The following is a 1,079,424-nucleotide window of genomic DNA, read 5'->3' as shown; positions in this document are numbered from 1 at the left end:
GCTGAGATCTCTGTGTACACAGAAGGGATGGCTACGTTCCCACTCCTTATTGCGAAGTCATAAATAAATTAGTTCAATATGCCGGACATACGGGTAGATGGTTATATGCTGGCAATCCTATTAGCGTCTGATGAAATCAGAGTAAACGCACAACAAACGCTTCACTGGTTCCGTGTCCACAGAGAATTAATGGAACCCTGATGAGAAGGAGCGACAGATGACTGTTGTTCATCGTCGGAAGGGGTGGAGTAGATGTGCGACCTCTCGAGATAAGGTCACAAGTGGCCTGTGCGATATGTTAATCTCTGTGACGTTGAAAGCCAGCTATGGTATATGCCATGTAGAAAACAATAAAGAGAGATGGCAAGGTGAGTCTAGAAGATGGAAAACAAGAATGAAAGACAGAGATAATAGAATTAGAGAAAGACGGTGCTGAGAAATACAGGAAGAGAATTGAAATAAGAATGAGAGAACAAGAAAATTGTTAAGAAAGAGAATAAATACAAAGAAATGAAGGGAGAAAGAAAGAAAAATACTAACAAAAGAAATAAAGAGAAGACTGTTTTATCTCACCCCCTCTCCCGACAACCCTATGGGATTCGAACCTATGACTTTTCCACAGTGTGGAAGAGAGCAACTGAAGTTTTGTGGCGAAACAGTAGCATTGAAAATTGTGCGCCTGGAATGAAAGCAATCTTAACCACGATGCTAGCAGGTAGGATAGAGGAGAATGTAAATACTAGTGACAGTATACTGGAGCCCTTAAAATGTTATTAAAATTTGTGTTTTTGTAGCATATCAACTGTCACTTTGAAATTGAAAGAGTTGCGATCACAGAAAATTATTAATTCGTTAAGTACGTATATTCTGTAGATTTATTTGCTGAAGTGCAGTTTACGATTTTTCACATTAGAAATGCTTATATAAATATTTAACTAGCAAAATTGCCAGAGAACACATGCAAATTGCCAGCAATATCCTCTAATATACCATTATTTGAATTTAAGAAATGGAAACGTTCATATTGCTTTTTCATCTCGTTGCAGAACCATCGTAGAAGCTTGAAATATTTCAAAAAGATTTTTATCTTTCATTGATTTTTATTTTAAAAACAAGTAAGAAAGGTAGTTCTTAGGTTAGAATTCAAATTAAATTTCATAAATCAAGTATCAGCAATGAGAGAAAACGTCCTCACTGCTTGTTAGTTTTCCATGTGAAAATAATTCATTTCAATTAAATTAGAACTATACGTTAGAAATTAATTGAAAATCAAGGTACGTTTTGCAATATTTGTAGCTCGATTTAGTTACAAGAATCGAACATTTTCCAGAAAAAGTTTTTTTTTTTTTTTTTTGTCGCTCTTCCGAATTACATAAAAAATACGAACATCTTCACAAGCAAATGACACTTATTCCAAACGGCTAATGAGAAGCTCACACAGGCAGAAAAGAAAATAGCAAAGGCACCTTGGATAAATTATTAAAGAGACAAAGCGTCACATTAAGCCTATTGCATCTGTTAGCGACATACGAATCGCAAGGCGCGAGGATTTCCATGCTCTGTCGGCGGTATGTAATTTAGACCGATTTCAGCACCAGGATCAGTCATTTGAGAGAGAGAGAGAGAGAGAGAGAGAGAGAGAGAGAGAGTGAGAGAGAGAGAGAGAGAGAGAGAGAGAGAGAAATTTGTTGTTTTGTCCCTAATGAGCGACTTCCCTGCAACATTACCCCGTAGTAGAAAGCCAGTAAGTACCTGGCCATTAGCAAGAGGAGAGAACGACCCACCTTATGTGTCTCTTGGTATGAGTTCAGCAGATTTTACTGGGGTGCTACGGATTCTCACATATTGTAGCCAGGCTTCTAATTATAGACCTCAAGAAGATAGCTCTATTTCATGCAGGTAAGCATCAAGGTAAACAATGACTCGAATCTGTAGATACTGCTAACGGAATGATGGCAGATTTATCCTCGTGACAGATGATAGCGAGTGAAAGTCTGCTTATTGTAACTCCCAAAGAGTTGCTAGCGAAGAACTGGAAATAATGGTTTCGCATTAACTTTTGAAACAAATAACATCTCTCCAGAGATGTGTAATTTCGCCTCATTATTTCACCTATCAGGCTTTTCCATGTATGTAGTTGAATGCCCTATTTATTAAGATATTCCTGGATGTAATCGTTTTTATAAGTGAGAGTAATAACAAGACGCAGAAATTGATGTGTCGATTTTTGAAATGATTCTTGGCTGATTTTTATTTCTTTTAATAAGTGATTCACTGAACCGGATTATTCAAGCAGTGTAAATAAGCGATTTTAACAAAATATTAAAAACACTTATGTTTTCTTATTGTGCGTTGCGGCCCAGACAAAACTATGGCAACTCCGCCATCTGGGCTAAGTGGCCAGTCACACAACATAACCCAACACTACACTACGATACATTAACACCATTTCATTGATTGGTCTTTCATTGATCAGTACGGTATCATCACATATTACACAGCAGAGTTGCCATAGTTTGGTCGGGCCGCAACACACAATAAATAAAAAAAAAAAAAAAAAAAAATACCGTCGTAGATAGCGCAGTGATTATAATCATCTTTCTCCCGCACCGGTGGAAAAAAACCTGGGTTCAAATCTCTTCATTACACGAGGAATTTTAATGGACTTCTTTCACACTGTGGCCTAGTTAGTCGGTTTGGAGGGAGGACAGCACATTTATTTTCTCCCAAAAACTTGAATTTTTCGACTATCAAACAGAAAAAACACACGCTATTCATAGGCACATTATATCATCTGTGTGAAAGATTCGACTAGGGAAATCCCTGTAAACGAATTAAAAAAAAAGTACTATAGACTATTCTTCGTGATGGATAATGTGCGAAGGTATACGGCTACTTACTATTATATTTGTATCACATTTACGAGGATAATAAAGCTGTTATAATTTTTGCTTGTATTCCTCAGTAGGTTTGCTGTTATCTGGGTTAAAAAAAAACAGACAACAGCAAACCGAGTTTCGGGTAGGAAAAACCGTACAACTTTCACCTGCGACCGACTAACTCAGCTACGTTGTGAAAAGGTCCATAAAAATTCCTCGCGTCATTGACAGGATTCTAACTCAGGCTTTTTCAACCTGGTGTGAGAGGCGACAATTATAACCACTGCGATACCTGCTAGGGCGCTTTATGGAAATAAGCAAGACAGAGAGAGAAAGTAATAAAATTGATGCGAAAAAAAAAAGCCAAGACAAAGGGGAGGTAATAAAAGGGAGAGTTAGAGAGAGAGAGAGAGAGAGAGAGAGAGAGAGAGAGAGAGAGAGAGAGAGAGAGAGAGAGAGAGAGAGAGAGAGAGAGCGCTAGTGAAAAATGGCAAGATTTCAAATCGTTTATTCTTCTCATTTGCCCTTCTGGCTTCGTGTGCCTCAAGTTACAACAGTTTCTTCTAGTCGAACGACATGCGCCACGTCCCTGGTATATTTTATATCAGTTATCACCGCAGATAATCGCTCTTTATGCGAAATCAGCTCTTCCGCTCTGTAACAGTTGATTGCCCTGCTTAGAGCGCTTTTTTTCTGTTCGAGGTACTTTATGGACTACTGACGGTATCTTCCACCGTATCTTTCCATAATAATAGCACTGTTTGACTTCTCTACTGATCACCTTCATGGTAATAACTGGAAAAAATTTCTATCATGTGATGAAATGCTATAGAATGCCTGAGGCGTTAAAAGTGGAAACTTCGAGTTGCAGTCGAAAAGTTTTTCTTACGATGCTGAACTGAGTTTTGTGGTGATGCTGCTCAACCTTTGATATTTTACCTTAATCAGTTAATATCCTTGTATAAATTCAAATATCCTTCTGTAAGTTTCTCTTTATCTTAAGCTTCTGTTGAAATTACCATATGGTTTTACTAACAACATGAAAATATCTAAATCCTCCAGTTGTCCTCGAAACGAATGTGACCATTCTCTTAAGGGTCTAAGCAACTACCGAACTGCCAACACATTCAACCAGTGTTTCAACAACAAGGTGAGATACCAGGGTTTCTAGGAATAATTCCACAGCAATGACCTGAAAAGTACCACTGGCACTTTTGGTCTGTCACACATGGTATCTTTCGAAGAAGGAAACATAGGAATTAACCACGATAATGCAATTACTGTATCGTTTGATTCGGATGACAAACCCGAACCAGGGAGGTTGAGAGCATTAGGGGATCATAACCGACCGACCACTTCTTGCTAGCAATAAATCCGGAATAAAAAAAATATATATATTAAAAATAGGAACATAAAAATGAGAGCTGGAACATCATGCCACTTGCCTTAGTGAGATAAACCATTTAAAAAAAAGGCTAAGGAAAAGTTGAATACAAAGTCTCCAAAAATATAAGGATATGATATTGTCATATTAGGGCCAGCCAAAGCCGAATTTATAAGAATAGTTGGTATAATCACCGTCCTCTGACCTAGGTTCAAATCCCGTCAATGACGCGAGGAATTTTTATAGGTCTTGTTCACAACGTGGCTGAGTTAGTCGGTCTCAAGTGAGGGTAGGTAGCATGTTTTTCTCATCGACCACAAAACACACATAAATACCTCACAGTGCAGCAGAGCAGCACAGTTAAAGAATAGGATGTCATACATAAAAGCGGAATAGCCAGCCAAAAATCAGCTCCCAGGTCGTTCGTGCTTTAGAGTGATGACACAGTTTTTCGCATCAACCTATGGTACTGAATTAAAAGCACAAACCTACTCGAGTTTGAGTTCAGCCCACTAGAACAAATGCTTAAAAATTGTGACTACTTGGAATTTATCAAAAAATTTTTGTAAAGTAAAATTTCAGCTTTCAACCCAGGTGATGAGAGTGTGGCCATACTCTGGCAGCTAAATCACCCTAACCGGACAACACCACAGTTTCCACCTCTCCAGGTAGAAATAATGCATCAGGATTTTAGAAGACCATCTAAAGCGGCTGTGAGCTAAACTGTCAAAAATCTATACAATTTAACTCAAACTTACTGATATACCCATAGAAACCTAAACTACAGTGAACGCAGAACAGCATTACGCTCAACCAATAAAGAACAGTAATGCAAACAATAGATCTGGAACTACAATCTGACGGTGTTGGCGAGATTCTTAGCATGACATCGTTTCAGGAAGAATAAGGAAAGATTATCTCAACAGATATCCCCCAGAAGCTGGCTGTCAGCAACTTTTCATTGGTCTGTGGTCCAAAAACAGTGGGCCTTACACCAAGTTAGATGGCGTCTGCCATTAGTCGGGGTGATTAGTGGCTTGTAGACGGCTGCACGATCGTGGTAACTGGTATCATGCGGTGCACTGTACTGGTGCTGATGTGTCCCAATCGTCTCACTGATTGTCTGCTGCGACAAAGTCGACCTGTGTTCCGAGTGGACGATTCATTTAAGGGCTATCTTGTCACGTTAAATCAGCTTCGGAGTTTTTCAGGTTATTTCGTGGTGATTCCAGCACTAGTCCGCTTCCATTTGCAAATGACATCACCTTATGGATCTTCAGTTCCGTTGAAAAGTCACGTACGCATCAATTGCATATATGGCACCCTGTTATCATTCCACGTCCGAAGTCTGTTAACACGATCGATCGCAGCTTCGTGCATTCACAATCGCACGTTTTCTTTTCGAAGACCTACGAGCATGTTTATAGTTATCTCACGCGTGGTGCTTGGGTAGGACTTGATTAACTATCAGCGCAAGGGTGTCCGGATATTAAGTGTAGTTATCCCGATAAAACAATTGTTATGATGAGGAGTTCGAAAAGGCCATCAGGACCGCTTTCCTTTTGTTGACCCTTCCATATATAGTCCTGCGCCAAGAAACATATCAATTCCCTCAACCAATGTGTGCCTTGTATGATTACCAGGCAATCTCAGCTGTTGAGACAACAGTTTTTTTTATGAAAATCCCAAACACGAAAGGTATCAAAACCTGTAGTACTTAGTACCGTGCATGGGTTGAAGGAGAAGTATGGGGGATGCCGGAAACTTTGCTCTAGAGACTAAACATGGGTTTCACTACTTCAAGCCTCCAATAAGAAAAGTGGTGGTATTTCACCGGTTGATGAAAGTCATCTACCACCTATTTTGTCTCAGCCTATTGTTTTTTTCCCTTGATGTGCTACTTAAGACATTTGGAAGACCTCCACAATCTCGGTATATTTTAAAGTTAAATAATGAGATTTATTTTCGCTAATTATATGAAAATTTACTATTATGTGGTTGGTTATTTTTATGCAAATATAAGAAATGTGATAGATTCCAGAGTAGATTTATTCAATTTAGCCCATAATTTATTCATTTTAAGTAAATTTAAGACAAAAGCCCGATACTACGAGAGCTGAAGAACATTACTGTACAGGTAGAGCATAACTTATTTTTTACGTAGCGATAATCACACCAGATTTGTTACTTAATGCATCGATTTCATATTATGGCCGCACATCTCCACGAGTTGCCCCGGTATTAACCGCTCTAAACAAATGTCAGCTCCAAGTGACGAGTATATTTGTGTTTAAAATGTATGCCATTACCCATACAGCAGTTTTGGTCTTTTTTTTGGGAGATCTCATCAGTAGGTAAGTAGGCACGGCGAAGACCTCAACCTAGTGATGAGATATAGCTACAATACATATATGATATGTAAGATGGTAACATGTTTGAGGTTATTAGGATTTAATGTTTTAGTTGTTACTTTTTGTTGGTATTTGGCAGCAGCTGTGGCAGAATTACTGCAACTTATCACGAGCCTGCAACTAACTTGATTCAAAACTTTCCTCCTCCTTCTTCCCACACCTGTTTTTTATGAGTATTTCTGGAGGGAAGTCATTTTTAAGATATAAACCTTAAAAATAAATCTTGGTATAGAGGAAGCATCTTGTTTTCCTTCTGTAACTGTTCCTCTACGTTTATTCCATGAATAATAAACCATTTTTACTGTGCTAGTTGTGGTAACATTGGTTGTAGTCTCTTCAATAGATTAAGCTTCTAGAGTTCTACATTGTTGTCCAGTTGTATTGAATAGCGTGCCATTGTCTTAACTATACGTGGAATAACCAGTGTAATGCTTTGTCTGTTTTCAATGATATCCATCAATGACAGTTTCATTTCGCGAAGTCTTCCCGGTCTTCGTCAAATGCACTATTTCTACCAAATTATAAAACTTCTTTTTAGAAACTTCTTTCACAGTTACGCAAAGCGATTAAAGTTTTATCATCTCTGAATCAACAATTCTCGCTTGAGCCGTCTACTTTCCGTTTAGTCCCCCCCTCTCTGGCTACTACCCGCTTCGTGTTGTCGGGTAACGACATCACCTGTAGATTTCCTGCAGAATGACGGCGAATGATTAAAATTTAACAGCTAATAAAAGAAAAACTTGTAGTGACAATGGGCTATCAGAGTGAGGAAGAGACGTTACCATAGGAACAGACGTGTTTCTCCTTCTCTATTATTGACAGCTGAATAGATGCCTCAAAGCATCTATCGCACAGCTGGTGGCTGGGAAATGTGACCCACTTCCCTACAACATAACAAGATCTGAGAACATTAAAGGACCGTAATTGGAATAGCTCTCTTTCCAACACACACACACACACACACAAGGTAAATGGTAATTGCATCTACATCTGCTGACATCTGGTGAGCAATCTTTACATGCGGATTAAAGGGTTTCCGTAATGGAAGGCTATTCCAGATGTTACCATTAAAATCACGTCTAGATAAAAGAGTTACTTAGCGCAACAAGACACTATGGGGCGAAATTAGAAAACTTTAACTGCTTTACACTAGTCGTGGAAATTTTACTAATTATTCCTGCAAACTTTGTTGCTACAACACACACAGAGTACACTTTCTTATATCCACCGACACCGAAAATGGTAAAATAAACCTTAAGTTGGTCATATTGTTAAGCCACCCAGGAACTTTAATGAATTAATCCGAAGAAAGATGCATTTGCTTATGTAGTGAAAGTTTGCTGACTGGATTAAACCACGTTAAATACCATTGCCAAATAAAATTTTCGGTAATTATAGTTGAGTGGTTTCATTATAAGTTGTTTAAATTTTCTAATACCGAACTCACATAAAATGGATCCTTCTTAGATCTTTATAAATAATTTTGGTTTTCGTTTTACTCTAATGTTTTTTCTGGTTTTAAACAGGCTTCACAACGCTGCCCTCGTGGGTAGCACAGTTTGTAGAATCACCATCCTCCCCACATCGGGTGGAAAAGACCTGAGTTTGAGTCTCGTCGATGACGTGAGGAATTTGGGTGGGCCCTTTTCACAACGTGGCCGAGTTAGTCGGTCTCAGGCGAGTGTAGCATTAGCATCTATTTGTTAGATGTTTGCCAATTTTTGGCTTCGATTTTTAGTAGCGTAGTTGGCATAATCACTGCCATCCCCACTGCAGGTGAATCCTGAGTTCGAATCCTGCCAACGTGAAGAATTTTTTTTTTTTTTTTAAACTCATCTTTCACGACATGGCTGAGTTAATCGGTCTCAGACGCGGGTAGCATGATTTTCCATCCCAGAAAATCGGGTTTTTTATCCAGCAAACAGCAAATCGATCGCAGAACACGCAATTTATAGAGATATTATACACGACACAATATGGTCTAAGTCACTGATGCACCTAAAAACACTACAACAACACGTTACGCTATATTTATTATGTCCGTACAAGCGTGTGTTCGTGTGCCCATTTGCATGTTGTGCTGGCTGGGAAACCAACGGAATAATTCATAGGGATAACCCTACTCTCTCCTGAGATGGACTAACTACAGCACCGAATGGAGAGGTCTAGGTTCGAGTCCTGTCGACGACTGGAGGAATTTCTAAAGTCCTCTTCAATCGAGGCTGTAGTTACACGATCTCAGGCGGAGCGGAGAGAGTAAGGCTTTTTCGGGTGAGTTATTTGGGGGTTTGTCAGCCTGCGCCACATGCAGATCGGCCCGCGAACACACTTTTGTTGACACGGTGCACACATACGAATTTGGGTAAGGCCCGGGGACCGATAAAATAATAATTATTAATTATACTGCATTTATTTAAGAGACAATTAAGAATTCCTCCGGTGTCCGACCGGTTTCAAATTTAGACTTCCAAATGAGTGACTAGTAAGTAGAGAAACGACTTTTTTGTCACTGATGACAAAGTGAAAGGAGCAGAGCGAGTTTTTGAGAGAGGAATCACTAATTAACCTGATTGCTCTTTTAGGTCGTGTTTGAGGATTTTGGAGAGACTGTGATAAAACTTTTTAACGGGTGGGATGGGCACACCGAAAGGACAGAATTCATGGGATACCTGGTTTCTGGGCAACGCAGCGCTGTCATCCCTCTCGCTAGTGGACAAATCCACCGCTTGGCAGGTCTATAGGTTCATTGCATTCACGTAGACGGTAATTCTATGTCAGTATGGATAAACGTCGTGAGTTAACCGACTTCTAAAGAGGGATGATAGTGGGTGCCCGACGCATGGGTCACTATCGGGGAGGTGGCACAGGAATTGCACTATCCCCGTTCGACAGTATCAAGAGTGTATCGGGAATACGCTATTTCCGGAATAACATCTCATCTTCGACAGCGCTGTGGGCGGAGGAAGGTGGTGGTAAGTGTAAAGTGTATTCGTGTCAAACGGCACCAGGGGTTTCCCCCCATCTCCGCGTAGTATACGTTGTCATGTGAAACAGAACACTGTTGAGGCCAGAGATTTAAAAGTGTATGGATATTGTACATGTGTACTGTCGTTTACCGTTGTTCATCTGGTCATTTAGCCGCTGGACCCCTACTAAGGCCCAACGTTGCCCACACTTGGCCCCGTGGAGGTACACCAGTATTACAATTATTTACTCTGGCAGACCCTGCCACCTAATTTCCTGAGATTTCAGTGGCTAGGGCCTATGTAAAAAAAAAAAAAAAAATGGGGTAGACGCTAGAGGTTTAGGTAAGGCCGAGATAGGTTTTAAATGAAGGTTAGGTTAATTTTTCACATTGAAGTTTAGCAGCTTGCAGTTGGGACATTCACGGTCGGTTGGTAAAGGTAGAGTGGGGGAAGACTGAAGATTGGGGGGAACAGGTAGAAGTATGGGAACGAAAGAGAAAGCGATCCCAGGAGTGCCAGTGGAGCAAGCCCCACCAGGGAAAAAAGGGGGAGGCAGGGGAGGGTATGAGACAGAGGCCCATCTCTTCCCCTTCCCTGCCTAGGGATGGGGTTTTAAAACTGAACTGGGCAAAGGTGCCCAGTTCAGAACGCCAGGCGGCGTGCTGCAGCAGAGCTGCTGTGGTCATGTCCAGTCGTTGCGTCGCACATGGGAGAAAGAGTCCCGTCCAGAGAGAGATCATTGTCTAGTAGGAGTCCGCATAGATGGTGACGGATCGTCCATCCTTTGCGATGGATGTTCAATCCTGGGAGAGAGAGTGAGGTCCCACCATAACGGCCATAGTCTGGTTTAGTTTGGATGCTCATGCGCAGGGAGCCCTGGGCTAACGGCGTGCATTATTGATTGCAATTTGTGTTCTCGTGACCGTCTATCTCCCATTGCTAACACTACGACACAGGACTCTACGCCTCAGCTGGGCGAAAGAACATCGGCACTGGACCTTGGATTATTGGAGACGTGTCTCCTGGTCCAACGAATCCCGTTTCCAGTTATTTAGAGCGGACTGGAGGGTGCGTATCTGGCAGAAACCGCACGAAGCTATGCACCCGTCATGTCAAGGAACTGTTCAGGTAGGTGTACGGTCCGTAATGGTCTGGGGCGTGTTCATCTGGCTCATGTTGGGACCTCTGGTACGTCTAGACGCATCTCTGGGGGTCCAGATTACGTGTCTATCTTTGCAGATTATCTACATCCCTTCAATGTCATCGTGCACCCAGCAGGACAGTGCGCCTCCTTACAGAGCCGTGGTGACTAGAACATAGTTCGGAGAGCATTCCGCAAATTTTACCACTATGGAATGTCCTCTCCGTTTACTGGGCAAGAACCCTGTGGAGCTTCTTTGGGATGCTGTGGAAAGGTCCGTTCAAGCTTTGGATCCTCCACTCAGGAATGCTACGAAATTATGGACAGCGGTGCAGCAAGTATAGATGGAAATACCTGTGAACGCTTTCGTGAACTGGTGGACTCAATACCTCGCCGTGTGACTGCCCTTATCCGGGCGAAAGGTGGGCCTAACCGTTACTAGGTAGGTATTCCATCAATTGGAACACATGTTTATACGAACTTTTAGATTGTTTTCAGGTGCTGAGTCGATCCTGAAAATGTGACCCTTGTTATGGAACACCCTGTATATACAAAGTGGCCACTTTATTAGATACACCCATTCCTTTCAATGAAATGAAGTGCTTCTTGAGCATAACGTACAGTATAACGTGTTTGTAGCATGTGATATAATGCAGGCGGACAGGTATCTACAGATGCTGTATGTATGAAATTTATTGAAAATAAGTAAGGAGGAAATTTTTCACGTGACATGGTATCTGCAATAGACATGCCGGTATGAGTATCTTGAAAACTGTAACCCTGCTGTGTTTTCACGTACGAATATGACTCAGATGGTTATGGATTGGTCCAGTAACTAAATAATATCCGGCTAAAGGCGATCCAGAAAGGCAAAGTGAGTAGTATCGGAGGACGGCATGAATCGAATGTCAGTATGGTAGGTTCGCCACTTGGAAAAATGGATATCAGATGTTCAGAATGCAGAACAGAATAATTATGGCATTTGGAGTGTTTTAGTAGTCGCATTGCTCTCCCCTCCCCTTGATACCAGTGGAGCAATATTTGGATGCCATAGGTTATCTGAAAATTTTACCCAACCAGGCGCATCCCTTCGTGGAACCTATTCGTATATAGCTACCTATTCGTGTATATGTATCCGTATATATTTGGCCAATCTTGTTCAAAGAACAAGATTGGTCAAAATTGTGCAGAATTGGTTCTAGGAACATGAGTGAATTCAGCCTACTGCAGTGGCTTCCTCACTCACCAGATCTCATCTCAGTTGAACACCTGTGCGATGAGGTGGAGTGAACTCTTTGGGGTAAATATTCACGACCATACAATTTGCAAGAACTGTAAGAAGCAGTTGAATTATTATGGACCAGCATCTCTATAGGATACTTCGTTGAGTCCATGCCACGACGAATCCGGGCTGTTCTTGAAAGTAAAAGGGGAACTACTCGATATTATATGAGTCTACTTAATAAGGTTGCTATAGATTTTCCTGGAATTTTTAATTATATCAATAATATTTGTGTAGTCAACAATTTATTACTAAATTATAACATTTACAAATAAACAGCCATGAAATTTAATTATGTATGTGTTTATGATCTTTGCCCATCTGGTAGCAGAATTGGCCACTGCCACTCGGAACTCACTCAAGTTTCGACGATGAAACTAATAACTAGAACTCGATAAATATGGTTGGCATACCGATTAAGAAATCCAACGGCTGTGGGATTGAACTGCCATTTCTTTATTTTATGAAAAAAAATTCCCGTGGTGTATTTATAATAAAAAAAAAAATAAAATAAAAATTTTGGAAAAAAGAAAAAAAATATATGAAGAGAAAAAAAAGATGAAAAGAAAAAAAAGATGAAGATAAAAAAAAACAAAGGGAAGAGGAAGAAGGGAAAAAAGGGAAGAAATAATAAAATAAAATAAAGAAGAAGAGGAAAGAAAAGATGAAGATGGGGAAAAAATTTATCTATATAATAATAGATAAATAAAAGAACGAAGAAAGAGAGGAAAAGGTTCTCTTAGTGCATTTATATATATAAAAAAGAAACAAACAAAGAGAGGTTTAGTTGGAGTTAGTTTTTGATGGTTTGCAATCAGTGACTTCCGCCGGGCAAAGACGTTTGCGGCGAAGGCTTGTAAGGCAGCGAGATTAGTTGAGGTGCTGATAAGTTGATGGACCTGGTCTGGGGAGAAATCAGGGTTCTTGCTCTTGAGGTGGTCTTTGTATTCTTGATACTGGACACATTCAAATATTAAGTGGTGCCAATTTTCGCTCTATCCACAGTAGCATAAGTTAGTATTTATAAGCCCAAATTGATGAAGTTTTTTATTCACTGATCCATGCCCAGTTATAAGGAATGAAGATTCAAGACCGAGGAAGAACCAGATCCCATTCTTTTTGGGCATCACAAAGGTCACATCTGGTAGAAAATTTCAGGTCACCACCCAACAGCTGAGGTATCCCGTCTGGTCTGCCAACGTTAATAAGCTCATTCAAGCATCGAGCTTTCTCTCTTTTAACATCTGTATTTAAGGAGAGTTCTATGTCAAGGATAAAGGCAGGAATGCCTTCCCGAGTCTGTAGCAAAGACCTCTATAGGTTATGTATAAATCTAATGGAAGGGTGCCTGCTATTACTTGAATTGCAGCTGTGGAGACTGTACGGCAGACCCGATGGGTTGCTAAAAGCATTCCTCTCTGAAATGAATTGAGTTTCTCTCTCATTTTGACGATAGGAATCCGATGAAACCAAGCCCCGGCTGGGAAGGAGACAACTGAGCGAAAAACGGCCTTGTAGTAGAGCAGCAGGGTACGCCTTGATAATCCTCTCTCTCTCTCTCTCTCTCTCTCTCTCTCTCTCTCTCTCTCTCTCTCTCTCTCTCTCTCTCTATCCTGGATATTCTTACAATGGAGGCTGTGAACTTGCTTGGTCTTTGTACTGAGATGCTGGAGATACGGGAGGAATGATAGATAGTATGATAGAGTCTTAGTACTGTCGCTAAACTGTTCGGTAACACTATTTTACTGAACTAATCGTACTGGTTGAAGAAACAAGGCCAATTATATCCTCCTTTCTTTAGATTACTACGAAATGAGTTACGTGGATCCCACTTTTTTAATTAGTCTCTTAGTTAACATCAATATCTCAAACTTTACCCCTTTTTAATTAATCAGAAAAAAAAATTCGAAAATTGTTCGTTAGTAAAAACATTACACTGTTTATCTTATGGAGCTGTGCCCGCATGAACGGTGTTCATAAATTGGAGAGAGACCCAGTAATTTATCATCTTTTGTCCTTTTTTCGTTTGTATTTCTTCGGTACGCTATTAATAGTTAAATATATCATTTATAATTAATTTAAAATATAGATAGATATGGTTGTAGTGTGTTTACTGTGACAACTAAGGCTGCGAGGTATCACTATATTGCGTCTTCAGTAGCGCGTATTCTGTTAGTTTGCTGGACAAGAATTCTGAATTTCCTGGAGATAAAACCATACTTGTTTGGCTTCCTCACGTGAAGCCACCTAACTCAGCCATGGTGCCCAAAAAAACAATAAAAATTCTTCCCTTCAAGATGATATTCGAACTAGTCTTTTTCATATAGTTTGAAGGGAGAGTGATAGTAACCTTTGTGTTAACCACGAAGGCACATAGATGAAGGTTAACCACATAAATAAATATGGGTATCTTTCATTGGTAATAAAACCTTTTTGTAACTTAGATATTTTATAATATGTATCAGTACAGGGTTAACAGTTAGTGCTGTGGTTAGCAGAATTATTTTATGATTAGTATAATTTTATACGATATACACTGAGTGATCACTGAATTATGACCACCTACCTAATACTTCGTAGGTCCTCCTTTTGCCCTCAGTACAGCAGCTATCCGACGTGGCATTGATTCAACGAGATGTCGGAAGCGTTCAGGAGGTATGGCCAACCAAGCAGTGTGTAATGCGGCCAGCAATGCAGGTATAAAGGTGATTGGTGTATCCAGACACCTGATTACCTTTCCATAGTGTCCCATAAGTGCTCTATGGGATTGATATCGGAGGCCAATCGATATGCTTCAAGTCAGAATTGTATTCCTCAAACCATTCCTGCACAAGTGCCCGATGGCTCTGCTCATTGTCATCTTGGGAGACACCATCGTCATTCTGGAAAAAGAGTAACATAGCGGGGTGTACACAGTCAGCAAGAAGTTGACGATAGCGGAGACCAGTGATATATTGTTCCACCTGCACCAGGGGTCAAAGTTCCTGCCAGTGAAACATGCCCCACTCCATACAACCGCCTCCGCTGTCCTGCACTTTTGATACCATGCATGATGGATGAAGAACCTCATGTTGTTGACGCCAAATCCGTACACGACCATCCACGGTGTGGAGTAAATGACGTGACTCATCCGACCAGCACACTTTCTTCTAGTCTTCTAACGTCCAACTTGCATGCTCTTTGCACCAGGCTAGTCTTTTACGCCGATGAACCTTGGTTAGGAGAGGATGCTGTACGGATCGTGTGCTGGTATAGCCCATCACGCTCGGAATTTTACTACCTACTGAACCTAGGCGCCTCCGTAGCCAGGTGGGAAGGAGCAGCAGTGCGTAGCACACGCTTCTTGATTAGACTGGGGTTCGAGCCTGTCACCACCAAATACGGAGGATGTGGAAAGGTCAGGGAATGATCACCGCATATCCCGGAGCAATATGGCCTTAGTTGCTAATGCTCCAAAAAAAAAAAAAAAAACCTACTGAACCACTGACACCTTATCTATGCTATGTAGGTCGACCAACTGCGCACTCTCGTACCTCACGTGGTCAACGGGTCGCATTCACTTTTCATAAGGGTGATCATAATTCAGTGTATATGCAAAGCAGAAATTTTATCCTTAGCCGATGTTACTCAGAGCTCCGTCGGGTAAGACTAATTCAGAATTCAAAATAGGTATATTTGTTATTTTTATTATTTTTAAATTTATTATTATTTTTATTATATTTTTTTCGGTTTCAGCGGTTCGTTACTATCAGGATAATGTACTTTTAATTATGAATTAATTAGTATCAATTGTTAACCTAATTACTTTCTGGGAAGTCATTCACAGTATATTCCGTTCCCGAGTGCTGCTGCTGACAGTTGATGTGTTGGACGGTATTTAGATGTGTGGGGACAACATACAAGAATGTTTACTCTTTCACTGAGTACAAGCTACAGTAAACAGACTTTATGAAGCGTTTTACCTGTTTTGCCACGGGATTACAGTAAATGTCTTCAAGTGAAGTAACAATATGTTCCACTGTGTGCGCCTGCTTTCCGATGGCGAGAAAGTACGAGGGGTGGGGTAAACAGGGTGGATGAAGTCTGTCTCTAAGCGCCACGATTTCTGCTAATGGTCAGTTGATGATTGTAGAAGCTTGAAGAATGTCGGGGATTTCCTAACGTCTCCATGGCAACTCCCTCCTCGGAGGTTACAACAGAGGGCACGCTTGCAACGTGATCGTAAGAGGTCGTATTTGTTTGGATTTTTGTGCCCTTGGCTTGTAATTGGTCCTTAGCTCTGGCGACGGCTGGATTTACGGCTCTCGTCAGCGTTTCCGATGCTGGGATTCATCATTTTTCAGAGAAGACAGGTGGAAGTTTTTAAGTTTTCTTTAAAGCTTCGAAAAAAAATTATAAAGGTTAAAAAATGCTAAGAAAGTTGGAGTTTAATTGGAATTAGATCTCTAAGGAGATTTAAGGGATCAGACCGAGGCACAGATTGAGACTTTGCAGACGTAAACACTTCGTAAGAACCAAGAAGAAAATTAGAAGGAATTATTGTTTCTGCGCCATTCCAGATCTCCACCGAGATAAGCTTTGTCTTTTTGTTTACCTGATTTAACGATTGAGAATGGGCAATTTATTAAACTCACTCGAAGTTTCTCTGCTTTTATCTTTCAAACCCATATATATATTTTGAATATCTTTCATTTATCAAATATATTTTATCATCTTTCTATCTTATTTATAGTTTAATTCTGCTTCTCCTTTTTGTTCTATTCTTTCAACATCTGCTTTCTGTTTTGACTTTTTTCTCTTTTATTTCCTTTATATTTTCACCCTTTCCGCCTTTCGCTTCCCCCCCCCCCACATGTACATTGTATTTACATTATAAATCAACAGGAATTACCTTTATTTTAGATATAGGAAGCTTCTAGGACTAGGAGAGTTGGAAAAGAAGCTTCCTATATATAAAATAAAGGTAATCCCTGTTGATTTATAATATAATAGAATATAGGAATTATCGAGCACTTAATAGCTCTCAATTATCAAATTGTATTTACAGTAGACCCTCATAAATCCAGCATTCTCGGGACCCGGCACGTTGCCGGATTTTGAAGATGATGCATATATCTTAAGAATTCAGGGTAATTAGTTATTTTATTAGATAATGCAATAGCTGTGATCCCTGTAATTTCCACACAACGATAATTTCCATCATTAAGCCAAAATATAACCTGTACTGCCGGATTAGTCCTGCGGGTAACGTACTTGCATAAGAAATAGAGGTCGTGGATTCGAATGCTACCTCCGGTATGGGCGTTGCCATTGTACAATATATATATATTTTTTTAATATGAGGTATAAATGGTGTGGATTGATTTCAAAAATCGAATCACCTTAAAAAATGAATACATGCTTTGCTATTAAAAATACCACAGGCAGTGGAAGAAATACGGCACTTCATCAGCACACATAAAATATAAAAAGAGCAGAGCTTTGTTTCAACTCAAAAAAATTCAGTCATACAAAAATTATGTTATGTCCACGCTAAAGCACAATAAAAGAGCACTTTCTACAAAAACAACAGCTACCTTACAGCATGATCTAGTTGTTGAATGGATAAGATGCAATATGAAAACAAGCAGATCTGACATTTTCACTGAAGGTATACAAAACAGATTTATAGCATTTAATTCCTATGAACAAGCAGACAAAGTGCAACATGTGTCTCCGGATCAAGCCCTGCTAGTTAGCCAACTTGTGAACAAAAATACAGTTCAGCATGCAGTTAACCAAATACGCCCTGATAGTAGTGAAGGCCCTGACGGCATCCCTGGTTTTATTATTAGATTGTCCAGCGTATACATCATTGATTCGTTAGTGCATATCATTTCCAGGTGCATCTGCCAGCCATTCCTTCCAAGACAGTGGAAAACTTTCAGGATTACGCTGATTCCTAAAAAAGCTTGCAGAAATAACCATTCCGGCCATCGACCAATTGCTGTTTCGTCAATAATCACTAAAATTATTGAAAAAATCATGCTCCCATATCTTCAACATGCAATCTTCGCCAAAGCACCTGTCAATATGCATTTTGGTCCCAGAGGGCGCTCCACAACAACAAGCCTAGCTGACACCATTGTACGCATCCAAACTGCATTTCAAGACAAGGCACAATGCGACGTATTTTATTTTGACATCAAAGGTGCTTTCGACAACATAGATCTCGAAAAAGCTTTTCAAATACTAAAAAAGCACTTTCTCGTTGACGCAATGATTATTTCCTATCTTCAATACAGCCTAAATCGCAGACTTCTCCTCTTCCCCACTAATACTGACGATATTCTCGTCACAACCTCAACAGGCATTCCCCAAGGAGCCGTTCTCTCCAGTACAATATTTTCAGCATCTCTTCAACCACTTCTACAAGAAAATCCAAATCTACTGGCATATGCCGATGATTTAAAATTATTTATAACCTCCAAAGCCAGTGATGATATTCGCAAAGTTATCAATGATGCGAACTCACAGATTTGTGAAATCATCAAGTACCTGAAAGATCTCAATCTGAATATAAATGCAAGCAAATCTGCTCAAATTACTTATTCCCTTCAGAAACAACCCAACCACATAGAAATAAAAATTGCAGATGTCCCAATCCCAAATGTTTACGCTCACAAAGACCTTGGAGTTGTTTTTGATAAAAATCTCTCCTTTAATGCCCACTATTTATATGTTGCTCAAAAAATTCAAAAAGCAAAATGGTTAATCAAACAAGAAACAGCAGCGATTCAAGACAGAAAAACAGTCATTAAGCATGTTCAAAGATGCATCTTTCCCATTCTGTCCTATGCTTCCGAAATCTGGTCTGGTGCTCCCCAAGTAACCGTCAAGAAATTCCTTGCCCTGGAATATTGGGTTCTTAGATGGCTCAATAGGAAGCTTCGCTTTCCCCATACAATATCGAGGCAACAGCTTTATAAAAACCTAAAAACAAAGCCTCTGCAACAGATGATCAACGAGTCTGGAGTCATGCTTCTTGCAAAGATAATCACCTCTGCATGCGATTCACCAAATTTAGGCAATATAATAGCTGCCCCCAACAGGGAAAATACAAGAAACCAGCGATTCAAATCCAGCCTCTCCAGGCTCAAACAAATGGACAGAATGTTCCCCAATGCATTTCTTCACCTCATAAATCATCACAACATTGATTGCAACAGGTTAATCAACTCTGCAGCCTACAGGAGTCAGATCTCCGATGAAATGAAGAAAAATAACCCAACCAGTAATGGCAGCTGAAAGCTAAATGCCCTGTTCTGCAATTTTTAAATTCATAACTAAAATTTCTAACCATTGTTAATATCTATATAAAACTTGCTATGTACATATACTTTATATCATTCCTTTGTATTCTTATCTGCCCCTAGCCATGTGCTGTAATGGGCTTGCTGTATTTGCAATAAATGAATATTTATTTATTTATTTATTTAAGTCCCATATTTGGAACTACTATTGAATTTCTCACAAAATAAATGATGTTATACTTGCAAAAACATGGTAACGATGGCATAGTCTAGCAAATATGCACAAAAAAAAAAAAAATTGGTGTTGAGAAATTATTAATGGAGTACACTGCATAAATTTGGCTACTGTGGTGCTTGATTTAAAGTCCGGCTAGCCTATTTTCTCCCACTGCCCTTCTACAGTCGACTATACTGAAATAAATATTCAAGAAGTGCCGAATTTTTGAAGTTATACTGTATTTCTTTCTGCTCGTTTTTCATTCTCTATTTTATTTGTTCATATTTCCGCAGTTGTGCATATTTCCGCACTACATTAAGACGAATTTGAGTATAACATCTATAACTTTTTAAAAGCACTTGTGTAAAGAAGTATAACTTCTATTCCACAAGTGCTTTTGATTCTGTAGATAGGATTTCTCTGATAAAAGGCTTTTTGATTCTATCAAAGAAAAAAGCGTGCTTGTTTTAAAGTCCGGCTAGCCTGTTTTGTACGGTCGACCACACTCGAAGAAGAGGCAGTCATGCATCGAAGTTTGAATTTACATCTCCCAAGTACATGTTTAGGTAGCTCAAACATGAAAATTATAAAGCGTATGATGAGAACTGTATTGCGGATATAGAAAGTCTCATTTCAACTCTGAAATTCATTGCTCTGTTTGTCTGACAGCATGTAGGTGGCCACTGTCTCTTGTTAGATTACTCTTTATTTCCGAATTCTGGCCAATTCAATTTATTTAAAAAAGTTTCATCTGAAATGGTGCATCTTTCCTTTTGAACAAGTTAATAAGTACATTAAAGTATATCAGTGTTGCTGCTCTGTCCGATTAGACTGACTTGTACTTGAGTAACTGTTTCTAAACAGTTAAAGCTACTTGGACACGTTTTCCGATAATAAACAACTATCACCATATAGTACATGCATTCTACGATGAATTTCACTTCGTTTTACTTCTTCGAATAATAAAAATCCAATAACACACTTCCGAGTTTCAATATGGAATAGCGGCGGCCATTTCTACAAGTCTGCTGTTGCCAATATTGCGAGTTTATATCAGAAAAACAAGTACCGTACATGTTAAGACATGCAGTTTTAGGGAATATAGTAATAAATACACAATGGTTACTTATGCTATTGAGAAAATATTCTTTCTTTACTGCTGCTTTTTTGCATCGGTTAGGTTTCTTCATATTTCTTTTTGGGTAACAGAGGCCTTTGTCACATCTGCTCTGTGTAGTGTCTTTCTTCTCTTATAATGCATATATTCTTCCTTTCAGTTTCCTTCACTGTTGACACACTGTCCCTTTTCTCGGACCTCATACATTTTTTTTCTTCAACTTTTCGGTTTTTCCTATTGTATGTTACTATGTATTCTGTGGACTTCTAGGACAGTTAAGACAAAGCAAAGTTCCCATTGGCAACTGTCAGTTAAGAAAATATTGAAAAAAAGAATAAATCCATTCAAGCTATGAAACTGAGGCCTTTATAGGAGTTCACAGAAAAGTTTTATCGCGATGGAGGGGAGGACACGTTGACTGCTATCTGATAGCTAGCAAGGAGTTTTAATATTTTACTCTGACAGAAAGCGATGGCTGAGATGTGACGTATGGAGATAAAGTCTAAGTGACTCCACACCTTCCGTGTAAGAAAAATCCCTTCCAGCTTACAGTTGCGGCATAACCCCGTCGGCCTTGTGTTTTATGAACACACAGCCAAGAATTGGCGTTCTCTCCCTGCCACGAGAATCTCCTGAGAGACATCATTCGGAGGGCATTTGGGATGGGAGAGTATATCTCTACACTTCATTGGCTTTGAAAAAAAAAAAAAAAAACAAAGGAAGAAAGCCAAGACAACGAGATCTTCAATTCTCGCCTCTTCTTTTATCTTTGCTTGCTCTCCGAAAGGTAATCGAACCGTCACTTTTTCGTGGCAAAAACTCAACACTCGATGCCAATATCAGGATTCTTTCTTCGCACGGACACCTACAGAACCTCCACACATAGAAGTTTATTGAATAAATCGACTGTCACAAGAAATAATTAACTCCTCCTTTTCTTCTTTTAGCCACATTCTTCCCTCTATCTCTCACTGCTTCTGTCTTCCCATTTTCACTTTCTTTCTCCCTCCCCTCTCTTTCAGTTTTTATCTTTTCATTGTATTGTTTTCTTAATAATTTTTCACCATTTTCATTCTACAGAAATCCACCGGAATTTCAGTATTAAAATGGAAAGATCAACAAAAAAAAAATGTTTTCGCATGCTGAGTGTGTAGTTTTTTTTTTTTTTTTTGATTAATTGAAACTTTCCATTAAATTAATACATTCAATTTGGCGACATGTAATGTTCTTTTATATAAACAGAACGATTAATTTCAAAGGCCAACTATCTCTCTTTCCGGATAATACCGACATGTTAATTCTCGATTATAATATACATTTCTTGTTAGCTGAGTAAATTGAATTTCTTTATTTCAAATTTTTGGAAATGTTAACCAAAGATAGTTAATTTAGCTAAATGAAAATTTAAAACAAATGTTATCTTTTATTCTAATGAATGAAACTGCGATCCAGTCCTTGATTGACTTTCTTACCTCATTTAGGTTATACTACAATCCTTTTCGGGGTTACCATCGTGTGTAGCACAGTCGATAGGATAGCCGTCCTCCCCGCATCCGGTCGAAAAGACCTGAGTTCGAATCCCATTGATGACGGGAAGAAATTTTATGGGCCTTTTTTCACCTCGTGGCTGAGTTAGTCGGTCGCAAGCGAGGATAGCAAGGTTTTTTTCTCCCCGAAACGCGGGGTTTTAGTCCAGCAAACAGAAAATCGACCCCAGAACACACGTAATTTACAGAAAATATACATGGAGCAATATGGCCTTAGTTGTTGATGCTCCTAAAACCCTACTACTACAATATCACCTTTCCGTGGTGTTGTAATTATCGTAACTTGCTCCTGTTGCCATACTGGAGTCATTTATTTCCGTAGATCACGGCAGGAACTTCTGAAAGGTTTTAAAGAGATGGCCAGTAGATCGTAGGCGGAAGTGTAGGTTTTTCTATGATGAACTCAATTTTTTTGACCCACAAACAAGCAAATAGACCATCCATAGAATATACATAATTTTAAGATATAATATACAGCCTCCTCATGGCCTTCGTTATCGCAGTGTTTATTCAGAATAACCCTTGACTAAACCTGTACAAATATTCCTGGAGTTTCATTATGAAAGTGGACCGTTTAATTTCAAAATAGAGAAGTTCTTGCTTTTTTTTTTTTTCCATAAAAATGAAATCACCTTTTTAGGCGTTTAGCCAGCCATATCCTGCTTTCGGAGAACAAATAAGTTTCGCCAGTAAATTCAAACCAAAGTGGCTCAGCAGGCGAAGCGAGCAGCAGAGACCTGAGCGACGCTAACAGTTGAAGACGTATTGAGATATTCAATCAGCAACCAAAAATACGCCTCAAGCTAAGCGGTAAGGTTATTGAAAGTTCTTCTCTGGACAAGTGGTCGATGCGGTTTAGCTTAGTGAGGGAAAATCAACTAAAAATTGGACACTTTTTTAGTACAAACATTTCATTTCATGAAACACACACAGCAGTTCTCCCGATAATAGTGTATGGTTAACAATTTATATAACTTAAGGATAGTTAGTGATAAATCATAAATCGAATGTATTTGGTAAGGGAGGATAGGATGATATTGACACTGCTTGATGAAATTCAAAATAAGCAAAGTAATCAATGTTATGACTATTAATAAAGCTGCTGCAAACTTGCCTAGGTTATCAATGGTTTTATAGGAAACGATTTTTGATGTGGAGTGGGTTTAAAACTTGGATGAACAACAACAAAAGAAGATTTGAATTGCCGTAGCTCACAGTAATGAATTCGGATAAGAGCCTAACGTATTGAGGGATTTCTTACAGTGATGTATTCATAAACTCCATAATGCTCTTTTGAACAGATTTCAATTGGTTGGTTTGTCGGAAATAGTACAAAGGAATGTACTCCGGTCAAAGTATCATTAGTTTTCAAACCTCTAGGCATACTTTTATTATTTTTGTCTACTGTTCGTTTGTATTCTCATTGGTGGTGATAAAGCGAATCCTAGTGTTTAATTTTTCTCATGCATATTCTTGGTAAGATTTTAATCTTTCAGCCGCTTACCATAGTAATAAGAAGAACTGATCTAGCTCGCCGTTGTTTGGATTATAAAGAACAGGTTATTTGATAGGTGGCAGAGATGTGACCTTTCGAAGTCTGAATTAACCATTTAGTTCTTTGAAAAGCATAAAATTCTGTTAAGGTATAGCTAAGCAGTCAGTCGTCATCCTTAACGTATTGGTGAGCCTGACCAAAATGCTCGTGCTCAGTTGTTATTGTTTTGTACTGATTACCCAAAAATGAAACTGCATTTATCGAAATCGTCTAATGTAATATAGTTGTCGCCAATTATTCGAATGTCTATTATCCATTTATTGATTTCCTCTGTTTCTATTTATTAAAGAAAAAAAGAAAAAAAGTGTACCTGTACGCACGAAAGATGTTTTATTTTATGTGAAAACATCCTCAGGAAACGTATACTTGATTGTATTTTCAACAATTTTCGCAATTGAAATAGTAGACGACGAAAGAAAATCAGAATCGTTTAAATTTTTAAAATCACACAGCCAGAACCGAAGTTATGAACGATGTAACGTTTTATGCTCACGCCCGCTACTTACCCTACCCAATCAACGTTAGTGACTGAGTTAGCGTCAACTAAAAAAAACAACTTATTTTTAGGCCACTTGAATAATGAAATTCATCTGCCGTGCTGTGTATCTTATATCTGTTAATTGCGTGTGTTCTATGGTCGATTTGTCTGTTTTGCTGGACGAAAAACCCCAGTTTCTGGAGGAAAAACCTTGCTATCTACGCCTGAGACCGACTAACTCAGCCACGGAGTGAAAAAAGCCCATTAAAGTTCCTAGCGTCATCGACGGGATTCGAACCCGGGCCTTTTCCACCCGGTGTGGGGAGGGCAGTGACGATACCACTGTGCTACCGCGCCACCTAGGAAGTGGCGTAATTTACGCCATTTCCGTATCGCATTTTCGTTACCAATCGGTTTTACTTCAGTCCGAAAAATTTAGTAGGTGCCGCCAAAGATGTTTTAACATCAAAAAAATCCAACTTTCTGCTTAGCATTCCAAAAATTCTTTGCGGTAAAACCGTCAGCTCCTATTGAACTAGCACAGTGATTACAATCACTCTCCTTCGATATCTTGATAAAAGGCTTGAGTTAGAGTTTCGTCTAGAGGAGAGGAACTTGTGTGGCCTTTTTCGCACAGGATCTGAATTATTCGATCTATTCTGTTTTCTCTCAGAAAATCAGGTCATCGAGAAAACAGGTAAATCGATCGCAAAATACACACAATTTACAGAAATACAGTAACGGCTCAGGGTCTCGATTGCCTGCCTTGGCACAAAATCGAAACAACGAACAGCAACAACGCTGCAATCAAAGACACTAATAGCACTCTTCTGACTCAACTTATCACACAATCAGTGCAGCATATATCAACCCTTACATCACAAGACTCCTCCAGAGGGACACATTTTCCCAACGATGCATTAAAACTGATAAATAAATTAAAAATCCACTATTTGTACGTTTCCATCAAAGTATATCGAGACGAAGTACGCATCAAGATACAAAATAACACAGCCAACTGAGAATTACTCTCAACAACAGGAACTGATGGGCAGTCAATATCAAGAAAAGCAGCTTAAATCGTAGAGATCACTAAACAAACAAATATTTTAAAACATACTTTATTTTACTACCCCATATAACGGTGACAGACCGATCTGTAACTTCTGGAAGGTTTCATTTATTAATTTATCCGATATATACGAGTATTCATTCATGTTTTTTTTAAGGCAATCCGGACTTCTCAAATGGTAGTTTGGTAAAATTGGCAAAACTTGGCAAACATTCATTTTTAACTATTTAGTTAATAGTAGTAAATTACCAATGGTCTTATAGTCTTTATATTCCATTTCTTTTCTGTAATCCTTCGATCTCTTTTCAATAGTATTCTTTGTTAATTAGTCCACACTATTTTCCAGGTTCCGTGAAAAATTATCATCTTTTCGTTTTCCTAACATCTTGCTACTAATAGCTGAGATGTCATTGGAGAGTTCTGTAAAAGCTGTTAATATAATTTCCTGCATCCATTACGCAAGTCTTTACAGCTCTCTTAGCGCTTAATTTCCGTTTTAATTCTGTACAGTTGCCGATGTTCTCGAATGTAATTCTTTAGTGGTCACTACAGCCGTTTGTCCTCATTTGGAACTTTGCAAAGCTGACCATCCACCCAAGTATAATCTGTTGCTGGTCAACGCAATTAATCGCGCCCAGTAAGCAGGCTGTCAGCTTACAGTTCCACTCCGTCTGTTGATAAAGTGAGAAGTCTTCCAGCATCCTAAGGTCCCAGTGAGTCTGGGTCGTTTGAACGCAAGTAGATGGTGATAAATTCAAGGCTCGTCTGTCGCTGCTGTGTAACAAATTGAAATTTCTCCGTCTGCGAGCAAGCTTAGTCGTCAGCGAACGCTACCGGAAGTGCCAAATAAGCACTCGAAGAGAATATCTAATTTATCCCCCCTCCGTATTTCTGTTTGTCCCCTCCCCAACACGGTCTCTATTTCGAATGGCAAATAGGACTCAGAAAACTTGGAAGAGAATTACTAATAGTGATTTTTACTGGACTAGAAAATGGAGTAGAAGGGGGAGAGGAGGAAAAGAGGAGGTGCGTGCGCTCGTGCAAAAGAAGGTATTGATTAGTCGTTTTGATTAAGCTGCTATATATCTAAGAATGGAGGTTAATTGAACTGCAGTCTTTTGGCGCTGTCACTGATTAAAACAATTCGCCCGAAAATTAGCCATTCTTTGATCGAAGAACGGACTGTCTGCTGCGTGTTTGCTGAGGGAAAACAAAAGAGAAAGAAATGAAAAACGGAATGAGAAAGACCTGTAATTCTTGTAGTACAAACTAATTTTCTGCTCCTTCCATAAACGAATTTATAACAGACTGAAGTAGGAATGGATAATTTGCCTCTTTGATTATAACATTTCTTTTAAATTTTCTCTCATTTTCCATCGATGAACAACATCCCTTTGATTGGATGTAATACTCTTTTAAAATAATCTAACCAGGTGGAAAATCATGGTAACACGCCATCCAATTTTTGAATACCAAGACATGCTTTCTGGTTTAAAATTGGTTATTATTGTAATTTTTTCTACTGCATTCAAGAAAAGCCATCATGAGAGAGAGGGAGATATTAATTAATAACGAATTTGGTGTATTTTAGTATTTTTACATGAAATGTTCATATCAGGAATGTACAGATACCTTATCTCTTGGTGGTATGGATAGTAAGGGCCAATACTTCTAAACCGCTTTTAAAAGGATGGTACCCAAAAATTGCAGAGAGAAACCTGATTTCAATACTGTCGCTGAATAAATTGATAAAATCATTGGTCGGAACGTTACATAACCATGAATTGATTTCTAATAGAACAGCTGTTGTTAGTATCTTTGAATTCGGATGATCAGAGGGAGGTGTAACTACCGGGAAGCGATTGCTGCTGAGCCCACTTGAAGCTCAAGTGTGGCGTCCAGCAATGTAATCATGATATCATAATTATGTTACTTTACGATTCACCTTAAAATGATTCATCGTTCCGTATTCCATTCGGTTCCACTCGTATTCTGGTGATGCAACTGGCGAATACATCAGTTTACCTGACAACTGCAATTGCGTTTTAGCTTGAATGCCCGTGATATATGAAAGTAGTGGCCTCAACTTGCACTATGATCTTTAAGCCTTTAGGTTTCAAAAAATATTACCAATAATAAGAATAAGGGTGATCACCCAGATGGAGTACACTCGTAGACAGGACCAGGTAGCCAGGATAATACATCAGAAGCTAGCGAGGAAATACCAGTTGTCCAAAGAAAGTGTACCATATTACAAGTATGAACTTCAGGCCGTACTAAAGATCCCAACTCACAAGTTGGACTGAGAATGCGCCATAAAAACGGACAAGACAATCACGCACAACACGCCGGACATAACCCTTGTCCAGAAGGAAAAGGGTTACGTCCTGCGTGCTGTGCGTGATTGTCTTGTCTTCGCATAGTGCCTTCGCATGAATGAGATGTCTAACAAAGCATTTACTGAGATATTTAGTTGCAAATTTTCTACAATCCCAGTCTAGTTCCATCGCTATGATGATGGATATGCTTAGCATCTTGCACAACGTATAGGAATACCATTGAACTTAGGTCTCCACAGACGCATTGCTAGCTGACTGCAAATCTTGAACCTCGTTATTCGCTACCACTTGCTTGAGTGTATAATGATTGCACATTTCTAATGTTCCCTAAAAGTGCGATTTGGTAGTCTTAGTTGGGTTTAGAGAGATAAAGCTGCGTCCTTTGGTAAATTTCTTTTTCAGCAAAGAAAGGGGCATCGATTGATATTATTCTTTGGTATAAGGATCGGCCAAAAATGTAATGCCCTTCATTTTTTTTTTTCATTCGTAATTTATTGAAAACTTTTACAACAATTAATTGGTAGATTTATTTAAATAGATGCGCATTGGTTTTTAGCAGAGTCCTTCTTTTACCTCCTCAGTCACTTGGCGCTATCGGAAACTGAGTATGTTTCCCTGCCAGTAAAATCCTCTCCCATCTTTCGAAGGCACTTTTTCACCTTAACATCATTCCTAAATATTTGCTTGTGAATAGTATCTTTCAGGGTTCCGAAAAGTTCGGTTGAGGAGAAAGATTTAGGCTGTATGACAGATGAGACAAGACTAATCCACTGCAGTTTTCTGATTGCTTTTCTGGTCTTCAGACTTGCATGAGGAAGTGCTGTCATTTTGAAGAGGACCTGTCTGTCATGTCTCTCTGTGGTTGAACTTGCTTTAAGATTCTCCTTAGTTTCTGTAAGATAGAAATGTAAGCCTCTGATTTTTATTATTTGTCCTTTTGGCTTGATGTTCACTAAAATGATTCCTTCATTGTTCTTAAAGAAATTGATGACTAATTGCAATTGTGATGCTTTAGGGATATTTTAAAATTTAGTGACTATAAAAAGAAAAGTTACAGATTACAGAACCTAAATCTTTTTCTTTGTTCTGTGGGAATTTAATAGTTTTTTCTTTATATTAAAATTTGTTTTAAGTTATTTATTAAATAACGACCCTCGTTTGTTTATTATTGTTTACTAGTAAATGAAAGCAGTTCTGTTTATTCTCTTAATCTGTAGATATGTCACCTGTATTATTTGTATCCAGCTTACGCTTCCTTCTAACGATAGGGTGACTCCTCTCTCTGGAAAAAAATAAAATTCAGATTAATATTCAGTGATAGAAAAAATCTATGGTTATTATCCAAGTAATAAATTACTATCCTCTCATATTGTTCTGCAATGAAAAGATCACCTACTATGGTTATTGTGCAGTCGATTATTATTCAGTGAGCTGCAATATTTATCCAGTACATATCTTTGGACATTGGATTTCTTAAGAGAAATACACGAAAGAGTATATTTTGCGCACATAGTAGTGAGATTAATGTGCTATCTGGAGAGTCCTCAAGGGATCGGCTGTCCTGTCTCCTCACGTTATACATCAGGGACTGGCAGAACTAAAAACCAAACAGAAAGATCATTATGTATGCTGACCACACATATTACTGCGTTATAAATCAGATAATAAGGCACGCTACCAGACGACATGCATTTTCTCACGGAAACTGTTGGAAAGTGCCTCTCTGGACAAATGATATCTAAATGTTAAAATACGTAATGCATATTTCCTCACACACTTCACATTGTTCGATAGAAAACTGATTAACAGAAAATAAATAAAGATTTAAGATTTTGAACATATTTCTGTTGGAACGATGCTTAGTTTAAATAAATGCACATTACTCAACAAGAAAACATGCAGTCGTGAGAAACTGATGGGAACAATAGACAGAAGTTTTTCCAAATGTGTTTAGCTCAAAGCACAGCTTCATCAAAAGATGATTGCGATTGACCTGTGAACAAAAGTACCAAAATAAAAGCTACAGCTAATGCATTACACCATTTTCTAAAATGGTTTATCAATGGAATTTCCTCCCTCTTTAACAGGAAACAAGTACTGTATAAATCAGTGATTTTATGCCTTCCAAAATAGAAGTGGTTCGACAAGCGCTGGCTTTCGATAAACCAAGGGGATGTTGAAGAGTCAGAAGTCCACACAAGGCTCTGAGGATGACCACTGAGTTACTATTTACTGAAACCGCCATCGGCGAGTTCCAGTGATAAATTCTTCTGGATGCATTTATACTACAATTTTCAATTTCAGAACAGAAACCAGCATGTACCCGACTCCTCCTCGAAAGGTAGTGTTGTTACGTTGTTGCATCGTGTAAAATGTTCCATTGCAAGAATATAGTGGACATTTGAACATACTGGAAATATTGTCTGATACAAGCAGTGGTAAAAAAAAAATAGGTCGATCATTAGTCACCACAAATATACTAAATCTGAACAAGCACAACATGTTATGTGATGCCGCACTATCCACCCTCCGATGTATCCGTATGCACTTTTATCTGTTATAAATTTATGTTTTTGTATTTGTTGTAACTTTATGATTTTGTATCTTCACCAGTGACTGTTTAAGGCCGTATATTGTATCTGGCTCTGTATACAATGTATTTGTCTGTATTTTATATTTTATCTCTGTATGTAATTCATGTCCTCCAGCTGCATAGCTGTAAAGGGACATTTCTTCGGAAATAAATTGATATTAATAATAATAATAATGTCTCAACGATGGATCAGACGGGAAGGATCCCGAAATGGCCAGCTCTAGTGATCGTTTTTAAATAAATAAATTTTCTCTTTATAATCCGGGATGGCTACATAGGTTCGTGGTTTACACGAACCACGCTCAACCTCCCGTTGACCTACACTCGTTTACGGTCAGTACTGTTCGTGAGCTCAATTATGTCAGCACAGTAGGATTTGTTTTTATTGATGACACGAGAGAAAGATTTTAATTGTAGATCATGTTGTAATGGCCGTTCCGGTGTCCTGTTGCGATTCAGTCTTCTTAAGTTATGATCCTACTGTAGTGACAAATTTCGTGGTTTTCTGATGTATTTTCTATCGGCTTTTTTTTTTCTTTTTTTTTTCTTTTTTTAGAAACGGAAAAGATGGTTTTTAATCCAGGGACGGTTGGGGAAGCGGGCAACAGCACAGGAGAATGAATTGTTCTGTTTAAAAATAACGTAGAAGAAGAACATGCAAAAACATTTCTGGAATAATCTCGAGTAATTACTCCTTATAAAAAGTTTTTTTTTCCTTCCCATGTAAGATACTGTAATATACGTGTAGCTTCTCTCAGTAATTTATGATTTCTGATATGTGCACTGCAGAAAATTGTTCATACCTAAAAATTAAAACTTTGGAACTCCGCATCAAGGAAGGTAATATCGCTCTTCTTGATAAAGTAATCTCTGAAACAAATGAGTCTCCCTAATCAAGTCATCACTTCTGCAACCACAAGGAACAATGGAAGATACACCCCCACTTTACAGAACCCGCCTCACTAGCCTGCAGCAAATGAATAGACTATTCCCAATTCAACCCTACACCTAATTAATCTCCTCAAAGTGTGCTGCTAGTAATATACCACTAGCAAGGCATGCAGGAAAGAAGTTATCAGTAAGCTGCAAAAAATTGAAACTAACCACTAAAATTAAAAGACTATGCCAGATGCGAGAATTTGATTGCAATCCTTCATCAGTCAAGATCAGTTAAGCGAATCAACTAAATGTGCTGAACGAGTTTCACAATTCTATCTTAATCTTATATAATTGTATCTCAAGAATGCTGAAAGTTTGTAACTAGCCTCATAGTTGTGATGAGTTGGGATGTAAATTAATGTTAATAATTTATTTTTTATGCATGTCGAAAACTAAACTATTTACAGATAGTGCTTTTGACATTTTTAGAATCGGAAAAGGCTGGTTTTTAATTCGCAACAAATGCTGATGCAGCCTTCACGTTTTGGTGGACGACATTATAGGAAAAACTGCAGATCCAAGCCCCTTGAGGGGGAGGAGGTTAACAGCACAAGAAAATCTTCCTTCTAAAAAAAAACGCAAAGCACATTTTTGCAATCTCAGGGGATAATTACTCTCAATATGTTCCCTTGATTAGTAAATAATTAAATTTATAAATTCTCTGGAGCTTCTATTTTATACCAAAGTCGCTTTTCCATTTTTGCAGTGATGTAGATTGAACAGTGAAATTGAAAGAATTGTGTACAGATGAGAATTATAAATAACATTAAACTAAAAGCATTCCCTTTTCTAAAAAGTGTACACCTATATTGGTTCATCAGAAAGAAATTAACAACTTAAATAATTTTATAGTGGGAGGAAACTAAGATTTTATGATCATATGTAATAATGGGGCCATGGACAGTATCTCACAAATAGTCTTTGAGGTCTTGCGGAGATGTTACTTTGATTGACAGAGACCATTACATTTCAGCAATCTCTCTCTCTTAGCAAAGGTAGACCTTTATGTATAACCATTAATGCACTTCTACAAATTCATTAATGCATTCCTACAAATCCAGATAGAATATTCTCTTTACATTATATGAGATAATGCAAACAGTAATAATGTGTTTGTATTTTTAATTTCAGATTTAACTTAACTCTACTTTTGACAATGCGAGCGAATATATACACCTTTTATTGATAATAAATCCAAAAAGTTATATCCGCTTTTGTATTTTTACGTGTAATGTTGGTCGCTTAACATATATGCAGAAGAATCACAACCGCACATCTGTAAAATAGTCCCAAACATCATGTGCAGGGTAACTCAAAAAGGAGTAAAGAGTTTTTGAAACAATCGAAGATGGATAAAGAATCTCTGAAACTTTTTTATGGATTTTTTAGGCCCGTGATAATGAGTGCCACGAGCCACAGCTGATTCAGATTCGAGAGTGCATTTCTTCCAAGACCTTGCCAATTTGTCTGTAGCAATTGATGAGAGACGACTTCAGACTTAACACTAACTGTTAGGTCCGGAGATCTGAGGGTGGGGGGGATGGAGTCAGGAACACAACATATCTTTTTTTGGTTCCTCGTTCCATCCATTGCCAAAGTAGTGTGTTATTGAAATAGTCGCGCACGTTCGCACGAAACTGAAGAGATGCACGGCTTTCCTGGAAGACGAAATCATTGGAATCATCATGAGGTTTAAGCATAAGCCAGTTATTCGGCATGCTCAGTGTTCCTTTTGAACGTCTTTTCCATTAAAAAAAAAAGTCATAAAAAAACTTTTAATGAGAAAAGTTTATTTTTGGAGTCCTGTACATACCCGTTGCTTGGTGAGGATTTCGAGTATCCCACGCCTAGATGTTGTAGTTGTTGATTTTCCCGTTGAGGTGGAAAGTGGTTTTGTGAACGCGTTCTGCTGCCACGTTAGTCTCTTTTATTTTCTGTTGGAATTCACAGAAAACTAGTATCGCATGTGTTTGTCGCTCGATTTTAAAGTTTGTCGCAATTTCAACTTATAAGTTTTCGAAAGTAAACGCTTCCGGAAAATATGCAGACTGTTGCTTGAAGCATATTCAACTCACGGCTGTATCTCTAAGTGGACTTTTGCGAGTTTCGTTGAAAAGACTTTTCTTGCACGTTCCACTCTTTCATTAGTGGTGCTGCCTACCGGAACTCTTCCTCTTGGAGATGCATCCTTTGCTTTCAAACTGCTTATACCAGTTATAAATTGACTTACTTTGTGATGGGCCCTTTTTGCAGCCAGCACCAAAATTACGATGTAGACTAGTTGCAGACTGCATTTATCTTGAAAAAAAAACTGGATGACACGAAGTGCTTTTTCCAATGGATAAATCATTTTAACAACATGTTTCTCCTGGCGACATGAAGAAATTACATTTTTGTCGGGAAGTTAAAAATTTTCAGAGTTTATCTATCAAATGACACTTGATAGTTGGAGAATATCTTTATTCTCTGACTAAGGCTCAGGTTCATATTGTCTTACTGTGCTTAAATGCAGCATAGGATAACCTTGATATTGCAGCACTCGTGAAATTTTAAGCATTATTTTAAGTTTTGAAGGTAACCTGCTCCAAATACTAAAAGCTATGCTGCACAACAGAGAGTTAAGTATTTAACATCAAAATTATCAGGTTCACTTCATTATCCTGAGTGAGATGCCACAAGGAATGGTGATTTCTCCACTATTTTTCTCAGTTGCCTTGAATCTCTTTTTTGATACAACAAAAGAATTTTATAACGCATGCTGATAACATCAAATTGATTATAATCTCTGACGATCATGAACTTCCTCACAAAATTAATTCACTTGCCAATGAAAAAATCCAATAAACATAAACATAACTGAAAGCAATAGGACTAAGAATAAATCCCACCAAGATGGCACAAATGACAGTAATAAACAGGAAAAATTAAAAATTATATAGAAATTCGTATTAATGGGGAGAAAGTTAAAAAAAGTAAGCACACATGCACATATCTGGAATTTACATGGGATAAAGGCCTTACACATTTCAACTCTGCCTTTCCGATCGCTTTCGCAAAATGACGACAAAAATCTACAGAGCTGATAGGCATTAGATATTCTAAATTGGTAACCCACTGCATCCAGATGTATACAGTCCATTGACTTTCTCGCTTCTATAATCTGGTCTGTTGCTCCTGACACCTAACATATCTCGGGCTAGAGTATTGGATACTTCGTTGGCTCAAGAGGGATGGCATGTTTGCCACTCACAAATTCAAAGGCAGTTATGCGCACCAACTTAGGACCGCCCCATGCGGATCATGCATGGTCCGAATGAGGAAAGCCACTACTCAGCAAAACTGAACAGATTTGATAGCCTAAAAAGATATTTTCCAACTAACCCACTGAGTATCTAAACCAACTCAGAATATATCCTGATATGCTGTGTTGATAAAAAAAAAAAAAAAAAAATGAAATGACTAAACTTCATATAACTTACACACTGGTCCAACTGTGGAGTGTCAGCGCCAACCAGAAAGACTGATTAGTAGAATAAAAAGTGACGAGGTGACCAGCGGGGAACATCACGATACAAAGGAATCACTGAATTAGTCTACTAGTACTTAAGTCCTCGTGGGTAGCACAGTTGGTATAATCACCGTACTCCCCACACCAGGTGGTAAAGACCTAAGTTCCAATTTACAGACAGTATACACGGAGCAATATAGCCTTAGTTGTTGATGCTCCTAAAACTCCACTACAACTACAACAACCTGAGTTCGAATCCTGTCAATGACGCGAGGAATTTTTATGCGTATTTTTCACAGCGTTGCTGAGTTAGTCGGTCTCAAGCCAGGGTAGCATAGTTTCTTCTCCTGGAAACTCAGGTTTTCAGTCCAGCAAACAGCAAATCGACCACAGAACATACGCAATTTGCAAACATATATATATATATATATATATATATATATATGATGTTATATGGTCTGAGTTGCTAATGCGCCTTAAACCGTACTAAAACCACCAACTAGTATGTAAAGGGATCAATTACACCGACAGACTCTGCTTTTAAAGAATTTTTAATGTGATATCAATAATTGTTAGTAAAAAATGTTATTGTAGAACCCTAATATACTCGACAACTTTTTATATAATTATGTGTATGAATATAATTCTGTAAATATTTCTTTATAACTGTATACAACGCACGATTGTAAAATTACGGTTTGTAACCCGCATTCCACTAGTCCAATAACTTTGCTTAAAATAAACTGAAATTAATAATAATAAAACTCTCGTTTTGGCTGTGTGAATGAAAATTAAAAGCAGAACTTTTTTGCTCAACCTTTACATCATTAATAATAAAATTTATTGTTACAAAATTGACAACAGTAACTCTTTCCAAGAGTATTCCTGCTTTCTTTTTTTATTCTTCATTCAACTCCAACGTCCCTTTCTAAGTTATTCCAACGAATAGGAGAAACATTTTTATTACTGAAGAATGCGCGTCATTTTTTCTCATATTATTTTACAGCTGTGTTAGTAAATCTTTTCAAACCAGAAATAGCTTTTTTTGCTTTTGTTATATTATTTCACATTCGGCGGCTTTACTAATGTCTTACCGTCTTTGGAAATGCGATGATGAATTCTCTTTTAATTGTCGTCTTGGCATAACCATGCGGTCTGTTTCTTCTTTAAAAGCCTTTTTTATTTAGTACTATTTCTTCTATTTTTTTTAACAGGATATCATTTGTTTGTTTTAAACAAAGCAACACGCTAGCGTGATAAAGTAATACTTAACCAATTGAAATTTAGCATTTCAAACAAGACTTTTTTAGCACGATAAAATAATTGATGAAATATGAAGCTAAAACAATTCACGACAAAATATTTTAAAACTTTATATTTAACAATGACCAGCCGAGTGCTAGAATGTGCACAAATTCGAAATAGCTTGACAGTTCCCTGTGGAAGAGAGAAGTACAATAATTACTTAATACAAAATCCAATTTCTTTGTCCTTTCAAAATTAATTGTAAAAAGTTTGTTGTTATTGTGTTAATTTTTTTTTTCTGTTTCCTACCAAGTATTACTGAACGAGATAATTGCTAGAGAGAATCTTGAGTGAAGAAAAACTTTTTTTACCGTATTATTTCTTATATTTCATTAAAATTCCACTTTATAATTCATTCCGTCGATAACGTATTCTATTACATCTTGTTAGGAAGCGCGTTTATAACTTAATATCCCCAACAGGCCGTCTCTGACGAGAGAAATTGGATATATTAATATGATATCTTGCAATTTCATTATTTTTTTTTACCAAATGGGATTGCAATTCATTAAGTTTTCTTCTCATTTAAGAGAGGCAAAAAACTGAAGTAATGTAGGCGTTTACGACCCTTCGACTGGAGCGCTCTCTTGTGGCCGATAATATTAACGACATTAATAATATGGTTCTCCCGATGCTGTTTACTCTTTTATTTCAAAGCCTCCATTATCAAGGTACGTTATTCTGAATATGAGTAGATATGAGCCTCAAGAATATTTTGACATTCTTGCATTAGTTTGAAAAGTTAAGAAAACTTTAGGTTAGAATGAGCAAATTAATTTCATAGGCAACTACTGATTATGGAAACCAGTACTGTGTAATCAAGAGGCTATTATTCTTTGAAAGGGGTCTTCATTTGGAAATCCGTCACGTCAAATCGACGTTACTCTTTCTCTGGTGTCAGTTTAATCCTTAAGATGCTCTAGTTTTCCTTAAATTGCAGTGTTATTCTTTGTTTATCGCTTGAAGTCTTTTCTTTTAATTCTTTCAGTATACTCAAAGTGTCTTCGAGTAAATATAAGTTTACAGATGAAATTTCTGAGCGGATATTTCGAGCAGCATTTGTAGAAATTTGATAATAATACGATGGGAAGGTGTTACATCAGAAAATTGGCAAAATAACTAATGACAATTTCTTGTTGTTATAATGAACAAAATATTGAAAAATCTGCACTGCTCCAAATAACTAGCTGGGAGATATTGATTGCAGGAGATATATAGTCTTGTCATTTCCTGTATTTGCGTGCAAATCTTTGTAGCAATGAATGATATGCACGTGGAAAATCTGCATGACAGTATACAGAGTTGAATGTCACCCTGTGGAAGAAATAATTTCACATAATTTCTCAGTATAAGATATACTTATGATATTCAGGTGGTTAAGTGTGTGTTTTAAGTGACAAAGTAACCAGGGCAATGAGGCGTCGGTTTATTGTGTCCGTAAATTACGTGTATTCTATGGTCGATTTACAACCATATTCTATAGTCGATTTTTTTTTATGTAAACCCCAGACACGAGAGGTACCGTGCTTGGGTTGGAGGTTGAGAAGACGAAAGAAGAAATTTTTTGACATTGGACTTGAACTTCTGTTGACTGTAATTTTCAGGAAATACGTATGAAGAAAGGTTGTTCCAGAAAACGGCAGTTGAACGAATAAACGAGGAAGATGAAAAGTTGGTTCTGTGAGTTTGAAGTTGAACAGTAAATGGATGTTGGCTGGTGGTCGCACGTGTTCGAACTGATTTGAAAGACAGAGCGGGAATTATAGAAGCCAATTCAGAAGAACATTGCCCATGGAAGTATCTGTAGAAGAGGCATACAGCAGAAACAGTACGTCTATGAGACAGCGAGTGGAGAGACTCTGTTATAGAGATGAATCATTAATTAACCTAACTGCCCTCTTCTGAATGGAATCAAGAAGCCTGAGAGAGGTTTTGGGGGCACCACCCCAGATGTGGGAACAATATTCCATGGCAGGGCGGATTTGCAATTTATACAGAGTGAGCAGCTGTTTAGAAGAAAAGTAACGCCGAGAGCGAAAGAGAAAACCAAGTGTTTTAGATGCAGAGGAAGCAATATTTGTAATGTGCTTGTGCCAAGAGAGATTAGAAGTCAGGGTAATCCCCAAAAGAGATATATCATTTTGCCTAGAAATCGGAGTGTCACTAAAGATAAGCTTAGGAGCAGAAGAATCCTTTTTGCAAGATACAAGACAAGACTGAGTTTTAGAATTAGAAGGGTTGAAATCAACTAAGTTGTCTTTGCCTCACTGGAGAATTACCTGAAGATTGGCATTTAAGGAATTGGTAGCAGATTCTCGAGAAGTTGAAGCTGATTGACAGGGCAAGGTTTTTCAAAATGGAAAGTAGGATGCAATGTGCTATCATCGGCAAAACTATGGAAAGGATTTCCAGTCAATGGAAGAAGGTCATTAATATACAAGAGGAAAAGAGTGGGAAAGAACTGAACCTTGGGGGACATCGGCATTAGTGGAGAAGTTAGACAGAGAGCCATCTACCATCACCCTCAGTGAGCGATCAGAGAGAAAACTGGATAACCAATTACTAAAAACAGTTTGCAAACCATAAGATGGAAGCTTGTTTAGAAGACCTTTATGCCAAACACGATCCAAAGCCTTTGAGATGTCAAGAGCAACTACTTATGTTTCACCGAACCTTTCCATTGAATTAGTCCATAAATGGGTAACATAAGCCAGAATATCACCAGTGGATCGACACTGACGGAATCCATACTGGCGATCGTTGATCAGACGGAAGGTTTATAGGTAGTTTAAGAGTTGGCGGTTAATTGATTTCTCCATTACTTTAGAAAGAGTAGAAGTAATTGCAATAGGACGATAATTGGATGGGAGGGATTTGTCACCCTTTTTAGGAACTGGCTGGATATGAGCAAATTTCCAAGCAGAAGGAAAAACACCTTTGGAATAAGAAAGTGAAAAAGGGCGGCAAAGAATAGGAGTAAGTTCAGGAGCACAGGTTTGGAGAACAAGTGGAGAAATACCATCGGGATCTGGAGCTTTTTTAGTATTAAGATTCGTCAAAATTCTTCTAACATCCTTTTGACGGAAGACCACAGGAGGCATTGAATGGCGCATGGTGGGAGGTGTTTTACTAAGATCATTAATACATGAGTTGGAAGAAAAATGGGATGCTAGCAGGTCAGCTTTATCCTTGGCTGAAGTGACTACAGAACCATCTGGTTTGGACAGAGGTGGGAGCAGAGATGGGCAAAAGTTGCGGTCAATAGCTTTGGCAAGAGACCAGAATACTCGGCTACCATTAAGGGCAAGAAGCAAGTTTTCTACTCTTAGCCTGTTCAAACTCTAGTTTGGACTGATTAATAACTGCTTTACAATTGTTGCGAACTGTGGTGTAGGCAGAAAATGAAACTGAAGAATTAGAAACAAGCCAATTACGATATGCAACATTCTTCTCTTGAACAGCCTTAGCACATTTATTGGAAAACCAAGGTTTAGATAATGGACGAGATTTTAAGGTTGAGTGTGGGATAAAAGATTCCATTCCTGCAAGAATAATTTCACTGAGACGATCTGAGCAAACGTTGACATCAGAAGTTTTGAAACAGTAATCCGACCAAGGAAAAGAAGGAAAGAAATCTCGCAGGTCATCCCATTTTGAATTCTTGTAATGCCAAACAACACGAGATTGGGAATAGCCATGAGATAAAGGCTTCATTGGAGAAGAGATAATCACCAAGTTGTGATCTGAAGTGCCTAAAGGACCTCTCACTTCCACCGTGTACTTAGAAGGGTTGTTTGTGAGAAAAAGATCAAGCGTGTTGGCTGTATGATTAGGATTGTCTGGTATTCTTGTAGGTAAATGAACAATCTGTGCAAGGTCATTAGTAATTGCAAAAGCCTCAGCATCTCGACCAGCTGGGTCGGTGTGACTAGAAAACTGAAGCTAGCTGGAGTTGTGAACATGAAAATCACCAAGGAAAATTACCTCACTGTTAGGAAAGTTGGACTGGAGAAAGTCAAGTTGCAAAGACAGGAAGTCGAAGAGCTTCAAGTGATTAGTGGAGTTGGGAGAACGGTAGAGACAACAGATGAATTTGACATAATGAGGTAGAGAGATTTTAAGCCAGAGAAGATCAAAGAGAGGAGATTCAAAATTGGCAAGGCTCTGACAGGGAATATCAGAACGGACATATGCACAAGTACCACCTTTGAGGCGAAAGGAATCATACAGCGAATAATTTGGGCATCTGAGATGAGCAGTAGTTGAATCAACCGATAACGGAGATTCTGTCAGAAAAAGTACATGGGGTTTGGCAGACTGCAAGTGGAAATGGACATCGTTGAGATTAGAATTGAGACCACGTATATTTGTGAATGAATTAGGAAGTGCTTGGGATGTTTAGATCTTTTCGCAGATAAGCTTGCTCTATTAGTTTGACAATTCATAGTGTATTCAATAGTAAGAAAAAGTGGGTGGGACATGCTGTATGAAGTAATGAAATTTTTGGGTATGGCGTACACACGGTAAGAATGTACCCAGATCCTTGACATAACGTGGCCTCGACAATGCTCCCCGCATACACACTACTCGGACTCCCTCCAGTCACTATCTGGCAGAGTAGATGTAGCAAGATTATACATTAGCTGATCCGGAAGCCTCCTAGAGAGTTACCAATAGGTTCGGTCCGGTGTACTAACTAGCGGCCGACCTGCGAACACCGTTTTCGAGCTGTACCCTCGAAATGTAAGGAATATTGGATCTCGCCACGATGTTCATCATAATCTCAAAAGTCATCACTCATACTGCATGATGGAAGAGATTGGGAAGGGTTGACCGGAACTTAGCTCTAGAGACTAAACATGGGTTCCCCCACTTCAAGCCTCCAATAAGCAAAGTGGTGGTATTGCACCGGTTGATGAGAGTCATCTACCACCTAGTATTGCCTGGTAACATAGAGGGGCGGCATTCTTCCATGTGGTGTGGGCGCCACACCTCGAACCCTGCTTACGTTGGTTCACACCTGGGTGGTCACCCACCATGTACTTGTGCATGGAGGTTATACCCAGGATTACTAACAGTCCCACCATCGTGAAGGTGCAAGCAGAGGATTTGGCTGTCACAGCCCGTTCGGACTTCGCCGAAATTGGGTCCACTTGACTTGAGTGTCACCCGAATATCAGTTTCATCAGCGTTTTAGACTCCCAGGTAGCAAATACGGCTTGTCTGGCATATATGAGGGAATGTCTGTGACAACCTCAAGGACCAAATTACACATAATATAATCACGATATACATATAACCCCTGGCATTGCTGCTGTGAAGGGTATATTGTATATATTACTTTTGTATACAATAAAGATTATATATATGCCACTTTTAACGAATCAAATGGAAAATAATCACTTTTTATAAGTTTAGTATGACGGATGCCTTCCGTATGATGTACTGGAATGTTGTAGCTTGCAGATCGGTGGTCGAGAACGGTTGGATATGGCATAAGCATTTCAAAATATCATCAGTAAATTTTGTATTGATTCCAAGAGACCTGCACAGTACAAAGATAACATGGTCAACTTTTTCTGCATTTGAAATCGATTTTGTTTAAATTCTCGTCAGAATCGATGCCGACTACTACTCAATCGCAAAATAAGTTCCGTGCAGCCACAGAAAAGAATATAAACTTAGATTTTCTTCAAAAGGGCTCAATGCACCCGATGGTTAGAATAACTTTGGGATCTACATGGAATTATAGTAAGCAATGCAGCCAAGTTCTCTTTACGGACGAGTCCGGAATCAACTTTCAACCTGATTCTCAAGGATCCTTTGTCTGATGTGATGGAGAACATTAACAGACATTCCCTTGTAATAACGGTTAGAATCGACTGATAGTCTGGGCAAAACATCAGTGTTAGCAGTCATATATACACTACGTTACCAGGGACGGAAGAAATTACTAAGAGGTCAGATTTTTCATAAAGAGATAAGATCATGGAAACAATTGTTTTCCGTACTCCAGCAACTGAAGAAAGATTTGTTTTCATGGATGGTAATTCCCTACCTCTAAGCACACGGCTATATGAATAGGTTAGCTAGCTTACTAGATTGGCATCTTCCTGCTGATAATGTTAACGCACTAAAGCATGCACCGGATAGATGCATAGCCCCTCGATAAGCATCCCCTATAACACTCTCAAGCTGTCCTCGATGTAGCCTTCGCAGGAAACACAGTGGAATATAATCACTGGCATTTTATGGGCTTTTTCACAACGTGGCTGAGTTGTTCGGTCTCAGGTAGTGGTCGCATGGGTTTATCTCCCGTGAGCTAGGGTTTGTTTTTCGTCCAGCAAACACGAAAATCGATCATAAAATACACGAAATTTATAGACAAACCGGTGCCTCATAGCCTTAGTTACTTTGCCATTTAACCACATAAAAAAACCATAAGGAGCCGCCTTCGTGAGTTGTCATTAATGGCTCAGCTAGCTTGTCGGAATAACAAAATAGTTGTAATCGCTAACCTTTCACACTGTGTAAACGGCCTGGGTTCGAGTCTCATTTTTTACCGGAGGAATTTTATGGACTTTTTTTTTTAAAACCGTGTCCGAGATTTTCATATATCAAACCAAGTATACTGACCCTCATAGCCTTAGTTGCTTTCGCACATAAAGCGAACAATAACATGACATAATTTTGCCTTTTAATTTTATTTTTTTTATTAATGTCCTTTGTTTGTTCTTAACTTGGCTCTTTGCTTCCATTGTGAAGATCGTGATCAGACTTAAGACCTTAATTGTTTTAAGTAATGGACATTAATAGCTTTTTTTACCCTTTGTATTTTCTCTGACTAGCCTATAAGTTTTATTTTATCCCTTTCTTAGAATGTGTTTGACAATTCTGTTCACCTGCTCTTTCTGTTTCCTTAAAATACCAAAGAACATAACAAACACAGGTAATATGAACTAAATTCCAGGTTCTGAGTATATTCCTTCATTATTTATCTAGCGTTGACCACATTTTTTAAATCTTTACGCTATGCAGACTGAAATGGCCATTTTTTTACCTTTTTTTGCAACTTCTTCCCACGAGCAAAATAGCTGGTCAAATAACTCGGTTAATCTACGGGCTCTCTAAAAGTGTAAGTACAGCTTCTTTAATTACATGTGATGTAATTACGTCTTACCCTTTCGCAATCTCTCCGAGTTGTTTATGTAGCCCATGAAAAAGCAATATAGGGGGAGGTCCTAATGGCAGCCAGCTGCGGATCTGTGTCTAATGCACTAAAATTGCTTCTCTAACACCTCAAGGAATATGGAAATAAACTTGGTACGTTACCGCTAAAGTGTATTTTCAGACTAACGATAAACTTAATAGGTACAAAAAAAAGAACAAAAAACAAACTTAGTTTTGAACCAAGAGAAAACAATTTAAAGATTCTCTAAATTCTTCGGCACATAGTTTCTTGATTAATATCTAAGGAAATGATAAGAAATACACACTAGCGAAACTTGACGACTGCTGAGGCTTTCATGAAAATTCATAAGTAGAACCGAACGTCTGAAATTGTTCCAACAATCCCTCTCCACCCCCTTCCTTTCAGAATCATTTCCCATGCATCCGCCCTCCCTTCAAGTGTTGTGATTTACATCCAGATCCCAAATTATCTGAATTTCTCCATTTACGGTACAAATTTAGAATACTTTTATAGGCGGCAGATCGTAGGAGCCCATTAAAACGACACTTTTATGATGTCGTTAATGTAAATTATTGGAAGTATAAGAATTTCTAAGTAAATTTCGGGTTTTAAGCTAGTAAAATACCAGTGATTAAGAGCGCTTAATTGCTACCAAACTTAAAACTTTGGCGACCGGCAACTTCCAGTGTCTACTAACCAACACCTATTAAAGAGCCTAACGTCAAGAATTAAATGCATATTGCTGTGGATAGGATGGCAGATTAAACCTTGAAATGTATCATCCCATGCTAACATCTTGCTAGCGAACGTCGGAGATTCCATTGTGTGTCAGTATGGAAAATATCAAATACCGCAAGCACAGCGAGGCAAATTTATGCTGGTCGATGGGCAATAAGAATTTCTAGCCCCTGAGAAGAGTTTAAATTTTACTCGGAGCTATTCTTATGCTTCTATTGATTATATAACTTATTTACATACACTACCTGGTCATATTATTTTCTTACCGCCCAAGTTATGATTAGAGCTGCGAAGAATGTTGTGCGATGATTGTTATTATTAACCAGATAAGCACACTGTTTGTATAAGTTTTTTTTCTTGATATAAAATTATTGGTTACGACTCTTTAATACCTGTCAAACTGATGGAAGGGAATTTTGGTAATGAACAAAATAAAACTGATGCATTGGTTGGTAGTGTATTAAACCCAGTAAATGCACACAATTCCGTTGGATACATAAATTTGCTCAGTTTAATGTCTCAGGATGCTCTTCCTTCTTTAAAATGGAAGTACCTAATTTTCAACAGATTTATTGAAATTAAATTTCAATTTGTAGAGAATAATAAAGGATTGTATAACTATTTAGTATGAAAATTCGAAATATACGCAAATATTTCACCGTGAAAGGTCAGAGGTTAAAATTTCATCAGGAGTGGTCACAGTGGTTCATGTGCGTATTTATACTATGCTCTCCAATAAACTCTGCTGCTTAGTTGCTATGGTTACTCCAGTTTAGCAGTGGTAGTGTTCTGTCAGTTAACTACGGGGATAAAGTTCCTGAAATAAATCCAAGTGAAACAAGAGTTGGTGGAAAAGAGAGAAGACAAGACAACTGAGTTAGGCACAGGGAGTTTCTAAACAATCCTCAGTCCATGCAATTAAAGACACTGGTTTGAGATTAAGTTCTTACGCGTTAATTTACTTTCATTTACCGAGAGTCAACGGGCTTTTAACAACGAGGAATATTTTAGAGAGAGAAAATATTGTCAACAAGATAAGGAGAGAGAGAGAAGACTGCAGCGAGATGAGTTAAATGATACCTCCCATTGTTTCCGACGTCTGGGCAAGTTCCATTGTGAATCTTTAAACATAAGTCTCTTTGTAAAGAGTGGGTGCGCTGATAAGGCCATTATAACTGTTCTTTTGTATGACGTCTACTTGTGTGTTTGTGTATGTACACACTTGGCTATGCAACGCGTGCCTGGAGAAGATAAGGCTGCTTGTGTTCCTTAGTTTTCCTTTGCTATTATGTATACCTTTCACGTACCTGTGTGATCTGTTTAGAATTGCACCTAAAGCCTCCTACTTCAACCTCTACACACTCTCTTTCTCACTCTCAGAGATCAGAGTCTTTTCCAAACACACGTACGCCCAGTCATCCTTACCTCGATTTTTACTCCACACGATCAACACCCGCAAAGGGATTAATTCCAGTATATTCTAAATTGCAATTTTCATATTTAAAGTATGAGAACAGCCTTTTAAATAATTCACAGTACCATTTAGAACAGTGAATAGCACATTGAATAAAATTAAAATGTTTTAAAATACTATATGAAATTGATTCTACACTGCTATACCAAAATATTAGAGAGTGGTATTAATGCGACTCAGTCTTCCTTTAGCGGCGATGATAAGCAATATTCCTACAAGACATGCATAGTTATGCTCTTTGTTTCCCATATTCACTTGCAGCCCTTTTCGCTATTTACTGCGTCTTTTCCAATAATGCCACTGGTTCACCCTTGGACTCAAACGTGGAGATCAAGGAAAGTAGCACAGATGTCCTGAATGTCTCTAAAACCATTTCTGCAAATCTTGTCCTGTGTGAAGTAGTATTGTTGTATTAGAGCTCTTTCCAGTTCTGGCTGGGAAAAAATATGGTTCACAATGTGAGAAATGTAGAAAGAATCTGATTAGTATGGACATCTTCCGTGAAGCTTTCAAAAATGTATGTGATTTTATATAATATTTCTTTTTAGATTTTTGCTTACATTATAAGAGAGAAGACATTCAATCCCCAGTCTTACAGCACCTACAACTTCGCTCTCGCTTTTGAAGTGTTATTGGAGATATCAAGGCCATGCAGCTCTCCCCGTGTAGGTAACCTGATATTCATGAATCACTAAGTGGCGGATTATTTCATTTAGATTGGACAAGAAGCGCGCGCTTGCATTACGGTCCATTGTTTAATATTTTAAGCAGGGTAATTTAAAGCTGAACATCTTCATTTGCCGTTGTTTCAAATATTCCATACATTCAGTGTATTCCTGTATAACTGAAATACTTTGAGAAAGGAATTTATAGGTGGTGTATCCATTGTAGCACATAGTGGATAATATCGCTGGTCCTCTCATCGTGTGGAAAGGACCTTGGTTTGATTCTTATCGCTGGACGAAGTCGAGATATACTTCCCGTTGGGATGGGAAGAACCTTTAGGAGCCTATTTCAATCTTTGGCTGAGTTAAGTTGGTGTTGGGCCAGCATTGCTCAACCAAAATTCGGAATATAAAAATAAGTTACAGACATGATACACGGACTCTTAGGTTAGCGGCGGTCTCCAAACGATGATTCCACATAAGGTAGATCAATATTATGAGGATAGAATGTTTAAAATGCTGCCTTCATAATACTGATCAGTCCTTAAGTTTTATTTTGCTGGCCCTTTTAACAAAAAATGTTTGGAGACCGCCACTATAGAGAACTGAGCTGGCGCCTCCGTAGCCAGGTGGGCAGGAGCAGCAATGCGTAGCACACGCTTCTTGATTAGACCGGGGTTCGAGCCCGTGCCCACCAAATACGGAGGATGCGGAAAGGTCAGGGAATGACCACCGCATATCCCAGGAGCAATATGGCCTTAGTTGCTAATGCTCCTAAAAACCAAATAACAAACAAACAGAACTAAGCTCATAGATGTTGAAGTATGAGAAATTGTGCTGTTAATAATATAATCTTATTATGCAACGACCTATTTTTGTTCGTTGAATAAATAGGAAACTACTTTTTAACAATGTAAAAAGTTTCATAATAATTTACTGGTAATTTCAGATTACTGGTAATTTCAGATGGTCTTCTTCTTGTCTTCTCTCTTCCAGAAACCTAATTTGATAGATTTCAGTGGGAGAGTACTATCGGAATTTTCACTCCCCCTTCCGTTTACATGTGCCAAATGACTTATAGATGATGTGTCGCCTTCTCCTACCGCACTGTTGCTCTGCCGCCAAGGCGTCCAATGAATAGAAGGGTGGAAGCTGAGTTTATTACTGACAGTCAACTGCATCAAGAAGAATGGAGATTCCCTTACAGTTCCTTGTCATTTAGAAGCTTCTAACAACGCCGTTGTCCTGGGTTAGGGGACTCCTTGTAATTTCATACACCTCTGGGAACATCCCAAGGAAATATTTCTACTTTAGGTTTCATTATAGTTGAAAAGAAACTTTCTTCCCCCCCGCTCAAGCAACAATGTAGAGAGGAATAAGTTAGAGTAGATATCTTAACAGACACCTATCATTTTCTTTAAGGATGCCCACTGGCCGCGCTTATTCCGCCAAAAATGGGATGTATGGTCCATTTTATAGGGACTCTTGCTTCGCTTATAATGGAAGAACGTGACGGCAAAAGGTTTTTCGCATGACGCAAGTGCGACATTCTCCAGGTTATAGACGTCGCTTTATAACGCACAGGGACGGATGCACCACATAACTTACGGGGATATGAAGGTCGCACGTGATTTTTATGTTCTCATATTTTTTAGCCTTCGTCTTTCATGAGCATCGCTATTCGAGAAGGATTGCAAACTGTTATCATCATTTGTAGTGGGGTGACATTTAACACTCGAATCTGTCTGGAGAGGCAAGGCTTAGCCGACTTTTTTTTCCGCCTTTTATATTATATATTTTTTAAAACTCTCCCTTCTCTTTAAAGACTTTTTCTTTTTCTCGCTTTACATTAGCGGATAGGTTGTCACGTTAAAGTAATAACTTGCGTTCCTTCACGTTATCGAAAAGATTAATGATCACTTTCTCTGAATGAGAAAAGTACAATACCTTTTACGTGATCTGAAGTCAGGCAACTATTTTTGTTCATTATAGCATCGTATCTGGCAGAGTATTGTCAACTGGGGCTGCTAAACAATGCCGGAACGAGGAAAAATTCTTATTTCTGTATAATGTCGAAAATTATAATCGATTTAAAATTTTCTTGAGAGAGCAATTTTTTTTTCCTTTCTGTACAATTAATTTTTTTTTTTTTTGCGTCTCTGAAACGGATTTCCATATATATTTTTCATTCTGAGATGCATTTGTCTTGTTTAGTTGTAATCCCAGTAATTTTTATGTATAATAGCCAATACTTTTCTAGCAATGGAAAGAATATTGAGTGTAACATAATTCATTGATGTGCACGTAGACTAAAATGGAATCACCGGACTTTAACCCTCGTGGGTAGAATTGCCGTCCTCCCCACACCGTGGGGAAAATACCTGAGTTCAATTACCGTCGAAGACGTGAGGAATTTTTATGAGCCTTTTCCACAACGTGGCTGAGTTAGTCGGTATCAGGCGAGAGTATTGTGGTTTATTCCTTCCGGAAACTTGGGTTTTTCGTCCAGAAAACAGAAAATAGACCATAGAACACAAGCAATTTAGAGACAGTATATACGGAGCAATATGGCTTTAGTTGTCGATGCTCCTAAAACCATATTACAACAACAACGGACTTATACACATGCCCACGAGAAATGAGCATTTCTTTCATCAAAGGTGTCCATTTATATACACTTTCACGAATATTTGATCAGAAAACTATATTTTATACATTTTACAATTAAGAAAACTATATTTTTAGAATTACATTTAATTGGGCTGGACCTACAGTTAAATAGCATCCCAGATTTTATTGTAATGATTGTTTCGGATTTTTTAAACGTCAAACCATTAAAATATCTACGAAATGCAGGTTGCTTGAACTATTTTTTTGTTCGAAACGAAGAGTGATTTTCATTTCCTTACTGCACATTTCAAGACAGCGATACCCGATGTTTTACTGGCACGCAAAGCATTCATTTAGAACCTCGTTTGGGAGCATTTTAAAATTGTACAGAGATGATTCCGAGAGGCAGTATTAAAATCCAAGAGAGTAATGACTTGGATGGAAAGAAGGAAAAGAGTTTGAAAAATGAATTCGAAAACTATCATTAAATGAGATGGTTGCTGGCAAATGAAAGTATGATTTTAGTAAAAATCCCTGAAAATAACTACGCTTTCTCCCCAGTGGTATACGTATTTTTGGACATCAAGCAATAACCATAACAGGTAAAAATATCTCTCTGTAATAATTTATTACAACTTTGTAAGCCGGCATCTTGAAGTTTTTACCATGCCGCTCATAAAGGGTACTTAGGGAAGCAGTCTTTAGCTCGGCAATGACTCACGATCTAGATGAAATGTTTTTAGAATCGTGATATTTTTATATGAAACTTTGCCACATTTAAAGTATCAAGAGTGCTTTAAAAGTTGTCCTTCAGGCTGAAGTAAAATTAATCATTAGTGTATTTTAGTACTGAGCTAGCTTGTGTATTGGTACTGAGCTAGCTTGTGAACATATACCCATATTTCTAGTTGAATTGGGGGACATGAAACTTTGGAAATTAAACGTTCGAAATTTATGCTATTTTCTTCCGTGTAAGATGGATTGGTAGTCAACACAAAAATGAATTTTTATAATAGCATAAATAATTCGTGGTGGTACTATAGTATGTTGCTGAAACCCATATTACAGTACTTTAGTACCTTGGATGGATAGTTTGGGAAGACATGAGAAACTTGTCATCACTGGATTTAAAATTCTGTAGACTAATTTTCAGTACTTCTGAGAATGGTTGTTCCAAAGAATGGAAATAAAGGAAACGAAAGAAGAGTCTACTCAGGTGAGATTTTTTTTATAAATATAACAGCTATGATTATTGGTGTTGAAACACGATTGCGTACTGGTTGGTGCTACACAAGTTCTTACTGGTTTAGAAAAAAGTATCATAGTTAAGATGCCCATGAAAATATCTGTAGGTAGGCACATTAGAAACGAAACTTCTATATGATAAATGGAATGCATTTGTGAAAGCAGGATCATTAAACTTTATTGCCTTTTTAAACTAGAAAACATCTAAGTAAGAACAATATAGACCACTACTGAAATAAGCGTTTGGAATGATGAGACGAAATAGGACTAATTTTGAAGTGCTAGTTTTAAGAATGCAAAAATTCTCAAGACAAAAAGTCGTGTAGGTATTAAAGTTATTCAAAATTGTCTTCATTACTTTTTGAAGAAAACAGAACGATGTACCAAATAAAGGAATGCAAAAAAAAAAAAAACCAAAAAAAAAAAAAAAAAACCAGGACAATGCTAGTAAGTCAATCTTATCTTCGAAGAACGTTGGAAGTTGCAAGAGAACCATCAGCAAAAAAGATGGAATTAAGAAGTGACAGGAGTTGTCACCTATAGCTGGAAAACGAGAATAAGAAATAAAAAGTTTCATTCTTATCTGAATAATTTTCGATGATGTGATTAGAGCAAGTGTGGAATAAGCCATTTAAAACAGCTATTCAGTCAAAAACCACAAAAACCAAAATTCTCATTCCATTTATACGTCACTGCTGTGATGCCACGTTGAGAATCTATTGTTGTGGTGGAGTGATTAATATGAGAGAATGATTTCTACGATTATTTCACCGATACAAGATTTTATTTGCTATTGATTATTGTTCGAATTGTACATTATTGATTAATCCATCAAAATGTTCCCGTGGCTTGTGTGGTGTTTAGTTGTCCTCACCTCCAGGACTATTCTTCATCTTGAAAGGTGATTGTCAATTCAGTTCCAGTTTGCCGTTCCCAATCTTATGAAATTGTTAGGATTATTTTTAAAAGGAGATCACTTACATAGCAAGAAGGTTAAAACGATGCTATTTAAGATTTTGTACGATCCGCAAGAAAGTGGATCTGTTATTGTTGTAGGATCAGAAAATTGTTATGAAGTTTTTTTATTATTATTCTTATTTTTTTATGTTTATCTTCCGTCCGTTTCCACAAACGGATTCCACAAATCAAGATGAGGTTGCGGAACCTCATCTTGATTTGGAAGTCTCCGTAATATGGCTGCCCATATTACGAGATATCACAACTCTAGAATACATTTCGAATAAACCGCACTTCTGAATTAGAAAGCATAGTGCTGTTTATTCAAAATGCTGTACCGCCACAAAGACAATCATTTAAACGCTATTCGTGTCTTGCTCAGTGGGTTCGGAAGGCAGCCATCAGCGCAGACCTGATACTTAAGTGATGATAAAAATCCTGATATGAAAGAAGTCCATTCAAATGTCGGATTAAAATAATTAAGGAAATATGAAGTTAATTTGAACAGTATTGAAGTACTGAAGAATTACGAGGGGATTAATGGATATTAATATAAAAATATATGAATATATATTAAAAATATTCTGCAACCGGTAAAAATTTTATTAATTTTCTGATGACCTTACAGTATGTAAGAATTTTCTGACGATATTTATTCGATATTTCACTAAATTATCATGCATGATCTTTCTTAAACTTTGCTATTTGCATTGTACGGTTATGCATTGCTTAGAAAGACGTTTTCGAATTTAGTTTATAAATGATTGAAGAGGAAAATATTTGGAAATATTGAACGTAGGTAGGACCAATAATATAACCGCTCGATCTCGTCAATCTGACGAATAACCGGATATAAAAAAGTTGAGCAATATTTTTATTGACCAGTTTCCCGTTAAATAACCCTATCATAAAACAGCGTATATTTCAGTAGTGAAATTTTTTTTTTTCAGTTTTCGACAAGTGCAGAGAGAATAAAACATTGCAGCATTCCCTCCATACGAAAACCAATAATTTATCTTAGCAAAAAGAAAGTCAAATTATTCCTTTCATTCGATAAAATTCTGTAAAGAATTCTTGTTTCCCGCAACTCTGCTATCCTTCATACAGATGGCCCTATCAGGGGTTATATCAAATCTCTGAGTGTCTAGGGCCGTTGCTTACCAGATACGGTCATTCCAGTCTCCGGAGTACCGCTTTTTACGTTTATGGCAAAACAGTGTCCATGAAAAATGAGCGGCATGCAGACGCGAGACAGACGCGTGCTATGAAGATGAGAAAGTGCCGTTGTATCATCGTTCAGGGGGATGGGCGAGTGCAGGGAGAATCGCTTACACCTGCCTGCGGAAGCTGGATATAAAGATATTTATAGGCAGGTCTAGTGTCCGTCACACATATCGGAACGCGTGTTTGTTGTTGGAAAGGAGTATGGAGAGCGTTGTACGGATGCTGACGTAAATTTACATGCCTTTCACACGGAAACTACTAAAGTACTTTCGGGAGAGCCCCCCCCCCCCCTCAGGATGAAGAGAGAGCTATTGCAAGTTACCTAGGCGTATTTATGATTTCCAGGATCCAAACAAGATGCGGCCATCGGCGACACGTTATACAGTTTCATTATTTTGGCGTATATTTAGTGGATGTAGTTTCTTATCACGTCTTCCGCCTACGGAATTTCCATATCACTGGCTTCCGTATGGTCATCCATAAACATGGTACTTTGACACGGGATTAGACTCCGTGCTTGCGAAGAGAGAGAGCTGTACTGTTTGAAATCCACTGATAAAGCACGATTCCGATCTTGGCTGGTGAAAATTGACAATTTACTCTCTGCTTCGAAATCGTGCTTTATCGGATGTCGGCAGGCTTCAGCTGCATCTCTGTCTATTCTGTCCGTCTCTGCTAGCTAGTTTTAGTGCGCTGTATTTATCATCCCCTTAATGTTACGATAGTTCCAGTCAAAGTTTAAATTTGTCGTAGTAAGTGTCCATCTTGAAAGAAGATGGACACTTACTAGGTTTTGGACAGTTACCACTTTTGTGAAAATGTGCTGATATTGCATACATTTTTTTAGTGATAAGAAACTACATACACTGATAAGACGTGATAAGAATCTTGTTTATCCTGGAAGTCATAACTACTCCTAGGTAACTTGCAATAGCTCTCTTCATCTAGAGGACCTTCTCCCGAATGTATTTTAGTAGCTTCCGTGTGTAAGGCATGTAATGCTGCATTACATTATTCTGATTATTGGGATATTTACTGAAATTTTTCGCTATAGTAAGTTCTTTTCGTACATTTTACACCTTTTTTAATAATCAAAATTATATCACTGGACCTAAAGGTTTATAATTGGAGCTTGCATCGTATAATCGATTTTTCTTGTTATCTACCTCTAACTTAAGCTTCATCTGAGGTTGCCACTTCGATTACGTTGTTTTATTCAGCATACTGATACAATGTACACAATAAAATATCCCTTATTTCTGAAATGCCGAGAGTAGCAGAACGAAGTTTCTATTAGGGTTCTTATTTAATATTCTTATTTATTAATATTTTAATTTTTCGTATCTTGAATAATGTGAAACGCATAAAGAAATTATTCCCTTCCATGGCATGGATACTTTCTTACGGTTGAATAACAGATCACAAACGGTGTTTATAATTTACAAGTAGTGTATTACTAATTTCTTAATCTATACAACATAAAAATATACCGAATATCAAATAGAAAATGTGACATTCGACTATAGTTAACAAGTGGTTCACTTAATATTTAAAAGCACACAGTTGGAGAAGTCAGACATGGTCTAAATAGATATGTAATTAGTGAAAACGTACTATTGACTGGATGACACATTTTAAAACTAATCACGTCATTCCATGGTATTCTACACTAGCCTCCAGTTAATGGCCTAAAAATAACCTACTCTGCACATATGGGAGGAATGTGTCCGTTTTGCATAGCAACTGTTAATCGAAGGAGCGCTAGAGAGGCGTTCGCCTTTTCCGTACTGAACTAATTACTGACTAATGTACACCTGACTTGTTAGAGATCCGGCAAATGATTCAACGGCAGAGAATATTTAGAATTTCTCGTTCAGAATAGAAAATGATTAGCGTTAAAATATGTAATGGTATAATTAACAAAGAGTTTAGAGGAAATTCATCCGAAATCTCAAATTAAGCTGAATAATTTGCAATCGAGTGCATTGCTGTAAGGGAAATATCAGAAAATTCACGATATATACGTCATGTGCTATATACTCTACCTCACAAAAGTAACTGGGAAGTATTTTAAATTAATACAGTAACGTTACCAATATTTTTCCAAAAAAAAAAAAAACTATTTTTTTTTGGAAGAAAATGGATTATATGAGTACACAGAGGAATAGGCCTGATATTAGGAAACAAAGTTGTAAATAACTCATTGGGAGAAGATAGTTTACTTTGTAGTTTCAAAAACTATAGAACGATATGCCTCGTGGACGAGGCATGTCGTTCACTCATGATCTCATAATAAATGCAATAGATTATTTCTTGTGCGCAAACTACGCAATGTTATTTTAATAAGGGGCATTACATTCGCTTTTCTAGTGCATTAATAAGATAAATAGAAATACAATGCTTAAGCAGTCAGTTTATTTATTCTCTGTTGGAGTGAAGTAGATACCTTATCCTGCTGTTAATTGGGCAAACTTCTAAAGTTCATTTCCTTTCCTGTGACGAGAACTTTGGACTAAAAGAATTATCAGATGGAGATATAGATTTTTTTCAGCCGAAAACTTTAATTAAAAATACAAGCAAACCGGCTTGAAATACGCACAGTTTACAGATATGGTGCACTGTAGCCTAAATTTACTTGTGCTCATCTAAAACCAACCCCTTCCCCATTTCTTTATTCAAAAGTAATTGGATTTTTTTGTTGTTTTTGTGCTGATATTTGTTTAGTAATAGACTTATCTGTTGAAATTAATTTAATGTTTTATTTATCTTTATTTTGCATTGTATTATAAAGTTTCTTTGTTTTGGGATGAACTGATGGATTTCGTCGTGGGAGCCTCGAACGTATGATAATATTTCGGTGCCAATACACTCACCGTGCTATCAAAAGTGTTTGGGTTGCAACAAAAGCGTTCCAAATGATTCCTTCTTTTTGCTTGTTGTGCTAAACTGAAGGGAGAAAAACGGAAAAGCTGTAAAAAAAAATCCACTATTTTCTATTGCTTCAAGAACCGTTGCAAAGGGCATTGAAGCAAATTGAGTGGAAATATTTCTATCAAAGTTTTAAAGTTTTCTGCGAAGCTCTCTATTTACGTTTTTCTTTCTCCACTGCCCCTAAAGTTTATTTTTCCAGAATTTGAGAAGAAAATGATACCCTTAGTTTGGGGCAATGATATTCTATTTATCGATTTCTTTTTAAGTTGAAAGTTTTATTTTCAGCATGCTTGATTATATACGAGGATTTAGTTTTATGCGTCCAGAATTTTTTTTTGTAATTTATTGCTGCTCTAATAAGTACTGCTATTTACGATTTCACACTTCTCATGCAATCTATCCCTTCTCGCTCATCAGTACGATTAGGTAATAATAAATTTTGTAGTCCAGCTTTTGTAAATTAAAGAATTGTTAATTAAACCCTAGTAAGGGTCAGTTCATCCATATAGAGAATAGGTCTTCGTAGGACAGAAGTGTGGCATTGATTCATTCCGTAAATCGTACTTTTAGTAAATTATTAATAAGTTATATTTATAATTAATTTTAATGACAATTTTCTGATCTTTTCTAAGTTATATGCGTTAAGCTGTCTATAAAAGTAGCGATATTGAAGGTAACAAGTAAAAGAGAGAAAAAAAAAATATATTTTTGAACATATATTATTTTATTAATTTGTTACAATTTCACCTGGAATGCCTCTACTTTGGTGTTAGTTTCGAAAAATATTTTCCATCCTTCCACATTCCGTTTTAAAATAATGACGCACCTAAATCAATAAGAGATTTTTTTTACTGTACTTTACAACCGCCATCTTTGAAGAAAATGGCGCTGAAGAAATCTGTTAGTGTATTACAATTAATAAACCATTTACATTTCATTATTCATAATTAATAATTCAGTACATATTTATAAAACTCGTCCTATAAAAAACTCCAGCGATACCTCTGATTAGTACAAGAGAAGAAGATTAGAATTGTATATACATGCGAACAAACACAATGAAGATTTTTCAGAATGTAAGTATTATGCAGACAGAAAAGTTAAATAGGCATAATATAAATGCGGAGTGTAGCAGATTCTAAACAAGAAGGTATATGCAGTGAGCTGGTTCCACACGAGAAACAACTTTGTTCGTGATGTACTAGTTTACAGCGTTGGCTTATTAATACAGTTGGTGGAGTTTTCATGATGAAACTTTAGTCAGGCAGGGTGGCTACCTATCAGGCACGCATGGGAGATGCATGCGTAGTGGTGACAGCAGAAATGATTACAGTGGATGTACACTCTTTGAAATTAGTGGTGTAAGTCTCACACTTTGTGCATTTAGCGCGAGAACAGTAACAAACTGGGGATTAAGTTGGACAACAAATGAAGCATTTGTACGGAAGTAAACGGACAACGTGAGAGAGAACCAAACGTTAAGCAGTAAAGGAAAACTTTAAAATTATCTCATTCAGAAAAGGTTAAATGTATACGAGAATGTATTTTTTTATTCGCGAACTCATCCTACAATGCTTTGGTATTGCATGAAACCATAATAGTAAAGAAATATGTAAATATACTTTGAAAGAATGAATAGATGTTCCAGAATCCATCGTCTGTTGATTAGCAAGATCACAAAGTCATTTATGGGTGTTGGATGATTCTCTGAAATGAATACGTCCCCCATTTAGTTTTGGTGTTCCTTTTGCTTTCCTAATAACTTAATTTGTTCGAAGCAGTCTGGCATTCTTCCAGTATTTTTTCCTGTTTTCTATGTTGTCCAAGTGAACATCGTAATCTACGATGTTGATTTATTTGATACTTGGTACTTCAAGTTTCATGACGACGTTGTAAACATCAAAAGAGAATGAATACTATTAAGCGTTTGTAGCTCGCAACAAACGGACTGTATGGCAATTACTCGCTGTTTCATTGAGAAAGATCTTATATGAGTCCTCTTTCTAAGATGAGGTCTGCTCTAGTGTATAATTTTTGCATTTAGAATGTCAGGTTACTTAGAAAAAGTATTATTTTATTTGTTACGGTTGGTAGAGAATACATCGATGTCAATAGGCGAACTAATGTTGCATATGGTGCCATCTGTCGGAGGACTGCGCGTATTTCTCATGAGCAATAGAAGGTCCATAAAAAAGCACATTTATTTTGAAGTCCAGTTCCACCCCTCGACTTCTCCCAAATACTTTGTAGACATAATGTAAAGCTACATGTTTTCTTCCTTTTATTGACAACAGTTTTCCAAAAAGCAATAGCTTTTGTCCAGAAGACATAGTTACTGCCTCCAGAATGTTTAAATATCGTTATCTGACGACGCTTCCAGGTTTATTCTAAAATCGACTTTATAACAAAGTTGTCTTTACACTGTTTTGTTGCGCGACATTTTTATTCAGTTTATAGAGCCAGACTTCCATATATGGGCGCATTCAGTCGATGCTAGAATATTGGCACGGTTTTATGGAGTTCATTGCGGTATCAGCACTCTATTGTGGATTACTATGTTTCTTCGGCGACTTTAATCTTCCTTTACCCGCGAGCGTTGTTTGTGTAAGCTGCAAGCAAATACAGCCTTGCTAGGTTTCTTCCCCCTTTCATCCTCGCGACTGAATGTAACTAGGATAGCAATAAACCCACACAGATGACCACTGTATGGAGTTCCGTCATTTCTGGTAAGAGGGAGAGATCCCATTGAAACAACCCATTTGCGGGAAGGAGATAATATAATCTGAAATGGAGACGTCGACAATGCGCGAAGCTAAAACAACAACGAAAACAGGAAACACAAACTTGCTCTATTGGATAGAATAGTTTATTTACAGCTACATAAGTAAGCTTTTTGCAAGCATATCAATATAATAACATTCCTGCCAATTGTTCCACTTTTATTGGAGCAGTGAGATTACGAAAGTTGTTGCTCCTAGTTTTCAATAAGATACGCTTTCATATCATCAGTTGCCGCAAGTGCGAATTCTTTATTAAGTTTTTGCGCATATATATATATATATATATATATATATATATGAGTAGCAAATCCAGTTTCATGGATAATACCAGATAATAATGAGTCAAAATTTAAAAAGAAGACATTAAGCTGAAATTAAGGAAATGGAAGGTAAAGAAAGAATCCATTTTTATATGGATCATTTGAAGCAATTATGGGTGACAACGATGAAACTGGCTGTGATACAGTTGAATCCAGCCAGCTTGCCTCATTTAAACATTTTAAAAGAATGCTGTCAAAGAGTACAATTCTTTGAGCAGAAATGAGACGATCGTATAACCTTTAAGGAAGGTCAAAGCTGTAATAGCAATCTCTGCGAATCCATGAAAAAGAATTGCAGTGTTCTTCTCTAATACGAAACAGCTGTGCTTTCATGTAAACTTAGATGTTAAAGTTTTATCTTTGTGAACTTTTTTTTCTTGCATATCATTGAGCGTCATCTTAAAACTATTTTATTCATTTGAATTTATTCAGAGTAAGAGGTATTTAACGCTATGAGTTATAAGCACAGAGACGATAGGAATCGTGCCGTTTTGAAATATGGAATATTTTATAACGTTGAAGCTGAAAGATTTTGCTCTAATTTCAAACCAAAGATGCGAAAAATACCAATAATAGTCAATAAAGAAGGTTGGGTTAGAAGAATAAGGGTCTAAAGAAAATTATGAATAATTCATATTTTTAAAAGTGACATACTTACTTCACTTTTTTCATGGTGGTCTTCTAGTGCTTTTAAAAGCGAGATTTTTAAAAGTTCCAAACAACTTTTAAAAACCTTGAGTAACTAGAAATATCTAGAGGATAAAAAAATTGTAAAACCCAGAGAGAGAGAGAGAGAGAGAGAGAGAGAGAGAGAGAGAGAGAGAGAGAGAGAGAGAGAGAGAGAGAGAGAGAGAGAGAGAGAGAGAGAGAATTAAGCTATAAAAAGAAATATTCTTTATAAAATTCTCACATTAAAATATGCTAACAGTAATTAATATTTTTATAAACTTAGTTTTCTCTCAATTTCTTTTACGGAGTTTATTGAATTCCTGCAACTCTCATAAGGTGTTACAATTTCATATGTCCAGACGATGGATTTTGACAACCAAAATATTGTTATTTATTTGTTTTACAGCTTTTTTATTCTTTTTAAATTCTTCTCTGGGATTCGGAAAGGCTGTGATAGAGGGGAGGTTAGCGGTTGTCATGGAGGCGCCTGAGATTTCTGATACAACATATTGATCCCATGTGGTTCTGAAAGTTTCCGTGAAAATTTAATTTGCCGTCCGGATTTTTGACTGTACGTGGCCTTTGCACATGCCCGTTTTTTATGTGGCGTAACTCCATGAGCTTCCTAGTGTCGGACGCCAAAATTTTATTTCTTCCTAAGTGTTATGATTTTGTCAGATTAATTGAATTTAATATTTATGTTCGCGATGCCGCATCCGTGACAAGGGATGCAGAGATAACTCTTTTGTCATCCTTTACTCCATCTGAATATATTACCGAAGTTTTTTTTCCATGTCATTAAGCAAGACAGTAACTGCTACTCTTTTTATATTCTTTTTCTTGGTGAGTCCCCCTTACCGAAGTGATCCGACTCTTCTGATAATAATCTTGAATAGACTGCTTCTATTATATCGCTTTACTGGCTCCCATATTTTAGGGATTCCTAAGTATGTGAAATAAAATGAAGTGATCACTTCTCTAGGTGGAGTTCCTGTACTGGTTTGTATTTTTCGTCAGTTTTATTTCGAAGGCGATTTGCATTGTGGACTAATTTGTTTCTAAACCACTTGAAATAAATACTCTAGTAGATAATTTCCCAAAGAAGAGTGTAAGAGCTAGCATTATTAGAGATATGACTCTAGCTGCCATGTCAAAAATTTTTCACAGTTGTTTTCAACTCAGAATTATTTGTTCTGAATCTGTTGAGTTCCTTTTTTGTTTCCATCACAAACAAAAAAGCTTTCAATTCATTCATTTTTCAGTACCCCAATATTTTGTTTATTACAAAATACAGATAAATCACTCCAACTTAGGTATCCGCAAATAATTCAAATTATAAGTAGGCACAGAGTAGCAAGATCAGAAAGAAAAAGTAAAAAAAAAAAATCGTCGAAATAAAATACATGAATGTTATACAACTGTAATTTACGTTTATTAGTAGTATATTAAATTTTATTTCATAAACTAAAGTGGCCTAAAGTGCAAATGTTGACAACTATATATGTCGTCGACAATTTTTAAGAGACGTGCGAGGACTCGTCCATAGAGACCAGTATACCAATTAAAAATTGTTGACGTTAAGCGCAAAGCAACTAAGGCTGTGAGGCGTCGGTATATTTTGCCTGTCACTGCTTGTATTTTTTTGATCGGCTTGCCTGTTTGCTGCTAGAAAAAAACCGAGTTTCTGGGTTATAAACCATGCAACCCTCGCACGAGACTGAATGACTCGGTCACAGTGTAATGATCGTCGACGGAGACTGTTGTGGTGTCAAGAGCATACTGGTTGGATACTGGAAAATAGAAACGAGGGTGCTGATCAGATGCGTCCAAATACCTGATGCAACACGCCGACGGGCACCTTTGCGTGTGGCACAAGCAACACGAATCCGTGGATCCATCGTGTATGGTGCCCATTATCCAGACAGGTAGCAGTGTTTGCTTAATATTGGGCATGATTTTCTGCCAACTAGGGCCCCCTGATACCTATGAAGCAACGTTTCAATGATGAGGTCTACCGGCAGCTCTTAGGAGACCATGTACACCCTGGCATGTTGCATTTTTTCCGGACAGAAACAAGAACTTCCAAGATGATAATGTGCCGTGTCATCGGGCGTGCACTGTGTACGAGATTCGAGGAACACACTGTAATAAATAAATAAATTTTCTGTTTATACTCCGGGACGACCAAACCGTCAGAGGAGTTCACAAGATAGATAGAATACAAGAAACAGCACCGTATTCAGTAGTCACGGGCTTGAACCCCGGTCACTCAAGGCACGTGTACTTATGCACCCGCGCGCCTGATCACTAGGCTACGGCGGCCTCTAGATATCACCCATCTTTGATTGGCCTCCAAATTCGCCTGCCCGAAATCCAATTGATGTTTTGTGGGATTTGTCGGATTCGCATTCCAAAACACTCTGTTGGATGGTTTGGAACAGGAAGTGAGGCGTATGGATACGCAACCATTATATATTCCGGCGCTGTGGAAATTCTTGCAGTCGGCATGGCTGCAGATCCCTAGGGACGACTTAAGACATCCTAGTGGAATCAATGCATGTGCGAACGGTGGCCCAGCACGGTATTAGGTAGGTGGTAATAATTCACTGGTAACTGTGTGTAGATCAATACATTGCACCCTACTAAAAGTATTTAAGAACGATATTTTGCCCACCTTAGTCAATCTGTTTCCCTCAAAAGGCACTGCCTACTACCATACCGTACTCCATGGGCGATCAAATATAACCTTATGCTTTTTCTTATTCAAAAAATCAAATATAGTGTATAGCCAAACTGGACATCTCCTTTTTAGATATTAAAGTTTCTTTTTATAGCCCTCATGGATAGCACAGCTTGTATAATCACTGGCCTCTCCACATTTGGTAAAAGACCCGAATTCAAATCCGCCGACCGAGCTAGCCGGATGGGTAAAGTGCCTGCCTTGCAACCCAAAGGTCGTGGGTTCGAATCCCGCCTCGGGCTTGGATCAGAGTGGAAAATGTAAAAACTTTGGGAGGTGCAATATGGCTACAGAAGCCGATGCGCCAACAACTAACAAAAAAAAAAAAAAAAAAAAAAAAATTCAAATCCCGTCAATAACGCGAAGAATTTTTATATACCTTTTTCACAACTTAGCTGAGTTAGTCGGTCTCAAGCGATGGTAGCTTGGTTTTTCGCCTAGCAAGCAGCAAATCGACGGCAGAGCACAAGCAATTTACAGACATAATGCATGCGGCACAATGTGGTCTAAGTCGCTGATGTGCCTAAAACGCTACAAGTTTTTTCCCTGCACTATCATGGATAAGATCTTTTAATTTCAGATGAGCTGCTTCACCAATTAAAAGTACAGCTTCTAAACAGGAAACAAATAATAAAGCATAGTAACCTACAATCTCAGCTTACTATCTGAGAGGTGTCCAATAAGGAGGCGTGTCATCTTTTTTTTTTTTTTTTTTTTTTTTGTAGCGGCGATATTGGAGCTATTCCTTTCGGTATCGCAAAAATTCCTAATTTATGCTGATGACAAAGTTCTTTGTTTACTAAAATGAATCTTCCCTCCTTTCTCTGAAGATTCAGAAAGCTGCCATATAAATTACTCAATTAAAATTGCTTTAAGAGCATAGGCGTATAGATTAATTCCTAGAAATCATCTCAGTTAACGTTTACTAACAAGAGAATAAAGAATAAAGTCGAACTACGGATGGGAGATTCTAAAGTTAATACCGTCCCTCATCATTTTCGCTTTGAACTCAGTTGGTACGTCTTGTCTTCATCTACCGGTTTAAAAACACTAAAACAAAACGTATGCAGCTATGTGGTCTATAGCAAGAACAGACATGGATACACTTTTTCTAGGCTCGTAGTGCCATATATCTACAGGTGCCTTATAGTAATTGCACTCTGTGCCTCGCATGTCTGATCTTCTGCCGCTTAACATATAAAAAACTTTCTTCGTTGAAATGGATGAACAGAAACACAGGAATACCATTCACTATTTCCAGGATTGGCCTCCATACGATTCTCCGTACCATTCCACTGAAATACTAAATTCTCATCAAGATTCTATATACACTCTCTAAGCTGATCAAAATAATTAACTTGCCTGATATATTCCAGATAATTGCTTGATCGGGATATTTCTTTTCTCCAAAAGGGTAAGAAATAATGCAAATTAACTACTTCCATTAAGATACAAACTGTATAATCTGTTATGTCTAATACCCTCTCTATGGATTCGATCCTGAGGAACTTTGCTCAGAAAAAGCATACTGGAAGCAAACTCTGGCTGAAATGTACGCACTCGTTGAAATCTAGAACTGACGATTTCTCTCTGGGTACTGCTACCTGTAATTAATGCCTACTCAAATAATAGACTCATTCGCTTGATTTCAACTGTTATATGATTAATGAGATTAACGCAAGTGTAGTTATATTGTACGCTTTGTAACAAACCATTCAAGAGTTGTGTACATTTTTATATTATTTTATGAAATTTAATAACTTCCTAATTAATTTTTCTGTTTAATAAACACCATCTATCCATTTGGATGTTTAGAAATGAGACTATTATTGATTATATGAATAAATTAATATCAGGCGGATGGAGTTAACCCCCCGAGTTATTTCGGGTTTTTCAGCCCGCACAACGTGAAAATCGACCCGTCAACACAATACTACAGATAACATCCACGCACATAAGGATATCAAGCTCAGATGCCATGAAATAATATTTTCTATTTTTTATTTATTTTTTGTTCTTAAGAAACAAATATAATAGAAGTTACAATTAATTCTCTGAGTAGAGAGATGCCTTTATTTGCAGGAACCGCTTTAACAACGTACGCCGACAGATGAAATTGCCTTCAACTCTATATGAACTTATTATTTAGTGCAGGCTGACAATTTTGTCAGCGTTCACCTTAAACAATCGTGAAAAGATTCAGCTACTCGTCGCTTTGAGATGCCATAACTGGAAGAGAATATGTTCTGATTTCAAGTTGACTCCACGGAATTGACGTGCAACCCGAAAACGCTACTCGTGTGTGTGGTATTGTTGCATCCAAATTTTATCCTATGTGGAGCTAATTAAATTAGATGAGGAGAGAATTAATGGCTGTTGGTTATGTTCGCTGTGTGTTGTTTATGCCCATGCATTCTATAGAAATAATAGGATGTAAAGCAGTAAAAAAGCCAGCGGTCTTTTAAATAAGCTGGAGAAGATACGCTGTCATTCGCTCCTGTGTAGAAGCTAAAGAGTGTCATTTCACTAATAAATGTGCAGAAAGAATCGGTCGACATTACTGCTGTTTCAATCTGAGCAACTGCAATCACAGATATTACTAAGAATAAATAAAATTATCAGCCACCTTATTGGTTCTCAGTTTATAGACGTGATGTAGAAAATTTGAAAGGATATAACAAAAAAAAAAACCACCAAGCTTATGATTCTTTTATAAATGACTTGACCTCGAAGTTCGCAAGTGAATTGTTTTGACCATCTATCTCTGAAAATCATTTTGGAAACTGCTATAGATGGATCCTTTCTAGCACGTCTTTTCACCACGCTCCGTTACAACAATTACGCATCTGTTTAAGACAGATGAGGTTGTCTGCAAGAAAAATTTCTCCTGGAAAGGGCCTTCATTATGTGAACTCCCATCCCCTCCATTCTTTCTAACGTGGAATGCTGGCTTTGAAGGAGAAATAATGACATATTCCTTGGACCAAATTTTCCACCTGTAAAGACATCGCGAATAGCCACCTTCTAATTTCCTTAATCAACGCTATTGTTGGGAAGAAACTTCCGCTTGAGAAAGTTTTTTTTTTTTTTTTTTTTTTTTTTCTTCCCCTTATCCTCTTTCACTTGCTTTTCACTTTCAGGTGTTGAAGCACGAAGAGAGAAATCAAGACACAAAGGACCAAATATTCCACCTATTTAAGGTACTCAGCAAATGTTGTTGCACACACGAAAATCAAACAAAAGATTCACTTTAGATTCTTGGAATTGGAGTCTTTTTTTTTTTTTTTTTTTTTTTTGTTACAGTACGGGGCCCCTACTTACCTTCACACTCTGGCAAGGTGCCAGTTTGGAAATGTGCCAAAACGCGTAGTGTTAGCCATGCGGAGATTGACCTTTAGCCTTGAATAGGATGAGGGAAGGAAACGTGTTTTTACTGCTTATAAAGGAATATATTTCTTATCGTAGCCGCTTGACGAGAGATTTGTGACGTGATGTGTTTGTTCCGAAGTTCCCAATGACTGATGGAAACCCAAAATTGAGTATAACACTTACTGAACTTGTACTATATTGGATTTGGGTGTCCTGTCTCCAAGTTGTTATACTGTGAAGAGCGAAAGAAAATATCTCTGCCTGCGATGTTTCTTTTCCACTAATACCAACTATACATCATGCTGGTGTCATAGACAAACGGGCGAGATCCTCTAGTAAGCATAAAGATTTGTCGTAAAAAATAATGAATCATTCCTCTAAAATTGTATTCCGAACGCACAAGGTAATAAAGTTGTCTGAGCACTACCGTGATTTTAGACCTCTTGGTTATTTGGCTTTTTTTTCTTTGGGGGATAAATTTTGTTTTATAAGCTTATTTGATCCCTCTTGTCCCTCCATGTAGCGGTATGATGTAAAAGTCTTTCCCTTTAACTGAATGCTCTGTATGATATCCAGAAAACCACATTATTTATACGAGTACATTACGATTGAAGGCCAACTAATTACGTTAGAATTAAGGCTACAAATTAAAATCAAAACAGCGTGATTAATCTGAGATAATTTTAATAAATTGTTAATCATTCTTTTTTTTAACACAATTCTATGAAATAGATATTAACTAAATGTAATATTAATTCGGTTTATACTAAACGGAAGTTTAAACAGAGAAAAGCAGAAAAACTATGTTAAACATGAACTAATAGTACCCAAAACTTTTCATGATATTTTTGGTGAAAAATATTTAACTGCGTTTTGTGGAAGCTTAAAGTTCTTTATTTTCATTTATTCAATATTAGTAGATAATCGAAATATCTATTATCTTTCATAATTAATATATTACGATACATATTATTATTAGTAGTAGTAGTGGAAAATGATGCAAGAAAAAAAGAAAAAAAAAAGACACCTACACACACTTCCTGTTTAACCTGTCCATCCCTTCTAACAGTTTGTCTAGTTATCTTAATTTATTCAAACTACCACCTGTACAACACCAGATAGGAGTTTGTTCCAACAATGAATCTCCATCTGATTGAAGAAAAAATTACACACATTCATCCTACACTCCCTCCTCAATTTGATTTTATGCCCTCTCATGTGTGTAGTCTGAGTTAGAGGTAGGATTCCATCAGCACTGAGATTGTTCAATTCATTCAAGGCATTAAACACCTCCCTAGTTTCTAGACGCTGCAATATGCAAAACTGAAGCCTTTCCTGGTAAGTGCACCTTTTTTTTTTTCTCTCCTCACTACTCTTGTTGTTCCTTTCTGCACCCGTTCCGAAAGATCCACGTCCCTCCAAAATGATGGCTACTGGATATGTATGCAGTAGAAATGGCCTAACCGCTGCCGTATGTAATTGAATCTGGATTTGGTGATTTTACTCAATGTTACCTTCCGATATTTGCTCACAATGCAGGCTGACCAGACATCTGAGGTCCCGACTTGATCTTCTCGTTGCTGGTTTTGTACTGATAAAAACTAAGTATTAGTTAACTGATTAAAAACCTTAGACATTGAATTTCATGGGTAAACTCGACTACTGTCCGTAATGATGCTCCAAGAGCACTGGTACCTCTCGTGAGGTAGCTAAAGTCGCCTGTCTTTTCCATCATACACGAATGACTTCACCGATACACTAAAGTTCCTTTTAGAGTTCCAGCATTTGAGCAGATGCCTCTACTACTGCACTTTTGTGCTTCACTATTCATCAACATTGTGCTAAATAAACTTTCTGCTTATACTCCAGGACGGCCACATCGGATAGGAGTTGAACTAATAAATTACCAGAACATCACCATATTTAGCAGTCATGTGGATAAGAATCATGATCAGCTCACTCCATGTACTACGGTAACGTAGCGTTTGACTGTAACTAGGAAACTAATATTATTTACGCTTTCTAAAATTTTTAGTCAGATGTTAATCGTTAGAATAAAAATTATTTTATCTGTTTGAGTTTCACGATTAATTAAAAGGAATGCCCTCTTAGGGCAGAAAAGGGAAAAAAGAGTGAGGTTGTATCAACTTCAGCTATTCATGAGAAAGCGTAAAAACAATAGAGAACTTGGAATTTGAGTAATTTCTTCTCTAGTGTATTTTTCCATCAGCGCGAGGTAAAGAAAAGAAGACGGTGAGACAGAAAAATCAGATATCTTTGGAAGAGTTTTAATGTCATTTGAAGAGAGCACAAAAATAAGAACGGAACAAGCTAATGACCATATCAGTAGACACCTGCTTTAACACATGGAGTATTTTGGGAAAGTTGAATGACATTTTTCCTAGTGGTAAAATAATAGTCTGCTACCACTCACCCGGCTGACCCTGGAATGCCTTTTTTATTTGATTTATTACTTTTAACAAATCAAGGTAAACAGCGAGAGAAAATTGTGGCATTACGTTTGCGACAAGTCATAATATTTATTTGTGTGGTAATAGATAGATGTATTGAGTGAGCTTCAGCTGATTTTTTTTCTTTTTTTTTTTTTAAATGGAAGTAATATTATGTGAAGTGGGTCGTTTTTATATTTAAAAATATACTAATAGTCAAAAGAAAAACGTTTTTTCCTTCACTGTGTGTTCCCCATCACTGTTATATTTTTAATAATCAGCATAATCCTTCCGTATCAAACGTTATTAAGGCAGATGATAATTTATCTGCATCTATCTCTGTCATCAGCAGTTCTAAGACCATCAGAAACATCTTTGCATGTTTCTTCCTTCCCTTCTTTTACATTTTTGGCCTCTTCCTTATGTATATTCTTCCTTCCTCTGTAAATACCGAACCGAAGGAATAAAAGAAGGAAACTTATTCGAGACGGAAGGAAATGTCAGCCATCCTTTCTTGCCTTTGTTACAAGGTTCTAATATAATTCGAGGCCGCAACTAGGGATCAGAATAGGGTAAGGAATATGGATTAGAGGCTGTTTTGCTGCTTTCATTAAAGAAATGCTAATGTCACTGTGAGAAATGCTGGCTGTCTAAAAGACGAGAATGTATCACTTTATGCAAATCCGATTCTCTTATTCCAGAGCCATTAAGAATTCTGCAGTAAGAACGGAGAAGAGAATATATATTCCTCTTTCTATTCAGGTTACAGGTTAAGATGAGTAATATAAAAAAAGCAGCAAATGCTTTGACTGAGAAAGCTGCCTTTGGAAATTCATTATGTCGAAAGGGTTTTTTCTCCGTTATAAAAGGCCTTGTGCTGATAGTTTTATAGTTCTATTTATCAAACACCATTCGCAAACATTACATAGAAGATTGGGGTTACCTAAAACAGCCTTTAATAATCATAATAAAAAAAAAACATATTGGATGCTTTCTTACGAAGGACGATGCATAATTTAAACCTTGTCATTAAGTCTGTGCCACTACCATAAACAACCAAAAGCTGAAGGAACTAAGCAGGAACAAAGCTTTATGAACATGCATTTTTTCTTTCTTATTAAAATTTAATTACATTAATGAAAGGAGATATTTAAACTAAATAATGTATGGATTGTTTCCTGGCCTGGTTGCAGATGGAATAATGAAGAAACAATTGATAAGTAATTCCAGTAATATTCATTTATAATCCTGTGGAAAACTTTGCGCTAACAAACAAATTTTTAAAAAATAAAGTAATCCAATTGAGCTTTACACAATATGTGCGCCGGAAGGAGCTGCCCAAGTAGGGGATAAAGGGGGCTACAGCTCGCCTGTAACCAAAATAATGTGGATATTTTTACTGCTACGTGATGATTAAGACTTAGTGATTTCCCGGAACACCGTTTTAGTTCCTTTTAAAATTTCCTGGGACTTCGCTGTGTACCGAAGCAGTAAAATGCTGATATAGTTATGGGATGAGGTGCGAATATCCATGTTGCGTGCCCTTTCTTCTTTTACAGATTTACAAGGAACATTTATATGGTATTTGACTATCTATGATGAAAGTTTAGCTTCTTATGCATTTGCAACGTTCTTTTTCTGGATGTTGAAACGTCTGTTTCTTGCGATTACTTACAAGAATCCAGGGAAAGCAGATGTAATGATTTTTTTTAAATAAACAAGTATAGTTATCTATTAGTAAACATTTATACATAACGGACTACGCTGCAATGGTAAATAATCTGTTATTGCTATTTATCAGTGGTAATCGAACGACAATTTAATTCTTCTACCAGCATAAAACTAATGACCAATATCAGCAATTGATTGTACGTGTATGTATTTGACACTGCGCCCATTGCCTTACTTTTGCGATCAACTGTTGAGTGATTGCGTAGCAAAGACATTGTGTAACTGCAGTAGAAATTGCGATCATTTTGATAAATATTTTGAATCACTGAACTAAGTGCATTATAAAGCCAACCACGAGAGAGAAATACTATCAAAATTTGCCCTCTCTTGAAGCTGTATTAACGGTTTCGTTTTTTATTCTGAATTATAATATCCGACGTGTAGATAGACCTCCGAGTTTACAACTCCCGAACAAGACACAGTGCTTGTTATCACCACCAAAGCGAGTGCGACGTCTGTGCACGTCTAAATTACAGGTATTTGACGATACATTCACTACCTCTTTCGGTTCCCAGTAGTAATCTGGGCAGTAATCATCTGCCAAATATAGAGACTGCATTCCTGTTCTGCGCCATCGTTACCTGCACGTAGGGGGAGTATATAGGGGGTTGACATATGACTTTACGGTATCCGACAAAAGTTTAATCTGCGAGAGGCAGAACATGGAGGAAACATCCATCTCATCACGGTCTTCCAGCATCTTCAGCTTCTTGGAATTCCATTTCCACTCCACGCGATTTCTTTTGGTGTAATATGTAGCTAGGGATGCAGAAAATGTTATTTAGTAACAGCTATTTCCATGGTTAGAAAGATGTTTCTCCTATCGAAATGTATGCTACTTGATGCAAAACGGGTTCCCATGACAACAAATCTGAGCGTTTGCATCGACGACGCTGCTTTTAATCTAAAGGCACGGCAAAGCCCCCCGAATGACAAAGATGAGAGACTCTTATCACTCACTACACTCAAGTAATTGGAATAGGCAAAGCCTTTCTTCAGAAGTTACAAAGCAGAATTCTTTCCCAGTGCGTCCTTAAAATTTAAGAGAAGAAATGAAAGAAAGGTTTAGAGTCGGAGTTGGATATTTCCGCACTGCTTACGTCTGCATACAATTCAGATATTCCACCACCGATATGATCAGATTTAAAATATTCTCCTGGAGATTTTTTTTAAAGAGGCTCTTTTAAGTCCAGATGAATGCCAATTCCGGGAAATGTCTAGAAACTCGGCTCATGTGACGTCAATGATTTCTAAGATTAAAATTTTTTTGCTTTACTTTTAATTTTCTCCTCTAACCTACTACATATAAGATGGTGATGCCTGTAATATGGAATTCGTCTGTGACCTGATTGAAACGCCAAAGAATAGCATCATAATAATTTCTAGAGTTCCATAAATTTTAGACATAAATTCGGTTTTTTTTTCCAAATAATGTTATGTTTCTTGAGGAACAAGTATGAGTTTTTGTTTCCAGCAGAATAATTTATTTTGAAAATATTACATTTCATTGTATTAATTTCAAACTTTTCGGAATCTACTTTATCTTCATCAGGTGTTCGAAGTACACTACTTAAATTTTCAGAAAAGAAAATGAAGAAATGTTCCGCTGGTTACTTTCATTAGTGTATTTGAAATACAGTTTGTATTAATTCAAGCAGGGAATTCTTCAATAATTATTGTACTTTTCTTTGATTATAACTCATTTTCTTACATTTTCTCCATAAAATTTTATTTCGCCCCTTTATTTTAAATATTTTATTTCACCTACTAACGTGATGAATTTCAATTACGAGAAGTGTAACTAAACTCATTAAGTTCTAATTAGATAGTTCATAATTACCGATAAACTCCTATTAGAGATTGTAAATAAGGACCAGAAAAGCACATGTATATCCGAAGGTCAAGGGAGTCTGTAGTTATGCTCTGCACTCACTCAATTCAATTGAAATCTCGATAACAAAACAAAAAAGAACTTATTTTACTTAAAAATAAAGAAAATGAGTTTGCTGTAGGGGATTTTTAGTTCCAATTAAGATTTGCATAATTTTATTACCAAATACGCATGCTGAATAAAGCCTCCTTTTTAAGCACTTCCAAATCGTGCAGAGAAATATAACAGCAGCACTATTTTAAATTAGCTCCTTTGCGATTCCAAAAGCTTTGTGATATTTTTATTTTATCGTCGACTACACTGGGCATATTATAAAAGGAAACATCAAGTGCAGTGTGCTGTTATTAAATAAAAAGTTTGATCTCTTTTTTTTGAAAAAAAAATTATATTGTTTAATTGGGATGTACTTCATGCTGTCAATAATTCACATATTGTAGAAAATATAAAAACGTGCAATTTTCTTTCTCACAGAGTTATATTAAGTGCAGAACTTTCTTGTAAGATAAAAACAGTGGAAAATTATCATTAACGTGTAATTATTTCCAAGTAAATAAGTACTCTTGCTGCATCGTGGATCAAAAACATAATAAAATGGTGCCTGGGGTAGAGCTTTGTATTCTTCCCTACTATTAAAGCTACAGAAAATTAATGGTATCTCGTCTTAAATATAATTTTTGTAAGAAATGCTGTAATCTTTATAGGAAGGGTGCTGCTGTTTTGTCGTAAACATATAATAAACTGTAAGCGGAAGGTTTGGAAATCTTCTAGTCGACGCTTAATCAAACCCTTACGTATTATCCTCGAAAGCTTAAACCAACTCCATTTTCATGCATGTCTTTAATATCTTTATAACTTACAAACTTTAGTTTACGCCATGGGTAATGAAACTTTCTTGAGTATTTAATATGTATTCACGTATTAATCAAATAAAATCCAATTAGAATGAAGGAAATTTACCTTTGAACACGCATTATGATTTATTAACTTTGCTGGGTATGTTGAACTGCATAGGTCTTCATTGCAGTACTGGTTTTTATCAGTCTAGCAACCAAATAGCAGAAATAATTTATCGTGGCTGATATTGTTCGCTGTAATATCTTTGGTTCGTGCGAATGATTAAAGTGTTTTCGTGATTCTAAGAAATATTATGCTCGAATATTTGTTGCCGCAATTTTAGAACTTACACTACAGTACCAAGAGTTATGAAACAAAATAATCAGGATGGTGCTAATATACTATAATCGTGTCATGATGAATCCGATACATCCTTAGAATATTAAATTAACACGAGCGAATTATTTCCTAATAATTTGGGCATGTATTTTGTGGCAGAGCAGTTTGCACTCATGGTGGATAGGAGGAAGGGAATATGTAAATATAAAAATCATCTATCGAAAGATGGAGTGTGAGGGAAGAAAATTAGAACAAAACACAGTGACGCGTTGAAGCTCACTTATACTGGAGCATCCATATAAAACGGACGCCTACTCAGTACGAACATATACACAGAACAGGAAGCATAGGTAGGTTATATATACAGTATGTACTCCGTATATGAAAATCTGATTGATATGGTTATTATCCTGCTTACCTTCACTGTTCGTGATCATGAACAAGAGGTCATGTAGGAAGCCGCTTTTAACATGGTCAGAATTAGAGACAGATTGTTGGAGCTTGGCATGTCAAATGGATGTGTGCATAATATCATTACACAGTATCGCGAGCACAATATTGCTGCTGTCAGTCATCTACTAGAGCATCCATCTAGTAGAAATGGAGAACAGGAGCAACAGACAGCTGCCCATGCTCTTCATAACGTTGTCTTTCAGTAGCATATAGCTAGGACAATTTTCCGAGTCCGGCAATAGTATTCACCATGAGTGATTCATTATCTCCTGTGGTGTTCTTAAACGAATCTTATTTCCATCAATTCGCTTGCAGCAGACACTTATCAGTAAGTAATCTCCCGATTTACGAACTTTCGTTCTAACCAATTTCGGAATAAAAGCTTACCAACAGCCGAATCGCCCTTTATATCTTTGAATAACATAAAACTTTACTAAATTTTGTTTTTATTCTGCCTCACATATTGTATGATATAATTAAAATAACTGTCAAAATGATTAGTTTTAATAAATAAGTTAAATGAAGTAAAGAACAGTATATGCATTAAAGTAACATTACATTAGCAGCACAATACATACTTTTATTGTACACAGAAAAAAATGCACCAAGTACCCACACTATTAACAGCGCCAGGAGATAAATATCATATACATAGTAGAAAATAGCTCTCAATTTCCGAACTTTGCAGTTACTTAAATACTTTTAATGTGGTTAATGCAAACAAGATCTCTTCCACTGTTTCAACGGAGGGGGGGGTTCTATTAGTATACTGATGATGAACTCTAGTTTCTTTATTAGCAGTCCTCCATGGCTAGTTTAGAATTCTAAATTAAATCCAAATGCAATACTCTAAAATGTATTATTATGCCATTCTTATCTCGACAGTGAAAACATTTCCAAAATATTCTTGAACAGTGGATTAGTTTGTAGATGATGCATTCAGGCTATCATTTAGATTGTTAACCCCTGGCCTCCTTCTGACCGCGAAGGGCTTGTACAAAAAAGAAAAAAAAAAGAAAGAAAAAAAGGATCATTCATTACCTGTAAAATGTGTGACGTGTCTGTAATTAGGGAAACGATTACCCAGCTATGAACCAACGTACGCAGGGATCAAGGTGTGGTGTCCACATCACGTAGACGAATGCCGCCCCTCTGCGTTACCAGGCAATACTTGATAGTAGATGTATACTGATTCACATCAACTGGTGCACAATCGTCACTTTGCTTACTGGAGGCTCGAAGTTGAAAAATCCATGAGTAGTATCTAGAGAAAATCTCCAGCAATCTGCGTCTCTTTCATCATGCAGTATGATTGACGTCTTTTGAGGTTATGGTGGGCATCATGACAAGATCCAATTTTCCTTACATTTAGAAAGTGCAGATGGTGCTCTAAAACTGGTGTTCGCAGGTCGGCCCTAGATAAACCACAAGACCGAACCTATTGGTAACTTTCTGGGAGTCATCTGGATCAGCTAGTGTATAATCTCACTGCCACTCAAAAACTCAAAATATTATATTAGGGCCGCCCATTATTTCTAATATATACCCATATATGTATTTTGTCTGTAAATTGCGTGTGTTCTCTGGTCGATTTGCCTGTCAAGGTACTGGGTTTCTTCTTGCTGTGTGTCCGCCATATCCAAAATTTTCATTACTTCAAAAAAAAAATGTCCCCACCTTTTCTTTGCTATTGAATACATTTTGAATAGTCAAACAAATAGAGAAAACTTATCTAGGAAAAGATCTAAACTTCGCAAATACTTGCTCATTCATTTTACAGTTCAAATCTCAATTATGTCCATTTCCACTTATAATCTACCAATGCATGTGGCATTTTTGTGCAGAATCCTTATTATCGATTGTCCAAATTATTCACTATACGATTCTTTTCTCTTCAAAAGTGGTAACTGTGCATATATTCGCTCTGATATTCCATGTCAGAGACTTAGTAATTTGGAATATCCTCTTTTCGATCTTCTCAGGCTTAAAAGATTTCTCACTTGTTCTGTAAAATTAATATGTTGCCTGTATTGACCTTGCAATTCCACTAATCATTTGGAACTCCCTGAATTACTTTCTTTGAAACTTGACCTTCTTCAATCCAACTTTCCTGACAGTGAGGTAATTTTCCTTGGCTCTTTAATGTTCACAACTCCATCTGGCTTCCGTGTTCTTGTCATACGAACAAAGCTGGTCGAGATGCTGACGTTTTTGCAATTACTAATGACATTGAAAAGATTGTTTATTTATCTACCAGAATAAAAGATTGAAAACTACTCACCCAACACTCTTGATCTTTTTATCACGAACAACCTTCAAAGTACACCGTCGAGGTGAGTGTCCCCTAGGCACCTCAGATCACAACTTGGTGGTAGGCTCTTCTCCAATGGAGCCTTTCTCAAAATTTTTTAATTCTTGATGAAATCAAGAATGAAAAAAATTTCATCTGCGAGATTTCTGTTCTTATTTTTATTGATTGGATTACTGTTTTAAATCTTGTGATGTCATTGTTTACTCAGATCATGTCGGTGAAATCCTTTATTCCACACTCCACCTTAAAATCCCATCCTTTATCTAATATAAACCTTGATTTTCCAATAAATACTCAATACTGGGTATCGCAGTTGGCTCGCAACAAAATCTCCAGGTTCATTTTCTGCCTGCATTAAAGCTCTCAACAGCTGTAAAGCGGTGATTAATCAATCCATACTGGATTTTGAACAGAATAAGGGTAGAAAACTTCTTTCTTGTCCAGTAATGGACTATTCTAGTCCCTTGCTAAAGCTATTGGCCACAACCTTTGCCCATCTGTACCCCTTCCTCTGTTAAAACCTGATAGTTGTATAGGTATTTACATCTCAGCTAAAGATAAGCAGATTTACTGGCATTCTGCTTTTCTTCTAATTCTTGTATTGGCGATCTTGGTACCACCTTCAACCATTCCCAGTCCGATCACTGTCTTCTGTGCTCTTCCGTGAAAAGGATGTCAGAAGAATTATAAACAACCTCGATGCCAGGAAAGCTCCAAGACGTAATGGTATTTCTCCACTTGTTCTCAAAACATGTGCTCTTGAGCTCGCTCCTATTCTGTTTCACCTTTTTTACACTTTTAATATTCCCCTGGTGTTGTTCCCTTGTAATTTTTCTCATATCCAGCCATTTCCTATAAAGGGTGTCAAATCCCTCCCATCCAATTATCGTCCCTTCTCCTTCCAAAATAATGGAGACATCCGTTAACCAATAACTCCTAGACTATCTCAAAACTTCCATCTGATCAATGATTGCCGACATTGATTACGGCAGGTTGATCTACTGGCGATAATTTGGTTTTTTTTACCGATCTATGGGCAAATTCAGTGAAATTTTGTTGAAACTCAAGAAGTTGTTCTTGACGTTTCTAAGACTTGATCTTGTTTGGCATAAAGGTCTTGTAAAGAAGATTCCATCTTATGGATTCTCGATGTCTTTTGCAATTGGGTATTCAATTTTCTCTCAGATCGCTCGGTGTGGGTGATCGCAGATTGCTATCTGTCTTCTAACTACTTCATTAATGCTGGTGTTCCCTAACGTTCAGTTTTTTCTTCCACTCCTTTCTTCTTGCATATTATTAACCTTCTTCCATTGACTGAAGATCTTATCCAAAGTTTTGCTAATGAGAGCATATTTCATATTCCCAACCAATTCCTTAAATGCTGATCTCCATGTAATTTTCCAGTAGGAAAAAGGTAACTAGTTAATTTCAGTCCTTCTAAAACTCAGTCCTGCCTTATATCTCGTAAAAAAGGAGTCTTCTGCTCCTATACTTATCTTCGATGACACACTCAGATTTCTTCTTCACAACTTCTTCACAAATATTGCTTCGTCTGTATCTAAAAAACTGTTTTTCTCTCTCTCGGCGTTTTTTCTAAACACCTCACTCTGGTCCAAATCTCAAATCCGCCCTACCATCGAATATTGTTCCCACATCTGGAATAGTACCCCTAAACCTCTCTCAGGCTTCTAGATTCCATTCAGTAGAGGGCAGTCAGATTAAATAATGACTCATCTCTAATAAAGTCTCTCCATTCTGTCTCATAGATGTTCTGTTTCTTTTGCATGTCGTTTCAATAGATATACTGTTCTTGTGAATTTAGTTCTGAATTCCCCACCCCCTCGCTTCCAAACTATTCCGAACACGTGCCGCAACGAGTCAGCATCCATTTACTGTCTAACTTCAAACTGATAACACCAACTTTTCTTCTTCCTGATTTATCCCTTCAATTTCCCCCTTCTCGAACAACCTTCCTTCTCATATATTTCCTGAAAATTACATTCAGTAAAAATTGAAGTGCGTCAACAAGTATCTTCTTTTGTCTTCCCAACCTTCAACCCACGCACGGTACTAAGTAATATAGATTCTAATACTTTGCGTGTTTGGAGTTTTCATAAAAAAACTTACATGTGTTCCATAGTTGTTCTCTTGCTTATCTGTGGGATGAAAAAGCCGAGTTTACGGGAACAAAAACACATATACCTCTAACCAAGACGGGCGTATTTTTATCCATTCCGATAACGGACGGAGAAAAGTGCTTGACTCTTTTCTAAATGGTTGATGTATCAACTATATGCTACAGAGATGAAACAATATGTAGCAGATCATATATGGAACAATGTAATTCCAGTAGCTGATATGTTTGTATAAAAAGGTGTTATTAATGGGCTCTAGAGCTAATTGGAGATCAACAAAAATTATATATTTTCACTTAGGAAAGCTTCCTGAATGATTATTTTATCAAATCATTTTATCATGAATTTGATAGTACTCTCTCTACAGTGCATGTAAGTGTCGTGCTTCTGCACCAGGTGGAAAAGGCCGGGGTTCGAATCCTGTCAAGTTATGCGAGGAATTATTACGAGTTGTTTTTCACAAGGTGGATGAATCAGCCAATCTCAGGCGAGGAGTGCATAGTATTTCCCCCAGAAACTCGAGTTTTTCGTCCAGCAAACAGGAAAATCGGTGCGCCTCCGTAGCCAGGTGGGCAGGAGCAGCAGTGCTCTAATAAGAAGCACACGCTTCTTAATTAGACCGGTGTTCGAGCCCGTGACCACCAAATACGGAGGATGCGGAAAGGTCAGGGAATGACCACCGCATGTCCCCGGAGCAATATGGCCTTAATTGCTAATGCTCCTAAAAACCAAATAACAACTACAACAACAGGAAAATCGGCCAATAGAACGCACGCAATTTACAGACTTAACATATACGGAATATGTTCTAAGTCGCTGATGTGTCTAAAACTCTGACAACGACAGCCCTCTCTAAGCCAATAAAACCAGAGATATTAAAATGGTACTCGAATAGTCTTGAATCCCTGCATTTTTGTTGTACACGCTCCATTTTGTAGACAAAGAATATGACCACTGCAATACGGAACGTGCTGTTGATAACCAAAATCTTTTCCAGTTATAATAGATGGTTGCAAGCAGTCTTTTTCATCAGATATGCAGTTTTCTTGGTGTTTATCGAGTTTACTAAACTCTTAATATAATTTAACAAAAGCTGCATTATGGAAGATTTCAACACTTACTCTGATAAATAGTACCTGTGACCTCACCAACAAGTTTTTTTTTATTTAGGTGACAATCAAGATAGCTGACAGCGTCATCCGTCCAGGAACAGCCAACTGGCTCTCCATTACGATATTCTATAGACAAGTTGTGAAGGTGAGCTAGAAACCTTCCGGCGTGTACGGTTTTTCTGCTCCATTAGCTCGCGCAACGAGAACACCTTCTCGTTAGAGTCGGAGAGAAATTAATCATCTTTGTCAGAGCTTCGAGGCCGAGTTGCCCAGTTCAGAAGGCTTTTTGGTTAATTATCGAAGTACTTGATTTCCCATGATGCTCTTCGACTTCTTGTAACTGGGGGAGAGTCATTCTGTCATCGTTATATGCAGCAATAGGCATTTTTATCTTTTGTTTCTATCACGAGGGAGGTCTCGAGAGCATCATAGTGACAATGAAGTGTTTTTTACTACATGTAGGAGGAGTTTTCATTGGTTTATGAAGTACTTGTTGGCCCCTTAAAATGATCTCCTGGACAGAATGTGGAAAAATAGAGGTGATGTTCGGCTTACTGTCAAAAGAGTATTAATTTAGTGCATTAATACGCAAACATTTATACTAAAACAAATCTCCGTTTCATGAATTAAATATCAGTAGTTATGGTAACTGGAAGCTATTTAGAGAACGTCAGCAAAACTTGAGCAGGTAATCAGATCTTCAGTTTTGTTTCTATCAAAGTTGGATCCGGAAAGTTGACAAAAATACAGTGTTATATACTATGTTGGGCTTGCCTTTTGGTAGAAAATAGGTTGTCGTCTTTTGTTTAATTTCTACTTCAGGGATTCAATAAACCCTTTAAAATTGCCTAAATAATGTGGAGTCAAGTGTTTCATTTTAAAAATTTTTGAGTACCCATCCAATGTGATGCCTTTCCTACAGTATATTGCGTTTTTTTATGAATATTCTGCATTAGATGTTTAAAATGAATTATTAAATACGTAATAAATTGTATTGTGCTAGAGGCAAAATGATATGCTTAATGCGATATAGTTGCACTTTGTGGAGACCACGTAGAGGCCAGTTTCTCCCTGTGCTTTTTATAATCAATAAAAGGACTAGCTTTAATTATATCAACAGTTTCATGCTCTTCTCTCAGGTAGTGCAGTAGACAACATCGGCGTCGTTCACACTGTATGGAAAAGGCCTAAAGTCGATTTACCCCGTTGGTTGAAGTCAAGAAATATTCCCCTTTGGAACATTGTTGTTGTAGTAGGGTTTTAGGAGCATCGGCGACTTAGGCCACGTTCTCCGTATATACTGTCTGTAAATTGCATTTGTTCTGTGGTCGGATTCCTGGACGAAAAGCCCTAGTTTCCGGGGGGGGGGGGGACCATGCTACCCTCGCCTGAAACCGACTGACAGCCACGTTGTGAAAAAGGCGCATAAAAATTCCTCACATCATTGACGGGACTCGAACTCGGGTCTTTTCTACCTGGTGTGGGGAGGACGGCGATTCTACCAACTATGCTACCCAAGGTACGTTGGAACGGGAGGAACTTTTATGTTTTATTTTATACCTTGGCCGAGTTGTTCGATCTCAGGAAAAGGAAGAAAATAACTACAGCTATACTGGGAACAAACGCAACCCGAGTTTAGAGAGAATGTGGCATAGCATCTCTGTCTGAAGACAGACTGCCATATTCATTTTTGCTTTGACTTGATAACAGAATCCGAAAGTGGATTCAGAAATGTCTGTAAATAAGTAATTAGTTTAGTATATTGAATGTTCTGGGTGTAAGGTTTCTTGTTTAAATTATAGAATGAAATTGTACTTGTTAATTCCCACGTCATTCCTTTCACTCAAAATTGGTTTCGTACCGATTTCAGATATAATTTCGGCATTAATTTTTATCAACAGTTAACTGATGTATTGGATTAAAATACATTTAACAGTTGTTTTATTCATATACTAGTAGTACAGTGCTTATAATCGCTGTCTTTTCACGCTGGGTGGAAAAGGCCTGAGTTCGAATCCAATCGATAACGTGAGGAAATTTATTGGAATTTTTTCACAACGTGGTTGAGTTAATGCTCTCAAGCGAGGGTTATATGTCCCCCCCCCGATAACTCATTTTTTTTTGTCCAGAAAACAGATGAATCGGTCACAGAACAGATGCACTTTCCAGACATAATATATACGGAGCAATATATGAAAGTCGTTGATGCGCGTAAAACCCTACAAATAATTAATTATAGTCACTGTGCGGCGAGAATTGTAACTTTTATTGCAATCAGTGAATAGTTACATGGATGCCTGATGCAATACCTATAACAGCGACAATGCTAGAGGCTATACCTTTACCTCACACTATACCTTTCACATTGCTTTCGCATTCTGAAAGGTATAGCGTGAAAAGTTAACTTAATATGAAAAGCCTGCATACTTTTCAGATTAGGTATAGTTCTCCTGAAAGCTTCTTACTTGTTGTTATTTTATTTTATCCTATTTTTTGTAAAAGGCTCAGCCACATCCAAGCATTTATATTGTTATGAATCTCAATAAAATAAGACCTTGTTTTTTACAGAATTTCCATCTAGCCTGTTCAAGTTTTGTAATTTTTTTTAGTATTTGAACATAGAATCTTGTTTCATAGATGCCTAATATCTGGCGCAGTTGGACTTTTACTAATTAATTGTTAATTCCTGATCAATTAGGGCTGTTTCAAGAATCACCTCACGGAGGTGTTCAGACTTACAGAATTTCTTTGTTACTTAGATCAGTAGAATCACGATTTGGTAAAAATCCTCTGCCCTCGTTTAATAGTGTTATAAAGGTCGGGCTATCTGTTTTATTGAATAAAACAGGAATTCTCGGCAAAATATCTACTAACTGAGCACGGAGTGAAAATGGCAGAAAACCAAATCTGTCCGATCTAATCTCAGTATGGACTTTGAGAGGGCCATGGAAATAGGGAGAATTATTGATATCAAACTATTCTTGACTCTTTTGAATAATATGCCACGGGATACCATTATCGTTTAACAAATAAAAGTAGTTAACATTTTTGCGGAATTGTCCCTTGTACTTTGATTGATGAGATCAGTAACTTGTTTTGTGTGGTCTCTAGCCTTCTTGATGAATGCCAGGGAATTTCTATGTCAAGTAAACATCTAAAGGTGGCATTTAACTGGGAACCACTGACCTCAATGAAGGAAGCAATCCAATAGCACTCTTCGTATGTTAACCGAATTATCCTATAGGCTACTAATTTTGTGATATAGTGCCAATTCAAATCAGCAATAATCCGAATATTATCACACGACGCCACTCCCACAAAACATATTTATATCATCTCTTGTTGATCAATAGTTTCATTGATGTACGAGTATTTAATCGAGGAAAATCTTGTTAGTAACTATTGAATGGTAACTGTTTTATCTGCTTTTAAAATGAATCGGAAATATTATATGAGCAACTCAAAGCGTTCCATTGCTGTCATCTTTGGTGATCTTTCACTTTTATCTGTAAGTGTACATACCGTGACTTGAAACTGAATAACGTAAGAAACTATGTAAGAGCATTACAATCTCGTTGAAATCTTAAATTGTATGGTTACTTGGGCTGAAACGTTATCTTCAGAAACTTCTGCAATCGATATATACGTTTCGTTGTCAAGTTACAAACTTTTAACTACTTTAAATATTTAAGATGTATCAAGGATGGCTTCGCTATAAAGATACTTCGAAATGTGTATTATTCAAGATATTTTTTTGCTGTCTTCTGTTTCGATAACCACCTTCAAATAACGAACTCAGACATACCTAAAGATATTTTCTCCACATGATCACTCCGTTTGGATAAAAGCCATATATTTACCTGTACCTTATATAGAGTGTAACCTCCTTACGTTTTGGTCACCAAGGAGTGGTTGGAAAAGCTCTCTGACGTCTACGTTCATCTATTGGATATTTCCTATTTTAAAAGAACACTTTTATCCTAAACTCTTGTCTAGGCCATCTACATAGAGAAGAATAAAAGGGGTCACCTTCAACTTCCCCCCCTTTTCATCGCCCCTGGGAAGTTGAACTGCGCGAGACATCAGTACAGCGAGCGCAGAAATGATGCAGGTTCAAACGTTTCGTATCCCGTATTTTATTGTATTTTCCTTTCTTCCATGCCGCTTGAGAATATCGAGTAAGCTTGCTATTTGAGATAATAAATAATACATAATGCATTACCTTGGAACGCCGAGGGAGTTATTTTCAGAGGCACCGCAGGGATACACTTTCTACTCTGATCGAATACTTCCTACGAACTTTAAAAGCATCCCATCATTCCACCATGGAAACTTTCCGTGCCAAAGCCTGTTGTCTCTCGTTAACGACGTGGACAGAACACAACAAGGAAAAAGAGGGGGGAAAAGATGAGAGGGGGATTTTCTGCCACGTGATTAACTTGCAAATTCCAATTTAGGAGGCGCGCTTGCATCCATACTTTTCTATTCTTTTCGATACATGTATGTTTCTCCGTAGCACATTGCTTCGATTCATTTCTCGTGTTTTGGCATGAGCAGATGTTTTCCGATAAGCTGTATAAACAAATAGCTGTTCTTGATATTTATCTGCTTTTCGTCTTGTTAGTTTTAATTGAAATGCCAAGTGGAGACTAGGATTTGCGAAGAAAAATAGATTAATTTTCTGATTAATGTTAAGAAATGCAAAAAATATTGACCTCTTTAGTACGTTTGCATATTTCTGTGTAAGACTGAATAAATGGCGGTGGTGCCTGTGGTGTTTAGAGTTACTTGAATACCTGTTTATAATATGAATTCACGCAAAATGCATATTACAACTAAACATTTTGTTCGATAACAATCGACGTCTTTTGCAGTGTATGACAACAATCGTATAACAATGGAATCTGTAATTAATACATGACAACTTCAATGTGGATTCTCATTGTTACGCGCACTTATTCGCGCAAATTTTCAGTTTCGTTTAAAGTAGTTTAAATATCGGCTGAATTTTATTGGAATATTTAGGCGCGAATATTTAAGCATGTTTTCAAGTAAGTAATCTTTTTGAGAACTGTAATTATAAAAAAAATAAACAATACTCTATTGCTTTATGTAAGTTAGCAAGGAGCTAATCAAATAGTTTACTGAATTTGAGGAACTAATTAACTCTGTTTCTGGCACAATTCAAATACTTGTATAGGTAATGCAAATATATAAAAGACAGAGAGAACATTGTAAAAAAGACTCCTCTCTGTTCGAGTGCAATTTAATTCTCTCCTTTTGTCTTAGATGAGATCAGGTATTGAAAATTTTCCGTATAAAACTTATTCTTCCAGACCACTTAATTCAGTCTCACACAGAAATTCTTAGGGCATTTCTTACCTCCGACCACAGATGTCGCTTTTCTATTTCCAACCATGTCTACTTTACATAAGCTACTTAACAGTAGATAAGGTAGAAGGAATTAGCATCAAAATTAAATTACGCGGATTAATTAGATTCTATTAGTGCCTAGAAAGATAAATAGGTGAGATTCTTTCCGCGGACTCCATCTAATGCATGTGATATGTTTCCTCTAGTTCTAATGAATCTAATGAACTTTCTACCGTCTAGTATTTTTATTATGCAAATACTTAAGTCATCAGGCGAATCCAATTTCTGCTCTTTGATGCAGTTTTATGTTACGAACAATTCTTACGGCAGTAGGAAGGTATGTATATTAATAACAAAATTATTAGCAGTTTCTAGCATAATTCATCTTTTGAAAGTTATATACAATAAATTTTTGTAAATTGTATACAATACATGGATCCAAAAAACTGGGCTTTTCTTTCTATTCGCTAGAATTTACCTCGGTAATCGCTAATGTTCTGTATTTATATTTGATTATGCTGGTTATCTGCCAAATACTGTTGGAGATATTTAAACTGTTGAAGAACTGATTTGTTTTTAAATGACATTACAGTCGTTTCAGAATTTAATATGAAAATAATTTTAATATTAAATTGATGCATTAACGATATTGTTTTTATGAAAGTTTTGAAATATATGCAATATAATTTTCTATTTATTTTCAGGTAAGTAAAGACTCATTTGTGTTGGTGAGAGCAAAGAAAGAATAATATATTTGCTGGTGAAGTAATTAACGAAAGAAACAGATAAGGATTTTAAACTATAGCATGATATTTTTGATTGATTAATTAACCGATTGTAATTTTAAAGTATTTCTATGCTTTCTGAAATGTTTCACTTTGTGAAGAAATATTTAAAAGTATATAGTCTTTTGCGATTTTAAAAACTGCCTCTGTTTTCTAGAATGCCTTTTTTGTAGTGTAACCTCCAATGACCTTTTAAATACGCGTTCTATTTATTCCCATGTCTTTATCCGCCCATCTGTTATTAATTCAACCCTACAAGCACTGAACAAATGCACTTGGCTGATCAATATCGATTCGCTATTTGATCGATTCTTAGAACGAGCGACTGTTTGACATTTGGGCTTAATAATAGTCACATCATTACTCAGAAGACACACAATCCATGCACTTTACTACCAAAGTCCACTTCTTAATAACGGACAGTAAAACAAAGGAATATTCTGCCTACCTTCCCCCCTTCCATCCACTCCTCCGTCTCCCTTAACTCTAAGCCAAATCACCTTTCGCTTTGTCTGGGTTGATTAATTCGTTGGGTTTACGCTATTACGGTCATGAAAAGGGACTCCTACTCTCTCCATTATCAGCATCGTGCAGTCGGACCATATCATCAGGTTCAGGACACACAAGCCTCTCCGAATCATGGCCTGGTCTCTGGAGAGATGCTGTTCTCAACCATGCTATGAAGATTAAGGCTTAAACTCTTGTGTGACGTGCAACGACGAAGACTCTCCACCCCCGCCCTTCTCCCCTTTTGTTCAGAATTTAATTAGTGGCCTTGTGCTAATCTCGGACATGAATTCCTTGACATTACATCTAAGTCACGCAGACACCTACGAGAAACAAACATTGCGAGACGAAATGTATATTTTTGGAACGAAAGTGAATGTTTTTAATGCGAATTATACCGTCAAAATTTGTGCTGCTGCTTTATTTTTATTTAAAAGAAAGCGGGGCACCAGGATGCATCCTTTCATTGTTTTATGCTACATTAATAAACTTCTAGTAGCAACAACAGCTAATCCGATTTTTAAAGCAGATTGTAATTTCATTTTCATTAAGGTAGGAGTTTTTCGTTCTAATACACAGATGTACAAAAAAGTCTCTATTACCTCTCTTAAATTATTAATTAAATTGTTTAATTAATAACGCAAAGAAAAGAAGTCTTCTGGTAGCATGCAAAAGTTTAAAGTCTCATTTATAATTTATTTTTCACCTTTTTTTTTTAAAGATTTCCGAGTAAATAATTTAAACGAGTCGAAAACAGAACTCCCTGTATCAAAATTACATATTCAACACCTATAAAGGTACTGAAGATAAAATAAAAGAAAAACATTTTTCGTAATCTAGAATGACCGGACACTCCTGGAGTCGAGGGTATCATTTTTTTAAACGTAATAATTTTAGAGTCCATAACGCAAGCACTTCCTTTGTGGATATTAATGAACTCTTACGTAATGTTCATTTATGAAAGACGCGCGCCAGCCCTAATAAAATGCACATGTTCCACTTCTTACACACTAACGACTGTAGGCTGTCACTTTTTTTCGTTCGTAATTAAGATTGAGTGTCTCTCTCTTCCGTGAAGAACACGCTGCGAAGGAGGACTGAATAAGAGCGCGAAAACATGCCATCCCCTTTCCCCCCCATCAAAGATAATATTGATGTGATCGATAACGGACGATCGTTTGCACACATTTGGTTCGTATATGATCATAAGAGTGGTTCGAAAAGTAGGTGAAAGTGTATTGGCAAACAGTTCTTTGCGCTAATTACAATCAGTTAAAAATAGCAATTTTATAATGTTATTTTAATGAGGTCAAGCTTTACCTTCTTTCTCCATATAGGTAATGTTAAGTCACTGTATAAGAAGTGAGAACGTGAGTTGTTTTGATTATTACATAAAATAAGTTTATATTTGTAAAAGGTAAGTGGCGTTTATATTTCAGCATAGCACCTAATGTCGTTTTGCAAGACCGTGGTATGATTTGAATATCGCTTTAACTTGAATGTGTCTTTTCTAAATGTCGGTTTATCTGTTTTAGGTGAAAACTTCTGTAGCTTAACAGATAGTATGAGTACTGAAGATCTGGGAAATATACAGTACGTGTAGAAAAGTTTAGTAGGAGTAAAAATTGTGTAAAAATGTAAAGCTTATGTTCTTTGTGGCAATATAGTATTTTTGCCACTTGTTACTCTTGTGAAAAGCACCGAGTTAAAATTTCTGCAAAGAGCAGGACACTTTTATTAGGTCTTTTCACTTGGGACTGCAAGTTACCTAAATCGGGTGGAGGTATATAGCTTTCTCTGTGTTGCTACTCTTCCATGTAAAACGTACAAAATTCTTACAGACATATTCTGACAGACATCAAACACACTAACCATTGCGGGAGTGCTATAATTGCAGTTGCCGGATGGCATATACAGGGGTTTAAAATTGCACGGAAATATAGAAGCATATTCTACAGGTGAAAATAAGAAAACAGTTCCTCTAAACAATGTCTCTAAAGCCTTTATTTTCGAGATATTAAACATTTATCTGTCCATATGCCTATCGCTCTTCTTAAGAACGCTGTCCCAAGAACAGCACACCGCGGTGTGCTTTTCTTGGTACAGCGATAGGCCTTTATCTATTTTAAAATGTTTATAAATCTTTTATTTTTCTACTGACGTAAAGTTTTTTTTTTTTTTTGCTTTATTAATAAAAATCGCTCACAGTAGTTCAATTCATGCTGCTCCTGCCAATTTAATTAAACTGTAATTGATAGTGTATTTAATAATATTTTACAGCACTCAAATGTTTTCGTGGAGTGCTGGAATTTCAACACGCGTTTTCAATCTAATTGCTATATTGATATCTCTGCTTGAACAGTAATGCTGTTAGAAATAGTAGTTGTTCCATCTTACAGTTTTAGAATTAGTATTTGAATGGCTAAATTTTGCAAAGAAACGAATTTTTTATTCACCTCTCAAAAAAAAGAAAGAATCCATAATTTCTTGGCGCCGAAAAACTATCCGTCTCCACCACCTTGACTAGCGATTTATTCCAATGATGTAGATCGAAGGTAAACGTCATAGGATCCACCCTTCTGTTTACTCCCAAAGATTTTATATTTGTGCCCCCACCCTAGTCCTTGGGTCTCCTAAAAGTGAGAATATATCTCCCTTCAGGGGCTTACACTCCTCACTTGAAGTCCCCCGCCCTAAGATATCTACTTACCAAGCGTTTAAGTTCGCACCTTCTAAGCCGTTCTTTATACGGACATTGATTAGCGCTCCAATCTGATCGCACCTTCTTCGAACTCTCTCTCTATAGAAGCTGTATGTCTTTTTTTTAAGTGTGGTCTCCAGACCATAATTCTAAATGAAATCTAACCCTCGTCTTATATAAAGGGATAATGACTTCCTTCTGCCTACTTTCAAAGGTTTTTTAAATCGTATCCAGGACACAATATGCTTTCCTAGCCGCCTCTTTATGTCTCATAATAAATTTCATATCTGAGTGCATCATAATCCTCAAGTTATTTTCGACCTCAACGGCTCTAACTCCTATTCTCCTAACTTTATAAATAACTACTTTTAACTGCGTTAGATCTTATCCCAGTCATTTCGAAGTCCCTGGCCTGGTCTTCGTCATTAACCACCCTTCCAACCTTCAAGGCGCCTTCGTAGCCAGGTGGGCAGGAGCAGCAGTGCGTAGCACACGCTTCTTGATTAGACCGGGGTTCGAGCCCGTGACCACCAAATACGGAGGATGCGGGAAGGTCAGGGAATGACCACCGCGCATATCCCCGGAGCAATATGGCCTTAGTTGCTAATGCTCCTAAAAACCAAATAACAAACAAACCAACCTTAAAATCATAAAACTTTTAACATCATTCTAATCATCAGGGAATATTAGAAACAAAAGGAATCCCAGAACTGATTCCTGAAGGACTCCATTTGCTAGCTACACTGGCTCAACCTGTAGGAGTGTCCGTTTGTGACCACCCTTTGTCTCTTCTCCCTTACCAGATTCCTAATGCAACGAAGGTTCTAACCAGTAATGCCTGTTGCTCCTGTTTTTACAATAGCCTTTCATGCGAATCGTATCAAAAGCGTTATTGAAGCCTATTTCTTACGTCCAATTGTTTATGCCTTCATCATAATAATTAATTGCATTTGCCAGGCAAGGCTTTCTATCACTAACCTGTCCTGTGATTTATTAAGGATGCCATTACTATCGACATGGTCCCGCATTGTATCCTTTACACAGAAGCCATGACGTTATCCACGTTGAAGTCAGCAGAACACAGATTCATTGGTCTTCATTGCCTGTCATCCCCTTCGCCTATCCTAGTTTTGGAAGACATTATTCCACTCTAAATAAAATCGTCTAGGAATTTGACCAATATTCCATTAGCATTCCGATAAGCTGATGCAAGCATTTTGTTTTCAGTATAACAGGAGTATACCATGCAACCCTGGAACCTTACTTAGCTTTAATAACTTTTCTAATAAATTCTTATCTGAATTTGTTATATCTTCTAATTTGCAAATGGGCCATTGCAGTTCATCCACGTTTTATGATTTTGTACGATAAAATTTTTCCTTTTCCTACTCTCAAATTAGGAAATCGCTTGAGGTTAAGTCAGGGTTGCGGGAGAACCACTCATTCTGGGTAAATGTTGGTGCCGCAACACTGACAAAATTAGGTGTCCCGTTCTACACAGAGTGAAGAGATTCGTTGCAGTCCGAAAGAGAGGCAACAAATCATAACTCTGTATTTTAACTTTTCAAAGTATCTTTCAGAATTCATCGCACCTCGAAAGATGAAAAGTCCAATAACATTTGTGGATGTAACAATACACTAAACTATCACTTTGCACGACCCTGAGTCTTTTCCACACATACGTCTAGATTTTCTTTTGCCCAGTAATGACAGTTATGCTTACTGACAAGAACACTAATGTGAAAAATAGCCATATCACTTCACATAATGTTCTCCAACGACTGTGATCACGCTTTATACAAATCACAAAGAAAGTTATAAATTTCATCTTTGTGTCACAGTCTCCTTAAAACAATTGTTATGAGATTTCCATGGTTTGAAAGACAATTGTTATGTTTCGTACAGACAATCAATGCAGAAACCTATAACAACAATATTATAAAAATTGTAAATAATTCATACAATTATAGTTTTTTTTTTAATTGTAAGGAGAATGAATATGAAGGCAGAAAGGATAATATATCGGAATAAGCTGTAACTCTGCACAACACAGACAACTGGCATGAAACATTAAAATGCACGGAATTAAAAAGGCCAGACATACTCTGAGTATGTCTGGCCTTCTTAAGTGCTGGGAAGACCCTCATACTGCTTGAGTAATATTCCTGAGCAGAACTTTAGAGCACACATTAGATACTACTAAAAGAAGAGTTGGTATTTGGAGAAACATCAGAAGAAGAGAGATAGATTCGTGGTATTGTTGAATCAAATTCTATTTTATTAACAAAGAATTCTTGGATAAAATTTAGAAGTGTAAAACTGAATGTGAACAATATTTTGAGCTGGTACGAGAAAAAGGGAATACAGATGCCATTTTCACTTATGGGAAGATGGATGCGAGGAAATTACCCAGTAGTCCTTCGTAAACCATTAAGCGTGTGATGGGTACATAAAGATGTCGTTATTGCGAAAGGAGCGAAGGTAAATCTGTGAATGAAAGTACAAAAATATGCCTCTTTAATAAGAACCAACTTTAAGAGTTCTTCAATATCCCTGTTGTTTTACACTAAAGATCAGTACTAGCGCATTTTTATTCATTATAATAATCGATGCACTCAGTAAAGGAATAGAAAAAAGAGAAATACATGAGAATGCACTGCTTTCAGATTATTTCGTGATTAAGCGGAAACAATAGAAGATATACAAAAGAAATTTGAGGAATGGCAGAGAATATTAGAATAGGAAATAAAAAAAAATCTTGGAAAAGGACACTGTATTAATGTAAATGGAAGAAGAGACTGATTGATTTTGAATAATATAATGGGTGGAAAGAAAGGCTCATACGGTTCCAATAATGCTGCGAGAATATTAGAAAGAGTGTTGATGGGAAGCTGAACGTCACTAGAATTATAGTGACGGTTGAAACTTTTGCAATAAGGTGCCGGCAAAATAGCATTAAAAAGTACAAAATGATCAGATTTATAATATTAGTGGATAGAATAGGTATATAAGGAGAAGGGAAGAGAGGAACCATTAGGAAAAATATAAATGACGATGATGCAGATGGAATATAAAAACGAAACGTTGATGTGAAGTACTCGGAATCGAAGGAACTTTTTTTTTTTTAGAAACAAAACTATTTTAAAGTAGGCAGGGACTGTACAAGCGACGATGGTAAATAATTTGGACAGATATTTAAGACACTGGGAGAAAAGTGTCCATATTATTTACCACTATCCCTTGTACAAACCATTTTAAGATAGGCAGAGACTTACACAGTCCCTGCCTATCTTAAAATGGTTTGTTTCTAAAAGTCTAGATTCGAGTTCCATTAAGGACACTGAACTTATGGAGGTTTTTTTTTAAGTAGGGCTTAGTCTATTTGAGGAAAAGCGAGGGTTTCCTCATCTGTTTTTTTTTTTTTTTTTGTAAATTGAAAGACGGGTAGATAAACAAGAAATAATGTACAGACACCATATCGATATCGCTTGAAGATTTTTATATATTGCAGCATTTGGTTTTTATTCAAACCTAATACTGACTGTTTCGTAAAGAACGTAAGTATATTTTCCCGTCGCAATTATCATAACTGCGTTGAGTGTGGTCACTGGACTCTACTACATCATATATAAAACACGTCTGTCTGCCCAATCGTATCACAATTTGAAATTTCCGTGTCACTACCACATGCTTTTCACATGCCCTTGCTGTGAATACTCCGCAACACGTACACAAGTGCTCGGACACCAGGTAACATAAAGAAAAAAATATATTTGATTTCCAATTTCTGCCACAGTCGGGGTTTTCTTTTACGGTTTTCATGCACCTGAGCGACAAACAAATGCTGACATCCAAATGGCAGGCCAGTTGCCGGTGACAGCCTCCGCCATCTTATGGAGGAGCTGATGTCACCAGAAAGGCATTTTCCCGTTCAGATGACGATGGTGAATAGAAGTGGTCCACCCAACATCCTTGCCACGTCAACGTTCGACTGACAAGGAATATTTTTCCATTTCCTGCCTCTCCCAGTCACTTTGACTGGGAGATGCTATTTCTATCTGAAGTAAGATGCGTGGGATTCGGACGAGAGAGAAAATAGTAATAAAAGTCACGAAAGAATTTTATTCTTATAGAAAATACTTTCCTGAAGTTAAAATATGTTGCAACTCAAGTTAAAGAAACAATCTCAAACTTTCTGTAAAGTCGCTGTCCTGATTGTGCGACGCAAAAAGGAAGGAAAAATAAGAGAAAACACTGTTGTTTATTTCAAGAAACACCGAAGGCATTTTCGGTTCTACTAATTCCAGTTTTGAATTGATAAATTGCAAATTACTCTGGACTAGAGAAGGGGAACACGGATACTGAAAAATAAAACGAACGAAAGAGAATTAACAAAGAGATAATGATATGCGAGTGAGTCAATAAATAAAGTGATTTTTCCTTTTTTACAGACATGGAATGTGTACTGATCATATACCTTAATTACTCACATCCTAGCATATAGTTCGTATGAAGTTGACGTCATTACCGCAAACCGTCGCCATAATATCTATTTTTTAAATGATTGCTTTCGGATTGCGTTGCTGGCGAACAGCGAAGTATCGTTCGATATTTTACAATTTGCAGGATTTAAATGATATAAAATTGAACAGAGAATGTGTGCACTGTATGGTGACAGTTGTTTATCGGCAAAAAAAAATTATCATTATCAAAAAAGTAAAAACGAGGCTTTGATAAATCGGCACAGAGATCTTAATTTTTTTGCGAGGTCAAAAGGAGTTTTGGAGATGCTGATATAAATTTTAATGTTGATATAAAAATAAAATTAATTTTAAAAGTACATGTAACTTGTTGACAAGAAGTTGATCTCTTTACAAGTTTTATCCTGTAACGTATTCATGCTTATACAATTTGTAATGGAATAAGTTTGTATTGTATTATTATTATTAGTTGCTTTAAATGTTGGAAGTTATTCTTACCTGTGATTGCTATATAATCAGATATTTCTTTAATTTTTTAACTGCGGTCGTTTATCTATAGACATCGACTAAGAGTAAACAGATGTTTATTCGTCATAGTAAACTAATTAGCGAATTTCCTACACAAAAGCTTAATGTGATCCTCTTACCCCACCCATTCTTGCCCTGTTAATTTCAGTTCTGTTATAAAATATCGTACGCCAACGAATAAGAATAACCCTTTTCTGCGCTGCTCCATGAAAACATTCCTGTAATAGTCTTTTAAACAGGATAGCGTGACACCTTGTCTTTAATGTGTATCACAAAGAAAGTGCATAAAAACAATCTATTACATTGTGGGATGTAACGTCTAAAGTTTCATTGGAAAATGCCCCAAGCGATCTCCAGAAAAATCTAGTGACAAAGCATGATTTATGACAAGAAAAATGAATCTTGGATCTTCCGCTGAGCCCAAACCTTACAGACGAGTTGATAGAAGAATGTAAAATAAGACTGTCACCATCGTCGAAGTATTTGTAATATACACATAGATGTGGGGAAGTCTACATGGTTTTGACTTCGACTTAAGAGATCGGGTGCTAAATTATAATCTATTGTTTCATGATGGATGGATTTCATAATTCTTTGGCAGTCTAACAATTCCTTTTCGGCATTGAAGACACTCAAAGTTATGAAATATTCCGCAACGATCTGCTCGTGTAAAAGAAACAGGAAATGGTGATAGTTTGTAATAATAACCCTTCATACATAGTCGATTTTTCATATTTTATCTTGCTGTGTTTTTTTTAGGAAGCATCCGCATTGACAGAGAAATGGTTAAGTCTTTAACTTGCGAATTAATGCTTTGTATTATGTAGAGAAATCTCTCTCTCTTCCTTGGCCAGAAGAGAACAGACTGCATAATGGAATTTGCCATCCGTGTTATACAACGACGGGCATAAGATTTCGAAAGAACGCATCTAGATTCGTTGAATCTATCTGTTATTCCGCTTGATTGGTTGTTTAAATTCAATGTCTTATTTTTTACTTTCTGTATTCTTTTATTTTTGTCTTTTTTTATTTATACGTTATATAATTTCCTTATTTTAATGGTTTTCTTCCCTGTTTTTGTCTTTGTTTATCTTCTATTCTGTTCTTTTAATTTTTCTTCCGATTTTTTACCTCGTATTTCTTTCTCTGTGTACATTTTTTATTTTATGTTTTCTGTTTGCTTGTCTCTATAGAAAATTTGTTTTTCATTTTTCTTTATATCTATATAATATAATATAATGTAATTTGTTTTGTTCATCCTCAGTTTTTTTTACCCATTAATTTCCCTTTCTCCCTCTCTTTCTTTTCCCGCTTTCCTCCATATTTATCGGTAACTCTTCTTTTATTCCCTCTACCAACGGCTATTGATAACTAGTGGATATTAGCACTTTTGACATATGACAAGGATTTGAAATGGCTGAATTAAGGTTTCCTATGCGCCTTTTATGAAACTGCTCTGTGTACACGTATTCAAAGTGCCATCGCGAAAACATTGTTGCACCCATAATTCACCAACTTCCATTCGCAATGCGGCCCTTATTTCTAGAATATGCGTGCCACTATTAACACCCTTAATGCTGTGAAAGACTAACTGTCAACCTGCAAAGAGAGCAAAAAGTTAGCCATTACGTGTTTCACACGAGTTGCCTCATTTCTCAGGGTTCGCTTGCAGCGAAAGGCATTGTTGTCAACGTCACATATATCCTGGCTGCCGACAAGTATTTGCCTTGGTAATGACCCCACATACATTTTACCATTAAGGACCATTAGGGGAAGAGTACGTGATAGTACTTTGGATCTCACTCTTGTCGCTACCTCCTGAATATACTACTTTTATGGGGTGGAGCTTTCTTTGATTCTGTTCCAATATTAGAAGTGTTGAGAATTCTAATTAATGTCTTTAGTGTAATGTATGTGTTTGCTATGGGGTTGTGATTTTGAGGAGAATAAAAAAAGTAATGTGAAACTCCTTATAGACCTAATAGGAAAACTGGCGGAAGCTAAAGAACAGAAAATCTGTGTTCGGGAGCGCGCATACTTCCGGAATGCGCGCTTCCGAATACAGATACATGATGATTAGTGAATATGTATAGATTTCCTATCGGTTTAGGTGGGGAGTAACTAAATGACGACTCTGTATCAAGTAAATACTGTTCTATTGTCATTTACGTAGTAGTTCGTACTGCAGTAGCCTTTTTTTACATAATACTGCTTTTGGAATGTTTTATTTTCATTTGCTAATATTCAACAATTAGTGTTTGCCTGATAGTTTTTACAATTCCTTGAAAAATAACATATAAAATCATCGATTTTTTGTTGTCCCAAAAAAAAAGAAAACAAAAAAATAACCACCATAGGAATAGAGTCTCAGCTCACGGGATGAGATCCTACTTTACTATCTTATTTCAGCATGTACTAAAATGTTATTACAGTCCCATATAGAATCTTACTGTGCTTTGGGCTATGTTAAAAACGCTTTTAGCTATGAAACTGGTTTTTTTGTGATTTGTAATATTTGATATATGCTTATAAAATTGCATCAATTAACTATTGTGTACATGTAACTAATTTAGCAATTTCGTCTAGGCAATTAATATATAAGAACATAACTGTTACTTTCCACTTTCAAAATAAAAGAACAATAAATAATTCTAAATTAAATATTATATTTTCAGTTTTAACGAATTCAGTAGGAGTCAATTTTGACACAAAATAAGCATGGTATGTTAGAACCTTGTTAAATATTAACATATCATTACAAATTTGTTGACTTCCTTTAAGCATCTCTAATTAAAATGCTCTTTTTCGCATGCAAACTGGATGATGGAATATATAAATGCTTCAAAAATATAAATATTTATATATAGACTGTGCTAAAGGGAATTTAAACTTATATCGGTTATTTGAAGCTTTAAAATGAAATTACACAATTCATAAGAACGAATCGTTAGAACCCTGTAAAATTTGTTTAATATATTTACAAAGCTTGTTAATCCCAACTATCATTTTTCAGATTTATGCATCATATACGATGCACTTTTTAGCTCATTAAAAATAAAAATTCCATACTCCTTTGCCAAGATTCATTCGATTAATGCAATAACTTTGAATTATATTTCTACATTTGCATATTACTAAATTAGCTGAATTAAAGAATGTTCGCTTAAACTGAACGATTTTAATAATTTTGCATGATGCGAACGTAACTGTTACAACACACATTACGGAATGCTGTGGCAATTATATGGCAGAGATTTACCTTAAATTTTTAGGACAGAGAAAAATTGTGCATCTTCCGAATAGTCTACAACAAAATAAATACTTCTGGTGAAATAAAATGTTTGGCTTTGTCACCAAACACAACTGCAACTGCCTTAATACAGCCCACGGATGTATAATACCGAATTATTTAGCAAAATATTTCTAATAAAATGTTCCCAAAAGTGACATCTTATTTATTTACAGACAGAGAAACCTTTTATTCTTCCAAATACAGTACGTTGTTCTCATATACTGAGATATAATTTTAAAAATACTTTTCCCCTCGTAATTCTAAAAATAAATAATGCATAAATTGCTCCTCGGACGTTATCGCCTTGACAAATAACGATTTATATTGATTTTAATATGAGGTATCACTGTGATTTTGATATGTTGTTAACTTAGATTCGTCAGTACCTTGCTAAAGAACAATAACATACACGCTTTTGTTTATGCATATTAACATATGAGTTTTGCCATTAATATTTTAAAATTAAAAAAACCGCGTACCCTGTATGCACGAAAGATGTTTTATTTCATGTGAAAATATCTTTGACGGAAATCAGAACCGTTTAAAATTTTAAAATCGAACCGCTAGAACCAAATTTATGAACGATGTAACGTTTTATGATCACGTCCGCTACTTACTCAACCGAATCAACATTAGTGACTGAGTTAGCGTCATTTATTATTATTATTTTTTATTTATTGTACTAGGCGGCGCGAGTCAGCTTTCCTGGCATCCTCACCACTAATCACAATGCTATACAGATAATTACAGACTTACAGCACTAATTCCCGCTCCATTACAAGATATTGAAGTTCTGCGCTTCATGTACCCGCACTATTATAAGACATCGAAGCGCTGCAGTTCATATAAAATGAATTTGGAGTCCCCGCCACAAAACGTAACATACAATTTCAATGCAATGTCCAGTCTGATTTAAAAAAAAAAAAAAAAAAAAAAAGTCATTTTAATAAATGAAATATAACCCTGGAAAGCTGAATTCCACACCGTGGAAGTATTCTTCAAAGTAAATTGCAATCAGACCATGGAAGTATTCTCATCAGTAAATTATAGTCTGAAGGTGAACACAGATCTGTTGCAAGTGCGTCATCTTCATAAGTGAAGTCACTTCCGTCTCGCATTTTCGTCACCAAACGGTTTTACTTCAGTCCAAAAAATTTAGTAGGTGCCGCCAAAGATGTTTTCACATTAAAAAAAAAAAAAACATAAAAATTTATCAAAATTTTTGTTATCATAATAGTTATATTATTTCACATTTATTTGTATTTTTTGCAGTATAGTATATAGTAGAAAACTGCTATATATATATATATATATATAGTATAAAACTGCATATCGGATAGCAGAAAATTGTTAATGTTAATTATATGTAGAAACCGATATAAAAGTATTTACTTTCAAATGTACATGCGAAGAAAGACTCTTGCACAATAATAAAAAAAAAACTAAGGTTTAATTTATAAGCTATAATTAAGTTATGGCTGTAAATATACTATTTACGATCTCAAATTACTTTATATTAGGCTTCGTCATCTGAGAAAATCTTTAATTTTGTATATCTTGCATTGCATTGATTGTTCGCATTGTATTCACGTTAAATGCCATTAGTAACTTTGCAAGCGCATACGTTACCTTATAAATTTCATGAAACTAAATGCGAGGTACTTTAATTAATGTCTGTCTACTTTGTGGTTTTAATTGGTAAATACTTCTAAATTATAATATATTCATCTGAGAAACTTGACCATCTCAGAGCACCTGTAAAGGTTGCTCTCCCTCACAACAGCAAATTCATGCAGGAAACACATTAACCGAACACAACATTAATATAACATTAATTAGCTTTATAGCTAGATCCTAGGGGTTATAGCTGGCACGCTTTAGAGCAATTTACGGAAACAAACATAGTGGTAGATCTAATAATAAATTCAACGCTGATAGTAGCACGCATGGTGATAACGCAGAGGTTTGTAAGGACTGTACGTAGCACATTCAAATATACGAAGCTACGTCCATCAGTATAGTGCCCGAGCTGATCTCCTGTGACACGGAAAAGTGATAAGTCCTCGATATGACATCCTCATGGACATTAGTGTGCGTAATTCAATTCCGTCCAGTGATGGTACCGCTGATTGCATCTAGCGGGAGGAGGCCTCACTTGCACGTGCAAGAGCCATAAGCAGGGAGCGATTGACACATGCAAATGAGTTCAGAAAGCCGTCGAAGCATGAAATTTATTTTTGGCAGTCTTACGTCGGTCGATAGTGTTAGAGTCGGCAGACGTTACCAGGGGGCTGAGACGGAGAGAAAGAGTCTAACTACGCCACAGTTGTAGAACAGTACGCTGTTATACTTTCAGATTTCTTCACGGCTCCTTCCGATGGGACCATTTTTGGTATATATTAGAGGAAGAAGAGGCTAATTTTTCTAAATTCAGCTGCATTACAGAAAACATGAAAGTTTAATATCCGCAATGAAATCTTCAATGATACGGTGCTTTAGATAGAATGGGCTCCAATTACCAGAGTCAACACTAGTGCCGAATATGCAAGGGAAATCGTAACGATAGCAGTTGAGTTAGAGGTGGACAGGTAGCATAAAACTGTGCAACGAATTTGAAATGTGGGCAGATCAGAGACAAAAAGATAAAATAAAGGGACGTTTACGATTGTGTTACGATGGAACAGATGGTCTGAAGCAGTAAAAGGAATTTGTAATGTGACAGATCGAAAACGAGGAATTTGGTTTTATTTTAAGGTTGAAGTATCATAACTTCTACGAAGGCTACTTTTCTAGATCGTCGGAATGTGTTTACGTAACGTTAATAAACGGATGGTGCAACTTTTTTGGTTTGACAGTATTGAACGACTTGAAACATAGTGAAATGAAGAGAAGTTAGAAGTTCTGATCGAAGATATCGGAAAAAAATCAGTTCTTTGAAGAAATGTGATTTCTTTTTCGAGATCCTACTTTTAGGCATTTTGTTATGAGGAAGCTTAACTACAGTCATGTGGTGGAGACAGTTGGAGCATTTCCACATCGATGAACCCAGTTTCCGTGCATTGCCTTTATTGTTAAAACTCCCAGTTTTGTGGACTCAGACTTTTTATTACTAAAAGTTTAATACACGATAAATGTGAAATGTATAGAAATACATTTTGATATTATATCTCGGTCTCACACGAAACTACTAAATTAGACTACAAATTCGTCTACCGCAGGAAATAAGTAATTTTTTTTTATGGGTATCAAAACATATAGTACTTAGTACCGTGCATGGGTTGAAGGAGAAGTATGGGGGGAGGGGGATGCCGGAAACTTTAATCTAGAGACTAAACATGGGTTTCACCACTTCAAGCCTCCAATAAGCAAAGTGGTGGTATTTCACCGGTTGAGGAAAGTCATCTACCACACGATCCAATTGGATGAACAATACCGAAAAGGCAACTATCCTTTCATTTGGACGGTGTCAGGGCTTAAATATTTATGTTGGTTATTTCCGTTTACGTTATTTTTTTTTTGAGTTTCTTGAATTAATTTAATAAATAGTAAATTATAAACTACATTTGCGTGCTTGATATATACGCTGGTTTAATATTTTGCTGATATATATAACTTATCCGTCTTTGAGGATATTTCTTTGTGCTGTATTCTTCTACTTCTCGACCGCCTTTAGTTGGGCTGAGTGCCTTTGAACATGTCTCTTCCAGTGCTCTCTGCCGTCCACCTGGAGAAATGTGTCTTTGAAGGCGATGAAGGGTCTGTTTTCTTTATAAGTTTTTTTTGGTCCTTTTCTTCCTATCTTCCTTCTATTTTCTCTCTGCCAGGAGCAGGTTTGTTGTTTTATTAACCAAAACTTTTTTGGTGTACTTTTGAAGTTTATTGTTTCGGTGTTGGAGAGGGAGTGGTGCTAACTACATGCCGCTATTATTCATCATTACCTTAAATGTTATCTTAATATGATACCCCTTAACTGATCTCAAGGTAGTCTAAAATTCTGATTTCTGTAACCTCCTCAGGATGCTTCTATTCCATTATAATCCTTGTATTCAGTAGCACATTGATATGCGCGTTAGCATATATGCGGTGGTCGTTTTCAGTGCCCATTGTCTTCAGCCTGTCTGTTCGTATGTCTCAATATAACTCGATTCCTAGTGGATGGATTTTAATAAAATTTTATATTTGGCTATTTTAGAAAGATATATCGAGTAATCCCAAATTTCGTTAAAATCAGATCAATAGAAATCCGGTAATTATTGTTTTTTGTTCGTCCGTCCACATGTAATAATTCGACTCCCACTGGATAGATCATGAAATTTATATTTAGGTCTTTTAGAAGGATGCGCGCAGCCATCTTAAATTTCATTAACATTGGACCAATAGAGAATAGAAATCCGGCACTTATTATTATTTTTATATACATATCACAAGCCATCCATATACTGTATATTATAGATGAAGCACAGGATATTATGTTTCTTGCCGTGCAGTGATTGAAGGAATGTATAACATATGTGCAGAAAGGAAATGCTCTCCGTTCGCTCATAAAAGTCAAAATAGCTTTTTGATATAAATCATGAATTATTATTCTTTTTTAGCTGCGTATATTAGCTAATTTGTTGCATTATTTCTTTAATTCTTTGCTATTTTAGACTCGTGCTTTTAAAGCAGCTCTTTTTGTGCAATAACTATATTCCCTTCCTGATTGTAGTCCTCCTAGGCATATATTGTACTGCTGAACATATATTATTATGATTTTGGCGCCGTCTTTGAACAGCCAAGTATTAAGTATTATTTCTGATTGCGTGGATATTTAATAACCCAGTTGGTAACTTTGTTTCCCTTTAGTTCTACTAATCCCTGTAATAAGTGGATTATAAATTTACATAGTTTAAGAAAGCACCTTTGGAATTGGAAAAAAAAGTGAGAATTGAGAGTTGCAATGATAAAAGAGAATTATTGCATTCGATCATAGAATAAGTTCAATAATGTAATCATAGAGATTGGGGTGGGATAGCGTTAAGTAATGGCTGCTTTCTTAACAGCAACTCACGGGAGAGTTATGGATGTCTTGGAAAGGCACGGGGCACGTTTATGAGCGCAAGATGAAGCCAGTATCCTTGAATCCTCTCTGCTTTTAGTTGTTTCAAAAATATTTAATTTATTTACTTAATTCAGTTTAATTATATAACTGACCCCTATATACAGCCACGCTGGCTAGGATGGTGATGACTGTATGTTATTTACAATTTATCTTACAGCAGGTTGCTAATATTAGCACACAATTTCAAATAGGTACCACTTACAGTAATTATTACTAAAGATAACCCATTTAACATCCTGGGCTGCTTATATTGAAAAACACTAGTTGATTAATTTTTATAACATCGCTATTTTAATACAGTTTAATTGTTAGTTAATTTCTATTTCCAATGTTATGCAGTTCTGAATAGGCGTTTACCGCTTTCAGGGAAGTTTGTACATTTATGGAGGTTCTCTCAACTGCAAAACTTCTAAGATAAGGATTAGTGGAGGTATAAAATTCGATCTTCTTTTAAGTTTCTCGTATCATATGAGGCGTGAAATTTAGTTACACTATGTCCTTGTATTCTAGCTACTAACTCATCTGATATAGTCTACAAATTTTTATATATATTTTTTATGCATTGTCGCATAAGAAATAAGATAAGACACTTTATTTAAATATGGTTTCTTATTTAAATAAAGTATCACTATTTTGTTTGGATTTTCTTAATTAAAATTATATGAAACACTGAAGATTTTAAAAATAGCACTTATTAGACTTAATCCTATAACCCCATAACTTAAAATAAGGTGCGCCTGAAATTCTTAGCTGGGTGCAGAGTGATTTTAAATTAATCGTATTGTTTTCTTCTTCTGATGAACAAAGTTTTGTTTAGAAACAGAAATTAACACTTGAACTATATTTAGCAGCTTTGGAAAAAATTATGCCACTTCATGTTCAATGTGTCCTCCACTTTTATCAGTAATGTATCACAGTTGGAGTGTGAAGTTGCGAAATACATGCTCTAACGTTTCCTCCAAAACAAACAAAAAAAATCATATTCAATCGCTGTCATGTTCTTGCTGTGCAGCAATGGTTCGTGGAGTCTTCTGAAACTTCCTGTCTTTGAAATAACCCCAGTGATAAAAATCACATGGGAATTTAAATCAGACAATAATTGAAGCCGTGCCACTCCTTTGTCATACACCTCAGAATAGCGGTAAGAAACCACCCTGTTGTCAACTTTCATCCAGGAATTCGAGGACAATTCCTGCAGTATGGGGCGTTGCACAATCCTGTTGAAACCAGTTGTCATTCATGGAAACGTCACAGCTAAAAACAGGCATAAATTTGTCGCTAATGACACACAGAGGTAGATGTCAGTTGTGATGTTTCCATGGACAAACACTAGCCTAAAATGCTAAATGCAGAGAGTGCGCACCATGCAGTAACTCTTTGCGCAAGTGACATATTGTCAACAATCAAGTATATACATTTTGTGTATACATTTGATTCTTCAGAACCAAAAAATTTTGTTTATTGACATATGCATTTAATGACAGTGTGTGCTTCTTTTAGTATAAATCCAACGCTTAGAACCACCTTTTCTTCTAATCAGAAAGATAGAATTCATTCTTTTTAAATTTTTCGACACTAAAAACTTTAGAATGGAAATTTTACCACAATCTTAATACCGTTATTTCAAGGTGACAGGAATAAAGCAGGCGATCCGAAAAGACTACATTATACAGTATTTTATAATAGTAACTCCTAAACTTAGTTTCGAATGGTCACACTGGATCGCAAAAGTCCAAGGTTATCTTTTGATCTGAAGCGTAAAGAAAAAGATAGCGAATTGATCTCTTGGAGGAACTTTCTAAGTCAGGAGGGCTTTTAAAAGTAGAGCTCTGAAGCTGGAAGCAACAATGAAGAATATGCCAGGAGGGACAAAATCCTTCTTAGAATGAAAAGGTTTGTTTGAGAGAATGAAGAATTTACCGTGGAGTGATCTGAAATCGATCTACGGTAGAGTATTGTTTTCTCGCTTCCATTCCCCCAATGAACGATTTACAGTAAGCCATAATGTGAAACGTACATCTAGGGAAATGCATTTTTACTGCGGATAGAATGAGGTGATGCTTTTTTGGTCGGTTGTACACCAGCAACGTTAAACGCTTAGTTGGATTATTGATTAAGTTTAGCATTATTTTATTTTTACTATATCTAGCGCCCTCCTTTTAGAGCACCTTCTCCACTGGTTTCATAAAAATCAGTGATGTTTATATGACAATTCTGCGCTCATCTGTTCGTATATGTTTGAAACAAATGTTTACCCAATAATTCAAGAAATACAGCAAGGACATAAATGAAGAATTAAAATATGTAAAATTATAACATGTAAAGTTCGGTTGGTATACGAGGGGGTATAATAAAGTTCATACCCTGACCTAGTTAAAACATCAGTAGGAATATGTCGCTTTTAATATAAGTTGTCTACATATTCAATAACTAACATGTGAAATTTCAGCTTCTCGTAGGTGATCGAACACCAGAGGTGGAGCCCGGAATCTGAGGAAGGACGCTATGGTTGATAAAGTGGAGTATCGAGCAGTGATCAAGTTCCTGCATTTGATGGGCAAGAAAGCTCAGGAAATTGACGAAGAAATGAAAGCTGTGTATGGGCAGAATTGTTCATCCTGTGACACTGTAAAAAAAGTGGAAACGGGAGTTCCAGTGCGGTCGTACTAGTGTCTTTGACGAGGCAAGAGAAGGAAAGCCACCAACGTCCACAGATAGTGAGACGGTTGCAAAGGTTGAGCAGCTGGTGCTGAGTGACAGACTTGTGACAATTAATTTAATCGCGAATACAGTGGGAATTAGTTATGGGTCTGCTCACAGCATTTTACATTACCATTTGCAAATGTCTAATGTCTCCGCACGATAGGTTCCAAGATTGCTTACGCCTATGCAGAAGCAATGTCGAATGCAATGTTCTCGCCAACTGTTGGATTTGTGCTACTTCAGCACACACCCTGTTCTCCTGACCTAGCGCCGCCGTCAGACTTCTTTCGAGAAATGAAGAAACCATTGCGTGAATCCCCGCTTTGATTTGTCCCAGGAAGTCATCAATGAAGTTGAATCCTGGTTTCAGCAAAAGTGCGGACTTCTATGATCAAGGCATTAAACAACTGATCCATAGATGGGAGAAATGTGTTACTATACGTGGAGAGTACATAGAAAAGGATTAAAGATCCTGTGAAGTTTCACCTTTCTAGGGCTATTATTTCTAGGTAAGGGTACGAAATTTTTTATACCCCTAGTTTATATACACTATCTGAACAATTTATTATGAGCCCTTTCTCGAAATGCAACGACCGGTCTGCTAACAAGCAATTAGATCGCTGTGGCCCTGTGGTCAAACGTGAGGATATAGCAATACACTCGTTTAAGTTGACCACGGTTCTCGCCAGCGTGACTGAAAAATGTAGAGATGTTCTTGTATTCTGTCTATTTTTCAACTCATCTCTGCAAAAGGACTACAGTGATAACAGTAACTGAAACACATTGTAGATACAAAATAGAGACAAAAATCACTTCCACGCTTTTATAACGTATAAATATTAGTAATTCAGAAAATCAATCGTTGAAACTAACACACAGAAAAAGCCTCGGCTATTACCAACTCAAACACAGTAAACGTCTGCCGAACTGTGAACGGAAACGTGCCTCTGGAAGAAACTGTGGATACAGCCGTAGCCGAGTAGTCAACCGAGGATACTTAAATACACGTGCTTGAGTGACCATGGTTCAAGCCCGCGTGACTACTAAATATGGCGATTGATTTGTTTGCATTCTCTGGGTCTTGTGAACTGCTCTGACCTTATTCGGTCATCCCGGAGTATAAACAGAAAATTCATTTACCGGTATTTACTGAAAGTCGAGGATAGACGTATGTAGACTCGAACTTCTATGAAGAGGCTGCACTTTTAACTGCTAGTGGAAATTACTTCAGTAAAGGTTCAGGTGCACCAATATAAACAAGAACCATATGCAGAAATTTAAATATTTGCAGTTAGGTTTTGGGAAATCGGGCATAAATTCGAAAGCCTGTCATGTGGAATACTTTATACAGGTTTGGGAACCTCATTTAGGAGGGACATAGATCCGCTGGGAAGGGTGCTGGGTAAGAGAAACAAGATTAGTTTGGGCACAAAAGGATTTTCTTAGCAAGAGAGATGGGTTCTGTAAATTGCATTGTCTGGAAACTGTCTGATGACCTAATTGAAGTGTGTAAGGCTTCAAAGGGTTAAGCAAACTAAATGAAAATGGCATCTTTAGTCTTTCTCAGATGAAACACACAAGGGAGCATAAATTTAAATTGGAAGACAATGGTTGCAAAATAGATGCGTGAAAATTCGCATTCAGCAAAGAATAATCAATTTCTGTATTAAACCTCCACGTACTGTTGTTGAGGTGAATAGTAAAAATCAATTTAAGGAAGGTGTAGACAAATTGGAAGGAATTTTTCGAAAAGAATGGGGAAATTTTTTTTTTGCTAGTGCTGTGTAAGATTTGCTTCCTTGCATTCTTGTTGCCAGTCTAATGTTAATAATACTACTACTGCCATTGAACAGAACAGAGCAGAGTAATTCAAGTGGCACAAGGCGCGCTGAAACTGGAATTGAACAACTGTAAATTTGCAGCGTAATCCGATGAATACCGTTCCATGCTGTCCACCACAAGTAGTCGATGTAGAGTTGAGGCGCAGTGTTGATAATATGGGGAAAATTTTCATGATGTGGAATGCGTTGTCTAATGCCTCTGCACGGATGCATTACTTCACGTCTCTACTTGAGAATCTTGCCAAAACCAGGTGTTCCGCTAATTCATTACTTATTTGTGAAAAATTGTTTTGCTGTATGAAAATGTCAACTTTCATTTTTTTGGAATCGTGTTGAATAGGTCTGAGGAACAAGAACCAAACAAATTTCCGTCATCTTCCCTGGTTTCCTCAGTTCCTGGATCTCAGTTCTGTTAAATCTTTTGGATATTTCGAAACGTATAATTCCAGCACACTTCACTCTTACCCTCATCATTTCCCGAAATTGAAGCCATCTTAGCAGAGTGGACCAAACTAGATCTGGATATATTTCGAAAGAATAGTAATGACATACACATTCCACTGTCTGTTTTGGCTGCTCATAAGCTCGGTGTTCCATGAACTGCTTTCAGCTGCAGATAGCACAGTGGCTGGGACACAGTGACTGTTCTTTCATACGTAGTAGAAAAAGGTTTGGATTAGTAACTTGTTTTTATTTGTGTATTTTTCCCACCGTGGCTTAGGTAATCGGTTTCGGATGGTGTTGATTTTGGAATTTCTGACGCATTGGCTAACTAATTTAATCACTGTGCGCTAGTTCATACGGCATTGTTTTTTGCAGTTTATCGGATATTTTTTCCTGTATAATTGTGAACCTACATATTGATGTTCATTATATCCGAACTGATTACAGATACAGCTGCTGGCTCCTCAATTGATACTACTTTTCAAAGTTACTCACCTGGAAATGATTTGGGGGAAGGGGAAAATAGTCCTCAAATTATTTCATATAAAATACACATTTTTTTGGAATACTTTAACTAAAAATTTAAATTTCTTGAAATATGCTTTGGCGATATCGCCAAAGGAGGCGTATTTAACAAAAATAACTTGACTCCAAATATCAATTAAAAGACAAACTCTAATGTGCACCTATTTAGTGCACGGACGAAGCTTTTTCTAGTCATGTAGTAATGCATAATAGCGATCTGTAACTACATTGTAAGACACGTGTTCTTCATGTCCCCCACATGCAGTGCGTGTGGTCAGTGATCACATTAGCATTGGAAATGGAATGTTATGCATTTCAGAAGTTGTATTCCATAGGAATGTATACGAATTTCTTTTTATATACCAGTTTTGTTTCTTTCTTTAGCTTTTGCGTCTAGTTTTACATCTCTCTCTCTCACTCGCTCGCAGGGAGGAACATACACGATGCACGCACATAATTTTTTGGTTGTATATTCTCTCTATCGTGTACACAAAGCATGTTCGAAAACTTGTGTGGTCTGCTGTTCAGTTTTGATAAAATTAAATCGCATGTGGGCGCAAAGCATAAGTTAATAACCTCCTTACTCAAATAAGATATACTGATTACATCTTCGATCAGTAATCGTAGTTATTTTAGCTCTATTCCAATTCATACACATAGACCGTATTTCTATTGGATACAAAGTTTACTACTTTGCACCTCTGTAAAGTAATGCAGGCTGTGGAAAGCATTAGATAGCAACAAGTCCTAATTTGTAGCTTCCATCAGAAACACAAAGATAAATGTTTAAAAAAATTTCCGCTGTGAGTACCGTTTGTGTTTCCTATTAGAAAAGTCAGTTCTGAAAGGCCTACAATGTTATTACTTACTGCAGCGACATCTGTTACCTGTTGTGAAATTAAAATACAAATGTATCAAATAGTCGTTTTTCGTTTCCACATAAGTTGCATATACATATATTATTTTGCAATGTTTAAAATATATTTAATCGTTCCTCCTGTGCGATCCCCTCTCTTCACTTCTCCTCCCCTTTTTCTCGACTGTCGTATCACCAATCGAACTCCTAACTGTCTAAGACAGTCAATGGTGAGCGTGCGTCTTGCCTGTACTGTCGGTTTCCTTCGCCCACAGGCAGGCCGCTGACGTGTGACGCTGGCGACGTCCCTATGAAGCAGACGCTTGAACTCGTGCCGGGAAAGTAGACTTGGAAACCCTTGTGTGGCATTTCGTCCCCTCTTGTTTTACTGTAGAACGTGAAAGTGTGTGTGTGCGTGTGTCAAAAATTACGTATAGCAGGAATACAGTAGTGTTGAATATAGACAGAAAGGTAAGTAACTTCCTAACTCCTCCTACTCTTTATGTTTTAGCTAGTCTTGCTCGTCGCTTGCGCTTCGGTCGGCCTAGAAAACCTACACGTCAGCGCGTAGCTAGGGTTCGCGTGATTCGGTTTCCTCCAACATGTTGACACCTGCTGCTATAACTACCACCTGTATTAGGTGGTTAGCATGTCTTTCCTCCCTACCTCAGGTACGTTTTATTTAATATTCATTACGAATTGGTTTAATTGAAAACAAGACTTCTCTGGCTTCACATCGAATTGTTTTGATTTTGTCCATGCGCAATTGTATTTAGACATATATTGATGGTTACGTGGGCGGCATTCGTTTGCGTGGGATAAGCCATCTACCCTTGCGGTCTTCGATATTTTCTTGGTTATCGCAAAGTTGAAACTTAGCCTGGAAAAGATTTATAATCGATGTCGATGGAGTTGGTTGTATTTAATAGCCAGCAAAAGCAGTAGAGAGCATTTCAGACAGTGTTGATGTTTTTCGTTATACGGTGAAATAAGGTGTGCGATAAGCAAATGTCATCTTTCATTTTATTACCTGAAGGTGTCTTTCACAAATTGCCCTTAATCTAATGGTTTTATCCTTCCGATGAAGAAAATGATTTACGATATTCTTTTCTACAGTTATAAAGCAAAAAGAAATAACATTTAATCGAATATTTTAAGATATACACATGCAGATATTAATAACTGTTTGGCGAAATATATACATTAAATTGGTGCAAGCTTTTTAATATTAACAGGTGTTATTAGGAATTGTACATGTTTCTTACAAGTTATCATTGAAGTTCCGTTCCTTTGAGAATCTGTCCCACTTTCGGTTAAGTATGATCCGGTACGTAACGTCTATATTCAAGGATGCGAAGTTGAGGTCTCTTACTTCTCATTATTGTAAGGATGAGTCATTTTTCATTCCCTTCTCCTAATGTTGCCTAAGGGGGATGTTAGGATCGTCCTGATTAAAATGGGACACTTCAAAGTTTTAATTACTAGCTTGTCAATCAACCGTTCTGATGAAACCACGCACGTTGGTTGAAGAGTGCATCTTCTTATTCCCTCATTACCTTATGAAGCTAATAATGGGTCATTATTATCACGGGGTTTGAAGCTCGCTAGAGAATTCAATCGCTCTTGTTCAACCCACAAGCGTACACATCGCCCGAAACTAGACTAATAACCACACTTGGATGATAATGGCACTTCTTTCTTTCTCAGGAAAACTTCGGATGGTTAAAATTTTCAGAATGTGTTTTTTTATAGTTAAATGGAAAGAATTTGCACTTTTCGCTTAACTCACTTAGAGTACGACTTCAGTTTCAGTTTTAGTATTGCCTAGTATGTGGACACGACGATTTTAAATTCTTTTTGATACACGGCACGTATATGAAAGTGAACCAGGATGGCATTCGACTTTGTAATACTGTACTACATATGCGCCACACGTCGAAGCAACCTTTACAGGGGAACATTAAAAGATGACCAACTTAGGTTCTGCGCTAATGTAATAACGAGTGTCTCGTATTTCATATGAATATATAATTTTTATGCAAATTATGGTTAGCGACTACCAAAATTGTCTTACAATTTCGCTGGGGCACTGAGGATAAACGTAAGAAATATAGTTATAGTTGCTGTTTGTATATTCGCGATCAATATTTGATTAAAATATTGTCAATTCCCATTCATCATTCTTATCTCCTCTGTTTACTTATTCTTTTTATTTCTTAAATTCTCTATAGATTTATCAAATAAAAATGCTGCTCATCCCAAGTCCAAAAAGTTATTTGCATATCAAAGATGAATAAGAATTCTTTTGAGAGAGAGAGAGAGAGACTAATGAATGCATGCAGTAAAATAAATACTTCCGTTTCTTAGAAATACAAACAATGCGATTTAATGAACCGCAGAAAAACTATCAACTTGAAAGGAATCAGATTGTTTCTGTAAGGAATATTAAGGGAGAAATCGAAGAGGAAGTTTTTTTAAAACTTCGGTTAAGTTTTGTTTTTACCAATTAAAGTTTTTCATACATCCATGAATTTGTTCTCATAATTTACTACACTGCAAACGAAAAAATGAAATTGGCAATTACCTTCAACCGATACAAGTGTCTTAAGAGCACTGCTCCCTACAGAACAAGCAGGATGCTGCTTGATGTTAGGAATGAAGGCGTGAAATGTGGCTGGATTGTTCAATTAGTGACGCAAACTTAGTCAAATATTTATTCATTGCGCGCTTCTTTCGTTTTGAACTCTGTGTAGGTGGCATCAGTTCTGCCAGAACAGAAATTTTTTTTCATAAAGTTATTAGTTATCCTTGCTGAGATTTAATAATTTCTATTAAGCTTTGACCAAAACCTCCTGAATTTATGAAATGGTGCGAATAAATGATTCATCTTGCATGACGTGACTTGTGATCAGATTGTTTTGATTCCAAATTTCGAGTGATAATAAACACGGTATCATATTTCGAAACCATATTTGTTCTTAGAACAAGGCGCCAAGTAAGTAAACAACTGTGGTAAAAACAATGTACAACAGAAAACGTGCCCGCAGCCAAGCGCATTTCGCTGAATTCCTTGATTGAAAGTTTTTTTTATTACTTGTAGACGTGCGAAGAGTGTTTTTGGATACCTTGGCTTCCTTGTAGTAGACAAAAATTGGAAAACTGTTGAAGGGATCTCCAATAAGTAATAGGCATTGACATATGTAGGAGCGAACCTAGGATTATAACTTAACGGTAACTTATTAATGTCGTTAATTTGTGCATTAAAGTTATCTATAGGTCGTATTTAAAACAGAACTCTCCTCTGCGTTTAATGATTTTAATAGTAAACGCGCCCTCTGTGCACGCACATCGGAACCATGGCGTTTATCCGCTGACTAGACATTATTTCATGTCGTTATTAAAGTCAAATGACGAACAGAAGAGCTATCTTAAGTTTTAAATTTATCGCCAGCGTTGTTTTAATGAACGGATGTAGCCAAAAAAAGAAGAAAATTATCTATAGAAATAATTCAAGCACATAGATGAACATTACGCATATTTTTCCATCTGCTCACACAATTTATGAGGCCCAGTAGAGACCATGTTAGTGGTTCTAATATCGGTGGAGACGGGAATTATTTTCTTTACAACGTAATGTTTGAGAGATAGGAAGATAAGGGCTATAAATTATAATTTTTATGTTGAATATAGATCGCTAAGCACGTTTTTAAGCTTCAAGAAGACAAAGACGAGAAAAGCTTGATATATAACTATTGCAACGAAAGCAAACGCGCATATTAGCATCATAAATATCATTTTTCTTACCTCATTCTGTTGGTAAGAGCTAAACACCTCGTTCATGTAAACACAATGTTACTTAGATATGCCATAAACTAAAAAATAAAAGCTTGCGTTACATTCCCTGTGAGAAATACATTACACAGTAGACCAATGCATAAGAAAGGCCACAATTAGATTTGCGGAGAAAGGGAAAAAAATGAAAAAATTTATTCTCCTCATCAAGGAGATAGAGAAGCAAAGACGTGCCATTTTTCATAGGGAAATTTCATCAAAGCCTTTCTCGCGCTGCGCAATTAGTGATACAAGTTTTCCAGTGCGCGCGCTAAGACTGTACATTAAATCTCCACCTGCATGTGATAATTTATTATTGTTGAAGAGAAGCAAAATTGTGTGAAGAACAATTTTGTTTCTTGAGCTGCTTTTAGAAAAACTCTAGCGCAACAGGGTTTTAAGACAACCTAGTTAGAGTGGTGAATAGATGTTGGTATAATGAAAACGCACACAAAGAAAGCGAGTATAAAGGGGAACGATAAAGATGTACTACTTATTTGTATATGACACTATTATTATACAAAACTTGCGACTCTGACAATCGGAACTTTCGTATTACGAATCTAATTATCATTGTCCTGGGAATACACTTGTGTCAGCAATTACTCACCACATTAAAAGCATACAGAACATTGAGCCGTAACAACGAGACCAATGGTAAGCTATGGTTGTATTTCACCACGTGAGAAGATGAACTGTTGTTGGCATAATTTTATGTACGAATTTTATCTACAACAGCTCGCATTAAATATACATCAATGTATTAGACCCATCAGTTTTGCAGTTATCCAAGGTTATGAGGATTACTCGCATGTAATTCCATGCTGTCTTGCCTGTTGAAACCATTTGAATTCGATTTCTTCATCATTCAGTAAAAGTTCTTGACACCACACCATCTTTCTTAGTATATAATGAATGCTGGGCATCAAACAGTTAAAATAATATTATATTAACTTTATTTAATGCAGTAAATACTATCGTCAGGACTCAGATCTGCTCTGGTGTTGTTTCCTATCACAGTAGACTGATCTTTGACTGGCTTTTGCACAAACCAAATGCTCAGCGTCTCCTGTCCCAGAATGTTGATCTCTCTCTCTCTCTCTCTCTCTCTCTCTCTCTCTCTCTCTCTCTCTCTCTCTCTCTCTCTCTCTCTCCCTACCCACCCGTTTGTCAACGACATCTCTTTCAGGCATAGGGTTCTAGAGCATCTTTCCCACAACTATAAACGACCTGATAGTTGTGATACGAATGCTGCTGTTGACCGATTCCTCTTTTCATTTTGATTAATTCGGAATCCCCATTCCTGCTCTCACATAAATCATTGTGAGTGGTTAATGTTTGGACTAAACATACGAGGGGGTATCAAAAAGTTCGTACTCTTACCTAGAAATAATAGCCCTAGAAAGATGAAACTTCACAGGAACTTTAATCCTTTTCTATGTAATCTCCATGTATTGTAACACATTTCTCACATCTATGGATCAGTTATTTAATGCCTTGATTATAGAAGTCCGCACTTTTTGCCTGAAACCACCATTCCACTTCATTGATGACTTCCAGTGACCATTCAAAGCGGCGTCTACGCAATGGTTTCTTCATTTCTCGAAACAATAAGTCTGACGGTGCTAGGTCAGGAGAATAGGGTGGGAGCTGCAGTAGTTCGAAGCCGCACTAGGCAACAAAGTTGATGGTGGTGGCAACGGCCGTGTGAGCCGGTGCATTGTCTGACAGAAGACGGACACCTTTCGTTAACATTCCACGCCTTTTCACATTCAGAGCATCGCGTAACTTTTCAAAATATTTCTGTAGTATTCTCCGGTAAGTGTGGAACCACGAGGTAGGTTATCTGTCAGGATAGCCCCTTTTCTGTCCCAAAACACGGACAACATCACATTCTTCGCAGATGGAGTGGTCTTTGCCTTTTTATGAGGTGGGGAGGAGGTGTGCTTCCACTGTTTTGATATGTCTATAGTCTTCGGATTATACTGGTACACTCAAATACGTCATTTGTCACCAACTGATCAAAAAAGTTCCCAACAGCCGCATTACACAAATCCAACAGTTAGCGAGAACATTGCATTCGACATTGCTTCTGCAAAGGCATCAGAAATCTTGGAACCCATCGTGCGGAGACCTTAGACATCTTCAGATGGTCATGTAAAATGCTGTCGACAGACCCATAACTAATTCCCAGTGCATCGCAATTAAATTAATTGTCACAAGTCTGTTACTCAGCACCAGCTGCTCAACCTTTGCAACCGTCTCACTGTCTGTGGACGTTGATGGCCTTTCTTCTCTTGGCTCGTCAAAGACACTTGTACGACCGCACGGGAATTGCCGTTTCCACTTTTTTACAGTGTCATAAGATTGTCAATTCCGTTAATTTCTTCGGCAATTTGCTGAGCTTACTTGCCCTGCAAATGCAGGAACTTGATCACTGCTCGATACTCCATTTTGTCAACCATAGCGTCCTCTGGTGTACGATCACCTACGGGAATGAAATTTCACATGTTAACTATTGAATATGTAGACAACTTATATTAAACACGGCATCTTCCTACTGATGTTTTATCTAAGTCAGGTTACGAACTTTTTGATACCCCCTCGTACAATGTATTGTTACAAAACATATCTAGCGTTAAAGTTAAAATACATTTTTTTTCTAATTCTCCTTTAACATTCCACTCGTATTGGGTGGAAAAAGCCTGAGTTCGCATCTCGTCAGCGACTCAAGGAATTTTTATGGGCTTTTATTGACTACGTGGCTGAGTTAATCGGTCTCAATATAGGGTTGCATGATTTTTTTTTTTTTTATCCCGGAAACGTGGCTTTTGGGTCTTGCGAATAATACCGAATAATACACGCAAATTTTATACACTTACACACAATATCCCGTCGCCTCATAGCCTTGGATGCTTGGGAGCTTAACGCATATCTAACTTAACCTTTAATGTAAATTCTTGTTAAGGCTGTGCAGTTTCAATACAATTACCCAATTTGCACGATCCCAGAATTTCCTTGCGGACTGCTGCTGAAAAGATCCTCTAAGAAACTGTAAACTCCTGGCCATTACTGGTCGTTTAAGTTTTGTGCAGCTTCTAAAATAAAAAAAATATATATATATTATCATTATTACTATTATTAAAGATCACTGAGGATAGTCATGAAATTGGTTGTCATCTAAGCAGAAATATTCTGGTAGCTCTCATTTGCTCCGCTTAACTCGTTTGCCATTATCTGGTATTAAATGTTCCGTATCATTCATTGTAGTCCTAGTACGGACACTGTTCCAGTGATTCAAAGACAATAGACTATCCTATTTCGTACTATCCTCTATTCAGCTCAAATATTTCTGCCTAATTCCTCCTTGAACATCTCCCAAACTGCCAACCTGGTCTTGTTTACTTTCACAGTCTTCAAATAGAAGCTAGTGTCTCAAGCACGCAGCAACAAATTACAGTGATTTTATTCTAATTATAAAATATGGTCCGATTTATTGATACGAGAATCTTTAAATACGTGAAGCATCATTAAAAGACATAATATTCAAAATCATTACATTTGACAGCCAATCCAAGAGCCTTCATCATTTCGATGTTGAGATGCAGATGACCATTCGAAAATTCTTCTGTTCATATCCAACAATTCTACAGTATTTGTTGGCTTGTCTATTCAAGTGGAAACGAATTCCATTGAATAAATTATAGTATTTTGGTTGTGTTCAGAGAAAAGTTTTCTCTACTGGTTTCACAGTAGCGAAAACTGTTTCCGTTCCCATGACCTATGCCCTTGTGACTTACAAATGGTTATCTCTTTGTCTTCTTTAGGAGTCAAACTCCTACTAAAGTAGGAGTCAATATAATAACTAAGATCATTTATTAACGAGATGCTCTCGCGGTAGCACAGTTGTATAATCGACGACATTCCCACATCCGGTTGAAAAAAAAATTAGGTCAAATCTCATCGATGACCTGAGGGATTTTTATGGGCTTTTTCGCAAGGTGGCTGAGTTAGTCGGTCTCAATTTTTTCGTCCAGCAAACAGACAAAATGATAAAATCGACTACAGACATCATATATACGGCTCAATATGGTCTAAGTTGCCGATGCACTAAAAACTCTTCTGCAATAACAATATTTCGCCGTATATAATATTTCTATAAATTCGGGTGTGTTCTGTGGTCGATTTGATGGGCGAAAAATCCGAGTTTCCGGAAGAAAAAACCACGCTACTCTGGACTGAGACCGACTAACTCAGTCACGTCGTGATTGGCGCATAATGGCCTTTAATTGCCGTTGCCCCGTAAAACGTTTAATAAGAACAACAACCACGTTGTGAAAAAGACCCATAAAAATTCCTCCGTCATTGATGGGATTCGAACTTACGTCTTTTCCACCCGGTGTGGGGAAGGACGATATTTATTATTATTTTTTTAAATGCAGTGTTTCTCTTGATCTGATCTTAATTTTTGATAACATGTTAAATTGCTCATTAAATATTTCGGATAGACCAAAATAAAAAATTTCATTAAAATCCATCCCTAAGTGGGAGTCTAGTTGTTACGGACGAACGGATGGACAGAGACAATGAAGACGCCTTGACACATAAGCGAACGCTCGTAAAAAAAGGAGTAGCACAACGAGGGCACTGTACAGTTCAGTACAGGAGTTAGAAAGAATTGCAATTCAATGGCTCAATATAGCTAAGACCAATAGCGACCGAGTAATTGTAAAAAGGCCGAGTGCCCTTTACATTTACCACGAAAATCCATAATATATTCATGGTAGCACTTGTCAGTCGACCAGAGGTCAATTTATTCGCATTTCAAGTCGATTTCAGACTTGAAATGTATCGAGTATTGCATTTATTAAATGTTTATTTAAGGTGTGAGGTCTATATAGACTGGATACGATGAAGGTTAGATGACGATGTGAGCGGGCGTAGTTCAGAAAAGGTGACGAAAGGCTCTTGTTTTCGTCATATTCTCTTTGTGGTCGATTAGTGTATATTGAATGTTGTTTCGGAGCATTCTTGGAAATGTTTTAGGGTTGGCGCAGCCACTCGTTCGTCCTCTATAGGTGCTGCTGCTGCGTATCCAAAGTCTTTATGAGTTTGAAACTTGTCATAGACAATCTAACACTGTCTACGGCATTTTCAAGATTGTGCAAGTTCCTCTTAAAGCTGATACTCTTCTGCTAGCAACCTTCTCGTCGACTTTTATGCCGTTTTTGTGCTTCAGTATTTATTAATGTAATTGTTTCCGGTATCCTGATTGGGGATTGGTGATAATTTTTTTTCTTCGTACACTAGTCTGATGAAGGTACAATTAGTGCAGCTCACATGTGGTTATGGAGAGGTGCTGGTGCGATCCTTAATCCCTTTTCACATCAACTTCGGTGATGCATCTGCAGAACCCAGAACGTTCTACATACACATCACTGGTATTGCTCTCTCCTTGCCTGGATATATAACCCTGTAATAAGATTTGACATTTCTATATTTTTGGAGTGGAAGAAACTGCAGAATTGACTTCCGCAAGTTCATTTGCAGTAAAAGCTTAGGTCAAGTCTATTAAAGTTTATCGCATAAGCACTTGATAATCAATATATACCGAAGTACTTTTATTTCCACTTTTTTAAAAATCCACCTAAAGAGTAGAGTTTTAGCTTCTCATTTCAGCCCCTTTAATTTGTAAAAATGCTTATGTGGCCGCTGTTTGTACTACTTTTTGAAGTACTGTACTTGTAAAATAACAGGCATGGTGTAATGTTTCTTTATTATCATAATTTGCATTTAACCATTGTGTGAATGCTGCGAAAATCTAAACGGCTTTGGTAAACATTAACAAGTTAGATAATGTCCGCGGCGAGTGCGTTACATTTCAAGCGCGCTTGATTTTTATTTCTTAAATTAACTGCATTTTTTCTTTTTCTCTGATTAATAGAAGTTCAAAGTAAATAACTAATTATCTAATTTCCAATTAATTACTAATGAATTAAATAATAATACACAAAAACAGTTCTTTTCGCATCACTGCGCATATCTCACAACATAACATTCACTAAACGTTTTTTAATACTTCTTAATTGCTCCTTGATTTTTCATGAAAATTTAAATGCAACACATATTTCACGGATTTCATGTGTTTGAATAAAACAATAAATAGCAAAATAAATAAATAAATAGCGAGTTAACATGTATTGCACTACCTCGAATAAGTAACGCTTCACTAATAGAGAAGACTATTGTTTATTCTCAGGAGGCACAACCACCTAGACGGCACCGTTTCAAGGCTTGTTGGCCTATCGTCGGTGGGTGGGTATGTACTCCGGTGTTGCAATCATGCCAACCCAGTTGTGAAGTGATTCCACAATATGAGAGATGCCAAAAGGTGTCTGGGTAGTGGTGTCAACTGAGAATAAGTAACAATAGTCTTCTCTATTGGAGAACGTTATTTATTCGAAGTAGTGCAATACATGATAACTCGTTGTTGAAGGTAATCACAATATGAGGTACAATTAAATCGATGCCTTTACACTACGAATGTAGTTTAGTTTTATTAGATAACTATGGTGTGTTTACACCGATATTTTATAGTTAATTCACGCTCATATCCTACTGTGCTTTGTGCATTTATATATTTTTTTAAAAGACCAAAATATAAAATTTGGCGAAAATCCGTCCACTGTGAGTCGATGGATTCAGTGAACTTCCTAGCGGAAAGGATCAAAAAGAAAAGGGATGTTAGTATTTTTGTTTTTTTTATCACGTCAATTTCGATTGTCGTTCAAGCCTGTGATCTGCTAAATACGGTGCTATTTCTTGTATTCTCTCTCTCTCTCTCTCTCTCTCTCTCTCTTGGGAACTCCTCTGACCACGTGGTCGTCTCAGAGTTAAAACAGAAAATTTATTTATATCAGAAGCCAAACTGTGACTAAATGGTCACTTTTGGCTGCTTCGTTGCCTGAGAGAAATGATCAAGGATACACTGCATCTGATGAGAAATATTAAGGGAGAAATGATGTCAGTTCTGTGCGTCATTAAATCTGAACACCATTAGAGCATTCATTTTACTTAGCAGATATCGCACCACACGATGTTTTTATATTTTCAATAATATGGACACTATTTTGAAACTGTTTATACTCGCGTTAACTTATTTTCAAAAAAATATCATTCGAGGTTTTTGGAATGATCGTGCACTTAAGCAGCAGTTTCAGTATAAGCTCTAAACTGCTGTAAGGGCAGAACTTGGTTAGTTTCGGCGGTATTTGATTATACGTTGTGAAGGATTTTTCTCAATAAATTGACTTTCGTGTGCTGTATCTGAAAACCATGAATAGGGATTTTATTTCCTTACCATTGAAAATCCTCCAATATTTTAAGCTAGAAAATATTGATTTACCGAAATGCATTTAGGTAACTTCTCTCTTTAATCTTAGAAGCCAGGGCTATCCAGATCAATCATTAAAATTGTGCTTCTACTTAAGCAAATCCCCGCCTCCTAGAAGTCTCTACATCAATAATCATTATAAACTGCTCTAATTCTATTATATACAGACAAGTCATAGTCGTTGGCTACACCAGGGCTGGTTTCAATAAAAGAATGATCATATTCAAGATTAATGAACCTCGTTAGCATATTGATTTTGTTAAAAGCGGACACAAGTCAATCGAACACATTTATAATACCCAATATATTGACCAGAAAACGCGTTTATTTCCGAAGTAATTCTATTAACTATTGACATTAGTTTCAAGTCACCCTGTTAAATTTAAGCATCCAATTTTGAACAGTGAGATGTCAAAAATAAGAAATTTCACATCACTGGGAATGATAAAATGATGAGGTATTCCGGAAACTTGAGGCGGAAAAAAGTTTCCTTATTAATCGACGCTTAATATGAAAAATAAATATTTCAGTGCTACGGCAAACAAATACTGGAAAGAAAAGAGATTGTGACTGGATTTTTTGTTGCGGGCCATAATTTTTCTGAATCTGTTCATTATGTGGTACAATATTGTGAACATACAAAGTTATTATTGGAGCTCATTTTGAGGATGCAGAGCTTTTTTTACTTTGCCAATGTTTTCAAGATTTGAGGGGATGCATATGCGGTATGGTGACCAATAAACTAATGAAGTGATTTTGACGCATAAATTATTATATTATTGCAATATCCATTTAAGACTGATATTCTAGTGCTATTCATATTACCGGCTGGTCGGTAACCAGCCCATGCGTGCATGATCACTTCATGTTTCTTGCATTCCCGGGAAGCTATAGATTTGCAGTGGTGTCCCATTGTCTGCCATGGCTGTTTTCAGGATGAAAACAGGAGGAGGAGGAGAGATGAAACCGGTGGCCAATGCTTGTTAACTCATACCGAAAGATCACAAATAAAATCACTTTGCTGTTTTGGTCGGTTCAGAAGATCTATAGCCTATTTTAATTTTTTTACACTAAAGTTGTTTTCAACTGGTCTCAGGCGTTGGGGGAGTTTTCTCCAGTTTTTTTTCTTTTTTCACAATTTTAATCATTTTAACATGCAAACTAAGCCTTTCAACTTTCAATTCCCACTCATCTGGACAGAAGGGTCAATTAAAAATGATTGTCGTAGTAGGCTGACCCATATGTAGATGGGGCCACATGCAGTTAAGCGAGCTGTATAGTCCGCTACAAACTGTCTTACTGTGAGCCGTAAGAGACGATGCGTGGAATACAAGTCCACTTTGCTGGGGAATTAAATGTTGTCCAGACTAGAATAAAAAAACAAAGAGAAAGCAATAATGAGTGTTATCCTCAATTGTTTTTATTTAAAGTTTGGTTTTTGTGATAGTTTGGGCTAATGTAATTAATTAAAATTTAAAGCTGTATGTTCGCTCGCTAATATAGTGAAAATACTGTATATAATAAAATATACATCTTGATATATTTGAGTTCTCAGAATTCAAGTTATGTCAGCGAAACTTTCCACTAAATTTTAATATACAGGGTGTTTCAGTTAAACGTTTCAGAACTTCTAAGAGGGGTAGGGTACATCCTGACAACTCGAAATCATATAGCAATGTGGGGTCGGAAATGCTTTCCTGAAGCGGTGTTGTACACAGAAGCACCATAAAAAAAAAGAGACCGTAAGTGAGAAATCGTTTTAATAATACATGAAAAGAAGCAAAAGGTACATGGATTAAAGTAAGTGTTCGAAGTTTCTTCCACGGGCTACAATGCACGCCTCACATTTCCGACGCATGGACATCCGAACATTCTGGAATACTCCAGGCGAATTTCGAATTTCTTCGGCAGCTACTGCGATTCTTGCAACCAGCTCCTCAGCATTGTCAACAGGGGTGTCATAAACTAGCGATTTCATATGACCCCAGAAATAAAAATCAAGACATGATAGGTCGGGTGACCGAGCAGGCCAACGCACGGGACCACCACGTCCGATCCACTGTTGACCAAATGTGACATCCAGGTAGTTACGAACATCTCCGCTATAATGGGCAGGGGCTCCATCGTGTTGGAACCACATTGTCTGTTGCGTCGATGCAGAAATCTGTTCATCTCTCAAAAGTTGTGGCAATACTTGCTGCAGAAAGATCAAGTAGATAGGTCCAGTTAGACGACACGGTAACAGGTAAGGTCCGATGAGGTGATCTCCCATAATACCGGCCCATACATTGACCGAAAATCGAATCTGTGCTACACGACGTCGCACGACGACTTCTGTGTACAATACCGCTTCAGGAAAGCATTTCCGACCCCACATTGCTATATGATTTCGAGTTGTCAGGATGTACCCTGTCCCTCTTAGAAGTTCTGAAACGTTTAACTGAAACACCCTGTATTTCGAGTTGGTTGATTCCGTCTCTTTGGACTCGCTCTTGTAAAAACGATTGACATATATTGGATTACTTTTATCTGGTTTAATAAAGTTATCCTTGGCAGAGGTACTTATAATTATGAATGAAGAAGGCAAATACTATTAAAATTCGAAAATCTGTTTCCTCCTCAGAGGCAAAAATTTAGCTTATTTGTCAAACAAAAAAGTATATTTAATAAGTTGAGTTGTCAGAAATACGGTAAACTCCAGATATGGGTTGCGCAATCCCCCTCTTCCGAGCTAGACTCATCCAGTAGTACTAAATATAAACAGTGCTAAACATCCCCATGTAATTATTGAGATTTTATCAAGTACATTATTATTATTACTATTGGTCGAGGAATTCTAACAATCCTACAAATGTTCAAGATCGCAGCTTTCTGGAGTTCCATGTAAGTTTTCTCTCGGAGGCCTGTTGCTGCTAGGTTCTTACGTTCTCTTTGGCACCATGCCGGTGGTTGACACTGTGATTAGGACGGTCATTACTTGTTCCATATACCACATTTCTTTAACTTCCTGTCATAGGTCTTGTGTACTTCCTGATCTTTTTTTTTTTCGTAGGTTTTCTGGAAGTTTCCAGTGTTGGGCACTGCTCTGTCGATCAGGTAGGTAGCCATTTTCTTTTTGACAATGAGGGTTATGTCTGATCTGTTGTACGGGATCGTATTGTCTGTTATTATGGCGCGGTCCTGGTTTAGTTTGTGAGTACGGATCTCTAGTATTTCCTGTAGTTCGTACTTGTAATGCGGTACACATTTTGATCAATTGCTATTTTTGCGCTAGCTTCTGATATATTCTGATTCTAGCGACCAATCATATGATAATAATAATAATTATTATTATTATTATTGATTAGGAATTAAATGTTGCATTGCATTCTATGCCATTCTATTATACGTATCATTACACCAGACAACAAACTTTTAATTTTTTCCTCTCGAAATATTTAAGTATTAGTATTAGCAATGGCCACATAGTGCAAGGAAGCCTATGGCTTATGCTGCACCAGCCAAAAAAATAATAAATAATAATAATAAAAAAATAAATAAATAACAATAATAAAAAAAATAAATAAAGTAAAATAATAATAAGAAAAAAAATTTAAATAATAATAAGAAGGAAAAAAATTAATTAATAAATAAGAGAAAAGGAAATGGACAACCTAAGCGTTTCTCTCCTCCCGTAGGTGAGGAGGGAAACGATGACCTTTGAATTTCCCCAATTATCCAGATGACCTTTGAATTTCCCCAAACTGTCAGCCTCTACTACCCATGAAGGTAACTTATTCCAGTAATTTATAACTCGCTGGCTAAAACAAAACTTCCTGCAATCCAGTCTAAACATCTCCCCCCGTAATTTGAAATTATGGCCCTAGTTCTAGAATCGTTTATAACCGCGAAAAGTTCTTTCTCCCTCATTTTGCTTATGCCTCTCAGAGCCTTAAACACTTCAATCAAGTCTCCTCTAAGGTGCCTAGATTCCAAGCTCTGCAACCCACATATTCCAAGTCTTTCCTCATATGGACGCCCTTTTGCCGATCTCACCAGGCGAGTAACCCGTCTCTGGACCTTTTTAAGAAGAACAGTCTTTTTTTAGGTGCGGTCTCCATGCATGAACTCAGTATTCCAAGTGTGGTCTAACAGTAGCCTTATATAATGGGATTATGACGTCCTTAGCTCCTACTAGCGATTGTTCGATAAATCATCGATATGACACCATGGTCGTCCTATCAATGATATATACGCATTCAAGGCTTCTGTGATTAATGTTTTAAAGGTATACCACAGTTCAATTGTATTCGCTCTCTGTGAGATATCTACCCAGTTAACAGAGGTCATGTAAAACCTTAAGCAGTAATTTCCTTTCCTGAAGTTAGAACACATTCCTTTGCCTTTAACTACTGCTACCTCTCTCTTCATCGTCCACCGTAGAACTCCATGATAAATTCCTGCTACTGGTTCCTATACTGTCAGTCCAATTATGTCATCTGGTTCATGGATGATGATGAGGTCAAAAGTATTGTTTTTCCTAGTACTTTCCCTGACATGCTGATATATAATAGCAATCATCTAGTTGATTTAAAAATGTTGTCCCCCATGTGGAGTTTCCCTCCCATTTGCTCCAATCAATTAGAGACAAATTAAAATCGCCCATAAGCAGACATTCACGCTTACTTGCCCATTCCATTTGCATGTAGAGCATCATAATATTCACAATTACCTGGCCTGTAGATTACTCCCACTCTCATTATATCTTTGCTTCCAACTATCTCACAACATACAGATTCTATAATAGCATGCTGAATTCGGGAAGGCTTTCGTCGAGGTCAGGCTGCTTTTGATAAGAAGCATGACCCCACCACCCCTTCTATCTTCCCTGTTCTTCCTAAATGCATTATACACACCGTACTGAAACTCGTCATCCCCTATCTCCGGGTGGCACCACGTTTCCGTAAGCCCTATTATGTCAGCGTTACTTGTTATAACGAGCAGTTCTAATTCACTCATCTTATTGACGACACTTCTGACATTACTGTACAAACAATTAAGACTTAGTGTTTTTGTGTAGTTAACTACCCTGACACACCCCTTAAAGTTATTTAAGCTCTCTTCCTTGGTATTAGCTGCCTGCTCAATTGAAACGTTTCTGTCTTCAGAACATCTTGCTAATACGTTCTGTTATGTTAACAAACAAGAACTCTTGAGGTATGTGCAAGCGTTAATTTGACCGATATTATCAGATAAACGCGTATCTATATTACCCTTGCCTCCCCCACCCCAAACTAGCAGTTCCTTTAATGTATCCTCAATAATACATGCTGGCAAAAACTCTTGCGCCGCTTTTGTTTAAATGTATCCCGTCTCTACAAAACAGATTCCTTCTACCTACAAGTCCGGGCCAAGCTGATAGGAAACCTCCCCCCCCCCCCCCCAAAGCCTTCAATATAATCCCTCCTATCATGCCTGGACAGAATTGCAGACACATAGACATTGTGACATAACTCGCGGCATTTCTTCAGCACGGTCCTATATTTGTCTAGCAAATCGTCAGATCGTGTATGCTTAATATCATTAGTCCCCACATGAATAATAATATTCTCTTTACCCCCTTAAAATATGACAATCTGTTGGTGACATCATTAATAGTTGCTCCTGGCAGACATACCCTGGTTCTAGTCCACCTATCCTTATTACAAAAAATATTTCCCGTTTCTTTGACAATGGAGTCCCCTAATAAAAATAAGTCATTTCGAACCAGAGTGGTTTGCACCTTGTTATTCTGTTCTGGGGTCCGAATCGGGAGTGCATCACTTGGTATGTTGCTAGAGTCCCTGACGAGTTCCCAGTTACATTATTCTCGAAGGCAAGCACCCGTTTTTTCAGTGACTCAAATTGTTCTAGCAATGCACCAAATTGTAACTTTAGTTCGGTGTACTCCTTACAACTGTGACAAAGAAAAGAATCTCCAAATGAGCTAGGATTATCTACTAGGTCAACCTTGGAATGCATGCCACAGGTTCTGCAAGGAATAAAATCATGACTCACCCGGGAATCGCCATCGGCTATTTCCGTAAGAGTCATTGTACCCTCTGACGAAGTGTTCAAGGCGGATCATGTAATAACCCATTATAACATTTACTAATTATTAATAAAACAAACTTTCAAATAATTATATTTATAATATTAAAAAATCAAACTATTACAGGAAAAAAAACTTATGAAAATAAACTTTACAGTATACTAAATAACATCTGAAATCCTGCTCTACTTCTGTAATTCTGCTGTAATCCCCTCTTATCTATACTTCTGAGAATGCCAACATAATTTTACTGTTGGCATTCTCGCCGCGAATGCCAACAGTAGAATTATGGTTCATCTCGTTGATTCTTATTGAAAATTTTAATGAATTTTTAACAAATATTACAATAGACGGCTTAAAATATTGTCAGTTAAATATTGTTGTTTGTTTTTTACTTTTGTAATGGTCAGGAGCTAATGTGATCAATGCTCAGCAATTGGCTGCCAGTGATACTGGGCTACCACCTTCCTTGACAACCTTTCTCCTTGATAGCAATGTCTTGATGAAAACGTTCACCGTGTTCATCACTAAAATGTCAAAGGTTATTTGGGAAAAAGTCTAAATGGGAATGGAGGAAGTGTATTTTTAGAGACATACTGCAACCGTGATATTGTAGTCTTTTAAAAAATTCTCAATCAAGATTTTATACTTGTCTGCTTTGTTGTTGCTCAAAAGTGTCTTTCAAACTTTATTGGAAACCTTCAGGAAAGATTTTCGAGAGTGTTAAATCTTTTGGAATTTCCAGTTCCAAAGAATTTAGTGACCTTTAAAAATGTTCATCTTTCAGTAACTCTCTGGTCTACGCACCGACAAGTACAACTTCTGTGAGTTTGACTTCACTAATGCATGAAAACTTTAGTTTTTAATAATGAAGGCCACATCCATTCCATGTTCATAGTTTTTACAAAATTCTTCATTAGACTTAACTTGATGTGAAGCGGTGGTAAAATATGTTTGTTCGATCAACTAGATGACGTTTTTCTTTCTAAGTACAAGATTCATGAGAGGGCGCCAAATCTTAATTTCGTAATGAATCGTTTTGGCTCGACTGTGCCATTAGCATAAAAAAAGCAACAATATTTCGAATGGATAGATTGTAGACTTGTGAGTAAAAGGATCCCGACAACTATTAAATCACTGCAGCTGTGCCACTTGTATTTATCGTTCTATACTTTTTTAAAGAGACATTACATATCATCATAGGATTCTTTCATGTTGACCGTATATCACCGAGTGTTTTAGATGGATGTACTGTTCCATTGTGGAGTTGTACAGCTTTTAGACTTATTTCGAAGTCAATGAAACGCCCTCTATGCTTCTAGTTTACGTTCTTTTCCAAGGGCATTAAATAGTAGAATATATTCGTCTGTTCTTTTCCAAGATCGTTAAGCAGTGTAATTATTACAATGAATAGATTCCACTCGATTTTACAATTATTGCATTGTAATTTTTTTATTCAGTATTTTTGTACCCCTATTTTTCCGGGAAGAGTGAAAATGTATTGTCGGAAAAAATCGCGTACCTAAAATAAAGGTGAACTGCAGCCATTATCAATCCACTTCAGGATGGAAGTCTCCTCAATGATTCATGTTAAGGAAAGAAATGGACCATAATCTGCCACGCTGGTCCAGTGTTGGTTGGCAGATCGATCGTATTTAGTAGTCGGGGGCTTGAGCCCCCGTCTGCTCAAAGAGCGCTGTGCTACCGCATTCCCGCTCCTGACCACTCCGCTACCGAAAGTATGGTAACTATAACTTGTTCTTAAGGAGCATTGATCTCTTCTTGACAACTTTTATTATATACTGTTGTTTGGAAATAATTGTATTGTATTATTATTATTATGAAAAAGGTCTTCACTCTGCTACAGCTCTATGGTTTGCATCAAAATTATTACATTTATAAATAGTTTGATTTATTAACCAGCAGATTTTTAAACAGGGGTTATTCCCTTGCCACAATAAACCGAATTAAGGTACAAGCTAGGGATTGGATACGAAACACTACATCAACCAACAATCGTAATATTAAAATATACTTTATTTCTGTCCCATATGTTGAACAGTGTCACAAGCAGCTTAGCAGATTCTATAAAGATACCGAATTTAAAATTGTGGCCAGGCCAATACGAAAACTACACACTATACTGAAAAATCACTGAGTCCTTTCCTCGTTCGCAACACAGATCTGGTATAAAACATTTCTTGCAGTGATTGCAACTCGTCGTACCCAGGTTCTACGCATTTTCCTCTGAATTTTCGTGTTAATCAACATGCGGCCTCAGTTCATGCTTCTCGTTCAGCAGCGTCAGAGTTAGTCTTTCATGCAATTAACGAAAAACATACTTTTTTATTTAACGAGGCCAAAATACTTAGTGTCCAACGTAATTATACCAGGCTATTAATTACAGAAACTATTGAAATTAAATTACATGAGAATTCTGTTAATGTTCGCCGGCCATTTCTAATCTCCGATTCGTGGGCTTTTACGCGCCTGCGCGAAGACAAATAATCCCTATATAAGTTTCACGCTGCTGTTGTTGTTATTTGGTTTTTAGGAGCATTAGCAACTAAGGCCATATTGCTCCGGGATATGCGGTGGTCATTCCCTGACCTTTCCGCATCCTCCGTATTTGGTGGTGACGGGCTCGAACACCGGTCTAATCAAGAAGCGTGTGCTACGCACTGCTGGCCCTTCCCACCTGGCTACGGAGGCGCCAAGTTTCATGCTCACCCCTATTCGGTAATTTTCGTTCCTGTGATATCACGGCATACGGTCGAAAAGCGTTGCCAGCTTCAGGAAGGAAAATCGTTTCGGAATTTTCTCGTTAAATTTCTTTTAATTAATTAATTTAATTTTTAATTGTGTTCAATTGAGTTTTAATTATTTTTAATTGTGTTCAATTGAGTTTTAATTATTTTTAATTGTGTTCAATTGATTTTTAATTATGTTTTACTGTAATGTAAGATTTTCGATTTTTTTTCGTTTTAATTGCTGGAGAGTATCATACGGAAGTGTTCTACGTATCACATTGAGGAAAACTTCTTATTATTTTATAAATAGTCTACAGAAAGACAAATTTGTCTTTTTTTTTATAAAAGATTATATTGCTAATAATCTTAGTTTGTAATTTCATTGAATGTTAATTGCTTCATTATTGTAGTTTTGTTATCCATTTATTTGGATAACCGTAGTAAGATAAAAAAAAATTCTTTAATATGTATGTTTGAATTCCTCTGTATTGCTGTATCTGCTCTACTGTAACTAATTGTTATCAAGTATGTAATTTGTCTGCAATAGTTTTCAGTTCTCGGATCTGCCTCTGTATACTGAAGTAGTTTATTTGCATTAAAACTGATACTTGATGTTTATTGGGTTTAAAGAAGGGAGAATTTTATAAGCTGTTTAAGAATTTAACAAAATATTCATATTGATCAAGTTGTTTCACAGAACTGAAACACTAAAAATAGCTATGCAAATTAAGAAATAATGCTCAAAGGGGAAATTTGCTTGAAGCGAACATGCTGCTGGACATATCTACATATAATCGATCAGAGGAATGTGATGTATTTCGGCAAACTGCAAAACAGGTTAATTATGCTAATGTGTATAATTAACACGATGGTAATGCTTCTTCTTATTGAGAAATAATTATGTAGGGGCACAATGTACAAATCTTTGCTCCAGCATAAAAAAAAAATTACTTATTTCCGTTAAAAACTTATAATTTTTAATAAGAAGATGGGAACTTGTAAAACAGTCACGTGAATTTATCCGTGTGGTATCCAAATATATGAGTATTTACGTGTCACCACAGTACAGAAAAGTTAAATTAATTGGGTTTGTTCAATTGCTAATATTTATGCTAGATTTACGAGTACCGTAGCGTTTTTATTTCAAGCTGGAAGACAGCTTCGGAGGATTCAGCCCTCGCGGGTAGTACAGTGGTTATAATCACCATCTCCCACACCATGTGTAAAAGGCCCGAGGTCGAATACCGTTAATAAAGCGGAATTTTTATTAGATTTTCACAATGTGGCTGAGTTTTTTTTTTTTTTTTAGTTTTCAGAAATTGGGGCTTTCATCTTTCAAAATATATAAACAGACCATAACATATGTAACTTTCAGAAATATCTGTACTAACGTCCCGTGGTCATAATTAACGCAGAGGTAGTGAACTGCCTTCTCCCCTAATTCAGAATATTCCAATAAATCATACGGTCATCCCTAACGCACATGAATGCCATTCGTTAAAAAGCACAAGAAAAATTTCCATTCAGATTTCCTTCTGCTCTCCTGGTGAAAAAATATTTTCGTTAACGGCTTCCAAGCTTATGCGTATAACTGGGATGTGTATTTTGTCTGTAGAACCATGTGTTTGTGGATAGATTCGCATGTTGTGGGCTGAAAACCGTACTCTCTCCGCCTGTAGTTAGCCGATCTCAGAGGCTAATAAAACTTTAAAATTCATCCAGTTATCGACGGGAATTCGAAGAGAGACCTCTCCAAACGAGTGACAGTCTGTGATGTATCGTACTGGCTAAGCTGCCACTGTAAATTAGGCTCCTGATAAAGCGAAACGAAGACAGCCAGGTGCATTTCTCGTGGATTCTGTATTATTCCTGCAGTGCTCCTTCACTTTTTCAGAGCCCAAAGGTATGAAAGCCGTAGGGAATTGTCGAAGGATCCAATTATAAGTGGCATACTCCAGCAGTTCCTATCGCATTCAATGTAAGCTATTCTTGATCGGGTTAACTGCATGTGTAGGAGTTTGCTAATGAAATAGGATAATTGCTCCCACTAGTTTGTTCTCAACAGTTGGGGTTGTGGTCTTTCTTCATTTTTGCTCGACAGTCATTGATGGGAATCTTAGAAGCTCTTGGTAACTGAAGAAGAGAGCATGCTCATTGTTTGGCCAATAGTGAAATTCGATTGCTATAATTTATAACTTCCTACAAAGTAATATGATTGATCCTCGCCCATTGTTAAATACGTCACGAGATTAATTGACACCGCTGTTTACTATTTTAATGGATAGAGGGCGTTGGAAACTATTCTCTAAATAAATAAAATACGGTTTTATGGCTGGTATACCTAACGTTCTGGTTACAAACTAGCTGATTCAAATATCTCATACTGGCAACTTGTGTTAGTGTCTATGCTTCACAGTTAAATTATTCGTGCAATACCACATGACAATATACGTTCTTTTTCTTGGATATATTCTTAAGGGAGGCGGCAAATGAGTGCATTGAACCATTGAGGCTAATTATGAGAGCATCACTGGACTCGGGAGTGATTCTTGGATTGGAAAAGTGCCAATGTATCTCCAATACATAAGGGCGGTTCTAAGAGTGAAGTGAGAAATTACCGGCCCGTTAGTCTAACTTCAGTAGTAGGGAAAATAGATACGCGTTTATCTGATAGTATTGGCCAAATTAACTCTTCACATACCTCAACAGTATTTGTTTGTTACCGCAACGGAACATAGTAGCAAAATGTTCTGAGGGCAAAAAGCGTTTCAAATGAGCAGGTAGCAAATGCCAGGTAAGCGAGCTTAAATAACTTCAAGGGGTGTGTCAGGGTAGTTAACTATACAAGAACATTAAGTCTTATTTGTTTATACAGTAATGTCAGAAGTGTCGTCAATAAAATGAGTGAATGAGAACTGCTGATTAGGACAAGTAACACTGACATAATAGGGCTTACAGATATGTGGTGCCACCCGGAGATAAGGAATGATGAGTCTCAGTACGGTATGTATAATGTATTTAGGAAGGACAGGGAAGATAGAAGTGGCGGTAGGGTCATGCTTCTTATCAAAAATAGCCTGAGCGCGAAGAAAACTTTCCCAAATTCAGACGTTTCGCATGCTAGTATGGAATTTGTATGGAGTGAGATAGTTGGAAGCAAAGATATAATGAGAGTGGGAGTAATCTACAGGCCAGGTGATTGTGAAGATTATGATAACAGCCTCTACGTGAAAATAGAATGGACAAATAAGCGTGAATGTCGTATTATGGGTGATTTCAATTTGCCTCTAATTGATTGGAGCAAATGGGAAGGAAACTCCACATGGGGGATAAACTTTTTAAATCAACTAGATGATTGTTATTTGTATCAATACGTCAGGGAAAGTACTAGGGAAAAGAATACTCTAAACCTCATCATCACCCATGAACCAGATGACATAATAGGGCTGACAGTACAGTAACCAGTAGTAGGAAGTGATCACGGAGTTCTACGGTGGACAATGAAGAGAGAGGTAACAGTAGTTAAAGGCTAAGGAATGGTTTATAATTTCAGGAAAGGAAATTGCGATGCTTTAAGGTGCTACATGGCCTCTATTAACTGGGTAGATATCTCACAGAGCGAATACAATTGAATTATGGTATACCTTTAAAACATTAATCACAGAACCCTTGAATGCTTATATACCATTAAAAATACATACTCCATGAGGAGGATTCTATGTTGGATCAATAATGAAGTTGCCCAATTACTTGAGCAGAAAAAGACAGCATGAAAAAGTTACAGAGCAATAAAAAGTACTGAAGCCTATAACAGCTACAAATTGATCTGTAACAATGCCACTGAAAAGGTTAGGCTGGCAAAGGCAGAGAGAGAGGGGATAAGCAATTCTTCACGTATATAAATGCAAAGCAGAGAAGGACAATCCAGATCGGACCCTTATGTAATGGACGTGAGATCAGCTGAAGTTGCAGATGAACTCAACAGTTACTTTGCATCGATATTTACAGAGGAAAACCCTTCACGTAAATGAGAAATTCTGGGAGTGAAACTGAAGAAATGTAATTAATGATGTTGAAATTTCACACGTTTATTTAATGAAAAAACTTACAAGCCCACAGGCCAATAAGACTCCTGGAGTTGATGGCATTTACCCTATAATATTAAAGGAAGCGGCAAGTGAATGCATTGAACCATTGAGGCTAATTGCGCGAGCATCACTGTACTCGGGAGTGATTCCGTTGGATTGGAAAAGTGCCAATGTATCTCCAATACATAAGGGCGGTTCTAAGAGTGAAGTGAGAAATTACCGGCTGGTTAGTCTAACTTCTGTAGTAGGGAAAATCATGGAGACTATGATCAAGCGTGGAATTCAGGATCATTTAGATAGAAATTGAATTCTGAATGATACTCAGCATGGTTTTGTAAAGGAAATATGTTTAACTAATCTGGTTAGCTATTTTGACAGGGTCACTCAAGAGCTGGACTTTGGAAATAATTTCGACGTTATTTATTTGGATTTCAGCGAAGCATTTGACTCAGTCCCACATGAGCGGTTACTTTATAAGCTGGAACAGGTTGGAATAACAGGGAAAATACTTAGATGGATAGCAAGGCAGAGCGTTGTGATAAACGTTCATTCCTCAGATTGGGTTGATGTAAGAAGTGGAGTTCCCTAAGGATCAGTATTAGGACCATTGTTGCTTTTGATTTTCATAAATGGCATCGATGAAGGGATAGAGGGCGTGATGTCAAATTTTTAGATGATGCAAAGATTGGTAGAGTAGTTAATGATTGCCGCCAAGCAGAGCTTCTTCAGACCGACCTAGATAGACTTCAGAGATGGTCAGAAAAATGGCAGCTATGCTTTAATCCAGCAAAATATAAGCTATTGAACCTAGGGAACAGTAACCCCAAAATAACTTATACACTTGGCGGAGTTGAACTAAAGCCGGTAGTGGAGGAAAGGGACTTGGGTATTACGATACGGTCAGATATGAAGTTCTCCGAGCATTGCAGACTGGTTACAAAGAGGACCCATGGTGTCCTATCGATGATTTATCGAACAATCGCTAGTTGAGACCTACCTTTATGCAGATGATCTTTCCATCTTCTGCCATTCCCAAAACATGAGGTCTATTGAACGGCAGCTCCAGATATCACTTAATAAAATACAACAGTGGGCCAGCCTCAATGGCTATCGACTCTCGCAGCAGAAAACAGTTGCCATCCATTTTTGTAGACAGCGCAAACTTCATCCGGATCCTGAACTTCAAATTTATAATATCTCCATCCCGGTCACTAATAGCATCAGATTTCTAGGACTAACACTTGATAATAAGGTAAATTTTATAGACCACATAAAAAATGTACGTACTTCCTGTCTAAAAAAGTTAAATATACTCAGAGCTTTATCCTCCCAAACATGAGGCGCAGATCGTACATCTCTGCTTCGGCTATATCGGGCATTAATCAGATCCCGTCTTGATTATGGAGCTCCCATCTATGATTCAGCCAGACTGAGTGCATTGCGCTGGCTTGATCCAATTCAACACAGTGCCTTGAGACTTTCACTCGGTGCTTTCAGAACATCACCAGCACATAGTCTCTACATTGATGCCCATGAACCCCCACTAAATTTACGTAGGAAAACACTGTTATTAAACTATGCTGTCAAGATACAAAGCTGTGCCATGCATTCGACTCAGTCATACCTGTTCAATCCACCATTAGAAAACCTTTTCTGAAATAAACCAAGCATAGCAAAGCCAGCTGGTCTTCGCCTTCTTGAACTGATGCAAATTTGGAATGTTTCCATCCTTTCCGTACAACAGGTAACAACTTGTACTCAACCACCATGGGTTCCACCTCCTATACCGACCTGTGACACTTACCTCTCTCAATGGGGAAAGAACACTTTACAAACATCAAATATCAAACAACTTCACAAGCTCATACTCAAAGATATCTTGACTTTTTTCCAATTTATACAGACGGCTCTAAATCTAATTCAAACGTTGGAGCAGCTGCAGTGTTTCCAAATACAGTTATTTCAGCATCCTTGCCATCTGAATTCAGTATCTTCTCAGCTGAATTATATGCTATCAAACTAGCTTTACAGAATCTCTCTTCTGACTGTGCTTTAAAATATGTTATTTACACTGATTCCCTCAGCTCAATCTTGGCTTTATGTAACTCCTTAAATAAAGTACACCCTGTTCTAGACTAAATAAAAAGCATATTACTAAAAATTGAAGGACGCCATCAACTGGTCACCTTCTGCTGGATTCCAGCTCATTCTGGCATTTTGGGCAATGAACTGGCTGATAAAACTGCAAAAAATCCAACTAGCTTCGACTTAACTGATATCCCTGTTCCGCCATCAGACTATGCATTAACCATTCAGGCTGCATGCCTGTCAAAATGGACAGCAATATGGCACTCTCAAATTAATAATAAACTATTTCAATTTAAACATGATCCAAAAATTTGGCGCTCCAGTGTCCGCACATCAAGACGAGAAGAGGTAGTCCTTTCAAGGGTAAGAATAGGACATACTTACCTGACCCACCTTTATTTACTCACAGGGAATGACCCGCCACAGTGTCCACTTTGTAATATAAATCTGAGTATTAAACACATTCTCATTGACTGCCCTTACTATGAACAAGACAGAACTTCAACCCTGCTATCACTGGTTAATTTTCGTAGACCAATAACTTTAGAGAATGTCATTGGAGATGACGCAGATATTTCAGAATTTTTCAACTTCTTAAAGCAAACTGGACTTTTTAATCAATTCTGAATTTATGAAACTTTTTCATTTCTTTTTATTATAAATGAATAGGCGCATTATAGCCAAAGTAGCTTATGCGCCATCAAACCTCCATATCAACAACAACAACAATCGCTAGTAGAGATAAGGACGTCATAATCCCATTATATAAGGCTATTGTTAGACCACGCTTGGAATACTGAGTTCAAGTATGGATACCACACTTAAAGAAAGACTATTCTTCTTAAAAAGGTCCAGAGACGGGTTACTCGCCTGGTGAGATCGGCATAAGGGCGTCCATATGAGGAAAGACTTGGAATATGTGGATTGCAGAGCTTGGAAACTAGGCACTTAGAGGAGACTTGATTGAGGTGTTTAAGGTTCTGAGAGGCATAAGCAAAATGAATGAGGACGAAATTTTCATGGTTATAAATGATTCTAGAACTAGGGGCAATAATTTCATGTTACGGGGGGATTTGTTTAGACTGGATTGCAGGAAGTTTTATTTGAGCCAGCGAGTTATAAATTACTGGAATAAGTTACCTATATGGGCGGTAGAGGCTGACAGTTTGGGGAAATTCAAAATTCAGCTGGATAATTACCTAAGGAAGGAGGGAAATGCATAGGTTGTCTATTTCTCTTATTAATTTTTATCAATATGATTTTTTAATTTTCTTCTTATTATTAATTTTTTTATCCTTTTTATTTTATTTTATGTATTTTTTATTTATTTTTATTTATTTATTATTATTTTTTTGGCTGGTGCAGCATAAGCCATAGGCTTCTTGCACCATGTGGCCATTACTAATACTAATATGTACATTCCTGAATAGTTTTATCGTTAACTTAGAGGAAAGTCACGGCCAGATATTTAAAATTTCCATTTTAGCTTAACGGAGTCTGTCTATCTGTCTTTCAGGATGCATGTAGATGTTTTATCTGAATTTATTTCGACGAAATTTTATTTTGGAAGTTTTAATAAAATACATTGATTAGTTTCAGTTTTTTTCCACTTAATTATTTGGATTACCACTTTTGAAATGCATAATTTTGATATTCATTTTCTCATTACTATTGCGAATAAAGTTTTATTTTCTTTTACGCCTGTGCCTTCTCATTATATATCGCAAGAAATACTTCCATTGCGAGCAGTGAAAAATTTCTTCCTTCTGTGTTTATTTAAATTATCGAATCATGGCACTTCAAAATTCCTAAGAAATGCATGGAAGAGAATGCTTAATGCTTGAATAGCTTCTCCCTGAATAATGGAATTTTATGAAATTTTCACTCTCTATCAATTTAGCTTGAAGATCTAACTTCCTTCTCTTAACCCTTCCCCAATAAAACTTTTTAAAACTTCCCCGAGGGAATTCATAAGTTGTCCGTTGAGGAAACAGATTGAAGTGACGGAGTGAAATTTATTCGACATCCCAAAGGAACATGGCAAAGCTTCCTGCACAATTAACAAACGCTCTCCAAGAAGCAATAAACGTTATTGAGGAAGCTGAAAATCTCCCAAGAGAAAGTGCAAAGCATGTACCCCAAAATCTGAAAGGGCTTAGTAAGAAAAAAAAATCATCGCTTTCTCTATCATGATCGGGACGATAAATCGTAAATTCGGATTGAAGAAAGCTTTCTTTGCAATTATGCTTAAACCCTTAAATCTTTCTCCACTGTAATTCCGTTTGATGTTCCAGACAATAAACAAATAGCGGAAGAATGGAAATACGATCTTAACATCCCCACTACAAAGGAATCTTTTAATGAAAAGTTTTATTAGCGTAACTTTTGCTTTCTATATCGGTCTGTCTTATTGATCTCTTGTGGGGATAAAACATAGTCTCTTCTTCCCCCAAGTTACTATACAACCTATGAATTCTGTAATGGCTCTGCAATTACGATATTGCATATTCCCAAGATTAAAATCTTCTGAACGATTCCGAGCTTTAATCAAATGTAGTTTCCTGTACTAGTTAAGTCTGGAGAATTTTAATACGCACTATAACAGTTTCTTGTATTCTTGCTGATGGAGCTGATATCCGGGTTTCACTTGCGAGCCAAGTGCGTTGAATTTCGACAAAGTCGGTTGTCGTTGTGTGACAACCAAATCATCAGCTTGTACCTCCACGCTAGTGAGGCCCTAAGCACACTGTCTAAAAATAATATTCCTGTTATGCTGAATAAATCTACCTGGACGTGAACCGACAAAGCATTAGTCGAGGTGAGGTGTCTGTACCGTGCAGAGCAATTGACATCCCTCTCTGACATCAATCCCCTGTGCAGTACTGGGTAGTAGATGACTCTTTATCATCCGATTTAATACCACCACAGTGCTTAATGGTCGCTTGACGTGGCGGAAACGATATCTGGTCTCCAGAGGACCGCTCGGGTGCCACAGTAATTATAATCATCGTCCTCCCCACGTGTAAGGAAAAGGCCCGGGTTCGAATCCTGTCAATGACGCGAGGAACTTTTTTCACTCCGTGGCTGAATTAGTCGGTCTCAGTCGTAGATAGTAGGGTTCCCCCCCCCCCTCTAGAAACTCGGATTTTTCTTCCAGAAAACAGGAAAATCGACCACAGAACACAACGACGCAATTTGTGGACATAATACTCATGGGCATATAAGTTTAGTTCTTGGATGGCTCTAATATGTCAGTTTTTATTTGTTCGCCAGAGAAAAATTGTATCTCCTCATCGCTTCTGTCATGCAGCATGAGTCTTTTGAGTTTATGATGGTCTCATGGCGAGATCCTGTATTATATAGATTTCGAAGATACAGTTTTAAAACGATTTTTGCAGGCTGGCCGCTAGATCCACCGGAACGAACCTGTTGGCAATGCTGTAGAAGACATCCAGATAGGTTAGTGCATAATCTAGCAATCCCCACTCTGTTATGACTTGGGGGAAGAAGTAGAGAGCGTGTGGAGGGCATTTACAATTCCATGTTACGAAGGTTGATATATCTTGCTGTATGTACGCCATATATTAAATTTTCATCGATTAAATCACGTTTCTCCCCCCTCCCCAAGTTTTACCTCAACTACGTTAATGCATGGTGAATAGTCAAGCTAATGGAACGAAGTTGTCTGCGAAAAGAGCTGAACTTCTTAAATTTTCCATAATCTTCAAAATCAAAATTTACGAAGTCTAAGAATTAATATCAGAAATATTCATTGATTCAGTTCTAATGTCAATGAGGTCCATTTTTGTCTATAGTCTACCAAAATACCAATTTTTAATTTGGAGTCCTTTTTTATCTCCTTTGGCTTAAAATGACCCCACTCCATACTCTAAAATATTTTCCCTCTGTTGTTCTCCCATCTTTAGAAATCACTCTGAATATTTTAACATTCAGAGTGATTACATTAATATTATGTAATGTAATCACGTCGGGTTTTCCCTACCACTGACGTTCTGTAAAGTTTTATATTTAAGTCCATGTTACTTGATGCCTACACAAATCACAGTGCCGAAAATCTACATAATAGAGTCAAAAAAGTTTCCAAAATTTTGATATAGCAGCTGAAGGATGCAGTGTCTGTGTATCTATGCATCATGTATTCAGTGATTAGTTCAGACATGCGCGCTCAGTCAGTTTGCAGAGGGTAAATAAACATGTGTGCCCTCTCTCTCCGTTGAAACGGAGAGGGCAAACATATCGTAAAATTACCCCTGTAGGAGGTATGATTTTACTATATACTTATTTACTTGTTTTGGAAGTTTAATGGTGACCTCACAACTCATACCCCAGTTGCGATCCACTTTTTCGTTTGAACATCAGTTTATACAGTGCTGTCCGAGATATTTGTGTCTATTTTTAACTTTTTATATTTTTATTCTTTTTTTTTTTACAACGGGATGCTTGGAGGTTAGGTCCCGCTCGAAATTAATATACATGTACATAAAATGGTAAATACTTAAGAAGTCAGGTGTTGGTTTAAGTTGCGAAGCAGTTTAACTATTTCACTACACCCCTTCTAATATGTGAATCTTTTCTTTACTGTACATGATCGTATCGTAACTTAACGATCTTTTCAGAGTCACTCTAGTTATAAAGTGGCTATAACTTGAACGAAAAAAGAAAAATCAAATCACAAATGGCTTCAAAAGCAATTTTTTTTGCTTTCAGTATAAAATATCGTTGTGATACCTGTTAGATGTTCAATTAAAATATAAACTGAAACTTACTTTACATTTCCACCACAAAATTTCGGAATATCCCCAAGGATGTAGGAATTTTATAATTCGAAATTAAACCAAAACGGATTTATTTTCTCAGTTTAAGGAAATCATTCGAGAACTGATAAAAATAAAATTGCCTTTACTATCTGAGATTCGATCGCGATAACAAATACTTAATTTTCTCCAACTTCTGAAGAGAATCCTCTTCCCTTCGTATCTCTAAAGTATTTCCAAAGGAATATCGCGTGTGCGTTGCGGAAAAAAAACGGCTTTCATCATAGCTCCGTACCCTAGAGGTACTTAGTGTGGGTCCATCAGTTGTGCTTTATACCAAGAGGAATTTAACCTGAGCTCGAAAGATGTGGATTGGAAGTTTGATTTACTTTGCTGACTGTAATCTTCGACGAAAATCGTTTAGATACAAAAGAAGTAGAAAAAAAGTAGGTCGTGATGTACTTTGAGATTTTCCTTGGAGGCAGCAATATTTTCTTTACGAAGAATATAGAGAAAAACGTATAATATTGGATAATGTTAATTCCTGGGGCAGGCAGTACACTGGTAGGATTCGGTGTTTGCTTTCTGGCTCTTTTTATTTTCTCTCTGTCTAGTGGCTTTATTTCTTTCTTCTTATCGCTACAACAAACTCCGATATTGAATTAAAAGAATAACAGAGCGCCACATGGCGGTCACCGATTGAAGGGACCAATTTTTAAAGCGTTTCTTACAGTGATGTGAAATAAAAATCGCCATCTAGCGGTTGTTTCAGAACCTTTTTCCATCACATTTTTTTTTTTTTTTGAAATACGACATACATGCACCCAATACTTATTGTAAAATGCTTAAAACTTAGTGAAAACCATTAAGCGAGCAGCATCTTTCTGTTCATAAGGTACGTGGCTTTCAGGAATGAAGTGGGCACCTCACAACATGTATTTTCTTAACGTAATCAAGGAATTTCGAAGTTGTTCTTTTAAGACATGAAAGAAGAAAGGATCTGCTCTCCGAAATGCAGTAATAACTGTTCTGGTATGGAAATGGCGAGCTCAGTTTAGTCCAATAGCACCGAAAGGTCTAACGAAAGGAAACATAAATGAAATTACTTGGGAAGCGGAAAAGTTTAATTATTTTATCAGGGTTTTGTATAAGGTTTATTCATGGTGTAAAGATGAAGTTTGGAAGACAGAAAAAAATAACCTGAAATAGGAAAATAACTAAAGGAAAAGTGTATAAAGAAATAACACGATATTTACATTGTATAATATAAGAAGCTTTTGTCATTTTTCAGTTTTTTTTTCATCCGACACACCAACAAGATACAGTATCTGAAAGGCCAATAAAAATATAGAAATTTTATAGATACATTGCTTACCACTATAAATATGCTCGTAGCAATGAATAAAGATATTTTTTAAACATCATTGGTTTGTAATTCATAATGAAGTGATTGCGTGTATCATTACGGAAGATAAATTTGATATTTCTTTTTAACGCAATAATTCCTAATTAAGTACACACAGTCATAACCAAATCATTAATCACTTTTGATATAAAATAAGCACAAGTCGGAAAAACCATGTTGAAAGTTGTTCCACAAAACAGAAGTAGGAGGAATAAATGAAGTTGGAGATGAGCCGTGAATGAGTGGCAGCTGGTTGATATACAGGTCCGGATTAATTTGAAAGACGGCAATATAAATACAGATGGAAATTCAGAAGAAAAAGTGTACTATGAAAATAACCATAGGAAAAGGCAGACTACAGAAACAGAGGGCGCCTCCGCAGTCAGGTGAGCAGGAGCAGCAGCGCGTAACACACGCTTCTTGATTAGACCGGAGTTCGAGCCGGTGACCACCAAATGCGGAAAGGTCAGGGAATGACCACCGCATATCCTCGTAGCAATATGGCCTTAGTTGCTAATGCTCCTAAAAACCAAATAACAAACAAATAACAACAGAAACAGAACAGAAATGCTACTACACATAATAAATTAAAAATTATATAACAGGAAATGAAGCGAGTTAGAGAGCAATCATTGACAAACCCGACTGTTCTCTTCTGAAATAAGTCGAGAAACTTAAAAAAGGTTAAAGGTACACGCCATAGATGTAAAAACAGTGCTCCATGGTACAGCGAACTTAAAATTTCGTCAGTAAACTTATTTAACAGATTAAAACAGTTAATCCTTTTGGATGCAAAGAAAAGATTTACAATATATTCACTTTCCAAGCTAGGGCAAGAAATGCGTTCTTGGCTTGGTTTGTCTTGTCTTGTAATTCTGAGTTTTGGTTACAGTTTATTTTGCTAAGTTCTCCGCTCCCTGTTGAACAGTGACCTACAAAAATCAGCATTGATTGAACTTCGCGTTGATACTATTTTTGGACAAAATATGGCAACATAGCTGTTACAAAAATATATGCGGGATGTTTTTGCACCATCAGCGCTTTAATCGTATTTCTGAGTGCAAATGCTTCTACAGGAACAAGTGGTACTTTGGCATTCCCTAGTTCTTGTCTGATTTTTTTTTTATTTTTACTCTTTTTGAACAAGGAAAACTTGAGTGGGATTCATTGGCCTGCTTTCAGTTCTAGTCCGTAAGATTCGAGTCCAGGTTTCTTGTACGATTTTAAGTTTAATAAAAATTTCATAACCATAGAGGCATCGCCCTAAAGTACCTGCAGCACAAACTCGCACCTTTGTCCAGCGAAACAACATTCCCATTTACGTACACTTATGAATTAAGTGCACATTATATGTTACTTTTGAACTGTCCTGTCTCCTTTAGATATCCTGTGCCACGTGATTCCTGCTCATGTAAATGCACGTGGCAGGGTTGCCATTGCCTTGCGACAACCATCGTTTGTGCAGAGAAAGGTTTATTAAACTGGGAAGTGGAACGCAACATGCTGTTAAGGGTAAACATAATGCCAAACATAAGAACTTTTAGAAAGAGTTTGAAGGACAACCAGATTGGTAAGGGGTGCTAATCAATGTCATATGAAGAATGGCTTAAAAGGTAAGGACTGCAAAGATTGGCAACTAGACATCTTAGGAGGACCTGATAGAGGTATATAAGGCCCGACAGGATATCAGTAGAATGAATGAGAGCGGTATACTTTCACTGGGAAAAGAAGGAAGGGGACGCAAATACAAAATTTTTTGAGAGTAACAGAAGGCTAATACCTCATGAATTTTGTTGTCTGGCAGCGTATTATAGATCATAGAATGAATTCTCTGATACAGCGGTCGAGGAGGGTTCAAACTGGAATCCGATAGCCACTTTTTCGCGACGGGAAAGGTATGATTGATAGATTTTTCTCTTTTTTGGCCAGATGCAGAAAAAGTCCGCTTCCTTGCATCACTTAGCCATTATAATGTTAATACCCTGAAGGCTCCACAGTTTGTTCTGAGGATTTTAAATGGCTGATATTTGGGGATCTGGCTCTCCAAATATCAGCCAGTCAGGTCATCGGGGATGATGAAAGAAATTGAAGGAGCGTCTATTTTTGGTTGGTCGGTTTTGATGATAGACAACATTATTATGAAAGCATCCAATACATCTCTTATGAGATTGCGAAACCGATGCGTAATGTATAGCCGGTGTTAATGCGCTTGGCCATGTACCGTACAAGGGTATCCTGATCTAAGATTAGGATACAATTAATTAATTAATTAATTTCGTGCTTTATATAGATATATTTTTAAGTAATTCATAAATGTTTAAATAAATCAGATTTGAAAATTTTCGTTTTGTTTGAAAATAAATTTCAAAACTTATGATAAATTAAGGTATCCATTTGGTTAGGTCTCAATTACAACTTTTTTTTAATTAACTGATCTTCCAATAGTTATCAAACTGCGTGTTATTCCATGCACTTGAACTGAAAAGTAAAGTTTTTAAAATGTGCCCTGTCTGTGTACAGTCAGCATTTTTCCTCTCGATTTAATTTTTACAAATTTTGGCCAATAGATGGCGCGGTTTTGTTATTCGCTTACAAACATTTTTATGTTTCAATTATAATATATTTCAATGTACATTTTTATACTTCATCGTTTTAATATATATTTTTTTCGCCTTTTATAAGTGGGAAGTTTTTATGTTTAATTTGGTTCAATGTGTTTGAAAATTCATCTTCCATTGCAATCTGGTTAAACTTATTTTTTTAAAGAAATGATGCGGTAGTTTTTTTTTTCCCTTTCCTTATGTTCCATCTTGTCAACGATCAAGCATTCAGCCATTGTTCAGGCTCTTTCTATCTGACTTTCTAGCTTCATTTCATTCGTCTCATTTTCTTTTTAACTCTATCCTGTTGCGTTGGTCGTAAAGACGCTTTTGGTAATTACGGCAGCGCCGTGGAAAGGAGACAATTATCTTAAAAGCAAAATAAAGATCGTCAGCAGCAGAAGAAATGAAAAAGAGGAAGGAGATTGTTCTCCGCAAGGCTTACGGCCGTTACAAAATAGCACTCGGGCTTGCGATTGTCATTTAACTCACTGCTATGTGTCAGCGTCTGTCAGGTCACCTCCGTCCGGCTGCCTACTCCAGGTCATTTGGTGTCACTTTCGTGTCGCAGGCACGCAAGGAGCTGTGGATTAACAACATTCATCATCCACCTCACTTACAAAACTAGTCCGGAATGGAAAAAAAGCTACCTTGGATCACTTCACATCACTCGACATGGAAGGGTGGCTAAAGATAATGAACAGGCAGTAGTGGCTGCACGCGTTGCACTTGCTTGTTTGTCACAAGGCTGGTGACGGCATTAAACCCAGGAAAAATTGAATCAGAGAAAAAAATTACTTTCGGGGAGTATAGTATCGTCATCAACTTGCTACTCACTCGTTTTGCCGTTTCTCCAGGTGTTACTTCGATGTCGTTATTTGTAGCCCTGATCGCAAAGAAAACCCGTGGGATTATGATAGATCACACGAGGTATCCTCTGACTTTCCCATCTGTACCTTCGTCCCTGATGTCGTTAGCATATTAGAGGAAACGGATCCCTCTCAGGGGTTTTTTCGTCTTCAGCTAGCGTTTTCATGACTGGCAGTGCATTATAGAGAGAGAGAGAGAGAGAGAGAGAGAGAGAGAGAGAGAGAGAGAGAGAGAGAGAGAGAGAGAGAGAGAGAGAAGCGGGGTAGAATTGATTAAGGAAAGAGGAAGAGAAAAGATAAAAGAAGCGAAAAAATGAAGAGGATTACGAGGTTGATAAAAAGATAGTGTATATGTGTGTGAGAGAGAGAGAGAGAGAGAGAGAGAGAGAGAGAGAGAGAGAGAGAGAGAGAGAGAGAGAGAGAGAGAGAGAGAGAGAAGAAAATCAGATACTCGTAAACGAAAAGAAAAAGCGACTGGAGAAAGAAGGGAAAATGGTTTAGAATGGAAAACAAAAGAGATGGAATGATACAGGAGCTGGAATGATACAGGAGCTGGAGAAAATGAAGAAAATAACATTGATATAAAGATGGAGAGAGAGACGGAAAGAAGATGAGAAGAAAAAAAGATATAGAAATGAAATAAAAGGAACACGAAAAGGATAAACAGACTGATAGAAAGATAGAATAGCAAGGGCAACAGAGTGAAAGAGGTAGAACAGAAGAAAATGAGAAATAGGGACAGCGAGGAGAAAGATATAGACCGAAAGCAGGAAGGTAGCCATAAAGACAGAGAACGAGAGAATGGCACAATCTCTGTGCTGAGGTAATTGTAAACGTGGTTTGCTCAGTGCGCAGGAAAAGCAATCATTTTGCACTTGTGCCGTCCACAGAGGCACATTTATCAGTTGTCCTCTCGTCTCTTTCTCCGTTCCTCTTCTGTTTCGTTCTTTCTTGAAACTTTGAGAAACTTCTGGCGAGCGAGATAGAATGGAACTATTAAGGGAGAGCGCGTTTAATTCTCTTCCGAAATGCCATTTCTCTTACTGGCGGCCCACCTTTCGAGGATTCAGGCAACGAGTGGGGAAAGCTGGGCGGCAATCCTTAGTGGCAATTCGCAAAGGCAATAACATGGGAAGTCACTTAAGGCCACAATCCTACTCCTTCATCCGCGGATGTCAGTAGCTGCCTTACGACAAGGGGAAGGAATGAAAGAAGGGGACAGAGATATAATTCGTGTATCTTCGCTACGGAATAACAGAGCTCACTTTCCCGTGGCACCTGTATTTATTTTAGCAGACGTCTACAACACAAAATGATGAAAACCCATTTGTTTTACAACCGGAAGAATTTATTCCTGTTTTGTTTTTCGGAAAGCATCGCGCTCACTGCCCATATTTACTTGGTTCTAATAACGAGCCCGATACTGAAGTCTGACGAGTAGAAGGGTGCAGTCTGTTGAGGGAACAAACTATCACCCTCTTCTAACAACTATTAATTCTCAGAAACGCAGGGACTCATTACCTTCGATTCACAAACTTGGGCTGGAAGTAGAATGATTTGTTCTCGATTTTCTGTCTAGTGTGCCCAACTCTTCCTATTTTTGAATTTGGATATGTTTATTTTTCAGAAAATAGTCTTATTTCATTATAATAAACTAAAAATTCCTTAGCTTTTCGTATTGATACTAAAAGTATCAGTATGAAAAAATATATCGTATGACTATGATTTTAATATATAAGATGGTGCTATCTGACATCTATAATTGTTGATTCACTGTTTATTGTAATGAAGATGCGTAAATAAATTTCTTTGTAAAAGATACAAATGTTGGTGAAGATAAAATCGACGTAAGAAAAGCCTTAACAGGAGAAAAACTTCTGTTACTTATACTGGCAATTCGTTTAATAGTCTCCATTTCCTGGCAGCAAAAGAAGGCAATCAGTGGAGGCAAGTACCTTAGTGGCTATTGGAAACCACAATAATGCCATTATCTTCCTGCTTTCGCGAAGAAACACACGAGGAAACAACTGCATAACATGCCGTAGTTTAACCTCGACCCGGTAACAGATGAATGTATCCCAAATTGCTGGGATCTTTATAGATGAAAAAAAGAAGCATAATTTCATTTAGTTTTTCGACGACTGTTTGTATACTTTTGTTCTCAAAAAGGACACTAAGTGCTCTTATGTTTTTTGTCCTGATCTATTTTTATAACGACCTCTCTTCCCACTGCTGTACTCATGTATGCTAAGTGGTTATACACATGTAACACGTATCGCGTATTAATCCATCTTGGATACCAATGTTACGCTGCTGGACCTTTTGTTTTTAATCTGAAAGTCTTCCGTTTTCTGCAAAGCCATTAGAAAAACTGTCATTTGATTTGGTTGATAACACAAGTCTTAATGTTCTTAAACTTTATTCCTCATGTTTTTAAATTCAATCAATAATAATTATTTCGAATATAGAGTGAACATGTTACCCCATACATAATAGTACTACAAAGAGCAAACGAATTTTTGGAATTAGCTGAAATAATAAAATAAAAAGTAATATTCTTACTATTCCAATTCCCACAATATAAGAATCCAGTTCCGCTTTGAACTTAACTGGACTTACTGGCTTCGTTACATTGGGAGGCAATTTATTCCAGTATTTTACAACTCGCTGCAAATAGGCAAATTTCATGAGATACAGCCTTCTGTTATTCCTTATATTTCATGTGTATGTGCAACGTGTATCTTGGCTCAACTACAAGAAAGAACAGCCCATCCTCATTCAATTTTCTCAACCCCTTCAATACTTTATACACCAACCTCGTGGGTTATGCGCAATTTACGGACAGTACACATGGAGCAATATGGTCTTAGTTGCTAATGCTCCTAAAACCCCACTGCAACAACAACTTTATGCACCTCAATCAGATCTCCCTTTGCGTGTCTAGTTGTCAAATCTTGCAGACCCATCTCTTTAGCTGTTCTTCATATTGCACATCGATTTGGACTCATCGCTATCTGGTTACCCTTCTTTAAATCCTCTCCGGAAGTTCACTTTGATGTGCGATCTCCAGACCTGAATACAATGTTCCAAATGAGGTCTAATCATCGTCTTATATAGAGAAATAACGAAGTTCTCTCTTTCCCTCCCTCCCTCACTAGCAAGGGTCGTATAAATCATAGAAAGGATACATCTGCTTCCTAGCTGTCTATATTTAAATTCTGTTAGTAATAATTCATATTTCATAATATATATAGAATGAGCATGTTAACCAGGAATTAATGGTTATAATAGTCTTTTCAGTACAATGCAGCGGTAATATTAAAATTCATTTCGATTTAAACGAATTTAAAATATGTCTACTTTGTACTGAAAATTAAAAAAAACGAAAGAATATAGAATATTCTTTCGTTTTATCGAGGAATTTTAGATCCCATATATTTAGACGTATTTAGATCCGTTGCATTCCCCCAAGTGCTCACATCTGGTGAGTATGGGCTTGGCACACCCAGGGTCCTGAGTGTAAATGTAAATTGCATTTATTCAATGGTCGTTTTACCTATTTTTATAGATTAAAAAACTTAATATTTGGAAGGGAAGGCCCATGCACTTCTCTCACGAATTTTGGGCGAGGAGTGCATGGGCCTTCCAAAATGCTCTTGCGTAGCACAATTGGCATAATTGGATACAAGATGTAATCAAGAGGTTTAAGGAATCTATCAATAGTAATCGGATTGTCACTAACAATGAACATCTAAAGGAAATCAGTATTAGCAGAGATAACTTAAAAAGTGCAATCAACAGCCTCCCAAATAAAGCAACAATTGGGTCAGATAATTTCCCACTATTTATGATCAAAATCGGTAGCTGTTACATCATCGATGTACTACTACACATATTCCAGAGAATTTTGATGGAGGAGAACTTTCCGAAGCTGTGGAAAAGCTATTTTGTAAAACCTATCCCCAAAATAAAAAAGCCAAAATCTGTAAAAGACTTCAGACCAATCGCTGTCGGATGCTCTTTGCAAAAAATCTTTGAAAAAACAATCCTGCACACCATTATCGAGCATTGCTTTATGCACAGGCCAGAATACCTGCACTCAGTACTTCCACAGAGATCAACCATCACCAACCTCATGGGGACACTGCTAAGGATCCAGCAAGCAGCAATTGGATATAGTCTTTTTAGATGTGGCAGCCGCGTATGATAACATATGCATCCCAGCTCTCATAGTCATTCTGCTGGACTACTTTCTCATTACAGGAAATGCCCTCCATTTATTAAAGAGCACTCTTCGGGCGCAGACAAATTACGGTGACAAACGAAAACATGTGCGCAACGTATGAGGCTGATAAAGGTGTCCCGTAAGGCGGAGTCTTGTCTGCTACAATTTTTGCCATAGCCCTCGAACCCTTCTTAGCCCAGAACAAGCAGCACTTCATCACATACGCCGATGATATAAAATTTTTTATTGGCTCAGAAGATCAGAAATCAGCTGACTACCACAACCAAGTGGCTAATACTAAAATAAAAGAACTTCAAGAGTATCTAGATTGTATCGGACTGCAGTTGAATGAAAAAAAGACGGCAAAAATGACTTTCACAAATAAAATAAAGCCAAAGAAAATGGAAATATTTGTGAACGGCATCCTCGTCCAAAAGGTGCAGTCACACGTTGATCTTGGACTCAAGTGGGACAAAGGCCTGACCTTCCGCCCGCACTTCGCATTCATCCGTAACAAAACATACGCGGCGCTTTGGGCAACCAGGCAGGAGCTCACCGGTATTAGAGACCCCGGTCTGATGAAGCAATACATCAACAGATGTGTTACTCCTATTCCCCTATACGCGGTACAAATCTGGTCTTCAGCTCCCGAAAGCAGTATCAAAGCCTTTCTAGGACTCGAATACTGGCTTTTGAGATGGCTGAACAGAATTTCAGCTAAGCCTTTTACCATCTTAAGAGCCATACTATACTCCAATTTAGAGGTCACACCCTGGAGACAAATAATCACGTTAAGAAACATAATGACCTTCGCTCAGCTTTTAACGGGACGACTGGATGCACCGAAAGCCTGAGAGTGGATAATAATACCCGGCGAAAAATCAAGACGAGTTGCAGAGAAGGAACCGCAACTCAAAGCGGCATTTACTCAGTTGGAAGATTCTTTCCAGCAAACACCATCCAGCTATTCAACAACCTTAATATCAATCCTGAAAAGCTCTGCAATTGCAAATCCTACAGAAAGGAAGTTCTCAGAAACTCTTACTTGCAAATACAGATGTAAGGATACAGTTTCAGCACCTTGTTCGGCCAGGCACGAGCCGCTGGGCTTTAGGAAACTCGACCTCATCAAGAAATAGGTGTCAGGATTGTTCTAACCACCCCACCCAACTGTAATCCCCACAGAAGAAGACGACTGCTGGAAAACTGAACTTTCAAATTTTTATTTTACTGTATCGCGGTCATTCCTGTTGTCATGTTGTTTCATACGCTGTTCGGCTGTAACTATTACTTATGTTTATGTAAATATGGTGAAACTCCCACTTGTGTGTGTTTAAGCTGAAGGTATGCTTCAATTGTCACGGTATTATGTTCTTACCAGTTTACAGTAGTTAAGTAGTAAAAGCCTTTGCGAGTAATTAATAACTCAAATATTTTATATTCCAGATAAAATGTACTTATAAATCAGATATCATGTATTTCATGTATTTTATAATTGTATTACATTTTGTAACATAGTTGTATATGTATGACCACCCCCCTAGCCAGTGGCTGTAACCGGGTGTTCTCCTAAGAGAAAAAACCGGTTGGAAAAGACCTGATTTCATACCCCGTTAGTGACGCAAAGAATTTTTATGGGTCTTTTTTACAAGGCTGCTGAATTAGTCGGTCTCAGACGAGGGTAGCATGGTTTATATGCAGACATTATATATATATATATATATATATATAGTGCAATATGGCCTAAGTTGTTGATGCACCTAAAACCCTACAACAACCAATCAATCGCCAGCATAACTTGGCCAGGGCGTAAAAAATCCCATAAAAGCCCACAACTCCTCCTCCTCTGGTCGGAATTCTAACGCAAACCTTTTCCACACATTGTAGACGAACAGTGATCATAACCGCTGTGTGCTATCCACGAGAGTCATCGTACATACCTGATATTGCATTTTATTCTTTTTCATAGCATCGCAAAACACAAAGTAAATTGTACATAATATGAAGAATATTAAAACATTAAATTAGTTCTGGAGGTTGTTAAAAAGATATTACGGTCAGAAACCATCGCATTTGGCAGTAAATGTAATGATTATTAACTCAAAAAAAAAAAAAGTATTTTGTTTCAGCCAGCCCCTCCTCTTTATTAGCTGAATTAGCTCAATTTCCGTAATTCATAGTAAGCAAAAATGGAATGTATATTTACATTTTTATGGTTACCTGTTGTATTTCATTACCCGCACAAAATCTGAATATCTGGTAACATAAATATTTAATTAAATCAGAATTGTGGAAGCCTTCCAAATTTCTTCACTTAGCGATTGCGTGAGAAAACATGATGAGCTTACTTCTTGGCCACATTTTGATCTAAATGAACTTTGTGCAACAAACAAAGCCCAAAGACAATCGTGGGCGGCTTATGCAACGATTTATTCACAGGTGGGATACTAAATAAATAAACATGCGTTGATCAGCAGGTGGGAAGAGATAAAGGACAGCGATCACTTAATTATGTGGTACACACAGACACTGCCCATAACTCAAGGACCCACCCTACAGAGGATAAACTTAGCGGTAATTGTGTACAAACAATGGGAAGCGAAGAGTAAATAAAATATTAATGATTACGAGTAATTTTGAAGACATAAGAGTAGCAAATAACTTTGTGTTGGAGGAAATTGTTAATTGTATATTCCTTATTAAAATGAATTAAAACTGGGTTAAAATATTTTCCGTTCATTGCCTACCGTGATAGATCTCTAAAGGAAGAAAGCCTTTCCTGTACTGATTTTAACGTTTCATTTCCTCCTTAATTCCTCGGATTCAGAAGCTGCACCAACATTCAACATATGCACGTTGTATAAATGAATAATGATACAGCGAGCAGGTAATCTAGTTATAATTTCTGACTTATATGTCAAATTCTTTTAAAAATGAAAATAAGACTTCGTTACCTAAGCAGGCGGTTTTTTACCTATCTATGAGCATCTGGAGTTCAAACTCATACAAATTTACGAAAATCGGTTTTAATAGGAAATGTATTTTTTATTTATATATTTTACATATTCTAATTTCTTCCGTACATTCACTCTTTACTTCGTTGTATTAAACTCGCATTATCTTACATTCATACATATTAAACGGGATTCTTCTTAACAAGCCACTACGACAAATTTTTCTAAGGATGGCTTTTTGGCGTTTCTTTTAAATTGTACCCGATGTAAGATTCGTTAAAATATAGCTCCCAGGTATTGTTACGCAGATCGTGTCTCAACTAGCATGCATTTATGTCAGTCTTCACGTTTCTAACAAAGTGTTAGCTATACACATTTTAATACGCTAGTGCCTGTAGCCATGCCGAATTCATTAATATCGACATTTCTATTGATCATTTGTGTTTTATAAATAAAAAGACTTCTATCCTAAGTAGTAATTCTTTCTGAGATCACATATTGTTTCTCTTTTTGCTTTTTTGTCAGTTCTAAGAAATGCATGAAAATAGGTTAATATCAGACACCTTTTTATTTTTCAAAAGAGAGAGAGAGAGATTAACTTGAGAAACTGTAAGAAACTCGTTATCTTTTTCTTTCGACTGGGGATCTACTAACAGCTGTAAAATAACTGAAACTTAAGTAGGGTGAAATAAGAAATGGGAGAATTTATCGTATCTAAAAGGAAACTAACAACTCTTTTAAAGTAGAATCTGTAGAGGTTGACAAAAATAGAACGCCAAAATTACAAAAATATCTTTGCGATATCAGAGAAGGGAACATAAAGATAAGCAGAACATAAAGATAAGACTGTTGCGAATTGTTTGGACGAGACAAATTCTTTGAGAGAAAAATAGAAAAGGTGCGCAGAATAGGATGAAAAGAAGAGTAGTAGTATAGAATGAAAGACTAAGTAAAGAAATGGATAACACGAAGAAAGAGAGAGGGAGAGAAAGCACAAGGTGGAGTGTATATATACACGTTGTTTAAAATTAAAGTGCCTTACTTTGACCACCTGTAGAGGTACACCATGAATCACCCAGACATGAAATGTAGAACAGACAGTGTCTAGACTATACGGAAACGAAAGGCACAAAAAGTTCCAAAAACTGAGACTAGGATGTGTTTGATGCTGCATACCGCTGACAGACGGCACAATTTGTTTGATAAAGTTACAGTACAGTGTGAGGACGCTACAAGTTGGGAAGATAATTTCTCGACGTTGCAAATTTGCTGGAAGCGCAGTACAGCACGGTCAAATGCTATCTGAACTATCAAGGGGGATGTTGGTAACAAGCCGTATGCTTCTCTTCAGGACAACCAGACACTAAACGTTGCCTTCATGTCTATAACTAGAAGTCACAAGAATTTTTTAAAAATTCTATGACCGAGTAACTTGTCAGTTGTACAGTAGTTGTCATCGAAAATACTGCTATCTTTATCCAGTAGGGATCCGCATTCCTATGTCACAAAAACGGGAATTGATGAGATCATCTTAAAATTGTGTGCTGTTTTACCAGCTGAGCAATGTGAGGTGGGGGGGGGGCTATCTTGCATAAAACAGTTATATCCAAACATCCTTACCTCGAAGGGCAGAAATCATACAGTGTCGAAGATCACAGTAAGGTTTAGCCGTAACGGTACACGTTTCGGACCCACATTTACGAAACCCTTCAAAAAGAATGGTCTAATTATGAATTTTGCTAACACATGGAGGCTATGTTCTTCCGTACCCAGACAGTTACGGATATTTACACCGTTGCTTAGCCTGAAATGCGCCTCACCGGTCCATAGGATGCTCGAGGTTACATGTCATCCACCTCCATCGTACTTAGAAACCGTATAATAAAGTCGGTGAGCTGTTGAGCATCAAATGAAGGGAACTCGTGCAACACATGAATCTTATAAGAAAACCATTGCAGGAGATATCGAAGCATTTTGTAAACTGTTCCCCATGGATTATTCATTTGCAGCAACACCTCTCTGTCACTATTGGACGAGTGTGGATTAGAGATTTTGTTAATAAGAGCTATTGCAATTGGGCTTGGCCTCTGGCAGAAGCTATAGAGGAAACATGTTTTTTTAGAATTTCCTCATTTTGCACATTCTACTTTGGGAAAATGAGTCTTCTTCGTCAATTTTTTATGGTGGTACTCCCTAAGCGCAGTGAAGAATAGTTGGTTTGGTGAAAGGGTCTTAACCAACAAAGCACAATCTCATTTTCACTATATTGTTAACTCCTGCTTGCTGCTGTGGTCGTATCATCACATCTCAGACGTATAAGTCACAAGGTCATATCATGAGATTTTCTTTGTATGCTGATGCAGCACTAAGCATACTCTAGTGGTAGGTAATAACGTTAAAACATGCTATAATCTGCAGCACACACGACTCTTCACTGAAAGAAAAATACTCCGGTGCAAGGGATCACAATATGATCGCTAATTGCACAGATCTCTCTCTCTCTCACAGTCGTGTAATAACGAAGACAGGCGAGACATTTGAAGTGTTACAATTATTCCCGGTCACATCTACTCGTATAACCAAATTTTCCCCGAAAAGCGTGATTGAAATAGACCCGAACTATGTTACAAAGCGGCTTCATGTGTACATAATAATCTTCATCTTTATGAATTCTTTATTATCAGAATCGTGCCCTCCTGGGTAGCACAGTTGTTATTTTTACCGACCTCTTCACACCCGGTGGGAAATACCTGAGTTCGAATCCCGTTATTGATGCAAGGAATTTTTCTCGGTTATTTTCACAATATGGTTGAGTTATTCGGTTTCTGGCGAGGTTAGCATGGTTTTTTCTCCCAGAAACCCAGTAAGAACACAATATATATATATATATATATATATATATATATATATATATATATAGTGTTCTTACTGCAGACTATAAAAATCATATTTGGTAAAGTTTATCGTATTAGGTACCTGTCAGTTGTGCAACGTTAATGCTATTGCAGATAGGACAATTAGGCATTATACGTGCATGAAATTATATTAGTCAATTTTATTTAATGGTATCTATCTGTAGGGAATTAGGTGTATGAAAATAACAATAAAAATGATAATAAACAATGAAAATTGTAAATAACATTCTCTCACTTCGTCATCGGTCTGCTACTTCTTCGGGGGCTTTGAGCAGAACGATAGCCTGACTAAAAGAATGTCTCATACTGTATGAGAAGCCCCGAAGAAGTAGCAAACCGATGACCAAGTGAGAGAATGTTATTTACAATTTTCATTGTTTATTATAATTTTTTATTGTTATTTTCATTGTTCATCATCATTTTTATTTTCATTAATATAATAATAGTAGTAGTGGCATGTGATATAAGAAAGCAAGTGTAAGCTTATGCAGCATCAGCCAAAAAAAAAAAAAAAAAAAAAAAATCACACCATTCCCTCCAAATGCCTGTCCAGTTCCTCCTTAAATTTATTTAACCTATCACCTTCCACAACGACAGATGGAAGTTTGTTCCAGCAATTAACCACCCGCTGGCTAAAGGAAAATTTCCGCACATCTGTTCTACATCTGTCTTTTCTTAATTTGAATTTATGCCATCTTAGGTTCGTAATCTGAACAAGTGTAAGGATCCCATCAGAAGGGCGCCTCCGTAGCCAGATGGGAAGGAGCAGCAGTGCGTATCACATGCTTCTTGATTAGACCCGGGGTCGAGCCTGTAACCACCAAATACGGAAGATGCGGAAAGGTCAGGGAATGGCCACCGCATATCCCGGAGCAATATGGCCTTAGTTGCTAATGCTCCTAAAAACCAAAACAACAAATTCCATCAGAATTCAGCGTGCTCAACGCATTCAAGGCCTTATACACCTCAATCATATCACCGCGCAGGTTCCTAGTCTCCAGCCATTGAAATTTGCAGAACCCTCTCTCTCTCTCTTGGTAAGAGGATCCCTTCATTCCCCTCAACAATCTTGTTGCCCTTCTCTGTACACGCTCAAGCAAATCTAAATCCTTCCTAAAATGAAGCCTCCAGACCTGTACACAGTACTCAAGGCCATTGCCTTATACAGAGGGACAATCACCATCACCTTTTCCATGCTAGCAAAATTCCTATATATCATTGATAAAACCCCATGACCTGCCCTGGCAGCCTGTCTGCATTGTTCAGAAAACTTCATATCTGACTGCACAATTACTCCCAGGTCTTTTTCATTTTCTACCACCTTAAGTGTAGTACCACACAGTTGGCACGTTTCTCTGGGGTTACTTCTACCCATATGCAGTACTTTGCATTTGTCAAGGTTAAACTTCAGTTGCCACTTCTTAGCCCATCTGCCCAAATTTTTTAGATCCTGTTGCAGTAGCACACTGCTATTACTGTCATTAACAACCCTGCCAACCTATGTATCATCTGCAAACTTCGACACTAAGCCTGATATACCTTCATCAATATCATTGATAAATATACAAAACAACAGTGGACCCAACACCGAACCCTGTGGGACTCCACTAATAACATTAGTCTACGAACAGCAGCACCCATTGATTACCATCTTCTGTCTTCTCCCACTCAACCATCCTTTTATCCATTGTAGCAACTTGTCCTTAATACCATTCTGCTCCAATTTGTACAATAGTCTTCCATGCGCAACAGTGTCAAAAGCTTCCCTGAAATCCAAATATATGATATCAAAATTATTTTTTGCATCCAGTTTCTTTGTAACCACATCATAATTGTATTGTGTTGTGTCCTCGCCTTTTTCCCATTATTATGTGGGGTCAGCGTTTTTATTGTTTTGGTATGCAATTTTTACGGCCGGATGCCCTTCCTGACGCCAACCCTCACCCTTTATCCGGGCTGGGAATATGCGGTGGTCATTCCCTGACCTGCCGCATCCTCGGTATTTGGAGGGTACGGGCTCGAACCCCGATCTAATCAAGAAGCGTGTGCTATGCACTACTGCTCCTGCCCACCTGGCTACGGAGGCGCCTGTAACCACATCATAATATCCTATCAAATTCGTCAGACAAGACTTTCCCTTAACAAACCCATGCTGTGTCTGAATTATTGCTGCAGTCTTGTCTAGATGATCCTGCAATGCATCTTTAACCATTGACTCCATTATTTTACCCGGAACAGAAGTTAAACTAACCGGTCTGTAATTACTCATGTCACCCTTCGATCCCCCCCCCCCTTTGTGAATTGGGGATACATTTGCACATCTCCAGTCCGTGGGGACTTCCCCTGAGTCCAAGGATGCTCTCATAATTATGGCTAAGGGTTTGCTTAGTTGCTTTGCCGCCTCCTTTAATATAAGTGGATAGATCCCATCCACCCCAAATGCCTTTCTTATGTTTAACTTCAACAATTTCTCATCCACTTTGCTCTCAGTTATTACAAAATCATTAAGCACCCTGCTGCAATTTGATAACCTTCTGCCATTTTCAAACCTTAACTCCTCATGTGTGAATGTAGATGCAAAATACTCATTCAGTTTGTTTGTTATCTGAGCAGGATCATCAACAGTCGAACCATCGATATCAAGTGGACCAATCAGATTCATCTCCTTTCTTTTTAGAGTTTATATAAGTAAAGAAACCCTTGCTGTTTTTCTTAGCATCCTTTGCCAAAGATTTCTCGTAATCTGCCTTCGCCTGCCTAACCTCCTTTGTGAACTGATTACAGACTAGCTTATATCTGCCATAGGCTTCTGAGTCGCTTGATAATTTATATGCATCCCATGCATTTTTCTTCTCTGTCACGAGTCTCATTAGTTCATTTGATAACCATTTAGGCCTAAACCTTGAACAATATTTTTTAATAGGTATGAAACTTTTAGTAGCTTCCACGATTAATTCCTTGAATTAATCGTGAATTAATCATCCAATAAATCCACAAAAGTCTTACTAGTGTCTGAGTGACCAATCCACAAGTTCCAGTCAATATGTGGGAAGTTAAAATCCCCCATTATAAGACATTCTGATTTACTAGCCCACTCTATTTCTCTGTACAATTGTTCATTATGCTCATTCGAGTCATTAGGCCTATAACACATTCGTACTCTTATTTTTGCTTTCGCATTGGCTTATGTCACACCAAACTGACTCAACAGTGCACTGTTCATCTATATCAACTGGATGCACTTCTTTTGATTTTTTAAATATAGGCCCTTTAAATAATTTTATATAGGCCTTCCAGGCTAAAGCTAGTTTACTTTTACTAACTTGTTAGTTTGGTCCTTATACACTTAATTCCCTATAGATAAGATACCATTAAATACCATTAGGTAAAATTCTCGAATTGGAAAGGCAGGGAAAGGGTTCCAGATCAGATGAATGCATCAGATTATTGATTTAAATATTTCATCATTACAACAGTGTGTAAGATAAGACTGATAATAGCATAGCATAATAAAAGCATTCAAAGTTAGCCTTTAGGCTAATAAAGATATAAGATAAGAGATTAGCGTAGGGATTTAGTATTCAGAACAAAAGTATCCCCTCTGAGTCATGAGACCAAAAGAACTGATAAACGCTAAGACTCTTAGCCTGAGCTGGTTTAATGCATTATATCCTATAAATAAACGAATAATTAATAGTAAAATTAAAATGAAGCAAATTCCTGATGATAGGTTACATTGAATGGTAGGTTGACGAGGGCTAGACCATTCACTACATCCAGTCAATAATTATCATGGCTATCTGTTTCTGTTTTCGGCGCCTCCGTAGCCAGGTGGGCAGGAGCACACGCTTCTTGATTAGACCGGGGTTCGAGCCCGTCACCACCAAATACGGAGGATGCGGAAAGGTCAGGAAATGACCACCGCATATCTCGGAGCAATATGGCCTTAGTTGCTAATGCTTCTAAAAACCAAATAACAAATAACAACAATAACTGTTTCTGTTTGTTATTTGCTAGTTTAGCTAGGTCCAAATGATCAAAAATTATATTAAATTTATATTTAATTTAGCAGAAAACTAATTAAAATTTAGCAAGCTAGCCTTGGCAGAATAAAAATCTGTTACAGTGCATTAGAAGAAATTGATGGTTACGAGTTTCTTATTTTATATTTGGCGTTCAATAAAACATTTGCTATAGAGCTATTGAAAACAGTCGAAGTACTCCTTTCTATATACATATAGCATTCGTAATTGCAATCGTTGATGTATTCAAACCTCTTCACTGCTGACACATTTCAAATGAATCAATTGCTTTACTTATATTTCACTTGTAAAAATATATTATGATTACTGACCCCCGAACCGCCTGATAATGATATTTTTGAATATTTATTTTCCAGTTGAAATGGAAATTAGCGACAACCAGTATCTGCAGAAAAACTGCCCAAAACAATAGTAATAAAACTAGCACATGCGAATGAATGAATGAATTAAATATTTATTATACAAAGGGTACTAGGAAAGTTTTGCAATACAGCTTTGTTTATTTAATTTTTTCAAAGTAATTTCCTCTACATTCAATACACGTCTCCATCCTCCGAAACCAATCTTTAAACCAGTTCTGCCAAGTTTCACCAGGGAGTAAAGCACACTCGTTGTCCCAAGCCCGTAGAAGGTTCTCATCACTGGAAAACCGCCTCCCTTTTAGCTTCATTTTCACATGCGGGAACAGTGCAAAGTCGCAGGGAGCAAGGTCTGGCCTGTAGGGAGGGTGCTCGAGAAGTTTCAGTCCTGTCGTGGTCAAATATTCGGTGCAGGCTTTGGCGCGGTGAGCTGGAGCATTTTCGTGATGGAGGTACCAGGTGTCCATTCTTGACTTTGGCCGCAGGTTCTTCATAGATCCAATGACTTTAGGCAGGCATTGTTCAGTATACCACTTAGCTGTGACTGTCTTCTGCGTGTCCAAAACGACACGTTCCACAATTCCACTCGATTTGAAAAATACAGCTATCATTTTCTTCTTTACAGATCGGGATTTTCTGACAATTACGGGTGTGTCGTCATCATCAAAGACCCAAACTTTGTTTTGAGCCTTGGTCGGCAGATCGTAATAGTACAGCCAAGTCTCGTCACCTGTCACGATGTTGTTCACATACCGAGATTGTCCCTTATCAAACTTTTTTAACATCTCCCGGCACCAAGTCACACGTCGTGTCATCTGCTCTTCAGTCAGTTGATGCGGCACCCAGAGAGAACAAAGTTTCTTCACGTGCAAATGATCTTGCAGAATCGAACGAATTGCTGGTGCATTTAGGCCCAAAGTATCCTCTATCTGTTGGTAGGTCACTCGCCTGTTTTCGTCAAGCATTTTCCTCACAGCAGTAACGTTTTCCTCCGTAACTGACGTTCGTGGCCTTCCCAGCCTCTCAGAATCCTCCAGAGTGAAATTTCCCCTTTGGAATTCTCTATACCACCTGAATATCGTTGTACGATGTGGACAATCATCATCTAGTGCAAGAGTCATTTCTTCTAAGCACTGGTCTATGGTTAAACCACGCACGAAATTATACCGCAAAACTGTCCTTATCTCATTTCGTGACCACGATGCCATCGCAAGCACTTTACACTCTCACTACTAATGAATAACTGAGCCCATCGACTTGGCGCGGCGGCTACTATGCACGTATGAACATGTCTCAACATGCAGCAACAAGCAGCTTCCTGTGATTCATTGTTGCGTCATATTGCAAGACTTTCCTAGTACCCTTTGTACATACAAAATAAATTAAAAGTTAATTGAAGAGGAAAATATGACATAATGCACGCTGAAATAAATGGATGTAAATATTAACAGAAATAATTACATTTAAAATAAATAAATTTAAAGCGTGGCTTATATATAGAATAAACAAAATAAGATAACTCTATATTACAAAATTTCTATATTACTAAGTTAGTAAAACTCCAATATATAATTTGAACAAAATAACAAGCAAAAGTTAAAGCAGAGTGCTTGACTGAAGATGTACTGATGAGATTTAGAGTAATGGCGATTCCAGCAGCATATGATTTTATGTGTAGTGGATGGAGGATAAATAGGAACGTACTCATTTATGAAACATAAAACTAACTAGGTGATGGTCTTATGCTCTGATCGCTGCGTTTATCTTTTTCTTGCAATGCATCAAGATTGTTCAATAAAGTAAGTTGCGGTGAACTGGTCGTTTATAATACACCTATTCCTGCCGATTTTGTTCCTTGTTCTTGCTGCTGACTGTCATCTAACTCTTATTCATCCTTATGAACTCATCTCCCGTCTCTATCTAATCTACAAGGTTTTGTCGAGCCTTGTCCGAAACAATTTCCATTTGTGCCCCCATACACGCTACGCTATTCGGGAGTTGACGAGGCATCGTTATGTGCTGCAGTAACAAATCTGTCTCTATTGTCGCCTTAAGAACGCTTACCTATTGACCATGTCACGGACTACCCTCGCGTGCGAGGATTAACGCCATGGACGCAGAGAATGATACAGTAGGAAACTAATTTTGGCTTTGGCGAGATGAAAATCAGATTTAGGACATGGTTGCTGGGAATTATTTTTCTCCTTCTGGGCTCGCGACAAAAAGTGGCAAATACTGGTCGCTCAAGCGATCATTAGCCCATCTGCAGAGGGGTGGAGTGAGCCGTGATAGCGGAACCTGATTTAATTACAGGCGTGAGAGTACTGCTGGCTTCGCATTTAGTCTCAGATGGCTAGTTTATCTGGCGTCCGTGCACTACTCTGTTAGACATGGTATGTCTAAAAGAGAGAACTCTGCTTTCTCTGGCCTATATCGGCCCACACCGATGACGTCATCAGGGTGGCATCAGCAAGTTTCATAGTTCACTAAGATACTTTTATTGTCATATTTTAGCGATATGCGTTAGAAAGTATCAATGAAGGAACATTGTATATAAATACTCTTCATGAGCGACTGCTACCTCGCATAACCTATTGTCAATGCAGGAAAGAGACCTTTACGTGAGCAAGTAATATATTGGTGTAATCTTTCGTTTCAGCATGACTATTACGCCATCGCTTATTTTTAGTTTTGCGTGATTGCGACAGCTTCCATGCACTGATAGTAATGCAGAAAGCTTTGATATCTGATTCCGGAAATTTATCTTCGAGCGCGAAGCCGGCACCACCAGTGCTATCCTCATTTTTCAGATATAACTCATTTAAGGAATAATTAACAAGAAAAATGTCCTGAGTCAACTTATGATTCATTTTTGATGTCTCTTCTTCATCTTTGTCACTAATTACTTTTGTACACTCCTTCGATAACTTTGAATAAAAATTTCCCTTATTATCGGTAACTTTATAACTTTGGCAAAATTAATTCCAGCCCTACCGACTTGGTGTTTATAAATCCATAACAAGACTCTTTCCATTTGCTCGCCCGAAAATAATTGACTTGAGTGAGTTAACAGATGTGGAGCGAACATCATCAAATAAACTCCCAGGTAAAACTCCATTCTCCATCCATACCACCTGCCTCTTCCACCCTCTTTTAAGACAATAAGATTACCTCGGCTTCCTTGGAGAAATAAAGGCTTCCGATAAATTATCAGGACGCCGTCTTTCTCAGAGTAAAACCTGACTCGTTAATTACAAATGCAGAGTAATTATCTTTGTCGGGGACATAGATCCAAGGGACACAGAGAATGGGAGAAAAGGAGGGACAGAAAGTTAATCCTTGCCTGGTTGAAACATCTCAATATTACGCATGAATGGGTCGAATGAAGCTAATTTATCCTCCTTCCACCATCTTAAAGGCCTCTTTTATTGTTACTGAGTTCTCTGTAAAAGTTATTCTGAGCTTCAGCACGTCTTGATTATGCTCTGACAATGGTCATCAAACCGGAAAAGTGCATGTGCGCTCTTTCTACGGATCCGATTGTTTCGTCAATCGTGCCGACTTATTAAAATAAAGAAAATGAAACATAACTTGGATCTTGCACACACATGAAATTAAACTGAAATTAAAAATATTGCCAGTAGTCGCCTGAATATAATGGTAAAATCCACCTAAGCTAAATTCATATAGCTTAAGCGGATAATAATTGGGCTTTATCATTGGAGAAATCTATACGATTATGGAGAAAAGTTACGAATCTCGAACGCATTTCAGAAACCTTTGTGCAGAAGGATATATGAAAGTGGCATCGAATGGCATAGTCCATAGTAAAATGCACTGTCCAAAAAAGAAAACAAACTCGTTATGATAGGATTATATATTTGCGATTGAATTGTTCAAAAGGTACTTGCAGTAGGTTGATCAGGGAACGCAAATACGTTGAAGTAACTTCAACAATTGTACCGTACAAAGGGATTTACATCTATATTTAAAGTATGTAACAGTAACAGAGGTACATGAGTGGTTCGTAATTTGAAACGTAAATTCTTATGAATCCAGAGGGGCTAGTTGCTAGAGGAAAACAGTATTCGGGAAGGATTTCGTTCCATTCAAGTGGTGTACAGTGAACTAAAGTATTGATTCATTAAACGAAAAACGGTCTCTCTCTCTCTCCCCCCCCGTCTGCTTTTGAAAGAAATGAATAGATATGTATTTGGTTTCCTCCAGATTGGCTTATTATGCTGTATTATAACCATCTTAGCGTCCAGTCCCTTAATTTGGAGCATAAAAACAATATTTTCTCTTTCATCCAGTTTTAATGTTGGGTATAATAAGAAAAGGTTGCCTTCATACTTAAGGGACCTTTGCTGGTTTTAGCGACATGAATACAGAATAAATCCTTTCTTCAAGTGCTGAGGAAAGAAGATGACGAACTTATAAGTTTTACTTTCTGAAACTATTGTGTGTGTTTTAAATAATCTTTTTTCGTTCTCCATTACTGTCTGTCTCTGTCTAGTACAGAAGTAATATCCAATTATTATTGATATCGAATGGTTTTACTAAATTGTTTTAACATTATATCCACCACACACATTTTACTAATTAATTATTGGTTAATTTTTACTTATTTGTTATTAATGTTAAAGAGAAACCGTCATATTAAAATTTAGAATAAATAATATTGATGCCTACAACCAGATGAGTTATTACTCCACCCGAATACCAACATTTTTTGCATAATTTTTGTAAAAATCCTCTCTCTAATAAATGATTTTCATTTTCTCCCAGATGAAGTGTTATAATGAGTAATTTGTTATATTTCCCCCCTTTATATTCTGTAAAGTATGAAAACGTTTTCCTAGATTAGAATCATATGCATTTAAAGGCATCCTAAAAGTAAATCAGAAGAAAATATCTTTAGAAAAACTGACAGAACTTAACAACATTGATCGTATAGTTTTTCCAGGAAAGAGGTTGTAAATGAAGAATGATGGTTAATTTAGCACATAACGAATGAAGTAATGTGATGCGAAAGCGTTAATCACCGTACTCTGATCACTTTCCTGAGAGCACTGGCATAAATCCTCCGGGATGCTGTGTCAGAGTTAGATCCTCTGCCCCCAGAGATACGAGGAGTGAAGAGGGAATTGAAGGTAGAAAGGACTTAGGTTGCTTTTATCTCTAACATTAGGATACCACAGTAGCCTTCAGACCAGGACGTAGCTCCTAGAACTTAAAGGATAAAGGACGTAAAGGATATCAACTTTAATCTTAACAAAATACGGTACGATTGTGAAAATTGGTTTTCACCATATATTGCAATGTTATTCTGTAATATTTCATTATAAAGTGTAGAAAAATCGAGCAAATGTCAATATTGAACATGTATAAACGAAAAGGTATTTCAACGAATTGAAAGAAAAGGAAATGAATTCATGATGAACATTACTGACAATTGTAAATGATCTCTAATATTACAATTTCCGGCAAAAAGCAAAGCGGAATTGCACCATGCATATATTTTTTCTGTCGACCTGTATTACAGCGTCACTCATAATTTTAATCGTTGATGAGCCCTTCCCATGTTATAATTATTGATATGCATGCACGAAACTTATTAGTTTTTTCTGTTTGAAATATGGCCACCTTTCAGAGTGATGGAGAATTAACCGTTTTAGAATAAAAGAGGAGCTGAATATTGAAAATAATTTCGGAATTGTATATTTTGATTTTAGCAAAGCATTTGAATCAGTCCCTCATGAGAGAGTGGTTACTACTATAAAATCTGGAACATGTTGCATTACCTGCAAGATTCTAAGATGGATCGTACGCTGGTTGCAGAACAGAAATCGTCAAAATGTGACTCCTTCCGAATATCGTAAAGTTCTGATCCATATTCTGCTGGACCATGTGATATATGGAGGAAGGGTCAATCACGTTTCTTTTTTGCAGCGTGCCTACGTAGACACCATTACTGGTGTCTTATTTAATGCATTACACCATTAATGTAGTATTCTTAATAAGTGTGCTTCATTTTAATAAACTGGGACAGTGGTATGTCTATAAAAAGAAATTTTAATTTCCCAGCACAAATAACGAAGTTAATCAATAGAAGTAAGCAAACAAGAAGTAAATCAATAGAAGTAAGCAAACAAGAAGTAAATCGTACAACGTAAGCTAATAGCAACGAGTGCGTGTGATTCAGGCAGTGCAGAGTGGTGGTGGCCATAGTTTCACGGTCGCAGAATGTTTTATTGATATTCTTTGAGTCCTGTAAAACATTGGGACAATGCCACAAAACTGAGTTTTTCAATCTTTTCATATCCACGTACCCCTAACTTCTGAAATTTTTAATGAATACAAGGTTGATAGATATTAATTTTTTTCTAAACAGGTATTTAAGTACTCCATTTTTTCTTTTTCTTATCCCAGGGGTACATGTTCCTCCAGCTTTGAAACACTAATGTTAAGTGCTTCAAAAAGTGCAGCTGTCAGACGCTGCGCACTGTCTGTAGATTGTTGGGAGTCATCTCCTCTAGTCAAGGCCTCCTGTTGACCAATGAACTAAGTCACCGTTCGAAAAGCGTACAGGTAAATTTCAAGAGGATCCACTGCTCTCTCCCTCTTGAGCAGTTAACTCCGCATCTCAACAACAGCGAACATATGGAGAATGAGATAGAATGCTCTATAAATTTGCATTACATCCGCCACCTGCTACTATGGAGCAGTTGTGGGAATCCTGCAAATAGTATGGCTGGCCATATCTTCGGATACATTCCATAATATCATAACATCAAGTCAAATGAACTATTAACCTCTGGCATAGTGCCGTGAAGGGTATTGTATGGTCGTGGTACCTGCGTGTACCGGTGAACTGTACAATAAAGATCTTATTTATTGAGACACGTGGCAGAGAAGAAAAGTGCATGGAATGCATATAAATTATCAGGTGATAAGAAGCCTATGGTAGATATAAATTAGTCAGTAATCAAGTCACAAAGGAGGTTAGGCTAGCTAAGACAGATTATGAGCAGTGTCTGGCAAAGAATGCAAAGAAAAAAACAGACTTTTATGCTTATATTAACAGTAGAAGGAAGGGGTTGAATCACATTGGACCACTTTATATCTATGGGTTAACTGTTGATGACCCTGCTCAGGTTGCGAACAAATTGAATAGGTATTTTGCATCTACATTATACATGAGGAATTCTTTAGGGAACGGGATGCCAGAAGTTTATCAAACTCTAACGAGGAGCTATGTGACTGTGAAACTGAAAAGAAAGTGGAGGAGATATTGCTGAGGATTTCTTTAAAAAAGGCACCTGGGAGGATGGAATATATCTAATTATATTAAGAGAGGCAACAAAGGAAGTAAGCAAATCCTTAGCCATAATTATGACAGAATCCTTGGATTCAGGGGAGGTCGCTATGGACTGGAGATGTGCAAATGCATCCCCAGTTCATTAAGGGAGATCAAAAGGCGACATGAGTAATTACAGACACGCTAGCTTAATGTCGCTTCCAGGGAAAATAATGGAATCACTGGTTAATGGTTAATGAAGTATTGCAGGACCTTTTGAATAGGCATGCAATTATACTACAATCACAGCATGGATTTGTAAAAGGGTGGTCTTGTCCAACCAATCTGATAGGTTAATATGATGCAGTGACCAAGGAACTGGATGTAAAAAAATAAGTTTGACATCATATACTTGGATTTCAGGAAGCCTTTTGATACTGTCACACAAAGACTGTTGTACAAACTGTAACAATGTGGCAGTAAGGGTAAGTTACTGCTATAGAGAAAAAGGTTGGTTAAAATAGAAGAAGACAGAGAGTGGTTATCAACGGGCACTGCTCTTCTTGGACTAATGTTATTAGTGGGTCCATTGTTGGGTTCAATATTTATCGATGATATTGATGAAGGTATATCAGGCTTAATGTCGAAGTTTTCAGATGATACCAAGGTTGGCAGGGCGGTTAAGGACAGCCATCAGGGTGAGCTACTGCAACAAGATCTAAGAAAATTGGGTCGATGGGCTGAGAAATGGCAGATGAAGTTTAACATTGACAAATGCAAGGTACTGCACATGGGTAACAGTAACCCCAAAGTAGCTTATTAACTGTGTGGCACTACATTCAGGGGTGACAAAACCCCATGAGCTTCCAGGACAGCTCATGGAGTTTTGTCAGTGATATTCAGAAACTTTACTTAGCAGGGATAAGAAGGTGATTATCCCTTTGTATAAGGCGATGGTTAGGCCGCATCTTGAGTACGGTATATAGGTCTGGAGGCCTCACTTTAGGAATGATGTAGATCTGCTGGAATCCGCGATGCTCAACATATTATTAGGCGGACGTAAATATTTTAATGTCTGTCGGGTGGATATATGGCTGATTTGTCAGAAAATATTTGAAATACTGCTGTTATTCCTTGCAGTACTCCTAACAGAAACACTTATTATTTACATTATCAAAGGACAATAAATTTCACCTATCACTTCAATAAATCAGCGAAGTTATTTCTCTCTCTCTCCACACACACACACTGCGCACCTGGAAGATTTTCTTTAAAGAACTTTAATAAAAATGCATTTTCATAAGTTTACCTAATTAATTTAATGTTATTAATTTTCGAATCTCAATTTTCATTGTTTATGAAATTACCAATTAAAATTTAAGTCTTGAACAGCACATAGCACAACTAAAGAAAATATCCTTTTATCATTTTTTGTTCACAAGTGACTACCATTATCGCGTTGGTGCATGTTTAGTAAAAAGTTCATAAATTATTACTCATAGCATTTCTTTTAAGAGCATATGAATTTTTATTTGCCAACTACTAGTAGAGTATCGCTCATATATTTTTAATCGTCCCTATGTAGCAAAGCCCCTTAGGTTTTCCTGGCAAATAAACATCCATTATGTTACGGAAATATATATTTGACATACAAGTATAATGGAATTTGTAAGTATAATAAATGAGTGATTTTAATGGCTTTTCTGAACTGAGTACTGTACTCGGCAAAAGACTGAGGTCTACAACTAATGTCCTCATACATGATTAATTAGCAAATTTGTGTAACAATAGTTTTCTAGAAGAAACCTTTGGGCATATAAAATTTAGTTAGTGTTGATATTAAGAAGTCAAAAGAAAACCCAGATTACATGGCTCGTGTAATGCAGTTATATGAATGGCATAGCACTGCTGTTTAAACATTAATCAAGTTTTTGTACACCTGTGTTGTAAACTTGCAGTGATATATATATGATTTATGCAGTTACACAAATATTAATACAGTGGATACTCTGACCGTGTGGTCATCCTGGAGTATAAACAGAAAATTTATTTATTTAATTATTTCGGGTGGTTTGGAAATAAATTTTTCCAAATAATCGAAACCTAGAATGTTGTACAGTACTCCATATGTTAAAAAAATTAATAGTAATAGTAATCGTGGCGTGTGAAAAAAAAAAAACTCACACAATCATTCCCCCCCCCCCCCTAAATGTTTGTCCAGTTCCTCCTTAAATTTATTTAACCTATCAACTTCCATAACGACAAAGGGAAGTTTGTTCCAGCAATTAACCACCCGCTGGCTAAAGGCAAATTTCCGCACATCTATTCTACAGCTCTCTTTCCTCAATTTGAATTTATGCCCCCTTAGGTTCGTAATATGAAGAAGTGGAAGAATCCCATCAGAATTCAGCGTGCTCAACCCATTGAAGGTCTTATACACCTCAATCAGATCACCTCGTAGGTGCCTAGTCTCCAGCCGCTGCAATTTGCAGAACTTAAGCCTCTCTTCCGTAAGAGGATCCCTTCATTTCCCTCACCAATCTTGTTGCCCTTCTCTGTATACGCTTAAGCAAATCTACATCCTTCCTAAAATGAGGCCTCCAGACCTGTACGCAGTACTCAAGACGTGGCCTGACCATTGCCTTATACAGAGGGACAATCACCTCCTTTTCCCTGCTAGCAAAATTCCTGTATATCATTGACAAAACCCCATTACCTGCTCTTGCAGCCTGTCTGCATTGTTCAGAAAACTTCATATCTGACTACACAATTACTTCCAGGTCTTTTTAAACAAATGCAAAGTAGTATTTTTAATCAAATGCAAAGTACTGCATGTGGGTAGAAGTAACCCCTCTGGGGTTACTTCTGTATATGGGTAAAACATTACTTCTGTATATGGGTAGTTACTTCTATGCATATGCAGAAGTAACTACCCATATACAGAAGTAATGTACTGCATAGGGGTAGAGGCGCCTCCGTAGCCAGGTGGGAAGGAGCAGCAGTGCGTAGCACACGCTTCTTGATTAGACCGGGGTTCGAGCCCGTCACCACCAAATACGGAGGATGCGGAAAGGTCAGGGAATGACCACCGCATATCCCGGAGCAATATGGCCTTAGTTGCCAATGCTCCTAAAATCCAAATAATAAACGAACAAGCATAGGGGTAGAAGTAAACCCGTTAGGATTACTTCTACCCCCAGTACTTTCCATTTGTCAATGTTAAACTTCAGTTGCCACTTCTCAGCCGATCTTCTCAAAATTTCTAGATCCTGTTGCAGTAGCACATTGTGCTATTACTGTCATTAACAACCCTGCCAACCTTTGTATCATCTGCAAACTTCGACACTAAGCCTGATATACATTCATCAATATCATTGATAAACATACAAAACAACAGTGGACCCAACACCGAAACCTGTGGGACTCCACTGATAATATTAGTCCACGAAGAGCAGCGCCCATTGATTACCACCCTCTGTCTTCTCCCACTCAACAAACTTTTATCCATTGTAGCAACTTACCCTTAATATCATTCTGCTCCAATTTGTACAGCAGTCTTGCATGCGCAACAGTGTCAAAAGCTTTTCTGAAATCCAAGTATATGATATCAAAATTATTTTTTGCATCCAGTTCCTTTGTAACCACATCATAATATCCAATCAAAGTTGTCAGAAAAGACTTTCCCTTAACAAACCTATGATGTGTCTGAATTACTGCTGCAGCTTTGTCTAGATGATTCTGCAATGCATCTTTAACCAGTGACTCCATTATTTTACCCAGAACAAAAGTTAAACTAACTGCTCTGTAATTACTCGTGTCACTCTTCGATCCCCATTTGTGAATCGGGGATACATTTGCACATCTGCAGTCAGTGGGGACCTCCCCTAAGTTCAAGGATGCTCTCATATTATGGCTAAGGGTTGCTTAGCCATAATTAGATTTGCCGTCTCCTTTAATATAACTGGATAGATCCCATCCACTCCAGGTGCCTTTCTTCCGTTAATTAATTGCGTTAGCCATTGCGTTACTCGTTTTTAGTTTCAGGTAGTATAGTATACTTTTATAGCGTACAGTATAATACACATTTTTTAGTTTCAGACAGTATAAAATACTTTTATAGTGCACAGTATAGTACACCTTTATAGTTTTAAATTTATTTCCATACATATTCATATTTATAAAAAGTATACTATACTATACTATCTGAAACAAAAAAGTGCACAAACAGAACATACTATACTGTACAGGATAAAAGTATAATACTCTATGTATTATCGGAAACGCTGGCTGATGCAATTAATTTATCTTTACTTTTTTAACGTATGGAGTACAGGTATCACAAACATCGTACTCGCTCATCTAGCACGTTTATTGAACTTAAGTTTTTGTTCAATAGAAAGAGCAAACCCTTTCTGCTTTAACAGTGAAACAACCCGTTTTCATATTTATTGATGAGCCAATAGCGGGTAGTGACCACATTATCATAAAATAGGTAGTGTCAAAAATAGATTTCTGTAGTCAAATAAAAACAGCAAGGCTTCAATTTAAAGAGAGAATATTATAGTGAACTGAGGTATTTCTTGGGCTCTTTCAACTGGAGAGAATTATTCGCTGTTTGATACGAGTCCATTATGGGAAGTATTCAAGGGATTTATCATGGAAGCTACAAATGCATTTGTTCCAGCGGAGAATTTCTACAAAATGAAAGACTACGAAGTGCACAAAGAGAGGTCAAGGGGTTTAATTGAATAAAGAAAGAAAGAGCATAAGAGTAGTTGCAGACTATTACATTTATATGAATATTATAAGCGTTTATGTAACAAAAATCACTGATGGGGTAAGACAGGCAATAGCTGAATATGAGAAATCACTAGCAAGGAGACCTAAAATGAATGGGACAAAGAGTTCTTTTCCTGTGTACAAAAAAAAAAAAAAAAAAAAAAAAGAGCAAATCAGAAGCACGGGAGATCAGTGACAAGGAGTTAAGCTGATAAAAGTTAAGTAACATATCCATATCGGAGAAGAGTCTTTTGGAAAGACTACTGAAGCTGAGCAAAAGTAAGTCTCCATGAGTGGGCGGTACATATTTTTTATAATAAAATGACTATTTGAATGCATAATCCAATTGGGGAAATTAATAAAATAATTATTAGACTATGGGACAATCTCCCTGGATTGGAAAAGCGTTACCGTCTCCCCAATCCATAAAGGAGTTGCGAAAGACGTGATGGACAACTTGTTGGCCAACGAGTTTGACCGCACCAGTGGTAAAGATTATGGAATCTCTGGTTAAGGATACACTACATGATCCTTCGTTGAATGATCTAAAAGATAGGAGGCTGGCTAAAAGAGGAAACAGAGAGTAGACTTAAATACTTAAATCATCTTTCCTTAGGAATGATAAGCGTGTCAAGTGGAGATCCTGAGGGATCAGTATTGTGGCTACTTCTTTTTTATTTCCTTAATGACATTGCTTAATGAATTTACTGATGACTTTTAAGTAGGCACATGGGTAATAATGGTTTCATGCTTCTAAATGTGATGTTTTGCACTTAGTGAACAGGAATTATTTATAAACCAGGGAAGTAGAGTGAAACGTGGTTCAAAACGAATATGACTTAAAGGTTATGATTCGGACAGATTATGAAAATTTCCACAGATTGTTAACCAGTGGCTAGGAAGGCACATATGTCCTGCCTATGGAAAAAAAAAGAACCTTTGCAACTAAGAAGAGGAATATCATTGTCTTTTTATATAAGACGATGTTGAAACTGCATTTAAAATGTTGTTCAGGTCTGGAGGCCGAACGTGAAGAAAAACATAGCTTCTACAAAGGGGTTCAAAGGGAAACCGGATTGGCAAGGAGTGCTAATCGATGTCCATATCAAGGACATCGATTGGTAGGAGAAATAATAACTATTTGGTACTAATATAAAATTTTGGGAAATAACAGAATGCCGGATCTCATGAAGTTTACTTTCTGCAGTGCGGTGTAGATCACTAGAATGAATCGCCTGCCACCGTGATCAAGGCGGATTTTGATAAATTCCAAAGCAGAATTGAGTCACCAAAGGGTGGAGGGGAGAGGTTCTGCTATAAAAAGTTATCTTTACTACAATAGATAATAAGTAAATAAAGTAGATAATTTTACTCTACATATATTACTGTTTACTGCAGTAAAGACACTGAGAAAAGTGAGAGAGAGAGAGAGAGAGAGAGAGAGAGATTAAACTTATATTAAGCATAAATTTTAAACTATGTATAAATATAGTGCAAATGCATCAGAAATACATAGCTATATCTGAATAGATCAGAATATTGGTAAAACGGCATCGTTTTAAGTTATATCTCATATTGTGAATACCTTCACAACGAGTTGCCATGATATTGCACTACTTCGAATAAGTAACGCTTCACCTAAGGAGAAGACTAATGTTACTTATTCTCAGATGGATACCACCACCCAGACGGCACCGTTTCAGAGCTATTTGGCCCTTCTTCGGTGGGTGGGTAGGTACCCGAGTGATGCAACGATGGCAAAACAGTTATGAAGTATAACTCCACAATATGAGAGATGCCTGATGGTGTATCATGTATTTAGACTCAAGCATTTAGGGCATAGGCCTCAAGCTATGAAGGAGTCTAGACTATGTATAAATATAGTGCAAATGCATCAGAAATACATAGCTATATCTGAATAGATCAGAATATTGGTAAAACGGCATCGTTTTAAGTTATATCTCATATTGTGAATACCTTCACAACGAGTTGCCATGATATTGCACTACTTCGAATAAGTAACGCTTCACCTAAGGAGAAGACTAATGTTACTTATTTATACATAGTATAAATAAGTAACATTAGTTACTTATTTATACTATACTTACTATATTTATACATAGTCTAGACTCCTTCATAGCTTGAGGCCTATGCCCTAAATGCTTGAGTCTAAATACATGATACACCATCAGGCATCTCTCATATTGTGGAGTTATACTTCATAACTGTTTTGCCATCGTTGCATCACTCGGGTACCTACCCACCCACCGAAGAAGGGCCAAATAGCTCTGAAACGGTGCCGTCTGGGTGGTGGTATCCATCTGAGAATAAGTAACATTAGTCTTCTCCTTAGGTGAAGCGTTACTTATTCGAAGTAGTGCAATATCATGGCAACTCGTTGTGAAGGTATTCACAATATGAGATATAACTTAAAACGATGCCGTTTTACCAATATTCTGATCTATTCAGATATAGCTATGTATTTCTGATGCATTTGCACTATATTTATACATAGTCTAGACTCCTTCATAGCTTGAGGCCTATGCCCTAAATGCTTGAGCATAAATTTTAATTATTATAAAATATTAGTTTAACATTGGCATATTAACATAGCATAATTATAAAAATTGCCCTTTAATGTGAATTTATTCAAGATGCACAATTTGAAATTGTGCATTGAAACAGTAAGTATGGCCTGTCCATCGTATCATATTCAATGAATCTGAGCAGCATAGATATCCATACCAAAAAGTTTTAAAATCAAAGTAGTTACAGAAGGACATAGATAAGAATTTCAGCATCTAGATTTCGAACCTAAATTTTTAAAACGAAGTGTTTAATTATATTGTCCTGTATAGTAGTTAGGTTTCAATTTGCTTATTTCCCTTGGACTGTGAATTACATTGTCGATTAATAGCCTCAGCCATTAATATTTTATTTTGTCTTCGAGTTGGCAGGAGCGCCGTCCCCCCCACACCGGGTGGAAAACACCTGAGTTCGAATCCCGTCGATGACAGGAGGAATTTTTATGGTTTTTTTTTTTTTTTTTTCACAATGTCGCTCAGTTAGTCGGTCTCAGGCGAGGGTAGCATGGTTTTTTTCTCCCGAAAACTCGGGTTCTCGTCCAGAAAACAGAAAATCGATCTCAGAACACATGCAATTTACAGAAAATATACCAGAACAACATGGCCTTAATCGCCAATGCTCCTAAAAACCCAGTAATAACAACAACATATATAGATGATCGTGCCATTTAAGTTTTATTTTTTTAAATACGTATACCTGAATTGGATTTTTGTTGCTTTGGCAAACTATTAAACATTGTATTATTTTAAATTATTATATTAAACTATTATATATTAAATGCAAATGATTAAACATTATTAATAAGATAAAATTAGGTTCCTGTGAGGCGATATTATACTGTCTGTAAATTGTGTGTATTCGGTCGTCGATTGCTTGTTTGCTGGACGAAAAGCCCCAGTTTCCTGGAGAAAACTACTATCCTCGCCAGAGACCCACTAACTCAGCTACATTGTGAAAAAGCCCATAAAATATCTCGCGTTATTGACTGAATTCGAACCTGGGCATTTACTACATGCGTGGGAAGAACAGTCATTATAGCCACTGTGTTACCCACGAGGGTTGTTTTCGTGAATTTATAATATGTAGCTCCACTGAAGCTTAATATATATATTCTAGCTATATGGATCTTAGATATTTGTTTTGAGCGGTCTTTATGATGTTACCTGTAATAATAATGATATAGAATAAATCAAAAGTAAGCCTAGTTTATTTCATAGTGACAGAGTGCTAATATGGCCTGTCTCGAGAAGCAAAAATAAATATGGAATGTCGTGCATTTCTCAAAAAAAAAAAAAAAAAAGAAAATAAAAAAGAAATATATATATATTTTGGAAACATCCTGTTGGAAGATTTTATATAACCGTTGTGAACACTAAGCATCTGGAGAGCTGTGGGGTGTAAAATGCAATCATGTGCATGCAATGATGGGAAAATTTACAATGTACATTGAATTATTGCACCGAATCCTATCCGTCGCTTGTGAAAATGCTTCCGCTCTTCAAATCTAATTTATCTCCAGGGGCGACGGCATAGTTCAGTTGTCTGGCCGTAATATTTCTCTACCGTACTGTCTGTTCTATTTGTGCTATGTGATTTCGTTGATAGATTGGATATATAAAAAGTTGCGAATGTCATTTGGGTACTGGTGCATCTGTTTATTGATACGAATTGTGTATTAAGGAAAGTAGCATTTGTCTACGACCGAATGCTCTTACACAAAGGACGTAAAAATCCACTAATTCGAATTTCCTGGTCCTTGGAACGAAGTGATTGAAAATTTCTTTCGAAATCTTAATAGCATTTTACAAAACGATGTGATCTGGTAAATGCTTTGTCCAAATAAATCTTGTAGCATTTTACGTATGCATTAAAATGAACCATACCGGTTAAAATTGGAGAATTTAACACAAAATTACTTTTACAATAATATGGTAACTGGAAACATTATTTAAAAATAATTGTCTGCATTAGGTGGGAATTTATTATTCCTGAAAATTTAAAGTTTCTGCATTTATGGACAAATAAATCAATATAAATCAAGCATTTCAACTGTGATGATGTTTGTGTAATGTCTGAATTATCCAATAATGATTAAAAATATACTCTTGTGGTAATATCTTAATTCCAATAGTTTGTGTCTTAGTACATGAACAGTTTGCTTTGCCATTAATATTTTAATCTATTAATATTTACATGTTTATGAATACATAAATATGTAAATATTTATGCCTGACTGAAATGAATTTGTTAGTTTTAGGATATGGTCTTTATTGTCTATCATATTTGCACAAATGTGTTGTTGCTCGTGCGCCTGTCACCTTGCGCCAGTTGAAAAGCCTCGCGAGGGTAAGTCCTACTCGATCCACCTGAGATCGGCTAACTACAGCTTCGATTAAAAAGGTACTTAATAATTCATCCGGTCTTCGACGAGATATGAACCCATACCTCTACCAACAAGTGATAAATCCACTGTACTGTTACTGAGGGCACAAATGAAGTAAAACTACATTTATTGGAGATAGCGCAGTTTGATTGATTGCCAATAATGGTTTCCGATTGTGTTACTGTAGGTATTATGATAAAACAACTGGCAGTGCAAAGAAGAAATTGTGGTTTTTCTAGCATAATTTGATCACAGACACTTTCAAAATCGATATGTGTATCTCCAGGATCTATAGATTACCAATGCATTGTGGGATGCAGAGATTACGCATCTATTTCTGCATTGATATTTAATGTGGAAAGAAACAGAAAGAGGTAGAGTAATGGGACAAAATGGATATATCTACATCGCTTTGTGCAGAGAATTCGGTATGTTTAAGGAAACTGGTTTCTGAGTGAGGGAGAGCGAGCGAAAATATTATTTTAAGGCGTAAGCAGACACCCTTAAACTATTCATACTTAAAAAAGAAATGAAAACTGCATATTCCACATCCCTCCATTTCAGTTTGCATGCACTTTACTTTCCTAAACTTTAGAAGACATCTGGGTAACTGTACACCTTCTTTTTGTAAGTCTCTGTGAATAACTTAACGAGTTTCCAAAGTAACTTGATGCTTTCTCTTATAAAGGCATTGAAAGAAAAATATCTCCTGACGTATTCAGTCATCCTACCCAAATTACCATGAAAAAAAAAAAACCATGCCATTAAAGTCATTAGTTTTTTGCGCATCCTAAGACAAATGCTGTGGCTCGTATGACCGCTTTGAATTGTTAAAATGAGAAAACAAAACGTGTAACTTATTAATCATACTTTCATTTATTTGCAGCAAATATACTGGAAAACAAGGCGCAATGTGATGTGGTTTCCATTGGAGATTAGAAAACTTGGAATGTATTAATCACTAAAAGATAAGGATTTTTATTACACCAGGAAAGAACTAAGCATGCCCTTCTTCTGTTTGCTTCATCTTACTATTGATTACGTGGCTTATTCTGTTGGTCGCAATCTTATTTGCATACTTTTTATTGGTATAAATTTCAGTCATCTGCAGAATATTAACTAAGGGCGCTGCAATAGTTCAAATGATTTCTAAACTTGATACACAATATAGTATTAGTGTTGGAAAAATAATGCAGGGGAATAAGTTTATACAGCAGCAGAAAAAAAATAATAACCATAACCTGTATTTGTCCATCCCTTCTAATAATTTAAAATATTGTTTTCCAGAATATTATTTTAAGCAAATAATATTTGGAGATGCCACAATGTGAGACTACTTGTCGTGCTTACGTTTGGGAAGTTGAATGCAGCGCCTAGAGCCCTCACGCCTATGCTCTTATGTTAAAATTATTTTCTATATACTATGGAAAATAAGTGAAAACGGATCAAACATAATAACACGAACAAACAAAATTGGACATCACAGACCCACATTGCCGCTTGTGTACACTGCAAAAAGAACTCCGTGTCTACCTGTATCATAACCACCAAATCTTCCTCCTCTTTATGTCACTGTTTTTAATTCATCCCATCCTAGGATGTAAGTTATTCTGGAGTTGTTACTTCTCAAATAAGGTTGTTATCATGGGTAGTGCAGTGATTATAATCGCTGTCTTCCCCTCCCCTCACCGTGTGGGAAAAGGTCTGGGTTTGAATTCTGTCAATGACACGAGCACCTTTTGAGGTTCTTCACAAAACTTTTGAGTTAGTCGATCTCAAGCAAGCGTTGCATGTTTTTTCTCATAAACTCAGGTTTTTTGCTCAGCAAACAGAAAAAAAACCAACCAAAGAATACACTCAATTACAGACACATACTGACCTTGAGGCCTCAGTTGCTTGCTACTTAACAGACAACTGTGTTAAGAAAACAATACATACGAGTATTTAGCAGTCACATCTGAGAAAATTTGCTCAAAGTATCAATTTTCTTTTCAAAAGAGATGAACAGAAGGCCCGCTCGAGCCTTCATTATGCTTACTAGTTTTACTTCTAGCTGCAGCCACATAATATTTTAATGTTTATAGTCAATGTTTATAGTCAATGTTAAAGAGATATAAGAGATAAATAATAATAACTAGGGGGCTTTGCTCGCCAACTCACGCGCACGTTTTTCGACGTAAAATGTAGAAGTACGACTGAGTAAGTCAAATCTTTCTACGTAAAATACACGCCTGTCGAAATGCACTGATCGGTATCTAATCAGGAAATGACCTATGTAATTATTTACCTGTGCATTTGTAGTGACATAATTTCCCTGCCCACTTGTACCACGTAACCATATCCCTCTTCTCCCATTGGCTATCCATCCCCACCAGGCGGCATTCTTAAGGTCGAATAAATATCACTATGTAATTTACCTGTATTTACATAGATCACTTAGGAAAAGGCCTTTTTCCATAATGCATGAGGATTATTGTTGCATCAGAAACAGCAGGACTGAAATATTTACAAAATACTAAACTATTTAACTTTATGGAGACAGTTGTCTTGCAATGCGACGAACGCTGACATGTGTCACACGTACGCGCTCTACATTGTCAACAACAGGAAGTGTCTAATTCTGCACAGTAACCCATTTGTGTGTCCTTCCATTTAACGTTCACCAACCTCGTGCACGTGCTTCACTGTCTGACGTATGACCACGCACATCATTTGATGTTTCATTGTAACGTTTTTGTATATTAATGTCAGCTAATGAAGGGACCCGTCATCCCGATATAGCAGAGGTATGATTGTAAATAGTTTAGTATTTTGTAAATATTTGTATAGTTTTGTTATTATTTTTATAATAATAACATTGTACTGTGGATGTGTATTTTTGTAATGGGCGGCACCTGGAACGTCAGTTCATCTCCGCCTCGTATCTCTGTGAAGAAGAGTACTACTGTAGAAGGGCCAGAAATGGGTAATGTATGTTTGGTAATTATGTGTTTTTTTTTTTTTTTTGTTTGTTGTTGGCGCATCGGCTTCTGTGGCCATAATGCACCTTCCAAGGTTTTTGCACTACTCTGATCCAAGCATTAGCTGACCCGCACATCCCTATAAGCTTTTCATAACGTTTCTTGCGTTTCAGTGGGCCATATTATGTAAAACAATGGTATTGATTCGTCCTTCCATTCTTTGGTTTCTGACCGTGACTTTAGACACGATGCATAAAATATGTCCTTACAAAAGAGGAACTTGAGGCCAACTATTTTTGGTCTACGGGACTGCGAAGGGCACACTTCCATGATTCTCTAGCACCCTCTCCTGGAGTGATATTCGCTATATATTTTTTTGTTTTATTTTAATTCAGTCTCTTTACTTTTATGCCGCACTGTGTTATTAATCATCTTCTTCGTACAAGAACTACGATGCCGATGCGCCATTAACATCTAAACATCCATCCATCCTTGTTGGTCCAAGGACAAGAAATAACGTGAAACTGCTCCCATCACTTCTATTTTTTCATTAAACCGAATGCGTCACTAAAAGAAAAGATAATTTGTTTTAAATTTCGGCGCTTCCAAGTGTATTATGTCATTATGAAGTAAGAAACGCTTCGTTTGACGGATCAAGCTAAATTGTAATTGCGCTTTTAATTTGTTTTCTTAATGAGAAATTTTTGTATGCATTAGTATTAATATTAAATTTTTTTTTCGGTCTGTGTGGAGTGATTTTTTGTTAATATAGGTCACAAGGCATCGCGCAGGCAACCCAATATTGTATTATATGACACCCTTTTTCTGCAGAGGTTGGGGGGATTGAGGGAGAAAGATTATAACAGCAACAGAAGAAAGTTTTTCATTTTGTATTTGTCAATCATCAAACATCACAATATGCATCATGAAAAATCAAGACTACTCTATATTTGATTAGGAATAACGCCTTAGAGGTTATTTGTAGTATTTCAATTCCAGCTTTGCACATAATTTTATTTTATTTCAATTTCCAACCTTCAAAAATCAAAGTATTTTTCTTTCTCCTACGAGTTTTCTACTTTGGAATAATTTAAATTTAATATATTACTGGGTTTTTTTGTTTACGATTAATCGGCGAGGCAAATGAGACCATGAGGCATAATTTGATTATGCAACTCTCGCTTGAGACGGACTAACACGGTCACGGTGTGGCAAAAAAAAAAGTACACAATCATAATTTCCTCATCACACGTGGTTCGAACTCGAGACTTCTCTGTACCGAGAGCGCCATGGAAATTACGGGTTACATAAACTGATTAGTTCATTAACCGTAATATAAATCTGATATTGTGATCTTCTTCAGAGATTAGCAATGTAGAAAAGATTACGGCATTATAGTGCCTTATTCCATGGAATTAATAAATAAAGTCAATTTTATTGTCATCAAACCACTCGTGGGACGTATTACGTTTCGAAATGTTTTGCTTTCAAGCACGTCTTCGGAATTGTTTCTTCGTAGAAACAAGAAAATCTACTTTGCTACTAAAACTCCTTCTTCCAATTGTGGATTCCATCAAAGCCCTAATAGCAGACGGATGAAAAATTCTAAGGGGGAGGTTGAAGCTAAAGAAATGTAAAGTAATAAGCGGGAGCGATGGATTCCACGGAGAAAAATCTCGCAACCTACTTGAAATGACACGTTAATGTTACATCTGTTACATGAAAATAAAAAAAATAAAAATCTTCAATTTTGTTTGCGTTCCTGAGTTGCCGGTTTTAAAACTTCAGCAGTTAGGATGCAATACTGCAGGAAACGAAGTTGGTCTGCAAAAAAAAAAAATCTAAATTTCTTGGTAGGCTTGTGTAAGTATTTCACCACCATTAATACAAGCCAGTGTTATTTTCAATATGAATCAAGGCCTGTAGAAAAGAAAACATTGTCGTATTTCATTTTTTCTTTTTTAGACTCTTAAGGAAAATAAGTAATAACACTCAGGCAGCTGCGTTGAACGACTAAAATTCTAGCTACTTATACGAGAATTGCCTATTCTCAAGGCGAAGCTCTTTTCATCCATGCCAGTACATTTAGAAACGCTACGACAGGAAACATTTCACATCATCAGTTAGTCCGAATGAGAAGGCGTGGAGTTTATGGTTTCATTTTCATCCCTCTCTCTCTTTCTGCACTTTTTTACAACTGCAGAACTTTCAAATTGAACGTTTTCGTATACCAAATAAACCCCTGCCATATTTTAATTTTTATTATTTTTCTTCCGACTGCTAACACTTAAAAGTCTACACTTTATTAGTTTGAAAGGCTTTGGTATTTGCTCGGCAAATCTCTTTGAGACACGCGGACAATTTATCAACTCGGAAGTTTATTACTTTAAATTAAAATGGGGTTCCCTTAGATAGGGTTAGTCCTGAACTGCACTACGTATATTTTTTCCCTAGAACTTTGTTCCGTTCAGCGAAGTTATTACATCAATTAGGGAATTACAAATACACACATAAATTTTGCGAATAATTTAAGGGACAATTAATTCTTTCCCATTCATGGATAAGAAAATATAAGACTGCATTGGGATTAGCAGCTGGGAGTTAGTTTCCGAATTCAATCTGGATTTATTGTAACAGTTTCTTCCACAACGTAATGAGGGCATCAAAGGTTAAACGATAAGTCCATGTCTTAATATGCCTCCAGTTAGCCATAAGTTTGGAGCAAAATATTTTTTTAGAACTCTCTGCTATGGAAATTTTCAGATGTTATTTAATATTTTCGTTTGATTGCATTCAACTATTCTCCTCCTAACAATTACAATTAAATGCACCTCTAAGTTCGTCAATAAAAATGTGTTTCACATAAACATCTTTTATTTCCCCAATCCGAAAATTTCATCATCAACGAATTATGCTGATCTTATTACCTCAATTCGAACACAACATATCCTTTCTGAGGTTTTATTGTTCCAAGGGTTTCGTATCATCTGTATTGATCGCAATGATCTTATACATTTTGACACTTTTTTGTTTTAGACCTTTTGTATTTAATAAAAATAAAAGACCGTTCTTCTTAGCTAGCTACAAATCTTTGTCATAACTGTAATTAAATATCACTGCTTATGACTGAAATTATTCTCGTCAGCAGAATGGCAATGAAAAAAAGTCGAATTTGCTGCAGCACTGTAACATGTAGTCCATTACAGAAAATTCTTTTAGAGTTCTATCTACTTAAAATATCATGGCAAAAACTAGTCCTGATGGAGAATTTCCTTTTTTTTTGACGATAAAATATTTAACGACAGTTAATCTATTTAAAGAGCCATGAAATGCTTTTTATGAAGTCTCCTGAAACGTAAGAAGATGCTCTCTAATCCAGGCAAGCTTTGAAGGATCAGATAAATAGCCCACTTGAGTTATTTCTGTTTTACCCTCTATGTCCAATAAGTCTTGAGCAATCGATAAGGACATTATCTGTAGATACAGCTTCTTCAAGCAATGCGTATGAATAAAATAAACAAAAAAACACGATTTTTTCTTGTCCTGGCTTATCGCTGTTTTTCATCACTTAGTTATCCTAACAAGTATCTGACAGAACATTAACGATCTTCCTTCATTAGATATGCTCAGGCAAGTAAATACTTCACGTACTATTGGTTAGTTGTACAACTTATTAACGGTTGTATCTCGAGTTTCGCAATTCACTTGATTAAGTTCTACTTCGTATTTATATTCAGCTTAATGCTGGAGGAAAGATTTCATCAAAAAAATAAAACCTTTTGCAAAATGTAGCAAAGAATTTTTAATTGAATATGTTTTATTTAATGTCCTTTTTAATTTATATATGCTTTATAGCTCTTTGTTTTACTCGTTAATTTTTTTTTTCTTCACAGAATTTCAAACTCCTTTTCTTTTTTTCACACACGCACATACACTCAGTGATCACTGAATTATGACTACCCCATTCGTGGGATGGTCATAATTCACGATTCGTACTCCGGGGTATGTTTTTATGGCAAGAAATAGGACCTCTAGTGCATATGGACCAACATTTCACTGATGAGGTATAGTGTGTTCGTGTCTAACGGCACCAGGGGTTCCCCCCCCATCTCCGCGTTGCTTTCATTGTAGGTGTAAGAGTTCACTGTAAAGGCCAGAGATTTAAAAGTGTATGGATTTTGTAAGTGTAGTGTTGTGTATCGTTGTTCTTCTGGCCATTTAGCCGCTAGACCCCCTGCTGGTGCCCAACGTTGTCCACACTATGCCTCGTGGAGGCTGACCAGGTACCCAGTAATTTTAAAATTTCACTCTGACAGGTCCTGCCACCTAATTTCCTGAGATTTCAGTGGCTAGGACCTTAAAAAATGAAATAAAATAAAAATTTAAAAAAATAATAAAATAAAAAAATAATAATAAAAATAAATAAAATAATAAAAAAAAAATGGGTGCAAAAAATACTGGAAAAGTAAGGCCGAAAGAGTTTTATATTAATGCGGTTTAATTTTGACATTGTGTAGGGTATACGCTGACAGTTTAGGCAGAGTGGGGAGGGGAGACTGAAGACTGGGGGGAAAAGACAGAAGTATGGGAACAATAGAGAAGGCGCCCCAAAAAAGTCAGTGGGGCAGGCCCAGGGCCACCAGGAGAAGAATGGGGTGGCAGGAGAGGGGAGGAGACAGAAACCCGTATCCTCTCCTCCGGCCTAGGGAAGGGGATTTATAGGGAACTAGGTTAGGCACCTAGTTCGAATCGCCAAATGGCACTTGATGGGGTTTGAGTGTGTCAGTTTTCTTATCTTCTGCTGTGCGTTAATGGAACTTCTCTCTCCGTCAAGGCTCCAGTCAGTGATTCAAAGCTGCGTCGTGAGTTGTGGATGGTACTGTACAGTTTTCAAATTTGTGTCCGTGGAAGCGCCCTACGTCGGGTGAACAATTCTTGAGCAAAGTGCGTGAAGGCAATGTAGTCTTTGGCGTTATCAAGGACTTGCTGTTTCCTGTCTTTTGGAAGATAATGGATTTTGGTGAAGAGAGAACATCTTAAGCCCTCATAGAGCTCACAGTCATACATTAAGTGGCCTCGGCTTTCCGAGGAACCACAGTGGCATAGGGGGGGTCATCAATAATGCCTAGTGCTTTTAATTTCGTTTTGATGGGCCCATGGCCAGTTAAGAAGAACGTGGCATGGAAGCCGGGGGAGAACCATTTCGGCATTTCCGGATAAACCCTAGTAGTATTGGGAATGAACTTTCTCGTAATCTCTCCTTTAGAGGAGTCGGTCCACCTGGATTGCCAGGTTTGTTGATGAGGCCTACCGGCAACTCTTAGGAAACTGTGTACCCCGCCATGTTGCATTTTTTCCAGGACAGAAAAAGGATCTTACAAGACGACAACGCGCCGTGTTATCAGGCCCGCTCTGTGTACCAGTGGTTTAAGGAATACAGTGAAGATATCATCGATCTTGATTGGCCTCCAAATTCGCCTTGCTTCAGTCTAACTGAACACCTGTGCGATGTTTTGGAACGGGAAGTGATGCGTATGGACACGCAGCTGTCATCTATTCCGAACGCTCTTTGGAGATCTGTAGAACGCTCTTTGGAGTCTGAAGACCATGCTGAAGATCTACAGACGTCTTCAGATATCTAGTGGAATCAATGCCTAGGCGAACAGTGGCCCAATATGTTATTTGGTAGGTGGTCATAATTCAGTGATCACTGAGTGTTTACGGACTGTTCTTCGTTAGACATTTTTAATATTTGAATTTTGGTGGGGTATCAGTGATCGTGCGCATCCATTTTTTTTTTTTTTTTTTTTTTTTTCATTTTTCAACGTAATCCTCCCTCCCATCAAAAAAAAAACCCTAAAATATTAAATGGTTCAGCGGCGCTTCAAAGATTCGAAAAAAAAAAAAAATCAAATAAGGTCCCACAATCAAATTATTCATATGCAGACAGCTAGAAAGTTTATCCCCTCACGCTTTCCGTGGTTTTGGTAACAAATTGAAGTAACTTAACCATATCTTAAGAAGAGGGTGGATGTTTAATTAGTTCAAATCATTGAAATTAAGAAGCACAACATATTTCTGGATGGGTTGGCGTGATATCCTGGGGTAAGAACATTCACGCTTTTTTCCCTTGATAGGCTGACACTGTTTTCTAATTTAGCATGTGCAAACAACTATTGCTCATGCTTGTGGCCATAGCCTTTCTCTTGAGGAAATCAAGAATGCAATTTCTTCAGCAACTTAGGAAATGACTACCATGATGAACCCACTTTTCATTTATGGTCAGTCCTGTCTATATTATTGATCATTGCAATCGAATAACTCCATTGTCTGTATTTTGTTATCCTCACACTGTTGCACAGTTATATGCTGAGTGACCACTTTATTAGGTACATCTATGTAATAGCGAGTAAGACCGCTTTCCCCTTTAGCTCTAAAAAAGCAGGTTTCGTCATTATGTGGACACAGCCAGATGTCGAAAGATTGGCAAAGGGATGCTGTTCCATTTTGACTTAATGGCTTCCCACAGTTATTGCAAATTGGATGGTTGCAGTTTTCTACTCCAAAGATTGTTCCATCTTACCCTACAGGTGCTCAGTTGCATTGAAAAGAGACTAGGGGAGGACACCGCAGTAGGCTGAATTCACTCTATTCCTGGAGCCAGTTCTGTACAATTCTGGCCTTGTGACATGACACATTTTCTTCCTGAAAAGATCCATTTGAAGATAGTTTCATTGCAGCCATGAAGGAGTACGCCTCGTTGGAAACAATCTGGCATCCAAATGTTGCTCTAGCGGTATCAAAGGACCTAATATGCACCACGAAAATACTCGCCATCGGTAACTTGCATTTTTAATAACACATGGTAGGATGGATCCATTGACTCACGCTGTTTTCGTCGTATTATGGTCCTCCTATCAGTGTGAAACGGCAAGAACCGGAATTCATACATAAACCATTATGAAACCAGTCATGTGAGTACTGTAGATTTGTGTGCGCGATTGTGTTCTCGATTGACCACTTAGCAGCAAGAAAGCAGTGGACATCAGGTGGCTTGTTTTCTGGCCCCCCGTTCCTGACAAGAGGAGGCGGGCCTCTACTATCACATTGTCATGAATGAATAAATCCCACACCATTTAAATATGCCGTACCATTGGAAGCCCAAACCAGTGGCACCAACTAATCCCACTTCTAGGTTTTTGACCAAATCCGATACACCGAGGTACAGTCGTACGTGAAAACCCCGAGATAGTCACATTGGCAGCACTGGCGCCGACTACCATGCCCTTTTGAAACACTTAAATCTGTCATATTACGCAGAATTAAGTGACTGAGATTTTTCTCACTACAGTGCACGCATATGGTATTCCTGAGTACGTGTCCACCTGCTTTATATGGCATGGTACTAACGCTCGTGCCGTTACTGAAAGAGCACTTCTTTAAATGAAAAGGGAAGGTGTATCTAATACAGTGGCCATTCAGTGTATAAAAGAATGAAAAAATTAAGAAAATCATTAAAGTCGGTGCATAGTCCTAAAATGATTACCTAATGATATAATATAATTATTCACATATCATTTTCGTAATCTGTAGTGTTCTGAGTTAGTCAGTATGGGAAAAGGTTATATGGTTTCCTGTCCTAAAATCTTTGCTTTTGGGAGAGGAAACTATAGTTGTGTCAGGGCATATTCTAACAATCCATCAACGTAGTTGGTGAAAGAAGAACGTCTCAACCGACCCTCGCCTATTGATTCCTTCTTTTTCTCCGCATTCATCTTTTACTTTTCTGCTTCTCTTTCCCTTGCTTCATAATTCGTTTTCCTTTCTTTCGCTTTGTAGTTATTTAAAATATTTCTCTTCTTCATCACTATATAGAGAACCCTTTCTGTGCCTTTCTTTTTTGCTCTCACTTGTTTCTGTGATTTATTTCTTGTATGTGTTTATCGCAAGAAGCAACGAAGACTTATAATTAAGTGAACACAATATTTACAATTTTGCTAATTCATTTAGTTTGCCATCATCTAAAAGTTAGCGTAGCTGAATTACTATAGCAGAAGTTGGAAACCAGATTATTCCGTGTGATTTATAGCCCCGCGAGTGACTCCAAGATAGGACACAAGACTTGCTCACAATGACAGCTTGTTTGTCTTGTGTTGTCGATCTTGTTAGCTTGATTACAAACTAGTAAGAAGTTGGAATTTATCACATGTACATATGAACATTGGCGTCAGGTATTAATCACGAACAGGCTAGCGATGTAGACAAATTACCATTGTTAAAGGTCCTCGGGTAACGCACGCGCACTTTCAGAGTCAATCATTAGGAAATGAATTTGTCACAAATGTTGCATCATGTTTGTTGACACTTGTAACTTATCACAGACTTTGTTCTCAAGAAAGGAGAAGAGGAGAGAGCAGATTTCGATTTCCTTGATGAACGTTGTAGGCCGTCTTCCCGCAACTCTCATCTTTCGATTAAGTTAGTTGAATTTTGGTTTATCGCGCTATTGCGCACTAGCGCCACCATACCATCATTCCAGAATAATTACTGTGAAATATTAAAATCTTTTTATTGGTGAGAATTACATTTTTTTTTTTTTTTTTTCCACACAGTTGAAAAATTCTAGTGAACACTCAACATTATTTAAGAAAGGGCTTCGCAAAAAATGCGAAATATATATTTAATGAGATTTTTATCAGTGAAAGCTATATCTATCTAATTACAAGAATATTTTTGTTTTTTACTTGAAGAGTGAATATCCACAGTATTCTCGTGTCTTCAGAACACCCTATAGTAAGAAGCCAACAGGTATTACATTTGTTACAGCTGAAAGGAAAGAGAAATGGCCATATTTCAGACGTATTCTTTGGCTATTAAGCCGAATAATGCAATGAAGCGAAGTTTTCTGCATCAGCCAAAAAGAAATAAATAAAATAATAATGAAAATTCAAATAAATCAGAATATGTGTACTATTTCCAAATACATTCCAAGAAAAATTAAATAATTCCCAAGAAAAAGAACATCCAGAACTATACTGTTTTGTATGGTTTTTTTCCTCGGGAATTTTTTTTATATCTGTTGGTGACACTAAAATGTGCCAGGTTTCTTTCGGAATCGATTGCACACATTGACCTATATGCGGTGACCACTGTTCATTCACTTTGAGCCGTACAACAAACTGCAGTGTACGGCCAAGCAAGCAATTACCATCCTGAAGGATCTCGATAGTTTGGAGATACTATATGGAAAGAGCTTCTTCAGTATTATATAAAGTGTCTTTCATACCATTGGTGGACGCACGTCCCGATGGCGAGATATTGCCCACATTGCTTTTAACATGGGGAAAGGAGTGCTTTCCTTTAATCCATTTCACAGTAAATTTTAACAGCTGACTTTACAGACGTATAATCTGCGTAGGTATCACAGTGGTATCGTCACCATACTCTTCCCACTGGGTAGAAAAGGCCCGGGTTCGAATCTCGTCAATGACGCGAGGAACTTTTATGGGATTTTCTCAGTCGTGGTTGAGTTAGTCGGTCTCAGGCGCAGACAACAAGTTCAACACTCCCCCCCCAGGAAACTCCTGCTTTCGTCCAACAAACAGGCAAATAGAACACTCGCAATTTACAGACACAAGACACACGGCACTGTAGATGAATTAATATTCGGGTGGCCTAATATGACAATTTATTCATTTGTTAATAGACATATAGGGTTTCCATGCGCGTAGCCTATGATAGGCATATCCAGTTGCTTCGTATTTCGTTATCAAATAATGAGAAGCACCAATTTAAAAGTGGTCCTCATCAGAGGCATCAAATTTCTATGTATGCATACGTGAATTTGATTAGATCTGGGTTCAGACTATAATATTACATGTAATAATATATCATTTTGTATTTTTGCCATTATCAATATGATTTTTGATTTTATTTAATTCCTGTTTATTTTGTCACGGAACCAGGTAATAATGTAACCAATTTTATTACCAGAAAAATGATTTACCCCGGAGATCTGTATGGCAATTTCAAAACTGTTCATACTAATTTTCATCTGTGAAGCTACTTATTGTAGAAATCTGTAGTTAAAAACTTTGAAAGAAAAGTATGATAATCTTATAATTTTCTCTCTCAGGGTAACTTAGAATTTTTTTTGGCTGGTGCAGCATAAGCCTCAGTCTTCCTTGTACCATATGGATGATGATGATAATAATAATAATCTGAACTATTGAAAATATACCACAGATGAAACTGTTTAAATATAGGAGACCGAGAATTAGCTACCACATCTATTAACATTTCCTATAAAATACATCAGTCTCATATTATGGAACCCCTGTTTGTTTTTGTGCCAAAGAAACTAATACCAGCAGGCATCAGTGTATTGGTGTCTGTAAATTGAGTGCATCGTTTAGTCAGTTTGCTCGTTTTACTGGTGAAAAAGCTGAGCTTCCGTGTAGTATACAATACACCCCTGGCCCGAGACCGACTAATTTGACCACAGTGCGAAAAATGGCTGTACTGCCCTCGAGTTGTTATGAAGCCTATTACTACGAAGTTTCTCATCTTATACTACGTATAAACATCTGCAAACAAACATAAAATACTATTTGATATAGTAGGATTTAAGTCTGTTTTCATAGCGCAGGCGACAGAAAAAAAAAAAAAAAAAAACCCGGACGGAAACTTTAATAAAAGGCATTGATCTCACAAATTGTAAGGCTACTACCACGTGTTATCTAATGTCGAACAACTAATAAGCAAAATATTTCTATAAATAGAGAAATATGATGTTCTTTATTAATAGTAATGGGGTAGCATCTCAACATTTTGGTAAGCTATTGGCACCTCGTCAGTACAGCATGTAGTAACCCGCTGATGGTTTAATTCACGAGGTTGAGAGATGTCAGTTGGTGTGAAATCTTCGCGGAATTACGAATGAAGAGTAAAGAAAATGTGCAGCTGAATACTGGAAGTTATTTGTTTATACCAAGAAATGATTGAGGCATTCCAAATAGCAAAGTATGAAAGGTGAAGGGACAGTCTGTGCATATAATTTGCACATGTAAAGAATTATTAAGCTACAGAAGAAAAAGAACAGCCAGAATATTAGAACCTTGAGGTATTCCAGTATAATAAGTGAGAAATTTGAGGGGAAAAAAGCTATCTATCACAGCAGGAAGTGATCAGTCAGAGAACAAATTGTCCGCCCAATTACGAGGAAAAAGAAGCCTTCATACGATGGAAGATTATTTGAAAAGCCTTTACCTAAATCCAGTTAAATGGTTTTGAGATTTTATGAGCGACCATTTGAGTTTCTCTCAGCTTGTATATGGCATTTGTTCATAGCTGAGTAACGCAAACAAAATTCCTTGTGGAATTACAGTGACGGAATTAATAGTGCCGCTCCTTAATTAGGTGGAACGCATCAAGGTATTAAAAATGTTCGCTGTTAGGGATTTCTCGAACGCTGTGGAAAGCGGTGATCTAGGAGTTATAGGACGATGCCTGGACTGCAAAGATTTGCCTCTAGTTTTAGAATAAGACTGTATGGGTGAGTTTTCTTGCAACATGAAAAAAATACTAGGAAAAATTGGAAAACAGCATCACACGGGGGGGATTAACTAGGGGAGAACAAGTTTTAAGATCGAACAGAGCAATACCGGAAGGGCCGAAGATTTCTTAATACTGAAATTTTTTTAAAGGTTCTTGTGGTATAATTTTCTGTAGCCGATTCTGCGGCTACAGCGATAAGAATACTGTGCTATATCAAGAAGAGGAGAAAATAAAAGGCAATGGTCAGCTCAAAGTCAGTCACCAGACCTACCCACTCCATACTTACAAATGGAATGTAGGGAGCTGGTTTAGTGGCTTTGATGCCTATTGTTTTTCCCCTTACTAGAGTCTAATGTGGCATGTTTATAACCCCCGGTTGAACTTGAAGCAACAAAAGGATGGACTAGCCAGAACCCTCATCGCGCATGGGTTTGTTCGATAGTTTAATTTTAAGGGGTGTAAGCAATGGCAATAAAGTTCATTCATTTACTCAAATTGGGGTGAAGTTGTACTCCCCCAAATCGAGTAAATAAGTAAATGAACTTTTATTGCTTACACCTCTTAAACTGTTGGCCGAATCCATGTGGGATTTAGATTCTAGCTAGGCCATCCTGTTTGCTGAACTATAGCTTAGACAAATAGAAGTGGTAGTAGGGTTTTAGGAGCAGCAGCGACTAAGGCCATATTGCTCCGTGTATATTGTCTGTAAATTGCATGTGTTCTGTGGTCGATTTTCTGTTTGCTGGACGAAAAACCGAGTTTCCGGGAGAAAAAAAAACACGCCATCTTCGCCTGAGACCGACGAACTCAGCCACCTTGTGAAAAAGGCCCATAAAAATTCTTCTCGTCATCGACGGGATTCGAACTTAGGTCTTTTCCCCCCCGGTGTGGGGAGGATGGCGATTCTACCAACTGTGCTACCCACGAGGACCACAACTGGAAGCGTGTAAGGATTAAATAATATGCAATTCGAACGTCTAATCTAAATTTTAAACTGCAAATAAATTTTATTATAGCAACAAATTCTTGTGCATTGGATTATTAAATTTTTCGGTGGCAACACGGTTATTGTTATTATATTAATTATATTGTTATATATAATGTTATTGCCACATTATTATAGATTTTTGTCTTTTATATACTTTCTTTTGGTGTGTATATAATGCGCCGATGTGCAAGTCTTCGAAATCCGCTGTTGTTGGTTTAGGGATTTATTAGGCGCATCGGAAACTATGGCCATATTGCACCACCGAAGTCCGCGCTGTGTGCATTATATTTTCACTCATATAAAGATTTGAATAATTTCATCATCTATTATCAGTTTCAATTATCCATTACTTTATCCTCAGCAATTCTAATTATCGTATTAATTACACAGTTAAATAGTTCATAAATTATATTTGGATCCATAAACGATATATCGGTAAATTTCGTGCATCGGTTTAAAGTAAACATGCTCCTCAAGTTTCAATAAACAGAGTTTAAACTTTTAAACAAGTTCGCCCTTACGTTCAATTGCTCATTAATTTCGGGCTGCTATTTACCCATCGTATTTCAGGTTTTCTTCAGGTCGTGAATTTTAATTTGCACGACTTGCTTCGCTTGGCAATATCAACTACTGACTTCACCACCCACTTTTCGCGGAGTTAAATACACACACACACGCGATTAGTTGCAAAAATAAAATAATCTCATTTGAATATTGCTTGCGTGTACATATTGGCAGCCACAGCTTGTAGTAATTTGCTTCAACGTGATGTCTCGTTAAAACGCATAAACACGCGAGCTGGCAACAAAGTGACTTTGGTAAACAATGGAGCTGGCCAGTTCCATCTAGGAAAAGGATCTTCGTGCGAGGGTATGCAATTATAAATTACTGCAAATTGAGGTTCATTTCTAATCTGGTTAATTTGCCACTCAAATTGGTTTAGAATGCTAAGGAAATGCCACAGAACTTTCCAGAAACATCAATTAAATTCAACATTGCTTTAGAGATATGATTTAAAAGGGCAAATGTATCATAAATATCTAGGCACACGTAATAAAAATGATTAATACAAGCTAGCATAATTATCCATCGTTAGATGATCGTGGAATTAATGGCAGCAAGCGAGGATTAATGTCAAGGAACAGGTTTCTCATCAGAAAGTGTACAGGTCAGCCTTGCTCTGCTGTTGCATAAAAGCATCTCTAGTCCACTGATATCTAAAGCATTTCGCAAGGGACTAATAATGGACAATTCATCGAGAAAAGTTAACATGGGGTGTAGCTGTGAAGAAAAATTTAATCCTTGAATTTATTCATTGTACAGAATTCATTGTTGGAGAACTTCGATAGCATAATTTCTGTGAAATAGAAAGAAACGGTCTTCCTGAGCAATCTGTTTATTATTGCAAACAGATTTTTCAGATATCTAAAAATAAACTTAGAAATAAATATTCTTATTATTATTATGTAAAAGTAAAGTTAGGGCACTGGAAACCCGCGTAAGTAGGACAGTTGGTGGAATTGCCGTTCTCCCCATACCGGGTGGAAAAGACCCGAGTTCGAGTCTCGTTGATGACGTGAGGAATTTTTACGGGAATTTTTCACAACATGACTGAGTTAGTCGGTCTCAGGCGACGGTAGCATGTTTTTTTTTTCTTTTTTTTATGAATATCCCAAGCACGAGAGGTATTAGAACTTATGTTACTTAGTATCATACGTGGGTTGAATATTGAGAAGGTTAAAAAAGATACTTGATGACATTAGACTTAAACTTCTGTAAATTGTAATTTTCAGGAAATACGTATGAAAGGAGGTTGTTCCAGAAAACGGAGAAGTTGAATGAACAGATGAGGAAGAAGAAAAGTTGGTTCTGTTAATTTGAAGATGGACAGTAAAAGGATGTTGACTGGTTGCAGCACGTGTTCGGACTGCTTTGGAAGAGAGAGCGGGAGTTATAGACGCCAATTTAGAAAAACAGCACTCATGGAAGTATCTGTAGTAAAGGCATATAGCAGAAACAGAACGCATATGAGGCAGAGAGTGGAGAGAATCTGTTAGAGATGAGTCATTAATTAACTTTACTGCAACTTAACCTCTTCTGAATGGAATCTAGAAGCCTGAGAGAGGTTTTGGGGGCGCCGCCCAAAATGTGGGAATAATATTTCATGGTAGGGTGGGTTTGCAATTTGTACAGAGAGAACAGCTGTTTGGAAGAAAAGTAACGCCGAGAGCGAAAGAGAAAATCCAGTTTTTTTAAATGCAGAAGAAGCAATATTTGTAATGTGCTTATGCCAAGAGAGATTAGAAGTCAGAGTAATCCCCAATAGAGATATGATATTTCTAGGCAATATCATAGGAGCAGAAGAATTCTTTTAGCGAGATATAAGACAGGACCGAGTTTTAGAAGGATTGAAATCAACTAAGTTATCTTTGCCCCACTGGAGAATTCCTGGAGATCAGCATTTTTTTGGTAGTGGATATTCGAGAAGTTGAAGCTGTTTGTGCAGGGCAAGGTTTCTGAATCTGGAAGGTGGAATGCAATGTATTATCATCAGCAAAAAGATGGATAAGATTTTCTGTCAATAGAAGGTCATTAATATAAAAGAGGAAAATAGTGGGAAAAAGAACTGAACCTTGGGAAACACTAACGCTAGTGGAAAAGTTAGAAAACAGAGAGCCATCTACTATCATCGTTTGCCATCTAAAAAGTTGGCAAACGATAAGATGCACGCTTATTTAGAAGACCTTTATGCCAAACTCGATCAAAAGCGTTCGAAGTGTCAAGAGCAACTACTTGTGTTTCACCAAACCTTTCCATTGAATTAGTCCATAAATGGGTAACATAAGCCATAACGTCACCGGAGGATCGACGCTGACGGAATCCATACTGGCGATCGTTGATCAGATGGAAGGTATCTAGATAATTTAAGAGTTTAGAATTACTTTAGAAAGAGTATAAATAAGTTCAATGGGGCAATAATTGGTTTGGAGGGATTTGTCACCTTTTTTTTAGGAACTGGCTGGATATGAGAAATTTCCAAGCAGAAGAGAAAATACATTTGGAATAAGAAAGTAAAAAGAGGCGACACAGGACAGGAGTATGTTCAGTAGGACATGTTTTAAGAACAAGTGGAGAAATACTATCAGTACCTGAAGCGTTCTTTGCATCAGGATTCGTCAAAATCCTTCTAATATCCTCTTGACAGTTGGTTCTGTTAGTTTGAAGATGGACAGTAAAAGGATGTTGACTGGTTGCAGCACGTGTTCGGACTGCTTTGGAAGAGAGAGCGAGAATTATAGACGCCAATTTAGAAGAAGCACAGGAGGCATTGAATGTAGTGTACTGGGAATGGTGGGACGTGGTTTATCGAGATCATCAATACACGAATTGGAAAAACAATAGGATGATAGCAAGTCAGCTTTATCTTTGGCCAAAGTGGCAATAGGACCATCTGGTTTTGGCAGAGGTGGGAGCAGAGATGGGCAAAAGTTGGGACCAATAGCAAGAGATCAGAATGTTCGACTACCATTGAACAAAAAGCAAGTTTTTATATACTCTTAGCCTGTTCGAAATATAGTTTGGACTAACAAATAATTAGGCGTAACAAATAATTAGTCGTATAACCAGTAAAATAAAATAACTTATCCTCATAGTTTGGACTGATAAATAACTGCTTTACAATTGTTGCGAGCTTTGATGTAAGCAGAAAATGAACCTGGAGATTTGAATACAAGCCAATTATGATATGCAACATTCTTCTCTTGAACAGCCTTAGTATATTTAGTGGAACTCTACCAAGTTTTAAGGTAGAGTTTGGAATAAAGAACAATTTCAATTACGCGATATGATCAAACGTTGTCATTAGAAGATTTGAAACAGTAATCCGACCAAGGAAAAATCTCGCAGATCGTGCCATTTTCGCATTCTTGTATTGCCAAACAACACGAGGTTGAGAATGGCCACAAGCGAAAGGCTCCATTGGAGAAGAGACCACCATCATCAAATTGTGATCTGAGGTGGCTAGAGAGCCACTCATTTCGACTGTGTACTTAGAGTGGTTCTTTGTGAGAAAAAGACCAAGTGTGTTGGCTGCGTGGTTAGGGTATTTTGGTAGGTAAATGAATAATCTGTGCAAGTCATTGGTAATTACAAATGCTTTAACATCTCGACCAGCTGGGTCCATGTAACTAGCAAATGGAAGCCAGCTGGAGTTGTGAACATTAAAATCACTAAGGAAGATTACCTCACTGTTAGGAAAGTCGGACTGGAGAAAGTCAAGTTTCAAAGAGGTGAAGTGTGAAAGAGTTCCTGATTAGTGGAGCTGGGAAACGATAGAGGCAACAGATGAATTTGGCAGAATGTGGTAGAGAGATATTTAGCCAGAGAAGATCGAAAAGAGGAGATTTTAAATTACTAAATCTCTGACAGAGAATATCAGAACGGACATATGCACAAGTACCACCTTTGAAACGAAAGAGAATCATACAGCGAATAATTCGGACAACTGAAATGAGCAGTGGTTGAATCAACGGCGATAATTGGGATTCTTTCAGAAAAAGTTCATGGGGTTTGGTAGACTAAGTGGGATGCTGGCACCCACTAGTCTTGCACTTCACTAGTGGGTGCGGGAGTTAGGTACATATCGTACCGTCTGTGATAGCAGACTCAGGCCTGGCTTTTCGTGCCAGGGCGGGCACCGGGTGATATTTGCCCAATTGTGGCTATCACCTGGTGGCTGAGTGGCCTGTCAACTATAACACTTACATTAACAGGCCACCATATTTAGATGAATATTATGCCTACAATTATATTGGTGGAGATGGATGTAGATCCGGGTGCCACCCTGTGACAGGAAACGTACATCATACATAGACTGTGAATGGAAATAGACATCACTGAGATTTTCTCCTGAAGCTTGGGTTTTTCGTGCAGGAAACGGAAAATCGACCACAGAACACATGCAATTTATAGACAGTTACACGGAGCAATATAGCCTGAGTTGCTGATGCTCCTAAAACTTTACAACGACAAGAAGTCACTGGGACATAGTGACGTAACTACCTCGGTATGATGATTTTAATTAACAGTAAAGCAAATTTAACTCACAGCTAATGAGGAGGCATGTCTTGTTTTAATTTATCATTACACAATTTGATCATCAAATAGTAAAACCCAAATACTGCATGACACATTTTTGTTTATTGCATGACTGCTCCTGCTATTACGAAGAAACTGTAAGCAAAGCAATTTCGTGTGCCCGCGCCCATTATAAGATTCATATCGTAGACAGTTAAAGGGTGCCAAGATTTTCCTCATCATTGGCCTACCGAGCGTGTCAGATAAAAATAGGGGTACCATCTGAACCTCCAGCGAGAGTACTTGAAAGCCCTTCAGGCCCTGAATAAGCTCCTATATTCTACACAACTGGTAAATGCAGTAAAAAACAGTATAACAATTTGATGGGTTTTTTTTTTCGAGTTTAATGGACAATCGGCTTTAGCGGGCAGGTCTCACCCCCATACGAGTAATCCTTTAATCGAGCTTTTACTGTAGTTCATTTTACACTTCAACCTAATCTTTAAGGCGCGCAGACAACAATCTTGGAAATAAAGCTTCCATTGTTTTTCTTAAGAATTTTTAGTTGCTGTGTCCATTAAAAACGTCAAATTTTAAAACCAGTTGCATTCAGTGCACTAAAATACACGGTTCACTTAGATTAAAAAACTAATAATAACTCAGACAACGAAGTTAAATTTTTTCGAATTATTTACACCCAAAAATGCAATGTTTATTTATTTTGCACACCTGTCTAATCTTTAAACATGTGGAGAAATGATAACTAAATTTAATAATTCTTTTAATGTATTAAACAAACATTTAAAACCTTAAGTTCAATAATTAAAAGTATATAATTTTCACTAAAATCCCAGAAATTCACGTGGGACAGTGATCGCCCAGTCAGAGTTCTCCTATGACGGGTGGTGATTAGGCACAGGTCAATTTAAGCACGATGCCTGTAATATATACGCAGTCCTAATCAAAAGGGAATGTCCTGATTACGATCTATGAATAAATAAAATTTACGAATGAATAGCGGAAAAATTTATTAAAATATAATAGCTAAAAAATCGAGTTCACAAAGACTCATAAATAAATTACTTGATTAAAAGAATCTCTCATAATTTAGAATAACTAACTAAGTAAAAATTAAAAACAGAATACTAAAAATAGAACAAAAATATTAAAATTGTAAGTTAAACTTTGCTGTATAAAGACTCAAAATAATTATTTTTCAGCACAATAAATATTCGGCATATTATATAGATTTGCCGCTTATATTATTCTTTTTACTTCATTATATTTTGCATTGTTTGTTCTTCTCTTTTATCTTAAATAAATAATGGTCACATATGCACTTACTTGAAAATGAAACCCAAAAGAGAATGATGACGTACTCTCTAGTCCATTGATCACTTCCCTTTGTGTAGAAAGAGGAAGGCATCATACGCTTTCCTGATGACCAACAAACTATTGAAAGCGTTTGCACAGCTTATTATAATTTTTGTTTCAGAAATGAATAAGATATTGGAAGAAAATACATTTTTGCTGCTCCATTTGAGTCTGGAATGGAGTATTTTCGCGACCTTCAGCAGCTAGATATCATCTAGACACCAAAGCGATACTTGTACAAGTTTTGCGCTCATACACCTCCAAAAGTATTAATAACATATAGGTTCACCCTCGGCCACAGTGACAACACCGTTAGAACAGTTTCAACCAATTCTTTGAATTTGTTTGTAAAACTTCGACCAAGAATTCATCTCAATACTTTCTTCAGTATAGTTGCATTCACCTGTAGAAGAGAGGCATAACGGCTGCACCCTGATCTGGTGTTCCAGTTCATCCAAGTTTTAACGCTGCTCACTATAAATATTAGACAGAGCCTGAAATAGATAGATGGAGCATTATAGTGCTGGAAAATGAAGGGCCCATTTCCACAGAAGTGTCAGGTTTATAAAATGACAGTGCACGACTCGATATTAAATGTTTTTTGACATTACCAACCAGTCTGAATCTGAACCACGAGAAGCGCCGTTCGAGTCCCGTCAGTGGCTGGTGGAATTTCTAATGTTATCGTTAATCAGAGCTTTTAGTTGATCTATAATGCATGCCACTATTACAATTATTGTATTACAATGTATTATTTGTATTATTTCCCTCCTGGAAGAATTTCTAATGGCATCTTTAATCGGGCTGTAGTTAGCTGACTCACACGGAGGGAATATGCCTCCCCCGAGTTATTCCTGGTTTTTCAGCCTGCACAACGTGCAAACCGTGTGAGAAACACAGTTCTACAGACAAATGACAGAACGGTGCGGTGTGGTCTGAGTTGTTGATACACATAAAAACCACCACCAACAACAACACTCTTTGTATTTCAGTGGGCGATTGAAAGCCATTTCATTTGAAGAAAAGCCAGCATTCTGAAAACACATTCGTATCATACGAATGCGGGTGCCATGATGAAGTAAAGTGCCCACGTACTGCTTTCATTTTTCTGTGAACAACGCTATATCAAAGCAACTACGAGATGGAACACGTGTAGTACATATCTGTTTTCCATAATGCCTTCAGCCAGCTTGGAAATAATTTTATTTGTTGCTATGTTCTATAAAATGGATATAATCCTTATTTTAAAAATTTCTGCTTTCAGCACTCTGTTAGTATTTCTACATAGAAGCATTTCTTTTAAGGAATTCTGGTACGATTTAACAGAGGAAATGGTCCCTTACATAGCATACTGGTTGCACCACAAAAACGTCACGTTAACGATAAGCGATAATTGCGAGAACGGTACAGAGGCTTTACAATATTTGATTACGAAGAAAGATGTACAGTACTTCTATAATGCTCATAATTGTCGGATTTCTACTAACCATCCATGTGCGTGTCGTAATAGCAAAATGATGAAACTGGCGGTTTTTCTGTCTTTATTCTACGTGTTATCTTGCCCCCCCCCTTCCTTCTAGACACGTGACATCACTACTACTTATCACATTACTGCCGCCTAGTATCCGCTACATCCAGCCTCCTAGGACAATAACTGTCAAGCTTCGCGCATCACTGAAACAACATCACCCCACTCTATCTTCCTGCCGCACTCGGTGTCATCGGTTTTTGATGGCTTCCAACAAAACGAAATGTCATTTTCAACTTAACGTTAATTCCTTGCCACTCCCTTCAACCCCGGAAAACTGATGGGTGTGACAAAATCAACGACCTTTTCTTATTTTACAGCATTATCTCAGGTGTTGTATTTCCAAATATTACAGTGTAAAATTTCTTTCATTTTTTTAAGGTTAGATTACTTTCGGCTCGTCGGCTTGTCTCAGTCAGAATTCATTTCTGACAATGGTTTACGTGATGTCTGTAAACAATGATGAGTATTCACATTACTGGTGAACTGAAACAGAGAGCATATATTTTTAATATGGTAAATTACAAATATTTATCCTTTAAGCGGATAGATGAGAGGAGAAAGTATATATATATATATATAGAGAGAGAGAGAGAGAGATCTTGTATCTCCTAAAGTACTTGTTGGAAAGTACTTTAAGAGAACTCAACGAATTTTTACAAAGGGCCTCATGCGACAAGAGCTAAAAACACATCCCAATGTGAGGTTGATGTTTTTTTTAGTAGAAAACTTAATTTGCTCAATGCTACTTGCAAACTGAGGCTATGCCCTACCTATACAGTCGCTTTTGTTTAAAAAGTTGAAATTTTGGAACATTTCTATATTAGGTATTCATTCGAGATATCCAAGGTTAAATTAATGCCACAGGTTGACCTTTATCTCTGTAAATGGTACGGATAGTGCGCGTGCTGCTGCTGCTCTTCAACTAGGGGTGTCTATATCCAAGCTGCGGAAAACTTTCTAAACAATTGGCATATTTCCGTATATGATTTCTGAAGTTTATGCCCTTCGAACAAATGACTAGAACTTTGACCTTGCGCTACAATTTTTTAAGCTAGAAGATGGTGAGGAATGGTACAATAATATCCCATGGACAGGTGAAGCATACTTATTCTATAGTTATGTCAACAGGCGAGATTGTGCATCTAGTCAGAATGAATTCCACTCATCTCATCAAACTCTTTTTTCATGGTCTGGCACTTTGTTCATTTTTTTCATGACACCTTGACATGAGTACATTACTCATTTCATTCTTGATTCTTCCTCTTTTAAGGAAGTAATGGCGCAAGGACCACCATGACAGTTCGGTGCCAGAGGTTGTCTTCTACCCAAGTTATACCTACTCTGCAAGACCTACAGGCAATGGGAAAGGTTATCTTCATGCAAGATGGTGCTCTATAGCACATTTGTAATTTGGAAAACATGAGCGATTCTGGTTATTGGAATACATAAAGTCGAGATTTTATATCGGGATCTTAATAACAATACTAGACCAGAACTAGGACTAGTATGCAATTAAAGTGGTAACTATAATATTACTCCACAGCTCAGTAGTGACGTCGATCGTTATTTCTTGCTATTGGTTTAAAAATGATTGCTGAAGTTCACGTTCTTTTGATTGCCTGACGAAACCGAGTGCACAGAAATATAGTAGTACATGCCGCGTATAAACTTACCATAGTTCAAATCCACGTGACAGAAAAATACAGTTAATTATGATGTTCTTGCCAGAATGACCAGCTGTAAACGTCTGTGTTGTTGTTACCGGTGTATAAACAGAACATCAACCTGTTGCTTTACAGTTGTCAGGGAAACTGTATGCTTGTTTCCTCCTCTTGTACAACAGTAAAGAATATTTATTTGTTTATTGAACAAGCAACATCAAGCGAATTGCTTTCATCAGCTGTTTCACCGATGATCAGCCGTATACAATATGTTATAGTGTGGTGGTCATACGTCAATGATATGATGGGGTAAGATGTTAGTGGTGGTCATACAAAGGAATTGCGTAAAGTTTGTAGCGGTAATGAAGTTGTTTGGCACTCATTTTGTTATTTTATGTCTTGTTCTTTGTGCTAAAAATAGTCAGTCATTTGTTAGCACAGGCTCTAACTGTTTAGCTATGGGAATCTAGCGTAGGCCTGATATATATCAATATTACAAAACTGAAATTCTTTCCGACAAGTATTTTCAGAAATATGCGGCCTCAAAATCTAAAATTAATTTTATAATAATCCGTTATCCCAAATACACTCAGCGTGAGAAAAATTGCTCTACCCAAAAAAAGTCATTTAATGGAACAGTGAAAAGTTTTGAGTCAGTGCGGCGTCGTAATGATATGTTCTTGTTTGCTGTTGTAGGATTTTAGGTGCATCAGCGGCATAGACAATATTGCGTCTTATGTACACTATATTGTTTAAATGTTCTTGTGTTCTGTGGTCGATTTGCCTGTTTACTGGACGCAGGACCCAAGTTTCCGGGAGAAAATAATTATAGTCCCTTGCCTGAGACCGATTAACTGTGCCACGTTGTGAAAGAAGTCCGTAAAAGCTCCTCGCACCAATGATGGAATTCGAACCTGGGTTTTTTCCACTCGGTGTGTGTAGGTGATTACATGCACTCTGCAGCTCGCGAGGGCTGATGATGTGCAGTTGTTCAAACAAGCTAAAATTAACGAAGATAAAAAAAAAAGTCATTTGAGTGGTCAGTGTGATTTATGGTATTTTTATATCCTTGCAAAAGAAGAAGAAACAATATTAAGGAGTCAGTTTATCAGAAAATATTTTAAGATGCCAAGTCCAGTTCAGATGTACGAGCGGGGTATACCTAATTAGATGAGTTAGAAAGATCGCATAGTTGAGCTCCGTGAGATTGGATGGTCCACTCGGGAAATTACTGTTCATGTTGGGAGAGATCCTAGCAGAAATGGTCGCTGTTGGCCACTAGTGGACAGCAGAACACATACATCCAGCTGTCGTCAAGCAAATATCAGAGGCGGATAATTAGTTGGGAGACTGCAGTTGACAGATTTGACTCTCGAAGAAGGATTGCAGATAAAGTTAATACATCTTTAAGACATAACGTATCAGAAAGCACTATTCGTATTTGATTGAAGAGGAGGACTCCATTTACGGTGTGTATTGCTTTGACCCTTTTCTCCCACCTATCTCATCGTGTACAGTGACACAACGACTCGGTGATAGAATCAGATTAAATGAATAATGGGGATGAATTTTATTAGTGATTAGCCAAGATTCTGTTTCGGTAGCGATGGCAGGACGAATCGTGTTCGTCTTAGTGAATGTAGTAACAGTAATAGTATTCTCCGTATAGTGCAAAGAAGCCACAGGCTTTTGCTGCACTGCTAAAAAAAAAAAAAACCTGTTCTCGTTTGATTTAAACAAAAACACAAATCTAACATAGGAAACATAATATGGGATGCTGTTTGTTATATAAAATCCATTCACTACTGGATTTTACTCAAAGTAATTTCTCAAGTCGAATTTACGTCGAAACTACTTGGACCTGTGCTTTAGCCATTTCTCCAAAAGTTTCAGCTCTTTATTCCAAAAGGACAGTGTTCAGTCGCTTACTACTAATGTTGTTAGACAGCTTCTGTCCGCTATCAGCATGCTTCGCTGGTGTGCTGTTTTGTCTCATATTGAGTATGCGTTTGAGATGACGGGACAGAAACTTTAGAGTCATGCCTCAACAAACCACCCCAAACTACTGATATTAAAGAAACAATTGTATTGCTGCGAGATAGGTTTGTACTTATGTTTATGTATGCTGATTTAGGTATTAATTAAAGATATTTTTCCTGTTGTTTCTATAATTTCTTGCCCTTACCTTTATCTATCTGAACACGAAAGCTTAGACAAATCAATTAGAATATATTCTAAATGCTACCCTGTATTTACTTGATTGGACAGTATGAAAACTAACAAAAGACATTCCTGATAGCAGTGTGTCTGAAACGCTTATTGTAAGTGATATAAGTTTGACGAGATAAACGCTCACTGACCATAAGAGACAAAACGTGCAGGATAATTAATTGATTAAGAAGACATAGCCATCACAAGAAACGACGTCATATAAAAATGGATTATTACGCCGATGGTAGCCTAAGTCATGGCGCAAGTTTCGAAGTCCCTGAATGAGATGTATAGTAGTGTATGTCATTTGAGGACGTAATATGTTATTCAATTAAATAATTTTAAGTTATGTAATTGAATAATCGCTTTCGCCCCAAGTTTCGCAGATCTCAATACGGATAATAATAATAAATAAATAAATTTTCTGTTTATACTCCGGGACGACCAAACGGTCAGAGGAGTTCACAAGATAGACAGAATACAAGAAACAGCACCGTATTCAGTAGTCACGGGCTTGAACCCCGGTCACTCAAGGCACGTGTACTTATGCACCCGCGCGCCTGACCACTAGGCTACGGCGGCCTCTGATATAATAAGCAATTTAGCAAAGAGCAGGATAGAGTGGAGTGGTGAGTAAATGAGTTTCGTATTTCGCTATCGTTTCTAGATGAAGTGATCAAATCGAACTGTAAAGTTTTAATGTTTTTTTTCAGCTATTTTTCAATTATTTTTATAAAAAATTACATCAAATGAAGCGATATGATGCTTAAATGAGACACGTTATCATCCAGAATGTACAATAAGAAAAAAAAAAGTCTTCATCAAGAATAGAATTAAATAAATTAAACACTGAATGGTGATGAGTGTTGCTTTGTAGTTTGATAACCAACACTCTCAGCAGAATGTTAAAATTCTGCGATCTGCTTGCTCCCGTATATCTTTTCATATCTAAAAAGTGGTCGGCTTTTAAGGTACATCTGTTATAAAACATGAATATTCAGAAATAGTATCGTGTTCTGTATCACAATATGTATGCAATGGAAAGCGGTGTGTGTACCTTATGTAAAAACCAACAGTAGACTACAGTAAGTATGTAGCTTTGGTTTCAAAAACAAATAAGCGAAATAATAGACTTTACTGTTACTTCAGGATGCATTACTGACATAATGATACCAATCTGAAGATATGGTGGAAGTTCAGCTGCATCTCAAAGTTTCATCGTGCCTTTTCATTAATTGCCGGGAAGTAATATCTACAGGCGAAGGGAAAAAGAACAGTTTTTATATTTTGTGCATTATATAGTACTTCCATATGCTTTCTCGTGATGAAAAATACGCTTCTTTTATTTGGCAGTGTGCAAAGAGGTCTACGATTTCACCTAAGATTACTTTCCCCAGCCACTCGCAGTCTGTTTTCTCCGATCATTCTTATAGAAGGACATGTTTTCCATTTAAAACGTGGCTCATTTTTCATTTCGGTCGAAACTCCCTGAATAACAGTTGGCAGCCACACTAAGTAAACAGAGCCTGAAAGATCTGCCACTAGCCCAAGACAACGACACGCTGAGAAATCAAAATAATGGAGCAAAAGAAGGAGGGGAGACAGCAGCTCTTTCACCCGACCTCCGTTGGGTTCTGCTGTTGTCCGGAGTCATGCGTGATGCATACGCTGTCACTAGGGCTGTCAGAAACGCGTAGCAGACAATTTGGAGTTGGAAATTCTTGTCATCTCCACCCACCCTTAAATCCCCCTTTTAGACTACAGCAAGATGTCAGGTTTTCTTATCCAGTCGCTTCTTATACAAACATCCCTCCTCTATTGTTTGTAGTTCGTCTTTTTTTTGCTTTTAGAAATAACGCAATTCGTTACTCGGAAAATCTGCGAATCGCTCTGAGCTGCGTTGGAGAATTGTTTAATATGAGAGAGAGAGAGAGAGAGAGAGAGAGAGAGAGAGAGAGAGAGAGAGAGAGAGAGAGAGAGAGAGATCAAAATGAGCAAAGTGAAAAGGTACATAGACATTGCTAAACTAACTTTATGCTAAAACCAAAAATCAGAAAAGGATAATAAAGATACTCGTACCGATCGAAATTCTAATGAATTGTAAGCGTAATTCCGTGATTAAATTATTATTAAAATTTAGAGCAATTAAAACTGTTTGCATAAAACTTTTTATTTATTATTATATAAGAAAATTATTTATTCCGATATCTGATATGTGTATTTTGTAATTCGTCTCTGTAATGAATATGCAAGCATTCAGATGAAGCGCTCGCTTTCGCTAGCCATTTAGTAAACGTATTTAAAAAAACTTGCATTCAGTTAAGGATACTTAACTAGGAATGTCATTTCCTTTTAAAGTTTCTATCATCCGAAATTCGTCCTCTGTTTTTTATTTTAGAACTACATTTATTGCATTAAATATAGCTCTAAATACCTTTCTTAACATCACTTAAATTAAGAGAATTAGAGATATTCCTGTATAGTTTAAGCTGACTGAAGAAGAGTATAGTTTTCTTTCCAGATTGGATAAATCAGAATTACATGTTATTCCGGTTTGAAATTCGTAACGGCAGATTTAACGACACAGGTGTCTGCGCATGAGTACGATAAATAATTCAATTAGTGGCACTGAAATTAGTAATTTTGTTAACACTTGAAGCCTTACACGACGCGAGCATAAACTCGGATATTTTTCATTTACCACTCAAGTTTTTTTTTCACTTAATTAAGGAAACCGTCGAACTAAGCTACCACCATAAAAACATACGTCTATATACATCACAAGGCTCTATTACCTACAGCATCCTATTTTCACATAACCTTTATCTGTTCTTGTCAGAGCTTAAAATGTAGACGTTTTTACCCTCGACATCGTCCTTGTAGAGGGGGGATTACGAACTGCATACTCCTCTTCAGTTATATCCGCACGAGCTCCCTATCTCATTCTTCTAATAGTGAGACTCACCTCGCCAGTCTTTCCGCTTGCTTAACCCTTTTAATTCAGTGAGTGATCGTGGAGAAAATGAGATCCTGGAGGACCCTGTCTAAAATGTTGTTACGGGGAAAGGTTTTTCGACGAAAACTAGTTGTCACCCGTAAGGCGTCTGGGTAGGAGAGTATGGATTTCAAAATGATCGATGGTACCGGATGTTCTTCGGCCTCGTGCACGGTGCTTTCTTTGTGTTCGTAAAATGTCAAATTAGATTTTAGGGCTACGCATTTCGGATCACATATTTCATCTTGATCATTGCTGAGAAGTTGAGGGAGGGGTATAGAAAAGCAGATTTTTTTGGTAGGTACGAGCACTTTGGCGTCTGAGGATTGTTCATGATAGGGGAATAAAAAGGATACCGATTCTGAGTTCCCCGGTTCTTTTAGTCAAATGAAAATAAATATATCCACTTCTCTCGTGGGATCTTCATCAGTAATGCTGTTAGAAAGACAATAACGTACGAACAGAAAAGAGATTAATGTCTTCACAGCAGTCGTTTTCCTCTATTTGGCGAGTTTTTATTGAATATATATTTCTCTTTTTCGATCTTTGTACTAGTATCTGTTGAAATAAGACTAGCGAATAACTTGCACAAAGATACAAAACTTAACGACAAGAAATGTGGTCGTCTAGCCACTTTTACGATGTATCGATTTGTGAGTTAAAGATACTGTAGAAGAATAGAAAAGATATCGAAGAAGACATTTTGGACCAGGGTGTTGAAAAAAAAAAAAAACAAACTGTGACCTTGGAAAGGAATCACATTAGTGGATAGTAGAAAGAAGAAATCTAAAGGTGACAGAAATAGAATTTATTTCACTTTTCCTTCGTTTAATAAGCGCATTGTGATATTCGAATAGTAATTACTTCTTATGGATATCTTAAAAATATTTTGAACAATATAATCTGTGTCGTTGAGGGTTATCACTGCAAAGATTTTTTTCTGTATTGAGATTGCAGCAGATTAAAACAAATAGATGATAGAATTTTCTATTCATTGATATATGAATACGCCTTCTTGTCTCTTGATTTTTATGGACACAAGAAACAGTCTTTTTAATATTAAATTTTATCAACTGTCAGATATACTGTCTTATGTTAGTCTTTCATGGTATCAGGTTTCAACGCACACAATTTCTTTGCCGTTTTAAAATATAAGAAATTTCTTGAATGTTCACACTTGGTTATACATATACCTGTACACGGTCTGTAAAGTTCGTTTTTAATAAAAACTTTTGATTTGTGAATTGTCTGTAAAAAGAATTGGATTCTTTAAATGATTTGTGATTGATGTAATGTTTCGTAAGTTTAAGTTACTGAATGCAAATAGCGCTTTAATTAACGACACTGTTAGCTGTTGTTATTGGGTTTTAGGAGCATTAGCGACAAAGGCCATATTGCTCCGTATATATACTGTTTGTAAATTGCGTGTGTTCTCTGATCAATTTTCTGTTTTTTGGCCGAAAAACTCGAGTTTCTGGGAGAAAAAAAAAAAAACTATGCTACCCTCGCCTGAGACCGAATAACTCAGCCAACGTTGTGATAAAGGCCCATTAAAATTCCTCTCGTTATCGACGGGACGCCAACCCCGGTCTTTTCCATCCGGTGTTGGGAGGACGGCGATTCAACCAGCTGTGCTACCCACGAGGGCACACTGTCAGCTAAATAACAGGCACATGTAATGTTAAATAGATATTTGAAGGTTAGAAAATAATACTACTTTAAATACAACGCTAAAATACCTTGATATGAACAGCGACCACTTTTCTCATAAAAGATATTTTTAAAATAAATTTAAAACCTTGTAACAGTTTTCATTCAAAATTTTTTAATATTACTTGTTCAAAATGAGTTTGAAGTGAGAAGTAAAAACGTTAGTAGTTGTTGATTCTAACGAAGGTTTAATCGTAATACAACAGTACCTTACAGGGAGCAATACTGAATTATCAATGTTCTATTTTTTTTCCCATTTAATTTATGTAGTTTCATTTCTAAGGGAAACGGTAAATGGGAGTGGTAAACGATTCAGGGCTGCGGAACATCTATTCATGGATTCGAATGCTAATAAAAATGCTGACGCAAACCCACGGTCATGTTTTAATATTAAGAACAATAGAAACACTTCAAACGGTGCTCGAAATACTTAAAACGTTTGAAAGACCAGCTAGGTAGACGATAAATAAAAATATGCTAAATTTAGTTGTTTTCCTGCATTTAAAAATCTCGAAAGAAACAGTGGCTGTTCGCAGACAAATGGAGGTTCCAAGCTATTCTACCTTGACTGAAGTTATAAGCAAACCACATTTGAAAATAAAATAAAATAAAAAAAGAAAGAAAAATCCCTCAGAAATCAGAATTGTTAAAATAATGCCCTTCCACAAAGGAATTTTGCAACACCAGACGGGCAGAAAGATATCCTAAAACTGGTTACGCATTATTAAATCAGCCACAAGACTGACGCTGTAGCACTTGCCAACATAGTGTTGCATCTTGTACGCATGTGCAGTTATCTAAGAGAAAACTCGTTTCCCCGTATGAAATGCGCATTCCATGGTAATAGCCATATGCTCTGCTTAAAGGAGGTTATTTTGGTTGTCTCTTTGCATCCGGAATGAGCAAATGGAAGCAACAGAAAAAAAATCTTGAAACAAAGAGAAAACACGTAGAGTTTCATCTCATTCTTCCTCTCACTCTCTCTTTTTATTTCCTCCTCCTGAGCTCCTAACCGTGGTTATTTGCATTGCTTATTACTACGCTGTATGCCGAGAAGTAACACACACACTATTTCTAATCCACAGATAAAAAAAAATTTTCGTCTTCTTTTTGATTTATTACACATTCGCGTTAACATTAGCTGCTCGTGACGGTTACTGTATCGTTATCATACATTTTCCACTTTATCCTAATATCCTTTAATTTCCACACCGTTCTCAAAACTTATGCACTTACTATATTCTAGGATTTGCGATTATGGTTAATACCTCTGAGTTTTACTTTCATTTCTAAATGAGAAAAATCTTCATTAAGCCGAAATATATTTTTATGGTACGTAATTCTACCTTAGGCATATGTGTTTTGCTCATAAACGTATAAAATAAATACCCATTTTAATAAATAACATCTCTAGTTTATACAAAAAATTAGTAATCGAGTCTTTATCGCTCGGAGATGGTTGTGGGATTACTATCCAGCAAACTTTGGATTTTCATACCCCAAAACAAACAAAATGGCATTTAGAATGCAAAAATGAATCCACAGTAGATACAACGCGATTCCTAGGGTTAGTGGCATAGTGTTTTCTGGAAGGCCACCGGTGGTTTCCCACTAAGCAAACCCTTAGCCATAATTATGAGAGCATCCTTGGACTCAGGGGAGGTTCCCACGGACTGGAGATGTGCAAATGTGTCCCCAATTCACAAAGGTGGATCGAAGGGTGACACGAGTAATTACAGACCAGTTAGTTTAACTTCTGTTCCGGGTAAAATAATGGAGTCGCTGGTTAAAGATGCATTGCAGGATCATCTAGACAAGACTGCAGCAATAATTCAAACACAGCATGGGTTTGTTAAGGGAAAGTCTTGTCTGACAAATTTGATTGGTTATTATGATGTGGTCACAAAGGAACTGGATGCAAAAAATAATTTTGATATCATATACTTGGATTTCAGGAAAGCTTTTGACACTGTTGCGCATGGAAGACTACTGTACAAATTGGAGCAGAATGGTATTAAGGGTAAGTTGCTACAATGGATAAAAGGATGGTTAAGTGGGAGAAGACAGAGGGTGGTAATCAATGGGTGCTGCTCTTCTTGGACTAATGTTATTAGTGGAGTCCCACAGGGTTCGGTGTTGGGTCCACTGTTGTTTTGTGTATTTATCAATGATATTGATGAAGGTATATCAGGCTTAATGTCGAAGTTTGCAGATGACACAAAGGTTGGCAGGGTTGTTAATGACAGTAATGGCAGTGTGCTACTGCAACAGGATCTAGATAATTTGGGCAGATGGGCTAAGAAGTGGCAACTGAAGTTCAACCTTGACAAATGCAAATTACTGCATATGGGTAGAAGTAACCCCAGAGAAACGTACCAACTGTGTGGTACTACACTTAAGGTGGTAGAAAATGAAAAAGACCTGGGAGTAATTGTGCAGTCAGATATGAAGTTTTCTGAGCAGTGCAGACAGGCTGCTAGGGCTGGTCATGGGGTTTTGTCAATGATATATAGGAATTTTGCTAGCAGGGAAAAGGAGGTGATTGTCCCTCTGTATAAGGCAATGGTCAGGCCACGCCTTGAGTATTGCGTACAGGTCTGGAGGCCTCATTTTTAGGAAGGATGTAGATTTGCTTGAGCGTGTACAGAGAAGAGCAACACGATTGGTGAGGGGAATGAAGGGATTCTCTTACCAAGAGAGGCTTAAGTTCTGCAAATTGCAGTGGCTGGAGACTAGGCACCTGCGCGGTGATCTGATTGAGGTCTATAAGGCCTTGAATGGGTTGAGCACGCTGAATTCTGATGGGATCCTTCCACTTGTTCAGATTACCAACCTACGGGGACATAAGTTCAAATTAAGAAAGGACAGATGTAGAATAGATGTGCAGAAATTTGCCTTTAGCCAGCGGGTGGTTAATTGCTGGAACAAACTTCCATCTGTCGTTGTGGAAGTTGATAGGTTAAATAAATTTAAGGAGGAACTGGACAGGCATTTGGAGGGAATGGTGTGATTTTTTTTTTTTTTTGGCTGATGCTGCATAAGCTCCTACATTTGCTTTCTTGCATCATGTGCCACTACTACTACATCTCCGCACGATTCCTGGTGTAAGTTATTCTGCACTATTTTAAAAACCGCGCTGTGAATATACCTTGTAAACTCTCCCTTAGGTCTCTAGATAAACGTCTGACTGCGCCAGCCAAGCTACCGCACAAACATTTACAAAATATGCAAAATATATTTTGTTTATCTTTCACATAGTTTTCACAGCTTCGCTCATTCTTTGGTTGGTATCCAGGATTAAAAATTTTACAGCGTGAGTCACATGTTTATGTCACTTGTAGTGAAAGAATTGAATGAAGAAAAGCTCTTGACAAGAAGGAAAAAACCGATATACAAATGGCAGAATAAAATTTATCTTCGTTTAAATTTTGTATGATAACCAATATGTTTGGGACCTTTAATCAACTGACTCGAGAGCCAATTGACAGAATTAGAACAATATACAAACACAACAATTAATAAAATGGATTAACATGGCCGTGCAGCTGCTCCTAAGCCACAGCTGTCTTTCAGCAGTGCACATCACGCTTATTCTGGTGCAAAGAAACAATGAGTGTTATGGCGGTGGAAGAACGTGATGAATCACGATACACAGTCCAGATGGACGCATCGAGATGTCCTGTATGCTGAAAAGAACCGTTTCACTGAAGATTATATTGCATCAAAAATGAAGCTGGTGATGCTACTATTGTGGAATGGTCGTGGTTCACTGAACAGCTTCGAAGAAACAATAAATGCAGTAGTCTATTCCATATTTGTATCAGTATGATATCTCTCGATGTATTCACAAAGCAAGATCAATAGACCTGTGATTTGAAGTGAATAATGCTATAAAAGTGTCATTTCAAACCCAGAACGCAGATCTGAATCTAATCGACGAAATCCAGAAGTTTTGGAAACTTGAGAGAGGCACAAGAAACAGGGAATTTAGCAACTTTATTGGAGTGGAACATGAATACGAGCTTCAGAAGCCAAAAACTTGTACCCACCCCTAAGAGAGTTAGTGATATCTTTAAAGCCTGTGGAGGTCATCTATATTATTATTCTCTTTTCTAACCAGACGTTTTTTATGTGGTCCCAATATATGTTGTACGACAGTGAAAGTGCGCTTGGGGCAAAGTGCCATAGAAGTACGTCACATGTTCCAATTCACAAGAACTTTCTCGAGATGAGCCGTGATAGCTTAAACACTCGCTCATCCATTTAGTACAATGTATAAAATAGAGAAGCAATTTTCTATTTGAGACGAGGCAGCTAATGTATCTGTATATTGTATCCGTAAACTATTCATTCTTGACTATTTCTGTACAAAAAACACGAGTTTACGGCAACAAGACCATGCATTCTTCGCCCAATACCGACTAAGTCAGTCAGTCACGATAGGAAAAATCCCTATAAAAATTTCTCTCATCTACAGGAAATGTGGCAGAGGCCTTTCCTACATAGTGTAAAATGACAGAAATCGTAAGCACTGTGCTACGGCGACGTCAGTCTTCAGTGACGATTAATGGTCAGTGGCTAACAGCAGGATATATTACTCACGACTTGTGGTCCTACATATAGAGATTGTAGACATTATGATTATTAAGACGCTATTCGCAACCCGGACTGTCAAAGGAAGTATCCAAATAGATGTCATCACTTGCCGTTTGGAAAAATTTATTTGACATTCCGTTAATGACTGGAACAATTTCGTCCTGTAACTTTTCGTCTTATGTTCGGTTTTGACACAGGTTTGGGGTTTTTTTTTAGCAGCATTAGCAACTAAGGCCATATTGCTCCGGGAATATATGGTGGTCATTCCCTGACCTTTCTGCATCCTCCGTATTTGGTGGTGACGGGCTCGAACCACCGTCTAATCAAGAAGCGTGTGCTACGCACTGTTGCTCCTTCCCACCTGGCTGCGGAGGCGCCAAGATGAAAGATGGATTACTTGTTTCGCCGAGAAACTCTTATTTTCACACACGCAATCCATAAATAATTATATACGAGACGTTTATTGTTTTAAATAAATTTGTCAATCAGCCAAACTAAGCTATTGTCAAGTTCTGCCTACAGTTATACTGAATAAATGTAGTGCTCACTTTATTAGGTACACTACAAAGCCGCGTGCAAATATTTAATAGGTCGTGGCATGTGACTGGACTGCACAGTATTCCAAAACAAAAGGAGCTTCTCCTGCAGTCTTAAACACCGTGGTAAAATGAAAGGATCTCAAGAATGCTTGGAGATGCAGCCATTATTTCAGTAACAGCCAAAATGTTTGGGAATGTGCAAGGAATATCGTGAGAAGAGTATAGAAAGAATGGCAGACAAGTCAATAAACAATGCCAGTTCAAAACAGTGACCGGAAACCAGGACGTGGATATTAGGGGACTATAAAATGGTCTGGTGGTCCGATGAATTATATTTCCAACTGTATTATATTGATAACAGGATTAGTGTATAATGAAACCATGAAAACACCATACATGAGTATTGCTCATGTATTGCATTGAACCAGATTGCTTAGAGAAATGTGATATTTTGGTATGTTTTTCTAGGAGTCGTTGGTCCCTGAATTCCTGTGGACCAATACCCGAACGTTAGAGTGAGTACTTCTCATCATGTTGGCTGATTACTTCTCACATACGAATAATAATTACTTCCAAGCAACTGGATAAAGAACCAGCTGGAAACTGTCGTGAACTTACAGTAATTTACATGAATTTACAGTACATGGGCCAATATACAACTATAACGTTGTCGGAAGTAAATGTAGTCCACGTTAAGATGAAGAATCGCTGCTCTGTTGCAAACAGTATCGGGGGCTTTACATATATGAGGAAGGCGTACCTAATAAAGTGGAAATAAGTATAACATGTATGCGTAATTTTTTATGTATATCCTTATTAGATACTAATTCTCATATATTACTGTGCGGACATGAATTTTCATATTTTGCAGTAGTACTATATTTACGGCTGTAAGTACATAATAATTAATTGACGAAATTACTATTATAAAAAGTCGAAAAATAATAAAGCAAATTGATTATTTTTTCTGTTCTCCAAATAAATACGTCCGCTTCTTCCTAAACTATACGGACCAAATGATAGTTGCAGTTCTACTGAAATCCCCAGTGACCATTCTAACTTTGTCTAAACAGACTCATTGATGGGTGAACTGGTGTGTTTTATAGCTAATCAAGAAGACCCAGGGAAGACAGAAGTACTTTATTGATCACTAGAATGATTAAATGCAACATAATCAAGCAGCCTGCCGGTTCCTTACGAAATCATTACTTAATGATGCAGCAAACGTCACCCGGTGCACAACCACTTCATTGATTAAAGTATCCTCTACCATACAAAGAGGAAAACCTTCAAAAGTAATGAGAATTAACGGCCCTCTGCCTAATTAGTTAAATAACGAACAAGACACGCGATGAGGGCTGAAGGGGCTATTTTTAACCATCCAATCAATGAAGATCTCTTAGTAAAGAACAGATGACGGAAAACTAGGGAGGGGGGTAAAAGGAATCGGGCTCCAATGACCATTTACCTGTCATTCCAATGACGCCAGGTGAGTTCCAGTGCGGCGACCTAGATTTCTAGTGATCAACGCCTATACACGTCACTGGCCTACGATCGCCAGAGATGTGATCAACCATTCTTCGATCATCTCGTGGATGAAAGCAGGAACAATAATGTGCAAATTACAAAAAATCTCCATATAGATTATTTAAATGAGTAAATTGAGGACCATCTTCTTCTTCCATGTTTATTTGAAGTCTTTAAATATACAGTACTGATTTATTTCATACCCGAAGAGATTACTTACGTACATCACATATGTGCAATACTGAGAAGAACCTTCCACAGGGGCACGGCATTGTTTTTACTCAGCATTTGTATTAATACTTGTCTACTTTTCTTCTATTTCTTTTAAAGAAAAGAACTTCAAATCGAAAAGAAGTACATTTAAAACATTTATTCCTTGTCGTATAACACCAATTTCGATATTTAATTTTTGTTATTCTTGCAATAAAAATTATCAAACCTTTTTGCTTTTTCTTTACAGGGTGAGCAAAAAGTCAGAGTATACTTTTATTTAAAGTTCTCTGGAAAAGAATATAAACATTGTATAGATATAGTCTTTTAAATAGCCCACTGAAATTAAATCTGTGACCTGGCAGGCCACTCAATAGAGCAACGATACCCGATCCATTTATTTGGGAATTTTCTAATTTTGACGGAGTAATGTGCGAGAGCACCATCCTAAATCTTATAAAAATGAAAAATAACTGTCTCAAGTAACACTTCTGTTAAAAATAATGTACATCACCAGTCTCCTCGGAGAAAATTCCAACCTCAACAACACCTGGAGAGTTATATCATTTTCAGTTTGAATATTAGGGTTCCTGGTGACCCATTAAACACAATTTTCTGAATTAATATGTCAAATGACCTTAAGCTGCCTCATCACACCACAAAATTGTATTGGGTAAATGTTCATTATTTTCGAACATCTAGAAAAAAAACTTTTTGGCAAATTCAAGTCTCTTCTGCCTTGATCATCCTTATTATCCTTTTTTTTTTTAATTCTTCTTGATAGAAGTTTTGGGCGGGATTTAAATCCAGAGCTTTCTTAACATGCCAAGCATTATCTTCTGTTTTTGCTGAACGTGGTGGACTTCCGCTTCTTGGGAGATTGGCAACACTTTCTTCTCCGCAGAATGCTTAGCTATTTCTTTTGGGTGATCGTAACAATTCAGTGTTTGAAAAAAAGTTCTACTACCACAAATTTTATCTTGGTTTGTTATTTTAGCCACGATGCAAATAAAAAATTTACTTCTTCCTTCAATAAACACAAATATTAGCTTTCTAAATAGTATTTTACAGGAGTTTTTAATTTAACCTGACTTTTTGGCTTGCTCAGTAATAAGAAAACTAAGTGTTGAAATATTTCTTAGAAAATACTACCATATTCCTACCTCTGTTCATCTCAAAATTCCTTGATCTCTTTAGAGGAGATAGACTTCTATTTATTTAAATGTAAGCAATTTTTGTTCATCTGTTTTTACTACGTGTTCCTCGCCCTGCTTGTATAGCAAATAATAAGACATGGCAGATCAATTCAAAGAAATCAGCCCTAGCCAATAATTCAATTAATTTTAGTACTTCAGGGCGAGATCGAGCAATTCGTCCCGGATGTTCATTCTAATTTCTGCTGAACGGGAAAGGCCTAGAATAATTATTTTTGTCTGTTGGGGGGAAAAGGCAAGCAGTGATTCTTGAAGTCATACAGTGATGTTACCAGCGGCGAATGCAGCTCATTTCTAAACATCCCTCGGATCTATCACTTTGACGTATTGCACATCAGAATAAAGAAAGAAGGGGAGGGGGAAAAGAGAATTGCTTTAGTATCCAAGAGGAAGAGACAGCTGTGCAATAAATTGCTGCAAAGTTGGGTAGTATCGACGAGAAGAAAGAATATTTGTTCGAAAGTAAACGATGTTTTCACTAAAGGAAGTTTAGATTGATTTCTAAATAAGAGGCGGTTACCTCAACATAAGTCGTTGATAGGATGAAGATTTTGTTTTCTTTGTAATTGTATATGTTGACAAGTATTGATTACTTTCTAAGTGTTTTCATGTCACTGATACGTATATCAGTAGAAAAGACAAACAATTAAGTTAATTTGATTTCAATTTATATATGAATTTGACTACTCCCCCCATCCCCCCAAAATAATTGTTCAGGCCGACAGTGAACCTTTGAAAATCCAAGTTTGAAATGCAAACCACGAAGAAAATATAAACAGTATTTTCTATAATATTCCGTCTGATTAAATTCAAGTTTTAACTTGAATATTTTTATCTTCCGAACAGTGAGTTTACTTTATATTTGTAAACTAAATCCTTTCTGAATTTAAAAAGTAATCAGATTATAAATATTATCCTGATTCGTGCGGTTGTGATTTTTTTTGCGAATATAACTTCCAATAAATACAGTCTCCCCAAATCCTGCAAATTATCGAGTTCGTGCTTCAGAACCACCTCCTCTGTCCAGAAGATAAGCATGTGAATGATTGGGAGGACGGTCAAATTTCAGCATTCGAAAGAGCTCCTTCGTCAAAAGATCATATGATCGATTTTCGTGCGCTGTGTGATGTCTTCTCCCTCAACACATATCTCGTACCGCAGGGTTGAGAAGTTTTGGGTTGCGTAAGTTATAACAGATCTGGGCAGCCGAACGAATGATAGTTCATTGGGAGGGGATGAATAGGCCGCCACATAACGTAATATTATCGTAGAAAAATTCTTTTTTGTTGTTTTAAATTAATTTAATCAGTTTTAGTTATAATTTTTCGTGTGAAAGTATAACTGCGAGTTTAGCAAGGCTAACCTTTCTATATGTTTTCGTATCTTTCATAATGCAATGGATGAACAAATGGAGATAATTTTAAAACTAATTGAACATGGCTGTTTTGACTATCTTAACAGTTTGAATATAAAATACTGAAACTTATTAAAGTTATTTCGATATAATTACTATAGAATAAAGCGAGTGGCCATGCTGTCAGATTCCTCTTGGCATCTGCTTTGGATAGGGCCTATTTTTTGATAAGAAATAGTTGTAGAAAATTTAAAACTGTATTGGATAAGCCTATAAAAATCAGTGTTTGTCTATTAAGAATGACATTGCGAGCCTGATTAACCCTCAGAAGATTTAAAGTCGTATAACTTGATAGATAGAAATAAAAAAATATATATTTTATGAAGCTGATAAAGATTAAGACTTGACTGATTCTCTACTTAGGAAATTCAACAGTTATTAAGATGGTCTTTATATACTTGAACTTAAGTAAACTTCAAAAAATCCTTTCTTTTATCTGATGTCTATATTCATTTGTTCCCTCTTTAAGGTTCAATAATTATTAAACCTTTGCTTATTAAATACATGCCAAGAAAATCTTTTAATTTTTGCAGAAGGAAAAGAAAACTGTAATAATTTAGATATTTAAAAGTCAGCTTATTAAAGCCACAAAACAGTTTGAATAGCTGGTTTAATATTTTTTAATGTTTTTCCATCTTCATCCACACTAGTTTGTTTGATTTTAACTTTGGCATCTTACCTTTGATTAGTTTCTTGGTGTTCTGCCAACTCATTATTTTTTACCTGTCTCCTCTTTTTCAATCTTCTGTTTATTTATCTCCTTTCAACTAATTCTTAATTTTTCTTCTCCCAGACTTTCAGTACTATGTTGGGTCATTTTTGCCCCCTCTTTCAACTATTTACACAGCCCACGCAAGTGCGGGTAAAAATATTGATCCTTCAAGTCCCTTGCCAATTACTGTGAGGCCTTTAATTTAAAATACTTTAAGGATGGTAATAATGCCTGGAACCTCTAATTGGTTTGCACTTCGGCACCAGCATTAATGGATAAAAACGTGTGTTGGAAGAATTGCTTCCAGCACACCCATTGTTGCCTGGAACACAGGGTACGCCTTCCAACTAGGGAGTCTTCGGAAATGCTCCGTGTATATGGCACCTGCTAGAGGCAGGATTGGAAGGAGAATTGTTTCTCAAGTAATGAGAAGGAAAAATCGAATAAACTTCAACCCCTACTATCACATCCATTAGATGAAGGAAAATACTACAGAGTGAGAGTTGTTTTCTTCAGGGACACCGTTTCTTTTGTGTGTATCGGAGACTTAACAATACAACTAATGTCTTTTCAGAGGTACGAAAACATTATTTATATTTGCAGACAATTAGGGTAAGTTCGTTGCTGAACACATCGAAGGCAATCTACTGTTGCCATTTAAAAAAGTAATTTCCGGATGGTGCTAAATATATTTAATTTGAACGGCGAAATACAAGCGTGGAAGTCCGTTTTCAGTTATGATGGAAGGGATGCCTAGCTTAACCTGTAGGTCCAGTCCGCGTTAACTTGTTCGGGATGTAGTAAATTATAATTGCACTAAACCTAGAATTTCAAAATCACATATTTCGATTTTCTGAGCGTAGGATAGATGTTAAAGTATAGTGGAAGCGACGTTAACTGCTACTTAGATGTTTTGAAAGGAAAGGGAAGGTTCCGTTCAAATTGCTCGCCAGGATTAATTGTTAAAATTTCATTCAGAGAGCAAGGGTACGGAAATAAAAGCAATAGTTGAACTTGAGGAAGAAACACTAGTAACATATATCAAACAAATAACTTTGCAGTAAAATTGCCTTGAATAATAAAAATGCAACTACTTTTACAGAAATCTACCTTCACCCACGGAATCAATGGTTCTTTCTTTCTCTCTAATATATTCCTTTCTAATGACTAAGAAAAGTATAGACAATTGTTCTAACTGTTTAATGCAGTGTTCTTTCTTTAAAGTATATGCAACATCTGTTTTATCGTATCTGTACTTCTACAACGGTAAAAAAGAACAAAACAAAAAAAAACTTAATTTAATCAATGACCCAGGCGAAGTAATCCGAGTACACAATAAGATAAAAAAAGAGAACGCAGGAAGTGAAATCACAGTGTACGAGTCTTCTCTCAACTCAATAACCCACTATTTTCTAGCTCTCCTGAGAAATCACTGCAGACCCACAAAACAGATCCCGATAGAAAGCAACAGAAGGATTCTTTACTTTAACCACGGTTCAAATCGAAATCAAAATACGGAGCGAACGAAACACGGAGCTAGAGTTTTAATTTCCGGGTTGAATAATTCCAAAGATAAAATTTGAGTGTGTACAGGTTGAATGAACAAGACTTAAATTAATAATATCAAGAAATCTTTCTGAATTTAATAACCTGTCTATCCTTTGCATATATATATTTCATTAAATATCAAGATTTAATTAACTATAAGATAGCTTGCCATGCTACGTAGAAATGCGTATATCTAAAGAACAACAAAACAGGTAGCTACATAAATTTTATTAAAAGAAGTTAAACGAAATTAATACTTTTTGTGACGTAAGTTTTAAGATGTTTATTGAAGTGGCTACGTTTCAAGGTTCCGCCAAACCCTGTCTTCAGGTCTCTCACTGGGGAGGAGATATAGAACGATTTCAAAATATAAGAAGAATTACAAAAAAAATATAGTAATTTGAGGATCATATGCTCTGAGAACATGCATGAAATGCATGTTCTCAGAGCATATGAGCATGCATTTCAGAGCATGTTCTCAGCAAATTTAAAGCACCGTGAAAGTAATGCTAGTTAACAGCTCCTTCTAAAGAATAACTGAATAATATTTAGTTTTAATAGATTCTTTAGTTCAGTTTAGCTTTTTTAATGTTACTACATAAAATGTAGACGCTCTGAGCATTGCTGTAATTTTTTTAAACTGATTTTGTCTTCTTCTGTACCCAACCAGAAGCCTGAAGATAAGATTCAGCATAACCTTGAAATTTACCCAACGGTATAGATCGATGTAATGACACTTCAAGCATCATAAAACTTATTCACATGGTGTAACAGTGTATTTATTTCATTTAACTTCTTATAATGACTAACCACGTATTGCCCCCATTTCAGACAATTCTATTAAAATTTTGTCTATAAAATATTTGTTGAGCATAAGCTTTGAAAAACCTTCATTGTCTCGGGTAAAGCCGTTGAAAATTATTCTTGTGACAACAAAGATTAGTTTTTCTCGTGAAGAATGATTTTAATACAGGAATAAAAAAGAAAGCGAAAATCTCAGGCCAGAAATAATATGCCGTTATGGAAGTCCCCTAGGATGGTACATGATTATAAAGAAAGATACCATCGCCCTAAACTCCATGTCCGCTCAATTATTTGCTAAATGAAAGAGCTCTCAGACACTTTCTTTACTTGGTTGATGATATCGTGCGTTGCTCAGTAACGAGGGAAGAATTAAGTGAAGATTGGGATCCTTTACCTTGAAGGTGTAGTTGCTTGGGTAACAATACCGTAGGTCTTGTAACAATGGGGAAGGAAGTAGGGGACTGAAGAAATCCGTGGTTCTAGCTCAAGGCCTTATTTTATACGATATTGATTGTGCATTATTAAACGGCACTAATGCAAGGCTCTTCAGCTCTGGAATTTCAGGTTCTATGTAGAGGTGTAAATGGTACCTGGAAAATGCTAGCGCCTCGTCCATCGTGCGCTTGTGTGTGTGCGTGTGTCTATTACTAGGCGATAATGCCTCAAGCATCTCTTGGAACATTGGAGCTGAAGGTACTCGTTATTGCCAAGTTCCCCAGAGAAAATTGATGCTTTCATTAAAGACATCTCTGTAAAATAGAAATGAACTACTCGCTATATAGGTGATGTATGCACCTTTATTAAGCAAAATAATAATTATTTTCTTGTTCTGTAGTGATGTGCATAACGGAATCCTTTAATCGACGATTGTTATTAATTGCATAGAAAATGTACTGTGCACTCTTTGAGATGGCCACTGGGAATACGTCATTCACCATTAACAAAAAAGTTGCCTTTGTTTTTTTTTTGTTATTGTAATTAGACAGGACGCTAATTAGTTTTTGAACTTATCGCATTTTAAAAATGTTCTTAAGCGGAGAAAGTTCGTACCTTGATGCGTTTTTGCACCATTAATTTGTTAAACGTTTTTTCACCAGAATAAACGCTTGTGAGTAGAATTCATGTATGCAGTACAATATCCACTCAACCTGTAGGCTTAGACGGTGGCTGATAGAGTAAACAGTTCGTTACCTGGTACCTTGCCAAAACTTGGTTAAGCAAAGGCGAAATCGTTTTTCTTTGATATTTTTTTCCTCCTCACAACAGAACGAAGGAATTATTTCCTTTAACTGGAATCTTCTTCTTGGAGTCAAATGCATTACACTACGCTGCCTAAAATATAGGACAATTAATTTTTACGAGGCTTGGAAGCCATTTTACTGGAAAAATTACAACAAATAGATGATGCATTATAGGACTATGACATACAATTAGCCTTTGATAAGTGAAATGATGTGGGACATAATCAAAACAAAAATGGATCTGAAAGATAATTTTACACTCTTTAAAATCAAAGTTAACCTTTAATAATAAAATAACTTTTCATTGGGGTACACTGCGGTTGTATAGAAACAAATACTGTTATATATTCTCAATAGGGGAGAATCTTGATGTCGGTAACATTACATACATTTTGTCATTTTTTATTACATTTATAGCAATCCGATCAAGAGCAAAAAACTTCAGAAGTATGCTCAATAACAGACGATCCTGATTGTTAATGTTTCCCCTCCATCCAAAAAATATTATCGGGGTGGGGGAAGAGATTTTATCAAAAGAACATGTGATTCAAGTAGAGATCACGGTGAATATTCGACAAATATAATCAGATACTAGTGTTACAAATTGCGTTATAATATTAAATTCTTTGCAGACTGATGCAAATGTCATGGATCTTTACACTTTACATTATGGAAGAACTATCGGGCTTATTGAGTAAATTATTTATTAGTAAATCTGACACGGCTGAAGAACATGCAGTAGACACGTCCCCAACTTTGGAAGCGTGTTCTGCTGCGTGTAAATGGTGGGCAACTTTTCATCTGTATGCTGCGTAGAACACTCTCCCAAAGTTGGGAGCGTGTTCTACTGAGTATAGATATTGAAAAAGGTGATGTGGACATAGCTCTGGAAACACTTCTCTTCTGAGTTATAGTCCGTATGTGCCCTTTCACAGAGTGAAGCTAACGACGCTTGTAAGTTAGTTTTATTAAAGTAACTAATACATACTATAAGTGACCGATTAGAACTTCGAACTTCCCTTTGTGTCGACATCAGTACAAGCGTTGTAAATAGCCTCCTTGAGCAGCACGTCCCAGTGTTTTGTAACAATATCCACTCAACCTGAAGGCTGTAGATTGTTGAACCCCCCTTCGAAAATTCATAGAATATTTCTCATTGCTTGACTACCATCTACAATCCATTCTTGGAGAACTTGTGTATTATGAACTGGAGTGGTGAAAACTTTTAGAAGAAATAGAAAAAAAGATTTAAATAGGGAGAGAGCGTGTAGGTAATGCAGTTTGTCTATCTCTACAAACTCAATGAAAAGTCTAGACACTTTGTATCAAAAAATTCTCGAGCACTGAGAATAAAATGTGATAGAGTTTCATCGTGCAAGAACCACATTTAACAGTGTTTCCAATAGAGCTTCCTTCGGTAATGCAGGTAATCCCTCTTCCAAAATATGTCTGTAGTTTTGGTCGTTGAGCGTAGATGTCAGAATAAATGGACCAGTGATAACAGCCCAAATGTTCCAATGAAACCGCTCCTGATGATAAAATGAAGATTTTTCCGTGTCCATTGATGATGTCGTAAAAATTCATAAACACTTAATACTGCTTCTACATTCTCGTGCTAGTTCTGGGTTCCTCCTTGATGTGTGTCCTCCTCTACCTGTTTCTCTAAAGCCGTACTTCCCCAATCAGGAGAACAGGAATTAAAAATACACGTAATATAACTGGTTTAGATTGCTGTTATGGTGATCTTAGTCCCTCATTGACCTGAAGAAAAGTTCCACCCGAAACGTAACTTTAAAGTTTTATCAGTTAAAGGCACTGAATAGAAGACTGTGTACATTGAAAATATAATTTAGTAAATAGAAGTTAATTTTCAGCACATGGAATAAGTGTTCCCTCATATTGAAAACCTGCAAAAAATAATCAAATTTCGAAAGATTAGAGGGGATTTCATTTGAGCTTTATCAAAATGCATACGTATAAACGTTACTATAGGAATCTAACATAGCCTACACATGAAAGGATACATGTATTCCACTGTATTATTGTGTCTCACATAATTTTTTTATGATTTTGTGCCACTGTTTTTACAGATGTCAAAAAATTTCTTTTAATTCGATATCATACACGTGTATGTGCAATTTTTTTCTTTTGCGGGGTGGTATAGTGTATAAACGGTTATTTACTTATCAATGGTTAGCATTTAACATGACTAATCATGTATATTGTTGATATTTATCTAGCCTAGAGCATGTAATTGTACTTAATTTTATACCTTTTTTTTCATTCTTTCTAAACTATACCTCTTCAATATGCGTTAAGCGACATGGCACTTTTGCGGGATGAAAAGCTGCGTTTCCGAGCGTAAAATCATGAAATACTCGCTCAAGGCCAACTAACATTTCCATGGTGTGAAAAAAAAAAAAGTCCATAAAAATTCCTTCCATCTAGACAAGATTCAAACTCGAGACTTTTCCGCGCGGTGAGGAATAATTACAATCGTAACCACTGTGCTAACAACGCTTTACCTCTTATTGTATGTCCACTGTCTAATCGTGGATCTTTATTAGGAGTCAGAATAGTCATCAGTGAATAGTAATCAATAGTTCAGCACGAGAGAAAGATAAGCTTTAACACATCTAGCAACTAATAATTTGAGAACTTGGCAAGTTTTGCTTATTGCAAAGCTCTGCTATTCCCAAGATATTGTAATCTTCATGTAAATATGTATTATTATAATGCATATTCCTAACTGAATTCATCATGCTGTACCTCTGTTAATACACATCACAGGAAAATTTTATTCTTCCAGAATTAGTTGAAATACTGCATTAAACATTAATCGAAGAGTTCTAAGAGATGCATAAGTTAGCAAGACGGAGTGTGAACCCAATCTTTAATTTTAAATGCTGCTCCTAATAGGCACCCGGATGTTATCTCTTTACTGAGGGGAAGAGAGAGAGATCGTTGAGAAACAGTAAGACAGAGTTAGAACATAATGGATATCATTAATGGAAATGCAGCGAGGACAAACATCACATCCTGCAAGGCGATTCCTAAGGGACTCCCATTAATGCATGTGACGAGGCCCTGTTGCTTAGTAGGGAAAATTAATATTTGAGTCTATTGGTACGTTAGTTGAGAATAAACTTATTCAGTTTGTACTAAGGTCAAGGATAAGATAAATGAATTACATTTGGTTGGAAATGTACCAGCAGTCTGTACTGGCAAAATGAGTTAGGTAAGATGGGGTCGTTAAAAGCTACGATCTTTATACAAACAGTTAAAGAGTTTAAACAAATTCCGATAAACGAACATGGTTAAGTTCCGAACTTGAATCTTGGTAAAGCTTGAGTGTTAAAGTAGTTTAATTTTTATTACTTTGGCCTCCGGTAGTACTGAATGCTGCTAACTTTTTCTCTAGAGTGTACACATACTGTAGGGGTCGAAATGTAAAATTTTACGAAGCGGAACGCTCTTTAATAAAATATCTTATTTTTAGTAATCCAGTAAGCAAATGACATTACTGATACGACTGTTATTTAAATGTCGTAGTTATCTTTAAATGTTCCCTTTGTGGTACCAAAATTTTCATCTTTCATTTCTTTGTAATTTACTTCGATTTCGATGACATAATTTCACAAAGATTAACGAAAACAATTTTTAAACATTTCACATATTTTTGTTATTGGCAGACCTCAAGGATTCACAATCTTTCAGGTAGAAAAAATAAAATGATAAAAACCATCGCGCTCGTACCACAAGCAATAACTAATATTGCGCCACCACCTTGGTAAACATACATACATGCTAACAACGCATTGTGTGGTTACATTTTTCACCAAGTTTGCATAAATGTTTTTGTCAGTTGGCGAATGCTTTCTATTCAGCAGAGGAAAGCCTACGACAGAAGAAGAATTAAACGTTTTTCGTTGTGGCAAAAGAAAACTTTGGACCATTTGTACTTTTCAGATTTCCGTAGAAAACCTTTGCACTCACACGGGAAAGGAGAGGAAAAAATTTCATTTTTGCCTCGTGGCCTCTGGCGTTGGAAAACTGTCAAAGAACAGCACTTGTCAGCCCTGGTTTGTAATACAAGGTGACAATCAAGAGCGTTGCTGAAAACGGAAGGACAGCAGTTATCAAAAGTGAAACTTGTCCACTCCACTGCAGAGGTCAGTAGTGCCTTTAAGAGAAGCAGGCGTTTGGGTAGAGATCGGAGAGGGGGAGGGGTTGGAAAGGCGGTAGGGAAGAAGCAAGAAGTGAATGTACGAAGTGCGAAATTGTTTACAGAATAGAGTTTTCGTCCAACGTTTTGGGGAAGTTGGGAGAATGCAAGCATTTTATACGACATTGCCAATAACATGTTCGTCCAGTGGACGCCCGTTCAACGGCGCGGCATTCGGTGTAAGTGAGGAAGACACGTGACTAGATTGTGCATCAGGAAGTAGCACGCTGACTGACGCCTTTTATTAATTCTTCTGGTACCGTGATGGATTTTGTGCCTATCTAATTTATTCAATTTGATAAATTTTTACCTTCACCGGTTGTTTGAAGTGTTACTAGAACTGTTATTTTGCGTTAAGATGCAGGCACAGTTAAATAGATGAAATGGTCATTTCCAGCGCACTCGTATCTATGTTATTCTGTTAATGTGCGTTTTTCTAAAAATAGTACTCATTATGTTCAATTATCAATCATTGATATGTTGTTGAAGCCGCATATAAAAGTTTCGCCTTAAGAAGCGGAGATTGCAGTGAACCCTTAGTCCTCTGAAATCCCATTTTGTCTTCCGTAGAGGTATAGTGGCTTCGTTAGTCGTTCCCAGCTTCTGAAACATGTAGACTTTCAGTTCCACTCACAGATCAAGAGGATTTCCCCCCTCTCGGGAATGTAGTTATCCGATCTCAGGAGTAGGTGTTAGATTCTTTATCCGAAAACGGGGGTTTGGCATGTATGGAGTTACATGCAGACGGCCTAGAGTACATGTAATTTATAGACATATACTGATATAGATTTCCTCCGCGTTTACTTTAAAACAGTCCAACCCAACATCATCCTGTTTACCATTCAAAATCAGTTTTGTTTTGATTCTTATTAGAACACAATTACTTATAGCTTTTCCAATTCTGGGAAAGGAGCTATGATACTTCGATGTCAACCAGGAGAAAAACGAATATAATATAGGGATGTGTATATAGCGTTAAAGACCTCAAAGAAATGGATCTTCATGAGACCCATTGTATGCGAACCTCCAAAAATTGTGCCATTATGAGATGGGGGAAAATTATCAGTGATCAGTAATACAATGTACAGTAAGGTCTATTTTCGAAGTTTGAGTCATAATAAATAAAAAAATATATATTTTTTATTTATTTTGCTGATATTTAGATCCATAAGCATTCAGTTAATTCAGGAAAACCTTCAGTTTATTCTTTAAAATATATTAAATTTTCGCCGGATTTTATTTTCGTTGGCCAACCGCCGCGTTCTATAATTTAAATTAACAGCTGGTCTTAGCGCTGTGTTTTCAAAACCAAGGAAAACTACAAGGCTACTCGTTAACAATTGCTGGTAAATCTTGAAAATAGGACAGAAATCTCGTTCTTCAGTGCGTACCTGTTTTTTTTTTTTTTTTTTTTCGTTCGCTTTCCTTTATTCACAGCTTCGCTGCGTCATCAGACGCAGAGGTACTGTCATTACGAACTGTACGGAAACGGGATACCAGAGGAAGTTGAGAGGGGGGATAGAAGCAGACCTAGGGAGAAAGAACTCTAAAACCTTTGTATCAAGGGTCACGTATTTTCTGGATGATCACTTCCAGCTCCTGGTGGGAGAAGAGGGAAAATAACCATTGCGGCACGCGCTAAATTTATGTGCCCGACAACGACAGAAGTATATGGCTGGAAACAATGTAAATTGTCAGCGCATAGCGGCAAGATAATGGAGAGTTTTAATACATCACCGCAAACTTTGGTCGGTTGCGTGGTAGAACATGTACATTGTAACCATCCAGAAAAAGAAAGAGAAAAACATTTGTTTTTGTGAGGTCTGGAAGACGGTTAGAATAGCAGAGGCGTTGGATTAAAATGTCTGGGGAGCCGTCAAAAAACCCTAAAGGTCGTTTGGAGAGCGGAATGTTATAGATGAATTAAGGGAGGGTGGGTGAAAATAAATGTGTCCAGGCAATCTTTAGATGTCGGGAAAGTGCAGCCGCTGGTTGTTCGTTGATCTAAACGACCTACTTATATCTAAAGTTTGGGTGCATTCAGTGCTATTAAAAACACAAAAAGCAAAAAAGTAGAAATCTTTATTGAGCGTGCGATACTTGTGACTAGCTGTTGACTTGCTGTTATAATGTGCGATAAGCAAGTACGCTATTTTTTTAAAAACAAATCTTAATTGTACTTGTTTGCTTATATTGTACCCTCACAAATAAAATGACAGAAAGTCAAAAATTGTAGGTTTTAAGTTATTAGTATGATAATAATGCTAAAGGGATGTACTTTCATTAGAAAAAGGGATGAGATAAGTAGTGTTAGAAATTTTTGAAATATCCGGACCGCGAGTATCGTTTTTTTTTTTTTTTTTTTTTTCCACCTCTAAGCTGAAAAACTGTCATATTTGGGCTACCGAGAACGAGCTCATCTGCTCATCTCCAAAAATTACGTGTATTCTCTGGCCGATGGCCTGTTTTGCTGGACGAAAATCTCAAGTTCCGGGAGGGGAAAAGCTTGCTGTCTGCGCCTGAGTTGCATGTTTTTTTGAGGTCGATTTTCTGTCTGTTGGATGAAAAACCCGACTTGCTGGGAGAAAAAAAAAAACCATGCTACCCTCGTCTGAGACCGACTAACTCAGCCACGTTGAGTTAGTCGGTCTCAGTTACTTAGTTGAAAAAAGGCCCATAAAAATTCCTCCCGTCATCGACGGGAGTCGAACTCAGGTCTTTTCTACGAGTGGAGAGGACGGGGATCCTATCAACTGCTACCCACGAGGGCGAGAGGCAGAGCTACCCAGGTAACTGAACTATGGAGTGAAGAAAAAAGTCCATGAAAGTTCCTCGCATCATTGATGGGATGCGAACCCGGGTGTTTCTCCACTCGATGTGGAAAGGGTGGTGGTTATAACCACTGTGTTATCCGTGCGGACTTGAAAATGGAGAAGACAAATAAGAAAAATAGGCATAATATTTATAAAGTTTCTTATAAACTTAATATTGTGAAGTTCACTTCATCATCATCATCTTCCTCACTGTTCCAACCAAGATTGGGTTAGGTTAGTCAAAGCCTTCCATCTTTTATTGTCTACTCAGATCTTACTTTCCATCGTCCTCTCCCACTCAATTCCCTTTGTTTTCACATCTCTAATCTGGTCTCTCCATCTCTTCCTGGGTCTTCCTCTCGGTTTCTTCTTGTCCATTTTCTTCATCTCAAACATTCTTCTTGATAATCTGTCTCTTCATATGTCCGAACCATCGCAAACGTGATGTAATCATCTTCTCCCTGAGACTGTCTATTCCTAAATTCATTCTTATGTCAATATTTAATTTTTTTTCTCTTCTAGTTTTAGCTAGCATAGTCCTTAGCACCTTCATTTCCATTGCTTGGATTCTACTAGAATTCTTTTTATTCATCCTCCACGTCTCCGCAGCATAGGTGAAGTTCACTTAATAATAGATATTGCTGCAGTTAAAGTGTTTAGACAGTCTAAGTCAATCCAGAATTACAATTATGTTTAGTTTAGTTTTAATAAATCAGGGCTGAATTTTACATTTTACACAATTTTTTTTGTATTTTGATTTTCTTTTCATATGTACATTTGCATTGAACAATACATGCAGTAACCACACTAAAATTATGTATATTAACCATATATTTTTAATTAAAGGTCATGCACAAAATTAAGGTGACAATTTACATTCTGTTACCAAAAAAGCAGCGAAGAAGTCGTTGACATCAGGACCAGATTAACGATCAACGAATAAAATATGAAACCTTTTGAAGTCTCAGAAATGGAGATTTCTTCGATCTCAGTGTGATCGCTACAGCGGTGCTGCTCCAAATTTTTATCAACAAATACAAAATGGGAGACATTTAAATATAAGAATAGGGAAAAACGATCCGCTTAGATTGTACAAAACCAGGTTGTTCTTGAAAGAGGGTTTGCAAACAGCAAAACAGACAAATGATAAAAAAAAATAATTACCATAAAACTGCTTATATTGAACGCTTCCCGAATCCTTCCAGAAACCGGATCTTTTAATCGTAGTAAAGTAAAATCACATTCCAGAATTCTGCTCCGACTTTTCCACTTCAATTAGTACTTTGTAAATTTTATCTTGATTATTATTTTATTTTATTTTTGTTTCATATTCGTAATTATGAGAATAAATTTACTATATTTCATACTTCGCATTTTTTTTTACATTTTTGCATTTATAATAAAAAGTATTTTCATAATTTACTTGACGTTCTATCTTTTTTAATGTTATGGTATATCAAAACTTAAAATTTTATATATTTTCAATATTAAATTATTCTAAAGTGACACAAGTCGAAAAATAGGGGTAAAAATATAACCCCGAAGGGGTGTTACGTTACTGATGAATAAATAATATCGTTTTTATCTTCACTTTGCATCAAATAGCGAATCATGAAATCAATTTACATCCCGAACTTTGAAATCAATTTACATCCCGAACTTGGTGGTAGATATAAATTCAAATTTTTAAAACACGCTTTCCGAAAAATGTGTTTTTGACTTAGGTGACTTTTCTCTGGGGGGGATGCAGATTTTTTCTCGACTGTTTGAATTCTTGTAGGCATAGTATCAACTGATATTAACTGTAGGCATAACTTCAACCGACAGCGATGAACTCCTCCAGTCATGTCTTTATTCCTCCTTACCTGGCTCAATAAAAATAACTTGTTTCTAAACCCATTAAAATGTAAATTATGTCGCTTTTGCTCGAATGAGGTGGTGCAGTTAGACCCTCCATATTTTCTGATTATTATATTGGAAACTCTCTAATTGCAAGTACTGGTATATTCATGTTGATCATGTAATATCCCAGACTTTCAAACTTCTTGGATTAATATCCTCGATTTTCAAGAGTGATAAAGTTATAATTCATTTCTACAAGCAGCTTATAAACTTCCCATTTTTGATTACTTTGATATTATTTGGTCCCCACAACAGGAATATCTTTCTCACACACAGATTTGAGAGAATTCAAATTAAATTCTTATACTTTTGAAATCGCCTTGCATTTTACCATCGAAACTATGGAGCTCTTTGATGGTCGCTTCAAAATAGTTCCTCTTCACCCCAGACGACAACTCTATAGGTCCCTTTTTTTTCTGCCGACCGGGCTAGCCGAGTGGGTAAAGTACTGCCCGGCAACCCAAAGGTCGCCGGTTCGATTCTCGCCTCGGGCTTGGATCAAAGTACTGCAAAAACCTTGGGAGGTGCAATATGGCCACAGAAGCCGATGCGCCAACAACTACCAAATCAAAAAAATCAAACCCTTTTTTTCTAAATTTCATAAACTCTGTTATCGATTCTCCACCTCTTCTTGAACAAATACCTTTCAGTATATATACCCTCCTTGAATTCCCGTTATAAAACTAATTTCTCACTGCCTGTCCCTCGTACTCAGCACTTATTTGAAAGTCCTCTGTTCCGTTTCTTTCGGGTATTGAATACTCACAATATTGATTTTACACTTAACCCGTCTGTGTATAAAAAATTGCTCTTTACTCTGTTTTGGTAATCCAAATTTTGTATATATTTTAATACTAGTGAATGCTTTGTATGGATTCTCTGTAATTCTCAGCGTTCTCACCATTATCTAGAGTTGTTATAGGGTTGGGCGCCTCCGTAGCCAGGTGGGAAGGAGCAGCAGTGCATAGCACACGCTTCTTGATTAGACCGGGGTTCGAGCCCGTCACCACCAAATACGGAGGATGCGGAAAGGTCAGGGAATGACCACCGCATATCCCAGAGCAATATGGCCTTAGTTGCTAATGCTCCTAAAAACCAAATAACAAACAAACAACAAAACGTTATAGGGTTTTAGGAGCATCAGCTACTAAGGCGCTGATTATTGCTCTGTGTATATTGTCTGTAAATTACGTGGGTTCTGATGTTGATTTTCTGTTTGCTGGGCAAAAAAAAACCGAGTTTTCGGGAGAAAGAACCATGCTACCCTCACCTGTGACGAAGTAACCCAGTCACGTTGTGAAAAAGACCCATAAAAATTTCTCCAATCATCGACAGGAGTCGAACTCAGGTCTTTTCCACCTGGTGTGGGGAGGACGCTGTGCTACACACGAGGGCCATTATCTAGGGTATGCATGCCCTGTGGGTGATAAAGTTCTTTTTTAGTAACAGATATTACTTCATTTAAGTTAATTGTGAATAACGATTATGTTTATTTTATTTTTATTAGTTAATAAATGCAGATTTTATTCAGAAATTTTTTTTTCAAAGATGATATTTATAATGTAATATGGTAGCCGTTTGAAAATTATAATCCGATAACTGGTCCATTCATTAAATTAAACCTCTCGACATGAGCGCAAAAAAAAAAAAAAAAAAAAAAAATATGAAATGAAATAAGTAAGGGGCCTTCGAACATTAATTTGTTTAATAAAAATAGTTTTAAATTAAAAAACTCGGGCACAAAATGTTATTTCTTTTACTACTTTAATCACGAGAATTCTCTTCCCCCTCTTTTATTCATTTCGCTCTAAATTTGCATATTTTATCTTACATTAAAATCCGCTTCTAAAGAAGGCTTGAAAAACAGACGAATTCGTGGGCGTGATACTTATTATCCAGATATGTACGCGATTCGTAATTGCCATCTTTATTTCTAACACTTACGGTATTTCTGTTTGAGTGGCGCACTTTGTTAATCAAAACACAGTTTGCGTGTAACATTTCGTGTACTTCTTTCTAATCGTCGCTTCTGTTTATTTTCTGTTATCAAATTCTGCACGCTTCCTGTTTTCTCTTGGTCATGCCGTGTTTATTATTGTTTAATTACATTCGCTCATGTGAGAATGAGTGCAATGTCAAATGTCATTTCACGCATTGCTCGGGCGAGGCGGCAGGTGCTAGTGAAGGCGTGCGGTTAGCGTTCTTTGCTTCTTTTAGCAGCTGTACCCGTTTCTTTCTTTTCCGCACACGATGTTAATTTTACCTTGCAAATCTAACCATAACTTTATTAAATTGTGTTTGCTTATCACCCATAAAACATAATTTTTTTTTCTTGCTAAAAGGGGAAATAATTAATAAAATATCTGTAATTTATTCATGCGTCATGTCAGTTTTTAATTTTATTCTTTTTGATACTTTGCAAATGACTTGTCATAAGAGAAGAGTGTGATTATTCGCAGAATACGCGAATATTCATTCCCCTTCCTCTTCCCCCTCTCCCTAGTCAGATTCTTATCGCTGTTTAAGACAGGACATATTCGTGCGAAGTATTTTTGAGCAAAGAAAAATATTTAAAAAGTTTGAGTGAAAGTTTATTATATGTTCGTCTTCGCCACGTAATTTTTTTTTAGAAAAACAAAGTTATACCTTAATGTTTAAACAACTTTAAGAGGTGTTGATTTTATAATAATTATTAAACAAAGACTATTATGCTCTCTTCTTTTTTTTAATGAAAATCCCAAGCACGAACGGTATTAGAACCTATAGTACTTAGTACCGTGCATGAGTTGAAGGGTGAAAAAATGAAAGAAGATATTTGTTGACATTAAACTTCAATTTCTGTAGATTGTAATTTTCAGAAAATACGCATGAAGGGAGGTTGTTCCAGAAAACAGCAGTTGAAGTTCTGTGAGTTGGACAGTAAAAAGGATATTGTCTGGTTGCGGCACGTGTTCGGACTGCTTTGGAAGAGAGAGCAGTAATTACAGAAGCCAATTCAGAAAAATAGTACCCATGAAAGTATCTATAGAAAAGGCATGCAGCATAAATAGAACGTCTATGAGACAGTGAGTGGAGAGACTGTTAGAGATGAGTCATTAATTAACCTAATTGTCCTATACTGAATGGAATCTAGAAGCCTGAGAAAGGTTTTTGGGAGGGGGCACCGTCCCAGATTTAAGAAAATTATTCAATGGTGGGGCGGATTTGCGATATTCTTGGCTCCACTGCGATAAATTTTTTCATTGGCTGACACAGAATTTTATTGGAGAAGATAATTTGTGTTAAAAATGCAGAAAGGATTTTCCACACTTATGGGGATCACTTATTTTTCTTATCCTATCTCCCCCCCATCCTCGCGGTAGTACCGTGGGGTAATCACCGCCTTCCCGACACCGGGTGGAAAAGGCTCGGGTTTTAATCCAGTCAACGACGCAAAGAACTTTTAAGGACATTTTTCAGTTCGTGGCTGAGTTAGTTGGTCTCATGCATGGATATCAAGGTTTGGAACCTAGGGTTTTTTGTCCTAAACAGCCACTTCGACCAAGATAACACACGCAATTTATAGACGTATTACACATGATCAGATTAGTTATTTCTTGGACGGTCCTAATATGACATTTTACTCTGATAGCCCTCCAAAATTTCGTTATATATTTGTATTTAATAAAACCTTAAGTCAAATATAGTTCTATTTCCGACAGTTGGTAAATAATAGGATAAATTTGATAATAATTTAGTTCATAATTTTTCATCTGTGTATAATATTAAGTGTTCATATAAAAATCACTGTTAGGCAAGAATAATTCCGAGATTACTGATGAAAGATTCAAGACATTGATGAAATTTATATTATTAAAATATATTATATTATTTAGCAATGGAAATGGGATGGCTCCGACTGACAAAGTTTTAATAAATGCAATTTTTTTCAAATTAGATATGGAATGACTAAAGCCCTTTAATTCCTTTTTGCTTTTCGTTTACACGTTTTTTAAGAATATGCAGAAATATCAGTGAAGAATACAGCATACCACTCCTATCCATTATACTCAAGTGGCACAATAATTTTGTTTTGATGGTGTACTATTCCATTCTAATGGAAATATAATGATAATGTGTTTGCCATTATAACAATTCACCATGGAATTCATTGATTTTTGCAGATCACTTGCATATTACTTTTGCCCCTAACTCTGTACCCTCTGTAAACATCGTACCTGATACGTATATTTCATCTTCTGTGAAATTAGAAAGAAAAACTCATTTCAAAGCTGGAATCTTGGAGGGGGGGGATGGTTTTTAAAAAAAGATGACATCGCATTTATCTCTGTCACGGTGACTTTTGACTCTGCATTGGGCCCCATTATTTTTCATTCTATACTGATTACTGTACCCATTTCCTCTTGTCTCTCCACCGTTCAAATGGAGACTTATTACTTTTTGATTGGACCTGTACCAAATAATTCAAGTCATTATTGTTAGGAAGAAAGGCCGAAACGACACACAAAAAAAGAAAAAGCTGCTGAGTGCTTTTGCCGCAATCAGTAGGGTTCTAAGGGGGTATTAACAATTCTTTTTTCTTTGCTAGTCGATCGAGTAGAACGCTGATATTTTTCTTGTTGTCCGCGCCTTCTTTCACGTTCGTTAGTCGCCACCAAAGTCTCATTGTCCACTTGTGTTGCGACGTATTGGGTGTATTAATCAGTCTAACGGAGATATCACCTAGATATTGTGTTACAAATCAATCGCTGTAACATGTCCTTCTGAAGTTGGCTTCGTATGAAGCTATAAAAATGAGCTACTGTACTATGTCGGTACGTAGAGAAAGTAATAACCATCTCTTCTCTAAAGGGACCGCTCTTTTCTTGTTTTAATGGTGTCCCTTGTATTCGAGCCATACAAGACGTACTGGCCTGGTGTCGATTACTGCATATTAAATCTCCTTGGTCTGATGGTAAGCTTTAGGTATTAAAATTTAATTGGAGATATATTAAATTACGACTGTTAACGTGCAGATAATTTGGCGGTCAATAAAAATCAGATTTTCTCCTGTAAAGACAGTTTTCCCGGACGAGTGATTTATATTCCGACTGAACATAAATCATTCATGCGAGGAGGTGATTTTATTGCTCTCTACCCCTCCCCCCCTTCAGACATACAGACCCAGATGTGTGTATATGAGAACTGTGTAGTAGTAGTGCGCAATGTACTCAGATAAGAGGGAAACTATTTCTTTTATAGCAACTGAATCCGTAATGAAACAGTTACGATATTCGAATCTGGCATGTTTATCCTAGCAGAAAATGGTGGAGATCAAGGAAATGCGTCTGGTAAACCCTGCTGGCTAGATCTCTCACACTAGCGACACACTGCTCTTTGCTTTAAAAATAAAGATCAACTTAAGCAGCTGATTTTGTGTAGCGGCAACATCGACATGGCAGCCAGTTGTTTGCAGTTTGAACATCATTTCCATCCATCAGCCTTCTTTGAAACGGAAAGATGTTCTTTGCTCTTGAAATTAAATCTTCTCTGTTTAAGTTGTTTTTCTTGTCATTTAAATTAAGGCGTCAGGTCCTTTTCTATGCGATTTTGTTTGCCAGTGATTTGGTAGCATTTGCACCCTTTTAATTTTATGATATTCCATTAATCTTTCTTCTGAATTTCAGTGCCTTTAACCTACACTGAAATGTTTTTTTTTTTTTTCACCACTTGCAAGTTGAACCTCTCTCTCCTTCCTTCCCCATATTAGTTACTGAAAATACTTTTCTTACATTCATCGCAAAAGATACTGCATGAATCTATATGAACAGATATTTCATTCATTTATTCATCGATAAAATACATATAATTTACATATAATTGGGCAGGTATATCTTCTATTCTGCTTATGTTTGGATGGTAGTGTGCTGTTTATTTCCTGTAAGGTCTTCCGCAAATTTTCTAAATATAGCTATCAGTAAGTTAAATTAGTATTTAATAATGTATATTCCTATAGAATCAATCAAATATGTTCAATTATAATATTGCACTCTTGCCTTGTAAATAGCGAAAATAACATTAAAATGCCTTTGAAACTATAAACAGCAGCATAACATTTAAAAACTTTTTTACAAGCGAAAATATTTTAGAAACGGCCAAAGAGTTTTAAATGATGCATAGATGACTATCCTCAACAAAATACTGCGGTGGGCGTGAATTTTTACCAGAGCATCAAAGAGAAATCAACTCTACTATTCACAGTGCGATTCAAAAACCAGAGCATGCTATCCTGTGAGAATCTGATAAACGGGTCTTCTGTGTGTGAGTGCTCCAGTACACAGTACTGTTTTTCTTTCAGAAATTTTGTGTATTGTGTCTGTAAACTACGTTTATTCTACGATTGGTTTGCCTGATAGTTGGATCAAAAACCGTATAACCCTCACCAGCGTTTTAGTTGTAAAATTAGCAGACAGTATACTCTATATACATATATATAACCATAGAAATAAATTAGAATAAGAATAAAAATAAAATAATGCCAGCAGTATGGCAAGACAAGAGCGAAAAGAGTCGAAATTAAACCTAAATTAAATCAAACCAAGCAGGGAGGGAAGAGAGGGGTAACAAGAGTAAAAATATTGCAGCAGAAACTCTCTAAAATAATTTAGAAAATCTAAATGTACGAATAGAGATGTAAACAGAGATGTAAACCACTACAATAAAACAAAAGAAAAATAAACCAAAAATAGACTGACCATTACGCCCCATCTCGACAGAGGACCACAAGGCCAATAGTGGTCAGGGAATCGCTGCATTTCGAACGCTAGACAGATCGCCGCAAAGGAGAATCAATCGATTGAAAGATCAGGACCACTGCTGTTCAATTCCCCTGCATTGGCGGTTCGATCTGGGGATCGGGTGGCGGACTGATCTTTTGATCGATTCTCCTTTGCGGCGATTTGTCTAGCGTTCGAAATGCAGCGATTCCCTGACCATTATTGGCCTTGTGGTCCTCTGTCGAGATGGGGCGTAATGGTCAGTCTATTTTTGGTTTATTTTTGTTTTGTTTTATTGTAGTGGTTTACACCTCTGTTGGTGATATTTCACATAAATTTGGACCTGGTGCCCGTCAGAGGGGGCACCGTTAAATTTCTATTTAATTGGCTTTTAAAATTTAATGAATTATTATTCGTACATTTAGATTTTCTAAATTATTTTAGAGAGTTTCTGCTGCAATATTTTTACTCTTGTTACCCCTCTCTTCCCTCCCTGCTTGGTTTGATTTAATTTAGGTTTAATTTCGACCCTTTTCCCTCTTGTCTTGCCATACTGCTGGCATTATTTTATTTTTATTCTTATTCTAATTTATTTGTATGGTTATATTTCAAGCATCATGTAGAGGAATATGCTTTTTGCTGCCTCTGATGTATGCTGTACCCCTTTTTATTTTTATTATGAAATATTCCGTTTCCAACTATTTTAAAAATTTACTTACTTATATATACGACATATATATATTAAAAATAATAAAACATATTTTAATAATATTTGTTTTTTCAAGTCTTTCAAAAACCAGAAGGTATACGCTATTCATCTAAAAAAATCTAGAGGGTATACGGCGTACCCGCATATACCCTCCACTACAGCCTTGTCGCTCACCCTAGACCGCTTAAACCAGTTACGACATGAAAAATGGCCATAAAAATTTCTCTTATTCGATGGATTTGAATCCAGACATTTTGTGTGCAATGCGTCAAGGCAGCAGTCGTAACCACTGTAGCTATAGTGGCATAGTGTTTTGTGGAAGGCGCCACCGGTGGTTTCCCACATCTGCGCCATGGTACTTTGTGAAGAATTTACAGAATCTCTGTAAAAGCCAGAAAAAGTGTGGTGTCTGGTTTGTGACAGAGTTGTGCTGTGTTCTGTTGTTCTGTCTCTGGCTGCTTAGCCGCAAGGCCCCTAAGGGAACCCCACGTTGCCCGCCACCACCACTGGGAGGTGAGCCAGGCTGCCCATTATACTCTGGCTGGCCTCCGCCAGGGTTGCCTGAGCTTCCTGACGGAGCCTAAAAAATAAAAAAAAAAATAATAAAAAATAAAAAAATAAAAAAAATAAAAAAAAAATAAATAAATAAAATAAAAATAAAATAAAATAAATAAAAATAAAAAGTAATATAAATAAATAAATAAAAATAAATAAAAATAATAATAAAATAAAAAAATTTAAAAAAATAAATAAAAAATAAATTAATTAAAAAATTAAGTAAAATAAAGTAACAGATTAAAAAAAAAAAAAAAAAAAAGGGAAGAGAGAGAGAGGAGCATAGAAAAAGAGAGGATTTGAGGGAGAATGAATTTGGGTGGGTTGACAGGGGAGAATAAATCCACCCTAATTTAGGCGAAGTATAGGAAAGAGTGTGGGTTTAAAAGTCACAGGGGACAGGTGCCCCTGTGTAATTGTCAATGGCATAGTGCCTGTAGATCCCGCACTGAGGTCAGTGCCAGCAATCCCGCACCTAGATCGGTGCCAGCAGTATATCCTACCCATTTCGGGTTTGCGATGACTTTTAAATCCCGCACTCCGAGGAGTGCCAGCATCCCGCACCTTGGATGGTGCCTGCAGTGGATCCTACCCTATTAGGGTTTGCATAATTATGTCTGCGTTTTTCCGGGGGAATGGAGAGTTATCCCACGCCGGTCCGGTTTAGTTGTTGGGCTCTGAGTTCTGCAATCTTAGCTCGCCTAAGTGCAAATGTTTCTTGTGCGTAGGTGGTTAATGCCTTATAGGTATCTTCCTCGAGTAGCAGAGTGAATTCTTGATTGCGAGGGTTTCTCTGTATTGTGGTGAGGAATTTAAGCCTAATGTTGTTGTAGCTGGGGCACTCATACATGAGGTGCCCCCAGGACTCCTCTTCGCCGCAGTGGCAACGTGGGTCATTCTCGATTCCCATGGCGGTCAGTTTTTGTTGGAAGGATCCATGGCCGGTGATGATAAAGGTCACATGGAGGCCAGGCGAAAACCAGGGTGGAGGTTCTGGGTGAGTTGAACTTATGGATGGAAGGAATCGTTTTGTGATGGCCCCTTTTGTTGTAGTGTCCCAGTCATGTTGCCATATCTCTTGTAGATGTTTGGTTATCCGTTGTCTTTCCTGCCTGGTGCCGTTTGTGGTGTCAAGTTGAAAATTTAGCAGTTGGGTTGGAACTCCCTTCCTTAAGTGATAAAAAAGCCCTCTTTTAACCACTTCTAAGTATTAGCTATAGCAGGAAGAACAGCAGGAAGCTTAAAGTAATTACTAGGCATATTCTTACATAGTATTAATATGGTGCAAGAAGTAAAGTGAGCCGCCTGTTACTTTTCTCCTTACACTAGCCTTAAGGACCTCTTCGTAGTGGTTTAATGGCTGTGTCACTTGTTTGGTAAGGTCTAGATTCGATCCTTATGGCAACCGAAGGTTTTTATTCCGTTGGCGATAGCTTTAAATAATACCCAGGTTAAACCGTCTGAAGCTAGATATATACTTATTTTTTCATCCAACTAAAAATGCGAGACAATAGTACAGTGCACGCATTACAGACATGATATACTAATATTTAATGATCTTGATTACCTTTTTCCTTTCTTTTTTATCAACTCAACTTAAATCAAATTTATCACCCAGCACGTTTTATTTATTTCCTAAAATAAAACATGATGAAGTTTCATTATTGAAGACACGGGATTTCAAGAAAATCATCAAATAAATGTGACAAGATTAAAAACCATAATAAAATGAGTTTATTAATTGTTTTTAAAGTTCCAAACATATACCATCAGAAGAAATTTATATAAGCCGACCGGGCTAGCCGGGTGGGTAAAGTGCCTGCCTGGCAACCCAAAGGTCGCGGGTTCGATTCCCGCCTCGGGCTTGGATCAAAGTACTGCAAAAAATTTGGGAGGTGCATTATGGCCACAGAAGCCTATGCGCCAACAACTACCAAAAAAAAAAAGAAAAAAAAAAGAAGTTTATTATTTATGGAATTGTCAGTTTAATGAAGGTTGTCTTATAATAGCCGAACATGAAATGCAATCCACAGTCCATGCCTCTCCTTAATGTAATCTTTTCACTATATCTAATGCTGTATATAATCTGTATTCAGAATTTTTAAGGCTACCCTCCTCTTTGAAGTCTTTGTATAATTAGTTTTTTTCTTCTGAAACTAGTAAAACATTTGCTAATGCGACTTATTGTTAAATCTCATTTGCATTATCGAAAGCAATGCAAAATACACAAATTATAAGTGCATTTCTCTCTGTCTATTTACCAGACAGAGCCACAGATGATAACTATTATAAGAGCTGTTATCTGATATCGGAAGTAAGATCACCGGAAGAGATATATACAGGAAGTAGAGAGAAATCTGAAACTTTTTTTTTTTATGTTGATCTCTTAAAAGAAGAAAAAGAGACGGGAAGTTATTAAAGACAAAAATAAGACCCAAAACTTGGAATTCATAATCACATTATTCATTCGCGAAGATGGTTCTAAAGTGGATGCATTACTTGAGAGACGCATTTGAATACAATAAGTCCCCTGCATCATTATTAGGCTCCCTCTCCTGTTCAGGAAGAGTGCCAGCGGTGTTCGTTCTTGAAGTAGTAATTAATGGTGGAACGCATTGAAGCGTTCGATTGTTGTAAAGAAAGTGTCCTTGACACCACTCTGACAGCTTGTGCAATCAAATTTCCAACCGTCCATTGAGTGGGGTTAAGGTAAAAAAAAAAAAAAAAAAAGAGGAAAATCTGTAGAAATAAAGATGAACTTAGTTCTGAGTAGTGATGTCTATAGGCTTTCATGACGTGAAAGCCTTGGGTGAGAAAATTGAATTCCACAGTTTTTTGAGAAAAAAAAGTGTTCAATTATCTTCCTCTCACGACTTTTAAAAATGAAATTCGATGCAAGCGTAATGGAGAAAGATAAAATTTTGCGATAGGGAGGGAGAGGGAAGGAGCTGCTGGATTGGATTGGGTTCCATTGCATTATAAATAGATGCGTTTTATCGATATAAATGAAATATAGACACTTCCGATGTCAGAGCTGAAGTGAGATAGTTTTAATGTGTCTCGTGTATTAGAAATACACGGCCCTGAAATATATAAATAATCACTACAGTACATCGTCTTTCTAATTATTCAAATATTAGATCTAACTCAGTTTTATCTAGTTTTAACACAGCTGAAATCCGTTATAACACACTGCTCGATGCACCTACTACATGAAATATATTTCTTGCTAGAAATAAAGTTCTGTTTACCGTGGAAATATTTATAAAAAATATTCATTTTACATAAATATTTAGAAATTTAGAAATTTAACTGTTTGTTAGCAACATTGTATAATCTCTAACGTTGAAGAGCCTGTATCTGATGAGTCCAGTTCGCCTTCTTTGCTTCTAATTCCTCCTCTAACTAGATCACAGTGCTAATATGAAGAGCGTCCAAATTGGCTGTAATAAATCTTAGGAGCTTTATGTTATTTTGCTCCTCAACAATTATTTCCCAAGGTTTCCAATCAAAATTAGTACAGAAGATCGCCCTCAAGGCTGTTAGTGGTTCCCAATAATCCTGTTAAACCATTTCAAGTAGCCTGTATTTCAAATTTAGATTCTTAAGGATATTTCACAGGGGCAGACCATCAGTGCGTTTATACATCTCCAAATATCCTTTTAACAACTTTACATCCCTAAATACAGTTAGTCTTAGCTTTAAAATATAGACCACTGCTAACATTCTCCTTCTTGAAAGTGCGAAATTTAGAGAAGTTCAGATATACATACCATATAATTCCTAGTTCTTTGCGAACCTTAAACTTTTTGATAACTAAGCCGTTTGGAACATATCAAGTTGATGCTTCCGTTTTTTAGGCACATTAGTATGTGTAAATCGGATATTGTCTGTCCGCATGTAATAACTCCGCTCCTAGTGGACGGATTTTTATAAAAATTTTGTATTGGGCTCTTTTAGAAAGATTTGTCAACTCATCCCAAATTTCATTGAAACTAGACTAAGAAATCAGGCAGTTATTTTTTTATTTGTCCGTCTGCATGTAATAATTCGACTCCTAGTGGAAGGATTTTCATAGTATTTTATATTTGGCTCTTTAGAAAACTTTTACGAGCCATTCCAAATTTCATAAAAATCTGACCTGCAGAAATTCAACTCTCTGTCAGTGGATTTTCAAAAATATAAACAAAAAGTTTATATTTTTGCTCTCTCAGAAAGATTTATCGTGTCTTCATTTCACACAAATTTTATTAAAACACATCCATCCGGCAATTGTTATTGTAGCTGAAGTACTGAATATTATGTTTGTTTCCGTGCACTGATTGGAGGAATAGATGGGTAATATAGAAGCTTTGCATAGACGAAATGCCGTTGGCTCGCGCATAAAAGTCATTGCTTTTTGATTGTTTTATTTTTTCATATATATCATATATTATTACTAACGCGCCTGAAATGTAACGCACTGCGTACATTAACTAACTTGTTTTTATTAGAAATAATTAACTGTGCTCTCTTGCTAGCATTAAAAACTAGCCTGATAGGGAATATGACGTTAACTGGCTCACCTGATCGCTAATCCAAGTTGGAGCGCCTCCTTTGGATTGCTGGCGTGGACATACATCTGCATAGAAGATAATATTCCTACGTCCTGCTAAGGAGTCCAGCTGTCGCGAAAAATGGTGCACAAAGGATCCCACTTTGTGAAATCTACTGTAATATCCGAAGAACCCCTTGACAATTCTACCAGTTATCAACTCCTGCTAAATGGATAATATATTTCCAGAAATTTTGCTTCCAGCTTCAAATCACCATCTCCGAGAGGCATTTCCGCAGTACCTCTGCGAAAAATGATTAAGAGTATCTTAAGCATATCTTATGTCTAAGAAAATGTTCTTGTCCTTATTAAGGACTGTTTGTATCCTCGCAAGAGCGTCTAGAAAGTCTGTGACTGTAGACCTTTGAAATGCAGGTATTCCGGTCGGTGGCAAAAACATCGCTCGGTAATGTGCTTCAGTAATTTATTTTTTCCAAAAATTATTGTCAGACGGCATACAATGGAGTGGGCCTGGTTGTTCTAAGATGTCTGGTTTTTTTTTTTTTTTTTTTTTGAATGGCTTTGAATAGCAGAGTTTACAAGCAGAAGGGACTGCAGCTGTGAGAAGAATTCGATTAAATAGTTGAAGAAGAGAATCTGTGATGTTAAGGGCTAGCTAATTTTATCATAAATGTCAAGGACTCGTTTGGACAAGTTTCGTATTTTATTGGAAATTTGTTGACGACTGTTGCGAAATATTTTCATAGCATTTGTATAAGGTGAAGTATAAAGGTCTGTGCAAGTGCTCCATTTTTTTGTCAAAGGTGTTTGCAGCCTATTCAGAGAAGCAATCTTTATTCATCTATTCCGTGCTAGTTGATTTAGGATGAATTCGTTTTGCTTTTGCTAATTTCTGGCGTGAAAACTACTAGTGGGCTAGTTTGTGATGAAGAAATCCGCTCTTTCTTATAGGATTTCTATTTGGCTGTAAATTCTGCCCTCGTCTGGCTTGTGAACCAAGGTTTAGACCATTTGCTAATCCTAATTTTTTTAGCTGCTCCCTCCATGTCAGTGCACTTAAACTTTTCAGCGAAGGACTCTATTGTGCAAGAGGATTTGAACCTAGCCAAAGTATTCCGGTCCAGAGATCTTAACGTTCAAGTGTTCTAAGAGGTTTGAAGAAGCAGAGGGAGGACACTATATTAGATTTTACTACATTTATTTATTTATTTTTTGATTTAGTGGGGATACTGGATCTTATTAAACTTCTGTCCCAGATTTAAATGATTTTGTAATAACTGAGCGCAAATTGGAGGAGAAATTGTTGAAGTTAAACATAAGAACAGCACCTCGGGTAGGTGGGATTTATCCAGTTATATTAAAGGAGGTGGCAAAGTAAGTAAGCAAACACTTAGCCATAATTATGAGAGCATCCTTGGACTAAGGGGACGTCTCCACGGACTGTACATGTGCAAATATGTCTCCAATTCACAAGGGGGGGGGGTCAAAGGGCGACACGAGTAATTACAGACCAGTTAGTGTGACCTCTGTTCCAGGGAAAATAAAGGAGTCACTGGTTAAAGAAGCATTACAGGATCATCTAGACAAGATGGCAGTAATAATTCAGACACAGCATGGGTTTGTTAAGGGGACGTCTTGTCTGACCAATTTGAATGGATACTATGACATGGTCACAAAGGAAAAGGATGCAAAAAATAATTTTGATACCATATACTTGGAATTCAGGAACGCTTTTGATACTGTTGCACATGGAAGACTATTGTACAAATTGGAGCAGTATGGCATTAAGGGCGATTTGCTACATTGGATAAAAGAATGCCGACCGGGCTAGCCGAGTGGGTAAAGTACCTGCCTGGCCACCCAAAGGTCGCGGGTTCGATTCTCGCCTCGGGCTTGGATCAAAGTACTGCAAAAACCTTGGGAGGTGCAATATGGCCACAGAAGCCGATGCGCCAACAACTACCAAATAAAAAAAAAAAAAAAAAAAGATAAAAGGATGGTTTGAGTGGAAGAAGACAGAGTGGTAATCAATGGACGTTGCTCTTCGTGCACTGATGTTATTAGTGGTGTCCCCCAGGATTCGGTGTTGAGCCCATTGTTTTATATATTTATCAATGATATTGATGAAGGTATATAAAGATTAATGTCAAAGTTTGCAGATGGTACAAAGGTTTGGAGGATTGTTAATGACAGCATGGTGCTGCAACAGGATCTGGAAAAGTTGGGCAGATGGGCTGAGAAGTGGCAAATGAAGTTTAACATTGACAAATGCAAAGTACTGCGTATGGGTAGCAGTAACCCCAGAGAAATGTACCAACTGGGTGGTGTTACACTCTGGGTAGTGGAGAATGAAAGACACATGGGGGTAATTGTGCAGTCAGATATGAAGTTTTTTGAGTAGTGCTGCCAGAGTAGGCCATAGGGTCTTATCAATGATATAGAAGAATTTTTCGAGGTGATTATCTCTTTGTATAAGGCAATGGTCAGGCTATATCTCTTTAGGTGATTATCTCTTTGTATAAGGCAATGGTCAGGCTATATCTCTTTAGGTGATTATCTCTTTGTATAAGGCAATGGTCAGGCTATACCTTGAGGACTGCGTGCAGGTCTGGAAGCCTCATTTTAGGAAGGATGTAGAGTTGCTAGAACAAGTACAGAGAAGAGCTACAAGACTGGTGAGGGGAACAAAGGGGTGCTCTTACGAAGAAAGGCTTAAGTTCTGCAAATTGCAGCGTCTGGAGACTAGGCACCTGTGAGGCGATCTGATTGAGGTGTATAAGGCTTTGAATGGATTGAGCAGGCGCAATTCTGATGGGATTGTTCCTCTTGCTCAAATTACAAACCTGAGGGGGCATAAACTGAAATTGAGGAAAGACTTGTCGAATAGATATGCGGAAAATTTCCTTTAGCCAGCGGATAGTTGATTGCTGGAACAAACTTCCATCTATCAAACACTTGGAACAAATGGATGGGTGAAATGGAAAGGGTTTTTTGCTGATGCTGTATAAGCTTGCTTTCTTGCATCATATGCCTCTACTAATGCTAATTTCAATTCAAATGAGGTGATTTTCAGAGCTGAAAATCATCCCATAAACCTACAAAAGCTTTGGAGGTAGATGGCATTACATATATTAATTCTAAGGTCTAATCTCTGGTGTCCTCTTCTTTTGTGGTATTTACAGAGGGATTAAACAAAGGATTGCAAATAGCATCCGTCTCTCCCGTAATCTCGTCACATTCTGTGGGAGGGTCATGTTCAAATCCTTTAAAACTATTATAGGTAAAGAGTAGTGCAAGTTCAAGGCCAGCCACGTGGTGAACCTGCATTATTCTTACTTTTATTTGTGTGTCCAAATTAAACTGAGAAAACTTCGCTACTAGAACTAGCAAATAAATATTCAACCTGCAAAAAACACAGATAGCAATCTTAGAGTCGAAGACTGTAAATGTAACAATATATAAGGGAATGAACAGGTTTTTAGTAGACCGTGTCGTAGCTGTTAAAGTGGTTGGAAGAATTAAATGTAGGAATCTGAAATCAAGCATACAGAGTGATTGCACCTTCACATTAAAAAAGGCTAACACAGATACAGTGAAAAACACAATACTTTTTTTTTTTTTTTTTTAACTAGTCAAGTTAAACATGTGATTCGGCACCCAGCGGTATTATGTTTTCTGCCATACCACACAATTTTAACGTCCACTGAACTTTGTAAACAGTCTCGCCTCATTCTTTCCTTCATATTATCAAGTTGTTGGTATTAGTGTAGCAAACACTTCATTTCTGCTACAGCTCCTAATAATAAATTACAGAGTGGTTAGATAGACAAATGAGTTGACTAAGGAATAGGTCCCTTTATGCGCTATTCAGCAATCAGGCGAGTGTGTGTGTTAAACACCCAAGCAACGAAGCGTCAGTATATTTGTGTCTATAAGTTGTATGTATTCTATGGTAGATTTGCTTGTTTGCTGGACGAAAAACCTGAGTTTTCGGGAGTAAAATACCATGCAATCCTCGCTTGATACCGACTCACCCTGCCACTTTCTGAAAAACAGTCCACAAAAAAATTCCACTTCCCATTGACAGGATTCGAACTCTAGCCTTTTCTACCTGGTGTTGCGAAGATAGTGATTATATTCACTATGCTACTGCGAGAATTAGCAAGCAGGTACTTATTGAGGACTATAATATCATTGTAAATATGTGGCGGCACATGATCATGCTGAAAGAAAAGTATCTGGTTTTTCCTCTAGCAGCTAGGGCATCAGCCACAAACCTAGCATATTGCAGTATATGATACCGTTGATTAACGTTTCGGCAGAAAAGAATGAGCCATACATTTTCTCGGCAGTAACAGCCAGAAACACATTTAACTTTGACGTGTTTGACGTGGGATAGGGATTTTTATTTTCTTATGTAGAATATTATACCAATTAACCTTTCATTGAAGAAGAAATGTTGCTTCATCACTGAAGCAAATTTTTGACAGGTAGGTGTCATCAACAAGCAAGTTCATTATCTAACAGAAAACTTCATGACTTTTCTCTTTGTCGTTCCCTATTATGTGTTGTGACACTTGCATTTTGTAATTGTGAAAGGCAAGAATTTCTCTCAAAACTTTCCGCACTGTTGGCTGAAGAAAATTAAGTTCCCCAGGTATGTAGGCGTGGAATTTCTTGGACTACGAAGAAAGAAATTTCGAATATGCTAACACACTGGTAGCAGGCCATCCGTTCTCTTTTTTTTTTTTTTTTTTTTTTTGTCTTTTCAGATACATCCGGTGTCAGTAAATTTTCAATATCGCTTTCGAATGGAGTGCTAACTTAACGGATCATACTTCTTATGAAATTCTCATTGAACGGTAAATCATTGATTGATTTTTTTTTTTTATGTGATGTGATACGGGAGTATGAAAAACGCTTTCTTGGGCAGAGATGCAATTTTAAAGGCCAGATAATCAAAACCTCACGCGAAAGAAAGCAGTAATTGTCAACATCTAGAACAAAACTGTCTTGAGTTCTTTGGCGCTTTCGAAATGCATAAAGCACCTATTGTCTTCATCATATCCATTCGTCAGCCCGCCCATAGGGTAACAACAGGAATTCCAGTGGCAGACTCTCTGAATCTTTTAGAAAAATTTCTGAGCCACCTCAAAACTCGTTAAAACACGAACGAACCATGGAAAGTCGGATTTCTCTTTTCTTCACCGTACTGTTATCAAGTTGTGTAAAGTGTGTTTAGGGTATAACGGCACCAGGGGTTTCTCCCATATCCGTGTAGTATGCATTGTCGTGTGTTACAGTACGCGGTAAAGGCTAGAGATTTAAGTGTATGAATATTGGAAAATGTAGTGTCAGTACCGTTGTTCTTCCGACATTTCAGCCGTTGAGCCCCTAATGGGATCCACCGTTGCCCACACTAAGCCCCGTGGAGGCAAGTCAGGTACACCAGTATTTTTGTATAGTATTATACCACCTAGTTTCCTGAGATTTCAGTGGCTAGGACATAAAAAAAAATTGAGGAGGGTCTTAGAAATTGGGTCAAGCCAAAAGAGTTTTAAGTTATACAGTGTAAATTTAAGAATTTTGAGTATAGGGTTAGGATAATATTGACATGAGTTGAAAGCTAGACGGGGAAAGGAGACTGAAGGCTGGGGGGGTGAGACACAGAAGTATGGGGTCGATAGAGCAGAAGACCACAAAATCAGTGAGGGAGGTTCATGCCCTACCAGGCGAAGAACGGGAGTGGCAGGGTGGAGGAGGTGGCGGACCGTCTCCCCTCCTGCCAAGGGGTGGAGGTTAAAAGTGGGTAGGGCTAAAGTGCCCTGCTCAGATGGCCCATATGGCGTCCGGCAGCAAGCTAAAATTTTCCAAGTTCCAGTGCCGAGTCCTTCATGGGATAAATCCCGTCCGAGGTTTCCTGTGTCCATGTTGTTGGTTTCATGGTCTTTTACTGAAGTGAGTGGCCCCCAGTTTCGTACTTTGACCGTCATTGTAGGGATGTGACTACCAGATCTGTGAATTTCTTGCAGTCGTCTATTATCGGACTTGATGTATGGCAATCAGTGTCTTCCTTCTCGTGAAAAGGTCCTGAGCAAACTTGGAAAGTGCTCTGTATTCCTCCTCTCTATCCAGGAGGTTCATGTTCTAATCCTTTGGGGAGATATTTGATTGTTGTTCATAGTGTGCACGCTTCAAATAAGTTTCGAAAGCACTGATATACAATTTAATTCCACTTTTACTACTAGAAATTATGACTCTGGTTTTCGCGTAATGATTCCTTATTTATATGCTCATATTGGGGAGGGGTACTAGTGAGTTTCTCACAACATCGATTCTATGAGGACGAACATTTATTCTTTAACCTATATGGAATTTACTTTATAAATATAAAATTGTTTTAATTTTTCTTTTATCACAAGTTCTTAGCATAAAATTACTTTGCGTAGTTTACAAAAATAATTTGATGGCGCCATGCGTAGATCATTGTTTGTGGTGGGGGGGGGGTGGTTTTGATAGATTCTGTAGGTGGAGTGCGACGCATTTTCAACACAATATGTTGCACATTGCAGGAAAAGGTTGGCCACTGATCTAAACCAAGATTGGCATGCCAATCCTTTCTGAGAGAAAAAATAGGAAGTGTTATTTGCTGTATTTTAACTTTTAATTCAAACAAATATCGAACTGATTTGTAGTAAATCGCAAAGGCTTTTCAGGGTGCCCCACATCACAGTTAAACTATGCTATTTCTGACAGGGAAAGCAAAATTGTAGGGCATTGTTTCAAACACAGAATTAGATCCTAATAGTGGTCAGCAACCTTTTCTGAGAGGAGATGTATGTTTTTACAAAATGTGACCAGTCAGTTTATACAAATTGTATTTGCTAATTGCATATCACTTTTATTTTTAGAAACATAAACCTCTCATAAAATATAAAAATAAGGCTCATTTTGTAGTGGACTGAGGCTATTTTGTAGCGGACTGAGTTTGATAGATTCGATTCATTTGATTGATATTCCGTGGTTTTAAGTCGAATACATGATTTTTTATTGCCTAGTCCGTGATAGATTGAATATAATTTCATTTACGCAAATAGTTTTTTTTTGTGAAACATTTTCTATCATTAAAAGAATTGCACATCTGCATGTATGCAATTAATATTTATGAATGCCCGTGTGAATATTGCCAAGCGTATTAATTTGGAATTTAGATACACGTGTGTTAGGTCATAATGTAGTTATCCATGGGGCACCTTCCTTAATCTTGTTATTCTTGAGAGATGAGCCAGCGCATGCTATTAATCGTGAAAGAACCATGATGCTTTGTTCTACAACAGTGTTTCTATCTATTAGTTTAGATACCACCCACCCAGAGTTGTTGATATTAATAAAGCATTCTAATAAGCGAAAGTAAACAACAGTATCGCAGTTAACCCTAACCATGTCTGCGTACGTTAGTGAACTTCTAGAAAACCAACACAGGTGCAGTAAAAAAGGAATAAAAAAGCGCCCTATTTGAAAAGCAATTTATTTATTTTTTGTAACCATCCTGCTGTTTTTGGACGAAACTGCTGGCAATATTTATTAAAACGGCTCCGGGAAGCAAGGAAATGGGGAAAAGAAGGGTAAAAAAGAATGAGCCCGGTCTTCCCTGAGCCATAAAGAGCAACGTAAGGTGGAGAAGATATTAATGAAATAGGGAATTAATTTAGCTTGGCTTCGTGGTCATTGACTCACTAAATTTCTCTTTAAATGTCCCTCTTTTCTATGCCTTGTTTGCTAGTTTTTATATCCTTTTTAGTAGACACTCTTTGATAACGCAAAACCGACTGCGAACTTTCCCTTATAATACGTCACTGTTCTCAAGAACAGCAGCGGTGACGGGTGGGCTCTAAGATGAAGGGGATAAAAAACCTTGAGTCATTAGAGCCGTGAAGAGTAAGAGAAGAGATAAAAAAACAAATGAGTTTTTGAGAGGAGTCGTTGAAAATCATTTGCATCGTAAATGAATGATAGATGAACGGCAGTTCGTGGGAGAGTAGCAGGGAGGGGAGGGGAGGGCTAAGGAGACCGGAATGGGGGGGGGGAACTTTAGCTGGAGGGAAATACTGACAAAAAACGGTTAGTGATGTTTGCACTTGTTAGCCTTCTAATGCTGAGGCATAAGGTAATGAATGCTGTGGCTGAACCTGCAAATCAGATGATAAATTGAGTTGTCTCCTGGAGGAGTTGGTGTCAGCTACCTCCTCCAGTAACGCCCTACAGGGGTAACAAGCTTCGATGGACTTAAAGTGGGCGTCTGACGTCATAAAACTCTGTTTTAATAGAGAAAGTTTTTAAAAGAGAAAATGAGATGCTGAATACACCAAGATTAAGATGATGGCTGTCTTAGACAATCCCGTCAAGTGGTTTTTTACATCTTTATTGCGACAGATATGCCTAAAAATGATGTGAATAAGTCTGCGATATCTTTAAAATAAATAAAGGATAATCAGTGTACTCCTCTGTTTCTGTTATCATTTTGAGAGTGCAACATGCCAGTATTAAACTGCCACTTGTTATCTCTGTACCTTTTCGTTTCGATTAATTTTCAAACGTATGTGCAGAGTGGCTTGTTTCAGTCTGTGCAACATGCTTTGTCTGCGACTGCAACAAAATCTCGGTAATCCGATATTGGAGATATTGTAATAATTTATTTTTTTGACAAAATTAGCAGCATTTCCATCTGCCTGCGAGGATAGGCCTGGCTTAGCCGAGTGGTCAGGAGCGTGACTGCGTACGCGCTTTTTGAGTGGACCGGGGTTCAAGCTCGTGACTGCTAAATACAATTGACAATTTGTATTCATGATTTATTGTGAACTCCACTGACCTGGTTGATCGTGCCGGAGTATAAACAAGAACATATTTTTATTTCATTATGTTTTATCTTAAATAATTCGAAATCAGGATACTTTAAGTTATTATTACTCCACCAAGAGTTAATTTTTCACAGTATTCAGTCCATTTGGTAGATGAAATACTTATACTTTTTTTCTGCCCCTTTTTCAATCCTATGTAAATCATGTATAGGTTTGACACATCCTGAGAGGTGTCCCCAATTATGGAGGCGTGTGGGCTGTGTAATGAAAAGTGATCTCTCATTTCTTTGCAGTAAACTAGAATAGGAGATCGAATATATTCTGGTACGAACAGGGGAAAAAAATATATATATATATAAAAAAAGGGGTCACGGAACGATATCAGTTACGTCTCTTACCATTATTAGTATACTCGAATCCTTACACCTTACTGGCAGAAAATACATTTTACTCAGAATAATAGCTATTGCCCCTTAGCATTAGATAGTGAACTATAATACCTGAATTAAACTAGTCTATATGCCGTACATATACATTTTTGTCTGTTAAATAGATCTAAAGTTGCTCGAATTTCTATAAACTCAGCACCCAATAAATACACATAATAAATTATTGTGTATTTATATTAGCTGGCTAAAATCGTAGAAATATCTATCCAAGTGTAAATCGCGTCATCTTAATCAAAACACAAGCTGCTGTACTCGTAAAGTAATGTTATGTTCCTTCTCATCATATCTGGTCAGAATTGCAGAGACAAGAAAATTTTCTCACTTCTCGCGACCTTTTTTCAGCATGATCTTATATTATTTGACTAAGTCATCATTTAGTTTATGTTTTAAGTCTTTAGTGCCCATGTAGATCACCGTACACCCATTACTATATTCAAAAATGATAGTCAATTTTCTGTTCTGTTTTATCCGTCTTTATTATAGAATAAAGACAAGTGGAGAAAAACCAGATATACTTCGTATCCTGCCGAATCATGCTGAGGAAAGTACAGGTGTGCAAAGATCACCGACAGTGAAATGTTAATTACCGGCAATACCACAGCATTTTAGAACTTGTGCATCCCAAAATGTGAGATTTTGGGATGTACAAGTACGTCTCCGTCCAACAGAACAACTTTCCATTTACATAGGCTTATGAAACTGCTGTTGCTGAAGTACAACTCCTGTCTTGGTCTGCGTGCGCAGAGATGCACAGGCTATGTGATTTCTGCTCACCAGCGCGTATACGCCACAGTGTTGCCACTACTTTTGGAACAACCCTCGTAATTTCTGTAATTTCTTTTGTAGCTACTTTAGCGTATCTCATCTCTACAAAAAAGTTAACGTTCATATATATGTAATAAGCGAAGAATATTTATTTGTTATAATTTAATATTCAAAATAAATCAGTATTGTTGGTCATTAACTAATTAAATAAGTCACTATTATTGATCATTATCTCATTAAATAAATCATCATTACTGATAGTGTATGTGTGCATTTCATAGTTTTATGGAATGGGCTTAAAGTGGCAATTGGTTCAAACAGAATTTTTCATGAAACAACTAACTTTTACAATATTATTTAAATTACAACTACAGAGATGAAATGTGAATGTAGTGGTCACAGAAAAAAAATACTTTAGAAGATTTTATTTACTGGAGAAGTTTTCATGGGATCTGATTTAATCATCATAATAAGCAACATAGTGATAAAAACATGAAGGCATGTCCGAAATACACCGCCTAAATAAATCATGGCAGATATAAGTGTATTCACAATCTACAAATGTTTTATCGTATTTGGAACCACAAAAAATAACATACCCGTAAACCAAGACAAATAATTTATTTAACTTGTAGAACACATTCGCAAACAGATCTGTGTTAATTGCTAAACGAAGATCACTTTTTATTAAACAGTCTGAACTAGTCGCACCATTCTAGTGCAACTCGTATATGTTTTAAGTAATTTAGAATATTTAGTTCCGTTTTAACATTCCTAACGACGAATATCAATCATATTTGAGAGAGTTAGAGAAGGAAATGATAGAACTGGAGCGGCGGACCTGAGAGAGAGGAAGGAAAGAAATAGAATTGTCATATGAACAAAAAAAGCAATATGTAGAAAGAAAGGAGAAACGAGAAGAAAAAAATAGACAATGTGAAAGGAGAGAAAAACTAGTTTGATAAAGAAAGTTAAGCAACAGAGCGAGAACACGAGATAAAGAGAGTTAACTTGTAGAAAGAAAGAAATGACAGAGAGAATAGAAACGCATGCATAGAATACAGAAAGATGAGGAGGAAGTGAAAGAAAGATGATGGCAGGCCCAAAAAATATGCAGACAGAAGAGATGCCATGCAGAAGAGTGTAAATGATGCGTGCATGCGCGTGTTGCTAACAGATAGGAGTGTTCGAAGAATGCCACCAAGCTCAATATTAACCACAAATCTCCTGTAAATATTGATAGCTACAGCCGTTTATTAAATTCTGAAGAGTTAGCGAAAACTTGACCCCTATAAGTGTCTAACGTACCGCACGTTCTTGACGGCGAGAACGCTTCTCATTGAGCGATTTCAGGTGAACAGTAGGCTAGGCAGCAGAAATGTGAACCGCCATATCCATCAATCACAGGACCTATGAGAGTATTAAACGTATGTTGTCGCGAACCGAAAACTTGAACCCTGTCGATAGGCTCTAACAACTGGAGGAGTCACACGGCCCCTGTCAACTCGGCTTCACTGCAGAACATCAATTCAGAAACTTTGACACTAAATTACTCCTGTGCCGCGTGAAGCGTTGAATCTAATCAGAGCACTAGCTCTTACAGAGGCACGTATCATTACTGTTTTATGCGCCGAGTTTAGGCTTTATGACCAAAGTTGGGGGTAGTTTATTGCACGTGCACTATCCATAGGTGGACTGTGGCAAAGTTGTAAGTCAGCCATTTACACCTGTAAGTGTTCTTTCAATTTAATTTAAATAAGCCTGAAATGGTCTGTACGAAGTTCCAGATACAAAGCGGTCTTGGAAAGGATGGGTAAAATTTGTGTAGCGTTTCCATCTCCTAATGCAGCTATTTAACAACCGTAGTAATAGAGGAATCTGATTCATTTGTTGAATCCTGTTCATATCCCCTTCTTTGTTCATGGACATGTATGTATTCTGTCTGTACTAGCTGCTAATAGTACATATAAAACGTTATCCTGTTTATGTAGAAAATAGGCATTTTCTTTTTTTTTATTTCATTCCTTCTACATCTTTTAATATTTATAATTTCACTCATATACGTCTGTGTTTGTATGAATATCTCTCTTTATGCATATGCCATACTAGTACAGAATATATCTAGTCTCTCTCTCTCTCTCTTTCGCTCTGAGTTTTCTTTCTATCTGATTTCTCAGACTGCGTGCTTACTCATGTCACATATGTTAAACAAGTGCTGCATATGTTTTACTTATCACAACGAACTTCTAAATTAAAATCGGTGCTGGTGTGGGAAAGCTGAGACAGTAATGGCACATCATTATCGAGCAGGTAGTAATATTCTCATTAGGTAATTCCTAACTGGAAATCATAAGCCAGTCAAGAGCTTTTCGGGAACTATGTTTGTGTCGGCAAACCTCTAACAGATGTGGAGGACTAACACGAGATTACTTACACGAAAATCGATACGTCACATAAAGGCATAGGAAACCACCCATGCACCTTTATGCTTAATGCCGTTGTGCAGCATGCATTTGAAGCTGCCGAGACGAAAGAGGAGGGGGAGGGGAGTAAGGAAACGAAGGGAAAAGCGGTAGCAGAAGGAATGGAACAGAAAGAAAACCGAACGCTTCTATGTACACAGAAGTTTGTTAAATAGCAAACTGGGACCGAACGCCAGAAGGTATTTTTGTAATTGATGAACGCCAAGTGCATCCACTAGACTAACCTAGAAAACTTTATTAATTTGAAACTAAAAGCTGGCTAGCTAATTACTTACTACCTTTCTATGGATTACATAAAACATCGGTACTCATTTTCTTTGTCTAAGAAGATAAGTAGGCATGTTCGTAATAAAATGTATTTGTAATTTCAGAGATGAAGTCAGGTTTGATAGATAATGATGGTTATTGGCATGCAACAATAACATTAAGACTTAATGGAGGCATATATTAGCTTGAAGCCAAACTGATTAATAGAGTTAAGTTTCTATAAACTTCCCTTTTCGAGAACATTTCGCGATTCGTATATTAGCTTAAAGCCTAACTGATTAAAACAGCCGAATCCGTCTAAAATTGCTCTTTCAGAACTTCCGGCAAATTCTTCTAGATCAATATTTTATCTACCAGCAGTGCTAAAATAAAAATATTTAGAGCTAATTGTACGCGTCTATTTTTGAATAAAAGGTTTATCTGAACCGCTGTTATTCAAAGATTTGGGATTTCACCCAAAGAGAATCTCGAGGAGGTGGTGGTAAACATGGCTATCTATATAAACTGCTCTGTAGGTTATTGGACCCTTGCTGGCATTACTTTCGTATTTTAGGAGGGGAAGGGAAGAATTTCAAAGTAGTTTTTGATACATCAAATGAATCTGAACTTTTTTTTTTCCTTTTCCATAATCTTCGTCTCTTCGTTTGAATAATCTCGCTTTTGAAAACTTTTCTTCTATCTATAATGTAGGCAGAAGCGGGGATTAGATAAGGTGCTTCACCTGTCGAACGCTACTGGTATTACAGTCTGCGAGAAGACGACAGCGAACATTTTGTAACATCTCACATCCCCCGATTTTATATAAAGAGGTAGCAGGGGTGCAATTTTCCACTCCAGAGGATTGCTGAAGAACAGTATTCTGATACGCATTGTTGGGACTGGTTGTATGGGTAATAACGCAATTTGGTTCCACTCGGAGAGAGAGAGAGAGAGAGAGAGAGAGAGAGAGAGAGAGAGAGATTAAAGCACGAAAATAAAGCTCTTGCATATCTAGAAAAATGTCTTTAGGAAAAGGCTTTCTTTGTTGTAAGGGGCATATGCTTGACAATTTTTAAAATTCCATTAATTTCTTTCTTTTTTATCCTCTCTATATGAATTTATGCCGTTGTGTGTCTCTATTGCCATCTATTTGGCATTCCTTGAAATATATTCCGCAAACGCATTAGCATCCCAATTTTCAATAGAATGGAAATATATTTTCTTCAAGAAAACAAAAAAAGAGAATGTTCCTGTACTGTTGGTTGCTGTAAAATATTTAACAGAACTTAATTCCATTCTTGTCGTTCTTGCCATCATATTCTGATTCATTCTACTTTCAGGTAGAAATTAGCAGTTTGATTTCTATTAGGTGGTATTCGTAAATATTTAATATAGCAATGCGATTTTTGTAGTCCATTTTCTCTTGCTTTTTAGCACTCTCTAATTGAAAGTATTGAATCGTGTCATCCTTAGAGGATGTCGATGGTCTGATCGGAATAACTACTGAAACAAAGGTCTCTTACAAAAGGAATGATAAATTATATTGTAATCATCGTGAAGTATCGTAATATTATACGATAAGAAACGTGTATATAAATAAATAAATAAATTATAATGTTATTGAAATACGGCCAAAGATTATTTTGTAGAGATTTTAAATAGAAGAGACAAACGATAAGCAGTTCTCGTTATATTTTTCTTCGTGAGTTATTTCGGGTTTTTCGGCCCAGTCATGCAAATCGATCGTGAACACATGCAATATAGAGGCATAATACATGATAAAATATGTGAGCCGCGCGCTATGACCAAAGTAGTTGCCAAATAAAATCCCTAATATCAGAATGAACTAAGGAATATCATTACTACTCTGTAAACCTACTCTTGTAATTAACGCATACCATCATTTCGTTTTTTCCCTCTCCATCAACGAAGATCTTTAATGGTGTCATTTTCAGGAATATCATTATTCTCATTACGTTTTCTAACCTTCCAGTGTCTTTATTTCTTGGATCACTTTTAAAGCAGTCATCGACCATTCACTTATAGCCTTTACCTAACTTTTATCCCCGAACTGTCATACTTACTATTTACTTTCGTATTTATCAAATGTATTTTTATTTCTCCATTGATAGCAAATGAATAGGCGCTCATTTTCTATCAGTGGGATGTGCTAATGCATTTCTATTCTCCGAACTCTTGCTGTGTACTTCAAATGGACTTCCGGAATAACTCGACGAATTTTTTCGCCATCTTTTGCTAATTACGCACAAAAACGAGCAGAAATTACAGAGTTGTGCGGGTTGTGCTAGGCATAATTAAAACATAGCGATCCTTTCTTGAGAAAAGTGAAAGGGAACGGCCTTATTACCCAACTTGTCGGCTGAGTTCAAAATTAAAATTAACGGAAAAAGTTCCAGACATGTCATGTGAGGTTATAAACAACACCAAAGGACCAGTGACTGCGTCTTCATTAGAAGGGTTCTTTATTTTATTTTATTTTTTTCCCTTTCTTCTTTCTTCTTCTTCCGGAAAGTAAGAAAGATGCAGGGAGAGCGTAGAAAGCACTAATTAGGGCTCGTTTAATTACTTTCTTCCAGACGTGGAGTGTGTAAAAGAGAACTCCGGTTCTCTTCTAAGGTGACTGTCGAGTCAAGCCAAAGGAGCACACCCGCGTCATTTTCATAAAGGTTCATGCGACACGGGAAATGTGATGGCTCGACGTGACTGTAACAGGATTTACTTGCAACCTTTTATTATTTTGGACAAGTGTCTCTAGAGCAACGCGCATAATTTCGAGGATTATATATATATATATATATATATATATCACTTTGTGAAAAATACACCGATGTCTAAAAGTTGAGTTAGAGAAATTTTAAATGTAATTACTCAAAATTTTCCATGGAATCTGACGTCCTGATGTAATTTAATAACACCATTTTTAGCCCTGCAATACGGAATTAAGGCGGGCTATAAAATTGTGCGCTACAACAGTGACACTCATTTCAGGTATACTCTTTCTTTATAAGAAAGGTAAATGTTTGGAAGATTCGGAATAGTGGGTGACTGTTGGCAGGCTAAAGTCTGAAGTTGAAGTGACCAGAGCCTTAAGAGTTGAAGTGACGCCGTAGTTTGATAACCTTCATGCTGATCTCTCTCTCTCTCTCTCTCTGTTTCCTCACAAAAACGACAGTTTAAAGTGAATCTATACGAAGAAGGCTTCAAAAAATGGAACGCTCTGGAAGAATGGTCATGGGTTTTTATCTCCTTCATCCTCTCCTACAGGATGAATTATCTGACATGATTGAACAAGAACAACAAGACAAGGGTGTTTTTTTTTCGGATGAGTTGAGATTCATTAACGTTGAGAATGTATTTTAGACATGTATAGTATCTGTATCTTATACATGGCCGCTCCAGAACTTTAGTTCAAATCCGCCTTGGTACACTGTGATGATACAGAACTCTGAGAAAGTCCAGAAAGGTGTGTAGTGCTGTGTTTTGTTCAGTGAAATTGTCGATGTTGTTGTGCTCAGTGTCCGTCTACACAGCGGGGAGATGGGCCACAACTAAGTATGTACCGCAACCCACCTTAACAGTCTCGTCAACTATGCTCGTCCTGAAATGGACAATATCCCGCACCAACTGGAGGAAGTGCAATACCAGTGGTTGCCAGCCATCCTGTAGTTAAGACAGCCCACGTCCAAACTACCAGCAGAAAAAAAATAATAAATGGAAATAAAATAATAACAAACAAAGATAATTAAATAATAAAAATAAGATAAAGAAAGAAGGGAGGAAAGAAAAGGAAGGATGGAAAAATTAGATGTTATAAAATACAAAAGCCATACGACTCGCAGGCGCAACTAAGCAACGCTAACCAAACCAATACAGTACAATAAACAAAAGGTCATTAAGGTTAACTCAGTCTAGTAGGAATTACAGTCATTAGGTTTACACAAGTTATATATGGAGAGGCTTTTGGTTTTTATCCCCTTCATCCCCTCCTACAGGATGAATTATCTCACATGATTGAATAAGACCAACAGGGCAAATGTTTTTTCCGGATGAGTTAAGATTCAGTAACGTTAAGAATGTATATTAGACATATAGTATCTTATGCACGGCCACTCCAGAACTTTAGTTCAAATCCGCCTTGATACACTGTGATGAACACTCTGTATTCAACATCAGACGTAGCCATCATCATGAACACCGTATCGATTCCTCACATCCATCTTTAGAGGCTTTGTTGCTCAAAGGTATAAAGATAAAGTTGCATCTCCCCCCCATGTCTTTTTTTTCCCTATTTTATTCTATAGTTTTTATCAGTGAAAAGAATTATTACTTTGGAAAACACTAATTTATGTTTTTAGTCATGGCTCACTTCGTAATGAGCAGTTTTTTTTTTTTTTGTGTCTGCACATGCACTAACATTACCAGAATTAATATTGTTTTCATGTCACCTCCTAAATAATTCGCTATGGGAATAGCGAATATGGAAGTATTCATATAACAAATAAAGAATATGTGAATGACTGCGAATTGATTTTAAAATGTACAGAGACGGCTTCCAGCACATCACGAACGAATGGACCAGACTTTGGGATAATACGTTGAGCTCAGAGGAGCATGCTTTGAACATGATCAAAAAAACTCACATCGAATAAGTAATTTTATAAAAATCGTTCCTAGTGTTTATTGGGTAACTCTTATTTATTTTATTATTTTTGGTCTTTCTATTTTCAAGTACTACCTCTCCCCCCTCTCTCTCTAGTAACCTTATACTTTGTATGCCAGTTACGTGTTATGATAGAGACAGTGCGTGCCTATCAAGCCATTGGCGAATGATTTGTTATGCTTAAACATGAAGCTTTCAGCAGACATTTTCCTGTTTAGGAATTGTAATTAATTCTAAAAATTACAAAATCCTTCTGCACACACATTAACAACCCTGACTCATTGATTAATCTGCATGTGTAAAATAGACATCGCAGTAAGTAAATATTTAGTTATCCTGCCTTCCTTCCTTCCTTGCCCCAACCTCATTCTGATTTTAATTACCATTTAATTAACCAGACAATATTTTTACATATTTTTCTTCTTTTCTAAAAGAATGGATCTTAAAAACATCACTGCAGGAAAAGGGCTGTAGTTTTCTTCACTGATGCGTGCTTCTAAAAATTGCCCTCTATTCGTTTTAACTCTCCCACGTGCCATGTAATAGCATCGAATGAATGCCTCAGCACGTTTCAGAGCGAGTGCAGAGCCAAGCCGTGTAATTTTGTTTGTTTTAAAAACTTCGAAAGCAACGCGTGGCTGTGGCGCATTTTCTCATATTTATGCTGATTGTTTTCGGTGAGGATGTGGAAGTTCATGTGATCGACATCGTTCAATTTTCCGCAAGAGAAGAGTGCACGTAATGATTAAAGGTTGTACATTATTCCATTTAAGTGTGTTTTTATCAAATAATTCATAAAATTATACTTCTCTCACCTGCAAAATTTCATTGGTGTTTTTGGATGTCTTATAGGAATTAGTTGCTAAAAGAAAACGAAAAATATTAGCAAACTTTTAATAGTCCTTTAGATATATTTACTAGCGTCAAATTATTGTGTTTTATATCTGTGGTTTCTCTCTCTTTTTATTTTGCGTTACCAAAAATTAGATTTGTTTTTATAAAAAAAAAATAATAATAAATACACACTCCAAGTAGCCGATATCATAAATATTTTTAATATCTCATTATGGAAATAGGCATGGGAACGTCCATTTGTGCATTTGTTTTCCTGCAACGATAAACCGTAAACAAATTTACATCGCCCGAAATATTTCTTTTGAAGAAAAAACCAATTTACTTCGTCTACTAAAATAAAGGCGACATATTAATTAATGTTCACCAAACCAGAGCAATCGTTTATTCTTTTCTGAGCTACATTCATAAAGTATGCACTAAACTGTAGGAAATAAATTTCTTCCAAGCGAACTCTGGCAGTATGCCAGAATTGCAACCCTCACTCGTGAGCGTGTCTCTAGTGCAATTGTTGCATGTTTTTATGTGCGCTACCTATCTGAAGAACAATTGTTGAATGCGCGCGTGTGCGCGTTCATGTTACCAGGATACAATTGTTGAATGCGCGCGTATGCGCGTTCATGTTAGCAGGATACGATTGTTGAACAATTGTTGAATGCAACGCGTGTGCGCATTCATGTTACTACCATACAATTGTTGCGTGTATTGTTGGTTTTCTGCGAATTTTTCGAATTGGGAATTTCATTTTTAATAGCATTATCGCATATTATACCTTAAAAATTAAGTTTCCTTTATGATACTAACTTTCTAGAAGCAAAAAAAAAAAATAAATAAATAAAAAAAATAAAAGTAAGACTTATTTAGGATAATTCATACGCCATTTTAATTTCATCATTTATATTTATGACGAGGGTTAAAAAGACGTGTTGCGGCAATAAACAGATGCCATACATCTTCACTGATTACACTTACTTCGAACTGATTTTAAGTGTTTTCTTCTCTGGGCTTTTTTAAGTTTCCTGAGCTTCGTGTGTGCAGGAAGCCTCGAAAAGTAGTGATCAGTACACATGAGTTGCTCTTTACTAATACGTTTCAAAGTTTCTGTGCTCGTGGCTCATCACGTAATGAGTCAATTAAAATGAAGCCTACCATTTCCCCCACTTCTAACCTTCCTTGCTCCTGGCCAAAGCATCCGTAACAACCCAGTGAAGTGGTAAATTGCGGAAGTCTTTTCTATGCTCAGCTGTTAAAGATGATGGGGGAAAGAGTGAAAGTAAAAAGTTGTCATACGTTTCTCTCAGATCCAGGTTTTCTACCTACTTCTAGATACTGCTTGACAACGTGCAAATTAAGGTTCCTTTTTAGTTCAGCATCTTGCTACCGGAACGTAGAGAGAGAGAGCCTTTCAATTCTTTGGCGTTTTTTAAATGTCCTTTTCCTTTTTTGAAACTTGTAACTAATTGACATTTTATCCAGGGAACTCGCTTTTAGTACGTTTCTTGCTTAAGTTTAATAGTGAAAAACTCAAAGTGCCTTGTGATACAATTTAATTACAAATTTTAACTTAAATCTTCCACTGCAATACCGATCAATAATTCTCCATTTATGCATTACAAGTAATTCGTGTATCTCAGCCATTCCATCTATGAAATGGATTATTAACAATACGATAATAAATCTTGACACGTTGCCAATTTTTACATACATTACGTGCATAAGGAGCTGAGCCAGTGAGAAAAATTTTTCTTAGTTTTGAAGCAACAGTTACGCTGAGCACAAACTGAACTCGAATGATTTTTATGGTTAATAGCAGACATGTCTGGAGCATGCTCCTCGCAGGAAAGGGTGGGTCTCTGGCTGGGTCTGTCTGACAGTCCTAACTCGCCGATTAAACCTTTTGAGTCTAAAAACTGAGATATAAATACATTTATTACAAATGGTCAAATTTTCTGGAATTTATTTTTCATTTACACTTTTAAAATGATCCTGTGCCAAGTCACAGACCACCTCAATAAGGGAATAACACCAGATCATCTCAACAACAACGAAGTAATACTAGACACTATCTACACAGCTATTTACTGTGCCGTTGTAGCAGCCACTAGAATTAACGGGAGGGAAACCAGAGACCAACATAACACAAAAAGCGAATACACCAGCCTGGGAAAGAAGGCTACAGCAGAAGAGATGAATGAAGATAGGCCAATGGAGTAACGGAAGTAAGAAGCTGATCAGAAAAGTGAAGCCCATCCTGAAGAAAGACACCCACAGCAAACATGAAACCTATAATCAGAAGATCGAAGAATATCTTGACACCCTCAAGCAGAAACTCCTGGCACTCAACAAGAGACTTTGCCGTTACACGGAGAGTGCCCAGAGGAAAACAAGAAAACAGGACATTTGATGGAAACCATAGAGCCTTCTACAGGAAACTCGGACAAGAATAGAAGGAAGGTAACGGAGCCCTCAACCATAAGGTACCTGAGGAGTTCTAGGTAAATCTGTGGAGCAGTGAAGTTAGTCATAACGACCTGCGCCCTAGTATAATATCTAGAAAGGAAGTAAACTAAGAACGTAAGAGATGACATAATGAGTAGTTTGGAAATTAAATAAATAAATCGTTATAATGGCACTTTTCCATTACAATCTGTGAGTAGAGGTCTATTGTACAGATTGAGACTCGTACTTGTAATACGGTAAAATTTCATTGATCATGTGGTATTTTTGCGCTAGCTTCCGTTGTCTTATCCTGGCCATCTGGTCGTGTCTGTGAATGTACTCCGTCTGGGTGATCATACTACATCCTGCGGTAATGTGCTGGATTGTTTGAGCCAGGTGGCATCGTCGACATGTGTCATATATCACTCCGGGGTATAATAATCATAAAATTCTTTATTCATAGAAATGTAGGACACGATTCCCGCTACAGGCAACCAGAGGAATCTCACAATTAACTGGACACATTACATTCAATACATAAAAAACTACGAGGGTACACATAAAATACATAGTGCTGATAGATTATACACATCTTATATTGCATTATATAGATTTTATAGTTATTATATACAAGCTGCAACACATTGAGACAGTCTGGAAACTTTCACTGGGAGTTATTCCGCTGACACTTGCAGGAATGCTGACTGCACTTGACTATAGATTTGCGCTTTTCTTCTCTGTAGGCAGAATCTCTGGACCACCCATCCAAATCAATGTTTGTGGAGTTCAGCGCGCCGATGATGCTGTTCGGAAAGTGCCGCTTAAAGGTCGAGAGCTTCTGCAGATTAGAACAAAGCACTGGACGGTTTCTGAGGGGTCTACCAGGGATTTTCCAGCCTACGATTTCCCAGATATTAACGAAGTCGAGAGCAGCGGAGCACAAATTAAGCACCATTGTAAGCTTCCTCGCATATGCCAGTTGCTGGTCTGGAGTGTATCTCAGATTTATGTAGAGCTGTGATTTTGATGTTGTAAATGGTAGGTGAGCCCAATTGTTGGCCCACTTTAGAATCCAGAATTCCAGATCCCTGAGCGTCTTCAGACTGGACATAGGAGCAGCCGAACAAACTTTAATATCATAACTGATGATAGAACTAAAATAGTAGCGGAGAAATTTTATGACTGTTTCTCTGTTGTGCTCTCTACAGAGATCAAGTTTCATACCCCAGAAAGTCCGTAATGCACTTGAACGCAGTTGCTGGATTTGTTCCTTACACGTTAGGTTTTCGTCCATTACCACTCCTAAGAATTTTCCGGAATGAGTGGTGACAAGAACATGCCCCGCAATGGAGATCTGCTAGATTGAGGTCTGCTTGTGCGCTAGGTGAGAAGATGATATATTTGGATTTTTCAGCGTTTATTTTAAGCCCAAAATAGGTAGCGTATTCACAGAAAGAGGACAGATATTTGTTCAGGATGATAGACTTCGATAATTCCTCTGCCTGGTCTGGTGAGGTAAGTGTGTGTTGTTGTCGTACGGCAACAGGGATTTCCCCCATCTCCGCGTTGCTTTCATTGCGGTGAACTTGTTCACTGGCAAATGCCAGAGATTTAAAAGTGTGTGGGAATTGTTCATGTGTAGTGTTCTGTACCGTTGTTCATCTGGTCATTTAGCCGTTGGACCACTATTGAGGCCCAATGTTGTCTCACTTACGCCCCGTGGAGGCAGACCAGGAACCCAGTAGCTGTAGATTCACTCTGGTAGGTCCTGCCGCTTAATTTTCTGGGATTTTGGCGGCTAGGACCTAAAAAAAAAAAATATATATATATATATATAAAATAAAATAAAAAATAAAATAAAGAAAAAAAAATCTGCGCTATCGCAGGGGTAATATCGCTTTGGTTTGCTAGGCCGACTTTTGGGCGTAAGGTAATTTTATCATGTTAAGGTTTTGATGTTTATGGCTTTTGCTATGATGAAGGTAGAGGGGGGAGGAGACCGAAGGTGGAGGGAAAGACAGAAATATAGGGCCAATAGAGTAGATAGTCCCAGTTTTCAGTGGGGCATTCCCATGCCCCACCAGAGTATAAATTTGGCGGTGGAGGAGAGGGAACATAAAACGTTCTCCCCCAAGGAAGTGGGAATAATAGGTGAAGAGGGCTAGGGTGCCTTCTTCAGATTGCCATCAGCCGGTTTGCAGCTGTGCTGCGTTTAGTCTGTTCTCTACTCTCTGTGCTGCGTTCTGTTCTGTTCTGTTCTGTTTTGTCACACATGGGGCGAGCCCCGTCCTTGCTTTTCTTTTCCGTGTGATCAGCACTCTTCTTGTCCAAGTACTGGTCCCCCTGGGGGTTTCAGTTTTCTGTCATATTTGGCGGCGATTTTTGTCAATCTCTATGTACATTGCTGTAGATAGCTATTAATGTTTTTCTCCTGGTGAATAGGTCTTGCGCATACTGGGAGAGCGCCCTATATTCATCCTCAGTGTCCAGGAAGTGGTGCTCTAATCCTTTTGGGAAGTATCTCAATCTTGTTATTAGTAGCCCTCTGAGGTCTTCATAGTGTTGACTATGTGGCTCCAGCTATCGCTCTTCCCACATATGCAGTTATTATTATTATCATTATCATCTTATAGTCGGGGTCCTCAACGAATCCGAAGCCAAACAACTTGTCCCTGTAGGGTCCGTGTCCGGTTAATAGTGTTGTCATGTGGTACCCTGGGAAGTACCAGGCCGGCTGCTTTGGGTATATTTTCCGGAGGTCTGGTAGAAATCGTTTTATTACTTCGCCTTTTGTAGTCTCTGTCCACCTTCTCTGCAAAAGGTCTAGGAGGTGGGTCTGTAGCCTAATTTTTTCGTTTTTTAGGTCGCCCGCCGGGTCAGTCGTGTATCCTTGGTGGCTAGCGGCCACTCCCCATGGCCAGAAAAAATAGTAACCCCGCCCGAACAGCTTCCTGGTCCAGAGGGAGCGCTCAAGCAAGTACCTGCAATGCTGGGGTACTTACCGTGCTGCAAGCGCACGTTGTCGATAGCAGTATGGTCCTTTGGGTCATTTCTAGTGTTCTTTTGTTGACTACCAGTGTCGTTTTTGGATACCACACCGCTTCTGCGTAGGTGATTGATGGAAGGAAGGTTGTTTTATAGTAAAGCATCAGTGTTTTTTTTCTTGAGTCCCCAATCTTTCCTTGTGATTCTGGTTACCAGTCCGGAGTATTCTCTGATTTTTATTTTTATGTATTTCAGATGCGGCTGGAACGTTAGATTTTTATCTAGGATAACGCCCAGATACTTCAGTTGGCTCACAAATTTGATGGTTACATTGTTGATTTTAATTTGCGGGGGTCGTCGTAGTTGTAGAGTCCCCTTTAGGAGGATCGACGAGGTCTTCTCTGACGATATTTTCAGCTGGTTCTTTGATGCCCATTGCTACAGCCGCTGCAGTGCCTGATTTGCAAGCGTCTCCAATTGGGCCCTGGAGTCCGCTTCTACCATAAATGTCAAGTCGTTCGCGAACGCGTGCGCTCCCACAGAACCCAGATCCGTCGTCAGGTGAGGTATAGGCAGGTATAGGTATGTTAAGGGTCTGACGGCTCCGGGGATTTCTCCCATCTCCGCGTATGTTCTGTGAATCGAGTGACAGTACCCTGTCTATGCCAAAGGTTTAAAAATAATGTATGGGTCATGTGGTATGTAGTTTGTTGTGCCAATTGTTCATCCGCGCTGTTGGCCAGTGGAACCCGGCATTACCATACCTAGCGACGGGGACGCCGGCCGGGTGTACCAAGAGATTAATTACACTCTGGCAGGTCCTGCCACTTACTTTCCTTGGATTTCGGTGACTAGGACCTAAAATAAAGGTTGAGCTATCTCTATTGATTTAAGTAAAATTGCATTTAGAAAGCTCTGCGTGGGGTTTTACGCTGAAAGAACTATTTCTAGAGAGCCTGAACGGTCGGGCAAAATTTGATGTGATTTAAATTTGGACATGGGGCAGTCGCTGTACAAGAGAAAGTGATGGGAGGGAGGGGATGAAGAGGGGTCGGATACGAAGGTGACCCCCCATTTTCAGTGGGGCATGCCCATGCCCCACGACAGTGAAAATATGGGGAGGAGAGGAGCAAATACCCCTCCCTCCTCCCCGAAAAAAAAAAAAAAAAAAAAAAAAATGCACAAGGGAGTGCAGTTTTGGGTTGCCAGTAGGCCATCCAAATCATCCTAAAGTCTTGTCTTTCAATGGTATGGTGAGTGTGTTTTTTTTTTTTTTTTTTTACTTGTTTGACTGTATTCTTTCTCGTCGGGTTGCCTTTGGTATATTTCTATCATTGTTTTCCTTCTAGAAAATAGATCCTGGGCATATTGACTGAGTGCCTTGTAGTCCTCTTGAGTGTCTAACAGTCTGGGTTCTTGGTTGTCTGGGATATATTGGATTGCCGTTATTAGGCGTAGTCGTAGGTCGTCATACAAATCGCACTCAAACATTGTCTCCAGAACTCCGGGTTGCCACAGGGACAGTCCGCGTTATTTATGATGCCAAGTTGGTGAAGTTTAGCTTTAAACGGGCCGTGTCTTGTAAGGAGGAAGGTGGTATTTCGACCAGGGTGAAACCACGCTGGCGCCTTAGGATACAGCTTGGTGACAGTGGGGAGGAATCTTCTGGTCACTGCACCTTTTTCTGTGTTGCTCCATCTCCTCTGCCAAATCTCGACGAGGTGGTCGGTGATTCTTCTCTTCTCATAGTTGCGGTCATTAGTGATGTCAGTGGTGAGGTCATACATTGTAGCCGATGTGTTTCTGGTAAGATGGTAGAGCAGACCACAGTGGGTAGCTTTGAGATCCAGGGGCAGAACTCCTACCAGGACTTGGAGGGCAGCCGTGCTAGTCGTTCTAGTTGCTCTCGACATGGTAAGGAGGATGGTCCTCTGAATGGTTTCGACGATCCGTTTATTCACTTCTAGTCCCGCCCTCGCGTACCAGACAGGGGAGCCATATGTGATGGCAGGGATGAAGAGAGCTTTGTAGTACAGAGACAGGGTAGTACGTCCGAGTCCCCAGTCCCTGCGAGTGACTCTAGCGACGAGGGCCGCGTATCTTATCTTTTGTTTAATATATGCAAGGCGTGGCTTGAAATTTAATTTTCTGTCCAGGATTATTCCTAGGTATTTAATCTGTTCGCACAACCTAACTGTTTTGTTCTCAATTTTAATCTCTGGTGGTCTCCTTAAGTCTAGCGTACCTTTTAGTAGCACCGATTTTGTCTTGTCGGGTGCTAGTTTGAGCAAGTGTAGCTTCGTCCAGTATAGCAGCTTTTGCAGGTCATCATTTGCTTGCATTTATAGGGAGGATCTGCTGTCAGCCTCGGATGGTCAAGACGGTCATCTGCATAAGCCTGGGCCTCCACACCACCCAGATCCATAGCGAGGAATTCGTCTAAGACAAAGTTCCACAGGAGCGGCCCCAGGACAGAATCCTGGGGGCAGCCCCTGCGGACTGGGCGACTGAGGCATTTATATGGTATAGGTATATTTGGGTCTAACAGCTCCTGGGATTTCTCCCATCTCCGCATATGTACACTGTATCGGACAAGCGAGGGATTTAAAAGTATATGGGTCATGTGGTATGTAGCATGTTGTGCCCTTGTTCATCCGGCCTGTTAGCCGCCGGGCCCCTAATGGAACTCGACGTTACCATACCTCGCCACGGGGAAGCCGGCCGGGTGTTACCTATATAGTACTCTGGCGAGTCCAGCCACCTACTTTCCAGGGATTTCAGTGGCTAGAACCTTAAAAAAAAAAAAAAATCCTGCTCGCGGTTAGTTATTAGCGTTTGTTAGAATAATTTCGAAACTTACAAGGGGCTATATGCTGAAATAATATTTTCTATATGCCTAAATGGGTCGGGCAGGAAATTTTGATGTAGTTAAATTTGGACGCGTGGGGCTGAAAACGCTGTGAAAGTCAACAGTAAAGGGGGCGTGAAGACTGAAGACTGGAGGGAAGAAAAGGAAGTAAGGGGCCGATAGAGAGGATGGCCCCGCGATTGCAGTGGAGCAGGTCCGTGCTCCACCAGAGGGAAGAGATTTGGGGAAGGGAAGGAGTGGGGGCAAAGCCCCCTCTCCCCACGAGAAGGGAAAGAAAGCACCGTTCAAGAGAGAAAGTGTATGTTGAGTCATATGCCAACCTTGGGTGTCCTTTAGTCCAGGTGCTCAACAAGGCAAGATGGGGTTCTTCTGGTCTTCTGTGGTGTCTTTGAACAAGTTGAGTCAGAGTCTTAGCTGTGTTTCCATTACTCTGGGCCATTGAGGGATGACTGTTGTCTCGTGATTGATATTTTCCTATTGATGGATTTGTGAACTTTTGGGATACCTCCACTCAAAGGGAGGGTATGGTCCGTTGTCTTGTGAACAGATTTTGCGCAAAAAGTGTGAATGCTTTGTAGGTCTCTTCCTCTTGTAGAACGATGTCCTCCTGGTTTCGAAGAAGCGAGTGAATCTTGGTGTATAGTTGACATCTAAGGTCCTCGTATTGGTCACACTCGTAGACCAGGTGCTCCCAGGACTCCTCCTGTCCACAGGAGCACCGCAGAGTAGCTGATATTCCAAAGTCATATAGCCTCTTTCTAAACGAGCCATTTCCGGTCAATAGGTAGGTGGTTTTGAGTCCGGGCGAAAACCAGGCTGTGGAGAGTGTATAAACTTGTCCGACATCCGGTATAAACTTCTTAGTAATGGAGCCTTTGTCAGTGAGGTTCCAGCGATTTCGCCATAGTGATTTCACATGTTGCAAAATCCGTCTCTTCTCCACGGTTTTGGAGTTTGTTGGGTCTGTGGTGAATCCTATATGAGAGACTATTTTTTCTTTGGAATGTTGGTACAGCAACCCCCAGCACGCAATCTCCAAGTCCAGGGGAAGGCATCCCGCCAGGACCTGGAGCGCATGGGTGCTCCCAGTGCAGCAAGGGAGCACCCACGCGCTCATGAGTAATATCGATCGGTGTGTCATCTCCAGTTTTTTCTTGTTGACAGGTGTGCTAGTCTTTGTGTACCAGGCACGAGCTGCATAGGCTAGTGCTGGGATAAAGAATGACTTATAGAGGACGCCAAGGGCCCTCTTGTTCAGGCCCCAGTCTTTCCCAGTGACTCTGGCCAGTAGGCTCGCATATCTTCTTATTTTTGTTCTCAGGTAGCAGAGATGTGGTGTGAAGCTAAGGTTTCTGTCAAGTGTGACTCCTAGGTATTTTATTTCTGTTAGTAACTTTATGGTTTTCCCGTTTATCTTAATCTGTGGTGGCCTTCTAGGGTCAAGGAATCCTTTGAGAAGTATTGAACTTGTTTTATCTGAGGAGATAGTAAGGAGATTTGCACTAGCCCAATTTTGCAAGTTGGTAGTTGCCCGGTTTGCTATGGTCTCCAGTCGTGCCCGGCTGTCAGCCTGCAGCATCAGAACCAGGTCATCAGCATATGCCTGAATTTTAACATTTGGAATATCCAAATTAAGGAACTCGTCTAGGACCAGGTTCCACAAGAGCGGCCCCAGGACAGAACCCTGGGGGCAGCCCCTGTGGACCGGCCTAGAAACAGAGGCGTATGGAGTGGTAACAGTGATTCGCCTGTTTTCAAGATAGGATTTGAGGCATCGATATAAGTCTCCTGTGATATGAGTCTTGCGGAGCCTGGCCAGAACAGCATGCCACCAGAGAGAATCAAAAACTCCTGCGAAGTAAATCGATATTAGGAGGAAGTATTTTGTGTTGCAGTTTTTAGCTGTTTCAATAATATTTTCCCGGGCCTCTACAGCCGAGCGCCCCTTCCTAAAGCCATATTGATTAGGCGACATGAGGTTTGATTCTTGGAAGTGGTTCTCGATTCTTTGGTAGAGAAGGCGCTCGAAGAGCTTGCTGAAGATTGACAGCAAGGCGATTGGCCTATACGACCCTGGCGTTCCTTGTGGTTTCGTCGGGTTTTTTAAAATGAGTTTTATTCATATGGCATTTATATGGTGTGGTAACTTGCACTGCTCTATCAGCCAGGTAATCCTTCATGCAATTATAAAGATTCAATGGAAGGTTGGCAGCTCTGAGTCTCGCCAAGACGCTCGGCCACTAGAGGATGTCGAATGCCCCAGCGAAATCCACTGCGATGACGAGGAAGTATTTCCTTTTACAATGGGTGACTCTAGAGAGGAGGTTCTGTATTGCTTCGATAGTGAATTTGCCAGGAGTAAATCCGTATTGCTTTGTTATGTTAGGATTTACTTCATTATAATGCCTTGTGATTCTAGTATGTAGCAGCCTTTCGAATACTGTATTTTACTGAGGGTTGGTAGCAGGGCTATGGGTCTGTAGGAACTAGGTGGCTTTGTTGGGTTTTTTAGGAGCAGTTTTAAATTTGCCTTTTCTACTGTAGTGGAAATTTACCTGCTTCCAGGCAGCAATTGAATAGTTTTAGCAGTAATTCCGGTATATGTTCCGTTGCTTCTTTTGCCATCTCCGGTTCAATTAGGTCCAGTCCAGGGCATTTCTTATTTTCGAGCGGCTTGCTGCATCCTGAATTTCTTCTAAGGTGAAGGGGGGGTTCTATTTGGTCATTATTATAGCAATTGTTTGCTTGGCAGATAGCCTGCTGCTCATCTGTTAGTGTTGTTGGCAGCTCCTGAAGGATGTTGTCCAGGATGTTCCCAATCGACTCCTCCCAGGTTATGGTTAAATTTCCTTGTGCTGTTTTGGTGGCTGTCACGACTCCCCCCCCCCTGGGGAGGTTGTGAGTGGTAATTTTGTATACCACCCCCCAGGGGTTGCTGTTCCCTGACCTTTGTAGCAACCTCTCCCATGATTCTCTTTTCTTTTTCTTTATCTGTTCAGTATAACAATTTATAGCGATTCTATATTGGTTCCTGAGTTCAGTGACTTCTTGTTGCGGCCAATTCCTCCGTCAAGTGAGGTGTTAGCCGGGCTTGAAGTCCGCATCTGCACTGTCTGTTTTGACGAACCGGGTTACATGATCGCACCATTCGGCCAGGTCTAACGATTCTGCTGACCGGATGTGATTGGCCGACCAGGATCGCTGGCCATACGCTATCCTCTTTGCCATGAACGAGTTGATAGCCTGCTTCTTGGATTTCTGGAAACTTCATCTGACTATTGAATACGCTGAGTATGATCTTTCTGTGGGTAATCTCTTGAATTGGGCATGTAGTCGTTGTTTTTCTTAAAACTGGTGCATAAGGATGCTGGACCACCATGGCTTCGAGTGTGGGCAGATGTTGCATACTGTTGACATGTCCACTCTAGCAATGAAAGACAACCATTTCTGAAGCCAAAACGCAGCTTCCTCTATATCGATTTCACTGAGAGTTTGCCAGAGGTAGAGCCTAAAGAGATCCATTGCTGTTTCAATTTTTAGGTATTTTGGATCATATACAGTCTTCCTGATCTTTTCAATCGGATTAGATTGGTTTGGTTGGTTACAGCATTCTTTCAACAGGATGAGAGAAGCTTCAATTGGCCTGTGGTCGGAGGGAAATGTCGAATTAGAACTGATTACCGCTTCAACACTCCCATGGCTGGAAAACATTCTCTGTAACGTGGCTTCTCCGCAAGAGGGGGGGGGGACACAGATGCAATGGATGTTGAGACTCGACAGATCCGAAATTAACTGATCGAGGAGCTTCGATCCAGCTGGCAGGGGTAGGTTGAAGTCTCCGAGAATTATTACTTTCTGGTTGCACTTGATAGAGGTCAGGAGCCAAGCAGAAAAATTCGTAATGCATTGATCTGCAACGGGTGGGGGTAAGTAAACTGCACATACTAGCAATTGTAGCCCATCGACTAGATAGCAGCCCAGAACAGACTCAAAATTGCTACCAGGGTATGCCCAGGATTTGATCAGAGGGAGCTGTTGCTTTGGCACATTAAGACTTTCTCTCCTTTCCTATCTTTCCTGTTCGCCAGAATAGACTAATAACCGATGTTGGTGGTTAAAGGCGATATGTCCATGCCATCACGAAGCCAGGTTTCAATAAGGATAACAAAGTCGTAATCCGCACTTAGAAGTATGTCAATCAGGGCACTGAGTTTGTTCTTCAGGCTCTTGATGTTCTGCATGAAGTATTTCACCTGTTTATCGGTTGACGGGCTTGATCTAGATTAAGTTTCTAGGGTTCCTTTCCCTGAGGATGGTGGCGGATTGGCGGTCGATTCCTCTTGAGCAGGGTGTGGCACTGGGACTCGCCCTACTAGTACTGTGCACTTGTATCTGGTTATCAGAGTTGAAGAGATGATTGTCTGCGCGGGTAGCACAGTGGTATCGTCACCGTCCTCCCCACACCGGATGGAAAAGGCCTGGGTTCGAATCCCGTCGATGATGCGAGGAACTTTAATGGGCTTTTTTCACTCCGTGGCTGAGTTAGTCGGTCTCAGGCGTAGATAGCAAGGTTTTTCTCCCCAGTAACTGGGGTTTTTTCGTCCAGCAAAACAGGCAAATCGACCATAGAACATACGCAATTTACAGACACAAATACGAGTTAATGTATTTAATTACGTGCAGCCCTAAATTAATAATTTGATTTTTTGACGAGATGATTGCAGGATTTAGTCAGCACGGTGGCTGCTCTCCTTTTATCAGGTTGAAGGGTACAGTCAGTAGTAGTAGTTTATTAATCCATTAGGATTCATTCTCGAATAACAGTAGACTAGGAGGTGTTAAATACAGGATGTCCCAAAATGAATTGCACTTTTATTTTCTTTATAACTCGAAAAAGAGTGATGGGGAAGCGCGCTGCTAGTCCCTACCGTTAAACCAGTTCTCGGAAATTTAGTAGCAATGGATTGCTTCACGGGAATAGAGCACGTGTTTTGTGTACGTATGCTTTACCAAAACAGTAATTCGGTCATTACCATTAGACATAGATTTCGTGATCACTGCAATTTACATGACATTATTAAAAATCCAAGTGTAAATCTGATCAAATCATGGGTGAAGAGATTCGAAGAAACCGGTTCAACAATAAATCAACGACCACCGGGCCGTCCAAGAGTTTCAATACGCTAGAATCCGTGCCAATCAGTTTGGAAGCGTGCTGCAGAATTAAACTTGCCCCGTACATCTGTACACCGAATATTGAAGAAAGATTTGACTCTGCACCCTTACAAAATCCATTTGGTTCAAAATTTAAAAGAGTCTGACTTCATTGCAAGGGTAAATTACGCCAATGAAATGTTCGCAAGATTTACCGAATTTGGCAACAATTCAATATCTCTTCTAGTTTACAAATGAATAAGTTTTGATTTAAATATGACACAAATCTTAGGTTTAGTTCTTGGAGTTCATCCCTGCAAGAATGTTCACAAGGCTTTATTTGGAATGAGATCGACATTACACTATAGCGTTTGTCAATATGGAAACAGTTTTATCTAAGCAAGATCTGCTCATCTATTATTCTTAAAGTTTAGGATTCCATATATCTTGAAGTTTATTTTCAAAGTTACGTTCTTGTAATATTCTATTATAGATTGCCATGTGCTTTGCTTCTTTGTGAAAAAATAATAAACTTGTGTATGTAAGATATTTCTTTAAGATACACAGTTCGTTTTTGAAAAGTAATGGTAATGGCAAACAGTTCTCCAAGCAGAAGAGTAAGCTAAAAGAAACCGCAGTCATATTTAAACGTCAAAGATGCTACTTAAGGCTAAGATGGCATGACGCATTCGATGTGCTGAGTTACAAGAAAAGGGCTGGATGAATGACAGTCTTGTCCTAGATTGAATTGGAACAGTATGGAATAAAATGCCACCGCAACTTGATGCAATTGTCTCTGCTTACTCAGCTAGAATACTGTTCACGATCACCTTCGCCATGACGTCACACTCGTGCCAGCCAGGTTCATGGACAACTTAAAAAGTTTTGTTAGCTGCCCATAGCATAACTGATTGGTTTCAACCAGATGGGCTAAATCTTTATAAATTCAAAGTGTGGAAAATGGAAGCAAAAATCCTGAAAGCTTATAACGTTAAAAAAAGCAATTTGATAATTGCATTCCCAATTATATTACCCCTAATTCTGTTTTTAACAATGCCCCCACTTTCCCCTATCGCCAGTTTTGGTTGATTCCTTGATTGCTCAACCTTGCGTACTGATCATCAATAAGTAAGTTTCTGAAACACTAGAGTGCGCTCGATGGCGTATACTTGTGTGTCTAGAAATACGGGAAGCGCGCTGTACATGTCAAATGAACTTCGAGTATGAATACGAGCGATAACGCAAACAGCGAAACGCTCATAAATGGCGAAATGACCATCAACTAATAAACAGACCTTGTCGATAGTCAAAACATCCATCTATTGGGTTGCTTTATAATTCATGCCATGCCCACGATCGAGAACACTCCTGGTGCGCTTGCTGTTCCACATGTATGATTGTGCCCATACGATCGATTGTCCGATCGGGTTGCGGCTTTGCGCGCGCGAATAAACACTACTCTGAAATGTCGCGTGTTTACGGCACGTGCGGAATACGAGGTGGTTAAACATTGAAGAGAAAGGTATACAGAAGTGAAGAAGGGGAGGGACATGCAGTTGCTTTCCCACATATGATTTCACTGACTTCGTCGATGTTAGCATTTGCAGGGAGATAACTTATAAGTAGGTGGTTTGATGCGATCAGGAATATGAATAGAATGAATCTGTTAGATCATATTAACGGAGCAGAAAGTCATTTCAGTGACTCTCAATTTCACCGAATACACTTTCCTACCAAAATATTAGCTACTACAGTTAATACTAAGTTAGTCCTCCTTTAGTAGCGATGACAGCAGCAGCGGTGTTTAATGTTGAGTGTGCAAAGTATGAACAGATATCCTTCTGTCCTCTTTTATTCTTTGACAGCTGCTGTCGCTTCTCTGATACGAATTTACAAATTATCTCACAGGATCTGGATTGAGGTCAGGTCAAGGGACTTTAGGGAACTAAGAAAGATTCAGAATGCTCTTCAAATCAACGCTACAGAATCAACCCCTTAGTTCCATTGTCATCCATTACTGCCAGAGTCGCAATACTTAGGCACTCTCAAGGGTTGGCAGAGCACTCAAGAATAGAGACTCAGCACTGTCCTATTAAAACACCATCATCACCAGGCGCTGTGCAGAGAACACAATGCGCTCTGCATCTATTGCTGGAAAGGAATGTTGCTGTTTCGCTCAAACATGAGTCTTATAGAGTGCAGTACAGTGTGTGGGTCTACTGCTCCTAAATGATATGATGGTACTCGTTGGTTATGGAACCACTTTTCCAGCATTGAAGGCGTTCGTGATTTTATACATTTTCAAATTTTTTTTTATTAACATTTATACAAACACTTTTCTTATACAATCATCGGGTTCTACAGGGAAACTCCTTCTGATTATAGATCATCTCATACAAATCCATAAATAACAATAAAACACTGACTCTAAAGAAAAACATGTATGCGCGTATACATGTAACTGCTCAGTGTAGCGGCGTCACCTGGAACAGAGCTCAACTCCGCCAGTTATTATCGTATTGTTTACAGAATGCTATAGTTTGGCCAAATGTAAATCACATGTGGTTTGTATGTGCCACCTTAAGGGGGCAGCAGAAAAGCGGTACACCTCAGCACGAGGAGGTGGGCCTGTATTAACTTAATTGACCAGAAAGGGGCAGATCCGGCACCCACCGAAGACAGTTTGATTGTCTTCGGTGGGTGCCGAAGTTCAGTTGGACTTTCTAAGTCCAACTGAACAAGTTTCGATTTGATGGAACCGTGCCCAGTGATGAGAAAAGACGTGTAGATATATGGCGAGAACCAAGGTGAAATTCGCTGATCAGAACCAAACAGTACATTATCGATAAACTTGTATGTGATTCTACCCTTGACTGACGTCGTCTAAGATCTTACCAGATGTTGACAAGCTCCGACCAGATACGTCGTTTTTCCTGCTTTATATCATTTAAAGAGCTTGCAGTAATACCAGCAGATTCCATTGGCGATGCGTGCTTGAGATGACAACAAAACGATCTAAATATAAGATGAAGACCTAATTGTAATGTCCCACCTATTACTTGTAGGGAATTCATAGAAACTGTCCTGCAGACACGTAGAATACAAAGCAGCATTGAGCGTTGAAGAGAGTACAGTTTAAGTCGAAACTTGACAGTTTTAACGCGCTCAATGAACAATTTGAACGTCACCTTTTGAATTTTTGCTTACACCACGAAAAAAAGAAGTCAGCTGGTACAGTGTTGCTGCTGGTTTCTCCAGTCAACAGCCACTGATTATAGATCCTTGACACAGTTTGCGCAAATATATGTCACTTCCGCTGCTTCCCTTAGGGATATTTACACTGCGCAGGCACTGACAATCGTGTCCCTCTGGTAAATTCGCTGATTGCACCTGCTTTTCCGCAGTAAAGCATTAATGATGACGGAAGGTGCTGTGTAGTCCTAATACTTTTCTAGGGCAGTTTGGCTGCTAAATGTTACGTGCACGTGATAAAGAATGTTTCCAACATGGCCGCAGGAATATGAATTGCTATGCATTTGCTGATTCGTTTCCGCTATGTAATTTATTTCCCGCCGACGTAGAGGATTCGCTCTAACGGTGAAAGCTAAAGTCAGAGAGAGAGAGAGAGAGAGAGAGAGAGAGTGAGTCCTTTGTAGCGTCTTGTGGTATTCATTGGTACAGTTTTGATGGACGTTCCATTGTGATTTGTGGTTCATATTAGCCATCCGTAACAGAGAGTAAATCCTTTGTCCTTTTGTACAACCATGACTTGCCAGGTATGGGCGAGCGGTATTGGATTAGTGCGCTATATATAGTGCACCGGGTTCGTCATTTAGTGTGCGGTAGACGAAGGTAACCTCCCAAAGATAAGCCGCTACAGGGACTGTATTGAAGCCATAGCGGTTAAATATTTCCTTTATAAACCCATAATAACTATGTGCTTAGTGCTAACAGATAGACATACATGGCTAGATTAAAGTTATACATTCACAACACTCAGTAATTACATTGGTGCTGAGGAAATCCATTGCCATACCTCTGTAAGGATGATTGATGATGACGTTAATCGATTGCAGGCATCTCTACATTAAGTATTGTATGCCTCCAACCAACCGTACTTGTGTTTAGAGGAACAGCGGGGATCTGGCAAGGAACTAATAACACCATCAGCAAAACTTCATGCCTCTTCCTATTCCTTTGGAATCGAGTAATGGAAGGGAAAAACACCTTGCGAATCAGTCGCACGGCTCGCAGAAACACTGTTGCTGTTCTGATCACGTGATATAGGTAGAATCACTAAGTCATGTCCGATATTCCAATCGAACAAGAAAACTCCAATTTATTCATTTCTGATGGGATGTTTGTGCCCAGATGAAACTTCCTGATTTTTAATCAGAATTATGTGCTACGATATTTATTGAAAATGGATAAAAAAAATATGGATATATCTTACTTTTGGTTGTTTTACAAATGTTTAATGTTTTTAATAAGTCACCGTTTGGCTATAGACAAGCTCATTTCCGTTGCGGATCAAATTCAGTAATCCTCAGTTGCTAGAAACTTTTTCTTATTTTAGTTGTGGGAATATGCATTTGTGCATATTCTGAAATTTTTAAGTAATCTGTATATACCTTATAATTATGTAGTTTATATAAAGTTCCAAGATTTTTTTCCTTTTCTTTTTAAAGAGAGTCTTTTTTTTTTTCCATCTAGGATTTGTACTGCAGATTTCATTGTACTACAGATATTGGACTCCACCCATCACCATACAAACGCACTGAGCTTAATTTTGGCTTCTGAGATTAAAGTCGCATTGAGGCGTTTATAAAATGATTATTTAGTGTTCATCGAACTTTTTAATAGAATTTATGAAATGAACTGTGCGACTTGAACATTTGTACACATAATGCTCATATGATGTATTAGTTTTGTTGCACTCTCGTGTACGTTCCACGCTAATTATCTTATACACTACTGAAACTTTTTAGGTCGTTCAGCGGATGGTTCAAATAGCCTTCAAAGTAAGCCCGGTCCGGTAAATGATTATTTGATGAAGGGCTTCTGTGAACCCAATTCATCGTTGCATAGTACCGTCGCACGCTGAACACATAATGAAATCACCGATCCACGTGTTCTTATGACAGAAAAGAAGCCATCCTTGACTCAAAGCACTCTGTCGTTGATCGAGAAGCCCTAACTGGCATATCGTAAGAAAGCCGAGGATGATATAAATAGATACAGGAGGTCTCTGGTGAGGTGTGAGATAACAGCAGTCTCGAGACTTGTGCCCTCCTTTCACAAGAACGTTAGAGTGACTACAACATCCACTTTGCCAGGACGTGACAAGCAACTCAAAAGAAAGGATGCTTTTTTTTTAACTGAATGATGCATTCTCTGCTCGAGGTTTTTTGCTTGTAAGCTTTGATTATTGGTGCTAGGAAGGGAAAAGTCGATCAAAAGGAGTGAGAGTGAAAAACAAAGATAAAACAGTAAGAAAAGTAAAATGTAGACCTTCATTGGACTAATGGACAGTTAAGGCTATATAATTCCGTTAGTTATTAAGCCAATGAGGCTAAAAAAAAACTTGGAGGCGTTTCATCGTCATTAACATTCCATTCCTCTTTACCAAGACAGATTGGATATTTTATGGAAAATACCGCACTTGAAGTTCGTTTTAGCATACAGTTCAATATAACGACATTCCACAGAGGATTATCACAAGAGCACGTCGAAGAAAATAGACTGGCATCCAGCAGAATGCTTTGAAAAGAACAAAGATCTGTTGGAATTTTAGAACATTAACTGTGATTCGCAACCCGTATATACCGCTCTTTTGCTGTTTAGATTTCGAACCCTTATCTTTTCAACTGACGCCGTTCTTTTAAAACCCAAAATAGTTCAGTTTCGGTATCGTTTTCTTTTTCGTTCTTTTTTTTTTTTTTTTTGACGCCTTCCCTGTAAACATATCCAAATTAATCAATCACCTCCCCCATCTAGTGTTCATAAAGTCTTCGATATTGTCTTTCTCCAGGAATGGCTATTCATCATAGCATTTCGCCGGCACAACGCCCGACTTCGTAATGCTTAAAATGAAGTTCCCGCTTGGGCCTATGAATTATTGTGATGTGGGAACGCATTTTCGCTCGCTCGCGCACTGCTCACGTGTTATTCACGCGGAACTTTCAGAAATCATTACTCTGCATCTTCGTCTTGCCTGCTAATTCCATCCTTCTACGGTGAGGGGTGATTGATGGGAGTTCCCTGTGCCCTTAATGACTTGGAGACACTAGAGAGACCAATTAATGACTGTGTGTCAGATATATCGTGGAAAATAATTGGTGGTCGGTCCTTAAAGACTTTGAATGCCGTGAATTATTCCGACAGAGATGCTTAAGGACAACCATGGTACTGGTTTTTTTTTGTTTTTTTTTTTTCGTGGCCGCCGAGTTTGTTGGTGCTTAAAATTACTTAAACTAACCATTATTTGGGTCTACGCATGGAAAGAACTTTTCAGCCTGTTCGATTCCATGCGACTTCTGTGTAAGGCGGCCCACTGGATTGATTTAGTTAGAATATCCTTACTTGTACTCAATTGAAGCAGTTACCCTCTCACTAAGATGAGGTGTATATATTGTAAGAGTTCACTGTAATGATTTTATTTTGCTAATATATGTTAAATACTGAGATGGTCTTTGTATTCTCCCTATCTTGTAAACCCCTTTGCCCCTGCGTGGCCGTCCTAGAATATAAATAGAAACTTTTTTATTTTAGATTTTAACGGTGTCTACTGTTAGTATAATGATTTTTTTTTTCAAGTTTTGATTTTTGTCAGTAGATTATTATTGTTATGGATTTGTGTAGTGATTTTTATTACAGGAATGAAGGAGAAATTAACAACTGGAGAAGGTATAATTATCATTAAAAGTAGCTGGGAAAGGTACTAACTACAGCTGACACAGGGAAAATTTGGGCGGCTCCATAGCCAGGTTTGGAAGGAGCAGCAGGGCGTAGCGCACGCTTCTTGATTAGACCGGGGTTCGAGCCCGTCACCACCAAATACGGAGGATGAGGAAAGGTCAGGGAATGACCACCGCATATTCCCGGAGAAATATGGCCTTAGTTGTTAATGCTCCTAAAAACCAAATAACTAACTAACTAACTGTGAGGGAATAGTGGTGTGGAGATGGGATAGGTTGTGATTGTGTATATTTTTCATAGTAACCGGTCTCCTAAGATAGTTTGCGCGTAAGGTGGACTTAACGAACTTGGAACGTCAGTGCCAATTTGGAATATCTGTGGATGCAACAGCTATATGAATGTGAGGCAGAATGGAGTAGATGAAAAAAACGTCTCGGGATTCTTCCATCACGCAGAAGAATCTGAAACAATTTTGCATAATGCTTGTCATTTTGGTAAATTGTAGTCTGCTTATGTGCCAGTACAGAGTCCAGCACGCCGCTGGTTTCAGCCTGCATCACCCAATAAATACGTAGGTGATTGGATGGCCTTCTCTGATTATATAAAACCTAGCCGATCACTGACTAATATCACCCGGCCACTTCTGGTCACCCCTTTCGTTCAGCTCTTTGAACAACATAAAGCGCTTTTGGGTGGACATGCCAACAGAACAACTAGCCTCTTCAACAGAGATTGTCCATTGTTTTGCATGAAAAAGTTCCGGTAACGTTGGATATCTCAAAAAATTTACAAGAAAATATAAACACGTTTGAAGCGAAACGGTATTATGAGATTTCTACAATCATGGACATTGTATTTTGAGACAGGTTGAGAAATCTAGTTGTTCACAAAATTACTCTCTCCGTTGACACGAGCAGTGGTGGTCGAGGATGTCGGTATTTTTGGCTGCAGGGGATAAGCGAAATTAAGCTACCTATTCCTAAGCCGGATCAGGATTAGGTTGAATTATGTTGATCCAGCTCCTAGCTATTAATCATTCTCGCACTTTGAAGATAAACGATAACCTAAGTTCTTCAAGCTATATTTGTAAGCAATGAACTGTGACCAATGACTCGAAGACTGTTTGGTAAGAACTATCAGACCTTAAAATTTAAGTGCAGTAGATTCATTTGATTATGGAATGCATTAATCAAGAATAAAAGATATTTTGTAACACCCTGTTTTATTATATTTATCACTTTTTCTAGTGTTCCTTATATTACTTTTTTGGATACCCTTAAATGTATTTATTCGAGAAGCATAATTTCGTTATGAATTAATAAGCAGCGAAGTGGCACTAATTATTATTATTATGTCTTTATTGCTTGAGGTGATTTTAAATAATATTTAACGTGTCTTGTAAGACGTTATGGGGTAAGCCAATTCCCACAATACTTTTTTTACTTTAATAATTTAGAACATTTCTGGAGCCTCTGTTGAATCCTGTCATCAGAACTAACAATGTTGATATCTTCGGCTCACTAGTTTCTCCAATAGTGACTTTATATGGAGCACTGTACTTATTGCTTGTATCGAGTACTTACTATCTATACTGAATGCTACAGTTTGCTGTTTGTTTCACCTATTTTGTAGTAAAGGGTTCCTCGCCTAAATTCTTTGTCTTTTGTTTCCAAATTAATTCCTTTTGAGAATAGAGATCAGTTAATTACAAGATGTTTGATGAAGCAGAAAAAAAGAGTAATATTGTCGAAATGTTATATGGTTACTAACACGTATGATTGTTTTAAATATCTAAACAGGAAGAGTTTTTGTTCATTTATTGCTGTGATCCGAAAGGATCACGTGGTTGTTTACATTGAATATTGATTTAGTGCGTCTGCTTTCATAGAGGTCTGTAGGTTAGGGAATATGATCTCTAAAACTGTAGAAACTAATACATTAAGATTAATATTAATTCAATTTGAGATTTCTAGATGGCAGCACTATGTCCCTATGAGATTTTAGTAACCATCGATTTATTGGTGTGTGTGTGTGTGTGTGTGTGTGTGTGTGTGTGTGTGTGTGTGTGTGTGTGTGTGTGATAACTCTCAGTTAACAGAAGAGCAAAATTCTTTAGTCTGGATTAATTTTTCATAAAATCTTAGAATTCTAACTTCTGGATAAACGGCATGCTGTTAGTGGACATATAATTTCTTAACCATCCTCAACGCAGAATGATGTATTGTGAAGATGATCCCGCTTGTGTGGCATCACTTCACTCTGGCGGATCCTATGTCACTGGTGTTTGAATGCGATTAATTATCCCCATTGGCAAATTAATTACAGCTTCACGAATACCTGGCACAGTGGACTGGCATCGCTGCATGAGCATGCGAATGGATTAAAGACTCCGTATTATAGTGACCTTTGGCTGACTCGCGAAAGGCGTCGCTGCCAGTAATTAAGTCCATTGTAGCTATCACAGTGTCCAATATGCCTATATAGGGCCGAACTGGCTGACATGCTGGCCTCGTCTCTATATACTCATGTGTGTGTATTGCTCGAGCCACGTGCTGTTGACATAACTGACAGGCTCTGTTAAACCTGTTAAGTTTAACCTGTTAGCATGATATTAAAATTCATGTCATGAAATCTGTTCAACCTCTAACTTGTTTCCCCACTTGTTCTTAAAAGAAATCACTTAATATACGGACTTCATAAAGTTATGATTTAATCTTTCTACTTGGAACAAAGACTTTATTTAACTATCTTAATAGAGATACTCGATCTCGCTTTGAGGTAGGGAAAAACACTAACTATCAATGGAACTGTTTTTAGTCTGATATAGATGTCTTTAAAAGAGCTACACATTTTATACCCTGAAAATTTTGTCAAAAATTAATTATAACCCATTTGCAGCTTCTCACTATGATCAGGATTGGCTAGTTCGCAAATCAACAAAATTCTGACAATCGTTGTCTAAAAACAATAAAATAAAAACGCAAGTAAAAATGAACGACTATTAAGGCTTCCTTAACGAAAAGAATTTACCAAGCTTTTGACAGCCGCTTCAAATCCTCCGTGCAGAGGATGAAGGATAAAAATGACATCTTAACTGGTGACTCTCAGGAAGTAGAAGAAGTAAAGGGGAATGCTTACAACATCTGTTCAGTATCCCAGGGCTTACTTCCCAACAAGTAGTGGTCCATAAAGACAGTAACGGAGGAGAAAGAAGACGAAATTCCATTACGTATTGCAAGATGTAGGTCAAATTTTACACTGTGAACTGGTAGAACATCTGGATGAACAAATGTGCTATTAGAAATGATGAAAGCTGCACAAGTTGCGGCCGAAACAATCGAAAAACGATCTAATGGTCCTTCACAAAAGATGTAAACTGTCACGATGAGAGAAAAAAAAGAGAAATGCGGTTCGAAAATAAAGTTCTTTTTACTTATGGAGAAAAATCTTGTGCGATTTCTCAGTACACAAATGACTGCAGTCCTGGTGAGCGTATACGGCTTGTTTGATCACCAGCACGGGAGAAAAATGTGCTCGGAAAATGGCCGTTTGTCTTTAGTGAACTTAAGATTCTTATCATATGGATTCTAGGTGGACATTTTTTTTTAGAATTCAATGTACTTTATCACAAAAGAAAAACGTGAAGAATATAAGTCGAAGGACTAGTTTCAGTACGTTTAAAAATTAAATACAACAGAGATGATAAAATTCATGGCGGTAGTATCTTTTCATTTCGCGTATGTTATTGATAAAAGTGCTCAAAAGAATAATGTAATTTCTCTTTCCCTTCCTAATAAATTTTTCCTTTTCTCTAGTAGTCAGAATATGAAGGTTATTAAGGAAAATATAGGTACAGATTAAGATATTTTATACAAAATTAGTCTTTACAGTATTGATTATCAAACTGATTGCTTCGCTGTACTGATTTGCCACATTTTTATTAGTGTTCCAAAATTTAGAAAAAAAAATTTCCTAGTAAATGAAAAGCAGTGCCTGTCGTCGTGGTCATTAATGATGCTTCATGAAACATATCTGAATTCTTCAAGTTAATGGCGAATAATTCATGTTTACTTTATTAATTTTTAATAGACTTCGAACTAAAATCCGAGCAAATCCTTTTCGTTAGATGTCGTGTAAACAGTAATAAACATATAAACCAATTTATTATTGGGTATGTTGAGGATCTAACGGCTCCTGGGATTTTTCCCATCTCCGCGTACTTTCTCTGTATCGAGTGACAGTGCCCTGTCAATGCCAGAGGTTTGACAGTGTGTGGGTCATGTAGAATGTAGTATGTTGTTCCCATTGTTCATCCGGCCTGTTAGCCGCCGGGCCCCTAGTGGGGCCCGACGTTACCATACCCAGCGACGTGGACGCCGGCCGGGTGTACCAATAAGACTAATTGTACTCTGGCAGGTCCTGCCACTTACTTTTCTGAGATTTCAGTGGCTAGGACCTAAAAAATATTATTCGCCGTTTGCTTAATAATACGATTTGTTTAAACATAGAGTAGGGTTTACGTTGAATGAGTTTCTCTAGAGGTCTAATAGTTCGGGCAGTAATTTTGGTGTATTAGATTTGGACCTTTGGGGTTATACGCTGTATAGAAAAAGTTTCGGGAGGGAAGGCAGTAGACTGGGGGATAGAAGTAGAAGAAAGGGACTGATAGGGAAGGCAGTCCCTCGTTTTTCAGTGGGCATGCCCATGCCGCACCAGAAGGAAAAGTGGGGTGGCAGGAGGGGGAGTAGACAGCGAAAGCGCCGCCCCCTTCCCCTGGGAAAGAGGGAAAAAGCAGACTGGAATAAATGTCCAGCCCCGTTTGTCAGATGGCCTTCCTCGGCTTTCAGGGCAACGGTCCAAGGTTCAGAGGATGTCCGTTCCAGTCCTCGTATTTAGGTAGTCCTTTCAGGGTCACCACACCACCGGAGCACTCAGTGGTGCACGGGGAAAGAGACCGTTTATCGTTTCCATTTAATCATTGCGGTTTTCTCGTTTTGTCTAGTCCAGTTTTCTGGTTGTTGTCTTGTCTGATTTCACCTTGGGAGGGTTGGTGAGAACGTATGCATTTTGTTGCGTTGTTCTGTATCACCATTTTTGTCACTCTGTGTAAGGCGATGAGTGTTTTTCGCCTGGTGAAGAGCTGCTGAGCAAAGTTTGTTAGTGCTCCATATTCTTCATTCGAGTCCAGCAAGTGTGATTCTATATTTTTTGGGAAGTACTTTATTGTAGTCATTAACTTACATCGCAGGTCTTCATAGTTTGGGCAGTTATACATGACGTGTGTCCAACTCTCCACTTCACCACGCACGCATCTTGGGTCTTCTTCCAGTCCCATCTGGGCCAGGTTTTCTTTGAAGGCGCCATGGCCTGTCAGTACATATGATGTGTGAAGTCCTGGTTTGAACCAAGTTGGCATTTGCGGGAATATTTTCCACAGGTCCGGCATGAATTTTTTGGTGATGTAACCTTTGGTGGTTTCAGTCCAACGACGTTGCCAGATCCGTGTGAAGTGGTTCTGAATCCTATTCTTTTCCTCTTTGCATAGTGTGCTGTTGTTAACTGTGCAATCTAGGAAGGTGCAGGGGAGTCCCTTCACTATATGGTATTTGATTCCACTGTTTGCAATTTCCAAGTCTAGAGGTAGGACCCCTGCCTGAACCTGCAGGGCGTTAGTGCTTGTGGTGCTACAGGCTCGCGTGATAGTGAGCAACACAGTTCTTTGGATTGCATCCAGGGTCTTCTGATTTACAACCATTGCTGTTTTGGTGTACCAAGCCGGAGCTGAGTACAAGATGGCTGGGAGGAAGACTGTTTTATAATATAGGTTGAGAGTATGTTTTGATAACCCCCAGTCCCGTCGTGCGATTTTTGCTAGTAGGCCAGGGTATCTTTTTATTTTTGTGCGAATGTAGGATAGGTCATGCTTGAAGGAAAGATTATCAAGAACAACGCCAAGGTATTTCATTTTGTAAGCAAGAGTCTTGGTGTCAATCTTTAATTTGGGGTGGCCTTCGGATGTCAAGTCTGCCCTTGAGTAGAATGAATGTAGTCTTTTACTTTTAAGTCATGAATACTAGCCCATTTTCGAGCTTAGCATGGCCTGGTTTTCTTTTTTGTCAAGCTGGGCCCTGTTATTCGCAGCAACCATCAGGATCAAGTCATCCGCAAAGGCCTGGGAAAGCACGCCCTGCAAGTCAAGGGTGGGGAACTCATCAGGGATAATGTTCCACAAGAGAGGCCCCAGGACAGAACCCTGGGGGCATCCCCTGCGGACCTGTCTGTGAATTTTACCATGTGTTGCAGTAACCTGTTGTCAAGGTATGATTTAATGGTATCAAAGAGGTTCCCAGGCAGCTGAGCCTTACCAGGACGCTCGGCCACCATATGGTGTCAAACGCCCCGGCAAAGTCCACGGAGATCACTAAGAAATATTTTTCTTGGCATGCAGTAGCAGAATTGATGAGATGACGCAGGGCTTCGGTAGTGGACGATCCAGGCTTAAATCCATATTACATTTCGGCGGTCAACTTTGCTGTTTGATAGTGGTAACTTATTCTTGAGTGCAGCAACCTCTTTAAGAGTTTGCTACCAACTGGTAGGAGAGCGATGGGTCTGTAAGAACTTGGTAGTATAGGTGGCTTTGTGGGATTTTTCAATATTAGTTTAACCAGCAACCTTCCAAGAGGTGGGAAAGATACTGGTATTCAAACAACTATTGTATAATTGGAGCAGTAACTGCGGAGTGTATTCTACCACTTTAAATTATTTCTGGCTCCAGGAGATCGGGACCGGGGCAGTTTGTATTTCTAATTTGGGTTGCAGCCAAGTTCAATTCCCCCAGAGTGAAAGGTGGTTCCTGCTGTCCGCTGGAATACGCTTCATTCTCAGCACAGATGGCAATTTGTTCAGGCAGAGTTGGTTTTGCTGGTTCAAGATAGATAGTTTCCAGTATGTTGCTCACCGATTGATGCCAGTTTGTTGTCAGAGTTCCTTGTGGAGTTTATGTTGTGGTAATAACTTCTCCCCTGGGGAGCTTGTTGGTGGTGATTTTATACACCACTCCACAGGGTTCCCTGTTTCCAGTTTCAGTAACAAGATTTTCCCAGGTCTTGCGTTTGCTTTTGACTATTTCGCTAGTATACTTATTTCTCGCCGTTCTCTATATATATTCCTTAATGCCCCCACTTCAGCTGGCGGCAAGTTCGACTCGCTCTCTGGAATGATTTTCTTTTTCTGATGCTGTCTTGTCTAAGGTGTTGGATCTCTTGGGTCCACCATGGGACCAGTCCTGGGGTTCGTTTTCTACTCTGAATGGTCTTTTGGCTTGCATCCGTAATGGCCTTTGTGACGCTTCTTTGAATCTCATTGAGATCTGTCAGGCGTTGAATTTGCTCCATTTGCCTAGCAGCCGCGGGAATAAGGACTTCTTTTAAACATTCCCAGTTCGCCTTTTTAACCGCAAAGCGTGTCTCCATTTGTCTGGGAATTTGGTTGTGCTCCAGGTTTCTTTGTAGGTGATAAGTAATTACTCTGTGGTCGGAGGTCGTCCACGAGTCCTAGACCCACAAGTTTAGGATGTAGCCCACCAGACTTCCAGTGGCTATGGTGACGTCGATAGCCGACTCCCGCAGAGTGTTGCAAAATGTTGACAGTTGGTGCGACCTGTTTATTATGACCAGTTGTGAGGTCGAGATGTATTCTTGCAAGAGTTGGCCGTTTCGGGTTCCGTTCCGGTCTGGGGTCAGGCTGTGCCAGGCCGGGGAGCGACAGTTTACATCAGCTCCAACCAATATTTCTTGACCAGGGTGCAGGTCGAGCATTTTTTTTTCAGATATCTGATGGCAAAGGTGATTTCTTCTCCCGGTCTGCAGTAAAGTGAGACTGCATAAAAGGGGCCCAGTTTATTATTACCAACTTTCAGGTCGATCGTGCATGTGTTCTACATGTAACCTGCATGTTGTAGCCCTCGCGGGTGGCACAGTTGGTAGGATCGCTATCCTCCCCACACTAGGTCGAAAGAGTCCGAGTACCGTCAATGACGGGAGGAATTTTTATAGGGCTTTTTCACAACGTGGCTGAGTTAGCCGGTCTCAGGCGAGGTAGCACGGGTTTTTTCTCCCGGAAGCTCGGGTTTTTCGTCTAGCAAACAGAATATCGATCACAGAACACACGGATCAATATGATTAGTCGCCGATGCTCCTAAAACCCTACTACAATAAATGCATGTATGTATGGGTTCTTGCACTTTCAGTTGTAAACGGTATTCTTCTGGCGCGTAGCCCTCCGTGGGTGGTTTCTCTTACGGATAATAGCAATAATAAGTCGTAAGAGAGTTCCTCGACCGATATTAATAAACAATATTAATAATAGTAGTAACAGGACACAACCAACCGTCCCATGCACTTAGTACCGGTACTACTCACGGGGGTGGAAAAAATCCCATAAAAGAGAAAATCTTTAATAATTATAATTATAAAAGCAGTGCTATAAGGACAGAAAGATATGAAAGGTCTGAATATATAGTCTTCAGTGAAATTAGATGTTCCAAAGCCAAAGGATGGAAGGCTAATAATACTGTACACACATTATGACTAATGACGAAGTCATGTCTGATCCTCAATGGTTTTATTCAAATATATATATAAAAAAAAACAGTTGAAAAATATTTTTACGTATTTTTTTCTTAAGAGATCTATGAAAAGAGATGGTGTTTCAAAATATTACAAAAAGTAAAACAGAGCGAAATAGAGAGAATTTGGAAACGCTAGAGAGGATGAAGACAGAAGAGTGAACTCGAAAGTGGCTAAATTTTCTTAAATATATTCCAGTTAACGTGCCTCTAGTTATCATGAACACGTGTTCGATTTTTTCGTGTATGCTTCTATTAAAATCACAAAAGTATTTTAAAGTTCATTCAGTAATTCTAAGGATCTGTATTAAGTTATTCCTTTCTTTATTATCAATTTTAAACAAATTTTATCAATTTCGAAAAGAAATTAATTGCTTAAATTTCTTTAAAATAAACAGTTAACTTAGCATGGCCCAGGTTTACATCCCACTTTCGTATTGTTTTAAGCCTAACTCATATTATTCTTCACTAGTTAGAGCATAATATCAATCTGCTTACCGAAAAATAATTCTGTTGTAAAAACGCCCCATTTGCCCAAAGAAGGGGTGGTATCTGCCCAAAGAATAAATGATGTGTGTTAATAACACACATCATTTATTCTTTGGGCAGATACCGTCTTACTCTATAAATTGGAACTGCAGATCTGTATTTTCTACAGCTCTGCAGTTCCAATCGACTATAAACGAGATGAATATCTGCCATATAGTGTCTGTTTGCACTCCCACTACTTTAACTCTATTACCTCCAGTCGCAACATTAGAGCCCTTAATCGATGGAAGTGTGGAGATCTCTCCTTCTCTAAATATTCTGTTCGTTCTGCTAATGATCGTTCGTCTAATAATGATATTACTTCGAACGCCAATTCCAAATGAAGTATAATTAGCTACTTAGATGATCTAAAGTTGGTTTTCAACGAACTAAGTTCCTTTAGAGAAAGTTGTTTACGCCACCATTGCTTTTATGATAAACATTTCCGGAACTTGCAAGATTAACTGCCAAAAACTTCATCAGAAATGTTATCTCTATAGCGCAGTAACTATTCGTAATGGAGCCTTAAATGGCAGTGGATATGGCCACTATGAACCGACTAATCTAAAAAAAATAGAAACCCTAATTCATAAACACCGAGCAGACTCCAATCATAGCTCATTGAGTTACTCAGAATTTGTTTCTATTTCTTCCATCGTCGATCGCATGGTGATTATAATCATCGTCGATCCATACCGTGTTGCGGAAGAGGTCTGGATTAGAATCTTATCAATGACGCGAGAATCTTTTATGGGCTTTTACACAACGTTGGCCGAGTTATTCGGTATCGGACAAGCGTATTGTGTTTTTTTTTCCTTCCGGAAAGTGGTTTTTTTTTTGTTGTCCAGAAAACAGATATACCAACCAGAGAACACACAGTTTACAGACATAATATACTAGAGGTATATGAGCTACTTGCCGCGATAGCCCAAAATTAATTTTTTTTAAATTTAAACCACACTTTCAAATCCATAGCCAACATTACTAGAAGACTTGATAAAATCAGCTAACACACCACACCTACCTCATCTGAAACGAATAACGTGTCACTGTTCGCCTTTGGAATCAACAGGAATTCTAGATTTCATGCTGTTCCTTGCCAAGCTCGTTCTTTTGCTCTTCTAATGACCCAGAAGTGCAATGGTGTGCAAAATTTAAGGACCAACACTAAAGGTTACAACCACAGTCTTTAAGGTACTGTTTACTGATGAGAGGAGATTCAATCACAGCAGCGATTCCGGACGTCAGCTAATCTGGCGAGAGGTTGGCACACGGTACCACATCGCAAACATCACTGAAAGGGATCGATATGGCGGTCCAGGTGTTCTCGTCTGGACACCTTGGATGGACGTACACAACTCCAGATACTGGAAGACGGTGCTGTAACCGGTGCACGCTACTTTGTCGAGGTAATCCTTCCACATGTGTGTGTCTGTTCCGAGGTGCCATTGGTCCCGAGTTCGTGTTTGTGGATGATAACGCCACACCCCATCGCACTGCAGCTGTTGATATGCTTTTGGAAAGTGAAGATATTGTTCGTATGGATTGGCCTGCCGGTTTCTTCCAATCTGAATCCCATCGAACACATATGGGACGCTCTGGGGAGATGCCTAGCGGCACGTCCACACCCACCAGAAAATGTTCACCAGCTGAAGATGGCGCTGACAGAGGTATGGACAATGTTACCGCAAGAACTTATCAACAACATGGTTCTAAATATGGACAGGCAGTGCAAAGTCTGCATCGACATTAGGGGTGGCCATATCTCCTACTGAGGACCACCTCTTCCTTTTGTTCCATCTCTGGCAGTGATGTATCATGGCAGCCAGGGCTATGTTGCCATTTTTGAAAAAAGTACCTCTGTACCGTTTTGTTTCCGTTGTTGTAGTAGTGGCATGTGATATTGTGTCGGTGTTGTTTCCTTCATCATTTCTGTGCCTCACGAGGTTCCTTTGGTATGCTTTTCCCATATCCAGGCCACTCCTATGAGAGGCTACAGGTGAAAACCTGACTAGTTCTTAAATTTTGCACACCACAGTGTATTAAAGATTTTCTAAGCACTGAACTCGGTTTTTGTTTGTTCTGTGAGGTAGTTATCCACGGTTATCCTGCCTATGTTTTGCTTCTAATTTTAAGTAATCCCTTAGAACAATCACATATTTTAGATATTGATATTTGGTCTATTGAGCATTGCAGGCACTCGTCAGACCTGCTCATCCCAACGAACAGCTGTGCTCTCATTATTTCTCAAGATTCTCATCCTTATCGTTACTCTTTATGCTAATTGTAGAGATGTTATATAAAGTATCACTGATTTTCGTCTTTTCCTTCTGTAATAATCTTGTACTGTGGTCTTCCTCACGATAACCTAATCCAATATACTCAGTCTGTTTTTCAGATGGAGTATCGATATTGTCTTTATTTCACAACCTTTTGTTGGAGAATCATGCTGGTAAAATATGCCTTCTACTCATTTTTTTTATCGTGCTGTCCCATTCTTTATCAACCCCTCAATAATTAAAAATGGCATAGATTAATCAATTTCATTTAAACGCTCAAAAGCTTCGCCTTTTATTTTACGGCGATTTTAATGACCAAAATTGTTCAGCTAATTCTCTGGTTAAAGAATCTGTACCGTATATCTTCGTAACGCCCCTTAAATATGTATTTATTTTGATTTTATGCATGAGCAAAGTCCCTTCTCAATTTCCAAGGGGGATATCTTCACCGATCTGTTTACTTCCCTGTTGTCATGTATTTATTTATTTCAGTTTAGCATCCTCGTAGTTAGCACAGCGGTTGTGATCGCCGTCCTTCAACGTTGTGTAGAAAAGGCCCATGTTAGAATCCCATTTCGACAGAAGGAATTTTTATCGGCTTTTTTCATAACACCGGCCCGAGTCGATCTCGAATCGAGGGTTTCATTATTTTATCTTCCGGAAATTTGGAGTTTCTGTTCGTTAATCAGCAAACTGGCCGCCAAAGAATGCACACTGTTGCGGTTGCAGAAAATACACTGATGTCTCACACCCTAAATTTCTTTGGTGCTTAACAATACAACCACCACAAGCAACCACCAATTTTCCAACTCCCTCTGAGAGATATTTCTTAAATTAAATCGGTTTCTGACTAGTGTTGACGGGCTTCTCATCTAAAAATTTGAATCGATTGCTCATTACACTAATTATCTGTTTGCTGATATTTTCTTCTGCAATTTGTGTGTTAGTTCCCACTGAATTGTCCAACATTAATCGTCACGGCTTTCTCATTATAAAAGAAGTTGGCGTATCTAATAAGTCACAAATATCTTTACGAAACATTTAAAATTCAAATTCCTTTTCTTAAGGTATCGTATTAATAAAATTACTCAATCACATTATATAATATCTTCTCTCAGTAGAATCTCAACTTACAATTTCAGCTAAAATCCTTTCTGGTGGTATTTCAAATAGTTAACAAGATCTCCCAAAATTTCTACATTAACCAATGAATTGAATACTCTGTCGATTTAATTCAATTCAATGAATTGAAATGAATACTCTATCAACTTTCTTCTTGACTTATCTAATCTGTTGGCTACCCAGTTTTTGAAACTCGCCTTTCAGATGTTCTATCTCTATTTATTAGCGTGAATCAAATATGTTTTGGTAGATTAGTTCATGTCACTGATGAAACACAGTTATTTCTCATTTTATAAAATGTCACTGTGATCTCGTCACTTTCTTTACTCTTTTCTTCAAGAAAAATAATTCTGGCACCAATTCTTACAAACTTCTTCAGTTAATGCCTTCATCGGTCGTTACCTATCTTCAAAGAGACCTGCATAATCCCTATATGTGAAAATAGGGGTGATAAAGTCTGACATTATATATGTATATATAAAACTGTGGTAAACGTTTCCGACTCTACTTGAAAAATATCTTAGTTCCTACCTTCCCCGTTTTATCAATAATTGACAATATGCTTCTTTGACCAGAAAAACCCACTCTTTCAAATCTAGCCCTGCTCTTCAATTTCTTTCGAACTAATTCGGAGAAGGAACTAAAATATATTCTCCGTTCCTCGATACAGAAATATTCAGATATATTTTCTTTCTTTTTAATAACGATATTTGGCTCTTTAAGCTTTCATCTTATCGAACCACGTCCACCGATTCAGAAACCCTCGCGGGTAGCATAGTGAATATAATCACCTTTCTTCCCACACCGGATATAAAAGGACTGAGTTCGAATATCCCGTCTATGACGTAAGGCATTTTTAATATACTTTTTCACAACCTGGCTGAATTAGTCGGTTTCAGGCGAGGATTGCAGGGTTTTTCCCAACAAACAGGCAAATCGACCACAGATTACACAAATTTATACACATAATATACTGACGCCTCATAGCCCTAGTTGCTTTGACGCTTACACACACACACACTGTTTAAGAATCTGTCCATTTTTCTCTGACAGAAAACTCCACCTGTAATATTTTGTTTACAATATTTCTCTTGTTATTAACTATTATTGATTTTCCGTCTCTTAAAAAAAAGTTTCACAATAAACTGCTTAAAATCTCATTACCAAACTTATTTTGCTCTCTCTCCATCGTACTTGCCATTTAACTGCTAGGCCTTTGTTCCTTTTCCTTCGGGTAATAGAACCAAATTGATAATATGCTGCTCCATTTCCTTCAGGTAAATGATAATAAATTTTAATTGATTAGGTAAGGTTCTAGCCATCTACTTATTGGAAAATATAACTGCATGTATATGTCCTTTTTTTTTTTTTGCATTGTCTACCTTGCCCATACCTTTGCAATTAATTTTAGAAATATGAGAGTTCATAGGGTATATTATACATAATGTACGTTCATGAATCGATTTGCATGTTGTGTTGGGGCTGAATAAAAGGAATAACTCACTGTGGATGGGAAGGTGGTAATCTGCTTCTTCGCCTATGGTTGGCAGTCTTGATTGAAGTCTCCTTTAAGGATGAAAGGCTGTATGTTAATAAATAGAAATTAAAACAATTAGGAAAAAAAAAACTGGTGATTTTCAGTGAGAGAAAGAATACCAGAGCAGATTGCAACACAAAAATTAAGAAAGCGAAACTTGGATGGAGAGACTTGGAAAGCGAAACTAGAGGGAGAGTCAAAATAATCGAGAGACAAAAAGAAAGCAATAAATTTTCCAGGAACACATTTTAGATGCTCTGTAGTCCTAAAATTAATACTCACTTTAACATCAGGCCTTTGAATTCCCAAGATTAACATAAAACGCATTTATGGAGAAGAAAGGCAGCTTCAACAAAGCCCCACACAATAAGCCAGGCAAGCATCCCACTTTTTTTCACTAGTGCGTTTATTTGAATAGAAAAGATCTCCCGTTATTTCTCTAGCTGGCTTTACCTGTTGACAAAGTGTTTCAGAATACAATCAGTCACCCTTTTTTTTCACCCTCGAAGACAAGGAAAAACTTATTCTAGAAACGTGAAAAGGGTTATCTTAGCAGAACACAGAGCCTATTTCCTTCTGCGCCAATTAATAAGTTTTCCAAGCCAACCATTAATCTTCTCTCTTTTCCAGCGCAACTCTGCTAAGTTGAAAGGGCAGTATGAGGCTAAAAGTAATTCTTAATTAGTCTTTTGAGGTTTACGAAGAAACGTAACAATACGCAAATGCGCGGTAAGGCAGCTCTTGCCATGTGAAAAAGAGTGATGAAAGATAAAGGCATTAAGCTTTATCTAAGTCAACAGCAGCCAGTAAAAAGTCTCTTCCTTGTAAATTTTGGACTTTTAATTATTTCAAAGTCTTCGTGATTTTCTTAAATGTACGTATTTTTCTTTTCAGGTGTTTAAAATATTTTTTTCTTCTGTGTGTTTACGCAGAAGTGATACAAATTAATAAGTTTGGTACAAGTCATTAATAATGTTTTAGCCTGATAAAATATTATAATTAATCTATAGGAGACTTTGATAATTAATGTATTTTCTTGAACCAATTAAATCAACAAAAAATACGCTATTCGTATGCTAATAACATGCTAATGTGCAAACTATAAGATGAATGAGTGATGACAAAGGTTCCGCTTTTTCATGCAAAATGAGAATTCTGAAATTTTTAAGAAAAAAATAATTACCCTTTCTCTTAAACTTATAATTCTGTACACTTATTCAAAAAATGAGGAAGTCCTTTGTAATTTTAAGTAGATGGAATTTTAATAGTATCAATATGAATATAATAACTATTGTTATTTTCTATTGGTGAAGGCTGTGTTCGCAAATAATATGCCCGTCACTGGTGAGGGTGGGGGCACGTAGTCTCCTAATCGCATTGCTATCAACTAATACGTTCTATGCATAAATAACAATAGAGGTTTTCAAAGCAATGGGAATTACAGCTATAGAAATAAGAAATCTTGAATATTTAGATTAAAAATCTAAGACACGTATTTTTATTATTTAAATATTAATTCAAAAATGAAAAGCCATAAATTACGCAATATAAACTGGAAGGGATCGTTAAAATGTTTTATTAATCATGATTGAGAAGAAACTGGAAAGTGGTCTGGTGATAAAAGAAAAAAAATAGCATAAGAGAAAATAAAACTAAAAGAGACGGAATCAAAAGGTTCAGGTTTCGCTGTCCTTAATTTGGAGCCACTGACCAGAAGGAGGACGGCTAGGTCAGTGACACCCTCCAACTGTCAAATAGGCTACTCTTTGTAGTCCGAATTGCGCGGTTGACGGGCATTTTTATAACTTGCTACCGTCTGAAAATGCCAGTAAAGGAAGCAAAAACATCATATTAATACGAGCGAAAAGGAAATAGAAAATAACGCAGAGAAACTAAAAAATATAAAAGCTTCCAGAAAGTGCAAGCATTCGATAATAAAAAGCTGAACATGTAGCCAAATTAAGTTAAATATGGAAACAGAAAATTAAGTACTCTAGCGTTACTGTAGGCTTTTTGCTGAGGAATGCATATCGCATATACTAATCCTTGAGAGTATCCTAACATACTCATGAATTTGATGAAATACATCTTATTGACTGTATGAAATGCAGAAGGAGCTATAAAAGTGCTAAGGTATTGTCCCAAATAACAATAAAAGCTCGAGAAGGTCGTAGTGGAGTTCATGTGGTGTTTCAAAGATGTTTGATTGTCTGAAGGGATATCGGTTATTTGTCATTGTGTGTCTACTTCAGTCTATTTTAGTCATCGTGGCCACCACAGTGGCTGTGGCCTCTCTCCTTCAGAAACACGTGCTAAATATTCGGCTTTGGTTCACCTTGACACTATAAAACATAAAACCCTCCTCACAACTTCGACTCTAAACAACCCAATCCACCTTCCTTAGCAATCCGTTTGAACAATCCAAAGTCAGCTGCAGAATAAAATAAACCTTGAAAAGATCGGTGAGATTGAAAACATTTATGGAGAGGATGGTTAAGTCATCTCGAGTCGTCTCTTCAAACAGTAGAGAGGATGGGGGATTGCTAATCCATGCAGAAGATAGTTAAGTCATCTTGACAGTCATCTCTTTAAATAGTGCGGCCGCAGGTTCAGGCACCAACAGGCGGGGGCCATAAGTGCGACCATTATCCACATCGAGTTACACCGCCTTGGTTTTCATGATAGAGCTGCAGCGCACAAGCTGATATAGTAACAATGACCGCGAGTGGAATTCATCTTACACTCTAAATTTAACGAGAGTAAAAGATCCCATAGAGCGATGAGTCACGCTAATACTGCATTCACGCCAAATCGAATGTGAATTTTTCAGTGCCCGGAGAAGGCTAGTTATTGGAATATCGTCCCCACAATGAGGAAGCTTACAGTGCGGAGTTGCATGTAGTGAATTTTAGAGCCCTTCATTAGAATGAAACCGTAAACCCACGGAAAGCAGACAACAGTATCCAAGACACTGACGTCGACAAATTCACATCACTGACATCATTACCGCCTGCCGAACCTTCTGACTGTGTTGTTACTAACGAAAACGGAACAGACATTGCTTGTAATGGCTCTAACACAAAAACTAGTATGCCTGAAAGCCCGATGGCCAATACTGACCAAGTAATCACTAACGATTTAATTAGTAGAAGCCTTATAGAAATCATCACTGAACACACGAGAACTATCACAGCCCTACAAACAGATAATGCAAGGATTACGTTAGGTAAGATGGAAAGAATTTTTGAATGCGTCGCTGATCTCTTCACCGAAAACCAGTTTCTGCGGGCTCAAAACTTAGAGATCCTGCAAGAAGTATCTCATCTGAAGAGACAACTTGAAGAACTTAAGAGCATGACTATGAATAGTTTCACTTCGAAGCTAGGCCAAGGTGCAGGATTCCCATTCACCTCTTCTATACCCACCAATGGGAAGACACATAACGAGAATGATGTAACAGCATACAATCAGACTTCCGCACTGAAAAAGAACCCAATGCGGAATCAAAAAGAAACCTATGAGGTATCAACTTATGAAAGTAACGCTGCAAGTGTAGATCCCCTAGCTCTCTTTACAGCAGGCCGAACATGCACACCTCGCCAGCTTGACGCACCGAATCAAATTTTGGATAGATCCATGATTACAAATACCATTCATCCCAATTCTGTTAGTAGACACTGTCAGGAAACTCCTACAGAAACTCACCTTGGCCCCCACTCGTGGGCTGAGGCTGTCGCCGGGCCGTCCCCTCACGTATCCAAAGGAAACACAACGAAGGAAAAGCGCCAAACGGCAAGGATGGTACCTGAGACACGAAGAAACAAGAGATCGAGAAGATCATATATAACTGGGACAGCCCCAACTTCTTGGCTCAAGACTACTGGCAACGTAGCACACGTCGACCAACAACCCACTCGCAAAAGCCTATTCATCTCACGATTGGCTCCACACACAACCTCTGAGCAAGTTAAAAATGGCATAAGTGATCATTTGAATATATCCGTTGATGTATACCAACTACCCACAAAATGGCCTTCTTATTCATCTTTCAGATTAGACTGCAACAGTACCCAATATAAAATCCTGTGTCAGCCATCCACTTGGCCTCAAGGGCTCCTCATCAGGCCCTACTTTCAATCCTCGCCGCCCACCAGACTTCAGAGGCACAGCCAATCAAGCCACGGTCACATTCAGGGTCCAGTCAACCCCACTAGCTGACTCACTACCGAAATCATGAATGGAAGCCAATTCAAAATAATTCCTGTTAGGATATCTGAAAGAAACGCCTTAAAAAAAGAGAGAAAAAGACCGCAGAGGATACTAAGGAATATCCCCAGACATAATAGCATCTCTATATTCTATCAGAATGCCCGTAGCATCCGTAACAAGCTTGAAACTGTAGAAGAGCTTCTACTTTCGCACAAGTTTGATGTGCTCTGCATAACAGAAACCTGGCTTGGCCGAAATGAGGAGCAATTTCCATATGCAGTGTCGGCTGGATATAATGTGATTCTCTGCTCCAGACAGGACAAAAGGGGAGGTGGAGTGGGACTCTTCTACAAAACACCGCACATACTTGTTACTAAGAATTATAATAGTCAGTCCACTAAGTTCGAAGGGCTAATTGTGTCATGCGTATTTAAATCTGCTCGCATTGATTTTGCAGTTATATACACCCCTCCAGGACCCGATGCTGAAACCGTCGACGAGATAACTAATTGGCTCATTCATGGGCTCCATCACTCAGCAAGGCATGTTATCTGTGGAGACTTTAACTTCTCCCCTCAACTTGTTCATCTTCAGTCCAGATTGCTAAATAACCTTCACCCATTAGGAATCCATCTGATTAATAATCTCCCGACCAGAGGTGATCACCATCTTGATCTTGTGCTATCATCAAGCAATTGTGAACTTGATTCTACAACAGAAATAGCTTTTCAATCTGATCACATGCCAATTTTAATTAACTTATATTTTCCGACTCCAAATTACAACGTCTCGACTCGGGTCCACACCAAGATAATAACGAGCCCAAAATTACTCAACATTACTAAATGTTTAGAAGCAGCCACTGCAATTCCTTGGAATGCACTTGAGCAATGTGATAATCAACTTGCCTTAGACCTTTTAACTCGCTGGCTCATCACAATTTCTAATTATGCAGCCTCAAAGAAAATAAGGATCTCTGAACGTACGAGAGGATGGTGGACTCCTGAGCTGAGCAACAGTTTTAAGCTTAAACAGGTACTGTACAAACAGTGGAAAATGACAGGACTAGTTCCAGACCGAATTGCGTACTCCAAAGGACGAGCAAACTTCAACCGCCTCAAGTCTCAAGCCATAAAATATCACATTGAAACCACACTTCATAAGGGCTGTCCACCATACCGACAGAAATACTGTGAACTCCCTCCACAGTTTGATCCCGAAAGGTGGATGGACTTTATTGCACGAGTTCAGCTAAACCAACATGAGCCCAGTGATATTCCCATGTCTGATGATGATATGCCCAGAGACGCACTTGAAACCATTGAATTAACAAGACAAGACCTTTTATCTGCGATTAATAAGTTGCCTGCAACTGGTACAGCGGGAATCGACAAAGTACCACAATTTATCATTAAATGTTTGAGCCCATTTCTAAGTGATCCCCTCCTAATAATTTTCAATAGCATATTAAAAGGAGAATTTTTTCCTCCAATATGGAATTTATATTCTGTTAGGCCACTCCCAAAAGTTTCCCAGCCAACTGAAGCCAGGCACTTTAGACCCATCTCTCGTTCCTCGTGTCTATTGAAATTACTTGAAAAAACAGTACTGAAAACACTTACCACGCACATTCTCCCGCACAGGCCCCAGCAAATTCATTATTCGTTGCAAGACAGATCAACAGTTAGTAACCTGATTATGACTACTAATGCAATCCTTGGATCATTTGAGGAGAAAGAAGAAATGGCAATCACATATCTTGATCTACAAGCTGCGTTCGATAGTGTTCACATCCCAGCCTTGCTCAAACTACTTCGAAATTACTATCACATCACAGGCCCAGTATTGAAGTTTCTGACATCCCTTCTTCAGAATAGAATCATCCAAATGTACATAGGAAAACAAAGGTATACTAGACAAATACAAACAGGCGTTCCACAAGGAGGAGTCCTGTCCGGAATTCTTTTCACTGCTATCATCTACCCACTAATACACAATAGAACAGATATGATATCATATGCAGATGATTTAAAGATCTTCACAAAAATAAAGTTGACCGATGAAGCCAAAAATGCCACAGTAACCATCAACAAGACTTTATCAGAAGTACGGCAGTACCTCACGAATTTTGACCTGCAAGTGAATCCTGAGAAATCTGCCATCATGGTATTCTCTCTTAAACCCATACCAACCATAATTCAGCCTGCGATTGACGGAGTCCCGATCCCCTGCGTTGAAAAGCAAAGAGATCTGGGTGTAATCTTCGACAGAAAATTACGATTCCATCATCATATAGACGAACTCTGTGCTAAATTCAACAAGAAACGGTGGGTTGCCAAGCAGCACTTGCTACACATTGACAACACAAACCTGATAAAAATGTATATCAGGATGATGGTTTTTGGAAGTATACTGTATGGAGTAGAGTTGTGGGGCTCAGCTGCAGACACCACAATTAAACCATTAAAAGCCGCTGAATACTGGCTCCTGAAGTGGGCAACCTGGAAGTGTCATCTCCCACCACAGCAGCGCACAACACCGATGGCCGACGCGCTGAATTTAACCAGGTTTTCAGCATTAATGCACGAGAGAAGACTCATCTTCACCGTAAAAATGATTTCCGGGAGAGTCTCAGCACCCAACGTTTGGGACACCGTGTGCTGGCGGATTCCCCAACCAGGTCTCCGCTCCACTCCCAAGCTTCTTGCTCTTCCTTCGAGACTACATTTGAAAGATCGGTTCCTCCCTTATCAGAAGCTCCACATGGTTCAATCCTTGGATGCTGACTTATTTAAAATCATAGATGATAAAAAGTATAGACGGATCATCCTAGATCTGCACGTGGTCTCCACAACTACCAACTGATCTCAGATCGGTTTGGCGGGGCAAGAGACTCTCAGAAAACTGGACTCGAGGAAAATCTTTTGTTATCACAACTTGTTATTTTTGTATTAGTTTTCCTTTCAAGTCAATGTTATCTGCTATGAGTACTTTTTTTTTTTTTTATTAATTAATCTTTTAATTTTAATTAATATTTTAATTTTTTAATTTTAATTAATTTTTTAAAAATTAATCTTTATAATTCCGGCGAGGTTATCTCTGCCGTTTGTTAACCCCTGGCATGGTGCCGTGAAGGGTATTGTATGGTCGTGGTACCTGCGTGTACCGATGTACTGTACAATAAAGATCTTATTTATACTAACATTTTGATCATTCTTTTATACCTTAATTTTGATAATTCAGTGGAAATGTATCCTGAGAGTTCCAAAATGATAAGGCTATGAACTACAAAGTCAGGGTATTTAATAGCTTGAAAGGAGTGCATAGGATATTATCAGCATAGTAATGTATAAGTGGGCCTTCACATTATTGGAAGATCGAAGATGATACGGCAGCCTTCAAACAGAAATTTCAAACATTGGACAGAAATTTCTCGGTGGACATTCCTTTTATCGAAAATTGCTACTGTTCGAATACATGTGAGAGTACAGTATCTTCAGTGCTCTCCATAAAACGTGAAGAATGGCTTACTTATACCAATAAACTTCCAATGTTTTGTTCATCTATGAACGCTGTTGTATAAAATCAGTTGATTTTTTTCTAGCTGTTGCTATTTGGAAAGCATCCAAAATTCTTGTTCGTTTGTGTTTACGCTTTGAAATAAGAATTAGCTATGGTTATTCAAAATTCCTCTTCTTTAACACTAAGCGATTGTATGTGTATGGCGATGAGCTCTAAATTTGCAGTCCAGCTAGGAACACAAAAGATAATATTCTGTAGCTATTAACATTCGCCCTAAATCTAGAGCACTGCTTTGTTCCTAATTGTATCCTTAATCTCTGAACTAATTTTATGTTGTACTTCTAAGTCGACGTCTTATAACGTTTCCACTCCAACTCACAGGCTTATATGAAGTACCACATCACGATGTAACTCACTTCTTTTATGAACCGTAGAGGCCAGCAATTGATGGTGTGGTCAGTATGTAGTCTGAATTGTTCTTTTGTTGCAGGACTTGCAGTTGCCTGTTCTCCTGTTATATAGAATGTAAAGCTATCAAACATGGAACTGAAGGTTAAGAAATAAAAAAAGAATAGTTGATGAGAAAATAAATCAAACAAATGTATTGATAGTGTATAGTTTGTTGCTGCGAAAAAAGACTTCTCTAGAGTCCATTTATATTGTGAGACAGATACAAGGAGTACCTGGAAAAAAGGCAGTAGATTATGTAATGTCATACCCCGTTAAGTTACTAACAAAGATGGGAAGTAAAGAGAAGACAGTATGATAAAGGCAAGAAGGAACCAGAAAGCCAGAACCGGAGTATTTGGATTTTAGAAATGGGCTGCACGTGGAATCGGCTATGAACTTATTTTTATTGATACACTTAGTAGGGAATTGTATAAATAGCCACAGAAAGCGCATTGTTTGCTGATGACTGTCATTACAAGGAGGCCGTTAATGAATTACGAGATATTTCAGAAGCGATAATGAACTATGGAAAAAATGGAATTATAAAAGTTAATATTGGTAAAACAAGAGTGACTGTGGTGAGTGGCGATAGAGAGTTAATGTAATTATTTTTAAAGGGGTAGAAAAAAGGAGAGGAGAATAGTGTGTATGTTTGGAAAGAATACTACATAGGTAAGATTGACGATGATGTGACAGAGGGGGAGTTGGTTAACTAGACCACATTAAGAGCAATACTAAACTATACCAATTGTGATTGATGGCTGATAAGAATAAAATCCCAAGAGCATGTATGACAGAAGTTGAAACAGTGCAGCACAGTAATCGTTGTGGTTTAATGATAAGTGATACGAATCAAAGGTACGCATAGCTTTGTTTTTTTTTTTTTTTGCTGACGTACAAAATACTGTGGCTCTGACATAAAAGAATAACCTACTGGAACGGAATATTGTCACATTTATTTATAATGGTTTGCCGCAGTCTTGACTGGATATAAATGGAGTGCCTAATCCCTAAAAGAAGCTTAACAACTGTCTTGCTGTGTAGCGATTATTGTCTGATTAACTGACAAACTGAAATTTTATTTCTAGATTCCATTCATTGTATCCATCTTATTTTTCAGCCCAAAAATAAACTAAAACACTCCGGTGAACACCTGAATAGACTTATTTTTGTTGGATCATCGAACTTTCCAGGGATGATACAATCCTTTTAATCATCTCCATCGATTGAAAGCTTGGCCTTTTCCCCTGTATGGCAGATTATATATCATTCCTAACTTGTGATGCTATAAGTAATTAATATTTGTTATTGGATCCCATCAGTCTGACTCTTTTGCAAAGCACATGACATGACGGGTTGATGAGTTTTTTTCACTCGTTGCTCGTGAACGACCTCCGTGTTGGATGTTATTGGTTTGCCGCCTGATTAAATACTCGCCATGACGGAGGTTAACGAGCGATCCTAATGGGCGGAAGAACGCATTGTGAAATATGTGACTCAGTTTGTAATAACTTATCTCTGAAAGCGTTAGTGGGTGCAAAATCCTGTAGTTCGCGTAGGGAAAAGTGCAGCACTACTTCGTTTAGGGGATATATAAATGATGTATCACTAAAATTCTTGAAGGACTGCGCAGTTGGTGCAAAAATGAGCGATTGGGTGTGTCGAAATATTAGAACGCGATGTTTTATCTTAAGATGTTATGAGAGATAACATTCTTTGGATGTTCATGCGGTGATGCTAGATTAAAGTGGATACCACTACTTGATGCGATGCTGCACGCCAGTGTAATCAAACTAGACTAGAACGTTAGAACCTTTTGTTTATATAAAAGCAGCGGATCATTATTATAACTAATATATTGAACAAGAATACAATAACATGATTTAGAGGCAAAAGTATCTGGACATTCTAGGAATTTGCAGTCCATTTGTAGTCCAATAACTACCTGCATGCGCAAGTCGCATTCAGGTAGTTATAGCGTCAGACCATCAAATTTGTACTTAAATCCCAATTAAGATAGGTCTGTACTGTTTTCACAGTACAGTAATTGGAGATTATTGGATGGCTATGGTAATAACTGGTAGGTAGCTCTTTCAGAGATTCTCAACAGGATTCATATCTAGATTTTGAGCTACTATGGTGCTATATTTGGCATACATCATTCTCCATGACATTATATATTTATTTATGGTGCCTTTTCATCCAGTTGATAAAGATTTAGGGTTTAGTTCGTTCCGTCGGAGACTACCAGAACTGTCTGTAAAGGTTCATTTAAGCATTTTAAAAGTATGTTGGCCTAGATTACGTCTAAACAAAATGCATAAATGCTGGCTTAGACATGATGTACCGACCCGATGTTTTTTGTTTTCCAGTGCTTATCTTGCCAACACAATTAAACCTATACACATTCCAAAGTGCATTGTTTTGATAGAAGACTGTCCATTGGCCGACCTTAAAAAAATTCCGGTAGATCTGCAACAGTACACAAGATTTCTGGATCACCTGCACATGCTCGTCGGACTTAAGCATCATAAAAAGGTGTTTGACAATTATGGGGCTGATGAATGTTTTTCAGTTCCTCTTCATCCTAAAGAGGCTCTTTTTGTAGAGCTCATTGCATAGTATGCATAGATGGTTGTAATGTTGCGTTTGTTTGGGAGGCTGTGAAATCTCAATGGACAGAATCATATATAGTGGTTGTTTACAGGTAAAACAGTGGCACATTTGTTCTGATCACAGATATTTTCGTGGCCAGCACGTTGTTTTAATTTTGTTCTATCTGTATCCTTGTATTTCATTATAATTTAAGGGATACATTACTTGTATATCTCAAGTAATATAGATAGCGTGTGCTCACGAGCCGACCTGCATATAGTGCGAGCTGAAAAACACGATTAAGTCATAGAAAAACTGTAAATAACTCACAAAAAATAATAATAAATAAATAAATAACCTAGTCTCTCCGCCAGAGGTCGGATAACTGTAGCTTTGATCGAAGAGGCCTTACAAGAATTTCCTCCAATCTCCGACGGGATTTGAACCCAGTTCTCTTGGGGATAGTTCTTGTAGATTTTCACAATTTTCTTGTGTGACAAAAACACTAACAAAATAACTGCATATACGTATAAACTCGTAAAAAATCTGAGCATCATTATGGTTAGCATCTACGAATGTTTTGATAGGGCAGTGTATTTATACTTGTATATTTTTGTGAACATATACTTCCACAGGAAAATGATTACTTATTGTTAACTGCTTTCACTAATCCTCTGAAGTTCTTTACTGTCGAATGAATTGCGTAGTCAAAATTGAACATGTCGGCCGCTCCACTGTAGGCAATCACGTTACACAAGCTATGAGCTCCCAAGTTTCCGCCAATAAAAAAAAGCTGCACCCACAAGTGAAACAGAGAAATAGAAAGCTACATTTTATTTTAAATCCTTGACCAATTGATTGTTCTCGTCAAGCTGAGCACTGAATGGAAAACCGAAACGAGTGTTCCAAAAAAGATAAACTCGATACGATGCACAGAGGATTAAAGATGAAGAACAGTGAAAGAAGCGCTAAGTGTTGTTCACAGTTGGTGAGTTGTACTTTCCATTGTCCGCAGAAGATTTAAGAGATAAAAACTCTAGAGACTTTCTTTCTGATCTTCGCTGAGATCTTGAAACAATGCTTTTCGTTGTTGGAAAAGATAGTTTCCACTTTTTTTTTTAATATATATTTTTCTATTTGAAACGATCTATAGTTATTAATCAATGGAATATATCTTGAACACATTTTAATATCTTATCTTGAATATTAAAAAGATTAATGATATAAAATATCATTAAAATGTAATTACGTCATTGATGTGTTGATTATTAGGGATTGGGCATCTAAAATTGAGCATAAAATTAAAGAATTCGGGTTATTATTGAAGTAGCCTCTAGATTATCTTTATGGGATTTTATTTTAGATAGCTATGCCATCAGTTTTTTCAATTAATTGACGAATTCAAGTTTATAAAGCATTACTGACACAAAATTCTCTCCGGCAGCTTTTTTAATTTCAAGAATTTAATATCATGAATTTACGGAAAGCGTAGTGAATATTTATAATAATTTATATTTAGTTCTTTTAGAAAGATTTGTCGAGTCATCCTAAATTTTATACAGTATATAGATAGAAGACTTAAAAAGTATATTGAAGAAGAGTAATAAATATTGTACAGTTGATATAATAATTAACCTTCCATAATTTTACCAAACTATATCAACATTTCTTTTTTGTTGATCATAGAAAAATAAGAAAATTAGGTGTTAGAAGGTAACGCCTAACACCAATTCACTTAAATGAAGAAAAAATCGAAGGCGGCTGAAATGTAGCACACGGTAACACCTAACTTGCGTATATTTAAAGAAAGTTATATATCGCTATGAAAACTCCCGATAAGAACGTTGTCTAAATGTAGCAAAGAAATTTATTTTACTCCATTTCATTATAATTACCATACAGAAAACATAAATTAATATAAGTGACGTTATATGTTCATCCTTTCGCGAAGGAAAAAGAACAGTAGTCTAGGTGACAAAAGTTACAAAAGCAAAAACAAGCTTAAACAATGACGTTGCTCTTCGTATATTTGATTTGTACGCGCTGCCTGTTCTTGTTGCACGTCTCGAGATGAAGTTGGCTCTCATTTGTTGTCATGGTAAGAGTAATTAAATTTTACAAACGACAAGACATGTTGAGGTGGTGTTAGGAGGTAAGGGAAAAATGGCAAATGTTGCCCCAGAGGGCGTGCGTGTAACACCACACAAAGTAGCAGACACAAGAGCTCGGTATTCATGCTTGGAAGCCAAAATGAGAAAAGAAAGTGAACACGGTAGTGAAGTTCATTTCAAAAAGGGAAGAATTCTCTCTCTCTTTAACGCATCCCACATAACGAATGAAGTCCAAGAGTCGTAGAACGGGAAATGGTTCTCGGGAGTAAATTTAGGACGGAAAGTGTTTACGGTAATTACCCTGACGATGCCCTTTCCGGCGATGACTGACGGGAAGCTTCGGATAGCCTCGGTGGATGTCGTCAAGCACGAAATCGAATTCAGGAAAGCTGCATTTCCCCCTAGGGGAGTTGGGGGAGGGGCGAAGGGAAGGCGCTGTTGTAGAGAGAAAGTACTAAGCTGATGGAAGGATAAGTATGAAATATAAAGAAAGATCAGTGCTGTTACGGTGATAATGTTCTTCAAAGATCTTAAGATGAGTTTCCTAAATCCATCTCATTTATAATGTTAAAATACGTTAACTGGGGAAATCAAGAGATGGGTACGAGTGATACAGGTCGTTCTCTGTTGCGCTTGGGGACGCAAATAGAACCCTCGATGCTCGAAGGTTGAACGAACCGGAGATAATGTTGTTGCATTGCAAGTAAGAGAACACTTGCATGTTTTATTAAGCTACCGAGAAACTAATACGAGTTGTCGCAAATGTTTTCATTGTTGTCCTGAGGCGCTGCTTTCTGGTGACGCAGTTTGGACCAGGAGGTGTCCCGCATCCCAGCTGTTAATATTCTGAATTATTTATTGGTCGGATTTCCTTCCGGAAATATCTTGTTTATTCAGTCGATTTCTTTCACAACCGTAGTCTCAATAAATAAAAATAAAAAAAAAACTTGGTTTTTTTTTTCATATAGTCAGATTATCCGTACGTCTGTCCATCATATTCATGTGTAAACACCCTTCCGTCCATTTACCCATCTATTTATTCGCCCCTCAAGTTTTTTACTTTCATTTTCACCCATTAATCATTTATTAAAAATATTTTCTGTTCGCTGTGTATCGATTTATCGCTATTTCGTCATATACCTTTATATTTCCTTTATTTAACTGCCATTTTGATTTGTTTATTCTCTGCCTGCTCAACAGTACAGAATAATTTCCTGAACCTTCATTTTCAACCGAATAATTGCTCTTAATGTATCAACCTTAACCCTTTGTACTGATGAGTTACAAAGACCTGTTTCTATTCTCATTTTAACGTACATCAATAACTTAATAACACGACTTGATTGTACATACATTCCAGCCATCACTCATTTTGAAGGTTATCAATAAAATAAATCTGTCTGCTTGTCCTTCGCTTTAACGCAATCAAATCCCATACTTTTCATTCAGTTCTGAGTCGGCGTTTCTCATCATTCAAAACATTCAGAGGTAGATGAGCCCAACTATAATATTTCCCACAAATGTTATCATCTACATGAATGGCTTAACTTGCAATACATACGCATGTTTACTGTCTGTTCGCCCTTCTCTGTTTTAGGTATCCCTACTGAGCACTGTGTGCGTATATATATGATGCCGGATTTGGTTCCGAATAGACGTTATAGTTGTCATTGAGGAGGAACAGAGCGTTTATTAAAATCGCAGCACAGAAACCGGAACACGAGATAGACAACTCCAGTCACGTGATTGGCTGTAATATAGTTTACCAGCTATGCAGAACTGCATAGTTCACGGTAAACTGGAGACGAAGTCGGAATGGTTTTCAGCTATAACTGACACGACAGTTATAGCCGAAAACCATCCCGACTTCGTCTCTGGTTAGAGTCAAAGTACAGAATTAGCGGACTTCAATAAACCATCCATTTTAAAGATAAAAAGATTTTAGAAACGTACTGCATATAAATAATACACTTATATCACGTCATCTACAGGTAAAACTGGAAGCTTTTGTATTATTGGTCCTAGAGAGGCAGTTTAACCATTCTTTGAATAATAACAGAAAAACTAAATACCCGAACGAATGGGTATGAATTAAGTTTGTATTGTGTACAGCATTTAATAACTCACATGCTCATTATGTTTCTTTTTAAACCGTTTGCGAACTGGAATTGCGTTGAAGAATTTTAGTATATTAAGATTGTATTTTTCCTCTATAATGAAAGAAAGAATAAAGACCTGATATCTAAATGATCTCCCGCGTCGTTTTATGAAGTAAATGCAAAAATTAACTGTACTTTTTTATATTTGATGGCTAAGGGGGAAAAAAAGTCCAACAACAAAGTCATCGGAATCAAATTACTTAAAGCAATGGAAGATTACATTTATAACTACCCATGGGCAGGGCTATTAGGTGTGTTTTATAATCAATAGGTCCTAATTTCGTTCTGTAATTACTCCTGAAAAGCCACGTTACATTAAATTTAAATTTAATGTCTGAAGTTGCAATAGTGAGAGGGTTTTTAATGTGTTCTTCAAATGGACAATAGAAATTGAAGTAAGTACCAACTGATGCTAATGGCCCCATAACGTATGGGAGAAGCCATTAGGAGGAAGAACTATAACACTAAACTTCCCTAGACAGATGTTGGTCCTTAATTATGGACATAGCAAATATACCATTTATTAAGTAGGGAGAAAATTTCTAGAATAAATGGCCGATATTTAGTGTCTCTGAGAAATTTATTATTATGACGACTATTATCTAACATCTCCATCACTGATGATGCCCGATCTCTGTAGAGCTACAGGAAGATGGAAGAGAGAAAGAACGAAAGAGCGATCACATGCTGAAATGTAATCTTATGAAAAGAAATCAAACTTTTTTCCTAAATACATGAACTCCCTTAGTGGCAATGATAGTCAAACATTAATGCATAGTCAGGCATTAAGTTTCATTGAAATTGCCTTCATTTTGTGTCATACACCATATTAATTGTAAGTGAGGTAATATGCTTCTTTGTATTCACAGACTGCGACACTCATATTCATCAAGTAGTTTCTGGTTATCGTTCGCGAAATATTTATTTCCTAAGAAAATAAAAATAATAATGTTATAAATATATTTTCTGTTTATGCTTTATACTCCAGAACTGCCTAATAAAGATAGAGGATTTACAAGGGAGAGAGACAAGATTTTAGTAGACATAGACTAAAATCTGTCTACTAAAATAGGACTAGAGCCACGGTAAACTAAAACGCGTGTACAACTGTATCCTCACATTTGACCACTGGGATACAGCAGCCTATTATTATGATTAATATCGGGTATTGGAAACAACTGTACTTACTTGAACACCATAAAGCTTGAAGAATATTCACTCAAGAAGTAAAGAGTGAATATGCAATAATCATTCGTGCATTTCAACTGGCCATGGAGGTGGTCATAGGCACAAACGACAAGACCTGTCTGTCTTCCCAGCGACAGATGAACTAATCAAAATTTGCTTGGAAGTCGGAAAACAAGCGCGGTTTCCTTTTCTATCGGGAAATCAGTTTTTAGTTTCCGGTAAAGGAATAGGATTTTGATAACATATATGTACAAAATTGAAGATTGTTTTTTTTTGCAAGTACATGCCCTTTATTGCAAAGAGAAGTTCTTAACAAATGTTCCAGATTTTTATTCATTTTAGTGTCCTATCTGTCACTCATACACACAACTTTCATTTATCCATTGCATTTTCGCAATAGCTATGTTTATGAGATTTTCGTTGAAAATTTATTTGGTATTAGTTGACCGATGGATGGCGCTGCACGTAAATTTAAAACCAATACTTCTGCTGGGTGTTTTTTTTCTTTAGCACGAATGCATTTTCCCTCATTGAATTTACTTCGCCGGAGTGTAATGCAACCTAATCCACTTAGTTGTTTCTTACCATGCCTTGCATACAGAACTAAGCCTTCCCTCATGGATAGATTGTTTGTTCTTTCTATCGGCTAAAATATAAAAGCGAATGATTGATGATATTTATTCTCCCCTAGCATTAGAGAGAGAGAGAGAGAGAGCGAGAGAGCGCAATACGAGAGAACCGTTTCTTAGACTATTTAATTAATCATATTAAATTACATTTTAATTCGTTAACGGTAAAAAGAATCGCGTGGGAAAAGTTCTCACAACGCCTTGCGTTTATCGATTAATATTCCTGGATTAAGACTGTTGCAAACAACAGGGACACTGGTTGCACTATGCTTTATGTTCCTGTCACAACTGAGTAATGGAAATACTGCAGACATATGGAAAGGTTTAAAATGTTTATAATCTCGTACCCATGCATTACGCGCTTTTGATGCAATCGCTTAATATGATAACAAATGATATGATTGGAAGTAAAAATGATAGCAGAAAAAATACTTTTTTTCCGAAATATATCTCCCATTGTCTTACTTTAAGTGTTATGTAAGTTCCTACTGATTGCAATAGTATATTTTTAATATTGTTCTCTTCAACTTCTTGTTTGAATTAGAAACTAGATCTTTACAAACAACTGACGGAGGCTCAACTGTGAAAATTTTATTTATAATGAAATTTTTATTTCTAAATAATTGCTCTTATACCACCTGGGTTTGTTAAGGTTAGTTTATTTAGCATTAACGACGAAATGTACCATGCAGTTAGGTAACGTTTCGGGAACCATGCCGAAACTCATCATCAGACCATACTTGGCTGTACTAAAGGCAAATTGAAAGAAAAACAAATTAAATGATTAATTAATTTATGCATTGCTAAAAACATATAGTTATCTATAATTTGTAAGTTTTACACAAATAAACATAAAATAAAGTAAATAAGATAGTGGCTTACCTGTTAAAACAATTTATCGCAACTAAACAGTGTAAGCGGGCAGCCAGGAAAGCCCATGGTGTCTTATCGATGATTTATTTAACATTATCTTGTAGAGATAGGGAGGTCATAATCCCATTATATAAAGCAATTGTAAGACCACATTTGGAATATGTGTTCAAGTATGGAGATCTCATCTGAAAAAAGACATTGAGCTTCTTGAAAGAGTCCAAAGACGGGCAACTCGAATGGTTAGATCGGCAGGACAACCGTATGAGGAAAGACTCCGATTATGTGGGCTGTATCTTGGCTACCAGCACTTTAGAATTGACCTGATTGAGGTTTATAAGACTCTGAGAGGGATTAGTAAAATGAATGAAGGTGTAATTCCAGAACCTGGGGTTCATAAATTCAAGTTGAAGGGGTTTTGAGGTTTCGATAAGATTGCAGGAAGTTTTCTTTTAGCCAGAAAGTTGTTTATTGCTGGAACAAGTTGCCCTCGCAGGTAGTTGAGGCTGACAGTTTGAATAAATTCAAAGGTCAACTGGCTAGTCACCTGTGTGATGAGGGAAGCACATCATTTGTATTTTCTTATCTACTTGGTGGTTTTTTTTTCCAGTGCGGCAAAAGCCTGTGGCTTCCTTTCACTATAGACGAATGATACTACTGTTACTATTTGTTTTTCTGACCTTTAGTACACCCAAGTATGGTATGATGATGGGTTCCAGCAAGGTCCCGAAACGTTGCCTAACTGTATGGTACGTTTAGTCAGTAAGGCTAAATATACTAATAACTTTTAAAAAAGCATGTGATATGAGTGGTTATTTAGAGAGAAAATTTTCATGAAAATCACCACGTAATTTTCTAATTACATTGCATTTATAATATTTTGTAACTGCAATTTTCAGTAATTCTTAAATAACGAAACGCTAATTTTGTTAGAAAAGAATAAACTGCAGCACTCGAATTATCTCTCTCTTTCTCTCCTGCTGAGTGCTCTTCGTTATTATTGTAATGAGTAGATGACCTTGGTTAAGGTGGTGTAGTGAAAGTAAAGTAAAACTTATCACAAAGGTTTCGGGTAAATATGTATCGTTTGTAAAAACCGATTAATTCAGCAGACATCCATGATTATCTATTTATCGCGAAACCCATTGGCCAACGATGTGTAAAGAGATAATCATGACAACAGAACACAATGTCATCGGATACAGAGTGGGATATTAGGTGGCAGAAGGCACTTTCGTTGTGCAGCATTTATTAATGCAGCGCGTAACATGGGGATTTTTTCCCTACAAGAATGCTTGTTTATCTAGGAAAATTACCTTGCGTCCAGATAATTTTTGTAATACCAAGAATCATTCAGTAATGAATATTCGATCAATGAGCGCCTCATTCCAGCTATTAATGGACATATGCTTCGTGGAGTTGCATTAAACACAATAGAAAGAGTAAACACATCCAGCATATTTTGTGACCATTTTAATTAAATTCTGCGTTCGGTTTTAACAAATTTTATTGCATTACAGATTTGGTTGCATTTTAATTGGATCATTGCAAACTGGGTTACATTTTAATTGGATAATTTTCTTTTCGGTTACACGTTACTTTGCATATATCCATTTCCCTTAAGTTTTTTAACTTTGAGAAATGCGATTTCTCAAAATATTGTTGCAAGATTGTTACTGAGTCACTAGGGGGGGCTCAATTTATTTAGAATTAGATGTTCCATTTTTCGTGAAAGTGGTTTCATTTCTTTAATCGAACAAGAAACAGACTGACTATTCAAAGTGAAATATGAAATTACCTGTAGCTTCTGAAAATTCATAACAACTTTAATATTTTTGAATTTGATAAAATAACAAAAATAAAAGCTTTATGTGGAGGTAAGAAGGAGAAAATAAAATAAAATAAATATATTGGAAAAACCTTAAAAAATACGTTAAACTTCTTGAAATGTTTGAAAATGTTCCAGGCTGAAAGCGTGATGTCCCTTCAACACCCTGCTGTACTTACGAAATGGACTCGTCAAGAGTCCTTTATTCTGCATACGTGTAGATTTTGGCAGAGATATTGACTGGTATTGATTTTTAGAACGATAAAAATGGGTTGCATGTTTTAAATGTCACACCATTCGTGTTGGTAATCTCCCGACATAAGCTAACTTGAAATTTAATTATATATTAAAAGGGTTACTTAATTACCGATAGTATCTGCGATAATTAAGGATCCGACATTTTCAGACACAGCTCCTGGTTTGATACCGCATTTAATAAACTCGAGGCTGATTTGCAGTATATAACTTAGTACTTGTTCGCTTTTCTAACAATCTGATACAATTAAATATTCAATGGGAAATCACTTACGTTATTCAATTATTCATATTGGGATTGCCTTAAGTTAGTAATTAAGGGATAGTTAGAAGCTTAGATTAAATTCTTGGTAACCAAACAGATTAGCATTCGGCCTCGTTATACTGCCTATGGAATGTTGCTAACTGTATTGTGTATATTCATGAGCGAAGGCGGTTCTGTTGTTTAACACTTCGCTAAATAAATGAACCGAACTGCATCCACATATCACAATTCACCAGCCGTGTTTGAAAATCTGATGGAGTTGACAAAGTTCTCCTGCACTTTACACCACGAGCGAACTTTAGCCGAAGGTTCTGTGTTGAAGGTTTACCTTTTCCCCTTTAACAGTGGCTTTCCTGCATCTCATGTACAGTGATTAGGTGTTCCGGCCAGAATCATTATTCACTTTTATGGCAGTCTCGCCACTTTATTGCCTTCTGATTTTGCCACAATTTGCAATCATCTAGGTAATAACCGCCCTTCCTGTTCTTGGAATATTTTCGCTTCCTTTGCACAGAATAGATGAGATATTTTCGTATAAATCGGGAAATAAAAGTTATAAAATTAATTGAAGAAGCGACTTTGGAGACAACAGACATATCTAAATATTTTTGTTCGTTTGATTATTCTGGATTTCATAAGAAGACTTCAAACAAGCTCGCAGTATTTATTTTCTCTACTGAAGAACATAAAGCAGGTCATAATATAATCGAGACTTCTTATGAAACATTAAAAAAGAAAGCCGCACTGTTTGCTAACGAAAACTTTATCTTGAGATTGAATGCCATAAAACAGAGTTAATAAGAACGCAGTGTATATTTTTGCTTCATCTTCTACATTAATAAGTGTTCCGAGATGAATAAATATTGTTCACATCATATGCTCTTAAAGGAATAGATATTGTTTTGGGAGTATGTTACACTACATAATAATTATGTTTTGTAATATATTTTTACTGAATTTCTGTGTATATTTAACGAATTTTAGTAAACCTCTTTAGTCATTGGAATGATTTCCCTGATTCATTTTATTCTATTCACAATTTCTGATTTATTTGATTTTCAAATAAATCAGACGTTTTGAAAATTCTCTAAATATCCTTGGTCTCGTAAAACACAACAAATGCAGTCAGTATTTAAACATTGTCTAGAATAGTTTACATCACTGATGCTGACTAATAATTCAGCCAGACGCCTTCTGCTCTGTCCCCCACCAAAGCTTGGCCACTTTCATATCCCCCTATTTTCTGCTTCTTCCATCTTTCTGTCTATTTGAGAGCACACAGCTGTACTTATCCAAACATGGACCATCTCACCATGCTATGAACTACAAAACGTCTCTATTTTTAGTAACAAGTGTTTATCTTCTGTGATAACCGAGACTTCAGATATGCGTTCTCAGGCCGCCAAAGGCAAGTCAGCTATTGGGATGGCGACCCTTCATTTTTTTTTCGCATCTCGGAAGAGAGGCTAAGGAGAATACAAGAAAAAAATGGCAATACAAAAAATATTTGTATTGCTATTGTAATTGGTTGGCTAGTTCGACATATATACACCAAGTTTTGGCTTACAGAGAAAGAAGATTTATCACGAAGAAAGTGAAATGAATCATGTAGCGATGAATTTTTCAACAGTCGGCGAATTTAAGAGCGGTTTAACAAATAAAACAGTATTTTACAAATTGCACACACCAAAATCACTCTCATTACTATGGTGGCCAATTAAATACGGTGTGTTTCCAACACTTCCATGCCCCACCGCTAAAAATCGAAACCATTTACTTTTAAATGCTAGCGTTAAGCTAATTAAACTGTCGAATAATCATAACACGCGCAAACACTTCGAACAAACTTTTGAATGATTCATCTTCCTTCAAATTTAAAAGACGCCATGCGCCTCCTCCCGATCTATCATTTTGATAATCCCGCAAGCTTAATAGCGGCAAAAGACATTAGTGCACATTTTTGTATAACCAACTTTAGCGTGAGCATTTACAATGTGAGAAGAATGTCTTGTGTAATTGTAATGGTTTGCAGTGTTCAGCAGATCCGTAGCAGCTATAGAGGACAGATGGCTTTGTGTTATTGAACAAAACTGTGTAGTCGGCAATGTGAACTAAATATGAAATATTTAAAATGCTTACCCAACAAAAATAATGATGCGAGTCATTTAAATTAAGTGACTCGGCCATGCTGATTCAGGAATAATAATCATTTAGAAAGAAGTGAAAATGCATTTCAAATGCCAAGCATCTTGGAATGGTTGAATATTCTTTCTTTTTGCTATTACAAACTCGAGGTGTAAATGAAATTCGCTATTAAGAGAGGGAAAAACTGTTTTCTTGAAATTTCACTTACCGTACGCCATTCTGATTATGTACATTAACCACTTTAGGGATAGTTGTATTATTAAATTTAGGAATGTGAATTGGGGTGCAATTATCTTTAAGTCATAATGGATTCAAATCAGATATCTGCAGATTAGGGATAATTGAACGAGCGAAGCGTAGCTCTTATGCGAACTAATAAATGAATCCTTCGTGACGGCTGCTAGTAGCGATTCTCAGCTGATTTGATTTCAAAATTTTTAGAAATGTTGGTTTTGGGATGAAACTGGTGACATTTAATTTGTTACACACGCCTCAAAGACTGGTTAAAAAGAAGTGAAAACTATCTCCAAGAGAAAATGAATTAGATGAGTAGTTCATCTTGACTTTGTGTATTTTTCAACTACTAATTCACGTCTTCTTAATGAGATATGAGAATCGTTCAAGAAACTTCGTATTTTGATCAGTGGCGGCTCGTGGCCAGGTTGCAGATTTGCGCAATAACTGTTTTTATAATGAAATGAATAAAATTATATTGCTTGGCAACATGCCAAGAGATATCATTTACTCTTGCACACAAGTGCAACAGTTCAAGTGACCAACACATTTTTTTAAAAAAAAAATAGCCTTAAAATAGGTTTTGTCCGCATCGCTATTTCATACATTACAAAGGTATGTTTCTTCAGGAGTATATCATCAAATTTGGCTGGACAGAGAAAATCAGAAAAATTCCATGTCATTTCTCTCCTTTTAGAAAGCCATTTTTCTTCAAAACATCAAAAGCAAGATGATAATTCATTATAAATTCTGTTTGGTAATCTTCAGTGTGGTTCCATGCTAGCAATAATATCTGCTCCATATTTTATCTGATTTTGATGCTAAATTTGATGATATACTCCTGAAGAAACACTCCACCTCCCTTCCTCCCGTAATGTATTAAATGGTAAGGCGGGATAAAAATAGACCATCAGTTGTAATGTGGTCTGTAGCAAATGAACACCCCGATCGGAGAAACCAGAGTCTGAAGACTATTTTTTAAAATGATAGATTTTACGAAAGATTTGGATTCAACAACACATGCTGGTGACTCGAGCTGTTGGAGTAGCTGCCTGCAGGCATCCAGCAACCAAGCTTGGAAACATACACTGGTGTTCAAAAAAAGTTCATCGCCCCTTAAAAATTGTAATTGTCGTCCGAATAATGTAACTATATGGCAATATTTCTTACAGATTGCATCAGATAAGATTGCCCCGACGCATAGGTGATGACGTAATATTGCATCAGCTGTTACTTTCAGCTATATAAGCACTCTGCAAGAGTTGCAGTCATTCCTTGCTTGCGTCAGGATGGCGAGTTACGTGCAGTTGATGCCACGAAGAAAGATTGCTATTGTTGCTTTACGCGAGGAAGGATATTCTTCCCGAGTGTCTTGTAATCAGTAGACAGTGAGTAGATTTATTTCCAAACTCAAGAATTCTGGTTCTGCTGATAGGAAAAAAAGGAACCGGACGCAAACGAGTCTCTACACCAAAACCGCACCGCGTTTTGAAGCGCTTATGCATTAAAAACTGTAAAGTTTCTTCGTCTGAGCTGAAAAGAGAATGGGAAGAACATACAAGAGTGGTAGCAAGTGCAGTAACAGTCAGAAGACGCCTCTTCAAAAATGGACACGTAGCCCGTCGTTCTAAGAAGCCTCTCCTCACACAAAAAAAATGAGAAAGGCCCGATTAATTTGGTGTAAAGAGCATGTCAAATGGACCCCCGAGCAGTGGAAGTCAGTTATTTTCTCGGATGAGAAGAAATTCAACCTGCATGGCTCTGATGGGAGACAAACGGCGATTCGCCGTAGACGTGGTGAAGAATACCATTCAGACTTTATGGTGTCGACAGTGAAATTCCCTACCAGCCAAATGATATGGGAGTGCATTTCGTATCGCGGAGTAGGTCACCTGCAGTTTATAAAAGGTTCCGTAAATGCCAATGGATACCTGGCTATATTGGAACGCAAATTGCTGCCAAGTAACTGCATCTTTCAGGACGACTCTGCTCCTTGCCATCGGGCGAAAAGTGTAAGTAGGCACTTCTGTAGTTACTTTAGCTTCATTTCTGCATTTCAAGTTCGACAGTAATGTGTTTACACTTGTTCAGGAAGCCATAGTTCGTGTTTGGAACCACGAACTATCAGTTGATTATCTTCAGAAATTGATCTTGTCAATGCCTTGACAGTGTGCTGCTCTCATCAGGGATACAGCAGCACACCGTCGAGGCGGTTCAACTAAATATTAGTTTGCACCTGGTGAACTTTTCATTTTGTTTTCCATTTAAAATGATAAACTGAAGAAAATTGAGGGCTTCTGATAACATTTCAGCCATAATTGTCGTGTTTACCAAAAGTGTCGTATAAAGGTTGCAAATGCTCATTTTGGAATATTTTGAGAGCACCTGTCATATATTACTTAGCTTTGCCTTAACTATTAAAAAATATATTTTGTTTATATTTCTATTTGTGATGCTAGTCATTAATGTAACATACCATCGCGAAAAAGGGTTAGAAATGTGAAATTCCTAGGTGATGAACTTTATTTTAACACCAGTGTATGTTTAATGGTATTTCCATGTGTGTGTGTGCAGTAGTTCAAGCATAAGACGTCAGTGGAGCCATACATTTTAGCTAGAATGAAGAATGTTTATAAATCATGTGCTCAGTGAATACTTTATTAGATAGACCCACATTTTATTGTATTTTGCAGAGATAAGCATAATTGTGTAATTATAACATCTTTATGAATATAATTTAGCTCTTTACATTTAAAAACGTTACCATTAAAAGACACGATTTTTGAAACTAGAGTTTCAAAAATCGTTATTCATTGAAAAAATCATTACTTGTATATTTTCTTAGGGAAGATATTTTTGAGAAGAGTTAATTATGTTCTATAGTGGATAAATAAATTTTTATAAATAAAAGTATAAATGTTTAAGACGTATACATTAATAATATATATTTTTTTAATGATGCATAATGATGTATTCGAAATTTATTTCTAATAATGTAAATTGGGCATTGTAGCTTAGAAAGCCTCGCAAAGTAAAATAACGCAGCAGAAGCCAGTATCACATTAGCGAAAGAAATAATACTAAAGGGCTAATACGTTGAAGTGTATTGTCCCTTAAGAAAGATGATTTTCTGAATAGAAAACTTGAAAATCGTATAATTTACGGATTTTAGAAAAATATTATCAAATTTATTGTATCCCATACATTGCAATTTTTAGCTATAACCTATAACGTTATGAACGTAAAAAAAAAATATATATATATTTTATAAAACTTGGGTGGCACGATAAATCTGAGGGGCGTGTTTGATAGCTTGACGTAGTGATTTATGAAGTTCGAAACACTGTAAAACTTCAATTTAAAATTTTTGGTGAGACTAAGACGTAGCCGAATGTTCGTGCGCGAGAGTGCACAGCACATACGTATGAATGGATTGTGATTCAAGTCGGCATAACTGCTAAATATGGTTAATGTATTCATTATCGAAATTATTAATTTCAAACTCCTCTGACCTAATTATTGACTGATGTATAAACAAAAAACTGAATGTGTCTTGTGCTCAGAATTCGATTTATTTGTTGTGAAAATAATTAAATTTTCACCTAAACTGCTAATTAACGTGATTTGTCGTAACCAGTTTCCTTCGATGAGGATAAAAAAATGAAATATTAATTAAATTTAACATTAATTTTATGGATCTTTTTCTTTCTGACCAATAAAAGCATAGGTAAGGTCACAAAATACGTAAAATTGTGGATTCTAAAATCAAAATTTCACTGTGATTCGTAGATCAGAATATATCTGCACATTTTTACACGAAGCATGAGAAAAAAAAATTATGTATTCAATACCTTTCAAGTAAGCCAACGTTTTGAATATTGTTCATAGTAATACTGTTCGTTCTATATATTTATATCTGTGACATTTTGCTGTAACCCGGTTTCTTTCCCCTTTTAATGCTCTCTCCAATGCCAACACACCACTAATAAGTTTATTTGAATGATAAACCCCTCGTCGTATATTAATATCTGAAAGAATATCCTGTTGTGCACCGCACATAAATATTGCCTCCGGCTTACACCTCTAATTAAAAACCTTTATGATATATTGTTAAACTAAATTACTAGCAAACGTTGCATTTTGAAAGAGATGTGGAATAATTTTTTTCCACGCTTACTTAGGGAATTGTAATTTCCCTAATTGCAACAATTAAAAATAATTTCCAATTATGTTCAAACACACCTTCATACTGATATAGAAGCCCAAAGAATAAGCTAATTTAATGCATATGTATTAAGGAAAACCGGAAGGCAAATTATTTAAATTGTTCTTGTTTCGACTAACTTGCATATTTTATAGTCAAGTTTCATTAGGGAGTTTCGTATTTCGCATAAGCAGTAATAATCATAAGTTCAATTGTCATATTGCAGCTAATTAGTTTCGATTGTTATGAATTTCTTTACTCTTTAAGGTTTCCACTGGTACGTTATTCTCAAGTTGTAATCAATTACCTTCCTCCTGGGAAAGTAATTAGATGACTGCATCGAACCAGTCAGATCCCTCTCCATTATTACAGACATTGTGTTATTGTGCAGCTTGTTTCGCTTCAATATGCGTTCTAAATTATATACCATATCTAATACCATACAGAACTGAATATGAGGCGGTTTTATTCCCCTATATCAGTGAAATTTGGTACATTACGAGTCTGAGGAAAGTTCATTAATTTCCTCCTATAATAATACGTAAAACATGTAAATTATCCTTCCTCAGGAAATGATGCTACTAAAGTGGATGTAACGATGCTGAGGTCATATCTTTCTGTCAACAAGCAAACTTGTTTTTAAATGAGGTTTATCTCCTAGACTAATTTATAAAGAACAAAACTTCAATTTTTTGTTACATATCTATGACTTTTTTCACCATTTTGAATAAGTATTCCAGGGGATGACCTTAATATCTTCTGATTGATTTTCAATTAAATCTTTTGCTAGTGTATATAAAAAGGACTGGATATCAGAAATGAACCTCACGTATCTATTAGTGAGGACCTGACGAGAACTTTTTATATACGCAGATTTATCTTAATAAGCCTATAGTATGAGTTATGGGTATTAGGTTGAGATGGTCTAGAGGTTAATCAAATCTCTATTGTCGATAATGGGTGCCATATCTTGAAACTAGCCTCTCAGAGTCCGAAAAATAGACATACGTGGAAACTAATGTACGCTATCTTCCAACATATATTCGGACACCTCACTCCCGGGAAGTAATGTTTAATTTCAGAGGTCATGTGATAGGTAGGTAGGTTGCAGTACCAGTTAAAAGTAGGATATAAAAAGCATGCACACTGAATGGTTAGCACATGGAGCAGACTGAGACCAGAATGGACATAGATATCCTCAAAAGAGAGGTGCGACAGTAGGTGTTTATAGCAGACAAACAGTTGGAAATATCGTACGCCACTGGAAGACGGAAGGTAATGCGACCATTCATCCTAAGACAGGTAAACCATCATTAATTATTCGTAGAGCAAACTGAAAATTGAAATGAATAGTAAAAAAGGAAATCACAAGGTACCCTTTAAATTACCTTGCCCGAAAGAGAGTTTAAGAAATGGGAAAGTGTAAGAACAACAACCAGAAGAATATTTCAACGAGTGTAATTACCATGGTCGGGTAGTTGCTCATAAGCTGAATCTGTCTCCCAGCAAGGCACGTCACCTGGCGCAGAGAACGGAAGCATTAGACATAGCAATGGCAGTATGATGTGAAAGGTGAATTAGAACTGTTTCATCATTCCACACCGAGATGCGTCCACTTTGAACTCTGCAAGCAGTCCAGGCGTCAGGTGGATGCACTTGGATTTGTTGTATTCCCAAGTATCAGTTTCACTTAGATTGTACTGCACCAACAATGAATGAAGATTGGAGTTCGTAGTGTGATGGTATGGGTCTGTTACACACGAAAGTGTTGGACATAGTTCACTGGTTATCATCGATGAAACTATGAATGCAGCTGTCTGCTCTGGAATTCTGAACAATTCTGTTTAACTGCATTATGGCAATTCTTTTGAGAGCAAGCTATTTTCTCCAGCATTAAACGCTCAGTGCCACATTTTACGATCAGTACAACTGTACTTGGTGAGAACAATGTGATGAAACTACCATTCTCAATCCGGAGTCCAGATTAGAGTTGAATCTGACGCTTTCGTGATGTTTTGAACGAACAAGAACAAGCATCCTAGTTTAAGTAGACAACCAGCTATCTTTATGGGAGGAACGGAACAAAATTCCACTGGCCATGTACCAAAAATTTGTAGACAGTCCCTCTTTAAGATTATTGATGTCTTAAAGCCTATCGATATTTGTATATCGATAAATCAGCTGTTCTATATTTAGGCAAAGGCATTCGAGTAAAATCTTATTTGAAGACAAAATGCAACGGTGTTTATTTTACCTACACACATGGTAAAGCTCGGGTATATGTTTTTTATTTTTCACAATACAGTCCACTTCGTCGATCATAAAATGCATTGACTTCACTGTTACTCTCAGCCCCCCACCCCCAATTCCCTTACAAGTTCTTTGTTCGCGAGTTGAAAAATGATCTAAATTCCAGCCCTACACCAAAAAATCTATTTTAAGGATGAAAGTAAACCCCCCTACGTGAAGTGGTATTCTTCCGGAAGAAATAACCAGTCACGGGGGCTTTTTCGGTGGCAAAAAAGTAAGACAATTCCATTTAAGATGTTTATCTTCGATCAATTCTTTTCCGTCTCTCTGCAAAGTGGATTCATTGAAATGTAGGCAGTTTGTGTGTGCTGACATGCTTTTAGCCTTCGAAGAAGAAGAGCAAGAACAGAAGAAAGTAAAAAGACGGAGTACAAGAAAGAGAGAAGGATAGAAATACACTTCGATCTATAAACAATAAAGCCTTGGGCACTCACACTAACTTTGGATCAGTAATGGGTAGTAAAAATCTCTCTCTTGAATCGACCGTATGTTTTAGAACCAATGGCCGTACAATCTAACCCCCAAATACAGACTTTTAAAGCTGTTTTGATTCAATGCATGGATGGAAATACCTGTTGTGAGATTGTTGTTGTCCGTCGTGATGTATAGCATTTTTTAGCAACCTGAAACAATTCTGTAATATATCTGAGCTGTTTTCTCCATGTACTCGCGTATAATGCAGGATCTCACCCCTCCCGTAGTGTTTAAAATTAACGTTACTGTAATCTTTTGTTTTATAGTTAGTTTACGAAGTTCAGGCTCGTATCGAAACGTTCTCTGGGGTTTTGTTGTAATTCAATATATTAAATGTGCATGTCCAAGGTATCTGAAATAACGTGTTCTGGAGTTCACCGGCAAGCTTAACCACTTTTATTTGAGTTTCAATTTCCTCTCACTTGATTTATGTCCGAGAAATGTAATCCTAAATGTGCATGTTATGGTTTTCCTCTGTTAAAAATGCACGTTTTGTGTTTAGATATCCCACAGAAATGTTTCCGCTCCATACCCTATCTCTCTGCTACGTAGATTGAATACTGTGTGAAGAACTTGGATATTACACCCATATTTTTCCTTGCGGCTAATATCTTGCAGTAACTTCGTATAAAAATCCGATCTCGCACTTTTCTGGTTAAGATAATTTTTAGAATTAATGATGATTTCCTGGCACAGCTTGGCGGCCAGGTGACAGTTTTATTAACAAAAGAGGAAAACCATTAGTCAGTGATGTTACATCAGTAATTCTGCGCTTTAATAATGTTTTGTTTAAATTGGTAGTCGAGTGATATGACGTAGGAAGAAGCATCAAAGACTTTATCCCATTTAATTCTTCGTGAGTATTGTCCGATGTCTGAAAACTGAGTAATGGTAAAGACCGGAGGCTCTTCGATTATTTTAAGAAATACTGTAATTTATTGGAAATGCTATGATATAACAGCTCAAAGTCTCCTTTAAAGTTTGAAAATGTGCAAACATGAGACTGTAGCCTTCAATTAAAGTCCTTTGCCATATAGAAATTTTGGATCATAACTCTAGTTCCAAGTTACAAAGTGAATTTAATAACAATACATACACTTATTTTTATGAAAGATAAATTAAAGAAAAGTTCTCTTTGCGTTTAAAAAGAATATCTTTTACAAAGCACTATATATATTTTGTGAGGATATTGCCAACAGTTGCTCCAGTTTGCATAACAAATAAACAGCACTGACGTAGACAAACTATGTTATTTATTTGTAATAAGGGTATTACTTCTCTTTCGATGGTTATGACACCTCATCAGTGGAAGGTCAATATTTCAAAGAGCGTAGCAACTGAAAATCATTTTTTTTAAAATTTAAATCTGGAACGATTACAATCTTTATAAGAATTATCCTTTGTTTTATTCCTATTTTAATTTTAACGGAGGAATGTTAAAATACTTTGGCGCTCTTCTTGAGTGATATTTTGCGTTAGCTGTCGTAGTGAGTCACTATACAGGTATCACTGTTTATACTGATGCATGCACTTCTTTCTTATAATCTAAAACAACCTTATGACACGATGTGTTACGTCAGAGTTTGTACGCTGTGTAGCCGCTTAACAACATCTTTCTGACATTACTTCACGTTGCTAGGCAACTACCTGCGGTCGTCTCAGTCAATCGACGAGCTCAAAGATATTAATATAGCGGTACAGATTCTCCACATAGAAGATTGATTTTTTTCCCTTTAAATTTGAGGCTTAAAAGATAGCAAATTAGAAAGAGCAGTGTTGTTTTTTTATGTCTACGTTTCTTCCTTAAACAACAGTTCAGTTCTGTTGTTATATATTGGATGGCCGAAATTAAAGTATCCATTTAGAACTGCCTGGAGCAGAAGACCGGTAAAGACCTAGTGCACGAGATGCAATCAAATTTAGCAGGTATGTTCTTTGGGGGATGAGGAGGAGAATTACATGAAAAACAGAAATAGTTGCAAAAATAATCTCTAGGTACCAAGAAGTTGGTACCTGGAGATGATTCAGTGTCTACCTCCATTCGTATCAACTTCTTGGTACGAATGGTGGTAGTCACTGAGTGGCCATGGGACATCCTTTGGGAAGATGAGACCCATTTTTTTTAGCCATCTGACTGTTAATTACCGGAATAAGTTTCCTCCTTGGGTAATTGAGGCTGAAACTTGGAGAAATATGTATATATCTAGAGTAGCAAACGCATGTGGCTTCCTTTATAGCTAATACTAATGCTACTTTCACTATTGATCCATTCATTTTTGAAGAAAACCGTCCTGCTGAACCTGTAACGTGTTCAGTTATTGTCCAGCAGTGTCAGTTGTTATTATAGGGTTTTAAGTCCATCAGTAACTTAGGCCATATTATGTCGTATATATCATGTTTGTAAATTTCGTGTGTTCTGTGGTTGATTTTTTGCTTTGCTAGACGAAAAACCCGACCTTACCGGAGGAAAAAACCATGCAACTCTAGTCTGAGACCGATTAACTCAGCTACTAATCGGGCAATAAGTTTGAAGGATGTTTAAAACTCTGAAAATATAAGTAAAGCTAATAATTATTATCTTGGTAAGAAAGTGCTTTTGTTTGAATAATTTGTTTTACTACTAATGTTATAATGCTTTAAGTTTTAAGGCTGAGAAGTAAATTAATGCATTTAAAAGTAAAATAAATACTGTAAAATGAATAAATTACAGAGGTAAACAGGAAATTATCATGAACTGTAAAACATCAGTGACTTCAATGTAAAAGGAATGGGGCTCACATCTGGTGAGTAATGGCTTGGCACACCCAGGGTCCTTAGCTGGATATCATCATTCTTCTCTTTCTTGGTGATTCCCTTCTACTCTCTCTCTCTCTCTCTCTCTCTCGCACACACACACACACACACACACACACACACACACACACACACACACACACACACACACACACACACACACACACACACACACACACACACAGGGTAACTCAGGAATTTTTTTTATTTTTTTTGGCTTGTGCAGCAAAAGCCTCAGGCTTCCTTGCACCATATGGCTAATAATAATAAACACATTATGAGTTTGTCTTTGTAACATGTACTGGTAAACTGGTACTTGTAACATGTAAAAGTAAAAATTGTAAGCATATTAATTTAATAAGATTATTTTAGAGTAGGATAAAATTGTACGAACACGAAATTGCAAGCATTTATGATGCACCACCATCATAGTCTTTATGGCTGTATCGGGGTGATTTTATAATAAACAGATAAAATAATATAAACTAAAAAATTAAAACTGCAAATGAAGAACACGCTGTTGACACCGGTAAGGTGTCAACTGTGCTGTTGGTTTACTGCTTGATATTTTCGTGTAACAGCATTATCGACAAAAAAGTGGAATGACTGTTGTCAAACATTAAAATATATCCCTTCTACACCCTTTGTCCTCATTAAATTTACTTAAGCTTATCTTAAACTGGTTTACTTAGCCAACTGTATTTTCCAGAAACATTCTCTCTCTACAGCACTCATATCTTTAATTCTACTTTCGATATTGTTTCTTCTTTGGACATTGCTTCTCGGTTAATTGTCACATGCCAGATAGGCTTGATGTGTCAATTTATCTGTTAATAAGTTTTATTAGAGTATTCTTTTATTTCTTGTAGGCTGTTTCGAGGGCTTAAAGTTGAAGTTAATGTGCAACATCGATTTGGACCTGGTGTTTGGTTTATGCATTACTTTGTTCAGCCATTTCAGTAGCCAACACTCCCCTGCCAAGATATTCTGAATCTGTTTAGGTGGGCCGATGACCATATAACTGCTTCATACATAGAAACCGGATAAAGACACCTCCATGTATGGAATTATTAAATGGGGTTTCGTCAGACCTGATAGTTGTTGTTTGATGTCCCACCAAGCTTTGTTTAAGTTTCTCCCCAATTCCTCTATATGCTTCTTGAAAGAAATTTTAAAGTCCCAAATAAGGCTTAGCTCCATGGGGTGGTGAATCCTGTTAACAAGCTCTCCACTGATTGTTTGCTTCTTAATTTGTGTAAATGTTTTTAGCGCTGACTTCTGTGTGTTGATTTTTAGATTTAATTCACCTAGGTAGTTCCCCACTCTTTTGAATATTTGGACTGTCTCTTTCAGAAGTGCCATCTGATCTGTACTTTTGTGTGAATATATAAACACTTTGAGGTCTGAAAACTATGCGACAATATTATCATATTCACCTCACAAAGGTTCTAATGGACAGCTCCACAGATCATATAACAGGTTAATGATGTTCTGTTGTTCGCGTAATATTATGCCCCCACCCCTTCAGAATGTACCTGCCAAATTTGGTCGAATTCCTCCATTCCAAAGAATAACTTTAGCCTCTGCGACAGGAATTGTGTAGAGTACAAATATCCAGACTGTAGTGCACAATAACCCGTTTATTCTATTGTGCTGTAGTTCATTAGATAATGTACTCAGCTCTATTATAGAACAGTCTTGTAAATACTTTATTCTTTTGTACAAGAGCCACACAAAGTATTCTGTTCTTTGGAAAATTCAATAAGGTACTCTAATGCGTTTGGTATTGAATGAAGTAAAAAGTGAAAATAGATCTTTAAGTAGTTTTGTGAAAGCAGACAACAGAGGAAAGAAAATAAAATAGAAGCGGGAGAGAGATTGAAAGACAGAACATGTAACGATTGCTAAAATAAGTAACCTCTGATTTTATTTATCTTAATGGTGTTACCGAAAATTTTGAAACGAGAAAATAAGGTATTTAATAGTCATTAATACCGGACTCATAGAAGCAACATTGATCTCAGGAGCCCACGTCATAGATGATCACCTGACAAGCAATGGCGTCGATGCCTTGAGGCTGTGTGCACAGAGGCAGAGTGAAAGAGGGATGTAAAACATATCTTTCTTACGGGTGCTTTTACAACTACTTAAAACAACATCCCTTTTTACGGAGGAGCGAAGCGACTAAATTTGCAATCGATCAAATATTTGCAACCGGAAGGCTTAATGGAAAACTGCTATTAGCTTAAAAGCATCTTATTTAACGCGTTTGTGGATTTGAAAACCGTATTTGTACAACGACTGTACACCGGGCTTTATTGATGGTATCGGAACACTGCGCTCACAGATTATCGACATCTAAAAATACTCCCGACGATTGATTCGCGATATCAGGTCACGTTACGTTGGCACATCAGAGGGAGAGAGACTCGTTTGACATTGCTAGGAGGAAATTTTTCAGATGAAAGATTCAGATAGGTTTGCTAAGAATGTATACAGACTTCAGCGACAGCTATTACCTTTGCTTTGCAAGAGAAAGGCACATGGTCTACTTTATTATTGCATGGGGCAACTTCGTTTTAACGACATGCTATTTAACGTAGACTTAGGAGTGCAGTATGCCAAGCTGTGTGTTTTCTAAAAGTTTATCGCGATTAAAATTAAGTAAATACCGAGTTAAAAAAAAATAAAATAGTTTCGTGCGTTTAATTAGAACAGGCCTAATTTTCATGTAGTTATGTTGCCGAGTCGTGGATAATTGACCCAGCGTTTATTTTTATGTTATTCTATGGTCTCTAAAGAAAGTTTCATTGTCCCTATCTCTGTTTACATTAGATTTTCCCAAGCCCATCTGGTGTTCAACAATAAAACACTCTTCCGAAATGCGAGTTTTTCAAGCTACGGTTTGAGAATGGAGCGATTACAGGGTAACAAATGGTGTTCACGTGCAAGTATTAATGAAACATGTGCGGTGCTTTCTGAAACCTATGAGAGTTAAAAAAAAAGAAATAAAGAAAGAAAGAATGTGGCCTCCTTCAGCGTTTAGTGTGCTCCGGATGATTTAATCACAAGAACACGTTTTGTGATGTGTTGGTGTACTGTTTACATAAATCAGTGCTGTTGGAAAGTACTGTTGGCGTGGGTGGGGGTTATCATCTGTTATCAATCAGTAGTTGGGCCATATTCAGCGGATAAAAATTACTAAATTTCTAATTATTAAAGTTATATATCACTTAATAGACTAAACATAAAACAAATAGTTGTGTAACAATTAAAAAGCTCATACATCAAGTGTTTACTATTAAATCATTTTTAAAATAAATTGCATATCTCTTAAACAAACTTCGTTTTATTTTAACACAATAAATGAACTTCTGATTGGGTTTTTTAATAGGGTTGTTAGTCGCTTTAATATATCTGCGATATCTTCTTTCCCACTAACTACGTGTTTTCTCCAGTAGTGGACTGCCCCTGTAATTGTTTTTCTCCCGTATAAGGTCGACTTATTCTGTATCAGTTTCTTCTTATTATGACCTGTCTAGGCTAAACTACGCACAGTAATGGCATAACATCTTTCCTCTCTTTCCGGTGTAGTGACTATGGGACGTGATGTCAGATAGAATTCACATACTTCTTTCTAGTGACACATGGACGGCGGGTGAGTGAAGCAAAGATATCGCACCACTGAAGATAAAAGCTGCTCTTGTGGGATCTCTTTTAGGGTCTGGTCCTCAGAGGGTTATACAGATGACTGCATCTATTGTTGCCACTACTGACGTGTGACCACACGCCGATAACCGTTATGTCTCAGAAAATGAAGGGTAGTTGTTGGGGGGGATGGAAGTGGGGAGTACTTATCTTCCTGCACAGTGGGTGGGATGCAAGAAAAGGTGGGAAAACAACAAACATCCCGATCCTAAGAGTTGCTTTCACAATTATTTGGGTGCTTGCCTTATCTATGTGGAATCCCGAGACAGCTACGTTGTGAAGGAGGTATGTGACAGGTCGTTTGATTTAGCATTCTGTCCGGATAGTGACATGTTGGGAAGAGACAGCTTTTGGAATAATCACTACGGCATTGCGATAAATTTATCTTGTGGGTTGCAGCTTTCCCCAATTATGCATAAGAGATATTCCGACTGCCATCTCTAAAAATACAGTTCACTGCCTCCAAAGTTGTTTCTGATAAATAAGACATAGTTCAATAAGGAAATATATTTTACCGTATTTTCCTTCATAAAATGTTACTCTGAAACCAAAAGATTGGCTAACCTTGTAAAGAATATTTTCAAACTATTTTTGTATCTTTATCTTCTTACGTATATTTCTTTCTGTTAACTTTTTTTTCTCCTTTCCCCATGGAATTTGTCTTTGTTTTTTTTTTTTTTTTTTGTTTATACATCTGGATCTCGATTATCCTTTAGTGGATTAACTGTGCCTCGATCATGATCATTTCCCATGCTGGTCTCTTTTAGCAATTTTAAACTTAACTTTTTTTTATTCTTTCTATTCGTTCTGTCCACTGTTCGTAGTAATTTTTGTTTCGATACTTTACCTTTCATCGTTTTAGTGTAAGGTTTAACTGTATGACAGAACGTAGAAGAATTGTATTGAAGAGGCAAGAAATATATTATTCCAAATATTAAGCTGAGTTCGACGGAGAAATCAGCCGCAAATGTATTATTATCGAATCTATTCGTGGTAGATTTTTATTTGATAATTATAAATAGTTCGAAAAGGCTATGACTGATGATTAAGCGACAGAAGAGACTAGATATCCATGTCTGTTTTTATGTGTGCTTAATAAATCAGTTTAAAACATAATATCTGTTCTACAACTGAATAAGTCTACAAAAAAAGGAGAAAAAGGAATTTTTAGAAATCTACTACAATACCTTGTGTAACGTATACATATATTTCATATAAAAATCTATTTCTCAATTTTTTAATTTTTTTTTAGTTTTTCTTAAATTTGTATATATATATATGCATTTTATATTCGTGTTTTATCTACAGTGTGCGTCTCGTTACCCTAGATAAGTGAGAGCTCTATCTTTCTTGTTTTTCTATGCTATCTTATATTACAATGCACCTCTTTTCACTCTTTCATTTATATTTTTCTTTTTCTTGTTTACCCGTGCTAATTGCTTAGAGACATCAAACCTCGATTACATTAGAGATTTAATTACATGACATTTATCATCATATAAAATTGTCACAATTGCATAATGCCATCTGAGAATTAGCTCATCTATCCATGTGTAATATGGCTATAAATTACGTGTGTTCTCTGGTCGATTTGCCTGTTTTGCTGGACGAAAAATTCGAGCTTCTGGGGAGTAAAAAAAGCTCATAGCATCATTGGCAGGGATTCGAACCCGGGCCTTTTTGCACCCGGTGTGAGAAGAATAGTAATTATAACCACTGTACTACCGCATGGTTTATACTTTGTGATTAAGAGAACAGAATTTTTCGCTAATTTTTTTTTTTCAGGGTTCTCATTCAAAACATCTTTACTGTTCACGCCAGCCAGTATTATTGAGGAATAAAAGAAGTAGCAAAGGAATTTCTAAGGGCAATAAATGGCTACATTACATTCACACAACCCCTTTTTTAAAAATCTCTTTTTGTAGGTATGCCAAACATTAACGTTTACTTTCATCATGCTGTTTCTTTTGAATGAGGCTAATGTTAAGTAGTGTCGTTTGGATGCCCTGCACGGTTAGATTTTAATATTCAGCGATATAAAACAAGGCCTGCTTGAACTGCTCCTTCTGACCTCAGAGTGACGTAATTGTTATGAAATGAACGTGTCATAACGCTCTGTTCTTTCCTCATGCAGAGTTGAGGGCTTAGCACAGCCAATGTACTAATACATCGGCTATAATGTCCCGACTCTTGTTGCTGCTGGATTTAAAATGGAAGATAATTTAAAGAGACGCAGAAGTACACTCAGAGGAGCTACAAAATGAGTAACTTATGTCACATGATGAATGTGGTGTCGTTTTAGAGAACGTTCTTTGCTTGTGAGCAACTCCAAGGTAATATGTTGAAGAAGTCGCTATTTGTAGCACTCATGCGTGCAAGGACGGAGTGGAATAATTTAGAGGCCTAGGGAAAAAAAATTAAGCGCAGAAGATTCGCGAAGTGCTCTGTCATTAATGGGGAATTTTTTTTTTGTTTCACGTCGATGCTTTAAACGTAGTAGAAATCTGCAGATAGTGAGAAGGCTGTTTGCAATCACATGCACTGTTAGGCGATTAAGCGACACCACCAAAACCCTGTATATAGTTAGAATTTAATTTGAAATTTTTGAGTAGCGGTCTTTACGCGTACATGGCTAGAATATGGCGACACTTTGCTTCTGAATTTAGTTTGAGTTTAACAGAAGTGTAATTTTTATGCTAGGAAAATATTTTTAATCGCTTTGTAAAGTTCATTTTAAATCATTGTTAGGAAGCCATCGCAATCAGTGATGGTTGGAAGTAAAGCGAATAAAATTACTCACCTGGTAGCAGTAATCTCAAGATCCTTGAATTATAGAGCCGTAAAGAGACGTGAGAACGCTCTTCTTTAGCAGCATTTTCATGTGCCTAAAGTGTACAATCATTGTACTTGCGTGGAAAAAATAATAGAAACACTTGCTATGAACGTATCCAGTGGAAACTTTTTTGTTTCTTACAGGTAGGACTCTAAAGGAAATACGAGGTCAAATTGTTGGTGCACGCTTAGCAGGGGCATTGGTTACTAAAACTGTTAACTTGTTGGCGTATCCAGAGTAACTGTATCGCAAGGGATGTCTGCATTCACCAAGTATGGAAAAACAAAATCTGATAGGACGAATTGTGTCAGAAAATCGAAGCTGGCTGAAAGAGATCGCCGGACACTGAAAAGGACTGCAGCCCGAAAACATAAAACTACTGCCTTAAAAAATAACTGCAGAACTTAATGTTGAGTCTCAGCAGTCCAGTTTCTGGCGAAACATTTCGGCGAAAACTTCACAAAGCTGAAATTTATGACACAGCCGCTATTGCCAATCTACTCGGTACTTGATGATAATGTTCGAAATAGGATGCAGTGGTGTAAGGAGCAGAAAAAATGGACACTTGATGATTAGAAACACGTCACATAATCATAAGAATTATCATTCACACTTTTTTTCCAATATCAGGGAGAGTTTACGTTTGGAAACTGCTAAAGGAAGCGCATCAACCTTGACTGTCTTGTGTCAAACGTAAACCATTGAGGAGGAGGGTCGAATGATATGGTGCTCCTGTGTCATATTTGGAAAGGAAAATGAAAAGCAGATTTCCTCCTCCATTACTCAAGGATCTTGAAAAACTCATCCATGACGAATGGTCCAATATTCTGCTTAATAAAGTTCAAGATTTATTTGAATCTATTCCATGTTAGAATACAAGCTGCTTTTTTAAAAACAAAGGGTGGCCCGACACCATACTAGTGCATACCTGTAACTCTTATCACATGTATTTTCATTATTTTTTCACCCCTGCATATTTCTCCCAAAAATGCATGAATTGTGCCTTTGTTGCAATATCTTAACTACTACAGCAGTTCTCTGCCAGAGTTTTTATATTATCAGAGCTGAAAATTAACAGAAATAACTCAGTGAAAAAAAAATCTCCTTTTGCCTGAGATCAGCTAACTACCGACTCGAACCCAGACCTATTCTAACCAGTGACAAATGGAAAAACCATTAACAAAGAGGACCAAGCGTTTAGGGCATAAGCCTCAAGCTATGAAGGAGTCTAGACTATGTATAAATATAGTGCAAATGCATCAGAAATACATAGCTATATCTGAATAAATCAGAATATTGGTAAAACGGCATCGTTTTAAGTTATATCTCATATTGTGAATACCTTCACAACGAGTTGCCATGATATTGCACTACTTCGAATATCTCTCATATGAAAGATCTCTCATATTGTGGAGTTATACTTCATAACTGTTTTGCCATCGTTGCATCACTCGGGTACCTACCCACCCACCGAAGAAGGGCCAAATAGCTCTGAAACGGTGCCGTCTGGGTGGTGGTATCCATCTGAGAATAAGTAACATTAGTCTTCTCCTTAGGTGAAGCGTTACTTATTCGAAGTAGTGCAATATCATGGCAACTCGTTGTGAAGGTATTCACAATATGAGATATAACTTAAAACGATGCCGTTTTACCAATATTCTGATTTATTCAGATATAGCTATGTATTTCTGATGCATTTGCACTATATTTATACAAAGAGGACCATTAAATTAGTATTGTAACTGTTAATATAGATTTTTTGAAATAGTTACTTTAATTGTATATTGTCTAACTGAACTAAAGACTTTTTATTTATTTATATATCAAACATAAATTAAGAATCTGAAGTGTCATTATATATAGTAATTAAAAGATTTTCAAAAATTTAAAAATCGTGTATCATCACCTGTAAGTGATTCAGTCTGAAAAATTCAAACTGCCGTATGTTTTTGGATAAACTGCATCTCTAAAAATAGAGCCGGATCCTTATTACTGTAAGAATGCAACTTTTTATTTAGAAATTACTTTTGCTTCACTGACAGGAAAGTAAGACATTTAAGAGCAAATAAAAGATGGAGATGTTATTTTGATATTCAGTTGTTCCATCTTACATGCAATGTATAGTGAATAATTTTAGAAACTCTTAACTATTCATTGACTATGATTCAGTCAAAGGTCGGATGAGCACTCTCTGGATCTCTTCTATTAAATGCGACACTTCTAAAGAGGCTATCTTAAGAGTCGGATATTGAACAGATCATCGGGTGGCTTCTAAACCTGACAGGAAACGTTCACCGTATTATAAAAGTGAAAAGAGTCCCGTCAAGTGTAGTAAACAGAGGAGCGAAGTGACACCTCTTGTTAGGTGTATTTATATATGAAAAAAAACTCGCTGACAAAAAGCTCTTTCACTTCCGACATTTCACACTCCACTTCCTTCGAGTTAAAGTTCCCGGATGATAGTGTTCATACTTCATCACCTCTTACAGGGAAAGGCTAGGATTCCTTCATTAAAATCCTAGTTACCACGAGCTTTTGCACCCACGGAGATGCATAAAATAACTTTTTCTAAAAGTTTCACTAAGAACCGAGGGTTACTATAAATTGGGGGGAAAGAACAGTTCAAGAGAATTAAACGAACGTCCGCTGGCTGATTTCAAACAATCTTGAGCTTTCAGCATCGGTGCAGGTGTTATAGGAGTTCCTTCTCTGTAAACAAACTTTGGAAAACTGCAAATATCTAGAGAAATTGCTTCGGTTTTTACCGCGGTGGTTGAATGCGATCTAGAACTGATAAAAAGAATTAGGTAGAAGAAAAAGTAATCACTTCTAGAATTTTTGTTGGAATGCTTTTCGCCATTTTATAGTATTTTGGAGTGCATTGCTCTTTGAAGATAGTTTCAAAAATTGGAGTAATGACTTGGGAATTAAAGTATTCAATTTCTGAATAAACATTTTCTCAAACAGCTCTTTCCGGTTTTCGATTGGTATGCAGTTGCATGAAATTCTAGAAGACAGTGAATGAATTAATACGCGTACATTTCTAAAAGTCATATTATATCCTACAGTAAATAAACCTTTCAAGTCATACGTATTCCTGTTGTTTACTGACGATCACAATTATTTGAAGTATGTTTTCTGCCAAAGTTAACGTGCAGTACTGGATATATCCAAGATAAATGGAACGAGATTGGGATTGTTAATGTTTTTCTAGAAGTGGTTACTCTTTCTTATAACTAATAATTTTTATCAGTTGTAGATCACGTTTAACCACTGGATAAAAACCGATTCCACTTTATTTCAAAGGCGAATGTTTATTTGCATGATTTCTCATTTGATGATGATGATGATGGATGAATGCACTGCCATTTAATGTAACTACTATTAAATAAATGAATTACATTAAATAAATAAAAAAAACATTACGTATTTAATATTGTATTTTACTGCACTTAACCAGTTGTGTATGGTAGAAGAGCTTGAAGTTTTGCCGTGCCTCATAAGATAGTAGAAACTCTGGAGCTAATTCAGAGACTGAAAACTCTCGAGTATCCTCGCTGGGAGTTCACACTACACTTTAATGATGTCTGATATGCTCGGCAGGCTGATGAAAGGCGATGTTAAGGAAAATCCTGGCTCCTCCGTACCTTCTACGATGTGAATCTTTTATGGGGCACGGGGGTCTTATGAATTTGGTTTCGCTTACAGTTTTTTCACAAAAGCAGGAACTAGAAACACGACTTCCATGCCGCATTTTAACCAGTTAATTCAATGGTTAAAAGAGAACAAAAATGTATCACATATTTTTAAATGGAGGCTCTAACTTAGCATGATTAAAAGAGAAGTTGCTTCTTTCCATCTTAACAATAAAATGGATACCACAGATCTTAGGGTTACTCTACTTTTATAATTCTCTCCTACAACATAGCAGATACCGTAACTACCTGGGTGTAATACTTGATAGAACTTTGTCTTTTTAAACACACCTTTTGAAGACCGCCTCAAAATTGAAAACCCGAAATAACATCCTCCAGAAACTATCTGGTGCGACATGGGGTTCTAGAGCAACGACCCTTCACTGGCCATCGGATTGCCTCTGTCTGGTTAAATATCCCACATGTTAAAATGATCGATGTAATCGTACAATTGAATAATACCATGCGCTTAATCTCAGGAATAATCAAGTCTATATCTACTCAATGGCTTCCCGTTCTGTCACATTCCTCCACCAAAATTTCATAGATCCAACGCATTGGTTATGGAATGCCATAAGATATCTGAAAACTCGCCACTGCCTATCCACGAAGATATTGCTGGATTTAAGTATTAAATCTGTGGATTTCCTTTACTAGTGCAACAAAATATCTTGCTGACAGTGTGATTATGGTGCTGAAAAACAAATTATCAAACATATTAATCAAGAATACAAACATTACTCAGGGACCTACAGAGGGAGTTCAAGAGATTTCTTTCTACTGACACCACACTTAATTGAATATATTGATAATTTAGACATAAAATTGTGATCCTTTTTACTGACTATGATGTGTTGTATTGTGCTATACGCTAAATAATAATAAATTTGGTTTTCCATCTGATTATCTGATACTGTATTGATAAATGAAAGCAACTAGCCTCATTAATTGTGAGTTAACTTTGCTTTATTATTAATTAAAATGTTTTAACTGATAATAAATACCACAAGTATTTATTATAAGGCAGTTAGGTCGCTAGTTGCCTTCCAGCTAAAAGCCAGATTCAGTAGATGTTATTCTGTTATTTCCAAAGTCCGTTTATAATGTCTGAATTATTTTTTATTATTCAGATTTTTATTTCGGCATCTGAAAGGTGTCTGTATTTTTGGATTACCAAGTAATGCCAACATCATCGCTTCTTGTATAAACAATGTTATTGTCTTTGTATGTGTTTATGTAGCTCTGTCTGCTGCGTTGCTTTTTCGAACAATTTATAGTTTTTATTTTTATGAAGTGAACGAAGAATTATGACTCTTTATCCTGTGAAATATCACAGTTTATATTGTACGTCGTTAGAGCTTGTTCATTCGGCCCCAAAGACTGAGGAGTAAGCAATGGGCAAACATAGATTGATAAGCCATACAGACAAGACATGGGAAACAGAATTGTTCCCATAAATATACATTTATATCATCTTCTTGTTCAAAAAACCGTTAAAATATTACCCCCACCCTCAAACCAAACCCGGTATATTGCTGTCGACAAGGTGATCGACGGCTTCTCTTCACTCCGCCGCTTTCGATGACCTCATAAACTCCATCCAAGGAAAATACAAACAAAACATGTCATCCTGTCATTAATCATAGACCTAAGATGTGTGAAGTCTTTTATTCTTAAGAAAACAAAAAAAAAAGATAAATGTAACAGATGAAAGAGAGAGTGGAGAGGAAGCAAAACACTTCACATCCAACTAATGATAAATAAGCCGACAGGGTTTTTTTTTACCTTCCGTAGCTTTCATTTTAGTCTTAAGCAAACATTAAGAGTAAAGTAGTGCTAGCTGTTGCAGAGAAGGGGTGCAATTGGGAAAGAACGAAAACATTAATCTTGCTGCGCGCACCCTAACACACACATACGAGTTTTAAGTCTTTTACACTCTTTTTGGGTTTTAAATAAATACGGTTTGTTGCTGAAATCTATTATTCTGAAGCACTTCATATTGGTAAACTGCCATGAATCTAAAGAATTAAAAATATTCGAAGTGAGCCTACCAAAATTTGAAAGCTGAATGGCACTGTAGCATCTTTCATTTGCCATTATTCTTTATTATAAGCTGGCCCCATCTGTCGGTCTTCAATAGAACTATTCAGGTGGTGTATATGATTTTTTTTTTTTTTTTACTTACACTTGTTTGTTTGGTGAATAACAAAATATAAGTTTGCGATTGTTTTTATTATCTATCTTCAAAATCATAGATCCTGAAGCTAATATTGGAATATGAATGATCAGAATAGAAAACTGCAAAAATGTTAATACTGTGAATGTTTGGTGCATGGTCTGTTGCTATTGCACCTAATATGAATTCGTATCTGTCCAGTATCAACATTTGAACGACCTTCTCAACGGAGCAAGCTTGTGTATTCCATTAGAGTTATCATGGTTATCACCATCATTATCATAAGTGGTCTGCCAAAGGCAGGTACAAGGCATACATTTAATCCTCCCCATCAGTTCTCCACATGCTCCTATTCTAGCTAATTTTCTTCATCACATATGCACCTCCGTCTCTTATCTGTCATAGTTTTCTTCAAGCTTCCTTTGGGACTCTTATCCTCCGTCTTTGCCTCCAGCACATACCTCATCAACACCTCACCTCCCAACCCTTTTTTAATTCAATTTCTATTCCGCCTTCCAATTATCTCCATCAAATACCTCTCTCCTAAATAGAACAGTCATTAAATATGAAGAGTTAAATATTAAGGATATGATAATGTTGAGGATATGAAATACTCTCATATTTCATATCCTCAACATTATCTTTGCCGCATGGTGGCATAATTTTTTTTCTTCCATTATGTGGTAGTCTTAAAATCTTTGGCAATTCCCGATTCTTGTACAAGCACATTAATATACGTCATTCTAAGTAAATTCAGAGCAAAAGTGTCAGGCATACTATTACTATAAAACATTACTGTATAACGGTGGACAAAAGTCTCAGTTATGTATGTAGCCAAGAACAAACTAAGTTACCGCGAGTTGCCTCCGTATTGCACCTGCACTCAAAAAAAAAAAAAAAAAAAAAAAAAACAGTTCACCCGAAGAAGTATAGTGCGTTTTTTTTTTTTTTTTTTGTAATGCGTGTCATTACTCATATAGCCGTTTTGGTGCTGACTAGCGCATAATTTGTGGATGAGTGGATGCAATTAATGAAGATCTAACTGACAGTTCGGTGAAGAAATATTGTATTTCTACAGTATGAAATATGCTAAGTGGTGTCAGCAGTTTAAAACTCAAGTAAATTTAACGCAAAATAAGTGCCAACCATACGAGTGCTATGGCACGAGTTGTTTGGAGAGCGTGTGTCGCCAAGGTAGGTCTGGCTACAAAGCGTCAGATATATTGTGTCTGCTTTTGGCTATTTTAGTCAGCTTTCGTGTGTGGGTAGTACAGTATAACCACCGTTCTCTCCACATCGGATGGAAAAGACCTGAATTCGAATCCCGTAACTGACGGGAGGAATTTTTATGGGCTCTTTCTCAACGTGGCTGAGTTTGTCAGTCTCACGCAAGGGTTGCATGCTTTTTTCTTCCGGAAACTGTGAATTTTCGACCACAGAACACACGCAGATTACAGACCGTGTATACGACGCAATATGGCTTAAATTGCTGATGCACTTAAAACCCTACAACAACATATTTCGGTTGGTTTTTCGTGTTTGTTGGGTTAAAAATAAATACATTTCCCCAAATCTACTCAGATACTTGGTATACCTCTCGAAAATCCTCTCAGTCCCAGGATGATGGATTTTAAAGAATTTACTGCATATATTATCACTAATATATCTAACCTCTTCCCCACTTCCAGATAGTCACCTATTCAAAACCGCCAAAACTTTATTTTTGCTCTCATTACCTCCCAAAGTGAAATCCATACCGCATTACTTCTAAAATCTCCTTTTTCCTTACATTCTCTCTCTTACATCCCTACAGTATTCGATTTACCCCTCCTCTTTCAAGTTCTCCAACTTTTCTATTCCATGCATTATCCAAACACTCCACCTTATCTCTCTCCTATCCGTATCTCTCTCTTCATAATATCTGTCTAATAACTTCCGTACACCTTCGTGATTTCGCAGATTAAGGACTTGGGAGAGGACTTGGCGCATCTTTATTCTCCTACTGGGCATGACACCCTGGCCTACTGCTAAGCCTCACTGTCAGTTGCTATAATTCACCTAGCGTATACTATACCTAAGGCATACGATAGGGACAAAAGGATTGGGCGATTTCCCATTGACTTCTTTAAATATCCACAACTCAGGTGGAAGATATATCCTGAGAGACAAAGAGAAGCCATAAAAAAAAAGAAGACTGATGAAACACAGTTAGGGGCTCACATCTTGTGGGTTTGGGAAGCCCACAAGATGCGATCTACTGGGAGGATTATGGAGGTTGTCATAGTGTCAAAACGTTATGCCATTTATTTATATTGAAATGCATAGCATAGCAGATGGTACCATTTTCCTTAGAGATTATTGTTCTTTTAAGTTTTTGGCGCATCGAATAATTAGACTGCATTTCACTATTTCCTGTGATATGTGCGATTTTTTCTTATATTATGTCGGCAAAAATTTATTTGCCTTTATGAACCGATGTGCATGTTGCTTGTGCGATGAAAAACCGAAATAACTCACTTAAAAAAATTCTTACTGCATACGCTTGAGATTGTTAGCCCCAATTAAAGAGACTTTTAAAAATACTTGCCATTCCCATTAACCCAATACAATTTGTTACGACTGTTCAAGTTTCATACGTTGTTTTTTATCGTAACCTGTGCATCGATTAAGAGTTGTCAAAATGTTCGGTAAAGCTTAAAAAAGTTAAACGGGAGACTTAAGCTTTTTCTTAAGTCTCCAGTTTAACTTTTCTAAATGTTATGTATCTTTTTTTTTTTTAAATTTCTTTCATGGAGAAATGTGTGGTAGCCAAGGAGATACGAATATCTTCTTAGAAAATTTTGGGAGAAAATTTATCACGAGAGCTATTTTACTTCTTCAGAAAAGAATTACCGTAAGAGCGAGTTTCTTGTACAATTAAAGAAAAACACTATTTTCTGCTGAAAAGTTTCAGCACATCAACAAGAAAGATCTACAAGATGTACGAAGTGGATAAATATGTTCCATTTGCGAAGTATCATGTTGAGCAAGTCACACTTCTGTCCAGTTGTTGCTATTGTTACTGGGTTTTAGGTGCATCAGCGGCTTAGACCGTATTGTCATTGTGTATTTTGTCTGTACAAATATGCGTACATGAGCCAGTTTCCATGTTGTGCGGGCTGAAAAACCTGGAATAATTCATAGAGGAACCCTACTCTCTACGCTTGAGATCGACTAAGTATAGCTTCGATTGAAGAGGACTTTTAGAAATTCCTCCAATTTTTTGATGGGAATCGAACTCAAACTAGCCTAGTGACAAGTGTCGAAACCTTAACGATGACAAATTATGGCAGTCCAAATATGTGCCTCCCAACATTAAGAGACAATGCGATTTTTTTAAAATCTAAATCAAGGCATTTGATAAAACTGTAGGCGTATTTTCCTTTAAATTTTTGTAACCAAAAGAAAGAATAAATTTTCCTATTGATATTTTTAAATTTATTGCATGCGTTCTTTCTGTATTAAGAGTTACGGATATTTCAAAAACTTGTTTTCTATTATGCTTCTGAGAAACAGATGCTGCAATGGCCATGTTTAAAGCATGTTTATTTGCTAGTTTTCTATTAGCGCCATCTATCCTATCGTGCTTGTGTTACAGGTATAGAATTGCTTCTACACTTCAAGAAATCAAGGAATTCTTTCCGATGAATCTACCTTGTTAAAATCATCTTTCCTTTACGCAACAGAATGCTATATAGAACATTATATTCCCATGTTCTTTCTTCTTTTTTTCGCTCTATCGATCGCTTCTTTTCACCTAGCATCAATACACTCTCTTTCTGTGATGCCGGTGATAGTTTTTAAATTAAAAATGCTTCTTCAAATTCTTTCTTTCGCTGTTGCTGCCTCTTTCATCCACTTATTCGAGAGCAGGCGCTGTCTCTAGCGAGCGTCTTTACAATTCCCCATCCTCTTCGTGTTTCCTATTGCAGCTACAACTGGAATTACATAAGGCAAAATGAGACGCTGATGAAATGGAAAAATCCATCTCCCAAAAACTTGTTTCCCTTTATGCAATTTGAGAAGGAAGATTTATCTTTCCTTTCCCAGAACTACGTCGACACGACACTGCTTGCACGTGCTAACGACATGCCAGTGGCGCTTATCTCTTACCGAACGCATAGGGGCCATGCGACCGGCCAAAAAGAAGAAAACAGGGAAGAAAAACAACTATGAAGCGAAGAAGTTTTGATGAAGAATGACCCATAAAAATAAACTCTCTCTTTATATGCGAGGGTGTTGTTTAAAAACACGAAACAGACATGATAACGTTACAATCATTTATCAAGGAGCTGTTACAAGCACTTGGCAGAATGCACACTCTACAGGTGTTTCAAATAAAGGAATTATTGTAAGTTTTATTGTGGACTGTTCTGACTGTTCTTGCAGTTTAACCTTTGAAGAGTCTTTTCTGTTCTATTGCTGGACACTAAAACATGCACAAAGATGTGTAGTCAAAGATTTTGTGCTGAGCCTGAGAGTAAAACGCTATGTTTAAAAGGTTTTCTCCAGAATGATTGATTGATTGGTGGCTCCTTTAATACCTTAAATGTTCTGTTTGTACTCCAACACGACTATTAGTTCAGACGAGCTTGCAACTAATCATTTCGACAATGAGTATAACAGTTGGGAACGCTTGAACCACAGTTCATTCAAACGCATGTGTTACTCTAGAACTTGACTACTCGGCTACGTCCGGGTAAAGTGTTATTTTCATTTTTCTTTATTGATAACGGTTCCTCTAGGTTAAAGTATGCACCGAAATACTTTAACCTTAAACACTTTTATCCAACGTTTTTGTGCCTGCATCCGCTAACTACAGACTTCGAATGCCTTGTAAAGCATCCTAATTGCTGCATACTTAGCCAATTAATCCAGTAAGCTCACTCAGAGAGTAAAGTCCCTTGGGATCGCGGTTGATAATTTGAAGAATCACAAAGTCAAGAGGAACTCCGACTGCAAAAACAAAAGTGTTCAATTACGCCTATCTTGGTCTGCCAGTAAATCAGATGGCTGTTGAATAACAGTGAAAGATTCACTGTTATAATGGTTCCTGCGTCTCTAGAACAACTGTTTGAGCAAAGCAAAAATTCCGAAGTCGTTCTTCAGAATTTTCACTATAGTCGGTGATTCATGAATCGCCGACTATAGTGAAAAATTGAAGTGAACGAGGCATCTCGTGGTTGGCAAAAACTTTTCTTGGGCGAACTCGGACTTCCCTCTGCCATTCTCTATTTTAGGCTGACCGACTTGTATAGAAATGCCACACACCTCACAATCAAAGACCTTAATAATTGCGCAGTGAATCATGAATCTTATCAATAATTTCCATCAAAGATTCAAGTCGAGCAGCTGTGGATACCATACGTGTCGCCTAAAAACTGTAACTGCCTAGTCAGGTACAACCATCAGAGTCTCACCTTTGGTTCAGATACGGTAGCAAGGCCTCTCCCAACAACAGCGACCAACTCGAGCTCACTTGAAAATGGTCGATATTTACATGTAACTGAGATTCCCTGTGATCAGGAAATCAACGTCATTAAAACTTTCAGCCATAACTCTTCTCAACAACACTGTTTGAATCCTGCTTGCATGTGTCGAAGCTCAAATCTAGCACCTATATTGAGCAAATAACCACATCTATTAATGAAGGCCTTAGCTCGCAGTGCTGGTAACTCAACTGCCAGTGAAGTGTGGGTTATGTGTAATTTATAATGGAATGTGATTGCGCTTAGTTCTATACAATCAGCCTGCTTCCCTCTGCGAGGTGATTGAAATCTCGCAGCACGACTTTCTCATCTTCTCATCTAAAGGACTGCTTTCTGCCAGTCGAACTTAAGAAAATTAACAGCAGTTCCACTAGAGGAAATAGCCAATTAGTTGACTTGGACCATGACCTCATGCCGAAATTTGTAATTAAAAATCAGTTACGTCAGCAATTATCATCAGTCCTAAACAAAGAAAAAGTGTTGGAAATGGTAATAACGTATGCGGCTGATTTTGCCGAAACTTTGGTGACCAGGTGTATCAGGCGGGGGGAAAAATATGCTGCCTCGAGGACGGTGCTTGCCATCCATAATTCAAGACATAATGGAATGCAGACATAAATATCTGTAGTGATGTCTGCATAAAATATGGAACAACTCAGAGTCAGTAATTCCTGCTTCGGAGCTCTTTCCAAGTTCAATCACCTAAGTCCAGAGCGATAAACAGATATTTTAACAATATGGTCACCGAAGACAGGGCTCGCTACAAGCATGAATTGCATAATCTCCTACTGCATCTTGACCCAGAAACGTGGCTTGATTTCATCACCAGATTTCCTGTTATTAACATCATTATCATATATGTAGGTTCGATATGAAAGGCTTAAATTTAAATTTCAAGACAGCAGTTTATAGCTCTCGTGGGTAGCACAATTGGTAGGATCACCGGGTGGAAAAGACCGGAATTCGAGTCCTGTCGATGAAATGAGGAATTTTTATGGGCCTTTTTCGCAACGTGGCTGAGTTAGTCGTTTTCAGGCAAGGGTGTAGCATGGTGTTTATTCCCGGAAACTCGGCTTTTTCGTCCATAAAAAATAAAATCAACCTCAGAACACATGTAATTTACAGAGTATACACGGAGCAATATGGTCTTAGCCGCCGATGCTCCTAAAACCCAACAACAACAGCATCTGTATATCATGACCTTAAACGCAATAACCCCCGCTGCCACTGTACAGTAGGTGCAGATCACCTACTATGCATTGACAGCGATTCTCGGTTCATGCTGATGTCTCGGCCCGTAAATTTTATATGAACCGGTTGAGACACTTGAGCCACTCTTTGCAATTTTTAGTGATGTGCTCAAAACCGGACCATGACAATATTTAATTCTTATTAGGATGGGAAAATTTACTTGCAGACAACACATCTCTCTCTCTCTCTGCATTCGAACTCCAGGAAAAGATGAGAATAACTTATCCAGACACTTAAGCAGCGTTCGACGCCGTGAAAGTGCTTGTCTTTTTGATTCTGCGTGGACAGCACCACCATTGGGATGACCATTCTCATCGCTTCTCAGGAAACGTCTTGTAAAGCTTCGAATCAGAGGAGACTCTTTCCTGACAATGATTTTTACAGTAGTACACATCAAGGGATGCACGTTCATGTCAAAAACTGTCCTGACGTTCTTAAAACGTGCAGAACTTTAACGAATTATTTAGTTATGCTGAAAACATTAAGCTGAATACACCAGTCAGCTCTGCTGCAGATCTCAGCAAATTACCCAAGTACATGAAACCTCTGACCTGTAAATACAAGTCAGAGGTTTTGGTATACTAGCCGAAATATTTACATGAAACAGTTTATCCTAGGATCAGAAACGCATCGATCCTGCAATCTTCATCCATACCCACACTGGGTATTTTTTACTCCATTCTCTGCTTCATTCAACACTTCGATAAACTTACAGTGTGGACAACTTCTTTACGATGTATTGCGAGGTAAAGCCTTCAATACATACAGCACAAACATTGGAGTTAAATACATTAGAACGATTTTCACACCCCATCCTTTGCTGTGTACTGCAGAAATTTGAGCGTCCGATGCTTCAACAACAAAAAAGGCTAGTCTTCGTTGCAGAAGTCTCCCTTCTAAGATGGGCAAATTGAATACACAGACACGCACCAACCTCAACAACGAATGACTATACTACTCAATGCCCTCGGCATAGACTCCCCCCTCCTCAACGACTGAAAACCAGTGCCTCATTCGTCATAATCAAACTCGTAGTAGGAATGATATCCGGACCATAATTTTAGGCGAACTGCTGTTGAAGCAGTTCGCCGATAGCCCTAAGGATAGCGCTCTGCTGTACTTTATCTGAACGTGCCTTCATTTATCTGATGGGGTCCTTGTACACCAGATGCTGCCACGTTTCCAAGCTCTGGACGCTGATCTGAATAATCGTTCAACTTAGCGCAGTAGCAGACATCACATTTTAAAAAGGCGGCAGCGCAATAATAAGTCAAGTTCAATGCATTAGTGATGTCCACGTGTTCTACAAACTTAGCTGAACTTCTCAGCTTGCTGTTGCCTGTAGTACGAACTTTAATGTTAATATTGATCACGACCGAAATGAACAAGAAGTTCCCTTTACTTATATTGATTTTCATTAATTGATGGGATTAGTTCGCTGAGAATATTCTGTTTTCTTATACGTGTCTGTCTATTAAATATTTGACATAAATTGCAGTGTATTTATCTGTATGTTTTCATAAACAGTTATGTCCATTTATTATATGTATTATGTTTATTCTCTGCCTATGATGACAGACAAAGCAACTAAATCGTTATTGAATTTACAATGATTTCTGGTGTGTAACTAATATATTCTGCAGACTAAATTATTCATGTGAAGAATGTGTATATATTTTCGTTGAGCAATTCTTATTTACCACTTTCCAAGTTTTATTGTATTTGTCAGCGTTTTCGTGCAATTCGCCTCTCTTTGTCCATTCAATGCGAGAGGGCGCTGGTGTTACTGTTTAAAAAATCAATCAGTACAATAATGAATTTCAGTTGTAATACAAGTTTCCTAATGTTTTGAAGAAATGGTCTGATGGGATAGCAATTGAGATCAACATTTGTATTGCGAATGCGCAGTGAGTACCAAGCACGGTAATAATAGGTTTATTACATCGATAACATTACCTAAAGCGAACTGGTTTTCAATTTTGTGGTGATTACAAGCAATCTAATAGCGGGTTATTTTTATATCGTTTCTCTTCGTATTTTAAGAAATTAAACTGGAAATTTCTTATAAAATCGATATAAGCTAATTTATTTTCGCGAGTGTCGAGATCTATTTGCCTATTCTAAAAGCAATTTATTTTTGTTTACAATGGTCACTTTTCTGCTGAGGGTTTTGATGTTGATAGTTTCTTATATAATATTTCGAAAGATGCGAAAAGCAACCTTGGCAAATTTCCTATTAAGGTCTCAAAAGGTTTTCGATAATAAATTACGTATTGGACAAATAAACATTAGAGGTTCAAAGTACCTCACATCCGACATAGAAGGAGAGGGACAGTCATTTTCTCTTTCCCCTCTTCACATTTCCGTCCGTCTGCCGGCTTTCAAGCGCCCAAATCTATTTAATTATTGCTCGAAGCGTGCTATCTGCAATAATTGTAGCGTTGTTGAGTCGCTGTGCTCATTCGAAACTTGATACTACCAGAGTGTACTCTCTCTCCCTCTCTCTCTGCGAACTCTCAAAGCTATTGGATATTTAACACCAGTCCTATTTATACAGGAGCTAGCGTCTATGTTCCTTTGTCCTCTGCATACTTCATTAATGAAAACTATGATAGCTGCCTTGTCGGTGAATGTTCTCTTTGATTCTACATTGAATAATACCGATGCATCCACACTTTGAATTTCCAATAATTACGTGGAATTTCTTTACTAACATATTCTGTTTTGATATGGACGTATTAAATTGGAAAAATCCTAGGCTAGAATTTAATATACAATTATCTGTTGATTTTTGAAACAAACGAACACATCCGTTTTAAATCCAATTTATTGGCAGCCTTTGATTGATGTAGCCTCCTCGATTAGTGCTAACAAGCCTGTTTAAAGAGCCTTTCTTCTGTTAATTGTCATGAGGTCTAATTATATCCATAAACGCTGCAACTGTCTCCTTATCTGTTTTGTCTGCAACTAATTTTTAAACCATCAATTAATAATAAGGCTAAAGTACAGAGAGGGAAGAAAACCCAAGTAATTCTTGCGATAATAGGCAGTAAAAAGAACCATGTATGAGTTGTTTATGTGAGACCGAAAGATTTGGAGAGATTTGCTTCTGTGAAACCGAAAACATTGGGAAAGATTTTGTCGGAGACAATGCACATGTAACTTTCTAATGCACTATAAATAATTAATCTAACGGGTTCAATTAATAAACAGAAGATGAGAGAGCGAGTGTGTTAGCTTTCACCTTTAACATTTTAAGTTGTTTACCATCTCTGGCTCTCCGCCCTACTCGCCTTCACCTTCGCTAGCCAACAAACGATCCAGTCGTTTAATTATCGAAGGAGTGTTGGGTTACGGAGTACAAACTGTACTTCATCTGGCTTCTCGTGTTCCAACACAATTTAAATTAAAGCCTACTATCTCAATGCAAACAGATTCCAATCTTTAGAAGCAAAATGGGATTTAATAATTTACATCTCAAGCTGGGTGGTTCGTAAAAGTTTTGTTTTTTTAGTTGCGAAAGTATATAGCTCTTCAAAATAGATGAACAAACATCTATAACTTGATTTCTGAAGAGCTAAATGTTCGACTAGTAAAGGCGATTTGAACATGTAAAGGAGTTTTCTGCATGGATTTAAAGCAAATAGTTTGCTTTCAGGTGAAGGAAATTTCTTAGAAAACACTACTTTTTTTTTTATTGGCACCATACCACATGGTGTGCTTATCTCTAGGTGTTGAATAATTCCACTGGCTGCATGCTCTTGAGTTACCATAGCAACTTCTGGGGGTACTCCTATGAACTGGAAGTTAATACAGCTCCTTTAATGGTTTTTTTTTTAAGTAGACGGCAGAAATTTCAATTAAGTTCAAGATGATTATAAAAATTACACAGAGATGTACTGATAAGTTCTTTATAGGAAAAATAGATAAAAAATAATAACCTGATATAGATGGCGTTGGTTATGTTTAGTGTGGGTAGCGTTTTTACATATTGCTTATCTCAAGCGACTATATGCAGTGATCAGTGTTTCATTGCTTTCACCTCCAAATGCCCTCGTGGGTAGCACAGTTGGTACAATCGCTGACCTCCCACATCGAGTGGAAGAGACTCGAGTTCAAATCCCCTATGACGCGCGGAACTTTTATAAGCCGTTTTCACAACGTGGCTGAGTTAGTCGGTGTCAGACGAGGGTAGCATGGTTTTTGACCTCCCAGGAACTCGGATTTTTCGTCCAGCAAACCGAGCCAGAACACAAGCAATTTAAAGATATATTATATATGGGCAACATGGCCTAAGTTGCTGATGCGCCTAAAACCTTACAACTTGTACACGTCCAACTGAATGCACGCTGGTATCCTCCTTTGGTGTAAGATAAAAGTCTTGTGATTTTTCAGGATCAACCTGGAAGTGTTAATTAAACTACATAATTAAAATATTGCTAAAATACAGCGTATTTAATTGTTTTTAATTATTCTGTTCAAAGGATAATCTCTGCTTCTTACATAATCGTACACGTAGTAGATTGATACTGGATGAGCAGATCTAGGATTTGAGAAGGAGAATGCGCGAACGTGCACACACAAGGGATGCAGAATACTGGTGTCCTGTGTATTTGATGTTTTTTTGATTCATCGTTGTAGGCTTTTAAGCATAAAAATTAAATTAACAGTAAATGACCGGTTTATTCTTTTACCTACAATGGCTTTGGTGTGTTGGAATATTACCATATGATTAAAATCACAATCCCACATATTCCTGCATTAAGTTATCTCATGGGCATGAAATAAAACATACAGTAACCTGATTTGTAAAATGACATAAGCAGATGATAGTTGCTTAAAAATAGATTTAAAAAAAATACACAATTGGTATGGTTTTTGGTAGGCAGCAAACAAAAGAAAAAGATCTGCAATAAACAATAGTTTAAAATAAATAAAACAACATATTTACCGTCCTTTGCGTTCAACATTTCCTGCAAGATGAAATTTATTTACAACAATTCCATCTTCCCAGAATGTTTCTTTGCAAAGAAGCTCAATGCTTCGTTCCAGTTAAGTGAGATATCTGTGAATATGAGTACAACAAATCTTACCAGTCTGTCTGCCCCATCGTATTTCTGTAAACTATTCAAAAGTTATCGTCGTTCAGTAGATAAGGTTGTGACAGGAATTACTACTATATTTAACAGTTTTATAATATTTGGCTGAAACAATAGAATATTTGGACTTCAAGGATTCTGTTTGGTTTCAGCCAATAACAAACATTATATGCAACTGAATGTTTCCATGGAACTTTCAGGTCACAGAGGATGGTTTTATGAAAACTAGACTTAAAGCTAAAATTTTTCCCAAACAACATTTTCTATGTCTGAGTCTTCCTCGCAAAATTTTACAGCAAGGAATACTTGATTAGAAAACTAAGTTCTTTTCATGACTTCTATCGGTATGACAAATTTAAGATCGACAGTTGTTTCTCTGGGATTCAGAATTATTGTACCGAACTTTTTTCACTGGTCGCTGTTAATTAATATTAATTAATACTTATAAATTATTAATTTGATATACCCCAATGCCTCTGTATGATTCACCACCTTTGTATAATCCGTTACCTATTTGTTACTGTACGTCTAAATCCAAATAAGGGAGTTAGCCAGCCTGCAGTTATTTACAATAGTAGTTTCCTACAGATATTTGACTAATCGATATGGAACACTTGTGGCGTATTTACTTCCCATGGCCCACCTTCTTGACATCCGTGAGTGATTAAACTGCTACTCACACGAAATATTCTCCCTAATCGATAAGTACTCTCTGCTCCAAATATCTATTCTCAAAGCTGCGATAACCAAGCATCCTTACGACATCATATCCTACAGTGCAGAGCGATTATGCTTAATATCTATGAATAATAAATTAAGAGAAACTAATATCTGAGTAAGGTGTCTGGCCTACAAGGTGTTTTCCCAAAGAACTGGCTGAAGGTTAATAATATTTTCGAATATGTATTTTATTTAAGTTGATATAGCCCATTATGCCAAACTGATGAGCCTTTGGCCTTGGATGAGGGTTCTTTCCGTACTGTACAAATATATTTCAGTTCTGAGCAGCAGAATATGACAGGAAAGTTTTTATGAAAATGTTTGCAAGTATATTAAATATATTAGGGCCACCCAAGAATTATCTCATCTACCTTTTATATATAGTGCCTGTAAATTCTTTGCGTCATTGACAGGATTCTAACCCGGACCTTTTCTAGCCGTGCTGCGGAGTAGGGTGATCATAACCACTGTGCTCCCTGAGAAGAGTACAGGCATCTTCAGAAAATCTAGTACTTATAAAAAAACCTTGTGCAAATATGATAGATTTAAAAATATATCTTATTTGCAATCTTTCCATTACTAAGAGTTGTCGCCGTAATTACTTCATGACGACTCTCATATTTTAGTTTTTGAAATTAAGAACAATTTATAATATCGAGTACGACAAGAGATGCTTCCCAGTTAATCAGGAACAAATATGCGGATTTTCGGCAAGTATTTACAATTTCCTGAAATGAAGTCCTGTGTAGTGACGAAGGTTCTTTTTCCAAAAGAAATTAATGCACTTGCTTGTACTTGTCTAGATTTTTTATATAAGTGATGTGAGCATGAATGCCTGTTTTTGAAGAGCCATGCAGATAAAAAAGGTAGTCATTATTATTATGCTAGTAGCTTGCAGGTAGTATGTAGAAATTAAGATAATAAATTTGCACAAATTATGAAGAAAGGAGAATATGCCTTTAAGAGTTTCTGGCATACTATTGCAGAATCAACTGGTGAGCAATAGTAGATATTGTATAAATCAGTAGGAAACGTTTTAGGCGGGGGATTCATTAAAATAATAAGATTTCCAGGAAATATTTTTATCAGCCTGAGGATCTCAACTATCAAGCAAGTTGTTTCTTAGTTATCATAGAGTCTTTGCATGTGGCACAGTGGATAATCACCATTCATCTAACACCGGGTGAAATACCGGCCTGGTTTCGAATCTTGTCAATGACATGAGGAACTCATATGGGATTTTTTCGCTCCGTGGCCGAGTTATTCGATCTCAGGTGTGGACAGCATGGTTTCTCTCCCATAAGAAATTCAGATTTTCGTCCAGCAAAATACGCAAAAGCCGACTAGGGAATACATGCAGTTTACGTAAATAATATAGAATGATTGAAGAGACAATTCTCGGGTAACTCTAATATGACAGATTTTTTTCACTGATTATTAGAACTGTGTGAGTGATTTACTATTGACCCTCGTTTTAAATTTTTGAAGTTGATTGTTCAGCAAAAAGAAAAAAAGAGGGTAAATACAGTAATTGAAATAAAAAGTTTTGTTACTGACAAAACTAACTTCTTTTAAGTTCTGGTTTGGAATAGAATTTTTTCACGTGGCGGAGCTGATAACTTGGTACAGGAAAGACATTTCAGAAGAATAAAAGCGCAAGATGAGCGACCAAATTCCTCTTCCTTCGGGTCTTCTACAAAGGCTAATAAAGCCATACAGACTAACTGCCAAACAACAGACACAGAACTCAGCTCAGCAAAAAAAAAAAAAAAAAAAAAGCAAAGAACAAACTATAAGTACCACAGTACCACTCTTCTCGTTAATCCATTCAACAGGAGAATAAGTGATGGGAAGAATGTCGTTTTTTTTGTTTTTTTTTTTCATATATAACGGACCAGAAAGATTTAGTAAGATCCTCAAACACAGTAAAGATATTAAGATCGAGCGATATCTTAGTAGAAAGAGCAAATCCCATACTTTCAGAACAACTCCTGAAAGGTACAAGCCCATATTTACAGTGTGAATTCACATTCAGAAGACGAAATTTTTATTGCAAGAATATTGCGATTAGACGAGAAGGAAACGTAGTCTCATAGCCACAAGGAGAATATATCCCGTTTCTGGAGTTAAAAACCATGCTATCTTTGCCTCATTCACAAGTTATTATGTGCAAGATGAAAAAAGAAAATATAAGATATCACTGGAAAACATTGGAGGACATAGATAAACAAGGAAAGGGGAGGCAACAAGAGAGCATCCTGAAAGAACTGAAAGAATGATTCTTAGACAAAATAACATAACTCATTTGAATTTTTGAATAGAAGTTAGTTTTATAAAATCAATAGAATCAGTTGTTGGCGGTGGCCAGAAATGAGTGTACTTCTTTGTTTGTGCAGTATGTTGTTTAGCTGTTTCTGGCCACTATTTTACTGGGAAGTAGCGATCACCAGGAAGGCTGTTTCGCAGTACCCGTTCACGCCATGACGAAACGGACCACCACTATGTACACGTTCAGTCCTTTGTGGATTAAATAGCACTAGTGCAAGTAGTCTACTCCGAGATTACATTCTCCCTAGTGAGTCTGATGAAATTCTATCCCAATTTCCACCTCACTTTGCCCTGGCAGCTAGCACAGTGGATATAATTAGCGTTCTCTCCAAACCGGGTTTAAGTGGCGTGGTTTCGAATCCTGTCAATGATGCGAGGAATTATGGGTTCCCCCGACAACGTTGAGTTAGTCGGTCTCAGCCGAGAGCTGCATGGTTTTATCTCCCTAATAGGTTTTTCTACCAGTAACATACAAATCAACCACAGAATACACGCAATTTACAGCACGATATACTAAAATCTCATAGTTTTAGTTGCTTTGGCTCTTAACACATACACACCTACTCTAGATATCAATAGACGCAGTCAACTTATCAAACGCATGCGGAATCATAACGATCCATCTCTTTGAATACAAGATCAAATACTTATTTTCATTCAGAAATTTAACATATACAATCTTTGATTTATCCATATATACCTGCTCTTTCCAATATTGATTTGGAAAGTAAACGAAAGTCCAACTTATAGGAATTAGTTTTCAGTGATTACTGCTCTACTTAGTGGAAAGCCATGTCCACCCATCAAAATTATCCACTGGAAAATTTAAACAGGCCGACTGGAAAATTTATCAAAATTCAGTATGTTTCGACGTTGACAGTTTGATATGAATCGATAGATGCTGCACTGACACATACACAGTCCCGAAGGTATCCGCTCGTCTTCTACCTTGCTCAAAGCCATGGTGAAATTTTGACTGTAGACTGGAACTCAGGCAGCCAAAAAAGCTAAACATAAAATATGGACCATTTCCGCCGCTGCTCTTTGGAAACTTTATCAGTTTCAAATGGGCGCGTATAAAAGTAAAGGCAACAGAGTCAAAAATCCTCCTTCGTTCGTTTTACTTCAACGATTACCCTATCTGTTATTTCCACAATTATATACAAATAAATAAATCTTTATTGCCAAGTATGTACATACAAACAGAAAAATACCCCTCACGGCCGGAAAGATAGCCAGGGGATTTACATAGTGGAGAAATAACTGGCAAGGAGGAAGCTGACATCAAGATATCCAGTATTCTCCTCGTCAGGTATTAATAGGGTTAGTAAATAGTAAGTTAGTATAGAGTTAGTTGGTTAAGAAATATTTTCTTCAATACATTCTAAACAGCGAATGATGTATTATTTAGCAAGTTACAAGAGATCAATCAGTTAGTTGTTTATAATATGACTAATTTATAGAGCCGGCTTAATTAACGCAAAAGAGCAGGTCTTTGGTCTAAGATTTTAGGATAAAGGTCCTAAAATCTTAGGACCTTTATTCTTAAACTTTCAGCATTTGCCTAGGGAGAATAATAATAATTTATTTATCCCTATTTTATGTTACACTTTTTGGGAGATAACAGAAAAAAGGGAAGGAGAACACATAAGCCAATGGCTTTTTAGGGGGTGTTCCCTTAAAAAATTATGAATATACAAATATAAAATTGAAAAATGTACAGTTCTGAAATTGTATACGTAATGTTCAACAGGAAAGACATAAATAAATTGGAGTTTTTTTATACATTTCTTTACAGAAGACTTCAAAAAGCATCACTACTTATAACATCATTGTGAACATTTTTACAATTAAATGAGGAGAGAAAAGAAAAATGATGAGATACATGCACAGAAATTTACAAACTATTTGCCAACTGCTTCCTTTAACATTTGTACATTATTTCCATGTTGGAGTTTTTAAAATCTTTAAAAGCCATGTGCAACCTGTTTCTGTTGTTGGTTAGGGAAAGACTCGCCCGAAGAGCACAGAGTGGATCCTCCAGGTGAACAGCATTCCACAGATCTGGAGCTGAAATACATTCTATTATCATATTAACAGTGGCAGTCAGTCTTCTCTCAAAGATTGAGTTGTGCAGCCTTGGTATTTGTAGGGATTGCGCCAAGGCTGCTGTAGTGCTGCTGATAAGGAGAACACTGTTTATGAGCTGCCCACCCGAACAGTCAATATTTAGAAGCGTACACTGGTTTCAGAGTTAGTAATAGTAATAGAGGCATGTGATTCAAGAAGGCAAGCGTATGAGCTTATGTAGCATCAGCAAAAAAAAAAAAAAAAAATTCACACAACCATTCTCTAAAAGTTTGTCCAGTTACTCCTTCAATTTATTTAAGCTATCAACTTCCACACCGACAGATGGAAGTTTGTTTCAGCAACTAACCACACACTGGCTAAAGGCAAATTTCCGCACATCTGTTCTGCAACTGTCTTTCCTCAATTTGAATTTATGCCCCCTTAGGTTCGTAATCTGAGAAAGTGGAAGAATCTCATCAGAATTCAGCGTGCTCAACCCATTCAAGGCCTTATACACCTCAATCAGATCACCTCGCAGGTGCCTAGTCTCCAGTCGCTGCAATTTTCAGAACTTAAGCCTCTCTCTTGGTAAGAGGGTCCCTTCATTCCCCTCACCAATCTTGTTGCCCTTCTCTCTACACGCCCAAGCAAATCTACATCCGTTCTAAAATGAGGTCGCTAGACCTGAACACAGTACTCAAGGCGTGGCTGACCATTTCCTTATGCAAAGGGATAATCACCTCCTTTTCCCTGCTATAAAAATTCCTGTATATCATTTACAAAACCCCATGACCTGCTCTTGCAACCTGTCTGCATTGATCGGAAAACTTTATATCGACTGCACAATTACTCTCATGTCTTTTTCATTTTCTCCCACCCTAAGTGTAGTACCACACATTGGTACGTTCCTCTGGGGTTACCTCTACCCATATGCAGTACTTTGCATTTGTCAATGTTAAACGTCAGTTGCCACTTCTCAGCACATCTGCCCAAATTTTCTAGATCTTGTTCACACTGTCATTATTGTCATTAACAACCATACCAACCTTTGTATCATCTGCAAACTTCGACATTAAGCCTGATATACCTTCAGCAATATCATTGATAAATATACAAAACAACAGTGAGCCCAATACCCGAACCCTGGGGGATTCCACTAATAACATTAGTCCACGAAGAGTAGCGTCCATTGATTACCACTCTTTCTTCTCCCACTCAACCAACCTTTTATCCATTGTAGCAACTTACCCTTAATACCATTCTGCTCAAATTTGTACAATAGTCTTCCATGCGCAACAGTGTCAAAAGCTTTCCTGAAATTCAAGTATATGATATCAAAATTAATTTTTGCATCCAGTTCCTTTGTGACCACCACATCATAGTATCCAATCAAATTTGTCAGACAAGACTTACCCTTAACAAACCCATGCTGTCTGAATTATTGCTGCAGTCTTGTCTAGATGATCCTGCAATGCATCTTTAACCTGTGACTATTATTTTACCTGGAACAGAAGTTAAACTAACTGGTGTCACCCTTCGATCCCCCTTTGTGAATTAGGGATACATTTGCACATCTCCAGTCCGTGAGGACGTCCCCTGAGTCCAAGGATGCTCTCATAATTATGGCTTAGGGTTTGCTTAGTTCCTTTGCCGCCTCCTTTAATATAACTGGATAGATACCGTCTACCCCATGTGCCTTTCTTATGTTTAACTTCAACAATTTCTCCTCCAATTTGCTCTCAGTTATTACAAAATCATTCAGCACCGTGTTACAATTTGATAAACTACTGGCAGTTTCCTTCCTTAATAACTCCTCATGTGTGAATATAGAGGCAAAATACTCATTCAGTTTGTTTACTATCTGAGCAGGATCATCAACGGTCGAATCATCGACTGTTGATGATCCTACTTTGCTGGCCCCCAGCCAGCAAAGCAGGAGCAAACCAAACGTGTTTATGTTCAATACAAGACTGCTATGTGGACAACTGTTGCGATATACTTTCTCGTGGTACAAATATGCTAGTCATAGAGGAGATGTTGCTCCGCTTGCCATCTAAGTTTAGCCATTTTCAGGTGAAGAGCATCATGGTGATTATGGAAAGTCAACTTGTGGTCAAAATGACTTCAAGATCATTGTGAGTGGGTACATTAGGGATTTGAGTGGAAATATGTAGCTATGGAATCAGAGATGGTGCTGACTTAAAAGAGTAGGTCATTGGGCTAATTTGGCTGGGTTGCGAGATAGCCCAAATTGGCGTAAATATGCTGCAACATTTAATTTGTTATAGAAACTGGCAGTGATAAGATTTATGTAATCAGTAGAGCTGATATGTGTGATTGACTTGATGTCATCTGCATAGCAAATTATATCTAGTCTCCCATGTACCAGAGGAACAAGCAGAACAGTAAATAATAGGGAATAGGCCTGACAACACACCACCTTGTGAGACACCCGTGCTTACCAGGTGAGCGAAGGCTTGGTTTCATCAGTTTAGGAGCCTCCATTTGCGGAGAGTTGAGAGTTCAAAAATGAGAGCATATTTCCAAAAATGGGAAAATGCCTCTGACATAGTAGGGGGAATACTGATATATCAACGGAGTCGAAAATAGATTTGAGAGGTTGAGGGAGGTGACAGTAATTTCAGCACATCTTGGAATACATTGAGAATTGTAGTCATAATTTTGTATTACGCATATAATTCTTTACAATTTATAAATTTTGGCACGCCGTCAGCTCCGGAGGTAGTAATGGCTTTAATCAGCTGTTGCCTAGAGATTGTATCATCTGCTAGGGAATCAGATGGTGAATGAAAGTCAGTGACGTTGATTCCATGTGTTTTCTGGTTTGAGAACCTCGTAATCAGATCGGGACATTCTGTGAGATTGAAATGAAGGTTTGATGATTTGATTTATTGGAGTACAGCCGTTTTCCTCTTAGAAGAGAGTGTTGAAGGTGATATTTAATTGCACGGGCCTTACTTCTATTGAATTCAACTATGGCTGTAGAATAAGGAATACGATCGTGTATAGCCCGAGTAGTTCGCAATACCTTTTGGAGGTGCTGTTTGTGGTTGAACCAAGTGAGAGTTGTGGTAGCGAGAGAGGGAGTCCACCATGCTTTTGTACTTTTAGAGATTCGCACAGTTTTCGATGCAGGATATATGTAGAAAAAATTCCCAACCTTTACCAGATTATCAACTTAGACAAAACCTTTGCCAATATTTCAGCTTAAACGCCATACAATTTGTTCATTTTTGAAAAATAAAAGTGAAAACACCAACTAAATTTCATTCTCATAAGATTTGAAGCGTAGAAGAAAATTACACATGGCCACCATCTACTAAAACTAACGCTGATGGTGGTCTATCACGTTATGGTATTGACAATTTTTAATGTAGATTTAAGGTAAAACCAATTATTTTACTATACTCGCCTTCAAACCTGTAATGTGGAATAGGGTGTTAGATTAGAAATACGTGTCAGATGTACTACACCGTACTACCAACGGAATAAAAATTGCAATGTACTCATTAAAGGTTAAAACAGTTTATTTAAAAGCGTTGAATTGAATTCGAATCAGCTAAGGAATGTTGTGTACGCATTAACATTGGAAAATGTAACCATATATTTCGGTCTGGTCATCATCTACTAATGTCAGAATTAAGAATTAATGAGGGAAGGAAAACTGGTGAACTCATATCATGGTGGATCACGTACCGGTTAGATATCACGTAATCTCGTGCCCTTGAAGTTTAGCGCAGGAAACTTTATATTATCGAGGTGTACGCACTGGAGATTTCAGTGAGAATTAAGGCTAGTTCACACACGCGACACTGAAGCGAAGAACCAGAAACCCTTTACACCTCTTTAGTTTTATTGGTTTCTAGGGGCAATAAACACTGCCGCATCCGCTTCAGTGCCGCGTGTGTGAACACAGCCACAATAGTCAAAAATTTTTAAATAGATACATTTTAGAGATTCATATATTTTTAGTTTGTTGGCCAAGAAAAATTTTGAAATTAGGTGAATCATTATTTAAGAACATTGGTTTGAGGTGCAATTCTATAGAAAGTTTTATAAAGTCCTATTAATAATATATGTTAAATAAATAATTAAATAAAGTTATTATCGATAGGGTTACAATTGCTTGGTTTAAATTATTCTGTAACCAGAAGTTGAACCCCAAAGTTAACGGTTGGTGATATAAAAAGGTTTTTTTTTTAGGCACGTTGGCATATCTTCACCATGTCCATTCGACCATCCGCATGAAACAACTCAATTCCCTGTGGACGAATTTTCATGAAATTTTATATTTGGTTCATATAGATAGATTTGTCGAGCCTCCCTAAATTTCATTAAAATCGGGCAAATATAAAAAGAGGCTTAAAAAAAAGAGAGTATATGGGAGGAAAGTAATAAATATTTTACAGTTGTAATTAAAATGAACGGTTAAGTTTCGAACGTGAAACTATAGACTTTGATTAAGTATTCTATAAAATAATAACTTAACAATTAATTGATAAGAATATAACTACATTTACTTTTCACTTCAGTTAATCACAGAAAAGAAAGTAAAATTCAATTAATTTTAAGAAAAAAAATAGAATGCGCCTGAAATGTAACTCACTGCCTACCTTACTTAAGTTGTAATAAAAGTATGTCGTTGGATGTTTATATATTACTTGATAAGATAAAGTTTGATCTATATTACATTTTCAGTGTGTTTTGTTGGTCCCTGGTAAGCTTTTAAGAGCAATCATAGCCTCCTCACCCCTGTCACAGAAATCTATTCATATAAATGAAAAGTATATTTCGCGTATTACTCGAGAATGAAAAGTCTGATCGAGGCCAAGTTTTCAACCTACGTTCTTCTGTTGGTCCTTGGGTAAAATTTCAGGTCCAGTTACTATTTCGCAGCCTTCGTTCCCTCATCCTCCTACAAACATCTGCATAAATGAAGATTTATGGATTTATTTGATGAGCCTGTTAACGTGCCAGCATAGTCCCTTTTTTGAGTTAATACACTTTTGAAGGTAAGTTTTCACATTAATCGACAAAAAAAATGCGGATTTCTACCAGATTTTCAACATATATCTGGCCCCTTGGATGGTTCTAAGTTCAATTCCGATTTCATAACATTTCCTCCGTAATTTCTCTGGAACAGGAGCTCCGATCCATTTCAAAATTTCAAAGCTTACTTAGAGTATTTTGTATTTTGGGAATCTTTGTACTAAATTTACATGTCGATGGGTTGACTTATTTTGTTAATGAATTATTACTCTTTGCGAACGCGCTGCGTACATTAACTAACTTGTTTTAAATTTGTATTCGAGATTTGAATAGCAATATAAATATTTGCTATTTGCCTATGTCAGTGGGTTTGCTGAAAATTGTTGGTTTTCAAAGTATTAAGGACCCTAGTGATGGCAATATTGAGAAAATGAATTCTATAATCCTTTCTCATTTTCATAGTATATTTAAGCTTGTGAAGAAAGAGATTACGCTTTATGAATAATATACTGATATCATTAGATGTTCAGAGCGCTCTAAATGGACCCTAGCACACGGGAATGTCGTTCTGCTTCGTGACATCCATTGGTAACGTCATGTATGTACTTAATTATTAAAAATAAGATATTTTATTAACGAGCAACGTTCCGTTTCTTAAAATTTTCCATTTGGACCCATGGGGTTCCAATAATTAATGCAACGTCAACGAACTAATAAATAATTTGATGTTCGAGAACGTAGTTGTCAAAGATGCTCTCCTCAACGTAGATATAACGTAACCAGCAGACTCATGCAAAAACTGAGCCTGTTCAAAATTCTTGTTATATATGGGCAAATAAATTGCTCCACTTGTCGAATTTTTCAAAATTAGAGTTAAGAATACTCAAGATGCTTTCTTGAATATCAAAAATACCGTCCTAAGTTCAACTGACCATCCTTGATTTTTTTTGATTTTAAATTACTGTACACAAATGTGTACATTGAATCCACCTTGAATTTTCGCCGTACAGTACTTTATTAGAACCAAGAAACATACTACTCGAAGGTACCAAACTGAATTCCGTATTATAGCAAACTCTTTTGTTATCCAAAACAACGTTTATGAAGAGACATACCGAGATTGCCTATGGGGATGGAGATTTCAGTCCTCCTCTCTTAGATTTTTACATGGAGGAAAGCATTTCGATGCTTTCTCAAACAACTTATTTATTCAATTCGTTGATGATGCGTTAATTACTAGAAAACCTAATGCCATCAGTATATAATTCAACAGCTTTTAATAATATCGTTCATTACACACTTACTCTATGGAAACAACAACAAAAAAATAATATAATATTCATTTTCCCAATATTGCGATGAGTGGGATCAACAAGTCTTTGAAAACCAAAAATATTTCAGGAAACCCATTCACACCACGAATATCAAGTTCCAAAAATGTTTTAATAACCAAATACTTTCCTATATGCTTCAGGCAGTGACAACTTAAACAAAGAAATCTACCATGTTGAATATACGAGGGGCGTTTGAAAATTTCTTGGCCTGAGTGTGATGGATTTATGTGATGAGCCTATTAACGTGTCAGTATAGTCCCTTTTTTGAGTTAATACACTTCTGCCACCGATGGTGCAATGCATTATTTCCAGCTGCGAAGAAAGTTTTCTCTTGTGCCTCCAAGAATACATCCACTGCAGCAATGACGTCACTATCGGCAGGAAAACGGATGCCAGCCAGGTATTTTTCCAAATTAGAAAATAGGTGAAAGTCAGATGGTGCTAGATCTGGTGCATATGGAGGATGGCCCAAGATTTCAAACCCCACTCATGCAGTGCATCATGGCAATGACTGACTTTTGAGCAGGTGCGCTGCCTGGTGGAACAAGACAACGAACCTTTGCTGAGTTTTCCTCGGCGTTGTCTTTGATGTTTTCAGGCAAACGCCTCACAAGGTCTGCGTATATGACCCTGTGATTGTGGGGCCTTTCTAAGGATAATCTACTAAAACACTCAATGAACATCCCGATAAACCGATGCCATCACCTTGTCAGCAGAGAAGGCCTTCTCTGGAGGAGAAGCGCTGCGTTTCCAGTGTTTAGGCTGCTCCTTTGTCTTTAGCTGAACGTGATGTACCCACGTCTCATCCAAGGTCACAAACCTTGCAAGGAAATTTGCTAGATATCATTGACAACAATGCAAGTGTTCACTTTACTTGAAGGCTCTTGTACCTTTTTGATCTGCTATCAACAACTCTGGTACCCATCGTGCTGACACCTTTTTCATAAGGAAAACCTGTGTTATTATGTGTTACAAAAGTTCAGATGAGGTGCCCAAGATGCTGGCAATGTACTGAACTGTCACTCATCGCCAGATCACACACACTGCCAACAACTTCTGGAGATTGGACGTTGAAGGTCTTCCACAGCGCGGGTCATCTTCCAGGTACTCCCTCCCTCATTTAAATTCTGCTGCCCACTTCTTAACCATGGAATAGGAAGGAGAATACTACTCAAATGTTTTAACCATATCTTCATGAATCGCCTTTTGTGTTAGTCCTTTCTCCCCCCAAATATTTGATGACTGGTCGGTGACTGATTTTGTTCATCACAAAACTGTGTCATTCACGCAACTTTGTTAACTTCGGAACTTATAATTATAATTGTAATTAAGTTCCTTGATTATTATCCACGACGTTATCGAGACTGCATAAAACTTGGTAGGTCACTGTTGAAGTATTATACATTAAGTGTGTAAGGTATAAGGTATATTGATGTCATGCGGCACCAGGGGTTCCCCCATCTCCGCGTTGCTTTCATTGTGGGTGTACCAGTTTGCTGGGAATGCCAGCGGTTTAAAAGTGTTTGGGTATTGTACATGTGTAATGTCGTGTACCGTTGTTCATCTGGTCATTTAGCCGCTGGACCCCTGCTGGAGCCCAACGTTGCTCCACCTTCGCCCCGTGGAGGCAGACCAGGAACCCAGTAGACTTAGTTACTTAAGTACCGAAACTTTTAATACTGTACCACTTCTGTATAATTACTGACACTATTAAAAGTTAAGTTAAATCCATAGCTCCCAAATAAAACAGTAGTTGCAACACAACTTTACTCTTTCATAGCAAGTTGTGAAAGTGTTTTTTCCCAAATGTAAACAGCCCCTAAATGGAAAAATGAAGTGGGCACAAATCAGAGGCGCCTCCGTAGCCAGGTGGGAAGGAGCAGCAGTGCGTAGCACACGCTTCTTGATTAGACCGGGGTTCGAGCCCGTCACCACCAAATACGGAGGATGCGGAAAGGTCAGGGAATGACCACCGCATATCCCGGAGCAATATGTTCTTAGTTGCTAATGCTCCTAAAATAACAAACAAAACAAACCACAAATCAGATAAGGCACAATAATGTAAAATGCCACAACAGACAGTGCATTCATGATTTCATTGACATAATTACAACCGGTGGACCACGTCTAAATCATCACACGACATAACACCGCTGAACTTCGTTTTTGGTGAAAAACAGTTCAGATGAAACCATCCCTTGGTCATACACCACACTTAGGTGGATAAATCTGATACTCTAATCATCACTCCAGCTTCTGCTGTAATGCTGAATGCTTTCGTTTTCTGTACATGGATTGGCGGTGACGTGTATTTCTTGGAGACAGCTTCAACCTATGAGCAACTGCGCGTCCATGGTAACCCATTATATGAAGAGTTTTTCTGATAGTTGTTGGGCCCACACTTATCCTAGTTCTATCAACCATCGTCTGTCTGTCGAGTCTGCTCATTAAGGATACCTCTGCGATTTCTTCTCACTGTCGAGAAAGCTTCTCGACAGTTCAATGAGAGCTGTTAGCAGTAATCTGTCTTACCTTGTCTAGAATGACTGGTCGTATTATCTTCCCTCTTTCATTGGCATACGATGTTTCCTTATGTGGATTTTTGGTGTTCCACTCTTGCTGCTATATGGCGAATGAACATACTTGCTATGTAGCAACGTACTATCACACCTGCGAAAAGGATCCACATAATTCTCTCGTCACATTCTGTTTCATCTACCCGTTATTAAGTGTGCATGCCTTTTAGATATATTCCATATGTTAAAAGTAAAGAATATAGTGTATATTATCGAATGTCAAGAAGGCTGCCAATATAAAGACATTGATAATACATCCGCAAATTACCAACTGAGAGAGAGAGATAGAATGCCACTACCATAGCAAGTCTTTCAATTTCAGAATATTCTAAATGGAATTAACTGTACAATGTTAAAGTCACCTCAGTTTATCCCATATAAATAATGCTCACCACATTTTAAAACTTCCCTTGGCCAATAAACTAGAAATATATAAATTTATAGCCATTAAAACGTTTCAGCTTAATCATTTTCAACCCCGTAATGCTTGCGTTCCCGTTCAAATTTCTAGCGCGTGCTGAGTTGATAACAACCGATATCCTCCACTAAATTCCAAGAACACGAGATTATAGGATGTTCAACTGACACGTGACCCACCACGATATATCAGTTCACCTATTTCTCCTTCGCTATTTCAATTCTAACGTTGGTAGACGATGATCGGAGCGAAAAATCGTAGTAGAGCTCCTAGAGTTTTATACTTTGATTCTGTGTGTGCGCACACGATCCCCTAGATTTTAATTTTATTTCATTCTTTTAAATCACTTTTAAAGTTAAAAGTAAGTTAAAACTGAGGTTTTACCTCAATTTTAAATTAATAATACTAAGAAATACATACATTCATAATACCTGTATAAAATCAGTGGTCCTCTGTTGAGAGTATAGTGGTTTTATTACTTGTCACTTCGTGAGAGGTAATAAAACCACTATACTCTCAACAGAGGACCACTTCGTGACAAGTAATAAAACCACTATACTCTCAAAAGAGGACGAAGTCTGGCTTGGGGACCCGTCTGAGATGGAGGAATTTCTAAAGAGGGGGATGTAGTTCGCCGATCTCAGGCAGTTGAAGTAGAGTTTCCCTCCGTGAGTTATTCCGTGGTTTTCAACCTCACAATATGCAAATCGGTCTGCGAATACACACTTGTACAGGCATAATACACAACGGCGCAATATGGTCTAAGTTGCTGATGAGCTTAAAACTGTGCAACAACGTTCAATAATATAATAAAATCAGAATGCTTGTCTTTTGAAACAGAAGAAAAATTTTATGATATAGCTTGGAAATTTCAAGTCATGTAAGAGTTATTTAAACATGTTTTATGAAGATAGCTTATGATTTTCATAAAAATTTTATATCCAACGGAATTTCAAGTTTGCGTACGATTTCTTCTCTCTCAGACCTTCCAACAAGAGAAAGGGTTCCACGAGGACATGGTTTCAATTTCATTTGAACTTCAAATCAATTCTGTCGCATACCATCTTTCTCTTTAGTAAATAATGCCATTATAGACTAATGGAAAGACATACAGACATAGAAAATGTACTCTATTTCTACACAGAAACCTGCCTGAGTTTACATTTCTGTAAGAGTCAGATCTAGGTTTAATACTTAACGGATAGCCTATTTCGATCAAACTAAGCATCAACTTTTCAGAACTTATACTAGATCAAAAATGGACTCTTATAGGTCACTCTTGACAACTTAGAATAAAGTAAATGAAAAGTATTAATATTTGACGCAGAATCTTTTCTATCACTCGAGGCGTAGATCGATGTGAATGTCATCTTCTGTATTGAACCCCAGCCCGATCTAAACTGGATTACGCTGTCCCAGTTTATGACTCTGCCAGGAAAAGTGCCCTCAGGTGGCTTGATCCATTTAATCACAGTGCTGTCTGTATAGAAATAGGATGATACTATATCTTGATTATATGTAGAAGCTAATGAACCAACTTTTTTCCTCCGAAGATGACAATTAGCTTTGCAGTATGCCTCTCAGTTACAGTTCCTACCCGGCCATCATACGCGAGAACTTGTTTTTAAACCTCAGTGGGAAGATCATCCTTATTTTAGCGGCCAAATAGTAATAAACAATTTGGTATACGAACCAAGGAATCTTTAACCGATGCAAACATGACAGTAAAACAAGTAGAAAATTGGAATTTCTAATCTCCATATTTGCTTTTCTCCCATTTGCTTTTAGAAATGGGAGAAAAGCTGTAGTCGCATCCATGATTTGCCATCCTCGCGCTACCCATCGTACCCACTTTGCAAACTATATACTAGTCTATACTGACGGTTCATAGCCTAAACCATTAGTGTAGGATCTGCGTCTTTGTTTCACGACACCATCCTCCCTTGACTGAGGATTAAAAGAAATGAGGTGGCGGAAGAAACTACAAAGTCAGCCCCATCCTTAAGATAAAAGTATGATTCGAAATAATTGCAATTCCATTTGACAGAGAAAATAGCAACAGAATACAAATAAGTTTTATTTGGTTTTATCAAATAAAACCAAATGAAGCTTTGTGGCACACTAACCTACATGAAAAACGCACAGAAGTCTATTAGCCAAGCTCCGTAGCCACGTCACTCATTCCCTTCTTTTACAATCTGACGTTCTTCTCCCATGCAATGCTTGCGATGTATTTATTACTAACAAACATATTTCAGTAGACTGCCCACATTTTAATACTGAACGCAGAATGTATGTAACGGCTTTTAGAAAATCGAACTAACTCTGTATATTTGGATGACTTTTGACAGACGAAAATATAGTGTCGGATGTTTTTGTTTTTAAATTCAATTAATTTTTATGACTCATTTTAAGTAGTTTTAATAAAATCCATTAACTGAAGAACGCAGCTTTAGTTACTAAAACATCTGTTACTTCCGCGTGCGCGCGCGTGTGTGTGTGTGTGTGTGTGTGTATATATATATACACACACACATACCTGAGGGTAAATCATCCCTCTTTATAGATCACAGATAATTTATCTGCCGATTATAGCATTAAAATCAACTTTGACTTTTCATGATACAATGAGAAAATGGGACATTATTCTCTGATTTCTGTCTTCTGCTATACGATTTTAATGGAGAGTTCAGTCTATCGCATACAATTTTGACTTCTGATCTCTTAATATTAGAAATCTCCTAGAAGGAAGAGGTCTTCCTAATGCAGTGCATGTAGTTGTTGTAATGAACCTAGTGTTATTTAACACGTTGTGGATGAACAGCACCCAAGGTTTTTCCCCGATACCGTGGCCGAATCAGTCTCGGACGAGAGTTTTACGATTTTTCATCCAGGGAACTCCAGTTTTTATGTAGCAAAACAGGTAAACCGACCCTAGATTATACATCCCTAATTTACAGACACAAACGCTGACGCTTGATAACCTTAATTTTTTTGGTGCAAAGCCTAACAAACAGAAACAGTACCAGGCACAATTTGGTCATACCTGTCCTGCTACTACACTCCTCACCAGAAAACTCGATTTCTTAATTTAATGTTATCCCAGTTATTGTAATTTTGTAGAAGCCGCTGGAAACAGCAGTTCTCCTCTGAGGAAGCGATTTAGAATGATTCCCGTTATAAACTTATAGTCAGTTCCGATTGTTAGTTTTTTCTCCTTTTTTGTATATATTTTTTTCATAAGAGAATAAATACTCATTGTCATAATCTTTGCTCATTTGATTAGAGTTGTCACTCATTTCCTGTGTAACATGCCTTTTAAAGAACATTTTAAAATGAGACGATTTTGATTGGATGATTAATTTGATTTTGAAAAAATTAGCGATTGACGCAGCCTATTAAATGACAAATATAGGCAAAAGGTATCTGACGAATTCTTTCTGGAAAGAAGCTGACTCAAACTCAATTTAAGTAAGACAGTTTATTATTTATTAGAGTTAACTGTATTAAAAATAAAGAAAGAGGAAATTAGTATGATGAGTCCTCATACTGCTGTCGTTGTTGTTGGTTTTCAGGTGCAACAGCAACTTAGGCTATATGCGTCATTGTGTATTATGCCTATAAAAGTGCGTGTTCGTGGGCTGAAAAATCCAGAATAACTTACTGCAAAGTGCTATTGGCCGAAAATAGCTGTACTAGGGATCGAGAACAGTTTGGTTGAGAGGGTCTAGCTTAGCTCCTGACTTGCTCGCACCAACTACCGACATACCACCTGGTCTCCAAATCCATGCGCCTAAATGTCATGGGATTCAGTATTGAAGAAGAACAGTGTTCTACTTAACTATTTACTTCTTTTTTTCCCCTCCATATAAGTACAATGCTTATATTACATTAATGACATATGCATCACATGATCCCATTTCAAATATCTTTAGCTATAAGTTCTCTGAACAGCACGTCATTTTCTTCTGTAAATAAGATATAGTATATTCTGTTTCTTTCTCGAAAAGCACATTTTAACAAATAATACATACAATAAATAGCTAAAAAAAGCATATGCCCAAATTTAAGATAATGCAATTTATACATATGAAGTTCATATTTAAATAAGCTTAGCTATGTATTAAAGGAACAAAATCAGACTATAAGTTATCTGCTCGATCACTCTGTTCCAGTAACTATGATCTCATCGCTCTGCTTTAAAACATATTTGGATGCCCAGTTAGCCTGAACATAATTAATTATGAACCGATATTATTATACACAATCGTATAACAAACGAAAGATTAAAAACTATTCATAAGCGCATCTGGTATAAAAATCAGATTATTATAACAGTACATAAGAAATCACCAGTCTTACGCCCTGAAGAGTACAGTATTACCACAAAGCTAGAGTTCTAGCCGTACTTAATACACTAGGCCCAGTAATTTGATATGAGACGTACTATTTGATGCAGTAATCCCAGTCGGGTGGAAGACTCCGAAATGAAAGAACACAGTGTTCAATTAAGGTGTGGGTGAGGAGTTATCGGAAGAAAGGCGAGTTCGATTAGTGGTTGAGGTATCTCCTTCCCCCATTCCACGTTTGTTTCTGTGAAGTCCTTGATATTGAAATTCAATAAATCGCTACTTAAGCTAGAAACTTTGTAGCATCCGGTCGGGATGCATGAGATAAAAATAAACCGTTGTTTGTTTTTTTTATATATATACACAAAAAAATGGGTTTCCACAGGAGCCATTTACGCAGTTAAAAGTTTGCGTGTTAGTTGGAGGCCTGTTTCTTTAGATTCTTACCAAATTGATAGTAGTAAGCATTTACTTTGTATTCAAGGACCCTGATGGAACGCAAAAAAAAAAAAGGTTTGTATTCGTTGGATTTCGACTGCAATATTTTCAAAAGTTCTGTACTCAGCGCATAACTCAGCGAGTCGTGGTCAGTGAAAAGAAAAGATCACGCCACTAGCGCACTCTGTCGGTGTTTGCTTGTCGCCTAGCTACCGTTGTTTTGGCGGATTTTTCGCGTTGAGAACTTTTGGTAATAAGGTAGAGCCATGCTAAGTACAAACTGTGTAGGATGACTTCAAAGTTTGACTTCAACATTTTGTTGCCTATTTGAGGGATTAGCTGGAGAAGGATTACTTTTCTACTGAGTACAGAATAAGCCTAAGTAGAGAAGATAAGATATCTTGCTTTTAATCTCATACGATGTTTGATGTTGCTTGAGTTGCAGCACTTAGTAAAATGTACGGCTCTTTCTCTCTAAAAGGACGTGAAAAAGAAAATAAGCATCTGCCTACACATTTATCCGTTCAGAATATCCCATAATCCTGTTCGGTGACGATGATAAATTGAATTTATTTGAAGCGAAGCCTACTCATTGCTTAGAGTCAAGAGAAAAGCATTTACTACTACTTCTAATATATTCTCTCTCCTTTAGTTTTTCACCCTACCACCCTTTTTCTCATAATTTTTATATGCGGTCTGATGCTTATAATTCTAAATCTAATAAATCTGAACTCATAATTCATACTCTGAATTTTTCAGTTTTCTTTAAATCTTAATTTGATTTCTTCTTGCGATTTTCCTCCTTTGCCATTCCTTCCTCTGCTGGCATTAAATTTTCTCTCCCATTCTTATTTATTTGTTTCACATAGCTTGCTGCATGTATGATCGCGCAACTGGGATCCGACAAAAGCAATTATAAAGCGCATTGTATTATAAAATAATATAAGCAGATCAGCATAAATTTTCTAAATTTAAAAACATATTGCCTTACTATGTACACCGTTCTCGGAGTTAGCATAGTTGATACCATCACCAGGTGGAAGAGCCCGGGTTCGAGTACTGTCAATAATGCGAGGAACTTTTATCACAGAATACAGGCAATTTATGGAAATATTACACATGGCAGATAAATCAGTTCTCGGGTAGCCCTAACGTGGCACTTTTTATCCTTCGAAACTTGTTATAAAAGCCTGGATTAGATCTAGTCTAGACAGAAAGAATTTTTGTTTTTTTTTTTTGTCTTCCCATATCGTGGCCCAGTTAGTCGATCTCGGACTTCGTTGCATATTTTTTTTTTCTAAAAAGACCTAGAAGTTTTAATTTTCCACAGAAAAACGCCATACTTTCTTTGCTTTAGCACAAATATTAATCAACCATGGTGTGTTTTTAAAACATATCGAAATAAAAAAAAATGTAGTTCTCACCCACAGCCCGGTTTTCTTTCCGTATTTTCTTTTCACTTTAGCCTTCTATTCTCTCTCTCTCTCTCTCTATATATATATATATATATTTTTTTTTTTCTTTATCATCCCCTTCTTTCAGTTTTTCTGTTCTTCCTCATTCTGTCTTTCTCCTCTTTCATTTATTCTCATTTGTCTCAACTTACATTTCTAGTTTCCACTTTATGCAATTTCAGTGGATGGACCCTGCACACTTCTCTACCAGAATGAACCGTCAGTAGTGTATAGCGACACGAAGGGGCTTATATTTCTTGCCGTTCACTGGGTTTTGACGGAACAAGTGTGATTTTATTTGGCCACAGAAAAAGCGACTTCCGCCATGGCGAATGTCTGATGTACAGTCCGCATGGCGAAACAAACCTACCAGAAACAGCTGAATAGGCCCACTTTAGCAACGGAGGTAGGGATATTTTTAAGCCTCCATTTGCATTCCGTTCCAGTTACAGCTGAGGCAGCAGTCTGACAAACCCGTGCCATTTTACGTGATGTACGGGAAAATCCGATTCTCTTCCAGACTTTTCCCATTCTTTTCACTCCTTTGGAGCTACATCTTTAGATTGGGAGACTTTTGGTCTTCGCATTTAAAACGGAGAACTGCATTCGTCGATGGTCGTCTCAAAGATAAGTTATGTCGCTAGCGGACTAAAGCGTGTGACACAAGAAGAAATATCTTCCAAGGTTTCCAAAGACAAGAGACAGACTACTTAAATTGCTTCATTTGTCAGACATAGGGAGAAGAGGCAGATAAGCAATGAGACTTCTGCCAATGGGCGACTTATAGCTGATAAGGGATCCAATATCGCTTCCTCATTGTCTTCATCTGTCTATCTCACTTTTCTCATTCTCCTCTTTTGTCTTGTTATTATTCTCTTTCGTCCCTATCCACATTCTTTCCCCCTAATCTTTCTCAATTTCCACTCATTTTTTTAAATCTTCATCTCCTTCTTTTCCCATTTCTTTCATCTTCCTTCATTTTAATCATATGTTCTTTTATTGGAAAGTTTCTTCCCTTCTGTGTATTATTTTTATGCTATCCCATCATGTAAGCTTCTTTCATTTTCTTCAGTCAGTGTCTGTTATTTTGTTTATCGGTTTCTCTACATTTCCCTCGTTATTTTATCATTCTTTTATTTTTCCTTCTAATTTGTGTACATGTGTAGTGTACCTTTCTCGTAATACTGTAAACAGGATCTTTGTATTCGAACTTTCCGCATAATGAAATGAAAGTCAGTTCGTCAACAACCAACAAATAGATGACTCTTCTGCTTCCGAAAATTCATTCAATCTTCTACATCAGTAACTTGCATCTATTGCTGCACAGAACATATTTCTTGAACTTTCATCCGCCGAGTTTTAGATTCTTTAATAAATATAACGATTCTCATCGAGCAGACTAATCAGCCTACACAGGCCTTTCCGTCGATGTAAGTTGGAGATAATGATCAAAGTGAATTTTAGGGTGCGTAACATAAGCTGAGTACATCGGTGCATAACAAATATCAATATTATTTTTTAAGCCATTCATCAAAATAAAAAAAATGCTCGCCTAATAAGCTCTGACTATACTACAGACAACATAATAAACATCGTGTCCTCCTATGAAGAAGTACACAAAAGTGAATCAGTCCACATGCAAATTATGTTAGAAAAAAAACAACTGGATTTGTTTCTATCGATATTTTGCGTTCATAATAGGTCGTGTGGATTGATTATGGATGTGGTCAGAGAGATAAATTGCTCGAAATTCGCCGGCAAAATGGACTTGCGATTGATCATTACGCATTTGATGAGCATAATAATTCTGCAACAAACATTGGCTAGAATACTATCTAGCATTTTATCTGAAACGAGCATTATTAACGCCAATGCTTCTCTCATCATGATACATTTTATTTAAAAAATGACTGCAGTACTTTAGTTCACAGTTGAAAAAGGCAAGAATTTTTATAGCATTAATCACTCATATTGTGTGAGAGCATTTCTAGGAATTATCCTTTATTTGTTTTACCTATAAAGAACACTTCTCAAGGAAACGATATTTATTTTTAATGTGTGCCCCTTCTCTTGTTAGCCGTTTCGGTAGTTAATGATTTATACACCCCTTTTGCTATTTCTTATTCTGTGAGTTAATCGTTGCTGGGCTATCAAGTGCTGTTCCGATAAGATGCCTTGTCTTTCACTGACGAACAACAATAATTACCAAATTGGCCTTGCCAGAGTGGGTTCGCATTACAAATAAATAGCACTGTACAATGCTATGACACCGGCATGTTTCAAAGAATCTTTTAATGATACGATGTTTAACAATTCATTGACTCACCTTTGGCTTTACTGCACGCTGTTTACTCGTCAGTAGACTCCGAACCAGTTTTTGATAACAGGAAGGTGATAATTTGGTCTATTCCTTCTTCAATACAGCGGCCAATTCAGCTATTGTTTGGGGAATTTTGGCCTGGCAAGAAGTTACCTTTTTAGGTCATCCCAATGGTGTTCGATAGGGTTTATGGAGATTCTGGGTAGGCCGATGCACACCCATGTCTTCAAACGAAATCACTAGAGGCTGTGCAATATGACATGGTGTATCATCATGCAGAAACAAAAAATGGTACCCCTATACTGCTGCCCACAGTGTAGGAAGAGAGAAATTTGCCAGCATGTAAACGTACGTCATAGTATTCATTGTTCCAGAAACAACGACCGATGCCTCAAACCTAAATCATGAGAAACAGCACTAGACGGTGACACCAGCTCAATCAAACTTCGCACTTAGGACGACAAACATTTAAAAATAACGTTTTCCGGGAAGCCAACCCAAACAGACACGGAAGAGTTAAATCCGAAAACCCTGTACCGTGATTCATCACTAAATACTGGAGCTTTCTGACGTTCCGGATTCATCACTCCATACTGGAGCTTTCTAACGTTCCGGAGGCAAATTTTGATGGATTGTGCACTATTCAAGTTGATCTCGTGAATTGCATACTGTGACGTTTGGTTTGTGTGCTGTTTCTCTTTCGTAAAATACGGTGCCATGCAGCTCCTTCGGACCGGTTCCTGTGGCCTCTCTAGTGGCCACAACTCTCCTGGCTGTAGTAGCACCAAATCGTTTCTATTTTGTGATTACGTCGACGACTGTTGATCATGGCGTGAACAAATTGCTAATATAGTAGTCTGTTATGACTCCCATTTGCAAGTCGCTAAGCTGAACTCCTCGACCTGTCTACTATATTTCGTTGATCTACTTTTAGCGTGAGCTCAGCTGCTTTTATACCTATTAGTGAAAACGTGGATGGCGGATAAGGTTCATTTATCCCAAATTATAGGGCAGTCTGGAATACCTTTGGTAATATAATGTACTTTTCCTATGAGTAAGTCATAAAAATAGCCTCATACATGGGGCGAGATAGAGAGTCTAATGCTTTGTAAAAGTTTTTCCCTTTCAAACAGAATACAGAAATGTTTGGTTTTCTGTCTTTAAAAAAAAGATTGTTGGTACTGCAGGAACTCATCCAGATCAACATAATTATTTAAAAAAAAAAAGATTTAGCTAATCACCACCTACGGGGTGGAAAAGGCTTAATCTCGAATTCTGTCAATGTCTCGAGGAATTTTTATGGGCGTTTTTTTCACAACGTGGATGAGTTAGGTGGTCTGAGGCGAGGGTCGCTTGGTTTTTCATCCAGCAAACAGAAGATCGATTGAAGAATACACGAAACTACAGACACGATAATATACTGAAGCCTCATAGTATTAATTGCTTTGGCGCTTAATGCACATTCACCCATTCTAAGATGAGTTTGTGGACTACGGTTGAAACTTATTATGCTCTAAATTTTCCAACGTCGGAAACTGTTAGGTTGCACAAATCAGAAATAATTTATTTTTATTTTTTAAATTACTTAATTTATTTATTTATTATTATTTTTTTGTTCATAGACTATAGTACTATTGTTGTGTGGAAGCAGACAAATTCTGCTGGTTAAAACAAATGCATGATGGCGAATTGACTCAGCCCAACGATTATTTAGTCAGCCGAATTTTAAGAAACAGTATTCTTTCCGCACCCGTGTTGTCAATCTTTCGTACATGTGTTTATATATAGATCCTCTCTGCAGGATCGTTATAATAGTGAAACGTGGCGGTGTTTGTTAAAAAGACTGACCAGTTTCGTTTTCAAGTGCTTAGAATGCAACACTGCTATACTGCAGAAAGTCATACTCTCCGTTAAATTGTTTTAATAATAATATAGAATATACAAAGTGAGTCGAAATTATGTATACACTGTACACACTTTGAGAATCCATAATTCATGAATTAGATGACCGATTTGTATGACTTCTTTTTTTTTTTTTTTTTTGGATTGCCTGAAACGCACCGAAATGACAGCGAACACGCAATTAAGTTTTGATGAGAGAAAGACGATTCTTAAATGGTACTGGAAATTTGAAAATGTTGCAGAAGTTCAGCGTGCAGGGGAAAGACAATGTGGAACAAGGGTACCTACTCATCTAACAATAAGGAGTCCACATGCCAAATTTGAGAAACACAAAATAGATTCAATGGCACTTTTGCTATGGAGAGTTATCTTGAAATGGTCAAGGAATATTCAATACCCAATATCAGAAGCATGTTTACAGATACGATGGTGTTTTTCCAACAGGATGGCAAACCTCCACATTTTTATACTAATGTCTATAACTAACTGGACAGGAAATTTCATCAACAATGTTGCGGTTGATCAGTGCTTTTTAATACTCTCCAGACTTTAGGCCATTATATATTTTTTTTTTTTGCATGGGGATACCTGAAAGATAAGGTGTATGCTCAAAAACTAAAAACACTGGAGGATCTGTGGCTAAGGTTCTCAAAAATTGGATCCTCCAATTTTTGAGAACATCGCTAGCTGCATGGGTGGCATTGCTGCATAGTACTGCTGTTGTTTTTACCTCCCAGTCGATTCCTTTCCTTTTTTTAGGCGCGTTAGCATATAAATGCACCTATTGTCTTCACTATGTCCGTTCGCATGTAACAACTGGACCCCCAGCTGAAGTTTTTTCATAAATTTATATGTGGGCCTTTTACAAAGATTTGTTGAGCGATTCTCAACAAACCGGAAATTATTATTTTTTTCCCATCCTTATATAATAACTCGACTCCCATCGGATGGATTTTCGTTTTTATTTTTTGGGTCTTTTAAAAAGATTTGTCGAACCCTTAAAAATTTAATTAAAATTGGACCAATAGAAATCTAATTGTTATTTCTTTGTCCGTCCATCCGCGTGTAATAACTTGACTCCAAGTAGATGGGCTTTCCTGAAATTTAATATTTCATTGGGTTAAAACGATTTGTTGGGCCTTCCCAAATTTCATTCAAACCAGACCAATAGAAATCCGGCAAAGTAGTGCACGCTCTTTGAGTGGATCGCGGTTCAAGCCCGTGACTGCTAAATACCATTAATGATTGTATTCATGATTTATTGTAAATTCCTCTGACTTGGTGGTCGTGCTGGACTATAAACAAGAACATATGCAAATCCTTTAAGTTTAGTGTGATTAATGATATGTAAGTTTACATTTTTTTCCCTTAATAGAAAACGGAAACTTATTCAGACGCCTTTTATGTTTATACACTAATGTTTATTAGTGAATCATAATTAGAGAAATGTAAAATCTATAGATAATGATAGCTAGATATTAAAATAGATTCCTTTCCTCTTTTGTCATAAATTGATGACTTGTTTGTAGAGGTTGATAAAAGCAAGTTGTAGCCTGTTATCATTGCTTTCACCTGCTTAATGCACGCTCTGGGCGTGCTGGCGATCAATTTATTGTTGTCTCTTCCTCTTGGGTAATAGACGTACGAATCACACTCCTCATTAATTTTAATAGCGAATTAAATCGTTTCCAGCTTCATTTGTGTCTTACCGCTTCAACCCAAGTTAATAAATTTAAATCATAGATTGATTGGCATCATACCAAAACTCTTTGGAGAAACTCGTAGGCAAAAAAATTAATTTATCGATATTAATGATTCAAAAAGATAAAAGTGCACCGATTTCCTTTCTTAAGATAATCAATAAATATTGAATTTTTATTTCACTTTAGAGGATAGTAGTATTATTCTTTTTTCTGGAGGTTCTAAATCCTAGAACTTGCTGAATCTTAGTGGAGTGGGTAAACTGGAAAGAACAGAAAAATGTAAAATTTCGATACTAGTGACTTTCTGGAAGTTAAAAAAGATTTTAAAGAAATTGTTGGGGGGGGGGAGAACTTCGGTGAGCAAATCTAATCAATGATGTGTGCTCGTATAGTGCATATTCTAATAGGCCTACAAGAAATATGAAGGAATATGATGCCAGTCCTTGTGATTTTAAAGAATTTTTTGGATGGAGATAGAGAATCCTCCCTCTTAGTTTAGTCAGCACGGTACATCACCGTTTAGTACGCGTTTGGAGATGTCTGCGTTCGATTTTCTCGCCGACTGTAGGAATTTCTGAAGTCTTCTTCAATCGGGGCTGTAATATTCGTTTCCAGAAGGAGGAAGTAGAGTTTCTCTGTGAGTTTAAATCGTCTTTTTCAGTCTGCAAAACCTGCAAATTAACCTGTGAAACACATTTCGTAGACAAAATACGTATATACGGATATGAGCAAGAAAGAGGGAGAGACTACCACAGATCTGGGAAGCTGAGGCCATTTGGTGTTTATACAGAGTTCATTCAGAAAAGGCTATTGCTGAAAACGGAGGAAAAAATCTAGTTTTTTGAAAGCTGAGGAAGTTATAGATGTAGTATGGATGTAGTAAAGTTACTGGTTATTACAGAAGAAATGTCTTCTTGTACGGACATGTGGATATTACTGACTGTACGTATAGGTGAAAAAGTTGTTTTTTTATGAGAAATAAGCCAGCCTGGGTTTGCTAGCATAAAACTTTACTATGTTACCTGTACCCTATTTGATATCCGTATTTAAGAAGCTGGTGGCGGTAATTATAGAAATGTTGGGAAATGCAAACTGTGCAACTCTGCAAATAAAACCTTGAGTTACTTCAGTAGTAGTTACATTATGGCCCACCGCTCCATACACTGAGTAGCTAGAGATGAAATTAACTAGCCATTTGCAGAAAGCAGACCATGAGACGGAAGCTTTCTTAGTGGAACTTTATACAGACTCCACTGAAATGCTTTTTAAATGCCAGGCATGATTATAGATATCCCTGAGCGGCATGGTGCTTAGGTAAACTGTGTGATTTGAAGATAAGAGCAACTCAAACCTAAGTTGGTGTTTATGTTTATTACCGATTTGGAAATATGTATATAATGGAGTCAAACGAGTCAAGTTCTTGGGACCTAAGTGACCTTTTGTTGATGGTAATATTGCAAAGACAGCTGGAAAGTGCTTACTTATTATTATCATTTACTTGTATATTTTAAATTTTATAAGATATTTTTAATTTATTTCTTCGAATTAGATCTGAATTTGATTTACTAAAAATTTTTAGGAATGTAATTCTACTAGATTTTTAAAAATTACACAGTAATAACCCTTAGTTACTGCTTCGCAGTCACTGAAGAAGTGGTAAAATATCACGAAACGTTTGACTCCATTATGTACATATTTCCAAATCGAAAATAAACATAATTAAACCAACGTAAGTTTGGGCGATTCATTATCTTCAAATAACAGGCACGATTACTTGACTTTTTCCAGACTTAGATGTGTGTGCCTAAGCAAAAGCTCCCGTGCAACAGCAGTAACTGATCCATACTTGCAATCATGAACTGGGCCGGAAATTTCAAGATAGAGTAAATATTAACTTCACTCCTAATTGATTTCTTAGTTAATTTTTTTAATGAAAACTCCAAACACGAAAAGTATTAGAACCTATAGTAGACAGTACCGTGTGTGAGTTAAACGTTGAGGAGATGAAAGAAGATACTTGTTGACATTAGATTCGAATTTCTGTAGATTGTAATTCTCAGGAAATACGTGTGAAGGGTGGTTAGTTGAAGAATAATGAGGAAGAAGAAAAATTGGTTCTGTGAGTTTGAAGCTAGACAGTAAAGGGATGTGGAATGGTTTGGAAGAGAGAGGGAGAATTATAGAATCCATTCAGAAGAACTGTGCCCATGGAAGCACCTATAGAAAAGGCAAGAAGCAGAAACTGAACGTCTATGATTTAGCGAGTGGAGAGGCTTTGTAAGAAATGGTTCGGTAATTAACCTAATTGCCCTCTTTCGAATGGAGTCTAGAAACCTCAGAGAGGTTATGGGGCCCCCCGCCTCAGATGTGAGAACAATATTCCATAGTAGTGGGAGTAAATAGTTGAAGAATATTATGCGAGTTTACAATAATCTTGTTTTTAGACTTAGTCGAATGTTGCAGTGGAGTGTTGAATGAGACAAAATGGTCTTATTCAACATTTCACGATGCTCTGAACCAAGGCCATTCAACTGTTGTTCACTAACCGAAACAGATATAGAATTATTTTACAGATTAATAATCATTTTGCTTGTTCATTAGGCTTTTGAACATACAATATGAAGATATCGCTAGGTCATTTGAATGCGAATTTTTAAAAATCGACATTCTCTCATAAAGTAGAAATTTTAATTGTGTCCAACCATTATTGCCAGCTAAGTCTCTGGACACCATAAAGTATCAAGTGCTATTTAAAATTTTAAAGTAAGCGAAACCGTTTACCAAAATGCTAAAACATTTATTTTGTACAACTGATGAAATAAATACGCACCTTCCTTGCCGTTGCTCGCTGTAATAAATTCTCCGGTCTTTATGTTAGTCTTAAATAAAGTGTAAATTATTGCGGTATACCAACTGTAAGCTTACATTTAAAAAAAAAAGTGGTAATTTATAGTGTGGTAAGAGGTTTCGGTCATACGTGTTTTTAACTTGAATATTCAATCATCTTTAAAAGTTCAACGCCAAAGGCTTTCTTCGTGGTCTTTTACACAAGTTTATCCTCACTCTATGAAAGCTGCATGAAATGTTGGATGGCTTGGGATCTACTTTTGGCGCGTGTTCAACGGCCGAAGGGGTAGGGGAGGTTATGAGCGGGTAGGAAATCCATTTTTATCGTAATCAGATAAAACTGAGCGAATAAGTACAGATGCGATCCTCGTTATACTACCTCACTGTACTAACATTGGGCTTTTGTCGAAGTCCCAAGCAATAAATTGTGGATGTGGTAAGGCTCTGCTTTTGACGTAGTCTAACCTTTAAAAAGTACCTCGCTGTATTGCTCCAAGGCTGGTTTTTTATGGTCTGCTAGTGATGTATACCGCAGACAAGACTTGTTTAACATGGTTTAGAGTTGGGAAACAGGGTGATGAGAAGAATAATGCTGGATCATCGCTTTCTTATCGACTAAATCACTGTTCGTTTTTTTTTTTTTTACCTTTTTTTCTGTATATGAAGAATTTTTTTGTTTAAAATCCGAACTTCGTAAAAATACAGTTAAAAGTTATTGCAAGGGTGAGGAGGTTAACTGAATCATTTTTCTGCGAACTCAGCAAATACATTTTCCTTCGTTACAAAGTACACACCTCACTGTTCTTTGCTTCATATTTACTTCCCCCGCCTTATAAATGGGAGTTCCTGGTAGCAATGTATAGGAAGTGCTTGACTGCTGAGTGGACAACTGTTTCAAATCTCAGTCTTCCATTCAGGAGTTCTTTCTCTGCCTCCTCCCCAACGATTTTTTTCTTGTTTCAATTTAACTGTAACTGAGGACTAGAATTACTCGGGATCTGTAACTTTCCTCGGGATAATGTGACATGCTCTAGCCTTTATATGGAGAAACGAATTCAGTTTTATTGACTGTTGTGTACGTGTTAATAATAAGATAATATAATCAAAACTTCTGAATTAGATTTCTTCGCCGACTGCTGGTGGACCTAGCGAAGAAGCTGCACGTTAGGTTGGTTTTTAGCTTGAAATGGGAATTTTTTACCTAAAAATTCCCATTTCTTCCAAGAAGGAACTGCAAGCAAATTGGTGGATATTCTGTTGTCATCCTCTTCTGCAGTTTTTATGCCTTTCACTGTCGAACTGAAGGACAGTTCAGGGCACCGAATGCGTTTATTTAGACATGCCTGTCACTGCTATATTACTCCTATTCTAAGTTCTTATCTCCGACTGCACATTCCTCATCCGATTGTAGCCTTATCCAATAGTGTTGGGGACTAAATTCTTTCCGCATGTCAGGTTCATCATCCTAATCCTCGACGGTAAAGGATCATCAAAGTGAAGGGGCACTAAGTGAGATACTGCTGTTACCATTAATTTGACCTTATCATAGCAACCATCTTCCTTCTTTCGTTATTGATTTCCAGTGAAAACATCTTGCATCCAACCAATAAATAGATCGAGCTTCTGTACAAAATCAAAAGTGCTTCTTACCTTGCGATAGATCGCAGTTAACTGTAAGTGCCTTTGTGCTTTATCCATCCTAGTCTTTGCCAAATATTTACCGGTGTTTGCTTGCTGAAAAGCTATCGGTATAAAACCGATATCCATCTTCTAATTCCTCTTTATTTACTCAGTTTCCGAAGTGGCTCCAAGAGATGCCATTAAATACTAGGATATATTGGTAAGCGAAAGGAAGATCAGCATCAGCTCATATATAAAGAATAAGAGAAAAATCATTATCAGTACGCGTGGCATGTATTGGTTCATTCCATTGATTCTAGCTGAATGATGTCTGAGTACTCCATTGATTTTGTTTGTTGACTTATTAGAAATACTCGCATAATACTTAAATCAGTTTTAAAGCCATTACAGTTAGTATACTTTGTATATTTTAGTCACGAACTACTTTTGTCTCGTGCTCATTCAGTTAATATTATTCGTTCGTTGCCACCACCTGTCAAGTGAAAGCGCCTAACAGTATTGTACACTACATGTTCAAGGAAATCCTTTAAAGGTCGCTTTACAATTTCTTCACGTGCCACGGTTGCTCCAGCAATGCTATATAAGCTAATTTTATTGTACAATACATCCGCCATGTGCCTCTTACTTCATTGTTTGAAACTATGTGATGCTGGTTCATATTGCTGCCACGTCCTTCCACTGTCCATATGACACCAGTATATTGTGTTGTCACGCATCTAGCGTGGCTTGCATCCCTAAGTATTGTTCCAAAAATAAATAAACTGCGCGGTAAAAATATGGTTAAGAACAGACTTAAAATTACAAGTAGAACTTTCCATAAAATAAGCCTTCGATTACGAAGAACGTTTAGTCACCCAAGAACTTCAGTATAATCAATGGAAAATTAAGTTTATTTGGGGCTTCCTCACTACCACTGTCATCACTTGCAGATATTCAAAATTGTTATGATTTATAAACAACCAATAGAATATAATGTCTTCCTCTTCTTTCTCCAAATTTGAATTAGCTAAACTAATCAAATTCTTTGCCTTCTTATCGGCAGATATTCGGTAGAAAGAGTTTCCAAAATTTATTTTTTGTTTTATTTGAGTAACTATCCAAACAAATGTAATTTTATTGTGCAACTATTTCTTTTTCTATTTGAAATTTTGTACTAAAATTGTTTACTATTTAGTACTAAATTTCTAGAACTGGATTTTAGATTAATTTTAGTGGACAATATATACTGCGTGGTCACTTTATTAGCCCTATGAGATATATAACGTTTTGGACCGCTGTTGGTCTGAATCACTTTATTCAAAACGACGTGGCATGAAGGCAGCAGTGTGTTGAAAAGTGACACGAAGAACATTTATGTAACAAATTGTCCTTAATTTCTGGAGTGATGTGTGCGGACTGTGCTAACGAACACGCCTTTCCAGTTCATCTCATAAGATGTTCGAGTACGCAACATTACCGGGCGTAACTGATCTGTAACGATGTTTAGATACGCTCTGGCGTATCTAAACATTATCCAGCCAGTAGGATAAGGGGTATGGCACGTCATTGCACTTCCTCCAGTAGCCTGTATTATCGGTACACAATATGATAGTTCTAATGCCTCATGTACTTTCCTCCATATACGCACCCTTTCGCTGGTGCTGAAAATCGTAAATTGGGATTCATCTAATCACATGACTCCAGTCCTCCTGCGTCCATCCTTGTGTTCCTAGCACAAATGTAGCACACATTTCGGCACGGGAGCCACTAATCACTGGCTTCCGTGGCCTTCTACTTAGCATGGTGTAGATAGTGAAACTTGTGATGTTCCAGTAATAAATAAATAAATAAATTATTTATTTATTAATTTTTTACTCCGGGACGACCTAATTAGGTTACAGCAGTGTTTCTCAACCGTTTTTTAGTTATCACCCCCTAAAGGGCTTTTTTAGACAATTTTTTTTCCCTAATCACCCCATGAAATTTTAAACAAGAAAATTTTGTTCAATAGGATATCTGAGCCAGATGCTTCTAAGCTAAAAGTTCAATGTTTGGTATGATATTAGTAAGTTTAATTCTAATGTCTCCTCTTGAACTTATGTAAATTCTGTTCCTTTCATTTGTTTGCATTCTTCGTTACATTTTAATTCAATGAGTTCTTCTTGAATTTCTTCACTAGCAGACCCGTCATCGCATCCAATTGGATCTAACATCCATGGCTTCACTTCGTTGATTTCAGCTAACTCTTGTATACCATGAAATCGTTTTCAAATGTTTCTAGTATTTCAGTGAAGGCTTTTAATACGCATTTGCAGTCTATCACCATAATTAATTTCCCTTGAATTTGAAGTGATACCTCATTAAGTTTTCAAAAAATTCAAGCCATGTAGTATACGTTGTTTTTGTGTTTGCTGATCTTCTTTGCTAAATCTGTGTCTCCTTTGCTTTCTAAAAACTAATTATCGTATCAAAAAAAGTTTTACAAATCTTGTTAGACAGTTTCCTTTAGAAAGCCATCTGACTTCTGTAAAAGAAGCCTCACACACTGTTCTTCATTATGGACACAAATTTCAGAAAAGGCGATCATATTTGCTATGCGACTTCATTTTATTGATGGTTTTAGTAACTATACTGAGATATTGATAAAGAAGTGGACTAATATTTTTTGCAATCAGATAATTTCGGTGCACAATGCAGTGTATTGCAAGAACTTCGGCACATACTTCCTTTAGGTGGGCTATAAAACCTTTGTCTTCCAACCATGAAGGTAGCACCATCAGTGGCAGAGGATACCAAATTTTCAATTGGCACTTGTTTTTGACCAAACCATGTTTTTACAGCAGCAAAAATGGATGCACCAGTACAGTCAGTTTCTATACATTTTGCAAACAACATCTCTTCTTGCAATTTATAATCATCATCGAAATAACGGCTTGTCATTAGAAGGGCGTTATTATCAGTAACTGTGGATTCATCAATCTGAATAGAAAACTTTCTCGTTTTTAGTTTGTCAGTTAGCTGCTCTTCAATGTTAATTGACATCTCATCGATTTGTCTTCGAATTGAATCGTTGCTCAATGGCAATGCTTTTAAAATATTGGAAGGATTTTGATGCATCACTGTTGAAATTAGTCTCTAATGCAGGTCGTATAACGGTCTCAGCAACTGTATGAGCACTACCAATTTTTGCAATGATTTCTGCAATTTTATAAGACTCAATCATTCCATCGTCATTGGTTTATGTGTTCTTCTTAAATAAGGAAGTAACAATGTTACGTTGCTGAAACTTCTGTTTTAAATTTTTAAAATATTCGATATGTTTACCAACTTTAAAAGGATGTTTCCTTTTTAAGCAAACTTTGATGGTTTCATAGCCTAATTTGAAAAAGAACAAAAGACACTGGACACATGGACTGTCTTGAATCGAATGGGCTTTCAATAAAACCATAAGCTAGATATTCATCCAGATACTGTCGACACTTTTTATTCAGCACTTGACATGATTGATGATGGGTTTAATAACTACAAAGAATTAAATAATAAAATATAACCTATTTCTATTTAACTCTCATAGCCCATGTCACTCACAAAAGCACTGTGGATCAAAAATATGCAACTTCCACAAGGAAACAATAAATCAATACTAATTGTCGCTTAAAAAGTAGAAACAATAGACTGAAACATTTCCTCATCCCATCCATGCCTCATATATTGACTAATGAAACAAAAGTAAATAAATAAACCATGCCTTCCACGCCACCGCCAAGGTCGCAGCTGTCGGAAAGGCGCAAACGCCAAAAAGTACTTAGGAAAAACAAAGGTGGTTGAATTAAATCACGCCCACTACCTTCCTTTTATTAAAATTTCTCACTCACTCCTAATATAATATACCTATATGTTAAAAATCAGTTGTCTCAGAGGGTAAAACACCCGATGAAAGAAATTAAATATTAAGGAATAAGATATCATCGGTTAGGATTGAACTTTGGAGGGCCATAAACCATCGTAATACCCATGATTTTTCGCCCCCCAAACCAATTTTCGCCCCCGTTGACAACCCCTGGGTTAGAGGAGGTCACAAGATAGGCAGAATATAAGAACATCACTGTATTTAGTATTCACGTGGGCTTGAACCACTGTCACTCAAACGCGTGTGCTTCTGTACGCTCACCCTTGACTACTCAGCTACAGTAGCCATTAAATGCAGAGGTTAATTGCTCCATCGTTTGGCGAAGATTACACTTGATAATCCACTGCAGAGTCAAGCAACTTGCCTTATACTTTCGGTCGCAGTTGCGTCTGTTTAAGGATCCTTTACAGTCATTTTTCCATTCGTTAAAACCCAAATAAGGAAAAATGACCCTTTTGAACTTGACAAGTGCAACTGGCCTCTCTGTTGTAGCACTGCTAAACGAGCATATACAATCATACCTCTTCGGAAGTTCGTGAGATCCTGTTTTTTTTTTCAAGATTTCCGATGAACATGCATACTATTTGAGACACCTGTAATTCTGTACCTCGTAATTCTTCGTAATCCTCGTAATTTTGTACATATATGTTGCAGATAGCCTAAATCTCCGTAGTGCTAATAAAGAGGACAGTCTTTGTACAATTTTTTGATGCTTTAACTTTGAACTTAAAATATTATCGCTTTTAGAGTATAATTTGACAAAATGTTCTTCCTCCAGAAATACGCGCATCATAAAACGAGAACCGCTGATCTACAACATTCTTTTAGCATGAATTACAAATTAACCAATAGTGCGCCGTAATGTGGCATTTGGAAGATTATCTGTATAGAGCATCATACTTCATACTGATGAGTTTAGTAGTTCATGTTACGTTAAAAGTGGATAATTCTGGTAATCTGAACTTGCGAGATTACATTCTGCGCTAAGAGCACTCTGCTCAGTTTTGACCTTGCTACGTTTAAGCTGACAGCACTATAACTTCAAGCAGATGTTCCATTAAGTCTGCATTTTTACGTGTTCCTTTCATTACTTCTCAGTAGGAGAATGGAAAGAAATGAAATAATGAAGTACAATGAATGAAATAACTTGAACTGAAAGTAAAAAAATATATTAAAATAATCTCACTTACTTTATATTAATTGTTTTTTATTTTATTTTACTTTTATTTCATTATTTTACTTTTGTCACTCTTGTACTGAGACAGTAATAAAAGACTAATGCATGTGTACCAAATCTGTTCTTTTAATTCCGACTGCAATAACTTTTAAGACGGATATCGAAATTCTGCTATATAGTAGCTTAATTTCTGAATAAAATCGGAAACGTGCCTGCATTTAAATTATAGAATGAACGATACATTAAAAATCTCCGTTTTGTTTGCTTGGATGTCTTGTGTTTAGATACGAGAATCGTTAGTCTTATTTTGAGAAACGAAATTAGTATTAATAGTGGCAAATGATGCAAGAAAGCAAGCTTATATAGCATCAGCCAAAAAAAAAAAAAACATTTCACCTATTCATCCCACCAATATTTTCTCTAGTTCTTCCTTGAATTTATTAAAACTATCCACTTCCAGAACAACGGATGGAAGTCTGTTACAGCAATCTACTTCCCTGGCTGAAGACAAACTTCCGCACATCTACTCTAAAACCATCCTTCCTCAATATGAATTTATGCCCCCCTCATCTGTGTAGCCTGCGCAAGAGGAGGAAGTTTGCTCAAGCCACCATTCAAAGCCTAAAATACTACAACCAGATCAATTCGCAGGTGCCTAGTCTCCAGACGCTGTAATTTGAAGAACTGAAGCCTTTTTTTTGGTAAGAACACCGCTCTGTTCCTTTCACCACTCTAGTTGCCCTCTCTATATCCATTCCACCAACTCTACATCCTTCTTAAAATGAGGCCATACCTGTATGCAGTACTCAAGATGTGGGCTGACCATTACCTTAGACAATGGAATAATCACCACCTTATTCCTGCGTACAAAACCCCATGAACTGTCCTGACAGCCTGTCTGCACTGCTCAGAGAACTTCATATCAGACTGCACGATTACCCCCAGATCCTTTTCATTTTCCACTATCCTGAGCATACTACCGCATAGTTGGTACGTTACTCTGGGATTACTGCAACCCATATGTAGTAACTTGCTTTTGTCAGTGTTAAACTTCAGTTGCAATTTCTCAACCCATCTGCCTAATTTTTATAGCTCGTTGCAGAACTTTATCTTCATTACTGTCGTTAACCACCCTGCCAACCTTTGTATCATCTGTAAAATTAGACATTAAGACTGAAACGAACTTATTCTGCATCTTCCAAGAAAAAAACAAAAGAAAGAAAGCTGTCATATTACTCCCATCGTTAAAAACGATTTATTGAATTTTTCCAATCTCCTCGCCTCGGTCACTCTTGCAGGAAACGTATTCTACAATATGCTACCGAAGGTAAACTTCATAAGGTCTAATTTACTATATTTCCATAAGATTTTATAGTTGTTCTCAATCAAATCCCCATAAAATCTCCAGATATTTCTCTGTTAATGTTCCCTTTATTCTCCAAGATCGCTGAACACCATACTCGCACAATACTCACTGCTTAAGTCCTCTAAGATGCTGTTATCACGTGATCAGTGCGAAATTAAAATGCATAAAATCCATATCTCTAAAAGCATTGTATACATTGAGCTTTACTGCTGTCAGACTGTTCCCTCTGCATATCCAGTTAATTCTGTAACCAATATATCCATCTCTCTGAACTAATGGTAATATAATTGTGTAAATGTATGTACACCCTCCTAACTTGTAGACGTATAGGCTCTTACGTATAGACGTACAACTCAACTCTCTATGAATGCACTTCCATGAAATTTTATATGCGGCTCTTGTGAAGTCATTACAGATTTAATTAAAAATTCAGTAAACTTTAGACAGTTTCGAATTATGTTCAACGAATTTACATTTCTTATTGCATCTATTTACATTTAAAATGCTACATTAAAATAATTAAAGGTAATCAAAATTCGAATTTTATACATAGCTCGAGTGATATTAATGGATCTTCGATGTTACATATGGAACTATTTCTTAACGTATATATTTATAATGCTTATAAATAATAAAATTTAGAGAGTACTATTTCAATAATTCCAACGTCCCTGAAACTATCTACATTATCTAACTCATTTTGGAAAAAAATTCATTTAATAAAAAAACAGCTGTGCATCCACATGGCATGGAGCGAGCCGGGGTTCGAATTCCGTGTGAAGGGTGGAATCTTTATGGAGTTAGTCGTTCTAGGTTGAGTTTATGTGTTGCTCTCTCTGATTTTCATCTTCCAAAACAGGCAAACCGGCTGTAGAATACAAGCAATTTACTGTTAGTATATTGACACTTCATGTCCTTAGTTTACTCAGTGCTTAACCTCAGACAACGGCAACAACTGTATTTGCTAAGAGACAGCTTTGTGTATAGTAAATATACGTGGATGGTTGGAAAATCCTCACAGAATTAGATCTTTCGAAGCTGGCGGAAACTGCCTGTAATAGTTGCAATTAATGTAGTTCAGGCGATTTGTTTAGCAAACATTTTTAAATTAAAAAAAAAAAACTTTTACAAAAAGAGTTTTTATTATCATAGTGGTTATGTTGTTGCTTTTGTTTTCGAAAGATTTTATATTTGCGTATGTACTTGTTTGCTAAGAAATTTTGAAATGCACAAAGCAGAGATAGGGAAACGGTGTTAAATGATATACATTAAATGTACTAAATTTAGCACTGATTTATCTAATAGGAAAGAAGGATAAGCGTGAGATAATTCGAATGCGTATTCAAGGGAGCAAACATTATCTTCGATCACTCGGGAAGGTCTTCTGTCAGATCCCAAAGCTTTCACCCATTTGTTCTCTGCCACTCTAATGGAGCCCATCTAAGCCAACACAATGTATTTCGCTCCCCTCAAGATATGTGATCTTACTTTATTACGGGTGCTTGACAAACTGTCCCTGCTCCGAGTTATGAAATCACTGCTGATAAAAACCTAGCCGCCCATTACAATCCCACACATATGACCTTCAAAGATCACTAACAAAGACTATCGACACAACGTTCTTAATGCATAGGTTTGGTATCCGCTTTCTTTCCCCTTAGCTTTTAAGAGAAAAGCCATCCGAAGCCAGTAGTAGCAAATGGAAAGACATTTTTACAAGAGACTGATGATGCCATTGGAGAAATGAAAAGGGATAAGACCCTCGTGTTTAAAATCTTTTGCTTCTATAACTCCAAAGTAGATTTTTATTAGTTGCTTGCAAGTGACAGGTCCGTCTTCCGCCGATAATTTAATGATGACCATATTACAGCTAAGCCTCGACACTGATTATATTTCCCTTGCTCATCTCTGTCTGCATACGTCAACGAACGGGCTTGAAAATTAATTATTCGAGTGCCTATCAAAGACAACGATGGAAGAGGCAGGAAATTGTAAGTAAGCGAAACGGTCAGTGTGTTTATGACATTAAAAGCTTGTCTTTAAATTTGCATGGTTGATATCGAGCGCTATTCCTCCTCTCCTCTTCTCATTAAACCATTTACCTATCCATGGAAATTCTTGATGCATATTGCTTCCTTCTAATGGTACGCTAAAGGAGATAATATAGAAGAATGACCTTGTTTAATGTTAGACTGACTCTCATGCGTTTAATTTTCTGAAAACTCGACATGTGCTGTTGAAAAATGTGCTTTATGGAAACATATTGTTAATTTAGTTTTAAGTTGACCGAAAATTTGGTATTTATTAGACGCTTGTAACCATTTCTCCATTACTATAACTGGGAATATATAATTATTCAGTTCCCACTTATATTTTATTTCCTTTCTTTGACATGCTCACTTACGCTATCTGAGTTAGACTTTAGACTCTGATAACGATTTTCCTATAACTGTGCTTCAAAATACTCTTAGCATAAATTATTTAGTTAGTGAAAAACTATTTTGGTTTTCTTACATATGTTTCTATATTTAAATTAAAATTTGATGTCGTGAAAGCTGGTTCTTAATCCGTGATTACAAACGTTGCTGAGCTTTATCCACTAAAGAAACTTGAAGTTTTGTGTATTATTTGGATTCAGCATATCTTACTCCAAATTGCACGCATTTATCTTGGAATAAAATAATAGATGATACTGCTCGCTGACTTTCCTGACTAGCACAATGAACGATGGATGTTTTTCTGTACCAAGTACAAAAGGACTACGTTCGAATCCCGATTGAACGTGAGAAACGGTTATGGACTTTTTTCACATCATGACCGAGTTGGGCCGCTTCAGGCCATTGTATGGTTTTTCCCTTCACCAAAAACAAGTAAACCAACCAAAGAATCCACGCAATTTACAGACAAAATACGCTGACGCCTCATGGCCTTAGCTTTGTCGGCGCTTAATTTCAAGCAAACAAACTGCTTGATATATTCATTCTAATTTCCAAAATCTAGGAAACAGAAATATTTCAATTTCACCTGATCACAAATTTATACCACGGTTGGCTGAGGTAGTCCCCGTGATGGGAAGTAGAAAAATATCAAGTGTACGTTTCTGAAGAAATACTTTTTCTGTACCAAAAAGGTTTTTAAAATTAAAGGGTTTTTTTTGTATCATGGAGTTAATATTTACATCATGCATACACACAGTTCTGTCTTCTACTGTTTCGATGATCCTTCACTATTTTGATACACCATTTCTTTGGACAGAGAAGAATTTGTACAAGTAGGGCATATATTGAGCGCGCGAGATTTGGGCAGGCATTAACAAGCAGGTAATTATGTTAGACGAAATGAGATAATGGACAAAACATGTTCTCTCCCTTGTCTTTCTTTCTGCCATTAATCGTTCTCGTAATTGGGATGAATGAGACATGTAATAGTTGTCTAGCCAACTAGGTAGAGACAGATGTTGGATCATGAACGCTAGTGTCCGTTTGTCACGTGATGTTGCTAAGTGACAACATAGTTGTCATCTAATTTGTTCACCTGTCTCGGAATTCACCAATCCGGTAGTTTCATTTTCTGTCTCATTATAGAAACCATAATCTTAATGCATACTAAAACTTGCTTATGAATTGACATTAACTATCCTCAAGTGAAAATAGGCTAATGCCTTCTTTCTTTCTTCTCGGTTGTGTCTAATTAAAGCATTGCGCTTACAGTAGTTAGACCGTATCCAGACTCCAACAAGAGTTTATAAATTAGTGAATATAGCCTATAAGCAGTAAGCTAAGAAAATCTACCTCAGTAGAAACTGAGATGGATTTTCATAAAGACTTATTTCATAGCAGAGATCGAAATCTTGTACTATACTTCCATCATTTTGCGTTAACCTGTTGGCTACTAAACTAACAATTTATGTTTATCTAAGACACTACCTCCATTTATTTTTCAGATAAATATTTAATGAAAATATAATGTTTATATTAAAATATTTATTTTTAATATTAACTAAATATATTAAAAATTAATGGCATTTTTTTAAACTTCAAATCTGTCTCCCTTACATTGATAACTCAGTTGCCAGCGTTGCTAAAGGTCACTGAAAAGCAACTCTGGAAACACTTTTTGGAATATTCATCATGAACTTTGCCACTGTAATCTGATTGATTGGCGCATAGGCATAACAGATTAATGTACGCAGTGCGTTACCTTTCAAGGGAGTTAGCAGATAGTAATAATTCATGATTTATAACAACAAAAAAGAGCAAAAAAAGGAACGACTTTTATGCGCGAACTGAGAATATTTCGTTTCTGCGCGTCTGCCATATTATTTATTCATTCTTCCAATCGACGCATGCCAACAAACATTAATAGACAGTGCTTCTGCTACAATATAGGGTATATGGATAGCCTATGTGATATGTAAAAAAAAATAAATAAAATAAAATAAATAATAACTTTCCGGCTTTCCATCGGTCCGATTTTACTGAAATTTGGAGAAGCGCGACAAATTCCAAAAGTGCGAAATACAAATTTTATTGAAAATCCACCTACCGGACGGACAAAGAATAATAATTTACGAATTCCTTCTGGTTGGTCCCTTTTAATAAAATTTGGAATGGTGCGACACATCTTTCAAAAAGAGCTAAATATAAAATTTTATGAAAATCCATTCACTAAGAGTTGAGTTGGACGAATGGACGGACCTTGTGAAGATAATAGGTGCTTTATGTATATATGCTAAGCGCCTGAAAATAATCTTTCTTTCTCATACGAGCTAAAGAAATAAAAAGTCTTGTGGTGACAGATATGGTGAATACGCAGCATGTTTAAGTACCGATTTGTTTTTCTGCCAGAAATTGTTGAATGGATGGTCCTTATGCGGTAACCCATTATTACAGGAGGAACCACTTTCTGATGTACAGAAGCCATAGCACCGACAACGAATACTCATGTGTAGACATACAAAATTTATTAGGGATAAATATCTTAGATATATATTTTTGTGATCCTTCTGACACTGTATGTATCCGTCCCAAAATATAAACAGAAAAAATATATATATATTTATTTGAAAGGAGAGAGATTATCCTAACTAAGATTATCTCAACGCAGGTTCAACTTTACATCTCCCTTCTTCGATATTGCGTGAACGTCATAAAGCCTCATCGCCTAAGTTTTACACAACTATTTATGAATATCCATCCAAGTTTACTTCAGCTGGAAAACCTTACTTGTTGCTCTTTCATTCTCTTGCATCAACTGGCTGTGAGAAGGCGATGCACAAGCATCACCTTCTCATAGTCAATAGTGATAATCACTAAAAAATAAATGGCTATGTCTATCCCAATTCTTTTCCTAGAGACATCTGCATAGCAGTCGAAAAAAATGAGTCTACTTTGTTCCCAAAATAATAAATACGGATGAAATGCTATCTTTAAAAAATAAGTCTGTTGTATTGTGTTTTTTGATATTCGTATAAAAACTTTCACTTCCCAATTGTAGCGAATAATTCTTTCCTAATAACAATAAATTGAATCCAAGCACTATCAGTGTCTAGTAGAACATTACTCAATAAACTTTTAAACATCAAAGACAAAGAGATAAAAAGATTGTACTAGAAAAGCACTTCTAAAAGGGATAATTTTTAAATTTTAAACTAAAGTTACTTAATACTTCAGTTTTTATTTACAGACATTTACCGGTACCAATGCAAAACAAACTATAACTAAAAAAAACAGTCTAACAAGTTTTTGCATAAAATTTCACTGTGTATAATACACATTTATCTAGATTGCCTGTTTAGCATATTGCAAACCAGTTGCACTTAAATATTCACAAACGTCTATTTTGTCAATTAGCATTTTACACCAGTACATAACGTATTATAGCAGCGTTCTCCATCATCTAATTAACACAAAAGAAACTCTCCATTTCTCTTTCCACAGAAGACATTCAGAGTCAACTCCTGTAAGTTGCAATCTGTAACAAAAATATCGGCTATAACTAAAAGTCGCTGTCTCCAAAGAGTTCATTATTGTCCACCTGATTATAGCTTTAGTCAGTAAATCATGGCTGAAATGATCTTCATCTATTCGCCAGTCCAACAGGCTAACGTCATACTGGCGCCGGGCAACAGGAGAATAAATGGAATTGCCTCTCCTGCTGACCATCTGAGAATCCTAAATATAGACGTCCGACTGTGTACACTTTACAGCCAACAACAAAAAAGAACAAGGAAATAAAATAAATTCGACAAGAAGGCGAACTGCCATTTTAACAAAGGTCGCGGGATGTCTGAATCACTTTGGTTGGGTAGCAACAGGGGCGCCACAGTCACTTTGGAAATCAAAGTGTGCACATAGACGGCGACACGAATCAAAACCTTCGGCATTGTTCGTCCCACCGAGTTCTGCCACACGCGTTTAAGAAGGGGGATGCACAGAGGGGGGTAGACGATTACATGCATGTGCAATGACCTTTAGACGAAGAGAATGGTATCTTAGTCGACGCTGCGTGATTGAATCCCCCCCCCAGTTGTCAAGCAAGTCCCTGTCTCTCAAGGCTTCTCTGGCGGTGGTTTATTGAGGGCCCAGCTGACTCGGGTATCTAGCGAGTGATTTATCACAACCCTGCCTGGAATTCGGCCCTGTCATAACTTCGGCTGCACCGGCGATCAATACCGAAGGCAGGTACTTCAGCGGAACTAAAGTTGGTGGACATCATATCAGTTTCCGCGGCCCTAGCGGAGACTTGTTGGGTTGGCGTCTCTTCCCTTGCCGAAGAATTTCCAATATCTATTCCCCCCCCCCTTCCCTCATGCTGCGTCTATCCGTCACCTTTCTTCTTGCTTCCGCCGGAGGTACAAAAACAAAAAAAAAAAAAAAAAAACTAAAGGGAAACGCCAGCACGCGCGCGGACACACACACGCACACAAGGTTGTGCGCTCTTGTCTGTAAGTGTGGAAGATAAATAAAGAAAAAGTTTTAAATTCCCATTAGTAAGCGGAAAGAAGCTGAAAGTGTCTGTGAAGAGAGGCGACATGAAGTTGGATTCTGAAGTTTTCATCCTTAAGGTTAACGTTAATTCCCCCTCCTCCCCTCTTGTCATTATTTTACCCTTCACGGTCGTTAGGCAGCATGCATTAACTGTTGAATACTTTTGATGTATTTAAAAACGATTCAGTTTTTTTTTGAGGAACTTTAAATATATCCAAACAGGGAAGGTGACCTTCGTCAGAGTTACCGCCCTCGGTAACAGTTCTCAATAGCCTTCGTTCTCCCTTTCTAAAGGGGGGGGGGGAGATCTTTTCTTCAGAAGAATAAAGATTGCTCGCCCAATGATGAACTTAACTTATAGCCTTTTTTTATCAATAACTCTTTCACTGGTGGCGTAAAACGATTGCCATACTGTAAATCATCTTTTCAAAGATAATTTAGCTGAACGTTTCTTCTAGTTGTCGTCAGATACCGAGAATCTGTCTTGTTAAATTCAGTCTGATATTCCGTATTGCAATTTCTATATGCTTTTCTTACAATCGTTGATACTTCTCATCGCTACTGTGGTGTAATCATACTGATCACTATCGATTGGTGCCTCGGGTGAAAACCTAATATCGATCAGTATTCGTTACGGTATCTGTGGAAGCATATTTCTACCGATACAGTCATCGCTTCATAACTGTATAGTTGTCACAGTAACAAGTGAGCGATAACCCACAGTTAATGTATGCTGTGTTGCAATTACAAGAAACTACTGCAATACGACAGTGCACCATATGATTCCTGCAACCTATCATTAGAGCGATAATCGGTTTATCTCTGTGATTTGGATGATTTAGATATTACGTAATTGTGGTCCTCAGGCAGTCTGGCGAAATCATGTACAAAATATTGACAGAATGGTTTTCTATCGAAGTCATGGCAAAAAAATGGGGGGAAGAAACAAAAGAGATTTAAAATTACCACCACATGATCGCAAATCGAAATACACTGTATATCCGTTGGAATGGAAATTTTATGCATTAGAAATACAAAGTTAGAATAGTTCGAAAACTGTGCAAGATTTCTTCGTCATCATATTTAAGAAAATAAGTCTTATGCGTATACGCAATGGAACTTGTCTTTGGCTCATCAAGAGGTTTTTCAAACCTTTGACAAAGTAAGGTTTCATTACTGAATGAGAGAAACAAGGGAATAAAGATCCAAGAAATCAAAAAGTTGCCCTAAATTTTTAATTATTGCATTTAATTTTATTTTTTTATGAAAATTAAAAATGCAGTTTATAACTTGCACAAGGAAGGAACAAGTCAGATGATAAATCACAGCAGGCGTTGAAAGTGTCCACCACCAATATCCACACACATTCGCTCGGTGACACATACTGTCAGAAACACAACATAAAATCTCTAGGAATGACTTTAGTAAGGTTGATAGCGCTTTCTTTAAGCTTCTCAAGTGAATGTGGACTGTTTTCAAAAGCATGCTCCTTGAGATAGCCTTATAGAAAATAATGTGACGAAGTCAGATCAAGAGATTGCGGAAGCCACTAGTCTTTTGAGATAACACGATCTCAACAAACAGGCAATCGCAACCATTACAACGCGGAACATACGACAGGCATATCGCACCTTGCTTGAAGTAATCTTCTTGATACTCTCTCAACAAAACTATCGAAAAAAAAAATGGAAAAATCTGCAAATAACATAACAGATGCTTTTTTGGAGATTTTTCATTCCGAACTTAGCACTTCCATTTATTGGTTTTAAGTGATATAGGGGCGTCTTGTGAAATGAAAGTGGATTCCGCTGCTCTAGATCCTTGATTTTGGCTGAGGTGAAACCAGACTAGAAAAATATGAAATCGTCAACATGACGATTAAATCACTTACATTTATCTGATTCTGTCTACAAGTAGACCGATATGGTTGTGAGTTGATTTTTGCTTCTCTTTGAATCCATACAACAATTTACATTGAAAGGAGAGGCGAAAGTGATTTCTTGTAAATTTATGCTCTCTAAAATCATCTGCAAGGTATTGGTATCTTGCATAAGTCGAGACAGTTCACCTTCCATGAAACAAAATCGTTTCGCAGGTTTCTAAATTCAGTACACGGTGCATTTGCGGTCACATCTCTTGTACTGAATTTATGTGCATAAGAAACAATTGAAAAGTAATTTTCAATGAGAAAACGACAGTGCTGCAAGGCCGTTACTAACTTGAATCACTGTTTGTTGTTTTTTAATATTTAATTAAATTTAAATAATATTTTAATTAAAAAATAAATAAAATAAATCAGTCAAATATATTGCATCATCTTTCACGCAAGTTATACACCAAAGGTATGGAATCATTACTATGTAAGGCCTGTGCGCAAATCGAAGAACCCGAAAGAATCCGAGGCCTTCAGCCAATAGCCATCTCCTGAACCCTCTTTAAGATATTTGAAAAGACAATACAATACAATCCAACTTGTTCAGTACTGCTTCAACCACAGGCCTCCCCACTTGAACATGGTAATTCAGCGAAGATCCATAACCATCAATTTGCTTGGCACCTTACTCGCGAACTCAGCATTCACTCAACAGTAAAGCGCCGCTGGACATCCTCTTATTGGATATAACGACAACCTGTGATATTTTGGAATTACCTACTGTTATTCATATACTCAAAAGATATTTTAACATAGAGGAGGAAAGTAATGGAGCTCATTAAGGCGGTCATTAGGCCTATGCACCGTTTAGTCACCCATAAAAATCATCCGGCATCATATACAATTAATAGAGGGTACCTCAAGGGAGGTGGAGTCCTCTTGTGAACCCTATTTGTATTGGCTTTGGAACCTTTTTTGACCCTATCTCTGGACTTAGGCAGACGATAGTATTTTTCATAACCTCAAAAGATGCTAAGCAGATTCCCTAAGTGCAGGAAAGCCTTCACAAAATACAATTTGCTTCAGAATTACATATCCTCAATTGGACTGAAGCTTAACACAATGAAATATCTTCAACTGATAGTGACAAAAAAAAAGAAAGAAAGAAAACCAACATTGCCATCCGAATAGGCGGCACCATAGTGAGGAAATTTTCTTCCTACACAGACCTTGGTCTTAAGTGTGTCGAAGGCTTAAATTTTGGAAGACACTTTGATTACATAAAAGCCAAGGCGTACGCAGCCATCTGGGCGATTAGGCAACAACTAGTGGGGATAAGGGACGCTTAACTAATGATACAATTCATCCAAAGATGCCTTTTCTGATGCCACTCTGTGCCTCCGTTATCTGGTCCTCAGCTCCACAAGACAGTTCAGCAGATACTGTGGACTACAATATGGATCTTGAGGTGGATAAACCGATTAACTAGGCAACCCTTCACAATCATTAGGCTATTTTCCACTCTAACCTCGGCCTAACCCCGTGGAAAATGCAGATTTCGTCAGCAAATATCCTCCTGCTAACAAAACTCATCACAGGGGTCATAGACGTACCCTCGATTTCAAGTATTAGTAGATGTTCAAGCTTGGTAGGCTGAGAACAATGACACACGAGATTGCCACTGCGACCTACCTTCAACAGTTTAGTTTGTCTCAAATATATGTTCCCACCCAACACACAATTAATCTCTATAAATAATTAATCTCTATAAATCGTTCACAATAGATACCTACAATTTTTGCAAAGAGGACAATTACAGTCAAGACACACTCAACAACACCTATCAGTTTATTAAGATATAGCACAGCAACCATTTCAGATGTTGTACAGGAGCGAAGAAACTGTGATGATCAGTTTATCATAGAAAAGGAGAATCCTCCTGCCAAACTTCCATTTGGCACGCTGCAACATGTTTTGCATCTTCAGAAGAAATGTTTGGTGCTCAAGAGCATATATTTTACTGTCTCTTAGTAAAATTGTATACAATTCCAGCCTGAATTTGTAAATACGCTTATACACTGTAAATAAGTATAGACGATATCCCGGTGATAGTCATAAGTATTGACGTATCTGTAAATACTTATACGTGTTTTCATATTTCACTTTTAACCTTTTATTTGAATATAAAATCATATGATCTTCTATAAAAAAAAATTGAAAAACTACATCAAATTTCCTATGTTAATTGATTTCTTGAATGCATATAAGAATCTCACTGAGATGGGTTCATTTAATTTGCGTCATGGTCTCCTTGCCTTCCATCTGTGTAGGGGCTAAACCTTTCGTTTAAATAAATAAAATTAACAAAAAGTTCTATCTTACGTTTCATATGCAACATGAAACTTTAAGTTTCCTGACTTTTGGAACATCCGCTACATTCCTCTGTGAAATTATAACTCATGAAATCACACATAGCATTAAACTGGACCACGCAAACTGATGATCCAAAAGTATTTCTTGAAAAAGCACACATCCCATCCAAAACTTCCATTCGAGATAAATAATATCCACTTACCAAGATCGCTTTTTTTCGCTAAAAGTTTTACATTAAAAACTTTGGTGTGATTCTTATACAAGGATACGCACTTCAGAGTATTGCCATATGTCATTTCGCAACGCATTCCCTTGCTTCATTTTTCAAGTGGAAGTAGATAGCGTGAGAACAAAATTATTCTCATGTTTCAAAAGACACCGTTTTCCTATATCCGATCGCAGATCGGAAATGAGAATCGAATACCCTATTTCGAAATGTTGTTGCTGGACAACGCATGTAACAAATAAAACGATAAAAAATGTGATCATAAGAAGTGGATGAAACGAGAAATAATGGTGTACAGTAACATTGTGTACCATAGCTGATGAAAGAAAACTGCCACTGTACATCACTCTAAAAATAATAATAAAGCTGCTTATGTCTTATTTGTTTTTAAAAGTGGGATTGTCATTTAGATAAATACTGTAGTTGCTATTATTACTAACAGAATATTGAAATTCTGGTTGGTAATGAATTATTTGCAACATTCTAAGTTACTGTTATTTTGAATCAAAATAGAGCAATTTTTCTATCAGTTTACTTTCCAGTGGTTGCAAGATATATACATACTCATTACTTGCAATTGATTCTTTTGAACATCAGTAGGTTGCACTCAATAGGAACTCCCCCATCGGTTTATTACTGATATCCTAAGCCTAAATTCAGAACCTCGTCCTGTTGGGTTGAGCCGAACCTTAATCGGTGGTCTGTAGAGTGTTACATGGATTTTTTGTTTCCTCAAAACAGGTAAATCAATCACAGAAAATACTCAGTTTACTGACAAGATATATGACACTTCGTGGCCCTTAGATGGAAATTGTAAATACCACCAATCCAACCCGAGCTGAGCTTATCTTGCAAGAAAAGCTCATTGTAGATGATATAGGTGCTGAGTGGAGATTGTCCTTCCAGTTCATACCTTTCTTAACAAACTTGGCCATATGTTTTCTGAGAAACTTTCTTTTTGTAACCGGTTAAAATGCAATAGAAAAAAATGCATATCTCATTTCAAAATTATCAGCACGCGTATCCATTTGTTCTTGTATAGAACTCAACCAAACCCAATTGAAATTTTACATAAAGGTTTCAGTTGGGTTGAGTTCGTTTCTTTGAAATTGGGAGTTGTCTCCGAAGATGAGAAATCGCCCGAATGGGTTCGGCTTATTTAATATTTTGTTATTTAATTATAAACTTTCATCAGCATTTGTCATCGTGATCATGTTATATTACATCTTTACGCGACTGTCAGATGCTGCATTAAAGTAATGCCATCCACCCTGTAAGAAGACTGCTGAAACTGTTGGAGCAGATATAGGGGTGCTATGGATATTGCTTTACAAAGAAATAATATCACATACCTTTAAAGGGGAGTGCTGTTCGTAGCTTTCTCTACCTAAATATTCTGACCCTTTTCTCGAGGCTGTATTCGCTTAAAAAAAAAAAGAGAGAGAGAATTTTCGTTCGATATGGTTAAAGTTCCAGTTCACAACAAATTTTGCAACAGAGAAGGCGTTATATGTAGCAGTCATTCAGGAAAGATGAATATCTTCATCTGACTTGCTGATCACGGAAAATAGCGGATATAAAGTAGGCATACCTTATTCTAGAGTAAAAGGTTTGCTGTCATTGCTATACACTTAAGTAACAACAAAACCATACCGACTTCATTAGGCTGGAGCACCCTTATTAGATCGTTTTCCCCTTATTGGATGATTCAGAGTGAAATTTTCTATCTTCTGTTTTAAATGCAACTGGTATTTATAAATAGCAAGCAGGCAGGCAAACATTGCCCTCTGTACAACTACCGTTCTGCATATGAAACTCTGAGAGAGAAATTCTTCTTTTGACCTTCCTCTTTTCGACCGGAAATGACGAGGTACGGGAAGGATGAGTTTACGACATTCCCGGTCCCAGGTGGTGGCTTTGGAATACAGTTAGAAGGATCACGATTCTAAAGCCGTTCTTCATTTCATATCGTCAAGGCCGTGCGTCACTCCGGATGCAACACCAAAGAAACTAAAAATGAAACGTCTTAAGCCACAGTCTCTCTCTCAAAAATACTAAAAAAAAAAATAAATAAATAAATAACTTTGGTTGCTCTTGGAAATCCAGACTTGTGATTGGTAGATTCAAATCCCCAATTGCTAGGTAACGCATAGAAGGATCTTGACATTTCTACGGAAGAAGACATCTTGTCTTATAAAAGAAGCAACTCTTTTATCGGCGCAAATTTATTTGCTGTTTAAAATATCCTGTCCTCCTGGCCACTCTTTTTTTCCTCTTTCGCTTTGTTCCTTTTCTGAAACTCTCAATTTTCTGCACCTATTTCTTTTGAGCCCAGGCTTTATCCTTCTTCACTTTTCATTTATTTATGCAGAAAAATAAAGGCATTTATCTAACTTACATTAGTGGCGCATACGCAATCGAAAACTTATGTATGAGCAGTAGTTATTGGGAAGAGCCGATTGGAAAAGCAGCGCGGTAACTCTGGCGACGAGGCGTTGGTGTATCATATTTGTAAATTGGGTCTTCTAAGATAAGTAATTTGATTATGTTTGGTTTCTATAAATCCCTCAGATCTCTGCACGGCTGTACAAGAGTAATATGGCTAATCTAATTAGTGCAACGTGCTTTCTTCCACCACTGCTATTTTGAAATAAAAATTGACGAAATTTATAAATAATAAAAAGAAATCTGTGTTCCAATGTTAAGTGCACGGGTGAGCTTGTACCGTTAGGTTAAGGAAATCTATATTTGACATTTTATTTGTTATAAACTCAAAATGCATTTTCCTCTATAAAGCGTCAACGTTTACTTTTTATAAATATTCCCTGTATTTCGTCTTGTAAAACGCTTGTTACAGGTAGAAAAGATATCAAACAATAATTCAAAGTCCATCTAGTTTATTCATTATAATAAGAAGTTCGTGTGTGAAGTCCCCTTATCATATTCAATATGAAATATTTTACATTTTGTCACAGCATTTTAACTTTTTCTTTTCCACAAATGGGTTTTCAGAAAAGTGTTTTGCGATCTGTGAGTGTTTTTCTGCAGAATTCATATTTCCGTCACATCTTGAACTCAAAGGCAGTCCATTGTAGATAGAAGAAATCAATTTCTACAAGCTGTAGCCACCGCAAGAAGTATTGAAAATGCCACAGAAATAAAAGACGCGCCACAAGGTTTGTCATATAAAAGATAATGAAAGTTTTTTTCTTTTTCTATAAGTGACTGGTATCGTTTTCTTCGGTTTGCTCTCCGACGATAATCGACGGCTGTGTGTGGTCTCGCTGGGACAGTTATAGCTTTAGAAGTGTGTGTCGGTAATTAATGATAGGAATTTTCCTTTTAGCGATTTTGTGTGAAATTAATTTTAGAATTCGCCTTTATTTGAGAGAGGAAAGGAAGGGGGGTATTTCAGCTTGTACGTGAAAGAAGTAAAGTCCACAAAGGAACCATCTGGTGGTAAAACGTGCAAAAACATGTATCCCTGTTTGATAATGTTCATACATTCGTGCATGCAAGCAAACTTTCTTCCAAGTATTTTTTCCCCTTCATTTTTAAATTTGGTCTTATATACAGGGCATTAATTAAGATGAACGATAAGACTCTAATTGAATTTTAAGGTTCAATTTAAAAAAAAATTAATGTCTAGAGAATTTCTGTTGATTTTTAATGCACGTTGTGTGGAATATTTATTTAAGCAAATGATGAGTTGGTGCTGATATTGCTAGTGCACCAGATACGAATCTTATAGTTTAAATTCCAGCTGAAATTATTAAGATCTCTCTCTCTCTCTCTAAAAATTATAAAATATATTTCTTCGTAGAGGATTTTCTGTTAGCTTCACATGATGGTACTCTGCTTAAAAAAATACAAACTGTCCTTATACACAGTTAATACAGTAATTCTTAAAATAATTATAGGATAGGCTGAAATCATTCTGACAGCTTTTACTTCATTACCTGCTTTTTTTTAAACTTTCGCTGTTTGTTTCTCAAATAGCAATATGTGACTTAATTCTTAACTGTAATTAGTATTGCATACCTATTTCCACCTACTTGTTTCTACAAGAGACTGCCAGAAAGAGAGGTAGAGAGCGAATTTTAATAATTTAGATGTTATCGAGTTAATATATAATGCATTTTATGACGCAGACACTTTATAATGGAATCTGTTGTATTTCTATCAGTAATGATTCCATATTATTATTAATAAGTTTCCTTGATCTTATTCTTAAATAAACATTTTTCTTGATTAGATTCATCAAATATACATTTTAACTTATAGTGCACCAGTATATCACAAACAACATGTTTATTCTCGTATTGTAAATTTTCACAGATTATTAATAATTCACTGGAAGAAATTTGCAGTTAATCCACACACTTCTGTTCTCTTTTCACTATAGATTCAATTATTGAATCTCTTGGATACAGTTTCTTGTATATTAGAATTCCACGTTTCTTTTAAATCTACCAGAATGGAGTGCATCTCTAAGCACATCATTAGTACACGTCATAAACGTTTAGTTATTCATTATCTTTAAGGCGTTTCTAAGAAACACTAAAATTTTTTTTGTTCATCTAGACTCCGTTTACTACACCTGTGAAGCGAACAAAAAGACAGTTTTGTGCTCATGGTGCCTACGCATTATGCCCATTAAATGTACTTCAACCACCCACCTAAGATGCTGGAGAATTCTTGGCCGTAGTTCATTTAAAAATCGCCATTCTGTTCGTTCAGTGTTTCTTGGTAGGCATATGAAAAGCCTGTTTTACTGTTTCTTCTGCTATCACTAAAACTGAAAAAGACATTTCCCCTAAAAGAAAAAAAAATCCCTCTACTTTAATCCCTAAGATTTTATCTTCCTACCGAATCCTGTTTTGGCTCTTAAAATTCCCAACTGCGCACTTCGCCACTAGTTGCATACGAACACAAAGCTTCCCTCACAGTGCAAAGGATGTTACGGTTTTATTAAGTGCATGTTGCATACAATTTGCAGTAAAGTTTTCATTCTGATGAATTGGAAGCGATTTCCCTCCCTTTCTGGCGCACCAGAGAGCCAACGGATTTCTCCTTTGCAAGAAAGAACGGGCAACGTTTTATGATAGCCCTGAAGGGAAATTGGATATTTGAAGTTCATACATAAAAACTTTTTTAAATTTTTTTTTCGTTCCTTGTTCAGAAACTAATATAATTACGTATGCGATGCCGTAGGAAAAAAAAGTTCTAAATTATATTAATTTACATATTTTCTATCCGCTTTATTTTCTCTTCAAATTCTAGTTTTTAGGATGTGTTTGTGTAATGACAATAAGTGAAACTATATATTATCTTGCATATATACACTACCATATCATTGTAAATCTGATTGATTAAATAGTGTTTAATGAATAACTGTTTGCCATTACCTTTTGATTCAGTTACTCAAGATAATTATAAATAATTGTTTGGTAACATGACGTTACCAAACGTGATGTTGCATGATATTAAATGATGTTAATAATTTGGACATTCGTTATAAGAAAAGTGTTTTAACTAGATAGAAAAATGGTCCGACGAAGCAGCATAAAGGAGAATATGCTTAAACATGGAAAAGTTGTTCCATGGGAAAGAAGTGGAGAAGAGCTTTTCATTTCCCCCAGAACTTCTGTTCAGTTGCTTTGACAGCCTGCGAGGCTGAACCCTAAAAATGTATTTTGTGCCTAAACAGAAATATCATAAATCAGGATGTTGTAGCACTAAACACTTTCCTTCTTTTTAATATATAAAACTACTCAAAATATTATATTTAAAGCTGTCTGATGATGTGAAAAAGGTAAGGAAAAATGTGTACCGTTATTGTTGCGTGAAAAACACAAATACTTGCAGAAAATTGTTTTCAGAATATCGTGCAACCTCTTAAGAAACTTTTTAAGGTTTAAAATTAATTTCAAGGGTTACTTTGTAATATGCACAATATTGCAAGAAAGTGCTATGAAATTATGAGTAAAAGTGAAGCAAATAGAATTAAGCATATAATTTATCAATAATCCAGTGTAGTATCTGCATAGCAAGTATTTCACAAGTACACAATATCTTAAATATAATTCTCAAACGCAGAATAATGTCAAAATTAATATTTTACATTAGAAACCGAATTAAAAAAAAAACGCGCCCGGCATTTGTTTTTGCAAATCAGCCTACTGAAGAAACCATTAGTAACAATGATGGAAAAATTGAAAACTCTTGAGTATCAGTTCTCATCTTGAACAACTGCCCTGTCCCCAACTTCTCTATGCTTACACATATTCTCCCTTTTTCGCTGTTCCATCGGGAATTTTCTGTCTAGTGGAGTAAATACAGCGAAATCGTGCCATAAAAGTGTATATGAATGTTGGAATAGTTGTAGAATTAACAACCAGACCAATTTCTGTAATTGGCTGCCCTCTGCTAATAAATTACTGAATCACAATAGTAGTTGTATCTTCCCCCGGACTAATCATGCCCAATTTTAACTCATGCAGAAAATACAGTATATAATAGATCTGATTTCGAGAGGAAAATATATGTAATCGAAGTCGGAATTCAAATAATAATGACTGATATACGTTTTTGGAACAGCAATTTTAATAATTTCCTTCGTTGCTTTGGAAAAGTAATATAGAAAACATCCTTAGGAAATCAAGTAATTGTTTGCAACTATATCTTCGTGATAGCAAAACTGCTACGATAATAAATTGTAAAATCAAAAGCAGTGTCGGTGTTCTACTGGTGTGGTTGATTATAAGACTATAAACAATATTTCAGACAAAATTGGTTGCATTTTTTCATAAATTCTTTGCATAATTTTTTTGTTAGGAAAAGTTGTATTTCGATGTGCAGTGGTTAATTTATTTAAGAACTTTATTTTTTTTATGATAAACTGTTTTTTATATATCTATGCTTTCTTAGCATCATTTCTTTTTCCAAAAAAAATAAAAAGTGTTCACAACGGGATTTGAACCCATCTATCAATGAACTCATTGATAGATGCTGCTCAAACATTGCATAAAATGTTTCTGAACAAGTTATGGTGTAATTATGACTATTATAATTTATATAGCTAATTAGCATCTAAGGAATATTGCACTGGTGTATTACGTTTGTACAGGTATGTTTATAGCCAATTTGCACGTTGTGCAGGCTGAAAACCCCAGTATAACTCAGATGAAAACCCTATTCCCTCCACTTGAAATCGGCTAACTATATCCCCGAATGAAGAGCCTTTATGAATTCCTCTAGTGTCCGACAGTATTTGAACTCAGACCTCCAACTGAGTGACATTTTCAATCTTAGGGTTACCTAAAATTTTGATTTGTCTTTGTAGATGCAGAATTCGTGGATGACATAGTAATAGTAATGAAAGCATGTGATACAAGGAAGCAAGTGTATGAGTTTCTGTAGCATCAGCCAAAAAAAAAAAAAAAAAATTTCACACATCCATTCTCTCAAAGTTTTTCCAGTTCCTCCATGAATTTATTTAAGCTATCAATTTCCACAACGACAGATGGAAGTTTGTTCCAGAAATTAACCACCCTCTGGCTAAAGGCAAATTTCTGTACATCTATTCTACAACTATCTTTCCTCAATTTGAATTTATGCCCCCCCAGGTTGTAATCTGAGTAAGCGGAAGAATCTTATCAGAATTCAGCGTGCTCAACCCATTCAAGGCCTTATACAACTCAATCAGATCACCTCGCAGGTTATCTGAATGAGTCTCCAGCCGCTGCAATTTGCAGAACTTGAGCTTCTCTTGGTAAGAGGGTCCCTTCATTTCCATCACCAGTCTTGTTGGTGTACACGCTCAAGCAATTCTACATCCTTCCTAAAATGAGGTCTCCAGACCTGAACACAGTACTCAAAGCGTGGCCTGACAATTGCCTTATACAAAGGGATAATCACTTCCTTTTCCCTACTAGCAAAATTCCAGTATATCATTGACAATACCCCATAACCTGATCTAGCTGCCTGTCTGCATTGCTCAAAAAACTTCATATCTGACTGCACAATTACGCCCAGATATTTTTCATTTTCTACCACCCTAAGTGTAGATCACACAGTTGGTACGTTTTTCTGGGGTTATTTCTACCCATATGCAGTACTTTGCATATGTCAATGTTAAACTTCTGTTGCCACTTCTCACCGCATCTGCCCAAAATTTCTAGATCCTGTTGCAGTAGCACACTGCCATTACTGTCATTAACCTTTCCAGCTTTTGCATTATCTGCAAACTTCGACATTAACCCTGATATACCTTCATTAGTATCATTGATAAATATACAAAACAACAGTGGGCTCAATACCCGAACCCTGGGGGATTCCACTAATAACATTAGTCCACGAAGAGCAGCGCGTCCATTGATTGCCATTCTCTGTCTTCTCCCACTCAACCATCCTTTTATCCATTGTAGCAACTTACCCTTAATAATATACTGCTCCAATTTACATCGTACACAATCACAGCACATTCAAAAACGTTTTGATAATGTATAATCCAAATGTATAATTCATATTAATTTTGAGTTTTATTTTATTAAATATTTTAATAAACAAATTCGTAGGTATTAGCACAAATAAAAGTATTTGTGTTAATATACTTTTCCTTTAGCTGTGAAATCTAATTCAATGGGGACTACATTTTCAGACCCTCCACACCTGTTTAACATTACATAACTTTCTTTGGGAAGCATGAACATCACTAAATTACCCCAGTACTTTTGTTTATTAAACATTAAAGATAATACAGTTTTAGGAGTCATAGCGCTCCTCTCCTTTATCAGAATTACTAGGAAGGTGTGTGCATTTAGTGACCACCTACGATGGTCACTGTCTTTTTGTCAATAGCCAAAAAGACAACGCTTTACGACTATCGGCAATACATATCTACAAGGCAATACATATCCAATACATATCTACAAGGCAATACATATCCAATACAACGAAGCTTTTTTTGAAAAAAAAAATAAAATCGTTAATTTATAATTTTATAAAGATTCAAGATAATCTAATTTTAAAAATTAAGAAAGGTTCAGAATTCATGGATTATATATGCGAAGGAGAGAGGAATGTCTCAAAAAACAGTTTTGTTAAATTTCTTTCAATAAAAGTATTTATTCAGGGATGGGCGCCGTAAGTGCAGAAGTGTGAAAGATTTATTGAGAGTCAGCGAAAAACCTTAAGATGATGAAAAATTAGATAATAATTTCATTCTAAGTGTTAATCGTTCTGGAATGTCAGATTGTGCTATGTGTATAAATAGCTTGGCAATCCGTCAATCAATCATTTTTATTTTTATAGGGAAGGCTGAAATCAGTCGACGCGTCTTCATTGCTATACAGAGAGAGAGAGAGAGAGAGAGAGAGAGAGAGAATCAATCATTCAGTTAATCAACCAGCCTTTGTATCCAAGGAATGAGAGAGAGAGAGAGAGAGAGAGAGAGAGAGAGAGAGAGAGAGAGAGAGAGAGAGATCAGTCATCAATCAACTGGTCTTTTTCCTAATAAAACAAAAATCTATCAGACGATCAATCAGCCAGTCGTTCTTCGTATAAACAGAGAATACAGCAATTAATCAACTGCCCCTGTTGGTGATAAAAAATAATCAATTATTAGGACCCTATCTGATAAATATCGAGCAATCATTGTTATAGAACAAACTGTCTTTCGTTACTCCATAATGTGCCTTTCATTCTTGAGCCTTGTTTATTACCCCAAAGCCTATCTCATCAAGATCACTTCTTTTGTCTTGCCGTTTTGATGCAAAAAAAAAAAAAAAAATTTAAGGCGATATTCTTTTGCCTTAGTTAATCATTCAATATGTACTTTATACTTGCAGTGTCTGTAATACACTTTATATATATATATTTCTAATTAGTACCAGGAAGTACACTGTAGGTTCTCTTTCATGTATATACTGCATTATATATCTACGTGGATGGGTAGCAAGGAGCATCCATTAATAAAATGCGTTAGGTTTTAAGAGTGACAAAAAGTAAAAGTATGGTTGTTACACAGGAAAAGCGTTTAATTGCTTTTTTCTCCCCTTTGATGTATCATTATTTCTGTTCCTGCAAAACAGATACGAGATACATCATCAGTAATGTATATCGTATTGTTATGTATTCTAAAGAACGTGTATTTTGCATCAGAGATGTTCCTCACTATTGTGCTCTCTAGTTCGATCGTTCAAGTTTTCAAAATTAGTCAGTAATGAAATTCTTTAGTAATGGTAATAGTACTCGCCATATAGTGCAAGGAAGCCACAGGCTTTTGCTGTACTGGCAAAAAAAAAAAAAAAAAAAAAAAAAAAAAACAAGTAGATAAGAAAACACAAATCACTGCTTTCCTCCTCATACAGGTAAGTATCCAGCTTTGAATTTATTCAAATTGTCGCCCTCAACTACCTACGAGGAAAACTTGTTCCAGCAATCAACGACTTGCTGGCTAAAAGAAAACTTCCCACCATCTAATCTAAACCTCAACCCCTGTAATTTGAATTTATGATCCTTAGTTCTGGGAATTCTTTAGAACAGTGAGAATTCCACCTTCATTCATTTTTACTAATCCCTCTCAGAGCCTTTTAAAGCTCACATCAGGTCACCTTTGAGGTGCCTGGTTGCCAAGATCTGTAGACCACATAATCGGAGTCTTTCTTCATACGGTTGTCTGCCGATGTCCACCATTTGAGTTACCCATCTTGGGCTCTTTTCAAGTCTAGATATATAAGAGAAAGCAGTGAACATTGGGGCTGAAATGGAGAACAATTCAAATATTTCTGAAATCGAAGTAGCATAGCACTGACTATAATTCTGAAGAAATAGATCACCCATCTCAAAGCATATGAATGTGTGGATATAAATCCATAAATAAATGAAGATAATTTCTTCATTATCCAATGAAGAATTGGTGGTATCATTGCAGATACTTAAACTTTGAAGTTACCCGTCCGTAATTCATAATTTCTATTTCATTTCCAATGGTGGACAATAAGCCGTTTTCTTAAAATCCGTTACTCAATATTAAAATGCCATACATAGTTATATAAACATTAAACAGATTGCTTTTTTTCTTTCTTTACTAAGAGTGTGAACTTTTTCCCTGATGTTTCTTTCATTTTTCTCAAGAAATTTCTAACACTTTTCTAGTAATTAGCGTTTATTTAGTGACAGTTTCCATCGATAATCTACGAGATATATTGCACACTTAAAAACCCTTTATCGAAAAAAAAAAAAAAACAGAAACCCATTACATAGTATATAAGCCATTATTAATTAAGGTTCTCACGATGAATAATCTTTCTTGAAACCAGTTTTCTTGTTTGTTTGTGTCTCGCAGTAAATGAATTTTGCAGTCAACTTATAAATCAAACTTAAAAAAAATCAATAATGGAAATGATTACTTATTTTTAGAGTTCTACGGCAAAAATCTTGCGGATGAGTTAAGCAATCGATCAAGTAATTTATTCCGAAAGGGGAGGGGTTAAAAATGAAGAATTTATTACACGTTCTAAATATATTTAACAATGCTGGCCATTTGATGCAACACTAGCCATACTCCTCTCTTGCTCTTTCTTCATCCCAGATTTTTCTATTCAAATACCTCGAAGTCGAAATGACAGATAAGGTATGCAAGTCAATTTCTTACATCGACTGCAACTCGCAAAAGAAAGGATAATGAATTCCGGCTACCAACCTAGGGGACTGGAAATAATGCTCCGAACACGTACCGGAAAAATTCACCAGTCGAAACTTTGAGTCAAAAGTTCAAGAATGCGAACGAAATACGCCTGTAATTAATTGGAGGGAGAGATGGGGGAAGGAGAAAGAGAGAGGGGTGGGGCTAAATTGGGGATAGCGAAAACGGTATTTCGGGAACCATGTCACTATTGAAGATAATGAGGGCATTCCCATCTCTCTCTCTCTCTGCGTGCGCGCATCTGTAAGAGAATGAAGCAAAAACAGAATATTGTAATAGCTACGCAACAATCAATCGCTAGGGGAGGAGGGGAAAGTGAGTTGTTAGCATGGAAGAGAGTCATGCGTAGGCTAGAGTATTTCCTGCGACCCTTGGGACGAAAGGAATTATCCGAACTATATTTGCTCAGAGCTATTTCCTTCTAATTGGTTAAGTGTGTTTTCTATTTCTTCCAGTAAGGCACGCTCTGTACAGAAAATGCAGGCAGTAGCCTGAAATGGATTTTTTTACTGTTTTGAAAGAAGGGATTTTGAAGATTTTTATTAAAATAATTGCAAGAAAGATGAGAGAGAGAGAGATATATTTGAAATAAATTTCAGTGAAAATGTTACGATCCATGGATGTGGTGACTAACTCATAATTTATACTCTGCTTTAACATTTTAGGCTTAATTACATTGGTCATTAAGAAGCTTCGTTTTCATAAACCTGTAGTATTTTAATCAAAATTGTTCTCGACTACTTTACGTTGTAATAATACTAGAATATGAATATTACTCAATATTCCTTGGCGCAACTATATATTTTACCACTAATTTGGCTTGGCTGACCATATATCTTTTCTCTTGGTAATTTATTCTCTTATTAAAATCTCTTTTGATTGTTTAAACACATGCGCGCAGTACAATTCCATACTGGACGAAGCTTGAATTCCCAATAGTTTTTATAAATGTCTCTATTGACGCTGTAGACCTCTCCTAGGAATTTGGGCAATATAAGTCAAAAATTTGGAAAAAATGCCGATGCGTTTCTTGCCAGTCTAAAGGTGGTATCGTGGAAGGCTGTTTTTAAGTTTAATATTTTAGCTTCTTAGCTTTCAGTTTCAAATATTCATGACGTTAGTACTTTAGAGATGGAGGCTGGTATTGTTCAAACCAATTTCATATAGTGGATCGGCGAGACCACACAACATATCGTAACGTACCCCCTTATTATATATCCGTAGTCTTCCGGAAGCCCATCTTTACATGGTGCTCGTACCCAGGAAGGGGGTTCTTGATTTCCACATGTGGCGTTGCATCCGGGAATTGCAGTCCAGGAAACGCGCGCGAGAAGCAGACCCTCCGGATATGATGGTCATTGCATTCACTCTAACCACGATGTAAACACTTCTCCTGAGAACGGCACTATTTATATATCAGCCTGAAATATACGCGCGTGAAATGATCACGAATTTTCCGTAATAGGTTAATTAATTCACTTAAAAACAACGCCACCTAGTGGCCATCACCTGAGTTGTGTAATTAAATATGACCGTTAGGACTTAACAAAAAGCAAACGCTATCGAAGGTAGCGCCATCTGGTGGATGCCATCAGAGGTACTGTATTATAAAGACTGAATTATAAAAGTAAATAGCCTGTAACTAATTCAATGCCATTATCATTCTTTCCTTCTTACTCTTTCTGTTATTTATATTTACTTCTATTCTTTCTCTTTGTTCGTTTACTTCTCGGAACTCCGTTTTCTTAGCGCTCTTTTTTCTTTGTTGCTTCATTTTGTTTCCTTCCTTCTTCGCTCTCTAAAGACCCTTTATTTTATCTTCTTTGTGTCTACGTACATATGGAGATCCTTAAGTACCCATTGAGTTTTAGTGGTGCTACCAATTCTGTGTAGAAGTGGGATTAACACCACTTCCTTTTATTTTAAAAGGCACCTCCCCAAGACAATGGACACTATACGTAACCATTGGACGCAGTAAAACACCTCGGTGCACCGTATACTTGGAATATAGCTTCGAACTCCCTTGACCATTTGAGAGGAGTCGTAATTTTGAAATTAACAGAAGTACTAAAATCACTGTTTCCAAGGTGAATTGCTCCTCCGGGAGGCACTAAGATCCCCGAGAGGAGAAAAGGGAGGAGGAAGAAATATTAGTCCTCTTATCTACTTGAACGATCCGAAGATGAAGTATCAGCTAAAGATTTTCGCTAGCATGAAACCATGAATAAAGTGTTTCTCTTTTTTTTTTAAAGCTGTGTTCATACAAGTGAAAAAACTATTAAAACTACATGTTCGTCTCAAATACAAAGCTGTGCTGCTATTTTCAGTAAAGATTCTTATTAACCTGTACGCAGATTTATAAATAAATATATATATATATATTTAATATAAGGGTGACTACGCTGCTGATGCATAACACTCATTCCTTAACCTTTTCTGACGATTGTGCAAAGGACATGATCTGTATTGTTTCCTATTTCGAGGCCTGTATTAAAATATTTTAATTTGCTAAGATTTTAATGTATTTTTCTCTCTTACACACACAGGTATAATATTGTTTTATTCGCTGCTGATAAACAGTATTTGGAAAACGCAAATCAAATTTTACATTTTTTACTGACCGATTTTTTAATTATATATGTTTATTCAGGCATTTTAGCAACATATTACATCTTTCCTGACTGTAAAGGCTTCATCAGCTTTCTACACCTTTCTTCAAGAACCGAATATACAATTAATTTACGAAATTGATTTATTTCTTAGATATTTGCGACTACTGGAAGCTATGCCATTACTTTGTGTATGCGAGCACGACCATAATCCAACTCGGTCTCTCAATCTTTGTCCAACTCGGTCTCTTAATCTCCATTATTGGAATTGCTTTCTTTTCTCTCCACATACATATCTGCTTTCGTTTACCTTTCTGTTTATTTATATGGCTTCTTTTTATACCGTTTATCTACCTGCTTGCGTACATAGCATGAAAAAATAAATAAATGCAAATTGATATGTGACAAATAAATCGATAGTAGTTCAAGTGTCAATCAGAATTTTTTCATAAACTTTTTATTCACAAGGTATCAACGATACAACGTTGTTACATCGAAATTTCTGTGGTTAATGTATCTGGAGCCTTGCCCACTGATATAAAAATTAAGCCAGACTCAGAGACTCAATTATAAGTAACTTAAATCTTATTTAAATATATAACTGCAGAACGTGACTGGCAAAAATTGCATTAGCAAATTTGCCATACATATTCAATTAAAATATATGGCATTGATTACACTGGAATGGCATAGGAATTATAAAAATTAAAGGATTGAGAAGTAATTTAAATAAATTGTAAAATATATTACTTGTATTATGATAAACAGCTGTTCAGTTCCTGGTTGCAGGCTGAAAACTTTACTAAACTGTCTCTGGTTGGTATATCCCAGAAACTTAAAATTTTAATATCTGTTAAAATCATGAGGATATATTTTAGTTGTTTTTTAAGAAAACCACAAACGCAAAACGTATTAGAACCTACAGTACTTATACCATGGGCAGGTTGAAGGTTGAGAAGATGAAAAAAGATACTTGTTGATATTAGTCTTGTATTTCTGTAGATTGTAATTTTCAGGAAATACGTGTGAGGAGATGTTTTTCCAGAAAACAGCAGTTGAAGGAATAGGCTGAAGAAGAAGAAAAGGTAGTGGTGTAAGTTTGAAGTTGGACAGTAAAAGGATGCTGTCTGGTAGTCAGCATCCTTTTACTGTCCTTTTATTGATATAAAAAATCAACCTGAAGATTTGGTGCAGAAATTTAACCTGGAGATTTGGATGCAACCCAATTGCGATATGTAACATTATTTTTTATTTCCACGTTACGCCTTAAATAAGGTTAAGGTTATAAATAGTTATTTGATAATATTCTTATCGCATAACTATTTTTAAACTCCCCTGACTCTATGTAGTTTTCCGGAGTATAAACCGAAAATTAATTGATTAAATAAATATTTGTAGCTGCCATAACAAATAGGTATAGAGGAGACTTTCTAACATGATTGAGTTGGAATCCTGTAAATGATGCGACGGAATTTTATAGGCTTTTTCGCAACTTGAGTGAATTAGTCGGTCTCAGGTTTTTCTTCCGGAATGTAGGGTTTTTCGTTTTGACAATGGCAAACCGACCCAAGAATACACACACAGTTACTGGCACAGTATACGGACGCCTTATAGTCTTAGTTGCTTTGGGTTAACAGGAGTAGCACTTTAAAATCGGTTTGAAAGAAAAAAATGTAAAGAAGAGATACAATAAAACACATCTTACATGTACCTACTAAATTTCAAATGCCTTTTTCAAACTTGAAGCTTTGTGGCTGTTGATAGAATCAGAATTGCAATGAATTATTTGTCCGAACAAATAAATAATAAGGTGCTAAGTCAGGACCATTAGGAGTGAAGCATTACTTGTTTCAGATCCATCAAGTTTTTCTTGTCACATTGGCTATGTGACGCCTGCCATTGTTTTGGTAGAAACAGACGCCTTTGAACTGTTGACCTCTACCTTTCGACATTATTTCCAGCGTTACCTTATTCATCACTAACTTTAAATAGTAATCTACATTGATAGCCTTTCGCTTCGTAAGAACTCAATGATGATGACATCTTTTGCATTCCAAATTTCACAGACGTTCTCGTCTCCTAGCATGCAACTCTTTTGCGACATTTTCGCCACCGTCATTGACTACTTGCACACTTGTGATTCTGATAACATTCATCGCCATATCGAGCTCTTAAAATCAATAAAATATAGTCCTGCCTAACAAAGCGTTGTGCAACAGGACTCGGTACTTTCCTTTTAGACATGACTGATTAAACTATTTTTCCCGTGACTACTATAGATAAAAGTCCACTCATTATGTTCTTATCGCTATTGATTAAACCACTCTAGCATTTACTAATATTTAAAATTTCCTGCTCATCTATATGCTTAAGTCCACTGATTTCGCTTTTTGATTGATGCTTACATCTCCAAAGCCTCTCTTAATATGCATATCTACATATGCGTATCAAGTAGACTGATAAAGTTATCATCAGTCAAAATGGTGGGCTGAGAGTTTACTGCATACAATCAAGAGACCAGAATCCAAGATGATAAAGGTTAGTGTTACTGAACAACGTGGAATTCAAACGGGGCGATGTGCAGTATGAGTTCGTCTGGTTCGAAATGGTGGACATCAGTTTCTCCAGGAAACTGATGTCCACCATTTTGACTGATGATAAATTTATCAGTCTACTTGATACGCATATGTATATTAAGAGAGAGGCATTTTCTTAGAATCAGCACGCATAATTTAATTTTAGTTTGTTCCGGATTTTAATTCACGAAGATAGTTGAAAAAATGCTTTTACTTTGACCGCTTCACAACAAGTGATGTAGGCGAAGAGTATGAAGCATGCCCCTGGGCATGAACAGCTATATGTTACAATGATTAAATTGGAAAACAAGAGAGGTTGCTCTTTGAAATATTATTGTGGTCTCTAATCAGCGTATCAATATATTTCACATATTTAAAACCGCATTAAAAATTAGTGCCGAAACAGTCAAAAAATTATAAAGCTACCTTATTATCAAAAATCCAAATCCTCATTTCACCAAACTTCTTGAAACGAGATATTTTGCTCTGGAATTACTTATTGTGGAAGCAATATATTTACGAAGACACTTTATAAAGAATAGAATAAAAAAAAGAATAAAAAAGAATGCTCTTTTGCAGTAACAGGTCCTTGTACATTTGGAAATCTCATAAAACTGATTCATATTTTGAAATTGATGCAGCCATTGCTGTCTGCACATTCTTATTGTCTGCCTTATCGAACTTCAGCTATAAAAAGTCGAAAAGTAAATAGGAGTCGCATTCAGGATGTCGTAAAATTGTTTCAATGTTTTTGTGTTTAGTAGACATTCGAGAGAAAAAAAGAGATAAAGGCAGGGATTTTTGTCGAAAGAAGTGCTTTTAGCGAAGCATCTCCCCAACATACATGGGGAAAAGAATCTCTCACTGCGTTGGACTTCTGCCAGAGGAACTCAATACGTATAACAAGTTGGCCAAAAAAATGTGTAGAAGCCAGAGAGCGAGAAGCTGTCAAAATACCACATCTAAATTCACTTCTCTGATTAGGAATTCATTTTTCAGGATGCAGTCACAACATCTCCGGATACAGCAATACGAAGCTAAATGGACAGGATTTAAATTTCATATTTAACAAAAGATTTTTGATCAGTGGCTATGCCGTATGCTGTGTATACAGAGATATAGTGGCTTATGAATTTGAAATTTGTTATTCCGATCTCTATACCGGATAATATTAATGTAGCGGTTCTTTCTTACAGACCTGGAAAGTTATCCCGCTACTCAAAGAGTTCATATTTCTTGTAGGACAGGACACACACACAAAGACTTTCAGTTTCGACATTTTTTCTCTCTATATTTCATTTTTCATACATTTTCTTCCAAAAATATGACAGTGAAGGAACCGACAGCGGGAGTAATCATAATGTCATAAAATTGGCAGCATCCAAGGAAATTTCGGCGATCAAAGGAAAAGGTCAAGGCTTTAATTAGCGGAAGGGGGGCTAGGTGGACGAAGATATTTCCTGAGCTCTATTAAATGGAGTTATTACAATACATTATTTGATATTAATTTATTATGGGAATTGTTTGAGGAATTTTGTGGAAGCCATAAACAAATTCCTTCTGCAAACGACAAGTACCGAAAAAAAAGATGCCAAAATTGATGAACAGACGGCTGAAACACTTAATTGAACAAAAGAAAAAGCACGGCACCGTTATAGGCTATCGCGTGACATTGTTTTACGCGAAACTACAAGCAGATATGTAATAAAACCATTGACGGGGTAAGACTTGCTGAAGTGTGAAGAATCGTTGTTGAACAGAATGCTTAGAACGGGGAAAAGGAGTTCGCTGTTTCCCCTTACAAGATCAAAGTGCTAGTATAATCAACAATCCATCTAAAATGGCAGCCAAATTGAACAAGTGGAACTATCTTTACTGTTGGAACCACATTAGAGCCAAATGGGAAAATCGTAAAGTCGAGTTGATCCGTTGTACAATAAGTGACATAATGATATTCAGAAAAGCGCCTATCTGAAAAGCTACTGAGGTCTCAGAAACAGATGACGTACATCAAATTATACTTTTAAATAAATAAATGCACAAGGCATAATACTTTAAGAGTTTGGTATCTATATAATATCGGTGTTTAGATACACCATAGATAACTCTTAAAAACTACAAAGTAGTTGTTGTAGGCATCATTTGCTTTTTCTCATATTGTGCTCTGCCTTCACAACGAGTTGCCATGATATTGCACTACTTCGAATAAATAACGCTTCACTAATAGAGAAGACTATTGTTATTTATTCTCGGTTGAGTACCACCACCCAGACAGCACTGTTTCACAGCTATTGGCCGATCATCAGTGGGTGGGCAGGTACCCTGGTATTGCAGACATGACGACCCAGTTGTGAAGATAATCACACAATATGAGAGATGCCAAGAGGTGTAGATGTGAATATTTTAAATAAATAAATGCACAAGGCATAATACTTTAAGAGTTTGGTATCTATATACCAAATATCATATATCATGACAACTCGTTGTGAAGGCAGAGCACAATATGAGAAAAAGCAAATGATGCCTACAACAACTACTTTGTAGTTTTTAAGAGTTATCTATGGTGTATCTAAACACCGATATTATATAGATACCAAACTCTTAAAGTATTATGCCTTGTGCATTTATTTATTTAAAATATTCACATCTACACCTCTTGGCATCTCTCATATTGTGTGATTATCTTCACAACTGGGTCGTCATGTCTGCAATACCAGGGTACCTGCCCACCCACTGATGATCGGCCAATAGCCGTGAAACAGTGCTGTCTGGGTGGTGGTACTCAACCGAGAATAAATAACAATAGTCTTCTCTATTAGTGAAGCGTTATTTATTCGAAGTAGTGCAATATCATGGCAACTCGTTGTGAAGGCAGAGCACAATATGAGAAAAAGCAAATGATGCCTACAACAACTACTTTGTAGTTTTTAAGAGTTATCTATGGTGTATCTAAACACCGATATTATATCAAATTATACTGAAAAAAGCGGCAGTTGAGTGCATCCAACCTTTAGTAACTAAATGTTAATGAGGTCATCATTAAATTCAGGGATTATTCCTTTGGATTAGAGAGGTACCAATGTCTCCACAGTCGGTAAGAGAGGAGCCAAAAAAAAAAAAAAAAAAAGTGATGCCCAATTATAGACCAGTGAATGAGTTTGACTTCTGTGAGTGGTAAGTTTATGAAATCTACGGTTAAAGACGCAATACAGGAATATTTCGACAAGAATAGTAACCTAAATGAGTCTCGGCGTGGTTTCCTAAAAGGCGTTACTTATCTGTTAATTACTATGAAGAGGTTCTAAAGCAGCTGGATGCGATAAACCACTCGCCTGAGTTATCGTCAGGCGAGAGTTGCATGTTTTTTCTCCCGGAAACTCGAGTTTCTCGCCCAGAAGATGTGGAAACCGACCACAGAAAACAAGAAATTTACAGATACAGTATACTGTTGCCTCATAACCTTAACTGCTTTGGTTCTTAAAACACAGTGGATTGCAGTAGCCGATGGGACCCTTCAAGGATCAGTACTCTGACCTCTCTTGTGTCTTATCTTCCTAAATGATACTGATGAAGGAAAACAGGGTAAGCTAACAAAATTGTCTGAAAAACTTAAAAGTTGGAGTTCTGATTAATGATCAGAACTTGGCTATGTTACTACAACAGGATTTGGATTGACTACAAATTTGGTATGAAAAATAGCAGCAAGTATAATGATGCCAAATGCAGAGGAAGAACCCAACCTATAAACCCCAAGAGTGGTTTATAGGTTGGGTTCTTCCTGTACCGTATTGTGGTGTTGATACATTGAGCTCACACATGGAAATTGTAGCCAAGTGGACTTGTAAATAATTGCTAAATGATGCTGCACTGCTGTCATATTTACCGTATTGGTTGTTTTACAATACGAAATGAAGGTCAGTTGAAAAATGAGAGAAAGCAACTTTGCCTAAAATCTTTATTTTTGATCTGTGAACTCCATGAACAACTACGCATAAAAATTGGGATCATATTGAGAAATGCCTCCAGTTTAAGAATGAATCAAATTGTTTTTTCCAATTTATTAAATGAACTGTGTGTCACACTGTATTTGTTGTCTTTCAGTAATTTTTATATTTGTTTTTTTTTCCCGCTCTTATTCCAATTTTAGTGAAAACCACAATTCTGTACAAAGGTTTTCTTATTAATAATTAGAACTGGGAATGTACAGTTTTCTTTCCATTATATGCAAATAGATTTAAAAACATGCGATTTAGAGACACGATATACCGATGCCTCATTCTCTTAGGTCCCCTTGCTCTTACTATAATATAATTAGATCTCTCCGGAAAGTCACATTTTTCTTCCAGTAAAACAGATATATCAATCGTACAATATATGCAATTTACATGCACTGTCGCCTCATAGCCTCAGTTGCTTTGTCGCAATAAAAAATAATAATAACACAAATAAGAACCCCTAGATTGAAGGAAATATCTGATTTGGAAAACATCGTTGTGTTTTGTGAAATTTCTTCACAGTAATTAACAAAAAATTCTAGTAGTAATCGAACTTTGAGTGACCTGGATTAAAGCTTGTGATGATCTAAATACGGTGCTGTTTCTTGTATTCTCTCTATCTTGTGAACTCCTCTGACCGTGTCGTCGTTTTGGAGTATGAACAGAATACAGATTGCTGAAGACTAAGTCCTAAGGAACAGTTGCGTTTTAGCGAGATTAAATAACTTTTTCTCAAATATGATACCTAAGGTAAATCACATAAATAATAATGATTTTACTAAAAGTTCACTCTCGTTTAAATGAAACTAATATTACTAATCGTATCAGATTCATTTCCGTAATTTGATCTGGCCGCCATCTAGTATTCATCCGATGAACTAAACCCAGCGTGTCGTACAGTATATTCTCCCATATACATGTATAACTAAAGCTCTGCGGAAACAAGACATCAAGTAGGGTGACAGATGAGACTCCTGCCTCAGGGACAACGGAGGTGGTAGCTGGTCTATATGGGGTTCCGCCTGTCATTTATAAAGTTTGCCTTCCTCTGGATGAAGCTACGCCAAAGAGTGTTTTTACTTAATGGGGTATTTTTAATGCATGAGCCATTTGACAGGGTGTCACCAAAGTTTATTCTGCCTCTCCCGACTTGCCGTTAAAAGTTTGACGGCGAGCGCGTGCACACACACGCGTGCAAAATAAAAAAAAAAAAGTTCGCTCTATTCTGTAGATAGGATATATTAATGGCGCGATATCACCGTGGAGATTGAGGATATATGTTAAAGGCTACCTGACGTTGTTGAGATTAGATCGCCTCGAGCTTTTCCTCATTATATCGGCAATTTTGGAAACTGTAATCATGCGGATGTATTATAAAGAGTAAGTGGTTTCTCATCTTCAGGGCCTTCCACTCTCTCTCTTCAATCTTGCAAGGTAATTAAACTTGATGGGAGTTTCCTAAATTAGAACACCTTAAAATAATTTCAAAGAAAACTCATTCTTCGCTCTTATATGGGATTCGGTGATCAGGCTTTGATTTGATGAAACCTTGTAGTTCGGTACCGTTAATGCATTTCTGGAAGACCAGGGGACTGTATTAGTAATGATCAGCGAATTTTAGTAATGTGGAGTGATCAAGTGTTGTCTCTGTAACTGGTAAATTCACTTTGGTTTCCTATTAAGATCGTGACCTTAAATTGTTTCAGTTTAGTAAAATGTTTTCTATTTAAGGTTTCGCTAATTACATTATTTCATTTTATGAAAGTTTGCATACCTTTATAGAACATGAATATAAAAATTGCCTCGTTTAACTTCTAAGTTTAAGAGAGGAATAAGAAAAAGCCATGAAGTTACAGTAATTTAGTTATCTCCTGCAAAATAAGAACCTGATACTATAGTTTCTTTCATCTATTTGTGACTTTTCAAATAAAAATCAAACAGCTCAGCTTTTATTATCAAGTTGGCGCATGTATACATATATTTTATGGCCACAGGATACTTGTTGAGCTTTCATTAAGTACTTAACCCTGAAACCTATTATTATACTTCTTACTTTTGGTCTCTGTCAGAAAGCTCAGGCGACCCTGACGGAGGCTAGCCAGAGTATGATGTGCAGCCTGGCTCATCTCCCAGTGGTGGTGACCGGCAATGCGGGGTCCTATTAGGAGCCCTGAGGCCAAGGAGCCAGAGACACAACAGCAGAACATAACACTACTCTGACATAAACCAGACATTACATTTTTTCTGGCTTTTACAGAGATTCTGTACTTCTTCACAAAGTACCATGACGTAGATGTGGGAAACCATCGGTGGCGCCTTCCACAAAACACTATGCCACTAAGTACACGCAGTTCACTGACAGAAAATACTTGTGCTGTATTACTTTATACTACACCTACGAAGATTAGTCAAGAGAAACCGTGAATGACTGTTTTTGTTGAAAAGAATTATATATTCTTAGTCATTTTATTTACACTGTTACCATAATAAACTGCTTTTTGTTGGTTCAAAGTTTAAAAGGAAGGCGACATTCGTTTGAGAATTGAGGATCTGATTTGCAAAAATCCTTTTTATTATAGAAATTGATAAACACAACCGTTATTTACGTGTGAAGGCTGTATGCTTTAGACAGCTGGCTGATTTCTTGAAAATATCGTAAATAGCACATTTGCTATTCTTAAAGAGCATTCATCCATGAATCCTTTATCAAAACAATGCCAAACTTAATGTTGCGAAGAGAGTCCCCCAGTTCCTGGATAAGCACGTGTTCCGCACTCGCTGTTTAACCCCCCTGATCTTTCTCTTTGCGACTTATTTTTACTTATAACAACAAAGACGTCAAAACCACTACGCTAATTTTAAAGGACATATCCAAGAATGGTTTGAACACCTCATGGAGTTGACGTTGGAATAAGGGCATTTAATTCAGAGGAAGTTAGGGAGAGACTGGAAAAGTTAAATTTCAAATGGAAACTTCTGTAGCACATTATAATTATCTCGAAAACAGTGTGTATATTGTATTGGCTGATGCATCTATAAGATTTTTAACGTAATTTCAGATAAAACTTCAAAAGATGTAGCATGCTGTTCAACCAGAGAGAGAGAGAGAGAGAGAGAGAGAGAGAGAGAGAGAGAGAGAGAGAGAGAGAGAGAGAGAGAGAGAGAGAGAAGGTTGTTGTTCTGCATTGTCAGAGGATAAATTAGCAACTTTATAAAGTTTCAGATTCGAACAGTTGCTACTCCATGTTAGCAGACTGAAACGCAAATGACGGTCGTTTAGATACAATAAAAATAGAAGAGCCTTGTGGGACTCCGTGTGATATAGTAAAAGAAACTGAAGCTTTGCCTTCAACGAAATCTAATAAATAATTATTATTAAACAGCTGTTCAAGCTATTTTCAAATTCGGAGCAACAAAATCAAATGCATGAAATTTATCGAGGACCAGTGAATCTGTGTACTTTTATCAAGACTGATGTCTATAAAGTACATAAATGCGAGAAAAGTACAGAGTAGATTTTTAGGAAGAAAACTATATTAAAATTGCAGATAAAAGTATGAAGATACTTGAAAATTATCGTTTCAAAAAATCTGTTGACAGTGTTGAATATGGTGATAAAAAGGCAAGTAATGGGATCAGTTACATCCCCGCTTTGTAAATCGGAATAATGTGAGCGTGCTTAAAAGCAGAAAGCTAACAATTGCAATGAAGATAGCAGTTTACTAAAGTGGTTAGAACAGGAACAAAAGAGACTTGATTTCTTATAAAGGGCACAGAAAGAGCAACTGGCTCAGGAGCAAGAGAATCTTTTAGTAACAGTTATTCTTGGCACGATTATTCTGAAACAGTTGGATAATCCTATGAAGAATAAGAAAGTTATACTAGCAAATCCTATGAAGAATAAGAAAGTTATACTAGCAAAAATCTCTATAGTGTATTAATTTTCCCATCTGTTTACTGTATATCTGTTACAGCCAGCCCTCATAGGTGTTACAATTAACTGTACATAGCCCTCGTGGGCAGGACAGTTGGTAGAATTGCCGTCCTCCCCACACCGGGTGGAAAAGACCTCCTGTCGATGACGGGAGGAATTTTTATGGGCCTTTTTCACAGCGTGGGTGAGTTAGTCGGTCTCAGGGGAGGTAGCATGGTTTTTCTTCCGGAAAATTCGGGTTTTTCGTCCAGCAAACAGGAAATTGACCACAGAACACACGCAATTTATAGACAGTATACACAGAGCAATATGGTCCTAGTTTCTGATGCTCCTAAAATCCAACAACAACATGCACGTAGGGTACAATTGTAACAATACGCTTTTGTGACAATAATTGCAAAATACAATTGAAAGATAAACGTTACAATTATTTCAAAGGAATGTTTACAATAAAAAACGACATTTTTTCCTTCTACTAAATATTGTTCTTATTTCATTATAAACAGCTTCATTAAAAAGGAAAACAAGTTGCAACAGACCTCAGCCTCCTCCATACTGAAAAGATCTATAGCGACTCCTTGAATTAGTTACTTTATAAAACTTATTCTCGAGCTTTCCTAAACACCTCTCTTATTATATGCATATACCGATCTATAGGAGAAAAAAAAAGATTTATAATTATTTGCTACTCAAGCCTTGAAATCATAAGAGAACGTTAAGCTTGTCTTATCTCATATTTCTTACTCCTATAGAATTAATGCCACTCAGGGCAGGCTACCCTTTTGACATACAAATTTATTGTCCCCAAAGTGAGCGTTTAACTGAACACTCATCCATCATATCTGTTTCATAATTTTTACCTCAGTTGACTGTGAAAATTATTGTTACCGCAGCAGCTGCAAATTTCATATTTTAATAGCTACACTAGCAACAACAGAAGCAGCTGTTTTCTTAGATTTATTACTTAGGCAAGATTTATGAAAGGCAGTAATTAGAAGCATCATAGCTAGTATTTATTTTGACATCTCTGTATTCTTTTAAAAAAAATAATAAATAAAGAACCAAGGATCACTGTAAGCAGTTACCTAAAATATTAGTGAAATTAGTTTCCCAAAATTAATGTCATAGCTCTCAAGTTAACAGCAAATAAATTCTATGCCACATAATAAGCCGAAAAATGTTTCAATTTCTTTAACAAGCGCCATCTCGCCCGCACTAGCTGTCAGCTTGTATACGTCACGCGATATGATGACGTAACAATGGGGGGTACGAAGCCACCGAAGGCCTGAAGTCAGCTATTACGCTTAGAAGTCTTTTAGCAATTTGTTTTTATTTTTTTAATTTGTAGAGCCGAGAAAGGTAGCGCATACTCAACGTGTTATGTATTACCTGAAGTCACCATGGCAACCATGGGGACTTGCCTACACACTCTAGTTCCGATAGGTGAATTATAGAACAAAATTAACATTTTCCCCCTATTAACTGTGGAAAAATAAACAATATGAAAGGGTTTTTACCATGGTGTAGACTACATTTTAAATTTGAAATGTTTAAATCGATTAAAGTTCTTCGCATACCATGGCACATAAGGTATACCCTACCTCAGAGATGAGTAATGATTTCAAAAATCCGGCTTGTCATTTTTGTTGACCACACTGCTGTAGTGAAAGACGTAAGTGTATGGTGAAGTCAATTATAGGGCAGAAAAACGCGAGAAACAGTACGTCATGAGTTGCATGCGTTTCACTCAGTGCGTGACCTAGAATTGACTAATAATTATGGACAAAAGGATTTGTTAACACGCCCTCCTCTTTCAAGGTTACAGCGTGACTGCAGGTAGTAGGTAGAGAAGATAATGATTACCGTAAGGAGGAGATTTCTCCTGTGTACTCGTAAAGTGGTTTCAGGGATATATTTTGAATTTCCACGCGTTCTATAATGCAGCGATGTAACATCCAGGGTTTGCATGACGTCATCAGAGTTTCAAAGATGGATTTTCGTTCTGTACATGTCCCTTGGCAACCTCGTTTCTTCAAGATACTTTCAATAAAACTGTCAATTTTTTTTGAAGGGCAGAATGGGCACAATAATATTTACGATTTTTTATAATCATTGCTGAAAATGAAGGATTTGAGTACACTAAATCTGTTTTTCCAGAAATGGTATGACTGGCACAACAAAATCTATATAGCGTTTAATTAATTTAATTTTTAATTAAAACAGTTAAATTAATCGGTTTTCATTCCACCATATTTTCAATTCCATAGCTTTTAGGCGTGTTTTCGCAAATGCATAAAGTGCGTATTGTTTTCACTTGGTCTGTCTGCATGTAACAACTCAACCTCCAGCGTAGGGATTTTCATAAAATTTCATAGTTTTGTCTTTTATAAAAATTCGTCGAACTATCCGAAATTTAATTAAAATTGGAACAAATTTTTTTTTCATAGAATTTCAAGTTATATCTATAAATAAATGGAGGTGTATTTCAGATGTCTGGCATTACATATAATGAAAAGTGTGATCGACAAGAGATATTCAGGGTATGTTCTCTTTGTCCCTGGAGAGGTTTCAGAATCACTTCCGATTCGGCAGCATTCAGTTCCTAATATAAATGAAATTATGTTTCGGACACTACTCGAGAAGGGAAAGTTAGATCGATACCAGTTTCACCGTATATTTTGTTCGTCCCTAGGGAAGGTTTGAGGGCCCATTCCGATTCTCTAGCCCCAGTACCTCTCCTTTACCGAAACGTTGTGAAAAATTTGAAATAGTACCTCTGATCCTTTTCAAAGTTTCAAGACCTTTTTAAGAATATTCGTCTAGACATTTGTATCAAATATTCCTTATGTATCTGTCCCTCCCCCCAAGAAAAAAAAAAAAAAAAACCTAGATAAATCTCATGCCATGACTACCCAACATGTAAACATCAAGTGGCAAGGTTTTAATAATCGCTCCTTGAGTATAATATAAAAGATTTTAAGCGTGTTATTTGATAATTATGATATTAATTATTTTTATGTTTTTGTTTCCCTACTTAATAAGTAACGAATTAATATTTGTTTTATCGGTTAATCAAAAGGATACTGCCTGACAAAAAGGTTGAATCAATGGATCTATATTTTTTATAAATTAATACTCATATAATTTAAGCCGGATAAATTTGTGGGTCGGATGAATGGGACAGCATAAGGTAGTCGATTTTGTGATTAAAGTGTATATTTAAAAAGTAATTGCGATTTAATTTAATATTTTCTAAAATAATTCATTTTATTAAATAACTTTATATTTATTATTATAATTTCTCATATGTAATTTTATGAATAATTCCTTGCGTTCTTAAAGGGAGTTTTTTTCCCTTTATGGAGTTCCTCATACCATTGCTGCATATTGATGATTTCAATGCTCGACTAATATTTCCAAATGTGTATTCTCTTCCGGTTAGCGTAGCAACAGAGAGGTATAAAAATATATTTAAATAATTTGTTGCTCATGTAAAAGGTCTGGAGTATATGAAGTTAAAATATGTTTATTCCTCGTGGTTACAATTACCGTTCTTCTCTGGGTGTATGAAAGGTCTAGGTTCGAATCCTGTCTAGAAGGAAAGGATGAATTTTTATGGGGTTTTCACGCGATGAATAAGTTAGTCGGAGGGTTGTGGTGTTTTATCTACTTGAAAATAGGTTTTCATTCAATAAACAGGCAAGCCAACTATAGAATAACCGCAAATACAGACCTTAGCTACCTTGTTGCTTAAAACACAAAACAAGAACTGAAATATATTGTTAGAGAAATTATTCTTAGAGAAAACCTGGAAAACATTTTTCAATAGCAAAAATGTTTTATTTCCTTTTATGTACTTGTATATTTTACATGCCATTCCCACTCATAATTCATATTATTAAAATAATGGGATATATCCCCACCACCACATGCAGCTAATGGGTTTAAAAGTTTTACTTTTGAATGTCCAATTCTTTTTAGGACATTTTACGAAAACAGTACATTGTTTCCATTTCCATATTTTTGTTTGTATAAGCGATTTCAGAAAAACTATATAATGACAGGGATAATTAAGGTACTGTCTTATAATTTGCTACAAGACAAATATTTTCATCCCTAGAGAAAAGAATAGGGAACAGCTGTTGGATTAAAGTGGTTCTATTTAAATTTAATTAAATTAGTTGATATAATGGATGACTAATAATTGGTATAATTAAACTCTGAATAACTGTAAGACAGTAAACATTCTCAGTTTTCAGCAGAAGGGAATTTGAAATTATATTCATTTAGACATCATATATATCTGTACACGCACTAGAGTGATTATTAGTATACTGCAGCAGTATTTGAGAGAGCAACACACTGCATGGGCAGAGGTCAATATTACTTTTTGTTCTGTTGCAAGATATGCAAATAGTTTGTATAAATTTGTACACTGAATAGTAAAGTTGGTACTATGAGTTGATTAGTTGTAATTTTGTGTGCCCAGATATACGGAGGTTCAAAAAAGATTTATATTCACCCAGAAGTAGCTGTGATAGAAAGATGAAATTTCTTTTGTTTGATGCTTTGAAATCGCTCTAGCAATCACACGTATTTTGGTTTCGATCTGACAATTCATTTCTTTTCTTTGCAGCGCTGAATGAAATGAAGTGTCACAATGGATAAAGTGGAATACAAATCAGTGATTCGATTCCTCTTTCTGCAAGAAGAAACACCCAAAACAATCCACGAAGAAATGGTCGTTGTTTATGGAGAAGGCTTCCTAGGTTACAGTGTTGTTGCATATTGGTATAAACAATTTCAAACGTGGAAAACCTCAGTACATGATGAAGAAATCCGAAGACTTACAGCAACTGCTGTAACAGAAGACAATGTTGCAAAAATTGAGGCATTAATCATGGAAGATCGTCGTATTAGCTTCAAAGAACTAGCTGCAGAGCTCCAAACTAGTGTAGGGTATGTGAAGAACATCGTCCATCAACAGTTGCATATGAGTAAAGTGTCTTCATTCTAAGATCTGGTAAGGTAAGGGCACAATGTGCACATGAAAGTTCTCGATGAGAGGACTTCTACAAACTGCCTTGTGTGTATTGAGAGGTGGCAAAAATGGGTCATTTTGTCTGGTGACTATGTTGAAAAAGTGCAATAAATGGTGTTTGTTTCAACGTTCTATCACAACTACTTCTCGGTGAATAAAAATGTTTTTGAAACACTCCCCCCCTCTCGTACATCTCACACTACAGTTTGCGTTCTCTTCGTTAATTAATGTCTTGTCTATTCTAAGGCGCCACATATATAGAATCTTCATAATTGGTTAATTTACCGATCTAATCGATCCGTCACCTTTAAGGCAAATAGTCTAAATTAAAAGACAAAATAAGGAAAGGATAAATTTGCTGGAGAGATCAGATCATATAAGAAAGTATTAAATATGACAAATGTTTATCAACTCTGAGAAACAAATAGTGGATAGTATTTCTGTTTTCATTTATATTAACACATTATAAATGTTTTAAGGAAAATTAAAATAAATCGCACTCATTTTATATAAAATAAAACAAAATTTTCATTACATTTTGCCACATTTAGTTATTTTTTATATTTTTTTTTTCACATTTTTTTTTCATGATGAAAGCATTTAAGAAATGCTTTCATCGTGTTTTTTTCTCTTATCAAGCAATTTCTCCTATTTTCTCTTTTAATGGTTGCTTAAAATTTTTGATTCCCGTCTCTTTTCCTGCATATACATCGCCTTATTTTTGCTTTCAGTTTTTTTTTTCCGTGGTTTATCGATTCGTTTCTAATTTTTCTTTATAAAAAACAAAAGGAAAATTTTGTGTATAATGGGATTACCTTTTTATGGTTACTTATCTGTTAATATCGTATTTTTTGTTTTTCTTTCATCTAAACAAAGTATAAAATAATTACATCACTACTGTATTCTGTGTCTATTTTTAATCATCTCATATTCTGCACATATTTCCACAGATTTAATTATATGAGATCGTCTTCATATCCCCCATACTGATACTGATCCTGATCCTCTCCCTACATATTTCTTCACATATCTTAAATATGCTTTTTAAACAAGTCACAATTAAAAATGGATTCATCTCATATTTATAAACATGTTATAAATACAGAATGATTTTGAATGGTTCAAGAAGATTGTATTTAAATCTTAGATATTGTAGTTATGATATTCATATTCAATTTTCTTAGGAAATGATATTGTAAACTGGTCGCAGTTGGAATTTATTAGTTCTTTCACAAAATCGCTTTTAAGCTTTCTCAAATGCAAAGTTTTAATTTCCTTTTTTTTTTAATTGTCATCCTTTAATTAATATTTTATTTAATCTATTTCTTTTGTATTGTTCATTTAAATATAGGATAAGATACTTATACTGTTACTTTATTTTGTCTCATACTGTTATTCTTACTCTCATGCTTAATTTGTCTCATACTGTTATTCTTACTCTCATGCTTAATTTGTCTCATACTGTTATTCTTACTCTCATGCTTAATTTGTCTCATACTGTTATTCTTACTCTCATGCTTAATTTGTCTCATACTGTTATTCATCTGTAAGCATCTCACGCAGTGAGCTCCACTGATGTAATTATAGTATATCAAAAATACAGCCTGTATAGGCTCTATATAAAATTATTTAATTAAAAATAATTTTACTGAACTAAAGTTCACACTGTGAATGTATAATAACAGCAGTCTGAGTTGAATTTACCTATTATCCAAATGCGTGCATATATGTCAATCAGGAACTAGTTACTTTATACAAAAAGTAGCTGTCTGAGAATGATATTTTATTCTTTCCAAGGCTCATTTATCCTGAACACAGCAGGAAAGGGAAATACTATTTAAGTAGTTGTCACTTAACAGTGTCTTCCCGTTGTCCTACATTCCAAGCATTACTTATGCAATGTGACATATAGCAGACACGTACCAAACCATCATGCATGTATTTGCATACTAAGGAATACTGCACTACCTGCTAGATATACTTTACCGTTTTACAGTAGTGTTATGCAGAGAATGTACATTTACAGGGGTTTATATTGTACAGATTGAGGTTTATGGAATGAATGAAAAGAACTTTAACCTCTCTGGTTTTAGCCGTTCATTTAATCGATCTTTTTATCCCCAAATGATGACCTTCTATTAAAGATATTTTCTCTGTGCTTCTTGATACCCGTTGTTGCCCAGGATAAAAATGTGTTTGGTTATGCCAATTTGTACTTTATGCCAATCTATAATTTATTTATGCTAATAGTCAAAGCGTGCTTCATAGATTTTTGGGAGATTAAAGCGGCACAAACGCTTTATACCAGAGCATTCGTCGTCGCTGGACGTGCTTGAGACAGCTTAGTCTAGTGCTGTTTCAAGGATTCCGTTGCCCGAGCAACGGGAGGCTCACGTGACCAGCACGGACGAAATGCAAGTATCTCTCAGGCATGTGTGTTGTAGTAGGGCATTGTGGATGACAAGCACTGGATTGCGCGTCGTCGCCGCCGCTGCCGCTGCTGTTTCTCCCCGCTCTCTGTAGTCATGGCCACAGCCGACAGCAGCCATGTATAAGCTGAGTGGACTTGGAAGGCTGTTGCCGTTTCTTACATCTTCTCAATTCAAGTCTTTGCCTTCCTCTTACGACAGTTAGCTTACACCAGCTTAGTTCTTCTCGTCCGTATCACTTTACAAAGGCGTTGAGTGCTCTCTTTCTCACACCTACCTTCGAAAATTCGGCGAGAGCCTACGAGCATCTTACGGCAAGCATTTGCCGAGCGTCACACTTGTTGAAAGCTGACGGAGTAGAACAACAGGTACAGGAGTCATACGTAGAGAGGTAAGCCTTTTCTGTATTCTGTTAGGCTGCCATATGTTGTGCTATCCAGTTACAAACAGCAACGCACAAGCTGAATGTGCTTCATCTGTTGAACAGACATGCTGTGCAGTGAACAAAATTCGAGGAGGAGTGAATTACACTCGTGATTTGCTTTGAGAATGATTATTTTATTGATATCATCCGTACGGACCTACTTGATTATTTCGTGTTTCTTAAATTTATCAAGAAAACTGCGGAGTATAAATGGCTTGCATTCGAAGAAAACAAGACCACTTGGATACTGATAGAAAACACTCAAGTGATGAGAATATGATGCATGCTTGGGAGCAGCCACAGCTGTGACGGGCATCGTTGTCGCTGCTAAACCGGATGTTGGGTGTAAGCTCGTGTATTTAAGTATAACGATTATTGGAGAATAGCGTGCACGTTGCATACAGCAACCCGAAATTTGAATCATTCCTATTTGGGTTTAGAGAAGCGTAAAGAGAGAATTCGATCGAGGCTCAAGTTCATTTAAATTATCTTTAGTCGACAGAGATTTCTGTGGTTTAATGAATAAACGGCACATACAGTCTGGCATGATTGTTTTACGTGTCGTTAAATTTATTCGACTGAAGCTAAATAAATATTTAGAAGCATCTAAGCATGCAGTGGAAGTTCTGGGAATATTTTATTTCACTGTTCGTTTGCGTCAAAATAACTTGCTAGACTGTGACCATTAAAGAATTGAATAAATAGTCCTGTAGTTAATATGCTGCTACTGGTTGCCGTTTCAATTAAAATATAGAGTTATCTTAACTGAGAGTTCTAGAAATTCGCAGATTATCTTTGACTAGTGGAACAATTTCTTTGTTTTGGATGATTTCTGTTTTTCTGAAATACAGTGAAATATCCCGTCAAAACAATAAAGCATGGAAATATTAAACTTCTGCACATGCTCCATACAAGTACGCATGCGCACTGACTAGAAGGAGGTTATTGTATGTTTAGTGTACACTTACTTATAAATACTTTTTCGGAATCTAGAAGTGAGTAATAATTTAGTAATCTTAATTTTGATAGCTCAAAATATATCAAAAGTTTTATTTCTCTTTCACCATATTTTGATTGGTTCCATTTGTTCATGTTGGCACCTTAGGTGATTTGCAATTCTATATGATTTATTTTGATTCGTACTAATTGCCCGAAATTTGAATAAATTCATGCGACTCTTGAGATTTATAGATAGGCGATAATTGCTATCTAGTCTTTCTCTCTCAACTTTATTTGAATTTAGTTCACGGTATACTTTATTCATCTTGCTTTCATTATTTACAGCTATGGTTGCTAATTTCTCCCATTTGTCATAAAAATCCTGTATTTTTAATATTTAATCTTTGTGAATGTAATTTCAGTCCACTCTCTTGATTTAGTGTATTTTATTTAATTTTACTAGTTCTCTGAATCATGGATTGCATTTCAAAGTGATTTGAAATATTCATGTCTAAGATGCGCAGATAATAATGCATAAAACATTATAAACGTCACTAGTACAATGCCTGATGCAGTTAACAAATATAAAAGGTTTTAAATAAAAATAGATGATGAATAAATATGAATGGTACTGTCCTCTTCCGTTTCTCATAACATTTCATAATTCAAGGAATAAATTAGAATTTGAATAGTGCTAGAAATACCAGTAGTTTCGGTTTTAAAAAAAAACAACGCAAATATAGCACCTTTTCATTCCTCCATTTTATATATATTCAGACTTTTTAAAAATATTTTCTCCTTTCTCTTTAAGAATATTTTTCACCACTCTGTTTATCAGATATATTAAATAAAAATAATTTCACTATAAAATACGTGACATTATTAGAATAGCATTGTACGGTGATAAAATTAAACCTTCCTTTTACTGTGATGAACAACGGAGTTCATTAAAACCTGTAAAGCATCAATTATAAGATTGGTCACCTACAGTAAGCTATGCATACTTAATATATATCGATTGGAGTGTCTTTCCGTCTTTTATTACATCCCTATCTAAAACTATACAAGATGTTTCAATAGTTACGCTCTCAGAGATTATCTGTAAAGTTGATTCAAGCATATGATTAAACGCATTACTTTTAAATGTCAATTTAATAAATAGCATTTCCTGTTCTTTGAATTTAGTTGAAAAAGTATTCATCCGGCTATATAATTCCGGCTAACTTTCGACAAATCATTAACTCTGGCATTAAATTTGGATTTTAAACTTCGACTATTCAACTTTTATAAATACCGATGTGTAGACAGTTTTTAAAAATGGGATTTTTCATTGTATTTAAGAAGATATGAAATATACCGTGATTCAGAAAGAACTAAAGTTTGAAAAATTATTAAAATTCAAATGACATTTATTATTTTTAAGACATGCACATATGGACGTAGTATCTCCGAAAGTATAGTATGAACTGCAGATCCTCGATATGAGTCCCACAAATCACACACACACAGCAGACATTCCCTTTGATAGTCCATTTCTTCCTAGATCTTTTCCAGTATTTTGGTGATAATTGATGTCGTTGCTTCAGTGATCCTACGTTTCAGTTAAGGAATCTCTGTTGGCAGTGACAGCGCGAACAAACACGGCATCCTTTAAATAGTTCTACATAAAGGAGATCTGGTGGAGGGGAAGGCACGAGAATCACATGCCATCTTTGGTACCTCGTACCATCTATTGCTAAGGCAGTGGTGTCTAACTGAGATACTCTTGCACGTCCACATGAAAGTGAAGAAGTGCACCGCACTTTCATGCAACCTTTGTTTTCAAAAGGGAAAACCACTTATAAATTTACTTTCATTCTGTCGGGTCCTTTTTGTAGCTAGCTATCTATCTATCTCCGATGTTGAGAAAATACTGTAATATGCGTAGTTAAGAGTTTCATGAACATCTTGAAACTACGTCTTTTTTGGATCGCCCTGTATATATTTTAATTTTCCAGTAGAATACTGTATCGTGGTATCATGAATGCTCTTTAAGGACTTTGTCAGCGTCAACAGTTATTTATGGTTACACAGTGATCTTCAGATTTCAGACACTAGTAATAATCCATATTGTATGCTGCCAAAATACTTTTTGTTTGATAACTCTATGTTCTAGTAACAACTTCTACTAGGTCTATGGGGTCAATAAATGTACTTCAAGGTTAATTATTATTTTGAGCAGTTCACCAATATCTCCAAAATCTCTCCTAGCACAAAAAATAACAGTGTCAGCTCAAACCTCTTTCTAAAACGTATCACTCTTGCGTTCTCAAGTTCCTTGAGAAGTGCATTAGATGGAGATCATGATTTGGACTTACGTTAAACATTACATTTTAAATTATCAAAGATATATTTATGCAATTTTACAGAACAATTAAAAAACTAAAACCAATATAAAATTTCACTGTTATATCCCAGTTTCGTTTTATTCAGAAAAAATGTTTTTAGTGAAGATGAAATGTTTGCATTAAATGTTTGAAAAAGTTTTGATTAAAATGTTATTTTTAAATTTTCTTTTATCATGTGTGCCGTTGGAAATTGATGAAAAATAAATAATTCCTATCTGTAGAGTCTGAGAATGTTCCATCACACCGAAGTCTTTTGTTTGTAGTAGCCAGTTCTTTGCGTTTTTCGCTTCCCATTATTTTTCACCCCAATTCCTTGTCTCTATCAAGTTTTTTTTTTAATCCCTGTTTCCTTGTAATCTATGTAAAGTGTCTCACAAGGTGCCGATGCTAAAACTTTCCCATTTAGTTTTTTTTTCTTTCAGAAAAGAGATTGAGGTTTTTTACTGCCTCACGTGTGCCAGTATTTTAATCATATTCCAATATTATTCCATATTTGTTTCAAACATCATTATACTTTATCCTGTTTATTCTTCCGTCCTTATCACTCTAAACATGCTCTACTTTTTTTTTTTACAATCAACTGAGTTCTGCTTTCCCCCCATTTGTATATTCCAATCTCTCATCCATCCTTTCTCCGACTCTTTTTCTTATGCTAATAAATTGGAATAGCTCCTCGATCGTTAGAAATGCCCGTATGTAACCTGACCGCTAGCATCTTCTCTGGTAATGTGCTTAGAATTTATTAAACTTTCTATTGCATCTTTACTGAGAGCTCCTCATCTCTCACCGTGTTCTTTACTTCACCTTTCTTGTTGCTACAAAATAATCATCGTGATAGTTAATTTGGATGGTAAGATGAAAATATATAAACTGTAATATTATTGATTTTCCCCTCTAATTTATATCTTTTTAGAATGATAAATGTCTGGCTATTAAAACACTTTATGATTAATATTACAAGGACATTTTACTAAATGAAAAACAGTTTAATTCCTAATGCTGCCATTCAAAATCCTGATAAGACTATAAAATATAATAGACAGACAGCAATTAAAATTAATTACAAATAACGTGCTGTTAATAAATGAAGTGTCATGAAATGAAGCTGATCTTGAGTATTTTGTTTTATATTTTTAAGAGTTTAAGATTCTTCTCCTCGTTACTGTCAGAGGAGGCTGGAACTTTTGAGATCTCGATATATTTTACAATTCTAAAAATATATATCGAAATCTAGTTCATTACGTTACTGCTTTCGGCATTGAATTTATAATGTAAACGCTACTACTCTCTTAGCATCTTTAGAATGTCTTTCTGCTGCTTAAAATAAATCGCAAAAAAATTAAACTCCTAAATTTTTTTTCAGTTTAGTTTGTAAAAAAAAAAAAAAAAAAAAAAACAATTTTTGTTTTTTCAGCTTTCTAAGTGGTTTAAAAATTCTGGGATAAATCCTGCAATGTTTTGTATTTAAATTAGTGATGTAATTGCGCATTGGTAATGCTTATCGAACTGAGACTACTTATGAATAACTTTCTTGTTTTTATTTATTGCTTCAGAATATCTTCAGGCAGATGGAGCCTAAATATCCTACATAAAATCACGATTTGGAGTCTTAATTTAGGATGATAAAGACCGTTCACATTAATTATTTAAACACCGTGACTTCTAGAAAGTAGAATCACAAGAATTTTCTCTATAAATGGTATAGTAATCGCATCACATTCGGAGTATTAGCTAATATGCTGACGAAATGCTTATTGAATTTTAGAAAAGGGAAGATTGCCTCATAATTAAAGGACAGAATTAGTAACGTTAAATAATAAAACAAAATGAAGTGAAAGGTTAGAACTTTATATTAATATGATAAAAATATCAGGAACCGCAGAAGATACCGGTAAGGTCTGACCTAAACGAAAGTCTGAATATCAGCTTGTCCCGGTGATGTCTGATAAAATCAGTGACGCTAAGTTGAACAGTTAAGGGTATCAGTAGAATATTTCTGACTGTTGAATAAAAATAAGGTAGATTTTCATTTGGATGTGTAGATATTTCTTTAAAGCTGAACTTTTCATCCATTTCGACCTCTAAATTCCAATATCTAAAACGGACATATTGTACGAATTAAATAAAAAATCAATAATAATAAAAAAAACGGGAAATTTGCGGAATCACAGCCTGAAAATACTGAAAATTAAAAGAATAAAATCCTAGAAAGGGCACAGATTACGTCTTAGCATAGGAAACACTCATAAAGCATCACATGCCAGTATCCCTCACTTGATTAATCATTAATCTTCTATAATTACCAGTCAAGTATTTGGTATAACTTCGAAATCATCTGCTACTGATGCATCATATAACAGAAACCAGTGAAGTATAAAAAAGCGGAATAAAATCCAAACAGAGACATCAATAGTCGCTTTGCTGATAGTTTAAACATGAATATATTAGGGATATAAATGTTAAGCCTAATCTTATAAGTAAATTGAAGGAATATTCTTATATTACCTGCGTCTTGTTTTTGATGACCATGGTTTTCGTGTTAAAAAACACGTGTAAAATATCCTGTGTATAAATAGGAAACTGCGGATCTAAAGTTTTATTTGTAGTTTTGCTAATATTTAAAGGTTAGCAGTAGTCTAGACTTCAAGCTGTTAGTTAAGAGCACTTTCAATGTTGATTATTTTTTCTTCCTATACACATTCTGCCGTTTTTCGAAGAGTTAAACTGTTGCTAATTACGTGGTTTGTTTCCATTACTGCAACTTTAGGGGAAGTCCTAGTATATCTCCGCACAAAGGTATGAGAACAACACTTTCCTTGAATGCAGGGAGAGAACTATACTTTCTTTCCGTAGCATTAACCTCAAGAATTGTGTGTTGATGTTCGTCCAACGTAAGGAACAAACGAAGTTTCTTCATTCCATCAGACGAATATATTACATTTCTTTTGTTTTTTAATGAGAGAAGCTTTAAAGCTTAACTGTGAGAATAGAAGCTACTGAAAGAGGAACTGTAAGAAAAGGCAACACTGTTATAATAAGAGATAATAAGCAATACAATAACATGCACAAAGCATCACGCTACTAGGAAAAAATCCTTTGACTATTCTTACTCTCTAAGAGGTTGTTTTGTGAGGCAAAGTAACTAAATTGGCTAATACTACTTGATATGTTGAAGTTACACGCTGCGTGCCGAGGAATTACACAATTCCTCGTATAAAACCACTAAATTGTGCAGCCGTCCAGGTCTCCCTTCTCAAACTTCTCTTTTACCATTTGAAGAACTGTATCTTTTTACTACAATACATATATTTTTTTTAAACCGGAGAAATGTTCACAAGTTTCCAGTTTACAATATTGTCGATAACGATATAATTTTTCATACTATTCTGTTTAATTCTAATTTTAGTGAAAAGATTTAATTCGCTTGATAATCGCTTCTAACGATTCCATTTCGAAAACCGTTGGTATGTTGAAGTTACTCGCTGCGTACCATGTGTAATTCCTATATTAAAAGTAATCCATATTAAATATTCGAAGATGAATTTTTAATTATTAAATATATTGGACCTGGTTATCACCGATCGTTCACAATGAAAGCACAATATCTGCAAACATTTAGTGTTCTGGAATATTAGTTCCTCGTAAGAGAGCTCTCGCGGGTGGTACACTGGATAGTACTGATGTTCTAAATCGGCCACGGTGCATCAAGTTTCTGCTGTGGAAATGCTAACCCCACTTTTCCGTGGGGGTTAAGTGGTTACATCACTTCCCACACGCATATTGAAAGGTTTGAATTTGACTCTGTTGTTAGACCGAAGCAGAATAGTTGCCGTCGAAATAATAGGAAGCGTTAATGAGCAGACCTTAAGTGAAGGCCGGAATTTTCATTCTGGAAACCGGCAAACTGACACGCAGTATCACCTCAGTCGTTTTTGCACCAATAAAATTAAAATCATCATCATCAACACACAGATATGCTAGGCCTGTTTGCAGGTGTGTGGGCAGAAAAACTGGAATAACTCTCAGTAGCAAATCTTACACTTCTTCTTGAGACCGTTTAACTACAGCCTTAAGTTAGAAATCCATTTTTTTTCACTTGAGGCTGAGATTAGAACACAACTACAAACAACAAACTGACGCCTCATGTCTTAGTAGCCTCGATACTTACTTAATACTCTATAAGAAGCGAAAAGAAATCCAAATTCATTCCGACTACATTTGTAAGTCAAGGTTTAAAACGGGCCTATTCTCAACGAGTTTGTGCATCTAATAGTCTTGCAACTTCTAATTGCAAGACTATTAGATGAGTTATTTTTAATATCCGAGCACACGTTTACACTTTATTGCAAGGCTTTCTGTCTTGGCAACTGACGTAATTCAAGGAGAATTGGCAGGCAGGTGATAATCTCATTAGCCACAGGTGGTTTGATTAAAGTTTTTTGTCCTGATTTTTAGCTGAGCTTCGCTCAAAACAAGAAAATAGTACTTACGTCAAGGAAAAATAGCTTTGCAGGAGCTTTCGCCTTCCTATAACTAACCCCTATGATACTTCTCTTCATGAATATTTATTACGTCGTGTAAACTCCTAATACCAGGTAAACATCATAACTACTTCTTGAAATTTCGTTATTCGGCCTCAAAGACGTTTCCAGTGGAAAAGTAGGATAAGCCTATAAAACCTCAACACTACAAAGAATTGTATTTAAATTTCTAAATACAATTAAGGGTAGGAATCAAAGAGCATTAATTAGGTTCGATAATTTGAGCACTCTAATGGATATAGTTTCGCCCAAATGAGAAAAATATTTAGAAGGATTATCAATTTTCCATCAACTGCTAATTATTTATTTTTTCTGCTTTACTTTATCTCTTTTTTTTCGCTTTTCCCATTAGGTCCCGTTTTTGTTTCTTTTTTCATGTATCATACTTTTTCATTATTGTTTTCATAATCCGAGGAGAAAGATGTCTCTAGCTTTACTCAACTTTAAAGACAAAAGTTACTTCTTTTCAGGATCTGGAGGAGGGGGATAGCATAATTCATAGTAAACTATAATATATTGCGAATTCACATGCAAAAAGATCCAGGGTGAAATTTTAAAATGTTATTATTCAACAGTCATAAATACGTCATAATCGTTATTAACATGGTTATAGCACTTTAAAGCATAACTTTAAAGATGAATAGTTAAAATGACATTTCTTCTTCCGAATGAACCATATGATATGCACTGTTAAGTTTATAGAAAGGAACTGCTGATTATGCTTTAATAAAACTTATGAAACTATTTATCTTTATAATACTTGTAGAGAAGCTTTCATCGGAAAGCTTATCTATAAGATGCATGTTTCAACATCTTAGATATTTCTATGATTTGGTCTTGAGGAAAAGTTTGATTTTGTTGTTTCGCATTTTGATTTTTGTGTTTAGATATTATTCAGAAATATGCGCCCATAAAAATAACTGAATGTCGGTCATTTACATCCCCCAACTGGACAGCTTTCACGCTTCGCAGAAATAGATTCAGATAGTAACGCTACTTGGTTATTTACTATAAAATTCTTTCTCCACAGGACGTCATATTTTGGCCTAAAGAATATTTGATATGAGAAAACTTCTCCACTGAAATCCATCTTTAAGCCTAAGCACGCTCCGAAGATATAGCTGACGAATATTTATCCAATATTAAGGCGCAAGCCATGCTTTACACCCCAGCAGACACCTCTTATCTTTCTTCAGCCAATAGAATTCATACCTCGGTCATGCAATATCGAACATTTTGTGGTACCATACTTGCTTACAAAGCGACTTTCTTTTAGTTCTTTTTAGGTCTTGTACTGGCCTTGAGAGTCTGAATAAACGCTCAGAGTGACGTCGAATGTTTTCACTCTATCGTAAGTCACCCATAAGAAAAATAGTTGGAATTCTTCCAAATGCCCTGTCACGTTGAATTTTACATCTTCATTCTGGTAATTTAATTAACAGATTGCTCGCACTGGTTGGATAAAACACGCCATTTATTATTATTGGAGTAATGATCTGGTGAGATGTTAGCAAAGAAAATCTTTTAGTAAGATCTGGTATCTAGGACCAAACGTTTATGTAGGTAGCGGGGTCTGGATGAAGGATATTCGTATATTGAAGAATATGCCCAAAACTAAAAAATATTTGGTAATGAATACAGATACACCTGTTCTTTTAAGATCATGGGGACAGGGAGAAGTCGTTTGTTTTTGAGCTAATGCAACTAAGCTGCGAGGGGTGTATTCTATAATCGGTTTGTCTGTTTTTCTTGGGATGAAAAACCGTGCATCCCTTCCCTGAAACCATCTAATTCATCCGCAGTGACAAAAGCCCATAAAAATCACTACCGCCTACACACGATTTGTATTATTTAATGTAGTAGCCCAATGCAGTGATTATTAAAAAAAAAAGCATGCATTATCCTAATATGCATCGTGGCTATTAAACTCTTGTAGATTAGAATGTATTTCGATTGGTAGCTTAACTGTCGAATATGGTTTCAATTCACAATATCATATTAAATCCAGAAATGGATTTAAGCGGATATTGTGAACTGTGAAATATGTCTAGTATTTTATTGTAATTTTTTGGCGTATTATATACACATAAGTAGAGAAAGTATTATTTCAGTAAATGTTTCAGTAAAATGTCGTTAGCTTCATCATGGCCATTCTTGCATCAAATGAATATCGAGAGATCAGATTCAAAGTGGCCTTCCGAAGGATTTTATTTGGCTAAATGTCAGAGGAAAATGCAAGAATTTATTTCTCAAAAAGTTTGAAACATTCAAAAGTAAAAATAATTCGTAAAATTAAAATTTTTTTCCCTCTACCTTTGAATAGTGGTGCAAATTTGCTGTCAGAAGAATTAGACCGATTTATTAACAAGATATATTCAGTGCCGTTGTGAGCTAAACTAATGAAATATCTTAGCAAGATTGTGTTTCCGACCATCTCTGCTGTTACTGGTTTCAACATGTCATAGCGTTCCACTTAATTTGCCGCCAAAGCAGTACCCGAATGTCGATCAGTTATCAGCTCGTCTGATAGGAAGAAAGGCAACCCAATGCCACCACTACATGGCAGTTCCATTTCATCCCATAAATAGCTCGGGTTGCAGCACAGCATTCAGATTATAGCTGCGTATTTCAAAGCACTGGAGCCATTCATCTAATATGTTTGCATAACCAACGAGTGGCTGGGTAAGACAGAAATAAATCAGTATCCTACGTGTTTTGTTGCCTTGCTGCTTTTATTGTGATCGTTACGTAAAGTTAAAAAAAAATACTGTGAGGGGGAAAATAGGCCACTCTTCAAAATCCTTTTTATCAAAAAATCTAGTGTGAAAGAGGGTAAAAAAACTCGTCGAAGGAGAAACATGTTTGTCAAGTATTCCCTTATGTGCGTCCGCTATGATGAAATTTGGACAGTTCAAAATGACTAACTGTCATACAGTTCAGTGCTTAACAAGTATATGTGGAGAAACCACTTTCTTTTATTTGTATCTATTTAGTGTTATAACTTTGTTTCTCAAAATGAGGTGGAATATTTTTTTTTGTCCAAAAATAAATTAACATAATCATAACACTCGCGAACAAGTATGATAATGACTTTTAAAAAGAGTTAAAACTAAAGATACCTGTGAGAAAGTAAGCCGAAGATTTTGCTGCAAACTTGGAAAAGGGCTAATAATTCCTATCTTACCAAATTATAATTCAAATTATTTAAAAACCGGCATCCCAACGAGTTGTTTGTAATTATTCCGGAAAATGTATATTTTTGCATGTTAATATATTTGGAAATATTCAGTTATTATTGTGTTTTGTTTAAATATTTGCGAAAAGGCAGCTAAGGCCATGAAGGGTTGGTGTGTTGTGTCTGCAATTCCGTGAGGGGGGGGACCTATACCGAAACAGTGACATAAATGACAGGTGAATACGAGTATGCAGCCCCATTAGCATGTGTGTGGAAAGATAAAAACCACAGAAAAATCCAGGGGAATTATATAAAAATGGATAACTATAATCACAAGTGAAAGAGTCCTTATAAAATTCCTCTATCCTACGATAAAATCGAACATATCTTTCCAAATGAGCAAAATCACTATCCCTTAAGGACGGTGTATTCGACTATTGAAGGGGGGGAGCGAATTCCCATTCGAAATTAGATTATTAACCGACCCTTACTTATTGAAACTATAAATCATGCGAACAGTAAGCAGAATTAACATTGATGACTAAAATATAATATAATTATAGTAGAAATTACAGCAAGTTTATTTAAATTATTATTAAATCTAATTATTAACGTTAACATAATTAGAATAGCGATTGCAATAAATCTGAAAGTTCTCAAATATAAAGGCAAATTCTTTTTACCATGTTTGACTTGACATCATGTTTGAATGGATATGGTTGAAATTTCTGATTCGATATTGATTTTTTAATTCTTCCAATATGTTTAGGTTGTTAGTGTATACACTACTACTCCTTTTAAATAACCCGAAAGATATAAATCCGAAGATCATTAATGTTCAATAAAGAATATGTGCTGTGTCTGAGAAAATGAGGTGCTTTCGTTGTAAACAAAAGGTTAGTGACTGAATGCTGATGTATTAACAACAATAACTGTTGGACATCTGGGGATAACCGGTTCTGCTACTGTAGCAGTTAGAATCAAATTCCATCACGCTGCCAATGGTAAATTAGCACTTATATTTCGGACTGCATGAGTTTTTAATCATTTTGTTTAATGACTACGGTCAAAATGTTTACAGGAGTGATAAACGCCCCGAACATCTGGCATTTATGTTAGTGGCACAGCCCTCCGCCATCCTTGAGGTCTGACCCCACACTAATCCTCAAATACAATCGTCTGAAACTTTATAATCGTTTCCTACCTGCCCAACACTCCCTAAAATACAGGCACTGCTGCGTCTTGCAATTAACCTGCAGAAAATGACTACCGATTACAAATACCGTCGCATGCTCCTAGAGTGGATCGCATCTGTTCAACCGGAATAACTCCTTACAAATCTTGTGGCTTAAACTGTGCCAGATTACCAAACATCGACACCAGCCACCAACTTCTCCAATCCCTACTGCGCTTTGTTTTTGAGCGACAACAACAGTTTATCATCTGCGTTTGTTTGATCAGAATCCATGGTTTCATTTTGATTCAACTTCCCTGCCATTGTTTTTAATTCTGCTTGATTTTGGCTACGATGTTCATATTTTTTCCCTCTTTATATTTTTCTATTTATTATATTTTAATTTTTGTGTAACTTATAATTTCCTATGTAACTTTTCTTTTTCCCAATTTTTATTCACATGTATAATTTTCTGCCTTAATGTAAAACTCCTGGTCATTTCCACGATGAGTATTAATGTTCCTCCTAATACTTGTACCGTACTTAGCAGCAATAAAGATTTTAATGAATTAGATTCAGCTTGAATAAATCGACTAAAAATCTTAATGATACCTTCTTGTCATGAGAGTCAATTTAGATATAACTGTTCGAAATTATTTATTTCTTTTTGCTCTTCTAAAGTATTTCAAGATTGCTTTACTAATTTCAAATTTTTAATTACAAGGGATCGGACTTAAATTTCAACAAATATCTTTTCTCTCTCTCCCTCCCTCCCCTCAACCTTCATTACTCGAGGAATAGAGCACCGTTGGTTATAACACTTTTCGTGTTTTGGATCACCAAATAAATACTTGAAAATGCGTACCAATAATTTCACGAAACTAAAATCATAACAATATACTTATTTCAAAATGAGCGCACCAATTATGTAGATGACTGTCACTTATTAACTAAGGTGTTCTTTCGTTCCCATACAACAGTCCTATCCCGTTGTTTATTAGTAATGATGAAATCCCACTAATTCCTTTAGAGATAAGAGTCCCTAGGTTACTGTGAGTGATAGCAAGAAATGCTAAGCATCATTAATCTTCTGTTAATGAAATCGTAAAACAAAAAACGCACGCAGAGTTCGGACTTTTGCAATTATTATCAACGATGTTCTTGGGCGTTTTATATCAGTGGGAGGGAAATGGTAGGATTAAATGGGGGGGAGGGGGTACAACTTGTATTACTACTCGCCAAAATGTAGTAAAGGTCCTTGTAAAGGAGAATATTTTAAAATTAACTCAAATCTTTTGATGACTTTCTTATAATTTTAAACCGCCTGTTTTACACAGAGACAAGACTTTTTTACACTCAGTGTATGCAACTAGTTTAATAAAAATGTGAATTAATAATGAAGGAAGAAATAAATAATCTGCAAGCGCCACGTGCCTGCATTTGTTTAGGAGAAGATAATTTTTCTTAGCGATCTAAGAAACCGATTCTTAATGGAATTATTGAGAGCGAGCAGAGAATGCCTTTAGAGATGTGTACACGCTGTAAATTATGAAGGCCTGAAGATTTTTAAATGTTCTTCAATGTCGCTTAAGCTTGCTTTATGTCATGTGTTGCTTCGCTGCCTTGAGAAAGAGCGTGTTTCTAATTACTTGAGAAAAGACACTAATAAGTCGCGGTCCATTTTCTCCAATTATTTATTCATAACTGTGCAAAATGGACAGAAGAAAGGTTTCTTTCTTTCTTTTGTTCATTATATGAACACACTCATTCTTCTTTTCATAAAGAAATAAGGAAAGATCAACGTATCGGAGTTTGTTTATGCCTCGAATGTAGAGCTTCTAATGATAATTATGCACGTTATTTTCCTAAGTGGAGTTTTATATATTAAGGGCTAAGTGGACCTGAAAGAACAGATAACGCAAAAAACTTTTGCAATGCAGTGGATTCATTAATGTGTGATATTAATAACCAGTTCGTGAAGAGTACTTGAAATTAAAATACTTTAATGTTCAAATGTATTAAGGGTAGGACACCGATGCGACTATACACTACCGTTCATAAAATATCGCTTCTGTTTAGAAGTTCCTGTACAAAATATTTATATATATTTTGTGAGCTAATGCAAATACAAGTATACTCCTCATTATCCTTGGTAGTTGGGAAGTAAATTTTCCCGGATAATCACGAAAACAACGTAAAACTCGTGGATATGACAAAACGTAAATTTATTTTCATAAATGATGTATTCATATTTATAAAAGTATACTCCAGCGTGAGATTTCAGATAAAATTTAATACTTAAATATTACTTATTGAAAACGGGAAACAATGAAGTTCGCTTTTACCTTTGGTTTGCCTTTCTGTGAATGGCACTACCTCCTCGTCGTTCCATATAGTCGAGTAGGGAGTCGTTAAAGGTGACACTTTAACACCTTTTTCATATTTATTGATGATCTCAGGTTTTTGTTCAATAGGGAGAACAAAGTTTTTCGTTTTAACATGATGAATGCACACGGATGTAAATAAAAGAATGTTTTAGAAAAGAAAATTTAACGTACAGTAGTAAAACTATAAGATTCATTTCAGTAGGCAAAAAGCAAAAGTGGGGATGAAGTTACTGTGAAATTTGTGTCTTGTCTACAGGAACTTTACAAAATGTATACATACAATACAACACCTGCAACGGTCTCCACGTATTTTTCTTATCCGACTTAGATGAACTTAGACTTCCAGGGCCCTAGACACTCTGAATAATTGACAGTCTACTGTATTCAGTCTCTCTCGCTGTTATTACTAAAAATGAAGCTTAGAAAGGGGGCTCTTGAAAATGCGTTACGTTTTATTGTTCTTTAGTTTATAGAAGTAGATTATAGTTTATAGAATATGAGTATCATTTATTTTTCAATCCTTTCTGATGAAAGATATATCCTAACTAATTATTAATAAATATATGTAACTTCGTCATCTATTTCCAAATTTGTATCCTAAAGTAAAGCGTTTTTTGGTGTTAAACGCACGATGACAAACTAGCAATTAGATAGAGAGATGTATGAACCAGTGTTAGCTTCTCAATTTTCGAGTGACCTTTGTTTTTGTGAAGAGACTTCCTTCAATCAAGGTGTCATAAAGTATATATAAAAAAAAAACAATTTCTGCAATATAACAAAAAAAGTTACGATAGTGGACAGAAGGTTATGAAACGCGGGCCATCTTACGAGCTATTGACGCAGACAACAGAGTAGTGAGCAAATCATTGACGTCCTCCTCATACCGAACGAACCCAATAACTGGATTTTTCTATAGCTCTCCAGTAGCAATCCGGTGTCATAGGAAGGAAAACACAGTTGAGAACCTCAGATTTCGTCAGCAGTGGGAGTATTACTCTTAACCCCCCCCCTCTTTACCTCCACCCATCTCTTTCCAATGCTTTAGTTTCCCCAGATTTCTCTTGTCTTTCATTTATTGCTTTGTTTTTGGTGTGTTGTAAAGAGACGAAATAAAATCAGCCAGCCAATCCGAACTTTCCCTGTAGGTTAGTATTTGAAGTTTGCAGGCCTTGTTCATCACTGCGAATCATTTCACCATGAACAGGAACGTAGCTCCGCTAACATCTCAGATTCATTCGCCCAGAGAAGCGAAACTCATCCCTGCGACTTCACTTGTATGCGTGTAGTACGTGAGTGCGTACGTCTGTCTCTTTGCTTGCGTGCGTTTGTGTGTGTGTGTGTGTGTGCGCGCGTGCGTGCTCTCGGCATAGAATCTCTAACACGAAGTGGACCCACCAGATGGGGAAAAGATTTAATTACAGTGACGTATATACGGAACGCAGTTGTTTATTATTCGCTGCACATATCCTCGAACTAAGTGTTTTGCGAATTCTGATCCGGGAAATACTGTGATTCGAAAGGTTTTTCAAACAAAGGCGACTAAATTTTTTTTTCAATAATTATTTACTTATACATAAATCATCACCACTAAGTGGAATCTGCAAATTATGAGGGTTGCCAATTATAATGGCACCTTCATTGTGGATCCACATAACTACTAGAATATAATCGAAGTTAATTTCAAAACTATGGCGTATTTCTGTCTTCAGTTTCTATATTGGGGCTACTTTGAAGGTCTAATATGTCTGAAAAGAAGAATGTTCAAAAAATGTATATCTATGCTTCGAAATTAAGAAAATCCATGGCCAAGTCCTACACTTCCACTTCAGACCGACTAACTCGAGCGCGAATTAAAAGCTGGAATTTCTTCTAATACGCAGGGGAATCCAACCCAGACCTTCTCAAACGGGTGATGACTGACTAAGATGCTGTATCACCAGAGCTAACAATAGATCAATCAATGTTTTCTTTTTTATTATCGAAAGGGTTTTTTATGGGGAATTAGGAATTAAGAAAATCCGATTGGTAACGAAAATGCGAGACGGAAATGATGCAAATTACATACTTCCTAAATGACGCTGCCTCAGTCACTAACGTTGATTCGGTAGAGTAAGTAGCTGGTGTGAGCATAAAACGTTACATCGTTCATAACTTCGGTTCTAGCTGTTCGTTAAAACTTTAAATGGTGTTCATTTTCGTCAAAGATCTTTTCACATCAAATAAAACATCTTTCGTGCGTACAGGGTACACTTTTTTGTAGTTGTTGGCGCATCGGCTTCTGTGGCCATAATGCACCACCCAAGGTTTTTGCAGTACTTTGATCCAAGACCGAGGCGGGATTCGAACCCGTGACCTTTGGGTTGCTAGGTAGGCACTTTACCCACCCGGCTAGCCCGGTCGGCGTACAGGGTACAGACGTTTTTTTTTCTGTTTCTTGTCTTCTCATTGATTTAATACAATATATTCATTTTACTTTCTTTAAATGTTTTTTTTTCCTCTTTCCTTACTGTAATTCGACTTTTAATTACGTTCCTGTTTTTCCCAATTTTCTTCCTCATTCCCTTTCTGACGTACTTCATCTGTATTATATTTCATTCTCTTCTTTTTATGTTCGCTTTTTACTTCATGTTCTTCTACGTTAAAAAATATAAGCAATAAATGCAAATATCATACTTTGATTTTCAATCAAATAATGGTTACTACGTACTGAGGCAATAAAATAGAAAGACATTTCTGATGGAGATGGAAGAAATAATAAAATAAAAAAAAGATGCGATGCTCATTTCCATTTTGAATCAAAGACAATTCAGTTTTCGAGTTGCTATCAAGTTAGGGAAGTACATGATTTCTTTGCCGTAAACTAAACCAATATTTCTTACTAACAATTTATTTTCGATTCTATTTTTGCTAATGGCCAAAGGGACGAGACTAAATACAAGTAGGACATGCAACGGCCCGTCTTTCATTAGAGGGAGAGAGCGCTTATGCAGAAGGGAAAGTATCAAGTACCTTTCTATGTGATAACTATGTGATTAGCATCCGTGATGCTGTTTCTGAAATTCTAGTAGATGCATTTCGCACGCACTAGAACTGCCGCTCGCTTTCATCATTATGGCTTTTCCAGTGTTAGGAATAGAGGACCTAACAAAGTTATATCTCAGAAGGATTTTTTCCTAAAATAAATTGGAAAAGTAAATTTGTCTTCAAAGCAAAAAAAATCAAAAGAAATAACGTAAATTTTTTTTTTAGTTTTTAAAGAAATTTTATCTAATGGAATAAGGAGTAGTTCTGATATCCAGCTTGTTTTTGAAGATAATTTCCTTATGAAAATAAAATGTTCTTCCCCACTATATGACAGTTTTCTTGTCAAAACTGTTAAATAGTAGACAGAAATCCGAGAATATATCATCAGTATACACTCCCATATCAAATAATTCAAAATCGGACATAAGGTATTATCGCCTCTTATTTAATGTAATACCATTATTTAGTGAGGAACACACTTATAAATAGAGCCGCATGGCCTCGGTTTGTTGTTGTTACTGTTTTACTATAGGGAAAAACAAGTGATATCAGCCAGTTCTTGAGAGGTATGATTGTCGGTGCTTGTGAAGTGTGAGTGCTTGTGGCGTAAATGCAGAAATCGGCATTACCAAAAGAAAATCTTTGGATCAGAGTCCCTGAGTAAAGTATAGTGTCAGGTGAAAATTTTTGTAAAGTAATATCTTTCTCGACTTCAGATACCACTTAGGTTCGGGGTCCCTCCCACCTAAACTGTAGTGCATTTTGTGTCTCTACTAAGGTGAATAACGGAGGTGTTACATCGATAATCGCAACCTCTTTTAAAGATCTGTAATCTATGCTGGAAAACTGGTAATAACAATCATAAGACAGGCCCGGAAAAAAGTACTTCACGATTAAAGTCGAAGAATTCTATCCCCGTGATGTAATGAAAAATCAAAATGGAACACTACACAAAATCATAAGCACTTCCATTGCTAGACCGTAAGCACTATATCAACCAGCACTGCAGGTCAAAGATTCAGCGCCTTGGGTCTACACATCTGTATTGCAGTTGCTAAGTCTCTCCTCGTGCAGTGGTGTAGTGAAAATGGCGATGGTAATATTTGAAGCAGTGGGGACTGATAATGTGGTCCGGAATCTCGTTGAATACTAGTGCAGGAAGTCCAGGCTTCTGATGGCACTGCCCTTTAGTGAGAATGTTACCGCACTGGTTTTCTTATCATTCTTGAGGGCTCTATCAACTCTCGGATGCACTTAGCATCGTCGTTGCGAATCATGCATTTTGGAAGTTGACCCAGACATTAGTGGATTGTTCTAGAATTCCAACAATAACAGGGTTTAAATCCAGTCGAGGATGATGCACTGGAAAACACCAGTTGTTAACGAGTACAGAAAATTCTTGCAGGGATGGGCTAACTTCGTCAGGTGTCTCCGATGATGATAATCCATTGATTATGCTATATCTGTAGAATTGATGCCAAGGAGACGGATGTGCTCCTATCCGAAGGACAATCAACTCGCTGTTAATATTTTGGTAGGGATGTTTATATTTAAGTATTGTACATCACGCTCAGTATAGGGTTAAATTGTATCATTATACATTCCTTGTTTATATGGTGTAATGATATATTAATTATTACAATGGCTCACCTGTATGTGCATATCCATGTAAAACATCTCAGTTGTAATATTTTTGACAGTGTTTTTTCCTCTTCTATATATATATATATATATCTTTGACAGTGTTTTTTCCTCTTCTATATGGTATCTTTTTAGAACGTAGTATTTAACTGGAAAAAGTACCTAAAAATCTTTATAATGTCACTTAGTGAAGTTTAATTAAACCACTGAAACTAAATTTTTTTCACATTCTCCATCCCTCGCCTTCTCCAAAATACTGTTTTAATTTCCTGTCCAATCTCAGCCAGCAACATTTGTACGCAATCGGTTGCTCTATGTTTTTAAATGTGAATTTGTCTTATTCTTCCTTCGACATAGCCGAGGCTTCAATCGTGCATCGACTGGAGGGCAATTTTCCAGACGCGCGCGAACTAAAACCGTTAAAAAGTTATAGAAAACTTTCCATGTTAATGCCATCAGCCCTTTTCGATAAAAGTTTAAAATATTCAGCGAAAGATTATGAATATTTTAATGTTTTAATTTAGCCGCCGGCTTTTCAATAAAATATTGAAAAGTTTTCTCTGATAATGTTTAGAAGGAGATATATATGCACGAAGAGAAAAGGGATCGTTAGCCATGTGTACATTAGATCTTCAAAGGAACTCATCATTCTTATCGCCATGCGTCAAGTTTCTCCCTTCACAGTTTTAGACTTTCGTTGGAAACACGATGCGCGTTAATTAACAATTAACGTACGTGAGTCTTTTCTCTTCTTATTCCATTAAATTAAGCATCTTTCTCTATTTCTGATTCTACATTCGAAACTTGAGTATACTTTCCATTGCACTGCGCACTTCACTTTACTACCTTTCTTTTTTTTCAATTTCATTTATTTGCATTCTTCCCCATCTCATTTAACCATTTTCCATTATTCTCTCTCTTTCTCTCATTCTTTGCTCCGTTTTCATTCATCCTTTGTTTTCATTCCATTTCATTTTATACCTATATCTTTCGTTTTATTTTTATATTCATCCATCCCTCTCTATCTATCCTATCTCTTCTATATCCATCCATGCATCAACCCACTCATAACACAAAAAGAGAAGCGAAAATATAGGCTTATAAATTTTCTATACAAAACTAAATAAAATCCTAAATCGCTACTTAAACAGTATTAATGCTTTTTTTCCACAAATGTATAAGAATAGTTAATCATTTCTTTCAATAGCGTGAAATCGATTGCAATATTATTATCTTCTTTTTCCTATACTTTTTTACACAATCATTAAGAACTGGCGATGTATAAAAATCAGTTCAAGCAATGGAGCATGGTTGGCGTTATTGATTATAGCGCTGTTATTTCGATAATAAGATCTGGAGAATTTTAAAATCTGATAGAAAACCAACTAATGGTTGTAAAGGTGATATATCTCAGATGTCTGCTGAAAATTATAATCTTGGTAGTGTTAAAAATTGCAGTGCTGTAGAGGTGAATTAAGAAAATATTTCTAATTAAACGTGAAAAATCTCTCTTCAATAATTTGTTCAATGCTAATAAATTCGAAAAATAAGTAATAATAAATAAAAAAATATTAAATTGATGTTAGGTATGTTCACTATTAAGAAATAGTGACGTTAAATTTCCCATAGTACATATACTGAACTTCCTAAAAAACATCAAAGGGATTTCCGTTTGGTATTTGGTTCCTTGACAAATTCGGGACACTTTACTTATACGATGACGTCATTTTCTGAAAGATTATTCTAGAACTGAAAGGGAGGTGTGTGTGTATATATATAGGTCAAGTGATCGCTAGCTGCGTTATCTGTAGGCGCGTATTTTCTTATAGAAAAAGAGCTTTAGAATCTACTAAGGCACCTTGCAAAGATATTCGAGGAGGTATTTTTGGTTATTTCCGGAAATACTGGTATAAGTCCGTGTATATTATTGTTTTTTAAAAGTTAATCTAATCCCATAGTAATTTTCACTATATCCTACTCTGCTTTTCTTTAAAAAAAAAAAAAAAACAAGATCCAACAGATATAGAGCCAGCAATCTCTTAGATGAATACGGACTGATTCTCCATCTTAATTAACTTCCTTTCTATAAGCGTATTTGATTCTTATCCCTTCCAACGAACAGTTATTGTTTAACAGGAAAGCATATGTACTGTATATTCAACTGACTTTTCTTTTAACTGGCACAGATGTCTCTTTTTGTATGCATTAAACAACTAGATTATTCTTCTCTTTTATAGATAAAAACAGAGTCGGTTAATTACTTAAGGTAGCCTTCTGCGTTCTTAAGCTCACACCAATTTCGGAAACAAAATGAAGATGCACACTGCAGTCACCAAAACAATTAACCAGACTTGCAGCATCTAAGAACCTATTTTTTTCTCATTTCTTTGGAGATTTGCATCTCTTGAAAACAGAAGCCCGATTTCATCTTCTTAACATTCTTTCTTTACTTTATTTCTGAATACTAAAGCAAATAGAAATGTAAAAGTTGACTAAACTTTTAGTAAGCAGCATTACCCTGGGATTTTAAGTGCAAATTAAGAAACTGTAATGTAAGCGGGTAATACTAAAACCTTGTCTTCCAACTGCGCAATGTTTTTGCGGAAAAGAACTTGCCCAATCACAAACTCCCATTATAAGCTATTTACTTCGTATAGCCGCATTTCTTTAAAACTGGATTATCATTAAAATTTAGCCTAAGAACTTTTATTGTGGTTAACTGCCTTTGCAGGGTAAAACTGCTCGATTATCTTCACTATACACGAAATAGTAAACCCAATTCATTACCTTGTAAAGCAGAAGCGAATATGGATTGTGGTTAGATACGTTATTTAAAAAAACAAACCCCTATACACCATAAAACAAGCTGATTTAATATATAATATAATACTACGAGGGGGTTTCCCATTGGTCAGAAAAAGACAACGTTGCCCTGCTAGACAATTTCAACATTTCATTGCTTCTATCAGAGATGCAACCCTTTTAGAAGCAATCTGGTTAAAAACTTTTTTCTCCCATTTTCCAGAAGTAACTAATCAGCTACCTGTACTAAAATTCTGTCCAACTTTCACATGTTACTCGACAGGTTTTGACGCACGTGGTAACATCGCACAGTATCCCTTGAGTACAAATCTGTTGCTGTATGAGAAGGCACGCACATCATCATCATCAGGTCAGATGGTAATCGCATGCATCGTACGCTCCTGTGGACTTTGTAACTAATTTGGAAGCCGTTAGCGTGGCTGAAAGAGTGGTGAGCGACAGTGTCTTAGAGGCAGTCCATGGCTGTAAAGTTGTAAATCAGTTCATTTAGCCTTTGTAGGATAGAGGAAGATTGAATGAGATGCCGGCTAATTACTGTTGTCGGGATGGGGCAAGTGGCCAATTATCAGGACCGCTAATGACCCGAAAGAACTCGACTTTTGTGTAGCCTTGGAGACGAATGAGGGAATGAGAGAACAGTTGAAGAGTGGTCGATGAAATTGACTCATCAATTTCAAATTTACCCTCTGGGGTGGTTTCGTGTACCGTATCCATTAAAGTGTCGTTCCAATAATGCAAAAGTCGGATGTAATTTAGATTTCTCCAGAAAAGCGAAACGTCTCCTTCCCCCTCCTCTCCCCCTTAAAAAAAAGATTACTTGCTGAACTTTACATGAACAAACAGAAATTTCTTGTCTTCTGATGTTGGAAATGTTTTTCTATTGTTCGGAATTCACCACCTGCGTAAGCAAAAGATTGATAAAGAACCTGCGTATTATTATTCTGTTTTCTGCCATTTAAAGATTTTTCAAAGGATTCTGAGACAGGCTGGGTTATTTTTATTTGAAAACGACCCTGCTCGTTATATTTGGAATAATAAAATAAACAGAAGATAATTTTAAATTTTTTTTTTGTTTCTTTGGTATAATTTTGACCGGGCAACCCTATCCTTCTTATTCCTATGTTTTACGTTCACTTGTTTAGTCTATTTTCATTACAGAAAGTTCTATTAAATTTTATGTTTAACTTATCTCCTTTTAGCAGCCCTGGTGAGTATCATAGTGGTTATAATATAGCGTACTCCCACACCGAGTGGAAAAAACCCGAGTTCCGTCTCGTTAAGGACCTTAAATTCTTCGTTAAGGAATTTTTGTCGGCTTTTTCACAAGGTAGCTGAGTTAGTCAGTCTCAGGCGAGGATCACTTGGTTTTTCGTCCATCAAACTGACGTTTTAACGTCAGTGATTTATTTTGATTAAAATTTGCGACTGCTTTAATTTTTCTATACGATTATCAGAAAATGTAGTTGAAGGTACATACATTCAGAGCATCATAATGCATCGCCTCTACAAAGATATAAGTAAAAAATAAATACCCTGGAGTTCATCATAAAAAATATAAGTAAAAAATAAATACCCTGGAGTTTATCATAAAAATATAAGTAAAAAATAAATACCCTGGAGTTTATCATAAAAAAAAATTTAAGTCCCACCTTCGTGCTTAAAGCATTTCACTATTTGAGTGATAGATGTGACAGTTAACGAAGATGTAGCTGGATATCGCTATAGCTTAATGTAATTTGATAATTCTGATCTGCAAGGTTAAGAAAAATCTTAAAATGCTATGGAAAGAATTGCGAAATACAAGCTATATCTTTACGTAAGTATAAAGGAAATTTTTAAGGATACCTATTATTAATGGGATTCTTTTCTATCATTACTTTGATAGCTTGATATTCGAGGTATAAATTTTTAACTTAGACTGCTAGAGTTTGTGAGGAAATCGAATCCTGAATTTTAACGAATAGTGTTTTATTTATGGAAAGAGTTGTTCGTAGATATAAGGACTTTAAAACAAGTTGTAAGTACAATAGTGTCTCTTAGTGGTTTAAAAAATCATTGCGAGCGTCATGGGCACTTGAAGGAAAATATAATTGGACATTTGGCCTTCCTTGGATTTGAGATATTATTTTTACATTATTTCATAGATTTTGGTAGGCTGCTGAACAGACAGACAGATCATACAATAGTTGCAGCCCACCACACCAAATATTATAAAACAAAGACTTGCCGATGTCGTTGTTGTAGTAAGTTTTTTTTTTTTGTTTACTGGACGTAAAACCTGAGTTTACCGGAGAAAACCATGCTACCCTGAAACAGATTAACTCAGCCATATATATGCCTCTCCCATGGGCCTTTATCACGTGAAAAAGGCCCATAAAAATTCCTCACGTAATCTATGGGACTCGACTCAAGTCTTTTCCACCCAGTGTGGGGGATAACGGCCAGTTTACCAACTGGACTACCCACGAGGGCAAATCGTTGCCAAAGAATCATCAAAGAACCATTCCCGTAACGTACCTTTCATATTAGGCAATGCATCAATCGCACATTTAGTCCCAATTCACGCCCCTCAAAGTTTAATAAATGTAGTTTAAGAGCCTTGTCAACAAATTCCTGTTTGTGGATCATAGGTTACACAACTCTGGTTTACAGACACACTACTACTCATTGTTTGACTTACCGTTGTGGTGTATATATATGGACATGGTATACCTCTCCCATGCAATCTATAATTCATTTGTGCATATTTATATTTTCTTTTTTCTGGCGATACTTTAAAATTTTATGTTGTTGAATTGTAAAGAGTTTGGTCTAGTTTTGTGACCTTATAGCAACTTTTGATGATGCCACTTTTCATTTCGTCTTACACCTCGGAACGATCGCTGCGCAATTATAATTATTGGTTTGAATTAAAGTTGAACACGTCTTCTGTTAAGTAGTCTTTGTTCTTTTAACTGAGATGCTAATTCTCGTTTACCACCTTACGTTCTACTCCGACCTCTGCTACCTATTTTAACATTTGATGTCTAGAGCTCTAATTTCAAAATTCCTAAAGAATATTAGAAAAATTGTCCTACAACAAAAATTCATTCAAGTAGTCATTGTTGTCATCTGTTGTGTGGAATGCTGTTTACACTAGATGAGTCTGGTAAGAAAAGTGTTATTAACTGGCATCTTCCCAAACAGCGGTTAAGATATCATATATGGAAATAACACCAAAACTATGCCAGCAGTCTAAAGGAATTAGTTAAATGTAACAGGCAAGGAACAACGTTGTATTTCTTTCAAAACAGGTGTTTAAATAATATACGCTTCAATGTGTTATATTTTCTTGTCTTGGGGACACTTTGTTTTCTCTCCATTGATAACGATAATCTTATTCGATAAAAAATGTCACTCGGGAAGGTTTTCCACAGTCTTCTTCTAATACCTTTCACTTTTTTTGCTTTGCAGAAATCTGCGAAAATCTCCAAAACTTTGCGGATTTGCCAAGAAATTTTCATATGCATTAAGTTATTCAGCTGGTCCACTGTTTCCATCAGCACGGATAGATTTAAAAGAAGATTCAAGAATCTGTTCAAGAGCGTCCTTTTAAATGTTTTAAGCTTCTTCTTTAAAGTTGCTGTAATGATATGAGTTGACAAAGTGGCATATAGCACAACGTTTCCGATTGTTTTAATGATTTTAATTTATATTCTGGTGAATTTATTTAGTAGAGTCGGCAGAAATGTATTGATAAATATATTTATCAATAAAATATGTTCCTCAGTTTACTGAAACATTGCTTATTATAATTGACTGTTAAATAGACAGCACTCGTATTTTATCTTAAGATTATGAAGATCTAGGAGTTTCTCTAAATTTGGATTTCCATTTTTCAATTCATATTTTCTTTTCTACCTCTTGTTTCAAACAGCTTGCCAAATAATTTAGGCTTGGTAATAAAGGCTTTCTAATCGGTTGATCGCAACTCTCAGCTATCCTTTAGTCTCTACTCCCACGAATAACCCAATGGCAATATTGAAAGAATTCGGATTAATTTTGTCGGATTCGTATAATTCGGATAGCATATACAAAATTATAAAAACGATTATCCACAACTGACTTTAAAGTTTGGTTTACACTAGACGAATTCTCCACATTACCTTTATTCAAAAGCTGGTCCATAACCAGATTGTGTTTCTTTATATTTTTCTGTCAGAAATATTTTCATAGTTCCTAGAATCAATGCTAGAATTTTGTAACGCTCAGTCTTCTGTTGAATATGTAAAATAAATTGTGTTCTGCAATTTCATAATCTGGTTTCCTTAAATTAATTAGCATTTATAACTTGCATATGCACTGGGAGAGCTCTCTTGATACACGATTGTTAAAACACAATTGAGACTGCTGTAAAGATACACTGGACGAAGGCGACCTTGTCCAAGATCGGCTAATCTAGCCCTTTTGATCATTCCCCACTAAAACTCAACTAGGTTACGTCTCTGGTCCATTCTTCGCGTCGAGGGTTTAATAATGCAAAGCTACCTCAGTATATATATACGTTTTCGTGGTGGCGTATATAAGTCAGTACAATATATCGCTATTTGACACTCGTTTAGAGAGGTCCGAGTTCGATGTATATCGTCGATTGAAGGAATTTTTAAAGTCTGTAATTGCCTAACTATGCCCTCTGCAATCGAGGCTGTAGTCAACTGATCTCTGACTGAGGGAATACAGTTCTCCCCATTAGCTATTCCGAGTTTTTAAGCTCGCATAGCCGAGTGGTCATGAGCGCGAGTGCAGTAGCACACGCTCTTTCAGTGGACCGGAGTTCAAACCCGTGACTGCTAAATACGATTAACATTTGTATTGATTTATTGTAAACTCCACTGACCTGGTGGTTGTGCCGGAATATAAACAAGAACATCGGCGCGTGAACAAACACATACTGAATACGAGTGACAAGCTCTGGTGCCGTTAAAATAATAATTTGATTTTTTTTTGTTAAATCAGTAAATAAATAAATAAATATTATTCCCAAAACGTTCTTTTCCAGCATATAATCCCACTTTCTAGAGACAATTGTACTATCAGAACATGGAGGAGACTGCCAAAGCATCCAAATTCATATCAAGGATGATTTTTCAGATAATACATTTTGTTCAACATTAATTTGATCTTCGTGAACGTTGTCACTTTAACTTATAGACTATAGTCTCATAGACTGTTGGCCTTCATGGTATTTGTGTTCAGTTTTTTTTGTCATGGCACACAATAATTAATCTTTTTGTGTTTCACATACATGGTTGGACTGCTTAAAGTCACAACCACGCAATCTGAAAAAAAAAAAAAGTAATAATACTGTTTGTAACATAGAGAGTAGTTCGCAAGTAGTCGTGATGATGGATAGCAAAACGGTGCCCAAGACTAGTCTATCAGTTAAGAGAGTAATATGACGTTTTTTTTATTACGTTAAAAAGGGACACCTAAATATAAAATGAATAAACAAAAAAATGCAGTAAAAGCTGGCGATGATGAATGTGCGAAGTTATTGATGAAAAGGAAAAACAGGTTTGAGAAGTAGCCGAGGAAAGTATGACATGAAAGAAGATATGTTAAGGAGTTTCCCCTTGAGAATGAAGGAGAAAGCAATATACATACGAAATAATTGATTATAACAAGAATGATGTGTTTAAAGCAGCGCCGGAAGGGATTTTATATAAGAGGAAATTAATGAAGAAGCAACACGATGTTTATTTTCCTTCCTGGTGCTTTATGCTGAGTACTAGCTATGAAGACAGCAACTTTTAAGTAAGCCTTAGTTAAGTGAGCAAAAGGAAACGTTCCACCTGGGAAAGAGATAGAGAGACAGAAAGAAGACATTACTACTCTCCTCGTTGATGGCCTAAAATGATAGTGAGCAGGTTCCGGATGTGCTCGAGCTGTATAGCCCGAGGGAAGTATAAAGGGAACTTCGCGTGTCAAGTGACTAGTCACGTCTGGACATCTTCGACACAATGAACTGCGCTAAGGAATTTCACAGTCTCGAGAGCTTTCTTGGAGCAATAACGACGGAACAAAGACGTTGGGTTATGACCATAACATTTGCTACATTTCCGAAACTTTCGCTGCAGTTTTTTTGGTGTCTTCCCAGCGTCCAGCCACTTTTGTCACTGGCTTTTGTCGTGTTCTAGTTTTGTCTCGATTTTCTAAAGTCGCGTTACACTTGTGTTGTCCATTGTGGGACGTTTGTTAGGGGCTGGTGTCTGTGGTGAGGAGACATTCCGATAAAGGGCCGTTAAAGATAAGTTTTTCCTCTTTCAATGGCACACAAGGGCCTAAACAGAGGCCATGAACTGTTCTAATTCCCTTTCATCCGGACATTTTCTCATTGCTGGACACAGATCGATTCATTCTTCACGTGAAACTGAACAAAATAAAAATCATCCCATAAAAAGGCACTCTTCTTATTCTTTCTCTTTGGACATCGACAAGGGTTGTCAAAACTTTTGTTGGATAGCACCTTCCATGGAGAGATACTGAGTCCCTCTTAATAATATTTAGTTGTCCTATAAGGTGATAGATAAGTGAAAATGAAAGAATCTTATTGTTCTATGGCAGACAGCGTTCTTTTAAATTTCGTTATTGACGTCTATGATATCAATAATAAACTGCACTCCATTATTGTGCACAGTCGGTGGTTTGCATGCATGCTGAGTCGAAGAAATTGAAAGAACTCGTATTCTTCTGTGCGGTGTTCTTTGTTTCAATTGTTATCATCCTGCACACTCGACGCTCTTTCCTATAAACCACTTTCTCTTCGATTATTCTCTTCCTTCTTTCCTCCTTTATCGAATCCCCATATCCTCAGCATTTTCATTCTTCCGTCTAACTTTATCCATCACTCAAAGTATCTGTAGGTTGTTTAGTTCCATAAATCAACCTTTTTTTTTTTTTTTTTTGTTCTCTCTCCCTTTGATATTACATATTTGGCTTTGCTAAACACATTTGCAAAATAGTTTACGTTGTAAATTTTAGATCGCAATCTGCATTGAACTGTGAGTGTTATATAAAAAAAAAAAAATATTGGCAGGATATAATCCTGACCCAAATTCATATATTTAAGAAAATAGCAAGTGACAAAAGTATTAATTACTAAAATTACAAAAAAATTAACAAAATTACTAGAAATAATTTTTAAAATGTAAGTGTAATCATGTGAGTATATATTGTCTACACTCTTCATGTCATAAAGATTCGTAAAAACTGTAATCAACTTCAACTTAGCCTATTTCCACCCAAATATACTAAATTATATTGAGAGAATCAGCAAAATACAGTTTGTTAGAAAAATATTGAGATCGATATTGTCGAATTAAAAATATTTTACTTGAAGGATTGGCGCAGCCTAAAGTTCTTCTGAACATGTCGTTCCTTTAAAACTAACAGAAACATTCAAAATTCTTTCACGGCTCACACAGTGTAATCACCAAATTCTATTTTAAGTTCAGTAGAATGTCACTTACCCGAACTGATTGGAGATTCTCCAGTTACGACAAGAAATTTGTTCGTTAGAACTGACTCATTTAAGCCTACAGAATTTCAAAAGCAGTATCACAATTTTTGAAAACAATAATGAAAGCTTTTTATCCATTTTTTAAGCCGCTAGATTTAAAAAAAAGGATAAAAAGCGGTGATATTGTTTAAATACAGAAATTGGCCTTTTCACTGGTCGTAATATATACAAATTTGCTTTATTTTAAAAATATTTTAACTTTATTGTTAAATTATTTTAATCAACATATGTGTAATATCTCGTGGACAATGCTGTTTTCAAATTTCTTGACTCGTTCTGATAACCGACATTTTGTATTTTCGAAGTTCCAATGTAATTCAGTTGTTTCGCTTGCCAGTTCCCGATTTCCATGGAAAACACGATTCATTCATTGTTCAGAGCACTTTAACATAAGGAAACGAACTTACTATAACTGCTGACAACGAAAGAGAGGAGCAAGGTCATACACCACAAAGAGAGAATTGTCCGTCTATTCAGTTTGTGTAGAGTTTTAGGCGCATCAGCGACTTAGGCCAAATTGTACGTATATTGTCTAAATTGCATGTGTTCTGTGGTCGATTTGCCTGTTTGCTGGACAAAAAAAAACCCCAATTTTCCGGGAGGAAAAACCATGCTACCCTTACCATCTGACCAAATAACTCAACCACATAAAAAAGGTACCATAAAAATTCCTCACCTCATGGACGGGATTTGAACTCAAGTATTTTCCACCCGGTGTAGGGATGGACGGTGATTCTATTGACTTTGCTAACCGCGAGGACTGTAAATTCAGTCCAAATGAATTGAAACGTAAACATTCAGTATGAAATTGGTATATATAAAATAGAAAAGTTACATTCGCATAAGTCGAACCTCTTTCACGTGATATTCGCATTTATTTAGTCACGTTTACAGTAATCATCAATTTAATGGTCTTTAGCTCTATCCTTTTTCCTTGTTACTTTTGCAATTAACTTAAAATCGAATTTAATATTTTAGTAAGTTTAGTTTCCCATTTATACCTAAACCGCTGTACAGTTTTATTTTCTTCTACAGAATATATCTAATCGGCTATAAAACAGACTGAAACGAACACTTGTAAGATGAAAGTGCTGTGCACATAGATTTGTAGATGAGATCTTGGAGGTCTGCCACACCGCGTCCTCTTGTCTCTTATGTTTAGCGCTTACGGCAAAGAGTGCTAGAGATCTTTTCGAACATCGGCGGAAATTGGCCGACCAGTGCCTTCTATTGTTCACGTAGGCGTGCTAGGTCGTGATTTGTTCTGCAAGCTGTTAACCTTCACGACTCTGATTGGTCAGGTGTTTTTTTATAGCTCCTAGACCCTTATGCTGTATTCAGCGGTATAAGATTTCATCTCTATTGCTTTTTCTACTGGTTTAGTGCAAGTGCTTTGGCTTACATAACAAAGCAGTAGAAGAAGCAAGAGATGAAATATGACCATACAAACGCATTGATAATGTTTGCGTGTATTCCTGAAAACTTTAAATTATTCTAGGTTTTAATAAAATCCAGTACGCTGTGGGGTTAGCTAACTGTTCTTAATGATAAAAATGTATGTCATCTGTTGCTTGCATATTTTACTGGACCAAACAATTCGGGAAAATTTTGAAAGTTTTGATGAATGTTCTAAATAAAGAGAATCGATTATTTATGGAGATAAAACCCATTGAGTACAATGAATCGAATATACGTGTGTTAGATACAGTACTGATGTTTTTCTGGAGCACCTTTAGCTACATGTTTAGTCAAGATACTAGCATTAATTTTTATTTTCTTATTCTGTGGATTCCATTAAGATTACACCGAATAAATTGCTTTTGTCATTGTAAAACTGAAGCAGATCATATGATACACTATATTAGGAACAAATATTGATAGAGAAGAAACACCATTCTTTTAATAAGAATTTTACGTTTTTTAAGTGTAGTAACTCAGTAGGCAGTATACTATCTGTTCCAACTGTTCCTGTAAATTATTTAATAACCACTTTCCCTTCTGTTTAGTCGTGGAATTTCTCTCTTCTCTTTGTAATAAACGTGCAGACAGCTAAAATTAGGAAGTGATCTAAAAGAGACATCCCTCCCTCTAGTTGAATGGTTCAACCCTGTCTACGGTATTTTCAGAACGTACTCGTAGATGAAAGGGTTGATTTATGCTCTGTTTTTCCTAACCTCTCTGTATTCCTCATTAATTACTGATACTCTCCTTTAATAGTATTTTTTTATCTGCCTGGATTCTTTAAGTTCCTTTAATCATCGATTTTAAAGCCACCTCATGCTAATATATTTACACAGTATACGTTAAAGAAATGCAAATTTATCCTAAAATCTATAGAGGAAAGAGAACTTGAATTGATTTCTCTCTTTTATATCAAAATTTTATGCCTCTTTACTCTACAATGAATTTACATATTTACTCTGGTCTACCATGTTTTCTATTAATTCTCAAGAAAGCTACATTAAACTAATGCAACCTTAAGAATTAATAGAAAACATTCATAAATGCAAATATAAACAAAATCGGCTGATTTACTCGCCATGTCACTGTAGGTATCCTTAGTTCCAACTGGGCATTGATAGTTAAAAAAATAAAAAAACTTAGTCATATATTTGAGTACATTAGTATAAAAATTTTAAATTTATACTATACACGGGTTAATTCCGTAATTTTAATGTGCAATTTTTCACAGATTGAACAGAATAAGTTTAATTGCTATTTTCATTAAAATCAACAAACATTACAAAAGTGGTAGACAAATCTCTTCTCTTTTATAATTGACATCTGTAGTCGTTATCTACTATAGTCTATTAATAAATGTAAACAATTTGGAGTTGCTCTCGCTACTGGAAATAGTCATCTCATTTGTTGGCATAATCGTCAAGCATGCAGTCACCTTAGCTGAACGAATCAGCGCAGTCACGCACATGGCTTCACCGTTGTCAATGAATGAGGTGCCTATTTTCAGGAGCGAAAGCAACACTCACTTATTTACATATAGAACGAACTAAACTGAAAGACTTCAGATTCTATTTGTTAAAAACTTTGGAAAAATCCATTATCAAAAAGATAATTGATGAATATTTCGATTATCAATATTATAAATACACTGTCGTCTTAGAAGAAATCTATTTCGTCGTAGTTTAATAACAAAAAAAAAAAGAACAAATAACCATGATGCACGAAGATCGTAGTATTAACATTGGATCAAGGGGTCTCATAAGGGAATAAATCTCCGCTACCTCTTTTTTTAATGCCCTTTGCTCCCACTTTGCGTCTCACAATAGCATTCTTACTTACACGTCCTTCATATCAAGCAGTAGCGATACGCTTAAAGTGTCATCCTTAGTTGCGCATCAGGTGTGACCCCCGCCAATTACTTATGCTGAAGTATATTTGATTTTTAGATTAAAAATTCTGATCCTCAAAAAGATACATGAAGAAAATGACCGGCCCTGTCTGAAATTCAAAGAAGTCAAATTGGTGCACATTTATCTGGGGAATGGGTGGTTAAAACTTCTGATTTTTTTAATGTATCCAGAGCAATTGTATCGCAAGTGATGTCTGCATTCACCAAGTATGGAAAAACAAAATTTGATAGAACGAATTGTGGCAGATAATCGAAGCTAACTGAAAGAGACCACCTGACACGTAAAAGGATTGTAACCCGAAAACATAAAACTACCGTCTCAAACTGTAGAACTTAATGTGAGTCTCAGCAATCCCGTTTCTAGCAAAAACAGTTCAGTAAGAACTTAATACAGCTGAAATTTATGGCAGAGCCGCTATTGCTAAACGACTCGTTACTGATATCAAAGCTGGAAAGAGGATGAAATGGTGTAAGAAGCACAAAAACTGGACGCTTTATGATTGGAAACATGTCGTATTTTCAGACGAATCATCATTCACACTTTTTTCAATATTAGGGAAAGTTTACGTTTGGCGAATGCCAAAGGAAGCGCATCATCCTGACTACCTTGTGCAACCGTAAACGATGGAGGAGAGAATCGACATTGGTTTGCGCAGCAGTATCTTGGTATTCTTTAGGTTCTATCATCACCCTAAACGGGTGAATTACTGCCACTGGATTACCTTGATATTCTGAAAGACTAAGTTGATCCCATGGTGCAAACATTGTTTACCAAATGCGAACAATGTTTGCATTGTTCGCATTTGGCAAACAATGCAAATGGACACATACTGGAACATGTGTCCAATTGTTTGCATTGAACAATTCGACACATGTTCCAGTATGTGTCCATTCTTGTCGGACTCTTCTCACGGATTTATCAAGGGTCGTTCCACCTGCACAGATATGATTTCGTTTGTCTCGAATATATCCCAGGCGCTTGACAAAGGAGAACAAGTCGGCTCCATCATCCTTGACTTAAGCAAAGCCTTTGACAAGGTAGTTTATCAGAGACTAATTAATAAACTGGATCATTATGGTCTCAGAGGACAGGCACTAAACTGGATTGCAAACTACTTGCAAGGTTGAGAAATGTCCGTGACATTTAAAGGTAAAATTTCATATCCATTTAAACTTTACATTGGTGTCCCACAGGGTTCATCCTTAGGCCCACTGTTATTTTTTTATCTATATCAACTACCTGCCAAGTACCCTTGGGGACTATCAAATCAAAATTAACATATTTGCAGACGACATAAAAATTAATAAAGCAATTCGCAATACCATGACTGAATCATCCTAAACGATGCTCTTCAACGAGTGGCTGAAAGAGAACAAAATGGTAGTCAATGAAAATAAGTGCGAGCTGATGAGTTTTGCCAATGCACACACAAAAAAAAAAAAAAACTTCATTTTTTTTATTGTATCAACAAGGCGATCAAAAAAATTAGTACAGCCAAAAATTAGGTATCTTTATTAAAGAATCACTTTCCTTTGATGTTCATGTCTCAAATATCCTGAAGGCAGCTAGCAAAAAACTAGGCTTTCTTAAAAGAATTAACCGAGACTTTAATCAATTGGCACTTTTCATCTTTCTCTACAAAATTTATGTTAGGAGAGCCCTAGAATTTGCCTCTCAGGTCTGGTCTCCACATGCAGCTTATCAAAAATTAGAAATTGAAAATATTCATAAAAGAGTAATACGGTACGTTTGTTTTAAAAGTGGCCTTGAATACAATAAGAAATCTTACCAAGAGTAGTGTGTATTCTTTGGACTTGAAACGCTGGAAGAAAGAAGAGATAAAGCCGACTTACTCCGTTTTAATCAGCTGGTAAATGGTACTATAAACTGCCCTCATCTCGTCTCATAAATAAACTTCAACGCACTGACAAGAGCTTTAAGAAACTACCCACTGCTAAAACCATCCCATGCAAGAACTAATTATGAATACTACAACTTCTATAACAGGACTGCAAGATCAATCAACAAGGCAAATCTGGAGATATTCGATACCCCTGGACACTTCAAGAAACAACTGAAACTGCTAACCACATCCGTTACCTGAACCTTAAAATTGACTCATCTTACCAGTTCTAAGACTGATTCTGTAATATGTGTGTGGAGAAATACCAGTGTCAACCGTTCTCCTTCCTGTTCACTTGAATCTCACTGATCCGTCCTCTTTTATTTATTTAGTTTTATTTTTATCTGTATATTTCAATTTCCTGTTCTTTTTATGTACATTTACTTTTCTGTTTACATTGGAAATTTATACTCCAAGCTTCTGCTTTGGAGCTGTACCCTCAGGCATGTTTGATTGCTGTTTTGTAGCTGTTAATAATTATAATAATTTACTCTTGGTTTGAGGAGCATGAAACTGGGGCTAAGAATCTCACATGACCAGCGTAATCATCAGATTTAAATGATGAGCCACAATGGGTATATTTCTAGAGGAGAATGAGAAGCAGATTTCCTCCACCATCATTACTCAAGCTTGAAACGTTACTCCATGAAGAATGGTCAAATATTCCTCTTAAGACAGTTCAAGGTTTACTTAAATCTATTCCATATCGAATACAAGCTGTTCTAAAATCAAAGGGTGGCCCAACACCATTTTAGTGCATACCTGTAATTCTTATCACAGGTGTTTCCATTTTTTTTGCCCACACCCTGTATGTGAACAACTTCGTAAAAAACAGAGTACTGGATTCTCAGGCGAATAAACAAAACGTTTTAGATACGCCATCTCTGATATAAAGAAGAATCCTCTATATGAATGTGGAGTGGATATCTGTAAACTGATAGTCACTATTGCAAATATTCACACTTGACCAAAGTACCAACGTCTAGAGTTAATGCACCAGATATATGAAACAATCTTGCATTCTTAACGTCAGCGATATTTCAGTAGACAAAAGATAGAACCACAACGCTCCAATTCGGCTAACCTGAAAAGAATGTTAATTTTAGTAATGTTAGAATCTATATTTTACAAGCGGCCCAACTACAGTATATTAACAAAACCGACTTAAATTTTCTCACAATCTCCTATTTGTGCCTTTGTTAACTGTCACTTAAAATATGTTTATTAAATGTAAAGGTTTCACTACACTGCAACTTTGTAGCAAACATTTATTTGAAACACTGATTTTTCTTTCATATTCCATTTTTACTTACATAAGCGTGTTAAAAAATCCATATAAGCGACATTATGTTATTTAAGCTCGCCAAGGAGCAAAACTTGTTATGTGCTGCTTGCTAATAATCCAATGACACACGTAAATAAGAGTATTTAAACATTAATCATGCGTTTAAAACAGTTTAATTCTTGATTCCTAACAGCATTAACTTTGAAAGAAATAGTGCATTCTTTCTCTTGACTACTTGAATTCATTTTTGCTGTAAATCTCGGATTGATTTTGTGCAGAGTGGTCTGAATTCAAGTGAACAGTTTGAACTGGCCAGAACTTGTCCACGCGGGCAGCACAGTGGTTATAACTCCACGCCCCTCCCCCCCTCACCGAGTGGAAAAGGCCCAAGTTCGAATCCTGTCAATAACGCGAGGAATTGTTACGGTTTTTTTTTTTTTTTTGTCACTACTTGACTGAGTTGTCGATCTCAGGGCGTGTATAGTAAGGTTTTTATCCAGAAAAACAGGCAAATCGACCAGAGAATACACGCAATTTATGAACATGTTGTGTTGCACATAGGCAGATGAGTTGACTTTAGGGTAGCCCTAATATGAGAGTTTTTTTTTTTTTGAGGGAGGAGGGGAAAGGACTTCTTTTAACATGACAGCACATCCTTTCGAAGCTGGCACCTGAATATGCCTTGTATTGAGAATTAAGATAGTTATATACGACTATAAAGACCAATGCTTTTCTTGAAATATTTTGTTGTTTGGGTTATTATTAATGAGTCGTAATGGATAGCGGCTACTTGCCAATTTTTCCTCTATAAGCTTTAATGTATATACACTGTATATTGCCAAGAGTCTGTTCCATGGTAATTGATCAACTGTAACTCAATTTAAAAAATAGTCTGTGCATTTGGTGTAACCTGTTAAACTTGGATGTACGGAAATTCTTAGTTGATCTTTCCCCGGTGCTGTATTGATGAATTTTTTTGAGATAAAGAGACCCAATTAGTGCTGCAACAAGTTTCATAAAGATTAATAATGCTTTTATCAGGAGATGTGAGAGTTTGATTTTTAGGTTCTCATACATCTGGGTGCTGAAGATTGTAAACAGATATTCAATCCTAACATTGTCAGCTTGACGATCTTCAGTAATTAAGAATTTTTTTTACGTTGCTCAAGACCACATTTCGGTTCCAAATGTAAGGTGGGAAGTGTGTATTTCTGAATATGCTGTTTGATAATTGAGTTTTTCTAGATGGGGAGGAAGTTTTCTACTTCATGACCTATCTAACATTTTGGAAAGATGGCCGACGGATTTTCTGAGAAATAAATAATATGAGTGGATGTTAAAAGGTGAAGTTCTTGTGAAGTATATTGCCAAGATCTTTGTGAGAGTACACTTTTTATATTGAGGTGTTCTGAATGTTTTCAATAATTTGAATAGTGTGCGAGTAATGGTAAGTGATTTAAGCAGATTTGAACTAGACCATTGTTCCAAATTAAGGTCCGCAAGATTAAGTGAATGCGGATAGGTAGTTTGTATGTGTGTTAAGCGCCAAAGCAACTGAGGCTACGGCTACGTGGCGTCAGTATATTTGCCGTGTAAAACATGTATTCTTTGGTTTGCTCATTTTCTGAAAGAAAAACTCGTTTCCGGAAGATGACATGGTATTTTTATGTGGTTTTTACCTTGGTCCACTGGTTGTTATCGAGGAAACTATGAATTCGGTTGTTTATTCTCTGGAGAGGGGCCCATATTTGTATTAGCACGGTTAGTACAATTTAGTAGCCTGAGTAGAATAAAATGATGAGCCTGCCACTTCCAGGAGACAATATCTTGGAATGTTTTGGGATGTTTTGGAAGAAAAGTTGAGAGTAGAGCAAGACGTTCTAGTTCAAGTAGATAACTAGCTGCAGCCTTACGGGGGATGAAAAATTGGACCAAGATTGTAGGCTTACACATGCAAGAAATTATTAAAGCCCATGGATATCTAACATGATATTAAAATTGTCTCTTTTTTAACCAGATATTTTTTGACTTCTTGGCTGAAGACATGTTGGAGGGTAGCGTATATAGATGATCATAAATTAAATGTTGCCCCATGAAGAAATTTGCATACGTCAGTGTTGTTCCTTCAGTGTCATTTTCTTCAAACCACCTCGTAATTTATTTGTTTCTTGTTGAAGCATATTCTTCCTATTATCGGCCATGATACTGAACTTTTGAATGGATCGATTTTATAGTACATTTTTACCATGGCTCTTCGTGGAATTTCTTATATACCAATTTTCATAAATTTGAGCTAAATATCAGTACAGATACATACATCGGATACAGTGAATTCTCTCTTTTTTTTTACATTTTATTGCTTAAGTTATTTTTTTTAATCAAATAGATTCTTATTGACATTTGCTGAAAATTTAACAATAAAGATGAAGGCAGAATATGGAATCCGAGAATGGCATATACAAATGCCATTTATACTATTTATTTATTGGTTTCTGGTTAATTACTTGCATCTGTGTAGAGTAAAAAATTGTCCTGAATTTCTGAAGGAATAACAGATAGTTCTCATTGATCTCTAAATCATATTAAGAAGGCTAGTTGCTCCTTCTAGTAAGAGTGGATACGGCTTTTTCCTGCCTAAAGATTTCCTGGATAGTGCTCTTTCCGTATCTAAATCTAAAGTTATTTCAGTGAGCGTAGGTAAATTTTACGTAGTGAAAATTTAAGAACTTCGGCCTGTGTGGAATAAAATTTGTCTTTAATTTCTAAAGGAGTAAAGATAATTCTTACTATGATTCCTTTATAAATTAAAGATTTCACTCTAATCAGGTTTAAATACTTTAATTTTCGCTTTTCTACATTTTTATTTGGCTGCGTGTCATGCCACTAAAAGAGCAATTTACAAATTCTTTTTAAGTCAGCAAAATTGGATTAAAATGACAGTATTTCATCTTAATTCAATTGCGTGATGTCTTCAACTAAAAGTCCATTAACATCATTTTTTACAGAAATGCAATGTGTTTTCTTATCCTTGATAATAATCTCATTTACTAATATTAAATGGGTGGAAAAAGATAACGAATTGAGTTTAGTGTTGAAGGGTTCTATGGTGCAAAGTTAAGTTTATAAGATTTCATAAAAAAAGGAAGGTGGTGGTATGCATATGTTGAAAGGACAGTTCGTTGCTGCAGAGGCTAATTAATATGATTTTACTGACTTCATTAATAATTTAGGAAACATTGGCGACAGCTTTTCGTTTTTTGAGATACACCGAATGATTGGTCCCCCTTTCCGGGTCACCTTGTGTGAGAACGCTCACACAAGGTTCACTTAGTGCAGTGTTTGCAACATATTCTACTGTCAACCGTATATAATTTTTAAAAAGGTATGATTATGGCTAATATAGATTCTTAGCAGCACCTTTCTGAGTCTTTGCTATTTAAATTTAATGAGATATTAACATTTGGGAAATAAGCAGTGACATTTAGTTACTTATAGAGTACAACGGTTCTTCCAGTTTTGTTCTACCTCCTCGCTTCCGTTATTCTAGTTACAAAAATCGTAAATGAAACACCTGATCAGAAAATTCAATTTAAAAAATACTTTTCTATTTAATGTGTGTCTGTTACAACGCATTCTTTGTTGTTGTTATGGTCATTTTCTGCCCTCCCATGCTTAAGAAACGTGTTGTAGTGCTGCAGTATTAACTGATATAGAATGCCTATTGAATATGAAAATAGCTATTAATTAAAAGAGGTTAGCTACAATATAATTCACTGAAGTTTTTTTTATTGTGTACTACTACATTGGATTGCTTAAATAAGTGCTAATTGAGCTCAAGTGATGTGTCACCATGGTCGTGTGACTTAAATTGTGTGTTTCAAGGCCGGTTTGTCTGTGGGAGGATAAATTCAGTGGAAAAGCCTACATTACCACTGCCACCACCGTGTGAGACCAACCAACGAAGTCCCGCTTGAAAAATCTCTATAAATTAATCTAGCAGATTTTAGAATTCGAGAGCACTGACATTTGAGCGCTTAAACGGGATAGTAAGAATTGGAAACGTTAAACAGCTGCGAACTCTTGTTTCAAACAAAACTATCCTTTTCATTATAGTGAAATGATATTAGAATGATTAAATTTAAAAAAGGTAAAAAAACACAGACCCTCCATATACCTGCAAATTAAACGATTTACTTAATGTTATTCAAAGGTGAAAAAGAGGATTTCCTACACAAAGGCACATTCAACGAACTAAGTAAAACTGAAATTGATGTCAAAGTTTTGTCCGCTGTTGGATTTTATTCTCAAGATAATTTGTCTCATTGTAGACGCGAATGGACTCTTTTGAGACAGATTGTAAATTGAGAAGTGTCTTAGAAGACCCCGGTTGTTTCTACAGTATACTAACTTGACTTTAGAGCGGATCCGAAACTTTAACAACAACTGCAATTTTATTTACTTAAGTGGACTCACTTACAATCATTAGACCATTTCATTTGCAAATATATGTGCAGTCTGTGGTTTTTCCACTTTTAAATTTATTAATTATTGATTTCCACGTAATCCCTTCCACAGAATAAATATAAGAATGGTTCTTACTCCTTACTAATTGGCGAATTTTCAAAGAATTTTAAGTTAAGTTTAAATTTTGCTGTTTATGAACTTGATTTTATTTTTTTGTTAGTTGTTGCCGTATCGGCTTCTGTGGCCATAATGCACCTCCCAACGTTTTTGCATTTACTCTGATCCAAGCCCGAGGCGTGATTCGAACCCGCGACCTTTATGAACTTGATAAGAAAAAGTGGTCAAGTACTGCTGTCTTATATTCTAAATATAATCAACATTTTTGAGGCTCACGAATCATAAAAATTATCTATTATGCCAATACACTAACCCGTAATATGCTTATCGCAGTGGCAAATCACCAATCCCTAAACATCTCTGAATTTCGAACCTGCGCATGCAAATACTGATCAAGGTTTAAGTCGATGTGGACTTGATGTATTTTAGAAAATCCTTTGACAAAGTCCCTCATTTGAATTTAATCGAAAAATGAATTGTTAAAAGATTTTGGGACCGATGAAATCTTCGCTAAATACTTATTTAAGCTCCATACCATGTAGTATATTGATAAATAAAATTCCAAGATAATAACTTGAGGCATGTCGCTAGGATGGCACCAGGGCTTCTATTATTCATATTATATGTAAATAAGATGTAACACAGAAGTTACGTGTAACATTTTTGCGGATATTAAATTTTTCATAGACCTAAAGAAATCAGCCTGACTATACCTTCTTGCAGAATATTACAAAACAGCGTTTCCCAAACTTTTGTCATTTACTTATTCCTAAATGAAATTGGTCTTTTGTGAACTCCCCGTTGTTTATACAGTAGGTACTGTATGCATAATCGTTATTGAAGTATGAAAATAATTTCTTTTATTCTTTTGGGTTTTTTTCTAACAGTTGGTGTCCCCTAAATAATTGCTCAATTTCTTCCACAGTTTGGGAAACGCTACTAGAGATCAATTTAGTGGTTGTGGGCCGTTATCAAATTGTTTAGCTAACTAGGGTGCAGAGTATCAACGATTTAGGAATCCATTTTATATCAATTATATATCCGTTATATCCATCTATAAGGCTGTCCAAGGTAATAATGTTACATATGGCAACAATTGTAAAGAAATTATTAATCGGTCCAAACTAGATTTTGAACAGGTTAAGAGTAGAAAACTTTCTTTTTATCCAAACGGTAGTCGAGCATTGTGGTTTCTTGCCAAAGCTACTGACTGCAACTTTTGCTCATCTCTGCTCCCGCTCAGCCGACCGGCTAGCATCCTACGTTTCTTCTAACTCTTGTATTGATGATATTGTTAAACCACCTCCTCCCATTCAGTGCCTCCTCGTGTTCCTTAAAAAGGATATCAGAAGAATTTTGAACAGTCTTGATGCCAAGAAAGCTCCAGGTCCTGATGGTATTTCTCAACTTGTTCTCAGAGCCTGTGCTCCTGAGCTTCTTCCTGCTTTGTGCCACTTTTTACACTTTTTTTTTATTCAACTGGTATTTTCCTTCTGCTTGGAAATTTCCTCACATCGGGCCAGTTTCTAAAAACAGTGACAAATCCCTCCCATCCAACTTTTTCCGCCAACTCCTAAACTATCTTGAAACCTACCATCTCATCAATGAACGCCATTATGGATTCCGTCAGTGTCGCTCCTCCTGGCGATATACTGGCTTATGTTACCCATCTGTGGGAAATTCAATGGAAAACGTTTTGTGTAATTTAAGCAGTCGCTTGACATTTCAAAGGCTTTTGATTGTACTTGGCATAAAAGACTTCTAAATAAGCCTTTATCTTATGGATCATCAAATGTTTTTTGTAATTGGGTATCCAGTTTTGTTTTCGCTCTGATCGTTCACTGCAGCTGATGGTGCTCTATTTCTGGCCTCTACTAATGCGGATGGTCCCCCGAAGTTGAGTCTTTCTCCCACTCTTTTCCTCTTGTATATTAATGACCTCTTTCCACTGACTGGAAATCCTATCCACAGTTTTGCTGATGATAGCACATTGCATTCCACCTTCCAGTTTGAGAAACGAAAAAAAAAAACAGCTTGGTCTTCTCGAGTATCCACCACCAATTCCTTAAATACTGTTCTACAGGTAATTCTTCAATGGAGCCAAATTAACTTAGTTAATTTCAATCCTTTTAAAACTTGGTTTTGTCATATCTCTCAGAAAGGATTCTACTGATCCTATGCTTATTTTCGATGGCACTCAGATTTCTAAACAATATCACATATTTCTATTAGGGATTACCTTGAATTCTAATCTCTCTTGGCATAAGCACATCATGAATATTATTCTGCTTCTAAAAAACTAGCTTTTCTCTGTTGCTCTCGGCGTTACTTTTCTCCTAAGCAGCTATTTATCTCTGTACAAATCTGAAATCCGCCTTAACGTGGAGTATTATCTCCACATCTGGGGCGGTGCCCCGATAACCTCTCTCTCAGACTTCTAGACTCCATTCAAAAGAGGGCAGTTAGATTAATTAATGACCCATCTCTTACAAAGTCTCTCCGCTCTCTGTCTCATAGATGTTCTGTTTCTACTGCACGCCGTTTTTACAAATATTTCCATGGACACTGTTCTTCTGAAATGGCTTCTATAATTCCCTCTTTCTCTTCCAAGCCATTTCAAAGACGTGCCGCAACCAGTCAACATACTTTTGCTGTCTAACTTCAACTTTTTCTTCTTCCTCATTTATCCCTTCAACTTCTGTTTTCTGGAACAACCTCCTGTCACTCGTATTTTCTGAAAATTGCAATCTAAAAAAATCCAAGTCTAATATCAACAAGTATCTTTTATCACCTTATCAACCTTCCACCCACAGACGATACTAAGTACTATAGGTTTTAATACTTTTGGTGTTTGGGGTTTTCATAAAAAAATATTACCCAATTGAAAAGTATATGCGATTAGCAAAGCTTCTAAATCACTATAATTTATTCGAGGAAATCCAATAAATCTTCCGAATTATGCGACGTGAGAGGATTCGACAAAAGTTTATAACAGCATTTATTTTTTCAGTAATTTAGCTTGCCAAGGTCTAACTGTAATTGCTTGGGTGAGCAGTTTTGGTAATCAAGTTCACTTAAAGATCTGAATATCAGGGGTCATAATTTTTGAATAAATATTTCAAGGTTGCTTAACCACTAACGGTATCTTGGAATTATTACATAAAATCGAATAAACCTTTTCTTGCCTAATCTGGAAACGTTTTAATCTATGAAGATTCATTAATCAAAATAAATTAATAGAACTATTAAGTTCTTTGTGATCTCAAAGGAACGCAAACTCCTGCTCGGATCAAGTATACGGTGTTAATAGTCTGATCTAACTTCTTGGGAAAACAGTCCCAGTCCTTTGGACTGAAAATAAATTATTCAAATTGTAATTCCTTGGGAGAAAGATATTCAACGTTTGACAACAATCACCACGAGGATTTCAAAACGTTGTTAAAATTGGCATAAAAAATGGTTGGGTTATTGGGATTTTTTTTTGTAGTCTGTTGCTTTCATCATTTTGTCCAAAAGTTACGTAGAATGCAATGTGTTAATCCAATACTTAGAATTATTCTGTCCAGCTACCAAACATTAAGGAAAACTGTGAGCTTAAGACAAAACGTATACCTTTTTATCATGCAAGGAGGAATTACTCTAATATAAACATGGTAAAACAAACGGAAGAAAATAAAGCTACTACTACACAAATATATTCAAACCAGCGCTATAGTTAAATTCCATCAAACTTTATGGATTCTCAAAATGAAAAGCAATTGAAAACATTCTTAAAATGCGAAAAACCAGAGGGAAGCAAACATCTCAAGATGAACTCTTTAAAAGAAATTACCGTCAGAAATCGAAAATAGGAATTAATATCTTCAAATATTTAGAGATGTCAGCAAAAAAAGATAAATTCGAAATATAAATTAAAGTTTATGAGAACTGTATTTTGTTTCTTCTAATTAACACCTGATTTTTTGGATTTCCTGGCTTCCAAAAATCGATGATACTTTTATTTCTTTTCGCTAAAACAATCTTCACTTCTATTAGCAACCATTTATTGAAATGACGTCATTCTAATAAGAACACATAATGTGAACTGTTGTACGCCTCTCTTTCGTTCATGCTGCAAATTGTCTTTCGATAGCAAGAAAGTTCTACTGAATTTTTTTCTTTCCATTGCTGTCTGTGTGTGACTGTTGCTCTAATGCGACTTCATTCCGAGTGCTATTCAGAAGCGACTAATTTAATAACGTAATTGCCTTTCCGTGTTCTTCGACTCTGATTTCGACTTGTCTGCCAATTAAGCATTAATGGCACCGAGAAAATTTGCCTATCCGTAATTATGACCCGAATGGGGACATCTGAAGGCGCCACAGGCAGATCACTTTCAGGTAGAGTCTTCTGGGATTCGGCTTATTGGAAAGGTTTTAATAATTCTAAGTTGTACTTCCAGAGTGAAGGAACTTTTGTTGCAGTGGGATAATGCGCTTGTCTGAAGATATGAAAATCTTTCAATTTGTTAATGATTTCTATGGAAATATCTAATGGAAAATCGAATGGTAAAAAATATATTTTTTCCATCGATTTTTTTCGTACTTTTTAAATATAATTCTTATTTATATGATACGGAGAATAATAAAGTGACAGTAAAGTGATTTTGCAACTTTTCCCTCTTGTGGAGAGGTCTGCATTCGAGGCTGTCATACAGTACAGGAGTTTCTAAAGGTCACTTCAGTCGTAGTTGTATTTATTTGATCTCAGGCGGTGGGAGCAGGGATTTCCCATGAGTTATTCGGGGTTCTGAAATCCGCACAACGTACAATTCATTTTTGAACTAACACTCAGTCTACATGTTACACATCGCTTTGGCAGAGTAATTAAATCCCGGTTTCGGTGTTCCATTGAAACTTTTCTGATAGGGAATTACACACCGAGTAACGATAAATAATATAAAGAAGGAACCAGTATAAGTTGTATCATTGTAGTTGCTATTTCTAGGAGGAATTGATTATACATGAGTTGATCTGCATGTTATGTGGACTGTAAAATCCAGAATCACTGATAGGGAAATCGCTGCTTTTTTTTAGATTAGAGTTCCTATCGAAGAGAACTAAACAATTCCTCTGACAGGATTCGAACTGAGACCAATACAATCGCGTGGCAAATGACGAACGTAATCCGTTGATCCCACGGTGGACACACGTGTGTGTGTTGTTGTTATTTGGTTTTTAGGAGCATTAGCAACTAAGACCATATTGCTCTGGGGATATGCGGTGGTCATTCCCTGACCTTTCCGTATTTGGTGGTCATGGGCTCGAACCCCGGTCTAATCAAGAATCGTGTGCTACGCACTGCTGCTCCTGCCCACCTGGCTACGGAGGCGTGTGTGTGAGTGAGAGAAAGAGAGAGAAAATAACATTTTATTCTGATTTACAAGATATAACTAAAAAAGAATTCTTTGGAAGTTGTGTACTGAATTACTAAAGGAATCTTGAATTACAAGGCATCTTTATAAATACTTCTGGGACATATTCTGAACTTTAACATAATAACATCATTAGAAATTCTTCACATCATAATTTCAGCTTGTACGCATACATATTGAAACAGGAGCAGCATGCTTTTAGTTAAATTATACAGTTATGTAGTTATGTATTCCATTATATTTCCAAATTTAGATGACAATAGTCGTTAAGTAAACCACCTATCTCATTCAAACGAATTTCAGCACTAGCTTGCTGCTCTAAATTTCTCTCGAAAATCATTCCACAGTTTGGCTCGCGGTATTTTACATTTATTTTTAAAGTATTTTAACAGGATAAAAGTATTTTTAATATAGTTGTCTAAGTGAATATCTTTTTTTATGAAAACACCAAACACGAGAGGTATTATAACCTACAGTACTTAGTACCGTGCATGGGCTGAAGGTCGAGAAGATGAAAGAAGATACTTGTTAACATTAGACTTGAATTTATCTAGTCTGTAATCTTCAGGAAATATGTATGAAGTAAGATTGTTCCAGAAAACGGAAGTTGAATGAATAAATGAGGAAGAAGAATAGTTGGTTCTGTAAGTTTGAAGTTGGACATTAAAAGGATGTTGACTGGTTTTGGCACGTGTTCGGACTGCTTTGGGAAAGAGAGAGAAGGGAGGGAGGAAATTATAGAAGCCAATTACAGTGCCCATGGAAGTATCTATAGAAAAGGCATGCAGCAGAAACAGGACGTCTGTGACACAGAGTGGAGAGACTCTGTTAGAGATCAGTCATTAATTAGCCCAACTTCTGAGAACAGATTAATCTACAAGCCTGAGAGAGGTTTTGGGGCACCGCCCCAGATGTGGAAACAATATTCCATCATAGAGCGGATTTGCCATTTATACAGATTGAACAGCTGTTTGGAAGAAAAGTAACGCCGAAAGCGAAAGAGAAAACCCAGTTTTTTAGATGCAGAGGAAGCAGTATTTGTAATGTGCTTATGCAAAGAGAGATTAGAAGTCAGGGTAATTCCCAATAGAGATATATGATCTTTCTTAGAAATCAGTGTGTCATTGAAGCTAAGTATAGGAGCAGAGAATTCCTTTTGCGAGACATAAGAAAGGACTGAGTTTTAGAAGAATTGAAATCAACTAAGTTATCTTTACCCCACTAGAGAATTACCAGAAGATCAGCATTTCAGGAAAGGGTTGTAGATATTCGAGAAGTTGAAGCTGTTTGTGCAGGAAAAGGTTTTTCCAACTGGAAGGACAATGTGCTACCATCAGCAAACGGATGGATACGATTTCCGGTCAATGGAAGGTCATTAATATACAAGAGGAAAAGAGTGGTAGAAATAACTGAACCTTAGGGAACACCAGCATTAGCTGAGAAGTTAGAAGACAGAGAGCCACCTACCATCACCTGCAGTGATGGGCAGAGAGAAAACTGGATAGCCAATTACAAAAAAGTTGGCAAGTGATAAGATGGAAGCTTATTTAGAAGACCTTTATGCCAAACACGAGCAAAACTCTTTGAAATGTCGAGCAACTGCTTGAGTTTCATCAAACGTTTCCCTTAAATTTATCCACAGATGAGTAGTATAAGCCAGAATATCACCAGTTGATCGACACTGACGAAATCCATACTGCCGATCATTGATCAGATGGAAGGTTTTTATATGGTTTAAGAGTTGTCGGTTAATTGATTTTTCCATTACTTCAGAAAGAGTAGAAGTAAATGCGATGGGACGATAATTGGAGGAGAGAGATTTATCACCCTTTTTAGGAACTAGCGATATGAGCAAATTTCCAAGCAGAAGGAAAAACATCTTTAACAAAAAGAGAAAAAAGGCGACACAGAACAGGAGTAAGTTCAGGAGGACAGGTTTTGAGAACAAGTGGAGAAATACCATTAGAACCTGGAGCTTTCTTAGCATCGAGATTGTTCAAAACCATTCTGACATCCTTTTGACGGAAGACCACAGGGGGCATTGAATGGAGTGTACAGGGAATTGTAGAAGTGGTTAAGCAAGATCATCAACATACGAATTGAAAGAAAGGTAGGATGCCAGCAGGTCAGCTTTACTTTTGGCTGAAGTGGAAATAGTACCATCTGGTTTTGACAGGGTGGGAATATAGATGGGCAAAAGTTGCGGCCAATAGCTTTGACAAGAGACCAGAATGCTCGAATACCATTTGGATAAGAAGCAAATTTTCTACTTTTAGCCTGTTCAAGATCTTGTTTGGATTGATTAATAACTGCTTTACAATTATTGCGAGCTTTGGTGTAGGCTGAAAATGAATCTGGAAATTTGGATACAAGCCAATTGCGATATGCAACATTCTTGTATTGAACAGCCTTAGAACATTTATTAGAAAACCAAGGTTTAGATAAAGGACGAGATTTTTAAGGTGGAGTGTGGAAGGAGGGTGGAGTGAGGCCTTCATCCCTACAAGAATAATTTCACTGACACGATCCGAATAAACCTTGACATCGGAAGATTTGAAACAGTAATCCGACTAAGGAAAAGAAGAAAAATCTCGGAGATCATCCCATTTTGCATTCTTTTAATGCTGAACAACGCGAACTTGAGAATGGCCACAAGAGAAAGGCTCTATTGGAGAAGAGACCATCACCAAGTTGTGATTTGAGGTGCCTAAAGGACCACTAATCTCGACTGTATACTTAGAAGGGTTGTTTGCGAGAAAAAGAACAAGAGTGAATCTGTGCGAGGTCATTAGTAATTGCAAAAGTCTGAGCATCTCGACCAGCTGGGTCCGTGTAACTAGAAAAATGGAAGCCAGCTGGAGTTGTGAATATTAAAACACCAGGAAAAATTATCTCTGCTAAGAAAGTTGAACTGGAGAAAGTTCGCGGGTTCGAATCCCACCTCGGGCTTGGATCAGAGTAGAAAATACAAAAACCTTGGGAGGTGCAATATGGCCACAGAAGCCGATGCGCCAACAACTAAAAAAAAAAAAAAAAAAAAACAAAACTAGAGAAAGTCAAGTTTTAAAGAGGTGAAGTCAAAGAATTCCAGGTCATTAGTAGAGCTGGGAGAACGATAGAGGCAACGGATGAATTTGAAAGGATGTGGTAGAGAGATTTTAAGCCAGAGGAGATTCCAAATTACTAAGTCTCTGACAAGGAATATCAGAACGGACATATGCACAAGTACCACATTTGAAGCGAAAGGAATCAATCAATAACTGGGATTCTGACAGAAAAAGTACCCCATGTACCCCAAGTTGTCATTGCCCTTCTGGCAGAAGGGCCAGTGACAACTACTTGTACCTTTTCGGTCAGAAAAAGTACAAGTAGTTGTCTAAGTATATATCTTATGGTTAATAATTAATTATGATTAATTAATTAATCTCTTTTTCGGGCGACGTATATAAGGGGGACACAATTTTTGTTTAATTTAAATTAAAAAATAAATAAATTTTAAATTGAAAGGGAGAATAGTTGCAGGATAGATGTGCGAAAATTTGCTTCCAGACAGAGAGTGATTGTTCGAACAAACTTCCATCTGGAGTTAGGGAAGTGGACGTAACAAATTATTAGAAAAGATGGACAAATGATATGGGTAGTTTTTTTTTTTTTTTTTGGATGATGCTATATAAGCTTCCTTGGATTAGTTTTCCAGTACTAATACTAATTGTGAAATTAAGGTGTGGCCATAACCTTATAACTTTTGACACTGAAATAAATAGTCATAAAAACGAAGAACAGTGTAAAATACCTAGACAGTAGAAAGGCTTTTAACTCTGTACCTCTAAAGGTACATAAATTAGAATTAATGGGATTCACGAATCTTACATTCAGCCTGCTTAATGACTTTCTGACAGACAAGAAAAGTATTTTAAAAGTTGGAAGATATCAATCTCATTTATTTACTATAATATAATAAAAAGGGCCGATGATTAGGTTTATTTGGATATTCATATCATTCATAACAGTTTTTTTATGGAATCCATAGAAGAACAATTGCGAATAAAGCTTCTAAAAGAATTATGGCACACTTCTACGACAGTAAATTTTTAATTAAAATTTACGAAATAACTATTATTTTTTCTATTCACGATTATGCTTCGTGGGTTTGGTCCGATTCAACAAATTGTTACATTAAAATGATAGAAAAGAGTTCGAAAACCTTTTATCAGATATATCAGATACTTAGTCTTTAAAGCTGACTATAACTCGAAAAATCTACTCTGAATGGTGCGCCCATTTTACTGATGACACTAGAAGAATGCAAAAATTACTTGAATCTGATCTTATAAATAAATTAATAGTGGATTCAATTGACGTACAAGATCTACTAGGCATTTAATTTTAGGTTAAAGTTTCAAGAATTAATCACTTTTATAATTATCATTTTAATCGAGTAACTGGAAAACACTTAATAACCAGATATTAATTGATACCTTCTTGAAAGACTCAAGCCTTAAGAAAGAAATTAAGAATTCTCTTATAAGATCTTGATTTGTGAAGTATAAATTTTATATGTTACACAATTCTTTATAAAATTATATGCCTCATGTCTTGACTTATACAATCTAGATTTTCGTTTTATTGTTAATACAATAATTGATCCTGATGTTTTTCTACAGTAAATGCAACTTTAAGTGCAATTTTAATGAGATGAGCTTTGCTATTTCATATTAATGTCCTGATGTTTCATAATATTCCTTGTATATTATAGTTTTATTTCATGATATATTATTTTAATATCTACAGTTGCAAGGCATGTTACGTGCTCTTTTTGTAGACAACTTATTTTTACTAAAAAATATTCAAATTTAAATTGTTTTAAATGAAGATTATTTCGGAAGATATCATTTGTACTGATATTTATTGTTTTCAATTGTAATAGCCAACAATCTTTCATGGAGAGAAAACATTATTGCACAGAATGAACTCGATGAGATACGTTGGGATTACTGGAAAGAGTCTAGATTGGACTTCCTTTTGCCCTGCAGGGTAAAAGGAAGATGGTTGTGATTAACAGATATTCTTCAGATTGGAGTAACTTCGGAAGTGGAGTCCCCAAGGATCGGTCTTGGACCACTATTGTTTCTTACTTTCATAAACGGCATCGATGGAAGGCATGATGTCAAAATTTGCAGATGACGTAAAGATTGGGAAAGACGTTAATAATCAGCGCCCTTCAGAATGACTTGAACAGGCTTCAAGAAAGGTCAAAACATGGCAGCTATGTTTGAATGAAGCAGAATGCAAGGACTTATTACTTGGAGAATAGCAACCCAAAAATAACATAGACTTTGTGGGGTTGAATTAAAAACAGCAAAGGAAGAAAAGGATCTGGGAGTTATGATACGAGATATTAAGTTTCTGAGCTTAGTAAACAGGCGACCAGAAAAGCCCATGGTGTGGTATTTTAGAGATAGGGAGATCATAATCCCACTGTATAAGGCAATTGTAAGACTGCTTGTGGAATACGGAGTCCAAGTATGAAGACCTTATCTGAAAAAAAAAGGGGCTTTCTGAAAGGATCTAAAGACGAGCAACTCGCATGGGGAGAGAGATTAGCAAAAATGGGTGACCGTACGAGGAAAGACTCCGATTATGTGGGCCACAGAGCTTGGCAACCGGACAACTTCGAAGAGAACTGGAAACAGGCCTTGAGCTTCAGGTTGCATATCAACCTGAAGCCGAAGGTTAGAAGAGAACTGATTGAGTTTATAATGCTCTGAGAGGGGTTAGTAAAATGAATGAAGGCGGAATTTTCACTGTTATAAAAAATTCCAGAACTAGAACAACCATAAATTCATATTACAAAGAAAGAGGTTTAGACTAGATTGTAGGAAGTTTTCTTTTAGCCAGTGAGTTGTTGACACTGGAACAAGTTGCCTCTGCGAGTAGTTGAGATGGACAGGATGAAAAAGTTCAAAGTCAACTAGATAGTTACCAACGTGAGGAGGGAAACGCACAATTTGTAGTTGCTTAACTTCTTTTTTATTTTTTTCTTTGGCTAGTTTAGTAAAAACCTATGGCTTTCTTGCACTATATGGCTAATACTAACTCTGGGCGATACTAGTACGTTGTTTAATTTCTCCTGTAAGTTAACGTGGAAGCATCTGTGCTCCAGGCACTGAATTCCTTGAGCATGCAAAGGAAACATTTAAAGGAAGGAACCTATATTTTTAAAGTGAGGGTCAGTTCCAGAAAAGTTGGGAAGGGAAAAAGGCATACTCGTTAACTAAACAGCTTTTTAGATAAGTTCAGCAGGAATTATCAGCTAACGTACACACCCGTTCGGTTCGGAACTTGAGGCACCTGATCCAGCTCAGCGATCTTTATTTGTCTAAGCGCAAAGGAGGTCTCCTGCGCGTATCTAGTTAGTGCCTTGTACGTGGTTTCTTCCATAAGCAGCGAGGATTCTTGGTTTCGTGGGATTCTTTGAATTGATGTAAAGAATGTGATCCTTGTTGTAGACGGGGCACTCATACATGAGATACCCCCAGAACTCATCTTCGCCACAGTGGCATCGAGGATCTCCTTAAATCCCCATGGCGTGTCAGTTTTTGGCGAAAGGGACCGTGTCCAGTAATGATGAATGCCACATGCAGCCCAGGCGAGAACCAGGGAGGAGATCTTGGGTGAGTTACACTGATGGTTGGTTGGAATCGCCTTGTGATCTCTCCTTTCGGCATGGTTTCCTATTTCTGTTACCATATCGCTTTTAGGTTGATTTGATTTGATTTGGTAGTTGTTGGCGCATCGGCTTCTGTGGCCATATTGCACCTCCCAAGGTTTTTGCAGTACTTTGATCCAAGCCCAAGGCGAGAATCGAACCCGCGACCTTTGGGTTGCCGGGCAGGTACTTTACCCACTCGGCTAGCCCGGTCGGCCGCTTTTAGGTGTTATGCGATTCGCTTCTTCTCAATTTTGGGGTCAATTACAACGTAAAACTAGAGGTTTAAAATTTTAGTTGGTGTTCCTTTTCTGAGGTGGTAGAGTAGCCCCGTCTGATCACTTCGAGATATAGTGGTTGACATCCTGTTAGCACCTGCAAGGCAGGGGTGCTAACAGTGCGGCACGCCCTCCTAATTGATAGAAGCATGACCCTTTGGATAGTGTCCAGTTCCGAATATTTCTCACTAGCGTTGCTTGTCTGAACCAGATGAAAGCACTATAGCACACATAAACTGCTCTGTAGATTAAGGTCAGGGCCTTGTGTTTTAGACCCCAATCGACTCTGCTCACCCACCTGATCATGGATGCATATCTCTGGATTTTAGTGGGTAGATACTTGAGGTGGTAATGGAACGTTAACTCTGAGTGGATGTAAAGACCCAGGTATTTGACTTCTGTTTGCGGTCAGATAGGGATGAAGTTTCATTTTATTGTGGGTGGCCTTCTAATTTGCAGTCTTCCTTTAAGGGAAATAGATTTCTTTTTATCCCCTGAGGTGAGGTTGTGCAGGGCCGCCCAGTTCTGCAGCCTCTCCAGCGCTCCATTAAATATGGTTTTCAAGGCCGTACGGGTCTCAGCACGCACCAGTAAGACAAGGGGCTCAGCTCTCCCCATACCCAGGAACTCACCCATGACCACGATCAGAGGAACGGGCCGAAAACAGAGCCCTGCGGACTGCCGCGGTAAATGTATCTGGATAGTGTTCGAAATTTATTTGTTACTTACACTTTTCTGTCAGTTAAATATGACTTAAAACTGCAATAAAGGTTGGCAGAGATGTTGGCACTCCGAAGCCTACGGAGAACGCTGGGCCACCACAGGCGATCGAAGGCCCCGGCAAAGTCCACCATTATGGCAAGCGAGTACTTGAAAGCTAAATGACATGCATGAATGATCAGTTTATTGATGGCATCCTATGTGCTGCAGCCTGCTTTGAAACGTAATTGTTTATCGGAGGAGAGTCGGTGCTCTTCGTAGCTGGAGGTTAGACGGAATAAGAGGAGGCGCTCCAAAAGTTTGCCCATCCCAGACAGCAAGGTGATTGGGCAATATGAGGATGGATTCTGTGGCGGCCTGCCCGGGATTTTTAAATTAATCTTAGAGTGGCAGTTTTCCATGAAGTTGGGAATGTATCTGCCGCCAAGCATTTGTTAAGGAGTGTGGTTGGGTAATCCTCAGCAAATTTTTTGAGCACATCCACTTCCAGCAGGTCTGCATCTGGTATCTTTCCTTCTTTCATTTTGTGTAGCGCTAGGTCCATTTATGTATTTCTTTCTTTTGTTTATTTCCTTTGTATATTCATATACTGGAAATATTTGGCTTTGCTGCTTTGTGCGAGTCATTACGCGCCATATATCCCATACTTTATTCCTCTACGATTTTTTATTCATATATTTCCTCTTCACTCCATTTTGAGATACATATATATCTCAGGATTAAGGATATATATTGGTCATGTTCGGATTAAAATTTATTTGAGAAATGCTCAAATATTGTTCAAAGTGTTTTATCCAGGAAGCTTCACTGAGAATATAGAATATTTACTGAGAAAACAGAATCTTTTTGAGTATACATTTGCCTGTAATATTGAATAATTTAAGCTAGTTTGGTAGTTATGAAATATCTTTGCACTTGTGCTTTTTACACGTTAATGGTTCATTCGTAATTAATGTGGAGAAACTTGTTTGCTCTGTCTCTAAGAACTCTTTTCTTCTTAAGCGTCAAGATTTCCTTTTTATAGACAGACATGCACACAGAGAGAGAGAGAGAGAGAGAGAGAGAAAGAAAATGTGCGCGGGTATAGGTGATCTTTACAGAGAAGTATTAACTTGCTTTGCTTTCTATGTAATGAGGTTCAGCTGTGGATACAGTTTTTGTTTCAGTTGTTATGATAAATTGTTGTTGTGTTTTTCTGAATAAATATGGGATATCTACCATCTTTTACCAAGTTAGAAAGGTTTTGCGAAATATATTTAATGGGAATAACTACAAATATTTTTGACAGAGAAAGCTAGAAATAATATTACTGGAATGAATTTAAATATTTTAGAGAAAGTGTTGGTAGTGGCTAGGAATGTTTTAATTTGATTACATAGGTACGATGTTTTAAATAATAATCACTGTTTTTAATTAATAAAATTAAAGAAATATACAGAAATAGTTTGACAGCTGCGTACAATATTTTCTATTTAAATGGCTAAGAAACGTTTTTTTTTTTTTTTTTTTTTTTTTTTAACTAGATAAGCCAAAGAAAACTGGCGAAACTGCTGTTGAGTGACAAGCTGGCAGCCCTCCGCGATAGTATAGTGGTTCCACTTGTTGTTGTAGGGTTTTAAGCGCATCAGCAACTTAGGCCATATTGCGTTGTCACTAGTTTGAAGAGGTCTGGGGACAAATCCCTTCAGCGATAAAGAATGCTTTAAGGCTTCTTCAATCATGCTGTAATTAGTCGATATCAGGTAGAGGGAGCAGGACTTTTCTGGACTCTTCTGCTCGCACAACACGGAAATCGGCCCATGAACACACGCACATTGTACAACTAGATACGGTGTCCAGCATATAATCACTCAAATATGCTTGGGGTGGGGGGAGAGTGGAGATGACAACGGAAGGAAGTAAAATAATTACTTCCCTGCCTAGAACCGCGATTATGCAACAAAATTTCTTCATCACGGGCTGGCCGTGACCTTGTATTCACGTACACGGAGTTATCTTATTAGATCGCACTCCGAACCTGCATATATCGCAAAGACGAGCTCGATATGTTTTTAAAAATTAGTCAGCAGCTATTTAAACTACAAAATGTAACATATTTAACAGACAGTGGGAGCTTATGATTGGCTTTGCCTTTCTAGTCAACACTCCTAAATTAATAAGGCAAAATCTCATCTCTCTGAAAGTTTGACTCGATCGTTCCAGTGCAGGCAAAGAGCTGTGGTTATCAGGATATCCTAATAAGAGGAAAATCGCTTCCGGGGATAATTTGGCATGGACGAGATAGGGTAGAGCTTAAATTTTCCACCAAAATGAGATACGAAGACCCACTTTCTTGGTAATCCAATAGGCAGGTATATTTAATGTCTGCCTGATTGAGCATTATTCGCGTCAACTTTCTTATGGAAAGTTGACACGAAATTTTAATTGCAGTTATTAAACTAGGCAGTATACGTATTGAGTATGCATAGTCTGTGATGAATCGCGTTAGTTATATCATCCCCACCTCTCTTTGCAGTGAATGCTCTCTTACAGCGGGTACGATCTTTAAAACATCTTTAAAAGGCCGCCATCATTCGATTCTTACGTATTAAATCGAAAGTGTTTTTAAGGTGGTGTCCCCGCCCCTTTTATGTGCACGTCCGGTTAGTGACATAATGTGACGTTGTCACCTTGTTAAAGTTCGTGTCACCACCCAACCCCGAGGATATCTACGAGGCTTTGTGTCCTTGCGGATGTGACTGTCATCTGTGTCGTTGTTCCTTTTCTCTATGATAAAGGGCGTTCATTAGTACCGCAGCATGCGGGCGTCTCTCTGCACTACCTATCAAACCATTTGCGCGGCCAATCATCCCGTTGGGGTCTATTGGAAAAGCTCGTGAACGCTCTCGCACACACGCACACACGAACTAGCAATTTAATTTCCGTCTTCTATTGTTTCGTTTCCTCGACGACCCACTCTCTCACTTGGAGGGGGAGTAAGAGGCTCACGAGCTAGGAAGGCCTATTGTTTCCGCCCAATAATGAGTCTGAGTTGGGTTGTAGTTAATACAGTCTCTATAAGCTGACGAACGTTATTCTAAAAGACGATATGAACCGCCTTTGACCCCATGGTTTATGCATGTGGTAAGATGAAAAATAGTGTGGTTTATTAATACATCATAGGTGGCGTACACCTTGGTGATAAATTGTTCCTGACAAAGGGTTGTCAGGTGGTAATCCGAGGGCATCAACGGGCCTGCTAATTATCACCTGCAAAATCAATTTGCCTCCCTAGAAATGTAACGAAGATATCGGTAAAAGCCCTCTGCACCATTAAGAAATCCCTAAGAGATGGAAGGGTGCAGAGAGAGAGAGCGAGAGGCTATTTTTAAGGAATGGATCAAACGAGTATATATCATTAACATCAGTTTAAAGTAATCCATTATAAATACTTTTAAAGAAACGGTTGCCAGTCGGAAGTCTCTTCCGAAAGAAACGGATAATTGAAAATTGTCTGGAACTGTGAATTTTTAAAATGAAAAAAAGGTAGCCAGAGATGGACAAAGAGAAATATAAATGTATAGAATGAAAGGTTGCTGGATAAAGAAAAAAAAAACAGAAAGAAAATAAATGTAGACGACTAGGCAAATAAAGATAGTCTGAAAATATGGATAAAAGGGTGAGATAGCTAGAGAAAGGAGGAGCATGAGAGGGCGAAGACAAAGGGACAGATTTATAAAAATACATAAAAGGATGAATTTTGCATAAAGCATGAGACTACGAGTAAGATTCAGTAGTTAGCGCCAATGCCCCATGTTTTGTTCTTTGTGAACTGCCCAAGTGGTTAAATTGGCATCGTTTTATTGTATATCATATTGTGAATACCTTCACAACGAGTTTCCATGATATTGCACTACCCCGAATAAGAAACATTTCACCAATGGAGAAGACTAATGTTGCCTATTACTGGCGGATACCACCATCCAGATGGCATCGTTTCAAGGCTTGTTGGTCTCTCCTCGATGAACGGGTGGGTACCCTGGTGTTTCAGTCGTGACAATCTAGTTATGAAGTTTAACTCCACAATATGAGAGATGCCTGAAGGTGTGTAATAGTATAAACTAAGGTGATTATTTTGCATAAAGCATAAAACGATGCCAATTTAACTACTTCGGCAGTTCACTATGAACAAAACATGGTGCATTGGCACTAACCCGTTCACTAGTGAATATTACTCGTAGTCTCATGATTTATGCAAAATAATCACCTTAGTTTATACTATTACACACCATCAGGCATCTCTCGTATTGTGGAGTTAAATTTCATAACTGGATTGTCACGATGGTACCACCAGGGTACCTACTTCCCACCGAGGAGAGGCTAACAAGCCTTGAGACGCTGAGTGGTGGTATCCGCCGAGAATAAGCAATATTAGTCTTCTCCATTGGTGAAGCGTTTCCCATTCAAGGTAATGCAATACGTTGTGAAAGGCATCTCGTTGTGAAAGGTATTCACAATATGAGATACAATTTAAACGATGCTAATTTAATTACTTCGGCAGGACACTACCAACAAACTTGGCACTAACCAGTTCACTAATAAAAGGATGCAAAAAAACCCTGCTCACTTGGTATATTAATAAGCCAGTGAATCGGAGTGTGTAGTTTACAGAATCAGAATTCCTAACTTTCACATCCTGTATTGAGAAAAACTTTTGTATAGTTAAAGAATATAAATCAATTTCTGACCATATACTGTATGTAATGCGATGAGACTGTTGCAACCAAATAAAATTTGAAATAATAATTTCTTTTTTTGAGGCATTTATTTTAATAAGTAAAAAAATGAGTAGAGGAGATAGATACATGTAAGAGAAGTTTAACACTGAATATTTGATCTATTTTTTCATAAAGTTAAAAATAAACCCCTAAGACACGCTTTATAATATATGTATATGTTTTCCCTGTGAAGTTCATTTTTTGCCACTATTTGCATTTTTGAAATTTAAACACGCACTATAAAAATGTATTCCAACTGGCACCATTTTATATGAAGCGCGTTCTAACGCTGAATGATATCTGTTGCAAGGATGTTCAAAATTGCCCTATTACCGTAGCTGATGGCGATTTTATTTCCTGCTTTCTGCCACCTTTTAGATATGAAATATTCATACAATTAGTTGTTAATGAAAGTGTCTTCCACTGCGTTTCTGGCTTTGTAAGAGCATATGAAATGTGGGAAGAGATATCAATGGAATTATAGAAGAGTACAGTAATCTCACATCAGCCACCCTCGGTTGGACAGTAGAGGACGCAGTTATTACACACTACAGTATATGGAGAATGCCTTGGTCCGATTCCCGTCTGTTATGAGCTTTAGTCGATCTCTCAAGAAAGTTTTATTTTATTTTATTTTATTTTTTTTTAAATTCTTAATCTTCGGGAGGTAGAAAACGTTCAAGCGACTAGGCCATGACCTCGGTTAACTTTGCGCTTATTACATTCAACAATATCCTCAGGCAGAGATGAAGTGATTCTTGCACTGCTTCTATTGGAAAGAGCAAGGTGCCGGGAGTTCAAGGACTGCTGGGAGTCATGAAACAAGTAAATACATGGGCTTTACTAGAGTAACTTAAGAGCAAGAGTAGGTGCAGTACACCAATGCTAGGAGTATAGTAAATACAGTTGATGAATTTGAAGTGCCGTTCAAGACATCAGATGTGGACATTGTTGAGATACCAGAGACATGTTTTTAATCCTCTACTACTTCTTCTTCCATACCATGTTGCTTTTATAATCGTGCCGGTAATTACCGATTAATAATGCACATATTTGTGTGCAGTGGATAAAAATAATGTACTCCATATCAATCGACTCACTGGTCATTTAATTTTCATTCCTTTCTTTCTGAAATCTGTTACTATGTATTTACGTTTCTCTGTGAGGATATGTAACTGATTTCTCATATAGAAATGATTTCATACCGGTCTTCTGATCCATCATACCAAAAGCGGAAGAATGGAGAAAATATTTTTTTTTCAACGGCTGTAATTGTAAAATATTTTTACAATTAGAACCAATACTCGGGTTTCCTCTTTAAATAGCTTTCATAATTAAGTTTTCCACGTAATTTGATGTATCTTATCCTTGAAGTCAAAGTTCATTGTAACTTCCACAGTCTAGTTTAACATACCATTATAAGTACTGCTATCGATAACTCTATCTTACAACAAATTACACGGGAAGCTAAAATTAACTGAACAGTAAGTGAATATAAACAGAATAAAATTTTTCTTAAACGAAATCCGCCGAAAAGGTGAGCCCTCAGTTTGTGACACTACATCCCTCCAGCTGCCAATCACTTGCAGCTATTTCTTACCGTTTCTCACTCTAATGAGCTAAGTAACGAATGCTTGGGATTCGAAGCAGTTAGCTTTGTTCATTGTAAGAGCCATATAATAGAGTTAGACATTGGTGCGATGCATACTAATATAGTCTTCTACTTGGAGGAAATTTATCGTCATCAACCCGTTGAAGTCACTGTACAACTTTTACATAAACTCTACAGACAATTTGTTTCGTTTTTAAATCCATATTGGGATGGAGAGTGTCCCGATAAATGTTACTAGTTTGACTTCCAATTATCTAAACAATATGTGGGATACAAAATTCAAACTTAGTAAATAATTAGGGTTTATTTTCTGTAAAACACTTATAGGACAATATTATCAATCACGGCAAATTAAACCGAATCTATAGTGATCAGCCTACATGGTTGGAGAGAAAACTAGCATTTCGTTTAGAAATCTGTCTGCCAAATGGAATCTCATATTTGTAGGGTGGATGGATTCACAAGAGTTCCACACGAGAATGAGGCAATTCATACAGCATCTCTGAAATAACAATGAGTCTCCTCTAAAGATTAACATGTCTAGGGTAATAATTTTTAGCTGGTTTTCTAGTTCAGGTGTTGCTAGGTGCCAAGCTGTAGTACTTGAAAACAACCTACCTGTGGGAAGGGGGAACTGAACGCTAATGACTAATTATAAATTTTGGTTTATTCATTAAGGTTTTTCGTTATCTGCCCTCTTCTCTCCCTCATGTTGTATATCTTTCACCCACAATAATTTGTGATACCAACTGCTTACGTAAGCAGTGCATTTCTTAGGCTAACAGTTTGTCGATGAGGAGTGGAATTATAGTGTGAACGACCTTGACCCACCTACGGAAATTCTCTCTACTACAGATACAAACACCATTTGTGTAGTAGTATACACTCAGTGATCACTGAATCGTAACAACCCCCATCCGTAATGGACTATGCCGCATAGTTCGCAGACAGGTGGCGGTGGTTGTTTAATATCAGGCATGTTGTGCAAAGAAAAAAAAGATTTTTATGTTTCTTGTTCTTTTTTGAGGTCTCCAGGGTTTCCCCCGCCCCATACGCCGCTGTATTTTCTGTACTAGGTAAATGCCAAAGCCAGCTGTGTAAGTGTAATGTAGGTTTGCAAGTGTTATGTTTATATGTTTGTTGTGTGCCGGCACCTCCTGGAGACTTCGCAGCCAGGGGGCAGCAGACACTTGGTTGGCTGTCCCCTGCCTCTCAACCTCAGCCACGTGGAGGCGCGTCAGAAACTGAAACTATCCAGGACGGGTCTCGCACCGGACTTTCCAGAAAATTCTAGAGAAGTCCAAAAGAAACATTGAACAGAAGAGGAAATAGTTGAAGAGTGGGGTAAAATGGAGGGGAGAGTAAACAGAAAAGTAGGGGAGGAAAGAAGGAGACATCCCCAAGAAAAGTAGAAGTTACAAGATCAGTGAAGGAAAGTAAAAGCAAAGAAAGTCTAGACAATGGTGTCCGTTAATCCCACCCCCGAAGGGGTCAGCAGAAGATTCCCACCTCAGGCAACCAAGGTTAGCTGGTCTCTAAGAGGGGTGTCGATTTTCCCGATCTGAGCCGAGCATCGGAACCAGCAAAGATCCCAACCCAGCTGGATTGCTGGATAAGCAGGTTGAGAGCAGTTCGTGCAGAGTTCTTTCCTGTGGAGGTAGGGGTCAGCAGTTGACAAGTCCGGGTGATTTGAGGTGGATCAAAATTCCAGTCCAGTGAGCAGTCCGTCCGGATGTCATTATAGGTGGTGAAGTCTCAGGTCAATATCTTTGTGGATCAATGTTTGTAGGGGAGCCTGCCGGTTGGTAAGCACAATTAAGATGGACAACGAAGTTTGTGAGATGTAATCCAGTTCAGGTGGGTCTCTTCGGATAGTGTTTGTCACATCCGTGTGGAGAAGGCAGGTGTATCCTCTGTAACGACAAAGAATATCCAGGAGAATTTATTCAGGTTATGTGGTGTTGTTCAGCATCAGATGACTTCTTCTTTTGAAGACTTTGTTGGCATAGTGTGAGAAAGCATTGTAGCTTTCCATGGAGGCTAACAAAGAGGGTGCTTCCTGAAGTGAATAAACTTCAGTTAGCAACTAAAGTAGTTGCGAAGATCAGCATGGGCATTCTAGTAGTATGTGGGCATTCTAGTAGTATGTGATCTGCTGTTTCCTGGGAACCACATGTGCAATAAGGAGTTTTGAGACAGGTGGAAGCTATGCAGTTTGGCATTCAGGCTACCGTGTCCAGTGAGGATATACGTCGCATATAGTCCTGGGTTGAACCAGGAGAGGAACTATTTATTAAGTTCCCTGACTGAAGGGATGAAGTGGAATGTGGTTCTACCAAGTAGGCTGTTGTTCCAGTTCTGCAAGGCCATATTTGGACAAACTGGGCACGGATCCTCCTCATTTCAGTTGCCGGTGCGACAGTCAGGTCCAAAGAGACACCATTTATTTCTGCTGGATTTCCTATTCTCAGGTGATATTTGAGATATGAATGCATGATCTCTAGGTGGATGGGCAATTTTCCACAAATAGCTTGTAGTGCTGGAGTGGGGACAGTTCTGCATGCTCTGGACACTGTTAGGAGGATTATCATCTGTGCTTGAGTTAGCTTTATCTGGACAGACTTGTTCTCAATTCGGTGTCCCCATGCGCCAGCACCAAAGATCAGAATTGGCAGGAATAGAGATTCGTAGCAGATCCGGAGAGTACAGGGTTTAAGACCCCAGTCCCTTCGCGTGATTCTAGCCATCTTCCCAGTTATATTCTTGAATATTTCTTTGAAGAAGTCACAATGAGGTATGAAAGAGTTCTTGTCATCCAGTACTACTCCTAGGTATTCCTGTCTATTTGATCTGTGCATGTCTGTACTTTACTGTCGGTGGTCGCCTGGTGTTCATTGTACCCTTGATTAGCATTTGTTGGGTCTTAGTGGTGGAGGCTGTTGGTTTGTTTACTTCACACCACTCTGAAAGATCATACAAGATGCTGTTGGAAGCAGTCTAAAGTTAAAATCTGGAGTTTCCATACACTACAATGCCAAGATCACCAGCGTAAACTAGCTTGGCAGTGTTGAGGTGGGTTCTTTTCAGTCATTTAGCAAAAACAGCATTCCAGCACAGAGGCCCTAGGACATAGCCCGGAGGGCATCCTCTGGTAATGAGGCTTCTGTTGTCAAGGGAACTGGACATGAGTAGGTATATGGTTTTGGACACCTCAGCCTCCCTCAACCTCTCCAGGACGCTTTGCCACCAAAAGGTGTTAAAAGGCCCCTTTGAAATCCACAAAGAGGCTGAGGGCATATTTCATATCTGTATTTATTGCAGTAAGGGGAGCATGAATTGCATCCGCCACACAGTGACCCTTTTTGAAGCCAAATTGCTGAGAGTATGACAAATCCTTTGCCTGGTAGCTTGCAGAGAATCTCTGAGCCAATAACTTTTCTGGTATTTTGCCGGGGACAGAGAGCAGGCGATACGACTCTGTTTGATCCTTTGGTTTGTCTTTCTTAAGCAGAATTTTGAGATGAGCACACTTCCAGATAGTGGGGAAGACTCCATCACGCAAGCAAGAGTTGAAAAGGTTTCGCAGTATAGCTGGAGAGAACTATGGGTGAGGTCTACCGGCAACTCTTAGGAGATGATGTGCACCCAGTCATGTTGCATTTTATCCCGAACATAAATGGGATCTTCTAAGACGATAACGCGCTGTGTCATTGGACCTGCACTGTGCACGAATGGTTCCAAAAACTCAGTGAAGACATCAGTTACCTTGATTGGCCTCCAAATTCGCCTGACTTCAATCCATTTGAACATCTGTGGGATGTTTTGGAACGGGAAGTGAAGCGTATGGACACACTACCATCATCTATCTATTTCACACTGTGGAACGCCTTGTAGGGATCTTGGCTGCAGATCCATATGGACATCTTCAGCCATCTAGTGGGGTCAATGCCTAGGCGAATAGCGGCTGTTATCCGTGCGAACGGTGGCCCAACATAGTATTAAGTAGGTGGTCACAATTTAGCAATCACTGAGTTGATGTATTCAATATCAATTCGTATAAATTTGTGTTTTCTCTACTGCTATTATTTATTAATTACTGAAAAAAAACAGTAGAGTACTCATAATACTGTTATTATTTGAACAGTATATGTTAGAAATAACATAATGTGCCAATCTGCGCTTAAAGAATAAAGATGACAAAAGAGTAAAATTTACTCTTCAGCTGTCTTCTTCATATTCCTTTAAGTCTTTTCTTTATAGAAACCAGAGCATTTGTTTGGAGTCTACTTATGACCATTGGATAAACGCTATGATATGCCACGCCGTGGCTGCTAGCATTTATGGATATAAAGCATTTAAAATTGGTCGTAGCGAAGCCAGAAATTAGTTTGTAATTCTTTTGAAAAAAAAAAAAAATTTTTGATTCTAATACTGTTGTTATTGCGTTTGGAAGCGTACTCACACATCGGCAGCTATGACCACAACACGCTGCAACCATCAAACATTACTAATGAAGGAATGTTCGATGTTGAGAAAAGTGGTATTTATTCATTTAGATCTTTAGTAACTTAATTACAAATAGATTCGTCCATAATAAGCAGTAGATTCAAAAAATTCCGAAACTTATGGTTCAGATTTTTTAGGGGCGTCAGAGGCTAAGGCCATATTGCTCCGTGTATACTGTCTGTGAATTGCAAGTGTTCTGTGGTCGATTTTCTCTTTGCTGGACGAAAAACCCGCGTTTCCAGGTGAAAAAACCATGCTACCCTCGCTTGAGATCGACTAGCTCAGCCACGTTGTTAAAAAGACCCATAAAATTTCCTCATGTCATTGAGGCCCCGGGTGCCAAGCGATTGACTGAGCGATTTCTATTTGTGCTTTCACTGCGACTTTTTGATAGGTGAATTCTGCGTTCTCTTTTACGTTCCTCTCTTTGAGAAATCCTTTCATTTAGTAGCTCTTGTATCAAAAGTACTGGTATAGAGCAAGGAAGGAAAGTAACCTTTCTTTATTTTTCATATCTAATAGACTAACTCCTACTAATTTCGCTTGGTCACTCCAGGCACTGCTCCTGCCTCCCCGTGGCGGGGCCGGTAACCTTGGCAGAAAAGCTCATCTGCCAGGGGCTAAAAGGAGCCAAGATGGAACAAAATATGTTTCCTTGTTTAGAACCGACAAGCAGTCGGCTAAACACAGAGCATGAGCATGACTCTTCGCAAGCAAAGAGGTTAAAAACCATTTCCTCTGCGACCGAGTTTCCTGCATTTTTATTAATGCATTCATTATCAGAACAGCCTCTTAGTAAGCTATCCCCCTTTCTTATCCAAAAACACTTGGAAAGTATTGCAGGGTCTCCCAAGATGGTTAAGAGATTGCAATCGGGGGACTTACTAGTAGAAACTGTCAACTGCAGGCATTCTGAAAAACTCCTGAAAGTGACAAACTTCGCAAAAGTTCCAGTAAAGGTAACTGCCCATGCAACCCTAAATACATCTAAGGGTGTTATATCTAGTTGGGACCTTTTGAATGTGACAGAAGAAGAAATTAAAGAGGAGCTAAATGAACAAAATGTAATTGCTGTCAAAAGAATCATGACTAAAAGGGACAATATACTCACACCCACCAGAAGTATCATTCTCACCTTTAACAGTCCAAATCTACCCTCAACAGTAAAAGCAGGATATCTACTCTGTCGCATTCGTCCTTATATTCCTAATCCGCTGAGATGCTACAAATGCCAAAAGTATGGCCATTCTCAGACGGCATGCAGAGGGAACCCAGCTTGTCCCAACTGTGGATCTTCTGATCACAGTCAAAACGAATGTTCGGCAAAAGAAATGACTTGTCCTAATTGCAAGGGTAACCATCCTGCTTACTCTAAAACATGTGAGAAGTGGAAAATGGAGAAAAAAATTGTAAAATATAAAGTCGAAAACAAAGTTACTTATCAGGAAGCAAGAAAATTAATTGCACCCAGTATATCTAACCGTAGCTATGCCAGTATTGCAAAAAAATATCAAACAATAGCCACACAAACTGATGTTACTGTTCCATCCAACATATCAATCTCCGACTGGGCCCGAGCTGTTCTTTCTCAGCAACAGTCCAATATCCAGAAGCACTCAGATCAAGCAAGTAATACGCCTCTTACGATTCCAGCAAAATCTCCTCCTTCGCCAATGATTGCTACCACACCAAATAATCCCAGTTCAACTTCAAAACAGAGTATTCAGGAAACATCACTCGATCAAGAGTACCCCTCTAAACAGGAAGATCCAATTCTTGAAATATTTGCAGAAGAAGAAGAAGAAGATATGGACACAACTCGCCCCACCTTTCCAAAAAGAAATAAACCAAAGCCAGAACGCCACAAGACAGCCACGTCAGGTACAGCTTCTTCTAAACTCAAATAATGCCTTATATTTTACAGTGGAATTGTAGAGGCTTTAGATGCAACATTGATGACATTCAGTACTTAATTAGACGCTACTCTCCAGTGGGTTTCTGTCTGCAGGAAACCTATTTAACTGCTAAAATTTCTGTTTCTATAAATAACTACTCAGTCTACCGAAGAGATCGGAATACATCTGACTCTGCTCGTGGTGGTGTAGCCATTTTGATTAACTCAAAGATCCCTGCTAGTCAAATCATTCTTCAAACCAAAATTGAAGCCGTTGCTGTGCGTCTGATTGCTGAGATTGCATTTACGCTAGTCTCAGTCTATCTCCCACCAAACAATTCCTACTCTTTCAAAGATATTGAAGAACTTTTAGTACAGCTGCCGTCACCAGTGTGCTTGCTAGGGGATTTCAATGGCCACCACCCTTTATGGGGATCCTCTAAATTAGATAGACAGGGCCGACTGATTGAAACTATACTAGATAAACAAAACCTTACCATTCTTAATACTGGTACACACACCCACATACAGTTACCTACTGGACAGACCTCTGCAATTGACCTCTCAATTTGTTCTCCGATACTGTTTCCAGTCATTCAGTGGTCCGCAATGGATGATCCAATGGGAAGTGACCATTTTCCAATTGTCTGTAACCTGCTCAATGCAAAACTACCATTAGACCAACCCTGCAGAAAATGGAAATTTTCTAAAGCCAAATGGGCCAAATTTCAATCAGCAATCATTCTGGACAAAGAAACTATTCAGCTACAACCTATAGATAAAGTAACCGATTATATCACATCCAGTCTTTTAGTTGCAGCAAAATACTCAATTCCATTATCAAACCCCCCAACCCGACGGCACTTCAACTACTGGTGGAACGAAGAGTGCACAAAAGCAAAGAAGGAAAAAAATAAAGCATTCAACTTATTCCGTCGATTTCCGACAACAGCTAATTTAATTAGCTACAAGAAGCTAAGGGCAAAAGCGCGGTTCATTCACAGGCAAGCCAAGAAAGATTCTTGGACTCGGTTTGCATGTACTATCAACAGAAATACCAACTCCAGAATAATATGGAAGAAAATTAGACAGCTTTCTGGGAAGTTTCCAATCATCCCTTCCCCAATTCTTTCATACAATGGACAAGAACTCTCTGGTCCTCTAGAAATAGCGAATGCCTTGGGTAAAACCTTTGCCGAAGTCTCTGCTGTATCAAATTACACTCCGAAATTCCAAAAAATTAAGACCTCCACCGAACAGAGGCCCATTAACTTTAGAACCTCGCTATCACTTCCGTATAATCAGCCCCTTGAATATTGTGAACTTCTACAAGCCATAAAAACAACGAGAAACAGTGCAGCTGGGCCAGATGGCATATATTATGTCATGCTGCAGCATCTCAATGAGCAAAACTTACAAATGCTGCTAGTTTTCTTTAATCGGATCTTCCTGGAAAATACTTATCCAACAGCTTGGCACCATGCTACAGTTTTGCCCTTTTTGAAACCTGGAAAAGATCCTTCCAGTCCTAATAGTTACAGGCCAATCTCTCTGTCAAGTTGCCTTGGTAAAATTCTGGAAAAAATGATCCACAGTCGACTCAGCTGGATCATTGAAACTGAACAACTATTGAGTAATTGTCAACATGGCTTTCGCAAAAATAGGTCCTCTCTAGATCTGATGATCAAGGCCGAATCTGAAATTCGCAATGCCTTTGTGAAAAATGAACACCATGTCATGGTCTCCATTGACATAGAAAAGGCATTCGATACAACCTGGCGGTATGGCATTCTCAGTGACCTACATAATCTTGGTCTACGAGGCAACCTGCCTATATTCATTAGGAACTTTCTCCAGATCCGCTCTTTCCAGGTTCGATACCAAAACTCCCTTTCTTCTACTTTCTCGCAGGAAGAAGGAGTACCACAGGGGTCGGTTTTGAGTGCAACCCTATTTGCCCTTAGAATTGATTCCATTTCCAAAGAACTTCCAAATACTGTAGAAGCCTATCTTTATGCTGACGATCTCTCCATTTCTTGCCACTCTCAGAACATGAGATCTATTGAACGGCAATTGCAAATGTCCCTCAATAAAATTGAAAAATGGGCTGAGTTCAATGGATATCGGCTTTCCCATCAGAAAACAGTTGCTATCCACTTTTGTAACCAACGCAAATTACATTTAGACCCCGAACTCCGGATATCAAATTCCAGCATCCCGATTACCAACAATATTAGATTCTTGGGATTAATATTAGACAGCAAGTTAAATTTCCTTGAGCACATTAAAGTAATACGTACTACCTGTTTGAAAAAGCTGAACATGCTTAGAGCTCTATCTGCCCAGTCTTGGGGAGCAGATCGTACAACTTTGCTGCTCTTATATAGAGCACTGATTAGATCGCGGTTAGATTACGGTGCCCCAGTTTATGATTCTGCTCGAAAGAGTGTATTACGCTGGCTCGATCCTGTACAACACAATGCACTGAGGATTGCTCTTGGTGCTTATAGGACATCACCAACCTATAGTCTATATATTGAAGCCCATGAGCCCCCTCTTTACCTCCGCAGAAAAATGTTACTACTTAAATATGCAGTCAGAATACGAAACTGTTCTTCGCACCCCATCCAACCATATCTCTTTAATCCATCATTTCACAATCTCTATAGAAATAAACCAAATAAAATACGCCCAGCAGGCCTACGGCTCCTTGAAATAGCACAAAATTGGAATGTTCCTCTCCAGAGTAGGCAGCACAGAAAGAATGATTCTTGCCCACCATGGACCCCATTTCCTCAACCAGCCTGTGATAATTATTTTCTCCAATGGGGAAAGAATCGTCTACCAACTCTGAATGTGCAACAACTCCATGCTAGCCATATTCAAAACTGTTTTGACTTCTTACCGATATATACTGATGGTTCCAAATCTCATTCAACTGTTGGAGCAGCAGCAGTGTTTCCCTCTGCTATCATATCAGCCTCTCTTCCACCTGAGTACAGCAGCTTTTCAGCGGAATTATATGCAATTCAATTAGCTCTAGAAAATTTGAGTCTTCACCCATCTGCAAAATATTTAATTTACACCGACTCTCTCAGCTCAATTAGAGCAATGCAGAATTTCTCTTATAAGGATCACCCTATACTAAATCAAATCAAGTATTTACTATTGAAAATTGAAGATCGCCAGCAACGAGTGAACTTCTGCTGGATCCCAGCACATTCAGGCATCAAAGGGAACGAGTTGGCTGATATTTCGGCTAAAAATCCATCAACAGCAGATTTAACCTCTGCCTTTATTCCAGTTTCTGATTATAATATTATAATTAAAACAGCTTTTCATGCACAATGGACAGAGCTATGGCATAAACAAACAAATAACAAACTGTTCCAGATAAAACAGGACCCAAAATTTTGGCACTCATGCATTCAGACAGTTCGGCGAGAAGAAGTGGTACTCGCGCGGATTAGAATAGGTCATACCCATCTAACGCACCTCCATCTACTCACAGGCGATGATCCTCCTCTTTGTTCACAGTGCTCTGAGCATCTAACAGTCAAACATATTTTGATTGACTGTCCACATTTTCAACAACATCGAACTTCAATATTTCAATCTCTGGCTAATTTCCGTGAACGAATAACATTAAATGATATCATTGGTGAAAATGCCAATATTAATGAACTTTTCTGTTATTTAAAACAAATAGGAATGTATAAGCGACTGTGATTAGTTTCTGGAATGAAATGAGATTGAACCGTCTTCACATTAATTATTTATTTTATCTTTTCAACATACCTATGAATAGGCGCAATATAGCCACAGCAGCTTGTGCGCCATTAAACACCCATACCACACACACACACTCATGTCATTGATGGGACTCGAACTCGGGTTTTTTTCCCACCCGGTGTGGGGAGGATGGCGATTCTACTAACTGTGCTACCCACGAGGGCAGAGATTTTTTTTTTTTACTGCACTTCTTCGACGTAGCATCCCTCCCCATCACTTTCCTCTGCTAGAGGAAAAACCATTAGGTATTTCATTAGGCTGCTGTAGCCGAGTGGTCATTCGCGAGGGTGCATAAGAACACGTGCCTTGAGTGACAGGCCCATGTGATTGATAAATACGGTACTGTTTCTTCTATTCTCTCTACCTTGTGAACTCCTCTGACCGTGTGGTCGTCCCGGAGTATAAACAGAAAATTTATTTTTATTATTGGAAACTCCTGCAGACTTCCTTTGGTTTCTCCGTCATGGTAAACACATTCCACTTCCTGTTCAGACTTAAATCGTGTTCTTCAAGAGCTATTTCATTCCATGTAACAGGAAGTAACTTCAAGTACTAGATTTGGCAAGAAGATAACGATACAGTACACATACATCTTTCCTGGCCTACACAAACTGACTGAGCGCGCATGTTCGTAGGCATTTGTATTTGTATATTTGAATTGTTGATTATTTGTATTGTTGCAATCATAGTATTCCACAAATATTTCGTTAACCTCTTCCAAGCCAAGGATGTTTTCACATGAGAAAACATCTTTCGTGCGTACACACGCTTTAATTTTTTTTTATTTTGATATTTATATAGGAATTTCTTCCGAACTGGCATCGTTTATTCCGCCATTTTGTTATACACCAAATAACGCAGGATACATGCCACATTCAGCTAGCGTCATAAATTTACTTACACTTTTTATTATTTCATTTGTTTCGATTCTTTATACCAACCAATTTGTATGTAATGCTTGAGCAGAGTACCATAGGCTTTTGAAGCCTATAGTACTCTAAACCTGAAACAGGTCTGCGTACCACATTTCGGAAATGTGGTCGATCAGTATCACTAGCAGCAAGATGTCAAAATTTAATTTCAGTTAATATTTTTTTACCAATGCTTGGGTTCGAGTTGTTTCTATTGTCCCCACTGCCCTTCACCGCACAGAACCCATTGAAAAGGAGTCGACTCAACACTTCAGACGATGATGATTTATGTTCATTCTGACTCATAAAGGGTTTACCGATCAAATTTCCTTCATAGCTAGTTTAGAGGTGATAATCGCTGTTCTTTCATACTGAATTGAAAAGGACTGGGTTCGAATCGCATTTCAACTGGAGGTACTTAAATAGCGTTTTTAGCTTAGTTGCTTTGGTCAATTCAAAACCAACCAAACTGATCAAATTTGATTATCGCATAACTACTGGACATTACTGTATGTAGTAAAATAAAGCAGTTTCAGAACTTTCCTAAGGAAAATTGTTAAAATATAATATCTTTTATTATATTATCTGGAATTTTTTACATATTTTTAAAGAAATTTGTTGTTTCGATATTTTAGTTAATTTTTATATTGGTAATTAATTATTAATGTGTACGAAATTATTCCAAGAAAATGTAAGAGGATTATGTTCGTTAGATATAACTGCTTTGTGTGAATGAGATAAATGACGAATTATAAAGAAAAACCAAAAAAAAAAAACCGTGTGTATCCCCTGTACCCACGAGAGATATTTTATGTGACAACATCACTGGCTTGGAAGAGGTTAGTGAAATCCATTTGTAGAATAGTATGATTGCAACATTAAAAATATTTGACCACAGGATTCATTTGCATTTACCTTACATTCTATTGTTCGGTGCCGCTATACATGTTTTCACATCAAAAATAAATAATAATAAAAAAAAAGTAAGCGTACGTACCTTAACTATGCGATTAACTGCCCGATTTGTAAAATATGGTCCTGTTTTAAAAAACGTTAGCATATATGCATAATGCGCCTATTGCCTTCACCACGCCTGCCGCCCACTAGCATGTAACAACTCAGGACGGATTTCCATGCAATTTATATTTGTGCCTTTTAGAAATATGAGAATTCCAAATATCATTAAAATCGGACTAATAGAAATGCTAAAATTATTATTTCTTTGTCCGTCCGTCTGCATGTACTAACTGTTGTTGGTGGTGGATTTTAAGGAAAGTTTTTATTCCGCGCTGTAAGAAAGGTTTTGTTTTTTTTTTTTTGGAATATATATCACATGGGCTATCCATATACTGGAAGGCCCCTCCACAGCCAGGTGAGCAGGAGCAGCAGTGCGAAGCCTACGCTTCTTGATTAGACCGGGGTTCGAGCCCGTCACCACCAAATAGGGGATGCGGAAAGGTCAGAGAATGACCACCGCATATTCCTGGAGCAATATGGCCTTAGTTGCTAATGCTCCTAAAAACCAAATAACAACAACAACATATACTGGAGTTGAAGCACTGGATTTTTTTCTGAAACACAGAAATTTTCTCTGTTCGCCCATAAATAGTGCTTTTTGCTGTAACTTGTGAATTATTAACGTTTGAAAACGCGCCCAAAATGAAATATTCTGCGCACATTGGCTACTTTTTTTTTTTTTTAATGAATTTATATTTTGCAGCAGGTGCAAACCCCTCAACAATTGAAACAGCATAATTATTCGCATTTTAATCGATGGATTTTAGCTGCAGCTGAAATCCACTGCCTTAGTGCATGAAATGCATTCTTTTAAGGGGCAGACTGTCCGCAACCCACCTTATGATGGTGGCGCGGCTGCCCCATTAACCCCCTTCCCTCAAGAGTAAAGTCCGCAGCGAAAACGCTGCGAAGTTTACTCTACACGCGTCCCTAGCCCTATCAAATTTTCGTGTACCCCTCGTCGTGAAGGGCGGTTTGTCTGTTGTGAGGGGAAAACCGGAGTAAATACCGGTGAAAAACCCTACGACCACGGTTTGAAACCGCCAAACTCAATGCTGAATGCGCCTGGGAAAATTCCCATAAGGGTAGCAGCTGGAATCGAACGTCGACCAGTTATTCAGCAAGCCGGCAACATTGCCACAAGGCTACCGTGGCCACGTATGTTATCGCTTTAATTTCAGTATTTCACATCACATTTCGTCATACTAGTCGCGTGGCTAAGTGTGACGTCATTGCTAAACTTCCGTTACATTCCATCGTTAAGTACCGCTATAGTTGTTTTCTCATCAAAAAACATGCAGCAAAAATTGAGTCTGTATGATATATGGATTGCAGCTTATTTATGAAAGAAGGATCGTTGATTAACTTGATTGCTTTTCTTTTGACCGCTGATTAGCCCGATTTCTTTTGAACAGCTGCTCTGATTAAAAATAATGTCAGGAAGGAAAGAGAAATGTAGCTTTTTGTTTTTTTGGACACAGAAGCGGTAATTGTACTAGTGCCAAGAAAGGTTAGAGGTTAAGGCTATTCCAAAGTATAAAAATCTGCTCTCAAGATGAAGATAGGTGAAACTAGTTTATTTATATTTGTGATAAAAAACTGGATTAAATTTTAGCAGTATTAAATGAATTACGTTATCCGGCGATTTAACTAGGGATCAATTTAGTTAGATGGCGGTGGATATTCACGTTCAGGCTATTTGTGCAGTACAAGATTCATCAAAGTAGAAAGAAAAATGCGATATTATAATCAGAAAAATCGTGACAGAAATTTGCAATTTATGCGTTGGGTTGGATAGTTTAGAATAAGCGCCGAGGTAATTGAGACTATGAGGCGTCAGTAAATAGAATGAATTCTAGTCGGTTTGCAAGTTTTGCGATGAAAACTCGAGTTTCATGCAACTCTTGGACAAAATCGATTAACCCGGCCGTCGTCCGAAAAAAAGAGCCACGAAAGTATCTCCTGTTTTGACCAGAAGTATTTCTTAACTGCACCCCCGCGCAAAAGAACGAGCTACGTCAGGCCTAAAATAACTTCATTGTCATGGAACACAGTGAGTAACCATAAGAAAAACTTTATGCAATACCAAAATATAATCTATAAGAGCCTGAATGAATTGCATCGGAAAATTTTTACAAGAGAGCGTTAGAGAAAGAAAGAATGAATGAAAGAAAAGTTTCGGAAACCCGGAAGAGATGTCTAATCTTAATTCAATTCAACATGCTTAGAACACTCTCGGAATATGGCATTCCAAGATGCAACCATCTTCTCTCATCCCTTCTCCCCAGCTCCACCTTGAAGTACAACCCTTCCATCTTGTGACCTACACTTTCAAATCTGCGGGAAAAACACCCTCTTATGCAGCACAGATATACATACACAGATGGCTACAAAACTGATTTCAGAATTGGAGCGGCAGCAGTTTCTCCAGTCTGCTTTTTCTCGACAACTTCTAATCAGAATGAGTATTTATACTATCGAACTCCATGTAGTACATGTGTAAATACAGCTCTAATTCTTAACACTTAAGTTTTATAACAGAGATTCTCCCTTATTGTAATGTGTGCTGTACAAGGATTTCTTAGTCCCCCTCTCCCCCACCGGAACACATTCAAAACGCTTGCCAATAGAAACTAAATCATTAGATTCTTGGGCATACGAAGATCAAGGGAAATGAGCAAAAGCTGGTCGTATAATAATGAATACAAATATGATAGGTTTTCAACAGTAAGAGTTTCATACACTGCAGACTCATTATAAAACCAGTTGCAAAGAATAATGGCAACGTCAAACCTTCAACAAGCTACAAGAATTCAAATTAAAGAAGTCCTTCAACCCTTAAAATCAAGTACTGTATTCGGTAAAATAAACACCACAAAGTAATCCATGCCCTATTGCCAATTGGGCACAACTAACCTGCCTCACTCCTATCTACTGAAATCAGAAGATCCACTATAGTGCATAAACTGCCAAGCATTCATTCTCCTTCCAAGCATATATTTCTTGACTGTCCACTTTTACCAAGAGTGTGCTTGAACTTTTCACCTTATTGTATAGATCTCATAACACACTTAACCTAATGTTAGGTGCTGGTGCAATGTAGCTAATATTTTTCTCTTCCTACGATTGATAAACTTCTACAATCAAATATAATATTGAACACACCCAGAAAGAATGCGCAGAGCATTTCTCGATGAGTCATTAAGCAAATACTGCCAAAAATATATCTCATGAATATTTATACCATACGAGTGCCATAATATAACCATAGCAGCTTTTGCGTAAACCTAAAAATAGCATCAACAACAGCCCTTTAAACTATCACCATTAATTCAGAATAGCTTTTACTTAAAGATTATTTTCTCTTTTTTTATTATTATTATTATATTTATCCTTATTCTCACATATGAAATAGCATATTATAGCCTTTAAACATGAGGAATTTGGGGGGGGGGGGTTTCCCCGAGAAGGGATTAATATTTTCAGGTGTTTAGTATCAAGTTACCTGTCTTCCTGAAGACAGGTAACTTGATACTAAACACCTGAAAATATTAACATCTTTGCCCTTAAGTACAACAGAGCACGTACATTGCTTTAATCAACTGATGATCAGGTGTTGGAGTTCAAACTTTTTCTTGAAGTTATCTTGGGTTGCGAGCTTAAATCTAATATATGCTGAAATGAAAATGAGTAAATATATATTCTGCTTGTCATGGTCACCTCCATATCGTAGTGACTTCGCCACCTGTCACTCATTGGGAAAAGTCGACATTCGATGCTCGTCGTAGATCGGAAGAACTTTATATAGGCTTTCTCCTCCCCCACCACAACTTGAGGTTGTAGTTAGCTACTCTTAGAAGTAGCTACAGATCTTCTGTGAATTGTTTCCGTATTTTCTTCCCACCAGCCTAGAATACGCCCGTTTACAATTACGATATATACTTTTATTTTTTGTATTAAATGCCAATGCTTGACTAGCCTTGTGTTTTCTGGTTTCCTTCAAAAGTGGACGAAATAAGATTGTGAACTTCCTTCTCTTTATGATTGCACAACTGTCTCCACAAGAAATATAAACTTTATTAGGAGCATTAAGGAGAACTCGGAAGCGATGTGAAGTTTCGTGGGCTGCTATTCTTTGTTGTTGTTGAGCGCCAGTTTCGTAATTTTCGATTTGTTACTGTATGTGATAATGATCTTACTTTCCTCGTTGCAACTGGGGAGGGTCATTTTTGTATTGGTTCCACGCTATGTTCGAATGTGTAATTTGGTTGCTTAGCAACTACTACGCTCCTGTAGTGGAGCATCCGTACCATTAAACATTTTTTAATGTTTATATCATGTCTTCATCGATTATCTACTGATCGTTATTTTCTTACGGTCCGTGGAATTTTTCTCTCTGTCTTGCAAGCATTAACAGTTTTATTTAATCATTCTTCTACGTGTATATTCACCCGAGTTTCAAACGAATTCCGAGAAATGTTTTTCTTTATCTGTGGTAGTTATTTTTAACTTCCATTACAGGTATTTTAACCATTCCAAATTCAGGTGATTTGCTAAATGAACAGCTTCTTGGTTAAGCGTGGGAAACTTCTTTCCATGAATTACTTAGTTTTCTTAAACCGATCAGTCAACAAAAAGTTGCAAAAAGGCTGCTGCAAGGAAACTGTAAGTGCCCCGAAAATGGGAATGAAATCACTTAAGAATCACTTTGCGATCATATGAATATTTTTCTAATTTATTCATAATGGTCAAAATAATAATCACAAAGATTTTCTTATATATATATGGTATGGACCAAACTCGGGTCCATACTTTATAAACAGATCCAGAATAACTTTCAAAAAGTCAATGAAATGCAATTTATTTGCGATATAGAAGCATCGTATAAAGAACAAAAATCGAATCGCGTTTACAAGCATCATTAAAGAAATAAGATGTCGTTAGAAACTATTCAATATGTGCTTGACCAGCACTGGTTGTCATGTTCTAACCTTCATTCTATACTGTATATTCAGCGAGAGATGGGGGAGGGGGGCTTCTGATTGAGACTGTCATCAGATTCGACTCATTCATGATGAGAAGAAATTATTGGTCTTTTAAGAGAGACCTGATTATGCGGTTTGGTTTAGTCAAAGATGGTGGGTTCTCCCTATTTATTTTCATCATCCAGCAAGCGAACAAATTAGTCTTGGAACACACGCAGTTTATAATATTCACACTGTACTGATACCGCAACTGGGGACCTGAATCGCTTTAAATAACACCAAATCGAACTCATGAATTAATTAAAAACCTATTTAATCATGCAGAGATGTCATGAACTAAAAATGTCATCGTGCCAAGTCCAGTCATTTTGATGGTACAATACAACCATCTGAGAAGACTTGTATGAGTATAGCTGGGATAAGTGGCAGCACTTGGTCTCAGAGATACTTACAGAACTTCGTTCCTGGTCCTTGAGGGTGTGTGCATGGAGGGGGGCTCTTAACGTTAAAAATCGCTCAGCTGAAAAGGATGTCGTCCTTGTCAACAATCGTCAGTAGAGTTTTAAAGTGAAGCACACAAAACTCCTCGTGCCTGCTTCTGACTGTAGATAGTGTCACATCTCTCTTTGTCTCTCTCTTCTACGGAAGCCCCAAATTCTACTGTAGTGTACAAACGCCATTATATCTTGTCCTTATCGATCAGCGAGACTTCACTTTAGCGTGACATTTCCTATCAAGTCCTACATGGGTCTCAAGTACGTTTCCTGACTAAAAAAAAAACACTTCTAGGAAGGGCAGTTGGAAACAACGGACCGAGTTGAGGTGGGGGGGGGATGCTTTCAGCATTTTAAACCTTGGTAAATATTGTAAGTAGGTTAATAGTTAAAGGATACAGAAAACACGCAAATGGACAGATCTGAAAGGAAATGACCACTAATATATAATACACCTTGGCAAAACACAGAAAAAGGTCTTTCCCAAGATTAAATTACTTTAACGGTTACACTGATCAAATAAAGAACACCGCTGCCCTCTTAGTGTCGCTCTTCTTCCTCTCACGCATTAATCTTCGATTGCGTGGTACAACTCAAAATTTCCTCCTTTTATACTTGTGACATTCAAAGTATCTTGATGAGGATCATTTTGAGGACAAATGATCTTGAAAGAACGGGTGAAGCATACGAATTAACCTTTTAAGTTAATTCTGATACTTTAATATTATATTACTTTCATCTTATGTTCACTAAAATATTGTAACTCAATTCTCTTATAACGTAACGGACGATATATTCCTTAAATCTGTGAAGATTGGACCTCGGAAACATTAAATTATAGCAATTTAACGCGAAAAGAATATAAGTTTTCTTAACCACATCTGTTTTGCTTGTATTAACTAACTTATGTAAATAATACACCCTTCCGATGCGTATGGGCTGTGAAAAAGTGGCTATCATTACGTGCAATAGACAGACAAATATTGATTAACCATATAATTCTAATAGGTTAGGTTTTTCAAGGAGACGACACTCATTGTCAACAAGTTCTGGTTTATGGTACAAAATCGAAATACCAAATCTGTGTAAAAACTTCTACACAGAAATGGAAATTGGCTTGGAAAAGTTAGCAAAATCCATTTGTAGAATAGCATGACGTCACAATCATACTGAAAGAAGTATGATTGTAACGTCACAGTCATACTTTCTGCAGGAAGTATGATTGCAACAATACAAATATTTGACCAAAACATTTGCATTTCCGTTACACTTCATTGTTAGGCGCCGTTATTATAGATATTTTCACATCAAAAATAAATAAAGCATATGTACCTTAATAATGCAATTAATTTGTAAAACATGATCCTATTTTTAAGAAGTTTAGCATATATGCATAATGCGCCTGTTGCCTTCACCACGCCTGCCTCTCGCCCGCTAGCATGTAACAACCTGACTCTCAGGACGGATTTTTATTAAATTTATATTTGAACCTTTCAGAAAGATTTGTTGAGCATTCCAAATATCATTAAATTCGGACTAATAAATGCTACAATTTTATTATTTCTTCGTCCGTCCGTCTGCATGTAATAACTCTTCCCAGTGGATGAATTTTAAGTAAATTTTATATTTCGCTCTGTAAGAAAGATTTGTCGACCTTTCCTATGTTTCATTATTTTCTATTTTTTTTTGGAATATACAGTATATCACATACTGTAGCTGAAGCACTGGATATTATGCTTGCTGACATGCGCACAAACGAAATTTTCTGTGTTCAAACAGAAATAGTGCTTTTTGCTGTAAATCATTTAACGTTTGCTAACGCGTCTGAAAGGAAATTCAATGCGCACATTAACTACCTTTTTTTTTTGTAATTAACTTATATTTTGCAGCAAGTGCAAACCCAAGCAATTTATTTTTGCTGAACAGCATAATTATTCGCAATTTAATCGATGGATTTTAGCTGCAGCTGACATCCACTGCATGCAATGAACAGGAGCAGAACATAAGACTACCCGCAATCCACCTTGTGATGGTGGCGCGGCTGCCCACTAACCCCCTTCCCTCAAGAGTAAAGTCCGCAGCGAAAACGCTGCGGAGTTTAGTCTACTAGCGTCCCTAGCCCTATGAAATTTTCGTGTACCTCTTGTCGCGAAGGGCGGTTTGTCTGTTGTGAGGGGAAACCGGAGTCAATCCCGGTGAAAAACCTCACGACCACGGTTTGAGACCGCCAAACTCAATGCTGAATGCCCCTGGGAAAATTCCCAGAAGGGTAGTGCTGGAATCGAACCTCGAACAGCTATTCAGCAAGCCGGCAACGTTGCCACAAGCTACTGTGGTCCCTTATTTCACATCACATTACGTACCAGTCGCGTGGCTAGTGTGACGTCGTTAAGGATTACAGATTATTCTCAGACATTTCGTGGTACTTCCTGTACCACTTCTTCAGTGACTGTAAAAACAGCAAAGTGGCAATTGTGGTAACTTAATTAGGACTATTAGTTCAATTAATAGTTAACCATTAAGCTGAATCCATATTAATTTTAATCTAATAGACAGCGCTGTTATTTATATAACGGAACTGTTCTTTGTATGGTAATAAAAATAAATAATAATAAATTCAAACAAAGCATCGTTTCTTTTAAAAATAAAATAATATTTTATGTTATTGGTGTTCTGAAGCAAAATCACTTCCTATTTATTTTCTCAATAATGTGAAACAATAAGTCTTAAGTGTTTAAAAGCCAATAAAATATTATTTTGTATATAATACAACAAATCAATTCATATTATATAAATAGTATTATAGTCGATTATGCTACTTTACAAGTATGTATAAATGAAATTGGTGAAATACATAAATATGCTCGTATATAAAAGATACCATAAAATTATTATTTTATTTTATATTGCAGTTGGTAAAATGACCTTAATCCGTTTTAAGGCTTAAAATAAAATTTATTAATATATATATAAACAATATACATTAGCACACTCGTATGTTTTAATGTTATATGTAGGATACATTACCTTATCATCAGCCGTTTTCAATCCACTGCAGGATGAAGGCCTCTCCAGCAACTTTCCAGTTTCTTCTGTTTTGTGCAATGGCCATCCATTTACTATTCATAAACTCATGAATTTCATCTGTCCATCTCCGTTGTTGTCTTCCAGATTTTCTTTTAGCTTCTCTTGGGTGCCATTCTGTTATTTCTTAATCCATCTATCATCATGTCTTCGAGCTGTGTCCTGCCCAAGTCCATTTTAGTTTTGATAAGAATGTCCTTTATTTGTGTTTGCTGCCTAATCCACGTATTTCTCTTTTTATCTAACAGTCTGATTCCTAATATAATTCGTTCCATTCTCTGCTGTGTAGTTTTGCATGATAAATCCGAAATGCGCCCTGCAAAATGGCGCCCAGTTCGCTTTAAAGGCTGTATATCCCATAGGTACTGAGCTGTCATTAGTAGATAGACCGATTGATGCTGTTAGTTTGATTTATTGCAGCTCAAATAATTCGGTGTTGAATCAAGTCGCTGGATGTTCTTATATTCCGCATAGTGTAGTAAATTTCTGATTACTGCGCATAATATTTCTGTCTCAATATCGCTAAGTTCTAAGTGGAACTGATAATTTCAGGACCTTAACACTCCATCTCTCAGACGTCATAATCTGCTTATTTCTACTACCGGCTTTACCACACGTTTTACTTTCTGGAAGTTCTCCTTATCGTCTCAGTCCCACGTGAATTTATCGTTCATATTCTCACTAATTACGCCACTTTCTGCTCCTATTTCAAATGGGGAAAGATACTGATGATTAAGAGAACACCTTCTAATTTTAGTACGATTCAGTCGACGATCCTGATAATGGATGACATTTGGAGATTCATTAACGCACGAGTCTTTTTATTTTCGAGTGACTACACCATTCAGCCGTGGGGAATGAATATTAATGTGGCGATGATTTTTTTTCTCCAACTGCTTGGCTTTTGTTTCAACGACGGAAGGTTTTTGGTGGCTCTTCATCCCATTCTTTCTTTTCTCGTGTGATTGTAGTTTGCTTTTCGTGTCTTATTTAGTTTTCCAATTAAAAGTTCTTTATCTTTACTCAACGTTTTTGATTTTTCGCTCCTATTTTCTTTCTATTTGTATTATTCTCAGATTCCCCTCTCACTCTAATTTCTGTCTTTTGCTCTTTCAGTCTGTGTTTATCTTCTCTCCATAACGTTAACTATGACATTTCCTCTCTCTCTCTCTCTCTCTCTCTGATCCCTCCACAACTTTTTTCTGTCTCTTTCCAAGTTATAAGCAATGCGGCTAACCTGAGTTCTTTTTTTTTTCTTGCCACTGTATCCTTATTCTATCTTCATATCATCATTCACAAAGATTTGTAAAGAAACATAAATGTATAAGCTTATTTAGATAATCATTGTTTAAACGTGTTTGCTCTTTTGGTCCACCCTCTATGGCCCATTGTCCGCGGATTATGCTAATGTGCGAACAACTGTCCTTTCATACAGATCGGTGGATTCATTTTAGGAGTTTCTGCATTGCCTTAAATTTTACTACAAAAAGCAAACCATAAATTCATTTTAATAGAGGCGAGCCATCCTTGTTTGAGGATCTTCGCGTGTAGCACAGTAGTTATAATCATCGTCCTCCCCACACCAGGTGGAATAAGGTCCGGATTCGAATTCCGTCGATGACGGGAAGAACTTTTATGGTCCTTTTTCACTCCTTGGCTGAATTCCCCAACCAGAGAGGAATTATATACTTATATATATTGACTACACTTTTCGCATTCAAAGTAGGAATCCCACACACAGTGCACTGCTCCATATCGCGATTGTTATAGAAACGTAGAACCAGAGGTGGTAAACATATGGCCCACAGACCATGTCTGACCGCGTGATGATTCGGCTGGATCAGCGTAAAGTTTACAAAATTCTATAAAGGAATTAGATAAAATTAGGCATATTATAAATTTTCTAATGAATTTATTCTTTTAAATATTTTGCTTAAAAAAATTACTACTGTTATTTCGATTATTAAGTAATAATTAGTGGAGTAATAATTTTCCTAATTGTTTAATTGATTTTCATCAAAATCTCGAATACGTTTTCTAGTCTTTTCGATGTTTATTAATCAGTAGTAGTTTATTAATTTATTCTGACATTTATAAAAGTCCATAATTTTATAATTATTCGTATAATTTGAATTAATAATATTCTGATCAGACAATTGTATCTGCTTGTTCAAGGGCTCAGTACGCTAAAATGTTTATTATATAGATGTATAGTATATAAACTACTGTCAACCTTGAGAACTATTAGAATAGGTCGCGACCCTTCAGAATTGAAGTGCCTGTAGGAGAGTGATAAGGTTCAATGTATAGGCGTCTATTTAAATATTATTAATTATATTCCAGGAATTTGATTTTTTATTTTTCAGATTTTGTTGTCTCGTTTGATTCTAGCTCTTCACTGTGTAATTACGTATATGCCAAGTTTGCGGGGGGGGGATAAATTTGTCAAACAGGGCATTAGTTTATTAGAGCAGTGGATATCAGTCCAGTTCCCCAAACATCATCACAAACATATCAGCGCAGCATTATAGACCCTTCCCTCCTTATCGTTTCACTTGTGGTTTGCACTAACTGAAGTTTTCCAGGCTTTGAGAAGCAGAGTCATGTGAAGTATGCCAGAGTTGGTCGCGGAACGTTCGGTTCTAAACTTTTGCATGTGCGATTCTTGAGGCTGCACAGAAAGGTTTATCGAATGCACTCAGCATTTCGCTAGACGTTCCGGATCGCCCTGTTGGCTTCCCTTTCTCTATGCAACTTCTTGGACTTGTACACTTATCGTAACAATTCTCACAGCACTTAGATCGGTTCAGATTTTGTTTTGCGTTGAGATGTGATCCTCCTAACCGAAGGACTATACAGAAGTAAAAACTGAATAAAAGAAATAGAAGCAGTACATGACGCTTTTCTGCTATACCGTTGCTGTACTGGTTGACTCAGTAAAACTATTTAACGCTTGAGCACATTAAGAAATATGTATTTTTATTTACATGTCTCATTCTCCTGAATAAATACATTAAAAGTAAATTCACAAAAGTTCTCAAACACCTTATACCAAGCATAAAAACTCGGTTACCACACAAAGGATAATTACAATACATTAAATCTAATGTATTCTACAAAATCGGAGATTCTTTACACATATGCGTTATGTAGGAGAGCGCATACGCGAGACATAAAAATTTTATTTATACGCATCTTTCTATTACCGAGTAAAGGAATGTATGTTTGAAAGAAAAATAATGATTTAACTCCACCAGCCACGGAATAGGCTATTCGACTAACCGTCTCGCGATTTATCTTCTGTTATTTCTTGTTTACGTTTATTGGCCATCATGAGACGTATTTTGAATAGAGGATGGACTTCCATTTCGCCACAGTCCGTTAATGTTGATTTATGCGGTAATTACCTTCAGAACTTATCACTTTCAACACTCATTAACCCTACTTTAAACGTATTATGTTTGTATTCTATAGACTATGCCTCATGAAGTCTCCAGCTCACCAGCGTATATGAAGGGTGAAGAAGTGATTCATAGCCCACCCCTCTGTGTCTTGCTGCAGTTAATGATTGACTTCAGAACAGACAGCAACCTCCCTCCAGTGTCCGTTTTATAATGGCTTCTTTGTGTCTGGATGCTATTTGTTCCTAATCATAAAGCTTTGATTATTCGCATAAATCTGTCACTTTCTCACAGTTCTGGGGGTCCATGAGTGATCGAGGGAGGCATTATGGTGCAAGTGAAAGGCTAAATGCGATTTATTTAAGTTTACCGGTCTCCGCAGTTCCATATCGCACTACTTTAAATATGGCTATCTATTTATTTATTATTACAGGTCATTTGAACAATCAATAAACATACAGAAAGATATCTGGGGTAGAGAATAATTTAAATATTTTCTATGGTTGGATTAATTATGAAAATTGTAAAACTTATTCTTCCTTGGTTTGATCACTTAGAAGCAAATGAGGAGGAACCTATTGAATGAAAAGATTCAGAATAAGAAAAGAAGTAAATGAAGGAGAAAACTCATGAACGAAATCAAGCGAGAATGAAAGAATATATAAATTAGATGTGTGTGTGAGAAAGAGAGAGAGAGATTTGCATTAAAAAGATATAAGAAAAATACTAGAAGTAAAGGTGATTATTTACTATTTAAATATGAAACTAAACATAGAAATAAAGAAGACACTTTTTACTTAACTTACATAACTCATCAACTATTATTTCCATTAGAGCACAAGTCCCTATATTTACGGTATCATATGCAAAGATTGAATTCAGTACACGGAAACGTTTAAAATGTTCAAGCAATACTAACTTATTAATAATCAGAATATTCTAATTATTAGTGGGGTCACTTTTAGCAAATTCATCAATATTGGGTAGTTTTATCCACACCTGGCCTTTAGGCCAGAGTTCGATTCCTGTCTGGCATTTGTGCCATGTGCCTCGTTGCGTGGTATACGCCACGAAATATTTGGAAAGGTATAGTTGAAGGCCTTGGGACTATGGCACGGAGTTTTTCATCCCGACTAGGTCTTGTTGCAGTAGTATACCCTAATTCCTGCTATTAATCACCCTGCCAACATTGGTATCTTCAGTAAACTAGGAAATTACACTTGCTATGTGTTAAAAAATGCTGAATGCAATAAAGAGACCGGCACTGAACCTAGAGGAACTCCACTAATAATATTAGTCGAAGAAGAATAACGCCCGTTACTCAACGATCCTTTTATCCACAGCAGTAATCTGCCCCTAATAGACTCCATTTTCTACAGCAATCTTTCATGTGGAACAGCATCAAAAGCTTTAGTGAACTGTAGGTATATAATGTCAAAGTTATTTTTTGCATCCAGATCCTTTGTTACTGTGTCACAATAGCTAATCAGACAAGCTATCCTCATAAGAAATCGGTGCTGTGATTGCTGTATAACTACTCCTGTCAGGATAATTCTGCAGTACTTATTTAAACATTGACTCCATTATTTTCCCTGGAACAGAAGTTAAGCTTACAAGTCTGTGGTTATTCACTTGGTCCTTCCATCCCTCCTTTGTGAATAGTGGAAGTATTTACCTATCTCCAATCTGTCAGAACCTCTCCTAAGTATGGTGGTAGATGACTTTCATCAACCGGTGAAATACCACCACTTTGCTTATTGGAGGCTTGAAGTGGTGAAACCCATGTTTAGTCTCTAGAGCAAAGTTTCCGGCATCCCCCTCCCCCCATACTTCTCCTTCAACCCATGCACGGTACTAAGTACTATAGGTTTTGATACCTTTCGTGTTTGGGGTTTTCATAAAAAAAAAAAAAAAAAAGTCCAAGGATTCTCTCAAAACGATGGCTAAAGGTTTGCTTATTGCTTTTTCTGCTTCATTCGATACAATTTTGTTCAATATAATTGAACAGATTCCGTCAACCCCAGATGCCATATTCACATTTAGCTCCAACAATTTCTCTTCTACTTTCCTCTCGGTTATTGCAAACCATTTAACTCCCAGTTATAACTTGTTATAGTTATGATGTCCCCATCTCTAAAAACGTTTATCGCAAAATATTAATTCAGTTTATCATCAACGGTCTAGTGAGCCAATGTGTTCATTGGTTCAGTTTCGTTCGTTTACCTTCTAGTGTTAACATAAGCAAAGAATTCTTTGGTACTTTTCTTTGCATTTTTAACCAAAGACTTCTCATAAGTTGTCTTAGCTTGCCTAAATCCCTTAGTGGCTTGATTACAGATTAAGTTGTACTTACCGTAGAGCGAGGTCTGTGACTGTAAAATAATCTATCAGGTGATATAAGATGCCTAGTAGCTTCTACGATTTACTTCCCATAAAACTTCACTTGTAGAATTAGCACTTGGTATCATCAGTCGACCCCACATAAAAGAATTAAAAATCTAAGATCATTATAGTCATCTCTTCTTAAACAAAATTCCTTCCCTTTGTCCCTAACAGTAGTTATATCTTGAAGTAAATCCTATATCAAAATACTAGGATCACTGCCATACATACTGTATAGAAAACAGTGAACCAATAAATAAATAAAAAATTCAATTACTGTATTAGTGACCAATCCACAAGTTCCAGTCAATATCTGGAAAGTTAAAATCCCTCATTACAGAACATTTTTATTTACTGGCCCATTCTATTTGCCTGTATTGCTGTTCATTATACTCATCACAGTAACATCGTATATAACATACTACTAATCTCATTTTTGTTTTCCCAGCTTATACCACATCAAATTAACTCGACATAGCACTAGTCACCCACTGCAACCAGTGCACTGTCTTAGATTCTATATGCCTCGTAATCATGAGCATAACATCCCCCTTCCTGCGCTATCTGTTCTTTCTGTACACATTGTATTCATCATATTCAAATTCTGTCCCCTGTGTCTGAGTGGCACCTGTTCCTGATATCCATATAATGGTCGCATTTGAAGACTTGATCAATACTTCAGATTAATGAAATTTATTTCTTGGGCCCCTATGAATGCCTATTTTTGCTCATAGTAACCCTAATAGAGCCCATGAAATTGCTTTCTCATGATGACCACCAGCAAGCCTTATAATCCCCACGCCTTTATTTTAAGGCTGCTGCATTGCTTTCACCTCTACTGCTTGCGGCTGCCATTAAACTATTAGTCTGTTTATCCCTCCAAAATTAGTAGTTTTCCAACCCATTAATACTGTCTCGATGTAATCAGCAATATCTTTGCAAGCCTTCTATTTAAGTGTATCCCATCTCTATAATAACAGCTTTAGAGACTGTTTTTATAATAATCTTAAGAAGCACAGACCATGCTGGTTTTATAGGGATCGTAACAAGGTCTCTGGCAGAGATATACCCTGGTTCTGCTCCACCAATCCTTTTATACAATATGTATGTCAAAGTTCTCATATTCGCCTACCAGAACGCTGAATTTGCACTTATCTCCTCACACTCAAAGGCATTCCCTTTAGATGTAACATGGGCTGGTACAGTCTGTCATATTATGACCATCCAAACTCATATACCATGTGTATTATGTCCATAAATTGTATGTGTTCTCTGGTCGATTTTCCTTTTGCTGGACGAAAAACCCGAGTTTCGGGGGTTGGGGGGGACCTTGTTATCTACTCCTGAGACTGACTAACTCTTTACATCATTGATGGAATTTGAAGCCAGGCCTTTTACACACGGGTGGGAAAGACGGTGATTATAACCACTCTGCTACTCGCACAGATGGATTCACAAACATGCAGCAAGTATTACACATTATGAAACCCTGATTCGTACGAGAACCCCCTTCGGAATTTCTCTCCCGAGCCAAAGTATTCCCACTAATTCTCATTACTTTGCTGATGTATCTGAGGCATGATTTTAGCTTAAATTTAAATTAAAAATACACCAAACTAGGAGATGTGTAATTACATTAACGCTATGCTATTCCCAGTCATGCGACAGAAGTATTTACTACTCTACAAAATTACATTATGTATTATATTATAAGGTCACATTATAGCATGATCTTTGTGTTGTTATAAATTCATAGTTTATAGACGTAATAAAAACGCTTCTGATATTACTTTACTCCTGCAGAATTACATAAGTGAATATGAAAGTGTTTATGTTGTTCTTATATCAATGCAATGACTAAAACGCTTTTAGGGTGAGAAGGACGGTGTCCCCTGTCCCAACGTACAAGTTTGTGTAATAGCACCATGTTAGTACGCAGCAAACTCAAAAATAACAGAAAACAGCATTGTTTTAGGTATATCTCATATTGTGAATATGAAATGTACTTAAAACAATGCGTTTTAGTCTGATTCACTTCATAATCATTGCATCACCAGGGTACCTACCCACCCACCAAAGATAGGCCAAATAGCCTTGAAACGGTGCCGTCTGGCTGGTGGTGGTATCCGCTGAGAATAACAATAGCCTTTTCCATTGTTGAAGCGTTACTTATTTGAGGTAGTGCAATATCATGGCAACCCGTTGTGAAGGTATTCACAATATCAGATACACCTAAAACAATGCCGTTTCAGCCATTTTTGAGTTTGCTGCGTACTAACATGATGCTATTGCACAAACTTGTACCGCATCAATGCAATGAACAATGGCAGTAGAATCCTCTCCTGGTTCGAATTTGGTTTTTGAATAATTTCCAAGACTAAGTAAGAAACAATTTCGAACATGTTAGATAAACGCAAATATACCTGCGCTACTAAATTGAAACAAAAACCAGAAATTTTTAAGCAACAAAAAGTCTACTTAAAAAGTTGGCTCCCACTCAGTAGCTAGCGCATGCGACTGGAATTTAAAAAAAATCTTTCTATTAAAAAAAGCAGTAAATTAAAACAGAATAAAAGCACCCAGATTATAACTTGGTAATATACTGAAATAAATTTGAAAGAGTTAACTAGTTCAAATACACATAACACATAGATTTTCGTATAGTATACTGATTTAGAATGCGAAGCTAAATGGTTGTTACGATAGATTTGACTGAAGTATTCCTGTTTTCATTTGTATGCATGAAATCCAACGCCAAGGTTTAACAATGTTAAAAAAAAGTAGAGTTCAGAACACTAGAATATTTAATAAAGCAGTTTTTAAGCTAGCTATTAAAGTCGGAGAGCAAGTGCGAAACCTTGCTTTCCACCTTTAACATTTGCTCGTGTCTGTATTTTAGCGCTGTAGGCATTAATGCATATTCTACCGTAGCCTTACAAGTGTATGAGTAGCAAGGCACCTTGTTGCACGCCAACAAAAGCTGGGATAATTTAGCTAGCACTGTTGATAGCTGGTGCCACTTGTTGCTTCGTGTTGCTAACATTAGCATGTCTCGTGGACTGGCAGGTGATGAATTGCTAGTTCAAGTGTTGCGAGATTGAGATCTGCTCTCTGTGCAGGATACGGAAGGCTTAGGCGTGAACGTTACGATATGGGCGACTTGGATGTATTACACCAAGTTTTAGTGTAGCTCGAGATGGCTGTAGTTCCCCTATTTGGGTCTGCAGTTTACTACAACGAGAAAATGTCAATTTATCCTAGATGATATTACGACTACGCATGTGTGGAACTAATATAATTTCCATTTATGCACTATCGCAGAAATATATTATCAAAATAACGTTCTACAGTTATTTTAATGACTTAATTATGTGTTAAAACCACTCTTCTTGGAATTAAGATTAGTTATTTAAAAAGTCTCTTGCTTGCTTTGTTACTTTGCATGAATTGATATACTAGCACTGTTTCAGAAAACTCCTAAAATCTGTTTTCGTTTGATTTTTTTCAGATGAACCGTCCAATTCAAGTGAAGCCTGCCGACAGTGAGAATAGAGGAGGTAAGCCGTTCTGTTATTGTGAAAGTGTGTAAGACTTGAAGTATGTATTTTATTTAGTCATTGCCATGCAAGTCAGGTGACGTGTTGCGTGTCACGCAAATGTTAGCTTTTGTTATGTAGATATGCATCAACTTTGTATTATCGTGACAAGTTCAAATACGAAGTCATTTATTTTGAATAATCATTTACGGTGGAAGCTTTAAAGGAAGAAACAGTCAAACTGCCCAAAACTTTAGCCTGTAGTCTTCTACAGACTAAAGTTTTGAGACGTTTACTCTTTCTTTAGGGTTACATCACATTCGATGTAATTCTCTCTCTCGCTGAAAACATGAACTGGTAGCACTAACGAATTTATCTTTTGTGTATTATTTGAGAAAAAGTGGCATGTATTCTGCAACCATTAGACAACAAAAATTGAATAAATTGCCTCGTCCTGCCTTAATAGAACACAAAAGTCCAGGACTATTCTCTGTTTAACACAATATCCCTTTTATATTTCAGCTGTTAATCCAACTGAAATTCTAACTGGATGACCAGGGAAAAGTGTATAAAGCTTTGTATTTGAGGAGCATCCCCTCTTTATTTATTTTTTATTGAGGCTTTATTGGACTTCGCCAAGTACCAAAATCTAAAATTACATTAAAAGGCTAAGACAAACTAACTTTCCTTAAAATTCTATTCTCAGGTCTTCAACTATTCCCTGTAGTAGAACATAAGGACTTGGGCTGTGCCTAAGTATCTATAGCACAGCCTTTTTATCACAAAAGTTGAACCTCTACAATTACAGGCACAGGGAACTTCAAAGGGTTTTCTTCTTTTTTTTTTTTTTACTTTTAATAAATAGGTTGTAACTATACGAGGTACGAATATAAAGTAATTGAGACTAATTTTATAATAAGCATACGAAATTATTTCCTTTGAAGCAGTCTCTTTTGTGAAGATATACACTTTAACTAATGATGCCACCACAGTTGAAAACATTTCTGGACCTCTTTCGTAAGGCTCTTGAAAACACCTTCACTTTCTCCTTAATATCATTAATTCTCGAACTTTTTTCCCTTTCATTGAGATTTTCAACTTAATAAAGAGAACTTAGTCGCAAAGAGTGAAATCACGTAAATAAATCCTACAGAAAGGCGCGTTGTGAGGTGGCTTATTGCTATGGTAAGGTACATATTCAGTTAACTAAAGATCTTTCTTTTTGGCTTTACACAGAATTCCTTTATTTCTAAAATTTTCAAGCATGCCCCATTAACTTCTTGACCGCCAGCAATAAGTTCTGTTGATTTATTTTGAGGCAAACGTGGAATAAACTATTCGAACAGGTTTTCATTCACTTGGAAAGAAAACGATTGCAGGAGGCCAGCTAACTGCAGCCCCAAATGAAAAAAAAGTCTTCTTAGAGAGAAGACCTTGTTTCCTTTTTCAAGCCTTGAACCTCAGGCTATTCCCCAACTCGTGACAAGGCCACTATATACCGTCCATGAAGATAAAAGTATGAGATTTGAATGTTCAGTGTCATCTGTAACAGATGAAACAAATCAATATTTCCTTAATCCTGTATTTAAAACCATATTTAGTTATCCTGTGGTCTGGAAAGTTATACTTTTGAATAAATTGGTTTTTATCTTGGAGTTTTTACCTCGAATAGTAATGCCCTAGCGGATAGCACAGTAAAAATAATCTCCATTCTTCCCCACACCGGGTAAAAAATGGCAGGTTTCGAATCCTGTCAATGGTGCGAGAAATTTTTATGGATGGATGTTTTATTCTCTCGGAAATTGGTTTTTCGTCCAGAATTACAAGCAATTCACCGATACAATATATTTTCGCCTCACAGCCTTAGTTGCTTTGGTGCTTAACCCCTCTAGAATCGCAATAAATCAGCATCATTTTAACTTTTAATCTGACATGCATACTTTGTCGATTTTTGGAAGATTAGGAGTTTACTCACTGAACACTCCGAAGTGGTTGAAGTTCACATTTTTTTTTTTAAATATTGCTCTCTTCTTGAACTTTGTTTCAAATATCAGAATACATTTAAGTTATTTTTCTTTTATTCAGATTTATTCAAAATTCGAAAAAATGTTATCCACGCCCAATAAAGCCATTCTCTTTGCTATGTGGTCAACCTCATATATTACAAAGATATTAACGAAACATACTATTATCATATATAAGCACATTAACAATACATGAATTCTGTTCATCCACAATGTAACTGTTACTATGACTATCCCAGGCCATATTTTATTTTATGCATGGACTGTTCCAAATAATCGATATTTATGCCCTCTTAGCCTGAAAGACCGTTTTCGGAGCGGACAGTACCACTACGATCATTAAACATATTTTTATAATAATAATACATTATTTTCTTTATTTAAATGAAACGTACCAGAAGGATATGATCCAAATGCTGCCTTGCACTGCATCATCTTAGTAATTTCACATTTCTGACATTTATGGTGCAGTGTATTATGATCGGTGGCTCTTTCTTTGCTTAAAATAGCACCAAACAATTTTTTCCATCACTACGCTTAACTATTATAGGAAACGACAAAGAACCGAATGTGCAATACCTAAAGACGAAAAACAGCTAAATAAACATTAATCAAAGACAAACAATGGATGAACAAATAAGACCAAATGCAAAATCGTTAGGAAGAAACTGCTGAGTTTAAAGAAAGAAAAAGCCCACATCAGAGGCTGAAAAATCAAATGAAAACACGGTTGCAAAAATACACAGAGGATGAGTTGAAGAAATCAAACGATGAAAATGCAAAACTTATAGATATCTGAAGGCAGAAGTCAGTTATTGAACTTTTTGTTTGCCCTAAGAAAAATATTGCAGATGGCACGATATCATTATTAATTATTATTGTTATTGGTATACCATTTATAAAATATTTTTTTATTGAACTGGCAAGTGAAATGATTATAAATATAAATCCAAATAGAATGTGAATGAAAACGAAAATATATTTTGAATTATTTCTCGAGCAGACGAAATAAAAAAAAAAAATGAAAGTTTTAATTATATAAAAGGAGAGTGATAGCTGATACCCTAAATATGATGGAGGATACCCTAAATATATCTTCTGGTTTATAGGAGGACTGTAGGCAGACGATCTGTTTGCTACCTCACAAAGTACCACTGATTTGATTGTGCATACCGCTTCATAGTGTTAAACGTGACATGTTTCCATTGTTGTGTATAAAATGTGTTCTTTGCTGACGTCATGAATTCATGCATGCAGTGAGTCCATTGTTGCACGTGATTTGTAACTTTATTATTCTTATACGTGACGTGGTTCCATTGTTTCAGGTGATGTTACTGGATGTTAGATGCTTTATTTGGAGTTCGTGACAGTTTTATATTGTTGTGATCAGGCATTGTATGACGTTGTTCATTGTTGTGTGAAACTGACATGATATGAGTTCAATTGTTACGCATTGCTTCGTGTATTGCATACACTGAGTAGCAATGGATTAGGCTATCCGCGCAATATAGTAATGAGACTAAACTAAATGGAGCCATTGTTCCGTATGAGTTGTTGGATTTTGTGGTTGAGAGAAGCCATAAGAAAGAGCGAAAGTAATTTATGGAGTGGGGAGTAAAGAAAAGAGAAAAAATTCCATAAGAATCCACGAAGTGTGCACTATTTATTTACGCAATTGACTAAGCAATAAGGAAACTCGCGAGGTATTTCAAGGCTTCTCAAAATGAAAAATTAATCTTAATATCATTCTACCATATAAGCTAAAAAAAAAAAAAAAGGCAATCTGTGGCAAAAGTTAGGGGTTAAACAAATATACTGCGTTTATAAATCAACGTAGTCCATTTATCGTGTTCTTTTACATCTGCTAGCTAATGGAAATACGTTCGCTTGGATGCCAACGGCTATGTCAAAAGCTAGAACTGATCCCATTGGCAATGATATTACCAGAGTGGGTGGGTTGTCATGGGAGGGGAAGAAAGAAATATTATTTGCAGGCAGCCGAAGATAAACTCTGACAATATTCTCCCCAACCTAGTGACAGATAAGAGATTGCGTGATGTAGTGGGGAAGAGGGCACAGTAGAAGGCCATCATAAACAGGTAGTCCGACTACCTGTTTGGAGTTCTCCTCTAATATTGACACTTCATAGAATTCTGTTATCGTGTCTGGCTATCATTAATTGTATGGCCTCTAGGGGGAAGGACAAGCATTTTAGCTACGACCCTGGTGACGAGAGTACTTCCACGTTGATGACACGGTCGTAGAAATTTTGGCAGACGTTGAGCGTAGCGTTAGTTGTTTCTTCAATCCTGGAAGCGCAATATTTTACGTCACGTAATTGCGTCTGTGTCGGCGCTAAATTAAGTTTTACTACATGCGGAGACGCCTCGGTAATAGCTACCCCCTATTATGAAATAGAAGGGCTCGGTACTTTGTCCTTATTTATCAGCCTATGGTGTACATTTTCTAGTGAGAGATGGAGGTTCTTTAGTGGTCGTGGTGTTGTCATCATCTGGGAGTTTCTGCAGCTTCTGCTTTGTTAACGGGTGGGGGACGATAAAATAACACAGACCTCAGCTTGACTATCTATTAAGATGCATTTGTAATACGAGGTGAAAACAGTGGTGGCAACATCTAACCGAAAATTTGTATGGAATTACCTTTTTTTTTATTATTTTACACGAAAAGAAAGAAAAAAGCTAGCTGTGCATTATGCACGCGCTGTTTGCTGTTTCTATACGCTTTAGTATTGCATACCCTCGTGCAGTCCTTTGACGACTATCCAGCCGTAGCTAAACGTCACACCTGGGCCGCAACGAAAAGAGGAAATGGCCACTAACCCCTCTCCAGGGAGGACGCTACGGTATTTGCATCTATATTACCACACTCTGGGTAGCGGCAAGCAAGTGTCGGCTGCGGTTGCCTGGACCTTTTCATCATGCAACACGTTCTTCGGCCGAGCAGTGCGTGACTTTAGGCAAGGATGAATGAGTCGTGGGGACTACAGCGGACGAGTTTCGGTGCATTCGTCCGTGGAATAGCTACCGGACAGACTGCTACCTGGTGCTACCTAAAGAGTAGAATCTCCTGCCAAGAGCTGTGACGTATTAATCTGCAGTGATGGGTGGCAAGTGGACCATGAAAGAGACCAGCAAGAAACGCACTACATCACGAAGGATGCTTCTAACGCCATCCTCTGTCAAGGTTCTGGACAGTTTCAAAAGTCTAATGAAGCTTAGTAAGGTTGGGAAAAGAGGGATTGGCGTGATGGAGCGGTAAACAGAAACCTAATTATAAGGTAGATAAAAAAAAAAATTATTAGGTATTGTGTAGGGTGATTAAATTAGGGAGTGATTACCCTCATTGCGCACCAGATGCCGTTGTAGAAGTAACAAACTATGGTGCAGTATTAATGAAGGCTGAATTCCTTTCCTATTTTATTTGCATAGAATAGGAAAAGGATGTTTTCCAATTTACCAATAGTATTATTGGTAAATTCTGCGTGGAACAATCAGTGGTATCATTGATTGTTTCACGCAGAATTTTTCTGCGTGTTTTGTAATAATGTAGCCATCTTCGGAACTACTTTCTTCGATGCCAGTATAACTAACTTAAGAGTTAATTAGGAATACTTAAGTGGGTTAATTAAATTGGCTTCGAATATTTCGAATACGGTGTGCCAGTGTCTATTCTCCATAGAATCAGAGGGTCCTCGAGTATTATATCAGCGTTTATATTTTGTTTAATACTTGCATTAGGTTAGCGTTGTCTTTAAAAAATAACGTATAGAAAGAGTATTGTTTGCAGATTAGAATTTAAGTGTTTAGCATTTTAATAATAGACTCCGGTCCTCACCTTTAGTAATTACGGCCGAACACAAGTAGATAAAAGAACAATAAGGGTTAACTATCTTCTCTGAATGCCTTGTTGTTCGGAACATTCGAATGGCGCAACAGACACTACCTTTAATTATGTTTCACTAAAAACCTAGTCTAATGAAAGTCAGTTAAGGATCACAATAGCCATTTTTATCCTCCAAGGCCCTCTAGGCTCCTTCCCTAGGGAAACCTTCATTGCAATAGCCGTGCCTGCCCTCTTTGCCCTCTTCCATTCGTTTTGGCGAAGTTTTCAGCTGAATAAATCTACTTTTGGTTCATTAGTTAGAGAACCTTTTTTCTGTTGTTGGTTTTCCCTTTCTCCATTGAGTAGATTTTCCGTCTTTCTTTTCTCCTTCCTCCTCTAAGTTTAAATGCAATTTTTCCTCTCGCTGTTTTCTTATTCAGCTTGCTGTATTTCCACCAATATTGCGTTTCTAGAAGAAATAATTTGCGTTTTCTAAATTGAAGTTATTTTTCTCAAGTTATTTTCTCCTGGTGTGGAAAAGAACTCAGGTCTTTTCCACACCAGGTGGAAAAGACCTTAGTTCGAGTCCCATCGATGACGAGAGGAATTTCTATGGGCCTTTTTCACAACGTGGCTGAGTTAATCGGTTTCAGGCTAGGGCAGCGTTTTACGTCCTGGAAATTCTGGTTTTTAATCCAGCAAACGGAAAATTGACCACAGAACACACGCAATTTACAGACAATATACACGAAGCAATATAGCCTTACTTGCTAATACTCCTAAAACCCAATAGTAACAACTTTCACACTGCAATAGAATTAGTTTAAGTTATATCCTTACTTTAAATAGTTGCTAAAAGCAGATTTATTCACAACTTCTAGGTATACCATATTTCGATTCATAGCACGTGAGTAAATGTATTAAATTAAATAATATTAACACATCATCACTTTTCCATTGGTCTAATTTAGAGTACTTTGCTCTTAATCAATCTTTCCAGTATCTCGATTCAACACCTGGCGTGGTATCTTTCTCAGAGACATCAATCGATACTTCTGTCCCCCAGAGATTGTAATCAGCAAATAGAGTGTTATCTTTCTTGTTCTTCGTAATCAATATTTAAGCGTGTAATCCTTATGGATTGTAATAATTATCGAAGGATGTAATCTTAGTCATTTATCTTGGAATTGCTAATCTTATGAAGTTCGGTGCTAATATACGTCGAACACAAACAAGAACCTGTAATAATCAGCGAGTGATGTGATTTTTACGATACCTTTTGTTCACTTGGTTGCATTCCCTGATCTATCGAATTTTCAAGTAACATTTTAATTACCATAGTTTTTCTCACGTAAATGTCATCTATGCTGGAACAATGAAAGTAAATTTTTACGTTTTCATGTTTTTTTCTTTTTTACTACTATCATTCTTTCTTTTTTGATATCTGAAGACCTTTTCCATCCTCTCTATTCTTCATTATCAACATATTTTATCTTTGAACAAGAAACATGATCTCATAACCAGTGACCTATTTCTGGCCATCAAAATCTAATGGTGTTCTCCTATTTCCATTAAATCCTGCGTCTAGTTGGGCTATAAGACGCCCTAATTATGTTGTGATCGATTGCGTTTCGTATTTCATCATTAACGTAAAGCCTTGGTATTAATCGTGCGCTTTATAAGTACACCAGGAACAGGTCGGCAGATAAGATTTTGGTTTCAGAATCTCAAATAAAAAGACACTGTCTCATTAAGCGGGGAAGATATTTATAAACTTAAACGAAATATTTAATAAGTTTTAATCTTGAAATTACAAAGAATATTTAAAAATATCAGAAAAATCACAACATTTTGTTGTGGGAGTGTTGTTTATTAGCAGTGGTCAGAAACCAATTTTCATTTCAAGTCCGTATGTTTCACATGGTTTGAGATCTATGTTCAAGGATATTTTATGATTTTTTTTAATTTAAATATGAATTAAAGCATGGTACCGTGTTTTTCGCAACTCGTGTGGGCTACAATGTGGTACAAGGTACCACAAGTCTATGGTTAGAACATGTTTGCGAAAGTGAACTGGACCAGAGCTGTCTTTCCGCATGGGCCTACCCCGAAGAGTAGGAGTTTTGAGGGGACTAGTTGGCAGAGAAACATGCCATTTCAATGTTCCAAACATCATAATAAGAAATAATGTTTATAAAAAACAAGTGTGCCTGTTCGAACACCTTGGTTTTCCCCTCTGAGATCCCTGAAAGAAATCGTTCAAATCTTTTATGAATACCCTGTGTGTATACGCATAATGTCCGTCATTATTGTAACTATTATTATAAATAATAATAATACTTTATTGGAATTTTTAAAAAAAAATGTCTACACCCTAACACAATAGAAAACTTTCAAACGAAATTAGAAATACTGATTATAAAACAAGACGGGCACTTAAAGGTTCCGAGTGACCAAAAGCCTCTAATGGTATAATGACAGCCCATATCCAAACCATATTCACTGTAGGGGAGATCTAGGTTAACTATAACCTTTTAAATGTCTCTCTTATCTTGACAATAGCGACCAGGAGAAGTCTGGACAGTACGCAGTCACGTTGCGAACTTTGGAATATTTGTCAGTAATGGAGTCCTGCGGACATTTATTACCAGTGCCACACATTTACAGATTTTTATCGTAAGATGAGTGAAAGCTTCGAAAGATTTATAATCATGCTGCTTTTGTTCAAACAAAGAGAGAGATAATGCGCTATCTACAAAAATTATGGAACCCACTGCTTTTTTTGAGGATGGATCTCTATTTGTTTATCTTAAATACATAGAAGGCACTATAAGTTACCTTAAAGTTAATGCACTATTAATATCCAAGTAATTATAATATTATCTTTACGCTAATAGAATAAACTACCATTAGTTCGACAAGAAAAATAAGTTGGTTATTTATGAGAACCTTCTGACATTCGTCGTGTATATGTGTGTGTAGGAAATCCATTTCTAACATACAGGCGTGCACCAATGAATAATTAATATGTTGTAAATATAGACGGCGCTGCCAACTGTTACATTTTTTTTTTCTTTCTTTGAAATAACGAATACGTAGGTTAAGTTCTAAGAAAACAGGCCATGATTTAAATGCAGAATAGAAAATACATTACAGTGGGTATTTAAAAATTAAAACAACTTCATAATTTATACGCGAGAGCATTCCATTGCCTGGATGCAATATCTTTAACAATCAAAACTGCAACTTTCTCCTTCAGTGAAAGAAAAATGGCAGACTTTACTTTCTTCTTTCAATTTACGTTCGGTGAATTATTCATTTACTATGAATGCAAACTGCGCATATATAATGATTAGGTAAGTTATTAACGTACCTGCGTAGATATCTTAATATGTTCATAGTATAGGAAAAAGCAAATCAAACTGGATATTAATATTAAGATGTTAACAGTTGAACAAAATAGTAAAAGGATTGTGAATCGAGACTGAATTTTTATAAATGTATATATGTGTAGGCACGCATGTGATGATCGGATATATCGCTCTGTGGAGAATAAATGTGTAGAAGAAAATATAGTTGAACAAATACGAATGTAATATCAGGATCCTTCCAGTGCTTATGGGAGTGCCAGGGGGTTTTTGTTGTTGTTGCGTGCGTGTGAAGAGTAATAATAAAATGCATCCCATCATTCAGCGTTTACGAACTCAGATACTGGAACCCCATTTTGAATAAATATAAAATCAGAATTATTTAGGAAGGTGTAATAATATACCTGATAGACTATTTTTTAATGAAATTGGATATTAAGGTTTTTTGAATTTGAAAGCCCCAACAGCAAACCCTTAAAGTACGTGCACATAAAAAAATATAATCTCCCTCTCTAACGAATCTTCGACTATCTGGGATGCTATTTTATGGTTCAGTGATTACCTTATAAGCCCGTTTTGCTGTATACTGAAGAAAACGTATCCTAGATCAAATAAAGAAGCGAAATATTAAAATACGATTAGTCACCATGGGAACAGAATTCGGATGGCGAAACTCTCTGTATAAGATGGATAAGTTATAGTAGTACGATATCGATATAGAAAGTAGGGATCCACCCACCAAGAATCAAAATCCAATATTTAACATTCTCTCTCTGCGCATCACAAAGAGAGGTTTTCTTGTAGCCAACTGTGTGTAGCTGCGTGCAACATTAAAAATGATTTCTTTCGTGCGGATCTATTGGTGTTTTTATATGTCTGACATTTGGTTTGCTGTTTCAATCTAGCACTCTTCTACATACTTAAACTTAATGTGTTGCTTTAATTTTCAGTTCAGAATTTGCCATATCTCTTACTTTCGCATTTCCTCCATAACGAGATTCAGAAGAGGTGGCATAATAGTCCCGTCGTCTAGGTTACATATGTGGATGGAGAAGTAAAGCAAAGAACAAATTTCTCTTTGCCAGATGCCTTATCTTTTTCTGGATTTTTCTTAGATGGGTACGAATGTGCGTGCGTATTTCCACGTTCCCCCTTCATCCCAGTTTTACAGGAACCCGAAAGATATATGTAATTAGTTATAAATATTTATTTGATGTATGTTAATGCCAAGTATAATTTCTATATAATTGTCGATGCAACGAAAACTTCTGCCTCATTTCAGGTGCCCTGATATTTCAGAGCGTCTTCACATCCGCGCAGTGTACCGAATAAATAATTCATAGGAAGCTGCAGATTTCTCGCTGATCTTGGCGAAAGACAGACAGGAAAAGTACGACTATTTTCAGCCTTGTCTCATCACTGAGGACGGGCCTTTTACCAAAATACTCCACTCGTTTCTAGCTTTACTCTTCCTTGTAGTCATTAGACAGTAATTTATATATTTTCTTGTGTAATGCATTTCATACGCAAACTCTGCCGTCTGTTCCTCGCTGTCTCTTCCCCCACCAGACTTTTTCTTTGTTTCCGGCTTTTCCATTTTCCAATATATTTCTCATCTCGTCATCATTTTTGTGTATCATGTTTTTCTTCGGTTTATATTCCATTTTTTTTTTATTTTCATTGCTTCCTTTTTCGCACATTTCTTATTTTTTACTAATTTGCTCTCCCCCATCTTTTCTATTTTTAAAGCGCAGGTAAATATGCCTATAACTGTTATCCAGCCTTCGAACCCAAAATTTTAGGCAATCTCTGAAACTTTAATATTAGGAATTCTATTGTAGTTTGTGTTACATATTATTTAATAAAGCGTGTTGCCCAAAACTAGCCGCCATACCACTGAATCATTTAAGTCGGTCTCAATAAAAATATCGTAAAATATTATTTAATGTTTTGAGATTTTTGTTGAATAGTGTTTTTATTAGAAGAGAAACATTTATGAAATGTGGTCAATAAAAAATAAATATGCATTCGTATATGATTTTAATACGAAATATATGTTTTTCAATATGACCAAAAATACCAAAACTGATTTAACACATAAGCTCTGGTTACACTAACAAATTTAAATTATAAATTACAACTTCTAAACCTTCTAACGCTCATATTTTTTGTGTCATTTAAGTTTGCATTCTCTGTATATATGTTCATTATTACTTATTTTAGCACATTTTTTCATAAACAATGCGCATAAATATTTTATTGTGTGAGTTTAGTAAACGACGAACTGACGCATTAGCTTAGTTTGTCTGTCCATTTGCATATAAGTACAGTATACACTTTGTAAAGGTTCCTATATCTCGCACGTTGGTTATGATTGCCATGCTTTCTCACGGCGTGGAAAAGACCCGAGTTTGATATCCATCTGGACTGGAAGGAGTTACCGAGTTAGTCGCCCTGGGGAGATGTTTGGTTTTTAATCCCGCAAAACATGTCACTGAATGCGCACAATTCACAGCCTTAGCTGACTATGCGCTTAAACTAAAAAAATATACATATTGTAGTGCAATTTAAACAAATTTAAAGTAGTATGCGAGTTATACGCCACATAACCCAATCAGGATAAAAAAGAAATCAGTCACTTTCCTTTAACTCACTTTCGCAAGTTATATATTATATTATATTATATTATACTACAATAGCTTCATATTTTACTCGGTAATTTATGAGTAGATCATTATAAGAAGCAATCTGTCGCCGCCTGTGTTTTTTAAAACGCTGGTTCTTTGATTATCTGATTATCGCTTTTTATTCTGATGTTTATTGACTGATATTATGGAAGTAATGTTTGTATTACATTTTTAAATTTCGTGGCTACTTGCGGGTGACTCGCAATTATGCTTTCAGCAAAGAGAAACACCTGCACGCACTGTTTTCACTACTAGTCACCCATTGATAAAATTTGTGACACGGAAATCCCCTTCCTCTGTTTCCTTTCCCCTTGTTTACGTATGTGTGCGACTGACTGTATAAAATTTAATTAACAAGGATTTTGATAGGATGAACGTACCATACAAGAACTCCGCCTACTTAAAGACTCCTACGCATCGAATCACATTTCCCTAATAGTTAAAACTTAATTAGCATCACACATAAAAGATCAGATCACTTCAAATCTTAATGTCCAATTAATTTTTTTTCTCTTTCATGTGCAAATTAAAATTATAACACCTTCTTTTATGAACAACATTTCTGTGAAATTGTTTGTTTCTCTTACTGCAAAGCGTTCATGCAGAGAAGTAGACTTCAAAGGGGTGACAAACGAGAATTTTGATCATCAATGTATGCCACTTTAGTTTCATATTGGTTTTGCACTCTTTCCATTGCCAACCTTTCTCTGTTTCCATGGAAACCAAAACTACAAACTCACCAAATTTTGCTCACAGTCATAAAATCGAGTGTTAAGACTGAAGTGTTACAATTCGAATATGTCGAGGCATTTTATTGGAAACTGATAATGGAAAGAGTAAAACTGCAATTTTCAATGTATCTGAATTTTATAAAGCACACCGAAGAGGCAAGAACTCTAAATGTGATGAAATATTATGGAATTTCTTTGGTTCAAAAGTTTTAAAGCCATTTTAGATTTGTTAGTGAAGAAGTAACGTCTTTAAAAACATCCAGATGCAATTAAGCAGAAGCAAAAGAACTGATATGCAAAAAATAAAAAAAAGAGAGAGAGAGAAACGAGATGTCATCATCAAGAGGAATAAAATTCTTAAACAGTTTTTAATTGAGTTAGAGAACGACAAATCTGGTTACAGTTACAGGAAAACACATACAAACGTCCGTGAAAGTCATCTTTTTAATTAAAAATCCTCCATGAGGAAGTTTTTAAGAAAAGTAATTAAACTATAGAACATATTAAATTCCCATTCTCCTCATCTAACAGCAGTGCAGAGCTAGCAACACCATCTGAGAAACGCGGCTTCCATGTCAATATTAATCACCATGGCTTGCATTATAGGGCAGGAAGCGTTGCTTGTCTCTGAAGAGAGGATTTATCAATGTGAGAAATTTCCCCAGTGGGATCGTTTGACTACGTGACACCATGAAACGAATTTTGTAATTTGGAAAACGCCCGATAGACTAGAAAGAGATTATAATTCTCTGGTGGTGTACAAAACAGGTTATCTTATACGAGATACCATATGAGTTTCCACTAGGTTCAGTAATACAATCCATCGTATGCTACAACGTGGTTTTATGAAATTTGCCTGAGATAAAATTGTATACGAAAATCTTGTTTTATGTTTGCATATCTCAAAGGTGTAGAGAAAATAGCCCACTACATGAAATAGTTGCTTTATCATGACTTAAACGAAAATAGAACTGAAGACAATTTTTTCCATTAACTCGGAGAGAATAGATGTTATAAAAATTCTTCACAGCATAATCCCTCCAGGAAATTAAAATAATGCTTGCCTTATTTCGGACTTCTGTAAGAATGCATATTTTTCTTTTAATTGCGTAAGTTAAGACAGATCTGTTATCAAGGTGATATTTAAAAGATTTCTCCATCTTGTATTTTGTTTCAATTGGTGCTGTGTATCCTGCGTAGGAAGCGCTTCATTATTCCATTTCAGGATGTAAAGAGAAAGAAGGGAAATCAGGAAGCACATCTCGTTAATTATTTTAAAGCAATTTGAAAACGAAATGCAGAACTGTATCTTTTCTTCATTTTTTTCGTCTTTTAAGAAACAACTCTTCCTTCGAATGCTGTTTTAAAGTCAAACTACTTCTCTCGTTCCATTCGGCATCCATCTCCGACATTTTCCACACTTCCTTTAGCATGTCTGAGCATCACTACTCTGTCAACACTGTCCAAAATCTGCCTCCACGCTCTTCTCCTTTGTCCCAACTACCAGGTAAGTCTCCCCAGGGGAAACTTTAAGCGTGACGGGCAATGGAACGCTCTGAAGGAGAACGACGCCTGGCGCTAGCGCGCGCGCGCGCAAGACTCGCAGAAATAAAAGCGACGAGGCTCATCCTTGAGAAACTGTGCTTCCAGGCATCCAACGCTTCGAGAAAGATTTGGCTCCTAATATGAAACGAAGATGCTTCTGTGAACATAATGCACTTCTACAGGGAATTGATATCAGCGAGTGAGGGCACTGACTCTTTTGATGTTGACGTCATCATTCTCCCTGCACGAATCAGCCCTGAGGGTGGATGGGTGGGTGGAAGGGGGAAAAGAAGCAGTGTGGAGAATCCCTTCTAATGGTGGGGGAGAAGAAAATAGAATGGGTGAAGTGTCGCAGGTTGGAAGCATCACGCAAATAGAGATTTTCTGCTAGGCGTTATCTTGTAATGGACCGTGTGTCTGTGTGTGAATATATATTTAGTGTGCTCTTTCTCTCACTTGAAGACTTTGTTGATAGAAAAAAACAGTGCAAATCTGCACTTAAAATTTGCGACTATGAAAATAGAATCCGATAAACCAAATGGCTCCATTTTCATGGAAAACAAGAACTCAAATCCACTGAAAGGAAGTGCAGTATTTCGTTCATGCATTTCTTGGAAGGTTTCGCTCACTGGATAACACTAAGCAGGACAATGTTTTTGCCATCCTTGGAACACATTTAATTCACCAGACATACGCTGTCCCTAAATGAGTTTTAGCAGAACAGAAAAGAGCAAATTGATTTCGCCCAAAAAAGAAACCTTGGTTCACGTTATTGGTGCCTGACATGCATGAGGAGTAATTTTATTTTATTTTTTATACCGATGCATTTTGTTTAGCCTAATACTTGCAGGTGTGGGGAAAGCTTGAGATATTAGTCCAATAAATTTCATCCTAAATTGAGTAGACCACGGAAAAAGTATGTTAGGGAACGATACTTCGTTTACTTGAGTGGAATAGGCTGGAGAGCACTTATCGTTTCGGTGAGAAAGACTTTCTCAATAGGTTTTGTTTAGACATAACTTATATTCTTGTTCATTGCAAATACAGATCAGGAATGTGTTTTGATAATATTTTCAGGATGAGGATATTACCAAGCTCCTGCGGTGGTTCATAAATACTGGTGTACGTATTTTGGGAGACTACTGCAAAAAATTTCCCACAGTTATACCTGCGAGAAATTTTCAAAAGCAGAAGCGATTACATGTTCAGCAACGTTTATTCTTTTTTGGAGTAGTAAACACCGATTTCAACTCGATTATTTCATTATTGACAAATAAAAGAATGTAACGAAACTTCAAAAGAACACTGCACATTAACAGGCAGTGAATACAAGTTTATAATTGATCGAATTATGGTAATTAAGATGGAGCAACAATATTCGTTTATTCGGAAGGAAAAGAAATCTATAGATTTTTTTCTAAGTATTCCACTTGCGAAAATAATGATGGAAATAATAAGCCAATTATGCAAGAATGTTTTACTTCTGAAATAAACTGTCATTGTGGCTGAAGTTGCAGTGTTTGAGGGTCAAACGGTACCGGGGGTTTCTCCCATCACCGCTACTGAAGTTGCACACCATTATGTGGATTAATCGAAATGAAAATATCAGTTTGATTATTACTATAGCAAAAGCACTCAGTAATTACTTCAAATGATATTCGCTAACCTTAGCTGTGATTAGGAGCTCATATGCGCAGTAACACAGTATACGAATGAAATATAAAAACTGTAACGCAGTCATTGCTGTGTTAGAATATGTTGCATGACTTATGCCTGTCAAAAATGCAGATTCTTAACATAGGTAAGCTATGGAAAATAAGGTTACAATTATCTGCAGAATCTAATGAACATTATTCACATCATATTAGTCTCTTGCTAACTGTGTGATATGATTAATATCACATAACGCTAAATAGCAATCTGTCCTTCCAAATGTAGTCCACATTATATAACAGCTTCACCTTATGAAGGCAACGTATTTTCTCCAGCATCATCCTCACATTTGCCCAAGAGATAGAATAGATAATCCAAAATGACTTCAGCTACACGAACAATAGGCAAAAACCAAGAAGACCACAGCCACCAATACGATCTAAGCTGACCAATATAGTGCTCCCAAACTACGTGCTAAATGTGTTTCAGCTCTATTTAAATACACGTAGATCTAGAGAAGCTCTGGGCGACTAAGGCGTTTCAGGTAAAGTGCAAACAAAAATTATAATATGCAGCAATACGTGGAAATATCACCTAGCGAAGAAATTACAGCCTACAGATGCCAAAGTGTAAATCTGTGAATTCCAACACAAGGACTAGCACAAATTCAAAATTAACATTCAGCAAGTGAGTACATTTTGACAAAGCACTAATGTTAGAAATTATAATGGCCTTTAACCTAACCTAACCTAATCAATATACAATCTCATATATTTATAATCTTTAATCATTTTTTAAATATTTTAATCAATTAATAAAATTTCCGATACAAAGTAAAAAGATATCTGCATTTGAATGATTGGAATAATCTTAAGTCGGTAATTGAAATTAGAAAAAAAACGTTAGAAATATAATTAAATACAAGACATATAAATAAAAATACACCGTTTACTTATGGTAAAAAACAGACATGGAGTACGAATAGTTAATAATACACACTTCTATAATGGATATAATATGACACATAATGAAACAGGGTAGAGAGGTAATACCAGAAAACTCAACATTATATGATGGAATCAACGACACCACATAATGACTATATTTTGGAGTAGTAAATTTATCCTCGTATAATTTATCTAATGCACAAATTAATCTTCTTAATAAAGGTCTTAATTACAATCTACCGCCTACACAACTTCCGAGGTAATAAACACTTGTTGAATTCGAGTATGGTTTAGGAAATGCTAAGAATAAAGAAGGATTAATACAACAGATCAATAACGTTATTAATAATTCTAAGGATCCTTATATCCCAAAATTATCAAAAGAAAGTATAGATTAAGAAAAAATGACACGATTGTTATACAGAGAGCAGATAAATGGGACACCGTGGTTGTTTTAAATAAGGAAGATTATATTGATAAATTGAATAATATTATAACTGATAAATCCACCTATCAATTGGTAAATAGAAATATGTTTGATAATATGATAAAACGGAACAATAATATTTTAACTGAATATAGAAAAAAAGATTATATTACAATGGCTACCCTAAATAATTTAAAAGCAAGAACTAACAATGTACCTACTCTGTTTGGACAAATCAAGCTACATAAAACAGGATATCCAATTGGACCCATCGTCTCCTATATAAATTCGGCTTTCGCATCGCTCGCATCTTATTATATGACATCATAAAACCTTTAAGTTTTATATTAGAATTTAGGATAAAAAATTCCGATTCACTTTTTAATAAATTAAAAGAAAAAAGGTTAAATAACGAAGATAAACTGTTCCCTGGATGTAGTCTTATTATATACTAATGTAGATGTAAAATATTCACTTGATACATTGTGGAATTTGATTAATAAATATTCTGAAATGTTGAATAAAACAAGGTTTCCAGTAACTGAATTTTTTCATTTAATTAGATTTCTCATTCAGGCCAATTATATTGATTTTCAATCGAACATTTATAGACAAATATTTGGTCTCCCGATGGGATTTAGCCTGAGTGGCCTGGTGGCTGAAATATATCTTAACAATATTGAGCAATTACATTTAAGTCCGTTCATTCCTAATTTAACATTTTATGGTAGGTACCTAGACGATATCCTTGTTATTTCACATGAAAATATTGTAAATAACCTTATGGATTATTTTAATAATGTACATATAAGACTTAAATTTACTTTAGAGGAAGAAAAAATAAGAGAGAATTCTATAAATTTTCTTAATTTTACGCTAACAAGAGTCAATTATAGCATACATTTTAAAATAATTTTATAATTTTAAAGGAAAATTTTTACATTATTCCAGTTATCACCCTTTTACTTATTAAAGGAGTATTTTCAATCAATTCTATAATACTTATAGATATAGTTCTACGCAAGAATGTCCTAATAATGAACTTGGGGTACTTTTAAAAAGATTTTTGAAGGCCATGTTTAATTAGGACCATACAACAACAAGCGAAACATAAATCAGAATCGATATTAATGAGCAGTAACGCTGCACACAAATACTTTATTAAAGTTCCTTATGTACAACAGTGGTATAAACAGTTTATTAATATTTTTAAAAATACAGAATTTAATATAGTGGCGCAACCTATAAGTAAACTCCACAATGTTTTGAAGATGAAAAAATCCTCAATCTCTAAGGAACGTACCAACATAGTTTATAGCATTGCATGTGGGGAATGTAACTCTTTTTACATTGGTTCTACCCAAAATTACCTTTCAAAGCGAATACAACAGTACCAGGCATCAGTGAGGGCAAAAAGGACAGGTGTTTCTGAACTTTCCTTTCATTCCATCCATGAGAACCATGTTTTTCGTTTTAACGAAGCTAAAGTTATTACTATACAAAATGAATATATAAAACTCTTAATAGCTGAAACACTTGAAATGAAGTTAAATTTTAATTCTATAAATGTATTAACTGGATAAGTTGGGGGTGAGTGTTGGTTGAAGAGCATTTCTATAGTAAGGTATGAGAATTTCTCTTATATTTAACAATAACGTATATTTATAAATATTCACTGATGTGAAAGCGAAATACATAGCTGTTAGTCGAAGCACACAATTGCAACAACTAGACATTAAACTAAGTTTTACTATCTTAATGTGTGTATCATTTTTACGTTCCTGATATGTATCCCACCCTCACGAGATATACAGCTAGTTATATGTAACAAATGAACTTCAAAATCAAAACAAAACAGTTTAATTCTAATGCCTTTTTTATTTCAAAGTCTGTAAAGAGTTTAAAACTATATTATTAAATCAATGAGCATAACAAATTATCTATTTTTATTAAACTTAATAGAATATTATACATTTAAATTCTAAAAACACTTTGAACTTTTACAAACTTTTTCAGAAGAGCGATGGCAAATCTCGATATTTCTTTAATCATTCAAAAGAAGAAAACAAGGTTTCTCCTGATCACTGTGTTTATCACAATCTTCTAACTAATTACATTGAAATGGTTTAATACAGACACATCTGACAACGTACTGCAGCAAATTATGAAAAAAGAAAACGCATTACATGTGCCACTCTGTTTTTTTTATCCTTTAGTAACTGTCACCTCTGTTGCACTGTAGCCGAAGTCATTATAACGAGATCACAAAAGACATTAATAAACATGTCAAATCGATTTTTGTTGTTAATGAATTTTTTGAAACAGTGTTTGTGCTAATTAATTAATTAGCTTATTAATGTGCTAATTAGCATAATTCGATTTATGCCGCTATTCTAACAAGTAGATTAGCTCATCGGTTCCTTGTATTTCGGTGTACATATTGTTAGTCGTTTGAACAGTTTTTGTGCATGCATAAATGTACCACAATGTGTCGTAGAAATAACATTAATTGCTGTCCTCATCATATCTTGTTAAACAACTTAAACTTTTGGATAAATTTTTCGGTCTGTTTAATTTTTAGTGGATGCTGCATTAGTCAACACAGAGGCCTTAAAGAAATTAAAAGAAACGTAAGCAATCACTGTAATGTGACCGGCCAGTATCATTTGACTTGGTAAACATGTTATATTTCTATTATGACCGCGTTTACGAGTTAATCATTATGTTAATTATTAATAGTATTGTTTATCGCAGTCAATCTAAAATGAATGCCTCCTCTTCCCTTTCAACCTCTCCAGTGCCCTTTCCTAGGGGGTTCGCCATATTTCTCACCAAGAGCATTTTTAGCATGAGACATTCCAACTGTCACTGTCTCCATCTGAAGTTAAAATTACTGTTCTCAGGGGCTTTCTTGGACACAAAGAATTCTAGCCCCACCTGTCGCATGTGACAAAGAGGACTGGCTTAAGATGGAAAAGTTTTTATCCTCCAGTTATTTGGGGGTTAGGGAATAACAAATCACTCCATGTGAAACGATTTCACTTCCATTTGTTTTCACTACGAGAGCTGAAAACAGTCACAAACAGATTTTCAAGTCAAATCCTAGACCTTCATTTCACCTGTAACCTTCGTTCGAAATATAATATCTATACCCGCATCATTCATAATGTTAAACACTTAAACATATTGTAGGTTGTTGGCTGTATTGATAATCGATAGCTAAATGAATTAATAGAATATATATTTCTTTTATTTAAGTTCAATATTCCATGTATTACACTGCGTAAAACAGATTACTGCACAAAACAGATGTCAACAGATGATATTAAAAGTTAGTGATGCGATTGATAGACAAGCTTTACAGACATTAACAGAAACATCTTAACCAAAATAATGATTAAACACTGGTAACATTTTTCTGCGATTACCTTGATTACGTCATCGGGTGATAGATTTAATGAGAGTTCGACTTTTGAGAAAGAGTACTTTTAAGTATACTGAGGCTTGGCTTAAAATGTCCATGCAAATTTTAGTGATTTTATTAATAAACAGATCAGTAGTCGGTCTTTAATGAATATAACGAAAAGAAAGTGGATGCGAATTCGATAAAAGGCTACGAGAATATTCAGCAGATGAATAAGATAAGTAGCGCTACCATCCCCAAAATTCTTAAATGGACAGAAAGCCTGCCATGGCATGAAAGTTTAGACGATGCATACGCAGTAGCATGGAGAGCAAGTTCACCAATCCATTTCCCCTCCATCCATCCTTTAAGAGAGACCTGCTACAGGAAGATGCAGCAGGATCAGTGTTTGCGAGAGAATGTAGAGGAGGAGATGCGGGCCCCCCCAAGAGACAGCAGCTGCGGTGGCCTTATCACAACTTGAGCAATTCTGTCTGTGAATGATGGGGTCCCTAGCCACAGAGCAGTGCGCTGTCACGGCTAGGCAGTAAGCATGATGAATTTGGTGGAAGGCATTGATAAGGAGTCGCTCAGCAGTGAGAGAGACGATTTTAAAATAACTGCGCCATGATAAGAGACCCGGCGATAACCCTTAACTGCAGCCTAGGTCGGCTGCCGGCAAACCGATCAAAGGTAACATATTGATGGTCGTCTGCGGCTTATTTGCCACTACCTAAGATGGTAGGTGCGGTCCTTTCTTGTCATGAAAAGCAGGATGGAGGGTCGAAACAGGGGGGGAGGGGAAGAAGAATCGAAACCCTCCGCTTTAGGTTGTCATCCATGCTTCGACCCGCAGCTGAGAAGAGAGTTTATCAGGCAGAAATAACCGCACTCTGTCTACCAAAACTCTCCCTCTCTCTTTCTCTCTGAGAAAGCTACAAAGAATTCTACTACTCTGTAATATTTCGAGGTGGTTAGAGATCAGACAGTGCGAGAAAAAAGACTGCTTGCCGATGTTGTCTCCGAGAACTACCGATTTGGGTTAGGGATCACGGAAAATATAAAAACGATATTTTCGTAGATTTGAAAGAATACTACTTTGGTGAGAAGCAACACAACTGCCTAACCTGAAACTACAACTTTGGTTTTTGAAAGTAACAAATACCAGTTCCATTCATCCACCTTGTGCCTGTTTTTTTTTTTTGCTGTTCTGTGTTTGGACACGCTTAGTATCGATTTTTTTTTTCAGTAGAATAGGAAGTTTATTTGCAAACTCTTCAGTAGAAACATCAGTTTAAAATGCAGGCACAAACAAGTATCAGTGCTGCCATCCAAGATACATGCCATGTTAGTAGTTATTCCATAAAAAATTCATTACTCTCTCCAGTAAACACAAAATGTCGAAAACAATAACTAATTAAATATTAATGGGGATTAAAATGTCGTAGCGATCACATTTCTTTCATTTGCTGTCTGATAATCATAATATGAAAAATATTTTTGCTAAGTTCAATCAAAGCTCAAAAAAATATCAATCACATCGTGTTTTTTTATACAAAAAACTGACTTCAGTGTGTGCTTGGTTCTCTGGTAATATAATCCTGAAATCGAAGTGAATAAATTGCATTTTAGAACGAATGGGTTCCCTATAGTTGTCAACCAAAATTACCTTGTTTCTTACGCTATCGAAATGCGATGAATAACTTTAAAAAGACACAAAAAACCAATAAACAACAGAGCTATTGTGACGTTTATTATTACTTGTTATTATTAGATTTATAGCAGCTGGTTATGCCCATTGCAGAAAACAGTGATTCGCGATATCAAATTAAACTGATATTCTTTCTCTCTGAAATGCACTATCGGAATACAATAAATAACGTTTACGAGTTGTATAACGTAAAATTCAATAAAACCGTTAGATATAGTTTTAACTTTTTTACTGTCTGCAGAACTCCAAAAGCCTTAGGTATCATTCGGAGCAAACAGCCTGCGTCATCTCTTAACAAGCTCCTAGAGACTCATAATAGCGTCATATATCAGTAAACTGATACCTTCTCCGCATTCCTCTCTCTACACGTCCTTCTGTCACCAGCAGTTTTAAAATGTGATGCCGTACACTGGAACAGAATTTATCATAATGTCTCTGTCTCACGCCAGATGGGATACTTGTTACGGATAGAACCCGTCCTCTCTAAACTGGGAAGCAGTGTAGTGATTCCTATATAATACACTTCATGCAGAAATAATATATGACTAGCGACATAAAAAAAAAAAGAGTTCTGTCATTACAGTTTTCTGAATAAGCAGGATTTTTCTATCAAACTAGCATTAGGAACAAAAGTGAAAAATGTCCCTCGTATGTAAAAGATGTAACGTGTTCTTCGCGATATTTCTTTGTTCTAGTGCAAACTAATTGAATTATGTCCCTATCTAGTCTCACCAAGATCTCTTAACGCAAAATTCGCTAAACCTCTTCATTGTAGTAATGCCTCTTACACCGAAAATTGAGTAACATTTGTAAGCTTGCAAACATAAAAGTCAATCTATTAATTAAACCTCTGTGCATAACTCAAATGATATGAATCCAGTTTTTTTTGTTGGTAGTTGTGCGAAGTTATGTGAAGAAGACAAATTTTAAGCTCGAGAGATTAGTTTATGATGTAGTTTCAGGGATTAATGTCCCATGATTAATTAACAAACGCTTTTCTTGATTTATTATATATTAGTCAGTATTTATTATTTATCAGTCAATTGAAAAAGAGACGCACGTAACGAAGATTTAACCATTCATTTCAATTTATTTTATGCGAGAAAATCGAGACAGGATCTCGGAAAACACGTTAAAAATTTTGCAATTAATATATTGCCGAATCTTGTGGATAATTTGATTTTAATAAAATAAAAAAAAAATTAAATAAATTCTATCTGACACGATGCAAAAAAAAAAACAGATTTCATCTTATTCATTATTATTTTGAATTCTCTGGAAAATGTTATATTGAAATCATAAATAAAACGGCCATCTTAACTGAAATGTCCAGATTCATTTTTGTTTATTATAAATTTGCTATTCAATAATCATTATTAATCTTTAACAGTTGGAAAAATGTTATAGTACACATTTTAATAATATAGAACAAAGTTTGCACATTATATTGAGGTTGTTTTTAAATTTTCTTCTATTTTGTAATTTAAAATTTTTTGTCTTGCTTTTATAAACAATCAGAAAAAAGATCAGTTCCTGGCGTATAAAGAGAAAAGAGTTCTTGAGGCCCGCAGTCAAGAGATTTAATTAAAATCTCTTTGTTTTGCAAAAAGCCTTTTAGCCGAGGCTTCAGTCCTCTTGCTCTCATTCAGAGTTTCCATGGAAGTAAATACAGAATGCGACAAAATTGACAGAAGTATATTGTTCTTGTTATAGATTCATTCGTTTTCAGACACTTAATGGTATTTGTTTGCATAATAATTCAAATAACTTGTAGGTTCAATTTTTATTCGTATTCCTTAGGTGAATAGAGGGTTGCTAAAAATTCGCTGACATTGTCTCCTAGGCATTAGACGCTTTCATTCCGAACACTCGCTTTGCTCTTCACATCACTCGACAAAACACCGTTCTTGTTCATGCTAATCTGCCTTCCTCTGTCCTTCCCTTATTTTTTCTCCCTTGAAACAACTTGAACTCCTTCAAAAGACATCTAAATGTTAATAGTCCGTTCTCTTTTTGACTTCATCCTTTTGAAAACACAGCCAGACAACTTCCGTCTTTATTATGTAAATGTTGTACGGACGCATTCTTTCTCTCTTATCTTTTGTACAGCACAACCTTTCTAAACTCACACTATCAGAAAACTGTTAGTATCATCCATTACATCTTACAATTGATTAATCCCTTCTTGGCCTAACTTCCTACTCAGTTCTTTAGAAATCTCTTCCCACATATATGGTTAGCATTTCATTAAGCCTAATTTTTATGTTACTTTTTGAAAACCTGTGATGGTGCGCTTTAGTCGCTAGGGGGGAAGAAACAAAGAATTTATGGTAGGTAGAAAATTTAATAAGCATATTTTAGACTGATAGGAAAGCGATACCTAATAGGATAAAGGATTTTATTTATGTACTGAGTCCTATCAAACGGATTTGAATTTACTAATAAATTTTAACAACGGTCCAAGCTGTCTTTACCAGTTATTGCATAATCGATTAAAGATATATTTAATAGTCCTTTACTTCTGATATTCGTATTTGGGGTTTAGGTCTGATAGTAGCAGCTTGATGTATTCACATTTCGAAATAATCTCTTAATAGTATTTGCTAATGGAGATGTATTTTTCGAGTTAGTCCTGTAAGGTTTTTTTTTTCTCTAAGTCTCATTTATGACCCAGTGTTATCAACTCTTTTTCTTTACAAGCAAACTTAGGCCATATTGCGCCGTATGTATTATGTCTGAAAATTGCATCTGTTCTTGGTGGATTTGCTGTATTATGAACTAAAAACCCGAGTTTCCAGGATAAAAAAAAATTCTATGCGTCTGAGACCGACTAACTCAGCCACGTTGTGAAAAAGGCCTATAAAAATTCCTCGCATCATGTACCGGATTCGAATTCAGAAAACTTAACCAGCTGTGGGGAGGACAGCGATTCTACCAACTGCGTTACTCACGAGGGCCATATCTCCTGAAGCTGTTCTTTTCACCCGATGAAATATGGTATATTAGCGCAGTCTTTTTCATAGTTTTATAATGTATCAGACTGTCTTTCGCAATCTATCATCTTTTGATCTGAACGTATATATCTACCATCTTTAGTTTAATTATATATGAAGTGTAGACTTCGGATGACCAGATTATGGATTTTCCTCCTTTGTTTTTAATAAAGACACGGCTTACAATCCAAAGACAGCCAATTCGTTTCAGGCGTTTTCACAATGACATGACATAGCATATAAGCAAATGAATAAAACTACAGAATAATATTTTAATTTCTAATATACTCAATAAAATTACCTGGGATCCTAAAACATTGAAATATAATGATGTCCAAAACTTTGTTCAGGGGTAGTGTACAGGATTTAAAATTTTAGGACATATATCTGACACATTAAATACGTTGTGTTCTAAGAACCCTTGTGAAATCCAGCCAAAGGTTAGAATATTTAAAGTATAAAAATGGCTCATGTCTCGTTTTCATCGAGAAAACGATGTATTTGTTGACCGTAGTATTAAAGAGGAGGAAATTTGAGGTGGGAGGGAACTTAGAAAAATGCGTTCGAAGCAATAGAAGTATGTCCACAACTGAAAAGCTTTTCGGTTCAGAAGATATTAACGAAAACTATTTTGAATACGATTAGTAATTGGGTTGTAGCTCCAACCTCTAAACCCCCTCCACAAATAAGTTTGATGAGGATAAAATAAAACTCCAGTAAGATGTTTTATATATATATATATATATATATATATATATATATATATATATAGGGGTATATAAATAACACCTTACTGGGTTTATATATATGAGTTTTTTGTTGTTTTTTTTTAATTTGAAATTTTTCAGTTTCGAAACTGAAACGAAAACTTATATAATTAGAACGATCTGAACAAACCTTGTCTTGTCTGCTTTAATGGCGAAGTTTCAACTCCTCACATGGTTTACAAACGGCTTTTAATTATAGATAAAACGGATAAGGTATAAAAAAACTAATTACGGCATTTTGAAGCACAGTGTACAAGCTTTTCCGACAATGCGTAACACTTGCAATTAAGTTAGGTTGTTAAAGGAAAAGTGAAAGGGTAGTAGAAGACTGAAATAACAAGAGCTACATGCAATTGTAAACAATAGGTGGATATGGCAACGCAAATGTTAACCTAGCAGCAATGTGGGACCCTATTATTATAGTGATAACGACCGCAAACTGTTGTCATTTTCCTAGTTTTAAGGAACCACAGTATGAAGTGGAAGGTGATGCAATTACTTTAGTGGGGGAGAATTATATGGAACTCTGGGAAAATTGATACTATCACTTGTGCAGTGTGTTAAAAAAATGGATGTGTGCTGAAGAAGAGATAGCCTCAATTTCCTTAAAAGTTCTTGGGTGTAATTTTTTTCTTCGTAATTTTAAATTGGGTTTACATGCATGATGTCAGTCGATTCTCTGTAATTCTCAACCAAAGAGACGTTTCAACAGAACGAAAAATATTGTGAAGTAGTTTTGGAGCCGACAGGGACTTATCCTTAGACATCCTCTACCCGAGGGAACCACTGTAAAACAGGAAACAGCTACACTAAAATTCTCCTTTCAGCTGTTGAACAAAACGTCCAAACTTGAAAGATGGTGTCATTCTGAACCATGACAATGCATCACCTCACCAAACTCAATGTCTGACAGCTTACCTCATTGATAACCCTATTGAACTATTGCCACAGCCCCTACTACGATTTTTGGTTATTCACGAAAGTGGAGACCCTGCGGGGCAGAAATTTTTGAAATCGTTTATCATTGTGAGTAGCAATTTCTAGTATTCAAAGCATCCTACAACGATAATAGTTCATATGCATGGAAATGGTGGCTACATCTTTAGGAATTGCGTACATAATTCCTAAACACGAATCTTAGAAGTATGCAGAATACATTTAAAATTAATAAAACAATATTTTCTGTATGCGCATCCTATGTTTTATAATTTATTTTCTTTCTTTCTTTTTTTTTTCAAAACTGTTGTTCAGAGGGGTTGAATGTTTGCATTATTCCAACCGAAATATTTTTGGAAGCGGAAGGAAGTCATAGCTCTCTAGGGATAGAGCGAGAAGGAAAGGGAGATTGACAAGCGCCACTAGAAACAGAATATGAAGTTCTCACAGTCACTAGCATGATTTCAGATATTCCCCTTTGCTTTCATAACCCATAATCCATCATCTAGCGGACATTTCCGTTGAAGCAGAAAGGTCCGCATTCTCACGCGTTCCATCTCTGTCGGCACCCATACAAAGGAAGTAGCGAATTGCAGGAATAGAGGTCGCATCAGTTTGCCCACTGAAGATTAACGTGACGTCTTTCTTCGAAAATTTTGACCAATTCTTATAGGATATTATTTTAACACAGTTTACCGCACCAGTATGTGTATTTTTAGTATTACTTAGCAGAAACATTGAAAGGTACAGCAACATATGCTTATAATGTTTCTAACTCAGTAACAGCGAATATTAGGATAGAATTCTTTTTGACAAATTAATTTTTCTAACCTGTACTTATTCCAATAATATATGAAATCTTTTTTAAGAGTAACAGGCCGTAACAGCACCAGACACATACAGTATTGTTTCTAAAGCAATTTTCCAGCCATCTCCTCATATAAACACACATACAAAACTCGATACACTGCATCCCTAAGCAACATCCAAAAGGCAATTTTAAACTTCCTGAGATGCACTATTAAGTAAATATCACTCCAAATTGTTCGCAGTAATGAAGATAAGATGGGGAAGGATCATTATTTATAACCTTAACTAAATAAACAACTCCTCAAGCACGCGGCGATCTTCTTTGAGAAACTGACCCAATCTGCAGCACTTGAGAAGGCCACTACAGGCCTAAACGTGTGACTACAAATCACTCCGGAGCTTGGCTCTGCAGCTAGAGATAAGGCGACTGTAAAGTGCATCAGAACAGATTTTAATGCCCATTTTACACAGGCCTTTATAGCCATTCAGAGCTCTGGGGATAGCATTCGATCATACCGGCTAGGCAGTACACACTAAAAACTAGAGAAACAGACGTTAAGCTGTATTAAGTAGACTACAAGCCCTTCACATCGAGGTAGATCACCAAGACATTCCAGGTTTAGGGAAATAACTGGCACCCTCTTACTTTTATAGGATTCTAGACGACTTTAAAGCCACATTTTTAGGCTGTTAAATGTCTGCTGTCTCACCGTACGAGCGTCGTTCAACGCCAGGTCAAATGAGGGTATCTTCACGACTTCTCATATTTTGAAATTTTTCTTTGGGTGCAGCTAAGAATAAATGATTAATAAAACATTATATCGACATATCACTGGGACTAAGTTTTTAGAGAACTATTAATAAATATAATTTCATTTTTTAAGTATTAACTTTTCGCATTCCCATCGCATAACTATTTTTTATTTATTAACTATTTTTTTCATCGTATTTTTGACAGTGCAATTTTCCTCGCAATATATTTTAGAATATTTATACGCGATCTGTGTCTCAAAGTTTCAGGACTGACTGTATATAAAGAAAAGAAAAATATATATTTACGGACTGTTAGCTTTTATTTCCTTCAAAAAAAAGTTTCTCCCCCACCCTGCATTGATACATCGCTTCCAGCATTGCCAAAAATCATCGAAGCAGCTCTGGAAAACACTTTCTGGAGAATCCTTCCATCAGTTCTGTCACGGCCGCTTAATTGTCCGCATAGCGGTGACCTTTCATTGCTCCTCTGAGTCGTAGGAAGAGAAAAGAGGCTTGCGGTAGATCTTTTTATCTTTTATTTATTTATTAAAAATGTCCCTCATACAGAAAGTAGTATTTTTTTCGAAGGAGGGAGGCAGTCAAATCACTCCGGAGTGTTTTGGTAACCACAAGCCGGTTAGTCTTGACTTCAGTGGTAGGAAAAATCTTACAGGCGGTGATTAAGAATTCAATCCAGGGATATTTAGATAGATATGGCATTCTGAAGGACACACAACATGGCTTTCATGGAAAACCATGCTTAACTAACGTAGTAGGCTATTTTGACAAAGTTACTCATGAGCTGGATTTGGGGGACAATTTCGACATAGTTTATGTGGATTTTAACAAAGGTCCCACGATCCCTCATGAGAGGTTACTGCATAAGCTTGAACAGGTTGGGATTACTGGTAAGATTCCAAGATGGACTGCTGGATAGCGGCAGGGCACAGGGTTGCAATTAATGGATATTCTTCAGATTAGTGTAACGTTAGGAGTGGGGTCCCTCCAGTATCGGTTGTTGAGCCACTGTTGTTTCTCATTTTCATAAATTACATCGACGAATGGATGGAAGGCGTGATCTCAAAATTTGCAGATGACGTAAAAATTGACAGAGTTGCTAATGATCAGTGGCAGCAAAAGCCTGTGGCTTCCTTGCACTATATGGCGAATACTATTGTTATTTAATTTTCAATAAAAAATCAGAAAAATTTCCCTTAGATATACACCAATGTGATCCAGGTCAAGTCGCCTTTCTTCATCACACAAAGTTGAAAACGCTGATCAGGTGCGGTATCGAATTTACTATATATAGTAATCTTTAAATGCTAGTGTGGACAGAGCCCATGGCAGAATATGATATCTTGAACGGTTATTTTTGAATTATTTATGAGTGAATTTTTACTGTAACACTTTTTGGTGAGGAACAAACAAATCCCTCTTTAAACACTACCAGTAGTCAGTCATTGCATCATTCCATCTGTACTAATGTTTTCAGGGAGGCAGTCAAGGTAACAGTGTACAAAATGAAACTCCAAACTCATACTGCAAAACTAGTTAGCAGGATTTTGCAGATTTTGTTCTATTCAGTTACCATGATTAGCCAAAATACTTTTTCTTTCCCTCCATAAAAAAACAACTCGTAGTTTATTTGGTGAAAACATTACTGAAAATAGGAATACTTGTTAATTGGGGTGGTGAGGGGACACAAGTGCCTCATTGATCATATTTTTGCTTCCTAGCGTAAAAAAAGATAAACTGCAGCCATTATCAATCCACTGCAGGATGGAAGCTTCCTCAACAATTCATGTTGAGGGAAATGGACCATAATCTGCCACGCTGGTCCAGTGCGGGTTGGCAAATCGACCGTATTTAGCAGTCAGGGGCTTGAACCCCGGTCTACTCAAAGAGCGTGTGCTACTGCACTCTTGCTCTGACCACTCGGCTACTCGGGCCTCCTAGCGTAGGATTAGTTATTTTTATCCTCTTTATTTGCTTATAATGATCATCATTCCGTCTGTTATCCAACTCACAGAGAAGACAAGTGACCCTTGTGCAACCTGGGTGTTCAAGAAATATGGGCTGCCCATATTTAGGGTATTTCGCTTTGTTCAAAACATTTCAGTTTCATAATTTTCCTTTAATTGCATACAATGGTCAATAACAATATAGGCTAACGCATTCCTATTGTATAGCATAACTGTCTTCGAGCTATTTAAATGAAGAATTTTTACGTTGATGAGTTACATGCAGCATCCAGCCGTTGATAAAACTACGTGCAGCAAGCAGTATGGCACATAAATAAACCTTTTTCATAAAAAGAACGCTCGTAGCTAGCACAGAAATTAAGTTCAAAATCTTTCTGCACGATATGGAAGAGATCTGGGTTCCAATTCCATAGACATAGTGTTTAGTGTAAGGCGCCAACTGTGGTCTCCCACAACTGCACTAATCCCTTAGACATAGTGTTAGGGTCAGGCGCCACCTGTGGTTTCCCACATCTGCGCCATATGTATACTGTGAAGAAATACAGTACTACTGTAGATGCCAGAAGTGTGTTGGATGTGTAGTATTGTGTTTGGTTCTGTTGTGTTTCCTGGCATTTGGCCGCAGGGCCCCTGGTGGAACCCCACATTGTCCACACACACCACTAGGAGGTAGCCAGGCTACCCATAATTCTCTGGCTAGTATCCGTCAGGGTCGCCTCAGCTTCCTGAGCGGAGACCAAGTTTTAAAAAAAATACAAATAATAATAAAATAAATAAATAAATTTTAAAAAATACATAAAAAAACGATTAGATAGTGATGTAGTACAGGGTGTACGGAAGAAGAGGGGGGAATGACAGTAAGAGTAAGGGGATATAGGCGAAGGCATCCCCAACCAATCAATGGACACTCACTCAGTCCATAAGGCGAAGAAAGGGGAAGGAATGGGGTCGAAAGTGACTGTACAAGGGAGCACAGATAGGATCGCCATTTGGCGCCTCTGTCATTGATATCGGGTGGAGTCCAATCCAGGGGTTTAATTCAATCCAATGGTAGCTTTCAAACTCCAATCGTCGGATAGTTGTCCGTTTGATGGTGTGACGGTCAAGTTCATGACTGTCTAGTCTGGATGAAAGTCCACCATGGTCTCAAACCGTCTGTTGTCTTCCTTGGGACCGTTGTGGTGTGCCGGTACAGGAACTGTAGATAAGGATTTCCTTCGGCTGAAGAGCTCTTGTGCGAAACGCGTAAAAGCTGTATATTCCTCCCTACTATTAAGCAGGTGTGTTTCTTGGTCTTTGGGTATGTAGGTCAAGGAAGTTATGAAGGTGCAGCGGAGATCCTCATACAGGGGGCAGTGATACATAAGGTGCGACCAACTCCCAGTCCCACTACAGGTGCAAGTGGGATCATCGATGATTCCCAAGGCCATCAGTTTGCCTTTTAATGATCCATGGCCAGTTAACAGGTATGTAGCATAAAGGCCAGGTGAAAACCAGGGGGAAAGCCTGGGGAATACCCTGTTAATGTAAGGGAAGAACTTTCTAGTGATTTCGCCTTTGTTGGAAGTAGTCCATCTCGCTTGCCACGCCTGCTGCAGATACGTGAGAAGACGCTTCTTTTCTGCTGTTCTGTCGTTTGCAGGGTCTGTTGTGAAGTCGAGGATGGTCTTGGAATTTGCTTTGGAGAGTAGTCCACAGCGGACCACCTCCAGGTCCAGTGACATGGCGCCTGCCAGGATTTGCAGAGCATGTGTACTCACAGTGCAGCAGGCACGGGAGGATTCTTTTTTAATTATTATTATTATCTAGAAAACGGACAAACTGCGAGTATTAATACGAAATAACAGACAATAAACTGACGCCTCATGGCCTCAGTAGAAAAACATGAGCTCTTTTTTTTTTTTTCTGGGCCGGTATCACGCAAATGAAGTACCAGGAGCCAATAGATGCATTTCATTCAACTTGAAGCACAGAATTGTGCACCTCTCTGGTAGATCTAAGGCCCTCACTAGATCACTTAATTCAACTTGCATAAACAGTTTCGGGTTTGATGTACCGTCAGCTTTAGTAGCAGGCTCAAAGCCATACAGGGCACTTGGCATGATACTACCACAGCCAAAATCTGTGCCTACGTCATCAGATTTATGTGGGGGTAGCAGGAATTGGTATGTGTGTATTATGTGAAAGAGGACACATAGCTGACGGTATTTTCAGTACTGTACTGCAAAAATATCCGTCTTGTGTCGGCTCACGTCAAATCATGGGCACAAAAACACGAGATGTTTGGTTCTCGTGGTTTGACGTGAGTGAACACGAGACTGATATTTTGGCGTAACAGGTTGTTTCTCGATTACACTTTGAAGCAAATTTAATATTCACTTGCTTCTCTTCCAATTTGACATAGACCCTCTACCCGTTTCGAAGTAGTCAAAACTTACATGAATGCCGAAAAACGGGTCTAGTTTTCTTCCCAATTAATGAGCTCATTTGAAGTTTACAATTAAAAATTCAGGTTTAATATTATCTCCATCTCCATGATAATCTTCTTAATGGAGATGATAATCTTAATCTCCATTAGATGCATTAAATGCATTGCTGATTTATTATAGCACGTGGATAATATTACTTGGATATATTCCAAACAGTATTTTAAATAGTTCGCAGTTTTCTATGAAACAGATGTGGGATGTAGCCACGACTTTAACCTTTTCAACTTTCTCCTTTTTACAGGTGCTTACTCAGTATATTTTTGTGATCTTTTCTCCAGTCCACATGCTCTACTGTAATAACATTCAAAGATTAGCTTTTCCCTTTCCTTAAAAAACAGAAAAAAACATCCAATCTGATCGAACACAATAAAGGTAAAAATGTGACGCTGACTCAGCTGTTTCCTTCCATTCTTTCTTTTGCTAATGCTGCTGTCTTTGTTTTGCTTTGATGCAAGGATCTAAATGCTGAGGTTTCGTAATTCACTCTTTTCGAATTGCTCCGTTTGTAGGCAAAATATCCCAAATGTGCACTGCAGAAAATCAGTCTTTTCTTCTGAACCAGAAACGAATGGCGTGAAATTTTCTTTCCAATTCTTTCAAAGAGATAAATATAAAATAAAAACTTAAAAAAAATCCCCCTTAATAAAATATTCGCAGAAACTCCCTGATATTCCATTATGGAAATTGCATGCATTTGGAGAGATGATGAGTTAGTTTGTAAAATAAAATTTCAATAACCTTGACAACCATTTATCTGTCTGTCAGAGCACCATTTCGCTCTGTCTTCTTATATACTTCCCTCTGCCCTCCTAAATATAACGTTTATCATATACGTTTGCATTATACTTGACTATCTTTTTTGAGAAAGGGGACCCTTTCTAACCATACACGTATTTCTTTCTTCATTCAATTACTAAGCGCATTAATGATGAGCAGTAATCATTGACTCGCTCGAACTTGGATCTACATCACTTTGGTATTAAAGCATCCTAGTTTTATTTTTTTTCTCACTTTGATTTGATATACACACTAACCTAAAAATATTATTCACAGTCATGGAGTCGAATCCTGCCCATATACATAAAATCGTTCTCTTTCTCATCGACTGCCCCGACTTTCTTTCATTCTAGCATTTTTCAAGTGGTCACTTCAACAGCAAGGTTGGCACTCAGCACACAAAGGCCTAAATAAATAAAAATGTTATTAGATTATGGCACAAAATAGCGGGATATTCATTTTAATATGTCTTAATAATGCACAAAGACAGCACAGATTTCGATCTGAAAATGACAGTTAGGTAAATGAGTTCATCCGTCTCCAAAAATGGTGCGGGAAAATATACTCCAGTAAGAAGTGTGGTCTCGGTGCGTAGCAGTACAGGCTTGACATTGATTGCTCATGCTGAGAAAGAGACTTAATTTAACGCTAAAAAAAAAAAAAGTTCCGTTTATACTTTAGTATGACTACATAGGCAGAGAAGTTTAGTACTAATTATTTTTGACAAGAATACAATCATTAACCATATTTAGTAGCCATGTAAGCTCGAACCAAGATTAACTCAAAAGCGTTTACCACTGCACTCTTGCGCTGACCACTCGGCTACGTCAGGTTTTGTGCTGGAGGTATCAATTTCCCATTGTTGTATAAAGCTGATGCGAGTCCACAGTAAAGGGGACTTGTGATTGGCAACGCTTCCTCACCAGACCATCCAGACATGCTCTATTGAATTGAGGTCTAAAAATTGGCTGACCGTTCTGTACAGGACACAATCTTCCTCTGAAAGTATTCGTTTGCCAGAAGTTTGTGAAGATAAGCATTTTTCAAGCGAGAAAAGAATTGGACCGATGGACCAGTTGTTCCCAAAAAAAAAAAAAAAAAAAAAGAAAAGAAAGCGAACATAAGAACCAAAGATCTCATCTCAGTGAAAGTTCTTAAGGGAAACAGACAGTGGTTCCGGTCCATGCTATTAAACTACCACTTTTAAACGTGTCGTTTTCCGCTGCCTATAGAGATTGGTAACTAGTTATCTTGGAAAGAATATGATTGAGGCCTATAAAGTCTGGGAATTAGGAGACATAAATTCAAATCACGGAGGGGAGAGGCATAGACTGGATTATAAGAAATTTCATTTTAGCCAACAAGTTGTTATTATTAGAGTAAGTTACTTCCGTGGGTAGTTGAGGCTGACAGCTTGGAGAAATTTAAAGGTCAGCTGAATCCGCTTTTACGTGCAGAGTGAAACATGCATGTGTTGTAACTGTCTTTTTTGTTAAAACATGAATATCAATAATGTCATTGTTTTTTGTACGTAAGTATATTAAATAAATAAATAAATTCTTTATTGCTAATAAGTACAGGACATGTACTAGAGACAATAATACTCAACACGGCGACATGGCCAGGAGTTTTACATTACAAATGAAATTAATTGGCAAAAAGGAAAAAATTACCGTTACATGGAAATTATGAGTTACAAACATGTAAATTATAATAATGAAAAATGAGGACTAAACGTCATATGGAGGAAATTATCCCAGTTCCACAGATGGAATTCACTCGAGAAGCATGTGACGGTATTTGTAGTCGGTAGCCAATTTCTGAAGGTCGACTCCAAGACGGAGCAGTGCCTGAATTTTGGGGAGTGCCTGGGCAGGTAGGAACCGACTACACAGTTTCAACCGGTTGTATTTGAGGATTAGTGTGGGCTCTGACCTCAAGGATGGCGTAGGATTGTGCCACTGACAGAAATCCCAGATGTTTGGGGCGTTTATCACTTCTGTGTACATTTTTATTGAAGTCATTAAACGCCTGCTGTCAATTAATCTCGGGAGCCTGGGTACATTTAGCTGCTCAGCCATGTCAGTTGTTCTCAATTGAGGGGGTCGGCGATGCTTATTTGTGGCCCATTTCAGGGTCCAGTATTCACACGAGAACACCGGTTTTTGAAGTGAGGGCGACGCAGATGGCCAAATTTCAGCAGCGTATAAAATAGCCGGATAAACAGTGGCTTGAATATATCTGGTAGTGGTTGCGGCATCGTTGGAATGAAGTAAGTGTTGTTTCGCTCTCCAGCGTAGGGTGTTAAAACGCTTCCGGAGGTATTCTGTGTGAACATTAAATTTCAGCTTCGGATCAAAATAGACACCGAGATCTTTATGGCAGGTAACCACTGGAATTAGAGTACCTAAAACTAAAGGTTGAATTATTGTTGGTTGCTGTTTCAATGAGTAAGTCATTATTGCAGATTTTGACGGGTTAAGGTTTAATCCAAACATCTTCAAGTAAGTTGAAAGAGTGGTCAAGTTCTTTGTGATGGAAGACGTAATTGCCATTGGGTTTGCAGACGGTGGGATTAAGGAAAGAAACTTTATATTGTCGGCATATATTAGAGCATCATCACGAGGACTCATGAAAGGAATCAGAATGGCTGAGAAGAGAAAGCCAGACAGGACACAACCTTGTGGGACTCCTGCATTGATTTTTCTTGTAAAGTGGGTTTTCTTCAAAGTGAGGTGGACACTTCTATTCCTCAATAAGGCGGTGAGGAAAGCTAGTAGGTCTCCATTAATCCTGAAGAAGAATTGCAGGAGTCTGTGAAGGGCTGTGACGTCTAGGCTGTCAAAAGCATCTTCAATATCAGCGTACACTATAGCTAATTCAGATTTAGTTTCGAAGGCTTGAAGAATTGATGTCTGTGCGGCCATGAGGTTTGTTATGGTGGATCTATTTTCGACTGCGAAATGGAACTGTTTCGGCTTCTGTGGCATCAGCTGTTTGTTTAATGCCGGAAGGAGTACCTTTTCTAGAAGTTTGAGGAGGGTGGAAGAAGTTGAGATTGGTCTGAAATCTTTTAGGCTTGTTGGTGCTTTGACCTTAGGTAGTGGCCTCACAGAGTATTCATTCCACTGAGCAGGGAAACTCGTGTGGAAAGAATAGAGTTGTAGATTGAGAGTAATGCATCTAGGATATAGGGGCTAAGGCATTTAATTATGAAATGAGGTATCTTATCACGGCCTGCGGTACTAGATGGACGCAGGGAGTTAATAGCATATATCAGTTTCTGTCTTTTGATGGAAATTATGGAAAGGTCATCAGTAGAAGCAAATTGGGAGTTTTGGAGAGGAATTTCAGCAGAAGCGGAATTGGTTTTGAATCTTGAAATGTAGTCCATCCAGTTATCTAGATCAAGATTTGAATTAATGCGACTGTGTCTTGATGAGTATGGCGCTTTTCCTTTAGACAAGGTAGCATCAGTGTATCTCTTTAATGCTGATGCCTTGAGTCTGTTGAACATAGCTCTTGCTCTGGAGTATAGGATTCGATCTTGGGTTGTGCCAGAGATTTTCCACTGCCTGTGAAGGTGCTGTTTGTTGTGGAAACTGCACGCTAGATCTTTGGTCCACCAAGCTCTAGTTCTTGGAGAAATGTGTACGGTTTTAGCTGACGCATAGAGGGTGACTGTATTTATTGGGTCACATCCATTGGGTCACATCCATCAAGCACGTGCCATGGAATAGACTGCGCTGCCTCGAGGCACTTTTTTGGATCCAGAAAATTCGGAGAGAATATGATTTTATTTTCAACAGTATTATGGCAATTGAAGTTGGGCATAGGCAGAACAAGAAGTAATGCAATTGGGTCGTGATCTGAATTGAAGGACGTTTCTGGTGGAATGTCGACTCTGCAAATTCCAGAACATAGAATCAAGTCAAGGCGATTGGTGCCTCTCGTTGGCTCCTCATTGATAATCGTCAACTTTAATGGAGAGAGATTGTTCATTAGTCGTTGAAAGAGAGGGCTCAGGTGGGGTGGAAGATTAAAATCGCCGCAGAGAATGTGTGTAGCAGAAGGGTGTAACTTACTCATTATCCAGCCGGTAGCATCGTCAACTGTTGCAATATCTGGAGCTGGGGGTATGTAGATTGCCGTTAAATCGATTAAACAGGCATTAAACTTCACAGTCACGAGTATTGCTTCATAAAATAAGGAGTTGCTAGATGTGACGTGCACAAATTTCAGGTTGGAATCTTTGACGAAGATGGCAACACCGCCGCCTCTAGATTGAGATCTTGACGTGAAGAACGATGAAAATCCAGCGGCCGGAGCATAGGCTATTGACTCCTGGTCAGGTTCAAGCCATGTTTCTGATAGACAGTTTACATCCATGCTGTTGGACAACAAGTGTTGTTCGAGGGTTTCAAGCTTATTTCGGAAGCTCCGGACATTTTGGTAGAAAATTCTAAGGGTGAGTTGAAAGGGAATTTTTATAAGTGCTGGTCTATTTCTAGATTGTTTTGAACACCTCAACAGATTAGGCCTTGTGGAATTTATCCTGTTGATTGAAAAGCAGGGTTATGTGGTGTCATATCGGTATGTTTATAAGCAGAAGCTGGGGCAAGAAAGTGATTGGAGCTGGACATGTGGTGCAGTGGTTTTCGACAGTCGAGTTCACAATTTGTTAGTCATGCAGGGGGGAGCTGTGGCATCTTTCGATTTTGCTCATAAGATGAAGTTGAAGTGGATGGTTTTGGGTCTTTCGGTTCATAAAAAGGCCTGATTAAAGTGCCAACTGGCCATACAGATGTGGATGCAACAGATCTGAACGCCCGACTTTCGCAAACTACTCTAAAGCACGAGTAATTTTGCGTTTTCTTGAGTAAATTTGCAGATACTTTGGTATGCAGTTCTTTACTCATTGCAGCCTCAATTTCCTCGGAAGTTGTTAGTGGCCCCAGTCGGGAAATAAAAAGACTTCTGTGCTGGGAGGTGGAAGGCATGCTCATCGATTTCAGAATAGAGGACGTGGAGGTACCATTCGTAATCTGACAATTTTCCTTGATATTGGCAGGGTGGCTCTTAATTTGAAAGGGTGTCCTGGGGAAATGAGGGTTCTGATTAGCTGTTAATTGAGATGAAATAGAACGGGTAGCAGCGATTTATGCCCAAGATTGTTTGTTCATGACAGGTGAGCAATGGCTGCTTTCAGATAGCAGCACAGATGGTAAAACTGAGGTCAATGTTGGAGGTGGGATGCTAATTTGGTGGGGTTTCACTTGTGGATCGCACCTCTGTTCAGCTGCTTGACACGAATTCATGACCGGGACTTCGCTGCTTGCTACATTAGGGAATTGAGGTTCCTCTGAAAGGTGATTGTCTCCCTGAGTATATTACATTTTTGTATCGTTTATTCACTATTTTATTTCCTCTGTATTAAATTATCTGCCCTCAGCCATGTGCTGCGAAGGACTTCTTCGGGTTTCCTGCAGCTTGCAGAAGCTCAGGATTTCTTTGCACGAAAGCCCTAAACTTTTAATGGCTAATACTATTAAAAATGTCAGCGAAATTAATCTTGTTCCTACCAGGTGAAAGTGCGTCAAGAATCCGATTGAATGCTGTATAAATTCACTAGTGAAAAATACCATGGCTCATTTCTCCTGGGTACAGTCAGTGTGCTGTCATCCAATTTAAACCGGTTAAGAGAACACAGACAGCTGGTCGTCTTACATCAAGATCTCTGTCATGAAGCCTTACACATGGTACGCCTGGATACAAGCCCTCCTGTGGATCCAACAAGCATTCTGAAGCAAGTCGCGTACTGTGAAGTCTCTGTGACGCTTTGCAGTTAAGGTTAGATAACGGTCATCTTGCGTGCAGGTGACACGAGGACAGCAGTGAGCAGGTTATTGAGAGGCAGTCTGTTTACATCGCTACGAGTTATAGGCCGCCACCTGACTGCTTCACTTTTCTTTGTCTTACCTTCATTCTCCCTCAAAGAATCATCCGAACAGTAGCTTTGTTCCATTTTTATAATTGATGGCTATAATGTATTCGCGTTTTTGTTTGTTACTTAGCTTTTGAGACCCAGTCCTTTGTGGAATATAGTATACCTATGGTAGTCCACGTAATGACTACTCTCTCATACCGTGTAGGAAGGCTTGGGTTAGATTCTCTTCAAGAGGAAGGAGCATTTATGCTTTTTTCACACAGTGGCCCACTTAGTCGACTTCGAGCGAGGGTCGCATGATTTTATTTTCTTTCCCAGAAATTTGTCCTTCGTGAAAATATAGAGGTTCGTCACTCGTTTGAAAAGTCCTGCGTTCAAGAATTGTAAGATACTGGGGAATTCTTATAAATATAAAAGGAGTAGAGCTCTTCTCCATTGCGTATTTTCCAGCCAGCACAACATACAAATCAGTCCCTGAACATACGCACACACACCGTCTGTCTCTCTAAACACGGATTTATCTTTTAGTTTATCTCAAACTAGACTTTATGTGAAGATTCACATTATAATCACTTCACTTTAATTAAGCTATTTTATTTTACATACATGTCGAAAACATCCATTAATTCTTATTACAATCTTAATTTTCAAAAATGCAGTTCGCAAGAGTTTGCTTCATAAATGCAAAAGCAATGGGTTGTGCCACTCCTCTATATTAACATTTTGCATAATTATAAATATTTGTCCACGAACCGGAATCGATTAACAGTCTTAAATAGGTTAGCAGTGGCAATTTTTGAAAGATGTTTCATCCTGAGAGAGTATATTTTTCTATTTTTTTATTAAATGCGCTGTGTGTTTATGGGTACACATATGTGTCAGCTGGTGGAATGGGGAAGGAGCAATTTATAAACTTTGCATCAGGCCCAAAAAATGTCCAGCTACTTCGCTGATGGCAAATTGATGCAAATGTAACAGTTCACTTGTAACTGTAGAAAATTATACAAGTGAATTGCTACTGCAAAGACATAAGTTATCTAAGGAGCGCGGCTTTTCTAAAAAGTAGTTATTTGCCAATAAAGCGTATAATATTCGTGCGGTAAAAAGTCTTTAATCTTGGGAATACTTCCGACACTATCGTAAAGGTATCGCTGGTGTAAAGTAATAAAAGAACATTGGTTAATGCAGTAAGCGTGTAGTTAGTGTAAGTACTGCTATTTTTTTTTCTACTGACAGAGCGCAAACACTTGTGGCTCTACTAAAAGTTGGACAGATTATTTCTTTTTGTTATGCACTACCGAAACCTCGGAACTAAACAGCGACAACGGAGATCCGCTGACGTTTAAAAAAAGTAATAAAAAAAAAGAAATTTTGGTCGTGAAAACGCGTCGAAAACGTGCTGACGAATCACGACCTACCCTTGCAAAGTAATATCTCAGTTAGGAGTGTCTACAAAGCGTTCCACCACTTCCGTCCTCCGTGTATCACTTTCAACACATTTGTTGCATCTCTCGCCTGCACGTCTCGCCTTCCAGACGCTGCGTTCTTCCCGCTGCGACACGATGCCTTTCTGCTTCATGGAGCCATGTACCAACGAGGGAGATGAATTTTCCCTTGAAATACTCTCCCCGTAATGACCTGCCGGTTGCTCATGACCTCTCGCAAAGGCGATGACTTTTTCTCTCTGTCAAACGTACGCACACACGAACAAGGATTTTTTTTTTTTTTTTTTTGCACCCTCTCTGCCCAGTCCAGAACTTTCAAAAACTACACCATATGTTCAATAAATCACTCGCTGAATAGCCGTACTTACTGCCCCTTCTAACCCCCCTCAAATTCTTCCCCCCTCACCTCCAGCGCCGTCAACAGTCGAAACACCGGGAGAGGTCCATTTGCACGATACATGGCTATCTCCTATCGGTATCGTAAACCGCTAGTCGTAGCGCACAAGTATCCCCCATTCGCTCCCGCCCTCCTGTGATAGATGAAGAAACCCTGGAATTGTCTTGGGCTCTCTAAGTTTCTGGTGACAAAAGGCTGCAGAGAACTCCTTTAATAGAGGGGTATGTCTTTCTGGTTTATTATTGCGCGGTCAGGCCACAAGTTATCGCAGGCAGTTTCTCAAGTTCCCTGGTGTAGATTATTAAAAGTAACAGTTGGAGCGCGCAGAGAAAACTTTTGACTTTAAATTCGTGATAATAATTGTAGATTCCTCTTTTAAGATTGGGATATAATTAGGATGTTGCTCAGACAATGCGGCTACAGCAATAGTGAATGTTATCAAATGCTATTTAAACGGCGAACCAATTCACAATTCATTAATTACTGTGCTTTTATTTTATTACAGAATTTAAAATCATTTAATCTTTTCGTTAATTAATTCTGAATCCTGTTTTAATCTTTAAAATGTTCTTCCAGTTTTATAATTTTCACTTCAATAAAATGATAAGCAAACAAATTAGAAAATATTGAAACTTTAGTAGTGAAAAATATTTTTGAATAAAACAAATAAAAACGCACCATCTTTAAATTCTGTCTGATGAGTTTTAAACCTATTCTTCTTCTTGTAAGTCTACATCAGTTGGTGTGGAGAAATAATTCCAAGAGTTCCATCCATCATGTCTTCAACTTCGTGACTGGTTGTTTTGTTGGGCACAATTTCTCGTTTGCGATAATTAAAATTAATTTTAGTTATTTTCAAATTCGAAAACTAACCAAATTTGTTTTTAAATTAAAATTTTGGTTAGTTTATTCCTTAGTAATAATTTAAATAAGATGTAGGGTTACTAATCTTTAAAAGTCTTAAAATTGTCTGTGGAAAATAATTACAGTAATGCATAAATTTAATTTCCTCAAATAATTAGAACTGCCGTTTTCACGATGTGAACATAACTTGGCACTGACTTCCACCACTCTTCCTGAACAGTTTTCTAATTTCCATTTAGTATGATAACGTTGTGTAGCTTCCCGTGGTCACTCGTGGAATTAATGACTTAATTTGTTCTCAAAATAAAAGAAAGAAAGGTTAAGAAATGTGTGCGTGGGTGTAATTCACTCTTTTAAAAAATTGATGACTTAGGAGAAAACTACTCATTTCTCATCGGCTCATATAGATTAACCATTTTCAAGACGAGATTTTCCCTTACTGAAAAAATATGTACACATATTGGCGTGCCTTATATTATTGTTATACTTTGATTTATGGAAATGGAATCATCCCGCTCTCTGAAGAACTGGTAAAAAATCCCCGAAACAACTGTAAGGAGACTCTTGAATCAAAATAGAAATTTCCATTTCATCAAGTTTGAAGGGTTGGCCTCAATATAAGGCCAACCCGTAATAAAGACATTTATTAATGGTTGGCTTTCATAGTTCAATACCAAGGCAGCTTATGGAAGTGAATTAACCCAAGCAATGCCAGCAAGTCAGTCAAGAACTTAAACTTTCGTTTCAGTAAGTGCCAATTTTATGTTGTCTTTACCAGCAAAACTTATGGAAGCCTGACTATGATGACTTCAAAGCGTGTGAAGTTATTTTTTCTGTTTAGATTTATACAGCGTCTAGGATATGGTAGATGAGATAATTATCTCATTTGCTGTATTAAATGGGATCACAAGCTATTACCAGGCTGGTAATCAACCAATAATTATCTTATCTATGTATATTATCAAATCACCAGTCACCAAACTCAACTAAAAACGTAACCAATCACAGTTTTTGGATGCATTCCAACAGGGTACAAAGCTCCCAATAAAAAGTATACTAAATCGTTACAGGAACTGTCGTAATACTTACATTTCGGATAATTATTTAGAATCGTTAGTAGTAAACAGCAATCCTAAGGAAATAAAAGCATTATCAGTATAAAATTTTCTCTCATAAAATTCGTAATCTAATAGAATTTGAAAATGTATGAACAAATCACTAAAATAATCACAGGATTCTCTTATACACTACGATAGCTGTTTTTTACAAACACGTACGCACGAATTTTAAGTTCAGGCCCAACGGATCTTGATGTGGCTCCATTTGTTTTCTGCTTGCGATGAAGAATAAATACATTTAATTAACGCCGTATAAAAAGGATAACGGTTTCATTTTATGACAAGAATTATTCCCAAAGATTAATCACATCACTAGGTGCGTGTCAAAGATGCTAATGGCATGAAAAAAAAAAAATAATAAAATAAAATAAAAAAAGCTTCAAACTATCCATTCCTAATCAGGTTCATCATTTACATGAAATGTTCGTCATGACCATCATGAGCATGGCGTATAACATTAATTATATCTTGAATTAAAATAGCAAAATATGTAAATTTTAACGCTATATAAAGAAATTATTTTTAAATGCCGAGATGGTATCGTTATGATACCAAATAGACCAGTTGTTGAAGTACAGGATATAACAAGAAAATTAATGATCAGTCGTTTGTGTATATTGAAATCATCAAAAGGAATCTTACATAAATAATTGTATTCTTCATGAAAATAAGAGGCACAAATAACACATGCATCCTTGTAACTATTATGAATATTTAAAGCTTCGGCACTTAAAACGGTGCTCTTCTACTTGATTACAGCATAATTATATTGAAATTATAGTGAATGAATAATAAATTAAGATTTCCTTGCAATGCTTCAAATAAAATTTGTGCATTTTACTTAGCAATATGCTAATTGTCCATAAATATGGATACGTTCCTAGGCTAGCGACGATTCTTCAACTAATAACGATAAAAGATCAAGGACCCTCGAGGACAAGCATAATTGTTACGATCGCTATTCTTCCACACTGTGTGGAAGGAGAGCAAAAATGTTATGCCTTTCCCAGAGCAGGCAGACAGACAAACCAACCATGGAATACATCACATACAGTTTATAGACAAAATGCACTGACATCGCATAGTCTTAGCTGCTTTGTCGTAAAAACAAGAGAGTGAAAAAGAAGATAAATTATAGTAATGGCTGCTTGTTGAGCGGTATGTATTAAGTTTTCCGGGCAATTGCGTGATTTACTGTGTGTGAATTTCTACTGTCATTGTTTCTATTGTCCTACTGTCATAAACTGTATTATTGAAGGATGTGACATCAAGAATGTCAACAGTCATGCTAACCTCTGAGTCATTTTTTACATTAAACTTCAATTCCATCACAAATTGTTTCCTCCAACAAAAACAAAAGAGCAGGCGCAGATGACTCGCCAAGAACCAGATAGCTCTCTCATGTCAACAACTGGAAACTTGTACGAAGCTACATATGCACTAACAGTGTATGAGGCAGAAATATGGGCACCGGCAGTCTCAACTACCCTAACGAGAATCTGCTTTGCGAAATATTGGCTCTTCTTATGGTCAACAGCCAAACTTAAGATACCACCACAGATAGCGACAAACAAACGCCAAGTCAACTGGACTAACTCGACTCTTGAGGCTGACTGAAAAACAATCATTTAGCCTTCACGGAAATATATACTAATAAGAGACATTAATGACCCTTAATATATGCCACCCTATACTTGGCGTATCTCTCCACTGCGCTTATGGGCCTCAATGAAACCTGGTGCTTTCCGACCTATTCCTACCTACGCAATCTGCTGAATTGTAGGGGATACACTCTCTACCAGGACACAGGAGACTAAACGATGCCCTTGTCGTCTCCTGGTGATAATCTCTTATTTCATGGACAAGCACTTATCACATCTAATTTGTTAGCTGTTTTAATCGGTGATCATAGCAATTGCAGCCTTCTGAGGGTTGAAATCGTTCTTTGAGAACCTTCGGCCAATCATATATCGTGATTCTTATCACACAGTAATAGTTTCGATACTCGTACTATTACCACCTAATTAGAACACTGTCAGATACTGTTATGATCCCATTTTCCTGTTACAGTTGTAAGCTGACTTCAGCTCCTCCGAACTATGAAGAATCCACATCAACATCCTAAAAAAAATTCTTCCAGCTGTAGCGATTAAATTCTTTTGTAGATAACGTTCGATTCTTTTACCGCACTATCCGTTCCTGCTTAATTGTTTAAGTGTTTTAGTAAATATGGATCTTATCATGTAAACCTCGTAGTGTCTCGCTGTGAAGAGTTGTATTTATACTTTAGTATAATAAAAATTTATTTAAAAAAAAAAGGCAACCTGCAGCCATTATCAACCCACTGCAGGATGGAAGCCTCCTCAACAATTCATGTTGAGGGAAACGGACCATAATCTGCCACGCTGGTCCAGTGCCGGTTGGCAGATCGACCGTATTTAGCAGTCAAGAGCTTGAACCGCGGTCTACTCAAAGAGCGTGTTCTACTGCACTCCCGCTCCTGACCACTCCGCTACCGAGGCTTATTTATTTATAATTATATGCACGATTTACAAAATACACATCATCAGTGATCTACACTTCAGGAGCTTTTCTTCCACTTTGAACAATAAATCAAATTTGGGGTTTTGTTTGTATAGCCCAGTTTGTTGTGTTATAATCAAGTACGATGGCGACCATGGCAATATACAACAAAACAGTGTCCATATGCTATGGCGCTTGAACAGCAGCGTCAATTAAATAACTCTAGTAGCGTTCCTGACAAACAGAATACAGATTTCGGAGTGTATACCCTCCCGGAATTCAGGCTTGTTATTCTGATCAGCTGAAGATTGTCAAGTGAGCTCGCTGATTTCTGTTAATTAGATTTAATTCAGCGTGTGAAATCCTTTTCTGGGCTCAGCATATAAGCTGAAGAATCTACGGTCACAAATTACTGATGCATAGCTAGAAGTGTCATCGATCCATATTTCTTCAAAGCCTAGTAGCATTTTGTATATTCTACTAAATGCCTGTAAATGCATTCACAGGAGTGTTCACATCTGTGACAGTCACTCTGGAGGACATGGCTTAATCCCCTAATAATGATTAAGTCTAACTTAATCAAAGCATTTCATATGCTGATAAAACTAAGCCGTATTCATAACATACAAACAACTAAGTTACTTTTATAATGCAGTCATTTATTATCTTGTGAGATATTTCTCAGCATCATAATTGAGAACAACTGCTCTGAAGTACTTGTACTTGATTTTATACCAGCAGAACTTTCTTACCATGTTAGCGCAGCCCTCGTCAGTAGTACAGTTGGTACAATCACCGTCCTCCCCATACGGGTGGAAAAGACGAGTTCGAATCCCGTCAATGATACGAGGAATTTTTATGGGCCTTTTTCACAACATGCCTGAGTTAGTCGGTCTCAGGAGAAGAGCGTATAGTTTCTTCCTACTAGAAACTCGGGTTTTTCATCCAAACGTCAAACCGGCCAAAGACCGCGTTAACACTTAACCACACCGTACGGCACGAGATTAAGATGGGTTCTGCCTCTTTTTGTGATAATTTGGGACAGGTACATTCATTCTTATTCCATCTTATTTTTATAACAATGGTTTTTGTGCTTCGATTGTTAATGTATATTTTCCTCCTACCTCTAATCATAATGCATGTTTTGGTTTAATTCACTGGGTTACTTTAAACACTCATTTTAAAGATTCCACTGTCCTCTCCTTCCTAATAACTAGGAATTTCGATCAGATACATTTGACGTTTGCTGAAATTGAATGCTTTCAATCATTGATTTCAAAATTCATGCTTTCCTCCACTGTCAACATAATATTGGACGTTATGAAAAACTTCTAATTTTTTCCTAAATTTCTCAATATTTCTTATGTCCTAGAACGTTATGCTATTTTCCACTCTAACCACACAACTTGCCACTGTTTTTATTTCCTATTTTTTTCCTGGATGATTGTATTTCCTGTAATGATGCCTCCAAAATTCCCAATCGTACGAATCTATGATGGTATTCTCAGCTTGGTAAGGCTTTCGTTTGAAACAATAATAATTTAGAAAAGTAAAATCAACTCTTGAAAAATTTAATAATTAGAAAAAAAAAAGAAAGAAAAAATTTAAAAATAAAACTGGAAAAATTTTCTCTTCCCATTTTTATTCTCTCGTATTCACTCTGGAAAAAAAAATCTGCTTTCCAGTCTCTATATATAGATCCTTCCCAATGACCTTGGTAATTGGTTTGAGTACATCTGCAGGGCGCCTCCGTAGCCAGGTGGGAAAGAGCAGCAGTGCGGAGCACACGCTTCTTGATTAGACCGGGGTTCGAGCCCGTCACCACCAAATACGGAGGATGCGGAAAGGTCAGGGAATGACCACCGCATATCCCGGAGCAATATGGCCTTAGTTGCTAATGCTCCTAAAAAAAAAACCAAATAACATCTGCAGATTCTCCATCCAATTTCAGCTCTCTATGGCCTGGCAAATTATCTAAAGAAACTCCATTCTCAAATTTGACTTTAAAACAGAAAGCTTCAAGTTAGCAGTAAACAAGTCGCCTTCATCACCTGCGGTTGGCCCAGGATTCAAATTTCAGCTTCATATTTCCTGATTAAGTTTGCCAGTGATTACATCTTTAATACATTCACCTGCATTTTCAACAGATGTCTGGTCGAAAGATCTTTATTTATATTTTTTATCGTCTCTATAGAATAAAAAATTAAGAATCCCCAACCCACAAAAAATTTCGGGTCCATCTCAATTTCTTCCTCTCTCCTTAAACGATCCTTCTTTAATCCGTAAATGATCTTTCTTTCACAGCTCATCAACAAGATACTTCCCTTGCCGGTACGTCCATGTTCACTAGGGGAAAAAGAGGATTTACACGCTTTCAAATCCTTTGAAAACCTTGCTTGCAACTGGATACCACTGACTCCTCAGTCCAAACGGACATTGTTTACTTAGACCTTTCAGCAGCAGATTGGTTCAGTGAATGCATCATGATATGTCAATCCTTCTCCTGAACAACTTCTATGCTATAAATGGCGGGTTGCTTCATTTTACATTCACTGGCCAAAAAATTATAAACAATTTTGCAGTTGGCATCAACAGATAATTAAACGTACGGTTTGTAAATGTAAGTTGTCACATTGATATAACAACTTAGTCCATGGGGAAGACAGCTGATCTTGAATAGATAACTGCTTCCCAAAATTCATACTTTTTTTTAAAGATTCCTATCTTCTGGAATTCTCCATAGTGACAACCTATCTGCTATGAAATATTAGTCAGAAAATATACAGGAAGACAAACATAATTCAGAACCCTGGAATGACTCCCAAATTAGATAACACACTGATGCAGCCATGTTACCTTATTATCTAGGCCTCTGAAATGCTATCCAGAATGTTTCGCACTTATCACATTAATTGCCTGTAGTTCCAGGACATAAGCTTCGGAACATGTTTCCCGAACTGAAGACACCCACTCCTGATTTAATTAGGAACTGCGTTGTTTATAAAGTTCAATGCCCAGACTTAGAGATGTGCGACATCGGTGAGGTTAAGAGTTTAGACTGAAAGATCATGCTAAACAAAAGAAAATGATCTCAATTGTAACCTAGTTGTTAAGTATTTTCCCCTCCAAATCAAAATTTTCTAAATTACGATCAGAGTTTACTGTTGGTGCTGCATACCATATATTATAGTAATTTAATCTAGATAATTTTTATTTCTAGTAGGTAGCAAACAACATTGGTTGAGACCAATTTTATAAATTGAAAGCAATAGAGTCGTACAGAGTGTATCTTTACTATAAGTTTTAACGTACAATTACGCTCATTAATAGATATAAGGCACCCGAATTAAGAAAATGAGACAGAAAAGCGAATAGGAATATCGTTCTCATTTTTACTGGAATTCTTCCATTCACTTTCACATTTTGTTGACTTCCTAGTCGAGTTTCATGCTCAGTTTTATTTCTTGAACGTTTTCTCGAATTCAGTGACAAAGTACAGGTATGCTTTATGTAAAAGAAAATCAGAATTTGAATTTCTTTTACAGTATTTGAATTTCTTTGACTGAATATGAAAGTATTTTGGCATACGGTAGGAGAACTGAAGTGAAACAGCCTGATAAAAACAACGCAGTAGTTTCGTTCGTTGGTACAATAGTTTATATTTCGTTAGCAGTTATACTGTAAGGACGGGGAATTTATATCCAACTCTTTAAATGTACACTACAAAGTGCCGTTTTAAATAGCGCCAAAACACTGCATATGGATCATAAAACGTGCTATATATTTATTTCTGTGAATATATACAGTAGCCATTTGCAACACGAGTCATCATAACAAAAATATCGATAAAAGAAAGGGGGGAAAATGGGCCGCGCCTCAGAATTTCATGGTTACGAAATATCGTTGTGTAGGTGTATATAAAATATAAGTGGGTTGGGTTGTTTAGAATTTGCACCGAGGAAACCTAGACCATGAACTGTAAATATGCTCTGTTTCTAAATTGTTTATTCTGTGGTCAGGTGTTCCTGTTTTGTGGGATGAAAAAAACACGAGTCTCTGTAAAGGAGAAAAAATAAAACCATGAAACAGCATTAAGACATATATAAAATAACCCACAGAAGTTCCAGCCGTCCTGATGAGACGTCATTATTCTTCTACACGTATGGAAAAGGCCCAAACTTTTATGAAAGCCGAATTAGTCGGTGTTGCGCGAGAGAGAAAGAGCGAATTAAATGTTTTTTTCCTGGAAATTCGGTTTTATCAAAGTGATGTTAGTGACCATAGCGATCTGTCAATGATTGACTAGTGCACTCAACTGTACATACGTTTCTTGAGGCTAATGAAGTTCGTGAATTCAGAACATAAAGGTTTTCTCTAGGTTGGTTTTTGGATTTTTTAGGCGCATCAGCAACTTTAGGCCATATTGCACCGTACATACTATGCCTGTAAATTGCGTGTTCTCTGATCGATTTCCTGCTTGCTAGGCGAAAAACCCGAGTTTCCGGGAGAAAAAACCGTGCTACTCACCTGAGAGCTACTTTCTCTGCCATGTTGTGAAAAAAAATCCTTAAAAATTCCTCGCGTCATTGACGGGATTCCAATTCGGGTCTTTTCCACCCGGTGTGAGGATTACGGTAGTTATACCAATTGTGCTAACAAGGAGGCAATGTTTCTTATGAAGGAGATAAGTGGCGCCTCCACTTGCTGAACTGGAAACTTGGAAGGAAAACCTTTTTCACCGAGTGATAAAAGAAATAAACATGAAAAACGTATCGCCAAAACCAGGCATGGTCTAAACCATCAAAAAACATGACGTGCACCCTGGAGTTACCTTTTGGAACTTTTCTGTGCCTTTTGTTACAGCATCTTCTATACATAAGCATTCCAAATTTCATTTTGGATGCTTCATGGTTTTCCACCTACAGGAGACCAAAGCGATGCACTTTAATTATAACCATTCTGTGTGCGTAGCTGTGTGTGTGTACAAACAAATACGTGAACTATATGCGCAATCATTTTGATACCATTTATGAGTTTAATGGGCTTGTATAAACTTAATTTTACTGAATCTCCTGTTTTTAATTTTTGCTTTAAAATTAATTTCATCCGTTTGAAAGACAGTTTGAGAGAAGAACGATATGTGATTTTTTAAAAATGTGATAAAATTACTCTCAATTCTTAACCATCGCCATTTTTAGAAACTGGATAAAACCCTTTTATATAAACAATACAGTGCTTTTTTTTTTTTTTGAAAAGGTATACTGAATAAGGGCCCTCGTGGGTGGCACAGTTGGTAGAATCACCATCCTCCCCACACCGGGTGGAAAAGACCTGAGTTCGAGTCCCGTCAATGATGTGAGGAATTTTTGTGGCCTTTTTCACAACATGGCTGAGTTATTCGGTCTCAGGCGAGGGTAGCATGGTTTTTTCTCCCGAAAACTGGGATATGTCGTCCAGCAAACAGAAAATGGACCTCAGAACACATGAAATTTATAGACAATATACGAGAAGCAATATAGCCTTAGTTGCTGATGCTTCTAAAACTGGACTACACACACTTGTACAAACAATTACACCATACGGATATGAGCAACAAGCTCGAATGTCAAAATAATGATAATAAAAAACGAAATTCCTCCTACTTATCCCCCACCCTCCCCTAACGTATTTAGGATGCTTCTAATATTCTCTAGCACTTTTATAGAGAATTTAACATTTAAATTGTCAAATTACTTTATGTATATTCCCTCATCCCTTGTTTTCTAATATCTCCAGTATAGGTTGCTACTGAGCCATTTTGTAGGAAGACTGACATATAATAAAAATAATTCTTAGATAAATTGGGAACATTAAAAACGACTGCTCAAGTATAGCATTCCGTGCCCTATACTTTCAAATAAAAAAATATAGATTAACGTACTTACATAATGTTTAAGAATACACGTGTAATACTTTTCCTCACAACTATAACCAGTAATTCATTCCACCGTTAAAATATTTCCCAAATGTTCGCAAACAAGCCGAACTAATAAACAAACCATTAGTGTACGGTTGTGATAGAAATGCGGGCAAAATGGAATGGCTATGTAAATCCTGAAAATCCACATGCGGTGTTCCTCTGTTGGCACTTTTCACTGATTACAGAACTTTGGTATAGTTTCACTATGAGTGTAGAGCAACAGAAATTAGTTGCACATCTCCACCGTTTCTAGAAGTTATTAAACTTTATCCCCCCCCCCTCTCTCTCTCTCTCTCTCTCTCTCTCTCTCTCTCTCTCTCTGTGTGTAAGAGCGAGAGAGACAGAGGCCTGATGAAACCAGCCATGATGGATATTTCGCCGGAAGCTAAAGTCATCTTTTCCGGAGAGTGCTGCATGCAAACATGTCAATATTACGAGCACCGAGCGACGCATACACCGAATAAATTTTGTCCGCATTTTACAAAACGGGAATTAATGTAACCCACTTTCATCCAGGGATATTTTTATATTTATCCCAACCGCAGATCCATAGTTGTCTTAGAAAAAAGCAGAGGGAAATATCATTATGTAGAAAACATATTGAAATGTCAATGTTCTCCGAACTGTTGTGCCAGAGTATAAATTTTGGTAAAAGAAGCTAGCAATGGTTAATCTCTCTCTCTCTCTCTGTAAATGTATGTGTCTGTGTTTTTAAAAAAATGAAAAATAATAAAAAAATTCTATGAAAAGGTGAAATCCAATCTTTAAGGGGAGGGGAGAGAGTTATTCCAATGTGTTGTGTACGAAAATCTCATGTTTCTAACAATCCCAATCGTTCTTGTGTTATCTGAGCAAGATGCGTTACAGATCATTAACTGCCTGCCTCTTGGGTAAACAATCTCCGATATCCATCCTATCCACACAGAGCCGAGACAGTCTTAACCTTATATTTCTACTAATGGTTAAGCCACTAGCTCAAAAACTTTTCTGCCATTTTCTCTGCAACGATCCCTGGGCGGTAGGGGAGAGGGGGAAAAAAGCGCACTACAGATATCAGTAATGACTCCCAAACTACGTACGAAAACTCGACCACTTAACTGTATCACCTGTACGACCCAGTGACCCGTGTTCAAGAAAGAACAAGGAAAAATATCGACACATAGCTGGATTTTCATTTTCCCACTTTTTTTTTATTTTGAAGTCATCACAAATACTGAACGAACTCAATGAGTTATTTATAGGAAATAGAGTTAAATAATCGTAGACTCCCAGGAAATTGGCAAGTCTTAGGTAGGATATTTTTCAATTGCAGCGTGTCTGCAGATCCTCATCAAAGTCTGTTTAGTTCTGAATAGAACTCATAATGTAATCGAAAATGATCCTAGATTTAAACATTTTATAATGAGAGTTAATGTCCTAATTGTAGAAATGTATTAATAAGAAATACTAAGTATAACTAATGAATCTTATCTCAGTTTTCAAATTGATGGACTGAAATAAATATATCCGTCAGAATTCTCTTCGATCCCTCTCATATACTTTAGCTTTAGAGTAAACTATAAGCACATGAGTTCTAAACGTTTATCATTTGAGTGGCGGCCATCTTGTTTCAGGATGGTAGACCGAAATAGCAACATCTTAGTGGAAGCGATGTTTGTATTTGAATCGAGGATTTTGATCGGACTATATATTATATACAAGTAAGTTATTTGGGGTACTAGTTGGGGAAACAGATATAGTGATTTCGCAAGCCTCCAAATTTTGGAAAGTAGGCTAAAAACAAAGACCGTTATTCGTTGTCTAAATGCAAATAAGCTTTCACTCGAAAATTAATTTATAACATTACATCTAGAAATGTGCGTTGTTGTTCTCTACAGCTTTAGAAAAGTACCCCAAAGATTTGAGCCCATAAATATTTCCCTTTAATTTCCTAAAATTTAAATAGGACTTCATTAATTTTATGATCATATGAAGTTTGGGAGTGATGTTGACTTGGTCTGTGGAGAGAATAATGGCACTCTTTCTCTCCCCTCCTCCCCAACGCAAGTTCACTACTACCCTAAATGCAGAGTTCGTCCTTCCCTTTCTTTCCCGGTTACCTTATTTGCATGACAAAGTAAAACTAATGAGACAACATTAAATTAGATTCCGGTAGTTTTAATTCATTGAAATGCGCGCGCTTCGTATCAGCTCAGTAGATCTGTACGACGCAAGAGATTCTGCTCGTTTCTGCAAAGTCCAGAGACTTTAGAATAAAGTTTATTGAACTCGAAGTAGTTATGTTGAAGTACGATGTCTGTTCTTATTAAAACGTCAGGCCAGGATAGCCAATTATGACAGTCGTCTCTTGAAAGAAAAAAGAAAAAAACATAACATTAAATTGCTTCTTCCTCGCTCTTACACTAAAATTTACTGCAGTGCATGTATTTTTCATTTATGAAGAAGTCATGAAAGTATTTCTAATAAAGAACATCTTCAGTGCTGATATCGTTAGTCAGTCTCTAAGTGAGACTGAAGTTTTCCGATGGGTGCTCTAGTTTTTAACCTTGCAAACAGGCAAACTATCTAAGAAATAGAAAATAGACAAGATAACACTATTCAGGAATATACCTAAATTCCAAGAAGATAGAAACAGTCTTTCTTTTCCCTTCTTATATCTAATAATAAGGTAAAAAAATTAACAGTATAAAAATACAACACTAATTTTGTACACTTAACTAAAATGTTTGCGAGAAAACACGAGTAGAGTTAAGGGGGGAGAAATAGTCTCACTATGTTCCTGTACATGGTTAAACAAATTGAGTGAAGTTACAAGACCGCCCCTGGAATCAAATTCCTAGGGTGATTATGCACTAAAGTAAGTGAGATGAATTTAATGAAATTGCTTCATCGATCGCTGAACAGTCCTAAGTAGTTGCTTCCCTGTGGGCCTTTCAATATTTCATCTCGTACAGCAACCAGTGTAAAAACTAATTTTAGGAAAAGGAAGTCCACCCTGCTTAGCCTACCCAGAATCCGCACCTGAATCCGAGTAAACATCTTTGGGTTCAACTGGGACGCCGGATTAAGGCTTGACTAATACCTTCGTCTTCTTCACTTAAACTGGTGACTGTGCTGAAGGAAGAATGGACATAATTTCCTGCTGCCTAATACAAAGAATTGGCTACAAAATGTTCCACGATGGCTCTGTCATTAGGGTCAAAGATGAGTCTGCACATTATTAATTTTCTCATTAGGACCTTCGCTTGTTTTTCCGAACGAATACTTTTGATAGGGCAGTGTATATCTAGTGTGTGTGTTGTTAATTAGATGATTTTGAGCTGAAAATGTTTTCATGTATCCTATTCTCTAGAGTTAGGGCTATGAGCATTTAAAGTTATACATGCGACTGTTGCTGAATAGTGAGAAAATAAAAAGGAAATCTAGAAATTCATATTGATTCTAGTTCTGCTAAGCAGCTTTCAGTAGGTGGCAATAATGTTTGAACACATGTTGTGTCTTATGTAGGGCATCTCCTAAATGTTACTTCAACTCCGCCGTGATACACTGTACACCGTAGAACTCTGCATAGTGACCAGAGATGAGTGTGGTGCTGTATTTGCAGGGTATATTATTTAGTTGTTTCTGGTCACTTTGCTACTGGCAATCAGCGATCGCCAGGAGGAAGCAGACTACAGCTATATACGTACTGTCTACCAATAAGATAGGACGAAAGAGATCCTGCAGTCATAGGGAAACAAGAGGCTGAATGTAGGAGTGCTAGCAATTCCCGTACCACAGGCGGCCCACGCCAGAGGCTTCAGCACCGAAGAGCTAGCAAAAATAATGTTTCTTACATAGATGATTAACGTAATTTTTAAGTTATTACCATCAAGGTGTCACATTTTAGTTAGACTAGATACTATTCAAAATGGCCGTCACCGTTTTCTATGCCTTGCGCATTTCCAGACAGAATATTGCCTTTCAAATACTTTTGGCATTCTTCCACATGCAAGTTCTTGTAACAGTATAGTAGGTTCGCCACTTGTCACTTGTTTGGACAGGTCTTGGTTCGAATCCCGTCAGAGAGCGGAGAAATTCTTAAAGGCCTCTTCAATCGGGACCGCAGCGGACCGAATTCAGTTGTAGGAATTTTCCTCTTTAGTTATTTCGAGTGTCTATCTGCCCTGAACATACAGACATAATCCAGGATAAAAAGAGGACAGATAATGTCACTAGAAGCAGAGAAACATAATCAGGGTAGTCATTGTTTCCAGAAAGTATTAAAAAAAATCATTAACAGCCACAATCAATCTCATATGTATTAAGGGCATCCATTAGTCGAAACAAAAGTTCTTCCCTGGTATCATCCAATTTTTGCTGAAATTGGATGATATCCTTTTCGTTCGCAGTTTTTTCACACCTGAACCTCTTTTATGTAGTTATGGGCAACTTTCCCACTCCTAGATTCCAGCTGAATACAGACTTCATTCATCTACTGGTGGTTTCATTCCCTGATTACCGATTTAAATTAGTGGCATAGTATTTAGGGTTAGGCGCCACCTGTGGTTTCCCACATCTGCGCCGTATGTACTCTGTGATGGAATGCAGAACTACTGCATAAGCCAGAAAAAAGTATAGTGTCTGGTCTATGCAGTAATGTGTGATGTTCTGTTGTTGTGTCTCTGGCTACTTGGCCGTTCCCGGCCACCACTACTGGGAGGTGAGCCAGGCTGCCCTCATACTCTGGCTGATCTCCGCCAGGGTTGCCTGAGATTTCTTTACGGAGACCAAATAAAAAATGGGGGAAGATAGTACAAGTGGTGGAGTCAAAGTAGGCAAAACAAGGCGGATGAGAGAAGAAGGCATCCTCCAGCGGAAAGAAGAGGTATCCAATTATGTCCTGGTCTTCGGAACCCACCGAAGGCCAGGGAAGGAAAGACAGTTTGCAGAACAAGGGAGGTCTGCAAAGTTGGGTAGGTACAATGGAAAGTGTGTGCGTTGAATTGTTATCAGTTCAGTGCCGTCATTCCAACGAGGATGATGTCCAGTTGGGTGTTCATTTAGTTGTGATAGTGGCCGGTGATGAGGGAAGAGCAGGTACGAGGAGAGATCATAGCGGTTTCAGGAATGGTCTGGATGTTTATGTTGTGGAATCACACGTGGAGAGATGATACCAACGCCTTTTGAAGACTGCCGAGGCATACTTGCTAAAAGCTAAAAACGCTTCTTTTGATTTTAACAGGTTGCTTTCCAGACTAAGTGTGGTTAAATTTAGATCCAGTAACAGTTGATTACTTAGGTCCAGGTAGACGTTACACGAGTGCATTACGTGGTGTCAGTCCTCCAGTTTAAATTATCTAATTATGTCCTGGTCTTGAAGTCTAAGTCAGCTCTCCTGTAATATTATATTCTTAATAGTGACAAGTATTAATTGTTAACCGCCACATATTTTGAGGTGGTTAACAATAGTAATTTAATTATTGACGAATGAAATACCGTGAATACGAGAAAAATATAAAATTTATATTTTATATTTATGCTTCCCCTGAAAAATTAATTTATTAATTAATCAATTTCTTTATTTATTTCATTGTTTAATACACGAATCCCCCCAACCCACCTTAATAAGGGCTAGGAGGTATTCTCTACAGGTGAAAAATTAAAACATATACAGCAGGATCTCACAAAGAATCTAAATTTAAAAAATAATCAAAAAGGAGAGGTAATTTACCAGTCATGCAGCTGTCTAGTTAGAAAGCGGCAGAAGAATTAACTCTTTTAATTCTCTTTTTTAATCAACTTTTAATTCTCTTTTACAGACATAGTATACCGACACCTCATAGTCTGTTCTTTTAGAGCAAAAATAAATAAACAGCAGCATCAGCAACAGTAAAGAAAGTGGAGTTTCAAGTTTCTTTATTTTTTTCTCTTTTCCCCCAAAGGAATGAAATAAAAACGAATGGCAGTAATGCACTCTATGACGTCATATCCGCTGGAAGCGCTCTTTTAGAAGTTTCATCTCTCGACCCAAAAATATTTACCCTTCTTTCACGAGAACATCGAATTCCTTTAGTACAAAAGGGTCGATAAGAATTTAACGGAAGTAATATTATTCCACGTGCTTACAGAGGACCCTGTAATGTGAGGGACGAGCCTAACGACATACACAGTTGGTTGGTAATTTTATCTTAAAGTTCGTGACACATTAAGAAAGCTCTAAAAGTCAGCCTAAATATAACAAACCTCATCCGTTGAATCGACGCACCTCTGACCCTTAGGCTATCTCCATTTGTTCTCATTACATAGCGTAATAGATTACGTGACTTGGGCTGGTCCTTCAGTACTTAACGCTGCGGGAGTGAATCGAAAGTGAAAGCTGAGATCCTCGGTATCGCCAACTAACGGAGCTAAAAATAAACTTACGATGACTGTTTGAAAAAGATTCCTCCCTCCCTCTCCATACAGAACAGAATTAATAATTAAGAAAGTCAGAGGGGACTTAGTTTCTGGGTTATGTCTTAATACTGTTCCGAACCACATCTTGGGGTGATAATTGGGCTGTATCATTGCGAAGACGAACTCATTTCTTCTCTTCACTGTCATGGTTGGTGTTTTATTTCCGTGAGAGCTATATTTGTCCACTATCTTCCAGATTCGAAGGTAAGAAATGTTTGTTTGACAAAAATGGAGTACAGGCGGGACAAATAATTTCACTTTTATTGGTAGTTCTGGGTTTAAGAGACCACCATATCTTATAATCAGAAACTGATATTTGGACTGACATCTTAAACCTTATAAACCATAGAATTCTTCGTTCAATTTTAATCAAACTTTACAAATAGCGATGTCATGGAAATATATTTAAATACTATATCCGTTTAAATACAATTCGTGGTTGGAATTACTTTTTTTGGAGTTCTTTTGGTTGCATGAACCGCATAACCAAGAAAACCTGTAATTATATAACCTTCACGTTTGCATGCACTTTTATCAAATATTTATTCATCTGTGTTTCAACTGTCACTACTCTTAAAATGCTTGGTTCTAACATTTTAACAGAACTAATTATAAACACTGTAGATGAGGAAGTTTTCCACATCATTTATACTTTGTCACCATAGAAACGGAACAATAAAGGATGCAGTAATGTCAGGATTGTAGTTAGCACTGTAGACAAAGAAGTCACGATTTCATTATCCGGTAGCTGTTTGTACACACAATCGTACCTATTGATGGGTGCAGTGGTACGATTTAGAAAATCAGCCTAGGGAATTTATCACTGATAGATGGTAAAGACAATAGCCCTTTATACTATGAACTGATGCTGCGATATTTGACGTCCCTGTTCTCCCTTGAATTATTGTAAACCAGATCGGTGTCTGATAGAATCATATTGAATCTCTTTTGTGAATAGACTGTATATGCATTAAGAAAGAGAGCTGTTCTGTCGAAAATATGCTCGACTTCCCTTTCTCGTTATAAGAGCTTCACTTTCTTACGATTAAATATAAAAAGTTCATTGATAGCCAACCTTTAAGGCAGCTCCATGTGCATCTCTTTCATGGCTTTTAATAGTTTATTATCTTATTGATTCGAGCATGCATTTCTTATGATTCGCTTAATCTTCATTGGTCCTAAACGGAATTAAAGATAATAGTCATTCTCCCTCTCTCATTTAATTCTGTACATTTCCACTCCTAAAGTTTTCATCATAGGCTTATCTAATTCATTCGATCAAAGTTCGTTACCAGCCTTACTGATCGATCCGTCTCCAATGACAAAACGTCCTACCCTATTTACAAGAGGCTAATTTACCTTTGTTATTAGAAGTGGAAACGGTTATTTGTCATGTATAATGACCATACAATGACACAATTAGTCAGATCCAGGAAGAAACGTTTATCATGTAGAATCAATTCCGAATGTTACCTCAAAGAAATGGAGACCTCTTAGACGTTGTGTCATTTATAATGTGTTGGTTGGTGGTGACAGTGTGTGTTCGGTTTCCTGAAGTGCATTTTTATTGTTTTTTTCCCTCTTTCTTAAGATATACAGAGATTTGGGGGAGGGGGGTGGAGAGAGAGAGAGAGAGAGATGAACCGCATAACCAAGCGATAATGGCTGGCTGTATGTCTGTCTGTAGCTATCGAGGATAAAGGGACTGTTACCACTTGTGACTGTAGTGCTTTTCTTTTAATCTCCCATGCTGTGGCTCTGTCTAAGAATGTTTTGGCACTAAATCTCTTGAATAAAAGAACCCTGTGGTGACGGCTACTTTCCAAGTGCTGCGCTCCATTTGGTCGTTATCAATAAACCACGCAATTTTGAAACTGGAAGTATTGTGCGTGAATAAGTTTTAAAGCTGTATAATGATTTAATGTAATAATCGGCAATTTGAGTTACTACCAATAGTAATGACTGCTGTAACACATCTATATCCGACTCTGAGTATAGAGATGACCACTGTAGAACTTTGTTTATGATTTACAAACATATTTTCATAGATTTACATAATATAAAAAGCTATAATGAAGAGAATATTTTGAAGATTTAGAATTTAAAGGACAATGGCCATCTCTTGTACAGTGTGGGGGTTCTTTTTGTTGAGTTTTGACTTCCACCCTCCTGAAGTCATAAGCCCACCCCACAAACGCAAATCTGACTGCAATTCACAGAAAATTCTAGATTCTAGAGTGTGTAAAGCGGGTGTTAGCAGAACATTAAAGACACATTTTTGAATAAAAATTTACAACCTTTAATGAACATTATATACAGCATTTACATAAAAAAACAAATAATTACATACAAGCATACCAATTTCCATATATTTGAACCATACTACAGTACAATACACTATCTCTCTCTCTCATCAACTATTCTAAATTTACAAATTATTAACATCAGTTTGTATCTTACTTAATATGAATCCTCGATGATTACTCAATCATTCCCTTACATTACCAATTTTTATCACTTATATCAGTAAAACTCATTTCAACTCTTATTACTCTTTTTGTTTGTATATTTGTTTGTACATATGAACTTTATTTTGTTTGTACACATGAAATTTATTACAACTGGTATTCTCTTACCTCAGTTATGTTCACTATAAACCTCTCATTCTACCTTAATTACTCTCTAGTTATCATCTTGGTCATCCCCTTTACCACCCTTACGTTATTTCATAATCATTAACATTCATAACAAATTATCTCAACCTTAGTAACTAACTTGCCTAATACAACAGGAATGTTCTTTTTTTAAAAGGACTATCATTCAATTCTTTACAGAGCTAGGTTGTGAGTCCTTGAGTTCAGGATTCGAGAGAAAAAAAAAAAAAAAAAACAGGAACAGACTTACGTTCCGGAATGGCCTCTACTTCCAATTTCCTTGCGTTCAGGCTTCCTTCGTGGCAGGCAGGCTTTCTTCCATTTCTTGGGCACTCCGCTTTCCTTAGTGGCGGACAGGCTTTCTTTCTTTTCTTGGCTCACATATCTGCACAACTGCCATTTCTCAACGAGCCGGACCCTAGACACAAGTGTAGTCTCTTACACGACAAAACTTCGGAGGTACATCTTGCGATTTCGTTGCTAAGGACGCCGATCACCCTATCACTGCCCTCCGATGCCAGACCAGGCTTTCTTTCTCTTCTTGATTCATTATCTGCACAACTTTCAACGTACATGTTTCCCAATGTTCCATACCTCCAAAAAAAAAACATCATCTCTTTCAGTCCTCTACGCTCATTACCCCTTTCTCTCGCCCATTTTTTCTTCTTTTTCTTCTTCATCTTGATACCACGAGATGTGAACTCCAACCACCAAAAAATCTCCTTCCACTTCAACCCCCAAACTCACGACCTTCTCTCCTCAGAGCACAGAGAAATCAGATACAGAGTGGACACTTGCTCAATTACTCCCCCCGGACTTTTCTTTTTCCCTCAAATTTGGAACGTCTCCCCAAAGGACTCGCAACCAATCTCCACATTCTGTTTAATTTTTCATTCCTTCCTATTTGCTAAAACATCTCACCACAGTCGTCACCAAAGTCGTCTCCCTTCTCTAGAAATTTCTTATTTTTTTTTTCATGTTTGCCGGTCACCTCCAAAACACTTAGTTTCGTGTTCACACCTTCTCTGCTAAATATACCGAACTTGGCCAAATATCAGTCACCCTTACGCCGTCTTTTTATGCGAACACTGGACGTCCACTAATTTCCTGTTTACTTCCTAATGGTGGCTTAGATCAAGAGAGACGCTTCGTAATCCAGTTTCACGGTCCTATTGTTCTTGCCCTCAGCAACCCTTTCACGACTGTTCACAAATGGCACCCCTTCCCTACTGCTGACGGCTGTCCCTGTTTGCTCTCTTATATTACTCAAAATTACTTGTTTCCATTTAGCCGCTATTTAACATATACGTCTATAACTTTCCCATCCCCAAATCCAATGTTTCTTCAAACTTTAACCTTATTTACATTAAAACTAAATATCCAATCTAAATACTTACTATCTTTAACTTAATACTCGGGCATTAATGCTATTTCTCACTTTCCATTGCCCTTCCTGGATTTATTCTAGCTAAATAGATATTTATATTATATTTGTATGATCTACATCTTACAACAGCAACAGGCAAAAGTGCAAGAGGTGTTTTAAGTTGACAAAATAATCAACAAAATAAGAAAAGAACACTTTTTCATGGTATATTTTGAATCTCAAATTATAAGACACCAACTTATAAAGCTTCGACAAGCAACTCTTTTTTTTTTTTTTTTTCTCGACTTCTATAATATACACTACTTACTTCATGATCCACCTCTTGGCCGATGAATCGAATGTCCAGAATTTTCTGCTTTCTGAAATAGATAAAATATTATAATGCAATCTAACGCCTAATAATTTCACTAATAGTAGGAACTTGCTCATCTGATTCCCATTAAGGTGTGCGCATTGTGGACTGTGTTGCTGTTGCACAATAAAACTTCCACAGCAACAACATGTAACGTTCTGAGGTAGGGGAAGGAGGTTGGTGACTCGAAATTTGTCTCCCAGAATTCAATATATGCTAGATGAGATTCAGGTCAGAGAGATACTTCATTCGGGAGATAGTATTAGAATGGCTAAATGATGTAAGGCTTTTTCTGTACCTTCAAAAAGAAAAAAAAAATTCCTACTCACTCATACTTTTCCTGCCAAAAAGTGACCATCCAATTCAGTCTTGAACTGTACGAAACTTTTCGCTCAACCCCCTTGGGGGTTAACTTATTCCAGTGATCTACAACACACTACCCGAGGGCAAACTTCATGAGTCCAACTTTCTGTTGCTCTCTAAGATTTTATGTGTATGCCTTCTGGCTCTTGTCTCTCCAACCAGCGAAATTCCACAGCTAAGATGGCAGAAAAGAGCGTCCAGCATTAAAAATAATAGACACTCGAAAATGGAAGCTATTTTGGACTTTAGGAAATCTGAAGATAATATTATATTTAAAATTTTATTCGGTACTTTAAATTGACTTTGGCGGTTCTTTTTTTTCGAATAGTAGTGTATAGGCTTATGTTTCAACATTAAAAATTCAATTGTATCCATCCATACTAATCTCCAAAAGTTAAGTTGCAGATGATAATAGCCTGCGATAGTTTACAAACCAAGTTTTACAAGTTAATGAAATTTGAAATGGAAATACATTACCTTATGACGCAATGTTATCATTTGTGTCAATTTATGAGTAGATATTGCCAGTTCTGAAATATATAGATTAATTCGTGCTTGTCTGATAATGAGCACAAGAGGTTACAGACCATGATACGGAAAATAAATATCCCTGAAATCAAGCGCTACCACTATTTCTCTCTAGAGCATCCGACACTCACTTGGATTCAGATCTGGAGACTTCAGTATCCATTGAATTCTATAAATGCAGTCACTGTTAAGAAATTTCTCTGGGACCCCCCCCCCCTCCCATGAGGAAGAGCATTATCATCCATTAGAAGGAACTGGGAACGTAATAAACCCCTGAAATGGAAAAATTGAATTGAAAATCCTTAAATAGGGATCCAAGGGTTTCGTTCCTGCACTTCACAATAAGAAATCACAGTTTCTGAAATATGTGGACTCTATATATATTATAGATATATTACGTTTTCCCAGACTCTTAAACCTTTTCCCACCGTAGGGTCTCCCCTAGTAGGAGTATGTCGAGAGAGAGAGAAACCCCTTCCCACGCCAAACCAACTCATAAACACATATGTGAAAGGTCACTACAGAGATCGTCTAGTCTGGTCAGGCATAAATACGATTACTGCACACCTCTCCGAGTTTACAGCCTAATATTTAGGTTTTGTTGTTATTTGTCAGGGTTACAGAGTGATAAAGAAAAATAAAATTTCCATTCCATTTGAGGTAATGGTAATATTATAGCATATGCTTTTATATAATATTTGTAATTTACAAAACTATTTAATATTTGTATCATCTACCACAATTTTTTAAACTATGGCGTTGAAATCCTAAACTGGAAATCAGAAATCTATAGAAGTAAATAATTTTCATAAAAAATCGAAGTAATTTTAACCAATAAATAAAATTTAACAAATTAATTTTTTCACTACAAATCAATCTAAAAAAATGTGTACTTTACATGAAAAAAAATCAGGATTACCATCACTACTTCTTCCCTCCTTGCCCCAATATCTCCTGGTGAGAGATTTTGAAGACTTCTCAAGTCTATATACAGCACCTGTACATAGTTGCACGTTTTCCAAACAACTCTAATTTCTTTATAACACTCTGAAAGGGATGAGGAAAATAAAGATTCCTAATGAGTTTTGTAGCATGAAACATGAGCTTATCTACACTCCTATTAGGAAAAAACAACAGCCATTTAAGAACATTCAGGCGCCTCCGTAGCCAGGTGGGAAGGAGCAGCAGTGCCTGGCACACCCTTCTTGATTAGACCGGGGTTCGAGCCCGTCACCACCAAATACGGAAGATGCGGAAAGGTCAGGGAATGACCACCGCATATCCTGGAGCAATATGGCCTTAGTTGCTAATGCTCCTAAAAAAAACCAAATAACAACAATAATAATTAAGAACATTCATTTAACAGGCTGAATAAAATTACAAATATAATACAATCCCCAGTTTTCCGAAGTCGCAAATATCTTCCACCTTGGAATCTTTCTATTCATTATCTTTCTCTTATTTTTATTCTGTTATTTTAAAGCTGGGTATTTTCTGCACTCTCAGTTGTGAACTGCTAGAGTAAGGTTCCCTGTTAATGCACTTTTAATTAAAAACTTTCTGCCAATCTTCATGCATCTTCTCATTTGGGAATACCCTGCCAAATCTTAATGGACTCTGAAACGGATGCAAATAACCTCCTTTTCTCTCATTCATCTGCCTCTCTCAAAGAATTTTAACCTTTACTTGATGCTACTTGCACCATATATTTGGAATGGCGGCAGGTTTAGACCTGTCTGCCGAGGTCGCGGTTAAGGCGTTAATTATATTTACTACATACTGACTGTTTACATTACGACAACACCTAAGTGGGAAGTGCAAGAGGGAGAGACGCCAGAGGATAGCTAAGTTATAGCCGAGCCAGCCAACTTCTATACTGGAGGTTGCACGACGTTTATAGGCTATAAAAGGAAATGGTCTGTCGTTTGTAGCCTTGAGCCATGGCAGAGAGATGAAGCGCTAGGCTCTGTGAACACCAAACGAATGTTCCATGTCAAAGCAATGCAGCACAACCCAGAACCGTGGGCTGTATAGATGTATTGATGTGATAGGAGCACGCTTTGCCCTAACCTTGACGTTGCAAAAACAGAAACTAGCCAAATTCCATTGTACACTGACTCTGTGGAACAAAAACTATCGTGTTCAGAATTGTAAAAGAAATCTTTACATCGTGTCTCAAACACCGAGACATTCATTTTGAAGATACGTGCTTAGTTTTCCCCATCTGCTTTGTTTAAAAATATGCACTGTTAATTAGTTCAATATATGTTTTTTCCCCATATGCTTCTTAATGTAGATACGAAACTAACCTGAGCGCTGTTTTGCTTCAAGCCCTATGAAAGTATTAGCTTACGTTTTAACTTTTCTCACTGTATTTATAGTATGAGCCCTGGTGGGCGGCACAGTTGGTAGAATTGCCGTCCTCCCCACACCAAATGTAAAAGACCTGAGTTCGAGTCCAGTGGATGACGTGAGGAATTTTTACTGGCCTTTTTCGCAACATCATCTCTATTCGCCTACTTCGTGTATAGTATGCTATAAAAGTCATATATTCATGTGTGGCATTCTATATATACCAGTTTGATACAATTTAGTGTATTTATTAGCTATAAATGCAGTAGATCGTGGAAGATGTTTTGGGGAATTTTTGGCGCATAAACTATTCGGTCCTAAGGCACCAGTTCGCAAAAATTAAGTAGAAGAATTTTGAAACTGGCAGGCTTCAAAACATAAGGAAAAATTAAGGTTAAGTTCTTGGCTCTTAAGATAATTTTATACAAATAATATTTTAATATTAATATAATTTATAGATAATGGCTGCCCACTGACTATGACAAATGTACACTTGAGAGAAAATACAGAATCCATCTGATTGTAGAGTTTGTTTGATTAGCTATATGAGATTCTCGTCATTAACGCACATATTTTTATCGATACGATATTGCATTTTACATATACATTACAGAAGTTTCCAAAGTGTGGGGACTCACTTGTTTTTTTTTGGGGGGGGGAGAGGAATACTGTTTTTCTGAAGCACTGTTTTAACGAAATATGTACAAACCACTAATCCAGGTATAAAGAATATTTTATTTCATTATTCGAGATTAAATGTACTGATGTACATAAAGAGTGTGCACACTCATAGCTAAATTTTATATAAAATCTGTTTATTTGCACTTGTTCTGAAAGGGTGGGGGGCGTGAAATTTAGGAAACATGTGAATGAGGGGTGCAAGGTATAAAAGTATGGAAACTCTTATCGGTAGGATAACTTATTTTGCACTTGTATTATTTTATATTGTTTTAAAGTTTCGATCCTATTCAACGTGTGTACCAATTATCAGAAGGAAACTTTTGTTAAATGTGTAATTATGGTGAGTAAGATTAAGAGCATCAGTTTCTTTTGTGATGAGGTTTACTAGTGCATGCTTGATTTTATCCCCTACACTCAGTTTTCACAGATTATTATTTTTTTCCCCCGGTTTGTATATAAAATTGTCCTGGAGGCTGTGTTCGTTGATAACAGTCAACAAGCGAGCTCATTTTATCTTCATAGATATCAGGATTAAACAAAGCAACTTATTTTATTTAACCACCATAACAGCCAGTACTCGACTACCATAATGTTCTTAATCGGGTTTGGAGGTGCTAAGGACCAGACAGTGGAATCATAAATCGCTGTCGGTTACAGATATCTTCTAAAGTACGAAATAATCAACTAATTTTGAAATCCCTACGAATCCTTGCTTGAAAACCAATTAGACTCGATACATATTCTTTTTCGGTTTTAAAATACGAGTTTACTGTCCGATATGAGTCAGAGAGATCATTATGATGTTCGACTCTGTTCGCTGGTTCGCTGCTTATGTTTGTTTTCAGTATTACTAGGATGCTTTCATTTGCGTGAGAACTATTTATTGGAGAAGATTTATGTACATTAATTTTGAGATCTACCTGATGTGGGTTGATTTCTAGGCACAGCTGGTTTAATCTTTAATTTTATCTTACTTTTTATTTTAATGTCAGAAAAAAACCGTTGTGGTCATCTTATGTTGTGTTGTTTCAAATTTATATACACTTGCGTATAAACTTTCAAATTTATATACACTTGCGTACAAAAATTAACAAATCGTGCATTTCCCATTTTTTCAGACATAATGCATATGTAGAACTCGAGAAATACATGCATATGTCGATTTTAACGTACTAAAATGAATAGATTATGGATATACACAAATCACTGTTTGAAAGATTTGAATTTTGAAATGGTTTCGTTTTCCTTTCATAATTCGTTTCTCCAACAGATAAAGGTATCACTGCAATCAAAGAGTACTCATATACTAGTTTTTGATATTTTTTTTTGAAACGTCTAGTTGTGCAGCATGATAACGGAGACACTTCTGGTAAATAAAATTCATCCCCTAAAATTGGAATTTATCCTTGGTTATATATTTTTACTCTTTAGATAAAAGGAGGCGCTTTCCTCGACTCCAAATCTTTACATTTTGCTTTTTTCGGTAAGCCTTGCTGTGCTTTTACTAACATCTCATAACCAGAAGTGGAATTTTAGTATATCAGTTGGGAATGTAGTCGTATAGGAATGAAAGATATACACAAAAATCCCATCGGGGTAGAGTAGCATTGACCACATCAAGAAAATAACCTCTCTTTCTCCCTCCCTCCCTCCCTCCGCTAGCCTTTCTGCTTAACTGTCGTGCAGATAGCGCATAGAGTCGAGTGAAGCAACCCTCCCCAAAGACACTTTTCTTCAGCAGTGCACCTGCGTTTTTGGAAATGGCCGAGAAATTTGATCGGAGGCTTTTTATTCATACAGAATACTTCATCTTCCTCCTCGAAGTCAGTCCGTAGCTCTTCTTCCAAAATGCAGTAAATTTACATATGGTCCGATAATGTCCTCATCAATCTCCCGCCTTGAAGATGCAGCCACTTTTTATAATCTGCTGATTTAGTTATAGGAAAAAATCCTAATATCCATGAAGATAAGATAAGCTCACTTGTTGACTATTATTTAAGTGTATATATGCAGTCTGGTGTCATGTGCTAAGTTAAAACTACATGGCACTTTTCTTACTTTAAAACATCTCGGAAATACTTAGAATTAATGAAATTATATTATCACGAAAAAGACAATGCGCTTCACATATTTTGTTTATATTTTACCACACTTCCAGCCATGATCTTCATACTTAATTAAAAGTAAAATACTGTACTTTATCAGCAAAGCATTATATGAAAAGGATTACTAACCTTCACAAGTTATCTTAAGGAATTAATTGTACATTTGGGAATTAGCATCTCTATCTCTTTAAGTGATGTTTCTTTGAAGGCTTGTTCATTTGTGATCTTGATTTTTATTTATAATTTTTAGTTGCTCTCTCCATTTTACAATTGTTTTTCTAATTTGCTTTGTTAATTTGTATTTATTTTTGTCTTCTTTCTGTGATTATAATACACGCACAAGAAATTGTCTGGAGGAAAAAAATCTAAGTATTAACGAAGCTACATATATTTATTTTCAAGTCAATACCTGTGAAGCACTGTATTTCGTCTTAAGGAGTCACAAAATTTTACTTTAAATTTTAAAAATTAGGAACTGTATATGCAGTAACGTAACTTGGATGGGCCCGGCAGTTTTTCTTTTATTTAATTCCGGGTCTCGCTATTAGTGAACGTGTCCTGGGTTCATAGGGATCAAATTAAAAGTAGGTTACAGAACAGCTAGGATGGGATGCCAATTTATTTAAGAAACATATCAGATATTTAAGTTGACCTATTATTATTAATGTAGATATAAATAACTTTCCATCTGTAAGAGGTATTAGATTCATTCTTCAGTTTTAAAATAAAATAGATATAACATTTGTTGAAAAATGATTTTGAATTAGATGCCTCATCTCTGTACATACAACATTCTGAAGTTGCTACAGCAATTAGAAATAGCATTGGAATGGTTTCTGGGAAACTAGTGGGATATACTTTAAAAAAGTTCTCAATGGCTTTATTATTTATTTTTATTTAATAATAACATACACTAAGTGACTAATTCTTACGTATGTACATAAATGGATTAATAAAATGCATTCTAAATAAAACATCAATAATTGGACTATTATTTATGTATGAAATAAATATACACTTTACTATTAGTATCATCAAATGGGAAAAGCCATATTTTCAATCTTTTTCGCCAGCCCTGAAGTTCGGCTCCACCGGTTTACATAAAAGAAAGCTTTCTTGAAAGAAAGAAATCAAATAAGAAAAAATCTTTATTACAACAGAAAGACAATACACGAGATACACTGCTGCACTTAGCCCTTCACAGCATATATGCTACCGTTAAATAGCCACATAGTGAAGGAAGCCACAGGCTTTTGCTGCACTGGCCGGGAAAAAAAATAAATAAAAAACAAAATAAACACTAGTAGATAAGAAAATACAAATTGCTTCCCTCCTCACTTAAGTAACTACCCCGTTGACCTTTGAATTTATTCAAACTGCCAGCCTCAAAAACCTGCGAGAGCAACTTGTTCCAGCTATCAACGACTCGCCGGCTAAAATAATTTCCTACAATCTAATCTATACTTCAAACTCTGTAATTTGAATTTATGACCCCTAGTTCCGGAATTCTTTATAACAGTGAGAATTCCACCTTCGTTCAATTTACAAATTCCTCTCAGAGCCTTATAAACCTCAATCAGGTCACCTCTGAGGTGCCTGGTTGCCAAGCTCTCTAGCCCACATAAGCAGTATTTCCTCGTGTGGTCGTCCTTTTGCCGACTCACCATGAGAGTTTCCCGTCTTTGACGACTTTAATGAAGCTCAATGTCTTTTTTCAGGTGAGGTCTCCACAATTGAACATAGTATTCCAAATGTGGGACTATAACCTCCCTGTCTGTGGACTTGCCACTAGAACGGCAAACTTTTGTCGTGGAATCACTGCGAAGTGCAGAGCCACTTTGGTCAGTAAATAGAACATTTCGGAATTTTTCTGCAAGATTAAGCGAGTCGTTTCTTCTTTACCCTCTTCTCTTTTTTTGCTTTTTTTATTTAGTGTTCTCAAAGAAGCTGTTTAAAAGTGAAATTTTTTAAGTAACTCTTTTTTAAGTTTAAAATTCCACCTTGAATGTCAGCTGATACTGACCACTCATGTCTTTTGCATATTGGACAGTTCAAATATCCTTAAAATCTTTTGGACATTGATACTTCAGAACGAGTGAGAATCCAAATGGAATCATAAAGCCTTCCTCGATTAAACAACTATGCTTAGGGTGGGCAAATTTCTTCAAAATGAGGATGTTCTTCAAATTGGACTGACCAGCTGGCAAGGCTTCCCTCTCTGCATCCATTATATATCCTAAAACTAGAATATACCAGAAGTATTCACCGCACTCAAGAAGTACGGCGCACTAGTGCAGGGAGTAAAACGCCACTCTTAAAATCATATCATAATTTGAGACGCCTAAGGATACGGTGAACACTTTAGCGGTACACTGGGGAAAAATAAAGAACCGCTGTTCCACGAAGACAAATTGAGTCCGTCAACCTTTTTCTAGATCTCTTCATGCGCTAAAATTTGCACTTGTAGAGTAGTTAGATTTATTACCATGAGAACTTATCAGCCTTGTAAAGGGCTACGAGAAATCGTTGTGAGAATTATTTAGCTGCGGGGGTAATTACATGTCTGAATTATGCACTACTGGACCCTCAGTTTTCGGTAGTTATGATTTCATGATAATGATTCAATGAAATAGAAGCACATTTCTCTCCTTGCTCATATAATTGAGTATAATAATAATAATAATTATTATTATAACCCTGATGGCGCGGGCGGTTTCCACCCCGTGATGGACACTGGTACCAATTGCACGGGTTGGTTAATAATAATTCTTATAAAAGAAGAAAAAATATATATATACGATATATATATATATATATATATATATAATACTCACGGATTTGACAGAATTTCAATCAATTGCATTTTATTTTTTTATGTCTTAGAATTTATAGTTGTACTTACCTGACGGGTCTGGACACCATTTATAATTTTTAAATATAGATATCTTGTGGGGGGACCTGAAGGGAATCATTAAAATAGATGGAGGCATATTTTCACTGGTAGAAGAAAGAATCTAATGGATGATCCCGGTGAAGTTTACTTTCAGGCAGCGAGTCATAGATCCATAGAATGAACTGCCCGACGCAGTGATCAAGGCTGATAGTTTGGTAAAGTTCAAAGCGAAATTGAGTAGGCACTTTTTGGCAAGGAAAGATATGAATGATAGAATTTTTCTTTTTTGGCAGATGCCGAAAAATCCCCACTTAGTTGCAACATTTAGCCATTATAATACTAATAAGACTCACTCTGTTTTTCATTTTATTTCTTATTTATTTCAGTTTAAAAATATATACGTACATGGCCCCAGCTTGCAGAATCCAAAAGAAATCTAAATGAAAGAGAGAAAAAAACGTTGTAATATCTTATAAAGTTTTATGGCTTTGGTAGGGGGCGCTTGGAGTAACCCAAAATCCATTTCACTTTCTCAGTTAAAGTATTATGTTCCTCATTCAAAGCCTCTACTGATAGCCTAAATTAATATCCGTAATTGTTATTTTTAACTTCTAAATTTAAAGGCGCTCTGTAAAATTTCTTATTGTTTGTAATTTGAAAACAAAAAAGCAAAATCTTTTCTACGCTTTTCGAAAATGAGAACGCTGCTACACTTTGAAAAAATCGTTGTAAGTCAAACAAAACTTTCCCTGTCAAAATAGATAAATAACCGCAATTTAATTTGTGATCCCAAGGCGCACAATGAAAACCAAGTACTGACCCAGTTTTAATAGAATGGGCATTTTTATGAAAAATAAAAATCTAAAAATTAAGGTGTTTTCCTTTCTACTTTAAAAACTGAGCATCACACTTGAAAAGTTAACTGATTGGCAACCGTATATGTTGTGAGTTTGACTCCAGTTATAATTCATAGTCTAATTGCAATAGGTGAATTTCTTTTATTTAATTATTATTATTAGTAGTCATATGGTGCAAGGAAGCCTGAGGCTTATGCTGCACCAGCCAAAAAAAAAAAAAAAAAATTCCCGAGTTACCCTCTGAGAGAGAGAGAGAGAATGATGATATCCAGCTCACAACCCTGGGTGTGCCAAGCCCATATGTGACCTTCTGGGGTTAAATTTATAAAATAAGGAGACCGAAATCAGAATAAAAATACTGTGATTACTCTGTTATTTTGTAAATGTTTATATCGATTAGCTATAAAGTTCTCTAGAAGCTATAGACAATTAAAGTGTGTGTGCTAACATTTTTGTAGAAAGCATACAAGTTCCAGATGGTGTTTCACCGGATTACTAAAACGACAAAAATGTGGATATTCTCTTAACTCAATAATTAGCTTCATTAATCAGTAGGAAACGCAGATCTCTTATCCCAGTACCAACAAGTGCGGAAGAGAAATTACAATAATTAACTCCCTCTTGGCCCAGAGGTGTTAAACAAAGATTATTTCCACAAAAGAGAGGTGATTCCAACATCAAAGAATGTGCATTCTATCTATTTATCTTTTCCTTCCTCGTATTAGAGTAAATGAAAGATAAGGAATAGCACATTGCTTTTATTTATTAAAATTTTTGTTCTATGTCCATATAGAATCAGAGGTGTCCACAAGATGGACGACCAAGAATATTACCGTACCACGTGGATTCGAACAGGAAGAAGGAGTAACTCTGTACGTAACCATGACTACTCGGCTGATGCTTGTCATTAATAATACTTTTTATTTTTTTATTTTCTGTTTATACTCCGGCACGACAACCAAGTCAGTAGAGTTTACAATAAATCGTCAATACAAATATTTATCGTATTTAGTAGTCACGGGCTTGAACCCCGGGCCACTCAAGGAACGCGTGCTATGCACTCTCGCTCCTGACCACTGGGCTACGTCAGACCTGATTATTAATCGTGGTGTGCTGCGTTACAGAGGGGGGAGGGATTGCAAAAACATTTCTTAACGTATAATAAACCATTCTGAGTGATACTATGCAGCCTGTCTCGGGTGTTCGCCAAAATGATTTTAAAGGCGATGATAACAATCTACTCGTAACTGTAGAAACTAGTTCCTGAATTTATCCCAACATTAACGAGCGCATTAGCATTTGCAGCTTAGTAATTGCATGCAACGTTCTCTACTTCGGGTGTTCCAGGTGGTGAAATGCGTCTGTGACGCAGACATAGAGGAGCAAAGGTCGCCAGTTCACATGACAAAGGCTTCGGACTACATTTACAGGATTAAGGGATGCACATTGTAGCACTCTGCCATAGGCCTGTTAGTTAGGAATTCTGGGAACAGAACGCGGGGAGGGGGGGGGGTAGATTATTCATTCATCACCAAAGCTTGAGAACACAGACTGCATTACAAGTATGAAGTGAACTTTTGAAACCTCTAAAGGTTTCAAATTTACTCCCTTGTGATCTTTGACCTCTACATTATCTTATCTTCTAGCTAAAAATATTCGAGCAAAAGCAAGGATAATGTCATCGATGTAGCCAATGCTTAATCCATAGGTTGGCCTTAAAAAGTAATCCTTCACTAGTGGTTAATGGAAATAGTGCAAGATGGAATCTCCAAGCAGTTAATTTAGTTTTAGGTTCTTCTTGCCCCCTGTAAGCTTCCTGCGTATTCTAAGTACAACGTCTAACATCTTTGTTAGTGGTTGTCATGGGACGAAGGGGGTGGGATGGTGCTTCGCTGTGTAGCCATCAGGTTCACGGGGATTTATCTTGCTCTTCTCGTCGGAGACCACGCTTCCATTTATCATGAGTGGTTGTCATGGCAGTAGTCTCTCCTTGTAGCGCGCTGCCTACCTTTACAAAGTTCCTCCCTCTCCTGTCCCCCATTAATCCTAGCTAAACATCTTACACGGACATACCAGCTCCTGTTTTATCCCCCAAAGTGGTACGAAAGCTGCTTGTCGCTAATCCTTTGCCGATAGCACACAGAGCGCCTAAACGGGGATCTTGTTACTATGGCGACATGCGCCTAGACAATGACGAATGACCCAAGGGGACTGTTTTGTTCTTATTTTCTCTGTATTGCTTATTTCTTCTTCCCCCTCTCCCCCCTTCGTACTTTCACATGTCACCGACCGTTTTCAAGACTATTTCGCTTTCGGGGTGTCCTTTCTTGACTCCCCCGGCAGTTAACAGGTGTTTCTCTGCGCCTGCCACAACGGACACCATGGCAACAACGCTCACGCGTTTGTAGAGGCGCTAGAAGAATTCCCTGTCCACCTTCGAGAAACAAGAGACTTACATATAGGCGTAGATTCCCTGTGTATTCTGCAAGCGGAAAACGCCCCCCCCCCCCCCCTCTTCCATCTCTTGTCTCTCGCTCTGCTTCGTGTTTGTTTCGTGACGTCTTTTGTTTCCCCGGAAGGCTACCACGTGATCAAGTCCGGACAGAAGTGCGCGAGGAGAATGCTCGAGGTTGTAAATACTTTATGCAAGCGCTGAAGGGGATGGGGGAGGAGAGGGTACACAGAAGGAAAAAAAAAAAAAAAAAAGTAAGCTTAGGCTACAGCCTACATTATTAAAGCTACAGATCAAAATGCAACCTCCAAGGGTCGCTTCTTTTCCTTCAGCTTTTTTTTTCTTTTTTTTTTTTCCTATGGCGTTTAGATTGCCGAGCTTAAATGGATAGAGGAGTAAGGAAGGAAGGAGCCACTGCACGTTTGTGTCCTCGATATGCCAGTCTGTCAACGTTGCCTATAATCAAAGACGAACAGCAGAATAAAAGTATATATATTTTTTTAAAATTAATAAACAAAATACAAGATTGTGAACCAAGTTGATGGATATCAGCGCCCCGTCTGATACCCACTTCGGAATTCAACTTTGGATTAGTTGGTGTAAAAAGTGGCGCTTGTTAATGTAAGGACTTTTGAAATGTGTGGTGTTGAAATGTTTCGAATGTATCCAGAAACAGCCATAAATCAAACCTAGTTCTCGCTTAGAAATTTAGCAAAAAAGGTCATGCTGATGAATCGGAAAGGAAATTATTTCGATTAAACAACAGTTACGAAAGCTGTCATTCTAGGTGGCATATCAAATTTAAACCAGTAAAAAAAGTTTTGCATCGCAAGGAAAACTATTAAATTTCCGATTTTATCTCTCGAAATCTGTTGTCATCCTTGGCAACCCAGCCGATACGATGAATCTCCGTTTACCACTTGTTTGGAGAGGTCAGGGTTCAGTTTCCGTTGAGGAGTGGAGTAATTTCTAAAGTCCTCTTTAATCGAAGCTGTCTTTTTTGCGGGATGAAATAAATGTCCGACATCAGACAGTGTGTTTTTACAGTGAATTAACTCGGGTTTTTTCATCTCGCAAAACTTGCAAATAATCCCTTTAACATACACTTCAACAGGCGCATACATAAAAACAGATATGAGCGGCAAGCTCCGGTGCCATTAAAATGATTTCAATTTTGTTGAAGTCTGTAGAAAACCCACTGAAACTTGCCCCAAAAACGCTTGTGGGGGTGGAGGGAGAATGATTGGAAAAAGGAAATAAACGAAAGAAAGAACCGAACAATTATTAGATATCAGATGTTCAGATCATTTTGACAATTGATCATCAGCCATTTAAACATTAACAAAATGAAGCGAAAAAAAAATATTGAAAAACTCTAAGGAGGTTACAATGTAAGAAGCAGTCCCTAAGATTACTCAATCGGGAGATTTACAGTTCCGTTGAAACTTGTTATGCATTTCTACAGCATCCTACGAAGAAATAAAACTGTGCTTTTCCGTTTGATTCATTACCGAGAGTTTTAATTAAAATTACAGTTAACATTCCTCTAATACTGTTAATCAATGTTCACTAAACATTCAAGTATTGCATAATTGTAAATTTTTTAACAGTACTGTTAATAAATTGCCAGTTTGTTTAATCCCTGGTGCAGGTTACTTTAATCTAGTAGGTTCGTGAGGTTTCAGCGATAAAAGAGGCCCACATAATATTTGAAGAAAGGGGAAGGAATATATAATTTAGGAGGTAAAGGATTATCGCTTTTTTAATAAAGAATTGTCTACAATTAGGATCAAATTGTCAGGAGGAGGGGAAAGAAGTAACTTATTGCAGCCCACTTGCGTTTTTGTAAGGTGGCTGACTCACATTTATTAATAGATTATGTACTGGATCCCTTTATATCATTTCCTGATTTTTTTTTTTTTTTCAAACAACTCAATGGCCTCTTTCCTGGTAATTAAGTTTAGCTCAATTAACTGTATCCCTTTCCTATTCCAACTTAACTGTTTTCCAAACCACACTGCTTTTGGTTTATCCAGAGCTACAGACTGGATTAGAAAGTTTCCTTTAGCCAGCGAGTTGTTAATCATTGAAAGAAGTTAACTTGACGGGTAGTTGAGGCCAACAGCTTCAGGAAATTCAAGCGGTCACTGAATAGTTACCTATGAGAAGAGGGGGACCATTCTGGCTGGTGCAGCAAAAACTGTGGCTTTCTTGCATATGTATAGCCAATACCATTTCTTAGATTGTTTTTCGCACTATATAACAATATCTTCGATTTTACAAATGCATCAGCGGTTCTTAACCTTTTTGCACAGTCGTCCTCTTCCCTTTCAATTTTGCAACAGATCACATCATGGTTTAATTAATGTTATTCATATTGCAAATTAATTCTTACGAATAACCGTGGTGCCCTTTTCTCACGTAACTACTTTAATAAGAAAATATTTTATTACTTTTTTTTCTTTTATTTTGACATTGTCTTAGAAAGATTTATACTTTTAAAATTCTGTTCTGTGAAAATGTAACAGTTTGGTAAATAGTGTTCAATGTTTCCTTACCATTTCAGACTGATATTAACAGCGTTATTTTTAATTATCTCCAATTTAACTAAACTGTAATGCTATAAATATTTTAGTACGCATTATTTATAAGGGTTCAGATTTAATTTAACAAATAATATACGAGTAATACAGTGAGATTATTTATGTGCATTATGACTTGCATGTATCTGAGTGTTCACTAGTTACTCTAAACAATTTCACCTATTTTAATCGGGTATTATACCTGTTATGTGTTTAAAGGAATAATTAGATGCAAACTGGTCCTGCTACTGATACACACAAACGTGGCTCTCTGTCTGTTTGGTGGTGAAGTAATAAAGTAATAAGATATCAGAACATTTATTAAAGGAGTTTGCCATCCACGTAAGCAAAGTTTTTTTATATCCGCATATGATAAATGTTACAATATTATTACATCTTGGAATGAAAAACCTCTATTCGTGAAAGAACCAATGAGTCTGAATAAATTCAGAGAGGAATTAGATGGTTACCATGTCAGAATGGGAATTGTGTGAATATTCTATATTATTATTATTTTTTTGGTAAAGCAGAAAGTCCGTTTATTGCATCACTTAGCCTTACTAATAGTAAACACTTAGGGGATACGATATGTAAGGGAATGAAATACCGTAATGTAAAATTTAAGACGTATAACTACCACTTCCAAAAATTCTGTTTAATCATAGTGAAGGGCTAAAAATTAATTCCCATAAAAAACCAGCATCGACCCACGAGATTAAGGCTATTAATTCTTGTTCCTATCTCATCTCTTAAACGAAGGTATTAATTTGCCCATTATCAGATCGTGGTTCTCTTTTTTTTGTGAGAATTTAGGTGATGGCCAAACTATTAATGAATTAAAGTAATATGTCTGCGAAGAACACGCACACATAGACTAAAAATTAGTGATAAGATATGTATTGGATAAAATGATGGGTTGGGTAATTGATTCGGTCATGGAATGATAGTTGTCACTGTGTTATTCATTAACCCACGTACTAACAGTAACCTGATCTCTTGTACTCAGTAGCTAACGAAAGATTTGTCACGAGAATGTTACAAGGCAGCGATCCTTGTAAAAACATCCGGAAATGGATTCTGTAAGAATTCCATTTCTGTCTTCTATAGCTGTACAGTCCCAATTGTAGGGGTGGCTACGTCATGCTATCAGCTTCTATAACAAAATGCCCTTACTGAAGGAGTGGGGTTGAGATTAATATTTGGTCAGTCCTACTGCTCGTGGAGGAATGATTTACCGCAGTCACCATAAAAGGCGGAGTTCGCGGTTGGATTGGCGCAGTATTCCGATTTCTAGTGTGGCAACTGAACGATGTGGCGAACACTTGTTCTACCGCTTTATGGGAGTCGTTTATCAAGAACCGAGAACTGGCAATTGCCAAAAAGAAAGGTTGGACCTCTAAGACGACTTAGTGTCAGAGATTGATCTTTGCACTCTTGTCCATTCTTTTTGCTGCTTCTTTCTGCAGATTTACTTGGTAACGTAGATGTAGGGAGAGAAATATGGAGTATTAATGAGCTTCGTTTCGTTCAAGGATGCGAGGTTTTTTTTTTTTCGCCCCTCCAGTATTGTCTTCATTTTGGAAACTGTAAGTCATAGAAAAATATGACTGATGTGTGGTTGCGAGTTATAGGCTAACGTGATTCTTTATAACCAGCCGCCTGTCATTAAAAATACATTGAGAGAGATGAAGCAAAAGAAATGAAATAAAATAGATAAGGTAAATGATAAAGCAGAGAGAGAATGATAGTGAAGATCACGAGAAAAAGATAAACCGTTTACAAAAGAGAAATAAAAATAAGAAGAAACTCATAATTCTAACCTATCCATTAAGGCGATGTTACGAAAATGGTGTGCAACCACAATGTTCAGGTGGGTTTAATTCCTGACTGAAAAGGGGGAAGGATTTTTTACTTTTACAGAAATGGGATAACGCTTCTATATATTATGCGCATATTTTCCTTACCTGATCACTTTCCTGCTGAATACTGATAATAAGGGGTTTTTGGAAATAACCATCACATTTAAATGTTTTACTGTTAGATCAACCCTGGCCTAACGCAGCAAATACCCAATTTCCATCATTATTCTTCCTTCGGTGTTTCCGTAATTCTTAGCATTGAACTTATTACGCCTTCAAAGTGTCTTTGGCATAGATAATGTACCGCAAGCGAAAAAAAAAAAAGTCGTGGAACACTTCCCTTGGCACTGATATGCATAAGATGTTATCAACTGCAATGGAATTACGTATAAATTGTGTAATATGTGATACTAAGACGAGCAGTGTTTAGAGGCGTAGATCGTCAGTTTTAAATTTTTAACAAGCGGTGCAGGTAAGTTTTATTTATAAAGATGGCCTTTCTCTCTTACACACGCACTATTTTTAAATACTGAGGGAGTAAACCTTCAGAAATGTATAATCGAATGGCACAGCTTCGTAATAAAGCCTCTATTGTCGAATGTTGTTTTGCGAGATTTTCTTGGCGCATCGATTCCTACCCTATTATCCGTAATTTTCTTATATTGCATATTATGTTTATACAAGAATGTATTCTTGGGCTGATCTCTACATTGTAATGGCTAAAAATTCCTGAATAACTCATCGTGGAGAAAATTCTGACTCCCTTATTCTGAAATCGGTTAACTACTGCACAGAATAAAAGGCCTTTAAGAATTCCTCGAGCCTCCGACGGAATTTGAACCCATACGGGTGATAAGTGTGAACTTGTATCTCCGAGGACGCGTTGCTGAAGTTTTGAATGGGCGTATATGTTTAAAAGCCGTGAATGATTGTATTGTATTACCAGCGTAAATGACTTTCATTTGTAAAATCAAAAACTCAAGTATATGCACATAATTTTTGAACTTAAGGGCTTTTTTTCCCTGGTACTTAGGTGTGGGCAGACTGTGTACGAGATTTTTTTTGGTATTGCACTATCTCCAGTGGATGCGGAATATCTGCGCATAAATTGCACTGATATTAGAACCAGGCCCTCCTCGTTCGCTAGGCAGCAGCTGCCCACGTGTTCTGAAACAACACACACTTACTACGCAAACATGCACTACACTTTTAGGCCTAGTTTACAAAGTTCTATATCCAGCACAGAGATAAAAGGTGGAGTTGGACATACAGGGGACCACCCGAAAGCAACTCTACATCTACTTGTATGTATCGTTGCTTTCGGGATCTCGGACCCTCTACCTACATTTCTGATCACATTCAAACTGTTCGTCATATAATTATACTTTTTTTTTAAAGGCGTAGAATGTGATGTAGATAATTGCGTTAGCAATTTCGGTGCGCGCGCGTTTCTGGTGGAAATGATGAATTCACCATCGAGATATTATTTAAGATAGATATTATCGAGAAACGCAAGCCGAGAACCTCAGTTTTTTTTTTTTTTTTTTTTTTTATCAATAACCTAAGGAGATGATGCCCCACATTTGTGAACAAATATTAGAGGCTTAAATTTCTTTACAAAATTAATTTTTATTCCTATACGCAGGAATCCCTTGAACTATTAGTCAAATTTAGAAATGAGAAGTCAGCAATCTTAGAGCGCAAAGACTTTTATGATCTAAAATTTAAATAATAGTAACTACTAGTCGTGATTTGGGCCAAGCAGCATGAGAAACTTGTAGACCACGGATTTTGATTGAAAAATGGACTGTTCGCTCATATAATAGTATAAGTTTCATTGATATCGGAAAACTCGCTGCATTCGGAAGCTATGGCCAAGCTTTCCCTCAGTGAATACAACCGAAAATTACCTTTGGAAAGTGCTATAGCTGTTATAAGGAGTAATGGATTTAAATAGCGTCCTCGGTCCCTTAAATTTCGTTACGTTATAAGCGAGTTTGACTATATTATGTAATCGTGGTGAGATTGGAACAATTTATATGTATTAGAAAGTTTTATAATCAAAATGAAACTGATACAAGAACAATATATACTTATTTACAAATTATAATTTAAATTTAAAAAATTATTTACAAAAAATGCGTGTTAAAATAAATTTTCTGTTTATATTCCGGATTTTCCACATAGTCTCAGAGAACACAAGAACAGCACTGTATTTAGCAGTCACGTTAGCTAGAAAAAACCATGGTTAAATCAAACCTGTGTATTACTCCACCGTTGCGTTTGATCCTTCGATTATATCCGAATTACTGCTAAGTAATAAAGAGAAAAACATTAATAAAGATGTAGAGGAAGAAGAGAAAATGCGTGAGGAAAATAGAAAAAGGAGTTATCAAAGAAACGATGAAATTCATCTTAAAGGAACAGAAAATAACAAAGAAAGAAGGAACTGGTACACTACCTTGCCCACTTTTCTGTTCACTGTCTGGCTAATTACGTTTCCATGACAACTGTCCACATTTCTGATGTCTTTATAAAGTCTTGCTTTTGATGCAAGGGAGTAATTTCTCCACATTATCTGCCAAGTATCCGATGTAAGTATAGTTACAATAAACAATTCTGCTTGATTTTCAACTATTTCCATAAGTACCCCAAAACTATCCGAGATAAAGTATCCACAGATAAAACTCAATTTAATAAGAAAGACTGAATAATATTTTTAAATTACTTCAATTCCAGAACTCATTGCGTGCATTGATAGCGGTGCTATCGCTTTCTAATTAACTGCGTCTGTAGTTTTTGGAAGAAAATTCTTTCCGTAATTTCTTTTTTCTTTTTTTCCCCTTTTTCTCCCCCTCTCTCTCTCTCAGTGGCTCGTGCCATTACCCGCCAATTGTTGATTTCACAAGGCTCAAGTAATTACTATTGTCGCATTCATTTTTCTTCACAGTTCAGGCGCAGGCAACAATGAGCACGTGGTATGCGCCTTTAATGGCGTGCGTGCAGCCGTTAAATGGCTTCCACTGAAAAACGAAAAGATACTGAAAATCCTTATTGAGACCAGACTAATTAAATGCATATAAATAAGGTTCTGACCTTCAAGGATATATCACTTAATTAAATAATATCATCCAAAAGTATTTAATCTGCTTTTCTACAAATAACATTCTAATAATGGTTGGCATAAAAAAAAAAAAAAAAAGATATAATTTATTTATTTATTTACAGTTTATAATCCGCAGAGGGCACTCTCAGTCTGTGGATTATAAGAAACCTTTAGAATATTGTGTTTTTTTTTATATATAATTTAAATTTTAATGCTCATACTGCCTTTTCAAGGAATTGTGAGTACAGACCCTCTCCCAATATTCTTTTGGGAGGGGGGGGAGGAATAGAGAAGAAACTAAAAGATTAGCAACCAGTAAGTCCTGATAAAGGCTATTATCGCAGTGGCTCATCTTTTAAATATGGCAGATTAATCTTCTTTTTTTTTTTTTTTTTTCCAGCGCTACTAGCACTTGTTTAAAATGGTGCTTACCAAGACAACTCGTAATACCACGATCTTTGTTCTGCTTAGAACATTAAAACTGCTACGCTTACCACAGTAAAGGAAGATCCACAGAGGATGCCATAAACAGGATTTGCGATATGTGCGGCTCGTTTTGGTTTATTTGTTGATTTTAAAGAATGACATAAGCTGAATGTACAGAGATAATCTTTGTTCAGTATTTAGAAATTATTTTTGTAATAGAAAAAATAATCATAAAGACTAGTTTTACTGAGATTAGTGGTGAAGTGACTAGGGGATATCCTCAAGGGTTGGCCCCTTTGATGTTTTTTGGTGAATTTGAGTATGAACTTTGAAGATTCGGATTTCATAGCCTGTACTGATGACCTAGCCACTTTGTTAAATGGAAATTCCAGATCCATGACTGAATCACGAGCCAAACTTGTTCTTGAGAAATTATTTAGCTGGAGTTAAAAGAATAAATTGCAAATCTCTCCAACCAAAACCGTGCAAATGCCCTTGAAAGGTCAGTTAACTATGAATGTAGTCTCCCTGAGATATGTGTTCGAGCCCGTCACCACCAAATACGGAGGATGCGGAAAGGTCAGGGAATGACCACCGCATATCCCGGAGCAATATGGCCTTAGTTGCTAATGCTCCTAAAAACCAAAGAACAACAACAACTGAGATATGTGAAGGCACTGAGGTATTTGGGGAGTGCATTGGGAAGTGAATGTTTTAACTGAGCATGTTTAAATTTTTGAAAAATGAGATCAGGCTGTTGTACTCCAAGATCAGAAAAGTAATTAGAGCTGACTGGGGTACCAAAGGACGTGCACTTAACATGTTATATTAATGCGTATTTGTCTCCATAGTTACATATGCTTCTGTTTCTTGTATGCGCAACATCTCTAATCATAAAGAAGTATTTACTTCAAGCTCAGCGATTCGTTCTCCTGTGTACAGCCCAGACCTGCCATATAGTCTCCACGGAGGCCTTGAAGGTGCTTGCCGGGAGACTTCCTGCAGATTTACTAATAATTCCATGGTATATTGTATTGCAGCAGAAATAACATCAGAGTCACTATTGCTGGTACAGCTTCGAAAGTGTTAAAAGGAGAGCTCTTTTAAGAGCAGCTAGCTAGTGGAACCCAGCCTCCAAGTGGCGAAGACGGAAACCTGACTCACTGAGATGTGCGGGTGGTTTAAGCCAATGTCTATCCCCTTTAGTCCGGGCTAAGTGCGTATGCTTCCTTCGCTTTTAGTCCTATTAGATCATGATTTTTTTTCTTCTCACACTTTATATTCTCAACATAGCTGCTGATTATACTGATACAAGTTACTATTCGCGGATGGACTTCGGTCCAGGTAGTGGATTGTAGGATTATGTGTGTGTGTGTGCTGGCGCGGACACACTTTGCTGACCACAAAAACACAGGAGAGGACTAGAAAGTCCAACTTTTTATAATTTTGAAAAGGCTAAAAAAATAGTACTACTGTAACTACAGTATTTTAATTTCGAAATTAAAAAACGTAACTCAGATTATAGATTATTAAAAGTTTCTTTCCAAATATTTTTATTTTCTCTTTTTAACCTAAATATTTTAAGCGCAGATTTTGAATTTTAGTTGATTAATTTTTATTTTATTAATTAATTATTTATTTATTTAATTTAATGTCTTTCAGTTTTGGTAATAGACGATTTTTCATCATCCGATTTCTTATATTAACGAATTCTTTGATAGTTTTGCCAAGAAAGTTTCTTTTAGGAAAAAAAAAAAACATTTGAGCATTTTATTCTTTAGCAAACTGAAGGGAAATAGTTTCTATAAAAACCGATGTGTTTTCTGATTAATAAAAATAAATAAACAAATAGCTGAGACATAGTGAGTATGAAAACGAATATATCGATCCACAATTCTCATCTAACACCCAAAGTATTTTCTGTTTCATTCTTTTGTTATCAGTGTAACGCGGACGATATGAGGCAACAGATACACGTTAAAATTTCGTATTGAGGCAAAAATCTAAAATTTTATCCAAACAAGTTGTAAAGCAAGAAGAAAGGAACGCAATACTGCATTGTACAATTTGAATTATTTCTTCGCCAGACCCATATAAGAAAGTCGACTTAATAAGCTTTCTTTGGCTCCGGTTGTTTCTTTTCGAAATGGTAGTATTGTACAAACAAATTCCAATAACATCCACTGTGAGACTAGCGGGATGGGGGAAGAGTCTTCTGTAAACAAGATTTTACCACGTTGGTTGTAAGAAATCCAATATCAGCTGCTACTTTTAGAATTCGATTCTCTGTCATTCTTCTTTTATGCGATTTTTCCCTTTCTCTTTTTTTTTTCCCTTCCCACCCCTCCTTTCTCCTCGGATTTCTGGAAACCGTAAGATAAATCCATCTTGTCATTTCCCTATAGTGGATTTTGCTTATTGTATCTCTTTTATATCTCCCTCCGCCCTCATAGCTATTCAGTGTCTACACTGTTGAAAAAGTTAGAGTAATAGTTTCGATTGTGACGACATGCTAAAGTATTCAAAGGCACTGCGAAGTGTTTCATTTAATTCACTTCGTAAGAAATGCGTTTACATGAATATTCATGTGGCCTTCCGACTACTAATTTTTTCTTCTAGATTATTTCCGGTATTAAAAACAATCCACAATCCTCAAAGCATTTGATTGCGATTTTTTACACTTGCTCAATATTTTCAGTTATTTCCAATCCCGCAAACATCATACAGACATGTAGCGCCATCTCTGGATGAGATATTCCATTATCTGGAAATATTAGAAAAATATCTTAAACTTGAAGAAATTTCCCACATTTATATAGTTAGATAGAAAATTCTTTTTTTGAACAGATGAGCACAATTTAGGATTATTTAATGTTTAATTGTCACATCACGGCCAGGAGCTCACATAAGTATTTAATTAGGTACAAGACTGTAATAAGATCATGTTTTGATAATACTGTACTAAATATTCATTAGTGTTATGCTGTTTATAATTCTACGTCATGTGAACAAACCATGCTTTGTCACACATCACAATAAACAATTTGTGTAACACAAATTGTATTACGCATCACAATAAACTCTTTAACCATTTGTCCTATTTTAGAATTTAGTTTTATTTAAAGGTAATGAATAAAGAGAAACGCAAAATTAGTCACTGACCATGACGTCTTTTATTTCATATGCCATTCTCAAGTGGAAAAGAGGCATGCGTCATGATCTTTTTTGTTGCTTTATGTCTGAGCATGTTACGTTATTTTAGGATGCACGCCAAAGCAGCAAGATCATGAGGTTCAAGTATATGACGTTTATGAATTAATCCATTTAATGGTCAGTTTCTGTTCGGCGGGATGAAAAACTATTCAAATTCCTCCCGAGACCAACTAACTTAGCCACGGTGTGAAAAGGGTCTATAAAAGTTCTATCCGAATGGGGATTGTTTCTCCTGAGCCATTTACAGAATTCCAACTGGGGGCCCTATTCCTCACTTGCAAAAGAGCCGTGAAGCTATCCGCGAAGGCTATTCTGAAGGTAACGGAATTAGATTAAAGTGTCATAAAATTATAATTTGTTTTTATTCTGTGAGATATGAAAATGTGATCAGATACAATTTATTACACCGATGTTTTTAAAAAAAGGAACAAATCTAGAATAAACGAGTTATGATAATTACACAGTGAAACGAAATTTAGGCCATGTTATAAAGGCTATGCTTAGATGAACTTAATATGCAATCTTTATTTATTTATTTAACCGAGTTTAGTTATACAACTTACTCCTCTCAGTGTACATTCCCCCACAACCATAGCTAGCCCAATATAATTTCTGTACAGAACCTGCTGATAGAAATATCTCTCTCTTGTCCAGCTGTTCTCTAACCTTTCGTCCGATCAACTATATTATTAGGACAGAGTTTAGCACGTTGTTAGAACCTCTACCAGCTTTTGAGGTGTGTTACAGCTTTGTGCATCTTATAATTGTACAAGTTTGTTAACCTCACGAGTAGCACAGTGGTTACGATCATCATCCTTCCATACCATATGGAAAAGGCCTGGGTTAAAATCCCGTCGAAGTCAGAGGAAAATTGTTATGGGCTTTTTTCCACACCGTGGTCGAGTTAGTCAGTCTCGGACCAGAGATGCGTACTATTTCTTCCTGGAATTGGGGATTTTGGTCCGGCTGAATTGACTAGAGAATACACGCAATTTACTACAAATTTCAACTTGGCTCGAGGAATTTCTTATAAGAAAATGTGTACAAATGTAATACTCCACGTCGGGGGGTGGGGGTCCATCATAAGAAGAAACATAGTCGTAGAAGTGGTTAGTGCAGGGATTCAGTCAAGTTTAGGTCTATTGGCAAGTCTAGTAAGTGAACAGTGTCTTGGAAATACGCAATCATTTGAAGGTTATCATCAAAGAAGGGAGATCCAGTCTAGAAGTGAGCGACGATACGAGGAGCAGTTAAAAAGTTCTGAGAATGGAGTATAAAAGACATGGGTACAAAATCCTATGTTTTCCTTTTCAAGGTAGTTAACCCCGAAGTTCAAATATACTTATTGTATTTAATGTACAGAAAGTTAAGTCTGATGTCAACATGTATCGTTTTTCTTCTGAATCTACAACCCATTGACCGTACTAAATATTATAGGTTCTAGTACCTTTCATATTTGGGGTTTTGATTTTCACGTCAAAAAATAAATAAATAAATAAATAATAAATAAATAAATAAATTAGGTTTGGCATCAAACCAGGCTTCCACAGCTGCTTTTCCCCGAAGATGAGACTTGAGGTTTCAGAACAAATAATAGTCACTTGGGGCCACATCTGGCTGCACGAGAGATGCAGCCAGATGTGGCCCCAAGTGACTATTAGTTTAATTATTCAAATGACCAGTAGTTTAATTATTCAAATCCACATTCATAAATTTTATTTAGACTGTAAAACGCAGGCTTTGTGCACGGATGGATTGTTATGAAGAAGCAAAACCCCATGTCTCAACGTTCCTCGTCTCTTTTCCCCCCAAACTGCACTTTCTAACTTTAGTATAAAGCTGGCACAATATTTCCCTGTTATTGCGATTTTAGGTGCAAAGCAAGCAATTAACAACAATCCTTTTGTGGCCCAGAAAATTTATCAACACTTTTTCCAGCTGATGGTTAGGCAGCAGCTGGAAAGCACAAGGGAATCCCTTGCGGTTTCACAGCATACTTCCTAATTTAGATTCAGGATCGTATAGTCAAGTTTTACCACCAGTCACCGAACGGGATAAAATATATCTGGATTAGCAAGAATTAGTTTGAAATTCTCTTTCGATTACTCCACCTACTGATGTCACGAATGAAAAAGTTTCTGGGAACCAACTTGCACAACTTTAGACATTCCCAAATGTTCATGTGTTATTGTTAAATCTTGTGTTATTGTTAAAACTCTTCCATGGGAAATGCTAAGTACGTTTTCAAAAATTCGGACACTTAATTTTTCTGTTTTCTAATATTTTTATTCAAAGATGGCCGAGTAGACCTTGGATATCATCCTTAACTGACTCCCGCTCTCTTTTAAATTTTGCTGACACCCTTGAAACGGCAACATGATGGGGCGATACTTCTCCAGTGATGGCAGTCATGCTTTCATGGATTTTATTAGCATTTCTGTCCTTTTTGGTCAACAATTCGATTACTGAACAATGCTTGATATTCATTCTTCTTCTAACTACGAACATAAAAATTAAATTTTAGAAATTGTATAAGAAACTGACATACAATTATTTTCATGTTATTTTGTAATACATTAAACTATCAAAATAACATATTTCTATAATTTACTAATGCATTTTGTATTCTTCTAAGAACTTTTTGACCATCCCTCGTATGCATAACTTAAAGGGTTACTGGGAGCATCTGTTGAGGAAGGAATCGGTTGATGAGTAGATGCAGCCTGTGAATATCTTGATAATAGTTGGAATCTTTCAGAAGCTGATTAGATCTGGAAGTCGAGGAATGCTTAACTGATGAACCATAGTAATGGTTCGTAGAATTTAGTGTTTGTCAATAGCCCACTTAGAAGCCACAACTCGCGTTCCAAAATTGGATTTTGAAGCAAGGAGCTAGCAAAGGCTCGTAATTCACAAGTTTATAAGACCCCAGGGTAAACAATAGATTTACACTTCGACACTGAAATTGCAGCACCCAAAAGGAATGATCAAAAGTGTGTGAAAATCAACAGGCAGATGAGTTGCGCCGAGATATATAAATGATTAAATTATGGGACCAATCCAGTGGAAGCTTCGGCTGATGTAAAATCGAACTTAAAGACAGTGGAGTTCAAAGCAATGCGTGTGTGTGACGCAGTTATCAGTTTTCTGTCGCGCAGGAACCAACTTCAGAGTGCAAGGGAGGATCGTCTTATCCGTCGACAGGTTTACACCGCACCTACAGCCACGCTGGCTACCATCCCACGAGCTGTGACATCAGCTGGCTGTCATCCCATCACCTGCCGAACTATTGCACGTCGACTTACAGAAGGAAGCCGTCGAGCGTACCAGCCATTCTGCGTCGATTACCCCTGACCGCCGCCCATCGTCAACAGTGCCACGCACGGCCCACCTGAGATACAAAATGGCGTTAAGCGGTCTTCAGCGATGAACCCCGCTTCTGCTTTGGGCCCGATGATCGCCGCATACATGTGTGGCGATCTGCTGAATGCAATGGTTTTAAAGACATAGTTGAACGCCAATCTGCCCGCTCTGCTTGCGTTATGGTGTGGGGAGCGATCAGTTTCGATAGTCGGTCGTCGTTGGTTTTTGTCAACGGTAATCTGACTGCTCGCCGCTATATAGCTGTAACCCGTTGTCTTTCCTTTCTTACTGGGGTACCTGACGCCATTTTTCAGCAGGACAACACCTAAACACTACCCCAGGGTTTTCCTCTGATGTCTTCGGGGTGGGGACGCACTCTCTTAGCCAGCCAGTCCTCGAATTTCTCCCCCATATCGAGCACTTGTGGGCCATAATTGAACGTCATCTACAGAGTTACCCGAAACCAGCACAGACCACGGATGTTCTGCTGGAGCAGGTGCAAGAGGCAGGCGTGGTGGGAAATACAGCAAAAGGCTATTCGATTCGACACCTGCAGGGCTCAGACGCTTAGCTCAATATATCTGCAGCTGTGGTGTCTTTACATCATATTGATCTGTTCATTGTAAGCATCATTTTGTATCATTAAATGTGTTCACACACACATTAATAATGCGTCTGCCACTTTTATCATGTATTTCCGAACTCCTTGGCCATCATTACTCTATGTATCCTCTCTCTATATTCCTGTTCCTTCAGGGTGCTGCAATTTCAGTGTCACAGAATGTAATATACTTGGTCGTAATCTGCGGGGCTTGAATATTCAGATGGTGTTGTTTATCATGCCAATTTAGAGCAGAGCACTTGAGAAACACTTGATGAGGTTCTCTGCATGGGAATTAAATCTTAATCTTTGGAAGATTCAAAATCCTTTCCAGAGAATCATTTATGACCAAATAGTCAGATATTTTTATATTATCACTCTTCTTCTTAGGATCGATTGTATGGTGGATGAGGACTGTCTAAGGGAGAAGATCATGGATGCAGATTCTGCTCAGATAACTGAACGCACTCAGGCAGGGCATGGAGCTTCTCATTTATGGCAATATCAGGGATGTAAGGATGTTATTAAAGAAAGGCAGGATATGCTACTCGCCTCCTGCATAGAGTCTAATTCATTAAGCGTTCAGTCCTGTTTTTTGCAACGAATTTACATGATCCTACTTAATCACCAAACCGAAACTTTATGGTGCTATTACAGCCGGGAAACGTTCGCATAAACTGATGGAAACAGACTGAAGTAAGCTTGAAAGTGTGATCTCAGTTCCCAGTCAGTATTCATCGAATACTATCGACCAGGACTTCAGGGAGGTAAGAAATTATATTAAGGTGTAAGGTGTATTTAGTGTCAGACGGCACCAGGGGTTCCCCCATCTCCGCGTAGTTTTCATTGTGGGTGTACCAGTTCGCTGGAAATGCGAGTGATTTAAAGTGTATGGATATTGTACACGTGTAGTGTCGTGTACCGTTGTTCATCTGGTCGTTTAGCCGCTAGACCCCTGCTGTGGCCTTACGTTGCCCCACCTTCGCCCTGTGGAGGCAGACCAGGAACCCAGTAGGTTTAGTTTCACTCTGACAGGTCCTGCCACCTAATTTCCTCCAAGGCGCCTCCGTAGCCAGGTGGGAAGGAGCAGCAGTGCGTAGCACACGCTTCTTGATTAGACCGGGGGTTCGAGCCCGTCAACACCAAATACGGAGGATGTGGAAAGGTCAGGGAATGACTACCGCATATTCCCGGAGCAATATGGCCTTAGTTTCTAATGCTCCTAAAAACCAAAATAACAACAACCTAATTTCAGTGGCTAGGACATTAAAATAAATAAATAAAATAAAATAAATAATTTTTTTTGGGAAATCGCTGGATAAAATGGAAGCCGAAAGGTTAATATCAGCGCAGTTAGATTTGTGCTTAAGAATTTTGATAGCTGTGTGGGACGTATGCTGTTTAGGCAGAGTAGGGGAGAGAAACTGAAGGCTGGGGAGAAAAGACAGAAATATGGGGTCAATAAGGAAGGCGACCCCAGAGTTGGCAGTGGGGCCTGCCCGTGCCCCACCAGAAGGAAAGGAGGGCGGCGATGGGGAGGGGAGGAGGTATTCTCCTCCCCCGCCAGGAAGTGTGGAAGAAAAGGCGCCGCGGTACAGGTCGTCATATGGCGCCTTTGCAGCGTTGCTGCATTTGTCTATCCGGTGTAGTTGTCTGTTTCTTGATGGCTTCATTCCTGGAGTACAGCTCAGTCCAGTGGGTGTGACAAGTCTTGTTAGGTGACGGCAGTGTCTCTGCTGACTTGTTGGGTCCGACTTACCACAAGAATACGCACAGGTCCAGGTCCCCTCCAACTGTGGTTTGTCTCTTCTTCCTTCGTAACATGGCTTTATGGTGTCAGTCCGGCGTCCCTTTCTTGTGGGGGGGGGGGGGTTTGTCCCATCTTTGGTCATTGAGTTTTCGTGTTGTACTTGGCTGGATATCTCTCCGCTATCATTTTAGCCTGGGGTTTTTCAGTTTGGTCCATCTTGTTTTTATGGCTACTAATGTCTTCCTTCTGGACAAGAGTTTTTGTACATAGCGGCTGAGGGCTGTGAACTCCTCGTGTCTAGTAGGTGGTGTTCCTCATTGTTCGGTACGTATTGGATCCTTGTGATTAGGAGGCTTCTAAGGTCCTCAAACAACTCACACTCATGCATAATATGCTGCCATGTTTCCTGTTTTCTAATTATATTAGTACTCGTAAAAGGACGATACGCAGAGAGTTGCATGGCATCGAATTTTGCGGAAGATCTGCAGCACGCAATGAACAGCGTTGCTTGATGCGCAACCCATCGTAATTAGTTTCTAGAATGTTGAAAAGCTGTGTTGTAGAGTAATGAATAATGGAATACGATTTTCCAATCTGACGAATGCCCTGAGAACGTCGTTTAAGTGTATCGTCCCAAATGCGAAGTCTGGCGTAGGTACTTCCCTGTCTGGGTTTCTCGTGGTTTTGGCTTAGACCATTGGTCGTCGTCCGTGGAACAATGAGTACTATGGAGATGTATTGACATTTTGGACAATCTGTTCTTTTTACACTGTGGCAGTAGTATGATGAGGGTCTTTCAGGAAGAATGGACCAAAATACCGTCTTCCTGTTATCAAAAATTGCAGCGGAGTGTACCTACGAAGATGCGGTATATAATTAAAGGGTTAAAGTAAGCTGACGTCATTAAACATTGTTTAAATAAAATGTTCTTTGAAACAAGCAGATGTCTGGCTTTTTTTTTTGATAATATAGTATACATATATGAATATTTGCTTTCGCTCAGTGTAAGGAAGGTTAAATGATACCACTAGTACAAAAGCCAATTCACCAGGTCTTTGAACATGTGTTTTTTATCCTGTGAAAATCGCGAGCTGCAATGATAAAATACGTGTAGCTTTGTTGCATCCAGGCTTGACTTAGGTTTCATTGGAACATTAGCAACTAAGGCTATAATGCGCCAACTTGCATCCAGGCACAAAATGCGAAGAAAGGCTGGACAATGAAAGAAGGGGAGAGCAAAATAATTGCCGTATCTTGAATGGCAGTGCACGGGAGAGTTCTAGAAATAAAGTACGTCTTTGGAAGACTATACGAGGCCCAGGGTAAATTGTAATGGATCCCAAACAAAGCCAATGTCATTGGCTTTATATAGGGTAATACAATCGTTACTTCTGCCTTGCAATACAGAACTCGTTCTTCTAAAGTAGCGACTGATTCCCTGGACACAAAAAAGCGGATATTGCCAAAATCATATGGGATTGATTTTGATGATCTTAAAGCAGTTGAATCAAACGCTGATTCAACTGCTTTAAGATACGGCTTAAGCCCCTCCTGTTGTATCGTCGATAAGCATATTTATACATATACCCAGAGAATTTGGCAAATAAATGCGTTTCTCTTTTATAATTTGTGTTGGGGATTCATGAGTAATGCCTGTTGTTTCAGGTTTGATTCCGCACACGAAGAAATTCATCTTACAAGGAATTTTATTAACATTGTCATTAACCGATTTAATTTTTATGGTACCGTACTACAGCGGGGCACAATCTGTAATCTTATTCGAGGTATCTTTGCATTTAGTGATTACTACAGACATCTGTATAGAGGCCTGCATAAAGCAGATTGAGCTAGTATTCTTTTAGGTTATGGCTCTCTCCTTGTATTTAAGCAACAGGAATCGTCGCTTTGTTGTATGCAGGGTCTTTCATAACGTGGGCCGTACTTTCAGGATCGATTCACGACCTGAAAACAATGGAAAAAATTCATATAAACAGATATCCCATTATGAACAGTTACAGATATATAGTTTGAATTTTAAAAAATGACTATGGAGTTTAATGATAAAAAAATTAAAAAGAATACGAAACGTGTACCTAATATAAATAAACATTTTATTAAGTATCCGTTGCCTATTCTTATTTCTCCCTTTTTTTTAAATTATATCTTACCATTGAAAATTTCATAGCCATTTTGTAAAATTCAAGCAGCCATAGCTCTGTAACCGGTTAAAATTGGACAAGTGTTTATATAAAACTTTTTTTCATTGTTTCTAAATCCTGAATCATCGACATTGAAAATTGACTCGTGTGTTCTGAAGCATCCTGTATAAGTAACCGACTCGCATCTTCCTTCATTTGCATAATTTATAAAATTGTGATAAACATCGTTTGATGTTGTTTTCAGTTGCTCCAAGGCAACACTACTTATTGTATGTGTAAAGTGAGTACATCTGTGGTTGGTTTGCCTGTTTTGCTGGATGATAAACCCAAGTTTCTACAGAAAAAAAAAAAAAAAAATCACCACCGTCGCCAGAGACAGTCCACAGAACTGAAGAGTTCTCTACCGCAGCCTGAATTTTGAATGTCCCATGTTGATCTATACATGGGCATCACATAGCTTTCGGTACTAAATACCGACCTTTCAAGGTCGTATTTTGAGAATTGATTTGTTCCGTTCGAAACAATGAAGGAGAAAGTACCGGTTGCAGGCAATGATCAATTCTGGCTTATTGCAATTGGATGATGCGTCTACATTGTTTCAGACGGGGCTGATCGATTCTCATAATATGACCTTGAAGGTTCATCCTTAGTTATAAGAGATATAGTCACCTGGAACTAACAGACAGTAGACTGCAGTGATTGACTCTACCCATATAATTTTTAGTGCTTGTTTGAGTGCTCAGTCTGAGATTAGCTAACTGCCGCTCCGACTGAAACCTTTTTAAGAATTTTTCCAGTCTTCGACAGGATTCGAACTCATGCCTCTCCTAACGAAAGAGATAGAGATTTCACTAATAGTTTTTTTCTCCACCCAATTCAACAGTTTTAAACTACAAACATCCATATTTACTTTATGTAATCTTTACGAACTGTCCTGTAATGATTACACACCTTCGAAAAAGCGTTTGCAGATTTTCCTCCTATAGTAAAGATGGGTAAGTACAGACGAAAAAGGAGAAAACTGAGGTTCTATACAAAACTTTTATGAATAAATTGATCTAAAAATTTGAACGCAAGAAGGGGACAACTTCATGAGCAAAGCACAAAAAGACACCAATTTTAAAATGGAAATGTGTGGACGCTTCATTATAACGGGATATTTTTGATAAGGGGAAAACGCATTTAATGAATGACTGAAGGAAATTTTGATGACTAAAACAAAGATAAACATATGTACCTGAATGAGCATAATTCAATTTTGATGAGTAATATGAAGAAACATGATAAATGTGAAATGATTGGGAACAAAAATTAAACTTCAGTGATACAATGAATGAGTTAAAATCAAATAGATGAAAACGAAGAACACATAATCTCCTTCCATTCACTATTATCAATCGGTTATCTGAGCTTTTTTCCTATTCTGCCTAATATTTTAGTATAGAACTGTCCTAGCATTGCATTATAATTTTGTACACGTATTCCTCAATTTACGTGTTCTGATTTCTGTCTGTTCACTTATAAATAAATAAATGTGAATAAATAATAATTTATTACATTTTAAAGTAAGCCCCATGGCTAGGGACGGATAATTAGTACAGTAAGAAATAGAATAGTGAACAAACAATAAGTATATCATCCGTTTACTACATTAAATAATGAATATGATTTTAAGTTCTTACAAATCATGACATTTGCTGTAGACATTACAATATCAGAATTACGTATGCAGTACGTTGTGTTGATTTGCTAGTTACTTGGCTGAATGCTATGTGTTCTGTAATTCATTTAGAGGTTCATTCTGCGTCCATCCAACCACATTTTTAATGAAGGTATTGCCGAACTAACCGCTAATGTGCGAGTTTTCATCTGATTGCAAATTTGATTTTCACATACTGTACTTAAGAAGTGACAAATCTTTGGCAGTTGATGGTTGTGAAAATTTATCAGATTAAGGGGTGTATTCAGAAGCATCCTGCCCATTCAATTGAGTCTGGATAGATGAGTGTCCAAATTTTGCTGGTTTCTTGGATTTTCTCTATTGGGAACTGAAGTTATCATTGCTGTTGGCTATACTTGGTGAAACATTTGCAGAAGTTAAGGTCGCAAAGAGCATGACTTCAGACTCGCTGATAATCCGTTGAATGCCCTTCGTTTTCAAGGTGTTATAAAGCTGTTGTGTGGATATTGTAGAGGATAAATCAAAAAGGCAATTTCTTTATAAATCTAACACCCTCAGAACATGCTTCCAAGGTATCATACCTACAGGTCCATATGCATGTCGCCAGTTGCCTGCACTCAGCCTCGTTTCTTCTTCTTCTTCTTCTTCTTTGGTCCTTAGCTGGCAGCTGGGGGAGGCGGTTGGCCACGCAACCAGTATGCTGCTGTAGGTGCCGCAGGGTTTCGGACTTGCTCTGTGATGTTCTTCCATACCTTACGATCCATGGCTTCAGTCCTGGCCTGGTTAAGGTCGAGACGTTGGCTCTTCAAGTCATCTTCCACTTGCTTGGCCCACGTTTTCCTAGGCGCGGTCCGTTGGATGCTCCATTGGGTGGGTCGTTGTCTCCAAAGGAGTGTGGATGGTATTCTGTTCGTGCCCATTCTACATACGTGGCCAAACCATCTGAGCCTTCGCTTCTGGATTTGGTCGGCAATGGTTGGTTGCTGTTGGCATCTGGCGCGGATGGTATCATTAGTGATGCGGTCGCGAAGAGAGATGCCCAAGATCTGCCGCAGGCATCGCATTTGGAATACCTCAAGTTTGTTCAAATCTAACTTGAGACAAATCCATGTTTCCGATCCGTAAAGAAGAATGGGCAGGATCAAAGTCCGGAAGAGTCGGATTTTAGTCTTTGTGGAAATGTTGGTCCTCTTCCACAGACACCATTTGAGCGAGGCGAACGCAGTGGCCGCCTGTCCAATTCTGCTGTGGATTTCCATGGTGGATGCAACTTTCTTCTCCTGGACCAGCGACCCAAGGTATTTAAAGTCCTGCACTTGCTCGATCTGGACGCCTTCGAGATAGATGGTGGCTTGCGACCCATCTGTTGTCAGGGCCTTTGTCTTACCAGCATTGATCTTCAAACCATATGGCCGGGCAATGCGGGCAATGTCGTAGAGGATGTCCGTGGCTTCAGCGTCGTTATCGGCAAGGATAGCACTATCATCAGCCTCGTTTACATAGTCGAGGTAGAATTATATTAGCTCTGCTTTCCAATTGTGCTGTTATTGAACAGCGTGCTGTGATCAGATTTTTTGGGATCAAATCCCCCCATATTCTCAGAAGAATGTTCGCAAAATATGAAATAAAATGTATTAGTAAAAAAAAAAAAAAACAGGTGTACGATTGAGTGGAAAGGACTGCCTGAATAGTCTTCATCAACAACACTTATTCTGCTGCTTCTAAACCTCCCTACTCTTTCTTACACCATTCTTTAACTAATACACTTTTCTCCCTATTGTGCTAACATTCTTCTGATAACAGCACGTTCATTACCGAAGCAGTTGGAAAGCCAAGATGGCATGATTACCCCTCGATTGTATAAAACAGACTCCGAGTGCAAGAAACTGGTGACACATGTATAGACTCGTCTAACAGTGAGTCTACATACACTGCTGTTCAAAGAAGGCGCATCACCCCTTAAAATTCTAATTGTTGTCCGAATAACGTAAGTATATGGAAATATTTCTTACAGATTGCATCAGATAAGATTGACACGCGTAGGTGATGACATAATATTGCATCAGCTGTTAACTGGAGCAAAATAAGTACGCTCTGCAAGAGTTGCAGTCAATCCTTGCTTGTATCAAGATGGCGAGTTACGTGCAGTTGACGCCAAGAAGAAAGAGTGCTATTGTTGCTTTTCTTGAGGAAGGATGTTCTTCCCGTCATCTTGCACATGTCCACATATGTCTGTGGTCTGAATAGTCTCCTCCAGGTCACCTGAGCTTCCTTTCCAGGAAGCTCAGGTGACCTGGAGGAGACTAGCCAGAGAATTATGGGCAGCCTGGCTACCTCCTAGTGGTGTGTGCGGGCAACGTGGGGTCCCATCAGGGGCCCTGCGGCCAAAAGCCAGGACACCCAACAGAACCCAGCATAATACTTCATTTACAACACAAAAAATTTTTCTGGCTTTCACAGTGATACTGTTTGTCTCCACAGAGTATATATGGCGCAGATGTGGGAAACCACCGGAGGCGCCTTTCCCCCAAAACTATGCACACTATGTCCACATATGTCTTGTAATCAGTCCACAGTGATTTCTTTCCAAATTCAAGAATACTGGTTCTGCTGATAGGAAAAAAGGAACCGGACAGAAACGAGCCTCTACGTCAAAACAGGATCGCGTTTTGAAGCGCTTATGCCTTAAAAATCGTAATGCTTCTTCGTCTGAGCTGAAAAGAGAATAGGAAGAACATACAAGAGTGGTAGCAAGTGCAGTAACAGTCAGAAGACGTCTCTTCAAAAATGGACTTGTAGCCCGTCGTCCTAAGAAGAAGCCCCTCCTCACACAAAAAATGAAAAAGGCCCGATTAATTTGGTGTACGGAGCATGTCAAATGGACCCCCGAGCAGTGAAAGTCAGTTATTTTCTCGGATGAGAAGAAATTCAACCTGCATGGCTCTGATGGGAGACACGATTCGCCGTAGACGTGGTGAAGAATACCATCCAGACTGTATGGTGTGTACAGTGAAATTCCCTACCAGCCAAATGATATGGGGGTGCATTTCATATCGCGGAGTAGGTCACTTGCTGTTTATAAAAGGTTCCGTAAATGCCAATGGATATCTGGCTATATTGGAAGGCAAATTGCTGCTAACCATTAGAGACCATTTCAACCTGCCAAGTAATTGCATATTTCAGGACGACTCTGCTCCTTGTCAAAGGGCGAAAAGTGTAAGTAGGGACTTCTATAGCTTCATTTCTGCATTAGAGGTTCGACAGGTAATGTGTTTACATTTGTTACAGGTGAAAAATTGGTTGGAAGAACGGTCCATTACAACTCTTAGCTGGCCAAAAAACAGACCAGACCTGAACCATATAGAGAACTGTTAGCATCGTGTGGAATCTGCAGTTGCCAGAAAGAAACCAAAGACCCTTCGTGAACTTGAGGAAGCCATCATTCGTGTTTGGAACACGAACTATCAGTTCATTATCTTCAGAAATTGATCTTGTCAATGCCTCGACGGTGTGCTGCTGTCATCAGGGCCAGAGGCCCTGATGACAACAGATGACATCTAAATATTAGTTTGCACCTGGTGAACTTTTAATTTTGTTTTCCATTTAAAATGATAAACTGAAGCAAACTGAGGGCTTCTGATAACATTTCAGCCATAATTATCGTGTTTAAAAATTATGGAAAACAATTGTCGTGTTGGTTGGAAGAACATTGCAACTCTTAGCTGGCCAGAAACAGCCCAGACTTGAACCGTGTAGAGAACTGTTGGCATCGTGTGGAATCTGCAGTTGCCTGAAAGAAACTGCAGATTCCACACGATGTATAAAGGTTGCAAATGCTCATTTTGGAATATTTTGAGAGCACCCGTCAAATATTACTTAGCTTTGCCTTAACTATTAATAAATATCTTTTGTTTATATTTCTATTTGTGATGCTAGTCATTAATGTAACATACCATTGTGAAATTCCTAGGTGATGCACTTTCTTTGAACACCAGTTTATGTGTCAGTGTGTTGACTTTGGGTGCGTGTTCTAACGTGGAGTGTTAAGTTTTACACACGAATTTCCTTTACTTTTTTGATCCATGCTTGTATACCGTATTATTGGTACAAACTGTGTTACTATCATAATTATCGTATATGATGATGTTCATCGTGTACTTTAAAAATATATTATTTCGTTTTCACTAAAATTAGTCTTCACCCTGTCATATAAACGTTTAACTTATAAATTAATAAATAAAATACTGACCGATAAAGATGAGAATTTAATAGAAAAATTAATCGATGATAACTGATTTAAAAATATCTTTATAACACTAGTTTGCAGAAAATTTTAAAGAGACATTGTGATATAAAATCGATTCAGCACGGCAGTTTTGCAATGGGAAGAAATAACGTGGATAAATTGAATCTTACAGTATTGGAGGAAAGATCCAAATTTAAATAGAATTTAGATATAATTTGAGAATATACATTCAGCGTTATATCACTTATCATATCAATTTACCGTATTTTCCCATGTATAAGACGCACCTTTTTTCGAAAAATTTGGGGAATAAAAACTGGGTGCGTCTTATACAGTGGTTGTAGATTTTTTTACTTGCATTTCCCGTTTTTTCGCGCTCATTGTTTCGCACTTGTTACCGGTATATTAGGTTACGTTTTGCCACGTTCTGCCCAGAAATGGCTCAGAAAAGATTTTCGTACAGTGCTGAATTCAAGTTATGGGGAGTTGTATGAATTTTATGATGAATAAAACTTGAGTTCAATAACTTTATGTAATACATTTTTTTTCAAATTTCGGGCCCCAAAATTAAGGTGCGTCTTATACATGGGGAAATACGGTAATTAGTTTAGAAGAAAAAATTACTATTATTTGGATTATTCTCTAATAATTTCCTTCACATAAATTAATAAATTTTTTTCGGTATTTCATAGTCGATTTAAGTGGATAAAGTCGTTATCAGTTTTGCTTTTGGAAACTGTTTACTTTCACTCAATGTTTCCACCAATAAGAAGATATTTAAGATTTTTTTTCCTTTAATTGTCAGAAATATATAAACACAATATTATAATTGTGAAAGTAAGTATAAAAACTTTAGTGTTCTTGGTATTATAATAAAGATGCTATTTGTTTTTGACAATAAAATTGAAATGGGAGAATACAGCTAATCTGTTTCTATTAGATTAAAAAATTAAATTGCAATCTTTGGTTACGGCTATTTAAATAATAAAAAAAAATGTTGGATGACGTCTTTCTCACAGTAGTAGCAGAAAATCAACGTTTCCCCAGAAAAAGTGATCATCCCCTCATTGCAACACATGTATATTTTAACTTTTAAGTGGACCCACAGTCAATTCAAATGCGTATATTGCCCTACCCTCGCATTTAAACTCTCAGATATACATCATTAAACTTTAATTCTGCCTTTCCCATTTGCTCATCAGATTTTTCCGTGTCATCCCTGTATTTGTTTCTGTTGTGAATAAATCCTTTTGCTTTTTGCCATCAGTATTTAGTTCTTTCTTCAATTTATCCATTTCTCGTCCATATTTTACCACTTTACAAATTAAGTATTCCTATTTATCCATGTTGGAGGGTTCCCCCCTCCTTTCAACTATTACACGGATTACTGACATTCCTTAGAGGGCAGCTATCCATCTGTAGTGAATTTAAACGTAGCCTTTGTCAAAGCGAACCAGCAATATGTGAGTCAATGCTGTCTCTACAATTTTGATAATAACTAGTTTTGTAGACCCAGGAGCTTTATTATTTTGAGTAACTCAATAATAGCCTGGAACGTGTTGGTTCAAAATATTTGCTATTGTATATATAAATATATCAATGCTTCGTAGTCTGAACTGCTTTGTCGCAGAAATAATAAAAATAGCCCTTGCTAATTCTGTATATTTTTCGAAATATTTTGTGAACTTTTATGTTCCTAGATAACCGGCAGAATATAAATATGTAAAAGATATTTTGTTTATACCAAACAGGTTGTACAGTTCCTCTTACAATTTGGTTGGTGTCTAGAGTTACAGTGTAACAGCATAAGTTTTATGTTACCAGTGTCACTCTTAATGAAGAATTCGTTCCTTTGCTTGAAAGATTCATGACAAAAAAAGAAAATCTGAGTCTACAAATGCCGGAACAAAATTTAACTTGATTTAAAATTTGAATGGTAGCCAATATCCTTGGACTAGATCAGCTGAAAACAGCAAATACACCATTATACAAGTAACTGTTGAATGGTTTCTGCACGCCTTCACATTTCGTGTCAATAAACAATCCTGTTTTCCCAAGCATTTAAGACTTTGAATAAACACTGGTTTATTCCAGACTTCAATCAGCTAAGGAAAAGTTTTCCGTTTGGTTGACGTTCCACACTAATCACATGTAATGACTTGAAACTGTCTACAATAGTGAGAAATAGTTGCACAAAAAGCACCACATAACAGCACGACAGAAGAGACTAGCCAAATGTAGCACTCTCTTATCATTCACTCTGAATGCTATGACTTGGGCGATTTTTCGAGCGAGGCCTTCTGGGTAGTATAGTCGGTATAATCACCGTCCTCCCTACACCAGGTGGAAAAGACTTAAATTCGAATTCCGTCAATGACGCGAGGAATTTTTATGGATCTTTTTCACAACGTGGTTGAGTTAGTTGGTCTCAGGCAAGGCCAGCATGTTTTTTTCCTCCTCGAAACTCGGGTTTTTCGTCCGGAAAACAACAAATGGACAACAGAACACACCCAATTTACAGACATATTATATACGGCGCAATATGGCCGAAGTTGCTGATGCACCTAATAACTTACAACAATCAACCAGGACAGCAATCTCTAGATCTCGCTGCTCTAAGGAAGCAAGGAAGTATTCAATGACATGTGAAAGAGGGTTTTTGTGGTTGACCTATATAGTTTGCCAACTTTCCATTATAACCAACAAACGTACGATGACAAAATGAAATAGCTCTGTCGTCATAATGGATATGTTTCATTGTACTGTAACACGAAGTTAGAAGTCGTACCACAGTACCTTAATGATATTTAACGCAAGTGCATTACGCAATCTTATTAGTCTTTTTTTTTTTTTTTTTTACCATCAAGGGTTTCAGGAATGACATCTGCATTTTCTGTGGAATAATTTGTGACAAATATTGGAAGGTATACTTCTTTTAAAATCGATGGTGCACCAGCCCACTTTTCGCATGTTGTTTCGACTTTTTTAAATATGGAGTACAGTACAGTTATAATATTGGAGGATATAGTACGAATTTAATAACTATAAAATGACAAAATAGTTTACACTGTCGACTCCTCAAGAGAAAAACAACATATGTTATAAACTTTTGAGATTTCTGAACGGTATTTTAGATAAGTACTTACTAGTCCCCGTAAATAGATAGCACAGTTGGTGTTAATAACTGTATAATTCTAAACTGTACATAAACACGGTGATAACTGTATCATAGCTCCTGGAACTACGCCTCTACATGTTTAATTTATGAGTTATTGTATTAATTATTGTATATAAAATAATATAGTAATATTACGTGGGATATATTATTATTATATCATCCTGTTATGGCTATTGTTCTTAGATCTGTGTTCCAAACGCTGTGTACCCCTTTAGCTAGCAGGCTGTTTAACAGATGAACAAAGATAGTTAATAAAAATAATACGAGTACGTTCGTCATGCGAGCAAACTACGAATTAACCAAGATGGCGACCGATATGATAATATACAGGATCAAACTACGCACAATTGGTCGGAATGCTTCCCAACAGTTCAAGTCGCGGAAGAGCGAATAGCCGATCAGATACGGACCATGGTTACGAATAACGTGAAAGCTCCTGCAATCTTGGAAAAAATCAAGCCAGATGTGAGTGACCAACTACAGACCTCATCAAGTAACAGAATAAAGCAATTAAAAATCTGAAGGAATACTTCCATAAAAATACTGTGCCAATCTACCATGCCATAGAGAATATAAACAAACGGCATAACCCATTAACTTCAAGGATTATTTTATTTTTTATGCTTTGTTGCCCATCCTTTTTTTAAGGATGGGGTCTCATCCTTAAAAAAAAATTTAAGGATGAGACCCCACCAAGGCAAAAGAAATGAAGACTATTCTTGCCATCCAAGACTGGGTAGTCACCTGGAACTACAGAAAATGCATCGCCAAGGACTTCGGAGACAGAGACGACACATGTCGACGGTGCCACCTTGCCCCAGAAATAATTCATCACATCACTGCAGGATGATCACACAGACGCAGTTCATTCATAGACATGACCAGGTAATGCCTATGAATAACAGCGTCTGATAATAGCATCAGAAGACAGCGATGAAATACCAGTTGATCAAAGAAAGTATACTGTATTACAAGTACGAACCTCATGCCGTACTAGAAGTTGCTACCCAAGTTGTACTGGGACTGCACCATAAGAACGGATAAGATGATCCTGAAAAACAGACCGGACATAATACTCAAGCCCTCGTGAGTAGCACAATTGGTAGGATCACCGTCCTCCCCACACCGGGTGGAAAAGACCTGAGTTCGAATCCTGTCGATGATGGGAGGAATTTTTATGGGTCTTTTTCACAACGTAGCTGAGTTAGTCGGTCTCAAAAGCTGAGGGAAATGGAACATAATCTGCCACGCACTGGGCCAGTGTGGGTTGGCAGATCGACCGTATTTAGCAGTCAGGGGCGAGGATAGCATGGTTTTCTCTCCCGGAAACTGGGGTTTTTCGTTCAGCAAACAGAAAATCGACCTCAGAACACACACACAATTTACAGACAATATACACGGAGCAACATGGCCTTAGTCGCCGATACTCCTAAACCCAACAACAACATAATACTCACCGACAAGAAGAAAAAAAAAAGACTACCTACCTGATCGACATAGCAGTACCCAACACCAATAACCTCTAAAAAAAGCTACGAGGAAAACATCAGGAAGTACAAAGACCTTAGACAGGAAGTCAAAGAGATGTGGCATATGGAACAAGTAACTGACAATCCCGATCACCTTGTCAACCACTGGAATGGCTGTTGTTATAGTAGATTTTTAGGAGCATTAGCGACTAAGGCCATATTGATCTGTGTATACTGTCTGCAAGTGTTCTGTGGTCGATTTTCTATTTGCTGGACGAAAAACCGACCGAAATGACGCCAAAGGGCCTACATAAGAAGCTAGCAGCAATAGGCCACCCAGAAAACATCTACAAGGAACTCCAGAAAGTCGCTATCCCGAACACCTGTAGGATAGTCAGAGAGTTCCTCGACCAATAATAGTAACCAGACATAACAAGCACCCGGTACCAGTACCCGTCGCGGGATGGGAGAAGAAAGAAATAATAAATATCAGACACTACAATGACCTTCATCGAGACCACAAGGATAAAATGGCTTCCAATGCAAGGCTCACGAGTGGGATGCTCTTCTCCTATACCGAAGGAATCATACCTTCCACTAAAGACCAGGTAATCTACACCAGGAACTATAGAAAATGCATCACCAGAGTAACATATGTCGACGATGCTACCCGGCTTCAGAAACGATCCAACACATCATCGCAGGATGATCACCCAGACAAGTACACTCATAGACACGACCAGGTCGCCAGGATGATACATCAGAAGCTAGCGAGGAAATAACAGTTAATCAAAGACAGCATATCGTATTACAAGTATGAACCCCAGATTTTACTAGGACCCCAACCCACAAGCTGTACTGGAACCGTGCCATAATAACAGACAAGACAATCTTGCACAACAGACCGGACATAATCCTCATCGACAAGGAGGAAATGGCTACCTACTGATCGACATACCAGTGCCCAATACCAGCAACCTCCAGAAAACATACGAGGAAAAGATCAGTAAGTACACAGACCTAAGACAAGAGGTCAAAGAGATGTGAACAAGTAACGACCATCCCGGTCATCCTATCAATCACCGGCATAGTGCCAAATTCTCTACTCAAAAGCGCGTCTCCGTAGCCAGGTGGGAAGGAGCAGCAGTGCGTAGCACACGCTTCTTGATTAGACCGGGGTTCGAGCCCGTCACCACCAAATACGGAGGATGCGGAAAGGTCAGGGAATGACCACTGCATATCCCGGAGCAATATGGCCTTAGTTGCTAATGCTCCTAAAAACAAACACACAAACCCAAGAGCCTAGCACTAATAGACTTCCCAGAGAACTTACAAGGAACTCCAGAAAGTCGCAATCCCGATCACCTGTAGGATAGTCAGAAAGTTCCTCGATCAATAGTAATAGCCGGACATAACAATAAACTCTGTGCACTTGACACCAGTATCCGTAACGGGGTAGAAACCCCGCCCCCATCTGGAAGAAATAATAATATTAATAATAACCGACAGACTGGTCAGAATGTTCCTGTACAGTGATCACCACGATTACCTGACCTCACACACTTAGATTACTTTGTTACATGAAATCCATGGTTTATTTTACGCTTATAACCACGCAAGACGAACTGAGAAATGCATTTAGGATGCTGCTGAAACGATAAAACATGCCAAGGAATCGTGGATTGGTCGCGCTGAATGCTGCATTGAACGAAATGAAAGTTACTTTGAACAGCTGCTTTAGATGTTTTCCTTTGAGGTTTATTTCAGTATATTTTCATGTTTTGTAATTTTTGATTAATGTTTAATATCTCAGAAATAAACACTTCTGAGTCGTGTGTTTATAGGAACTTTTTTTCCATATTTTTATCTGTAGAATACGCTCCTACATTTGTTCCGTGTAATTCTAAAACACCCTGTATGTGTTCTAAGGAAAAATCAATACATCCCGTTTTCCATAAAAATGCCTTTTATTTAGTGCAACTCAGAAAATACTCTGCTAGTGTGTAATTTATGTCGAATATGCCCTATACCATCATATAGCATAAGCTTAGAACTTTTTCCAAATATATAACATTTAACAATTTTTTCTTTATAGAATAATCTAAACAGTGTGTATTTTTCATGAAAAAATTAAGGCTTGCCTTTCTTCCCCACCCCCCTCCAAATCATCACAAGGTTACAGATTTTGAAGAGGTGGCTACTGTATTTCAAGTTACTTAGCAAAATACATTTGTTTAAGTTTTCCTTTGTTCATTATTATAATTTCCTATTTACAGTACGCGAAAATGGGAAGGAACATATTAGTGTCTTCATATTTAAATCAAATATAAATACAAGGAACAAATTTTTATAGTTCTTCTGTCATTCAATTTTTTGTAGAAACAACAGTCATGACATGAGAATATAGTTCGCTAATATGCTCTTAATATACTTAAACACTACACATTTTAAGATGGTTTGAACCGTAATCCTCCACCTTTACGCCATTGAGTCCTTATTGTATATTCAAAAAAGAAATATATTTTTTTAAAAATTAAATAATTCGATGAAAAATGTAAAGGATTATAATAAGCTTATATATTTATTAAGTGCGCATTTTTGAATTCATGTATTGAAAATGGGGTTTCTTAAAGTCGGGGAGAGCTAAGGTTCCTGTACGTCTCGTGTGTTTTCATTTACGATATTTTGATAACATCTAACATCGGAAACGTATCATCGAATATTCATGCAATTCTATCTTGATGCAATTCTATTTCAATAGTTAATGCTATATGCATGAACAGGGTCTGCAGTGTAATCTGAAAAGATTAAATGTTAAATCTTGAAGGATCTTAAATGTAGTCTTATAGTTCTATTGAAGCTGCCTGTGACGTAACTTATACCGTATCATAAAAGGTAGCATGTAAAGCACTGTCTGCCTGCTCCTTATGCGAATAAGAATTTCACATTAAGAAGTAAATGACACCATTCGTTTTAAGTAGAAAACAGATGGGAAGTAAATGATGTTCTTCTTGATTGAATAGACTCAGGTGACTAGTTCACTATTCCCTTTTTTTGCTCGCTCTCTCCGCTTTCTTTCCTAAATCAGCAGGTAGCAGTCATTAGTTAGTGGAATACTTTGCCCGATGAACAGAAATAATGAATTCGAGGATCAAAGTACACGGTGGTACAATGGGTGCAAGTCCTAATGACACCAATCTCATCAGCACAGAGATGGGGAAATCTGTACATTAGAAGAAATTGTAGTTGATTGTCTGTAGACGTAAGTCGGATATATCGACACGATACCTTTCAGGCTCCTTATTTGCAAGTTGTCGCGAAGGAAGATCGAAATTGCTCGTTAGCTTAATGGAACTTTTACCTTAATCGTGTTTTTCTGCTCAAGAACGAATCTAAACTTTGATTTTAAAATTAATGCAATGTAAATTCTAATTCGGTTCGTTTAGATGTGACTCTAGTTTATGATCTTCAATCACTACGTTTAATTTTCTTTCTAACCTTTATTATTCCCATGTCCATCTCTCTAAACTTCTTTTTTGTGTCTATATTCTGTCTTGCACACATACGTACGAAATATCCATACAACAGTTTTATTTCACGAGGATTAATTGTGTTTTTATATAAGCAAATTTGCTTTGAAGGTTAAAATAAGTCCCTTAATTACAGATAAGTCCCTCAACAGCTGTAGACCAGAACAATCATGCAGTGATGGTAATGTATTTGGATGTTACTGACATCTTGCAGGTGGTTACACCGGTACTCAGTTGGTGTACAACTATTTAAGAAACACAGCAGTTTTGGCCACTTTCCTTACACATTTCACTGCACTATAAAAACTATAAAAATCGTGGGTGTTAGTCAGAGATTACCTCTCTCTCTCTCTTCCCCGTCACGAGAGAAGAGAATAGGGGGTTCGAGACTTATCACTCGTTCGGAGCAATCGCGGTTCAAATTCCATCGGAAACTAGAAAAATTTTCAAAATTCTCTTCAATCGGGCTGTACTCAGTCGATCTCAAACCGATGGATAAATCCATTTTAAACTGCATTTTGCGTAGCTACTCCAAATAATTTTTCATGAAGCTTGTTCTCCCCACTCTACCCACATTAAATAATAATAATTATTATTATTTATTTATTTTGTGCTCTTTTTGCCATATGCGCATTACCATATTTCTGCATATTACTTTTCCGGTACGATTTTAGCCTTTCTCTGTTTTATCCATTTATCCAAGAATCTGTTTTTTGTGGATAATCGAGGAAGCAATAAAAAGACGGTGTTAAGTTTTTGTTCATTTTATAGAAACAGTAAATTATTCGTCACTTATGCAGACAATACAACGCTGTTCTGCAAGTCCAATGATTGGATGAAAATCTTGATTCATCCGGCATAGAACATAAACATAGTTCCCTTAACCGCCAAAGAGTTATACATAGCACAATATATCATTTATATAATTTGATATTGCTGTATGAAGCATAAACAATCTTCCTTGTGCTCGTGTGTATGTTAGCTGGTTGCTTAAGGAGATCGGTGCATCGACTACTCCGGTTAGTATTTCAATTAGTAGATTCTAATTCTCTGCATTGCATTCTGTCAGGAGTTTGTTATTGGACTGCAACTTATAGCTCATTTCTCATGACAGGACTTACAGTACACGAAGATAAAATAAGTCATCTCCAATAGTGATCTTTTGTTTCTCGCTCTTTCTTTTTATGATTTAACGATTCTTCCCAACAACTTAAGAAAGATGCGTCATGCAGGGCTGTCCATTTATCGCACAACCCATTGGTCAACGGTATGTACCGAAGTAACTATGGCAACAGAGCACATGATGTCATCGGATCTGAAGTGAGATATTTTTAGACAAGTGGAAAAACGCACTTTCATTATGAGGAGTAGTACAGCATATATTAATTAGTGCGGTGCGCAACATGAATTTTTCCCTAGAAGAATGCATGTTGATTTTACAACATACATACAAATAATTTTTGCATTGTCAAGAGACATCCAGTAATAAATATCTAAATAGGCTTGCACAAAGTAAGAATGAAGCAAAATGCTGAGAAAGTATTCGCGCCATTGATGAATATATTCTTCTTAAACTTAACGTCAAGTACACAGAAAAGTTAATGCATGTCTGCACAAGTAAGACAGAACATTCTGTATTAAATTTTAATAAAATTTTGTATTGCAATGAGTTGTATTTTAATTTCATAACTCAAGAGGAGCTTTACCCAGTTCTTTGTATAACAAAAAGTTTTTCATAAATCAGAATATTTACAAGGGTGATATTATAATAAGAATTTGCGGCCTTCTCGAAGCTATAAACCAGTCCTGCTACAGAAAAGGGTTTTTTTCTTTTTGAAAGGGCCAGTATGCACACATTTATTGTTAAAAAAAATGGTATGTGTATACGGAAACTCGTTGCTACGGCCAAATCTTTTCATCTTGATCGATTAATTTTGTTTTAGAAGATAATGGATAAATACACATGACTTATAACATGAGACAAACAACTGCAGATTTAGACATGCGGTTAGCTCTAGAAATTGTTTTAGTCAGTAAAAAAAAAAAAAAAAAAAAAAAAAAAAGTAATCTCGTAATCTTTTTTCCGGTAAGCACGACCTGTATCTTGCTGCCTCCTGAGCTAATTTTGAGTGAAAGTAAACACTTATATCTCACCCGTCCCCAGAAGAAAAAAAGGCATACATGCACTGCAGGAGAGCTAGTTTTTCCCCTATCCTTTTACTTGAAACTGCGAGATTTTAGGATTCTAAATAAGAATAAAAATGAGATTTATAAGACTTTATAGATTTATATCTATAAAAATTTAGGCATGGACATGTTTAAGTGCAGTACATATAAGACACCGAAGCATTGCTTGCAATAAGGCGAAGAACTTGATATTTTTTTAATTTTCTTGTAAGGTTCCAACATGACCTTGTTCTCTTTCACACATCTGAATATTCAGTCAGCTTCATATGAAACGGAACCATATGAATGAAAGGAGTATGCGCTTCAGTACTGAAATGAAGGAGGGATCGAATATTGGTATGAAAAGGAGATAGATTACCTAAAAATATCCGCATACTACTGTTTTTGGGTGTGCATAAACCACGGTACAATATGATGTGAAGATTCGCTATTACCTTAGCGTCATTGCATTACCAACAATGCTGGCAATCCTTATTGTCTCCTGAGTGCGGTTAGTGTAGAATTATTCAAGAAACACATTAACTGACTTTGCCACCTTCCCTGATCATCGCAATCTCAAAATTCCATTCTTACAGAGAATTTATGGATTATACTCGAACGCGGCAGCAGACTACCACACCGCCTCTCACGTAAAGTTTGCATGCATCAGTGTTGTTGATTTATTGGTCGACCAATATTTTCTTGAGTATCGATTCGATTAGCTGCTTATAAGGTCTGTGGGTATTGCTCTCAGCATACCATACATGTTTTTTTACAAACAGTGCTTTGGTTCCAGTCTTACTGCGAAGATTTTGTAATATTTTAGTGTGTGACAATTCTACCTATATATAGATAATCATCTTTTGCTCAACTAGATTTGTTACCTTAATATATCTAGATAGATTTTTTGTTGAAAACTGTGTTGGTGCAACGTGAGCGCAATGAACACAAATGGCGCGAGGGTCGTCAAGGAGTTCTCAGCAAATTAATTATGGCTCAAGTTGCCGATGCACCGTAAAAATTGAAGCAGCCAGCCAACAAACTCATTACAAAGTTTGTTTTCATACTGAAGAATTCAGATATCATCTTTAAATTTTATATGCAGTGGTCTTTCTAGGATTCTGCACTAAATTTTATGATGTCCCTGCATAATTTTATGGAAGCATTTGTATGAAGTTAGAGCTGCAAATATCGAGAGACTAACAAAAGTAAATTCGATTACAACAATTAACGGATATTTTCAAAAATTCTGAGGATTTCTTGCCGTGGTTTATTACCACGAATGAAATATGGATTCATTACTTTTACTCTCGGAACAAACGATAATCGTAGCATCGTCTTGCAAACAGCCCCAAAGAAAGTGCTTAGAAAAGTATAAAAGAGGCACTAGGAAAATCAAGATTTGATAATACACAATCTAAGATCTGTATTATTAACTGCCAATATCTTTAATTCTTTTAATTCAAAATACAAACGTTTGAACGACCTTCGTACTTGTATTAAAATTCAGATGTAAAATTAAATCGGTACATAAAGCCAATTGGCGAAACATAGTCTGATGGTGATGAGAATCGCATGATATCACGGGACCAAATTATTTTACAACAAAATAATAATAATTATATTTTAAAATAATGTATTTTTTAAAGAACATATTAAAGTAGAATAACATTGCTTGATTATAGAAAACAAGAAGACTGGCACAGTCTGCAAGATACCCTCATTTTATCTGTATTTTAATTTTCTATTTGTTTCTTGCGTTCAATTATTTGTCTCTCATTTCCTCTCTGTGCCATTTTAGCTTGTGGTATTTATGCATTCTGTGTGTATGGTACTCATAATGATCTCATTATGAATGAATACCATGCTGTGTACCATTCTTTTTTTTTTCCGTTGCTGTCCCATCACCCAACCTACATCCTCGCTCACATATTTTTCGGACTCTATTCAATCGCACGAAAGACACTTAGAAGAGCGAACGAAACAGAAGCCACTTGTATTATTTGACGAGATATTTCTTCTCCCAATAGCCCATTAGTGTCTCTGTAAAAGTTGTCTACTCCTATTAACTCTCTATTACCCAACCATGGGTAGAAATTATAACCACCAGCATCCGCACTGGCGAAATACGGACACAAAGAAACCCCGAATTCCCAATAGCCGTAATTTTGTGAAAATAGCCGCATTTCTAATGATCCATAAAATCCACATACCCCGTATATCTGCGGATCAGATGTTTGCTGATAATGTTGATCCTCCTTTAGTGCTACTTTTCAATAGATTGGGGTTCACTTTCTCAGCGTGCCATAACGATCACGGTTTCCGCCTGCCTTAGTACGATCACTTGATGGGAGTCTATTATCAACATGCCACATCAGACACTAGTAACTAAGGTTTTTTTTTTTTTTTTTTATTACTTATCTCTGGACCGTTTCGCTTTTCTTTTTTCGGTGACTACCAGTAGAGGGAGCTATGGTCTATTACTTCTACGTTTTTTCTTCGATAAATGAGAAATGAGACTTCACCCATCATTTGAACGTTTCAAATTATTGACAGCACTTAATGCCTTACTGATTGCCTTCGATCACTTCACAGTTTGCGCAAGCTAGCACAATACCTTGTCGAGAGATGGATCTGAAAAGTAGGCAAGGATGATTTCATCGGGATAGTTTTTGCTAAATTGGATTTTGAATGAAAACCACCAGCAGCTCTGAGAGAAACAAATCTATCATGTAGACATTAGAGATGGTGATATGTCGTCTGAGAGATAAGAAATGACTTCGTTGGCTTTACAGATTCATCTGCTAACATCACGAATAGCAAGTAAAAAGTACAAACACAGGACTCTTCCAAAGAATAGACCGCGATCGTTTAATGCTCTAGAGCAACTCTCCATCAAAGACAGCGCAGTCTTTCTTTGATGATGCCACTAAGAAAACTTTTAACGATAAGACGCAATTATTGTAATATCGAAATTCTCTTTCGCTTTCAGACTTATATTTGCTTCAAATGCCTTTTTCATCATGTTCTATCCAGTATCGTCAAAACTCTTTTTTTTTTTCTTTTCTTTTCCCCAAACCACACCATTCGCTGAAATGACAAAACGAATAAAGATGTGACACAGGATAAAGATATATTTATACGACATTTACTGAATATTGCTAAATGGCAATTTCGGAATGGAAGAAATATCCAGAGGAAAAGACCAAATTTGCGTCTTCACTGTAAAACCATGACAAATATCAAAGTCCATAACAAATAAAGGTGATATAGGAAAAATAATCCTCTCCGTTGAGTACAATGGCATTTAAAGATGAATGGGAATGTTTTTAGCTCTAAAGGCACGTTTCTATGAATTTTAATAATAGTCAGATATTTTATGCTGCCCTTTCCGTAATTTCAAAATTAGATATATCAGACACTCGGATCAGAATAATTTTACAGAAGTTTAACTTCTACAAAATTATGTCTGCAATAGTCCTTTCTTAGTAACAACCAAAAGACAGACTGCTAAAAAAATAAACTGCTCGACAAAATTAACAGAACAAAATGTTTTTCGTGAATATAATAGGCATCCTCGCATGCAAATGCCGAGTATCCAATAGAAATCGATCTACCACCTTACTGAGCTGCAAATTATTCATGCCTATAAAGACACGGGTTGCAACCACATCACTTCATTCCCTTTTTGGCTTGCTCAGTGAGATGGCTACATTTCCAGCATTCAGGATGGCAAGTCATCCTCGTTTAGGTGACTCTTTGAGGTGGTGGGCCGTTGGACGACTTGAAACCGAGCAGGCGGAGGTGTCACGCAGTATCGCCTCGGCACTATGGAAGCAGTTTCAGGAGACAGGAACCATTACAAGAAGAGCTGACCAAGGACGCCCGAGGGCTACGTCAACCAGAACAGACCGCTATCTGGCTCTAACAGCAAGAGGAAATCCTGCGATATCCTGTCATCAACTGTCTCTTGAGATTGCTGCGGCAAAACATTTCCAACCGGACTGTGTTAGGCTACCGTGGCCAGCACGATCAGCAAACTTAAATCCGATCGCACATGTCTGGAACGCCCTTGGGCGTCTCATTGCACGCCAACAGCCAATTACTCGGTCGGTCACTTGGTGAGCTGATGGAAAAATGATGAGTTGGTGGAAAAATGAGATTTTTGCGACAAAATCTTATAGGCACCCTTCTATCAAGCATGGTTCACCGCTGTCAGGCCTGTTTAGCCTTTTGAGGGGATCATACGCCGTACTGATGTCAATGTAGCATATTTTTAACATTTTGTATCGACTTTTGTAATGTGACCTTTTTTGTAATTCTTATACAACCTCTGTAAATGTCCTTTATACTTGTCCGAAGTTTCTCGCTGTCGCCTCATTTCATCATTATTCTATGGCACACAACCATACCAAATTTTGTCCGGCTTCATGGTAAGCTGCACGAGTTACGCCATGTTTTCTAAGTGTTCTGTTAATTTTGTCGAGCAGTGTAGTAAATTTTATTCAGGAAAATTACAAAACTGATTTTAGTATCATTAACAGAATTTTAGATTTTTTTTTTATTATAACAGAAATCTTTAATAAAACTAAGTTTAAACGTTTTTTCTCACGCATTTGTATCAATAATTTGATACAAAACTGATATAGGAACAAAAAAAAAAGCGAGAAAATTCTGTATTATCCTACTCAAAAGATCTATAGTAATATTCCTTGCGAAGTGGATATTTTAATTTTCAGATTCTCAACGGTTCATGTACAATTTATGTTTACTCTGTCGTTTAGATTACCCCATAAAAAAAGTAATCACAGGGGACTAAGGTCATGAAATTATGGCCAAGACTAGCGTATCCAGGACAATAGGAACAGTGGCTGGAAACAGTGTTTGTTTTAAACAGTAATGGAGATTCCTTTTTAAAATGTTCAGAATAGAATCAGAAGTGTGTGGACGTGCCACATTCGTTTTGCAAAACATTTCAGTAAAATAGAAATTCAATCTTTCCAAAAAAAGGAAGAATGAGTTGTCATTTCTTTACTTGAATAACGCTCTCGAACTTAAAACAAAAAAAAAAAAAACACTGTTATTAATAAACACCTTTTTCTTTTGCTTATATGTCATTTTGATATCTAAGGTGACTGATGTAAATTATCAACATTTATTTATACGACAATACCGATATATGAAAAAGAAACCCTTCAATAACAGTATAATGGAGAAAAAATAGTCCTTTCGTGATGGCTTCGTGGATATTACCATATTGATTTATTGATCCAGGTGGAATACAGGATGAGCCTAATTAACACGCGCCTTGAATACATACATATTTATATAAAATTATTGATAATAATTTACAAAGTTTCTTATAAACAGTGTTAAAATTAAAGCATCATGCATCACGTCAGTGCATATATCGCATCTATAAGTTATAATTTTCTTGGATACATTTGAAATTTATTGGTTGATATTGATGTCTACAAGTAAAGTCAAATATACTAAAGTTCTTTGCACATATACAAAGGGTACTAGGAAAGTTTTGCAATATGACGCAACAATGAATCACAGGAAGCTGCTTGTTGCTGCATGTTGAGACATGTTCATACGTGCATAGTAGCCGCCACGCCAAGTTGATGGGCTCAGTTATTCATTAGTAGTGAGAGTGTAAAGTGCTTGCGATGGCATCGTGGTCACGAAATGAGATAAGGACAGTTTTGCGGTATAATTTCGTGCGTGGTTTAACCATAGACCAGTGCTTAGAAGAAATTACTCTTGCACTAGATGATGATTGTCCACATCGTACAACGATATTCAGGTGGTATAGAGAATTCCAAAGGGGAAATTTCACTCTGGAGGATTCTGAGAGGCCGGGAAGGCCACGAACGTCAGTTACGGAGGAAAACGTTACTGCTGTGAGGAAAATGCTTGACGAAAACAGGCGAGTGACCTACCAACAGATAGAGGATACTTTGGGCCTAAATGCACCAGCAATTCGTTCGATTCTGCAAGATCATTTGCACGTGAAGAAACTTTGTTCTCTCTGGGTGCCGCATCAACTGACTGAAGAGCAGATGACACGACGTGTGACTTGGTGCCGGGAGATGTTAAAAAAGTTTGATAAGGGACAATCTCGGTATGTGAACAACATCGTGACAGGTGACGAGACTTGGCTGTACTATTACGATCTGCCGACCAAGGCTCAAAACAAAGTTTGGGTCTTTGATGATGACGACACACCCGTAATTGTCAGAAAATCCCGATCTGTAAAGAAGAAAATGATAGCTGTATTTTTCAAATCGAGTGGAATTGTGGAACGTGTCGTTTTGGACACGCAGAAGACAGTCACAGCTAAGTGGTATACTGAACAATGCCTGCCTAAAGTCATTGGATCTATGAAGAACCTGCGGCCAAAGTCAAGAATGGACATCTGGTACCTCCATCACGATAATGCTGCAGCTCACAGCGCCAAAGCCTGCACCGAATATTTGACCACGACAGGACTGAAACTTCTCGAGCACCCTCCCTACAGTCCAGACCTTGCTCCCTGCGACTTTGCACTGTTCCCGCATGTGAAAATAAAGCTAAAAGGGAGGCGGTTTTCCAGTGATGAGGACCTTCTACGGGCTTGGGACAACGAGTGTGCTTTACTCCCTAGTGAAACTTGGCAGAACTGGTTTAAAGATTGGTTTCGGAGGATGGAGAGGTGTATTGAATGTAGAGGAAATTACTTTGAAAAAATTAAATAAATAAAGCTGTATTGCAAAACTTTCCTAGTACCCTTTGTACAAGTGAACTCACCATATGGAGGTGAAGTTGTGATTACACAGAAATAAAATAATTATCAGCGAACAAATGTTTCGCTTCATTAAGCAGAATGTTTTTGACACAACTGGCGTAGATTTAGCGCTCGCTATAAACTATTACGAACAGACGGGAGGACTTTACGAAATAGTAGATAGCAATGGTTACAAATTCGAACCCTGGGGAATCTCGGATCTCATGACGTATGACTTAGAGAGTCCATTCTTGATGGCAACAAATTGCTGCCTGTCCTCAAGATAATGATGAATCATGAGCTAAGGGTATGGCCAATGCCGTAGGAATGCAACTTGTTCACAAAGGCGATCATGATTTATGCAATCGAGGACCTTCGTTTCCATAAATAGAAGAAATGAATGTAGCTGGATATAAATTAGATGTGGTCGAACGCGCCCTTGTCCAGGCGCTAATATGCGACATCCTGTATAGAATACTTTCGACAATATTATGGATAGTTCTTCATAGTTAAGATAACAGGATGTTTTTGACTCTCCATTTATCTTTTATTAGGAAGATGGAAGAAGAAATGTCAAATGAAAGTTGACTAAAATGCATAGCAGGAAATTCTTTACATTTATTTAATAGAAAGTCTTTGCTCTCCAAAGGAAGTTATTTGCAAAGGTAAGACATTTCAGCTTCCTTTAAGTTCTCCAAACACTTGGAAGTTGAAAGGCTTGAAAGTAATCCATCCACATTTGTTGAGCCCCAGCAGTAATTAGTCATATGAGATATCCCTTCACTTCCATTTTGAGAACCCTCTGGTTTGATGGCCTTTCAGAAATAGATTAACATCTGAAAGTAATGCTGTGCATTGAACCTTTCTCCTCGTTCCGCCAATTCCACAAGTCCTTTGCGGTGGCATATTGCCTCGTTCTTAGTATCGCCATTACGAACCAGAATCGAAGCACCAAAGTCGTCAATGGATACTTTCTGCGCTACCAGTGTAGTTAACACAAAAAGTTTATACTGACGTCACCACTTGAGACAGTAGGTAGCGCTGAAATTCTCCACTTGAATCTCCACACCAGTGGTGGTAGAGAATCAAGTTTCTTGTCTATAACGATGACACCATTAGCGCAGATAAGAGGCAGTATGCCAGGTCATTAGGAATAAGTGCAGAGCCGTCTTAATAGTGTGGAGGTAGTGTTCTGAAAGATAATTCCATGCAACATACAGCATTAATCAGAACTGAGATTCCCATAGAAAGTCTTTAAAAATCAGCAGTCTAGTCCTAATCCCTTTTCTCGACATCATAAAGGAGATCTCGACTGCATTGCTCATTTGTCAAGAGTGTGATTACAGAAATACTGCTAACGAACAAACAATTACTTACTGTCTCAGTACAAGTATTTATAATCTCAGCGAAAACATGTTGTTGTTGTAATTGGTTTTTAGGAGCACGATTTTCTGTTTGCTGGACGAAAAACCTGAGTTTCCGAGAGAAAAAAACCATACTACCCTCGCCTGATCCCGACTAACTCAGCCACGTTGTGAAAAAGGCCCACAAAAATTCCTCCCGTCATCGACGGGACTCGAACTCGAGTCATTTCCAGCTTGTATGGGGAGGACGGCGATCCTATCAACTGTGAAACCCACGAGGGCAGCGAAAACAGGATACCGACCCACATTAACATTAACAGATAAATATATTAATGACCCTGGAGAGTATTTTAAAGTAAAATACACATTTTACTTTTCCTACTACACTGGTGTGCAAAACTTAAGGACCGGTCAGGTTTTCACCTGTAGCTTCTCATATGAGTGGTTTTTTTTTTTTTTTTTTTTTTTTTTGTTAGTTGTTGGCGCATCGGCTTCTGTGGCCACAATGCTCCTCCCAAAGTTTTTGCATTTTATTCTGATGCAAGCCCGAGGCGGGATTCGAACCCGCGACTTTTGGGTAGTCAGGCAGGCACTTTACCCACCTGGCTAGCCAGTTCGGCTAGGAGTGGCCTGGATATGGGAAAAGCATGCCAAAGGAACCTTGTGAGGTACAGAAATTATGAAGGAAACGACACGGTACTTTATTCAAAAATGGCAACACAGCACTGGCTGCCATGATACAGACGCATCACTGCCAAAGATGGAACAAAGAGAAAAGGTGGTCAGTAGGAGATATGGCCACCCCTAATGTCGAGGGGCTTTGCACCGCCTGTCCATACTTGTTGATAAGTTCTTGCGGTAACATCGTCCATTCCTCTGTCAGCGCCATCTTAGCTGGTGAACATTTTCTTGTGGATGTGGACGCGCCGCTAGGCGTCTCTCCAGAGCGTCCCCATATGTGTTCGATGGGATTTAGATCGAAGGGGAACGGACAGGCCAATCCATACGAACAATGTCCTCACTTTCCAAAAGCATATCAACAGCTGCAGTGCGATGGGGTGTGGCGTTATCATCCATAAACACAAACTCGGGGCCAATGGCACCTCGGAATAGACGCACATGGAAAAGGATTACCTCAGTACAGTAGCGTGCACCGGTTACAGTACCGCCTTCCAGTATGTGGAGCTGTGTACGTCCATCCGAGATAACGCCTCCCCAGACGAGAACACCTCGACCGCTATATCGATCCCTTTCAGTGATGTTTGCGGGTGATACCGTGTGCCAACCTCTCGCCAGATCAGCTGATGTCCAGAATCGCTGCTGAGACTGAATCGGCTCTCATCAGTAAAGAGTACCTTACCATAATGCGCTGCTACCCATTTCTTGTGTTCGATGCACCACTGTAAACGGTGTCTCCGATGGGCAGGTGTTAAAGGGACACAGCGTACTGGCCGTCGGGCAAACAGTCCACCTTTGTGGAGTCTCCTAGCCACAGCAAACCGTGTTATCCTGCCTCCTGTGCAGCTGGTTTGCAATGGATCCCGCTGTCTGGTGTCGGTACCTCTTGGCCTGTAGGAGTATATAGCGGTTATCATTGGACGCTGTTTTTCGTGGACGACCACCACTGGTCCTTCAAACAGCTGTACCTGTCGTTCTGAAAGCCGACCACGCACGTGAGACGATGCTATGGGCGGTACCGAACTCTGCAGCCACATTCCTCGCACTTCGACCTTCCTCGAGCTTCCCAAATATTCGACCCCGGGTAAAATCATCCAGATGTTGTCTACTGGCCATTTCGTTGTCTGTAGCACTGTATGAAACCAATCGAACGTCTGTAACGATCGTACTCATCATTCGGTAATTTGCACATAACTGCTGAACTGCTGCTTTTATCTGTTTATGTGTGAGCCCTTTCATCACGATTCAAATTTTTGCATGCGCAACAGCTTTCCACTGAACGGCCACAGTTATGCAAATCGCCACAGGCGGTTTCGTTTGATTTTGTGGCTGTAACCTTTAGAAATAGTATTGGTCCTTAAGTTTTGCCCACCAGTGTATAAATAAGCCCTTATCCCAAACACATATCTCCAAGTTTTTAATCCCATAATTTCACAATTACAGATAATAAAAATAGCAAGACGCCTCGCAGCGCATGCCCGGAGTAAACAGTTTGGAAAAAAGTTTTAGATTTATATGGATTTTATGTAATTTTTTTATAATTTTGCTATTACAGAAAAATTTAAATTATCAATAAACTGGGATCCTTCATTCTCAAGATTTTACAAGTTCTGTTTTTTTAAGGAAAGAATTTTTCATTATTAAAGTTTACATATTTCATAATATGAAATAATTATGAAATAAATTTGTAATTTGACTGTCCAGTTAACAAGGTTTCAGTTTAATGCTGCCCTCTGCTTACTAAACACTTCCATAAGTGAGATGCCATTTCTTCTTCCAGGATAATTCATATCAGAAATTCTGAACTAGTTGCACACATTTTGGTAATGTTTTGCGGGTCGAAAAAACTGTTCAAATTCAATATTGAGAATCGTATTAATTTCTTGTTTATCGTATTCTTATTCAAGAAACTAGAAGAGAAGTCGTACGTGCTGTTATGTAAAGGCATCCTGGCTCTGTCCCAACTCAGTTTGTGAAGTTGTAATTACATTTAGAATAAGTGCATTATATTCTTCATAAGACTGTTTTAAAGATCAAATATTCACGATAAATAGAAGTAAAAAAAGTTTAGCAGGTCTCAGAAGGAGTTTGTATATAATAATAATATAGTTTTATGCAGCACTTGAGTCATTACTAGTGTTGCATTAAAAATGCATTTAATCTGAGAAAAAAAAAGGCCTCCACTGGTATTTCAGTATAGGTGGCACTTAAAATTTGGTGCCTGACGGGTTCCTTTAAAGTATATTATTATCATGATCGAAAGTTCTCATTTTTTCTCCTTTTCTGTACTTTTTTTTACAGTATGCAACTATGCATTGTCATAAAAGCGGCCTTTAGCATTAAGGTATGTTCCATTATTGTAGCATGTAAACACGTGATAGCAGCAAAGCAGGAGCTAAGTAAACATTCGACTAAAAATAGGCGATCATCGATCGAGATAAGATGGTGAGTTCACCAGTTGGACAAGTAACTTCGCTACAACCTTTCCTCTCTTATTTCCTCATTCCAATCTGAACGCCAGGAATTTTCTCATCGCTCCACGGATACAACAATAAGAATCTTAGCAAGTATTCGACAAACAATGATCCAACAAGAAGGTGATCTAGTTTTTGGGAAACTTCTGTCATCGCCATTGTAATGACACTTCAAGAGAAGGTTGGTTTTTGTGTCTTTTATCATTTCAAATGAATTAAAGATATTGTTGTTGTTAGTGGATGACGTCTTCCGTTTAATTTTAATTAATAAACACAAGTCGGAGCACAAGGACGAAATTTCCAACTAAATATCAGAAAGAAAGGGATTTAGTTGCAAAATAATCCTATTAAGGATTTTTCGTGTTTATTAAGGAGGATCCAGAACTACATAAGGAATAAAAAGAAACTCTTTTAAAAGATACTTATCGTAATAGAGAAAGAAAAGTATTTATTTCGAAAAGTTTCTAATGGAAATTGCGTATTAACTGGGGACTACTTAGGTCTATCTTAAAGAAGAAACATGCGTGTGTTAATATTTATATCTCCGTGTGCTTCTGCTCTTACTTTTGCCTAATGGCCACACTCCACATGCAGCTTTCAAGAGATTCTTTCCAACAACATATCTTACCCTTCTCCCCAAAAAAGGAAGGAACCTTGTCTAACTTCTTAAAATACGAACGCACTTTGCTAACTGCTGCCTGCATTTCTTAAATATTAAAGAACATAAAAATTAATGAACGTGTAACTAACTTTTTAACAAGCGCATGGAGTTTTTCGAAAAGATAATGAGAGGCTGAGAATCTTAAATATAGGAGGATGGTAGAAAAGACGACACAATTAATAGTCCTAAAATTAGATTCAATGAGGATGCTACAGTGCCATTTCTTTGCATGGGGGCAGGCAACTTTTATAATAGGTGAAGTAATGGGCAGAAACCAAAGCCACAGTTCGAATGATAAGTTTTAAAACGATTTTTGTAAGTGCTGTGCTGCTACAGTCTTGTGAGTTAAACAGTGAATAGCGCTTCTTGCTTGCGCTCGCTCTCTCGTCCCCCCCCCCCCCTTCCCTGTGTGGCCTAGGTTTGATTCTGGTTTCTGGCCAAAGTTGGGAGAAGCATTATGGGCATTTTCACACCATGACCGAACAAGATTTTTTTTTTAATCAGAAAAACTGGGTTTTTTTTTTTTTTTTCCAAACTACAAAACAGGCAAGCCAACCATCATAAACGTAATGTGCAGACACTATATACTGTAATTTCAATAGTCACAGTTTCCCCTGGCATAAATTCTTAAAATCACCTAACCGAATTGCTGTGATACTGCAGTATGATACATTTTCTTGGCTTTGTATTATTTTCTTCGTCTTTTCTGCATTTAAGTGCATCCAAATCTGGCTACAGTACTTTTTTCTTCAACTCATTTTTCTTTATTTCCGGTCCTCATGGCGTGGCAACTATGATCGGTGTTCTTCCATACCGTATGGAAAAGGTGTAGGTTCAGTTCTCGTTGAGAACGAAGAACTTAGAGTTTTTCTTTGCACGGTGACCCAGTTAGTCGGTCTCGGAGAAGGGCGACATGTTGTTTTTTCTCGAAAATAAACTGGCTAGAAAAAACGCGCATTTTATAGAACGATATATTGGACTATTCACAGCGCTATACCAGCTCTAATTTTAGAAAACCAACCAATTAACTTTTGTTTGTGTTTGTGTTTTTCGTTCCCACTGTGATTTTGAAGACTTCCTTGAACAGAATTTTCAAAGTGCTGGATTATGCCGTTCTGAGTTTGTTTGTTTTTTTTTACCAATCATTGAATTAGCATTGACTAAACTACCTTGGGTCATTTGGTTGAGGTTTTTAACATAACTCCAAAGGAAAAAAAAAACAAGGAGGATAATGTCACGTAAATGCAGAAGCTATACGATTCTCCTATCCCAACTAATCCATTTTAATAAAAATTGTTCGTTGAGGAAGGCTCATACAGCTGAATTCCAATCAGGTACCCCATCTTAACAGTTAAAGGAAAATTGCAACCATTAATTTTAATTTATCAGCATGTCTTGCTGAAAGAATTAATGGCCACAGTTGGTCCAGTGTTGAAGCCACGTTTCTCACACAAAACAGTTCCAGCATGCCCAGTTATATATCGGAATGGTGGGTCATCATATGTGGTTATCTGCACAGGGTAAAGTTGGAATCGTTTTTACACTGCCACAGGTAGTTGTTGTAGGGTTTTAGGTTCATATATTTAAGTAAATTTCGTGTGTTCTATGGTCGATTTTATGTTTTCTGGAGGGCAACCCCAGTTTCCGGGAAGGGATATGCTGGCCGCGCCTGAGACAGACTAACTCAGCCACGTTGTGAAAAAGACCCTTAAAAATTCTTCGCATCATTGACGGGACTTGGAATCGTCTTTTCCACCCGGTGTGCTGAGGACGATGATGATACCAACTGTGCTACCCACGAGAACGCCACAGGTTAGGTGAAAGAAGGTTCGGTGTTAAGTGAAAGCAGACACGACAAACGAGGCTTTCTGTAGCCAATATGTCACACCTGTGTGTAAACCTTCTGAGAACCCCGACTTACTTCTTCTCTCCGAAACACAACATTTCTCAAGAAATTTTTGCCGGTCACTCTGCAGTGATCGCAAAAATTTTGAAGATGGAGCCTTTTGTAAGTGACAGAGCTCTGATCACGGAATTGTATTCGGTAAACCAAACTACATATTATGCCTATTCCTTCGTGGTTCTTTCTTCTTTTTCTCGCTGACAGCAGTTCCACTACACCATTCCCATTCCCATGGTACGAATACAGAACTGCGTAGACCAATTGCGTTAAGTTATTTTTACTGCCCTGCGTGTCTCTATAACTTCTAATGGGAAAGAATCTGTGATAATAAAATGGGTAGGTTAAAACAAGCCTACATGGAATGGATTGACCATATGCCAATAGAGGAATACGTTATAGCTCTTTTGGGATACTCGGCTAAACTGAAACATTTGGATAATAAGTGTTTTCTTTTGAGAGTTGTCATCTTGCAACATACGCGTTACAAATAGGGAAAGAAATTTAATTATTGTAATAAAACTAGTAAGAAAGCGCGCTTAAACCTTAATAAATTATAAATTTTCTTACCCTCCCCCCTATACATCTTAATTTCAGGATTTTCTCTTTCAAACCAAACCGGAGCGCTAGCAATACGCTATCTTAACCCTAACCTCCATTTTTCGCCTTAAAATGAGTTTTCATTCTCCACAAAGAGGTAGAATAAGCTTTTTCTCGAATTGCGATCGTCAGAATGGCCTAAATAATTCGATATTTAGCCCATTTCATCATTGTGTTAAAGCAATGTTGTGAAGCTAACACAAAGCCAACCCATTACAACCTCAACTTACACTATCTGTATCTCCTATTGAATTTATCGACTTATATTATAAATCTCAGCTCTTTGCTCAGCAGCCTCCCACTACATTTCATGAGAATGATTAGCCATTTAGCTGTGGGTCTACAATTGTTTGAATTTCTATGGCTGACATTTGAATTACACGAGAGCGCCTGTCCATGCTACGAATGAGCTGATATATTACGTTTCATTGTACATTTCCTTGGTAGTGCCTGTCTCACGAGCGCATGAGACTTCGGGAGGGTTTTGGATAAGTATTGTTTGCTTTGTCGTGTGACCTTTCATTGTCTGATACGATCCTTGGAGCCTTGAATCAATACAAAATTCTCTGGAGAGCTGCCATATTGTTAATGATTTAGATTTCCTTCCCAAGCAGTAAAGTTAACTCAACTGTACTCATTCTCCTCAGTCATAAATTAAAACTGCGAGGAAGTGCTGAGCTTAGCAGAACTTTAATCCTATCATGTGTTGCTGGCTGTGTGTAGACCTTCTGTAATTAGCAGGAAGCCTTTTATTTTGATTTTTGTTCTAAGCGCAGAAATGAGAGTCTTCCTGTGAGGCACACTTTGTGGTGTTCAATGTTCCCAGACAGTAATCTATCCCGTGGTGCCTATTGGTACAAGTGGTCGACGATTGTAGGAGTTTATTTTGTCTAGACGACCTCCAGAACTATGCTAATCGTAGAATAAAGGAACTAACGAAAAACTTTGTTTAGATTCTGATGTTTTAAACTACTCTCCGCTGGATAGAGGCATGCTAAAAGTAAATGAGATGAAATGAAATTATCAACGTAGAAATTCATTATCAATTAGGCTATTTCTCCTCAGGTGAAAATAAATACAATTCTCTCATTAAAAACTATTAGATTTGTGATAACTGTGGAACAAATGTTCCAAGTGCTTATCTATGATGAGTAAGATTGCAGTTGGTTTTCGATTGTGTACCATATTCTTCAAGTAAGGCTACAAGTACGTGCCCAATGGAATACAATCAGACGAATTTGTATAGTGGATACTAAACACTTTCTCTTCCACCTGTCCAACATTGTGGAAACGCGGCATTAAGATAGGCTCAGATATTACGATGGAAATGTGTCATCCCTACATATCTCGAGCATGCCTTACAAGCATGTAAGACATGCTCCATATATGTAACAGTTCCCTGAAGGAATACGGATTCTAAAATATTCCTGGAGGACATAACAAACCTTACCGTAAGTTCTAGCCATTTCACTGCCTTGTATAGATGAATTTTAGATTCTGTGGGGGAGCAACGCATAGTTATGATAGTTCATAGTACCAATGAGGGTAAAGGTAACTTAAAGGTTCAGTTCTACTTGAAACATTTTTTAACGAAAAAACACAGCCTAGAAATGATCTATTCTTTCTTTTCTTGCACAGTAAACGTAGTTTTTGTTCAGAATGTCTGCGTAATTATTCTCACTGATCGTAGTACCTTTAGGAGATAGGATTAGCCAAATTGGTATACAGAGAACGGTTAATAATTTTTATATAAAAAGTTTTATACTGCTAGGTACTTCCTAGTTTGCTGAGTATAAAAATTAGGTGGGAGTTATTTTATTAGCCTCCTTATGTACTATTTTTTTTTAAATTCGTTGAATTTCTTAATTCTATTCATATGTAGTATATAATTAGATATTCAATAAGCAATGCGCCTCAAAAATAGCTATTCATTTATCATTTCTCTGAATGCTAGTAAATGTGTACTTGACTATTTTAATATGTATAGACATAATAAAACTGTATTCACAAATTATAGAAATGTTAAACAAATCAAAAATTTTTAAATTCCTTTTTTTGTTGAAAACCTTCTTCAACAGTAAAAAAAAATACATTAATAACATCACAGGGCGTGTAAGAAACGGCTTCTACATCTGTATGTATGTCGTCAGTTTGGTACCAAGTGAGAACTTTTTTTAAATCCATTTCTTTAACTTACAAATTCCATAAAAGAGATACTGTAAGTATAATCAAATTATGCGAGCCAATTCTTTCGCTTCATTTGTTCAGAACTTGGTTTAGTTCAAAAAATCAAATAGCACTTTTTCTTCTTTAAGTAAATTTTCAGTTGTATTACAAATTAGAAGAAAACAAGTACTAAAACTTCAAAAAATATAGAAGTACGTGAAATGGAAAGAGAGAATGTGAGAGAGTAGATTTTTAGATAAATATTATTTTAGAAATGCACCGCCATTTTTTTTCTTCATCTGATTTCCTAAATTGGTCATGCACGCCACTCTCCACCACTACTCTTGAAAAGAACAAACGTTTAAGCCATCCATAGTGCATTTTATTTAATATGATATGTCTGCCATAACCTTTACGATCATATATTTGTGTCTGTCATTATTTTATTTAGTCATCAGTCAGAATGATTTTAAGATCTCATGGAAGAATTATTTCCAAATAATTTCCAGTCTACCGATTTCGACAACAGAAATTGTTTTAAAAAATAGTATAAGTAGTGTTGATCCTACTTTTCAACACTTAACACAATCATGTTTGATCATCCGTGGCTGGATATTTGCAATATCAGTAGTGTACAACAACATACACTGGCTGAGCTCATTCTGTACACAGAATTTTATTCTATTTGGCCATATTTTTGATTCACAAAAGCCTCCTTGCCAAAATTACTTTCGTTTGATTGTACTTCTTATAAGTTCAGCTGCACATCAACGAAGTTCAAGATTATACTGAGAGGATGGAAGGCAATATAACCATTATTTTTAATATCACCGACCTGAAATAATTTATTCATCAATATTAATAAGATATAATTTTGCTAATTTTGATATCTCGGCCCGCCATTTTATTTTCTGTCCTGTTTTTTTTTTTTTTTTTTTGTCAATCTTAAAAAAAACGTTTTTATTTTATATTCGTATTTCCATTTGGAAAATTTCTCAGAGGCATTCATCAATTATTTTTCCGTTCTTTTCCGTCTCGTGTTTCTAGAAGACCGGAAGTTGTTCGTAGGGATGCTTAGTAAACAGCAAGCAGAAGATGACGTGCGTCAGTTATTTCAGCCATATGGTACAATAGAAGAGTGTACGATCTTGCGGGGTCCGGACGGCCAAAGCAAAGGTAAGATGAACCTTTCCTTCCTTCCTGTCTGTGCGGTCTTTTCACTATCTGCTAACGAGCTCCAAGTCGCTACGGGCGCAGCATAACTGCCTTCGTAGTTTCCTCGGTAAAAGTCCTATGATAAATCCTCTCTTCGCTAGCGACCTAGTTAGTGGCGGAGAGACCTTCTGCCTCTCTCCTGGGTCCGTCTCATTTCTGGTTATCTCAGAGACGGTAACAAACGCAATTGTTGCCTCGTACTCAAAGCTGCACGTTTGCTCTTGACTCTCCCCTTTCTCCCTCTTTCTACCCCCACCGCTCTACGACCCCCCATCGTTTCCACCGTACGGAAAATGTCTCTTATTTCGTGCTTCATTCTAGATATCTGTGTGCCGTGCATGACTGATAACTCACCAAGAACAACTTCTGTCGCAAGCGACACTTAAAACTTTGAAAAGAATTTTAAAGTTTTGTTTCACGGTTATATTTTATATTAAAGTCAATATTCGAAGCGAATAATATTCTCTGTCTTCTGTTTTAAAAAAAATTATAAGGAATATTACAGTTTCGAAAATAAATTGGCCTTCCACGTTGAATAGAAAAAGATGTTTCACTGTCCATTGCACTCTTCATCAAATACAAAAAAATAAGGAATATTATTATTATAATAATGAATTACGTTATTAAGCTACAAATTAAGGAGACAAACGTAATATTAAAATATTAATATTTTCTCAAAAATCGGCCGTTTCACTAAAAAAGGAAGCAAACATTTTAAAAAATTTGTGCCACTGCTTCTTGGCTTCTCATTTTCTGTAACCAGCTGTGAATTCTTTCACTTGATTACAAACTAATTGCTGCTAACCGCTGAGAAGAGTATTGCTGGAGAGTGGTACGTGCCATAAATCAGATCTTGGATTCATTTAGGGGGAAGAGAGAGAGAGTGAGAGAGCAAGCGAGCAGTAGAAAGTTGCATTAATTTTATTTTATTATTGTACAAGAGGTAGAGATGCTTTAGGGAATTTAGATTTGTAAATAAATACAATTTCAATATTCATATGTTACTTTCAAGCCTTCTTTGTTAAGTTTAAGTATTTTATAGAAAAATATGATAGTCGCATTATGCTTTCAGGTATTTTTTATTAGCTGAACTAGTTATTGTTATACTCTTAATCTCATAAAACGAATTGTTTTTCTCCTTTGTCAGTAATTATACTAAATAATCATACTTGTATAAATAACTATTTTTACTGATATGATACTGCTTAGAATCCTTTATAAAGTTTGGACTTCATAAAGGATTCTAAGCGATCCATAGGTTGGAAATACTTTTATAAAAGCTTTGTAAAACAGATATTCAAGTCAATCTGTGTTAATAACTTTAGGTACAAAATATGAGCGCAAAGATTCAAGTATCTTTGTAAATACTGACAAGCTAGTTTAGCCTTCGCTGGTAACGAAGTGGATAGTATCGCTTCTTTGACAAAGTGTACCAGAGGAATTAAATCCAGGACTTTTGCACTATATGGATAAGTCCTTGCTTTAATTCCCTTCGCCGACCGAAGTAGAGAAACACCGTTGCCACGAAGGAAGTTTAATGGGCTGTTTTTTCACACTGTGGTCGTTTTCTTGGGCGAAGGTTGCATGGTCTTTTCGCCCAGAATCTGGAATTCATTTTATTACGTAAAGAAAAATGACCCTACAAAAAGCAAACAGTACACTAATACTCGTGGTCTTATCAAAGTCTAAGCAACCGGAACTCCACTTTAAAAGCATATATTAGAAACCTAAAAGAGAAAGCTTAAAGGACGTAACAGCTCCAGCTATTTCTGAGAAAACTGTACAGCTAGTGAATTGCAAAAGTAAAACGTGGCTATTTTCTAGAGAATGTGACATTGCTTAGCCTCGTGCTCACGTAATATTCGTTTGAAAACTTGGGAGTAAGCAAAACTAGTTTCCTAGTAAGACTTAAACATGTTTGGCAGCTCCTGAACATTCTTTTCAATAATTGCAACAGGAAATGAAATGAGGATTCATCGCTGTGGCTTTGAGAGTTTAAAGTTCAACAGTCCGCTATAAAATCCATGCCCACTGGTATTATTGTTCTTTTTTTTTATTTGGCGACGAAGGGAAAAGGAAGGAGTCTTTCTGATTGATCTTACGACTCACAGAACCAACATCTCAAGTGGACGTGTGCAGTGCTACAATAAGTTGCTTACGTGAAGCTATCGACGAAAAGTGCCGTGGGAAATTAAGAGCAGGATATTTTCCTCTACGACAGTTCTGTACTACAAGTCCTGCAGAATTCAAGAACTTTTGAAATGAAGCTTCGAGAAACCGAATCATAGTTCCTATATTCCCAGCCAAACTCCTAGAGATTTTTACATGTTCTCTGCGTGGTAACCGTTCTCAAGTGGTTGCTGATGTGCAACGTGCTGCTGTTACTAAATTGCTTTAAGACTAAACCTCAGGCACTTATTTCACTGGTTTGCCAATCGAATTGAATAAATGCATTGAAGGTTGAAAGAATATTGCATTGAGAAGCAGAAAAGCTATTGCAATTGCATCCCTCACATTCCAGTACGAAATTTTTATAGTAGCGCTGATATGTGAAACATTTAAACCAATTTTAAAATGTACAACAATATTTACAGGGGATTATGATTTCCTTTCACTTCAATACATGTTCCACACCATCTCATAGAGAAAGAGGACAGTAATTAATGAAGGTAATAACTCCTCCCCACACTAGTGCGAAAAGTGGCACCTTGAAAAATCACGAATGGCACCTCTGAACGATTCTATTTAATCATCCCAACAAGGCATAGTGTGCATAGTATTAGGGTCAAGCGCCCCCTGTAGTTTCCCACATCTGCACCATATGTACACTGTGAAGAAATACAGAACTACTGTAAATGCCAGAAAAAAAGTGTTCTGTGTTGAATACGTAGTTTTGTGTTGGGTTCTGTTGGGTGTCCTGGCATTTGGCCGCAGGGCCCCTGGTGGAACCCCACGTTGCCCGCACACACCGCTAGGAGGTAGCCAGGCTGCCCATTATTCTCTGGCTAGTCTCTGCAGGGTCGCCTAAGCTTCCTGACAGAGACCAATGTAAAAAAAAAAAAAAAAAGAGAGTTAGAGCGGTAAGGGGGAAACAGGTAGAAATATGGGGGATGAAGAAGAAGGCATCCCCCAGGTACAATGGAATACATCCATCACGCGGAAGTAAGGGATGGAAGTGGGACAAAAGAGAGCACAAGCGTGATCGCCATTTGGTAGAATCTTCTTGCTCTTCTCATTCAGGTCCGGTCGTGATGTCATCCGGTGATCTGTGTCTAAGTCAGTAGGGATATAAATAGGAATGCAGCTGTGGTTGTCCTATACTGGATCTTCTCAGGTTTGCTGGTGGTATAGCCTAATTTGCTGGTAGGCCTCTGCATTGATTCCCAAAATATAGGTGGTTGTTTTCTCTTGGTTTTGATGATGGTCGGGATAGTGACTATCCCAACAAGGCAGTGCCACAAAAGCCACGACAAAGAAGTACCCGTGTTCTAGTTTAATTTCAAAGTGAAGCGTACTAAATTTTAAAAAAATAATCCGCTCATTCTGTTCATGCTGAGAATTGCATTCTTTTTATTTTCGATTAAAAATGAAATCCAAATGAATATCACCTGTGAATGTACGGTTTCAAGACTTCATTCCCATACGTGTGACTTCTTAAATTCTCACTTAAGACTTGGAAGACTGTATGACCATGCAGGTTGATGTCAATTATAATCAAACCATTGCCTCCTTTTCTGTCCCATAATGATACACTGGTCACAAGACTTTCCCGTTATTTCCAAATGAAGGTTTGTCGAGAATCAGTTTATAGGCTGCATCTTGTATGAAAAGCCTGACGTCTCTTGTAATGGTCCAGTCATTACTCGTCAACTTCAATCCAAAGTGGGCTTTGCAAATTTGCGATTTCCTTGCCACAGTAAAGATTTGCTTTCTTGAATCCTACAGTAAACATTTAATTAAAATTGATATGCAGTTAGAGCAGTATATCAATTGTCCTGTGGCAAAGTAACCGTAGGACAGCCTTAAACAACCGTTCCTGACATATTTTGTTTCTTGGAATTATCTACGTAACCCATTTATCACAATGCGGTCGACATTTAACAATCTCGCCATTTCTGCTTCGCCTGTTTCTTAATTCTCCCTAATGCTTTTCATCTCAGAATCGTTTAAATGGTGGTGCGTTGACATTTCAAAGAATGCTTATGCGACAAAATTGATAGTTTGCACCTCCAGAGGAGGGTCAATTAGAGCATTTTTTATGGCTTTCATTTTTTCGAGTTGAAAGAATTCGTGTAAATTAGTTTTATTCATTATATGTAGTGTATTTTTTGTATGAATTACGATTTTATTTCGTTATTACTCATTGAGAAGTTTTTTATTTACGGATTGTCGAACTGCTGATAAAATATAAAATTATTTTGCTGTGTGCGTGTTTGTTATGATAATATTATAATGATGTGATGATATAATACAAGGTAACAAATTTTTCGGAGATGGGATTGCGTGAAACACGTCGTATTTAATACATTTATTTAACCGGAAGTAGTATGCATGTATTGACATGTTTAGAAGTTGACGAGTGGCTAGAAGTCCCAATTTATGGACAAGTGACATATTTGATTCATATTTTCTTACGCCTTATAATGGTCACTATGCAAAAACCAAGTGTATCCGACTGATAATTTTTAGACCAGAGGAATCGAACAGCTAATCCCAAAAAGCCAAACTAACTAGAGAACTGTACGTTGAATTGCTTCGTCATACGAGATATGCTATCAAGAGAAAAAGGGCGGAGAAATCACCTCCTTACTCCCTACTAACAGGAGTAAGGAGGTGATTATTCCTTTGTACAAGGCCATGGTAATGCCGCATCTTGAGTACTGTATCCAAGTCTGGAGGCCTCATTTTAGGAAGGATACAGACAGACCTGCTGGAACATATGCAGAAAATAGCAACGAGATTGGTGAAGGGATCAAAAGGATGCTCTTACCAAGAAAGGCTTCAGTTCTGCAAATTGCAGCAGCGTCTGGAGACTAAGCACCTGAGAGGTGATCTGATTGAGGTGTTTAAGGCCTTGAATGGACTGAGTAAATTCACTTAAAAATTAATGTGCACAAATAAAAGAATTTTTAAAATGTATGGGTTCAAGAGGGTGAAGAATTACGGTTTCACTACATTGAGACAACAGTGCTCCTGCATTCAATGTAAAGAACCGTGGGTTAAAGTGAACAAAGACTTAAGAGGGTTTGCTACGAATTTTTTTACTGGGAAAGCAAAAGTATGGCTAAAGACGTGGACAGGTTACGAAAATATGGCGAATACGTAGAACATTGTCTTCTGTACTACGACCAGCGCTACGCAGCTTTAGTCAACAGCGGGTAGTAAAACAAAACAAGCTTTTAGAGAATAGTAGAGATATACTCCCCACCATGACTTATGGAAGTGAAACTTGGGCACTCACCAAAAGAATGGAAGAGAAGCTGAGAACTACACAGCGAATAATGGAACGAATTATATTGGGAATCAGACTGTTAGATAAGAAGAGAAACAAATGGATTAGGCAGCAAACTCAAGTAAAGGACATTCTTATCAAAACTAAAGAACTAAAATGGTCTTGGGCAGGACACATAGCTCGAAGACATGATGACAGATGGACTAAGAAAATAACAGAATGGTACCCAAGAGGAGCTAGAAGAAAACCTGGAAGACAAAGGCGGAGATGGATAGATGAAATTCAGGAGTTTTTGGGTAGTGAATGGACGGTCAGTGCTCAAAACAGAAGGAACTGGAAAGTTGCTGGAGAGGCCTTCATCCTGCAGTGTATTGAAAATGGCTGATGATGATGACGAAGTTAAGTAACCAATTTTTAAATTATAATGCGCAGTGAGTTAAATAAAAATTAATGTAATAATAGGAGGTTAATGAATTACAACTAACAGCACAGAATATAATCGGAATTATGAGTGGTACGTACAACCAGATGGCGTTTTAAATGCTTCATTTTACAGAAGCTCGTTTGAGAGAAGTGGTCTGTAAAAGCCATCTCAATAAAATAACGAGATAAAAATCGGGGGAAAAAAGCATGAAATAGAGAAAAAATAAGTAGAATTGAGTAGAGAGAAAGAGACAGAGAGAGGGAGAAAGAACCATGTGAGCAAGAGAACAATAGAATCCAATACAATACAAATCAATGAACGCAAACAACTGCAGTAATTTTGCGCTAATCTTAACAATGAACGGTCAGCGAGCAAGTTTCCATAGCAACCAGAAAACTCGTGCCGCCCTATATTTGCAGAATTTGTCAATCTGCCCGCAAGGAGGAGCTGGGCTACTATAATAAAGATACGAGTTTTGACTCGGTTATACTTGCTAGCCAGACTTACAAGTCAGTAGGAGTGATTGCATGTAAATAAAAGCAAGCAGAAATATTGTTTAGATGACAAAAAAAAAAAAAGAAGGAAAAAAAAAAAAAACTCAAAGATTTCAGCCAGGCCTAGACAGCCTTTTACACTAATGACAACTAGGGAAGGTACGTTCCTTTTGTAATGGCATCAACAAGACAAAAAATCAAAAATAAAGAAGTGGCAATGTGTCCGTGGCGCAAGCGATTGCATATAAAGCACCGAATGAGAATGGATGAAGCTTCGACGACAGAAGGTATTGATCTTACTTAGATGCAAATGAAAGCCTGGGCTTTGACATTTAATGGTTCTCGGGATGTGTGAAACATGTCATCCAAGAAGAATGCCGGCCTGTTTCTTGAACTCCGAAGCTGCACTGAGATGTCGCACAACCAAATGGGAGTGCTTTTTAAAATGCTCTCACTGCCTGAACGCGCATTTTGACCATAAAGGCAACTGGAAATGTATCTTGAAAACCACAGGGGGGTTAGAAATGGGAATTTAAATAACATAAAGTAAAGGCAAAAGAAACGAGTCACTGGCTGGTAATGAAAGGGGCCTTGTCTAAAGAATTGCCATTCAACGGAAGGTTCAAATAGAAAGACACGCAGCTTAAAAATTGTCACTTATTTCTTCTGACAGTTGTCTCTGTTCTTTCTCTCGCTCTCTGCATGCCACTAGATTATTTGCTTTCCAACCCACCACCATCGGTAGAACATTTTTCGAAATATAAATGACTTTTTTGCCGTTCAAATCTCGTGTTTCTTGTCACATATTTCTGTAAAATCTTGTTTTCTTTTAGTAATAAGGTGTTTGTCTGGAAATAGAAAAATAAAAAAAGACAAAACATTTTTATATATATGTACGCGCAATTTTAAACAAAGTAGTAATAGTTGTCATGTTTCTTTTTCCTTTTTGTCTGTAGGATGTGCGTTTGTCAAGTTTAGTACTCATGCAGAGGCGCAAGCGGCAATTGCAGCTCTTCATGGGAGCCAAACGATGCCCGTAAGTATGGTTTGTTTGTTGTTGTAGGTAAGAATATTACGTACTTTATTTTGATACGGGACACTTCGGGGCTTTAACGGGTCTTATATTGTTATGGTACGACCAGATCAACGCATCCTTTGTTCCAAGTGACACTCGGATAGATGTGGTTCCAGTAAAGTGCCATATTCTAGACAATACGAGCCACTGAAAGAAAGAATTGCTGTATTTAATAATGGCATTGTTGACAACCTGGCCCTGTCATATGGCATTATTAATGAGTTTGTATTAATCACCTTATTATTACTATTTCTATATACATTAATATGCATTTTTCCATGTAGATTCAGTGCTCTGATTTCTCTGGCATAATAAGATTAATGACCACCACAGAATAGCCTCGATCCTATAATTCGGTCGAGGAACTGGGATCGAGGCTGTTCGGTGACGGTTAGTTGACCGCCGAATTCAGGGCATTTTTTGTGATAATTTTCAGATCGTTTGCTTAATAAACGATGTAATTTGTAGTAAAGGAATAGTTTTAAGAACGTTAATTACTCAGATTTGTTTATTTTTGCATTTATAGTCATCAAAGATAGCACTGGTGAATTTTAGTTTGGTTTTTGATGTGAAAGCATCCATAGCGGCACTAACAATGGAATGTAACGGAAGTGTAACGCAAATGCTGTTGTCAAATATTTGTATTGTTGCAATCATACTAAGTATGGTTGTGACGTCACAATTGTAATACAGTACTTCCTTATGATTGTCACAATTACACTTCCACCAGGTAGTAACTGCAGGAAGATTGCGATATCATACTATTCTACAGATGGATTTCGCTAACCTCTTCCAAGCCAAGGATGTTTTCACATAAAACATCTTTCGTGCGTACAGGATACACACGCGTTTTTTTGACGCTGTTTTCATTTGATAATTAATGTGGTATAATAAAAAGGAATGAGACAAATTAATAATCACGGAGTAACTAGCTAAAACCTGAATACTAATGAAAATAGTAATCTCATAGAGGAAAAATAATAACTCGACAGGAATGCAAACAGACAACGTAGCTTATAATACTGAGCAGCAGAGGAGTGTTAAGTTAATCTCTAACACCTCGAAAAAAAGCTTATCTTCTGTTTTCAGTTTCCCCGACTGAGATATTTATACAACTAGAGTAAGAAACAACTAATCCTTCTAACTTTTTGATGTAAAAACATCTTTGGCTATTAAATCTACTAAATATTTCGGACTGAAGTAAAACCGATTGGTAACTAAAATGCGAGACGCAAATGACGTCACTTCCTAAATTATGCTAACTCAGTCACTAACGTCGATTCAGTAGAGTAAGTAGCGGGTGTGAGCATAAAACGTTACATCGTTCATAACTTCGGTTTTATCTGTTCGATTTTAAAAATTTAAACGGATTTGATTTTCTTTCGTTGTCTACTGTCCAATTGTGAAAATTGTTGAAAATACAATCTCAAGTGTACGTTTCCTAAGGATTTTTTCACATAAAATAAAACATCTTTCGTGCGTACAGCGCACACACGCTGTTCTTTTTATTTTATTATTAAAATACTAGGGCTTACTACCAAAGTAAAAAAGGAATAGTTAGTTTGAGCATAAAGACATTTTTCTGTTCACAGGTTTGTTCGCATCCGTCAGTGTTTCTAGCCAGAACAGAATAAACTACAGAGCAAACATGTTCTGCACTTCATTCATTCCAAGACACGCTGCATAGAAATAACTTTTAGCTCTCTGAGGAAAACTAATGTTAAGAATTTTATGTACGCTAATGATCCTGTCAAAGTCATCTCCTGACAAAATGTGTCAAGACTGACTGACGGCACGTGATGTTTTTCTTCTTTCGAACCAAATTTGGTTGCCTTGACAACCCACAAAGTTACATTTTGCTCAGCTCCCCAAAGCTTACAACCAATCTAGAACAAGATTTCTTCGAAAACTTTGGATCTGTTTATTCTTGATACACTTCTTTCGGTCTCATTTTAAACTTCTTATATTAGCTTTATTTTAACTTCTTTTACATTTTCTGTTTACAATTAATTTAAAGTCCTTCGATCACTACATCATTTGAGAACTAAACGATCGCCACTTTCATAGAAAATAATAATATATTGTATAATACACGTATAATAGATATTACTATAAATCAGTATACTATAATACAGTATAATAATCAGTAATTCGCCATCTGTGGTCAGTAATCGTCATTGCCAATACTCACAAACGATGTCCCTGTTGAGTAAAAAAAAAGGTAAACTTCAGCCATTATCAATCCACTGCAGGATGGAAGCCCCTTTAACGATTCATGTTGAGGGAAATGGGCCATAATCTTCCACGCTTTGAACCCCGGCCTACTTAAAGAGCGTGTGCCACTGCACTCCTGATCCGCTCCCGAATAAGCGGCTAGTTATTATCTGAAACCGATTATCCATTTTCTTCAGTCCCTCTAAATTTCGGTATGTCGCGGCCCTCGCATCTGTGTCCCGAAAAGTTGAGAAATTTGATGAATAAATTGAATGCATACACATTCCTAAATACGCTGACCGACTCTAAGCGTCGTGCCCTGAGAATTTTAGTTACAGAACTTCATGGTCATCACCACATGAAAAGGTTTTAACACTGCATTAATGTACGTAAATACATACTTTTAGCCTAAGATCATTGAAACGTGTAGGAAGCTTATAACTGTGTTATTCAATACAAGCAAGAAATAAACGAAATCTCACTGAAGGGTTAAATTACTTCTAGTTATCCAGTTTGTATCTCGTTATCTTATGCACTTTCATCCGAGTAGTTTAATGGGATGTGTGAGCTGATGAGAACGCACGTTAAGGTGTACTGTACAAGCCAGTGAGAAATACTGTACCCCTGCTGTCTATTCTTTGTTTGAATAAACAGTATTGCAAGTTGTGTCTTTGGTGTAAACTTGAAATAAAACTAATTATTCCTTTCTTTCACTCAAATCTGATTCTACATTTTTAAGTTACCACGTGTTACTTTTTATTTATCGATTTTATTCGAGAAATATTTCCTCTACTTGAAATTTCTCTCGAGCAATCGCAAGTGTTCAATATTCAGAGTTGAATTTATTTTGCGTGATTTCAATTGATCAAAACTTGTACACTTCGGAAATCACCTTATGTATTGTGCCTGTAAATTTACTTATACGGAAGGGTAGTTTGTTTGAGGAGACAAGAACTGAAGATTTCGGTAGGAGAACGCTAGCGAATACAACTGCTTCCATCTCACTCAATAAGGCAGAGTACTAATATTTGCCATGACTTTTGCTTTCATTGTCCTCTTAAATCCATGCATCAATTTTAATCAAATGTCTTTTCTACCACAAGTGCTTATCTTTGCTGTTTGAACTCACTTCAGAATTTTGAGGACTGGTTGTTTTCTATGTAAATATTTAATCCAAACGTGAACCATGTGGCTTGCATGAAAGTTATGATAATAGTAATGTAACAACGCTACGAAGAATAGTACGAAATTTTATAACTAGGCGTGATAGGGTATGCTTTCGAGGGAGTTTGTCGTACTCTAGTTTATTCGTATATTTCGTTAGTTTCGAACGTAAAGCTTTCTAGTGAAAAGGCAAAGAACGTGCCAAGAAAATTAGTAGAAGGCTAGACAAATCCTTCTAAAAGAGTCTAACGTGAAATTTCATCAACCCCCATTCCCACCGTAAGTCGCGTTATTAACATGCAGAAAATAACAACTGCCAGATTTCTGTTGTTCAGATTTTAATGAAATATAGGATAGCTCAACAAATCTTTCTAAAAGAGCCAAATGTTCCGAAAATCCATACACTAGGAGTCGAGTTATTGCATGCAGATGAACACATTGTGAAGACAATAGGCGTGTTTCCGCATATACTGTATGCTAATACGCTTGAAAAAGAAGATCCTTAGCGTGCTCTATCAAAAATATGAACCGCACCATGATCACTAAATTAAAGATTTACAGCACAGCATGTTAAGAGTTTGCATTTTCGGTCTTGTTTTGTCATACACCGAATTCTCGCATAGAATTAGCGCATCGTCATACTCACCAAATTGTCGTACACAGAAAAATGTCATGCACCGAATTGACGTGGACCCTTATATTTTATTTGCACAGTATTTAATTACTGTATTATGTCGGCCCACCTCTGCCCTTAATTCTACACTGTATCTTCGTCGGTAAACGCCTCACCAATTTTTTATAATAGGAAGGGGCCAATTCCTCCTTCAATACAACGTTAAAATTCAGGTACTGCTCGTGGGCATGTTGTCATGATTCGAAGTCCCAGGTCATCCGAAAGGTATTCAATAGGTTTAGGGTTGGAGCTGTGGGTAGGACAATGAAACTCTTTGCGTGTCTTCGAACTAAGTCACTACAGGCTATGCAGTATGACATGGTACATTGGCATACTTAAACAGAAAAGGCCTCTTCTCTTCGTGTCGCAGTGTTAAAAGCGCAGAATTATCTATTGAAGTGTCAATTGATCCTAACCAAGAAAAAACAGCAGAAGATGACAGCGCCTCCGCTGAACTTCCCAGTTGGGACAAAACACTGGCAAGTAACGTTCCACGGACATTCACTGTACCCAAGTACGGCCATCAGATTGGGAAACCTTGGCCCGCGTTTCGTCACTTCATTACACAAATCTCAAAAGTTCCTGAGACCAATTAGGACGGTTGTGCACAAGTCGGCGCTGTATATTGTGTGGATAATGTTTAGTTTGTGTGATGTAGCTCTTCCATAAATTCCATACACTGCAGCCCCCTATGTATCGTCCTTATATCAAATCCCATTCTAATGTTTTTCGGCTGCAGCAGCACCATGACGCTTCCGTTTGGTGATTACATTAGCCACCCTTGATCTAGGGTGTTGCGGTTTTTCCACAGTGGTACGCATAGATTGATTGTTAACATAGCATTCTATGATGACTTCATGTTGGAAGTCGTTAAACCCAAAGCCTCGATCTGTTTACTTCTAGTGTGAACGCAGTTGCTTTTATTTCTATTCTTCACACCTAGATCAGGGCTATCTATATACTTTTGAACTTAATTACTCACAATGTAGCGAATATTACACACAGTATAGCGCACACGAGATGTGTTTAAGAGTTAAAATAATATGAAAAGTCAGATTCTCACATGTTTGTATACAAATGATAGGAGTATAATTAACAAATTTAATGAATTTGAAGAACTCGTTAGTCACTGTTCTTCCACTCACACACAGTAGAAGAACAGTAATCACAGCCACTATTATGCTATCCGAGAGGACCCGGAAATGAAAAGTACAAATATAATGCAACTATACTTCTTGTAATACATACCACTCAGACAGCCGGTTCAAAGGTTAATTCCTTGTCGTTTTAAAAGGGTAGCCATGATCTGCGCAGCCGCCGACAGTGAAGATTTTCTTTTAGCGACATTATGAAATTCTGTTTATATGTAGTATTATAGAACAATAGTGGAGAGACTTGTAGTGAATGCCTCACAATAAGAGATCAGTGCCATATATGTAAAATCAGTCTCTTCTAGTGCACCGTTTGTTTCTTTAGATTACATATAAAGAAGCACGTCGAGTAGGCTTACTGGTTTTATTAACGCTTTGCGTTTGGGACTGCCATAAAAAGGAACGCCAAGAATCCCTTTGCTGTATACAAAAATGATGGTTATCGTTTTATAGCAGATTGTTTTTGGTGGAGTCGAAGCCACGTATTTCTGCTGCGTTGATTCGTGCTTTGTACAGTACTCCCAGTTGTAATCTCGCATTTCATCTCGAATACGAATGCTTAGGTGGAATAATCCTTCAGGATTTTCTTAAAAGTTGGCTAAATTTTCGTGGGAAATTTAAAGTCCGGAATCGTTCTGAGATGGCATTGTGTCAAGATTTGAAATTTCATATTACCAGACTCAGCTGGTGTAGTTACTCTTTGCTTCTGTTGTGCCTTCCTCCATGGATACCATGCATAACAGTCCTTTCAATAAATATTTGGTGTTGTTGCATTCGCATGACTGGGATCTCGGATCACCCTTTCAGCTACTTGAACTGCTGATCGCATGACATTACTTGAAAATTCGAAGGGATAAATTCATCATAAACATCTGTAGGCGCATTTGGAAATGCGTAAACTGGCCATTATTTTCAAGACAATCTGCATGTAGCAACTCGTGTCACAGTGGACCGATTTTTATGAAATTTTATAGTTTGATCTTTTAGAAATATTTATTGAGCCATCCCAAATTCTTTCAAAATCTAAAATCCAAAAAAAGGAACTTCTACACAAGTCTCGCCTCACAGTTGCCCATCATGTGGTAAAGTTTTGTTTAACATTCCTTAAGTACGGTACATAGAAGTTTTTAACATCTGCGGCGTTATTTGATAATCGAAATTATCTTAGATGTAATGCAATTACATTTAAGATGCTTTTATCACTTAATACGAACAAAGACACTTCGCAGCTGGTGTACAGATTTCGTTTGAAAATCCTGCTCTAGGAATCTTCTACACTGGGAATTACTAAGAAACTGTTAAATTCAATTCGTACATTACCCAACTTGTGAAACCTCTCTTGAATTACTTTAAGTGTAGGTCCTTCTTTCTAAGAACTTTGTTTGCTGTTCCAATTCATTGCATTTCAGTGAGAATGAGTAAATTTGTAACTCCTTTAAACAAAGACGTGTCGCGGCTTTTTTTTTTTTGATTCTTTGACTATTCTAGTCCTTCAACGTTTTCACATAGATAACTCTTCTAAAGTTATTAATATACAGTAAAAGTCCAAATATCTGGCTTTCATCCACTTGGAAAGCTCATACAATCGGAACATTTCAAAAACAATCTATTAAAAAAAGGGGATAAATGCAGTGCAGCACCTATAGTCCATCTCGATTTACTTTTGAAGCTTCTTTTTACAGAAATTGTGGGCAAATGACATGAAAAAGACAACACTAAAGTCTGAATTTGGTATATATGAAATACACGTGTTTAGAAGGAAACTTGGTCGATTAAATCAACTCTATTTTATTTTAAAACGAAATTGTTAAAGTGATCCTGATTGGACGATTGAGATAATCCTCGCCTTTCTTCTTAAAACAGTAAAAATTAAGTTCTAAATCCCCTACACAGGGTGTTCAGACATTTTTTAACCACATTAAACAAAGTCATTGTTAATTAAACCATAGTAGACACCGCTTATTATGGATCACTTCGGGACTGAGCTAAACTGATAACAATAATCGACGAAATAGGAATGCTCAGCGCTATTTATTGATGCAGAACAGAAATGTATACATAGAGAGCTGGACGTACACAGAGTTGGATTTCTTCAAGAAAGTCATCAATAAAAATGAAACTGTTATTATGTTTCTGGAAATCCATACAAACCATTAAAACAAATAAAGAAATAGAAAAGGGTTCACGCTCTACTTTAAAATGGTGATTGGTAGGAGTACAGATACAGCACTTTCTTTTACAGAGTAACGAAACCTACAACCATACGGACTGTACAAAGCAACATCAGTAACTAGCTACGCAACGTTTCAGAGTTAATGTGATAACATTAGTGTAATGTTATCACAATAAACGACATACAGTGTATTTACATTTTAAATAGAGCGTACGCCACTTATTGTAAGTTGTAGAACAAAATACAGTATATTATTGAGTGACAGTTCCTTCTGTACAATATAGCTCAATAGAGTAACGATCTATTTATAAATACTACGGCTTATGTTTAATATTTTGGATGGACACTAAAAGTAAGGTATAATAATATCGTCCACTGTCTAGTTCTGAGTCGCACCACTACTAGCCTTTATAACTGCCACATGAGGAGGCCCACTCTCCAGTTCTGTGCAAATATCCCGGCTGCTACAAACCTACTCTTTCCTTAAGAAGTGCACAGCTGTTGGAGCCCATCACAACTGCCTACTGAACCCTCTCCAGATGGTCGTAAAAGTTATTATTAGCTTACAGTTCCTATTGGGAATCCAAGTTCACCAAGGCAATATCGATGCTATTATCAGTAAACATGATCACAGCAGTTATTACTGAATACTCTTGGTTTGTTATAACAATGTTAAATCTTGAAGAAATGAATAAATTTCATCAATGTTTTCGAGATATGGTCAAACATAAATGAGTTTTGTATAACATAATTTTCAATTTAAGGTACATGCTACTGCCTACCTCTTAGGCTTCCGATCCCTCTGAGGTTTCGAGGTTATGAGAAACTTCGTATAGTGGCCTGATATCCAGAGGCACAGAATGATATTTTCAACTCTATCTCACAGCGCTAGTTACCACAAGGTCTTGAGCGAATTCTCACCTGTTCATTTTCCATATCAACACATGGGCATCAGTCTGAATCTGCTTTCGTCTCCAAAATGACTTTGTATGAATTTTCGGGGTATAATCTGACAGTTTAATCTAATGTGAACAGCAAACTTGCATATCATCAGTCATTTGCACAAGGATTACGGGCCTAATTTATATTCTTAATCGCTTAGCCAATAAAACTGCATATTGAATAAAGTACTGATTTATTGTTAGCAGCTAACACAATGACATTTAATAATTATTGTTAAGAATTATTATTATATAACTAATAATAAAAGTGCATTTATTCTTTTATTATACCAAAGCTTTAATCATAAAGGTTATATATTTATTTATTTATTAGTGGTACTGATCTCGCATGCTTATCGTTAACAGTTAACAATAAATAATTACTATCCAGTCCATTCATCTGTTTTTGCGACGGATTTCAAGTAGTAAATAAAGTTTTAATAAGGTATCCCATGCGGAGCCGAGCAAGGACAACTTCTTCCAGGCCAGCCCTGCGCTGATCAGACTGGCTGCCAATGAGCAATTACAGGCTTGATTTAGTTTAGTTCATTGGTCGTATGCCCATACCAAGATTCTTGCCGTCGTGAATTATTATATGTAATTGCTCATTCTAAATTTTTATGAAGCCCTCCTGTTTCGCAAAAAGGGAAGGTGGAATGTAGTAATAATTTCTCAACCAGATCACATAGCGATCTACTGTAGCTCACTATGGGATCCATATAACAGCATAAGAAAATCCTTTATGAATTAAACGATTGTAGTCTGTATAGGACATTAACAAACGGTTGTGGTTCTGTGGCATTGACCAATCATTGCCTGCGATCAAAATATCACATATAGGGATCCGAGATATAGTCAAACATAAATGAGTTTTGTATAACATAATTTTCAATTTAAGGTACATGTTACTGCCTACCTCTTAGGCTTCCGATCCCTCTGAGGTTTCGAGGTTATGAGAAACTTCGTATAGTGGCCTGACATCCAGAGGCACAGAATATCCAGCAAAAGTGGATATCAAAGTTTGACTCTGAAAGAGTGTAGCATTTGCTTTACCCGACAACAATGGATGCGAAGTGCATCCCATCGTTGATATAGCCTGTAATACGCTTATAGAGTCCGTATATAGCATACACCTGTGGTATTGTGATTTTATATGATCCAAAGCCACTTCCATTGCGTGCACCTCTGCAGTATAACGGATAGTATTTATACTATCCCACGGATAGTATAAATACTATCCGTGGAAATCCAATTGTAGATATCTTGGGAAGACAAGAGCAGATCTGGCAGATATTTCAGACTTCGAGCCATCTGTATATACTGACAAGAAGTCAGTATATTCAGTTTGATGTGCTGCAAAGCGTTCGATATATAAATGGGGATGTCTCAACTTTCAACCAGTTCCTAAAAGCGAAGTCACAATTCATACTAGCCCTTGGATCTTGATACCAAAGGGACGACTGCAACTTCTTCAGATACTGTACAAATTTTCCCATCGTAGTATAAAAACAGATGCTCTCGTGGGATGGTCTAGCAGGGATTCTATTTTTTTAGCATATTGCAACAACAACCGCTGATATCGAAGCATCGTTAATTGGTTCACTGGCTTCCAAATAAAGACTTTGGACCAACGAAGTACGAAATGCTCCAGTGGCAATCCGGATAGCTCTATGATGGATTGGATTAAGTCATTAAAGAACGGAATTTGTAGCACAGGAGTAGACGTGGGGGCCATAATCAAGTTTATACCGCACAAATGCTTAATAAAGGCGCAATAATGTGCTTCCATCAGCTCCCCAATAATTGGAGGAGTTAATAAAAAGCATGTTTAGACATCTGATGCATTTTTCTCTAATATCGTAAGTAGTAGTGGTCCCAGATAGGGGATAAAGGGACAACCCCCCCATGACGAAAACAATGCATTTTCTTACTATTATATGATGATTAATACTGAATTATTCTTTGGAATACTGTTTTAGACTCCCAACCTTTCAGAAAATCCCAGGACCACCAGTATTGTGATACTGACGATCAGTGAAGGTAAATAAGACATAGTAAATAATCAACAGCACGGGTTACTTAAAAAATATGATGCATGAATAAAAGCTCAAATGCATTCATATTCAACATTTATAATAAAATTTATTATTAATTTTCTGTAAAAAATTAACTCTGGGAATTTCTGTTTGAAATCAGTATAAAACTAAGTTATATATAACTTTAACACTTGCAGTGAGTAAATATTCCATGCTGCAGACTCTCCAAGGTCAGGTTATGTTCACTGGCATTACCGAATTCAAGCAGTAAAACATACGCCACGATATTTCAAAGAAATTTTCTCACTTTTGAGTTCAAGTAACTAGGTAGTTGACTGCCATACAATCCTGAAATTTCGCAGCCAATTAAAGAAAAAAATGTGTGTTGCAGGATACTTAGATTGCAAGCATTGACTGCAAACGAAGTGCATGGATTAGTACCGTCCCCTCTTATGAGTTATTTTTAAATTGGTCGGTGAACAGACTTGTAAATAAATAATACACCTGATGAAGATACACGTAAGACCATATAAATTCGGCACAATAGCCAAGGTAATCGATGCGCGAAGGAAACCACCAAAGAAACAACCTTTGGCTACTAAGCAGACCATGTTATGCCACATCTGACCAATGGCTGAATCTTTCTGTTCGCGGCACAGGTACCTTTCTCATAGCGTGACCCCATCGTACGTGCTCCGTGTAGATACATTTGACATACAAAAATTTTACTAGTATACATTGGATATGATGTTACTTAGTAAAATCGCACCACCATAATGCAAGTTTTCAAAGTAAAGATAAAAATTTGGTAAGACTTCATTTTTTTCCCCTTGAAACTAATCTATATTGCTCGAAAGTACAGTATAAGAAATTTGAAAGCGAATTTTCGGTGGTTCTCATGGAAATAAATACGTGATGGAAACTATATCACACTTCCAATACCAAATTATACAAATTTCAAGAATAATGAGTACAGATTCGTGATGCAGTTCACGGACCTTTCCAATTTACCCCAGGGGTTCACATCTGGTGAGTATGGGCTTGGCAAATCCAGGGTCCTGAGCTGGATATCATCATTTTTCTCTTTCTTGGTGATTCCCTTCTACTTCTGACTCTCTCTCTCTCTCTCTCTCTCTCTCTCTCTCTCTCTCATCTCTCTCTCTCTCTCTCTCTCTCTCTCTCTCTCTCTCTCTCTCTCTCTCTCTCTCTCTCTCTCTCTCTCTCTCTCTCTCTCTCTCTCTCTCTCTCTCTCTCTCTCTCTCTCTCTCTCTCTCTCAGGGTAATGCGGAATTTTTTTTTCTTTCTTGCACCATATGGCTAATAATAATAATGTCGCAACAATCATGCATCGTAATAAGATTCAGTTTGCATGTGCAAAATTAGTTGTGAGAAAGAATAAGGATAGACAGGAGAGTTAAGCAGGATATTATACTGGTAAACATGTGACATGTTTATTATAGTAGTCCTAGTGCAGAAGTTTATTATTAATTAATGTAATCTCCGATGTTGGTTAATTATTATCAATAGATGGTTGCTCGCATTACAACAAATATGTGTATTGCTTTTTTTTTTTTTTTTTTTGAAACTAGTTCTCCTGTTCCTGACAGGTTACAGAAATCTCTGTTTGGATTGCAAAGAGTGTTCCAGAGAATATTTCGGTTGACAGAACGGTGACCTCCTGGCCAGTTTTTATAGTCTGACCATTTAGTCTAGGAAGTGATCTATTCTATCACAGTTACGGAACCAACATTCCTGGTTGAAAATAAGTCAGACTTGAATAATTTCATTCACGTTTAAATGTTACTCTTATTTACTTCAAATAATAATAAATATTAATTATAATGTGGTTCCTTGAAGAAATCATATCGATCTTCAGAAAGGTTGTCGCACTACTTATTCTGAATTTTTTTGAAGCCCTCCTGTTTCGCAAAAAAGGGAGGGTGGAATGTAGTAATAATTTCTCAACCAGATCATATAGCGATCTACTGTAGATCGCTATGGAATCCATATAACAGCATAATTTGCAGGCAGTTATGCAATTATCCCGGATGATTGCCAACGTCTTTTCATTCTTCTTTAACATTTGTTTCTCGAAGTGGCAGGAAAATATTATTAGAATTGGATCTCAGTTGAGAAGGTTTAAAGGATAACAAACTGTAATGTATTTCACCACATCAGACATAGGTTCTCGGGTATAAAATGCAAAGGAGTGGCATTATTAGAAGAGCGATTTACAGCATTGTGAGATCATAAATTGTGACGAGGATCTTGAGTAAATTTAACATTTAAGAAATGGAGAGTCTGAATCTGCTGAGGGTTGGTAAACAATGCATGATGTGCAGCGAGTGTGAATATTTTAATGGACGCCACTGGGAACGGTAAAATCTTAATTATGAGGCATTTTAATCTGGAAGATATGAGCTGAGAAAATGAACGGCTCTTAAAGTTAGTTTCATGGCGGTCCTTGCAGACCGTTTCTAATAAGAATATACATGAGAGGTGAGATGATTTGGTGTTAATTATGACATCTCAGGAACTGAGAATAGATTAATCTAATTTCTTAGAAGCTTCACATACATGTGATCGTGTGTGAAGGCGGAGTCAAGAGAATTCAACGTATGGCAGTGTCAAGAGAATTGAAATTAAGAGAAGTAATAATTAGAAACAGAGCATCGATGGAATATTAATAAGGCTGACTTGGGAGGGAAGCTTGTTTAATACTGACAGTGTCAATAAAACTAAGATATTCGAAGAAAGAGGACTCGATGTAACATGAAAGACTGAAATCTAATAACTTCTGGGAGTGAATGATGTCGAAGCATGAATGAGTAATTTATATTGAGCTCAACAAATTTCACCTGCTGCTAAACTTAAAATTGTTTTCTTTTCTTTCAATCCAATTTAATTTTACACCTACTTTACTATTGAACTTTACACAGATTTTGTATCAAACGTTAACGCTGAAAGATTCTGATGAAGTTATTGATTTCAAGGGTAGTTGAATGTTCCACAGAAACATCTGCGGAACTTTCTCTCAAGAATTTTATTCAGTTCTATCGAACATCATTCAGAGTTTTCACTAAACTTTTATTGAAGGTTATAAAAATGTTTTTCGAATTCTTATACTGAAATTTTTATTATTTTGTGAAGAATCTTTTAGTTTGTCCACTGCACCCTCCGAAAGAATGGATAAATGGGGAAATGATGAAAGAGTGAATGTTGTGAACTTCATTTAATAGAATTACAATTTCTTTTTTTTTTCTAATTTTATTATATACACAATGATCCAAAAAAGTCTTCCTCCGTCCGATCTTATTCAATATAAGATTTTATCCTTCGTTGAAGGAAAATATTTGCAGAAGACATTTCTCACTGAAGTAATTTTTGATTATCTAACTAAGCATATGAATAAGTAGTTTATTAGTAGGCAGAAAGAGGAAGTGTTTAGCACAAAATCTTATAAGAAAGGGATGTCGTTAACAGTAAGTTGTTTTAAGATTGAATTAAGGTCTCTGCTGTATTTATTAACAGCGTCAACACTTAAATATCGTTTTTTGCTGACTTTGTTAATTTGGTACGAAAAATCAATGATTTGGAAGACTAATTTACTTTAGAATGATGTGGCCAACGAAGTGTGGTTCGCACTAGACGTGCACAGTTTAAAGCACTTAAGGTTCGGGAGGAAGTTGGCGTCTAATGAGGTGAATACTTTTGGAGAAGAATGCTGCCATGAAACTTGTGTGTATCATGCTGGATAACAAGTTTGAATTCAGGATTATGTTGGCAAGATAGTAGAAAAAACTTAACAAATAAATGACGGGGATTAGGAAGAATGTGGCCATTGGGAAGCGGTGAAAATGTTAAATAAGGCACTGTTTACACCTGTAAAACAATTTTCACTGAGAGTTAGAAAATTAGTGTGGGACTGGTGGACGCCAAGCGCTTCCGCTTATATTACATATGTGAACAAGGTTGCTAAATATACATTATCACCTCAAAGAAATTTTATCAGATCCGGAAACACCAAGTGGGGATGTTCTTTAAATCCCATTTGGAGGAAAAACTGGCTATAATATTTGCCACCCAGACTTATACTGCTATCGAAGTTCAATGTGTTATATATCTGTTTGCCCAAAACATAACACTGAATGCAAATAGTAAGAGTGTCAGCTCTATATTCTAAAACTGAACTATTAAAAGTGTATATAAAACAAATATTTTATCTATTTGGTCAATAAAAACAAAATCACTTACGTAGCGATGCTATTTCTAGACTTGACTTGGATGATAATTATCTATTATTAAGGAGAGCTGAGCTTTAAACGTTCTTGGAGCATTTTACTGTATCTGTTTTAATCGATAAAGATTATTCAACGGTAACATTATTCAATATTCGCACTGAAAAGGAAATATATATGGACATTAAAAAAATGTAAAGCCAAATTCGTAGTGAGATTTAATGTAATACAACTTTAATGCCAGGTAAAGTACACGATTCATATGGAGGCGTAATGATAATTGGACTACCGTATAGATAGTCAAATTATTTTTACAATGAATCCCTTATGAATAAACGTTTTGCGAAATTTTGGAAAAAGAATAAACATATCCGAAAATACCACAATCTTATGCTCATTAAAAATAGATTAAGAAATTACAAGGTAATTTTGTAAATACCACTATAGCAATAAATTAGAAGTAATTACTAAATATGCTTTCCTACGATTGTTGTCCTTCTACACGATGTTAATAGAACATCAATCTTAACCACTGTGTTATGCACCATTCCTAAATTTCATGAAGTACCAGGTGGGAAGGAGCAGCAGTGCGTAGCACACGCTTCTTGATTAGACCGGGGTTCGAGCCCGTGACCACCAAATACGGAGGATGCGGAAAGGTCAGGGAATGACCACCGCATATCCCCGGAGCAATATGGCCTTAGTTGCTAATGCTCCTAAAAACCAAATAACAACATGAGGTACCTATTGTTTTGAGATATGTCATAATGATAAATATAGCATTTAGGAGTCCTCCGTTGTAAATAGTTTTGAATTTAAAATGGCTTTCTGTTTCTAATATATCACGCATATGTTAGGCAAATGCTACTTTAGTACTTCACAACATATAGTATTCTATTGGAATTTGATGTATAATTCTTCTGTTACGCATTATAAAGTTACCTTTTGCAGTAGCGAAGTGGATACCGTCGAGTTGCTGCTCTCTCGTACACAATGCTGAAAAGGCCTGCGTTCGGTTCCTTCTCCAGTGGAAGCTGAAATACTTTCCGTCTGGACAGGAAAAAGGAATCAGAGTTTTCCACATTTTGCAGATGCCATATATATTGTCGCCTTGGGACCTTAGTTGCCTCAGCACAGATTCTAAACAACCCAATCAAAAAATACGTTTAGCATTGCCAACATGTGCTTTTATATATATATATATACATGTATATATATAAAAGTTCATTTTTTTTGGGATGAAATGCAGACTTTGACGAAATTTAAAAACTACAGTAATTCTTCGAACAAATGCTTATTGATGCCATTTTTATAAGGATCATTTCAGTTCAGGGACATACTGGTCAAAAGTAGGCATACGCGTCTTTGACACATCGGACCAAGCGAAACTCCCTCAACGTAGGGCTCCGATGAACTGCTGGTGAAATCAGTGGGGGTGACAGTCTCCTTCATTTCGTCCGAGTGAAAGCGACAAATTTTGAAAAGTTTTTCTGTGCACATCCCAATTGTTTAATCAAAACATATATGCGTTATCTGAACAACCTCTCTATATAACTCTATTTTTCGATTTACTCAGTCGATGCGTTCCTGAAAAATGCCGTGTAAATTAAGAGCTAATTTCCTATAAGAAATGTAAAATCTTTACTGCATTGCAATAATGCGACCCTTCATGGACAATAGCCAGGGGTTTTACATCAAAAGCTGAATTAAGACTAGAGGGCTCACATCGAAATCCTGAGTCTCTAGGCTTCAAGTGTAATTTGTCAACATATTATATAAATTAGAGATGGAAATTAATAGATGATTTATTACTGTAATTAGACTACTACTAGACAAGTATAAAGTAAGATCAAATTATAGAAATTTAGAAAGCGGATAATGAACGCTTTCCGATGAACATTGGACTTCTTGGGAATATCAAGATGGTGTAAATCTTCCGTCCTACAATATTAATCTTGCAATGACATCTTTTCTATACTTTTTGTTACACATAAATTGGAGAACTGCATCTAGGTTCTGGACAGGCTGAAGCATGCTGGTGGTAAGGAAGCAGTTGGCTAAGATGGAGCCTATTATTGTTGCTGCGAAGGGAGGGAGAGACTCTGAGCGTTTGAAGTGGGATCCTCCAATAGCAAATGTCCCCGAAATCAGGAGAGCTGTTGTAGCCTGTAATTACTTTTATGGTGGTAGTCAGTCTTCTTTCTTCAACTTTTGATTTCATGATTGTTTAATTGAGGGCTGCTGTAATGGTGGTAGTGTGGATGCCAAATAATAGAAAGGGAGATGGTTGCGTTCAAGTGGGAAGATAACGAACAGAATGCTTAAATGATAGACGTTTATAATATTATTCATTCACTTAAAATAGGCGTCACATACTACCAGAATTAAGAGATAACCACAAATTAATACACTGTTACACTGCGATTATTACCTTCGTTAGCAGCATCACGTTCTGGAACTTCCGCTAGTCCCTTGATCAGATGAACTACTCCTCTCTGTGATCAGAATGGGGCATTCCCAGATTAGGGAGGTACTAGAATGTGATCAGAATGAGACGTTTTGACCAAGAGGAGTAGTGCATGTGACCAAGGGAATAGCAAAAGTTCCCGAAAGTGATGCTATTAACAAAAGATAATAATCGCGATGTAACAGTGTATTAATTTATAGTGATCACTTAATGGGAATAACCCACGAAGAAATGGTTCTTTTAAGGTCATGATCAAGGAAATACCAGAATTATTTTTTATATAATAAAATTATTTTAAATGCATGAGTTGTGTAGAGAATGAAGCTACGGTATTGAAGTGAAGTGCTACGCGTTGGCGACCGTGAGTTCAAGTTTTTATTTTATTAATTTGATTATTGAATTTAATTTGAATTATATTGAATTATTGAGGGGGAATTTATTCTATATTACCTTTCGTTTTCTTTTAGACTTGTTTTGTTAAACCTAAAGCAAGACTAAATCAATAAAGTAATTTTATATACCTTTTATATACATTTAAACTATATAATTTATGATTTTGGTGTGTTTCATATATATATATATATATATATATATATATATATATATTTTTTTTTTTATTTTTTGAATTCCAGCACGTACTTCCAGACGAGCTGGAATTCAAAATATAAAGCTTTTTTATATATGAATAGCAAGAAAAAAAACACGCCTATCATTAGTACTTAAATAAGTACGTGCAGTTTTATATTAGACATTTACCATCAACTGGTTTCTGTCTGTTTAGGCTTCTCTCTCATCTTCCTCTATTTAGCCCTCATTAATATAAATTATTTTCTATAATTTATGACGAAAAAATTGAAAACATTCCTAGTTTCATAATCACGGCTAGACGACTCTGTATTATTAATAAAGGATTGGAGCCAAGTGAATTGAGAGTTCAGGGACACAGCAAATCACCTATAAGAAAAGAACAAAGCGCAAAAGTTGAGCACTACTCAACCCATCTTTGAAAGATATCATTATAGCATAGGTAAGAATTTAATATCAAACAATGCCACTAATATTTTTTGGTGTGTTGCAACGACCAAATTTGCAAAAATACCAGAGCAATTCAGAATAAAGATGGAGTTATCCCTTGTAGCTTTTTTCCCGTATGGTACAAGCTACTGACATGCAGACAACATACTACGTGACTATGATAAATCGTATTAAAAACTACTAACCTATAAGAGATAATGTTTCTTAATAGCATCCCGTTCAATGTTAATCTCACTGATAATACAGTGAAAAAGGACCATACTTCAACATTTCTAACCTTATGGTCCTTTTGCACTATAATATCAGTGAGATTAACATTTAAACTATATAATTTATGATTTTGGAATTAGCTTTATAGTAATTAGTCGATATATATATATATAATTTTCTTTCGATGTTTTTGAGAAATGAGTAGGCGGTTATGTAAAAGTTTTTGATCCTAGACCTTAAAATTTAAAATTCAAGCAAGGTCTATTGAGATATAAATAATAAAAGGGCCCAAGTGTTTCATCGAAAAGTGCATCACCTAGAATACAAACAACAGTTAGATTGAGTTTTTAAGAAATTGCCAACAGTTGGTAAAATAACGAGAAAAATCGGATGAAATCAGCCAAGTGTTTAGAGGTTTATCGGAAAATATCTCTGTAAATAGCTGCTGGAGTGCAATACGTGTAAACCTGGACCAGCCATACGTGTTATATTTCTTAGCAGCCAGAACGGAGTAGGCTCTAAGAGGGGGAACAGAAATGCACGAGGATATTAGGGAGCTAAAGAAACTTTCTTGCTTCCATTCAATTCCAGCGGCCATGCATGGATTCCTTCCGCTCTACCTTTCTTCCTTTCCCTCAATCTATCTCTCGTTCTTTCAGTTGGTCCAGCTAGCGCGACCTACGTAGCTGTGCAGAGCTGAAAGCCAAGCAGAGCTGTTTTCAAATCGGTGAAAGTAGCAGGAAGAGGTAATATAAAATAGTCAGGTGTTGTGAAAACGTTCTAAAATTGCTAGATCTCCTCTCTCTCCTTCCCTAACACTGTTAAGGTTTCGACGCTGTAAAAAGAAATTCTTGTAGGCCACTTCGAAGACTACTTTCATCTCCGTCCTATTTATTTTGGACTCCATGTTTAAGTATGTCCCCCTCCACAACTTCCATACATACCGGTATGGTAATAATTAAAAATATGTAACTATAATACTTGAAGTAGAATAAATATCACGAACAGTGTACATTTATGAGACAACAAAGGTATAAGTTAAAATAAACGTGCGCCAGCTGAAACTTGGCTGATACCAACAGAAAATTTTATGCTACTTTTTCTTCTTTTTTTTATGAATTTCCTTAAAATTAAAAACTTCGATAAAAGATTAATTTTATTTATTATTATTAACCTTTTTGTTTCCTTAATGTATAAACATTGGAATTATGAAAGATGTTAATAACTAAATTTATTTATTTCCAGGGGGCTTCCTCTAGTCTCGTGGTGAAATTTGCAGACACAGAGAAGGAAAGGCAGTTAAGGAGGATGCAACAGATGGCAGGAAACATGGGACTCTTGAATCCTTTCATGTTTAACCAGTTCGGGGCGTACGGTGCTTACGCACAAGTAAGTGATGGTGTCTCGCTGTGCAGTCTTTGCCCAGAGGTATGTGAAACTCCAGCAAACAATAAACAAACCCCACCAGTTTGGTATAGAAATCTAAAAGTATCGCAACAATGCACTAAAAGTACGGGATTTGGATAAAATATTAGAAACATTCTACATTAGGATGACGTGTGCCCGGAGGGGGCTCCCTCTGTATCAGGAGGTTACACTAGGTATGACCAGAAGTTTACGTCTGTCTATGCGAACTTTGTCATTACTTTGTGCAAGAAACGCAGTTGCTCGTCATGCTATTAAAAATTAAAATAACAGATAAGGAGTTCGAGGTGAACCAGCTCCTGCGATATCAGCTGATGGGTAGGTCTGGTAGTTGATGGACTTATATAATATTAAATGGAATCATATATAATTCGTGAATACAAGATGATATTAACATCCTTCTGTGCATGATGTTACTGCATGTGCAATAGCTAGTTGATATTCTCTATTCTGCTAAAACAATAACAGAACTAACAAAAGAGTTGAACGAATGGACTCGAAATATAATGACTTTGAAGAAAGCTAATGGATTACATGATAAGTACAACATGAGTTACTACGACGTGCTGCTGTCTACTAGCCTTGATCACAACATATAAACCCTCGCGGGTATCTCATTGATCAAAGTGAATAGCGTTGCTTGACTCTGAAAAGGTTGAGTTGGATTCCTCTAGCCAGCCGACATTTTCATTCCAAAAAAACAAGCACACCAAAAGTAGAATACACGTAATTTATTCACGCGACTGCTGACACCTCATGGCCTTAATTGTCTATGCACATATTCCAAAACAGCAAAATGCTAAAATTGAAAAAATGCGCACAACTGGTGTTACAGTCGAAGATACGCAGCTAGCATAGCTGTTAAAAACGCTGTTGTTCCACAACTTGTGGAAAAGGCTTAGGATCGAATCCCGTCTAGACGAGAGGATTTCTTTTTGTATTTTTCCTTATTTTCCGGACCATAAGACGCACTTTTTTTCCTTTAAAATATTGCCTAAAATTCTCCTTTGGAGAATACGTGACATTCTCCTTTGGAGAATGTCACGGCTCAAGACATCACCGCGTGATGTCTTGAGCCGTGACAATATGATTTAAACGTCCAGGCTACCTTCCCATCAGTAATGATCAATGTGATAATAGAGACAACACATTATTAATACTATACAAGCGTAAAAGTTTCGTTTTGCGCTGGAATTTTGTTTGTAGAATTTGTGAATATATTTGAATATGCAATACAATATTTTTCCCCAAAATTGCCTTCTAAAATTTCCTGTTTTATTGCAATTTAACAAATGCGGTTATATCTACAAAAATATAAAAAAAGAAAAGCTATTTTACTTGTTTCGTGATAAATAATATTTTTTTATAATTATTTATAATTTATTTCTTTTCATCTTGTTTTTCCTTTTCTGTAAATTCGAGATTTTCACTTTTAAATAAGCAGGCCTACCATAAACTTAGTTGTCTCGACGAATATCTAAGCAACCTTTAAAAATAACTTCTCGAATTATACTTTATATAGTTACAGCTGGCTAGATGCGATAGGAGTGACTGAAAATAAAGGAATTGTATTAACCTAAGGCTTGATCCGGTAGAGTGATTAAGGTATGGAGATTTCGTTAGCCATACTGCACAAATTTTGCGAGTAATTTGAGGTTAACGGTATCTTAAATATCCATAGCTCTAACTCAAATTCCACTATGGAAGTACACAACACTGCAGAGTAGCTGCAGTGTTGTGTAATTCCAGCTTTTGTCTCATGACTGATACCATACAAGTTGAATGGTATTCCTTTGAAAGCAAACTGGTAAAAGTCAGGCCAAAATGTTCCAGCCCTACACCACGAACTTTTAACACCTACTAAAAATGTATAAACATTCTAAAATAAATGGATGGACTCGCGCTTCTGGTCATATAGTAAAGTGATCAAACTTTTAAGAAGATCAAGAGGATAAATATATCTCTCTAATTTCTAAATTTAAGTAACCAAAATCTTAACTCTTAAAATTAAATCGGCCTGTTTAACAAAAGTCCATAAAAATCCTACAGATATTCGAAATTGTATTTTACAGTCAGTATAGCTTGTTAACTATTACTTGTGTTCTTTTTTCGAAGCCTTTAATATTTCTGTCCATCACTGTTTACTTTTCTGTCAGGAATGAGTTTATTTCCTCTCGTTACAATGGTAAATCAACATTATCAATTTTTTACACACGGGCAATACAGTAATAGCAGTTTCTTTAACTTTTACTTTTACAATCATTTTGATAGTACTACTGGGTAAGATGAGACCCAATGCTCGAAACATTTTGCTAAGCTATAGCGGCTCAGAATGACATTGCTTTTTATAAGTGGCGAATGTCAATCTAACTCAAATATATCGCTTGATGAGGACAGTGGGGGGATCAAACTAGTCAATCTCCCCCTGGAAAATTATCACTCGTATCGAGTTAGGTATCTGTAATTACTAATTGCACCATTTTAACATTACCGATTCTACAAAGATTACAGTATTAGTTTACATAACTGGAAGTTTTTTCATTATATTTAGTGCTTCAGTGTGTATTTAACTTAGCCAAAGTGACTTATGAAGAAAGCACTTGACGATCACAAATAATCATTGCGAATAAGACTGACGAATATTTCATTCAGCTCACTTACAGTCTAAGCCATAAGCAGGTGAAATATCCTACAGCGTATTAATACTTTCGAAAATGCTTCTAAGTGTTATCCAACTCCTGTATATTTTACGGGTTAACTTTGGTATGCATGAAAACTGGTGGATATACACCGTGTTCATTACAACTATATTAAACTGGAGGACATATCTTTTGTTGGCTGTACTGTTATATATACTTATATATATATTTATTTGCTTATATCGAGAGACCAAAAGAACTGGAATGATGGCGGTTTCAACTGAAACAGTTTGTAACAGGATTCATCAACTATGAAAGTGCACAGTGGTGGCGAGATGACTGCACTAAAACTGCTAAATAGAAACATTTTGAATTTTAGTAAGAATGTGAAAGAACAGAACTTGTAGCTTTTTAACACAGTGTTTCCCCGACCTTTTTGACTTCGCAACACACTTTTAGTGAATACAAATATGGCGACAATTTAACAGCTTAGCATGATCAAGTAACTGCGAAAATTAACTGTTTAACGTCGTAGCTGAGATTAAAAAAAATTGTAAATTGTGCAGTACGTATAGTTAAAAGGATGAGTATCTGAACTGAGCTAAACCGTCATCATTTCCTCATTAAAATACCCAGTTTAACTGATATCATATGAGCCCCCTAAAAAGTATGAGAGTTGAAAAAGTTCTTGATACCGGAATCACCAATCCCAAATATGAATAAAATAAAACACGTAAGCAGTTATTATCACGTGAATTTTATTGCGTAGAAAGTATTATAATAATAAGTTAAAACTACCGCACAACACAACTTTTTTATTAATTGGCGACGTTTCTGGATTCCATGTTAAATCCTGTCATCAGTCCTACTTAGGTTGAAAGCTGAGACTGAATCTACAGGTTTAAAACAAAGTAATAATATCTTGTCCTCGTATACAATTGTTGTTGTTATTTGTTTTTAGGAGCATTAGCAACTAAGGCCATATTGCTCCGGGGATGTGCGGTGGTCATTCCCTGACCTTTCCGCATCCTCCGTATTTGGTGGTGACGGGCTCGAACCCCGGTCTAATCAAGAAGCGTGTGCTACACACTGGTGCTCATATATACAATTACTTCTTAAATTTCAATCTTTGCTTTCACAGGCACGGGATATGGTCCTTTTACGCAATCGATATTTTATATCTAAAGCAGAAAAAGTGTTGATATTTTTTCACTTAAAGGGCGTTTATGTTTCTAAAATAATTTGACATATCTTCATTAAGATATGTTTTACATAGTAAAAGGAAATATTATTTTTACAATTTGTCCCTTTCAAATTTCTTTAAAAGCAACAAGTTTAACGGTCGAAGAAAAGATTTCACCTTTAATTTATGTGTATTCAATTTATTTAAATTTTAAAATAATCAGAGAGAAACGCGAATTTTCGTAGCTGCACGGCATCAGATAAATAATTAGAAAATTCGGATTATGCTAATGTAAAAAATAAAGTTCTTTAAGCAGTTCGTACATTTGTTAAGAAACTTTTCCTTTAACAGTCAGCGCACATCACCATGCTTTAAAAAACAACAAATGGTGATTAGATTTCATTGCTACTCATAGATTCGAAAAAATTATTCTTTTTTGTTTGTTTTATGTGATTAACCATTTTGATAGCGTGAGCAACACCATTTTTTCAAACATTCTTAAGGCATTAGAAATCAGGCCTTCTCTATGTAAAGCAATGTGTAGTACGGGCTAATTGGGTTTTCCTGCTTAGCAATACTGACTAATCCATTCAATGCGACCAGTTTTTTATTTTATTTATTTTTTTTTTCGAACAATTCTTTGAAACGGAAAAACTTATTTTTACGCCAAAAACAAATCTAATAAAAGCCAAGAGTTGTGCTTTACAGCTGATATTGATAGGTTACATCTGGTTGCAATACAAACATTTTTTTGAAATATGAGCAAATACGTTTTGGACAATATCAGATGACATCTCTTGAATATGTCTAATAACTGTGTTGTTAGAAAGAGGAATTTCTAAATTTTCTTTTTCTGCTTAACTCGTCATTACAGATTTTTCCATTTAATGCTTAACAGATACTATTTTAATGATTTTTTTTATATAAATTTTCTCCACACAGCCGTTGTGAAACACTGGTTTAATGAATCCTGAATTGATGCGAAATCCATTAAGAATATTTACGATCACTGATGAATTACCTAAGATGTCTCTTACTTTTGTTTGGGAACATTGAAAGAAATCTCCCATAATTCTATATCTTTTCAAGGTCACTCTGTACGATTATAATATTAAATGTAGCAATTATTATGTTGTTTTATTAGCGAAAGAGGGTATTGCATTGTATATAAGGTATTCGTGTTGCTTTCTCATTGTTTTTATTCAAATATTAGACAGGACAAAGAATACATAAGGTGTCAACCGTTAAAAAATACGAAAGTAAAATGTGTATATAATATTCGACTAAACACAAGTTTGAAATGAATCTGTATGAAAAGGAGCAATTTTTTATGCAGATATATCACTGATGTAACTCTTGTTATCACGGGAAAAAAAGCTAAAAAAAACTTCGATCTTTAGTTTTTACTAACTGAAACAAAACTTTATCAAGATCACTTAGGATATTCAATTTCTTGCTTCCAAATTTAAAACGCACGATTTCACATGCCGGGCAGTTATGACATGTGATCAAATTGATTGCTGTCATCCTTCCTGGTACGTTGTATTTCATCCCGTAGGCCGTGTTTTTAGTAATAAATGATATTCTTGTGACAAGACCATCGATCATTAGCATCATAATTCTGTCAAATTTTACTTAATCCCATGGTTAATATCCACAACAGTTCTTCCGAACTATGATTAAAATATCGAAGAAAATTTTAGCACTGTTTCTCCCATTTCACCTCCCCCTCCCTTTTTTTTTTATTTCTTTTTCTTCTTTCCTCTTCCGGTTCAGCGAAAAGTTTAAAAATTCGTCACACTAAATTAACTTTCTCTGACAGAAACGTTCTGGCTGTAGACGGCGTTATGAAAGATTAGTAAAATTTTAAAGACGAAAAGAACACAGATATCGCAAAAGTGGAAACGACAAAAGGTTCAGGAATAATGAGGCACGATAATCAAGTCTCTTGCTGGTCACAAGTGTGCCTGCGCCTGCATAGTTGCTCTTCGAAGTTAAAAAAAAAAAAAAAAAAACACTATTGTTATGCTAAAAATGCAGAAAGGAGCAATTATTGCGTAAATTATTTTAGAAAAATAAATTTCAACAAATGCAGTTATCCCATTAGTGTTATTGTTGTTTTATTAACATAGGAAAATATCTGTCTAGAAACTAAACATTTGTAATTTAATTTTAAACTGCGTCCTTGCATAAAGGGAATTTCTTCCTTTTTTGCCCCCCTTTCTTTAATACAAATATCTGGAGTAAGTCCATTTGGCAAAGTTTCTTGATGGCTTGTTGCTAAGGTGGCTTGTTGCTAGGGGCCTGGTGATTGGTTACCATGCATGCTCGCAAACCGGAAGCGTGTATATGATTGTGTTACTGGGATGGCTATTCGCGTTGACATGCATTAGAGCCATGAAAATTACTGGATGGATTCGATGGTCACGCCACCCAGCGGTAACTATTTCAACTGCTAAAGAAGATTATACTTTTTATTAAGAAAAAAAAAGAGGTTTAATTTTTGTGACGACAAAAATAAACCAGATTTAAGAAATAAAAAGATGTAATCCCTAAGTTGAATATAAATCTTATGATGTTTTTATGTTTTATTGTTTCGTTATGCTATTGAGTAAACAAAATATCGTAATATCTTCGCATGAAAAATAAAACATTCAAAGAGTGAAATAATCCACGCATTTCTTTAAAGAAATATTAAGGTTTCAGGGTAGGATTAGCAAACATTAAAAGCAGCAGGGAGTAATAAAGAACAAAAGAAGAGAAAACAATATGATTAGGTAAAGTACTATAGGTTCTAATACCTCTTCTGTTTGGGGGTTTCATAAAAAATAAAAATAAAAAACATAACAAGCACGTTTTATAATTAAATTCCAATGCAATTCTTATATCGCGGCGTATAAGAAAAACCTCAAACTTTTCTGAAACAGAAAAGAAGAGATCACAACTATAATTTGCAATTAACCACAAAAAGTCAATGCACAATCATGCATCTATAATAATAATTCTTCTCGTTACATTCTAAATTAGCACTACTGGCATAGCTTTCGGTAATTGAGTTTAGAAATGCTGTGAAATCTGAATTGAAAAACAGCCTCATGGATAGAAATTTTAATTTAAACGGAGGATTTAAAATGCAATGTGATGTGACTGTATCACTTCCCTCAATTTCGTTAAGTACCTACTAATAATTCAATATATACCAAGAGATAAGGTATTAGCTACATAAGTAAATTATAAATGTTAACTAATATAGATAAGATCTGAGTGCTGCTCAGTTTGTAATGAAAATGAAATAAAACCATGTCGGAAATGCTACTTGAATTTTCAAAATATTTCGATTTCTGACTTTTTGACATTAAATGAAATCGAAATCTTTGAGAAGTAGTTTATTATATCGTGAAATAAAGTTTCTGCTTGTACTTCTGGACAGTGACAGGATCAGAAGAGCTTACACGGTACTATGCCGCGTATTCTCGAGGGATGAAAAAAAAAAAAAAAGCATAAAATGTGGCCTGCACGATTACGTATTTTTCGCACTGACCACTCGACAACGGTAAAATCTTAGTCTGACTTTCATGTATCGCAAGCCTCCAAATTCAAAAGAAGTAAATATTTTTCCTATATCAGTAATTTAATTATATACAGAGTGGATCACATGTCAGCTGATCTCTGAATCTGAGGAATTCACGCTGATATTGTTTCAACATGAAGACTTTGGTTCCCACAACAGAAATATCTTTCGCATAGATTTGAGCGAATTCAAATCAAATTCATTAAATTCCTATGCTTTCGAAATCGTCTTGCCTCTTACCGTCGAAACTATGAAGCAACTGCATCGTTTCAGAATCGTCCTTCTTCGCTCCAGATGACAACTCCACGGATCTCTTTTTGTTTACAATATCATAAACTCTGTTATTGATTCCCCATCTCTTCTCGAACAAATACCTTTCACAATACCCCGCCTGAATTCTCGTCATAAAACTTATTTCTTACTGCCTGTCCCCTTGTACTCAACATTTACTTGCTAGTCCTCTATTCCGTTTTCTTCAGGTATTAAATAATCACCACATTGATTATACGCTTAACCCATCTTATAACTTATTGGCATAACGAATGTGTAAGAAATTACTTTTTACTCTATTTCGTTAATACAAATTTTGTATATATTTTAATGTACTGTACTTTGTAATGCACAGCTTTCTCACCAAAGTTTAGTCTCTGCATGCCATATGTGCGAGAAGTATATAAACAGATAACTGTAAATTCGTAAACAATATTAATAAACTAATACGTCATGCAATTTGACTTCAAGATAAAATTTGTACAAATGTACAAATTATTTCTAGGTAAACTTGATAAATGTCCGGCCCTGTATTTTTTGGATAGTTAATAATTTATTTGAAATAACCATTTTAGCATAAGGAATCTGGACACGTCAGCATCTTGACACGACCATATTACACCAGTGTATTATATTTACAGGCTGTGAAACTCAAAATAACTTTCGAGGACAATCCAATTTCTCGTATTCATACAGCATCTTAAATTCTTACTTTTATGATTTTACATTTCCTAAAAAAAAAAAAAAAAAGGTAAACTGCAGCCGTTATCAACCCACTGCAGGATGGAAGCCTCCTGAACAATTCATGGTGAGGGAATTGGACCATAGTCTTCCACGCTGGTCCAGGTGCGGGTTGCCAGATCGACCGTATTTAGTATGGTCAGGGGGTTGAACCCCGGTCTACTGAAAGCGTGTGCTACTGTACTCCCGCTCCTGACCAGTCGGCTACGGAGGCCTTTTACATTTCCTCTGGGTTATTTAATATTCTATCATTCTTTTTAATTATCTAATTTAACCGATACTTCTGACAAATATCGCAGTTAGTTACATTCCTCTTAACGTTAAGATATAAACTTTATTGAATTATTTCTGTCGTATTCTAATATTAATACTTTTCATTTCTTGTCCCTGTATTTATTAAAACAATAGAAGTTCCTATGAAGCGGTTAAAAGCAACATAAGGTCTCGTACAGTAACTAAGTAAGGTAATACCGCAAGATATTAGTATCGGTTAAATTAGATAATATTCCGATAATAATTAAAAGGAATAATATAATATTTAGTAAGCTATAGGAAATGTAAAATCATAAAAGTAAGAATTTAAGATGCTGTATGAATACGAGAAATAGGATTTTCCCCGAAAGTTATTTCGAGTTTTACAGCCGAACAACATGCAACTCAGCCTCTGAACATAATACATAATTTAACATTGGCAAATGCAAAGTACCGCATATGGGTAGCAGTAACCCAAGAGAAACGAACCAACTCTGTGGTACTACACTCAGGGAAGTGGAGAATTAAAAAGACCTGGGGGTAATTGTGCAGTCAGATATGAAGTTCGCTGAGCAGTGCAGACGGGCTGCCAGAGCAGGTCATTGAGTCTTGTCAATGATATATAGGAATTTTGTTAGTACGGACAAGGTGATACCCGTTGTACAAGGCAATGGTCAGGCCACCCTTGAGTACTGTGTACAGGTCTGGAGGCCTCATTTTAGGAAGGATGTAGAGTTGCTAGAACGAGTACAAAAAAGGGCAACAAGATTGGTGAGGGGAACAAAGGGGTGCTCTTACCAAGAAAGGCTTGAGTTCTGAAAATTTCAGCGCCTGGAGACTAGGCACCTGTGAGGTGATCTCATTGAGGTGTATAAGATATCAACAGGTACAGTTAATCAAATCACATTGTGATTAGGTTAGCCTAAGCTAAAATATCATCTTTCCATTATATCCGAGGGCTCAGATATTAAGAATTTCCATAACCATCATATATATATATATATATTAACAAGATTTCTTAATTTACATCTACCATTATCGTTACGTTAGATTTTTTTCTCATCCCCTTAAAGTTCGCGTAGGTTTGCAGGGTCTCTCTCTCTCTCGACGGTCCCTGGGGTATCGTTTCCTCTTCACTGGTTACGTGTTGACACCTAAGGCTAAACAAACAGTTCTCAAATGGTTCAGTAGGAGCAGGAATCCGTGCAGGAAATATTCAGCTAACTTCTTCCGTAAAATTACATTAAACAGAATTTCACAGTAAAATTACATTTTGGGCTTATGGCAGATTGCATTTCTCAGCATTGTTAAGAAACAGGAACTGTGACTATACTATACTTATGAGTAAGTCCAGCAGAATAGTATTCCCAACAGTTATGTTATTAAACTACTGAGACTTATTATCACTTTAGCCCAGCGGTGGATTATGGATAACTGCCAAGCAAATCTCTAAACTCCGCTCTCCCTCTGGCAGAAATCTAGCAGGTATTATCAGGGGCTAGCAGTCAAAGTCCCAAATGTATCTTGTCACTTCTAAGGTTTCAACTCAAATATTTCTCAACGCTCCTAATTCCCCTAAAGGTTTTAAGAACAAAGAAACGCCAGCGATAATTCGAGGATTTGTTTCATCCAATCGGCTTTAGACACATCGTGGGACAACTATTTATTGTCCCCTCTCAGGACAATAAAGTAAAAATCCCAACATAGACGTGAAACAGCCGCCATGATAGCTGAGAAATGATTAAATCATTAAAGAATATCCAGGCAGACTTTTATTTTACTCAATTTGAAGTGTACAATTTCACGCCAGTGTGCTATTTTATGCTAGTAGGTTACATATAAAACAAATAATAACATTAAAGTAAAATGTACACAGTACAGTAGAAGAGATACAATTGTATTGTATGACAGTACACTACCATAACTGTTTTCCTCTACAAGGATGGGTTAATTAAGTTGTGAATGTCAAACAGGTTACAAAAGTTGCAGAGGAGGCGACATCGGACAATCACTAGGTTCGCAGTAACTGCTGTTGAGCCCATACACTGATACGTTTGCTAAAAATTCTACCTTAGATTAGTGTTATAATAGCTAAATGACGCGAGGAAGCGGACTTTTTCCGAATATCTAATAGGCAATCTCACAATACCTGTCCAATTCCACCATGAACTTTACCAAACTATTTACCTCGACTACTGTTGCAGGTAATTCATTCCAATAGTCTACAGCACGCTTCCCAAAAGTTAACTTTATCACATAGATTCTTCTGTTACTCCCCAAAATTTAATATTTGTGTCGGTAGTTCTCTCTTCTGCCAGTGGAAATATACCTCCCTAGTCATTCCGGGCCTTATACCTCTATCATATCCCCCTCACCCCCTAAGATGTCTAGTTGTAAAGTTTTGCCGTCCGCGCTTTCTAGTCTGTTCTTCATATATATGGACATCGATTTTCATCCCTCACCAGTCTGGCTGCCGTTCATCGAAGTTCTACGTCTTTCTTCAAGTGTGGCCTCCAGGCTTGACCACAATATTTTAAAAGCGGTCTCACCACGGTCTGATACAAGGAATAATGGCATCCTTTTCCCTACTTGCGAAGGTCCTGTACATCATAGACAAGATGCTATGTTCGTTATCTATACCGAGTCAGTTCAGAAGATTCGGAGCTGGATAAGGTTTGACAATCGAGTTCCAGGACTGCGTCCCCTACGAGTGCCAAAGTAATTGGCAGCTTACTACCATAACTGTTTTCCTCTACAAGGTGATTTGCGTATCGTAAATTGTTTGCCGCAATCGTGTTAGAACCGTTGTGTTTTTCAAGATTTTCACATTGTACCAAGTGACAGAACAAAAACCGAACATTATATTTTATTTCTAGTTCGGGAAAAATTAAGGGAGATCTACGACTTGGCAAAATAAATGTATGGTAAGGATGCTGTCTCGTTCATTGGTTTTGAAGGTAGCGAGATGACAGTGAGGCCTTAGAAGGCGACGCATGCTGTAGACTTCCAACAACACTTCAAACCCCAGAAACAGTCGAACACTGATTGCATCTAATCGTTGTATGATTCTTCGAATGATGCAAGAATAATTTCAAATTAACAGAAAAACTATTCTTGCAATTCAATCGTAGCAGTCGTGGTGTTTCGAATATGATCCACGGACATCATACTCTCCAAGAGGCAAAATTTGTTTTCAAAATCAAAGTACAGTTGATCGCTTTCTTCGGGAATCGATCATTCAGAAGGAATCTGTTCCATCTCCACACTCACGGCAGTGAATTAGGAGCTATGCACAAGTTTTACATCGTTTGTTTAAAAGAATTCACTAAGTAGGGTCTCAGTTTCGAATAAAAGGATGCTGGTTCCTGTTGTACAATAACCCTAGGCCACATTTTATGGTAATCATCAAGGAGTTTTTGGCAAAAAGGCAAAATGTGGGATTGGGGAGCTAATCTCCTTCCCACCCCAAGTGTTCCTCTGATTTATCTTCCCTGGACTACAAAATCAAACCCACGCTGAAAGGACGACGGCTTGACAGTGTAGATAAAGAAATTGGACGGTTAGTTCAAATGCATTAAAATAATATTTCCAACAGCTCTACGAGCGATCACAGTAGTATTAGTTGTTTTCAATTGCTTTGAAAACTAAAACTTCAAAGAGCTTTTGAAGAGCTTTAGATTGACTTCAAAGAGCTTTGAAAGCTCTTTGAAGTCAATCTAAGTAAAATACAGATAATTTATAAAGAAAAATGACTCAGTGAAAGAACTATAATCAGTACATAGATTTAAGTCTAGAACATTAATTAAATTCCATAATTTATAAAATGAAACTTAAACAACCATAATCTGTGTGAAAAAGAAAATTAAATGAAAATCGAATCGTTCTTTCCGGTTATTCTGCAAGAAAATTCTTACTGTTAAGAATTTTATGTGAAAAAAAAAAAAAAAAAGTTCTTCCCGACAGTAGGCATAAGCAATATTCGTAGTGATTTTTATAAAAGCGAATATCGCCATATAGCTTGAGTATTTGTTTTATGGTTCCACATTGAATTTTTTAAAAAATAAATAATAAGCGGTTCGAACCGAAGCGACCAAATTATGGCTCATATTCCTCTTTGACAATATGGTGGTTTCGCCGCTTATCACTCATTTAAAGAGGCGTGGGTTCGAATCCAGCCACAGGAAGGAATTTCTAAACTCTACAATGAGGGGGAGGCTATTGTTAACCGATCTAAGGCGGAAGAAGTAGCGGTTTTTTTGACCCACGTAACATGCAAATCGGCGCCGTTTAACACATATTTTTACATACATAAACAAAATATGGTCTAAGTCTCTAATACACCAAAAACCCAACGACAATTAACATATACATTTACTAACTTCTCGGGAGTACATGAGTCATTGCAATGTACCGAAATTTCATTCACATGAATATTGCTCAGAATTATCATTATTTGCTCAAATAAGTTTTGCTGAAATTTTCTATGCCACAGAAGAGTAATTTCCACTTTATTTACTTAAATATTCACTTTAAAATCAATAATGAATAGACAAAATTCAAAAATACGTGTACGATTTGGAAAAAAGTACGCATGATAATCGATGGGTGTCAGTAGTGGTTTAATTATCTATTTGTATGCCATTATCCGCCACTGTTTTATGTGCATGTGGAGCATGTTTGGTTGGTACTTTCTTGTTCATATTTGTGGTAAAATGTAAGCCATCTGATCTTCTATATATTGTGGCTCTTATATCCCTCTAACATAGACTATAAACATATTTTCAAAGAAAAATTTTATGCGGCAGTGTAACTAAGAGGAAAACCAGGAAACATAAATAAAAGCCCGAGGGCCTTATTGACACATGTCCTCTTATGTAAAGAAAATTTATACTTCCGCGTATTTTCAAATACGAAGTGTGTTCTTTAGATGAACCAGCCAAAAAGATGTCAGTAGTCCTCAAATTGTTATGGGAGTAAGGATGGGAACAAAGTGGTTCCGAATTCCCAAGAGGATTCGGAGAAGTCATCTGAAAAGTGAGTAATGAGTTAAAACTAACTGAGACAATTTTATCTAAAGGCACCTGGGTTCATGCTCCTAATAAGGCCCATTAGATTACTTTAAAAGAATTGTAAACCACAACTTAAATACTTCAAATTTTGATTACACCTAATGGTTTTCTTGAGTTAACTTATGGGACAACAATAAAACGGTATACCAATGAAATTCTACGAACCGCCAAGCTTTAAGCGAGCCTTATTTATACATAGGGTATTGTTTTAAAACTATATTTTATTTATGAAAAATATAGTATCCTATAATAATTAATTATTAAACCACATATTTAGAAATATAGTATAGTAGATATTAATCTTCCATTTTCATGTATGAATAAACCAGTTTTTCTTTTTAATATTTCACTTTTCAAGTATTAATACGAAAATTCAGTGTAGCATATTCTAAAATGTCATTTCTGATTGTACTGAGTTGAGATTATTAATTGTAATGTATTTTGATGAACAAGTGGACCGCTTACGGGAATGTTTCTAGAGCGAAAGTCTTGAATGAGGCCCCTTTTGTTATGCTTCTACTACTTTCTTGTTTTCTGAGATTTCAGCAGTACTATTTTCGAATATCGAAAAAAATGGTATTTTTTTTATGATGAGGTGCCAGCATGTCGCACCATTACATATATCATGGGAAAAAAATCGCTAAATTCAAGAATGTGAAAATTAAAAGGCGATACTGAATTCTCTTTCCGCGTCTTTCAGAACTGGGAATGCTTTTTCAGAACAAGGAAATGCTGTTGGCGCTCCTATATCCCTTCCTTAGCCATATTTACAGTATGAGGTGCATTCAACATAATGTTCCAAATAACAAGTTTCAGGCACTGCTAAGAAACCAAATCAGTGATTATTCGTTCCTGCAATTACCACTTATGATTTTCATATAGAGATATGTCTTTGCAACAAATTCATCGTACTTAATTTTTCGTCAAAACTATTTCGTTCAAAGGAGACTTATAAGCACTATTTTAATAAACATTTTCTCTCTAATGACAAACTTTCGTTAAAATGGTATCACAAGAAATAACAAATTTCTTGATATGACATCAACGATTGAGCTTCTTAATTGCAAAAGCATAAGCGTTTTATCGCGACTGATTATACTTGTTTGGGCTAATTCTGCCATTGACTGTAATTTTGAACTTATTCTTGCTTTGCATGCATCTCATTTTCACCGTTTACTGTGTTTCCTCCGAATACTTTTGGTAATGTATGATTCCATATATGAAAAGTATTTGGACACAGAGAAAAGAAAGAATTAGAGAACGGATCAGATTTCAATAAGGCTAGATCTCCATTGGCCTGAAATATAATATATAGTCTACGTGGAACATTTTCCAATATATAAAGACATGTCGATGGCAATACACCGAGCGGCTACTTTATTCTGTATACCTACCCAATAGTGAGCAGGTTCCACTTTAGCCCGGAGAATACACTTGACTTATCGTAATATGGAGTCAGTGAGGTGTCCAAAGCGTGCTACAGGGATGCCGGTATATGTTGAATCAGTTGCTCCAAACGGTTGTTGTGGACCATCTCTACTCCGTAGAGCTCGTTCCAGTTCATCCCACACGTGCTCAAGTGGACTGAAATTTGGTGAATAGAGAGGCTACCGTAGTAGTCTGACTTCGCTCTCGTGTTCCTGGAACCAATTCTGTGCAATTCTAGCGCTGTGACATGGCGCATTATCCTATTGGAAAGGCCCATTTGCAGGTGGGTACACTGCAGCCATGAAGGGATGTGCCTGATTGGAAACAATTTTCAGATAACCTGTGGCATTCAAATATTGTTCCACCGATATCAAAGGGCTCAATCTTCACCACAAAAAATACTCCCCGCACAATTACATCACCACCACCACCACAAGCCTGCCAGGTTGGATCCATTGAGTCATGGTGTTTTCGCCATATTCGAGTGATCCTCTCAATGTGGAACAGCTGGAAGTAGAATTCACCAGACTACGTTTTTCCAATCTTCCATTGTCCTGTGTTAGTTTTCCTGAGCCCATTGTAATCGTAATGCATTACATTTACTCTGAGCTGAGCTTGACCAAGGCTATTCAACGCCTTCGGTAAGGGGATGCCGTTGGTGCTCCCATCATTATTCCTTCCTTAGCCTTATTTACCCGCTAACTGGCAGCCACCTTTTTCTGAGAATGTACGTTCGGAGAAAATTCTGGGATGTAAGGGTCATAAATTAATAGCGCTGAAATAAAACTAAATATTTAAGCATTTAAAATTCTCCTCTTCCTGCAGTAATAAGCTGACGTTCTATCACTGAAAATACTAAAACTCAAAAAAGACTACTTAAAAAATCGACTTAGAAATATGCACAAATAAATTGATTGAATAGAGCCATTTGAAGTTTTATTTAATGAATTATTTTCCTATATGGCTAAAGTAGATGATTATATAAAACAGCAGTATGAGGATGCTTATTTCTTGTCGTGTTTTTTTTTTTTGTGGCGCCCTCCATCTTCTGAAAAATATATAAAAAGTGATCGGCCAACTAGACAGGATTGATTTAGACCACACACGTGTAGGATATCCAGTATGGTTTGTTACAGACACTTTCGGTTGCATCCTATACTGTGCGTTAATCTTTACCACATGCACGCAGTGTACGTTACCGTATTCACAACTAGTTCCACGTTCATCTTTATGCACATGAATGATCTTTATACATTGCCACATTATCCATAGAAATACTGCTCCATTACTTTAAGTAAAAAAAAAAAAAACACGATGATGTTTGTAAACGCATGAGCCAAATCAACCAATATATAAAAAACGACATAAAATACTAAACTTCCCATTAAACAAGAATGAAGCCTTGCTTTTCATATTTTAACATCGTTTCCTCTCAATTTGTAGACAATGCACCCATGCACAGTAAGCTTAATAATGGGATTCGTAAGAAATGAAAATTCACATTACAACAAATTGCGTATTATAATATTGCTACATCAGATCATTATTAAGTAATAATATAAGAATACTTGAAGAAATGCATGTATTTTCGTTGGGAATGAGCCTTATTACTAGAAATTTTACATTACTTCAGTTTAAAAATTCGACTAGCCGAGAGACCAGCTGAACTTCGCACAAGTTCGAATCAAAACATCACAAATAATACAAATTGAATACTCATAAACAAACTGTATGCCTACCACAGCAACATTGCCTTCGTTAGTCTGACATAATCATCATTAATTTAAATAAATGAGGAACCATTGCGAAATCAATGATGAAGTCATGTTGCCTTTAGATATTGATAGCTAGGATACTGTTTTGCGCGTTACCATAGTGACTTGTTGCTACAGCACACGCATCCTTGCAATAAACTCTGTCAGACAAAATGCACAACGGGAGGGGAACTCGTGTTGTTATCGTCCATTATCAAACGTGTGGACAAATCGGTTTATTATGTGTATCGAACAGTAATCTTTATTGAGGAAATATTTCACTTTCTAGATTTCCTATTTTGAATAAAGCATTAAAATTAGAAGCTGAAATACAGTATGTACTACCAAAATGCTTGGAATATTCCCTCACAAAATCGAAAATTGGAAAGTTTTGCGCATACTGTCGGGGTTAGCTGCAAGTATTCTCCATTGGCTGCCAAGATTTTACGTTAAGTGAAAAGTGCATTATCGCAGACATTCTAACTCTACTGATAAATATATACGAGTATTCGGCTCTAGTAGAATGAGTCGGGAATTACAAGCAAGTCCACTCACTACTGGCAAGCAACTGCACTTAAGATCAGTAGAAGCACAACGTACAGTATAAAGATCAGAGAAACTGTAGTCTACATATGTAAGGACTATCTGGTATGGCGCTGAAGCTCACCTCACAGTCGAATGGCAGTGTCTGAATGTCATTCAAAGAAATGCTCACAGAACAAAAGTAGCTTTCATTAGTTAATCGACAAGTAGTGCCACCAATACTAATTGGTTGTATGGTCGCTCAAGAGTTGTTACTTTCTTTTGTAAAGAAGGTATCTTCTCTTACCAAGGAATTCTCATTAACTGTGATTAAAAAGTTTCTGTGATAGAAAACGCCATTATTATTATGAATCGGTATATTTACCTTCAGGTTCATCCCTACATAGTCTCTTTGGCTAGGAAAAATATAATAATCCATAGAAACCATTAAGGTTATTATTATATTAAAACCACTCAATAGAACTATATTGAATCCGTAGAACCATTATCCAAGCTGGTTTTAGTCAGAGCAGCTAAGACTGTGAGGCATAAATATGTCGTAGTTGTAACTGCATGTATATTTTGAGTAGTTTGCTTCTTTTTACTGGAGGTAAAACCACACAACCCTTGCCCTTCTGCGTTATATTAGTTTGGATGCGGCTTGAGATAACTGTCACAGGAGCATTTAAATACTTTGTGGTAACTTTTACATGTCTGCGAGCTGCTGGAAAACAAAAGGTAAGCGGTGAGGCTTAAAGATCTGCTGTGAATCTTATTTATTTTTTTGGTTGATCATAAAGGCAGGCATTTCTTAAAATACAGGGTGAGTACTGTTTTGATCATCCACATTTAGATGGAATGAAGATATTTAATTCCAGTTGTTGTAGTAGGGTTTTGGGAGCATCAGTGACTAAGGCCATATTGCTCCGTGTATACTGTCCGTAAATTGCCTGTGTTCTGCGAACGATTTTCTGTTTTGTTGGACGAAGAAACCGAGTTTCCCTGAGGAATAAAACATGCAACCCTCGTCTGAGACCGACTAACTCAGCCACGTTGTGAAAAAGACCCATAAAAATTCTTCCCCTCATCATCAACACTCGAACTCAGGTCATTTCTACCAAGTCTAGGGAGGACGGCAGTCATACCAGTTCCACCCATGAGGGCCTTAATTACATATTTGATGGTATTCAGTAAAGCTGCAGTGAAGTCTTTTGGTAAATGCGAAAGAAATTGGTTCCAGCTGAGGCTGGAAAGAAAACGATTGAAGTCAAACCATCTTTGTGTGGAGAAATAGCTTGCTGTGTTTCTTTTCGAAGTATTAGTTTTTTCAGGTCATTTTTGAAAAGTTGCTTAACTTTTCAAAAATGACCAGTTCGGGCCACATGAAAGTACAAAAAGTGACATTATCACATAATAGTAGTTGCAACAAAAAATTAAAGAAAACTGAATTGAACTAGAGTACACTTTAGAATGATGAACTGGATATTGTAAACAGCTCATCCATATACCAATATATAATAGGATTAATTCAGGAAAAAAATCTATGTATGTAGAACAAAAGCAGCCTTTCATACTCAATATTATCTCAATTATTATCTTCCTATATCTGCCTCCTATATTGCTTATTTTCTAAATATTTCTTTCTGGGTCAGTGCCCATGGTATCGGAAGAGAACATGTTAGAGAAGTTCAAGTTCATCCTTAGTGGAAGGTGTTGGCTTAGTTGATATTTGTTATGAGTGTTTTGGGGGTTAGCAATTATGCTAGTAACCAAGGGAGGATCCATTACAAATGTAAGAATGATTAGACAAGGGGGTGGGGGCTGTTCCTTTATAAAACTATTTCCATCAAAGCATGCCAAAGATGGAGAGAAAAATTGCTCTCGATATATCAGAGGAATTGGGACTTGCTCACCACACGATTTAACCATCTTACTATCTTGGTGTTCTCAGCTTAGATATAGCTTGCTGGAACTGATGGCCAAATCTGAGCTCCGTGTAAAAAGAAGGCATAGTCCATAATTTTGGATAAGTGCTGAATAAGGGGGCGGGATTGACCATTAAGCACTTTCTGTTAAGAGGGTATTTTTTGGTTGCGAAATCATGGGTATTCACTGTATAGTCCATAATGTTGGATAAGTGTTGTATTCTTATTTTTCATCCTGAAATGTTCCTGAGACGTGCGGTGCATATTCTAAGGTCAGCTCAACCACCGCAATCTGGATGTCATTTATCGTTGCTCTTTTTTATTTTGTTCTAAAGAAACTAGTCATGAGTTCATTGTATTGTGTAAATTACTTGCATTACATTATATTGTCGATTTGCCCGTGTGATTAATGATAAACCTGAGTTTCAGTTTCTGGAGGGTTAAAAAAAGTGCGACACGCCCAAGTAACTCATCCACGGTATGAAAGAAAGCCCGTCACAGTTGCTTCGTCTAAACGGGACTCGAACACAGACCTTTTTCTTCGAAAACTGTATGAAACTACTTTCATACCGTTTTCAACGATTCCATCAGACATTCATTCTGGTGTGAGAATAAACGAAGAGAAGCAGTATGTTTAGTGATAAAATACTAGCTGCAGTTAATCAGTAGCGTAGGTTTTAGGTGTGTGCGTTTGTAATCATTTCACTTGCAAAAGTAAGATTGTAACATTCATTGCTGTAAAGTCACTGTCAAACGTACTTCTTGCAACGAGTTATTAGCCTTTTAATTTTTCAAAATGTGTATCTTCTTGTTAATTCAGTTGTAGCAATTTAAAAGTAAATTAGAATAGTTTGCATATAAATAAAAAAATGGCTTCGTAAATCTCGGTTCAAACGAGAGAAGGGTGCTTTACGAAAATACAATCTTTACTAAAAATCTAACCAAAATGTACCTTGAAATTCTTTATGGCTATTTATCAAAATACAGTTAATTTTTCTTAAAAAATATATCTTCATATTTCTGGGTATTTGATCTGTTTTCGGAATGTATGATACCAGCGAGTTGATACTGACCCATGCTAACAGATAAGTTATCGTCAATTACAATTTTATTTTTATTTAATGAGCCTTATTCTAACACTTGCTGCAAAAATCGAAAAAAAAAAAATCTTAAAATTGAAAATATTTCTAAAGGAGATTAGATTCACAAAATAAATTATTCGTAAATTTGGAAAGTGTTGTTGTAGAGTAATTAGAAATTTTTAAGATATCTGAGATTAATATGCAAATTATTGTTATATTTTAAGTTTTGATTAATAGTTTAAATCTATCGATCTGAATAGATGTTTAGCTAACCTCCGTTCTCCTTTCAACAGTTCATGCAGCAGCAAGCAGCTATAATGGCGGCAGCGGCCCAGGGAGGATATATTAATCCTATGGCAGCGTTAGCAATTGCACAACTACCCCAGATAAGCACAGTACCGAACGGCCTGGCCACCCCCACCATTACTCCCACATCAGGTATGTCAAATTTGATTAGTAATTGAATGCTGTACACTGGTGCTCATAAGGGTTGTCATCCTTCCTCGAAAAGAGATCTTTTCCTTATGCAACCATTCTCGTTAATTGTAATTCAAATAGTTCAATAGAAAAACGGATTTAGAGAAGACAACACAATGGCCGCCAGTGTATACTAATAATATACTTTATAAACGTTACGTTACTATTATTATACCTAAAATCATTGATGATGGGATGTTGATTTACGAAATGCAACTTTAGTAAATTTAAAAATCCTGTTTAATTTTTATAATGAGTTTTTTAGCTGTTTTATGGGTGATTGCTTAAATACTTAGTAATTATTGTAAGTTGAAGTTATAGAAAACTTTTAGTTATTGTGAATATAGTTCATAAATGATATTTTGGAGTGGGGAAGGGTGTAATGTAACACAACCAATGCAGTTTAGGGAAAAAGCTAAAACGTTATACTTTCAGAATATGCTGACCCCCACTAGAGAATATGGTCAGCATAATTAGATACCTCAATTGTAAACGAATAAACATGCATTCTTTGTGACATGGTTGCTGCAATATAGTGTATTACAGTTATATACGATAAATATGATAACTACGTATGTATTTCATTATTTGCAGTACCATAAATTTAATTTTTGATATATTTTTATTAATATGAAATATAAATCTGATGACAAATATGACATGATACGATCATAAATATGAATAATACGTTCGTATTATTGATATTTGTGATCAGGTTAAGTTATTTATATTTTATTATAATATGAATTTTTTCTGCATTTTTGCTATCTAAAGAAAAATATTGTATTTTATTTTATCAAGTTATTCTTTTAACTTTAATTATAATTTGTGTCAAAGCCCGCAACTGGCAAACGTGCGGTTGTTGTGAAGTCAAACGTCACGAATCTGGTTGATTGAAGTTCTGTCATCCTCAGTTACCAGTCACAAATTTCATTTCTACCTCTAGTTCCGAGCTGTCATATTTCATGTGATCGTTTATGTGCCATCTTTTCTGGATAAAGAAGCTTGACTGTACCTCATTATACCTAAATATATGATAGGTTAGGTTATTTTCCACGTTAACCACTGGCTAGTGCCTAGAAGGGACTTATGTTATGTTATCTGTATATATATATCCCTCTATTGTACAATTATGATAATTTATTTACAAATATTCTATAATTTTAAGGCAAGATAAAGTAATCAAGCAACGATTACTCTTACAACAGATGATAATTCGGTGAGAAGGGATGTGAAGCTAGAGGTTCAAAAATTTGGTGGCTAGTAGTGGCAGTAATAAATCAGTGCATTTCGAAGGCAAAAGAAAGAGCATATTTCTCCCACTTCCTGTCTCCCACTAATCCGCTATTTCTCAGGATCTTAAATATCTCGTACAACGTGTATGCATTTATGTAAATTAAAAAAAGTAAATCCTTTCACTCTCTAACAAGAGGATTTCTGTGATTTGAGGGAGAGATAATAATGCAATCAATTATTCTTATAAGGCAAATTGCCTTTTGCTTTACGCTGCACTTTTCAGGAATGCATCTGTCCTGCGTTAAGCAAAGAATGTCTTAACCACTTTTGCTGTTGGCAGCTATTGAAACTATTAACTTTATCACGTCATAATAAGAAAAGTGTTATGTGCAGATCATTCCTGGAAACAGTGATGAAATTCATGACAGGAGACAAAGGCACTGCAAGCGATAAGTTTCCTAATGTTGGGTGCCGAACACACTAATTCCGATACCATAAGAGTCTGACGGAAAATATAAATTAAATTTCGGCCAAATTAAACTTGTGAAAGCAACAACCCCTCTGAATTAAGCCATTCCTTAAAGAGAACAGTGGAATGAAAAAAAAAAAAAAAAAGGACTCATTCTATATTATTCACCATGACCTTTATAAAGATTGATAGTGCTCCGCAAGAAAGGCGAAATGAATTTTATGTAATGTCAAAATTGTTTCTTTTATCAAATAATGTGAATACTTATGCTATTCTCATTCGCACAAGGCAACCGTCCAATTCCACTTTGAACTCAGTCAGATTCACTGCCTCTTCCATGTTGGGAGGAAACTTATTCCAGTGTTCACCAGCTCCTCAAAAGTGAACTTCACCAGATCGAATCTTCTGTTATTGTCTAAAATGTTATAAAAAGTAAACGTGTGTTGTGCATATTCTCCTCCCCTTTATTTCTTATCTCATCATTGAGGGAGTAGAAACCTTCCTCGTTCATTTTGCTTTACACACCCCAACCTTAGATATCTAGTTGACAAACTTTGCAGTCTACTCCGATTTAAGTGCTGTCTCCAGACCTAAACGCGGTTGACCATCTTCCTGTACAGAGGGATAATGACTCCCTTCTTCTTGTTAACAATGGTCCTGTAAATTATGGTCTGGGCACCATTTGTCTTCCTATCCGCCTTGTACAATGCACCGAAAGGTTCATGTCTAACTGAATAGTAACTCATAAGTTTTATTCCTAGAGTGAAATCATTCACTCTAGGATTTCTGCTCCTGAAATGATTTTCAGCCTTCTGTTATATGCAACCGATCCAAGATTTTTTTTTTTTTTTTTGAAGCAACATGGTCTGGCTCGAACTAGTATTCAAGGAACAGGAACGTAATCACCCTACCCACCTTCAAATCATCCCTGAGTTTTGATAACTTCTCTTGGATATCCTCGTCAATATCAATTATGAAAAGTATAAGAAGAAGAGTCCTGATCTCTTAGGGGTCCATCCATCCTAAAAACTGACCCTCTGTCGCCTATCTTTTAGCCAGCCTGCGATCCAGAGTAGGACCTTACTAATAATCCCAATATGTTCCAGTTAATGTAGGAACCTCTTATGAGGGACAGTATCAAAAGCTTTACTAAAGTCAAGGTATGGAATGTCAAAACTGCTTCTTTTATCCAAGCGTTTAATGACTTCATCATAGTAATTTACCAGATTCGTCAGACATGACCTTCTCTTTAGCGCCTCTTTTGTAAATTGCAGAGACATTAACACTTTTTCAGTCCAAGGGGCCTCTTTCCGGAATCTAATGACGCTCTCTTAACATTCCCAAGTTTGATACACTCACATACAGCCTTTTAATTATAACTAAACATATGCCATCCTCTAACCTTCCTCCTAACCTCAGTGGCTTACTTAACAAATGTTCTCTGAGATCATTACATCACTTATTTTATAACAATCTAACACCTTAATGCAGTAGTGAGAAACGTTTTTGGAAGGCCAATGTAGAAGGAAAAAGATGTTTGCGAGCCTCTTACAAGAACACCTTTTTTTATGTGAAAACATCTACTGTGGCACCTAACAATTGAATGTAACGGAAGTTTAGCAATTACGTCACACTCCCCACGCGACTGTTGAGAAATGTGATGTGAAATACCGAAATTAAAGCGATAGCATACAGGGCCACGGTAGCCTTGTGGCAACGTTGCCGGCTTGCTGAATAGCTGTTCGAGGTTCGATTCCAGCACTACCCTTATGGGAATTGGCCCAGGGGCATTCAGCATTGAGTTTGGCGGTCTCAAACCGTGGTCGTGAGGTTTTCCACCTGGATTGACTCCGGTTTTCCCCTCACAACAGACAAACCGCCCTTCGCGTACGAGGGGTAACACGAAGATAGGACTAGAGACGCGCGTAGACTAAACTTAGCAGCGTTTTTGCTGAGCTTGAGGGAAGAGGGTTAGTGGGGCAGCCGGGCCACCATCATGAGGTGGACTGCGGGCTTCAGCTACAGTATATGGATAGCCCATGTCATATATATTCTAAAAAAAAAAAAAAAAAAAGAAAATAATAATAATTACTGCGATTCTATTGGTGTGATTTTAATGAAACATAGGAAGAGTTATTATCTGCAGACGTACGGACAAAGAAATAATAATTGTAGCATTTCTATTAGTCCAATTTTGATGTGAAAACATCTAATATTTGAATGGAACGGAAATGAAAATGCTGTGATCAAATATTTGTATTGTTACAGTCATACTTTCCTAGTATGATTGTGATGTCATACTATTCTACAAATGGATTTTGCTAACCTCTTCCAAGCCAAGGATGTTTTCACATAAAATATCTTTCGTGCGTACAGGGTACACACGCTTTAATTTTGTAATCATTAATGACATTACAACTTGACCAATCTTGTCAAACTAGGCAAGTGCTTGTATTTAGACTAATTATATATTTTAAAAATATTTCTTGACTAAATGTCTAAGAGTATGAAAAAGTTGCTTATGCATGGGTAATGAATGCACTTCCATCATTTCTACTACCCAATTAGTATGTGTGGGAACTGGGCCTTTCTTAAGTTTGTCTTATTTAATTTTATTGCTTTCTATTACTCCAGCTTACCTTGGAGCCACAGTTGGCTCCAAGGTAAGCTGGGGTAACAGAAAGTTGTTGGTAGTTGGGTAGTTGTTGATAAGTTTGGATTCAACACTGGGGTCCTCACTCCCTCCAAGGTCCACAAACTACCTGACTGAGCTACTAACCTTTTACAGAAAACTCCGGTTCACAGGGATTTTTTTATTCCTGTTGTTCACGATACTAACGTGGTTTACTGTAGAGCTGTACGTGTTTCTCTGTACTGATCAGACATTTTATTTTTTTATTAACATTTAAAAGTATATTATTCATATGGAATTTACAAACATATAATTATCATAATCATAAAATGACACACTTCTTCCTGCCAACTATAAGGGCAATACAAATACAAAGTTGGCTGGTATATACTCTCCTCGACAGTTATACATAATTCTACAGATAGTTCGCTACTCTTTTAGCCAATTCCATGAAAGTATTTCTTAGTCTAATCCTATAAATATACCTATATATATATATACTCTCACTTTCTCGGGATACACTAGAGCATCACAGTCGAGTACATTACCTTTGGTTCACAGGTCAATGAAGTTCACATATACAGAGTGAATTCTCGAATTTGAACTCTTGCTTCTCTTATACCTGACAATACCTTCAGGTTTATAGTTCTACGTATGCCTCTTTGTCACAGATATGTAACATTCTCACTCACCACTTAAGTACATCTATTCCCATCCTTTATTAAATCACTCAGGCCAATCTATATGCCTTGCATAATGTCTATGTGATTAACTATAAATTTTTCAGAGGACTTACTTGTACCTTTTCTTTATCTTTCTTACAAGATTCCTATGATTTGCCGTCTTCCTTGAATGGCTTCTGCATGGCCCTTGCTTGACATGCCTCTCTTTTATGCGGCTATCACAAAGGTTCTTATTATTGGACGCTTCTTCTTGCATAGGAAAGATTTCTGGTTCTCCTCTTCTCGGCACTCTATTTCTTTAAACACTCCTTTACCTGCGGACTCTTCCCACTATTACTTACTAGATACGCTTCACTATCCCACGCTCCCTTCCAAAAAACACAGCACTTTTTCATTACTACGTCTATCTTCTCCCGACTTTCATACTTTGACCTTTCACCAACCTTTCTCCACGACACCAAAAGAAGAAAAGCCCCCTTTCTTTCACCTAGACCAACTTTCTCTATCTTTTTAAATCAGAATTCTCATTCTAATTCGATTCTGGCCCTCTACTTTTGTCTATACCCCGTTCTGATTGGTCAGCACCTATATTCATAGTGGAGAACAGTTTTATGTTCAGATACTTCGAGAACATTCCTACTCGCAATCTATTTCCACTTACCCTCTTTAGTCATACTTTTAGAAGTGACCGCCCTTGATATTTATAAGAGCGCATTTAAACGTCTGCTTCTTTTTTCTTCACTTTTAAAACTGTTCATTTCCCTCAAGTGCAGCTCCCTCTCTACTTCGGTTAAGCTGTCCAGCCCACCTGCGATTAGTCTTCCATTGCTTACCTCTTTCCCTCTGTAGCCTCTTTTACAAAGATGAATGCGCTCCTACATCAAACAAGCCCCGCTAAGCGCCTTTCGACGTGATCACTCTCTTGGCCCAAAGTTAGTTTAAATTTCAGAATTTATTCACAACAAACAATAATGACTTAAATTTTCATCATAAAATTAATCATGTAAGATATGTATCTTACAAATGCATGCATCGTTTCATTATATCTCAAATTGTGAATACCTTCACAACGAGGTTACGAGGTATTGCACTGCTTTGAATAAGCAACGCTTCACCAGTGAAGATGATACCACGCAGACGGCACCGTTTCGAAGCTTGTTGGCTTACTCATCGGTGGGTGGGCAGCAGGTACCGTGGTGTTGCTATAGTGACAATCCAGTTATGAAGTATAATTCCACAATATGAGAGATGCTTGATGGCGTGCATGGTTTAATCTAAAAATATTTCTTGATTAAATGTCAAACAGTACGAAAAAGGTTGTTTATGCACGGGTAATGCACTTCCATCATTTCTACTATTCAGGTAGTATACATGCATCGTTTGATTATATCTCATATTGTGAATAATCTTAGAATCTAATCTAAAGAAATTGAATGATGCCAGAAGATAGAATATTAATGTATAACAAAAATTCAGTTGAAGAAAAATAATAAAAAAAAAAAAAAAAAAATTTAATTCAATTCTTTCTGAATGACTTCTTCAACCGAGGCCGTAGTTAAGCGATCAATATGCAAATCGGCCCACGAATACACACTGTTTATAGAAATAATACACAATGGTCTAAGTCGATGATGCGCCTAAAACCAACAACAACCAACGCAATAGTTCTACCCATTCCCAAGCCGGGGGAAGGACCGAACAAATCTGAGAAAATAAAGAATTATCTAACCTACGAATTGCTTAAATTGTTGTTGCTGTAGGGTTTTAGGCGCATTAGCGACTTACACCATATGTCTGTAAATTGCGTGAGTTCTATGGTCAATTTACCATGCTACCCTAGCCCAATACTGACTAACTCAGCCACGTTGTGAAAAAGGCCCATAAAAATTCCTCGCGTCACTGATGGGATTAGAACTCAGGTCTTTTCCAGCGAGGTGTAGAGAGGACAGTGATATAATCACCGCTACTCGCGAAGGCCTGCTTAAGTAAGACCTTCATAAAAATAATACGTGATATCTAGAATCTCAAACCATGGTGAACAGAGATCAGTTTGTTTTTTTAGAGAAATTGATCCATCCATCTTAAACCTCATGATGAAGGTTCAAGGAAGCATACGAAACGAATTCGTCAAAATCGAGCATCTATTTATCGTGTGTCTGGATATCGAGAAAGCTTTTGACAGTGCACGGTGTTTCTATATCCTTAGAGCCTTATGTGTGTGTTTTTTTTTTTTTTTTCCTGCCAGAATGCTAAGGTTATGAGGCCTCAGTGTATTGTTTGTACATTGTGCGTATTCTATGATAAGTTTACTTACTTGAAAGATGAAAAATCCAAGTTGCTAGGGGATAAAATCGCGGCCCCCACCAGAGACTGACTAAGTCGGCCCGAGTTAACAAAAAAAAAAAAAAAAAAAAAAAACCGGCCCGAATTCTGTCGCGACTTAGTCTGATGACCTCATCCTGTCTATCCAATCATTTACCGAATGTGTTGCACTGAAAGGCAACCTTCTAGTAAAATTAAACAGAATTAATGGTGTTAACGATTCTCTCTACAAAACATCACTGCTATACAGTTCTGCTAGAAGCATAAACTGCTGCCTGACCTAGAAAAAAGACAGAATCATGTTATAACTAACGACAAACAATATCTGATTTCTTGGCCTAATATTAGATAATAAATTAAACTTCCGAAAATATATCCAGTATTTGTGAACCATTTGTTTAAAGAAAATGAATCTCCACAAGATACTCTGTGCTATCACAAGGGACCTTTCTCACAGTATACTCTACTCTATTGAACCATAATCTTATCTCGAATAGACCACACGGTGTGCCACTATATGCATCGGAAAGAAAGTTAGCGTTGCGGAGACTCAATACAATATAATAATAATAATAAGATTCTTTATTAACATAAATTTTATACAATAGTGATTCCTTACACAGAAAGCCAGAGGAATCTTACAATTTGTTGTTTATACAAGTGATTTTGTTTTATAAAAAAAAAAAAATATATATATATATATATATATATAATAATAACTAAATAATAATTAATAGATCAAATCAAAGATGATAATCAAAATGTAAAAATGAAGTAGTAATTACAGCGAAAAAGGACTACAAGTTTGAGCAGAACATGAAATGACATCGGCTAACTAAGATCGGCACTTACATAAATGTCCTTTACAAACATCAAGATAGGACAAGATGCCATCGCGATATGATATACCTTGTCTATAGTCCAGATGTCGATGTTGAGCGAGTTGAGAGTGTCCAGAGTCACATTAGGGAAGTGTTTCTTGAAATTCTGTAACCGCTTGAGCATAAGGAGGGGGTACTACGGAGATGTCTGTCTGGCAAACGCCAACCAACCGTGTTCCAAATGTTGATATGATCCTGCTTAGCTGAGCACAGATGAAGGAATGACTTTATTTTTAGCACATGGGCTCTGTGGACTATGGGCGTATATTGCAGGTTGCAGCAGAGAGTAGATTTAGATGTAGTTATGTGAGTGATGAACCAGCTATCAGTTTTTAAGAATACATGGTGATCCATGTGGGTACTGATGACTTGGTCATGTAACATAAGGCCATGCTGTAAAAATATCGCGAGAATGGACAAACGTGCCTATGTCTGCATTTCTGTCCAGGAATGATAGGAGGAAATATACTGAATCGCTTGTAGATTAATTCTATAGACTTGAAAATTCTGTAAGGCTTATGGGGCGTGTGTCAGAGTGGCCTGCCCTAGTTAAAGGAAGAAGTCTACTCTGTAAAGACTGAATTCGTTTGAACAGAGGAGGTGCAAGTATTTTTGCTAATGTCACTGACCCCTCAACGTGGGCACCTGTAGGTGGTGAGGGGACCTCCCAGTGATGCTGCTGGCCTTCCAGATTAGCATTACTGGGATCTAACGCCCATACCTTGGTTCCAGGCGTGTGCAGCCGTGCGCCGCGACCGGTGGTTAATCGGAAAGGGGGGGGGGATCTTGGTGGTTGAAGAGCCTTAATACACCACTTCGGCCGCTGCTTCGACAAGACGAGAGGTTCCGGACCGGCCCGACTGGGATAAATTGGCGGGTGGTTCTTACTGCTAGGGTCAACTGCGTTCCAATAAGTCACCCTCCCTTTGGTCATGGGACGGGATCAAGGCTCATTGTAAACGTGGGTATGGTGCGCCTAAGCGAACTTGGCGTCCCATTCCTGTATGCAGAACCTGATATATCACGAGTGGGTGTCCCTCGTGGTGGGTGAGGTAATTAGGACATCGGAAATTATCTTACTGATATGAGTAATTTATAGTGGCGGACAAAAAAAAACTGCATCACTTGTGAATTTTGCAAATATTATGGGTTGCAGAAATGTTCGAAATGTTTTTGTTAGATGGGATATACACTGAGTTATGACAACCTACCTAATACTTCGTAGGTCCTCCTTTTTCCATCAGTACAGCAGCTATCCGACCTGGCATTGATTCAACAAGATGTCGGAAGCGTTCGGGAGGTAAGGCCAACCAAACTGTGTGTAATGCGCCCAGAAATGGAGGTGATTGGTGTATCCAGATGCCTGATATGCCTTTCCATAGTGTTGTTGTTTGTTATTTGGTTTTTAGAAGCATTAGCAACTAAGGCCATATTGCTCCGGGGATATGCGGTGGTCATTCTCTGACCTTTCCGCATCCTCCGTATTTGGTGGGCATGGGCTCGAACCCCGGTCTAATCAAGAAGCGTGTGCTATGCACTGCTGCTCCTGCCCACCTAGCTACGGAAGCGCCCCCTTTCCATAGTGTCCCACAAGTGCTCTATGGGATTGATATCAAGCGAGTTCGGAGGCCAGTGGATATGCTGGAAGTCAGAACTGTGTTCCTCAAACCATTCCTGCACAACGTGTCCGATGGCTCGGCGCACTGTCCTCTTGGAAGACACCATCGCCATTCGGGAAAACGTGTAACATAGCAGGGCGTACACAGTCAGCAAGCAGTTGACAGTAGTGAAGACCACTAATACGTTGTTCCACATGCACCAGGGGTCCAAGTTCCTGTCAGTGAAACATACAACCACCTCCACCAACCTGCAATTTTGATACCATGATGGATCAAGAGCCTCATATTGTTAACGCCAAATCCGTACAGGACTATGCACGGTGTGGAGTAAATAACGTGACTCATCCGAACAGCACACCTTCTTCCAGTCTTCTAACGTCCAACTTGAATGCTCTTTGCACCAGGCGAGTCCTTTACGCCGATGAACCTTGGTTAGGAGAGGATGACGTAGAGGTCGTCTACTGGTATAGCCCATGCCTGCGATGCATGGTCATGCCAGATATTGTTCCGGGTTGGCCTATTTTGTATTGGGTAGTCAACTCTTCAACAGTGCTGCACCTGTACGAGTAGTTGGACCCGGCGCTTACCTCTAACATCAACCTTTCGCTGACCTTTGCAGTTTTGCCGTCGGGTCGTTGTTTAGCCATTTTGACGCCAGTCCTGGTACACTTTAACTATGGCGGCTCTCGAACACCCACCAGTTCAGCCGTTTGGGAAATCCAGGCACCAGCTCGTCGAGCACCCACAATCTGACCTTTATCAAAGTCCGATAAATCCTTCCTTTTACCCAACACGCTCGGAATTTTATTACCTACTGAACCACTGACACCTCATCTATGCTGTGTAAGTTGACTAACTCCGCACTCTAGTAACTCACGTGGTAAACGGGTCGCATTTAGTTTTCATAGGGGTGGTCATAATTCAGTGATCACTCGGTGTATATCTCCGTGAATGAAATCCAATAAAAAGACTCCACGTGATTATGCCTAATTGCCATAAATATCTTCCGAAAGGGAAAAATGCGTAATTAATGGAAATATGAGAAATCATGCCAATCAAACATACATTTTATTGCATTTAAGTGTACACACTGAAATGACAAGTTAAGGTAATAGTATTATTACCTTAACTTGTCCTCAATATTTTGTTGTTGTTCCTCGAGCTGCAATTACAACCTTGCAACGTCTGGCATAGAGTTAATCAACTTCTAGATATACGGTTGCCCAATTTCGTGGTACCACACCCTTAAAATGCTCTCCTGTACCTGAATCTTACTTGTTGGTTTCTTCTGAGCAATTTTTAATAGGGTTCAAATCGGACTGTTGCCGGGCCAGTCCAACACTGTAATGCCTGCACCTGAAGGGAGAAAAGCGAGGGGCTAATATTGGTGTAAGTATGTTTTAAGCCTTGTGAGACAAGGACAAACTCATCATTAAATCTAAATAGCATAAAACTTACCAATTGTGCTGAGTCCTGTTGAAAAATGCAATTTTGGACATCTGTGTGGTGATCCCTAATAACGGGTTTCAGGCACTCCTCCAAGATAGCAGTGTAGGTTTCTGCATTCACTGTTCCGTTAATAAACTTAATTTTCCCCACCCCTTTGCTTGTTATGCGTCTCCAGACCATCTGACCAGCGGGGAACTTTACAGTCGGTGTTATGCAGTCAGGATGGTATGCCTCCGATTTTCATCTTCTGATATACAGGGTGATTCACTACCAGTGCGACAAAGTTGCAGGAGGTGTAGGGGGCACAAAGACGAATCGGAATCACATAGCATTGCAGGGTCCGAAATGCCTTCGTCATGCGGTAGAGGACGTTGAACGGGAGGTCGCGTGAACAGCGATCCCGCTGGAAGTCAGCATTTGCGAACCGGTTCCCGAGGCAGTACGATGGACGAGTATTCAAACGTTGAACGGGCCTACGTGTACCTCGCGTATGGAGCTGCGGACTGTAACGGGCGCGCCGCTCTGCGCTTGTACCAGGAACGTTTCCCGCGCCGGCGTGCTCCTCATCATACGATTTTCGCAAGTGTGCACAGAAGGTTATGTGAGACTGCTTGTTTCACGAGAGGTACCATGAATCGAGAGCGAACGACAAGGACGCCAGACAATGAGGAGAATGTCCTACGTCTTGCAGAAGGCAATCCGAGTACGAGTACTCGAGCGATAGGCCAACGATTGGGTATTTCCCAATCCACTGTATGGAGGATACTGTCAACAAACCAAATAAGTTCATACCATCTGCAACGCGTCCAATCATTGGAGCCTGCGGATTATCCACTCTGGAGGACTTTTGCTACTTGGTTTCTTAAACAGAAACGGTTCGCAAATGCTGACTTCTAGCGGGATCGCTGTTCACGCGACCTCCCGTTCAACATCCTCTACCGCATTACGAAGGCATTTCGGACCCTGCAATGCTATGTGATTCCGATTCGTCTTTGTGCCCCCTACACCTCCTGCAAGTTTGTCGCACTGGTAGTGAATCACCCTGTATATCGCTTCCCATCCGAGCCATGTAGGTTGAATTTCGATTCATCAGAAAAGACGACGGTGTCCCATTGCTCTTTGTCCATGAAACATGCGTTTTACCCCAAGCAAGTCGCTTCTTCCTCATTTGTTGGGTCAACAAACGCTTCTTCTTGGTCTGATAGGCATGTAGGCCAAATTCCGAAAGCTGTCTGTGGATAGTTCCTGCACTTGTTTCAACACCAGAGGCCATCCCAAAGTCCAGTTTTAGATCAGGGCACTAGCATGGCGATTACAAAGGCACAGACGTTTCAAATATCGATTCTGGGAAGGCGTAGTCACTCTCTTACAGCCTGATCCAGGTCTTCTCTTCACATCACCGGTTTCACGCTTTAATTTCAGCACCCGGGGTACTGTTGATTGGTGGCAGCCTATTTTATCAGCGATAGCACCGCGTAGAAAGCCCTTCCTGGGACAGAGCAACAGCTACCCTTTTTTTTTTCTTGGTGTCAACTGAACGTATGGGGCCATGGTTACACCTCCGCAAAACAGGATACTAATGAGCGTGTATACCCTTCCAACTCAGTATTAATAGAAGCGTTATCTGACGCAATACCTTTGCTTTGCGAAAAACAAAATGACTGTAATCAAACAATATGTTATAAGTTTCAGTACAAATGTTACTTTTTTAAGGTGGTGTAGTTTTTTGTCTGCCACTCTAAATCCTACTTCTTCTGGGAGCCCCAACAAGGTCCCTAACTAATCGAACAGATAAGAATATCACCAATTCTGCCAAAGGAGCCAGAACTGAGGATAAAACACAATCTGCAACATGGCTTTTCCTCATTCTCCATTCCATCGGAGAGCAGTCAATTGGGAAGCTGTCACTCTTCTTCACCCAGAAAGAATTAGAAGGGTTGGCAGGATCACCTAAATCCGTAAAACGACTGAGTTCGAGCGACCTTTTAGTTGAAGCTTCAAGCGCAAAGCAAGCGGAAAAAATCCTGTAAGCTACATCCATAGGGGGAATACCGATCAGCGTAACCCTTCCCCCTCTGAACTCTTCACGAGGTGTCATATTAGAGTGGAAGAACCTTCCTCATGTCTCTGAAGAAGAGATGTGCTCTGAATTGAAAGAACAAGGAGTGACGGCTGTCAAGAAAATATCGATGCGAAAGGATGGAAATCTCGTCCCTACCTGAATTCTCATCCTAACATTTAACACCCCACGGCCTCCAAATTCCATCAAGGCTTAAACTTAAACTGCACAGTGAGGATTTACATTCCAAATCCACTGAGGCGTTTTAGATGTCAAAAATACGGCCACTCACAAACAGCTTGTCCTGGTAACCCTGCCTGTGCTCGATGTGATGCGAAAGACCACAAGAGCAAGGAATGATCAGCTTCGAAACCGAAAGGAGAACACCCTGCCTACTCTTGAGCATGCCAGCGGTTGAAGGATGAAAAAGAAATCCAAAAACTAAAAACAGAGCTGAATATCTCCTATCAATAAATAGCGGGAAGCTTTTATATGCTCAGCAGGTTTCTGCGAAGTGCATTATCGGTACACAAACTGAGATAACAGTACTACCAAGAGAGTCATTCATTCCGATTGCACGCTATTTATTGAGTTCACAAAAGCCCACTCAAAAAACACGGTCAGCTGCCACTCATATCCGTCTCTCCTAATGCTCTACCAAAACCAAGTGGTAAAGAAAAGCCGAAAAGATCAGAAGAGCCACCCATAATACTAGAAACAATGGATGTACCGGACGAATCAGTAGTGGAACTCTTTGTGGAGGAAGAAATGGGCACGGGACAGCGTTCATACTCCCACAAAAAAGGTAAATCGAAGACACAAAAGTAAGCCCTCAGCAACCTCGTAAGCCGTCCGATGGACCCACCAAGCCAAAATAATGGCTGAATTGTCGTGGATTCCCGCTAAATACTGATGACATCAAGGCCCTCCTGCAGAAACACGAGCCAGTCTGCTTTTGTTTGCAGGAGACTTACTTAAAGGCAAATGATGACCCCCACCATGCATAAGTCACAATTTTTCGTAATGATAGAATTACGAATGGTTCTGCTAATGGAGGAGTAGCTATCCTTGTGGAACCAGACCCCAGTTCAGCCTGTGCTATTACAATCAGCATAGAGGCTGTTGCAATTCACTTTACAGTGGATTTTTTGTTAATCATCTGCTCTATATACACTGTGCTTCCACTTTATTAGGTTCACTACCTAGTAGCATGTTGAGCCTCCTTTAGCCTTCAAAACAGCCTGAATTCGTCTAGGCATGGATTGAACAAGATGCTTAAAACGTTGTGCAGGAATGGAGTACCATGCAGACATGAGTTTTTGTCACGCAGTTCCTTGAGATTCGACGGAGGTGTAGGCTTGCAGCGAACAGCCTTTTCCAGCTCATCCCAAAAGATGTTAATAGGATTGAGATCCAGAGACTGAGCGAGCCACTGCAGCAAAGAAAAGTCATTGTCATGTTCCTGGAACCATTCCATAGTGATGCGGGCTTTATGCACCGGTGCATTGTCCTGCTGGAAGTGACCATCTGACTAAGGATAAACTGTCAACATGAACGGATGCACTTGGTGAGCAATCAGACGTGAATCTATGAGTATCAATCGACCCAACGTGTGCCAAGGAAACATTCCCCACACCACCTTGCACAGTAGTCGTCAGTCATGATGGGTCCATGGATTCATGTTGTTTTCGCCAAATTCTGAGCCGTCCATCAACATGATGCACCAGGAACTTCGACTCGTCAGACCAAGCAACTATTTTCCAATCCTCGATAGTCCAGTGCTGGTGTTGCTGTGCCCACAGGAGGCGTGCTCTCTTGTTCTTCTTTGATAACAAAGGTATGCGATGTGGCCATCGACTGTTGTAGCCCATTCGCGAAAAAGTGCGACTAGTGGTCCGTTGCGATATTTTGTTCTGCGCACCAAGGTTGTATTCTGACACGATGTGCGACATTGTGGCCAGTCTGTTTGCTTGCACAATTCTATCCATCCCCCTCTGACCTCTCTCATCAACAAGCGATTCTCTTCCACAGGAGTGCCGTTGAAAGAATGTTTTCTGTTCGTTTCTGTTCTCTGCCGTTGAGAGAATGTTTTCTGTTCGTTGCACCATTCTCGATACACCCTTGAAACTGTGGTGCGTGAAAAGTTCAGAATTGCCGTTTCAGAGATGCTTTGTCCAGTCCGTTAGAACACTCCTTTTCCCCATTCTTGCTACGGTTTGTAGGCTTAACTGATACTAGAAAGGTTGTTCTGCTGCATTTATATCCACAACTGTGGTCATGTGACTTGCAACGTTGCGGGACAAACCATTTGTGTGCACAGCAGGAGTGTACCTAATAAAATGGCAGAACCTGGGACTGACATCTCCCAGGAAGAACCTTCATGATCTTGTAACGCAGTTTCCTCCCCCTTTCTTACTCCTTGGGGATTTTAATGGACATAACACCCTTTAGTGTAGTGCTGCCAAGAATGGAAGAGGACGAGTCATAGAGCATATGCTTAACGACAATGACCTCCCCTTTCTAAATGTGGGAATAAACACTTTCTTCCATATGCCTACCCATTCGTTTTCTGCCATTGAGCTTTCTCTCTACACCCTTCACTCACTTGGGAAGTGCAGGAGAACCCATATGGAAGTGACCATTTCTCTGTGATAACCTGCTTACACAGCAGGAGACAGTGTCTTCCTTTCAGGTTACCACGGTGGAAGACTTATCAGACTGACTGGAATGCCTCCCAACATCAGGAAAATTTTGACCTCAGTGCAGTCACGTACATCACAGAAATTATCGTCCGAGCAGCTGCCATTACCATTCCAAAAACATCCACCTGGTTTCCACCTTTTCCCAAACCAGGGTGGAATTCACAGCAGCAATAAAGGCGCTCAAAACAAAGCTTGTGGGATATTCCGCCGGTATCCTACCACAGTCAATCTAATAACCTTTAACATGGCGCGAGCCAAAACACGTTAAATTCGCCGTCAGAGCCAAAAGGAAACATGGATCCGTTTTACATCATCTATTAACCAGTCCACCAGCACTACGGTGGTCTGAGGGAAAATATACACCTCACCCTTCATCGATCTTACAATATAATGGATGTTGCAAAGCCAACTGCAATAGCCAATGCTCTTGGGGTAACATTTTCAAACATTTCTGCGACATGTTGCTGTTACCCAGAATTTCTGATCCTGAAACAGGCACTAAATTTCACATCAAAGGGCCCATTAACTAAACAAGAACTGAAAATAGCTTTTTCTATATAACAGAATTTTTATTGAAGAGCAGTTTCCGGATGTCTGGCGCAGGGCAAGTTCGATTGCCTTTGCCAAGCCAGGAAAGGATCCTAAGTACGGTCTTGTCCCTCTGACTAGCTGTCTGTGCAAAATCCTGGAGAGAATGGTTAATTTTCGTTTAATATGGTATTTAGAATCAAACGACCTTCTCTCCAGCATCCAGTGCGGATTCCGAAAAAACAGATCAACTATTGATCACTTAATTAGACTGGAAACATCTATCCGGGATGCTTTTCTAAAACGAGAACATTTGGTGCCGGTATTCCTTGACACGGAGAAAGCGTATGACACAACATTACTATAAATTCAAAAGCTGATGAAGCTTTCGGGAATGAGGTGGTTACCAAAACAGTATTTTCCATCAAATACTTAAACCCAGAGATCACCCTTGCACGTCTCACAGAAATAAAATGGAAGGATCTACAGCAAGAATCAATAGGCATTGCTATATCCAACCTGGCTAACCGGCTACTTGAAATTGCCTCCTAAGGAGCTTCCAAGCAATTGAAATTCTCTGTTATATCCAATACATGGTTCAATGCTGAAGTCCGAGAAGCATTCAAGAGGAAATGAAAAGCTTTCAGAATATGGAAAAAGTAACATAACTCAGCTAACTACCAGATGTACAAGAAAGAGCGGGCAACCTTCCTCAAATGCAAAAGAAAAGCAATACGGCAGCTGGTACTCAACAGAATAAACCACTTCAAATGCAACAAAGATTTCCATATTGATGAGAAGGCATTTCAGGAACGGGTATCTTTGACTTTCAACGAGATGCCATCAGACCCCAAACCTAAGTGATTTCGTCATGCACTCCAGACAGCCCCTTTCAACTATAACTCTAACAAAACAACACTTTATAAATACCATCAGTAGGCTTCCCAATAAATCTACAATTGGTCCTGACGGCTTCCCTCTATTCATGGTTAAAATATGTAGTGCCTTCATTGTGGAGCCCCTTGTAATCTTTAATCGCATATTGAGTTCCGGATCAATCCCGACAATGTTTAATCACTACAGGGTGAAACCCTAAGCACTTGAGACCGATTTCAGTGGGCTGCTCTCTATTAAAAGTGTTTGAGAAAACTATCTTATCAGCACTGATCGACCAATGCTTCTCTCATAGACCCAAACATCTGCATACTGTGATCCCCAAAAGATCTACATATACAAACCAACTGGGCACTCTATTTAAAATTCAAACTGCTCTCAACAGTAAATCTCAGCTGGACGTCATCTTCCTAGATATTTCATCTGCTTACGATAAGCTCTCAATTCCCGCTCTCTTCTACATTCTATAAAAGTACTTTGGCATTACAGGAAGCCTGCTAAAAACCATCAACCTCATCCTTACACCAAGACAACTCATCATCAGCTATAAATTCTTCCAACAAGAGTGCATTATAACGAGAGGAGTATCGCAGGGAGGTGTCCTGTCCGCTGTTCGCCGCTGCCCTTGAACCTTTCCTCGCAAGGTACACTGATTTCTCATCATATGCAGACGACCTCAAATTATACATAACATCTAAAGAAGCTGAACAAACTCACCTCATAAATCAGCAAATCTCCGTCCTGATCGACAGCCTTGTAGTCTGGAACTAAACGTATTAAAATAAGCTCGAATTACCTTCACAAAAAAGAGAATCAAAAATTACATCACAGCCTATCGCAACAGATTACAGATAAGAAAAGTGAAGTCTCACACCGACCTCGGCATGTCTTGGGACGATGGCCTTCCTTTTCTGAACCTTTTTTTTTTTGACCATGAAATCGAAGACTTTTCTCGGAGAATACGTCCAGCGGTGCCTACAACCTATCGCACTATATGCATCACCAATCTGGTTTTCTGACCCGACGTCGTACATAAACAGATTCCTGGCAATCGAGTACTGGGTAATGCGATCGATGAACAGGGTCACGAACAACGCATTCACTCACCATCTTCAGGGCTGTTTTATATACCAACTTAAATATCACTCCCTGGAGACTTCACATTGCATCCAAGAATATTCTTCTTCTTTCTCAGATGCTTACCGGTGTGAGTGACGCCCCCAGTCTTCGAGGACTTATCTCTACTCCACGTACTGGACCTAGTAATGACAACCCCTATCCTCCGTTGCATTCTATACTGTCCAACCTGTGCTGTCTGAAGAATTTCTTCCCAACCAACGCAGTCAATCTTTTCAATTCATTGGCAATAGACCCTGTGAAATACTCCGAAAGCAAGCAGTACAGAGTGAGGAGCCTCTCTGAAGCACACAGCTTAATTCAACTATAATCTTGTCAATAATTGAATTTTGTAAACAATATTGTAAATATACACACTTGCGTAAATATTGTAATCGTGTATTTTTGTACACCCTTCTAGCCGGTCGGCTGTGTATAAGGGACGAAAGCAAACAATTGCTACTTTAATAAACGGATTTAATAATAATAACTTGGAGATTCGGCATTTTAAAAGATTTGAATAGTCTCTGTCTTAGAGGGCATCTACCTATTTTCATGAAAAACGTTTTAGCCAACCGGTCTTTCCAAGTTCGTGTGGGATCCTCACTGTCTCGTTCCTTTTGCCAAGAGGAGGGAGTACCACAAGGATCAGTATTAAGGGTCACGCAACATGAGGGTTATGAAAGACAACTGCAACAAGCCATGAACCGCCTTAATTCCTGGGCACTTGCTAATGGATTCAGGTTCTCGCCGCAGAAGACCGCTTGCGTACACTTTTGTCGGAAGCGTAATCTAGTCATCAACATAGCGCCCTGTATTAGTAATGGCCGCATGGCGCAAGAAAGCCTATGGCTTATGCTGCACCAGCCAAAAAAAAAAAAAAAAAAACCGAAAAGAACAATGATAAAAAATAAATAAATAAATATATAATTAATAAAATAAAAGGAAATTAAACCTATCATCCTATGCGCTTCCCTGACCCGAAGGTACACTCCTTTAAATTTCCCCAAACTGTCAGCCTCTACCACCCATGTAGGCAACTTATTCCAATAATTTATAACTCGCTGGCTAAAATAAAACTTCCTGCAGTCCAATCTAAATATTTCCCCCCGTAACTTGAATTTATGTCCCCTAGTTCTAGCATCATTTATAATCTTGAAAATTTCGTCCTCATTCATTTTACTGATGCCTCTCAGAGCCTTAAACACCTCAGCCAAATCTCCTCTAAGGTATCTAGTTCCAAACTCTGCAACCCACATATTCGAAGTCTTTCTTCATAAGGACGCCCTTTTGCCAATCTCACCAGGCGAGTTACCCGTCTTTGCACCCTTTCAAGAAGCTCGATGTCTTTCTTTAGGTGCGGTCTCCATACTTGAATACAGAATTCCAAGTGTGGTCTAACAAAAGCCTTATATAATGGGATTATCACGTCCCTATCTCTACTTGAAAAAGTTCGATAGATCATCGATAGGACACCATGGGCCTTCCTTGCAACCTGTTTACAATGCTCAGAGAATTTCATGTCAGACCGTATCGTAACACCCAAGTCCCTTTCCTCCAGTACTGGGTTTAGTTGAACTCCACCAAGTGAATAAGTTATTTTGGGATTACTGTTTCCCAGGTGTAATACCTTACACTTTGTTGGATTAAAGCATAGATGCCATTTTTCTGACTATTCCTGAAGTCTATCTAAGTCTCTCTGAAGAAGCTCAGCTTGACAGTGAGCATTAACTACTCTACCAATTTTAACATCAGCTGCAAATTTAGACATCATGCCGTCTATCCCTTCATCGATGTCGTTTATGAAAATTAAAAACAACAGTCGTCTTAATACTGATCCTTGGGGAACCCCACTTCTTACATAAACTCAATCTGAGGAATAGCCATTTATCACAACCCTCTGCCTCCTACCCTGAAGCCATCCTGCTATCCATCTAAGGAGTGTTGATGACTGCAGCATATTTTCTCGGTCATGCAACATGAGGGTTATTGAAAGACAACTGCAACAAGCCATTAACCGCCTTAATTCCTGGGCACATGCTAATGGATTCAGGTTCTCGCCGCAGAAGACCGTTTGCGTACACTTTGGTCGGAAGCGTAATCTTCATCCTGAACTTGAATTAAGCCTCGGAAAATATGCGCTGTTCGATGGTGTTAGACACAAAATTCTTGGGACTCGTGTTTGATAAGAAGTTGACCTTTCTAGAACATATTCGTCAACTCCATACAAAGTGCACGAGTGGACTAAATACTTTTCGTTCTCTGTCCTCTACGCGTTGGGGAACAAACCGGTACACCTTACTACGTATCTATCGTGCACTTGTACAATCGAAATTAGATGTTCCCCAATGCATCTCTTCACCTCATAAATCATCACAACATTGATTGCAACAGGTTAATCAACTCTGAAGCCTACAGGAGTCAGATCTCCGATAAAATGAAGAAAAATAATCCAACCCAGTAATTGCAACTGAAAGCCAAATGTCCTGTTCTGCAATTTTTTTTTTAAATTCATAACTGTTCTGCAATTTTTAAATTCATAACTAAAATTCCTAGCCATTGTTAATATCTATATAAAATCTGCTATGTACGTATACTCGATTATTTTATGTCATTCCCTTTGTATTTTTACCTGCCCCTAGCCATGTGCTGTGATGGGCTTGCTGTATTTGCAATAAATGAATATTTATTTATTTATTTATTTATTTATTTATTACGGGTCCCAGGTATACGCTTCAGCCAGAGACAGTGGCCTTGGATGGCTGGACCCTGGCCACCACAGGCATTCCGTATCGCTACTAGAACGTTTCGAACATCCCTCTCCTTGCCAGAGCTTATATGTCGAAGCAAATGAACCGCAACAATCCCTGCCAGACCATCCTATGGTCTGGCAGCGATTTCAGTGAACATCCGTTTTTGAGCCACGTTGGGAAAATTTGTACAATGCCCGTCAGACTGCCAACCGACCTTTTGGTATTCGCGCTCAAAGAGTTTGACATCACGGTAGACAAGGTTGCGCAAACACCAGAGCAAACTCTTCCACCCTGACATGCTCTTTTTCCATAATGCGACTTTTCGGTTAAGAACTGGGTAAAGTCTGAGACTCCATCTGTCTACCTGGGGCGCCTCCGTAGCCAGGTGGGAAGGAGCAGCAGTGCGTAGCACACGCTTCTTGATTAGACCGGGGTTCGAGCCCGTCACCACCAAATACGGAGGATGCGGAAAGGTCAGGGAATGACCACCGCATATCCCGGAGCAATATGGCCTTAGTTGCTAATGCTCCTAAAAACCAAATAACTAACTAACTAACTGTCTACCTGCAGCTCTATTCAGCACACCGAGCTGAACACTCCGACTTCCTGCCAATTTACGCAGACGGCTCGAAGTTGGAATCGTGTGTAGGATCTGCAGATTCTTTCTGAGTCTAGAATATACACTGCAGAGCTGCGTGCTATAGTTAGCCTTTGATCACATTAGAACTAGTCAATATTATATTCATATTCTTTGAGTATATTACAGGCTTTATTATCTTTGAGAGGCAACTCCCATCCAGTTTTCTGTCGGGTTCAACAGAAGATACATTCTCTTTATGAACGCAAGTTTGATATTCGCTTCTGCTGGTTTCTAGCCACATTAGGGGGAAATAAATTGGCCGACACGGCAGCCAAATCAGCAACTTCCACTGATAATCTTTGCCAGTCAGTCCCCTATACAGACTACAGGCAAATAATACACAACAAGTTATACTCCTAATGGCAAGAACTATGGCATAGAGAGAGAACAAATAAATTATACCAGATAAAGCCTGTAATAGAAACATAGCAGTCCAGTCTGCGCAGGAATCGTAGCGAGTAAGTTGTTCTTGCTCGACTCCGCATTGGACACAGTCATCTAACACATTCGTTCCTGCTGAAGGCAGATGATCTTCCTATGTGCAAGTCTTGTGACACCATTTATCTATAAAGCATATTTTAATCGTTGGGTTAATCTTACCCATGTTCGTAATATATATTTTACCGCTTTTACTCATCTCACTGTGCCTTATAAACTGTCAGATTTTATCAGACAACGACCATGTGTCAGTAGTTTTAAAGTGTTTCTTAAGCCATTAATATATACACACGTGTATATCTAAATTAGATAATTTATTTTTAAACTTATACTGCTTCTAATGATATATACATATAATAATTTGATCAGGTAATCGTCTTAAAAGTTATCAGAATCTACTGTTTTTCGTATTTTAACTCTTTCCTGGCGCAGTATAACCACAGTCGTTTTTGCGCCAGTAAAATCAATCAATCAAGCTAATGTAATTGAGGAGACATTAAGGGTTCAGGAAAATTGCTAATTAGGGAGTCACTGGAATACAAAAAATTAGCGACATGGGCTAAAATCACACTTTCACCCTCCCTACGAGTACTTGTGTCCGATTTGTAATTACGTTATGCACTGAAATTTGCAGAAATTAAACTTACAGCTGTCATATACCACAGGGAAAACGGATTTAAGCAGCTATAAAGGGCGCTGGTTATACAAAGCCAAAATATATGAAATTTAATTTTCTTTGTAGTAATTCCAGGAGTATTGTAAATAAATTATACGAAATTGAGCTTTTGATTAGGTCAACCAGTGCTGATATAATAGGGCCACCCACATTAGAGAATTAAAAATTTCATTATGCTGAGTACACTGTGTTCAAGAAAGGTAAAGAGGAGGGGGGGCAGGAATTATGACTAGTTCTCTGTAACTGATCAGATTGTATCCAGAGTCAGATCACATTCTGATGGACGTTGAGCCTGTGTAGTTCAAGATGACAGTCGGAAATGTTACAGATAAACGATTCTCAAGTAAAATCTCTTCGACAAAAATCTCTTTTAGGCAACTTGAACGGGCAGCCAAAGCTGATTCCTCATTATTGGCGACTTCAATCTGCCACTTATACTTTGGAAATCGTTGAATGACAATACGCTATGGTGAACTCGATTTTTGAGCCATCTGGATGATATGAGTTTTATTTATTATACATCAAAGAAAGTACATTTAAAGAGAGGAAATTATAGTGAATTGTGGAATTTCTTGGGTTCTAGCTGAAAAGATAACTATATACTATTGGATACGAGTTCATTAGGAGAAGTGTTCAAGTATTCTGGAAGGTATAAATACATTAACATCTTCCACATGTTTGGCCACTATGTCATTCTCCTGGACTAAAATAAAATATTAAACTGTCATTCAGAGCCACCAGAGAATTACCTCATCCTAACGGCGTGTATTACGTCTGTAAATTGTATGTTTTCTCTATTGATATTTCCCCCCCCCCTCAGCTTTGCTGGACGAAAAACGCGAGTTTCCGGAACCAGACCTTGCTATCCTCGCCTGACACCGACTAAGCCATGGAGTGAAAAGAAACCATTGAGCAAATGAGAGATGCTCAAGTGGATGACAAGATATGTTAAAGACTTAATTAAGCATAAGATAATTACAGACTATCGCGAGATACTGATTTTTATGAGTATCAGAAGAACATATAACAAAACTACTGATGGCTTCAGACTGCGGAAAGATAAATTTGAGAAAGCCTTAGCAAAGAACTAAAAATGGAGAGTTTTTTCGTACGTGAATTTAAAAAAATAAGAGAGTAAATCAGATAGGGTCCCTATATTGAAACTGAAGGTTCACAGCAAGCCTAACAAAAGTGGCAGACGAGTCGAATAAATACTTTGCAACGATCTTTACAATTGAAAGACCATTCGAACCACGAGGGAACAGTAACAAGGAGCCAGACTGCTGTAATTTAAGTAATACAGCAGACTCGGGTTTTCCGTCTAGCGAACAACAAACCAACCGAAGAATACACACAATTTCAGACAATATACTGACATCTCATAGTCTTAGTTGTTGTTTTTTTTTCCCTTGCAAATACAAACACACACCAAAATGGCTAAGGGAGCTAAAATATTTAATTGAGGAAAAAAAAGGCATGAGGTAATTAAGGCTGTCGCATGACACTGCTTTATACGATAACTAGAAACAAAAACATGTAATAAAACCGCGGACAGAATAAGACTTCCAATATCTGAGTACAAAAAAATCACAGCAGAGAGATGGCAGAATGCAAAAACAAGCAGAGCGTAAATTCGATAGTCTCTTCTTCCACTTGCAAGATCAACGTGTTTTATATATTTTTTTTATGAATAGCCGAAACATAGAAAGGTAAAGGAACTTATAGTATTTAGTGCTCTGCATGGGTTGAAGGCTGAGAAGACTTGAATATCGTAAATTGCAATGTGAATAAAGGTTTTTCCAGAAAACAGAGGAAGGGGATTGGTTGGTTCCATGAGTTTGGAGTGGGTATTTAGCAGAACCTGAACGTCCATGGCAGAGAGAGATGAACACTTCGATTCTTACAAAGCGGAGGTGAAATGGCAGCTGAGTTGAATATGTTTTGCAACTATCTTTATTACTGAAACCATATTAGTGCCAGACAGGAATAATGAAGCTGAGTTTAACAGTTGTAAAAAAAAAAAAAAAAAAAAAAAAATATGACAATGGCATCAGAGAAGCATCTATCTGAAAAGCTACTGAAACCCGAGAGTGTAAATCCTCAGGGGCGGATGGTATAATCCAGATATACTAAATAGGAGAACAAGCGAATTCATCAAACCATTAGTAATGTTATTGAGATCACTAGATTCCAGGATGATACCCGTGGACCAGAGAAGCATAAACGTCTTCCCCAATCCCTAAGAGAGAAGCTAAAAAGTGATGAGCAATTATAAACTAGTGAGTCTGACTTCTGTGACTGGTAAGATTATGGAATCTATGGTTAAAAACGCAGTAGAAGACCATCTCTACAGGAATGGAATACTAGATTTGTCTCAGCATGGTTTCATATAGAAAAGGTCTTGCCTGACAATTTTGGTAAATTACTTTGACGAGGTAATAAAGAATTTAGAACAAGAAATAACTTTGTATATATTTTTTGTTAGTTGTTGGCGCATCAGCTTCTGTGGCCATAATGCACCTCCCAAAGTTTTTGCATTTTTTACTCGGATACATTTTAACCATAGATTATGGAATCTATGGTTAAAAACGCAGTAGAAGACCATCTCTACAGGAATGGAATACTAGATTTGTCTCAGCATGGTTTCATATAGAAAAGGTCTTGCCTGACAATTTTGGTGAATTACTTTGACGAGGTAATAAAGAATTTAGAACAAGAAATAACTTTGTATATATTTTTTTGTTAGTTGTTGGCGCATCAGCTTCTGTGGCCATAATGCACCTCCCAAAGTTTTTGCATTTTTTACTCGGATCCAAGCCCAAGGCGACACTGAACTGGCGACATTTGAGTTGCCAGGCAGGCACTTTACCCACCTGGCTTGTATATCTGGATTTTAGCAAGACATTAGATACAGTTTCTCACGAGAGGTTACTGCACAAATTACAGCGACTGGAAGATCAATTGGTGAAATAGGATGGGTGAAGAATGGTGTGTACGTATTAATACCAAAGAAACTAAGGTCATGAAACGTCAGTGTATTGTGTCTGTAACTGCCTGTATTCTTCAGTTGGTTTGGCGGAGGGAAAACCAACGTTTCCTAGAGAAAAAACCTTGCAACCTCAGCCTGAGATCGACTTACTAAACTATGTTGAAAAAACCTACAGGGCTCAATCCTGGGCCCACTCCTATGGAACTTGGTTCTAGATGGCTTTTTGAACCTGGAACTCGGCGACGTCGTTCCCCTAGCCTATGCGGATGATGTGGTTCTGATGCTGCCTGGGGGATCTAGGGCGCAACTGGAGAACACCGCCAACAGAGCAATAGAAACTCTAGAGGACTGGGCTAACAACAATAACTTGAAGATCTCATCCTCGAAGACAAGATCTATATTATTAAAAGGAGCCCTAGACACCAGACGACCCCCTCAAATCAAGATACAAGGTAACACAATCAAGCTTACCACCGAATTAAAGCACCTTGGAGTCGTACTAGACAAAAACCTGAGCTTTACACCACATATAGTGCACTTACGGAAGAAAATTAGAGGATACTCCGCACTTTTTGCGCGAATCACACGCAAGGAATGGGGTTTGAGGCGGAAAACCCTCAGCCTCTACTATAAAGCTATTTTCCTGCCAGCGATTACATATGCTTCTGGAATATGGTATCGCAAGGCTACCACTGCAGTGAACCGGAAAAAATTGGAGACTACACAGCGACACATACTCTTAACCATCTCGAGAGCATGTAACACTGTAAGTACCCACGCACTCCAGGCTCTAACGGGATCCCTCCCTCTGGACCTGGAGATTGTTAAGCATGGGCTACTCTATCAACTGACCAAAGGCAGAACGGCAACATGCCTCGACTACACCATAGATCTGTCAAATGATCCCAAAGTAGAAAGGAGCCGTCTCTCCGCTTACCTCCAACAAACTTGGCAGGCCCGCTGGGAGACCTCCAGCAAAGGTGCAATAACTAGAAAATTTCTACCCAACATACGGCTGGTATACCCGAATTATCCACCGTGGCTCTCACCAGGACTCTACACCACCTACCTGCTGACGGGACACGGGGCCATTAGAGACAAACTACAAGGATTTGGACTGAGTGATACACCGTTCTGCCTCTGTGGTGAACGTGAAACGTGGGAGCACCTAATGTACAGTTGCCCACTATATGAGGACCTCTATTGCAGGTTCATTACTAGAACACAGCTTAACCTCCGTAATCAAGAAGACCTCGCCATAACTGAAGTTGACACATACAAGGCATTCGCGCAGCTGGCCCAGGACCTCTTCACAAGGAGAAGGACGCTCCCACAGCCTCAACCACTGCAGTAAACAACCATGCCGTGCAGGCCAGCAGAATGTCTACACAACCACGGAAACCTTCCCAGATACTACCATGCAAGGGCTCAGAGAAATGATTGCAGCACATTGCTGCCACCTAGCCATATGGCGATCTGGGCTGGCAACCTTGACCAGCCTGCTTTCACTCCTATTCCTTGGCAGGGGGGGGGAGATGGCTCGCTGTCTTCTCCTCCTCCTACCATCCCCCTTTCCCTCTGGTGGGGCATGGGCATGCCCCACTGACTGCAGGGGCCATCTACCCTATCGGCCCCTTACTTCTCTTTCTTCCCCCCAGCCTTCAGTCTCCCTACCCTTCTCTTTGACTATTCACCGCGAAAGCCCCACGCATCCAAATTTAAATTAGCACCAAAATTATTGCCCGCCCCATTAGGCCTCTAGAACTTGTCATTTTAGCGTACAATCCCATGGTAATTTCGGGGAACAAACCCCACATACCAACTTAATAGCGATTTTGCAATTATACCACCGCGATTATCTATCTTTTTTTTTTTTTTTTTTTTTTTTTTTTTCTATAGGACCCAGCCGCTGAAATCCCAGGAAATTAGGCGGCGGGACCTGCCAGAGTATAATAAATTTCAAGGTACACCTGGCCAGCCTCCTCGTTGGCATAGTACGGACAACGTCGGGTCTCATCAGGGGCTCGACGGCCAATAGGCCAGAAGAACAATGGGCACAACATACTACACAACACATGATCCACACACTTTTAAATCTCTGGTCTTGACAGAGTACTGTCCCTCGATACAGCGAACACTCGCGGAGATGGGAGAAATTCCTGGTGCCGTTTGACCCTCAACATACTTTGTACTTTGTATATATATATATATATATATATTTTTTATATATATATATATATAGGTCCTAGCCACTGAAATCTCAGGAAACCAGGTGGCAGGACCTGCCAGAGTAAACTACAACTACTGGGTACCTGGTCTGCCTCCACGGGGCGAAGTGTGGGCAACGTCGGGCCTCAGGAGGGGTCTGGCGGCTAAACGGCCAGAAGAACAACGGTACACGACATCACACACCTCAAGATCCATATACTTTTAAATCTCTGGTCTTTACAGTGAACTGTATCCCACCACAATGTAAACTACGCGGAGATGGGGGAACCCCCTGGTGCCGTTTGACCCTAAACACACATTACACTTTACATTATACAGCAGTATTCGTACGAATAACAAAATATGCTTCGGAAGTCTGGTTTCATAATGATTCCTCACACGATTGATTGGATTCGAATTCAGGCCTTTTCTTATCTTCCTGAATGATATTGATGAGGAAATAAAGGAGAACCCGTCAAAGTGTGCCAACAAGTTAAAGTTCGGGAGGTGGTTAACAATCGACACCAGACTATGCTGTGTAAACAATCATTAATAAAGGGCACGTGGGATTCCTTCTATGATGTATGTGAAAGTACAGATAAGCGGCTCATTATCCTTCTGCGTACTCTGTTGGTGAGTCCACAGTTGGAATTTTGTGGACTCTATTTATGATGCATTCACCAAACTTGGTGAATTAATCATAAATAAAGATATGTATAACTACTCCAAAAGGTTCAAAGAAAGTCAGCTAGATTGGTGAAGTGCGCTTAGCATTATCCCTATGAAGAATGGGTTAAAGGATGTAATCTTCTGAGTTTAGCAATTATATGCTTTAAAGGGGGGGGGGTTTAGTGGAAGTGGTAACGGCCTTAGGATGACAATCAAAATGAATGTTTTCAGTGCTGAAACGATAGGAATCAGAGGGTACAACTGTAAAATCTTAAGGAGTAACAGTAAACTAGATATTATGATACTGATGGCACTGTGTTGTGAAAAGTTGAAATAAATTGCTTGCATGGGTGGCCGAGGCAGTGAGTGTGGCAAAATTCAAGGTAGAATTGGATAGGCACTTATTTACTATGGGAAGAATATGATGAGAGGGTTTTTTTTTTTTTTTTTTTATTGGCAGTTGCTAAATAGCTTCGCTTCTTGCATTATTATGCCATTTAATACTTGATATCATTGTTAATATCTTTCTATACATTAAATAATTTTCCTCCTAATGATATTTATTCAGCCAATGGGAGAAGAGAGATACGGGTTATTATTAATAATAATAACCCGGATCTCTCTTCTCCCATTGGCTGAATAAATATACGTAACAAATGCTAAAATACGTAACAGAAGCTTGTTTTACTGTGGTCACGCGCTGTTCATCTAACATGACCACGCGGTACCATTCTTGATTTCCATACAGTATATAACGTATCTATTTAATTAAACTAAATGCAACAAGGCAAAAGAGTTTTAAGATTGTATATCAATGTAGATACACAATATACAACTCTTAAAAAAAAGCTACGATCGTAGTGTGAAAAGCTAACTCGCTTTGAAACGGTGCCGTCTGGGTGGCGATGCCCACTGAGAATAAGTGGCAATAGTCTTGTCTATTAGTGAAGCGTTACTTATTCGAGGTAGTGCAATACATGGCAACTCGTGAAGGAGGAGCACAATATGAGATACAGATAAAATGATGCCCCTTCAAACTACAAACGTAGTATTTTCGTTTAAGAGATTTCTATGGTGTATTTACACCAATATTATATAGATATAGTAACCTATTTATGTATTCATAGCTGAGAAAGAGATACACACAGAGTCGAAAGCTTCTGTAGGTATTTTATTTTATTTTATCAAAAGAAGCGAGCGAAGCCCCCTAGTTATTATTAAATAAATTCCCTACGCAAAGTACGATAAAATTTCTTCCACACCAGCTTTTTATACTCGTACTAACCTTCGGATACTTTTACAAAGTGGACATGTGTATATGTAATGGACGGCACCTAGAACGTCTGTTCAACTCCACCTCGTGTCTCTGTGAAGACACGAGAGCCGACCGGGCTAGCCGGGTAGGTAAAGTGCCCGCCTTGCAACCCAAAGGTCGCGGGTTCGAATCCCGCCTCGGGCTTGGATCAAAGTACTGCAAAAACCTTGGGAGGTGCAATATGGCCACAGAAGCCGATGCGCCAACAACTACCAAAAAAAAAAAAAAAATAAAAAGAAGACACGAGAATCATTGTAAAAGGGCCAGAAATATGTTTGGTGTAGGTTTGTGTAAGTAGTGTGCATGTTCCGTTGTTCTCTGGCTGCTCAGCTGCCTGGAAGCATCAGTCACCTGGACAGATGATTCTGGATACTCGTCTACACCACGGGAAGGTGGGACAGTCCCAGTAAAACACGTACTGTCTCAAAAGAGACTCTGACCCACCTAGTGTTGCCAGAAGGTGGGCCAGGATCCTCTGGGGACCCATTCCAGAGGGAGAAAAGGATAAAAATAAATTTCTAAATGGCAGATTAAGCAAATAAATAAATAATGGGGTGCGTGACAAAAAGAAAAAACAGCTGCATCGGATTAACTAACTCTAGGCAGAACGCGACAACATAAGGGGGGGGGGGGAATAATAATAAGTTAAAAATTTTTTCACTGCCGACTTTCAGTTCGTTGCACGGGTATTTCTAACGTGTCTTGCTTTAGCTTGGGTTCGCCTTCTACGCTCGAAGACCTGTGTGGCATAAGTCTGCTTGCGTTGAGAGATTTTGTGGTGTTCGGAGTAGGAGGTCCGGTTTATGCTCAGTATATTTGGTACTGCCTATGTAAAAGCTCTTCTTACGTCTTCGTACAATGGACTGTGGGGGGCAGGGTAAGTTTATTACTTATGGGGTTATTTTTTTGTATCTTTTCCTTTTGTATTAATGTATATCCCCGTAGTCCAATCCTCCCACTTTAGCATCTGACTTGTTTGTTCTCAGAAGATTACCTGACTCGAAGGGGACCTTAATTATTTTAAGTATTTCTCCACAGGATTGGCTGAGTTTCGGAATGACAGACTCCAACACATGAATGTAAAATAAAACAATGTTTATTAACATATCATACAGAAACTAATAATAGTGACTTGTTATTTCATTAACCTTTATATGTGTAAATATCTTGTTCAAACTCCAATGTTTTATCATCAGATATCCTATTCTAATACACATTATTATTCATTATGCAATGGTGTCTCTTCGTGTTCTTTACAGGGACTTGGATAGGTCGTGGTATTCACTTCACATAGATTCTTCCAACTCTTCTTCTGAACAGTCTATATAATACACCAACAACTACCAGCCAATGAACTGGCTCACAAAAACCTTCAGAGTTCGTGTCTCAATTTGTAAGAAAATTTCATTTATTCAATTAGACACCTTTACTGCAATCAGGTTAACAGGAAATATTAATCAATTCAATTTAACATTACCCTTCAGGACCGTTAATCCTCTATACCTTTATATATATCACTTTTAATTAGCCCCTACTCAAATCAGAAATACTCTCCACAAATCAACTCATTATAAATCAAAATTCCAACCTTTAACTTCATATATAATATAAAAACCTTTCCCAACTTTAAACAATTCTCAGTTATCTATTAAACCCTCTCCTTCCATCAAGCATTTATATGAGGGGCTTCATTTCAAATTTAGGCTACGTCTGTTTTAAATACATTACACCTTTATACATATATTCATTGCTTAAATCTCCCTCCTTAACTATATATATACTTATTTCTCCTAAAGTCCTCTCCTTAATAAATTAGGTACACCTATTTCGGTAAACTCTATAGCACTTACATGTTTGGCCTGGAACTTTCCTCTCTGCTCGGCTTCCTTTCATATCGGTCATTCAGGTACTGGAATGCGGGGGCGCTCTTTTGGGGATCTCGGTGATTTATGGTGTCTCCCTAACGGGTACTGCACGGCTGGGATCAATCAGGGTCGTATATTCTTTACCGGTCAGCATTTCTTCTTCCGTGGATAGAGGAGTTGTCTAGTAGGTCAATGGTTCGACCACTCATTAGACTGGCTTTGCCTATATAATTCTCAGGATGTGATTCTTCCTTGCTACGGCTTCCATGCTTACAGGTGAACATTCCTACAGGCTGTCGGGATATTCAGAATTTCTATCACTGCTTCCATCTACCTCAGGGCTGCAGCTATCACCCAAATTAGACTACTGCTCCACTTTGTACCGTTCTCCAACTCATTCAAATCATTCTCCAGACCGCTCCGAGAACTTCTTCCGACTCCTCCGAAAACTTCTACCGAATCCCCCGAAAACTTTTCCAGAATGCCACGAAAACTTCCCTCTCAATCTCCCTCTCAAATTTCCCTCCACTTTCTTCCTGGCCAATAGGAGATCTGCGCATCCCTTTCCTGTGTTCTCATTTGTCTCCTCTCCTCTTCCGTGGGCGGCTCTTCTTCCCAACTTCCGTGGCCTAGAATATACCAGAACAATCTAGAACGAGAGGCGGAAGTTCAGGTTAACTGAGAAACGTCACAGCTCTTCCCGTGACCTCACGCGCGCACACCTGGTGACGTCGCCCACCTCTACTAGCGTTCCACCGTGAAATTTCTAAGAGAGCCAACTTAAGTGCTCTTGGCCCTTACTATGGTGCATCTGCCTCTGTCTTAATGGGGATTTGTCACGGTTATTTACTTTTACTGACTCGTCAAAGAATTTCCATACAAACAAACTACAACTAAACAGGGAGTGACTGGAAGGTATTTTTGAATTCCAGAGCTTCTTAACCCATGTTGTTTTTATCAGAAAACCACTATTCGTATTACAGTTAAATTCTCATAATATTTAACAATTTTTATTAATTAAAGTAAGGACGGGTCCTTACATAGCATTCCTCTTCCCCTAAAAAAAATTTATATTCCATATATAAATTTTTTTTCTTTCTGTCCTCAGACGGATATGACCTTATCCCAGATCCACTTTATCGACAGCCAATCTCCTCTAATTGCCTTTCTATATTTTCTAATTACACTTATATACCAGACATTACTTAAACTTATATTAAGCTTCATTAACTACTCCCATCCCATATTTTCGTCGAATACTGCTCCTAGATACATTTGCTGCATCCTGTTTATTTCCTTCAGTTTGTGTGCCTTCTCCTCACTGGAAGCTTCAGTTCTGTAATTTCCTAATCCTTCGATTCCTTTAATTTCTGTTGCTCCATTTAATTCGCGATCCTTCTCATCACAGCCATTCTCTCCCCCTTCATGTGTTTTCTCTCCCGAATGTAAACCGACCCTTTCTCTCGTTTCCAAAATTCCTATGTGTAACACCCTCCCCTTTTCTTGGCACTTTCCCTCATTATTCCTATTTGTTTTGGTGTTCTTATTTAATTCCCATTTGTTTTGTGTAACCAGAACTTTATTATCTGTGCTTGCCTTACACCCTTCTAATTCTTTCCCACTAGCTTCCTTTGGAGTTTCCCCTTTCTCTGGCTCATACTGGGCTCTGACGCCTGCCTTTCGCCTCCTGTCTACCTTTGGACTCGCCTGGGTATTACTGCCGAAGGTAATGCGGCCATTTCTCACATCTATCTTGGCTCTTAACTTCCTTAGGAGGTCCGTGCCTAGTATTGCGTCGTGTCGACGACTGTTTATTCTGTTTGCCACAAAATATGAATGGGCCACCAAGTTATCACACCCCTGTATTCTTACCTTGTCTCTGACAATGTAATCGGTGTGAATTTCTCCAGCACCTACCCCCTCCACAAGAAAATCGCGGCAACATCTTATATCTCCCTTACTCGGCCTTTTGCAGTATTTAATGAGGTAGTCCCACATTAAAATAGACCTCGAGGCTCCTGTGTCCACCAGAAACTTACCTGGTACCCCTCCTAAGCTGCCTCTCACATATAACAGGTCGTTTCTACTGCCCTTAGCACTTACCGCACCTAAAGATATGGCCTTTCCTTTGGCGGTGTTTAAGTGTAATGATGGCCTCCCGCAGCGGGCATGTCTAAAAGATCCATGTCTCTTGACTACGGCATTGTTAATGCGCTCTCGTTCATTCCGATACCCCCCTTGTTTTGCGCAATGCCTTTCCTCCCTGTGCTTGTCCATGTTTCTGGGGTTTTTTACGTGTGGGTACCTGTCTCGTTCCCAATACTCTTCCCTTTCCCAGCTTTCTTTAGCACCCTGTTTCACTTTGCAGTAGCGGGTCCAATGGTCTGAGTTCTGGCACTTATAACACCATTTACGACCGCCGTCCTTGTCTCCCCCCTCGTTTGTTCGTGAAACTATACCCAATCTTTGTTTCACTTCCGTTTGTTGCTGAATTTCTCTAGCATCATTGCTTAAGGAGAGCCTTTCCATCATCCACTCCATCTTTCTTTCGATGCTATTTAAATGTTTAGCTAACCCTTCGATTTCGCTTCCCCACTCCCTCGATTCCTTTTCTGTTTCAGGCTGCTTTCTGTCGGTTATCGCGTTTATCTCCTTTGCCCCCGTATTTTTGCTAAAGTTCTCAAGCCTTTCTTCCTCTAATGAGTGGGTGTACGCGTCTGTTAATGTTTCTGGATTTTTTCTTAGTACTTCTTTTTTAAAATTGTGCCTGAGCCCTGTGATGAACTGCCCAGTTAGTATTTTTTCGAATGCCTGTTTCTCCGATTCCGATGTTTCTGTGTTTAGTTTTAAATTTAGGAGGCGCTGGTGGAATTCGCTTACTGTTTCGCGAGTGGTTTGCGTGTATCCTCCCAACTTTCCTACGCTTGTTAACAAGTCATTCTTTTTCCCAAATATTTTTCTTAATGTCTCAGTGAATCTGTGGAGCGTTACTATTTCTTCTGCCACTGTAGCCTGCCTGTATTTTTCTAATGCCTGTCCTTCTAGTTTAAATTCCCCTATAGTTATGACATCCATATCGCTTAACTCTTCCTTATCCTTAATTAGTTTTAATTTATTAATAAATTTTTCCACTCTTTCACTTGATTCCCCCTTAAATGGTTTCAAATACTTGCTGTATTTGATTTGTCCTGACCCCTTTGCTACCCCGCTTACCATTCTCACCTCCGGTTTTTCTTGGCCTTCATGTTCGTCACTGTGGCCCCAAAAATTTTCGCAGTCCTCGCCGCGTTTCCTACCCTTTCTTGGCATTTTTATTTTATATCTATTAATCTCTAGCTATCAACCTTAACTAATTAATATGTCTGCCGATTAATCTTTCTAGAATTCTTTAACTATATTAGATAATCTAATTCAATTTACCCTTAACATTTACCTGCTTGATCAATAATCAATTAGTAAAATTTCAACACCCAATAATTATAAAACTTATTAATTTTTACCTATCTATCCTTGAGGTTTCCCTGTCCGGTCTCACTAATTAATTCAATTGTACATAAATAATAATTTCCAGTTCAACGCTAAATCAATACTTGTCTCTAAAATCCACCGTTATTTACCTGTTCCATCTAAAATTCATTCAACAATAATCAACTCAGTAATACATATATAATTCTAACTTACGCTTTCTGGCTCGCCAGCTGAATTTTTTCTATCAGTTTCAGCAACTGGATTACATATATATACATGTATATCTATTTTCCTGTCGTTCTGAACTCAGCCTTCCGTTGTGCAGAATTATCCTGGCTGGCTCGCCAATTGTGGGGGGCAGGGTAAGTTTATTACTTATGGGGTTATTTTTTTGTATCTTTTCCTTTTGTATTAATGTATATCCCCGTAGTCCAATCCTCCCACTTTAGCATCTGACTTGTTTGTTCTCAGAAGATTACCTGACTCGAAGGGGACCTTAATTATTTTAAGTATTTCTCCACAGGATTGGCTGAGTTTCGGAATGACAGACTCCAACACATGAATGTAAAATAAAACAATGTTTATTAACATATCATACAGAAACTAATAATAGTGACTTGTTATTTCATTAACCTTTATATGTGTAAATATCTTGTTCAAACTCCAATGTTTTATCATCAGATATCCTATTCTAATACACATTATTATTCATTATGCAATGGTGTCTCTTCGTGTTCTTTACAGGGACTTGGATAGGTCGTGGTATTCACTTCACATAGATTCTTCCAACTCTTCTTCTGAACAGTCTATATAATACACCAACAACTACCAGCCAATGAACTGGCTCACAAAAACCTTCAGAGTTCGTGTCTCAATTTGTAAGAAAATTTCATTTATTCAATTAGACACCTGTACTGCAATCAGGTTAACAGGAAATATTAATCAATTCAATTTAACATTACCCTTCAGGACCGTTAATCCTCTATACCTTTATATATATCACTTTTAATTAGCCCCTACTCAAATCAGAAATACTCTCCACAAATCAACTCATTATAAATCAAAATTCCAACCTTTAACTTCATATATAATATAAAAACCTTTCCCAACTTTAAACAATTCTCAGTTATCTATTAAACCCTCTCCTTCCATCAAGCATTTATATGAGGGGCTTCATTTCAAATTTAGGCTACGTCTGTTTTAAATACATTACACCTTTATACATATATTCATTGCTTAAATCTCCCTCCTTAACTATATATATACTTATTTCTCCTAAAGTCCTCTCCTTAATAAATTAGGTACACCTATTTCGGTAAACTCTATAGCACTTACATGTTTGGCCTGGAACTTTCCTCTCTGCTCGGCTTCCTTTCATATCGGTCATTCAGGTACTGGAATGCGGGGGCGCTCTTTTGGGGATCTCGGTGATTTATGGTGTCTCCCTAACGGGTACTGCACGGCTGGGATCAATCAGGGTCGTATATTCTTTACCGGTCAGCATTTCTTCTTCCGTGGATAGAGGAGTTGTCTAGTAGGTCAATGGTTCGACCACTCATTAGACTGGCTTTGCCTATATAATTCTCAGGATGTGATTCTTCCTTGCTACGGCTTCCATGCTTACAGGTGAACATTCCTACAGGCTGTCGGGATATTCAGAATTTCTATCACTGCTTCCATCTACCTCAGGGCTGCAGCTATCACCCAAATTAGACTACTGCTCCACTTTGTACCGTTCTCCAACTCATTCAAATCATTCTCCAGACCGCTCCGAGAACTTCTTCCGACTCCTCCGAAAACTTCTACCGAATCCCCCGAAAACTTTTCCAGAATGCCACGAAAACTTCCCTCTCAATCTCCCTCTCAAATTTCCCTCCACTTTCTTCCTGGCCAATAGGAGATCTGCGCATCCCTTTCCTGTGTTCTCATTTGTCTCCTCTCCTCTTCCGTGGGCGGCTCTTCTTCCCAACTTCCGTGGCCTAGAATATACCAGAACAATCTAGAACGAGAGGCGGAAGTTCAGGTTAACTGAGAAACGTCACAGCTCTTCCCGTGACCTCACGCGCGCACACCTGGTGACGTCGCCCACCTCTACTAGCGTTCCACCGTGAAATTTCTAAGAGAGCCAACTTAAGTGCTCTTGGCCCTTACTATGGTGCATCTGCCTCTGTCTTAATGGGGATTTGTCACGGTTATTTACTTTTACTGACTCGTCAAAGAATTTCCATACAAACAAACTACAACTAAACAGGGAGTGACTGGAAGGTATTTTTGAATTCCAGAGCTTCTTAACCCATGTTGTTTTTATCAGAAAACCACTATTCGTATTACAGTTAAATTCTCATAATATTTAACAATTTTTATTAATTAAAGTAAGGACGGGTCCTTACAGGACATTCAAGGAATTGTTTCCAGTTCTCCTTTTCTCCGCAGAAACAGCTATCTGTTATAGACAATCCTAGCTGAAAAAGCTTCTCGTTGAGGGAGCCATTTTCCATTGACCAAGAAGGAGGATTCCAAGGTCAGCGACAGCCAGCACTTAACAGTTTTCGTTGCAGTAAACGAGACCTCTGGAAGGAATATTCTGGTAACGGCGCCTGTTTCAGAGGTATCCCATCTGGTTTGCCAAATGTTTATTAGTTCATTGGGGCAGCTGAGTCTTTCGGCTTTGTGTTTAGACCCAGTTCAATTTCAAGAATTTTAGTTCTTGATCCTGCAGTTAAGAACTCGATAAATGACGTACAAATCCAGTGGTAATATTCCGGCGATCACTTGAATGGCAGCTGTGGAGAGTTGACAAAAGCATGGCTTGATGAAGTTAAGCTTGTCTCTCATTTTGACTAGCTTCACTCTATGAAACCACGATCCAGCCGCATATGTCACAATGGGCAAAAATACCGCTCTGTAGTATTTATTTATATTTATATACACTTTTCTCGCACACAGACCCTAAATAAAAAGTGAGAACGCTAGAAGTTACAGAAAAATACAAAACAAGAATTAAAATTAAGAAAACAGAGTAATGAGCAAATTCGTATAGATAGATGGATTAAGAGCAAAATCAATATTGTAATTATTCAATACCTGAAGGAAACGGAACGAAACGGAGGACTACCAAGTAAGTGATGAGTACGAGGAACAGTCAGTGAGAAATTAATTTTATAGCGAAAGGTATTTGTTCAAGAAGAGGTGGAGAATCAATAACAGAGTTTATGATATTATAGACAAAATGAGATCCATGGTGTCGTTGTCTAGAGTGACGGGGAATGATTCTGAAGCGACCACAAAGAGCTCCATAATTTCAACGGTGAAAGGCAATGTGATTTCGATAGCATAAGAATTTAATGAATTTAATTTCAATTCTCTCAAGTCTTGTGAGAAAGATATTCCTGTTATGGGAACCAGAAAATATCACAATAATTAAAAAGGGGAAGTATAAGCTGCTTGTAGAGAAGAATTATAACTTTGTCACTCTTGAAAACAGAGGACGAACGCTTGATTAATCCAAGAAGTTTAGAAGTGTGAGATATTACGTGATCAAAGTGGGAAGAGGGATGAAGGTCAGATCGAAATAGGACACCTAAATCCTTGAACGTACCAGTACTTGCAATTAATGAGTTTCGAATATAATAATCAGTAAGGACGGAGGGTCTAACTACACGATTCGAGAGAAAGCGACATAATTTACATTTTAACGGGTTTAGAAACAAGTTATTTTTATTGAGCCAGAGTGAGAGGGAATCAAGACAGGACTGCAGTTCATCGCTTTCAGTTGAAGAACAAATAATTTTGTAAAGTTTAATATCATCTGCATAGAGTTGCCACTCAATATTAACGGACTGAAATAAGGTTGACAGATCATTAGTATAAACAATAAAGAAGAGTGGACCCAATGGTGAGCCTTGAGGAACATCTTGCAAAACAATAAACGGAGTTGATGAAGTACCATCAATGATTACGGATAGTTTACGATTTCTCAGCAGTGAATCAAGCAAATCCAGTAAAGGGGATCGTAGACCATAAGATGACAACGTCAAGGTGTATTTGTTAAATTGCGGTCTCCAGGGTTCCCCCTATATACTGCTGTAGCATCTGAAAAGACAAAAGGTGTATTGTTATGTTGAGTGACGGCATCTGGCGACTTCGCAGCCAGAGGACAAGGGGACACAAGGTCCCCTGACTCCTAACCTTGGCCACGAGGAGGCGCGCCACGGTCCACTTAATGGGCCTATCAGGCAAGCCTGGGAGACCCCATAAGATGACAGCTTGAACAGCAGAATTTCCGAGCCCATCTTGGAATTCCCGTTTTCACGTCTAAAGTGGCCTGAGTGATCCCTACCTAAAATTCCGCCGACAAAATGACCGCTAACTGAATGACTCGATACGAAATATTTAATTAGTGGTCGTTTAGGCCGATCGCTTTTCCCATTACTTCAGACTTTGAAAAGGGAAATCCTAGCACGGGGTCGAAAACATCGCCAGAATAACAAGCTGGTTTTGGGTTTTGATCATATCTCGTGCAAGGAATTTATTTCATTTCCAATACTTAATTAATTTATTAATTTCATTTCCAGTACCCAAGTTTTGTAAACATACATGCATACCGCCTGAAGTCTATCTAGGTCTCAGAGAGACCTAGATAGACTTCAGGAATGGTCAGAAAAATGGCAGCTATGCTTTAGTCCAACAAAGTGTAGGGTATTACACCTGGGAAACAGTAATCCCAAAAAAACTTATTCACTTGGTGGAGTTCAACTAAACCCAGTATTGGAGGAAAGGGACTTGGGTGTTACGATACGGTCAGACATGAAATTCTCTGAGCATTGTAAACAGGTTGCAAGGAAGGCCCATGGTGTCCTATCGATGATCTATCGAACTTTTGCAAGTAGAGATAGGGACGTGATAATCCCATTATATAAGGCTTATGTTAGACCACACTTGGAATACTGTGTTCAAGTATGGAGACCACACCTAAAGAAAGACATCGAGCTTCTTGAAAGGGTGCAAAGAAGGGTAACTCGCCTGGTGAGATCGGCAAAAGGGCGTCCTTATGAAGAAAGACTTCGAATATGTGGGTTGCAGAGTTTGGAAACTAGACACCTCAGAGGAGATTTGATTGAGGTGTTTAAGGCTCTGAGAGGCATCAGTAAAATGAATGAGGACAAAATTTTCAAGATGATGCTAGAACTAGGGGACATAAATTCAAGTTACGGGGGGAAATGTTTAGATTGGACTGCAGGAAGTTTTATTTTAGCCAGCGAGTTATAAATTACTGGAATAAGTTGCCTTCATGGGTGGTAGAGGCCGACAGTTTGGGGAAATTCAAAGGTCATCTGGATAGTACTTTCGGGTAAGGGAAGCGCATAGGATGATAGGTTTAATTTCCTTTTTATTTATTAATTATTATTATTTATTTATTTATATATTTTTTGTTTTTATCATTGTTTTGTTCGGATTTTTTTTTTTTTTTTTTTTTGGCTGGTGCAACATAAGCCATAGGCTTTCTTGCACCATGCGCCCGTTACTAATACTAATTTCGTTTAATTTTAATTCACTTTTTCTTTTTATTATTCATTGATTTAAGAGTTAGACATCATAAAGTTTATTCAAAATTTAGATATTTTAATTAAACCTGCTCTTAAAATATACGTAAATCAAATCCTTTGCTGTTTCTTAATATAGAAGTTCAACGAAAATATTCTTACGAAAACTTACGGTATTTTTCTCTTGAAGAATAAGTGTGTTTACTCTGAGTAACAAACTGGGTGGTGACAAACGAGCTGGAGTATCTGGCGATTTTGAGTGCCTCAAGACTCCTTCAGTGTGTCGTTCTGTCTATTAATGTAACAGCTTTATATTTCTTTACTAGAAAAATCTCTCACTCTCTTTCACTCTGACATCCTTATACTTTTCCTCTTGCCTATAGTAATGCTATTTGATTCGATACATCACTCTTCTTAATGCCTCTCCCCCCCAACCCGGATTAACGCTATTATCCGTCTCTGTTCTCTTTTATTTATGTTTGGTGAAAGCTATGATCCTTCATCACTCTCACCTTTCTGCTTCACATGAGATGTCCCGATTTGCTTACACAGTGAGTTCATTTCTCTCTTCTTACCGCTGTGTAAGAAAAAAGATGGAACCATTCATTTTTCTATCTGGATATCGTTCATTCTACAGAACATAAACTATGGCCCCAGGTGCCAAGCGATTTTGTGATCAATTGTCTTTGCCTGTAAATTAGCGCTCTTTCTTGGTGAAATAAAATCGTTTCCTTATTTTCAGCATTACTCAATTTATTCAGTAAAGAAAACACTACTAGATCAGAGCCGAACGGGCTAGCCGGGTGGGTAAAGTACCTGCCTAGCAACCCAAAGGTCGCCAGTTCGAATCCCGCCTCGGGCTTGGATTATTGCAAAAAAAACCTTGGGAGGTGCATTATGGCCACAGAAGCCGATGCGCTAGATCAGAAGAAAAAGTAACTTTTTTTCTTCTCTTATTTTTTTGTTTTAATTACTAACTCACTACCGCTTGGTCACAAAGGTGGCACTGCTCCTTCCCCCACGTGGCGGAGCCAGTAACCTGGAAAGGAAAAGCTCTCCCTTTCAGGGCGAAATAGAGCAAACCGATCCTAAAACCCAAAAATCCACTGGGTGCATAGATGAGACCCCTTACAGGGCGAGACCAGTCGGAGACTGATTTTGTAGCAGCTAAACATCAAAAGACTGACGTAGCCAGAATCAAAGCTCCCACTTTCCTTATTATTCACTCAATCCAAGAACAACCTATTGGCAAACTCTCGCCGTTTCTAATGCAGAAATGCCCAGAAAGAATAATAGGTACCCCAAAAACAGTTCATCGTTCTGTTTAATAAACGGATTATTATAATCCGTTTATTAAACAGAAGAAACTGTGGGTTGCCACTGCTCGACAATCTGAGCAACTACTGAAACTTCTGTTACAGTTTCACCACATGTTGTTGTTGTTTGTTATTTGGTTTTTAGGAGCATTAGCAACTAAGGCTATATTGCTCAGGGATATGCGGTGGGCATTCCCTGACCTTTCCGCATCCTCCGTATTTGGTGGTGACGGGCTCGAACCCCGGTCTAATCAAGAAGCGTGTGCTACGCACTGCTACTTCTTCCCACCTGGCTACGGAGGCGCCTCACCACATGTTTCCCTGAAAACGTCAAGAGGAGTCATCACCGAATGGGACCTCATGAACCTGTTAAATGAAGAGCTAAAACAACTACAAGACCAAGTAGTCATAAATGTCAGAAGAATAATTAGCATTAGTACAGGCATACGATGCAAGAAAACAAGCTTATGCAGCATCAGCCAAAAAAACCCGCTCCCACTTCACCCCTCCGTTCATTCCAAATACCTGTCCAGCTCAGCATTAAATTTCTTTAGGCTATCAACTTCCACAACAAAAGAGGGAAGTCTCTTCCACCAATCAACTACCCGCTGGATAAAGGCAAACTTCCGCACATCTGTCCTACAACTGTTTTTCCTCAATTTGAATTTATGCCCGCTCAGGTGATTATTCTGAGCACGAGGAAGAATCCCATCAACATTGAGCATGCTCAAACCATTCAAGGCCTTATACAGCTCAATCAGATCACCTCACAGGTGCCTAGTCTCCAGACACTGTAATCTGCAAAATGTAAGCCTTTCTTCGTAAGAAAGGCTTAAAAGCAACCCTTCGTTCCATTCACTAATCTTGTTGCCCTTCTCTGTACTCGTTCCAACAGCTCTACATCTTTCTTAAAATGAGGCCTCCAGACCTGTATACAGTACTCAAGGTGTGGCCTGACCATTGCCTTATACAAGGGGATAATCACCTCTAAATTCCTGTATATCATTGACAAGACACAATGAGCTAGTCTTGCAGACCGTCTGCACTGTTCAGAAAACTTCATATCTGCCTGCACAATTGCCCCCAGGTCTCTTTCATTCTGTACCACAGAGCTGATACGTTACTCTGGGGTTACTGCTTCCCATATGTAGTACTTTACATTTGTCAATGTTAAACTTCATTTGCCACCTTTCGGCCCATCTGCTCAACTTTTCTAGATCCTGTTGCAGCAGTGTACTGTCATTAGTATCCTTAGCAACCCTACCAACCCTTCGTATCGTATGCAAACTTGGACATTAAACCTGATATACCATCATCAATATCATTTATAAATACAGAAAACAACAATGGACCAAACACTGAACCCTGAGGGACTCCACGAAGAGCAGTGTCCATTGATTACCACTCTCTGTCTTCTCCCACTCAACCATCCCTTTATCCATACCAGCAATTTGCCTCCAATGCCACACTGCTCCAATTTGTGCAACGGTATCAAAAGCCTTTCTAAGATCCAAACATATGATATCAAAGTTATTCCAGCATCCAGTTCCTTTGTGATCACATCATAGTATCCAATTAAATTGGTCAGACAAGACTTCCCCTTAACAAAACCATGCTGTGTCCGAGCTATAACTGAAGTCTTGTCTAGACGATACTGCAGTGCTTCTTTTATCAGTAATTTCCCTGGAACAGAAGTTAAACTAACAGGTCTATAATTACTTGAGTCGCCCTTTGATTTTCCTTTGGAATTGGGGTCACATTTGGAAATCTCCAATCCAAGGAAGCTCTCATAATTATGGCTAAGGGTTTGCTTACTTCCTTTGCTGCCTCCTTTAATATAACTGGATAGATCCCATCCACCCCGTGTGCCTTTTTTATGTTTATCTTCAGCAATTTCTCCTCCACTTTCCTCTCAGTTATTACAAAATCATCTAGCTCACTGTCAGAGTTTAATTCACATCTGGAATTCCCCTCCCTGAATATCTCCTCTGTGTTGAATGTAGATGCAAAATACCCATTTAGTTTGTTAGCCACCTGAGCATGATCATCAACTGTTGTACCCTCAATATCCAGTGGACCAATCTGACTCATCCCTTTCCTTCTGGAGTTTACATAGGTAAAGAACTCTTTGCTGTTTTTCTTTGTAGCCTTTGCCTTCCTAATCTCCTTTGTGACTTGGTCACAGACCAGCTTATATCTATCATAGGTTTCCACGTCACCCATTAATTTATATGATTCCCATACATTTTTCTTCTCTGCCACATGTCTCATTAGTTCATCTGACATCCATTTAGGCTTAAACCTTGAAAAATATTTCTTAGTTGGTATGTAAAGCCTAGTAGCTTCCAAGATTAATTCTTTGAATGCCTCCCATTTTGAATTTGCTGTTGGTAATATCATCAGTTGGTCCCACCGTATAGAATTTAAATACTGTCTCATACCACCGTAGTCGCCTTTACGAAAGCAAAAACCCGTCCCTTTACCCCTGATGGTAGTTACCTCTTTGAGTAAATCCCACTTCAGCACACTGTGATCACTGCCACCTAGTGGTTCCTTTACCTGCAGATTATTTATGCATGAAGAATCACTACTGATAATCAGATCAAGAGTATTACTCCCTCTAGTTGCCTCCCGAACATGCTGATGTAGAAAACAATCATCCAATAAATCCACAAAAGCTTTGCTAGTGTGTGAGTGACCAACCCACAAATTCCAGTCAATAACCGGGAAATTAAAATCCCCCATTATAAGACACTCTGATTTTATTGACCCATTTTATTTCCCTGTACAGTTTTCTTATTATACTCATCAGAGTCATTAGACCTAAAACACACTCCTACTCTCAGTTTTGATCTCCCAGTGCTTATGTCACACCAAACTGACTCGACACTGCATTGTCCAGTGATGTCGACTGGCTGCACTTCCTTGAAATTCATGTGTTTCTTAACTAATAGCATAACCACTCCTCCATGTACACATTGTACCCCTCAAATACCAGTTCTGCGTTCCTTATATCTGTGTGATACCACGTCTCTGATATCCCAACAATATCTGCCTTTGATGTTTTGACCAACACCTCAAATTTATTTACCAAACTCCTAGCATTGGTGTATACATGCACCTGTCCTATTCTTAGCTACCCTAACACAACCCATGTGTTTACTTGAACCGCAATGACTCCCAGCAGTCTCTGAGAAACCCTGCATCTATCTTGTTTTCCAGGCTACTGCCTCGATAGCATCAGCAAATATTCTTGAACCCTTTCTATTTAAGTGTATCCCATCCCTGTAGAAGCGGTCTCTCCTGTTAACAAGTACAGACCAGGCTTAAAAAAAATTCTACCCCTTGAGCCCTGCACAATCTTTCCATGGCCGAATTGATCGACAAGCCTCTCATCATATACTCCCTCCTATTGTGTCTGGGAAGAATTGCAGACACTTTCAAATTGAACCCTAATTCACGGCTTTTTTTTTCAACAGTGACTTGTACTTGTTAAGTAATTCCGCCACTCTCCTACTCTTAATATCATTAGTGTCAACGTGTACAACAAATACCACCTTATGTGCCCTTAAAAGATGATATCTGCTCTACAACGTCATCAACCTTTTCCCCTGGCAGACATAACCTGGTCCTGTTCCACCTATCCTTTTTACACTCCATGTTCCCCGTTTCCCTGATAATATAGTCACCGACAACTACTAGTTCCTGTGTGACCAGCGCATTCTGCCTTGGGGGTTGCCGCTGTGTTGGGTGATGATCACTGCAAGCTCTGGCGTTGATAATGACAAAGAAAGATGCCATACTAGTTCCTACTCGAAACGTAATACTCACTTTCGATAACCCTAAACCACCAACAGCGATCAAAGCAGGTTATTTTAATTGCCACGTTGGAGCGTACATTCCAACCTCCTTACGCTGCTAAAAGTGCCAGAAGTTTGTGCACTCACCGACAGTCTGCAGAGAGCAGCTGCCTGTGCCGCATGCGGATCCACTGCACACACGAATACTGATTGTACCGCTACAACACCTAGTTGTCCTAACTGCAAAGAAGCTCATCCTGCGTTTTCCAAGGAGTGTCCCCTTTGGAAAAGGGAAAAAATGTACAGCGGTACAAAATTGAACACAATGTTACCTACCAAGAGGCCAAAAAGTCCTTTCCAGCCCTGAATGCTAATAAACCAACCTATACTCAAGTAACCAAAAAACAAATATCAATTGCAACCAAAACAGTGGTAACCATACAACCAAATGAATCACTATCTGATTGGGCAAGGTCAGTATTGCCTAAACCAAACAGAAAGCAAAAAAAAAAAAAAAAAAAGTAAAGCTATCTCTCAGGAAAACACTACAGTGCGTACTTCTCCTGGTGCAAACCAAACAGATAGCATGGACTTAGAACACAGCACATAGCAAGTATTAGAAATGATCACGGGAAACCATACTTTCCAAAGAAGGGGAAAGGGAAACCTGAGCAACGCAGACCTTTAGCCCCTCGAAAAAAAAAACAAATCTAGGTTTCTAATAAACCCAGATAATGCTTAATTGGTCCTTGAGGTTGTCACAGACATTCTCTCAGATATGCCAGACAAGCCGTACTTGCTACCTGGGAGTCTAAAACGATGATGGAATTGATATTCGGGTGACACTCAAGTCAAGTGGACCAATTTCGGCGAAGTCCGGACGGTCTGTGACAGCCAAATCCTCTGCTTGCACCTCTACGATGGTGGCACTGTTAGTAATCCTGGGTATAACCTCCATGCACAAGTACATGGTGGGTGACCACCCAGGTGTGAACCAACGTAAGCAGGGGCGAGGTGTGGCACCTAGACCACATGGAGGAATGCCGCCCCTCTATGTTACCAGGTAGTACTAGGTGGTAAATCACCCTCATCAACCGGTGCAATACCACCACTTTGCTTATTGGAGGCTTGAAGTGGTAGAACCCATGTTTAGTCTCTAGAGCTAAGTTCCGGTCAACCCTTGCCCATCTCTTCCATCATGCAGTATGAGTGATGACTTTTGAGGTTACGATGAACATCGTGGCAAGATCCATTATTCCTTACATTTCGAGGGTACAGCGCTAAAACGGTGTTCGCAGGCCGGCCGCTAGTTAGTACACCGGACCGGACCGAACCTATTGGTAACTCTTCCGGAGTGACTGGAGGGAGTCCGAGTAGTGTGTGTGTGCGGGGGGGGGGCATTGTCGAGGCCACGTTATGTCAAGGATCTGGGTATATTCTTACGATGTGTACGCCATATCCAAAAATTTCATTACTTCATACAGCATATCCCACCCACACTTTCTTACTATTGAATACACCATGAATTGTCAAACTAATAGAGCAAGCTTATCTGCGAAAAGATCTAAACCTCCCAAACACTTCCTAATTCATTTCACAAATATACGTGGTCTCAATTCTAATCTCAACGATGTCCATTTCCACTTGCAGTCTGCCAAACCCCATGTACTTTTTCTGACAGAATCTCAGTTATCGGTTGATTCAACTACTGCTCATCTCAGATGCCCAAATTATTCGCTGTATGATTCCTTTCGCCTCAAAGGTGGTACTTGTGCATATATCCATTCTGATATTCCTTGTCAGAGACTTGGTGATTTGGAATCTTCGATCTTCTCTGGCTTAAAATCTATCTACCTCATTGTGTCAAATTCATCTGTTGTCTCTACCATTCTCCCAACTCCACTAATCCCTTGGAGCTCTTTGACTTCCTCTCTTTGCAACTTGACTCTCTCCAGTCCAACTTTCCTAACGGTGAGGTAATTTTCCTTGGCGATTTTAATGTTCACAACTCCAGCTGGCTTCCGTTTTTCTAGTCACACCGACCCAGCTGGTCCAGATGTGAGGCTTTTGCAATTACTAATGACCTTGCACAGATTGTTCATTTACCTACAAGAATACCGGACAATCCTAATCATACAGCCAACACGCTTGATCTTTTTCTCACAAACAACCCTTCTAAGTACACGGTCGAAGTGAGAGGTCCTTTAGACACTTCAGATCACAACTTGGTGATTGTCTCTTCTCCAATGGAGCCTTTATCTCATGGATATTCCCAACCTCGTGTTGTTTGGCATTACAAGAATGAAAATTGGGATGACCTGCGAGATTTCTTTTCTTCCTTTCCGGTCAGATTACTGTTTCAAAACTTCTGATGTCAACGTTTGCTCAGATCGTGTCAGTGAAATTATTCTTGCAGGAATGGAATTCTTTATCCCACACTCTTCTTTAAAATCTCGTCCTATATCTAAACCTTGGTTTTCCAATAAATGTGCTGTTCAAGAGAAGAACGTTGCATATCATAATTGGCTTGTTTCGCTTCATTTTCTGCCTAAACCAAAGCTTGCAACAATTGTAAAGCAGTTATTAATCAGTCCAAACTAGAGTTTGAACAGGCTAAGAGTAGAAAACTTGCTTCTTGCCCTAATGGTAGCCGAGCATTCTGGTCCCTTGCCAAAGCTATTGGCCGCAACTTTTGCCCATCTCTGCTCCCACCTCTGTCCAAACCAGATGGTTCTGTTGTCACTTCAGCCAAGGATAAAGCTGACCTGCTAGCAACTCATGTATTAATGATCTTGGTAAAACACCTCCCTCCATTCCCAACACGCTCCATTCAATGCCTCCTGTGGTCTTCCGTCAGAAGGATTTTGACGAAACTTGATGCTAAGAAAGCTCCAGGTCCCGATGGTATTACTCCACTTGTTCTCAAAATCTGTGCTCCTGAACTTACTCCTATTCTTTGCCGCCTTTTTTCACTTTCTTATTCCAAAGGTGTTTTTCCTTCTGCTTGGAAATTTGCTCAAATCCAGCCAGTTCCTAAAAAGGGTGACAAATCTCTCCCATTGCAATTACTTCTACTCTTTCTAAAGTAATGGAGAAATCCATTAACCGCCAACTCTTAAACTACCTAGAAACCTTCCGTCTGATCAACGATCGCCATTATGAATTCGGTCAGTGTCGATCCACTGGTGATATTCTGGCTTATGTTACCCATTTATGGAAAGGTTCGGTGAAACACAAGTAGTTGCTCTTGATATCTCAAAGGCTTTCGATCGTGTTTGGCATAATGGTCTTCTAAACAAACTTTCATCTTATGGTTTGCCATCTTCTATAATTCCTGCTCTGTCTTTCAAAACAGTTCGAACACGTGCAGCCAACATCCATTTTCTGTCCAACTTCAAACTCACAGAACCAACCTTTCATCTTCCTCGTTTATTCATTCAACTGCCATTTTCTGGAACAACCTTCCTTCGTACGTATTTCCTGAAAATTACAATCTACAGTTCAAGCCCAATTTCAACAAATATCTTCTATAATCTTCTCAACCTCCAACCCAAGCACCGTACTAAGTACTATAGGTTCTAATACCGCTCGTGTTTGGGGTTTACATAAAAAAAAAAAAAAAAAAAAATTCTGCAGTGGAACTGTAGAGGATATCGCAGCACTTTAAATGACATCCAAGATCTCCTCACATATAACCGTTTCACTCCAGAACTATATTCATCGGAAATATTGTGATGTAAACAACCTGAACAATCTGGCACATGGAGGTGTTACGTTATTAATCAACACTGAAATAGCCTCTAAACCACTCCCATTGAAAACAAACCTTGAGGAAGTTACAATACGAATCAATGTTAATTTTGACTTGACTATTGTCTCGCTATACATGGCCCCTAATAAAAATATAAGCTACGCTGACCTAGAAGAACTAGTGGTACAACTTCCTCAACCCTACTTCATCCTAGGAGACCTCAACATTCATCATCCTTTATGGGGAAATCAAAGCATGGACAAATTATAGAAAAGTTACTTGACCAGCACACACTTATACGCATTTACCTACAGGATCTACTTCAGCTATTGATGTGTCTCTATGCTCAGCATCCATATATCCTCTATTTGGATGGAATATTCATAACAATCCACTGGGTAGTGACCATTACCCAGTGATAAGTCGGATTGAAACAAACATCCCCCACTTTTCAAACAGAACTGTCAAATGGAATATAGAAAAGCAGGTCCAGCAAACATCTATAAACTTGGCCACAAAATATATATCTAACTAAAAATTACAGGCAGCTGACCAAGCGATTCCTAAGCAATCCATCAAAATATCAGCACACTCAAAATCGTGAATGCAGCACAGCTGAAAAATAAAAGAACAGAGCATGGAACATCTTCATGAAGTTTCCACCAACTGAAAATCCCATCCGCTTTAAACAGGTTCGGGCAAAAGCAAAACGTATTAGGCAGACTAGCAAAAGAGAAGCATGGAAACGTTTCGCCTCCACAATTACAAGAACTACAAAAACACGACATATGTACTCAAAACATCCACGCATCATTCTTCCCATACTAACTATAAACGGTTGTGATATTACAACACCAGTGAAGATTGCGAATCGTTCATGAAAATCTCAGGCTGAGAAACTTCGAATCAGCATCTAGTGCTGTATACAATCTCCCCTTCACAATGTCTGAAGCACCATGCTTTAGCCACCACTAAACTCAGTGCAGCAGGAGCAGATGGAATACATTACATCATGACAGCACAACTTACTGAACCCGCCCTTAAGACACTGTTACTTCTTTATAACAGAATTTTCAAAGAGAATACCTTCCCAGACAAACGGCACCACGCTTGATTTGTCTTTTCCGAAACCAGGAAAAGATCCTACAAATCCACAACGTTACCGACCCATTGCACTCACCAGCTGTATGAGCAAGGTCCTGGAAAAAATGATCAATACCCGCCTGACCTGTTTTGTATTCCAATACAATGCCTTTTCCGTGAAGACAGATCCACTCTTGGCTTACTCATCAGGTCAGAAATAAACATCCGTGATGCTTTTGTACGAAAAGAACACAATATCATGGTTCTCTTTGACACAGCTTGGAGGTATGGTATAATGCGAAACCTATACGATCTAGGACTATGCGGACACCTGCCAAAGTTTATCAGAAACTTCCTCCATCATTTCAAGTTAGAGTCAACAACCAGTTTTATCCAGGAAGAAGGGGGGCACCCTATTTAACATAATAATGAACTCCATAACACAGGATCTAGCATAGACAGTGTCCACTGCTGTGTATGCCGATGACTTCAGTATCTCCTGCCATTCGCCTAATATTCGAATGGTAGAAAGACAGTTGCAAGATCTCATCACCAAAGTTGTAAAATGGTCCCAAAACAATGGTTTTCGCCTCTCCCCACAAAAGACTGTCGGGATACTCTTCTGTAGGAAGCGTAACCTACATGCAGACCCAGAACTTCGTAGTGTGTGGTTCTTGACCAAAAACTTACTTTCCTCGAACATATAAAACAGCTCCGGATTACTTGCGTTAAGAAGCTAAACATCTTAAGAGTACTATCTGACACAACTTGTGGAGCCGACCGTTTACGCATTACTGCATTAATACGGTCACGTCTAGACTACGGCTCTGCTAGGCAAAGTGCCTTACATTGGCTTGATCCCGTACACCACAGTTCCCTTCGTCTTCCACTAGGGCATTTCGTACATCGAAATGTCCCTAGAGCTTATATGGTGAAGCAACTGAAACCTCTTTAGATCTACGCAGACAAATGCTTCTGTTAAACTATGTAGCAAAGGGCAACGGGACAACCCTACTCGGAATGGACTTTTCTCGCCCAAAGGGAAGAACCTTTACAGATCCTACCCATCAACAGGGATACGCCTGTTTTCCCTGCTCAGTGACTGGCAAATTGACCTTGGCATGATACAGCCTACTGCTTCTCGTACAGTCTAACCTTGGATGTATCACATACCGCTGTGCGACCTTTCACTCACATCGTTGGGGGAAACACACCTTACCCCAACAGAACATACTAAAAATTCATGCCGCATTGAGAACCCAGCAAGCAGAGTACACGCCAATCTACACGGACGGATCTAAAACTGACGCCCATGTTGGTACAGCAGCAACACTGCAGAACTCTGTGCTATCTTCATAGCGTCAAATTTCACCTTATCAACAAATATATTGAACAGTGTTATCTATACAGACTCCATTAGTGCTATCCAAGCAATACAGCAGAACAAAAATCATGATAACCCCTTACTCATACAGATTTGGAATACCATGACTAAGCTAAATAGGAAGAAACAAGAAGTTGTATTTTGCTGGATCCCTGGTCATGTTGGAATTTCTGGAAATTAACGTGCTGCTACACATCCTACAGATGAACTGTTTAATATACCGATCACAAACTACAAGTCTTATAAAGAAGCGGTGTCTTGAAAAATGACAACACATCTGCCAAAGTCAAGTTGGGAACAAACTACTCCGTATAGAGAAACATCTCCAACCTTCTATCAGTAACAGGTTTGCACTGTTTTTGCACGACATACATGTCGCCTGTAGTATGTAGATGTTAACAGTAAAATTGATTAATCCACCAGAAATAATATAAATTATAATCATATGAAGAATTATACTTTTTATAATTTATTCAACAATAAAATAAAATGTTCACGGAGCATTCTGTTATTCGAAAGTAATGAATTACATTTCAGTTGCATTCTTTTTTTTAAATTGATGTTTGATGTGAAAACATCTACAGTAGAGCCTAACAATGGAATGTAACGGAAATTTAGCAACACGTCACTACCCATGTGATGAGAAATGCAATGTGAAATACTAAAATTAAAGCGATAGCTTACGGGACCACGGTGGCCTTGTGGCAACGTTGCCGGCTTGCTGAATAGCTGATCGGGGTTCGATTCCAGCACTACCCTTATGGGAATTTTCCCAGGGGAAATTCAGCATTGAGTTCGGCAGTCTCAAACCGTGGTCGTGAGGTTTTTCACCGGGATTGACTCCGGTTTTCCCCTCACAACAGACAAACTGCCCTTCGCGACGAGGGATACACGAAAATTTGATAGGACTAGGGACGCGAGTAGACCAAACTCCGCAGCGTTTTCGCTGCGGAATTTTCTCTTGAGGGAAGGGGGGTTAGTGGGGCAGCCGCGCCACCAACATAAGGTGGATTGCGGGCAGTCTATTTAACAGACACGTTCTGCTCTTAAAAGAATGCATTGCATGCGCTAATTTCAGCTATCTTCATAGCAAATAATTATGCTGTTCATCAAAAATTAATTGCTGGGGTTTGCACCTGCTGAAAAATAAGTTCATTATCAAAAAAAAAAAAAAAAATAATAATAATAATTAATGTGTGCAAGCATTTCATTTCAGATTTTCGTAGAAAAAAAAAGCACTACTTATGCGTGAACAGAGAAAATTTTGTTTCTACGCATGTCATGTCAGCAAGCATAATAACCAGTGCTTCAGCTACAGTATATGGATAGCCCATGTAATATATATTCCAAAAAAAAAAAGGGAATATAAAGGGAATAAAAGGGAAAAAAAAAGGGAATAAAATTGCCGAAATTTTACTGAAACATAAGGAAGGGTCGACAAATCTTTCTTACAAAGCGACATATAAAATCCATCCACTGGGAATAATTAATACATGCAGACGGACGGAACAAAGAAATAATAATTTTATCATTTCTATTAGTCCGATTTTAATGATATTTGGAATGCTCAACAAACCTCTCTAAAAGGTTCAAATATAAATTTCATGATAATGCGTCATGAGAGTTATGCATATATGCTAACGTTCTTAAAAACGGGACCATATTTTACAAATCGAGCAGTTAATTGCATTGTTACGGTACGATGTCTACTTTTATTTATTCGTGATGTGAAAACATCTGTAGCGACACCTAACAATAGAGTGTAACAGAAATGCAAATATTTGTATTGTTGCAATCATACTAAGGAAGTATGATTGTGACATCACAACCTTTTTTTTGAGCCGATGTAGTCTGGAAAACGAATTTCACTAACCTCTTCCAAGTCAAGGATGTTTTCACATAAAACATCTTTCGTGTGTACAGGGTACACACGCTTTATTTTTTAAAAATATTTTGGGACTAAGTTAACTAATCTTTTTTCCAATATATATATAATTTTTCTTCGCCTGCATATAAATCGACAACTTTTTTTAATACTATATTTTACTTATTTTGTTCTACATTTTGATAAAAATCTAAATAGAATATGTATTTCACAATTAATTAAGTGCCGAAGCAACTAAGGCTATAAGGAGTCAGTATATCGTGTCTGTAATTGCATGTATTTTCGGTAAGTTTTCTGATTTCCGGACGAAATACCTGAGATTCTGGGAGGGGGAAAATTCCCCATACAACTCTCGCTTGACACCGATTAACTCAATCATGTTGTAAACACAAGCCTATAAAAATTCCTGAGCGTCGTTGACGAGAATCGAACTCTTTTAGTATTAGCCATATAGTGCAAAGAAACTACAGACTTTTGCTACACCGGCCAAAAACAAATAAAGAGAGTAGATAAAAAATATAAATTATGCGCTTCCCTCCTCGCGTAGGTATTTAGCAAGCTTTTTTCAGCGCCTAGCTGCTGTATGTGGTTGTAATTTCAGAAGCAAGGGTTAATTTAAGAGCAAATGGCTTATTGCCTTCTCAGTTTAATGTAATCACTGCACACCCCATCAAAAAACTTGAGTTTGTTGTTACCATCTCTCAACTAGTCGAATGATCTTTCATGTTCAATAATATGGGGACAGTTAATTTCTGTCATTAGCACTACCATTCCTAAACGAATCATAGGCTGTCATTCATGTGGGCCATGCGATAGGTTCCTTGTTTTTTTATCGTGGCTGGTATAAGGAAACTAAGGCCATATTGCGCCGAAACCCACCATGTGGATTCAAACATTAACTTTGTACATCAGATATATTCGTATAACTGAATCTGTTTCAGACAATTACATGTACATAAAACTGTCTCTAGAGGTTGACTACATTCCAGTGTGTTATGTAGGGATAAAAGGAATTTAAACGTTTTAAGTACAGCAGCATAATTCTATAAAGCAGTCAAGGATGATGGGTAGGTGTGACAACAGGAACATTAGAAGGGGGGGGGGAATTCTCATCTGCTAACGTGTGAAGTGGATATAATCAATAAATGCTCTTGTAAGGCCTGTATTCTCTTCTGTTAAACTGGAATGCCACAGTTTTGGTTCTTTGATCGAAGAAGTTTTTATTAGTTTGGTCGTCCCATGTTATTACACACTTGCTATATAAGGGGTGTGTGTAGTCCACATATGTGACCAAGGCGGATGATGTAACAGGATTTAATAGGTGTTTAGCAGCTCAGTTTATTTTCTCATTTTCCAGGATTCAGACTTTCTCTAGAATCCAGCAAAATTTAACCACTTTTTCGTTTTGTGCGAAATGTATCATCTGTGAGCTGATTTCTTTCAAAAACAGATTCAGAGAAGGAAGATTTGTTTCGACACTGTTACTCTGCTCAGTGGGTAACATTATATTTATGATCTGGCCAATAAGGATTGCCGATATGTTCTATAGAAATCTTGATTGCATGATATTCATTGGCTTTGATTCACAGAGCACTTCGTAATGGATATGAAATTGGCAGGATAGTATATATCATCTTTTTTTTCTGTTTATACACCTGGACGACCACACAGTCAGAAAGTTACAAGATAGAGAGAATACAAGAAACAGCACCGTATTTAGCAGCCACTGGCTTGAAGCACGTGTATTTATCATCCTCGTGCCTGACCACTCGGCTACGGTAACCATGGTGTTTTGTCTCAGCGAATTTGAATTTATTGGAAAACATGACACCTTCCACATTTCTGGAAACTCTCTGAGTTTCCAGAAATATGGAAGACTACCAAATTTGTATAAATTTCTTTCACTGACTTTCAACGCTGAAAAACAAAAATCTTCGTGACTATAAACAAGGTAATTCAAATTAATTCCATTACGAGATTTTATTTTTATATTAAAATGCATTATAATATCGAATATATAAAAATGATAATTTTGGTGTAATTTTTCGAAAAACACTGCAAGTAGATGAGGAAAAACTAAAATAGCGCAATGTATCCCACATTATGCTGGGCTATACTTTTCTTTTGGGAAGGTGATGGGAATTAAGTACTGGAAGCTTTAGTTCCATTAATTAAATGTAGTATATCTAAATTGATAGCGTATCCATCCTATAAAATATGCAGGCATTCACCTAAACATTAATATTTGCGATGCTGTCATTATCATATATTGCTATACATTCGGAATCCTTTAGTTCGTAAACATCAGTATGAAAAGATAAAATTGAACAGTTCTCGTCCTCCCCTCTCTCTCTCTGGTACATCCATAATAACAGAGAAAAAAGTTCACGACGAACAGAGTTACGTAAGTTATTTTAACTTCCAGTTCTTAGAAGCCATGCAATGCATCCTCACACCATTACTGCGGAAGGAAACTTAACAGTATGCAAACATCTGCACAGAATTCCCCCTGGCCGGTAGCGAAATAAAAATCTTATCCCATTCTGTCGAGGATTTGAATTTATTGGAAAAGATGACACCTTCCACATTTCTGGAGACTCTCTGAGTGTGCTTTGGTCCTTCGGAGATTTCTTTCATCTTCTTTGTCAATAAGGTCTCATCTTACAAGGCTGAACATCTCAGCCGATTTGAATCCGACTGAAACCTGTCGGACAGATTGTGGAAGCAGAAGAAATTGCAAAGGAAGTCAAGAAGGGAAAAAAATGGAGGATGTAAAGGCTTCTCGGAATGATTTAAAGAAATATCCTTGAAAATCTCATTTCTGCACAAAATAGGAATACGAAACATCCATTTTCCTGAAAGGCATATAAAAATATTCGCTGAGACAAATTGGCTTTTTGATTAACGAGTCAATATTGTGATGCGTAGCATACATTTTTACCTATACTTCCGTCAAAAGTAAAATCACTTTTTCTCATTAAATATCACACCTTTCTAGTCCTGCTGGGAAGTGATACGAGCTTCAAAATATGTTAGATGCATTCGCATAAATCTCATCTTCATATGTAAGGTAAAGTTATCTTCGGAAGTAAAGCTATACAGAATAACATTCACATTTTATTTTTGTATTATCTTTCAAGAAATAAAAATGCTTTACGTATATGTACATCCTTTCCCTCTCTGACTCACGCATTAACTAGCATTACTGCAAATCTCATTTACTCACAATATACTTGTGAAGAATTCTATATTCCTTTCTTCTACTAATGATGAAAACAACCGGAATGAAAAATAATGAAACTAGTGTTGTTCTCGTTTACTAATCCTGCAGCATATGGCCGGACTCCGCTAAATATTAACAGCAATGTTCTGACAAAATCGTGGTACAGCTATTACACTATTCTGTCAAAACTAACTTTTTTGTGTAATTATTCCTGAAGTTCATAGATAAAAGAAAATATATATAGCCTAGGTCATCAGCAAAAACAGAGAAAGAATGAGGGGAGGGGGAGAGAGATTAAAAAGTAAGCAAGGATTATAACAATATTAGTGAAATGACATTTGTGCTCGTATACAGGGTGTCTCAAAAATATTGGTACAAACTTTTAGGGGAGGTAGGTAACATCTAAAGGAATGTGAATCGCATATGAACCCATAACCGGAAACGTCACCGTTCATCAGTTCGCGAGAGGGAAAATTTCCGGTTTACTCATTCAAGCAGTAGTCGCCGCACGAAGAGCATGCATCGATATACGAACTGTGAGCTGGCAGACATGCAACTATTGTATGGATTAGCAGAGGGCAATGGACGAGCCGCTCAACGAATTTATGGAGAACGCTTCCCAGACAGACATGTACCGGACAACCATTTGTTTGCGCGGTTACATCAAAATTTGTGCGATTATGGATCATTTAGAGGTAACAGGAGTAGTGCGGGCAGACCACGTTCGACGCGAACTCCCGCCATGTAAGAAAGTGTGGTGAATGCCGTCCAGAATAATCCTACTACCAGCACACGTGCTGTTGCCTCTACCTTAGGAGTGTCTCGTTGCAGTGTACAGCGTGTCTAGCATGACGATTCCTTACATCCCTTTCATCTCCAAAGGGTTCAGTTACTGCTCCCCCAAGATCATCCTGCACGTGTGGCTTCTCCAAGAAAGTGTTCAAGACTTGAATTTTCCAGCCTATGTTTTGGTCACGGATGAGGCTTATTCAATCAGTACAATGCTCATGTTTGGGCTCAAGACAACCCACACGGTGTGCGCTCCCATGCGGCACAACATCGGTTCGCAATAAATGTGTGGGCAGTTATGGTCGGTGACTGCTTAGTCGGCCCATACCTGTTACCATCCCGCATGAACTCCGCTAAATATCGGATCATTCTTGAACAAGTTCTACCAGGGTTACTTGACGATGTTCCAGCAAATGTGAGACGGTGTTCGTGACCATTTGAACAGGCGTTTTGGGCGTCGTGGACCTGTTGACTGCCCCCCCCCCCCCCGATTTATCGAGCATTGATTTCTTTCTGCGGGGGGGTGGAGACTCAAATCTATCGTGTATGAATCGCCTGTGGAGACGGAAATGGATCTCGTGGCGAGACTCGTCTGCGCTGCTGCTACTGTCAAAGAAACTCGAGGTGTGTTCGACCGTGTCCGCCAATCCATGCTGCATCGCTTTTCATGGTGGAACCTTCGAGCATCTGTTGTAACATCATGAAATGCATCCATCTCGTACTTCATTGTTAATATTATGTCAAATAAATGTTTGGCACTAATTACTGTCTTGTGTCATTTCTGCTTCTTGTGCCTCTGCTACTACTTTCCGGTTATGGGTTCCTATGCGATTCACATTCCTTTAGCTGTTACCTACCTCCCCTAAACGTTTGTACCAATATTTTTGAGACACCCTGTATAAAGTAAGCATGTATAATACATTAAGTGATCACTGAATTATGACCACTTACCTAATACTTCGTAGGTCCCCCTTTTGCTCTCAGTACAGCAGCTATACGACGTGGCATTGATTCAACAAGATGTCGGAAGCGTTCGGGAGGTATGGCCAACCAATCTATGTGTAAGATTGGTTGGCCATACCTCCCGAACCTGTGGATACCTGTGGTCAGCAATGCAGGTATGGAGGTGATTGGTGTATCCAGACGCCTGATATGCCTTTCCATAGTGTCCCACAAGTGCTCTATGCCTATGGGATTGATATCGGGGGAGTTCGGAGGCCAATCGATATGCTGGAAGTCAGAACTGTGTTCCTCAAACCATTCCTGCATAATAAGTGCCCTATGGCTCAGCGCATTGTCATCTTGGAAGACACCATCGCCATTCGGGAAAAAGTGTAACATAGCGGGAGGTGTACACAATCAACAAGCAGTTGACGATAGCGGAGACCACTGATACGTTGTTCCACATGCACCAGGGGGTTCAAGTTCCTGCCAGTGAAAAATGCCCCACACCATTCATGAAGGGCCTCATGTTGTTGACGCCAAATCCGTACACGACCATCCACGGTGTGGAGTAAATAACGTGACTCATCCGACCAGCACACCTTCTTCCAGTCTTCTAACGTCCAACTTGCATGCACTTTGCACCTGGCGAGTCTCTTACGCCGATGAACCTTGGTTAGGAGAGAATGCCGTAGGGGGTCATCTGCTGATATAGCCTATTCGTGCGACGCATGGTCATGCCAGATATTGTATTGGGTAGTCAACTCTTCAACAGTGCTGCGCCTGTACGAGTCGTCGGACCCGGCGCTCACCTCTAACATCAACCTTTCGCTGACCTTTGCAGTTTTGCCGCCAGTCCTGGTACACTTTAACCACGGCGGCTCTCGGGCACCCACAATCTGGCCTTGATGAAAGTCCGATAAATCTTTCCTTTTATCCATCACGCTCGGAATTTTACTACCTACTGAACCACTGACGCATCATCTGTGCTACGTAGGTCGACTAACTCCACACTCTCGTGCTTCACGTGGTCAACGGGTCGCATTCAGTTTTCATAGGAGTGTTCATAATTCAGTGATCACTCAGTGTATAATGTAATGTAATTTTATCATATACAACAAAAATTAAAAAAAAAAAACAGGGCAGCATGAATTATTAGGTTTTGTCACTTTCGGGAAGACTATGTATAGTCAAAATTTAAGAAGTAACAGAACTGTGTTTTCTATGTACTTTATATAAATCGATTTTTCTGTATATGTTTAAGATGGTGTTGTCTACTTATATTTCTAGTTTAGCATATGAGGCAAGAAAGCAAGTTTATATAGCATCCAAGGAAACAAAAAAAACCTCCCCATTTCACTCATCCTTTTTAATTTTTTTTAGGTTAAGTTCTGGCATAAAATCAACAAGTATTACGTTTTTCTGCAAAAAATAAAAAGTTGAGTTAGTAGTAGTTAATCAGATAAAATTTTAAATCTAATTAAGCTATATTCTGTTGTGCACTGAGCGTGACTGAATTTAAACATGGAGCTTTTAATGGCCAAAAGTTCTTTTAGAAAGAGCGCATGGAGATGAAAACTATTTATTTAAAATATTGTGATCTGCAGTCGTTAGTAGGTTACCTTATACAGAGTAGAATCAAAAGCAGTGTTAAGGCTTTTTAGCGTGGCGAATGACGAAACATGAAAAGACAGCAGGTCCAAGAAGTTCAGGCACTGAGGTAACAGTTCCCAAACTTCTTGGACCTGCTGTCTTTTCAGAAGTCTGAAGTGAAAATATTTGCGAAAAGCTTGATAAAATATGAATGTAAAATGTGGGTCTGAAATACAAGGTACCTGCTTAATTTTTTTCTGGACGGATTCGAGAATATTGATCGACTTTTCTCTATTTGAGACGAAACGGGGAAGGCGAATTCCATTAAAGGTAATTTCAAGGCTTTTAACAACATAAATGTAGTTTTAGGGTCCCGGAATTTGTAATAATTTCTAACTGTCTATAAGCTAGACTGACCAGAATTACAATATCCAGAGAACATCATACGAGTATTTTATATTTTGGTGAATTTTGCAGTCGTTGTTTGGCTGTTTTTCTTTCTGATATTAAAAAAAGTAATGGTCTTACATTTGGGATATTCATTCTCAGTCCATTAGGACTTTGCCCAGTAAAAAGTAGCGAGGATGCTGAAATCATTAATATAGTTCAGCACGGAATAACGTGTTTCTTCATCTGCATAGAAGAAACTTGAATTTCAAGGTCTTTTAGAAAGTAATAAATAATTAATAAAGGTCGTTTAAAAATATGGAAAATACGATAAGACCAAGAAATGATCTCTGTGAGACACTTCGACGAAGTTGATATCTAAAATGGTTGTTTCCTATTGAAGATAGACACTATTACTCCCAAGCTATTGTGTTCGTGATTACGAAATATGAAGCATTTCAGCCTATAAAAGTGACCAGTATGGCATTTATTTCAAACGACGAGCTAACGGAGTTTCAGAGAGGGGGTGATAGTTTTATATCCTATGCGGAAAATATCTTTACACGCTATAAACGACAAAGAAACAAAAGTCCAGAGATGAGAGCCTTGAAACGGTGACTGCCTCATGTTGTCATCATGCCTAATAGCAGTGCATTCAAACTTTTTTTTGGCAATGGAACCTTTTGAAAATCTAAATATTCCACGGAACCCTGATGTCTTTAAAAATAGTAATTAACAGTAATGCACACCTGCAAATAAAATAAAAATAAATGATAAAAAATTAGCGGAACATATACAGAATATCTAAGATCGTTTTCTTCTATGGATTCTCCAGAACATACTTTTAAACGCACTACTCTAGAAGTTCAAAAACTTGTATACTTTTAAATTCAAATTAAAATATTGTTAATATATCTCAAAAACTCTAATTTCAGGCTTACTTTTCTACGTTATCTGTCCCTCCTTCAGTAATAACCACAACAAAAATCGTAAAATCATCCTTCTGTCATGAGAAATCTCACAGGACCCTCGGATTTCGCGTAACACATGCTCTAGAGCGGTGTCGCGATGTCCTTTTTCGGCTCCGGACCTCTTTTGGCTCCTATCCTTACCGGCTGACTCCAAAACTAAAATATCAATTCAATTTCTTTTATTGTTATCATCGTAACAAAACACTGATTGTAATTTTTACAAAAATATAAAATTAAAATCTATCCGCACACAATCGCTTATATCTCCGCTTCCAGAAATGATAGGGGAAAAAATCTGACAACTTTGTACCTTTCAGAATTGGTGTGACAAATTGTTATTAGAGGATTTATAGTGTAAAGGTAATGTGCCAAATAAATGCTGGAAATAACATTTCTGTTAAGCTTATATATCTTTTTTGCTATGTAACTCATTCGTAGCGCACAATTTTCTTTTACCTTCAACCATTTTTTTATAGAAATTTTAACCTATTTTAGATTACACCTAAGTTTCCATTATCATAATACTCGTCAAACTTCTAGCCTGTGATGAGTATTTATTGCCCGTTATATCTTGTTGTATGCAGTAAAAGAGATTAGTTATTTAAATCAGCACATATTGCACCTTCTCTAGGCGCTCCCCTCAGATCACAGTTTTCGTGCCACTACCCTAGAGAATCTCAGTTGAGAATAGTCGAACTGGTGGTCAAACGAATTACTCATTCCAGATGATGGCATTGTGCTGCCTTTCTAAGTGATCTGTACGGCACCTCCATTGCCGTACAGTGATCTGTACGGCACCTCCATTGCCGTACAGATCACTGTATATATGTTTGCCATCCCCTCCATGGATGGCAAACATTGGCTGGCATCGCATAACCACAATAAATGTAATGTCATGCTGCATGGCATGAATTTTCACGGAAAAGCTGCAATCCGGAAGGAAGCCTTTCATAGAACAACAAAAACAAATCAATACTGTCAACAAGCATGGTGCAAGGCATACCGAATATGAACTGGGGATCATCTGAAATTGGTCTTGTAGAGCTATGCGTTACTTTACACACTCTTCCGATCTGATGAACACGTGTATATATTTATGATGCCGGGAGAATTCTATCCCAACTATGAATTTGGGAGGAGGTGATGTCATGGTTTGGAGGTATTTCTTGTGTTATGGAATAGGTTCACCGAATCATGAATGCCGAGTCCTATGCTGATATTTTGGATAATGTCTATTCCGTATATTGTGGCAATTTTATGGAAGTGGCCCTTACACATTCCGGCGCAACAACTCTCCATATCACAAACAACAATTGTGAGCACGTGGTTTGAAGAGAAAAACATTAGTACGTTGCAGTGGTATTAATGTAGTGGTACACATAGGTCTGATCTGGAATGAATTGGAACGCAAAATTAGGACAAGGTCAAAACGATATTACTAGAGCTTATAAATGCTTTAAAAAAGGAATGGAAGAGAGTACCACCAACTTTCTACCAGAAACTAGTAGAAAATCTTCTATGGCGCATTAAATCAGTCATCATAGTCAAAAGGTAAGCAATAAATATATGCATTATTAATAACTACAAGTATCCCATGACTTATGGTGGAACAGTATAGCTCAAACCCCATTTTTGAAGCTGATCAATAATTCCATACATCATACGTTTTGAGAAGAATATGTGAAACCATGTCAAAATTCTACTCTAGATTAATATAAATAAGATATACTTTTCATTTTTTATCAATGATACCTGAGGCATGCTTTCAGCAGAGAGAAAGCAGCTTGGTGTAAGGTGTATTTAGTGTCAGACGGCACAAGGGGTTTCCTCCATCTCCGCGTAGTTTTCATTGTGGGTGTACCAGTTCACTGGAAATGCCAGAGATTTAAAAGTGTATGGATATTGTATATGTATAGTGCCGTGGGCCGTTGTTCATCTGGTCGTTTAGCTGCTGGACCCCTGCTGAGGCCCAACGTTGCCCCACCTTCGCCCAGTGGAGGCAGACCAGGAACCCAGTAGACTTAAGTTACTCTGGCATATATGTGCATGTGTGTACATATATACACACATGCACATATGTACACACAACGTGCATACACATACCAACGTCAGTCGTGGGGTTGATGTCGCTTGAGTTGGGCCAGAACGTGGGTGAAGATATTTTGGATGTATTTAAATTTAGGTGTGTGGGGCTTCGCTAGCGTGAAGATAGAGAGGGGGAAGCTGAAGACTGGGGGGAGAAAGACAGAAGTATGGAGCCAATAGGGAAGACAGCCCCAAGTTTCAGTGTGGCATGCCCATGCCCCACCACAGTAGAAATGGGGGGGGGGCGACGAGAGAATCGTCACCCCGGGGGAGTAGGGTTTAAAGATGAAGGGGGCTAGGGTGCCCTCTTCAGGCTGCCGTGAGGCTTTGGGAGCTAGGCTGCAGTTTGTTGTCTCTATTCTTGTCCACTTGATTCAGATTGGTACACTCATGAGACAATCCCTGTCTTTTTTTTTTCGTTGATTCTCTTTTCTTCTTCTTTTTCCCTTCTTCTTTTCTTTATTCCTCAGTCTCGATGTATGGCAATTAACACCCTTCTCCTTGTGAAGAGGTCCTGTGCATACTGGGAGAGCGCGCGGAGAGAAACTAACGGCTCCTGGGATTTCTCCCATCTCCGCGGGTGTACATTGTATCGGGGCCAGAGATTTGAAGTGTGTGGGGGTCATGTGCTGTGTATTGTGTTGTGCCCTTTGTTCCTCTGGTCTATTAGCCGCCGAGCCCCTAGTGGGACCCGACGTTACCACACCATGCCACGGGGAGGCTGACCGGGTGTACCACTGTAGCTAGAGTACTCTGGCGGGTCCTGCCACCTACTTTCCTGGGATTTCAGTGGCTAGGACCAGATTTAAGAATGAGATGATCGCTGTTTCTTGAGCAACGGTTGTAATTTTAACAGAGCGTAGGGTTGTTCGCTGATAACTTGTTCTAGGGCCAAATAGGTCGGGCAGTAATTTTGATGTTTTTAGATTTAGACCTGTGGGGGCATGAGTGTGTGTGTATATAAAAATATATATACACACACACCCACACACAAATATATATATATATATAAACTAAAAAAAAAAAAAAAAAAAACGTTGTGCAAGAGAAAAGTAAGGGAGGAAGGCAAAAAGACTGGAGGGTAGGAAACAGAAGAAAGGGGCCAATAGAGAAGATGGCCCCTGATGACAGTGTGGCATGCCCAACGCCTCACCAGAGAGAAGAGTGGGGTGGCGGGTGGACGAAAACCACCTCCCCACAAAAAAAAAATAAATAAAAAAAAAAAAAAAAATCATTCTGTAAGAGAAAAATAGGGGGGGGGGAGTAAAGAACGGATGGCAGGAAACAGAAGAAAGCCGGAAAAAAAAAAAAAAAAAAAATGAGAGAGAGATATACCCCGCAAGTTCAGGGTAGGTACAGCTAGCACGGCCAGTCAGTTGCAGCCGACAACTTGCTGGAAATCCAGCAGTGTGAGTGCTGCTATGGTGGATGGGTCATGTTCAGTAAGGTCTAGTTCAGGTGCCGTCATTGGGACTCCATTTGGTGAGTCTTTGTCGCATCCAGACTGAAGGCTGGTCCAGTAGTCGATCAGAACGAACAGTGGGGGTGGTCAAAACCGGGAGTCCAAGATTAATGGTCAAGTCCAGGGATCGATGCTAGGCCTCTTCTTGATGAGATGTGTCACGTCTGGTCGAGAAAAGTTTGTCCAGGAATCAATGATGAGGAATTTGTCAAAGTATGTGTGGACCCTGTCTTTGATTGCACTGCTGGTCAAGTCTTGTGCAAGTTGGTCCAAGGCATTAGCATTCATGGCTCAATGATGAATAGCAACAATTGGCAGTCATGGTTGTTATGACCTATTGATTCGGATACTAAGGTGGTGGTAGTGCTTTCTGCCTGGTAAATAAGTCCATTGCAAATTGAGTCAGAGCTCGGTAAGTTTCTTCATTCTGTAGGGTGAGGTGTTCTTGATTTTGGTAGTTGAAGTAGTTTTGTTATTAGGATCCTCCTGAAGTCCTCGTAGATTTCACAGCTGTGGGCAAGGTGCTCCCACGTCTGATCCTCTCCACAGTGGCAGCGGGGTGAGTCTGAAATTCTGAAGTCATGTAGTTTTTTCTGGAAGGAGCCATGTCCAGTGAGGAGGTAGGTAGCATAGAGTCCTGGTGAAAACCAGACAGGTGTGAGGGGGTAGAAGGCCCTGACATCAGGGAGGAATCTTTTGGTAACAGCGCCTTTAGTTGATGTCTGCCATCTTTCTTGCCAGGTGTCTGTTAGATGTTCATTAAGTCTCATCTTTTCAGCGTTTCTATTATTTGCTGGGTCAGTGGTGAAACCTGCACAAGTAACTGCTCTTCCTTTGGCTATTTGGTAGAGCAACCCATGACGAACAATCTCCAGGTCCAGTGGAAGAGATCCAGTGAGGACCTGTAGCGCATGGGTGCTGACAGTGCGACAAGCACGCGAGGACAGAAGGAGAAGAGAGCGCTGGATAGTTCCTAGGCGCGATCTGTTTACTACGGTATTGGCCTTCTTGTACCAGACTCCAGAAGCATAGGTGATAACCGGGATGAAAACTGCCTTATAGAAGAGTGACAGCGTTCTCTTCTTTAAGCCCCAGTCCTTCCGGGCAACTCTTGAGACTTGGGCAGCATACTTCCTGATCTTAATCCTGAGTTGGTCTAGATGAGGAGTGAAGGAAAGGTTTTTGTCTAAGATCAAACCTAGATATTTAAGCTCTGTTTTTAGTTTTACTGTAACACCATTGACCTTGATTTGGGGTGGTCTTCTCAAATCAAGGGTGCCTTTTAGTAGGATCGAATTGGTTTTCTCTGGGGAGATCTTTAGGTTGTTATGCTCTGCCCAAGCTTGAAGGGTGGAGATGGCCTGGTTGGCAGTTGCTTCTAGTTGGGTTCTGTTATTGGCAGAAAAGAGCATGACCAGGTCATCTGCATAGGCCTGGGTTTGTACATTGTTGAGTTTGGTGTTCAGGAAATCATCCAGCACCAGATTCCAGAGGAGAGGCCCCAGGACAGATCCCTGAGGGCATCCCCTGAAGACTGGTCTGGAGACACTGCAGTGGGGAGCAGACACGACAACTCGCCGGTCCTGGAGATAGGTCTTGATGCATCTATATAAGTTTTCTGGGACATGCGCTCTTCGGAGTCTGCCCAGGACGCTGGGCCACCAGAGGGAATCGAAGGCACCAGCAAAGTCAAAGGAGATTAGTAGAAAGTATTTGGAGTTGCAGTTGGTAGCAGCTTCAATGATTGTTTCCAGTGCATCAATCGTGGAGCGTCCTTTCCGGAAACCGTACTGCTTAGGTGAGGAGAGACCAGCGTCATTGTAGTGGGCTTCTATTCTATGGGAGATCATCCTTTCGAGAAGTTTGCTGAAGACTGGCAGCAGTGCAATGGGCCGGTAAGATTGTGGCAGATCATGTGGTTTGGTTGCATTTTTCAATATAAGTCTAAGGATTGCAGTCCTCCATTGTGTGGGGAAGAATCCTTGGTGGAGACAGTGGTTTAACAGGTTGAGTATTGTAGTGGGAATAAGTTCAATGGCCTTCTGGACGATTTCTGGATCGAGCATGTCTCTGCCCGGAGCCTTCTTGTTTCTGATTCTAGATGCAGCTAAGTTGAGCTCGGTTGTGGTGAAGGGTTCTTCAATTGCAGTTGTGTGATATGTTTCATTTTCCATGCAGAGCTGTAGCTGTTCCGGTGTGTGTGGGTCAGCAGGCTGCTGAAATGTAGCGTCTAAAATATTATTGATAGTATCTTGCCACGATCTGGTATACAGTCCGTTCGGTAATTTTGTGGTTGATACGACCTCGCCTCTGGGAAGCTTGTTAGTGGTCACTTTGTACACAATCCCCCAGGGATCGGCGTTCCCTTCAGTGCTTACCAGGGCTTCCCATGAGCGCCTTTTGCGCTGTTTTATTGTTGTGGTATACTGGTTCCTGGTCACTCGATATTGCTGCAGTAAAGCCTCTGTTTCTTCTGGAGGCCATGTTCTTCTTGCACGTTGATAGCGTTTTCGTCGGTAAATGACTTCGCGTCTAAGAGCTTGGAGTTCAGGTGACCACCAGGGGACAGCACCAGGTGTGAATCTCTTCTTTTTGATAGCCTTGTTTGCAGCATTACTGACGAGCTGTGTAATTGCACATTGATGCTGGTCTGGGCTGAGGCCGCTAGGATTGAAGCTTGGTTGTAATATATTTACCTTTCGAGCAACAGTTTTGATTCTGCATGAAAATAGGTATATACTTGAAAACTATGGTATAAAATAGCTCCGCCAAGAAATTTAGAACCAGATGGACCTGTAATTTGAGAGAATATTTTTGTCATTGTTTTATTTAGAGGAACAACCTTAGTCGGTAGATAGCGGTTATATACGGTGCCCTACCAATGTAATGAATGGTGCGAATTAATTGTATACAGAGCCGGAACAAGTTTAAAAGTGTGCAAGCAATAGCAGAGATATCACAAACAAGCTGAATGAGTTACGGCACTTACTTTGTTTCAAAGAGGCTTAATGCCATATAAGCAATTGTCATTGCACGAAATTAGCCAGACACTTTAACCTCAACCTATGTGATGAAAGAACGAAGGCAGGTAGGTGTTCGCAAACGGCGATGCTTTGGACCTTCAGATTTTCAGAGTCTGTTATGAGATCATCCACTCTCAATAGGGGACCCCACGGCACCGAATTTTAATGACAGACTCAAACTCCACAAGTCGTTTACAGGTCGTACGGAGCATCGCCTTAAAGACACTTCAGATCAGACGGCCGAGTGTGGGTTTGGAGAATGCTTGAGAAACGTCACTTGAAATAAATAATCCTTATAATAGATTTTCTCATTATGTCAGACTAGGCCAGAAGAATTACATAAAACATTATATGCAGAATAATGTACAATTAGAAAAAGTGACAAAAAAAATAAAAAGATATACAAACACCGATCACATCAGACAGCTGGACAGAACCAGTCACAGCCTCATGTGATGCATTCAGTATCCTCAGTTGCCTGTCTCTGGCCTGTGAGGAGTGGAATAGAAGTCGAGGTGGCTCGTGAACTGGTAGTTGTCAGTGTCCCAGATGCACGCTTAGCACGTGAGGTCAGTGTTGAAGGAAGAGGAGAGGACCCACTTACCACAGCGTACTATGCCACAATGAAGTTCGGAGGAGGTGGTGCCGCGATGCGAGTCTGCTTCTCGTCATTTGGACTCAGACCGCTGGTTGTAGTGCCAAAAATCAATTACCAGTCGTATACTAACATCTTGGATAATTATATGGTGCCCACACTCTGGTAGTTCTATGAAAATGGGCCCTCTCCATGTTCCAGTACAATTATGCTCGATCTCATGCAGCGAGAAGTGAAACAACCAGGTTTGAGTAAAATGAAGTCCAAGAAGTTACGTTTATTTATAAGCTAGGAATGGGATTAAAAGTGGTTCAGAACGAAAACTGCCTAGGAGTTACGATTTAGTAAGATAAGAATTTTTCCATACAGTGCAAACAAGTGGCACATGAAATCTGAGGCCACACCCGAAGAAACGCACCGAACTTCTAGAAAGGATTCAAAGGACAACCGAGTTGGTAAGGGTTAATTGATGTCCATATAAAGAAAACAGCTTAGAAGGTGTGGACTGCAAAGCTTGCAAACTAAACATTTTTGGGATTGGTATGATAGAGGGAATCAAAAAAAATGAACAAAGGGGTATATTTTCACTAGCAGAAGAGAGAATAAGGGAGCACCAAATATAAAATATTTGGGAGTAACAGAAAGCCGGATCTCATGAAGTTTACTTTCGGGCAGCCTGTTTAGAGATCACTGGAATGAATTACTTGCCATAACGATCACGACTGACAGTTTGGTTAAGTAAGTTCAAAGCAGAATTGGATAAGCACTTTCTGGCGACGGGGAGGCATGAATGATTTTTTTTTTTTTGGCCAGTACAGGAAAAGCCTGCTTACTTGCAAAAGTTAAACATTATGATGCTTAACTGGCAACTGCACTGAAGTGGAATGACACGAATTCCTGCCTAGTATAGGGAATTCATTAGTTGTGCTCCACGACGGATTGGTGCTGTCTGCTGTCACTGGATTCACAGGAGGGCCTATACTTTATTAATTTCTTCATTATAGCGCGTGTTTTTTTTTTTTTTTATTAAAATATAGTGCATTTGGAATGCTAAATTTTGATATTCTGACGGTTTTATTCTTGAACAAGTCAAGATAGTCAGATTTTCCTGTAACTTTGACGTGTTTAAGAAAAGAAAATCTTTGTTTAATCTAGAGTTTAATATTCTCATTAAACCGCATTTAGTATATTTCACAATAATACAGCGACGTGCAATATATTACAGCACTTAAGTCATTAGATCCATAACTTCCTTAGATAACGAAAGTACTGCAATCTACTATTTTCATTTAGGGCCTCTTCCCTATGTAAGTGTCCTTCATATGAAACAGATTTTTGGAATAAATAGTTCAGAGATGCATCTGGATAAAAGCAAGCATCCACAAAGTTGACACATCGATCCCACTGCGTCACCCGGCATGAGATTCCCTCGGCGCATTTTTAATTTCATTTCATTTATATACATTCTCATATATCCATTCGCGACATGTATGTATAAATATGTTACCTGTTTTGGGTGGCCCCTAGACATAACTCGAACTCCACCTTGAGGTATTCTGTGATGAAAAACTGTTTACTGGCCTGAATGTGTTATTTTTGTGTATGTCTATGTTCAATGTAAGTGTAGCCAGAACTGGTTCAACTATCTAGTGCATTCAGACACTGGGCAACACTAAGTATCGGAGAGAATGCAATACTGGTGGACGGACAGACAAAGTTCGCCCAACCTGAGGGGAAGAACTCTGCTAACTATTGCTGAAAACCAATATATGACCATTTTCATCTCAGTGAACACGACGACCTTGAGCGCTTTCGCTATGGAACCAAATGTGTGGGTCTCAGGTCAGGACTATAGGAGGGATCTCGTTATGATGTAGCATTTCTCGCCTGCCTGTAGCCGCTCGTGATGTCAAGAGCTGTGTGAGATTTCATGTTGTCCACGACAACGTGAAAACGTTCTTATGCTAAGCTTCCCAGCCAACTTGACATTTTTGTTGCTGTAGCGAAGAACCATGAAGCAGTATTTAGTGTGTTTAGATTTAAGTGCCATGAGACGTCACTATCCGTAACTGCGTGTATTTATTTTTCGGTTGGTTTGCTGTACTAAAATTCGGAGTTTCCAAACCACGGAACCCTCGCTCAAGACTACGACAGGCTGTGAAAAAAGTCGATAAATATTCCTGTCTTCACGGAATTGAGCCCAAGCCTTTTACATATGGTATGGAAGAACAGCGATCGCAATGCTAGCCGCAAGGGCGCACCATGAGACAAGCAAGATAAATATGATCTTTATTGTACGGTTCATAGGTACCACGACTTTACAAAATCCTTCACGGCACCGTGCCAGGGGTTCTTTTAATCAAAAAAGAATCCTGAACTAAGATTCATCCACTACGACGATTCCATCCAGGAAATGTTCACTCTTCTCCAAATAGAATGCGCTGTTACTCACTCAAATAGAGACTGATACTCATAGGTTTTGCCCTCGGCGACAGTATGTTTATTATTGGTATGTGTAGACATGTATAGTATCTTATGTAGGACGGCACCTGAACGAAAGTTCAACTCCGCCTTTGTACACTGTGATGGTTACAGAGCACTGTAACAGGCCAGAAATGTGTGTTGTGTAGTTGTTTCTGGCCATTTTGTCACTAGGCAGGCAATCCTGGTGGCCTGGAAAGCCTGCCCAGCGTCCGTCTACACCACGGGGAGGTAGGCCTCAATAGTCATGCACTGAATGGCCAAAGCGAGCCATTCGAAAGAACCTGGTGCCAGCAAGCCGGCAACAGCGCGCGCGCGCACGCACACACAGTCGTTCCCAGGAGACAGGACAGCAGAAATTCGTTATTGGTATAGAGGTTTGGTAAAAGCTTCTTCAATCGGAATTGTACTTTGTCTATCTCAGACGGAAGGATTTGTTCCCCCGGTCTTTCTGACTGCACATCATACGCAACTCCTCTACTATTTTGTGTGCTCGAAGAATGCCTGTAAATAAACCAACAACCTTGCACTCAAAAATTATATCATCGCACGTTGGGCGCATCTGAACACAGCACACAAACTACAGCCACGTCTTCCTGCTCGCAGTCTATATTCAACACTAACTTACACACCAGTCCAGAGGAGATGGTTATCTGATTGGTGGATGCGACCATTCGCTTCGTACATATACAAAAGTCTGTTTCATTTAAACGACCCTTATTGAAAAGTGTACTTTAAATGTCAAATATAACACAGAATATGTCTAGCCATTTATTTTTGTTATTATAATACATATGAGATCAATGCTGTCGTATCAAATAAATAAATAAATTCTTTATTGCTGATAAGTACAGAACATGTACTAGAGACAATAATACTCATCACGGCGACATGGCCAGGAGTTTTACATTATAAATGAGATTAATTGAAAAAAAAAAATTACCGTTACATGGGAAATTATGAGTTACACAAAATGAAACATGTAAAAATGAAATCATAATAATGAAAATACGAGGACTGAATTTGTGTTGGACAATAAAGTTCTTTATTAATAAGTGTAATATGAGAATACGAGGTGCGTTTAAGATGTAAGGTTTCCAAAGTGGACGGAAAAAAAAGTCAAAAATACTGTATATCATTGCGACTGGTTTAAAAATGGTAGGAAGTTATATTATAATGTTGGCAAAAGTTTTGGCGCATAATTAGTGGGGTTAGTTGTTAGGGTTTAGGCGCATCAGCAACTTAGGCCATACTGCATCACAAATTACACGAAATTTTTACATATAATATGTCAAAATTGCGTGTTTTCTGTGGTCGATTTGCTGTTTACTGGACAAAAAGCTATGCTATCCTCACCCGAGACCGACTAACTTAGCCACGTTATGAAAAAGACCCATAAAAATTCTTCAGGTCATTTTCACCCGGTGGTTATACCAACTCTGCTACCAACCAGGGCTCAAGGTAGGTTTGTATCACTTAAAATCAATTACGAAGCACAACGTGTAATTATCCGGTGAAAACGGAGAAAGCACCTATTGAAATTCATCGAGAAATGTCGGGTTTCTGAGTATAGATGTGAAAAATGTGCTAACTGGGTGCGAAATAAACAAACAGTTTAATTGAATTAATCACTCTTAAAACATGCGAACGTAATAGAGCTGAAACTTCAGCACATTAATATTTTGGTAACTACTGCTGTTATAAAAAAAATCTAAATTAACACACCGACCAAATTAATTAAACAAAGGAACCTACTTCGCCACTGGAAGAGCCTCTCAGTCCTTTACTAGTTGGTGTGATGCTGTGGCCTATGTTAAGCAAAAAGACTAAAGAAATTCATCCCCATAGACAAAGGAAGTCCCCTAATACAAGTATAAAATCAAAAGAATAGGGGTATCACAGACATGATTTCGACAGGTGTGGGTACTCCCTTGAAGCCATCATGCCTGTGATATCCCTGTATTCTTACCAAAGACGTTTTTGGGGATTGGTTTCTCCTCACGCAACAGTGAACGATACCTCCAAATTGATGATCACTGTTCAGTATCTCTCTGTGAATGTTAGTACAAGTTTTGTGTATCTACAGGATACTTCGGGCTATCCCGAAGTCAAAATTCTAGGAACAATAGAGAGCAGGTCTCGCTCAAATGTAATGGAGTCCATATCAATAGAGATTTGTATAATGATCACAGTCTTGTATCTTAGTCATCATGTTTATCTTGCTAACGCTCCACCCAAGACTTTCTTCCATTTAAAGTGAATGTCCCTGAATAGTAAATTTAAAGAGACTATGAATATAAGCTGTTGTTCTAGATAAGATTTCATAAATATGGCTCATGTAAATAATACGTTGTAAATATTAATCAAGTGGGACTCACACGTACTGTAATGTAGCCTCTTATGTATACGGTAGCTCGCACCTAAGTATGTAGCTATCACACTCCTAGCCTATGGCTGTCGAGGAGTGAATCCTTTAGGATTAATAAACTGATAGCAATAATTTTTCACTTTTTATTGAGAGTCTTCTTTTGTCTATGGGAATTGATTTCTTTAGTCTTTTTGCATAACATATGCCGCAGCATCATGCAAGCCTCATGAAAGGCTGAGGGCGCTTCCTGTGACGAAGTAGTAATTATGCTGGAGTTTCAGCATAATTACTTTCACATGGTTTATAAGTGATTAATTCATTTAAACTGTTTCTTTATTTGGATAAATATACCATGTCAGTTTTATTTTCTTATCTGAAGATATTATGGTTTGTGAAGGAAGGAGTGTTATGAGAACGAAGTTCGTAAACCAGGACCTCGAACCAGTCATTCTGAAATCATCTACCGGGTGGAAGAAATTGTTTTCGGAGAATAGAGATCAGTGGAGGAAACTGTAACAGCTGTAGACATTTCTGTTGGCTCAGTACATACCATTCTTCATGAAGATGCCGACCGGGCTAGCCGAGTGGGTAAAGTACCTGCCCGGCAACCCAAAGGTCGCGGGTTCGATTCCCGCCTCGGGCTTGGATCAAAGTACTGCAAAAACCTTGGGAGGTGCAATATGGCCACAGCAGCCGATGCGCCAACAACTACCAAATCAAAAAAAAAAAAAAAAAAAAAATCTTCATGAAGATATCAGAATGAGCAAAATGTCAGTAATATTGGTTCCATGGCAGCTTTCTCAGGAATAAAAAAACACTCATGACAAGTTGTGTGAAGCAATGCTCACTTGACATGCCTGCATTAGTGGTTGTTCCTTCTCCTTGACTGCAATGATGGATGAAACATGGCTTTCACTATGTTGTTGTAGTAGGGTTTTAGGAGCATCAGAGACTAAGGCCACATTGCTCCGTATATACTGTCTGTAAATTGCTTGTGTTCTGTGGTCAATTTTCTGTTTGCTAGACGAAAAACGCGAATTTCTGGGAGAAAAACATGTTACCCTCGCCTGAGATCGACTATCTCAGTCACGCTGTGAAAAATGTCCATAAAAATTACTCATGTCATCGACGGGACTCGAACTTAAGTCTTTTCCACCCGGCCACCACCGCCTAAAAAATTCTGTGTTGCTGGAAGGGCGGAGAAAATGATGGTGGTTGTTTTTATGGGATATTGATGGAATAATCCTTACATTTTGTGGTTTCCATGGGCGAACTTGGACGAAAAGATTCTGAAGAAAAAATTTCTCCCAGAGATTAAATCATATTTCATTCCTAATGGAATCGAACAGGACAACTCTCCACCTCATCGTCGTGCTGATATGGTGCAATTATTTTTATATAAATAAAATTGAGTTTATCCCACATCCTCCACGCTCGCCTGACCTCGCACTTGACTCTTTTTTTTTTATCGCTGTTTCCAACGATGAAGCTCTTCAAGGCAGAAATTTTCCTAACCAACAAGCAGCTGCTTTAGCCATTCACCAGTGCGGCTAAACAGACATTCGCACGGGCCTTTACAGCCTTGAAGAAAAGGTGTGAAAATGTATGCTCTTTTTAGGAAATTATGTTACTAAATCTTAAGTATTGTGTATTTCACGAGAAATACATTTGGAGACCTTATAACTCGAATGGACCTAATATGTCACGAAATGTAAGTGATGTAAACTGTGTTTTCATACATAAATGCTTAGATTTTTCTATTATTCCTTTGAAGCGATATTATTATGATAATAACTAATATTATCTTTCTCTTGTTAATATTGTACGCATTTTTTGTCGTGCTGCGCATGCGATTACATCGGAGCAAATATCTATATAAAAAAAAAAAGTCCGCTACAGTAAAGTGAATTTTCTGTCCAAAACTCCGTTGCACAATTATTGAGATTCTTCCTTACTTCAAGTGGGTAACGTTTTACCGTTATGTGGTTTGCTTCTAATCACTTTGTTTTCAAAAGAGATGTGTGCAAATCCTTTCAGTTCCGAGTGAAAGACTATGTCCATTATACCTGTGTAATTAATGAGTTATTCCATTTCATATTCGATTATATAGGGTGTCGGGGGAGGAGGCGGGTTCAGTCCATATTAATCTAGAGTCACTGATGCTAGGAGGTTAAAACCAGGTATTTTACACTCGATAAAAGGCTTTTCCTCGCAATTCTGCCTTTTCATTTGCTGAAAAGGTGATAATGGGCGATGGATCCATTGGGCAGGCAAGTGGTTTTGGTTGATGTTTTTCACGAAGCCCACGTTTTTTTTTCACGTACTCCAGCGAATCTCATGCAAGTCAGTTCGTGAACTGTCACACAGCTGGGTTCCATAACCAATTCCTTCACATTCTCCACTGTCGGAAAAGTTATTGGGAGTCGTGGAATTCCTGCATCACGAAAATTAAGGGGTGTTCCACTTGAACTGCCTAAACCACTCTGTAACATTACAGGTTGGGCAGTCCTCCTCACTGAGATGCGGTTGACTTGAAGTTTGTCTCCCCCCCCCCCCCACTTCATGCTCAATACAATTCATGTGTGAAGATCTCTCGGTTGTCACGCATTCGGAAATTATTCTCAATCTGAATCGTGCTCTGTAAGGGAGAACTGGTTGGTTGTTTTAAGTATTTTAATGCATCGATTACTTTGGCTACATTACAACACTTCATATAGTTCTTACTGATACAGGAATCCCTCTAGCCGCGGGTTTGCAAGCCCGAATTTTATATTTGTATACCAAAATTTTACACGTTTTTTTTTTTTTTTTAATTCTTCCGCATACGCAGTTCGTCCACTCTCCTTAAACAAAATAACATAATTATTGCTCTACCTCCCATAAAAAAATATAATAAATGGGCAACGGCGGATAACGTAGTTAGACCCTGACGCACATATTTTTAGAGACCATAAAAATATGGTCGCGCGAATCCTGGAACAACAGTAACTGAGTTGTTTCGTGGTCCTCTGCGACCTTGCGCCACTACACCTCTGTAAAACCGTCTTGCTAGTGCGTATGAAGAGGAAAGGGATTTGTTTACCTTCTTCTCTCAATGGCGCACTTGTCAGTATCATATATACCAGGGATTACCGATTAATTTTCTTTGCGGTCCGTAGTCGAAAATCAGTAAAACTCATCGCGGTCTTCATTAGTAAAAATGTTACTCATCGCGGCAAGACGTAAAGACCCTTTCAGACATAAAATTAACACAATAATATGCTTGATTGCTTTTCTCTTAACCCAGTGTTCTATAGTACCTGGATCTTGCCAAATGCGATGCTTTTCGGAAATGTATCCTTCCGCACTATGGAATATCCCATTACAGATGCACAACTTGGGGTTTTACAAAATGATAGTTTTGGTGTTCTACAAGTTCACATATGAAGATGAAGAAATAAAATTAACATAAAACCTCATTAAATAAAAAATACAGGGATATCTATTACAAATTGAAAAGAGTGGTATTCACATTCTATATACAAACAAACAGAGACAAACTGGGGCATGTCTGCAGGTTGATATAATTTCACTGATTGCTGAGCCAATCCTGATGTCTGGGCGAATCCCGATTCCTGGCAGTGTCGTCAATTTGCCTAGTAACTATCGACACTCCTCGTAAGCAACCACAAACACTTTTGGATGAAGCACTGATCAGTCCACTAACTTGCTACGATTTAACAGTGGTTTGAACATGGATAAAGACAGAATACGTCATTTCCTCAAGGATATCTCTCCTATATTTGCTATCCTCCACGAAGAGTTTCAGGCCATTTCCTACCCTAGAGCATTTGAGCAAGCAAGAATCTCTCTGAAATTAGAGGCGATTCAGGTCTGACCTAAGGTATGGTAAAGCCCTTAAGGAGACTCCTCCAGTGACATAATTCCCAGATGTTTGAGGAGCTGCTGTGGCCAATCATATTTTCACTGGAATGCACAGCCTCGTGTAGATTTTGGCGTGAGTTTGATGTATTGAAGAATCTTTGTAGATCTGACTTGAGGTCGCAACTTGTGCTAATTAAAGTCCAACCTTTTTAGAATCTAATGCTCATCCTGCAAAAAAGGGGGGAAGGAGGCCGTAGTATTTGTGGTATTTCAGATGCATATAAAACTGCTAGAGTTGATAATTCTTAAAATATATTTCAGTGACGTCTCCAGATCTTCTGCATCCCATCTCAGCTGTCTGAATCTTCAATAATAGACTGCAAATAAGCATGAAAATTAATATTATTCCCAGATCTGTGCATTTAATGACTCAAAAAATGGCAATGCTACTTAGGGATGATTGAATCAGTCTAAGTTATAATATTCTTTTCAATAATTTAATCAATTACCCAGTCCTTCTTGAACTGAGATTTCTTCTTTCTAATGTAGTTTATAATTTGATTTACCTTAATATCATGCGCGTACGCGAGGGATACTGAATATACAATTCATGAAAGAAGTAACACAGGGAATTTCCAATGCCTACAAGTGTACTACCACGTACATAAACAGAAAAATTATCTGAACAAAAGAAATCTTGAAGCAATTGTTATTTGGTTTTTAGGAGCATTAGCAACTAAGGCCATATTGCTCCGGGGATATGCGGTGGTCATTCCCTGACCTTTCCGCATCCTCCGTATTTGATGGTCACGGACTCGAACCCCGGTCTAATCAAGAAGCGTGTGCTACGCACTGCTGCTCCTGCCCACCTGGCTATGGAGGCGCCTCTTGAAGCAGAGCGATGTACGTGGAGAATGCAGGGTATATAGAAAAAAATCGTCCACGTGGTCTATTCTCGTAACTGCAGCAGTTTAGAAGGAGGAAAAATCTGAAGCATTAGCAATATAAAGTGAAAATAGCATGCAGCTTCACACCGTCAGTGCTTTATTAATCCTGGCAGTATAAATGTAATCCTGAAAAATCAACTAATATTTCGTGACGATGTGAAGTTGTTGCTGAGAATTCCCGAATGATGAAGCCAACACCAACCCGTACAATAAATAGAACTTTTCCGTTTGAAAGAAATATGCAAACACGATCAGTGCCTAAAGGGTGTTCGTGTTTGGATCTGTTTTTCAACGTTCACGTTGCAGGAGGAGAGATGGTTAATAGACAGCCGGGTCATAAAACTCATAGACCTTATCTTCCGTTCAACACGTCTCAACTTAAAGACCCTTCACACCTGCTGTAGTAAAATATGCAGTAAAACAGAACGATGTCGACCATTGGGGGATCACTTTTGCCGACTACGAAACCAGACGGCCGTGTGAGCGCGCACTCTAGGTAGCCGTAAAGTTTATTGACTAATATTTCCTCAGATGAGCCATCTCAAAGGTTGTTGTTGTTGTTATTTGGTTTTTAGGAGCATTAGCAACTAAGGCCATATTGCTCCGGGATATGCGGTGGTCATTCCCTGAATGACCTTTCCGCATCCTCCGTATTTGGTGGTGACGGGCTCGAACCCCGGTCTAATCAAGAAGCGTGTGCTACGCACTGCTGCTCCTTCCCACCTGGCTACGGAGGCGCCTCAAAGGTTGTGTAACGGTGGTCGGTAAGGTAGGGCGAGCCGTTACGTTATTTGCTGACGCTGTGTATGTGCGCGCGCTCCCCCGCCTTAATACAAACGCTGCACATGACAGCTGTGCCCCCCCAACGGGCGTTTCGGACCAGTCACCTGGTGTGAACGTTACGCAGAGTTTGGAAATAAGGGCTCATGTAATGCCGCACAAGACTACTGAAATGGGCAAGATCCAGTGGATTTTAAATTATGTTATGGAACATGTTTCTAGAGTAACAAGCGATTGCACCAATAGGAAGGTCCATAAAAGTAGTACTACTAATGGCTACCGAAAAATATTTATATAGCGACTCACTGAATGTGAAATACCACAAGTTAACCTTCGATGAACTCTCCACATTTTAGTGATCTTCAGACCCAGTATATCTAACTGTCATCAACTGCCCACTTGAATAGCCTCCGCGGCGTAGCTGTGAATAATGTTCATAATGGAATCACGTGTTTAGTTCAGTCTGCATTCTCAATGATCCATTATTATTATTATATCTGTTTATTGCGCTTTTCATGAACCACCCACAGACAGCAGTAAGCTAGGGGGGATGATATTAATAACAATGTGTATAAGTTAATACACATTTTACGAAAGTTTCATTAAAGAAAAAAGTTTGTTAGAGTCCCACAAGTTTATCAGGGTTTGTGTTCTTTTCTGTCTGTCTCAGCTTACTTTCATCAGTCATTGTGACTGGCCTGGCTTTTAGCAGTGGAAACTAAGTGTCTGGAACTTCTAACCCTTCGCTGCAGTGGCGGTATGATAGTTTTGCCACTGAGTTCACGTACCTTTGTCTAGCCTGCTGTGAGTGAAAATTGAGTTCGTTAATTCAGGATTTCAAAATACTGGTATTCGTTTTATATTTTAATCTCAAGTGAGTTTGAATTTTTCCCGCGCATCAGCAACTATGGTTATATAACAGTGCTCCACGCTTAATGGTGGAAGATAAAACGGTGAGTTTTATCCACGGATGGTTTTTCTTAGAGAACATGGTACATATTGATCATCTTCAGAAATGAGAAGATTTTGACCTGCCACCTAAGATTGACTTGTGTGTTAGTGATTGATGCTCAGCTGGAGCTATGGCCATTTGTCGTTTTTATGCATAACTAAGACAGTCAGTCCACCAGGATGTAAGAAGCGTGTTACATCTAGGACACTGGGGAGATTCGTTGCTTCTTAGTAGGTAGGCATAAGTAGCGTTTGCTCTTTGTTTGGTTTTTAGGAGCATTAGCAACTAAGGCCATATTGCTCCGGGATATGCGGTGGTTATTCCCTGACCTTTCCGCATCCTCCGTATTTGGTGGTGACGGGCTCGAACCCCGGTCTAATCAAGAAGCGTGTGCTCCTTCCCACCTGGCTACGGAGGCGCCAGTAGCATTTGTGTGCCCAATTCTCAGACGTGTAAGTATAACTTCCTCCTGCCTGTCTCAAGTAGTAAATGGATCCGGTTGTGGCTCATAGGTTTAAGAAAGGTTCTGTTTTCGGAATGTTCTCTAGTTCAAATATATATTAATATTAGTTGTATAAATAGTGATTTCCTCACAGATGACTCTGTGTCATCTTTCATATTCTGTTAAATGAATACCAAATTTATCGATCTCTGGCTATTTCCAATTATGTTATACAAGGGAAATAGAGATATCCAGCATTATACCTGAAATGGTCGATCGGCAGCATGCCAGACTAATAATGTTTTATGTGTGGAGCAGGTAGTAGTGTTGTCAATTCTTTCCTTTTGTCCATATGCAGTGAGCTCCATAGAATGCGACTCCGAATCTCTCTCAATGCTGATGTGCTCATTAAACTCCTGTCCACGATTTGCCTATAATTTGTTTTCTTCCCATTTTAGTACCCGCTGTAGTACTTACATTTTTTTTCTTGTCTCAATAAATGGATGGATTCTTTCTAAATAGACTTTAAAATTCCCTTCCTTATTCCCCTACCCGCAGTTGATGTGTGGATAGCTTGCAGATTTAATGTTATTCTAAGAGTAGTTTCTACTATATGAAACCTGCATTTCACGGTTTAACTCCGTTCTTTATGGCATCCTGCTCTACAACTGAGAAAGCATACTCTATATTTACAAGTATACTCCGTAACCTGAAGTTAATGGTATGACGTAGAAAGGACTTCGAACAGAACCAACAACAGAGGCGTTACAATGAGTAATTAATGTTGCAGAAACACAACACAACAAACTGAATGCATGTATTGTGAGCACTCTATAACGCAACAGAACCGGGCCATCAACTGCTTAGTTACTTACTGAAACTATTTTGGACAACGGAAAGATTTCATCTGGAGCATTCTCTCTTCCCCTCTCCTCCTCGTCCCCGCAAACGCATACACTTTCTCTGAATGAATTTTAGAGAATCAACTAAATGGAAATACATTTATTAAAAATCACTATAACCGCAAATCCACGATAAAATTGTTTGAGAACAAAACTTCCAATGTGTGTATCTATACTTTTCTCTAAACTTAAATGGCGGTTGATTAAAATATTGTGTTAATTAAGCTCTACATGTGCGCTTGTATTCAACTAAATGACACCTGATAAAACTGTAATCACAAAAGCTGTTGGTCTGGAAACGCTTTATCTTTCGTGATAGACAATGTCGGACCGCCTGCGTTGTTCCATTATCATGGACGGCTCATTGTTATGAATGCGTGTTGTTTGGTTCATATAGTTGGTGTCATGAATCTATTGTTGCAAGTGCACGATCCCTCACAATTGAAACTATCTGTATACATTCGCTCTGTGCTCAGCTTCGAATTGTGCCTAATTGTACCAAGTTTATATATCTAATGAATGTCAGAGTTTGCTGCATAAATCTAATGGTGCATACTAACATTGTTCGCAATTGTATTACTTAAATAAATGAAGTGAAACATTCATATTTCATGCATTTTGACTTTTGTTTGCAATGTATCTTTATTTAGAAGTTCGAATTATAGTGAGCGAGAGTGAAAATGTATGTAGAAAATTATCATGTGAACTACAAGAATTTCGTAGAAAAAAAGATTTATTTTTGATGTTGTTCATGATAGGCTTTGTGTGTTTAGGTGCGGGAACACAAGCTGTTAATGGTGCTATCCCTAATCTGCCTTCTCCCGCCCTACCGGGATTTACCGTGCCTCAGACCAATGGCCAGACAGAAGTATATACCAATGGCATGCCGCATTATCCACGTAAGTAATTTTTCTCCCTCATAAGCTGATCTCGATCGATTACTTTTGAAGGAATATAAATTAAAACACTTTAATTTGGCCTCTCTCTCTCTCTCTCTCTCTTTCTTTCTTTCTCTCTCCCTTGCGATAAACAAAAGGAAGGCACAGCAGTTCTGTAGCAAATCGCTTTTCTTTCGCCTTTCACCCGGTATTTAAATTGCGTGGAATCCTGGTTGCCAAGGCAGGAGATCAGTTGGCATTTGACGAATCGTCACGAATAAAAAGAGCTTAATACAAGACTCCTATAATAGAAGTTTGTTTTAAATGGGGATACACAAAAGTCTCAAAGGATCCCTGTTTTCTCTGCAAAAGCTTCGTGCAATTTATCGCCCGGCTATTGCACACACACCAAAGCTACAGTTATATATTAAATTTTAATCAGACTGCTCGGACGTTTTCTTAACACTCTCATTTGGTAAGGGGATTCCAAGGTGCCCAGAAAGAAAAGGCACGGAAAGCAATCCTCCTTACGAAGCAAGGCAATAATTTAGTTATCTTTAAACTTAAGCTAGGGACCTTGGAAGTTATCGATGTTTAGGTATGTTAATTCTGATTCATTTCTCGGAAGGAGAGAGATGTCTCATTTTGCGCTCGTGTAAATAAGAAAAATATCTTGAAGGTTCATCTGTTGGACTAAGCTACTACAATAGCTTGATTCTCGGCGCTACGTTAGCTAAAACTCCTATGATAAGACACCAGAATAGATGAAAGTCACATGGAATGAAAAATTGAAAGATCGCACAAATGATAAAACAAAAGATCTATAAGTAATGGCTGACTCTAGCTGGATATTGCAAGTTTTCCCCAAGTTTTTTTCACTGAGAAGCAAGATTACTAGGTTTGCTTTTATTTTCTGCGAGGCATGCTTCTTATTAACCAACTATTGGTGGATTATCTATTTTTATAGCATTATGGAACAAATGTATTATATGGTTATTTTCGCATTAAATATCAAAAGATACAAAAATAACTGAATTAAGAATTCAATTTTTTTTTTCAATGTTTCGTTCGATTTTGAATTGACACCTCCAGTGTAGAAGAATGTTATCAACGTATTCAAAAATTTAGTTCCTAATTAGCGAATTCTGTTTTTTAAATTATTGGATATTTTAAAATAAAATTCGAACTATGGAGAACAAATGAAACCACAAAAGTTTTATTAAGGCATTTAGATTTATTTAGGATCAAATTGCAAACAGCAGCGCAAGAACGAAGCAGTAAAAAGCGTACTTCTAGTATTAAAATAAGTGTAATCTATCCTCGGATTCATTTCAAGTTCGCTATCGTTTTACAGTGAAGAACCAAATAATTATCATCACCAGATTGGTGGTATGAAGGATTCTGAATTTGAAATCTGATTATAAAAAGTAATGTATTTAGGCTGAGGATAAAGTTGTTCTTCACGAATCAGCGGCTCTGCTGAAACTATGAGACGGAATAATGAAGAAAAGAAAACAGTAGTCCCAGTATATGTAAGCAGGTACCGGCTTGAGGGTTCTTTTTAGTGTTCGGGAGGTGTCCTATCAAGTATTAAAAATGTCAAAACATCGGAGAACTTTAGTTCATATTTCGAATATGAATATTGAAAATAGTGAGACATCGCACCAGTCACCGAGAAAATCGTGTTCGCCGTAGACGCCCCAATGACTGCAATGCCTATGTACATTAAGCCCTCAACACATCACTTGGGCCGACCCTGTATGTATAGATGCATATTGCACAGTGGTGTCATCTAGTGAGAGCAGTGAAAGAATGCTACCAATCGATTCATATTGTCATGCGGCCAATCCTAGGCTATTGTCAGTGAAGCAGGAAGACTAACAGAATACTTTCACATTTTGCCCCCAGTCTGCCGCATTCTCTCGCATTCTAATGCTGTTACTTCTAGCAGCACAATAACAGCGTAGGATGCTCAATTCTCTAGATGTTACGTCGATACGGCAACCATTTTGTGAGTTTCTCCAGTGAGCGACATCTGGTTCAATTTGAAACGTGCCCATAACACTCCAAACGACACTCTTGGTCCAGACACTACCGAAACACCCCAGACTAATACTTTCAGTTGCCAACACCGATGCAATAAACTGATATTGATAGGTCATAAGAGACCTTCTACCTGAAAGGATTGACAAATGATCAGCGCCAAAGGCATGCCGAGATATAAACGGAAAGAACAGTGAACAGGAAAGAGAAATTTCATATTATCAGATAATAGGACAATATACAGGAACTTCACAAATTATTAGACCGTTCCTTAAAAATAATTGATTTTACTGAGTTTCAGAGAGGAGTAAAAGCAATTAAAAGTTCACAATAAAAGAGAGATATTAGGTTGTTATATCGACATCAAATTCAGGCAATCCCAGTAACTACAACTGTATCATTTTTTATTACGTCGTTTAGGAGTTCCTAAAAAGCAATTGTGCTTATAAGTGGTGATTTGATTGTTATGACACGATATAGGCGGACAACACATGACTAGTGTGATTTCATGATCGCTGCTGCTGATACCATTAATCCTTACAGTTGCCAGATGACTACAATTTTACCTCACGGCCTCAGGATATTTATGGATAGAATTTTTCGATCGCTTTAATAAATGAAATCAAAAATCGACTAAATTTACGGAAGTATGCATTTATACTTTATATGTGACATTTATATAATGAACACTAAAAATTATTAGTAGTGTATGTTGGGATTCTAATCATTTTTATTAATTTCTGCCTAATGCAGAGTATTTCTTTCCACAGCTCAAGCCATACCTAATGGGGATGGTCTGCAACCCGCCGCCTACCCTAGCTTGCAGCCCTATCCTGGTGTTCGTAAGTATTATCATAATTTTATTTTCCTTTTTGTGATTAACCTAATTCAATTTGGATGTATGTTCGTGTTTTAATTTGAAATTCTTTATTTTAATTTCACTGAAGTAACTGTAGAATTTTAAAATTAAAATTGTTTTTATAACGGATTGAAATGTGGATGTTCATTAAATGTAATAAAATCATAATTATTTTTTTTAATTAAGATTCTATTGAATAATCTTTTATGTATAAGTTTTATGCAATCTGGATACGCCCTGGTTCGTCTATTATACTGTCTAATAGTTTGTTTATTATCAACAGCATACCCAGCTCCCTACGGTCACTTTGCTCAAGCTCTGACCCCGCAACCCACTGTTGTAACACAGACACAAAGAGAAGGTGAGAAGTGTTTCTTCGTTCACGTGGAATGCTGATAATATTCTTGTTAATGTATTTGTTTCGTAGTAGCAATAAAGTTGTCGCCCTCTTGTATAATGATAATTTCTCTGCATGAGAGTTGTGAAACTATATACGCACGGCACAATCTTTAGAAGAAGATACACAAAGGGTAGACTATTTCAATCTCCGCATTACACGAATTTTTTTTAATATATAAAAAAAAGTAAGGTCATTTTGTCCATTGCTATAATCCCCGATGAACTCTGGAGGATTTTGGCACATCGACTACTTTGGTCATAGTGCATCACTCCATAAGGTCTACTAATTGGTTTAACGTGTACAGCGCGAGATCGGTACCGGTTTATGTTAACCCACGTAATGCATAACATATTTTAACTCGTTTAATTGCAATTTTAATGAAATAAAGGAAATTGATGTAAGAGGCTGCAGTAACGTCAGATATCTTAATACGTAGTGTAAGAACGTTTAGGGTAGTCGACTGTGTTGTTTCTCTAGAGGGCTTTCGAAGTTACGGTCGCTTCCTCACATCCCCAAAATGATTTATAGATTTTCTCTCCAGTTTTGAAAATTTATTTTATTTTGGTATGCTTTCTTATATACAGGCAACCCCCGTATAACACGATTGATAAATTGCGGCAATCCTCGCATAACAGTATATTTTTTAGCGTGGAAAACCCTGCTATTATGTTGGATATAATTTTTAAACAATTCCACTCTCTTTGAATCCCTCGCTGTTTACTCGCTAGTCAAAAAAAATATATATTGAGAAATCCCTGTATTTTATTTTGTTGGGAAATCCCCGTGTTACGTTACGTGCTATTGAACTTGTAGAAAAATCTAGATTTCAAAGTTTTATTACTATTGGATAGCACACCAGGCCATCCAAAAGATTTAAGTCATCCAAACGTTGCAGTTATGTTCCTACCACCACAGTTCTACGGGATTAATACAACATCTTTCATTGAGCCATTATATCCACCTTTAAAATTCATTACATCAGAAAATCGTTACAATGGATTTTGGAAAAAATTGATTCCAAATCTATTGAAGTAATGGAGGCAAAGAAACATTTCTCAATTGTGGACTATATCAGAATCATAGCTTTATCGCTGAAAGAAGTAAAACTGTCAACGTTAAATGCGTGTGGAAAAATGTATGGCCAGAGTCAGTTCATTCAGGAAATATGGTTGAATCGGTGCGATAGTAGAACTTGCCACGTCAGTAGGAGGGGAAGGTTTTGATGATATGACTATTGAAGCCCTTGTGGGTAGCACAGTTGACAGAATCGCCCTCCTCCCCCACCATGTGGAAAAGACCTGAGTTCGAATCCCGTCGATGACGGGAGTAATTTTTATGGGTCTTTTTCACAACGTGGCTGAGTTAGTCGGTCTCAGGCGAGGGTAGCAGGGTTTTTTTGTCCTTCAAAACAGAAAGTCGATCTCAAGACACGCAATTTATAGATAGTATACACAGAGTAACATGGCCTTAGTCGCCGATGCTCCTAAAAAAATTTAAAAAAATATATGATTACTGAAGACATACAGGAGGGCATAAAGTTAGCCTAGAAATTAGAATCTTATTTTTTGAATGCAGACCTTGAATGAAAGGAGCTTCAAAAATGCTTAGTTCCATACGATGAAATTCACAAAGATTTATCAAGCAAAGCAAACAAAACCAGATTACTGATTTTTTTTAAAGAGGGCAGAAGATACACAAAATCTAGAATGGTTATTTTTGTTAGCTTTTGGAACGAACTCCCCTTTTCCTTAGTCCAGTATAACACGACATTTTATAGGAACCTAACTACCGTGTTATACGAGGGTTACCCGTAATACACTTCTTGGCATGCAGCAATGAAACTTTTGCGATAATGTGGTACATTGTGTGTGATGATAGATTTAACTGCAATAACGTCATCCACATTTTCTAAGATAAAATGCGTTTCAAGCATGCCAATATTACAAAATTACAGATTCGTAGTATTTACAAACTAATCATACGAAAATAGCAAATAAAGTTGTTTTATCATTTTTAGCGGTCTTCAATCATTATTAATCAACAGAGTAAAATTAATAATCAACAGAATGAAAAAATGTCTCATTGAGGGTAGCCGTTAATTACTCTCAAGGAGAAGCAGTGGCGTTATTGGGGTCCCTTTACTCTATATAAAAAATTGATTAACATCAATATGTTTATGATGTTTTACATTAGTGTATTTTAAAGGATATTTTATTAAAAAATTTTGAACAGATCGTATCAAAATCAATTCATTTGATTCTGTATCATATCAAAATGACCTCTGCAGATAACGAGAGGAAGAAACAAATATGGTTTAAACAGTTAGTGATTTCTATATCGAATGCGTAAAAGTTAGATACGATGGAAGGTTAGTCTTAAATACTGGCGTGTTATATGCCCACTGTGAGCAGGAATGGAAGAGAGTTCTGAATATTTGGTTAAAGTAGAATAAATATTTTTCGCTGAATCAAATGCATGAATGTATCGTATGATAATTTTTGGTTGACTGATTTTTTGTTCAAAAAATCACAAATATGGCATTAATTCTAATTAGGTCTCGAGGTTTCTAGTCGGCATATTGATTTATTAATTAATATACTAATTGCATAATGTAAATGGAATGTTATTATCTTGATAAATTGTGTTACAATAATTATTAAATAAGATAAATAGTTAAAACTATAACTTTGATAATATTTACGAATATTTTTTAAATATACACTATGCAATGATATTAAAAGATCAAAACGAACCAGATAATAGTCAGATGTGGGATTAGGGGTGCGCTACTCAATTATATCTGTAAAAGTATGCTTACTGGCTGTTTTGCGGTATAAAAAACATGGAATAATTCATGATGGTGGTGGTAAATCCTACTCACTCTGCCTGAGATCGGCTGGCTGCAACCCCAATTGAAGGGGGCTCTTTAAGAATTCATCCAAACTCCGTCAGAATTTGACACGTGGTGATCCCACTATACACTGACTCGGGGGATCAGGGTCAGTATCCAACTACAAAATACGCAGCATGTGGCAAAGATGAGATGCCAGTCAAATTTTTGTATACATGCCAAGAGTCTGAAAAAAGTGCTCATATCTTTCTACAAAGAAAGACCTTAATACACTACTATCTTTAGATCTTAAAATCCATCGATATATAGCCATCCATCATCCGCGTTATTCGAACCTTTCCAGTTTGACAGAGAAAACTAGAAGAGTTAGAAAGCTGATTCTTTCATTATTTACTCTCATTCCTTTCAAATAGTGAACGGCGTAGAATCAAGGATATACATATTCACCATACATAAATATTACCCTTCGCAACCCGAAGATGATTTGAGGAAGGGGGTGAGTGAATATTATATGTCATTTATTAGGAAAAAGATTGCGGCGAGGACTTATTTGGTGATAAGTATTTATTTATATAAACTTTTAATCTCCAGTTTAAGATCTTATCAATGCCATAGTTTGAAACATTGTCGCAGGTGATATGAGTATTATACAATTCGTAAGTTACATACATTATAAAAAAAAAAAGCATGTAATGATATCATATTCGTATTTTTTATTTATCAGTTTGATGAATCTGTATATTAGTGCTTTGTTATTGTTTTAGTGTAAGAAAATTTACGCAAACCATGTCTACAATCGTTGGAGCCGCGATGGTAAAATATTACGCGTTTTCCTCGATCCTTCTGTAGCTAAGAAACATGTCATAAATGATTTAATTATAATACTTTGTGACCTAGCTGAAGAGGAAAAGCTTAGACATTAGTTATAAGTAATAAATAAACATTGCACTTTTAAGCATTGTTTATTAGTTATCTACAGAAATATATTGTGAAAGAAACGCACTAATTTTTCTCTTTAGGGCCTGAGGGGTGCAACTTATTTATCTACCACCTGCCGCAGGAGTTTGGAGACGCCGAACTAATGCAGATGTTTATGCCATTCGGGAATGTAATTAGTGCTAAAGTCTTCATCGACCGAGCCACTAATCAGAGCAAATGTTTTGGTAAGTATCCGCACACAGCAACTACGTAATCTTCTCAGATTAGAGAGCGATAAAGTTACATTACGTAATATTTAGTAGCGTTTGTATTTCTTGTTTCCAGCCCTGCCTTATTTACAAGTCAGTAATCTTTTCGTAGGAAGATTTGGCAGAAGGGCATTCATTTGAATAACCTCCGATGCTGGACGTGAATATTAACTTGGAGTAAACAAGCACAGTGTTCGTTAGGCAGTACTTTTAAATTTTTATGTTGCTTCTGAGATTATCGACGTCATTTCCGGAGGCTAATGAATCAAATATGACGTCAGGCCAAAGAGAGAATAAGTCCTAAGACAAAATTATATGAATAATACCTCGTCAAAGCAGACCCTTGTTTTAACGAGCATTCTTCTTTTTAACCCTTCGAGGTAAATAAACGCAGTGGAATCAATTATTTTGAAAATAAAGTAAATTAATTAATACGTAAACAAACGATATCCATCGAGGCAGTAGAAAAACATTTTTTTTCTCCCTCGCATTCCCTAATTTTGCTGAAAGAGCTATTGGGAATTACTTGTAACGTGGAAGCACTAAATATTCATATTAGGAAATTATGACACAGCTGGGATCTCTGCATGCGTGTGCTTGCGCTTAAAATTAGTTACCAGCCGCAATAGAACGATGACAGCATTGTGGGCGGCATCTAAGAACAGTTTGGGCTCAACTTTCGAGAACACGGGCCCTTTTCTTGGCGATTCTTGCTGCAAATGACGTAAGTAATTATTATTAGGATTTAAGTAAGTAACTGTTTCCCCTTTTCACCATAAAAGATGCTGATATGTGTTTACCAAATGGAGGATATTTCTGCAGAGAAAAGCTTTTTCGTTTCACTTCCTTAACTAAGAAATGTGATTTTTCTAAGAACTGAAAATTAATTTATATTTTATTAATTATAATTGACTTCTATTTAATTATTTTCAGTGTTGATTCTTGGTAATAATTTAAATCTCTGACTGCACCAAATATAGATATTTATAGTTACAGTGATGACTGAAATATAAAAATCTCCAGAAAGACAAACTTCTCATTTCAAAATTGTATTTAAGTGCTGCCATCTCGTAGGCCTTTAAGGAAACATTTCAAGATAGAAATGTAATTCTCACTGCCTTAAAAAGTAATAAATAAATAAATAAAAATTGCTACACTTTTTCAAATTGTTTTTTTTTTTTTTTTCCGATCATGTAACCCTCGCTTTCCCTCACAGAGAAGGTTATCATATATATTATTTCTCCTCGCGATATAAGTACTCAAGAATTCGAAATATTTAATATATTTCTTTCCAGGATTCGTGAGCTTTGACAATCCCGCCAATGCCCAAGCTGCCATTCAGGCAATGAATGGGTTCCAGATAGGAATGAAGCGTCTCAAGGTTCAACTGAAACGCCCAAAAGATGCTAACAGGCCTTACTAACATTGGCTTCCCGTTACTTGTACCAAAGGTGAGTAGATGCCATCTTTCCTTCCACACTGCGCAGAATACATCAGCGTAGTCATCTGTTGAGAAGTTTTGTTTACAACAGTGGGTCTGTTATAACTGCGAGAGTTTAAAAATATGATGGAAATAGAAAGTAGCAGAACGAACTAGAAAACAGAAGACTGACTACCGCAGTGGAAGAATCAAGTAAGAAGGTGCTTTTATAAAGCTCAGAGCTTTATACATTATACTTAATTTCATATCATTTTTCAATGAGACATTAAGTATTCATGACGAATCGCAATCCGCTCTCGATATACATCCTGAACTGTGATGACTAAGTAAAAAGTATACTTTGTACACAACAATATTAGAGCTCTTCAGGGGATAATTATGATAGAAAGAGCAGACTTCCGTGACAAATTGTCAGGTGTATCCAAAGAGAATCTTCTTCTTAAGTTGGCTGCATTAAGTCGAGTTACTCGAAGAACATAGCGTATATATGTCTATTTACATGCCAAAGTAATTTATCATTCCCGTGTTTAGTAATTTATCGTCCCTGCTGCAATGTGACAGGCTACTCTGATGGAAACTGTGAAATATTAAAATAACAGTGTACTCTATTAGGGCTTTCGATTAGATTATCTCCAAAGTTATAGATCACTAGACATGCTTTTCAATTTCCCATCTTACAGCGTTTGTAATCGAGTCTGACTGATGGCTCGGGGATTTTTCCACGCTCTTAAAAACAGCCTGCATGGGACGGTGAATTTTAGGTTAAGGTTACAACGGATAGTCTAGCGAGGTTCTAATTTATCACTCACCTTTACAAGTCGCCGATGATGTTAAAATTGTATAGCTGTTCTTGCTACAGTTGTAACCTATAGTCAATAGTAAACTTTTTTGACGCGTTAGCATATATGCATAAAGCGCCTATTGTCTTCACCATGAACGTCCGTCCGCATGTAATAACGCGACTCCCAGTAGCTGAATTTTCATGCAGTTTTATATTTGGGCCTTTTGTAAATATTTATCGAGCCCGTTCGTGTGTATGGAAGAATTTTCATGAAATTTTACGTTATCTCACTTGTTATTTCTATAACTGATTCGTCCAATTCTTTATCTCCAAACTACCATTTTTTAAAATGTTAAATTCAGTGGATGTTGTATAACTAGATACGGAGGGGCTTTATTAAATGTTATTCCAGTTGGCATATTACTGGTAGCAACGCTAACATAGACTACACAGTTAAAAGTTGTAGAATTATTAATCACAAACGGATCTCGCATTATCCCCAAATTTGAAAATATATCACACAATTGCAATATGGACATATTATTTTTTTTATGTTCATGGTAGGCAAAGTTTGAAACTTTAGTTCTTTTCGAAACCTGTCTTTCGAACTTAAAAAGATATATTGCGAATTAAACCTTTAATAAGCGTTATTTATACACAGGTATTAATAATTATGACGTTGAAATCTTTATGAAACGCTTTTAAAAGTATAGGATAATCAGATTCCTAATAAACATCCTAACAGAATTCCCATTGCGTTCTTTTTTGCTGATGATGTGATACAGGAGCGTATCACAAAATGTCTGAATCTATTCTTTTTGAGAAAGAAGGGAAGAATTTGACCTACACAGGGAGAAGTGCTTTGATTTCTTTTATTATAATAAGAAATATTGTACTCGAGAAATTTGTATAATACATCCCTTTCGGATTAGGAACACCCGACCATACTTATTTCAGTTTGAATTAAATTAAACACTATTATTATTATCACGTTAATAAATAAAATAACTTAAAACAGAAATAGAGAATAGTTAAGCCTACACTCACCCAAACAAGCACAGCGGCACGGTCTCCTGCTCAAAGAATGGTGCAAATTCTGCAAGAAAGAAGCAAGGCGAATAGACGCCCACTTAGAAAAATAAGCTTGCGTTACATTGTAGCAATATAAAGTTACAGCTATACCATCAGCTTGGCGATATGAAAGTTAATTTTAAATTAATTAAAGAGACTATAGATGAATATCAAAGAGTAAATCGAAAATAACTTGCTAACTAGATGCTGCAGAGGAAACACTGCGGCGCTTTATGTTCTCATATCGTAATTCTTTGAACTTAATGTGTATCTATCCACGGTCATTTATTTTAGAATATTTCAAATTTCATTTTTTAACGAGTCCGCGTGGATTTGAGACATACCCCTTATTGTACACTTCTTTTTCTAAAAACAAGAAAAGCGGAATACTAGAAGAATTGGTAGTGCGAGTTGAGTGTGCGCGTGTTTATTGTGCGTGACTTCAAGTATTTGGCTATCTGCAATTTAATTTTTTCCTTCTTTTCGTTCTACCATTTCATTATTGGAACCCCTGCAAAGACCACTTCCCTGTGTAACACCGAGCACCCTGTAGCTATTACTCCAGCGTCTTATTGAAATGTCACTTTATATTTGCGGGATTCGGCTGTTGCGCTTGACAAATGGATCTCAGAAGAAGGTGGTTATTGATAATGGTATCGCATAACCGTAATGGGCTTCTGTAATTGATGTGGCAGCCTATTTGAATGCCTCTCGTAAAACTATGCAATAAAAAGGCACTCGCGCATCCGGCATCGTTTCAAGAGGTACTGCCAATCACGAAATACGTTTTCTTAGAAGATAACCCCCAAGACGGCGCAAAAGGTGTTTCCGTTTCTCGAAAACAGACGATATCAATTCTAACATAAAATGTTGCTGTAACGCTTGTATCATTAATAACTTTGGCTTTCTTCGCTATTAATTTTTCTTTCTTCCTGTTCTGCGGTTGTTTACTGCTCTGGTGCTCCTCAGAAATGAGGAAAGTGGTCAGCTGGTAGGTACTCAGCGGTGTGTGTTTTGCCACGCCGAAATGAATCACTTATGGAAGCGAGTCTCCTTTCTCCCCACCAGAAAATCCATCCTTTTCCCAATGCAATATTTTCTTTTTCAGAATCTCGTAGAAATGTTAACATTTCAGTATTGGACCGACGTGTTTGTTAACCGTTCGCCGTGCCACCAGTGCTGCCCGCTCTTAGCTCGGCATCCGTATAGTGTTTTGGAGAGGTGGGGGATGCTGATAATTGTATCCGTTTTTCTCCGTTGTCGTACTGGAGCGGGTCGGGATTTGCGTTGTCATGGTAACCGCGCTGTTGCGAAAAATAACTGTTTCAAACATTCGCTTTAAGATAATGAAGTGTTTTGCGACTTTTGGATAGCATCATCTGTGGACAATAGAAAAATATAACACACGATTACACTGGAAATAATCTTTACGAACATACGTGCAAAAATATTTCTTTTAACTGCTATTTTACTGATTGAAATTTCAGCGGGAAACATTTTATACTATAAATAGTTGAAAGTTTAATAAAATTCTACGAATTTCACCACGTTAGCCTGAATAAACTACTTCTCAGCAGAGAAAGATATTTTATATAATTCCTGTATGAGATTTAAGCGGGCATTAGAATTATTGCGTCTGAACTGACCACTCATTTTCAGAATCCTGAAATTCGGTAGTGGTTCCATAATTCACCCTCAAAATAAATAAATTAAACCGAACATGGCCAAATAATGACAATGGTGTAGTTAATCCTATTAAAAAGGGAACAACCGGTTCACAATTACAAGTAAGGTTGAACTCAAGGAGTTTGTTATGCACCAACTCGCCAGTAGCTATGAAGCAACGACAAAAGTAATGAAAGTTCTAGTCACTGTGACTCTGGCAAGCAATTTTGAATTGCAAGGATACATAGGGTTTGATCTGAAAAGTTAGATGTGGTCGTTTAAGAGAGACAAAGAATTACAATGGATGAAATGATAGACTTAATACAACGGCCGTCTTCTTCCACCCGAAGAATTAAAATCCATATAAAAGACTGTTGTAACCATAATAAACACCAGTCCGCCATACGAACTGAATTAATATAAATTTTTAATTCATTATTACTTGTATTAAATAAATTGAAAGATACAGGCTATGCATAATTTTACTCTTCCTTTAAAGTTATAAAATTCTGGAATTTTCGGAATGGATTACAGACGTGAGACGATTGGCTGTACAAGTTCTTCTGATAGTTTTGGAGATTTGGTAGCGCCACAATTAACCAAAATGTATGCACTGAACCCAGCTATGAAATTAATATTTCCACGTTAATCACTAATGGATATTGAATAGTGTGAAAAAAAATTTAAAAACGTAATTTTTCGGGTTATTTTAAAACACTGTAGATTGCACACATCATCAGCTTTCTTTCATAGCAAAAAAGTTGCGTCAACATCTGTAAATCAACCCAATCTTCAAGGAAATCTCTCTTACCTGTTCCTTACATTCCTTTTCTTTTTTCAGCTACTTTTCTTAAAGAAAGCACTTTCGCACCTTCCAAGAACTTTTCGCTGCCGTAGACATGCATTCAAGCAACATCAGCAGAAATGAATGTGTGCAGGGTAGTTATTAGGCTCCCGCAATAATGACACCACCTCATCGATTCTAGCAGGGTAGAAGGATGGTGCATGAGTTGCTATGACAGTTAACGGTCATTACTCTTCCATGAAGAAGCCGACTTGACAGATATGCACATAATCCTCCCCAATGCTTCCCCACGAATTCTCAGAAGCCCTTTTCATACTTCAGAAAATGTAAGAAAAGCAGGAAACATTCGTGAATTCTAACCAGACTAAACTCTTCTGTCACTGGTAAAATTACTCGCAATTTCGTTCATTTTAGGGAGGGCTGTTTTTTTGGAAGAGATTGGCATCACCAAAGAGACAAACATCGCAAAAGGCTGAACTGAAATTTTTCTTCTGAAGGCACCCCACACGTTTAGAGGAATAAATGCATTCGCACGAGTCTGTGCACAATGGGGTATCGAAGTGTGAGTTTGCATATGTGTGAAACACACAAGAACGCATGCACGGGCGCGCACACAGACAAACGCTGGCCTATTCTCTTGTTGCTCTGATATTCACCAGACAGTTTGTCTTTGCCTGCGATAAAAGATCACTTGAATTTTCATGAGCTGCACATAATGGAGAGATGCGAATAAGGTCACGCTACACTGCCTCATCCATAGTCATCCGTAGTAAATGAAGCGGATCGGGGATGTCTGGGGAGGAAGAAGTGTGTAATTAAGGATAGACGACAGCGGGTGTTGTGTAAAGATGCTTGAAGACCGATGCTTTTAACCAGCTGCACAAACAGTCCTGCGGCTAGAATAATAGCGGTCTACTGCTATTCACGGTCCACAAGTGCTTTGTTGGGGGGCGGAGAGGATTAGGGTTGGTTTCATTAAAACTGGTTTAGCTATTGTTACGGGACGTTATCCTCAACTCAAAATGGCGCTTGGGTTTGGACAAAGTTTATTTACAGATATCAAATTACACCAAGACCTCTTCTTAGGTGACACCGCTGTTACAAATTACAGCGTTGCCATGGCGATGCTCGAACAGGAAACGAAGAGCGGAAAACAGATGAGGGAAACGGAAAGCAACAAGTGAATGCCGTTCAATGAGGTACTTTGAACTAAAGCAAAGAAAGATAATGATCCAGATTCGTACTTAAGATGTCTCCTATACGTTGGGACATAAAATAAACACAAAAATCTAAAGGAAATCCTTAATTCCAACTAACATTAGTGTAGATATCAAAAAAGGACATCCGGCTGTGCAGCAAGAAAGAGTAATTTACAAGCGGTGTTCATCAAATGTAAATAACTTTGTAGTAAGGACAATACCTAAATTAGGGGATTTAGTGAAGATAATACCTATAATACCTGCCACAAAAGCTGTTCAGAAAATAAAAAGTGAACAAAGTAAAAAACAAAAAGGCGACTTCCAATATTTGAATACCGAACTTTATTCAAATTATCAGGTAAATGTTATTTCTACGAATTTACAATTAGTGTAGATATCAAAAATTCATGTTTCAAAGAATTAACAGTGTCGTATTTTTTTTTTTTTTTCATACTTTCAGAACACATCAACATATAATGCTTTATAAATTTAAGCAAGGGAATTACGCGACTTCAACCACGAAAATAATTCAAGATATCTAGTAGTGAGGAAACGCTAAATGACATCCAAATTTGGGGTCTGAAGTCTACGGCTTACCCCATAAAGTTCATTCAGGCTGACCTGTTCAAATCGATGACCACACTAGAAAATTCTGCTTCAGCAACTAGAGAAATTATCCAGAAATTCAATTTGACCCATTCATAGCCACTCTGGATAAAAGTGTCAAAACCTGGAAAGTGAACTTCGAGCTCCGTCTTTGAATCGGCTCATTAGTAGAAATTAAAAGTGAAGTGGGGAATTTATGACGATGTTAAGTGTCCTCAAAAGAGTGGATTATGGCCAGATAATTTGCTATGGCACAGCCAAGAGCTGATTTTCACCTCAAGAAAATTTGTTATGCGTTTGGTGGGATATTTTGAACTGTTGCATCTGCTACTAGAAATTCCAAAATTTAAACTTCTTTGACTAATCGCAAGGGTGTTGCGTTTCATCAGAACAAAGCGCGTCCTCATATCTCGGATCACGTGTGGCAAAATCGAACTTCGTCTTGAAATTCCGCATCGCCAATCCTTGCACCATCAGATTATCATGGACTCCGAATTGTGCATCATTATCTCGATGGAAAAGTTGAACCTTTCCACCCACCAAAAGTATCCTGTCCACGTGCTTTGCAGGCAAAGGAAGTTTATAAACATGGTATTGAAGTACTGGTACGAAGGGGGTATAAAACCAGATAACGAAGGAAAATAGATCATGTTTGGTTTAAACTTGATTCGATATACAGTAGTCGTGTTTCTATTTTTAAAAAGAGGGAGAAGACGAGAGTACTTATGGGATGGCCTAAAGCAATTCAATTGCATTTCTGACTAAAAATGCTTTAAAATCTCTCAAGCATATTCCAATTGTAAATGTCTGTAAATTTTGCCTATTCTTGGCAAAATTTACAGACGCAGTATACTGAATCGTAAGGCTGTTGTGCTTCATCAGAACAAAGCGCGTCCTCATACGAAGTTCAATTTTGTGTGGCAAAATTGAACTTCGTCTTGAAATTCCACATTCGCCAATCCTTGTAACACCATCTGATTATCATGTACTCAGAATTATGCATCATTATCTCGATGGAATAGTTAAACCTTTCCTACTGGCTGTACAGGTGGCGAACCTTTGGTGAATAAACTGATAATAATAATAATTATTATTATTATAATTTCTCCCTGATTGGAGGGTTCCACCCCGTGACGAATATTGCTACCAAGTACACATGGTGGTTGTTATCCAACAATATTAATAGGCCTTATTTACCTCGGCGCTCATATTTACAGTGAAAATTGTAACAACGTAGTCTAAACCTGTTTTACCGGTAGAAAATTCCTCTTCATTTTTGTTACAAATGTCTTCTTAGGGGACATTTATAATTGGAAGTTACTGTTGTGATGTATGCGCTCTCATAGGCGAATTAACATGAAACTCTCCTCCAGCCCAAAGGCTCTACAGGGACAAAAAATGACTAAAATAAACAAATACTCCCCCTGTTCAAAAATAAAAGGTGTGCGCTGAACTCTGATTGTACAATCAGGCATCATACGCAGCAGCTCGGAGTAGTTGAAGTTTCAAATTATTAAGTCATAGCGGCTAATGGGATCTCATGTGTGATGTCATCTGCTTTAACTGCACTTAGCGGTGCCTCAACTTCAAAACTGCTAAGCAGTTATTTCGCGGACACGTCTTATGTTTTACCACACGTTATAAATTTTGTCCGAAAAATGCTTCTGCCTAAAAGCGCTCTGTAGGAGCATTAACTAAATGGCCATTATGTAGGTACTTCAATATTCTTTCCCTGTGGCTGAGGTCGCTACAATGGAGGTTGCCTGTATTCTGGGGAAAGCTGGCAGTGCTCGCGGATTACCATCACTCTATTACGGCCTCTCCTCTAAAACCACACGAAGCTTAGATGTAAGTCATAACGAAGATATTTCCTGGTAACACGGTTACACTCTCTACGACGATGTTCAGTGTAATAGCTAGTGATGCATATTGGAGTGCGTACGAGATAGGTGATATTTCAGAACACACGGGACTCTTTTAATTACTTATGAAAAATTAACGACTTTCTATAAGTCAGCAGTTTTCGAAATTTTATGTAATCCTTGCATTTCTAGAACATTTAGGCACAAAAACTGCTACAAAAGAAGTCAACCATTTAATACCACCTTTTGACTGCAGTCTATTTAAATAAGTTGAATGCAAGCAGAATGTCTGCTGGTGTCACAATTAAAAATTTGAAGTCCTCCCATTTAAATATGCTTTCACAGTAATTCACTGATGCTCAGAACATCGTACAGAGACATTAAGAGACAAGGTTCATCAATTTTACTTCAAGTAGATCTCAGTGACTGTCAGTGATCACTTCAATGCCTGTTGAGTGGAAAGGCCCAAGGATGGAAAGTCTGTGTATGATTATTGTAGAACTTAGACGATGTTTCTCTCTAGGTTCTTCATTTTCTAATTGTTTTTCATTATTTTCTTTTTTAATTTTACAATAGATATCTCTATTGTAAATTTAAATATATTTCTGATAGATTTGAAGAAGTGGATCGAAATACACTGCATAGCTTCACCATAAATAACGGAAAGCCCTCTGCACTACTGTTTGCCTTGTTGACTTCAATCTAGTTCTCTCGGAATAGTAGGATCGAAGACGGTTTGGCTGGCTGGATCCAAGGTGGAAAGAAAGCTTCATATTAGTCGGTTCACCTGTTAGTATGTGAAAAGTTTGCGACGCGCATTGTTATCGGGCAATAGCCTCTTGTCTTCTTGATGGAAAAAAAAATTAAGAAAATAAAAAATAAATTTCTCAAGCAAATCTACGAGTATCTAGTTTCACATCTCTGCTTCACTTTCTAGATTACAACAATCTGCCTTTCACAATTCGGTAATGGGCTTCTTAAAGTTAAGAAACGTGGCTCTACTTGTATTCTGACCTAGTTTCTGCTATTTTCTATACCTCTTCTACTTATAAAAACTTCTTTTGTGTTTCGACCGAACCATGGTCTGGTGTGTGTTGTAATTCGAACTTTTTCAGAAGTGCTAATATGCGCAATGGAGATGCAGCTGAAACTGCCTGAATGGCCTCATCCACTGGGCATTCTGCCAGTGATGTACAGTCTGTGTTCATCAGTGGGCTCAAAATTACAGTCACCCTTCTTCGTTCGTAATCGTCAAGAATCCAGTTTGTTAATGTAGGGGTTCGGCAAACTTCATCAAATTCCACTGAAGGGAAGCATGGCCTGACTTAAAATGGACGCTCTGCATTAAAATACTTAGTGAATTATCGTGAAGAAGATCAAGTTTATGTTCCCCTCTTGTGGGGAGGAGAACCTATGCCTCCAGAAATCTAGAACATGGTAAACTGAAGTCCCCTGTCAAGACAGTAAGTGAGCATTTGCTCAGCCACAGGATATCCATGTTATGAACTCCATCTTGATCTGGCTGTAGGAAGGTAAATGAGACTAATTTGAATTATGTTTCAGGTTCTAACTTTGGCTCATATAATTTCAAAATTAGGAGTCTCTGGTTATTGACGTAGTTGTACTTCATTAAACGCAGAATGAAGCCTAACTGCTCGTTCACCATGAGCCTGTACGACTCCATAAGGCAAATAAAATAGACATTAACACGGTTCAATATCGCTTGCAAGGTGTATATCTTGTTTGATATGCTCCTAACGTTCTATACGAAACAGGTTATCCCTCTCAATGTGCATTATACTGTTCGGAAGTCTTAATTGCTATATAGTGGCTTTGCTTCTCCGATGAGCGGGTGACTCCAACACTTCTGACCAAATGAATGGGGTCAGGATGCCAAGTAATACCTAATCCATATATTTTATTTGTAAGGCGACTAGCAATGGCAAACCAGAACAAAGTCTTACCTTTCTTGCGATCAGTTCACCCAACTCTTCTAGGATGTAGACTACATGCCTTCTAGAAAGAATTTCTGATTATTCATTAGGCACTTTAAAAACTCTATTTTTCTGGAAGCACAAAGAAAAGCAATCTGTACCTTGGCCCTTTAGCGGCATAGAATCATTATTGTAAAATCAACATGTGAATTAAAAAAGCCATTAATCTTTTCTATTTACTACTGCTTATTCTACAATTACCTGAAGGTCTCTTACTCGATTTCCCCCTCTATCTCTCCCTCCCATTTGCATCCCCTACCTTCACTTCTGTGGTGTGCCTCATGATGCATTCCTCCACACGTAAGAGTTCTTAAGAAATTAGTTTATGAAATTTCTTTAGTCTCCTCTCATGTTTATTTTCCAATGTTCCTCCCATTCCCTTATGCGTTCTCCTTTACGTCATTTCTAACTACCTGTTATGCTCAGTGTTCATGTCTTTGCTCAACACGGTGTTTCAAAGTCTAATTAGTTTTGTAAACCACGTATATTGCTTTCCATTTAAGGTGCCGACCCCCCCAACTAAAAAGGTGCTGCGACCTCAGGTAGTTTTATTAGATGGCCACTATATTTCTTACATCTCTTCCCTAATCTTCTCTTCAAACTTACTGTCGCTGCTTGACTCCTTCCAACGTGACACTCAACATGGTCTGTTTTCCAACATCAGTTTCTATGCTTCCTCTCACACTAGGTTTTTATAGATTTTGTGGCTCATTCACTGTTTATACTGTGCCATACTGAGCAAGTGGTCAGCAGCAAATGGCGTTTTCCAGGCGAAGACTAATGACTGTTTTCTTTGCCACTACCTCACCGAGTGTATTAATTATGTTGAATGAAAATAAACCCACAGCTGCTTACTAGCAGACAAACGTGACGTCCTAGTATGCTGTTATTCCCATCCTTTCTTTTCGCTGCCCTTGTTTAATTTAATGCTGGTTTTTATCATCCTATCCAACTTTACTAGTCCCGTTTCTCACTGTTTAACAAATAAAGAACAAAAATTCAGTTTATACTCCGGCACGATGACGTACTATAATCGTACATCAGAGGAGATTAAACTGTTCATTCGATAAGAATATTATCATTAACTGTATATTGTCGTCATATGATTTCGAAGCACGACTACTGTACTATGGCGTTGACCAATACTGAGGGGTCGTTATCTTTCCTTAAGTCTAAACAGATTACATTATGCATTCAATGAAGAATTTAAAAAAAATAATAATAAATATATATCTGGAAGTCAGCATGTCAGTTTCACAAGATTATAGTGATGTTCGTCTAGAAATTCATCCACTCAGAGTATATACAGTGGCGGACAAAAAAAAAAAAAACAGCATCACTTGTGAATTTTGCAATTAATGTGTTTTGCAGAAATGTTCGAAATGCATTTGTTAAACGGGAAATATATCTCTGTGAATGAAATCCAATAAAAAGACTTCACCTAATTACCATAAATATCTTCCCAAAGGGTAAAATGTGTAATTAATGGAAATGGCAATCATGACAACCAAACATACATTTTATTGCATTTACGTGTACAAACTGAAATTACACGTTAACGTAGTAGTAGTATGTACTGTAAATCAGCAAAATAAGTCCTCAATATTTTGTTGTTCCTCCTCGAGATGCAATTACCGCCTTCCAACGATCTGGCACAGAGTTAATGAATTTCTGGATATACGGTTGCCCAATCTCGTGGTACCACACCCTTACAATGCTCTCCTGCAGCTGAATCTGACTTATTGGCTTCTTCTGAACAATTTTAGACATTATTATGTACCAGCAATTTTTAATAGGGTTCAAATCTAGACTGTTGCCGGGCCAGTTCAACACTGTATTTCTGAGGTATTACTGCACCTTAAGGGAGAAAAATGAGGGGAAATCATTGGTGTAAATATGTTTTAAGGCTTGTGAGACAAGAAGACAAACTCATCATTAAATCTAAATCGCATAAAACTGTTCAATTTTGCTGTGTGGCAAGGTGCTGAGTCCTGTGGACATGTTTATATGTAAAGGGCGGCTCCTAGAACGTTTGTTCAACTCCGCCTCGTATCTCTGTGAAGAACAGTATCACTACAAATGGGCCAGATATGTGTGTGACATCGGTTTGTGTGTATTCTGTTCTGGCCGCTTGGCTACCCAGAATCATCTGTCCAGGTGACTGATGCTTCTGGGTACTCGTCCACCACGGGAAGGTGGGCCAGTCCATGTAAAGCACGTACTGTCTCAAGAGAGACTCTGACCCACCTGATGTTGTCAGAAGGTAGGCCAGGAGTCTCTGGGGACGCCCATTCCAGAGAGAAAAAAAAAACGATCACCCATGGTGCTGGATATGGAACCGAAATTATTAAAATAAAACATTTATAAAAAAAATAAATAAAAAATAAAATGGAAGAAGGTAGTGGTGCTGCTAAAAAAAAAAAAAAAGCCAAATAAATTAGTAAACAGAAAAAAAAAAATTATGATAATATATAAATGCATAAAAGAAAGAAAGTGATGCTATTAAAAAAAAATTATAATAATAAATAAATACATAAAAGAAGGAAAGTGGTGCTGCTAAAAAAAAAAAAAAAAAAAAGTGCTGAGTCCTGTTGAAAAATGCAGTTTTATACTTCTGTTGTGGGGTGATCCCTAATAACGGGTTTCTGCATTCACCATTCCGTTAATAAACTTAATTCGCCCCAGACCATCTGACCGGCGGGGAACTTTACAGTCGGTGTTATGCAGTCAGGATGGTATGCCTCCGATTTTCGTCTTCTGACATATCGCTTCCCATCCGAGCTATGCAAGTTTTAGATCAGGAGCACTAGCATGGCGATCACGAAGGCATAGCCGTTTCAAATATCGATCTTGGGAAGGCGTAGTCACCCTGTTACGGCCTGATCCAGGTCTTCTCTTCACATTACCGGGGGGAAAAAAAGTGTAGCAACAGCTACTCTTTTTTTTTTTTCTTGGTGTCAACTGTATATATGGAGCCATGCTGACACCTCCACGAAACAGGATACTAATGAGCGTATTTACCGTATTTCTAGAAACGCTGATGCAATACCTTGCAATTACTGTCTGACTCAATAGAAGCGTTATCTGACGCAATACCTTTGCTTTGCGACAAACAAAATGACTGTAATCAAACGATATCTTATGTTTCACTACAAATGTTACTTTTTTTTAAGGTGATGCAGTTTTTTTGTCCGCCACCAAACGGAAATGAGTCTATCCACATATAGACGTGTCTTACGAAGAACGGCCCCGAAACAGCTCAACTCCACCGTGGTACACTGTGATGATACATAACTCTATCCAAAAATGAAGTAGTGCTATGTTGTTGTGGGGTTTAGGCACATCAGCGACTTACGCTATTGTGCAGGATATACAGTATTATGCCTGCAAATTGCGTGTGTTCTATGGTCGATTTGTTTTCTGGGTGAAAATCGCGAGTTTCGAATCCATACTTATTCCTGTTGCATTAATGGCTGAAATACACAATATTCTGCTCTAAAAGTGAGGAGAGCTACAACCATCTGACGGATGGTTGAAGCCCATTTCGATAAATTTGTAAGGAAAGTAAACTTTCCGTAAGAGGTATGTTTTCCGAAAATAATGCTGGGCATTTTTACATCAACACGCACACAGAAACATACTGCAAAGGTTAGAAATTTCATAAATTACTGCGATACTCTGGAAGTTGTGCCGAGAAATCTTTAAATTATCGCTTGTGACAAAGTGTTTACACGTTAAATCATAAATTTGTGCATACCAACGCATAGAGTCAAGTAACTGTATTAAATCTTTTATTCTATAATTCATATCTGTTCTTCCCACTAAATAAATTTCATTTTGTAACTTAGAAAATTTCGGATAAAGTTCTTCACATTTGTAACGTGTTACTTAATAAGATGAAGTCTTCTGAGTATATATATTTGAAATCCTAAATTAAAATAAACTGTCTTGTGGATCTGTACAACATATGACACTGGGAAGTCGGAAAATTGTCTCTATACACATATATGGGATTCATTTTAACAGCTATCAATTATATAAATACAATCCCATCATGATGCTGATAAAAAAAATATAAGGACGCAAAAAAGTGAATATTTGTGTTGTTAGTAGGGTCCTCCACAGGTGGGTTAATATAATACCTGCTTCTGGTTACAATAACGGATTATTTATTTTATATCAAAGATGGCTATATACTGATTTGGTAAATGCGTATAGGTTTAATCACGAATTATGGTATTAAAAGAAATTTATCTTCCTAAGCCACCGCGGATTATCTGGAACAATTAAATGAACATGATTGTTCCTTTACCAAGTATTTAACTTTGAAGTTTCTAACCACCTTAAGGTTTGTAATTTAACTAGAATTATTAGAAACACTTTGAAAAAATGATTCTTAAAACGATCCGGAGATTATATACTAACGACAGACCATTGTTTCAGCGATTAAACTATTCCTACAAGCGATGTTAATTCCTGAAACTTAACTTCATTTTCCAGCTCACAGAATATGAATGACACACTGGGATCGTGTTTACCATTTTAAGCTGTTGAAACGCACCAAATTCTCATCATTATTTATTAAGTCCGAAAAGTATGAGATATTATGATTGCTATCGCTTGTAAGGAACAATAATTCCTTTCTTCTCTCGTCGACAAAATAATTCGTTTTGGCATACCTCAGTAACAACATGTACCACGATTACTACCACCGCCATTCCTATAGTTCTCATTTATTTAAAGTATAAAAAATCGCTTTTTAGCCGAGAAGTGTGCAAATGAAAGTCATAAGTAGTTGCTGTATTGGTGACACCAGATGTCAGCTACAACAACAAAATATTAAAACAAGACGCTTAGAGGGTGTCGGTTAGGATTACCGCAGTCACTGGCACATCTTGTTATTCGGGTGTGATGTCGCTGGAGCTGATGATTCAATTATTTCCTGACTTGTATAGCTTAATATGCTGTGTCTTTTCCATTTCACTGACAGAATTTCAGCTCCGTTAATTTACAGCAAACGCAGTTGTGGAAAGACAAAGGCCCGGTATTTTGACATCATGCGACTCATTTCAAGAAAAAAAAAAAAAAATTCTAATCTTAACACTTATTGCAATTTACCGACAGACGCGAGTAACGTTTGACCAAGCATCTTTCGGTTCATTGCAAGCTCAGGATTACAAATTTAAACAGATATGAAAACTTTTAGTATAAATGTTCTGTTTCGACTTGCCATTTCTGCTTTCTTCAGATGAACTATGTTTATTTGATAACTTTCAACATAAGCTTCACAAATTTCAAAATCAGGTATTAACCTTACATTATAATCGTTTTCGGATACAGACGTAATTGACAAATTAATTTTCTTGATGAATGAAGTCTTTTACTAAAAATAAATAATTAATGCATTTGTTTCATTTTCAGATGGCTAGAAGCATCGGGGAAGAGTTCACAATTCCAGAAGTCGATTGCTCGTTGGTCAGCTTAAGACATGCGGAATGAAAAGACTTTACAGATCATAAGAAAGGACTTCGGCACAAAATATGAGCCTCTTCCTTGTGGGCTCAACTGTAGATGACCCCCCAAATCATTTGTAGCGTTATGTTAGTGTTAAGGATACATTGTAGTAGTAGTAGTAGAAATTAATGCTTGTAGTTTATCCATCCTTTACTGCATTTTGAATATTACCGCCTCACTGAGATCATTAAGTAGTTTCAAGTAGATAGGATCTCCTTTAAAGAAAAAAAGCAGAGACTTTCTGTACCCCCAAGAAGATTGATATAACCTGATATGATACTACTGATTCGTGGACATTGACGACTGTGCAGTAGTTTGAGAGTTCATATCAGTACAAAGGTTTCCCCACCATCTCCTGCACTGCTGTGTTCTTCCAAATATCCTCGCCAAAGAAGCCGAACTTCATCGGAAACATGACATGCCAAAGGATTTATTGAATCTCAGCAGTGAGGAGCGAAAAAAAATGAGTGTTTATCATTAGATTCTAGTTTCCCATCATTGGCTACTCCACAGTTTTCTCAAATAGTACTTAGCACTGTAGATTGGGGAAATGGGGCATATATGGGGTGAGAAGAAAACCAAAAGACATATTGTACGTAGTAGAAACATACATTTCCTATGATCCAGTAGGAGTAGTTGACATCATCTGATTCTGCACAGACATGTTTTAAGATATTTTCTCACAGTAAGGTACGGAGTGGTGTCTTATAAGTTGGCACTTCAGTCCCTTTCTTTATTTAAATGTAGAGAGCGAAAGCGTGAAAGAGTTGTTTTTGATGATGATATATATATATATATATAAAATATATATTGCGTTTCACAGCAAAGAGGCAGCAATATACAGTTAGAAGTGTGCTAGGAGTAGATAATCTTGCATTGCAGGGTTAATACGTTTGAACGTAGCATCTTTTTTAAGATTTAGCCAAACTACAGATAGAGAGAAAGTGAGCGAGAGAATGATGCATTTTCACAGGGTATTTGATTGTAACCGTTTTGCTTTGCATACCATTGTACATCTCGTTCCATCTTAGTCTTACTACAACTAGCCTCGTGGTGTAGATCAGATCGTAGTCATGTTTGTACAAAACGACGACTGCTAAAGGATCAATTTGTCATCACATCGTTTGAGAATCTGAATATCGTCGTCTGCCTTTTTCAAACACTCCCCTTTCATTACAAAGACAGCCAGAAGGCTAAATGATTTCTATTTTGAATGAAAGGATGGTAGAAGAAGAAAAATAACCTTTTTCTTGAGAATTTGTATTCAATGCGAAATCTCCAACTCTTTTTACAAACATCAGATTTATCATTCTCCGTGTTTAGATAACTGATGCAGTGTTATTCTAGTAGAAACGGACATTTGAAAACTTATTACGATATCATCCAGTAACAGCGTAGAAATTCCAATGGCTTTTCATCTAGTAGATTTGCTATTCTTTTCTCAAATAAGGTAGAGAATTTTTATTCGCACTAAGAGAAAAAGAACTTATATTTTAAAATACTGCCTTTCTATGAACCGGTCTCATCACCACTGTGATTGACTAACACATCCCAGTATTTCCCCTTCTGGTGGTTTTCGTCCCATTAGATACGGTGGAAGGAAGTCTTGATCATTGAACTCATCCCTTGAACTTCGCATTTCGTATGTTAACTATTTACAAAACTCATTAATTTCACCGATAGTAGTACTTTTAATGGAAATTTCTCTATATAGGAACTAAAGTCAACTTTTCATATTCTGAAAAACTCAAAACTCACGTCGAAATATCGGTTACTAAAATGGAAATTAGGTCCCCCTCAAAAGGAAAAATTTTCTTCAATATTCTTAAATTATAATGGATATCAGTCGAAAACCGATTAACATAAATCTAATATTAAACGATAAAACCAAGATAGTGAAATAATACATCATATAAAACAAAAACCGAACAGAGACCGTGTAAAAAAATTAATTTGCAAATTAAATGTAAAACTAGAAGTTACTTCCCAAAATAGGGAAGGGGCAAGATAGGGAAAAAATTTAAAGTATGCTTCTTTTAAGAAGAGAAAGGGACTAAAATTAACGAATTTCAAACAAACTTAAATCATATTTATTGAATTGTTTCTTCACTTAATTCATTCATAAAGTTAAATCTTGTTTTCAGTAATTTAACGAAGTTAATACTTTGTTCTTGTCAAAAGATTTTCCCGGTGAAATAATTTGTGAGTTTTAATTTTTAAACTTGTATTATCAATAGCGGAATGCTTCATAAAGTGGTTAATTATTAGGAACTCGAAAGGAATAAGTTTCTATTAAATAAGGTAAATAACAGTAGATGCTAATTAAATTAAGCAATACCCTTAGGAAAAACAACTGATTGTAATACTTGGTAGGTGTGAAAATAATAAAAAAACAAAACCAAGTAATAAACACAACTGCAATGAGATGCTAAAAGGTTGGTAGTGAAAGAAAAAACCAATAATTCTATGTAAATAGATGCAATCCTATAGATTTTGCAGCAATCTGTGCCATTAAATGCAAACATATGATAGATGCTGTTTAATTCATTGGAACAATAGACCCTTAGGTCCTTGTAGAGTATGCAATACAAGACAATTTTAGATTTATTATTGTGCAGAAAGCGTTGTGGCTCGTTGAAATAGGATTTTATACCCGTGGCCCAATGCACCGAACCATTTTCTGTGAACTGGTAATTACTATTCGTCTGTTTTTTCAGAAACAATCGCAGCCAATTCTTTCCGAAGAAACTCTTTTGACTAATATTGTGATGTCACTGGTAACGTGTACACAGTGCATGCACTTTTAACAGTTATGTCTTGACCACAACCTTTAGCATTCGTTAGGATAAAGCGGAAAGTTTCTTATCAAGAAACAAGAGCAAAATAAGTTTCATGTCTTTATATTATATAGTCTCCTATTTATTGTATCATCTTCATAGCCGATGTAATATACATAAATAGCCGTCCTCACGGCAGTGGACAAAACTGGTTGCCCAATTATGCGGCTATGTGATCAGGTCCAGTGGCTGGCCAAGGATTTTCATTTTAGATTTTAGAATACACACACACAGATACATATACACTCAGGCGCGTGTTATTAATTTTCTATTAGTATGCAGAACTTAAGGTATTACACGGGTGTCACTATCTAGTGAGAAGATTCAATTCCACTTCCCCACTGATTGAATGAACTTCATTTATCATTTATGGGTGTGTCCTTCGTGACTGAAGTCAACTGGATTCTGCAAGAATTTTCCTACTTACTGTAAGGCACTGTCTGATGTAAAATTCGGAGCAAGAAGTTGATTAATAAAAACAATCAAATGATACCAAAAAGGTATCGATTTAGTATTATTCATCATTATTAGGGAATTGTAATCCTTTAGCAGTCAGCTGTTAAAAAGCCAGTTTAACTGGTTTTGCTATTGGCTTTCCTTTCAGTGATATAAGTTTGTCCATTATGTCCCTTAATACCAGTCGGTCTGGTATTAATTAGTCGTATTTAAGTGCTTCCAACCAATTTTATTCCCTTAAAAAGGTTTTTTTACATAGTGACTAAGGACCTAATCCCATCTATAGCACTTCTGTGATTGCAGTCTTGTTTAATGTCTTCTAACAGATTCCATTTTACCATATGTCTCCAATGACGACGACCTGAAGCATTTCTGTACATCCATTCCTAGTCCATCATAATATCCGGTTTTTCAGTGGGAATGAAATCTGCCATCAGATGAGTTTTTCGCATGGCTTCTTGCCCTATGAACGGTAGACTATAATAGTCAACGTATGACTCAATGTCATCCCTCACTCCAGGTTGTAATTCAATGATCCATGTGGAAGATATTTTTATCTTCAGACATAATATATATATACATATACTCTCCATGTGTCAACGATAATATCCAAGAGTATCGTTGTATTCCTTATGTCTTCCTGAAGGGACGTTCAATGAACAAAGACATTGCCGAACTGTTGTTACTTTATCTTTGAATTTTGCTAACTTCTAAGAACTGTGGTCAGAACCTTAACACTCTTCCAATTGCACCTAATAGTTTCTTATGTGATGCACGTACTAAAATCTTCTGGATGAATAAGTTACTACATCAAATGAAGTTTGCCTAGTTTTCATAGGCTACACTTATGTAAAATAATATAACATCAATTTTAACGATTCCACAAAGAATGCAGTTTATTATACCTACTAATATTTCTCTGTAAGTTCAATCGGTTCATCAAACATTCTGTGATGTTATAGTGGTTATATCCTTCGCCAATTATCTGGAAACTGGCTCCAAACAGCAGTACTTAGGATGGTTTTTTCATTACGCACACTTGGGTTTCTCGTAATTTGCGAATGAAATATGTTTGTTGATTTATTTGTTTTGATCTAGTCAAAGCTTTGTTCCATAAGGATATTGTAAATAAGGTTTGTATATTATACACGAATACATATATATGTGGCTTTGCAAGGACGTTTATTTATTTAGTAGAGACTAGTCTAAGCTTTATTATAAGCCTTGTTTGCACTATGAACTAATCTGACCTGGAAATGTAGGCTTAGAATTGTAAAAAAATTCTTAAAGTTAACTAGGATGTTAGGGAAAGTTTTGTTTTATGAACTGTGCGGCAAATCTGTACTATAACTGCAGTATACAACTTGGGAATGAGTTCACACAGAGCGAGAAAGAGAAGGAAGGGTGGTTGTGTACATATATCACTAGTAGATGCTCATCTAATTTGTTCCCCCAAAAAACTTTGAAAACAGATTACTGCATCAAAGATAGACACTTGCCTTATAAGAATGTATATTTGTAAGATAATTTGGGTTTATTGAACACTTAACGTTAGCATCCATTGAGATGAGAATGTAGAAAAACGAGAGGGAGGATTAAAAGGCCCTATTTTACTAGATATCCCTTTTTTACTCATTCTGTTTTTAATCTCTCCCCTCCAATTTATCTTTCTCTCCCCCTCTCTCTGTGTTTTCTCATTACTAGATCCAAAACATCCTAGTTCCAGAAGTATACGTACCACCAGCTGAGATAACAAGTAACAAAATCCATAAAGCCAAATGAAACATAGTGCAAGCAAGTTGATGAACATATGTACAGATACGAACAGCCGGTCAGTAATATTTATTTATCTAACCTTTTTCTCGTCATGCTGTCGTTTATTGGTGGTTTTTCTGTTTGAACAGTGTCTATAGAGAAAAAGACGATCTATTTTTGAACCTTGAAAGCAAAAAGAAAAAAAAAAAAACTTTGTCGCCGATAACTTGTTTCCTGTTGGTTCACGAACGTAGGCAGTGGTTAAAAAAAAAAGCACGCACGCATCGTACGTGCGTTTGTAACATGTAAATAATACCTAGCATATCATACATCCATCTTAGGATTATTTTTAATTTTAATATAACTTCCTCTCATTTTTTCCGCTCGGGCATTTAGAATTAGGTTAGACGTGCGAGAGAAAGCGTGAGAGTAAATTTTGTGTTGGTTGTGAATGTATTTTTATCTTCAAAGTATTTCGTTGGAGAAAAGCAACCGGTTTCTTAAAAAAAAAAAAAAGGAAATAAGTGTTATTTCTTGGTAGAGAGTAGTATTTTCTTTACAATGCTATTTTCCCTACGACATATATAACTCGCTGTGTGAATTGTGTACGTCCGCGCGCAATTTTATTTAATTTATTTTACTTTCTGTCCCGATGTTTTTTGAATGAGGAAGATCATTTTTTGCAAACTGTCATGCCAAACCAAGTGGTTTAGTATAAGACTATTTTTGAGTAAGTCATTAGTATAATTGCTTAGGAAAACGATCATCCAGGTGACAAATTATAAAATTCACTTGTACAGACTTTTTTTTTGTCTCGTGTGGGAAGCCATGTAATATATAGTACGAGCTTACTCATTTCGGTGGCATGGCCTCCTCCATTCTCCTAGACCCCGGAGTTTCATAAATGCATCAGGCACTATAATCAGCTGATTCTCTTGATCATAATTAATACTTGTACCGTATTGCTTCTCTTATTGAAAATAAAAAAACAACCTTTGAATTCTTGTGTGTCCCAGTTTATTCTTGACATAAACATTACACATCTATAATCACCAGTATAAAGTACATATACTGAACCAAGAAAAAAAGTTATTTTCACTTATTCATAGTTTCATCTAATCATCCTCGGTACAACGAATCCCTTTTATATTTTAAAAATTGTAACTACGGATGTTGATGTTCGTCAGCAGAAAAAGTAAGTGAGATCTGGTATATGTATTTAATAGTGTTCAAAAATTTTAGATCCTGAAAAAAGTCTTCGGTGCTCTGGTGGTGACAGATGAAATTAGCTGAATAAAAATCTTTTGCCTTATTTCTAAGCTGAAGTAAATTTTCCATTTTTTCCTCTGATAATTCACCCCCTCCCCTTGGCATTTCATGAAAATCAACTAATCACTTCCCCAAATGAGAAGTCTTTCCTTTGGTCTCGGAAGAGATCATCATGCACAGCGAATACACGGCTATGTCACCTGTTTGGAGGGAAAAAAATCAACCGAAAGTTTTTTTTTTTTTTTTTCACGTGGGACTGTAATTAGCTTGTCTCAGGTGTAGCTGTAGGAGCTTATCCCATAAGGATAAAATATCTAAAAATAAACTATTTACTTTTACATTCAGGCAATTGCCTGAATGGAATGTTCTTGTGTACTATCAGGATGTATTTAAATTATAAGGAGACAGAGAAAAAGGAGCCTTATCTTTACTTAATTAACTAGCAAAAACACAACTAACATACCTGAGCACATTAATATAATTTAATTACGTGGCTAAATAAAAGGAAACAAAGTTTGTTTAAAAGGCATTATAACATGTCTCATATTTGAATAAATTTTCTGTTTATATTATAGAGTAGTTTTCATGTTAGAGAGTACAAGAACATTACCATATTATTTAGGAGTCACGTGAGCTCCACAGCCACTCAAACGCGTGTACTACTGTATCTCCGCAATATGAGAGCAATGGTGCAGCTTTAAATTTTTTTCTTCCACTAAGGTCATGAGGCATTCGTGTATCGTGGTCGTAAATTGCAGATATTCTATGATTTTCTGTCTCTTTTGTAGGCATATTGGCGAGGGTAACGCGCCACCCATGTTTCCAACAACTGCGCCGTCAGTACTCTTGTAAAGAAAACAAGAACTCTGAATGCCAGAAATGTATGGTTTGTGTATACTGTAGTGTGTTGTTCTTCTGGCTATTTTGCCGCAGGGCCCCTGATGGAAACCTACGTTGCACGCCATTAATCACCCAGAGGTGAGCCAAGCAGTAGGACTACTGTCTCTGGCTAGTCCCCGTCAAGGACATAAACAAGTAGGTTGGCCAGAATGCAGGGGTTATGAGTAGTGGGCCACGCTTGAACATAACGTGAAAGAGAGGGTTGGGGTGGGTAAAAGCCCCGAGGAAGTACAGTCATGAGAATTAGGTGTTCCGACGTGATCGCAATGGACCCCAATGGCGGTAGTGGTTCAATACTGCTGAGCAATGTCAGCAAATTCCTACCCAGGATTTGCAGCAATATCCCGGATTTCCTGATGGCACCACAGGTATAGTGCCATCAGGAAATCCTACCCGATAAAGATTTTTCGTGAGGAAAAGATCTCACACTACAGGTGTAGCGTCAGCAAATGAATCCTACGCCAGGAGATGTTTGCTATAACATAGTGATAAAGTTCTTCTGAGTTTCCAGTGTAGTGTCAATTGGGGTCAGAGATATGGTCTTTAGCAAGGTTTTAGTTTTGGAAATATGTCACCTTGGGAGTTCAGTTTATTATCTGTTGTTCCGTTGTAGAGATTTTCTCTTGTCGAAGACAGACTGTGCAACTCCGTAAAAGCAACAATGTTGCTCATAAATAACAAATAGGTGTTCACTATCTTGGGGAAAGTCTTGGATCGTAGTAGTAAGTCTAAGGGGTTGATCTTCATAGTTTGGGCAGTTATACATTACATGACTAACTCTCAACTTATCCGCAATAGCAAAGCGGTTTTTGTGAGATGAAAAACCCACGTTTCAGGGAAATAAAACCATGCTACCCTCCCCCAAGAAACTCAACCGCGGTGAAAAAAATATTCCCCTTCCGCTATCAGAGAGGGCTCATGCGCATTTCACATGGTGTAGAAGACAGCAACGCAACAGAATGACAAGCCAATATATTAAGCTATTAAGTAGATATCAGAAGAAAAGGGTAACATAAAACAATCATGAATAAAAATGAAAACCAACTAACTTCTCATAGCGCACGAAAATTGTGGAAGCGGTAAAGTCTAGCATGAGTGAGGCTTTTCAGTTTCAGCAAATGTAATATCTGTTATCATATGGATCACGCACATTTTCTACTCAAATATAATACTGTATTTACAAAGTGAAATGATGCATATGAGAGTGGATATATCCCCCTATTCCTTCAAAGAATAATCATTCGAAATGGAAAGTATTCAGAACTGTTGCATATTAAAGGTTTTTGCATTTTATTCAGTTTTATTTTTTTATTTTAAATAAGAAATACGGGACGGAGAATATCCTCAAATTCCAAGTTTGTCGGTTAAAAAATAGAAAAAGGAAGCAATCCAAATGTTGTGTGAAAGGCATACGTGGGATATTCTAGATCACTTAATCAAAATTAAAGTACTTAATATTCCATATAAGGTCCAAGCTTAGATAGGATTTATTGGATACCGAGCGATTTTATTACACTTAATGAGTGAATGGAATAGGCTCTGTACTTAACCACCACGCTTGCATTAAAAATGATGACTTGCTCTAAAGTTTAGTTTGAAACGTCAGATGTTCGTTATCTTGATAATGAACTCAAAAGTTGAGTTCGAAATGCCATCTTTGTTAGATCAAGATTGTCATAATGGGTGAGTGCAGGGCCCACTTCATTTACTCACCAAGTATAATAGAAATCGCTCCGCATAAGTGGAGTTAAGTCTTAATTCTCCTTCATGAAGGAGACAGTTATTTTGCAAGACAGGAGACTATTAACAGCACAGTCAAGTATGGTCTGATGATGGGTTCCGGAAAGATTCCCTCATTGTATAGTAGATTTAGTCAATAAGGCTAAATAAACTAACTTTTAAAAACCCACGTGGTACAAGGGTGGTTATTTGGGAGAAAATTTTCATAAGTCTTAATTACTTTGTAATTTTGTTTAGTAAAGCAATCCAAGTTTCAGAAATGTTCTATTTAACTTTTCTCGATTTTTAAACAAGGGTATATGGGTGATATATCCCTCCCTCATATGTTAAAGGGAAGCAATAGGAGATTTAAGTGTTCCATAACATTTCATTCACCTTTCCCGATTTTTAAGCAAAGGCATATGAGGTATATAGCATACACTTTTCTTTTAGCTGTTGTAAATTTTTTAATGATTAACGTGTCTTGACAATAAGATTTTTAATAGTATTCGGACTAACTAACATTCGTATAAGTCAACGTGTAGCCTACAATAAAGCAGCTTTACTTGTTTTCGTTGTAATGATAATGACCGATAAATATGCAATACGATGTTTCAGGTCCTAGTAGTGAAAATTAAAAACGAATTCAAGACTTTTGCCGCAGAGCGAAGGACAACGTTTTTACCACCACTTGCGGCGAAAAATCACATTAAAGATAACATGCCAAAACGAAGTTGGTTGGAAATCATCTAAAGAAAAGACCTGGGGTCAAATCACATTGAGAAGTTAGGTGTTTTTCACACCATAGCAAGGTCCGTCCATCCCAGCCGAGAGCTGCATGATCCACCTCGAGAAAAATCTACTTTTCCATCCAGCAGAATAGGTAGACAGATCATAGAATACACAGTATACAGACATTATATGATAGTGCCTCATGGTATTAGTGATCTCGGTGCTAATTCTACAACAACCAATCAATCATCTCATAATTAGTATTAGCAGTTAAACGTCCGTTAGACTGAGCGTAAACGAGATCTGCTGCTTCCTTGTCCCAGCTTCGTAAATTAATGATTTACGATAGACACAACAGGGATAATTCAGTTTCAACTCTCTCTCCATCCTTTTCAGAATACTAACAAATAAAAATCACTCATTTTAGCAGTCAGTGATCGGAAAACTATTTAAAATGAGCAGAAACAGACAGAGACTGCGTGGACAAATGATGAGCCTGCACTTCTTATGCAACAATGGAATATGGTATGTGCAGACTGATGCCCAACCAGTTTTGAAACAAGCTGTTGTGAGTAAATAGGTCAGAAAAGAGGTTTGACGTCCTGATAAAATTTTACAATAAAGTTATTTCATTATTATTCTTATAATGAACATCAATTAAAGAATTTTTTTATTTTTGATAAATTTAGAGAACTGTTAAATTTAGTTTGGAGTCTACCGTGACTGTATGTATTAGTTAACCACATGGTTATGCAGTGTATACTTATTTTTCAAGCTGTTTACAAAAAGTAAATAGTTATCATTAAGTGAAAAATTAAGTGTTATTTACACGAATCAAAGAAAGACGCAAAATAACACCTGGGTATTTTGCTTTGTGTTATTTTCTTGTGAACTGTCAGTATATATTTAAATTATAACGAGACAAAGAAAAAGGAGCAAGTAGAGACTTGTTATCTTTACGTAATTAACTTGAAAAAACTTCAGCTTTTAACGATAAAGTCATAAACAGGAAGCCAAGTGTCAGCAGCATCTAGCGGGAGAGCGCTAATTAGCATCAACAGACAATATCAAATTACACACAAACTAATGTACTTCGAAATGACATTATGCCTTGCTCGGTTATTGTTTTTCTTTTCTTTTTTCCTTCACCTAGTTGTAGCATTAACGAACGAACACAAGGTTTCTTTGGTTTCATCTAACTCCTGACAGTCTCTTGGCATATCAGTTTAGCATTTAAAACAATAAATGTTAAAGGCATTAGATATTTGAATGGATTCCTTAAATATGCATAGAAAAATTTTAAAAAATAATAAAAAAGCACAATAGCTAATATGATGTGATCTTTCTAAAGACGAGTAAATGATGAGAAAAATTGTTAGCACAAAAGTTGAAATTACCGCCCCCCCCCATGCCATGTGGAAAAGGCCCGAGTTCAAATTCGAGGGTTTCGTGTTTTTCGTCCAGCCAACCTGCAGCTGATTGGACGAAAATACTTAAAAATACATGCAACTGTTGACACAATATACTGACGCTATTAAGTACTGTATTTAAATGGATTCCTTATATGCATAGAAAAAATTAAAAACACTAAGTAATACGATATTAATGAAAAGACAAAAAATTACTGACTCCCGATAGCCTTAGTTGGTTCGGCGCCTAAGAGACACCTAATAATCGTTGAGAACAGTGTTTTAGGTGGTAGATGACTTTCATCAACCGGTGAAATACCACCACTTTGCTTATTGGAGGCTTGAAGTGGTGAAACCCATGTTTAGTCTCTAGAGTAAAGTTTCCGGCATCCCCCTCCCCCCATACTTCTCCTTCAACCCATGCACGGTACTAAGTACTATAGGTTTTGATACCTTTCGTGTTTGGGGTTTTCATAAAAAAAAAAAAAAAACTTGCACTGGCATGAAGTCAAGAAGTAATGACCCTCCTAACTCAGTCTTGGTGGGTAGAACAGTGGTTATAATCACCGTCCTTCCCACGTCAAGTGAATAAAGGCTGGTTCGAATCCCGAAAATGACACGAGGGGCTTTCTCAATCCGTGAATGAGTTAATCGAGCTCAAGGCGGAGATAGCAAGATTTTTTGCCTCCTGGAAACTAATTTTTCGTTCAAACTTACTAGAGAACGCATGCAATTTATGAACATAAATTGTGCCTTAGCAATGTTCCCAGCAATTATATTTGACATGGAAAACACAGGCCTGTAAATTGAGAATGAGCAGTACTGAAATCACAACCGAATAACTCCTGAGAAAGTTAAAAATGGCACCTTATAACTATACATATCTAATACACGTGGCATACGGCACACTGTTCGCTATGAAACTGCAGATAAATTAATCGCATGATTTCGAACTATTGAATCGTTCTCTGCTGTTAAAACTTAAAACAGCAGCAATGGCATACTTGCGATTCGTGACTATCTCCACTCGAAATAAAACGAGGAAGGGGATGCTTTATTGTCAAATAGGCTGTGTAAATTGGTGAAAACGTTTTCGAAAACAAGCGTCCCGACTATAGCCAAACAATACCTTCGTTTGCAGATATTGAAAAGTGATTGCTATGATTAGAGCTGTAGCAGAAAATCTTGCTTTGGCTAGAGCTCCACGACAATTGAACTCAACTGTGAAAAGTACTGTACATCAAAGTGCAGCAGGATCCGTACAAAATCAACATGATACAAAAGATAAAGCAGGCTAATCCACAAATGTACCATGTCTTTTGTTTGTTTGTTATTAGGAGCATTAGCAACTAAGGCCATATTGCTCCGGAATATGCGGTGGTCATTCCCTGACCCTTCCGCATCCTCCATATTTGGTGGTGACGGGCTCGAACCCCGGTCTAACCAGGAAGGGTGTGCTACGCACTGCTGCTCCTTCCCACCTGGTTTTGAGGCGCCCACATACCATGTCTGCTTTCACAAATAGTGGTGGATGAAACGTATCTTTGCAATACTGTACAGTCAGAAGAAGAAATGCATTTCCTATTAAATAGTACAGAGTATCCTTAGCATCTCACTATTATGGGTATTATGCATTTTTATCATGAAAAGGAGAAAGTTTATCTCCACAAAGTTCAATTCAGCTATGGTGCGGGTACATGGCTAATCGTATTACTAGACCATTTATTTTCCAGGAGATTTCAAGCCATGGCCCCTATGACACGTTCCGGAATGGATCCGCCTTACTGTAAGTTTACTAACAATTAAAAGTCTCATACTACTCACCTAGTAGCTTTATTATCTGTTCATCGATAACTGCATCATTTCACGCAGTCCTGTAGGTGTTTGATCATCTTACTCGCTTGACCTTAACTTTACTAATTTTTGCAGCAGGTAAATGTAATCAGGAAATAATTGAGCTATGAGAAACAGCATTACATATGCAATTATTGGCAACAGCGCATTTTTGCCTTCAGCATATTGGGAATACCAATGGGTGTACCATTTGTTTGTTAATTGCCAAAGCAACTAGGCTAATAGTATATTTTGTCTGTAAATTTCTCGTATATTCTGTAATCGATTTCCTGTTTTCTGCACGAAAAACCCAAATTTCCGGGAGATAAAACCATGCAACCCCCTCAAACTTACTAGCTCAACCACATTGTGAAAAAATGCCTATTAAAATTTTTTGCGTCACTGACTGGATTCGAATTTTGCTACCGTATACGGAGCCATCATCAACGCCGATGTCCCTTTTTGTAATATATTTCCACGTGGTATGGATAACTATCAATTGGAATTTGGGCGCTTTTCCATTGCCCATTCTCTGTCAGTCTCCAGAGTTTTCACTTTAATGACAACCGTCCTCTCTTGCTTTCTTAATAAACAATAAATCTGTTTGCATCAAAGAGATTTAAAAACGCTTGCTATCGATGTCAGTATTGCCAGTTGTTCGACCAACCGTGAAAACTTCGAAGTAGAGAAGAGAATATCATTAGTTGTAATAGGTCATTAGTCGATAAGGCAGAGCACAGGACCAAGAATAGGACATCATTAGTCGTAACACATTAATAATGACCATGCAAGTGGCCGAAATTATTTGAGGTCTTTATAAGATCACCAAGTAATTTCCGCTATTTGCCCGGTGGCATTGTTACCATGGTTTTTGGTCCTTGAGAAATGGACATCGTTGTTAATGTTTTGTGATTTTTTTTTTTTTTTTTTATTTGGTAGTTGTTGGCGCATCGGCTTCTGTGGCCATATTGCACCTCCCAAGGTTTTTGCAGTACTTTGATCCATGCCCGAGGCGGGAATCGAACCCGCGAATGTTTTGTGAAATAGCGAAGGATGTGTACCGTTGTGAAAAATAACATCGATGAGGTGTGTTTAAAAATAGTTCAGCGATGATGCTAATTTCAAAGAAAATTTAATATTTTTTTAAATATTTGCCGGATGAAAAAAAAATTACATTTTTATAACACGTGTAACCACAGCCTAAGTGGTGTGGCGTATTTTATCACTATAAATTAGATGTCTTGTAAAGAGATCTAACCATCTTACCAATTTTATTCATCAGCAACATGTAATGCAGGTTTAAAAAATCCTCAATAACTTACATGCTAAATAAAACAAACATCCTATTAAAAATCTTTACATTTTATACTGAAGAGTGGTTATTATTTCGTATTACCATCAAGGCAACTCGGGCATGAGGCACTGCTGCGTTATTTATAAATTGCGTGTTTTAAGATAAGTTTTCTTATTACGATACCGTAAGTGTGAAGAGGAGATCTTGATGAAACCCTGAGTCTTTGTCTGCGATGGACTAACTCAATCAGCTTAAAAAGGTTTCGATAATTTCACCATTAACAGATTAATGACGATAATATACACTGATACGGTTGTCTGCGAAACCTTCTCCCGAACCAACTAATTCAGCTACAGTGTGAACAAAACCCATATATAAAATTTTCTTCTATCTCAATAGGATACTCTTTCCCACCATGGCGCCTCCGTAGCCAGGAGAAGCAGTGCGTAGCACACGCTTCTTGATTAGACCGGGGTTCGAGCCCGTGACCACCAAATACTGAGGATGCGGAAAGGTCAGGGAATGACCACCGCATATCCCTGGAGCAATATGGCCTTAGTTGCTAATGCTCCTGAAAAACCAAAATAACAACAATTTCCCACCACGCTGTGTGGAAGGACAGTGATCGAAACCACCGTGCTAATTGCAAAGGACTGAAGGCCTAAATGAGAAGCGAACAGATGAACTAAATATCTAAAGCACATTTAAATCACTGCATATGCGGTGAAAGGTGAAACATCAGTGGCCCACTCCTTGGAAGAATAAGTGAGCAATACCTACATAGGAAGAAAACGATCAGTAACTCCTATCCAATGATATTTACTACAGAGTGAAGGCGCGGCTCAGAGATCCAGTAGGTGAGGTATTCTCAAAGGACACTGGTCCAGGCGATCATAATCATAATATCTGATCATACTGATAGCCGCGGGGGGTGGTTGGCTTGTGAAGTATGGTGGAGAAATTGAGCTCCCCAAGCAGCTACGCTATCTATAAAGGCCCTGCAGGAACCTGAAAATCTACCTAACTGGGATCTGGCAAACTCGGAAGAGGAAAGCAGCTCAAGGTTGCGAAGACGAACAGCTGCAGAACAGGACGGTTTGGGTAAAGGTGGAAATCGTCCTTTCGGCTATAGTACCGCGATGCAGAAGGAAACGAAATAGCACCAATTATTTTCCGAGTGCAATGCAGTCACGGAATGAAACACTCAAAAATTATCCGAAGTTAGCGTAAATGGAGGCTCAAATAGAGGAGCCATGGTAAGGCTTCTTCAGTCGTTAGCAAACAAAGACATTGTAGAAGAATAGCCGGTTGGAATGTAAAGACATTGCGAAAATGTAGAAAACTTTAACATAGAAATAGACTAGAGATAGACATACTGCGAATAAGTGAAAGGAGACAGCCCGATATAAGGTAAATTCTTGTCGGATTTTAGGAGCATCGGCGACTAAAACCATATCGCTTCGTGTATATTGTCTGTAAACTGCGTGTGTGCTAAGGTCGATTTACTGTTTGCTGGACGAAAAACCACGCTACGCTCGTCAAGGACCGACTAACTCAGGCACGTTGTGAAAAAGGCCCATAAACATTTCTGCCATCATCGACAGGATTCGAATTCAGGTGTTGGGAGGACGGCGATCGTACCAATTGTGCTACCCACGACGGCCCGATCAAAGAGGCTTCTTGAAGTGGAGACTAAGACAATCTCCACCTTCTGGAGATTATAAAGGAAGAGCAACAGTAGATATTATTTTAACGAAAGGATAAACAAAATACAATGAAAGCATCATACTGACAAAAATTTAAGGAATACCAAATAACAACACAAGCATATACTGCCATACCCTAGTAAAGCTGTGCACTTCAAATTGAGTAAAGAAATAAATACATTATCGCACATGTTTATATGTCGACATCTGAATATGACGAACAAATTTCAGAAAAGTATGAAATCAGAAGTACTGAAGATAGCAAAATAAAGGGAAACTGGAATGCGATAGTAGGAGAAGGTTAGAATTGAAGATCTAGGGCAATACTGCCTGGGAAGAAGAAATGAAAGTGGAGAAAGACTTTTTTTTTTTTTTTTATGAAAACCCCAAACACGAGAGGTATTATAACCTATAGTACTTAGTACCGTGCTTGGGTTGGAGGTTGAGAAGATGAAAGAAGATATTTGTTCACATTAGACTTGAACTTCTGTAGACTGCAATTTTCAGGAAATGCACATGAAGGAAGGTTGTTCCATAAAACGGCAGTTGAATGAATAAACGAGGAAGATGAAACGTTGATTCTGTGAGTTTGAAATTGGACAGTAAATGGATGTTGGCTGATGGCGGCACGTGTTCGGACTGTTTTGAAAGAGAGAGCGGGAATTATAGAAGCCAATTCAGAAGAACAGTGCCCATGGAAGTATCTGTAGAAAAGGCATGCAGCAGAAACAGTACGTCTATGAGACAGCGAGTGGAGAGACTCTGTTAGAGAGGAGTCATTAATTAACCTAAATGTCCTCTTCTGAATGGAATCTAGAAGCCTGAGAGAGGTTTTGGGGGCACCGCCCCATATGTGAGAATAATATTCCATGGTAGGGCGGATTTGCGATTTGTACAGAGTGAACAGCTGTTTGGAAGAAAAGTAACACCAAGTTTTTTAGATGCAGAGGAAGCAATATTTGTATAATGTGCTTGTACCAAGAGAGATTAGAAGTCAGGGTAATCCCCAAAAGAGATATATCATTTTGCCTAGAAATCGGAGTGTCACCAAAGATAAGCATAAGAGCAGAAGAATCCTTTTTGCGAGATATAAAACAAGACTGAGTTTTAGAAGGATTGAAATCAACTAAGTTGTCAACTGATGGAATTTTGTCAACATGAACTGGTTATTGTTAATACAATATTCAAAGCGCATAAAAGAACAGGATATACTTGGAAAATGTTGGGAGATTAGGAAGGTACCCAATAAACTATATTCTAGTGAAAAAAAAATTAGAAATTAAATAAAAGCAGCGTAAATGCTATCATGGCGCAGATATCGACAGTAAACATAATGACTGTAATGAAAAGCCATTCTTAAATATAAAAAAAAGATAGCTAAACCCATACATCCAAGGTGGAACCTGGCAAAAGTTGAAGAACCAAGAGAAAAACTGAATTATGTTCAAGTAACAGATGAGAGCATTAAAGTTAGGCAGCAATAGACTATCTTGAAACAATCAAACCAAGCCGGGAAAATCTTGAATAACCTTGGAAAGTATCATGGATATGAGAGCACAGAGAAGGATATATACACACGAATGCAATACTCAAATATACATCTGTAGAAGAAGATAACGAAAGAAAACTATACGGAACTGCGAAATGAAACTAAGAGGGAAACTAGAAAGCAAACGATGAATGGATGGAAGTTTCATCTGGAAACGAACAGATGAAAATAATATCAAGCTTACAGACCACAAAAAAAATTTCTAAAAATAAATAATAATACAATAAGAAACAAAGAATGTAATGTACTCGACGAAAACCGTGATATTGCGCGTAATTGCTTTCTTTGGTTTTAACTGCATCAACGACTTGGGCAATATTGCCCCGTATATCACGTGTCTGTATATTGCGTGGGTTCTGTGGTCGATGCCCTCACGGTAGCACAGTTTGGTAGAATCGCTGTCCTACCCACACCTACAAAAGACTCGAGCTCGAATCCTGTCATTGACGCGAGAAATTTTTATAGGTCTTTTTCACAACGTGAGTGAGTTAGTCGGTCTCGGGCGGTTTTCCCCTCCGTAAACTCGGATTTTTACTCCAGCAAACAGAAAATCGGCCACGAAATGCACGCAATTTACAGACATATACGGCACAATATGGCCTAGGTTGGTGATGCGCCTAAAACCCGAGTTAACGGGAGAAAATAACCATACTACTCTTGCCTGAGACCGAATAACTCAGCCACGCTGTGAAAAACACTCATAATTCCTGGAATCACTGATGGGATTCGAGCTCAAGTCTTTTCGACCCGGGGTGTGTGTGTGTGTGTGTGTGTGTGTGTGTGTTGTGTGTGTGTGTGTGTGTGTGGCGGGGGGGGGGGTAACAGGGATTATACCAACTGTGCTACCCACGAGGAAATTAAGCTTAGATGGAAAGTACACAGTGATCACTGAATTATGACCACCTACCTAATACTTCGCAGGTCCTCCTTTTGCCCTCAGTACAGCAGCTATCCGACATAGCACTGATTCAACAAGGTGTCGGAAGCGTTCGGGAGGTATGGCCAACCAAGCTGTGCGCAATGCGGTCAGCAATGGAGGTGATTGGTGTATCCATATGCCTGATATGCCTTTACATAGTGTCTCACAAGTGAACTATGTTCCTCAAACCATTCCTGCACAACAAGTGCCCAATGGCTCAGCGCATTGTCATCTTGGAAGACACCATCGCCGTTCGGGAAAAAGTGTAACATAGCGGAGTGTACGCAGTTGACGATAGCAGAGACCATTGATATGCTGTTCCACATGCATCAGGGATCCAAGTTCCTGCCAGTGAAACAAACCCCACACCATCCAACCGCTTCCACCGGCCTGCACTTTTGATACCACGCATGATGGTTCAAGAGCCTCATGTTGTTGAGGCCAAATCCGTACAAGACCATCCACGGTGTGGAGAAAATAATGTGACTCATCCGACCAGCACACCTTCTTCCAGTCTTATAACGTCCAACTTGCATGCTCTTTGCACCAGGCGAGTCTTTTACGCCGATGAACCTTGGTTAGGAGAGGATGTCGTAGGGGTCATCTGCTGGTATAGACCATGCGTCGCACGCATGGTCATGCCAGATATTTTTCCGGGTTGGCTCATATTGTATTGGGTAGTCAACTCTTCAACAGTGCTGCGCCTGTTCGCCTGTACGAGTCGTTGGACCCGGTGCTCACCTCTAACATCACCTTTGCAGTTTTGCCGTCGGGTCGTTGTTTGATCATTTGACGCCAGTCTTGATACACTTGAACTATGGCGGCTCGGGAACACCCCACCAGTTCAGCCGTTTGGGAAATCGAGGCACCAGCTCGTCGAGCACCCAAATCTGTCCTTTATCAAAGTCCGATAAATCTTTCCTTTTACCCATCACGCTCGAAATTTTACTACCTATTGAACCACTGACATCTTATTTATGCTACACAGGTCGACTAACTCCGCACCCTCGTTCTTCACGTGGTGAACGGGTCGCATTCAGTTTTCATAGGGGTGGTCATAATTCAGTGATCACTCAGTGTATATCTTTAACGTATAACGGCCGCCGTAGCCGAGTGGTCAGGTACGAGGATACATAAATATACGTGCTTTGAGTAACCGGGGTTAAAGCCCGCGACTGCTAAATACGGTGCTGTTTCCTGTGTTCTTTAGATATTGTGAACTCCTCTGACCGTGTGGTTGTCCCGGAGTATAAACAGAAAATTTATTTCGAGTCCGCCGTAACCGAACAGTCGGGCAGGGGGGTGCATTAGTACACGTGCCTTGAGTGACCGGGGTTAAAGCCGGTAACTGCTAAATATGATTCTGTTTCTTGTATTCTCTATACGTTGTGAACTCCTCTGATTGTGTAGTCCTCCCGAATTATAAACAGAAAATTTAAATTTATTTTTAAGGATTATATGAGGAACAACAACTGGTAGAGTGCCCAAGGGCAAGAGGAGACAGCTGAAAAAATATCAGTTAGGGATGAGCATCTTCAGAGCAGAATTTAATAAAGCTTTAAACGAACTAAAGAACGTTAAAGCAGTAGGATGGGACAATACTCCCTTGGAGCTCCTTAAAAATTTGGGTGAAATAACCAAATTACAACCATATAAGATAATGATATTTATGAAACTGGGATAATATCGGATGACGCTGAGAAAAGCCTAATTCCAATTCAATAGCAGAATTATACAGACAAATGTGAATATCATAGAACAATTACTTTATCAAAAAAAGGTTCCAAGATTCTAAAAAAAATCATTATAAAAAGAAAATAAACAGAAGAAAATCTCTCCCTGGGAACCAGTTCAACTCATTTTGAATGAATTCACAATGAGATATTATGGAATGATGCCACTGCACAACTTCAGCTGGCTACTGTGTATAGAAATGATGCTAATGCACTAACTTACGGTAAATCACAAGTTGCTGATGCTTAAAAACCAACAACATACAGCATAGTAGTATACAAGTTTTCTTAAATAAATTGTAATTTTTTACAGTAATTCTGCACGAGTCTTTACAAATTTTCACTGAAGCTTTGCACACAACAAATCTCTTGTTTTTTTTTTTTTTTTTGAAGTGACAATCCACCAATGGATGGATTGTCACTCAAATCATTAAGTGGCAATCCACCAATGGATGGATTGTCACTCAAATCCTTAAGTGCCACCCAGATGCCACTCAAATCCTTAAGTGTTCTAATCTATCGTATAAAACGATAAATGTTTATTAGTACGAAACGCCTATCCTTTTAGATAGTTATGTGACCAAACAAAATGCTTGTTACTTGACTTAAAGTCCTTTACTGGCTATCCGTAGCATTCTCAATAAGTTGAAGGTCTGTCCTTTCTAGTACGATCATCCTTTGTTTCGTGTTCAACGAAGGTAAAGCTACTTCAGAAATCTGCATGGATGTTTTTCCAAATTACTTTTTCTCGTGGATTTGGTACCACTGAAAACGGTTCCAATAAATAAATAAATAAATAAATCTTTATTGTGAAGTAGAGTTACAGCACAATATCCCATCACGGCGACGAGCGCCAGGGGTTCACATATAGCAGTTAGGGAAAAGATAAGTACAGCGAACAAATACAAAATGCTACAAAATACAGTTTACAAATTCAAAAGGCTACAAAATACCGCGAACAAATTCAAAGGCTACAAAAATACAGCGAACAAATTCAAAATACAGCGAACAAATTCAAAATACAGCGAACAAATACAAAAGGCTACAAAATACCGATCACAAATGCAAAAGCAATACGAATACAGCATAAAAACGCAGAGCTAGACAGAAATAAATACAAATTGGCCATATATCAGGGTTCAAGGGCTTTGATAAAGTATGATAAGCTCTATACACGGATACTGCTTTGGATATTCTGAAGAAACAGTTGTAACAATGTACTCTAAAACAGATTTCCAGACGTTCATGGTGGAGTTTTCACTTGACCACTTCTGGCGCTCGATTTAAACTCATATGGCTTTTTGTGAAAGATGGCGTTCAAAATTAGTCCTCAAACAGCTGATCTGAAAGATGCGATACATCAAGAAATGTCTTCAATCTCCAAAGAAAACAAGTTGCGCGTTCATATACGGCTTCGACACCTCCTTTCAGAAAGGGGATGGCACACCGAACTTTTCACACTTTAACGACTATCACTTGTGGAAGAGCAGAGATCATAACCACAGTGCTTCTACTCTGTGTTCAATCCCTTTCTGCAGAACTACTATTTACATCTTTAGTTGTTTCGTGGCTAATTATACAACCGTCCTTGCCATTTCATTATCGTAATTATTTTAATCTCTCGTTTTAACCTAATGAACAATGACATAAATCATTTGCTAGCACTGTCCCTGCGTTATTGTAGGTATTCGTGTTATTTCGCTGATAGCGCCAAACAAAAAAAAAATTTATATATATATATTTTTTTTAAGAATGATTTTAAGTTTCTGGAAAAATAAAAAAAAAAAAACAATACGCAAAATGAAAGTAGTATAACCATATTATTCTGACAGGGCGATAGATAGAAAGGGTGAAGCTGTAGCCGTAATGAAAGTTCCTTTGGCCAAAGTAAGAAAAGCACTCATTCCTCTTAAACGAAATAATGAAAAGCAACAGCGGTAATTGGGTACAACTTGTTTTTAGCAACAAAATTCTTCGCAGACCAGCGCAATCAAGCACAAATGAGTTAGACACCAAAAAATGAAAACACCCGGGTGTGTTATCCCTGCACGTGACACTGTATCAGATAACTCCCCTCGGAAAAATCACGTGCCGTAACAGAAAACGCCCATAAGTGTCACTGCTCACTAGATCAGGGCGAAGAAACAGGGCGTTGCACACAACAGAGCAGCCGACGGAACTTTCCGATGCTTGACATCACGCACATATCCGCTCCGCGGGATTACTTCGCCCCCATAATCGAAAGAGCGCGCGCTTCTGCTAGGAATTTCATTGTTTCGTTGATTTACGTTAATTCGTATCGCCCCACATTCCTTCTTGTCTTCCTGTACTTTCGTGTCGTCCATGGCAAGAAACGAATTGAAGGCTGCAATGGTCAGATATGGTTCGCCTTTTAATTTATACGAAACTTATAAGAATTTACGGCCGATGTTTCGTATTGCAGTTCCTAAATAAAAGATCAAGTCATTGTGACGTCTTGATTTCGTTTAATCCTGAAATGTGAGATAGAAAACATCCGTATCACGCGCACAAGATTACAAACAGGAAATGTAACAGCCCTGGAAGTACGAAGGCCATTTTTATCTGGCGTCTCTTAGATTGCAAGTTCCAGGAGGGCGAAAAATAAACACGAATGGGAATTGAAGATATTAAACCGAGCGAGTATCATTAAAAGCGATCTCTCCTCCATCCTCCTTTAAATTGATAGAAAATAAAAAAAAAATAAAATAACAGATGCGACCGACGACATCAAACACTAAAGAAAGGTACTTTTAGGAAATAAAGCCCTTACGCCAGAACTCCAGCTGCCATAGCTGCCGTGAAGGAAAATTTCGCATCAGAATTGGAACATGTATTTGAAAGTTCACGTAAGGTCCTAATATAGATATTCAAAACAGCCCCCATCAACATTCACGGGTGATCTACAACGTACTATAACAGGAAGGATCCCAGACAGATTCACATGCTTTTTCATTAAAGCTACGAGTACACGACCCAATCGAATAACGCTTGAATAAAAAACCAATTGAGCCTTAACAGGCTCTGTAAACATTTACTGTAAACTTTCATGTTTTACTTCTGTAAAAGGAACTGAAACAAATTTATATCGTTATCTGCTGGAAAAACTTCATCTGTTGGAATTATTGCCAATTGTTTCAACTAGATTACATAAAAACATGTTTCTGGTGCGTCCCAACGACAAAAAATTGCTACATAAATCTCTAACCATGGATAACCATCACACTGTAAACTTCTTGAGTACAATATAATAAAAGTTTAACCCCTGAGGGTTGTTAGTTAAATCGAAAGCGCCTGAAATGTAAGGCAATGCATATTGCCCGACATGTTTTTCTTCCCAAACTTTGATCATTTCACCCAGTGATATGTATAGAGAAGCATCCACACTGGCTGGTTGTCATCTATTCATATAATAATTATTGAAGATAGCCTCGAAAACCAAAAGCATATCGTTAGCAGAGAAAGTTTCTTTGAAATTTCTTTTGGTAATATTCATAAATTCCCTTGTTGGGTCATCACCATTAATAGCCTTCTCCAATAATCTACCAAATTTATTAACTAAATACAACTCTTCAGATCGCATTCTAAATTTTCATTGAAGAAAAGGATTTCTTCAAGTCCATCCATGATGACCGATATTTGCCATTTCAATCCAGTACTTTGTTCAGTACACTTGTTCAAGCTTTAATAGATTAGGTGTGAACAGCATATATAATAGGGGGCTAATAGTAACTCAGTTGTGTATAAGCAGATTCAATTAAAAGATGGTTCACTTGACCTGAACAAATCTGCAAACTTCCAGTCAAGAAATTCCTGTTGCCTTTCTTGATTGTTGCCATTCAATGCCTATAGAGTTCACGAACGTAAGGTTTCCAAGAAGCATCATTAGAATATGGCTGACAATCTATTTGTTTCTTGGTGAAATATCCAGTGGCCATCTAAGTTGATGTGCCCAAAACCCAACTCAATTATTAGATGAGACCGCAGATGAAACCTATTGTCCAGCCTCCATATACTACACTTCCACTGCGTTTTCAAATTTTCAGCACCACTTTAACACTTGCCTGCACTGTCCAAAATACAATATATTTGCCTCTACTTGTCTACACTGATAAACTGACCGTTATTCATAAACCTTAAATGGTGATCACCCACCTGTGGCTTCTCAGATTTAATGAGCTAACACTGCAAGTCTAAATTTCTCCATGCCCCTTTGTATAAATGAATTCGTATTGTATTAAGTTAAAATTATTTGAATTTAATTAAAACATTTATACGCTGTTCAAAATTAAAGATGACAAACGTTTGTTTAAATGAACTTGTTTTTTATTATTAAGTAAATTATTTTAATTAAAATGAAATATTAATACGTTGTTAAAAATTTCTCTCGTAATGCCTTCAAGAAAGTGACAAGAATGAAGATACAACAGATCTTGAACCGAACAGCCTAATATTTTTCACACTCAGTATTCATAACTTCCAGCATTCACAAAAGTTAAATGAACTACCGGGTAATTGTCATCTTATCCTTTTCCCCACTCCAGCTAATATCAATAACGCAGATTTTCTGTTCAATAAACAACAGCTCTCCACTGGCAATAAATCGATCTCTATTCCTACTTCCGGAATTGGGCAAATGATTTGCCTTCCTTCATATGTTTTTCTTCCCTCTCCTTTGCTGCTTATCGCCTAATCACATTAGTTGAAAACTCAGTGGCCGGAAATACTGCACGTTTCCGAATAAGACGAAGCCTGAAATTCGGTGAAGCAACTGTGTGAGTGTGTGTGTGTGTTCGTGAAATTACACACGGTGCTAATTAGACTGATTTATCGTGCTAATTTTATATCCACAAGTCGTTTGATCTGCGCCTGGCAGTCCCAGATAAAGCGACTTCTCCATTCTCTTAATGTTTTCAATTAAGACAAAATCTTTAGGAACTTTTAAAAACAAGTGTAGTGGAAGCGATGCTATTTACCTAATTCTCCTATAGATGGCGGGCTGATTGAAGTTTCCCTTCATTGTTCGGAAACAGAGATTAGTGAGACGCAAGATACATATAAAGCGACATAACAGCTTAAGTGCTTCTCTCTTTGCGAAAGAGGCCTTCATCTCCTTGCTGTTCAACTGGACTAATGGAATCTGCCTATACCACATGGCATAAATATAGAAACATATAAGAATGCATCCAACGAAAGATATGATTATGCTCTTGATGATATTAACACTCCTAATATCAAGCTTTAATCCTCCATTTCATCCGCAGTATTACAGTAAAAACAAAATCGCATGTTCTAATAAAACCACTAATTATTCAATAGAATACGCCCCCTCGTTTTTCCCCTATGCGTTATCTAACTTGGATATCAAAAGGGATTTCAAAATCTCTCGCAATAATGAATCAAATAATTTGCGAAACAGAAAGGAAGAAGAAATGGAACTATTTGCCAGATAGCAGAAATATCGTACTCCAATGGAAGACAAAAGGTAATGCAACCATTCATTCTAAGCTAAGTACACCGCCATTAATGATCCCAGAGAATGTAGGCAGCTGAAACGTATAGTGAGAGGAAATCACAAAGGCACCTTTAATGAATTGACTCCTGAGAGGGTTGACAGAACTGGAATAAATGTAGAACCAACAACTATCAGATAAACACTTCATAAAATAGGTTGCTATGCTCGCACATCTGCAAGTAATACGAAGCTGTCGCCCAGCAATGCAAGTCACTGTCTATCCTGATGCAGAGAACAGCAGCATTGAACATTACAGAAATGGCAGAATGTGATATGGAGTGATGAACTACGATATAACCGTTTCACCTAGATTGTACGTATTACATCAACAGCGAAGTTCGAGGGTGATAAAGTGATGATGCTGGCTTATTTTATCTGGGTTGAACTCGATCCACTGGTTGTCATCGATGAAACCATGAATACAGCAGTCTACTGCGAAAATTCCTCATCTGCATTGTGGAAATTCTGTTGAAAGAGACCGCATCTGTATCTGCATAATAATGCTTTGTATTACAAAGCACATGTGATAAAGAAACATTGTTATGCGTTACACATCATTATATTAGATTTCGTATCACGATCAGTACAATAAGGGAATAATGTCATAAATTCATTTCCAGCCCATATCTGAATCCAAATGAACACCTTTGGGGTGTTTTCAGCTGATAGCCCGGACAAGACGTCCTAGTTCAAAGAAAAATAGGAACAGCCTTATCGAAGAAATGTAGCAATATTAAAATTTCTCCAGATACTCAGAGCAGGTAAAATGTGCTCCTGAAAGGGTTATTGATGTTATAGGAGTCACGCTAGATATTAATTTTTTTTTGTAATGAGATTTTCTTTATTTATTATACGATATTCTCCCAATTGCATAAATTTGTGTGGGTGGAGTATTTAACTGGAACTGGATCTACAACCTTTACAGAGATTAAGAGAACAAATCCTGAAAAATTAGTGTTAATCCAACTTTTCCTAATCGAGTAAGTGTAGGAGCATCCAAAATACACTCACTTATAAATATAGATTACTCGAGGTATTTACGATTAAAAACAATTACAAATTTCTACTTATATAATGGAATTGAGGTGTTGTTATTTTGTAGGGTTTTAGGCACACCAGCACTTATGCCATATATGGAATGCCTATGAACTGTGTGTGTGTGTATTCTGCGATCGATTTGCCTGTTTTCTGGACGAAAAACCCAGTTCCTGGGAGATAAAACCATACTACCCTCGCATGAGACCGATTAACTTAGTCACATTTTGAAAATGGCAAATAAAAAATTCCTCGTCATCGAGGGTACAGTGTGCTGTACTATTATTATGTGCCAACGAAAGCGCTAAATCTTTTATGCGCGAACGATTTTGCTTTTGTGCATCTGCCAAGTTGCCTTTTCATTCCTCCAATTAGCGCATGGCAACAAACAATATCCAGCTTCAGCTACAATATATATATGAAAACAATATCCAGCTTCAGATACAATAATAGCTCCCCAATTTTTATTGGTTCAATTTTAATGAAAATTGGGAAGGCTAAATAAATCTTTCTCAAAGATTTAAATATAAAATTTCATAAAAATCCAGCGACCATGAGTCGGGTTAATACATGCAGACGGACGGAAGGAGAAATAATAACTGCCGAATTTCTACTGGTCCGATTCTAATGAAAGTTTTTTTTTTTTCAAAAGATTTCACTGATCAATTAGTTTTTTTATTATTAAATGTCTGCAAAACATTCTAAAAAAAACATTTTAATAAATGTTTTTGCATAATTGATAATAGGAAGAAAGCTACCTTTAAACAAGGAAATCCAACTTGTTTCTAACCCACTACTTCCTGGCAACTTGGTCACTAAAAGAGCAAAACGATTTCTCCACTACATACTGGACCTAATGACCTCTTATTAACCAGATATAAATGTAACATTTATATCTGGTTAATAAGGTGCCGGATATAAATGTAACATTTATATCCGGTACGCCATGGTCAGAGGAGTTTATAATTATTTAATCAACAAGAGTATTGTCATTAATCTTATTCATCGGTTACGTGGTTTGAAACATCGTCAACTCGAATGAGTTTACAACTGTATTTACGCGTTGACCACCCCTATACGTCAAGCCCCAACCTCATGAACGATGAAGCGTTGAAAAATATGCTGATAAAATAAATACTCCCACGCATCTTACGTTTCACTGTCCAAGATCAATCTCTAAATACTCTCTTACTGTAAGTCACAAGTTAGTTAATATGCGCAGTCTTTTTTTTTTTTCCTTGGTAGTTGTTGGCGCATTGGCTTCTATGGCCATAATACACCTCACAAAGTTTTTGCAGTACTCTGATCCAAGCCCGAGGCGGGATTCGAACCCGCGACCATTGGGTTGCTTGGCAGGCACTTTACCCACCCGGTTAGCCCGGTCGGCTATGCGCAGTCCATTATATTTCAGGAGCATTCTATTTCTTTTTCATTTTCTTAAATGATTTTTTTTTATTTTTCTGCAATTAACAGATGTTAAAAGTAAACATAGTTATCTCTTTATCAATTAATTAATAAGATTATAACTTTATAGAACGCTTAATAAAACTCTATAGTTTTACATTCTCTAAACTTAGCGGTTACGTTTATTACAACTGTGTAATATTTATTACACATACTCTTACGTCTCTTTTCTCTCTGTATATAAGTATTGCTTCACAAATGATACCACGTTCACGCGGGGCATGCACGGACTGTCGAAAAAAAAAAAAACAATCCTGCATTAAAACTACATTTAATAAATTTCTTTTTACATACAAATTGTGTGGAAAAAAGAAATATTAATTGCTGGATTTCTATTTGTCCGATTTTTATGAAATTTTGAATGGCCCAACAAATACAATGCTGGCAAAATTAACAGAATACGTAGGAAACGTAATGTAACTGGTGCAACTTGCGATGAAGCAGAACAAAATTTAGTATGGGGGTATACCATAGAATAACGATGAAATGAGGAGACAGCGAGGAACTTTGGACAGGTACAAATGATATTTATAGGGTATTACCAAAAAAGCCACATTACAGATGTCGATACAAAATGCTCGAAAATATTGTCACATGACATCAGCACGGTGCATGATCCCCTCCAATGGCTAAACAGGCCTGACAGCGGTGAATCATGCTCCATATCAGGATGTCTATAAGATTCTGTAGCAACAAATCCCATTCTTCCACCAGCGCAGACCTTAACTCAGCAAGTGACCAAGGAGTTGGCTGTCAGCGTCATTACATATCTTCAGTTTCATTAGATAGCTTGTTTGTAGTATTCACCACCGTACGTGATTATAGGAGACTGCTGCACCCATAGGACTTGCGCTTATTCCTATGGGTGCTGGAAATATTACATTTGGTTTAGTACGTGTATAGTTGGGCCCGCCTCCTCGTGGTGTGGACGGGTACTGGGAAGCAAAGCTACCAGAAACAGCTAAACAACACACACACACACAACGCAAACATAACATTACATTAATTTCTGGCCACTGTACAGAGTTTTGTATGTCATCACAGAAAACCATGGCGGAGATGAACTAACGTTTAGGGACCCCCTTGCGTAACACACAACACATGTCCACACCTTCAGTTTCAAGATGTTCTTCACCACTTGAGCTCTATGTGTAGGGGCGTTGTCGTGCATGAAAAGAAAACCTAGGCCAACCCCAAACCCTAAGAAATCGCACGTAGAGTTCAAAGATTCATTCTCGGTAATCTGCGCAGCTATGGTACCCCTCTCAAAACAAAGAGATGCGGCGTTTGATCATTATTCCGCCAAACATGAGAACACCGCCTCCACCGTAAGTGTCCCTTTCAGTGATGATGGAGGGATGGTATCGCATTCCTCGTTGTCTCCAGACGAAAATAACGTCTAAAATCTGTTCGTAGGCTAAAGTGGGACTCATAAGAGAACAGAACTATACCCTATTTGCCAGGGCTCCATTGTTTTGGAGTTAATGGGATACAGATCAAGGGCTTCCTTGCGTAGAGTCCACTTCAATTGAATGAGCCTTCTTAACACAGTCCGGTTGGAAATTTTTCCTCTTGTTCCGATACAGAACTAGTAATGTTAACTTTCAACCATCTCAGAAATCTAACATTCTCTAAAGCAGGGTGTCAATTTTCGTAGAAAGTCCAAAATATTTTAAATGCTATGCATTGATAGTCCAACATGTTTTTAACTCCGAAAAATTTGGCCACTGCCATAATGTTTGCAGAAGTTTAGCCGCTGATGCTGCTTGTTCATGAGTACATATTTATACAGAAGAGCACAAAACTGCACTGGAGAACACTGTCCACACTGTAAAAAATAAATAATAAAAAGGGACTCAATGGGTCATAGCTGTCACGTACGACAAAGACAAAAATCCGATCCAGGCTGAAACTGAACATAAGATCTATCTGTGCTAGTAACTTAGAGATAACACCTACAGTTGTTTTCCTCCTAACAGATCAATATCGGACTGTGAGCAATCACTACTAGAAAATACGCTTTACCATGAAGACAAAACAAGGTTGTTAACGTTCCAATCACTGCTTCACCCACTGCTGTTCCATCTCCAAGGTATTCGGAAAGCCTGTTGATTTTCTAGCCCGCATGAATGATAAGATGGACAGTGGAAGAGTTATAAGCACTGCGCTAAAAATAATTAGGCCGAGAAGATCTGGTTCTCGAATATTCGACACGTGCTTCCCGAAAATTTCAAATCTGATCGCCATATGGTTAACGATTTAAATGTTTTTTGACATTTTATTTGCTACTAGTATCGGAAGATATTTTAGGCAGAAGCGAAGACAGATGACAGCGCTACACAAATCAATAGTGTGAAGTGCTTCGATTTATTCCGCTGCTTCGCTTATATAACGAAGGGAATGCTTCAAGCAGAAGAACAAACAATTCCAAGAAGATTCACAAGTCTTCAGGCTAGTCTGAAGAGGAGGTACGCCTTCTGTATAGCTGGTTCTCTCCCCCTCCGGAAATAAACCTCCGATATTTAGATATAGAAGAAGGTCAGTCTAGGTGAATATTCAAGACACTTTAAGTCCTAGTCATGGATAATAGTAGAGTCATAATCGGTTGAGTCGTGTCCGGTTTAAGTCAAGTCCAGGTGACAAGAGTTTTACGTGACGATGCCCAGGTTAGGAGAAAGGTGCAGAGGGAGACATTAGTCACAATTAGGAGTGTGGTTTTCTATGGCTATTACTGTTCTATGCGGGTGAAAAGCTTCTGAGCGAAGTTGGTAAAACATTGTTAGTACTGATGTTCTGTTATGAAAAGGTGCTTTCTATCTCGTGGAAAGTCCTGTATATCTGTAATTAGTTGGCTACGAAGGTATTTAGCAAGGGCAGATGTAGACTAGATGATGCCAGTCTGCTATTTTTTAGTTTTAGATTGGATGTTAGTTTTTGGTTGATGGGCCCATGTCCTTCCTGTTAATAGGGAAGTGGAGTATAGTCCCAGAGAGAACTATATTGGAGGCTTGGGATAGACAATTGTTATTTCAGAAATAAACTTCTTCCTGATGGGCCATTGGTGGAGTCGGTCCATCGTGCCTTCCGAGTTTGGTTCAGTTTGCTGAAGAGAATCTGCTTTTCTTGCATGATAGTATTTGATGTGTTGATGGTGTGGTCCTTGATGGTTGTGGGGACACCGCGGGAGAGGAAGTGAACGCCTCTAAAAATAACCTCCAGCAAAGATCTGGATGGTTGGGGTACTCACTGTGCAGCAGGCCCTAGTGACCGCCAGCAGGATATACCTCTGAATGGTTTCTGGGAATGATAGTCTTGGGGAACCAAACTCCCGCTCCCTACGTTATGACTGGAATTAAAATTGATATACAGAGGGGCGGAAAGGAATAATGATTTAGGCCCCAATCTCTCCTGCTAATACGAGATATCATAGAAGTGTAAAGTGTGTTTGTGTCAAACGGCACCAGGTGCATTGTGGGTGTAGTACAGTCCACTGCAAAGGCCAGTTTAAAAGTGAATGGATATTGTATATGTGTAGTGCTGTTTATCTGGCCATTTAGCCGCTGGACCCAGAGTTGCCCACACTTGGCCCAATGGAGGCAGGCCAGGTAACCAGCAGTTTTAAGTTTTACTCCGGCAGGTCCTGTAACCTAATTTCCTGAGATTTCAGTGGATAGGACCTAAAAAAATAAAAAAATTCGTTCGGTGGGGGTTAAGAAAATTGAGTAGAAAAGCCAAATGAGGTAAATGTGAATGCATTAGGTAGAGTGGAGGAGGAGACAGAAATATGGTGGCATGGAGAAAGCGACCGCAGATAATCAGTGGGTCAGGCCCACGCTCCGCCAGGCGAAGAGAGAAACGGAAGGAAGGGGACGGTCTTTCTCTTCCCCCCCCGCCGGAGGAGAGGGGAAAAATAGGACCACACAAGGGAGCATGATTTGAGAGCCAAGATGGCCAGCAGGAAGCTGCAGTTGGTCTTCAGTCGGACTGGTGTTCCCATTTGGGATATCATTATGGGACCAGGTCCCGTCCAGTTCAGTCAAGTCCTGTCCAGGGAGTAGAGGTGTCAATTCCGAGTTTTATATCAAGTGCAATGATCAGCCTACCTGGTGATCACTACTCCCTAGTACCCGCCAACGAGGAAGCGGGCCACAATAATATGCGTACTGCTAAAAAAAAGTGACAGGTAACAATCCCGCATCCACTGGATGTCAGCACAAAAAAAAAAAAAAACACCAGTAAGTAAATAAATACAAAAAATTAAAGGGGACGCATTAAAGGGGTAAGCACGAAAAATGCTTTATTTGAAAACATACTTAGCTTGAAAGAGGTTATCGAAATCCATTTGTATAATTGTATGATCGTTGACATCGGGACTACTATAAGGAAGTATGACTGCAACAATACAAATATTTGACCATTTCGGTCAAATATTTGCATTTCGGTTACATTCCATTGTTAGGTACCGCTATAGATGTTTTCACATCAAAAATAAATAAAAGTAAGCATGCGTACCTTAACAATGCAGTTAACTGCCCGATTTGTAAACTAGAGTCCCGTTTTTAAGAGCGTTAGCATATATGCATAACTCTCAAGGACGGATTTTCATTAAATTTATATTTGTTGAGCATCGGACTAATAGAAATGCTACAATTATTATTTCTTTGTCCGTCCGTCTGCATGTAATAATTTTTCACAGTGGGCGGATTTTAAGGAAATTTTATATTTAACGACCCTATGTTTCATTAAAATAAACTGTAGCTTAAGCACTGGATGGCGCCACCGTAGCCAGGGAAGGAGCAGCAGTGCGTAGTACACGCTTCTTGATTAGACCGGGTTCGAGCCCGTCACCACCAAATATGGAGGATGCGGAAAGGTCAGGGTATGACCACTGCATATCCCGGGGCAATATGGCCTTAGTTGCTAATGCTCCTAAAATCCAAAAAAAAAAAAAAAAACAACAAGCACTGGATATTATTGCTTTCTGACATGAGCAGAAACGAAATTTTCTCTGTTCGCGCTTTTTGGTGTAATAGGTCAATTATTAACGTTTGCTAACGCGATTGAAACGAAATGTTCTTGGCACATTAACCACCTTTTTTATTGTAATGGACGTATTTTTTCGATTTTCGCTGAACAACATAATTATTCGCATTTTAATCGACGGATTTTAGCTGCAGCTGAAATTCACTGCATATTTTGAGTAAATCATGTCTGTCAAATAGACTGCCCGCAACCCACCTTATGATGGTGGCGCGGCTGCCCCACTAACCCCCTTCCCTCAAGAGAAAAGTCCGCAGCGAAAACGCTGCGGAGTTTAACTCTACACGCGTCCCTAGCCCTATGAAATTTTCGTGTACCCCTCGTCGCGAAGGGCGGTTTGTCTGTTGTGAGGGGAAAACCGGAGTCAATCCCGGTGGAAAACCTCACGACCACGGTTTGAGACCGCCAAACTCAATGCTGAATGCCCCTGAGAAAATTCCCATAAGGGTAGTGCTGGAATCGAACCGCGATCAGCTATTCAGCAAGCCGGCAACATTGCCGTAAGGCTACCGTGGCCCCGTATGCTATCGCTTTAATTTTACTATTTCACATTACATTTCTCGCCAGTCACGTGAGGAGTGTGACGTAATTGTTAAACCTCCGTTACATTCCATTGTTAGGTGTCGCTATAGATGCTTTCGCGTCAGTAAAAAAAATTAAATTGACATCAGGAATACCAAAAAGAGAAGTGAGCACGGAAGAACAGATAGATTTATTTCGCTTACTCAGGGATTTTCAGATAGGCTAGATGGCAATAAAAATTCAGGTTTGAGTCCAGGACAAAGCCAAGATACTTCATTTCTCTGAAAAGGTTGATAGTTCTCCCCTTCAATTTGATGTGGGGGAGGCATCTTCTGCAGGGTGCCTTTTAAAAGTATGGATTCTGACTTCGTTAAGGAAATTGCGAGCACATGGAGATCCGTCCAGTCCTGAAGATGTTGTAGGGCATGGTTTTCGGAGGCTTCCAGTGATGCTCTGGAGTCGGCAGGGAGGGTCAGGACAAGGTCATCAGCATAGGCTTACGCTGTGACCAGGCCCAGATCCATGTCGAGTAGTTTACCACAGGACGGGATTCAAAACAGAGCCATGGGAATATCTCCCTGTTGACTTGACGAGTGACACTGCTGTAGATAATGATGACCTGAATTATTTTGTTGGTTAGGTAATCACTGAGGCAACTGTAGAGGTTCGATGGGACGCTGGCCTGCCGAAGACGCCTAAGGACGGTGGGCAACCAGATTGCACAGTTAGTGGGAGCTGTAATTATAAGGTGGAGGGCATCTACCTGGACAGAGCCCGTATTGGCTTTCGGCTTTAAAACCTGCTTTGGTGTAATTTTGATCTAATCTGATGAGCCTTTCAAAAAGGTTGCTTACAGTGGAGAGCAAAGTGATCGGACAGTAGGAGTTACGTTCTTCTGACGGTTTCTTCGGCGTTTTGATACTAAGTCTGATATTAGCGATTTTCTATTCGTCTGGAAAGACACCAGAGGAAAAGCATTTATTGAAGAGACAAAGAAAATATTTGTATTTACTTCTATGGCTTTCTTCAGACTTTCATGACCTTACTGAATTTCAACTTCAATAAGGTCGTAGCTAGGACGTTTTTATCTTTGGTACTGGCTAGGTGGTACTGTGCAATTCTTCATAGTGAAGGGTTGCTCATCTTGGGCTGTGTCATAGGTACTGTTTTGTTGTCAGATCTCCAACTGGTCAGATGATCTGAAGTTCCCCAGTGGTGGGAACAGTGCATCCAAAATGTTACTTATTGACTCGTGCCAAGTGGTTATCATTGCACCCTGAGGAATTCAGGTGGGTTAACTTTGCCCATGGGGTGAAGTGCCGAAGTTATTAGTGGTAATTTTATACCCACTCCTCAGGGGTTAGTGTTCCCGTGGTGACGAGATTCTCACACGAAGTCCGATTCCGAGAACTAATGAGGGCAGTATACTGGTTCCTGATATTTTTGTAATTATTTCTAAGTGCCTCCATCGGCCAGGAGGTACGGGCCTTTCAAATATTATGGACTGCCAGGCGCAGGCAGATCAGCTCTAGGCGCCACCACGGCACAATTCCAGGGCAAGGATTATTTTTCTTAATTGTAGCGGTTGATGCATGGATAATGGCTTCTGTGATTTTCTTTTGTCGTTCATTTGGATCAAATGTTATCAGGTCCTGGACGAAGGCAGAATTTTGAAACGAGTTCGGTAGTGTGGTGTTAAATAGATTCCAGTTGGCTTCTTGAATGATGGCTGTTCTGCTGTCGAGTTGGGGAAGAAATGCCTGCAGACCTGGAAAGATGAAAGGTGATCACTCTATGGTCTGAGGTTACCCAAGCCTCATTAGCCCGCCAGTTACAGATTTTACTGGAGATTGAACGTGTTGCTATAGTGATATCTATGTTCACTTTCCAGAGGGAACTTGAGAAGGTTGACGGACTGGTGGGTCTGTTTAGAATATGGAACGTAGAGGATGCAAGGTAATCATCCAGCTGTCTGCCATTATGGGTACCTAAGGAGTCTTCTGTGGAGCTGTGCCAGTTGGGGGAAGGACAGTTGTCATCAGTGCCAATGATGATTTTTCTGTTGGTTAGGGAGTCAACTACCATCCGGAGGTATGAAATGCTTGGGTTTATGTCCTGTCGGGGTCGACAGTATAGTGAGACCATTTACCAGGACATAGACTGCTCATGAGGTACAAAGTGATGTAATCCTAATTGTGGTGATAACAGGATTCCGGACGGCAATGACAACCCAAGGTGGGTTCCTCGCCAAATTGTATAATTTTGTAAATCGAGGGGTAGGAGGAATCCTCTGTTTTCGTGCGTGTACGATTCTTGAACGATGACAATGTCTGCATTCTCTTAATCGGATTTGTTGGGGGGGGGGGTCTGGTCAGAGACAACCGGTGCCCGTTATGCATTGATTTGCATGCATTTTAGGACTCTGATGTTAAATGGTTTAGGCCATGCTGCCATAGTTGGTCTCTTTTTGTTGGTTTCTGCTGACTTTAATATATATGTGGTATTTGGCGTCTCTAATGGAATAGGAATGCAGGCCTGCAGTGATATCAACAACAAAACTATGAATAACAATAAACAGAAGATCATCAATATACTGGAGAACATCCTATTAACTGGCCACGGGTCCTTCAAGAGACGCCTTCTGGAGTTCGGCCCAGTCGAGGATGCCCTCTGTACCTGCGGAGAACCTGAAGACTGGGATCCCGTGATGCACTCATGCAACATATACTTAGACCTAAGAATCCAACTACTCCTAGACCTCCACACTACATCACTTCGGCCAGAAACCAAGTTAATGGTATCTAACGATGCTTTCCGTGCACTAACCACTTATGCCAACGAGGTCTTTCGTCGTCCCTGGCATCACCTGCAACTCCCGAACACTACTCCTGGATAACCTCCTCCACACAGCAACTGATACCCAGCACCGGAAACTTCCAGTCATGAAATTGAAAATTGAGGCCAGCCCTGCCGACGCCGCTCCGTGATTCACCATTGTAACGATCTTGGACTCCTTAATTTGAACTTTACATGTTCTCTTCTTCTTACCCACAGTCCTTCTCCAGGACTCCCACAACTGCACCTAGCACTCTTCCTGCTCCTTTTCGCCTGCGGGGGATGCCTGTCATCCCCCGCCCTTTTGCCTGTCTTCCACTTTCCTCTCTCTTCTCTGCTCTTCCCTTGGTCCTCCCCACTCTCGCTCCTGCAGGAGTGCGTATGACCCGCCAAATGTCTTTTACTCCCTGGTCCGGCTCCTCGTGCCAGTGGACGGATGCTGGGAGGCTCCTTCCAGGTGATCGCGCCTCCCAGTAACGAAGAGGCCAGTCAAACAACACACTACTCACACATAACCCACATTGACTGGCTTTGATATGTTAACAGAGTACTTAACGCGGATTTGTGGGAAACCACGGGAACCGCATAACAAAAAACACTATGTCCACTAACACTACTATGGAGAACATGAGCGGATGAAAGAAGAGAACCTTGGGGAAAGCCAATATTAGTTGAGAAATTACAAGACGGAGAGCCATCTACTAACACATTCAGTAAGCAGAGTAATTAAACGCATAGGAAAATGACATAAATAACCATGTAACTATAAAAGTCGAAAGGCACTCTACAAGATGGAAGCTTTCCTATAAGGCTAAATCCAATTGAAAATTTAAAACAACTGCTTCGGTTTCTCCAAACTTTCCATAGAAATTTACCAAAATTGAGCAAGAAAAGCCACATACCATCTATGGATCGGTACTTTCATAATTCGTATTGGCAATTACTAATTGGTGGAAAGTTTGGAGAGTAGCGGTTGATGGATTTCTTAATTACGATAATTCGAAGAAGGTACTCTGTCTCCTTAAGGATTGACTGGAACTGAGAAAATTTTCGTACAGGTAGCAGTGCAATAAGAATGTAAAACGATAATAAAAACAGAAGCTTAAGAGGCTTCATGGCGAAAGAACTAAAGTCTTCTTGGTGTTGAAATTGTTAAAAGTTCTTCTATTCTCTCTCTCTCTGTTGGAAAACTAAAAGTGGCTTTGTTATTGTTGGGTTGTAGGCCCATCAGCGACTTAGTTCATATTGTGCCATTTATGTATTATTTCTGTTGAAATGTGTCTACATTCATGGCTAAAATACCCAGAATAACTCGCCGGGGAAAGCCCAATTCCGTTCTCCACCTGAGATGGGCTAACAACAGCACCGATTAAAGAGGACTTAATAAATTCCTCATCTGTGAAGGAACTCAAACTCAGTCCTCTCCAAATGCGTTAAAAGTGAATAAAGCAAAATACTGTCATGGAGAACAGGGTGGAATTTTTTGGGATGCGCTCGATATCGCAGCAGATTTACTATCATTAAAACAGGAGTTAGAGTTAAAAAGTTGATGCTATAAGTCATGAGCGTGTATGCATTAACGCCAAGAAAACTAAGGCCATGAGATGTCGGCATATTGTCTCTAACTGTGTATTCTTCGCCCGATTTACTCATTTCCTAGATGAAAAACCCGAATTTCCTGCAGATAAAATTAAATGCATCTAACACAAGAACAGAAAACTCGGAAATGGTATGAATAAAGGCCCGATCTGAGGTAATGTATCAACAAACATGAACTGTGTACTTTGAAGTGTTGCTGGTCAAGAAAACATTTAAGAATTTCTGAAATGTGGTTAAGGGTTATCTGGTATTCTAGTAGACAAATGAATAACTTATAAGCTCATCAGTTGGTTATTGTTGGGTTTTAGGAGCATTGGAAACTAAGTCCATGTTGTTCCGTGTATACTGTCTGTAAACTGTGTGTTCTGTGGTCGATTTTCTGTTTGCAGGACGAAAACCCACAGTTTCCGGGAGAGGAAACCATGCTACCCTCGTCTGAGACCGATTAACTCGGCCACGTTGTGGAAAAGACCCATAAAAATTCCTCCCGTCATCGACAGGATTGGAACTCGGGTTTTTTCCACCCGATGTGAGGAGGACGGCGATCCTACCAACTGTGCTACCCATAAGAGGTAAGCTCATTAATAATGTGAACTCACTGCTAATAACAAAAACCTCAGGTACGTACGAACAGATAAAGAGTTTGATAAAGCTCAAAGAGCTTTATCAAACACTCCGCCTCGATCGCAGTGGTAGGCAAAAAACCTACCCACCTCACCTGCTCATCCCTATTAATAATTTGCCTAATCTTTCCTAAAATTTATTCAAACTACCTGCTTCTACAACACTAAATGGAAGTATCTCAACAATCACCTACCTCTGGGTGAGAGTAAAATTTCCACAACATCCATCCTGCATCTAACCTTTTTCAATTTAACTTTATGTCCCCTTATGTGCGTTATTCGAGAAAGGGTAAAGATGTCATGAATCTTTAAACTTACCCTAACCATTTAAAGTCTCAAACATCTCAAATAACTAGTGGATGCTTAAGTTTCAAGCGCTGCAATTTGCAGAATAAAGTCTTTCATGGCAAGAATACGCTTTTGTGTCCTTGACTAATCTTGTGGTTGTTCTTCTCTGTACCTCAGAATATACAAGGAGATATGGCCTCCTTAGTCGCCGATGCTCCTAAAACCCTACTACAACAACCGCTGGTAACTGCGAAGTCGATGAACACGAGCACAACACTGACTGCAAGAATGAATTCTCCGATTGGATGTCATTAGGACTGATGAGACAATCGTAATGATCATAATCTTTTCCAATTACCATAATCTCTTTGGCCAAAAAGATTATTAGCACAGAGTGGGACTCAGTTTAATCAAGGATTATAGTGTGGTAGTCCGCGATTCACTTTCGCCATTATAGACTGCATTCAATGGCTAAAAAGAAGTTGATTAAATTATTTCGATAATTTGCAAACTCCAAATATAGGTTTGGTTTCAAAAAGAACGGGATACTGCACCTCATTATGCTCAGTCACTTCGAAAACGGCCGTATGAAGGCTCGTGTGTGTGGTTGAATAAAAGGTCGTGCAGCGACTTCCAACTAGTCTGGATTTATTGCCACCGGACTTCTTCCTCTGAGGAGAACTTAAGCTATCTGTTTATCAGACAAGATTGTGAATTTGCACGAATTGAAAGAGGACATAAAAGAAGAATTCAGCAAGGTTACATTACGTGTAAACGGCACTTCCGCATGCAATTCCAACGTGTGATACATCAATGTATTCATCAGATGTATGTAAATATATCTTAAAGTAAAATTTGATTTCTTAGGACATCTGACGTGTTGTTTTCTTCAATATAACTTAAAAGGAACAATTTATATAACAGCTTACAGTAACCGGAACCCCATAAACAGAAAGTTTTAATTATTTATTTTGAACATGGTGAACAGCGGAGTTCACTTCATTCTTGTCTTAGGATGGCAGATGGAAATTTAAAAAGGAAACTCTAAGAGATACCCCTTGAACCATCTCCTGTAAATCTGGTTTGTACCAGACTGTAAACACTGGATAATTTCTTATTTCAAAATGGCAGATGGAAATAAAAATATCCTCTTTCAAACTTTCGTGACTAACTGAAAAATAAATAAAAAATATACTTCTTACACTCAGACATGACACACAGGTTAACAGAGTTTATGATTGTGACAGGAATACAATCATTAACCGAATTAAGCAGTCACGTGCGCTAGAACCACGATAAACTCAAAAAGCGTCTGCTACTGCACTGGCACATTATTCAGATACGTCAGTGCTGAACGCTAACCTATAATAAACAAGCCACTGATCCCGCCATAACTTGTTATTGTCACAACGTACAAAAAATAATTTACTTTACCACGAAAATGCTGCAGCTTGACTTGTAGTGACCGATGGTTTGGACGAGGGCCAAAAAGAATACAGAATAGAATTTTTAATTGTAGTATGACCTACATACAATTATTCCCGTCACGGCATGGTGGTGCCAGGGGTTTACAATACATATTCACATCATACAGACAACAGAGATACACATGAAAAATACATACACGTTACATAATACAGATCAAGACTATTGTAGGCAAAAACACACTTCTAAATTTTCAGTTTAGCGAAGATTCCCTTCCTTTATTTTTTGTTGTTGACCACTTCTTGGAGGTCACCGACGATCGCTTGCAGTGAGGGCAGCATTATCTTTGGAAGGAATCTGTCGTAAGCACTTGCCGGTTATGGTCTGCTAGCAGCTGTGCTGAAGACCGGAGATAAGGGGGGGGGATTTCGCCAAGAGCAGTGATCCCAGAAATACGGCTCTGTAATTTTTCCGGAGGCCATCTTGATTGTGAACAGCAACCATCTTTCTCCTCTGTAAGATCGAAGCACGTTGAAGGGCATCTGCTAACTATGTTGCTCTGAGGGCTGGAGGAAGGTGGAGTTTAGTGTTGGCCCATTTTAAAAGCCAGAATTCGGCAGCGAATATCCTTTTAAGGTTGAATTCGGCAGCGAATATCCTTTTAAGGTTGAATTCGGCAGCCGAGGCCCTTGTCTCTGAGGCATATAGTACTGTCGGTAGAGATTTGATACGATGTGCCGTTTTACCAGGTGTGGGTCATTGGTGTGGAGTAGCTGTTGCTTGGCAACCCAGCGTGGTGAAGTCAGCCTCGAATATATGAGGTTAACGTGCGCGGTGAAGGACAGCTTGGAGTCGAAAACGACCCCCAGATCTTTGAGCCTTTCAACGCTTGGGATTGAGGTGCCATTGAGCGCAGGCTCCAGCATTGTTGGGCTGTCTAGTGAAAATATGATATGTGCCGATTTCAGAGGGTTGATTTGGACGCTGAATACGTTGAGGTAGTTAGCTGTGTACTGTAGTTTCCTGTTGACTTGCTGCGTGGCTTCGGTTGCCGAGTCGGATGGCGATATCCTAGTAAGCAGTTTGATATCGTCGGCATATGTGATCCAATTGCACTTGGCCACAAACGGCATCATGATTGCCGTGAAGAGAACGCAGGACAGGACTCCCTCCCCCCTTGAGGTACACCAACAGTTATGACGCATGAAGGTCTTCGTTCCGATCTTTAACACATGGGTCCTTTTGGATGGGAGAGATTCTAGGAACCAGAGAACATCGCCGCGGAAATTTAAATAGCTTTCTAAAAGATGTATGGTTTGGTATATAGATGCCATTAAATGCAGAGTGGATGTAAAAATATATAACTGAGAGCTCTTGTCTTTGTAAGATGTGCAGTGTAGTTGTTGCAAGATTAGTTATAGTTGATCTTCCTGAGATCCCATAGTGTATTTTCTGAGGACGGTTACAGTAACTTTCTCCCGGATTTTTAGAAATACAGAGGTGCAAGCGATGGGCCTCTATTGGCTTGGGAGAGTACCTGTTCCACTATGGTGCAAAGTAATGATATTTAAGGCATCCGTTGTATAGGTTGAAGAGCGGATCGATGATGAAGACGGTTAAGCATTTAATGATGAACTTGGGGATGCCATCGTCACTGGCGATTGATGTGAGAGGGGGGGCGTTAATGGCCTGTATCAGCTGTTGCTTGGAGATTCGGAGTGTAGCGAGACCATCAGTGAGATGAGAGTGACTGAAATCTGGTAGGTTAAGAAGAGCTGGAGGCTGCTTGGAAAATCTGGCAACGGAGTCGAGCCACTCAAACGGGTCGATGTTACTGGAAGAACTAGTCTTTGTTTTGTAGAATGGACTCCTAGGGAGTGGTACAGATTAATAATCTCGTATATAAATATCAATATTCCTAATGTTAAGCTGAATACAATTTTTAGGTTCATTCGCAAATGTATAACGCGGATTTTGTCTTCATTCTGTCCGTCCTCGTGCGACGACTTCACTCCCATTAAACTGTTTTCATGAAATTTATACTTGGATCATTTAGGAAAAAAAATTGTCCAGCCATTCCAAATTTCATCAAAATGAAAAAAATAATTTTTTCGTAAAAGTTTGAGTTTTCTGTACAAAAATGGAAATTTATTTCAGATGTTTCGGCATTATTCAATAAAGGAAAGTCAGATCATCACTAAATGTTCAAGGTTCTGTTAGCCCCTGGGAAGCTTTTCAGATCAATTCCGATTCTGTCGCTATGAACAATTTATAAAATTTGGATTAAACTTCGGTGACTTCATTCAATAAAGATGTTTTATAAGCTTACTGGGGAAACTTAAATCCCACAGTTTTGAAAGTAATCAAAACGGAGGCATTGTAAGACGAACTTACAAAATGCAAAAATTTAAAATTAAATATTTCTTTGTCTTTGAAGAAATCAAGAGTCGTCCATCAAAATGACTGGCAACAAATGTAATTACAATATTTGGCTTAAATGTGTTTTTAGCTGGGTCTTTTTCTATATTTAAATCCAAAGTACAGTTGCTATGAATTTTTTTAACTCTAATAAAGATTGAGAAATAAATCATTCTACAAAGAAAGGTTAAGTATCCTCCTCCTCCTCCTCCCACTAGAATGCAAGCTCCCTTTTAAAAATACCAGTTTATTAAGGCTATGTAGCGTTTGAACAATTATCTTTTAAAATTCTAATTCCCAGCTGACTTTTAATTCTTCTAACACTCAAGAGTTATTAAGTATATGCCACTCCTTTTAAGCAGCAGCCACAAAGGTAAAAATCTGAGGAAGTTAAATTTGTGGATCGTGAAAGTCAAATGTTTGGAAATAAGATGGCTGGGATTACAACATTTTTTTGTATTCGCTGTAAACAAAATCATTACTCGTGAGCGAAAGCCTAACACAAAAAACGCAGCTACCAGGCAGCTTGTTGGTGACGATTTTAACTGGTGGAAACTGAATTCCATCAACGATAAATTAAGTTTGAGTTGCTGAATTCTGAATAAACTCTGTTGATATTAACTCCAATTCTTTTATTTTGTTTGATTATTTTATCTTGGTAGCAGACCGTTAGAAATTACAGTGGTATTTACCAGAAAGCTAAAAGTATCTATTCATTTATCATCAAATCCTCAGATGATAAATGTCTGCAATGTTCATGGGTGTTTTACGTCAAGAAATTCACGTTAAATCAACCCCAAAAATATTTCCATATTAATGTGTTGAGGTCTTTCATGGGAATTATTATTCAGTGCAACGAATTAGTAAAATGCTTTACTCTACGTCAGGGACGAGTTTAGGATCCCTCTGAGGGGATCCTGAACAATATACTGGAAGGGGAAGCAAGCATCTCCGCACCGGTGCATAAATTTGCCCCTATTCCAGAGGCTGAACGTTGATTAATTAACTATTAACTATAGAGGGAATATATACGTTCCTCTACCTGGTACAGTCACAATTTGCTAAATTATATATTATATGCAACCTTTCTGGATCCTAACAAAAAAAGCGACCACTTCAGATCAAATCAATGGCTGTTTGAGGAAAACTATCTTTTTCCAATTATGACTGGAAGAAGGGAATATTTCATCTGTTTAAGGTTGTTATTTCTGGTGCAAGGGCTACTTATTAGGTCACATAGCGCTTGTCAATGACATCATGGATATACATAGTAACTGTTTCTAGAACTGTCAGAAATGGTCATATTGTATTCGCTTCAGAAAACAGAAAAATTTCGAGATATTTGCTTCATCGCCTATAACACGGTAGCGTGTCAAAGGTTCTTTTAGACTTCCGAGGAAACTGATTGAGAGGTGTCAACATTGCTGTACAATGTACATTCAACAAGCATATGCTTTACTGTGAGTAGCAAAGCATACACTACAGAGGATCATTTTAATGTAATTAGAATGATTACTGGATTTCTGTTCCCCAAGTGCAATACTTTTCATTTGGTAGCATTAAATTTCAGCTACCATTTTTCAGACCATACCAGCAATCGGTCAAAATCCTTTTGAAGCAGCATAGCCTGGTTCTGATCTTTAAAACCATTCTCACAACCTTTAAGCTGCCAGCAAACTGACAATTTCCCTTATATTCCATAGTCAATATCATTTAGGAACATAAGAAACAAGAGGTTCGAGCACTGATCATTGAGCGGCCACACATGTTACTCCAATCCACTCTGAAGAATACCTATTTATGACCATCCTCTGTCTCCTGACCTTCAACCAACTCCTCCTAATCCACGAATAGATCATCCCTGTTATCCCGACCGGCTCTAATTTGTATAAATTAGAGGTTGGGATAACAGACAAACCTCTCATCAGGAACCGTATCAAAAGCCTTACTAAAATCCAGATATATGTCAAAGTTGTTTCTTGAATCCGACTGTTTCATAACCTCCCCACAGTAATGCAGAATAGTATCTTCAGTGCAGACACATTTAGGATACTACTTTTGTTGACATTGTCCTGTATTATCTTCAACCACAGATTATATAATCCTGCCAATCACAGAAGTCACACTGAATGTGGTTTATAATTTCTTATAGTTTATTTATTTCTTCTTATGGGATTGGAATAACATTGGAATTTCTCCAGTCCAAAGACACTTCCGCTCTTGGAGATTTACACTCCCCAGCCTCAACTTTTTAGATAGGCGCTTCTCTGATATAACCAAGTCACTTATATTACAACGGTTCAAATCGGATTCACTGTTCCACTTGGTCATTGTCGTTTCAACAGTAAAGGCAGCCGCAAAATATTTGTTCAGCTCGGCCACAATTTCAGCTCTGGATTGTCGATTATACCAACACCTTGATCTTGCAAGGGACCTGTTGAATTTACTTTGTTTTAATATAATTAATAAAATTCTACCATTCCAGACGCAGGTTATTGCAATGGTTGAAGTATCTTCTAAACACTTTTGTGCGTTAACGTTTAACGCACAGAAGTATTATTTTTGAAGTCGACCATCATGGGATGCTCTGTGGTTGTCTCTAATGTTTGCTCTTTAGAAAAGACAAAACTATCCACTTCGTCAACCTAAAGTAACTGATATCGAGGTTCCGCTGTTGCCTCGAGTTTTTAATGGATAACGGATTCGTCTAATGGGTAATTTTATCTGATTAAAAACATGTGGGATGTCCAGTGACGGTGATAGCGTCACTGAAGAGACCACACTGAAGGCCGACTGCAACAGCTAACGCAGAGATTATTTTAGAAGCTGAATAAAACTCCCCGTTTTTAGCTCTCTTCGCTAGCGACCTTTCATACTCAGCTTTTGCAAACCTTACCCCTCTTCAGTGGTTTTATTACACATTTGTTTATAGTCGCCGTATGAAGCAGTGTCACGCGGTAGCCTTTAATAGTCCACGCTTTTTTCTTTTGTTGAATTAAGTCTTTCGACTCTCATCATCCATTTTGGAATCTTTCTTTTGCGGTACTTCTTAACTGGAAGGAATCAGTATGTAGACTCCAGGATAAATCACTATATAATAGAACTCAATAAATACCCGAGCTCGTCGTAGCTTTCCTTCCAGTAATCAAAGTCCTACACTTTTCCTTTGACCATCAATTCTTTGGATACTACGCATTTCATGATAATATTCATGGCATTACTGTAGAGCTGATATTTACACAAAAACGACAATCCAAAAAATCAAAATTTCCAATAAAATACTAGCCGCAGCAATTACCAGGGTTCTGATGCAAAAAGGACCATGTTCAGATGAACGTTGCACGTCTGAAGCGAGCCATTCTACATAATTGATGGCGCCCCCTGTTTTTTTCAACCGGAATTTGGAGTGGTTATGCCAAATAGCCAGCTGTGGAGAAGAGCAATCATCACAAGTTGATATTCGTTATTAAGAAGCTCTTGCATACTTTTGGTTCATTCAGTTTCATATTAACAACTTTAAGGTATTTAGAAAGTTTCTAAAGGTAAAAAAAAATAATTTCTAAATAAACGTTTGATATAACAAAAGAAAAAATCATTTCCTATAGAACTTTCAGATGGTACAGAATGTAACGTCCAGGAAAGGCTAGTGGCTTACTGCAAGTTAAATTTATACAGAGAAACCTAACGCTGATTATATTAAATTAACGCTATCCACGTTTAATCAGCATTAATTAGTGATAAATTTAACGTGGGGTAAGTATCCTAACTTCCCTAAACTTGATTAAGCACACATGAAGACTGATACCAACGAAGGGCTGTAATCTAATATTTCGATGTTAACGGGCTTAATATAACCAACTAGTCAATACACTGACGAGTCAATGGAATTAAGCTTAGCGAAAGGAAATTCGAAAATGGCACGAATATCGAATGTTTGGCCAATTATCGAAAGGCATACAATGAAGAAGGGTAGGAGACAGGAACAAAGTTGCAAAGAGGGAGGAAACCGGAACGATCATGATGCCATGTTCCGTTATGTGCGTCTCATTTGGATGTCCACCGGGACAGCCAAATGAGACATAACTATTTTGAAGGTGTATTATCACTCGTGACACACCCTGTAAGAAGATAATCACGTGCAACACGAAAGGCCATGATTCGGAAAGCGATATTTTCCATCTCGGTACATGATCCTGCGGAAGGTCATGGAAAAGGACGAATTGTGAATGTTTCTAATTTGCATCTCGTGTGTGTAGCACGCTTGCCATTAACAATCCAACATTATCATCGAATTGAGACGAGCGCAGCGTTAATGAGATGAACCATCCTTCGTGGCTAAGGAGAAGAAGATAATGGAGTTCGAAGGTGCAATGATCACAGAGTACCACAGTGGGATTTACGCCTCCTACATACCAACTGATCATAGCTCCTCTCGATCTAATATATATTCTCCCTTCCCTGAAAATTACCCCACATGGCAAGCGAACACTGACATGTATTGCAACGACAATAAACACATATCATGCCCTTCGGCAAACCTTTAATGACAGCAGTAATGCGCTGGACATTACACGTCATTTCTCCGACGAGCAGCTGTCATGTCCTTGACCTCCACACCCCATTGGCTATCGTAAATGACTCGGCAAGCTAACTGACCATTACACGCTAAAGACCCAAAGACTCATAGAACTAGACAGCAGAGGTAATTAACGTAATTCAGAATCAATTTATAATGAATTCTATATGCCACGACCTTTGGTGAAATAATTCCAGAATCATGTAGCACTAAAATTAAATATTGAATCTCCAAACGAACGCAACTGACACGAATAGTTCATCAATTTATTTTATCTTTACTTCTCAGGTGACAGTTGCCAGATAAAATATTTAATCAGTGTATGATATTGTCAATGCCTAACACCAATCATTTCATTCTGCGTAACCGTTGGGAACTTTTTATGGTACACACAGGAAATTGAAGCTTCTTGAATACTTTTAAAGAATAGCTATGCTTCAAAATAGTTAGGGTTTGACATGTGAAGAGCCGCTGTGAAGATATGAAGCAGTTAAAAAGTGGAAGAACTTATAAACTAGGAGATAACCACGCATCCTTTAAAAATACATAGAGCTAAGAGCCCTGAACACTGTTATCCAATTTTATCTTAGCTTTGGAGTATTAATAACTTCATAAATATTTTGTTCCATAATTGTGTAATAATCATCTGTTGTTTACCTCCCTCTTGGTTATCACAGTTAGTAGAATCACGGTCCTGCCCACATCGGGTGGAAAAGACCCGAGTTCGAGTACCGTCTATGACGTGAGGAATTTTTATAGGCCTTTTTCATAACGTGGCTGAGTTAGTTGGTATCAGGAGAGGGTAGCGTGGTTTTTACTCCCGGAAACTCGGGTTTTTCGTCCAGCAAACAGAAAATCGACACAGAACACATGCAATTTACAGATAGTATATATGAAGCAATATGGCCTTAGTCGCTGATGCTCCTAAAACCCTACTACAATAACTGTTGTTTATTTGTTCTGTGTATTTTGATTTATTATTTATTTTACGTATATAACATATAGAAAGCGTCCTTGGCGGTAAACCACCCGTGAAGTAGCTTTACCGGACTACTTAGGTGTACTACAGTGCAGTGCCATCTCAGTTTGATAAAGAAATTTCCTAGGCCGTGGAGCAACAGAATCCTTTTAAATTTTCGTATATCCTTGTGTATTAGACTTGGAGTAATCCTACTTACATTCCGCATAGTTATCTAAATGAGCGATAGAATTTTGTGCCATAAGATAGTTATTACCACAATATATTGGGATTGAGTTTAAACACTGTATCGTCATCGTTTCAAGAAGATGGAGTATATGTCCAAGCCTAACTGGAAATATTAGGACGCGATCCTCTAAAATTCCTGGCCCAATGCTTACTAGAGAATCGAAAAGGCAGAAAGCTTTTCACGTGGACTTATTTCTGTCATACTGAAGCGTTTTACGAACTCCCACACTACAGCAGACCTCTGTGCCCTAAAGATATATATCTAGAGACCCGTGTTTTTAACGCGACATTAATGCGAAAATTAAGAATTCCTTTTAAAAAAAATGCAAACTCTTTAAAATATTCCCTGTTCTATCAAGATAAGTACTTAATTTGACATAAATCATACATTAATTATTCTTTATGGTAAACAGCTTCTAACGTTAACATGCTAAGCGCTCTAATTGGCTCCTTCCCTTCTAAATTTGTCTTCCTTAGATTAAGTAGTTCCGGAAGGCACAGGCAGGTGGAAGAAAAACTCATAAATTATTTCTGTAGAAAATATATTTATGAAGAAATAAAAATCTCTCAATGAAGTAATAATCAAAATTAAAATGGTACTGCTGAATAAAAGACAAATTAAATCAAAATATATAAAATTTTTGTTAACATCTTATCCGTCTTTCTACAAAATTATTTCAAAGTCCACTCGTTGGACGTCATGGTTTTGTTCGGTGAAATTTTTAGATAAATATTTCAATCCATTATTTGATTATTTCAAAAATTCTGGTGACATAAATTGTACAAGAGAAAACAATAATAGAAACACAGTATATGAGTTAGAATTTGCCAGTAAGGATTGAATTTAAATATGTATCTAATTATCCATATGCCCACTTATTGTGGGAAGAAATCAATGCATTAAAAATGGCCTACAAAATAAATTAGATTATATTTTCCAGGCAGAAACTTCAGAATTACCAAGTAATATGGAAAAAAACTAAAGATAGGATTCTGTAATCAACTGCTGCGAAATGCATTTCAAAATTAATGCCAATTTAAAAAAGGATCCAACAAACACATTCTATGAGGCTTTAAGTGAGCTGTTTAATCCTTCTGTAGCTGGGAGTAAATAAAGAGAAAAAAATCCGTGTGAAAATACTCTTTTCAATTAGCAACAGGACTGCCATTTTAAAAAGGACAGTACCATCCCAAAATTTGTATTTTTTCAGTTCTTTCAATTCAAGACAGAACAGAGAAATGTTGTCGTTGGCTGATTTTGAGCTTGGTAACTAAGCTCATGAGGCGTCCGCTTGTACTGTGCGTGTGTAAAATGGCGTGTATGGAACCCTCGCTTGAGACTGGTTAATTCGGCCAAAGCGTGAAGAGAGACCATAAAGGTTCTACCGGAAGCGACTTGTACCAAGGTTTATCCATACGGTGTAAGGGAAATTGTCTTATTATTTATATTGCGCATTAACATCAAAGGCCCAAGTATCGCAGTGCATATTATGTCTGTATGAGCAAGTATATTTGAGGACCGATTTACATGTGTGGGTTATAAAATCCAGCTCACAAAAACTCCACTTCCTTCGCCTAAGATCAGCTAATTATGAGCTGAATGGGTCCTTTTTAAGAATTCCTCTAGCTTTAATTCCAACTCAGACCTCTCCAAACGAGTAACAAGTGTCGAAACCACTATTTTGTCACGGAGTGACAAAATAGTGGGTTCGACACTTGTTCTAGTTGTTTTTCTAGTTGTCCTTGGGAGAAGTAATTATGATAATAATGCGATCTTGTGAAGAACGATATTCCCAATTTTTCTTCATTATCCAAGTTTTAAATTATGCACGATGAATCCATAAAGAGATGTTAATATTCAAGCAAAAGATCCTCAACCTTCCTCTCTTCCCTTACCATCAATAGCATCCTACACCCAATTCCCAACAGCCTTTGTCTCCCTAGTGAATAGATCGATTGTACTTTCACCCAAATTTTAAGGTTAACCAAAGACATTAACATACCTAAAATCTATCTTGTTTTGTTACTGGACCTTTCTAGGTTTCAGTTTTTGTTTCAGGAATGTTCAATAGTTTTATCCACGTGTACTTATCGTGGACGTGCATGCTCCCTAAGAGGAGTATGCATTAAGCTTTTATGTTTTTTTACCATCTCTTCACTTGACTATTTCATATCTTTGCAGTAGTCACGCGGAAGTAAGTCATCGCTAAAAATATGTTAAAGCTTAACTATGCTTTGAAAGTTAGAGATATGTATGGCACAAGGAAATTCCGTAAATAATTTAGCGAAAATTGTTGTTCATTAATTATTAATTCCTAGTGCCGTTGTTATTTAAGAAACCTTCAAAAAATTTCAGCATACAAACTTGTTTGGAGCCTTTTTTCCTTGCCCTGTTTGTGCCCCACTCTTTCCCCATTTCCTGAGCACTTTTCTTTACTTAACAGTTCTTTCTTTACGTCTATTGACAAAATCTCGACAGGACTTCTTTCGCACAATACGATGGCAACTTCGCACAATACCAAGCGATGATTATATTTAAAAATGTTGTTTCCCTTCCGCTGACAAGTGCCGCGAGCAACAGCAAGTGTTCTTTATCTCCAAGGCCAAGGAAGAGACGATGGGAAAAAAAAGGAGGCATTTTTGTCGTGACCCACAATCACTTGTTTCGCTGGGTCAGCTGTCAATAAAGTTGTTTTGCGAACAAAATAAAGAGCCTTTCTTTTCTATACCGTGCCAAAGTATAATTTATTTACTGTCATAAATCAGTTCCTCGAGCAAAGTAACAAGTCATCGGTCAACAGTGAGTGGGAGTTAAAGAACACTTTCCAGAGGTCGCATTTAGCATGCTTATTCAATCATTTGTAATCGTCAAAGGCAGAACATCCTCCTCTACGTTCTCAATGATGCATTAATGGGTTTGAAGAATTCTGCACACCACAGAAATATACTAAATAAATAATTTGGATGTATACAGATTGCGTTAGTGAATACAAACTGTAAAATGCTATACTAGAGGAAGAGTTAGTAACAAAACAAGCTCTATATGTCGTTCTCAAAGAGTGATACAATTAATCACGATCCTTAAACCACCAGAACAGAAACGGTCACTAGCCAACAAACAATCCAATTGAAATTAAGAACAGAACAGCAAGTTCGTTGGTAAAATGACGCCAGAAAGCTTTTTAGATTTAACAAAACGCTACCAATGCGTAAATGCGACCTACTTTTTTTTTTTAAGATCACCCACGCTAGTAACTACAAAAATTTGTACATTTTTCACTAAAAAAGCTGCAGATATACTCAGTTGTTTACACTGCATTTAATGCTATAGAAAGTTAGGGACGCTATAGAAAGTTAGGGAAACGTCGCTTTTGGTGGAAAACTAAATGAATCATTTATTCATGACCGTTATCAACAGTGTCTATCACAAGGAAAATCTGCTGGAAAAGCAAAATTTCCTCGTCTGTAGCGCTCATTTTCACACATCGCAAATCACTCTTCGACAATATTTACTTTTTTTTTGTTACCATACCAGCTAAAAGAAAGCAAATATTGTAGATGTCGCTAGTGGTAAAGGATATGTCGCCTAACAATTACAGTCACGTCTCTGCTATCACTAAAGTTACCTCGTTTGTCTGACACGTGCTAGCAAATGTACACTTTGAAATCGTAATCCACCGTGAGGGTGCCCAGTTTTAGGAAGCTGATACGACGCAGGATACCTGTGACAGATGAGGATGTCCACACACTGTGACACATTTGGCGCACGAACACGTCTGAGAATGTCGTTTACGCCTTTAAGGGGAGCTGTTCATCTGGCACGAGATTATTGTTTTATAACTCCTCCCCTTATACGAAGAATGACGTTCTCATCCTTTAGTATCACGGAAAATTATTTCGTGATTGGTTTTGTTGCTACAATCAATCACGCATGACTTGAACGGCTCTTTTGGGGTTTTCTAATGTAACAAATAGTTTTTGTCAGGAAAACAGAAAAGCATTCGAGAAAATGAATTCGTATGCGTGTCGCTGGACCACTTTGTTTTTCCCCCATCCTTCTTTGTGAACATATAAGAGAAGTATTGAGTTTGTACATAAATCCGGGGAAAACGACATCTGCTAGAAATGTAACGAATTAGCATACTTAAACACTTACCAATAACTGCAGATCAGTTGTAGACAATGCTTAGCATATTCTCGTGCTGTAACATTCTTCTTCACTTTGATACATGGGTAGGAGTATATTATATCAACAAAAAAAAACAAGAAATTTCTCCGAACATCAGAACCACAGTCACTGCAACGCCATCCTGTTGGCCCTCGCGGATAGCACAGTTGGTAGAATTGCTATCCTCCCCACACCAAGTGGAAAAGACCTGAGTTCGAGTCACGTCGATGACGTGAGGAATTTTTATGGGCCTTTTTCACAACGGCTGACTTAGTCGGTCGGACAGTATGGTTTTTTCTCCCGTAAACTTGGGTTTTTCATCCAGAAAACAGAAAATCGACCACAAACCACACGAAATTTACAAACAGTATATGGCTTTAGTTGCCGATGCACCTAAAACCCTATTATAATAACAACCGTCCTGTCAGAACACAAGGACCATTAAAATGTACATTTCTAAACTGAACAGGCTTCAACAAATGGATAGGCTGTTTCAACACTACACTTTAATTAATGAACTCAGAATCGACTGTCACAAGTTTTTCTCTAGTAAATCCTACAGAAAGGAGATAGCCAACCTGATCATAAACCGCTGAAGGCTTCACCACCCCAATAAATGCCAGAGAAGATTCTTCTTAATATTATCTCCAAATACATCTGAGGACCGAGTGGCACAGATTTCCCATTTGTAATTGATCTATTTTTATAGCAATTGTAAATTTTGTTAAGATAATTAATTAACAAAATTTACAATTGCTTAAGATAATTTCAGCCCTTGGCCATAAGGCCGTGATGAGCTTGCCTATATTTTTGGCAATAAATGATTATTTATTTATTTACATTTGGTAAGACCGCTGTATTCTTCCAAACGCTACTCTACAGGCGTAGTAGAGCAGTAAATTGACTGCAAAAAATAAGTACTTTTATATGCCGGAATGTTCTGATTAGTCTGCAACTAGAACGTTTATAAAAATGGAATCCGTGTTTAGTTGCGTCGTGGAGAATTGAACAAGCGAGATGAAGATCTAGGGGCCAGCACGCTGGTAACTCACTCAACCACGAGTGGAAGTGAGATACAGTTTCAAAAGTTTAAGCATTTAGGCTTGCAATATTCGCCATTGTCTGTGCAACAGTTTAAACTATGCTTGGCTGGGCACAAGTCGGTTTTCTCAACTACGACTAAACTTCAACACCATCTGTGCTGCAGTCACACGAATCAATGGATGCTTGCACTCCTGAAGGGGAATAATAAACATACAGGACAAACCTATATTTTGAGTGCACTAGGTTATTTTAGCAGGAATCTAACAAGAAACAGAATATGGATAAAAACCACAACTCTTTAAAAAAAATCTAAGAAATGTAATTAAAATGATAGAAGTATCTATAAAATAAGAATTACGTAAGTTATATAAAACTGGTTTTTAGTGTAGTGCTGACGAAAGACAATTCTTAAGCTGAGAAGTTTTTATTAACTGGACCTGAGCTTGTTGAAGAAAATGGATAGTTGAAGCGGCATACAATTTTTTTAGCCACGAAATCTACCATGATGTGTAGTTGCCCACGCCAAGATAGATTTTCATGAAGAGGAATACAAATTTTTGTATATATAAAATTAATGACAATATCGTCACGCTGGGTAATCAAATACTCAGTACAATTTATCACAATGTCTCTGTTATCCGTGGGAAAAAAACATTTTAGAGAATCTGCCTTCTACTTTATCAAGCACGAATATCAAAGAACCTACATAAGGAGGACCAACTAGTTACTCGTCCAAGAAAAAAGTTCAAGTATTATCCGTGATAGCCCTGCTTGGTGATAAACGTAAAATTTCTGAAACACAGTGAAACAGATTAACAAATAAAAGATATTTTTATATATTTTTGGTGATTGTGCTTTAATTACTCGGCCTTAGAATTTTAATACCCATGAAACCGTCTTCGTAGGTTTCACCTGAATAACTGTCGGAAGCTGTTCGATACGTTATCTTGCTACAAATATAACACTAAATCCCATTGCTCCACAGGAGCCAATTTAAATTCATGTACAAGCCTCTGCGATGACCAATTGACTATATTCGCCTCGCAAGAACTCAACACGATTTTGGTCAGAAAACCTCGCTGGCCTATACCCATTAGATGCATTCAGTTTTCAGAATTTTTGCTGCTGCTCTTATGGATAGGAATTATCATTGATAATCCTGAAACTAACAGCAATAAACTCCAAAAATTCTTCCGTTCTATATCTCAAGGAGCTTATAATCTATACTACTAGGCAATCAAGGAGGTAGCACTCTAACTCTGATATCAGAGGGACAGTATTCGGTTTTGTAAAACGGGCTGAAGTGGAACTAAAAAATACATTGAATAACTGCTCAAGTGACAAGGCGACGGTACTAAATCGAAAAGCTCCAGTAAGCGCAGGTAAGGGAGAGCTACGACCTCTTGGAAAAGTCCACTCTCGTTAAGCTTTCGCGCTACTATTCTTGAAATCATTCCTCCCGAGCCCGTAGACAGCTGGCGAGACGTCACCTTATTATCCCGTCTTGTCATTAAAGTAAGATAACGATCGTCTTGGATTTAGGTAATACTTGGACGGCCTTGTCTGAGAAAGTTCGTAAAACGTATCATCACTTCTGAAACAAAGTAAGTGACAAAGCGCCACCTTAGCAGCATATTCAGCCATCTGACAACCACAGCCTCGCTTGCCCTGCTTCAAATCTTCCTAGAACCCCGTCGGAGGAAATAATCTAAGCAATGGCAGCTGTCATTTGAAGATGAAATCTTCTTGCTGCCGTCCTGTCCTTACTAAGTGATTTGTATCAACCGTTTTTTTTTTTTTTTTTTTTTTTTACAGCCTTCAGTTATTTATACGTAGCGACTTATGTTGATCATTTGAAATTTAAATAATCGGAATTTCCATATAAAATTTCACATTAAATATTTTTACCAACTAATTTATTTGCTGCAACAGAATTAAGTCCACCGCATACATATTGGAACCTTTTGACTTTTGTACCTTCATTTTTCTAAAATAAGCACTTTGTTTTACTGTATGAATATCCAATATTTTATAACTGTAACTTACCCATTAAAAACTGCACGCACATATTAAACGAAAACTGGTGGTTGTGATAGACACTCCAAATAATTTGTAAAGAACTATATGTGTTGACCAAAGAAAAGAATAAATGATAGAATCTGATTTAATTTCTTGTTTCCATTTTAAAAAAATGAGTAATTCGAAAACTATCCAACTTTTTCTCGAAATATTTTACTATTTGTTTAACACATATATGATAAAAATATACAATTCCTTACAAAATATTTGGAGGGGCAATCACCAATATCTAAAAGCAGTATTTTTGCACTGCTTTTAGATATTGATCAACATACGCAGATTTTTTTAAAAAATAATACAAAATTAGCTCAAAATTTGAACCACCGGGAGGCGCGCAAAGCGACTAATAAAGAATTAATTTTGACAACAATCAGGTGTCCACCATTTTTTAATAAGCATCAAGACGGAGCACTCTTCTCCTGAGGTTAATTATTAATTTGTAATTAAATTTATTTATAAATTAATTTTTGAAATTAATTTAATTTATAAATAATTAATGACTAATTAATTTATACATTAATTATTTAATAATATTTAATACTAAAATAATGATAAATATTAATAAGTTAATTTTTTAATTATTAGTTTAGACAATAATTAGTTTATTTTTCTAAACTCCCAGAAGTACTGATTACAATGCAAAAAACCGTTTTTCGATAGGACCAGTAGTTTTCGAGTTATTAAATTTTAAAAGTGGGATGGACTTTATAACAACTCTATTTAGAAACCCGCTATCGCTAACTCGGAATAAGCCACTTTCTTTTTAGTACTCGTTATTAACAGACTCTTTTTTTTTTTCTTTTTTACTTTTCATAATATGGGCGTTGAAGACATTAATCAGAAATATTAGAGTAAACGATAAATTACATTTAACACTGCGTTGGGATTTGATTAACTGCAATTTAATTAATCTGTGGCAACTATATACATTATTTACAATGTATAATCAGCAATTAGTAGGCTGTAAATATTATATATTGTGTCAGCAGTTTAATTAAATTACGGTTAGTCGAATCCTAACGTAATATTCTGCGTGCAATTTATCTACTGCAGTTTTTGTTTGTTTGTTTACCTAAATACCCAGAAAACACTGTAAATTAATAATTATTTATGGAAAACAAGTATAGTGGATATATAATTATGCAAAAAAAATCATTACTCGCATGAAATAATAAATAAACAAATAAATACGAAATTTTAATTATTGGACATGAGTTGGCTTATAGGGAACAGACTATTTCTTAAATTTTCCACATGCAAAATTTAAATATGAAGCACATAAATACACACGGATAAACAATACACCTTGGTGAAAAATCACCTATCGTGATTTTTCACCAAATCTAGATAGGTTAGGTTATGTTAGTATTTGTGTGTGGTTAAGCACTAATGCCACTAAGGCTGTGAGGTGTCAGTGTATCAATAGGACCAATAACTGTAATTGTGTATGTTCGTTAAGCTGTTTGCAGTTTTTCTGGAAGAAAAAAACCATGCAATCCATGTCTGAGACCGACTAACTCAACAACGTTGTGAAAAAAGCCCTTAGAAAATTCCTCGAGTCATTGAAGGAATTCGAACTCAGAGGGCAGTGATTATAATCACTGTGCTACTCGCGAGGACCATTATACTTAGATTTTTCAAAAATCGTAAGCATTCTCAGGTAGCCAAGCGAATGCTGCTGCCAACCTGCAACGAATATGGAAACTTACGCAAACTTTCCTAAAATGGGATATTTTAATTACAATTAATTAAACGGAAAATGAAGTTCTTATTTAAAACACAAGCTAGAATTCTCATTTTTATGTTTTAAAGTGGTATTCAATTTTCAGAAACTTCTACTGTAAGAAATCACTTCAGAAACTCTTACTCTAATTGGTCTCAATTTCATTATCTTCTCTAAAACTACAAATTTATTCGCAATAGGTAAAATGCCAGAAAGACTTGAATCACCGCATCAAATATTATCTTTAGACTCTTTTGATTTGGCCAATCTAACTGAAACCTCATTGAGAGAAAAATAAGTCACTCCTGTCACCAGAACTTAACTTTGGTTATGATGAATATTGTTTACCCTGTCCAACAAAAGGGATGGAGAAAACCTGATCCCATCTCAGACACTAAAAAAGTTATCTTTCGGAGAAAACATTTCTAAACTAACATGGCTATATACATCTCTCATTTTTTCACCGTGACAATTTGTGTACATCCTATGCCTCCAGTTGTGCGTGTTAACTATGGCAACTGGCTTGCGACGCAAATGTTTACAAATAGCTTCAAAAATATCACAAGGTGAAAAAATTGTGGACATGTGTTATTGTAATGGGCGTCTCTTAGAAGATCAGTTTAACTCCACCTCGTGTTTTTGCGAAGAACAGCACCTCAGTAAAAGGACCAGATAGGCGATTAGTGTGGCTTTGTGTGCTGTGCTATTCTGGTCACTTGGCAACCCAGAAGCATCAGCCGGAGAGATGATTTCGGGTACTCGTCCACACCACGGGAAGATTGGTCAGTCTCAGTAAAGCATGTACCGTCTCACCTGATGTTGACAAAAGATGAGATTCTTCTGGGGGGGGGGGGGGAGAGAAAAGAAAAGAAAAAAAAAAAACGCTTTCCCTAGGAAAGAAAAGTAAAAGAGCAAAAAAAAAAAAAAAAAAAACATTAGTACTGTCCCTGATCTCTTCACCACAGCCGACTCCCATTTTCTCACTATTCCACAATTATTCAACGTCCACTCAGCAATTTGTTTGCAGATGGACTCCAGACGCTCACTGATTACAATACAGCCCACTAATAATAGTTAGTCATTTGCCATAAATCACTCCAACAAACAGGTAAATCTTGAAAAATTAGTTCCCAGGAAAGAACCAATTAAATCCTAAACTCTAACTAAAGACATAGTATTCTTCTTCATTGGGCGATTTTATACACATTATGCCAACAATTTACATAGTGTTCAGCTCCTCACTACTATTTCTGAGTATACAGTGTTCTTCATTTAATTTGCAGACGATACGAAGGTCGGCAGGGTTGTTAATGACAGTACGCTTCTGCAACAGGATCTAGAAAAGTTGAGCAGATGGGCTCAGGAGTGACAACTGAAGTTTAACATTGACAAATGTATAGTACTGCATATGGGAAGCAGCAAACCCAGAGTAACGTATCAACTTTACGGTACTAAACTAACAGTGGCAGAGAGTGAAAAGGACCTGGGGGTAATTGTGCAGGCAGATATGAAGTTTTCTGAGCAGTGCAGACGGTCTGCAAGAGTAGCTCATGGTGTCTTGTCGATGATATACAGGAATTTTTCTAGCAGGGATAAGGAGGTGATTATTCCCTTGTATAAGGCAATGGTCAGGTCACACCTTGAGTACTGTATGCAGGTCTGGAGGCCTCATTTTAAGGATGCTGAGCTGCTCGAACGAGTACAAAGAAGGGAAACAAGATTAGTGAATGGAACAAAGGGTTGCTCTTACAAAGAAAGGCTTAAGTTTTGCAGATTACAGTGTTTCGAGACTAGGCACCTGCGAGGTGATCTGATTGAGGTGTATAAAGCCTTGAATGGTTTGAGCATGCTCAATGCCGATGGGATTCTTCCTCTTGCTCAGAATAATCGCCTGAGAGGGCATAAATTCAAATTGAGGAAAGACAGCTGTAGGATAGATGTGCGGAAGTTTGCCTTTAGCCAGCGGGTGGTTGATTGCTGGAAAAAACTTCCATCTGTCGTTGTAGAAGTTGATAGCTTAAACAGATTGACATTTAGACACACAATTGGAGCGAGTGGATGGGTGGAATGAGAAGGGTGTGTGTGTGTGTGTGTGTTTTTTTTTTTTTTTTTTTTGGCTACTGCTATATAAGCTTGCTTTCTTGCATCATGTGTTCTTGCAAATGATCCCACAGAGGCTAGTCTATTGTAAACTGAAGCTGTATTAAAGACTTATTTATAACCTGTGACTAGACTGAAAGTTGTTCCATATTATGCATAGACGGCCCAGAACTCAGTTTTCGATATCACGAATTTCAGCACTGTTCAATATACATTCGAAGTATTGTCGTACAAAGGCCTAGTCCTCTCTGTTGCTGTAGCCATAAATAAAAGCTTCCGTTTATTACAGACTTCATTTGCATGGAGAGAATTTAAATTCTGAGAGTTTTCTACCAACGCAGGTTCTTGACCAGGAGAAATTATCCTAATTTGAGTTTCATGTTCAGACCTTATCTCTTAATAAACACATTCATACGGAATGTAACTCAAGATCTCAGCTTCCTCACAAGAACAAAACGTGTATGATGTAGTCCAAATTTGTGTAGTTCGTCATTCAGTGAACCGTGGCCAATAATGATATAAGGTGTTCATACTCATAGAGAAGCACAATTTATGCCTTCTATCCATCATGAAAGAGATCTCTGGAATGAATTTCTTAGTTACTAAACTAGTTATTGATTTATCTCTTCTTCTTTATCATATATTAACAAGCTGCTTCCAACATCTACTCCTCTCTCTACTTCAACATCCCGATGTTTATCTATTGCAATACCCATATATTCTATAGGAATCTGCTATCATATTCGATAACATAAGCCACGAATAACCAGGAAGAAATCAAGAGATATGGTTATAGCAATCACCTGAAAAGCAGCTGTGGAAACAGTGGAAAACCCATGAAACCGTCAAAAGCATTGTTCTCTGAACTGACAGAAGTTTGGCTTGAAATCTAATAATCACCACCTTATGGAACCATGCTTCAGCAGCACAGGTGACCATAGGAAGGAAAACAGTTTGATAGTATGTCTGGAAGATTTTTCTTGAGAGACCCCCCCCCCCACTCAGCTGTCGTGATCCTAAAGATAGCTGCGGTAAATTTCCTAACTTTTCTAGACAAATAGGAGAGATGAAGGCGCCTCCGCAGCCAGGTGGGCAGGAGCAGCAGTGCGTAGCACACGCTTCTTCATTAGACCGGAGTTCGAGCCCATGACCGCTAAATACGAAGGATGCGGAAAGGTCAGGGAATGACCACCGCATATCCTACGAGCAACATGGCCTTAGTTGCTAATGCTCCTTAAAACAAACAAAAACAAACAGGAAAGATGAAAGTAGAAGTTAAGTTTATAATCAGTTGTAACTCCGAGATATTTTGCTTCTGTTACTAGTGGAAGTTTTGTCCATTTATTTTAACCTGGGATGGTCTGTTTAAATCCATTTTAGTTTTGGAAGGACTAATGGTTAGTTTATTTTGAATGGTTCATCTGTACAAATCACTTAATACGAGATTTGCGACTGTCTACAAAGCACACTTTGAACCGCCTCCAACTAGTATAATAAGATCGTCTGCATATGCAATGGTTTTTGTTTTTTTTTAAATGAATGGGCTAGCCAATCTTGAAGAACAGTGTTCCACATAAGTGGACCCAGGATTGAGCCCTGGGGATACCCTCGAGTAACATTCCATGTAATCCGGAGAAACTTGGATTTATCAATTATCTAGCCTTGAGAGAAATTGCTTCTAAGTCATATATTTAGGGCAGTTCGCAGACGGTAATCTCTCAAGAGAGCTTTCCCACTAGAGGGAGTCGAATCCTCCCTCGAAGTCTACAAAGATAGCTACAACATATTTATCGAGAGAGTCTTCGATATGAAGAACAAAGTCCGCCAACTAGGCCTTCACAAGATTTTCCAGCGCAAAAGCCGTTTTGTTGAGGCAATAGTAAATTAGCTTCTTGTAAAAGAAGAGGTAATTCTAGAGGCCATAAAGATGTCCCATATTTGCTAGTAAAACAATCTGCTGATAAGATTTAACTTCATTACATGGTTATGTGGTTTTGGAATCAATTTCAAAGCGCTACCTTCCATATGGATAGGGAATGTTCCTTCAGTTCGACATTTATTAAAGCGTCTAAGTAAAATATCTAGTCTCATCTTAAAAAAAAAAACTTAAAATAAAAATATTCTCTAACAGATCTATACCAAGACATTTGATAATATTTATTTTCTTATTGCCTAAAGTAAGTTCATCCATATTAAATAAATCAGTCTCTGTTACTTGCAGAATTGCAATTAACTACCCGAAAAATAAGAATTGGTATCTGTGCCCAAATCAACATCATCCAAAGGAAAAAGCTTGTCTAATATTAAGTTTCCTGTTTCAATTCAATCTGTGTTTCATTTGACCCTGTCCTGACTGTCCCGTAAATTTCTGGTGTGTTTATCCGATCTCTGGATATTTTATATATTAGACCCCACGGATCAGCATTCCCAGAAGATTGGACGAAATTCATCCACTTGGTTCGTTTACTATTTGCTATGACTTTGGTATCTATATTCTTTGTATTAATGTAAATTGTGTGTAGCCTCTCTACTTCGTCAGGTGGCCAGTGGTGAAAATCCTACTCCCTCCCCCTAACATACATCTTTTTTTTATATATAACATCCATGACTTCTCTCACACGCCTATGTCCACTTTCACTTGACAGATTCCCACAAACTCAAATATATCAGCCAAAGAGGAACTAAAAGTTTCTTCTGCCACCTCAAACTTTAACATGAATCTTACCTTCTTTAGCCCAATTCATAAACTCACGAGCGTTGAGACCTCTTCCTCTGTCAGTTCTTGGCCAAAACCACTAACGTGTATTTGCTATTCAGGCATTCAAGTTTGTAAGGAACTTTTTAAACTCGAACTCATTCAAAACCCCAATGAAGTATCTTAACAAAATATTATTAAAAAGTTTGTGAAGCTAGATCTAGTATAAATTTAAAATAAGAAATTATTAAGAATTGTTTCCTGTATGTTTTTAATCTGGGAAAAGCATTTTCTGCCTATAAACAGAGAAGTGTATATGCTAGATAATCCTTGATACTTAAATGGTCCCTTAAATATACTCATCGTCTTGCTCAACGTTTCGCAAGGGAATTACAAAGGAATTTATGGAATCTTGGATTTCTTGTAGTTCCACTAGCCCGTCTCTGGAATTCACCAAAGTTACTCCAAGCTAGGTAGACTGGCTTGATTTGTGCTTTCTATAAATTCTGTTATTAAATTATGGAAACATTAATTTCAACTTTGTTTTTAATTTCCTTTTATAAAATTCCTCTATAGTCTGTTTTCTGGGTTCCCCTGTTAATTCAATGAACTTAAGTTTTCGATTATTAAAGATTATTATCATTATAAAGAAGGCTGACCACATATTTGTGAATGTTTTGTTATATGATTAGATTTTTTGACCTATTGTAGCTAAGAGAAATCTTCGATGCCTAAAGTGATAAACTGAAAATATCGTTGTAGTATGATGAACAAATATTTCAGTAAAGCCAAAGTTGTGATAAACTATGGACTAAAGCTTTTTCCTGCTCTATAGTCAGCAGCATTATATTGACAGAGTTAGAAGCAATTAGTATTGAACACGCTGTATTTGATGATGGTATGAGGCACCTCAACTGATGAGTAATGGTATGAGCGACTGTTCTACAATAACCTGTCCTTCACCACACTACAAAAAAGTAACTGATTTACTGCGTGGAGATAGCCCAAAGAACTCTATCGACTAGACCAACACGCAAGACTTCGATACGGGCGATAATTTATGCTGTCATGATTTAATGTTTTCGGTGGCATGACCTCAGATATACTTATTTCCCTTTACATCAAAGTAACTTTCAATATTTTATTTATACATCCTCGCAGGGGTGGTTAGACGGGTTTGATGGATACCATTAAGAATAAGAAAATAAGATTTCTTTGAGAATATCATGCCTGCCAACTTTGAAGAATCTGCATCCCTAAAACTTTTTCCACACAAAAATGCAGATCAATTTTGAACCGAAACAGCTTCCCAGAACTTTTCTTCCAAATTAATGATAACGATTTTAATAATAATAAATTTTTAATTCTTCTTTAATGCTGCAATTTTTAACGTAATTAATATGATTACAAAATTCTTTCAGCTACCATATTAAACTCATAAGCACAAAATGCAACTGTACTTTTTTTTAAATGCAGGAGAATGCAGCAGTATATGCATCCCTAAACACTTTAAAAGAGAATACTGCTTCTTTTCATTTTTCACCCAACACATTTAATGCAATAATAACAACTGCAACCTTATTATTACCAAGTAGAATAACGTACACAGTGTGTTACATTTCAGGCGTATTAGCAAATAGTACGAAATCATCCTTTATAGCAAAAGGAACAAAAAGTAACGACTTTTATGCGCAAACCGAGCATATTTAGCTTCTGTGCATCTGCCATATTGCTCAATCATTCTCCCAATCAGGACACGGCACCACACATAATATAAATATCCCCTGCTTCAGCTAGCAATATACGGTACATATATGGGGAGCCCATGGATATATGAAATTATAATAATTATTATAATTGCCGGATTTCTATTGGTCCAATTTTAATGAAATTTGTAAAAGCTCGAAAAATCGCTCTAGAAAAGCTGGATATAAAAGTTTATGAAAATCCATCCACTGGTAATCGAATTACTACATGGACCGATGGACAAAGAAATAATGATTGCTGGATTTTTATTAATTTAATAAAATTGGGGATGGCCGGAAAAATATTTCCAAACGAGCCAAATATAAAATTTTATTTTATAAAAATCCATTCACTAGGTGTCGAGTTATTACATGCAGATAGACGGGCGGATATGGCGAAGACAAATAGGCGCTTTGTTTCATTTATTGCTTAGTCTAAAATATTTGCTATATTTTAGAAAAAGCGTGTAAAACTGGTAAATCCAACTTTCACAGATTAAAAGGATTAAATCTGTATGAAAAGTCATGATGTCTGGCAATACTTAAAAGAGATACACTAATATAAAACCAAACATATTTATACACGAATCTTCATAAATGTCATAATATGAATCGGTGCACAAGGGAAAATACTTAATACATTTCTCAGCAATTTCATAGGTGTGCTGTACACGAAAACTTCTAAGTTTAGCACTCTTGCTTTAGATCAATAGGTTTACAACTTCATTTTTAAATTATAGATCAGATTAGGGGTATACAATAAATTACAGTAAATTTCTTCTCACAGAAAATGATAATCATTATTGCATATTTCCTGGATTCAAAATTCCACAAGCTATCAGTAGTTCTATTCTTTAAATTTATGCAGCCATAATTCGATGCTGAAGGTGTAATCCATGCTTGACTTTCTCCAGTAGGCGCCTCCGTAGCCAGGTGGGAAGGAGCAGCAGTGCGTAGCACACGCTTCTTGATTAGACCGGGGTTCGAGCCCGTCACCACCAAATACGGAGGATGCGGAAAGGTCAGGGAATGACCACCGCAATATGGCCTTAGTTGCTAATGCCCCTAAAAACCAAATAACAAACAAACTTTCTCCAGTGAGCGATCAGCCATTAATGTGATTTTGTCATCATTCAAATTCGATCAAAAAAAAATGTATGTAAACTGAATACAATTTTGGATTCGGACATTTTTGTTCGGGAGGGTAATAAAAAGTAGAAATAAATTGTATGCTTTGTTTTCTTTAAATCAGGGAGCCCGTTAATTAAAAAATAAGACCACCGCATATTTATATCTAAATATAAACAGACAGGGCTGATCAAAATGGGCGGGGTACCCAAGTGCCGCATTTCCCTTCTGATTGGTTAATATGATATGAACCAAATATCGTTATGTGTTGTCTTTACGTATGTGAGCCCTTGTACACTCCTGACCACGAATGAGAATATCCCTCAAGATGTTCTAGACGTAAACGCAACTTTAGAATCAGTTGCCCGATTTGGCATACAGAAGTTTGTTTGTTATTCGGTTTTTAGGAGCATTAGCAACTAAGGCCATATTGCTCCGGAATATGCGGTGGTCATTCCCTGACCTTTCCGCATTCCCCGTATTTGGTGGTGACGGGCTCGAACCCCGGTCTAATCAAGAAGCGTGTGCTACGCACTGCTGCTCCTTCCCACCTGGCTACGGAGGCGCCGGCATACAGAAGCCAAATTGAGTAAACGCTCAGGAAAAACTTACAAAACTTCAATATTCCAGAAAGAAACTTACTCCACAGAGCACAGCCAAAGAAGCTCACTACCTGTAATTCACCAGCATTTGGAAAAGTTATCGCCGCGGGACCACGAAAATTTTGAGAACGCACCGCACGAGTCAAGAAATTCGCTCGTAAAAGGGTTAAATACAATTATCGCTACCGCCTAGCCAACCAGCTTCACAGAGAACAACAGCGACAAGAAGATCAACCTACTTCAAGTTATTCAAGTAATGTCTAGGACTTGGAGTTAGCTCAAACCTACAATCATTGCTAACTGCTGAAAAAGCGTAAGATTTTTCTTTAAAAGTCAACTGAAGAAAAGGAAAACATTGCTTCGAACTCCAGTGAGACCAATGACCACGATGAGACTTAATGTTGTGTTCGATGCTGCTGCAGCCATCTTAGATAAAATGACTCCTCAGGTTACTTTGATTTTTTTTTTAATCGTGATCGGTGAAACGTAAGTCGCCAGGGAGGCTCTGACATCGAAAGTGTACAGCAATATGAAAAACCTGATTCTGAGAGAACTCCAGTGACGGCTATAGAAAGCATCCATTACTCAATAATAAGAGATCTACCTGTGATTTCTTCCGTTGTACTTCTTTAAACTCAAGAACACTGAAGTACCACGGAAAAAATATGCTAAATGTCTTATTATTGAATATTTAATAAGGTGATAAAGAACACTTGTTCTTTTTAATTAATAAGAAAATATCCTTGTACATGCTCGTACACTTATGTCACATGGCAGAGGATCTTAATTCAGCATAAGTCCAAAAGTCTTGACGCTTTAAGACGCAGTAACTAATAAATCAAGTCAAAAATTCGACAGTCGAAACTGATACTTCCCTCTCCCCCTCACTGAAAACATCAAAAGACTAGTCTGGTCTCCAGTGGGCTCCTTTCGCGCACTTCCCTTAGTCTCCATTTTATTAAAGACAAAACTTTTCTTTTCAAATCTGATAATTTACAATTTCAAACGGACGGACAAAGAAATAATAATTGTCGGATTTTTATTGGTCCGTTTTTAATGAAGTTTGGGATGGCTCTACAAATCTTTCTAAAAGGCTCAAATATAAAATTTAATGAAAATCCATCCACTGGGAGTCGAGGTATTACATGATGGCTAAAAAAAGAAATAATAGTTTCCAGATTTCCATTGATCTATTTAAATTAAAATTAGAAGGGCTCGACAAACCTTTTTATAGGGTTAAAATAGAAAATTTCATGAAATTTCGTCCACTGGGAGCAGTAATTACATACGAGCAGACATTGTGAAGACAATAGGCGTATTACGCATATATGCTAATACAATAACCGACTATCTTGTATAATCCCATTATATAAGGCTATTGTTAGACCACACTTGGAATGCTGTATTCAAGCATGGAGACCGCACCTAAAACACGACATCGAGCTTCTTGAAAGGGTCCAAAGACGGGTAACTCGCTTGGTGAGATCGGCAAAAGGGCGTCCATATGAGGAAAGACTTAGAATATGTTGGTTTCTCAACTTGGAAACTTGGGTATAGATCTAATTTAGATGGTACCACGTTATATAAACCAAAGATCCATGAATTTTCAGCCTTCGCGTATTATTACACTGACACTGTTTTTAATCATTTATGCGAAATAGCCAAGTCTACTACTGTCCTTATTACTGTATTACGCTCTTACAAATATTATATTTAAAATATCACAATTTTTGTCAAGAAACGTAAGTATCATTATAACATTGAAACATATCAAAATTGCCATTCCTTTGAGACTCGTTTTCGAAGACCCTAACCTTGTCATTGAGCAAGGTATACCTGTATAATGAACGGTATAAATTTATGGTTGAATAGTTTAGGAAATAGAATAGATAGGTTACATGCATCTGGGACGCATCTGCGATGGTTATTTGCCCGGCACAATTGTGTTTTACACTTTAGAAAAAGAACAGATGACTTCAGTCAACCTTGTCATGTTGTATATTATATCTTTATGATACCGTATGTAACGGGTAAAAATCTTTTTCCTAACTTTTCATGCTTTTAGGATATATAAGCTTTTATTGTGTGCCTTGCATTATCCACGCCTTATTTCTTCTTCCATTACTCCGAATATTCGATTGTATTTGGCTTTCACTTTTTATGAAATTAGCCTTTGGGCAACTGCTGCTTGAAGGAAGGAAAAACATTCTCTCGCTTGTGTGTGTAATGCGTGCGGGTTCTGTGCACACCTTTTCCCTTTATTTCTGTTCGCTGCTATTAACAACACTTATCACAGTTGCGCTCCGAAGCACCCCATACTGAGACATCCTTTCTTATTTGGTGTTGGTTTTCATTATCAGGCCTTCTCCTCTGTATTAAGTTTATTGGGTGTCTTTTATCGTCTTTGGTTTTGTCTTGGAAAGGATACTTCTGATTTTACTTATTGTGCAAATCGGAGACATCTGTAAGAGTCGTGTAAGATTATTATGACTGCATGGCCCGCATCATAATGGATTTTCTTTTCGGTTTGGGCAAGGATTTTATTGAATCTCGATAAAGTGGATTGCTACTTTTTTTTCGTCCATTAATGTTATATCTTCTCACGAAGAACTAACAATCAAACCACAGCCTGAGCTCATCAATGAAAGTTATAGATGATTTCTTTAACTTTTATAAAAGTGGGAAGGATCTAATGACGTATCTAAAAAATAAAAAGGAGTCCAGAGAAAATAGTGGATACTGTTTCTTTCTTTTGCATAGTATCTACTAAAGAAACATCCCTGGCTGAACGCAAAGAAATTTATTCCACTGATAATTTCTTAGTGGTGACTGGAATCACTCCTGTAAACCGATTACTCCCAATATGACTTATCAGTGATAATAATCGTATCTTACTGACCCAAATGCTCTGGACTGGGGTTCATATCAGTAGGGTGCGGAATGAAAAACCGTTAATCGAAAGATAACTTGATAACAAATTCACTGATAAGCAGTTAATCGAAATATTAATTCGTCGGAAGGCAATTTATCGAATTATCGGCAGGCCGAAAATGGAAATTATTTAAACAAAATAAAAAATAAAAAAAAAGTTGTCCAGCGTTTATACTACCTGGAGATAAAGAGGTTGGATTTAACTGCTCCCAAAAATTTAATGTTTAACATTTGGCGTGTACTTAAAAGCAATGTGTTTCACTGGCTAGAGAGCGCCTAGAAATACAACAAAAGGCACGTGTAGGGTGTTTAAAATATCGTGAAAATAAATCTCTGTATTCAGAAGAGATGGCAGGAACATAGACTCAATAATTTTAAATGTAAACAATGCGACTTTCATCAAGCTTCTTTCCCAAAATGTAACACTTTAAAAGGAGTTTTTTTTTTTTTTTTAGGAGAAACGTGATCGAAAACAATCTGTAAGACACAAAGTCTTACAAGTTAAAATTAAATATAATTTAAGAAAGAACGCTAGATAGTGATATTGTAAACCACAAAAGAAAACACTTAAAGTCACTAATATTGTTTAAGATGATGGGTCTCGCGTTAATGGAATTAATTTAAGAGAAGGTTAAAGTTAATGTAAAGGCAGATATACCTAGAAGAAAAACATTAGAAACAGATATACGATCTGTGCCCACACCGGAAACAGCAAGCGAAAATAGCAAGACGGAACAGTGGGGGGTCAACTGATAGTATGGCAAGGGACGGTTTGGTCCAGAGATGACAATAGGGGTACCAGCGGGGGCGCTCTTGTTTACTACAAACAGAGCAGGTGTGGTCATTTTATAATAATGCGAGACGAATCAAGAAAATGGACGCAGGTGTTTTCCGGATGGAGTCTGAGCTCCGAAATTCTGGTCTTTTCCAGAATATTCGAGAATTCTATAGAAACGGAAGTTCTCTCTACACCGGAAGGGGACGATGATGGTCAGATAGAAGTGATTGGTTGAGGAAAGGAGGGGCGTTACTAAATTTTGGGAAATAAAAGGAGAAGAGCGCGCGCAAACGAGAGGGGTGATAACGTTTTTCGGAGATGAAAAAGTTTTTCGGTGTGTGATAAAGTTTTTTTGATGTGTGATAAAGTTTTTTAAAAGGGGTGAAAATGTGATAAGATGTTTTAGATATGTGATGAAGTTTTTCGGAGATGATTTTTCGAGATGTGATAAAGTTTTTTTGGAGATAATAAAGTTTTCGGAAGATGATAAAATTTTCTTCGAGAGTGATTTTTTGGAAAGATAGGCCCAGGAAACAGTCCCCGGAAGCGATCCACCAGTAGAACCAGTTATGGTGAGTTCACTAAATTCTGATAGTTTTAATGAAGTATAGATGAGTTACAGAAAGGGGAACTTTCTCGAGATGAAACACAGAAGTCCGAAAGCGTCCACCGAGAGATATATTTGAAAGGAGGACAGCGAGAAGAACACCGTACCGTCCTGTGGAAATAAAGTGATGGGAAGCGACCCCTACTGAATGATCCGGCACAGCAAAGAAGGATACGAGACCAGTATGATCGGCAAAGCGAAAAGTATCCCTGGCAGAGTTTAGCATTCCAGATGAACGTTCCCAAACCAATGGAGGACCCGATGCAGAGCAGAAAGCCACTGGCCACACGTTGTATTAGCGGTAAGATCCAAATCCCCAGAAGTAAGTGGTTAAACAACGAATTTATCTCTATGTAATTGCAAAGGACTGCAGGGAAGATAGATAAATATTAAGTGAGATTTAGGGAAGCATACAGTTAAGAGTTAAGTTAAGGTATAGATAAGTAAGGAAATATCATAGAAATAGTTAATGAAGGATGGTTTACAGTTATGATTTATTTACTGATTAATCAATGGAGTAAAGGTAATAATTTTGGACGGGTTAGCCTATAGAGCAGGTACAGTTGTGTGTTATTTATATAATGTTACTGAAGTAGAGAAATTAGTCGCTATATGCTGAAGTTTACCTGAGGGAATGAAGAAATAAATAATCCCATGTATATTTCATTAACATATAACTTTAAAGTGCTCGGGAGAGAATAGAATAGAATAGAATAGTTTGTAGAGTGGACATAATTCCAGAAGAAGAATTGTATCAACCATGAAGAAGAATGTAGGATTGTGCTAGATAGGTATGAAAAAGAAAGATATAAATAGATAAATAATAAATGTCAATTGTAATTAAGAAAGAGTTAAATTAAACTGATTGTACGAGATGTTAGTGGGCCTATAGTAAGAAGAAGATGATGGATGGGAGAGCCTAATGACCAGGAACGTGATCCAGGCCCTGTACCTATATATGAAGTGTTTAATGTGTAATGATTTGTCTTATCTTTTATTTGTAAGTATGTATAATAAACTGATTGTATTTTACTTAATGCAAATAGTGTTTGGTCATTTCTGAACACACAGCAAAACCCAAAGGAGGAGTGCACTAATATAGAAACTCCCTCAGAACCGGAATTCTTCTGTGAGATAACCAGTCAGATGCAAAGTGGGGAATATAAATAACAAATAATAACAAAATAAAAACTAATATAAATATATATATAATAACAACCCCACCCACACAATTGGCGACCCAGCCAGGGATAAATAGAGATAGATTGTTTCATCATAGCACCCCCACCCCCACAAATCCAATAAAAGTTGCTAAGTTACGGATAACAGTCACTCGAAGTGTCTGTATGCAACTCCGACATAATCAGCTTCTTGTTGGAAAGAACCAATAAGACGCTGTGTACTGGTATTGATGCCGCCAAGCCGGATTAGAAACAGTATCCGAGCTTCGTCTGGATAACTATAGGGTAGACAGGGTAAAAGCAAGTCAAAGCCGGCGGAACCAAGGCTTCTGTCTGTCATCCCAAAAGTGATATCCCAATCCACTGCGAAGAGTTCCAGGGAAAGAAGCATTCCAAACAGCCTCACAAGGCTGATCAAAGTGGCAGTGCTAGCAGATTACCGATATCTGGTTTTAAATACCACACAACAGCATATCAACCCTCTTCCCAGTTTAGCAACTGCCTCAAAAAGGATTATCCCCACCAAAATGCATCCTGTACGATGCAAAGAAGAGACAAACGGTATGCTTTTGCAAGGTTCATAAAGAAGGAACAGGTTTCATCTGATATCATGAACATATCAGTTGAACTGAAGAACGATGGTCCGGTATGATGTTCACTGATGCATCCAGATTAGGACCGCTGTCATATTCTCGATATATCCTTTTCTGGAGGGGAGTGAAAAGGGAATTCGAAACCAAACCATAAACAACAGCTGAGAAGTTGATCTTGTGGTCTGTGCAATGCATGTTCTGAGCACATCTTCAAGATGAACTATGACTGCTGTGATCTTTCTTGAATCCTATGCATTAGACGGTTTAAAAGATGTAGCGAGTCCTCAATTCTAATGCATAATACGCATGCTCATGGAGCAAAACTGGCAAAGAACTTTGTTTTTCAGATGGAAGATATTTCCCAAAAAGAGTGGTACTGGAAATATCTCAATCCAAAACATCCACACATGCCCAGTAAAATGTCCTACGTGACAGTACAATGGTTTCGCCACTTCACTCTTTTGGAGAGGTCTGTGTTCGAGTCCCTTCAAAGACTAGGGGAATTTCTAATGGCTTCTTCAATCGGGAAAGCAGTTAGCTGATCTCAGGCTACTCCCGTGTATTGTTCCTGGTTCATTAGTACATGTCCTAACACAATACATAATTGGGCAATATGAACTGAGTCACTGAGGCGCCTAAAATCCTCAAAACAACCCAATAGAATTCAAGTGTCAAAACCTGAATTACATTGGACATGTATGAATGATTAGGGAAAACAGATTTCGAACTGTCAACTGTCACAGAACTTCGCGTGAGTTAACTGTTTGCGCTACTTGAATAATGGGCTTCAATACCACCAGGACCCTTGAACGTTTTCATTAAAGAATGCGAGTCCGATGAGCGTTGCTTGAGTCTTACGGATAATCATGTCCTCTATTAAGGTCTGACAACTGCTGGATACTCATTTTCAGATACGCAGAATAACTACATATTCTAGAAATAATGTCCCTTATCAAAGTAGCTTCATAACGTGGTGTACTTCCACATAAAATTCAATTGATACGTGTCAGTTATTTTGTAGACTACAGCGTTTTTGTCATTTATACCATAAGTTTTATCCAACAGTATATTTCGTCGATATTAAAAACAAAATCTTCGTTAGGCAGCTCTATTAATTTTTTAGGGCATGCTCTAAAAAAAATCGGTCAATCTGTCGGACAGTATGTCAGCTGAAAACTACACTGCACGCGTGTCACAATCCAACGACACACTGTATTGTTTCGCTTGGAGAGTGCGATCGCTGCAGTCCTTGAGGCTTTCCACTTGCTTGTTAAGGACGCAATTTCCCGTTCACTTCAGCGTTTTTCTCTATACATATGCAAATCAGGGGAGAGCCGTCCTGGGGGGTGCATGCACCCGGGCGCCGGCGTTCAAGGGGCGCCTGAAAACCTGAAACTTATATATACATGAAGAAGATTTTAAAAGAGAGCACCAATTTTCAATTGGCACCCCTAGGAACGCACCTGATGTAAATAACTCCGTACACATTTGTCCCTGTTTCAAAGCTAGTTCTTACCGCTATAAATCGTGTCTACAATTACTTGAAAACACAGTTAAGATGGCAAATCAGATATTTGAAGATTTTGAAACAATTTTTGCATAAATATGTCCAGTTATTCACAAATAAGGATGCACATCGACTCGCTATATAGGTACTCGCGAAGGGTGAAATAAGTGAGAAAATAATTTCCCGATTGCTTTGCTGAAGCTTGGAGGAATGCTATTCTGGGCAGAAATCTTCTGGCTGTAGACCTCAAGTTAAATTTGATAACCGCGAATTGAACAATCAGAAAATTATTTTCTCACTTATTTAACCGTTAATACGTTATTAATAAATACATTTTATTTATTTATTAATAAAAGTGTAGATGAATCTTTATATTCCGGAAGATGACCAAATAAGGTCAGAGGAGTTACAAAAATAAAGAGAATGTAAGAATACCGCATAAGAAGAGCTAAGGTTGCCCAAAGCTACGTCAACCAGACCACACCGCTATCTGGCTCTAAAAGCAAGAAGGAACCCTACGACGTCCTGTCCTTAACTGTCTCTTGAGGTTGCTGTGGCCACATGTGAAAACATTTCCAACCGAACTGTGCTAAGGAGGCTCAATTCAAGCGGACTCTACGCAAGGAAGCCAGTGGTTTGTATTCCATTGGGTTATAGGGGGAACTCTGGAGACTGCCATACAAACACAAATACCTTGAATCCCATTAATCTCAAAACTACCACAGAATTCACTCGTCGAAACTAATGCAATGAACATGTGACTTGGAGCTATGGCAAACGAAGTACAGTTCTGTTCTCTGAATCCCTATTTAGCCGAAAAACGGATTCTAGACGTTATTTCATCTGGAGACAACGAGGAATGCGGTACCATCCCTCCAACATCGGAGAGAGCGACACAATGTGGAGGCGGTGTTTTCGTGTGGAGCAGAATAATATTCAACGGCAGCACCCTTCATGTTTTTGATAGGGTACCATAACTGCGTAGAGATACCGACAACAGATACTCGAACCATATGTGCGACTTTTTAAGGGTGCGGTTGGCCATTTTCTTTTCATGCACGACAACGCCACTGCACTTAGAGCTCAAGTGATAGAGGAATATCTTGAAACTGAAAGTACACGAGTGCCGTGGCAGTATTATCACCATACTTAAAATCCGAACTAGCGTATGGGACGCCCTTGGGCGTCACCGACACCCAGCGTGACCAACTCTTCGGTCACTTGGTGAGCTAAGGTCTGCGCTGGTAGAAGAATGCGATTTGTTGCCATAGCATCTTATAGACACCCTTATATCGAGCATGGTTCATCGCTGTCAAGCCTGTTTAGCCGTTGGATGGGGTCATATGCCGTACTGATGTCATGCGACCTATTTTCAAGCATCTTGTATTGAATGTTGTAATTTGACCTTTTTGGTAAATCTTATACAACCCCTATAAATATCCCTTATACCTAGCGTAACCAGACGTCCCGGATTTAAGTAGTTTGCCCCGCATTGCAAGCTGTTCTGGACTGGACATTTAGCCTCCATACTTATATCATAAATCACGATTTCGAATTTTTTTTTTTTATTTCATTCTGCATTCATCCTTGCGACATCTTTTGTGTCACAAATAGTGCAAGTTAAGTGCAATTTTGCTAATTCTTGCGAACAATTAGCAAATAATGAAGAATTATTAAGAAAAATTCACGCGGAAAAATATATTTAACCATATTTTTATCTGTTTAAAAAAGTATGTATTTTTATTATTATTTCACAGAAATACCTATATAATATAGGCGTTTCTTTGAAATAAAACAAATATGTAAAAAAATAAATAAAGGCTATATTTGTTTTTTGATATGAAAGCATCTATAGTGGCGCTTAATAATTAAATGTAACGGAAGTTTAGCAACGACGTCACACTAGCCACGCGACTAATGACAAATGTTATTTGAAATAGTGAAATTAAAGCGATAGCATACGGGGCCACGGTAGCCTTGAGGCAACGTTGCCGGCTTGCTGAATAGCTGTTCGAGGCTCGATTCCAGCACTACCCTTATGGGAATTTTCCCGGGGGAATTCAGCATTGAGTTTGGCGGTCTCAAACCGTGGTCGTGAGATTTTTCACGGGGATTGACTCCCGTTTTCCCCTCACAACAGACAAACCGCCCTTCGCGACGAGGGGTACACGAAAATTTCATAGGGCTAGGGACGCGTGTAGAGATAAACTCCGCAGCGTTTTCGCTGCGAACTTTACTCTTGAGGGAAGGGGGTTAGTGGGGCAACCGCACCACCATCATAAGGTGTGCTGCAGGCAGTCTATTTAACAGACATGATCGACTCAAAATAATGCAGTGAGTTTCAGCTGCAGCTAAAATCCATCGATCAAAATGCGAATAATCATGCTGTTCAGCAAAAATAAATTGCTCGAGTTTGCACCTACTGAAAAAAATAAGTTCATTACAAAAAAAAAAAAAAAAAAAGGTAGTTAATGCGTGCATTTCATTTCAGGCGCGTTAGCAAACGTTAATAATTCACGATTTGCATCAAAAAGCACTATTTATGCGCAAACAGAGAAAATTCCGTTTCTGTGCATGTCAGCAAGCATAATATCCAGTGCTTCAGCTACAGTATACGGATAGTCTGATCTTGAATCATGTGATATATATTCCAAAAAATAATAATTGCTGCAATTCGATTGGTATGATTTTAATGAAACATAGGAAAGGTCGATAAATCTTTCTTACAGAGCGAAATATGAAATCCGCCCAGTTATTACATGCAGACAAGACGGACAAAGAAATAATAATTATAGCATTTCTATTAGTCCGATTTTAGTAATATTTGGAACGCTCCACAAATTCTTATGATTGTACCGATGTAGTCTTGGTTTCACAATCATACTTCCTGCAGGAGGTATGATTGTGACGTCATACTTCCTGCAGGAGGTACGATTCCATTCTACAAATGGATTTCGCTAACCTCTTTCAAGCCAAGGATATATTCACATAAACCATCTTTCGTGCGTACAGGATACACACGCTTTATTTTTTTTTTTAAGTGTGATATTTTATTTTATGTTCAGTTCAAAGAAGTATATGTATTTAATTTATATTTTGTATGTGAATACTTTTTAAGAATAAAAAAATTTTAAAAATGTGTATATTGTTTTTAGGAGGAGGATTGTAAAATCACTGGAATACTAAGGATCGGGTCACTTTAATTATACCTGTGCGAAGTTTCTCGCTCTCTCCCCATTTCATCGTTATTCTATGGTACACCACCATACCAAATTTTGTCCCGGTTCATTGCAAGCTGCACGAGTTACACCACGTTTTCGACATGCTCTGTTAATTTTGTCGAGCCCTCTAGTTCTACATGAGAGGGCGTCCTAGTTCTGGGTCTCCAATGTTCTTCAAAATTGAACATGCCAAAGGTATTCAATTTGGTGCTAAGTCTGGCCTGAAAACGGCAGGTTCATCACATTTATTCTCCTCAAATAAGTAACTGAGGGCAGTGATCGATTATTTAATGACCATTAATTTTCGACAAGGAGATCGGCATGATATACGGTACCCTCCTCAAAGAATTTCCATAATACAGAAAACGCAGAATAACTGTTCATACTGTCAAAATTAACAGCTGCAATCACAGTTCCATTGATGACAACCAGTAGAACAAGCCTAAACCACCATCAGTTACTTAAGGTTCTCTTACAATTTCCAGTCACCATCAGTTTCTTCTTCCGACCTGCTCTGGAAGTCATTAACGATGTTCTACTTTACGTAGGATCACAGGCGAAACTACAAATTCTGGGACCTGCGAGATATTCGAACGTCCCCGCTCTTTAAAAACCATATGTTACCAGCTGTCGGGAACCGAGGTGGCATATTTGCTGGTGTGATAGGTTGGCTACTGTTTGCGACGAATAGTTGAGTTACCGTCTATCTTCCACTGGCAGTGTTTGCAAGATAATTTTGGGGGTGCCACTATTTCTTCCATCTATCTACCAAACGGGCAATCTATCTTTGTGACTTGTTATTACACATCTCTTGTGAAGAGCTCTAGGTACTTTCATTTACCTGCCATGTGACCTCGAATTATCCGTTACTCCAACAAAAAAGGGGTAGTAACACGTTGCAGGGTTCCCCCCTCTCTTTTGTAGGGTTTTGGGCACATCAGCGACTTAGGCCATATTACTCTGTACATATGTCTGCGAATTGTGTGTGTTCTATGGTCGATTTGCCGTTTGCTGGATGAAAAACTCGAGTTTCCGGGAGGGAAAACAATGCTTCCTTCGCCCGAGACCATCTAATCCGACCAAGTTGTGAAAAGGCCCATAAAAATTCCTCACGTCATCAACGGGTTTCGAACTCAGGTATTTTCCATCCGGTGTAGGGATGCCGTCGATTCCATCATCTGTGCTACCCAGATGGTGGAATCGACGTGGAATAATGGTGAATGGTGGCATGGACACTACTATTGAGTGTATGTGTGGTGGGGGGGGGGGGAACAAAAACCATCACAAATTATTATAAGTGCTTCTAAATACTTTCCTCCTTGAGTTCGGATCAAGTCAAGATTTTTTTTCACGGGTAATTTTCATGTTTTTTTTTTTTTTTTTTTTCTCTCTCCTCATCGTGTCGAAGTTAGTCAGTTTTGAGCTAGAGCTGCATACGTTTTTTTTTTTTTTTTTTTTAACCGAAACTCCCTGTTTTTAATCAGGCAAATCGACCGACGAGAAAGGGGAGGGAGGTTACGGTAGCTACAGTACCCTAGCTCGCAATTCTTTAAGGGGCCCAACCTAGACCTTACATTTAATTAATTTTTAATAATCGACAAAAAATTCTACAAACTTAAAATAATAAAAATGTTTTAATGTTATTTTTATCTCATTGATTTATTATATGTTAGAATTGACACGTTACTTTTTAACGCTCACAGTTCCATTGTACACTTTATAGTGGTGCCTACTTACACATAAAAACACAAGGGGAAAGGTGTTATGCACTCTTTACAGAGGTTCGGAGCAGCTCTCAACGCCCCTGAATATACACCGATCTCTTATAGCAATAGTGAGCAACATTTTTTTTTTTTTTTTTGGAATGAGGGGCAATTCAGTAGGAGAATGTTTGCCACCACATTATAAATGAATATAAATATATATATATTTTATTTATCATCAATGACTTTGTAAACTGGCCAATGTAATCGAACTAAGAAAGTGCCTATATTGAGGCAGTCGCTTTGATTATATATAAAATATCATTTATGAAAATGTTTAAGGTTATTCTCCAGATTTACTTCGGAGAGAAAGAGAAGGCGGCATTCCTGCTGAGATCCAGTCTTCTGTTCCACCCCAAAATTTTATATTTGTGGCCTCTTATTCTTGTTTCTCCTACCACTTTTAACTACGTCAAGTGCAATGGATATTGTACTTATTACAACGTTCATACGAATATTGTTCAATTTCCACAACTGGGAATTTAGCCCCAAATTAGAAGCAAGCATGGTAAAGAAAGAGAGAAAGAAGAAAAAAACTGGACAAGTTTACAAGATAATGGTAATCAATATTAAATTTTGCAATGCAAATCGGTAACTTGCATTTAATAATTAGGGTCTCGTTTTCTATACATTTCAGTGACCGTTCAGAATCGCATGCAATTAAGTTAACAGATCTCGCATGGGTGCTCGACGTATGCCAAAATCATAGTTTACTCTTAACCTATTAATCTAATTACTTCACGAACTATCCACTTTGCATTCACAAACTGAATCCTACAACTTCTAACAAATCAGTTAGCTAGTTCCGAATAATCTGTCGAAAATTCAAATTACTACAAACAGCCTTTATGTTCCCACAACTGATTTCAAACATAATATTCTTGTATTACTATAATAATTCCTGAATTAAAGCGATTTAGTTCAAACAAGTTCACTTACGATGAGAAATTTTCAGTTATGAATCATGACTAAACGATTTGAGTTTCCTGTATTATAATGATGCCTTATTTCCGCCCAAATAACCAAATTCATCTTTATGTGGTTACACATCCGAGAAGTATTAATTCTTTACGAGATGCATTCCTTTTTATACTTTTCGAAACTTTTCACATTATTCATCGCTACGAATTCACTCATATTTTTCTTTTATTTATTTTAGAAATTACTAAATGGGTTGTCATCAAACTGATAGTATTAGTGTTTTTAAATAACGAGCATTATGTTAAAATGGTGCAGCTGTGATTATAATATAATCGGTTATGTTTAAGCACTAACATTTAGAAAAACGCTATGCAAATTTTTGCTAACTTGGCTCACACTTAGCAGCCAGCCAACAAAATCTAAATACGTATAAATTTCATTCTTCGACTGCGTTTTAGACATAAGCTTAAATTTCACCAAACTAAAAATACTTCGAAAATTTGGATTAAGCAGCAAAGTAAGCTTTTAAAAACTATTTCTTACCTTTTGTTTTCTTTTAATGAGTAAAGTCCACAATAAACAAAAAAAAAAAACTAAACATTTATATCACATTATACAAAACAATCTCACAGGAACAGCCCGCAGACGAAACGATAGCAATTTGGTATACACCCTCTGCAGGCGATGTTTGAAAACATAATGTACGGTTTTGCAAAAGAAAAAAGTAATTAATATTTATTAAAGAGCAAAATATTTAATGAGATAGGTTTCAAAATATTTTCAGTTTGTAAATCACACATGAATAAACAGATTTAATTATAGTTTTAAATACATAAAAATTATTCAAATTTATCATTATTACGTTTTATTTTTGATGGCACAAAAGTTCAGTAATCAATCATTTTTTACAAATATTCAGGTCAGTGTGAAACATGTTATACTCTTTCAACCAAAATTAATAAAAAATGCGTCCTGTGCAAGCTTGAATATTTATTTTACACGTACCATACATCATTTTTCAGTTCCTCTTGTTTACACTAACCCGCTAGAGCGCTCAGCAAGCAAAATAGACGAATACATGAAATTGTACAATGCTTACGATCGCCCTTCCTGTGCACCGTAAAAAAAGCCTGAGTTCGAATTACACCAAGACGGGAATTTTTTTTTTTAAATGCTGTTTTCATACCCTGGCCGAGTTAGTCGGTGTCGGGCGACTTTTTTCAATTAGTAAAACAGATAAACTGACCATAGGCAATAATGGACAAAATATACTAGCGTCTCATAGCCTTACTTCTGATCTCGCGCAAAAACAAGCAAGATTTTTATCTTGGTGTGCGGTATGAAAAACCAGATTTTCTAGGAGTAAACCCCATCTATCCATAACTATCATTGTAAGTACTACACCTTTAAAATTCCCACATTTAAAGTCCCATCTAAACTACATTTATAGTAGGGCGGGTGGTAGACTTCAAGCATACCTGACGGCCAGTAATTTTTCTGACACACCATCTTGAAATAAGATTTAAATCAACTCTTATTATTCACCAGGCTTTAAAATTTGTGCATTTTCATTTATGTTTACGGTATTACTTGTTGTTTCTTTTTATACTCTAATATAACCAAAATGGCTAGGACAGTTTACAACGTCATTTTAATAGTTTTTGGGTCTCTGATATACTAGTTGTTGTTGGGTTTTAGGTGCATCACATTGTGCAGTTGTGTATTATCTCTGTAAGAGTGTGCGTTTACTCTATTGTGTGTTATCTTTGTACGAGTATGCATGTTTTACTCTGTTGTGTATTGTCTCTGTATGAGTGTGCAGTCAATTTTCATATGGAGTTTGCTGAAAAATCTGGAATAAAAACCTACTCCTTCTGCTTGAGATTGGCTAATTCCAGCCTCCATTGATGAGGACCTTATAAATTCTTTCAATCATAGATGTGAACCTAACACAGACTTCTCTCACGAGTGACAATTCGTGAAACCACTATACGGTCAAGGAGAACGATATACTAGTTAATGAATTGTGCATTTATTGTAAAACCGAACAGGTTGGATTTCCAACATACTCCAGGATGTGCACCTGCTTCACAGCTTGTAAAAGAGCTCAAATTACTTACAATTTTCAAAATGGACCCTGTTTTCATTTTTCCCTATACAATTTATTCTTCTTTTCTGAAAGATACAAATACCGTAAATTTTAAATCCTACACTCTTGTTTGTAAGATTTAGCGCTCTTGTATCTCCTCAGGTCATATGATATCTGCCAATGTCTGTTAAAAAAAAAAAAAAAAACTGGCATACTAGGGCTCTCGTAGGTAGTACAGTCGGTAGAATCCCTATCCTCCCCACACCGCGCAGAAAAGGAATGAGTTCGAATCCCATCGATGACGGGAAGAACTTTTATAGACCTATTTCACAACTTGGCTGAGATAGGCGGTCTCGGGCAAGGATAACATGGTCTTTTTTTCCGGACTCCCGATTTTTCGTCCAACAAACATAAAATCGACCACACAACACACAAATACTGACAATATATATACACTGGTGTGCAAAATTTAAGGACCAGTCAGGTTTTCACCTGTACTTCTCATGGGAGTGGCCTGGATATGGGAAAAGCATACCAAAGGAACCTAGTGAGGTACTGAAATGATGAAGGGAACAACACAGACACAACAACGGAAACAAAACGGTTGTTGTTGTTGTTATTTGGTTTTTAGGAGCATTAGCAACTAAGGCCATATTGCTCCGGGATATGCGGTGGTCATTCCTTGACCTTTCCGCATACTCCGTATTTGGTGGTGACGGGCTCGAACCCCGGTCTAATCAAGAAGTATGTGCTACGCACTGCTGCTCCTTCCCACCTGGCTACGGAGGCGCCCAACAAAACGGTACAGAGGGAATTTATTCAAAAATGGCAACATAGCACTGGCTGCCATGATACAGATGCATTGCTGCCAAAGATGGAACAAAGGGAAGAGGTGGTTCTCCGTAGGGGATATGGCCACCCCTAATGTCGATGCAGGCTTTGCACCGCCTGTCCATACTTAGAACAGTGCTGTTGATAAGTTATTGCGGTAACATCGTCCATTCCCCTGTCAGCGCCATCTTCAGGTGGTGAACATTTTCTGGTGGGTGTGGACGTGCCGCTAGGCATCTCCCCATAGCATCCCTCATGTGTTCGATGGGATTTAGATCAATGGAACGGGCAGGCCAATCCATACGAACAATATCCTCACTTTCCAAAAGCATATCAGCCGCTGCAGTGCGATGGGGTGTGGCGTTATCATCCATAAACACGAACTCTGGGCCAATGGCATCTCGGAACAGACGCACATGGGGAAGAATTACCTCAGTACAGTAGCGTGCACCGGTTACAGTACTGCTTTCCAGTATCTGGTGTTGTGTACGTCCATCCAAAATAACGCCTCCGCCGTCATATCGATCCCTTTCGGTGATGTTTGCGGGGGTGATACCGTGTGCCAACCTCTCGCCAGATTAGCTGACGTCCAGAATCGCTGCTGAGACTGAATCTACTCTCATTAGTAAAGATTTTGTGGTTGTAACCTTTAGAAATAGTGTTGGTCCTTAAGTTTTGCACACCGGTCTATGACATTACACGTTTATGCTATTAGCGGTAGACACGCACCACTCCGAGGATCTCTCAACGAATGGGTGCGTTAATGTTGATGGTAATTGTACGTTCGAGCACTGTGTTATGGATTGTTTTTTCTATTTTGTGTGCAACAGGAAATGATTTGTATGCATTAAACGACATTAAATTACTGAACGTGTTGTTCTGTTTTTACCACCCTTTAATAGCTTCTGCTGCTATAACGACTCATTTACGACCAATGTTTATTTGACAAAAAATGTTTCGTTTAGTACCCTCCATCACCCGTTCAAGTTTGTTGGTAGAATTTCTCTGCACCCTCTATAGATATTTCAATATCGAGTTTCCGTATTTCCTACCAAGTTACGTTATATGAATTCCGTATCTTCTATCAAGTTTAAGTTATATGTATTACTATAATGTTACGTTTGTAAATTCCCAGTAGTTATAATAGATAATAATTTTAACTATCTATTGCCAACCTACGTGATTTGAATCTTCGAGGGCCCTATTTGCGATACTACATCTACGCCATATCCCCGATACTAAAAGCCTTACAAATATAAATGTCGTACGTTAAGGACCCCGTGATAAAGTTAAGTTAAAGTATAATCCTCTTCTGATATTGATTACACTGCTATAAGCTACGTAGAAACTTCCAGTTATATCAATACTAAAACAATGGCGGCAGAATTCGAGCGTTTCCTATCGAAAGAAGCCTATAGCAGTTCAATTCACAGTCATTAAGCAGCCTAAATTGCAGTCTTTATCTTTATTCCAGTTTGTGCTGTCTTTCACAATCAAAATAAATTCTCGGTTTGAAAGAATATAGAACATTTAAGCTTTAACATACAACATGTTACATTCTGTTAAAACGGAAAGACAGGATGGAACTTGTCTGGCATTTCTGATACTTTCTATATTTTTGAAAATAATAAAGATTCCACTTTTCTTTCTTTTTCCTTTTTTTTTTTTTACGCAGAACTATTGTGAGTTTTATTTCATTTTCAGGTTGCCAATTGTAAACTTGCCATTCATATCTTTGCATTAATTAGCCATGTTTTTCCATTTACTTTTATGCAAAATGTCAATTATCTTTTATGTGTAGTCTCTATTGCACACACAAATACAACGAAAAAAAGTATATTAAACAAAAATCCTACTTTTTTTCGTAGAGTGGATTTTGTTATTTTTAATTTCTTATCCAACAATTTTGTTAAATGTCCGATGACTTCTTCATGAGCCAAACAAAATGCTTTCCTGTTTAAAAAAATAAAACTCTAAACCGCTTGAGATGGAGAAAAAGAGAGAGTATATAAATTTCCATCTGAAAATGAATTATCGATATCTGAATAAAATGAATATTCAGTAATCTTTGAAATATGTGATGTGCATATATATGCTAAATGTAAAATAAATTATGGATCATTTAGGTAATTAGTTATCTTTTTATTCACTTTATTTCCTAATAAAGGAGGCAATTTCCAAAAATGTATGCCTTTAACACTGTTTAATGAAAAACTTGAACAGAAATGGAAATTAATACAGAGAAATTAATGTTGGATTTATAGTTATCACCTAGATATTTTCATCTAGAACTTTATTAGCAATCATCATGCAGATAAATGGTCGTTACTTGAAATCAATGCAGAAAGGTGGTGGGGGAATCCAGTACAGTTGCACTTGCAAATAAATGTCAGCCTGAAAGTAGAATTTATAACGTCTTTTTTTTGGCGGAACGTTATTAATGGAAGTGAGGAAATAGTCACAACTTGATATTAATGCACAGAAATGAAGAGAAATCCTTACTAAAAACAACAGTTTGCAATATTTTTATAGTGAAGTGAAAAAATTTACACGCTACACTAAGAATTTTTAAGTTTGATTTGATTTTTATTTTAATGGCACAAAATGACAATGGTTATAACGCGCCAGGATAAATTTAAATTTCAAAAAGATTGAGATTTTGATAACCTTTAAAAAAGTTGTATATGCATACATCAGTAAATAAAATGCAGTATAAGAATAAAAATAAATTGCTATTTTATATGCTATTCTATATACACTGATCACTGAATTATGACCACGTACCTAATACTTCGTAGATCCTCCTTTTGCCCTCAGTACAGCAGCTATCAGACGTGACATTGATTCAACAAGATGTCGGAAGCGTTAGGGAGGTATGGACAACCAAGCTGTGTGTAATGCGGTCAGCAATGCAAGTATGGATGTGATTGGTGTATCCAGACACCTGATATGCCTTTTCATATTGTCCCACAAGTGCTCTATGGAATTGATATGGGGGGAGTTCGGAGGCCAATCAGAACCTGCACAACAAGTGCCCGATGGCTCGGCGCATTTTCATCTTGGAAGACACCATCGCCATTAGGGAAAAAGTGTAACATAGCGGGGTGTCAGCAAGCAGTTGACGATAGCGGAGATCAGTGATACGTTGTTCCACATGCACCAGTGGTCCAAGTACCTGCCTTGAAATATGCCCCTTTCTCTGTGAAACATGCCCCACACCATACAACCGCCCCCAGTGGCCTGCACTTTTGATACCATGCATGATAGATCAAGAGCCTCATGTTGTTGACGCCAAATCCGTACACGACCATTCACTGCGTGGAGTAAATAACGTGACTCGTCCGACCAGCACACCTTCTTCCAGTCTTCTAACGTCCAACCTGCATGCTCTTTGCACCAAGCGAGTCTTTTACGCCGATGAACCTTGGTTAGGAGAGGACGCCGTAGGGGTCGTCTGCTGGTATAGCCCATAAGTGAGAGTGTGCGACGCATGATCATGCCATATATTGTTCCGGGTTGGCCCATGTTGTATTGGGTAGTCAACTCTTCAACAGCGCTGCGCCTGTTTGCCAGTATGAGTCGTCGGACCCGGAACTCACCTCTAACATCAACCTTTTGCTGACCTTTTGCCGTCAGGTCGTTGTTTGGCCATTTTTACGCCAGTCCTGGTACACTTTAACTACGGCCGCTCTCGAAGACCCTATCAGTTCAGCCCTTTGGGAAATCGAGGCACCAGCTCGTCGAGCACCCACAATCTATAAATCTATCGTTCTTTTTACCCACCACGCTGGGAATTTTACTACCTACTGAACCATTGACACCTTATCTATGCTACGTAGGTCGACTAACTCCGCACTCTCGTACCTCACGTGGTCAACGGGTCGCATTCAGTTTTTATAAGGGTGGTCATAATTCAGTGATCACTCAATGTATATTAATAGCTTTTAAAAATAAAAAGCTGCTGACGAATGGTCATTGTTGGATAAAATCTGAATATCAGATTTTATCCGTCTGGCGGTCAGATGGATAAAAACGATGAAACGTGCACATCTAAAATTTCAACATACTATAAAAACATGCTTTAATAGATAAAACAGTGTCGCATTGCTCGCACATAGGCGGGTCATCTACCCTCACCTGAAAAGAATATAATGCCAGATGACCGTCCTCTGCGGTGCATGAACTTCCTCTTTATAATCCCTTCGCAGACTGACTGCTATAGTTTAATCACAGGCTTAATCTGATATATATCTTTTTTATCTGCCGATGCCACGAATATTGCCATTGAGAATACTACTTTTTACGCATTAGTAGTAGTGACAAATGATGCAAGCAAGCTTACTCAGCATCAGTAAAAAAAAAAAACTACACACTTCACCCATCCATACCCTCCAAGAAATTGTCAAACTCTTCCTTGAATTGTTGGAGTAGACTTCCAACAGATGGAAGCCTCCTCCAACAAACAACTACCCCACTGGCTGAAGGAAAAACTTTCGCGCATCTATCCTTCAACCATTCTTCCTCAACTTGAATTTATGCCCGTCATGTGTGTATCTTCAGAAAGAGGAAGAATGCCATCAACATTTTGCTTACTCAATCCATTCCAGCCCTTAAACACCCCAATCGGCTCTCCCCGCAGGTGCCTAGTCTCCAGACGCTGCAATAGGCTGAACTGGAGCCTAGGTAAGTAAGACTATAGGCAAATTCTTAAAGTGCCGTAATTAAATTTTTAAATGAAGTATTTTATGATCTATAGTAATTATTTTCCTGTAGTCTGTATAGGAAATTGACAGACCATCTTCAGGGATGCCTTTTTTGGCTGCAGTATCAGCCAAATCGTTTCCTCTAACGTGGCTGGAAATCCAGCAGAAGCTGTTGTAGGGTTTTAGGAGCATCAACAACTAAGGCCATATTGCTCTGTATATACTGTCTGTCAATTGCGTGTGTTCTGTCCTCTGTTTGCTGGACGAAAAACCCGTTTCTGGGAGAAAACCCAGCAGAAATGGATATGGAATCGACTTTCGTGAGTGGTGTATCTCATCGCTGATAGAGCTTGTTGTGCAGTCAAGGAAACGATATTAAGAGGTCGAAAACCACTGTATTAGGTATTTCTTTTAACCTTGGGGCGTCGTGAAAAATTTACTTGGACACTAAGTTTGGGAACCCCTGCTATAGCATGTATCTGTACGCTATACAGTTAAATCTAGTATGTATGCTGCATTCAGCGGGAATCTGCTTAGATATATTAAGATTTAAAAAACAGCAGAAGGTCCCACAAACGCTTCCAACTTCAAGCCGTCAGTTTTGAAAATAAAGCCATCAGGCTATATAGTACAATTTTCACTACATGGTGAAGAAATGGCTGATGAATGAACTCCTGTCACCATTAGCATATTAAGGTGAACTTGAAGACTTTTGTGTGAGGATAGAACACAGAGGATAAAACATCCGATTCTATGAGACCAAAATAAAAGGAAGGTATTTACAGGTCCACAAATTACATAACTCAAAACAGATGTGACCTTTGAAAGAACCTTGAACCCTACAGAGTTAAATTACTGGGAAATATTGACGAAGAATGTAGATAAAACATCTTAGGAAATCATAAATCATAAGAAAGCCAATCATAAAGAACTCGAAAAAATTAGCAGAACACATAGAAAACGTGGTGTAACTCGTGCAACTTGCGATGAAGCGGAACAAAATGGTGGTGGTGTACCATAGAATGGTACATTATAGGTGGTGGTTTACCGTGGAACAACGATTAAATGAGGAGACAGCGAGGGACTTCGGAGAGGTATAAGCGATATTTATAGGAGTTGTATAAGAATTAGCAAAAAGGTAATTACATTACAGAAGTCGACACAAGATGCTCGAAAGTATGATCTCATATCAGTACGGCTAAACAGGTCACACAGCGGTGAACTGCGCTAGATATAAGGGTGTCTATAACATTCTGTGGCAACAAATCCCATTCTTCCACTAGAGTGACCTTAGCTCACCAAGTAACCGAGGAGCTGGCTGTCGGCGTGCAATGAGACGCTCACTGTCATCCCACACATGTTCGATCGGTTTTAAGTAAGGTGATACTGCTGCACACGGAGTAGATGGATATCTTCAGTTTCAAGATATTCCTCCACCACTTGAGCTCTATGTGCAGTGGCGTTGTCGTGCATGAAACGAAAATGTGGACCGACCGCACCCTTAAAAAGTCGCATATAGGGTTTGTTCTCGGTACCTTTAAACAGTTACAGTGCCCTATCAAAACATTAGCATTAGTTGGGGCATGTGATGCAAGAAAGCAAGCTTATACAGCATCAGACAAAAAAAAAAAAAACTTCACATTTCGACCATCCGGTGACTCCAAATGTTTGTCTAGTTCAGCCTTAAATTTATTTAAGCTATCAACTTCCACAACAGATGGAAGCCTGTTCCAGCAATAAACTACCTGCTGGCTAAAGGCAAACTTCCGCATATCTATTCTACAACTGTCTTTCCTCAATTTGAATCTATGCTCCCTCAAGTTCTTAGTCTGAGCAAGCGGAAGTATCCCGTCAGCACTGAACCTGCTCAAACCATTCAAGACCTTATACACCTCAATCAGATCACCTCGCAGGTGCCTAGTCTCCAGATGCTACAACTTGCAAGACTTAAGCCTTTCTTCGTAAGAGCACCCCTTTGTTCCTCTCACCAATCTTGTTGCCCTTTTCTGTATTCGTTCTAGCAACTCTATATCCTTTCTAAAATGAGGCCTCCAGACCTGTATGCAGTACTTAAGGTGTGGCTGACCATTGCCTTATACAAAGGGATCATCACCTAGTCTCTGCTAGCAAAATTCCTATATATCATTGACAAAACTCCATGACTTGCTTTGGCAGCCCATCTGACTGCTCAGAGAACTTTACATCTGACTGCACAATTACCCCCAGGTCTTTTTCATTCTCCACCTCTCTGAGTGTAGTACTATACATTTGGTCCGTTTCTCTTGGGTTACTGCTATCCATATGCAGTACTTTGCATTTGTCAATGTTAAACTTCAGTTGTCACTTCTTAGCCCATCTACCTAACTTTTCTAGGTCCTGTTGCAGTATCATACTGGCTTTACTGTCATTAACAACCCTGCCAATCTTTGCATATAGGGTTTGAGGTTCTGTTCTCGGTACCCCTTTCAAAAACAGGGGCTCACATCTGGTGAGTATGGGCTTGGCACACCTAGGGTCCTGAGCTGGATATCATCATTCTTCTTTTTCTTAATGATTTCCTTCTACTTTTCTCTCTGGGTAATTCTGAATTTTTTTTTTTTTTTTTCTAGTGCAGCATAAGCCTCAGGCTTCCTTGCACCATACGGCTAACAATAATAATAATAACGTGAAGAGAGGCGCGGCCGTTAATCATTATTACGCCCCAGATTAGAACACTACCTCCACTGTAATAGTTCCTTTCGCTGATTTTGGAGGGACGGTATCGTTGTATTTAGATGAGACGTGCAGAATCTGTTTGTAAGCCAAAACAGGACTCAGAGAACAGAACTGCACCACCCCTGAGTTCATCGAAGCTGGTGTCATTCACTGAAAAATTTGTGGTTAATGGGATAATAAAAATAAATAAAAAAAAAGCTGGAAACTTACATTCAATTACCCATGCATATTGTCTGTAAGTCGTGTGTTCTCTGGTCGATTTGTCTGCTTTGCTGGACAAAAAATCCCAGTTTTTTTCGGACAGAAAATCTTGCAATATACGCCCGAGACCGGCCAATTCAGCCATAGAGTGAAAAAAATCCCATAAAAGTTCCTCGCCTTATCGACAGGATTCCAATCCAGGCCTTTTCCACCCGGTTTGGGGAAGACGGTGAGCGTATAAATACTGGTTTAAGATTTCTACCGACTTTTTTTTTATCGATTTTGTTGTATTTTTAAAATACTGCCTTGATTAGAGCATGTAACATTCATAAACCAGCGATGCACAGACATTGCAGCTCCGCTTCCCAACGCCACTTTGTGTACTGCACTTACTATGTATCGGTACCAATCAGAGAAAATTATTTTTACGAATAGTATGGAATAAAAAATAAGGACAATTAAACTTTCTCTCACTGTGCTACCCACGCAAACTATGGAAGTAAATGGGATTTTAAGGTATTAAGGTATTCTTGTTTTTTGAGGCGGTCTCCAGGGTTTTCCCTATGTACCGTAGTAGCGTCTGAAAACCAAATTTGCCAAAGTGTGAATAAGTGTTGGTGTATAAAGTTTATGTGGATGTTATGTTGAATGTTTAGTGCCAGCGCCTGGCAACTTCGCAGCCAGAGGACAGGGAACACCTGGTAAAAATGAAAAGGAAGAAACATAGCGTGAGAAGTAGGGGTTAGGGAATGGATGGGAAAGAAAAGGAAAGCAGGGGGATGGAAAGAAATAGGAATCCCCAGAAGAGGAAGTTAGCAAGAGATTAAAGATTAAAAGATACTAGTGGACAAAGTTTATATAGTTCAGTAAGGCCACACAGCCAAATTAAAACTTATATACACATTATTTACAAAACCAACAATTTAACATTCCTCTCAACTAGAGAACAATAGACGAATCACTATTTACAGCAATAAATAAATACCAAATTTGGTTATCAAAACTATAATCAATTTTGGAGTAATTTAATTTAATCCTTGTAGGAAGGGTGCTTTCATTCCTGCACTTATGCGAAGAAATTAGAACACATAATAAGACAGTAAAGAATACTCCTAACATTCTACAACGAAGAAATAATGAAGAAATTAGTTTTAGCATGTAAACTGCATCCATTTTAGAGGATATACTTTCGCTAACCCTATCAAGTAGGTTGACCAACACATACACCTAAAAGCGAACATGAACGTACAGCATGTATCCTATCCATGCTTATTTCGTCAAGTTTCACATACTGCCCAACAAAACAATAAACACAAGCAAATCAAACCTTATCCCAAGTTTGGTCCTTAAAATCAACTCAAGACCAAAACAATTAAAAAAAAAAAAAAACCCCATCTATTACTCACACTAAGCTAGATACAGAGACAGTAGCAGCTCGTGACTCTGATGTTTGGGGGTGCTGCGTCTTAAAGTTACATTAAATTGCCTTGGTTATGAGACATGTAGACATACACAGTAATAATAATAAGCAAGTTAAATATATTACAAAACATTAATTAGACATTTACTATTAACAGACTTGAACTTTTATTTAAAAACAAAATCCATTCTTCGGTTTTTATTTGTTGAAAATAGAGTAATAACTTTTCTTCATTCAAGTATGGTGCACGGTTGACCAAGCTTTTCTCTATTGAAAACATTGCTTGAGCATTTAGCCTTTTCTGATTCCTAGTGCTCCTTAAAAATGTTTTTATTCTTTAAATGACGAATGGCAGCGTTCGGGCTCTGAAGTAGTCATCGGAATGGTCAAAAGAACCTTTGAGTTTTGTAAGTTCACTAAGAACTTCAGCTAAATTATTTTCTGAGATAAATTTTAGCAAGTCAGTTAATTTGCAATAATTGTGTTGATCATGTCTCAGTAATCTCCCGTACCTCTTCCATGGGCATTTTCATACGAAAAATAACAATGTTCTTCTTGTTAAACAATTTAGCAGCAATTAATTGCTTTGTAAAAGAATATCTCTCACCTATGTCAACATTTATATAGTCGCATACTTCCTTCGCTTCAATCACGAGTGTTTTTAAAGGATTTTCACAGTACATTGAATTGCTGATTTTTAGAATGCCATTCTCAAAGTTTCCTATATATTCATGTATTTTAACTGCTTCAATTTCTCAAGATTGCATTTAATTATAACTTCCACGTGAGGCATTATCTGATGGAAAAGTTCTAACCAGAACTAAAATTTTTCATTACTCAAGATGTGCAAAATTCCGGTTGCTTCTGAAATCGTCTTATCTGCGTTTGCTGTCGCTTGTAGTTCCTCCATGCACTTTTATAAGGATTTAAAATTTTCATAAATGCTGTTCACGGTGCGTATATTGAAGTTCCACCTTGTAGGGGAAGGTCGGGCAACACGGCTGTCCATATCCTTTCTGAGAACAGAGAGACGCTGTGGTGATCTCGAGAAAAATGTTGGTATCGACATGAGGTTCGAAAAGAATATTCTTGAATCTCGGGTACTACTTGCTACATTTCTCATCATCAGATTCAGTTGGTGTGCATAGCAGTAAATCAAATGTGCATTTTTGTATACTTCTATTTCAGCCTGAACCCCCTCTTTCATCACACTTGCGCCATCAAATGTCTGAGCAACCAATTATTGAGTATTTCCTTCGAGGATTGTCTAACTGATCTAGAATGCACTTCGATATTCCGTCTGCCGTTTGATTTTCCGGAGTGAAAAAACCCCCAAAAACGTCTCAATTCAGTTCATATCTCAGAACAATTATCAGGGGCTCACATCTGGTGAGTATGCGCTTGGCACACCCAGGGTCCTGAGCTGGATATCATCATTTTTCTCTTTCTTGATTCCTTTCTGCTTCTCTCTCTCATGGTGACTCAATTTTTTTTTTTTTTTTTTTGGCCTGTGCAGAATAAGCCTCGGGTTCTTATTCTGCAACTTACCAAGTTCAAGCTCAATTCGCAATTAAGCTGTAATCACACAATTACACTGTTGAATGTTGAGTATTGACTTAACACTGTTATTATTTAGTTACTTAATGGGAATTCGGGGGAATAACAAAAGGACGCCGACATTGTGGCTACACAGCCATCATGGTCAACGATAAAATCTGCACTGCGCACTTTACAGTGCCCTTGATTCGTTTCACCTATATTTTTTTTTTTTTTTTTTTTTTTTAGGAGCATTAGCAACTAAGACCATATTGCTCCGGGATATGCGGTGGTCATTCCCTGACCTTTCCGCATCCTCCGTATTTGGTGGTGACGGGCTCGAACCCCGGTCTAATCAAGAAGCGTGTGCTATGCACTGCTGCTCCTTCCCACCTGGCTAAGGAGGCGGCTCGTTTCACCTATAAAAAAATTATATTGGCTAGTTGCCAATGGCAACCAACTACAAGATAATCACTGAAATTCAAAATGTGTCACTGCCTGACACACAGCTAGGCTTACAGTTAATCAAACTTCAAAGTTGGAAACGATTTCGTATTTTTATTCGTTTATTATTGAAATGATTACTGGAAATAGAGGATGTGCATACTATATGCGGGTCCTGTTAATAAAAATATTCATTGCGTTGCATTGTTCTTCACAAAATTTCATATAATTCTGTTCACTGTATATCTAGATTTAAATAGCTGGTGCTGCAGTGCCTATAGACGATCCGCCCTGGGCCTAAGGATCTTGTCTCATCCACAACGGCCTTATCTAGAGCTTGGACAAACCAATCATGAGTTCCCACAATAATTCTCTGAGCAAAAGTAGCATACATGGAAGTGAAGTACAACCACGTACAAACCAAGTCTCATAGAGAGTAACTAAGTATCAGCAGTGCAATCGAAGTTCAATAACATATCACTTTCAAAAACAATAAAACCAATCATCTGTCTGATTCAGTCATAATATTACTAGAACTATAGTTTAATGTTTTGCAATACAACAAAAATACATTTAATACTCTTTAATAAATACATTTAATAATCTTTCCAAGTTTTATTCCAGAATCATTAATCTGGACAGAAGTATGGACCCTTAATTTCGGTTCAAAGATTATTTACAACTATGTACAATGTTCCATTCATGAAACAACCAGCTCATATCCAGTCATTGTCTGCTATTAATCTTAGAATCCAAATACATACTAATAAAGTAATTCACCACAATCCTGTTAGTCACTTCAAAGCATATCTCTATTCATTATAGATTTCTACTATTAAACAGCTTATCTGCATATTCAGATAAAGCTATAAAATTATCCCTGTTCTCTAAGAACTGAGTCGATTGAACAAATCAAAAATCCCAGTTAGGATTTGTAGCTCACGTCTAATATGCAAATACATGTTAGTCAAATAACAGATGCTCCAGTCTCAGGAGCACCGCAATGACAGAGAGGAGAGATGACCAAACCAAAAGAGAATAACTTGCTCTTAAGGTTCCCGTGTCCTGTTAACAGAAAGGTAACATTAAGACCAGGTAACATCGAGATTCAGAAAGTAATTCCCCACGCTGGCCGGTAGATATTGCCTATGATGATACTGCATGTATTGAAAAATTACCTCATATTGTACTGGTATCCTACAACAGAGGACCTGCTGCACCACGGTCGAAACCGTTCTGCAGGCCCTAGATAAAGCCAAAAGAAAAAAGTGCTGCACCTGCAAAAGGTACTTTCTAACTGAACAATGATTAACTCTGCAGCCCCAGGCAACAGCAGCATAGTAAGTTATTGGTAAAAATAAATAAGTATAATACAACTTGAGAATAGAGTGCTTAAGGCCCGACATTTTTGATTCTCAAAATAACACCTTGATCTTATGTAATACATATTTAGCATGATTAACAAAATTAAATGGGCCATCCAACATAATTCCAAAATATTTATTGGTAGGAGTAATTTTAATTGCGTCATCATGAAGCTTAATATTGGGGGATCGATTTAAATTTAAGTAGCCTTTTAACAACATCTGATTAGTATTAGGTTCACAATTTAAGTCATCCAATATATCATTAGCTCTGTTTTCTAATTCCGGCCTTGAATCTCCAAAAATGAACATAATAAGATCTTCGGCGTAAGCAATTTTTAGAACTTTGTCTCGGTCCACAGAGAGCCACCCATCAAGGACCACATTCGAGCAAACAGGGCCGAGAACGGATCTCTAAGGGCAGCCCCTAGTGATAGGTCTGGTCACAGAACAATAATCTGAAGTAACAGAAACAAATCTATCACTAAATTAAATTGAAATAAGCCTGTAAATAGGAACAGAGACCTTGGCCTCCTGGGGACCTCAGCAGGACACTTTGCCACCAAATGGTGTCAAAGGCCCCGTTGAATTCCACGAAGAGGCCGGGCACATATTTAGACTGCGGAAAACAAACTGAATCCATGATCTTTTTAATTGCATCTATTGTGGACATTTAATTGCATCTTTTGCAAAACGAAATTGCGTTTTTGCATTTAATTCCTTAGCAAATAATAATTTTGAAACCTTAATTAATTTCTCCATAACTTTACCAAGAATCGGCAGAAGGGCTATAGACCTATATGAAGTAGATACATTTAACGGCTTGCCAGAATTCTTTAATAGCAGTTTCAGATTTGCCAGTTTCCAAGGTTTTGGAAACACCCGCTCATTTAAACAAGTATTTAGTAAATTTATTATGAGTTTAGGACAAACCTTCCAAGCCCTTTTCAACACAGCAACTTCAAGTAGGTAAACTCCGGGACATTATCCATCTTTCATTGTGTTTATTGTATTCTCAATTTCAATTTGTGAGAAAGGATCCTCATAACTGTTGCCAACATAGATTAAATGTTCAAATCTCTTTATAGTCTGCTCATTACTTTCAGGGACCGTAACATCTTGATGAAGAATTCCATCAAGCAGAACATTGATAGAATCGGACCAGGTGTTTCGATATTATCCGGAGTTACAACAGACGAAAAAGTTTCGCCTAGATGTATTTTCTCACAGACCAACTTATAGAGTAAACCCCAAGGGTCATCTTTAAGCTCGGATTCAACTAACCTGTCCCAGGCTGAATGCTTTTCCCTGCAGATATATGCTCTCCTTGCCGTTTTATAGTTCCCCGAGACGCTCAATCTCCACTCGAGATCTATTACTTCTTTTAGCAGGTTAATAATTTCTGCAAGCTGTCTAAATATTTATCTGAGAGATGTGGGTCACTGGGTCCACCAGGGAACAAAATTTTTCATACGCTTTTTCTTTTGTAATGAGACATCACAAACTTTGCTTATAAGTTTCTGTACTTCTGCCTCCTGTGTACTGGCAGTTATGTTTGTTTGTTATTTGGTTTTTAGGAGCATTAGCAACTAAGGCCATATTGCTCCGCGGATATGCGGTGGTCATTTCCTGACCTTTCCGCATCCTCCGTATTTGGTGGTCACGGGCTTGAACCCCGATCTAATCAAGAAGCGTGTGCTGCACTGGCAGTTAACCGCCCTATATTTGCAATGTCGTCTAGAGAAATGTATTCACGTAATTTAGTGTCAAAAATATTAAGATCTGCCTCCTGTTTTATATCGAGGGAAATCAAAAGAACATCTCAAGGAACGCGGGTCACAATTGGTAGCAATGTCAAAAGTTACGGCATTATGGTCACTCGAAGTGTGGACCATACAGTTATTAACACATTGCCCAAACGTTGAGTTTGAAATTGTAATATGACTGGGCCTGTGATGAAACAAAAGTGGGTGGATGACCGTGGGACCTCTACGTTTGATTGTTAGTTCTAAGTAATTCTTCCAATAGTTCTCCCTTTGGATCTATCACTGGATTATTCCAGAGTGGATGAAGCGTTAGCGTCCATCATAATAAGCCCTCTTTTGCCAGACAGCCTGATTAAGAGGTTTTCAATAGTTAAGAAAAGGTATGCACAGTGTAGCCTGATGGTGTTGGCTACACTGCACATACATGGAAACCAAGTCCAAATGGACCGTTCAAACACGCACAAAAAGAATGAGTAGTGCAGAGTCTATCGATCCTAGTGACCGTAAACCTGGGATCTGCCACCACCAAAGTAGCCCAAACTCTAGTAGTTGCATTACCCCCAACTCCAATCGATTATCAACTGATTGAATATTGAGCAATTAGACTTCACACCAGCCGGTATTTAAATAAACAAATTTGAATACTGCAACTAAAACACTTTATTTACAATAAAATAAAATAAAATAAAATTACAAGTATATAGAATAAAAATAGAAATATAAGCTAAAACTGATGTGGTTTAATTTACAATAAAATATTATGATAAAAACAAAATAATATACTAAAATACCGTATATTATTATTTATTACAGCTTTTAAGCTTATATATATATATCATTCTCGGACGCAGTTTCTATCAATATATACCTTTTTTCACGAACCTTTCTCACTGATCTTATTTTTAACTGTTTAAACTCAGATTTAAAGTTTTTTGAGACTTCCTGTCTCACTACTTCACTAGTTTTGCAGGTACTATTCTGTCTTGCCCTTACAATTACTATATACTTTGACATAAGCCATTTATTACTCAAGACCTGTGTGCCTATTATAGAGGCAGTCACACTAGCAAAGCTAGGGGCGTGGCCAATCATAGGCAATTTTTCTCATCTATCCTCGCTTTCGATTTCTCATTTTCTATCGTTAGATCCTGCATCAACCTCTCCACTGAATTCCAGATTCGACTAATCTCTATAATCATAGAAGAGAAAAATTTGCACCATCCCTCAAAACTTTTAAAAGGTTATTTTTTAATGCATAGATGAAGTCCAGTGTCGAGGTATCAGCTGCAAGTACATTACTACCTTGACTATTTACAGTGTTATTCAACTCTTCTTGTGTTGAATGCAACAATGGGAACTCCCATCCCATTAAATCAAGAAATTTCTTGCAACGGTTCCTGCAGTTCGTTCAAGTTACCTCCAAAACATCGGAAGCAACAGTCAAGTTACCTGGCATCGATGACTGAGAAATATTATCATATGACATTTTTCCTAAGTTAGCAATATCAAACGGTATATCAGAACAAAATAATCAAATAAAATACAATTTAAAACTTGGATGGTAATATAAAATCACAGCAATTTTGTGAATCTATATTTCTCCTAACATAATAGGTAGAGGGCACTATAAAAATTCCGAAAAATAAGTCATTTTATATGGTTAGCAAAAATATAAGAATCACTCTCTTGGGCCTTACTGGGGGCTCTCCAGCAAGGGATCAAATTCTGCCCAAAATTTGCCCAATTTGGCACTTGCAGGCAATATTAAGAAAAAACAGAAAAATCAATATTAAGCCACTCTAAGCATAACCTAGGGCCCCAACCAAGGCCATATATATACATTATATACACAATAATAATTATTATATTAAATATACATACTAAAAACCAATACTTTGTGAATATCTATGTTACAACCAGGCAATATAGCGACCTCTAACGATGTTTTCCAGCTCTCTCAAATCCAATAGGAGCTATGACAATTTATAGTAACACAGTTATCTAAATATCAGAGTAGTGTATATGTATACTCCAATATATCTCCGCTACAATACAAAAAGTCAAATGAGCGATGTCATTATCCAAGATGGCATCTTACAGTAGCGATATCCTGCCACTATGCCAATACTGTCTGAATGGAGGAAGAAGGCAAAATCTCTGCATATTTTCATATACGTATTTGTATATTGAAAGGCAAGAGCTGAAAAATTTAAATAAATCCAAGCCAGCACAGAGTAGTAAAAAAAAAATGACCCTTGACTATCTGCAGCTGTCAAAAAAATAAACTATTTTCCTTCCCACAATTAAAACTAATTGTGGACACAATTAAAATTAATTATATCAAAGCTGACAGTGTAAAAATACAAATACTGAAAAATACAAAGAATTCCAAAACAAAAGTCAGTTTTAGAAATCCATTTAAAACAAGAGCTACACCCCAACTGTCAACTTGAAACTAAGTCATTTTACTCACCAACACTTCATAAATAAGATGAGAACCTTCTTTTTACTGGGGATGGCTAAGAACAGACAAAACAAATAATTATCAGGGAGCTAACTTTTCAAGCTAAAACACTGAACAAGGAAGAGTCCACTGATCAGGGGTAAATGGGATAGAAACCACTGGCTTCCTTGCGTAAAGTCTACTTGAAATGAGCCTTCTCAACACAGTTCAGTTGGAAATGTTTCATCTGTGGCTGCAGCAAACTCAAGAGATAGTTGATGACAGGACATCATAGGGTTCTGTCTTGCTGTTAGAGCCAGATAGTTGTCTCTTCTGGTTGATGTAATCCTCGGGCAAGCCTGGCCAGATCTTCTTGTAATGATTCCTATTTCCTGAAAGTGTATCCATAGCGCCAAGACGACACTGCGTCACACATTAAATCAACGTGCCACCTCTGCCTGCAATTTCCCGCCATCTCAGACTCATCTAAACGGCGATGATTTGCTATCCTGAGTAGTGGAGATGTGGGTATCCCACTAAGAAAGCAAATAAAAAAAAAAAACCAGACTGGAGTGGTGGTCACAAACCCATGATTTTATAGGCATGACTAATTTGTATAATGTGCAGCTCTATAATGTGGTAGATCGGTTCGCCTTTGGCAACACTTTTCATAATAAAATATTCATGAAAAACATTTTGCTCTGTTAATAATGTCGAGCAGTACAGTTGCGACTCCTTCATACATACAATCTGGGATGAGGTGTGTCTCCAAAACATCATTTTCTGTATTCCTACTTAAAATACTTTATTTACCTATTTAATAACAATACTTTAAGAATTAATTACTATATGGATCACAGATTTCCAGCATTCTGCCAGTGAGGTTTGTAATTAGACTACAATTGACGTTTGGAACTAAATTCAGTCTGTTATTTTTGAACAAATTACTACAATACTAAAGTAATTAAGTATCTTCTGGTTAAAAAAAAAGTAGTTGCCAACATATTTGTTAAGTATCGTGCAGCATTTGCTTTATAATTAATTAAACTAATCTGGACTGTTCCTGATAATAAGCTTTCTCATTTATATCCACAATATTTCACTTCATAATTGCCTCATTAAAAAAATAATAATATAACAGAGAAAAAAACATAATACTACTGATTAGAATTAATCTGCTATAAAATAGAATACAAACACTGTACTCATTCATCAACACAATGTATTATTTTCATAATGCCTTACTAAGCTGTTTAAAATAACTAGTATGCCATAATACTGAAATAGTAGACTCATGAAACTCTCCTGATTAGACTTTTCAATTACTATAAAAGTGAGCTGGATATCATAATTTTTCTCTTTCTTGGTGATTTCTTTCTACTTCTGACACACACACACACACACACACACACACACACACACACACACACACACACACACACACACTCTCTCTCTCTCTCTCTCTGAGTTACTCAGAATTTTTTTTTTTTGGCTGGTGCAGCAAAAGCCTCAGGCTTCCTTATATGGCTAATAATAATAATATTGGAATGTAACTTATATCCACCATCTGGTGAAATGAAATCAAGATTGAAAAGCCATTTGTTAAAAATGAGGAAAAACTGAGCTCTTCTGTAGTTGATAAAAATATATATATATTTTTTTATGAGAACCCCAAACACGAGAGGTATTATAACCTATAGTACTTAGTACCGTGCTTGGGTTGGAGGTTGAGAAGACGAAAGAAGATATTTGTTGATATTGGACTTTGAACTTCTGTAGATTGTAATTTTCAGGAAATACGTATGAAGGAAGGTTGTTCCAGAAAACGGCAGTTGAATGAATAAATGAGGAAGATGAAAAGTTGGTTCTGTGGATTTGAAGTTGGACGGTAAATGGATGTTGGCTGGTGGCGGCACGTGTTCGGACTGTTTTGAAAGAGAGAGCGGGAATTATAGAAGCCAATTCAGAAGAACAGTGCCCATGGAAGTATCTGTAGAAGAGGCATGCAGCAGAAACAGTGCGTCTATGAGAAAGCGAGTGGAGAGACTCTGTTAGAGATGAATCATTAATTAACCTAACTGCCCTCTTCTCAATGGAATCAAAAAGCCTGAGAGAGGTTTTGGGGGCACCACCCCAGATGTGGGAACAATATTTCATGGCAGGGCGGATTTGCGATTTATACAGAGTGAGCAGCTGTTTGGAAGAAAAGTAACGCCGAAAGCGAAACAGAAAACCAAGTTTTTTAGATGCAGAGGAAGCAATATTTGTAATGTGCTTGTGCCAAGAGAGATTAGAAGTCAGGGTAATCCCCAAAAGAGATATATCATTTTGCCTAGAAATCGGAGTGTCACTAAAGATAAGCATAGGAGCAGAAGAATCCTTTTTGCGAGATATAAGACAAGATTGAGTTTTAGAAGGGTTGAAATCAACTAAGTTATCTTTGCCCCACTGGAGAATTACCTGAAGATCGGCATTTAAGGAATTGGCAGCAGATTTTCGAGAACTTGAAGCTGATTGAGCTGGACAAGGTTTCTAAAAATGGAAAGTTGAATGCAATGTACTATCATCGGCAAAACTATGGATAGGATTTCCAGTCAATGGAAGAAGGTCACTGATATACAAGAGGAAAAGAGTGGGGGGAAAGAACTGAACCTTGGGGGACACCGGCATTAGTGGAGAAGTTAGAAGACAGAGAGCCATCTACCATCACCCTCAGTGAGCGATCAGAGAGAAAACTGGATAACCAATTACTAAAAACAGTTGGCAAACCATAAGATGGAAGCTTGTTTAGAAGACCTTTATGCCAAACACGATCAAAAGCCTTTGAGATGTCAAGAGCAACTACTTGTGTTTCACCTAACCTTTCCATTGAATTAGTCCATAAATGGGTAACATAAGCCAGAATATCACCAGTGGATAGACACTGACGGAATCCATACTGGCGATCGTTGATCAGACGGAAGGTTTCTAGGTAGTTTAAGAGTTGGCGGTTAATTGATTTCTCCATTACTTTAGAAAGAGTAGAAGTAATTGCAATGGGACGATAATTGGATGGGAGGGATTTGTCACCCTTTTTAGGAACTGGCTGGATATGAGCAAATTTCCAAGCAGAAGGAAAAACACCTTTGGAATAAGAAAGTGAAAAAAGGCGGCAAAGAATAGGAGTAAGTTCAGGAGCACAGGTTTTGAGAACAAGTGGAGAAATACTATCAGGACCTGGAGCTTTCTTAGCATCAAGATTCATCAAAATCCTTCTGATATCCTTTTGACGGAAGACCACAGGAGGCATTGAATGGAGCGTGTTAGGAATGGTGGGAGGTGTTTTACCAAGATCATTAATACATGAGCTCGAAGAAAAATGGGATGCTAGCAGGTCAGCTTTATCCTTGGCTGAAGTGACAACAGAACCATCTGGTTTGGACAGAGGTGGGAGCAGAGATGGGCAAAAGTTGCGGCCAATAGCTTTGGCAAGAGACCAGAATGCTTGGCTACCATTAGGGCAAGAGGCAAGTTTTCTACTCTTAGCCTGTTCAAACTCTAATTTGGACTGATTAATAACTGCTTTACAATTGTTGCGAGCTTTGGTGTAGGCAGAAAATGAAACTGAAGAATTAGAAACAAGCCAATTACGATATGCAACGTTCTTCTCTTGGACAGCCTTAGCACATTTATTGGAAAACCAAGGTTTAGATAAAGGACGAGATTTTAAAGTGGAGTGTGGGATAAAGGATTCCATTCCTGCAAGAATAATTTCACTGACACGATCTGAGCAAACGTTGACATCAGACGTTTTGAAACAGTAATCAGACCAAGGAAAAGAAGAAAAGAAGTCTCGCAGGTCATCCCATTTTGCATTCTTGTAATGCCAAAAAATGCGAGGTTGGGAATAGCCATGAGATAAAGGTTCCATTGGAGAAGAGACAATCACCAGGTTGTGATCTGAAGTGCCTAAAGGACCTCTCACTTCAACCTTGTACTTAGAAGGATTGTTTGTGAGAAAAAGATCAAGCGTATTGGCTGTATGATTAGGATTGTCCGGTATTCTTGTAGGTAAATGAACAATCTGTGCTAGGTCATTAGTAATTGCAAAAGCCTCAGCATCTCGACCTGCTGGGTCGGTGTGACTAGAAAACGGAAGCCAGCTGGAGTTGTGAACGTTAAAATCACCAAGGAAAATTACCTCACTGTTAGGAAAGTTGGACTGGAGAAAGTCAAGTTGCAAAGAGAGGAAGTCAAAGAGCTCCAAGTGATTAGTGGAGTTGGGAGAACGGTAGAGACAACAGATGAATTTTACACAATGAGGTAGAGAGATTTTAAGCCAGAGAAGATCAAAGAGAGGAGATTCCAAATTGCCAAGTCTCTGACAGGGAATATCAGAATGGACATATGAACAAGTACCACCTTTGGGGCGAAAAGAATCATACAGCAAATAATTTGGACATCTGAGATGAGCAGTAGTTGAATCAACTGATAACTGAGATTCAGTGAGAAAAAGTACATGGGATTTGGAAGACTGCAAGTGGAAATGGACAACGTTGAGATTAGAATTGAGACCACGTATATTTGTGAAATGAATTAGGAAGTCCTTGGGAGGTTTAGGTCTTTTCGCAGATAAGCTTGCTCTATTATTTTGACAATTCATGGTGTATTCAATAGTAAGAAAAAGTGGGTGGGACATGCTGTATATGGATATGGCGTACATGTGATAAGAATATACCCAGATCCTTGACATAACGTGGCCTCGACAATGCTCCCCGCATACACACTACTCAGACTCCCTCCAGTCACTATCTGGCAGAGTAGAGGTAGCAAGATTATACACTAGCTGATCCGGAAGCTTCCTAGAGAGTTACCAATAGGTTCGGTCTGGTGTACTAACTAGCGGGCTGTCCTTAAAAAAAAAAAAAAAAAAAAGTACAGAATGAATAATGAATACATATTTTCAGTTTTGAGGGAACAGGAAATTTCTTCTACTGGATGCAAATTAAAAACACAGTGATAAAGACATACCATGTGTAAATCTTTCATATTCTGACTGGTTAAAGTGCAACTCATGTGAGTGGTTCTCTTCCCCTCCTCAACTACTTCCAGGCCTTCTTTTACTTCACGTTATCTTCCACTTGTTGAACCACCTTGATATTGCGTGTCAGCAAAAAAAAAAAAGTTTAATTGTCCTTATTTTTTATTCCATACTATTTGTAAAATCATTTTCTCTAATCAGCAACAGATACATAGTAAGTGCAGAACACAAAGCGATGTTGGAAAGCAGGGTTGAAAGGTCTATGCATTACGGGTTTACAAATGTTACATACTCTAATCAAGGTAGTATTTTAAAAATACTGTACAACAAAAGCAATAAACCAATATTTATACTAATTTTGGTACTTATTCATTTATAGATTATGTTATAAATAATGGTACATTATCATTCCATATTAACTTTTTCCTATATTGCAAATCACAGGGCTAGCATTCATCCATCTACCTTTGTCAATAGAAGGAATTCCTTCGATTTTTGATTTTAAAAGGCATACTAGAATAAGGTAAAACTTCAGTATCCAGTACCCCTGGGTGTGGCCAATGAATATGATTGCTGCCCCCATCCTGTCACATGACCAGTCACACAAAAACCCTCGCGACAAACAACCATCATTTTGCAAAAAAACATTTTCGCATTCACTTGCTCCATTAGGGTTAAACAAAGAAAGCACAGAAATCACAGCAGCAGGACAAAGAAACAAAAGCAACTAAAGAAAAACTCAATGCACCAGCACGAGGTGCAACCATGGCAAACAATGGAAAAGAAAACTTACCACTAAACTCATAAGCATACTACCAAATATTCAAAAATGCAAATAACAGAAACTGTACATTCCCAATAAACAGCCAATCACAGAACTCCAGAGAGCAAAAACATTACATGACCTTTCGTTCATCAAGTGACATTACTCTGTAATGTACTTTCAACTCATTGGCAAAAATGAGGTAGTAAGTGTTGAAGACAGGCGACGAACTGATAACATGAAAACCTATCAAAAAAACCCACAATCTTTTTGATTGAATCCGTCCCGAATTAATGGCATAAACTAACCTATCCTTTTTTCACTAAAATGAAAATCTATTGAAAACTCCACTTCTTTTGCTTCAATCTGTCCCGAATTAGTGGCTTAACCTATCCTTTTTTTGCTAAATAAATATGAGTCGAAAACATGACCCTTCCTATAAGTGTTTTTTCCCCCTTCTAAATGCAACTATTCTTCTCAGTCCATGTCCTTCACGTGACTTTCTGTTCATCGCATAGCCTTTCCCTGTAACTTGTCATGTATCACGTGTAAGGGAGGAGCAATCATGTCCTTCACTTCGACAGAACCAATCATGTCCTTCATTTTGATAGAACCAATCACATCCTCCACTTCGACTGTTCATGGCACACCGGATACTAAAGTTCGGCCAAAATAAAAATTATCATGGTCACAGAAACACCCCATGCATTTAGGAATCACCTGACTCAACTCCATAAGTGTTGCTGAACTTTTTTTTTTTTGGTTTTGGTTTGTTTTTTGAGTGAGTACCTAAAGGCTTTTCCACTTCGCTCGCATGAATATTGAATCGCCAACACCTCTTTGTAAACTATATTTCCACAAATTTTATAGAAAAACTTGTTGGGAATGACCAATGAACATTAGCAGTAGAATTAATATTTCTAAATATTTACTCATCATTCAATTAAATAAAGCTGACCTCAGTTTTGAATATTTCTATTAAATAGGCCAAGCCAACCAAATCATTACCATGAAATTCTGTACCCAACTACGTCATACATTCATATATTTGTTTTTTTTAAAACATAGTTTATAACAGTTTTTACTATGTTATAAACAATTAAAAAAATGAATGCTTATATATTTTAATAGACTTTTTCGCAAAAAAAATCTGGATCCCCTGGAATTTGGGAGAAAATGAAGGCTAACATAATCACAAAATGGAAATATTCAATCAGGATGCAGATGTTGAAAGAAAGGGACAGAGGGTGCTCAGATTGACAAGCAGATCCCATCAATCATTGAATACTATCAAGCTGGCATTCAGGGGAACTGCAGAAATTGATATCGGTATAAGGACAATATACACGGAGTTGAATCATATTGAATTCTACAGAATAACTGCAGCAATTAAACTGTGTCTACTTAACCTACTGTAATTGGTTCCTGGAACATTGGAAAGCTGTGCTATTATGTAACAAATCATGGCACAGTGTTTACCAATCTGATGGCCACTTCTCTGTCTAAGGATGCCTGAAGAGCTTCATTTTATCAGAGTGCACATAACCCAGGGGCTCACATCTAGTGAGTATGGGCTTGGCACACCTAGGGTCCTGAGCTGGATATCATCATTCTTCTTTTTCTTGGTGATTCCCTTGCACTTCTGACTCTTATTCTCTCTCTCTCTCTCTCAGGGTAATTCAGAATTTTAGCTGGTGCAGCATAAGCCTCAGGCTTCCTTACACCATATAGCTAATATTAATAATAATAATAATTAATAACTGTGTAGTTCGGCAAAGTGCGTTAGTTATTTCTCATGACTGGGCTTGACTATTATTCATTGTTACTAGAACAATGAATGCCATGGGGTACACATATATTCACTGACATTCTGGACAATTCTGCTCTACCTATACTGTAGTAGCAGTATGGGGAGCACCCTTTTCTATTTAAGCATGACATTGCACTATGTCACACTTCACAGTCTGCAGAGTTATGGTTTAAAGATGTGGGTATGACAATTTCACTGGCCAATGCAAAGCTCCAACCTTAAGCCCACTGAATAGCATTAGAAGTGAGAAATTAAGACAGCAAGTTAATACAGCATTTGCAAAAAAAACGACGACACCTTGCATTTCACCTATTGATTCCCTCCAATAGTTTGCCCAGTTCTTTGAATTTATTTAAGCTATCAACTTACACAACAACTGTAAGTTTGTTCCAGCTGTTGTTCAACCACCCACCAGCTAAAGACAAAATTCTGCAACCACCCTTCTTCATTTTGAATTTGTTCCCCCTCATGTAGGTGACCTGAGCAAGAGAAATAATCCCATCAGCACTGAGCTTGCTCAATCCATTCAAAGCCTTAAACACCTCAATGAAATTATCTTGCAGGTGCCTAGCCTCCAGACACTGTGATTTTCAGAACTGAAGCCTTTCATGGTAAAAGCACCCCTTTGTTCCCTCACCAATATTTCCCTTCTTTGTGCTCATTCCAGCAGCTCTACATCCTTCCTAAAATGAGACCTCCAGAACTGGATGCAGTACTCATGATGTGACCTGACCATTACCTTATACAATGGGATAATCACCTCCTTATCTCTGCTAGAAAAATTCCTGTATATCATTGACAAAACATCATGTGCTGTCCTTGCAGCCTGTCTAAATTGCCCAGAGAACTTCATATCTAACTGCACAATTTCCCACCATATCTTTTTCATTTTCCACCAGGGGCAGGCCATCTTGTGGGTGCAAGGAGTTCACTGTACCCAGATGGCAACATTCAAGGAGTGCCTGAAACTTACATACACATATGAAGAAAATTTTAAAGGGGGCACCAAATTGCAATCGGCACCCAAGTCCCACATACCATAGGAACGCCCATTTTCCACTACCCTGAGTATAGTACCACAGCTGGTATGTTACCCTTGGGCTACTGCTACCCATATGCAGTACTTTGCATTTATCAATGTTAAACTTCATTTGCCATTTCTCAGCCTATCTGCCTAATTTTTCTAGAACCTGCTGCAGTAGCATACTGAAATTAACCACCCTGCCAACTTTTGTATCATCTGCAAACTTGGACATTAAGCCTGATATGCCTTCATCAATATCATTGATAAATATAGAAAACACAACAATGGACCCAACACCGAACCCTAGGGGACTCCACTAATAACAATGTCCTTTGATTACCACTCTCTGTCTTCTTCCACTTAACCATCCCTTTATCCATAGCAACCACTTGCTCTTAATGCCACAGTGCTCCAATTTGTACAGCAGTCTTTTTTGTGCAATAGTATCAAAGGTTTTCCTGAAATCCAAGTATATGATATCAAAATTATTTTTTGCATCCAGTTCCTTTATGGCCACATTGTTTTTTTATTATTATTATTATTAATAGCCATATGGTGCAAGGAAGCCTGAGGCTTATCCTGCACCAGTCAAAAAAAAAAAAAAAAAAAAATCCTGAATTATCCTGAGGGAGAGACAGATAGAAGTAGAAAGGAATCACCAAGAAAGAGAAGAATGATGATATCCAGCTTGGGACCCTGGGTGTGCCAAGCCCATATTAGTATTAGTATTAGTAATGGCCACATGGTGCAAGAAAGCCTATGGCTTATGCTGCACCAACCAAAAAAAAAAAAAAAAAAAAAAATCCAAACAAAACAATGATAAAAACAAAAACAAAAACAAAAAAAAAATAAATAATAATAATTAATAAAAACAAAAAAGAAAATTAAACCTATCATCCTATGCGCTTCCCTTACCCGAAAGTACTATCCAGATGACCTTTGAATTCCCCCAAAACTGTCGGCCTCTACCACCCATGAAGGTAACTTATTCCAGTAATTTATAACTCGCTGGCTAAAATAAAACTTCCTGCAGTCCAATCTAAACATTTCCCCCCCATAACTTGAATTTATGTCCCCTAGTTCTAGCATCATTTATAATCTTGAAAATTTTGCCCTCATTCATTTTACTGATGCCTCTCAGAGCCTTAAACACCTCAATCAAATCTCCTCTAAGGTGTCTAGTTTCCAAACTCTGCAACCCACATATTCAAAGTCTTTCTTCATAAGGACGCCCTTTTGCCGATCTCACCAGGAGAGTTACCCGTCTTTGCACCCTTTCAAGAAGCTCAATGTCTTTCTTTAGGTGCGGTCTCCATACTTGAACACAGTATTCCAAGTGTGGTCTAACATAAGCTTTATATAATGGGATTATCACGTCCCTATCTCTACTTGCAAAAGTTCGATAGATCATCGATAGGACACCATGGGCCTTCCTTGCAACCTGTTTACAATGCTCAGAGAATTTCATGTCTGACCGTATCGTAACACTCAAGTCCCTTTCCTCCAGTACTGGGTTTAGTTGAACTCCACCAAGTGAATAAGTTATTTTGGGATTACTGTTTCCCAGGTGTAATACCTTACACTTTGTTGGATTAAAGCATAGCTGCCATTTTTCTGACCATTCCTGAAGTCTATCTAGGTCTCTCTGAAGAAGCTCAGCTTGACAGTGAGATCATTAACTACTCTACCAATTTTAACATCATGCCCTCTATCCCTTCATCAATGTTGTTTATGAAAATTAAAAACAACAGTGGTCCTAATACTGATCCTTGGGGCACCCCACTTCTTACATCAACCCAATCTGAGGAATAGCCATTTATCACAACCTTCTGCCTCCTCCTGCCCTGAAAAATCTAAGAAAAATCTGAAAAAACTGGGAAATCTAAGGATTTTCCCAGTGATTCCAACCTGTTCCAGCTTATAAAGCAACCACTCATGTGGGACTGAGTCAAAAGCTTTGCTGAAATCTAAATAAACAATGTCAAAATTCTCGTGAGTGACCCTTTCGAAATAGCGAACCAGATTTGTTAAACATGATTTTCCCTTTACAAAACCATGCTGAGTATCCTTGAGAATTTCAATTTGATACAAATGATCCTGAATTCCACCCTTGATCATTGCCTCCATGATTTTCCCTACTACTGAAGTCAGACTGACAGGTCGATAATTTCCAACTTCACTTTTAGAGCCACCCTTATGTATGGGAGATACATTTGCACTTTTCCAATCCAAGGGAATCTCCCCAGAGTCTAGCGATGCTCGCATAATTAGCCTCAATGGTTCAATGCACTCACTTGCAGCCTCCCTTAAGATTATAGGGTATATTCCATCAACTCCAGGAGCCTTACTGGTCTGTAGGCTCGAAAGTTTTTTCATTAAAAAATCTTGCGAAATTTCAATATCATTAATTACATATTTTTTAACTTCGCTCCCACAATTTCCCATTGCCACAGAAGGTTTTTCATTTGTAAATATTGATTCAAAATAACTGTTGAGTTCATCTGCAACGGCATCTGGTGTATTTAATACTATCCCCTTTCCCTTACGTAAAGGTCCGATCTGGTTTGTCCTGCTCTTCTTGGCATTTATATATGTGAAGAATTCTTTATCCCCCCTCTTTGCTCTGTTTGCTAGTGATTTCTCATAAACTGCCTTTGCTTGTCGAACCTTTTCTGTGGCTCTATTACACATCACCTTGTAGCTGTTATAGGCTTCACCAGATGTGAGCCCCTGGGGCTGTAGTAACCAATCAACTGGTCAATCACGGTTTCCCATTAACAAACCCATGCTGTGTTTGAAGTATAAACCTCGGGGACTCACATCTGGTGAGTATGGGCTTGGCACACCAAGGGTCCTGAGTTGGATATCATCATTCTTCTCTTTCTTGATGATTCCTTTCTATTCTCTCTCTCTCTCTCTCTCTCTCTGTCTGTCTGGGTAACTTGGAAATTTTTTTTTTGGCTAGTGCAGCATAAGCCTCAGGCTTCCTTGCACTATATGGCTAATAATAATAATAATAATAATTGTGGCCTTGTCTAGACGATCCTGCATTACTTCTTTAACCAGTGACTTCATTATTAACAGACCTGTTAGTTTAACCAGAAGTTAAACTAACAGGTCTGTTACCACTTGTGTCACCCATTGATTCCCCCTTTGTGAATTCACACATCTCCAGTCACTGGGAACCTCCTCCTCCGAATCCAAGAATGCTCTCGTAATCATAGCTAAGGGGTTTCTTACTTCCTTCGCTGCTTTGCTTAATATAACTGAATAGATCCCATCAACCCCAGGTTCTTATGTTTAACTTCAACAATTTTCTTGCAATTTTCTCTTAGTTATTACAAAATCATTTAGCTCCCTGTTAGAGCTTGATAAACTTCTGACATCCCCTTCCCTAAAGACTTACTAATCTAATATTAAAAACAGCAAGAGTTTCTTTTCAAGTAACTTACCTAACAGAGTGAGTTAATTAAAACGAAGCCCTTGCTGTTTTTTCTGTTTTCATTACTGAAAACAGTCATTACATAAAAAAATGTACTTTATGCATATATACATGGTCAATAAACATACAATGTATCAATAATCAAAAAACACAACATATATATTTATTAATTATATAAATTATATGAGTATTAGTATTAATAAATTATGTGATAAAGCAAGCATCATTCAAAAAAAATAAATAAATAAAAATTAAAATAAACAAAAAACTTCCTACATTACCTCTCCACCTGCTCAAATAATCTGTCTAATTACTCCTTTAATTTATTCAAACTACCCACCTAGACAATAGCAGATGGAAGTTTGTTACTCAGTAGATTCAAGTTAAGCAGGGAATATTATATAAATTATATCAATCAGATATAATTTAAAACGATTTTAACTATAACCTTGGTATAGTTAAAATCATTGGTATGCCAATATTTCTGGTTTACTTGAAGACACCATTTCTCTATATTACAAAATTAAATGTAGTAGAAACATTTAAACCTTCAAATATAAACTTTAAATACATAAATTATACAATAAAACACCAATATATTGTGTTCAAGAAAATGTAACAAAATTTAGCATAAAATTATGGCTCTTTGAGATGTATGTATACTGTATTTATATTATTTACAATAATAATTTGCAATACTATTAATTTTCAGATCACTCAAAATGACTAAATGTAGTGCTCTCCAAAATCCAGTCTTTTTAGAATTTCCAATTTAATTTTCAAAGATAAAATTTTCTGATACTTTCACCTTCTTTGCATTATTAGCACTGACTGACTCACTTGATCTCTTTGGGGCCATTAAAAAAAAAAACAAAAAGAAGGAAAAAAAAAAAAGAGAAACTGAAGCTACCTACACATAAATTAAAATCAATAACATGGACAAAATATGCACACAACCAATATGTAAAGCAGAAGTGACTGGAAACCAAAAGTAAACTGCAAACAGTACTGCTGAGTGGTGCTATCGCAGTGTGCAGCTTGAAGAAACTCTCAGGAAATGAGAGTTCCTAAAGAGAAGATTTATAAACAACATGCAACCAACTTTAGTTAATTAGAACCCCCCCCACCAGTTTTCTCTTTCCCATAACACCACTGGATGTATAAAGTGCACATTTTTATAATAAGCAAGAAGTGATGCACATGATCATTTTATGTATAATTTCAACCAATACTACTGAATGATGGCAGCATTGTACAATTGTGGACACAGAAAATTTGTGCTAGTGGAAACAGCTATAGAAAATTAACACAGATGTAAATCATGAACAAGGAAAAGAACTAATTAAACAGACAGCTTTCAAAATTTCTTGTTGTCACAAGTTGGAAATGCTTCACAGCATTTCCAGTTTGGTCAGAAATTCAGCCGTTTTCTCGTTAATTTCAGTATCAACAAAAAATCAATTTAAATTACACCCCTTTGAAGGCAAGCATTGTGAATTGTAGTTCATCAAAAATTGAACTGAAGAACAATGAAATAATTTTTTTGACAAGGCCTTTGAGACACACAAACATCTGCTAACTAATAGCCCTATAGCAAACGAGCACCAAGTGAATCATGCTAAGCATTGTACAACTGTACAATTACATTATAAATTCATATTTATACTGTTATAAATTTATAATTTACACACTTAGTAAAAATACTTCTAATATGAATTATACTCATGTAGGATTACAGAAACAAATATTAAATAGTGTTTATATAATTTTTATATCAATCCAATGAACAGAATGGTGACAAAATGCTCTATTACTTTAACTCCTCATTTTTTGGTAATTTTGAAGGCCAAATAAGAAACAATTTCATTTACTTTATCAGATAAATCAAAATAATAGCTGTGCTACTAATTTGAAACTAAAAAAGAAAACAAACACCACTAATTTTTAAGTAATAGAAGTCTACTTCACAGAGAACAATGGTTCCCACATAGTAAGTAGTAGATTGCAGCTCAGGTCTAAAATAAGGTAAAATATCTCGTAAACATGTCTTCAATTCTGGATAGTTATGGCTATTTGGAATTTAAAAAAAAAAAAAAAAAAAAATGGTTATGGAGTTTTGAAGGGTTAAAAAAGTAATAAAATAAAATAAAAATATTTGAGAATAAGTTTATATGTATCAAGTAGGAATAAACACCTTACTAGTACATGTGTGCTTATTATTATTTTTTTGGATTTTCTTATTTATTATTTGTTAGAATTTCAATTTCTACATTTCAGGCCAGTTTAACTGTTTTTTTTTTTTTTTTAATCCAAAAATAAATATATAAAAGAGCGAATCCTCTGGCCCTATATCACTATGTTGGGATATAAACAGAAAATATATTTACTTATTTAATTAAAATGTAAATTATATATAAAGAAGATTAATTTAAAATTAGTTATTTCTAAACAGGTAAGATCAAAGCCTACAAACACAAACGAGATATGGGGGTTTAGGCTAGAGAATAGCTGTTTTATACTCAACATGAATAAAACAACAAAATCACCGATACCAGATGACAAAGCCATCACGGCTTTGCCATCCTTAATTTGCAAACATTAAACAAAAAGAAGGGACTAGTGGTTGATGGTACCTACAATATGAAAGCCAGTCCACCCTTCAGAATACTGTGACAGTGGCTGAACAGCAAGGTATATGAAGTTTATAAGGAATGCATAGATACTCTTATTCAATGCTAAAAGAAAATTGACCAAAAAGATAGGATTACTTTTAAAATTAATTGTCTTTTCCAATCTCATGGCACAAACAAATGCAATTTTCAAAAGTGTATTTTGTGAACTACTGAAATAAAAATTAGAGGCATTACTATTAGATTTTATTTGTTAAAGTAAAAGAAGGCAAAATAAACAAACAAAAATATTTATATAAATATACACAATGAACTGAAGATAAAAATCGATATTTAAATTAATTGTCAATATTGTTTTTAAATTGAAATAATTTGTGCTGGAAGTAAACTAAAAGGAAACAGCTGCATAAAAGTCATGTTCACTGGATATTATACATTCAAACTTCGACATGCAATTCAGCTGCTTTAAAATTTTGGTTACTGAATAAAATAAACGTTTCAAAAATCCTTTAGTACATATGAATTTTAAATTGATTTAATACATGTTTTATCAAAAAAAAATCTAGAAGGTAATAGCTATGACTATATTTCTTTAAATAAAGCTATAAAAGTGAGAGCAGAATTTCAACAGGTTTTGGCCTCAGAAAGTTGCTACATCAGTTCTGAATTCCTCCTAATCATACCCACTAGAAAAAAGAAAAGAAATATAATTGTTCACATAAAGATAATCATATATATTAAAAAATAAATATTTTCAATTATCCTTAATGTATTCTTTAAAGATATATTTTCACTTTAGGAAAGAGTAATCAAATGCACTGGCTGGTGTGAAATATTTTTAACATACTCTCACAGTAGTATGTTCAGCACTAAGCTGAATGCACTACCGTAAGACTACTGTGGGAATGATAAAATTTTGACTTGCTTCACGAACTAGATGAACTGTTAGAGGGGATGGACAGGTGATAAGGAAATTTTTTTTTTTGGATTATACTGTATAAGCTTTCGACTATTAATACTAATTAATTTTTAGTTTCAGTCAATGTTATTAATAAAATCAACTTATATCAGCAAGTTACTGTATTAATAAAATAACTTAATCAATAACATTAAATAATAAACTAATAACTGAAAGAAAAGTATTCTAGATGGACCTCCTTGAAAGTCAATAACAAATTCAGTTTTTCAGTTACGCAGCCCTCTTAAAACTAACTGATGAACTTAATTTGTCAGAGAGTTTCAAGGAGGCTTCATCTAAGGTTCTGTTCTTCCAGTTTACAGTTGATTGTTGCAGCTGAAGTTATGTTACGGATGTAAATTTATTGTGTTAATAACATGGAATGAAAATAAGAATTAACATTGATGAATTAAATTAAATTAGGACCTACAAAACAGGTGATACGCGAATTTTCATTGTTCCTGCAGTCCGCCGTAGCCTAGTGGTCAGGCACGCGGGTGCATAAGTACACATGCCTTGAGTGACCGGGGTTCAAGCCCGTGACAGCTGAATACGGTGCTGTTTCTTGTATTCTCTCTATCTTTGAACTCCTCTGCCTGTTTGGTCGTCCCGGAGTATAAACAGAAAATTTATTTATTTTATTTATTTATTGTTTGTGCCAATCACTTCAAATAGGCAGAACAGTCAAATTTGGTATAAAAGTAGTACCAATAAAAACAATTTTTACTATCACAGTCAAGGGTTTTTTCCCTTAAAGTAACAACTGTCTTTATTGTATTGCTAAAAATATTATTTCTTGTAGGCAAAACTTCATTACGGAAAAAATTATATTTATTGTTACCATTTTTTAATGATAATTCTGAACACAAAGTTAATAAACATGTAATACTGTTACTAATAAGAATAGGTATGCAGAGCTGGAAAAAACAGTAACTGATTAAAATAAAATTGTAATTTATACAACATGAAATTTCTAGGGAATTTATAAGGAGAAAAAAAATGTTCTTTTCTACAGTATCCACTTATTATTGAACTGCAAGTTTATCAAAAGCATTTTTTTTTTCTGAAGAATAATTATTTATGGATATATACAGAAAACTACAAAACATACACATTGCATACAGGAAAGTTTCTATATAAATATGCACACACGCACGCACACACACACAAACCAGAAGTTCAACATCAATGTGACAGAACCTCTCCTTACCATAATCACTGCTCTCTTTTCTACTGAGCCAGGGATTTGTTTGGAAGACTTTATGAGCACTATCCTGGATGTGAAAACAATATGTAGATGTACACTCTAATTAGGTTTCGTATGACATTAATAACTATTCTGAAGAAATGTAATAGTGATGGCATCAGAAAAAAAAAAAGTAGGGGTTCAGGTTTAATATTATTTCAAGTAAAGAAATATCTTGTCCAGAGATCTTAACTAGTATTAGAGCGTTACAAATGAGCTAGATAGAAAATGTAATTCTGTGATATGTTTGAATTATAGTAAAATTACTAATAGTTTCATATGAATGATACTTGTTCGAGGGCTGTTGAAAAAAAGAATAATCACATGTTTTTAAGTAATTATTTACTGCAGTTTATTCTAAGATAAACTTGATGCTTGTGTCTTAATTATCAATGTTTCAATCATTTATTTACCTTAAAGTGCACACAAATTTTAATAATAGTGGTTCAGAAATTTTCTAATCAATTTGCCAATTCTGTCAACTGTCAATTATAATGTATGGACCAACAGCAAAGATGCTCAGACTTGTTATTACTAATGATCTTGTGGAACTTGTTCGTTTACTAGAGCACCGTTTCCCAAATTGTTTTCCCAGGAACACTAGTGTTCTGTGAGATGTAAACAAGTGTTCCGCAAAAATTCGTAATTAATAATTAAAAAAGTAAAATAAATGAATTTTGCATATTTGTAGTGTTCACCACTTTTGTATCATTATAATTTTAAACATTTTTTTCAGTTATTAATATACTGGCATAGACTAATAATCAAATAGACCATTGAACACCTTATTTTGGTGGGCTTTGCATTGAAAAGTATGCATAGAGGTAATGCCAGCTACGAAAAATTATCAATGTAGTCCAGGCTAATATTAGTGAGAATGAGGTTAGCCTGTGCGGACGTATATTTTTGCCGCTCCTGGACCAGAGAAGTTTTTTCTGATTTATTTTCTGTTTTATTAGCTTAATTGGCATATTAACTTATTTTATAGAGTAGCTTTATATTCCTATTTACGATACTTAGTTTAAAGTAACTTAGATAGAGATTTTGTAGGTATTACTGAGTATCGGAAAGGGTATCAAATCCACGTGTTTACCGTTCGTAAATTGCCGCCATTGTTATGCGATAATAGATAGCATAAGCTTAATATAGTATAGTACATAATATTGTCAATTAATCAGATAATTAATCTTGTTGAACTTCATTGTCAATTAAATTGTACTTTTAACTATACATATAACGACTTGGGTTACGTAACATAAATAATTAGTAAAAAATAAATAATTAATACTTAACTTGATACGGAAATTATATAAAGGGATTGCGTAGATAACACTCGATACTAAAACATAAATATAGCATTATAACTGTGTTGGGATATAGGTTTAGGGTTTTAATTTTGAACTGAAATTGAAATTTTATTGAAATTAAATCGAAATAATGATTCAGACCAGAGCAGCAAAGCAAAAGGCTCAAGCTAATGGGAGTGCTGTGGCTAAGGGGAGAGCTGAGGGGGGGCAGTAGTTGCCCTTTGAATCACAGCCTATTAAAAATGCACTACTTGCTTGATGTTTATGGAGCAGTCGGGTACGGCACATGATACTGCCATGGGGGATGTCTTTGTGTTTGCGCGCACGATGCAAGGAGTGTAAGGAAATCAGGGGACAACTCAGCATTGTTATGGGCCTATATGAGAGCTTGAAGGCCAGGATGGATGCCCTCGAAGGATTAAAAGTGAGGGGCCCATCAAGCTCTCAGCTGCCCACACCAATGCCAGAGCTTGCACTTGGTCATCACGCAACACAGCGGCAGCCCCCAAGGCAGAATGCGCTGGTCCCAAAGGAACTAGTAGTTGTTGGTGATTCTATTGTCAGGGAAACGGGAAACATGCTTTGTAAAAAGGATAGGTGGAACAGGACCAGGGTATGTCTGCCAGGGGCAAAGGTTGATGACGTTGTAGAGCGGATATTATCTTTTAAGGGCAAAAAAGGTGATATAGTTGTACACGTTGGCACTAATGATATTAAGAGTAGGACACCGGCGGAATTACTTAACAAGTACAGGTCACTGTTGAAAAAAAGCCGTGAATTAGGGTTGAATTTGAAAGTGTCTGCAATTCTGCCCAGACATGATAGGAGGGAGAATATGATGAGAGCCCTGTAGATCAATTCGACCCTGGAAAGATTGTGCAAGGCTCAAGGGGTAGAATTTTTTTCAGCCTGGACTGTACTTGTTAACAGGAGAGACTGCTTCTATAGGGATGGGATATACTTAAATAGAAAGGGTGCAAGAATATTTGCTGATGCTATCGAGGCAGTGTTAGGTGGGTCGGAAAACTGCTAGATTGGGGGGGATACAAGGACTAATAGATTAACAGTAGCCACTGGCAGAGGTGAAAGTTATTCTTGCACTGCTTCTATTGGAATGAGCCGCAGCCTGGAAAATAAGATGCAGGATATTTCTGAGACTGCTGGGAATCATTGGGGTATAAGTAAAGACATGGGTTGTGTTAGGGTAGCTAAGAAAAAGAACAGGTGCATGTATACTTGCGTGTACACCAATGCTAGGAGTTTAGTAAATAAATTTGATGAATTTGAAGTATTGCTCAAAACATCAAAGGCAGATACTGTGGGGATTTCAGAGACGTGGTGTCACACAGATATAAGGAATGCAGAACTGGAATTTGGGGAGTACAATGTCTACAGAACGGATAGACAGGATAGGAAGGGAGGAGGAGTTATGCTATTAGTTAAGAAATACATAAAATTCAAGGAAGTGAAGCCAGTCGACATTGCTGGACAGTGCAGTGTCGAGTCAGTTTGGAGTGACATAAGCATTGGGAGATCAAAATTGAGAGTAAGAGTGTGCTAGAGGCCTAATGGCTCTGATGAGTATAATAAGAAATTGTACAGGGAAATAGAGTGGGCCAGTAAATCAGAGAGTCTTATAATGGGGGATTTTAATTTCTCAGATATTGACTGGAATTTGGGGGCTGGTCAGTCACACACTAGCAAGGATTTTGTGGATTTATTGGATGATTGTTTTCAACATCAGCATGTTCGGGAGGCAAATAGAGGGAGTAATACTCTTGATTTGATTATCAGCAGTGATTCTTCATGCATTAAGAATCTGCAGGTAAATGAACCACTAGGTGGCAGTGATCACATTGTGCTGAAGTGGGATTTGCTCAAAGAGGTAACTACCATTAGGGGTAAAGGGAAGGGTTATTGCTTTCGTAAAGGCGACTACGATGGACTGAGACATTATTTAAATTCTATAAAGTGGGCCCAACTGATGATGTTACCAACAGCAAATTCAAAATGGGAAGCATTCAAAGAACTTATCTTGGAAGCTACTAGGCTTTACATACCAACTAAGAAATATTGTTCAAGGTTTAGGCCTAAGTGGATGTCAGATGAACTAATGAGACATATGGCAGAGAAGAAAAATGCATGGGATACATACAAATTAACACGTGACACAGAAGCCTATGATAGATACAAGTTGATCTGTAACCAAGTTACAAAGGAGGTTAGGCCGGCGAAGGCAGATTACGGGAAATCTTTAGCAAGGGATGCAAAGAAAAACAGCAAAGAATTCTTTATTTATGTAAACTCTAGAAGGGGATGAATCAGATTGGTCCACTTGATATCAATGGGTCAACTGTTGATGATCCTGCTCAGGTAGCTAACAAACTAAATGAATATTTTGCATCGACATTCACACATGAGGAGTTATTCAGCGAGGGGAATGCCAGAGGTGTATTCAACTCTGGCAGTAAGCTAGAGAATCTTGTAATAACTGAGAGTAACGTGGAGGAGAAATTGTTGAAGATAAATACAAGAAAGGCACCTGGGGTGGATGGGATCTATCCAGTTATATTAAAGGAGACAGCAAAGGAAGTAAGCAAACCCTTAGCCATAATTATGAGAGCTTCCTTGGACTCAGGGGAAGTACCCATGGCCTGGAGATGTGCAAATGTGACCCCAATTCACAAAGGAGGATCAAAGGGCGACACAAGTAATTACAGACCTGTTAGTTTAACTTCTGTTCCGGGAAAATTCATGGAGGCACTGGTTAAAGAAGCACTGCAGGATCATCTAGACAAGACTTCAGTTATAGCTCAGACACAGCATGGTTTTGTTAAGGGGAAGTCTTGCCTGACCAATTTGATTGGATACTATGATGCAGTCACAAAAGAACTGGATGCAGGGAATAACTTTGATATTATATACTTGGATCTTAGAAAGGCTTTTGATACTGTTGCACATGGAAGACTGCTGCACAAATTGGAGCAGTGTGGCATTGGAGGCAAATTGTTGCTATGGATAAAGGGGTGGTTGAGGGGGAGAAGACAGAGAGTGGTAATCAATGGACACTGCTCATCATGGACTAATGTTATTAGTGGAGTCCCTCAGGGTTCAGTATTGGGTCCATTATTGTTTTCTGTATTTATAAATGATATTGATGATGGTATTTCAAGCTTAATGTCCAAGTTTGCAGATGATACGAAGGTTGGCAGGGTTGTCAAGGACACTACTGACACTATGCTACTGCAACAGGATCTGGAAAGGTTGAGCAGATGGGCTGAGAGGTGGCAAATGAAGTTTAACATTGACAAATGTAAAGTACTACATATGGTAAACAGCAACCCCAGAGCAACGTATCAACTCTGTGGTACTACACTGACAGTGGTAGAGAATGAAAGGGACCTGGGGATGGTTGTGCAGGCAGATATGGAGTTTTCTGAGCAGTGCAGACGGGCTGCAAGAGTAGCTCATGGTGTATTGTCGATGATATATAGGAATTTTTCTAGTCGGGATAAGGAGGTGATTATTCCCTTGTATAAGGCAATGGTCAGGCCACACCTAGAGTACTGTATACAGGCCTGGAGGCCTCATTTCAAGAAGGATGTAGAGCTGCTGGAACGAGTACAGAGAAGGGGAACAAGATTAGTGAATGGAACAAAGGGGTGCTCTTACGAAGAAAGGATTAAGTTTTGCAAATTACACTGTCTGGAGACTAGGCACCAGTGAGGTGATCTGATAGAGGTGTATAAAGCCTTGAATGGTTTGAGCATGCTCAATGCTGATGGGATTCTTCCTCTTGCTCAGAATAATCACCTGAGAAGGCATAAATTCAAATTGAGGAAAGACAGATGTAGGATAGACGTGAGGAAATTTGCCTTTAGCCAGCGGGTGGTTGGTTGGTGGAACAGACTTCCATCCCTTGTCGTGGAAGTTGATAGCCTAAATAAGTTTAAGGCTCAGCTGGACAGGTATTTCGAACGAACAGTGTTGAAGTGGAAGTGGCTATTTTTTATTTATTTATTTATTTTTATTTTTTTTTTTGGCTGATGCTGCATAAGCTTGCTTTCTTGCATCAAATGCCGCTACTATTGCTAATGCTAATATTTAGTCTGGAGTATGTGGGTTGAAGGAGAGGGGGAAGTCAATCGATATCATATCCAAACTCACTACCTTGTATATATATATTTTTAATAATTGTCAATATTTTGAAATATTATTATTAAAATAAATGACCATGGATTCGTGGTTGAAAAAAGGAACTTTAAAATGAGAAGCAAGTATTTCTAGTAGTGCGAATGTAGTCGATGAAAACGAACACAATATTGTCACACTTCAAAGTGAGATGAACAATCGCAGCGTTTTGTTCCCCAAAAATCCAAAGTGAAAAACAGGAACCAACTAATAAAAGATGAAAATGAAAGTATGATGACAGTTATTTGAATTTTGGATTTATATGTGTTAGAAATATAGATGCTCCTGATGCATAGTGCAGAGATTTCCAAACTGGGAGGCACACCTCCCTGGGGAGGCGCAAACTAGTGAAAAGGAGGCGGGAAAAGTTTAACAGAAATGTAATTTTCATAACTTAACATATATAAATAAAAAAATATATAAATGAGTTTAATAAACAAAAGCAAACCTTCAAAAAAATAGTTTCTGTTCCGTCAAATGCATTGCTAGCGTCGTACCAAGTTTCTTACAGAATTGCGAAATGTAAAAAACCACACACAATAGGAGAAACTCTAGTTTTTCCGAAGAACTAGAAATTGCATAATTATGGATGTTTTACTTCAAGGGAGGCGCCGGGAAAATTTTACAGGTCAAGGGAGGCGTGGGCTCAGAAAGTTTGGGAAACACTGGCACAGTGCATCATATGTAATAAAATATTAGCAAATAGTTCTTTGGCTTCTGCTAAACTTGTGTTTTGTAAGTATTCCATGAATATAGTGTGAGATGAAAGTGTTCTGTGACTAAAAAAGTTTGGGAATGTAATGTTTATTTTATTACATCTTTATTTTCAACACCTGTAAAATAAAATTCAAATAACTGTCATCTCTGGTAACCCCAGGGGCTCACATCTGATGAGTATGGGCTTGACACACCCAGGGTCCTAAGCTGGATATCATCATTCTTCTCTTTCTTGGTGATTCCCTTCTACTTATCTCTTTCTCCACCTCCCTCCCAGGGTAACTCGGAAATTTTTTTTTAGCTGATAAAGTATAAGCCTCAGGCTTCCTTGCACTATGTGGCTAGTAATAATACTTTCGTTTTGGTCTTTTATTAGTTGGTTCCTGTTTTTCCACTTTGGATTTTTGGGGAACAAAAGGCTCTGATTGTTCACCCTCACTTTGAAGTGTGACAATATTGTGTTCATTTTCATCGACCACAGTTTGCAATACTAGAAGTACTTGCTTCTCATTTTAAAGTTCCTTTTTCAACCACAAATCCATGGTCATTTATTTTAATAACAATATTTCGAAATACTAATAATTATCAAAAAAAATTTATACAAGGAAGAGAGTTTAGTTATGATATCGGTTCGCTACCCCCCCTCTCCTTCAACCAGTGTACTCCAGGCTAAATCACATAAGAATGACATATTAGATCACTACATTACTACTTTTTGTAGATGTCATTTCCTCTATGTATACTTCTCTATGCAAAAGTCTGCCAAAATATTAATAACCAAAAAAAAAAATTATGTTAAAAATGATAATGATACAAAAGTGGTGTGAACTACAAACATGCAAAATTTATTTATTTTATTTTATTTTTTAAATTATTAATTACGATTTTTCATGGAACACAGTTTGGGAAACTGCAATTACATCACAATTGGCTTATAGCCAAATCTCCAGGTTCTTCCTAACTACTCTAAAGCTTATAACAGTTGTAAACAAATTATTAATAAATTCAAACTGTATTTTGACAAAGTTAAGAGTAAAAAATTTGTCTCTAGTTCACATGGTGTTGAGCCTTCTGGCCTCTTGACAAAGTCACTGTCTAGAGATAAAGCCGACTTATTAGCACCTTACTTTTCTTCTAACTTTTGCATTGATGACCTTGGTAAATCTAGTCCTACTGTATCAAACACATTTTACTCAGTACCTCCCTTAGTTTTCTATGAGAAGTAAATTAGAAGAATTCTGAAAAATCTGAATGGCAAGAAATCTCCAGGATCTGATGGCATTTCTCCACCTGTTCTTAAAACCCTGTAATCTAGAATTAGTTCCTATTTTCTATTACCTTTTTACACTCTCTCTTATCTCACTTGTATTTTTCTTTTTGTGTAGATGTTTGCTCATATCTGGCTAATTTCTAAAAAAAAAAGGACAAATTTCTACCTTCCAATTATCATCCTATTTTGCTGACCTGAAACACTTCCAAAAAAAAAAAAAAAAAAAGAATAAATCCACCAACCACAAACTCTTACAGTGTCTCGAAACCTGCTAGCTGATGAATGATCAATATGGATTCAGTAAGAGCTTATCCACAAGTATATTTCAGCTTATGTTACTTACCTGTTGACAGCTGCCATGGGAGAGGTTTAGAGAAACTGAAGCACTTGCTCTTAACATTCCTAAAGCTTTCAATTGTATTTGGTGTGATTATCTTTTAGGACCAAGGAACTCTGGGAGTATGAAGATGTGACAAGATGGTAGAAAAGGTCTCCCCAAATGCACTGGCTATTGCAGCTGGGTCTGCAAGAATGTATCCATTATATTCCAGGACCGATAAAGGGTGCGATGTATATTTCCTCTTCATTTTCTGGATTTTGTCCCGGACAGCTTTAGTGCTGGTCGACTGGGTAATAGTGGATGTAAAGTGGACCCACGATTCCTTTTGGCTCTGATGGCAAATATGTGCTTTGGCACATGCACGTTTGAAGGCTAAGAGACTGACTGTGGTAGGATATCATCAGAAATATCCCCCAAGCTTTGTTTTGTGCCATTTTTGCTGCTGTGCATTCAGCATTTCACAAGGATTAGTGGAGGAAACTGGGTAGATGTTTTCAGAATTGTAATTTCAGCTACATCGATAATGTTTTCTGTGATGTACACCTGCATCATTGATGTTGAAAGGCATTCTTTTTGCCATTCCAGTCAGCCTGATCAATCTTCTAGTACAGTAACCTAAAAGGTACATACGGCCTTCCATTAAGTAGGCTAGTTATCATGGGGAAGTGATCACTTCGATAGAAGTTCTCCTTGACCTCCCAGGTAAGCGAATGAAGGAAAAAAGGGAAGCATATAGAAAGATCAATTGCAGAGAATATGAGATCCCATTTGGCGATGATAGCATGGGATGATTTTAGTGTCTTGTGGGGAGGGGCTAACTGTGATCAGCATTCTCCCCATAGATGTAGCTCAGAGCTGTTCTGAATGTTTGTCAGTTCTTTCTTTACAAGGATGTCACCCGAGAAAAGCTGTTTGACAGATTTAGGAGAGCCTGCCAACTCTTCCGGATGAAGAAAGGTGACATTTTTCCTATAGCTTTCTCACTTGTAGAGTGTACTATTAGGTAACAGAGTGTTGCACCTGATATTGTCTCAGTTTTCTTTCTTTTTGTTGAGGTGACATCATCAGGGTCAATGTTCACTTTTTCAGAAGGAGACCAGGTTGAGGTTCCAGAAGAAATACTTTTATCAGGATTCACAGTTTACTGGATTTTATTCAGCTCCTGGGCTTCCCATCCATCATGGAGCCCAAATGGGATGCCCACTACCCGGCAAGCAATAAATGTGAAAAGGAGTGAAACACAAAGGCTACCACCCACTAGACCACTGAGTTTTTGTGTGGCGGTCTCCTCCAGGAACAACTGCACTGCCACCAGCCTAAATACTGTTTCTTAGACCAGTGGTGTCCAAACTATGGTACACAAGGCGGATACACCCCACGAATAATTTTTATACTGCCCACACAGCCATGAAAATGGCTACTTTGTTCGGATCAACGTATGTTTGTGAGCAAATTTTTTCACACATGATATCAAATAAATATTTAAAAAAGAAACAGAATAAGAGATGAGCATCTTCATTCCATATACAGGAATATTTCTATAGAGGAATTATACAGGAATTTTTCTACAGAAATATATACAGGAATTTTTCTACAGAAATATATACAGGAATTTTTCTATAGAAATATATACAGGAATTTTTCTAGCAGGGATAAGGAGGTGATTATTCCCTTGTATAAGGCAATGGTTAGGCCACATCTTGAGTACTGTATACAGGTCTGGAGGCCTCATTTCAAGAAGGATGTAGAGCTGCTGGAACGGGTACAGAGAAGGGCAACAAGATTAGTAAATGGAACAAAGGGTTGCTCTTACGAAGAAAGGCTTAAGTTTTGCAAATTACAGAGTCTGGAGACTAGGCACCGGCGAGGTGATCTGATAGAGGTGTATAAGGCTTTGAATGGTTTGAGCATGCTCAATGCCAATGGGATTCTTCATCTTTCTCAGAATAATCACCTCAGAGGGCATAAATTCAAATTGAGGAAGGACGGATGTCGGATAGATGTGCGGAAATTTGCCTTTGGCCAGCGGGTGATTGGTTGGTGGAACCGACTTCCATCACTTGTTGTTGAAGTTGATAGCCTAAACAAATTTAAAGCTCAACTGGACAGGTATTTCGAACGAACGGAGGGGTGAAATGGGAGAGGGTTTTTTTTTTTTTTTTTTTGGCTGATGCTGAATAAGCTTGCTTTCTTGCGTCATATGCCTCTACTAATGCTAATGCTAAGGCATTGGTCAGGCCACACCTTGAGTACTGTATACAGGTCTGGAGGCCTCATTTCAAGAAGGATGTAGAGCTGCTGGAACGAGTACAGAGAAGGGCAACAAGATTAGTGAATGGAACAAAGGGTTGCTCTTACGAAGAAAGGCTTAAGTTTTGCAAATTACAGAGCCTGGAGACTAGGCATCGGCGAGGTGATCTGATAGAGGTGTATAAGGCTTTGAATGGCTTGAGCATGCTCAATGCCGATGGGATTCTTCCTCTTGCTCAGAATAATCACCTGAGAGGGCATAAATTCAAATTGAGGAAGGACGGATGTCGGATAGATGTGCGGAAATTTGCCTTTAGCCAGCGGGCAGTTGGTTTGTGGAATAGACTCCCATCGCTTGTTGTTGAAGTTGATAGTCTAAACAAATTTAAGGCTCAGCTGGACAGGTATTTCGAATGAACGGAGGGGTGAAATGGGAGTAGTGGTTGTTTTTTTTTTTTTTTTGGCTGATGCTGAATAAGCTTGCTTTCTTGCATCATATGCCTCTACTAATGCTAATGCTAATGGGGGATTTTAACTTTCCAGATATTGACTGGAACTTGTGGATTGGTCACTCACACGCGAGTCAGACTTTTGTGGATTTATTGGATGATTGTTTTCTGCAGCAGCATGTTCGAGAGGGAACCAGAGAAAGTAATACTCTTGATCTGGTTATCAGCAGTGATCATTTGTGTATTAAGAATTTGCAGATAAAGGAACCACTAGGTGGCAGTAATCACAGTGTACTGATGTGGGATTTACTTAAAGATTTAATTACCATCAGGGGTAAAGGAAAGGGTTTTTGCTTCCGTAAAGGTGAGTACAGTGGTCTCCAACAGTTTTTAAATTCTATACAGTGGGATCAACTGACAATGTTACCAACAGTAAATTCTAAGTGGGAAGCATTCAAGGAATTAATCGTGGATGCTACTAAAAGTTTCATATCTATTAAGAAATATTGTTCAAGGTTTAGGACTAAATGGTTATCTAATGAACTAATAAGACTCGCAATACAGAAGAAAAATGCATGGGATGCATATAAATTATCAAGCGACTCAGAAGCCTACGGCAGATATAAGCTAGTCTGTAATCAGGTCACATAGGAGGTTAGGCAGGCGAAGGCAGATTACGAGAAATCCTTGGCAAAAGATGCTAAGAAAAACAGCAAGGATTTCTTTACTTATATAAACTCTAATAGGAAGGGGATGAATCTGATTGGTCCACTTCATATCGATGGTTCCACTGTTGATGATCCTGCTCAGATAGCAAACAAACTGAATGAGTATTTTGCATCTACATTCACACATGAGAAATTATTAAAGTTTGAAAATGGCAGAAGGTTATCAAATTGTAGCAGGATACTTAATGATTTTGTAATAACTGAAAGCAAAGCGGAGAAGAAATTGTGGAAATTAAACATAAGAAAAGCACCTGGGGTGGATGGGATCTATCCAGTTATATTAAAGGAGGCGGCAAAGCAACTAAGCAAACCCTTAGCCATAATTATGAGAGCATCCTTGGATTCAGGGGAGGTCCCCACGGACTGGAGATGTGCAAATGTATCCCCAATTCACAAAGGGGGGATCGAGGGGTAACACGAGTAATTACAGACCAGTTAGTTTAACTTCTGTTCCAGGTAAAATAATGGAGCCACTGGTTAAAGATGCATTGCAGGATAAAGATCATCTAGACAAGACTGCAGCAATAATTCAGACACAGCATGGGTTTGTTAAGGGAAAGTCTTGTCTGACAAATTTGAGAGGATATTATGATGTGGTTACAAAGGAACTGGATGCAAAAAATAATTTTGATATCATATATTTGGATTTCAGGAAAGCTTTTGACACTGTTGCGCATGGAAGACTATTGTACAAATTGGAGCAGAATGGTATTAAGGGTAAGTTGCTACAATGGATAAAAGGATGGTTAAGTGGGAGAAGACAGAGGGTGGTAATCAATGGGTGGTAATCCTCTTCGTGGACTAATGTTATTTGTGGAGTCCCACAGGGTTCAGTGTTAGGTCCACTGTTGTCTTGTATATTTATCAATGATATTGATGAAGGTATATCAGGCTTAATGTCGAAGTTTGCAGATGATACAAAGGTTGGCAGGGTTGTTAATGACAGTAATGGCAGTGTGCTACTGCAACAGGAACTAGATAATTTCGGCAGATGGGCTAAGAAGTGGCAACTGAAGTTTAACCTTGACAAATGCAAAGTACTGCATATGGGTAGAAGTAACCCCAGAGAAACGTACCAACTGTGTGGTACTACACTTAAGGTGGTAGAAAATGAAAAAGACCTGGGAGTAATTGTGCAGTCAGATATGAAGTTTTCTGAGCAATGCAGACAGGCTGCCAGGGCAGGTCATGGGGTTTTGTCAATGATATATAGGAATTTTGCTAGCAGGGAGAAGGAGGTGATTGTCCCTCTGTATAAGGCAATGGTCCGACTACGCCTTGAGTACTGCACAGGTCTGGAGGCCTCATTTTAGGAAGGATGTAGATTTACTTGATCGTGTACAGAGAAAGGCAACAAGATTGGTGAGGGGAATGAAGGGATCCTCTTAGAGAGGTTTAAGTTCTGCAAATTGCAGTGGCTGGAGACTAGTCACCTGCGCAGTGATCTGATTGAGGTGTATAAGGCCTTGAATGGGTTGAGCACGCTGAATTCTGATGGGATCCTTCCACTTGTTCAGATTATGAACCTAAGGGGGCATAAATTCAAATTAAGAAAAGACAGATGTAGAATAGATTTACGGAAATTTGCCTTTAGCCAGCGGGTGGTTAATTGCTGGAACAAACTTCCATCTGTTGTTGTGGAAGTTGACAGGTTAAATAAATTTAAGGAGGAACTGGACAGGCATTTGGAGGGAATGGTGTGATTTTTTTTTTGGCTGATGCTGCATAAGCTCATACACTTGCTTTCTTGCATCACATGCCACTACTACTATTACTGTTACTATTATCCTGGCCAGGCCTTCCAGGACCATCCATCTTGTCAAAGCAGGAGCCAAAGTGGTGTGTTGAAGATGGGGGCTCCCTCAACCACCATGATTCCCTTTCTGAGTTTCCATGGGTTGCAACAACAAACACACTGGATTCTTATGATGTCAGCCTGAAACCTAGGCGGTGGGCATTATATTCCTGTGATACTAATCTGGAAATCCCGCAGCGTCACTGGAGAGGTCCCATCACCACATACAGGTGCGGAGGTGCCTATGTCGAGGGGAGGTGAAGGTGATTCTTTCACCGTTTCTATTGGAGAATGCAGCAGCCCGGAAAGAAAGGAGTCAGGAATTTCAAGCCTTGCTGTGGGTCATCACTGAACAAGCAAATACATGGGCTGTGTAAAGGTAACGAAGAGTAAAAACATGTGCATGTATACTTGCATTTACACTAATGCCAAGAGAATTGTAAATAATAAGAATTGCGAAGTTTTTACGGCTCTGGCAAATAGTTTTTTTAAAATTTTTGCTGTTTTATTGACTTAAATTGGCATATTAACTTATTTTCTAGAAGTAGCTTTATATTCCTAGTTACGATACTTAGTTTCATTTTTAACTTCGATAGAGATTTTGTAGGTCATTACTTATTATCAATAAGTAATGACCTACAAAGCCGGAGCTGCAAAAACTTACAAGTTTTTGCAGCTCCGGCAAATGCGAAGTTTTTAGCTATATTTAGCCACATTATTGACTTAATTGTTATATTAAATTATTTTCTATATGTAGCTTATAGACCTAGTCAAGCTCCTTGGTTCATTCTGAATTTAGATAGCGAGATTTTGGAAGTTAATTAATATTAGTGCCCGTAGATTTACTGTTCGTAACTTGCTGCCACTGTTATACAATACAACGTTATATCCTGTACTAGACAGCTTTAGCTTAGTATGGTATTATCGATTAATAATTAAAATTTATTAATTTTGTTAAACTTCATTATCAATTAAATTGTACATTTTTAACTAAATACATATAAGGACTTAGATTTTACAAACAAAACATTATTAATTAATACATAACTCGATATTAGCATTAGCATTAGTAGAGGCATTTGATGCAAGAAAGCAAGCTTATGCAGCATCAGCCAAAAAAAAAAAAAAAAACCCACTTCCACTTCACCCCTCTGTTCGTTCAAAATACCTGTCCAGCTGAGCCTTAAACTTATTCAGGCTATCAACTTCCACTACAAGGGATGGAAGTCTGTTCCACCAACCAACCACCCGCTGGCTAAAGGCAAATTTCCGCACGTCTATTCTACATCTGTCTTTCCTCAATTTGAATTTATGCCCTCTCAGGTGATTATTCTGAGCTAGAGGAAGAATCCCATCAGCATTGAGCATGCTCAAACCATTCAAGGCTTTATACACGTCTATCAGATCACCTCGCTGGTGCCTTATATGGAAGTTATACAACGGAACTCGGAGATAACACTTGATAGTGAAAAAAAAATATATATATAGTGTTATAACTGCATTAGGATATAAGTTTAGGGGTAAATTTTTTTTACTGAAATTGAACGAAATCATGACTCAGACCACAGCAGCAAAGCAAAAGGCTCAAGCTAATGGGAGTGCTGTGGCTCAGGGGAGAACTGGGGGGGGGGGGGGCAGTTGCACTCTGGATCATAGTCTTTTAAAATGCACTGCTTGTTTGATGTTTGTGGAGCAATTAGGTATGGGACATGATATTACAAAGGGGAATGTCTTTGTGTGTGCGTGATATAAATAGTGTAAGGAAATCAGGCGCCAACTTAGAATTGTTATGGGCCTATATTAGAACTTGAAGGACAGGGTGTATACCCTCAAAGGATTTAAATTGAGGGGCCCATTAAGCTCTCAGCTGCCCATATCAATGCTAGAGCTTGCATTTGAACATCACGCAACACAGCGGCAACCCCCAAGGCAGAATGCGCTGGTCCCATAGGAACTAGTAGTTGTTGGTGACTACTGTCAGGGAAACAGGGAACATGGTATGTAAAAAGGATAGATGGAACAGGACCATGGTATGTCTGCCAGGGACAAAGGTTGATGATGTTGTAGACCAGATATCATCTTTTAAGGCCACAAAAGGTGATATTGTTGTATACATTGACACTAATGATATTAAGAGTAGGAGACTGGCTGAATTACTTAACAAGTACAGGTTACTGTTGATAAAAAACCGTGAATCAGGGTTGAATTTGAAAGTGTCTTCAATTCTGCCCAAAGACGATAGGAGGGAGTATATAATGAGGGCCTTGTCGCACAATTTGGCCCTGGAGAGACTGTGCAAGGCTCAAGGGGTAGATTTTTTCTCAGCCTGGTCTGTGCTTGTTAACAGGAGAGACTGCTTCTACAGGGATGAGATACACTTAAACAGAAAGGGTGCAAGAATATTTCCTGATGCTATCGAGGCAGCGTAGGGTGGGTCGGAAAACTGATAGATTGGGGGATATACAGACTAATAGATTAACAGTAGTCACTGGCAGAGGTGAAACTGATTCTTGCACTGCTTCTATTGGAATGAGCAGCAGCCTGGAAAACAAGAAGCAGGGAATTTCAGAGGCTGCTGGGAATCACTGCGGTACAAGTAAACACATGGTTGTGTTAGGTAGCTAAGATAGGAACAGGTGCATGTATACTTGCGTGTACACCAATGCTAGGAGTTTGGTAAATAAATTTGATGAATTTGAGGTTTTGGTCAAAATATCAAAGGCAGATATTGTTGGGATATCAGAGACGTGGTGTCACACAGATATAAGGAATGAAGAAATGGAATTTGGGGAGTACAATGTGTACAGGAAGGATAGGAAGGGAGGAGGGATAGGTTATGCTATTAGTTAAGAAACACATAAAATCCAAGGAGGTACAGCCAGTCGACTTCGTGGACTAATGTTATTAGCGGAGTCCCTCAGGGTTCAGTGTTGGGTCCATTGTTGTTTTCTGTATTTATAAATGATACTGATGATGGTATATCAGGCTTAATGTCCAAGTTTGCAGACAATATGAAGATTGGCAGGGTTGTTAATGACACTAATGACAGTATGCTGCTGTAACAGGATCTAGAAAAGTTCAGCAGGTGGACTGAGAAGTGGCAAATGGAGTTTAACATTGACAAATGTAAAGTACTACATATGGGAAAGAGTAACCCCAGCATAACATATCAACTGTGTGGTACTACAATGACAGTGGTAGAGAATGAAAAGGATCTGGGGTTAATTGTGCAGGCAGATATGAAGTTTTCTGAGCAGTGCAGACGGTCTGCAAGAGTAGTTCATAGTGTCTTGTCAATGATATACAGGAAATTTTCTAGCAGCGATAAGAAGGTGATTATCCCCTTATATAAGGCAATGGTCAGGCCACACTTTGAGTACTGTATACAGTTCTGGAGGCCTCATTTTAAGAAGGATGTTGGAACGAGTACAGAGAAGGGCAACAAGATTAGTGAATGGAACAAAGGATCTGATTGAGGTGTATAAAGTCTTGAATGCTCAATGCTGATGGGATTCTTCCTCTTGCCCAGAATAATCACTTGAGAGGTCATAAATTGAAATTGAGGAAAGACAGTTGTAGGTAGTTGTGCTGAAGTTTGCCTTTAGCCAGCGGGTAGTTGATTGGTGGAACAGACTGCCATCTTTTGTTGTGGAAGTTGATAGCCTAAATAAATTTAAGGCTGAGCTGGACAGGTATTTGGAAGGAACGGAAGGGTTGAAATCAGAGCGTTTTTTTTTTTGGCTGATGCTGCATAAGCTTGCTTTCTTGCATCGTATCATTCTAATGCTAATAAACTTGATGAATTTTAAGCACTGGTCATCAAATGCAGACATTTTTGGGATAGCAGAGATATGCTCTTACACAGACATAACTCATGATGAATTTGAATATGGGGTATACAATGTATACAGGAAGGACAGACAGAACAGGAGGAATTACAATCTTAGTTAAGAAGCATATTAAATCTATGGCAGTGCATAAGAATGCATCTAGTCAACATGGGTGACCAGTGCAATGATGAGTCAGTTTAGTGTGATATAAGTATTGGGAAAACAAAACTGAGAGTAGGAGTGTGTTATAGGCCTAATAACTGTGATCAATATACCAAACAGCTATACAGAGAAATAGAATGGGCCAGTAAATCAGAATGTCTTAGAATGGGGGATTTTAACTTTTCAGAAGAAGTTGAATGGAATTTCTGGCTTGATCACTCACACACTAGCAAGACTTTTGTGGATTTCTTGGATGACTGGTTTCTAGAGCAGCATTTTAGACAGGCAACAAGAGGAAACAACGCTCCCGATCTGATTATCAATAGTGATTCTACATGCATTAAGAATCTACAGGTAAAAGAACACCTGGGTAGCAGCGATTACAATGTACTAATGTGGAATTTAATTAAAGACGTAACTACTGTCATGAGTAAAAGGAAAGACTTGCTTTCGTAAGGGTGACTACAGTAATCTCAGACATTAGCAATAGTAGAGGCATATGATCAGAGCCGGCCCAAGGGGGGGGTGCAAACGGTACGAGTGCACAAGGCCCCACACCGTTGAGTGATTTTGCAAAATAAAAATGCTTTCATTTTTTTTTTTGTTTTAATACTGTCGCAAAATCTAGCGACATCGCCATAAAATAGCCATATTTTTAATATACATAAGAAATAAAATGTCAATAATCATGTTATTAACATCATCTGAAAGCCCGCCAAGAATTCTCCAAAGAACACGGAAAAATATATTTTCTTTCAAATATATTTAAAATATCTCTCTTTACAAGTCGCTCAGATGTACGATTATATGTTGCCAGCGTTTGCATAGTTATCGTACTCTAAAGGCTATAAGAATAGGAACAGGTGCATGTATAGGGCTAGGTTTTCTCGACCCTTTTTTGCTTTCTACCTTTGAGAGATTGAGTGAATTCGAAATTATTCAAAAAGTCAACTTAAATTTTCTTCTGAGAAAATTTTAAGTTAATAATACTTGTGTGACCAAAGCACTTATCCTGCAAAAGAATTCCAAAGCACAGTATATGCCCTGCGGAAGTCATAATTTGAATTTAGTTCTTGGAGACATTTCAAAATTATCTTCTCTTGCAAATTCATTTTTTGGGACTTTACAAAGCATATATAATATTTTTGCAAGTTTTGTGATACGCTGGGATATATTAAAAGAGCATGTCAAACATCTTACTCCAAAACCACTGTCAGCAACGAGATGGGAATGTCGCCTCGAAAGTGTGAAATGTGTGAGATACCAAGTACCACAATTTTCTCTAGCTCTGAAATACCTTTATGAACATACCAGTGACATGAAAACGAAATCCAATCAATCAAAAATAAACTTACTTCATTTGAATTTTTATTAAGTTTGGTCATTTGGTATGACATACTGAATGAAGTAAATATTGTGAGCAAGATATTTCAAAATTCAAATATAGATATCGGTACTGAAAATTCACATTTAAAAGGCCTTTTAAATTTTTTTGAACAGTATCGTGAATCGGGATTCAAATCTTCTTTAATAACTGCAAAGGAAATAGCTGAAGAATTACAAGTGACATCTGAATTTAGGAATCAAAGAACTGGACGAAAAACAAAGCAATTTTGTTATGAAGGAACCGATCAGCCTATTTCATCAGGCGAAGAATATTTCAGAATTCAATATTTTCTAGTCATAATCGATAGTGCGATTATTTCTTTTAAGAAAAGATTCAAAATTTATCACGAACGTGAGATATCATATGGTTTTTTATATAATTCGGATAATATTCAAAAACTGACTGAAAACGATCTTCTTAAATGTTGCAACGACTTAAATGCTACCTTGCAAGACGATATTGATTTATTTAATGAAATAAAAATTTGTTGTCGAGTTTTGCCTTCCAGGACACAATATTTACTGAAAAATAATTTATTTGAATTGTATCCAAATTTTGTTACTGTTCCGAAAATTATATTAACCTTACCAATTACCGTCGCATCTACAGAAAGATCTTTCTCAAGATTGAAAATAATAAGAAATTACTTGAGATCTATCATTAGTCAAGAACAATTTTATCTATCGAATCCGAAATAGTCAAAAAACTAAATTACGATGATATTATCAATGAATTTGCTATAAAACATGTAAGAAAATGAAACAAAAATCACATATTGTGACCTTATTCGATTAAGTCGCATACCAAATTGTATTTTATAAGTATATAAAGCAATTATTTTTCTTATTTGATTTATTAAAGATTTTTTTGTGATTGAAATGTTAAGTTTATTAAAATAATTTAATTATTTATCATTTTCATGTAATCCTTACTAAACCAATTTGTGCAATGTAATAAATATCAAAATGCATAAATTATTTTGTTGTATGAATTTGTATCAAGGCCCCGCAAGTCAACTTTGCACTGGGCCCCGCTTTTGTTCGGGCCGGCCCTGCATATGATGCAAGAAAGCAAGCCTATATAGCATTAGCCTAAAAAAAAAAACCCTCCCATTTCACCCATCCATTCACTCCAAAATTTTGTCTAGTTCAGCCTTGAATTTATTTAAACTGTCACCTTCCACAACAGATGAACGTTTGCTCCAGCAATCAACCACCTGCTGGCTAAAGGCAAATTTCTGCGCATCTATTCTACAAATGTCTTAACTCAATTTGAATTATGCCCTCTCAGGTGCTGGAATCTGAGCAAGAGGAAAAATCCCATCAGCATTGAGATTGCTCAAACCATTCAAGGCCTTATACACCTCAATCAGATAACCTCGCAGGTGCTTAGTGTCAAGACATTGCAATTTGCAGAACTTAAGATTATCTTGGTAACAGCAACCCTTTGCTCCACTCACTAATATCACTGCCTTTAACTGTACTTGTTCTAGTAGCTCAACATCTTTTCTAAAATTAGGCCTTCAGACAGGTGTGCAGTACTCAAGGTGTGGCCTGACCATTGCCTTATACAAGGGGATAATCACCTTATCCCTGCTAGCAAAATTCTTATATACCATTGACAAGACCCCATGAGCTACTTTTGCAGCCTACCTGCATTGCTCAGAAAACTTCATATCTGACTGCACAATTAACCCCAGGTGTTTTCCATTCTCCACTACCCTGAGTGTAGTACTTTGCATTTGACAAAATTAAACTTAAGTTGCCACCTCTCAGTCCATCTGCTTAACTTTTCTAGATCCTGTTGCAGTAGCATACCATCCTTATTGTCATTAACAACCCTACCAACCTTCGTATCATCTGCAATCTTGAACATTAATCCCTTTATCAATGATATTGATAAAGATATATCATATCAATAAAACAACAATGGGCCCAACATGGACCCATGGGGAACTGCACTAATAACATTAGTCCGTGAAGAGCAGTGTCCATTGATTACCATTCTATGCCTTCTCCCACTCATTTTTAAATTCTATGCTGTGGGTACAACTAATGATATTACCAACATCAAATTCTAAATGGGAAGCATTCAGGGAAGAAATCATAGAAGCTACTAGGCATTTCATACCAAAGAAGAAATACCATTCAAGGCTTAAACGGATATCACACGAACAATAAAGATAATTAATGGGTGCTGCTCTTCGTGGACTAATGTTATTAGTGGAGTCCCACAGGGTTCGGTGTTGGGTCCTCTGTTGTTTTGTATATTTATCAATGATATTGATGAAGGTATATCAGGCTTAGTGTCGAAGTTTGCAGATGATACAAAGGTTGGCAGGGTTGTTAATGACAGTAATGGCAGTGTGCTACTGCAACAGGATCTATGTAATTTGGACAGATGGGCTAAGAAGTGGCAACTGAAGTTTAACCTCGACAAATGCAAAGTACTGCATATGGGTAAAAATAACCCCAGAGAAACGTACCAACTGTGTGGTACTACACTTAAGGGTAGAAAATGAAAAAGACCTGGGAGTAATTGTGCAGTCAGATATGAAGATTTCTGAGCAATGCAGACAGACTGCCACGGCAGGTCATGGGGTTTTGTCAATGATATATAGGAATTTTGCTAGCAGGGAAAAGGAGGTGATTGTCCCTCTGTATAAGGCAATGATCAGGCCATGCCTTCAGTACTGCGCACAGGTCTGGAGGCCTCATTTTAGGAAGGATGTAGATTTGCATGAGTGTCTACAGAGAAGGGCAACAAGATTGGTGAGGGGAATGAAGGGATCCTCTTACCAAGAGAGGCTTAAGTTCTGCAAATTGCAGTGGCTGGAGACTAGGCACCTGTGCGGTGATCTGATTGAGGTGTATAAGGCCTTGAATGGGTTGAGCATGCTGAATTCTGATGAGATCCTTCCACTTGTTCAGATTATGAACCTAAGGGGGCATAAATTCAAATTAGGAAAAGACAGATGTAGAATAGATGTGTGGAAATTTGCCTTTAGCCAGCAGGTGGTTAATTGCTGGAACAAACTTCCATCTGTTGTTGTGGAAGTTGACAGGTTAAATAAATTTAAGGAGGAACTGGACAGGCATTTGGAGGGAATGGTGTGATTTTTTTTTTGGCTGATGCTGCATAAGCTCATACACTTGCTTTCTTGCATAACATGCCACTACTACTATAGTGGCAGAGAAGAAAAGCACATGGGATGCATATAAATTATCAGGTAATTCAGAAAACTATGGTAGATATAAATTAGTCTATAATCAAGTTACAAAGGAAGTTACTCAAGCGAAGGAAAATTATGAGAAGTCTCTGGCAAAGAATGCAAAGAAAAGCAGCAAAGATTTCTTTGCTTATATTAACAAGGAAGGGATTGAATCCCATTGGGCCTCTTGATGCCAATGGGTTGACTGTTGATGACCCTGCTCAGGTTACTGACAAACTGAATAGGTATTTTGCATCTACCTACTGAATAGGTATTCGCACAGGAAAAAGTCTTTAGGGAAGGGAATATCAGAAGTTTATCAAACTGCAATGGGGATCTAAATGATTTTGCAATAACTGAAAGGAAAGTGGAAGAGAAATTGGAAATTGTTGAAGATGAACATAAAAAAAAAAATGGTATTGGGGTGGATAGGATCTATCCGATCATATTAAAAGAAGCAGTAAAGGAAATAAGCATGCCTTCAGTCATAATTATGAGGGCATCCTTGGATTCAGGGATGGTCGCTATGGACTGGAGATGTGCAAATGTATCACCAATTCATGGATGGGGATCAAAAGGCATCACAAGTAATTACAGACCTGTCAAGCTTAACATCTGTTTCAAGGAAAATAATGGAGTTACTGGTTAAAGAAGTAATGCAGGACCATCTGGACAATAATGCAATAATACTGCAGTTAGAGCATGGATCTGTTAAGGGGCAGTCTTGTCTAACCAATCTAATAGCTTATTATGCTACAGCGACAAAAGAACTAGATGCAAAAAGCAATTTTGATATCATATACTTGATACCATATACAGGCACTCCTCTACTACTTACGTACAAACGACTTATGTACAACTCGCAGATACGTACAAAGCTGCTGCTATGTTTGGTTATAAAAATCAATTTTGAACACTTTCGTGATATTTTTCTAAAGCAGATTTCTGGAGGTCACTACCATAAAACAATAAAAACGATTAGCAGTTTCCGGTTTATTGGGCTTTTCTGTTAGTACAATGTAATTATAAACAGGCAGTAAACTTGATCTTATTGCATTTTCAATGATACTGATGGCTGGAATTCTGTGGAATTTTATGTTATTATGGTAAAATGTGCTTCTTCACTGAAATCTTCAATCATATAAAAAACATAAATAAACCTTCAGAATCCCTTTTCATTCCTATTTTTTGAGCTTCATAAAATTGTTACTCCATACCTCACTTTCACGTATTGTGTTAGTTGCAATTTGTGTGTGCTGTTCTTTGTTACTAATTGCTTATTTTCTTACTGTTTTTAATTTTACAATCAAAAAAAAAAAAAAAAAATGTAAGTGAACAGAAATATCAATTAGTTACACTATTAATTAAGCTATGTACATAAGTGTAAATTTATTTTTATTTTGCTAACCTGTGGGAAATATTCTTCCGATTTTCACGCATCATTTAATTTTGTTAATTGGAGAAAGTAAAGTGTAAATTTGTGCTCTATATCTTTACTTTTATAGACTGTGGATAATATTTCTCCTATTTTCGCTTATTAGAATAGCCGTTTAGTACAATTAAAAGGCAGTTTGCAAACGTGATCACAATGACCGGCCCTTATTACATATCATATAGTGAACATTATTTTTTTTTGGAGAGTCCATCATAAAGTGATTTTATCATAGATTAAATTAAATTACTTCTCATATTTAGATTAAATTAGTTTTGAATAAATACTGTACATACTATACATTATTATTCATTGTATGTTTTTTCAGCCTCATTTAACTCGGTTACAAATCGTAAAATGCTGTAAATGATGAAGTTTGTTGGGGGTTATATTCTCGGTGCATTTTACTGTACTGTACATGTATTTTGTATCTAGAAAACCGAATTGGACTTACGTACATAAAAAAAAACCTGATTAAGTATGTAAGTTGAGGAGTGTTCGTACTGAGATTTCAGGAAGGATTTTGATACTGTTACACATAAAAGACTTTTGTATAAACTTGGAGCAATGCAGCATTAAGAGAAAGTAACTACTATGGATAAAGGAATGGTTACCAATGGGCAATGCTCTTCGTGGACTAATGTTATCAGTGGATTCCCCCATCCCCAGGGTCAATGCTGGGAGAATCCATTAATAAACATTTTCAATGTTTATTTATGATATTGATGAAAGTATATCAGGCTTAATGTCAAAATTTGCAGATGTTACAAAGGTTGGCAGAGTTGTTCATGAAAATAATTGGGGTTAGCTACTACAACAAACATCTAAGAAAATTGGATCAATGGGCTGAGAAATGGCAGTTGAATTTTAATGTTGACGAATGAAAGGAACTGCATATGGGTAGCAGTAATCCCAAAGTAACTTATTAACTTTCTGATACTACATTCAGGGCAGAGGAAAATGAACAAAAAAAGACCTGGGGGTATTTGTGCACTTAGAAATGAAATTCTCTGGGCAGTACAGACATGCTGCCAAAACAGCTCTTGGAGTTGATACTTGGTGTAAATGATATTTACACTTGGTGTTGGACTTGGACTTGGTGTAAATGATATACAGAAACTTAGCTAGCAGGGATAAGGACGTGATTATCCCTTTGTACATAGCCATCATTAGACTGCATTGTGAGTACAGGCAGTTCTCGCTGTATGAGTTGCCGGGTTTACGATTTTTTTTTTCTTTCCAAGTATCAACAAAATCGAAAATATGAACATTAATTGCAAAAAATGAACATTAAACATTCATAAATACCAAATTTCAAACCACACACGTAGTTATACAATACAGTGTACTCAGCTTTATGATATTAATCTGTTGCCATTGTATCACGAAAATATCGTAACGTGAACCCAATAACACATTGTTTTTTGGTAATTCATTCCACGACCTCAGAAGTTCAAATTTTAGCGTTTTAACTCTCAAAAGGTCATTTTTATAGTGTAAATTATATTAGTTACCAATTCAAATCATTAAATGCCCTATCCTTTCATCGTTATCATATGTTCTGTTATAAGAACCAATTTTGAACGGCTTTGTGATATTTTTCTAAAGCACATTTCTGGAAGTCCGGACCATAAAACAATAAAAACAATTTTCACTTTCCAGTTTATTGAGCTTTTCTGTTATTGCAAGCAATTATAAATGGGTAGTAAACTCGATCTTCTTATTAATGGACACTGCCCATCGTGGACTAATGTTATTAGTGGAGTCCCTCAGGGTTCAGTGTTGGGTCCATTGTTTTCTGTATTTATAAATAATATTGATGATGGTATATCAAGCTTAATATATATCAAGCTTAATAAAAACAATTTTCACTTTCCAGTTTATTGAGCTTTTCTGTTATTGCAAGCAATTATAAATGGGTAGTAAACTCGATCTTCTTGCACTGGTGAAAATACCAATAGCTGGAATTGTGTGGATTTTTACTTTATTGTGGTGAAATGTGTTTGCCCTTTACTCAAATCTTCAATCGTATAAAAAAGAAATAGATTTTCGGAATTTCTCTTCATTCCTTTTTTTTTTTTTTAAGCTTCGTAAACTTGTTACTCTGCACAAATCATATTAGTTGCAATTTGTGTGTTCCGTTAAAAAATGCTTATGCATGCTATTGAAATTTATAAAGACAAGAGAAGATTATCTTGGAAATAAACACCTCTTGAAGCATTTCTGAAAAAGACGACCCCTTGTGCAACAAACCAACGAGTGCTGGGCCAATAATGAGTGATCAATGAGTGTGATCATTTCTTTGTATAAATCAATCATTGTTTAAACAAAGTTGTTGTTTTTTTTGGTGCAAGGGTGACTTTGGCCATATTGCACTAATCAACATTATCAATGGTACACATGCACGGTGACTGTTATAACTGTTACACATGCATGGTGACTGTTATTAATGGACACTGCTCATCGTGGACTAATGCTATTAGTGGAGTCCCTCAGGGTTCAGTGTTGGGACCATTGTTTTCTGTATTTATAAATAATATTGATGATGGTATATCAAGCTTAATATATATCAAGCTTAATAAAAACAATTTTCACTTTCCAGTTTATTGAGCTTTTCTGTTATTGCAAGCAATTATAAATGGGTAGTAAACTCGATCTTCTTGCACTGGTGAAAATACCAATAGCTGGAATTGTGTGGATTTTTACTTTATTATGGTGAAATGTGTTTGCCCTTTACTCAAATCTTCAATCGTATAAAAAAGAAATAGATTTTCAGAATCTTGACTTCATTCCTTTTTTTTTTTAAGCTTCGTAAACTTGTTACTCTGCACAAATCATGTTAGTTGCAATTTGTGTGTTCCGTTAAAAAATGCTTATGCATGCTATTGAAATTTATAAAGACAAGAGAAGATTATCTTGGAAATAAACACCTCTTGAAGCATTTCTGAAAAAGACGACCCCTTGTGCAACAAACCAATGAGTGCCGGGCCAATAATGAGTGACCAATGAGTGTGCATTTTGTCGATGATGAAGATTAAACATTCTTTAACATTTGTAAGTCATAAATAATTTCTTTATTATTATAATTTGCTTTATTTTACCGACTACGTTTTCATTTCTTTGTATAAATCAATCATTGTTTAAACAAAGTTGTTGTTTTTTTTGTGCAAGGGTGACTTTGGCCATATTGCACTAATCAACGTTATCAATGGTACACATGCACGGTGACTGTTATAACTGTTACACATGCATGGTGACTGTTATTAATGGACACTACTCATCGTGGACTAATGTTATTAGTGGAGTCCCTCAGGGTTCAGTGTTGGGTCCATTGTTTTCTGTATTTATAAATAATATTGATGATGGTATATCAAGCTTAATGTCCAAGTTTGCAGACGATACACAGGTTGGCAGGGTTGTTAAGGACGTTACTGACGCTACGCTTCTGCAACAGGATCTGGAAAGGTTGAGGAGATGGGCTGAGAGGTGGCAAATGAAGTTTAACATTGACAAATGTAAAGTACTACATATGGGAAACAGCAACCCCAGAGCAGCGTATCAACTCTGTGGTACTACACTGGCAGTGGTAGAGAATGAAAAGGACCTGGGGGTAATTGTGTAGGCAGATATGAAGTTCTCTGAGCAGTGCAGATGGGCTGCAAGAGAAGCTCATGGTGTCTTATCAATGATAAACAGGAATTTTTCTAGCAGGGATAGGGAGGTGATTATTCTCTTGTATAAGGCAATGGTCAGGCCACACCTTGAGTACTCTCACAAGTCTGGAGGCCTCATTTCAAGAAGGATGTAGAGCTGCTGGAATGAGTACAGAGAAGGGCAACAAGGTTAGTGAACGGAACGAAGGGTTGCTCTTACGAAGGAAGGTTTAAGTTTTGCAAATTACAGTGTCTGGAGACTAGGCACCGGCGAGGTGATCTGATAGAGGTGTATAAAGCCTTGAATGGTTTGAGCATGCTCAATGCTGATGGGATACTGTCTCTTGCTCAGAATAATCACCTGAGAGGGCATAAATTTAAATTGAGGAAAGGCAGATGTAGGATAGATGTGCGGAAATTTGCCTGTAGCCAGCGGGTAGTTGGTTGGTGGAACAGACTTCCATCCCTTGTTGTGGAAGTTGATAGCCTAAATAAATTTAAGGCTCAGCTGGACAGGTATTTCGAACGAACGGAGGGGTGAAGTGAAAGGGTTTTTTTGTTTTTTTTGGCTGATGCTGCATAAGCTTGCTTTCTTGCATCATATGCCTCTACTAATGCTAATGCTAACATCAGTCAAAAACGGTGATATAATTTTATCAGTTTAAAAAAGTGGAAAAATTCCAGCAGATTAGGGTGGTCCTTGAGGTTGTCACAGACATTCACTCATATATACAGCAGATAAGCTGTACTTGCTACCTAAAAAGTCTAAAACGCTGATGGAACTGATATTCGAGTGGCATTCAAGTCAAGTGGACCCAATTTTGGCGAACTCCGGACGGTCTGTAGCAGCCAAATCCTCTGCTTGCACCTTCACGATGGTGGGACCGTTAGTAATCCTGGGTATAATCTCCATGCACAAACCACCCAGGTGTGAACCAACGTAAGCAGGGGTCGAGGTGTGGTCCCCACACCACATGGAGGAATGCCGCCCCTCTGTGTTACCAGGCAGTACTAGGTGGTAGATGACTCTCATCAACCGGTAAAATACTACCACTTGGCTTAGTGGAGGTTTCAAGTGGTGGAGCCCATGTTTAGTCTCCAGAGCTAAGTTCCGCTCAACCCTTTCCCATCTCTTCCATCATGCAGTATGATTGATGACTTTTGAGGTTACGATGAACATCGTGGCTAGATCAAATCTTCCTTACATTTCAAGGGTACAGCTCTAAAACGGTGTTTACAGGCCGGCCGCTAGTTACTAGACTGGACCGAACCTATTGGTAACTCTCTAGGAGGCTTCCGTATCAGCTAGTGTATAATCTTGCTACCTCTACTCTGCCAGATAGTGACTCGCAGTAGTCCGAGTAGTGTGAATGCGGGGGATATTGTCGAGGCCACATTATGTCAAGAATCTGGGTATATTCTTACCATGTGTTCGCCATATCCAAAAATTTCATTACTTCATACAGCATGTCCCACACACTATTTCTTACCATTGAATACACCATGAATTGTCAAACTAATAGAGTTAAGCTTATCTGCGAAAAAATTTAAACCTCCCAAACACTTCCTAATTCATTTCACAAATATACGTGGTCTCAATTCTAATCTCAACAATGTCCATTTCCACTTGCAGTCTGCCAAACCTGATGTACTTTTTCTAACAGAATCTCAGTTATGAGTTGATTCAACTACTACTCATCTCAGTTGCCCAAATGATTCGCTCTACGATTCCTTTTGCCTCAAAGGTGGTACTTGTGCACATTTCCATTCCGATATTCCCTGTCAGAGACTTGGCAATTTGGAATCTCCTCTCTTTGATCTTCTCTGGCTTAAAATCTCTCTACCTCATTGTGTAAAATTCATCTGTTGTCTCTACCGTTCTCCCAACTCCACTAATCACTTGGAGCTCTTTGACTTCCTCTCTTTGCAACTTGACTTTCACTAGTCCAACTTTCCTAACAGTGAGGTAATTTTCCTTGGTGATTTTAATGTTCACAACTCCAGCTGGCTTCCATTTTCTAGTCACACCGAACCAGCTGGTCGAAATGTCAAGGCTTTTGCAATTACTAATGACCTTGCACAGATTGTTCATTTACCTACAAGACATTACCTACTGGACAATCCTAACCATACAGCCAACACACTTGATCTTTTTCTCAAAAACAACCCTTCTAAGTACACGGTCGAAGTGAGAGGTCCTTTAGGCACCTCAGATCACAACTTGGTAATTAGTCTCTTCTGCAATGGAGCCTTTCTCTCATGGCTATTCCCAACCTCGTATTGTTTGGCATTACAAGAATGCAAAATGGGATGACCTGCGAGATTTCTTTTCTTCCTTTCCTTGGTCAGATTACTGTTTCAAAACTTCTGATGTCAACGTTTGCTCAGATCGAGTCAGTGAAATTATTCTTGCATGAATGGAATCCTTTATCCCACACTCCACTTTAAAATCTCGTCCTTTATCTAAACCTTGGTTTTCCAATAAATGTGCTAAGGCTGTTCAAGAGAAGAACGTTGCATACCGTAATTGGCTTGTTTCTAATTCTTCAGTTTCATTTTCTGCCTACACCAAAGCTCGCAACAATTGTAAAGCAGTTATTAATCAGTCCAAACTAGAGTTTGAACAGGCTAAGAGTAGAAAACTTGCTCCTTGCCCTAATGGTAGCCGAGCATTCTGGTCTCTTGCCAAAGCTATTGGCCGCAACTTTTGCCCATCTCTGCTCCCACCTCTGTCCAAACCAGATGGTTCTGCTGTCACTTTGGCCAAGGATAAAGCTGACCTGCTAGCATCCTATTTTTCTTCTAACTCGTGTATTAATGATCTTGGTAAAATTCCTCCCAGCATTCCCAACACACTCCATTCAATGCCTCCTGTGGTCTTCCATCAAAAGGATGTCAGAAGGATTTTGGAAAATCTTGATGCTAGGAAAGCTCCAGGTCCTGATGGTATTTCTCCAATTGTTCTCAAAACCTGTGCTCCTGAACTTACTCCTGTTCTTTCCTGCCTTTTTTTCTTTCTTATTCCAAAGGTATTTTTCCTTCTGCTTGGAAATTTGCTCATATCCAGCCAGTTCCTAAAAAGGGTGACAAATCCGTCCCATCCAATTATCATCCCATTGCAATTACTTCTACTCTTTCTAAAGTAATGGAGAAATCAATTAACCGCCAACTCTTAAACTACCTAGAAACCTTCCGTCTGATCAACGATCGCCAGTATGGATTCCGTCAGTGTCGATCCACTGGTGATATTCTGGCTTATGTTACTCATTTATGGACTAATTCAATGGTAAGGTTCAGTGAAACACAAGTAGTTGCTCTTGACATCTCAAAGGAATTCGATCGTGTTTGGCATAAAGGTGTTCTAAACAAGCTTCCATCTTATGGTTTGCCAACTATTTTTAGTAATTGGTTATCCAGTTTTCTCTCTGATTGCTCACTGAGAGTGATGGTAGATGGCTCTCTGTCTTCTAACTTCTCCACTAATGCCGGTGTCCCCCAAGGTTCAGTTCTTTTCCCCACTCTTTTCCTCTTGTATATTAATGACCTTCTTCCATTGACTGGAAATCCTATACATAGTTTTGCCGATGATAGCACATTGCATTCCACTTTCAATTTTGAGAAACCTTGCCCTGCTCAATCAGCTTCAACTTCTCGAAAATCTGCTACCAATTCCTTAAATGCCGATCTTCAGGTAATTCTCCAGTGGGGCAAAGACAACCTAGTTGATTTCAACCCTTCTAAAACTCATTTTTGTCTTATATCTCGCAAAAAGCATTCTTCTGCTCCTGTGCTTATCTTTAGTGACACTCCAATTTCCAGGCAAAATGATATATCTTTTTTGGGGATTACCCTGACTTCTAATCTCTCTTGGCACAAGCTCATTAGAAATATTGCTTCCTCTGTATCTAAAAAACTTGGTTTTCTCTTTCGCTCTCGGCGTTACTTTTCTTCCAAACAGCTGCTCACTTTGTATAAATCGCAAATCCGCCCTGCAATGAAATATTGTTCCCACATCTGGGGCAGTGTCCCCCAAAACCTCTCTCAGGCTTCTTGATTCCATTCTGAAGAGGGCTGTTAGGTTAATTAATGATTCATCTCTAACAGAGTCTCTCCACTCGTTGTCTCATAGATATACTGTTTCTGCTGCATGCCTCTTCTACAGATACTTCCTTGGGCACTGTTCTTCTGAATTGGCTTCTATAATTCGCACTCTCTCTCTTTCAAAACAGTCCGTACATGTGCAGCCAACATCCATTTACTGTCCAACTTCAAACTAACAGAACCAACTTTTCATCTTCTTCGTTTATTCATTCAACTGCTGTTTTTTAGAACAACCTTCCTTCATACGTATTTTCTGAAAATTACAGCGCCTATAGAAGTTCAAATCCAATGCCAACAAATATATTCTTTCGTCTTCTCAACCTCCAACCCAAGCACGGTACTAAGTATTATAGGTTCTAATACCTCTCGTGTTTGGGGTTTACATAAAAAAAAAACAAAAAAAAAAAAAAACAATCCGCACTTCAAGAAGTCAAGATTTAAACTGGGGAATCCCACACTGCAATTTCAGGTGAAACCAGAGCAAGAGTTCATTTTGTTACTCAGTACTGTTAGCAGCAGCTACATGATAACAGTGAACAATCTGAACATCTGCAGTAGTGATGCAAATCATTGCTTTTCCATGCATCATCCTTCTCTGAATTATTTGAAATATTTTATTAAAAGTATGCACACATTTTAATAAATCCTGTGTAACATACAGTGTGTAAGAGTGAAGATGATAATAACAATAAAATTTCAAAAAATATATATTAATAAGATTTAAAAATATCTTACTTTAAAAAAAAATATATAGATATTTTTTATTGTTCCTTAATGGCATTTCCACTGAAAAACAAAGCTTCACTTCAAATAACAAGAAGGATAGAACAAAGCTTCAAATAACAATAGGCAAATATAATAACGGTATAGTTTAGGGCTAAAGCCTCAGGTTATGTAAACAGTTTAACTAATGTACAAGTTAGTGCAATTGAATCATTTCAGTACATAGTGAAATGATGTACTGAAACCAACTACTTAAGTAGTTATAAATTGGCACCATTACATATATCTAATATTGTGAATACCTTCAAAACGAATTGCCGTGATATTGCACTACCTCGAATACCATCACCCATATGGCACCGTTTCGGAGCTTATTGGCTCCTCATCAGTGGGTAGGCAGGTACCCTGGTGTTGCAATGATGACAACCCAGTTGCAAAATATAAATCCACAATACGAGAGATGCCTGATGGTGTGGAGTAATTTAGATTACAGTATAGTTTAGGGCTAAAGCCTCAGGTTATGTAAAGAGTGTAACTAATGTACAAGTTAGTGCAATTGCATGATTTCAGTACATAGCCAACTACTTAAGCAGTTATAAAACAGCATCATTAAGTATATCTCATATTGTGAATACCTTCACCTTAATCTCATATTGTGAATATCTTCACCGTAATCTAAATTACTGCACACTATCAGGCATCTCTCATATTGTGGATTTATACTTCGCAACTGGGTTGTCATCACTGCAACACACCGGGGTACCTGCTCACTCACTAATGAGGAGCCAATAAGTCTGAAATGGTGCCATATGGGTGATGGTATCCACTGAGAATAAGTAACAATAGTCTTCTTCTATGGTGAAGCATTACTTATTCGAGGTAGTACAATATCATGGCAACTCGTTGTGAAGGGTGATGGTATCTGCTGAGAATAAGTAACAATAGTCTTCTCCTATGGTGAAGCGTTACTTATTTGAGGAAGTGCAATATCATGGCAATTCGTTGTGAAGGTATTCGCAATATGAGATATATTTAATGATGCAAATTTATAACTACTTAAGTAGCTGGCTATGTACTGAAATGATGAAATTGCACTAACGTGTACATTAGGTAACTATAATACAGCCAGGCCTCGCATAACGCGAGTTTGATTAACATGTTTTTCAGTTACCACTAGTTGAAAATATTATACCACTTTTCACTTTACACGATGCAAATTTCCAGTTAACGATCTTTTTTTTTATGCAATAGTTGAAAAATATTTCAATTGCACGTACCGTGCGTCGGACGGGCAATAAACAAACGTTTGCCTGCTGCCCACCTCAGTGTGTTCCATCAACTATTGGAAGAAAATTTTTAAATGAGCCAGATGAAAATGTTACTGCGAAGGAGATAACGGTAAAAGAACTAGATGAAATCTTTCGTATCGCAGAGAACCTCAAACAAAAGGTTTCAGGTTCTCTGTGATATTTATTTCGCCAGGGCCCAGAGAAGATTGTTGTCGGCTATCGGAAATTGATTGATGAAAAGAGAAAGTCAACACTGTTCAAATATTTCCACAACAGTCATTTCTTCATTGTGTACTTTATGTCAGAGGTTCCCAAACTTTCACGGCACCCTTAGTGTCTCAGTAATTTTTTCACGGCACACCCAGACCAAAAGAAATACCTAACAGTTCCGTTTAGTAGTTAGGTCCAAACAACTTAATAAGAAATGTCAAAACTGTGAACTACCTTGAGCTAGTAGTTTGCACGGTGTCCGACAAATGTCGAGTATTGCTGTGTTTCCCTCGAAAATTTAAAATATTCCGCAGCGCACAGTTTGGGAACTGCTGTTTTATGAAATAAAAATTTAATTCCATAATTATTTTCATTATCTTTTACATTGTATACAGTTAAAGTTATTTAAAAGGTCTTTTTAAAATTCTTTATGGACATTTCAGGTCAAGGACCAATTATAATTTTTCCTATTGATTATTATATTTGATTAACAAATTTTCGTTTTGCGCGATGCGCTCATGGAACGAATTAATCGCATTAATCGAGGCCAGCCTGTACAGTTAAGAGGAAAAATTCATAACACTTTTGATATATTTATTTTAAAACACACTAACTTTCCAGAGAAAGTAAATACAAAGGGAATCAAATTAATTTATATACACCCTTATTAAATATCAAATAGAAAGATTGTGTTGTGTTTTTTTTTCTGCTTTATAATAAAAAAAATCCTGTTGTACTGTAAAAACAGGTATTTTTAGCATATTTTATTTTCAACATAAAAAAAAAAAAAGCATTACAGCTTTAAGCAGAGGAAACATCAGGCAGAACATATAGGATGCTTGTCCTAAGCAAATAATGTTAAGAACAGTAAGTTAATCACCTGATAATTTATTGTTAATAGAACATTTTCCATATCTCATGGGAGAGCACAAATTTATAAACCCCCTTTTATCTGAATTCTTTTTACTATGAAATCTTTACAGTTTTGGGATAGGGGAATATAATTTATGGATACCAGACACTAAAATGATTAGTGTTTTTTTTTGGAATTTAAGAGTACTTACACAACTGTCAATCCAACATTCCAATCTGCATCCAGTGATATAGGTCCTTCGATACTGGCTCCTGTTTTATCAACTTTTGCAAGCTCATACTATAAAAGAATGATTTATTTTTAAATTAATCACTAATTTTAATAAAAAAAAAACTTTAACAAAAATCAAAAAACTTTAAAAAAACTAACTTTAATAAAAAAATTATATTACAGTTTACATTCAAATTTCATACAAAAAAAATCACTTTGCCAAGCGTTATAAGCAGCACATGAACATCCTCAATTTTTGTTTGTTTGTTTGTTATTTGGTTTTTAGGAGCATTAGCAACTAAGGCCATACTGCTCTAGGATGTGCGGTGGTCGTTCCCTGACCTTTCCGCATCCTCCGTATTTGGTGGTCAAGGGCTTGAACTCCGGTCTAATCAAGAAGCGTGTGCTATGCACTGCTGCTCCTGCCCACACAGCTACGGAGGCACCCTCAATTTTTGTTACGAAGTAGAAAATTTCCATGACTCTCTTAATGAAAAACAAAGCTTTAATAACAGCAATACTTCAAAACTTTTGATATATATTTACTTAAAAACACAATAACTTTCCAGAGAAAGTAAACACAAAGTGAAAGGAAATAAACATAATTAAATATTCCCTTATTAAATATTAATCAGGAATTTTTTTCTGCTTTTTAACAAAAAATCTTGTTGTCTATAATGGTTAAAGAGGTATTTTAAGCATTTTTAAGGATTGCACACACAGTATCAATATTGCTCTAGATAAATTTGACAGCTGCTTCTATCAACTTGTTAGAGATGCCACAAAAGGAAACAATATTCTAGACATGAGAAGACTTTCAATTTTTACTAACAGTTCAATTTATAATGAGAATTTTATCATTAAGGAGCCATCAGAAAGTAGTGATCATAATATATTAATTTGAGACATATTTAAGATACTTGTAGTCAAGAGTAAAGGGAAGGTTTTAAAATTTTTTAAGGTAAATTTGATAGGCATTACTGAATTTTATTTAATGGGAGCAGTTGATGAGTACCAGACTTAATTTTAAGAGCTACTCATATCTTAACACCCATGAAGAGTTATTCTGGGCCTAGACCAAAGTGGATGTCTACAAAACTGATTAAATCAGTAATGAAAAAAAAAAAAAAAAAAAAAAGCCATGGGATAAATATAAATTATCAAAAAACACTAAACACTATAACAATCATTAATGATATTAAGCACACACGATCCAACAATTTCTTGGATAAATACAGGACCATGCTTAAAAACTGCCACAAATTAGGTCAGAACGTGTGTCTGCACTTCTGCCCACACATGATGGGAGGGACCATATAATAAAAGCCTTGTGGATTAACTCAAGACTTGAGGAACTCTTTAAGGTTTCCACGAGGGAATTTTTATCAGTGTGAATCACACCTGTTATTACTGTACCTGAGGATTTTTGGCACAAGGGCACATCCTGGGTAATTTTGTGTCTGTTCATGATTTACTTATGGCTAAATCTCCCATATTATGATGATCAGGGACAATAATATAAATTTATGCATCTCAAATAGTGAAACAGTTCTTCAAAATCAGCTTCATGGCCAAGAATGTGTGATAAAGTTAATAGTTTCTGCCAGTTGAATAGAGAGCTAAAGCTGGATTTCCAGATACCTGAATGTTGCGGGTAGGTATTCGATTAGGATATGCATAATTGTTAGATGGGATTGGCAGAGAGAACACTAAGGAGCTTTCTCCCACATAAGCAAATATAGATAAATTGGATGGGAATGACCAATGTGGAGTCTTGTCAGAATCACTTCTTCTTGCCTGCTTCTCCTGAAACTAGATGGTCCATGGCTGCAGTTCATTTCTTATCTGCAGGAATTTATTATTGATCTGAGTTTGTCACAGTTGAGATCAATGATTCCTATATGCAATAGTCATATAGGAATGATTCCTATATGCAATAGTCATACAGGAATTTTTCCTATATCCTATATGAATATAGGAAATCCATTATTTTAATAATGGATTTGTAGTCAGTGTAGGGCACTTTTGGGTGAGAGGAAGGTCCAGTGTCAGGATATTTAGCAGCGTAATCTGTACATTGATTCCCTGGAATGCTGACATGTCCCAGAATCCAGCAGAAAGTGATCATTTAGTTCAGCAGGTCCCAACCGGTGGTTCGCGAACCCCTGGGGGTTTGCAAAAGTGTTCCAGGGAGTTTGCACTAAAAATTCTATAACAGTGCCTGCTTAAATTTACATAGGTATATTATTGTAAACTACAAAATTTAACTAATAAACAAGAAAGTAAAATAAAAAGTAAAAAATTGCCAAAGAAAGAAACCACATCTCCCACAATTCCTTATAATTAGTTTACTATCTTACAGTATATCATGTTAAATAAATATGTTTTCCATACTATTGTTTATTTTTTTTTGATTCTCAAGGACCATTGTTATGTACAGGTACTTTTTTTCTTTTAGAACCTATAGTACTTAGTATAGGTTCTAAATGTTTACTAAGTTTTATTGGAACACAGCCACGCTCATTCATTTACGTATTGTCTGCATTCGAGCTACAATGGCAGTTGAGTAGTTGTGACAGAGACCATATGTGGTGCTCTCATCGCTTTTGATGATAGGGGACACTAACTTTGAATCCCAATTAAGCAAAAAATCCCCCCCCCCACAAAATCCATTCTTCTCGTTAGCAGACCTCTATTCCAAAAAATTGTACTCAATTATAATTATATTTCGAATTTCCTCAAAAAAAATTGTGGGAATTTGTTTTCACTCATCATATAAGTGATCCATAATAACCTCAATTTTGCCTCTTGGGCCACAAAGCCTAAAATATTTACTATCTGGCCCTTTACAAAAAGAGTTTGCTGACCCCTGTTCTAGAAGATGACAGCTCCCACTTGTTTTAGTCTAGTGAACTGTCATGAGCATGTTTCAGTCTTTATCTGTATCTTTCTTACAACTCCAGTATCAAAATTTTGTGAATTTTGATGCTAGAATTGTAAGAAAGATACTGATATTTGTATTAGCAGAGGAAGCAGAGATTATCTCTCAGTAACAGCATGGAATATATGTTATGAAATCAAGGATTGTATTAAAGAATGAGTTGTGAGGTGCAGTAAAAACATCACGGAGTTTCAGAAGTGCATAACTGTGTAGAGCTTGTGCATCCGGTGCTTCCATATTGAGAACGGCATCTTTTTGGTTGCACACTGTAGTTAAAGTGTACAAAGAATGGTATCGAACTAGTCAAACCACCTCCTGCTGACAGAAATGTAAAGGATTATACAAAGTGGATGTTCATGGTGAGCGTTGTATGGGTTCAACGGCAGGTCACTGTGCAACAGTTGACATCGCAATATAATATGGTGATTGCAAGAACAATATTCCAAATGATGCACCATTCATCAGATATACAGGGTTTCACAGCAGAAAACCAAAGAGACACCATCTCGCTGATCATCATCGAAGGCGAATGCCCTGGTGTTAAATACACTCTAGTTGGACACTGGTTGACTGAAAACATTGTGCTTTCAACCAATCCCTTAGGTTGAAAGAAGATACTTGTTGACAATAGATTTGAACTTATGTTGATTGCAATTTTCAGAAAATATGTATGATGGAAGGTAGTTCCAGCAAATGTAAATTGAATGAATAAATGAGGAAGAAGAAAAGTTGGTTCTGTGAGTTTGAACTTGGACTGTAAAAGGATGTTGACTGGTTGCGGCACATGTTCGGACTGCTTTGAAAGAGAGGGCAGGAATTATGGAAGTCAATTCAGAAGAACAGTGCCTGTGGAAGTATCTATGAAAGGTCTATGAGACAGAGAGTGGAGAGACTGTTAGAGATGAGAAATTAATTAATTTAACTGCCCTCTTTTGAATGGAATCTAGAAGCCTGAGAGAGGTTTTGGAGGCACCAGCCCAGATTTGGGAACAATATTCCATGGTAGGCCGGATTTGCAATTTGTCATTTTGTCATTTTGGTTTTTTTTAAGAGCATCAGCAACTAAGGCCATATTGCTCCAGGGATATGCGGTGGTCATTCCCTGACCTTTCCGCATCCTCCGTATTTGGTGGTCACGGGCTCGAACCCCGGTCTAATCAAGAAGCGTGTGCTCCGCACTGCTGCTCCTGCTCACCTGGCTACGGAGGCGCCCTTGCAATTTGTACAGAGTGTACAGTTGTTTGGAAGAAAAGTAACTCTGAGAGTGAAAGAGAAAACCCAGTTTTTTAGATGCAGAGGAAACAATATTTGTAATGTGCTTTATGCCAAGAGAGATTAGAAATCGGTGTAATGCCTAGAATTCGGAGCGTCATTGAAGATAAACATAGGAGCAGAAGAATCCTTTTTGTGAAATATAAGACAGTTCTGAGTTTTAGAAGGATTGAAATTAAATTATCTTTTCCCCACTGGAGAATTACCTGGAAATCAGCATCTAAGGAAATGGTAGTGGATATTCCAGAAGTTGAAGCTGTTTGAGCAGGGCAAGGTTTCTCAAACTGGAAGGTGGAATGCAATGTGCTATCGTCAGCAAAACTATGGATAGGATTACCAGTCAATGGAAGAAGATCATTAATATACAAGAGGAAAAGAGTGGGAGAAAGAACTAAATCTTGGGGAACACCAGCATTAGTGGAGAAGTTAGAAGACAGATAGCCATCTACCAATAACCAGTGAACAATCAGAGAGAAAACTGGATACCCAATTACAAAGAACAGCTGGCAAACCATAGGATGGAAGCTTATTTAGAAGACCTTTATGCCAAAAATGATCAAAAGCCTTTGAAATGTCAAGAGAAATGGCTTCAGTTTCAAACTTTTCCACTGAATGTGTTCACAGATGGGTAATATAAGTCAGAATATCACCAGTGGAATGACACTGACGGAATACATACTGGCAATTGTTGATGAGATGAAAGCTTTCCAGATGGTTTAAGAGTTGGCGGTTAATTGATTTCTCCATTACTTTCGAAAGAGTAAAAGTAATTGCAATGGGACGATAATTTGATGGAAGGGATTTGTCACCCTTTTTAGGAACTGGCTGGATATGAGCAAATTTCCAAGCAGAATGAAAAACACCTTTGGAATAAGAAAGTGAAAAAAAATGACACAAAACAGGAGTGAGTTCAAGGGCACAGGTTTTGAGAACAAGTGGAGAAATACCATCAGGACCAGGAGCTTTCTTAGCATCAGATTCATCAAAATCCTTCTGACATCCTTTTGACGGAAGAACACAGGAGATGTTGAATGGAATGTACTGGGAATGGTTTGAGGTGATTTACCAAGGTCATCAATATATGAGTTGGAAAAAAAATAGGATGCTAGCAGGTCATCTTTATCTTTGGCTGATGTGAAAACAGAACCATCTGGTTTTGACAGAAATGGGAACAGAGATGGGCAAAAATTGCAGCCAATAGCTTTGGCAACAGACCAGAATAGTTGGCTACCACTGGACAAGAAGAAAGCTTTCTACTCTTAGCCTGTTCGAAATCTAGATTGGACTGATTAATAACTGCTTTACAAAGTATAAATAATATTTAATAATAATTTTTATTATTATGCTATGTCGCTTATAAAAATGTAGTATTGGAAATATTTTAAAATAAAAATTCAGAAATATTATACAATTTCAGAGAATATAGGCTTAATGGTTCACTTAAAAAATACTGTTGAAAGGGGTTTGCTAAAAAAATATTATGTAGAAAGGGGTTCGTAATAAAAAATATTATGTTGAAAGGTGTTCATGAGTCAAAAAAGGTTGGGAGCTGCTGATTTAGTTGATTGTCTGACAGTGACAATCTAGATCAGATCTGTTTTGGGATGGAATAAAATGGAGAAAAAAGTAGACTAGATGGCAGTGACTGCACTTAAGGAGTCTATATATATCACAGTTTGACTGAAACTGTGATTATTTATGTAACAGTAGTAGTAGTAGTAGCATTGGCAAATGATGCAAGAAAGCACTTACATAGCATCAGCCAAAAAAAAAAAAAAAACCCTGCACACTTCACCTATCAAGAATTTGTCTACTTCTTCCTTGAATTTATTCAAACCATCACTTCCACAAGAAAATAAAGCCTGTTCTAACAACCAACCACCCGCTGTTTGAAGGCAAACTTATGCACACCTGTCTTGAAAAAATCCTTCCTGAACTTGAATTTATGCTAGTTCATGTGTGTAGTCTCAGCAAAAGGAAGAATGCCATTAACATTTCAGCTTACTAAATCCATTCAAGGCATTAAACACCTCAATCAAATCACATCGCAGGAGCCTAGTTTCCAGACAGAGCATTTTGCAGAATTAAAGCCTTTCTAGGTAAGAGCACCCTTTTGTCCCCTCCATCAATCTGGCTGCTCTTCTCTGCACCCATTCCAGCAGATCTATATCCTTCCTGAAGTGAGGCATCCAGAGCCATACACAATACTCAAGATGAGGCCTTGTACAAAGGGTTAATCACCTCTTTTTCCCTTCTAACAAAGTTTCTGTATATCATTAACAAAACCATATCAGCTGTCTTGCCAGCATGTCTGCACTGCTAAGAGATTTCTCATATTCTGGTAGTGACAGGAAATGGCGAGATTCAACAAAGAGTGTGCTGTCCACTGTGTTTGGAAGGTGCTCTGCTAGTGCACTTATTGCAACTATGAAGAGGCAAGGGCTAAATAATGATCCCTGCATAAATACTTTGGACATTGCAGTTTTAATGCATACTTGAAATGTGAGCTGATGGAGGAAGCTTTTATGAAAATAGGTAGGTGTCCATTCAGTCTGGCAATACAATTCATGAAGGAACCCATACCTCCAAGCAGTATCATAAACTTGATTAATGTCAAAACATACCATGACCTGGCGTTTCAATTGAAGTGCATATATGATGAAGTCATCTAACTTTATCAATATATCTAACATTGATCTATTTCGTTTCACTCCAATCTGGGCTACATGGACAATGGCATAATTTTCTAGATATTATGTAAATCTATGGCTAACCATTTTCTCAAATAATTTACAGAAGCAGCTGGTTAATGCAAGAGGTCTGTAATGGATAGGACGGCAGAAATATTTTCCAGGGTTCAGGAAAGATAAAATGATAGGTGGTGCCATTGTTCTGGAATGCAATTTTCTGAATAGATTTTTTGTATAAGGTTAGAAGTGACTATAGTGATATCGCAATGAGTCGCTTCGGCATCATGCAGTGAACAGTGTCCAGTCTGACAATACTGTTCCCAGATGCTAATAGTACTTGATGTAACATCCATTGTTAATGATCGGTTATATTGTTAATCTATTACCATTCTGTGATTCTGGAAAACTAGTGGAAAAGATGTTATTGCTGAGATCTGGACAAAGGCTTCACCAAGTGCATTTAGAATTTTTTGTAATTCTGCCCCTTCCAGGTTATAACTGGTAAAGAGCTGTCATGATATCTACCACTCTTTTGCTGATTGCTTTCCAGAATTTTTGGGATGATGTAATATAGATTACTGTTGAAGTGAAATGTATCCAAGAGACTTTTTGGCTGGAGTGCCTAACATACTTTGTATCTCAGCAAGATTATTTATAATGGAGAGTCTGCCCTGGTTGGGTTGTAATGGAAATTACAACCCAACCATGGCAGAGTGGCCTTGTGTAGGTGAAGTTTTACCTGCTCTTGGAAATAGAGAAGTTTTTCTGTTTTATTAGCTTAAATTGGCATATTAACTTATTTTCTAGAGTAGCTTTATATTCCTAGTTATGATACTTAGTTTAAATTTTAACTTAGATAGAGATTTTGTAGGTTATTACTTAGTATCGGAAAGGGTATCCAATCCACGTGCTTACAAGTTTTGCAGCTCCGTGGAATGGGAAGTTTTTTAGCCATATTTAGCGGCTTTATTGACTAATTGTTATATTAAATTATTTTCTATAAGCAGCTTAAAGACCTAGTCAAGATCCTTGGTTTATTCTGAATTGAAACAGTGAGATTTTGGAAGTTAATTAATACTTAAGTGTCCATAGATTTACCGTTCATAACTTGCCGCATTTGTTATACGATACAATTTTATATCCCAAACTAGATAGCGTTAGCTTAGTATAATATATAATATCATCAATTAATCAGTACAATTTATTAATCTTGTTAAACTTCATTGTCAATTAAATTGTACTTTTTAACTAAATACATATAACGACGTAGATTTTACAAATTTAATATAATTAATTAATACACAACTTGATACGGAAATTATATAAACGGAACTCAGAGATAATACTCGATACTGAAAAAATATATATAGATATATAAGTGTTATAACTGTGTTGGGATACAAGTTTAGAGTTATAATTTTGTACTGAAATTGAAATTTTGTTGAAATTAAATCAAAATCATGACTCAGACAAGAGCAGCAAAGCAAAAGGCTCAAGCTAATGGGAGTGCTGTGGCTCAGGGGAGAACTGAGGGTGTCAGTTGCCCTCTGAATCACAGCCTTTTAAAATGCAATGCTTGCTTGATGTTTGTGGAGCAATCAGGTACGGAAATGATATTGCCAAGGGGGATGTCTTTGTATATGGACGATGTAAAGAGTGTGAGAAAATCAGGCGACAACTCAGTGTTGTTATGGGGCTATATGAGAGCTTGAAGAACATGGTGGGTGCCCTCGAAGGATCTAAACTGAGGGGACCATCAAGCTCTCAGCTGCCCACATCAACACCAGAGCTTGCACTTGATCATCATGAAACACAGTGGCAACCCCCAAGGCAGAATGCGCTGGTCCCATAGGAACTAGTAGTTGTTGGTGACTCTATTGTCAGGGAAACGGGGAACATGATATGTAAAAAGGATAGGTGGAACAGGACCAGGGTATGTATGCCAGGGCAAAGGTTGATGACATTGTAGAGCAGATATCATCTTTTAAGGGCACAAAAGGTGATATTGTTGTACACGTTGGCACTAATGATATTAAGAGTAGGAGACCGGCAGAATTACTTAACAAGTACAGGTCACTGTTGAAAAAAAGCCGTGAAATAGGGTTGAATTTGAAAGTGTCTGCAATTCTGCCCAGACACAATAGGAGGGAGTATATGATGAGAGCCTTGTCGATCAATTTGGCCCTTGAAAGATTGTGCAAGGCTCAAGGGGTAGAATTTTTTTTCAGCCTGGTCTGTGCTTGTTAACATGACAGACTGCTTCTGTAGTGATGGGATAAACTTAAATATAAAGGGGGCAAGAATATTTGCTGATGCTATTGAGGCAGTGTTAGGTGAGTCGGAAAACTGCTAGCTTTGGAGGGGGATACAAAGACTAATAGATTAACAGTAGCCACTGGCAGGGGTGGAAGTGATTCTTGCACTGCTTCTATTGGAATGAGCAGCAGCCTGGAAAACAAGATGCAGGATATTTCAGAGACTGCTGGGAGTCACTGCGGTACATGTAAACACATGGGTTGTGTTAGGGTAGCTAAGAATAGGAACAGATGCATGTATACTTGCGTGTACACCAATGCTAGGAGTTTGGTAAATAAATTTGATGAATTTGAGGTGTTGCTCAAAACATCAAAGGCAGATATTTTGAGATAACAGAGACGTGGTGTCACACAGATAAAAGGAATGCAGAACTGCAATTTGGAGAGTACAACGTCAACAGGAAGGATAGACAAGATAGGAAGGGAGGAGGGGTTATGCTATTAGTTAAGAAACACCTAAAACCCAAGGAAGTGAAGCCAGTCGACATTGCTGGACAGTGCAGTGTTGAGTCAGTTTGGTATGACATAAGCATTAGGAGATCAAAATTGAGAGTAGGAGTGTGCTATAGGTCTAATGACGCTAATGAGTATAATAACAAACTGTACAGGGAAATAGAGTGGGCCAGTAAATCAGAGAGTCTTATAATGGGGCATTTTAATTTCCCAGATATTGACAGGAATTTGTGAGTTGGTCACTCACACACTAGCAAGGCTTTTGTGGATTTATTGGATGATTGTTTTCTACATCAGCATGTTCAGGAGGCAACTAGATGGAGTAATACTCTTGATCTGATTAACAGTAGTGATTCTTCATGCATTAAGAATCTGCAGATAAAGGAACCACTAGGTAGCAGAGATCACAGTGTGCTGAAGTGGGATTTACTCAAAGAGGTAACTACCATCAGGGGTAAAGGGAAGGGTTTTTGCTTTCGTAAAGGCGACTACGATGGTCTCAGACAGTATTTAAATTCTATACAGTGGGACCAACTGATGATGTTACCAACAGAAAATTCAAAATGGGAAGCATTTAAAGAACTTATCTTGGAAGCTACTAGGCTTTACATATCAACTAAGAAATATTGTTCAAGGTTTAGGCCTAAATGGATGTCAGATCAAATAATGAGACATGTAGCAGAAAAGAAAAATGGATGGGATACATATAAATTAATGGGTGACATGGAAGCCTATGAAAGATATAAGCTGGTCTGTAACCAAGTCACAAAGGAGATTAGGCAAGCAAAGGCAGATTATAAGAATTCCTTGGAAAAGGATGCAAAGAAAAACAGAAAAAGAGTTCTTTACCAATATATACTGTAAAAGGAAATGGATTAATCTGATCGGTCCACTGGCTATTGATGGTTCAACTGTTGATGATCCTGCTCAGGTGGCAAACAAACTAAATGAGTATTTTGCATCTACATTCACACATGAAGAGTTATTCAGGGAGGGGAATGCCAGAGGTGAAGTAAACTCTGGCAGTGAGCTATATGATTTTGTAATAAATGAGAGGAAAGTGGAGGAGAAATTGTTGAGCATAAACATAAAAAAGACACCTAGGGTGGATGAGATCTATCCAGTTATATTAAAGGAGGCAGCAAAGTAAGTAAGCAAATCCTTAGCCAAAATTATGAGAGCTTCTTTGGACTCAGGGAGGGTACCCATGGATTGGAGATGTGCAAATGTGACCCCAATTCACAAAGGAGGATCAAAGGCTGACACAAGTAATTATAGACCTGTTAGTTTAACTTCTGTTCCAGGAAAATTAATCGAGGCACTGGTTAAAGAAGCACTGCGGAAACATCTAGACAAGACTTCACTTATAATTCGGACACAGCATGGTTTCGTTAAGTGAAAGTCTTGCCTGACTAATTTGATTGGATACTATGATGTGGTCACAAAGGAACTGGATGCAGGGAATAACTTTGATATTATATATTTGGATCTTAGAAAGGCTTTTGATACTGTTGCACATGGAAAACCGCTGAACAAATTGGAGCAGTGTGGCATTGGAGGCAAACTGCTGCTATGGATCAAGTGATGGTTGAGTGGGAGAAGACAGAGAGTGGTAATCAATGGACACTGTTCATTGTTGACTAATGTTATTAGTGGAGTCCCTCAGGATTCAGTGTTGGGTCCATTGTTGTTTTCTGTATTTATAAATGATATTGATGATGGTATACCAAGCTTAAGGTCCAAGTTTGCAGACGATACAAAGGTTGGCAGGGTTCTTAAGGACACTACTGACAATATGCTGCTGCAACAGGATCTAGAAAAGTTGAGCAGATGGGCTGAGAGGTTACAAATGAAGTTTAACATTGACAAATGTAAAGTACTACATATGGGAAAGAGTAACCCCAGAGTAACGTATCAACTCTATGGTACTACACTGACAGTGGTAGAGAACGAAACTTCATATGTGCAGGCAGATATGAAGTTTTCTGAGCAGTGCAGATGGTCTGCAAGAGTAGTTGCTCATGGTGTCTTGTTAATGATATGCAGGAATTTTTTTAGCAGGAATAAGGTGGTGATTATCTCCTTGTATAGGCAATGGTCAGGCCACACCTTGAGTACCGTATACAGGTCTGGAGGTCTGATTTCAAGAAAGATGTAGAGTTGCTGGAACGAGTACAGAGAAGGGCAACAAGATTAGTGAATGTAACAAAGGATTGCTCTAACGAAGAAAGGCTTAAGTTTTGCAAATTACAGTGTGTGGAGACTAGGCACCTGTGAGGTGATCTGATTGAGGTGTATAAAGCCTTGAATGGTTTGGGCATGCTCAATGCTGATGGGATTCTTCCTTTTGCTCAGAATAATCACCTGAGAGGGCATAAATTCATATTGAGGAAAGACAGATGTAGGATAGATGTGTGGAAGTTTGGCTTTAGCTAGTGGGTAGTTGGTTGGTGGAACACACTTCCATCCTTTGTTGTGGAAGTTGATAGCTTAAATAAATTTAAGGCTGAGCTGAACAGGTATTTGGAACGAATGGAGGGGTGAAATGGGAGTGTTTTGTTTTTTTTTTTGGCTGATGCTGCATAAGCCTGCTTTCTTGCATCATATGCCTCTCCTAATGCTAATGCTAATTCTAAAATTGTGCCAGGCCATGTTTTCCTCTTTTTTCCTGTAAAGCAATCCTTATTCCAACAGGTTTTTTGATGAACTGCCAATTTCTTGAATGTTCTGGGGATAGCATTATGTGCAGCATTTTCTCTGCAACATATGTTGTTGAAGTGGATGATCCAGAAAAGTCTGCAACATAAGAAACCCTTGCTATATATATATATATATGTTTGAATAAGACATTATGAAAATAGATAAGAAAATGAAGAAAGTACATAAAATAAATATAAAACTATTAGAGGATGCAAAATACACATCCTCCACATGATGTCCATTACATAACTGATATTAAATATAAAATTAAAATCAAAATGAAAAAATACGCTAGTAGTATGGCAAAACTGTACAGCAAAAATTTAACATAAAAATAAAACAACAGGGAGGGGCTGGAATTTAGGGTGTCCGCTCCGTCTGGATTTGACATCGTGCATCTGGTAGACCTGTCCACATTTGTGCTAGCAACTGCTGTCTGAACAACTTGTGCATAAGATATTTTTTAAATTTTATATTTAATATCAGTTTTATATATATATATATATATATATATATATATATATCTCACTGCTTCCTTGATCTCATGATTTTGGAGGATTTGGTATCAGCAGGTCTTCATTATGTGGAACAGTCCTTATTACAGATAATATGTTAAAATATTTGATGATGTGCTTGCTTTTAGTACAGGAACTGCCCAACTTACGTAATACTCGACTTACACATATTTGATTTTACTTAAGTTTTTGCTGGCCGGTGCAAACCGAAAAAAATATGTAAACATATTTTGCATCTGTAGGGATAAATGGATGTATTGTTTATTTTTTGTAATTCATTCCAAGTCCTTGGAAGTTGAAAATTTCGCTATAGTACTAAGCTATTTATCTCTCTAAAAGGTCATTTTTATAATGGAAATTGCATTACACTTTCATTGTTATCATATGTTCCCATTATAAGAATCAATTTTGAATGCCTTTGTGATATTTTTCTAAAGCATGTTTCTGGAAGTCACGACCATAAAACAATAAAAACAATTTGCACTTTCCAGTTTATTGGGCTTTTCTGTTAGTGCATTTAATTATAAATGGGTAGTAAACTCGATCTTATTACATTTGCGATAATACCGAGAACTGCAATTGTGTGGGTTTTTACGCTATTATGGTAAAATTAGGCAATCAACCCCCTTGTTGTGGGGGTTGATTGCCTAAATAAATTTAAGCCTCAGCTGGACAGGTATTTCGAACGAACGGAGGGTGAAATGGGGGTGGTGTTTTTTTTTTTTTTTTTGGCTGATGCTGCATAAGCTTGCTTTCTTGCATCATATGCCTCTACTAATGCTAATGCTAATTAGTCCACGAAGAGCAGCACCCATTAATTACCACCCTCTGTCTTCTCCCGCTCAACCATCCTTTTATCCATTGTAGCAACTTAACCTTAATACCATTCTGCTCCAATTTGTAGAGTAGTCTTCCATGCTCAACAGTGTCAAAAGCAAAAGCTTGCCTGAAATCCAAGTATATGATATCAAAATTATTTGTTGCATCCAGTTGCTTTGTATTTCTATTAACTCCTCCATGTCAAAGACATGGAGGAGTTAACAGAGGAAGAAGACAAGGAATTATCTAACGAAGAACTTATTGACTTGCAGGAAGCGATAGTGAAAGAAGAAAGTGCTCACGAACCTCAAAATGAACCAAATGAGGAGCCGAGATGCTTCATCACCAGAGAGATGACAATTTGCATTTCATGAAATTGCATCGGCAATGGTGAGGTTTGAGGAGATGGATCCTGACAGAAAATGATTCTTAAAAGTTAACAGAGGGAGAATGATATGCTTGCTTGCTACAAAGAAATCTACGATGAAAAGAAAAATATCACCATCCAGTCATCCATTAATATGTTCTTTCATAAGGTTGAGCGGCAGACCCCTCATAAATCTTCACAGCCCTCAACCTCTGCAGTGGCATACTTATCACCTGAAGACATGAATTTTGGCAATACTGCTCGAGAGGTACAACTTACTGACATGATTGTCTTCTCTCTTTTTTTGTAATTTTATAATTTTGATATTTTTTAAGTTGCACGCTTTTATAATTTTTCCTACGCATGGGATAAAAAATTGAATAAATACAATAAATAATTCTATTTAAATGTTTGTTGAACATTTCTCTTTTGATTCAATGAATTCAGCAAGCACTGTTGCGAGTGCTGCACAAGCATGGGGGAAATTCTGACTTACGTAGAGTTCCACAGAATGCAACCCTTACGTAAGTCGGTAAGTGGCTGTATTAGTATTAGTGGCAGCAAAAGATGCAAGAAATCAAGCTTATACAGCATTAGCCAAAAAAAAAAAAAAAAAACCCATCTCTCATCCCTTCTGCCAGTTTGTCTACTTCAGCAGCTCCCAAACTACTGAGATCTACAGACCCATTCAAAAAGCAAAAAAAAGTTTGTGGACTTCTACATATATACAGAAGCTTCTTCTGTATATCATCCCTTTATCCATAGTAGTAACTGGACCTTAATGCCATAATGCACCAATCTGTTCGACAGTATCAAAAATTTTACTGAAATCGAAGTGTATAATGAAAAAATTAATTTTTGCATCTAGTTCACTTGTTACTGCATCACAGTATCCACTCAGATTGATCAGACAAGATTAGATTGCCCCTTAATAAATTCGTGCTGTGACCGCATTATAACTGCATTCCTATCTAAATGGTCTTTCATTACTTCTTTAACCAGTGATTTCATTATATTCCATAGAACAGACATCCAGCTAATAGGTCTACAATTAATTATGTCACCTCAGAAGCCTATGGCAGATATAAGTTAATCTGTAATCAGGTCACAAAGGAGGTTCGACAGGCGAAGGCAGATTACGAGAAATCCTTGGCAAAAGATGCTAAGAAAAACAGCAAGGATTTCTTTACTTATATAAACCCTAAAAGGAAGGGGATGAATCTGATTGGTCCACTTGACATCGATGATTCGACTGTTGATGATCCTGCTCAGATAGCAAACAAACTGAATGATATTTTGCATCTACATTCACACGTGAGGAATTATTAAGGTTTGAAAATGGCAGAAGGTTATCAAATTGTAGCAGGATACTTAATGATTTTCTAATAGCTGAAAGCAAAGTGGAGGAGAAATTGTTGAAGTTAAACATACGAAAAGCACCTAGGGTGCATGGGATCTATCCAGTTATATTAAAGGAGGCAGCAAAGCAACTAAGCAAACCCTTAGCCATAATTATGAGAGCGTCCTTGGACTCAAGGGAGGTTCCCACCGACTGGAGATGTGCAAATGTATCCCCAATTCACAAAGGGGGATAGAAGGGTGACACGAGTAATTAGAGACCAGTTAGTTTAACTTCTGTTCCTGGTAAAATAATGGAGTCACTGGTTAAAGATGCATTGCAGGATCATCTAGACAAGACTGCAGCAATAATTCAGACACAGCATGGGTTTGTTAAGGGAAAGTCTTGTCTGACAAATTTGATATGATATTATGATGTGGTTACCAAGGAACTGGATGCAAAAAATAATTTTTATATCATATATTTGGATTTCAGGAAAGCTTTTGACACTGTTGCGCATGAAAGACTATTGTACAAATTGGAGCAGAATGGTATTAAGAGTAAGTTGCTACAATCGATAAAAGGATGGTTAAGTGGGAGAAGACAGAGGGTGGTAATCAATGGTGCTGCTCTTCTTCGACTAATGTTATTAGTGGGGTCCCACAGGGTTCGGTGTTAGGTCCACTGTTGTTTTGTATATTTATCAATGATATTGATGAAGGTATATCAGACTTAATGTTGAAGTTTGCAGATGATACAAAGGTTGGCAGGGTTGTTAATGACAGTAATGGCAGTGTGCTACTGCAACAGGATCCGGATAATTTGGGCACATTAGCATTAGTAGTAGAGGCATTTGATGCAAGAAAGCAAGCTTATGCAGCATCAGCCCAAAAAAAAAAAAAAAAAAAAAACACTTCCACTTCGCCCCTCTATTCGTTCAAAATACCTGTCCAGCTGAGCCTTAAACTTATTTAGGCTATCAACTTCCACGACAAGGGATGGAAGTCTGTTCCACCAACCAGCCACCCGCTGGCTAAAGGCAAATTTCCGCACGTCTATCCTACATCTGTCTTTCCTCAATTTGAATTTATGCCCTCTCAGGTGATTATTCTGAGCGAGAGGAAGAATCCCATCAGCATTGAGCATGCTCAAACCATTCAAGGCTTTATACACTTCTATCAGATCACCTCGCTGGTGGCTAGTCTCCAGACACTGTAATTTGCAAAACTTAAGCCTTTCTTCGTAAGAGCACCCCTTTGTTCCATTCACTAATCTTGTTGCCCTTCTCTGTACTCGTTCCAGCAGCTCTACATCCTTCTTGAAATGAGGCCTCCAGACCTGTATACAGTACTCTAGGTGTGGCCTGACCATTGCCTTATACAAGGGAATAATCACCTCCTTATCCCTGCTAGAAAAATTCCTATATATCATTGACAATACACCATGAGCTACTCTTTCAGCCCGTCTGCACTGCTCAGAGAACTTCATATCTGCCTGCACAACCACCCCCAGGTCCCTTTCATTCTCTAATACTGTCAGTGTAGTACCACAGAGTTGATACGTTGCTCTGGGGTTGCTGTTTCCCATGTGTAGTACTTTACATTTGTCAATGTTAAACTTCATTTGCCACCTCTCAGCCCATCTGCTCAACCTTTCCAGATCCTGTTGCAGCGGCATAGTGTCAGTAGTGTCCTTGACAACCCTGCCTACCTTTGTATCGTCTGCAAACTTTGACATTAAGCTTGATATACCCTCATCAATATCATTTATGAATACAGAAAACAATAATGGACCCAACACTGAGCCCTGAGGGACTCCACTAATAACATTACTCCACGACGAGCAGTGTCCATTGATTACCACTCTCTGTCTTCTCCCCCTCAGCCACCCCTTTATCCACAGCAGCAATTTGCCTCCAATGCCACACTGCTCCAATTTGTGGAGCAGTCTTCCATGTGCAACAGTATCAAAAGCCTTTCTAAGATCCAAGTATATAATATCAAAGTTATTCCCTGCATCCAGTTCCTTTATGACTGCATCATAGTATCCAATCAAATTGGTCAGGCAAGACTTCCCCTTAACAAAACCATGCTGTGTCCGAGCTATAGCTGAAGTCTTGTCTAAATGATCCTGCAGTGCTTCTTTAACTAGTGCCTCCATTAATTTTCCTGGAACAGAAGTTAAACTCATAGGTCTATAATTACTTGTGTCAGCCTTTGATCCTCCTTTGTGAATTGGGGTCACATTTGCACATCTCCAGTCTGTGGGTACCTCACCTGAGTCCAAGGAAGCTCTCATAATTATGGCTAAGGGTTTTCATACTTCCTTTGCTGGCTCCTTTAATATAACTGGATAGATCCTATCCACCCTGGGTGCCTTTCTTGTGTTTATCTTCAACAAGTTCTCCTCCACTTTACTCTCAGTTATTACAAGATTCTCTAGCTTACTGCTAGAGTTGAATACACCTCTGGCTTTCCCCTCGCTAAATAACTCCTTATTTGTGAATGTCGATGCAAAATATTCATTTAGTTTGTTAGCTACCTGAGCAGGATCATCAACAGTTGACCCATCGATATCAAGTGGACCAATCTGATTCATCCCCTTCCTTCTAGAGTTTACATAAGTAAAGAACTCTTTGCTGTTTTTCTTTGCATCCCTTGCTAAAGATTTCTCGTAATCTGCCTTCGCCTGCCTAACCTCCTTTGTAACTTGGTTACAGATCAACTTGTATCTATCATAGGCTTCTGTGTCATGTGTTAATTTGTATGTATCCCATGCATGTTTCGTCTCTGCCATATGCCTCATCAGTTCATCTGACATCCATTTAGGCCTAAACCTTGAACAATATTTCTTAGTTGGTATGTAAAGCCTAGTAGCTTCCAAGATAAGTTCTTTGGATGCTTCCCCTTTTGCATTTGCTGTTGGTAACATCATCAGTTGGTCCCACTGTATAGAATTTAAATACTGTCTCAGTCCATCGTACTCGCCTTTACGAAAGCAATATCCCTTCCCTTTACCTCTAATGGTAGTTACCTCTTTGAGTAAATCCCACTTCAGCACACTGTGATCACTGCCACCTAGTGGTTCATTTATCTGAAGATTCTTAATGCATGAAGAATCACTGCTGATAATCAAATCAAGAGTATTCTTCCCTCTAGTTGCCTCCTGAACATGCTGATGTAGAAAACAATCATCCAATAAATCCACAAAAGCCTTGCTAGTGTGTGAGTGACCAGCCCCCAAATTCCAGTTAATATCTGGCAAATTAAAATCTCCCATTATAAGACTCTCTGATTTACTGGCCCACTCTATTTTCCTGTACAGTATCTTATTATACTCATCAGAGTCATTAGGCTTATAGCACACTCCTACTCTCAATTTTGATCTCCCAATGCTTATGTCACACCAAACTGACTCGACACTGCACTGACCAGCAATGTCCACTGGCTTCACTTCCTTGGATTTTATGTATTTCTTAACTAATAGCATAACCCCTCCTCCCTTCCTATCCAGTCTATCCTTTCTCTAGACGTTGTACTCCCCAAATTCCAGTTCTGCCCTTATATCTGTGTGACATAACGTCTCTGATATCCCAACAATATCTGCCTTTGATGTTTTGAGCAATACCTCAAATTCATCAAATTTATTTACTAAACTCCTAGCATTGGTGTACACGCAAGTACACATGCACCTATTTCTATTCTTAGCTACCCTAACACAACCCATGTGTTTACTTGTACCGCAATGACTCCCGGCAGTCTCTGAAATATCCTGCATCTTGTTTTTCAGGCTTCTGCTCATTCCAATAGAAGCAGTGCAACAATCTCTTTCACCTCTGCCAGTGGCTACTGTTAATCTATTCGTCTTTGTCTCCCCCCAAGCTAGCAGATTTCCAACCCACCTAACACTGCCTCAATAGCATCAGCAAATATTCTTGCACCCTTTCTATTTAAGTGTATCCCATCCCTGTAGAAGCAATCTCTCCTGTTAACAAGTACAGTCCAGGCTGAAAAAAATTCTACCCCTTGAGCCTTGCACGATCTTTCCAGGGGCGAATTGATCAACAAGGCTCTCATCATATACTCCCTCCTATCAAGTCTGGGAAGAATTGCAGACACTTTCAAATTCAACCCTATTTCACGGCTTTTTTTTTCAACAGTGACCTGTACTTGTTAAGTAATTCTGCCGGTCTCCTACTCTTGATATCATTAGTGCCAACGTGTACAACTATATCACCTTTTGTGCCCTTAAAAGATGATATCTGCTCTACAACGTCATCAACCTTTGCCCCTGGCAGACATACCCTGGTCCTGTTCCACCTATCCTTTTTACAAAGCATGTTCCCCGTTTCCCTGACAATAGAGTCACCAACAACTACTAGTTCCTTTGGGACCAGCGCATTCTGCCTTGGGGGTTGCCGCTGTGTTGCACGACAACCAAGTGCAAGCACTGGCGTTGATGTGGGCAGCTGAGAGCTTGATGGGCCCCTCAATTTAGTTCCTTCGAGGGCATCCACCCTGTCCTTCAAGCTCTCATATAGGCCCATAAGAACGCTGAGTTGTTGCCTGATTTCGATACACTCCTTGCATCGCGCGCACACACAAAGACATCCCCGATGGCAATATCTGTCCCGTACCTGAATGCTCCACAAACATCATGCAAGCTGTGCATTTTAGAAGGCTGTGATTCAGAAGGCAACTGGCCCCCTCAGTTCTCTCTGAGCCACAGCACTTCCATTAGCTTGAGCCTTTTGTTTTGCTGCTCTGGTCTGAGTCATGATTTCTTTTAATTTAAATAAAATTTCAATTTCAGTTTATAACCCTAACTTATCTTCTTAGTTGCCAATAAGAAGTTGCCACTTCTTAGCCCATCTATAATAGATGGGCTAAGAAGTGGCAACTGAAGTTTAACCTCGAAAAATGCAAAGTACTGCATATGGGTAGAAGTAACCCCCAGAGAAACGTACCAACTGTGTGGTACTACACTTAAGGTGGTAGAAAATGAAAAAGACCTGGGAGTAATTGTGCAGTCAGATATGAAGTTTTCTGAGCAATGCAGACAGGCTGCCAGGGCAGGTCATGGGGTTTTGTCAATGATATATAGGAATTTTGCTAGCAGGGAAGAGGAGGTGATTATCCCTCCGTATAAGGCAATGGTCAGGCCACGCCTTGAGTACTGCGTACAGGTCTGGAGGCCTCATTTTAGGAAGGATGTAGATTTACTTGAGCGTGTACAGAGAAGGGCAACAAGATTGGTGAGGGGAATGAAGGGATCCTCTTATCAAGAGAGACTTAAGTTCTGCCAATTGCAGTGGCTGGAGACTAGGCACCTGTGCGGTGAGCTGATTGAGGTGTATAAGGCCTTGAATGGGTTCAGCACGCTGAATTCTGATGGGATCCTTCCACTTGTTCAGATTACGAACCTAAGGGGGCATAAATTCAAATTAAGAAAGGACAGATGTAGAATAGATGTGTGGAAATTTGCCTTTAGCCAGCAGGTGGTTAATTGCTGGAACAAACTTCCATCTGTTGTTGTGGAAGTTGATAGGTTAAATAAATTTAAGGAGGAACTGGACAGGCATTTGGAGGGAATGGTGTGATTTTTTTTTTGGCTGATGCTGCATAAGCTCATACACTTGCTTTCTTGCATCACATGCCACTACTACTACTACCTCTTGATGACACCCTTGTCACCCTTTGTAAATTGGGGATACAGTAAAACATCTCCAGTCCCTAAGAATCTAAGGATGCTTTTATAATTATGGTTAAAGGTTAGCTTACCTCTTTTGTTGCTTCTCTTAATATAATTGTATAGATATCATCCATCCCAGGTGCCTTCTCACATTTAGCTTCAAAAATTTCTCTTCCACTTTCCTTTTGGTTATCACAAAATCATTTAGCTCCATGTTAGAACTTGTTACACTTCTAGCATCCCTAATCCTTAAAAATTTCTTGTATGTAAATATAGATGCAAAATACCTAATTAATTTGTCAGCAATCTGAGTAAAATCATCAACAGTGAAACCATTCATATCTAATGGGCTAATGTGATTTATCCCCTTCCTTCGAGCACTTACTTAAGTAAAGACGTCTTTGCTGTTTTTCTTTGCACTCTTTGCCAAAGATGTCTCATAATCTGCCTTAACTTGACTACCCTCCTTTGTGATTTGATTGCAGACTAGTTTATATTTACCACAGACTTCTGTATCACCTGATAATTTATATGCATCTCATTTTTCTGGATGTCCCTGTTATTTTTGTCTTGCAGAAACAGCAATTTTCAATGTGGATGTAGAGTTCTCATCACACCATAGGAACAGCAAAAGAAACACTGTTAATTTTCCCAGTAAGCCACATCCTCAATTTGCAGTGTGGGTAACATAGCACTTATGTGGATCACCAGTCTTGTAATCAAAGTACACAGAATATTTATATTTAATAATACTTTAGATTTTCTTTCTCTTAAGTTTTTGTTGTTAAGCTTCCACAGATGTAGCAGAAATTGTCAGGATGATTCAGACACTTCCACTGGTTCTGAAAAAATTTTAACAACACAATGCTAAGCAAAACACAGGATGAACAAAAAATATGTAATGGATATGCATATAAACTGTACACATACTCACACTCAATGGTGTGCTGGAGCCAGCTTGGGTGAGTCAGTTATTAAACTTTCAAGAATTTTGTGAGCCGGTTGCTAAACCGACAAAGGCTATAAACTGTAGAGTTTATAGCCTTTGTCGGTTTAGTAACCACTTTGCTCCACAATGGATAGTCATATTTGGACAATAAACTTGTATATGGTGACACGACAAATCCAGCCGGGGTGCACTTATTTCGGCACCTCCCCCACGGATGGAGCAGAATAAGTTAGAATTATCTATGGAAAAGTCTCACATGCTGCTGAAGGGGAAGCAGCTTCCCCTTCAGCAGCATCAAAGCCCCAGTGATCAAAACTCCTGCCAGATCCCTGAAATATGCTCAAGTGGCGAAATACTTGGGAGTAATGATGGATGAGAGACTAACTTTTCTGCCCCACGTTAAATATATTAAAGAAAAGATTAGAATTTTATATTCAAAAATAAGAATTGTGAGAGTAGAATGGCTTATGAAAGGAAGGTCTCTTCTTCTTCTTCTTTAATGCTGCCGAATGGCGTTTGCGACTTCGTTTTGATATTGTTCTCTGTCTAGCGCTGCGTGTAGAATTTGTGCTGTTGTCATGTGAAGCCAGGTGTTGATGTTATCTAGCCATGCCATTTTCGGTCTGCCTGGGCGTTTCTTGCCTTCGATCTTTCCCTCCAGGATGAGTGGTAGTAGGTGATATTTTTGTTGGTTCCTAGCGATGTGACCTAGGTATTTGCATTTCCTGCTGATGATGGTTTTGAGCAGGTCCCGTTCCGTGTGCATGTCCTGCAGGACCTGTGCGTTGGTTATCTTGGCTGTCCACGGAATTTTCAGCATTCTTCGGTAGAGCCACATTTCGAAGGCCTGGAGCTTTTTTATAGTGGCTGATGTTAGAGTCCAGGTTTCTACACCGTAGAGCAGTATTGGCCAGATGTAGCATTTCAATGTGCGTAATTTGAGCATGATGTTCAAGCTTCTGTCGGTGAGGAGGGTTCTCCATTTGGTGAATGCCTGCCTGGCTTGTTCAATTCTGCTTTTGATTTCGGCCTCATGGTTCAGCTGGTCATCAATGAGTACTCCGAGATACTTGAAGCAGTGTATTTGCTCTAATTTTTCGTTGTTTAGTTTGATCGTGATTTTGCTTGCAGACCTGCTGACCTTCATCACCTTTGTTTTCTTTTTGTTGATTCGTAGCCCCCATGCTTGGCTTTCTATGTCCACTTCGTTCAAGATGGTCTGTAAATCTTGTTCTGAATCCGCTATTAGTGCTGTGTCATCGGCATATCTTAAGTTATTGATGTAGTGTCCGTTAACTTTTATGCCGATGTTCTTGTCAGCCAGTGTTTGGTCGAAGATCATTTCCGAATAGATGTTAAAAAGAATGGGAGATAATGGACAGCCTTGCCGGATGCCTTTTTTTATTGGAATTGGATCTGTCAGATCGTTGTCATAGCGAAGCCGGGCTGTTTGATTCCAGTAGAGAGTTGTAATAAAGTTGATATCATTGTTTTCAAGCCCAAGTTTTCTCAGTCGGTCAATTAGGCGGTCGTGGTCTACTGAATCGAAGGCTTTCTCGTAGTCAATAAAACATATATACACGTCTTTTTGATGTTCATAGCACCTTTGTAGCAATATTTGTAAACAGAAAATTGCTTCTCTGGTGCCTAGTCCCCTGCAGAATCCGAACTGTGTGTTTCCTAGTGCACTTTCGCACTTACATCTTATCCTTTGCTGAATCACCTCGAGGAAGACTTTTAGCACCTGGCTCATTAGACTGATCAGCCTGAAGTCTTCGCATTTCCGGCTGGTAGCCTTTTTTGGTAGGGCCACAAAGATGGACTGGAGCCATTCGGATGGAATGTCGTTGTTGTTGTAGATCTGATTGAACCATTTCGTTAGTTGTTGGATGTTGCTGTAGTCTAGTTGTTTCAGCAGTTCCACATGAATCTGATCAGGTCCACAGGCCTTGCCTGGCTTTGTTATTCGGATGGCATGTTCCACTTCAGATGTTAATATGTGGAGATTGTCTTCCTGTGTTTGTTGTTGCGTTTCTGCCGGTTTTCTGTTGGTGCCGAACAGATTGTATATATAGCTCTTCCAGGTGTCGAGTTTGGCTTGTTTGCTTAGTATAGGTTGATTGTTGTCCGTATATAAACTTGGGATAGGAGCCGGTTTGTAGATGTTTCCAGCTTCTTTAAGCTTCTTGTGCAGGTTATAGTTGTCATTTTTCTTGATTAGGTCTTCGATTTCTGCACACTGATCTTCCATCCATTTTTCCTTCGCCTTCCGGATTTCGTGTTTGATCTTTTGTTGTATTTCTTTGTATTTTTCCCGGTTGTTGTTGCTTTTGAATATTATCCGTTCATCCATTAGGTCTAATATGTGCTGGGTCATCCACCGTTGTTTCTTTTTCGACGCCTGATGTCCTAGCAGGGTTTCTGCTGTTTCATTGATGCACTGTTTGAGTGAACGCCCGAATGCTTGCACGTCTGTTGTTACTGCTTCGATCGATCGGATTGTAGTGTTGAGATGAAGCTGTACTTGTCGTCTGTTGGCGGTGTTCTTCAGTTTCTCCAGGTCGATTCTTTTTGTTGTGCTTGTGCGTTTGACTGCTCGTAATTTGAGACGTAGTGTTGCTATTACTGGGTTATGGTCTGATGATATGTCAGCTCCGGGGTAAGTTTTTGCCTTGAGGACACTTGACTTATATCTGATGTTGATTAAGATGTAGTCAATTTGGTTCCTGACGATATTGTTGTCAGAGTCTTGCGGTGAGGTCCAGGTGTATAGTCGTCGAGGTGGTAGTTTGAACCAAGTGTTGGCAATGCTAAATTTTTCTTCTTGGCAGAACTGGACGAGTCTGTCGCCTCGTCTCTTAACTTGCTATATAACTGCATTTTTGTGCCAATTATTACATATGCTGCTGGTGCCTGGGAGTACAAAGCAGAGCATAGCTTAATTAAAAAACAACTAATATCAGTTCAGAGGCAAGCTCTGCTAGCAGTAATCTGAGCCTGCCAGACTGTTTCAAGCGCTGCTTTGCAGGTACTTTCAGGTAAAGAACCTGCAGACTTAATCGTAATAAGGAAAATCTTGAATATGCTATGGTCAGGAATTATCCTACAGAAATAATGGGAATTCGGTCATGCCCTACTGAAGGGAAAGAATATGGTAAAAAAGATTTAAAGACAGAAAGAAGAAGAATTACAAAGGAATTAGAGATTAAATGGCAGGAGCGATGGAAAGTTCCGGGCAGGGGAGGGTTACCTATGGATTTTTGCCTTGTGTAACTACCACGAAACAATGCAAAGAATGGTGGGATATGGGTTTGCACGTGACCATGGTGATAACTGGTCGTGGGCTAAGAGCTAGATCAAGTGAACTGGGATTAGTTCCTTTTGGCTTATGTCTCTGTGGGGAACTGGAAACTTCAGAACATATACTGTAGCATTGTAGATATTACCAGATAGCCCGTAGGAAAATGTATGAAGAATTAGAAGTGCAGTTTCTGCAGCCACGTGAAGTACTTGCAAGTATTCACTCCTATAGAATTTTTAAGATCTTTGTGAAAGAAGTTTTTGAAAAAAGAAGGCTTATTATGGCGGGATCAGGAAATTACTGTAAATATGTCAATATCTTATGATTTTTGGTACAATATATGTAGTTTATACAGCATGTATTTCTTAGGAAAAATTGTAATGTATAAGTGTGTGTATTTATTATATAAAGTACACTATATTTTTATGGAAATATTGTGTGGAATTTAAATAATATGGTTTTAATTAATTTATCTTGAATTTTAAGTTTTAGATTTATAAATGAATATATATTCTTTTAAGAGATTGTAAATATGTAATATATAAATGTGAGATTGAAAATATGATTATAAATACATATACAAAACATATGATTATAATAATGATTTTAAAAATATGATTATAATACATATACACAACGATCATATGATTGTTGCATATATGTTTTGTACATGTATATATAAATGTTTATATGGTTTTAATTAATTTATTTTGGTATCTATACACATTTTAGGTGTATAAATTTAGAATTGAATGTATTCTTTTAGGCAATTGTTAATAAGTATATATATGACTGTTTTATTATACAGTCTACATGATGCTTTATGGGACAATTTTATGGAATTTATATAATATTTGTTTAAGAGTTACTTATTATTTATTTATTTTTTTTTTTTAAGATGAAATTTTGAACATGATAACCTTACCTGAATGTTGTATATATGGCTTATTAGGCCGTGTGAAGGATTTTTTTTTGTTTGTCTTTGTGTATATGTATTTATCTCTTATTATACATCTCTTATACTTATAAGTGGTGTAACGTGGATGAGCCAAAGGCTCGGGCAGCATTGTACTATAAATATGATTATAGAGGTAGAGAAATCAATTGAAATTGAAATTTCCCCCACCCCTACCCTACGTGGCAGCTTGTGAAAGGATTATCTCAGCCAGCAATTTTACATGAATATTATTTTCAACAAACACCCTGCTTCAATCCCATCCCGTTTTCAAGTGTTATTAGTCCTCTGAGATGAAAATTACTAGAGTGAAATTAACTAATTATTTCTATAATTTCTTTTTTATTATTATCATCATCAGCTACACAGTGCAAGGAAGCCTTAGGCTTATGCTGCACCAGCCAAAAAAAAAAAAATTCCCAAGTCACCCTGAGTGAGAGAGAGAGAGAGAGAGTCAGAAGTAGAAAGGAATCACCAAGAAAGAGAAGAATGATGATATCCAGCTCAGGACCCTGGGTGTGCCAAGCCCATACTCACCAGATGTGAGCCCCTGGGGTTAAATATGTCTGTATTACAAAAATTATATTAAACGTGTAAATAATAACAACGAACTATTTTATAAATGATTCTTTTAGTAATATATTTAGCATGTTTTTTTTTATTCGTTACATATATACAATATGTTGTATAAATATAAGCAGTACCTACACAATTACAAAAATAAATGTGAAACAAAATTAACAGCAAAAATAATACATATAACGACTTATAGATATAAAAGTTAATATTTTTAAAAACATTGAATAAATACTTAAGTAAGTTGTACAATATATATCGCGGTATTACTTTTCTAAAAATGCACCACAATACCAGATTTCGATATCAGGAGGGTACAATGTACCTGCTGACCCTACCCTGGCTATGCCACTGAACAGTAGTAATCCTTCATTGCATGGAACATAATCCATTATAGTGTGGGTAGTTGTGCATATTTTCTGCTTCAAATGGATGGAAAGTACTTGTCAATATTCTGGAAATAATGTTAAGTGGGTGAAAATAACAATAGGTGATTTATTCTGAAAAGTCCTTGTGATAAAATCAAACAGGAAGTTCCCCTTTATGTTACCAAAAGCCCGAGCCGGCTCTAGGGATGTGCAAGTGAGGCACTCGCCACAGGCGTCTCAATTCTCTTCTAAAATAGGTACCGTGCCGTTAATAAAATACGCTTTACATTTTACATTCAATATATAAATACTGAATCCTAAAATAGTGCCACAGCATTAAAAAAATATGCTTTCCATTTAACATTTCATTATAAATATTGAATGTTAAATGCCACTTAAAATAGGTGCTGCATCATTAATAAAATATGCTTTACATTTAACATTTAATACATAGATAGTGAATGTTTATATATATATATATATAAATATTCGATATTTGTATATATATTTATATGTATAAATATTGAATCCCATCAGAATTGAGCAGGCTCAATTCTGATGGAATTCTTCCTCTTGCTCAGATTACAAACCTGAGAGGGCATAAATTCAAATTAAGGAAAGACAGTTATAGAATAGATGTGTGGAAATTTGCTTTTAGCTTAGCCAGTGGGTAGTCGATTACTGGAACAAACTTCCATCTGTCATTGTGGAAGTTGATGGCATAAATAAATTCAAGGATGAATTAAAAAACACTTAAGGGAATGGGTGTGTGAAATGTTTTTTTTTTTTTTTTTTTATTTGGCTGATGCTACATAAGCTTGCTTTCTTGCATCACATGCCTTTGCTAATACTACTACTAATATCAAATTTCTACTTTCTCTTTACCCCAAATACAAAATATATATATTTTTTATTGTACTGTTAGGTTTTCACTATCTACAATTATATCACAGCGATAGGTACAGTCAGTGTTTTTTTGGGGGGGCAGAATGCAAAGGCATGGCATATGAGCACCTTTATTAACAGTGATGTGTGACATCTGGATGCAAGTACACTTTGAAATTTGTAATATTCAGTAAATTTTTTTTTTATGTTTACCTATTATTCAAATAAGCTTATAGTTACTTAACTAAATTTACATTTTGCACTGTATGTTGTTAAGATATTTGCTATATAAAACTTTATAACCATATTTAAAATTTTAAATTGCTCAATTGGACCTCTGTTTAATGAACTCCTTTATAACTACTTTTTCTACTTAGCGAATTTTTTTGAATTCCCCTTGATAATTACTTTTAAAATAGTTTCCATTGAGTGAAGAAAATTTTTCATATAATGAACAGATTAGGAGAGACTTAAAGGTACGCACTGTTCGCACTTCTGGCTTTCAGGCAATCAGAGTTGCTGCTAAGCATGAATTAAGAGAGCTAAAGGGTTTACCATTTTAGTGGTACTCATAAAACTTATCTGACCACCTGTCCCACATACTAAGAAGATGCGCTGGTGAACAATGAGCAGATCAAGGGGTATTCCCAAATTCTCTAACAGGGCGCTACTGTAGGGCACCCTATTAGAGAATTACGAGAGAGTGATTTTATTTTACTGCAAAAAATAATCTGTTGTTTCATGGATGAGCATCATCCACACTTTCAATAAATTTTCTCTATCTCTGTTTACATGGTCACGGTGAATTAAAAAAAAAAAAAAAAACCAGTTTCAAACAGTTTCAAAAAAAAAAAAAAAAATTCAAATTTAAGAACTAGTGACAATATCAATGCCGAGAAAAGGGAAATGAGGACAACTAAGGTATTACACCTTTTAAACATGAAATGTTGGCAGCTTCTGAAACTTAGTCAAGGAAGAAAATGTGAAGAAAATGTTCTTGAAAATACCAAGTATGTTAAAACAAATGTGGACATTTATTTAATCATTGATGCACACTAAAATCCAGTGTACAACAAAAGATAACCAAATATTTTTCAAAATAATTCTTAATATTGTGCGCATCATGTACGTATGAAAAAAAAAAAAAAAAAATCGTATCTTAATGTTATGTATTAATAAATTGCTTTGAAATGTTAGAAAATTTATTACTTCCCAATTATTTCTGATTTATTTACCTCCTTTTCTGCATGTTTAATTATTTTTCATTTTGGAAAAGGTCACACAGTATTTCTTTATAATTAAATTTTTGTTTAATGAAATTTTGTGGGCAAACAATTGATTTCATTATATAGAGGTCTGACTGTAGATTTATTTTATTAGGGTTAATTGCTAATAAAATAAAGCCCACTTTTACAGGTGGTGTTCAGTTCACCTAAATAGCACTAATTTCAGTAAACTCGTGTACTATTTTTTTACTCCTCTCCCTTTGGAAATATCATTTCCTAAGGGCCTATACTTAATTCTCTAGTGGCGAAAGCACACCAGAGTTTGGGAGAGGAGAGTCATCACATGGCATCATCCGCACAAAGGATCATGGGAGATAGGTGGCGCTACCTAGCGGCGACAGCAATTAAAATCCGTTCAAATCACCAGTACACTTTTCTTTTAGAGAGCCAGTTGTTAGAAATTAACCAGCATGCCCCTGCTCACACTACAACTATTAGCATTAGCAGAGGTACATGATGCCAAAAAGCAAGCTTATAGAGCATCAGCAAAAAAAAAAAAAAAAAAACCCTTCCATTTCACCCAACCATTTACTCAAAAACTTTGTCTAGTTCTTCCTTGAATGTAGTAGTGGCATGTGATGCAAGAAAGCCAGTGTATGAACTTATGCAGCATCAGCCAAAAAAAAAAAAAAAAAAAATCACACCATTCCCTCCAAATGCCTGTCCAGTTCCTCCTTAAATTTATTTAACCTATCAACTTCCACAACAACAGATGGAAGTTTGTTCCAGCAATTAACCACCTGCTGGCTAAAGGCAAATTTCCACACATCTATTCTACATTTGTCATTTCTTAATTTCAATTTATGTCCCCTTAGGTTCATAATCTGAACAAGTGGAAGGATCCCATCAGAATTCAGCGTGCTCAACCCATTCAAGGCCTTATACACCTCAATCAGATCGCAGGTGCCTAGTCTCCAGCCACTGCAATTTGCAGAACTTAAGCCTCTCTTGGTAAGAGGATCCCTTCATTCCCCTCACCAATCTTGTTGCCCTTCTCTGTACACGCTCAAGCAAATCTACATCCTTCCTAAAATGAGGCCTCCAGACCTGTACGCAGTACTCAAGGCGTGGCCTAACCACTGCCTTATACAGAGGGACAATCACCTCCTTTTCCCTGCTAGCAAAATTCCTATATATCATTGACAAAACCCCATGACCTGCCCTGGCAGCCTGTCTGCATTGCTCAGAAAACTTCATATCTGACTGCACAATTACTCCCAGGTCTTTTTCATTTTCTACCACCTTAAGTGTAGCACCACACAGTTGGTACGTTTCTTCTACCCATATGTAGTACTTTGTATTTGTCAAGATTAAACTTCAGTTGCCACATCTTAGCCCATCTGCCCAAATTATCTAGAGCCTGTTGCAGTAGCACACTGTCATTAACAACCCTGCCAACCTTTGTATCATCTGCAAACTTTGACACTAAGCCTGATATACCTTCATCAATATCATTGATAAATATACAAAACAACAGAGGACCCAACACTGAACCCTGTTGGACTCCACTAATAACATTAGTCCACGAAGAGCAGCATCCATTAATTACCACCCTCTGTCTTCTCCCACTTAACCATCCATTTATCCCTTGTAGCAACGTATCCTTAATACCATTCTGCTCCATTTTGTACAATAGTCTTCCATGCGCAACAGTGTCAAAAGCTTTCCTGAAATCCAAATATATGATATCAAAATTATTTTTTGCATCCAGTTCCTTTGTAACCACATCATAATATCCTATCAAATTTGTCAGACAAGACTTTCCCTTAACAAACCCATGCTGTCTGAATTATTGCTACAGTCTTGTCTAGATGATCCTGCAATGCTTCTTTAACCAGTGACTCCATTATTTTACCCGGAACAGAAGTTAAACTAACTGGTCTGTAATTACTCGTGTCACCCTTCGATCCCCCTTTGTGAATTGTATTTAAGCTATCAACTTCCACAACGACAAATGGAAATTTGTTCCAGAAATCAACTACCCGCTATCTAAAGGCAAATTTCAACACATCTATTCTACAACTGTCTTTCCTCAATTTGAATTTATGCCCCTTCAGGTTCATAATCTGAGCAAGAGGAAGAATCCAATCAGCACTGAGCCTGCTCAAACCATTCAAGGCCTTATACAACTCAATCAGACTACCTCGCAAGTGCCTAGTTTCCAGATGCTGCAATTTGCAGGACTTGAGCCTTTCTTGGTAAGAGGACCCCTTTGTTCTCCTCACTAATCTTGTTGCCCTTCTATGTACTCATTCTAGCAATTCTACATCCTACCTAAAATGAGGCCTTCAGACCTGTACGCAGTACTCAAGGTGTGGCCTGACCACTGCCCTATCATTCTGTTACTGAAAGATAGACAGACAAGGATAAACATGTTAACCCTGCCATCTATAAGCACATGCAAACATTATTTGCAGGTAACGCAATGGATCAGTAGCATATCTACTTCCCTAAATTGTAATGAAATATACGTATTATGGAGGAACACAAAAATGTGTGAAAAACCTATGAAGAAATTGTAACATGATGTGAAATTTTAAGAATTATATTTGAAATCTATACATAAAAATTGACTGCAAACAGTTAATATATCACTGGAGATTAAAAAAAAAATGTATTGGCTAGTGTTACTGATGATATGACCACTCTGTAGGTGCACCAGCACCTACAGAGTGGTCATATCTTAATTCATTAGAAGAAATAATCAGATTACAGGTCAGGGAAGTATTGCAGATGAATATTACTTCTTCTCTGTGATGGCCTAATGAGGCAGTAAACTGTATGAAGTAGAATTGAGCTCTTGTTAACCTAGAAAGCTAATTACTTTCTGTTGGATAGTTATTTTTTATTTTTTTAAAATAAAAATAGGCTTTCTTCAAACTGATTCTCTTCGATACAGCTTTTTGAAGATAATGCTTTGTAAATATTCCTACTGTCAGGGTTTTACACAATATTTCACAAACCCTTTCAGATCAGAGAAGACCTCCTGCAACCCTTTACCTTTTTCATATATCTTGAAGACTCTACGTAAGGCGAAGACTTGGTCTTCCAAATTAATGATTGCCATTTTGCTTGAGGATTGTACAAGAAACACCAATCTTTTCTTCCCAGTAATGATTCTGTTCAAGAAGGCAGGATCTACAGCTACTGGTTCACTGAAACCTCTGCTGATGATTGTTCTCTCTTCCTCTTGGTTTTGATTTGTATGAGTAATATATGTTGAAGCCTGAATCATCATGAACTTGAATCATCTTCCCCTGAATTGCTACCTCTGGAAAAATCTTTTGTGCTACAACAATATGTGTACTGGACTCATGCACTATCACCATATAACTGTTAAAGCAAATTACATTTGAGAGTCTCCTATTTAAAAGTGTCCAATTCTAAACACCCTGACCCAAGCATTGCATAGCAACTAAACCACTATGGAATAGTATTATATGAGACGAGAAATGGTTTTGCAATTATATATGCATTCATTTGGCAATAAAGTCATTTCAACTTTTTTGAACCTACTTAGTATAAGCATTTTAATGCAACTACTTGCCTTGTAATGTGAACTTGCATCACGATAATAAAGAATTTTCATACAATCCGTAATCAGCTTTTTCGCCTGGGTGTATGACATTTCTGGATTCTTTGCATATGCATCTCTTAAAAGTGGCTTAACAAAATATAGAAGAAACAGAGATGTATCAGTTATTCTAATTTTTAGATTCAAATAAATAATTTCACTTACATATTACATCTTACATTACCTAAAAATCAACTAGTTATTATGAGTTGACAAGGATACTGGATAAAAATTTAGCAACTTCTGGAATTTAAAGCATATAACAGATTGAATGCATGTATGTTCTATGCTTGTTTGCTTACAGCGCCAAAATTAGGGTACAAGGTTAACTCATTTTTCTCTATTTAAAGGTATACCAGCTGTGACTAAGAAGCAAGGGTTTCCACCACAAACACATGGGGATGCAGAAAACATGTCAGCGAGTGGCAAAAAAGAGTTACAGAATTTGGCAGGTATAAAGGACATCTTGTTAAAAAAAAACAGCTGAATCAGTTGGTTTTTCAGAAAGAACAGTAATAAGTTTTTAAGGAATGGTGAAAGTCAAAATCAACCAGAGATCAGTGACAGAATTGTGGTCAAAAGTCTGTGTTAAGTGATCATGATCCACAGTAAATTTCACGTTTCATAAATGAAATATGATTTCAAACAAGACAAGAACTGCTGAAAATAGTTAACCAAGGACCTCATCTGCTGATTTCGGAAAGAACACTGCAAAGTGAATGTGGATTTCTGAAGTAGGGTTTTCTGGGCTAATACAGATGGACTAAAAGGCATAAAATCTGAACTGCTGATGACTGAAAAGCTGTGATTTGGTCTGATAAAATCCAATTTTGCCTACATTCTAATGATGCCAAGAACCAAGTTCCAAGGAAAAGCAACAAGGTAGTTCATCCATCTAAACTGTGTTCATGGTGCTGTGCAAACTGGTAGTAGGTCAGGAACAATTTGGGGATGTTTTAACTATTATGAACTGAACTCTTTACTTTAAATATCAACCAAGATGAATCAGGCTGGCTATATAGAAATATTTTTGATAGTCAGGTTCTGCCTTTAACCGAATATTTTAGGGAAACTCGAGATTTTGATACTCCGGTATTCCAGGATGGCAGCCCTGGCTCACAGAGCTTCTACTGTTCTAAACTGGCATCAGAAATGTGAGGGAATGGTAAGGCATTTAAATTAGTCAACCAATTCACAGAAGATTTAAATACTATAGAGCAATGTGTTTCCCAACTTTTTTTCAGATACGGACTACTTTTATATTTTTAGGTAAGAGGCCATAGACAACAAAAAATATTAAACTATGCATGTAAATATATTAATAACTATTTTTTAAATACAATGATATGTGCTCATACTTAATTATATAATATCAGTGTACATACACCATAGTTAACCCATAAAATTAAACTATGCATGTAGTGTAAAGGCATTGTTTTAATTATATTGATTGAATATATATATTCAATTGATTGAATAATTATATTGAATTTAATTATATTGATCGGCCCTTTCCAGGGCCGATCAATTCGGCCCTGGAAAGATTGTGCAAGGCTCAAGGGGTAGAATTTTTTTCAACCTGGACTGTACTTGTTAACAGGAGAGATTGCTTCTACAGGGATGGGATACACTTAAACAGAAAGGGTGCAAGAATATTTGCTGATGCTATCGAGGCAGTGTTAGGTGGGTCGGAAAACTGCTAGCTTGGGGGGAGACAAAGACCAATAGATTGACAGTAGCCACTGGCAGAGGTGAAAGAGATTTTTGCACTGCTTCTATTAGAATGAGCAGAAGCCTGAAAAACAAGATGCATGGTATTTCAGAGACTGCTGGGAGCCATTGCGGTACAAGTAAACATATGGGTTGTGTTAGGGTAGCTAAGAATAGAAACAGGTGCAGGTATACTTGCGTGTACACCAATGCTAGGAGTTTAGTAAATAAATTTGATGAATTTGAGGTATTGCTCAAAACATCAAAGGCAGATATTGTTGGGATATCAGAGACGTGGTGTCACACAGATATAAGGGATGCAGAACTGCAATTTGGGGAGTACAACGTGTACAGAAAGGATAGACAGGATAGGAAGGGGAGGGGTTGTGCTATTAGTTAAGAAACACATAAAAACCAAGGAAGTGAAGCCAGTTGACATCGCTGGACAGTGCAGTGTTGAGTCAGTTTGGTGTGACATAAGCATTGGGAGATCAAAATTGAGAGTAGGAGTGTGCTATAGGCCTAATGACTCTGATGAGTATAATAAGGAACTGTACAGGGAAATAGAGTGGGCCAGTAAATCAGAGAGTCTTATAATGGGAGATTTTAATTTCCCAGATATTGACTGGAATTTGGGGGCTGGTTACTCACACACTAGCAGGGCTTTTGTGGATTTATTGGATGATTGTTTTCTACATCAGCATGTTCGGGAGGCAACTAGAGGGAGTAATACTCTTGATTTGATTATCAGCAGTGATTCTTCATGCATTAAGAATCTGCAGATAAATGAACCACTAGGTGGCAGTGATCACAGTGTGCTGAAGTGGGATTTACTCAAAGAGGTAACTACCATTAGGGGTAAAGGGAAGGGTTATTGCTTCCGTAAAGGCGACTACGATGGACTGAGACAGTATTTAAATTCTATACAGTGGGACCAACTGATGATGTTACCAACAGCAAATTCAAAATGGGAAGCATTCAAAGAACTTATCTTGGAAGCTACTAGGCTTTACATACCAACTAAGAAATATTGTTCAAGGTTTAGGCCAAAATGGATGTCAGATGAACTAATGAGGCATATGGCAGAGAAGAAAAATGCATGGGATACTTACAAATTAACACATGACCCAGAAGCCTATGATAGATACAAATTGATATGAAACCAAGTTACAAAGGAGGTTAGGCAGGCGAAGGCAGATTACGAGAAATCCTTGGCAAGGGATGCAAAGAAAAACAGCAAAGAGTTCTTTACTTATGTAAACTCTAGAAGGAAGGGGATGAATCAGATTGGTCCACTTGATATTGATGGGTCAACTGTTGATGATCCTGCTCAGGTAGCTAACAAACTAAATGAATATTTTGCATCGACATTCACACATGAGGAGTTATTCAGCGAGGGGAATGCCAGAGGTGTATTCAACTCTAGCAGTAAGCTACAGAATCTTGAAATAACTGGGAGTAAAGTGGAGGAGAAACTGTTGAAGATAAACACAAGAAAGGCACCTGGGATGGATGGGATCTATCCAGTTATATTAAAGGAGGCAGCAAAGGAAGTAAGCAAACCCTTAGCCATAATTATGAGAGCTTCCTTGGACTCAGGGGAGGTACCCATAGACTGGAAATGTGCAAATGTGACCCCAATTCACAAAGGAGGATCAAAGGCTGACACAAGTAATTATAGACCTATGAGTTTAACTTCTGTTCCAGGAAAATTAATAGAGGCACTAGTTAAAGAAGCACTGCAGGATCATTCAGACAAGACTTCAGTTATAGCTCAGACACAGCATGGTTTTGTTAAGGGGAAGTCTTGCCTGACCAACTTGATTGGATACTATGATGCAGTCACAAAAGAACTGGATGCAGGGAATAACTTTGATATTATATACTTGGATCTTAGAAATGCTTTTGATACTGTTGCACATGGAAGACTGCTGCACAAATTGGAGCAGTGTGACATTGGAGGCAAATTGCTGCTATGGATAAAGGGGTGGTTGAGGGGGAGAAGATAGAGAGTGGTAATCAATGGACACTGCTCATCGTGGACTAATGTTATTAGTGGAGTCCCTCAGGGCTCAGTGTTGGGTCCATTATTGTTTTCTGTATTTATAAATGATATTGATGATGGTATATCAAGCTTAATGTCCAAGTTTGCAGACGATACAAAGGTTGGCAGGGTTGTCAAGGACACTACTGACACTATGCTGCTGCAACAGGATCTGGAAAGGTTGAGCAGATGGGCTGAGAGGTGGCAAATGAAGTTTAACATTGACAAATGTAAAGTACTACACATGGGAAACAGCAACCCCAGAGCAACGTATCAACTCTGTGGTACTACACTGACAGTGGTAGAGAATGAAAGGGACTTGGGGGTGGTTGTGCAGGCAGATATGAAGTTCTCTGAGCAGTGCAGACAGGCTGAAAGAGTAGCTCATGAAGTATTGTCAATGATATACAGGAATTTTTCCAGCAGGGATAAGGAGGTGATTATTCCATTGTATAAGGCAATGGTCAGGCCACACCTAGAGTACTGTATACAGGTCTGGAGGCCTCATTTCAAGAAGGATGTAGAGCTGCTGGAACGAGTACAGAGAAGGGCAACAAGATTAGTGAATGGAACAAAGGGGTGCTCTTACGAAGAAAGGCTTAAGTTTTGCAAATTACAGTGTCTGGAGACTAGGCACCAGCGAGGTGATCTGATAGAGGTGTATAAAGCCTTGAATGGTTTAAGCATGCTCAATGCTGATGGGATTCTTCCTCTAGCTCAGAAAAATCACCTGAGAGGGCATAAATTCAAATTGAGGAAAGACAGATGTAGGATAGACGTGCAGAAATTTGCCTTTGGCCAGCGGGTGGTTGGTTGGTGGAACAGACTTCCATCCCTTGTGGTGGAGGTTGATAGCCTAAATAAGTTAAAGTCTCAGCTGGACAGGTATTTTGAATGAACAGAGGGGTGAAGTGGAAGTGGGGTTTTTTTTTTTTTTTTTTTTGGCTGATGCTGCATAAGCTTGCTTTCTTGCATCAAATGCCTCTACTAATGCTAATGCTAATATCACTATTCTTTCTGATAACCAACTGATTGAGCTATTATTTTTTATTATTTTTTTTTTTTAACAGGATGTCCTTTATACCTGGCAAATGCCTTGTGCATTTAGTCTTTAAATACAGTATCATTCTGTTCACCACTTGGCATCTTTCATATTGTGGAATTAACTGCGTAACTGTGATGACATGTTTGCATTACTAGGCACCTGCCCGCCCGCCGATGAAAGGCCAACAAGCTTTGAAATGATGCCATCTGGGTAGTAGTGCCCACTGAGAATAAGTAACAGTAGTCTTCTCTACTAGAGAAGTGTTACTTATTTAAAGTAGTGCAATACCTGGTATCTCGTTGTGAAGGTAGCCACAATATGAGATATAATTAAAACAATGCCTTAACACTACATACATAGTTTAATTTTATGGGTTAACTATGGTGTATCTACACCAATATTATAAAGTTAATTTAAACCCATATGGAATTATGTCTTGTGCATTTAGTCTTTAAATACAGTGCTCATACTTAATATACTGTATGTATGTATACATTAGACTTTTAGAGGTGTAGCTATCTCTCTCCCATCGCTGTTAAATGGGATTGTTGCCTCCCACAAAAAGCTGCTTTACTGACAAACATATTAATTCCAGGGGCTCACATATGGTGAGTATAGGCTTGGCACACCCAGGGTCTTGAGCTGGTTATCATCATTCTTCTCTTTCTTGGTGATTCCTTTCTACTTCTGACTCTTATTCTCTCTCTCACAGGGTAATTCAGAATTTTTTTTTTTTTTTTTTTTTGGTTGGTGCAGTATGGCTATTAATAATAATAATAAACTTATGAAGCTGTGTGTATTTTTCATATCCAACCAGTAATCACACAGCCTCACTGTTCACAATAAAATGAGTATCCTACATAACAGATTTATTTTCTTTTTGTGTAAAAATTAGATGACTGCACTGTAGACACTTTTCCATTTTGTCTCAGTAAGGACCCATAATTACTTTTATATGGGAGACTGGGTGGAAAGATTTCAAAGGAATCATGGGTTCCAAAAACACTTTGTGAGAAATATTCTGTAATTCAAATTTGTCGTTACGTTAATTAATTGATGGCACTACACTATTATATCACATGGTAGATTAAGTAATTTATTACTGAAATAATACAATTGTAATGGAACTCAATACCAACATCAACCACCTCAATACCAACATTAATATTAGTTGTGACAAATGACGCAAGCCATCTTTTACAGTTTTAGTGCCCCCCCCAAAAAAACAGGTCTCTGTATCACCTGTATATTCTCTTTAATAATATCTAATTCTTCTTAAATAAATTCAAACTATCTACTTCCACAACACTAGATGGAAGCTTTGTTCCAACAATCAACTACCACTGTTGTTTTGTTTGTTTGTTTATTTGGTTTTTAGGAGCTTTTAGCAACTAAGGCCAAATTGCTCTGGGGATATGCAGTGGTCATTCCCTGATCTTTCCGCATCCTCCGTATTTGGTAGTCACTGGCTCAAACCCCGGTCTAATCAAGAAGCGCGTGCTAGGCACCGCTGTTCCTGCCCACCTGGCTACGAAGGTGCTGCAATTACCCACTGGATGAAAGCAAGTTTCCATATATCTATCCTGCAATCATTCTTCCTCAATTTAAATTATGTCCCCTATGTGTGTTATCTGAATAAGAGTCAGGATACCATCAGCATTTCCCTTCCTCAACCCGTTCAAAGTCAACATCTCAATCAGATGTCCATGCAGGAACCAAGTTTCTAGACTGCAATTTGCAGAACTGAAGTCTTTCTCGGTAAGAGTAACCTTCTGTTCTGCCTCATTAATTTCATTACTGGTCTCCATTCCAACAGAGTTGCATCCTTCCTAAAAGGAAGCTTACAGACCTACACACAGTACTCAAGATATGGCCTGACAATTGTCTCATATAATGGCATAGTCATCTATTTATCCTTGCTGAAAAAATTCTTGTATATCACCAACAGCTGATATAAGCTGCAACCTGTTTGCACTGCTCAGAGAACTTCATGCCTGACTACAGAATTAGCTCCAGACATTTTTCATTCTCTACTACCTTCAGTGTGGTACCACAGAATTGGCATGTTATTCTGAGATTACCACTACCCATATGGAGGTACCTTGAATTTGTAAATGTTAAATTTCAATCATTATTACTATGCCTATCTCACAGATTTTTGTAGATCTTGTTCTTGTGGCATATCTTATTACTGTCATTAACCATCTTTACAATCTTTGTATCACCTGAAAACTTAGATATTAAGCCTGGTATGGCTTCCTCAATATCATTAATGAATACTGAAATCAAAAATGGACGCACCACCAACCCCGAAGGACTCCGCTAATAGCATCAGTCCAGGAGCAGTGCAAGTTAATAACCACTCTCTGCCTTCTACTTAACTATCCCTTTATTCACAGCAGTAACTTTCTCCTAATTACACATTGCCAAACTTTCTACAGCATTTTATGAGAAACAGTAACAAAAGCTTTTCCAAAATCTATGTATATGATGTCAAAATTATTTTTTGCATCCAGTTCCTTTGCTACTGCATTTTCTAACCAGTCAGAATGGTCAGACAAGCTTGCCCCTTAAAAATGCATACTGTGATTGTTGTATAACTTTATTCCTGCATAGATGGCGTTACATTACTTCTTTAATCTGACTCCATTATATTACCTGGAACAGAAGTCCAGCTAACACATCTCTAATCACTCACTTCACCCTTTCATCCTCCTCTGCCGCCTGAGGATACATTAGCACATTTCCGGGGGACCAGTTCATAGGGACTTCCTCTGAATCCAAGGATTCTCTCATTACGGCTAAAGGTTCGCTGCCCTGTTTTGCTACCTCTCTTAATACAACCATACAGATTCCATCTGTCCCTGGTGCTTTATTTATAAGCTTCCACAATTTCTCTTTCTTCTCAGTTATCACAAAATTATTTAGCTCCCTGTATGATGTTTAGTATCCCCTATCCCTAGAAACTTCCTCATGAATGAATATAGATGCAAAATATCTATTCAGTGTCCTACCAACCTGAGCAGGATCATCAACAGTTATAACGTTCATATCAAGCATACCAATGTGATTCATCCCTTCTCTTCTAGTGTTTGCTTAAGTAAAGAAGTCTTTGCGACAGATTTCTCATAATCTCCTCTAACGTGCCTAAACCACTTTGTGACTTGACTGCAGATTAATTCATACTTACTGTACGGGGGTGTTCCTATGGTATGTGGCACCCAGGTTTTCAGGCACCCCTTGAATGTTCAGGATGGCCCACCCCTGTTAGTGTAGGTTTCTTTATTCCCCAATAATTTCTATGCATCTCATGTATTCTTCTTCTCTGCCACTAGTCTCATCAGTTCCTCTGACATTCATTTAGGTCTAAGCCTTGACCAGTATACCTTAGTTGGTATAAAAAGCCTAATATCCACAATTACTTCCCTGAATGCTTCCCAGTTAGAATTTGCTGTTGGTAACATCATCAGTTGGTCCCATTAAACAGAATTTAAAAACTGTCTGAGAGACCACTGTACTTACCTATACGAAAGAAAAAGGCTTTCCGTTTTCCCTCGATATTAGTTACATCTTTAGGTAAATCCCACATCAATATACAGTGATCACTGCCACCTAATTGCTCTTTTATCAGCAGATTCTTTATTCATGAAGAGTCACTGCTGATAATGAGATCAGGATTGCATTTTCTTATTGCTCTCGCTAATATACAGGCATAGAAAACAATCATCCAATAAACCCACAAGATGTTTGCTACTGTGTGATTGACCAATCCACAATATCTGTACAGCTAAAATCTTCCATTTTAAGACCTTCTGATTTATTGACCACTATTTGTCTGCACTATTGTTCATTTACACTCATCATGCCTATAACACACTTCTACTTTCATTTTTGTTTTCCCAGTGCTAATGTTACACCAGATTGACTCAACATTGCACTGGCCATCTACATCAAGTTGGTGCACTGTCTCAGATTCTACATGCTTCTTCACTAAGAGCATATTTCCCTTCCCTCTTGTCCTGTTCAGTGATGTCCTGTCCTGTCTGTGATTTCTGTACACAGTGCACTCCCCATATTCATCAGCAGTAAAACACATTTTAGCATTAGCATTAGCATTAGTAGAGCCATATGATGCAAGAAAGCAAGCTTATTCAGCATCAGCCAAAAAAAAAAAAAAAAAAAAAAAAAAAACACACCACTCCCATTTCACCCCTCCGTTCGCTCGAAATACCTGTCCAGTTGAGCCTTAAATTTGTTTAGGCTATCAACTTCAACAACAAGTGATGGAAGTCGGTTCCACCAACCAACCACCCGCTGGCCAAAGGCAAATTTCCGCACATCTATCCGACATCCGTCCTTCCTCAATTTGAATTTATGCCCTCTGAGCTGATTATTCTGAGCAAGATGAAGAATCCCATTGGCATTGAGCATGCTCAAACCATTCACAGCCTTATACGCCTCTATCAGATCACCTCGCCGGTGCCTAGTCTCCAGACTCTGTAATTTGCAAAACTTAAGCCTTTCTTCGCAAGAGCAACCCTTTGTTCAATACACTAATCTTGTTGCCCTTCTCTGTACCCGTTCCAGCAGCTCTACATCCTTCTTGAAATTAGGCCTCCAGACCTGTATACAGTACTCAAGATGTGGCCTAACCATTGCCTTATACAAGGGAATAATCACCTCCTTATCCCTGCTAGAAAAATTCCTGTACATCATTGACAAGACACCCTGAGCTACTCTTGCAGCTCGTCTGCACTGCTCAGAGAACTTCATATCTGCCTGCACAATTACCCCCAGGCCCTTTTCATTCTCCACTACTGTCAGTGTAGTACCGCAGAGTTGATACGTTGCTCTGGGGTTACTGTTTCCCATATGTAGTACTTTACATTTGTCAATGTTAAACTTCATTTGCCACCTCTCAGCCCATCTGCTCAACCTTTCCAGATCCTGTTGCAGCAGCATAGCGTCAGTGATGTCCTTAACAACCCTGCCAACCTTTGTATCATCTGCAAACTTGGACATTAAACTTGATATCCCATCATCAATATCATTCATAAACACCGAAAACAACAACGGATCTAACACTGAACCCTGAGGAACTCCACTAATAACATTAGTCCACGTTGAGCAGTGTCCATTGATTACCACTCTCTGTCTTCTGCCACTCAACCATCCCCTTATCCATAGCAGCAATTTGCCTCCAATGCCACACTGCTCCAATTTGTGCAGCAGTCTTCCATGTGCAACAGTATCAAAAGCCTTTCTAAGATCCAAATATATAATATCAAAGTTATTCCCTGCATCCAGCTCTTTTGTGACTACATCATAGATTCCAATCAAATTGGTCAGGCAAGACCTGCCCTTAACAAAACCATGCTGCATCTGAGCTATAACTGAATTCTTGTCTAGATGATCCTGCAGTGCTTCTTTAACCAGTGCCTCCATTAATTTACCTGGAACAGAAGTTAAACTAACAGGTCTATAATTACTTGTGTCAGCCTTTGATCCTCCTTTGTGAATTGGGGTTACATTTTCACATCTCCGGTCTATGGGTACCTCCCCTGAGTCCAAAGAAGCTCTCATAATTATGGCTAGGGGTTTGCTTACTTCCTTTGCTGCCTCCTTTAATATAACTGGATAGATCCCATCCACCCCAGGTGCCTTTTTTATGTTTATCCTCAACAATCTCTCCTCCACTTTCCTCTCAGTTATTACAAAATCATCCAGCTCACTGCGAATGTTTACTTTACCTACATCATTCTCCTTCCTGAATAACTCCTCATGCGTGAATGTAGATGCAAAATACTCGTTTAGATTGTTAGCCACCTGAGCAGGATCCTCAACTGTTGAACCAGTGGAGGATCCAGTGGACCAGTATTATAGCTAATAGCAGAATTGTGTAAAAAGCAGCAGTGAACTTAAAGAATAAGTTTGCTCTTTTTCACTTTTTGCTATTCTGGTCTGCAATCATAAAACTTTAACTGAAATTTTATGTAATAAAAATTTTGACTGGCACATGACAGCTCACATAAAACTGCTTCTTTTCCAAACTCCTTTATGAAGTTTGAACTAACCAGTGCCCAGCTATCCCTTTGTTGAGATTGCAATGCCATCAAACTAGTTGTTAGGGATGATGCCAAGAACTCTGCCTTCTCTTGCAAAAGGAAACTCTCTTTGATATCCACTCTTACATAACTCTGATTAATGATATGTCTTATATTTTGTATAGATAAGGTACTAAATCCTCTTTAAATTTTTATTTAAAAAACTTGTTTCCTGGAATTAAATATTCAAATAATAGACAAAAACAAATTTTCATATCTGAATTTTTTATTTAAAAAGCTGTGATATGAGTACCTAAAATTTGTACAATTGGCCATCCTGTTTACATGATTAAAAATTTCAATAATAATAACAATTGTGTTTAGAAATACAAAATTTGATACTTAGGTGAACACAGATGAAAAAAAAAAAATAAATAAGTTATCCAAAAAATAATTTATAATAAGGTAGTCACACGAAATAAACTTCTTATGCAAGATAATTTATGAATTACCAGTAGACAAGTAAAGCAATCATAAAATATTACATTTACAGTAACAAAATATTAAATACAACACACTGATCTAAAATTTCATTTAAAGTTACCTGTGCTATATAATCCCCATATCCAGTAGTCACTGTTGATTCTTGAAATGCAGTGCCAATTTCATCAATAAGACCCAAAAATCTAAAAATAAAATTAAAGTAAATTAATTTGGCTATCCAAAAAATAATTTATAATAAGGTAGTTACATGAAATAAACTTCTTCTTATGCAAGATAATTTATGAATATCCCAGTAATAGAGATCTAAAAATAATATTTTAAGTAAAATAATCTGCAAAACTAAAAATGGAGTACATTCCTTATTTTATTTTTTGGGGTAACCCAAACTTTTTTGATTTTGATTTTACTGTGCAAAAACAACCATGGTTGTACTGCGCCAGGAAACAATGAAAATACAAACAAAGATAAGAGATTCTGATAACCTTTAAGAAAATTACTTTGTCAAATTGTTATATATATATATATATATATATATATAAGGAAGTATAAGTTTAAAAGTAAATTATCTAATTTAGATATGTGTGTATATATTAAGAGCTTGTAAAAACTTTAAAACTGCTGACACATGGTCGTTGTCTGATAAAATCTGACTGAGTGTATAAGAGCCAGTCAGATAATTAAAGGCAGTAAAATATATATTGCCAACATTGGTAAAATTAACACAATTGATTAAAATATGCTTTATTGATAAAATGCTGTCACAAGACTCACACATAGAAGGGTCATCTGCCCTCAGCAGGAACGAATGTGTTAGATGACCGTATCCTATGTGGGGTTGAGCAAGAACAATTTCCTCACTACAATTCCTGCACAGGCTAGACTGCCATGTTTCAATTACCGGCTCTATCTGATATAATTTATTTGTTGTCTGTCTATGCCATAATTCTTGCCATTAGGAGTATATCACGTTGAGTATTATTTGCCTGTAGTTTCTATTGGGGACTGATAGGCAATGATTATTAGTGGGAGTTTCTGATTTGGCTGCAGTGTCGGCCAAATCTGATATAATTTATTTGTTGTCTGTCTATGCCATAATTCTTGCCATTAGGAGTATATCACATTGAGTATTATTTGCCTGTAGTTTCTATTGGGCTGATAGGCAATGATTATTAGTGGGAGTTTCTGATTTGGCTGCAGTGTCGGCCAAATCATTTCCCCTTATTTCATGTGGCTAGGAATCTTGGAGAAGCGAATATCAAACTTGTGTCCATAAAGAGAATGTATCTTCTGCTGAACCTGACACAGAACTGGATGGAAATCATATCTTAGAGATAATAAAGCCTGTAATATACCCAAAGAATAGGAATATATTATACACCTTTGGTATTGACAAGTTCTAATATGATCCAAGGCTAACTCTAAAGCATACAGCTCTGCAGTGTATATGCTGGATTCAGGAAGAATCTGCTGAGATGTAGCGTCTGAAAAGACAATGGCAGCTCCTACATACAATTCTGATTTCGAGCTATCTGTGTAAACTTGCAGGAAGTTAGGGTGTTCAGCTCAGTGTGCTGAATATAGCTGCAGGTAGACAGATGATGGAGTATCAGACTTTACCGAGTTCTTAAAGGAAAAGTCGCATGATGGAATATGGGCATGCCAGGGAGGAAAGGTTTGCTCAACATTTTGGGCAACATTGTCTCCCGTGATGTTAAACTCTCTGAATAGCTCTTGGACACGAATACCAAAAGGATAGTTGGCAGTCTGACGGGCATTTGTACAAATTTTCCCAATGTGGCTCAAAAATGGATGTCTACGTAGGATAGTCTGGCAGGAATTTCAGTTTTAAAGCATACTTTAGAGACAACTGCTTATGCTGAAGTGAGAGTGGTTCTTCATTTTCTTCCACATGGACAGGCTCTGGACAAGAGATGTTTGAAATTCTCCAATAGCGATACGGATAGTCTGATGATGGACAGGGTCCAGCCATCAAAGTATATGCTCTCTCTGGTTGAAATGTATACCTGGGACCAGTAATCTAGTTTGGATTATACAAGTGCACAGTAGATGCATAGTAAAGTGTATTGGTCTACAGCCGAACATGTATGAGAAAGAGAGAGAGAGAGAATGAAGAATATTTGGTGCTCTCTTGCACTTTGTATGTTTCAAAAAGGTAAACTTTTTATCAAATATGAGTCCTAAGAACTTGGCATCTGACACTACTGGAATAGCATTTTTATCCAAGCTTCAATTCAGTTCAGGTTGAAGATTATGTTTATGAGAAAAGGGTATGCAAATGTTTTTCTGCAGCGAGAACCTGATTCCATCAGCAAGTGCCCAAGCATTAAGGTGATCAATGGTTTGTAGTTTGTTTCAATAACCCTCGTGTCACATGACTGAGAAAATATGCTGAAGTCTTCAACATAGAAGGGCACTGTTTACAGTTGGAAGAAGTTGTTCTGTGATGGAATTTGCTTTGATGACAAAAATCATGACATTTAATACTGATCCTTGTGGTACTCCCTCCTTTTAGCAAAAGGAAAGAGAGAGAGTGAGAATCCTATATGAACTTGGAAGGACTGGTTGGCTAAAAGGTTTATAATAAAAACAGGATCTTAGAGGTCCTCAATCTTAGAGGGGAGGTGCCCTCTAAGACCGAGGTTATGCAAATCTTTTAACATACCAAATCTTCAAGTTATGTCATATGCTTTCTCCATATCAAGGAAAACAGACACAAGATGTTCACGTTTTAGAAAAGCATCCCAGATGGATGTTTCCAGGCTAATAGGATGGTCCAAAGTGGACTGGTTCCTTCGAAAGTCACACGGGATGCTGGACAGAAGGTAATTTAATTCTAAATACCATATTAAACAAAAATTAACCAATCTCTCCAAGATTTTGCATAGACAGCCAGTCAGAGCAATAGGATGATAATTAGTAGGAATTTTAGGATCCTTTCCTGGCTTTGCAAAGGCAAGAACGATTGCCATGAGCCAGGCATCCTGAAACTGCTTTTCTATATAGATTCTGTTATTTAAAGGGAGCAGGTGATCCATAAATGTTGGTGAAAGGTGTATTCCATAATGGATGCCATCTGGTCCAACACCACTTGCCTTAGAAAGGGTGAGAGCTCTTCTTAGTTCCTGCATAGTGAATGGTCCACTGTAGGGACAAAGGCCCTTTGGTGAGAAATTTAGTGCCTGATTTTCACTTTTGTGTTTCAGGACCAGGAACTCTCAAGAACAGGAAGATATACTAGAGATGTTTGAAAATGTTTCCCCAAGGCTATTGCAGTTGTCTCTGCAATAGTGCATCCATTATATTCTAGAATCGATGAAGGGTGGAATGTATATTTTCCCTTCATTTTCTGGTAGGCTGGGTAATAGACATGGTAAAACAGATCCATGGTTCCTTTTGACACTGATGCCGAATGTAATGTGCTTTGGCTCATGCACATTTCAAAGCTATTAGATTGGTCATGGTAGGATTTGGTATTGTCAGAATATCCCTCAAGCTTTGTTTTGAGCCTTTTTTGCTGCTGTGCATTGTGAATTCCAACATGGCTTGGGAAATGGTGGAAACTGGGTAGATGTTTTCGGAATGGAATTCGCTGCTGCTTGGACAATATATTCTGTGATATATGTGACTGCATCATTGATAGGCTTCTGGTTGACTGTACTGATGTTAAGATTTTGAAAGGCATTCCAATTAGCCAGATCAACTGTCCACCGTGGTAACCTAAAACATGACCTCCAGATAAGTAGCCTGGTTATCACGGGGAAGTGATCACTTCCATATGGATTCCCCTCCACTTGGCAAGTGAGTAGAGAAAGGGAGTAGACAGAAAGATCAGTGGCAGAAAACATACGGGTAGGCATGTGGAAGGTGTTAGTTCCCACATTTAGAAAGAAAAGGTCATTGTCAGTAAGCATATGCTCTATGACACATCCCCTTCCATTAATATTGGCACTACCCCATAGGGTATTATGTCCATTGAAATCCCCAAGAAGCAGGACAGGGGATAGCAGCTGCACTATGAGATCATCAAGGTCTGTCTGGGAGATGTCAGCCCCAGGTGGCAAGTAAATGGAACAGACTATTATTAAAAACCCAACAGTAAGGCAAATTGCTACCACTTCTAAGTTAGTGGAAAGCGGCACAGGTTGTAAGGAGGTCTGGTTGCCCACAAGGATTGCAACCCCTCCATGGGCAAGCCCATCCCTAGTTCTCTCCTTGCATATGATAGCAGTGTTATGAAGTGTTGGGTTTTCTTTAGCCTTTAAATGTCTCCTGCAAGCAAATGTAGGATTATGCAGGAGGGCCTTGATGTCGTCAGTATTTTGCCAGAATCCACAATAATTCCACTGTAGGAATTTAGCCATTATTTGGTCTTAGAGAGTCCATCAGGTGTCTTCTGAAGTGCCGAGAACTTACATTTCTCAGTCTTGGATTTACCTATTTTGGGGAAGTATGGATGCTGTCCTGTGTCCATTTCCTCCTCCATAAAGAGTTCCGAGACTGCTTCGTTGTGTACTTCCTTCTCCTCGACATCCACTTTTTCTTAAGAACTAGAATGTACGTCAGGTTTCTTATTCTTTTTTCCGGAGATTTTTTTCCTTACTGCTGAAGTAATAGGAGGTACAGTTATAGATCCTTCTGTGCGGGTTTTATTGACCTTAGCAGGTAGCATGCAATGGGAGTGAATGACTCTTTTGGTGGTATAGTCCTTTTCATCTGAGTTCTGATAGAACATCTCCCTGCTACCTTCTGAGCATAGATTGTTTATTTGCATTCATAGGTGCCATCACTTTTCTTGCCTCCTGATATGTTCAGCTCTGCCTTAAGTCTTTGTATTTCTTTTTTCTTCCACCTCTGGCATGCTCATGGGTATGCAAGGTGTTTTCCTTGGCAGTTAATACAGGTGATTTTTGTGGCTGAACATGATGTAGTTTCATGGTCCTTTGCAGCACATGGAGCACATGCAAGGGCTCCACAACAGGCCATTTGCGAGTATCCGTATTTCTGGCACTTAAAGCACCATAAAGGATTTGGCACATAAGGGACCACACTGTTAATATAGCCAGATTTGATCTCATTAGAAGTTGTTTGTGAATTGCACATAAAGATGATATTTCTGGTGGGTACAAGTTTGCCATCCCTACATGAATATACATTTTGCAGCTGTCACTCCTTGGGGTTTTAATTCAGAACAAATTTCCTCTTCATACACATCCATAAGATCTCATTCAGCAATACATCACAGGATGAGTTAAGTGTCTTGTGAGAGGTAACTATGATGGGCATTGTCCTGATAGATGTAGCATGGAGGAGCTGTTCTGAATGTGTTACTTCTGGTCTCTACGAGTAAGTCGCCCAAGCAAAGCCATTTGACAGATTTAGGAGAGCCTGCCAACCCTTCTAAATCCTTCTGGGTAAAGAACAGTGACATCTTTCCTATGGACTTCTCACTATTTGAGTGAATTATCAGGTACTGAAGTGTTGGGCCTGATATAATCTTTTTTTTCTGTCTTTTTGCAGAAGTGACATTCTCTGGATGGATCAACTGTCAAAGTTTCAGATAGGGACAGGGTTGGGGCCCCAGAAGAAATAATTTTATCAGGATTCATGAGTTTTTTATGTTTCTTCAGTGCTCAGACTCCCCACTAACCACTGAGCCCAAAGGGATGCTCGCTATCTGGCAAGCAATAAATGTGTTTGGGAGTGGGATGCCAGGGCTACCCAGATGCTATATCCACAGCACCGCCAGCCTGAATCCTGTCCCTCAGACCATGAGGGTAGGGGCATGGCATCGACATGGATGACACTCGCAGGGAAACCCACTAGCCGACTGATCCTGGCAAAGCCATCCAGGATCACCCATCTTATTAAAGCAGGGGCCAAAGTGGTGTGTTGAAGCTGGGCCCCTCAACCACCAGGCTCCCCCTTATAGAATTTCCACAGGTCGTAGCATATGGCAAACAGGCAGGATTCCTATGATGTTAGCCTAGAACCTAGGCTGTGGATATTAGATCCCAGTCGTTCGAATCTGGAGGACCAGCAGCATCACCGGGAGGTCCCCCCTCACCATGTACAGGTGCCCACATTGAGGGGATAAACCAAACTGTTATTATTTTTATTATTGATGTAGTGCATTAGCATCCAAGCCCATATTGTGCATCTGTACAAAGCACATGTTAATTAACTGAGCTGCATGCTGTGAGGCTGAAAAACTTGAATAAATCGGGAAAGCTGTACCTCATACACCTGAGACTGCCTAACTAACCTTCCAACTGAAGAGGCTTTTAAGAATTGTTTCAGTCTGATGATGGAATCTTGATCAAATCTATATCTCTTCAAACCAGTAAAAAGGAACAAAATCACTAAACTGTCGTGAAGAACTACAGTAATCCAAACACTAAAGCTTATTGGAACCTGTAATATGATACCTTGTGTGGATTGAGATGTTTGACTGAATTTCTGTAGATTGTAATTTGTCAGGAAATACATAAAGAGGTTCCAAAGAACAGAAGTACAAAGGTTAAATCAAGATGAAGAAAAGTTAGTTTGTAGTTGAACTGTTAACAGATGTTGACTAATTGAAGCATGTGGTTAGACTGGTTTGGAAGAAAGAATTTGAATTACAGAAACTAAGTCAGAAGAACAGTGTCCATCAAAAAGTCAGGCAACAAAACCTGAACATCAGTGTGATACAAACAGCAGAGTTTATAAGAGGGAACGTTAATTAATCTGACAGATTTCCCTTTAATAGAGTTTAGGAGAGATTTTGGCGAATCTACCTTATCAAGGAACGATATTCCTTGATAAGGTAGATTTATGATTTGTACTAAGTTAACAGCTGTTTAAAGAAAATTAATGCCAGGAGTGACATGTTTTTTTTTTTTTTTTTTTTTTTTTTCAGTGCAGAGGAGGCAATATCTGTGATTTATTTTCTGCCTTCTGAAAGACATATAGAAGATTCAAAGGGCAGCCAGACTGAGACTGGTGTGTGCACTAATCAATATCCACATGACAAAATCACTTAGGTGTAGACTTACAGTTAGACATGATGGAAAGAACTGCACTGAGGTGTACAAGGCCCTGAAAGGAATCGGCAAAATGAACGAGAGGAATATATTCTCACTGTTAGATGAATAAGATTGGGGACAGAAATATCAAATCTTAGGGAGTAACAGAAGGCTGGATCTCATAAAGTTTACCAAAAACATTCTACTTCCTTGCATCACTTAGACATTGCCAGATGTGTGAAAATTAGCTTTCATCCAGAGAGAAATTGGTTGTAGGAAGAAACCTCCATTCCATCTGGTGTTATGGAAATGGGCAGTTTGAATAAATTTAAGGAAGAATTTAAAAAGTTATTACAACAGATAGACAGATGAGGTGGTTTTTTTTTTTTTTTTTTTTTTTGCTGGTGCTATATAAGCTTGTTTCCTTGTATCATTTACAGATATTCTGGAAAATTAAATTTTTATTTAAAAATACTTAAGACATCAACCCCAGGGGCTCACATCTGGTGAGTATGGGCTTGGCACACCCAGGGTCCTCAGCTGGATATCATCATTCTTCTCTTCTTGGTGATTCCCTTCTACTTCTCTCTCTCTCTGGGTAACTTGGAAATTTTTTTTTTAGCTGGTGCAGCATAAGCCTCAGGCTTCCTTGCACTATATTGGCTAGCAATAATAATAATAATAAAATAATAAAGTAATCCAAAATTTTTTGGATTACTTGAAGCTGTATGCTGTTTATTTTATATAATAAAATATTAAAAAAGTACATAAAACTTGTGTAAAGTAGAGAGGCAAAGTACACAATGAAACAATCTTCAGTTGCTTGAACTGTTCATTTTGCTCTTTAGTATCAGACAACTTTAAATGCATCTGTGATAAGACTGAATTTTGCAATTGTGTATAATACTTTGGTTCCATTGGAAAACTCTGTCATAGCTTCCTAAAGCAGTATGCTTGCTTTTGTCAATAAAACTAATTCTATGATATGGTTTATACGTATTTCACTTCCTAAAAGATTGAATGACCAATGCACTTGCCAGCATAAATATTGTATATAACTGTATTGTGTTATTTCCCTACCTCTGGTGTTCAGCAATACAGGATTTTTATATACTTTCCTGAAGGCAAAGGTCTCCCACAGTCAATCACATGCTTTTTGTCTTGAATATTTCTTTTTGCAAAAACATTTCCAATAACTCTTGTGCACTAGCCATTACTCCTTGCTTAGAAAATCATTTTCAAATCATAAAATGTCCAGGTTTCACCAGCAGCAATCCCCACATCCAATCTCTGAGTCGCATGTGTCAGCACGAGCCCTGAATCTAAATTAAGCTTCCCTCAATGGAAGAAAAGTACTGCTCAAGAGAAAAACATAACTTCAAAGCTTAAGTGCAAGCAATGAAAATCAATATTGGCAAGAAGCCTCCATTTCAGAAACACTGGATGACAGCTAGATTTTAGCTGTCATCCAGCTAAAATCTTCGAGGATTGGTTTTTAAATTTCTTTTGCGTTGAAACAAAAAGATATTGCCTGAAGAGCATAAACCCCAGGGGCTCACATCTGGTGGGTATGGGATTGACACACCCAGGGTCCTGAGCTGGATATCATCATTCTTCCCTTTCTTGATGATTCCCTTCTACTTCTCTCTCAGGGTAACTCAGAAATTTTTTTTGGCTGGTGCAGCATAAGCTTCAGGCTTTCTTGCACCATATGGTTAATAACATTAATAACAAAATAATAGCATTCAAAATCTTGCTCATTCTTGACAATGCACACAGTCATCCTGCACATTTGTTGAATCTGCACCCAAATATGAAAGTTACCTTTCTTCCAGCAAATACAAGTTTGTTAATTCAGCCGATGGACCAAAACATTCCAATTCCAAGGTGTTATAGCTTCCTTTAAACTTTATTACCCAAGAAGATCTTTTTTACAATTGGTAGCAGCTATTGATAGATCAGGCAGTCTTTCAATTCGAGATTATTGGAGGAATTCTAACATTCTTGATGCTGCAAAAAATATTGATGCAAAAGATTTGCATGGGGTGAAATTAAGAACTCAACAATGAATGCAGTGTGGAAAAGGCTGTGGCAACAAAGCTGTGCTAAAGAAGCCACAGTCGAAATGCCAGAGGAAGTTGAGACTGAGAATTGGCAAAATGATTAGATCTACTGGAACGAGCAGATATCACAGAAGCCCTTGTATCTCATAGAGAACAATTATTAGTGGACGATATTTTTTTGCAATGTGAAGATGACAAAAATGATAAAAAAGAAGAAGATGCACATAAAAATTTGACCGCAAAGAGACTAGCTGAGTTTTTAAGACTTGCAAATCAGCTTAGCCAAGAAGCTCTGGATATGGATCCTAATTTGGAGAGGAATTTAAATTTTCACAGAACTTTATCATTAGCTTTAGTTCCTTATGCAGAAATTTATAGAGAAAAACAGCGTGCTTCTGAGCAAACAATTTTAACTAATTTTTTTTTAAAAAGTGCCGGATACTGTTGCAAGTTTATCACAGGAAAACAGCGACAAAGAAGCAACAAATTTAGATTAAAAATCTAGAGGTAAGTATTAGCAAAATTAATTTTATGGACATGTTTCTAATTTTTTCTTTTTTTCTTACCGAACGAAGACAATTTTTTCAATTTAATTTTTTTTGCATTTTTTTTTTTTTTTTTTTTGTTTTTGTGTACAGGTATAGAACCCTCATTATGTCATATAAACTACGTTTTGCATTGTGCAGATTTGGACTTCGTGGTATTTTCCTGAAACATAACTCCTGCACAAATCAGGGGATGACTGTATACGATGTCATCATTTTTTGCATCCAATTCTTTTGTGACCACACCATACTATCCAATCAAATTGGTCAGACAAGACCTCCCTTCAACAAACCCATGCAGTGTCTTAACTATTACTGCAATCTTGTCTAGATGATCGTGTAATGCTTCTTTAACCAATGAATCCATTTTTTTCACAAGTTAAATTCACATTATATTCACAAGTTAAACTAACAGGTCCATAGTTACTTGTGTCACCTTTTGAACCCTCTGTGAACTGGGAATACATTTGCACACCTCTAGTCCATGTGGACCTTCCCCCTCCCCTGAATCCAAGGAAGCTCTCATAATTAAGGCTTAGGTGCAATTTATTCTTTCAATTTAACCTTATACTGATTTTTTAAGAATGTTAATGTTCAGATTAGGATGATGCAAGTTCAATGTTAAATATAACTAAGAATCACAAATTTTCAATCAAAACCAATTTTATTTCTAGATTTCAATAATTATTCAGATTATTTATGGTAGCATTAGCATTAGTAGACAGGCATACAATGCAAGAAAGCAAGCTTATGTAGCATTAGCCAAAAAAAAAAAAAAAAAAAAAAAAACACGCTCCCATTTCACCCTTCCATTCATTCCAAATGCCTGTCCAGCTCAGTCTTAAATTTATTTAGGCTATCAACTTCCACAACAAAAGATGGAAGTCTTTTCCACCAATCAACCACCCACTGGCTAAACGCAAATTTCCGCACATCTATTCTACAATTGTCTTTCCTCAATTTGAATCTATGCCCCCTCAGGTTCTTAATTTGAGCAAGAGGAAGAATCCCATCAGCATTCAGCTTGCCCAACCCATTCAAGGCCTTATACACCTCAATCAGATCACCTCTCAGGTGCCTACTCTCCAGGTGCTGCAATTTGCAGAACTTAAGCCTTTCTTGGTAAGAGCACTCCTTTGTTCCCCTCAACAATTTTGTCCTTCTTTGTACTCATTCTAGCAACTCAACATCCTTCATAAAATGAGGCCTCCAGACCTGTACACAGTACTCTAGGTGTGGCCTGACCATTGCCTCGTACAACAGGATAATCACCTCCCTGTCCCTGCTAGCACAATTCAAACAGCACAGGTTTCACTATAACATGGTTTTCAATTAAGTAGTCAAAAGTCAAATTTACTGTACATATTAAAACTCATTCAATAGCCTAGACACGTACTCTATATATATGCTGTGTTGTCATAGCCTAGGTATGGTACAATATGCTGTGGTGCCAACTCTATTGTCTCACATGCGCATGTGACAATAGCTTCCCCTCAGGCAGTCAGCTGGAACGTGCAACAGTGTTCAGTATTCTTAATTTCATCTTGATTTTGAGATGACGTGACGGCTTTTCAAACTTTTCATTTCACATTTTTTTACCCCTTTAAATACGATTGAAAATATATCTGCATTCTTGGCTAGAAATCACTGCCAACAACATGCATTCTTTTGGCAGCATATTTTGCCCCATTTGGTAAATGATTTCACTGGTTTTGAATCACAAGTTCAGACAAATGCCAAAGATATTGTGAAGATCGAAAAAGACTTGGGATTCGAAACTTTGGACACTGTCAATGTATGTGACCGCATTGAATCGCATGCAAGTGACTTTGATGGTGCAACTCTCCTTGAAATTGATAAGCAAACTGCATGTGAAGAAGAGGAAAACAATTCTGAAGTGACACCAAAAGTATTTTCAACAGAAAATTAGAGAAAGTTTTTCGGGGGGTTGACATGGCCTGCGAGGCGGTTACGAATGGAGATCCGAATGTTGAACCTAGCATCAAGATATGGCAAATTTTACAAGATGGGATTGGATGCTACAAAGACTTGAAAGCCAATAAAAAGAAAAGACGACGTCATTAGTGAAATACCTAAATAAACAACTGCCTTTTTAAAGCTTTTTTTTTCGTCTCTCATGATGCAATATTTTTGCATTTTGCAATATTTTATTTATTTCAAATTCTTTTAATTGGCTATCAAGCACAAATTGTTTATAGATTTATTATAATTTTTTTATAGACTGTTTCTCTGGTATGCATTCAATTAAAACCCATTATAATTATACCTCAATCAGCATGGTTTCACATAACACGGAAAAGTTTCGGTACCGCAACAGAGAAGAAAAATGCATGGGATGCATATAAATTATTAAGCGACTCAGAAGCCTATGGCAGATATAAGCTAGTCTATAATCAGGTCACAAAGGAGGTTAGGCAGGCGAAGGCAGATTACGAGACATCTTTGGCAAAAGATGCTAAGAAAAACAGCAAGCATTTCTTTACTTATATAAATTCTAAAAGGAAGGGGCTGAATCTGATTGGTCCACTCGATATCGATGGTTCCACTGTTGATGATCCTGCTCAGATAGCAAACAAACTTAATGAGTATTTTGCATCTACATTCACACATGAGGAGTTATTAAGGTTTGAAAATGGCAGAAGGTTATCAAATTGTAGCAGAGTGCTTAATGATTTTGCAATAACTGAGAGCAAAGTGGAGGAGAAATTGTTGAAGTTAAACATAAGAAAGGCACCTGGGGTAGATGAGATCTATCCAGTTATATTAAAGGAGGCGGGAAAGCAATAATTATGCTCTCATAATTATGGCCTTAGCCATAATTATGAGAGCATCCTTGGACTCAGGGGAGGTCCCCACGAACTAGAGATGTGCAAATGTATCCCCAATTCACAAAGGGGGATTGAAGGGTGACACGAGTAATTAAAAACCAGTCAGTTTAAATTCAGTTCCTATGAAAATAATGGAGTCACTGGTTAAAGATGAATTGCAGGATCATCTAGACAAGACTACAGCAATAATTCAGACACAGCATGGGTTTGTTAAGGGAAAGTCTTGTCTGGCAAATTTGATAGGATATTATGATGTGGTTACAAAGGAACTGGATGCAAAAAATAATTTTGATATCATATATTTCGATTCAGGAAAGCTTTTCACACTGTTGCACATGGAAGGCTATTGTACAAATTGGAGCAGAATGGTATTAAGGGTAAGTTGCTACAATGGATAAAAGGATGGTTAAGTGGGAGAAGACATAGGGTTGTAATCAATGGGTACTGCTCTTCGTGGACTAATGTTATTAGTGGAGTCCCACAGGGTTCGGTGTTGGGTCCACTGTTGTTTTGTATATTTATCAATGATATTGATGAAGGTATATCAGGCTTAGTGTCGAAGTTTGCAGATGATACAAAGGTTGGCAGGGTTATTAATGACAGTAATGGCAGTGTGCTACTGCAACATGACCTAGATAATTTGGGCAGATGGACTAATAAGAGGCAACTGAAGTTTAATCTTGACAAATGCAAAGTACTGCATATGGGTAGAAGTAACCCCAGAGAAACGTACCAACTGTGTGGTACTACACTTAAGGTGGTAGAAAATGAAAAAGACCTCGGAGTAATTGTGCAGTCAGATATGAAGTTTTCTGAGCAATGCAGACAGACTGCCACGGCAGGTCATGGGGTTTTGTCAATGATATATAGGAATTTTTCTAGCAGGGAAAAGAAGGTGATTGTCCCTCTGTACAAGGCAATGGTCAGGCTATGCCTTGAGAACTGCGTACTAGTCTGGAGGCCTCATTTTAGGAAGGATGTAGATTTGCTTCAGCGTGTACAGAGAAGGACAACAAGATTGGTGAGGGGAATGAAAGGATCCTCTTACCAAGAGAGGCTTAAGTTCTGCAAATTGCAGTGGCTGGAGACTAGGCACCTGTGCGGTGATCTGATTGAAGTGTATAATGCCTTGAATGAGTTGAGCACGCTGAATTCTGATGGGATCCTTCCACTTGTTCAGATTACGAACCTAAGGGGGCATAAATTCAAATTAGGAAAAGACAGATGTAGAATAGATGTGCAGAAATTTTCCTTTAGACACCGGGTGGTTAATTGCTGGAACAAACTTCCATTTGTCGTTGTGGAAGTTGATATGTTAAATAAATTTAAGGAGGAACTGGACAGGCATTTGGAGGGAATGGTGTGATTTTTTTTTTTTTTTTTGGCTAATGCTACATAAGCTCATTCACTTGCTTTCTTGCATCACATGCCACTACTACTACTACCAATTATCAGTGCTATGTGGGGTATTGCTGTATATCATTGACAAGACTCCATGACATGCCCTGGCAGTGCCTCCATACCCAGGTGGGCAGGAGCAGCAGTGCGTAGCACAGGCTCCTTGATTATAATGGGGTTCGAGCCCGTGACCACCAAATACGGAGGATGCGGAAAGGTCAGGGCATGACCACCGCATATCCACGGAGCAATATGGCCTTAGTTACTAATGCTCCTAAAAACCAAATAACAAACAAACAATCCTGCCCTGGCAGCCCATCTGCACTGCTCAGCAAAATTCATATTTCACTGCACAAATTAGTCCCAGGTCTTTTTCATATTCCACTTCCCTGAGTGTAGTACCACACAGCTGGCACATTTCTCTTGGGTTATTGCTACCCATATACAGTACTTTGCATTTGTCAATGTTAAACTTCAGTTGTCACTTCTCAGCCCATTTGCCCAACTTATCTAGATCCAGTTGGAGTAACATACTGTCTTTACTGTCATTAACAACCCTGCCAACCTTTGTATCATCTGCAAACTTGGACATTAATCCAATATACCTTCATCAATATCATTCATGAATACACAAAACAATAGACCCAGCACCGAACCCAGGGGACCTGCACTAATAACATTTGTCCACAAAGAGCAGTGTCCATTGATTACCACTCTGTCGTCTCCAACTCAACCATCCCTTTATCCATTGTAGCAACTTAAACTTAATGCCATACCTCTCCAATTTGTACAGCAGTCTTCCATGTGCAACAGTATCAAAAGCTTTCCTGAAATCCAAGTATATGATATCAAAATTACTTTTGACATTCATTTCCTTTGTGACCACATCATAGTATCCAATAAAATTGGTCAGACAAGACCTCCCTTTAACAAACCCATGATGTCTTAACTATTACTGCAGTCTTGTCTAGATGACCCTGCACTGCTTCTTTAACCACTGACTACATTATTTTTTTCGGAACACAAGTTAAACTAACAAGTCTGTAGTTACTTGTGTCACCTTTTGAACCCTCGTTGTGAATTGGTGATATAATTTTGCACACCTCCAGTCCATGGGGACTTCCCCTGAGTCCAAGGAAACTCTCATAATTATGGCTAATGGTTTGCTTCCTTCCTTTGCTGCCTCCTTTAATATAACTGGATAGATCGCATCCACCCCAGGTGCCTTCCTTATGTTTAACTTCAACAATTTCTGCTCCACTTTGCTCTCAGTTATTACAAAATCACTTAGCTCCCTGTTAGCATTTGATAAACCTCTGGTATTCTCCTCATTGAATAACTTCTCATGTGTGAATGTAGATGGAAAATACTCGTTCAGTTTATCAGCTACCTGAGCATAATCATCAATAGTCAACCCATCTATGTTAAGTGGTCCAATCTGATTCATTCCTTTTCTTCTAGAGTTTACATAAGTAAAGAACTCTTTGCTGTTTTTCTTTGCATCCTTTGCCAAAGAGTTCTCATAATCTGCCTTTGCCCGCCTAACCTCCTTTGTGACTTGATTACAGACAAGCTTATATCTGCCATAGGCTTCTGTGTCACTGATAATTTATATGCATACCAAAAAATTTTTCTTCCCTGCCACGAGCCTTACTAATTCATTTGACCTCCATTTAAGCCTGAACCTTGAACAGTATTTCTTAGTTGGAATAAAAAGCCTAGTAGCCTCCAAGATTAAGTCACTGAAGGCCTCCCATTTAGAATTCAACGTTGGTAACATCATCAGTTAATCCCACTGTACAGAATTTAAAAACTGTGTGAGACCCCTGTAGTCATCTTTACAAAAGCAAAAGCCCTTCCCTTTGGCCTTGATGGTAGTTACATCTTTAAGTAATTCCCATATTAGTACATTGTGATCACTGTTACCCAGTGGTTCCTTTATCTGCAAATTCTTAATGTGTGAACAATCACTGCTGATAATCAGATCAAGAGTATCGCTCCCTCTGGTTGCCTCTCGAACATGCTGCTGTAGAAAACAGTCATCCAATAAATTCAAAAAAGTCTTGCTAGTGTGCGAGTTACCAATCCACAAGTTCCAGTCAACCTCTGGAAAGTTAAAATCCCCCATTATAAGACATATTGATTTACTGGCCACTATTTCTCTGCACAATTGCTCATTATATTCAATAAGCCTATAACACACACCTACTCTCATTTTTCCTTTCCCAGTGCTTATGTCACACCAAACAGACTCAACATTGCATTGTCTACCAGCAGCAATTAGATGCACTTCCTTAGATTTTGTGTTTATTAATTACCAGCATAACCTCTCCTCCTTTCCTGTCCTGTCTATCCTTTCTGTACACATTGTACTCCCCAAATTCCAATTCTGCACTGCTTATATCTGTGTGACACCACGTGTCTGATATCCCAACAATATCTGTCTTTGATGTCTTGACTAGTGCTTCAAGCTCATCAAATTTATTAACTATACTTCTAGCAATGGTGTACATGCAAGTATACATGCACCTGTTTCTACTCTTAGTTACCCTGACACAGCTCATGTATTTATTTGTTATATTAAGACCACTACTGTACACATTATGCAAAAAATAAATTTTTTAGTGCTCATTAAAAGCAAAACCACAAAATTTTATACTTACGGCACATCATCCTGTAATCCACCAACAACGAGTGTACTCCTGAGTGGCTTAAACCATGTGCGTCTAAAGCATATAATCAAATGAATAAACTTAATACAGAAAAAAATGGAAGTAACAGTAAATTTATTAGCTATATTTAGTTAAATATAGCTATATTTATTAGCTATATGTAAATTTATTAGCTATATGCATCAAAAGTTAATGTACTATAAGAACATGTTTTAAAAGAAAGAAAAAAAAGAAAAAAAAGAGTCCCCTGGTGATATTTTCCTGGTTATGTGTTACTGCTCTCAGAGAATGAATATCCCCCAATTATCTTAAATAAAAACTTACAAACCGTAACACACTAGGTGAATGGTATATTTGATTAACCTGAGGGGTGAGGCTCACAAAACAGCATTAAATTTATTTTGTTTTATATTAGTTAATTTTTATATTTTATTATTATAATTCAATTTAAATTGATTAGCTATTCATTGTCTTTTGGATAGTGAATGGCATACAGGGTAAAGAATTTGTTTTACTTTAAAATGTAGAGTAAAATTCCAAAAATACCATTTTAACAATATTTTCACTATAACAAAAATAGTAGTATTAGCAGTGGCAGATGACACAAGAAAGAACTAGCAAAAAAAAAAAACCAAGATGGACGTTTGTTCCAACAATCATCTACCTGCTGGCTGAAGGCAAATTTCCACACATCTATCCTGCATCCTTCCTCAATCTGAATTTATGCACCCTCATGTGAATAGCATTAGCAAGAGGAATGAATCCATCAGCTTTGAGCTTATTGAATTCATTCAAAGCTTTAAACATCTCAATCAGATCTCCTTGCATGTGCCTAATCTCTAAACACTGCAGAACTGAAGTTTTTTCTGCTAAAAGCCCATTTGTTCTCCTCACTAATCTTGTTACTCTTCTCTCACCCATTCCAGCAGCTCTACATCCTTCCTAAAATGAGGCCTTCAGAGCTGTATGCAATACTCAAGATGTGGTCTAACCATTGCTTTATACAATGAGATAATCACCTCCTTATCTCTGCTAGTACAATTCCTGCATATCATTGACAAAACCCCACGAGTCGTTGGTAGACTACAGGGTGATATGCCCTGGCAGCCTGCCTGAACTGCTCAGGGAAATTCATATCTGACTGCACAATTGCCCTCAGGCCTTATTCATTCTCCACTACCCTGAGTGTGATATCACAAAGTTGGTATGTTAATCTGGAATTACAGCTACCATATACAGTACCTTGCTTTTATCAATGTGAATAAGTCTAGGTTAGGGATAACTCCCTTTTATGTTTCCCTCAATGTTTTCAGAAATTCTAGAACTTGAATTTCTGAAAACATTAACATTGAAATAAGTTGCAAACAATATTGGATTGGCATGGAAGAAAGTAAACTCAACAGCAATTGAAACTTCTAGAAAAAATGTATTGGAAAAGACAAGATCACTAATAATAACCTTGAATTAGCAGCATTTTCAGAACAAGAAGCAAAGGCTGCTTGTAATGTATTTGGTGGCAGTCTTGGAGCAAATGACCTGGCTGATTGGATTGAGGTGGATGTGGAAACTCCAGATGCACATTATCTGAGTGAGGAAGAATCAGTGGAAAGACAATTGGCAAACAGAAGGTCAGTGACATAGCGAGTGACTCAGAAGATAATGTGGATAATTTGTGTAAGAAAAAATCAGAAATTAATAAAAAAAGTGCTTGAAAACATTAATGAGGTGAGAGCATGGTTAGAAGGTCAGAGTGATAGCGAACATCTTCATTTATTGCATCTGACCACTATTAATAATTATGTACTGAAAACACTGTCATCAGTTCTAGCAAACTACATTATGTGACTACTTTAGAATGGATGCATAAAATGTGTTCTCCATAACAGCATTGTGTATTAGTATAATGTCAAGGGAATGTTGTAACCTTTAATATTTTATGTCATTTAGTCTGTATACTCATAAAACATTAGTAAATAAAGTATTTATATACTAAGTAAATGTATTTATGTTAAAAAATGAGGAATAAAATGGTAAATTTTTTATAGTATAACATGCTTCGCTTATAATGCAAGTATTAAAGTTGTCTCTTGACACCAATGCTATATTGAGATTGCACTGCATTTTTAATAGCAAAGTTCAACGTCTTAGTGACCATCCCAGGTGCAGGTATACTTGTGTGTACACCAATGCCAGGAGTTTAGTAAATAAATTTGATGAATTTGAGGTATTGCTCAAAACATCGAAGGCAGATATTGTTGGGATATCAGAGACGTGGTGTCACACAGATATAAGGGATGCGGAACTGCAATTTGGGGAGTAAAACATCTACAGAAAGGATAGACAGGATAGGAAGGGGGGAGGTGTTATGCTATTAGTTAAGAAACACATAAAAACCAAGGAAGTGAAGCCAGTCGACATCGCTGGACAGTGCAGTGTGGAGTCAGTTTGGTGTGACATAAACATTGGGAGATCAAAATTGAGAGTAGGAGTGTGCTATAGGCCTAATGACTCTAATGAGTATAATAAGGAACTGTACAGGGAAATAGAGTGGGCCAGTAACTCAGAGAGTCTTATACTGGGAGATTTTAATTTCCCAGATATTGACTGGATTTTGGGGGCTGGTTACTCACACACTAGCAGGGCTTTTGTGGATTTATTGGATGATTGTTTTCTACATCAGCATTTTCGGGAGGCAACTAGAGGGAGTAATACTCTTGATTTGATTATCAGCAGTGATTCTTCATGCATTAAGAATCTGCAGATAAATGAACCACTAGGTGGCAGTGATCACAGTGTGCTGAAGTGGGATTTACTCAAAGAGGTAACTACCATTAGGGGTAAAGGGAAGGGTTATTGCTTCCGTAAAGGTGACTACGATGGACTGAGACAGTATTTAAATTCTATACAGTGGGACCAACTGATGATGTTACCAACAGCAAATTCAAAATGGGAAGCATTCAAAGAACTTATCTTGGAAGCTACTAGGCTTTACATACCAACTAAGAAATATTGTTCAAGGTTTAGGCCAAAATGGATGTCAGATGAACTAATGAGGCATATGGCAGAGAAGAAAAATGCATGGGATACATACAAATTAACACATGACACAGAAGCCTATGATAGATACAAGTTGATATGCAACCAAGTTACAAAGGAGGTTAGGCAGGCGAAGGCAGATTACGAGAAATCCTTGGCAAGGGATGCAAAGAAAAACAGCAAAGAGTTCTTTACTTATGTAAACTCTAGAAGGAAGGGGATGAATCAGATTGGTCCACTTGATATTGATGGGTCAAGTGTTGATGATCCTGCTCAGGTAGCTAACAAACTAAATGAATATTTTGCATCGACATTCACACATGAGGAGGTATTCAGCGAGGGGAATGCCAGAGGTGTATTCAACTCTAGCAGTAAGCTACAGAATCTTGAAATAACTGGGAGTAAAGTGGAGGAGAAACTGTTGAAGATAAACACAAGAAAGGCACCCGGGGTGGATGGGATCTATCCAGTTATATTAAAGGAGGCAGCAAAGGAAGTAAGCAAACCCTTAGCCATAATTATGAGAGCTTCCTTGGACTCAGGGGAGGGACCCATAGATTGGAAATGTGCAAATGTGACCCCAATTCACAAAGGAGGATCAAAGGCTGACACAAGTAATTATAGACCTGTGAGCTTAACTTCTGTTCCAGGAAAATTAATGGAGGCACTGGTTAAAGAAGCACTGCAGGATCATTTAGACAAGACTTCAGTTATAGCTCAGACACAGCATGGTTTTGTTAAGGGAAGTCTTGCCTGACCAACTTGATTGGATACTATGATGCAGTCACAAAAGAACTGGATGCAGGGAATAACTTTGATATTATATACTTGGATCTTAGAAAGGCTTTTGATACTGTTGCACATGGAAGACTGCTACACAAATTGGAGCAGTGTGACATTGGAGGCAAATTGCTGCTATGGATAAAGGGGTGGTTGAGGGGGAGAAGACAGAGAGTGGTAATCAATGGACACTGCTCATCGTGGACTGATGTTATTAGTGGAGTCCCTCAGGGCTCAGTGTTGGGTCCATTATTGTTTTCTGTATTTATAAATGATATTGATGATGGTATATCGGGCTTAATGTCCAAGTTTGCAGACCATACAAAGGTTGGCAGGGTTGTCAAGGACACTACTGACACTATACTGCTGCAACAGGATCTGGAAAGGTTGAGCAAATGGGCTGAGAGGTGGCAAATGAAGTTTAACATTGACAAATGTAAAGTACTACACATGGGAAACAGCAACCCCAGAGCAACGTATCAACTCTGTGGTACAACACTGACAGTGGTAGAGAATGAAAGGGACTTGGGGGTGGTTGTGCAGGCAGATATGAAGTTCTCTGAGCAGTGCAGACGGGCTGCAAGAGTAGTTCATGGAGTATTGTCCATGATATACAGGAATTTTTCCAGCAGGGATAAGGAGGTGATTATTCCATTGTATAAGGCGATGGTCAGGCCACACCTAGAGTACTGTATACAGGTCTGGAGGCCTCATTTCAAGAAGGATGTAGAGCTGCTGGAACGAGTACAGAGAAGGGCAACAAGATTAGTGAATGGAACAAAGGGGTGCTCTTACGAAGAAAGGCTTAAGTTTTGCAAATTACAGTGTCTGGAGACTAGGCACCAGCGAGGTGATCTGATAGAGGTGTATAAAGCCTTGAATGGTTTAAACATGCTCAATGCTGATGGGATTCTTCCTCTAGCTCAGAAAAATCACCTGAGAGGGCATAAATTCAAATTGAGGAAAGACAGATGTAGGATAGATGTGCGGAAATTTGCCTTTAGCCAGCGGGTGGTTGGTTGGTGGAACAAACTTCCATCCCTTGTGGTGGAGGTTGATAGCCTAAATAAGTTTAAGGCTCAGCTGGACAGGTATTTTGAACGAACAGAGGGGTGAAGTGGAAGTGGTTTTTTTTTTTTTTTTTTTGGCTGATGCTACATAAGCTTGCTTTCTTGCATCAAATGCCTCTACTAATGCTAATGCTAATCCCAGAAAACATTTAAAATGCTATGTTTCAAAATAACATATTACAGTATAATTACTCAAAAGGTACTAAATAAAACGCACTTTAAATTTGATGGAAGATCCTTTAGCTAACTTTGATGGGTTCATTTAAACACTTTCTATAAAATCTGAACTAACTTCAAGTTCACTGACACAATATTTTCTTATTAAACCGCTAACTTAACAGTGGCCACCAGAATTAAATTTATAAGTAAATAAACCACTAACATCCAGAGTAAAAAAACGATTTCAGACATTAACTGTTTTATCTTCTTATATTTTTACTACATATTTCAAACGAAACATGTTATAAAAGACTCATTTAAAACTTTAAATGTAAGTTTTCTATCTTGCCTTTAACCTTAATCTTTGCTCCATAATCTAAAAAAGAAATCCAGACATTGACAGCACTTTCAAACATTTTTTTATCTTTAAGTGCTTTAAAATCTGCTGATAACTACAAGTTTGCTTTTAGTAGAAGGAAAAAACTCTTACCTGTATGTTTCTTCAAAATGATATCAACTTGATAAAAAGTTTTGTTCTCATTAACTAAAACATTTTTATTTATACTAGAAAGCGAATTTTTGTTTTTTCTTGTGAAAAACATCTGCTTACAGTCATAATTCAAACTTCCTTTTTCAGAAAACCATTATATAAATTCATTCATTCTAGCCTAATAGCATATCTTAACAAACTTATTTAACTCAATAATATCAAAAACAGAATGAATAACCTTATTCAATGTTTCTTAGTAAAGTTTAAAGCCCGTGGGAGCCATTCATATATAAAAAAAATTCTAATTGAAAAATTCATTACACATAAAAGAATTAGAACACTTATAAAAGTTTCATTGCCTGTTATTTCATTTTCTATATTTGTTGCCTATATATATATATATATATATATATATATCTCTTCTACTCTACTTCTGTATTTGTTTTTTATCAAGCACTCTACACAGTGGTGTGCATAAATTTTTAACAACCGGCTCACATGACATAGTGTGAAAGGCATCAGTCATGCTTCCTTCCCCACCCTCTTTGGAAACTACGAGGCAGTTTCTCCCTTTGTGAGAATTACAACCCTCCAAAAGTATAAATGAATTCCATTATCAGCAAACATCCGCCTGGGTTGCTTCTTCTTAGGGTAATGACCTTATCAGGTTCATGGCAATTACATGAAATCTTTGACAGATGTTGAGCATGGGAATGTCATTATCTTAAGAAGAAGAGCGGCAGGCAAAATTAGGTGGATGTTTACTGGAAATAATATTCCTGTAAAATTTCTAGCAGAGATAATCCCTACACAGGCTGCTATCTAGGGAAGGGGTGGGGGAAAAGGAAGCACAAAGGGTGCCAAAATAAGTATGCCCTGGCTGGATTTTCTGTGTCACCATATACAAGCTTATCACCAACCACTGTGGATTGAAATGCATGCCACTCTGCAGTTTATAGCCATTGTCAGTTTAACAATTGAAATGCATGCCACTCTGCAGTTTATAGCCATTGTCAGTTTAACAATCAGCTCACAAAATTCTTAACAATTTAACAATCAGCTTGCAAAATTCTTGAAAATTTAACAGCCGGGGCAAGTCAGCTCCATTACAACAATGACTCTACATTCAGACCCACGGTGCTAATAACAATGTGATAAAAACTGAAAGTTTTTATAATCACTGATTGTAGACCATGGTGGATTAACCATTAAGGCAATGAGACACGTGCCCAGGGCTCCCAAGACATTTTCCTATAGTGTTCTAATATAGATTAATGTTTTCAGTAAACATCATAAAAATCTTGATTAACTTAAGTGAAAATTTAAGCAAAAAATTCAAAAGTACAAAATTTAATTTATTTGCCACCTAACTTTTATTTATTTTTTATTCTTTTTTTTTTTATTATTATTTTTTGGTGGGCCCCCAAATATGATTTGCCTAGGGACCCCAACTATCCCTAATCCGCCACTGGTTGTAGAGTATTCAAAACAAAAAATGTACAGTTGACCTCATTTATAACGAGCCCACTTACAACGAGTTCCTGGATACGAGTAAACTGAGATATTTTGTTTGGTCCCATTTAAAAACACATAGCATTCAGTTCGGATATAATGAGCACGTCCCGGATATAATGAGGGAACATACCACCGTGTACAGCACACCAAGTGCTTCTTGTCATCCTTTACAAACGAGAAGAAAGTTTCTACTTGTCCTTCAAAAGAAAGTTTATAAAATTGCCTGTGAAATCTGCTGTCTACAACGATCAACGTCAAAGCAGCGAATGCTTCTAAGCTCTCTAGAGGTCTCCTTTTACCTACCCTGCAGCAGCTAGCTATTAATCATCAGGAAGCTGTAAAACACACCTCACTCCTTTTCCAGTGACCAATCACTGGCCGCTGCTGAATAGATAAATGTAGATCTCCAGAGAGCTTGGATGCATTTGCTGCTTTGACACTGATTGTTTCGGATAGTGGATTTCACAGAAAATTTTATAAACTGTCCTTTTAAGGACAAACTCTATTCTCCCTTCTAAAGGACAGTATGAGGAACTTGGTTTCAATCTTAGAGCCCGAAAATGTCGAAGAGGAAAGCATTATCGGTGAAGGAAAAAGCCAAAATTATCAAACTGCAGACTGGTCAGAAGGACATAGAGATATGTAAGAAGTACTGACTTTCTTCGTCTACTGTTTCAACACTGTGGAAAAATAGAGATGCAGTGTTGAAGGCCTGTGATGACAACATTGATCAAGCTCTGCTGAAATGGTTTATTGCACAAAGAAATGCTGGTTAACCCATAAGTGGACCAATCTTAAAGGCTAAAGCAGAAGAATCTGCACAGCTTTTCAACTATGCAGGATTTTATTGCTCAAATGGGTGGCTTGATCATTTTAAGAATAGGCATAAAATCTGCTAGGGCAAAATCAGTGGAGAAGCATCTGCAGTGGACATGAAGATAACATCTAAGTGGATAACCGACGTGTGCCGATTCACTCTTAAGGCTGCAGTGACGACGATATCTACAATATGGATGAAGCTGGAATTTTCTATAATGTCACTCCTGACCAAACTTTGAAATTCCAGGGTGAAAAATGCATTGGAGGAAAGTTGTCAAAGAATAGACTTATAGCGGCTATCTACACAAATATGTCTGGGACAGATAAAAGAAGGCTTCTAGTGATGGGAAAGTCTGCCAAACCAAGATGCTTCAAGAAGGTGAAGCAACTGCTGGGTCCATTGTTGTTTTATTATTATTTATATTATTATTTATTAATATTTATTATTAATTAATATTAAATAATATTGATGAAGGTATATCAGGCCTAATTTCCAAGTTTGCAGATGATACAAACGTTGACAGGGTTGTTAACGACAGTAAAGACAGTATGCTACTGCAACAGGATCTAGGAAAGTTAGGCAGATGGGCTGAGAAGTGGCAACTGAAGTTTAACATTGACAAATGCAAAGTACTCAATATGGGTAGCAGTAATCAAAGAGAAACGTACCAACTGTGAGGTACTACACTCAGGGAAGTGGAGAATGAAAATACCTGTGTAATTGTGCAGTCAGATATGAAGTTCTCTGAGCAGTACAGATGGGCTGCCAGAGCAGGTCATGGAGTTTTGTCAATGATAAATAGGAATACAGTACCCAAGGTATGGTCAGGAGATACCTTGGGTACTGTATACAGGTCTGGAAGCCACATTTTGGGAAGAATGTAGAGTTGCTAGAACGAGTACAGAGAAGGGCAACAAGATTTGTGAAAGGAACAAAGGAGTGCATGTACGAAGAAAGGCTTAAGTTCTGCAAGTTGCAGCAGCTGGAGACTAGGCACCTGCGAGGTGATCTGATCGAGGTGTATAAGGCCTTGAATGGTTTGAGCAGGCTCGATGCTGACAGGATACTTCTGCTTGCCCTCAGATTAACAAGAACAACCTGAGGGGGCATAGATTCAAACTGAGGAAAGACAGTTGTAGAACAGGTGTGCGGATTACCATTTTTTTTAAATTCAAAAATATTAAATATTTAATTCAGAAATAATAAATTGTCATATGACCATTTTTTTTAAATTCAGAAATATAAAATATTTTAAATATTTCTGCATGTTCTTTCATATTTCTAAACCTTTCAGTTAATGAGAAAAGTTGTGTGTCCATAATTTGAAAGAAAAAAAATAATTTTGAAATTTTGTTGCAAATCCTGAATAGCTTCCTCTCTACTTTCATAATCGAAATGACATCTTTTCAATCTTTTCCTTGCAATGCTTACTTCTGGAAACTAAGTGGCAATGCCAATGATAGTAGCCACATTATTAGCCGAATCGAGAATTTTTTGGAATGCTTCCTCTGTTCTGTTTTCTTGAAAATATTCTGTGATTTACCATTGGTAGGGGTGTAAGGCAAGGATTTTCAATGTCCTCCATACTATTTGATTCACATGCAAAAGCATTGATGAAAGATTCAAAGAAGGAGGTATAAAAGTAGGAGGGGGAGAAGATAAAGACTTGATTTGATTTGATTTTCGGTTTATTGGCGCAAAAACAACTAAGGTTATACTGCGCCAAGAAACGATTAAAATAACAATAAAGATAAATTCTGGTAACCTTTAAAAAGGTTACCTCGTCAAATTGTTATTTATATATGTGGGTATATATTAATCGCTTTTAAAAATTTAAAAACTGCCGACACGTGGTCGTTGTCTGATAAAATCCGACTGAGTGTATAAGGCTCAGTCGGATGAGTAAAAGCGGTAAAATGTATATTGCGAACATGGGTAAAATGAACGCAATCTATTAAAATATGCTTTAGAGTTAAAACGGTGTCGCAAGACTCGCACATAGGAGGGTCATCCGCCCTCAGCAGGAAAGAATGTGTCAGATGACTGTGACCTATGCGGAGTCGAGCAAGAACAACTTCCTCGCTCCGATTCCTGCGCAGACCAGACTGCCAAGTTTGTATTACAGGCTTTATTTGATATAATTTATTTGTTCTCTGTCTATGCCATAGTTCTTGCCATTGGGAATATATTTTGTTGCATATTATTTGCCTGTAGTCTGTATAGGGGACTGACAGGCAACGATTATGAGTGGGTGTTGCTGATTTGGCTGCAGCGTCAGCCAAATCATTTCCCTTTATCCCAATGTGGCTAGGAATCCAGCAGAAGCGGATATCAAATTTGCATTCATAAAGAGAATGTCACTTCTGCTGAACCCGACAAAGAACTGGATGAGAATTATGTCTCGTAGATAATAAAGCCTGTAATACACTCAATGAATCGGAATATATTATTGACCTTTGGAATTGGCAAGTTCGAATGTGATCCAAGGCTAGCTCTATAGCATACAGCTCTGCAGTGTATATGCTGGATTCGGGAGGAATCTGCTGAGATATTATAGTGTCCGGAAAGACAGCAGCAGATCCTACGCACGATTCAGACTTCGAGCCGTCTGTGTAAACGGGCTGGAAGTCTGAGTGCTCAGCTTGGTGTGCAGAGTAGAGCTGCTGGTAGACGGATGATGAGGTCTCAGACTTTACCCATTTCTTAAGGGAAAAGTCGCACGGTGGGGGATGAGCATGCCAGGGTGGAAGAGTTTCTTTTGGTGTTTGTGCCACCTTGTCTACCATGATGTTAAACTCTCTGATTAGCTCTTGGACACGAATACCAAAAGGTCGGTTGGCAGTCTGACGGGTATTGTACAAGTTTTCCCAACGTGGCTCAAAAACGCATGCCCACGTAGGATGGTCTGGCAGGGATTTCAACTTTAAAGCATAGTTTAAAGACAACTCCTTACGTCAAAGGGATAACGATGGTTCATTTGCTTCGACGTATAAGCTCTGGACAGGAGATGTTCGAAAAGCTCCAGTAGCGATACGGATAGCCTGATGGTGGACAGGGTCCAGCCATCGGAGGACACTCTCTCGAGCTGAGGAGTATACCTGGGACCCGTAGTCTAATTTGGGTCATACAAGTGCACGGTAGAGCCGTAGTAGGGTGCATCGATCTGCTCCCCAACGCGTTGAGGAGAGAGAGCGAAGAATATTGAGTCCCCTCGTGCATTTTGTACGAAGCTGACGAATATGTTCGAGAAAGGTCAGCTTTTTATCAAACACAAGTCCCAAGAATTTTGTGTCTGACACTACTGGAATAATATTTTGTCGGAGCCTTAATTCAGGTTCAGGATGAAGATTACGCTTGCGACAAAAGTGTACGCAAACGGTCTTCTCCGGCGAGAACCTGAAGCCATTAGCAAGTGCCCAGGAATTAAGGTGATCAATGGCTTTCTGCAGTTGTCTTTCAATAACCCTCATGTTGCATGACTGACAAAATATGCTAAAGTCATCAACATAGAGGGCACAGTTTACAGTTGGAGGAAGTTGTTCTGTGATGGAATTGACTTTGATGGCAAAAAGCGTGACACTTAATACTGATCCTTGTGGTACTCCCTCCTCTTGGCTGAAGGGACGAGAGAGTGAGGATCCCACACGAACTTGGAAAGATCGATTGGCCAAAAAGTTTTTAATAAAAATGGGGAGTTGCCCCCTAAGGCCTAGGCTATGCAGATCTTTTAATATGCCAAATCTCCAAGTTGTGTCATACGCTTTCTCCATGTCAAAGAACACCGACACCAAGTGTTCGCGTTTTAGGAAAGCATCCCGGATGGATGCTTCCAATCTAATAAGATGGTCCAAGGTGGACCGGTTCCTTCGGAAGCCGCACTGGATGTTGGAGAGAAGGTCATTTGTTTCGAGATACCATATTAAACGAGAATTAACCATTCTCTCCAGGATTTTGCACAGACAGCTGGTCAGAGCAATAGGACGATAATTGGTGGTGACTTTTGGATCCTTTCCTGGCTTAGGAAAGGCAAGAACGATTGCCTTTCGCCAGGAATCCGGAAACTGCCCCTCAGTAAAGATTCTGTTATACAGAAGGAGCAGACAATCCATAGATTTTGGTAAAAGATGTTTAATCATTTCATAATGGATGCCATCTGGTCCAACAGCACTTGCTTTGGAAAGAGTGAGGACTCTTTTCAGTTCCTCTATAGTGAATGCCCCGTTGTAGGGATAGAGGCCCTTGGTCTTAAAATTAAGTGCTTGCTTTTCCAGTTTATGTTTAAGGACCAGGAACTCTGGGGAATACGAAGATGTTGCAGAGATGTTAGAGAATGTTTCCCCAAGAGCATTGGCTATTGCAGTTGGATCTGCAATAGTGCATCCATTATAATCTAGGATTGCAGAAGGGTGGGAGGTATATTTTCCCTCATTTTCCGGATTTTATCCCAGACTACCTTAGAGTTGGTAGACTGGTTAATAGATGATGTGAAACGGATCCACGATTCCTTTTGACTCTGACGACGGATGTAGCGTGCTTTGGCTCGTGCACGTTTGAAGGCTATAAGGTTGTTCGTGGTAGGATATCGGCGAAATATCCCCCACGCTTTGTTTTGAGCCTTTTTTGCTGCTGTGCATTGTGAATTCCACCAAGGTTTGGGAAATGGTGGAAACCGGGCTGATGTTTTTGGGACAGCATTAGCAGCTGCTTGGACGATGATTTCTGTGATGTACTTTACTGCATCATTGATCGGCTCTTGACTGACTGTGCTAAGATCGAAATTTGCCTGATGTTGGAAGGCAGTCCAGTCAGCCTGATCAATCTTCCACTGTGGTAACCTAAAAGGAAGACATGGTCTCCCACTGTGTAACAAGGTTATCACAGGGAAGTGATCGCTTCCGTATGGATTCTCCTCCACTTCCCAAGTGAGTGAAGGGAGTAGAGAAGGGGAGCAGATAGATAGATCAATGGCAGAAAAGGTACGGGTAGGCGTGTGGAAGAAGGTGTTTGTTCCAGTATTTAGAAGGGAAAGGTCATTGTCATTGAGCACACGCTCAATGACTCGTCCCCTTCCGTTGATGTTAGCACTACCCCACAGGGTGTTATGTCCATTAAAATCCCCAAGAAGTAAGAAAGGGGGAGGCAACTGCGTTACAAGATCATCAAGGTCTTCCTGGGAGATGTCAGTCCCAGGTGGCAAATAAATAGAGCAGACCGTTAATAAAAATCCCACTGTAAGGCGAATTGCAACAGCCTCTATGCTGGTTGTAATTAGCAAGGGCTGAACTGGGGTCTGATTACTCACAAGGATAGCCACTCCTCCATGAGCAGGACCATCCGCAATTCTATCCTTACGAAAGATTGTGATGTTATACATGGTGGGGTCATCATTTGCTTTTAGATAAGTCTCCTGCAAGCAAAAGCAAACTGGCTCGTGCTTTTGCAGGAGGACCTTGATGTCATCAGTATTTCGCCGGAATCCACGACAATTCCATTGTAGGAATTTAGCCATTATTTTGGCTTGGTGGGTCCATCAGGCGGCTTCCGAAGTGCTGAGGGCTTACTTTTATCAGTCTTGGCTTTATCTTTTTTGGGGAAGAATGGACGCTGTCCCGTGTCCATTTCTTCCTCCGCAAAGAGTTCCAAGACTGATTCATCCGGTACCTCCTTGTGCTCGACATCCATTGTTTCTGTTTTATCTGTTAGCTCTTTACCACTTGGTTTTGGTAGTGGTGGAGCACTCGGAGGTACGGATATAGGAGTGGCAGCTGACTGCGTTTTTTTGGTGGGCTTTTGTGTACTCAATAAATAGCGTGCAATCGGAGTGAATGACTCTTTTGGTGGTACAGTCATCTCTGTTTGTGTACCGATAGTGCACTTCGCAGAAACCTTCTGGGCATATGAAGGTTTCCCGCTATTTATTGGTTGCATGCGTCTTCTGGCCTCTGGGTAGGAGATATTCAGCTCTGTTTTTAGTTTTTGGATCTCTTTTTCATCCTTCCACCGCTGGCATGCTCTGGAGTAGGCAGGGTGCTCTCCTTGGCAATTTATACAGATCGGTTTGGAAGATGAACATTCCTTGCTCTCGTGGTCTTTAACACCACATCGAGCACAGGCAGGGTTACCACGACAAGCCGTTTGTGAATGGCCGTATTTTTGGCATTTAAAACACCTCAGTGGGTTTGGGATGTAAAGCCTCACTGGGCAGTTTAAATAGCCTGCCTTGATGGAACTTGGAGGCCGTGGGGTGTTAAATGTTATGATGAGAACTCGGGTAGGGACGAGATTCCCATCCTTCCGCATTGATATTCTCTTGACAGCCGTCACTCCTTGGTCTTTTAGTTCAGAGCAGATCTCTTCCTCAGAGACATGAAGAAGATCCCACTCTGAAATGACTCCTCGTGAAGAGTTCAAAGTTCTGTGGGGTGTTACAATGATCGGTATTCCCCCTATGGATGTCGCGTTCAGGATTCTTTCTGCTTGCTTTGTATTTGAAGCTTCAATTAAGAGATCGCCAGAACGCAGCCGTTTTACAGATTTTGGTGATCCTGCCAGCCCTTCTAATCCTTTCTGGATAAAGAAGGGTGACATCTTCCCAATTGACTGCTCTCCGGTAGAATGGAGAATGAGGAAAAGCGGTGTTATAGATGGTGTTTTATCCTCAGTTCTGGCTCTTTTTGCAGAATTGCTCTCACTCTCATCTGGTCGATTAGGTAGGGGCCTTGTTGGGGCCCCAGAAGAAGGATTTAAATTACTCATGAGAGTAAAGGAAAAATGTCTGATGCCTAAGTACCTCACCCACCACGGAGCCCTACGAGGGGGCGCCCACTCGTGAACTAGCAGGTACTGCGTACACGAATGGGACGCCGAGTTCGCTTAGAACACCATACCCACGTTACCAATAAATCTTTATCCCGTCCCAGGACCATAGGGAGGGAGACTTATTGGAACGCAGTTGACCCTAGCAGTATAATACCACCCGCCGATTGATCCCAGTCGAGCCGGTCCGGGACCACCCGTCTCGTCGAAGCAGGGGCCAAAGTGGTGTATTAAGGCTGGGCCCCTCAACCACCAGGATCCCCCTTTCCGCTTCCACGGGTCGCGGCGCACGGCTGCACACGCCGGATTCCAAAGATGTAACCCTGGAACCAAGGTATGGGCGTTAGATCCCAGTGATGCTAATCTGGAAAACCAGCAGCATCACTGGGAGGTCCCCTCACCACGTACAGGTGCCCACGTCGAGGGGAAGATAAAGACAATAAGATTTGCAGACAACTAGATATTGATTGCTAATAATGAAGAATTACAGAGCTCCTTGGACATCTTGAACAGCACAATAAAGGAGTAAAATATGAAGATTAAAAGCAGTAAAACCAAGTTAATTTCAAAGAGGCCATGAAGAAGAATCAATGTAACATTAGATGGAATAATACTGGAACAGGTCGAGAGATACAGGTATTTGGGAAGCATAATAACAGAAAATGGAAAAAGCCTGGAAGAAATAGAAACAAGAATTGCAATGGGCAAAGAGGCATTTATAATAAAAAAGAACTATTGAGAAGAAATTTCAAGAAGGAATTAAGAAAGCAAATGGTGAAAACGTTAATATGGACTGTTGTACTATATGGCTCCGAAACACAGACACTGGGAAGGAGGAGATTAGACGCCTAGAAGCTTTCGAGATGTGGGTGTGGAGGAGAATGGAAAGGGTAAAATGAGTGGATAAAGTGAGTAATGAGATTTTGAGGAAAGTATAAGAGAAAACATTAGTAAAGAATTAAGAAAGAGACAAAATAGCTTTATAGGACATGTATTGAGAAGAGAGAGCATGCACAGGAAAGCGATTGAGGGGTATATGTGTTCAAAGAGAATTGTTGGAGGAAGGAGAATTGGAATTATGGATTGGATGATAAGAGGAAAATTATGCAGGAATTAAAAGTATAGCACAAGATAGAGAAACATGGTGCCAATGGAGCCTTCAAGCTGCCTGAGGCAGGTTCAGGGCAGAGAACTTGGAGAAAAAGATTTTATAACAGAAAATATAAATATAAAACACATATCTAAATAAGCAACTTAACGTGTCTGCAATTTCATGAACTGTATTTATTTCAAATGAAATTATTTGCCTGTCATGTTGAATACTGGTAAACGATGGAAGTCACGTTGAGCATCTGAATGTATAAAACCAATCAGATACCCAGAATACACATCCCACATACCCAGAAATTCGGCTGGTCATCAGATAATTGTATAAAACCAATCAGATGACCAGCACGATTTCCGGGTATGTGGGACAGGCATTTCGTTAGGTTTTAAGAGTAACAATAAGTTGCAGAATGGTAATCCCTTTGGCTCTTTATTCGTGCTTAGCAACAGGATTAATTGACTCAATTGCCTGAAGGCCAGAGGTGCGAACAATGCATTCCCAGTAGTCTCTTGCAATCTGTTCGTTATATAGAAATTTTCTTCGTTCTACTGAAACTATTATAAATATAATTACTCAGGGGAATATAAAAAAAAAATCGCTAAATAGAAAATTTTTTTATAAAGAAGTTCGTTAAACAGAGGTCCAACTTATATATGTCAAAATTATTTTTGGCGCCCTCCTTAACTGCCGCCCGTAAGTGATGCTTACCTCGCCTACCCACTTGCAGTGGCCCTGATCCAGTTATATTAAAGGAGGCAGCAAAGGAAGTAAGAAAACCCTTAGCCATAATTATGAGAACTTCCCTGGACTCAGGGGAAGTACTCATGGACTCGAGATGTGCAAATGAGATCCAAATTCATGGATGGATCAAAGAGTGACACAAGTAATTACAGACCTGTTAGTTTAACTTCTGTTCCAGGGAAATTAATGGAGGCACTGGTTAAAGAACCACTGCAGGATCATCTAGACAAGACTTCAGTTACAGTTCAGATACAGCATGGCTTGTTAAGGGGAAGTCTTGTTTGACCAGTTTGATTGGATACTATGATGTGGTCACAAAGGAACCGGATGCAGAGAATAATTTTGATATCATATACTTGGATCTTAGGAAGGCTTTTGATTCTGTTGTATACGGAAGATTGCTACATAAATTGGATCAGTGTGGCACTGGAGGCAAATTGCTGCTATGGATAAAGGGATGGTTGAGTGGGAGAAGACAAAGAGTGGTAATCAATGGTCACTGCTCTTCGTGGACTAATGTTATTAGTGGAGTCTCCCAGGGTTCAGTGTTGGGTCCATTGTTATTTTCTGTATTTATTAATGATACTGATGATGGAATATCATGCTTAATGTCTAAGTTTGCAGATGACATGGCAGGGTTATTAATGACACTGATGACAGTACGCTACTGAAACAGGATCTGGAAAAGTTGAGCAGATGGGCCGAGAGGTGGCAACTGAAGTTTAACATTGACAAATGTAAAGTACTGCATATGGGTAGCAGTAACCCCAGAGTAACATATCAACTGTGTCGTACTAAACTCGGGGTGGTAGAGAATGAAAAGGACCTGGGGTTAATTGTGCAGTCAGATATGAAGTTTTCTGAGCAGTGCAGATGGTCTGCAAGAGCAGCTCATGGTATCTTGTCAATGATATACAGGAATTTTTCTAACAGGGAAAAGGATGTGATTATCCCCTTGTATAAGGCATGGTCAGGCCACACCTTGTGTACTGCATATAGGTCTGGAGGCCTCATTTTAGGAAGGATGTAGAGCTGCTGGAACGAGTACAAAGAAGGGCAACAAGTTAGTGACTAGAACAAAGGGTTGCTCTTATGAAGAAAGGTTGAAGTTTTGCAAATTACAGTGTCTGGAGACTAGGCCTTATACACCTCAGTTAGAATACCTTGCACTTGCAAGGTATTCTAACTGAGGTGTATAAGGCCTTGAATGGTTTGAGCAAGCTCAATGCTCATGGGTTGTTGTTGTTATTTGGTTTTTAGGAGCATTAGCAACTAAGGCCATATTGCTCCGGGGTTATGCGGTGGTCATTACCTGACCTTTCCGCATCCTCCGTATTTGGTGGTCATGGGCTCGAACCCCAGTCTAATCAAGAAGCGTATGCTACGCACTGCTGCTCCTGCTCACCTGGCTACAATGCTCATGGGATTCTTCCTCTTGGCCAGATTAATCATCTGAGGGGATATAAATTCAAACTGAGGAAAGACAGTTGTAGAATAGATGTGCAGAAATCTGTCTTTAGCCTTTAGGGTTGTTGATTGCTGGAACAAACTTCCATCTGTCATTGTAGAAGTTGACAGTTTAAATAAATTCAAGGCAGAACTAGATAAACATTTGGAGTGAATGGATAGGTGAAATGGGAAGGTTTTTTTTTTTTTTTTTGCTGATGCTACCTAATGCTAATCTTTTCTGTCACTGTTCTCTCTGTGCAGTTTTTGAATTACAGTACTCATAATTTGTAAGATTCAAATTTATGCTTTTTTTAGCACCATATTTAGTTCTGTTACTAACTACAGCTTCTTACTAAGTAAGTTATTTTGTATTTTTCAGTACACACAAATAAATCAGCATGAACACACACCTACACAAACAAAATGCAGATGATAGAGATTAAATCTAGTTTAGTATCAAATTAACTAGCATACCAAGAACCACCCAGCTAACCAACCTACCGAGTAACTTTTTCAAACTGATACAGACTGCTTACACATTTACATCTTCTGTGGATGTTCCAAAACATTCAGAGCAAGACACATCTGTAATGCTTCCTGTATCCTTAAAATTACAGTAATTTCCCAACAACTGTGTGGCTAGTCACTGTCTTTTGGGAATAAAATCGATGGAATTCATCACAATCACTAAATTCTTGCAGCAGCATATGATAACACTAGCTGAGCTTTCGCCTGCATTTTGCGAAATGACATTCTTATTACCAAATATTCCATAGTGAAAGAGCAATATGCAATTATGATGACCAACACAACACAACACAACACAACACGGTAAGATCTCACAATAAATTAACTTTTGCTAACATCAAGATCTGTTTCTAACACTGCCCCTCTCCATTCTCCCTACTGGTGGTTGTAAGGAATAAGGTTATTATTAAATTTTCCCGGGTGTTGGACTTTTGTACATATATAATGTTTGCTATTAAATTTTCCTTTGGTAAATGCTATTTCTGCACTAAAATATGAACAAAGCTATAGCCACTTAATGGTGACTGGGCTCATATTGATAAATTTGGTAGATCTATATTTGAAAAACATAACACAAACTTTGATTAAATCTGAAAAATAAAGTACTACTTTCAATAAAGCTGTAAAATATGCATAATTATTATAAATATTTTGGAAAAACCAGAAAAGCTGGCAGGTACATATCACTACCCTGATTCATTATTACACAGGTATATGTTTCTGATTGTAATTATTATGATATGTAAGGGTATTTCTTTACAACAAAAATAATTACGGATTACTGCAACTATTTTTATAGAGTATTTGCAAAATAAGGAATAAAAATTTGATTTTGAGCATTTCAAAAATAGCATAATGCAATCCACTTACCTATTGTAGAGCAGTGTGGTAAGCCACGTGTAAATAGTATTTGGTTTTAGAGTAAAATTATCATTCAAGGATTCATTAACAATTCTGGAAAGTAGAAAATAAATTCAAAATATATATGATAACAGCAAAACTATTAAAATATTATGCCACATTAAATGTAACAAAGCTCAACTTTAAATTAGAGTAATAAAGAAACAACATATAAATTTCTTCAGATAGTAAGACATTCATTTGTTATAAATAGGTATGGAGCTTATACAAACTCATTTTTTAGTTATGGATTTTGAGGACTATTTTCATTCACGTGAATTAAATTGTTGCTGGGTTGCCAAATGTAGCACAGATTAGGGTATTTAACATTTCACTACTGAGAATCCATTAGTGGAATGTCAAACTGTAGTGTTGATTCTAATTATACTCTGCACATATATGTTTTCAGCATACTGTATTTTACTTTAAAATCTGATAATGCATACATTATTTGTATTCCTTATAAGCACATATAAGATTTAATTCCTTTTAAATAATGTTTTTAAACTCTGATTAATTTCACTGTATTAAAGGAATTAAAGTTAAAAAATCAGCTTTATCTTTACCTAATCATAACTTAAAAAGAGTCCTTTACTTCATGGGTTATTTCTATTAAGAGCTAACTACAAATTCTTACACTATTACACCACAGTTATTATCTTTATTAACAGATATCACATTCTGGACTTCCAATTCCTTGGTCATATACACTGCTCCTCTCAGTGATCACGAAATTCAGGAAAGTAGGCAGAGGGAAGCCAATATCATAAGAGATACGAGTCCCCTCTGACTGGTCAATCAAATGCCCAAAAACTTGGGCATTTGAAAATAGGGGAGGTACCCATAGACTGGAGATGTGCAAATGTGACCCCAATTCACAAAGGTGGATCAAAGGCTGACACAAGTAATTATAGACCTGCGAGTTTAACTTCTGTTCCAGGAAAATTAATGGAGGCACTGGTTAAAGAAGCACTGCAGGATCATCTAGACAAGACTTCAGTTATAGCTCAGACACAGCATGGTTTTGTTAAGGGGAAGTCTTGCCTGACTAATTTGACTGGATACTATGATGCAGTCACAAAAGAACTGGATGCAGGGAATAACTTTGATATTATATACTTGGATCTTATAAAGGCTTTTGATACTGTTGCACATGGAAGACTGCTGCACAAATTGGAGCAGTGTGGAATTAGAGGAAAATGTCTGCTATGGATAAAGGAGTGGTTGAGGAGGAGAAGACAGAGAGTGGTAATCAATGGACACTGCTCATCATGGACTAATGTTATTAGTGGAGTCCCTCAGGGTTCAGTATTGGGTCCATTATTGTTTTCTGTATTTATAAATGATATTGATGATGGTATTTCAAGCTTAATGTCCAAGTTTGCAGATGATACGAAGGTTGGCAGAGTTGTTAAGGACACTACTGATGCTATGCTGCTGCAACAGGATCTGGAAAGGTTGAGCAGATGGGCTGAGAAGTGGCAAATGAAGTTTAACATTGACAAATGTAAAGTATTACATATGGGAAACAGCAGCCCCAGAGAAACGTATCAACTCTGTGGTACTACACTGACAGTGGTAGAAAATGAAAAGGACCTGGGGGTAATTGTGCAGGCAGATATGAAGTTCTCTGAGCAGTGCAGACGGGCTGCAAGAGTAGCTCATGGCGTCTTGTCAATGATATACAGGAATTTTTCTAGAAGGGATTAGCATTAGCATTAGCATTAGTAGAGGCATATGATGCAAGAAAGCAAGCTTATTCAGCATCAGCCAAAAAAAAAAAAAAAAAAAAAAAAAACAACCACTACTCCCTACTCCCATTTCACCCCTCCGTTCGTTCGAAATACGTGTCCAGCTGAGCCTTAAATTTGTTTAGGCTATCAACTTCAACAACAAGCGATGGGAGTCTATTCCACAAACCAACTGCCCGCTGGCTAAAGGCAAATTTCCGCACATCTATCCGACATCCGTCCTTCCTCAATTTGAATTTATGCCTTCTCAGGTGATTATTCTGAGCAAGAGGAAGAATCCCATCGGCATTGAGCATGCTGAAGCCATTCAAAGCCTTATACACCTCTATCAGATCACCTCGCCGATGCCTAGTCTCCAGGCTCTGTAATTTGCAAAACTTAAGCCTTTCTTCGTAAGAGCAACCCTTTGTTCCATTCACTAATCTTGTTGCCCGTCTCTGTACTCGTTCCAGCAGCTCTACATCCTTCTTGAAATGAGGCCTCCAGACCTGTATACAGTACTCAAGGTGTGGCCTGACCAATGCCTTATACAAGGGAATAATCACATCCCCGTCCCTGCTAGAAAAATTCCTGTATATCATTGACAAGACACCATGAGCTACTCTTGCAGCTCGTCTGCACTGCTCAGAGAACTTCATATCTGCCTGCACAATTACCCCCAGGTCCTTTTCATTCTCTACCACTGTCAGGGTAGTACCACAGAGTTGATACGTTGATCTGGGGTTACTGTTTCCCATATGTAGTACTTTACATTTGTCAATGTTAAACTTCATTTGCCACCTCTCAGCCCATCTGCTCAACCTTTCCAGATCCTGTTGCAGCAGCATAGTATCAGTAGTGTCCTTAACAACCCTGCCAACCTTGGTATCGTCAGCAAACTTGGACATTAAGCCTGATAGACCATCATCAATATCATTTATAAATACAGAAAACAACAATGGACCCAACATTGAACCCTGAGGAACTCCACTAATAACATTAGTGCACGTTGAGCAGTGTCCATTGATTACCACTCTCTGTCTTCTGCCACTCAACCATCCCTTTATCCATAGCAGCAATTTGCCTCCAATGCCACACTTCTCCAATTTGTGCAGCAGTCTTCCATGCGCAACAGTATCAAAAGCCTTTCTACGATCCAAATATATAATATCAAAGTTATTCCCTGCATCCAGTTCTTTTGTGACTACATCATAGTATCCAATCAAATTGGTCAGACAAGACCTGCCCTTAACAAAACCATGCTGTGTCTGAGCTATAACTGAATTCTTGTCCAGATGATCCTGCAGTGCTTCTTTAACCAGTGCCTCCATTAATTTTCCTGGAACCGAAGTTATACTAACAGGTCTATAATTACTTGTGTCAGCCTTTGATCCTCCTTTGTGAATTGGGGTCACATTTGCACATTTCCAGTCTATGGGTACCTCCCCTGAGTCCAAAGAAGCTCTCATAATTATGGCTAGGGGTTTGCTTACTTCCTTTGCTGCCTCCTTTAATATAACTGGATAGATCCCATCCACCCCGGGTGCCTTTTTTATGTTTATCCTCAACAATTTCTCCTCCACTTTCCTCTCAGTTATTAGAAAATCATCTAGCTCACTGCCAATGTTTACTTCACCTACGACATTCCCCTTCCTGAATAACTCCTCATGTGTGAATGCAGATGCAAAATACTCGTTTAGATTGTTAGCCACCTGAGCTGGATCCTCAACTGTTGAACCATCAACATCCAGTGGACCAATCTGATTCATCCCTTTCCTTCTTGAGTTTAAATAGGTAAAGAACTCTTTTCTGTTTTTCTTTGCATCCTTTGGCAAGGATTTCTCATAATCTGCCTTTGCCTGCCTAATCTCCTTTGTGACTTGGTTACAGACCAACTTATATCTATCATAGGCTTCCATGTCACCCATTAATTTGTATGTATCCCATGCATTTTTCTTCTCTGCCATATGTCTCATTAGTTCATCTGACAACCATTTAGGCCTGAACCTTGAACAATATTTCTTGGTTGGTATGTAAAGCCTGGTAGCTTCCAAGATTAGTTCCTTGAATGCTTCCCATTTTGAATTTGCTGTTGGTAACATCATCAGTTGGTCCCACTGTATAGAATTTAAATACTGTCTCAGACTATCATAGTCGCCTTTACGAAAGCAAAAACCCTTCCCTTTTCCTCTGATGGTAGTTATCTCCTTGAGTAAATCCCACTTCAGCACACTGTGATCACTGCCACCCAGTGGTTCCTTTATCTGCAGATTCCTAATGCATGAAGAATCACTACTGATAATCAGATCAAGAGTATTACTCCCTCTAGTTGCCTCCTGAACATGCTGGTGTAGAAAACAATCATCCAATAAATCCACAAAAGCCTTGCTAGTGTGTGAGTGACCAACCCACAAATTCCAGTCAATATCTGGGAAATTAAAATCCCCCATTATAAGACTCTCTGATTTACTGGCCCATTCTATTTCCCTGTACAGTATCTTATTATACTCATCAGAGTAATTAGGCCTATAGCACACTCCTACTCTCAATTTTGATTTACCTATGATTATGTCACACCAAACGGACTCGACACTGCCCTGTCCATCAATGTCGACTGGCTTCACTTCCTTGGATTTTATGTGTTTTTTAACTAATAGCATAACCCCTCCTCCCCTCCTGTCCTGTCTATCCTTTCTATACACATTGTACTCCCCAAATTCCAGTTCTGCATTCCTTATATCTATGTGACACCACATCTCTGATATCCCAACAATATCTGCCTTTGATGTTTTGAGCAATACCTCAAATTCATCAATTTTATTTACTAAACTCCTAGCATTGGTGTACACGCAAGTATACATGCACCTGATTCTATTCTTAGCTACCCTAACACAACCCATGTGTTTACTTGTACCGCAATGACTTCCAGCAGTCTCTGAAATATCCTGCATCTTGTTTTTCAGGCTTCTGCTCATTCCAATAGAAGCAGTGCAAGAATCTCTTTCACCTCTGCCAGTGGCTACTGTTAATCCATTAGTCTTTGTCTCCCCCCAAGCTAGCAGTTTTCCGACCCACCTAACACTGCCTCGATAGCATCAGCAAATATTCTTGCACCCTTTCTATTTAAGTGTATCCCATCCCTGTAGAAGCAATCTCTCCTGTTAACAAGTACATTCCAGGCTGAAAAAAATTCTACCCCTTGAGCCTTGCACAATCTTTCCAGGGCCGAATTGATCGACAAGGCTCTCATCATATACTCCCTCCTATCGTGTCTGGGCAGAATTGCAGACACTTTCAAATTCAACCCTACTTCACGGCTTTTAGGAGGTGATTATTCCCTTGTATAAGGCAATGGTCAGGCCACACCTTGAGTACTGTATACAGGTCTGGAGGCCTCATTTCAAGAAGGATGTAGAGCTGCTGGAACGAGTACAGAGAAGGACAACAAAATTAGTAAATGGAACAAAGGGTTGCTCTTACGAAGAAAGGCTTAAGTTTTGCAAATTACAGTGTCTGGAGACTAGGCACCGGCAAGGTGATCTGATAGAGGTGTATAAAGCCTTGAATGGTTTGAGCATGCTCAATGCTGATGGGATTCTTCCTCTTGCTCAGAATAATCACCTGAGAGGGCATAAATTCAAACTGAGGAAAGACAGATGTAGGATAGATGTGCGGAAATTTGCCTTTAGCCAGCAGGTAGTTGGTTGGTTGGTTGGTGGAACAGACTTCCATCCCTTGTTGTGGAAGTTGATAGCTTAAATAAATTTAAGGCTCGTCTGGACAGGTATTTTGAACGAACGGAGAGCGAAGTTTTTTTTTTGGCTGATGCTGCATAAGCTTGCTTTCTTGCATCATATGCCTCTGCTAATGCTAATGCTAACTTTCTTTTCATTTCTCAGAATTCACACATTCCCATTCTTTGCCCCCCCCTCCCTTTTTTTTCACTGGTCCCAGAAAAATGCAAACATGGAGTTTTATTTTAGGTTAGTTACATTTTCATACAATATCAAAACATCACTGAATAAGATTGGGACTAGAGCAAACCTAAAAATTTTACAAAAATTATGAATACTTCTTATATGTAAAAATCTATGAGAGAACCTATGATAATAACGCAATGTATTTGTTAGTACACAAGAACAATGAAGCATATATAAAAAATGCCAGTTCAATAACCCAACATTTATAAACAACTTCTAAATCTATGAGTGGAGGGTCACAATAACAAGCATGAATTTCTTCAGTCAAACAATCATACTTGCTTTGCTAAAGATGTTAATTACAACTGTGCTAATTAGAGAAAATGCAGTTATTTTTTATATTCATAATCAGTACTAACATCACTCACATTTTATTAAGAAGTAATTTGGATATATACTGGAAATCTGCATAATCTCCACTGGCTCCTAGGATAACAGAATCATTGAGCTTCAAAAGACGTTCACAATTTCGAAAACGTAATAATGAACCATACGTTCCCAAAGTATCAGCAGCAATCAAAACACCTTCTCTATACCGAATTCCAATGACAGAAGTACATCGTGTTGCAGGTCTCCTGTTAACAAAAATGTAAATATTTATATAATAATTATTATTATTAGCCATATAGTGCAAGGAAGACTGAGGCTTATGCAAAAGCTTTCTGAGTCACTCTGTGTGTGTGAGAGAGAGAGAGAGAGAGAGAGAGAGAGAGAGAGAGAGAGAGAGAGAGAGAGAGAGAGAGAGAGAGAGAGAGAAAAAGAAAGGAATCACCAAGAAAGAGAAGAATGATGATGTCCAGCTCAGGACCCTGGGTGTGCCAAGTCCACACTCACTAGATGTGAGCCCCTGGGGCTAAATTTATAATCAGATATCTGATGTCAACTATCAGGCTGCCACAAAACTGATAAAATCTATATTTTCAAATTTTATCTTTATTAAATATGGTAAATTCTCATTTAAATGGACCTCAATTTAACAGATTTACGAATAACTGATGGCATCAACTGGCTAAATTTATTTCATATTTATTTATTGATACTTATTTCATACATACAGAATCGGCGCCTCTGTAGCCAGGTGGGAAGGAGCAGTAATGCGTAGCACACACTTCTTGATTAGACCGGGGTTCGAGCCCATCACCACCAAATACGGAGGATGCGGAAAGGTCAGGGAATGACCACCGCATATCCTGGAGCAATATGGCCTTAGTTGCAAATGCTCCTAAAAACCAAATAACAACAACAACATACAGAATCAGATAATGTATTTAAAGATGAAATGCACAAGAATAATTATATATGGGTTTTAAGTAATTAACTATATTTAGTATTAGCATTAGTAGAGGCATTTGATGCAAGAAAACAAGCTTATGCAGCATCAGCCAAAAAAAAAAAAAAAAAACCCACTTCCACTTCACCCCTCTGTTCGTTCAAAATACCTGTCCAGCTGAGACTTAAACTTATTTAGGCTATCAACCTCCACCACAAGGGATGGAAGTCTGTTCCACCAACCAACCACCAGCTGGCTAAAGGCAAATTTCCGCACGTCTATCCTACATCTGTCTTTCCTCAATTTGAATTTATGCCCTCTCAGGTGATTTTTCTGAGCTAGAGGAAGAATCCCATCAGCATTGAGCATTCTTACACCATTCAAGGCTTTATACACCTCTATCAGATCACCTCGCTGGTGCCTAGTATCCAGACACTGTAATTTGCAAAACTTAAGCCTTTCTTCGTAAGAGCACCCCTTTGTTCCATTCACTAATCTTGTTGCCCTTCTCTGTACTCGTTCCAGCAGCTCTACATCCTTCTTGAAATGAGGCCTCCAGACCTGTATACAGTACTCTAGGTGTGGCCTGACCATTGCCTTATACAAGGGAATAATCACCTCCTTATCCCTGCTGGAAAAATTCCTGTATATCATTGACAATACTCCATGAGCTACTCTTGCAGCCCGTCTGCACTGCTCAGAGAACTTCATATCTGCCTGCACAACCACCCCCAAGTCCCTTTCATTCTCTACCACTGTCAGTGTAGTACCACAGAGTTGATACGTTGCTCTGGGGTTGCTGTTTCCCATGTGTAGTACTTTACATTTGTCAATGTTAAACTTCATTTGCCATCTCTCAGCCCATCTGCTCAACCTTTCAGATCCTGTTGCAGCAGCATAGTGTCAGTAGTGTCCTTGACAACCCTGCCAACCTTTGTATCATCTGCAAACTTGGACATTAAGCTTGATATACCATCATCAATATCATTTATAAATACAGAAAACAATAATGGACCCAACACTGAGCCCTGAGGGACTCCACTAATAACATTAGTCCACTATGAGCAGTGTCCATTGATTACCACTCTCTGTCTTCTCCCCCTCAACCACCCCTTTATCCATAGCAGCAATTTGCCTCCAATGACACACTGCTCCAATTTGTGTAGCAGTCTTCCATGTGCAACAGTATCAAAAGCCTTTCTAAGATCCAAGTATATCATAATATCAAAGTTATTCCCTGCATCCAGTTCTTTTGATCCTCCTTCTTGAAATGAGGCCTCCAGACCTGTATACAGTACTCTAGGTGGGGCCTGACCAGAGCCTTTGATCCTCCTTTGTGAATTGGTGTCACATTTGCACATTTCCAGTCTATGGGTACCTCCCCTGAGTCCAAGGAAGCTCTCATAATTATGGCTAAGGGTTTGCTTACTTCCTTTGCTGCCTCCTTTAATATAACTTTATAGATCCCATCCACCCCGGGTGCCTTTCTTGTGTTTATCTTCAACAGTTTCTCCTCCACTTTACTCCCAGTTATTTCAAGATTCTGTAGCTTACTGCTAGAGTTGAATACACCTCTGGCATTCCCCTTGCTGAATAACTCCTCATGTGTGAATGTCGATGCAAAATATTAATTTAGTTTGTTAGCTACCTGAGCAAAATCATCAACAGTTGACCCATCAATATCAAGTGGACCAATCTGATTCATCCCCTTCCTTCTAGAGTTTACATAAGTAAAGAACTCTTTGCTGTTTTTCTTTGCATCCCTTGCCAAGGATTTCTCGTAATCTGCCTTCGCCTGCCTAACCTTCTTTGTAACTTGGTTGCATATCAACTTGTATCTATCATAGGCTTCTGTGTCATGTGTTAATTTGTAAGTATCCCATGCATTTTTCTTCTCTGCCATATGCCTCATTAGTTCATCTGACATCCATTTTGGCCTAAACCTTGAACAATATTTCTTAGTTGGTATGTAAAGCCTAGTAGTTTCCAAGATAAGTTCTTTGAATGCTTCCCATTTTGAATTTGCTGTTGGCAACATCATCAGTTGGTCCCACTGTATAGAATTTAAATACTGTCTCAGTCCATCGTAGTCGCCTTTACGGAAGCAATAACCCTTCCCTTTACCCCTAATGGTAGTTACCTCTTTGAGTAAATCCCACTTCAGCACACTGTGATCACTGCCACCTAGTGGTTCATTTATCTGCAGATTCTTAATGCATGAAGAATCACTGCTGATAATCAAATCAAGAGTATTACTCCCTCTAGTTGCCTCCCGAACATGCTGATGTAGAAAACAATCATCCAATAAATCCACAAAAGCCCTGCTAGTGTGTGAGTAACCAGCCCCCAAATTCCAGTCAATATCTGGGAAATTAAAATCTCCCATTATAAGACTCTCTGATTTACTGGCCCACTCTATTTCCCTGTACAGTTCCTTATTATACGCATCAGAGTCATTAGGCCTATAGCACACTCCTACTCTCAAGTTTGATCTCCCAATGCTTATGTCACACCAAACTGACTCAACACTGCACTGTCCGGCGATGTCGACTGGCTTCACTTCCTTGGTTTTTATGTGTTTCTTAACTAATAGCATAACCCCTCCCCCCTTCCTATCCTTTCTGTAGACGTTGTACTCCCCAAATTCCAGTTCTGCATCCCTTATATCTGTGTGACACCACGTCTCTGATATCCCAACAATATCTGCCTTTGATGTTTTGAGCAATACCTCAAATTCATATATAATGTCAGTGTAGATACACCATAGTTTACCCATAAATTTAAACTACGTACGTAGTGTAAAAGGCATCGTTTTGTTTTATTGTGGCAGCCTTCACAACGAGATACCAGGTATTTCACTACTTTGATTAAGTAACGCTTCTCTAGCAGGGAAGACTACTGTTATTTATTCTCAGTAGATGCCACCACTCAGACGACACCATTTCAAAGCTGTTGGCATATCATCAGCAGGCGGGCATGTACCCTGGTAATGCAACATGCCATCACAGTTGCAAAGTGGTTCCACAACATGAGAGATGCCAAATGGTGTACTGATAATGTATTTAAAGATGAGATACAATTAAAAAAATGCATTTTACACTACGTATGTAGTTTAAATTTATTAGCATTAATATTAGCAGAGGCATACGATACAAGAAAGCAAGCTATGCAGCATCAGTCAAAAAAAAACAAAAAAAACCCCTCCATTCATTCCAAATGCCTGTCCAGCTCAGCCTTAAATTTATTTAGGCTATCAACTTCCACAATAAAAGATGGAAGTCTGATCCACCAAAATACCACACGCTGGCTAAAGGCAAATTTCCGCACATTATGGGTAAACTATAAAAAAAAATAAATTTTCTGTTTATGGTGTATCTACGCTGATGTTATATAGTTAATTACTTAAAACTCATATATAATTATGCCTTGTGCATTTCATCTTTAAATACATTATCTGTACACCATTTGGCATCTCTCATACTGTGGAATCACTTCGCAACTGTGGGTGGGTAGGTACCCTTGTAATGGCATGTTGCATTAGGCAGGTACCCTGGTAATGGCATGTTCCATTAGCAGGGTACCTGCCCACCCACAGATGATAGGCCAACAGCTTTGAAATGGTGCCATCTGGGTGGTGATATCCACTGGGAATAAATAACAGTAGGCTTCCCTACTAGAGAAACGTTACTTATTCAAAGTAGCAATACCTGGTAATCTTGTTATGAAGGCAGCCACGATATGAGATACAATGAAAATAATGCCTTTTACACTACATATGTAGTTTAAATTTATGGGTAAACTGTGACATATCTACACCGATATTATATAGAATCAGATAACACAACTGCCTCAGTCTGATGGCACCATCAGTTAATATTTTTGCAATAAAGCAGAGTGCCAGTATTTTCTGAACCACCATTTATGGGTAAACTGTGGTGTATCTACACCGATATTATATAGAATCAGATAACATAACTGCCACAGTCTGATGGTACCATCAGTTAATATTTTTGCAATAAAGCAGAGTGCCAGGATTTTCTTAACCACCACAATACACCTGCAGTGTATCCACTCCCCGTGTCCAAGGCTGCAGAAAACTGCAATCTTGGGTGGGGGGGGGGAGTGGATAAATAGACTAAAAGATTAACAGTAAACACAGAAGTGTTATTCTTGCATTGCTTCTATTGGCACATGCAGCAGACAGGAAAGCAAGATGTCGGGGGTCACAAGGCCCCTACTGAAAGTCCTCGTGGAACAAGCAAATGTATAGGCTGTATCAGGATTACAAAATGGTAAAAACAGGTGGATGTATACTTGTGTGTACACTAATTCTAGGAGCATACTAAATAAATCTGATGAATTTGTAGTACTGGTTAAGCCATCATGCAGAACATTGGAGACAAATGGATGTTTGATGTTTATGGTGCAGCAATATGAAAAGCCATGATGCTCAAAAACACGGTATCACTGAGACATAAGGGATGAAGAATATAAATATGAAGAGTACAATGTGTACAGAAAGGCCACACAGAAGAGTAGAAAGTGGGGGGGGGGGAATTATGCTTTTAGTTAAGAAGCATGTCAAATACCAATAGATTGACAGTAGCCACTGGCAGAGGTGAAAGAGATTCTTGCACTGCTTCTATTAGAATGAGCAGAAGCCTGAAAAACAAGATGCATGATATTTCAGAGACTGCTGGGAGCCATTGCGGTACAAGTAAACACATGGGTTGTGTTAGGGTAGCTAAGAATGGAAACAGGTGCAGGTATAATTGCGTGTACACCAATGCTAGGAGTTTAGTAAATAAATTTGATGAATTTGAGGTATTGCTCAAAACATCAAAGGCAGATATTGTTGGGATATCAGAGACGTGGTGTCACACAGATATAAGGGCAGAACTGGAATTTGGGGAGTACAACGTCTACAGAAAGGATAGACAGGATTGGAAGGAGGGAGGGGTTATGCTATTAGTGAAGAAACACATAAAAACCAAGGAAGTGAAGCCAGTCGACATTGATGGACAGTGCAGTGTTGAGTCAGATTGGTGTGACATAAGCATTGGGAGATCAAAATTGAGAGTAGGAGTGTGCTATAGGCCTAATGACTCTGATGAGCAAAGAGTTCTTTACTTATGTAAACTCTAGAAGGAAGGGGATGAATCAGATTGGTCCACTTGATATTGATGGGTCAACTGTTGATGATTCTGCTCAGGTAGCTAACAAACTAAATGAATATTTTGCATCGACATTCACACATGAGGAGTTATTCAGCAAGGGGAATGCCAGAGGTGTATTCAACTCTAGCAGTAAGCTACAGAATCTTGAAATAACTGAGAGTAAGGTGGAGGAGAGGTTGTTGAAGATAAACACAAGAAAGGCACCCAGGGTGGATGGGATCTATCCAGTTATATTAAAGGATGCAGCAAAGGAAGTATGCAAACCCTTAGCCATAATTATGAGAGCTTCCTTGGACTCAGGGGAGGTACCCATAGACTGGAAATGTGCAAATGTGACCCCAATTCACAAAGGAGGATCAAAGGCTGACACAAGTAATTATAGACCTGTGAGCTTAACTTCTGTTCCAGGAAAATTAATGGAGGCACTGGTTAAAGAAGCACTGCAGGATCATTTAGACAAGACTTCAGTTATAGCTCGGACACAGCATGGTTTTGTTAAGGGGAAGTCTTGTCTGACCAATTTGATTGGATACTATATGTCACAAAAGAACTGGATGCAGGGAATAGCTTTGATATTATATACTTGGATCTTAGAAAGGCTTTTGATACTGTTGCACATGGAAGACTGCTACACAAATTGGAGCAGTGTGACATTGGAGGCAAATTGCTGCTATGGATAAAGGGGTGGTTGAGGGGGAGAAGACAGAGAGTGGTAATCAATGGACACTGCTTATCGTGGACTAATGTTATTAGTGGAGTCCCTCAGGGCTCAGTGTTGGGTCCATTATTGTTTTCTGTATTTATAAATGATATTGATGATGGTATATCAAGTTTAATGTCCAAGTTTGCAGACGATACAAAGGTAGGCAGGGTTGTCAATGACACTACTGACACTATGCTGCTGCAACAGGATCTGGAAAGGTTGAGCAGATGGGCTGAGAGGTGGCAAATGAAGTTTAACATTGACAAATGTAAAAGTACTACACATGGGAAACAGCAACCCCAGAGCAACGAATCAACTCTGTGGTACTACACTGATAGTGGTAGAGAATGAAAGGGACCTGGGGGTGGTTGTGCAGGCAGATATGAAGTTCTCTGAGCAGTGCAGATGGGCTGCAAGAGTAGCTCATGGGGTATTGTCAATGATATACAGGAATTTTTCCAGCAGGGATAAGGAGGTGATTATTCCCTTGTATAAGGCAATGGTCAGGCCACACCTAGAGTACTGTATACAGGTCTGGAGGCCTCATTTCAAGAAGGATGTAGAGCTGCTGGAACGAGCATAGAGAAGGGCAACAAGATTAGTGAATGGAACAAAGGGGTGCTCTTACGAAGAAAGGCTTAAGTTTTGCAAATTGCAGTGTCTGGAGACTAGGCACCAGCGAGGTGATCTGCTAGAAGTGTATAAAGCCTTGAATGGTTTGAGCATGCTCAATGCTGATGGGATTCTTCCTCTAGCTCAGAATAATCACCTGAGAGGGCATAAATTCAAATTGAGGAAAGACAGATGTAGGATAGACGTGCGGAAATTTGCCTTTAGCCAGCAGGTGGTTGATTGGTGGAACAGACTTCCATCCCTTGTCGTGGAGGTTGATAGCCTAAATAGGTTTAAGGCTCAGCTGGACAGGTATTTTGAACGAACAGAGGGGTGAAGTGGAAGTGGTTTTTTTTTTGTTTTTTTTTTTGGCTGATGCTGCATAAGCTTGCTTTCTTGCATCAAATGCCTCTACTAATGCTAATACAAAGAAATGCATTCAGTTAACATAGGCCAGTGCAACGTTCAGTCAATTTGGCCTTGATTTAACGACGAGGAAAACAAAAATGGAGGAGGAGTGTGTTACAGATTTAATAACAGTGATGTATATAACAAACAGCTATACAGCCAGAAACAGTGTGTGCCAGTAAATCAGACTGTCTTTAGTGGGAGATTTTAACTTTCCAGATATTGACTGGAACTTGTGAATTTATTAGATAACTGTTTTCTACACCAGCATGTTAGATAGACAAACAAAAGGAAGCAATGCTCTTGGTCTGATTATCAGCAATAACTCTTCTGCATTAAGAATCTGCAAATAAATGAACGACAAGGTGGCAGGGATCACAGTGTACTGATGTTGGATTTACTTAAAGAGGTAACTGCTGTCAAGGGCAAAGGGAATAGCTTTTGCTTCCATAAAGATGACTACAGTGATCTCAGACAGTTTTTTTAAATTCTGTATAGTGGGACAAACAGATGATGTTACCAACAGCAAATTCTAAGGGGGAAGCATTCGGGGAAGAAATCTCATCATATAAACTGATGAGACTCGTGGCAGAGAAGAAAACTGCATGGGATGAATATAAATTACCAGATGATATAGAAGTCTACAGTGGATATAAACTAGTCTGCAATCAAGTTACAAAGCAGGTTAGGCAAGCCAAGACAGATTACAAGAAGTCTCTGGCAAAGAATGCAAAAAAAAGTAGCACTTTTCTTTACTTAAGTAAACACTAGAAGAAAAAGAATGAATCACATTGGCCCACTAGATACGAATGGTTCAACTTTTGATGATCCTGCTCAGATTGCTGACAAACTAAATACATATTTTGCATCTACATTCACACACAAGAAATTTTTTAGGGATGGTGATGCCAGAAGTATAACAAATTTTAATGGGTGCTAAAAGAACTTGTGATAACTGAGAGCAAAGTGGAAGAGGAACTGTTGAAGCCAAACATAAAAAAGACACCTGGGGTGGACAGGATCTGTCCAATTATATAAGGGAGGCAGCAAAAGAAGTAAGCAAACCATTAGTCAATTATGAGAGCATCCTTGGATTTGGGGGAAGTCCCCATGGACTGGAGATGTGTGAATGTATTCCCAAATCACAAAGGGGGATTAAACGATGACATATGTAACTATACCTATTAGCTTAACTTCTTGTTTCAAGATAATAAAGCACTCAAAATCTCCACTGGTATTATTAAATTCATTTCCGAATTGGAAAGAAATGTATACCAAAAAAAAAAGGTAAATGTAAGCAGCAGCCATTATCAATCCACTGCAGGATGGAAGCCTCCTCAACAATTCATGTTGATGGAAATGGACCATAATCTGCCATGCTGTCCAGTGCGGGTTGGCAGATCGACCGCATCGTGGTATTTTCTTAGCATTTCTTCTGAGACTTCGAAGACGGTAACTAAGGGTTATTATTATGGAATTCTTAAAATTTTTTTGGAAAAATTAATTACATTTTTTTTAGTAAAATCAAAAGTTTTAGTAAATCAAACTTAGATCTAACTTTAAGAATTTTGTTTTAAGGTTAATTTTTATACAGTAAATAACAATAATACATAAACACTTATGCTATCCTTCCAATATCACCATCAAAAAAGATCACCTCAATCACAAGAATTTACAATTTGTTTATGGGTGAAACATACATAAATATACCATGGTTTACTTAATCTTATTACCAGTTGATTTGGTGGAAAGAGTCTAGGGGATTATCTTTTATGGTCTTGATCCCAGGGTTTACTTGTGCCTTGAAGGTATCATTACTGCAGGTATTGGCTTAACAGGTAATAGGGGATGTTGATACACATTTAAGGATATGAGATTAAAATTATATAAATAGAAATAAAATAAAACTTGTTTAAATTAAAACAGAATAGAATAAACCAAAATTAAATAAATGAACTAAATTATATAATCGGAAATAATAGTTGGTAAACTTTACCAGTTACGATCTTCTGTTTCTAGGATGGTTGGCAGAAATTGATCTAGGTAATAGTCTACATAGTTGGGAGGGGGGATTGGTTGTGGTTAAAAAGTCTAAATTTATTTTTAATTTGGGTTAGGACTCTATTCTTAAAGATGTGTGTGTGGCTGTTTCAATCTGAATTCTTTTGTTTCGGTTAATGTTATTTGTGGCTCTTATTAAAAGACTTCTTTGATTATGATATCTGTCTGTGGCCAGTAGTGATGTTTTGGAAAATGCCCATTTATAGTCCTCTGTTCATGTGTGGTAAGCTGGGTCTGAATCTGTTACTCTGCCTTTATCCATGTTCTTCTTGTGTTCTTTTACACTTTCTATGAGTTTTCTCTTGCTTTGTTCTATGTAGACTTTTGGAAAATCTCTGCATTGAAGAAGTAAGCAAACGTTCAGCCATAATTATGAGAGTATTCTTGGATTCAGAGGAGGTCTCTATGGACTGGAAAGGTGTGAATGTATCTTGTAGCTGATATATAGGGTTTTTAGTTCAGTGTGTCTTGGAGAGGGGGAGGTCAAGTGGAGGTTTTTAATATGTCTTTTATTGTTGTGATTGTAGTATACCTGATAAACATTTTGGTTTTTTTTAGCTGTTTGAGCTATTTCTTCGCTGATATGTGGTGCATAGGGAATGGTGATGAATATTTTTATCCTGGTCAGGAATATTGTTGGGAGTACTGTTGGAGAAGTTTTCTATTGTATTTTTTATTGCTTTCAATATGAGTTTATGTGAATAACCACAGTTACTGAAGATGTATGTTATCTGAAAGATTTCATCCTTGAAAGCCTGGCCTTTGAAGAGGTGGCAGGCCCTCAGGACAAAGTCCTTCAGGATGCCCATTTTTATATTTAAGGGATGATTGGATGAGAAACAAAGGATAGATCCAGTGTCAGTAGGTTTTCTATAAATTTATGTTGTAATGGTGTTGTTGGTTCTGCTTAGTAGTAGGTCAAGAAATGGTAGATTTTTATCTTCTTCTAATTCTATTTTGAATGAGATGAGTGGATGTAAGCCATTGATATGAAGCTGAAAGTTGTTGAATTCCTCAATTCTATGTGGCCAAATGGTAAGGGCATCATCTACATATTTAATCCATATGCTTGATTTAAAGGTAGCTTTTTCTATGGCTTTGTTTTCAAAAGAATTCATAAAAACTCTGCCAGTATGGGGGGGAAAGCAGATTGCCTATGCTTAGATCTTGTTTTTGCTTATATAGACTATTTTTTTATAATGAAGTAACCCTCTCCTATTAACAAATCTATATCCTCTCCTATTAACAAACCTGAAATATCCAGGGGTTGGTGGGGAAGTTGGTGTGCATCTGGTTGCCTAGTATTTAGCATTAGTAGAAGCATATGATGCAAGAAAGCAAGCTTATATAGCATCAGCCAAAAAAAAAAAAAAAAACACCATACCTTCCCATTCACTCCAGATGTGTCTAGTCCTGCCTTGAACATATTTAAGCTGTCGACCTCCACTATGACGGAAGAATGTTTGTTCTAACAATCAACAACCCGCTAGCTAAAGGCAAATTTCTGAACATCTATTCTACAACTGTCTTTCCTCAATTTGAATTTATGTCCCCTCAGGTGATTAATCTGGGCATGAGGAAGAATCCCATCAGCAGGGAGCTTGCTGAAACCATTCCAGGCCTTATATAAGGCCTTGAATCAGATCAGTTCACCTCAAGGTGCCTAGTCTCCAGACTCTGCAATTTGCAGAACTTAAGCCTTTCTTCATAAGATCAATCCTTTGTTCCATTCACCAATCACGTTGCCCTTCTCTGTACTTGTTCCAGCAGCTCTACATCCTTCCTAAAATGAGGCCTCCAGACTTGTATACATTACTCAAGGTGTGGACTGACCACTGCCTTATACAAGGGGATAATCACGTCCTTATCCCTGCTATAAAAATTCCTGTATTTCATTGACAAGACACTATGAGCTCCTGTTGCAGACTGTCTGCACTGATCAAACAACTTCATATCTGACTGCACAATTACCCCAGGGCTTTTTCATTCTCCACTATTCTGAGTGTAATACCACACAGTTGATATGTTACTCTGAGGTTACTGCTACCCATATGCAGTACTTTACATTTGTCAATGTTAAACTTCAGTTGCCACCACTCAGCCCATCTGCTCAACTTTTCTAGATCCTGTTCCAGTAGCATATCCTTGCTGTCATTAACAACCCTGCCAACCTTTGTATCATCTGCAAATTTGGACATTAAGCCTGATATACCTTCATCAATATCATTAATAAATACAGAAAACAGTAATGGGCACAACACTGAACCCTAGAGAACTACACTAATAACATTAGTCCATGAAGATCAGTGTCCATTAATTATCAGTCTTCCCTCACTCAGCCATCCCTTTATCCATAGCAGCAACTACACTAATAACATTAGTCCATGAAGAGCAGTGTCCATTAATTATCACTGTCTTCCCTCACTCAGCCATCCCTTTATCCATAGCAGCAACTTGCCCTCAATGCCATACTGCTCCAATTTGAACAGTAGTCTTCCATGTGCAACAGTTGCAAAAGTTTTTCTAACAAGTATATGATATCAAAATTGTTTTTTGCATCTAGTTCCTTTGTGACCACAGCACAGTTTTTGGTATGTTGTTTAATGGCACAAGGGCTGCTAAGGCCATATTCTATATAGCAGTGCCTGATTCTATATAACAGTTCAGTTCAAACGTTAAAATCTGTTAAATAGTCATGTATGCTTCAAGAATGCAAAAAAACTCAGCTAGATTTGCATTGTCTTCAATCAGATGAGATAATGTTAAAGGTTCTTGCAGATGTGAAAGCGATGTGAAAATTGTGTTTTAAACAGTAATATAATGGTTACAATTTAGTAGAATATGCTTCACCGTAAGTAGTCTGACAACATGTACAAATAGGCGGATCTTCTCCCACGAGCAGAGAAATATGGGTTAGATGTGTGTGTGCCCGGTACATGTTCTAGCCCATATCAACTCCTCTTGCCTATTTGATCTTATGCTTGATGCCCACAACTTAGGTTCCCATTTAAATTGCAGCAGCTTATTGCTGCCCTGAGCCTGCCAAATTTGCAACCCTTGTTCTTCACACAGGTTTTTATTACTGATTTGTAGTCTGTATACAGTACTTGGTAGTTAGGAGAGCATGCAGTGGTCGGATGTGTTGGTGGCTTGACCTGCTGTTCATTTCCTTTGATACCTGCATAAGCTGGTATCCAGCAGAAAGTGATTGATTGGTTAGCATCATGTAACACAATTATCTGTGTTCTGATTTGCTTCAAGACAGAGTGGATTGGCTTGGCTGAATTTTTTAATGCTATTATTGCCCTCAAAGAGTCAGAATAGATCATTGTTTGCTTACAGGACAGATCAGCTGCATGATCTAGAGCTATCTTAATCACAAACAGTTCAGCAGTACAGATACTGAATTCTTTCGAAAGGGACATAGAACTAGAAATGATAGTAGAAACTGCCACTGCGCCTACTGTTGTACTTGAAGGAGATGGATCATGCACGAGTACTGCACATACATCATTTCTACTACCTAGGTAGTATAAATGCATCATTTAATTATATCTTGGTGAGTAAGCTAACAAGCTTTGAAATGGTGCCATCTGGTTGATGGTATCTGCCAAGAATAAGTAACATTAGTCTTCTCCACAGGGAAAACGTTACTTATTCAAAGCAATGCGATACCTCGGCCATTCATGAAGATTGATTCATAATATGAGATATAATTAAATGATAAATTCATACTACTTGGGTAGTGGAAATGATGTATGTGCAGTACCCATGCACAAACCATCTCCTTCACACTCTTAGCATTTAGTCAAGAATATATTTTTAGATACTGCTGTACTTTTTTTGAGCCATGTGTATATATATGAAAACACTGAGAATTTTTAGATACATATGTAGCATAGAGTTTCCTGATGGTCAGATCTGCTGCTTGTTTTTTCCCCCATTGTTGGAAAGAGAGATCACAGACTGGTATATAAGTAGACCATGGAGGTTCATAAGTCCACATCATAGTATCCAATCAAATTGGTCAGACAAGACTTCCCCTTAACAAACCCATGCTGTCTGAACTATAACTGCAACCTTGTCTAGATTATCCTGCAGTGCTTCTTTAACCAGTGACTCCATTATTTTCCCTAGAACAGAAGTTAAACTAACAGGTTGGCAATTACTCGTGTAACCCTTCGATCCTCCCCCCCTGGTGAATTGGGGACACATTTACATAGTTCATGGGGATCTCCCCTGAGTTCAAAGAAGCTCTCATAATTATGGCTAAGGATTTGTTTACTTCCTTTGCCACCTCCTTTAATATAACTGGATTGATCCCATCCACCCCAGGTGCCTTTCTTATGTTCAACTTCAACAATTTCTCCTACATTTTGCTCTCAGTTAGCTCCCTGCTAGAGTTTGATAAGCTTCTGGCCTCCACTTCCCTACAGAATTCCTCATGTATGAATGTAGATGCAAATACTCATTCAGTTTGTCAGCTACCTCAGCAGGATCATCAACAATCAAACCATCAATATCAAGTGGACCAATCTGATTTATCCCCTTCCTTCTAGAGTTTACATAAGTACAGAAATCTTTGCTGTTCCTCTTTGCATCCTTTCCCAAAGATTTCTCATAATCTGCATTCGCATAATCTACCATAGCCTTTTATGTCATCTGATAATTTATACATATTCCATGCATTTTCCTTCTCTGTCATGAGTCTCATTAGTTCACCTGACATCCACTTAGGCTAAACCTTGAACTGTATTTCTTAGTTGGGACAAAAGCCTGGTAGCTTACAAAATTACTTCCTTGAATGTTTCCCATTTAGAATTTGCTGTTGATTTGGTGGAGGATGGTTTTAGTCTCTTTTAATGGGACATTAGTGAACATGTTATCAATGTAAACTAGACTAGAAGAACTAGATCTTCTAGACTAGACTAGAAGGCCTTCGTTATTAATCTTAACATTTTCTAGCTGGTTGAGTAAATGTTGTGAATTTATCATTCTAGGGTTTGTAGGTAAGGTTCGTGTGATGATTTTTACAAGCCATTCGGCTATATTTTTCCCTGGATGGTTTCTACCATTAACTATGGGTCTGATAGAAGATGTTAGTTTTATGAGCTTTGATATTTCTGAACAATGTTGGGAGCTCAGAATTTGATGGTAGAAGTTGTTTGTAAGTGGTGTTAATAATTTTCTTCTACATAGGAAAGAGTTTTAATTTTGTTTTTAACTATGGAATTGGTAGAGTTTCTTTTGATGGTTTTATAGATGTTTTCATCTGCTAATAGGGATACAATTTTATTGTTATAATCTTCGGTGTTTTTAACTACTACTGCATTTCTTTTGTCGGCTTTGGTTATTATGTATGTTGCTATCTAGTTTACATTATTTTAGTACTTTCCTGTGTGTGAATGACAGGTTGTTATACTTTTTTTAAGTTTGTTCATATTTATTTTTATGCAGTGCTTTTGTTTGTTTGTTATTTGGTTTTTAGGAGCATTAGCAACTAAGGCCATATTGCTCCGGGATATGCGGTGGTCATTTCCTGACCTTTCCGCATCCTCCGTATTTGGTGGCGACGGGCTCGAACCCCGGTCTAATCAAGAAGCGTGTGCTACGCACTGCTGCTCCTTCCCACCTGGCTATGGAGGCGGCTTTATGCGGTGCAATTATGTTCTTGTTTATACTCTGGCACAACCACCAGGTCAGTGGAGTTTACAATAAATCATCAATTCAAATGTTAATCATATTTATCAGTCATGGGCTTGAACCCCGGTCCATTCAAACAGCGTGTGCTACTGCACTCATGCTCCTGACCACTAGGTTATGTCACTTCTAACTTGATTATGTTTCTGGTATTTATGTTTTTAATGTTTTGGAAGCTAATATTAAGCTGTGCTAGAAAATCAAGGTATGGGATTTGTTGGGGGTGTTGGAGTGAAGTTAAAGCCTATATTTAGCATATTGTATTCTGTAGCTTACACTAGTGTAAGGACACTACAGAATACAAAGTGGGAATCCAACATTGGGGAATTCCAAGTTATTGGAAGGGGGATTGTATGACAAACTACTCGTGTATTAATGGAAGATCTTACTTGAGATAGGGTTTGGCATTTTGCTGGGTGCTCAATTAGTAGAACTATGAAAAAAAAAAGAAAAAGTAAAGTGCAGCCATTATCAACCCACTGCAGGATGGAAGCCTACTCAACAATTCATGCTGAGGGAAATGGACCATAATCTGCCACGCTGGTCCAGTGCGGGTTGGCAGATCGACTGTATTTAGCAGTCAGGGGCTTGAACCCCGGTCTACTCAAAGAGTGTGTGCTACTGCACTCCCGCTCCTGCCCACTCGGCTACGGAGAACTATGAATGGTACTACAATTTAAGGGGTGGAGGTTCATCTTTATTGGAAGCTCTTGTCTGAGCTTCTACTAGGTTAGGTGACACTTCAGCACTGTGGATGTCCCTTGGATTCCTTGTTTGTTTTAGGTAGTGGAAGGGTCCATCTAATGGTAGTGGGTCTCCTTTTTCTTCTGAAGAGTTTAAAAGATCCTTCTCTGTTTTGTTGTTCTCTTCAGAGATTCCAGTTTGCTGTGAGAAAGGTCAGTTTATGGTTGGGGGATATTTATTTCTTCATTGACATAGAAAGGCCCATCTAATGTTGGGGGGGAGGGTTCTGTTCCTGTGCAGGGCTGTACTGTTGATTACCTGCTTCTGGACTTATTTGCTAATTTTGCTATTGGTGGAATGGACTTTGTGGGGAGAGGACTACAGTAAGGCTGTTCCTGGTATTCGATGGGATCACAAGGTTATTTAGCTTCTTCTGTAGGTTATATTTCATTTTGGTTTGGAAGCTGCTCTGCATTTTTCCTAGGGCTCTGATAAGGAGGTTGAAGTCTTTCTAGAAGCTTTTGATGGAGTTCTGTTTTACAAAGGTTAATCTCTCTGTGGAAGTGGTTGACACTATTCCTATGGTGCTTGATGTTGGTCTTAAGAACTTTTTTGAGGCAGTATTGAAAACCCTAGACAAGTTAAAGAACTTTATGGGATCTTTGAGTTGAAGTACTTTGGGTATCAAGTCTTGGTTCCTGCAAGTAATTAAGAATCTTAACTGGTCTGTGGCCTTAGTGAAATTTCTGATGATGTTTCCATGCCTATTAAGAGGTCAGATGATGCTATTTCTGTAGCATGTTCTAGAGCCTGGGTTCCCAACCTGTGTGTCGCAAAGTGTTTTCTGGGGGTCGCCACGATCATTCTTAGTTGCAATTATTTTTATAGGAAATTTCACCACGAAGGTTTTCAACAGTTATTTATTTCAATATGGCATATGGCTACACTGCAATATTCTACTAGTGGTTGTAACACTGATTTTTGATAAATGAAAGGAAGTGACTTAAGGTCCACTGCAGCAGATATTTAAAATATCTATTAAAAGCTCGCCATGTTCATACATATTAAACATTTTATATTATTTTAATTATTTGCTATGGCGGGCCTTTAATATTTTTTCAAATTTCTGCCGCAGCGGACCTTGATTCACTCCCAAAAAATAAAATATACAAATTCAGTGTTATCATTAGAATAAAATTCTATGTTACAAATAGTAAACTGAAAAAAATATTCACTATGATGCAAAATTCAATATCAAAATTCATTTTTAATCAATGTTTTGATGTGTGAATAACAGATTGTCGAATACAGACTGTAGAATAAAGGTGAGTTGCTCTCTTAATGCAGCTGAAGATCACCCCGTATGTTTTGCTGACGCCACTATGTTTGCAATGATTTTATTCAATAACGTGATGATGAGAGCCCTGTCGATCAATTCGGCCCTGGAAAGATTGTGCAAGGCTCAAGGGGTACAATTTTTTTCAGCCTGGTCTGTACTTGTTAACAGGAGAGACTGCTTCTACAGGGATGGGATACACTTAAATAGAAAGGGTGCAAGAATGTTTGCTGATGCTATCGAGGCAGTGTTAGGTGGGTCGGAAAACTGCTAGATTGGGGGGATACAAGGACTAATAGATTAACAGTAGCCACTGGCAGAGGTGAAAGTGATTCTTGCACTGCTTCTATTGGAATGAGCAGCAGCCTGGAAAATAAGATGCAGGATATTTCAGAGCCTGTTGGGAATCATTGGGGTACAAGTAAACACATGGGTTGTGTTAGGGTAGCTAAGAATAGGATCAGGTGCATGTATACTTGCATGTACATCAATGCTAGGAGTTTGGTAAATAAATTTGATGAATTTGAGGTATTGCTCAGAACATCAAAGGCAGAAATTGTTGGGATATCAGAGACTTGGTGTCACACAGATATAAGGAATGCAGAACTGGAATTTGGGGGAGTACAATGTGTACAGGAAGGATGGACAAGAGAGGAGGGGAGGAGGGGTTATACTATTAGTTAAGAAACACATAAATTCCAAGGAAGTGAAGCCAGTCGACATCGCTGGACAGTGCAGTGTCAATTCAGTTTGGTGTGACATAAGCACTGGGAGATCAAAATTGAGAGGAGTGTGTTATAGGCCTAATGACTCTGATGAGTACAATAAGGAACTGTACAGTAAAATGGAGTGGGCCAGTAAATCAGAGAGTCTTATATTGGGGGATTTTAATTTCCCAGATATTGACTAGAATTTGTGGGTTGGTCACTCACACTAGCAAGGCTTTTGTGAATTTATTCGATGATTGTTTTCTACATCAGCATGTTCAGAAGGCAACTAGAGGGCGTAATACTCTTGATCTGATTATCAGTAGTGATCCTTCATGAATTAAGAATCTGCAAATAAAGGAACCACTAGGTGGCAGTGATCACTGTGTGCTGAAGTAGGATTTACTCAAAGAGGTAACTACCATCAGGGGTAAAGGGAAGGGTTTTTGCTTTCATAAAGGCGACTACGATGGACTGAGACAGTATTTAAATTCTATACAGTGGGACCAACTGATGATGTTACAAACAGCAAATTCAAAATAGGAAGCATTCAAAGAACTTATATTGGAAGCTACTAGGCTTTACATACCAACTAAGAAATATTGTTCAAGGTTTAGGCCTAAATGGATGTCAGATCAAATAATGAGACATATGGCAAGAAGAAAAATGCATGGGATACATACAAATTAACACGTGACACAGAAGCCTATGATAGATACAAGTTGATCTGTAACCAAGTTACAAAGGAGGTTAGGCAGGCGAAGGCAGATGACGAGATATCTTTGGCAAGGGATGCAAACAAAAACAGCAAGGAGTTCTTTACTTGTGTAAACTCTAGAAGGAAGGGGATGAATCAGATTGGTCCACTTGATATCGATGGGTCAACTGTTGATGATCCTGCTCAGGTAGCTAACAAACTAAATGAATATTTTGCATCGACATTCACACATGAGGAGTTATTCAGCGAGGGGAATGCCAGAGGTGTATTCAACTCTGGCAGTAAGCTAGAGAATCTTGTAATCTCTGAGAGTAACGTGGAGGAGAAATTGTTGAAGATAAATACAAGAAAGGTACCTGGGGTGGATGGGATCTATCTAGTTATATTAAAGGAGGCAGCAAAGGAAGTAAGCAAACCCTTAGCCATAATTATGAGAGCTTCCTTGAACTCAGGGGAGGTACCCATGGACTGGAGATGTGCAAATGTGAAGCAATTCACAAAGGAGGATCAAAGGCTGACACAAGTAATTATAGACCTGTGAGTTTAACTTCTGTTCCAGGAAAATTAATGGAGGCACTGGTTAAAGAAGCACTGCAGGATCATCTAGACAAGACGTCAGTTATAGCTCGGGCACAGCCTGGTTTTGTTAAGGGGAAGTCTTGCCTGACCAATCTGATTGGATACTATGATGCAGTCACAAAAGAACTGGATGCAGGGAATAACTTTGATATTATATACTTGGATCTTATAAAGGCTTTTGATACTGTTGCACATGGAAGACTTCTGCACAAACTGGAGCAGTGTGGCATTGGAGGCAAATTGCTGCTATGATAAAGGGGTGGTTGAGAGGGAGAAGACGGAGAGTGGTAATCAATGGGCACTGCTCATCGTGGACTAATGTTATTAGTGGAGTCCCTCAGGGTTCAGTATTGGGTCCATTATTGTTTTCTGTATTTATAAATGATATTGATGATGGTATATCAAGCTTAATGTCCAAGTTTGCAGACGATACGAAGGCTGGCAGGGTTGTCAAGGACACTACTGACACTATGCTGCTGCAACAGGATCTGGAAAGGTTGAGCAGATGGGCTGAGAGGTGGCAAATGAAGTTTAACATTGACAAATGTAAAGTACTACATATGGGAAACAGCAACCCCAGAGCAACGTATCAACTCTGTGATACTACACTGACAGTTGTAGAGAATGAAAAGGACCTGGAGGTGGTTGTGCAGGCAGATATGAAGTTCTCTGATCAGTGCAGACGGGCTGCAAGAGTAGCTCATGGTGTATTGTCAATGATATATAGGAATTTTTCCAGCAGGGATAAGGAGGTGATTATTCCCTTGTATAAGGCAATGGTCAGGCCACACCTAGAGTACTGTATACAGGTCTGGAGGCCTCATTTCAAGAAGGATGTAGAGCTGCTGGAACGAGTACAGAGAAGGGCCCCAAGAGTAGTGAATGGAACAAAGGGGTGCTCTTACGAAGAAAGGCTTAAGTTTTGCAAATTACAGTGTCTGGAGACTAGGCACCAGCGAGGTGATCTGATAGAGGTGTATAAAGGCTTGAATGGTTTGAGCATGCTCAATGCTGAGGGGATTCTCCCTCTTGCTCAGAATAATCACCTGAGAGAGCATAAATTCAAATTGAGGAAAGACAGATGTAGGATAGATGTGCGGAAATTTTCCTTTAGCCAGCAGGTAGTTGGTTTGTGGAACAGACTTCCATCCCTTGTCTTGTCATGGAAGTTGATAGCCTAAATAAGTTGGACAGGTATTTCGAACGAACAGAGGGGTGAAGTGGAAGTGGTTATTTATTTTTTTTTTTTTTTTTGGCTGATGCTGTATAAGCTTGCTTTCTTGCATCAAATGCCTCTACTAATGCTAATGCTAATGTTCGAGATGGGCCATCGAATGCAAACTGGCATGAACTTAGTTCGCCAATAGTCAACCACCTTTAGTTGGCGGCATCATAGAAACCAGCCAATCGCTGTCAAGTGCGGGTTAGCTACTGCTTGCACTTTCTAAAATCTAAAGAGCATCAGTAGGTAGTCATCAGGCCATGCTGTCTGTGCTAAATCCGTACCCATGGAGAAAAAACATAAATATTTAGAAGACTCTAAAATTTGGCTTTATCACCTTGATTAGCAATGGCATAGAGAAGCCACAATCCAATTTGTGCAATGTCGTTCTCAGTGCTGAATCTATGAAACCTTCAAAACTGAAACGTCATTTAGAGACAAAGCATCGAGATTATACACTGGTGTGCAAAACGTAAGGACCAACACTATTTCTAAAGGTTACAACCACAAAATCAAATGAAACAGCTTATGGCAATTTGCATAACTGTGGCTGTTCATTATAAAGCTGGTGCACATGCAAAAATTGGAATTGTGATGAGTGGGCTCACATAAGCAGATAAAAGCAGCAGTTCAGCAGTTATGTGCAAATTACCGAATGGTAAGCATGATTGTTACAGACGTTCGATTGGTTTCATACAGTGCTGCAGACAATGAAATGGCCAGTAGAGAACATCTGGATGGCTTTACCCAGGGTCGAATATTGGGAAGCTCGAAGTGTGAGGAGTGTGGCTGTAGAGTTCGATATCGCCCATAGCATCGTTTCACGTGCTGCGTGGTCGGCCTTCAGAACAATGCCCAATGACGACCACTATATACTCCTACAGGCCAAGAGGGACAGCGGGATCCATTCAAAACCAGCTGCACAGGATGCAGGATATCATGGTTTATTGTGGCCAGGCAACTCCACAGACGTGGACTGCTTGCATGACAGCCACTGTGCTGTGTCCCTTTAAAACCTGCCCATCGGAGACTATTTACAGTGGTGCATCGAACACAAGGACTGGACAGCAGCACAATGGGGTAAGGTAATCTTTATGATGAGAGCAGATCCAGTCTCAGCAGCGATTCTGGATGTCAGCTAATCTGGCGAGAGGTTGGCACACGGTATCAACCTGCAAATATCACTGAAAGGGATTGATATGGCGGTTGAATTGTTCTCATCTGGGGAGGCATTATCTTGGATGGACATACACAACTCCAGATACTGGAAGGCGGTACTGTAACTGGTGAACGCTACTGTACTGAGGTAATCCTTTCCCGTGTGCATCTGTTCTGAGGTGCCATTGGCCCCAAGTTCGTGTTTATGGATGATAATGTCACATCCCATCGCACTGCAGATGCCTAGTGATATGCCCACACCCGCTGGAAAATGTTCACCGGCTGAAGATGCCCTGACAGAGGAATGGACGATGTTACCACAAGAACTTATCAACAACATTGTTCTAAGTATGGACAGGCGGTGCAAAGCCTGCATCGACATTAGGGGTGGCCATATCTCCTACTGAGAACCACTTCTCTTTGTTCCATCTTTTGCAGTGATGCATCTGTATCGTGGCAGCCAGTGCTATGTTGCCATTTTTGAATAAAGTCCCTCTGTACCGTTTTGTTTCTTTCATCATTTCTGTACCTCATAAAGTTCCTTTGGTATGCCTTTCCCATATCTAGGCCACTCCTAAGAGAAGCTACAGGTGAAAACCTGACTGGTCCTTAAGTTTTGCACACCAGTGTACTAAAAAGGATTTGGAGTTCTTTCGACACCATTAAACTGGTCTTAGATGTCAGAGACTTGATCCTATAGGAAGTTTTCAGCAACAGAGCACAGCAGCAGTGCAAGCATCATATGAAGTTGCATTGGAAATTGCCAAACAAAAAAAACCTTTCTCAATTGGAGAAACGGTCATCAAAGCCTGCATGTTGAAAATGGTGAAGTTAATTCTTCGGGAAGAATTAACTTCACCATCTTCTCTTTTACTTATTGAACCTTGCAGTTGTCGTTCAATGTTGATCAGGTTTGAAATAGCAAGATCACCTGCATATAGGTATATTTCAACGGTATCAGGACTGTTTTTTGGGACTTCTTCCTGGGTGAAAGACTGGGAGAGAGTATTTTGATAAAGAACCCGAAAAATACAGCACTGCAGGAAACTCTGTATTAGCCTTCTGATGCCAGCATGTCATTTTTAAAATTTTTCTATTTTTTAAATTTATACATCAAATCGAATCCCTCCATGTACATTTGTCCCAATATTTTCTAATTGGTTATACAGCATTTTTTCTTTTAATTTTGATATACAATGAATTATGAGTTATTTTTTGTGTGGTGTTTAACAGATGGCAGGCAAGAAAAAGTGTATCTTTATCCTAGGCAATTTCTATTCCCATGTGGCATCTGTGAGATATCAGTGACAAGTGTCTAACTAATTTTCAAGCTGCATTTGCCAGATGCCATGCAAGCATTCAAGCTTCAATCTGGGGAATGAGTGACCGTGAAAATTTTAAAAAATATTATAAAAAATTTATTATTATTGGTTCTTTTGTATATTTTTGTTCAATATTTTTTAAATGAGTTTAGCAAATCATAATTAATAGATCACTATTTTTTATTCAGTACAAAAGCTAAAAATTAATTATTTATAATTAAAAGAAAAAGGGGTGTCTCAGAGATACTAAGCAAGCATCTTTGTTAAATTGAGGGCAGGAATAATGGAAGGTTAAAAGAGGTAAACATTCCAATAGGCCGAGCATGTGCAGATCTCAAAGGACAGCAGAACGCCACAAGGTGACAAAGGCCTTCTGCATATTGAGACATACCACGGCAATGTGCAATTTTTAGATGAAAGCATTCTGGATGTTGCCTCAAATTTGACCATGAGATCCAAGAGGATCTGTTTTTCTAAAGTCCATACTGATTTCACTCATTAAAGAGTATGATTGTAGACACTATCATACTATCATAGGTTATCAAATTGTAGCAGTGTGCTTAATGATTTTGTAATAACTGAGAGCAAAGTGGAGGAGAAATTGTTGAAGTTAAACATAAGAAAGGCACCTGGGGCGGATGGGATCTATCCAGTTATATTAAAGGAGGCGGCAAAGCAACTAAGCAAACCCTTAGCCATAATTATGAGAGCATCCTTGGATTCAGGGGAGGTTCCCACGGACTGGAGATGTGCAAATGTATCCCCAATTCACAAAGGAGGTTCGAAGGGTGACACGAATAATTACAGACCAGTTAGTTTAACTTCTGTTCCGGGTAAAATAATGGAGTCACTGGTTAAAGATGCATTGCAGGATCATCTAGACAAGACTGCAGCAATAATTCAGACACAGCATGGGTTTGTTAAGGGAAAGTCTTGTCTGACAAATTTGATTGGTTATTATGATGTGGTCACAAAGGAACTGGATGCAAAAAATAATTTTGATATCATATACTTGGATTTCAGGAAAGCTTTTGACACTGTTGCGCATGGAAGACTACTGTACAAGTTGGAGCAGAATCGTATTAAGGGTAAGTTGCTACAATGGATAAAAGGATGGTTAAGTGGGAGAAGACAGAGGGTGGTAATCAATGGGTGCTGCTCTTCGTGGACTAATGTTATTAGTGGAGTCCCACAGGGTTCGGTGTTGGGTCCACTGTTGTTTTGTATATTTATCAATGATATTGATGAAGGTATATCAGGCTTAATGTCGAAGTTTGCAGATGACACGAAGGTTGGCAGGGTTGTTAATGACAGTGATGGCAGTGTGCTACTGCAACAGGATCTAGATAATTTGGGCAGATGGGCTAAGAAGTGGCAACTGAAGTTTAACCTTGGCAAATGCAAAGTACTGCATATGGGTAGAAGTAACCCCAGAGAAACGTACCAACTGTGTGGTACTACACTTAAGGTGGTAGAAAATGAAAAAGACCTGGGAGTAATTGTGCAGTCAGATATGAAGTTTTCTGAGCAATGTAGACAGGCTGCTAGGGCAGGTCATGGGGTTTTGTCAATGATATATAGGAATTTTGCTAGCAGGGAAAAGGAGGTGATTGTCCCTCTGTATAAGGCAATGGTCAGGCCACGCCTTGAGTACTGCGTACAGGTCTGGAGGCCTCATTTTAGGAAGGATGTAGATTTGCTTGAGCGTGTACAGAGAAGAGCAACACGATTGGTGAGGGGAATGAAGGGATCCTCTTACCAAGAGAGGCTTAAGTTCTGCAAATTGCAGTGGCTGGAGACTAGGCACCTGTGCGGTGATCTGATTGAGGTCTATAAGGCCTTGAATGGGTTGAGCGTGCTGAATTCTGATGGGATCCTCCCACTTGTTCAGAATACGAACCTACGGGGACATAAGTTCAAATTAAGAAAGGATAGATGTAGAATAGATGTGCGGAAATTTGCCTTTAGCCAGCGGGTGGTTAATTGCTGGAACAAACTTCCATCTGTCGTTATGGAAGTTGATAGGTTAAATAAATTTAAGGAGGAACTGGACAGGCAATTGGAGGGTATGGTGTGATTTTTTTTTTTTTTTTGGCTGATGCTGCATAAGCTCCTACACTTGCTTTCTTGCATCAAGTGCCACTACTACTACTACTTAGCCCGAAGTGGATCATTTTCTCTAAGGTTTGCCAAGATGGAGACTAGGCACCAGCGAGGTGATCTGATAGAGGTGTATAAAGCCTTGAATGGTTTAAGCATGCTCAATGCTGATGGGATTCTTCCTCTAGCTCAGAAAAATCACCTGAGAGGGCATAAATTCAAATTGAGGAAGGACAGATGTTGGATGGACGTGCGGAAATTTGCCTTTAGCCAGCGGGTGGTTGGTTGGTGGAACAGGCTTCCATCCCTTGTGGTGGAGGTTGATAGCCTAAATAAGTTTAAGGCTCAGCTGGACAGGTATTTTGAACGAACAGAGGGGTGAAGTGGAAGTGGTTTTTTTTTTTTTTTTTGGCTGATGCTACATAAGCTTGCTTTCTTGCATCAAATGCCTCTACTAATGCTAATGCTAAAAGATAGCTGGAAAGAGAAATCGATCAGTAAATATATAGATGTATTTTGTCCTTTCATGGGTTGAGGAAAGCCAGCACAACTGAATAGCCCCAAGAAATTGGGTAGTAATTTTTGAAGAGAATCCAACTGAAAAAAAAAAAAAAAAAAAAAAAAAAATGAAAAATCAGCAAGGAATAAAGGGCATTGGTATTTAACTTTTTCAACATAACTGAGCTATTTAAAGATTGCTGCAATTTTGACACTGTAAATGATTGGTTAAAAAGGTAGCAAGTGGTTTGTGTTACAGTTTATTTTATGTCTCTCAACTGCTTCTTTAGTTTTTTTTTTAAAAGCTTCATCATACATACCCACTGCATATAGTTGGGAGAACATTTTTTCTGCAAAGGCACTTGCTAATTCTTTGGAAGATATGCCCAGTCCATTCCAAATGAGGATTGGGAGAGGAGTTGATGGTGATTTGTAACTGAGTTTTTTGTTTTCCAAATAAACTTTCATCTTGTTGTGCAAGAAGTAGCTTGAATAAATTTAAGGAATGATTGGTCAAATTATTAGAGGAGATGGAATGGACAGTTCTTTCTTTTCATCATTTAGCATCAATAATAATAAATGTTTTTATGGCATAATCAATTCATCTGTCAATATGCTTCCCCTAATGATACCATACACCACTTGCAAATCTATCTAATAATTCCACTTCCCTATCTAAAATACTACTCTTTATGAAAAGTAAAAGGACTTTTTATCTTCACTTGTTTTTCAAGTTGAACATCAGGGTTTAAACGAATTTCCGAAAACAAGTCAGTTCTTCAAGCGACAAACTGACCACCCGTGGATTATCCAAAATTTCTATATATTTAATATTACCAACTCCATATGGCTAACTGTTCAAACCCAATACGCTTAGTAAATCGATTAGCCTCATAAGAAATTGCATCCTCCCAAATGGAATATGCAACTAGCCAAAAGTTGACCGCTTGCAGACTATACACAGCACATACAAATAATAATAAATAAATAAAAAGCCTTTAGTTATTATTATCGTTCCTTTCCTCCTTGTAAAACAAAAATATTTATCGAAGTTTATTATATTTAAATTAATTTTTGTCGCTTTTGTCAGCTGAAAATTTAAAGACCGCCTGTTTTTGTTGACGCATGTCATCAAACATGCTTACGAAAGGGACGATTTGTTGATATTAGCAGCCTCGCTACTTCGTTTATTTTATAATTTTAGTTTTTGTCCTATTTTAACTGATTATTTAATAAAATCCATTCTTTCTTTTTTTTTTTAAATTAAAAGACAATTTAAAAATATAAATCAAACACATACGAATATCCAATCGGCTTACCTTATAGAAAAGTGAAGCGTGACTGACAATATTTCTTTATACTGGTGCGAGATTGTACATGGTTGATTATATGTGTATTTTAATTTATCAAACCGATCTAAAGTTGTCGATATGTCAAAGTTTTCGTATTTCTTTATATTTATTTGTCACTGCGTGTTTTCAGATCGTACGAGCCTGAAGATTTACGAAACTGTTCAAGGAAATTTATTTTGTTTTAGAAGATTGAATGCTACACATCAAATAGGGTGTGCATCTCATCGTAGTGGTAATATAGGAATAGTTCATATCGTTGATAATCAAAGCGACGTACAGTGGATTACTGAAACAGGACCTAATCCTCCTTATATTGCAGTTATTCCGATTGCTTTTTTCGACATGGCGAACATGACCCTTTTGAGAGATTCTGGTCGAGTTACGGGTGTGTTGGTTTTGAAAGGTAATATGTCTAGTTTTTCTCCAGACCAGTCTTGTCCAAACAGAAATCATGGATTGTATGTCGATAATGAATATTCCGGTTGCAAACAATTAAACTGGAACCCAACTAACCCAGCACTGAATATGATGTTTGAAGACTGGAAAATGCCAGTATTTCTAATTACACAAGAAGCAAGTATAAATAAATTACGACTGGACTGTTATAATCGCTTCAACAAACCTGGCATTGCCCAAAAATGGCCTTTATGTGCTGCTCAGCTGAAAAGTGCCATGTTGGCTGCCAGAGATAGTTCAACATGCATGAGACGCAGTAAACTGGTTACAAATCTTAACCCAATGAAAGTTTGCGATCCTTTGAGTGACAGAAATGTAATAACAACTCTATTCCCAACCAATAAATCGGAAGAAATAAGCAATCGTTCTATTATTGTAGTGGGTGCCCGTTTGGATGCATTTTCTTTGTTTGATAATCTTGCACCTGGTGCTCATACAGCAGTCACTGGATTAGTGTCTTTGTTAACCGTGGCTGATACAATTGCAAAATGGAGAAGTGATATTACTTCACACATGAATGTTCTTTTCGCTATATTTAATGGTGAGGCTTTTGATTACATTGGATCAAGTAGAATTGTTTACGATATGCAAAGGGATATGTTTCCTGTAGAACTTGGAAATAACAACACAAGCCAACCAGCCTTAATTGGACTTCATCATATATCTCACTTTATAGAATTTAGTCAGTTAGCACCTCAACAATCTGAAACTTTTTGGCTTCACACAGATCCAATTTCAAGGCAAGTTTCAAAGGTAAATGCTTCAGTATTAAATCTTATTGAAGAATTGAATAAACAGGGTAAGCTAAGTGGGGTAAGTCTTAAAGAAGTGCCTCATTCACCACAGCCATTGCCACCAGCTTCCCTTCAGAGTTTTCTGCGCCACGATGAAAACATTGCTGGCATTGTTATTGCAGATCATAAAGATATGTTTATTAACAAGTATTATAATAGTATGTTTGATACAGAGGAGACTCTGAATTCTTCTGACCTGGCTGCTACACTTGCTAACCTGGCAACTGGTGTGTCCCGTACAATTTACACATTACTGACAAATAAAACTAACGAAGCTATAAAATCTAATGAAACACTAGTAAAAGGTCTTCTGGAATGCTACTTAAAAAATGCTTCTTGCGACTTATTTCGCACAATAGCCGATCCTGATAAAACAGAAAGACTTCGTGTTGATCCATATCCTCTGTATGTTAGTGTAGAGAGTGGAGGTCATCGTATGAATGCAATTACTCTTTTCACCCGCTATCTTCTTGCTTATTTAACTGGTGAAGAAGTTAACAATCTTACCAGGGAACAGTGTATTGCCGATGTAAAAGATCAGATATATCAGTATGACTGGATGGTTGGACCAGATCCCAATATATCTGGAATCTGCATGAAATCAACGGTAATGTTTACAGCTGCAATTTCCCCTGCTTATGTACTGGATGATTGGCATTCTACTACCTACTCAACGTGGACAGAAAGTATATGGGAAGAAACCATGGTCCGTATCTTTCTTCAGCCAAGCAGGTTACAAGAAGGCCTGACACTGGCAGTTGGACTTGTGATCTTCATTATATCATTGATTATAGTCTATTTTGCCAATAAGCGAGCTGCCATTTTATTTGGCATGAGGAACTTGGTTGGTTGCTAGGAAATTGCCACAAATCACATAGCTTTGGCTGATCTAGGTGGCAGAAATAGTATTCCTTATTCACCACCACCTGCTCATTTGTAATACATTCCATCTTCATTGAAAGGGAAAATCTGCTGGGAGCAGATAATGGTAATAATCTCCTTTATGTTGGGTAAAGTAAATTTTTTCTCCCTTTGAACTGCTGAGTTCAGGATTGCTACTAATAGCAAACTTGATATCTGATAGTACTTAGGAAGTTACCAAAGGAAATGGCATGTGCAAAGTCCTTTATTTTTAATTAAAATTATTTCAAAATATGAGAAAGAGGTTTAGTTTTTAAAGTTAAAACAATCAGCAGAATGAAACGACTACTGAAGATCTGTTTGGTAATACTCAGATCTAAAAAGTTAGTGGAAGATTTGGAGTGCTAAGTCCTGCCACTATCTTTTTTGATATATGGTACTGGCAAATATTCTTCACAGAGAAAGTTTGTTTCTGCTGAAATGCTAATATGAATAAAAGATTTTTTTTTGTGCTATAAAATTCCCTGATTGAAAAAAAAAAAGCCATAAGTATAAACTCTTATATCCTATAAATACACATAAATTACTGTTTTGCAAATTTTAATTTTGTTTTTCCCAACATATGGAGATTTGGGACTTTTTGAGATATATTCCCAGATAGTCACATTATCAACAGCAGAATTATTACAAAAAAAAATTGAAGGAAACTATCACTGGATTGTCCAAAGCTTCGTGATTTGTGGATTTAGAGAATTTGATACACAATTTAATACTGGTTTGGGAACATCATATGGTAACTGTGTGCACGTGTATGTACCTGTGTATCTATGTACAGTATAACTGAATAATCACAAAACTGCAGCAAAATGCCCATCAGATACGTTCGTGAAACATGATCAAAATAAATTAGACTACTTTTTTCTGGTCAACATCTTTATAAGAACTAAATAGTTCTTCATAATTTCAAGTATCATAAATTTAACAGCAAGTACTGTTAAATTTATAATACTTGAATTTGGTAATTTGCTGAATTTTTTAAAATAGTATGATTTTATCTTCATCGCTATGTTTTATTCTATATTAAAATACGAGTAGGCAAGGGCAGTTTGCAATTAATTATCTTTATTTCAGTCTCCCACAACCTGTTTTGACACAGGAGATAGCCTAACTATTGAAAAACTATTCATCTGGGGCAACTTATGAGGAGACTTAACTCAGATTTGAACTTCATGCATGCTATACCTGGGTTAAAATTTTCAAATGATGGGCATCCTGCTGTATAACTTTTTCTTGATGGAATGACATTCAAGTAGGCTAGAAAATCAGATTTTTATATTTCATTGACATCTTTTTATGAAATCAGTGCTGAAAAATAGTGATCATTTCAAAGACAGAACTGGTGCCCATAGTAGTATTTTTCTGTATTGTGGTGTCAGTTAATTTGGCATGGTGACTTAGTAGGTTATATTCAGTGCTACAGTTGTTGAGATGAGAAGAGAAAAATGTAAGATATACTAGGTATATTCTTTTAGTTTTTTCCTTTGTAGTTTTCTAAGAAAACTGGTTGTATAATAATGTATATTATAGCATATTGTACTATATGCTACAGTCTTGGTTGCATTACATAATGTATTTAAAAAAAAAAAAGATCTCTTAGACTGCAGTTACAGCCCATTATATTTTATCGAAGGGGAAATTGATAAAAACTTATTTAAATAATATCTGAAGGTTTTGACAGTTCTAATTAATTTCATCATGACTGCAAAAGGGGGGGGGGAGCATGTGATGAAAAATATTGGTCAAATCACAGAACTATTGATTTTGAAGGGTAACATATCTGGTTTTTCTTCATCTTAGTACTGTTAGACACATCAAAATTAGTCTTTTTTTTTTGCTAATCCCAAGGAATGCATTTTGAACTTGCCTCAACTATTATAAGACAAAACCATTTTTCAAATATGGTTTTCATATCGACATTAAAGGAATTACAATAATGGCCAGGGTAACTTCCTAAAAAGATTAATTCTTTTGGAACTTCCCATTGTTGACTCTAATGAAGCAATTTTCTTTGTCTTCACTCAAATAAATATGAAAAGAGCAAGGATAAACTCTCACAGATTCACGTATCATTTTATTGTGTAGATGAACAGTTCTGTTTGTGACTTGGATACACAACTAGAATGAATAATGCCAAAAATAAATCAGGAAAATAAAATTAAAAGGCACCAGTTTCATTTGTCAGATAAATGTTAGGAAATATATTTCATATCATTATACATTAGTACCAGTGAAATCTATTATAATTTAATGCCGTGAAATATGTATTTCATAACTGTTGTACTAAATTTAAAATAAATACTCTACTTTCAAATGAATATACAATGAAATTTCTATTCGTAAAGCTCGTTGTACATAGCAAAAAATGTGTAGTAATATGATATAGTCAGTGAAGAATATTTCATTTCTTGGTAATGTCCCAACTTTCAAAGTTTTAAAAAGTGCACAAATGGGTTTGCTGCAGCTATGACTGCCTGTATTTTACTTAGGAACGTCTTGTTCTCTTTCCGTCCCCTCCCTCTAATGAGTCAGCAATACATATGTTATTGAGGGGTGAATTCTTTTCTGTGAAAACCTATTGCTGGAGGAACAGAAGACTGTATTCGAGAATGAGAGTAATAAGATTTCTGATAGTCTACTTAGCACTTGTCTTTTATGATATCACTTTGGCTAACTTTAAAATGAATAGTTAGTTGAAAAAATATTAAATGATACACAGTATAGAAAAGTACTTTGAATAGATATATGTGTGTGTGTGTGTGTGTGTGTTTATTATGCTCAAAGAAGTTAAGACAGTTTGCTCATGAATCTATTCCAGCATCTCTATAGTCCATGAACTGCTGGAATTCTATTGGCTTTTTTTTTTTTTTTTTTTTTAAGGCAGAATAACCATCCTAAAACTAATTATTAAAGCTAATTAAAGGATTTTATTTTTTACCAAGGAGTGATAAAAAAAAAATCCTAAAAAAAAAAAGTGTAAAGAATAAACAAATTTGTAAATTTAATATGAATACACTGCCTTAACTCTCTTTTTGTGATACTGGGCTGCAAAAAAAATAAAAAAATAAGCATCACCAGTTATTTTTTTATAATTGCACTTTCTTAAGAAGAAACTCTTCTATTACAATGCACCACTTACAACTAATTTCATGTTGTCTGTAGGATAATATTAAATATCTATAAATCATATAGAATATGGACATTTTGAATCCATACCAATGTGGTATCAAGACCTTTTCAAGAAATAAATACAATCAGCCACAGAGATACTGAATATGCAAAACTTTCCTAATAAATGCATTGAGGAGCACAAATTTTTTTTAAAAAATTGCTTTTAGAATTTGACTAGCATTAAGTTTACTATGTGAGGTAGAGAGAAGATAAACAGTAGTGGCTTGTTAAAAATAGTTATTCTGTGTATTTAGTACTAAATGGATTAAATATAAGACAACTAATGAGCAATTTTGTTGTGTGTGTACAGAATGATAATAATAATTTTATAGTTTTGTAGCAATTTTTCTTCATTTATTGAAGTTTGTTTTTCTTTCTTTTTTTTTGTTTCTTGATTTATCATAGTTACTGTATCAAAATTGATCTTGGCAAAATAGCTGAAAATGTTTCATTCAGAAATTTTATTACTGGAATAAAATATACTTATTTTAAATAGGGAAAAAATGCTATCGTTTTAATGAGTTCCACAATATTTTACTCAGTAGCTAAATGTTTTACATATTAAATTTAAGACATTCTTAAAAATGTAATAAAATATACCTTCTGGTGGTGAAAGTTAATACTTCATTAGAATGCAAATAGATTAAAAGCTGAAAGTTTAACCTATTTTGTGCACTTCTCTGTAAAAATTATTTATTTGATACTGTGTTTTTGTTATATACTTTCTCAATTTACATATGAGTCATAGATACTATTCCATAAATAACTCATCAGATTGCTAACTAATTTGTCAAAACTTAATGGAATTGCCTCAAAATTGTATTTTTTTTTTTAAATTTCTGTACAGATATTGCTATTTTTATTTATTTACTTTTTTTTTTTTTTTAAAGCTCCTAAAAGTAACTATCTTATGAAACAAGACCGAAAACAGTTTTTGATTGTGCTTTCTTGTAGAAAAAAAAAACTTCATCAGAAATAAAATGTAAAACACTAAATTTGTGTAGATTAATTAACATTACAAATTTTACTACTTTTACCATGTGCTTTTGAATATAAATGTACATAAGAAAATGAAAAAATAAAACTTCAGTTCACCAAGTGGTCCCGTATTTAATTTTTATTTTAGACTGAAAGAAAAGTTTTTAAACTCTTGGTAAATATATTGAATAATATAACTAACATGTATTATAAATATCAGAATAGTTATATTTTAGATATTATTATTAGTAGTAATAGCAAATAATGCAAGAAGGCAAGCTTATAGAGCATCAGCCAAAAACTTCCCATTTCACTTGTCCATCCCCTCTAACAGTTTATCTAGTTTGTTCTTGAATTTATTCAAACTACCCAACTCTACAACACTCACCACAGTCATCAAGCCTCTCTAACACGCTCGTACGCTTATGTTACACCAAACTGACTTGTCATTGAACTGGCGCCCATGTCCACTGGATGCACTGCCTTACATTTTATGTACTTCTTTAACGAAGAGCATACCTCCCCCCCCCCAACTCTTGTGCTTTCTTTGCACATTGTGTTGATTTTGTGCATTATCTTAACATCAGGCCCAAGTGGAAAGGCCTGTAGTTAAGATAGTGCAGTATTCGGGACTGGGCAACCAGAGTGTGGGATCAGATTAACCAACTCCTGTGCTTTCTGTACACATTGTACGGATTTTGTGCATTGCACGCAGACAATGGAAAAGGCCTATGGTTAAGATAGTGTGGTATTGAGGACTGGGCAACCTGAGTATGGGATCAGTGTGCCCACTGGTTTTGCACTACCTCCAGTGGATGCAATAAAATACAGGAAACCGGTTCCATGTGCTGAGGATGGGCACTGGGCAGCGGTTGTCCAGGTGATGGCTGCTCCCTGGTGGCAAAGAGGTGTGACACTCACAACACATACTACAGAACATTCATTAACACTACATATTTTCATTAACCACATTTCTGGCCCATTATACAGAGTTTCCATATTTCGTCACAGTGACACTGGTGGAAATGGACATTTGTCTGGGAGCCACCATACCTTCACTTCACTTTGAATATAGGGAGTACAATGTTTACATACATGTAAACATTGTACTCCCTATATTCAAAATTTGAATCCCTTATATCTGAGTGACACCATATCTCAGATATCCCCACAGTGTCTACATTTGATCAGTACTTCGAATTTATTTGCTGTGCTCATAGTATTAGTTTGTCACCATCCAGATACGAACAAGTATACCTGCAAAGGCTTTTACTCTTCTTAGTAACTCTAACACAGCTTGTTCCATGATGACCCCTCCATCAGATCTTGAAATTCCCAATGTCTTACTTGTCAGGCTGCTGCATGTTCCAATAGAAGCAGTGGAAGAATCACTTTCATCCCTGTCTACAGCTACTCTTAATCTATTAGTCTCCATATCCTAATGCCCCCAACCCAGGCTAGCAGTTTTCTCACCCATCTAACACTATCTCAATAGTATCAGCAAATATTTTTGCTCCTCTTCTGTTTATAGATCCCATCCCTGTAGAAATAGTCTCTCCTGTTAACAAGCACAAAGCCTGCTGAGAAAAATCCTACCCCATCAGCTGCACTGTCTCTTCAGCACTGAACTGATTAACAAGGCTCTCATTATATATACCCTCCTATCGTGTTGTTGGGATGGCAGACATGATACAACTTTCAATTTCAGAAGTCCTAAATCATGACTTTTTCTCAACATTGCTCTGTGCTTGTTAATTAAATCCTTAGATCTACTCTTAATATCATTTATACCAACATCTACAACAATATAATGCCAAGTCTGCACTTAAACTCCTGCTCTTTGTAACAAACACACAAGTGCATCCCCTATGGCTGTAACGTCTGCTGCTAGAAGTAGCTTTGCAAAAAAAAAGCAACCAGGGGCATTCCTAGAGTATGTGGTGCCCGGGTGTCAATTGAAATTTGGCACCCCCTTTAAAATTTTCTTCATATGTGCATGCAAGGTTCAGGTACCCCTTGAATGTTGTCGCCTGGGTGCAGTTCACTGCTTTCACCCTCTGGACAGCATGCCCCTGCAATCAACACACACATGATCCTGATTTCTAGGAGAACTGCCTTCAGAAATTCTCCCCTAAACCAATGCATTCCTGCTGCTTTGAGCCCTTTGTTTTTCTGCTCTAGTCTGAAGCATGATGTTAGTCTAAATTTAATTTAAAAACCACACACAAACTAAGAGGTTGAAAAGAATAACAATACACTAATTCCAATTATTTAGAGGAAGTACAAACTACACTC

General features: G+C 37.6%; 3 protein-coding genes across 13 annotated transcripts; 2 read left to right on the top strand and 1 right to left on the bottom strand.

Annotated features, from left to right (window-relative positions):
- Positions 1-107,605: 107,605 nt before the first annotated feature.
- On the top strand, positions 107,606-809,261 carry LOC150075249 (CUGBP Elav-like family member 4). 11 transcript variants are annotated; one of them, XM_090389136.1, is made up of 12 exons: positions 107,606-107,803; positions 523,425-523,473; positions 651,605-651,733; positions 659,099-659,178; positions 678,765-678,947; positions 699,674-699,818; positions 782,795-782,935; positions 785,728-785,799; positions 786,082-786,177; positions 790,087-790,230; positions 791,550-791,705; positions 807,100-809,261. In XM_090389136.1, exons 2-11 carry the CDS (start codon positions 523,425-523,427, stop codon positions 791,675-791,677), a joined length of 1,167 nt encoding a protein of 388 aa, XP_090245262.1. In that variant the 5' UTR covers positions 107,606-107,803; the 3' UTR covers positions 791,678-791,705; positions 807,100-809,261. The 11 variants fall into 11 exon arrangements, with proteins under 11 accessions (XP_090245262.1, XP_090245266.1, XP_090245260.1 ...); XM_090389134.1 differs by lacking the exon at positions 107,606-107,803 and adding an exon at positions 107,909-108,003 and having other exon boundaries at positions 678,765-678,908; XM_090389141.1 differs by lacking the exon at positions 107,606-107,803 and adding an exon at positions 107,909-108,003 and having other exon boundaries at positions 782,810-782,935; positions 786,100-786,177.
- Positions 809,262-989,922: 180,661 nt separating this feature from the next.
- On the bottom strand, positions 989,923-1,070,355 carry LOC150075248 (proteasome subunit beta type-4-like). Its single transcript, XM_090388412.1, has 7 exons — positions 1,070,325-1,070,355; positions 1,069,781-1,070,009; positions 1,037,466-1,037,549; positions 1,018,075-1,018,137; positions 1,001,632-1,001,713; positions 990,158-990,274; positions 989,923-989,943 (listed from the first exon to the last, which is right to left on the bottom strand). Exons 1-7 carry the CDS (start codon positions 1,070,353-1,070,355, stop codon positions 989,923-989,925), a joined length of 627 nt encoding a protein of 208 aa, XP_090244538.1.
- Positions 1,070,356-1,070,836: 481 nt separating this feature from the next.
- Nct (Nicastrin) lies at positions 1,070,837-1,073,465 on the top strand. The gene has a single exon (XM_090389296.1). The coding sequence runs from the start codon at positions 1,070,891-1,070,893 to the stop codon at positions 1,072,916-1,072,918; it is 2,028 nt and encodes a 675-aa protein (XP_090245422.1). The 5' UTR covers positions 1,070,837-1,070,890; the 3' UTR covers positions 1,072,919-1,073,465.
- The last annotated feature ends 5,959 nt before the right edge of the window (positions 1,073,466-1,079,424 follow it).

The sequence above is a fragment of the Mastigoproctus giganteus genome, chromosome 14 (assembly GCF_048544385.1).
Source record: "Mastigoproctus giganteus isolate SK-2022 chromosome 14, ASM4854438v1, whole genome shotgun sequence".
NCBI lineage: Eukaryota > Metazoa > Arthropoda > Arachnida > Uropygi > Thelyphonidae > Mastigoproctus > Mastigoproctus giganteus.
Note: the sequence above shows the minus strand (reverse complement) of the source record. Positions and strands in the feature narration are given on the sequence as shown.

Excerpts from the sequence above, each read along its gene's own strand:
- LOC150075249 (XM_090389130.1), top strand. The coding sequence starts at position 107,935 with ATGTTGACACCTGCTGCTATAACTACCACCTGTATTAGGTGGTTAGCA. Across the intron at positions 699,819-782,794 it reads CACCATTACTCCCACATCAG|GCTTTGTGTGTTTAGGTGCG; the intron begins GTATGTCAAATT and ends TGTTCATGATAG. Across the intron at positions 782,936-785,727 it reads TGGCATGCCGCATTATCCAC|CTCAAGCCATACCTAATGGG; the intron begins GTAAGTAATTTT and ends TTCTTTCCACAG.
- LOC150075248 (XM_090388412.1), bottom strand. The coding sequence starts at position 1,070,355 with ATGAGGCTAATCGATTTACTAAGCGTATTGG. Across the intron at positions 1,070,010-1,070,324 it reads CGATTTACTAAGCGTATTGG|AAAGAACTGTCCATTCCATC; the intron begins GTTTGAACAGTT and ends AATGATGAAAAG. Across the intron at positions 990,275-1,001,631 it reads ATGGGGATTATATAGCACAG|CCACTTTTAAGAGATGCATA; the intron begins GTAACTTTAAAT and ends TATTTTGTTAAG.
- Nct (XM_090389296.1), top strand. The coding sequence starts at position 1,070,891 with ATGTCAAAGTTTTCGTATTTCTTTATATTTATTTGTCACTGCGTGTTT.